The sequence below is a fragment of the Camelus dromedarius genome, chromosome 12, assembly GCF_036321535.1.
Source record: "Camelus dromedarius isolate mCamDro1 chromosome 12, mCamDro1.pat, whole genome shotgun sequence".
NCBI lineage: Eukaryota > Metazoa > Chordata > Mammalia > Artiodactyla > Camelidae > Camelus > Camelus dromedarius.
This window is the reverse complement of record NC_087447.1, coordinates 13,894,365-14,769,070: the sequence shown is the minus strand read 5'-3', so window position 1 is coordinate 14,769,070 and position 874,706 is coordinate 13,894,365. Positions and strand designations below refer to the sequence as shown.

The 874,706-nt window shown below is 42.9% G+C and overlaps 25 protein-coding genes, 3 long non-coding RNA genes, 4 other non-coding genes and 2 pseudogenes across 132 annotated transcripts; 11 read left to right on the top strand and 23 right to left on the bottom strand.

The window, feature by feature from the left end:
• Window positions 1-7,088: 7,088 nt before the first annotated feature.
• Window positions 7,089-25,732, top strand: F2 (coagulation factor II, thrombin). Of its 2 annotated transcripts, XM_064492395.1 has the most exons (14): window positions 7,089-7,504; window positions 7,881-8,044; window positions 8,740-8,764; window positions 9,014-9,064; window positions 10,616-10,721; window positions 10,824-10,960; window positions 12,396-12,710; window positions 13,027-13,155; window positions 13,245-13,371; window positions 13,921-14,088; window positions 14,620-14,793; window positions 15,087-15,268; window positions 25,252-25,322; window positions 25,471-25,732. In XM_064492395.1, the coding sequence occupies exons 1-14, from the start codon at window positions 7,426-7,428 to the stop codon at window positions 25,612-25,614; spliced, it is 1,872 nt and encodes a 623-aa protein (XP_064348465.1). In that variant the 5' UTR covers window positions 7,089-7,425; the 3' UTR covers window positions 25,615-25,732. The 2 variants fall into 2 exon arrangements, with proteins under 2 accessions (XP_064348465.1, XP_064348466.1); XM_064492396.1 differs by lacking the exons at window positions 7,089-7,504; window positions 8,740-8,764 and having other exon boundaries at window positions 7,911-8,044.
• A 2,619-nt stretch (window positions 25,733-28,351) lies between these two features.
• CKAP5 (cytoskeleton associated protein 5) lies at window positions 28,352-118,131 on the bottom strand. 3 transcript variants are annotated; one of them, XM_011000653.3, is made up of 44 exons: window positions 118,041-118,131; window positions 87,617-87,710; window positions 86,935-87,128; window positions 84,751-84,957; window positions 81,608-81,779; window positions 80,976-81,108; window positions 80,639-80,739; window positions 78,626-78,739; window positions 74,588-74,692; window positions 72,141-72,230; window positions 71,862-72,026; window positions 71,064-71,192; window positions 70,431-70,613; window positions 67,584-67,697; window positions 67,181-67,291; window positions 66,127-66,219; window positions 63,858-64,043; window positions 63,295-63,389; window positions 59,919-59,976; window positions 59,708-59,833; window positions 58,955-59,094; window positions 58,638-58,812; window positions 57,942-58,055; window positions 56,492-56,620; window positions 52,881-53,075; window positions 52,369-52,504; window positions 51,176-51,264; window positions 49,301-49,426; window positions 47,856-48,005; window positions 47,347-47,550; window positions 47,016-47,151; window positions 46,378-46,571; window positions 45,242-45,414; window positions 43,902-44,075; window positions 43,560-43,680; window positions 35,406-35,585; window positions 34,745-34,932; window positions 34,149-34,224; window positions 33,120-33,308; window positions 32,886-33,023; window positions 32,383-32,466; window positions 32,125-32,284; window positions 29,193-29,344; window positions 28,352-29,070 (listed from the first exon to the last, which is right to left on the bottom strand). In XM_011000653.3, exons 2-44 carry the CDS (start codon window positions 87,671-87,673, stop codon window positions 28,825-28,827), a joined length of 6,102 nt encoding a protein of 2,033 aa, XP_010998955.1. In that variant the 5' UTR covers window positions 87,674-87,710; window positions 118,041-118,131; the 3' UTR covers window positions 28,352-28,824. The 3 variants fall into 3 exon arrangements, with proteins under 3 accessions (XP_010998955.1, XP_010998958.1, XP_010998956.1); XM_011000656.3 differs by having other exon boundaries at window positions 87,617-87,690; window positions 118,041-118,115; XM_011000654.3 differs by lacking the exon at window positions 118,041-118,131 and adding an exon at window positions 99,065-99,146.
• Window positions 46,781-46,891, bottom strand: LOC116155511 (small nucleolar RNA SNORD67). Its single transcript, XR_004139402.1, has one exon. It is a non-coding gene; the product is annotated as a small nucleolar RNA SNORD67 (small nucleolar RNA).
• On the bottom strand, window positions 71,377-71,449 carry TRNAL-AAG (transfer RNA leucine (anticodon AAG)). Its single transcript has one exon. It is a non-coding gene; the product is annotated as a tRNA-Leu (tRNA).
• A 4,793-nt stretch (window positions 118,132-122,924) lies between the features above and the next one.
• On the bottom strand, window positions 122,925-169,972 carry LRP4 (LDL receptor related protein 4). Its single transcript, XM_031459623.2, has 38 exons — window positions 169,743-169,972; window positions 157,147-157,293; window positions 155,836-155,952; window positions 155,483-155,596; window positions 155,010-155,126; window positions 154,548-154,676; window positions 154,192-154,311; window positions 153,664-153,789; window positions 152,935-153,060; window positions 152,609-152,743; window positions 152,105-152,230; window positions 151,548-151,778; window positions 150,543-150,699; window positions 149,477-149,694; window positions 149,141-149,317; window positions 148,632-148,754; window positions 146,807-147,015; window positions 146,553-146,634; window positions 145,682-145,787; window positions 144,757-144,958; window positions 143,243-143,432; window positions 143,027-143,158; window positions 141,949-142,089; window positions 141,516-141,602; window positions 141,238-141,409; window positions 140,447-140,609; window positions 140,100-140,325; window positions 139,432-139,735; window positions 138,156-138,374; window positions 137,859-137,993; window positions 136,740-136,848; window positions 135,061-135,205; window positions 134,748-134,861; window positions 134,148-134,283; window positions 131,649-131,716; window positions 130,981-131,068; window positions 129,479-129,620; window positions 122,925-127,113 (listed from the first exon to the last, which is right to left on the bottom strand). Exons 1-38 carry the CDS (start codon window positions 169,792-169,794, stop codon window positions 126,781-126,783), a joined length of 5,718 nt encoding a protein of 1,905 aa, XP_031315483.1. The 5' UTR covers window positions 169,795-169,972; the 3' UTR covers window positions 122,925-126,780.
• An 8,693-nt stretch (window positions 169,973-178,665) lies between these two features.
• Window positions 178,666-337,865, top strand: CSTPP1 (centriolar satellite-associated tubulin polyglutamylase complex regulator 1). Its single transcript, XM_011000659.3, has 9 exons — window positions 178,666-178,808; window positions 215,571-215,673; window positions 250,797-250,927; window positions 312,589-312,673; window positions 331,677-331,762; window positions 333,479-333,674; window positions 334,337-334,446; window positions 336,758-336,821; window positions 337,092-337,865. The coding sequence occupies exons 1-9, from the start codon at window positions 178,763-178,765 to the stop codon at window positions 337,264-337,266; spliced, it is 996 nt and encodes a 331-aa protein (XP_010998961.1). The 5' UTR covers window positions 178,666-178,762; the 3' UTR covers window positions 337,267-337,865.
• On the bottom strand, window positions 323,574-324,186 carry LOC105106868 (large ribosomal subunit protein eL29-like; annotated as a pseudogene).
• A 1,440-nt stretch (window positions 337,866-339,305) lies between the features above and the next one.
• On the bottom strand, window positions 339,306-349,691 carry ARFGAP2 (ADP ribosylation factor GTPase activating protein 2). 5 transcript variants are annotated; one of them, XM_031459656.2, is made up of 18 exons: window positions 349,519-349,691; window positions 349,230-349,348; window positions 348,595-348,667; window positions 347,964-348,095; window positions 347,796-347,876; window positions 346,876-346,957; window positions 346,531-346,587; window positions 345,819-345,860; window positions 345,402-345,454; window positions 344,818-344,954; window positions 344,585-344,716; window positions 342,719-342,847; window positions 342,505-342,639; window positions 341,742-341,794; window positions 341,484-341,610; window positions 341,234-341,327; window positions 341,016-341,134; window positions 339,306-340,533 (listed from the first exon to the last, which is right to left on the bottom strand). In XM_031459656.2, the coding sequence occupies exons 1-17, from the start codon at window positions 349,588-349,590 to the stop codon at window positions 341,030-341,032; spliced, it is 1,623 nt and encodes a 540-aa protein (XP_031315516.1). In that variant the 5' UTR covers window positions 349,591-349,691; the 3' UTR covers window positions 339,306-340,533; window positions 341,016-341,029. The 5 variants fall into 5 exon arrangements, with proteins under 5 accessions (XP_031315516.1, XP_031315518.1, XP_031315517.1 ...); XM_031459658.2 differs by lacking the exon at window positions 345,819-345,860 and having other exon boundaries at window positions 349,519-349,688; XM_031459657.2 differs by lacking the exon at window positions 341,742-341,794 and having other exon boundaries at window positions 349,519-349,684.
• A 65-nt stretch (window positions 349,692-349,756) lies between these two features.
• PACSIN3 (protein kinase C and casein kinase substrate in neurons 3) lies at window positions 349,757-358,077 on the bottom strand. 3 transcript variants are annotated; one of them, XM_031459678.2, is made up of 11 exons: window positions 357,976-358,077; window positions 354,946-355,018; window positions 354,608-354,697; window positions 354,299-354,455; window positions 353,308-353,543; window positions 353,035-353,190; window positions 352,287-352,462; window positions 352,042-352,162; window positions 351,732-351,868; window positions 351,204-351,325; window positions 349,757-350,817 (listed from the first exon to the last, which is right to left on the bottom strand). In XM_031459678.2, the coding sequence occupies exons 3-11, from the start codon at window positions 354,659-354,661 to the stop codon at window positions 350,702-350,704; spliced, it is 1,275 nt and encodes a 424-aa protein (XP_031315538.1). In that variant the 5' UTR covers window positions 354,662-354,697; window positions 354,946-355,018; window positions 357,976-358,077; the 3' UTR covers window positions 349,757-350,701. The 3 variants fall into 3 exon arrangements, with proteins under 3 accessions (XP_031315538.1, XP_031315539.1, XP_010998966.1); XM_031459679.2 differs by lacking the exon at window positions 357,976-358,077 and adding an exon at window positions 357,807-357,918; XM_011000664.3 differs by lacking the exon at window positions 357,976-358,077 and adding an exon at window positions 357,296-357,498.
• An 11,859-nt stretch (window positions 358,078-369,936) lies between these two features.
• Window positions 369,937-390,045, top strand: DDB2 (damage specific DNA binding protein 2). 6 transcript variants are annotated; one of them, XM_031459664.2, is made up of 10 exons: window positions 369,954-370,476; window positions 371,554-371,690; window positions 372,065-372,256; window positions 385,284-385,429; window positions 386,702-386,801; window positions 386,892-387,069; window positions 387,393-387,535; window positions 389,002-389,166; window positions 389,308-389,353; window positions 389,655-390,045. In XM_031459664.2, the coding sequence occupies exons 1-10, from the start codon at window positions 370,281-370,283 to the stop codon at window positions 389,702-389,704; spliced, it is 1,353 nt and encodes a 450-aa protein (XP_031315524.1). In that variant the 5' UTR covers window positions 369,954-370,280; the 3' UTR covers window positions 389,705-390,045. The 6 variants fall into 6 exon arrangements, with proteins under 6 accessions (XP_031315520.1, XP_031315521.1, XP_031315523.1 ...); XM_031459665.2 differs by having other exon boundaries at window positions 369,973-370,407; XM_031459661.2 differs by having other exon boundaries at window positions 369,943-370,476; window positions 386,702-387,069.
• Window positions 382,597-382,668, bottom strand: TRNAP-AGG (transfer RNA proline (anticodon AGG)). The gene has a single exon. It is a non-coding gene; the product is annotated as a tRNA-Pro (tRNA).
• On the bottom strand, window positions 383,888-397,768 carry ACP2 (acid phosphatase 2, lysosomal). 5 transcript variants are annotated; one of them, XR_010383343.1, is made up of 12 exons: window positions 397,537-397,766; window positions 396,882-396,977; window positions 396,486-396,572; window positions 395,458-395,610; window positions 395,250-395,348; window positions 395,081-395,170; window positions 394,493-394,625; window positions 393,616-393,698; window positions 393,388-393,494; window positions 393,092-393,267; window positions 388,263-391,038; window positions 383,888-386,900 (listed from the first exon to the last, which is right to left on the bottom strand). XR_010383343.1 is itself a non-coding variant. In XM_064492393.1 (11 exons), exons 1-11 carry the CDS (start codon window positions 397,648-397,650, stop codon window positions 392,900-392,902), a joined length of 1,218 nt encoding a protein of 405 aa, XP_064348463.1. In that variant the 5' UTR covers window positions 397,651-397,768; the 3' UTR covers window positions 383,888-392,899. The 5 variants fall into 5 exon arrangements, 4 of the variants coding, with proteins under 4 accessions (XP_064348463.1, XP_064348462.1, XP_010998968.1 ...); XM_064492393.1 differs by having other exon boundaries at window positions 383,888-392,979; window positions 397,537-397,768; XM_064492392.1 differs by having other exon boundaries at window positions 383,888-390,987; window positions 397,537-397,767.
• Window positions 397,769-397,882: 114 nt separating this feature from the next.
• Window positions 397,883-411,029, top strand: NR1H3 (nuclear receptor subfamily 1 group H member 3). Of its 7 annotated transcripts, none has more exons than XM_031459668.2 (11): window positions 397,883-397,900; window positions 403,844-403,959; window positions 404,714-404,793; window positions 405,318-405,506; window positions 405,923-406,189; window positions 406,448-406,656; window positions 406,761-406,940; window positions 407,132-407,231; window positions 410,113-410,226; window positions 410,446-410,540; window positions 410,728-411,029. In XM_031459668.2, the coding sequence occupies exons 3-11, from the start codon at window positions 404,751-404,753 to the stop codon at window positions 410,872-410,874; spliced, it is 1,344 nt and encodes a 447-aa protein (XP_031315528.1). In that variant the 5' UTR covers window positions 397,883-397,900; window positions 403,844-403,959; window positions 404,714-404,750; the 3' UTR covers window positions 410,875-411,029. The 7 variants fall into 7 exon arrangements, with proteins under 7 accessions (XP_031315528.1, XP_031315527.1, XP_031315526.1 ...); XM_031459667.2 differs by lacking the exon at window positions 397,883-397,900 and adding an exon at window positions 403,609-403,627; XM_031459666.2 differs by lacking the exon at window positions 397,883-397,900 and adding an exon at window positions 403,680-403,697.
• Window positions 411,030-412,263: 1,234 nt separating this feature from the next.
• MADD (MAP kinase activating death domain) lies at window positions 412,264-448,635 on the top strand. Of its 50 annotated transcripts, none has more exons than XM_064492355.1 (36): window positions 412,264-412,418; window positions 415,676-415,832; window positions 416,446-417,042; window positions 417,421-417,724; window positions 418,233-418,364; window positions 418,797-418,910; window positions 419,612-419,692; window positions 421,275-421,453; window positions 421,803-422,038; window positions 422,240-422,396; window positions 422,881-422,984; window positions 423,077-423,267; window positions 423,658-423,782; window positions 424,162-424,301; window positions 425,111-425,212; window positions 426,518-426,577; window positions 426,938-427,040; window positions 427,398-427,584; window positions 427,681-427,831; window positions 428,146-428,352; window positions 430,046-430,099; window positions 431,077-431,177; window positions 431,732-431,803; window positions 432,146-432,304; window positions 434,407-434,515; window positions 434,800-434,862; window positions 435,097-435,217; window positions 435,320-435,425; window positions 436,524-436,634; window positions 438,262-438,369; window positions 442,478-442,642; window positions 442,890-442,962; window positions 443,081-443,187; window positions 445,289-445,358; window positions 447,203-447,249; window positions 447,623-448,635. In XM_064492355.1, the coding sequence occupies exons 2-36, from the start codon at window positions 415,771-415,773 to the stop codon at window positions 447,758-447,760; spliced, it is 4,836 nt and encodes a 1,611-aa protein (XP_064348425.1). In that variant the 5' UTR covers window positions 412,264-412,418; window positions 415,676-415,770; the 3' UTR covers window positions 447,761-448,635. The 50 variants fall into 50 exon arrangements, with proteins under 50 accessions (XP_064348425.1, XP_064348430.1, XP_064348424.1 ...); XM_064492360.1 differs by having other exon boundaries at window positions 447,571-448,635; XM_064492354.1 differs by having other exon boundaries at window positions 431,732-431,815.
• A 1,285-nt stretch (window positions 448,636-449,920) lies between these two features.
• MYBPC3 (myosin binding protein C3) lies at window positions 449,921-469,891 on the bottom strand. Its single transcript, XM_011000674.3, has 34 exons — window positions 469,804-469,891; window positions 468,418-468,684; window positions 467,723-467,836; window positions 467,551-467,643; window positions 467,310-467,458; window positions 466,398-466,515; window positions 465,851-465,899; window positions 465,528-465,557; window positions 465,280-465,333; window positions 464,033-464,050; window positions 463,624-463,787; window positions 462,610-462,742; window positions 462,363-462,365; window positions 462,129-462,253; window positions 461,940-462,045; window positions 461,675-461,841; window positions 461,136-461,301; window positions 459,994-460,100; window positions 459,880-459,909; window positions 456,629-456,768; window positions 456,281-456,361; window positions 455,438-455,597; window positions 455,015-455,119; window positions 454,737-454,925; window positions 453,540-453,674; window positions 453,157-453,324; window positions 452,316-452,404; window positions 451,974-452,169; window positions 451,561-451,700; window positions 451,189-451,348; window positions 450,945-451,081; window positions 450,457-450,643; window positions 450,193-450,230; window positions 449,921-450,058 (listed from the first exon to the last, which is right to left on the bottom strand). Exons 1-33 carry the CDS (start codon window positions 469,826-469,828, stop codon window positions 450,220-450,222), a joined length of 3,816 nt encoding a protein of 1,271 aa, XP_010998976.3. The 5' UTR covers window positions 469,829-469,891; the 3' UTR covers window positions 449,921-450,058; window positions 450,193-450,219.
• A 1,736-nt stretch (window positions 469,892-471,627) lies between these two features.
• On the bottom strand, window positions 471,628-487,574 carry SPI1 (Spi-1 proto-oncogene). Of its 2 annotated transcripts, none has more exons than XM_031459622.2 (5): window positions 487,300-487,574; window positions 484,802-484,898; window positions 474,156-474,343; window positions 473,128-473,290; window positions 471,628-472,777 (listed from the first exon to the last, which is right to left on the bottom strand). In XM_031459622.2, exons 1-5 carry the CDS (start codon window positions 487,342-487,344, stop codon window positions 472,458-472,460), a joined length of 813 nt encoding a protein of 270 aa, XP_031315482.1. In that variant the 5' UTR covers window positions 487,345-487,574; the 3' UTR covers window positions 471,628-472,457. The 2 variants fall into 2 exon arrangements, with proteins under 2 accessions (XP_031315482.1, XP_010998977.1); XM_011000675.3 differs by having other exon boundaries at window positions 484,802-484,901; window positions 487,300-487,547.
• A 4,067-nt stretch (window positions 487,575-491,641) lies between these two features.
• LOC116155308 (uncharacterized) lies at window positions 491,642-504,135 on the bottom strand. 2 transcript variants are annotated; one of them, XR_010383342.1, is made up of 4 exons: window positions 503,743-504,135; window positions 499,818-499,958; window positions 496,722-499,182; window positions 491,642-493,278 (listed from the first exon to the last, which is right to left on the bottom strand). It is a non-coding gene; the product is annotated as an uncharacterized LOC116155308 (long non-coding RNA). The 2 variants fall into 2 exon arrangements; XR_010383341.1 differs by lacking the exon at window positions 491,642-493,278 and having other exon boundaries at window positions 494,072-499,182.
• A 4,791-nt stretch (window positions 504,136-508,926) lies between these two features.
• On the top strand, window positions 508,927-516,588 carry SLC39A13 (solute carrier family 39 member 13). 8 transcript variants are annotated; one of them, XM_031459620.2, is made up of 10 exons: window positions 508,927-509,007; window positions 510,474-510,782; window positions 512,486-512,599; window positions 512,908-513,032; window positions 513,417-513,521; window positions 513,633-513,722; window positions 514,466-514,516; window positions 514,834-514,962; window positions 515,147-515,246; window positions 515,339-516,588. In XM_031459620.2, the coding sequence occupies exons 2-9, from the start codon at window positions 510,482-510,484 to the stop codon at window positions 515,207-515,209; spliced, it is 978 nt and encodes a 325-aa protein (XP_031315480.2). In that variant the 5' UTR covers window positions 508,927-509,007; window positions 510,474-510,481; the 3' UTR covers window positions 515,210-515,246; window positions 515,339-516,588. The 8 variants fall into 8 exon arrangements, with proteins under 8 accessions (XP_031315480.2, XP_031315478.2, XP_064348411.1 ...); XM_031459618.2 differs by having other exon boundaries at window positions 514,834-514,966; XM_064492341.1 differs by having other exon boundaries at window positions 512,893-513,032; window positions 514,834-514,966.
• A 2,191-nt stretch (window positions 516,589-518,779) lies between these two features.
• Window positions 518,780-524,760, bottom strand: PSMC3 (proteasome 26S subunit, ATPase 3). The gene is made up of 12 exons (XM_011000677.3): window positions 524,495-524,760; window positions 524,132-524,215; window positions 523,404-523,529; window positions 522,858-522,962; window positions 522,706-522,768; window positions 522,314-522,451; window positions 521,719-521,862; window positions 521,448-521,596; window positions 520,470-520,566; window positions 520,096-520,241; window positions 519,140-519,221; window positions 518,780-518,968 (listed from the first exon to the last, which is right to left on the bottom strand). The coding sequence occupies exons 1-12, from the start codon at window positions 524,567-524,569 to the stop codon at window positions 518,858-518,860; spliced, it is 1,320 nt and encodes a 439-aa protein (XP_010998979.1). The 5' UTR covers window positions 524,570-524,760; the 3' UTR covers window positions 518,780-518,857.
• Window positions 524,761-529,104: 4,344 nt separating this feature from the next.
• On the bottom strand, window positions 529,105-538,832 carry RAPSN (receptor associated protein of the synapse). 2 transcript variants are annotated; one of them, XM_011000678.3, is made up of 8 exons: window positions 538,459-538,832; window positions 537,531-537,869; window positions 532,465-532,623; window positions 531,788-531,886; window positions 531,588-531,710; window positions 531,026-531,079; window positions 529,876-530,075; window positions 529,105-529,409 (listed from the first exon to the last, which is right to left on the bottom strand). In XM_011000678.3, exons 1-8 carry the CDS (start codon window positions 538,648-538,650, stop codon window positions 529,337-529,339), a joined length of 1,239 nt encoding a protein of 412 aa, XP_010998980.1. In that variant the 5' UTR covers window positions 538,651-538,832; the 3' UTR covers window positions 529,105-529,336. The 2 variants fall into 2 exon arrangements, with proteins under 2 accessions (XP_010998980.1, XP_031315475.1); XM_031459615.2 differs by having other exon boundaries at window positions 529,115-529,409; window positions 538,570-538,832.
• A 3,712-nt stretch (window positions 538,833-542,544) lies between these two features.
• On the top strand, window positions 542,545-542,616 carry TRNAD-AUC (transfer RNA aspartic acid (anticodon AUC)). The gene has a single exon. It is a non-coding gene; the product is annotated as a tRNA-Asp (tRNA).
• Window positions 542,617-549,061: 6,445 nt separating this feature from the next.
• Window positions 549,062-613,154, bottom strand: CELF1 (CUGBP Elav-like family member 1). 13 transcript variants are annotated; one of them, XM_031459601.2, is made up of 16 exons: window positions 613,002-613,150; window positions 582,369-582,408; window positions 577,500-577,651; window positions 568,809-568,996; window positions 567,227-567,309; window positions 566,815-566,863; window positions 564,469-564,603; window positions 563,832-563,911; window positions 563,345-563,506; window positions 560,823-560,898; window positions 559,229-559,357; window positions 558,798-558,911; window positions 557,904-558,089; window positions 556,040-556,183; window positions 555,422-555,588; window positions 549,062-555,333 (listed from the first exon to the last, which is right to left on the bottom strand). In XM_031459601.2, exons 3-15 carry the CDS (start codon window positions 577,568-577,570, stop codon window positions 555,461-555,463), a joined length of 1,545 nt encoding a protein of 514 aa, XP_031315461.1. In that variant the 5' UTR covers window positions 577,571-577,651; window positions 582,369-582,408; window positions 613,002-613,150; the 3' UTR covers window positions 549,062-555,333; window positions 555,422-555,460. The 13 variants fall into 13 exon arrangements, with proteins under 13 accessions (XP_031315461.1, XP_031315464.1, XP_031315467.1 ...); XM_031459604.2 differs by having other exon boundaries at window positions 549,062-552,060; XM_031459607.2 differs by having other exon boundaries at window positions 549,062-552,060; window positions 558,798-558,908; window positions 613,002-613,149.
• A 10,502-nt stretch (window positions 613,155-623,656) lies between these two features.
• Window positions 623,657-628,167, top strand: PTPMT1 (protein tyrosine phosphatase mitochondrial 1). 2 transcript variants are annotated; one of them, XM_031459599.2, is made up of 4 exons: window positions 623,669-624,084; window positions 624,186-624,266; window positions 626,326-626,517; window positions 627,833-628,167. In XM_031459599.2, exons 1-4 carry the CDS (start codon window positions 623,689-623,691, stop codon window positions 627,989-627,991), a joined length of 828 nt encoding a protein of 275 aa, XP_031315459.1. In that variant the 5' UTR covers window positions 623,669-623,688; the 3' UTR covers window positions 627,992-628,167. The 2 variants fall into 2 exon arrangements, with proteins under 2 accessions (XP_031315460.1, XP_031315459.1); XM_031459600.2 differs by lacking the exon at window positions 626,326-626,517 and having other exon boundaries at window positions 623,657-624,084.
• Window positions 628,168-628,532: 365 nt separating this feature from the next.
• KBTBD4 (kelch repeat and BTB domain containing 4) lies at window positions 628,533-633,186 on the bottom strand. Of its 3 annotated transcripts, none has more exons than XM_011000683.3 (4): window positions 633,124-633,186; window positions 631,573-632,193; window positions 630,602-630,708; window positions 628,533-630,143 (listed from the first exon to the last, which is right to left on the bottom strand). In XM_011000683.3, exons 1-4 carry the CDS (start codon window positions 633,140-633,142, stop codon window positions 629,283-629,285), a joined length of 1,608 nt encoding a protein of 535 aa, XP_010998985.2. In that variant the 5' UTR covers window positions 633,143-633,186; the 3' UTR covers window positions 628,533-629,282. The 3 variants fall into 3 exon arrangements, with proteins under 3 accessions (XP_010998985.2, XP_031315453.1, XP_031315454.1); XM_031459593.1 differs by having other exon boundaries at window positions 633,103-633,182; XM_031459594.2 differs by having other exon boundaries at window positions 633,019-633,157.
• Window positions 633,187-633,227: 41 nt separating this feature from the next.
• Window positions 633,228-637,761, top strand: NDUFS3 (NADH:ubiquinone oxidoreductase core subunit S3). The gene is made up of 7 exons (XM_011000682.3): window positions 633,228-633,353; window positions 633,463-633,528; window positions 634,677-634,774; window positions 634,979-635,128; window positions 636,007-636,132; window positions 636,266-636,385; window positions 637,513-637,761. Exons 1-7 carry the CDS (start codon window positions 633,290-633,292, stop codon window positions 637,678-637,680), a joined length of 792 nt encoding a protein of 263 aa, XP_010998984.2. The 5' UTR covers window positions 633,228-633,289; the 3' UTR covers window positions 637,681-637,761.
• An 865-nt stretch (window positions 637,762-638,626) lies between these two features.
• FAM180B (family with sequence similarity 180 member B) lies at window positions 638,627-641,227 on the top strand. The gene is made up of 3 exons (XM_011000684.3): window positions 638,627-639,080; window positions 639,880-639,950; window positions 640,163-641,227. Exons 1-3 carry the CDS (start codon window positions 638,942-638,944, stop codon window positions 640,556-640,558), a joined length of 606 nt encoding a protein of 201 aa, XP_010998986.1. The 5' UTR covers window positions 638,627-638,941; the 3' UTR covers window positions 640,559-641,227.
• A 421-nt stretch (window positions 641,228-641,648) lies between these two features.
• On the bottom strand, window positions 641,649-645,717 carry C1QTNF4 (C1q and TNF related 4). Of its 2 annotated transcripts, none has more exons than XM_064491849.1 (2): window positions 645,664-645,717; window positions 641,649-642,792 (listed from the first exon to the last, which is right to left on the bottom strand). In XM_064491849.1, exon 2 carries the CDS (start codon window positions 642,785-642,787, stop codon window positions 641,813-641,815), a length of 975 nt encoding a protein of 324 aa, XP_064347919.1. In that variant the 5' UTR covers window positions 642,788-642,792; window positions 645,664-645,717; the 3' UTR covers window positions 641,649-641,812. The 2 variants fall into 2 exon arrangements, with proteins under 2 accessions (XP_064347919.1, XP_031315451.2); XM_031459591.2 differs by lacking the exon at window positions 645,664-645,717 and adding an exon at window positions 645,384-645,596.
• Window positions 645,718-661,571: 15,854 nt separating this feature from the next.
• On the bottom strand, window positions 661,572-677,499 carry MTCH2 (mitochondrial carrier 2). Its single transcript, XM_011000686.3, has 13 exons — window positions 677,290-677,499; window positions 674,987-675,071; window positions 674,727-674,833; window positions 671,057-671,083; window positions 670,349-670,411; window positions 668,783-668,840; window positions 668,461-668,512; window positions 667,960-668,019; window positions 666,787-666,880; window positions 666,004-666,051; window positions 665,222-665,289; window positions 663,610-663,685; window positions 661,572-661,781 (listed from the first exon to the last, which is right to left on the bottom strand). The coding sequence occupies exons 1-13, from the start codon at window positions 677,374-677,376 to the stop codon at window positions 661,695-661,697; spliced, it is 912 nt and encodes a 303-aa protein (XP_010998988.1). The 5' UTR covers window positions 677,377-677,499; the 3' UTR covers window positions 661,572-661,694.
• A 12,474-nt stretch (window positions 677,500-689,973) lies between these two features.
• On the bottom strand, window positions 689,974-723,080 carry AGBL2 (AGBL carboxypeptidase 2). 2 transcript variants are annotated; one of them, XM_011000687.3, is made up of 18 exons: window positions 722,573-723,079; window positions 722,253-722,388; window positions 721,904-721,967; window positions 720,696-720,833; window positions 718,228-718,281; window positions 717,249-717,434; window positions 714,337-714,444; window positions 708,847-709,000; window positions 706,363-707,145; window positions 704,713-704,869; window positions 702,382-702,508; window positions 701,749-701,849; window positions 700,628-700,746; window positions 697,370-697,436; window positions 696,208-696,336; window positions 695,586-695,693; window positions 693,574-693,663; window positions 689,975-692,072 (listed from the first exon to the last, which is right to left on the bottom strand). In XM_011000687.3, exons 2-18 carry the CDS (start codon window positions 722,286-722,288, stop codon window positions 691,899-691,901), a joined length of 2,595 nt encoding a protein of 864 aa, XP_010998989.2. In that variant the 5' UTR covers window positions 722,289-722,388; window positions 722,573-723,079; the 3' UTR covers window positions 689,975-691,898. The 2 variants fall into 2 exon arrangements, with proteins under 2 accessions (XP_031315445.2, XP_010998989.2); XM_031459585.2 differs by lacking the exon at window positions 695,586-695,693 and having other exon boundaries at window positions 689,974-692,072; window positions 722,573-723,080.
• Window positions 723,081-724,109: 1,029 nt separating this feature from the next.
• FNBP4 (formin binding protein 4) lies at window positions 724,110-754,064 on the bottom strand. Its single transcript, XM_031459581.2, has 17 exons — window positions 753,770-754,064; window positions 752,796-752,894; window positions 749,332-749,468; window positions 748,817-749,000; window positions 748,057-748,204; window positions 747,825-747,945; window positions 746,399-746,734; window positions 745,311-745,521; window positions 742,701-742,825; window positions 741,694-741,798; window positions 740,772-740,905; window positions 739,585-739,772; window positions 734,727-735,037; window positions 734,457-734,601; window positions 733,759-734,102; window positions 727,036-727,193; window positions 724,110-725,169 (listed from the first exon to the last, which is right to left on the bottom strand). The coding sequence occupies exons 1-17, from the start codon at window positions 753,987-753,989 to the stop codon at window positions 725,079-725,081; spliced, it is 3,057 nt and encodes a 1,018-aa protein (XP_031315441.2). The 5' UTR covers window positions 753,990-754,064; the 3' UTR covers window positions 724,110-725,078.
• A 2,003-nt stretch (window positions 754,065-756,067) lies between these two features.
• Window positions 756,068-794,924, bottom strand: NUP160 (nucleoporin 160). Its single transcript, XM_011000688.3, has 36 exons — window positions 794,808-794,924; window positions 794,436-794,547; window positions 790,856-791,066; window positions 790,317-790,539; window positions 788,975-789,053; window positions 788,331-788,445; window positions 787,395-787,553; window positions 783,519-783,596; window positions 783,140-783,237; window positions 781,340-781,424; window positions 779,428-779,496; window positions 777,855-777,938; window positions 777,395-777,565; window positions 776,550-776,649; window positions 776,108-776,273; window positions 775,521-775,648; window positions 775,276-775,436; window positions 773,388-773,521; window positions 772,496-772,566; window positions 771,654-771,813; window positions 770,966-771,035; window positions 770,273-770,371; window positions 769,414-769,533; window positions 766,829-766,924; window positions 766,635-766,729; window positions 766,441-766,537; window positions 766,242-766,347; window positions 764,064-764,224; window positions 762,916-762,976; window positions 762,092-762,202; window positions 761,787-761,910; window positions 761,045-761,146; window positions 760,270-760,411; window positions 758,659-758,784; window positions 757,494-757,598; window positions 756,068-757,046 (listed from the first exon to the last, which is right to left on the bottom strand). Exons 1-36 carry the CDS (start codon window positions 794,905-794,907, stop codon window positions 756,957-756,959), a joined length of 4,209 nt encoding a protein of 1,402 aa, XP_010998990.2. The 5' UTR covers window positions 794,908-794,924; the 3' UTR covers window positions 756,068-756,956.
• On the top strand, window positions 762,305-779,422 carry LOC135322651 (uncharacterized). Its single transcript, XR_010383340.1, has 2 exons — window positions 762,305-762,463; window positions 778,434-779,422. It is a non-coding gene; the product is annotated as an uncharacterized LOC135322651 (long non-coding RNA).
• Window positions 794,925-804,780: 9,856 nt separating the features above from the next.
• LOC135322650 (uncharacterized) lies at window positions 804,781-820,060 on the bottom strand. The gene is made up of 3 exons (XR_010383339.1): window positions 819,810-820,060; window positions 815,588-815,714; window positions 804,781-805,151 (listed from the first exon to the last, which is right to left on the bottom strand). It is a non-coding gene; the product is annotated as an uncharacterized LOC135322650 (long non-coding RNA).
• Window positions 820,061-863,290: 43,230 nt separating this feature from the next.
• Window positions 863,291-863,407, bottom strand: LOC116155517 (U6atac minor spliceosomal RNA; annotated as a pseudogene).
• Window positions 863,408-874,706: the final 11,299 nt, after the last annotated feature.

Below are 874,706 nucleotides of genomic sequence, written 5' to 3'. Positions count from 1 at the left end.
ACTCTTCGGAGGTATCTGGGGCCAGGTCTGCGCCCTTAGGTGCGTGTACCTGGCCAAAGGCAGCCCTGTTGAGGGAAGGAGCGAGGAAGAAGCGCCTGCCCGTGGTGCTGGGGACCCACGAGGGCAGAAGGTGCTGGATGGGAGTTGGAAGAGGCGCACTGCCCGGTGCTGTGGACGAGTTTGATGGGATGGCCTGTCTTGGTCAGGGGCATCGGGGAAGGTGTCCCCCAGGAATAATAATAAACAGCCTTTATTATGGGCCAGTCCTTTGTGTGAGTTTATTTATAGAATCCTCTTAGCAATCCTGTGAGGTAGGTGTGAGGAAACTGGAGAGCAAAGAGCTTTAAGTGTCCTGCCTGAGGTGACAAAGCTACTAGGTAGCAGAGCTGCGGTTCAAGCCCACGTAGCCAAGCACTGGAGTAAGGCTCTCCACCTCTGTGCCCTGCTGTCCCGTGTTTCAGCTGCGACCTGAGGGATGAGTAGGTGCAGGGGAAGGTGGGGGCGTGGAGAGCTGTTTATGGAAAAGCCCTGGGGTCACAGCAGGAGCGGGGTGGGGTGGGGTGTGTGAGCCACTAAGACCAGCGTGGCTGGAGCAGACATTGAGGGGAGAAGGGCAAAGCCAGGCCACATGGTTCTTGCTTCAGGACTTTGGGCTTCATTCTCAGGACACTGAGAGGCTCTTTGAAGGGAGCAAGGGAGTGACATGATGAGATTTATGTTTGAAGAGACCACTGGAGAGTGGACTGGCAGGCACGGTCCAGCTGTGGGGAAATCAATTAGGTGGCTGGAAATGGGGTGGTGGCAGTGGAAGTCCATCCAGCAAATACTGAGCACCTCCTGTGGGCTAGTTGTGAGGGGTACAGCAGTAATAATAGTCTCTCTGGTTACATTCCGGTGTGAAGAGAATAAACAAATACACATTAGATGATAAATACAGTGAAAAAAAAGTAATACAGAGGAGAGGTTAAAATGGGAGTGTGATTTTAGAGGGTGGTCAGGGAAGGCCTCTCACAACGTGATGGGAGCAAAGACCCAAACTACAGAGAAGAGTGAGCCCGGCTGAGTCTGCATAAGGAGCTGGATCTCAGGCAGAGGCAACAGTACCGGCAAAGCCCAGTGAGTTCAAGTGAGAGCAAGGAGCAGGGTGGCCAAGGCGGAGCGGGCAAGGATGTGAGGGTGGCAGGGCTGTACACTCTGGGAAGGGCTTTGGGTGGGAACCTCTGGGAGGTAGAAGTGACCGAATTCAAAGACAGAGAGAGAGAAAGATCTGACTCCTGCTTTCTGATGTAGCAAGTTCAGTAGCCCTGGGGTGGGAGCGGCGCAGCTGTGATTTTGGTTGAGGATGCGTTGAGTTGAGTGCCTGCGGCAGAGAAATGGGCACAATCTGGGGAGAGGGGAGGAAGGCTCCTCCAGAGAGGCTAAATCAGCATCCAAGGAGATAGAAAAACCTGCAGCTGCAGAAGCTGATGGAAGAGCATCTCAGCAAGGAAGAAGTGGGCAACCATGTCCGTTGCTGCTGGAGGGTTGAGATTTGTGGACGTCGTGGCGAGCTGAGTGAGAGCAGTTGGAAGCCAGGTTGAATTGCTCTGAGGAGGTAGAGGTGAGAAAGCCTGGGAACGTACCTTCTTGTTCCATCGTCCTTCTATCCTGCAAATTGGGCATGTGTTCCCAGTTTCACAGATGAGGAGACTATTCGGAGCAGGTTAGTAACTGCCGACCACACAGTCAGTGAACAGCAGAACCAGAATTGCAACATGGCGGGGCCTGGGGCTTCCCAGCACTCGACCACCATGTCATAAGCAGCCCCATGTCTCCTGCCTTCCCACTGACTTTAACCCATCTGCCCACCCCGTCTGAATAACTTGTTGGCAAAGTGTTATTCTAAAATTGTCCCAGGAGAGCGAGGACAGCAGGAGGTGGTGACGATCTGCAGAGAGAAAGGCCACACCATCCAGAGCCTGAAAAACAGCTGCTAACATTAGTTTTGAGTCAGCCAACCCACTGGAGCGCACACAAGGCTTTCTTTTCCAGCTCCAGGTTCAGGCAAGTCATCCCAACTCAGGTGACTGCTCAGCGGTGTCTGCCCGGCATCGTTAGCTAACCTGGGGACACACCATCCCTTGAGATCGAATGGTAGAGGGAAGTGCGGATGCTTTGTGTTGCTGAGGAAGCCTGTCGACACCCCATATCCATCCTCAGGCCAAAACCTGGGATGTTTACCACCCGCCTTGCCACATCCCCACACAGATGGAGAACTTTTCTCCCCACTAAGAATGTCCCTGGTGATGCAGAGCAGGGTCAGATCAACACCAACAAATTCAAAGGCACTTGGTTTGGAAGCCTCTGCTCTGCCAATGCTCATGGCTGAAGTGGGAACGGGCATCGGAGAGCATCGTCCAACTTCCTCATGTTACAGATAAGAAAATGGAGGCCAAGAGAGGAGTTACTTGCCGAGGCATGAGACCATGAGTAGCAGAACCAGGACAGGGCCCAGGTCTTCTGACTCCTAATTTAGTGCTCTTCTAATTAAGGAAAAATGACAGTTCTTGGAAAGACTGGAATATTTTTTTCATTGAGAATATATTTTTCCCTGATACCAAAATAATTCTTATTTCATTATAACGTTGAAAATCCCTTTATTCCGTACTTCTCCTTTCCTCTGTCCCCTGATAAAGTCACTTTGAGCAGTTTGTTGTACACAGAACTGAACTTGAATGCTGCTTCTTACTAGGGGACGAAGCTGCTGTGAAAACGTTGCTGGACTCCTTTTCACAGGTGCAAGTTTAACCACACTGTGTCTATCACTGGTCAGCCAAACATCAGAAAGCGCAGGAGATGAAGAATCTTTTATCCTGATTTTCAGTTTTAATAGTGTGAGAAAATCTTTCAATAGAATAGAATTAGATTCATGTTTAGGGACATTTAAACAATGTAAAGCATCATGGACTATAAAGTTCCACGTCTAAACAGGTTCAGGTACGGATCATGGCTCTGCCCTTAACTAGCTGCATTAACTCAGGCAAGTTACTTAACATCTCTGAGCCTCAGTTTTCTCATCCATAAAATGGGGATAGCTATAGTACCTACCTCGTCAGAACTACATACCTGGCACATGGTGAGCAGTTAATAAATTGTAGCTGGTTGTTAATAGTATCACAATCAGCCCTCTTGGAAGACAAGCAAGATTGAGGTGCTTACATGTTGCCTAGAGGTAGTGCTTGTTTGGGCAGGTCAACATCACCCACACAACGGTTTTGTACTTTGGGTGCACGTCCTCTGGATAGACAGTAGTACCCCCTAGACCACAGTTTCAGTTTCCATGGTTTCAGTTACCCACCGGCAACTGCTGTCCAGAAATATTAAATGGAAATTTCTAGAGCTAAATAATGCATAAATCCTAAATTGTGTGCCCATCCTGAACAGCATGATGAAATCTTTTGCCATCCTGCCCAGTGCGTGAATCATCCCTCTGTCCAGCATATGCACGCTGTCTAGGCTACCTGGCCATTAGTATAAGAAAAAACATAGTATATATAAGGTTCAGTACTGTCAGTGGTTTCAAACATCCACTAGGAGTCTTGGAATGTATCCCCCACAGATAAGTACATGGGTCCTTCACAGGACATTGAGGCTGTACTCTACCAGAATGTCAAGATGGGGTTGTGTGAGGAGAGCCATGGCCTGAGAGGCAGGAGTTGGGACCCATCCTAACTTTATCACCAACTCTTTGAACGACCTTGACCAGTTAGCTTCCCAACTCAGAGGTTCAATTGCCTTTAGTGACTTGGGCAAATTGGACCAGATCAGTGGATCCCAATCTCGGTTCCACTATGGAGTCCTTTTGCTACCTTTTCCCCTTCTATGGATCCTGTATTTTAAAAGATTTTTATTAAATAGAAATTGACTTACTCATTTTTTTTTTAAATGGAGGTCCTGGGGATTGGACCCAGGACCTCCTGCATGCTGAGTATGCACTCCACCACTGAGATACACCCAGCCCCTGACTGACTCATGTTTTTAAATCAGAATAGAAAACTGCTGATCAGATTAAGGAAAAAATTAAGTAATTAACCACCTAACGAAACACAATTTTAACCAAAAGGGACAAAAATTATTTTTGCCTTAAGGTAAATTTACAGTTTTTGAAGATTTTTTTTAATATGCAAAAGAACAAGGCCACCCTGTAGTACATGCACAGAGTCCTAGAATTTGAAACGTCAGAATTTAATGATATCCAATCTCCTTTCCAGCTCTGAAATTCTCTCTGTCCTGTAACATAATTCAACTGTTGTCAGTGATTACAGAACTTCACTTTACAACATAGTGTTGGTTTCACTCATGATTTCGTTTGATGCCAACTTGTTGGGCAGAAATGCAACACCTCATTATGGCCTTGTTCTCAGAGGGAAATACGATCTGCTTCAAGGGTGCAGGTATATGTTTGTGGTGAAAGAATGACACGTTCAACTACATGTTACCTGCTGGGCCCAGAGAATTCCAGGGAGAAGGTTTCGGGAGGCTGGGGGCTTGCAGTGGGCCCTGAAGCTTGAGGGTGTTCTGAGTCCCCTGGGACCCTGCACCCATGGTGCCTCCCCATCTGACAACTGTTGGTTCTCTCCCTAAATGGACTTGCTATCAGTACTCTTACGGCATGTAAACTCATACTGACACACAAATCCAGGAGTAAGCCTGGGAAGCAGGAACCCTTATAACCAAACCTCATCTTCCCAGTGCTCAGGGAACCAAAGTTTTCTCCTTTGGAACATCATCTGCAAACAGCTTAAGGAAGACATCGCCCAGGACTTTCCCATTAACAGCCGTGTCTGTGCACGCGGGTGCCATGGACTGAGCAAGGCTGCAGCTCTGAAGAAGAGCCTGCAGAGAGGCCAGTATGATTTTATTTAAGTTTTTCAACAACAGCCTTCTGAGGTGACTATTGTTATAATTCTGATTTTACAGATGGTGAAACCCAGTACCGGCCTCCCAAACCAACACCCTCTTTACGCAGTTGGTGCTTGTCTGTCGGGACTGGGGGGATTCTGATAGCGAGGGAGCAAGGGGGCCAGTCAGCAGGTCCCTAGCTCCCCCCGAAGTCTCCGTAGAAGAGCTACCATGTGTTATGTGTTTTGTCCTCACTGCTAACACCTCCCTTCTCCTCCCTCTCCAGGTTGACTCAGCACTGGCCCAAGCTGGTCCTCAGAAAAAGGAGGATCATCACCTGCCTTGAAGCAGAAAGGATGATGCCACACCTGCCTTCTCTCCACCTCTCAGGAGCCCTGCCCCCTTCCCTTACTCCACATGGAATTTTTTAAGAAATTAGTGAGGTGAGATCTTTTCACCATTCCACTCAAAAAAGAAAAAAAAAGTAGGCTCAACATCATAAGTCAACAGGGAGTACAATTTAAAACCACAGTGAAACCGTTTACACATTTGTTATAATGGTTGATGTGAAATGGATGGAAGAGATCTGTCGAGGTTGGTGAGATATGAGCGGCTGGAAGTCAAACGTTGCTGGTAGGAGTGTGAACGAGTATAACCCCTCGCGACATTATTTGCCATAGCAACTTGATCAAAACATATGCCTGCCTTAAGACCCAGAAAATCCACTCCAGGGAATATACCCAACAGAAAGCCGTGCTTACCTACACCAAAGACCTGCACACGAATAGTCACAGCAGCACCTTTCACTAAAGTCCAAACTGGAAGCTAATCCAAATGCCCATCAACAGGTGAATGGATAAGCAAAACTGCAATATTCATGCAATGAAATACTACTCAGCTTTAAAAGGGACGGACTGCTAATATATACAACAGGGATGAACCTCAGAAGCATGCCTAGTGAGAGAAGCCAGACACAAACAGGTACATGCTGCTGGTTTCCATTTATATGAAGTTCGAAAGTAGTCAAAACTGACCTATGGTGATGGTGGTTAAACTAGTGGTTATCTCAGGGACGACTCGAAGGAGTCTGCTAGGGAGTGGAAATGTTATCTCTCTTGAACAGGTGGTTGGTTATATGGGTGTATACATAAAAATCTGAGTTAAACTCTTAGGAGTTTTTGAGGGGGGAGGGTATAGCTCAGTGGTAAAGCACATGCCTAGCATGCACAAGGTCCTGGGATCAATCCCTAGTACCTCCATTAAATACATAAATAAACCTAATTACCTGCCCCCGACCAAAAAACCACTTAGGAGTTGTTTCAACATTACTGTATATAAGCTAAACCTCAACTAAAATATATAGTGAAACATAGGAATGAATATATAGATACATAATATTAATGTATATAAATACAGGAGCTGAGCCACCCAGGAATTAAGTCGATTTGTGGGAGTCCCGGTCCCCAGTTCTCTGCTATCCCTCTCTCTTCTCTGCTCTGCACCAGGCCCCTCCCTGTGATCTTCCCAGACTGTACATGACTGCAGTCCAGACCCTGAACGACCAGGCCCAGAGGACAGCAAGCAAAGAACCTGTGTTCCCTGTGTTCCTGCTCTTTGGCCCTCTGTCCTAATTAGACCCAGGACCAATATTTACCTTTCATACTGCAAACAGGAAGTGGGGGAGGGACAGGAGCAGGGCTGGGCAAGGGGTAGCCTGGGGCCATCAGCCACTCCAGGCCTGGCTCTGGGTAGACGGGCAGGGGGAGAGGGAGGGCCCTGCCATGGAGACCTGGGGATTTGAGCTGCCCCTGTTCCCAGGCTGGCCGCAGGTCCTGGTCAGTGAGAGAAAGCAGACCAGAGGCCATAGAGGCCCTGGACCTGGCTCCTCCTCCAGGCAACAACCACACACAAACACACCCCATGGTTCCCAGATGGGAAAAAGAGGGAAGTAGGCCCCTCTATCTGTGGCTGAGAGGCTGGGGCAAATGTTGGCTGTCCCTGCCCAGTGTGTCTTGGGACAGGGTGGCACTCTCATCTGGCCACACTCTTGCCTCCATTTTCTCATGTCTGTAATGTGGTGATTACACAAACTTCCCCACTGGTTTAGGTTTATATAGCTACTGATTATTAAGCTCTTAATATATATTCACAATCTCCTTTAGTCCTCACAAAAAAGTACTCTTCCCATTGTACAGATGAGGAAACTGAGGCACATGGAGCTCAAAGCAGCTATCACTGTGTGTTAGGATTGGAAGGCGTCTCAGGAAGATCTTGTGACTCTGCTGGCCCAAGTTGGCCGGTGTTTCAGGAAGGGAAGGGCTGGATGATGGTGTTTCCGCTGGTCTTTGTGACTTCCTCGCAGACCATCCATCCCTGGCCCCAGGAGGACCTGCCATCCCAGATGGCGGGGGCGGACCATCTAGCCACTTGTCCCCACGGCCCTGACCCGCTGACCTCTGCCTCCTGGCTGATTTCTTCATGTTGGTTCAACATTAACCCAGAGGGATCAGGACTAGCCCTCAGAGTGCTGGGAGCCGACACACTATGGCGCACGTCCGAGGCCTGTGGCTACCTGGCTGCCTGGCCCTGGCTGCCCTGTTGAGCCTTGTGCATAGCCAGCATGGTAAGGGGGTCCTGGAAGCTGGGACAGACTGGCAGACTGGGATCTGGGCTGGGGTCTCCTGGCTCAACAGAGAACACAGGGCCAGCCCCTAGGTGGGTCTCAGCTTATTATGTCCAGTTTAGGGAAAGAGCCAGGTGCTCAGGGCTGGATGGGCAGTGACTGCTTCTCTCTTGCAACTCCCATGGGGAGTGCGCTGGGGTGGCCTATGAAAAGGGGGGAGCTAGTGGGCTGTCGTTAGCAGCCTCACGGGTCCTGCCACCATCCTGGACCCACTCTTTAGGAAGCCAGCAGGCAGGCCAGGCTTGCTTCCAGCCCCCTTGGTGGCCAAGACAGCCTGGATCCCTGAGGCCCCTGTCCCACGCCCCTCCTACTGCAGTGTTCCTGGCCCCCCAGCAAGCACTGTCGCTGCTCCAGCGGGTCCGTCGTGCCAACAGAGGCTTCCTGGAGGAGCTGCGGGCGGGCAACCTGGAGCGAGAGTGCGTGGAGGAGCAGTGCAGCCGCGAGGAGGCCTTCGAGGCCCTGGAGTCTCCCAGCGCCACGGTGAGGCCCTGGTGAGGGAGGGCCGGGGATCCCTCCAAGTGGGCCCAACTGCAGGAACACAAAGGAGGGGAGCGAGGAGCATCACAGCTCTTTGTTGAGAACTTAACTTCATCTCTGGGCCCCGTTTCACCAGGAGGTTCTGACCCCTGGGCTGTGTCAAGGTCATAGGGTCCCCTGAGGCTCCAGGACATCGGGGAGCCTCCTCAGTCTTCTGTCTATGTCGGGATCTTGGGAGCCCCGGGCTCTGGCCGCCTGGGCTCTCAGCTTCAGCTTTGCTGCTACTTCTGTGCTACTTCTTGGGAGGTGGGTCTCTGGTGTGGCCCAGAGCCCTGGGTCTAGACCTCAGTGTTCCAGGAGCCCTGGGCAGCCCTCCCCTTCCCCGGGGCTCTGCCTGGGCCCCTCTTCTCCCGTCTGCCCCACCGGGAGAATCCCTTTCAGTCCTGGCCCAGAGCCAGGGAGGGGGTGGTGTGGGGTGCTCCCCTCCGCAAATTCTCTTCTCCTCAGTGTGCTTCGGCTTTTGGAAACAAAAGTAAGAAACTCTGCCACACACCTCCCCAGAACCTGCCCCCTGCATGACTGGGATAAGGGAAAGAGGAGAGTGTGAGAAGACATGAAGTTTACTAAAAGAAAAACAAACAAACAAACAAACAAAATAGGATCCTTTCACAGTCTCACTCTCAGCCCTTGTTTTTCAGGATTTGTTCTGGGCCAAGTACACAGGTGAGCTCTGGGGAGGGTTTGCTCCAGGCAAAGGAATCCTGGGGACCTCAGTTAGAGGATGTTCCACCCTAGAGAATCTTCTGGTTCATCCAATCATCCATCCCTCCACCCACTCCTCTTTCCCTCCTTCCTTCCTTTCATCCATCTGTCTGCCCATCTTTCTGTTTCTGAATGTTGTCCCACCCACCCTTTGCTGGAGCCTGTCCTATCCCTGCCGCAATTTCAGTCATGTTTCTGGGTCTTTTCCAGCTTGTGAGTCGGTGAGGAATCCTCGAGAAAAGCTCATTGAATGTCTGGAAGGTGAGGAACTCATGTGGGGTCTGGGGGACAGGATATGAGGGGACAGCCTGGGAGAAGAGGAGAGTAGAGGCAGGTTAGGAGCTGTGGTCTGGCGGTGGTGGCCTCTAGCATCTGACATTGCCATTTTGCTCCTCCCGTCAAGGATGTGTCTTTGCACCTGGCTCTGTGCCTGGGCATTAGTAAGATGATTAATGTTGGAGGAACATGAATGAATGAATGGATAATGAATTCATGTTTAAGGCCTCATTGTCATCCAAGTCCCTGTCCATGCCAGTCAGTCTGCCCCATATCCCCCAGGCAGAGCTCTCGTGATGTCACATTCATTCTCCAAAACCGTGAGTGGCTCCCCATTGCCCCCAGAGTAAGTCACAGGCTTCTTACTTCTTAGCCTGGTGAACTTGACAGATTTTGGCCTTAACCTTCCCTTCTTTTTTTTTTTTTTTAATATTCTTTTTATTGAATTACAGTCATTTTACAATGCTGTGTCAAATTCCAGTGTAGATCACAATTTTTCAGCCATACATGAACATATATATATTCATTGTCACATTTATTTTCGCTGTGAGCTTTAACCTTCCCTTCTAGCCTTATCTCCCATTGCACCAACCCTGAACCCAGACCCCCCAGCTACGGTGACAGCAAGTGCTTCCCTAAAAATGCCAAGGTGTTTCTACTTCCTGGCCCTTGCTTACATTGTCATCTTCCCCTGGTGTAACCATCCCTGCTTGCTGAAAGCCTCCCTATCCTTCAAGGACTAGTGCGAATACCACCATCTTGCTGAGCATTCAAGTGGCATCGCCCCTCCTCCACAGCATTCTGAATACACCTTTACTGTGACAGTAGGCCCCCTGACATGGAAATCTTTAATCAGTGGCCATAAATAACTTATTCAATAGACATTTCACTAAATCCCTATGTACCAAGCACTATGTGGAGTGCTGGGGATTTTAAGAGAATCAAGGAGCACACACCCTCAAAGGGAAACAAAAGTACAAAATATCAAAGTAATTGCTGCAAAAGTTCTGTTCCAGATGCCAAGAGAATGCCAAGAGAGGGAGCATTTAGTTTGCTGGCAGAATCAGGGACAGCTCCCTAGAAGAACAAGAGTTTTTCCTGAACAAACAGGAGAGCATTCCAAGGCAAAAGAAATAGCACGTGCAAAGGCCTTAAGTCATGAGGAGCTAACAGAACAGGTAGACCAAGGCCACGTTGGAAGGACCTTGTTCACTTTTTCATTCTGCTGGCCACTGAATATAAGCTCCATAAGGGCAGGGACCTACCTTGACTATGACTGTCTGATTCATTGCCATGTCCTTAGTTCCTGGCATGATGCCTGTCACATGGGTGTTACACAGTGGGTACTCAGTGACTATTTGGTGACTACTGTTAAATGGCAGTTGTAAACTACCATGTGCAGAGGAGGTGCTGAGTGTATACAGGTTAAGGGTCGTGGACCAGAGGCAGCTTGGAGGGGACGAACAGACAGAGCTTCGCTAGGAGAGATGGGGGACATATCCTCAGGATAAGAAACTTGGACTGGGGTCTCTGCAGGTAACTGTGCTGAAGGTGTGGGCATGAACTACCGAGGGAATGTGAGCTTCACCCGGTCAGGCATTGAGTGCCAGCTGTGGAGGAGTCGCTACCCACATAAGCCAGAGTGAGTGATGGGCAGGCCTGTCTGCCGGCCAGCTGAGAATAAGGGGCGAGGAGACCCTGGGGGTGGGGGTGAGGCCTCTTGCTGAGCAATGTCCTGTTCCAGAATCAACTCCACCACCCACCCTGGGGCTGACCTGCAGGAGAATTTTTGCCGCAACCCAGATGGCAGCATTACTGGGCCCTGGTGCTACACTACGGCCCCCACTGTGCGAAGGGAGGAGTGCAGCATCCCGGTGTGCGGTGAGCTGGCATGATTGGGCGGTCTGTGGCCAAGGCCCTTGGGTCTTCATGGGGCTGGCAGCCAGGGACAGGAACCAAGATCCTGGCTCCCTTCAAGTTGGGGTTAGTTATTTACAACATATTTGGGCTTGTTGGCTAGTGAAGTCATGAGACCAGAGAGTTAGCTTCCAGCCTCCTCTTCTCTTTCCACAGCCTTTACTTCCTTATGATCCAGGCTGTGGCTCAGTCTAAATATGCTTTACTTCCTGCTCAAGGCATTCTTCCCCCCAGGAAGCCCTTTCTAACCATTTCGGTCCATGAGCCCTTTTCTGAGCACCACATAGCAAGCCTCATACAGTCCAGCCCTGTGTGATTCTGTCATTATTATTTCTCATGATGTGTCAGCTAGCTATGGCCACGATAAGGCTGCAAAAACCACAAAAAGCACAAAATCACAATCACAAAAGCTCAGAGACATACACCAATGAGCATTTACTTCTTAGGCATCTGAGGATCAGCTGCGGAGGCTCTGCTGATCTCAGCTGCACTTGCTCATGTGTCTGTAGGGTCCACTGATAAAGGCTGGGCTCGGCCCGGTGGCCATGCTTCAAACAATGGGTCCAGCTGAGCTTGGCTCATTGTATGGGTGGGTCCAGGTCTGCTCCACAGGTACTCACTGTGGGGGAGCCTAAAAGGCGGTAGTGCCCTGGGGGAAGCTCTTCCCTGAGGATGGCAGAAGTACCAAACAGTGAGCAGAAACACAGGATGTGTCTTCAGGCCCAGGCTCAGAACTAGCACTGTCAGTTCCACCCACGTCCGGTTGGCCAGAGTGAGTCACATGATCAAGGCCAAGGCCAAGAGGTGGAGAAGTACACCTCTGCCTGTAAAGTCACAGGGCAGAGGATGTGACACTAGGCAAGGTTAAACAATTAGGGCCAGTAATTCAATCTACCAAACATGGGTGTCTTTCATGCCTCCCTGTAGGACCCGATGCTGGACCCTGGGCTGATCTTAAAGCTAACTTGCCAATTGTAGAAACAAAACCAGCTACCATTTACCAAGCCCTTGCTCCTTAACACTTATCAATGTTACAGCCATGCTGAAACTGACCTACTGCCCGTGTTGACATTCTCAGTGGATCCCAGCTCTCTTTCTTGCTGTGCCCTTGTGAAAACAGACTCCCTAAGAAACTCCAGGCAGTCCCTACCAATGGATTACAGATAGCCCAGGAGGTGAAACCTGGTTACTATCTCTGGCTTATTATGCACCATACACTTATGCTGTGTATTTTGTTTACATCTCTCAACAATCCTGCAAAAACGCATTAGTAGTCTCTTACAGGCAAGCAGACAGGCTAGGAGAGATTATAAAGACAGCAAGGCAGGATTCACATCCTGTCTGCCTGGCAGCACGTGTGGGCCCACCCACTCTGCTCCCTTGCCTCCTCACCCACCAGGCCAGGGGCGAGTCACTGTGGAGCTGACCCCACGCTCCAGAGGCTCCACAGTGAATCTGTCACCTCCATCGGAAATGTGCGTTGCTGACCGCGGCCGGCAGTACCAGGGGCGGCTGGCGGTGACCGCACAAGGGTCCCCCTGCCTGGCCTGGGCCAGCAGCCAGGCCAAGGCCCTGAGCAAGGACCAGCACTTCAAACCGGAGGTGCCGCTGGTGGAGAACTTCTGCCGCAACCCAGACGGGGACGAAGAAGGCGCGTGGTGCTACGTGGCCGGAGGACCTGGCGACTTTGAGTACTGCGACCTGGACTACTGCGGTGAGAGGGCAGGGCCGGGGGTCTGAGACAGAGGACACAACCTGGAGGGAATAACAAGAACAGGGCCTTCCCTGATGTAAGGCTACCACGTATGCAGCGAGTGCGTTCATGACAGCCTGGCTAACCAGGTGGGGGGTCATCCTAGCCCCGTCTTACAGCTGAGTAAAATGAGGCCGGAAGGTTTGGTTCCCTAGTAACCCAGGTGCTCTTAACTTCTATACCAAATGGCCTCCGTGGCCGGCTGGGGGTTTGGGTAAGGAATGGCCGGCCCCTGCCCCACCCTAGCCCACCTCAACTGGTGTCTGGGTTCCTGCAGAGGAGCCGGTGGAAGAGGAGGTGGGAGAAGGGCTGGACGAGGGCCCGGATGCGGCCATCGAGGGACGCACCACCGCGGAGGAGTTCCAGGCCTTCTTCAATGAGAAGACCTTTGGCGCCGGGGAGGCAGGTGAGGCGGCGGGCGGAGGGGCGCGGGGCTGCGGGGCTGCGGGGGCGGGGAGCTATGCTGGGCTCCTCACAGTCCCGCTTGCTCTGCAGACTGTGGACTGCGGCCTCTGTTCGAGAAGAAGGGGGTGCAGGACAAAACGGAAATGGAGCTTTTGGAGTCCTACATCGAGGGGCGCATCGTGGAGGGTTGGGACGCCGAGATTGGCCTGGCGCCCTGGTGCGTGCTGCCTGCCCCCAGCCGCCCCCAGCCGCCCCCAGCCGCCCCCAGCGGCCCCCAGCGGCCCCCAGCCGCCCCCAGCCCTCCGCCCTGGGAGACGTCTCCATCCGCGCCACAGATAATGTTAGCCCAGCACCGACATCTCATCGAATCCTCACAGCCGCCTTTTGAGATTGGGCTTGTTACTTCAACGGTGCAGTAGGGGAAGCTAAGGCTCAGAGCGCTTAAGTGACTCGCCTTAGCGGTGCTGCCGATGAATGGGTCCCACAGCAGGACTTCAATCCAGTTCTTCTGACTCCAGAGCTGTGCCAAGCTGTGTGAACTCTGGCCTGAAAGAAGCTTGATCTGAGGGGGGTGGTGTGTGCAGAAAGTTAGAGGGAGCCCCTCTGTGTGACATGGATGCCCTGGTCCCCAAGGGCGGCCAGGTCAAGCTGGGGTCTGGGCCCAGCAGGTAGCTTTGTTCAGTTCCTAAACCTGGAGTTTTCTGCTTGTCGGGCCTGTGGAGGGGCAGCCACCCCACCTCCTAATGCTTCCTGCTTCTTCTCCCAGGCAGGTGATGATTTTCCGGAAGAGTCCCCAGGAACTGCTGTGTGGGGCCAGCCTCATCAGTGACCGCTGGGTCCTCACCGCTGCCCACTGTCTCCTGTACCCACCTTGGGACAAGAACTTCACTGAGAATGACCTTCTGGTGCGCATTGGCAAGCACTCCCGCACCAGGTACAGAAGTGGGGGCCCGTGGGCATCTGGAAGAGGTCTGAGTCCTCCAGTGTGACTGAGGGGCTCTGGTGGCTCTGGGGCATGTGAGATATGTCTGTATGTCTCCCACAGTTGAAAACCTAGCAGTCTCTCCTGTAAAGTCTGTTTGGCTACACCCTGACTGAGCCTTGGATCTGGCGACAGAGAAACTAAATTTTTTTGTAGAGAGCAAAACCCTAGCCTGCCTCTAGCATCTTTCCGGGCACCAGGACATGGCCCATCTGTGATCTCTGAATTGAGGCTGTTTGCATCAAGGCCTACAGCCTGTGTCCCTGCCCCTACCTGCCTGGGCTGTTTGATCCCAAAGCCCTGTGCAACTTCAGGCTGGGAGGAAGCTGCCAAGGCAGGAGCCAGCCCTCTCCCCTCACTGGGGGACCGCTGGGTACCCCGACTCCCAGATCCTGAGCACTGGCAGTTTCCTTTCTCAGAGAACTGGCTGCCCCTTGTTGGGCGGCCTACAGCTTCTCCTTTTCTCTGCCGGGGTCTGCACAGGTATGAGCGAAACATTGAGAAGATCTCCATGCTGGAAAAGATCTACATCCACCCCAGATACAACTGGAGGGACAACCTGGACCGGGACATCGCCCTGCTGAAGCTCAGGAAGCCCATCACCTTCAACGACTACATCCACCCTGTGTGCCTGCCTGACAAGGAGACAGCAACCAAGTGGGGTGGCCAAGGGGGGCGGTGGGGAGGGGGGCAGCCGGGGTTCGGGGGAGCCGCCAGGGGGTGTGGCTGGGGGGCTGGTGGCTGAGGGGGTCTGGGCTGGATTCTGGGCCTGACTCTGACACTCTGCAGCCTTGCCGGAGTTCCTTCCCTTTTCCAGGCCTCAGTGTCTTAGAGTAAACCCCAGAGTTCTTGCTTTGGTGTTTTACATTCAGGCCTCTAAGGGATAGTGTTGGGGCCTGGAAGCTCCTAGACAGGTTGGTTCTCACTCAGTCCTTCTCCCCTCCCTAAAGGTTGCTCCACGCTGGATACAAAGGGCGGGTGACGGGTTGGGGCAACCTGAGGGAGATGTGGACAACCAGCATTGGTGAGGTGCAGCCCGGCGTCCTGCAGGTGGTGAACCTGCCCATCGTGGAGCGGCCGGTCTGCAAGGCCTCCACCCGGATCCGCATCACTGACAACATGTTCTGTGCCGGCAAGTCCCCTGGGCGTGGCTGGGCAGGTGGGAACAGCAGGGCCTCGGGTTCGCGGGATTGAGACCTGTTAAGAGCACAGGCCTGGGTTCAAGTCCTGGCTCCAGTCACTTACAAGTCATGTGACTTTGGGCAAAATTGCTTCAGCTTGTTGAGGCTGCTGCTTCCTCTGTAAAAAAGGAGATGAAAGCCTCTATCCCATTAGGCTGTGTGAAGGTTAAGCGAGATCGTGTGTCTAAAGTGTTAGGTGTGGTGCCAGTCACTAGTTGTCTGTATACGTGAACCAGATGCCAGCAAGAGGCCACGGGTGGAGGAAAAGTCATTCGTTCGTTCAGTCATTCAGCAAGTATTTACTGAGTGCCCACGATGGTCCAGGCACTATTCCAGGGACTCGAACAGACAATGCCTGTGTCTTCAGAGAGCTTCCTTCCTAGAAGGAGGGAGTATCAATAAACATCTAGAATAGCAATCCCTGTTGGGAGAAAAATGAAGCAGAGTAAGGGAGAGAGAGGTGGGAGCAGGGGAGATCTAAATAGAGTGTTTGGAGAATGCTGGACAAGGCCTCCCTGAGAAGTGATGTTTGAGCAGAGACTAGAAGACATGGAGGAGTGAGCCAGTCCAGGGGCCACTCCAGACTGTGGGGAAAGCAGGTGCAAAGACCTTGAGGTGGACACATGCTTGGCATGTCTGAGGAACAGCAGGGAGGCCTGTGTGGCTGGAGTGCAGTAAATACAGGAAGGGCAGCATTGGATGAGGGGAGGGAGGTGGGCAGGCAGAGGATGGGTACTTCCTTTAGGGCCTTGAAGGACTTTGGCTTTTGTTGAGATAGGATGTTATTGGAGAGTTTGGGACAGCTGAATAAATGGCCTAACTTAGTTAAAATTATTTGTAGAACTTTAGTGTAATTTCAGACTCACAGAAAAGTTGCAAAAATACAAAGAATTCCTTTATACTATCATCCAGATTCTGTCCCCCCTTTCATACACAGTTTATGAATAAATTGTACATATGTTGCCTTTTAACCCATATGCTTAAATATTTCCAAAAAAAAGGATGGTCTCTGCCATAACCACAATACATTTATTAAATTAAGAAATTAATATTAAAAAATTAATAATGATAAAATACCTTTAGCTAATTTGTAGACTTTATTCAAATGTTTTCCAGTTGTCTAATTACTGATGTCTTTTTTAGCAAAAGAAAGAAAAGTGTTTTTCCCATTCAGATCCAGTCAAGGATCACACTTTGTAATTAGTTGTCAGTCTTTGTCTTTCATGACTTTGATGTATTTGACAAGTGTAGGCCAGTTATTCTGTAGACTGGCCTCAGTTTGGGTTTGTCTAAGGTTTCCTAATGATCAGATTCAGGCTAAGTGATGTGTCCTTTTCAGGCACATGATTTCTTTGTTCCATAACTGGTGAGATTAACTCTGATCTCTTAGTTAAGGTGGTGTGTGCAACTGCCAGGTTTCTCACTGTAAAGTTCTGTTTTTCTCTTTGAGACAAATATCTTGTGAGGAGAAAGTTTGATACTTTCTATACTGTTTCTCATCAAACTATTCTCCTAACTATGGTGGCTGCCAAATGGTGATTTTCTAATTCTGTCATTCCTTCTGCATTTATTAGTCATGGGTCCTTATTTTATTCTGTGTTATAATTTGTTACTATCATTATTTTAATATTTAAATTATCCCAGGTTTGGCCAGTGGGAGTCCCAGCTTCTGTGATTTTGGAGGTGTGACTTTTGGAGATGTCCTGTCAATCTCTGAGTACTTTCTTACTTTCAGCATAGCAAGATGTTCTAGGTTCATTCTAGTTTCCTTCTAGTGGAGGATGGTAGTTAGAAACCAAGATCTGGGTGCTAGGTGTGCACGTTGTTACTGGGGTGTCATTACTCCTAGGCCCTCTCAGCAGACATAACTAGAAAATATGTGTATTATGCATATACCAACATCTATATCTGTTTTTCTTTCTATTTATCTGTCTAAAACCATGAGTTGATACTGAAACCTCCCATTGCAATGCAACAGGATTAATTTTAGCTTCTTCCTTTCCACAATTGTAACTCTCTCTGTTGCCAGTGAGAAGTCTGACTCCCGTTATCTGTAATATATTTACTTATTTGATTAATACTAAATATAGTTTCAGAATCACTCATCCATAGCTGTGAAAAAAATCCTACAAACTAGAGTTCAGCATTTCTTCACAGTTGTTCTTGTTTTTAACCTGAAGATATTAGCAATACTGTGTCTAAAAGTAACTTGGGTTACTTAAAATACAGTTAGGCTCATTTGTTTTTGATTGTGTTCAGTTTTGACTACCCTCCCTCCTATCTTGGTGGTTTTATTTATTTTTGGAGTATAGGCATACCTTGTTTTATTGTGCTTCACTTTATTTATATATTTTTTATTTATTGAACTACAGTTGATTTACAATATTATATTAGTTTCAGGTATATAACAAAGTGATTCAATATTTTTATAGATTATACTCCATTTAAAGTTATTACACAGTAATGACTGTGTTTTCCTGTGCCATATAATATATCCTGTTGCTTATTTATTTTATACATAATAGTTTGTATCTCTTAATTCCCACCTCTGCTTTGCTTCTCTTCCTTCCCTCTCCCCACTGTTCTCTGTATCTGTGAGTTTGTTTCTTATTATAGTCATTCGTGTTTTATTTTTTAGAGTCCACATATAAGTGATAAAACAGTGTTTGTCTTTCTCTGTCTGACTTTTTTTTTTAATGGTATTGGGGGAGTAATTAGGCTTGTTTATTTATATATTTATTTTTAAATGGAGGTACTAGGAATTGAACCCAGGATCTCATGCATGCTAAGCACTCACTCTACCACTGAGCTACACCCTCCCTCTTCTGTCTGACTTATTTCACTAAGTATAATATCCTCCATGTCCATCCATGTTGTTGCAAATGGCAGAATTTCATTCTTTTTAATGGCTGAGTAATATTTCATTGTATGTACATGTCATATCTTCTGTATTCATTCATCTATTGATGAACACTTAGGTTTTTGCTTTGCTTTATTGCCCTTCCCAGATACTGCATTTTTTTTTTTTTTTTTACAAATTGAAGGTTTGTGGCAATCCAATGTTAATCAGGACCATTTTTCCAACAGCTTTTGTTCACTTCATGTCTCTGAGTCACGTTTTGGTCATTCTTACAATATGTCATGTTTTTCATTATTATTATATTTATTATGGTGGTCTGTGATCAGTGATCTTTTTTTTTTAACATTTTTTATTGATTTATAATCATTTTACAATGTTATGTCAAATTCCAGTGTTCAGCACAATTTTTCAGTCATTCATGGACATATACACACTCATTGTCACATTTTTTTCTCTGTGAGTTATCATAACATTTTGTGTATATTTCCCTGTGCTATGTGATCAGTGATCTTTGATGTTACTATTGTAATTGTTCTGGGGCATCGTGAACTGTGCCCATATAAGATAGCAAACTTAATAAATGCTTTGTGTGTTCTGACTGCTCCACCAAACCCTTCGTTCTCCCATCTCTCTCCCTTTCCTTGGGCCTTCCTATTCCCTGAGACACAACAATGTGGAAATTAGGCCAATTAATACCCCTCCAATGGCCTCTAAGTGTTCAAGTGAAAGAAGAATCGCATGTCTCTCATTTTAAGTCAAAAGCTAGAAATGATTAAGCTTAGTGAGGAAGGCATGTCAAAAGCTGATAGGCCAAAAGCTGGGCCTCTTGTGCCAAACAGTTAGCCAAGCTGTGAGTGGAAAGTTCTTGAAGGAAATTAAAAGTGTTCCTCCAGTGAACACATGAATGATAAGAGCAAAACAGCCTTATTGTTGGTATGAAGAAAGTTTTAGTGGTCTGGATAGAGGATCAAATCAACCACAACAGTCCCTCAAGCCAAAAGTTTGAGGCTAGCAGAGGCTGATTCATGAGGTTTAGGGAAAGAAGCTGTCTCCATAACATGACAGTGCCAGGTGAAGCAGCAAGTTATCCAGAAGATGTAGCTCGGATAAACCATGAAAATGACTATACTAAACCACTGATTTTCAGTGTAGACAAAACAGTCTTATATTGGAAGAAGATGCCATCTAGGACTTTCACATTTGGAGAGAAGTCAATGCCTGGATTCAAAGCTTCAAAGGACAGACCGGTTCGCTTGTTAGGGCCTAATACAGTTAGTGACTTGAAATTGAAGCCAGTGTTCATTTCCCATTCTGGAAGTCCAAGGGCCCTTTAAAATTATGCTAAATCTGCTCTCCTTGTGCTCTATAAATGGAACAACAAAGCCTGGATGAGAGCACATCTGTTTACAACACAGTTGACTGAATATTTTAAGCCCACTGTTGAGACCTACTGCTCAGAAAAAAAAGATTTCTTTCAAAATATTACTTCTCATTGACAATGCACCTCGTCACCCAAGAACTCTGATGGAGACATAAAGGTTAATGTTTTTTTCATGCCTACTAACACAGCATCCATTCTACAGACCTTGGGTCAAGAAGTAATTTCAATTTTTAAGTCTTTTTTTAAAAAATAATATTAATTAAATTTTTTTCTTTTTTGCTTTATTGTTATTTATTTATTTATTTTTAGGGGGTAGGTAATTAGGTTTACTTATTTTTTTAGAGGAGGTGCTGGGGATTGAACCCAGGACCTTGTGTATGCTAAGCATGTGCTCTACCACTTGAGCTATACCCTCCCCACCTCAATTTTCAAGTCTTATTATTTAAGAAATACATTTCATAAGGCTGTAGCTACCATAGATAGTGATTCCTCTAATGGATCTGGGCAAAGTCAATTGAAAACCTTCTGGAAAGGATCCACCATTCTAGATGCCATTAAGAACATTCGTGATTCATGGGAAGAGGTCCAAATATCAGCGTGAACAGGACTTTGGAAAAAGTTGATTCCAATCTCCATGGATGACTTTGAGGGGCTCAAGGCTTCCATGGAGGACGTAATTGCAGATGTGGTGGAAATAGCAGAACTAGAATTAGGAGTGGAGCCCTGAGATGTGACTGACTTGCTGCAACCTCATGATAAAACTCTAATGCATAAGGAGTTGCTTCTTGTGGGTGAGCAAAGAAAGTGGTTTCTTGAGATGGAATCCACTGCTGGTAAAGATGCTGTGAAGATTGTTAAAATGACAGATGTGAAGATTGTTAAAATGACAACGGATTTAAGGTATTACATAAACTTAGTTGGTAAAGCAGCGGTAGAGTTTGAGAGGACTGACTTCTATTTTGAAAGAAGCTCTACTGTGGGTAAAATGCTGTCAAATAACATTGCATGCCACAGAGAAATCGGTAATGAAAAAAAGACCAATTTCAATCCATGTGGCAAGCTTCATTGTTATTTTAAGAAGTTGCTACAGCCACCTCAACCTTCAGCAACCACCACCCTGATCAGTCAGCAGCCATCAACATGGAGGCAAAACCTACCACCAGCAAAAAAGTTATGACTTGCTGAAGGTTCAAATGATGGTTAACATTTTTCAGCAACAGAGTATTTTTTTATTAAGGTATAGTTGCTGTACAATATAAGGTTTAGGTGTACAACATAATCATAGTTTTAAAGCTTATGTTCCATTTAGTTATTATGAAATATTGGCTATAGTCCCCATGTTGTACAGTATATCCTTGTAGATTATTTATTTTATACATAGTAGTTTGTATGCAACAAAGTATTTTTGAATTAAAGTATGTATGTATTTTTTCACATAATGCTGTTGTACCCCTAATAGACTACAGTATGCTGTAGACATAACTTTTATATGCCAGGAAACCAAGAAAGTCATATGACTCGCTTTATTGTGGTGGTCTGGAACAGAACCCACGTATATCCAAGGTATGCCTGTATTAACATGGTCCAAAAATCAAACTCTTTAAAACAGGTACACTCAGAGAATGACACTTCCCTTTCCCTCCTGTCCTGGTCCCACCGCCTTCCTTTCCCCCCCACTTCCAGCCAGCCCTGCAGGTCACCAGCCTCAGTAGTTGGTAGTTTATTCTTTCAGTGTTTCTTTTTGTACAGAGAAGCAGACACATGTATATTTTCTTACTTCTCCCTTTTCACAGACAGAGTAACACAGTATAGATACTCTTTTGTACTTTGTTTTTTTCACTTAATGTATCTTGGACTTTCATTCCTTTTTGGTTAGAGAGCTTTTCCTTATTAAAAACAATTTTATAGTCATATTATGTGGATGTATGATAGTCTATTCAGCCATTTCCTGTGTATGGGCATTTAGATTTCCAGTATTTTGTAACTGAACATCTTTTTATATGTTTAATGACTATTTTTATATAATTTTTTGTGAAAGCCTTCATATTTTTTTGCATATAGTTTTGTCCCTTTCCCATCATTTTTTGAGTTCTTCATATATTAGTGATATTAGGCTTTTGTTTGTGATATCCTTTGCAAATATTTTCTCCCAGTTTGTTATTTTTTTCCTTTATAATTTTTTGCCATTGAATAAAAAATTTTTTATGGAGCCAGATTTATTAATTCTTTTGTTTTAGTGCACCTAGATTCTGAATCAGAGTTAAAAGAACTTTCCTTGTACCCATGTCATAGAGAAATTCACTTGTGTTTTCTCGTAGTACTTGGTTTCATTTTTCAACACTTAGATCTCCAAGTCATTTGTTTATTCTTGTGTATGATGCAAGGTATGGATCTAATTTATCTTTTTCCAAATGGCTAGTAAACTGCCTCTACACCATTTAATAAAAATTCTGTCTTTGCCCCAGTGATTTGAGATGTCACTTTGATCACATACTAGGTATCTATGTGTGCTTAAGTCTGTTTCTGGACACCTGATTCTTCTGGTCTGTGGTCTATTCTGTTAAAATGCTGTCTTGTTTTAATTACAGAGGCTCTAGAGTGTTTTCCTGTCTGGTAGGGCTTGTCTTTTGTAGTTTTTCTTTTCCAGTGTTTTCCTGGCAGTTCTTGCACGTTTGTTTTTCCATATGAATTTGGTATCAACTTGTCTAGCTGTATAAAAAAAGCTGGTGATATTTTTATTGGGATTATGTTAAATTTATAAACTAAATTAGGGAGAACTGACATCTTTTGGATTTTAAGCTATTCTATCCAAGGACAAGAAATGTCTTCCCATTTGTTCACGTTTACATTGTATCTCGTGTTGCAATGTCTTCTCTTATGATTTTTTTTTTTCTCTTTGGCACCTTATTTTATGTATTTGTGTTTTCTTCCTTATTTTTCTTGAGTAAATTAGCTAGTGGTTGCAAAAAACAAGCAAAAGTACCTAAGAATTTGACTTACTAATTAGGCTTATTATTTTTCTATTCTGTTCCTCATTAATTAATGTTCTGCTTTTATCTTAAATTTTTTTCCCTTATGCTTTCTCATGGTTCATTTTGCTGTTCTCTTTCTAAAAGCTTTTTGAGCTGACAATTTGGTGAGTTAATTAATTAATTATATTCTTTAGTGGTTAATTTATTTTTGATCTTTAATTTTTGCTGAGTAGGGCTACGCATTTTCCTCTGTTCACAGAAAACACTATTTAGTGTGTTTGAATTATCATTTTTTTTTAATTCTGTAATTTCATTGTGTATTTCCCTTTCACTCAAGAGTTGTTTAATAAGTGGTTTTTAAATTTCCAGATGGGAGGACCCTTTGTATTTTGATTTTTCAGTTTTGCTGCATTATGATCCAGAATATGGTTTGTGATATTTCTAGTTTATGGAGCTGTTTTTTTTGAGAGCTGTTTGATCAATTTCCACGAATGCACGTGTGTGTGAGGTGTGGGAGTGTGCTCTCTTTTATCCACGGGTAAAGCTTAGTATATGTATGTATCTGTAAATGTATCTTATCACTTGTTATTTAGGTCATTTATATTCTTACTTATTTTTGGTTCACTTGATCTGTCTTGTACTGAGTTTGGTGTGTCAAATTCTATTATTAATGTATTTGTATCCGTCTCCTTGCATCCCTTATAGTCTTTTACTGTATAAAGGCAGTTATTGTGTTATTTGGTGTAGATATTCATAACAATTGTTCATTGTGAATTGTGGCTTTTAGCCTTAAAAGTGTCTTTCTTTAAATTATTTTAAATTTCAGCTTCACCATCTCTGCTCTCTTTTTATTTCCATTTGCCAGATAAACTTTTGTCCATCCCTTTAATTTTAGCCTGTATGAATCACTCTGTTTTGTCTTATATATAGCATAGTTGGGTCTTGTTTTGTGAATCAAATTAAATATATTTTTGTTTTTTAAAAGGCACGTTAAGCCCATTTGTACTTATTGACATGATTGGTAGAATCAGTATCTCATACGATTTTGTAAATATTATGTATATATGTTTCATTTACTGTGTTTTTTCCATGTGTGATCTTTGCTTTTAAAATAATTTCATATATTTAAGAAGGCTTGCATTTTTGTTCTACTGATTATCTTTGGTATTACGCCTTTTTGAAGTGCCCTTAGCTTCTTACATTCTTTTAATTGTATAGCCAGTCAGTGAGAGTTACCGTCAGTGAGTTTACTTTCCTCTTTCTCTTCTCTTCTCATACTTTGAGTTGCATTTTTTCTACTACTCAGCCATAAAAAAAGAACAGAATTCTGTCATTTCAGACAGAACAGTTTCAGGACAGTTAATCCATCCCTTTGCTGAAGCATTCACCTCTTGGTTGGATGAAGTTTGTCCACTAGTAGATTCTTAAAAAAGGGCTATGAGTATAGAATTTTCTGTAGTCTTGACACCTGAAGATCAGCTTGGTGGGATATAAAATCCATGGTTTACATTTTCCTGCCTTGAATTTTTTGAAAATAGAGCTTTATCATTGCTTGCTTTGTATGTTGTTTTTAAATAACAGTGCATGTTGTTTTTGAATGCCAGTGTAATTCTTTCCCTCTTTGTAAGGTAGTTGATCTTTTTGCTTGGTGGCCTTGAAGGTTTTTAATTCATCTTTGGAATCTAACAATTCTTTAGAATACATCTCAGAGTTGAGTGTTTCAGATCAGTTTTGCCAGTTACCTAGGGGATCTTTTCAATATGTACCTTCAATCTTTTATTTCTGTGAAGTTTTCTTAGACCGTGTTAGACATACTAGTTCTATTCCGTTGCTTTCTTTTTCTTCTTGAGGGACTCATTTCTTTAGCCTAGTTCCATTTTAACCACTCTCTGCTTTTAATTTCTTCCCATCGTTTTATCCATTTATTTTTAAGTTTTGAATTTCTGATTCATTCTTTTTCACATACCAAAAATTTGCTTGAGGGTATTTAATTCAGTTACTGTTTTCTTCTGTTTCATGGTTGTGTTTTGGGAGAGAATTTTGGTTAGCTGAGGTATTTTTATTCTTCTTTTTTTGGTTTCCTATATTTGTATGGTATCCATTTTGTACATTTGGGGTTATTTACAAGATTCCTAATTTGTAAGTATCTACTTCTTTGCTCTGGTGGACATCTTACCATCCTCATCTCCACGTATGTTTTGATATTAGATGTACAGTTAAGTATATTAAAGTGGTTTGAAGTTTGGGTGTTCTCTCTATCCTAGTTGTGTTGAAAGTGTGTTTTTTGTGTAGCTTTTGTTCTTGCTCTTCATGTTGTTCTGCATTGTTTGTAGAGGGTACGTGGGGATATTTGGATAAAGGCAACTGCCATTATTCTCTGCTACCTGTAAGCCTAATGTGTTTTTAAGTCATTCTGCCTGTTGGCTGGAGAATGGATTGTAGGCGGCAAGGAAAAAGTAGAACTGGGGAGACTAGCGGTCCAGGGAAGAAGTGTATGTGGCGGGACCAGGTGCAGAAGCAGTGGGGAGTGCTTGGGTCTGGCATACATGTTGCAGACAGAGCTGACAAGAGTTGCTAAAGGATTGGGTGTGTGGGGTGAGGAAATGGGAAGACTCAAGGGAGACTGGAAGGAGTCAAGTGGACACTTGCCAGCAGTATCTCTTGAAGGGGAAAGTGGCTGGAGTATGAGCTCTACCCTGAGTACTGCTATTCTCTCTCAAGGTTACAAGCCTGATGAAGGGAAACGAGGGGATGCTTGTGAAGGCGACAGTGGGGGACCCTTTGTCATGAAGGTAGGCTTCTCCAAAGGCCAGGAGCTGGTGGGCAGATCCTTCTACGGTGGGTGAGGAGGGACCTGAGTTTTCAGAAACAACTGCTTGACAGGATAATACTGATACTACCTTGGACTTGACTGTTGGAAACCCCATGTTTCTTCCTCAGAGCCCCTTTAACAACCGCTGGTATCAAATGGGCATCGTCTCATGGGGTGAAGGCTGTGACAGGGATGGAAAATATGGCTTCTACACACATGTGTTCCGCCTGAAGAAGTGGATACAGAAGGTCATTGATCGGTTTGGAAGTTAGAGGGCCACCCACTTTCTAGGCTCCTCACTACAAAATCACAGAAGCCTATCCAGTGAATTATTTTTGTGGTTTGTTCCTAAAACTATTGTTCTCAATAAAAGTGACTCTGTCAAAGCGCCTCAATGCTCCCAGTGCTGGTCATGGGCCTTACTGGACAAACAGGGCCAGCTGAGAGGAAAGACGGCAGCTTGAATTTATTAGCATTTAAAATGTTCCAGGCTTGGGGCTTTAATGGATTATTTCATTTAATCCTTACAAAAGGTAGTAAACTGAGATTTGGAGGAGTACCTTCTCCAAGGTCACATGGCTAAGAAGGGTCAAAGTCTGACCTGAAATATGGGAGACACTGAAGCCCATGCTGGTAGCCGCTCTGCTGTGAGGGCTGCGAAGAGCTTGTCCGAGAACCAGAGATGAGGCAGGAGGAAGGGAGGCTAGTGAGGGGGGAATAGTAACATCTTCCTATTTACCTCAAACTTCCTCAGTCCCTACATCCTTCCTCAGGTTATTAAAATATCAGATTTATGTCCCCCCAAGGCTCATACTTTGAGAATACTGTGGGTTGTGGTTCAGAGTAAGGACCTTAGTGCCAGACTGCCTGGGTTCACAGTCCAGCTCCAACCTTAAAAGGGATAACCATGGCTAAGTCACTTGACCCCCCGAGGCTGTTACCTGGTGTATACGATGTATGTAATGACATGACTTGCCAAATAAGGTTTTGAGGATTCAGTGAGGTCACTAGGGTAGTGTACTTAGCAAAATGCCTGGTACCTGGTCAGCTTTCTGTAAATCACTGCCACTTTTATTCTCACTACTGCCTGGGGTGGTGAAAGTTCCTCTGCTACATCCCACTTCCCCCTCTGGCCCCTGAAATAGCACAGTGGCAGGGTTGTCACCTCCTGGAATTTCTACTCTCTCAGCAGTTATCAGACTTGGGCAATTTGTTTTTCTAAGAAATGGGACCAAGAATATGTATAAGCAGTTCCTTAATGGGTTTGGACAAAGTCTTAAGCGTCAGAACTTTCAAGATGCCCTTTTTTTTTAGGTTTATTTATTTATTTTTAGAGGAGGTACTGGGGATTGAACTCAGGACCCCATGCATGCTAAGCATATGCTCTACCACTTGAGCTATCCCCTGTCCCCCTCAAGATGCCCTTTGACAGCACATTCTTCTAGGTTACTGCTGGCAGAGGTCACCGGATGGGATGGAGCATGGCTCTGACACATCATTGACCTTGTGTGTAGCTCCAGAGTTTCCAGCTGACCTTGGTGTGTTGCTCTTCCTGCTGGGTGCGTTCATGCCTCAGAGGAACTAGGCACTACAGCCTGTGAGGTGACAGCAGAGTGACAGCGAGTTGCAACTGGTGTGAAGGGCTCACTGCTTGGTGACAGGAGGACTGCTGAGAAGTCTCACCCCTGGGCTTGGAGGGGAGAGTGAAGACTGAACGTGGGCCGTGGGACAGGGAGGGGAGTCGAGCTCAGATGCCGTGTGGTCACCATTCTCGGCCTAGGATCTTTAACTAAGGTCTTGAGACTTCATGGCTTACAGTGAGAAGGGAGCTAGGGTAGGTTTCTTTACCCCCATTCCCTCCCTTTTCTTCCCACTCCGATTTTTCAGTACATCAGGGAAGAGAGAATTAGGACTGAGTTCCTTGTCCTCACCCTTTGGTTCTAGTTGACTGGAAAGCAAGGTAAAAACTGGGGCTTCAGTGAGCTTGCAGGATCTTGGCAGCCCAGAGCTTCAACCAGAACAGGAGGGCGGGATTAAGAATGAGCTGTAATTAATACCCCATGTCGGCTTTCCAAACGAGGGCACACATCCTTCCAAGACTGCTGGGCACTTTGGTTTTTCAAATTAGCTGTAATGATTCCAGACCCAGGCACAGCCATTCTTTCTAACTATGTTCCTTCTCTACAGCAGTGAACTCCCCTGTCTTCCCTTCAGTGAAGGCCAACTCCCATGTTCCTATTACAAGGAAGAGGGGCAAGTTTCATTTCTGGCAGCACAGGGGCCACCTGAAAATCACGCCTAGAGTCAATGGAGGATTCATTTTCCATCAACCATTCATTTCTTGACCACCAGTTGAGTAAAAGGTGGTGCAGAAAAATTCCTTTGGACTTAATGATTATACCAAAAGTCTCACACCTGAATCCAACTGCACCTGGAAACTTAGTGACTACAGGGTTTTCTGATTGGGGAAGGAGGCCTTGTGGGAGGCCAAGGATGAATCCTCAGTTTACTTTCTGGTCTTTACTGAGACTGAACATGAAGCAACTGTCAGTCACGACTCAGAGAGACTCCACTAACCAGGCAGGCAGCTCCTCAGTGCTCCCACACTGAAAATCAGATGACCCCAAATCCAGTTGTGGTGTGACAGCCACTGGAGCCTAGCTAGTCCCTGGGCACAATCTCACCTGCGTTTGGGCAGCAAAGTGGTAGGATCTGAGAGCTCCTTGGAACCATGGTGATGAAGAGAGGGAAGTCATGACCAAAATCTCAAAACAGGGAAGCGTGAGATCTCTTTGATCCCCAGGAGCTGCATGTGGAAAACAGGAGAGGTGAGTTCCTCCTATTTCCAAGGAGTAAAAGACAGCACCAAGCCTGGGAGCCAAGAAAAGGTAGAGCTTCTTAAAGAGCCATTATGAACCTTTCCCTTACCAGCTGAACACCCAGTTGGTCCCAAGAACAGGTGACAAAGACTGCCCAGCACTCCCAGATACGGAGCATCTTGGGAGACAGTTATAGTTAATGCAAACTTTATTTATAAAAGACTCTTAAATTAGTTGTATCATGCCATGCATTCATACAGAATACAGTGACCCCTCAGGGCTACAGGGAGAAGAGCTCACAAACTCAAAGGAGAACTAGGAAAGAGTTTCTAATTGTTAAAAGCTAGGAAAGATTAGGACAACTTTACAAATGAGCAATTAAAAAAAAAAAGGATATGGAACCTAGTCTGAGCTGAGAAGAGGGCAGCTGTTTACAAGTCTGTACACTAAACTAAGACAGGGACAGTCGTCTAGAGAGGCAGGATGCTGACAGGAGAAGCAGAGGATGTGCAAATACTTGTGCCACAACAACTCCTCCCCCAGGTCCACGGTATGATACATACAACCAGTTTGTGTACGCGAGGCCTGCCAAGGCCACTTCAACTATGAGGACGTCTAGTTTAGTAAACTAAAGCTGCAGGGTGCCAGGGGAGTAGGGCAGCTTCATTTGCGACTGCTCTTTATTCTCTCCAGTCTTTTTTTCAAGTCGTCAATGTTAGCTGTGGAGGAGGAGGATGTGGTCATGGTTCCTGAAGAGTGAGTCTGGTTGGAGTCCAGGTCTGAATGCTGGTGCTGCTCCCGTGACTCCCGGAGTTGAGACAGTTTGCTGTGCAGCATGTCTGTGGAAGACGCGACGGTAGGAACTGCTGGTTTGGAGAGCAAAGAGGTCAATGGAGGGCGGTCGTCTTGCTGTCGAGAGAAGAAGAGACATTGTCCGAGGAGGTCAGGTTGCGGCTCTGAACAACATACACCAGGGCAGGGCCGCTTCTCGGCCAGCCATCCCGACCCACACGGAAGAGGGGGAGCAGTACCTTTGTATTGTCCAGACCACATCGCTGTCGGAGGATTTTTAGCCTCTCCAGGTAGACAGATGGTCCCACCTCTTCTCCGTTTGTATTACCTAGAGAGGACACTGTGCTTGTGGGAGTGGGCACACACGTGACCTCCATTTGAGGGGAGATGCCTACGGAGGAAACGTAGAAAGAATATTCAAATAGACACCCCCCACCCCTCTCCAACTTCTTAACCTGCCACCAAAGGGACCATTTTGGGGCTTGAATATAATCACTGTACTTGAAGACTAAAAATGTTCACAAGAAATCCATTTGGGGTTGGTGATAAAGGGTGCTCTGCAATACACAAGACACACTTAGTGAGAACTTCCAGCACTGATGCAGAAGGCCGTCCATCTACATCCTGAGCTATGCAGGGGTTGCATTCCTGTAATCCCATGGCTAGTTCTAGGCAAGCCACAAAGTCTTAGCTACTCCTGAGTTATGGTAAGTGCCCAAGTGAAGACCCTAAGGACTTTAAATGCTTCCAAGAATCAGACTAGGTTTGGACCAGGAGATACAGGGGGGAAAACCCTTATTCAAACCAGGGAGAACAGCAAGGAGCTCAAGGCTATGGTCTATTCATGAGGAAGAGAGGGAAACTGAGGTGTCCAAGAAATACCCCAAAAAAGGGGTAGGAACTGGAGCACTTGAGATCAATATTCTGGCGGGAGAAGCAAAAACCAAATCAAAACCAAAAAAACCCATCACAGTTCTAAATTTCTGAGAAGGAACAACCACAAAATGCAGGCATTTAAAATATCCAATTTGAGTATCAATGAAAAGGCGTTACACAAGCCAAAAGGTAAAGCACTGCGAAGAAAAACTCCCTTATGGTAAACAGAAAAGTAAAACAGGTTACTCTGGGGAAAAAGGAATCCTTTAATGTACAGGTGAGAACACTCAGAGGGTGAAAAATGAAGGAATAATGAAGTTAAAGGCAGCAGTAAGAGATGCCCGAACACTTTAAGGCACTCAGTTATCAGTGGGGACACATGCTTGTGTTGCAAATGTTGACTGTCTACAGAAAGGACTCTGGAAATGAGAAAAGGAGGCTCTACCAGAACAGCTCAACCATGGTATGTCCGTGTGGCCACGGGACACTCTGTTCACTGTGCTTCAAGAAAAAGATTGCAGGTTTTGGAGAGGGGTAATTTAAAGTGTTAAAACAAAACAAAAGAAATGACGTAAGAGAAAACAACTGAAGCTGCAGCCTAGGAAGATACATGGTGAGAGAGAACACGATGGGAATCTAAAACCCACAAGGGAACGTGGTTTCACAGGCAAACAAATTTTAGAACTTAAGAGTAGGTAAGCTTAACCAAACTCGGAAAGGACTAAAGGCGGGACCAATGTGAGGGCTCTGCTCTGCATGGTGAGAGGGAACTTTAGTAGTTGGGTCTTTTCTTGGTTTCAGGTTCTTGACAGCTATTTCCTGTAACTGACACCTCCTAAGTCTCCCATTTGTCTCTAGATCCTGTGAGCAGGAACACCAGTACTGGCTTTTTCACTGTGGGGACAGTAATATTTCAGCTTAACATCAGAATAAGCATCCATTCATATCACTGAACAAATACCTACTGAGTGCCTACTATGTGCCAGGCAACAAAACAGACAAAAATCTTTACTCTTGTGGATTTTAAATTCTAGCAGAAACAGACAGACATCCAACAAGTAACCTAATAAACATTACGTCTTACGGCATGTTAGAGGAGGTCAGGTGCTACGGGAGGTGAGGGGTAGTTTACAAGTTTTAAATCAGGTCTCACTGCGACAGTGGTATTTGAACAAAGATGTGAAGGAGGAAAAGGAGCTGCCTCAAGACTGTCTTGAAGAAGAGCAATCTACATGTAAGCAATAGCCAGTGCAAAGGCCCTAAGAAGGTGTATGCCTGGTGTGTACCAGGCACAGCAGGGCGGCTGGTGGGGCTGGAGTGAAACGAAAGTCAGGTTGAGCAGCAGGGGAGAGCAGATTCTAGAGGCATCAGGGGGCCATATCTCAGACCTCACAGACCTTATCTGTAAGGCTTTTCGCTTTGCTGAGTGAAAGGGACAGCCTTTGGAAAATGTTTGAGAAGCACCATATTGATGCTACTGTGGAAATGACTATGGGGGGCGGGAGTGGCCGCGGGGAGATCGGGCAGGATAGTGCTGGAATGCACATAAGAGATGATGCTATTCTGACCAGGGCAGTGGCAGTGATGGAGACGAGAAGTGGGGGTGGACTCTGAGTATGTTTTGCAGGTAGAGCCAAAAGGATTTCCTGACAGAGGAAGAGAGTACTCAAAAGCTGAGCAAGCTAGAAGGACAAAGTTGCCAACAAGTGACATGGAGAGGAATGCAGACGAGCAGGCTTGGAGACTCTCAGGAGCTTAATTAGTCTTTGACACACTGGGTTTATGATGCCTGCTGGAAACCCTGCGGAGATGCTGTGCATGACCTATCAGCTGAGGTGAGGAAGGAGGTCTAAGCTGGGACTTGCTGGCATAAAAATGGTATTTAAAGTGATGAGAGTAGATGGATTAATTAAGGGGATGAGAGTAAGAAAGAAGAGAGAATCATAGACTGAACCTAGGGGGACACCAACATTAAGAGTTCAGGGAGAAGAAGAATGAGTCAGAGAAGCCAAGGGGGAATAGCAGCGAGGGAGGAGGAATGCAAGAGAGCATGGAGACCCAGAAGCCCAGGGGAGAAACTGTTTCAAGAGCAGAGACTGTTGCCACGGCCAAACACCGACGATGGGTTGAGGCAGGTAACTGAGAGTTGACCACTGTCTGCAGCAACGTGAACGTCACTGGTGATCATTAAGTCGTGAGGTGCATGGATATAAATGTAAACCCAGCAAAATCTCTGGTTCCTGAGGCTGGAAGCTATTTTGAGCTTATTCCTGGAGCCAGTGGAGGAAACCATACCTGTGGAAGCAGAAATACGGCCTTTGCCCTCCCTCTCCATCTCAATCACCCGAAGGCCTCTCTCAACATAGCTCTGGAAGAACTGTGAGGAATTCTTCAGAAATGGTTCAATGTCAGCATCTGAATATTTCTTCTTATATTCATATAACTCTGCTAGGCCCTAGTTAACAAGAAAAAGGAAGAGGTGGGGATGGATGTTAGTCAGCGACCCTTTTCCATAAAGCAGATCCCCTTTTGGGTGAACCCTTTCCCTCTCACCTCTTTAGTGTTCTCTTTAGAGCCAATCTTCTTGAAAATCTCTGCTAAGAAATCATTCACCTTGGCCTTTGATGATTTTTCATCCTGAAAAGTTGAAAGACACAAGACAGGAATGATAGGTTAGACTTGAGTTACTAATTAGGAACCAGTGGTTGGAGAAGAACTGAAAATATCTCAAAGTCCAGCCCTTTCTGGTATGTTTCTGCACAGAACAGAGGCTCCACCAGGGCAGGGGCTGCAGCAGAGAAACTGACAGTCTCAGGTTTTCAACTAAACTTGAAGAGGAGGGACCTGCCCCCCTACCCCCAGCTAAATAGCTCACAGTGGATTTATCTAGGGAACTTTCTTAGGGACAAAAAGCACATGGTTATAGGTAGTTGATATTTGAAAACTTCAAGACTAGACCAATCCCTGAGCCTTCACCTTAGGCCCTGAGAAAGGCTCCAGGGGCTTATCGCTTTGACAAGAACACCTTCCTCAGCCTTTCAAGTCAGAACACTCACGATTCGAGATGCTCCCTTTTCTGTTTCCTTATCAGACTTGCTCCCGGTCTGGTCCATACTGTGCTTCATCATCCGACAGAGGTGGGCCTCCAGCTCCGACTCATTCTTGTTGTCGATCATTGTTAGGTGGTCTAGGATCTGAGGGAGACACGTGTACGTTCAGGGGCAGTGATGCCACTCCATGATGTTCTCTCAAGCACTCTTGGGGACCTGCTACTGTTTTCACTCACTCACCTTGGGCCCTTTTAATTTGCATAAAGTGTGCAGCAGCGTTTTTAGGGTCCTTATGGGGAATTCACTTTTGCACTGCTTTAGTTTCTCTTTGGGGAAGACCTTCATGAAGATGTGTATATCCAGAAGAATTCTGTCCAGATTAATGCTGTTGATGGTATCAGGTAGTAGTCGAACCATTCTCCAGAGACACTATTGAGAAAAAAACCCACAAAAGTTAGAAAGAGTCACTGAAGAATGAGGATAGTCTTTGTCACCACTCATTTCCCCTAAGCACGGGGATCACTTCTAAAGGATGGTCAGGGATATGGATGTAGCTCATCAGATCTTCCAGGTTCATGAACATAAACAGCTTTATTCACTTCAACCATGTCATTGGCTAAAGTGTGACAAGTCACCCATCTGACCATCTCCACTCCTCCCTCCCACTTCCCTAGAGACAGGGGCCTTAAATGATGAGAAAATGAGGAAATTTTGTCTTGGGTTTATTTGGTACCCGAGACTAGAGTAGTTCACATTACTTAATCAAATCTAACCTGAGGAGTGTAATAACAGTATATGCTATAGATATGTTCATTTGGAGTCTTCTATCAAAGAGACCAAAACATTATAAAGCTATACATATCTTTTCCCCCCAAAGAAATGAAATTTGTCCCATCAAACTCCTTGACTTTTGATTCTAGGAAAACTGGTAAGATACTTACAAAACAGCTCTTCCTTTTCACTGTTTGAGGCCAGGAATTTTTTAGGCCTGAGCTAGGGGGTATATATTGGAGGAAGGTAAAAATGGAGAACAACTATTTTTTTCAGTTGTGCCTTATCTGATTTGAGTCTGTGTCTTAGTTCCAACTTGTCTTTCCTCACACTAATAAAGTATTACATCTTTGAAAGAAAAGAGATAAAAAAAAAGAGAGGTGCTCACAGTCTTTAAGACATTAGCCTGCTGTGACTCCCTTTGACTGGCAAAGCTATAAAGCTATTCTTTTCTAATTCTCCAAAAAAGAAAAAAAGGTCAAATTATTTCAACTTCACCTTCATAACAAGCTCTGAGAACTTGGGAGAACTGGCTGTTGCTAGCAGGCTGTCTTGTAGCAGAACAAGCAGGGCGCTAGAAAACAAACAAGCCCAACACAATAGCATTAATAAGTTTCAAACCTACATTCTAATTAAAATCATTAATTGAAAGGTTGAATGTAAATATTCTTTATCTGAAATTGAGAGCTTATGGATCTGGAATTTTCTTTGATTACTTGCCATTCAATTATTAAGAAAATAAACATCAATTATCTAAGCTTTGTAAGTTACCACTCAGTAATTGGTAAAGCTTGTCACTGTCACTGGTAGCTGAGAAAGAAATACATGTGAAATGTACATGAAAGAGAGGGTAACCTATAAACTCTACAGTCCTATTCTAGAAAATTTCTCATGATACTGTCTGGCTTACTGAGCTGTTACTAGTTTTAGCTGCTGTCTCAGGTTGGAATACCTTTGGTTCTTGAGGAAGAAAAGAATAATATATCAACTTATTAGGCAAACCTAAAGTTACAACTGATCTAGTGCCTTCTGGTTTTTATGAGTAGACAAGAGAGAAGCTGTTTCAGGCTCTAATGCTCAGAGTACAGATATACCTCAGGATGTTGGTCTGGTCTGACTTCTCCAGAACTTTCACCACCAAGAGGTTCACAGAGCGGATCACCTGTTGTCCTTCCTCCAGATCTTCAATTCGAGAATCCAGCATTAAGGTGATGAGACCATGCATCAGGTCTTTCAGCACTCCTGTAGAAGCCTCCCGGGCGAGGCTTTCTATCTGAAATAGCTATCCAATCATAATTGTGTTAGAGAGGTATGAAACTCAATACACAGAGCAAAGAAGATAAACATGGGTGGTATATTCTAGTAAAAATTATATTGTATTTACAAAAATTCAGAGTATTGGGGTAAAAAAATCACTACACTCTCCCAATCCTCTAATAGCCAAAATTAATTGATGTGCTTCTTTCCTTTCATAAAAGTATTTTTCATGTATTTTTATTTGTGAAAAGCCAGATAGGGACCAACTATGACTGGTGAAGAAACTGACAGGAAGCAGAATTCCAGTAGTTTGTAAGAATCCTAACAATAAGGTAAGCTGAGTGTTGCCCAGCATCCAGTGGAAGTAGACAACAGCCTGCATGTAAAATCCCACAAGTGACACAGGACTTACTGGACCATCTGAACTGACTCAGGCTTCAGAACCTGGGCAGGATGAGAAACTGAAGGGAAGCTCGTGACCTGCAGAGGCGTCCTTACCGAAATCATGTTGCCAATGATACAGCTATACAACTTGATGATCTCATCCTTCTCCAGTTTCTCATCTGCCATATGTGTGTTGTAGATGAGTCTCAGCTGCATGAATGTGGCTATCAGAAACTGATCAATATGGCCAGACATTGCTTCAGCTTTGTCTTCCTGTCTCAGGACCTCATCAATCTGGTAACAAAAATTCCAAGATGTATTTCCAAACTTCATACTTCTAAGTAGCAGGAAGACACTACAAGTCTCTATAATATTTATTAGCAAAGCACTTCTCCTATCTTACTTTGAAAAAACCCAGTCACTTTACATATAAATAACTAGTCCTTAGGAATTCAATCATTCAATAAATATTTACTAAGCAAGATAGCATTAGGTGAATTAACTGCAGCTTCTAGTCTAAGAGGCACACTATCACGTTTAGAGAATAACAATCCCAATGTTTAAATGTCTAATTTATTAAAAAGTGTTTTTATTTTATTTTATTTTATTTCATTCCAACAGCTCTGAAGGTAGTCAGGGCTGAGAGCAAGATCTCCATTTACCAGATGAGAACAGTGAGGCTCAATAAAATCAGACTACTTAGTTCAAACTCAAAACTCAGGTTTCTCACATCTTGATCCAGGTCACTACCAGTAAAATGTTTCTATAGGAAAAAACAAGTATTTCATATTCATTACTGTAAAAAGATCTTTATTTTTATGATTACATAAATTACATCCTGAGACAATCATGTCAATCTTCATGAAGATCTTTTCGTGCAGGGCTGCTACACTGCCTAACTCCAGGGGGCACCATTTATAGACTGCAGTGTGAACGGTGCCCCCTGGTGTTGAGGAAGCCAGTGGTTCTCTTTACACATGTATATCCCATAAGCAGGAACAATTTTATATAACTGGGGCTGTTTAACAATGCTATCTCAGCATGGACAAAACAAAAAAATACATATGTATTTGGAGGGGGCTTCCTCCTCTTTTTCCAAGGTAATTAACAATCTGATATATATATATCCTTTCAAGTTCACAGAATCATAGACAACCACACATGCACACATATGTAGGGGTCAAGGTTTAGGGCACTGTTTATGCTAACAAGACTATTTATAGCAAATACAATTCTCTGCATCTAGCTTTCCTAACAAAAAATTATGAAAATCCCTAAAGTCATCAAAAATAGTTTTATTTTTAAAGGCTGCATAACAGTCCACGTATGCACACATCAAAACTTAATCATTCCCTTCCTGAGAACCTTTCAACATGTTTCCAGTCTGGAATTTTGTCCACTACAAATAATGCTGCAATAAACATCTTTGTGTATATATCCTAATGTACCTGTGTTTAATTTCTAAATGAGAGTCTCAAGAGTTTAACTTTTTTGGCTGGAGGATAAAATATTTTAAATTATGGTATAATAGATATTATGATGTTGCTTTCTTTAAAAAGGCATTAACATGTAACTCACATTTCTACATTTAACATATGAGAATATTGTTTTTTCAGTGTCTCTATCAGCTGTATGTGTTATTATTACTCATTTTACTTTTTGCCACTCTGATGGTTTAAAAGTGATTATCTTATTATTTTAATTTGCATTTCTATGGTGGGGGTGGGTCTGGATATTTTTCATGTGTTTACTGGCCATTTGGATATCTTGTGTTATTTGCCTATTCATTTCCTTGGGTTATTTTTTTCTATTAGGGTCTCTTTCTCAAGAGTTGATAATAGCTCTGTTTACTAGAGCTATTAATGCTTTATTGGTCATATGGGTTACAAATCAAATATATTCCACAATATAACACTTGTTTATCAACAGTATGTGGTACATTTCTCAGATTAAAATCTTAAAATTCTTATATGATCAAACTTGTCTTTTCATTCTGAGCTTCCCTCATTTTTTTTTAATGGTCTCCCCAAATTCCTTGGTTATTTCAAAAAATTTGGAAGGGGGATCTGTTGTTTCAAGTTTCCACAAGGTTATGTGTGTGTTATCTTATTAAAAAAAAAAATCTCTTCCGCATCTATGGTTGCTTCCTTCCTCATTCCTGATACTTGTATTTTTGCTCTCTAATCAGGCTAGTAAGAGATTTTTTAAATTTTAATTTAATTTTTTTTATAAGAACCAGCTTTTAGATTTATTATTTTAAAAATCAATTTCATGAATTTTAGCTTCATTATTTCCTACCCTCAAATTTCTTTTATTTTAAATTTTTCTAATTTCTTTTTTTGTCTTTTGGTGGGGGAATTACATTTATCTATTTATTTATTTTACTGGAGGTACTGGGAATTGAACCCAGGACCTCATGCATGCTAGGCACATGCTCTACCACTGAGCTATACCCTCCTCCTAATTTTTCTAATTTCTAAGTGTAAGTAGTAAGTTTCTTTATTTTAGCCTTTATTCAATCATAAGAGCACTTCAGGCAATACATTTTTCTGAGTTCAGCAGCTTCAATAGTTTTAGAGTGAAATGCTTTTCCCTTCACTAATAAGAGTTTTGGGTGGTTTTTTGTTTTTTTGATCAAAGGGTTATTTAGGAGGGTGTTTCATGCTTTCCAAGTAGCCAATATTTTCTGTGATATTAATACTATTTATTAAACATTTTGTTGGGTTACTGGCAAAGAATTTGGTCAGTATTATCTTTCACTTCTTGTATTTGTTAACAGATTTTTAATGCTTCCTCTGCTTTAAGTTTCCTATATAGATGTGAGTCTATTTCTGGCACTTTGTTCCATCCCAAGGGTCTATCTGCTTATCCCTGGGCCAGTACTACACTGACTTAATTATAGTGGCTCTGTAATCAATGTTGATAGTCAGTGATGCAAGTCCTCTCCACTGTGTTATTTTTAAAAATTGTCTTAAAATGATCTTTGCTATTCTTACGCCCTTTGATTTTCCATATAAATTTTAGAATCAGCTTCTCAACTTCAGAAAAAAACTATTAAGATTTTGATGGGAATGGCATTGAATTTACAGATTAATCTGAGAACTACCATCTTTACAATCCTGAAATTGTGAACACAGTATATTGTCCATTTATCTGGAAATTCTCTAGTGTCATTCAACAAAGCTTTACAATTTTCTCTGTAAAGGTCATACATATACACCGCTTCATAATTCCTAGATACTTGAATTTTTTGTTGCTGAGGGTTTTATTATTTTTTAAAATTATTGTGAATTATATATAATACAAAATTTACCACTTTAACCATTTTTGAGTGAACAATAGTATAAGTATAATCACAATGTTGTATAACCATCATCACTATTTCCATAACTTTGTCATTATCCCAAACAGGATTTGTACTCATTAAATAATAACTCTCTATCCACCTCCCTGCCCAACCCCTTGGTAAACTCTTGTTTTCTGCCTCTGTGTATTTGGCTATTCTAGGTACCTCATATAAGTCAAATCAAACAATATTTGTCCCTCTGTGCCTGATTTATTCGATTTAGTATAATGCTTTCAAGGTTAATCACGTTGTAGCATGTGTCAGAATTTCATTCTTCTTTATGGATGATAATATTCCATTCTATGTATATACATTTTGCTTATCCATTCATCTGTTGATGGATACCTGGGTTGTTTCCACCCTTTGTCTACTGTGAACAATGCTGCTGTGAACATTAGTGCACAAGTATTTGTCTGAACCCCTGCTTTCTAGGAGGGAGTCTGGGGATCTTATTGTAATTTTATGTTTAACTTTTTGAGTAAATGCTAAACTGTTTTCCACAATTGGTATACTACTTTATGTTTCCACCAGCAGTACAAACAGGTTCCAATTTCTCCACATCCTCATCAACGCTTGTTATTTCCCATTAGACGAAAAAAAAGAAAAGAAAGAAAAAAAAAAACCCTAATGGGTATGATGTGGTATCTCATTGTGGGTTTGATTTGCACTTCCCTAATGACTAATGATGGTAAAAATCTTTTCACTTGCTTATTGGCCATCTGTGTATCTTCTTTGGAAGATATGTCTATTCTTTGGAGAAATGTCTATTCATGTCCTTTGCCCATTTCTGAACTGGGTTTTTTTTTTCTGTTATTGAGTTCTGGGAGTTCTTATGTGTTCTGGCTATTAATCCCTTATCAGATATATGATTTGCAAATGTTTTCTCTCATTCTGTAAGTTGCCTTTTCACTCATGTGCTAGTGTCCTTTGATGCATAAAAGGTCTTAACTTTGATGAAGTTCAATGTAATTTTTTTTGCCTCTTTTGTTGTCATATCCAAGAAGTCACTGCCAAATTCAGTATCATGAAGGTCTTCTCCTGTTTCTTCCTAAGAATTTTACAATTTCAGCTTTTACATTTATGTCTTTGATCCATTTTGAGTTAAATTTTGTATATGGTATGAGAGTCCAACTTCACTCTTTTGCATGTGGAGAAACATTTTTCCCACCATCATTTGTTTAAAAGACTGTTCTTTGCCCACTGAATGATCTTGTTACCCTTGTCATTCAGACCACTAATTTGGTTTCTGTAGTGTTCATTCTCTCCTTCAGTCCTTCTACTCAATTAAAAAATTCTAAAGCCATGGTTTTTGCCCTTGGAAGAATCTTTCTGCACCCTATTCCCTTCCCCATCATGGTCATCGTATCTCCTTTAGCAGTTTTATTTTGCCAGGACATTGCTGTTCTGGTTATTTTATTTTATTCTTCTTCCCAGTTACTGGGTCCCTTAAGGTATGTTATGATTCTTTACATATTCAGGATTCAATCTTGGGTCTGCCTTTTGGAAACTCTCAACAATGGCAATCTGAGAATGGGAGATACAGCATTTCTGCCCTGCAGGCTGTGGTACACCGACTGGCAAGCTGTTAGTCATATGGCAAAGTACCAAGAGCAGGCATTTCTGCTCTTTGGTCTCTAAAGGTATAGAAGCCACAGACTTGCCAGGCTCAGATAGTGAATTCAGCCTTTTTCTTCCGCTCCCTGTAGTTCCTTGGAGGCAACAGAGAACACCAGGTCCTCCTACTAACACTCACATAGGTCACCACTGCTCTTCCTCTGGGACGCTACCAATCTTCACAGATGAAAAGAGCAATCTCTGCAGGATTTCTGACGTTTTGATCCTATTCCCTGGGCTCTACACTATTGAACCTCAGGTTCTCCTTAGGCCCATATGGAAAAAAGTCTTGTACTTGTACCATATAGAGCTTGGGACTTGCTTACACATTTCAGATACTACCCACCTGACCCAGCAGCTCCTCTGCTCAGAAAAGGCAGATGGGATTGGACTGAAGTTGACAGAAAAAGGTCACAGGGATGCATACATTCAAGTCACTATTTTCCAAAATCCCCTCTATTTGTTTTTCTTCCAATATCAAAACTGTTAACAGGAGACTATCTGTCAAACAACAGCAAAAACCTCGTGCTAGGATTCCAGTTATCCCCTTCTATCCTCACCATCTGTCTTTGTGGGGATGTCTAATAGCTCCTCAGACTTAAGACAGCAAAGATGTAGCTCTTCATTTCCACCTCTCAGCTCTTCCTCCATCCTTCCCCATCTCAGTACACAGCACCACTATCCAGTCAGTTGCTCACACCAAAAAACAAGGAACTACTACTGATTCCTCTCCTCCTTCACATTTCACATTCAATGTATCACCGAGTCCTGTGGACTCTACCTCTGAAAGACACCCTGAAACCATCTACTCTACTTCCTCTCCACTACCATCATCCTAGTGCACCTATCTTTCATGTGAACTACAGCCATAGCTTCTTAACAGATCTCTCAGAATCCACGCTTGCCCCGCCCATACAATCTGGTGTCTACAGAGCGGCCAGAGTGGCTTTTCCCCCAATTAAAAAAGGTTCAAATGCTACAGAAATGTAGAAAGTGTAGTAAAAGAACTTTTTAAAATCCCAAATCATTTGCGAGTGTCAGTCTGATGCTCCATGCCCCTCTGATACTTCAGCGTGCATTCTTGTGGACATTCTCTTCCATAATCATGCTCATGCTACAAGGATCAAAGTCAGGCAAATACTGTCGTCACTACCATCTAATCCCCAGGCTCCATCCCATTTTCTCCAGTTGCCCCAATTATGTTCTTTATAGCTGAAGGCCAGTCTAGTATCATGCACTGCATTTCACTGTCATGTCTCTTAGTCTCTTCAGTCTAGACCAGTTTCCTCAGTCTTTCCTTGACTTTCTTCACCTTGAGACTTCGTCACATGTCCCTCAGTTTACATTTGTTTGATGTTTCCTCATGATTAGATGATATTAGGAATGTCAGCAAAGTGATGCTGAATTCCCATTGGATCCTATCAGGTGGCACATAATTTCATTTTGTCGTATGATTGATTATGTTTGCTTTGATCACTTAGTTAAGGTGGTACCTGCTAGGTTTCTCTGTCAAATCATTCTTCGTATTTTGGTGGGGGTTTTTTTGGTACTTTTAATCTGTTTGTCCTTTGTATTTTGTGGGGAGGTACTATGAAGCTATGTAAATATTCCATTTCTCTTCAAATTTTTAATTAGCTTATATGTGCATGGGCTTGTGGTTTCCTATTTTATTAAATTTTATTGACTTCAATAACCTTATAAATTATATTCAGTTTATGGGGTTATAACTCATTACTATCACTATTTATTTTGATGTTCAAACTGTGTTCTGTTCAAACAGTAAATCTGTTCTGGTTGGCCTCTGTGTCCTTCCACACGTCCCTTGCTGTCTGGTGCAACAAGATACTCCAGGATCATCCTGTACTTTCCCTGATTCAGCCCTGGAATCTGCCACTTCTAAAGGAACCCTTATTCCTTTCAGTAGAAAATGGTATTTAGAAGACAAGATCTGGGGTGCTCATTGCTGTTAGGGTATTGCTGTTTTCAGGTCCTCTCAGTGAAAAGAGCTAGGGAACATATGTATATTATATACCTATATATGTATATAATCTGTAACATACATTTATATGCCACATATACACATACACATATACATTCACACTGGTATTTCTACATCTGTCTATTGAAAACCACAAGTTCATACTGATGCATCTAATTCTGGTCCAACACCAGAGTTTATTCTATTTTGCTGTCCTTCCATATTTGTACTGTCGTCCTCTGACAGTGAGAAACCTGGCTCCCATTTCCCTCATTATATTTATTTATTTGACTGATCCCTTTGTATGTCCCAATCTCCCATCTCTGCCACCAGCCCTTCCCCCTGCTCATTTCTCCTGCTTTGGCTCTGACTCCCCATTCTGAGTCACCTGCCTGCCGCCCTGCTTCCCTCCAACACACGTGGATATCCTCCTCACCCAGCCTGGGGTCCTACTACCATGCCAGAACGGCTCCGCCCAAGGACATCCTCCTCTTTGTTTGGGCTCTGCGTCACCCCTTCTGTATGACAGCCTCCTCATGGCATTTGGGCTTGGGGACCCACACATGGGCTACTAAGGCTCTCTACTCCCACCCCCCTGCCACAAGGTTGATGCCTACCTTGTTCTACACAACCTACTGGCTTTATGACTAGACTGTTAAGGAAGGGAAGCTGAGGAAGAAGAGAACCATTTTTTAAAAACATGTAGCTTCTTTGCTCAAAATTCTCTAATGGCTTCCTATCACACTTAAAATAAAATCCAAACAACTACCCCAGGGTTTTTATGATCTGGTCTGTCTCCACCTCTCAAATCTCATTCTGTACCATTCTCCCTCTTGCCAACTATGTTCTATTCTGGACACACGGGCCTCTGTTTCCTTGAACACACCAAGCTCATTCCTACCCTAGAGCTTTTGTACTAGCTGTCCTTTGCTTGAACCCTGGCTACCAATCTAAATAACTAGTACTTAGTTCCTTCTCTCCCATCACCCCATTTGAGTTATATTTATACAGTAGTTACTATTATCTGATATTTTCTTGTTTACTGTTGTCTCTGTCCACTAAAATCTATGTAAGTTCCATGAGAGCTGATTCCTACTTAAATGCTTTTTCCAGCCTCTAGTGAAAGAATGCAATTATAAAAAGTAAGGCTCTATTAGAGCTCTATCCTGTGAGACAAGTGACGACCGTGAGTGGTCCCTGTGCCCTTTTTTATCAGGGCAGTACTGAACACTGCCTGCCTCCCTTAATACTGTGACCGGTGTGCAACTATCACTGTTACAGCCTCTATATCCAACAGTGGAATCGCTGTCATGATTAATAACCCCATTACCTGTGTCAGAGCTTGGATGCTTGTGTTGATGTCACCACTGGCTACTTGGGAGATAATGAAATTGATTGTGGATGCTGTATTACTGTGCATATCATCGAAGTGTGGAGAAACAGCCCGGATCCTAGAGAGTGGAGCAAAGGAAACAATTCAATCTTTATTACAAAGTATCCCAACGAGTTGGAATTATGCACTTCCCTACTAGATACAGGTTTCAGTAAAGAACTTCTATTAGTCAGATGGTAAACTGTTCTAAAAAGTTCTAACTGAACAGAGAGCTCTTTTCAACATATACACTCTGATGATCATGAACTGCTTATACTTAGATGAAATGGGTGAACTTACTTGGGTTCAGGAATAAGGACTGGTTCAAAAATGTCGTCCAGTTTGTGCTGAACAAGTTCTGGCATTTCACATCGGACTGTGCCATTGTCATTTTCAATCTCATCTAGATCCAGTTGGAATTCTCGGCGAACCATCTGGGCTGCCTCAGGATGCCCACTCATGCTTCGGGCTTGGCTAAGGGAAGCAAAAGGAGGCTCCTGAACTAAAAGAGACTTCTTAACCAAAGGCAAGAGAAGCACTGCCAGCTGCCCCAAAGCTTCACGACGGATGTTCAACTTCTGGTTTCAGCCCCCCTGAATGATTTAAGTCCTTGAGTCTAACCAAGTGTTTTCAATGGGCAACAACACTGGTTCATGAATATTCTGAGAGCAGATTTCTTTAACTTGTACTTAAGGTACTGCCAAGTTGTAAGTATCCTCTCTAGTTCACTAAAGCCAACAAACCTTGTGCTGCTATTCCAGCTGGGGCAATAAATAACAAAGTATACTTTATTGACTCAAAGTTCATTACTTCTGGGCAAAAATTTGAAAAATATTTATAGACTGCCTGGTTCTTTTCCACCAGTTTAACCAGTGTATACATTTTTCTAATTATAAGCATCATCCCATGCAGTGTTCAGTAAGTTTTATACTTGAGGGACAGTCCGTCACCTCTTTTTAGAAATATTCATTCTTGACAGGTCAGGGCCAGGATTACAACCAAACAACAGATATTCATGGTTTCAAAATTCAAATTGGTTAAAATAATACTCATGACACAACCCAAAATAGAGTTGTCTTGCTTAGAAGGTAGTTAATTTTGAGTCCCCAAGCCAATTCTGGGCTGCATGCATTTTACTTAGCCTATCTGAAGAAAAGGAACACAAAGAAGAAAGTGAATCAATATTTTAGCCATGTGACATTGAGCTGACACTTCTGCTAGCCAGTGGACTTTCAGGGAAGGCTTGATTCATGGCAAACTTGGACACCCTCTACCCTGGTTATAAACTACACCAATCGCCCTCCAGAGGGGATGAATCCAAGTCAGAAGTTAGAAAGATATAAGAGCCCTGCTAATGAGAAATTAGCAGGCAGTACTTACATCCTATAAGTGCGATACATAATTCTGTCCACGGAAAAGCAGTGAAAGAAGGCACAAGACTATTTAGAAGTGGTTTTGAGACAAAGACACAGACAATGAAGGCTGAAGGATTAAACATTTGGTTACAAGACATTTACCCCGACACTGTGTCATGCATGATAATGGCTACAAGAACTCAAGATTATGTTACAGGATAAGCTCTCAGCACATAAGGCAAAGTCCAAAGAGATGCTCTCAGACACTTATCTCCATCCACATACTTGAGTTTGGAGGACATGTCCTCAGCCGGTCCCTTGCGGAGCATGTTAGTATTGGAGCTCATGCTCTGTGTGCGCTGAGGCTTCTCTTCCACCTGTTTTATTGGTGCAGCAGAAGGCCTCTTTGCTGACCGCTTAATCCTCTCCTCAAGCATGCTCATATCCTTTTCAGAAAGCTGTCAAAAGAGGTCCAATTTAATTTATTAGCATACCTCTCTAGTAGAATAAGAGGAGAATTAAAAACGTAATTGGAAGACTCAAGAATTAATATCCATTTTCATGTCAAAGCAAACAGAACCTCCTATATCAGGGTAAGTTTACTTTCAAAACACTGCCTACATTTTAAAATCGACTATTGTCAAAACCTGACCTGCTATAATAGGAGAACATATGAAAGAAGGGAAGGATACAAAAGGGAAGGCTATTAATAACTATGAATAAAAAGATCAAGAATTAAATGAAGTTTCCTCATTTTTATTGTGTTACCACTAACCAGCTGTGTGACTGTGGGTGAGAAGCTTCACTTTCGGTCATCTGTAAAATTCCTGTCTGCTTTATCTCCTTCATTGGGGTGTAGTGAGGATTTAATGAGATTAATACAAGTTAAAAAATATAAGCACAGTGTATATACATGTGCTACTAAGAGTGAAAAACGAGTCCAGCCACAGTAGTGAGTGGCTCAGAGGAATCAGAGTCAGAAGCAGAACCTCCTGTGCTTGGGGAGTCTGGCTCATGGCTGCAACTCAAGACTTTTGATCTGACAGGTACTGCAACCCACATTATATGCAAGTAAGTACCTGTTCACTAAAAAATAAATGCACTAAAAATTACAGAGGAGATTGCCAGGCAGAATTTACATCTCAGACTAGCTAAGATTTCTTGATTCAAAAATAGCTCTCATCTAAAGCAAACTGGTATGAGGGGGATGCTCAGAAAAGAAAATCTAATTTCCAGTAAGACACAGCATAAGTAATCAGAGACACCCTCAAGGGCTTATCTGGATTCTAGGACACATGGATAGGCTGAGTTTTAATAAAAAGTGGTAAAAACTTAGCTAGAGTTGAGATGGCATGAAACCTGACACCCAAGTGATCCGGCAATTTACAACATACTGAAAATATTCAGAGAAAATCACTCACGGTTCCAATCAGCTTGAACACCTGGTCCCCATGTACATTGTACACTGTGACGATGGTGTTGAGGGCAGCGTTGCGTACAGCGTTGTCACGGTCTCCTATGTGAATCGCTATCTCCTTTAAGGCTTTTCCCGGGGTTGGTTGGCAAACATTCATGCCATAGGACTCGACCAGACACCCCAGTTCTTCCAGGCACTCTGATGGGGGAGAAAGGCTAGATTAAGGAGACTCAACACACATTTGGCATAGAGACTTATCTTTACTAAATAAATTTTCCTTGGCATACATGAAGGACTAAAATCTTATTCTGGCTGTGCTGAGAATTCTTCCTTGTTTATTGCCTTCTTATAAAACACTCAATGAAACAATGGTGTTATAGCAAGTGCTCCTAGAAGAAAGGGATGCCTGTGAGTCAGATGGCCCCTGTGCACTTGATTTTGTCACCAGGGTGGTACTGAGCGGTGCCTGTATCACCTGATACTGTGGCTCCACCAGTGTGCAACTCATCACTTTCACAGTCCAAATAAGAAGGCTGTAATCACTGATAAAGACACTAAAGAAATTTCCTGGTTCATCTATAAACTATTTCTTTTAGAGGTCACTGTTGCAGATTTACGCCTTAATTTAAATTGTTGCTTTACCTGCTCTTTGCTTAGAGTTTTTGGATTTGGTTCCTTCCATAATGAAGGGGAACATCTTGCTGGCTGGGTAGACAAGGCACATCCGGTTAAGGATGGCACGGACATCTTTACGAATGACGTCCTTTGGTTCTCCGACCTAGTCAACAAGGAAAATTATGATTAACCGAGGCATTTTCTGAGTAGCAAAGGTTTCTCCCATGAACAGGGACATGGGAATGAGCAGTAGATGGTATCATCATACAATAAATGAAGAAAGGAGAGGGAATAAAAGTATAGGAACTGAGGTAGCTGGGAATTTGAGTAGTCTTCCAGAGTTAGAACAACACATTACCTTGAGGATGAGATAGGGGATGAAGGAAGATGCTTCGTTCTCAGTAAGATGATACTCCTCCTCACTTAACAGGGTGAAGAGCAATTTTAAATATTCTAGGGCTTTCATTAAGACGCTTGTATTGGTGTCAAAAAATCGCAGGGTAAGCCATTTTAAGATAAGATCCAGGCAACCAATGACACCCTCTTTTTCACTCTCTAAGTGCTTGAGACAAAACAAGACAAAACCCTCCAAATTAGACTGTATAAAAATTTAAGTTCTATTATGCAAGTAAGTCTTAAATTTCACTGCAGTCCAAAAAGAAAATGACAGATCGCTAAGCCTCCATTTAAGACCAAAATTATAGACCGACAGTCGTTTAGTCTATCAAATAATAAGAAAGCTCTAAAAACAGAGAACGTGGTGTATTCCAGTTCCTTCTCAAGTCATGCAAACTTCCGATTATTTCACAGGGTTCAGCATTTTCACATGCCTGAGATTCACGCATATTTATTTTGTTGCAAACTTACATCAACCATGACAGCAAGGGCTTTGTTGTGATGCTGAAAGTCTGAGTGAAACATTTCATCTTGTAACCATTTAGCCACACAGCTAGACATCTGAGTCTTCAGCTGCTCAATGTATTCATCCCGTGGAGTAGTAAAGTTCCACTTAAGCACCTGGAAAAAAAAAACAGTGAAAAGGGGCTGTAAGGTGTTTAACTGAAATAAGGTAGAGAATTCTATTTTAAGCAGACACAGGAATCAACTTAACAGGATATTTTAAAATTCACCAAGATTAATTTGTAATTAAATATGAATACAAAATGTACTGTCAAGCTGTTATACTTCTGAAAGCTTAACTGAAAATCTTCTAGGAATAAAATTTTCAGCAATTCTTACTTACTTAAAAAGTCAAGTCTCTATTACTGTATAACATGGTGGACACTACTGGCAAAACTTAATAAAAAGAAAATGTGAAATATCTACCAAAATTTAAAATGTACATATTATTCTAGAAGTTTAATATAAACATGCTCACATACGTGCACAAAACCTACATTCAAAGACGCCTATAGCAGTATAGTTTATAATACTGAAAGACAAAGAACAACCTAAATGTTCAACAGAGTGGGTTCAGAATAAAGAAAGGTACATACATATGATGTACCAGTAAATAAGAATGAATGCACATACACATGCAGATATGGACCAATTTTTATGATATTTCAAACATAATTAAAAGAAAAAAGTAAGATGCAGAACAGAGTATGGCATATTCCCCTTTATGTAAAAGGAGGGTTATATACTTATACATATATGATTGTATAGGTATAGAATATTATTATTTCTGGAGTAATACATCAAACATCTAGTAATAATTTTCTCCCTGTGGAGGGAGACTAGAGTGGGAGACAGGCTTTTCATACTGTACTCTGTACTTTTTTTGTATTGTTTGAATTAAAAAAAAATATATATATATATAAAATAAATGTATATATACATATATTCAAAAAAATTTTTAACTGCTTAATAAAAATAACACAACATCAAAAGAGAAATGATTGAACTGGCCATATATAGTTACCAAATCTATCTTTTAAGGTATCAGGTACGAGAAGGATTAAAGGAATAGCACATTACATATGTGTAATTAATAAAAAATCAATGACTGCTTTCTAGTATTTGATTCTAAAAATAAAACAAACAAACAAACCAAAAACCCAAATCCAAAAAACTTCTATTTCTTTCTACTTGGAGGAAAAATAGGCAATAGCTCCATTCCATAGTTTCTTTTGTAGGTATTAATGCTACCATAAAGAAGTCTTAGAGAAACAAGATATAACTTAAAAGCAAAAGATTCAGATAATTATTAGATATTTCACAATATGATTTCACATAGAAAAGTTATTCTTGATCACCAAACAAAACAAAAACAAGCAAAAAACTTGTGAAGATTCTTATTTCTTTCTTACCTTTAACCCTTTTTCATCTTTCATTCTTTGCTCCTTTCCATTTGGAACAACAATAAAAATAGGACCAGATTTGTCTTCATCCTCCTTTAGGCTGGTTTTGCTGGGCACTTTCTTTCCTTGCGCAGTCTACAATCAAGGTGCAGGGAATACTGATTAGCTGACTACTTCTCCTTGGGCATTTGCTGTTACTGCCCAGTAAAAGGGCACTCTATAAACCAGAGACACCTCTCTACATATATTCCACATGAAAGAAACAAATGAGCCACAGAATCTTGCATATGATACGTTCTTGTATAGATTTTCTAGAACTGTTTCTAAAAGCATTCTTAAGTAACTGGTGCTTGGTCCTTGCACTGGCATGTGATGTAGCTGGAAAAGCCACTATTATCTATCACTGGTCTGGGTCACAAACTATTTTTATTGGGTAGTTCTTTAAAAAATTATTGAGATATAATTGACATATAATAGGTAGTTCTTTTCTTTCTTGAAATCTTCAACACTGTTTATAGTTTTCCATATTAATGACATTTTGAATGGCATTCACACATTTCACATCACTTAGTTGAGAAAGCTTTTCTGTTTCTCTCCATATAAAATGTATCTCTATCACATCACTATAACGGGATACACTTTGAACCTGTTTATAGAGAAAATTGCTAGAAATATTTTAAATACTTAAGTTATCAAAGTGGTTTTTAGAAATAATCCAAGATTTAGAATCTTTGTATCAGATGAAAAGAAACTATAAACACATAGTATATGCATTTAAGGTAAAATTTGAATTTCATTACTGGAATCATTATTATTACAAATGCAGCAAAACTCTGCTATTTCTAGTAGGCCAGTATTTCTTTCTAGTTCAAACACTGAAGTCATTCAGTCAAAACAAATATGAGATCATTTATGAGAAACTGCTTTGTCAACTGCAAGAGGCTGGTAAAAAATGGCATTAAGAACAGAGTCAAAAATACTTCAAAGCACTTGTGATCAAAATACTAAAATAAGCACTTGTTAAATCTGGGATGAGGACAGGGAGGAGGACAGGAAAAGAACAGGACAGGAAAAGCTTCGTTGGATAGTTCAGAAGATAACTACCCAATTAAATTAACTCACTGAATTGAAGGACCCAAGTATAGGGAAGGCAAATGAGTATTATTTAGAAGAATGGCCACAGACTGCCCCTTTTAAAACTGGGATGTAATAATAAATGTACTAGGTAACAAAACAGTTCCTCCTCTGATGTATTTTCATCAGTGACATGCAGTTAATGAAAATTTTCTCTATTTACATTTACTGTTAGATTTACTATTGACTGCATAGTTCTGCAATTTTCCTTTTGTATTAAATACTGAATACTCTGAATACAGTGACAAGCTCTGAATCTTGGTATAGAAACTGATGACAATTTGCTGTAATTCAAAAACATGATTCAATGAAAAAATAGCCAGGGGATATTTAAGGTTGAGCATTTGAAAACACTTCTTTAAACTGTTGAACTCTGCATGAATGCTAAAAGGATTGGTGATGCATCAAATCCCACCGGTGTGGAGAAAGAAGGCATTTTGTTTGAGTCTAATCAGAATACCTTTTAGTATGATGACTTAGCTGCCAAATTTGAAGGAAGTTGCTTACTACTGAAAATCTTCCCCAAAGATCTGCATGACAGAAACCATGGCAGCACATCCTGAGAATAGGATGTCTTTGTTTTGAGGCCTCATTAAAAGTAAGCCACAGAAACTTGAATAAATACTTTATAATCGGCTAATGTCAAGAGTAGTAATGATCTCGCCTATGTAAAATGATCCTTAAAAGAATGACTCATGTATAAAACACACTTAGAAGCAATTCTACATCTAAGGTGCAGAGTTAGCATACCTTTGCTTTAGAGGAAACTCCTAGAGCTTTGGCTTTTTTCGGATCAGGCTTGGGTTCTACAGCGCCAGAAACAGAATCTTCAACAGGTGCTTTGAGAAAATAAAAGCATGGACTATAAATACAAACTCTAACTAATATCCCTATATTTTGGGCAGGTTAAGTATATAATGATGGTGAGAAAGCCTGCAGTTTTAAATATATCCATTTTTAAAGTGTTTTCAGTTAGGTTTTTTTCCTAATTTTTTTCTCACTGATTTCCTCTTTAAGTACAATTTCATGAAGTTAATTCAGAAGATTGACATCTTCTTTATCAATCATTTAAACTGCAGTTTAAAAACTATTCCCTAAATGGCAGTTAAAAAAACCCTTTTTGCTAGATTGATACTTCCTTAAGGGTAGGGTCTGTCACCTTTGATACCAAAGTATATATACAAATAGCAAGATTCCAACAAATGTAATAACTGAATATATATACTTTGATACCAACAATTTTACACATGTAAAATTTCCAACTTTTATAACATCAGTAATTTCTATCCAACTAAATAGAATACTATTATTTTGTTTAAGCAGTAAGTCTAGAAGAGCAGAATTTACAGGTTAGTGTTCTATTTATACATTATGGAATTTTAACATCAGGATGAAGAAATCAAGAATTTTCCCTTAAAAAAGTTTAGTAAATATTAGAATGGATCAGCAAACTGCCAAGCATAGGGAATGGAGAACTCATTCATGAATGAGCAAGCAGAGTTCTCTGCTGACTCAGGCACTGGCTGGCTGTTTGGCCTTGCAAGTCACCTAATATTTGGTGTTCCTCATCGGTTAATAAAGGGGATTAAGCTAGATGGTTCCAATTCCCCTTCTAACTATTAATATCCAATAGCAGAAAATAGTTGTAGAAACCTTAAAAATGAGATGGAACACTTGCTTTCTGGAGTATTTCAATGTGCTACTCCAAAACTCCTTTTTTGGAGCTGGAAACTTTTAAATTAATCATCTTTTGAACTCTCAGTACAGTTTCTGACATAAAACAGGTACTTAACTGTTTGTGAAAGCATGGTGAGGAGATGGAGGGAGGGCTTGGAATCTAAGCCATAAGGAAATGTGATAAAAAATGAAGACTGAATGAAGACTCTTTTAGAGTTCCCTTGGGCTATTTTCCTTCCCTTTTAACCCTCTTAAAATAGAGTTACCTGAGGCAGGCTGGAATTTAGCTGGAGCTGACCCTCCCACTGGTCTGGAAGTTGCTTTAGCAGGTGCAGCGGGCTTGGATGGCATGTTCGCTTTGGCTTTCTCTAGCATGGCCAACACCTGATCTTTAGACGTTGGCTAGGGAGACAATACAACAGAGGTGAGAGGCCACATAAATGATATATTCATACTACGCTTCCTAACAGATGTGCTGTCAAATTCTTGAGCTCCTTGTTTTGAAATACCAATGAAGGGAGGCAGCACATAATCCAAGAGAAGTTCACACACATTATGAAGTCACACTAAATTAGCTGCCATTCTAGAAGGTCACAATTCTCACCCCTGCAGAGGCAGCAGATTCTTTGGAAGTTCTACACTAATAAGTATTTTATTACTGCTTTCATTGGGATTTCAAGTTGAGACTCATAGGAGGTAATGTGATCTTCTGCCTATATAAATTCATGTCAATATTTTTCTAATGGCTTTTAATAGCAGCAGCAACAAGTAGTAGTACTTTTAGTTTCCCCGTAGCCTTGGCCATTTTCTCATATCCTAAATGCATCATGAAGAATGGCAAGGCATCTTGGGCCTTCTTTCGCACATCTCCATTGCGATCCTCTAGACAGGAGTAGAGGTGGGGAACACAAAGGATGAGGTCTGTGGGGGTGGTGCGAAGAGTTGGTAGTTTCTCAGCCAGCCAGCCCAGAAGCTGCCAAAAGAAATAAATACCAGTTACACACTTCACGTAGAAAACTAATTATTTATGATCTTAGGCCTAATGATTTCATCAGTCCCAAACACTGAATTAGTTCTTACACTACAACTTTCCAATATGAAATCAGTCATTTCCATTGTTTAATGAAATAATGAATATGCAATGATGCCAATCATCTAAGATAAGGACATAGTTTTTTTTGTTTTGTTTTGTTTTTTTACTTTATTTTGCTGGGGGAAGGTGATTAGGTTTATTTATTTATTTTTTGATGGAGGTAATGGGGATCAAACTCAAGACCTCGTGCATGCTAGGCAGGGACTCTACCATTGAGCTATACCCTCCCCTGAGGACATAGTTTTTTGGACCGTATTTGAGCATTAAGTTATAAAGCTTCAATAATTATTAATGCATTTTAACAATGAAAAACTTTCACTTGTTTATTTTTTTTTAATTCTAAGAACTATTCAGCTAAAGAAGATGCAAAATATTTGATCAGAAGTGACAAGTACTACTAGGACTTCTGTTTTCTGTCTCACATAGACAGTTTTTTTTCCCCTATACCTTTAAAATAATTTGTATTTGTATTTATTTTTAAATTGAAATATTCATTGAGAGGATTGTAGATTCACACGTAGTTTATAAGAAATAATACAGAGAGATCCCATGCACTCTCTACCACATTTCTGCCAATAGTAGCACTTCATGAAACCATAATAAAGCATCACAACCAGGATATTGACATTGATACACAATCCACTGATCATATTCAGATTGCCCCAGTTTGACTTTTTCTCATTTGTGTACGTGTATGTATTTAGTTCTCTACAATTTTGTGTGTGTTAACGTATCCACCACCACAGTCAAAATTTTGAACAGTTCCATCCCAAGGATCCTAGGTGTTGCCTCTTTTACAACCGCACCCCCATCCCTCCTACCCCTCCCTCCTCACCTAAATCCCTGGTAACCACTAATCTGTTATCCATTTGTAAAATATGAGATTTCAAAGTTATATAAGTGGGATCATATAGTATGTAACTGTTTGGGAATGGCTTTTGTCACTCAGTATAATTCCTTGGAGATTTATCTAACTTGTTGCATGCATCAGTGATTTGTTTCTTTTATTGCTAAATAGTATTACAAATATGGATATACAATAGTTTGTTAAAACATTCACCTGTTGAAAGATATCTGGGCTGTTTCCAGATTTGGGCTATTATGAATCAGTTGCTATGAACAATTGTACATAAGCTTTTGTGCAAACATATTTTCATTTTTCCAGAATAAATGTCCAAGATTTGTTGGGTCATATAGTAACTACATGTTTAGTTTTATAAGAACTGCCAAATTGTTTTCTAGAGTGGCTAAACCATTTTATATTTCCACCAGGAGAGTGTTCAAGTTTCTCCAAGGATATCCTTGCCAGCATTCAGTGTTATCACTACTTTTTATTTTAGTAATACTGGTAACTGTGATATCTCATTGTACTTTTATTTGCATTTCCTTTTTTTTTTTATTTGCATTTCCTTGATGGCCAATAATGTTGAACATCTTTCATAGGTTTATTTGCCATCTGTATATCTTCTTCAGAGAAGTGTCTGTTGATGTCTTCTGCCAATTTTATAATTAGATTTTTTTATACTATTGACTTTTGAGAGATCTATCTATATATATATATACATATTCTAGATAATAGTCTTTTATTGGATATAGAGTTTGCAAATATTTTATCCCATTCTGTAGTTTATCTTTTCATCTTCACATGGTCTTTTGCAGGCAACAGTTCTTAATTTTGATGAGGTCTAATTTATTAATTTTTCCTTTAATGAATTGTGGTTTTGGTGTCAAGTCTAAGAATTCTTTGCCTTAAGAATTTCTATATCCTGAAGAATATATATTTCTCCTACATTACTTCTAAAAGTCCTATAGTTTTATGTTCAACGTTCAAGCTCATGATACATTTTGAGTTAATTTTGGTAAGATGTAAGGTTTAGGTCAGGGTTTATTTTTTTGTCTATGGATGTCAATTGCTCCAGCATCATTTGCTGAAAAGGCCACACTTCCTTCACTGAATTACTTAGGTAACTGTCAAAAATCAGTTGCTCACATTTGTGTAGGTCTATTTCTGGGTTCCCTCTTCAGTTCCACTGATCTGTCTCTATCCTCCCCTTCCCATTCCCCCATCATCACAGTGTCTTGATTACTTTAGTAATTTAGTAAGCCTTAATATGTATATAATAGTGATTTTTTTCCCTATTTTTTCTTTGTCAAGATTGTTTTAGCTGAAATATAAATTTCAGAATAATCTTGACTTTGTCTTAAAAAAAAAACTTGCCAGAATTTGACAGGAATTACATTAAATGCATAGATCAATTATGTATACATTAAATATATAGAACAAATATCTCTACTATGTTGAGTCTTCCAATCGACAAACATGGCATGTCTCTACGTCTATTTGGGTCTTCCTTGGACTCTTCATCAGTATTCTGTAATTGTCAGTATACTTACTTTTTATTTTGTTTTGTTAAGTGTATATCTAAGGATTTCACTTTCTTTGGAGCAACTATAAATGGCACTGTGTTTATAACTTTGGTTTCCACATGTTCAATGTATTATAAAAAAAGCGATTGACTTTTGTATATTTATATTACATCCTGTAAAATCTCACTGAACTCATTTGTTAGTTCTAGGAGTTTACCTATAGATTTCCCAGGGTTTTCTATGTAGATAGTTATGTTATCTGCAATTAGGAATAGCTTTATTTGTTCTTTTTCCAATTTGTATGCCCTTCATTTCTTTTTCTTGCCTTATTGCAGTGACTAGAACTTCTAGTACTATGCTGAGTAACAGTAGTGAAAGTGGACATTCTTGCTTTGTTCCTGATCTTAGGGGGAAGCAGCCAGTCTTTCACCATTAAGCATATTATCATCTATAGAGGTTTTTTGCAGATTTTTTTTTATCAAGTTGAGGTAATTCTCTTCTATTACTATGCTGAGTTTTAAATCATGAATAGGTGTTAAATTTTCTCAAATCTTTTTTGTGTGTGTGTGTCAACTGATATGATTTTATGACTTCTTTGGCCTGTTGGTATGATGGATTACATTAATAGAGTTTTGAATGTTGAACTCTATTTTTATGTTGTGATTAAAACGTCTTATTTTACCATTTAAGAGTTCAAGAAAAGAGAAAATTTCACAAAAGGCTAGTCCTTTAAAAAGTTTTATTGTTAAAAAGGCAAATGAAAAGAAAAACAAGTAAATGAATAAAAAAGCTCAAGGGATGTGGTTTCATTTTATTAGCTGTTTTATGATGGAACTCATTCTATCCATATAAGTATAGTGATTACAAAGGTCCAGGCCTCTATGAAGGTAAAAGACATGAGTAAAGCACATCATATTTGTAGTACTAACCTCTTGCCTCAAGAAAGGATTTTCCTTTTTGAGCTCTTCAGAAAGATCTTCCCCCTCCAGCCATTCCTTCATGCCAGTCTGTTCTGCCCAAGCATTCACAGTTGCTAGAGCAGCAGCTCGAACATTGTTCTGAATGGACGAGAGCATTAGTAAAGATAATATCAACTATGAGTTGGAGGTAGAGAGTGAAAAGCCTGTTACTTTGTGAACATAAACAATGGAGGTTTCTCTAAGGCCCACATGAACATACTTGGAACATACTTCATCTCCTTTGAAACAGCATGTGGCCCTATGGTTGTATTAAAACTCCAAAGTAGAAACTACAAACTGTAAAGGTCCTATACTCAGTTAATTAGGCAAAACAGTGACCTGGGCATAAAATGCCATGTTAGAGGAATAACTGCTTAGGTTTCGTTTCCTGACTCTCTAGGGACTCTTATGTCCATGGTTATCTGCTAAAGAATGTAATTCTACATGTTGGAGAACTCATAGTGGTTAGACAGAAATTATTAACAACTTCATTGAACACTTACGTTTTTATATTAATTTGTACTCATAGAATGAGGACTTATTGACATGAAAAATACTAAAATAGCTCAATTCCTCTAATTAAATGAACTACACAAAAATAAAGATTCATTCAAATATTCAACCTAGGGATAAATAGAAGAGGCTTGCAACTTTCAATGAGACAAATTCTAGACTGTGAAGCTATAACTATCTTATTGAAGTACTGGGAGGCCCTGCTCTAGTAGTTCAGGGAAAAAAGGCAGGCAATAAATACATGATCCCAAAATTCACATATTTATTCAGTCTTTATACCAATACTTTTAACAATGATATCATAATCATAATAGCAACCATTTTTTTGAGTGCATATTATATGAAACAGGTATAAGTACTGTATGTACAGATTCTCATTTAATTGTTAGAATTAAATTTCATGGATAAAGAAAATGAACCTCGATGATAAATAACTTATCGCGGGGGGTGGGAAGGGACAGACTGGGATTTCAAAATGTAGAATAGATAAACAAGATTATCCTGTATAGGACAGGGAAATATATACAAGATCTTGTTGTAGTTCACAGCAAAAAAAAATGTGACAATGAATATGTATATGTTCATGTGTAACTGAAAAATTGTGCTCTACACTGAAATTTGACACAACATTGTAAAATGACTGTAACTCAATAAAAAAATGTTAAAAAGAAAAAGATGATAAATAACTTATCTAAGGGTCATAAAGCTAGTAAGTGAGATATCTGGTCACCTTAATACTGCCTGGAAGGTAAAAATGTTTAGTACTTTCCTTCTAATATTCTCTTCTTTCCAGAGTTTATAAGCTGTTTACATGCCTACTTGACTTTTAAGAAGAGAACTACTATTAGCCCAAGAATGTGGCTGGCCTATTCCAGAATGGAGCTGTGGTAAAAAGAGTCAGGTTTACCTTGCTGTCTCCAAGGACTGTGATGATAGGAATGCCTAAGTTCTTCACATGTTGCTTGATGTTTGGGCCCATGGCTACTGCCAATTGCTGGAGGATATTCAATGTCTGCTGCACCTGAGTGGGAAGGGCCAACAAGTTATGTTCAAATCATAAGCAAGCTGTGTTCAAAGATTTGCAAGTTTGCTGCTATGTGGTCAATGCAGTAGGAAGTTTCTGGCCTACTTAAGAAACAGGGAGATCAGCTTGTTATGATTCTAAGCAGCTTATGAATACTTTTTAAGTGGTGGCCTCCTCTTTTATCATCAGTTCATAAGACTGGAGTACTCAAATTTTAGACCAGAGATTTTACTGCTTTAAAATTTTAAAGTAAGGTAAAACCTAGTTTAAGAAAATTCTGACATAAAATTTCAAATTTGAAAATTCAAAATTAAGCTTATGTGTATGACAAGTGGTATTTATATAAAAAATTTAATATCAGAGTCCTGTAAAAAGCAAATCTGAGATTCATCAAAATTTGATTAATAAACCTGTCATCTACCAATACACCTTGAGGCACATTGAAGAAATTAAAGGAAACTATTTCTAGTTCAAAGCAATAAAGTGACCACTCATTTTTTGCTGGTGAAGATTACTGAAACGGAATCCCCTGCAGGGGAGAGAGGGGAGAGAAAAAGAATAGGCATATGTTCTACATACCAAGATTTTATTGGAATCGTTGAGTCGACCCTTCAAGGCAGTTGGAAGTTCACCTATGTTCGGTTGGATAAATTTTGCTTCATTGATAATACCTGCCACTTCATCTAGGCCTTCTTTCCTGATCTTCCAATTTTTGTCACCAATCTTAGACACCAACTCTGAAGTGATTTTATCACTGAAAAAACAGAAGACAGAATCCTTAATTCCAAGATGCCTAAAATAATAATGATGTCATAGAATATCCTTTACTGAGAAACAGAAGGCACCATTAAGAATTCAGCATAATACACCAAATAAATCATTAGCAACAAATCTACCTGATTTCTGTCCTTGGTAAAAGATCCACAACATCATTGCCCCCATCATCTGGTTCGTCTCCATCTTCCCCTTCATCTGTGCCAATTGTGCTGTGTTTGGAAATCCCTCTGGTTGGAGCAGGTGGGCTCTGTCCTTGCATCTACACACAAGTAAGTCAGTAAGGCTAACGAACTTGATGAAGAATATGAGAGCAAACAAGTAGAGAATGGTGCCCATGTCAAACTTTCATATTCCTTCACAATACTTAATTCACACAGCACATATTTGAATTCCTAGATTCCAATTTTGAGACTATGTGACAAAAGGTTTTTTTATACAAACCTATTAGAATCTGACTTTTCAATCATAAAATTGTCTTTTGACTTGTAAGCCCAAGACAATACAGAGCAAGTCTGCCAAAACTTAGAATTTCAATTGAAAAGTTTACTCAAGGAAGGTCAAGTTTCTTTTTTATTTAAAATAATTTTTAATGTTATATTTAGTGTGCTTTTTGAAAAAGTAATACATATAAAATGTTTCATATTCCAAAGCCACAAAGGATACACAGGGGAAAACGTTTCATCCTATACTAAGTCTAACCAGTTCTCTTTGTCAGAAAGTCATCAACTTCTTAAGAACTCTTCTCAGGGGTACTTTATACATATAAAAGCATATACATACATATTCTTCATTCCAAAGAGTTAAAAGTTTAAACTTAACTAATATGAGCATTCACAAGTTCACCATGGATTGTATCATTTGTGAAGCTTTACCTTCTCAAATTCTGCATCTATCTGGGATAGGAGGGCAGGCTTCTCATCCTCAAAGAACATTCGCAAAGAGGGACCAACGTACAGATACATCACACCAAGCAAGGTGATGGCAGAAGTCCTCACAGCCTGGCAGGACAAAATGAACTTTTCAGATCAGAACAGAACCACAAAGATGGCTGTATTGTACCTATATATGCTGGTATGTACTCACTGGGTTTGTTGCAGCAAGAGCTGTCTTCACATTGCTAATGAAAGCTTTCACATTCAATCTAGAAGAAACAACATTTAGAATTAAAAACAAACAAATGAAAACCTCAAAATACTCAATGGAGTTTTATAAACACAGACTCTGGAACTGGCTCCTTCTGTGTATGTCCCAAGTCTCACCTATTCTGTTTCTACACTCAAAGTAAGCTTTAAATACTATCTATATGCTAATTACTCCTAAATCCAGTGTTGATCTCTCTTCTGAACTTCAGATTCATATATCCAGCTGCTTTTCTGACATTTCTATTTTTATGTCTAGTAAATGTCCTACATCTGTCAAAACCAAACTCCTGATGGTCTACATCTCAACCCCAAAACCTGTTCTTTCCACAGTCTTCCTTGTCCCAGTAAATAGCCACTTCATTCTTCCAGTCTTTCAGGCCATTCTTGACTCCCCTCTCCTTCATACCCAATATCCTGTTTAGTTTTACTCTCAAAATATATTCTGAGTCATAATACTTCCAAGCCACTATAATTACTGGACAGGATTATTTCACCAGCCTACTAATTAGTCTCCCTGCTTCTGCCCTTGATCCTTACTGTCTGTCCTCTGACTATATTCTGAATAATCCTGTTACTCTTCTGCTCAAAACTTTGTAATGGTTTCCAATTTATTCAAAACTTTGTAATGGTTTCCAATTTATTCAAAACTTTGAGGCTCTACATGACCTGGCCCCTTGTTCTTTCTTCAGTCTTATCTCCCACCACTCCCTACCCCCTCACTCATTCCACTCTAGCTGCATTCAGAACAATTACTCCTTGTTATTTTTAAATGTCACATGTGCTCCTACCACAGGGCTTCTGCACTTGCTGTTTCCTTGATCTAGAATGGTTTTTCTCTCAGATTGTCATAGCTAGCTCCCTCATGTCCTAAAGGTCTCTGCTCCAAGGTCACTGTTTCAGGAAAGATTCCTGTCTACCCTATAGAAAATAACACTACCTGAAACACTCCAAGGTGATACCACCTAACTCTTTATTTGCTTTATTTTTACCCTGTTGTTCTTATACTTCCTGATGTATTTTTTTGTTACTGTTTATTGTCATCTCTCCTTACTCAAATATAGGTCCTATGAAAGCAGGAATCTGATCTTGTCCATGATATATTCCCAAGAGCCTGGAACAAATGACTGGGATATCACAGATGCTCAATATGTAGTTGTTGAATAAATGAAAGATCACAGATGAATTAGAAAGAAGAAAATTCACATGGCTTTCTTGTCATGCCAAGAGATTAAATTAAACAATTAAGAAGGGATTATAACAATACACTCAACTATAGGAGGACACCACAGATACTGACAAAACAAACAATTCTGTGCTTGAGTGATACTTAAATGATAACTTTTAAAGTAGTACACCATCATTTAGTAGAACTCAGAACACTGTTTTGCAAGTGGTCTATTAAGAGGCTTGTTGTGAAAAGCATCATGGCATAGAGAAAGGCAACATAGTACAGCAGTTACAGTATTCTCTCTTGGAACCAGAATGCCTGGATTCAAATCTTGGCTTTGCCACTTCCTAGCTGTGACTTGGGCAGATCACTTAAGCTTTCTGTGCCCTAGCTTCCTCATCTATAAAAGGAGAGAACAATACCTCACATGGTTTTTTTTTTACCATGAGTAAATCAAATGAATTATTACTTAGAAAGTGCCTGACATAAAGTAAGCTCTATAAAGTTTTCATTTTGCTTTTTTCCTCTCTGTTTTATGAGGGGGATGTAACTAGGTTTATTTATTTATTTATATTTGGAGGAGGTACTGGGGTTTGAACACAGGACCTTGGGCATGCTAAGTATGCGCTCTACCACTTGAGCTATATCCTCCCCACTAAGCTCTATAAACTTGTTAAATAAAATACAGTACTCCCCCCTTATCCTCAAGGGATACATCCCAAACCCCCCAGTGGATACCTAAAACCACGGACAGTATGGAATCCTATATATACGGTACTTTTTTCCTATACATACATCCATTTGATAAACTTTGATTAATAAATTAGATACAGTAAGACATTAACAATAATAGCTAATAACAGAACAGAACAATTAGAAAATACTGCAATAAAAGTTACATGAATGTGGTCTTTCTCAATTTCTTCAACTCTACCAGAAATGTGGCAGTGGCTTCTTCACTGGCATACGCACCTCTCCAGTAATTTTTATATTTTTCAGTCCAAACCTATTTCTGAATCTGTGAAACCATCCTTTTTTTGCAGTAAATGGCTTGGTGTCATTTATTTCAGGGGACCCCCTACTGAAGTTTTCAATAGTCTCCATGTTTTGAAAGGGGGAACACGTTGCCATCAATCAGAACGTGTTTTCTGTTCACGTCTCCCATTCACAAATTTAATGCCTTTTCCATCTTAACTAAGCATTTCTAACTTTTGCAGTTTGAGGTGCAACAGTGAAACTATCATGGATTTTTTTCCCTTCACAATTTCATGGATAGAAAATTTATGCTTACTGTAGATCTTAGCAACCTTAGCTTACTATTTTTTTCTTTCTTTATTGAGTTGAGAACTCTGACTTTTCCACTCAAAGGAAGCACTTTACAGCTTCTTTTTGGCATATCCAAATTTCCAGCATCACTACTCTTGCATTTTGGGGCCATTATTAAGTAAAATAAGGGTTCCTTGAACAGGAGCACTGCAGTACTGCAGGAGTCGATATGATAACTGAGACAGCTACTAAGTGATTAATGGGTAGGAAACAGTGGACAAAGGGATGATTCATATTCCGAGCAGGACAGAGCAGATTTCATGCTACTCAGAACGGCTCACAATTTAAAACTTATGAGCTGTTTATTTCTGAAATTTTCCATTTAATGCGTTTTGACTGCAGTTGATCACAGGTAACTGAAACTTTGGAAGGCAAAACCACAGATGAAGGGAGTCGACCGTAAACAAATGTGTTCAATATGCATATTAACTTTGGGAAACAATGGGTTAAACAAGTGTTTCTACTGCAGGACTTCTGAGAGCATTTAATTTTCCAATGTGCACTACAGATCTGTAAAAAAATGTCATTTTATGTATTAATTTCCAAATATATTTGACTAGAAATCCTTGGAATTGGCTTTTCTGTGAGACAGTTGTTAAGTACTGGAGGAAAAATAACTTAAGAGAACTCTGATGTTAGTGGATGTCAAAATGCAGGAGCAGAAAGCAATTTAGGCTTTTGAGGAACCAAAAGTGGTTTTGTTTTATATAAATTAGATAAGCCAGTTCTGGCTTCTCAGAAATAAGCTGAGATAGCTACAACAAATATAGTCACCAATTAGAGACACTAGCAAAACATGTACTCTGACTTCTTTCTGACTTACCCAGAAAAACCAAATTCTTTTATTGCATTTGATAGCCAATTCAGAGTTTCTGACTGATTCTTGGGATTCTTTTGTGAGAAAGCCATCGACATAACCTGGAGCAGAAAACAAAACAAAACAAAAACAAAAACAGATTTGTGTTTTCTCTCATATTTCTCATAAAAATATAGCATGACATTAAGGCAGAAGTAGATTAGGCATGGTTTTTCTGATGCTAAAACAACTGCAAGCATGCCTTAGGAACGAAATATTTAACTTACGCAGGAAAATGACTAAGTGACAGTAGTATTAAAAACATCCTGGACTGTTTACAACTCTTCATTAGTGATCACTTTGGATTATTATGTCTTAAGACAAAATTATTCTCATTCTTAGAATATTCTTGACTAAGACAATTTTAATTATTAGGCAACAGTGTATTACTAAAGGTAAAAATAAAAATATAGCATCAAACACAATTTTAAATGATGAAGAAAAGAACTAAAGTTTAACTAGTAATTTTAAATTAAAATCTGGGGAAAAAACTGGGAAAACTTGAGGAAAGAGAGCTCTAGGCCACTAACCTGTTCAGCTGTCCATGGCAACATACAAGCTTCAGCTATTGCTGTCATAGCTTCTTTTGCATTGTTTCCACATTTCACGTCTCCAATCTTGTCTACAAGGCCATCTAAGGCAATCTGAGCTGAAGTTTTGGAAAAATTTCCCTTCTGGGCAATCAAAGCAACTATGTGAAGCTTCATCTGCATCACCTGAACAAGGATAAGTATCATAGTTATGAGTAAGCCAAAGACATTTATTTACTTCCTTATTTTTTATAGCAGCCTGAGGATGTAACAGAGTTAGGGACTGCTAACTCTGACCAAACTAAAACTAGAATTTTAAACCAAGAAGGAAGATACTTTTTAATCCTTTGTTATTATATATAGTAGCTAACTGAAAACTACGAGAGAAAAAAACCAAACCACTCAGTGTTTTAAAATATTAACAAGCATTGTTACGTGGAAAGTATATGAACTGAAAAATATTTCTATATTCTCCTCCTCTTATAGTTATTTGCATATAGTACTGAGTACACATCCTAAAATATGTAATAAATGACCACACTAACTCAGAGCTCCTATAGAGATGCCCACAAAAATTTACAGCCTTTACGTACATACACATCCAACAGAACTTGGGAGATTTAAAGAAACTGTAGATTTTTAAGTGGAAGAATGGAAGAAATTGTGGAAAAGTTAATGTAATGATGGCAGAGGTATGGGACTTCAGACTCTTTTGCCCATAAATAATCCCCTTTGTCCTGTTAGAATATTTAAATAACAAGCACTGGAGAGGAAGTAGAGAAATTGGAACTCTCTTGCACTGCTAGTGCAAATATAAAATGGTGCAGCTGTTTCTGAAAACAGTCTGGCAGTTCCTCAAAAAGTTAAACACGGAGTTACCATAAGACCCAGCAATTCCATTTCTAGGTATACACACACACACACACACACACACAAAAGTGTTCACACAAAAACTTGTACACTTGTTCATGGCAGCAGTATTCACAACAGCCCCAAAGTGGAAACAATGCAAATACTCATCAACTTGGGAATGGGTAAATAAAATGTTTTATATCCACACAGTGGAATACTGTTTAGCAATAAAAAAGAATGTAGAGTTGATATATGCTATAATTTGGATGATCCTTGTAAAAGCTACAAAAGGCCACATCATTCTATTTACATGAAATGTCCAGGAGAAGTAATCCATAGAGAGAGAAAGTAGATTAACAGTTGCCAGGGACCAGGGGTGGGGACTTGGGGAGGAAAAGGAAAATAGTTTCCTTTTGGGGCAATGAAAATATTCTAAAATTGTATAGTGGTGGGAGTTGCAGAACTGTGAATGGACTAGAAACAGCTGCACTGTACCCTCTAAAACAGTTTTATATGCTCAATAAAGTTGTTATAAAGAAAAATATATATAAAATCTTCTCTTATTATGGGTCTAACACACAGAAGAGTATTAGCTCAAATCAGTTGTGCTTCCTTCATCTATCTGAGAAGCTGCATGAAAGGGAGTTTTAAAAGCGGTGGTATGAGGGGAAGAAGGCAGCGCAAGAACTCTCTGGCATGGGAGGCCTGTGTGGAGCTGGATGGTACAGATGAGGTGCTGTATCACAGCGCTAAGGGAACACAGTGTGCAAGCGAGCTAAGGATCCTCAAGAGAGAACAAGAGATGGTGGAACAGAAGTAAAGAAGAGACTCGCAAGGAAGCCGAAAATAAACCTGATACATTTCAAACTTCTGTTTCTCATCAGGTCCTATGCATGTCTAGAGGAGAAAGCTCCTTTTTCATTTTCCTTTGTGTACTACATTTCTATACCTCCCTTTTACACATACTTTTAGGGGTAGATAATGGTACTGCTCAATTTCATCTCCATTATTAGTGAATTAAACCGGATTATGTGGTAAATTTTTATTGGCAATTTAAAGACTGTATTTTTTATTCAAACAGATAGGAAAGCTATCTCACTGTTTATCCCTCCCTTGGATATTTAAAGATTAGAGAGCTTCTAGGTGTAAACAATAAGAAAAATGCACACATATGAATTATACAAACAAGTATTTGTATATACAAGCTTCTAAACGCACAAAGTTACAGTCATGTGTTTAATCAAAAAGCATACATTCCACTGCTCATCTAAAATTAGGTGACACATTGGCTGAGTGATTAAAAAAAAAAAGAATAACAAGCTTAAAATCACTATCAAACCTATACCTAATACTCTAAAGGATGATAAAATAAAAATTACTTCAATAAAAATACATTAAATCTCCAATTAAAAAATACCTGAAAATTAGTTTCTTTCCATCCAGGTTTCTTGGCCAGCATCCTCACTAATGCCTGGCATGGCATTTCTGTTCGGTCCATTAGCTCAACAGCCTTGACATAAAACAAGAGAGTTAAGGGATTAATGATTAGTTCCAAGGGAACAGTATATACCAAAATCAAGTAAGTGCTTACCTCTGAAGGAGGGAGGGGAATGGAAATGAGGTTGGTCATACAGAGGGCTTATTTAGTTTCTGTTATAATGCTTTGTTTCTTAAGTTGTATGTTTGGTATATGGCTATAACAGCAGTATCACTGAAACCTTTTTTTTCACATTTCAGGAATTCACAAATGATTTCCTCCAAGGAAAGTAAATAGTAACAGTTTTAATTTGCCAACTGTATGGCAGAAACTGCTTATACATATTTTGACTTATTTGATTTTCCTAAAAACATAGCAAAGTAGAGTAGGTTAGAGCATTTAAGAATCAGATTTCCAAGAAGCACAAACTTAGGCCTAAATCTGAGTGGTGGATCTTTAAGACCGGAAGCCAGTTCTCCTGCCTCAAGTCCCAGCCCTCTTTCAGTTTCTGCAAACCCTTCCTCATTAGAATCAGAAAGTGCATGCCAACATGAACTACCATGCTCCTGTCCCACACAGACCTTTAAAAGCTTCTCATACCAAGTGATAATGTCTATTATTTTAAGAATCGTGACAACAAAAAGGGGAACATAGAAATGGATAAGGGGTGGTTTAAGTGAAGAGACCTGTTTGCTGAGTAAGTTTAAGGAACAAATCCAATAATATTAAAATTCATCTAAGCCTTATAATTCAGAATAAACCTAATTGTCTCAAGTAATCACTGTTATGAGAAGACAGAAGCCACAAAAAGCAGATATTAAAAGATAAACACCACACAGTTAAAAAACAAACAAAAAACCCCACCTTAACACACTGCAAAACACGTTTACTGGTTACAGAACATAACAATTAGGACTAGTCCTTCAGATATCAACTGCATCACTTCTATATAATGTAATTTTCTTGCACACTCAGCTCACTTCTGGGCACCTACCTTTTGGAACTCTTCCATACAGGCCAGCCTTTCCTTCCAGTTACTGCTATCTAGAAGCTGTATACAGGTAGCAGGAAGGACAGCTGAAGCTTTTTCTTCACATACTTCTATCTGTAAGATACAAAACATCAACATTAACAATTGCTTAAGGAAACAGATGGCAAGAACATAAGAATACCCCAGCCAAAACTACAAGAACACTCCCATAGGTGTGTTTTTTTAGTATCTGAGGATTTTATTATACTAGCATAAAGAAGAAGTTTGTCTAAAGTACAGTTTTCATAAGCTAAAAACGTATCAGTTAACTATATGTTACAGAACTCAGCACAGAAAAAACTCCAGTCTCATCATAGGAATTGACTTTGCAAGGTTTTGAGTTTGAGGCATACTGTGTAATACTGACCGAGAGCTCAGGCTCCACTATTTCTTTAGTCTCCAATGCTTTCTTGTTCTTGGTTCCAGTGCTCCCTGTGCCTCCTAGTGCAGCTGGTTTCCCCTTCTTTGGTGGCCCACCAGCCTAAAAGCAAATAAAAAAATAATACACCATGTAAGGGTTTAGAATAGTGGTTCTGAGACATACTGGGGTCAGAGATGCCTTGAAAATTCGATTAAGATGAGGGATCACTGAACCAACAAAAAAAATCCCCATATTTTTTATGCCCATAGAATTTTGCAATTTCAATGGCAGACAGACCTCCTGAAGATCACTTGTAGGGGAATCTGCAGAAGCTGTATTAAAAACCTCTAATACAGAATGAGCTAATGAGATAAATGAAATAAAATTGATGGATTGGACTTATCCTATATTTACAGATTAATGTGAGAATTAATGTTTGATGCCTTTATATGCTTCTAAATCTTTCCTACACTTGTAATTCAAAGGACAATTTCTGCATCATAACATTCATTCAATATTTAACCACAAGGTTCTCCAGTAACATGAGGATATATTATTACTCACTGCAGAACTAATTTGTGAAGAGAGAGAGGCTAAGTTATGGCAACCTCAGTGAGTGTTCTAGTTATGTGAAGATGGCCATCTCACTGAATACCTTTTTTTTTTTATTGTTCTAGTAGTTCTATGGTTGAATTGTTTGAGTTTTCCAAGAATACAATCATATAATCTACAAAAATGATATATTTAATCCTATCATGGTATCCATCAATTTGTATGTGGTTAAGAATTTTTAACAAGATATGCTGAAGAGGAGGGTAATGGCTCAGTGGTAGAGGGTATGCTTGGCATGAATGAGGTCCTGGTTTCAGTCCCCAGTACCTCCATTAAAAAAAAAAAGATAAAATTTATTATATTCCTTTTCTAGACAGGCACTTTGACCAGCTAAGCCACAGGGCCCTTCTATTATATTCCTTTTCAATGTCTGAAATGAGATTTCTTTTGGTAATTAAATTTAGTAATTTTTCTAATATCAAACCATCCTTGCAATCCTAGAATAAACTCCAGTTGGTCATACTTTTTATTGTACCCACTGGATTCTATTTGCTAATATTCTATTTAAAATATCTTGATTTAAATTTATTTCACCCCAGGTTTGAAAGGTCACAAGAAAATAGTAAGGTACACAGCCAATGACAGTAACATTAATATGGCAACACACATCACTGTTCACACCATTCCTTCTACTTATTTTGGATACTTGTTAAGCAATGCTCCAAACTTAAAAAGAAAAGATAAAATGACCGAGGACCAAATTCATTTTGAACATCCAGACCTGTTCTGAAATCAATGTTATTTTGAACATATCCTCAGATTTTAACGTGTGGTTAGCAAAACTAAGATGCTGATTCTTAATCAAATGGAAACCTCTAATACTTGCCAGTTTCTATCAGCAGTATGATTTTTTGGATCATAATAACAATCCCATAAAGAAAGATTTAATTGTCTTCTAACTGTAAAAATAGAAAATTTTACACTCTTTGATTAACCAGAACATCTCTTCTGGATCTTTTTCTGTAACAGCACTTTGTATAGGAAGGTACCTCAATTAACAAATCTACTTTTTTAAAAAATAGACATATGTGCTTATTGGCTTAGTAAGTTTATTGGCTAATATTGTTCTCCTTATCTCATCAAAAGAGTAACTAAAGCAGGTCCTTCCCCACCCCACATACAGCCTATTTTGGGGGGGGGGGGGAGCTGTGGGGAGAGGAATTCCTTATAAGAGAAAGCCAGCTAGCATGGAAAGGTTTAGCAAGATAAGAAAAAGTCTTAAGGTATTGTCCGGAGAGGCAGGAGCTGGGGAGAAAGAAGAAAATTGCAGACAACTTCCTGTACTAGAATACTGAAGAGACAGCATAACATGAAGGAAGGTACAGACTCTGTAGCTAAAGATACTTGAATTCATATCCCAGTTTTTGCAACTCTGGTCATTCAACAAATATATGCCAAGTTACTGCTATATGCCACAACCGCTTCTATGCACAGGGGGTCAAGCAGTGACAAGATCTCTATCTTTCAAAGTTTACAGTACAGTGTGGGAAGACAGAACAAGCAAACAAACAAATGAACAATGAAAATACCAGAGTGAACTGTAAGAGCATGTGCAGGACACTTAACCTTGCTGGGCCCTGGAAAAACATGAGCCACAAAACACTTACCTCAAGGGTTGTAATGATGATTAAATGAAACTATGTAGGTAAAATACTTCACAAAGTGAAGCTCATTAAATATCAGTTTTCTTTTCCAAACTCCATGTTGGGATTCAGGGTGGGGAAAGAGAATTGAACTTTTTGCATCTGCAGAAGATGCCTTCATCTTAAGAGAGTCAAGTCCAGGAGAAGTATTCATTGAAAGAATGCCATATTTGCCCTTGGGCAATTGCCCTCTTCTACAACACAAGGCAACAAGACCTTGACAGAATGGCAACTTGGTCCTGCAACTCCGGAGCATTATTAACAAAATGACCAAGGTGATGTTATTAATGTTAAGTGCCGTTATTAATGTTAAGTGCCTTGCCACATTTTATTTCATTATTTAATGGTACTTTCTGATGCCTTAAAATGCATTCTTATATCTTCATTACCATTTTTATTTCTATTAAAGTTTCAAATAACCAAATGTATTTTTGGAATATGCTGTCTTCATTAAAAGATGTTCTGCTGTCTTTTGAATGTGGTATTGAGTTCATTTCTCAAATGAAATCATATTGAAGAACAACCATGAACCTGAGATTCAGACCCTATCTTACTAAATTCTAATTTTTAAACTATATTTTCCAAGTCATCTATTAACCTTAGTAACAGGTGCCTTTTTTAAGGGTCCTGTTTTAGGTGCTGAAATGTCTTTTGTGTCCTTATCTCCTGCAGCCCCCGAAGCAGCAGCCCTTCCAGGCACAGGCTTGAACTCCTTCTTGTCAGCTGCTTGTCCAGCTTTCTTACCATGTACCAGCTCTACTTTTTCTGAACATTCTTTGATCTGGAGAATGAAATTGAGATAGACATCAATGAGTCCAACTTTGAAACACAATTACTCCATTACTTAATAAGTCATTTCTAAAACACAACTGCATGAGAATTCAGAGAGAAATTTCCTTTTTCAACAAATTATCCAGACTTCCTTAGTAGTAGATATACATTAATAATATCTTACATTTTACTTCTATGCAAATTATAATTTATTAAAATTACAACAACCACATTTTTGATGGAATACATTCATATTTAGAAAGGTAATTTTCCAGTTACTAGAAACAAAATTTACTTAAAACATCATTTTTTACCTCCTTGACCAGATTGGTCAATTTTATTATTTTTTAATTTGAAAGATATTTCTACTAATCAAGAATTCTGATCAAAAGGATACAAATTCATAATGCACAGAGATAGGACTCCTATCCAATTTCATTACTATCCATTACTAACCTACCTTATCAAGCTTGAGTTTGTCCACATCAGCTAAGAACGGGTTTACTGCTTTCTCACCAACCACCTTCAAAGCAGTACCCAATGCCTCAAATGCAGCATCTCTGACTTCTGGAGCAGAATCATTGATGTGCTATAGTGCGGAAGTAAGCAAAATGATTTTAATACAAGGTACTTTTGGTATTATTTATTTTAATTCAGACTGATGGTTGCTGGATAAAAAAAATTGCTTTTTACAATTCACAGAAGCTAAGCTTAGCTTTTTTTTTTTGCCAATTAACAGTTACTCTTTCACAAATTCTTTTTTTTGCTGTTAACGGAGGTACCGGGGATTGAACCCAAGTCCTCGTGCATCTTAAGCATGCACTCTACCACTGAGCTATATCCTCCACCCTCCTCACAAATTCTGAGTTAAGGAAACCTCAAAGGAAACCTCTAGTAATCTATTGCAAGTAAGTGCTTTCTTTTCTGCTTACTCATTATCTAAAATGCTTCACATTCAAATGATATTCAAATACCCTAAATTGGATGCTTATACTTGGCCACATCCAGCTGGTATCAGTTTATGGGCCAACTAAGAAACAAAATGTTTAGTGGAATTATAAAGCTAATTTGTGCTTTTCTTCAAGAATAGGAACACAAAACAGTACAAGAATTTGGATTCAATTTCCAAAGCTGCAGAGGGTCTGCTCCTTAAGACAATAATCTACAGTCTTAAAATCAAGCAGTCACTGTACATAATTAGTAGAAAAAAATCTTGCCTCAGTGTAAAATATTCCCCCATTTCAAAGAAAGTCTATACCTTAAGTAGAGCAGCACAAAAGGGCTTCAGTAAGCTCTTTGGCAGGGTAGAAGCAGTGCAGTGGCGGAAGCTTCTTGCGATAAAAAGAGATGTCTGCTGCTTGATGGTTGGATTTTTATTATCCATTACTGCTAAAACATCCTCACTAATGTTCTGTAGTGTGGTCTTTAGAAAGAAAATGTGGTCAATGAACTTTTCTCAACTGTAAAGAACAATCAAAACATTACATTGACAAACTCTACTGTAGAAAAAAACCGCAAACTCTTGTTGTCAACTTACAGTAAGGAAGATTGCATCAATTGCCTCCTGCAGGGCTTGAACCACTTGAGGCTTCTTCTCTTTGAATTTCTCCAAAATGGTTGGTACAACCTTTAAAAGTGAACAGTTGGAATATATTCAGAAAACATGGTACAACACTGGTGAACCCTAAAAACATTATGCTAAGTGAAAGATGCCAGTCACAAAGGACCACGTATGTATGATTCCATTTATACGAAACATCAGATCCATAGAGGCAGAAAGTATATTAGTGGTGGCCAGGGTCAGCGGGAGGGAGGAATGGAGAGTGACTGCTAATGGATATAGGGTTTCTTTTTGGAGTGATGAAAGTGTTCTGGAATTATTTAGTAGTGATGGTTACCCACCCTTATGAATATATTAAAATCATTGAATTATACACTTTTAAGAGGGTGAATTTTATAGCATATAAGTTATATCTCAATAAAACTGTTAATAAACAATGTTTGGCTCTACCAAAATAAACCAAAAAAAGTAAACATCTAAGTTGGATAAGAAGTCTTTTCCTTTCTTGAAAGGCACAAGAATCTTATGCTGGAACAATCTTACACCTGTACCACCAAAGCAATGCTTCTCAACCTTTTTTTTTGCATCTATACGTCATATAAACTATACAGTCATTTTTATCAATAACATCTCTTATGAGACAAAATGATTCTCAATTAGGTGGATTTAGGGTAGGGAAACAGGTAAATTATACAATTCTTCCTCACCACCCAAGATTCTGATATATCTCACTGGACTGGGATGTCACCTGCCCCTTCACCACACTGAAGAAACGGTATCAGAAATTATAGCAATTTTGATCAGAATTAGAGCTTCTTATTCAGTAAAGTTAGAATTATTAAAATTTTTATTGTATCTTGTAAACTGTCACTAATTCATTAAATATTTACTGAATGCCAAATATAGGTATTAAGTGCCAGGCACTTTGCTAGGAGGCAAATTAAAGTTGTTCTTTTAAGGTCTAAAATAGATAGCAAAGCTTAATGGCACCCACCCCCCCAACCAATTAAAAAAAAAAATTCACAGAAGTGATACAGATTAGAAGGAATACAGTTCCCATGGAGAAATATAAGACTTTTTAATACCAGGAGTTAGTTATAAGCTTGAAAATCAAGATACTTTTTAAAATTGTTTTTTGTTTGTCTTTATTGAGGTAACACTGGTTTTTAAGTTTCACATGAACATTGTAATTTGACTTTTGCATGCTCACCACCAAAAACTTAAGTTTCCATCTGTCACCATACAATTGATTCCCTTCACCCATTTGCCCTCCACCTATTGAAAATCAAGATATTTTAATGGCTATAAAGCTAAAGTTCACTTTTTCATATATTGCCAAAAAGATAAGCTTATACAAATAGCTAAAGAAAATGAAGCTGAACCACATTAACATGCTTGTTATCAAACACTGTATATGATATAATTTTAAGGGAGGGAAAAATACCCCAAACTATAACAGCACTAGAGACATTCTTTAAGATGCATACCAAAATGTCACAAAGCTAGAATCAGAACTCAAACTAGAGGACCAGGTAATCATCCAAGTATAATTTAGTAAATTAAAACATACTTTAAGAATTGTTTTCTAGTTTGAAGAGTTATTTCTAATACAAAAGTATAAAATATTCTAAGTAACACAAAACTGACCAAAAGCTAGTCAATACACTGATAGCATACACACATGGAGATATTATATAATAAAGACTGCTATAAAAATACTGATTATAATTTTACTCTAACTCGTGATTTCTATGTCTAAGGGTTTCATAGATCCTTATATTTATTTTCCTAGTAACAAATTAGTCATGATTTATTTTTATTTGGTAGTGTCCTTTTTTTTTCAGTTAGATTCTGTGAAATTATTTTTAATGCTATGAGTAACTAAGCTCCAAATACCATAACTAGGTGAGGTTAGATATTACCTTCACAACATAAAACTGGCACATGAATACTTTTAGGAGACTCTTAAGTCAATCGGGGAAATGAATGATCAAGTGGTTAGCAAGTTGAACCCTAACATTCAGTACAGTCAATTTTCAGGATCCTAAGCCATTCTAAGTAGTTGAGACGAGATTTAGAGGCCAACTGACAGATGCCAGAATTAAAGAAAACATCTCAACTTATTAAAACTGTTACCAAACTTGATTGCTTCCAAATTTATACAAAGGAAACGGTATAGTCAACAAATGTCTCTAGTCAGTTTCTTTTAATAAACTGATATATCATCAACAATGTGACCTATATAAAATGCCTCAAGTATATAAGTACATTATTTTTTAAAATAGGAAATGACCATAAAATACTTTTTTGTATTATCTATATAAAAAGATCTAAGCCAAAGAGCTGATTTAAAGCATAAAGCAAACTAGCCTGTCATTCTTGATAATGTTGTTCATTTGTATCTAAAAAGGAATGTTACTTACATGTCCTGCATATTGTCCAAATTTCTTCCTTAGCCCAACAGCCAGGCCAGTAAGACATTTTGCTGCCAAAGCTACCAACATGACATTGGTGTCCTTTCCAACAACCTACAAAGGCAGGGAAAAAGGAAAACAAAAGAGTCACAGCCTTGTAAAAGGAAACTGAAAATGTATTCTTAAAAGAACTCTGAAAGCTATTATGTAATGGATAGCCACCTTTGTTTCCTACAAAAGAGAAAAGATTCTTCTTTGACAATTTCAAATTTGGGAACATCCCTTCATTATGTTTAGTCTCCTACCTTAAAGTTCTACCAATAAACTGTACATAAAACCATTATATCAAATTGCTAACACTCCATTGGTGGTAGTCTGGGCTGTCAGCTTTGCACAACTGTGCAGGAGGTGACTCTGATAATGGCAGAGAAGCTGGAGGCCTGCTGACTTAGCTTTGTGGCAGGGAAAGCCAAAAGACAGTGTCTCTGAAAGACACTACAGGGTAACAGCTCTAACATTTACACCTAAGAAACACCAGAAGAAATTGCTGAAGGTACGTTCAAGAAGCCCATGGGAGTTCAACTGTCATTGCAACCATTGCTCTGAGGGAGCTTCTGGCCTTGCAGCTATTTTAGTTACCTAATGATCATCAGATTTTCCTTGAGTCTCTTAGCAGTCTCCTCCAGCAATGCTTATACTACCACCCTCCTATACAGTATATCCTACAAAGCCCAGAACTCATCAAAAGTCATAGGTAGTATCTGCATCTGTGTCAATTTAGCAAGATAGTGACAATGCTTCAGTTCCTTCCTGCTAAGATTTTACTGTGGTATACTGTACAAGTCAGCTGGTGTTAAAAAGCTGCTTTACTTTTAAGTGCTCCAACCCCCTTTTCTTCCCACTCTTTTCCCAGGTAGAAGTAATGTTTCCATTCTATTTTGGATTTTATCTAATCCTTAAGATCTGGTATTCCAGAAGCAGAACACTTTCAGAATCCCTGAATTAAGGAATCCCTAATGCACAGCAAGCAAGGAAGTTCTATTTGGCACCTACATATATTCCCTATATTGCTGAGGAATAAGGATTAAGAGACTAACATGTATTAAAAACAAATTAGATGCCTTAATTTTATAGGTGCTTTATAATCCTTATTTAATTTTCACTCAAACCTTATAAAGTAGATATTACTATTATTTCAATTTTAAAATTAAAATAGAGATTAACAATGCTCAAGGTCATAGAACTAACAAATGGTAGTGCTGTGATTCAAACCTAGGTCTGCTTTGACTCCAAATGTTTCCTTTCTTTACTAAAGTGTATTTTTCGTCTAAACTCATGTTGTGGCAAATTCATTTGTCTTATGAGAAGATTAAAAAACATATATATCAACCAATACCCACAGGTAATTGGCAAAGTCAAAGAAGTTACCTGAGGGGTGTAGGGGGTGGGGTGGGAGGTGGGGGGAAGGAATCTTATAAGTGAAAGAACTATAACCCGTGAGAACAGGAAAACCAACAAAATATGCTAGGTCAGGTGACAACTCTAAAGAAGACAGTTTAATAAATAATTTCAGGAATATCATACAGACTTCAGAATGAATAATTTTTAACTACTTGCATTAAAAGAAAACAATTGGGAAATTAGCAGGATTACTTGACATAGACAACAGAGGGAAGAGACTGTTTATGGAGGGGAGAGGGATCTGTCTATACAGACCAACATAAGTCAATGTAACATAGATATGAAGTTTATTTTTGTCTACATGTAACTAAAATCAAATAGAAACTATGAAAAACAAAATGTTATGTTTCAGGTTAATTTATATTGAGGTTAACTTTTCATTGTCTTAAATATTTTAGCCACAAAATTAAGTTTCTTTTTACTTGTTTGTAGCCTATGATTAATTGCACCCACTCCACCATGTGAAGAGGAAAAGGGCCTCCTGCTACCCTAGATCACACAGAAATACACTATGTCTACCCAAATATAAAATCTATGGTCCTCTCTGTATAGAATACAGTGAGGGCTTACATTTATAGTCCTAATGCCAATGGAAATCACAGAACAGTCTTCATCTGAAAAGCTAATATCCTAAGAAAATGCACACAGAGAACATCAATTATCAGCATTCCTGATTCCAATTAACATTCCTAATCATTAGGTAAGGATAAATAAAAGCTTTTATTTGAGGTATCAAGAATTCAGTAACAGCAATATATCATGTTTCTATAAGATTCCTGATAAAAATTATATGCTAGAGCTTACAGAGAATCTGAAGCTCTCTTCAAGGTCACTAGACTCTCACTTCCTCTTAGTGCCTTCTATCCTTCCTCTTTCTTCCCAGGCTCCAGGTTGGTGAAATCTTTTTCCTAGGGCAATTTTCTTTTAGTTACAGTCAGCCCTCTGTAATTGAGGGTATGGAGGGCCAACAATACTCATTGTGGAATGCTATCTTGTATAAGGAACTTGAGCAGATTTTAGTATGGGTGAGGGCTCCTGGAACCAACCCCGTCTCCTCTACCCTCATTGATACCAAGGGATGACTGTAGTCTTGCCTGGGTCTGTGCTCGTCAAGACAGAAGACCAATGAACAATAATTTTGACAAATCACATCCCTGCCTCCAAATCCTACTTGGAGGAAGGCATAGGAAGGCTAATTATGAGAAAATACAGTCCACCCTCATTATTCATGGATTTCACATTTGCAAATTCATCTTCTCATTACAATTAACTTATAACCCCCAAATCAATACTTGAGGCACTTTCCTGGTTATTCATAGATAACCAGAGCTGGGAAAACTCTCAGTTACCTGATGTGGACTGAGATGAGACTGAACAATGCAATACTCTGCCTTCTTCTTCCAGCTTTCACACTGTAAACAAGTATCTTTTTCACGGTCTATTTACTGCTATAGTTTTTGAATTTTTGTGCTTTTTGTTGGTGCTTTCACTGTTTAAAATGCAATGCGCTAATAGGAACACTGTCTGGTGTTCCTATGTGCAAAAAAGGCTGTGATATGCCCTCCAGAGAAAATACATGTGTTAGGTAAGCTTTTTCAGGTTCTATTTCTGTTGGCTGTGAGTTTAATGTTAATGAATAATAGTATATACTGAATAAGATGTTTTCAAACAGAAAAAAACAAGATTATGTCTTGGTTAATGAAAATGTTGTGACCAGAAGGTTGCAGGACCCTAACCTTGTACCTCCCCTTAGAGTAAAGGTTCAGCATTTGCTAACTCAGTGGTTGTGGTGAATTTATAGAACATAACTACCACAGATAATGACAAATACTCTACTTACATATACATATAAAGATTAACCTCCTTCCTCCACCATTCTAATCCTCTGTAATTTCAGGCTTTTCAGAAAGCAAACAAAATGTTTTCAACCTTGTTGTATTCAAAAAGATGTCTTCAGAGTTGGTTCTTAAGCTCTGTAACTACATCCACAATTGTCTAATCTACACTTTCAGATTTCATGAAAAGCCACTACATACGAAAATATCTATCCCAGCACTCAACTCAGTTGGACCTAAGCAATACCAAAGAAGTATTTTCTTAAATATTCCTTTCTTATTTAGTACTTACTGGCTTTGTAACTGATGACATATCCCCACAGCCTGTGCTTTACATGCTGATACAATACAGTGTGGTATCACTTGCTAACTAATAAAAAAAAAACACTCTTCATATTTCACATTTGTCACATTAAATACAGCCATTTTTAAAAGCTCATTTCGTAGAATTATAAAACTGGAATATCTGGTTCTAGGTCAGCAAGATTCTCTTTTTCTTAATGTTTGTACAAGCTATCAAATAGCATATTTGAAGTCAAAGTGATGTTAAACAAAGATTGAAAATCAATACCTCTAAACTAACCTAGGACAATCATTTTAAATAACCCTTGAAAAATGCCTATAATTAAAAAATCGTTAATAGTGTTCCCTAAATGGCAGTGCAACTGTGGTAAAAAAGATGACTGATGAAGAGAAACTCAATGGCCTGGTCTGCTGCTGCGATACCAGTGCTGAAACTCCTCACATTTACCTTCTTCAGTGCTTTTACTAAATCTGCATAATCGCCTGCTTCCAGTTTGGGGTTTTTCACCAGTACTTCTACAGCTTCCAGGGCTTCTTTTCTCTCTTGCCATTTTTTTGCTTCCTACAAGTAGACATAATATGAGTCACTTGTAGAATAGAAAATAAGAAAGCAAAATAAAAGTCTATTTCTTGCATGCTACCAATTCCAAGATAGATAGATAGATAGATAGATAGATAGATAGATAGATAGATAGATAGACAGATAATTTGTTCTCAGAAACTTTCTAAAACTAGTTAGAAATCAAAATTACAAAACTGGGTAGCCAATCAGAATGCTTTATTCATATACACAAAATTTTGTTCATATATAAAAGTATTTTTATAACATTTCATAATCCTAATGTTCTACAATAAGTAAACAGAATGAGGTGCCATAGACTTTCCCTCTCATTTTCTAGGTAAACGTTAAGAATGCTCTAAACAGAAAACATTGATATAAAGCATTTCTAGCATATCTCACAGTGGCACAGCTACTGGAGAGAGGAATTTCCACATTGACAACATTAGAAAGACCAGAAAAGAACAATCATACAATCAACAACCAAAATTGTTCTAATCTGGGTATTAGTTTTCCAGATTGTAGGTATAATACTAATCCTTCTGTTTTGTGGCCATAAAGTAGAGTATGCTTCACCAGAAGTCAAGCAATCATTCAATAACTTGAATACCCATGGTTTAAAAGAACTGAGGATACAAAGAAGACGACAAACCCATCACCTTGGAGGAGAAAATAGTTCAATTCAATTTATCAAATATTTATTTGTTAATGAGAATATAAGAAGACACTGAAGGAGCTGAAAGCAGATAGGAAGATCTTCAACAAATAACTACCAGGTCATGATCACTGTGAAAGCAGAAGTACAAGCTGCTTTGGTAATACAGCAAGAGGACTTACGCCAATTTAGGCTGTCAGGTAAGATCTACCCTCAAAAGTGATGCTTAAGGTGAGATCTAGAGGATGAAAAGATAGTATGAGGTAAATGTGGGTAGAAGAATGTTATAAAGCAGAAAGAACAGCATATGTTAAGGCCCAGAGTTTAGTCAGGTGGGGAATAAAAGTTTGGCGCATTTGATACTGGGAGAAGTTCATTATGACTGGAGCAGGGAGAGTGAGAGCGATTAGAGACGCGGCTGGAAGGTAAGCAAGGGCCTGAAAGGTGCCACAGATGACCTCAATGGCTACAGTATGATTTCAGACATCATCTTAAAACCCATGAAAGCCACTGAAGGATTTTAACGAGGCAATAATATGGGAAGATTAACATTTTCAAAAATGACACCTCTATATTGTAGAATATGATGGGAAGGAGACAAGAGCCTACTGGGAGTCTTGCAAGAAGACTACTGCAGCATATAAGGCAAGAGCTGATTGTAGCGGTTGGGATAAGACTTTCTAAACTGGTGATAATTTTGTCTCGGGGTACATTTGGCAAAGTCCAGAGACATTTTTGATTGTCATGACTTGGAGGAATGATAATACTAATGTCTGGTGGGGGAAAGGTCAGAGATGCTGCTAAACATCCTACAAGGCACAAGACAACCCCTTAAAATAAAGAAATACCTGGCAAAAAAGGTCAGCAGTGCCAAGGCGAAGAAAGCCTGGGGTATAAAGAAAGAAAAAAGAAAGAGAGAGACACCGTGGGGTAGAGAAAGAAACTCTAGGGATGGAGAAAGGGGGATGAATTTGACAGATACTTAAAGGTAAAAACCAGAAACAATGAGGAAAAGAGGATAAGTGAAAAATAATGTCTGAGTTTCTGGCAAGACGTGAAAAAAAGTGCTCAAGTGGGTACATATACAAGGCAGTATGGGAACAAAGAAGAAATGTCTGACTCACTTCATTAGGGAAGATACGGGGTGCAAGAGGGTGCACCAGGAAAAGGGTTAGCAGAGCATTCTCTAATTATATTCAAGTGATTATTTAAAATGAAATAAATGAAAGAAGTTTACCATTACTTACAATTTTGTCATAAAAGTCTTTCGGAAGTTTGGAAAGAATTTCTACTGCTTCCAAAAGCTCATAAGCATCTATCTGTGGTACCTCATCACCATCATCACCACCTTCCAGAAGGAAAACAAAACAAACTTTAAAAATGGATGAAATGGTTTTACTTATCAAACAGTTATCAGTTATCTTTTCATACCCCTGCTGAAATCTTGATACAGGAAGGAACAGAGTTATTAATCCTATGAACAACTTATGTTTTATTAAATGGCAGTCCTATAAAATGTGCCCTGTGAACACAGATTCTTGTGACAGAGCCATTCTTGCTCATTTTTATAGAAACCAGTCTTACCTCCCTCAGCATCTCCACCAGCAGACTGCTGCTGTTCCAATTTAGCTTCTAGTTCTTGCTGGGAACGCAAAAACCTACTTGGTTTGGGAGCACCTGTTGGTAGTTTGACCCATTCTTCTTCTAGTTCTTTCAACTGCAAATATCATAAAATATTTTAAAAATATATCTATATCTCTGCTATTAGAGAACATATTTATATTTACAAATATATTGCAACCCTATTTCTTATTTACGTGTATTATTATATACATTTTTTAGAACACTCTCATTAGTTAATGAATTCAGATATATTTGCACATATAATGTCTCCAAAACCAATTCAAATTAAAAAAACAGACAGAATGCATTTTGTCTAAATGGATATTAAGTCCTGCCACCCAACAGTATTGTAAAAGGATCTCGTAAACTGCTGTAGATTCAAGTCCATACTTAACATACTGGCATCACTGAATGCACAGCATTTAACTTGAGAGGACAAAGAAACAGCAGAAACAGGTATGCTCTGAAAACAATGATTTCAAAATTAAGAATGAAAAATAATTATTTGTAAGGACAGAATGTCAACAAGGACAGGTAGGAAATATCTTCATATTAACCTTATACAAAGATAACCAAAAGACTTTGTGCCTCACCTGGACAGAGTTTATATTTTGTAATGGGGGTCTCAGAGCATCTCGAATCCATCTATAAATCTCCACAGCAATTAGTTTGGCTTCATCTCGAACAGCCTTCTCTCGGGACTCAAAGAGTTTTGGCAACACTTTGATAATTGGCTTCAGTAAGATGATTTTGGAACCAAATTCACTAGAAGTAAAAATTGGAAAACAAAAATTGTCAACATGCAATATGCTTGGGTAAAGTGTTAGATTGAATTCACTCAAATATAGTTCCGTATCTATATATTAATAGAGAGATAATAGGTTAATTTTTTTTTAAGAAAAAAGAAAAAAGGAGCTTATAACAATATCTATGCTTAGATGTTTTCCAAGAATATTATTTAATGCCCAGAATGCAAAATATTACCATTTTAAAACTAACTTTTGAGGTACCAGACTTGGAATTAGTCAAATGCAAGAAAAATCCAACACTGTAATATCTTAAATATGTATGTATATACATATAAAAGTTTACAATATGAACAAATCAATTTATAAATACTTAGATGGTGAAATCTACTAGTAATAAACTTTTATTAGCTCTTCTATGTAATTATGGTGATTCACACCACTTGACAGATCACTAATCCCGGCAGTGTGTGCTTTATTCCTAACTTCAAAGCTATCACACTGTAACTTTAGGTGACTTAAATCTCTTTGCTTCAGTTTTCTATGGAGAAAACAGCAGCATTCTGACTTCTTTTAAAAAGGAAGTACAGGGAACCCTGGTGTAAACTATGAATTCTGAGTGACAACGATGTACTATCGTCAACGAACATAGGTTCACTGATTGTAACAAATGTACCACAGTGGTGTGAGACGTCAATAGTTGCGGAAGATATGCATGGAGAAGTGGGCAGGGGTGTATTTTCCACTCAATTTTGCTATGAATCTAAAACTGCTCTAAAAAAAATAAGGCTGACTCTTAAAAAAAAAAAAGGTAGTGTATTTAACATTATATATCTGTCACTTTTTACATTTTTAAGTTCCCAAATGGTCAAATATAGCTTTCTGGTTCACTGCTAACATTTCTGAATAAGAAATTCTGGGGCAAGAGATTCAGTTATGAAAGAACACTGACATTGTGTAGAAGGATCCATAAATATTATTTATCTATTATCTAATGTACACAGATTTATCTCACGTACACAAAAGAAACAAAATTTTTTAGTAATAGCTACTGACGAACAGATTAAAGGACACTGTAAAAATACTCTCCGTAGAAAGTGGTATTTAACAAATACCAGGTTGTGTAAATAGTTCAAATGTAGCTATCATAACATGAAAATAAACTAAATGATCTCCAAGATTTCCTCTAAAATCTCTTTTAATAGAAAAAAATATTCTAACTTGGCTCACCAAACCTTTAAGACTAAAGGAAAAAATAAGAACTTATGGTGATGATAAACCGTTCTGTTTCGGGATATTTATCATGGTGTCTGGAGAACCTAACAACTGGGACCTCTTAATTCTCCTTTATATTACTACTATTTCATCTGATTTTTGTTTGTTGGTTTGTTTTACTATCCTGGCCTATTTCTGAAAGAAATTAAAAAAACAAACAGATGGAGCAGGTCCACATGGAAAATAGATACAACACAAAACCTAATCTTGATATTATACATATTACTATAAGAAAAATTAAAAAAGAGAGTTCTAGAAGCCCATTTTAGGGGCCACAGAACATTTCTGGTCTCCTGAAGCTATCACTAACATAGATAGCTTGAGGAAGCTCTGGAAGTGAGGAATGAACAGTTCGATCTCAAGATTCTTGAAGGTCCCAGATAGCTATCTAGTTCCACCACAGATTCTGAGACGCTCTAGGACAAATAAAGAACTACACAGGGATGGGACTAAACAACAACCTCTATAAGGAAGACATAAGAATATACCTAACTTGTTCTTTTTCTACGCTTATTCTACAAGTCAGCTTAAAAATGAAATAGCCAGAGTTTACAGAATTCCAGATAAGAAATTCCTAATTTGAAGGCAGAATATAGTATATGTTTTTATTAAGAAGTCCATTATTAAGGACAGAAAAGATCTACAAAGAAAAGTGGCCTTGATAATGCAGTCAATTCACTAAATTTCTAAGATGACAGAATGAGCACACTATTTACTCACCAAAATACATGCCTATTACACTACAGTAGGCTAGGAAAAAGGAAAAAGTTATCACAAAGGAATCTAAATGAAAGTCAAATTTTATAAAAGAACATTATGAACCAAGCAAAAGACAATGTAAAAGTTTAAAGACTTATAAACTGAAGATAGTTTAACAAAATTTAAGAACGTTTATACTTTCACGTATGATAAACACCAAAGAAAACATATTCTCCAATAAGCAGGTCATACAGAAAATCACAAGAGAGCTGAGTTGGGACAGTCTTCACTCCAGTAGATCACACATTTAGGATTTCACTAGAGCTGCTTTCTAAAGTGTCTCACGTGGATAGTACTGGGGACAGGGTATTGGATTAGAAGGACTGCCAAACCAGGACAAACTAGTGGTTTGTCTAATTCAGATTTCCATAGAAAATTACAGCCGCTTGTGCCTGAAAGAGATCCCATTCATGAAAAACTTCACTGCCAAACAACAAGAAATTCTAGGGTTGAAAATAACTTATTACATAAGAGTAAAAGTTATTTTCTACTTCTGTTGCTATGCTTCTGTTTAAAGGCATACAGCATTTGCTTCTGTTTTAAAAAGCATCTAAACAAAGGTTTGTTTTGGCCAACAAACTGTGTCTTTAGTCAACATTTCAAAGTACAAGTTTATGCTTGAGGATAACAAGAGAAAAAGAGGTGCTTAAATACCCTGAGGAGTGCTCTTCTATGAAAAGGTCAATTCATAATCTGGTATCAGGTCAGAAATATCCCCTGCTCATGTTCATTAGAAAGAGATTTAGGTAAAAAACTATGAAACACACTTGAAGGTTAAATTACTGAATACAAAGTGCCACGCTTGAGGAATGGCTTTAGCTTTTCCAGGTCACTTTCTTGGCTGGTGTGGCCTGTCAAATCAAGCCCAGCAGTTTTCATTTCTAATTAAACTAGGAACCCAAACTCAATTGAGATATTCTAGTTAAAAGAACTAAAGCAAAAAGAAAAGGTCTTACCTTAAGGCTTTCCTCAGTGTCTCTATACAGGCCACTATGATCTTGGGGTTCTTATTGTCCAGGCCTTTCAGGAGCTCTTCTTGCACAGCCTCTCCTTTCTCAATCTCTATGTACATTAGACAAATCTCAATGCCTAGCTCCTTGGCTTTGGCTTTGGGTTGGTTGAACACTTTACTTACAACACCTGATACAACTTCTCCTGTGGTTCTGTAATATAGATTACAAACAACAACAACCACATCCATAAAAACACTCTTTAGTAGAAAAAGCTGGAAAAGGTCATGGAAAGTGGGGGAAACAAATACTTTTTTATATGCTTAGAAATAAAGTAAATGAGTCTGATTTTAAAATATATGTTCAAGAACATTAAAAAAAAAAAACCTTAAGCAAACCATAAAAGTTTAAGACATGTCACACCAGACAACAACACAGAACCATAGTGTCTATTTACACATATAAGAAATTTAAACAAGAAAGTAAAAATCCCTTGAAATCCCACTACCCAGAGAAAACTACTTTCAACTTTTTAGTATCCATCCTTTCAGATTTTTCTATATGCACAGTTAGATATATAGATAAATTTTAGAAAAATAAGATTATAGAGTTCTTAAAATATTTTTCAAAAAAGCAAAAAATCATTTAAAACACTTCTTAGGACAAGAGAATTTCTTCACAGAGGGAACGGATATGTACCTTTAATAACAGAAGGCTGTCCCTGACTGCTTGGCAAGACTTTACAGAACTTTATTGCTTTGAGTCTCTTCTAAATTAATTATAACCTGTACTACAAACCAGCATTTGTCAAAAAAGTTTCTAGTACTAGGAAAAAAAAGAAATTAAAAGCAATGGTCTCACTAATGAATGGCAAGGGAAACTCAGTGATGCTGGTTAACAACTGTCAAATTAATGACTGTCCTTCTTGGTATAAATTTTGAGGTTGGAGTCAAGTACAGTTAGCTCTCCACATTGGTGGGTTCCTCATCTATGGATCCAACTAAATTCTGATACAAAATACTTGGAAAAAAACAAGTTTATACTGTATAGCACAGGGAACGATACTGAATATCTTGCAGTAACCTATAATGAAAAAGAATATGAAAACGAATATATGTATGTATATGTATGGCTGAACTATTATGTTGTACACCAGGAATTGACACAACATTGTAAATTGACTATACTTCAATTAAAAAGCAAATTTGGGGAAAAAAAATTCCAGAAAGTTCCAAAAAGCAAAACTTGAATTTGACACACAACCAGCAATTATTTACACATCACTTACATTGTATTTACAATTATTTACATATCATTTACATTACATTAGATATTGAGAATAAACTAGAGATGATTTAAAGTAAACAGCAGGATGTATGTAGGTTATATGCAAATACTAGGCCATTTTATATAAGGGACTTAAGAATTTTGCTAGCCTTGGGGGTGTGGGTGGGGGCTTTTGTCCTTTAACAAATTCCTCTGTAGATACGGAGGGATGGCTGTATCTATTTCTTATGGGATTAAAGAAAAGGATCCCCCAACTCCCCCTTTTTTTTTTTTTTTTTGGTTTGGAGGGCTCCTTTCAATGACAAAGACCAGCAATAGAAAAATCAAGTTCATGAGGTATGGGAGACTGGGGTGACTAGAAACCCACAGCTTAAGTCAAATAAGCCAGGAATTACAGAGACTGCTTAGTTAGCATTATCTCTCCTAAGAGACAAAAATGCCTATGATCACAGAGAGAAAGATGTGACTGGAAACTCTGTAGAAAAAGACTTTAGTAATGCCCAAATGTTTTCAGTGAAATTCTGATGCCTTTGCTACCAACCTCAGTTTCTTCTAAAGGTTACTAAAGATTTTCCCCTCTTAGTTTAGAATAATTCCCATGCAAAGGTCTCAAAAGGAAAATTACTTGCTCATTAAACCTTACAGTAAAAACTCAAGATCTGATTTCTCATTTGCTCCCTTTTAGAAATCTCATGTACCACTTAAACTTCTGAGAGCAAATAAAGATTGAATAAAAAACATGAAAAAAAATCAAGGAGCTATGAAAGTTAAGAAATGATTATCTTCTAAAAGATATCTATCTGATTATCTGTCTGAGCACAATGATCCATAAATATACATAAATTAATTCCTGTAGCACCAGACAGGAGTTTTTACCAGAATAGTTGGAAAGAAACTACTTACTTTCCCGCTACATGGGCATTTTCAACATAAACAAGTGCAGCTTCTAACCCTTTCAGCTGAACCACTGCATTGGAATCAGTCACAAATTTTTTGATCAATCCTAAAAATTTGGACCATTCTGGGCTCTTTTCATCCTTTATTTTCTGGAAGATCTTCAGGGCTTCTTCATACCCACTTAACCTTGCTTTCCACAGCTAAAAAAAAAAAAAAGTATTTTGACACAAAACAAAATTTAATGATATTATTATCTACCCTTAATGGCAGGGTAGGGGGAACGACTAACTTATACTAGGTAATTTGAACAAAGGACTCCAGATTAGAAACGAAAAAGGAGTTTAAGAAATCCAGATGGTTTTCAAAACAGATTAACTAATAAACATTTTCTTATAAGTGTTTTAATATTTATGATATTCTGCCAAGGCCTTCTAGAATTCGTTACAGGCCACTATGAATGTATCTCACTTTATATCCAAGTATTAGTTATTACTTCTTTGTAATATGGCATTAAAGATGTAACAATTCAAACATGAGAAATTTTCCTGCTGAAACTGCCCAATTCCCGAAGTATGCTGTTTTTCAGTTGTATTGTATAATCATTAGGCAGCTTTATACTACACCATATGTATAACTGCTGACAAAACAAGCCAATGACACTGAAATGTGAGTTCCAGAAAAGTCTTACCTTGTGTTCACATTTCTGATCAACCGGCAGTTTCATCCACTCACTGTCATCTCCCATTGTGCTTCCAGTTTCTCCTTAGAATTAAGAGTAATTCCTGGTCAGACAAAAATCGGTATCTATTAACTCTAGCAAGCAAGATTTCTCTTAAGAAAAATTGACTTTTCTGAGATTACTATTTTACCATGCATACACCAATGAGAGTAAAAAAGTTCATTTTGTTGGTCAAATGCCCATTTAATTCCATTAATAGAACATTTAAAAAGTAAAGTAAATGAAAGTCAATCAAAAATTTACCTTTTTTTTAAAAAAAAAAAATGCTTATATATTTTCCCAAATGAGGACTTCTTAGATATATGACAAAGCTAGAACAAAATGGAAAAGCTGAGCTACTTGGCCTATTAAAAGGGCAGGAAAAAAGTTTCAAAAAAAGTCATACTTTTAACCTAAAATTCCATATAGAAAATAATCAACATGGAAAGAATCTCGATGTTACCCAGTTCTCTACCTAATTCTGGTAAATAAATACGCTTACATAAACTAGCAACAAATTAAATCCCTGAATAACTATTCCTTCATAAACATTAAACCATTTTTCAGTTAGTGAGGTTTAAGTCAACATTCCTTTAACAACTTAACAATTTCATAACACCTTTTTTCCTGATTATAAAAGTAATGTATGTTAGCTGTAGAAAGCCTGAAAAGCATAGAGAATACATAAGGAAGGAAAGTATTAAAACACAATTTCACTATCAATTAGTAACCATGATGAACACTGAAGTGTGTATATACTTGAAATCCTTCCAGGTTTTTTCCAATGCACATATAGTGTATAAATTATATGAAAAAGGGCTAATCCTCTTGTAATTTTTTTCTTACACGGCCATAAACATTTCACCATATTTAAAGGTTGCATAGCACTCCATTTTATGAATGTACCATAATCATCAATCCTAACATAGGGCAATTAAATTGTTTCAAATTTTTCAATATTATACATAACATAAAAGCTATCTTGCTTATCTCTCCATCTCCAGTCCTGGTCTGACATAAAATATATCTTCAATAAATATTTGTTGAATGAAAATATACCTTGATAGTTTCTGCTATGAATCAGGCACTGTGTAAAGTACTTTTTAAACATGTTGCTTCATTATACTAATAACAACTACCTGAAAGGTATTCTCCCCACCTTACACACTAGACTCACAAAGATTAAGTAATTTGCCCAAAACAACAAAGCTAGCAAGCAGTGAGATCAAACTAAGATTTCAAAGTCTGTGTCTCTGCCTTTACAACTTGTTGCCTCTCATCAAAATGTAGGAAGTATTCCAGGGAAAGTTATTAGAGACTGAATTGTAAAAGTTTACTAGAGTAAATGGAACTTTCATTAAGACTTCTCTTCAAAATCCCCACGACTCAGTGAAACAACAATGTGTTTTACAGTAGGAGTCAAACCTTAACAGAGAAAACCTTTCAGGGTTTGATTTGGACTACTTTCCAGCCTTACTCTATACCCCCTTACTTTTCTTGTAGCATTTCATACTTTAGCCTTCCTGAACTTTTAGGAACTCTAGTACGGCAATAGTGAGAGATGAAATAGTACAACAGTGTGGAAAACACTAAGGCAATTATTCAAATTGAAGATGCACATACTCTACTATCCAGCAACTCCACGCCTAAGTAAATACCCTAGAAATTGATGCCAACTGCACCAGAAAACCTATATGAGGATACTCATAGCAATGTTGTTTATAGAAGTCAAAAGCTGCAAACACTTCACAAGTTTATCAAAGAGAGAAGGAATAAATAGTGGTATATTCAAGAGTGTAATATTATACAGCAACTAAAATGAATGAACTATGCAATGCTTCTCAAACTCTATTGTGATGGATCAATTTTTTTTTAATTTCAAGTAACTGTACACTGATATGTTTGAAAAATACTATAAAAAATTTATTAGATCTATGTATTTTTAAAATTCCCCAAGTGAATCCAAAATAGTCTAGTCACTATGTAAAACAATTGGTGGTTGTTTAAAAAGTTATGATATGGCCCTGCAATTCCATTCCTGGGTATACACCTAAAAGAACTGAAAGCAGGTACTCCAACAAATACATGTACATGCATATTCATGGCAGCACTATTCGAATTGGCCAAAAGTCAGTCCAAGTGTCCATCAGTGGATGAATAAACTGTGGTATGTACTGCAATGGACTATTACTCAGCCATAAATGGGAATGAAGTAGTTACTTTTGATACATGCTACAACATGGATGAACTTCACCAACACAATGCTAAGTGAAGGAAGCCAAACACAAAAGGTCCCATATTGTATGATTCCATTTATAGGAAATATCGGGGATAGATCAATCCATAAAGATAGAATGCAGACTAGTGGTTGCCAGGGGTTGGGGAGACAGGGGGAATGGAGAGGAACTGCTTAACGGGTAAAGAGTTTTACTGTGATATGATGGAAATGTTACTGTTCTGGAACTAGACAGATATGGTGGTTGCACAACATTGTGAATATATAAAATGCCATTGAACTGTTCACTTTAAAATGGTTAGTTTTATGTTACGTGAATTTCACCTCAATAAAAATTTTTTAAGTTCCCAGGTGATTCTAATGTGCAACCTTTAATGTTACTTTCTTGGCACAAGTTTGAGCTGCAAAAGCAATCTTTCCCATCTTAGTGTTTTTCAAAGAGAAACAGTCAATGAAAGCTTTAAAACACTTTCCAACTCAGAGAAATGTGAACAATAATATTCGATTGTTGGTATTCTATGAGTTCACTACAATACTTCTTTTTTATTGTTGGTTACTTTTAGAAACGTGAAGAAAAAAATGTTGTCCAACCTAACTGCCTCATATAAAATACAGATGCCACTGTGCAATACTTCCTGAAATGGCTTCTACTACTTCATAGCCTGAGTTTTAAAAAATTGGTGTTCATGATTTTGCTGCTTTCCATTCAAAGTTTTGCTTCACACCCACTGAAACAATGAATACAGTGTTTTATGTATATATATGTGACACTGAGAACTAGTGCTCTGTCTTTATCTTTTTCCAGGATTGATATACCAAGAAAAAATCAACTTCATTAATTTTTCCCATAATTATTTTAATTAAAAAAATTTTTTTACACATATAAGAAAAAAATCTGTTACGAAGCATTATAAGAAAATAGACATGTTGACCTACTACCTAATCTAAAAATTAGAATACACCAATATTATTACTGCACTTGTGCATTTCTTTCCTACCCCATCCTTCTTTCCACAGAAGAACTTCCCTGAAGTTCGTTTAGTTCTATGCTGTAGTCAGTCACACATTCCTAAACAAAATTAACTGTGCTTGTTTGTGAGCCTTAGAAAATTATACTGTTGCAGTCTTCCATAACTTGCTTTTTTCATTCAATATTTCATTTGTAAAATTCATCCATGTGGTATACTATAGTTCAAAGCTATTCGAAGTGTGGTCTACAGACTTGTGCTGGCTCACAGACTTAGCATTCAGAGATAAGTATAGAAAGAGGTAAGCGTTTAGAGACTGCCATAGCATCTATTCTAACTTCTTTTACTATAGTGATGGGAGGGATTAAAAAAAAGTTCAGGAAGGCTAAAGTATGAAATGCTACAAGAAAAGTAAGACGGTATAGAGTAAGGCTGGAAAGTAGTCCAGATCAGACCCTGAAAGGTTTTGTAAGCAATGTTAAGAAATTTTGACTTTACCCAAAGGTAGAAGGAGACTTTGAAGGACTTAAGTAGGAGAATTTCATATGCTATGAAATTTGCATTTTTCAGAGACTATATAATGTAAAATTAAAAGCAATCTAAAAAATGTCTTGGAAGGCAGTAACAGTGGAGGTAAATCAGTTAGAAAGCTGTAATCTAAACGAAGGATGATGATGGCCTGAAACTAAGAGTAGTAGCAATGCAAGTGAAGAAAAGGGGACGGATTTTAGAGATATAAGGAATGTCAAAGACTGCCCTTATTGAGTAAATGCAGAAGAGGTGTAAGACAGGGATGAAGATGAAATTTTGGATAAGGTGAGTTTGAGATGTGTACTAGACAAGGGTAGAAGTGAGCAGCAGTTGGAGATTCAAGCCTGCTGCTGGAGAGAGATCTGTTCTGGAGATTAAAAGTTAGGCATTACCAGTAGATAAATTTAATTAAAACCAAGAGGGTGGATGATAGCACTGAGGGAGAGTACACAGTGAGAAGAGACTTGGGTTAGTGCTTAGGTGAAACCAGCATCTACAGGACAGGTAGATGAGCCCCTTAATCCATTATGTACACTGCCTGACACATAAAAAATGATCAATTAATGTCTGCTGGGGAAAGAAAAAATCCACAATAATCCAGAATGCAGTAGTAATCTTATCAAATTTGAGTTTTTACTACTTTAGGAAATTTTTATTACCTCTATTTCTGTCTGCAAATCTAAATTTTAAAAAAGACAAAGAATTTTGTATCTTCAAAACTACTGCTAACTTGAGGTGAGACCTTGGGTAAGTTACTTAGCCAAATGTATATTGCCTCAGCGTGCCTCTGTGTAAAGTGGGAATAATAGTAAATACCTGAGAGGGTTGTTGTGTGGATTAAATGAGCCAATACATATAAAGCTCATAGACTAGGTACTTGGCATCTAGCAAGGGCTCAATAAATGTGAGTATTTTACTATCACTATCCATATCTGGCATTCCAAATTTGAAAATACTTATTTCACTTCTAAATTACAGTTGATTTTTAGAATTTTAAAGGATTAAAAGAACAAACACAAATACTCAAACTGAATTTAGTTAGACATTCTACTCATAATAATTACTTGAAAATGATATACCCATTAATACAAGCCATAAGTTGAATATTTGAAAGAGAATAAAATGCATAGACCTCTTCTAATTTTATTATAGTTACTTTATTTTCTTTACTTTTATTTATGCACTGACCAAATAAAAAACTGAAACTATGGCTTTTGTTTTGTTTTCCAACCTCTCTTGGTCTAGTTAACACTTGGGGGCAACATCATGTATCTCTCTCTTGCTTCTTCAAATATAAAATGGAATTAATACCATTTACCTCCCATTTCTCAAGAGTCTACAAAAAGGGTTCTTTTCTTGGTGTCATAAACCCTTTGTAAAGTCTATAGACACCTTCTTAGAATATTATTTAATGCATAAAATATATAAGATTATATTAAATTAGTTATGTTGAAATATAGTTATCAAAATATTTTAAAATGTGAATACATGAGTTTCTCCATTAATACATTAAATAAAATCTAGCGGCAGATTCAATAACTACTGTTAATTCTAAAGTTATGACGATTAAAAACATTTTGATATATAATGTGACTATGAAAATGATTTCTACTGGTGACAAAGGCAAAGGTTCTAATGTTAGTGTAGTTTATTGCCTATATTAATTGAAAATGTTAAAATTTCAGTCAGAAAGTTAGTGAAAAGAAAGGTGTAATTATTTTTCCATACAAGTTTACAGAGTCCCTGAATTCTAACCCAGGTTGAAATCTCTTTGTCTACAACCTTTGAAATTCTATGATCACAGGAAGGCTCTTTATTTTCAAAGACTTTAGGGCACTGTTTATAATCATTCCAAAGTCCCTAGTTATAATAATAGAAATTAACTCCAAACCTATATTTCAGTAGCACTTTACATTTTATAAGTATTTTTATAATCATTCTCTTATTTGAGACTCTAGCGAGGAAGACATTTAATCATTTCTATGTATTTCATAATGTAAATGCAAGCACACTGTTATATTGTCTCATTCAGATTTCTTTTGTCTTTTTTTGTATTATTCTTAGTTATGTGACTCTTTCTTACTCAAATATAAGATTCTCTTTTTTTAAAAAAAACTTTTTAAATTCAGTTATAGTCATTCTACAATGCTGTGTCAAATTCCGGTGTAGAGAACAATTTTTCAGTTATACATGAACATACATATATATATATTCATTGTCACTTATTTTTTCGCTGTGAGTATAAGATTCTCTTGAGCAAAAGCTTTTTGTCTTATTAATCTCTATCCTTATAAGGCTAAAATAAATAAATAATGAATAAAAATAAAGCAAGCATCATTATCCTCTTTTTACATATGGGGAAAAAGAGGTTTAGTGTCTTGCCCAAGGTCCCGTAAGTAATGATCTAGAAGACTATTTCTTGATTCCTAGTTTGGTGAAATTCCTACAACTTAACCTACGTATGGTTTCTACGTGACCTATAATGAACTCTATTCACACTATATAAATAGTAAGAATTATTTTGGTGATTACCTAACTCAATAAAAATATAAAGAGCAAATGACAGTATATGTGAAAGACAAGTTTATTTGCCTCCAAAGGACTTAGGTAGTTTATGGAAATTTAAAATATGTTAGTTGGTAAGGGGGAATCATCCCTAATCAGCAGCTGCCTGATAATCGAGCTTACCTACCCTTTTGGGCCTCAAAACACTGTTAACCTGTCTTTGCATAAGAGAGGAAGGACTACAGTTTTCATTGTAATTTGCAGTTATTTATGCAGTCCAACCCTTCTCCCTCACAAGCCTTATTCCACTGAGTAACTGACTCTGCCAGTTGAAAATGAAAATCTTTCCCTAAGATTAATAAAAAAAAAAAACCCAAAAGGGTGGTAGACTATAACCTCTATAGTTCATATTCATATTAGTTTTAAATTTCTGACTACAATTCTAGAACATTTGCGGGGGGTAAGGGAAAGGTCATTAATGTGGCCACTTGTTTGAAAGTTAAACTTTGTAGCTGCAAATTTTAACTAGCCATTATCACAAAGGAAAGTAAAGGCCTGAGGAACATTCAGAACAGATTCAGGAAGTAATGAAGACTGTCAAGAGTTCATAAAATGGAATACGTGTAGAATAAACAAACAATTTCATGAAAAGTCACACAAGTTAAAGGCCTGAATGATCTCTTTAGAGAAGTGTAGTACTGTTTTCAGTACACATAGCAAATTAAAACCAAACTAGCCAAAGAGTGGAAATAACCCAAAAGTCCATCTGCTGATAAAATATGGTAAATCCATACAATGGAATATGATTCAGTAATGAGAAGAAATGAAGTACTACAAAGAATTCCTAAAACTCAGCAACAAAAAAGCAAACAACTCAATTAAAAAATGGGGAAAGGACTTAACATTTATCCGAAGAAGATACACAAATGTCCAATAAGTACGTGAAATGATGCTCAACATTCCTAATCATTAGGGAAATGTAAATCAAAACTATAAGATACCACCTCACACTTATTAGGATGGCTACTAATAAAAAACCCAGAAAACAACAAACTGGCAAGGATATAGAGAAATAGGAAAGCTTGTACACTGTTGGCGAGAATGTAAAATGGTACAGCTACTGTGGAAAACAGTATAGCAGTTTCTCAAAAAATTAAAAAATAGAATTACCATATGATCCAGCAATTCTGCTTCTGGGTATATGCCCAAAAGAACTGAAAGCAGAGTCTCAAAGAGATATTCGTACACCCATGTCATAGCAGCATTATTCACAACTAAAACGTGAAAACAATTCAAGTGTCCATTGATGGATGAATGGATAAGCAAAATGTGGTATACACATAGAATGGAGTATCATTCAGCTTAAAAAGGAAACAAATTATGACATATGCTATAACCTGGATGAACCTTGAGGACATTATGTTAAGTGAAGTAAGCCAGCCACAAAGAGACAAATACTCTATGTTTCCATTTAAATGAAGTACTTAGAGTAGCCCAAATCATAGTGAGAGAAGGTAGAATGGTTGTTGCCAGCAGATGGATGGAGAGGGGGAACAAGGGGTTTCTGTTCAATGGGTGTAATTTTTCAGTTTTACAAGATGAAAAAATTATGGAGATGGATGGCGGTGGCTATACAACATTACAAATGTATTTAATACCACTGAATTGCACACTTAAAAATGCTTAAGATGGTAAATTTTGTTATGTGTATTTTATCACACATACGCAAAAGAAAAGAGGTACTGATACATGCTACAATATGGATGAACCTTGAAAATATTACACTTACTGAAAGAAGTCAGTTACAAAGGACCACATATTGTATAATTCTATTTATATAAAATGTCCACAATAGGCAATCTATAGAGACAGAACGTAGATGAATGGTTGCCTATGACTGGGATGTTTGGGGATATCAGAAGGGTGATTAGATGGTTAAGGAGTGTGGGGTTTCTTTTTGGGGTAATGAAAATTGACTAGTTCTAAAACTGACTGTGGTGATGGTTGCACAAATCTATAAGTATGCTGAAAGTCACCGAATTGTACACTTTAAATAGGTGAATGGTATGTAAATTACGTATCTCATTAAAATTGTTTTTAAAAAATCAAACTAACAAAGTTTACTAACAAAATTTCTGAGGAGATAAGAGTGATTTATTTTTTAAGGCTGCCAATCATTTTACATGTACATGAGTTGGTTGTAAAGGTTAGAATCCTTTCTAATAACTGGATCTCCATTCCAATTTTACCTAAAGCACCCATTCACTGAATTTCCCTATGGGTAAACTGTGATGGCTCAAGGAGTTCACAGGAGTACAAGTAGACATCTAAACAAAAAACCATTATACAAAATGTATTGTATGTGGGAAGTTCCCTAAGCAAGGGACACATAAGGGTTAAGAGAGTTCAAAGATAGGATTAACCAACATGAGTGAGGGATGGATGGTGAAAATCCCATAGAAAAGGATGGCATCTGAACTCAGTAATAAGTGATAGGTGAATTAAAAAAAAAAAAAAAAAAAGAGTGGAGAGGAGATATTCTAGGCCGAGAAAACGAGAAAGGCAAAGTCCTGGAGGTAGAAAAGTACAGAGTATGTTTAGGGAACACTGAACGGATCAATTTATTAGAGTATATGACCAAAAAATAGACTAGGGTCAGATCATATATAATCTTGAATATTAAGTTAAACAGCAGAGAATAGTGATGAACTAAAGCAGGGCAATGACAATCTCATCTACTTTAGAAAGATAAATCTATGTAGAATGAATTGGAAGGGAGAGAAAGCAGAGAGTCCTGATAGGAAATTACTGCAGTACTCCAGGACAAAGATAAATACGAGCCAGAACTCCTAGGAATGGAAAGGATGGGCAGAGGAGACTGAAAGGGGAGGTACGTTAAAGAAGTAAAATCGGTAAGCCTTAGCAACTAAGGATGTGGGAGTAGAAAGAAGAGTCTACTGCTCTCCTCTGTAGGAGGCCCATCTACGTGACTCGGAGAACAGTGGTGCCAATGACAGGAAAATGTCAGAAGAAATTTCTGAGTTGTTTGTTTATGGGGAGTGGAGAAGAGGTGAAGAATATGATGAGTCTGGTATTAGACATAAGAAGTATAACCTTTAAGTGGCCAGAAGTGTGGCACCAGAGATGAACAGAGGGTTCTGGATTTTATAAACAAAGACATAGGAAATCAAGTTTTCATTACACAGCAAGGTTTGATGTTCTAAAAGTAAAATTGTCAACAAAGAGAAGCACTAATAAAGTGCACTAATAAAGTTAATTTGACCTCTATATGATGTTTGCTATGGTTCATTCAATCTAGTCTATACTACAAATACTCAGCAATCAAATTAGCCAGCACTCTCAGGGGGTTTTACCCTAGCCTAAAACAGAGGCAAAGGCAAAGGAACCAGCTAAAAGAAAATCTGTTCTACAGAAATATAGTAATTTTACACCACTGATTTATCTAAAATGTCTTCCAAAGAGCTCAAATACCATATAGTCCACACTATTGCTGAAAAAAGGTTTAGATGTAATATTTATTTTTAGACCAGAAGTTAAGAAATGTTGACAAGGTCACACATAAAGGCACAACTTCAAATAAATTTTAAATTTCAGTTTAGTATTCAATTAAGTAACAAATCATCTATTAGGTATGCATTATATACTACTATTAACATATAGACCCCAGCAATCTATGCATTTTCTCATTCACCAACCAGCTAAAAGGCATCTAGAGATTAAGTCATCAGTAATGTTAGAGCTGGGCCTAGAAGCTATGTCTCCTATCTTTCAGACTGTCTCTCTTCCCCACCACCCAAGGGTCCACGTGGAATGTCCTTTTACTTTAACTTCCTGTATCTTGACAGCTTATAAGAATAGTTATACAGCTATACAGCTTATAAGAATAGTTATACAGTTATACATACTGTTTTAGCTTTTGACCTGGGGAGAAGCTATGGCAGTGAAACTAATTTATGGCTAATTCTCAAGCTCTTGACCTACAAAAGCTCTCCACTTATCACAATACAAGAGATCTGGATCTGATTACCCTTCCTAGATTCTCACTTCTGGCTAAGGAAATGCTACTGCAGAAGCAAAGAATAAGCCTGAGGGAAGTCTGAGGAAAATTTCTGCCCACTCTAAAAGCAACGCCTTGGAAAGACCAATAAAAATTGATAGACTTGCTCCAAAACAGGAAATACTTATAAAACAAGGATAAAACAGAATATACATACATGCCCAGAAATTTTTACTCAAATCATGTCTAAGAAGGGCACTGGTTTAAAGAAGCATAACAATTATGTAACTGTCATAGAAAACTGTAAATTTTTATTACTTGGCCAAGCCAGACAAAATCTCATCTCTTAAGTAGCCAGTAACAAAAATGACAAGTCTTTCCCTCTAATTTAAAATATCTCACTGCCTCCAGCTAATTAACAAGGTTAAGTGTTAACCTCTTGCTGGAGTATTCTGTGCTACCAGGGGGCCGGAAGTCTGAACTGCTTCTCTAGCAAGTTATCTCAACAAACTTGGGTGGGCTTGCTGTCTTAGTACTGGGATGGTGGCCTCCCACAGATTCCTTCAGAGAGGGGTAAAGAGCTCTTTCACATCGTGCTATTCGTATCAGCGGGAAAGGACTCTCCTTAACAGATGATCACTGTCAGTGTCTCCAATAGGGGGACTTGATACCAACACAGGCCTCTGGGGAGACAGAAAGCTAAACCTGATTGTGAATTAGGTTAACTTTAAGAGTTACTGCTCAATTGTACCAAAGTAGCTGAAAATCTAATGCTTACTCATCCCAAAGCTACCCAGGTCTCCAAATTCCAAGCTAAGGACCCAAGGCCCAGGGCACTACATCCAGCTCCACCCATCTAGCTCAGGGGGTTCTACTGGGTAAAAGCAATCCTCTCCTCACCCCAAGTAGGAATCAGGCTGGGGCAAAGCCTGGTTGTGGGCACCGTTCAACCACTGCATATCCAAACAAGCACCCGAGGGCCACTGTCACCACCCAGAAGTAGAGCAGATGCCCCAGGCTTTAGCTCACTGCAGCCGGCATTGTTTACGCTCTTTCGCCGCCTTAGCGTCTGACAAGCCAGGAAAGTCCCCTGTACTGTCCACCAGGACTTCCGACATGGGCACAGGATGCTTGACCCTAGCCCGCAGTTTGACACTTACGCTCCCCAGGCAGGGAGAGGTCGGGGGCCCTAAGGTCCGAGCAGAATCAGCAGGAATACCAGGCGGGCGGGGGCGGTGGCAGCATTGGTGCGGAGGGCTTCTGGGAAACGCCTCCTCCGGGGGCGGGGCCCAGAGCTCACAGTCAGATTGCCCGCCCCACCTCGGCCCGCTCCCAGCACATACTGACAGCTTAAAGGGGCCGCAGCGTGCCTTCGCTCGGAGGTCTGCAGGACCCAGGGTGTTCCTTCCAGCCTACAGGGCTTCCAAGGCATGAGGCAAATGAATGACCAACTAGAGAAGACTCTACCGCAGTTGGGTGGGGACCTCTTTTTTTGGTGACAACACAGATAATGTTCCAGAAACAAAGGAGATGACCAGTTCCTACTTTACAATCCTAATTCCTCCTCAAGAAGTGAAAAAAAAAAATCGCTGTAGAAAATAGTCAAAGCATCGGGGTAAATGTATATATAGTCCCCATCATGTAAGTGGCTTATTCTATTAACTTGATCAGTTAATGTTTTTCAAGTGGCAACTCAAAGGCTCAGAAAAGAACTGAGAGCCTGCACTGCTCCGCCTCAACCTTTCACTGACTTCCTTCTCTTCTCTACAACACGCGGAATCCTAGACAATGATAGAAATGGGTAGTAGGAGGCGAAATAGAAAAGTAACATTCTCCTTCCTGTGAGTAAAATGTGATCTTTCAAAAATTGGCTAAGAATTCACTTCATGTCTATGTAGATAAAAAAGTCTTGCATGCAAATAGAATTGTGATGCTCAGTCATCTAATGTAACATGAAGAGTTCTTGAGAAAATTGTAGTAGAAACTGGATTAACATTTCAGGGAGTTAAGTAATGATCTCTAAGGTCTCCATAGGTTATTAGTGAACTGTAAATTTCTTTTCACAGGAGGAATTTTTCCTCAATATCAGCTTATAAGGTTTGTATGCATTTTGTGTCTCCTTTATACTTTCAGGAAAGAGATTTATGTGTTTATTAACCCTGTATTCCCTCATCTAATCTAGATGAATGCACATACCTTACTAAAACCTTAAGCCACCACCAACGAGTATGGGAATCAATTTAGTAAAGCTAAAGACCATGTATAAGTGCCCTAATATCTTCTATCACGAACAGGGGTTCAAGTGGAAGTTTAGATTCCAAAGGACAGACATGAAGACTGCTCTAATATGAAGCAGACCCAGGTTACCCTTATTCTGAAGGTCTTAGAAAATTCTAGGCTAAGGCTGCCATGAAGGGAAATTGATTCAGATTAGTACAGTCTGATTATGAACTGCCAAGAAAATATCATTCTAAAGTGCATTTAACTGTGAATAATACTTCATACTTCTGCATTAGGTAATTAAGACCTTTCATTCTGTCCTATCAAGCTTATCACACTGTTCTGAGAGTAATGGTTTGTTTATCAGGCTTCCCATTAGATTGTGAGTATCCTCAAGGGCAAGAGCTGGAATATTTCTTACTCATCTTATTTCCCAGTGGGTGACACCAAATGAATACTCAATAAATATTTATCACAAAAGATATGACCAACACTTACTCTGACACAAGAGTCCAGATAACATCAATAAGCATATTGCAGTAAGTATATGTGTGCATGCACACACACAAATGGATAATACCCAATGCTGTGCTCATTAGTAAATTTAAAAAATTAAGAGAGAAGAAAAATCTCCTGATTGTATATACCTCAGTCTCAGACATCAAAACTAAAGATTATTATTATAGGGATTTATATCTTTTGTCCTAAATGCAAAGATATTTTATATAAATATTCCTGAATAATACTTAGATATCTTACCAAATATCACAGTCCATCTTATTTTGGTTATTGCCTCCTTTTCTTTACTATACCATGAAGAGACTAGACTGGACATGTAAAATCTTCACAATTCAACAAACTACTGGTTAGATGTATTCTCCTTTAACATGACAAAGTGAAAACTGTTTAGGAAATGATTTAGCAAATATTATATATAGAAGAGAATATGGGAAAATGATAATCATGTATTAGGAAGGTGGCATTTCTTACACTTAAAAAGGAAATCTTTCTTCACTGAATGTTTTCCTGCAACAAATTAAAAATACTTTAGAAAAATATTTATTGCACAAATAGCCAGATCGAGGGGAAAAAAAAGTTTTAAACATTAACTGGAATTCTTCATATTCAATGAAGGAAAGAGGCCAAGTTAGTGATTAAGAGCACAGACTCTGGAGCTAGAATGCTTAGTTCAAATTCTGGTTGTGCCACTTACTAGCTGCGTGGTTTTGGACAAACTCCTAACTCTCTGTGTTTGTTTTCTGTTTGTAAAATGGGGAATTTTTCTTCTTTTACCTTATTGGGTTATTAGGAGAATTAAATGAGTGAAGTTTATTTGTAAAGTGCCTAGAATTAATTGCTATATATAAGTATTTGGTAAATAAAATACACAATATTCAACAGTTACTGTCTACCTTTCCTATCACATTCCTTTTAAAACTAAAAAGCAAATGTATAGACCCCTCCCACTGACTGCTCCTAACTCCCTGTGTTCCTAGCTGTCAGAAGCAGTATTAACTGAGAATCAGAAGTTTTCCAATCTAAGAGCTTTTAAGTCATGTTTATTGAGGTATAACTTACGTACAGTAAAATTTACTCTTTCTAGTATATAGTTCTATGAGTTTTGAGACACATAGAGTCATCTATCCATCACTACAGCCAAGAACATCTCTATTAGCCCCCCAAATTTCCTTTTCCCCCTTTGTACTTAACCCCTCTCCCCTAGGCAACCACTGATCAGTATTCTATTCCTACGGTTCTGCCTTTCCACAATGTCATACAAAAAGAATTATACTGTGTGCAGTCTTTTGAGTCTGGTTTTTTCCATTCATAATACAACTGAGATTATTCATGTTTTTGTACATATCAGTAGTCTGTTTCTTTTTATTTCTGAATAATATTCCAGTATATGACCTAACACACTTTGTTCATCCATTTACCAGTTGAAGGACTTGTGAGTTGTTTCCAGTTTTTAGCAATTATAAAAGAAAAACTGGGGGGGGAGGATATAGCTCAAATGGTAGAGCATATGCTTAGCATGCATGAGGTCCTGGGTTCAATTCCCAGTATCTCCATTAAAAAAAAAAAAATAAGTAGGCCTAGTTACCTCTCCTCTGCAAAAAGAAAAACAAAAAACAAAACAAAACAAAAGAAAAACTGCTACAGATTTTTGTAGGAACATAACTTTTCATTTCTTTTGGGCAAATACCCAAGAGTGGGAATGCTGGGCGATATGGTAGGTGCATGTTTAATTTATAAGTAACTGTCAAATTTGTTTTCCAAAGTGGCTGCATGAACCATTTTGTACTCCTCCACCAGCAATGTATAAAAGTTCAGCTGTAACTGGATTATTACTTAGTACTAATTTCCAGTATGGATCTATATTTTTATACCTAACAATTAAAGCCAGTTCTTTCTGCAATTTAGTATTACTGGTTTGCAACCTATTTTTCTATTTACAAAGAGTCATTGATCACTTGGTATGAATCTTAGACGTGGCTTTATAACACTTTCAAAGGAAGTATCAATGAAAATTACTCTTTCAAATCCCACCCAAAAGTCGTCAAATCTGGTCATTTTGTCTGGATTAACAAGTTATAAGGATTAACAAAAAAGTGCTCCTAGTAACTAGAAGAAAGCAAAACATATATTACATACACATTGGTCAGTCAGATTAGTTTTCCAACATTCAGATGAGTGTTTCCATAGCCTAAATAAAATTCCTCAACAATTTCTATATATAGCAAGTCATATGAAACATCTTTATCAAAAATATAATTCTCTTGATTAGGAAACAAAAAGCACACATGAAAATATTAAAAAACTTACTTAAAAACTATGTCCAATACTACAAAAAATGTTTTTACATCCCCAAGAGAATTGAAACTATATATCCACATGAAAACTTGTATATAAATATTAATAGCAGCATTATTTATAACAGCCCCAAAATGGAAACAATACACAAATCCATCAACTGGATTTGTAAAACAAAATGTGGATATGAAAAAATGGAATATCATTCAGTCATGAAAAAGAATGAGGTACTGCTACACCATACAACATGGGTTAACCTTGAAAACATCATGCTAAGTGAAAGAAACCAGACACAAAAGGCCATATGTTGCTTGATTATATTAGTATGAAATGCCCACACTAGGCAAATCCATAGAGACAGAAAGCAGAGTAGTGGTTGTCAGGGGCTGTGGGTGGGAGGGTAGGGAGGGAAAAGGGCAATGGAGAATGACTGAAATGGGCAGGAGGTCTCTTTTTGGGGTGATGTAAGTGTTCTGGAATTACATAGTTGTTAATAGTTGCACAACTATGTCAATATATTAAAAAGCCACTGAATTATGTTCACTTTAAAAGGATACATTTTTGGTATGTGACTTACATCTCACTTTAAAATAACCCATTGACAGAGATGAATAAATAAGCTGTGGTATATTCACAAAAAAGATATTATATAGCAGTGAAAATCAGCAAAAGCATGCATGAATTTCACAAACCATGCTAACAAAAACAGTTACTGAAAACATACAGTATGATTATACAAACCCAAACAATATACTGTGTAGAGATACATACATTTGTGATTAAATTTAAAAGAAAAATATAAGGGTATACTGAAAACAGTACAGTAGAAAAGGCAAAGTATACAATCTGGGATGCAGTAAAGGAGGGCTGCACAGGATACTGGTAATGATCTACTTCTTAAACTGGGTGATAGGAACATGGATGTTTCTTTTTTAAATTTTATAACATAAATAGCTTATTATATTTAAAATATATTAAAAATTCCATGAGTTTCAAAATGAAAGAAAAAAAAAGCTCTGCCTCTAATGAGATCTTATAATTTAGTAATTTAGTAAGTTATACACTACAGTGTTCAGGCAGAAATGTAGAAAGGCTTTTTTTTTTTTTTTTTTTTTTTTTTTTTTTTAAATCTGAGAGGAAGAACTGGGTTGGAAAGAAAATTTATACCCCCAAAGCCATGCTCTACCATTAACTAGTTGTGAAACCTTAAGGAAATCATTTACTCTTCAGGGGCTTTAGTATTCTCATGCATAAAACAAGGGGTTTTATTAACTACCCTCCCACCTCTAAAATTTTATGGAATAGTATTCCACAACACCTATTTATATATAATAAACAGCATGCTTACAATTCCAAATTTTTCAGTACTAGGATATTTGCAGCTTATGTTAGATGTTTGTAAAGTGCTCCTATTTCAGTGGTAAAAATCTCAGACCCCATTCTCTTTGGCCCTTGGTTAAACAACAACAAAGGAACAGTAGTTTGCTTTATGCTAGTATCACAGATGCAGTGTCTAAAACCGTAGTTTGTATACATGTGGGTTCTACCATCATTTCCCTTTTTCAGGCATTCTAACCCTGGTGGAATATATTCTGTCCTCAGGTCAAGAAGTAGGGATTCACATAAGCCACTGAAAAAGCAACATTTTAATTATCAGCCTCCTATGCCTGGCAAAGAAAAACATGTCATAAAAGGTAAAAATACTGATTCAAAAAGTCAGAAATATGAATTACATTTCCTTCTCTATACAAATGGTACTGAGAAGGTGAGTTTCTGAGTCATCTAGTCATATCCAGCACAATTTGTGGGACCACCTAGTCAGAATCACATTCAGAGCAGGAATTCCTATGGTCTGTACTCAGGGCACCAAACTCAGCTGAACTTTGTACGCTCAACCATCACTGGAATGGGATTTAAAAGGCCAGGACAAGTGGCTTCACTGAAGAGAATTCTACCCAACACTTAAAGAAGAATTAACACCCACTCTCCTGAAACTAGTCCAAAAAATTTAAGAGAAATGAACATTTCTAAGCTTATTGTATGAGGCCAGAACTACCCTGATACCAAAGCCAGACAAAGACACTACAAGAAAATTACAGACCAATATCACTGATAAATACTGATGCAAAAATCCTCAACAAAATACTAGCAAACAAAATCCAAAAGCATGTTAAAAGGATTATACACCATAACCAAGTGGGATTTATTTCTGGAATGCAAGGATGGTTTAAAACACCAAAATCAATGTAGTACACCATAACATCCTTCATTAGGAGAACGAAGGACAAAAACCACATGACCACCTCAATTGATGCAATAAAAAGCATTTGACAAAATTCAATATCTTCAATGATAAAAACACTCAAGCTAGGAATGGAAAGAAACTACTTCAACATAATCAAGACCATTCAGGAGAAGTCCACAGCTAACATCATACTCAATGACGAAAGACTGAAAGCTTTTCCTCTAAAAGTAGGGACAAGGCAAGGATTCCTGTGTTAGCCAATCCTATTCAATACAGAAATGGAAGTCTCGGTCAGAGAAATTAGGCAAGAAGAAGAAATAAAAGGCATCTAAATCAAAAAAGAAGTAAAATCATCTTTGTTTGTATATGACATAATCTTATATGTAGAAAACGCTAAAGATTCCACAAAAGAAAATTTGTAGAATAAATGAATTCAGCAAAGTTGTAGAATATAAAACCAACACACAAATATCAGTAGTGTTTGTATATACTACAAATGAACAATCTGGAAAGGAAATTAAGAAAACAACTCCACTTATGATAGCATCAAAAAGAATAAAATATTTGGAAATAAACCTAATCAAGGAGGTAAAAGACGTGTACACTGAAAACTGTAAAACAATCCTGAAAGAAATTGAAGAAGACACAGATAAAGGAAAAGACATCCCATATTCATGGAAGACTTAGTATTATTAAGATATCCAAATTTCTGAAGATAATCTATAGATTGAACACAATCCCTATCAAAACCCCAACATCATTTTTTGCAGAAATAGAAAAATTAATCTTAAAATTCATATGGGATCTCAAAGGACTCTGAATAATCAAAACATTTTTTTAAAAAGAAAAATGTTGCAGGACTCACAATTCCTGATTTCAAAACATATTACATAGCCACAGTGATCAAAACAGTGTAGTAGTAGCATAAAGACAGACAGATCAATGGAATAGAACAGAGAACCCAGAAATAAACCCACACGTATAGGGTAAAATTATCTTTGACAAGATTGCCAAGACCACTAGATGGGGAAAAGGTGGTCTCTTCAACAAACAATGATGGGAAAACTGGATAGCCACATGCAAGAAGAACTTTGATCCTTATACCATATACAAAAATTAATTTTAAATGACTAAAAACCTAAACTTTTAAGATCTAAAACTATAAAACTCCTAGAAGAAAACATAGAGGAAAAGCTTCATGACTTTGGAATAGACAATGATTTCTTACATACAGTGACAAAAGCACAGGTAACAAAAGCACAAAAGACAACTATAACAAAATTAAAGATTTTTGTGTATCAAAGGACACAGAGTAAAAAGGCAGTCCACAGAATGGAAGAAAATATTCACAAATTATTCATTTGATAAGGGGTTAATATCCGTAAAATATCAAGAACCCCCACAACAAAACCCCAAATAACTCAATTAAAAATCGACAAAACACTTGAATAGATGCTTCTATAAAGACTATATACAGATGGTCAACAAGCATATGAAAAGATGTTCAACATAACTAATCATCAGAGAAACCAAGTCAAAACCACAGTGAGATATCACCTCACACCCATTTGAATGGTTACTATCCAAAAAAATTTTTTTAAACAAAAAATAACAAATGTTGGCAAGAATGCAGAGAAATTGGAACACTTGTACACTTTTGGTGGGATTGTAAAATTGTGCAACTGCTATGGAGGTTGCTGAAAAAGGTAAAAACAGAGTATCATATTACCATATAATCCAACAATTCCACTTCAGAGAGTGTGTGTGTGTGTGTCCGTATATCCAAAAGAATTGAAATCTGAGTCTCAAACAGATTTGTACATCCATGCTTAAAGCAGCACTATTTACAATAGCCAAGAGGTAGAAGCAACCTAAATGTCCACTGAAGAATGGATGAATAAACAAAGTGTGGTAAATACATACAATGGAATATTAGCCTTCAAAAGGAAGGAAATCCTGTCATATGCCACAATATGAATACTCTGAGGATATCATGCTAAGTGAAATAATCCAGTCACAAAAAGACAAAACTGTATGATTCCACTTATAGGAAGTATCTAAACTAGTAAAATTCATAGCAACAGAAGGTAGAATGGTGATTATTGGGCTGGTGGAGGAGGAAAAGGAGATTAATGGATTTCAGATTTGCAAGATGAAAAAGTTTTGGAGATGTGTTTCACAACAATGTGAATGTACTTAAAATGGTTAAGATGGTAATTTTTATGTTACATGCTTTTCTTTTTAATCATAATTTTTAAAAAAAGTGAGACACTCATCCTGTTCAAAAAAGTGCTCCATAGGTATTTAAATAAAAAAAAAAAGACAAAGAAGACTAAAGAAAATATTTAAATACTTAAGTGGAAGAAATCTATTATTAAATTTTAAAAAGAAACTTGGAGTGTTGCAGCTCTTTTAGAATTTTAGAATTTAGACAAATTCTTTTAGACAAATTCTTTTAGGTTTTCCGGTCCCATCAGAAAACCTCCATGCAGAAAAAAGAAAGAAAGAAAGGAAGAAAGATAATAAATTTGCAAGACAGTATATAAAGTCTAATACTTTTTTGGTGTGTTAAGTAAAAATACATAAAGAGGGACATACACATTTGGTAGGCTGACAATGACCCCCAAAGATACTCGGTTGTAATTCCTGAAACCTGCAAATGTTACTTTATTTGGGAAAAGGGTCTTCGCAGATGTGATTAAATTAAGGATTTTGAGACGGGGATAATAATCCTGGATTATCTGAGTGAGACTTGAATGCAATCACATGTATCTTTATAAGAAGGAAACAGAGGGAAATTTGACACAGAGGAGAAAGCGATGTGAAGATGGAGAAAAGCAAGATTAGAAGAGGGTGGAGTGATGCGACCCAAGCCAAGGAATGCCAACAGCCACCAGAAGCTAAGAGGCAAGGAAGGGGTTCTCCCCAGGGCCTCTGGAGGAGTGTGGCCTTGTCTCAATATTAGCCTCCCATAAGACTCACCCTAAACTTTGGACTCTGGACTCCAGAACTGTAAAAGAATACATGTCTGTTGTTTTAAGCCAATGCATTTGCAGTAATTTGTTTCGGCAGTCATAGAAAGCTAATACAACTAGTACAACATTGTGTATGTTTGAAAGCACATAAAATTTTTCTGGATGAATCCATAGAAAACTGTTAACCATGACTACTTCTGGAAGGGAGTCTATGGGATTGGCTAAAGAATTTTAACTTTTCACTTTAACGCCTAGACAAGTCTTTATTTTAAAAAAAAATACAACAAGCATCAATATTTTTATCATAATGTTTTTAAGAGCTCTCAAACTTTAAAATTCTAGCCTGGTACCTTGAGGTAGGTTCTGTCTATACTCATCCTGTAAGCTAAGCCTCACTTCTCCCCCTTAACATGAGATTCCATATCTCCTTTGAAAGAAAAGAACTGAATCTTATTTATTATCCCAGCATCTAGCATAGTGCTTTGTCCTCTAACATATAATTCCTAAAATGGCACAAATTTCATCAAATCATAGAAATCTTCAATATATAATAAATGTTTGACATAATAAATTTTTTGAGTTTATAAATAAAATTCTGTATGTTGAATGTGTATTTCAAATGTGTCAGGAAACACGATATAATTTAATGGAATTCTGAAGTAAACCCTTTTTCAAAGTGAAAAATTGTTCAGTGGTGTATTTTGAAAATGCATATGATTTTTGTCAGTTTTCTGAGTACCTACTTGTGATTATAAAATAGACTAAAAGATGGTAATTTTAATATTAGAATTTTTCATTTGGTAAAGTCATGGCAATAGAACAGTTGCTTGCAGTAAATCTTATTGTAGAGTGCTCTAGTCAAGATTAAATTCAGTCTAAACTGTCGTATTGGACTATGGAGTTAGATCTGAGTTCCAAAGCTTGCTTTGTCACACACTAGCTGAGCCGCAGTTTCCTCATCTGCCATAACAGTACCATCTTCATGTGGTTCATTTGTTTGTTTACTTATTTATTTATTTTCTGAACAAATGCTTTTTTTTGAAACACTTTATTTTATTTATTTATTTTTTACTTAATGGAAGTACTAGGGATAGAACCTAGGACCTCATGCATGCTAAGCATGAGCTCTACCCACTGAGCTACAGCCACTCTCCTGGTTCCTTATTTAAAACACACTTTTGAGCACTCATTATGTGCCAGGCACTATTCTAAGCACTTCACATATACTAATTCATTTAATTCTCAGAACTCCTAGGTTAATATTATCATCTCCATTTTATAAACAAGAAATTTGAGGCACAGAGCCTAGTAACTTGTCTAAGATGATTCAAATAATTGTTGTGGTGAATAGTTGAAATGAAAATGAGATTTTTGCCTTATAAATTTGAAGAATCCCTCCCAAATATTCACATTGTTCTCCTGCTCCACAAGTAAATTTGAACTTGTCAGATCATGTGACACTACTCTGTGTTAGGCACTTAGCTATGTACTGAGTACAGGAAGTGCAATATAGTAGCCCAAGGGCAAAGAACTATGAGGGTGTAATAGGGGCACTTAATCTAGACTGGAGGGTCAGAGAAGATCTCCCTGAGAAAGTGACATTTAGGCTGAGAACTGAATGAAATTAATAAGAGATTAGCAGGCATAGGCATAATGACTGGAGATAACAGAGAATATTTCAGGCATGTGTGAAAGCCTGAAATACCTAGGCAAAAGTAAAGAACAGAACTGCAACTTAGATGGCCAAAATAGGGGCTGAGAAAAAGGGCAGACTGAAAATGACCAGATCATACAAAGCCAGTGACTTTATGCGAAAAAGAAGTACTAACAGATTGCCTGGCAAATACCCAGTACTCAAGAAACAGTAGCTATCATTACCATGCTATTATTATAAGCATCATCTCAGAGTCATCTAGGGATTTTTAAACAGATTTCAGTCTTAAACCCACACTTCAGTCCCCTGGTTCAAGAAAGGCCTAAATCAGCTTAGAGCTTTTGGGACTAAGTAAGGCAAGTGTTCTCTGGTCTAAAATAAACTGTTTCTTTAGGTGTATAAGCAATCTATTCCTTTTTATCCTATAGAAAGCAGATTTACTACTAGTTAAACAAGTAAACGCCATTTTATAATACTCAAGGGGACTGTCCATATTTCATTTGGAGGAATCCCTCATACTAAACATAGCTCAAAATAGGCAGGCAGTCCTCTAAAGCATAAAAGACTTTTCTTTTACTGTCCAGAGATTTCTGATATGGGATTTGGTCTTTATTACCAAATGATGAACTCATGTTAGTTCTAAACTAGGGGCTTTTCATGAGATTTCCTTTCTTTTTTTTTTAAAGGAATGTATCATAAAAGGAAAGTGTAGAATTACATTACTGAAAAAAAATTCCTGAAATCTACAAGTAAGAGACTTCATACTGCAGGTAAATAAGAACGTAAAATGATAAAAACAAACACTGCAAATAAATACATAAAAGAAATAAATAAAACAACAAAACAGATCAGAGAAAGAGATGTTCTAGACAGCCAAGTTTGCCAGTTATCAGAAGTTTATCCCTGAAACATCAATTATTTAATGTAACTTTTCCCCATGTAATTCTAAGAAAATACATAAGCCTCCCAGTCTTCTCAAAGTATACTGATAATCATTTAAACTTTTTAGGATAATCTATTTGCATAATTACATCAATACCCTCAAGATGTATTGCCACAGAGGTACGAGGGACCCTTGAATCAAAACCAAATGGTTCCAATATGGCCTTTTGAATTTTAATGTTTTATATTTTGTAGCTTTCCTTCCTCAAACTTTGTGATCAAACTAACACTTCTGTTAGGTTGTAACAGTACTGCCTAATTGTAACTCTTGATTTAAAGAACCAAGCAGGGTGAAATTGTGCATAAAGAGATAGTAGAATCTACATGAAGAAAGTTAACAAAATTTAGGCTGCAGAAAATACTATTTTGGTTTATTTCCTGGTAGTTAACTTTCAGATAAATAAGACACTACTTTAAGTCTTATGACTGAAAAAAGAAAAAAAGACATCTGCATTAAAAAAATGAATTTCATTTCAAGAAATACTTGAGACTACTCAACTTTTTTCTCACCTTTATAGAAAAGACCTAAGTCACTTTAATTAATAACCTCTAAGAAATAGAACCAAGATGACAAAACAGTAGGTTTCCAATCTCTTAATAAAATTAAAAAAAAAATCATGTTTGAAGAGACAAGAGGTCACCATGGCTTATGTGACATCCTATCTATGCCAAAATATCTGACCATTTCAACTGAGTCAAAATTTATACTCTGAATGCATCTCTGAACAAAGATCATATACCAGAAATAAACAACTGCTGTTACCAAATAAGGGAAAACAATGTTTTCTGTGGCATTAAAAAAAAGTTATTGAGAAAAAAAGTTAGGTCTCAGAAAAAAGCATACCACAAAGAGGACATTTGTTTAAGACACAAGTTTCTTCTAAAAGTTAGAACTGTATGAATTCATGTTCAGCTTAATATAAATACAGATGGAAGCATATAAAAACAATAATATGTATATGATTACACATGGATTAACATACATAAATATATTACCTAGCTCTGTCCACTGAGAGGGCCTAGGAACAATGACACCCCAGCAATGAGCCCACTTCACACCCAGATCTTGGTTTCTAAATACCACTGTCCCATAAAAGGAACCAGGCTCTTTAGTGAAATGGCTGATTCTAAGGCTGGGACATGGAAAGACACAAGATGAGTCTGGAGTGTCTTGTAGTACCAGAAAGTAAGGAAATGCTCAAAAAGAAAAAAAAATGATGGGAGGATGTCAAAGGGACACAGGAGCCAACCTGAAAGAGTCCCCAGTGGCCAAAGGTGGAACAATCTGAGCAAAAATAAACGACACAGGATCAGATGATACCTCAAAGTATAAAACGTACTCATACTGATATAGCTAAATGGTTAAGTAGAGAAATATATGGGGGAGAACAGACAAGTCTTCCTTATAAAACTCCAAATAATTTATGTAGATATTCTTCCCTTCAGGAAGTAGAACTGAAGCCCCTTACCCACTTTGAAGATGAGCTAGACTTAGTGACTCACTTCTAAAGAACAGGTGTAGAGAGGGAAAAATAGTAACTTTACTACTTAACCTGGCAAACACTACCTTAACCAACCAAGTGACCAAGGTTAACATCATCAGTGATGTCATGTGGATATCACATTTTCTCTAATAAAAATGATGGTATTCTGTGGCATTCTTTCCAAAAACACATGACCCTTGCCTAATAATGAGAAAAACATAAGACAAACACAAAGCAAGCACATTCCACAAAATAACTGACTAGTACTCCTCAAAACTGTCAAGGCCACAAAGACAAGGAAAGACTGAGAAACTATCCAAGACCAGAGGAGACTAAGACAGATGACAACTAAATGCAGTAAGTTACCCTGGATTGGATCCTGAAACAGAAAGACGATATGAACAGAAAACTAGAGATACCCCAACAAAATCTGGAGTTCAGTTAAAAGTAATGCATCAATGATGGTTTCTTCATTTTGACAAATATACCACATAAGATGTTAACAACACGGGAGACTGGATGAGAGGTATACAGAATTCTATGTATCATCTTTATAACTTTTCTATAAATCTGAAATTATTACAAAATAAAAAGGTTTTTTTTTAAAGTTTCCTCTAAAAAAAAAACCTGTCATTTCTCTTCAAAAAAGTCATGTCATCGAAAACAAAGTTAAAAAAATTTTTTTAGGCCCTACACACCTACTAGAATGGCTAAAATCCAAAACAACTGATGAAACTAAATGCTGATAAGGATGTGGAGCAAAAGGAATTCTCATTTATTGCTGGTAGAAATGCAAAATAATATAGCCACTTTTGAAGAGAGTTTGGCAGTTTCTTACAAAGCTAAACATTGTCTTGCCATATGATCTAGCAATCACACTCATAGGTATTTACCCAGTGGAACTAAAAATTAATGTGCACACAAAAAAACTGCACACCAATGTTTACAGCAGCTTTGTTCATAACTGTCAAAAACTAGAAGTGACCTAGGTGATGAATAAACAGACTATGGTACATCCATACAATGAAATATTATTCAGCATATAAAGAAACGAGCTATCAAGCTAAGAAACACGGAAGAACCTTAAACAGATACTGCTAAGTGAAAGAAGGCAGTCTGAAGAGGGTAAATAGTGTCTGATTCCAATTATATCACATTCTGGAAGAGGCAAAACTATCGAGATAATAAAAAGATCAGTGGTTGCCAGGGGGTAGGGGAGGGAGGAAAGGACCAATAGGTGAATTAACAAGGGACTTTTTAGGGCAGTGAAACTATTCTCTATGATACTGTAATGATGGATAAATAACATTATGGATTTGTCAAAACCCATAGAAGTTTACAACATAAAGAGTAAACTTCAATGTAAGCTAATTTTAAAAAGTCATTTAGGAGATTGGGTGATCCCATAAAAGAACACAAACTGTAACAGGAGAATCTATCTTACAAATATGTGAAACCACTTCACTAAAGCTGGTGGGGAAAAAGTGCTGACCCAGGTAACTTCAGAAATGAATGGAGTTTGTAAAACTAAAAGGAAAAGGAACTGCACATAAGCACTGTACTTTTAGTTGATAAAGTTGTTCCCTATGGGAGTACAGATTAACAATTCAGATATTGCTATATACGTATCCTGGGACTACACAAGTAAATGGATGGTGGAAGCCAGGTTTCTCACTGCTGAAGTAGAAATTCAGATCAACAGATCAACAAGGGGGAGGAGGCTGGAATGATGTAGTAATGGATTAGACTTGGAGCTATCAGTATGAAATCATGTCTAACCTAATACAGATACAGACGGTTCATTATAGAAATATTTATAGATATGTCTATATGCACCAGCTAGTACACACACATATATATTTCTTTGCTCTGGTAGCTCAGAGGGCCTAAAAGAAATGACACCTCAGCAGCAATGAGAACACTTAGTGACCAGATCTTGATTTCTATTACCATTTTCCAATAAAAATTACCAGGGCTTCTTGGCTAATTCTAGAACTGTGACAAGAAATATACAAGGTGAGCCTAGAATGTCTTGTAGTGCCAGAACGTAAGGAAGTGCTCAAAAATAATTCAATAAAAACAGCACGTGCATGCATGCACACACACACACAGACGCACACACACGCACTCAATGATGTGGATATCTTCAAGGGGCACAGGAGTCAACTGAAAGGACTCCCAATGGATAAAGCTGGAACAATCTGAGCAACAAAATAAAGTACTGGGATATAACTCAAAGTGTAAATTATCCTTCAGTATAAATACTTGACTAATTAAATTAATAATGGGGAAAGAGACAAATGTCCCATGTAAAGAAATTTAAATAAGTTATGTAGATATTCCACCCAAACAACAAGGAACACAACTCCTCACTCCATAAGTGGTTGTACATAATTACTTCCTTTCAAAGAAGACAGTATAAAAAGGGGAAAGGAGTAATTTTACAGTGGAGAAACCTGACAAACACTACTTTAGCCAGATGATCAAAGTCATTATCAAATCAGAAATCATATTGATAGTACTCTCGATATGATGTGGTGAAAATGGCATTCTCTTTGTGATTTTCCTCCCCAAAACGCATAACCCCAGTCTAGTCATGAAAAGGCATCAGATAAATTCCAATAAAGGGACATTCTACTATATACTTGACCAGTATCCCTAAAAACTTCTATAGATTTGAAAGTTTTTAAAAATTGGAAAAAAAAAAAATAAAGTGGGAGGGGGAAGCCAGGATCTACCTTTCTCCCAATCAACACAAACACAAAACCATCATTTTTCCAGGATTCTTAGTTGAAGACTTTCCAAATTGGTCTACTAACATATTGCTCACTTCCAAAGACACAGTAACACAGCCAAATGGTTAGATATATATTGTCTTTATCACTTTATTACATACAAAAGACTATGCCAGTTTTGGCCATCTTTGTTCAACAAATATTTTTTGACCACCTTCTTTGTCTCGAGCACTGTTTGAGGCATTGAGGTAACCTCACAGATCCCAAAAAAAAAAAAAAAAAAAAAAAAAAAAAAAAAAAATCTGTGCTCTGCTTTCATTTCTGTGAGGAAATCAGACAATATACAAGCAAGCAGTCAGTAAATGGCCTATTATATAGCAATAATGCTATGAAGTTAAAAAAAAAAAAAGGGAAATGAGGTAAATGTGACAAAGAAGGCTTCTCTAATTGAGAGCTTAGAAAATGCCTCTTTTAAGGAGATGACATTTAAGTTGCGACTTGAGTGAAGCCTATATACAAAGACAGGCTTGAGGTAGGGGGTAGACAGATGGGAAGTTCCAGGCAGGGAGAACAACAAACACAAAGGCCAAAAAGAATAAGCTTAATGTGTCTGAGATTTATCAAGTAGGCAAGGCAACTGCCCTGAAAGAAGTAAGCTAAGTAACATATTTTGAACTCTACAGGTAAGAATACGCATTTAAGAATCACAAATCTCTCTCATACTAATCACCAGGAATCTATTAATCATAATTAGATCTAGATCTTAATTTTATGCCCCCACTTAGTCTCCCTTCCCACTGTCACAGCTGTCCATCTTCCATATGGTAAATACTGTATTTTGAAGTGCCCCACCTTTCCTCTAAAAACTACCATGCCTATGGTTCATATTTTATCATGTCTCTGATAGAAGTACTTAAAAAAAGGGGGGGGGGAGATTCTACCCAGAAATTGATCCTGAATTCCTCCTAACAGACCTCACTGCTGCATATAAGTACAATGATCGGTTAAGAGTGAAGGCCCTGAAGACAGACTAACTTGGGTTCAAATTGAGGTCCTATCACTTGCATGATTTTGAACAAGCTGCATAACCTTTCTAAAACTCAGTTTCCTTATATGTAAAAAGTTGTAAGAATTAAAAGATAAAACATGACACACAGTGAATATTCAATAATGTTGACTACTGCTGGTAAAAGTATTTGAGCATTTATTTTGTTCAAGGACTAAAGCTGGGCCAGAGGGATTATAGAAACTACAATTTGCTACAGCAAATTGTTTGAGAGATAAAATTGTCAAACTCCCTTAGGTCAGGGGCTTTGTCTTTTTCTGGTTCACTAGTGTTTTCCCAGAATCTAGAACAATGTTTAACACACAGTAGGCATCAATCTCAATATTTGTTGAATGAATGAATGAGACTCTATTAAGTCAAAAGGAGCATAAAAGAGCCCAGCTTTACTCCAATATAAAGAAAAGTTTTCATTCCCCATCAAGATTTTTAACAATAACCTAAGGCATTCATAAAGATGTTTATTATTTTTAATTGCCTCCCCAAAACCTAGGACAGTGCTTGTAATATTAAGGTACTCAAATTTATTGCAATTAAAACTCTGCTGCTAAAATTGAGCTGTCAGTAGAAGGCTATAACATTGTTCATAATTCGAAGTTGATGATCAAAATTTTAAAACTAATGAATTATAAAGTATATTAATTATTATGGAATAAATACCTTTGCTTGCCTTTGCCTGAGTGAACAAACTTTAAAATAATGTGTAAAATTTTTTTCTCATGAGTTTACCAACTGGATTTAATTTATGTTGGCAAAATAAATTGATTTCACCTTTCTCTACATTATTCTATAAAAACAACATTATATTTTGTCCAGTCACTTAAGAAAAGTCCAAATATTTTACAATTTCTTAAGTTTTAAAAGATCGTTAGCTTAATTTATCAGCTCTTTAGGTCAAAGAAGGACTTTTCACGGTGACGAAAATGGAGAAAGGAGGAGTTCACCTCTCTAAAAATGAGTTTTCAATTACTATAATTATGCACAAAATAAGACAGGGAGCATTTCTGGGCCAAGATTTGAAGCCTTGATTCCCATAAGAATTAAACTGGAGCCGCGCATAAATTTGGGGCAAGTTCTGCAAAAACCTCTTCATCCTCTATTGATGCTGAATGAAAAACTCATTAAGATTCATCAACATGAATATATTTTCTAACACACAGTAGCCACTCTGGCAACATGACTTTCATCATTTCCTATCCTAGAAACAAAACGGATGCATTTAAATCCTGCCTGACAATTACCACGATTGCAGAGTAGCTCTCTCAACAACCGGAGTGGTAAGATCTAAAAAGTAAGAATCTAGTTCTCCGAGCCACCACCTTGAAGTAGCAAGGCCTGCTTAACCTACACTGCTGGCTATTGTATTGGTCCCCCAAACCTTCAGAGCTGGAAAGATACCCGAACTCTACTGACACCTTTTGAAAGAGAAAACCAACCAGAAGGGCGGAGCGGTAGGATCCGAATCGTTAAAATCGCAGCAAGCCGGTGGGGACACACAGGTGCGCGGGCAGGGACACAGGTGAGCGGGCAGGCCCCGGTACCGCTGTCCTTGTCACTCTCTGAGGCGACCAGGCCCTTCACAACCACGAGAGCCCTCAGAGGCTCTTACTCACTCATTCATTCATTTGACAATTACGCGAGGGGCGCCTCGGCAGGGCCGACTCACAGGCCCCCGCCCCAGTACCGGAACACCCTGAGCCGCCAGGCGCGGCCCTGCGCCTCCTACATCCCCCCGGCGCTGCCGCCCGCACCCCGCCGCGGCGCGCTCCAGGCACCCGGATCCCAGCCCCGGCCCCGCTGCACACCAGCGCCCACGCCCCCCGCCCTCCTAGCCGCGAGTTCCCCGGCCTCCGCCCCGCCTCGGCGACTCAGACCTGCTGGGTCGCAGGGCGAGGGAGGCGCGCGTCCGCAGAGAACCCTCGCCCGCGGTTCAGGGCCCCTCTGCGCGCGCGACTCGCGAGCCCGAGGGCCTAGGCGAGTGGGTCGGGCCCATAGTCCACTCACCTCCGCCGGGTCAGAACCAAGGGGGTGGTCTAAGCCGTTTGAAACCGCTTGGGCCGCCGCACACCCCGCAGTGTCCTCGTTGTTTATTGGTCCTCGGTGGACCGCCCATCGCCCTTCTATTGGTCCATTTGAAAGCACTGCGGGCACGCGCCGCCCGCGGCCTTAAAGGAGCCGCAGGCACTCGTGTTTCCCTGGGGACCCGGCTCTCTCAGGTCTGGTGGGAAGAGGGTCACTCCCTCTGGAGCGAGAGCTGCTGACGACCCCTGAAAGAAAGGCGAAATACGTATGGAGAGCTGTGCATTGCCGACCGTCAGCATGTTTGCTTTGTTTAATTACAGATATTTAAGCTGCTGTCAACACCTAGCAATTTTTTAAAAAATCATTTCATCCGCCAAATATTGATTGTGCAGCCAAGTGCGTGAGGGAAACGAGAGAGGCAGCTGGGATATACTGGAAAGAGAGTGCATGGCGCCAAGACGCTGGATTCTGGTCTTGGACCTGCTCTGAGTAAACCACTTTTCTCAGTAAATCGTCCGTAGCTTAGTTTCCTCATCTGTAAAACGGGATAACGATATTTCGCTTATAATCTTAATGTGAGGATTTAATATAACTTAATTGAATGTCTAGGAAGGGCCTTTGAACAGTAATGCATTCTACAAAAGCTGAATACTCCTGTTATTTATAAAAATGAGACGCTTGGTTAATATGATCTCTAAAATTCTTGCTTAGCTCTACATTCAGTGTTTCTATGAATAAGATCTGGTCCTGACTTTCAAGGAATTTGCAAACTACAGTGGTCAGAGGAATAAAACATATAGACTAGTTGCTAAAGTTCAAAACAGTATAAGAACTATATAAAAGAAAAATGGTAGATGTTTAACTGAAGGGAGGAATTAGATAGGGGAGAATCTTTGAAGGGGATGGATTTTAATCTAGGATTTAAAGTGTATGTAGATTGCCAAGAAGCTAAAAAATGAAGAGAGGATGGGTAAAAGTAATAAAACAATTTTTTTGAAACCCATCAAATTGGCAAAAATGAAAAAGTGTAACAACCTTTGGTTGGCCAAGAGTTGGAGAAACAGACACTCAAACTCACTATTGGTAAAAGTATAATTGGTACAAACTTTTAGGAAGGCAATTTAGCAGTTATTAAAATGTAAAATGTATATAATCTCTGGCCAAGTAATGCCACTGATAGGAATTTGTCCTATAGATCTATGCAAGGAGGCAAAGAAAAGGCACAAGGATGTTCACTGCAGCACTGCTTTAGAAAACAAACAAACAAGCAAAACCCCCTGGAAATTACATGTTCATCTATAGGGAACTTTATTACGTAAAATGGTATACCCATTCAATAGAATACTACACAACTGCTAAAAAGAATGTGTTTAATCTGTGAGTGCTGGTTAGAAAAATGCATAAATCTTATTTAATTAAAAAAAAGACAAGTTGCAAAGAAGCATACATATATGGAATGGTTTTTATTATATATGGTTATAAATGTATATGTATTTGTGTGCATGCCTGAAAATGGTTAGAACATTCCTGGAACAAAAAACTTAATAGGGGTGGGACTCATTAAGGAGGGAAATGAATTTTTTAACCACTGAGATGTTAAATTATTACTTTATTAATAGAAGGAGCAGGGAGAATGTGTAGTAGTGGGCAAAGTATTGGTGAAGGCAGAGACAAGAAAGTGCATTGTCTGAGGGGAGCTGAACATGTGGGTTTGATTTTAGGACAGTGTTCATGTTGAAGTAGTGAGACAAGATTGACAGAGAAAGTTAGGAACAGTTTTAGAGGGTCTTAAAAATGAGGGTAAGGAATTTGTACTTTATTTAAGTAGGCAGTGGGGAGCTATTGAAGGTTTCTGAGCAAAGGAGTGACAAAGTCACAACTGCACTTTAGGAAAGCTAATTATCTTGATTGCCTAATTCTAAAATGGGTTAGAGCTGTGCACCCTGTTAAGAGTCTGATATGAGGTAATAGCAGTGGAAATGATGAGAACAGATTCAAGAGTGAATGATTTGGCAACTGACTAGATTAGGTACAAAGTGAGGGTGGGGCCCCTTTAGGGAGATGAGTCAAAGAGTGTGCCCTGATTTAAGCCTAGAGGCTGGGAGGCAGTGACCGCACAAATGAAAGCAGAAAGGCTGGAGAAGCCAGTCTTAAAGAGAAGACAAGGTATCTAGTTTTATTCCTGTTTACTTTTACATACCAATGAGGCAATTCAAATGGAATCATGTATGTAGGCCTAGGAAATACAGGATGAGAACTGTGAGAAGAGATTAGGACGCAAGTAATAGCGATTTGGGAATTACCTCCATAGAGTGAAAAGATGAAACTGTGGATGAGATCACTGAATGGGAGACTGGAGAGAGTGAAAAGATGGGAAATGAAGACAGATCCATAGGTAGGGGTAGGAGACAAGAAACAATCAGAGAAAAGAGGTCACAATAACAGTTAAGAAATGGGTTAGGAATATGTAGAAATAGTCTTCTTCAGTCATTGATCACTGGTATGTTCACTTTATTTAAATATTACCAGAAATAAACTAAAGATTACATTTAAGGAGAGAGTGATGGTAACCTGGAATTTGATCAATAAAGGATGTGTGGAGTCTAGATCCTGAAGTGATTTAAAACGAGACGGCAAAATCCTTTTTTGTCTTATATGGTTTAGGTACGGCCCCACTAGAAGGTGGGCATTCAATGTCTGATTCCATTATTTATTCATTCAACAAATATTTCTTGAGCATCTATTATGTGCAGGGACTCTTATAGGCATTTGGAATTATCAGTGAACAAAACAGACCAAAAAAAAAAAAAAGCCCTTCTTTCATGGTACTCATATTATAGTGAGGAAACAGACAATCAACATGTGAAAAATCATACAGTATGCTATTGGACAATATGTACAGTGGGAAAATTAAAAAAGAATAAAACAGGGTAAAAGTGATTGGGAAGTAGAGTTGGAAAGACTGTAATTTTATAAAGAGTGGTCAGAGTAAGTTTAATTGAGGTTACATTTGAACAAAGACTTGAAGAAGGCAAAGTAGTTCCCCATGAGTTTGTCTAGAGGAAGAAAGGGCCAGCAGATGAAACAGCTTTGCAGCGACCCTAAGTCGGGAGCATACCTGGCAGGTTTGAAAAACAGGGAGGTGAGGAGAGCTGGAGTAATTGGCAGTCAGAGGGTAGTAGGAGCTGAGGACCAATAAGGGAGTGGGGAGAGTGGCAGATTCTGCAGAGCCTTGTAGAAACCTAATGCAGTACCTTGCCCACATTAGATGTTCAGTAAATGTTTGGCCAGTCCAAAATTATCATCTAGTGGCATTTATCTATGTATTTATTGCAGTTATGTGTACCTACTTTATGCCTGGGACTTCTCAATAGTTCTACATAAGGAGGTTAATAATAGGACAGTGAAACCCTTGTGGGCATTAGATATCTAAGTGAACACTGTACTATTGCAACTGAAAGCAGGAAACAAATGCCAAATATTGTGGCTGCTGAATAACTGTGCTGGGCATTTCTAAAAAGTCTTCTAGGGTTGGGACTGTGCTCATTCCATCATAATCACAAGCAACATTTTGGTTGAAACATCCCCACCATGGGACCTGGACCCGTACTTCCAGCTAAAAGGAACAGCCTCAGTGAGTAGCTTCCTTTGAATTTCCAGTCCAGGTACTCCCTGCATTATTCCCTGGAGATAGCAGTGATGACATTAGCACAGATCTCAAGTGGCTGTGGGTTTTAGTGCCTCGACTGGCCTCCAAGACTGCAAAGCTTATCCCATCTTGCTCTTGGTTGCATTTAATAGGTTCTGGTTGAATGAAGGAATGAATAGCCTTTTCCCCCCTTTTCTCACAGCCCATTTTCCCGTAGGCCCCAAAATATAGGCTGTTCAAGAAATTTGACCACAGACACATCAGATCCTCCAAAGAGGAAGCAGGCGGAAGGGAGAGATAGGGACCTTGCTAGCAGGCTATCAGCTGGCTTTTAGGGGCTGGAGAAAAAAACCCACTGAGAAGGACAGGCTAAGTGAGAGTTCTTGGCTCTTTGTGTCTTGTAAAGTGAAATAAGATTATATAGCCTGGGGCTAACTTAGCCTTGGGTTTAAACTCAGACCCTTAATTAGGCTGTCTGGATCTGTTTTAACATCACGTCAAGGAGTCCAAAGTTGTGAGTTGGAACATTGACTGGAAATAAAACTGTTCCCTTTGCTGAGCTTTGCTTAGCCTCTGTCAGCTGGTTAATGGGAGAATGATCTGGAGAGAAAATAAATGGCAAGTGAGTGAATGTTTCAAAACAAAGGCTGCCTGAAACAGCCCCAAACACACATCCAATTAACTGGATCAGTTGAGTCGTTTTCAAATATGAAGAAAAAAGAGACTGTTTCTTAGCCATAAAAAAGTGCTCAACCACATTTCTTTTATCATTATGTCCAGTATTAGAAATGATTAAAGATGCCCTTGAATGTCAGTGCATTACACTTAGACCCTTATGCACCCTCAACTCTTGTAGATTCTTTTTCTAAGTTCCTATGCAGCACAGACTTTATTTTCTTCAGGGCTAGTTTTGATGAAAACTTCAATTCATGCCATGGCGACCTCTCTATGGGCTACAGAGATCTTTTCATTGTAGGTTCCACAGTTTGTTCATACAATATAAAAAGAAGGGCAGTGACTTTATTTTGCACATCATTGGTTTGCAAAATATGATCAGTTTGTTAGAATTTGACCCATTGTCTCCATACTTAATCAGTTTTAGGTTTTATATCCAGAGAACCAGATGAGAAATTCTCAACTCTTGTTTCATCCCCAAGATTTTCTGGAAGGAATGTATGTTTTTTGTTTCATTTTGTTTTTTTTAAGGAGGCAGGTAATTAGTTTTATTTACTTATTTATTTTTAACCGTAGTACTGGGGATTGAACCCAGGACCTCATGCATGCTAGGCATTCACTCTACCACTGACCTATACCCTACCACCTGGAAGGAATGTAAATAGAGGTCTCAGGCCAGAAATGACCTGTATCATTCGGTGCAATCTTTTCATTTTACATCAGGAAACTTAAGAGCCAGCATAACCTGAAAACAGGGTGCTAGTTCTTAATGCTGTTACAGAATTCTCATTTGCCACTGGTCAAATTCTTGTCAAGACCTGGGTTATCAGGGCAGCCCCATTCTCCCCTCTCTTTTCCTGCTGAAGTAACAGGACAGTTACAGATTAGTAAAATGCATTTTCTAAATATTGTTCTCCCAGAAACACTTCCAGTTTTCCAAGAAAATGGTATGTGTTCAATGCATTCATTTCTTCTTCCCATTTGGAAAGTTCTTCCTGGGTTCCCAGTTCTGGTGGTCACTGTTCATGGCCTGGTCTATAATTCTGAGTTTCTGGAAAGGGGTACTTTCTTCAGGTATATAAGCTTGTGCTTTACACTGGATTTCATTGCTTCAAATGTTCTCCTTTACTCTCTGTTGTGACTTTTTTTTTTTTTTCCAAAAAAGAATGGTGGAAGGAGTGATGGTTGTCCTTGAGCTATTCCATTTGTTTTTGTTCTAGCATATCTACCCCTCACCAACATTGGAAGTTTATACTCAGATCTCTTGTCACTTACATACAAGAGAATTCAGTCCTTCTTGCTTCCTTTTTCCTCCTTTTTTAGTGGGGAGGGGTGTTGGTAGACACTAAGCTTTGTGATACTCTGTCTTTCTTGGTCATGCTTGGGCAGTGCCCAGCCCCTAGCAGATGAATGAATGAATGAAAGCATTATTCGATAAATGGTTTGTGGTTTAGAAAATCAACTACTGACTCTTGACATTAAATTCTACATCTGGCATTAAGATATGCATGATTGTCAATCTTCATTGGGAGGTATTATGTCCAGATACCCGAGAAGGGACTCCCAATGCCTTGTTCTAGTCTTGAGATATAATGGATGAACTATGAGTAGATAGCATTTTAAAAATAAAAGGAATCTTCATGTTCATTTGATCCATTCTCAGAGTAATCATGAAACATGACTAAGATCTATCAGAGCTAGTGGCAGATCTGGGACTGGAATTAGCCCTCCTTGTTCTCATGCCAGTACTTTTCTTACTACATCAGACAGTCTTGCCAGTGACCATCACTGCAAGGCAAAGTCAAGGCCTGTGACACTGAAGTCCTCATAGCCCTAGAACAGAAATAGAAGAAACATAGTATACAGGCTGTGACCCTTCCTTCTGGTGCCCAAAGGAGACATCACTAATGATCATGATACTTTTTCCATTGAGTCTGGATAGGACCTCAGGCAGCCATGACTGACCAATCAGAGTTGGCAGGCAAGATGAAACCTATCTGCCACCCACTTCTAGAGGAGATAAGGATTTCAGAAGCCAATGAACTCTGGTCTTGACCTGTCTTCTCAAGATGAGTTGAACCTCCAGCCAGGAACCTCTCACCCTTTATTGCTCTTCACTGCCCTCACATCCCCAAAGGACTCAGAGGTTATGTCTGCAAGCAGGTTTTCCACAGCATGGGTCTGCCAGACAGAGCAGGTGCAGTTATTAGTCATGACTCCAAGCCAGGCAAGGTGATTAAGAAAAGCTAAATTTATATTAAATTATCATAAAGTCCTAAAATACTGAACATAGTGGTTAAATAACTCCAGAAAGTCCAATCTCTCCAGTGAGTAACGTTAAAACCATTACACATGAGCGTGGGAGAATCACTTCCATTAGTTTAGGACAGAGAGACTTTGCTTTTTACATAGTAAATCAGTGCTCAAATAGATATTTCTTCAAATATGTCCTTTCTACATTCTGAACAGCCCAAGTGCAATAAGATCCTTCCCCCTTCCCATTCAAGAAAATGCCACTTTGCTACCTTCTCCCCATCCCCAACCACGAGTCTGAGGACCCAAAGTGCTCCCTCTTTTACTGCCCCATCAAGTGTGAAATGTCCCCCTTCCTCCCAGGGGGAGGATCTTTCCTTTCCCACCTTGTGTACTGGAAAAGCCTTCTTGGCCTGGCCTGGCTATCCTGAGAGGGTCCAGACCTTGGGCTGGCTACTGAGAGCAGAGCTAAGAGCTTGGCACCTGTCTCTAGAGGTCTTAGAACTAACCAGAAACAGTTTGCTCTGATCTTCCCTTTTCACTCAAATTGGCAGCTGATTTCTCAATGCCAGTAACCTCTGGAGATGTTTCAAATCAGGAAACATCTTCTGGGAGCCCTCCCCTCCATTCTCAACTCCTGTTGTCGCTTCTAATCCTTGGGTGAAAAAGGTCTGGATCTGCCCTGGGCTGAAAGGGCTTCCTTGGTGGTTCTCTCTACCTTCCTACTCCTTGCCCCCCACTTTGCATCTTTATTTAGGCCTCTTCACCATAGGTGCCCACAAGGGTAGGTCAGAAAAAGCAAAATAGGCACCAATTTTTTTTTAAGAGCTAGGTAGAAGTTTTAGAACAGAAAAAAAAGTCTCAACTCTCCTGACACTAGTGCGACACACATGCCTGCTGTGAGGAAAGCATGAACCAAGCATGGCATCTCAGCAATGGAAAAGGAGTCACTTAGCTGGAAAGAGAGCTGGAATGGGAAGTTCACCACCCACAGCCGCAGGCTCTGTGTCCACTAACTTAGATCCCTGAGCACCTGAGAGAGAACGCAGGAGGTTCAGCCTCATGGATACTTCCCTTTAGGCCCTGGGTGCCCCAAGTCTCTAATCCAATTGCTCTTCCCAACCATTGATGAAAACTTCTGGCCCTTCTTTGAAAGGATGTTTCAGGATCTCTGTGCTCAGAATCCGAGAGAATGAGGAGGGAGAGAGTGGCAGAACATTAAAGTTCAGGGGATGTGCTATGTTTGGTCTAAGCAGTAGTTCTCAGACATTGCAGAGACCCACCCCTGAGGGCCCCACACTCATTCAAGCCACTGGCTCGCAACCTGGTTACTTAGAGGCAATGACTTAGGAAAGGTACCAGCCAGTGGTGGCAGCAGAAGGGAACTCGTATTAGCCAGCTGCTGTGTGATAGGGACCCCAGGTCATCTGAAAGTAGAAGAGGCTCCAGACATTCTAGCAGGAGTTAGAATAGCTTGAGCCACACCCAGCTCTCACCAGCATCTGTAGCTGGAAAAACAACAACTCTTAGGATAAGGATAATATCCATTGCCAGCAATGGACAGGACACCCAGGCCCAAACACCACTAAAAGCTTTTTCATGTTATTAATGCACTTGAGGCTGGAGGTTTCCCAGATGCCCATACCAGCTGGGCTGACTCCTCCTTCTTCTCTCAGCCTCTATCCTTCGTCTCTCTCTTTACCCATGACCCCCCAGCTGCAGCCCCTGGTCAGCACTCTCTCAGAGAAGTGGTCAGGCCAGCTCTGATGGGCGGAGGGAGTGCAGTCTTGGATCATCAGCTCTCGTGGGGCAGGCACTGAGGGTGCCGGGGGAGGGGAGGTGGAACTCTGTACTGATGAGGAATCATTACTGAGCCTAGTTTCAGGAGGCTCAGGATGGAGTGCAAGAGGTGAGGTTCATGGTAAAATCCAGGTCTAAATTCTCAGGATGCGCCACCATTTCCTGTGCACAGGTAGTTACAAACTCAGGTGGAAACAGCTCCTGTGGAGGGCTCAGGAGCAGTTATGGGGTGGGAGGAGGAGTAGGATGAGCACCTAGGAAAGGGGCCTGTTGTATAAGCGAGCACGAGGACTGGAAGTCCACAAAGGAGAAGAAGCAGGCGGGGAGGGAAGGGAACATGGGCATTTAGACCTGGCTCTCGGAGGAGAGCTTGCGTTCATGTCTCCAGCCCGTGTCTGGCAGAGAGCCCCGTCTTTCAGGAGTGGCTGCAGTGTGGACGCTGCTACACTCAGACTGCTCTTCCTGCAACAGCTGCTCCGTCTCCGTGTCATCCAGGGAGCCAGAGCTGGCCTGGATGGACACGGTGTCTGTCTTCATGCATACGTGATCCCGAAGAAGGCCCCCCCGTGAGCTGCGCAGTTGCTTGAGGTCATCCCACTCAGCTTCGTCCCCAGACAGGAGGCAGATCCCCTCTACAATCTTGACCTTCTCCTTGGTGTAGTTATGGTCAGGCCCACCCTATGGCGGAGAGTGGAGAGACACAGTCATTCGGTTGGCTCTCTATAAAGGATCTTATGACGAACTGAAACAGGAAGTGGATGGGGTAAGAGTGGGCATAAAGAATGCAACGATCCCACAAACAAATGGGAAAATTCAGTCATAGCAAATATATGAGGTGTAGCCTAAAAGGAAAGGAGGAGCTGTGATGATTACTACCATTATTACACAGGGAGGAGGGAGAAACATGGCATCAAATCTTGCCTGAGCCTCTGATTGGCTACGTCACCTGGGACAAATTACTGAATGTCTCTAAAACTCAGTCTCACCTCTATCACGTGGGGAGAATAACAGTATCCTTACTTAATAACCAATGACTGTGAGGCTTAAATGAGGCGATCCATGAAACGCAGTTAGTAGGTGCTTGACTCATAAGATGCACAAAATCATGTTAGCTATTACATGGCTAATGGGGTTTATTAATGCGACATCATGCTGATATACATGACCATAAGCAATTGACAAAATCTATCAAATGTGCATTTATTCAGGATTTTAAGCTCCTTTTGTGCTATTTTATTCTTAATTCTAACTTTCTTAAGAAGAAAAGTTTTAGAAGATAGACAGGAGGGCTCAAGAAGACCCTCTTACTTGGGTTTCAAGTGTCAATCCAGCGGGGTCCTGTAGCCTATAAGCTTCTGTGGGAGGTTATTCTGGCTCTGCTCCCTCAAGCCTTGGGGCCACTGCCAAGCAACCTGGGATTGTTCCAAGGACAGCCTTAAGTTCTACTCAGGCTTCTCCCTTTATGGATTCCTCAAAGGGTAGCCTTCCTCCTGGTTTCTGGGGGTTACCAACCAACATGCCACCATTGCCAGAAGAAAATGGGCTATGGCTTGGGTTCTGTCCCTGGGATAGTGCTCCTGCCAAGAGCCCTGTAACTGCTGCTCTATTTTAGTAACAATTCAATTCCACAGATACTTATTGAGCCCCTACTGTAAGCAGGATACTTTGATGATCACACAATATAAAATATGGTCCCTTGCCCTCTGCGAGTAACAGCTCCCTTGATCAAGTGAAGAGAGACACAGCACACAAGCACACATGCACACACACACATGCCCAGTCACCAAGCACACACTCCAAGCTGAATTAGTCTCAGATAAAATGCGGGCCACTCAGTGTCTTCATCACAGAGACATGCTGGGTAAGTTAGGAAGGGGTAGGTGACATGGAACTGGCAATTTTGGGGATACCACTCTCTCTACAAACACACAGCAACAGGTACCTGCAATCAAGAGGAAATCAGAAGAGAAAGGGTGAAAGACTATCAGAGGGGTGAAAGAGCTGCTGAGGAAAAAGCATATAACAGGAGAAAAGAGTCACATGATTTTAATTTCTAACCTAGGGCCCCTATTGGGATCCTTTTCTGGGGCATCAGACACTTTAGGAACCCCAGAAGCTTCCATAGTCTTTTTCTCAAAGATATGAATAGAGAAGGGGTCCACCATCCCTAAATCTGCAAGCTATCCCTGCAGGTTTTGTTTTGGCTTGTAGGAGGGGCTTTTTAAGTCAGGGAATTAATGGATCCAGAAAGCACATGATTATTATGTAAGGTGTATTCATTATGCATGAGAGGCCTGTAGGTGTGAGGGCAGATTATGATGAGCTGGAAGGCCAAGAGAGTAAATGGATTAGGTCTCATAGGGATAATTTCTGATGAAGGATTATAGGATTTTAGAAAAAACAAGGGTCTTATGAGGCTAGGTAAATCGGAAGTCCCAGGCTATATTCCCTAGTGGAAACAGGACTATTTTTCATGTCTAAACATTCAGCAAATAATTCTTCCCTGAAGCAACAAAGGAATTAAAAGAAAGAGAGCATATAAACCTTGAGAATTTTAGAGACATCCCTATAGACTCTATGATAAGAAGATCAATAGCAAAAAACCAGCTATTCCCAACCACAGGTGCCAACAACCTGGATCAGAGATTAGAAATGGGAGAGTTCAGGAGCCCTTGGGTGTCTTGGGTGTTATCTAGGAGTTTGGGGTTGTTTTAGAGGGGCACAGCCTCACTGCTGGGGAATGACAACTCCAGGAGGAAAGGAAACCTGAGCCTGGGAAAATATCTCCTGGCAGGGAGGTGCACACTCACATGTTTTCAGATCTAAACCTTCTGGGGTCTGCTTTCTAACCATGCTCTAAGTAGGGTCCCTGAGGCTGGACGCTCAGAAATTGTAGACCTCTCCAGAAACTCAAATCACATTCAGTTCTGTTCCAAAATGGTAGACAGATTTCCTAGCATCCCTGACTGATCTATTCAGGCAACTGAAGCATAATCTCTTCCCCTCCAAAAAGAAACTCTTGAATGTAAGTTTTAATTTTTACCTCTTTTTTATAGCACAGCTGATTGTACATGGCTGGTTTGGGGATTGCTTCAATTTTCACTTCCTGAGTGGAAGTTCGGTAGGAAGGGTTGCTGTAGGTCAGGTTCCCCATTCCAGGATCAGTTAACTTGGATTTTTTGTGTCTTTAGGAAGAAAGGAGATGATAAGTTAGTTCAGATCTTTGTGGGGACAATATCTAGGGAAGCTGTAACCCAAGTTTGGCAGGCAGCCTCTAAGAGGTCCCAGTGTTCCCTGCCTCCTGGTACTCACACCTTCTGAATCTTTGCCCCTGGAGTGTGGGCTGGAGTTAGTGACTCATTTCTAACGAGTAGGACATGCAAAAGTGATGGATACCAGATTAGGTTATAAGGAAACTTTTGGCTTCCATCTTATCTTGCCCTCCCTCCATCCCTTTCTCTTACTCTTGCACTAGGGGAAGCAAGCTGCCATGTTGAAAGTTGTCCTATGGAAAGGCTCACGAGGCAAGGAACTGTTGAGGGAGGCCTCTAGCCAGCAGCATGAGAGAAACTGAATTCTGTCCTTGGAAGGGAATCCTTCCCCAGTCAAGCTTCATGATAAGACTGCAACCCTGGCTAATACCTGGATTGCTGCCTTGTGAGACACTGTGAGGCAGAGGTACCAGTTAAGCTGTATCCAGATTTCTAACCCACAGAAACTGTGAGATAATAAGTGGTTATCATTTTAAGTTGCTAAGTTTTGGGGTAATTTGATATACAGTAACAGATAATGAATACACCGTTTCACTTTAGAGTCAAGACAGACCTGTTTCAAACCCACTTCTGTTACTTACTAGCTGGGATGTTGGTGGACATAATCTAAACTTTCTGAGCTGAGAGATCCTCGTCTGTAAGGTGAGGAATAATAATACTAATCTCACAAGGTTGTTGTGGCATGGATACATATTCATTAAATGGCAGTGGTTACTATTGCTGCTGTTGTTGTTGTTAGCAGGAGCTGCAAGAGCTGCAGCAGCAAAATCCAAACATTTTTGCTGTGAGCTGCATTTAAAGCATGTAGGGGAAATATATAGAAAGAAAGTCATAAAAAGAAGATTCTAAGTAGAAAACTACAGATTCCCAGGATGATACCTACTGAACAATGATTTATCACCCAATATTGTAGTAAAGGGTTGTGTTTGTGTGATGAGAAAATCATTTCCAGCTTCAGTGGTTTGAGGTGGTGTGGGTTGGTGGAAAATGCAAAGATGCTAGAGTCAGTGCCAGCTTTGCCTCCTACCTTGGGTAACACCCTCTGTGTCCTCAGAATCCTAGTCTACAAAGAAAATCCCAAGAGTTGCTGTGGTTGTGAAATGAGGAAACTGCCTGGGCTGTGTTTGGGGAAGAAGAGGACACATTTAGGTTCCTGCCCTTCCCTTCTGCTGCTTTGACCAGGGGACCCAACTTTGAAACACGGCTGGTCAGAGGTTGCATCAGTGAGCTGTCAGCTTCAGGAGATCCCAGATGTAACGGAAGCTGAAGTTACCTGTATAGCATCAAAGCTGCGATCACCACCAGAATCAGCAGAATACTGAGGAGTCCACCGATGACATAGCTGACGTGGAGTCCTTCCCCTAGGAAGAACACAGGGTCACTAAGTGGGTACCACTGACAATCTTCTAGCTGGTGTGAGAGGTGGGCAGATGGAGGACTCCCTATCATGGTGTTGGATCCCATACTATCTGAGGATGGCTAGGGGCCTCCTTCTCAGAGGAGAGGCCACAGGAGGTGGGGGTACGGGGCTGAGAAGAAATCTATCACTCTGTTAGCATCTCTACTCCCAGTTCCACTACTTACTAGCTGAGTGACTTAAGGCAAGATGCCTAACTTCTAAGCCTATGTTTTCTCATCAGTTAAATGTAAATAATAAATTGCTCATAGGGTTGGTGGAGGTTAAAGATGTGTGTATATATACAAATACATGCAAATATATGCATGCGTGTGTGTGTGCACATAAATACTGCTTAACAATTGCCCAGCACATGGAAAGCCCTCCATAAGTGGCAGCAGTTATGGTTATTCTTCCTATGGGTTTAGTCTAAGAAAAAGGTTCATTGACCCCAAAGGGTCCCCATGAAGGTTCTGGAAGATATCAATGGAGTCTTAGATTCATTACATCTTGTTTTTCAAAATAGTTGGACACTGAGGGCTTACCTGGAGCAGCAGGTACGGCCTCATTGGAATGTGCACAGAGGCCCAGCCGGGCATCCTTTTCAGAGCATCTGTGGAGCAGAGAAAACTGAATGTGAAGGCTACTTGTATTCAATAAAGATCTTGCCTTTCTCCAGGAAAGGGGGGCTTTCAGATATAACACTATACCAGATGGGAGATGTCAGAAGCAAGGAGAGGGCAAGACCAGGAATTACAGAGAAATCAATGTGAGTCACTGTCTTCAAGATACTATCCTATGTTTAAATGTGCTTTAAAATATGTACTCTTTTTTAAAAAAATATTTTATTTACTTATTATTGTATTATTTAATCATTTTATTTTTGGCAGAGGTGGTGGTAGTAATTAGGTTTATTTATTTTTAGAAGAGGTACTGGGGATTGAACCCAGGACCTTGTGCATGCTATCTCTACCTCTGAGCTATACCCTCCCCGACTAAAATATATACTCTTTAAAGAGGAGTCTTTAAAAAGGAGAAGCTGGTTCGGAAGCAAGCTAAAAGTCTGCTGAAAGAATACTAAGGACATCAAAAGTAGACTTAAAACTACCAGGATGAGTTGGAAGAAGCTACCAAACAACCAAACCTCTGATTGGATAAAAATTATCTCTAGATCTAGACAGACTTAAAAAAAATTGTTTTTCTTCCATTCATTCTTTCACAAGGGAATATGCAAGACATCCAGAGGGAGGGCTCCGATGACTAACTTGAAATGCCAAGAAGGTAACTCCTTTGTGGCACATTATGAGCCTGCAATTAAAGGCATCTCCTAAAAGGCTAGAGAAAAGCTACTGGCAAAAGCATCTGAAACCAAGATGCACTGATGCACTGAGTCTTCAAGTAGAACTCTGACAGGAAGAAAATATCTGAATAGGGCTCAAAGTTTTCTAAATAAACCTAAAGAAAATCAGATTAATAATGATTGTTAGTACTTAAAAGTTAGTGAGAAAGGTACATGTTTACATCTGTTTGCTTTTCCATAAAAACGCTTCTAATGAGAAAATGGGGCATAATGAGATCATGTGCAAATCTTTTAACTTAGGGACATGAGTCTAGAGTTCTTATCTGCAATTATTACTATGTTTCTGCTTTCATAATTGAAATCAAGTGTTCATAATCTTTTAAGGTACAGTTGATATTAAAAATAAAGAGAACAATATATTACAATGAAAAATGTTCTAATGGAAAAATGCTTGGAAAGATAGACGTCAAAATAGTAAAGAGGAGGAAATGAAATCTCTATCACAAAAAGACACCTGCACCCCCACATTCAATGTAGCATGATTTACAATAGCTGAAACATGGAAACAACCTAAGTGTCCATCAATGGATGAATGGATAAAGAAAATGTGGTGTATGTATACAATGGAATATTATTCAGCCATAAAAAGAAGGAAATACTGCCATTTGCAACAACATGGATGGACTTTGAGGGCATATGCCAAGTGAATAAGTCAAGTAAGATAAGTAAGTCCTGGGGATGTAATGTACATCATATTGACTACAGTTAACAATACTGTATTGTATATTTGAAAGTTGCTAAGAGAGTAGATCTTACAAGTTCTCACTACAAGGAAAAAAAATGTGCATGTATGTGTGAAGATAGATATTAACTAACTAGACTTATTATGGTAATAATTTCACAATATATACATACATCAAAAATTTTTTTAAATTAAAGGGAATTATATATGGGTATATAAGTACATTTATATCTTCTTTATTTCTGTCTGGTATTTCCAGATTATTTTTTGCAAAGTATAAATAAAAACATATTGATAAGCATTTCTCTTAATTGAATATAACATCTATTTCATCAATTTTAAGATGTGCATTTTTTCTACATTCTAACATCTCTGAAATAGGAGTATGTTACACTTAATGGCATCTCACAATTGCTGTAGATCATTTTTCCAGTTTAATGTCTCAAATCAGGATGCGTCTTAAATTGAAAGCACCTTCAGTTTAATCAAATACCATATTTTATACTTAATTTGACATGTATTCATGGTTATGCTTACTTATTTAATAACAGTGTGTGTGTTTGCATATTACAGGTCATTATAAGCTAAGGCCACCACATCCCTGAGGATGTCCCAAGTCATAAAGCCACAGCTCAGAGACTACTATGACTTGGTGGCTTCTAAATAAATTGTAGGACAAGACCATGTGCTAAACCTGTTATGTGAGAGTAAATGTCACAGAAAGAAAGGAAGGAGGAGGAATGCCATGTAGAAATTCCTCCTGAGTGATTTCTCTCTAAAGCTGCTCCAAGAGCTACTTACCTTCAGAGCTAAAAAGGGAATCATTTGCAACAATCTACAAGTCTAAATATCACCTCCAGTCTCAAATAGCAGAGACGGGTGGCTAATGATGTGATCTACCTCCCATCTGCCAGGATTCTCATGTTAGGACTACAGTCTTCTGCTGGCAGGGGATGGTGATTTGAATCAAAGAGCCCTCAGTCACATACTGAACCCACTTACCTCCCTTCCACCTCCTCCAGAGACGTGCGGGTCCGGGTGGTAGAAGAACGCAAGGTGGTAGGTAGCGTGTTGGGTAGTACAGGGCTCCTTTCACTCATGCTGGTAACCCTGGGAGCTGGGGGCACCAGGCCAGGCACTGGAGAGAAAACGAGGGCTGGACTGGACCACTGGGGCCCTAAATATCTACATATGATCCAAGAGTAGCATCTGGAGAACTTGACAAAGCAATCTTTTAACTGTCCTGATCCTAGCCACTCTCATTAGAGGCCCTTCTTAATACTGTGCATAAAAAAAGTTTTGGTTTCCCATATTAACAGCTCTGGATGGGCTAGCTGGCCCACAAAGGTCAGGAAGGGAGAGTGAGGCACAAGTCACAGCAGAGACCAGGGAATCAGGGGACCTGAATTCTGTTCTAAAAAATGCCAGAAGCCAGACAAACCCAGGTCTGTGCCATCCCAAAGCTCAGTCTCACTTCTCCCGGTCACCCTGCTGTAAGACCCCCTGAGGGGGAATCTCACCAGGAAGGACAAAACTGAGGCTACTGGTCCCCTGCCCTTCCAAGGGCTCTGCTGTTCCAGGGGGCTGATCAGTCCAACTCACCAAGGGAGCAGGGCCGGCCATCGGGCTCATCAGGACAGGCACACACAAAGTCCGAGGTTCTGGCAAAGCAGAGGTGGGTGCAGCCACCATTGTTCACACCACAGGCATTGGTCCCTGGGGCAAAGCAGATGAATGTCTGGCCTGGGGCAGAATCAAGTCTCCCAGTTTGTCACTTCTCAAAAGGTCTAAAAGCGTATGATGTGAACCAAAAGCCTCTCTTGTGGCTCTAATTGTCTCAGTTATTAACAGTCCTTGGGGTGACCAACCCACCCTACCAGTGGTACGGAAGCAGGCTCAGGACACAGGAGCCCACCTGTCTGCCGCTGAGGGGAAACCACGATGATATCCATGAGTCCCTCCACATTCGCCAGCACCGTCTCCTTGTTCCGGCCTGAGTACTTGTCAACACGCTGGATTGACTTGGTCTGCCAGTCTGTCCAGTAGATCCACCTGTCCTGCTACTCAATAGGGAAACCCCCAAAAGAGTAATTATCACTCAACAGTCAGACCTCGGTACAGCTTCCACGTCCCAGCACATGTGTTCCCTCTCCTGCGATGTCCTCTTCTCTTATTCAGGTCAACTCCTATGCATCCCCAGATATGACATTACCCAGGAAATTTCCCCCACTCCATATAGAATTCACCACTCTCTCTATGCTGTCCTGTGCCTTGTCCTCACTTCTACAAGTGTGCTTTGACATTCTGTGGTCATTTGTTTGCATGTCTGTCTGTCCTGCCAGATTAAGTTCTTCAAGGACAAGAATGTATTTCGCTCATTTCTCAATTTCCAGCACTAACACTTAGTCCTTAGTCAGTTTACTGAGTGGCTTGATGAATAAATGAGTTTCTGTACCTAGAAAATAGGAGTAAATTGTGGAGTTGTGGGGAGGTCCTTCTAGGTCCCTGTTCTCCTGGGCCCTTCACTCAGAGTCCTGGCCCAAGTCCTGCTTACTTCTGTGGGCAGCTGCATTCTAATGCAGCGATCCTGAGATTCTCAACCAGAAGTGGGGACGGGAAATGCAGGCGGTTCCCTCCCATCCCTGGGGTATATATACATCAAAAACCCCAGGAGAAACTTGTAGATTGAAAAAATAATTCAATATAATCTTACAGTTTACATTTGGACTATGGGGAAAAAATGCCTATCATTAAGTAAAGCCAGACAAAAACTTATTGTCTGGCAGGATATAGTACAGAATGTAGACAGAGTGGATATTTGTCAAAAAGGGACAAAGATTTTGAAATGATTGAGAATCCTTGTTTTGGTGCCAGGCTTGGTGTATTTTTTTTCCTTCCTTGAATTATCTTACAGGGTTAGAACTCTTAAAAAAAAAATAAGACAGCCAATACTAATTAAAATAATTAGAAGTAACATATGTTGAGTGCCAGATATGGTGCTGATGCTTTGCGTAAATTTCAGGAGGATGCTATTACTACACTCATTTATTTCACAGGTAAGTGAAGCTTAGAGAAGTTCAGAATCTTTTTCAAATTGCATAGTTACTTAATGACACAGGCAGAACTTGAACCCACAGAGCTGGCACGTTGGAGGTACTCAATAAACACTCACTGACTGGCTAGGTGCCTCAAAACTCTGGCTCTCAGCCACTCCACCCTCTGTAAGTGAGCTGCCTGAGCTTGGATGCTGGGACCACAGCATCAATTGGGGAACTTGTAAAAATAACATATTCCCTGCCCAACCCTCAGGAGGCAGATTCTTTATATCCAGGGTCCAGGAATGTGCATTAACAAATTCAACAGCTGACTCTGTACACTGCTGTTTGAGAGCCACTCCTTTGAATGCTAGAACACAGGCGTGTGGGTCAGGAGCAGCAGGGCACGTGGTGGCAAGGTTTCAGTGTATAAGAATCACCCCTATAATGAGCTTTCATAGCACACCTGTTCAGTAGCACCGAGGGCTGAGGCTGCTGACGCAGAACCCCAAGGAAACACCCATCAAGGAGGTTTAGTTACCTCTCTCTTGAGCCATACCTGTGTGAGAGCAAAGGGGTGGGACACGTGGCTGACCAAGACCTGCCGGAGCTTCCCGCTGAGGTCAGCACTTTCAATCCTGTCCAAGTGTGCATCCACCCAATAGATCCTGTGAAAGAAAAGAGGAAAGGTAGCTGCTGAAAACACCTCCCTGGGAGCCCAGCCCTTCCCTTTAAGGATCTCTCTGTCCTCTCCTGAGCAGAACTGGAAGGCGCTGTGAGCAGTCAAGGTGACTTGATGAGAGGTCATTGGGAGTCCCTAAGCTGAAGAGTGAAATTTGGTTGGTGATTCATAAGTGGGGAGGCCAGGGCTGTTCTGGGGAGGCATAGAAAGTCTAGTGACCTCAAAGGAGCTACCGCCTAGTCTCATCTTCAGGAATTTTTGCTTGTTTTTTGGTGGGGAGGTAATTAGGTTTATTTATTTACTTATTTATTTTAATTGAAGTACTGGGGATCAAACCCAGGACCTTGTGCATGCTAAGCATGAGCTCTACCACCGACCTATACCCTCCCCGCATTTTCAGCAATTTGATCACTCTTTGACTCCTACCCAGGAATCTAAGCCCAAATTCTTATGAACATCCTTCAAGAGGAGACTCAGTCTACAAACAGCTCAGTGAAGTTAAAGGAAGAGGGCATTTCTCTTATTAGTCCAACTCTCCAGGTGACTTTGATTCCCTTCCCTGCTTCTGAGAGTGGAAAGGGGAATCAACTGTTTCAGAGCCCCTTCCTCCCTCTTCTCCTGCCCTCCAGGATTTTTAATCTAGACCAGGAGTTGAAAATTCCAGTACCTGATAGGATCAGGAGAGTAACAAATGTGAAAAATCAGCCCTTAAATGGATGGGACGGTAGTGGGATCTGTGGTCCAGCCAGAGAATATGCTCTGCTAAAGGCACTCAAATGAAAACCGTGTAAGCCAGATAAACAAAACCCACCTGAGAGTTAAGTGCTGGATTCAGCAACCCTGTTCCAAGAATATGTTCCTTCATCCTTCTCTCTGCTTGCTCATCCTCACTTGCCAAGGAGCTTTCTACCTTTTTGTTTTCACTACTTCAGTCTCAACCATCCCTCTCCTCTGCCCACCTGACTTCCAGGAGGCTGTATGGGACAGGATCCCCACCTGCGGGTATCATAGTCCAGGGTAAGGCCGTTGGGCCAACCCAGGTCTGTGTTGATGAGGACCTTCCGCTCTGAGCCATCCAAGTTCGCTCGCTCAATCTTGGCAATATGGCCCCAGTCTGTCCAGAAGAGGTACCTGGGATACAACAGTGCCATGGTCAAGGCATGGGAGGATGGCACCCAGATGGTCGAGAGAATACAGGGACACATATCTACCATTAACATCTAGGCACCTTTCAAAGGCCTCTTCACCAGGCCTTTCTTCCCTGGGTCTCTTTTCTGCTGGCCCCAAACTCACCCCTTCCTGGGGAAAACGGCAATGGCCCGAGGCTCGTCCAGGCTGTTGTTGACCAGCACTTTGCGGCAGGAACCATCTAGCCTCGATGCTTCAATGGTATTTCGGCCCGTATCTGTCCAATACAGATTCCTGGCCACCCAGTCCACTGCCAGCCCATCGGTGGTCTTCAGCCCACGCCCGATCACCGTCTCCATGTTGCTGCCGTTCAGATCTGCTCGCCTTGGGGAACAGCCCAGGGTTGGATGACTGACTAGGTTGACCAGCCACAGACTGGTACCCCTTTAATGCAGGTTCCCGTAATTGGATTCCCACTACACTGTAAGCCCATAAGGGCAGAGACCAAGTATTTACAAGTACATTCCACAGCATGTAGCACAGCAGGTATTCAAAATATTTACAGAATTAATGAATAAATTATTGGGAGGTCAGAGTGTTTCCTGCTATAAGTAGGGGGCATTTGGGCCCACGTCTTGCCAGAGGACAGGATAAGAAACCCCAAATACCTTAAGGCAGAGACAAAGATTGGTAGGTGGTGATTATAAGAAAGGGCAGATTTTTCAAAATCTATCTGTGCATTTTTATATAAGTCCTACACCAGGGAATTCAACCTCAGGATGGGGGGCATGTCACAGACACAGGGGGGCTTCTCTAAACTACATATGCCTGCCAGCTCCCAGCACAAGATTCTAATACACCCTCAGGGAGAACAGAAGGGAACACTCCTGTTCTTCCACATGAGAATCTCTGCCACAGTGAAACCTTCTAACTGGCGGCAGGACTTCATACTCCTCAGCTGCGTTGGGGTAAAACATTGAAAGAAGAATAAAAATTCAAATAAGAGAAAAAATATTTAAAAAGCAAAACCCAGTACAACCTTGTGAACAACCATAAGCCTCAGCATTTGGCCAGTGTTCCTGTATTATGATTCAGATACATGGTTTAGCTACACGGCCAACTCATCAACAAGTCTTAGAAGATCCTTGGAGCTCCTGCAGGGCCCAATGGTAGGGATAGAAGGTTCCAGGGCCCTAGCCTGACTTTATCTGTTAGTTTGTTTTGCATACTGGGCTTCTATTAATCTTTAAATAAACCAAAAAGCAAAAGTTTGAGACTTTGCTATAACTGATAACACTACAAAGCAAGCGTCGCTGTCTGAACTCACTATCCAAGTCGTCGACTCACTCAGTCTGTTTAGAGGTCAAGACAGACCATACCCTCACCCATCAGAGATCGGAAGCAGGTCTATGCCCTCTGGAGGTTTCAGGGATGTTCATACCTGATAACATCCAGGAACACATCTGTGTAATAGACCTTTCCATCCACACTGTCATAGTCCAGAGAGATGACATTGTTGAGCTCAGGAACAGGCACATGCACATCTGTGTGGTCGCTGGTGTCCAGTGAGATGCGGCGGATGGAACCGCGGCTGGAGAAGAGCAGGTAGGTCTCAGGAGAGGGATCACAGGTCTTCCCGTCTCCCTTCAGCTGGATGCCAGTGGGGCAGGCACAGGAAAAGCCAGAGGGCCGAGGCAGGCATAGGTGAGAGCAGCCTCCATTTCTCGAGCCGCACTTGTTAAAACCTGGTGATGAGAGAGAGAGAGGAAGAGAAGCATGGGTTTTGACACCCAGCCTGGAATATTGTCTGATTCTTACAAAGGCCCTAGTTTCTTGTGCCTGAATGTCTGCATAACAGGACTCGGTGCCTGGCAGGGATGAGAGAGAAGAAGCAGGGGTGTCCCCAGGGGTCCTTTGAAGGTGACAGCATCCTGCAATTGTAGTACCAGCCACACCCAGAGGGAATACAGCCTGATCCTGGAAGGGGCCTTAGGCAGGCCCCTGCCTCCCAGGTTGTAAAGGACTCTCTGTCCTCTGGATATATCTCAAATGTTGAGATATGCCCAGAAAGTCAGAGGCTCTGGCTCACAGCCCTGGGGGTCTTCTCACCCAGCGGCTGTGCCCGGTCCACAGCCTGGATGTCCATGAGGCCTGGCAGGTTGGACCTCACCAGGATGACATTGCTGCCAGTACCCTTGTCAGCACGGTGGATGCTACGGGTCTGCCAGTCAGTCCAGTAGATATAGGAGTCGAGCAGGGTGAGGCCATATGGGTGCTGCACAGGTGACACCAGCGTGTGCCGGTTGGCACCATTCAGATCAGCAGCCTCAATTCGCTGTAGAGGAAGGAGAGGGTAGGGGTGGCTATCAGTAGACTGGGAGCCTGCACTGGCTATCCCAAATAGGCCGCTCACATTTTCCCAGGCTTCCGGGGAGAGCAGGAGCAGGGACCCTCACCTCAGTGTGGGCATCAGCCCAGAGCAGTTGGGAGCTGGCCTTATCCACAGTCAGTCCGTTGGGCCACCCTAGGTTGTTGTTAATGAGCACAGTACGGTCTGAGCCATCCATTCCAGACCGTTCTAATTTGGCATTGTCCCCCCAGTCTGTCCAGTACATGAACCTGGGCAAGGAAGAATACTACCTGGTTATTTCCACAGCTCCTGTATTCTGTGAGCACTTATAATATGCCAAACACTGTGAAAAGTTTTTTATATGCACAAAAGGGAGTTGTTTAATAAAATATATTTAGATTTGCAAGACGAAATAGTTCTGGAGATCTATTTGACAATGATATAAATACACTTAACACTACTGAACTGTATACTGAAAAATCATTAAGATGTTAAATTTAACGTTATGTTTCTTACAGTTAAAAAAAGTACTTTCTAAGCATTTTCTCATTTAATTCTCACAAGGACCATATGGCATGTATTTTCACTGTCACCTCCATTTTACAGGTAAGAAAGCTGAGGACTGAGGATTGAGAAGGTTAAATACTGGACCCAAAAAGACATGCAGCTAACAAATGGTGAAGACATTTGAATCCTGGATTTCTAATTCTAAGGCTCATGCTTGTAACCTCTACACTATACTGCCACCGTGAAAGAAGTCACAAGGGACGAGCCCCAGGGAGGGCAGTCTCGGTACTCCTGTGAAGCACGCTTGCTCTCCATTGCCCACTTCATCCCGTCTATAGTCCCTGCTGAGCCAGCCCAACCTGCCGCCCAGAGCCACAGAGCTGCTCTCACCCCATCTCGTGGTACAGTACAATGGCGCGGGGGCTGTCAAGGTTCTGCCACACCAACACCTTCCGCATGGACCCGTCCAGGTTGCCCACTTCAATCCGGTTGGTCCCCGTGTCTGTCCAGTACACTTTCCGGCCAATGGCATCCACTGCGAGCCCATCTGTGGTCTGCAGCCCTGCAGGAAGTCAAGAGAGCACACTGGCTCTTGCCTTAAAACAGATGGGATATTTCGCCAGCTCTGCAGCCAGACAGGTGGTCCCTGGGCTGGGAGCAAGGCCCACCTGTGGTGATGATGTCCTCATGCTGGGAGCCATCCAGATTGGCACGGCTGATCCTGTGCAGCGTACTGTCTGACCAGTACACTTTTCCTGGAAAGGGAAGGCTTGGCTCAGCCTAGACTTTCACCTCCCCCAAAAGGACACCCACAGCTGACTCACGACCTGAGACTCCAGGGCACGTCCAAGCAGAGGGAATCAAGGGAAATGTGGAAATATCATAACAGGATAGCTCTTGGCAGAGATGAAGAGGAAGGCTCCAAACTCCATGCCCTTATAACCAAAGAGAAAGCACTGTAGAGACGGGGAAGGGGCTGTGCCAGAGGGAACAGGGAGCCCCCAGACTCTTAGCAGGAAGCCAAAGTGGTGGGAAAGCAAGGGCAGTGGTTGCTATAAGAAAAGGACAGAGGACCAGGGGAGAAGGGAGGGCCACAAAGACCTTCCTGGGGATCCACTCCAATGGCAATGGTGTTCTTCATGGTAATGTTGATTGGTACCACCACATCGGCAAAATACGGGATGTCCAAGGAGACCATGCGGACGTCTATCCTCCTGGCGAAGATGAGGAAACTGTTCATGCCTGCTCAGGTCAGGAGAGAAGGAAAGAGGACAGTCACCCTAGCCATGAAGAGGATTTGGAGTAAGGCAAACTGAAGCTCACGCCCTGTTTCCAGTTTCTAGTTGTGTGATCCTGGACAAATTATTTAAATTGTTTAAGCCTCAGTTTTATCATCTGTAAAATGAGGACAATAACAGGGTGCCTATATGAATAAAAGAGATCACATACAGAAAGCCTTTAGCCTTGGGTCTGATACGTAGTCATAAATGACAGCTCTTTATTAACATCACGGAAGTGAATCTCTTTGAGGGACCTTTTACCGTGAAGTTTAAGAATCTTCATGTTAAGTGAAGGAGGGTTTTACCCATAACCTGGGAGGTACAATTCATAGCTCCTTTCTTACTCAAATTTCCTAGGAAGTTAGAGTTCAAATGCAGCCTACCATGTGGCATCCCCTAGGGAGAAACATCAACTTCCAACATCTGGGCAGCTATGTCCTGCTTCTGAGACTTTTCAGTTAAGGTTGTCACAAAGGTTGTACTGGTTGTGCATACTTACAAAGGTGCCATTTCCAAGGGAGATACTATTACATTGTAGGCATCATATGTTTTAATATTTATTATACCAATTTTGGGCAGATGGAGCTGAAGTTTGTTCTACTGAATCAGTATATTATGACAATTTCACAACAGATGAACGTAAATTGTTTAAGAGGGGAGCATCTTTTTCTAATATATGTGAAGACACCATGAGAATTACTTGGACCCCGCTTCTAACCCTGTCTATCTGCTCCCCTGGACCTCTTCTTTTTCCTAAAAGTTTTGTCTATCCCCTAAGCCTCTAGAAGCACCAGGACTCATGCTTTCTCAGACCACACTGAAGTCCACATGCAGGGGAGGAAGAGAGCAGCGGCCCCTCCCAGAGAGGCTCTGTCCAGGCCTGTGATGCTTAGACTTACCTGGTGAACAGGTCTTGCCATCAGGCATCAGGTTGATGCCTGTGGGACAGGTACAGCTGAAGCCACTTGGATTTGGGGACCGAAGACACAGGTGGCTGCAGCCGCCATTCTCCATAGCACATGGTGTGGACACTGGGTAGAGAGGAGGGGGTCAATGGGGAGGAGTACGGCAGAGGGAAGCCGAGGAGAAGCCAGTGTGGGCCAAGGGCTGCTCACCCGGGGGCCGCCGGCGGTGGAACACGTGGATGTCCATGAGGTTTTCCAAGTTCTCCTGCAGGGTCTCCCGGTCCAGCCCCGTTAGCCGGTCGGCACTCTGTATACTCTTGGTCTGCCAGTCAGTCCAATAGATGCGCTCGCCATAGAGGGTCAGTCCAAATGGGTGGGGCAGCTGGCTTCCAATCAGCACCTGCCAGGGCCCCAGCACTTGTGTCATCCCCCAGCAAGGTTTGATAGTACAGAGTAGTGGCCAAGCGCTCAGGTGAGGATGCAGAATGCAGCTCTGCCAGGACCACCTGCTGTGTGACCTTGAGCAAGAGCTGGTGATAAAATCTCTCAGAGCCTTGGTCTGCCAATCTGTGATATGATCATGACAGTGTCTGGCTCCAAGTGTTGTGTGATGACTGTAAAAATCATGTATTATTTACATAACCTCACAGTATCTCTGCACAACTTACTTAGTAATTACAAAAGGGAAAATAGCAATTTTACAGTGGACACTATCTTAACCACACAATCAAATTTAGTATCACAATGATGGGACAAGCTGACATCTGTGGTTACTGATAAAACACAATGAGAACTCAGGACACGACTTCACTTAATGTAGTATTCCTGTTCCCAGTGCATAATCTGAATCTAATCACAAGGAAACATCAGACAAATTGAGGGACATTCTACAAAATAACTGGCATTTACTCTTTAAAAATACAAAGATCAAGAAAGACATAGAAAGGTCGAGGAAATGTTCCAGATTAGAAATTAAAGAGACATGATTACTAAAAACAGTTGTGATCTGGGATTGGATCCTGGTCTAAAAAAGAAAAAAGAAAAAAAAAAAGCTGTAAAGGACATTACTGGGGCAATTGGTGGTGAAATTGAATATGGACTGTGGATTAGGTAGTTAATATTATATCAATGTTAAATTTCCTGATTTTGATCATTGCATCATTGCACTGTGATTATATAAGACAATGTTCTTGTTCTTAGGGAATATGCACTGGAATATTTTGGGTTCAATGGCAAGATGTCTCTAATTTAATCTCAGATGGTTCAGAAAAATAATATGTGTGTATATGTGTGTGTTTGTGTGTGTGTGTGTGTATGTGTAGAGGGAGAGAAAGAGAGAGGAAATGAGAATGGTATAACAAAGTGTCAAAATGTTAGTTATTGGTTCTTTTGACTACTCTTAAAACTTTTCTGTAAGTTTGACAAATAAATAATAAAAACAGAGAGAGAGAAGTCGTGGGCCCAGGATGCTGCCGGTGATCAATGTGAGTTGTGATGGTTATTAGAAAAGCACTTATGTCCACAATCCACATGATCCCTAGTGTCCTTTCATCACCAAGCAGCAGGGCCCCTGGGCTCTAAAGGGCAGCCACAGTCTCAGAGAAACTGCATACATCCCATACTTGGTCAGCCTTAGGTCCCCCAGCACCTGTCACCTGCCAGCTGGGAAGTGTTGCCTTGGAGGCTGTCAGGGCTGTGGGAGGATGCCTTAGCGCCACTCTTACCTTCCTCTTGCTGCCATCCAGTCCAGCAAATTCAATCGTCTTCATGCCAGCATCAGCCCAGTATAGCCGCTGGGACCCGTAGTCAATGGCTAATCCATTAGGCCAAGTCAGATTAGAAGAGATGATGACCTGGCGGCCTGAGGCATCCATGCCAGCTCTTTCAATCTTGGGGCTTGCACCCCAGTCTGTCCAATACATGTACCTGGGCACAGGCAAGGGATGTCTTACAACCCTTCCAGTTAATACTCAGTGGGGATTCAGGGTTCTAGGGTTTAACGGTTTTTGCTTGCGGTAGCTACCCCAGCCTCTTGTCTCAGTTCCCAGCCTCCTAAAAGTCTGATATTTTATATCACTATCAGAAAGTACCCCAGGGTCTTAAATGCTTCCTTGACTGGATGGGCTAAATAATTATGGTACATCAACAACAGAAATCGATATAACTATCAAGGAGAACAAAATAGATCTATATAAAAAAAAATAGAAAGATACCCAAGATATACAGCCAAGTGAAAAAACCAAGTTACAGAACAATATGCCATTGCTATAAAACCAAAACCACCACCACCACTACATATATATAAACACATAGAAGAAAATCTGGAAAAAAATACCATAAACTATTAACAACGGTTCCTGTTGGAGAGTGAGATTATAGGGAATCTTCACTTTCTACAAACTTAATTGTTTCTTAAACAATGAATACTTTTGCAACAGACAAAAAAAGAAAAGAAAGAAAGAAAGAAATGTAAAGGTTTCCTGTCCACGAAGGAGACGGAGTTGTCACGATGCTCTGTGGTTTTTATAGCTTCCCTTTCTTCCTTGGTGCACCCATGAGATCTAGCCACTCTCTCTAAACTCCAGATTCTCCTCTAGTACTCAGATCTGGGGGTGGGGTGGAGCTTGTTCCAAAGGGGCAGGAGCTCACCCGCCCATGGGTTCCACCACGATGTCCCGGGGACGATCAAGGTTTTCCCAGATGAGTACTGTCCTCATGCTGCCATCCGTGTTGGCCACTTCAATCCGGTCTGTCCCTACCAAGAAGCAGGGGGCAAAGATATTAACTCTAGTCTTGGTCATTCACCCTCTTACCTTCCATATCCAGCACAGAGCTTGGCATGCTATAGACGCTCAAGAAATAACTTTGTAATAAATGCACAAAGGATATTTAGTGAATTAAATTTTGATCAGTTCCATTTCTTGGAAGAGCAAGATCTCCTCAATCCAAGCAACCCACTCTGTCCTATAATTTAAGGCAATGTTTCTCAAACTTTATTGTGCATAAGAACCAAAAGTGCTTGTGAAAATACAGATTCCCAAACCTAACCCCCAAAGATTCTGATTCAGCAGGTCTCCTGGGAGGCCCAGGAATCTGCATTTCTAACAAGTTCCCAGGTGATTCTGATGATGCTGGTTCAGGGACCACACTTTGAGTAGCTCTGGTTTAAGGCACTCCACTTGCCTCCCATACTTAGCTGGCTAATAGAAAACGCGTCTTTTACCAAGACAGTGATGGAAGGAAAACCACAGGGCATAGATTCCTTATTTGAAATGCCTCAAAACATTCTCAGTCATCAGCTGCATAACAGAAGCAGCTGCCATTTGAATGGCAAATGCCAAACCCTCAGATGTGAGCTTCTAGCTTCAGCTCTGCAGCAGCCCGACTACCCCTGACCTACCAAGGATTCCAGGTCAAGACTGAAATGGTCTGGGAGGGGCACTGGGCCCCTTCTACCTGAGGCCAGGGTTTTAAATAAGAGGAATCTTAAGGAGCCAGGGTATAGCTGCCCTCTGCATACCTGCATCTGTCCAGTATAGCTTGTTGGTGACCCAATCAATGGCCAGGCCTGCTGGGCTCTCCAAACTGGTATCCACTACCACCTAGGCAGGAAGCAAAGCTGTATCACCAACTCGACTTGCATCCCAGCTCTGGGGCCCGAACTCCCCAATTTGCAGGTTGGCAAAGGTATGGGAAGCCCTTACCCAGGAGAGGGTGGATTCTACCCCTCAATCTCTGCCCTCCCCAAGGGCCTAGGCCCATGTTGGGCCCTACCTCCTGTCCTGTTCCATCCCACTTGGCCCTGCTGATGGTGTCAGTGCTGACATCTGTCCAGTACACATGGTCATCCCGGGAGTCCCAGTCAAGGGCCACAGCACTGCGCACGTCAGCCAGTGGGATGACATCGTCGGACAGGTCCTCTGTGTCGAAGCTGATCCGACGGATGTCCATCCTTCGGGCAAAAAGCAGGAACTTGTCAAGACCTGATCAAAGGCCGAAAGGGGTCTTCTTTTAATGCTCTAAATCCAATAACAGTGACAGACACAGACGCTCACCTGTGTGACATCTGGTTCAATCATACTTCCTGGGATCTGGTGCCCTTTGTCCCCTACTCTTCACATCTGGGGACCCCTTCGAGCATCAGGCAGCCCGTGCTGGCAGAATCAGACTTTAGGATCCAATATAAGGGCCCAGAAATGCATCGTGTTTAAGTGTCTGTCAGCTTCATCTCAACTTCTCTCTCCTCTTTATTCAGTCTCCAGTGTACTGGCTAGATCACCGTCAGCCTCCACTCTACCTCTCTGTCTGCAGTGTCTGCTTCAGGACCTCTGCTCTGTTCTGCCATCTAGATCCCTTCCTCTTGCTCTTCTCTTCCCAGCTTCAGCCAATAATGACCACTGCTGAGCACTTCCTCCTTGCCAGGCACTGAGCTTGGTGCTTTTCTTGCCTTGTCTCCTTTACCCTCCCAACAGCCCTTTGTGGTTCATGCTATTCTTATTCTCATTTTCTAGATAAGCAATCCTGAGGCTAATGGAGGCCAAGTAAGTGGCCCGGCATCCCATGGCTACAAAGCACCGGAGCAGGGACTTGAACTCAGGTCTGACTCCAGAGACGAAGCTCTGCCCACAGCCCTACACAGCTTTCTCCCAGCTGGCTGCTCTTCACCCCCTGCCCCTCTCCTGGTCTGTCTGAATATTTCCCAGTATACTTTTCTGCCTGGAAAGGCACTTCCTGCCTAACTTTACCATCTGCTTTTAAGCTCTGGGAAGCCTTTAAGAATATAGGAAGAGCTGGGCACAAAAGAATGCAAGGAAATGTGGTTCTCAATCAACGTGTGTTGAATGACTATTGTCCCTGTTCCTCTGAATGGTTTCCCTAATTTCAAGATCTCAAGAGAGATCTGATTTTAACCAGAGATAAGAGGGTCTGTGGGCATACAGCAGTAAGTGAGAAGAGCTACGATGTGTGAAGAATTCTTCTGGCCACTTACAGGTCATGCCATCCATCTGGATCACTTCTCTCTGGACTATTAGGAAAAATCACCTGTGCCTCTGAGCTAGACAGGGCCACTAAGCTAGACAAGGTCACACTCTTGAGGCAATACCTTTGTAGGGGCTCAAAGGAAGCCAAAGTAGCAGATCAGGAAATTCCATTATCTTTCACCCACCAGACACTTATTTATCCAGGGCCCATGTGTACACAGCATCATCAGAAGTCCTAATCTCAGCTCTCTGGTTTAATAGGGTGAGGCTAAAGGTAAACAGCTAGGAATCCATTCCTCTGCTTTCTAGAGGGGCCTAGAACCCTCTTGCTGCCTATAGACAAAGCATCCTTCCTGGTGAAATGATACACAAACCTGATTGTGGGAGTTCATACTTGGCTGGGTGGTGTCACTGAGCCTTCAGGGACTACTGCTGGGCCCTCAGCCCTCGGCTTTGACATTGGAGCCCTCAGCCTCTTACATTCTTCCTCTCCAGGGGCTACCTGAGAAGCCTGGTTCCTCCCCACGACAGGCAATCCCCTGAGCTCCTATCCCTTGTTCCTTCCACCCACCCTCACAAGGCATGTCCATTGAGGCAGTTGTCCTAGACCCACTTACTTTGGGCACAGGCGTGGCTGCTGATCTTGCGGAAGCCAGTGGGGCAGGCACAGGTGTAGTTCTGTCCACTGGGCAGGCACAGGTGGGTGCAGCCTCCATTGTTGTCCCCACAGCGGTTTTTCCCTGCTCAAAAGCCCAAAGCAAGAGGGTCAGTTAAGGCCAAAGATTGGCAGAAGCTGTCCCAAGGCTAGTGAGTAGGCATTTAGTTAGGGTATGTGATCCCTGAAGGCAGGAACTATGTCTTACTAATTTTCATATCTGCCCCATCTGCGGGCAGAGTGAATACCTGACACACAGGAAATGTTTGCATGAATTAGGTGGGGACAGTGAAGCTCAATGAGTCTTTCCTGAGTCTCAATGTTGTACCACCCTAAATGTCCAGCAGAGGGAGGAATGAGCCCACATCACTGCCAACCTCAAATTTCTCGGCCAGAAACAATGGCAACTGTGACAGGTGCAAGGAAGGTTCTCAGAGGCACTGGAGGCTCACCAGGTGAACAGCTTTTTACCTGCAGGCTGGCGCTGTGGGTGCAAGGTGTGGATGTCCATGGGGAAGTGCAGTTTGTTTCGAATGATCTCCTGGTTCTTGCCAGTAAATTTGTTAGCACTGTTGATGCTCTTGGTGTGCCAGTCTGTCCAGTATAGGCTGTCTTCAAACACCGTGATGGCAAAGGGATGCGGGAGGCCTGAGGAGAGTCCAGGGGAACCTCAGTCTAGACATGGCCTGCCTGGTCCCTGGGCCCAGGCCCAGCAACTGTCCAAATCTCATCCTCTGCCAAGGTGACTGGGGGCTGGGACAGGGGCAGGAGAATGAGAGGTAAAGGAGAGTGAAGGAAGGGACTCACCCTGGCTAATGACAGCCTTGCGGTGACTCCCGTCTAGATTGGCCCTCTCGATGACGTGGTGCTTAGCGTCCACCCAGTACATGCGACGCCCGGCATAATCAATGGTGAGGCCGTTGGGCCAGAAGAGATGGGTATCGGCGATGATGCGGCGTCCAGAGCCATCCATGCTGGAGGCCTCGATGCGGGGGGTGTTGCCCCAGTCTGTCCAGTAAATGGTACTGGGAAGAGAGAAAAGGACATTGAGAGAGAGGCAGACAGTAGAGGGTGGGTAAGTACCCAGGGTGGTAATCAGGCAGGGGCTTTTATCGATTTAACCCAACTTGTAGGAGATACATTCTGTTTGGTCTAGAGAGTGTTTTTTTTAATGTTTGAATTTAAATGTCTCTAGACAGGGCATATCTGTCTTCGGCTTTGAGAGTGCAGCGGTGAACAAAACACAAAATTCCTGACCCTGTGGAATTGACAATATACTAGTGTAATACTACTTAGGACAAGCACTTTCTTCTTTGTTACAGTATCTAACATTGCTTTTTGTAATTTTTCACACACACACACACAGTTTCTAAAACAGCTGACCTACAACTGTAGGATCTTAGAGGACACCTCCCCTCCTCAATTGACTGCATTTAATTTTTAAAAGTTAGAGGCTAAGAACTTCCATTTCAGGAAATCTTTCTCTTAACACTAGAACTTATTCTTAACTTTTATTAATTAGCTCAACCCTATGAACTAATAAAAATACTAAACACCTACAACTTATCTAATGTGTATTATGCCATTTAAAATGCATCATCTCATTTAATCTTCACACAGTTATGAGGTAGGTATATTTTTCATCACCAGTTTAGAAATGAATAAGATGAAGGCAGAGAGAGATTAACTAGCCCAAGGCCACACAGCCAGTTACTGGAGCCGTACATCCAGGTGTGTCAGGGTACAGAGCCCAGGCTGTTAATATCACACTGTGAGGATGCCCCTGCCCCAATGAAGTCTGGCCTGGGTGGTCTGGGGACTGTCCCTAGAGGTTGTAAGAGGAATTCGGGAGCCTGAGTCACAACTCACTCACCCCTCCATGGGGTGCAAGGCAATGGCCCTGGGCTTCTCCAGGTTCTGCCACAGCAGCACCTTCCGGTGGGCCCCATCCAGGTTGGCCACCTCAATTCTTGATGTCCCTGAGTCTGTCCAGTAGAGTTTGTCATGGACCCAATCCACAGCCAGGCCCCCTGGTGGAAAGAGGCCATAGAAAAGCATTAGGAGTTCAGCCCCGGCTCCTCTGTCCCGCAGTAATGAGGGCAGCTCTTACATGAAGCAGTTTCTTGGGCCAGCCACTGTTCTAACCATTTTATATGCACTAACTCTAATCATCACAACAACTGTGTGAGCAAGGTACTATAATCCCCATGAAGATAAAGAAACTGAGGCATGGAGAATTCAAGTAACTGTCCAAGGTCATGCATTTCCTCCTCTCAGCCATTCATATTCCACTTCCTAAATTCTGGCTCCCTGACCCACACCAGGGTCCGTGACTGCAGTGGCCTAGAGGTTTGCAAATTGTGGCTTAGGATCCTGCAGGTGCACATCAGAAGTTCCACAAGCATTTGAGTCAAACGTGCTCAATATCAAATTCTAACTACTTCACCTGCTTATAGAATGGCCTGAAATTACAAAGTGAGCTCTTGCTTTTCTAGTCTGCAAACATCTGGATGTATTTATTTGGGTTGATCAGAATATCCCTCATACTAAGCCATCAAAACAAAATTCAGAATTAAACTGGATGCAAGGCTGATAGAGAATTGTAACTACCATCCATAAATCTCTGATTTCAAATGGTTACATTCATCAAAATGGTCTCATTAGTCCATTGACTGAGCTCAATAAGAAGTAAATGTTATAAATCTGAATGTATAAAATATAGACTAACAAATGTTCTCTGTATTAGAGTTCCATGCAAGATTTCACTGGGATAAGAAGATGTTCTGCTGCCGAGGGTGTGTGGGCACTGGCCTGTTCCTTCTAGGATTGATTTGCACGTGGTGTGGCTCTACCCCTTCCTCTGAGCCCTCATCCCTACCTGGGCTCTCGAGCCCTGTAGACACAACCTCCTCCACATTGCTGCCATTGAGGTTAGCACGGAGGATCCGGTCCAGGGTGACATCTGACCAGAAGACGAGCTCGCGCCGGTGGTGGAAATCAAGGGCGATGGCATTCTCCAGGTTGTTGAGCAGCAGCGTGTACTCGGAGCGGTGCGGCAGCACCTGCCGGATGTCGATGCGATTGGCAAACAGTAGCACAGGCTCCGGCCCTGGGACGTGGCATAGAAATGGGGCCCCCACTGGGCTCCAGAGCTGCCTCCAGCAACCATCAGCATGCACCCCCAGCTCCCAGGGGCCCCTGGCCCCCTAGTGCATGTCCCAAGCTGTCAGCACCAGTACTAAAAGAGTGGGAGCCTGCAAAGTATACACCTGACTCCAGCAAGGTTTATCTTGGGTCCCAGAACGCAACTCACAGCTCCAATTTACTGAGACGGAAACATCTCTCTATCTCTCAGCAAATCCCCGAGCGCTGGAGCACCTGGCTGTCTCCATGCTCAGCTCTCTGCCCACCCAGCCAAATGCCAACATCCCTTACCCAGAGCCTTGCAGCTGCGCCGGTCAGGCCTGAGTTCGTAGCCTGCTTCGCACCAGCACTGGAAAGCGCCCTCGCTGTTGGTGCAGCCCTGGCTGCAGTACCCCTCCTCAGCACATTCATTCACATCTGTGAGGATGGAGAACTGTCAGGAGATCTCTGTCCTGCCACCCTCCCATTCCAACCCCCAAGCCAACTGGCTGCTTTCTTGTCCACATACCCATCTAATGTCCAGGCCCAGTGGGAAGGTCATATAACAAGTGGTTAAGGGCTTCGAGGTCATGCAGACCTGGGCTGGAATCCCAATTTTGCTACTCATTGGCTCTGTGGCCTTCAGTAAGTGACTAACCTCTCGGAGCTTCCATTCCCCCGTTTTTGAAATGGGAGGAACAATAATCCCCACCTCCTAGGGCTACTGTAATATTGAAATGAGGTCAAGCCCATTAAATGCCTGACCCCTGGGGAACACAGCTACCTAGCCCTGCTCCTAATCAGGACCCAGCTCACCCTGGCACATGCGCCCGTCCTCGGTGAGCCGGTAGCCAGTGTGGCAGGTACACTGCACTGCCCCCCGCACCATCTGGCACTTCTGGGTGCAGCCACCGTTGTTAACATTGCAGCTCTCCTCACCCGTCCGGGGCCCTGTGCCAGCCAAGCCAGAGACGGGAGTTCAGCCCAGAATCCTCCCCCAGACAGCCAACTTGGCATTCCACCTGGACCACGAAGAATAGCTCCCAAGGCTGCAAGAGTCCCTGGGGAGGATTCTCTTTGAAGCATATGGGTGGGACTCAGCCGCAAACCACGGGCTGGGCGTGCCCCCAGGGGACACTCACGGCAGTTCTGTTGTGGGCTTTCATCGCTGTTGTCCCCACAGTCGTTGACCCCGTTACACAGCTTCCTCTGCCCAATGCAGCGCCCGTTCCAACACAGGAACTGGTCGGAGGCACACTGGGGGCTTCCTAGAGAGGGAGGGAGGGTGGGAGGTGGGGACAGAGGGAGAGTCAGGTCACAGCAGGGCAAGGCTTGGGTCAACAAAAGTATGGGAGCCTGTCATTTTCTAGGGTGAGCGGGAGACAGATGGGACTCAAGGTGGGAGGGTTGGGGGTCCAAGGCAGGAAACAGCTCAGACAGGGCCAGCTGAATGTCTGCATGTGGACACCACAGCGGGATGGTGAGGGGTGTGGGACAGAATAAGAGAGTGTATCTGTGTGTCGGGCACCAGTGCAGCTAGGGGAGAGGGCCTAGGGGCTGTCAGCCAGAGAGCAGTCCTTGCTCACTAGGCTAGAACGACAGGCACTGGCTGTGTGTGACTAGAATGTGAGAGGCCATTGATGCTCTCAGCCCTGATATTGTGTTCCAGGCCATGGGGCTGCAGGTCAGCAGATACACCCGGTTTTGACACTGGTAACTGAGAAGAGCAGGAAAAATCCAGACCACAGGCAAGTTCTGACTAAAGCATCACCTTGGCCCAACTGGAAAGGTAGCAATAACAGCCTCTTTTCACCCCTGCCTCCAACCCAACTGTGGGTTAAGGGGCCTGGAGTACCCCTGGGAGACTCTACCTGTGTTCTCACAGTTCTCTTCATCGCTGTTGTCCGCACAGTCGTCCTCGCCATCACAGCGCCAGGACAGGCGGACGCAGCGGCCTGACCGACAGCGGAACTGTTCTGCAGTGCACATCGAGGTGGCTGGGCAAAGCAAAGGTCTAGTATAAGGCTGGCCCCACTGCAGCCCGAGGTGCCACCCTGCCACCCCAAACCGTACTTTATGCCAGAGCCCATGCCACTCTTCTTGACACCATTGTCACAGTTGGTCAACATGGCATTTCTGTGGGAATCAGAAAAAGGTGTCCTTTTCTAAAGACACTTTACTGCCATCTGCTGGAAAACTGCCATGATAAATATATAAATCTACATAATTAGAGAATATATGTCTGTTGTGGGACTGGCATCCTCTGGACACGGCACCTCTGTGAGGTGCCCAACCTACACGACTGTACACGGTGGTCCTGTCCTAACTGTCTTCAAGCTTCGTTGGTGGTGGTTTTCCCCTACTTTCAGCCAAGACCTTTGGCACCGTCCCCCACTCACTGCAGTTGCGCTCATCAGATTGGTCATCACAGTCTGCATCACCATCACAGCGCCAGCCTGCATTGATGCACAGGCCGCTGTCACACATGAACTCCCCAGAGCGACAGGGCTGGTGGGAGGCTGGGGAAACAACATAGGCTTCTATCTCTAACCAGTCCATGCACGCAGTGTCCCACAGCAGACCAGAAAGACACAGCCCCAGCATCCAGGCTCCTCCATCTTTGCCCAACAGGGGCCAGGGAATCCAGAAGCTCCTCCCCTGAGCTCCTGCACCAGCTGGCACCTGTGCCTTGCCACCCCAGGTGCTCCTCCCAGCCTGGCCTCCCCTCCTCCACCCAGCAGGCCAGAGCACTCACAGCAGTCAGACTCGTCTGACCAGTCTCCGCAGTCATCATCGCCATCACAGTGGTAGATATCGAGGATGCAGCGGCCGTAGGCACACTGGAATTCCTCCAGGTTGCAGGGGGGAGCTGGCACTGCTGAGGCTGGAAGGAGGGCAGGGGCAGGGAGGGGCATACACTCAGTCCTGGACAGAGGAGAGGGGCTATGACTCCTCAAAGGGCAAGATGCTCAGGCAAGGAAAACAGGATTCATTTGGGATGGCCCTCATAGACTCCCATATTCTGGTGAACCAGAGGGAGCCCTCCTTTCCCATCTGGGGAACCTGTTCCCACTTGGCTCAGCCTAGGAGGAGCTGCTTCTTAAGAACCCACCCTCCTTGCCCACTGTCCATGCACTCCTCGGCCTGGCCCTCAGCCCATGGGACAGAGACCTCTGCCCCATCCCAGCTCAACAGCCTGAGTTCTGGGGCAACTCACGACAGCTCTCCTCATCAGAGCCATCTTTGCAGTCAGTGTCACCATCGCAGTACCAGTGCTCAGCAATGCAGCTTCCGTCACTGCAGCGGAATTCCTTGTCCGAGCACTTGCGCGTGTCTGTGGGGAGGCAATGGGACAGCCATCCTGCGGGAGCCCCACAGGCAACCCTCCTGCAATCCTTCCTGACTCCCACCCTCACTGCCCCCCGGGGGTCTGACCCAGGCCCTGCGGGACACCACAGATTCGGCGCAGACTCCACTCAGGAAAGCCAAGGCCCTGGAGAGACTGGGCCTTGGACTCCTGTTCTGTGGTTCCTGAGGGGTCTGGCCGCGCTGCCCCTCCGGCTCTCCCCCAGCTGCTCCGGACCCCTGGCAGTTCACGGTTTGTGCAGTGCGAGAGCCACTGCTGCTCTTCCCCCCCAGGGCCACTCCATCCACCAGCCACCCTGCCTGCCTCCCCGGAGCATTGCTCACCACACTGCTCATCGCTGTTGTCACCACAGTCATTGTCACCATCACAGTGCCACAGGCTGCGGATGCAGTAGCCGTTCTGGCAGGGGAACTCGTCCTCCTCACACTCCCGAGGGGCTGTGGGCACAGAGCAGGGCTGTGGGGCCAGTGCCTGGAAGCCCAGCGGAAGGCCTCACAGAGCAGAGCAGTCAAGCAGCTCCTCTGCTTCCCGGGCGACCCAAGGGAGGGGCTGCCTTCCAGGGGCTTATCTGACCGGGAGAGATGGAAGGACAGGACAAAGCGCCAAAGACCCAAGGACTGAGGCATCATTTCCCAACAGAGCCTGATGGAACCTTCCCGGCCCCGCCAGCACTCACGACAGTCTTGCTCATCTGAGTCATCCTCACAGTCATTGTCTCCATCACACACCCAGGAGCGGCGGATGCACTTGCCATTGTCACAGTGAAAGTCAAGAGGGGAGCAGGTGGGCAGCACTGAGTCCAGGAAAAGAAGGGAAACCAGTATCAGTCTGATATACTCACTCAAGCAGGCTGCTCAACCGGGCCAGATATCCTTTCCTCACACTTGTTCCGTGTCTCCCATCTGAATTACAGTCCTTCCGCACGGACTCCTGCGCCTGCCCCCAACCGGCTGATCGAGAACCAAGCAGAGACAGCAGGTAAGAAGCGAGAGGATTCTTAGGGAGTGGTGGTCAGGATTTCCCAGGGCAGAAGAACCCAAGCAACTCAACATCACTAAGAAAGCAGTTAAAGAAAACATGAAAAGAGCAATTAGCGTATTCCCCCCCAACCCTTTTCCTCTATTAAATGATGACTGACACATCTGGGCTCAATTGCCAGTTCTAGAACACATTACTTACCATACTGAGCAAGTCAGTTACGCTCTCTGAGCCACAGGTTCTTCGACTGTACAATGGGAATAATTATAATTGACTCAGAGAGGTCTTTAAGATAATGCCTGTGGAAGTGCTACATGAAAGCGAGCCATTTACCGTCATCACAATTAGCTAAGCGGGTTAGGGTTAATAAGGTCCAAGTTGTAGCTTCATTCTCATAGGACTAATTAGCCTCCCTCAGATGCAGGTGCTGCAGGTTGGAGGCTGCACCCCTGAACCCAGGCAACTGGCTCAGGAGTGATATTAGTGTATATCCAAGACAGGTCACCCTAGCCCGTGGTGCATACTTGCGTTACTATACTTGGGCGATAAGGAAGATTTAACAAGACTATAAGACTTCTTACAAAGTTTATGTTATTTAAAAAGGTGTGATCACACAGAATACCAGTATAAGAAACACAGACATCCTCTGCATCCACGTGTACTATGCACTTTAAAAATGTACAAATATGCACCGAAAATACACTTATTCACATATATACAGAGCATCTATTTAATTAGAGACTGCCTGTAGTTTCAAGGGTGTTTTCTTCTGTACTTTTTTCAAAGTTTATTTTACTGGCTACACATGTATGGAAATAAAGGAAATACAGGAAGGTTGAAGCCATATGTATTGTGAAGAAATCACCCATCTGTCAATATCTGTCACCCTTGCAAGAGTCTGAGTCTGACATAGCTGATGCACAGAGCACTCCATCACATTTGTCCTCGCTCCCTCACCCCCAGGTCCCTCTTCTACCACTTCCCACTACCCCCGTGGGGAGGTTCTTACTACATCCGTCCTCGTCGCTGTGGTCCCCGCAGTCGTTGTCTCCATCACATTGCCACTGGGCGGGGATGCAGGTACACTCGCCAAGGGCACTCACTGCACATGTGAAGTGGCTTCGACCGCAAGCACACTCAGGGCTGCTGGCTAGGCCTGGGCAAACAGAAGAGGAACCAGTGAGGGTTCAGCTCCCACCCAACCAAAGCCCATTCCAGTGGGGCAAGGCAAAGGAACTAAGTCTAGGGGAACTGCCACCCAGGGAGCCACAGGGATGCTGTAGGGAGACGTGGATGATATAATCATGCCTTCCTCCTCCTCTAAGGCACAAATGGTATAGAAGATACACTCTGACTTTGGGCTCACAAACAGTCCAGGTATACCTTCTATGACAGGGTTTCTTTTGCACATACCCACAAAGGCCCAGAGACAAAGATGCCACCTGGAGAGCTGGTGGTCTTGAGGAAAGGGAGCCGGGGACAGGAGGGGTGATGCAGAAAGGCTTCCATATTCTTCTCTTCAAACCTAGGTTGAGTTATGGCTGCTTTTGCCTCTATCCAGGACCAGGCCCTTGGACACTGGCCAAGGAGGGCAAGAAATAAGAGTGAAATTAAAATGCTGGAGCCCCTTTAGGGATAAGAAATAACAGAGGGGAGCAGGAAGCAGCAGGAACTTGCTTTTAAGGAGAGTGACCAGGAGGAGTGGGATGGGGGGTTGGAGGGGGACCAGGCTGCCTCAGGGCAGACTGAGTGGGACCAGTCAGGGCCTTCCTGTATATGGGACTGGCCACAGCCTGGAGGAAGGATGACAGAAGCAGCCCCTCCCCCAGCCTCAGCAGCACGCAGCTGGGCTTCCCTATTGAGCATCCAGCTATCTGCCTGGCCAAGTCCCATGACCGGCTGCTGTGCCCCCTCTCCAGCGTGCCCAGCAGGATGCCCTGGGATGGCGTGTGAATGGCTCGGTGCCCCTGCTCCAGCCTCAGCTGGAACAAAGAGTTCTGCCAGGGTCACTCTTCCCCCCTCCCAGCATTCATCTGACCCGCTGGGCTGCTGCAGCTGGGAAAGAAGGGGGCCACCTCTCCCTTGCTCATCTCCCCCCTTGCTTTCTTCTCCCTTTCCTCCCTTCAGCTGGGCCCTGCCCTCAGGCTAGGCTGGAACAGGGAAGGAGTCTGTTCCCAAATTGCCACCCCACTTCCTTTCCTATTCACTGGACCTAGCTTCTCTCTTGGCTCACCTCTTGACGTACATCCTCACCTCATTACGTTATTCGAGTCAGCTTAGGGCCCAGAATGAAGGGTGTACTGCTATTCCCACCAAAAGTAAGGGGAGAGCCCTAGACCCCTCCGTTTCTATTTCAATCCCAGTGCTAAGTGTAAGCCTAAAGCAAGCGTTCCTAACCTGCAGATGGATGGATGGATGGCCAGCTTTGGGATCTGTGAACCCCTGAAACTACCTGCCTGCAAAACGTACATTTCTGGAGTGAAGGACCACAGCTTTCACCCCATCATCAACTGAGGACTTGCCTTCCCTCTCTATGTGCAAAGAGAATCAGCTGCCCTAGAAAAGACGCAGGATTTGCTGCAGAAGCCACAGGGTTGCATCTGAGAGGAGCAGCATCTCTATAGCTCACAGGAAGGCCCTACTCTCCAGGGCCTACCCAAAGCACCTGTCTCTCCAGGTCTCTCTGCAAGTACAGGACAGAGGATTCTTCCCAGGGAAGCAATGATGACCCAGATGCCCCAGCCCCAGTCTCATCCTCTCGGGCCTGTTCTGAGAGCACTGAGAAGGGATGGGGGCTTTTTTCACTCTGTCCCTGGGCACCAGAGCCTGAGGAAATTGTGACTTGTGACTGGCTCATCATTGTTATAGGCACTAATTTGGGGAACTCTTGCTGGGATGGAAGAGCAACTAAGTATTCCAGAGGACCCCATGCCATGGGGCTCCCCAACACACTGATCCCTTGCATGGAGGCGGGGTGGTAAAGAGGAAGACTAAGGCTAAGAGTGCTTCTCAATGAGGCATGATTTTTCTCTGGTGGGGGGGAGCATTTGGCAATGGGTGATGACATTTTTTGTTGTGACTGGTAGAACTGCTGTCATCTAGAGGATAAAGGCCACGGATGCTGCTAAATATCCTACAATGTGCAGGACAGGTACCCATGACAAAGAAGTCATCAGCCTAAAATGTCAGTGGAGGTTGAGAAGCACAGCTAGGCAAACACAGCAGGGAGTGGGGCTGTACCAATGCGGAGTTCAGGGTAAGAGGTGAGGTGGGGGAGCAGGGAAGAGGAGGAAGCACTGGACCTGGAGCAGAGAGCTGGGTCTCACTGACCAGCTGGGCCACCTTGTACAAGTCCCATAGTTCCCTAAGCATGTTTCCTTATGTGTAAAAAAGCCACAAGGATTGGACATGGAGATAAAAGTGGAAAAGGCTAATCTCATGCCTTGGCACGCCAAAGATGTTTCATAAATGCAGGATGAGAGTGTGGGGGCATGAGGATTTGGAGGCTGGCTTTTTCCAAAAGGCCTTGATTTAAAAAACCTGAGTACCAGGATTGGGAGAGCAAGACCAGCAGCATCTCAAGGCTGCATGCAAGTCAAAAGGAATCCAGAAGGTAAAGAGGAACCTTCAGGATTTCTTTTTAGGCACCCCCCACCCCACGCCTTTGGTTGAGTGATAGCAGAAGTCCTGAGTTCCCCTGCAGACTTCGGGAACAAAGCATTCCATCCGGTAGACATCAAGTTAGTTGCTGAAAAGTCACGACTTCCTGCATGTCAGAGCCACATCTAAACGTCAGCATGTGAAGGTCAGGCAGCCAGCAGCAGGCAAACTCTTGGCTTCGGTGTTCATACAGTAAATAGACACATTATACTCCAACACCCAGCTCTTCTGGACAACTGCTGCCCCTCTGGGATCTGAGGAGGTGGAATTCTGCCTTTTCACTCCAGTCCTGGCTGTGATCATAAAGGACAGCTTTTAACCCTTTTTAACTAAAAGAATGGTGAGTGAAGAAAGGAAACAAATGACTGCGGGTGGCAAAACGCGGTCTTCATTTTAAGAAGTATTCAGCTAGAACACTCAGCTGTGCTGCTGGCCATGGAAGCTATGTGTCAGCCACACTAAGCTCCCTTGGCCTCAAAGGGCGTGGGCCCTTCAATCTAATGCAACTCAACAAGGAAAAGATCTCTTCCTAAAGTGTTCCCTATCTTTGATCATCAAGTTATCCAGCTTTTGGGAGACACGTTAATGTGTTCATAGGTTAACCAAAATCTCAGCCATCTTACCACTTTCTCACTGTTTTCTTTAGAAGGAAAGCAAGGAAATGTCCATCTGGTATACCAGACACAGTGTAACATGTGAGAGAACATAGATTCTGAAGTCAAAGAGGCTGGGGTTCAAGTCCACTAACTCTACAACTTTGAGCAAGTTAGTTAATACCTCTGAGTCTCAGTTTCCTCATCCATAAAATGGGAATAACAATTGTCCTACAGCAAAGGGTTTTGTAAAGATTTAAATAATCTATACAGAGTGCTGAGCACATGGCTGGCACACAGCAAAAGCTTCATAACAATACATCAGCATTTACTGAGTACTTACCAGGTTCCCTCCAAATACTTTTCTAAGTGCTTTTCATATACTACCTCCCCTCCTGGGAGGTGGCACTGTTATTATTATCAACACTTCACAGTTGAGGACACTGAGACACATGGAGGTAAAGTCCATTGATGGGTAAGACAGGTACTAAGGGTTGAAGCCAGCATTCACACCCAGGCATGTCAATCCCAGATCCTCTGCTCTTAATCACTTCATCAGAGTGCCTCGCAATAAGTGGTATTGTTATTATGAGCATTTCCAAAACCTTGAGATCAAAAAAGGGTATTTATAATACTGAGACTTTTGGGTCTTTCTCCTTTATGCATTCTTGATTAGCAAATACACAGTGAATTTATGGATCTCAAGCAGTGTCCTCTCCTGGCTACTGCCAAGGCTAAGGACCAACGTCACTTGCCCTAAGGTGAGGTGAAGCAGGGACAGCATAGAGCCCTAGTCCTCTGAACCAGTGCCTCCGTATTGTATTGGTCCAGAAAAGAACAGGGCTTCAGACAACAAATGATTCCATTTTGCAGTTTCTCTTGACAGTTTGCAAGCTACTTTTGCATACACACTTGCATTCTCATTTTTAAATTTAATTTAATCAATTTTTATTATTTTGGGGGGTGTAATTAGGTTTATTTATTTATTTTAATGGAGGTATCGGTGATTGAACCCAGGACCTCGTGCATGCTAAGCACGCACTCTACCACTAGCTATACCCTCTCCCCCAACACTTGCATTCTCATTTAATCATTACAGTAGTACTCATTTAATACATAAGATCACCTGCTCTGGCCAAGGTCATAGGGTATGAAGGAGAGCCTGGAAGCCCCATTCTGACCCTTAGACCAATATTCTTCTTTTAATATGATCTCAGAACCTGGACTTTCAATAATGCTTCCCAGGTGAAACTGATGCACACTCAAATAAGAGAGACTTTTCCCCACCACTTCATAGAATGATCAGCTCAAGGGAGACCATACCAGTCACTTGGAGACCCAAGGTGTACAGTGACTATACACAGCTACAGAGCAGCTTTTTCAAGCTGAACCAGAAATGAGAAGGCTGAAAGAGTGTCCTGTGAGTGTTGGGATATGATGACTACCTCAGTGTGGAAGAGATCACAATGGGAAAGGGAGGAATCATCACTCATAGAGGTGAAGAATGTTCTTCTTATGCCAAAGCTCTCTTCTCTCCTCCTATCAACTGGCGGCAACGGTGAGGACATAAACCTTATTTAATGAGGATAAGTTCTTTGAAATGACCCTAAACTATGCCCAGGCCAATCAAGGGACTATTCCACTGATTTCAGCTCCTTGGGTGGCCTACTCAGTAAGCATCTCTCACTGAAAGGGATGCCCTTGCAGCAACACTAACACAACTGAAAGGGGTGGCAGCAGGGAGCCACATGGAAATCGATCTAGCTTCACCTGAGAGATATCTGGCATTTGGAGAGACCTGGGGGCCAATATAGCCACTGTCTGCAAGGACAGAGCTTACAGAGAAAACATCAGAACCAATACCACACAAGGCAAACAGTTGGCAGTAGAAGGTGGCCAGGCTGTTTCCTGATGCTTCCCCACCTGGACCCATGAGGCCTCGGCTGAATTGAAAGTCCCTTTTCTGTGTCCCAGAGGCCATATGTATCTCCTCTTATGGTAGCATTTAGTCCACTGTGGGACCATCATTCACTTACTAGACCATAAGCCTCTTGGTGGTTGGAATTGTAGGGTATAGAGCTTTGTGTTTTTATTCACAGTGCATAGTCCAATGCTTGGTATGTCGTGATGATCAACGTAAGTTTGTAAAATAAATGAATGAATGACATATTCCTTTAGAACCTTGTGAGGGTTGGAGTCACAGGAAAAGAGAAGACCAGAACAGGAGAAATAAAAGTGGTTATTTCCTACCTAACCTATACTAAAGAAAACAGGAGTCTCCTTTTTAAGGTGGCTTCCTAGTCCTATCCAGGTTAAGTTCACTCCCTTCTCCAACAAGAATTCCTTTTGCTGGCTGTATTATCAGGCTGTGATACTGACATGCCATGACTTTCCTTATGTCTGTCCCTAGATCCCCAGAGGCCAGCCTTACCTTACATCTGATAAAGTCCTTTCCTAGTGGGACCTCTCAAAAGTGACACCATGAAACACCTAATTACTGGCCCCAGCAGGTTCAGTCCCCTCTTGCCACACTTAAATACGGAAAAGAAGTTCTCAACAGTCAGCTCCCAAAGTTATGAGGCAGAAGAGCATAGTGTCAAGAACATGGGAACAAAACTAAGCCAAGTCCTGGCTGTCTGACCTGGGCATGTTACTTAATCTCTTTATACCTTAGTTTTTCATCTGGAAAATTGGGAGACCCCACCTCACATAGTTGTTATGAGAACTGAATTAGTTAATTCATAAAAACGCCTTGGCATAATGCCTGGCATATACTAAGCTCTCAATAAATGACAATGTCTAACTATTATTGTTATAGAATTTGACTCACCCAGACTGTCTGCTAGCCACCCCATGAGTAAGCCCTAATTGCTCAGGGCTTGAGATGTCTAAAAACCCTACTGTGTGCCAAGCTCAGTGCTACTCCCATGGGTTAAGCTGGTGGCATGAGCGACCACGGGAAGAAGTGGGGGAGAGTCCTGTGGCAAGAGTCGTGCTTCACTGCCCTTCTCTGGAAGAGCCTGAAGCACATAGTATCCTTTATCCTCACCTAATTTATCATCAACCAATTCCTAGGAGGCAAGTAAAGAAAAGAGCATTTAGAACCTAATTTACAGAGCAATTCAGAAATTGATTGGTTTCTTTTTTTGTTAAATGGGGTTAATAATAGTACCTATTTCATAGGGCCACTGGGAGGTTTAAATGAAATGATAAATATAAAGTACACAGTAAGCAGCTATTATTTTTGTTGTTGTTTTTATTAACCCCATCATCTTCATCAGTGTCCTCTCTCTCAACCCAGTAATGTAGCTATGTCTCCACATAGGTCCTCAAGGTTCTACTTACCCGGCCTAGGAGCTCAGTCAACAGATCTTACAAATCCAACAGGGCTTGAATGTGGCTGTGCTCTCTGAGGGGCTGCTCAAAATACTGCTTTCCTCTCCCCCTACATCTCAAAACACAAGGCGCACAGAGTAACACATGGCTTCAGGGAGCAACAAACCACACCTCCCCTTCTGGGAGCTTTTTTAAGCCTCCCTCCATCAAAAAGCACCTGAAAGGTAATTCTTTATGTATTGGGATTCCCTGAGAAGATGAAGACTGAAAACAGAAAGGAGAGGTCAAAGTAAGGTAAGATGTAGATAGTCCCAACCAAGACCTTCTGGTATAGCTTCAATTTAAACCATTCTGTTCTAAAAGGTAGTGTGGGTTCGAGGGTTATCAGCTTACGCTCTGGGTTCAAATCCTAGGTCAGTTACTCACTAGCTGTGTGACAGCAAATGGCCCGAGTCTTAGTTTTCCATCTGCAGGACAGGAATCTAAGAGAATTTACCTCATAAGGATACAGCGAGGAGTAAACGTGATAGAACACATTAACACTCACCACAGTGCCAGCGGTACAGCAAAAGATTAAAAAGTGTTAACTGCCCCAGAAGTACATTTGTACTTTTTAGACCACATGTCCCTGCTTGTGGTACAAAAATGGTCACCAGAGATCATTCCCAGAAGGGCAGAAATTCTCATTTGGGGGTGATACATTTTTGAACCATTAGCTTTTATTGCTTATCTGAACTTGTGGTTGAAATTTCTCATTTAAACTGCCAGGTGAGTGTGACAGGGGAGTGGAAAGAGGAGGGAACACCCCTTTCATATTTGCTTGGCTTATGGATATTATAACCTGGCACCTATATTTGGTTTCCAGAAGGCTGTAGTCAACCCAACAGAGAAACTACCTCTTGTCCTCATCCATGCCCAAAAGGTGGTGGCAGTTGGATTCCCAAGGCTGGGGCCAACAAAGGAAACTTTTGGAGAACTTTCTCCACCCTGCGGAGTGAGGAGAGATCAGTGGAGGCACTTCCAGTCTCGAAGCTTCTTTATTTCACGGGCTAATCAGGTGACTCTCTCAATACCCTAACCTGTACCTGCCTGGCTCTACACCCAGATTGTGGGGGAGGTGTCCTCTCCTCTCAACAGGCACTGCCTGGAGCCAAGGGCTTCCCAGTCCCAGAAAACCTCCGGTGATAAATTATGCAGCAGCACCTTTGTGCGGCCGGCCTCTCAGCCAGATGGGAGGTTTGCTCCCAGTCTTTTGTTTCCGGCTCTGCACAGAGGTGAGGGGGTAGTTCCCGTAGGCCTGTCAGGGCTTGCAGCAAGTCCCAGCAAGGCTCTCCCCAGCTGGGTTGCAGGCAGCGCCCTTCCCCTCCTCATTCCAACCTGAATGAGCAGGGGAGCAGGGCGGTAGGGAAGCTTGCAGGCAATCCACTCAGCTGTGAGCTAGGATGGGAATGCCTACGTGCCGTGAAAGAATGAAGTTTGCTTAGAAGGATGTAAGAGGTGCCCAAGGGCACCAAAGATGTTTGCTTCTTGCTAAATCAGAAATGCAGAACAGAAAATGGAGTCAAACAACTGCCAGGAAAGCTAGAGAATCAGCTTTTTTTAACGGCTGCTCTTGGTTACGGTCAACTTTCTGCAGCCCCCCAAAACATCGCATCACTGGCACCAATTTAAGTGGAAGAAACAAAGAGACAACGGGGTCAAACTTGGGGGTGGAGGAGTGGGGCAGGAGTGGGGGTTGGGGGCCTTGAGACCCAAATCAATTATCCCTGCATGCTGACAGGATTCCTGATTGAAGACAGTAGTCGTGAAGGAAGGCGGCTCCACAACAGCCCAGCCCCCAAATTGGGGCAATTACTACCTTATGAGCTCTAGGGCCTACTTTCCCAGGCCAGTGGGAGGGAGAGCTTGGAATTTTAAACGGCTCCAGCTCCAAGAGACCTCAGGCAGCACCTCTCACCCCGGGTCACAGCAACCTTTGGGTAAGATGCCTGGCTGCATCCCTGACCACAGGGCTTTTAACTGGGAAGCTCTCAGAGGAAAGCCCCACCTCCCAGACCCTCTCCCAGGAAAACCAAGGCAGAGTGGGCCCTCTAGACTCATGGAATAGCTTAATAGACCTCTTTTTCGAAGTGTGGACAGGAGGGAACTATGCTTAGGTTTCATTAAGTTTCCAAGGAGGAGGGAAGAAAGGGCAAGACCTTTAAAAAAGAAAGCCAAAAACTAGCTGATATGAAGGAAGGGCTAAGCCTCTATTTCAGCACATGACATTGTAGTATAATTATTTGTTTGCCTGGCTCCCATAGTCCAAAGGCAAGAACCATCTCTAATCCACTTCTGAAGCATGCTAACAAAGAAGTAACATTTATCCCAGCCTATAGTCACACAGCAGTTGTCAGGCTCTGATTGAATGGTTTGAACGTACTATTATTTCCTATAATTTTTACAATATCCTCCTGTGATAATTTATTACTACTCCACCCCTCCCCCCACTTACAGAGGAGAACCCTGAAGTTCCAGGAGATTAAATGTTTTGTACAGGGTCAGCAAAAAGGGCTGAAGCCGAGATTCAAACCCAGGCCTGCCTGTACTTCCTGATCACCGAGCTATGCATGAGGTGATTAGATTAGTGCTTGACAAATGGGTGTTTGCGGAATGAATGAACAAATGAATGGGTGCAGAGCCCAGTTTAGGGACTGCTCCTGAGTGTGCTGGGGAGAAAGAACCTGACCCTGTTAGCTCTAAACTGGAAGGAGTGTGGCCAGCACAGGCATTCAGCAGTTATTTATAGGGCCAAACCCTGGCTCTGCCAGCCAACCATTAGGCATAAAGTCTTTCCTGGGACATTGAATCCCACCAGGCTGAGAAGGGGAGACGGGCTTCTGATGCTGAAGATGAGATGCTAATCCAGACACAGTCTGGGGCCCAGATGCCCCATGTCCAGGCAACTGTGACAAAACTCGTGGCTAAACTGCGTCAAGGAATGTAGAGACTGTGGCTGGAACAGACAAACAGACCTAGTCGGCCAAGGGCATGGAAATGTCTCGTAATTATGAGATGTGCCCAATCATAAAAAAGACAAGACTACTTCTTAAAGCAGTCTCTGAAATTCTGTTTCTATTTAGGAAGCTCCTAGGATTGATCTTCTCTTCAAAGGAGAAGCAACACAGCCAATCTGTCCCATTTTCCTTCTTCTTGGGGATCCTGATTAGCAGTCAAGCAGTAGAAAGAGTGAGGAAGACCTGTAAAACCCTGTCCTCTGTGATGTCTTGTGTTCTCTGCTGGCCCAGAAGATGGACATACCCAACGTGCTCTGTATCAGACACAGCCATACTCAGTTTCCTTGCACCTGTCATTCTTAATACCATGTGCCAGTCCCAAAGATGTTATATGATATTCAACAGGGGACAGAAGAGGAAATCCAAAATCAGTGACAAGCCAAGCATCTTTCACAAGTCCAGTAAGATCAGGGACAAGGTCAACCAAGCACCATGGCAACACCAGATGGAAAGGAAACCAGTCTCAGCTCCCCTCTTTTGCAGTCTTCCTCAGAAACAACCGTCTATCTACCAAAGCACTCCTGGACAGAATTTTCAACTTTTCACTTACCTGGAAGAGACCTGTAAGACAAAAAGGGTTTCTACTCTTCAAATGGTGGTAGGTTGTCCGAGGCCTCACCTCAACCCTCAGCAGGAGGATACCCAGGGCTATTAACAGTAACCAAGTTTCCTTCCAAAATCTTTAAGGTTGGAGTATTATATAGGCTCTGGCCAAACTTATAGGGTCTAAGAAAACCCCCCAGTACTAGCAGCATCCAAATAAGCACCTTAAACTTTAGTGTCTTGAATTCATTCCTAGCCATGGTCAGATTTGCCAAATTGATCTACAATGACACATTAGCTTCTCCCTGAGCCCCTGGAACATAGTGTGGGATCCTAGTGGTGGTATTATTTTTGGTTAAGCAACTGTTCAGTCTCATTGGTGAACCAAGAATCTGTCCCCTCCAGGCCTCCCGAGGATGGCTCAGTACTGGGCTAGGTGAAGTTGAGATCTTGGTGCCATGGAGCATCCTTACGCATATGCACAGAAAGCCTCCCATGCTTAGAAATTTCTATTAAACTTCTTGCCTTTAAAAAGAACCCAAAGAGTTACCAAGAACCCTCTCATCCTTCTTCTTTGAAGCATAAAATATGCACAATTTTCTACCCCCATTCTCAACACAGATGTAGTGTATGCAGTTTTGACAGCTCTGGAACAATAAAACCCTCTTGGCCAGTCTCAGCCTGGAACCTTCCAGCTCCCCTTTCCCTAGGGCAGAAGGCGACAATCTTCTCTCTGGCTTTGTTGGTATCCGTTTTAGCCTTTTTTTTTTTTTTTTTTTTTTTTCCAGGGCCTTGCCATTTCCCTTGATCTTTTTCAAAACTTCCTCCAGGGGGCCGAGAGAAAAGTTCCATCCCCTTCCCTTGCAGCCCGAAGGGGGAAAGCCCCCAAAAAGCATAGCTGTCCCTTTAAGGGGCCCATGTGGTGGGAAGAGCAGCTACATTCCTACCCCAGTAGGGCCGCTGTCCCGACACGCCAAAGAGGCTACAAATAACCTCCTAGGAGAGAGCCCGGGAGGCGGGGAGCACAGTGCAAAGAGGAACGTGGGTCCACTAGGCTACCACTCAGAAAGGAAGGGTTAAGAGCTCAGTCGGGTTAGAGTGGGCATGGAAAAAGTCATTTAAAACCCACGGGTAGTTTAAATAACAGACAGGAGAACTCTGTTTTGGATTTGGGAGGTAAACCAATCTTTAAAACAAGTGCTCAGGGATCTCCACGCCCTGCCAGGCAAGTTCCGAAATCTGTACTATTTCTACACGAGCTCCCTTTGCGTTAAAGAAAGAATCGGTGTAAGGCCGTGGTCTACAGACCCCTCCATTCTGAACCCCAACGCCTCAGCCGAGCTGCGGGGAGTGGGGGAAAATTCGGATCTTCCCCGGTTGAAGAGCGGTGGGTGAATAAGGTTGGGGTACAAAGATCAAAGTTCTTTGATCTTTGAGCACAAACTAGAGGCAGCTGCTAAATCACGGGGTGCACCCACGGTCCCCGTGGCTGCGGAGAAACAGATTCCACTGGAGCCCTAATCACACACAACAGTCGCGTATGAGCACCAAACAAGTTATTAATAAGGAGCAGATGAAGCAGCAGTCCTGCTGCCATCCCTCCAGCTCCCCCGAGGGTCACCGCGCGGGCCGGGAGGCTGCCTTCAGAGTTTCGGCGATACCCGCCCCTCTATCCCGGCCAGGACGGATCTGCGGGAGCCTTCCAGCAGTTTCTTCCCTATGTCCCTCCTCTGCCCCCTTTCCAACCTTGTTTCCCCCCTCCCCCCGCTCCGGGAAGGATCCAGGGCAGGAAGCTGATTGGTCGCAGCCAGGAGAGGGAACCCAAAACACCACTAAGTAGAGATGCTGAGAGCAAGCAGTGCCCAAAGACCCTCGGCGGGACCATGGTCTGCAGTCCGAGGAACCGTTCCTCGAGTGGAGGATTCCCCAAGCTCAAGTATTCAGATTCCACTGGGGGCTCTCTCCGCAATCCTCCCGAGACCCCTAGCCCCTGGAAGGAGGGCTATTTACAATTTATGGTTAGCGACCATCCTTCCCCGCCTCCCTTTCTTCGTAAATACATTCATTCGCACCAAGGACACAGAGACCCTGTCTAAACCTGAAAGGGAAGCAGCCGCCAGCTCTTCAAAGAGCAGCGAGGGAGGCGAGGGAACGCCTCGGATCTTCCCCCAGGCCGGCCCAGACCCGAGCCCAGGGAGATCCTCCGTCGCTGCCCCGTCTAACACTGGAGGAACAGGGGGAGCTCCCGGTCCCCTCCCTGGCATGCAATCTCCGGGCTACTGCTTGGAGTGAGGGCGAGGGGTCTCAGGCCCCAGCCTGCACCGTCCTGCTCTCGGGAGGTGAGTCCTGCAGCGGCCGGACCCAGGGACAAACTTTCCCGGCGGGCCGGTCGGCGCGAGCGCGGCGGCGCCGCTTACCGTGTGCACAGAGCAGGGCGCCAAGCAGCAGCGCGCCCCACGGCCGCCTCATGGTGCCGCGACCGCCGCCGGCGCTCCCTGCCGGCCGGGGTCCCGCCGGCTTCCGCGGGACGGCGCGGAGGAGGGAGTCGGCGGAGGGTACCCGAGGGGAAGCGTCCCGGTCCACGGCGGCGGGCAAGCCCCGCAAGTAGCCCTCCGGCCGCTGCTGCCTCCAGTGCTGTCGGAGCCGAAGCCGCCGCGCCAGGGGACCGGGAGAGGGTGTCCCGGGCCAGGCCGCCCCGCCCCCCGAGCCGCAGCCCCCGCCACCGCCACCGCGCCTGGTCCCGCCCCCAGCGCCGGCCCGGCCCCTTCCCGCCCTCGGCCCCCGCCCCCCTGTCCCCGGACCCCACCCGCCGGCGCCTCTAGCACTGGCCCAGCTCCTCTTCAGGCCGCCCCCACATTCCTAAACCTCGAGAGAGCCCCCCCTCACTGTCCCCATTATTACTGCTCGAAAGTCCTTAACTTAAAGTATTAGCCTAGCTGCAGCCCTCGGATCCCGCTTACTCAAGCTCTGTGCCAGAGAGGTGCACCCGGACTGACCCAAGTCGCCTGGACGTGACCCCGGCCCCCCTACCGGCCTAAGTCCAGACTTCATTGATGTCTCAGAATACGCAAGGCTTGGCTAATGCATAATCCTCTCGGTCTTTATGGACATCAAACAAGGGACATCAGGGGGCCTGGAGTGCTGTATCTTAACTAGCATTCTCAATGTCAAAATTCCTTTTCTGAGATTTTCTTCTTGCTCCACCACGCCTCCCCCACCCCCGTCTAGGCAGCGTTGTTCAAGGGCTAAGTAATTCCACGACCTCCCCTTTTCATTTACTCATTTCCTGAGGTGGTTGTCTGGGTCCTGCGGCCCCAGCTCAGACGTCCAGAATTGGCCCAGACATAGTTCCTCCTTGCTGTCTTTGTAAATTAGCGTAGTTAGCCTCTTCACCTTCCTTGACTTTCTGATCCTGGCAAGGAAGGAAGAGGGGTAAGGAAGTAAGTGCTTACTTGCATTTGCACTCCCCCAGAGACCTCAGCTTCCTCTCAGCTTCAGTTTGTAGGGCCTTCTAGAAATATTTAACTTTTGGGTTACTACATAAAGTTATAAATTCCTCTCTTGTCTTAGCTTAGTGGCCTATGCCTCACCCCAGTACATATTAATAAAAATGGATTAATTCTGTTACTGCCTTCCATTTTCTAGGTGGAATCTTGTCTTGCTACTTTTGTCCAAGTCCCTATCTTCCTCAGGGTCCGGTGTACCATTTTTCCCTCCAAGCTGGTATGCTAACAGTTCCCGGCTTTTGGATCTTCTGCGATTTTGTTAAACCACTTTCCTTTCACCAGTAAACAGAGCCAGGAAGACCCAAATGCCCCATGTTAGCTGAGGGGAAAGTAATTTGGCGTAGTGCAAAGAGGATATTAGGAGATTTCTCCAATGGATTGGTTGCCATTTCATCCTTGCTTGTTTGCAATTTTTCAAAGGCTTTCACTTCAGATTACCATCTTTGACCAAAGCTAACATTAACTTTGCGACAGCAACAACAACAACAAAAAATGTGGCGTTAATTCCTTCTTAGCCAGTACTTCTCTACAGTTTTTCCTGAAATGTGGTTGAACTAACATCACCATGGTAACTAATACCTAGGCGTTTTCTGCGTGTGTAGTTCTTCTTGCTGACTGAAGGCGGCAGTGGAGTCAGGTCAGGTTTACATGATCTTACTGCTAGGAATGACAGTCAACCTTTAAGGCCTATGTCATCTTAGCCTAAAATCCAAGGAGGAAAAAGTGAAAAAGTAGGGGCTAATTCTCAATACCTCTCCCCACAACATTTTTGATGCAGTCTTCATTGGTCTCAGGGTTTCAATGTATGTTGCTTAGGAAGACTTGCTTTCCAACCCATTGAAGAAGACCTTATGATTCTGGAAACCATATTTTTTCCACATGAAAACTAAGGACATGTGGTATAATGGATACATTTGTCCCCCAAAATCCAGGACAGGCGGTCACCATACTTTCAATGTAAGGGGGTTAAGAATTTATAAACAGTTTCCACTCTGTATTCAAAGGACAGGTTCCTTTCCAAAGTGATTTGTGTTGTTTTTCTGGGATTGAGCAGGAAGAGGGAGGCGGGCTGTCGCTGTCTGACTCAGGCTCAAGAGACTGCATTTTCTGTGTGCATCCCAAGGCTTCCTCCTCCATAATTCCGCACAGTTCTGGTGCACAGAGCCATCCCAGGCTGCTGTGAGTCACTGGGAATATCAATGGGTAGAAATGAACTTCATGCATAGTCCCTGGCTGGGTGACCCCCTAGGGTGAGTTAAGTCTTGGCTGTCAGAAACTGCTCTTGTGCCAGGAGTGCTAAGCCATATTTATTTTTACCAGGCCTCTCAGACTTTCTTGCTTGGAGTGAGAGATCCTGAAAAGCATGCCAGAATGGGCTGTTTGTCTCCCTTTTATTGTCCTCTGGGACATGCCCCTAGAAGAGTTGTGGGGGATTGCCAATTCCAGAGGGGTCTCAGGGGCATTGGTTTCCTCAGAAACATCACCCCTTTCCTTCATCCTTCTAGGACAGACCAGGGGACTGAATTTCCAAGATCACAACATTGCCCTGAATTAGACCATCACTAAATGGCCTTTTCAAAGGAAACACAGGGGGTGATATGGAAACAAGATTGAAATGGGCACTGTTTTGATGCAGTTGGGTTGGTAGAATCCTCTTATAACCTAAGCATCATTCAACAGCCTGAACTTCTAAAATGTAATTCTTCTAAGAGAGTAAAAGTCTTGATTTTTCACACTTTAAAACAGTGGTTCTCAATCAGGAGTGATTTTGTAGACATGGGGCCGTACATGGAAACATTTTTGGGAGTAGGTATTACTGGCAAATAATGAGTAGAAGCCAAGGATGCTGCTAAACATCTTACAATAAGCAGGACTTCATTCTGCACAACAAGGAACTCTCCAGCCCCAAATGTATATAGTGATGAGACTGAGAGACCCTGATTTTAAAGGTTAAGAATATGAATCTGCAAAGAGTTGCTCCATCTTATCTCTAGAATCACTTTCTTGTGTGAATGGGGGGAAGGAGTTATTAAAGCTATAGAATGGAAAACAAGAGAAAGCACAGCTAAAGGAGCTAAAAGTCCTATACCTATCTGCCTAGGGATGCCTATTTTCAGCATTAGCTCAACTTAGTAAGAGTAAGTATTTATTATGGGTGTGTTATGTACCAAGCACTGTAGAAGCAGTGGTAAACAGATATATTGGGTTCCCGGAACTTACAGTGTGATGGTGGGGGAGGCTACAAGTATACAGAGGCATTAAAAGAATGATCTTACGAATGAATTGAAAGCCACAAAGATAGGGGCGTTCACGGAAAAGTACAGTGCTCTATGAAAGGAGAGACTTGATTTAGATTTGGAGGTTCAAGGAAAGCCTGTCAGAGGCACTAACACTTAAGCTGAGTAAGATTCATCAGGCTAAGAGTGGATGGGGCAGGTCTTCTAGGCAGAGGGAACAGTATGTACAAAGGCCCCAAGACAGGAAAGAGCTGGTAGGATTTATAGGAAAACATCATTAACTTTAACAATAGGTATGCTTTTATCTAGGTTCAGGGGGCTATTACTGGAGACCTGAATTTTAAAAAAAGAAGAAGAAAGTAGAAGGAAATACTCTGATTTGCATTTCTGTGCTTTCTTTAATTGCATGCCACCATTTCTAGTACCAACACTTTTCAGGCTCCAGCTCAGCAGTAGCATTGCAGTTAGGATCTGGGTATCATGGCTGATTCACTTCCCTGGCCTAACTTGGGCACACCCTGAAAAGCACATTTTTTATCTCCTGAAAGCTTGATAGTCACACACCTGGCACATGTAAGTAGAGCCTTTGCAGCAAACATCTCAATACATCTTGCTTATTTCAGCAGCAAAGATAAATTTAGAATAGTGGATAAGCAAATGGATCAAGGAATAAATACTCATTTAGTAACAAACATGAATCAAACCTCTTATGTAAAGGATCTGTTTTCACACTTGCCCCTTTATAATAATTTACCTTCTCCACAGAAGCCGCAGTGACTTCCTAAAAAACAAATCAAATCATAGCATTACTGGGCTTAAAACCTTCCAAAGGCTTCCTATGGCCCTTGGAATGAGATCTGTACTTCTCATGTGCCCTTCAAAGTCTTCCATGAGCTGGCCTCTGCCTACTTCTTTACCCACTTTTCCCCTTACTCATTCTCTGGCCCTGCTGTCTTTCTTTCAGCTCTGCAACATGCTGTCATTTCTGTCTTACAACTTTTGCGCAAGCTGTCTCCTCTACTTAGAATGCTGTTTCCCCAGACTCTTCCATGGCTGGTTTCAGCTCAATGTCACAGCCTCAGAACTTACCACCTTACATTTGTCTTGTTCTCATTCACTGCCTTTATCTTATTTTACTTAAGAGATTGGATAAGTTTTCATGGAGGTGGTGGCATTTTGTCTAGGTCTAATAGGATGTGGAAGAGTTTACTAGGCAGAAAATGTGAGAGAAATACATTCTAGGTGGAGAGAACTGCTCATGCCCAAGCAAAAGGATGTGAAAGAGCTCAGTATGTTTGGAAATAGCAAGTAAGAAGGTACGGCTAGGGCATTAAGTGTGTAGGGAAGAGTGAATGGCAGAGTGGCTGGAAAAGTAGGTTAGGACCAGACTGTGAAGGGATGTACACGTCTGCATGTTAAGGAATTTTGCTTCATCTTAGTAATGGTGAGTTAGCAATGCTTTTAAAGTAAGGAAGTAACATGGTCAAATTTGAATTTTAGAACAATAAACTCTTGTAACAATGTAGTGGATGGCTTGGGGGAGAAAAAATAGACACATAGACTGCAGCTTTTTGTCCTAAGAGTCTGAAATTTGGGAACTTCCAGTTCAGATCCTAAGTTTATTTAATGATTCCTAATATATTTCGTTTCATCCTTCTGAACTAGTTCTCTTAGCCTCTCTACATGCAGCATTGCCTCTACACCTTTTGTTGAGTTAGTTGCTTTTTTCTTTGGTCTTTCTTAAGATATGGTGATCTGTCACACAGAGGATTTACGTGTAGGAAGGAGATGCAAATGCTTTCTCATCGATTTTTAATCTCCTTCTCAGTGATGCCTTGCCTTTTGCTGGCCTTTTTATTTAATGAATTTGTTTCATGAATTGGTTCTTATGAGGCAACCTTAAGTCCTATGGATTGGATGACTTTTATTTTCTAGATTTTTCATCTGGGTGGTGGGGGCGGGGGCCGGGGGAGTCTATTTAACAGGCATTTATTCTGTCAGGCGCTGTGCATTGTCCTAGAAATTTAAAGATGAAGACTCTGCCCTCCAGAAAATCACAGTCTAGTAGGAGAAATCAAATAGTTTTTTTTTAAATAACATAAATGTTTATCAAGGAGTATATTCCAGGACAGAAGAAGGCACAGCTACTTGTTATGGGATACCAAAAAGGGTCAGAAAATGGTCCTCCCTTTTAAACTCTCTGAAAGTGTAATTCCCAACTCTTTTTTGCAGCATTTGAAAATATAAAATAATAAGAAGTTACAAGTCTGTAATTGTCTTTGAGCTCCTGTTCAATTTAAGCCATATCCTCTTAACTACTTTCTCATAATGCATTAGTTATTCTTAACTGCCCAAGAGTTTGTGAACATTTCTTTTTCTTTGCAGATTCTCCCACAGCTCTGGTCTGTTGACCTGTGGCAGTCCAAAATGATTTGTCTGCAAATAGCATTTTTAACTAAACATGTAAATCTCAGACAGTGGCATTACACTTAGTTTCTGCTTTGCTCTTATGGAACATAAGTCTTTTAAGACGAGCCTAGTAGCTCAGCATGAATTTCATGACCTGCATTTCTTAGTAGCTACTTCGCCTTCAGCATCTTTCTGCTTGATGAGTTGATAAAAGCTTGTCCTAGTTTCTTGAACCTGTTTTGTAGCAATAATTCCGACTGCATTTTTTCTTCCCTTGTTGTTTTTTTTTTTTGAGGTTTAAAACTATTTAGTACATTTATGTTTGCTTTTCTAGTTTTCAATTCCAGGGAGGATTTTCTTCCCTATGAATCTCTCTAGGTCCTCTGCAGAGCCAGCAATGTCTATTAATTTTCTCTTTATAATTAGGAATTATAATCTGATAAGTGGATATCTCACCATATCCTCTCTCGTGGGTATTTTTCCTATTGTGTTGAGTTTGATGTTTCCATTCCTTAAACTGTAGTACTTGACTGTCACATCTCATTGCCCTTTCTCTGTTTTGATAAATTTCATATCATTTGCTTATTTTCAGGATTGGGAAGTTGATTTATGATTTACTGGTTTACCTGGATGATTATTTGTTTAGGTAAAGTTTTTAGAAGTATGTAATGATAATTTAGGAACCTGAAAAACCCGAGTAAACTGAAGGCTGGAATTGAATGTTTTTTTCCTTAACATTTAACAGGGTCAGAGAAATGCACTTGACTTGAACAATTCTTGTGTAGTTCCTCTTTTCTTAAGACCCGATATTGTGTATCTTTCACTGAAAAACTTCCTCTGCCACTGACGTGTTGCCAAAATCTATTCATGTAATGTGTGGCAGAAGAGAAATCTAAAAGTGATGGCTCCTTCTTGGGAAAAACAAACACTGTCTGTGAAAGTCATCACTTCTGCTTAAAAAGCTTTTTAAAGATTTTCAAGCCACTCATTTATTGTTTGTTTGGTTTCAGGTTATAATGTATGCCTATTATAGAAAAATTTAACAATATAGAAAAGTATGAAGAAGAAAAATATAAACAGTAATTCTACTACCAATAAAAGGCTACCTACTATTTTTGTGCAACCCTAAATTTTCTTGAAACCTGCCTAGCAACCACCTGCCCCTTTCTAAGTCTTCCTCCTCAATGGACTGTTTAGGACATTAAGAGTGGAAGACTGACTTTAAATATAAGGGTCCTTAGGATTTTTATGGAAGGGATGGAGTTGTAGGAAAAACCTACAAATTGCTCCAGAGATGACATCTTGTTCTTATTTAGCTTTCTTTGAGTCATTAACAGTCAGGCGCCACTGGTGCTGAAACTTATCATTATTATAACCGCAAATGGGTTAATGCCCAAACAAAGCTATATTCTTGGGGCTGCTTCCCAGCTCCACCACACAGACCCCAACAGCAGCACCCTCCAAGTCCCAAGATAACGCTCCACAAATAAGAGGATGTCAAATGTTCAGCCTGCACTCAGAATTCTCTTTTTTTATCTGGAAACTTCCAGTTGCTGGCAGGGCAGAGCAAAAGGAAAAATAAATAAATAAAAACCAAGCCAACAAACCCTTTAAAAAGAGGCTGTGTGGTTTAGTGGTCAGACCACTAGCCTGGAGGTTGGGATCGCTGAAATCCAGTTCCAGCTCTCCCACTGACTGTCTGGATGATGCTACACAAGTCATTTTCCTGACATGTCCCTCAGTTTCCCTACTTAGAAAAGGGAGAAGTGCACTAGAAAGTTTTTGCAAGGACAAATGAAATGATCTGGAAATATCTTCAGGTTGCTCGGAAACAAAATGAAATTATAATCCTTAATAATTAGCATTCTATATACTTTATTAATAATATAATAAAAAGCCACAGGTGAAAGTTATGAATCTCCCATACCTTGAGGTACATGGGGTGGGAAGAGGCAGGGGTGGAGGCGAGGGTGGAGGAAGAAGGCAGATATTTTTATCAGATTTGCAGATTCACATCAAATACCAAATTAGTAAATTTATTACTTCAAGGTAATAAATGCTGCTCTGAGTTTGGCTCTGTCCCTTTATCCTTACCGCAGCCAAACTCAGAGTGACTCACAGGAGCCTAGAAATGAGACGCATATACAATTTTAAGGGAAAGGGAGAATTAGGAGGTTTGAAGCTTCTGCTGGAGGAGGCTAAGAATAGATCACTCAGAACACAAAGAGAAGAACCTCCTCTTTCCTTTTCCTCCCAGTGTAGGTGGTCCACTGGTTTCCCAATCATTCCTTTGATAGAATGATTTTTGTTTTCTTTCTTTCTTTCCACAAAACCTCACCTTGTGTTGGGGAGAATTAACTAAAAAAGTGAAGACAGAGTGGCTTTTTCTACTAGGTTTGAACTGTGGCAAGTGCCACACACCACTAACCTGTGTTGGGAGTGGAGAGGAGCAAAAAGAGAAATATGCAGGTATCTGGGAAGTCAAAAACCAATTAATGCTCTCCCCTCTTAAAGGAAAAGAGAGCAATTAGGCATATGAGGGGAAAACCCCAATAGGTGTTCTTGTTTGTGCATCCTGTCCCCCCAAGAAGTGAAGTGTCTCAGTAAGAAAAACAAAAAAACAAAAACAAAAACAAAAACACTTGAGAAGGGTACCAAAGAGCAAAGGATAAGAGTTGAAGGAGGGGCTATAAAGGTGGAGGAATTTTAGGGGAAATGTCAATGATATCATAGAGGACTTCATGAATACCTTACGGATGCCCAGCCTTGTCCTAGGCAGAAAAGACGCATCCCCGATCTCAAGGAGCAGTCAAGGTATACGCATTAGAAAGCACTTTGTAATAATTTAAGACAGACAGTAAATAATAAAGAGATAAAAATAGGTAACGGGATATTAAATGTTTATGGGAATTTAAGGGTGGGAGCAATTATTGTGAATTAAGGTAACAGTTGTAAAAGCAGGAATAATTATGAAATTCAGAAATTGCGGATATATATTGAGGGCTGGCAATAATTTTTCGACACCGGGAAATATGATAGTTTCTGCATCTCAAACTCCTCTAAAACCAACTCCTCAAGAAAGGGAGTCCAAAGAAACTACGACCACTTCCGCTACCGGAACTAGTGCGGCCAGCTTGGCGTTGCGATACGGAGGCTCTTTGCGTGACACCCGCTCTGCCTCCCGCCTTTCCTCCCGCCTCGTGGGTGCCATGGCAACGGCGGGAGCCAGAGACCTGGCTTCCGGAAGCCAGAGAGCTGGCGCTCTGGAGCTACCCCGGTCAAAGGATGCTGAGTCCAGAGCGCCTAGCCCTACCGGACTACGAGTATCTGGGTAGGCGCTTCCTTCAGCTTCGGGGAAGGAAAGAAGTGCAGACGAATTAGGCCAGGGTCTGGGGAGGAGGCGGGGGTAGGGTCTGAGTGGGAATGGGTAGGGTGGGCTAGGGAGGGGCGGGGAGCGGGGAGCGGTACAGGGCCTGAACGTGTGAGGCCCAGCGAGGAGGAGAACAGTATCTGGGAGTAAAGAATGTCTAAATTGTACAGGGTAGTGCTCAAGCAATGTGGATTGTGCTCAAAGTGAAATAGGTTGGAGTTGAGAATTGGGGGCCCTCTGGGGGTATTATTAATATGCTGCTAGTGGAGTGACCCTGGAACCTTGAAGTGCCACATCAGTCGTTCTGTGAGCAATCATTGAACCGTTATAGCAGCAGCTAACATTTTTGAGCGTTTCTTTTACAAGAGACACTATGCTAACTAAGCATTTTGCATGGATTCTTTATTGAATCTTCACAACAGCCCTAGGAGGAAACTCTGTTTTTCTTCCATTTTGCAGACAGAGAAACTGAGGCTGAAGAGGTAACTTGCACAAATAAGGCCACACAGCTAGAAAATTGTAGAGCTAGGATCAGAACTTAATCTGTCCACTCCTGAGCCTGATCTTTTTACCACTTTGGCTGTGGCTGTATTACTTTATACACACTGTAGCACCTTCAGCGTGTAAAGCATTTACTGAATGAAAAAAAGGACATTTACATATACATGTAGGTATACACACACATTTAAAAAATTAATAGACTTTTTTTATAGCAATTTTAAGTTTATAGTAAATCAAGCAGATATTATAGAGTGCTCCCATATACTCTCTCTCCCTCCCACTCAGAGTTCCCCCTGCTATTAACATCTTGTTGAGGGGAAGTATAGCTCAGTGGTAGAGTGCGTGCTTAGCATGTCTGAGGTCCTGGGTTCAATCCCCAGTACTGCCAATAAAACAAAGAAACCTAATTACCTTCCCCTCCAAAAAACAAACAAACAAAAAAACCATCTTGTTACAATTGATAAACCAATATTGATATATTATTATTAAATGAAATCCACAGTTTACATTAGGGTTCACTCTTTGTGTTGTAGTTTTATGGGTTTTGACAAACGCATAATGTCATGTATACACCATTATAGTGGCATGCAGAATAGTTTCACTGCCCTAAAAATCCTTTGTGCTCTATCTGTTCATCCTTCCCCTTGTTCCCCAACCATTGACAACCACTGATCTTTTTACCGTCTCTCAAGTTTTACTTTTCCAGAATGTCATATAGTTGGAGTCATACAGCATGTAACCTTTTCAGACTGGCTTTTTTTCACTAAGAAATACGCGTTTAAGGCCCCTTCATATCTTTTCCTGGCTCGATAGCTCATTTCTTTTTATCACTGAATAATATTCAATTGTATGGATGTATGCTACACATATTTTTAAATCTGCAAGACTTTTAATAGATTAAACCAGTGCCATAACAGTGGAAAGCCTCTATGCACTTTTTTTTTTAATGAAAAACAGTTCTAGTTTAAATTTCTGAATTAGTAATATGGAAACTAGATTACAAAATATAAAGAAGTTTACAGTGAGAAGTCTCCTCCAACCCATTTCCCTCCATCTGCCAGTTTCCATCCACCCTCAGCCTCCTACTAGTAACCACTATTACTGATTTCCTGTGTATCCTTCCAGAGTTTAGTTTATTATGTATATAAGGGAGAATACACTTTTCATTTACTATACCTCAGAGTGATTTCTGTATCAGTAGAGAGCTTTCTCATTCTTTTAAAAAAATTTTAGCAACATAAATAATAAATATGGTATTTAAATAATTTATTTGACCAGTTATTCATTGGTAGACATGTTGTTTTTAGCCTTTTGCTATTACTGAAAATACCCCACTGAATAACCTGCAATTTTGTTCCATCACTAGTATAGCAGCAAGGATGAATTCCACAAAGGGAGATTGGTGGGTCAGTGTATATGCATTTTAAATATTGATAGATATTGCCAAATTGTCTTTCACAGAGGTTGTACCAATTTACACTGCCACCACCAAGGTAAGTAAATGCCTGTTTCCGCATAATCTTTCCAACAAACAATATCAAACTCAAACCATCAGATATTTTCTACCTGTAAGTGACAAATAGCCCCAGGGTAGATTTAATGTGCATTTCTTTTATGAAGTTGAGCATCTTTTCACCAAGTTTAAAGGCTATTTGGTTTTTGAAAGGTGTATAGAGAGAGAGAGAGGAGAGGGAGGGAGAGAGAGATTAATTGACAACATTTATTAATCAGCCAAAATATCATAATTATATCACAGATAATTTGGCATCCAATGAATAATAATAGTGTCTAACAATGCCTAGACTTTTGCTAAGGATTTTATGTATTTTGTTTACCCAGTACTAATGAATCTATGAAGTTTTGAAAAGCTTAGTCCATTGTTCAGTTCCTTGAATGTTTGCCTTTTTGACATATTTAAGTTATATGCTTCGAAGGCTTGACATATTTAATATACTGATGCTTTGGTGAGTAGAAGTTGGTGGTTCCTCCGTAAGTGGCTTTTTCAGTAAGGCTAATCCAGTGGCAATGTTGAAAACGAATCTATAAACAGAATCAGAGTTTCGGATTGATTGAAAAAGCTTTAGTGTCTAGCCGTTTACCAAATTTTTGAACTCTGGACAAATTGCTTCATCAGATTCTGTTGCACATTTAAGTGTCTTAACTTTCTGTCCCAGTCACTGTCTGGACATTCATACTGCCCTAAGCAGGGTCGTACTGCTCACTGGCTTCCTCATGGTTCGTCAAACCACACAACTCTGCTGAAATGCCTTTGTCTTTGGTTGAGAACAACCCTACCCACCACAGTTTGGTCTCTTTTAGAAGAATGTTGTTACTGTTTTGAAGCATTCACCTTCAATTTAATGACCACTGAAAATCACCCCATATAGATTAATGAAATTTTTTTTTGCAGGGGGAGGTCATTAGTAGTTTAATGAAGTATTTTCTGATTTGAAAACTTAAACACCTGTGGAGGTTTTCTGGCTTTTCTTTTCTTTTTCCTTTCTTCTCTTTCCCTCCTCCCCTTCCCTCCCTCCCCCCTTCTTCTTTTTATCAAATTATAGTCACTGACATGTGTAGACCTAGCGAAGAAAGTACATATAGAAAAAAGAAAATTTCAGACACAGGAAAGCTGTAGGTATTCAGTGCAACAGAAAAGTGAAAGCTCAATATCCCTTGGTAAGTATCTCTGGAGACCTCTTTTTAGTATTATGGTATAAATTGCAGGGATACCTATTCAGTGAATATCTGCAGATTTCCCTTTCTACCTGCTAGCCAGGGCTTATATTTGCCTTTTTGACCACTAGTGAAAAAAACAATCTTTCATCTTGTTGGGTAAACTGATCCATTCCCCACTGACTTTGTGGATTAGGAACCTGTAATCATGGCCTGGAATGGTTTGGGATCTTAAGATCATCATTACAGAATCAGCTGAATGATGTTCATGCCTTCAGTCATCAGAATGGAGTGATAGAAACTGTGTTAATGCCCAGGCCTGAATAGAGAGAGTCTGGTAAGGAGATGAAATAAATACAGAGCCCTTGAACAGTTTCCAGTCTTATGAAAGCTACTTATGGGAAGCTTCTCCCAGAGGCTGAGGTGTGTCTGTGTGTCTGGTTGGGTGTGGAGAGCTCTCCAGAGCCGAAGGGCAGCCTGTTCTGGTCCCAGGTTTGCAAAACACACCACCTACATGCTGACCTGAGTATAAGCATGAGGGTGTGAGGTTTATTATTTTACCCCACCTAATATGGTGAGGTGCATGCTTTCTCATGCTCCAATTTGCCTCTTCTGTTTCTATGGAAACTGCTTATTCTCACTAAGGTTGGTAGTGGATTGGCATAATAGATAACTCTAGGAAATCGGAGTCTTCTTTGGAGACTGTACTTTTAGAGGAATCACAGTAAACTGGATAGTTATTTTTAAGCTATAGTTTTTGAGCACTTCATATATACCTAGCACTGTGCCTTCACGCATTGAATCTTCACAGCCACTGTATAAGGTAGGTATTATTATTAGTCCTATTTAGTAGTTATTAATAGTATCTCCTCATTTTATAAATAAAGAAACTGAGGCTTAGAAAGGATAATTGATTTGTGCAAAGCCACATAGGTGATGATGCATAGCAAAGAAGGGATTCAAACCCAGGTTTATCAGATTCCATTCTTGTTTTTCCCTCTCTACCAAGGAGATAAAAATAAACCAAAACATCTGCTGCCCACAAAGGGCAGTGAATTTTGCTTCCCTTTTAAGAATGGAGCTCTTAAACGGTTCATTAGTTGCAAATAAGTTTCCTGAGACCAGGAATTATATCTCACTCATCATTGTATATCTGCCTTTCACAATATAGGCATGTATACATATATATGTGTTAAACTGAATATGGATAATCTGACTTCAGAGTACCCCAATGTGAGCCGCTAACAACAATAACTAAGACTTATTAAGCACTTACTATGTACCAGGTAACATTTTAAGTGCTTTACATATATTAATGCACATGAAAATAATTTCAGTTTTTATCTCCATTTCACATATGAGGAAATTGCAGCGCAAAAGTGTTAAATTACTAGTTAGTAAGTCCTGGAGGCAGGATTCTAATCCAGCAGCCTGACTCCAGAGTCCACATTGTTAAACTCCATGCTATGAATACCCCGAGCAGCTCCAAAAATGAGGCTCCAACGATTGTGTAGACCTGCATGCAAAAGTTACATGGATTTTGCAGTAAGTACAGGTGACTCCAGGGGCTTAATTTAACATTTCTACCAGGAGGGGGCATCCTAGGAGCCAGGATGAATTAGGGAATAGTAAAATTCCAGTTCTCTCTTGCCACTGGACTCATCTCTCAAAGGCAGGCAGCAAGGAAGATACCTTCTAAAAAGAAGCCACTTAGGAGAGTTTTAATGACAATAATCTTTGTACTTTGGGTAGCTGTGTGACCTTGAATAAGTTACTTAACCTCTCTGTGCTTTAGTTTCCTTATCTGCAAAATGTGGATAATAATAGAACTTACCCTGTACATGTAAGCAATACATTTTAGAGCAATGCCTGGCTGCTACACTGTACCTACATTATGAAAAGAGGATATACAAAGATGAGTAAGATATCTTTCCTTTTAGGGCACCTGGGTAGGTACTCAATAAAGATTAGCTGGTATTATTATTGCTATGCTTTTATAAAAATATATAATATGTCTGTGGCAGCCATGAAATTGTGCCTCTCAGATCTCCTACGGGGATGGGAAAGGAGGGGAACTGCCTCCCAACCCCAGCTCTCAATCCAACAGCTTGTTCACGCTGAGGTCACACTTCCCATAGGCTGCTCCCAGCAGATGACTGGGTGGAGAGACCCACTTTTATGAGAAATGTGACTTCTCTGGTGGTGACTTTGGCTTGAGGACTCCCACTGTACTGCACTCTAATACTCTCAGTCTCTGTCTCTTCTTTACAAGGGTCAAACCTGCATTGTGGTCTGTCAGCTCTCCCAGCCTCTTCCAGCTCCCTCTCCATTTCCCCTCTGGGCTTTTCCCCCAGTATATCTCTTGCATGTCTGATCCTGTCCTGTTGTCTGCTTCTCAGAGAACCTGGACTAAGACAACATCTAACAGTCACTGTTACAGTCCCTTCAGTCATGAGGTTAAGAGAGTTTCTTCAAGCCTTAGCAAAGGTTCTAACATGTGACTCTATGCTGGAGATTCTTAAGTGTTACTAATCCTTTTTTTTTTTTTTTTTTTTTTGCACTTGCTGATATCATAGAACATGATATTTACTTGTCTTACGGCCAGACAGAGTTTCTTTTTCTGCTTTTGGATGAATCCTGATAAGCAAACTTATTTTTGTTTGAATATAATTAGTGAACCTTCCAAACCCAACCCTGTGCTAGGGAACATTGCTATTTACAAGTTAACAGAAATACTCTTAGGACTTTAGAGTGCTTGGGTTGTTTCAGAAAGGAGAAGAAATAATATTATGGATGTTACACTGACCTCCTAAATCTTTGGAAACTAGGTTTATAATGTATAAAACTGGTCCCTTAAATAGTAATTCACAATATCATCTTTCCTTTATTTTTCCTCCCTTTTCCTTCCTTTCTTTTCTTCCTAGTTGTTCTTTTCTTTCTTCCTTCCTGAATACCTTCTCTCTATAAAGCAAAGCATGAATTTAAAGTGTCCCTCTGTATAGGAACTTATGCCATAGATGGGAGATGGGACATACTGATAAATGATTGTAACACCAAATGACCATGTAGTAAGTGCCGTTTCAGAGTGGGTGAACTGTATGTATGCAGGTATCTTAGTGCTTTCCCAGTTTGGTCAGCAGTTTATTACACTGTCACTGCTGGTCATGGCAGGGGCAGAGCAGTTCCCTAGGTGGCCCAGTTCTGGGATGTGCCTTTGGGAGTTGTTCCTGGAGGTTCAGCCTAGACTCTGTTTCTTTCACCTTTCCAAGGATTCTATAAGCTACTTAATAAATGTGATCAGTATCTTTTTGTTGGAGGATAAGAGTGGGTGCATTCTAAGGCATGTTGTTTGTTGACCCTCACCCACCCCCATTTCTCCAGGATAACTGATTATGGATGAAGTCAGTGTCATTCTTGGGTTTAAAAATAGTTCTGTAAATTTTTTAACTTGCTTATTATTTATGTATTCAAGTAATCTTAAAATCTTTCCTCCAAATGCTGTCCAAAAGTTGGGAATCACTTGTATTTGTTTTAAATACCACATTTGGTAAATGAGTAAGTTTAGGAAGCTGAATAGGTAATTAAAGTTTTAAAAAGTGGTAATAGTAGATCAGGAGAGACTAGTGATCCATTAGCTTATCTCTAGTTCATCATCCTGTTTATGTCTTTCTTAACACTTACCACAATTATCTTGCCTATCTATTTGCATATTGTTATGGTCTGTTTCTTACTAAAATGTAAGCTGTAAGGGCAGACTTATTCTCTCAGTATTTCCAAAATCTAGCACAGTGCTTGGCCCAAGTTAAGTGCTCAGTTGTTAAATGAATAGTCTGCTTTAAGTAACAGAATGATTTTTTTTTTCAAATAGGAGAAAGGAATCCAGTTCAACAAGTAGTTACTGAATTCCTACTGTGTGAGAGACACTAGGCTTTTTTCCCCCTCCTTCCATTGACAAATAAAGGATGACTGATTAAAATTGTTCCTCCGAATGCTGTCCAAAAGTTGAGGATCACTATTATTTGCAGAAGTACAACGTTTGCTAAATGAGTAAATTTAGTTTCTTGGTTGATACCATATTTTCTTTGTTTTGGTTACACAACAGTAAGATTTAATCCATTTTTAAAATGGTATTTTATGAAGGAAGGAAATTTTATACAATTTTGGGGCATCTCCTTGAGATCCTGTCTTCATTTGAGCAGAGTAGTATGCTTTGATTAAGACTGGAATTACCCTTGTCAACTGATCCCTGGGTCCTCTGTGTTGGGATGCCCTTGAACTACTTCCCTACGGGCCTTAGGAAATAGCTCAGTCTATGATAGGAATTTCAAGTCAAAACACATTTCTCTGAGCAGAATTTTAATGATTTATCAAAGAGAGGAGGGATTTTCCCAGACACATCTGAACTTCCCAAATTACTGATCCCATTAGCTATGTTTTCTTTTAAGCACCTTTCTTTAAACAAAGTAATTACTGCTGAAATCATCCAATGTATTTTTCATAAAAGCTTTTGACTAAGTTTTGTTTGATTAGCAGGAACCCAGTAAAAGTAAATATTGTTTGAGAAGGCACTTTCAGAGCCCTTTCTTTTTCTTCCTTGAATTAGCTTTTTAAAAGTGCTGTTCTTTGGAGAGAGTAAGAGCCTTTTTCCAGCTGTCCTATTGTGTAGCTCAAGGTCTTGTTAATACTATTATCTGGCCTGGAGATTACAGGTAATTGTGATAAAACACAAGCTTTGGTTTCTATAATCTTGGACAGAAATCTGTTTGTGCCCAGTCCTTCATACAGGTGTTTGTTAAATTCAGACTTCTCTCACCTGGGATGGCCTCTCTGGCCCCCTGTAAGCAGAGGTATCTGGCAGGGGTAGGGCTGCATTAGAGGCCTTGCCTTTTTTTTTTTTAATCATGTGGCAGAACTCCAGTGACCAACTTACATACAACATGTGCGCTAAATGGGAAAATTATATATTTTAAAACAGGCATGCTTGAAACAATAACACTTTTGAATGTGAAATGTACCAAAAGGCCACATGTCTCTGGCTTTGCTTGTCAAATGGAGAGGCTGCCAGAACGACTCGGCTCCATGGTTCTCATGCCCTAAAGTCCTGCAAATTGACACATAAGTAGGCAACACACAAAGAAGCTCAGCCCTTGAGAAAGTGAGTTAGGGCGCTTGGGCTGGCCTCCTCTCTGTGCAGAGTTCTTTCCAGCTTCGTTTCTTCTGTCCTATCTTAGTTTTTCAGAAAGGAGAGATTAAATGTGTCTGGTATTTCAGCATGTTAACTGCACTGGCAACATGAGGCTAGCACTCAGGCCACTGTTCAGCCTGTCATATGGAAGGAGTTGCCTTTCAGGGGAGATTATAATTGTGTATGTAGCCACACAAATGCACATTCTGCCTGGAGGAAAATGCACAGAAGAGGAGGCCTTATGCTGCCACTCAGGTCTCTTTGTGGAGGCTGCATAAGAAGCCCTTACATGGCACAGTCAACTCTTTTGGGCTTAATGAGTCATCTTTTTGTGTGATGCCTACTTCAAAAAAAAAGGGGGGGGGGGCGGGGGTTGGGGAAGAAGAAGAAACACACTCTTCCCCAAGTGAGTTGCTTTTATTGGCCCTGAAGCTTTGTTGAAGAGTTTTGTACATTCCTGATGACATCATTTACAATACTAGTGCACAGACAGTAAACAAAAAAATAACTTAGCTTTCAGGCATTTAGGCAAAACTTAAATAGTCCAGTTTAGAGAAATGATAATAAGCTTTATAAACAGCAAGCACATGAGCTTGAACAGCAAGCATAACCCCAGTCTTTTTTGGAATGTGAGGTGTTGAAAGATGGCTGTAGAGAAAACTAGAAGCTTGACACTTTTGAATCATGTGCAGCTCAGACTTGAGTCCATGGTCTAGTATTAATCCCAAGCAGTATGTTGTAGTTAATGGGTAAATACACACTACCATGTAAGTCATTAAGCTCCTTAAGCCATAGCATTTTACATATAAGAAAAGAAAATATTACCACCTACCTCACAGGAATGTTAGAAGATTGAGAAGATAAACATGTCGAGCTCTTTATAAGAGAAGTGTTTTGTAAATAGAAAATACCATTATTTTTCTCCTTGATCAAATTTCCCCAACACATGGAGTTGATAAAAGCTACCGCACAGGAGGTTGAGAGGATGAATTAATTAATATATGTCAAGTATCTTAATGTAAACTATTTAATGAGACCTAAAATTGATTGTCTTTCTTGGTAGTCTGCAAACCTCCAAACCTGATACTTGTGCACATAATTAACTTATAAAGTCTTACATATGCCATCAGTCATTTGCCTTATCTTCAAGGGCTGGCACGGTAGAGGATAGTGAAAATACAGGTAGAAGAAAATAGGTTAGGTCTCCAGGAAGAATGGCCCTGCCTTTTTTCTCTTCAAGGTTATGCCTACGAATAGTCTTTGGAGTCTTGCTTATCTCTGTTGCCATGTCTGGACATAGGTAGGCACTGTTTTGACCTTTGTTCTTCCAGTAAATATTTGGTTTTGATCTCATGTTTCTAAAGAAGAAACAAAATTATAAGGAAAAGAAGTGATTGATTTGTCTCACACTGTGAACTTTTCTTATCATTTCTTAGTAGCTAAGAGAAAATAATTATTGTTGAAGAACCTGACATTGGGTTCCTTAACTGGAAAGTTCTTAAACTCAGCCAAGTAATAAAAACAGCCTTGGTTGTTATCTTTAGAGGAGAAGGAACACCAGAAAATAATTTGTATTTTTAAATGACAAAATTATCACTGACATCCCTGGTTCCATTTTTGTTGGTATTTTCATAAGATTTTAGGCAACACAACCCGAGAAGACCCCTCAGGTTAATTTTCCAGTTTAGAATTTCATCTTTTGTTTCCAAGTATAGTAGCATTTAGGTAACTTCACTTCCCAGATTTCATTTTCTATTAGATGTCACAAAATGGGAAACACTATTTCATTTAAATTCTTAACCATTACCAGAGATTATTTCTCTTACATTTTCCTTTATACATAAATATTATTCCAACTTCTAAGTAGTACAGCCCCCCAAATTCTGTCTTAAGTTGGAAATATATTCAAATAGATGTTCTTGGTATCCCAGCTGTAGTCATTCTTATATCCAGGAGGTCTGGAGATAGGCAGCAATATCATTCAGTCCTTACAAGATATTTGTAAGATAGGTACCAGCCTGATCCCCAGTTTTCCATGAGGAAACTGAAATTTAGGTTATGTAACCTGCCCGAGGTCACCAAGCTAGTAAATGTGGAGGTGAAGCTTGAGTGAGGTTTATCTGACTCTAAAGCCCGTGTTGTTAGCTAGTTTGCTCTCAGGTCCTACTTCTTAAGGCTCTCTTTCCTTTTCAGTCCCTATAAAGTTCATAAAATATTAACGAACTAATATTTTAATAGAAATTTCTTCAGAACATGTGATATTTTCCCTGGACTTTTTGGTATAATATACAGAACATAATTTTACATTTTCTTGATGATATGGTATCATTATTTTAAACATCATTTATTATATTGTACTATAGACATGTTGTGACATTTACTCATGAGGGTGGATGTTAGGAAACGGGGACTCAGAGAACTTAAGTAAAATTTCCATCGTTTATATAGACAGCAGATAGTGCAGCTAAGATTTAACTCTAGTTCTTCTGATTCTAAATTTAGTGGCTTAGGTGCCACTCAATCCATGTCAGTTAAATCTGATTTTATAGCTATTAGTTAATGATAAGAACTTCCCCCATGCTTAAAACTCTCCTCTTTCCAGACCAGTGTTTCCTAGTAGGTCAGTAAACTGTTGAGGTACCCTGAGGTTTTGTACTTTATGGGATTTTGTGCCACTAATCTCTCAGGGTGATGGTTGAGCAGCAATTGTAAAAAGATCCCCCACTGATGCCACCCTTGCCAGTGCGATGGCTCACACAAGAGAGAACTTTATTTCTCTCTAACTTAATCCAAGTCCCAGAGGTGAAAGACAGGATCTCCTCTAGGACACCATCGTAGGATTTCAGGCGAGCAGGGCAGCCATGCCGTTTGAAACACTGGGTTTCCGAGGACATCTCAGTTGTAGCCATTTCTAGTTACAGAATGGAAAAGGGGAAGGAATGAATGAGTCCAGGGCAAACACCTTTTAAGCAAAGTAAGGCAGACATTGGAACCATCACTTGTGCTCACATTTCATAGGTGAGAACTTAATCTAAAACCCCAGCTAATTGCACTGGAGCCTGAGAATTGAAGTCCAACCAGACAATCGTGTATAAGAAGAATAGGAGCGCATATTTGGGGGGTGCAACAGTAATCTGCCATATCTTGTATGTGCAGGGGAGATGTCTCTCCCACTCAGGGTGGTTGAATTGTTGGTAGCTGCTTGCCCTTATTCAGAAGCAAAGCACAGATGTACCATGGGTGTTTGACTTTTCCTCGCCTTCCTCTACCTCTTAGATATTTTATCCCTTATCTCTGCTCTCCACTCTTCTGTCTTGTGCTACCACTGAGCTTGGTTGCTCCCTTTTTATTATTATTTTCTTTCTTAACTCTTTGTCTCCTGTCACTTCTCTTATATCACTTTGTCCTTTGTAAACATTTCCAACTAATCAGAATAGGTCTCTTTCTACACTTTAGTGAGCAAATGTAATGTTAGGGTTTTAGTTCTTTATTATTGTGTTGGTTGCTGGGTGTTGGGGCTTACTTTGCTGCCAAATAAAAAATTTTTGAGTGGGAGTTAGAGACCCATTATAGGAATCTAAACCTTGTCTCCAGAGAACTAGTTTTACAATAAAGATATTTATCTTCCTCTGCTGAGAATAGTTGGTAAGAGATTTAGAAGAACAAGGAAAAGGTGGTGCCACAGAAACCGGGGAAGGAATGAGTTTCAAGGTGCAGGGAGTGTTCAGTGATATCAGTGGCCTCAGAGAGGTCAAATATGATAAGAGCTGCAAAAGAGATTGCTAGTGGCATTAGGTGAGAAGTTTCAGTGGAGTAGTGTGGCAGGATGCCAGATTTTCCTGGATTGAAGAGTAAATGGGAAGGGTGAGGGAACTGAGAAAATAGGTAGGCTAGATTTGTTTCCAGAAACTTGGTGGGTTGGGGCAGGAGGAGAGGGGGTGATAGCAAGAGTAGGGAGAGTTTATTGTTGTTTTTAAGTTTTTAGATGTGTATGTTTATCAGCTGATGGAAAGGGAGCCATTGTAGGAAGGAGGGGAGATCCAGGAGAAGAACAGGATGATTAAATGATGGAATGCTTTCTCAAAAGAGGTGGGAGGGAATTCCTGGATCAAGAGCAGAGGTGCAAGGTTGTTTTCGGAGGTGGGAATCAGGGCCGTATTTCTCCATTTGGCTCTATAGGCATTATGCCTAATCTGTAAGCTGTTTTGAGATCTTTGAAAATATTTGATACCTAAACAATATTTATTGACCCTAAAGTATGGGTAAAGGTTTAATTATGTATTTATAAAACATAATATAATGTCACTTTTATTGTTACATTTAGTGTGGACAAACATTTTATTATATTTGAAAGCAATTTATTAGCAAGATTTTTCTCAATTAGCAGGAATTTCCATGTGAGAAATCTAGTCCTAAAATGGTCTTAAAACAAGTCTACGAGGATATTATTTAGCAATAAAAAGGAAAGAAATCCTGCCATTTGCAACAACATAGGTGGACCTTGAGGACATTATGTCAAGTGAAATAAGTTAGACAGAAAAAGACAAATGCCATATGATTTCACTAATATGTACTTAATATTTAATATCATGAAAAACCCTGGACTCAGATGCAGAGAACAGATTGGTGGCTGCCAGAGGTGGGGGTTGGAGGGTAGGTGAAATGGGTGAAGGTTGGAAAAAGGTACAGATCCAATTGTACAATAAATGAATCATGGGGATTTATTTATTGTACAGCATGGTGAGTATAGTTAATAATAATGTATTGTATATTTGAAAGTTGCTAAGAGAGTAGATCTTAAAAGTTCTCATCACAAAGAAAAACAAATTGTAACTGTGTGTGGTGATGCTGGATGTTAACTAGATTTACTGTGGTGATTGTTTCACAATATATCCCAATATGAATCGCTGTGTTGTACACCTGAAACTAATATAATGTCGTCTGTCAATTATGTATCAATAAAAAAGAAAAAGAAAGAAATCCTGGCTGTACAAGAAGTAAGTGTATTTGAACAGCAGAGACAGATAGTAAGGACAGTGAAGGAGCTTACTTAGAAATGGAGCTGAAGGTTGATGTTCTTTACCTGACCACCTCGTCTTTGTCTTTGAAATAAGATTCAAGGTTATCTCCTTGGAGTTAGGGAAACAAAAGTGAAAGTTATAAGAGAACAAAGAAAATTTATATTACTTGCTGTGGGAAAGAAAATAGCTCAACTAGAGACAAGTACAAAAATTCTGAACAGCATTAAGATATTTGAAGTAAGGATACATAAATTCTTTGAAAAAAAGAAGCAACAAAGAATATTAACAGGAACAAAGTTGACTATGTAAATTGTAAAAGAAGAAAATACAAAAATATTACAAAGTAATAATTAGATGAAACAACTGAAAAACTGTTCTAGGAAAACAAGATGTTGCAAATAATGGGTAAAGAGAGGGAATCCAAAAAGAACAAAAAATTTTAATTTAATATTTATTTTTATTAGCTACAGAATTTTATCCATCAAATAGATTTATAAAAGTTTTAATAAAACACAGCAGTACCATAACCCACGAACTTCTCACCTCCAAATCCAACTCCTCAGAGGAAACTACTTACAAATTTTTTCAGTATGTCTGTTGATATTCTGCTGCATATTTTTAAATAACTTGCTTACACTGCTCTTCTTGGTTTTTCAGTTTTAGATGTTATCAAATGACTTCTTATGATGGATTTAGTGCTTTTATACCATTTAACTTCCCTTCCTCCCCCCAAAATTAGGATTTTTGGTTAAGTCAATATTCAGTGTTTGTTATCACTAAGAAAGGGTATGTATACATTAGTCTTGTCTGTATACTATGATTACATTTCCCTTTTTTAATAGTTTTTTTTTTTTCTTTTCTGGAGTTAATCATTACCTTGTCTTTGGTTGATTTCCTATGAACTTATCTCTAATTTCTTCCCAAACTTTCCAACCAAAGTGTTGTCTCCTCTTAGTTCATGCAGGAACATCAGGTATTCTCTAAATTTCAGTTTATTTTCTTCAAGATAACTCTCCTGGAGTACTCCCTCACCTGATTGGTCCTCCTGCTCCAATCTGGCCTGGTTGCTCTCTAAATCCTTTATCCCTATCATGGATATTACTTGCTTCAAGTTATACTCTATATTTCCTGAAGCCTCTGTTTTCCTTTTTCCTTATGTATGCCTTGCTTTTGTTAGGTTGCATCCTCCAGTAGCTTTCTGAGAAAGGGTGCGTGCAAAATAAAATTTAGAGCATCCTGTGGCCCTGAAAATGTCTTTGTACTACCTTTACACTTGATTCATAGTTGGTGTAGGTATAAAATTCTACGTTGGAGATAATTTTCCCTTAGAATTTTAAAGGCATTTCTCTCTTATCTTTTAGCTTTCCATATTGCTGTTGAGAATTTGAATGCCGTTCAGATTTGTGATATTTCTTCAAGATGTCCATTGGCTTGGATCTTCTTTCATTCATTGTCTTGAGACCCTTTCAGTGTGGAAGTTTATATCCTACAATTCTGAGTTTTCTTGAATTGTATATTTGACATTTTCTCATATCTATCTCTGGAACTGTTTTTACTCAGTCATTGGACCTTATGGATTCATGCTCTAATTTTCTTACCTTTCTTCTTTGCCATATTTTTTTGGTTGTTGTATTTTATGTGAGTATGTTTGACCTTTCCAATTCTGTTGAGTTCTAAAAATATCTACTATTATATTTTAAATTTCTATTCACTTATTTTTATTTATGAGTTCATGAATACAAGATTTTATCTTGCCTTTCTGAGAATATTAATTGTGGTATTTCTTTTCTTGTTTTGTTGTTTTGTGTTTTGGTTTGGTTTGGTTTTTTGCTTATGTGTAAGTCTCCTGAGTTTTCTTTTTCTTCTGAGTTTCTTTATTTCTGTTTGTTATTTTTGATGTGTTTTTCATAAAAGAAGCTTTCCTAAAGCTTCTGGTGCTTCTTGGATATCTGTTTAAGTGCTGAGCAGGGGAGGGTCTTACAGATCAGTAGGTAGACTTTAATGTAATCATCTGAGCATCTCTATCTTCAGCTGTTCTTGATGTGCCCATGTTCAATGTCCTAGTGATTCAGCCCCTTAGTAGAGAATAAACCTTTAATGTCAATATCTGAGTGAAGGAAGGATAGTAACTTTGCTATGTAAGGTTGGGGACAGGATCTAGAAATATAACTGCTTCTTATGTAGGTTTTTCACCCAACTATATTAGTTAACTTAGGCTGCCACAATGAAAGATCACAAGTTGTATGACTTAAACAACAGAAATTAATTTTCTCACAGTACTGGAGGCTGCAAAGTCAAGATCAAGGTCTAGCAGGGCTTGGTTTTTGGTAATGACTTTCTTCCTGGCTTGTAGATAGTCTCCTTCTATCCGTGTGCTCACTTGGCTTTTCTCGGTTTGTACATGTTATGTAGGGGAGCTCTCTAGTATCTCTTCTTATAAAGACACTGATCCTTTTGGCTCAGGGCCCCACCCTTTTGAACTCATTTATCCTTAATTACTTTTTTGCTCCAAATACAGCCACACTGTGGATTAGTGCTTCAACATATGAATTTTGGGGCATGCACCATACAGTCCATAACACCAACTTTCTGTTTTTACTTTTCTTTATACCCATGCCATCAGAGGTTCTTGTATAGTTCCTAAGCCTTTCTGGTATTATGTAAGAGGGTGGGCTTACTTCTTGTTACCTTTCTTTTAATACAGCCACTTAAGTTTTAGCTTCTTTTAGTCTACTACAATAGTTATTACTTGTTTGTCCGTTTCCATCTTTCAAAATTTTCTTGACATCTCTTATCTTCTACCCTCTTTAACTCTTTGTTTTTATGAGTGTGCCTTCCTTTTTGAGATATAATTAACATAACCTAAAATTTACCCTTTTAAATTATACAATTCAGTGTGTTTCAGTCTATTTACAAGATTGTGCAACCACCACCATAATCTAATTCCAGAACATTTTCATTATCCCAAAACAAAAACCTATACCAATTGGTAGTCATCCTTCATTTTCCCCTATCCCCAACTCTTGGCAAACACTGATCTATTTGCTGTCTGGATTTGCCTGTTCTGGACATTTCATATAAACAGTTGTATCATATCCTATGTGATCTTTTGTGTCTGGTTTCTTTCACTTAGATGCCTTTATGGTTCACCCATGTTGCAGTATGTATTAGTACTTCATTCCTTTTCATGGCTAAATAGTATTTGGTTATATGGGTATACCCACTTTGTTTACTCATTCATCAATTGATGGGCATTTGGATTGTTTCCACTTTTTGGATACTATGAATAAGGCTGCTATGAATAGCTGTGTACAAGTTTTTGTTTGAACACCTATTTAAATTCCTTTTGGGTATATACCTAGGAGTGGAACTGCTGGGTCATATGAAACTTTATATTTAGCCTTTTGAGGAACTGCCAAACTGTTTTCCAAAGTGGCCACACCATTTTACCCACTAGCAGTGTGTGAGGATTCCAATTTCTCCACATCACTTCCAACATTTGTTATTATTTGTCCTTTTTATTTTAGCTATTCCAGGAGGTGTACAGTGACATTTCATTGAGGTTTTCTTTGTATTTCCCGAATGACTAATGATACTGAGCATCTTTTCATGGGTTTATTGGCCATTGGTATGTCTTCTTTTGAGAAATGTCTATACAAATGCTTTGCCTGTTTTCAGTTGGGTTGTCTTTTTATTTCAGTTGGGTTGAATTGTAACAGTTCTTTACATATTCTGGATACTAGACTCTTATCAGATATATGATTTGCAAATATTTTCTTCCATTATGTGTGTTTTCTTTTCACTTTCTTGATAGTGTTTTTTGGAGCACAAAAGTTTTAAATTTTTATGAAGTTCAATTTCTTTATTTTTTTTCCTTTGGTTGCTTATGCTTAAGTGTTATGTCTAAGAAACTGTTATCTAAACCAAAGTCACAAAGATTTATACCTATTTTTTTATCCTAACAGTTTTATAGTTTTAGCTTTTACATGTAGGTCTTGGATCCATTTTGAGTTCATTTTGTATTTAGATCCCCTTTCCCATCACCACTTGTTGAAAAGACTGCCCTTCCCTGTTGAATAGTCTTGGCAACTTTGTCAAAAATCCTTTGACATTTATATGAGGGTTTATTTCTGGGCTCTCTGTTCTATTCCATTGGTGTTTTTTTGTTTTTTGGTTTTTGGTTTTTTTGGTCTATCTTAATGCCAGTACCACACTGTTTTGATTCCTGTAACTTTGTAGTAACTTTTGAAATTTGGAAGGATGAGTCCTCCATCTTTGTTCTTTTTCAAGATTATTTTGGTTATTCAGGGTCCCTTGAGATTCTATACGAATATTAGGATGGGTTCCTACTTGTTCAGGGTTCACCTCAACTCTCTCCTCTTCCAAATAGACTTTTTTGGGTTATTTCTGTTTGGACTAGGTTTCCATCTTAAAGGTACACCTTTACTATAGTTTTTACTATACTGTAGTTCTCAGTTTGCTTGTTAGTCTCCTGATGGACAAAAAAAAAATGGTTCTGTTTGTTTTCATTTTTCCCAGTGCCTAGCGTGTACTAGATTTTCCATACAATGTTTGAATGAATACGTAAATGAAGCATAAATTAAACAAATATTATGTTAAATTTAAGTGAATTAGACTGTCATCAAAACATAAATAACTGATACTGTGCAGTGCTTTATTATTTACAAAGTACATTTAGGTATATTATTTTATTTGTCTTCACTTTGGAAGAAAGTATAATTAGTATCTCTTTTTGATAAATCTGACATTATAAACACTAAGATAAAATTAAAACACTTAGGAAAAGACTAAATGGAAAATTTTGAGAATTAAAGATATATGGATCTTTTGTGAACATTTATTGTATACACAGGACAAAGAAGTTTTTGGTTAATAAAAGGCAGAAATTATATATAACATCCTCAAGCTACAATGCAATAAAATTAGAGATAAGGAGAGTATAATTTAAAAGTACCTAATCACAAGGGTATTTTAAAAATGACTTTCCTTTACAACTGGGTTAATTGTTTCTTGTTTGTTTGTTTGTTTTTGACCCTAGGTGCTCTTAAATGATGGTTAAGTAGAAATAGGTGGGGAGTCAATAGAATAAAAATCACCAATTACAAGGGTAAAATTTAATAAGCTTTGATGTATGTATACAGCCATGTAATCATCACCTCAGTTATGATATGTAACATTTTCATCACCTGAAAGTTTTCTTATGCCCTGTTCCTATGTAGAAGCTCTAATCCCCAATGTGATGGTATTTGGAGGTGGGGCCTTTGGGAAGCAATTAGGTCATGAGGGTGGAGCCCTCATCATGAGATTATAAGAAGAGACACAAAGGAGATAATCTGTCTTTTCACCACATGAGGATGCAGCAAGAAGGCTGCCATCTGCAAACCAGAGAAGCTCTTTGGCAGTATATGCTAAAGCTGAATATACTCATACCCTATGGCTCAGTCATTTACTTCTAGGCATAGAACTAACTGAAATGCAGGCATAAATTTACTAAAATACTTTTGCTAGAGTGCACATAGTGACTTCATTCATAATAGGCCCAAACTGGAAACTGAAAAAACTGCTGTCAACAAGGAAATTGATAAATAAATCGTGGCATGTTCAATAATGGAATATTAACGCTGCAGTGAGAATTAATGAGCAACTGCTCATAGCTGTATGGATGAACCTAAGAAATTTAATGTTGAATGAAAGAAACCAGACACAAAAAACTACATGATTTCATATCTAGAAAACAGGAAAAACCAATATATGTATTTACCCTTGGGGTACTTAAAGCTGGAAGGAGGCTCTAAGAGGTTGTCTACAGTGCTGATTATAAATGCAAATTCATACTTTTCTGTGTATTACTATACTTAAATCCATACTTTTCTGTATACTACTATACTTAAATAGAAAGTTTTTAAAAATTATGTTAGTTTTTAACCTAAAAATAAGCAAGTGAAGTAGAACTGAGTTCCCAGAAATAGATGTCAGAGTACATATCCATTTAATTTGTGACAAACTCAATGTAACAAAATAATGTGAAAAATTCATTAGTTGAGGTAATTGGAAGGAATCTGGGAGAAATAAATTTAGATTCACACTTCATACCATATGGTGCAGTGAATTCTAGTTGAATTACAATATTAAAATACTTTAAATTCATTAAGGGAAAAATCAGAGTCAATCTGCATGCCCATCAGTAAGCAAATGGTTAATAAATCATGGTATTTTTATAATAGGTATTACCATGCAGCCGTTGGAAAGACTGAGTTAGATAAATTGATGTGGAAGGATGTATGTTAAGTATTAAGTGACAAAAAAAGTTACAGAATATGTAGAATGTGATTACATTTTGTAAAAAAAAAGAAACAAATTAACAAACATTTGCAAATATATGGATGATCACACATAGAAAAAGTTCTGGAAAGATGTAGAACAATCTGTTGACAGTGAATACTCTGAAAAATTGAATTAAGAGAGTGCTTACAAATGAGGAAGCCTCACTTTTTACTTTATACCCTTCTATATTGTTCACGTGTTGCTTTTACAACTAAATTATAAAGCCCACGTAAGAGGAAAGATAACCTAACTAAATATTCAGGTTCACTGATAATTTCAGCTTTGCAAATTAAGATATTTTAGAGTTAGTTAAAACAAAAAGCTTTATATTAAAATGTCTGCAAAGAAATTAGTGTCCTCCTTTTCTTGAAGGTGGTGTATAGTCTCTATGAGCAATTTGACAATATATAAAAAGAGCCATAAAAATGACTTTTATCTTTGGATCCTAAAGCCCTACTTCTGGGAATATATCTTAAGGAAGTAGTTCAAAAAAGAAAATAAATTGTATAAAAATGTTTATAGCCACAATATCTTTAATAAAACCTGGAATAATCCAGAAGCAAACTGAGATAGATTAATACAGTGGAATATTATATCACTAAATATATATATGTGAAAAAACATGTAGAAATAAACCAAAGAAAAGTGGAACTCCAATATAAACCTATGGATTTTGGTGAAGATGAGAAGGGACCACAGAGATATATACATTCTATTTTAAGATAAAGCAATTCTGTATTTAAGTAATGTTTTCAAATGCAATGACAATATTGGTGTCCTAATTAAAAAAAATTATTAAACTAGATGACCTAATAAGGTTGCTATTAGCTCTATGCTTTTATAATCTCAAGGAAATGAAACTGAAAATAAAGTTTCTGCGATCTTTTCCTTCTCCCTCAAGCACCATTCATATCTTTCTCCTCAGTTTAACCTTTTCCTTAAAACTAAGTCCAATAATGAGGTTCTCAACTGAGTCATTTTATTTTGTAAAGACAAAGTATAAATTCAGAGAAGTAGAAGAGAATACAGTAATTTCATTCTCTGGATCTATTTATATTAAATATTATAAAAGCAAAATGTTCACTTATGCTTAATCAGACTTCCAAATAGTTCTGGAGAGTAAAAGTATCCTTTTCCCCCATAATCTAATGAGGAAATTGAGTTGGGGGCGAGGGTTTAAATACGTTGCATAGTGCCTCAAGGAGCCATCTGTAAGACAAGGACTAGAAACCAGGTCTCATAACAAGACTCTTGCTTAGGCTATTGAGCCTGGGTACCTCTCTGTGGGATGGCAATTCAGGCCTGGGATCAATTCACTGTTTGTCAGTTCCCCTTTCCTTAAAAAAGAGTTGGATTATTTGAGCAGCATAACTTTCTGCTAAGAGATTACTGGTAGCAATTGCAGAAATGTCTTATACCACCAACAGGTAGAACTGGATAGGATCTGACCTAGGTTGTCCAAAGAAAAGAGGCCATTAAAGAGAAGTTCTGCTTCCCATTTGCTACCTCTTACTTCATGTGCTGCCCCTCATTTGTTCATTTTCTTCTCTAGTGCAAAATGCAGGATCAAAGAAATGGTCTTGTCATCAGTTCTAAAATTTAACAATGCTTCCTCAGCTGGTAAGTGGAAGAATTAGTTTTTAAAAGCTTTTATGCAAGTTCTATGAAATACCAAGACATTGATTTGTGGTCTATTTTGCAATCATGGTAATTTATGTTCATATAATTAATTAATATTAAATTAATCATGGTTGTTTTAAACTTTCTGAATATCTTTAAGAATTTTTCTAAGAATTATCCCTCTATGATTCAGTGGAAAATATGAGATTTAATCTCATTAAATTTATGAGATTAAAGTTCAAGTTTTTGCTCTACCATTTATAAACTGTATGACCTTGGGCAATTTCCTCATTTGTAAAATTGAGATGATAATCCCAGCCTTATCTGACTCCTAGGTTTGTTGCAAGGTTCAATGAGATAATGTACGTGAAAGTATTTAGTAAACTTTCAGGGGCATTACGAATATTACTGTTCAAGTTATGAAAGTCGTTAAGACCTTACCCTGTTTACAACAGTGGTCCAGGGGGAGGGTATAGCTCCGTGGTAGAGTATGTGCTTAGCATGCATGAGATTCTGGTTTCAATCCCCAGTACCTCCTCTATAAATAAATAAACCTAATTATCTAGCCCCTACCAAAACCAAAGAAAAAACCAAACTAAAATAAAATAACAATGGTCCAGCATTAAAGATAATAGTACATCTCTTCAGATGCTAGGATTGTGTCTGGAAACACTCTATCCTATCCTAGCATGTCCTACCCTAGATCAGTGGATACATCAATGAGCATTCAGATTGGTACATTAGTTTGATCCCTTCATTTATACTTTTGGGCAGATACATAGAATTAGTCCACTTTAGTTATCCTGTGTCCAAGAATCCTATCAAGGCATGATGATTGATGTCAAATTTAGGAGAGTAACCAATTGAGGTCATTAGGCAGAAGGTTCTGTGGTCTTTTTTTCAAGGCAGCCAGTTGGCCAACAGAATGAGCTGACTATGTGTGTGCTCAGCACTATGCTTGATACTGCAAAAGATACATAAGGGATATAATACACACTTCTCCTGTATTTTGGTTTTACTGAATGGAACCATCATATTCCCAAATGCCCAAGAAAAGAGCCAAGAAATCATCCTAAATTCCTTTCCATCCTTTACCTCTCATATCCAACTGATTACCAACTTCCATTGATTCTTCCTCTTTTGTTTTGATCTGTCATTCCCATTGCTACCTTCCTAATTCAGGCCTTTAATGTTTCTGCCCTAGGCTATTTTAACAGCTGCTCTACTTGTATCTGTACCTCTAATTTTTTTCCCTCCAGTCCTTCCACAGTGCTGCCAGAGTGATTTTCCAGAAATAGTAATCTGATTGTCACTAGCTGCTCAAAATCCTTCAGTGGTTTTCTGCAATCTGTGCTCTTTATAAGACCATTTATGATGATGATGCTGTCCAGTCTTATCTCTTAGCAATACTGAACTATTTGTAGCTTTCCAGATCTACCATGCTTTTCACATCTTGATTCTTCTGCATGTGCTGATATGTCTGTATTAAATATCTCCCCTCCACTTGTTCACCTGGAAAATTCTTTCACATCCTTTGAAATGCTTTCTCCCAGACAGACAATGGTACTCTTTTTACAATTTTTGTAAACCTCCTTTGTAACAGTTATCATACTGTATTGTTAATTTGTATGTCTGCTTTTCTAATAGATGGTAAATAAGCTTCTCAAGGACAAGGACCATGCTCTTAGGTATTGAATAATTATTAAACAAATAAAGGAATATCTTCAACTCTATTGTAATTTAGTTGAGGATATTAACAGATAAATAAGCAGAACACTTTGAGTCAGTATGAAACCAAGTGCTATGTAATAAGTAATAGGAGTTCAGGAAGAAAAGGAGATCACTGTGGATTGGAAAAATTAGGCAAGGAATCAAAGAGAATATATCTCCTTAGGGAGACGGCAAAGTGATTTGGGTAGGGAAAACGGAAAATTCTAGGGTTATATTTTTATACTTGGCAACATTTGCATAAAGAAATATTTCTAATGCTGAAACAAAATACTACATTAAATTTTGAAAAATATAATGAGTAAATAAAAAAGGAAAGAAAAATGAGAAAGGAAAAACCCTAAAAATACGAGGGGTATATTGGTTTAATTTTGAAGCCTTTCATCTATAGATGTGTTTAGTTCCTTTTAGTTTAGCCTTTTCTCATCTCTGAGGAAATCAAAGTCCTATTGTATAAATACTTCATTAATACTACTGTATCAGTTATAAGAATCCACATTGTCTCACCCTGAAATCTTTTTAGAATATGTGTACATACTCAGTATGAATATATGCTTACTGCTATATGTATATATATATATATATAGAGAGAGAGAGAGAGAGAGAGAGAGAGAGAGAGAGACTAGGTTACACATTCTCAGGTTCAAAAAATATATAATAAGGCATACATTGAGAGGAATTGTTCCCACTCTGTCCCAATTTACCCCTTTTCCCCTCTATTCTTGGGAAGGATTTTATTTTATTCAACCAGTTCTTTTAAATCCATTTGATATGATTATGTTTTGGCTCTCCAAGTTTCCAATACTGTTGAGCTTTGCCATTTTTTCTCCTAAAATATCCTCCTTTTTTACTTTTTCTAGAATACTCTCTTTTTCTGCCTTTTATCATAAAGGCATGTAATAATTTGCCTCGTCTGGTTGTCTTCAAGTTGAGGGTTCAGTATAATTCAGTAATCTGATTATCAGTATTTATATTATCTTCCAGCCAAGCATTATATTAAAGAAATCTAATACTTTATTATACTTATTAGCACTTACTATAGGACAAAAACTATTTATTTATAGTTGTTCCTAAAGTGTGATTGGTACCAGAGGCCTCAAAGGACTATCAGTGGGATAAAAGAAGCCTGGATAATGTCATTTGATTATCCTTTTTAAAAATTTAAGGCCATCCAAGGAGTATGAAAAAATATTTGAAAATAATTCAGTTGTTACCATGATTTATTTTGCTTGCTTTGTATGCAGAAAAACTTTGGTAATGTGGTTATAGATGGAAATATGGAGAACTTTAGAGCTGCCTTTGCGCAAGCCCCAGGACTTTCCATCACTGAATCAAGAGTGAAAACAATGAGGAATGACTTCAATTTCTGTACCTGTGAAATTATGAGAGTTGAATGAAATGACCTTAAAGTCCTTCTACTCCTGAAGCTTTTACAATTCAGAAGCAGTGGTGAGAATAGTGATGAGGGACTGGCTACTGATTCCAAGTTAAGTACAAAAAGAGAGGCCAGTGGGACAATCTGTGGGAGGACATAAGTGATTTCCCGTCCTGGCGAAGAGGAGTAGTGTGTTCAGTGGAAATTGAAGAGGACAAGGAATTTTGGGGTTGGGATTTGATAGATCATCATTGTGAAAGAAAACTGACCATGTGCTTCTGGGAAGAGAGATCTGGGTTTTTGAATTTTTTTTTTTTTTTTCACATATAGGCCATAAACCCTCAGGGGAGCTATAGGAGTTTCTTGAATGTTCTAAAATTATACACAAAAGACTCCAAATGATTAAAATGGAGACAGTAATATACTTCAGTGGTCCTCCAGTGGGTGAATGTGGTCATTGTGATATTTTGAGAGTAAGCCGGGTTTCAATCACAAAAGACACAGGAGTAAGGGGTGAGAAAAATGAGAAGAACAGAGAGGAATTTGCCATTAGACAGCTTTGAGTCTTGGCTTGCTTTATTAGCTATATGACCTTGGGCAAGTGAATAACCTCTGTAAACCTCAATTTCCTCAGCTGTAAAATGGGGATAATAAGTATCTACATTAAGTAGAGATTGTGAAGATTAAATGAGATAATGCACATTAAGCATACAGGATGGTGCTTGGCACATAGTGGGTATTTGGTAAACCTCTCCCCTCACAAGGCTTTTAATTTTCTATATTTATTTTAAGGCCCTTATTGTATATTTCACTTTGAAGGGCTGGTCCTCAGTAAGTCCATCTTCAGAGAACTGCTTAGTGATGCTCACACTCAAGAAGATCATTTCTTATTAAGTGGTTAGTCTAGAGGCTCTTTCCAATGCAGATTTGCAAGCTGAGTGTATAAAAGTCACACACTGGACTTGTTGCCTGGCAGCACGTGTCCCTGAGTGGTAGTACATGGCTTGCATTGTAATGTCATCAGTGCAGGGGCCAGCTGGCTGGACATGTACTGCCACATGGGCTAGGCTCTCCATTCCTCAACAAAACAGCAGCCAGCAGTAGGGTTAACAGAAAATGACAAACCAGGCATGGATGAGGGAGGCGCCAGCAAAGCAGCGGGATGTCCTTTGATTTGCTTCTGTTATTTGCATGTCTTTCTTGTGAAGTCTGTGAAATGTTCCGAATGACAACGTTTTTAAAAGACCTGCTGACTCCGCCTGAAAAATGTGAAAAACCTCCCGTTTAGAGGCCCATTATGTCCCGCTAGCCTGCATTTTCTATATCTTTTTCTTCATTTTTTATTAATGCAAACATTTGCATGAAGACAGAACCTTTGTTTCTTAAAGAGTTCATCTGCTCCTGCTGCTTACTGGCCCTGCCATGAAGGAGCACAACAGAACCTTTGTTACGCTTTCAGCAAAGCTGTTTATGAACGGTGGCTTGCTGAGGACTGCTTCCTGTGCTGTGTGCTTCCATTTTGTCTAAAAGAAAAAAGAAAGTAGTTCTTAGGAGTGAAAAGAATTTGGACTTTCTTTAATTCAAGTCTGGAATGTTGAAATGACAAGTAGCCCCCAAATTTGTGAGGAACTAGTAATTGCATCGAATGCACTTTTTCACTTTACCTTGAGCATAATGAGGCTCTTAGTAACAATAGAAGGAACAAGTGTTTTCTCACTGGAATAGAGAGACAGAACAGTAAAAAAGGCAACAGAAAGAAGGGTTTGAGAACAGGACAAAAGTGGCTTCCTGTAAGAACCCTAATGTCACAGAATGTGTTTCGGTACTCAGGGTTTCCCACCTGGGAGGCACAGCCCTGAAATGGTCGAGTTGAATAAAGAATAGCATCACAGTTTATAAACAGTGATACATTTTCTGTATTCATTCAGTAAATATTTGAATGACTGGTATGTAGAAGACACTGAATGACCGTGAGTGTTATAGGGGCTGAAAGAGAAATGAGTTATGGTACCTCTGTCTTTAAGGAGTAGGAAGTCTAACAAAAGAGGTATTGCATGTGTAACAGAAGTAACTCAATATCAGAGTGGAAAGTGCCATTGGAAACATTTAAAATAGGTGTTTAGGGAGTTCAGGAAAAGGAAGATTGCTTCTGACTAGGAGAGAGTCAGGAAACTTCGTGACGAGGTGGCACTTGAGTTGAGCCTGGCCGGAAAGGCCTGGACATTGTGACATTCCCAGGGGTAATGAGTCAAAAAATTATGTGGATCTGGTAAAATAGATCCAAAGAATATTCTTATAGGGTATTTTGATGTTTTACACCATTAATTTAGATGATATGTTAAGTGTTGGCATGAGTTTTCTGTGTAAACTAAACTAGGGCCTCTGTCCAACCTGTACTGTTCCCAGTCCTTCACCGCGTATGATTTTTGTGCACTTTGGCCTAGGCCTCTAGGTATCTATAAATATCTGTGTTAGCATCCTTTACTTTCATAACAAAAATAGAAACTCGGGGATTATTGAGTATTATTACAGCCATATCCCATAAGCGGGGTGTAAACATAGTTCTGAGTGGGGATTTGACATGTGAGACTCTCACTTGAAAAAGAATCCCCACCTTCTTAGAGAAGCAGCATCAATCAGAAGAGAAATGGGAATGCTAAAGCCATGAGTTTTCAGCTGCCTTAAATTAGAACTCTTGTATCTTTTTGCCATTAGATTAAATGAGGCCCAGTTGCTGTTTTGTGAGTTATGATTGCAAACAATTTTTATGATGTAGTGTGAATATAAATTGCCAAGTAATTGATAAGTTATTGCATTAGTACCTTGTTACATTAATATCACTGTATATTCATAGTTAAATTGCATATTACCAAACATAACTGCTGATAATCTGTAAGTGCATGGTTTGCCCCTCAAAGGCTACAACCTTTAATGACTAGTAGCACAATTAATTTTCACCTTGTAACTTTAATACCTCCTTGCCTGACATGACATGAGTGGCATGTGATTTGCTCCATGTTTGTTAATTTATAGGTTTTTTTTTTAAACCCATGGTGCTTTCTGGAAAATAGTTTTGTGAATGTTTATGGAGTTGATCTGATAACTGTACTACTGCTCTATGAGTAATATTTTTGCAAAGCTATCATCATGACAGTTATTACTTGGTCTTCATGTGTCCCGTAGATTATAACAGGGAAACTAAAGTGCTACTTTAGATTTCTCTGCCATTCAGGCAGTGCATTTTGTTATGGTCAGCTAGCTGAGTGCTTTAAGTTTGGACCTCTGTAAAAGCCTCCTAAAAAAAAATTCTGTAGTTTCTGGCACTTGAAATTACAAGACTCCAACCTATTAATTCTGTATTGTGAGATTTAGGCTGGAAATACTGAAGCAAAAAGATTTAAGTACTTAGCCTTAATTGATATCCGCCTCCCTGCCAAAAATCACCAGTTTTAGGAAGGAGAGGGGAAGAGGGAAGGATTAATGGTTGACTAGGGACTGTCTGAATGTCAGGGGACTCAGCTTTGCACAGCTGTTAGCTTGTACAATACCTCCAGTGGTTGAGGGAAGTAGACTTTAGTTTTTCATCCTCTACTTTACATAAAGATCTTTAGTCACCTCTTGTTTGCTGGTTGTCACAGGTGATGTTAATATGTGTGTAGTGCTTTGTTTTCTCCTGGCATGTCTTTTGGTATTTGAGTTTGACTAGCTGTATAGCAGCACTGTGGTGGTTTGGATGCCCAAATGCAATGTATTAGTTTGGTCTGTTTTAAAATTAACTATTAATATAAAAGATCTTTCCTTAATTTATAAATTTATTCTTAGAAAATTCCATTTGATACATATGCTGCATAGCTCTGTAAGGGCTGTAACATAGTATAGTGCAGACCAAAACCCTAGACTCAAATCCTGTCTCTGCTGCTTACTAGCCCTGTAACCTTTAGGTAAATTACATGTCTGAGTCTTTTTTTACCTATAAAATGGAAATTAAAAAAAAGTATCCATTTCATAGGATTGTTGTGAGAATTAAATGCATTTATACCCATAAGATGCTTAGAGAATGCTGTCTTGCATAGTGAGCTTAATAAATGCTGGCTGTCATTATTATTATATTTGTAGGTTGGTTTAGCTACATCAAGCAAACCTGTAATGATTAAGAGCTTTTAAAAGAGGGGGGCCTCCTGCATTTATATAAAGGACATTCGTCAGGATATTGATCTCCAAGGTGTGATTCATTTACATTTCTTTTTCTGGGGGCCCAAAGTTAAACTTGACACATACCTGTTTTATATTCTGAGCTAGGTAGCATTTAGAGGCTTGATTTGGGCTTCATACTTTTCCTTTACTTTTCTCTACTGCAAGTTTTTAATTTCTTTTTGTATTATTCTGACTGTTAATTGTGAACTCATGATTTTGGTAAGAGATGTAATTAGCTTAAATTAAATATCAAGCCAGAACAAAATATAGGATAGTAGGTTTATACAGTACAGAAGTCCTGTTTGGACAAGACATAAAGCACAAAGGCCACAGATAAATACTTTGACATTAAATATTTTGATGTTAAATATCAACATTTTAAACTTCTATGGAATGAAAGAGACCATAAACAAATTAAAAGAAAACCCATAAGGTAGGTGTATATTTGCACATAAATAGAACTAGAAAAAACTGCAAATCAAGAAGAAAAAAAAGACAACCAGAGAGGAAAATGGGCAAAGGATACTAGCAGATTATTCACAGAAGAAGAAATACAAATAAACATGAAAATATGCTTAACTTTATTTAATTAATTAAGACTAAAATATTAAAACAACAGTGAGCAACTGTTTTATAACAAATTGGCAAAACTACAAAGTCTTAGTGCAAATAGACGTAGTAAAAATAGATATTCTTGTGGCTGGGAGGAGTATAAATCAGAACAACCCTTTGTAAAGCAATTGTGTCTAGCTAGTAAACATGAAGATGTGGAGGAAAGGTAATTCTTGCGAGCTGTTGGTGGGATTGTAAGTTGGTACAGCAACTATGGAGAACAGTATGGAGGATCCTCAAAAAATTAAAAATAGAACTACCATATGATCCAGCAATTCCATTTCTGGGAATATATCCAAAGGAAACAAAAGCACTAAATTGAAAAGATACCTACAGCCGCCTCTTGCTCCCTCCTCTTTGGAGACAATCCCACAATCTGTCTATGGAGTGTGTAACTACTTTTACTCTAATCTAAGCATCCAACCCCCACACCTTGTGGCGTTTCTCTCGCCTTTTGAAACAGCCTACACTCTATACAGTATGTATCTCTTTAAATAAATCTACCTTTACTCAATTGTGGCTTGCTCTTGAATTCTTTCCTGCGTGAAGCCAATAAAAATTAAAAAAAAAAAGAAGAAGAAGAAGAAGAAAAGATAACCTATAGCCCCACGTCCATAGCAGCATATTTACAATAGCCAAGATAGAGAAGCAACCCTACGTGTCCATTGATGGATGAATGGATAAAAAAGTTGTGGGGAAAAAAGACACACACACATAGACACACACACTCTGGAATATTATTCAGTCATAAAAGATTGAGGAAATCCTACCTTTTACAACAATATGGATGGAACTTGAAGGCATTATGCTAAGTGAAATAAATCAGAAAGAGAAAGACAGATATTCTATGATCTCAGTTATATGTGGAATCTTAAAAAAACCCCACTAACTCTAGAAAAAGAGATGAGACATGTGATTGCCTGAGGCAGAGGGTTAGGGGAAGGGGAGGAGGGAGGTTGGAGTGGGACAGAGTGCAGATTTCCAGTAATAAGATGAATGAATACTGGGGATGTTAAGTACAGCATGATGACTGTTGATAACACTGCTGTATGATAGTGGGAAAGTTGTTAAGAGAGCAAATCCCAAGAGCTCTTATCACAAGGAGAAATTTTTCCTGTTTCTTTTCTTCTGTCTTTACTTTTTATTGTGTGTATATTAGAAGATGGATGTTAGCTTAACCTATTGTGATCATCATTTTACAATATATGTAAATCAAACCATTATGCTGTGTTCTTTAAACTTAACACGGTGGTGTATGTCAATTATTTCTCAAGAAAACTGAAAAAAAAATTTAAAAACCATGAGGATATGTACATCCTGTGACATGTCAGTTCCATTTTGAGGTTAAAAACTCTTGAACATATGCACAGGGAAACAAGTACAAGAATGTTCAACCCAGCACATTTTGCTATAGTGAAAATATGGAAACAAACCTGAGTATTTATCAATAGAGAAATATTTACCCTTGGTAAATATGTTGGTTCCATATTGTTTCATAAAACATCTCCAGACATGATTGAGTGAAAAAAGCAAGGTACATAAAAGTATATGTCATTTACTTAAAATAACAAAGCCAAGCTCACAAACTGTGTATTTCTGTATTTTTTAAAGTATGCATACTAAACTGATAACAGCTGTTATCAGTGGAACTGGGACTGGTTTTTAAATTTTTTCTGTATTGTTTGAATTTTTTAAAATAATTACATGTGTAATCATAAATAAACTTTTTTTTTTAATTTAAAGTTCATGCCAATATTTTAACTGTCTGATTTACCAACTGAAACTTCTTTTCTAGTATTAACAATAGAGAGCCAGCAATTTCTAGATAATACAGTGTAAAATGGGACACATTGTAGGTTTGGGGCTTTTTCTTATTTTGTTTTGCTTCTGTTTTTGTTTTTGAGAGCTAAGGTTATAGTGAAACGGCATAGGCTTTGGAGTCAAATCTTGACTTTAAACTCTAGCTCAGCCATTTATTAAGACTTTGAGCAAGTTCCCTAACCTCTCTGAGCTTCAAAAAAGTCTATTACCTACCTCACTGGGTTGTACAATGTATTGCATGTGCTAGTTTTCCTCATTTCCCCATCTCCTTTGCTCAGAGGAAATTGGTCTAGTGTGGTTTACGATCAAAGATGATCTTGTATGGGTGATACAGTATTTTACCAGAACATACTGTATCCCTGGATCAGGGCATACCAGTAAAGATGGAGGATGTAAATAATTAATTTTAGAGGTCTATTAACTTTTTAAACCACTAACCTATCTATTTGTATTTCACAAGATCAAATACTGTATCACGTTAGTAATTTGTAAATGATATTGAACTTGAAGCTTCTAAACAGTTTACATGATAGGTGTTTGGTTAACAGGATTACTTTTCTTATCTTAGAGAAGTCTTAATTTAATTCAACATTTATTTGTGCAAGCCAGCATCTGAATCTCAAGTGGCTTCAAAGACAAAAATGTGTCTCAAAAGGACTCTGGCAAGGGGGAAAAAAGTCAGGTTTAAAGTTGAATATATACATATATACTCTGCTCTTACACTGCTGTTGCTCTTGTGTGTATCTTTTAATATAGCATAATAGTAATTCATGTGAATATTTTTCTAGTGAAACTAGTTTATTCTAGTACAGGAACTCTGTATTAAATAATAATATTAATAAAATGAGTGATCTTTACATGCAATATGTGTATGTGCAGTAGAACTGTAATAATTCTACCTAATAAAACTGAAAAAGGAGAAAAAAAATAAAATAAAATGAGTGATCTAACTAATGTGGGTGGCCCCTCAAACAAAAATTTCCAAATGGGACTCCTTATCATTTAATTGCAAAAAAACCCAGCTAATACTTGATGGTATTTATGCTTGGGAAGAGGGGAAAAAGAAATAATTTTGTACTTTCCCCATTTTATAAATTAGAGCCTCTTGAGTAATTAGCAGTTAATAAGTGAATGCTTCCCACAAGTTTAAAGGCTGTGGCTGAAATGGGTATATGATTAAGTGTATTATCATATGTGTAGGGTTTTATATAGCCTCGGAATCCTTGAGGATAATCTGTAAACATCCTTGGTTAGATGAGCAGAACTTTAAATAAGCGAGTAGGGGGCTATAGTAGGTTAATCTCTTGGTGTTCACTAGTGTTGAAACCCATTGTCCTGTGAGTTTTGCAATGTCTGGGAGGAATACCTAGTAACAGCTATAATAATAACAACAATAATAAACATAAATTGCTAATGTTTATTGGGTACTTACCATGTGCCAAGCACTATGCTAAGATCATTACATACATTATTTTATTTAACCCTCACTACAACGTTAGGTTGTAGGTGCTATTCTCCAATTTTACAGAAAAAGGCAAGAGATTAGGAAACTTGCTTAAAGTCACACAGTTAGTAAGTGCCAGAACTAGAAATCAAATCCAGGTCGGTCTGACTCCAGAGCCCATGTTCTTAACCATTGCAATAAATAGCTATGTTGTTTTAATCTGTAGAATCAGTATGTAGCAATAATAATATTATCATTAATATGTTACCTTTTGTATATATCAAATGTTTTCTTTTTTAATGTATTTTTAATATTTATTTTTATTGAAGTATAATTGACATATAACATTATATTAGTTTCAGGTATACAACATAGTGCTCCAATATCTGAATATATTGCAAAATGATCACCACAGTAAGTTTAGTTAACGTCTGTCATCAAATGTTTTCTAAAGAAGTAGTTTATTATTAGACGTATTCTTAGTGTCATATCCATTGTATGGCAAGAGTGACTGTGGTGTAGATTAAATGATCAGCAGGAGGTGATTCAACAGAACCAAGAAGTTTCTGATCCACAATTGCTTTCACTCACAAGGTTCATATAAAGATCATATAGTGTTTACTTATATTTCACTTAGACTTTTCATTGCAGCACATTGAAGTTATAAGTGCTTATCTCAGGCAGTGATGAACAATAGAGCCTATTTGTTCATGTTAGAAAACTTAATCCAGGTCTTGTTGTGGAAATCACGGCAAAGCAGAAGAGGAAAAGCCAATCTGAAATGTTTTTCCTTTTCCAAGAGGGCAGCTAAGGTGCCTAGATATCTTTGCCCTCCGGGGGTGCAGGTGTGCAGTTTTTATTCTTTAATTATTCACATAAATTAAAGCCTATTCCTTTGCATTTTAAAAATAATATAAAATGACATTCTCCATGTTTTATTGCCAGACAAGAGCTTTGAACTTCTGTCTCATTGAAGTTTGATAAAGTGCAAGAATTTTCCAGGGTTGGGTGGTGCCCTTAACCACAGAGGGAACACAGACTGATAAGAGCTGCACGTGTAGGAAACCACCAGGGAGTAGCGATTACAGAGAGCTCTTCGCACTTGGCTTGTGTGAAATTCTCTGCGGGGAGGAACTTCTCCTTACCTCTCCTGACTCTTCTTAGCTCCTTCCCTTCACCCACAGATGAAAAGAGCACCAGGGCTTTCTGTTTCTACTTTGTGAACTAGGACCAGGTGGGGTGAATACTTTGTGGTGGGGTGGTTCTTTGTAAGAAACTTTGAAATTTATGGACAAGTTCTAACTTCACACAAATGCTAACTAGCATGCACACCTATGCAGGTGGGAACAGGACACACATAGGGACAGGACACAAATACACACATGTGAATTCACGTGGCCACAAGTGGACTACATCTCTCAGATGATTTTACTGTCAAAAGACACCCCTGCTTTTGTGCTCTGTGTCAAAGGAAGATGATATTTATTTCTAAAACCGATTATAGGGTGTCAGTGATGAGGCAGTGTAGTATATAGTGCTACGAGCATGGGTTCTTGGTAGGAGACACACCTTGGTTTGAGTCTTGGCTTCTCTTCTTACTCGTTGTGTGATCTTGAGTAGGTTACCTTAATTCTGTAAGTCTCTGTTCTCCCGTTTGTAAAATGGAAACATGGGATCAAAATAACCTTTCATAGGATTGGTGTGAAGACAAATAAAATAATGCATGTAAAACAATTAGCACAGTCTTTTGCACATTGTTGCTTAAAGTCACACAGTCACTGTAAGTTGCACTGCTGCTCAAAATTGGTAGAGCTTTTATTAACATTATTATATTTAATATTAAACTCTAAACATCTGGTTGATACATGAATGTTAAATAGGTATAATCCTTTATTTTTATTTGTTTTTTTTCTTTCCCCCTCCCCTCCACCTTTTTTTTTTTAATACAAAGTCTGTTTTCCAGAAAATTCCTCCTTTTTTTTTTTTTTGAGGAAGACAAAAGTACTTTGATTCTAACTGCTCTTAAAACATTTCTCCCTTAAAGGGCCTTCACACTGACTTTTGGTCCCTGGAGCTAGGGAGGGGAAGCAGCAGGATTTGCTTCTAAGTAGAGTTCTTTCATTTCTACCATCAAAAAACAACAAAAAAAGAAACCAAAACAAACACCTCCCCTGCAGCCTTGTAGTCTCCTTAGGTAGATCTAAGTCATAAAAGCTTGTATAGCTCAAAGAAGGAATCTTTTTGTAAGATCAGGGTTAGTGGGTGGAAGAAGGGAAGGAAAAAAAACAGAGGTGAAAGTATAGCTGATTTTAATGTTAGTTTGGCCATTTTTTCTTCCCAATTTCAAATGTACTTAATTATAAAACAATTAATACCATAAATTGTCATGTATTATCTCACAACTTCACTTTCAGTTTTGGCCATTTCATAAAGAAATAGTTTTCCAGTTGGATGAACTGTTGAGGAAGCACTGGTTTTGTCTTGACATCTTTTTGGGGGGTGGGGGTTGGGGAATGTTTGCTGTAGCTGATAGCTTTAGGAAGCACTCATCGATAAAATAAGTCATGGAATGTAAACCTGTCATTCATCTGGACTTTAGGCTGGTGCAAACACGATGAAACTTTAGGTCACCATTGTCAAATACTCTCTTGAGTACAGCTTGAGTAGGTAAACTTATTTGCTTTATAAGTCTTACTAAACTACCAGGACTTCAGGAATGTGTTTTTGAAGTACCCATTTTTACAAATTTTAGGTAGTTCCTCCATATTTTCCTGAGGGATGAAACTATGACAGAGGCAAATGTCCATCTTGGTAGCAACTTTGTAGAATTGCTTTTTTGGCAGGATATTCATTACTTTTTTGTTTTGTTTGTTTTTTCCTTTTTTTTTTTTTTAAATTTTTTGGATGGTAAATGGAAACACTGAATTGGAAGTTTCTGTGTGAAGTGTGCCAGGATACCATTGTTATACCCAAAGACAAAACTCAGGGAAGGGGAACAAGCATTTGGTGAGCATCTGCTTTATTAGAAGCTCTGCTATTACTGAAGTAAACATCCAATAGCCCTTGAGGTAGGCTTTTAATAAAATATATTATCAAGCAAGCCAGGCATTGTGGTTTATGAATAGTAATAGTATTATTATCTGCACTTTACAGCGAGGAAATAGGCTTGCAGAGTAATTTGCTCAAGGTTACACAGCTAGAAATTGGTAGGGCTGAGAATGGAACTCAAGCCCCTCAGAACTCTAAACACCAAGTTTTTAACCAGTGATTCTTAAACTTCAGGGTACATAAGAAACATCAAGAGTTCTTGTTAAAAATCACTGGGCTCCAATTAAAATTTTAAGGTCACTAAGTCTGAGATAATGTCAGATGATAAGTCTGCATTTTAACAAGGTATCTCAAGTGATTTAGATCAAGAAGTTGATTTTCTATGTTTTAAGAATTAAATTATATTTCTTCCCACACTTGATGAAGAAGAAAACAGGTGCAGATTAAGTAATTACCCAAGATTAAGCTACCCGAAGACAGAACCATGACTCCAGCCCAGGTCTGTCTAAGTCTAAGTCATCACACCCTTTATTACAAGCCTGTGATTAATTCACACATTTACCAATCACAACAAATGCAGAAAACATGATTTCTGATAAATCAAGCCACATAGATTTCATGGTCGTATTATTTATCAAGGTTAATAGCTTATAACACTATTACTGAAATTTTCATGGTCCTTAAACCCTTTCAGTGACTTTTTTTAAATGAAAGAATTGAGTTTTCCTTGCAGTCAGGTCATCCATGCTTCAGGCATAGATCACTACTCCCTGGGCTAAATTTCTGAGACATGCAGAAGTGGAAGAAGGTGGAAGGAGGTAGGAAGAAAAGGATGCCCAGATCTATCTACTAAATGATGCTTAAAGCTCCTCACCCTCATCACTGAAATGAAGAGTGAAGGGTTGATGTTAATACTAACAGCTAATCAGATGGCAGTAGGTCATGTTCCCCAGCATCTCCCATTTTTCCCTTTGAGACTGTAGCTCAGTTAGGGCCAGCGAATTTGGTTTGCCTATTCCAGTCCACTTTCTAGGGCAGAACCAACACCTTGATGGACTTTCTACTGGGACTGGGAGGACTTACCAATTTTTAAAAATTTAAAAAGTTTTTGTCTCTCTCTCACTTTCTCTTTCTCTCTTGCTTTTTTTATTTGTAGCCCAGCGACATGTCCTCACGTACATGGAGGATGCAGTGTGCCAGCTGTTAGAGAACAAGGAAGATATTAGCCAATATGGCATTGCCAGGTTCTTCACTGAATAGTAAGTACATGAGGGCTTTGCCAATAGGGCGGGGCTGGAGGCGGCTTTTGGAAGCAGGCGCGATAATGAAAAGCAGAGCAGGGCAATGCTGACTATGCAGTGGCAGTGAATGCTTAGTTTTGGTAGATGGGTTGAGGGATGCGCACACTTGTTTTGGACCATGCCTTTGGTGCAGCTAGTTCTGTGCAATGATAAGTCTCGTGAGTGGTCATAATTACAGAAGCTTAATAACTGCTTGTTTGATCGATTAGGTCTGTTTTTGCAGGTTCTGTTTACAATCTTTAACTTTCCCCATTTTTCAGATGATTCACTCTGGTTTCCCTTAGTCAGCATCCCTTCAGCCTGTGTTTTTTTTTTCTTTGCTGGCTTTTTTCATGGAAATTTATCAGATGGGTTTTCCTCTGCCGTTTTCTTTCTGCAGGTTGCTGTGTCAGTCACTTAACGATTTAAGATTATTTCTAGAGGCAGGACATCTTTCATATATTATATCTTTGAGGGATCATGCTTCTCTATAAAATATGCTTGGAGTGTGTAGAATTCAAAATGATTACTATTATTAATTTATTAAAAATTTTTTCTCAAGTTTTATTGAGATATAATTGATGTACAGCGCTGTATAAGTTTAAGGCGTACAACCTAATGATTTGATTTACACACATCATGATGTGATCTCACAATAAGTTTAGTGACCATCCATCATCTCATATAGACACAAAATTAAAGAAATAGAAAAGAATTTTTTTTCTTGTGATAAGAACTCTTAAGATTTACTCTTTTAACAACTTTCATATATAACAGACAGCCGTGTTAACTATATTTATCATGTTGTACATTATTACATTTCTAGTACTTATTTATCTCATAACTGGAAGTTTGTAACTTTTGACTGCCTCGATCCAATTCCCCCATTTGGCCTCCTGCTCTGATTAACATAAGTTTGATCTCTTTTTTCTAAGAGTTTGTTTTCGAGTTTTAATTGACCTACAATACTATGTTAGTTCCTGTTACACAACCTAATGATTTCTGTACATTTCAAACTGATCACCACAGTGAGTCTAGCTATGATATGTCACCATGCAAAGATACTACCTAGTCATTGACTATATTTCCCCTGTATTTCATACCCATAACTCATCTCATAACTCATCTTTTGCAATTGAAAGTATGTACCTCTTAATCCTCCTTACCTATTTCTTTCTTTTTGATATCACAGAACTGTTGTTAGGCTGAATGAGATAATCAGTTTAAAACACCTTAGTCTTCATGAAAGGATGTGCTAAAGAAATACGAAACATTATTTTTATTGCCAAAATGCCATCACATGTTTATATAATCATTTGTATTCTCATTCCTTTTTTTCTGGTTTGTTGGAAGCATTCTAAAATAGGAGGAATAGCCCCTTATAGGCTTCTATTTAAGGTGAATCATTAACTGAAGTTCATCCTCCTTAAAAATAGTCTTTCTTTTTTTTTCCCCTTTCTATTCTCCAGAGGTTCCTTGAAGATCAGACATCTCTTCTAATGGCCTAAACTTGGGTTGCTGTTAGGGGAATTCTTGGCTCTCCCTGGCTCTTTTGCTGAGCTATAAGTCTTGAAAATAAAATCTAGATTTCTTATGGATTAGAATTTCAAGTTGCTGGGAAAAACAAGCTTTCCAGGATCAGAGCTGGTCCCTTCTCTTCTCCCAGTCTTCTAAAGGAAGGTGAAGTATGAGCAAGGAATCTTACTTGTTCTCATGGTATAGATGAAGCAAATGAGGTGGGCAGGGAATAAAGACCAAGATTGAATAGCCTTGCTTGCTCTTACAGAACTGACATGCCTAGGGGTCAAGTTTCTAGGCCACTTAATCTGTACCAGCACCCTTGAGGCTCCTTGCCAAGTGAAATATGATTCTTCTGGGGGCAATGCTTCTTCCTGGCTTTTTCACTTTACTCTATTTCCCCTCCCCCATCTCTTTTATAAGTCTTTTCCTTATTATGCTGGTTTGTTGAGGGTAGGCATCATTTCTTCTTCATCTTTGTATTCCCAATGCCTGGCAACATGCTTAGTTTTTAATAGATGCTCGGTAAATGTTTGTTCAATCTACAGCTGTATCTATATCTTAGGTTATTGCATACTATCTACTCTTATTCTTGATCTTATTACTGATAAGGACTATCTCTTGTTTTCTCTCTCTTTTTTTGTTGAATCTTGTTGATAAAGCTCTATATCCTGCCATTTAGGAAGCTGTGTACCATGTATGTGGCAGTCCAAAAGTGAACCCACTGGTCTATGTAACTGATACTGAACTCTAGTAAGGCTTGTAGCTGTTTCCGAACTCTATTGAATACTGTTGGCTATAGCTTTTTTATCTACTAATACACTGTTGAAACAAACTTATTTTTCACAGTACTGATAGAAATCTCGTTGCCAAGTGAGCTGTTTCTTGTCCTCAGGAAACTAAAACTTACATAATGTATGTAAATGGCACATACCTGACACTTCTATAACTCTAAGACACCATATTGGCCTGAGGCAAGTTATTTTAAGGAGTGAACTAGCATCAAAGCTCAAAAATCCTTTAAAAAAAGACTTCAAAGATGCCGATGTATGATTGAATGGGAAGCAGTATTTGGTAGACAAGGAGACCTGAATGGTAGAATCTTCTGATTTTACTTTGATTGTGAATTTAATTTGTCTAGTGAGAATCCTTCTTTCTTAGGCCTCAGTTTCCTATTGATTTATAGAAGCACAATGAAGTGAAAGACCTCTGCCCTGGGAAGAAGAGCTCCTTATTCTTATAAGTCATCACTCCGTAATCTTGGGTAAATTTTTGAAACTTTCTGGGCTTCAGTTGCCTCATCTGTGAAATGGATATAATAAAGTCTTACATGCTAATAAAAATAATAATGTAATAATTATATCTTATAATAAACAATGTTTTATTAGACTCAGACTATGTTTCAGCAACTATAATTCTTTGAAGTAGATGCTATATATTATTATCTCTATTTTATAGATAAGGAAACTGAGGCTCCAGAAGATTAAAACAGCTTCCTTAAGTTCACAAGCTAATAAGTGACAGAGTTAGAAATCAAGCCTTGTCTGCAGTATTACAGAGACCACTAGTCTCTACTGCCTCCAAGTCACTGTCATGCCCAGTGTTGCTGGAGGCCTAACCAGATAATATTTTGAGGTCTCTTCTAGCTGTAATTTTTAAATTCTTTGAAATTTCCCCTATGACCTCGACTTCACAAAGTTTATCACAGAGCTTTGTCTGGTGACCTTAGTTTATTGCCATTTAAATGTTAAGTATCGGATTTTGAGGGGGGATACAATTGGAGTGGTCTCTAAACAATAGGAACCATGATTGTTCAAAAATGTGTTAACTGTACACTTGCATCTCTCAGTTTCAAGTTCATACACTGAGATTTTTATACGTTTAATGGTGGATGACTTCCCTTTAAACAACGTAAAAGTACTCTGCAAAATTGTTTTTGGAAGGCTTTTTGGCTGATTTTCATCTATGGTCAGCTTGCCCTCTCACCTGTGTTGTCACTCCTTGGTTGTTGATGTTTTCCAGCAAATCCATGGTTGTTCCAGCAAATCTGGATAAACTGTAAAACATAAGTAGCTAGGCTGTACTGTGAGTGTGTGTGTGTGTGTGTGTGTGTGTGTGTCTGCAGACTGTGAGCTCTTCAGATCATATTCCTCTGGACAGTCTTGAAAGAAGCATACTAAATCCCAGAGGATTTTCTTTCATGTTGTATGTAACCTCTACCTCCGAATGTTGTCCTTCAACCAGGGGAAGGTAAAAGGAATTAATATTTAGAGGTGCCACTCTAAGAATAGACCAAGTGTCAGCACTGGGTCAGGACCTCTGAAGAAGTACATCCAAGAAAATGAGGCTAGAGTAGCTGTAACTTAGAAACCACAGCAGAGTGTGACCAGGTTCTTGTGGTAAAGATAAAACGAGAAATGTGGTTTTTTTAAGACATTGGAAAGTAATGACGAGAGAAAAACAGGCTGAAATCTGAGAATTCCTATCAGAATTGGGAACCATTCTTCACAAACTAAATTGATGGTTACAACACTGTGGCATCAAGGAGCTTGACCTCCACATACTAATATAGAAAAGAATGATACTCTGTGGTCTTGGTTGGTGGGCCCAGGAGGGCTCTTTTTTATGATCAAGTGTCTTGTTTTTGTTTTTTTTAAATGATGATTTTAGCTTCTTAGGGACGTTTTTATGATGACTATTTTGGTTGCAAGTACATATACAGATTGCCTTCATTGATGGAGGTTTATTTTAAGGATATGTAAGAATATAAGACAGCATCCCTTCATGAACTCATTCATTTGGTAATTATTTTTGAGCACCTACTGTGTGCCTACGTGTACTTGGCAATGAAGAAGGTATAGTGGTGAACAAGACAAATAAGGTAATTACCCACATGGACCTAGGAGTCTAGTGAGGGAGATAGTCAATAAACAAGTAAACTGATGATGACAACAATAGCTAATAGTTAATAAATACTTGCTATGTGCTGGGTACTGTTCTAAGCATGTAACATGTATTATTCAATTCTCAAAATACTATGAGGTGGAATATTAGGATTATCTGCTAATACTAATATTTATTTTAAACCTTAGGAAATTCAGACACACAAAAGAAACATTCCCAAGGTTACAGAGCTGATAACTGTAACAAGATAAACAACAAGGAAATAACTAGGATAATGTGATATATAGGATGTCCAGAAAGGCCCTTTGGAGGAAGTGGCATTTGAGGGCTTATCTTAGGGAATGACTGGCTCATCCCATTGGAGAAACAGTAAGTTATCTCAGATCAGGTGACTTTCTCTTTGTCCACCTTTATTACCTAGGCTTTCTGTGTCCAAAAAAATTTTTTTTTAATTGATTTTATTTGCTGCTACTCAGAGTGAAATACCCTTAACAGGCAGTGGTCACAGAAAGCCACTTTACAGTGCACTCCCTCATGCACTGCTTATATGTAATAAGTGAAAACAATAAAATACTTAGTCATAAAGATTATTTGTGTCATGTAATCGAGTATAAATATGGAGATGGAAGTATTTATCAGTTTTTAGAAAAAGAACATTAATAGTACCATTCTGATACATATTAATTATCAGAATTCAGTTGAGAATTTGCATACTTTTTAATATACTCTAATAGTAAAAAGTAGCATCAAATTCCTTTTGTACTGTTTTAATTAGAATAAATTCGTGAAATATGAACATTATTAATTCACTCTTGGAGGAAAAAGGAGATTCCAATAGTGCAGATTCTTAAATCACTTAAAATGTAACTCTAATGAAAATAATCCGTGATTATAAAATATGTATTAGTTCTTATTTTTTAAACAGGTGCTCTAAGCCCTATGACAGATGACCCACTTCTGTCTTCAGTAATCTAGGACAACCAGGGCGTAAACTTTCAGTTCTAAAGTTGGCAGATTTTTTAGGATTATCCACCACCCAGCATTTAAGTAATGTTGTTTTGGGTTCTTCTTGTGCCCATGGTAACAGAGGAGCAGATATGGAGCAACAAGAAACACCTCAGAAGAAACCAGGACTCCACTGATTTCTAGGCTCATAGCTTTGAATGAGGGATGGACTTGAGACTTCTCTGGGCAATTTCTGCTCCATGTTTTCCCAACTTACTGTTGTTAAATTGAGCCACAATGTGGTGTGGTGACGTAATGGTGACTAATCCTATTATAGGCTTCTTCAAAAGGGGTAATGCTTCTCCTGGCCTGCCCCCACCCCCATCTTTTTTCCATAGTTCAGCTCTGAGCTCAAGTTGACACATTGTAACAGAAAATTATCCATTTTTCACTGTCAGCATCTGGATTCTCAGACTCAGATAATTGCTAGGAATAGATTTTGCCATGGCTGAAGCAGTCCCATCCTCACTGTTATTGGCCCCAGCACTTCTGTTAAGCCATCCATCATTTGTGAAGTCTGTGGGAGATTCTGTTTCTTTTCTGTGTTACCAGAGATATCTTATAGCAAAAGGACACCAGGGAGACACAGTGGTGAGTTTAGAGTCACCAAAATCTATTTTGAAACTTAAAAATCCAGGTTCATTGAGAATATAAGAAGTACTTATATGCTTAGAATCCATCTCTCTTCTTCAGTCCCTTCATGTTTTGATTACAGGAAACCATCCAGCAGCACTTGACCTGGTAACTAAGGAAGCCATTTCACAGCCCACTGATCCCCTGACTCATTTAGAAGTTGGAGTCAAAGGTTATGGAAGTAATAATTGGGCCCAGATTCTCATTGTCAGGAAAGACTAACCTGACCCCCTCCCTGCTACAAGTTAAGGGAAATTTAGCTGTTGTGAAACCATCCAATAAGAGGAAATGAAGGAACTCCATCCTTGGATGAAGTATTCTCAAGACTCAGTGATATTACTTCTGTTTTCATGGGAGCTACCTTTACAGCTAGCTAATATAAATTTTAGGTATAATTCTCCACACTAAAATATTTCCCCTTAGAGAAATTACTTGATTTATTTTAATCTATAAATTATATAATTTTCACTTGGTCCAATCCAAGCCCTGATATTCCTTCTCATACCACTTCTCTGATAATTCCCTGAGCACTCTGGAAATCAGGTAGACACACACAGATCTGAGGTAACATATCAATAGTGCTCTTAGCCATGTAAAATAGCTCATCAGAAGTTAAGAAACTTTACTTCATCAACAGTCGAACGATTTAAACTCACCCGTGCTTTTAATTTCTTCCGCAGTTTGCTCAGAGCGCTAGAAGATCTGCGGTGCGGGCGGCATAGGCCTGGCACAAGAGCAGGAAAGAATGACACAATCTGGCACCTTTAACCAGAAGATCCTTAATGAACTGGGATTGGGGTGGAGGGGACAGAGGGGAAGGAGGATGGACAGTTAGATTTTTGGCAGCCGCACAGAAGTCCTTCTTCCCTGAGGAAAGTGAAATAAAAGTCAAATGAAGCTTCTCTCTGTTATTATGATTTGCTAAGATGTTTGTCTGTCCTTAGCTTCCAGCCCCATGGCAGGTGCATCTTTGCAGTCAGTGACTTCCACGCAAAACAGATTGTTTCTCAGAATCCCTCAAGAGGGGTCAGGGCCAATTTCCTGTCTGAAGCCGTAACTGTGATTTCTTTCTTCAGCTATCAGATGCAGTTCTGACCAGGACAGTGGAAACTGTCTTATCAGAAAATGTCATGAGCATGTAAATTTATTTTAGGGCTCATCATTCCAGGATTTCTGGGTTCTGGGACTGCAACTGTAGGCAATGCCATTTCCAGGGTGGCCGTAGAAGCAGCCTGAATTTATCCTTTTGTCATTAAATAAGGTAAATAACAAATGTCTTTATCAAGGTCCTTGTATTATATATGCCAAGTAAAAACCATCATTAGGGATGATAAGACCTATCTCATAGGGGTGTTATGCAAATCTAGTGAAATGGCAGGTGTAAAATGTCTGGTGATGTATAATTCATTTTCATTATGTCTCATTCCTCTTTAGCTCCAGTCTTCTGGGGTTTTTGCTTCCCTCCTACTTCATGACTCTTGAAAAATGACAGTCTTCCTCGTCTTTCTCTTTAAATGGAATCGGAGTTGAGATCTTGATTACTTTTTAGTCTCTCGTTTTCTGTAGCGCTTTTTGCTTACCCTGCATTTTTTGGAGGTTAAAAAGACATTTGATGATTTTCTGCATGACTATTAGCCATTTAGTGTCACCAGTTCACTCATTATTTAGTTCATTCAGAGGACAGCCTAAGAAAGCTTTTCTGTCTTTTTTTCCCTTCACATATAAGCCATTTCCTCACTTCCTGTCTATACCCTTTTTCCTCTGGCTGCCAAGATTTTAAAAATTCAAGGTGTAATGGGAGACCTGACCCAGTCAAGTCTATTCCACTTGTGTTGTTCCTACTCTTAGCTCTAGCAATACAGTGATGTGCTCAGGATAATGAAAAGCAGACATTCTCTGTTGAGGTCATTGCTCGTCACACTGGCAGCCTGCTCCAGGAAGCTGTTTATCTGTGCTTACTGAGCCAAACTCCAGCCTCCAAACAGTTGGAATGTATTGAGAAACCACAGAGCCCAAAGAGAGAATGTTACGCAGGCATTTCCAGGCAGGGAGAGTATATTTACACCACACAAGCTGCAGTTTGCATGTGTGGGGATAATTGTTCATCTGCACACTCTCAGACTTCACCTTCTATGCAATATATGTGCCCTTTCAAGGGGGTTTAACCAGGAGAACTATGCTGCTACATCCAAATGGCCCTGAACATCCACTAACTTGCTGTCAGGAAAAAAGATATTATAGAAAATTGATGTAAAAACCACCTTTTTAAGGTAGTGTTTTTCTGAGTCAATTTGTTGTTTGGAATCTTAAACCATACAGGCCTGATCTCTAAAGTATCCCCAAACACTGTTCTTTTCATGGTTTTTCCAACTAAATGCTTTTCTTCATGCTTTTACCAAAAAATAAAGTATTGTTATAGAGCTTCAAACGTGGCCTGTATCATTAGGCATACAAGATATGGTCACATACCTATAAGGGGATGTACTCTGGTTGAGGAGATAATGCTTATTAATTAGCAATTAGAGAACAATTCAAGACCTTATACAATGGCTTTAAACTGTGCTCTGAGATCTGAGAGTAAGGTGACATAATGGGTACCAGAGTAGTTACATCATAGAGGAGTTTGTCTTGACCTGTGTGATGGTTAATTTTCTATGGCAATCGGACCAGGCTAAGGGGTGCTCTAATAGCTGGTAAAACATTATTTCTGGATGTGTTTATGAAGGGGTTTTCAGAAGAGATTGGCATTTGAATCAGTAAACTGAATAAAGAAAATTGCCCTCACCAGTGCTTGTTGGCATCATCTAATTCATTGAGGACCTGTTTGGAACAAAAAAGTAAAGAAAGATAAATGGACTCTTTTTGCTTGAGCTGAGTGTCCATTTTTTCCTGCCCTTAGACATTGACATTTCTGGTTCTCAAGCCTCCAAACTTGAACTAGAACTTAAGCATTGGCCCCCTAGATTCTTAGGCCTTTGGACATGAACTGGGACTTACACCATTGGCTTCCCTGACTCTTAGGCCTTCAGACTTGGTTGAATTACACCACCTGACTTTCCTGGTTCTCCAGTTTGCAGATGGCAGATCATGGGACTTCTTGGCCTCCATAATCACAGAAGCCAATTCCATAATACATAAAATAAATTTCCTCTCTCTGTATCTCTATTGGTTTTGTTTCTTGGGATAATGCTGACTAACATAACCTGGAAAGATGAGTAGAATTTGGATAAGCAAAAAGAAAGAAGTATTTTTAAGTAATATGAAAGCCACATAGTGGTAAAAACACAGACCTTGTAATCAGATGTATGTCTGAGAGCCTGCAACTTAACTAGTATGTTATTTTGGGCAGGTTGCTTAACCTCATCTATAAAATAGGGAGACTCATGTAAAAATGTAAAATTTCATGTTACATGATTGTTAGAAGGATTAAATGATATAATGAATGTAAAGTGCTTGGCATTCTATGTAAGATATGCTGAGTGTTGAATGAATGATAGCTATTGCTACTGTTGTTCATTCATTCAACAAATATTTACTGAGTGCCTTTTTGTTAGTATTCTGGATGCTAGGGGTTACAGAAGTGAACAGAACACAAGAAACCCCAACCTTCATGGAGCTTCCATTCTGAAATTGGCTTTTATACTGAAACTAGCTTTATTTCATTTTTTTCCTCTTTTAATTTTTTTAGACTTACAAAAAATTTGCAAAAAATGATGTAGGTTCCTATATCCCTATCACCCAGCTGTCATTAATGTTAACATCTTCTATAACCTTAGTATAATTATGAAAATCAGGGACTTATTAACTGAAAGCTGTTAACTATCTATAGACCTTATTTAAGTTTTTCCCGTTATTTTTGAAGGGCAGTTTTTTCTTGTATAAATTCTAGGCTGGCAGTTATTTTCCTTTAGCATTTTGTATATACCACTCCACTGTCTTCTGGTTTACACTATTTCTGTTGAGAAGTCAGCTGTCAGTCTTATTCTTACACCTTTGAAAATAATCTGTCCTTTTATAATAATCTCCGGCAACTTTTTGGATATTTAGTCTTTTTTTTTTTTTTTTTGGTAGTTTTTCTATAATGTGCTTAGGTTTGCTTTTCTTTATATTTATAAATTAATTGTGGTTCTTAGTGCTTCTCAAACATGTAACCTGATGTCTTTAATCAGTTTTGGAAAGTTCTCAGTGCTTAGCTTTTCAAATTTACTTCTGTTCTACTATCTACAGTCCTTCTGGGATTCCAGTTACACAAACGTTAGACCTTTTCATGGTATCCTGTCTTATGCACTTTTATGCATTTTTCATCATTTTGTCTTTTATGCTTAATTCTGAATATTTTCCTGACTTATTTTCCATTCATCAATTCTCTTTTCATTTATGTCTAATCTGCTGTTAAACCCATCTACTGAGTTTATAATTCCATTTTTTTTTTTTTTTAGTCTTACTATGGTACTTTTAATCAGTCTGTTTTAAATACAAGAGAATGAAAAAAGTAATTGCAAAGTGGGGAAACTGAATGGTTGAAGGTTAGTTTGAAGAAACCTTAGGATTCATTATTAGTATTTCTCATACTTTTCTTATTCTTGCCCCCTGCCCCTTGCATGGTGCATATTCATTCTTTCTTATTTTTATTCTCAGCAGTGAAGAAGATTTTAATTTGCTTACTTTCTAATGTTTATTCCTGTTGTTTATTGTGAAAACCTTATACAGTTCAAGTATGTTTTGTTTGTTTGTTTTTTAAAGACTTTCTTTTTAGAGCAGTTTTAGGTTCACAGCAAAATTGAGAGGAAGGTAGAGATTTTCCATATACCATTTGCTCCTCAAAATGCATAGCTTCCCTCATTATCAACATCCCCTACCAGGGTGGCACATTTGTTACAATTGATGAACCTACTTTGTCACATCATTATCACACAAAGTCCATAGTTTACCTTAGGGTTCACTCTTGGTGTTGTGCATCTTGTGGAGTTGGACAGATGTATAATGACATATCCATCATTATACTATTATACAGAATATTTTCACTGCTCTAAAAATCCTCTCCTCTACCTGTTTATCCCTCTTTCCCACCCCAACCCCCAGCAACTATTGATCTTTTTCGTGTCTTCATAGTTTTTCCTTTTCTAGAATGTCATACAGTTGGAATAATACAATATGTAGCCTTTTCCTATTATATTTTTTTAGTTCAAGAATTGCCATTCAGTTCTCTTTTAATGGTTTCTTTACTAGATCTTATCTTTCATTTGCTTGACCAAAGTTAATCATGGTTATTAAAGAGTCCTTCAGTCATTATTTGGATTCCCTGTGGGTTTGTGTTTACTATCAGTTCTATCTCTTGGTTTTTCACTCCATTGTCTTATCTTCTTATATAATTTTTTCTTTTAGTTGAGTGTTGTATATTGTATATGAAAATCTATAGAAATAATCTGAGGCCTAGAATGATGTTATCTTTCTTCAGAGAGGATTTACATTTGCTTCTGGCAGATGGCCTGAGCACTAGCAATCCCGGATTACCTCAATCCAGTCAGGGCTTGAAATCATTTGAAGCTGGGCTAAAGTATCAGAGAGGGCTGATCTGTTTCTATATATAGCTTTTTATGGTGCCCACCAGAGCCTACTCCTGCTAATATAATTACATTCCACTAGAATAAAACGTCCAAATACTTCTGGATTTACCAGAGTCCCTCTCCCCAACCTGGGTGGGTCCTGAATTCCAGTGTTTTGACTGCCAAGTTTTAAGAAAATCATTTGAAAACCCAAGGACCTAACATTAATTCAAAACTATTACCTGCTCAGTCTGTCAGCTGCCTCTTTCATGACTGGCAGAAGCCCCTGGAACTACTAGTGGGTATAATAATACCTTATTTTGAAGTGGTGATAAGTGGTATTGTGGGATATCTGGAACAACTTTAATGTGATATGAAAATATCTGAGATTTCTATTGTTGAAAAAAACCACAGGTACTACTGATTGTACTATGTTTACATTCATAATTGAAGGAAATAGTAAATTCCAGTTAAAGGTTAGCAAAAATAAAGATGTAGTTTTTTTTTTCTGTCCAAGTTTGTGGATCCCTTGAATTCAATCCATGGACCCTTCTGTTTGGAATTCCTGCCCTTGGGGAAAAGTGGCACCAAACGCTGGACTCACCTCTTTGGATTTTATTCTCCTTTTATAACCTGGCCTTGTCATTCTTCATTTGACTTCCTGGCTCTCTGATGACTTCCAACAGATGCTTTTAATAGTTCATCTGGTTTTTCTCAGCCAGGAGCATTGGTCTAAATTACTTGGTCTACCGTTATTATAAGAGGAAGTATTTGGACATTTTATTCTAGTGGAATGTAATTATATTAGCAGGAGTAGAAAATATCATACACTGTAAGGGGTCATAAAGGAGTCTAACTTGACTTGTGGAGGACTAGTACATGTTGAAAAGCAACAAACAGGAAATATATAATTAGGACAGGGCCAGTTTGTGGAAGGCTCAATTATGTTGAGATAAGAAGAAAGGCATAGTAAAAGACAGTGCCTTATAAAGGCTGAGAAATAAATTCACTACCTGGTCTTCTTTTAACTTTTAAAATTATAAAATTGTAACTATTTATTGTCTTACTAAATGCCAATCACTATGCCATACATGACCCTCAAGGAATTCACTGTCATTCTTATGGGAGGAAGAAGTAATGGCAGTTTACATATCAGAAAAACACTTGTTATTCTACAATGTTTGTCTGCCTGCTATATGCTAGACACCATGCTGGTGAAGGATATAAGATGAATAAGCCCATTGAACTCAAGGAACATATGAACTCAAGAAGAAAATCAGATGTAGGCATAATTATTAAGATGCTATTAAGTAAGTGCCAAGTAGAATTTCAGGCAGCGTGTTTTGGGATAAGTGGAAAAAGAGGTTTATTCTGACTATGAATTTTGAGAAAAGCTTCAAATGGTCCTTAGAAGATGAATAATGGAGACTGGGAACTGAGCAGGGAGGGCATCTCCAGCCAAGGGATCAGCATGAGCAAGGGCGCAGAGGTTTGGTGTATTCAGACAATGACAAAGTGTCTATGGTCAGTGCTTTAGTCTATTCAAGCTGCTAAACAAACTATCATAGACTATGTGGCTTATAAACAACAGAAATCTATTTCTCACAGTTTTAGAGGCTTAATGTGCAAGATCAAGGCTGGCAGATTCCATGTCTGTTGAGCTCTGCTTCCTAGTTCATAGACAGCTGTCTTTTCGCTGTATACTACCATGGCAGAAGGGGCACGGGACCTCCTCCGGCCCTCTTTTATAAGGGCACCAATCCCATTCATGAGGACTCCTCCCTCATGACCTACCTCCTGAAGGCTCCATCTCCAAATATTGTCACATAGAGGATTAGGTTTCAACATACATATTTTGAGGGGGACACAAATATCCAGCATGTTGTGAAGTAATAGAGCTCAGGAAGAGAGTTAAGTGAGGTGTTGGAAAGATATTTTGTTCATGGAATTTTTCTATCCAATGTGACTGGTAGGATATTGGTGCCATTGCCTGAGATCATTCAATTCAGGAAATATTTCTTACAGACCCTTTATGTTCCTGAGTTTCTGGCAGGTGCTGGGGAAATAGTGATTAATAAGGCATGGTCCCTACCTTGAGGGTACTCACAGTCACATAGGCCAGTGATTAACTTACTTGTGATTTGAGCTAACTAGAGGTTCAAGATGGTAAGAATAAGAAGGTCCAGAGGAAAGATATATTAATTAAGCCTGAAGTATCAGGGAAGGTATCATAGAATAGGTAGCCCTCTAAGCTGAGTTTTCTTTCCCTGATTTATTTATTTTTTTAAAGCAAAGTTATACGTGCATACAGTTTAAAGAGTAAAATAGTTCTACAAGAATTGTAAAAAAAAAAAAAATCCCTCAAAAGTCTCAATTTAGTTTCTCATTCCTTAGAAATAATCAAGTTCAACTCAGAGTGATTTGCTTAGCATTTATCTCTAGATCTCTAAATTACTTGCTTATGTTGCTGCTTCTTGATATTTTCAAAATCAGGCATTATCTATCTTACTGCTGTGTAAGATGTAAGTCTAATTCCCTTTAACACACTTTACCACACATATGTATCTTAACTTACCCACCCCCTAACCTTCCAATACATATATCAAGATTGTTGTTATATAAATATCCAGGTTTATATTTTATAACTCTAGAGCATTGTTGACACCTGGACTATGTTGTACAACCTTCTCACCCCTGGAATTGCCCCCTTTTTCCTCTTGTTTGGTGAGTTTCCTATAAACTTATCATCAGTTGAACTAAATTCTACCCAACTGAATAAATTTCCCTTTAGTACTGTGCTATTTATTTTTCATTTGCCCCTCTATACCCACTCTCCACATTTCTCTATGTTAGAAGGTAAGTCTGTATGGACTTTAGTCCATAGACTTTCCTGCCCTGTGGCTTCCATTTGAATTAAAGCCCATGGGGAGTGTTGACGGGGGATTGAAGGGCAGGAGGAGAGATTGCATGTATGTATTCACTTGTTTCTCTCTCTACCAGTTTGCTGTGGGTTCCTCTACTGAAGGTCACAACTCAAGTTGGATGGTCCCTACTCTTTCTGGATTCAAGAAACCATTCCCTCCGCTTGTCTCTTCAGGCCTAGGGGTAAAAACAGATCCTAACTGTTGCTAGCCCTAAGGTAATCCACTTTCCCTTAACCCTGTCTGCACCTTTGTAAATATTCTTTTTTAAAAAGCTTTCCTTGGCTATCCTTTTAAAATGCATTATCTGTTAACTGCCAGGACTGACTCTGGTAGAAGCATGTATATTAGGAGTCTTCTGCAGAATCTTCTGAATGCTTTATCTTTATTATTTTATCTCTGTGCCTGCTATACAGCAGTGATCTCGGGATCTCTGGACTTTCCCCATTACCCTTGGGATCCCCTGTCTTCTTTCTTCCTTGGTTTTGGTGTAGTGATTTTAAAAAAGGACCCCACATTCTTTGACATTCCTGTTTTGGAGATGTGGGGTCTAGGACCCCTCCCTTTGAATATGAAAATGATAGAAGTAACATTTTGTGACTTCCCAGGGCTAGGTCACAAGAGGCCATGTAGAGTCTGTCTCTGGCAACGCACTTTTCAGACATTCCCTCTCAGGACCCCTCTTACCAACCAGGTGCCGTGCTGTAAGAAGCCCACCCACAAGCCTGGCCTTCAAGTAATCCTAGTCTAGGTGCCCAACATGTGAGTGGAGAAGCCTCCAGGTAATTCCATCCGCACCCAGCCATTCAAGCCTTCTAAGTCAGGTCCAGACATCATGGAGTAGAGACCGGGCCTCTCTGCTGCCCTCCGTATAATTCCTAAACCCACTGAATCCACGAGCATAATAAAATTGTTGGTTTTTATGCCACTAAGTTTGGTGTGGCTTGTTAAGCAGCAATAGATGACTGGAACAAAACTTGTTCCTGGGAGTGAGGTGCTGCAGTAACAAATATATAAACAGGCGTCATTGGCTTTGAGACCAGGCAGCAGGCAGAAATCAGAAGGAAGAAGGACTCTGAGGAGACTGTTAGTCTCCTTCAGGCCCATCGGACTCCCACTATCAATGAAGGCTTAAAAGAGAGTGAGGAAAATGTTATTGGAAGCTGGAGGTAACCGGTCCCTGTTATACAATGACAGAAAGTTTGGCAATACTGTCACCTTTGGTAATGTGAAAAAATAGGAAATATACCTGGTGAGCTCAATGGTCTAGCTATGGAGATTTCCAGGCTGCCTGTCTTTTTCTAGCTGCCTACAGTAAAACATGAGGGAGATGAGAGACGAATTTAGAGGAAATATACAGAGCTTGGCACTGTCTTTCCAACCAGCAAAAAAGTACTCAAAGTAAGAAAGTGCCTCAGGGCAAAGATCAAATCCGGAGTGCTGTCAGAAAAATGTGGTCTGAGAGTAAAGATGAACCATTTGTTAAAACCTCAGAAAGATTTCGAAGTGGAGCCTCTCAGACTCTCTCAGACAAAAGACGTACAGATCTTAAGGGTGTTATCTCATCACAGCCTCATAAGAGAACTCAAATGGAGAAGGGCCTGTCTCAGGGAGACTTGAGGGTATACCTTTTGTCTAGTGAAGTAAACCCCAATAAAGTTCATTAAAAAAAAAAAACCATGTTTTAAGAGAATTGTATTGATGGAAGTATCATCCATTTGAACCTAAGAATATAGAGGTAACACAAAATAAAAAGTGACCTTTGGAGTCCTAGACTTCATGGGTAGGAAGCAAGCAGAGAAAGCTCCTCAGCTACAAACGAAGGCTATGTTTTTATGGACATGAAATCATGATTCAGAAGATGGAACCAAAAGCCCAGAGTACAGAGTCAAAGGTCATAGAAAATCAGTGTCAGGGAGAGTTTTGGGCCCAAATCAGGGAAGTAAGACATATGCCTGGGTGGATTTCAGAATTGTAATGGACCAATGATCACTATATTGCCTCCCATTCTCCCTTTTTTTGAATGGAAGTCTATGTGATTATCTTAGGCCTGTATCATCACTGTACATCCTAGGTGTAAATGACAAGATCCGGGAGTTGGGCTGATGCTGAAATGGAATTGGGCTCTGAGGGTCTAGGGGAGCAGGGTGTATTTTGCATTTGGGAGGAATGTAAATTGTTGTGGCCAGAGGGCAACCATGGCAGGTTATGTTTTCCAAAGATAGCTGCACCAGCATCTCCTATCCTACATGCTCTTCTACAAAGTGATTTTGCCACACACCCCAGTAAAACGTGGCGTCTAATTTTTTACAGTGATGTGCCTTGGTGTGCATCTATACTCATTCATTGTGCTGGGCTTTTAAGGATCCTTTCAATCTAGGAATTCATGTTTTTATCAGTTCTGAGACATTTTCTTCAATTTTTATTTGTGCCTTCATCTTCTCTTTTTTCAAACATCTTGTCTACTTGCATATACACCCATAAGTATGTAGTTTTATATAAATGGTACCGTATTACACATACTGTTCTGTATAATGAATTTTCTTTTTCAGATTACATAGGCTGAGGGAGAGGGGATAGCTCAAGTGGTAGAGCACATGCTTAGCATGCATGAGGTCCTGAGTTCAATCCCCAGTACCTCCTCCAGATTATATAGACTGTATATATTTTAAGGTTTATCAAATGATATGACATTTAATATTCATCAGTTAACATGGCATTTAAACATACTCCATCATTTTTCACTTATATGTATAAAATCTTTAGGCTGTTTCTTACACCTGGAAGTGGCCCACACACCAAACAAAAACTTTTTTAGACCAAGTGTCCCAACTTGAACTTCTGAAAATATGGTCACCATATGCTAAGGCATGAATTAGAGAATGAGCATGGTGTTTGATGTTCTCCATGGCTCGTTTCATTGCTCTCCACTGCTCATCCCTCCCTTCCTACATGATGACCCCATCTGAAATGAAACCGTCTACATACTGGAGAGTAGTTTAGAATTGCAGTATTTTATGGAAACAATTATCTCAAATAACTTTTTGTAAAAATAATACGTTTGTTTTGGAGTCTTAAGCCTAGTGGTGAGGCAAAAATTTTTTTCCTAGGAATCCAAATCTTCTCTTTAATCAGCAAAACCGTTTAATTGGCTAAAGATCAGTTTTGTGCCCTGTTGGCTACTCAGTGGAACAAGCAAGTGTTAGAGATCCCTTGCGTTTTTTTCTTTAGTTGTACATTCCATCAAGCTAGCCCATTAATTGCAGCGGGTGGGAATTGGAGAGCTGTTCACTTGGCAATTAGCAAAGGGTTGTGAGGAAAGAAAAATTCCTTTTTCTTTCTGATATTTTTGCTTTGGAATTTGGGAATTCAGAATTTAGTCATAACAACTAGATTAATGTGTTTAGAAACCTTGAAACACTCTTAAATCCTTCCTTGTTTTGTAACATACTAACAAGATCCTAGAGATAGCTAAAACAGTGGTTGGGAAATTCTGCTGTGGATTTAAGACCCTCCAAAAGCATCATCCATTAATGGGCAGAGTGTTTAGTGATAGATAAGGAAGTACGGGTTAGCTAATAGAGTGAGCAGTCCCATGTCCTGTGGTTACCTCTCTGCATCAGAGGAAGTGTGTAGTTGGGAGGCAAGAAGCAATTTCTTTGGAGTTTACTGTCTCTGTTTCGCAGGGCTTTTTTTTTTTTTTTTTTTTTAATTTCATCCTAGAGATAACAAGAACATTTAGTGGTACTAGATGGTACTCATCAGGAGTTTAGGATGTTGACGTGTTAGATTGTCTAAAACAAGGCAGAAAAGATTACTTTTTGCCAGCTGCATCATTCCTGGCAAAAGCTTACTACTTTGCTACTTGTTTTTTCTTGTTGTTGTTAACCCATTAGAGAAACTAACCACTCTATTAGTTCTAGCCTAATCTTTGTCGTCACTGGTCCTAAAAACCTCTTGGGGACCTAAGAGCACCTGGCCATTCTGAGAGCTTCTATGCTTAGTGATTGATGCTCATCTCTGCAGGCTCCCCAAAGCCCTCCTCCCCTTTTCCTGAAGCACCTTCAAGCATTTCTGCATGGCTACCCACTCTCTTCTATTATATCTCCTCCTCCTGCCTTACTGAATACTGGATTTCCCAGCTCACAACTCTTAAGAAGGAGCTTTATTTCAGAGTAGAAAGGGGCCCCCATATGTGGCCTATTATATCCATATCAACTTGCTTACCCTTTTCAAACAGCTATTGTCTTTTAATAGGGTCCTGCCTGGCAGGGGGAGTCCTTAATTCCTGCCATATAAGAATGGGCAGCTTGAGTTACAGCGAACTGCAGTTTGGTACTCTGATCAAAAGGCCTCTGTTGTTTTTAGGGGTTTTTTTCCCCCCTTCCTTCTCTCTCTCTTTCTATATCCTAGGCTAATAATTCAGCACAGCAAGGTCATTACTGGCTTTGAATTGAGAGCTGAGAGTGTTAAATTACTGACCTAGAATAAAAGAGACCTGGGGGGGGCTCTCAGGAAAGATAAAGGGATTCCGGCTAGTAAAGTGCAAGCCCAGCAACCTCACTTCTTAACAATATTATTTTTTTTAATCCGCTCTGTCTCCAAAAGTCTTTTCTGGGACAAAGAAAGATCTCCAGCCAGAGAAATTAGGTTAGGAACTCAACGACATCTTCTGAGAATTGTGGCCCAGGTGCCAGCAGTTCACGGGCGCCTCTTTAGCTGTCCTTTTTGTCTCCCCCTTGTTAATAGTTCACTCTCTTCCAGCCTGCTCCTTAGTGAAATATTGGTCCTTTATCACATAAGTCAAATATATTTGTGATACTTCAGCTGAAAGACTATATCCCACGGGGGGATTTCAGACATGTGAAATATTTTAGCACCTAAAATATTTTTTAAATATGACATTTTCATTAAAAGCTGCTTCCCTTCCATTTATATTTTGTAAATAATGTTTGTCTGGTCCACCCATACTTTAACAAGAAAAAAATTTGCCCCATTGTGAATAAGTTTGACACTATACCACCTCTACTATAATGGGTTTTTCTAAGAAAGTCATTTTCATTCCTTCATACGTTGCCCAAACTATTATCCCCCACATATCCTTTTTCATAATTATCTCTTTAAAGCCAGACACCATTCATATCCTCTGGAAAATACTGACTTCCTAAATTTACTGTTTTTTAGAAAAGTCCCTGAAATCAACTTTTCACAGATTTTCTGCACTGCAAAGTAATGATAATAGCTAATAGTCCCTGAATGTGCCAAGCGTTATACAATTGGCATTATTATCACATTTAATCTTTGGCAACCTTATAAAGTAAGCATTCCTGTTATCACCGTTTTACAGATAAAAAATAGTTGAGGCACAAAGTGGTTTAGTACCAGATCCAAAGTCACACAGCTAAAAAAGTGGTAAGATTTGCCCCAGGCTAGTGCTTCTCAAACTTTAAGGTGAGTATCAATCACATGGGAATCCTGTTAAAATGCAGAATTGGATTTGTAGGTCTGGGGTGGGGCCTGAGATTCCAATTTCTAATCAGCTTCCAAGTGATAATGATGCTGTTCACACTCCCAGTAGCAAAGCTGTAGTCATTCTTACTTCAGAACCACTCTTAAAAATGTTTTGGTTACAACTTTCCATTTCTGATTCCATCAGGCAATTCTATAAATATACATACTGGGTATTTGTGTTAGCTTACTACTGTTATCTTAACCAGTATCTTCATTACTTAATTTTTTTTATTGTGGTAAAATATACACAACATAAATTTACCATTTTAACCATTTTTAAGTCTACTGTTCTGTGACATTAAGTACATTCACAATATTTTGCAACCATCACCACCATCCATCTCCAGAACTTTTTCATCTTTCCAAAATGAGACTCTGTACCCATTAAACACTAACTCCCCATTTCCTCCTCCCCCACCCCCTGATAACCACCATTCTGCTTTCTATCTCTATGCATTTGACTACCCTAAATACTACATGTAAGTGGAATCATACAACAGTTGTCTTTTTGTGACTGGCTTATTTCATTTGGCATAGTGTCCTCAATGTTCATCCATGTTGTAGCATGTGTCAGAATTTCCTTCCTTTTTGAGGGTAAAAAATATTTCATTGTTTGCATATATCACATTTTGTTTATTCCATTGTCAATGGACACTGGGCTGGTTCCACTTTTTGGCTATTATGAATAATATTGCTATGAACATGGGTGTACAAATATCTAAATCCCTACTTTCATTTCTTTTGATAATTAACCTGGAAGTGAAATTACTGGATCATATGGTAATTTTACCAATATCTTATTTCCTAAGGTACAAGTTTATGTTCAAGTTATTGTTTGTGTCCCTTTAGAAAAAAAAAAGTAGTGGGGAAATTGTTTGTGTTCCTCTTTGTAAGAAAAAACATTTCTTACTTAAAGTAAATCTTTAAAGGTTTGGCAGGAAAAATAAGTTTTCAGTATAGATTCATTAAGTTTTGTCATCTATAGCTGCTTTGTGATTTTCAATCAATCACAAAAGAATATTGAAAAATGTTCTTCATTTTTGGGAAGATTGGTAGTTGGTTAAATGTCACCAAGGAGAGAATTAGAGAGTGGTAATGTTTTAAAATAAATCAATATTAAGAAGGTTTATGTCACAGAGAAAGTTTTATGTGAATGAATTCAAGACTTCACCTGACAAACAGGTGTTCGGGGAACAGAGGAACTCCTTGTTAAATTTTTATGTTCTTCCTTTAAGACTTCTTGGAGTAACAATCCCAGAATCTTCAGAAACTTTGTGGCACCTCTTTCACTGAGGTCTTTAACCAGATGACACATTAGATTCGCATGTGTTTTCAAGAATTTTGTGCAAGAACTTGCCTACTATCTAGGGTTCTTTTCTCATATATCTTTAGAAATAAAATTCTCTGTTGGAAATAAGAAAACAACTTGAAGTGACATTGAAATCTGATGAGTTAATAAGAAAATCTGAAGGGTTTTTTATAAAGGTATCAGGAAGAAACTGACTGTTTTCCATCAAAGACTACCAAATCATTAAGGCTACTTTAATCACGTATGTCTAGAGCTCTCTTACTATAGAGGTTCCTAGCTAATGCAAAAAATTGGAAAGAATGGACTTGAATTTGGAAAGATAAAAGAATACAAAACAGCTAAAGTCAGGAAAATGAATACTTTTTAAAAAACTAAAGCTCTAATCTGTTTTTAGAATCAATAATCAGTACATATATGTAAACTAAAAAAATGTGCAGTATACTGTATATATGTATTTACATGCAATACAATGTATATGTGCAATTGAACTGTAATAATTCTACCCAATAAAACTGAAAAAGAGGAAAAAAATATGGATTTACCAGTATCTTTAAAAGAGAAGTATACATGGCTACTGAAAGAAACTGAGTTTATTTTCTAAAAAGTGAGACCAACTTTGGAGATAAAACAAAAAATAACACAAAGAAGGTGACCTGGAAATGATAGTAATTTAAACAAGACGTCAGATGAGATGATAACCCAGAAGAGAATGGAATCAGCAGCTGCAAGTCTAATGTATGTGACTCTAACAGAACAAATCCTGCATCCCAACACTTCTTCAATTTTATTATCATTTTGAATTATGGTCAAATCCAAGAAGACTTTGGCCTTTGACTAAAGCATTTGCATGAAGCATTTTTTATCAACCTAATTCATATCATCTTGAACAAGGACAAAGAATGGTGGTTTGAGAATTATAGGCTGGGCTTTGAACTAAGAGAGTTGGTAAATGTCATGCCCCCAGCTCTCAAATGGGGTGGTACTAAGGAAAGTAGTTTTGACATTTAAGGGACCCGTGAAAATAGTGTTGGGTTTTCAATGAAAATCTGCTGGTAATAGTAATGGGAATATTTTGGAGATCCTAGTGAGAACAAAAGGATGGTATAAAAGAACCTAAAAGCTGTAGCTGTAGGCAGAAAATAAAATAGAATTTCCCTTAAAATGTCATCTAGTGCTGTACAAAGCTCAGATATGCAATGGGTGGGAAAAACCTAGAAGGAAGTTAGTATTGAGTTGAAAAAGCTAAAAAAGAAAACCGACAAGAAATAAGATGAGAATATGATATGTGATCCAGCAGTAAAACAGACAGAAGCTGTTTTGAGGTCTGGAGGTAGAGAGTAATCACACTGTGGGAGGCAGTGGCAGGATCTATCCGCGTATGACCAAGGGGCGCTTTACCTGCAGCACCAAATTTAACTTCAGGAGCAGAAAAAAAGAGGACAGATGGGATGAGCCAGTTGACAAAAGAGATACAAACGTTGAAAGAGCTGAAGAGAAAGTAATAACAGATGACAGGTTTAGAGACCACATTAAAAAGTATGTGAGATGTAACATGTAGCAGGAGGTAAGACATAACAGAAATACTGCACCATTCTAAATAGGAGCATTCTTTGTCCAGAAACTTTTCCTGTTAAGCCTAGGGAGTGATTCCCCAGAGAAATCATGAAATCATAATTACTCTGGATTTCAAATGAGATTATGCAAACTCCTGGAAGTTCTGTTATTAAGAGCTCTATTTAAAGGCCTTGTAGGAATGAGAAAAACAAGAGATTATGGTAACTATTGTTAAGCAAATTTTTATTACAAAAATTTAACATATAATAACATTTCAGAATATTTGGGAGACAGGAAGAAATTCATTAGAGGCCAACAACCTTAATACAATTAGTAAACACAATTGTCTTAATTTTTAATTATTTTCTTTACACAGACCTACTTTAATGTAGTTAAAATTATAATGTACACATAATTTTATTTCCTGGTTTTTTATAGTGTATGAAGAGCATTTTCTAAATTGCTACATTGTCTTTTTATAATCTGAATTTCTAACAGGCTATAAAGAGTTTGTAGTAACTTTCTCCCAGTGCTCTGTGCGTTGATTTCCCATCCTGAGGTACATGGATTTGCCTTTCTCTGTTGGCATGGAGTAAACAGCCATATAAAAGAGACGATCCTTAACACTTAAAACTGCAAGGTGTTAATGAACCATGTTGCTTCTCCACTTACACAAGTGGGTATGGAGATAATATGCAATTGGGAGTTTACCATAGCTTGCCAGGCTTTCCACAATAAGTTTTGAGGTTGGAATGCTTGAAAAGGGAGTTTGAAACATTTTTTAACTCTGGCGGGGGCCTAACTGAACTATAAACAAAGATCCAATGGAAAGCTGTTTACTTTCAGAGAAGCAGCACACAAGACCGAAGTCCTTTGCTTTGTCTTCTGGGGAGAATTTGCTTGGTGATCACTTTATCTGGAAATACTCTCCTTTCCCCTTGGCATCAGCCCAGGGTGGGACAAGCAATCCATTCCACTGCTTTGAGAAGATTTTTTCTGAGTTTTGGTAACAGAAGAGCACTTGGTGACGTAACCAAGGAAAGAAAACTCAGCACTGCTAATGCTTCCCATTGCAGAAGCTCTTCACAGCTCACAGGGCCTGTGAGGCTGTTCCTGACAACAATCTTGGATGTTCTACCTCTAGTTTAACCAACCCTGGGCATGATCAAATGAAGGGGATTGTGAGCGCCCACCTGCAGTACTGCAAGTCTCTGTTTTCTAAGCTGCTTACACTGCTATCTTTCTGGCCAACAGAGAAGAGAACCTGCCATCGATTAACCTGATGCATACCTATGGGAAGAACTTTATTCCAAATGTACCACACTTGGTCAAATTTTTCCTTGGATACAGGATCCTATTGTACATTATTTTTTCTTGTAATAGGTATGTTGTATGTTTGAACAATAGAGTACAACACCCCAGTAGTGAGTTAGAAGTTCTTAGAAATTCTGCATTAAACTTTTGTGCAGAAACTTCTTTGTAGCACTATAAAAAAGAAATTGGTGTGAGGCAACTTCTGTTCAAGTGTGTTGTCTAAACTACTACTGCAGCATAGTCCAAGCTGACAGGCTTCACTGATTTCTCTCAAGTTAGCATTGCCAAATTCTATAGCAGACAGGCAATGGAAAGAAAACATTTAAGGGCCTTAGACTTCGTCTGAATTTCACAAGGAAGGAAAGAACAAATCCAGGAATAGTTAGTTCAGGGGACCAGATCATGCCACAGGAATACATCTTTAGGGTTTGGTGACTTTTTGCAGGAAAAACCTCCAGTCTGCTAATTTTGCCAATCCGTTAGTGGGAAATATGCCCCAACAGTTTTCTTTTCTGTTCCCTCTATGTGGAATATCTTTTTTCCTTCGGCTTCTAGAAGCAATAAAAAGATTACTTTAAATCATAATTCTTTCTAAAATGTTTTAGATCTTTGATCTTATATATTTTTCAGAGGCTGATCTATACCCTATGTGTTTGGTGTGGCCAGTTTGTGCTGCATAATTGGGTGTGATCTGTTCTCACATTTTGCTTCTCTGATAGATCTGTTTAGGATTCCTTGCAAATAAAGTTCATCTCAAAACAGCAGAAGACAGTCCCAATTCTAACAGAAGATAGTATACTTTAATACTATCTAATGAGCTAGCCTGATTTTAGAAAGATAAAAGGAGATAAGAGAATAGCCTAAGAAGACTGAACTGCTGCCATCCAGTTTAACTGTGTGAGTCAAGGCTCATTGGCCATTTTCATTCGGAGTAAGAGCAAGGAGTACCTGGAAGATATGAAGTATTGTAGGAGCTTGGAACCTTTGCCTCTTGGCACATTGCAAATGACCTGGAATATTTTAATTTGGTCCTTTTGCTCTTTGTTATTTCTGTATATAGAATGTGAATGGCTATATATATAAATCTGCTACGATTACATTTATATTAATTCTTTCCTGGGTCATCCTTGAGTAACTGGCCACTTCACCAAAGTAATTTAAATCAATTCTGACTTTTTGCTTTGTAATATCCAAAATGAAGATGTTTATGTGGAATTGATATCATAAGCAAATTCTTAAAGCTTATTTCCTTAGTTTTTCCAGAGAAAACAGTTACCACTTAATGAAATCTGTTGACTTTTTTTCTGTATAAATGGCCTTTGTTATTAAATGAGAAAAAGAAGTTGTGTAAAGAACTCTCACTACCTATGATTTTACAAATATCTAATTATAAAATCATTAATTTTTAATACATTTTCTGCTGTATTTTCTTGGTATGTTACTCTAGAGTTAATTGAATATAAATATTCAAATTATAATTAAATTATAATTAAAATAAAATGGGGAACTATGGAACTAATTTTCTTTTCTTTTTTTTGTTAAAATCAATTTGAGACATTTGTTTTCAATTTCATTTTAATAAATTTATTTATACCTTTTAAGGTAAAAATTATATAATTCACAAAGAAATTTTAATTTTGATATCTTTGATTCTGTTGTGGCCAGAAGATCCAAAGAGAGATTTCCTGATCTTCTTATTCATGACAGCTTAAAAAGAGGTAATCAGATCCCTATGAATTGGAAAAAAGAATATCTGTATTATGCTACCTTTTGTGTAAGAAAGAAGGGGAAATGAAAATATACACATGTATCTGCTCTTTATTAAAGAAAGGTAACTTATAAATGTGGATGAAATTATATAATTGGGGGGAAAATCATCATTTGGCAAAACCACCATAACTGTTTTTGCTTCTGGCAAGAATTATCAATGGATGCTGAAAGTAGTAAATGAAAGTTTGAAGAGTAACAGTATATTTCCACAGCCTCAGAGTATCTCTCCAAAAGACACTTATTAATTACAAAGGATAACTTAATGGTAGGTGAACCTGGCAGACACTGCTTTACCTAAAAGATCAAAGTTAACATCCCCAGTAATTAGACTAATCAATAGCAAGTACCTCTTGATATTGATGCCCTGGGAAAACTCAGCATCACTTCTGTGATAATCCTGCCAAAAGGGTATAACCTGAATCTAATCATGAGAAAACATCAGACAAACCTAAATTGGAGTACAACCTGTACTCTTTAAAAATGTCAATGTCATGAAATACAAAGAAAGACTCAGGAACTCTTTCAGATTAAAAGAGACTAAAAAGTCATGACAACTCAGTGCAATGTATTATCTTGAATTCTGTTTTCCTATAAAGAAGACATTATTGGGTCTGTAGATTAGATAGTAGTATTGTATAAATTTTAATTTTCTGATTTTGATCATTGTACTATTGTTATGTAAGAGAATTACTTATTTTTTAGGAAATACTAAGTTTCGGGTAAAGAAGCATCATCTCTACAACTTACTCTTAAACAATTCTGAAATACAATATGTATAAAAATATAAAGATCTGTATATTTATATGTATATAGATGTGGCAGAGAGAGATTGAGAGAGAAAGAGAAAGCAAATGCGGTGAAATACTCACATTCAAGCAATCTAGGTAAAGGATATTCAGGACTTCTTTGTACTATTTTTGTAACTTTTCTGTAAATGTGAAATTATTTCAAAATTAAATAAAATGCAATCTCAAGGGAAAAAAATGAGCAACTTTAGGAAAATGAAAGAATTTGCTCAATGAAGTTTGAATATTGGTTTTGGAGAAATCCATTTAGGGCAGGCATATAGTGTACTTCCGTATGGCCTTTAAGATATTTTTAGAAACTTTTAAATTTGATTTTAGAGGTAAGATTGATGACTTTTTTTTTTTTTTGCAAAATTTGTTGTCCAGTTTTATTTTTTTCTTTATTTAATTTTTTATTGAAGTATAGTTGGCTTACTATGTTAGTTTCAGGTATATAACATAGTAATTCAATATTTTTATAGATTACACTCCATACAAAGTTATTATAAAATATCTACTATATTCCCTGTGCTGTACATTACATCTTTGTAACTTATTTATTTTACAACTGTTAGTTTGTACCTCTTAATCCCCTTATCCCCTTCACTTATTTTGCCTCTCCCTCTACCTTCCTCCCCTCTGGTAACCTCTATTGTTCTCAAGATTGATGACTATTAAAGAACATTTCAATTTAGTTAAATACAATTGAAAATTAACAAGAATGTACATTTTTATGTGGGTAGAATGTTTGTTTTGGATTTCTGTGATAAAGGCTTGCATTGTTTGTGATTTGGTCCTCCTATATATTCCAAACACACAGTAATGATAAATAAAATTTCCTAAGAGAAAATTTAAAGGACATAGCCATGTGTAAAATCAATATAAGTTCATCTATGGACCAGGAACTAAACAAAATCACAACATTAATGGAGCTAAAACCATGGGCCTCCTGCACTCTGGTTTTAGAAGCAAGCATAGGTAACTGAGTGCTCATTTCTCATGGAATAGTAGAGAACAGAAGTTTCACACATAGGGTGAGAGACTAGAGCCAGACTTTTCCACCTCCACCCCTCTAAAGTAGATTCAAAGAAACTTATTATGCCTCTCTGGTAAATGACTTATATAAAACCTGGGAGTACAAGAGGAAGCAGACAGCCTTTTAGTCAGGACTTGGTGGTGCAAGCTACTCAGGGATTCAGTGACAGCCTCTGTGATATCCCTAATATCATCAGGAATACAGCCTTAAGTCATCAAGTATGAGACCTAGTTCTAAACTAAGATCTGTCCCCAGGGGAGAGTGAGAATGTAAAACCTACCACTTAAGATGAGTCTGCACACTGCAATTCCAAAACACATAAGGAAAACTAATGCTAAGAAAGAGAGCCAATAAACCCAGTAACTGAAATGTAAATTTACTCCAGAGAAAATAAAACTAATTAATCATTTTTAAATTGACTTTGAAATGAAAGTTAGGATCCTCAGGGAGAAAAAAGAAGGAATACAGTAGTTTTAAAAGACAAGAAAAATTGAGAAACAGGAACAGGCAAAATGAAACAAAGCCATGTATATTCCTTAAAGGACCTTGAAAGTTCTAGAAATAAAGTTACTGAATTTTTTTTAATAATTGAAAGAGAATGAACTCTAGACTAGACATAATTGAATAGAGAATTCATAATTTGTCAGATAATACTAAATGTACCACAAAGATAGAGATAAAAACTATAAAAGGACAGATGAGAGACATTGAGAGTCTACAATGTATATCTAATAGGAGTTTCAGAAGAAAAGAATAGAGAAAATCATGAAGAAGCAGTATTTTAAAATATATTGGCTGAGAATTTTCCAGAATTGACAAAAGAGATGTCAAAGTCCTGGGCGAGATAAACAAAAATAAACCTACTTGATTTCTTTCTTTCTTTCTTTTTTTTAGAATGTGTTTGAGCTGACATGTTGATGAGTCTAAAGCGAGTAGATATAGTAATGGGTTAACATTCTTTAAAAACATGGTAGCCACAAATCAAAAACATACAGTTGAGTTACAAAAACCAAAAAGAAGAAAACTCAAGCATAATACAAAGATCATCAAACCACAAAAGGAAAAACAATAAGAAAAAAGGAACAAAGAAGAAATACAAAATCAACTGGAAAATAAGATTTAAAGTGGTAATAAATACATGTCTATCAAGAATTACTTTAAGTGTCAAGGAACTAAATGCTGCAATCAAAAGACATAGAATGGCAGGTTGGATAATAAAACAAGAGCTTACAATATGTTGCCTACAAGAGACCCACTTTAGGGTGAAGGACACACATAGATTGAAAATGAGGGGATGGAAAAAGATATTTCATGCAAATGGAAATAGCAAGAAAGCAGGGGTAGCAATGGTCATATCAGACAAAATAGACTTTAAAGCAAAGGCCATAAAGAAAAATAAAGAAGGATATTACATAATGATAAAAGGATCAATACAAGAAGAGGATATTACAATTGTTAATATATATGCAGCCAATATACAAGCACCTAAATACATAAAGCAAATACTAACAGACATAAAGGAAGAAACTGATGGTAATACAATAATAGTAGGAGACTTTAACACCCCACTAACATCAGTGGACAGATCTTCCAAACAGAAAATCAAGGCAACAGAGATCCTAAATGACACAGTAGAACAGTTAGACTTAGTTGATATTCTCAGGACATTACATCCAAAAAAAACCAAGAATATACGTTCTTTTCAAGTGCACATGGAACATTCTCTAGGATAGACCATATACTAGGACACAAAACAAGCCTCAAAATTTAAGAGGATAGGAAGTCTCAGCATCTTTTCTGACTGCAGTGGCATGAAACTAGAAATCAACCACAGAAAGAGAAATGAGGAAAAAAAAAAAAAAAACTGACTGCATGGAGACTAAACAACATGCTACTAGATAACCAATGAGTCAATGATGAAATCAAAGTGGAAATTGAAAAACACCTTGAGACAAATGACAATGAAAACACAACCACACAAAATCTATGGGATGCAGTAGAAGCAATCCTAAGAGGGAAGTTCATAGTGATACAGGCCTTCCTCAAAAAACTAGAAAGATCTCAAACAACCTAACCTACTGCCTAAAAGAATTAGAAAAAGAAGAATAAAAGAAACCTAAGTCAGCAGAAGGAAAGTAATAATAAAGATCAGAGAGGAAATAAATAAAACAGATTTTTAAAAATAGAAAAAATCAATAAAACCAAGAGCTGGTGTTTTAAAAGAGTAAACAAAATTAACAAATCTCTGGCCAGGGTCACAAAGAAGAAAAGAAAAAGGACCCAAATAAACAAAATAAGAAATGAAAGAGGAGAAATAAAAACCAATACCACAGATATACAAAAACTATAAGTGAATACTGTGGACAATTATATGCCAACAAATTGGACAGCCTATAAGAAATGGACAAGTAGTTAAAAACATACAGTCCACCAAAACCAAATCAAGAAGAAAAAGGTAATTAGAACAGACTGATCACTAGAAGTGAAATAGAATCTGTAATTTTAAAACTCCCTGCAAACAAGAGTCCACAATCAGATGGCTTCATTGGAGAATTCTACCAAACATATGAGGACGTTATACCAGTCCTTCTCAAACTCTTCCAAAAGACTGAAGAAGAAGGAACACTCCCAAACTCATTCTATGAGGTACCATCACCCTGATACCAAAACCAGACAAAGACACTACCAGAAAAGAAAATTACAGGCCAATATCTTTGATGAAAATAGATGCAAAAATTATCAATAAAATATTAGCAAACTTAATACAATGACACGTAAAAAAGATCATACACCATAATCAAGTTGGATTCATCACAGGGTCACAAGGATGATTCAACATACGCAAATCAATCAATGTGAAACACTACATCAACAGAAGAAGAGACAAAAATCACATGATCGTCTCAATAGATGCAGAAAAAAATTGGATAAAATTCAACATCTATTCATAATAAACACTCTTACCAAAATGGGTATAGAGGGAACATATCTCAACATAATAAAGCTATTTATGACAAACCCACAGCCAGCATGATACTCAAGAGTGAAAAGCTGAAAGCCTGCCCACTAAAATGTGGCGCAAGATGAGGATGCCCATAGAACTCTTTGAAATTGCAATTCTGCTCCTTGACATATATCCAAAAGAAACGAAAAGAGAGACTTGAGCAGATGCTTGAACACCAAAGTTCATGGCCACATTTTTCACAACAGTCAAAAGGTAGAAATGACCCAAGTGTCCATTGACAAATGAATGGATAAACAATATGTGGTATATACATACAATGGAATACTATTCAGCCTTAAAATGGAATGAAATTTGGTGTATGTCACAACATAGATGGACCTTGAAAACATACTTAGTGAAATAACAGAAACAGGAGGACAAATATTGTATTATTGCACTTAAATGAGGTACCTAGAATAGGCAAATTCAAAGAGACAGAAATAGAATAGAAGTTACCAGAGTCTGGGAGGAGGGTAGAAGAGGGAGTCATTTTGAAATGGATACAGAGTTTTTGTTGGGGATGATGAAAAAGTTTCGGGTATTGGTAGTGACGATGATCACATAGGATTGTGAATATGTTTAATGCCACTGAATTGTACACTTACAATCATTAAAATGATAAATATTGTGAATGGTTAAAATGATAAATATGTTATATATATATCTTACCAGAATAAAAAAGTTTTTCAATTTAAAGAAAGGTAGAATTCAAATTTTAGAAAAATAATATCAGAAGATGAGAAGAGTGCTAGTAAGTTATTTAAAGTGGATGTTGTTCCTTGGTTTGGAGAGTAATAAAGATAATGTGCAATTTGACATTTAAAAAAATGTGTAGCTAAATATGTATGTTAAATTTAAGAGAAATACAGGAAGATTACAGATTCTGTCATAGCTTCCAAACTAATGGGGGGGGGGCGCAGAATGCTTTTTTAAAACTTTATTAGCACGTTGAAAAGTAGGAAAAGGGAAAAAAGTCAAAGAAGAACAGTCACAGAAAACACAAAATAAGATGGCAGAAATTAATTAAATGTATTAAAAACTTATGATAAATTGGGAGTTCGGGATTTGCAGATACTAACTACTATATATAAAATAGATAAACAACAAGTTTATATTGTATAACACAGGGAACTATATTAAATATCTTGTAGTAACCTATAATGAAAAAGAATATGAAAACGAATATATGTATGTAACTGTATGACAGAATTATTGTATTGTATGGCAGAAATTGATACAACATTGTAAACTGACTATACTTCAATAAAAAACAAACAAAAAACAAACTCACTCACTAAAATACAGAGAATGTTAAGATTGGGTAAAAAACAAAATCCAGCTATGTACTACTCAAGAGAAATATCTAAAACAAAATTATCCAAAAAGATTGAAATTAAAAGCATAGAAAAAGTTACGTCAGGCAAATTACTAATCAAAAAAAGCTGGTTTTGCCGTATTACAATACTAGTATCAGACCACAGTCCTGGACTTTTAAAAAGATGGTAAAATACATAGACTTTCATATCACTAGTATGGCTAACTGTGAATACAAATTCTGGTACTTTCTACGTGGCTTTACTTATCTTTTTTTTTTTTATCTTTCTAAATCAACTACCACACACATTTATGGAGCAGTATCTACTATGAGTTAGGTAACAGAGGCAAAGACAAGTACAATCTAATTGCTTACTGTATAGAGTCCAGTAGAGAAAATGATCCCAGTAACTTTAAAACAAGGCAGCAAATTGTGAGTACCATTAGAGAGTTATAACTGAGGTATGATGGGAATTAGCCATGGCAGGTGGAATCAGGAAAAGACTGCATACAAAACTTGGTATTTGAGATGGTCCTAAAAGACTGGATAGAATTTTACAAGATGGAGGGAGGAAAAAGATATTTCAGAGTGAAGAGAAGTAGTACGGCTTTGAGCAACATTGTGTTTTCTGCTTTTTCTTTACAGCTATCATATGTAAAAGAATTTCACTGATTATGTTAAGATCGTCTGCTGAAACATTATGTTGTACACCAAAAATTGACACATTGAAACTGACTATAATTTTTTTTAAAAAAGATCATCTATTAACTTTTTTAAAACATTTTTTGAGTTATAGTCATTTTACAATGTTGTGTCAAATTCCAGTGTAGAGCACAATTTTTCAGTTATACATAAACATACATATATTCATTGTCGCTTTTTTTTTTGCTGTGAGCTACCACAAGATCTTGTATATATTTCCCTGTGCTATACAGTATAATCTTATTTATCTGTAATACATATGCTTGTCAGTATCTACAAATTTTGAAATCCCATTCTGTCCCTTCCCATCCCCTGCCCCCTTGGCAACCACAAGTTTGTATTCTATGTCTATGAGTCTGTTTCTGTTTTGTATTTATGTTCTTTTTTTTTTTTTTTTTTTTTTTTTGATTCCACGTAAGAGCGATCTCATGGTATTTTTCTTTCTCTTTCTGGCTTTGTGATTATGGTCTCCATACTGATCAGCTGCCACCCTAATCAAACATTTCTAATTATTTTTATTTTTAATTAAATGTGAATTTCATTGGTATGAATTATCTGAAGGCAGTAGTGTAAATACAATTATAAATCTTTTTGTATTCAATATTATATGCCTATCAGTTTGTTGTATAAAATTCCTATTTTATAAATTCTTGTGTATATTCTTACTTATCTGTACAATAAAGCTCAGCTCAATTCTTTGATGCATAAATCATTCCCCAGTTTAAAAAAAGATATTTTTTCAAAGCTACACTAAAGATATAATTTCACCAGTATTAGTTCCTTTATAGCCTAGACTGTGACCTAGACATCAGCTTTTTTCCCTTGAGGGTATGAAGCACACTTTGGGACTAATTCTTTGCTGAGTTGCTTCATAAATTTAGGCTAGAATGGTATCATTTTAGACTTCATTTGCTAGAAATGTGACCTACTCCATTTACCTGTAACAGGCCATTTGCTTTATTTTTCATTTTCTTTAAGACAACAGCATTGCAAATTGCATGATTAGGTTAACCCTTTTTAAAAAAATCTCTCTTCTGACCTAACTCTTTGCCAGATGTTGTCCTCATACTTCCTCACAGTATCTTAGAAGTGGATTCCTTTGCTAGTTTTCCATGGGGGAAGAAAGGTATATAATTTGTTTTTTCATACGGCCTTGTTAATAGTAACAGGAAGAGGCTAATTTTATCCTAAGTGATAATATACTCTATGTTAAAGACAGCTAGACACTTCCCTCTGAACTTGGTCAGGGAAAAGGAAAACGGATTAGATGGCATCTTAAATTTTTTTGTATTTAGTTCAGAGATTCAGAATTTTTCCCTCTTTAAATGGTAAACAAATGAAAAGTGGCATTTGGAATTACCACTATCCCTCTATTGCTTGATATCTTCAGTTTAATGTCTGCTTCTCTACAAAGATTAACATATTTTCCACTCATGATTTGCTTGTCAGGGACTTCAGGAGTTTTCTGGAACCAGAAATCTGCCTTTGGTGGTGATGATTACTGGATAATTGCCTGTTCTTTGGTGGATTTTCCATTTTTAGGTTACGCCAGGCTTTGCAGCCTTTATTTCTTTGGCAGAAGCACCCAAAGGCAATGGAGTAGATTTTTTCCCCTTCCCTGGCCCAGCTTAAACAATGACTCACTTGGACCCTCGGGCTTTGCTTCATACTCTCATTCAGGGACCACTGTCTACCCTCATTTTTCTTATTTGCCTTTAGTGTCTGTCTGGAACCTTTTATATCCTTTGGCACATGGATTTTCCTCTAAGGTTACTGTCAGAGAGGTATACAATACTTCCCCCAAACTGAGACAGACAATCCAATTATGTCCCCATAAGCCATGTTGTTCTTTAAGCCATCTGATATAGGTCAGAGAAAATACAAAAAAAGAATATAATTAAGGAAACATGATTCCAAATGGGGTAGGGGGAGAAGTAGTCTCCAGAAAGGTGAGTGCCAGTGTCATCCAGCTAAAGACTGAAAGATATCCCTCTATATGAGATGCTCTAGTGACTGATTAAAACTTCCTCAGTATATTTATGTGGGAGGTGGGAAGCCCTCAGATGAACTGGACTCCCAAGTTTTCAAAGGAATATGGTTATGCAAAGAGACTTCCTCATAGAAGGACATGGTCTAATCTATAGTTCAGAGTTTTGTTGGAGAAAAAACAATTTTCCTTCTTTTGGGCAGTGTTTCTATATATTCTTGATTCTTCATTCTATTTCCAGCCTTCTGTAACTACTTAATGACGATCTCTTGACTTTTCTCTTTGCAGTTTTAACAGTGTATGTCAGGGAACTCACATTCTCTTTCGGGAATTCAGCTTCATCCAAGCCACCCCTCACAACAGAGCATCATTCTTACGGGCCTTCTGGAGATGCTTCCGAACCGTGGGCAAAAATGGTGGTAAGTCTTCCCAAATTCTGTTCTTGCCTTCGTTTATTCCTTGCAAATTTCTTTGTTTTGCTCCTATAACTACTGTCTGAATGCATGCTACTCAAGGCTCTAGGAGCACCTTATTTTTAAGGATCTGTCTTGTGTCGGAGATACTACCAGCACTATCACTATCACCATCACCATCACTTAAGACCCAAGTGTATCTCTGAGCACATTAGCTGCAGTAATTCATTTAATCTTCACATCTCTTTGTGGTAGATACTATAATTCCCATTTTATAACAAATGAAACTGAAGATCAGTTTGCATATTTTAATTCATCAATTTAATATTATAATCCAAGGATAATATTAAGAAAAACACTGATCAAAAATGTCTTTATTGAGACTTTATTTTGGCGAAGTGAAAGCTGAAATACCCCTATTTCCTCATTCATTCAACAAATATTTCTGGTATAACTTACTCTGTGCCTGACGCTGGGGTTATAGTAATTGAGCAGATACGCTCCCTGCTTTCATTGAATTTACGAGATCCCCTCCCCTGCTCTAATTGATTCTACTGCTACTACTGAAACCTTTTTGCTGTAACTCCTTCTACCTACTTTCTTATTAGATCATTTCACTACCCTAAGAAATAGATGAAATAGATAAGGCAGGTATTATTGCGCCCATTCTATAAATAATGAAATTATGTAACTTGCAGAAGGATTGCACAGTGGATTAGTAGCAAGGTTGGAAATAGAACCCAGATTTACTAATATGCTAATATGCTATTTCTACTATTGACATGTAACTCTAGAGATCATCAATCTTGATTACACTATTGTGCAGTAAGTACTTAGTGTACTGAGAACAGCATCATCTTCTTTACAAAATGTATGACTAGTAGGCGAAAATCAGTGTGAACTCAGTTTTAAGTGAACTAGCTCAGTGAAACTATCTCATTGGTCTCTGCATGAACAAAGTTGGAAACAGTGAGTGCATAGGTGAATTTTGTACTGGTTCAGCAGAACCTGTCTTTCCTAATCCTTTCTCTGCCCCTTAATCAGCAATTATTTATTGAATACTCAGTATATTGAAGAATGGTTCATATTGCTTGAGCTGGTTTCTGTGAAATAGCCATGGGGATAACTATGGGAAACAGTCTTCAGATATCCTTAATTATCTTCCTGATTTCGAAGTGGGGTCTCTTCAGTAATATATTTACTATCACAAGGAATCTATATAGCAGTGGACTCTAAGCAGATGTGGTTTTCTTTATCTTTCTTATGGCAGCCGCCAATGATTCACCCAGCTGCTTAGAGGAAGCAGCTACAAGTTCTCCCTGTTTCTCCTGTGCCACAAACAAGAGCTAGATTTTATGCTGGATACTTACTGTCATGCTTCTTAATCTGTCTCTGATTTCTTACAGACCAAATGCAACATTTCTGTCTAGGTGATCCTCAAATCTTTGGTTAAATAGTTGTAAATATATTCTCCATTTTTTCAGGAAACTTTAGAACATCTTTCAGTCCCAGAATGTGTCAGTCCCCAATTTTAATCCAGAATGAGCAAAACCACTCAGAGGCAAGATTCCAAAGGAAACCATTTATTGAGTCCCATTTTTTCAATTAGAATGCCAAGTACCAGGCTCCTCCTCAGTGGAGCTGCTATTATTGTTCTTCTGCAGATAACTTCCTTAGAACATCACATACATATTTTAGCATTACCAAGAGGAAACTAACCCTTTTGGGAGTTAGCAAAAGAAGAGTAGAGTTCCAGCATAACGTATCTAAAAGTGAAGCCACCTGTAGAAAACTAAGGACATGATCCCTTCTGGCAAGAAATATTTATCCCAGTTTTTAGCAAGTACAGAGATGCAATGTCATTTCTGCATGACTGAGTATTGAATGATGCTGATTTCCCTATTTCTGAATTTCAAATAACCTCGTGAGGACTATAATGAACCTCTTGCTATCTAGACAACTTAAGACTCTTAGAAGCAAAAAGATCTATTCAAATGTAATAAGTCTTTAAAATTCACCTTCTCAGTTTGGTATTTCTTTCAAAACAGAAAGATTAATCTAAATTTTCCGAGTCTGGCAAAGATTAAAATTTCCTTGTAAATCTTTACTTCTATTTAGGGATATTGGCTCAAAAGAGCTTTTGTCCACAGTTTATTTTCACAGTTTGTGAGAATTTAGTTTTGAGCTTTGTGATTTTACCAGTGAACATATACATTTCATTTAATAAAATGATGGGTATTTCTCCTGTCCATGAAGAAGTACCTACTAAGGGAATTGTCGTGCTAGCAACAACTAGAAAATCGACAAAGTATCTGAAACGACTGTTTCAGACATTGGCCAACAAGCAATGTGGAGCTGTGGTCCCTGGGAGGTAGTTGCCTAGTGACAGGGAGATCATCAAAGAGCCTGGAGGTCTTACTGAGTTGAGGAGGCAAAGCCGGGGGTTCAGGAAGCCAAGGTGGCCAGAATCTACAGGGCTAAGTACCAGAGAGGAGGGTGTTGCTCAGTTAGCTTCAGAGAGCTGCAAAGAGGTATTTGAGTCTTTGGCTACAAACCCTGCACATGTGTGGGTTGGAAAAAGAACCACCAGAAAATAGTAGGCCAAACAATTCCTGGAGTATGCACAGGACTAGTTCACACTTCTTCCAGCTGGAGTGGAGAAATCTCAAAATACACAGGGCATTGGATAGAGCCCTCAGCAGCTTAAGCATTAGACTGAGCTGCAAATTACTGCATACCAGAACAAAATTCAAAACTCCATAAAGGAATTCAACAAAATCCAGCACTCAACAACATAAAATTCATGAAGTCTGGCATCCAATTAAAAACTAGAGGAAGCAAGAAGATATGACCTATAACCAGAAAGAAAATCAATCAATAGCAACACAGACTCAGAAATGACAGAGATGAGGGAATTAGCTAACAAGTACCTTTAAACAGTTATTTTAAGTCATAAAAATATGCTCAAGTATGTAAAGGAAAACATGAATATGATTAAGAGATAAATGGAAGATATTAGAAAGGTTCAAATAGAATTTCTAGACATAAAATACAATATCAGAAATGAAAATAATGATAATAATAGTTAATATTTATTAAAGTGCTTCCTGTATAGATTATCTCATTTTTCTTCACAACAATCCTACGTGTTAGGTAGATACTATTATTATCTCCTTTGCACAGAAAGTGCAACTGAGATTTAAAAAGTTAAATCTAGGTCACACACCTAGTAAGTGAAAAAGCCAGTGCCAAAGAAGCCAGAGAGCTGACTAGAGACAGCGTTATGTTTTTAATGTGTATCAGAGAGTGTGTAAGATGCTGGAAATACAGATAAGTAAATGCCAGTGCTTGCTCTCAAGGAGCTCACATTCCAAGGGAAGAAACAGAGTAGCCTGGAAGTAGTTTCCATAGAGTATAAGTGATTAGTAAAGCCCTGTGTAAGAGTCAGCGATAGCACAAGGAAAGAAATTGTTCTTCCTGCAGAAGCTGGAGAAGGCTGTAAAGAAGTAAAGGTAATTAGGATGGATCTTGGAGCAGCAGAGAGCTGTCAAGCAAAGAAGGAGTACATTCTAAAAAGAAAAAAAACGTTTTTGAAAGTATAATGACATGAAACAACATGGTGCCTTTGGGAAATGATGAGAAGAGGCAACAGAAAGTGTGCCAGCCACTGAGCAAAATACTATACATGTATTCATTCACTTAATCCACACAACAAACGTGAGTTGGTATGATTATTATCCTGTTTTATTATATAAAGAAACTGAGAAGTCAAATGACTGGCACAAGGCCATATAATTTATAAGTAGCACAGCTCACATTCAAGCTGAAGTCTTCACACAGGCCACATTCTTAACAACTGCTGGACTGACTGAACATGTGTATCCCAGGTAAGGAAGGGCTCTGTGTGCTCTAGAGTTTATGCTTTCTCCCAAAGTCAGTAGAACCTTATCAATTTGTGTGACACTGGCAAAACATGGGAAAACAGAATGGAAGGCAGGTATTTAAGACCAAACCAGAGACTAGATGGGAGACACTTGCCATCAAACGGGAAGCAGCTGTGGAGATGCAGAGCTATTTAAGGAGTTGATTTGACAGGACTTGCCGATTGATTGGCTGTAGAGTGTGGGAGAGAAGAGTCAAAAATGAATGCCAGAAGTGAAAATATTGCCAATTTCATCACTCCCTTCCTTTTTTCCTTTCCTTTCACCGTTTATGTTTTACTCTGAATTTACTGCGATTTTTGTCTTCATAGTCTAGGCATATTCTTTCATTCAATAAACAGTTACATCTCAGTTGCTGATGATAAAGCAGTGAGTGGGCTAGAGAGAAATCCTTGCTCTCCTGGCGTTTGTGCTCTGATAACCAGAGACTGGGGGAAAAAAAATCCCTGCTTTATAAAGGAGTTCACATTCTAGGGAATCAGGGCATTCCAGTGGGTCTGTATGATCATATGATAAAAACCTGCTACTTTTGTTTCTAAAATATCAAATGCTATGATGAGTGAAATGATCTCAGGGAAAATGCAGACATGCTAGGCTGAAATAAAGCTTTTGGTCTGACGTCTCTGTGTCATTATCTCAAACTTCCACTTGATTTTGCTGGTCACTAATCCTCATCCTCACCACTAAAAACCATTCTGTGAGGATTGATGGGGTTTACCTTAGGAGTGGAGTGGCTGTCATGTTTGAAATATTAAAGTGCATTTGTTTCTTTTGTAACTTTTTTTAAACAAACAAAAATCCTTCCCGGCGATCTCGTCACTCCTGAGGTCTCCCTGAGCCGGGTCGGGCCACTTGCTCCCACTGGGGCACCACCTCTCATCATTTTCCCCAGAAACCTGATGTGGCCAATAAGTAACTTCTTCAACCTCCAGTTCCTGTTTCCTAGCTCCCATTTTACTTATTCCTCCTCTACTCTAACTTCTCTAATTTTCCCTTCCTTTTTCATTTTTACTTCCTTCTTCAGAATCTTTTCTCCAGGGAGAATGTTGACAATTCATGTCCTCTCAAATCCATCACCTCTCTACCTCCAAAAACTTTAATCTTTCCCTCTGTTTAATTTTCCCTTCTTTCTATTTCAGTTATTTGGGGCTGTCACACATGTCACACAAGCATTCCTGGAATGCTTTTGTCACCACCTCTCCCACCCAACCCTCCTCACCCTCCATACATAACACCCGTAGGTTGCTGACCTCTCTTTTTCCTTTTGGGTCTTAGTTTAAAGGTCAGCTCCTTCAAGGGGCTTCTCTATGACCCTTCCTCATCTGAATTAGAGCCCTTCATAACTGTTTTTCAAATCATCCTGTGAGTTTTAGTTATCATTTATTACAGTTTCTAAGTATTTTTTGGATGACTGTTAATGTCCATCTCCCTTATTAAATGGTAAGCTTTATGAGGGCAAGAACCTTGTTTTGCCACTAACCATTCCTAACACCTAATATATGTAAACAATTTCTTTTTTGTTATTTAATATGCAGGCTCACCATTTCCCAGTCACAACACAGAGGATATATTATTGAATGGATTATAGTATCATCTTCTATTAGAGAGTAGGATTGGTTTTGTAAATCAGCTTTACACCAACTTTTCAATATTGTGTAAGAGCCTTGATCTAAAAATAATAGCTACCACTTATTGACCACTTGCTATATTCAAGGCACTAAACGTCATGCTCCAGGTGCCCTACTAAAAACTGGCCCATTCAAAGCTATACTATTTTAAATGTTTATTATGAAGTTTACCTGAAATCAATTTCTTTTTTTTTTTTAATGTTTTCTTTTTTTTTTTTTTGCAGAGGGGAGGTAATTAGGTTTATTTATTTATTTATTTGATTTTTCAGTGGAGGTACTGGGGATCGAACTCAGGACCCCAGGCACGCTAGGCATGCAGGCTACCACTTGAGCTGGTGACACCTAATTAAAATAATATTCAGTACCCACTGTTGCTTCTCAACCAGGATTAGAAGGATTTAGATTATGATCTGTATGTAAACTTTAAACACTGGTGAAGAACTGATGAGTAGTACTTCCTTTCCTTCTTTTGTGTTCCGGTCCAGCCTTTTTGCTGTGAAAGAGATCACAAACCCGTGGTCAGCTGACCACACATGCCTTGGCCTGCAGATATATTTTCTTTGGTTTGCAGTATTAAAAATATATTTTTTAAATTAGATGCCAACATTTAACATAAAAATCTCAATTCAACTTCACTTACAAATGGAAAATCCTCCCAATCCCATGACCACATTCCAACAGGGAGACAGTTCGCCAGGGCGGAGATGCAGCTGCTCCCTTTAGACAGGGCACGTAGCCTCAGATTTACCACCATCCCCAGCTGCCTGGCTTCACCTGCTTACGTTTCCTGCCTGGCCTCTGGAGGCATTTGAGTTTGCTATCATTGCTAGAACTTCTTGGTCCATTTATAATCACTTGAAAGGTAGAGTTACACTCAATTCAGAACAAGGAGTCAGGATCTCATTCTTCAACTAGATTCTCTTTCTCTTTTCTCTGTGTTATCATGCTGTCTCAAAAATTTTTATAATTAGAAGGGACCTTAGAAGTCATCTCATCTTGAAACCAATTCTAGGTGTTTTTTAATATTGTCTTTTTTATGGTAAAATATGCATAATGTAAAATTTGCTATTCTAACCACTTTTTAAATTGAGAAGTCTTTTTTTTGGTCATAAAATATAAACAACATAAAATTTACCACTTTAAGTATACAATTCAGTGGTTTTAACTATAGTCACATTGTTGTGAAACCATTACCACCATCCATCTCCCTTTTTTATCTTTTCAAACTGAAACATTTTACCCATTAAAAAATAACTCCCCATTTCTCCCCCTCCAGCCCCTGGTAACTGCTGTTTTCTTTTCTGTTTCTATGTGCTTGACTGTTCTAGGTACCACATATAAGTGGATATGATTTGTCTTTTTGTGTCTGGCTTATTCCACTAAGCATGATGTTTCACAGTTCATCCATGTTGAGTGTATGTCAGAATTTTATTCCTTTCTGTGGCTGAATGATACTCCATTGTATATATGTTATATTTTGTTTATCCATTCATCTGTTGGTGGACAGTTGGGTTGTTTTTACCTTTTGACTGTTGTGAACAATGGGGCCATGAATACAGGTGTACAAGTATCTGTTTGAGTCCCTGTCTTTGATTCTTGAGTATATACTTAGGAGTGAAATTGCTGGATCATATGACAATTCTGCGTTTAACTTTTTAAGGAATTGTCATACTGTTTTCCACAGCAGCTACACCATTTTACAGTCTCACCAACAGTTCACAATTTCTCCATATCCTCACCAACACTTGATATTTCCTGTTGTTTTGATAATAGGTATCCAAATTGGTGTGACGTGGTATCTCATTGAGTAATAAGCAGAACTGGGAGGTTCTTTGAAAATACAATGAAAGTTTTTTAAAAATTTAAGCTGAAGGGAGACTTTATCATGAGATGTTATTCAACCTATTCTCTGAAGCAGATCTACCCAAAACCAGAGTGTATCTCTTATGCTTCTGAAATCTCTTGCTCTCATGGTTCGGTTAGAGACAAAAGTAAATGATTAAAGTTTACACACTATGAGTCAAAATAAAACTACTTTATGTTAAAGATGTCAATTCAACAAACCATACTCAAATTTGGTTGTTTTGGTGGGTTTTAAGCTGGAAGTATATAAAAGCAAGTATAAGTAGTGTTGAAAATTTAATCTCTTCCAGTTTTATTTTGCTTGGCATACATAACCTGCTCTTCATTCCCACTGCCGCCACCTGACCCTAATTTAGAGCCCTAATTAAATACATCGGAGAGGTTGTCAAAAAAAAGAGATTCCTTGATCTCATCTCCAACCTACTGAATCAGTCAGCAGGGGAGAGATCTGGGAATTTATTTTTTAATAAGCATTTCAGGTGATTCTTAAAATCACTCAAGTGTGGGAAATACTGAGTAACTTCTTAACTTTTTTTCCTTTGCTCCAGTCCTTGCTCTACATCAGCCATTTTCAACCTGGTTGTATGTCAGTTTCACTTAGGGAGCTTTAAAAAAATACTGATGACCAGTCCCCATCCCATACCAGTATAATCAGAACTTTATAGGTTTGGAACCTATGCATTTTTTTGGAAATGTTTTAACTAAAACATTTTTATTGAAGTAAAACATTTAGAGAAGTGTGCAAAATAATAAATGTACAGCTCAGTGGATTTCTACAAAATAAATATACTCATGTAATATCCAACTAGATAGAGAACATTACCAGTATCCTAGCTCCCTCCCCCTGGTCCCCTTCCAGTCATGACTCCCCTCTAGGGTCGCCACTAGGCTAACTTTTATCGCCCTAAACTAGACGTGCCTGATCTTGAACTTCATGTAGCTGGAATCATTAGGCACACACTCTTCAGGTCTGGCTTCTTTTGCTCAACATTATATTTCTGATTTGTTGCTGGGTTTAGCTACAGTTTGTTCTTTTTTATTGTTGTCCAGAATTCCATTTTATGTATAAACCACAGTTTATTTATCCATTCTACAGTAGGTGGCATTTGGGTTGCTTTCAGTTTCGAGGTAGTACAAACAATGTTGCTATAAACACACTTTTCTGTGTCTCTTGGTAGATAGATTTCTCTTAGGTATGCACTTAGGAGTGGAATGGCTGGGAATGTGTATGTTTAGCTTTAGGACAGATTCCCAGATTTCCAAAATGATTGTACCATTTCCCACATTTAACAGCAGTTTATGAGAGTTCCTGTTGCTCTGGAACTTTGTGTGGGGCCCATGCATTTTTAAAAGCTTAGCAGGTGATTGTGATACACATTGAAGCTTGAGCATGATTGCAAGATCTTTTGTAAACATAATTCTCTAAAGCAGAGCCCTGGGCTTGTCACCCCTGCTTAGAACATCAGTGGTTCTCTGTTGCCTGCTTATGAAATAGGAACTCGGGTACCTTACATTTAGGCCACTCATGATGTAACCTCAGCCTGTCCAACCACGGCTCTCCTGCTCACAGCCTACACTCTCACCGCACACAGATATTCACTTCCCCCCAAACACTCCTTATGCTTTTTCCCCTCACATAGCTTTTTTTTTTTTTTTACATAGTCCTCACATACCTTTGATTTTGCTTTTCTATCTGTGTAGAAGGACTTCCTCACATGTCTATCACATTCCTACACATCGTCAAGTAGCCCCAGCTCAGCCCTTGTCATTCCCACTGCCTCCCCTCCCACCCCTCCCTCACCTCCATCCAAAAGTGATCTTAGGGCATATATTTGGTTGTACCTTGTATTTAGTTACTAGCAAACATGTGATCTCTTTCCTAAGATACCAATCACATGGGGTTAAGAATAAATCAATCTTTATGTCTTTCCTATCTCCCCATCTAGCTTTTAAACCTGTAATGTCAAGCTCTATGTGAAGCACTGTAGAAATAGACTTTAAAGTTAAGTGGCCCTAGGGCCACCTTTTAAATGGGGTATAGCTGTGTCACCAGGGTTACTGTTTCAGGCCTTAGTTTTCTCATCTGTAAAATGGAGAGTACACTACTTCAGTGTTGTGAAAATTAACTGAATGAGATAACGGACTAAAGCACTTAGTAACCTTGGCCCGTAATAACTGCTTCATCAATGCCAGTTGCTTGTGTCATTGTGGTATCATTGTTAGTTCCTTTGGGGGCGGAGACAGCATATTTTTTCTCTGAAGGCCCATTCAGTGTCTTTGCTTGTTGTAGGTGCTCAGAAAATTCTGGGAGAATCAATTAATGAATGCCTGCTGGGTGACTGGATGAGCCATGCTTATTTATAGTCCATTTCCAGTAAGTTCAACCTGCATTGGAAGGAGCAGTCGGTTTAACCGTCACAGATAGACAGAAAGTAGGTTTCTAGTAGAAACTTTTAAAGCTGTATTAAAAAGGCCAGATCCCAGTTTAACCATACAACAGCTGCTCTCCTGCTGCTGCCAGGAAATAGGGAAAACCCTCCAAGAGCTATTTGCTGTTTGTTTGTTCATCTTCTGATAAACATGCTGTGACTTGAGGAGAGCACATACTTTGCCTGCAGGCAAGCCTGGGTCTGGGAAGTTGCAAGTAGCTGCAACAAGGAAGAAATCCCCTACTCTGTGGGACAGGATCCTGCAGGGACTCAGCTAGACCCATTTGCAGTTTTGCTGAGTTATTTACTAAGATGAAGGGACTGGGTGTGGCTGGTCTGAGATTCCTCCTGGGAAGTCACTTCAAGAATCTCCTTAATTTCCTCACGCTTCATCTTTGTTCTCTGGCTTTGGTGCAAGGGTGCAGTCAGTCGCACCCAGTTGGCTGTTGTTCCCAGCACACTGAATTCTTTGAAGCCGGCTATTGCAGCCAAGGATTCCCTGCCCTGTTCTTTTCCCCTTGCCCTGATTTAAAAGACAGTTTGGGAAATTCTCATCTGGCACAGAGCTTGATGAGAAGAAACTTTGTGAGTTGCATGCTGGTTTTCTGGATACATAAGATCAAAAAGGAGCTTTAAATTATCATTTCTCAAAAATCCAGTATTGGTAGATTTTGTATGAACAAATTATACAAAGTAGGCTCTGCCATCACCATGATCATTTAAAGGTATTTTAGTGCTAAGAGGCTGTACAAGTGAGACAAAACTTAACAGCAGAGAGTGTTTATCACCTCCCATGTCACTTGCAGGAGGAACATAAGAATGTATTCGCTGACTGAAACCTCAGGAAAGATAGGTAACAAAACATACGAAAATTAATGGGTAGTCTACGAAAATCTTTACCAGGTGATCAGTACCTTTTAAAATATGAACAAATAAATAAATTTAACCATGTTATAATCAAAATGGGTCTGATTACAAAAGAATTAGTAGTCTGAAAAAATATATAATTCCAATGTTTGAAAACTTACTTGTCATGCAAATTGGCCAATAATTCCTTGGAAGAACACTTCTACTTTCAAAGCAAAATTAACTTCAAGAAGCAACGATGGACAAGGAAGTAATACAATTTTAGGTAGACACTGAAAATCTACATTTATTGTCTCAAGTGGCAAAACAGCAGGATGGTATAATCCTTTTTATATAAAATTATATTTATGTCTGTATATGTTTATATGCATATAAAACTATATGGAAAGAAGTTTACTAAAATGTTATTAGTGGTTTTCTCTCAGTGCTGGGATTTTACCTTTCTTCCCACACGTTTCTATATTGTTTGTTTTTTATAATGACCATGTAAGATTTTTATAATCACAGTCAATAAAAATAAAGCTATTTTTATTTTGAAAAAAAGAAAATTTTGTTTGACCATCTGCTATGGGCCCAAAGTGGTACCAGGAGTTATGAAGAATAGAAAAGAAGACTGTGGCCTGGCCATCAAGATGCTTATGTTCTAGTTGGGAAGACAGCTAAAGGCTGGCATAGGGTAGAGTGTAGTCAGGTGTTAGGATATGTGGTTCAAAGAAGCGCTGGAGGCTTCCAGGAAGAGGAGAGGCCATGTGGATGTTTTCACTGAAGAGAAGCGGCTCAGTTTGGGCCTTAAAAGATGCACAGCATTTGACTAGGAGGAGGGAAGAGGACGTTTCAGGCGGCTTGAGCACTGACATGATAATACTGGTGTCTGGAAAGTGGGGAAACCAGCTTATCTAGAGTAGTAAGCAAATATTTGTGGTAGAGAAATTTGCTTTATTGCCAAGTTCATTCCATAAGACATCTTTATTTTGATACGTTGCAAATTATATTTTAGTATACATGAGCATTTTAAAAAGCAGATTCTAGAAAAATAAATACAGTTATTCTGAACATTGAAGTGATATAAAAATTACGACTGCTATGAACATTTCATTATTTTAATACATTGAGACAGGAAACCTTCGGTACATGTGCTCTATAATGCTGTCCTCTCTATCCATAAGCTTGATCTCAATTCAGTCAGTGGCTTTTTGTATAGTCTTTTAACTTGTGATTATCATATTCCTACACCTTTCCTCTATTAAAAATCAAAAAGTATGGCAGGAAGGATGGGAGTCAAAACAAAAACAAAATTTTATTTTTTAGAAAGATATTAAGATTGAGACTTTTCAAACAACGGCATCAGGATTTGCTTTTAGTAGTTCCTTGGCTAACATGACTACATTAGATGTGTGGTACATACCCTAAATACTGTGGCCATGTAATCTATACCTACCAGGCAAATGAGTCTTTCTGAGAATCATATATTTTAAATTCTAAATACAGAATGTTAACTATAAAGCTCCCCTTTTGAATTCATGTATTTTTAAGTACTTTCAGTGGTCAAAGCACTGTGCTAGGTGATGAAAGGTATGCAGAGAACTCATTCATTCATCTATTCATTCTTCAACAGTGTTTGCTGAGTGTGTCCTCTGTGCCAGGTATTATTCTAGATGCTGGAACTAAAAGGAGGAGGAAATAGTTCAGTTTGTAAGGAGCTCACAGTCTAGCTGGAGAGAAAATGGACATGTAAATACACAGTTACAGACCACTGGTGGTGTCAGGTCAAATACACTTGTTTATTTGCACTCTCTCTATCAAGTGCACTAAATTTATAATAAAGTGGGGGAAAGAATTAAAGCCAAGAGGACAAGGAGAACAAGAGAAGACATGACAATAAATGATAGGTGTCAACCATATTTTAGAAGGTGGACAGCAGATGGAGAAGTAGGAACTGATTTGGCATAGAAAGCTGATGGCTAACTTACAAAAAAGAAAGACATCTGTTTGTACCACAGAAGTCTAGAAGGGTTCAAGAATTGGAGGTGGCAGGTTCTCTGAAATCAGGGGTATGAGGAGAGCTGACAACAGAAGGATTTGTTGGAAATCTTTATAAGGAACAGTTGGATCCCCAGATCCTCTTCACGTCATGCATCAAGGTCACTCCACTTCTCCATCAAGTAGAAGATTGGAGAGACTAAGCTGGAGGAACTCTCAGCTCAAGAATACCAAGTTCTGCAGAGTGTTGCTGGTATATTGGTGAGCGTAGCTGCCTTCCAAGAAGCAGAGGTGAGATGGCCTAATGAAAACAAGGAGAGTAAGCCACTGTCTCTATGCTGTATGTTGATACCTCATTCCCCTTCCCTTCTTTGCTGAGCTCTCAGAGTGCTGGCTGCCAAATGGATGCCCCTCAATCATAAGCCTGGACTATTTTCTGGAGAAACCGAAGTAGCCCCAGAAAAAGTCCTTACAAACCTGACATTTAGGAGTTCTACTGTGAAATGACCACATCTTAACCTATTCTTTCTACAATGAAGCTCAGTGTCAACAAACTCCATCCCAGAAAACCAGCTTTTTTATTTCTCACTCTAAGTATGAATGGACATAGTCAGGGATCACCAGGCACTGAGGGAGTCTCTAACATGATAGCCAGAAACCAAGATGAAACAAACAGAGTAGAGGATGGGGGAACTCAAAAGGAGCAGTGACAATACAGGAACAGAAGAAAACTTTTTAAGAAAGCTAACATTAATATCCTTAGGGGAAAAAGAAGATATTGGATCCATTAACTAAGACAAGCTTGCTGTAAGAAAAAAAAAAATCTAAAAGACTGGACTCCCAGGAAGAGAGAATAGAGGCATTCCAATGCCAGCAGGCTCCTCCACAGCAGCACTGAAGCTAAAAATCAAAAGAGCAATGCTTTCAGAATTCTAAGAGAAAATTATTTCCAACCCTAGAATTCTGTACCAAACCAAATTATCAATCAACTATGAGAATAGAATATAGCTTTTTAGATAGGTAAGAGCTTATAAATTTTAACTCCCATATGGCTTTTCTCATGAAACTACTGGAGGATGTGTTTCACCCAAAAATGGGAATGAATCTAAAAAGATGAGATTATGAGATTTCAAAACAAAGGATCCAATACAGGAGAGAAGTAAAGAGAATTCTTAGGATGATAATGTCCCAGGACAACCATTTATGCAGGAGAGCTAGAAAGCAAGCAATTCAAATTGCAGCAGCAGAAAGCTCCAGAAGGCACGTCTGCAAGAAAATTACAAAATAGAACTGAAAAAACTGTTGTGTTAGATTACATTCATTTGGAGAATTAGAGATTAATACTTCAGTTGAAGTAGTAGTGATTAATACTTAGAAACTCCAAGCAAACCCAAAAGAGGTAATTATTCCAAGAAAAACAAAAAGTTATATAAGAAAGAAAATGTAATAATAACATACTTTGTGGCTTGGATGTGAATATTTATGTAGCATAAAAATATAAATACTGCATATTCTAAGCTAAAATTGGTACTACATCTATATTAGAAAGACGGATGGATGGGAAATGTGTGTGGGTGGTGAAAAAGATAATCTGCCATCTTCAACTGAGTCCAAAGATAATGTTTAAAATTTTAAAATCAAGAAGTAGCAGCACAAGCATACTTTAAAAAAATGAAACGTGAAAAACAGAAGACTCAGTGAGTTTAAGTGGAGTTGGTTGAAAGAGTGGCTACTATAGTTTGGTTTGGAATCAATTGAGTTTGAAAAGCCAGTGAACCTTACAAATGAACTTGTCCAGCAGGGATTCAAGACTAATAAAGAGATAAGAAGTAGAAATATAGTCAGAAACTAAATCCTATGAAGGGATGAGATCACTGAGGAATGAAAGTGTAGTGAGGGAGAGGCATAAGGGCAGAAATTTGGAGAACACTTATATTTAAAGGGTGAGAGAAGGAAAAAGAATGAGGGAGGAAGCAGCCAGCATGTACGAAGAGAAATAGCATAATACGCCATTATAGAAGCCAGAGGAGGAGAGTTTCAAGGAAAGAATGAGAAACTATCAGTTCTCACAGATGGAGAACTAAGAAAGAATCATTTGAATCTATGATGATTGGGAGATGCCCGTAACTTTCAAGAGAACAGTTTTAGTTGAGGGGTGGAAGCAAGATTGAAGGGGCTACTGAGTGAATGAATGGATGGAAAGGAAGAAGAGATAATGAATATAGCACACTCTCTTCCGAGAAATTTGGCCTTGAAAAACAGAGAAGAAGTTAGCTTTAGTAAGTAGACAATGAAAGTTTTTTTTAGATTAAGGGGCCACTTAAATATATGTGAGTAAATAGCAAGGAGTTAATGGAGAAGGCAAGATTACAGATGCAAGTGTAAGGGGAATAATTGACAGAGCAAGGTCCCAGGGAAACTGAGAGAACATGGACTCAAGAGCACAGAAGGAGAGATTAATCTTAGTAAGAGAAAGAAAAGATTTTTTTTTTTTTGAGAGAGGCAAGAAAGAAGTGGGTATAAGTGAAGACACAGAGGAATATTAAGGTATAGAGGAAGGAAATTGAAGCATTAAAAAATCAGATGACTTCAATCTCAATAAATTAGGTTATCTGCTAAGAGTTGCGGGTTGAGGCAAAGGGTTAGTTTGGAAATTTGAGAATGGAAATTGTCTTGGGCAGCTGCTGTAAGGAATGCAATACAAAATTAAAAGGAGATGACCGGAAGGATTACCGGTAGCCGTTAAGCATCCAGTTGAAGTTAGATCGTACAAACTTGTAATAAAGCCAATCAGTATGGTTTCTGGACTTCCTCCAAGAAGGCTGTATCTCCAAAAGTCATCATCTTGGCTAGGGAAGGGTTTCCTTGGAGTGTATTAGGAGACATCCCAAGGTTCAAAAACTTTAGAAAAATGCTTGCTCAAGGAGAGTTAATGCTCAGGAGTATCAATGAGCAGGTTTACTTGTGAAATACTTCCTTCTGTGGGTCATTCAGAGGTCTTATGGGGAGAATCAGGGGCAACAAAAAAGAAGTATACTTAAAGACTTAAGAGCAATTTGGTATCAAAAAGATCTATAGTTGCACAGGTATCTAGACACAAATCTGAGGGTGGGAGCATGTTGGAGAACATCTGGATTCAGATAAAAGAAGAGCAGGAGAAAAATGACATCATGGGATTACACTGCAGACTACCTCGCCAGATGGAATAAACAGATAAAGCATTCTCAATGTAGATCACAGAACTGGCCTGAGTCAGGAGAGCATGGCGACAGGGATTTCAAACGTCAAGACACAAGTTCCAAGTCACATTCAGCCAAAAAGCAGTATGCTTGATTAATTCTTTTTTTCCCTCAGTATGTTTTTCTGATCATTAAAGAAACACTTGCTTATTGTAGAAAGGTAGCAGTACAGCAAAGTATAATGAAGCAGAAAAATAATCACTTATAAACCCACTACTGACAGCACTCACCATTAATATATTTGCTAATTATTTCTAGTTGTTTGTGTTTTTTTGGCTTCAAGAACAGAAATTTATTTTCTCACAGTCTGGAGGCTAGGAGTCCAAATCAGGGTGTCAGTGGTTCAGTTTCTCCTGAGGCCTCTTTCCGTGGTCTAATATTTCTTATACATTGTCGTTTTTACATAGTTGAGATTGGGCTGGATAACATTTGTATAATATGTTTTTTTTTAACATAGAAGCTTTTCCTCATGTATGTTTCTCATATATCTCATATATATCTTCATCATATCAAGATCTGAAATTCTTTTTAAAACTTTAAATCTTAATTTGCCTTCATGTTACATTCATCTCCCAGAAGGGAGAAATGTGAGACCGGAGTTCTAGATATAATTATAAAAACAAGTTCACTATTTACTGTTTGCTATCATTATTTACATTTTTTCTGAAGATACCAGTCAATGCTATTAGGCAGGATAAAAACAAATAAGAGATATAAAAATTTTACAGGACAAGGAAAAATTACATTACTTGCAGGCAGTACGATTACTTACTTAGAAAGCCCAAGACAATCTGAAATCTATTATAAACATTATGAAAATTCAGCAAGGTGGTTGAGCAAAATATACTAAATAATTTATTTAAAAAATAATAGCCTTTATATATTCAAATAAGAAGAAAAGTCCCTTTATAAAGCAAAAGGAAGTAAAATATCTAGGAATAAACCTAACAAGAATATGCAAGAACTATATGAAGAAAGGTTTGAAACACTCCTGAAGAACTCAAAGAAGACTTGGCCATATGGAAAGGCATACTATGATCTTAAAAAGGAAGGCTTAGAAAACATAAAGCTGTCAGTGCTTTCTAATTTATCATAATTACTTACTCCTCCCCTCTCCACCACTCATCCACCCATTCCCATCCCTAGGCAACCACTAATCTACTTTCTGTGTCTATGGATCTGCCTATTCTGGACATTACATATAGATGGAACCATACAATATGTGGGTTTGTGTGTCTGGTTTCTTTCACTTAGAATGGAGTTTTCCAGGTTAATCCGTGTTGTAGTGTGTATCATATCCATATCTTATTTCTTTTTTATGGCCGAATAATATTCCATTGTATAGCTATATAGTGGAAATTTATCTACTTATCCATTGATAGACATTTGGGTTTTTTCTACTTTGTTGGCCATTATGAATAATATGGTCATGAACATTTGTGTAGAAGTTTTCATGTGAACATATGTTTTCATTTTTTTTGGATGTATACAAGGAGTGGAATGCTGGGTCACATGGTAATTCTACATTTAACTTTTTGGAGAACTACTTGACTACTTTTCCTAAGTGGTTGCACCATTTTACATTCCCACCAGTAATATATGAGAGTTACAATTTCTCCACATTCTTACCAACACTTGTCTTTTTAAAAAAATATATATAGTTGACATACAATATTATGTTAGTTTCAGGTGTACTACATAATGATTTGACATTTGCATACTTTATGATCACCATGATAAGTTTAGTAAGCATCTGGTCCCATACAAAGCTATTATAATATTATTGATCGTATTCCTTAAGCTGTATGTTATATCCTTGTGGCTTATTTATTTTATAACTGGAGGTTTATACCTCTTAATCCACTTCAGCTATTTTTTATCCCCTGCCTTCCTGGCAGCCACCCATTTTTTTCTCTGTGTCTATGAGACTGTTCATTTTGTTTTGTTTGCTTGTTTGTTTTGCTTTTTAGAGTCCACATTTAAGTGAGATTGTATAGTATTTGTCTTTGTCTGACTTATTTCACTTAGCATAATACCCTCTAGATTCATTAGTGTTGTTGCAAATGTCAAGGTTTCTTTTTATGGCTGAGTAGTATTCCATTGTATATCCATACCACATTTTCTTTATCCATTCATCTATCGATGAACATTTAGGTTGCTTCCATATCTTAGCTATTGTAAATAATGGTATCTTTTTGAATTAGTGATTTTATTTTCTTTGGGTAAATACCCAGAAGTGAAATTTATGGATTATGTGGCAGTTCTAGTTTTAATTTTTTGAGGAACCTCAATACTGTTTTCCATTGTGGCTGCACCAATACACAATTCCACCAGCAGTGCACAAGAGTTCCCTCTTCTTAATATCCCTGCCAGCGCTTGTTACTTGTTGTCTTTTTGATGAGAGCCATTCTGACAGAGGTGAGGTGACTGTGGTTTTGATTTGCATTTCCCTAATGATTACTGATGCTGAGCATCTTTTTATCTGTCTGTTGGCTATCTGCATATATTCTTTGGAAAAATGTCTATCTGGGTTCTCTGCTCATTTTTTAATTGGATTATTTGGGTTTTGCTACCAAGTTGTATGAGTTTCCCATATATATTGAATATTAACCCTTTGTTGATACATGGTTTGCAAATATTTTCTCCCATTCTGTAGGTTGCCTTTTCATTTTATTGTTTCTTTTGCTGTGTAGAAGCTTTTTAGTTTAATGTATTCCCACTTGTTTATTTTTGCTTTTGTTGCTTGGGCTTTTGGTGTCATATATTCAAAAAATTGTTACCAAGACTAATGTCAAGGAGCTTTTCCCCTATGCTTTCTTCTAGGAGTTTTATAGTTTCAGGTCTTACATTAGTCTTTAACTCATTTCCAGTTAGTTTTTTTGCCTAGTGTAAGATAGGGGTCCAGTTTCATTCTTTTGCATGTGAGTATCCAGTTTTCCCAGCACCATATATTGAAGAGACTATTCTTTCTTGGCTATCTTGTCAAATATTAGTTGACCATATATATATGAGTTTATTTCTGGGCTCTTGATTTTGTTCCATTGTTCTACATATCTGTTTTCATGCCAGTACCATATTCTCTTAGTTAATTTAGCTCTGTAATATAGCTTGAAATGAGGAAGTATGATGCCTCCTGTTTTGTTCTTCCTTCTCAGGATTGCTTTAGCTATTCTGGGTCTTTTGTGGTTTACTATGAATTTTAGGATTGTTTTATCTATTTCTGTGAAAAATTCCATTGGAATTTTGATAGGGGTTACACTGAATCTGTGTGTGGCTTTGGGTAATATGAACATTATAACATTATTAATTCTTCCAGTTCATGAACACAGATATCTTTGCATTTGTTTGTGTCTTCTTCAATTTCTTTTATCAAAGTCTTGCAGTTTTCAATGTACAGATCTTTCACCTCTTTGATTAAATTTATTTCTAAGTATTTTATTGTTTTTGATGCTATTGTGAGTAGGATTGTTTTCTTTATTTCTTTTTCAGTTACTTTATTGTTAGCGTATAAAAATGCAACTGATTTTTGTATGTTGGTTTTGTGTCCTGCAACTTTACCAGATTGATATATTAATGTTTTAATAGTTTGTTGAATTGGATCGGAGTTTTTAGGATTTTCTATGTGTAAGATCATGTCATCTGCAAACAGAGACAGTTTTTATTTCTTCCTTTCTGATTTGGATGCTTCTTATTTCTTTTTCTTGCCTAATTGCTCTGGCTAGGACTTCTAGTACCACACTGAATAGGGGTGGTAAGAGTAAGCACCCTTGTTCCTGATCTTAGAGGGAGAGCTATCAACTTTCACCACTGAATATGATTTTAGCTGTGGGCTTGTCATATGCAGCCTTTATTTCGTTGATGTTTGTTACTTCTATACCCAGTCTGTTTAGAGTTTTTATCATGAAAGTAGGCAGAGTTTTGTGGGCATATGTTTTTATTTCTCTTGGGTAAATATCTAAGGGTGGAATTGCTGACAAACTGTTTTCCAAATTGGTTGTACTGTTTTACATTCCTATCAGCAATGTCTGAAAATTAATAGTTGTCACACATCCTTGCTAACATTTGGTTTTCAGTCTTCTTTTTTCCCCCTAGCTTTGAGTTATAATTGACATGTAACATTGTGTAAGTTTAAGGTGCACAATGTGAGGATTTGATACATGTATATATTGTGAAATGATTACCGCAATTAAGGTTATTTTTTTAAATATGAAATTCTTCACAAATTTGAGTGTCATCCTTTCTCAAGGGCCAATTTTAATATATGTGCTTCTGAAGCAAGCATAATCTTTTTAATTTTAGCCTTTCTAGTGGGTATGAATTCGCCTTTCTAACTCATTGTGGTTTTAATTTGCATTTCCCTGATGACTAATGATGTTGATTGCTTATTGACCACTTCCTTTGTGAAGTGCCTCTTCAAATATTTTGCCCATTTTTTAGTGTGTTGTTTGTTTTAATAAATGAGCAGCAGTTCTTTATATATCCTGGTTGCAGGTCAGATATGTGTGTTGCAAATATTTTTCCCATTCTTTGGTTTGTTTATTTATTTCCTTAGTGGAGATTTTTATTGAGCAAGAGTTTTAAAAGTGCATTTTATCAATGTTTTCTTTTATAGTTGGTACCTTCTGGGTCCACTCTAAACAATCTTTGCCTAAACTAAGTTTGTAACAATGTTACTCTACATTTTATTCTAAAAGCATTAGAAATTTGGCTTTTATGTTTAGGTATATAATGCATCTTGAATTAATTTTTGTTTGTGGTTTTGAAGTTGAGGTCAGTGTCCTCCCCTCGCCCCATATGGACAGCTAGTTGTTTGTTCCAGCACCATTCTTAGGAAGACTACTTTTCCCACTTAATTGTTTTGATTCCTTAGTAAAAGAAATCAGTTGACTATACAAATGTGGATGTATTTCTGGATTCTCTATTTTGTTTCACTGACCTATTTTTTGAGATTTAATTTTGACTACTTTAGCTTTATAGAAAGGTAGTATATACCCTTCAACTTCTGCTTTTTCAAGATTGTTTTGGTTATTAGATGTCCCTTGCATTTCCATACAACTTTTAGAATAAATCTGTCTCTTTCTACTAAAAAAGCCTAACAAGAATTTGATTGATTGAAGATTGATATGAAGAATCTATAGATCATTTTGGGGAGAATTATCATCTTTACAATATTGAATCTTCCAATCTGTGAACATACTACATTTTTTTCTTAGGTCTTCTTTAATTTCTCTCAGCAATACTTTATAGTGTTTAATGTACAGACTGTACACATTTTATTAAATTATCTCTAAATATTTCATGGTTTGTGCTACTATTTTAAGTAGTATTTTAAAAATGTATTCACTTTAACAACTTTTCATTGCAAGAACATAGAAATGTAATTGCTTTTTGTATATTCCTCTCATATTTTGTGACTTAATTCACTTATTAAGTCTCATAGTGTTTTGTGGATTCCTTAGAATCTTCTACAAGCAAAATCATGTCATATGCAAATTAGAGGCAGTTTTACTTCTCTTCCTTTCCAGTCTCTGAGGGTTTTGAATTTTTTCTTTCTTTTTGCACAGAGTAGGACCTCATTATAATGTTAAATATTTATTTTATTTTTTTGAGGGGGGTAAATGATTGAATTTATTTATTTTTAGAGGAGGTATTGGGGATTGAACTTAGGACCTTATGCATACTAAGCATGTCCTCTAGCGTGTGAGCTATATCCTGCCCCCAACAATGTTAAATAGAAGTGGTGAGAGCAGATAACATTGCTTTGTTTCCAATCATGGCAGGAAAGTTTTCAATCTTTCAAATTAAATATGATTTAATTGGTTTTTCATGGATGTCCTTTATTAGGTTGAGGAAGTTTGCTTTTATTTTTAGTTTGCTGAAAATTTGTATTGTGAATTGGTATTCAATTTTTTATTGTTTTTCTGCATCTTTTGCGATGACACATGATTTTTCCCCTTTATGCTATTAATGTGAATAAATCCACCTTAGTCATGATTTATTATCATTTTTATATATCTATCATTGGATTTCCCCTTATTAATATTTTGTTAATGATTCTCACATCTGTCTGCATAATATATTTTAGGCTGCAGTTTTCTTGTATACTTCTGGTGTGAGTGTCAGGATTATACTGGCCTCATAAAATGAGTTTGAAAGTATTTCCTCCTGTCTTTGAAGGTGTTTATATCAGACTGATAACATATCTTTATTAAAAAAATCTCTTTTTCTTGGAAGACTTTTCTGAACTTTTAAATAAGGTTTAATATGTTTCTTATAAACTATTTTCCTAATCCTTTCATATATATAATTATTAGCTTAAATTCTGTCCTCCTCATTAGATTGTAAGCTTTATGAAGGCATTTATCTGTCTTGCTTCCCCTTGTGTTCCTAGTATCTAGCAAAGTACTTCATTCAGAGTACAGCTGACCCTTGAACTACATGAGTTTGAACTACATGGGTCCAATAATACACAGATTTTTTTCAATAAATATCTTGGAAAATTTTTTGGAGATTTGCAACAATTTGAAAAAAAATTTGCAGAGGAACCATGTAGCCTAGAAATACCTAAAAAATTAAGAAAAAGCTAGATATGTCATGAATGCATAAAATAAATGTGGAAGGTAATCTACTTTATCATTTACTACTAGAAAAATAGTCAAATCTATTATAAAGACTTAAAATTTATAAAAACTTACGTACACACTTAGAGACCATACATAGCGCCATTCTCAGTCTAAAGAAATGTAAACAAATGTAAAGATGCAGTATCAAATCATAACAGCATAAAATTAAGCTGCAGTACCCAGGGTACCACTGTAATAATTTTGTGGCCACCACCTGTTGCTACTGCAGCGAGCTCAAGCATTGCAAGTATCTGCTTAAAATGCCGTGTGAGGCTTATCATCTCTGCGTGAGCAGTTGGTCTCCCCAGTAAACTGTGCATTAGTAAAAAGTGATTGTTTGCAGAGCTCACCTATTTTTCATCATCTTAGTGCAATATTGTAAACTTTGAATAACACCATTGGACCCATACTAAGTGCCACTAGTGATGCTGGAAGTGCTCCCAAGAAGCAAAGTCATAATATGATTTAAAAAAAAAAAAGTTAAATTGCTTGATATGTACTGTAGATTGAGGTCTGCAGCTGCAGTTGCTGGCTATTTCAAGATACATGAAGCCAATTTAAGGACCGCTCTAGGAAAAAAAAAAAAAAGGTAATTCACAAAGTCACTGCAGGTTTAGGTCAGTAGGCATGAAAACTTTACACTTTTGTCGAAATATTGAATATTGAATTTTGCATTTTTATCTCATATTGAAAATGCAGCTTTTATGTGGGTGCAGGATTGCTATGAGGCAAACACATAGGCTGTAGTATGATTCCAGAAAAAGCGAAGTCATTATATGACATCTTAAAGCAAAAGGAAGGTGAAGGAGCTAAAGCTGGAGAATTTAATGCCAGCAAAGGATGGTTTGATAATTTTAGAAAGCAGTTTTGCTTACAAAACGTCAAGATCACAAGAGAAGCAGTTTCATCTGACCAAGAGACAGCAGACACACTCCCAGTTACCATTAAGAAAATCATTGAGGAGAAAGTCTATCTGCCAGAAGGGGTTTTAAATGCAGATGAAAGTGCCCTATTCTGGGGGGGGAAATGCCTTAAGGGGCATTTATTAGTAAGGAAGAGAAGCAAGCACCAGAATTTAAGGCAGGAAGAGATAGGCTAACTCTACTGCTTTGTGCAAATGCAATCAGGTATATGTCAGGATTGCCCTTATCTATAAAGCTGTTAATTCCCAGATCTTGAAGGGAAAAGATAAACACCAGCTGCCAGTCTTCTGGTTGTACAACAAGAAGGCCTGGACAACAAGAGCCCTTCTTCTGCATTGACTTCATCGATGCTCTGGCCCTGAAATCAGGAAGTAACTTACCAGTAAAGGACTGCCTTTTAAAGTTCTTTGATATTGGATAATGCTCCTGGCCACCCTGAACCCCATGAGCTCAACACTGAAGGCATCAAAGTGGTCTACTTGCCCCCAACACAATGCTTCTAATTCAGCCTCTAGATCAGAGGATAATAAGGACCTTTAAAGCTCATTACACATGGTACTCTATGGAAAGGATTGTCACACAATGAAAGAGAAACCGGAAAGAGAGAACATCGTGAAAGTCTATAAGGATTACATGATTGAAGACACCATCGTTGTTATACCAAAAACCATGAAAGCCTGAAACAATAAATTCCTCCTGGAGAAAACTGTGTCCAGATGTTGTACATGACTTTATAGGATTTACGACAGAGCCAATCAAGAAAATCATGAAAGAGATTGTGAATATGGAAAAAAAAATAAGGTGTGGGGAGGGGAAAGGATTTCAAGAGACAGATCTTGGAGAAATTCAAGAGCTAATAGATACCACACCAGAGGAATTAATAGAAGGCAACTTGATGGAGACGAGTGCTTCCAAACCAGTACTAGATGACGAGGAAGAAGATGTGGAAATAGTGCCAGGAAACTACTGACATCACTAAGTCTGGCAGAAGCGTTCCAATTATCCAAGACTGCTTTTGACTTCTTTTATGACATGGACCCTTCTATGATACGGGCACTGAAACTAATGCAAACAGTGGAAGAAGGATTTGTACTATATAGAAACATCTTTGGAGAAATGAAAAAGCAAAGAAGTAAAAAATTATGATGTATTTCCTTAAGGTTTCATCACATGTACCTGCCTCTCCTGCCTCACCTTCTACCTCTTCCACCTGTTCCACCTCTGCCCACCCCTGAGCCAGCAAGACCAAATCCCCCCTTCCTCCTCATCCTCAGCCTACTCAACATGAAGACCTTTAGGATGACCCACTTCCACTTAATGAATAGTAAATAATCATCATGCCATACCGTTGATAAACTTATCTGGGGTGTGTGTGCTGGGGAGGGTGTGTGAAAATCTAATAACTGTCATAAGAACTGTATGAGATGTTTTTGTGTCATCACCATCATCATTGCCTAAGTATTCATCATGTAAACATTGTGTGCAAGACTAGACCGAAGTAGATAACCTATCCTTACATAAGCATAAGGTGAGTGATAGTTAACATAAAATTAATAAAGAAGGCCTGATTTCAACCCCAGCTCTTTCACCTCTTAGTAAAATGACATCAGGCAAGTTATTTATAAGTCAGATTTCCTTATCAGTTAAGTAGAAATAATAAGAGAACCTACTTCATAGGGTAGTCCTGAGGTTTAAATCACATAATGTGTATAAAGCACATGTATCAAAATCAGTGATAATTGTGAAGAGAGTAATAATGGTCAACGATGGTAATGGTGTTAATACCATTTAACTGAAATAGTCAATGCAAACTTCGTCCCTTTTTGAAGGAATTACTGGACTGGTAAATTGGGAGAAAGCTGTGCTTAGTTATATTTATTAGCTATATTTATCATAAGATTATTATAAAATTTATTATATCTGTGTAGTTTAATTGGATTTCAAGGAGACCATGACAACATCTCCAGGATATCCTTGTGAACAAGCAGAAATAAGAGGCTGGATGACATATAACTAGCTGAACAATCGTATCAAAAATGTGCTAATTAATGGGTTCATGTCATGCTGAAGGAAAGACTCCAGAAGCCTAATTCTGGATTATTCTTTTTTTGTTTGTTTGTTTTTTGGGTTTTTTTTGGGGGGGGGTGGTAATTAGGTTTGTTTATTTTTAGGGGAGGTACTGGGGATTGAACCCAGGACCTCGTACATGCTAAACAAGCATCTTACCACTAGAGCTATATCCTCCCCCCTGGATTATTCTTTAGCCTACCTTTTTTTTTTTGCATTATTAAATTAGCATTGATAGCAGTCTAATCAAAGATGGGAGAGACAGCTAATAAGCTACCTGAAAGAAATAGGACCTGAAAAGTGGTTGTATGATATAGTGCAAAGACTGGGATTGGTGTCATGGCTCTGCCACTACTAGGGTATGGCCTTGAGTAAATTACTTAACCACCTGCACCTTTGTTTCATTTGCATGAAGATAATACCACCTATTCCATGGTAGTTGTGGGAATAAAAAAGATAATATATGTGTATTAGTTAAATGCATATGTATTAGTTATCTACTGCTATATAATATATTACCCCAAAACTTGGAGGCTTAAAACAATAGACATTTATTATGCCACCCAGTTTCGGAGGGTCAGGAATCCAGGAGCACCTTACTTGGGTGGTACTAGCTCAAGGTCTCTTATCAGGTTGAAATCCAGATTTGAGGTGGGGCTGCAGTCATCTGAAGGCTTGAAGGGGACTGGAAGGTCTGCTTCTAAACTCACTCATATTGCTGTTGGCAGGAGGCCTCAGCTCTCCATCATGGTTCCTCATGGTAAGGTAGTGGCTTCTTCAGAGACAGAGAGCAGGCAGAAAGCGTTGGTACCTTTGATGACTGAGTCTCTGAAGTCATATACTATCACTTTCATTTTATTCTAGTCTTTAGACATGAATCACTAGGTTTAGCCCATACTCCAGGGAAGGGAATTAGGATCCACCTCTTGGAGGGAGTGGAGTATCCTAGAATTCTGTGGACATATCTTAAAACCACCACATTATAAAAAGTACCCTGTACAGTGCTTAGCAAACCGTAGGTACTCCATAAATGGTAGTTGTTATTGTGCTGTTACTAATACACACCTAATACATTTGGTCCTTACTATAAAGCCATTGTCAGCAGGACAAGGAAAATTCATGGTTTTTTAGTTTCCTGGAAAATACAGAGAAAGAGTTGCCATGTATCACTATATTCATTATATCTGTTTTGTAAACTAAAATAAATGAACTATTTTTGTACTGCATATGTTGCATTAAGAACGGAACTGATAAAAATAAATTTCAGTAACACTTAGCAGGCATACCTAAAATGTATAGTCAGCCTGCAAATACCAGTGACGTGGATAACTTGACTGAGAGTTAATCCAAAAACTGATTTTGTTTGTTTGTTATAGATACCTATATTTATATTTAAGAAGTATGAGAATTCTTCAGATTTTAATTGTTGTAAACCAACTTGTCCTTCTGAGTGTCCTGCTCTCCTTTCCATTATGGGCCACAGCTAAGACTGACTGACAGGCCCTCGTGAAGATAAGACGTCCTAGTTCACACACCTTCCCTGAGGGCAAGGAGTAATTTGTGGGGGAAGTAAAGAAACAAACAAAAAAGTGTATCAGCAAAGGGCTCAATTAAGCAGGAGAGTTGATGTTGATAATAAAAATTTAGAAACAAGAATTAATATGGCTAAATCACTGGGTAATCTAGATTTCCTCTGTTTATGTATACATATGGACACATAGTGTGCATCGTTAGCCTCAAGGATTGATAATGCTCACTGTAAACAAAAGCATAAGAACTCTTGAACCCCAGGTGGACAGAGTAATTTACTGGGCCACTTTGGTAAGATAAGATCATTAAATTGAAGATATTGTCACACCCTAAACTGGTTAACTCACTAGTGTTTTGATTTGCGTTAATCATTAGACAGATCCTCAGGCTAGTGCCTGACATGGTTCAACTCTCCTTAGCAAGTCACCAACATAGCAATCAGATTTCTAAGATGCTCAGAACATAGTCACCGGTTTGAAAGTAAATAAAAATGGTCCCCAAGGATCCAGTGTTTACAGAGTTTATATGTATCTTTGTAGGAGAGGCAGAAAGTCTCCCTAGAGTTTCCCAGGGAGGGAGTACGTTCACTTACAAATGCATAACCTTCAAGTACAGATCAGGTTAGCAGTGGCAGATAAAAAAGTAGTGAAGGATGTCTAAAGTGTTACTTAGCCACACACTGACAGTCGTGATAAATGTCAGAAAAGAGTCACTAGCAATCCAAACAGTGAAGAGAAAAATCCATACTAAAAACAAACAAGAGAAAATCTATATTCAAAACAAGCCAACAGTATTTTAAGGTCATTTACCATGTCGGGGACATGTAAATGGCTTTATTAATCTTTTTGTTCTTTGAGGGTTATCTTTCTGTTATGGCCTAGGGCAATAAGTAATATGTATAATGCTGAACCCGAGTTGATAAACAAAAGGTTACTTATGTTCATTATCGTCTTTTTGGTAAGCCAAGGAAGTTTGTGATATCATTTAGAGATACGTTTTAAAGTCTTTTTTAAGTTTTGACACTTGAGTAAGCTTTACTTACCGACTTACATAGAATGCACATAGAAGAAGGGGTCACTAGGGGCCTCTGGAAAAACTGTACTGATTCAGCATCATGAGGGTTGCACAGCCTGTTCTGTGAATAATAAAATAATTATAATAATAGCCGTCATTTAATGAGCACTTACCATGCGTTGGGAACTGTATAAAATCGTCACATTCATTACAGTACTGAATCTTCTCAATTGCCATTTGAGAAAGTACTATTATTATCACCATTTTAAAGACGAGGAAATTAAGGCATAGCAGTTAAGTAATTTGTGTGACATTGTTCATCTAGTAAACAGCAGAGCCCAGAATCAAACTGAGGTCTGAGTACCTCCATTCAGGTTTATCATCTCAGTCCAAGTGTGTTGTAGTGATGAGGAATGTCCTTTCTGAGGAGGAATGATATTGTACCTTCTAACTTATTTCCAAAGAATGAGTGATGATCCCCTCCTATATTTCTTACTTATTCATGTGGCCCTTTATTCTCTCTCACTCTGTGGTAGGCTGAGTAATGGCCCAAAGTTATCCGGGTCCTAATCCCGGGCACCTGTGAATGTTACCTGTCATGGCAAGAAGAACTCTGCAGATGTGATTAAGTTAAGGATCATGAGCTAGGGGGATTATCCTGGATTATCCAGGTGGACTCTAAGTGTAATCACAGGTGACCTTATAAGAGGCAGACTGAGGGAGATTTGATGACAGAAGAGGAAAAAGGCAATGTGAAAGCCAGAAGCAGTGAACAGGGGAAAGTGATGTGATGTGGGGCTACAAGCCAAGGAGTGGGGGCACCTCTAGATGGCAAAGCCAGACATAGATTCTCCCCAAACCTCCAGAAGGAAGCAGCTCTGCTGACACCTTGATGTCAGCCCTGTTAAGATTCATTTTACACTTATGGCCTCCAGGGCTATAAGAGAAAAAATTTCAGTAGTTTCAAGCTACCAAGTTTGTGGCAGCCATAGGAATCTCATACACACTCCATATTACTGGCTTCATGGTTGTTTGTTTCATACTTTGTCCTTATATTTTTTCCTACTTTTTGTAACTATTTTATTACTTTTCTGAATTCAATTGTAAAGTGTGGGAATAATGTATATGTAAAAGCATTATTTCAGATCACGTTTAGAGAGGAGCGTGGAGTTTAGTGAAGCTACTCCATGCCATTGCTGCCTTGGCATCCGTTTATCTGACCTACAGAGACCTTAAGATGATAGCATCCCCCTCATGCAAGCGCACTTCTAGGTGACAGCCTGCAGAGTCACAAGCAAGTGTAACTTCCTGACATGACTTTCCCAGCGGCCCTGGTGATCAAAGGGCCTCAAAGGGCTTTCACCTTGTATGTCCCTTAGATAAGGCCCCAGAGGGAGTTTACCAAAAGCCCACTCTTGTTTGAATTGACCAATCCAGCCTTAGCCCAGGAGCCCCAAAGTTCACCACCCACAGACCCTAATAAAGGCTTGTTGCCCCAGGTCCTATCATTCTCTGTCTGCACTCTGCCCTGACCTCCCTCTGTGGCCCCTTGAGGTATGCTTTGTGCTTCCTCCAGGACCTGTCAGTAATAAACATCTCTATTTCAGTTTCTTTTGTGATCTGTTGTTGAACAAGACTCATCATCTGGTACCCTATGCTCCACTTAACAGATGTTGATTTAACAAAGAGGTATTTTGTTTTGAGAGAATAGCCTATCCTGTGGTTTTCCCATATCCCAGCCTTTCCTGTGGCTGCAGTAGAAAAGGGAAAGTGATAGGACCAATGTTGCTATATGGATAATGAAGGAAACCTTTTCAGGATTGGGGATCAACACGTTTATAGAAAAATGTCAAGTAATAAGAGTCAAGTCAGTTAATCAAGTCCCACCCACATCTCTGACTAGAAATACAGTAGATTTCCCCTACACCTCTTCATTTAAAAAATGTTCAAACCTACAAAAAGGTTATGAGAGTAGTATAAACTCACCTGTATGCCCTTCACCTGGATTCACCAAATGCTTACATTTGTTACATTTGTGCACCATAGGTAGGTAGGTAGGTAGATAGATAGATAGATAGATAGACAGACAGACAGATCATCTGAAACTAAGTTACAAGAATATGACACTTAACCCTTACATACTGAATCTCCTAAAAGTAAGAATATTCCCCTCCTCTCCCGCATAACCCCAATGTCATTGTCACATTTAAGAAAATAAACAATAATTCCATAACATAATCTAACATCCAGTGCAAATTACAATTTCCCCAGTTCTTCTCAAATATATGTAAAGCTGTTTGTTTTTTGACCCAGGATCGAATCAAGGTTTACACACTGTACCTGGTAATGTCTCTTTAGTTTCTTTTAATCTGGAGCAAACATTGTACGATTTTGTTTTTAATGACACATTTTCTTGTGTTTTGCCTGACCCTCCCTGCACACAGGGACAGGGACTTGGGTCCTTCTTGTGCATTGCTATATCCTCAGCTTTGAGAATGGTGCCTGGCCCTTATTAAGACTCAGTAAATATTTGTTGAATAAATAGATGAGTGAATGAATAAGCAATACAAGTATAATGAGTGTCATGAAAGGTGATTTAGAGGATGCCAAGGGGGCTGAGAATCTGATCTGTTGTTGTTTGTGTAACTCTCTATGTTCCAGGGTTACATGTTCCGGCAACAGGCTCATTTTACAAATTAAATGGGAAATTATAAATATAATAAATATAAATAAAAGTTGACTTTTAAAGATACCCAACTGAAAAAGTTGGTCAAGAAAAAGAGGCATGGTAACATGCAACTTACCAGTAAAACGACAAGAGACTTAAATTGAGTATTGGGCAGCAGGCTGATGTGACTGCCGGGAAGCTCAACTAGCCTTAGATTAACACAGAAATAACAGAAGCCATAAGGAGAGGGTGATTATTCTGCTCTATTTATTCATCCTTTCATTCAACAAGTGTTTATTGAGTGCCTACTGTATGCCAGTCACGATTTTATAGATTCTTGAAGGTCATCTTTTTTAGCCATGCGATCATAATAGAGGAGCAGTCACCATTTCTTTTTGAGATAAAAGAAAGTAAAACCATCGTGTTATTTGGAGATATTTTTATTTTATTGATTGACTTAAAATTGCTTCTTTTCAGCTCATCACTCTAATTAGAGAAATAAATTTCAGACAAGGAAATGGCCTACTGATGGCATAGTCCAGACAAAATACAGTGATCATTGCATCTTTTTCCTGAAAGAACTTTCCCATGATTGTTTAGTGCAGCCTGGAGAGCCTTTTGTGACACTTCAAAATCACTGAGGGGAAAAAAGGGACCGAGCTGGGTCAGTTTTTAAAGGACGTGAGGGGTGAGTCTTGTTTCAGTTGCTAATGTTAGACAGGATTTCATTTGTGAACTTTGTTCTCTTGTCCAACTCCAGTTTCCACAGGTTTCCGTCTTCCTTTGCTTTCCAGTCAAAAGGAAAAACACTCACATGATTATCAGGAATACTGGAGCAGTAAATTAAGGGACTTGAAACACCCTTTTTTCTCTCCCTTCAAACTCTTTAATGATACTTGCTTTGTTGAAGCTTACAGATCATTAAAAACAAGTCTGCTAGAGTGCTGTAATACATGTTTTAGCTTCTAATAGAAAAAAAAAATCTCTATCAAACTAATCTTTGAGTCATGCAGAATTTTTTCACTTCTAATATTAGTGTTTTGGAGTTTCCCAGCACCTTTTCACTACCTGCCATACACAAAAATCCCATATCTTCCTTGAGCCAAAAATGAACGTTGTGTCACTTCTAACAACTGTGTATTCCTAGTGCTTTTCAAATATGTTATTATTTACCTATTTTATTCATTGCAGAGCAACTCCCAAGGACTAGTGTCCCGGAAAAAATGGAAATAACACAGTAGAAGAGCAGCAGTTATATGGGCATCAAGAGTACCTTTGCAAACCTGAATTTTTTGCATCTTTGTGGCTTCAGTTTAGAGGAAATGTATATGGGCAGAAGCCAAGCTGTCTCCAGTTTGACCTTTGGTTAAGCTAAAAACTATATAACAACTAAGGATACCCTACTTCCTGTTACTTACAGAGAGAGAAACATAAAAGGGCTAGGCTAACAAAAAAAGGAAATAACTGAGTGCCTACAATGAGGTAGGCATTATGACAGGCACTTTTTAAAGTTATCATTCATACAGTAACACATTTAATCCTCATCACAATCTGCAAAGTAGTATTATCTCTATATTATAGACAAGAACTCACAACTAATTTGTTAAAGTCCATACAATTAAGTAGTGGAGAAGAGATTCTAAACACATTGTTTGGCTTTAGAGTTATGCCCTTTCCACCATGTGCTTCTTCCTCTGTCTTGGTCTTAAATGTTGGTACGTCCCAAGGTTCCATACTTGGCTTGTTGCTTCTCTCACTACACAGGAGCAGTCTTGTCTCCTTTTACTTTTCCTACCACCTTAGACAAATGACTTCTAAATCTGTCTCTCTAGCCTTGAACTCCTCTGAGCACCAGCCCCACACATCCATTGTCCTGAGCCTCATCCATCTCTACCTGCATGTGTGACATTTGCCTCATTTTCACTGTTAGAAACAGAACTCCTCACCCTCACCCTTGAATCTGCCTCTCCTCTTGGGCTCCCCATATCAGCTCCCAAAGTTATACTCTATCATTCTAGACTCCTATCTCCCCCTCACCCCTCATCATGCAGTCAGCTAAAAAGTCCCACTCCTCTCACCTTCAAAATAGTTCTTAAATTCCTGACCTTTCTTCTTGATTCCCATGATCAATGCCCTGGTTCCTGCTTGAACCTTTGCATTCTGTCCCATCCATTTTGTTCCCTTTAGAGTCAAGTGTCTGTATACAAAGAAGTCTGTGCTGCTGTTCCTCTTTTACTTAAAGCCATTTAAAGGTGCCCCATCATCTACAGAATGAAACACACAAGACTTTCTGGGACCTGATCCCTGCCTCCTGCTTCAGCCTCATTTCCAGCAATTCCTTGCCTTAAAATCTTCTCTCCATTTATACTGAACTCGAGTACTGGTAGTTCCCCTCATCTCACGTGTCATTTCCCATCAGGGTACCTTGGTTAAGGCTCTGCCTATATAGCACTGCCACCCCATCTTTTCACCTGAATAAACTTCAATACTCATCTCTGGTAGCACCTTCTCTAGAACTCCTCCCCTCGGCAGTCTTCTACCTCAACCACAAGGAGGCTAAACCCTGCCCTGTGTCTCCCTTAGTTCCCTGTCGTTACAGCAACATGTTTTGAAATCAGTTGCTTGCCTTGTCCATTAACCTTTAAGTTCTTTGGGCATGGAGACCATGACTTCTTGAACTTTCTAATCCTAGTGCCTAGCCTGGTACAGAGAGGGCTCTTAATAACTGTTTAACCTTAGTTAAACAACAGCATACCATCGCTCAGAAATGACTTCCATACTGGAGGCTCAAACCATACCCTTCTCTATGTAAATTAAATCTGACAACTATCAAAGCACAAGGACATCAGCCACAAAGGAAAAAACAAACAAACAAAAACCCAAAAACCTGATTTAAAAATTGGCGAAGGACTCAATAGGCATTTCTTCAAAGAATATATAAAAATGACCAATGAGCCATGAATGAAATGAAAAGATGCTCAACATCACTAATCATTAGGGAATTGAACATCAAAACTGCAAGGAGATACCACCTTACACCCATTAGGATGGCTACTATTTTTAAAGAGAAGAGAGGAACAAGTATTGGCAAGGATGTGGAGAAACTGAAACTGGAACCCTTGTGCACTGTTGGTGAGAATATACAATGGACTAATAGCTATGGAAAACAATATGGTGGTTCCTCAGAAAAGTAAAAATAGAATTACCACCTCTGGGAATATATCCAAAAGAACTGAGAGCAAAATCTCAAAGGGATACTTGTACCCCCATGTTCATAGCAGCACTACTTACGATAGCTAAAACGTGGAAGTAACCAAAGTGTCTGTCAGTGGATCAATGGATAAGCACACAGTAGTACATACATGTAATGGAATATTACTTGCCTTAAAAGGAAGGAAATTCTGACATGCTACCACATGGATGAACCTTGAGGATGCCATGCTGAGTGAAATAAGCCAGTCACGGAAACACAAATACTGTATGATTCCACTTATATGAGGTACTTAGAGTAGTCAAAATCATAAAGACAGAAAGTAGAATGGTGGTTGGTGGGGGCTGAGGGAATGGGAGGTTATTGTTTAATAGGTATAAGGTTTCAGTTTTATAAGATGAAAAAGGCACTGGAGATGGATGGTGGTGATGGTTGCACAACAGTGTGAATGTACTTAATACCACTGAACTATACACTTACAAATGGTTAAGATGGTAAAATTTTTGTTTTATGTATTTTACCACAATTTAAAATTGTAAAAAGCAAAAACAAAAGAAAACACAGGACAAAGAAAGAAGTCTCAGGATTAATAAGCTTTATAAATTAGCACCACTGTGCCCCAATACAGACAGAATCCAGCTATATCTTTCATGATCCTACCTTAGGGCCCAGTAGTTCCCAAATAGCTAGTTTGGGGAATGGCCAGAGAAACTGTAACTTTAACATGCATTCCAAATGATTCTGATGAACAGACAAACTTGGGGAACTGCCTAAGCCACAATATTATAAAAGAATGATTGAAGAACCCTTTATGCAGATATTTTTTAAAGCAAGATAGATCATTTTTATTGTGGTAAAATGTACATAATAAATTTACCACTTTAACGATTAATAACTATACAATTCAGTACCATTAAGAACATTCAGTGTTGTGCAACCATCACCACAATCCATCTCCAGAACTTTTTCATCATCCCAAAATGAAACTCTGTACCCATTAAACAATAACACCTGACTTCTCCTTACCCCACGCCCCGCCCCTAGAAACTTCAATTCTACTTTCTATGAATCTGCCTATTCTAGGTACCTCATAAAAGTGGGCAGATAATAGATTTTTATCCTAAGTTTGTTTTCTTGCCTGGAGGCACAAGTCTGGGTGAGGGGAAGTGAACATTAATTGGGTGCCTTGACATGACAAACCAAGGTCCCATTCAGATTTATTGTATTTATCTCAAGCAATGGAAAATTATACTTACAAATTTTGGTTTCATGAAATCATAGAGATTCCTTTTATCTTAATTATTTTTATCATGACCGATGTGTTCATTGTAAAGTCTATTCATTCAAGATGGTTACTGATTAGTTGGTGATACTTTATCTGATTTTCTCATAAAAATTAATAAGCATCTTTTTAAAAATACTTATTCAGTTATATCATTCTGATTTTTCTGCAATATCAAGGCTCAGCAGAAAAGAAGATTATTATTAAAATGGTTCCAAAGTTCAAAAACAGAAGACTTAGGACTTTTTGGTCTCTTTTTCTAAAAAACATCTACTTCAAGCCATCACAAATTTGAGATTTCGAGTCATTCTGTCAGCAAGATTTAGTACTTGACTGTGACCCTGTTGGCTTTTTCTAGATGTCCCAGTGAAGCAAAGAACTCCTTTGCTTATGTGCTTAGGATACTGCTCTGGGGAGAAAGTCTCTTCATCTTGTCCAGAGCAGGACTTCAGACATCTGTACCAGAGGCCTAGGAAAGAGCCACCACTTTGAATGCAGAGCAAAGGAAATGATTGTTTTACTTGTTTCACTGTATTCCTCAAATTTTTAAGATCAGCTATCTGTGACATACTCACCACCTTCACTGTCTGATAGTATAAGTCTGACCCATAGAAACCTAATTATGTGTTTTGTCCAAAACTGCAACTGTGGAACTACCTGTTAACTACTTAAATTTTGCATTGTATAATTGTTTGTGATATCTGTTCCCATGAGGTTGGACCACTGTATCGTGATAAAGCATTGGCCTAAGGTCTTCCTACCCGTTCCTGTTCTTCATTTAAAAAAAAAAAAAATAGTATTCTAGCTTCTAATTCTCAAACCTTGAAGGGCTCTTCTGATAACCTCCATCCATCACTGTTGGAAGTTGACCCCTGGATTCTATGATGCTCTTTCTTACAGACCTACTTTGTAACTTTGAACAAATGAGCACTTAGACACTTAACCTTCCACACCACCCGTTCACTGAGCATAAAACCAGGATAATAATGCCACCTGTAGAAAAAGGGATTAGTGAGTCAGTTGGTCAGTTTCCTTCCTTATATCTGGATGGGAAAATGCCTTCCTGCTCTTCCTTCTGAATTCTCCCTTTTGGTCCTTGGCCCAAATAAAGAATTGCTCTTCTTGGTAGCATCCATGGCTGTCAAGCAGAACTTTACCCTCACTGGCTTTGAAGTGGTGGAGCAAAGTCTTTACCGAGTGCTTGGAGGATCTGGCCCCCTGGGGAATCCTGGGAGTCCCCATCCACACCCTCTTTGGGAGGTTCTTTTCCTAAAGTTGTATTCAGACTTACATCGATATACAGAGGAGACATCCTTCTTACAAAAAGCTTGCTTTTCCTCCCACAGCTGTGGAGAAGATGGTGAAGGGAAAGCGGGAACCGGGTATAACATTGGCAAATGTTTTGAGCACTTTGGATAAAAATGTTTGATAAGTACAGTCTGTTTTTATTGCCTTATTATACTGCTCATTGAAGAATGTGTTTTCTTTGGTCATCTGCCAATGACAAAAATTAGCCTTTTCCTGAACCTAGGATTGTTTCTTTAACTAGTTATGTTGGTAGAACAAGATAGACAAATGCTGCTGAAGTTAACAAATCAAGATTGGAGTATGGTGGTGTTCATTCCTGCTCATTGCCCCCTCCAGTTTATTGACAGCGCTGCAACCAACATGATTGGGGTTTCCGTGGGGCTCTCTTTCTCTCCTCACCTACTCCAAGTTTGGAGGATTTTCAGTTTGGTTCCTTTGTTCTAGTGTCCAAGACTTTAAAGGACTTGCCCCTCCCCCCATTTGTTCCTGTTTTATGGCATCCAGTAGGCTAGATTTTTTCACTTAAATGCCCCTTCTGTAACAGAAGAGTCACTTTTTAGATTTCCATACCTTGTATTGTCTAGTTTCTATTTCAATCCAGAATGTTATAGTTTCATTTTTTGATGCAAAGTGTGAAGATTTTCTTTTTCCCTCTCTCAAATTTGTTCCTGGTTTCATCAAAAGAAGCAGCTAGCATTACATTTCTGTATCAGAAGCTAGTTTAACTAAATGTGTATACTACTTTCATCTTCTCTTTAATGTGTTAGAGTTGATCTTGGGTATATCTTTTGCCTCTGGACATTCTAAATTAAAATTAAAACCTTCAACCCATCATTAGCTCATCTCCATCTCTTCAAACAGAGAGGAAATAAACTTCTATTGCAATGTGAAGGACTGAGGTCACATATGAGGATAAATTTATTAGTGATAATATTATTCAATGTCATACTAGGTTCATAAGCATTATTGTAAAATATTCTTCCCTGAAGTTCTTTGTTTTGTTTTTAATAGAATGGAGTCTGGTAATGAGGAATGAATTACATACAGATCTACTCGAAGGCACGAGATGAATATTATCTCTTGAAGTCACTTACTCTTTAGGACAAATAAGTTGGATATTGTTCTGAGGGAATTTTAACACTGACTGAATTGGGAGAATTAAAATGAGCCTGAGTCTAGTTTACAGAGAAGAGCCCTTTTAGGTAGTACTTTTTATTTGGTCTGCCAGCCTCTAATTTCTACTCACTTATGGTGAGTTTTGAGTATGGATAGTTCTACGATGTGGTCAGTTTCCATGACTGCTAAGTAAAATAATGAATTTCTCATGTTACTTGAAGACTTTTTGTGGGAGTTCTTGATTTGAGTCTCCGTATCTTCTGAGGAGCATATCATGCTTTACTCTGTCTCCTCTGAACCCTACAAAGATGGTGGTATTCATCTTAGAAAAGAAAAGACCTGTGTACCTCCCTCTACGTTGCATTATGCTACCCAAGCCATTTGCTTGTGAAATAGAAACCTTTAGGGCAATAGCCTGAGTTCTCTTCCTCTCTCCCCATCAGTCAGGTCTTATCTGTTAGCACCTTATTTTGCTTTTATGCTGTCAGATGGAGAAAAGGGGTTATCAGAGGCAGAACAACCTTTATAAACTTTTCTCTAGCAAAGTACCATGATCCTAGATTAAAGTAGGAACCAGAAGACATATGGTCTTGAAATCCTCAGAGTGACTTTATATGACAGATAAGATATTTACATGAAGAAACATCAGTCCCTATGACTTAAATTAAGCTACCTAATCTCTTGATATCATCATTTATCTGTCCGTAAAAAGGGAATAGTAGTACCAATCTCTATCTTCCTCTGGAGTCTGGGAGAAATTTAATGAGATCATGAACTTAATTCTACTCTTACAAGGGAATATATTGTTGACTTTTAGGAGAGTGAACTATCTAGGCGTCCCTAAGGGACCTGACAATCTGTTACCTCTTCCAGTACTCAAATAGAGCTATTGTAAAAAGCTAACCCACAGCCAAAAAGCAAGCCATTTATTCTGTGGATAGATCAGGTCCAGTGTGAAAAAAAGAATTTTGATCTCTTCTTTGGAAGAACTGTCACTAGATAGACACAAAGATGTCTCTTTCTTTCTTTCTTTCTTTCTTTCTTTCTTTCTTTCTTTGTTTCTTTGTTTCTTTGTTTCTTTTTCTTTGTTTCTTTCTTTGAAATCAGAACAGAGTTATAATTGTGTTTGATGGTTCACTTTGGGAGAATGTTGGGTTCAATCCTGGAACACATTAAATCAGATGATATACTTTTTAAAAAATCTCTAGAACATACATTCGCAATGGAGGTGATATTGCCCCAAAGGGGGAAAATAATGGTTCTTTGAGAGGCAGAAAAATTAAGTATTACAATGGCTTGTGGCCCTTCACTTTTTAAAAAAATAGACATATAGTATATCTATGGAATTAAAATTTCATGGGGTGGGGCACTTGGAAAAAGAAGTATGAAAAGGCCGGGGTGGGGGTGGGGGGGTTTAAAAGGTTGGAAAACACTGCTGTAGTCTAGAACAAGCATACAATTGTCAAGAACTCTTTTGGACATGTTTGTCCGCAAGCATCAGTGAGCTGCACATTGTCAGGTTGAATGCAGATTGCTATTGATTCCTTCAGTCCAGCAGGATCTGAGTTCATAGAAGACTTGAAAGGGATTAAATTCGTACCCTAAGGGATAATGATCTCACACAAACAGCTCAAACATAAAATCTACCCTTTTAGAACCAATACTTTGTACTTAAATGTGGTTAAATCTTTAAGGTAAGAGATTCCTTTTTTCTCCTGCCTCTTTGCCTTACAGAAAGACACATCAAGGGTAGGAGTGATCTTCAAAGTGCATCACAGAAAAAGTCAGACTGAGAGAAAAGAGAGGGCGTGGACCCCGCAGGCAGCAAGGAAATAATTGTCTAAATAGTAACGTAAAGTGCAAAGGAGTGAAGACAAGGGATATAGTGGGAATCGGCATTTAAGTGGTGAAGAAATTTTAAATTTGATGTTGCGGCTGACATGAGTAACATTTATATCTCCTTCCATCCCCCTCATATGTCTTCTATAGTCTTTTATGCTTTTTGAATGGATGAGAGGACTCAAAGTTGACTTGCTATGTACTATGAAATTTGGAAGCGTCCCTGTGTTCTGTTGGGCTCAGCAGCCCTGAGACAATAGAATGGCCATATTTTTTAAAAAATACTTTTCCCAGTCTCTGAATCTTCCTTGTTTAATTATCCTATTCTTTGATATACATAACATAACCATAACTTGGAGGAAAGGGAAACAGTGAGTTTTCCTCCCCGCTTACCCAATTTCACAGTGATGTTCTGGACAACAGGTACTCTTTCTCCAAGCATTAGTTGCTGTGGACACTCAACTGCGTTACAGAAATCTACCCCGATCCCCTATTTATTGATTTCCTTAAGATCATAGAAGAAAGTGATGTGAATTGGAGAGAGGCCCTCCGGCCCCTGACACCCAAGGGGCCCTCTCCTCTCCGCCTCCCACCCTAATTCCAAAACCTAATATACTGTCCCTGTCACAGTTCCTTGGGTCCCCGCCCTTCAGCTTCTTTTTGTTACCCACTGGGTGGGTGTAACCAAACCTCAGTCACACCGTGGCCCCAGCAGCTGGGCTTCTCTCTCTCCATCACATTGCAGACATTCTTTTCACATCATTTTGTCCTCTCTGCTGCATTCCCTCCATTTGGCACCATTCCCTCTGTGCAAACTTCTGTTTCAAGGGACAGGAGTTTGCCAAGGAGATGCTGGCAGAGAGGGTCCAGTTCTCTCCTTTCTATCTGAAGAGCCCAGTGTCACTCATTAGCATATGAGAAGAATGGTTGTAAATAAACCTCAAATGAGGTTAACGAGCTGCAGCTCATCAATATTAATGAAGTCCACCTCACAGCCTTGGAGTGAGGTACTGACGGGTCTAGTCACAAGAAGCAGCTTCATCAGCCCCCCAGTCACAGGGTAGGAAGGGTTAGATCCAGCCTGCTGGAATGTTTGTCATTTTACAACCCCAGGAATGCTGAAGAGAAAGGCTGTCTGATACCAGATCTGTGCTTGCAGGGCCCCTCTTGTGTTCAGAGCACATCTGTTTGTCTCAACAGGTGGAAGCCTAGAGGAAGAGGGATGTATCTTCTCAGCCACACTCTGGGGTGGGAAACTCCAGGTTAGTCTGCAGTTCCCAAGTCAAAAAGGAGGTCCCCACAGTACCAGGATTTGATCTGTCATTGCCGTTTCATCAATAATCCCACGGAACTCAAACTCTTATTTCCAATGTACTGAGGGAAGATCTGGAGACCTTTTAAGCCCAGCCTAATAAAGAGACGAAGAAACTCCTGTTTCACGTAGCTCACGTGCCAACCAGTCAGGTCCCTGCACAAGGCCTTGTTTGATTTCTGTGCCTACGTTAGAAGATTCAAAGTGTAGCAAGTACAGCTGTCTTTCGTTGAGCACTGACTATGTCCCAGCCACCGACTTAAACCTTTCTGGTATGTTATATACTCTGCATGCTCATCCCATGAGGGTGAGTCCCGTTTCACAGGTGAGGAAATTGAAGCTCACTGATTTTTTTATGTAGCATGTCTAAGATCCCACATAGCAAGTAACAGACCTAGATCTGTTGGAATGCAAGGCCCGGGCTTGTAATCACTGCCTTTTCTGGCGTCTCAAAGTCAATCACGTAAAGTATGGAAGCTTCTGTGCTGTTCCTTCTCTTTTGTTAGGTGCATGCACTTTCTTCTCCAGTTCAATAGACCAAACACAGAGTTGCTCTCTAAAAACAGAATCAGAGGACTTTAGAGTTAATTTTTTAAAAATCAAAGCACCTCTTTGAAATTATTTGTAGAAAGGAAACTTTCACTAGATGTGTTTTCCTTTGTATATAAATTTGAAGTCAGTGGGATGTGTACTTTGAGGTTGTGTGTGTTGTGCGTGTGTGTGTTGGATAGCAGGGATACTGATTTATCCAGCTCACCAGGCCAGTTCCTTTTATGATTAAGCACACACCTTGTGTGAGGTCAGTGTCTGTGGAACACAAAGAAGCCGCCTGGCTTTCAGGGCTGATTTGAGCCTATGATCTAGCCTCAATTACACTGTTTCAACATCTGGACCCTGGTTTATTACTTAACGGTCATACTATCAGCTTCTTTATCTATGATTTCCTTGGGGGCGGGAGGGAGAACCTGATGCTTCATCAAATGGTTGTTATCACAAAAGCTACACCTGATTGTTTTTAGAGAAGGACTTATAGTGAAAGGGTCTGAGAGGGAAGCAGCCCCATATCTTTCTTCTCCTTTCCTCCTTGAAAACTCAGGAACCTTACTTGGTAATTTTTACTTGGGCAAAACGCCCAGGAATGCTTCCACAGAATGGCACCCAAAGCCCACCCATGCAGGAGCCCCTCCCGCCACCAAGGTAACCAAGACTGGGAAGCAATTGAAACTGGGCCTTCCTTTCCCAGGCCTGTGGCTGTCAACTTGGCTCAGAAAGAGGCAGACTGATGACTTTGTCTCCTCACCCAGTCACACTACCGCACAGTTCTCATTTGAGCCCGAAGTCACATGGTTGCTCTGCTTATGGCCAAACAAGGATGCGCTGTTTCCAGTTCTTTGCACCCTGGGTTTGGCCTGAGCATCCTTAGTTGAAACCATCAAGGCCCCCAAACCTGAAGCTTTTCCAGGGATGAATTGCATGCAGCAGCAGAGTCGGGGAGCAGAGCAGTGCAGTGGAGCAGCAGATGGGGTGCCGTCGGGGTGTTTGCGAGAGCCAAGGGGTTAGTTCATTGCTGCTTTGTGTACTCAGGCATACCAGAAAACTCAGATTAATAGGCTGTTTATTCTTCAGCATGTTCCTTGAATCAAAGGCTCTGGATGGTATTATTAAAGAGTGTTTGTGAGAGCGCCCTGGAACACTCCTCCTGGGCTCCGCTCACTGAAGAGGAACGATTGAGTCCTTTCATTTCCTGGGCAGCATCCCTCACGCTCACTGCTCACTGTGGCATAAAGGTCTGCAGAACCTTTGTCAGAAGCAGAATCTTTTGTTCTGTCTCCATGAGGTCCCATTACCTCCAGCACCTTGCTCTGTTAGAGTCTAATCATTTAATGGTCTTGTCTTTGAGCTACCTGAACCTCATGAATGCAGCCCGCTTTGTCTCAGAGAGTTTTTTTGTTTGGGACTTCTGGGGTTTTTGAGTTGGCTCTGCTTGGCACCAGTTCTCTGTTTGAGCAGCACTATCATCTTTTTTTCTCATGGTTATTTAAAGGAATTTTGCGGGGGTGGTGGGGGAAGAAAACTTGCACCTGAACTCTATTCTGTGAAGCAAATGAAGATTTGGGGGGCTCTTCGAAGATTCCCCTGAAATGTAATGAAGTTTCTTCAAACCTTGGAATTGAAACATATTGATTATGAAAGAGTTCCTTGCCCCATCACTCACCCCCTGCAGCAGAGAAGGTAAAAAAATTAGGAGGAAAACTGCTCCTCCGCGACCCTCCCAACTCCCTTTCAGCAGCCGTCTGCTGTCACGTGAGTCATCGCTGTACCCTGTTCCCTCTGGCAGTTAGATTTTCCCCGTGGCCTGGGAAATACTGTATTTCAGGCCTTCCACAACTTCTGTGCATACACACACACACACACACACACACACAACACTTGGGAGTGTGCCTTTAACACAGAGGCATCCAGTTTATTGCAAAGGTGCTCAAAGCTCACTAATCACTATAGACAGTGCAAACACTCAGCACGTTGCGGGCACCCATATATATCAAACAAACCCAGTACAAATCATAAGCAATAGTTCCGAATCTGGCACAACGCTTAATTACCACAGCCAGAGGCCAGAAAATGAAACTGGGGTCATATTTCTGGGGTTAGAACTCTAGAAACCATCTGGCATCCCATAGCCCAAGGTTCCGCTAGGGAGGTGCTCCTTGGAGGGAGTCCTTGGAGCACTGCACCTTGGAGCAGTGGGAGCCCTCTCATCCAGAGGATGCTGTCCCCTCACTTCTCTCCAGAACCAGCACAGCTGTGTGGATGAGGACTATTTGCCATATGTACACTGAGATCAAGATATATATACACACCCTGGCGTTCCGCCTGATTCCTTCCATGAAGGCCATCTGTTTATCCAGTTCCAAATCCCAGAAGGCAGTCACCAAAAAGTAAATAGTGAGAAGGGACAGGGTTTTTTTTTTTTTCCTTCTTTCCTTCTAGATAAACATGTTCCAATGAACAAAACAGATTTTGCAAACACATTCCGTCTAGTAAATCTTACCTAACAGCTGTGTGAGAAAGGCTTGGAGGAGAGAAGGATGAGGCATGGGGGTCCTGGGACTTGATTAAGGATTAAGAGAATTAGAAAGTTGAGAAATCTTCAAGTTCAGTACTATCCATTTCTCATTAGATGGATAGTTACTTCTTTACTTCACTCTATCCCCTATCCCAAACCTAGGATCTGTGGTGGGTTTGCCTAAGATAAAGATCTGGCTGCAAATATCAGCTTCTTCGGCAGAAGAACCAATCTATAAGAACTTTATCTTTAGAGGACAAGTCCTGCCATCTGACTGTACCCTCTTCCTCTCCCATCATCCACTTCGGCTGTAATGCTCCTCTGGAGTCAGACAATAGAGTGTCACCCTAGAGCAGCCCATCTGGCCTGCCTCTGCTTAGAAATGAGGGACTGAGCACAGATCAAGAACTTGGAGTCTGCAGATCGGGGACAAGCACAAGAAATTGACCTTTTGCCTCAGAGGCGGCTGGATATTTGTGTGTCTCTGTTCGATGTCGAATTGGCTCACTGTACCGTTCAGGAGTTGTTGGTTTGGTTTTTTTTTTTTAATGTTCTCCTCACTCCTCATTTGCAGGTCAGATGCTTTGGATAGTCCAGTGGAATTCTCTCTGCTTCACTGCTGGTTGCTGCCAGACACAGAGTGCTAAATCCTGTCAGTTGGTGACTTGAAATGATGATGTGTGAAACAGTGCTGCGATTTGGACACCCTGCACTCATTCACATGGACTGCTTTGCCAATTAACCACAGTAGTGAAATGCAGCAACAAAGGGGGGAAAAGGCAGTTTCTACAGACCTTGCCTTATCTTTCCTCTGGGATCAGAGTACCTGCTTCTGCTCCCAACCCTCCCCCAATGCCAACATGCATCTCCAGTAATCAGTAAGCCTTGGAATTCTGTTTCGTTCAATATCATTCCTTTCCCAGGCCTCATAGAGCAATTTCTTTAACAGATTGTAACACACCAGAGACAAAGAAATAGCATTTGTGTGCAGAATAGGGAAATGGGAAGCAAAGCACTCTTGCTGCTGGTTCCCATCTCGTGGTCTGGGCATGCTCTGGCCCCTCCCCCAGATTACATGCCTGGCCCTTCTCATCCAGTGAGGCCCCTTCTCAGAGAGCTTATCCTTAACCACCCCATCTGATGTCTCACCTGTTTTACTTATGCCAGCTCCCTCATCACTTTCTACAAGTATTTCATTTATCTGTCTACTTACTTGTTGTCTATCTCTTTACCGACACACATAATACAATATACGTTCCATGAAAATGGGGATTTTTGTCTTATCCGTTGCTATTTCTGCAGAACTTACCATAAGCCCTGGAACACAGTTGGCACTTAATACTTATTAACTGAAATAAATTAGTAGGAATGTAGCAATTAAGAACTCCCAAAGCAAATACACAGTTACTATCAGGAGATGGTAAAGGCAGACCAACAAATAGTTTGAGGAATGGAATAAAAATACAAGATTCTTCATACTGGTTTTCATAATGGTTTTAATTCCAAATTGAAATGTGTTGATTTGAAGATCACATACAGTGAGTTGCTCCTGATTTCTTACGACTCAGCCTAAACTGCTCCCCGTGGAATAGGTTAGGTCGGGGTCACAGAGACTAAGTACTGCACTCCCCTTCCTCGCCAAGCTGGCGTAACTGAGGCCACAAAGGATGCCCACTTCCAGATTTCCACTGGACAGTGCCTGGTTTTGCTTTCCCTAGGGAAAGAAGAAAGAAACTGGCACAATTATAAGCAGTTAGAAGCCCGCCAGGGTATCTTTCTCCAGCCGTTATTGCACCCTTGTCTGCCTCCAGTTCCCAGAGACCCCATTCCTCTCCACAGCCCTAGGGCACTGCAGGCAGCTCTTTCCATTGTGAGAGCCTTGGAGGGTGGGCGGGGGTGTCTTCCCAGCTGTGAAACAGCAGAGAGGACCCGTCCTTTTAGCCTGGCAGACACATGGCACCCATCTCCTCAGAAGTCCTTTGCCCAAACGGGAAGTGTTAGCTTCTCAGACACCATCCTTTGTCTTGTCGGGGCAAGATCAGCGCCTGGTGTCAGGGGAGAGATATTAAAGATTAAAGAGCCTCCTCCACCAGGAAACAGAGTTTTGCCTGAATCTTTTAATTTGTTTCTGCCTCATACAAGTGCGTTCATGTTGCTGGGCTCCCTTACTCCCTGGCAGTCTATAGTCATTATTCTCATGACTTTGTGGTCTCATTGATATTAGAATGTGTTTCATCTGCTATAGGTGATATGTCCACGCTCCACTGCTTTTTCTATTACGTTACTAACGACTCCTCTGTTGGTTTCAGCCTTTAGCCAAGCCCACCCCATCCACACCCACTCCTTCCCTGTCTTTTATTGACACAATGTTGACTTTGTGTGTCTCTGTTAGTTCAGTTTTCTGAGCACCTGCAGTGAATTAACCATCTCTACTTGCTGCTGGGGAATCACCCAGGCCTTTGATCTGTTTGATTTCTGTACTTTTGGAAATGTTGAAGGACTCTGTAACCCCACCAAAGTACATAAAAGGTGCTGTAGTCCCTGTAGCCTGACTTTCCAGACTAGCCCTGCTTAGGGACCAGAAGATATTAATGTAAATACAGATGTAGATGCCATCCATTAAATGTTCACTGTGTACGATATACTGTTCCAAGCACTTAACATGACTATCTTATTTAATCCCTACTTGTAGGCCTGAAAGGCCATACATGAACTGGCCCCAGCAGTTATTTCTCTAAGTTCACCCTTTAGTCCTTTCCTCCTTGTTCTCTTGGCTGTAGCTACACCGGCTTCTATGCTGTTCCTCTTACCCAGTTAGCACGTTCCCTCCACATGGCCTTTGCAGTGGCTGTTTCCTCTGCCTGGAATGCTCTTCCCTCAGACGTCTGCCAAAGTTACTTTTTAACTTTCTTCAGATCGTTGCTTAGGTGTTACCATCTTCATGCAACCCAACTAGGCTCCTTCCTAGAAAATGATACCACCACTCCCGCCTTACACTCCCTATGTGACTTGCTCTATTCTGTTTTTTCCATGAACTTATCAATAACTTACTATGAAGTTATTTATTTTGTTTGTCATTTATTATCTGTCTTCTCCAATAAGAGGTAAGCTACATGAGGGCAAAGAGTTTGTCTCTTTGCCCCTGATGTATCCTAAGCACCTAAAAAACTGTAGCTGCACATAGTAGATGTTCTGTAACTCCTGGTGGATGAATGAACTTTGTCCCTTCAAAAACCCTGTGAAGTGGATGTTTCCGTTATTTCCATTTTAAAAATGACGGAATCAAAGCTCAAAGAATTGAACTAACTTGCCCCCCAGATCATTCAGCTATTAAGTAGTGGAACTGGGATCTGAACCTGGGATTGACTAACTCCAAAGAATGTGCTTTTAAGCACTAGGTCAACAGTTCTCAAACACTGATACACATAAAACAAATAGCTCACTTGAGCTATTTGTTCAAAAGCACATTCACACATCCTGACCCTGAGGATTCTGATTCTGATTCCGTATGTCTGGGATACAGATGTTCTGTGAACCATGCATTGGGATATACTATATACTACATTGCTTTTAAGGGTTTGGGATCTATATAAGGACGCAGAGAAATAAAGTCCATTGAACATTTTTTTCAGTGCCTACTATGTACCATTCCCCAGGGCATATAAAAGCAGGTGAGATGGAGTCCTTATTCTCAGTCATTTGGTGGTAATGGGGCAAACAGACACATATGTCATCAATAAATCATCAAACACTTAAAAGCACATGCTTTAGATTCAAGCCGACCCATGGTTCAAAGCCTGAATGTGCTACCTGCTAGTTATATAACTGGGCAGATGACCTAACCTCCCTGCATCTGCAAGTAAAATGAGAACAACAATATTTACCTAATAGGACAGTTACGAGGGATTAAATGAGGTAATGGGTATATAGGACTCAGGAAGGTAGTTTAAAAACACATGACCAAAAACAGATGACCAATGAGGCAGTGGATAAGAAGTGATAAATAAATGGCTTAGAAACAGTAAATATAGAAAAACTCAAAAGAAGTATTTGACAATTTTATAGCCTACTGCTGTTTGAGTACCAGAAATTTTTGTTGTTTTTAATATAATTTACATGGAAATCTTTTCAGATATATTTAAATATACACATAATACTGTTCCCTGCATTCTTAAATAGAACTTATTTTGGCAGCTGACTATATATTTATAAACATAAATTATATTATTATGCTGGAAAACACTACTACCTTCAGAGTTTATTGAAGTGAACCCTAAATGCAACTAGATTGTATTTTAAATATTTTTTTTCCTGTTTCTCTATCATGTTTCTATCATGCTGTTCATGTCTGATTTCTCACTGCTGTCCTCGCACCTGCCTTTTATGGTGCCTCTTCTGCTCCCACATTACTATGTCTGGTCTGTATTGGGCTTAGAAACTAGATGGCCAAGCTTACTAAAACTGTGAGTATAATCAGAGCATTTCTTGGAAGCCTGTAAGTTACCCGCATAAGCTTTAGTGTGTGCACTTCGTGACATCTGTTTTGCCTACTTAGAGGTTTACTGGCAATTAGATCTTTGAGATTGCCTATTAGTTAAGTTTAAATACGTTAGGTATTACTGTGTAGGGCACAGACACCTAGAAAATCCACCTTCATTATTCCCAGCATTGGAAGTTGGTCCATTTTGTAAGTTAAAAGAGCCCTGGGAATCACAGGATCACAGATCTGGCCTTTTGCTCTCAAGTAGGTAATTGATTGTTATCTCCATTTTACAGATAAGGAAACTAAGGCCTAAAGAGTGAGTAGTTTGCTCAAGTGAGGTTTTTCAGCAGAGCCAAGGCAGGGCTCCAAGTCTTCTGAGACTTCCCTTCTGCTCGGCCACACTGTTCCCAAGAAGAAACAGAGAATCATCTTAGGCTGTGGAAAGGAAGGAAAACCATCAATAAATATGATTAGAGACTAGAAAAATGAAATCTGGTTAGTATTGTAACTAATCAGTTTTAGCCCTGGCTTTGATAGGTGTTTTTCCTCCCTCCCCCCCCCCCCATTTGAAGTGATGTGTAATCCTACTGTCCCCCAGTGGGCCTAAACTGTGAGCAGGTATAAGGAAGGGCCAAGGGGCGTTATAATAAGATCCAGAAGCATATAAAGGATTTTTTTAAATGATTATCAGCTTTGCAAGCTCTTTTCATTAGGGACAAAACAAGGTGACTTGGGGCAGATAGAGTCACTGAGAATGAGAGACATGGAAACAGGTTTCTGAAGGAAGATGCAGAGTTGACAATTTTTCTGCCGGCCTGGCTGACCTGCTTGCTGGTTTTGACAGCTTTCCTGAGATATAATTTTCACACCATTAATCTGGATGGCTTTATTCTTTTGATTGTAAGAAAACACAAATTACCCATAGTCCCCAAACCCAGAGTTAACCACCATTATTAACATCTTGAAGTATTCTGTTCTATTTCCTGTGCAAATTTATATCCTTTTTTTTCTTTTAAAGCAAACATGGGATCATACTGTATACAATTTTTATTTTGCCCTTTCCCCTTAATATCATGAGGTCATCTAGTTTATTTCTTTTCGTCTTAAACTCATGTAGTCAGATGAATTAAATCTTTATTGTAAGTGCCTCCAGAAAGAAATTCTATGCCTGGGGTTGAAAATTCAGATGCCTGCAGCAGCCAGACTGGTAGTGTAAGAAAGCACAGGTGTTGTTCAGTGGGCTGCATCAGGGAACGTGGCAAACTGACGAGGGCGTCCTCAGCCTCAGCTCCAGCCAGTGCTGAGTGTGGCCATGCAGGAGTGCTGGCCCAGTCTTGCCAGGTCTCTTCTGATCTTTTACAAAAGAGATGTCTGAAATTGAGATTGCATTGTGGGAAAGGTCTTGATTTTTTGTTAATGTTTCAACACAAAAATTTAAAAATACAGTTCAAGCCAAACAAAACCTGTCTGCCAGCCGTATTCTGTCTCATGAGTGCTGAGAGCTTCATGAGCCTTGTCCCACTCAGTCATCACAGAAGTCTTGCCTCTCTAACAATGATTTATTGAGAACCAGTAGTGAATAAAAGAATCAAAATCTTTGCCTTCTTGGAGCTTACGTTCTAGTAGGGAGATAAATAGAATACTACTGCATTCTAGCAGGTAATACATTTTTTTTAAATGTGTAGTAGATCACATAATGGTAAGTACTATGGAGAAAAATAATGCAGGAAAATGAGACAGGGACTAGGGGGAGAGTTGCTGTTTTAAATGCTTATGGCCAGGGAGGCTCTACTGGTACGATGGCATGTAAAGAGAGACTTGAAGGAGGTCAGAGCAATACAGGCATCTAGGGACCAGTGGGGACAGCAGGTACAAAAGCCTGAGACAAGAGCATGCTTGACAGATTCAAGGAACAGCAAAGCCAGTGTGGCTGGAATGGTCTGAGTACTGGGTGAGAAGGATATGCAGTTAGGGCAATGGCAGGGGGCCCCCTTTTGTAGAGTCTGAGAAGGAAGCAGTGTTATCCCATTTTATAGATAGGAAAACTGGGCCCCAAAGAATTTTGCCCATGCCACATAGCTAGGAAATAACAGAGGCATTTTGATTCCAGGCTTGTCTTCATTCCAAATCTGATGTTCTTGGTTACTAAGCGTGCTACACTGGAAGGCAGTGACACGGGTTTCATAGCAGTCCCATTTGCTACCTAGATTCAAATTACATCCTACTTGTTCTTGATGCTACTGCCTTAACCACAGAGAATTACAGTGAAAGCATCCTAGAAGGTGAGACCCAGACAGAACCCTGAGGATTATTGAGACCAAAAAATGTAGACTTTTTTTTTATAGTTCTGAATGCTCTTGCTTTTTTAAGACCATTTGATGTCTTCTCACTGCTCATACTTTTGTTTGTTTTCTTAATTTTTTGGATGGGTTGTACGTGAACGTGACAAAATTCAAAAGACATAAATGTTACATACTTTAAAATATATTTAACTCAGTCTAATTGACCCTGATCATTTATATGAGAGACATGACAGTGGAAGAAACTGAGACATACAGAGTCGGTGCCCAATTTAAGGCTACCCATCAATGGGCAAACCAAGTACCTTATCCAAGCTACAGTGGGTAAGGCCAGACTTTTTCTTCTAGAATACTTACGCATTAAAGAAATTGGGTAGGTTCATCCTTTGATGCCATAGGGGTATTTTTTATCTTTTTCCTTTCTTTTTGTATGCCTACCAGTCCCACTGAAAGATAAGGATCAGGGTTTAGAAAGCCTAACCATTGTGTCATTTCCCAGGATAGCAAGCCACTAGCATTTGGTTCACATGTTTATTAAAGTAAGATGAGTGATTCACTCACATTACAGGCAAAGAATCTTTTACCAGGAAAACCATACTTTGAAAAACAAAACTGATGGCTTTAAGGAACAGAAACTGCTAACATCAATTTCCTTTCCCATCCAGTCCCCAAAGAGTCAGACACCCTCTGTCTCTAGCTGCTTCTTTCTCTTACCCACACATATACATATAATTAGAGATATGGTACATTATATATGCCCACAAAAGACAGAAAACAGCAGAGAAGACAAAGGTGGATTCATCTGAAGAAATGTGTTTATCTACATCCAGCCCTCTCTCTGGTTTCTGCTGTTTTTGTTTCTTAAGTCCATTTTTTTAGCTGATGGGTAGCCATAAATCCAGCATCACTGGTGGAAGTTAGTGGATTCTGACAAGAGAACAGGCTGTGGTCTTTATAAATACGCCTACATGCTGGCAACGGCCTTCCCCTACTCACACAATCATTGAGAACCAGAGACCTTAGATTGTTTTTTATTTTTAGTTTGCCTTGGTTCAGCTCACCCTCAGTGAGTAACTCCGTCAGCCACTGCTTCTTCTTATATTTATTTAGAGAAGAAGGAAAATGCATTTTAAGCAAAACAAATGCATAATCTGTTCCACTTCATATTTATTCAATGGCTACTTTGGACAGTGGAAAGCCTAGAGAAATAACTTTGGTTTTTGTTTTCTGTGGCTTGCTTTCTCAGACAAGTCCTCATCAGACAGTTTTCCTGATAGCTTATGAAATTCCATCCCAACTATCAGCCTGATTTTAAATTGGAAAGGAAAAAGGTAGTTGGAAGTACTTTTTATGTACATTAAAAATACCTTTCTCTTGCTAATCTGTGTCTGGTCCTGTTAAAATTGCAGATGATGTCCTATACTGGCTTAAAATATTGATAGTTTTTGTTCTCTCTTCTCTATTTTCTTATAGAGATTAGCAAGTCACCTAAAATAGAAAGGGTCTGTCAGTTTGTTTGGGGGCAGCAAGGAAGCTGGGAGCCAGATGGACCACATCTGACCCTGGATCCAGCCGAGGAGAAGGATGATAGAAAGAGGTGGACGACCTGGCGGCAGATTTCAGTAGTCACAGTAATAATGATGATAGTAGCATTTGCAGCTAACGTTTACCGCGTTCGCACTATGGAATTCTCTCTGCTAGGTGTTTTTTTTAATCCATAGAAGAAATAAAAGCAGGCTGAGTTCCAGGGTCCCAAGGACCACATGGCAAGAAAAGGTTATCACAGGGAGCTGGCCTCAGGAGTAGAAAGAGGCCTTGCCCTGGAAAGGGAGGGCTTGATTCAATCCTGGCTCTACCATTTACTGCGTGATTTTGTCCCTCCCTGAGGCCCATTCTCCTTGTCTATAAAAATGGGAGTAATACCACTTCCCTCTCTCTGCCCCACAAGGTTCTTACAGGGATCAGAGTGATAATGCATATGAAAATGGCTTGCGTAATTATACAGTCTCTCTATAAATATGACTCATCATTACTTTTAATAGTGAGAAGACACAGAATTGGCAGAGCATCGACTATCAAGGAAAGTGCTGTGCACCTGCCTTCAGGCAGGAAGTCTGCTATTCACTTGTCAATAAGAACAAAGGCAAGATAAAATTAACTATGAGATAAGGAATAAGATTGTTTCAGCCGCCCACTGGCTTGAGCTGGAGAGCTTCAATGAATTGCGCCTTTTGTTATGCAGGTGCCATCCCACCTGTGCGCCTCCAGTGCAGGAGCTAAAACAAGAGTAGGTACTGTGCACTGAGTGCCTCCCGGGGCCCTATACCAGCGCTTTAAAGTTACCACCGCCCACTTTTTGTAAGCATTTCTTTTAGTCCTCTCAAAACTCTCCATGATTAGTATTAGTATTACCATTATTCATATTCATATTCATATTCTTATTCTTATTGTTCATTCTCATTTCTAACTGGCTTGCTCAATGTCACATAGCTTGTTAGCTTAAGAACCAGGTTTTGGATCCAGGTTGGTTGATTCAAGCATCTACACTCTTAACTACCTGAGGGTCAGGGCCAGTAGTTTTTAAACAACTCTGTAGAGACAGGGCTTTGGCCTTATTGTGAATTTTTAAATGCCATCATCATAATTTTATTTATTTAAATGTAGTTATTTTGGCATTTAATTTTTTTAAAGAGAGGGAAAAACCCTGTATTTTTCTGGTGGAATGAAATGGCTCAGAATGGGGTATTTAGGCAATTTTAAAATATTTATTATTTACCTAAAGACCAAATATGATCAATCTGTTCTAAGTATTGTGTGTTAGTCCACAATATGGAGCTGTCACAATGTTATTGCAGATAATGCATATTAAAAATTATAAAATTACTGCACACTAGCTGTATATATATATAACTCAGCCATTTAAAAAAATTAAAATGAAGCCATCATGTGAATGAGAAAAAAATAAATAACTAAAATAAAAATAAACTCCTCTATAAAGCCCAGGGTTTTAAATCAGTGCCTCAGGCCTTCTGTCCTAGCCACCTCACCCCCACACCTCTAGCCTCAGTGAACCTCTTAAGGACAAAGTTGGTTACGAAAAGCTTTATTTTTATCTATGTCATACATAAGATTTCCATTTTTTTTAAGTATATCTGTTTAAAACTTTCGTTCAGCCCTCACATACCACAACATCCTTATTTTATAGGTGAGAAAATGGAGGTCCAGAAAACCTGTGGCCAGAATCATGTACTTAGTTCTTTGTAGAACTCAGACCAAGTTCTTTTCTCTATACCAGGAAGGACAGACTTTTTTCCAAAAAACAAAAACAAAAACATGAGAACTCTCATCATGGCTGTTAAAACCCATATAAGGAAATTTTAAATACTGTCTCTTTTTTAAAGATTAAGTCACATATTCCAGATAACACCACCACTGAGAGGGCAGAGTGTTTCCTCTCGCCTTTGTTCACCACGAGGAGGGAATGAACCTCATTCTCCACTCTGTGCCTGTATGACCATTTCTGTTCAGTTTAGAACAGGAGTGGGTCACAGGAGCTTGCCACAGCACCTGCGTCTTCCTGGATGAAAATTATACCTTGGCTCTGAAATCTGTTTCAAAGGGCACACCCTATCCTCCTGTTTCCCAACAAAAATGTGAAGGAGCAACCCTGGTAGGGCTGGACTTGTTGGTCTGTTGATTAGAATGTGAATGATGGTGCAAATGCTAGGCTTGAAATAACTTCCTTGATGGGCTGCCGGGCCCTTTGGGAGCTTATGCTGCCAGGAAACTGCTCCACATTTTGGTTTCCAAAGCTGCCTCTGTTTCCCCAATAAACTATCAGGGGACTGTGCCCGTGCTCTGTTGCTACTGGAGAGAGACTTTATTTTCTCCTGGCTGGTCCTCCTTCCACAGTGCCCTATGGCTCCCCACGCTGGGCACGTGCAGCCCGTTGTGTTTGATGTCATCAAAGCCGTCTGAGACAGTCTCCCCTCCCAGAATCAAACCTTGCCTCCATCCTCCAACTCTCAACAAACTCATTGTGATGAACAGAAGAGAGGGCAACACCCCAAGGGCCTGACAGTCTAGAGGTTCCCTACTTATCAGCCCAGCCCTCTGGTTCAGTCCCACGGTAGTGGCTAGGGATGGCCATTGATAGCCGAAAAACCTGGTCAGATTGCCATGACATGCCACGCACAGCCCCTGGGGAAGAATTTTCAGGCCCTGATTAGAAATGCTCACATTTCTTTAAATCTGTATGTCACATAAACAGTTCCTTGGGAGTTTCTTTTGTTCACTCCAAAAATTGCCATGAAATTATTACTATGTCTGATTTAATACTTTGCCTAGAACATATATGCTGGTTAAAAAGAAAGAGTTGCTTGATGTTGGGCTTAGTCATAATAAAATATAAAAACTAAAGGGTCTGGCTTTCTGCCCCTGGTTGAACACACTACACATGCTCTGGGGAGTAATGAGTTGGCAAAGGATAATGTTAATAATGGCCTAAGTACTCTACCCCACAGGTGTCGTTGGAAGCCATTGCTTCTCATTCCTTTCATAAAATCATTTCCCTTTCAGTAAACTAATGATCATTTTCCTCCATGTGCACTATAAAACAACAGTGCTGTCAAAGAAGATAAAATTTAAGGACCCCACCTGCTCTTCTTCGAGGGATTTGCTTAACAGGAACATGGCCCTAGGATATTAGCAATCTCCTTGTGACTTGTGGTACCAAGTCCTACCTGGGGAGTGAAGCTGTCAGATGTCTTGCCTCTTTCCTCTCCCCTCCCCCCACTCTCCCTCACTCCCTTCCTCCTCCTGGCTGAGTAGCACTGAGTTATTTACTCAGCTGTGGACTGGTACCAAAGCCTCAGTGCCCTGGGGAAAGGAAGGGGCGGTATGGTCATGCCCTGAATTATCCGTGTCCTTCCGAGCATCTCTTGGCAGAGCAGCCTGGCCGAGGGTGAGTGTCACTTGGAATGAGCCTTCACAACCCCAGCATAAAAGAACAGAAAAACAATTGCAGCTGAAAATTGGAGAGTCCACTCATGGGCTGTGGTGTTCTCTGGCCTCTGTGGTAGTTCCTGTTGAGATCATGCAGCCAACCAACTAGAGGTTGTTCAGTCCTCTGGGATTCCCCGTGGCTTGGTAGCGTTTCATTATCTCCGGCTCTTGTCCCAGCACTAGCTCACCCAGCCCTCAGCATGAAGGCACTCATGCAAATGAATTCAGACTACACCCCACTTTATCCTCCATATCTTTGGAGCTAAAAACCCTTGATTCTAGCTTTGGGGAAGGCTTCTTTGAGTAAGGGACAAAGATATGGCCCTGGTTCCTTCCATCCAGCATCCCTCCACTGGTCTTCTTTAGTGACACCACTCTGACCCCAGAAAAGGCACCATTTCTCAGGAAGAGCAGGAGGCATCTGAATCCACAACCACACACTGCTTCAGTTCTTGTGAGCAAATGTGTGGACACACATGGAGGTCTGCGAGGAGGATGTAGAGATGACTAAGCTGCCCCCACAGAGCTTCAGAGACTGGAGTTTCCACAGCAAGAAGGCAGACCAGATGTGGAAAAGACAAGAGAAGATCTTCACTCCTTCTTTTCCAAGAAAGGAGGAAGTGAGAACGAGTTAGCCCTTGAATCTATTGGGCGTCAGTAGTTTCTGACTAGATTAATTATCTTAGCCAGATAACATATGTCACGCTCTAGGATCAGAGTGAAATAACCAACAAAAGAGTATTTTGAGTCAGGGGCTGGTATCTTGAAAACTACAGTATTCATGCTAGAGTTGTAATAGTAGTAAAGTGAATTACTAAGTAAACCTTAGGATTCTGATTTTCATGGTAAATTTGGTGATATATTCCTCTGAAAATAAATATCCATGGAAGGGAGGGGAGAGCTCAGTGGTAGAGCACATGCTTAGCATGCATGAGGTCCTGGGTTTAATCCCCATTAAAAATAAATGAATAAACCTAATTACCTCCCCCCTAAACAAATAAAGAAAGAAAGTAAATATTCACACTGATTGGATTGAGCACTTGATAAAGTGCAAGGAGGTTGGCAAGTCCATGAAATGTAGTTACACCTGCCGTGATTTATTGTGTTTGCTGAGAGTTGTGGCACCTACCAAGCAGGATATCTTTCATTTTCAACATTTTACAGCTCCTGGCATCTCCTCACACTGCCCTAAATTTCTAGTCACGCCTCTTGTGCATGGAGATCCCCATCTCTGTATTCACATCATGACCAGAAACTCGTCCGTCCGAATTTTCATCTGGGTCACTAAGCAGTGCATGTTTTTATCCATTCATTCCTTCAACAGATATTTACTACTCTGTGCCAAGCATTGTGCTGAGGGCTTTAGTTTGGTCCAAAGATGCCTTAATTTCAGGACTTCAAGTTTTAATCGGTTATTAATTATTAAATAATTCTACCATTTTGCTGATTTTTCAGAAAAGTGCCTTCGATACAAATGACCTCATTTGATTTTTATAACAATCCCCTTAGGTAGGTACTCTGGTTAGTCACAGTTCTAAGATGAGGAAACCAAGGTTCAGAGAAGTTGTCTAAGTTGTCCAAGTCATACTGGTGGTAAGTGGTAGGTTTTGAAGCCAGGTTGTCTGACTTTACAGAGTCTGGGTTCTGCACTAATACACCTGCCTGGCCCGGTTTCATGTTGCTCACCTGAAGGGTATCTGTATGTTTAATTTAGAGAGTCTGTCAGTCACCTGACATTAACAAGCCTTTCATCAGAAGTCAAGTCCCCTGTAAACCAGCTAGATCCCACCAGCTAGAGAAGAAATCACGGGGCCTTTGGAGCTAGCCGGGCTTACTCCGAATCTCAATCCTCTCTCCTCTTACTAGCTCTGTTTCCTTGAAAAAGTAACTAACCTTAAAGACACCCTAATTTCTTTATTTCTAAAATAACAATAGCAAATACTAACAGAGCACTTATAATGGGCCATTGTCCTAAGTACTTTACATTAACTCACAATAACTGTATTATGTTGGTACCAATATTATTCCCACTTTATAGACAGGAAAACTGAGGCATAGAGTGCTGAAAGGTTAAGTAATTTGACATCAGTAGCAAAGCTTGGATTTGGGCCCAAGCAATCTAACTCTGAAGTCCACGCTGTGAGCCGCAGGCTCCCTGTACTGCCACCTGAGATGATAGGATCAGGGGTATAGGAACCTCTGGTCCAGAGCCAGGCACACAGTCAATGGGACTATTAGAAGGTTTGGAATAAGAAAGTTCAACAGCTCTGACCACCCACAGAAAGAGAAGCACCAATTTGTGGGGAGTACTCTGATTTTGATCTTATACCAAAGTCTTCTTATGTCTTTGCCTTTGAACTTTCAGGACCTGCTGGCTGAGGCTTTCCTAATTGGGGGGAGATTCCTTCAGAGAAGGCATCTGGTGGTACACACCACTTACCTTCCCTGCACCTGCCAGGAAGTGGAGCGCCGGCAGGTGGGCAGGGATAAGAAACGGTGGTATCACCACCAGCACAGGTGCACTCACCCCCCACCTCCCCGTGGCCGCCTGCCCAGTGCAGGCTGTGGTGCTGGAGCTGCAGGCTTTCCTGTCGACAGTAATTAGAACCTTTCAGACTCAGTTTCTTGCGTGAAAAAAAAATCCCAATTCACTTGAATTGTCTCCTTGATCCAGTTCACCTGGAGCTATTTAGTTCCTGCAGTTTGTTTGGAGGGAATAATAAGCTTTTAAGCCTTCACACATTACGGCTGATAAGATCAAGGTGCTGGGAATGTTAGTTGGGTAAACTTTGGAGCCAGACTGCCAGAGTTTGAATTCCAGCTCTACCATTTGAGCATGCATGATCTGAGTTTCTGTGTCTGCGAAGTGGGGATGACCATAGTTAAGATCAGTTGAGACAGTACTGGGAAAACCCTTGGAAGAACAGTGCCTGGCCCATAGCAGGTGCTCAGTAAATGTTGACTGTTAGCATTTTCATGATTAAGCCACCCAGCCCAGGATCTTGCTCTGGGAAGCCAAGTCCTCATCCTTTCCCCCAGGCTCTGGACCCTCCTCTCCTCACACACGAGATGATTTCATCTATCTAAGCCTCCACGTCCTTAGCTGTGAGATGGGGCTGGGGATACTGGAGTCTACTTCATGAGGTTGTCATGAAGGTTAAGTGAGCTAATTCAAAGCCTGAGCACAGAGCTCGGTGACTAGTCAGTCTCACTGTGTTATTCCTGAAACACAAAGTGCTGCCCAGAAGAGATCTCGGAGAGCTCTTAGAACCAAAGGGTGCAAAACAGGCAGGAGCATTTAGAGTTAACAAATGCCAGAGTGTGAGCCTCAGGTGCGCGGGAGACTGCTGGCTTGTTCCTCGCTGTAACGCTGCACCAGGAACAGAGAAGGCACTAAATGAATGCCTGCTGCAAGAGAGTATTCAAAACCAGGTTTGGCTGAAACTACCTGACAGATTTTCAAGGCAGAACATTCCTAGGTATTTAAGCATTTAAACTTTGCAAGAAACACCTTCCTCCTCTCCTCGCCTCTCCTGCCTTTGCCTCACAGGAGCTCAAAACAAAACCAAAATAGCTCCCGTTGTTTGATGTTACTGTGTTCTAGACATTCTGCTAAGTACTTTGTAGACATCATCTCTTTTAATCTTGACTTCAATCCTACAAGGTAGGTATCATCATTCCCATTTTACAGATGAGAAACTGAGATTTAGAGAGATTGAGCAATTTGCCCAAGGTTGCATAGCTGGGAAATTGCAGAGCCAAGATTTGAACCTGAGCCTGAGGGACAAGGGAGAGGCAGCTCCCATTTGCTCATCAATGTTCTGATTTTAGAACAAGTCTTACCACTCACCCTTCTCCCAAATACCCACTGTACAACCCAGGAGTGTCTCCAAGTGGCAGATGCCTCTCCCTTGAAGTCATCTGGCCTTGACATTATCTCACCACTACCTTAATAGAACTGCTGTCTCTTCCACAATTAAGGTGACCAAAGTTGTTTATTTGCCTCCACTTTCATTCATCTCTTTATCTGACTACCTTCCTCACTTCAACCTTTGGGGAAGTCAGGCTCCAGAAGTGGTGAACAGGATATATGTGTCTTTCTGATGGATTTAGTATTTCTAAGAACTATCGTTGCATGGGAGAAGTACAGAATTATTTTTGTAAGTCATTCTTCTGTCCTTAGGAAGCAAGAATCTGAAGTTCCTGGGTTAGAATGTCATTAAGAACCTAAAGAGAACTGAGGGTCCAGAAGCCAGGGGGCACTCCCAGTGTCGTCTTTCTTGATTAAATATGGGGGTCACACAACTCCCTCTCTCAGCTTCTCATTTTCCTTCACCCTGTTTATCTTCCCAAGGATATCTTATAGATGATTTGGGATAAATGTGAGTAACTGCGAAACATTTTGATCTCCCCGCCAAGAATGGTATCAGATCCATCCACCAAAGCTTAGCCTAGAAAAGCACTCGTGATTCAAGAATAGAACTCTCCCTTATTTAGTTCCTGCCAGATATCACTCCTCTCTATACAGGGAGTTCTGGGGTGAAAACAAAGTGGGAACACATTAGAGTCAGTGGCTTTTCTCCCTTCCTTTCACCTTTCCTGTCCCAAATCTGTGAGACCCTGAGTGCCTCCTACTCCTTCCCTTGAAGAACAAAACCTCCTACCAGGCTGTGCCCGAGGTCAGGCAAGTGAGGAGAGGAAAGTGCACACCCCATTGTGGCCACGACAAAGGCCGCAAAAGCCATCTTGCTCCTTTGACCTACATTGATGCTGCGTCTGTTGCTTTGGTGTCCCTGACTTTGACAGTGTGGTTAGTCTAACTCGATGCCCCCACCTTGAATTGAGCTTTGATGAAAAAGTAGTAGGAACCCAGGCCTGTCTTTGGGGATTTGGGGTTTTTGTCTTGGAAAAGCATCAAGCAAACGAGCAGGGACAGGAGATCTGGATTCCTGTGGCTTGAGCTAACTTAGGTCCAAAGAAACCAAGTGCCTGTGATCATCGTCTTCATCCCCCAAATGTGGCTGTGCCCTCTGGATTCCCTTCTCTCACTCATACTCCCAGTTAGGAGGGCTTCCGCGTTGCTTGATCTTGCTTTACCATTAGCACGTCCTTCCATATTTGAAATGCTTCGGTATATGCAATACTGGCCGATTGCAGTTGCCTAACTGATCGAAAATCTTCTGGCTTTGGTACATGCAGTAACAAAACAACTGTTAAGTATCAGTGTACTTCCTCTCCCCTGGCATTCTATAAACCTCCCTGAGATTTACCTCTCTGGTTCTTCTACTGGGAGCCTCATACTGGCCCATCTCTCCCAAAGCACTGTTTCTGTGTACCAGGAGTCATTTGGTTGCTTTGACTGTGTACCTTGGCCCTCTGTCTTGGCTTCCTATAATAGGATGACCAGATTTGGGTACAGGCATCCAGAAGAAGCCAGCGTGCACAATCCTGGATGACAGTAATAAGGTCTGTGGGTTGCTATGCTGTGTTCTTCCCCATACGTTTCAAGAATGAATTTGCCTTAGTACTGCTTCCAGATATTCTGTGGATGGTCTTTGGGCATGTTGTGGTGAGTGTTCCCATGCCAGAGAATTTCAGCAAATTTAGCCAGCTTTGAAATGACTCATTCTTGCAGATTTTCATACAGATTTTCATAAGGAAAACCAAACTAAGAAGGCTAATAAAGGTACCCCTCTAATCCCCTCTTCTCACTTGACCATCTTTCAGACCAGTGAAGCTCCTTTGGCCAAAATGTTGTAGCTGGGTGCTTCCCACCCAGGAAAACCTTTGTAGAAATATCGATCTTCACATCTTACCCTTGGAGAGTTAGCAGCTAACACAGCCCTAACACTGTGTTAACCTTTAAAAGAGCAGCTCTACCCAGAGTAGGTCTGAAATTCATGAAATGACAAAAAAGAGAGCAGTGACTTCACATGCAGAGACCTAACGTGTTCCTCTCCGTTTCCACTCCAGACCTGCTGACCATGAGGGAATATCACTGCTTGCTGCAATTACTGTGCCCGGATTTCCCGCTGGAGCTCACTCAGAAGGCAGCCAGGTATGTCTCCTGGGCTTTGGAAGTCAGCTAAGCCCCCTCTTTGGCCCGGGCTTCTTAGAGAAACCTGAAATGTACACAAACACACACACCATTAGGAGAGAATAAAACTGTGAGGGAAGACATTGGCATTTGGAGAGGGGTCTATTTGGGATTTGCCCCAAAACATAATACTTTCTTCACTTCCAAAAGGATGCCAGATGATCCTCGGTGGTTTCTGTGGGGAGCCTCACGGTCTGCAGATAGAGTTGGGGAGTCGTGAGATGAAAAGACAAACACACACGCGCACGCATGCACACCCACACACACGCCCAAAGAAATATTCCTAGAGGATATTCTGAAAACATATGGGGCAAGTGTTGGCAGCGGCTTGTGATGCAAGGGGTTGAGATTCAAGACTGGAAAGCATGAAGGTGATAAAGCCCAATCGAGGGAAGGATAAATTGGATTATTTATGCCAAAAGAAGGTTTTCAAGATTAGTCCAGAACCAGGAAGGCTTGGCAGAAATCATTAGAACCCTCTAATTTCTGTGTTTGGTTTCACTGCCATTCACATTTTTTAACCAAATGAAGTAGTTGGGCTATGCCTCAGTTAACTCTTACTTATTTAACTGAAAATCTGAGCTAAGGCAGCAAATGGAAGTATAGCAAAAATTTTGCTTTCTGAAAAGTGCAAGAACAGAGGATTTTGAGGGAAATACTCTGAATTATAACATACATGATGGATATATGTCATTATACATTTGTCCAAACCCATAGAACGTACACCACCAAGAGGGAACCATAAACAAACTGTGGACTTTGGATGATGTTATGTCAATGCAGGTTCAGTGGTTACAAATGTGCCACCTGGTGGGGATGCTGATAACCGGAGAGGATGTGCCTGTTGGGGGGCTAGGGGTACCTGGGAAATCCCTGCACCTTCCCCTCAATTTCACTATGAACCTAAAACTGCTCTAAAAAAGTAAAGGCAATAATAATCTTTTTAAATGCCCAGCTTCCCTAAATCAATTAAGCATGTATATTCACAGTATAGTTGACCCTTGAACTGGGAGGAGGTTGGGGCACCCGCCCTCTGTGCAGTCGAAAGCAGAGTATAATTTCTAGTCAGCTCTCCATTTACACGGTTCCTCGAACACAGTTCCTCTGTATACAGGGTTCCTCGTATACACGGTTCCTCCTCTGCAGGGTTCCTCATATACATGGTCCCTCCTCTGCAGGGTTCCGAGTCGGCAGGTTTCGCATTCGTGGCTTTTACATCTGCGGGTTCAACCAACGGCATACTGTGTAGTACTATAGTATTTAATATTGAAGAAGTCCACGTACAGGTGGACCTGCAGAGTTGAAATCCAGGTTGTTCAAGGGTCCACTGTATATTCACATCCATCACCACTATCAATTTTGGAACTTTTTAATTACCCCCAAAAAGAAATCCTGCACCCCTTAGCCATTACTCCTCAATCCACCCCATCCTCCCCAGCCCTAGGAACTGCTATGTGTCTCTATAAACTTGCCTATTTTAGACTTTTAAAATAAGTGGAATCACATAATATATGGCCCTTTGTGACAGATTTCTGTTACTTAGCATAATGTTTTCAAGGTTCAGCCATGTTGTAGCAGGCATCAGGACTTCATTTCATCAAATATTTCTTGAGTACCAGTTTGGTGCCAGGATCTATTCCTCACACTGGAGACACAGTGATGAATAAGAGACGGTTCCAGCTCCTCAAGGGAGCTTGACGTTTGATTTAGAAGAGGATTCCTCGGGTACCAATCACAGCTTTCCCCCACTTCGTGACATATGCCTGTGGTCTCCTTCACTCCCCAACAGCCACCATCCTCCTTTCCCGTTCCTGAAAGTTAGGGTGAGCCCTCAGGATGATTTTAACCCCAGCATCTCTGTTCTTGAACTTGTCCCACCCACCTCTCAGACCCTTTCAAAGAGTCCAATGTACGTAAGCACTGCAGGATTAGAGGAGGAGGAATAGAATCCTCTAAAACCCACAAATTCTTAATTTATTGATACCAAGGGGCTTCTGGAGTGATGTCCCCCTAGCTGGGGCCAGAAGCTTACGTCCTCTTCACCGACAGGCCTACTGTTCGATAGGAACTTCAGACTTTTCAATTTAAGGACGAGGGAGCATGGTAACCAGTCCGTGTCAATAGCAGGGAATGTGAGGGAGTTATGGAATGCCAAGATATACAACAGAAGGGCCAGGGGCATCCTCAGGATACCAGCTACAAAATTCAAGATGAATTCAGGGCTCAGGCTCCTGTGTCGACCCCACCTCCCCAGGGCCATTCTTCCCCACTCCTGTCCAGCTGGTGTATGTGTGGAAAAATGGTATCCATCCCAGAAAGTGCCCTCTGATTGTTCAAGCCATTGCCATCTTGTCCTGAAGGTCAGGATCCCAGCTTCCTCACACACAAGCCCAGGCTTCCGACCAGAATTGCAGATGGGGGTGGGTAGGTCTCCAAGGCAGCTCCTGTTGCTAGAAAAGTTACTGCCCTCTCCTCTCACATTGCTGGGCTCCCTCTACTCATGGCCCTGAGGTCTGGGGACTGGCCGCAGAAGGAGGCTCCAGTCTCTGATGATGTGTGTGCAGAAGAATGTAATCCACAGGCAGCTGTACGCCAGAGCCCGTTCAGGGCAGAGCCGCTCCACACGTGCCTGACTTATGCGCTGCAAGCACCATGGCCAGGCCTGGGGCGGCAGGTGTGAGCTGGAAACACAGGAAAGGAAAGAGCAAACAGGCTCCCTGACAGCGCCAGCTGGAGATCCTCTCCCCTCACACACTCCTGCGGCAGTGGGAGTCGTTTTGTCATGTTATCCCTGAAAGATCACCACAGCATCTCTGTCTCCATCCTCCATGGACTGGGGGCTTTCCTGATGGTGAGGAACATTCTGCTCGAGTTGAACCTCCTGAGTTCAAATCCTTGTTCCACAATTTACCATCTGGTGCCCTTGGGAAAGTTATTTAATTTCTTTGAGCCTCCGTTTCCTTATCTGAAAAGTGGAAATAATCGTAGTTGTAATAATGGAAGAAGCATGCAATGTGCTTAAAGTAATGCCTGGCACAGAGCAAACTTTCAGTGTTAGAAGCCGTGGTATTAACCCTGACCTAAAAGCACAGGCATCATAGGGTTAGAAAGACCTGGGTGTACACACCACCTGTGCTCCATTAACTGGATGGCCTTGAGTTTCTCTGTGAACTCCTCTAAGCCCTGTTCCCATATCTGTAAAATGGGGCTAATAATAATAACTAACTCATAGGGCAGTTGTAAGATTTGAACAAAAAATATATGTAAATTGCTTAGCACATTATAGACATTTAGTAAATAATAAGTTTCTTGCTGTTAAAAAATGTTGGCATTATTATTATTACCAGAACTTTTTAAAATAAATGAGAAGTTCCTAGGTTCCCTGAGGCAGTGCTTTCTGGCCTTTTTTCACTTCACAACACTCAGGAAACAAAATATAACAAAAAGCAGGATAAAGACAGGACTGCCTGTGATTAGGCTGCAGGCTCTGGCCTCCTCCCAGCAAGGCCAGGGGGACCATCACACCTGTAATCCATTCAAGGCCCAAATGACATAGGGTTGGGAAGCTTCACGCCAAGGGTGAAGATTTAAAGCGGTGGTTCTCCAACTGGAGTGTGCATCAGAATCACCTGCAGGGCTTATTAAACCACAGATGGCCCAGCCCCATCCTGAGTTCAGTGGGTCTGAGGGAGGGCTCAATAATTCATATTTCTTCCAAGTTCTCAAGTGATGCTCGTGGTCTGGGACCCACTTTGAGAAACACTGATTTAGAGCATTGCATCCCAGTCTCATCCTGGCATTTTAGAATTGCTTGTATTAAAAGGAATTGCATTCCCTTCTCTCTGTCTTGTCAAACACTATTTAACTCACTTCTCCCTCACTGAAAGCCAGATTCCCTAGTGAGTAATACGTGTTTAATAGGAAAAGCTCTTTTATCATGGTTATATGCTGAATACATTCAGTACTTTGAAAGCACATGAACAACTAAGGAATCCAGTTTTAAACATAACAACTCACCCCCATTTAAGAGAGTCATTTTACAGCTGGGCCCTGTGTCACAAAGGTGCGATGGCCTAATGGTGTAGGACTCAGGTGCTGGGGACAGACAACCCTGGATTCAAATCCCACTTCCTCTGCTCACTGGCTTGTGACCTTGAGCAGCTTCTCTGAGCCTCAATTCCTCCATCTTCAAAATGGAAATAATAGTGGAACCTGTCTCATAGAGTTGTTTTTAGGATTTAATGAGATAATGTATGTAAAATACCTGTCACAAAGCCCTCAAAAAATATTACCTATTTTTAAAAATTGTAATTAGTAAATGGAGAGTGATGCTTCATTCTTGTATTCATTTTTCCAATGTTTACTGAGCATCTACTATTGGCCAGACATCATGCCAAGCCCTGAAGACACAGGTTTATGCTTTCTTGGTGTCTTTCTTTCTTTATGTCTCTCCCCTGCAGTCTTGTTCTGCATAGCCCTCCTCCCCAGATCTGACCTGCCATCTGACAGAATCTCTGTTGCCTCAAAAGGCCTTTCACCCAAACAGACTATCCTTTCCCTCCCCAACTCTTTCATTTACCAAATATTTATTGAGCGCCTGTTACTTGCCAGTCATTGTGCTGGTGGAGGGGCTATGACAGTGAGCAAAATAGATGTTGTTCCAGCCCTCAAAGAACTTACAAACTGATAGAGCAGCAGGCATTATATAAATGAAGATCTGAGTGCTATAGGAACATATGAACAGGATACCCAGCCTGACCTGGGGAATCATGAAAAGCTTTTCTATAAGGCAGAGATGTTGAATTTGGGACCTGAAGTATGAGTAAGAGATGAACTTGCCCTGTTAACTACCAAGGCTTATTATAAGGCTATTATAATTAAGATAGTGTGGTTCTAGAGTAAGAATTGACAAATAGATTATACTAGACAGGCCAGAACAAACCCATGCATTTTTTAAAAAATGTGATGTATAAAAAGGTAGCATTGCAGAGCAGTAGTGGAAAAGATGATTCAATAAGTAGTCATGGGGCAATTGCTTATCCACATAGGATAAAATAAAGTTAGATCCCTACGTCAGACCATATTTAGAAGTCAATTTCACATAGATTACAGACCTAAGTGTAAAATGCAAAACTATAATACTCTTAAAAGATAATAGAAGAAAATATTTTTATGGCCACCAGGTGAAGAATTCTTAAAATTCTTAGGATTCTTAAAAAGGATAAAAATTCTTAAAGTCCAAGCCCAATGGATGAGGTTAATCAACTAACCACAAACAGAATTACCTTCATGTACTCAGTCATTCTGTCAGTGTTCATGGAGAGGGCCTGCTTGGTGCCAGGCCCTCTTCCAGGTGCCGAGGGCAGAGCAGTGAACAAAACAAAGTCCCTGTCCTTACAGAGCTGACATTCTAGAGACAGGAGAAACATCTGCTATGAAGCATGAATTCCCTGATGGCCAGTTGAACCCTGGCCACAGCAAGTGCTAGTCCAGAACCCTAAACCACTGGACTAGCAGAAAATTAGATGAAAATTTCCCTTTCAAAAAAGATACCATAAACAAAGTTGAAAGACAAGCCAGAGACTAGAAGAATATATTTGTTACATGTCACTAACAACAGATTAGTCTGCAGAAGTTTTTAGTCTCAAGACTTGTTTATGAAGAACTCCTACAGATCAATAAGAAAAAGATGAAAAACCTCAGTAGAAAAATAGTCCACACAATAATAGTAGGAGACTTTTAACACCCACATCATTGGACAGATCTTCCAGACAGAAAATCAATAAGGCAAAGGAGATACTAAATGACACAATAGAACAGTTGGACCTAGTTGATCTTTTTAGGACACAACATCCCCCAAAAAACAGAATATACATTCTTTTCAAGTACGCATGGAAAGTCCTCTAGGATAGACCACATACTCAGACCCAAAAAAGCCTCAACAAATTTAAGAAGATAGAAATTTATTTCAAGCATCTTTTCTGACCACGATGGCATGAAACTAGAAATCAACCACAGAAAGACAAATGAGAAAAAAATGACTGCATGGAGACTAAACAACATGCTACTACTGAAAAAAAAAAAAAAAAAACAAACAAACCAATGAGTCGATGATGAAATCAAAGAGGAAATTTAAAAATACCTAGAGACAAATGACAATGAAAACACAACCATTCAAAATCTATGGGATGCAGCAAAAGCAGCCCTAACAGGGAAGTTCATAGCAATATAGGCCTTCCTCAGAGAACAAGAAAAACTCCAATAAATTAACCTACCATCTAAAAGAATTAGAAAAAGAAGAACAAACAAAATCTAATGTCAGAAGAAGGAAAGAAATAATAAAGATCAGAGAGGAAATAAATAAAACAGAGATTTAAAAAAATAGAAAAAATCAATCACACTAAGACCTGGTTTTTTGAAAAAGTAAACAAAATTAAAAACCTTTGGCCAGGCTCACCAAGAAGAAAAGAGAGAGGACACAAATAAACAAAATAAGAAATGAAAATTGAGAAATTACAAGCAACACCACAAAAAATACAAAAAACCATAAGAGACTGCTATGAACAACTATGTGGCAACAAATTGGACAACCTAAAAGAAATGGACCAGTTCCACCAAAACTGAACCAAGAAGAATTAGATCATTTGAACAGATCAGTGACTAGAAGTGAAATAGAATTAGCAATAAAAAACTTCCCTGCAAACAAAAGTCCAGGACCAGATGGCTTTACTGGGGAATTCTACCAAACATGCAAAGAACGCATACCAATCCTTCTCAAACTCTTCCAAAAGACTGAAGAGGAGGAAACACTCCCAAACTCATTCTATGAAGCCATCATCACCCTAATACCAAAACCCAGCAAAAGACACTACCAAAAAAGAAAAATCAGAGGCCAATATTATTGTTGAACATAGATGCAAAAATCCTCAAAAAAATGTTAGTAAACAGAATCCAACAACACATAAAAAGGATACACTAAGATCAACTTGGATTCATCCTAGGGACACAAGGATGGTTCAACCTATGCAAATCAATCACATAATACACCACCTCAACAAAAGAAAGGACAAAAATCACATGATCATCTCAATAGATGCAGAAAAAACATTTGATAAAATTCAACACCCATTTATGATAAAAATTCTTACCAAAGTGGGTATAGAGGGAACATATCTCAACATAATAAAAACTAATTATGACAAACCTACAGCCAACATAATACCCAATGGTGAAAAGTTGAAATCCTTCCTGCTAAAATCTGGTACAAGACAAGGATGCCCACTCTCACCATTTCTATTCATTCTCACTCTCACTTCTAGTTTTGAAAGTCCTAGCCATAGAAATCAGACAACAAAAAGAAACAAAAGGGATCCAAATTGGAAGAGAAGAGGTAAAATTGTCACTATATGTGGACGCCATGATACTATATATGGAAAACCAAAAAGGCTCCACACAAAAACTACTAGTGCTAATAAAAGAATTTGGCAAGATAGCAGGATACAAGATTAACATACAGAAATCAGTTGCTTTTCTTTGCACTAACAATGAAATATCAGAAAAGGAAAATAAAGAAATAATCCCTTTTAAAATCACATCCAAAGAAAAAATATTCTTAGGAATACATCTGACCAAGGAAGTGAAAGACTTATATGCAGAGAACTATAAAACATTGATTAAGGAAATTAAAGATGATTTAAAGAAACGGAAAGATATCCTATGCTCTTGGATTGGAAGAATTAATATTGTTAAAGTGGCCATACTACCCAAAACAATCTACAGATTTAATGTGATCCCTAACAAATTACCCAGGACATCTTTCACGGAACTAGAACAAATCATCCTAAAATTTATATGGAATCACAAAAGACCCAGAATTGCCAAAGCAATACTGAAGAAAAAGAACGAAGCTGGAGGAATAACCCTCCCAGACTTCAGACAATACTACAAAGCTATAGTAATCAAAACATCACAGTATTGGCACAAAAACAGACATGGATCAATGGAACAGAATAGAGTCCAGAAATAAACCCACAGACTTACAGTCAATTAATTTTCTACAAAGGAGGCAAGAAAATACAATGGAGAAAAGACAATCTCTTCAGCAAATGGTGTTGGGAAAGCTGGACAGCTGCATGTAAATCATTGAAGTTAGAACACACCCTCATATCGTACACAAAAACAAACTCAAAATTGCTTGAAAGCTTCAACATAAGACAACAACTATAAACCTCCTAGAAGAAAATATAGGCTAAACAGTTTCTTTTTTTTTTATAACATTTTTTATTGATTTATAATCATTTTACAATGTTGTGTCAAATTCCTGTGTAGAGCACAATTTTTCAGTTATACATGGACATATATATATTCATTGTCACATTTTTTTCTCTGTGAGCTACCATAAGATCTTGTGTATATTTCCCTGTGCTATACAGTATAATCTTGCTTATCTATTCTACAATTTTGAAATCCCATCTATCCCTTCCCACCCTCTTCCCCTTGGCAACCACAAGTTTGTATTCTATGTCTATGAGTCTATTTCTGTTTTGTATTTATGCTTTTTTTTGTTTGTTTTTGTTTTTGTTTTTTAGATTCCACATATAAGCGATCTCATATGGTATTTTTCTTTCTCTTTCTGGCTTACTTCACTTAGAATGACATTCTCCAGGAGCATCCATGTTGCTGCAAATGGCGTTATGTTGTCAGTTTTTATGGCTGAATAGTATTCCATTGTATAAATACACCACCTCTTCTTTATCCAGTCATCCATTGATGGACATTTAGGCTGTTTCCATGTCTTGGCTATTGTAAATAGTGCTGCTGTGAACATTGGGGTGCAGGTGTCATCCTGAAGTAGGGTTCCTTCTGGAAATAAGCCCAGGAGCGGGATTCCTGGGTCATATGGTAAGTCTATTCCTAGTCTTTTGAGGAATCTCCATACTGTTTTCCATAGTGGCTGCACCAACTGCATTCCCACCAGCAGTGTAAGAGGGTTCCCCTTTCTCCACAGCCTCTCCAGCATTTGTCATTTGTGGATTTTTGAGTGATGGCCATTCTGACTGGTTTGAGGTGATACCTCATTGTAGTTTTGATTTGCATTTCTCTGATAATTAGTGATATTGAGCATTCTTTCATGTGCCTATTGACCATTTGTATGTCTTCCTTGGAGAATTGCTTGTTTAGGTCTTTTGCCCATCTTTGGATTGGGTTGTTTGGTTGTTTCTTATTAAATCGTATGGGCTGCTTATATATTCTGGAGAGCAAGCCTTTGTCGGTTTCATTTGCAAAAATTTTCTCCCATTCCATAGGTTGTCTTTTTGTTTTACTTATGGTTTCCTTCGCTGTGTAGGCAAAACAGTTTCTGACATAAATCTTAGCAATGTTCTCCTAGGGCAGTCTACCCAGGCAATAGAAATAAAAGCAAAACAAGAATTTAAATACATGTTTCTTGATAACAACAAAAAATAAAATAAAAGCAAAAATAAACAAATGGGATCTAATTAAACTTATAAGCTTTGCACAACAAAGGAAACCATAAACAAAACAAAAAGACAACCTATGGAATGCGAGAAAATACTTGGCAAATGATGCAACTGACAAGAGCTTAATTTCCAGAATATATAAACAGCTCATACAACTTAAATACAAAAAAACAAACAACTCAATCCAAAATGGGCAGAAGACCTAAACAAGCAATTCTCCAATTAAGACATACAAATGGTCAATAGGCACATGAAAAAAAATGCTCAATATCACTAATTATCAGAGAAATGTAAATGAAAAGTACAATGAGGTATCACCTCACACCAGTCAGAATACCTATCATTCAAAAGTCCACAAACAATAAATGCTGGAGAGGGTGTGGAGAAAAGGCAACCCTCCTATACTCTTGGTGCAAATGTAGTTTAGTGCAGCCATTATGGAAAACAGTATGGAGATTCCTTAAAAAACTAAAAATAGACTTACCATATGATCCAGCAATCCCACTCCTGGGCCTATGGAGGAAACTTAATTCGAAAAGATAAATGCACTCCAATGTTCATAGCAGCACTATTTACAGTAACCAAGACATGGAAACAACCTAAATGTTCATCAACAGATGACTCAATAAAGAAGTTGTGATGTATTTATACAATGGACTACTACTCATCCATAAAAAAGAATAAAATAATGCCATTTGCAGCAACATGGATGGACCTGTAGATTGTCATTCTAAGTGAAGTAAGCCAGAAAGAGAAAGAAAAATACCATATGAGATCACTCATAAGTGGAATTAAAGAAAAAAGGACACAAATGAACTTTCTTAGAAAACAGAAAAAGACTCACAGACACAGAAAACAAACTTATGGTTACCGGGGGGGAAGGAGGTGGGAAGGGATAAATTGGGAGTTCAAGATTTGCAGATACTAATTATCATATATGAAATAGATAAACAATAAGATTCTACTGTATATCACAGGGAATGATATTCAATATCTTGTAATAACCTATAATGATAAAAGAATATGAAAAGGAATATATGTATGACTGAAAATTATGCTGCACACCAGAAATTGACACAACATTGTAAACTGACTATACTTCAATTTTAAAAGAGAGTTAATAATTGTTGAAGCTGGATGATGGGTACATGGAATTCTTTGTACTCTATCTACAGTTGTAAATGTTTGGAATTTTCCATAATAAAAAGTTAAACAAACCAAAAAAAGAAAAGCAGAAGAAAAATAGCCCAAAGATACAAACAGATAATACATAGAAAACTCTAACAACTGATAAACATTGAGGGATATTTTCATGGCCAGACTCACTAATAATCAGGGAAATGCCAATTAAATTGAGATACCACTTTATACCCATCAAATTGGCAAAACATTTTTTTTTTTTTGACAGATCCTGCCTCAGGTTTATTTGTACAAACAGCACAGGTAGACATGAGCCCTATGCAGACAGTAGCCCAGGGGTCACACTAGTCCTTATATCCTCACATCAGTAGATGAAAGCCTCTACTCTGGAGCCTTTGTGGGGGCCTGGGCGCCTTTGGGAGACTGAGCCTGAGCCGGAGCTGGAGCCAGAGCTGCAGCTACGGCCTTGATCTGAGCCTTATCCTTGGCCTTTGGCCGACAGAGCCTGAGCCCCTTGGCGATGCGGGCACAAGCACGTTTCCCGAGCTTGGGGTGAGCAATGCAGGCAAGTCGACTGAGCCTGCGGCTGTCGCCCTGTGGGATCTTGGGCTTGACCTCCTTGGGATTTATGAGAGCCTTGACAGCCTCAGCACATGCATTCGTGGCCTTGGCGTTGTTGGCCTGCATCTTCTTCAGGCCCTTCTTGTTGTGCTTCTTGGCAAAACGCATGTTCCTCAGGAACTTGGGGTCTACCCCCTTAAGAGATTCATATCGTTGTGATCAGGGTTTTTTGATGCCGTTTCTGTGCCATTTTCAGGACTGGTTGTGTGTGGTGTGGTTCTTTGACTAGGCCATGCCTGCACCAGAGCCGGGAGACCCCGAACCGCCTGGGACCGGAAGAGAAATTGGCAAAACTTTTAAAGTGAGACAGTGCGAGTATTGGTGAGGTTGTGGAACAGTAGGGACTCTCATAAACTGCTAGTGAGTAAATTGGTAGAATCACTTTGAAGCAATTGGGGCAAATCTTAAAAAGTTCAAGAGGTGCGCCTGCAGCATTGTTTGCAATCGCTACCAATGGAACACTCTGCCTGTCTCCGTGCGGGAGAAAGGACAGTGTGTTGTCTTCACTGTGGAATTCTGTACAGCAGCTAAAATGAATACAGGGAGACAGATATTCATCAACACTGATAAATCTCAAAATGTCAAGTTACAGAATGATGTACAGGTTTGAAAACAAGTCAAGCAAAGTTACGTAATGTTTTAAGAGTAGAGACATTTGCGTGAGTTAAAAATCGTATGAAAAAATGCAGAGGGATGCTAAACCCAAGTTTCAGTAAGTGAACGCCAAGCCCTCAAGTTCCAGTGGTCTCTGGGAGAAGGGAGAGGACTGGGACGAGGGAGGGCTGTCCAGGTGGTTTGAACAGTATGTGTAATGTTTCATAAACCTCATAAAAACTGAAGCAAGGGTGGCCAAATGTGAAGAAGGTTTGATGGTTAGCTAGTGGGTACACAGGTGTTCGTCATGTTATTCTGTGTAATTTTCTGAAGCTTTAAATATTTAAAATGAAAAGAGTGGACAGGATTTAGGGAGGGAGCAGTGAGAGGAAAGGCCGTCCAGGGAAAGAAGCCCCACTTTGACCAGCAAGGACCTCGGGGGGACTGGGAGGAGCCAGCGGGCCTGGAGTTTGAGGAGTCTGGGGGCTGGGAGAGGAAAGGAGGGCCTCACAGGCCATGGATTTGGATTCAGGTTTTTGTCCGAAGAGCACGGTCAGTGCACCCTTGCTGTAAGTCTTCTTGGGAGAGACCAGGATAGGGGGGCTTAAATGGCTGAGCTGAGGCCTGCAGGGAAGAAGCTTCCAACCCTCCCGGGGGCCATTGCTCTACAAACACCAAGAGTGAGAGAAGGGACAGCGCCACCAGCAGGAAGGTGTGGCTGCCACCAGAGAGCGCAGAGCCCACTTCTTACCAGGAGCAGCTGCAGGTCGTAGGAACCGTGATTCGAGTCAGAGAGACCTGTGTTTGAATTATAGCTCTTTTGCTTCTAGCTTGAAACCCTGGTCACATTTCTGAACCTCTGTGTTCTCAGTAAAGATATCCATTGATCTTACCTCATCAGATTAATATGAGAAGAAAATGCAATGACAGATGTGTAGTGCAGACCGAGAAGACCCTTAATGAACACTAACTGGTGGTGGTTGTTGTTACCCACTCTCTCTGGATCCAGCCCCTTAGGCACTGCAGGGCAGGTGGGGTCTGGGGCACCCTGGAGGCATGTGCTGGACCCCAGGGAGAGCCATGACCCAGACACGCCACGGTGCTCTTAGGGCCTGGACTTGGAGCAGCTTGTGCAGCACACGGGTGCCCCCAACACAGTCCAGAAGAGGGGCAGCCCTAAGGAAGTGCGGCAGGAAACCTTGACCACAGCCTCTTTCCTTCCTCCCTGCTGGAGAGAGTGGCCAGAGGGTAGTTTCATCCTCACTTACGGCCCTGACATTAAGACCGAGTCCGCAGAGTTGCCCTGGGAGCCCAAACAGACTTGGGGACACACTTCATGAAAGTCACAGCTCATGGGACCACCCCAAAGAGGTGTAGTCATGGAGGGCGGCTTGGCCCTGGCTGAGGGCCGGGCTCCCCCGACAGCAGACCTGACACAAGATAGCTGGCTTCCGCCTGAGAGCCTGGCCCGCCAGGGTGCTGGCAGCACTCACTTCCTCTGAGCTATATTTTTATCTGCTATTCTGAGCTCTTCCATCACCTTAAACCAGCTAGAATACACTTATTGATAGCAGCTGACACTTCTTTTGAGTGATTATTACATACTGGCACAGTAAATGACCATACTGAATCTTCACAAGAATCCTGTGAAGTAGGAACTATTACTGTCACCTCTTTACAGATGAGGAAACCGAAGCTCAGAGAGGAAACATAACTTGCCCAAGACAAGGTCACTTGGCCATTGAGTTCTGGAGCTGGGATTTGATCCCAGGGTTGCTTGCCCAGAAATGGAAAAAAAACACAAATGGGTACAGCTCGTGCCACTAGACCAGGGATACTGACCCTTAAGGGTCAACAGGAAGTTGGCAAGTCAGTAGGTTCAGGCTGAAAGCTGTTGCTTCCTTGGCACCCACTTAACTCGCAGCCCATCCCAGCTGTTGGAAGTCAGCAGGGGAGGGAGAAGGGCCAGCCCCCTCAGGATTCGCTCAGACCCTGCCAAGCGTTCTGTCTTCATTCCAGTCGCCTGCTGTGGGCTCCACCCTTCACATGGTTCTGCTCAGAGCCAGCCTGAACGCGAGTGCCTTTCCTTCTTCCCAGAGTCTCCCACTCTAGCCCTGAGGCCTGGCCTGCAAGGACCCCTCCATGATCCAATGGATCTGTACAGACTCTTGGCAGCAGCTCCCTGTTGGCTCCTCTTCAAAGCAGGGGCGGCCCGTCTCCTCCAGGTGTCAGAAGCAGCTGGCACGTTAGCAGAGGGCCTCTGGCGGGAAGGGGTGTAGAGCCAACTGCCATCAACTGAAAACAGCACATGTGGATGACCTAGCCTTCAAGAAATTCTCTGGAGCCCTCTAGGGGGTGGTGACAAGTGTGAGTTCAGGGTGAAGGAGCTGTCAGTGGAGTGTAGGGTCTACAGCACGCGGTCGTCCCTGTCACCACAGGCAGAGACAGACCTGTAGCCTCCTCCCTGCCCTTTCCCACAGTCCTGCCAGGATTCCAATGCCAGATGCCCAGAACTTTTATGGGTCAGAGCATTAGTTTGGAGATGTACCGTGCAGGACATGATGTTTCTGTAAGCACCTTTTGTAAGTCTTCAGACTTTGCTGCAGCCACAGTCCTCTGACCAGCAGACTCCCCCACCAGAACCAACATTAACAGGAAAAGTGGTGAGTTCTGTCCACCCTTAGGGTGACACTCTGTCAGACCTAGAGGAAACGCTTTCATGCTTTCGGGAAGTACAAGCCTTCAGGCTTCTGCTTGAATATCTCCAGCAACAAGCAGATCACCCCTTCACAAAGTAGCCACAATCCCAGAGCTGAGCATCTTGAAAAAGTCTTCTAGAGGCAAACTAGGTCCCTGTGACATCTCCCTCAGCGGCAGCCCTTTATGAGTTGGGCCTCGGCCTCACCTCCTTGTCTTCCAGGCTGAAGGATCTAAAGTCATTTGTCTGATACCCTGGTTTGCAGGCTCTGCTGCTTCGATTCCTTCATGACTCTAGTTTATTCCTCTTAAATGGACTTTCCAGAGCTGAATGTAGTGTCCAGATGTCACCTTGCCAGGGGAAAAGAGAAGGGAGCTGTGACCTCTCTTAGTCTTTTGTTCGTGCTTTCCTTCATTCAGCAAATTTTACCGAGTGCCTACTGTGTGCTCTGCACCATGCTGGCGCCTGAGTTGGGCAACAGACAGAAAGACAGAGGTGCCACTTGGTGAATCTTCGAGTCCTGGGGCAAAGACAGACACACACAGTGTGAAGAGGTCACAGAGAACTGGGGCAGCCAGAGCAGGGAGGCCTACCTTCGCCTAGAATAGGGAGGGCTCCTCAAAGATGCACCCTGTGGCTGCACGTGAAGGGTGACCAGGCATCAGGCAGGTGGCTGAAGAGGGGCACGGAGGGCAGGCAGCACTTCGACAGAGGATAGGCTTGTTTGAAGGGCGGGAAGAAGGAAGAACTGAAGGATCTGTGTGGCTGGAACTCAGCAAGGGACGTTGCCTGGGGCCACTGGAGTCTAGAGAGGTGAGCAGAGGCAGATCATCAGGCCCATGAGCCAGGATAAGAATGGGAGACTCTGCTCTAAGGCCAATGCAAAGCCTGGGGAGGGTTTTAAACAGAGTTGTAAAATGGTCAGATTTGAATTTTTAAAAAGATATTTCTGGCCACGGTATGGATACTCAATTAGAAGGAGGCAAGAGTGTTGCAGGAAACCAGGTAGGAAGTCATCCAGTTGTCCAGGAAGGAGAGGTGGAGGTGGGTGTTGGATAGGGGCTGTGGAAGTGGAAAGTAGATGGATTCAAGAGAAATGTCCAGAACAGGATCGATAGGACTTGGTGACTGATTGACTGATGTGGGGTGGGTAAGGGAGGCAACTTCCAGGGCGTCAGCAAGATGCCCAGGTTTCTGGCTGCACGGAGGAGTGTTGCTGTTAGTGACAGCTGAGAGCCCATTGGCTTTTCTGGCAGCCAGCCTCACTGCTTGCAATCAAAAAAACCTCCTAGTCCTTTGCACACGTGCTACCAGGACCCAGCCACCCGTCCCTCAGAAAAAAAGCCTCTGCCACCGTCTGCCTCTCCCAATTAGCCTGCTGGTCCCTCCTGACCAATATACGTCTCAGCCCACCAAGGAGCAGGGGTCAAAGCCAGAGCACCTGCAAGGCTGCCCTGTCCCTGCACAGACTGCCACCCTTACCCTGGTGGGTCTCCTGCCCTCTTAAGGCTGTGTGCTCACTCTTCCCCAGAGGCCCATCTTAAAAGAGGGTGAGAATGTTCATAGTCAAGAATGGCCCCCAACAGAGAACTTTGTGGATTCTGAGATTCTGAGGCTGGAAGGGCGGGGCCCTGTTTGCAGCTGACAGCCCTATCTGTGGCTGAGACCAAGATGCTTAGGGCAACTGGCTTGGAAGCCCTGGTGTGGCAGGGCCGGTCTTAGGAGCATGCTGATTAGCAAGAATGACAACTTCTGGAATTAGAGGTGATGATTGCACAACTTTGTGAATATACTAAAAAATACTGCACACTTTTAAAGCGTGAATTTTATGGTATTTGAATTATATTCCAATACAGAGATTCCTCGACGTACAATCAGGCTATGTCCTGATAAACGTACGCTAAGTTGAAAATTTAAAAAATCAAAAATGCACTTAATACACCTAACCTATCAAAGATTCTGGCTTAGCCCAGCCTACCTTAAATGTGCTAGAACACTTACATCAGCCCACACTTGGGCAAAATCATCTAACACAAAGCCTATTTTATGATCAAGTGCTGAGTATCTCATGTAACTGATTGGATACTGTACTGAAAGTGACAGAGTGGTGGTCTGGGTCCAGAGTTGCTGTATGTGTTCACTCTTGTGATCACATGGCTGACACGGAGCTGTGTCTGCTGCTGGCCGCATCACGAGGGAGTATGTGCTGCGTGTCGCCAGGCCAGGAAAGATCAAGATTCAAAACTCAAAGTCTGATTTCTACTGAATTCATACGACTTTCACACCATCATAAAGTCAAAAAACCTTAGTCAAACCATCCTAAGTCAGGGACCATCTGTGTAAAATAAATGAATAAATAGGTAAAAAAAGAAATAGTAAATGGCGGGAACTGCCATAAACAGGAGCACTGGGTCCCAGGTTGATGATAAACAAGAGGAGCCAAGTCACGTCTTCAAAGGCTTTGGTTCCCCATCGTGGTTTCCTGCTCGGGGATGTTCTCGGCCCAGTGCTCTTCCCTAGTAATTAACTTCAGGCCATCCGGGTTCTCAGCTGTCCTGGGAAGGAAAGGTCGCTGCCTTCTCTCCTCTGGGGCCTTTTCCTTCCCTGTCGAGCCTGGGGAGGAACGACTTTGAGGTGCTGGCGGCTCTTCCTTCCTGGGGCTCTGGGAGAGCTCGCTCTCCCTCTGTGGTTTGCATGTCTCTGTTATCCCAGTCCCCTCTACCTGCCCTCTCTCTACCTCTCTCACCAGATATCAGAATCTGGGCTTCGTGCCCTCTCTCTTCCTTTTTGCCTGCCTGAGCTCTCCCCAGGTTATGAGAGTGGGTGACTACTTGGCCTGTGCGCGACACCTGGTCTGAGGGGCCTCTGATGGAGGGACCAGGGCGCCCTCCTGTGGCCAATGGCAGTATTGCTTCTTCCCACTCTGGCCTTGAATTTTTTTCCAGCTGGAATTTTCATGTTGAATTCCGATGGTTGAGGCATCTTTTTTCTTCCCCAAGAGATCCATGAGAAACAGTTAAGGCCCTAAGATATAGGTGAGAAGAAAAAAGATAAGTTAGGCAGCTAAGAAACTAAGAAATAAAATGTTTGTATTCTGCATCTTTTTTTAAAAGAGGCGGTGTGACCTGATGGGAGTTACATGGCGCGTGGAGCCAAGCACTTTCAGCAGCTGTGTGACCCCTGCAGACTGACTTCTCTGAGGCTTAATCTCTTCACCTGTGAAATGGGAATAATCACAAGACCTGCCTCATAGGATTGTTGTGTGATAAATGTAATTATCATAGGTTTAATACCTGGCACAGTGCCTGCCGTGAAGTACGTACTCAGTAAATAGTGCCCATTTCTGTTGTTAGCATGATTACAACTGAAGATGAGATGTAGGAACCATTTCTCTCTTCGGGGGCATCTGAAGCGAGGCCAGCTGCCTTGCACAATTCCGGGGGCACCACTCACGTTATACTCTCTCTAAAGCCATTCCCCAGTGGGTTGCCAGTCTCTAACCCAGAGAGGTGAAGACAGAGTTAGAAAAATACACGAGAGAGCAAATAAAACACAAATTTAAAGGAAAGCCAGGGCCCAGCCAGAAACAGAATGGGGGCCCAGCTCCCCGTCAGTCGATGAGTTTGGCACCCTGCCTGGCACATGGATGGAGCCCAGCAAGTGCTAATTTCCTTCTCTTCCTGTCCTCTCTCCAGTGAGGCCCTGAGCAGTGTATGAACATGGCCTTCATCTGATCCCTTTAGTGGTCACATGGTTTTCTTCCGGTGAGGTGGGTGCGCAGAGGAGGGGATGGAGAGAGGAGAAACCAGGAGGTGGTCAGCCTGGGAGAGTGGACAGCATGGAGGAGCCCCGGCCGCCACAGCCCCACAAGCTGGGGTGTGTTCTTTGACCCTCTCAAGGGCAGACCCCAATCTGTACCCTCTCCGCTTTCTGCCATCTGTGTCCCAGGATGGAAGTACAACAGCTTTTCTGGCCCTTGGAAGCTTATTAAATCTCAGTGCCACTTGCCAAGACCCCTTTAAACCTCTTGGCTGTTCTTTTTGCCTTTTCTGATCAGCTGTATTTATTCTGAACTAAATGGTCCTCATTGCAGGATGAAAGGATTTACTGCTTAAGGATATGAAAAGAAATCTTGGCTGCATTACAGTCGCACCCTCTCCTTGCCACCACCTCCCCCACTGCCCGTGCTCTGTCCACTGGCTGGTGCCACAGAGACTGAAGTGGGAGCCTGCCCATGGTACAGTGTGGGCAGTTCAGCTTGGTGAGAGCCCAGCTGATGGAGAAGTGAGGCCACTGGGAGGAGCTTGTTTTGGGGAGCTAGTGTCTTGCTGCTCCAAGGGAGTCTGGAACAGCTTGCTTGAACACTCCCCCCACCTCACCCCACACACACACACACACATTCTGTCATATTTTCTCTCTCTTTTCTTCTCAGGATTGTGCTCATGGACGATGCCATGGACTGCTTGATGTCTTTTTCAGATTTCCTTTTTGCCTTCCAGATTCAGTTTTACTACTCAGGTGAGTCTTCCAGGGCCCCCTGTGGCCCCCGTCAGGACCACGGCTCCCACTCCCCACCGCTGCCCTTGCCGTCTGCATGCCCGGCACACACTGCCCCCTCCTCCCTCTGGTGGTGGCCTTCACCATGGGTCACTAGCGGGATGTCTAGTTCTCACTGGTGGTCACAAGACTCAGTCTGCAGGGCCGACTCCCTGAGCCTTCTCAAGACATAGGAAACCATAGAGCTTCCAGTCTGCAGTACACAACAAATCAGCTTAAGTGATAATGACAATGACAACAACTATACACACTATTGTAACAAGACCCGATAAATTCACTATTTATCGGAAACTTACTCTATGCCAGGCATAGCACTCAGCACTGTAATCCTTACAACAGCCCTGAGGTAGGTCCTTTAAGAGGGAGGCTTACGGAGGGAAGCTGCCAAAGGCACAGAGTTTCTAGTGGTGGAGCCCAGACTTGAGCAGAGGGCCCACTGCAAAGCCAGTGCTCTCAGCAGCTCTGCTGTATTACTGTGATCGAAGGGCTCGCCCTCCGTCCTGACTCATATGTGTGAGCACACATTTTGCCACCCACACAGCTTTTAATCAGCACACGCCAGTCCTCTCTCACACTCCCACCCTGCCCCCCCCAGTGCTCACCAGCTGTGCCCTTCAATCCTTGCTGGGATCAGGTGGAATAAAAATAGATGAAAAAATGCCAGCACACACCAGCTCACACACAGCAACAGCAAATGGAATGTTGGGTTTAGGAATTGCTGACTATGTCCATAAACAAACTTGTTTCAAACAGTTTCTTCCAGTAAACAGAAGGCTGTCCTTGGAGCCTGGACATGGCCTTCCTGCCAACTGGTGGCCCCAGCCAGCACTGGCCTCACTCAGGCGCCACATTGTTTTCTTGATGGCGGCCCAAGGGCCTGGCCAGGCAGGGCTGGAGCCTGGGGTCTTGCCACCTGCTCTTAGCAGCTCTAGGCAGCTCTTTCCCATTTCTTTGATGCTCTTGGGCCCTAGATAAGGAGCCACCGTGTGTGAGAGACCCTTCTCCCCTCGCCGTGAACCCAGGCTGTCTTCTCGCAGTGCTCCCAGGACGGGCGGGGCCCTGAGCATCACAGCAGTGCGTGTCAGACGGCAGGGAGATGGGCCATAAGCTCCTGCTGGCCTCCAGTGGCTCAGCTACTAACACTTGAAAATGATTTCCAACGTTTAATAAATTAGCAGCTGGAAAGCTCGCTCTTCCACACTGGTAGTCCAGCATGATTTCTTGAGTCAGAGAGGCAGGTGGCCTCACAAGTTGGGGCTTACCAGCAGGCGTGCGCACACATTCGCTCTTCAAAAATATTTTTAAATATCTATAGTATTTTCTCTGTGCCAGGCAGAGCGCTGGGAGGAAGGCTGACCAGGCATGAGCCAGCCTTTTGTGCAAGATTCTCCCTTCCACCAGGAGACAGGGTAACCCCTCTCTGGATAAGTGCTACAAAGAAGTATAGAGGTGTGAAAGTATGTAACCCGGGGTCTCATGTGTTCAAGGAACAACTGCCAAAAGAGGGGACATTTGAGCTGAAACACAGACTAGTGTCCCCTCTCATGAGTGTGGTGGTCACACAAGCCCTGCTCCCAGGACTGAGGCTGGCATGGAGCTGAGCTGACACCCAGAGCAGGGGGCGAGGGCGAAGGGCCGAGTGTGCCTGACCTGTGCCCCTCTACTCACGGTGCCCAGAATTCCTGGAGAGCGTGGCTGCCATCTATCAGGACCTGCTGTCCGGCAAGAACCCCAATACGGTGATTGTGCCAACGTCGTCCAGCGGGCAGCACCGCCAGCGGCCCACGCTGGGCGAGGCCAGCGTGCTGGAAGGCGTGGAGGCGTCGCTCTTCTACCAGTGCCTGGAGAACTTGTGTGACCGGCACAAGTACAGGTGAGAAGTGGGTGTGCAGACACGCCTCAGCCCCAGGGGCTGGCGGCTGCTGGCCCTGGAACAGCTCTCTAGCAAGATGTTCTGACTGCCCCAGGACTTCTAGGGCCCTTGACGGTCATAGCATGACTTAGAACAGTGCCCTTTGCCCCCAGCCCAGGCTGTGGACCGAAAGGCTTCCCAGGCGGCTCACTTAGCAAGGATTGCTTTCACTTGGGCAAGGCCAGCTGCGATGACCCGCCTGGCCCTCTTCTCCTTGCCAGGAGGTAGACTGGTCTTGATTTTTTAGAGAGAAGGAAAAAACATTCACTGTACAAAGCATTCACCCTACAGAAAGGGAGGGTTAAGCTATCCTATCCGGCCCCCTTGGGGACAGAGCAGCCGGTTTCAATCTCCTCCAGGGGAGGCAGCACCTACAGCCCTTTTCCCATCCCTCCTCTCACCCCTGCTAGTGAAACACCAGTTAGTGACCGTGCCAGCCTTTCTGTCCACAGTCAAGGCCTTGCTCCTGGATCTGCCATGCTCCCCAGGATCTTAGGGCCCCCAGGGCAAGCAGGTCCCTCAGTCTTGGCTTGGGGCATCCTCCTAAGCTTAAAGGTATGGATGAAAATGTGGCAGGCAGACTGGCTAGTCTTTGAATCTGGCATCTGTATTCTCCCTTCTAGCTGCCCACCCCCAGCACTTGTCAAAGAGGTCCTAAGCAACGTTCAGAGACTGACCTTCTACGGATTCCTTGTGGCTCTCTCAAAGCATCATGGAATCAACCAAGCCCTCGGTAAGCCAGAGCTAGCTGTGGCCAGCCTCTCTGGCGCCTACGATGTAAAGCCACGTAGGAGCTGGCCTCTGCTGGTAGACGTGGTCCCAAGGTGGGTGGGGGGCTTCACCCTGTCTGCCTCGACTTCTCAGCACCAAACTCTGAGGCCTAGGGAGCCAGAACATGCGTAACACAAGACAGTGCCCTCTTAGGCCTGTCACACGCCCCTGTTGAGGGACAGCCTTCCCTGCCCAAGGTCCTGCCTCAACGTGAAGCAGCCTCTCCATGGCAGAGGCGCGCCCAGCCCGGCCCACAGAATCCCCAGTCTGCTCTGGGGAGAGGCCTACAGGTTGGGCAGGCACAGGGCTCTTTAATCAGTGGCTCTGGAGCTTATGTATCAAAGAGACCTGAATCCCATTTGTAACCAGGGCAAAGGTGCGTCTGAGGAGACCTTTTATTCCTATCTGGAAGAAATATCTTATTAGTCTGAAAGGGACTAAAAAAGGGAGAGAGGCCCGGACTGGCCCAGTTTTTCCTGCCCATCGTCTCATTCTCACTGGTTGGCCTTCTCCACCCACACCCCCCCCCAACACCCACTGCCTCTCATCACCGCAGAGCTTGAGGGGTTCTTATTAGTCTCTCTCCTCAAGAGGTATCCAGGTGTGCTTGGGATCCCTGGTTCCTGAGTCTCAAAGAAGATTTTTGCCAGTTGCAGGAATGGGATCAAGAGAAGGAAGTTGAACTTCCGTTAAATGCTAGCCACAGCAAGCCATGTACTGGGCTAGATGCTTTAGATGGTGCATGACAGAGAGCCTGCTGGGTGTGCTCCAGGTGCACAGGAGTATACACCCCACAGGACTGGCCGAGGAGGGCCACTCAGGCACCATGCACAGATCTGGGGACCCCTCAACAGAGTGAGGTTGATAGCCAACGTCCCCAGCCAGAAGAGGCACAACTACAAAGGAGACAAAAAGGAGTCAGAAGTCAGGAGTAAGGGGGCAGGGAGTGGGGATTTGCTTCAGTTTTCTTTCACACTCCTAAGTAACTGATCCTCCCCACCTTCCCATCAGTCAGCCCCTAGGAAGGAAAAGGAAAAAGCCAAATAGCAGCTGGGTCACAGCCTGGACTAACCTCATGCCCCCACTTTTTCTAGGGCCTTTAAAAAGGACAGTCGTTCATTCAATTGCTTTAACAGAGCACTGATGCTGGGCAAGTGGGAGAAGGAAAGAGCACATGGTCTCCGCCCTCCTGCGTCTCCAGTATGTGCAGTAGAGGCCCGAGATAACCCTGGGTGCAGCCAGCCGGCAGCCAGTTGTAGAGAGGGGTTGTCCTGTTCCCTCAGTCCTCAAGGCACCACGCGCGCACGCACACACACACACACACACACACACAAGGGTTCCCTCGGACATAGTTTGAAAACCACTAAAAAGGGGCCAGGAGGCATCATCTGAAAAAGGGAATTTAACAAAAGCCAGATGGGTAATTTTAAGATTGAGGCTTTCTAGAGACCAGCACTGTTAACTGCCACATCTAGCCCCTGACCACCAGCAAGCTCTTTTCCCTAACAACTTGCTGGTGAGACTCTTTCTATCTGCAGGCTCAGCTTTACCTTCCCTCCACTGTTAATAGCTCCAAGGAGCACCCAAGACCCTCTTCTCTCACTTTCCCCCAATATCTAAGAATTACTGCCCTTGGTTGATAGCTGAGGAAACCTGCTCAAAGGGAGTTGTGCAGAGAAGGGACAGCTCTCCGCCTGGTGGCTTCAGGCCATGCAAAGGAGAGTTTGGTCTGAACCTGTCCCAGTCTTCTCTCCTCACCTGGGGACCCTCCCTGGAGGAGCCGAGGCATCATGTTTGACCATTCTGTCTCCAAAGTGGGGTCACCCTGATTTCGAGGCACGAAACTAGGTAATTTCCTGTCTTTGGGGCCTGGGCCATATCCTGTGTCTCTGGCTCCTTTTCAGCTCAGTACCTGGGGCCTCAGGAAAGGATTAAACCCCCAGCACCAGCTCACAACCCACCATCTAGTCCTGGAAGGGGACTGCCCTGTTTGTGCAATGACCTTGAGGTTCGGTGAGGTCTCATTGCCACAAGCTGGGGAGAGTAGGCAGTGGGGTTCACTAAATTCTTCTAGCGGTACCCAAGACTTACTGCCCTCACAGCAGTACTCTTAAACTCCTCTTCCCCAAATCTGTTAGATCTGCCCTTCCAGCATCAGCAGAATAGGCAGGCATGTAGGTGAGGGGCATGGAGGCATCTGCTAGGGATGGGGCTGCCTGAGGCCTGGCTGAAGGACCCTCAGATTAAGTTTTGTGACCCCAATTATCTCCTAGGAGCTTTGCCTGACAAAGGGGACCTGATGCACGACCCAGCTATGGATGAGGCGCTGGAACGACTGTAAGTGTCAGGTGGGAAGGTGCTGCCCCCTTGTGGGGGGCCCAGCCTCAGCCAGACATGGCAGCGCCCCGTCACGGGTCACACAGCACTGGTCTGTAACAACCCCTATCTGTCAGGGAAGGGTTTGGAGGCCAGCAGAGGCCTCAGGGATCCTCTGAGTCCTTCAGGGATACAGCCCATGGTTTCATCCATATGCAAGAGTGAGTGAGGAGGTCCTGGTCTCTGGACAGGAGGTACCTCGCTGCCCTCTTGGCTTCTTCCCTCCTTCAGGCTGGTGCAGATCCCAGGCCTGGTCAACTCGGTCACTGCCAGTCCAGAGGCCAGCTGCCTGCCTTCCCGGACCCCTCCCCGGATCGGCTCCCCCTGGAGACCCCTCCATCACGCCCGCAAATTGGATGCAGAGAGCGATGGCTCCACTGAAGAGACAGATGAGTCCGAGACTTGAGGAGTCTGAAGGGTCTCCTCTGCAGTGCCCAGTACCCTGCTCCCCCGTGCCAGCCCTTGGGACACCCACTCAGCTTCCTCTCCCACCTCTGTGCCATGCTGCCCTCTGCTGGTGAAAAGCCCAAATAATGGCCCCAGCGCCAAGACCCATCAGAGGGGTTCTAGTGATCAGCCAAGCTAAGCAGTGACCAGCCAAGCTAAGCAGTGACCCTCGTTAAGTTAACAGGCTACTCTCCCTGGCCCTGTCAGCCTTTAATCAGGCCCCAGGCTGACAGCAGATGGAGCTGAGGCCACCGGAAAGGTGACTTGGCCTTAGCCTTCTGCTGACTGTCCCCATGTAAGGGTCATCTCCTCCCAGCAACTCCAGGAGGGGAGAGACCGTGAATACCATGCAGGACTTTGCATGGTCAGGGGTGACACCCAGTGATGCAAGTATTGAGAGGATTAGCCATGGTGGCCTTCTGCTGGAGGAACAGCCACTAGCCATAAGATGGAGAAGGGTGGGCAAGAAGACAATTTCACTTTCAAAAACTGCTTCAAGTCTCCTTTGTGTCTAATAGTTAAATATGTGAAATGAATAAAGTCCCTTGTGTCTGGTAAGTGGTGAGTCTAAAGCCACTAGACTGAGGGGGTGAAGGGAAGGGGCAAGTTTTGAGTTTTTGGTGCCGAGCCCAGCTTTTTCTGGCAGGACTGGGGAATAGGGGCTGGAGGACCACTCAGACCCGGAGGCCTGCCTCAGATAATGAGCAAAGAGGGGCTTACGTCCTGCACATGACTTCAGCCTTTCAAGGGAAAGGTGCTCGCAGCTGGAACAGACCTTCAGGAAACAAACTTGAGATGTTCAAGGCCAGATTCCCATAACTTTATAGAGACTGGCCACAAAGAGTTAGCATTGCAGAGTCTTCTAGCCAGAGTTTCATTAAACATTTTCCAAGCACCTGTTCAGGGTTAGGGCAGTGGGAATGCAGCTGTGAACAAGACAGGCTGAGGAGTACCAGCTTCCAGCCAAGACTGGAGGAAGGTAAGATAGGTGGTATTCGACTTCCCTGAATTGGGCAGGGGTTCTCCAGAAACGCACCCAGGGACCCAAGCAGAGCAGGCTTCTTCCTCTGAAGCCACTGGGCACACCATTTTCTTGGGCTTGTCCCTGCCCAGACCAGCCCCCCTGGACAGTTAGAGACTGGTTCCCAAAGCCCTGCAGCACTGGGCCAGGATGGGAAGTTCAGGCCATGTGGTTGAGGTCTCAGACCCACAGTCATCTCCAGCCTCTAGCTGAAGAAGTTCAAAAAATCTTGGCATGCATGTCACCTGCAGAGCTTGTTTACAATGCAAATTACCGCACTCCAGCTTAGGATGCGGCGCAGAAATCTGCTTATGAACACTCCAGATGATTCCAAAGCTGGAAGTCCCAGATCCACACTTCGGAAATCACTGGTGTAGAGCCCCATAGCTCCCTCCACTCATCCTTTCTAATCACCCGTCTCCTAGACCAGTAGTTTACACTACCCCTAATACCCCTCCTAAGGTGGCACAGAGATGTTCCAGGAGCCCCTAGGGTTGCCAAGCCAAGGGTTTATTTTACACACACACAAGTCCTTTCTTCCTGGATTTAAAAGGGTTACACACACATATATCCTTTCTTCCTGGAGGGTTCCATTAAGGTCTGTATATTTTATTTAATTTTAAAACTCCACTGAAAAACACGCCCTGAACCAAGCTTATGGTTGGGATGAGGTGCAGGGCTGAAGTCGCTTGCCTGCCTGCAGCCACGTGGCTCAGTGGATGAGTTAAAGGGCCAACTAATACCAGCTCTTTCCTCCGCGTGCAACAGGGTGGTGAGGTCGAGGCTGCACCGGACCTCGCGGCAGCACAGGGCCAAGGAGCCAGGGGCCTTTGGCTTTCAGAGAAGAGAAAAACTGGAGGCCCTGGAGAGAGAGCCCTCAGCTTCGGCACCGACGCCCTACTCGTATCGGTGGTAGCCCAGGGAGTGAGGCAAGGGCCTGCACTGGGCAGGGAGACAGGACCCTGAGAGGACACTACTTCACTCAGACCAACAGAGGCCCAGGGCCCTGTCGGGGCTTTATTTGACACCGTTTTGTTTCAATACAAACAGTCCAGAAAGAAAGTCACATCCCTTTGGGGGAGGGGGTGGTGGGAACAGTGGTCTGTGTTGCTTGGGAGCCCACCCTCAACCCAAGGGGGCGGGCTGGGCCCAGGCTGCTGGCACGGCAGGGAAAGATGGCACCAAGGATGACACAGTGCAGGCCCAGCGGCCAGGGGCAAGACCTGCAGCTCTGTAGGCGCCTCAGGCTCTCCGTGGGGGGGGCTGTCCAGGCCCCCTAAGACCACGATGATGCAGACAAAAAAGCTGAGCCCCAGGAGCCTGCTTCTGTCCCTCACATCCTCTGCTTCCTTGGCCAGCATTATGCCAAAGCAGAGCACAGGGCAGATGAGACCCACCATGGCCACCAAGCAGGGGAAGAAGGGACAGAAGGTCCTGTGCTCCACAATGGATGGTATGGGAGGACCCGAGACACCAGGAGAAGTAACCCTCCAAGTGGTCACTGTAAAAAAGGGGTGGTGAGACAGGAGAAGATCACTCGGGCCTCCAGTCTGATCCCAAATGAACCTTTAGGTACCAGGTAACATTTCTAGCCCTTAGTAAGGCCCAGACAAAGGTCCTTCCCTTCCCCTGCCCTCTCCTGGTGCCCGGAAGAGACCACTGGAGCAGCAACAGCAGCAGCAAGTCCAGAGCCTCCCTCCCCTGCAGGCTGGTCGACAGCAGAACTCTCTCTAGACCTCCCGCTGGTTCCAGGGGACAGAGGCCAAACCCCAGATGACCTGGAGGGATCCTAGAGCTGGCAAAAAAAGCCTTATACTTTTTACTTTCCCTACTTGGGGAAGGGCTGGACCCAGAATAAGCCATCCTGAGGGAACTCCCACCCCTCACTCCCAGTGTGGCAGGACAAGTGAGCAGCAGCTTTGGGGGCAGGACTGGAAGAACAATCATCTAGCACGCAGGGGTGGGGGTGCGAGGGGAGGAGAATGAAGGGCTCAACCTACAGGAAGAGGTCAGGGCTGGTACTGCCGACCCATCACCCGAGATCCTCAAAGGCCACCCCGCTCACACACCACATGTATGAAGTCACAATTCCTCCTCAGCTTCCACAAGGCGAGCACCCCTGGCCTGGGGATCATGAGGTCTCTGCTGCTGTCACCACCACGTGCCTGAGCAATGGAGCCTGGATCAGTAGGAACCATAGCGATCCTGGGGATGGGGGAAGAAAAAACAAAGTCAGAGACTCCAAACTGTGGCAGGTACCCAGTGAGCACACCTTCCCCCGACACACTCCACCCATGGGACTCGGGGACTTGGGGGAGGGCCGGGCCATGTACTCGGCCACCAAGCTCAACACGGCAGTAATTGTTTTCTATTGTATTGTAACCCAGGAAAGGGGTCTGGCCAGATCCCAAGAGGGAAGCCCCGCCTGATCTACAGAAGCGGGGACGGGAGAAATAGTCCAGATGACAAAAGTGTGGGAAAAGGAGTAGAACACAGCATCATCTTAGGGAGGGGCCCAACCCTGGCACCAAGCTCCAAGGAAGGACGCTGTCCTTCCAGGAAAGGAAAACGTGCTCACTTCGGCTAAGGCTACCCTACAGCAGTGTCTGGATATGGTGGAGAAGGCTAACTTCTAAGCACTATGCTTTAGGTCCCTCCCACCCCAGGTCAAGCAGCCCCAGCCTCACCTGCAAAGAATTCATCACACCATTGGCCAACACAGCCATCTTCCCGGCCATGGACTTGACACCCTGCTTAAACTGGGCAATGTCAGCTGTGGGCAGCACGTTCCCCAGAGATACGCTACCTACAAAAGCAAGGGAAGGGGTGACCCTGAGCCTGGCAGGAAGCCCCTCCCAGTCCAGAGAACCCTCCACCTCTACTCAAGGCTTCGTGTGGTACCAACCTGCTCCAGTAGCTCCATCCATGTCCCCAAAGAGGTCTGAAGAGCTGATGGCACTGCTGCCTGAGAGCTGCTGTAGCCGAGACCTGGCTTCATACTGTGGTGAAGAGAAGGCAAGGCCTGGGGATCCCTGGGCCAGTGATCCATGGACTCATACTGGCCCCGCCACCCTGGGGCTAAAGCCCAAAGTGGTAGGGAAGAAGCTCTGCTTCTAGGTGCTGCCTCCAGGCTCAGGGTAGACAACTCTGCTCACCTCAGTATCCACCTCCCTCCCAAAGAACATGTCAGATGAGATGGCTTTGGCTCCTGCAAATTTCTGACGTGCTTCACTTGACTCGAGGCCTGAGCTCCGGCTTTCCACTTCCCTCCGGTTTGTGACTCTGAGGGGCAGAGGTGGGACAACAGCTCTGACTCTTCTCATTACTATCAGAGAATAGTATCACTGTAGTGTCACTATCCCATAGCGACCAGAGGCCAAAAAAAGCACCAGTGGCTTTCTGAGGATGCTCACCATGGCCCCTTCCGACTGTGGCTCTGGGACTCGAGGGCCCTCTCTTCTCCACCCTGAAGCCAAGGCACAGAGAGTTTCTATCACCTCCAATATGGTGCAGGCTAGGCTTCTGCACCAAACCATGAGGGTGACCACATGTCTCGGTTTGCCTGGATTTATACCTACTCTCCTGGCATAACTGTTACCAGTTTTTTTACTCTCAAAAGCATTCCAGTGTGGATGAAAAGGTGTATGGTCACTCCCACCTAAGCCCTGACATGCAGACACTGGGCTAAGTGCTTTATAAGTCTCATTACACTTAATCCTTAAGGCAGCCCTGTGAAGCCATTACTCATGTCCCCATTTCACAACTGGATTATTTGCAGATAGTTTATCAGTTAAGCATTACCTAGATTTAGCATGGAATATGCTTTTTAAAATAACACTGGGCAAGAACCAAAGATACATAATCCTTGAAATGAAACATAAAAATGGGCCCCTCCTGCCAGAGAAATGGGCCTCAAGAAGGCTCTCAGGCCTGTGGCAGTAAAGCCCGGCTCAAACCAGAGCCTGATTCCTGCACTCTAATCTGGTACCACTAGCCACACGTGGCTACTTAAATGTATTTAAATTAAATTAAAAACTCAGTTTCTCAGTTGATACTGGACACTTTTTAAAGACTCAGTAGCCATATGCTTAGTGGCTACCATACAGGACAGTGCAGATACAGAATCCACCATCACCACAGAGTCCTCCTGGACAGTGTGGCCTGAGAGGACTCCACCTTTCTGAAATGGGCCGGATGCTTGAGATGGTCACTTCTGGCTCCTTCTCCTCCATCCTGTCCATACTCCAGGCAGCATCTGTATCCCAGCGAGAACCAAAACTTTCCCCCAAGGAAAAGGGGTTGTCCTTGTACCTAGGGAGACAGTAGAGTGGCTCAGAAAACCTTGATGAGGAACACAATGGCCAAGCCTGTGCCCCAACACTGGCCTTACTTTGGGGGTCCAGAGGCGAAAGTACCAACATCGTCAAACAAGTCCAGCTGCGAGCGGGAGGATTTTGCACTCACTGGGGTTTCCTGCTCGATCACCTGCATCTCAGACAGCACTGAGTGGGAGACAGAGCTGCAGAAAAAAGCAGAGCCAGAGCAGGACAGCAGGGGTGAGCATCAGAGCTGCCGCATGAGAAGATGCCCAGCTGCTGGGCACCACCCAGAGCCTTCTTCCCCTACCTGTGCGCCCAGGGCTGGGTGAGACTCAGCAGGGAGTGCTCGGAACTGTGCTGTACTGGAGAGCACACCTCACCAGTTAACACAATAGTTTTGTTTTCTCAAAGTAAGGTTTCCCTGTTTTAATTTTAATGATAATATGCATCAAATAATAGTGCTTTCTGTCCTTAACTTACTGCATCATAAGCCATATCATTCACCAAGATGGTCACATACAAACAAAAAGGAAAAAAGAAAAATGCCCCAAACCAGGGAAATGAGTCTAACGGCATGAAAGGGTGAGTTCTTAATTATCCCATCCTTTTTTTTTTAAGGCTTCCCGAAGAGAAGAGGCATTGAATTTGGCAGCAGTACCAACTCATGATGCCTCTTTCCTCCTGTGTCAAGTCCACAGAGGCATTTTAAGGATTAATTTCATTTAAATAAATTCATTTAAAAATATCTACAGCTTCTGGCTGTCAGGACTCCAAGGAGTGAATATTTTGCAGGAGGATTTTAAATAGGGTAAGCTGAGTTTAAATAAAAGATTCTATTGCACTACAGAAAAGAAAACAAAAAAACACTTTAAACATACCCTTTAATCCAGTAATTCTGGTGACCAAAACAGGGAAGGGGAAGAGACCTAAAGTCCTCTGGGGATTAAAATTTTGTTTCCCTGATTACCTGTGGGTTACACTAGTAGCCCACAGACTGAAAGGGAATAACTTAAATCCAACTGGCACATGTTCTGAGAGATTAAGCTGAAATACCCAGCTTTATCTTCTTCCAGAGAAGCAGAGCATAATGGCTACAAATACTGATTTGAAATCAAAAAGTACTATGTTCAAAATCTAGTTGTACCAAATATTAGATTTCTGGGCTTCAGGCAAGTTGCTTAATTGCTGTGAGTCTCAATTTTCTCATTTGCAAAAAGGGGTAACAATACCTCCTGCCCAGGACTGTTGTGTTTAAGGAAATAAGGCCATTGGCGGAGCTCATGCCCCCCTGGAAAGCCACCTCTCAGCACAAGCTCACTGTAGCCAGGATTGCTCCCCTCAGCACTGCCAGATATTCCGATTTTTAAGAGAGATAAAAAAAACCTAACATTACTGAAATCTCTAGACATTAACTCTTAGTGTAATGCAAACAAAATGCATAAGAGAACTGGTTTGCAGCCCTTGTTTTTGTTTAAGGAAACCACAGCAACACAAACACAGTGGTCCTAAAACAGGAAGGGTACCACCCAAGCAAAGAGCATTGCACATCTGGAGGTATTTCGCAGTGTTTAGGGTATCTGGCAGCACTAATGACAATTAGTGGACAAGGATTAGAGATGCTAAAAACCCTGCAATTCTCAAGAAGGTCTTGAAAAATAAAGAACTGTCCTGCTATTCAAAGCAGTTAGCACCCTCATTAAAAAACACCACCATAGTCTACTGGATTGATCCTGTGTTTCACTTGTTCAACAAATACTTAGCAAACACATGCCTACTATGTGCCAAGCACGTACCAGGTGCTTTAAGACAATCAGCAAAGTCATTATTCAGCCTCAGAGGAACACTAAGCCTAGAAGCCCAAACTGCTGGGAAGAACCTGCAGTGGTTCCCAGGAGAACAATGGCATTTCCCTGCCACACCCCAGAGCTGAGGCTCACCTTCGGGACACCAAGCCCATGCCCAGCCTCTCTGCCTGCTCGCGCTTCTTCCCTTCCAGATTCTGTAGCTTCTTCTCCTCCTTCTTACGGTCAATCTGGAGCTCCTGGTAGGCCAGGCGCATGGAGGCAACCCTTAGAGGAAACAGACATGTCAGAGGCCAACACCTGTGGTGACCTGTCCTACCTGGCCACCCAACCCCACGCTAGCTGGGGCCCCTCTCACAAACACTCACATGGACTCTTCGGCCTGCTTCTTGGCATCAGCCGCCTGCTGCTCGCGGAGCTTCTCTGCCACCTGGGCCTGCCGCTCAATCTCATTGAAACTCTGGCTGCTCACCTTCTGGGCCCCGAGGCCTTTCTTGGCACCCAGCTGGGAGGAGAATAATGTGATGAGAGCTCTGCCAAACACGATATCCTCTGTCCCCTCCCTGGCATGGAAACACCCACAAGGAAAGGGTTCCTTCTTAAAGTTTCGTGTAAAAAATAGGAGCCCCAACAGCATGGTGGAGAGGGAAAACTGGTCCTACTGAAGTCAGGCAGAGGTGGCTCACACAACCCCAGCAGAGGCCTCAGGGCCTGAGGACAACAGCCAGCACTACCGGGATATGCTAAGCACTTACGTGCACAAATCTCACTGACTCCTCCCAGGAGCCCCTTGGAGACAGGCATTTTGACAGCCCTTTCCCAGGTAAAGTGCCAAGAAGTGAAGCACCTTTGCTGAAGTCATACAGCCAGTAAGTGGGCGGGTCAAGAGGGGAGCCCAGGCAGTGTGACTCCAGCTCCTAACCACTCTACCATACTGCCTCTCCTCACCTACCCCTTTCTTAGCTGCTGCTGGCTTCTTCTTGCCAATGAGGGAGGTTTTCAGTTCTGTGTGAGAAAGAGAGTGAGGCATGAGAGAAGACAAAGGGAGGTCAGAGGCAGAAGCTCAGTCCACATCATGCAGCTTCCTGGCAAGAGCTTCTACAGAGAACAGCTTCACGCAGGGGGAGGCAAAGCTGCCACCACCAGTTCCAACCAACGGAGTCAGGACATCCAAGCCAAGACAGACAGGTTAGGGGAGGCCGCTGGCTCCCAGCAGACTGACACAGGAACCCAGACCCGAGCACCAGAGACAAAGTCCCTGACCCAACACGAAGACTGCCAGGCAGCGGGCAGGGGCCAAACTCTAGCCCTTGCTCCTAGAGCACAGAGCTGGTGTGAGGGCCAGGCTCTCCAAGCAGCTGTTGGTTACCTCTGGCAGGAAGAGTCCCTTTAGGTGACAGACACATGGACTCTGGAGAGAAACAGACTTATGACTTACAGGGTGCCCACCCCAGAGCCTCCATATAGCTCCCAAGCCCAGTAGCCAAAGGTACTCCCAGCGGCCCCTACAGAGCCTCATTCCAGACTAGGACATGCCAGCCTTCTCATGGGGTCAGTATGACGGTCATTCTGCCGGCTTCCTGCCCCAACCCCCAAAGGTCAACAGAACAAACAAGGGCAGCAAGTGGACTGTTCACCCTGAACTAAGTCTGAAGAACATTAAGAAAAGAATAGAAAAGAGCTAATAGGCCAGGGACTGGCTGAGAAAGGACAATGTCACTTCCAGCCATTTACAGTTCAGAGCTGTTCCCGTGTCCCAAGAAATGGACCAGACAGGCCAATCCTACCTCAGCCCCCAGGATTGGTGTCCAGTCTCATGCTAACCAGACCCAGCCCCACACCTGGAGGCAGAACCCAGGCCTGGGACACCAACCGCCCAGGTTCATCAATGCAATGGGCCTGCTCTAAAGTCCTTGTGGTCAGTGCTGCAGCCACTTTAATCCCAGGCGCCACTCCAGAGAGATCAGATGCTCGGTCTCCTGGGACCTCAGTCCACATGACCAGGCAGCAACAGATCTGAAACGAACCCTCGAGGCCTACCCTCTCCCAGGCACCCCACACCTGCCAGCTGGCATACTGACCCAGAGTCGCTTTGGGTGAGGTGCCAAGCAGGTCCATGTTGGGGCCATGCTCTGGATCTGTGGATGCAATCTGGAATTAGGTGTAAGGCTCAAAGCTTCCTATGACCTCCCATTAAGGGAAGTGATGGGACAAGAGTAGGGGCACTGGCTTTCCTCAGCTTTCTGAGGCCACCAAAAGATAGAAGGAATGCCCACCACTTCCTCCAAAGGACTGAAATGAATCCCAGCCCACCCAGAGATACAGGAGACCTCTTATGCCCATTCCCTTGGCCAGGTGTCCCATCCCTAGCCACTGAGTCCTTTGCTAGGACCAGGACACATGGTTGGAATCTGGGCTGAACTCACGTGCCAGGCCACTGCTTTCTGCAGACAGGGCTGGCTGCTGGGTCTCTGATGGATCAGTGGCTGGTGCATTCCAGGCAGGGGGCTGAAAAGGCCAGATGGGAGAAACCTTGATGAGTCATCCCTGCTGACAAGGAGCACCAAGTATCTTGTGGGTACAAGGCCCCACTCCAAGCCACAAGGAAAGGAGACTGGAGGTTAGCAAGTAAAATTATAGTTGCTATTCACCATGGAAGAAACAAGCAAGAAACTAGCAGCCACTCCCACCCCTCCACTATTTACTTAAGAGCCAGCACCCATTCCCCTAATTTAATAACAACCAACAACCACTGGGCACTCACCATGTGCCAGGCACAAGTCTAAGGGCTTTTTACAAAGAAATACATTTAAATATTACAACAAACCCTATGAGATAGATATGTTCTCCATCTTAGAAACTTAAGTTTTGACTCATTAGGTGCCTTAGCTACCACTCTAGAAATGCTAAGTAGAGGGGCAGGGATTCAAACAGAGAAAGTCTGACTTCAGCACCCAGTGCCTATACAGGGGAAACCTCCTCCCAAGGGAGGGGTTGCTAGGGAGGGAATCCTTTCAATGTCCCCAACTACAGAGCCTTTCTCATAGCTGAAAAATCCAGGAAAAGCTGTCTGGGGCTCCTGATAACTCTTGAGGCTTTAAGAAGCTTCTCCTCCTCCTCCCTACCACCCCAGTTTATAGGAGTCTGTTTCTAAGGAGGACCACACCACACCCCCAGTATGGGAGGAGGAAACACCTGGGTCTATCCAGCAGTGGGTCCCAGACATTCCCCGTCTGAGGTACCACACCAAGGGGAGTGGATCATGCTCATGATCGTGGGCCTTGGCCTTAGTAAGTAAACCACCTGTCAGGAACAATTGTGGGAAACATTCCTTGTGGGCACTCACTTGAGTGTGTTCTGAGAAGAAATCAGAGTCCTTCTTCTCTGGGGAGTGACTGGGAGCACTACTCATGTTGTCTATCCAAAGCTGGAAAGGAGAAGACACCGATGAATCACAAGGTTCTGAATATTCCCACTCACCCCATGACCCCAGTCCCAGGGAACAGGAACTTACATCAGTGCCATGCCTAGCCAGGGCCGCACTCCCCAGCTGCCGGATCTTTTCCCGGTACATCTGGGCAGCTCGGCTATTATATTTGGTGTTGGCATCATTGGCTGTGCATCCATGTTGGCGGAAGAAAGCTGTCTAGAGACCAAAGAGAGAACGTGCTACAGGTGATGCTCCCCAGAGCAAAAGAGGCACTCCCTTCTAACAGCATGGTTATACAGGATGATACATTCTACTGACACCAGTTTTTCATGAAGTTCCTCATAAACTCCTGCAAAAAACACAGCCTCCCATCCTCTGAGATGAATGACTGAAGCGCAGCCCTCACTCAACCTTGCCTAAGGACAGCATGCCGGTCCCACTCTGCCCCTCCTTCATCCAGGACCACAAGACCTGGATGACTGTGGAGGCCCCAACTCCCTTGGCTTTCCCCAAGAATGTCTGTCTAGTTTAGTTTGAGTCCAAAGCCCCTTTGAGAAGAACAGTGACCAATTTCCAAGTGTAGAAAAGAGTGTACGGTGTTGCCATAGATGAGAGAATCCCCTAAACAGAGAAACTGAGAGGGCCTCCAAAAAATCACTATAACGTCAGTACCCAGACAGAAGAAAGGGGGCGGGAGGATGGTAAGGAGCTTTACCGCATTGGCATTCCCGCCGACCTGCATACACCTCAGCTGGAACCAGTTCCAGTTGGAATCCAACTCTGTGGACCTGTGTGCAAGGGCTGTGTGTTACCTACCAGCAGGTACCAGGGGACGCTTCCCTGGCAGACCCACGCCTGTCATTTGGCCTCGGGCTGCAGTAGGTGCCCAGGAAATATTCATCAGCCACCACCCTGTTTCCTCCACTCTGCCCCGTCCGTGAAAGCTTTGCTCTTCATTCATCTAATCAAAAGGCTACTAATTATTTTCCAGACGCGAAAGGAGGTCGAATTCTCAGGCACTCAAGCTTGGACTCGGCCTTCCCCTGAAGGACCGCCACAGTCTCGCTCCAGATGTACTCGATCCGCGCATCAGCAACAAGATCGACGCCGGTAACTTTTCCCCGAAACTAACGCTCGGAGTGTCAAGTGTGACCACCAGGGATGAAAGGAGTTTGACCCAGACGCGGAGACGGACCGCCGGTGTGGCAAGGCGCCCACACTGGCGGTTCCCTCCCGTGAGAGGTTTGGAACACCGAACTCAGGGCCGTCCAAGTCCAGCAGCCACTCTCCCCTCCTGAGCACAGTCCTGGCCGGCCGGGTAGAAGCACAGCGGCCGCAAGGAGACCCCACCTGATGAAGCTGAGATGGACGCCCAGGGAGCGGTGCACCCCGGAGCAGTCAATGCACAAGAAAACACCGTACGTGATGCTGGCCCAGCTCGGATTCTTGGCGCCACAGTCGAAGCAGGCCTGAGGGGAAAAGGCGATGGGCGAACGGTCAGGGGCCCCGAGTCGAGGCCGGGCGCTGACACTCCAGGAAGACAGCCCACGCCCGCTCCTCTCCCTCACTCAGGCCCCAGGAGAGCCGCGAGAGTCCCTCTCGGCCAGAGCTGGGCCCCGCGCGCCCCCGGCTCACGCACCTTATTGGTCGGAATTGCGCGAAGCCTCTTAAAAAGAGTCTGGATCTCTGTCTTGCTCGGCTCGGCCGCCATTTTCTCTCCTTCCCAGACACCAGCGCGACCGACGGGTCCCGTCACGGGCCAATCCGCGACCGGGAAGGGAGGTCACTGGGCGGGCCTCAGGGGGGCCGGCCCGCCCAGGGGTGGGGTGATTTGTCCCGATCTAGACCAATGAGCGGCTGGCGGAGCAGGCGCCGAAACGTCACAGCCCCCGGCTCCACCGCGGTCTCCCGACTGCTCGCCGCGCCGCGCCCGGGCCAATCGGCAGCCGGGGCGGGGCGACGGCTAGACCGCCGGCCCAAACCTCGCCACAGAGCCACCCACACGCCCAGCCACCCCCAGAAGGTGGAGCCACCTCCCAGAGACGTGGGTTACGGGGCCACGGAGCCGTCCTCTTCTTGAGCGAGTTCTCGAAATGAGTAATGATTAACAGTCCTACCGAGCACTCGTGGTCCCGCCGGTCTGAACGGGAAGGTAAACTGGCTGAGCTCCAGCCCCACTCAGAACTCAGCACCCAGCCTCCAGGCTTGGTCGTTCCACATCAAGGCTGATCTTGAGTCCCTTCCAGAGCAGATACTAAGCTAGCAAACTTTTGCCCAACCCCCGCCCCCATAGTATACTCCAGGCCCACGGACGTCCCCTCAGTGCCTCTCTCCAGATGCCGTCGGCAGCCTGGCAAGGGTGGAGTAGCAAAAAAGTTGCACGCAAGCCTGAGAGTGTTTGGGGTTTCCCCCCCCCCAAGTTTAATACACACTAGAACAAGCCACAAAACAGAGCTGCTAACCCAGAACTACACTCATCCCAAGCCCACCCCAGGAACCCCGAAACACAGAAACCAGGACCTGGGTCCACAGCTCCTGGGGAGACTGGAGGACACCTAGGAAGGCCTAGGCACCACTGAGCCTTTCTGTCACCTCCTGACCGCTCCATCTTCCCCTCAGCCTAGACTCAGTTGGCCCTTCCCTACCAGTCCCTTCCTAGACACAGGCCCCTCCCCTCCCTGGGTCCCAGGACTTTCTCCCTCCTCAAGGGCCAGAGAGGCAGCAGTGGCAGGATGGTCCAGAGCCCTTAGGTCCGGCTGTCCAGAAGAAGCTGGGCTCTGACTCAGGTTGGAGAAACGTTGTAGAAGGGCTGTCAGGACAGGTCAGGCCCCCACACACTCCACGTAGTTGGCAGGGTACAGGCCAATCCGGCCACTCTGCAGCTGGCCCTGGCACCAGCCCTGCTCATCCTCCTCGCTCATCTTCAACAGCTCCTCCCCTGCGGGAAGGGGGACTGGTCACTGGCAATTGTCCTGGCCCAGCCCCAACCCTGCAACTGGGTCAAGGACTGAGTGGGGGTGGGGTGCAGTAGGAGAACCCAGCTAGAAGAGACCTGGCTCAGGCAGAGGGAAATCAAAGTCAACCCCTGACCCTGAATGCAGCAGTGAGTTTCCTGGGTGACTTTCAGAGGCAGGTAAGGGCTCTGAGCAGACACTCTGATTCCTCAGGGCTGGACCCAGAGCAGCCTTTAGTGTCAGAGAACTGGCCCTTGAGAAGTGTGTCTGACTTCCCTTTTCCACACTCCTGCCCAGGCTAGTAAAGGTGTGGGGGAGAGGGGCGGAGAGGCTGAAGTTTAGAAAGAACCAGAAAAGGGGTCCAGGGTACCTGCTCGGAAGCTCAGCTCATCAGCTTCCTGGCCCGCGTAGTCATAGAGTGCCCGCACCCGCACCCCAGTGGCAGCCTTCCGGGAACTCTCCTCATCCGACCACTCCTCATCCTGCCCGCCGCTGGAGAGAGGAGGACAAGGGGCAGGCTCAAGGCACAGGGAACACTTTGAGCGAGAAGGCCTAGGACTCACCCCCCTCCCAGAGGAACCCTGGGAGAGGCAGGTGGGAAAAACTTGCAAGATTCTCATCTAACTTCTGCCATGCATGCCTGTGATCTCAGGGGCTCTTCCTGCCTCACGGAGCTGATGTGAGCAGCAGATGAGGGGGAGCATGGGAAATGCGTGGCACATCTCAACCACCGTTAAAACTGGCATCATTACACCTCGTAAGTAGGTCCTAAGGTCCCTGGCACCAATTTTCAACCCATTTCAGGTGTGAAGGGAGTGAAAAGATGGAGTCAGAGGAAGAGCGGGCAGGGCAGGGGGCAGAGCTGTTTCCTTCCCACAGCCAGGATCCCAGCTCTCACCCTGGGGACCCAGGGGTCTGGGGTAGGGGTGCAGCGCCATCTCTTGTGGGCATGATGCTGGTCAGAGTAACCTCATCAGGGCTCCGGCCACCCTTCTCCTTCCGGCTGATTGTCCTCTGTGTGTCCAAGGACCACTCCTGCAGGAACAGTGCCCAGGGTCAGACTGGGCTGCAGGCTGTGGTGGCAGCCAGGGCCATCCAGACCACCTTCACCTCTTTCATCTCAAGCTCTAGCCTCCCTCGTGAGGTCCAGGCTAAGCACATTGCGAGCCCACCCCACCTCCCAGCCCCAGCCTTCCTGGGACACGTACCTCAAACTGTGGCCAGTTCATAGCCATGCCTGGCCCGTGGGTGCTGCGCCACCAGCGCAGATCCTCTTCATCACTGGCTGCCTCGATGCCCTTATGCAGGTCTCGGTGGAGTTCTTGGAACCTATGTCCCAGGTACGACCCTCAGGATCTGGGCCTCTGGAATCTCAGCCCAGCCAGAGCCCAGAGAGGCAATGGATGAGACCCAACATCACCCCAGATCTCCACGCCCACCCCACAGGTCGTACCTCTCACTGCTGGAGAGGTCGAGGTGCTGGTGTAGGGTAAGCAGCATATCCTTAAAGAAGAGAAGCCGCTGGCGCTCGGCAGCCTGGCAGGTCTCAAAGGCCTGCTCCATGTCCTCCATGTAGCGTGGGGTGTAGCGATGCAGCTCTGCCAGTGTTTGCTCATACTGGGTTTTCATCTGGGTGGGAGAGGAGGGGGTCTGGTGAGGACCAGACCTTCTCCGCTCAGGACTCTGTGAGTATTTACTAAGCACCTGGTGTGGGCTAGACCCTGGGCTAGGCACCAGGGTCCCAAAACTGTCTCCTGCCCTCTAGGACCCCAGGAGCCTTAGAAGGGAGGTGCCATTCAGGTGGACAGTGAGCGGAGGTCAACCTATGGAGAGCAGTGGGAGAAATCAGAGAAGGCTTCCAGAAGGAGGTGGACACTGAGAAGCACTGAGAGGACAGGGAGGATCTGGATATGTAGAGCTGGAGGAAGGGCACTCTTGCAGAGCAGACCACTTGAGAGCTTGTCCCAGGTGGGACATTGTGAACAGAAAGGAGCTAGAAAGGTCTCTTCAACTACTAAAATTATCCCAGGGCCTGAAACCGCACCATTCCTGAGAAAATCATCATCTTTCTCAGGCTCCTCCTTGAAATGATAACCTGGAGAGAAGTTGGCAGGTGAGGGTTAGAGCAGTAAGAGTGCTGGGCACTGGAAAAGACACTCAGGAAGCCCTGACCCAGGCTGGCCCCATCCCGCAGCCAGTACCTTCTCGGCCTCCTTGGAGCAGCGTTCCACCCGCTCCTGCAGCTTCCGCAGCTGCTCCTGGGAGACAGCACTGTCTGCCTTCGCGTGGCTCTCCCGAGTCTGCGCTGTCTTCTCCTCCTTCCGGGCTGCATGGTAGTTCTTCTTGGAAGCTTCAACCTGGCACACACACACAGAGGGACCACTCAGGACCCTGCATGCCATGCCCTGACCCCCTCTAGGCCAGGGCCGACCCCAGAAAGTCAGGCCTCTGCTGCCCATCCGTCGCAGGCTCACCTCCTTCAGCCTCTTTAGCCAGGGCTTCTGGGCCTTCCGGAAACCGTCGTCGGCAGACCGGCTCTCTCGGAAGCCACCCAGCACAGGCCGGTGGAAGGCCCCCCGCTGCCAGGCACGCACCCGCTCGCTGTCCTGCCCCTGCAGCTTCTCCCGCACCTCCAGGTGCAGTGAGCTCAGTCGCTCGGCCGCCGTGAAGAAGGCGTGCCAGGCCTTCTCCAGTGTGCCATACTGGGGGCCTGCGGGGAGGAGTAGGGCTGGGGCTGGACCCAGGATGCCACTTGCAATGAGCCCACCCCCTCTCTTCAGGTGCTTCTCTGGGTGATAGGCACAGAGTGGGAATGCAAAGATGAACAACAACGAAGTCAGGGGCTGCTTACTGAATACGTCCTCTGTGCCTGGACATAACGAGATTTCACCAAATCCTTGCCTCAACCACCACTGTGAAGACGGTGTAAGGAACAATATTTAAAAAGCAAAAAAAGCAGGGGCCCAGAGAAGTGAAGTTAATTGCTCAAAGCATTAGAGCTACAAGTGGAGATGAGATTCAAACCCAGGTCTGTGGTATAAAGCACTACACTCTATTGCCCCAGGGGAGGAACTAATGTCTGTCCCAGAGGAAGGAAGCTTGTTAGGAAAGATCCCAAGCTCCCAAGTCAGAAGGCCTGGGCTTAAGCTTTAGCTCTTATTAGCTGTGTGACTTCAGGCAAGTCACTTAGCCTCTCTGAACTGCCACATTCTCCTCTAGAAAGTGGGTAGAACAGAACCATCTCCATAATTAGGTTCTTAGAAATTGCAAAATAACTCATGATGATACTTTGCAAACTCTAACAGCACAACCTTAAGAATAACCAGAAGGATCCTCCCTCTTTAAAGGGAAAACAGATGTGGAAGCCTCAAACTTTCCACAGGAGGTGCAAAAAGAAGCTATCTTGCCTGGTCGCCCCACCCTTGGCGGCCCTCTGCTCCCAGTGAGGCCCGAGTACTGGCTCACCCTTCTCCACTGCGCCCCTCCACTTGCGGGCCCAGTCAGCCAGCTGCTGGGCATAGGCCTTCTCGATGCGGGCGCGCTCCTGGAAGCAGCTGACCAGGTCCCCACACAGCCGATGCCCATCCTCCACCCGCTGCACTGTCCTCCGGTAGTTGCCGGCCTGGGGGAAACACAAGAAGGGTGATGTCACCAGAGAGAAGCCCTCTCCAGGGCTGGGGCTGACAGCTAGGCTCCTCCCCTGGACAGGTGGCTGGGCCCAAAGAGGGGTGGGCATTTCAGTGCCATCCCCAAACCTGGGACCCAGCCACTCACCTCCCAGAAACTGCCCTCCAGGGCCTCCCCTCCAGCATCTTCCTCTGGAGCCATGGTGTCCCCGCAGCACGGAATGGTGGCGGATTAGGGCTGTAGAGGGCAGATGGGTAAGCAGAGTAGCCAGACACACACTTTTAGAGATAGGAAAAGACCCTCTCCTTCCCCTAGGCTTTGCCCCCACTGCCATTCCCACCACCCAAGAAACTGCTCAGAGCTAGGACTTAGCAGGCAGGGGTCTGGAAGTCCCCAGGAGGGTCCCAGGTGGGGGCAACGATGGCAGTTTCAAAGCTCATCCTCTTGCCCTGGGTCTACCCTCCCCACCACCTCACTCCACATACCTGGGGCCTAGAGATCACTTCAGGGACCTGGGTGTCCAACTCTCAAAGCTGCCACTGTGATTCTGCCTTGAAGCTAACAAGAGCAAAGCAGGGGGTAAGGGTGGGGCTGACAGCGTCCAGGGTGGTGCCCAGCTCCCCCGATATAGCAACTGCTGTCAGAAGCGCCAGATTCCAGCCAGGAGAATGCCAGGCGGGTCACACGGTCCAGTCAGGGATTACATGGCAGATGGGGGTGGGTAGTAGGCAGAGGGCCCCACTGCCCTGACCGCAGATGAGAGAAGAGGATGCCTGCCCAAGCCAGGGCCTGTGGCCTCTCTGTGAACGACAAGGCGACCCTTTACCAGACCAGGCCAGGTCAGCGGGTGCCCAGCCACACCCCAGGAGCTCCTTGTGCTGGGAAGAGCAGACTGGGAGCCAGGAGGCCTGAGTCTTATCTTGGCCATGAAGCTTGAACACGTGCATTTTACTGTCCTCTCCTTGGGGGCCACAGCTCCCTCCTAAGATAGAAATTCTGCCTCCTGGTCTGCTTCGATGCCAGGGTTGGTGTAAGACTCAAACAGGCAACAGACAAGAAATGTGAGGGGGCTCTACAGTCACAAAGGACACTCATCCTGCTCCACAGCATCCACTGAGGTCCCAGAGGGCTCCATGGATAATGAGTAACTCAGCCCCACCCTCAAAAAACCCAGAGTCTGGGGCAGCAGGGGGAGACAGACAGGTAATCAGCCAGTTATGAGAGTGTGCTCCAGAACTGCGGAGGAGGGCAAGGCAGATTCCAGCCCCACAGCCAACACTCCCGGGGGCTACAAGACACAGTGGCATGCAGCCACTCCCCTCCTGTCTCTGGGCAGGGTCTCAGCTTTCCTCAGCACTGATTCAAGCCCCTAGAAGGAAGTCACTTCCTCCTCTGAGCAAGCCCCAGGGACACCACCAGACACCACCAGGCCCCAGAGGACAGTGTACTTGTTGCCCTCAAAGCAGGGCTTTATCACTTTACTCCCCAAACTGATGAACCCTTCCATCCTTCAAAACTCAGAGCAAGGGATTTTCTCCAGTCACCTGCTCATTCCTCCATCCCTACTCCCACAGCCTCTTGTGACCCCTCTATCAGGATACATATCCCATTGGGTTGTGACTACAGGACAGGATCCATCCCTAGTCATTGACAGAGACTTCCTGGGGGTCCAGCTTGTGTCTCTCCAGGCACAGGAGTTAGTAGATGAATGGAAAACAAATGACATCCACCTGAAGACCAGGAAACCCACTGGCTATAGCAGCTGCGAGAATGCTTGGCCTGAGCAGGCTTCCACCCCTCAGCTAACAGGAGGAAGAGCTCAGGTCTACAATGGAGGGGCCTGGGTACAGAGCAGAAGAGGGCAGAGCAGCTGGCCCCACCAGGGTCCTCAGCACTTCCCCTTGCTTCCTCTTGAGTCTGTTCCGTTTACCCAGAAAGGACTTGCCAACCAGATGGAGAGAAACAGAGCTGCAGCTGTAAATCCCAGGGACTCAGAGCTGTCCCAGTCAGGCATCCAGGGGCCTGGGCCCCCTGCCTGCTCCAGCCTCCGTGCCTGGGCTCCCAGGAGAGCTGCCCCCCACCCGTTCCCTCTCTCTGGCCCCAGAACAGAGCAAGCTGTGTGTGCAGGGCTGGCACTGCTCCCTTCGGCCTCCCAGAGCAAACACAAGCCCAAGCCCCAGGCACAGCCAGGCCGCACTGCCCAGGCTGGATCTAGCAGTGGGGGTGGGCATTGCGCCTTGGCCCCTGCTGAGGAGGGCCAGCACCCTGTGCCGCCTGACCCCAGCAGAGACCCAGATCAGTCCCCAGAACACACTCTGCCAGAGGCAAGAGCTCAGAAAGCATATAATGAACCTTCCCAGCCCAGGGAGCCAGCACCTACTGGGCCAGGACAAGTCCACTGGGGCTTGGCAGGGTCTCCTCACAGATTCCTGAGCCAAGGTACCGAGTCCTGGGGTTCAGGTAAGGAAGAACTTACCCTCCCTTACCTGAGGCCGGTAGGTACTCCCCCCAGACTGACCCCTACCCTTTCCAGAAGTCGAGGGCATGCCCCTGAGAGGGAGCACTGCCATCCTGCCCTGCCCATCAGTTCTGAGTCACAGGCTGCACCCAAGGACCTCTTCTTCCAGCAGCCCCTCCCGGTCGGCCTACAGCCCTGGGATTTGAAGGCATAAGACAGGACGGTAGGCTGGTCCACAGAGGGGAGTACTTAAAGCAAGAGTGGCTAGAACCAGCAGCCAGAGAGGCCAGGGAGGCTGGGGGAGGGGTGGTGCGGGGAAAGAGGAGGAGGCAGGGCCAGGGAAGGGCGTAACAAAGGGGCACTTTTGGAAACCCGACCTGCCACCTGAGGTGCCTGCTCTCTGATGACGCACTCCAAACTCAGAGCCCTCACACCAAACCTCGGAGCCCAGGGGCTGCCAGTCTCTGGTCTCAACCCTTGTGGACGGCGCCCTTCGACCCGCCCCTCTTGCGGACCCGGCGCGGCACAACTCGGAGCCGGTGGAGCCCACGCGGAGCGGCAGGGCCAGGCCTAGGCATGGAGACTCTAGGACTTCATGGCCAAACTTGCTGAACTTGGTCTCGAAGGGGGTGGGGCCAGCCGGTCACCGCTGAGGGGATGGGGCGCACCCTGCCCTGACCGGCACCGCCGTAAACTCCATACGGTGACCCAGGAATCGGTGCTCTTTGCTGAGAGCTAGGGGTTGCTGAGGCGCAAGGACGTCCCAGGGCGGTTTGGAGCCTTTGAGGGGCCGCCAGAGATGGTGTGGCCCGCCAGCCCCGACGCCCCTCTACCCCCGGCCGGTCTGGGGACTTGCTGAGCGCGAGGCGCCGCAGATGAGACACCCACTCCGCTCCTCGCAGCTCTTGCCGTCCTCCCGCAGAGCGGGGTGGCCGGGGGGCTCCCAGGGCAGCAGTCGGTCTCATTGCAAACTTCAGGAGCAGGAGGAGGAGAGGGCGGGCTCGACCCGTGGCGCCCGCCGCCGCCTCCCCGCGGTCCCCGCGTGGGCAGCACTCACCACTTCCTCCCTGGGTGCCTCGGCTGGTGAGAGTCCGGCCACTCTTCAGCCCAAGTCCTGCCGCTCCCGGGCCGGGGCCACTGCCTCCCGGAGCGCGCCGAGCCCTCCCCCCGGGAAGCCCGGCCCCCGGCCCCGCCCTCTCCTCGCTGTCGCGGCCGCAACCCCACCGGCCAGTGACGGGGGCGCAGGGGCTACCCGCATCTCGGCAACCCGCGGCTCCCCAGCGCGGGCGGTGGGGTCTCGGCTCCCGCCTGAGAAGCGCCAGGGCGGAATCCCCAGGGTGGTGCCGCGCCGCTATAGGGAGTCAGATTTCGGCTTTGCCACTCCTCGGCCTCTGCAGAGCCTGAGAAACCGGTGGAAGAGGGAAAGAATCGGGCCCGCACTGGCTCACTTGAGAGGGAGGCCTGGGGGCTATACTGCCTTACTCTTTTTGCTGAGCACAGCTTTCTTAGAAGCTAGCTCCGGCGAGGCTCACAACCATTGCCTCGTAAGCATTAGGATCCCCATTGTATAGATGCGGACACTGAGGCTCAGAGACCTTTACTAGCTTGCACAAGATCTGTAGTTGAGCAGGGAGGGAACTCCAAAGTCGTGCCCTTTCTATGAACAGCCCACCTTGCCAATCTGGGGGCCCATTCTGAGGACTGGGTCACACACGCGATGGGGCTTGGGCAGAAAGGCGTGAGCTCCTCCCCTTACATGTTTTGATTCCCAGATTTTGTACCACGATTCATTCTTAAATCACTTCGCCCCTCCACCCCCTTTGTCAGTCACCAGCTTTGGTAGATTTTTCCAGATCGACACGATGCCACCCCACACCCTTAATATTTCCTCACCCTCTTGCCCCCCACCCCGGAATTTTTCAGAGCCTGCCCATCAGTTATTTATATCCACTGGAGCGATCCAAGAATGTTCCGAGGCTGACCTAATACACCACCTGCTCGGCCTCCTCGCCCCTCCCTCTCGCTCCTGGGCCTAGTGACCCGGCGGCCGTGCCCTCTGTCTAGCAGGCAAGAGGGGGCGCAGATACACGGAGTCCGAAGCCCGGGGCGCTCAGAGTGTCCAGACCGCGCAAATTGCTGGGGATTGTGGACCCTCCCGCGCTTCAGGAGTGCGCCCCTAGGGGACGGCGCGGCGCTCTGGGAATCCAAGAGCCAAACTGTTCTCTCTCTAGCACGTATTCTTGGTCCCCACTCCCAACCACCCCACCCCAACTCCCCGAGGAGTGTGAGTACGTGTGCGCGGATTTTTAAACGGCAGCTTTAAAAATAGCAAGATTATGTTGTTTCTAAATCCTGGAGGAGTCACGGACGCCTTCTTTGTGCAGATAAATCCGCTCATAAAATGAAAAAGAGGCCTGAGAGAATGAATGGGGGTAATTTCAGGTGGTAATCTTAGCTGCTGAGGGCTGATTTGCTCCGCAGTCCTAGTGGGAGGGTGAAACCGCCTGTGGGGGCACCCAAGACGCGCCTCCTTTAGCCAATCCTACCTGAGTAGGGGATCCTTGTCTTGACACTCACAGGGTGTGTACCCAGCAGGATGTAGCTTCAAAAACAAGTTTCAACACCCACTCTCTGTTGGGGCTTGGATAAGTCCCTTTTCTCCATGTCTCTGTTTCTACTTCTATGAAACATGACAAGTGATTGGGCTGACCTCCCAAACAGGCATGTGCCCCAGCTAATTAATGATTGTAGAACAACTGCAAATAAGAGGAGCTGAGGTAATATCTAATGACAGCTATAGTGTTTTGTATTATTCAAAATCAGTTAACATCCCACCTAGTGCCCCGGGGCCTTGAGGCACCTGGACAGAAAGTGTGAAAAACACAAGAATGAAATTAATTACAGGAGCCACCTATTAAAACCCTATTAAAAATAAAGGCTGAAAGCCAAGCCCTGGGATCTGGGGCAGCCAAGCCATAGAGAGACTCAGAAAACAGGGCTGTTCATCAGACCACAAGGAGAAGGGAACGCTGAGTGGAAAACATCTGGCTTCCCTTGGGTTCAAATCTGGAGGCAGACAGCAGAAATGTTGCCGCTAATCTTAATTGCCCCTAAGGTACTGTAGGGAGAAAAAATAAACCAAAACCCAGAGCATACTGAGATGCTTCAAGAGTGAAAGGAGACAGAGCTGACTTTGGAAAGCCAACCCCCTGCTAGTGCTGCCCAGGGCTCAGATTTCTGTGCTCTGGGGCCAGAGCCCCATACACTCAAATGGCTCCAACTGTGAGGTACCCTACTTGAACAGAGTTCAAGATGAGATGCCCGAGGTCAGAGGACTGGATAGACAGAAACCCAGTGAGACAGCTTGGCTTGAGGCACCAAGTGGCAGATTGGTCTAAAGCCCAAGTTCACAATATTCAGGCTCACTCACCTTGAGTTTCTGAAATGTCCTAACCACTGTACCTTCATTTGTTTATTTACTTATTCATTCATTCATCCAGTCAAGAAAACATCTGAATTTTTGTTTTATGCTAAGCCCTATGCTGGGTGTTGAAAATACAAAGATAAATAAGGCACAGCCCTAAGTGGACAATAATGATACAATATGGACATGAAGTACTATGGAGAAACAGAAGCAGGAGACCACTTTTCACCAGATGATGACACTTGATTCGTCTTGATGAGCAGGAATTAGTCATGTGGAGAGGCATTCTAGGCGGGAGTGCCAGGGTGTGCCAAGCCCCAGAGGTGTTAGCATATGACTTGGTGACCCAGCAATTCCACTTTTTGGTATCTACCCTAGACAAATGTGTACAAGTCCAGAAAAAGGTACAGGATGTTTGCAGAGAGTATTGTTTACAATAAGGGAAAAACTGGAAACAAATGTCCATCAAGAGGGCAATGGTTGAATAACCTAAAGTTCATTCATGCTAGGGATTACTCTGCAACAACTAAAGCATGGGGTGGATAGAGATGTCTTCTTATATGAAGACCTCTAAGACACTGTTGAATGAAAATAGCAAAGTGCAGAGCACTCAAAATATTCGGAGAATATACACCAAACTGATTTTGGTGATTCTCTCTAGAGACAGTTGGTAAAGGAGATTTTTGTAATGTTTGAAAATTAACAATGAGAATGTACTTAGGTATAAATTGTATAATTAAAGAGTTTTGTTTTAGGAAATGGTGATGAGTCTTATTGTCTAAAACAATGCTGTCCAAATAGAATTTTTTGCACTGGAAAAGTTCTATTGTTATGCTGTCCAACATGGTAGCCACTAGCCACATGTGGCTATTGAGCACTTGAAATGTGGCTAGTGTTATTGAGGAACTGAATTTTAATTAATTTAATTTTAAACAGCTACCTGTGGCTAGTGGCAACTGTTTTGGACGGTTCCAGGCTAGAATATCTAGAATGCTGAGTTTAGGATGGGGTGGAGGCTTATGGAAGATGAGGCTGGAAAGATGGCTTGGGACTGAATGGTGAAGATTTGCTAGATGGGCTGAGGAGTTTGGACTTTATCCTATAGGCAGTGAGAAGTGTGAAATGAAGGCTAGATAAGATTAATCCTTTTAAAAGATAACTCTGGCAGCCCTTCAGAGTATAGATTAGAGCAGGCAGAGGGCTGCAGGCAGGGTTTATCTCCTCTGAAGGCTTGCTGTTTCTCTCCGTGGCCTCTGGACATTGCCCCAGCATTCCTGACAGGCAGCTGAGTAAAGTATTCTGATTCAACAGCTATGTTTTTAAGATCTCAGGCAACCCCAGGTGGAAAAACTGGTCCGAGTTATTGAGAAAGTTTAACCTCAGTGGGGGAGGCTGTTTCTGGGTTGGAACACAGAAAGAAAAGCAGATGGATGGCATTAGAGTGAAAATGTGTAGCAGGTTTCAGAGCCAGGAGTATAAAGAAAGCTTCTCCAGGGTCAGGAATTTGCCTGGGGCAGATTCTTTGGAAGGTACCGTTGCATAGTCCATGTTTCAGCTTGGTAGGTGAGGTTTCTGCTCAGGAAGCCCGCCTGGTTCACTGGGGGCCCTTCACTGGCATCCGCTGGGGGTCTCTTTTTTGGTGAAAGAGAAGTTCTAGCGGAGGATTCACTAATCTAGCTGACTTTCAGGGAAGACTCATTATGCCAACACTATGCTGGGTGCTTGTTCCACAGTGCAAACAAAGCAGACATGGTCCCTGACTGTGTGGAGTTTTCCACTACAATCAAAAAAAGGCCTGAATACATAATTTCAAATTGTGATATATATTTGGAGGAGCGGTAACGTAATAAGGTTTATTTATCTTCAGAGGAGGTGCTGAGGATTAAACCCAGGAACGTATATATGCTAAGCATGCACTCTACCACTTGAGCTATTCCCTCCCTCGTGATACGTATTTTAAAGGGGAAAGAAAGATATAGTGCTCTTAGAGAATACTAATGGGGGAGCATAATTTCAGCTGGGGGAGGGTCAGAGAAATTCTCTCTTGGGAATTTTAAGCATCACTACCCAAAAAGGCCCCAAAGACCCAAAAGACAAATGGAAGTTAGGTAGGTCAATAGGGAAACTAGAAGGCAGCATTCCAGGTAAGAGGACTGATATGTGCAAAGGCCTTGAAATGAGAACTTGACCTGGGAAAGAAGGTCAGAGTGGGTAGGGCATGGAGAGTGACAGGATGAGAGATGGGGTAAGAGGAGCAGGCAGCATCCAGACACTGTGGGCTTTGTTTTATTCCGAGTGCAGAATTTAAACAGAAGAGAGACCTGAATGTCTTTCTGGATGTTGTGTGAAGAACAGATTAGAGCAGGAGATCAGCAAACTGTAAGCCTGGATGGCCCACAAGCTAAGAATGCTTTTTACATTGTTAAGTGGTTGAAAAGAATCAAAAGAATACTTTGTGATACATGAAGGTTATAAGGAATTCAAGTTGTGGTGTCAATCATTTCAATTATTTATTGAATTAACATTTTCAATAAAGTCTTAAGGGCACACAGCCATGCTCATTTGCTTACAAACTGTCTATGGCTGCTTTGGCACTGCAATGGCCTAGTGGAATAGTTGTGATGGAGATTTCATGCCTGCAAAGCCTAAAATATTTACTGTCAAGCCCTTTACACAAAAACTATGCTGATTCCTGCATTAGAGGGAGATGAATGAGGAGGCTGCTGCAGTCATCAGGTGTGATGATAGGGGCTTGTTCTCAGTGATAGTGGTGGAGGTGCCCAGTGCACGGACTGAAGAATTATTTGGGGGAGAGAATCAATAGAACTTGATGATAGGTTAAATGTGGATGGTACGGGGAGAAACATTTCAAAATGACTCCCTCCCATGACCTTGGATTGGACTCTGGACCAGAGTAGGACATTAGTGGGACACTTGGCAAAATTTAAATAAAGTTTGTTGATTAAATAAGTGACGTTAGTGTGCATTTCCTCATCTAGATCCTTATATTGTCATTATGTATGATGTAACATTTGGGGGATTAAGGAAGAGTATATTTAAATTCTTTGTAACCTTTTTGCAACTCTTTGGAAGTCTGAAATTATTTCAAAATGAGAAGCTGAAAACTAAAAATAGATTAAAACAAAGTAAAAATGACTCCCTGGTTTTTGGCTTGAGTATCTCCGTGGATGTGTCATTTACTGGGATGGGGAAAATGTGAAAGAGACAGGAAAAGAGGGGAAGGCCAAGACTTCACTTTGGGATGTGTTAGATTTGAGATGTTGAAGTGAGGGCCAAGTGGAGGTGTCAAGAAGGCAGGGCCAGGCACTATTCTGGACCTCACTGATGAGCCCGAGACCTGGGAGAGAGTAGAGAAACCATGCAACTCAACCTCAGAACAGGAACTCTGTGCCTGAGGTGAGCTGGGCCGAGGTGGTGGAGGGGGAGCATGGGAGTGCAGGTGTATGGAGCGTCCATGGAATTGAGATAGGCTGGGACCTGAGACCTGGGGCCCTTTACTGGAGTGCTTGCACTTGCACCAGGACAAACATCTCCTCATCAACTCGAGCAACAGAATACAAAGAAACTATAAGGGACTGAAAATAACTGCATGCATGTGTAGTCAGGGTGGTTATGAACAGTAAGATACAAAAAGGCCACAAACCAACTGCCAATTCTGAGGGAGTAAAAGCAGGGTACTGTGCATGATCTCTGCACAAAGCAGCACCAAGGGTGTGGACAGACGACCTAAGCCATCCCTCTGGCCCAACCCACGATCTGCCCCTAACCTCACCTCATTTAAGGAACCAGCCTACCCTCCTTGGAGAGCACCAGGGAACTTGTTTTTCTCCCTTCTGCTGCAGCACAAGTGCCATTAAAGCCTTGCCTGAATTCCCTGTCCAGTCCCTTATCAATTTCTATTGATTAAAGAGTCCAAGGACCTGAGCCAGTAACAGAATAGCAGGCATTCTACTCAGCACTTGGTCACTTCAGCCTAGAAAGAACCCTGTCCAGTTAGACTTATTCTCCCCAGTTTACAAAGGAGGAAAGAGACACTAAAATGTGCTCTAGGACACAGCTAGGAAGTGGGATTGGAGGGCTTACCAACACCAGTGAGTAATTTTCCCACTTGGTGATACAACAATTTGGTTTTAGCCAGATGTCAATATAAATCTATGACTGTAACAACTGAGATAAGAACAGCATAAATAAGGAGTTTTTGTAGTATATACACGTATACAGAAACCTGCCCAAATGGTGTTCTAAGAAATTAAGTTTGCAGTTAAAATGAAACTATTGATTCAACATACGGATAACTTATTTTAATGCTTTTTAAAGTCGCATGTTTTCTACACTAGTTTTGACTATAATTTTGCATAGAATTACTTATAAAGTATATTTCTGCATTTCAGATCAGAAGCTTTTAGTATAAGAGTACAAAAAAACAAAACAAAACAACAACAACAACAAAAAAACACTAGTTCAGGGACCTTGAAGTCCTAAGGTTGCAGCTGCCATCTGCCAGCAGACACTGCTTTGACAATGGCTGGTGACGTCCCGAGTATGGCACAGCTCAGAAAATTCGAGTTCTCAACAACAATAGGAATGTGTCTGAAATCACGTCCACAATGGCCACCTATTTTTACCTTGAATGTCTAAACCACAGCACCCGAGGCAGAGACTGGGTATATTAGCCTCCTGGGGCTTCCGTAACAAATTACAACAAACTGGTGGCTTAAAACAACAGAAATACCTTCTCTTACAGTTCTGGAGGCCAGAAATCCAAAACCAAAGTGTTGGCAGGGCCACACTCCCTCCTCAGGCTCTCAGGGAGAACCTTCTTTCCCCTTCTAGCTTCTGGTGGCTGCTAGCAATCTGGTGGCATCTTTGGCGTCCCTTGGTTGACAGCCGTAACATCCAATCTCTGCCTCTGTCTTCACATCATCTTCTCTGTGTCTGTGTCTTATCTCTCTCTGCCCTACTCTTATAAGAATATTGGTCACTGGATTTACAATCTAATTGGATAATCCAGGATGATCTCATTTTCAAATCCTGAACTATATCTGCAAAGACCCTTTTTCTAAGTAAGGTATCATTCACAGGTTCTGGGGATTAGATGTGGATATATCTTTTCAAGGACCACCATTCAACCCCCCACCCAAGGCTAGAGGAGCCCACAGCTGTCAGCCTTGGAAATCTAGTACAATGCTTCTTGAGCTTAAAAAGCAGGCTGACTTTCAGAGTCTTTCTTCATCCATTTTCACAAATGTGCCTCTTTGGGGAATGGATCAGTAGCCTAAATGCTGCCAACACAAACGTCAAGACTGTCCATAATTATGACAAAACACTTGGATTCTGGGGCCTTTTGACACAGGGACAGTCAAGCACAAAGGGGAATTACAGTAAATGTGCCTGCAGTGATGCCACTCCAAGTTTGGAGGGTTGGAGAGGATATATGTGAATCTGTACCAAGAAACACTCCGTCCCCCAGGCTATTGGCTTCACCAATGAGAACCACAGCTACCCAGGCAGCTTACCGCTTTACAGGGAGAAAGGTAACTGAGGTTCCTTGAGTCCTTTGTCACGTGATGCTGGAGTTACAATGTCCTAGTAATAGGACATTGGCTCCTAGGGACAGGAGCCAAAGCAGGAAAGTGGAGAGGGGAGTGAGAAGAGGGGAATGTAATGGGATGTAAATGTCGTTCTCCCGGTCCCACCAGCATGTGACTCATCCGCTCCTGGGGAACTGGCTTGGCTATAACACAGAGAGAATCATTTTTATTTCTGCCACTTGGGATTTTTGCAGTCCTTGAAGAGACCTTTGGCATTAAAAAAGTGAGTAGAAGGCATTGCCAGAACTCAAACTGCTGGTTTCTGATTCTCTGGTCCCCACTCTTTCCGTGACGGCTCTCTGACTGCTGAGAACTCTTGAGAAGAGCTTGCTTCTTCACCACCTTTATCAAACCTTATCAGTAAATAACATACTGCCAGGACCTTATATAACAACTATTTGTAGAACACTTTACAGTTTGCAAAGCAGATTCATATATTATTTCAGCATTCTGGCAATTGCCCTGCAACTCTGGCTGCCTAGAGAACTTTCCTGGCATCTGGCACTGATGGTATTTCATGACAGGATATTGATTTAATGCGTGGATGGTGCCTCATCTCCCACAGTAGAGGCAGAAGGTGGGGTTTGGGGGTATTTACACAGCTGTCTGACACTTCCAAAGCTACCAAAAATTATATTTTGGAAAATGGATGCTGTTCCCAGAGAGTAGGAGTCATTTAGCAGTATTACAAATCTATTCATATTTGGGCATTTAAATATGTATTGGAGATGCCAAGCAACAAGGACTCTGGATGCTGTATTCAGTCTGTTTCCAATTCTTTAGTTGGAATTTAAACTTCAGTTCCCCACAAGGCGCTGCAGAATCCTTGAGGCTGTCATTTACAAACCACTGGATGCAGTAACTGTGTGGGAAGCCTGCACACACCATCCATGTGGATTATGGATGGTTTTGCAGACTCAGCAGGGTGTTTGGATCCATAGACAGCATGATCAGAATCAGAGTCATGTATCAGCCTGCAACAGGGAAATTATTCCTACTAGATGGAAACTTCCCACAGGGAGGCCAGAGTTGAAAGCAATCACTAGTTTCTGCTGCTTTAACAGCAAGTCACAGGATCACAGATTTAAAAACTGGAAAGGATCTGAGAGACCCCCTCCTCTCCAGTTCATTTTATATAGGAAACTAAGGCATAGAGAAGTGAAATGATGAACCCAAAATCACATACATAGTCGAAGTACAGTGCTCTTTCCACAGTGCTATATTATTTGTTCTAGAAAACACCTAAGCCACAGATTGTTTTGCAGATCAAAGAAACTGGCATTATTTAGGGTCATGCTTGTGGTCTGCTCAGCTTCCAGTGTGAACGCGAGACCTTGATTTGCTATCACCAGCAGCTTTTGAATGAATTGCCTTGTGATGCCTTATGTCAAAAGTAGTGTCCCAGATAGAAACAAAACATCTATAAATGGGGTTTCGTGGCACAGCCTCTCCATGGCATGAAATTGAAGCAATGCTGTACTTCATTATCAGATTAGCTGCTTCAAAAATTTTGTATAAAGGCTTTTATCCACCCTGCACCTGATGGTTCATCAGATGGGAATGGATGACATAGTGTTCCTGGGGAGCTGCTTTGTGCTGAAACAAACCAAAACCCAGGGTAAGGATGGCCCAACACACAACCTGGGGCAAAGCGCTTTACTGGTACCTGCAAGGCAGGTCTCCACTGCTCACACCTGGTTTTTTGTTTTTTTAATCCATCATGGAAAACTCCTCCATCCTAAAAAGGGATTCTGGGAAAATCTAGCGTTAAGGAGGACATTTCCTTTGCTCATGAATCCATCCTGGCTACCTATAACCTCCCTGCCTTTTCATTTTCTACTCCCTCTGCCTGGTATGCTCTCCCAATCTCCTCTCCAGACATCACCTTCTCTGGGAAGACTTCCTTGACACTGATCCTTCTTCACCCCACTCCAAGCTGAGTTCAAATGTCCTTTTTCTGTGCCCCTCTGCCCCGCCAGAACCCAATGCTTCCTCTCTCACCAAGCTTATCACCCTCTATGGTAGCTATAGGTTTACTATTACTATTTACTATTAAAAGGCATATTCCATGGGGAAAAAGAGCATTTTTCAGGTCAGCATTCTTTTTGACTGGAATAATGCCAGGAACAGAGTAGGTTTTTCATGTCAGTAGAATGAACTCTTCTTCCTACCATTCAATATCCCCCTTTATTTGGCCTCTCTTACTATGCACAAATCTGTACTGTGATCAATTTTCTCGTTTTCAAGCTGCCTCTTATTCTACTCATAAATATTAATACCCCCAAGCCAAATACCATCAGGGCCAGCAGTTGAACTTCAGGTCTGTTGCTCATTGCAACAGGCAATGCATACCATGAGGAATGGTGGGACATCTCTGTACGAAGGCATTAGAAAGAACTTATAGGATTGGCTTGTGTTGGATGATTTGGATAAGGGTTCAGGGAATTGAGGCTTTGCTCTGGATTGGAGAGTGTCAGGAAATGGAGGTGATTCTATGATTGGGTCTCAATAAATCTTATCTTTAAGGTGGGAGGGATGAAGCAAAGCTAAAGCTGTGATTAGCAAAGAATTTACAGTCATTCATACTAGCCAAAATAATAGGGGTATGTTTGTTCACTTTTGTGGTTTGGACAATGTTCAGGTTTTGCCTATGTTCAAACATTAGCAATCATGCTTTTGCGTTGATCTATAATGATCACAGAATGTCCTTGTCTGTGCTGGTGTTTTGTGAAACTGTGTTATTTTGACAGAACACTAAGGCTTAGCTGATAGTCCCAGATGCTGGGAGCTGCTTTTCTCTTTCTCATAACCCATACCCATTCCTAACTTTTATTAAGCTGTTTCTCCTCCTAGGGTGCTCTTCTCTCTCCCCCAGCCAACTTCACAAAATCCCACCTCCCTGTGAGGCTTTCCTAAATACTTCTTTCTCCATTAGATTATCTTTTCTGAATGTATCTAATAGTCTTAGTTGGCATACCACAATTTAGGACCCAACTGTGTTCTTTCTTTAATTGTTCAACTTGAATTGTTCCACACATGTATTTTTCTTCTCAGTAGGTTGTAAACCACTTAGGGGCAGGGCCGTTTCTCATACTTCAGGATCCCCTAGAAATGAGCACCCTGCTGAGGTGAACTAATGGCTGGTCTGAGTAAGGCGGGCAGTGGGAAGGGGGGCCAGCTCGCTTCTGTAACACAGCTCTGAAAACGCAGCTACGGGCCTGGAGGGGAGAAGGTACCAGCTTGTCCTTTTCCCTGGTAGTTGCCATTTCTAACACCCTGAGATAATCTTTCTTCCCATCAAGAAAGCTTTTTCCAGTATCTCTTTTGGAGCACTCATTTCCTTCCAAGAGTTATTTGTATAACTGTCTTCCGTCCCCACCGGTCTGAAAGCTCTTTTAATGCAAGATCTACCATTAATGCATTTTTGTCTCTTCTCACCCTCCCAAAGCGCCTGGCACTGTACTTAGCGGGTGGAAGGAAACGACAGCAGTCCCCAACTAACCCCAGCTCCTGCCTGGCTCGTCGCAGAAAGTAGGGTGCATCCTGTCGGGCGGGGAGGGACACCGATGAGGCTCACTGCTCTGGCCTTTGGCTGAAGTCGGGGGCACAAGACTTTGGCCCCGGTGGTCAGTCCACGCTCTCCGGCCCGTCATCACTGCCCCAGGCTGCTCCTTAGGCGGACACTCAGCAGGTTTGGGGAATCCTCAGTTAAAAGCTGCGGGTTTCAACCACTCTCCACAGAGTAGGTGAGATTCGACGGGGCTGGAGAAATCTAAGTAATCAACACCGACCGCAAAGCCAGGAACGGAATCAGCTGGGTTTCCACCGCGGGGAAGTGGCTTGCTTCCTGCAAAGCCTTCTCACGCCAACTGTATGGGTCAGCCAATCATAAAGCCCGAGAGGGCGTGGTCACCAATTAGAATGTAGGGAAGGCGGGGTCAAGGCCTTGATTGGCATCAGGTCTCAGGGTGCCCAGAGGCCTGGCAGCGAGGAGTCTGAGGAGGCTTCAAGTTGGCAGGCCCAGTGCCGGGGGCCATCTTTATTTCTGGCAGGTCAGCTGACTTGACTTGGACTAGATCAGGGCCAACACGTAGGCGACAGCCCTTTTCTCTAGGGAGCGGATGAGGCCCTCCCTGCACACACTTCCCATCTCTCCGCGCGCGCCCCCGCCTTCCCGGTGAGCCTGTTTGGCGGGAAGTTGGCTTAGTTGGCCTACCTGTGGCTCGGCGCGTTCCCTGGTCCCCGCCTTGTTTCTCCCCAGAGGCTTCTCATCCTCCCTCGGTGATCTCGGCGTAGGGCATAGTACCCCATCTCACGGAGGACGCGATGGCTCCCAGGAAACGCCCAGAAACCCAGAAGACCCCCGAGGTGGTTGTGCGTCCCAAGAGCAAGAGGAACAGAAGCCCCCGGGAGCTGGAACCCGAGGCCAAGAAGCTCTGTGTGAAGGGCCCCGGTACTGCCTGCGCCTGCTGCTTTAATAATTCTGCCATTTGGGGTTCTCACGCAGGAGGCTGGAGTGGGGGTGGGTGCTCCTAGGTTCCTGAGGCTGTCCCAAATTATGGGCGCCTCAGGCTATGCATTTTGTCTGCAGGTCCTTTGACACCTTAGAGCTTGGGCTTAACCTCCCTCAGGTGACGGGAAGAGGCAGATGAACTCCATTACAACAGACACAACGGACTTCCCAAGTTCCTTGTTTGTACCAGGAGTTTTACACACCAAGGAGAGCTTAAGATAATCCTACCTTGCCTGGAGATGTGTGTGCTTAATTTTGATAGTCACGATTGTTAGCTGTATGTCCTTGGTTTAGATGCGGGAACCCTCAATTCCCTTCCTTTCTTCCTTTGAAAACTCATCCTCAGGGGTTTTTGAGGGGGGACTTGAACCTGGGCCTATAAGAAATGTGAGGAGCTCAAAAAATGAGAGCAGGGGGTCGTGGATGAAGTGATTTTTGCTCATGAGAAGAAAGAATTGGTTGTCAAGAGGCAGGATTCATAGAGATCAGGTCCTCAAATACATGTTGGTAATTCAGAGTTGCTTTATTCCTATTTTAGGTGGATCTACCCCTCAAAAAGTAACCTAGTGAATTTAGCTCCACGCCAGACTCTCTGGAGCCTGCTGGTTTTCAGGAGAACAGATTGGACTTGGGGCCACAACTGGTCACCTCTACATTATTTTAATACAGGATTTAAAGAAACTGCTTTTCCCAATCACCTATATACTGTCCTAAAATCTTTTTATTGTGCATTATATATGATTTTAAAATTGTTACTCAACCCTATCACAAGTTTTCCAGCCCCACTGAGAAGAGGTCTGCAGTTCTTGTATGTTTCTTTGGCTTAGTTCTCAGAAACCCTGCAAGATCATAGTTTTACTTCAGAATTACTATTTGGGGGAATGTTTTTTGGAAAGGGCTGGATCCCTACTCACTATTTATTTCTTGTGCTGAATGAGACTAAGCAGACGATGGAAAGGCCTTAGGAGGTGATTAGAGAGATTGTCTATGCTGAATGAAACAAGGCTTTCTTTCTGGGGTTTCAGCAGAAAAAAGCTTTCTTGTGGGAGATTGGAGCGGAAAATATGTGTCTCTTCTGCTTGGCAGGTTCTAGCAGAAGATTTGACTCAGGCTGCCTTTGGGCGGGGTTGGCTAGCCTGCGGGTCTCGGCATCATGCAGCAGCATCGTCAGGGCCCTCCACCAGCATAAGCTGGGCAGAGCTACCTGGCCATCACTACAGCAGGTGAGGCATTTCCTGGCTGAAGTGCTCAAGGGTTTGCATGGTGCCTTTTTACTACTGGATGGTCCAAAATTAGATGTTGGGTTGGTTCAGTGGGTTTTCAGAGTGGTCAGATCACCCCCACTTTGGTGACTGGCTTACTGGGCATTCAGCCAGGTAGAAGTCCTATGCTGTAGGGGTCCCAGCTGAAATGCGCTCTGTCCCTTTGCTTTCCATGATTAGATTATGTAATTGCAAATATTTTTAGGCACGGAGCCAGGCAGTTAGTTTTCCTTTAAGTGGGAGGACTTGGCCCCAGGCCTCATCTAGGGAGGAGTCAGAGATTGACAATGTACCGTGTGTTTTAATTCAGTTTAATTCTTTTCTCTTTGTGTCAGGGTCTTCAGCAGTCCTTTTTGCACTCTCTGGCTTCTTACCGGATATTCCAAAAGGCTGCCCCTTTTGACAGGAGGGCCACATCCCTGGCATGGCACCCAGCTCACCCCAGCACCGTGGCTGTGGGTTCCAAAGGGGGAGATATCATGCTCTGGAACTTTGGCATAAAGGACAAACCCACCTTCATTAAAGGGGTGAGCAGTTCCCTGTGCCAGACGATAGTGCTGAAGAAGTGTTTGTTGAAGGGATGAGAAGTCATCCAGTGACAAGATGATTGGGATCAAAAGTAACTGTGGGTATTTTCAAACAAGTAAATGGTGATGATACTCAAATCTTTGTTGAAGGCCTGCCCTTAAAATATTAGGAAGTATGAAATATTGATCACCTGCTAGTAAGTCACCACATAGAGTGGAATCTAAGCCCCTTACCGCCTCGACCTCATCTTGTGCTGCTGTCTCTCCTCATTTCCTGTGCTTTAGCTGTACTAGCCATTTCTGTTCCTGCAACTGGGTCTTTGCACTTGCTGTTCCCTTTGGAGAGCTCTGCCCCATGGTTTTCTTGTGGCTGGCTCCCTCTTATCCTTCAGGTCTCCGCTCAATATACTTCCTCAAAAAGGCTTTCACTACCACTCTGCCTAAAGTAGCACCTCCCCCCATCACTCCCTATCTCATTGCCCTGCCTCACTTTACCCCTACAGTGTTTCTCAGTATCTGAATTGACTTATTTGTAGGTCTTTGTCCACTGGAAAGTAAGCTCCGTGATGGCAGGGACCTTGTCTTTCTGGTTTACTGCTCTATCCCCAGTGCCTAGAACAGTGTTTGGCCTAGAGTAGCTGCTTTATATTTGCTGAATGAATGAGGGGCTTGGAGTGTAACTGGGTAGGTGGGATATATACATACTAACAATACAGCAATACAGATGCTAAATGCTGCAGAATTTAACAGAAGGAAGAACCTCTTGTGAATTAGAGTTGATAGAGGAGGTTTCGTGGATGATTGAGGAGTGAGGAAGAACAGTATTTAGATAAATGGAGGGAAAAGGAGGAAAAGCAGAGTGTGTTTGGGGCAAGGTTTGGCAAAGGGCTTTTTAGGGATGCTAGTGTTTGTCATCAGTCCCTGGGGAGTGCGGGGTTAGCTCCTCCACCGAAGGGAAGACCTTTAGCTTGCCCTGCTGGGGACTAACATTGGAGGGCTGTAAGGTAAAAAGTGACACTCTGGGTTTAAAGCAGGGACCACAAACTCACATGCCCTAAGAAGCCAGACAGATAAAAGAATGACGTAGGATTGTGGTTAGTAATAAACCGGAGATGGCTGACAGGCAAGAAACTAAGTCCCATGGTATCAGATCTAAGTTTTTCAAATGAAGCCTGATTTTTTTTTTACATGAAACATTCTGATTTTTTTAAATTAGGGTGAAATACAGATAGCATAAAATTTACCATCATGACCATTTTGAAGTGTACAGTTCGGCGGCATTAAGTACATTCACATTCTTGTGTAACAGTCTCCAGAACTTTTTCATTTTGCAAAACTAAAATTCTCTACCCATTAAACACTAACTCCCCTTTCCTCCCTCTCTCCCACCCCTGGCAACCACCATTCTGCTTTCTGTCTCTATGATTTTTGACTTAGTATTCTCATGTAAGTGGAATCATATGATATTTGTCCTTTTGTGACTGGCTTATTTCACTTAGCATAATGTCCTCAAGGTTCATTCATGTTGCAGCATGTGCCAGAATTTTCTTCCTTTTTAAGGCTGAATAATGTTCCACTGTATGTATATAGCCAGATTTTATCTATTCATGTGTTGGTAGACACTTGGGATGCTTTTGCCTTTTGGCTTTTGTGAATAACGCTGCTCTGAACATGGTTGTACAAATGTCTTTTTGAGTCCCTGCTTTCAGTTCTTTTGGTATATACCTAGAATGGAATTGTTGGATCACATGGTAACTCTATTTTTAATTTTTTGAGGAACCACCATAATAGAGGCTGCACCATTTTACATTTCCTCCAACAGTGCACAAGGGTTTCAATTTAAAATACCCTGATTTTTAATGTTGGAAACTAAATAAAATTGAACATGCTGTGTAGCTAAATAAAACACATCTGTGGGCTGGATTCTGCATTAGCTCACTGACATTTTTCCACTGTGGTTTGGAGGTAGAAAAGGCTAAGGGTGAACCCACAATGAGTTCTTTTAAGTGGAGGGTTTGGAGAGCAGCCCATCAGAAGAGGCCAGGTTAGGCAGGCTTGGGGGATTAGGATTCAAGGTATGAGATGGATGCTCAAAAAAAGAAGTGCCTGAAGCCAGAAGAAAGGCAGCCAGAGGAGTGCTGTGGACAGAACTCGGTGGGATTCCCAGCTAGCTGTTAAGACAGGTGACCACTGGAAGGGGCAGCTTAAAATGGAAGTCAGAACCCAGGGCTTAGTCAGAGAGAGATTTGTTTCTGTTTTTGTTTTTGTTTTCCCTAGACATCCAGGACATGGGAATAGAGAAATTTAAGAAATGGCTTAAGAATGTCCTAGCAGAAGAGCCTTCTGACCAAAAGGGGAATGATAGCTGCTTTGAAGTTGTGCCAGGCTGAGGCTGCTTTTGGTTTACATTAGCCTTTATTTTAATGCCCATTTAAGTGAAGTTTCCTTAGTTGTGGAGATTGGTCTAGGCATTTGAACTATGTGACAAAGAGGGAGCTAGGCTGGAGCAGAAGAAGGATATGGCAGTTTGGAGAACTGTCTGAATTTTCTCCCAGACAGGGACAGCAGAAAGTTGATCTGAAACCAGTGACTAGGGGAGCAGTTCCTCATTTTGTCATTTCTTTAGTCATCTGAACTTGGCTCTGATCTTTACATCTTCAGGCCCGTGGCAAAAGAATATGTTACATTTTCAAAATGAAGATAACTTCATTTCGTTCTCATTGTAAAAGTGATCTAGGCTTATTGTAAGAAATTCAAACAATACAGAAAAAAGTATAAAGTAAATATTACCTGAAATCCCCATTTGAAGCATCTTTACACACACTCATTCATCTACTTAGATTATTACATAAGTATTCTATCCTTGAATCTGTTCTGTTTTACTTATTACATCGGAAATTCTAGTTTAATCATCTCATATCAGATGATGACCACTTTAAAATATCTAATAATTTCTGTTTTTTTGTAATGCCTTTGGTTTTGGCATCAGGGTAATGCAGACCTCATAAAGAGTTGGGAAGTGTTCCCTCCTCTTGTATTTTCTGGAATAATTTATGCAGAATTTTTATTATTTCTTGCTTAAATTTTTTATAAGATTCACTCTAGTGAAGCCATCTGGAACTGGAGTTTTTATGGTTTTTAAATTAAATTAAAAATTTTTTATGGAGGTACTGGGAATAGAATCCAGGACCTTGTGCATGCTAAGTATGTGCTCTACCACTGAGCTATTACCCCCAGCTGGAGTTTTTTTTATTGGAAGGTCTTTTAACTATATATTTAATTTCATTAATAGGTATAGGGCAATTTAAATTATCTATTTCTTCTTGAAGGAACTTGGTAATTTGTCTTTCAAGTAATTTATCCATTTTATCTAAGTTGTTGAATTTAGTGGCATAAAGTTATCCTTATATTCCCTTATTTTAATATCTATAAGATCTGTAGTAATGCCCCCCGTATTCTTGATATTACTAATTTGCGTCTTCTCTTTTATTCCTGACCAGTTTGCTAGATATTTATCAATTTTATTGATATTTTCAAAGAACCAGCTTTTAGTTTCATTGATTTTCTCTATTGTTTTTCTGTTTTCTTTTTTGTTAATTTTTGGTTTATTATTTTCTTTCCTGTGCTTACCTTGGGTATAATTTGCTCTTCTTTTTCTAGTTTCTTAAGATAAAAGCTTAGATTGTTTATCTGAGAACTTTCTTTTATAATATAACCATTTAATGCTATACATTTCCCTCTAAGTATGTCTTTAACTGCATCTCACAGATTTTGTTGTGTTTTTGTTTTCATTCAGTTCAAATTATTTTCCTAATTCTTTATGATTTCTTCTTTGACCTATGGGTTATTCTGAAGTATGTTGTTTAATTTCCAAATATTTGAGGATTGTTGAGATCTCTCTCTGTTATTGATTTCTAGTTCAATTCTGTTATGAACAGAAGACATTTTATATTATTCCAGTCATTTTACATCTTTTATTTGTATGTGGACTGTCTTAGTGAATGTTCCATGTGCATTTGAAAATAATGTACTATTTTGGGGTGAATTATTCTCAAAATGTCAATTAGTTTAAGTTGCTTGATAGTGTTGTTCAAATGTTCTGTACCTTACTTACTTTTCTATCTTTTATCAATTATTGAGAGAGGAGAGAGGAATATTAGAATCTCCAACTATAAAATTGTGTTTCTGTTTTCCTTTAGTTTTTGCTTCATGAATATGGAAACTCTGTTATTAGCTTCTTACATATTTAGAATTACATCCTTTTGGTGAACTGACACCTTTGTCATTGTGAGATGGTTCCCTTTATCCCTGGTAATATTTCTTGTTCTGAAATCTTCTTTGTTTGATATTAATATGACCACCCCAGCTTTCTTCATCCTTTTATTTTTAACCTATTTGTGTATTTGTATATAAAATGAGTTTTCTGTTAGGAGGGTATAGCTTAAGTGGAGAGTTCATGCTTAACATGCATGAGGTCATAGGTTCAATCCCCAGTACCTCCTCTAAAAATAAATAAAATAAACCTAATTACCCCCCTGCCAAAAAAAAAAGAAAACACATGTATGAGTTTAAAACAGAAAAAATTTTTAAATAAATTTAAAAAATAAAATAAGTTTCCTGCAGACAGTATTCTAAAAAAAAAACTCAATCTGACAATCACTGCCTTTTAATTGGAACATTTGACCATTTACACTTAATATGATAACTAAGATTGGGTTTAAGTCTGTCACCTTCAATTTCTATTTGTCCCATCTCTTTGTTCCATTTTCCTTTTTTCTGCCTTCTCTTTTATTTTATTTTATTATTATTTTTTATGGAGGCACTGGGGATTGAACCCAGGACCCCGTGCATGCTAAGCAGGCACTCTACCACTGAGCTATATCCCTCCCACCTCTTGTCTTCTTTTTGGTTGAGTACTTTTTATGATTCAATTTTGTCTCCACTATTCGATTTTCAGTTATACTTTCTCTTTCCCTTTTCTCTTTTTCAGTAGTTGCTCTACAGTACAATGTACATGGTTAACATAAGAGTGAGTCTTCAAATAATATACTACTTCACATGTATTGTAAGACTCTCACAACCATATATTTACTTCCATTTACTCCCTTCTGTCATTGGCCTACATTTTACTTTTGCATATATTATATACTCCATAATACATTGCTATTTTTAATTTTTTTAATCTTTTTTTGTTAAATTATTGAGATATAATTGATTATGATAAACTGCACATATTTAAAGTGTACCAATTTGATGAGTTTTGACATACGTATGCAACTGTGGAACCATCACCACAATTAAAGTAATGAACATATCCGTCACCCCCAAAGTTTTCTCATACCCTTTGGTAATCCATCCCTTTCTACCCTTTGTCTTGTCCCTTGAAAACCACTAATCTGCTTTCTATCCCTATTGATAAATTTGCATTTTCTAGACTTTTATATAAATGACATCATATATGTACTCTTGTTTTTTTCTGGCTTCTTTCATGCATTATACATATTTGAGATTCATCTACAATTTTGCATGTATCAGAGGTTTTATTTTTCTTTCTGAGTAGTGTTCCACTGTATCAATATACCACAATTTATTTATTCATTTACCTGTTGAAGGATATTTGGATTTTTTCCAGTTTCTGACTGTTGCAAATAAAGCTGTTATGAACATTCATGTGCTAAGTCTTTGTGTGGATATATGTTTTCATTTTTCTTGAGTAAATACCTAGTTGTGGAATGGCTGGGTTGTAGGGTAGGTATCTTTTAAAAACATTTTTTTAATGAGAAGAAAACTTTAATTTATCCACATGTTTGCCATTTCCAGGGCTTTTCATTCCTTTGTGTGAAGCAGACTTCCTTTTGGTAACATTTTCTTTCTGCCTGAAGAAATTCTTTTAACATTTCCTATAATGCAGGTTGGTTGGTGATGCATTGTTTTCCTCCTTTTGTCTGTCTGAGAAGGTCTTTATTTTGCCATTTTTAAAGGCATTTTTACTGGGTATAGAATTCTAAGTTCACGGGTTTTTTGGTTTTTTTTTTTTTCTTTTAGTACTTTAAAGATGACTTCTGATGTGGAAGTCTGCTTTCATTCCTATGTTCATTTTCATGTGATTTTTCCTTTTTTTCCTCCTAGCTGCTTTAAAAATGGCCCCTGTGTCATCTAAGGTAATATTCACAGGTTCCAGGGATCAGGTCATGGACCTCTTGAGGGACCATTATTCAATCTACACTGCTTAACGGGGGTATAGGACAGCCTATAGTCTGGGTGTGAGTTGGCCTCACCCTGAGGCAGTACCCTTTTGAGGACTCTACTCAATGTTCTGTATAGTAAGAATCTTTTCATTCTGGATGGTGAGAATACAGACTGTTCTAAGGATTTCCCCTCCTACTCATTTCTGGTGTTTTTACCCCCAGCCTTGTTTAGTTTCCTCACACACCTTTACACAATGATATTTACTCAAAGATCTGAGAGGACCCCTCTGAAAATCTCAGAACGCTCTCTCTGTGTATCTCCCTCCCCATAATTTTGCCCCACAAATTCTTGCCCTGTTGACTTTCCCAGACTCTGTCCCCTCAGCCCAGTGAGACTATAAGGCCGTTTGGGTCCTCCTTGCCTGTGCTGCAGCCTGGACACTGTCTCTCTCCAAGCAGTAAGCTGGGGCTACCTTATTTCTTTCCCTCCTGTCTCGTGCTGACTGTTGTCCAGTATCTGAAACCATATTTCATATATTTTGTCCATTTTTTCTAGTTGTGTAAGGCAGGAGAATATATCTGATTTTTGATACTTCATCATGATTGGAAGGAGAAATTCATACTTACTAATTTTAATAGTTTCTTTGAGGCTTTAAATTTCTTTCCTACACAATCTTGTCATCCTCCAAATCATGAGAGTTTGATTTCTTCCTTTACCATTTTTATACTTTTTTGCTTTATTCCATTGGCAAAGACCTCTATTACATTGTTGAATGTTGGCTATAATAGACATCCTTGACTTGTTCTCAATCATAGATGTCTTTTATATTTTATCACTAAGTAACATTTCTGTTACTTTTTTTGTTATGGTAAAATACATGTAACATAAAATATAACATTTTAACCATTTTAAAGTGTACAGTTCAGTGGCATTAATACATTCACATGTTGGGCAACCATCACCATGATCCATCTCCAGAACTTTTTCATCCCCAAATAAAACTCTACCCATTAAAAAATGCTTCTCTATTACACTTTCCCCCCAGCCCCACTAATTTCCTTTCTGTCTCTGAATTTGACTATTCCAGGTACTGCATATAAATGGAATCACATAATATTTGTCCTTTGGGGGTCTGGCCTCATCTACTTGGCATGTTTTCTAGGTTCATCCATGTTATAGCCGGTATCAGTACTTTATTCCTTTTCATAGTTCAATAATATTCCATTGTATGACTATACCAAATTTTGTTTAGCCATTCATCTGTTGATGGACATTTGGATTGCTTCACCTTTTGCTATTATGATACAATTCCTATGAATGTTCATGTACAAGTTTTTGAACAACTGTTTTCAGTTCTTTTACGTATATACCTAGGAGCATGATTGTTTTAAAACTTGTTTTTAAGTGCTTTATCAGATTAAGTGAGTTCTTCTTTTATTCCTGATTTGCCAGAAGCTCTTATCATGAATGATAACTGAATTTCATCAAATACTTTTTTGTGTCTATTGAGGTCAGCATATAATTTCCTCCTCTATTCTGTTAATGTGGTAAATTACACTAGTGGTTTTTTAATTTGTTCTGGTTTACCAGTAATATTTGAGTTTTTCATCTAAATGTTCTTAATGTTCTTTTTTTTTTTTTTCACTTTTTTACCTTTACAGTTATATTTCTAGCAAGTGATACTGCTTCTTTTAAAAACTGTGGTAAAAGCGCATAAGGGTAAAATGTATCATCTGAACCATTTTTAAGGGTACAGTTAACACTGTATTCACACTATGTGCAACAGACCTCTAGAAATTTTTCGTCTTGTAAAACTGAAACTGTATGCCCACTGAATAACAACTCCCCATTTCCCCTTTCCTTCAGCCCTCGGCAACCACAATTCTACTTTCTGTTTCTGTGAGTTTGAACTACTTGAGATACCATTAAGTTTGGATGGCTTTACGGTGGTTAGGTTGGGGGAATATTCTTGTAGGAAGTACATAGTAAAGTATTTGAGGGTGATGGGACATCATGTTGGCAATTTATTATCAAACCATTCCAGAAAAAAAACAGTTCTTTGTGCTATTCTTGCAAATTTTCTATGAGTTTGAGATAGTTTGAAAATAAAGTTTTTCCCCCCCTGAAAAAGACTGATATTGTTTCTTGCTTGAATATTCAGTGCATGCACCAGTGAAACCACCAGGATCTGGAATTTACTTTGCAAGAAAGTTTTTAGTTGTGACGCAATTTCCTTAATAAATATCAGACTGTTCAGAGTTTTCTCTTTCATCTTCTTTCAGTTTGGCACGTTTGTACTTTTCTAGGAATTTGCCCATTTCCTCTAAGTTTTCAAATTTATTGGCTTAAGATTATTTATGATATCCTCTTATTATCTTTTAAAATGTCTAAGATTTATATTGATGTTCTTTTCCATCCATAAAATTGGTTATTTTTGCCTTCTCGTTTGGTCATTCTCACCAGGGATTCATCAATTTTATTAGTCTTTTCATGGAAACAACTTTTGGCTTTGTTCATTCTCCCCACAGTATATTTGTTTTATTTCATTAATTTCTGTTCTTTATTTTTTTCTTCTACTTTCTTAGGCTTTAGTTTCCTGTTTGTCTTACAACTTCTTGAGGTAGATATTTGTGTCATTGATTTTAGTCTTTTTTCTTTTATTATGGATACTCTTCTATGAATATCTGTGTACAAGTTTTTACATGAACATACATACGCATTTCTCTTGAGTATCTATTTCTTTGGTCATTTGGTAACTTTATGTTTAATTTTTTTTTTTTTTGAGGAATTGCCTGTTTTTCTTCTCTTTTCTCTCTCTCTCTTTTTTTTTTCAGAGGGGAGGTAATTAGGTTAATTTATTTATTTGGTTTTTCAATGGAGGTACTGGGGATTGAACCCAGGACCTCATGCATGCTAAGCATGCACTCTACCACTTGAGCTATACCCTCCCTGGAGTTGCCTGTTTTTCAAAGTGACTGCTCCATTTCACATTCCTGCCAGCAATGTAGGAGGTCTTCAGTTCCTCCACATCCTTACCAACACTTGACTGACAAATAAAAATTGTACATATTTAAGGTGTACAACATGATGTGTTTTTTTAAGGTTTTGTTTGTTTATTTTTAATTTAAAAAAATGAACCTTAAATTATTTTTTTAAGCTTTTTGGGGGGGTTAATTAAGTTTATTTATTTGTTCGGGGTTTCTTTGTTTACTTTTTAATTGAAGTACTGGTGATTGAATCCAAGACCTCATGCTCTACCACTGAGCTATATCCTCCCCACAACATGATGTTTTAATACATGCATACATTGAACTGATTACCACAGTCAAGCTAATTAATAATTAATATCCATCACCTCACATAGTTACCTTTTGTGTGTATGTGTTTGTGAGCTGGGAACACTTAAGATCTACCCTCTTAGAAATTTCGTGTACACTGCAATATTATGAACTATAGTCACTACGCTGTACGTTAGATCTCCAGAATAACTGAAATTTTGTACCTTTTGACCAACATCTCCCCCTTTCCCCCACCCTCTGGCAACCACCTTTCTACTCTGTCTTTATGAGTTTGACTTTTTTAGATTGTACATGTAAGTGAGATCATGTAGTATTTGTCTTTCTGTGTCTGACTTACTTCCCTTAGCATAATGTCCTCCAGTTTGTCACAAATGTCAGGATTTCCTTATTTTAAAGGCTGAATGACATTCCATTATATACATACACCACATTTTTCCATTCCTCCATCAGTGGACACTTAAGTTGTTTCCGTATCTTGGCAATTGTGAATAATGCTGCAGTGAACACAGGAGGATAGATAACTCTTTGAGAAACTAATTTCATTTCCTTTGGATATGTACCCAGAAGTGGAATTACATAGTTCTATTTTTTAAATTTTGCGGGAATCTCCATACTGTTTTCCATAATGCCTCTACCAATTTACATCCCATCAGCAGTGCACTAGAGTTCCATTTTCTCCACATCCTGGCCAGCACTTGTTATCGCTTGTCTTTTTTTTTTTAAGTCTACAAGACTGACTTCTTTTTTTTTTCTTCTACTCAATTATTCTTTTTTTGAGCATTTTTTATAATCTCACATTTTAATTTTAATTTTTAATTCTGGGGGGGTAATTAGGTGTCTATTTATTTTTTATGAAGGTACTGAGGATTGAACCCAGGACCTTGTGCATCCTAGTCACACACTCTACCACTGAGCTATACCCTCCCCACCTCTTGTCTTTTTGATAAAAGCCATTCTAACAGGTGTGAGGTGGTATCACATTTAGTTTTGCATTTCCCTGATGATTAGTGGTTTCGAGCATCTTTTCATACACCTTTTGGCCATTTGTATGTCTTTGGAGAAATTTCTATTCAAGTACTTTGCCCATTTTTTAAGTCAGGTTATTTGTTTGCTTCTTTGATTTTGCTATTGAGTTGCCTGAGTTCCTTATATATTGTTAATATTAACCCCTTCTCAGATATATAGTTTGCAGTATTTTCTCCCATCTCACAAGCTGTCTTGCCAACACTTGTTATTGTCCATGTTTTTGATTATAGCCATCCTAGCGCATGTGAAATAGTATTTCATTATGGTTTCATTTTACTAATAACTAATGATATTGAGCATATTTCATGTGCTACTGGCCATTTGTACATCTTCTTTGGGGAAATGCCTGTTGAAACCCATTGTCCATTTTTTAATTAGGTCTATTTTTTAAATGTACATTGATCACAGTTATTTTAAAGCTTGTGTCTAATAGCTCCAATTTCTGAATCTCCTGTGAGTGTATTCCAACTGCTGTTTTTTTTCTCTTAGTTGCTGGTTATTTGATCTTGACTTCTAATATGCTGGTTATTTTAGATTTAATGCCAAATAGGGCATATGAAAACTTGTAGAGATATAATTTGAAGATCCTAACTAAAAGCTGGGTTTTTTTCCCCAAGACTTCTCCTCTTGGGCGGGTCTGAACTCCAGTTTTTGACCCCCTTAAGACTGACAAAACCTCTGCTCAGCTCGTCAGCTTCTAAGCCACCACTTTTCAAGTCAGCTTCTCTGCTTCTAAGCCACCCCTTTTCAAGTCAGCTTCTCTGCTTCTAAGCCACCCCTTTCTTACCTGCCTAAGCCTCAAGAGGAAAAGCAGCATCCACATGTCAGGCTTACCTTCTGCTTCTCTTCTTTCCATGAGCCTGGACTTCAAGTCCTTGATGCCTTGGTAGCTCTTCGTTGACTTCCGAAACTTTTCTTTAAGAACACATATTTTATCTGCCTTTTCTACTTGTTCCTGACAGAAGGTTGGCCTGACACCAGCTAACCCACTGTCACTGGAACTGGAAGTCTTACACCTACTTCTTTTTCACATTTTGTTTAGGCTTGGTTAGTCCTCCGCGCAAGAGTTGGTCATAACCACTTAGCCCACCCTTGCTAGAAGAACAACACTCATACATTTTACCTTAAAATGTTTATGTATTGTTTATTACTAATGCTTTGACATAGGGCAGTCCTTTTCTTGGAGTAAATGTTCACTGATTAGGGTTCACCTGGTCTTGCATACATCACACCCATAATACAGTCTTTATAGGGTCTAGTTTCCATTTCCCACTCTAATCATTTACAACTATCTCACCCATGCTTAAGTCGACAACCATTAGTTTTAGCAATTCATTTTTACCCAGCTTTTCCAAAGTGTTCAACGTGGTTTTCATAGAAATAACAAGTCTTCCTTTTTACACATATTTCATCAGTTTAATTAAATTACATGTTTAATGAAATGTTTAAGTGTTTGAAGTTTAAATGTTTAATAAATTACATGTTTAATTAAATTACGTGATTACAAAAAGTACAACTGGAATATATAGGTTTAAGAACAAACACAACTAACCCTTTGTAAGCACTGAACTCAGTTAGTGGGAGCAGATTCTTACTAGCAGCATGGGTCTGGCAAACCATGAGCAAAGGTGAGAATGTTTTGTAGAGGAAATGGAAAGTGCCAATTAGTATGTTCAGTGAGTTAAGTGGATGCTCTGTTAAGAGGCCTTTTAGAGGTAAGGCTGGGATAGCAACAGCATATGGGAGAAGTGGAGGAGGAGCCTCGAGGATATAAAGTTCTTAGAACAGTGCTTGGCACATAAGCACTTAATAAGGTTATGCTACGTGATTATTCTCATCATTGTCTGGGAGAGCTGGAAAAAATAGGAAGGAACTCAGATCTGACACCTGCCTTTGTAGCCCAGCCACTGTTTCAAGCTGAAGCTCTTCTGAAAAGACCTCTTGTATGATACACAAACTATGGCACACCCAGACAGTGGAATAATCAGCAATAAAATGGGATGAACTATAGATACGCACAGCAATTTGGATGAATCTCAGGACAATACACTGAAACGAACGAGGCCAGTCTCAAAGGCTGCACACTATATGATTCATTTATATGATAGTCTATCAAAGGCAAAACCACAGTACAGCGGTGGAGAACGGATCAGTGGTTGCCGGGGGTTAGGAGATGGGAGAGGATGTGACTACAGTGGGAGAGAGCACAAGGGATTTGGGGGGGGGGGGGGTTGTTCCGCATCCTGGTTTTGGTGTTGGTTATTAAAATCTATACATGTGTTAAAATTCATAGATCTGTATACCAAAGACAACCAAATTCACTGTATGTTAATTACTATAAAACTAAAACTTTAACTAGTACTGTGGAGAGCATCCTAGTGTCTAGGCATCCAAGCTGGCCTGGCCCCAAGTGTGGCCTGACTGGCTCTATGTCCAAACAGCGTATCTGCTCCCAGGCTTTGTCCCCTACCTGGGCCCTTGTCATTCACTGGCTTTTTTCTTCCTTGTGTTAGATTGGAGCTGGAGGCAGCATCACTGGGCTGAAGTTTAACCCTCTCAATACCAACCAGTTTTTCACCTCCTCAATGGAGGGAACCACTAGGCTGCAAGACTTTAAAGGCAACACTCTCCGAGTTTTTGCCACCTCAGACACCTGCAAGTGAGTAGTTTAACTAGGAGGGAAAAGGGCTTCTAGGCTCTCGGTGTAGTTCTGGTGAAAGCATCAGATCCCATTTCTTTTACCCAAACCTGGCACAGGGAGGAAAGGAAAGGTGTTAGTGCCTTCCCACCTTCCCCTCCCTTCCTCAGGCTCTGTCTTTAGCTGCTCTCCCCCTGGGCCTGGTGTGGCACTGCCTCCGGGAGGGGTTCTGGAGCCTGCCTCAGCTTCTCTCAGAGAGGGAAGGGCTTCAGCTCTTCTGTCAGTCCTTCCCATATGAGACTAGACCTTGATTCTCACTAGACAAGTCAGCATGGCATTGGCCTAGAAAGCCACTTAAAGTCTAGAGAAGGAGCTCAGAACTTAAGATTCCATTCCCTATGTTCACTGGGTTGCAATGACCTGACCATTTCCTTGATGGAAGCTTAAATGGACAGAATCATGCCCATAGAGAAAGTGGCTGGAGAAACAAAATGCATGTCACTTTGATTTTGAGCCAGAGATACTGGCTCAAAACTCTGCTCCCTAAGCAATTGAGAGTGTGGGGGTCTAACTAGCACTGGACCTTATTCTGGGCTGCCCCACAGGGATAAGAAATACGCAAGCAATAGGACAGGTGACAGGATGGATTCAGCTCCATCTTATTCTTCCACAGGAAGCCCTCCCTATGAAAGATATTTACACGGGATGCAAAAGGCAGTGTAGCAAGGATTAGAGGGGAAAAAAATGTGAATCTGAGCTCTCCTGGCCGGCTCTCAGGATCCCTGAAGCACCCCCCACCCCCCCATCTCTTCATCCTCAGGTAGTCTCAGGACAAAAGAGCAAGATGCAGCTTCTGGGTTGTGTACGCGTTTCCCCCTAAATGCTCAGAAGGGGGCAGAAGTTCCTTACAGGCCAACTGTGTGGCGTGGAGGATGGAGAGTAAAGGGAGAAAGCTATAAATGAGTCCTCCTCAGAACCCAGGGCTGTAGTGGGCAAGCCAGCCTGGGGACCCGCCTTATGGCTCTGGCTTTGTCCGCTTCAGGGACTCTTACTAGCTGAGGATCCTGAGCCCAGCAGTAACTGGACAAGTTTCCGAGCCCCACCACCCCCATACCCTCTATCTAGACGGTAGACAAATCTGAGTGTTCCTCACTGGGAGCCCATGGCAGGTTATTCATTGATTCAACAAATATTTATTGACAGTCTACTATATGTCTGACATGAGCTTCAACAGTGAATAAATGGAATTTGACTCTGTACCCAAGAATCTTACAGCACGGTCTCTCCCTCCAGCATCTGGTTTTGCAGCCTGGATGTGTCTGTCAAAAGCCGAGTGGTGGTCACAGGAGACAATGTGGGGCATGTGATCCTGCTGAACATGGATGGCAGGGAGGTGCGTTCCCTGAAGCCAGGTCCTCCCCCTCCCTCCCTGAACCCCATCCTCGGTTCTGTGTCCCCTCCTGAACCAAGCTCTTCTCTGCAGCTTTGGAATCTGAGAATGCACAAAAAGAAAGTGACCCATGTGGCCCTGAACCCATGCTGTGATTGGTTCCTGGCCACAGCCTCCGTAGATCAAACAGTGAAAATCTGGGACCTGCGCCAGGTTAGAGGGAAATCCAGCTTCCTCTACTCACTGCCACACAGGCATCCTGTCAACGCAGGTGTGATATACCAGATCTCGTCCTTCCTGCAGACCCTGCTGACCCGACCGCTTCTGGGCTTTTCCCTCAAAGTGTAGAAGCTACTGGGCCAAACCTTTACCCCTGAAAGCATCAGCCAAGCTGTCTTGGGACCTTTCTGGCTGTAGCTTCCCCCATCAGCTGCTGAGTTTGTGGGATGTTTTTGTTTGCAGCCCAGATTCACCTCCCTTCCACCCCTGTCTATTGAGGAGTGGGAGGGAGGGTGCCCCTGCAAGAGGCCTGTGACGGTCAGGACAACAGGGGGCCTGTGGTTCCTCGAGCTCAGGGGCTTTTCACTTTGCCAGCTCATTTCAGTCCCGATGGAGCCCAGCTCCTGACCACTGACCAGAAGAGTGAGATCCGGGTTTACTCCGCCTCTCAGTGGGACTGCCCCCCACACCTGATCCCGCACCCTCACCGCCACTTTCAGCACCTGACACCCATCAAGGTAAGTGAGGAGGGGACGGGAGCTGTGATCACAGGACGGGTCAAGTCTATCCAGGGAGGGGAGAAGGGGGCAGAAATGAAAGCCTTTAAGCCCAGATCTCTTTCTGCCCTGAGACAAAGCGTCTCTTATTCTCTGGCTCTCTGCTCTGTTTGTCCCAACTCTGTGATCCCATTTTGCTGAGTTTTCTTCATGTCTCTTTAACAAGCTTGTTTTCCTGCATTGTTCCCACACCCAGATCTCCTCACCGCGAGCACTTTCTAAGACCCTGGCCTCTGTTCTGTCCTCCGCTTCAGTTAACCACATGCAGCTGACCTTAGCCCTCGATAGCAGGTTCTCTAGCCGCAGTCCCCAAGGCTTAGTCTTCACGTCTTGTGATTCCTTCCTGCCCACGCCCCTAGGCAGTCTGAAGTCTGCCATTATCCTGTTCTATGAGTGTGTATTCTTTTCTAGAACCACAGCCCCCCTTCAGACCTCCAGGTCTCATGCCTATACTTCTTTGGTCAGTATAGCATAGTTCAGGCAGGCAGACCCCCTGTGGGGTAGAATCCTTGAGCAAATTGCTTACATTTTGGATCCCAATTTCCTCATCTATAAAGAGAATAATAGTATCTGACCAACAGGGTTGCTGTGAGGATGAAGCAGTATCCTAAAAGAACATGGCACCTTGCTTAGCACCTAGTAAGTACCCAGTAAACAGTGATTTAGCATTAGAGTGGCCCCCACGTACCTCAGGTCAAATCCAAGGTCTCAGTAACATCAGGGTCCTGCACCAGTTGGCGTTCCCACTGATCCTTCTGTCCTCATCTCCCACTTTGTATCCAGCCTGGCCAACTGACAGCATCCCACATGTGACTTGAAGACTTATGGCCAAGCCATTGCCTGTTCTTTCTTCCTGCTGATCATGTCTTTTCTCCTTCAAAACTTCCTTGCAAAGCTTTCTTTGGGAAAATCCCAGTCAGTCCCATCATTCCAGTAACTGCAGGATTTGTACTGAGCAGGGTGGTCTGGGGAACACAGATGTCCAACCCCCTTTTCAGCCACGAGCCATTTTCTATTCAACTCATCATTCACGTTGATAGAGGGAGAATAGTGGGATTACTTCAAAACTTATGTCCTGTTTGGTTTTGGTTATCAGATGCTTTTCAATTTGTTGTAGGCTTACCTCTTTGGTAATGGCTCGGGCTGATGTTAATTAAAACATTTATCACTTGGTATGATCCCAGGAAATACAAAGGAGAGAGAAGGCCTGAAGGTATTCTGAAGGTCAGGGAGGCCAGCTGGGGATTTTAAATTTGCAGTGGTAGATGAACATGCACTTGAAAATTACTCCTGTAATTTCACGTAGGTCTTATCACCATTATTAACTTGGCAGTTGTATTAACATCGTTGTTAGTGGCAAAGACACTTCTGATGGCCCTCTTGACTGTTCCGCATTTACTCTTGTGACCAGTCTCTCCATCTCCTAGGCAACCTGGCATCCTCGGTACAACCTCATTGTTGTGGGCCGATACCCAGATCCTAATTTCAAAAGTTGTACCCCCCATGAATTAAGGACGATCGATGTGTTTGATGGAAGCTCAGGAAAGATGATGTATCAGCTGTATGACCCAGAATCTTCTGGTATCATGTCGGTGAGGCTTGGGCCCTCAAATCATGGGAGGAAGCAGGGATTCAGCCTACCTTATTGACCAAAAATGACCAGAAATTAGTCCTCATGTGTGTTCTCCCAATACCTTCACCCACTCCTCATGCTTATCCCCTTTTCTCTGCAGCTCAATGAGTTCAATCCCATGGGGGACACGCTGGCCTCCGTGATGGGTGAGTGTATCTCGGGCTGGTCAAGCCCACCCTACTTCCCAAGGTTCAGTACAGGCTAACCCCAGCTTTGCCCTGTCACATTCACCCCAGAGTTGTAGTCAGTAAAGAAGATAACCAGGAGACAGTGGTCTCTTCGGCCTGGGCCCTCCATCCCTTCTGCTTTGTCTTCGTCACAGCAGTGCCTGGTTGCTGTCCAGTTTCCTGGTGTCACCTTACCGAGTCCTAGGTTCCCTGGGTCAGCCCCAAATTCTCAGAGGCTGATAATGGAAGGTGCGAGTCAGACTGGTCTCACCCCTTCTAGGTTATCACATTCTCATTTGGAGCCAGGAGGAAACTGGGATGCGGAAATGAGAGACATTAATGAAGGTGGGGGCCAAGCAAGGGCTTGGAGCCACATGAGAACAAGTCCTGCGAGAAGAGGCGGCTTTGTGTTAAAGGGCCAGAGGTATCCAAGCCTTAGGGTTGGAGCAGGGGCACTGGGACCGGGAAACTGGCATGTTACTGCTCTGGACTTAGCTCCAGAAACTTCTCCAGAGTTGGCGACCCAGCTGCCCCAAGGGTCACTGCTGTATCTATCCTGGAGCCAAGCTTCTTGTCTTTCTCCTCTCTGACATGCAGTGGCAGAGTGATCAGGTAGTGGGTTTTGATTTGCGCTCACTACTGACATAGCCAATAAAACCATACCCAACTGAGCTTCTGAGTGGATCTTCCAGCACTGACCTGTTCAAAGGGCTTCTCAGGTCCCCAAAATGAAGACAAGGCATAGGAACAGCACTGAGTCCAAAATCTTCATTCTCTGTCTCAGCCCTATTCTGGGCCACAGTCAAGAGCTGTCCAGCTGCACATACCTCGGGTCCCTGGAGATCCCAGCCCAGCTGACAGGAATAGTAGTTTCATGATTCGGTACCACAGTCCACCCCCCCACCTCCCCGACTCTTTCCCAAGTACAAACATCCTTCTGACCTGCTCAACTGCAGGGCTGACAAAGATCGGAAGCATCATGTCTGACTCTAAAGGTGGCTTCAGCTGGACAAAGGAAAGCTTGGCTGGCTCTTAGGTGATCCAGTTCCTTGGTGGCCAGTGTTAGTACTAGACCCCCAATGTTGTGCAGTTTTTCCCACTAAAATAAACACTGAGAGGCAAGACTGTCCCCTGGCCATTTGCCAAGGACTCCAGACTGGAAGAGAGTGAGCAGGGCTTGATGGAGAGGCAAAGCAGATCAAGCACCAACTCCTTCAGTCTTTTTTATCCCAGGTCCTGAGTGAAACCTCAATACCTGTCTACATTTCAGGTCCTTAGGGGAGCATAGAGCAGGCAAATCCTGTTTGGAGAAAGCCAATGTCCAACACAGTACTTGGTAAACATCAGGCACATGAATGCTGAGTGAGGTGCCATGGGCCAAGCTGAGCCCCACTTGTTCATCTAGGTTGGGGTAATCAGGGGGAGGCCCAACCCAGGGTCTCCTGTCCATGGGCTGGGGAGCAGCAACGTCAGGTGCAAGGGCCCAGCCCACCTCCCCTAGGAGGCAGAGGGAAGGGGGCTGAGTGGTTGTCAGGCATGATCCTCCCCGTCTGCGATGTGGCGGTAGCCAGGGGGCTGGGCCTGCATCCGGAAGAGGACGGTGAGGAGCAGCACTATGAGAAGGAAGAGGATGGAGCCACATACAGCCAAGGCCACAATCACCTCTGAGCACCGGGTGGGGTGAGGGGGAGAGAAAGGTCACGTCAGTGTTCATTCAACACATACAAGTGCCCACCACATGCCGGGTGCTGTTCTTACAGTGAGGGTGTCACAGCTGGCCAAGACGAAGCCCGCCTTCGTGGAATTTACCTTCTAGGAGAGGAGATGCCATCCACAGGCAAATTATAGAAATGATAGGTTAGTGGCAAATGCCATAAAGAAAACAAAACAAGGTAAGGGGGAAATGAGGGAGAGAGACGTAGGTCAGTCAGGGAAGGTGTCACGGAGAAAGTGACAATTTGAACAGAGACCTGGAGTCACTGAGTGAGACATACAAAAGATCTGAGAGAAGAGTGTCCTCAGGGAGGGGGGTGGGGAGGGGATGACAGGAAGCGAATGCAGAAGGGAATCAGCTTGGCATATTCTAGAACCAGCAAGAAAGTCAGTATGGCTAGAGCAGAGTACATGAGGGGCAAGTAGGAGAAGAGGGCAGAGGACCAGACCAAGTAGGGCCTGAAAGGACATGGTCAATAACTTGGGATTTTATTCCAAATGTGATGGGAAGCCACTGGAAGATTCTAAGAAGGGTAGTGAAGGGGACTGATTTATGTTTTTAAAAAATTAACTCTGCTGTGCTGATAGACTGGTAGGGCCAAGAACAGAACCAGTGAGCAGGGAGGGTATAGCTCAGTGGTAGAGTGCATGCCTAACATGCACAAGGTCCCCACTTCAATCCCCAGTACCTCTATTAATAATAAATAAACCAATAAGTAAATTAATAATTCTACATTACAGTAATAAAAAATAAAGAAACCAAATAAATAAGAAAACCTAATTACCCCCCCCCCCAAAACAAAAAGAGTAGACCCAGTAAGAACATTAGGAAGCTTTTCAGTAATTCAGGCAAGAGATGATGGTAGACTGGACTAGGGAGTGAGAGCTTGGGCTTTAAAGACTGGGCTGATAGGACCCGCTAGTGGATTGGGTGTGAGGTCTGAGAAAGCGTATTCAAGATAGCTCCTGGGGTTATGCTATGCACCTAGGTGCTAATGCAGCATTTACTAAGATGGGGAATCCTGGAGGAAGAGCAGATTTGGGGGAAGAGCATTTGGTTTTAGACTTCAACTGTGAGAAGCCTTAGTTGACATCCATGTAGAGACCTCAAGTCAGCAGCTGGATATGTAAGTCTGCAGCTCAGAGAAGAGGTCACGAATCTGTGAGTCATAAAAAGACAGAACTTAGCATGGAGATGGTATCTAAAGCCACAAGGCTGGATAAGCTCACCTTGGGAGTAGGCATTGATGGGGAAAGGGCCAAGAAGAGCCCTGAGCCATCCACTGGTTAGTGAGGAGGAGAAGCCAATAAGGAAGCTACCTGTGACTTAGGAGAAAAACCAGAGAAGCCAAGAAAGTGTTTAAGGAAGGAGTGACCAATTCTGTAATGCTGCTGAGAGGTAAGAGAACCTGACTAAGAATTGGTCACTGGCTTTGGTAAGAGGTCATTGGTCCTTAACAAGAGGGGCTTCCATGGAGTGGCAGGTAACACAAGATTTCCAGCACAACTCTGAGAGACGGGGAGGTGAGGAAGCAACACCAGAGTCTAGGCAACTGTTTGAAGGAGTCTACTCTACAAGGGGAGAAAGAAGTGGAGTGGTAGCTGGAGAGAGGTGTGGGCCAAAGAGGCTTTTGTTAGGCTCTGAGATGGGACTGATCCAGCAGAGTGGAAACACTGAGCATCAGGGGTCCGTGTGGAGGTGAGAAGAGACAGACCCAGAGTGTAAGTGGAAGGCTGGCCCAGTGTGGTGGCTCGTACCAGCAAGTAAGCTGGAAGACCTGGTGGCGGGAGAATGAGACGATTTTCTCCAGGTCACTTTGTTTTCTCAGTGGTGTGAGAAGGGGTGTCCGCTGAGGGCGAGGAGTAGGTCTCAGGGTGGAAAGGTGAACAGTCTAGGGACATGAAACAAGATGACAGGAAGTGTGTCCGCTCTCTCGAGACCTGTGGGTATGAAGTGAAAGTTGTCCTGCGACACGGCTGGCAGAGAGGCAGGCAGCAGCTCACCTGTGTCTGCAGTACCGCTTGCCAGCTGGCACTCCTGCTGCCAATCTTTGGGCACGACAGGCTCCGTGAGACGAAGGAAGTCCTGTAGGGGGCAGCGGTGAGGGCAGCCAGGCAGGGTCAGTGGCCAGGGGGCCTTCTTACTCTCGTTCCGAAAGTACATCTCCACTGAGAAATTCCTGAGGGTTCATGGGAGACAAGATGGGAACTGCTCACCAGGCCAATAACGGGGTCCTCAGGCTGCCCACAGCCACCACGTAAGGTGCCCCTCCTGAGGGCAGACTGGTAGCTCCACTCACCCATTATCTTCCTGGTACAGTTCAAATATGTGGCAGGATGCGTAGGGGGCTTGTTCACCATTGTAGACGTCCAGTGCCATTTGCAGAGCAACCAGAGTGGTGTCGTGCTGTAAGGGAGAAGGGCTCCCCATCAGCACTGCCCACGCCCAGCACTGAAGAGAGAAGAGACCTGAGAAGAGACCCAGCTCCCCGAGGGATGTTAGCAAGCTGGGGAGGGTGGGAGCTTACCGCAGAGTAGACCAGCAGCTTAGGGAGTTGGGAGGTGGTTGCCATCAGGGTCAGGTTCTTCCGTATCTGAGCCAGCAGGACTCCTGAAGGAGAAAAGTCCCCAGTGTCAGTGGCTACAGCCACTCGGTGTTCTCCTGTGGTCCTCTCACCCTCCGACAGTCCTGAGTCTGATCCCCAGCACAGAGAACGCTTTAGGTTCATGGCAACCACACAGGGACTCTACAGCATCCCCTGCTGTCTGCAAACTTCCACATTTACAAAAAGAAGCAAGATAAAACAAGGTATCTATTTATAGTTCAACACAGATGGAGAAACCTGCCCATTTATTTATAAATGAGCTACAATAAGGTCCTGCCCATGTTTGAAGACTTATTCCAGCTGGGGATAAATGTCAACTTAAGACTGCTTCAGAGCACACAAGATGCTGACTCCAGGCCAGGGGAACTCTGTCATGTGCAGGCTCTGAAAACTACTGAGATGTCAGAAAGGTTTGCCAGCTGGCACGCCGTTGGGTGCTCAAATCAGGAAACTGGCCTCAGTTATTACTCTCAGCCTTCTTTCAAAGCGGCCCCCAGTGGTCCTCTGGGGATAGGTATTCATTTGAGGAGGGGGAGGGTCCCCTGACACGGGTGAAACTTAAGAATATGAATGGCAGAAATGAGACATGCAAACCTAGTTGTGGTCATACACTGACAAACGTGCTAAGCACTTGGAGAACTGACACTTTGATGACTAACAGGAGAACTAGGGGGATCTGGTCCTGAAAGAGCACAGAACATCTCAGGTAGAGAAGGAAGCACGTGAGAGGCCCAAACAGCAGATTTCTGATGCTGTAGGGTGCTGAGCAGGGGAGTGACATGCTGCTCTTGTCACTCACCCCCCTGCAGCCGGGCCTTTTCTGCCTGCTCGTAGATCCCGAAGAGGAAGCGGAAGCTGAAGTCCTTGAGCCGGCTCAGACGCTGCATGGTTTGGGGCGAGGCCCAGGGCGGCAGGACCAGACTGTGTGTTTGCTGTGTATGGCAGCGGGCAGGTTAGCTCCCCGCCGAGGCCAGAGCCTCTCCCCGGAGCAGCTCCCTTCCCCGGTGGGATGGTGCTTGTGTGTGTGTGTGAGGGGAGGGAGGGGAGAGGCACAGGAGCTAGAACCAGGAGACATGATGGACCGTGTTGAGGCTGCAGGGAACAGGAGAGGAGGCTCGGGCACAAAAAGGATGACTCAGCAGGATGGAGTCAGATACCATGAGAGCTCTGGGTGGAGAGAAGCAGGAACTGCTGACGATCAATAAACTGTTTCCCACTCTGAGGTTCTCCTTCACGCATGAGGGAAGTTCCCTTGTTTCACAAGAGGCGGCTTGCCTGGACCTCCCGTGGGAATGGTATACAAGCACTGTGTTCTACGGGCCCAGTCACCTGGGCCTGCTGAAGTGTGAGAAAAGCAGTCACACCGGGGGACCCTGAGCCAGCTCACCTCACAGAAGAGTGTGTCGTAGACATTCCAGACGGTCTCCAGGGTCAGGTCCGTAAGCCCTGTCTCGTTGGCCACCATATCCAGAAATTGCTACGAAAAACGGATCAGGGAATTGGTCCTGCTCTGGGGGAAAGGGCAGTGTGGTGACCTCCACCTCAGCCCTACTCACTGCATTCTGAATACTCTCATTCTGATACTCTGGTGTCCGCCGGGTCTCATTCTGCAGCTGCTCAAAACGGGGACATGGGCCCAAAGGGAACTTCAGCAGCTGCAGACCAAAGAGGGGACGCAGACGCAGAGAAGGAATCAGGGATCAGCGGGCCAGTGGCCAGAGCTGTCCCTCCCACCATCCCCAGGGAAGGGCTGGCCAGTCTTACCCTGTCTTCGGCAACGGGCACAGTGTGGACGGGGATAGGCTGCCAAGAGATGTTTGGGTTAAAGCGCTGCATCCCGTTGGGAGGGAAGAGTCCAGCCAGGTTGGCCTCAGCACTCATTAGGGTCCGGTCAAAGTCTGTGCTTCGCACATAAACCTGGAGAGATGACAACACGAGCCCCACCTGTGGGGACAGGGTTGGGGAGCTCTGGCCCCTCAGTGGGGCCCCAGAGGAGGACCTGTTCTTGATGGTTACCCAGCAGAATGTGAATCCACCATGCATCTGGCCCTCTCCCTCTCTCTGGCCTTCCCTGTCCCTCTTCCCAGCCAAAGTCCAAACACTCACCTGAGGATTGACTGTCCCCAGCCTGTGAAGAACTTCTTTGGGAATGGTTCTAGTTCAAATGCCCCTCCCAGTCCAAAGTGCTTAGTCAATAAGGCTCTCAGGTCTGTCGGTCTGTCTTCCTGGTTTTATAACCACACCTGTCTTCCTATCTAGGCCAGAGTCCTTGAGGGTAGAAACTATCTCCAATCACAGGCTTATAACAGGCTTAGAGACCAGGAGAGGAAATAAGATAGGAACAGAGATAATTGTGAAAAGGGAGGAAGAAGCTGAGAGGAAGGGCAAGGTCAGGATAGGGCTGGCCCTCAAGGAAACATTAACAACATCTAGAAACAAAGATCATATCTGTATGGTGTACCATTACGTTCAGTGCTAGCATAGTGCCTGGCTCACAATAGTGTGTCTTGGATGGAATGCCTGAGTTATTTTACAGCATCAGAAACTACTCTGCCAGGCCCTTAAGTCTAAGCTCGGATGCTTGATCAGTTTTGCCTCTTCCCAAGCCAAGCAGGGGCAACTCAGCCTCTAGGGTTTTGTTCTAGACAGCCCTTGGATGTCTTGTCCTGTAGCTGTAACCAAAAATGCATGACAGGAGGCCAGAGTGCTCAGCCTCACCCTTAAGCTCCCTGAGGGCAGAGGGTGAAAAGAGCAGATCCCATGCCCCTTGTCTCTCAAGCTCCCAGCCTTACCTCTTGCCGTAGGTAAGAGGTGTTGAGGAAGCCATTGTAGCGCTGTCGCAGAGCCTGGCCCAGCTCCCAGTGTTGGAGCATCCCCTCCTGTGGACAAACCCAAGGGTTAAGAGGCCCAGAAGGAAGAGATGGCTCACAAGTCCCAGAGGGCTTAGCCAATGTTGCTTTCCAAGTTTCTGGCTTGAAGTAGGAGTGGGTTAATCTTATCCCAGAAGTCATTTATTAAGTGCATGGCATGGTATACAACCATTTTGATCTGAGTACACATGAAAGTAAGGTTAAGAAATGTGGTCAGAGTCAGCACCCACAAAGGAAATAGCAGTTTGGTGAGGCCCCAAGTTCTGCAGCCTGCTCTAGAAGTCACTCATCCTGAGGGAGAGCTGGCTTCTGACCTACCTTGGTTAGCTGACCAAACCCCTGGGGCCATTTGTCTTCCTGATGGGGGTCCTTGGGATATGTCTTCACTGGGGAACGGTCTCCATGTCGGTACAGCTGAGGAAAGAAAGTGGTTACCTGCAGTTAGAAGGATGTCCTTGATGCAGACACAGGGCCCCACCTCTGCCCCATGTCGGGAGGTAAGCCTCACCTCTACCCTCTGCAAAAGACCCCAACTCAGAAGTCAGTACCTTCTTCCAGGTTCCAGAGATCCTAACTTGGCTAAGCAATGCCACTTAAGACCATAGCCAAAAAACCAAAGGTACAGATGGGAAAGGAAAAGAGAAAAACAATGCAGATGGTGGGGGAAACTGGAAAAAAATCACCAAAGGCTTCTTTAGAAGTGAGTCTTTTAACCTTTCGACTACATCCCTGTCCCAGGGCAGACTTACCCAACCTATTCCCTGACTTTGAACTCCTTACGCCCTGCGCCCAAGATACCCCAGGGCTTCACAAGAATTCCAACCCCAGGCCCCCAACCCCGCAGGTTAGTCGTCTCCTCCTAAACCAGCTCCTCCAGACCGCTGACCGCAGCAAAGCCCCGCCCCTCCTTCCCCCCGCAGGCCGGTGCCCTCCTAGCGCTGGCGAGCCCTTTGGCGACCCCATGTCTCATTACCAAGGTAACGAAGCGCAGACTCCGGGCCTGGGTAGGTGGCATCACCATCAGGTTCACTCCAAGAAGGAGCTGGAGAAGAGCCGCTCGGCTCCAGCCAAACCGTCTGCCCGCCATCACCTCTGTAGTCTATGCAGCAAAGTGGCTGGAACCCTCGGGGCAGCACTTGCAGCAGCCGCCCGGACGCACCCTTAAGGACACGCCGGAAATGCGCTCGCCGCCATCTTGCTAAGGGAGGGGCAGGGGTAGTGGGAGGAGGAATCTGGGAGGGAATTCCTGTAGGAGGTTCGCTATCCGGCGGTGGCGGAGGAGCGTGGGAATGTAGCGCGACCTCGCGCGGCAGAAAGAGCCTTAAGACCTTGTAGTGGTAAAGAGAACCCTGAGCTCGGGTTTGCCTCTGCCCGTGGACGCCCGGTACCAGGGTTGGTCTTGTATGGTGGCCGGGAGAGCGAGCTCCCCCTCGGGCTGGAGTGCTGCCGGGGCTAACCCAGAGCTAGAGCGGTTGCAGAACTGGGGCGAGGGGTGGTATAGGGCGCCTCTTTCCACACCTCTGCCTTTGGGTGGAATTTGAGCCTTGGCCTGGCTCTCTTCCCCGGAAGAAGCCTTGTTTGGAGTGCAGGGCACAGCGTGTAAACAGCCCTTTGGCCTCCCTGTGCCCCTGAGGTTGGTCCCAGTCTAGCCTGCTGCTCATGCCCTGAGCAAAGCTTCAGGAACCCTTTCACTTACCCTTCCAGTTCTTTTCCTGCCTTCCCATCCGTTCACTTCTAAGTTTTAGTTAATTAGAATCTCGATGACATGCCTCTTCTCCAAGGAGTTGGGTTGCTCAGACTGCAAAACCAAAGCACTGAATCCCTAGGGGAGGAATTTCAGACCAATGGGGAGATACATAGGAGTAAGGCAAGGGACATATCATAAAGTGAGAGTAGATGGGATTTCTGCAGAATCAGCGGGCCAAGAGGGCCTTGGCATTGACCATTAGGATAAAGGTGCTGCCAGCTTGGCTTTAGTGCTTTGTGATTCTGAGCTAGGAGTGACTCACAGCTCCAGGAGGTCAGATCTTGGGCCCTTGGAATGCTTTGATTCAGATCTGCCCTCTAGTAGCAAATCATCTCAGTTCACTGGAGAAATAAAACCTGATCTGAACATACTGGAGAAAGCAGGGTCATTATCTTGCCCCAGGAGTCCAGATTGAATTATTTACATACACCTCAGGATCTAAACCTTGCTTCCAGAACTGTTATGGAGGAGTGAATAGAAATTGAGAGCTGAAGGATGAGTAGTCAAATAGTTCTTAACCTTCTTATTTAGTCACAAGTCCCTTATGAATCAGATGAAAATTTAGTCCTCTCTCCTCCAGAAAAATGTCTACATACACAAACACACACAAATGGAATTTTGCATATAATCTCAAGAGGCTCATGAAGACCATCGATAGGCGTCATAAATCAGCATCTCTGATGCTCTGATCTAATCTAGCCCCCTTACTTCACAGATAAGAAAACAAACCCAGAGAGAGAAGGTGACTTGTCCAAGGTCACAGTGTAGGAAAATGGATTTGTCAACTGAAAAAAAAAAAAAAAAGCACAGCCTAAAAGTTGAGAATTATGTTTTATTTGGTGGACTTTCTGAAGCCTTCAAGCCCCAGAGAAAGCCTCTCAAATAACCCTAAGGGACTATGAAAGGAGCTAGGATATATAGGAGTTTTTGCAACAAAGTCGAAGATAGAAGATAGTTGGAACATCAAAAGATTACTGTTAATTAAAGAAAAGCAGACATTTCAAGGAGTTTAGCACTTTTCTATGTATAGGAAGATGTAAGAATCTGGGCTCATTGAAATCATTCCTTTGATATGCACCTCAGCAATCTAGGGTCAGTATCCTGTGATTTCCCACCTGAGTCTCCTCAGGGTATATCTTCGAGGTGGCTGCAGTGGCTGATGGCTTGATGGTGGGCATCCTGTTTCCATCCTGAGTTCCCTCAGGACTCACCGTTGGGGGTGGCTGCAATGTGGTGGCTTGATGGCTGCAACACCCTTTGTTTACTGATATGGAGGCAACATTTTTCATTCACAGATTGAAACTCAAGTTTTCTGATTTGCAGTCAAATAGTCCTTATAATGGGCTGTTACTCACAGGCTACTCAAACTGCATTGCTATCAGCAGCCCCAAAATATTTTCAATAAAGAGATTTGTAGTAAAGGAAAACTTCTTACATTGGTGGGTTGAGTGGGGCATGGCTAATTGGCAAAATTCTGCATATTAGTGGGAATTTTTTAGTGTTTTATTTTAATATTCCCCTTACTCTCCTTGCAAACTAGCCAGACCATTGTCATTTCAGAATATAAACCTCGGGTTCTCTAAATTTTGGCAAGTAGAACAAAATCCCTCAAATTCATCTTTTGCCTTTCTTCCCACTTGCTCAAGTATGTCTATATTCTTTGTGCCTCCAAGTATCCCATGTAGAGGGGAATTGATGGAGAAGATATTATTTCAGTTTTTTATAGTGAGAAACAAGCCCAGGAATGGTGAGGATTACACCACACATGGTAGAGCCAAGAGCTGATTTCTTGACCCCCAGTTTCTGCGTATTTTCGACCAGATAATTCTGTCTCCACACTTTGGAGACAGAACTAACTACAAATGCAAAAAGAATAGACATGTAGATGGATGGATGGATAGATAGATGGATGGATAAATGGGCCTACCTCAGAATAAATAAATCAGAATCTTTGAAAATGAGGCCAAGTTTGGGAATCACTGCTCTACCCTGTGTTGGCAGAAGTGAACCTAAATCCAGGTGAGTTAACTATTTTTCCCATCTGAGGAGGCAGTTCTGTGTAATGGAGTGAGGTGGGATTTTTTTTTGTTTTGAGTTTGAGCTTTCAAACCAGCTATGCTTGAATTCAAATTTGATATTTGCCTACTTGGTAGTAACCATCTCTTAGGGTTATATATAAGGAGAAATACAATAATACATGTAAATATAAATGTATGTAGTAGGGCCTAATAAATGTTACTTCTTTCCTTTTTGCCATCTATATCATCTCTGACCTCATAGGCCTGGGAAGCAGAAATCCCTGGGTTCTTCTCTATCTTGTGATTGGGAGGTTGGGCAGAAGTCACTTGAGTGGCCTGCAAGATGACCCCCATATTTTGCACCTTTCCAGGATGGTGAAGGAGGGAGCAAGAAGCAGTTGCCTAAGCCCATCCCTGCAAACCACATCTTGTGGCCTGCCTCATGGGAGTGCTCTGGGGGGAGTTACCCAATAGTGTGCAGGACTGTGGGCTAGTAAATGCTCCTATTTTTGCTTCAAGATTCCCCTTGTGGCAAGAAAAAGCCTCTGGAGGTTCTGGAAGTCAGAAATGTGACCTGAAAGGTCCTCAAATGTGGATGTTGCCTCCTCTCGGGGCCAAGAAAACCTAGGAAAGGCCCCCCGGGACTCGGAGGCTTTGGACCTAACACTCCTGTAGGCTGGTGGGACTGTGCCGTGGGCGGGGTCTGGCAAAGTGAGATGTGTGATTCCTACTGCAGATCCCCTGACTACTTGCCCTGGCTTGGGATAGAATTCCTGGGGATTAGTCTCCAGAACCTCTGTGGAGATACTGCCAGTAGGTTTTGGTCTTGCCCCATTTTGTTCTCCCTTCCCCTCTTCATGGGGAGGAGGCTCCTGAACCCCTGTAACCTGAAGGGGTAGCTCCAGCAGTAAAGCACTGCTAATGCTTCCTTCTCCTTTATTTACGAGCAGGCTGGGGCTGACTCCCTGGCGTGGGGGAGATGGCGCCCTTACATGCTTGGTCAGCAGCTGGCTCTAGCCTGGGTCATAGGGCTCCACATGTAGCTTGTATGTGGTCCTGGGCTGTGGGGAGACTAGACTATCAGGAGAGGGAGTTGAGAATCAAAAGTGAATAAGAGGCTTCTCCTAACTCCCAGAAGATAGGTCATCAGACCCTAGGCCAATGTTCCATCCCACGTTCCTTGTACCCTAGAGTATCAGTGACATCGCCCTGCTGACTCTGCCTCTATGCTGGAGCTTCTGGGAATGGGGAAAGGTGGAGGAGGAAGCTGGATCAATGATGTGGGTACTGGGACAGAACAGTTCCAGTTTTGCAGGGGCTAGAGTCCCTGGTTTCTACTTTCCCAGGACAGCTGGGGCCTTGTGAAAATTGGGGAAAGAACACAAGTAAGATGAATGGAGAGCCTTGTGTTCATGACTCAGAGATGCCCAGACCAGGGTGGGGGCCTTGTCAGGGGACAACCTTGTGATGAGAGGGAACAAGAGCAAAAACTGGAGGCAAAACTTTGAGATGGGGGGGTGTCAGAGGGGCTTTTCTGAAATGTGAAAATGAATACATGGGCAGATTTTGCAACACCACCCAGCCTGCTGTCTTCTCAAGTCTCTGCTCCCCAACCCCCTACACGTTCCCCCTGCCCCACCCTGTGCTTCCTCCCATCTTTCACCAAGCTCCTTTCTATTTCTGCTTTCCCAGCCTTCTATCCTGTCCACCCCACCCCATCCACTCTTTCCTTGTTCCCTCTCTTTTCCTCTTCCCTGGTGCCCTGTTCATCTCTGTTTCGATCCCTCTGGCTGCCTGCCCTGGCCCCCTGTCCTTCTGTGCTTTAATGTGGGACCCATGGGAACTGGAGTTCACAGCAAAACAGGAAGAGCCTGTGAGCAGGAAACTGGGAGTGGGGCAGGGTTGGGGAACAACCAGCAGTAACCTCAGCTCCTTGCCTCCCACATCTGGACTGAAGCATCCCCAGGGCTCTCTGCCTCTCCCACTGCAGCCCACTAGCCCTGGCTTCTTCCATCTCAGCACTTCACTGGTCCAGAAGACCTGAGAGGCAACAAGACAGGAATATCCTGGACTCTGACACAGGAGAAAGAAAGAGCACAGGGACTTGAGTGAGGACATCTGGATTCTGATCCCAGCTTTGTCACTAATTATGTGTGGTCTTGGAAGAGGCTCTCCCACGAGCTCAGTGTTATTGTACCTTCCCTCCCTCCCTCCCTCCTGGGGCTGCTCTGAGGACCAGAAAAGATGGTGAAGGGTTTGTATATGGAAGCAAGCACTGGAAGGTTAACAATGTACAGATTCGAGGTGCTGGATACCCATAGCTAAAAGGATTGGGAGGTTAATTATTGCTATAATTTCTTGTACTCTTACTATGTGCCATACATTGTGCTCTGATATATTGTTTAATTCTTAAGACAACCTTATGTGGCAAAAAACATTATTATCCCCATTTTAAAGATAGGAAAACAGGTTCAGAGACATTAAGTAACTTGCCTAATCAAGATCATACAGCAAATAAGAGGCAGAGGCAAAGCCAGGATTTCAACCCAAAATCTGAGCTCAGAGCCCAAACACTAAAGCAACTGTGATGCTAAGATGAAACTGACTAGAGCTAACAAGTATAGGATAGAAGAGGATCATATAATTTTTGTTTACTTATTCATTCAACAAACAGGACCACAGTACCTACTCTGTTGTCTACTCTATGCCACGGGTGATAAAATCAATAAAATGAGGTGTCTGCCTTAAGGGATGGATCTCATGTTCCAGGCAACAGAGCAGGAAGGCATGGCTATAGTCTCAGTAGATGCTGGACAGAGCCTGCCAGCACTTCTGAAGAAATCTTCCCCCGGATGAGGGAGACTGCATACCCTCTCAGGCCCACCATCCTGGGTGTCATCCAGCCCTATGGTCTCCACACCCGACCCAGTCCCAGACCATGCATTGCTGTAGCGACTTCTTACCGGACCCTCCTCCCTTCTCTGTGGCCCCCGCAGGGTACCCACATTCAGAGACTCCCCGGAAGGCCCAGCACCTGCCTGTCTCCACCCCTGGAATTATACCAGCTTGACTGAGGCCTGGGGCTAGTGGGGAGAGTTTCTTGGCCCCTTTCCAGAGGCAGGGGAGGAGGACAAAGGCTGGGAAAGCAGACTGAGGCTCGGTGTCGCAATTCCGGGCCGTCCTGGGACCTTTGCTCCGCGAGGTGTCTGTGGAGGGGAGGGAACGACTCGAGGCTGCCGGGAGTAGGGTGGGGGTGCCCGGGAGGCATTCCTCTGTAAAAGCAGCTTAGAGCCGCCAGGGTGAGGAGAGGAAGGGGAGAGCCGCGGGAGCCGGCTGGTCTGCAGGGAAATGCGGCTGTCAGGGTTGGGGGTAGGGGCCCGGGTGGCGCTGGGCCTAAGGGGTGGCCGGCCGGCAGGGGGCGGAGTCAGCGCGGTGGGGAAGCGGTCGTGGGCGGGGGCTAGGAGGCCAGGGCTCCGGTCGGTCGGCTCCGGGCTCCTGGCCCCTCTCTTGCTCAGCTCCGGCTACCCGGCCGCCCCGAGGCCTGTGGACGAGGGACTGCACCATCCTCCTCTCCCAGCAAGGGGGCTCCAGAGACTGCCCCAGCCAGGAAGTCTAGCGGCCTGGGCACTCGGTGGGTCTGCTCCTCAGCACTGGCCTGGGGCTCTGTGTGTGTGTCTGGGGTGGGGGTGGGGGTGTCCTATGGATTTAGAAAGGGGTCTCTGGGGAGAGGGGAAGTATGATGATGGTGTTGGAAGCTCAGGTAGCTACAGCATTCTATTTAAGTCCAAGAATAACTTCTGAGGGGGTAAGGGGAAAGAAGTTCTGTATGTGATTTGGGGTGATTCCCGGAGGCAAGAGTTCTGTCCTGGGACCCTGGAAAGTGGCAGGAGTGAGGTTGTCTAACAACGGGCACGTTTCACTTGGTGGAGGGAGCCTCGGTCACATGTTCTGGTTCTGCCCAATTTTGGCTGTTCCCAGTGCTAGAGTGAGGGGGAAGGGGCTCTGACAGAAGCGGGGCAGATGTGGCAAACATTTCCTGACACCCTGGAGGGGACCTGGGGAGAAAAGGTGGCATGGTAGCCAAGAGCTTAGACTTTGGGGTCACAGAGACCAGAGCTGGAGTCTTGGCTCTACCACTGCCTAACTGTGTGGCCCTAGGCTATTTTCTCAATGTCTTCGAACCCCAGTTTCCTCATCTGTAAAGTGGGCTTAAGAATAGCCCTGACCTCATAGGGATATTGTGAGGAAGGCATGGAGAATCTTAGCACAGGCTGACACATACATGGCAAGTAAACGTTAGCTGCTATCTTAGTACAGATAAAAGGCAGGATTAGGAGGGGAAGGAGCCCAGTTCTGGAAGAGTATAACCTGGGTCATTCCTGCAGGACAGCCCCTTGGTAATGTCCAGGGCTCCAGGAAGAGATGTCCTTGTGGCTGGAGGCCCCTGTGCCTGATGTAACTCCTGGTAAGCTCCTTCACTCCAGCCCTCTCCCCTAAGTCCAGGCCCCAGCTCCTCTTCTCCCGCAGGAATCAGCTTCCTTTACTCGCTGCCTTCTACCCTCCCCTGGAAAGCAGTCCAGAGCTGTTCTTGGTATTGCTTGCCTCCTGCTCAGACCACCTCTGCGCTCGTTGTGGTGCCTGGTCCTTGGAGATACTGGTCTGTCCTTCTCAATCTGAGCTTGCTCCTGGGGAGACTTGGCATGTCCAATGCTTACCCAGCTTGGCTTTCAAGAGTTCTGTCTGATCTGTGGGATGGATGCACTTCAGCCCCCCAAGGGAACAAAAGTTAACATCCTCATTTAAGGTACTGAGGTACAGGGGACTACAAGTGACTAGCTCTAGAGCCCACTCAAACCTTAGGGTCCCAGAGCCGGAGCCAACATTTTGCTGCCCTCTACGGGTGGAGATAAGTTTGCAGTTTCCCAGGAGAAGGTTGGAGAGAAGAACCGGGACCTGAGACCCACCTTGTGTCTCTCTTTCGGGGTTCAGACTCTGCAGCAGAGCTGTGGGAGCCAGGTGCACAAGATGCAAGCAGCCAGCCTCTGGGAGGCAGCAACTGCATCATCAGTGAGGAAGCCAGCATGCCCCAATCTTCTGGGGGCGCTTCGAGGGTGGGGCTGGAGGCAACAGAGCCCACAGCACTGCTTCCCGGGGTGGAGGCCCCTCCAGAGGCCACAGGTGAGGAGTTGTTGGATTTGGAGGAGGTAGGGGCCCCTGGATCTGGGAGGGGTACCTTCAGGGCTCTTTACCGTATAAGATCATGATTCAGTCCAAAGGCTTTGGAGTCAACTAGACCTAAGTGATCTCAGTGTAAATTTTGTTTCTATCTTAGGCCTTTCTGAGCTTCAGTTTCCTTATTTGCAAAATGGAAATAATAAGAGTACCTATCTCTTAAGGTTGTCATAAGATCAGTGCATATAAACACAGTACCTAGGACATAATAGTACTTGGCATGAGAGAACTACTTTCTTAGAATAGAGACTAGACTGCGCATAATGAAGTGAATGAAGGTCACTGCGTGCTCAGGGCAGTGGCCAAGTGGGCACCAAGCTTTTTCCCTGAAGAAGAACATGAAGGCTCTTCCCTGTATCCAGAGCTCCGTCCACAAAAGCGGAAAAAGGGGCCAGCCCCCAAAATGCTGGGGAACGAGCTGTGCAGTGTATGTGGGGACAAGGCCTCTGGCTTCCATTACAACGTGCTGAGCTGCGAGGGCTGCAAGGGATTCTTCCGCCGCAGCGTCATCAAAGGGGCACGCTACGTCTGCCACAGCGGGGGCCACTGCCCCATGGACACCTATATGCGTCGAAAGTGCCAGGAGTGCCGCCTTCGCAAATGCCGCCAGGCTGGCATGCGGGAGGAGTGTGAGTGTCTGGGGGCCAGAGCAGGAGTGGGGGTGCTTTAGGCTGATGGGAAAGAGAGGATGTGGGGGTGCCAGGGTCTGAGGGCAGACAGGCAGCTGAGCCTGTGGGGCCTTCCTCCACAGCTCATAAGTGAGGATTAAAATCTCCTTCTTGTCTTTACCCAATACTCTCTGCTTTTCTGGAACCTCAAACCATCCCTCTGCCCCATCCCTGCTTCCTGTCTCCCCCTCCCCTCCTCACATCTGGCTCTGTCCTTAGGCGTCCTGTCAGAAGAACAGATCCGATTGAAGAAACTGAAGCGGCAAGAGGAGGAACAGGCTCAGGCCACATCCGTGCCCCCGAGGGCTTCCTCACCTCCCCAAGTCCTGCCCCAGCTCAGCCCAGAGCAGCTGGGCATGATTGAGAAGCTGGTGGCTGCTCAGCAGCAGTGTAACAGACGCTCCTTTTCTGATCAGCTTCGAGTCACGGTACAGGAGGGACCTGGGGAAAGGTAGCTGTGCCATAAGCAAGTCGGTTTCTTTATATCTGGCTCAGAGTGGTTTGTTTTTTCTCTCCCTGCCATTCTGGGTAGCCTTGGCCCATGGCACCAGATCCCCAGAGCCGGGAGGCCCGTCAGCAACGCTTTGCCCATTTCACTGAGCTGGCCATCGTCTCTGTGCAGGAGATTGTTGATTTTGCCAAACAGCTGCCGGGCTTCCTGCAGCTCAGCCGGGAGGACCAGATCGCCCTCCTGAAGACCTCTGCAATTGAGGTGGCTGGCATGGCCGAGGGTGAAGGGAGGATCAGAGCGGGCTGTCTGGTCTGTGGGAGGGGCCTTTAGACAAACAGCTGGGAAACCACATCCATTGGGAAGCAGGGATGAGGGGCTTGACCTTTCCTTGAAGGTGCCAGGCCAAGAGTAGCCTGCCAAGTCCTTTTTTGAGGTCTGCTACTTGTATGCAGGTTATGCTTCTGGAGACATCTCGGAGGTACAACCCTGGGAGTGAGAGTATTACCTTCCTCAAGGATTTCAGTTATAACCGAGAAGACTTTGCTAAAGCAGGTGAGAACTGAGATCACAAAGGTATTGGGTCAGATGAACAAGATGCTTTTTGTCATGGGGCCGATAGTGACTACAGAGCTATAGGCCCAGGGTTTGAGTGGCTGTAAAGGGAAGGCTCCACTGTGTTCACAAGACAGAGAGTTGAAGTCCTGAAAGGCCTGCCTCCCTTAACTGCCCCCAATGCCTCTGTTGCATTAGGCGAGTGGTTCTCAAACTATTCCCAGGAACCTGATGTGGGGGCAGTTTCCATGGAAGTGCCCCCTTAGGAGAAATAAAGAGGCACAGGCATGTCCTTCATCTTAACTTTAGCTAAACAAGAAGCTCCATTTAAATCTGTATTGTATATTGTGCTTTTGCATTACATTTTGCTTGAGGGAAAGATTTTACAACTAGGGGAAAAAAAAAAAAAGCTTGAAAACCTCACCGAGCCTTTCAGCAATCAGTGATGAAAAATCTTTCTCAGATATGCATGTTCTTTAAGGATCAGGTGGACTGATTTCCTCCTTTTCTTTTCTTTCTTTCTTTTTCTTTTTTTTTTTTTTTTACAATGTATCAGTTTCTAGTGTACACCATAATGTTTCAGTCATCCATATACATACATATATTCATTTTCATATTCTTTTTCATTATAGGATACTATAAGATATTGAATACAGTTCCCTGTGCTATATAGTAGAAACTTGTTTATCTATTTTATATATAGTAGTTAGTATCTGCATGATTTCCTCCTTTTTAATTGCTCTTTCTGAGGAGCCATGGAATTGGAGTTAAACATGGTAGACATGTCCAGATGCGGCAGTTTTAGGATAAGAGTGAACACTTCTATCCCCATCCTGGACCTGGAGTACTTTCCCCAGGAAGTAGTTCACGATGCTGTTCTCTATCTGATACTTGCTTGCAGGCTAAGCAGTGTTGGTTTCCTTGTATTCGATTACTAGTGATGTTTGAGTTATGGGAGCACGGCTGGGAAAGGATGGAAGGCTGAAGGTGTTTTGGAGGGTCATGGCTGAGGCTGAACGAGAGACTGAGAGATTTAACACCTGAGTGAGTGGGTCTGTAAAATATGGCTGATGCTGACTCCATTCTCAGGTTTGGAGAATCCTGGTCTCCAGGGCAGAGCTCACAAAGGTTTCCAGTGACTCAGGCCAGCTCTTGTCCTATCACAGGCCACCCAGTGAGCTTTCTAGGTAGGTCTCCCTTAGCTATAGGGCACATCAGGGCTGTGTTAGCACCTCTTGCCTTCTGTAGGGCCAGGTGTACTGCCTGAATGTATAGGCACATAATAGGAATGATGTGATGAATTTTTCCAGCTTTAAAAGCCCAGTCCTGCCCCCTTTCTCTACCCAACCGCCTCTTCTCCAGATGGTTAATATCCCAGTCCTTCTTAACCGCAGCCTTCTCCTTCATAACATCCTCCTTTCTGCATCCTTCCCTGTTCTCACATCGGCTTGTTCCTTCAGCACTTGAGGACTTGTGCCATCTGAATCTGTACCTTTTTATAGATTCAATTATATCAGTGGTTTTTATGTCATCACATATGTCTTTCATTTTCATTTTGTCAGTAGGGTCTTGGGGAGAAGGGACAGAGGTGCTTTTTGGTCAGGGCTCCCTCCTGCTCTTCATCCACTACCATATGCTGCATGTGTGGATGACTCACGGTGTGAACTGATGGCACTGGAGGCGTTCACAGCAAGCAGGAGCAGACCCTCGCAGGCGGCGCAACTCTAGAACCTGCTCGTCCTCTCTGTACAAGGGTCTGTTCAACACAATTCAAGGCTCAATACTTCACCAAGAAATGCTTTCTAAATGGGGCTTGTTCAGTAAATAGATCAACATACACTTGATAAACATCGGGGTGAAAGTACAGGAAGTGACTAATCAAGAAGTCTCGAATGGAAAAGTTAGCAGATGGTTGCTAAAAGAAGTCTGAGAAAGCCGAGGGGACAGTGTGGGGCGGGGAGACTTTGACAGTGCCTATGGGAAAGCTGTTCTTTAGATGTCACCACTTCAGGTCGTGGTTTATTGAACTTCAGCCTCCTCAGTGAGAAGGCTGGTTCTATTTTTTTTAATGTATTATTTATTTAACAAACACTTACATGTTAGTCACTATATGTGCCACTTATTAGTCTAAGGACCCATTATGAGGTAGGTACTATTATTATCTCCATCCTAGAGATGGGAAAACCAAGGCCCAGAGAGCTTAAATAACTTACCCAAGGTCACACAGCCTAGTAAATGGTAGAGCCATGACTCAAACCCAGGGAGTCCAATGTCAGCATCCACACCCTCAACCACATTGCTCTGTTTCCCCTGTGATGTGAAACATGAAATGTATCATTAGTATTCAAACAAGTAAGGCCAATTGCCAGTGAAGAAGTCTTTTTATAAACAAATATAAGGGTTGCCTCTATTTCTAGTAATGTGAGGCTTTCAAGAATCCTAATAAGAATTCTAACAGAATTATTATTTATTTAATTCAGCACCTCCTATATGCTGGGCACAGGGGAAAGTGCTCCATATGCTTTATCATTTAACCATCACAACAGTTTTTTTTTTAAATTGAAGTATAGTCAGTTTACAATGTGTCAATTTCTGGTGTACAGCTTAATGTTTCAGTCATACATATACATGCACATATTCGTTTTTATATTTTTCATTATAGGTTACTACATGATATTGAACATAGATAGCTCCCTGTACACAGCAGTCTAATAAGTTCAGATATGATTCCCGTCTCACAGATGAGGCTTAGAGAGGTTAACAAACTTGCTCAAGGTTACACAGCAGAGCTCGGAGACTTCTTACTGAGTTCCTGGTAGTTTCCTAAATTGAGCAAAGCTGCCCATGCCACACACTCCAGCCTCTCTTCCTCCCTCCCTAGGGCTGCAGGTGGAGTTCATCAACCCCATCTTTGAGTTCTCCAGAGCCATGAATGAGCTGCAGCTAAATGATGCTGAGTTTGCCTTGCTCATTGCCATCAGCATCTTCTCTGCAGGTGAGGAAGAGGGGCAAGAGGGAAAATTGAGCAAGAGACTTGCATCAAAGAGGGCTGTAGGCCTCATCAGGCAGGAATCATGGGGGTGGAGGCCCTTGCTGTGCTACTTTGGGATGGGAGAGGTTGGGTAGGGCATGTCCCTATTTTGTGGTTGTGATTTGGGGTATGGAAGTAAGACCCTGGCCAGACCTGCTACTCAACTTTGTTGGTGACCTATAGACCGGCCCAACGTGCAGGACCAGCTCCAGGTAGAGAGGCTGCAACACACATATGTGGAGGCCCTGCATGCCTACGTCTCCATCCACCACCCCCATGTGAGTCTCCCCACCATTCCCCTTTTCCTGCTCTCATAGGCTTATCCCCTGACATTCCTACTTGCCCTTCAAGAATCCCTCCCTGACTACATTGTGCACAGACAATTCTCTGCCTCTCCTACAACTCCCCTACCATTGCCCCTCTTCCCTGGGGAGAGACAAAGGCTGTACTTGTCTTCTTTCCCAGGACCGACTGATGTTCCCACGGATGCTAATGAAACTAGTGAGCCTCCGGACACTGAGCAGCGTCCACTCAGAGCAAGTGTTTGCACTGCGCCTGCAGGACAAAAAGCTTCCCCCACTCCTCTCTGAGATCTGGGATGTGCATGAATGACTGTTCTTCCCCTGTATCTTCTGTTTTCTGGGCTGGATGGCTGAGGACTAGTGGCTGCCTCCTAGAGGTGGAGCCAACTGAGAAGGGCAAACATTCCTGAGGGCTGGGCAAAGGAGATCCTCACGTGGCATTAAAGGAGAGTCAAAGGGTTGGGAGTTTTGTGGCTGCTGGGTAGAGGAGACCCTGCTAAAACAATGCTCCCTGTGAAGACTATACTAACCGGCCAAATGGCTGAACCTGGGGGCCACTTTGCACAAGGTTCTCCAGGGCCCTGCCCATCCTGCCTCTACCACTTCCTGTTTTCCCCACAGGGCCCCAAGAGAAATTCTCCACTGTCACACTGCGGCTTGGCCAAAAATGCCTCAAGGCTGCCTCACTGATAGGTCTGGCACTGTTTGTACAGGAAGACCAAAATGAATACAGAATGAGAGAAACCAATTTCTGGAATGGGGGTGGGGGCCCGGGAATAGAGGAGGGAAGCCTGTGTCTTTTAGGATCTGCCTCCAGACTCAGAGGAGGGAGACAAGTCACAAGTGACAGCCTTGGCAGTGAGAGGGGGACCTCCTTTTACTAGCCCCATTGCTCCATAAGGGTCAATGAAATGCTGAGGCGAAGATGCCCCCTCCCAGTTCGATGATCCAGTTCGATCCTGTTGGAGGTGGGTGTTGGATTTTCCGAACTAATGCCACAGTCTCGCACCTGTGTTCGTGCCCGCGTAGTCTTGGTTTTTCCGTTGACATCTGAAAAAGAAGGAACAAAAGTCCTACCACTCGGCCCGCAGGCCCTGTGGGACAGGAAGAAAAGTCCCCTGAGGCCAAGGGGTACTGCCCGGTCTCCGGCTTAGCCTCTCCTAAGGACTGGACTCCATTTCCCAGCGAGCACCACGGCGCCGCTCACGCCCCCTTCCTTGGAGCGCGCCCGTGTAGGTGACTCCGAGGCAGCGCCTTCCGGCCACAAGTCCCCCCGCCGCCCCTGAATTGGTAGGCCCCACCGCCGCGGCCGCCTGCTTTCCTGCCTTGGCGGCTGGGCACTTCCAAAGCGAGAGCGGGGGGAGGGAGGTGAGGTGAAGGGGGGAGGTCCAGAAGGTCTCAGGGGCAGCTTATCTTGAGAAGTCGCTTCCAGGTTACTCCACACTTCATCGAAATGGGCTCTATTACCGTGTCGAATTAAAATCTGTTTGCACAACCTAAACAAAAAGTATTCCTTTGGGTCCTCCCCTTGGCACGTAGAGGCGGTGGGCTGGCCCAGCGCGCCCCGTCGTCTTCCCATTCCCACACGGATAGGTGTGTGCGTAGCCGCCTTTCTCCCGCGGTCGGCTCCGCCCTTCAGCGCTCGGCTTGGTGCAGTCCTGACCCCCGGGGGTGAATGGTACGGCCCCGGCCCCTCAGCCTCCCCCTCTCTCACCGCGTCGGAGTGGTACGCGCCCCCCAGTGCAGACGCGGAACTGGCGCGCGCTCGAAGCCGCGGTCGCGCGGGGGAGCGACTGACGCTCGGCCGCCAGGGTTCGCCTGGCCGAGCCTGGCAGGTTCCCCGAGGCTTGGGAGGTAGGAAGGTCTGGGTCACTGAGGGTTCTGGAAGAGTGTTTGGGACGGGGCTCCTCGGGGGAAACAGGCTCTGAGAGGAAACGGGCTCTAGAGGGACGGGGCCATGGAGGCCCTAAAGGAGTTTGTGTGGGGAGTCTCGAGAGGGAGAGCGGGGGGATCCGTGAAGAAGGGGGTGGGGCTAGAGGTGGGGGCTTTCGGGCCGCGGGCTGCGAGCCTGGGCGCTGCTCGTGGCTGCGGGGCTAGATTCCTGCGGGGCTGGCGGGCGGCCCTGGTTCCGGGGCGGGGGCGAACTGTCCAGCAGGTGAGGAGGCGGGCAGAGCTGTCCAGCTTGGGGACCGAGCCGGGCTAAGCACATGGCGCGCGTGTGTGCGTGTGCCCGTGCATGTGCCCGTGTGTGTGTGTGTGATACATTTTTGGGTTTTTAGGATTTGGAGAAGCATGTTAGGTTCTTAAAATTTTTTTTTTTTAATTTGGTGTTTCAAAATTGGCTTGTTGGAGAGGGAGACGCGGTTCAATCTTTCCTGTTACTGCTTCCATCCCCATTCTCTTGCATCTCTAAATTCGTCCTCCTTTTCCTGCCCACCTCAACTCTGCCTATTACCTACCTCCTTGCTCTCATTCTTCCCCGAGCTGGACCAGTCTGTGCTGAAGCGCTTGCAAGGTCACTGCCTGGGGAGGAGGTGGAGGGGAGCCTCCTGTTGTGCTCACGTCAGCAAAGATGTCATATCGCTCTCCGGTTCCTGTGGTTTTACTATGACATCTTGCCTAAAACGAGGGACGAACCCAAAGGGTTGGTTAATGTGCCCATTTGTAAGCTGAAAAGACATCGATAACTTAAAGGTCTGTGGATTCTAAATCTGTACTTGCATGGAGTGGATGATAATTGTGTAGGACTTCAGCAGATAGGTATGCGTTTTGAGCTTGATGCTTTTGGAATATAGTAGCTAGGAAACGAGGAGCTGCATGTTAGTAAATACGGTTGAGGCAGGAGGCAGAGTCTTGAGTCTGGATGGATATGAAGACAGAATGTGAGTTATAGGTAGTTGGAAGATTTAGAGTCTTTGTAAGGAGGGAAGAGAATGGGAAGAAAAGCCTTGGTTATCTCTGCAATCTGAATAACCGAAGGCAGTGGCTGTTGATGAGATATGAGTTGAGGCTAAAAATCCATCCTATCACTAGTGGCTAGAATAGTCACAAGATCTCAGGGTCCTTGTGGCTTTAGAGGGAGATGAGCACTGTACAGCATGATAATGATTTCAGTTTTATCTAATGATTTTCGGGAGAGGGGCTGGGATCCCACCAAGAATAGAGATCTAATGCTTAATATATTAGTAGAAGATGCTTCAGGTGTGATCTTTGAGATTTTTGCAGGGGAGGGCTCCTGGTTTTCAATGTAAACATAAATTTCAAGCCTTAGCCGTGAGCTCTAGTCCTGTAAATTGTTTTATTTTAAGATACTTTGGCTCTTACTAGGAATTTTAAATATAATTCTTTATGGAATGAATTATGCTTTTACCCATCTCCCATTTCATTTCTGTGTTTCCCTTCCCTTCTCATTCTGCTTGGGAGGGGCTGAACTCTGCCCTGTAACAGTGTCCCACATTCTGCAGTATGCTCATGACAGCAAAGCATTGGAGAGAACCAAAGGGTTTTAGGGGTGGTAGTAATGCCTAGAAATGAGTATATGGCAAGCTTGGGAACTTGGTTTTGGTTATGTAGAAAGGAGAGATCTCTATCAAAATCCAGAATTAGGACAAAGTGAAACTAAAGGCACATGGAGGAGAAGATAACCTAATAACTAGTAGGTACTGTCAGTGGAAGAGGTGTCTTCAGATTCAATGAGAATGAATTATTATGGGCACTGGCCAACTCTGGAGTAGCAGCTGCTAGCACTGTGCGGTCACCAAGCAGGGGAGGGGTGGTGGCTCTGCTATAAATAGTGCTGGAGCCAGAGTTTCTATGGAGACAAAACTGAATCCTCTTACCTGCGGGTCCTCTATTGGGAGCAAGAGAAAGGAGGGAGAAGTATTTTGATGATTTGAGAGGTGTTGCAAATTGGCCTTTTATTTATTATTATTATTATTATTATTATTAATTATTATTATTATTATTATTACTTAGGGGAGAAAACAGATAGAACTTCCACTCATCTAAATCAAATAAAGCCTTAAGTGTACAGGGTGTACGTATGTTGTATATATGGGAGTTCACACAGCAGCAAAGAAGGGAAGGGTGTGTGAGAGTGTGTGTAGTGTAATGGGATTCTCTCTATGTGTGTAAGGAACAAAGTGTTAGTGTGGCCATGTGTAGAGCACAGAAGTGGAATACTGGAAGCGCTAAAAGTGTCCTTGTCATGAAGTGAAACACTTTATTTAGAGAAGTGTATGGAGACCCAACAGGAAATAAATTATAGTTAAGGCCATGTAAGCTTTTCCTAATTTTTGGACGATGGTTTAGAAATTCCTCTGAGCACCTCTCCCTGTCCTTGCAGAAATTCTGTTATTTCTGCATTTAGTTCCTAATCACTAAAAGATACAGAAGGACAAGGCTTTATCTGTGTGTATTGTATTACTGATTCCAAATCCTGGGACCAGAATAGAGGCAGAGTGTGATTCAGCACCAAGGGCAGAGCTAGTAGCAGTAGCCACTGGGCCCCTTTCTTGCTTGAAGAGGAAAGAAAAATAGTTTAGATAAAGCCTTTGGGGCATAGAAATTCTTCATTTGAAATCACATGGGGTAGAGTAGCCAGCTGCTGTTATTGTCTGAGTGCAATTAACTATACAGTCTATATGATAGTTCCACATCAAGCTGAATGCAGAATATTGGAACAGAGAATAATTAGGTTTCCACCTAGAGCTAGGAGTGCAGATTAGTGCTGATTAGAGAGTCTGGTTTGATCCTGATCCACCCTGGAGCAGTCCTGAAAATGACTTAATTTTTGTTATCATAATAACTAAGTCTAGATTAGACTGACTAGGCTTGTTTTTCAGAAACAGCCTCAGGGGTGAGGCTGGAAATGAACTGGTTTGTGTTATGGGGATGGGGAGGTGAGCCATTATTTATCCTACTTCTTGACATTTGACTCTGTGAGCTCATAAGCCTGGGCAGAGCTCTGGGCTAGGAAAAGGGTCATGTTCTCCTATCTTTAGTACTAACATGGAAGATCTTCTGACCTCTGTCCTTGGCTGGCATGAAACTGAGAGGGATGAGTCTCTCAGGCACAGCAGTGGATCTTATCTGTACTTTTTTCCTATTAGACTTGGATTTTGAGATACCTGAATTCCTCCTGTGAACATTGACTCCACGCTGGGAGCCTTAAAGTTTCTCTGAGATGAACTGATGAATCGAAACCATGGTGCAAAAGAAGAAGTTCTGTCCTCGGTTACTTGACTATCTAGTGATCGTAGGGGCCAGGTAACGAAGAAGTGACTGATTTTTTTCTTGTCATCTGGGATAGCCATAAAAATCCATAATTATCCCCCTTCCCCATTTTCACGTTGCTTTGCATATCTCATTCTTCCCCTTTTATTTTACCCTGATAGAAGCCTTGTTGCCAGTAGTGAAAACAAAACAGGTGGATTGAGGGTATTGGCCTGGAGGAACCGAGACAGCAAAACTCTGCTCCTTAACTAGCATCTTTGTAATTTTGAGCAAATGTACTCTATATACCCCAATTTCCTTATTTCATAAAAAGAAAAAGTACATTGTGCTCCTTCTCTGTCTACACATGCTCTTTTGGGAATTCATGAGCTAATACACCTTGAAGGGTGTTAATCATCTTAAGGTGTTAGTGATAATTTTATTGTCTCCATTTTCCTTTCATTTTAGGATAGGTGTCTTCATGGCAGTGCACACCTCATTTAGCCTTACCAGCTAAATGTGGCAAGCAGCTCCCATGTTGTCCAATTTCTGCAGCTAGATGACTTTATCCAAAAGAGCATTTTGAACTTTATTTCTTGACTGTGGTTAAAATTTGAAAGAGCGGTCTATTCCTTCAGGCTACTGAATTTGTCTTTATGTTCTTCAGGCACCCGAGCAGTGACAGTGTGGCCCAGACTCCAGAATTGCTAAGGCGGTACCCGTTAGAGGATCACCCTGAGTTTCCCCTGCCCCCAGACGTCGTGTTCTTCTGCCAGCCAGAGGGCTGTCTGAGTGTGCGGCAGCGGCGCATGAGCCTGCGGGACGACACCTCTTTTGTCTTCACTCTCACCGACAAGGACACTGGAGTCACGCGTTATGGCATCTGTGTTAACTTCTACCGCTCCTTCCAGAAGCGCATGCCTAAGGAAAAGGGGGAGGCTGGGGCAGGGTCCCGTGGGAAGCAAGGACCCCGTGCCACCTGCGTCTCAGAAGAGGTTGGCACTGAGAACTCAGAGAGTGGCTCGTCCCTGCAGCCTCCCAGTGCTGACTCCACCTCGGACGTGAACCATTCTCCTCGGGGCAAACACCGGGCCAAGGCAGGGAGCCGCTCCCGCAACAGCACTCTGACATCCCTGTGTGTGCTCAGCCACTACCCCTTCTTCTCCACCTTCCGAGAGTGTCTGTACACCCTCAAACGTCTGGTGGACTGCTGTAGTGAGCGGCTGCTGGGCAAGAAACTAGGTATCCCTCGAGGCATACAAAGGTACGGTTTGCTGCTGATGCTCAGAAGAGAGGGGAGGCCTTTAGAGTTGAGGTATAATTGGCTTGTGAGGTGGGTAGGAAATTTCCTCTAAAGTCTGAGGTCCTTTACACCTACTTAAGCATATCATGTTAGTCCTTGCAAGCCAAGACTGCTGTGTTTAGACGTCTTTCCATCATTGTGTGTGGAGTGATGCTGAGGAATTTGATGTTTCATGGTGGGCAGGACATTAAGTCTTGCTCTATATATATTTTTGCACTTGTTCTTACCCTTGTATATGCTGTGTGGTCCTCTCTCAGCCCAAAGGGTGGGCTTTTCTAGTTGCAGTTGGGTTTCAGCTCCTGGTGCTTACGTGTCTGTTTCCTGCTGTCTGCTCCTCAGGGACACCATGTGGCGCATCTTTACCGGATCGTTGTTAGTAGAAGAGAAGTCAAGTGCCCTTCTGCATGACCTTCGAGAGGTTGAGGCCTGGATTTATCGATTGCTGCGCTCCCCAGTACCTGTCTCCGGGCAGAAGCGAGTGGACATTGAGGTCCTACCCCAGGAACTCCAGCAAGCTCTGACCTTTGCTCTTCCAGACCCCTCTCGATTCACCCTGGTGGATTTCCCACTGCACCTTCCCTTGGAACTTCTGGGTGTGGATGCCTGCCTTCAGGTGCTAACCTGCATCCTGTTAGAGCACAAGGTGAGAGACCAGCTTTCTAGACTGTTCTAGGGAAGGGGCTTTGAAGCATGGCAGAGGCTAGATCATGAGCTCTTTGAGGATAGGGACTACATCTTTTTCATTGTTTGTCTCCAGGAGATAACAGGTAGACAACAGCTTCTCAGCAGGTGTGGGTTGAATTAAGGTATTGATATCATGTAGGGTATATTCAGAGGGCTTGACACTCAGTTGAATTATCCTTAACTACACCAACCTAGTTCTCTGGACACTGCAGTAGTTCTGGTCCCGTGAGTGACCCTGGGATTTGGGGGTACAAGAACTAGGAAGGTGAAAGGGTGATTCAAAGGAGGATTATCACAGTGCTTGCATTGGGAAGTGGCAGGCAGGGTGGAGCTCAGAGCAGTGATAATTGTAGAAACTAAGCTCCCAGGGCCATGGGCATGGTGAAATAGAAATTAAATTGTGGTGTTGGAAGCTGTTTTCTCATAAATCTTACCTGTACTGTTGTGTGATCCTTATGGTTTGGCAGGTGGTGCTACAGTCCCGAGACTACAACGCACTCTCCATGTCCGTGATGGCATTTGTGGCAATGATCTATCCCTTGGAGTATATGTTTCCTGTTATCCCACTGCTGCCCACCTGCATGGCATCGGCAGAACAGGTGAATGTCAAGGTGTCCTCTGGCTTTGTCACCTCTGTTCCAACTCTGTCCAGCTCTGAGGGAAAAGGCTCAATGCCCAGAAAAGGTTGTAAATCAGTACTGGTCCTGAATTCCTTATTATTATCTATTTGTCTGCAGAATCTGACCTGACTTAAACTGATCTGGTGCAAAACCTGTGCGATTTATGTTTTTTATTTATCACAGTTAACATTAATGATTATAGGCTACTAGCTACACCACTGCAGGTGCTACATAATATGTAGAATATACACTGTTACCTTTCTAAAATCTGAAAAATTCTGAACTTTGAAACACATCTACCTTTAAGGATTTTGGAAAAGATTGTGGATGTGCATTTCTTTATCTAGAAAAATCCTAATTCAATAATAAGTGATCATAATAGGTTTCAGTTTTGTTTCTTATCTGCCACAGCTGCTGTTGGCTCCAACACCGTACATCATCGGGGTCCCTGCCAGCTTCTTCCTCTATAAATTGGACTTCAAAATGCCTGATGACGTATGGCTAGTGGATCTGGACAGCAACAGGGTGAGGCTCTTGGCCAAGGCATTGTAGCGCTGGATTCTGTTCTGTTTCTCTAGGTTACTCCTAGGAAGGTCCCGAGTTTGTGGGTGACTTCTGTTGTGAGACTCATTGAAACAACTTTTAAAAAATGCTGCTTTTACTTTATTGGCTTAATAGGTCCTTGGTTAGAACTCAAAGAATCATAAGATTTCATTTTGCCAGAGTTAAGAGCTTCCCTCCATCTTCTGAGAGCAGTAGGGCAGATATCATTGCAGGATTGTTACAGTTGCTGTAGGTCTTCTGATGGTTTTCTAGGAGTGTGGTTTCTAGTAAGAAACTGTCTTTTGGTGCAGACTTAAAAAAATGTATGTTACCATTCTGCAGTGTAAGTACGTTGAAACTTTGGTAGGTAGCCCTTATTTGTGTTAATCGTGAAACTTTAGAAAATGCAAATAAGTATAAAGAAGCAAATAAAAACCATAACCCTATTATCTAGAGATAGTCATCAATAACATTTAGGTATATTCCTTTTCAGATGTATGTGTATGTCATATATGTGTGTATATATATGTCTTACGTGCATATGTATATAACATAACATATGTATTTGCGTAGATATAATGTTATATATATAACTTCCTATTCTTGTCATTTAACCTTATGCAAGAGAAACTCCATAGCAATTAGTTCTAAGGTCATGCCTTTTATCTCTTTTTCTGGTGTAGGTGATTGCCCCCACCAATGCAGAAGTGCTGCCTATCCTGCCAGAACCAGAATCATTAGAGTTGAAAAAACATTTAAAGCAGGTAAGTGAAGAATGAAGAAAAGGAAGGGGAGAAACTGCAGCTATAGGACTGCTGTAGGCAGACAGCTATTTTAAAAGCCAGTTTCCTTTCAGACTTCAAGCGGAGTAGATTTTCTTAGCCTTGGGTGGGCTTGAGAAGAGGTATATCCCATTTTTGGGTAGCAGGGTAAATCTCAAAAAGGGCTTTTTAGATTCCTTTTAATTCATTGTGTGTGCTCTCCCACCCTCAGACACTTGTAATGCTGTGTAAAACAACCCTTCACTTTTTGTTTCTTGTCACGTCTGCCATTCTTTATGGCCTTGGAACATTCTCTCAGTCTTATATGGAGAGAGTTAGTAGTTGGACCATCTTGCTCCTTTTATATTTCCTCTTGAATTGACCTCTGGTCCCTATAGAATCCTCTCTTCAAAAATTCCTCTCTTTGAGTAATCCCTTAAATGCATTTTTCATTGGTTGATTTTCTTCTTCTTCTGCATGCTGAACACAGTACCTGAAGGTAAAACTTGACAAGGCCCTGTTCCTCTGTCCTGCTGTGTGTGTTATGTAGGACCACCAGTAGATAGCTCGGTATTTCTTTTTAGGAATCCCTCATGTGGAGGGTCTTCAGGAATTTCTCTGTTGTCTCAGTTGCTTAGCAGTACCTCCTGGTGAAATGTGCTTGGTGGGTCATTTCGTATCACCCCTCTTGCTCTCACTTGCTTCATCACTGCTGATGTAATATGATACCTTGTTACTGCAGAGTCTGGTGAGGATTGCGAGTTCAGAAAGTTCTTTAGCTGTCTTCCTTTGCAATGTTTTCATTCTTGATGATTGCTTCAGTATGACTAATGTGGTGGGGAGGTTGACATATAGAATTGTACTTTAATTTTTTTTTTTTTGAGGTGGGGAGGTAATTAGGTTTATTTATTAATTTTCTAATGGAGGTACTAGGGATTGAACCTAGGACCTCGTACATGCTAAGCAGTCACTCTGTCACTGAGCTATGCCCACCCCCTGGAATCATACTTTAAATGTTTGTAGAAGCTATGCTCCTTGGGCTCAGTGGTGCTGTGTTCTGACCCCTCCTCCTCAAAGTGTCGTCCCTAGAGCCCCAGCATCACCGGGGCTTGTTGAAAATGCAGAATCTGCATTTTAACAACATCCCCAGGTGATTCCTTCTCTCATTAACATGTAAGAAACACTGCAGGTCTAGGCCAGTGGTTTTCAAACTGCCCCATGGAGCTTCTTGGGGGTTGATTTAGTTTGGGACCACTGAGCACGTGAGGCTCTGGGTTCCTTATGTCCTTCAGAGAAGTTCTTCTACTTACATGTTTCAGTTGTTTATACTTCCATGTAGATTTCAATTGAAAAACAAGATTTCACAGCTAAAACAAATTTGAAAACTATTGCCTTGGACTTCAGATTTGAACAAGTTGCCTTGAGTCAGATTGGCTTAAGCTAAAAATTTCACAATTCAGATTGTTTTCTAACGATTAAAATATTTGGATTCTTATTTCAAAGATGAAGGCTCTTTCCTGGGAAATGAGATTGGCGAGCTACCCAGGAATCTGCCTTCTGTGAGGGACTTCTTATTGTTCCACAGGCTCTCGCCAGCATGAGTCTCAACACCCAGCCCATCCTCAATCTGGAGAAATTCCATGAGGGCCAAGAGGTCCCTCTTCTCTTGGGAAGGCCTTCTAATGACCTGCAGTCCACACCTTCTACGGAATTCAACCCACTCATCTATGGCAACGATGTGGATTCTGTGGATGTCGCAACCAGGTACAGCCAAGCCAGCTGGACAATCATGAGCTCTCAGTTGGTCTCTGCTCACTCAGTGACCTTGGGGCAGATTACTTCCCTGAGCCAGAGTTTCTTTGTATATAAAATATGTATAATATTTGCTTATATTTGCCACTTAGTAAATGGAAGAAATAGTTCATTATATGCTCAGGCCTTTTAGGCCTTGAGTGAAAACGGGGGTTGATGATTCTTGAAGATACCTCTGCCCTTGACTTTGGAAGCCTGTTGAGTGATGACTGTGGGAGGCGGTCTGAGACCTCGGACCAGAGGGCCCCTCACTCTGTGGGGTGTGGGACTCGGGTCGTCTCACCATCCCCTTCTTCCCCAGAGTGGCCATGGTCCGTTTCTTCAACTCCCCCAACGTGCTGCAGGGCTTTCAGATGCACACACGTACCCTGCGTCTCTTCCCCCGGCCCGTGGTAGCTTTTCAAGCTGGCTCCTTTCTAGCCTCACGTCCCCGGCAGACTCCTTTTGCTGAGAAACTGGCCAGGACTCAGGCTGTGGAGTACTTTGGAGAGTGGATCCTCAACCCCACCAACTATGCCTTTCAGCGAATTCACAACAGTGAGTCCACCTACGCTCTGCTCTGCCCCACCTTCTGTCTTTGTCCTCCTGATGGCTCTTCTCTTTGCTTTCCCCTTTCTAATCTTCATCCTGCCCCTTCCATCCCTATTCTGCAGTAGGCTTTTTCCTACCTTCCTCTTATGTTTTGCTTGCTTTTTTCCTCCTTGTTGCTGACCCACTTCCTTCTTCCTCCTTGGGCAGACATGTTCGATCCAGCCCTGATTGGCGACAAGCCAAAGTGGTACGCCCACCAGCTGCAGCCCATCCACTATCGGGTCTACGACAGCAGCTCCCAGCTGGCTGAGGCGCTGCGCGTGCCGCCAGAGCGCGACTCTGATTCTGACCCTACTGATGACAGGTCAGCAGCCCCTATGGCAGCCAAACAGTTCTTTCAGGCTGAGAGGCTCTCACTAGCCCTTATTGAGCACGACGGCAGAGCCTCATAGGATTTAGACATCAGTCCTTGAAGCCTTGGCTGTATTTTGGTTGAATGTTTTGTGTTGTTTCCTCATTTTATCTTGTTCCCTGGCCTTGAGTTAAGAGTGCTCCTCTGTTTATTTTTCCTAATGGTTGTTATTACTGTTTGACTCTACATACACGTTATATTGCATGTAAATACGTATATACAGTATACTGCACTTTTTTTTAGTTTACATATATGTACTTATTATTGTTTCTACCTAATAAAACTGAAAAAGGAGAAAAAACCAACAAACAAAAACAACAACAAAAAAAGAGTGAGAACAACAGATTAAAAAAGATTTGATTAAAAAAAATGCTGCTTGTTGATTCTTTTCCCTGCTCCTCCTTTCTGTTTTATTTTTATGCTCTTCACTCTTCAGTGGCAGTGATAGTATGGATTATGATGACTCAAGCTCTTCTTACTCCTCCCTTGGTGACTTTGTCAGTGAAATGATGAAATGTGACATCAATGGTGACACTCCTAGTAAGTGTGCTTGGGGAAATTGTCCGGCTCGGAGCAGGGTTTGGGGTTCTGGGGTGGCGTGGTCTGTACCTGCCATCCTTGGGTTTTGACAGATGTGGATCCTCTGACACACGCAGCACTGGGGGACGCCAGTGAGGTAGCAATTGATGAGCTGCAAAGCCAAAAGGAAGCAGAGGAGCCTGGCCCAGAAGGCGAGAACTCTCGGGAAAACCCCCCTCTGCGTTCTAGCTCCAGCACCACCGCCAGCAGTAGCCCTAGCACCATCATCCATGGAGCCACTTCTGTACGTGAGGGCTTGGAGGGGTGGATAAGTGAGAACTATTACTCAGCATGTGGGCATCATCTCTGGTAGGAAAGCTAGGATGATGCTATTAACTTAATTTTCTACTTGCTTCACATTCTTCCCATCTTCATCTCCATAGGTCCTAGAGTTTAGAACCTATAGGATACAGTTTTGACCCCAGAAGGAGGACATCTGGCCTTGCTTAGGGGTTAGCAAGGATCCCCCTTGCATGGGTTGTGGAGATAGAGAACGGGGGTGTCACAGAGCTCTTTCCTCCCACGTTCCTTAGGATAGGAATCTGACAGGTCTGGCTCAGCCCTGCCAAACTGAGAACATAGGAAGGCGTCGCTGGACACCAGGTGACTACTTTTTGTTTGATATGCCCCTCAGGAACCTGCCGACTCAACAGAGATGGATGATAAGGCAGCAGTGGGCATCTCCAAGCCCTTCCCCTCTGTGCCTCCCAGCATTGGCAAATCGAACGTGGACAAGCGTCAGGCAGAAATTGGAGAGGGGTCAGTGCGCCGGCGAATCTATGACAATCCATACTTCGAGCCCCAGTATGGCTTTTCCCCTGAGGAAGATGATGAGGAGCAGGGGGAAAGTTACACTCCCCGATTCAGCCAACATGTCAATGGCAATCGGTGAGAGCCTGGGGATGCCTTCTAGATGGGTAACTGAAGGACCTCACTACAGTGGACCCGGGCGAGGGTTAACCAGGAAGTCTGAGAAGTTTAAAGGTTCTCGCAGTCCTTCCATCCCCAGAAGGTCGTGCTTTATTCTGGGCATTGGGAGTTGTGGGAAGGGAGCGGTGACTGCAGTGTAGTGTCAGACCCACACGCCCATGATTAGGTACCCCTGCCTGGGGCTCATAGGTGCCACTGTGCATTCAAGGGCTCAAAAGCTGCTGCGGCCCAACAGCTTGAAACTGGCAAGTGATTCAGATGCAGAGTCAGACTCTCGAGCGAGCTCGCCCACCTCCACCGTCTCCAACAACAGCACCGAAGGCTTCGGGGGCATCATGTCTTTCGCCAGTAAGTGCCTTCAGCTCTCTGATGCCTCTGCCCCATCCTCTCTCCAGCAGGGTCTGGCCACGGCAGATGTTGCTTAGAACTTGAGATATAGGACGGGGTTGGCATTATCAAGCCCCAGTTCAGCTCGTTTGGGTGATGCTAAATAAGGTATTTTCAGAGGAGTTTAAATAAAGAACAGGGGTAGATTAATCATTATCTTTATACCTGGAGGCTTCAGTCTATTTCAAGTAAGATAGTTGGTCAGCTGGAAAATAATCATTATATTAATTTTATGGAAATACCCTGGTCAGATTTGACTTGGGTGTTTCTCTAGTATCTTCTTTGCCTAGGGAAGGACTTTTTTACTAACACACCTTGAAATCTATGTGACGTTGACTTGTACATAGAGATTATTACCAGATGTGAGGGGTGGTGTCAGTTAGACTGAAGACAGACTTAGGGACCAGAGAAAACCAACAAGCGGAATAATTATGATAGTGAGCTTTTTCAGAAGCTGGAATGGGGGACAGCACCAGCTTCAGACCGGAAGCGCATTAAATGCCAGCATTCATGCTGGGTCAGCAGTAGAGGATGGACTTGGAGGTTATCATGGGAGGCAGTCAGAGAATGTTGTCAGTGGGTTCTGAGCAATCCTGGCAGTGGCTCTTCTGTTTGCCCTCAGTTAGACTTGGTCCTTTCCGGGCTAGAGCAGAGGTGCTGGGATTCTGTTTGACAAGGAGGAAGGTGAAGATGACGATACGGTCATGGGAGTATAACGCTCTGATTCTTCATCCCCCCAGCTCACTGCTCTCACTCCCTCCCCTTGACAGGCAGCCTCTATCGGAATCACAGCACAAGCTTCAGTCTTTCAAACCTCACCCTGCCTGCCAAAGGTGCCCGAGAGAAGACCACCCCCTTCCCTAGTCTGAAAGGTAATTACGGCCCTCCTTTTGCCAGGTCAGGCGTCTCTGGGCAGTATTTCAGGCCTGCGGGTGCTCGTCAGGAGTCCTGTGTGTGCTGGGTCATTTGGTCCGGCTGTTGCTTCTATGGCTTTCACTGCACATCTGGGGCTCTTGCTGGTTTCCTGATGGAAACTGTCTTCTGTAGCTAAAGAGAAGGCCCTGTTACATCACTTAGGATATTGACAGCTGGGGGATTACTGCTGCTTCTGGGGGGACCTCGGTCAGAGGAACATAATTAATATAGGGCTCATCAGCTGCCACCAGTCATGTGCCAGGTTCCTACTGCATGAACTTAGGACACCCTCCATCCCAAGAACTGGCTCACCAGGGCATGGCCGTGAAGAGCCTGGCAGTGTTTATACAGTCAAGAAGCCTCTTATTTTGGCTTCATGTCAACGTAAGGCCTATGAGTGGGCCTGGTAGCATTGGTTGGCTTCTAGGGACAATTAAGCCCTTATTTAATTTTCACTTGTGATCTCTGACAGTTTGAAGGGCTCTTCTGAATTTACTCTGACTTTTATTTGTTTACTCTGGATTTTGTGCTGAAATATTTAATCACAGTAGAAAGTACAGTGAGAAGCAGCTTCCTGTATTTTTTAACTGACCTTTCTTCCCAGTGATTAAAACTGTGGGAATCAAAGGAATGTTCTTTGGTGGGGACGGGAACATAGGATAGATGGCCAGGAAGACATCACGGCTAGTGGTGTAGGGAGCTCCAACATTGTGGTGTCGATACACATGACTCGGTAGCTTAGGGATGGAAAGGTGTTGGTATCGCTGGCTTTCCTATGATCCAGTTGAAGGGGAGAGCAATTGAAATGCTTTCATTGCATGCTGATGCTTCCCTTCATTTGCTGCACTTATCACTCCCATCCAGCTCCCATCCTCACACCCCAGCCCACTTCCCATGACAGCATCTACAAGATGGGTCTCTCCCCTCTGCACACCTGCAGGCCCTCTGGACCCCTGTGCTAGATGTTTCATGAAAACCACTGGTCCCTCTTTCATGCATGTGCCTGTTTAGTACCTCAAGGCTCCTTGTGTCATTTACCCTGCCTCTGGTTTGAGAGGCCATAGTTTTAAGGATGGTCTTTCCTAGAGCCTTGGTTGTCTTGGCTGGTCACTTGGCTTCCAACTCTGAGGTGACTAAGAACCAAAGGTTATGTGCACTAAGCTTTGGGAGAGTGCTCAGGTTATCTGACTTACAGCTCCACTGAGGGGTACAGGGGTTGTGATGTCATGGTGCACCTACTAATTTTGTATTTTGTGTCCCAGTATTTGGGCTAAATACTCTAATGGAGATTGTTACTGAAGCCGGCCCCGGGAGTGGTGAAGGTGGGTCTTGCCCGTGAGCTATGCATGATCTGTTTTTTTCTTAGCATCTTCTGTGCCTGCCTGAGGGCCATCCTCCTCATGGAGCAAGCGTATCACACAAGTGGCCTGCCCTGCCCTGTCCCCCGTGACTCCTGTGCTTGCCCATGGGGCATGCTGCTGATGCATGTGGAGTGGCCTGAGGCTCCACCCCCACTTCCTCCACATTGCCATGGCTGGTTTCTGCCTATGTGTGATGCCCCAGGGTCACCCTCACCCAGCCCTTCTGGGGAATGGGTGTGGAACATGGCTGCCGAGAGCTGAGCTGACACTAGCTGCTGGACTACAATAGTGATGTCTCTCCTTCTGCCTTCCTGGCTCTAGGAAACAGAAGGGCCTTAGTCGACCAGAAGTCATCTGTCATTAAACACAGCCCAACAGTGAAAAGAGAGCCTCCATCACCTCAGGGTCGATCCAGCAATTCCAGGTAATAAACGGCAGAGTTGTTTTAAAAGTTCTCAGCTAGAGGTAGTGATTCCTGCACCGAACGTTAGGGATGTTCAAAAATGAGAGGGAAGCTCTCTGTTGGGTAGATGAAATCTGTTTCCATTCTGACTCAACCCCTATGCAGCAGTAATTGCTCATGGTGTTGAGGAGAGTGTGACAGCAGTGGTGGGTAACTGAGCAAACCAGGCTATCTGGAGAGGCAGGGGGTGGAGTGGACTTGGATGTTTGGAGACTTGGCTTTGCATTTTGCCCCTGGAGGCAAATCTGTAGTCTGGTGAAAGGGGGGATGCTCTGCAAAGGAGCTGATGACCACAGAAGTGGTGTGTGGCCCCCCTAGTGAGAACCAGCAGTTCCTGAAGGAGGTGGTGCACAGCGTGCTGGATGGCCAGGGAGTTGGCTGGCTCAACATGAAGAAGGTGCGACGGCTGCTGGAGAGCGAGCAGCTGCGAGTCTTTGTCCTGAGCAAGCTGAACCGCACGGTGCAGTCAGAGGACGATGCCCGGCAGGACATCATCCCAGATGTGGTCAGTGCTGGGGGCTGGGAGTTGGAATCAACTGGGAAGAGGGAGGTGGATGCCAGAGGCAGCGGTACCAATTCCAGCCCCGGGTTATTGTTGCAGGAGATCAGTCGGAAGGTATACAAGGGCATGTTAGACCTGCTCAAGTGCACGGTCCTCAGTCTGGAGCAGTCCTATGCCCACGCAGGTCTGGGAGGCATGGCCAGCATCTTTGGGCTTCTGGAGATCGCCCAGACCCACTACTATAGTAAAGGTAGGAGCAGGGAGGCAGCATACCGAACGCTTCTCCAAGAAGAGCTCTCCCACTCTTCTCTGAAAAGAATGAACTTGTCCCCTTGACAAGTTTCCCAGGGCCAGGCTGCTTCCCACTGGGCCCTGGGATTTTATTTCCTAGTGCATGTTTGTGGTGGGTATTTTTCTGTCATGAAAAAGACGATGTCAACTTTTCTTTCCTCACACTTCTTTCCTTCCACATCTTTCTATATCCTTGCTTCTCCCACCTCATTTCTGCACCTTGATTCTCACTCACCGTCTCTTTTTGACCTCTGTGTTTGATCCTTTCCCCAGAACCAGACAAGCGGAAGAGGAGTCCAACAGAGAGCATAAACACACCAGTTGGCAAGGACCCTGGCCTGGCTGGGCGGGGGGACGCGAAAGCCATGGCACAGCTGAGAGTCCCCCAGCTGGGGCCCCGGGCATCGAGTACTCCAGGAAAGAGTCCCAAGGAATTGGACACCAGAAGTTTAAAGGAAGAGAATTTTGTAGCATCTGTTGGTGTGTATCACTGTGTTTGGTGTGGTGGAGGAGTTACAGCTTCTTAAATATCACTCCCTCCTTTCAATTCATGCAGAATCCCACCTTTCTCTTCCCCATGCTTTGCTTTCTAGAGAGGGGGTTAGATTTGTGTCCATTTCTAATGGTATTTTTTATACTTCTCTATCCCTTACGCTTCATTTGTAGCCCCACCTTCATCTTAGGAAGTTTTGCTTAGAGGTCCCAGTAAGGCTTAGTGCCAGAGTCTGAGCTGTACTCCACGTCCCTCTCTTTTATTTACATCTGGATTTCTTCACATAGTGGAGAGGCTACATGAGCTCCTGGAAGCTACAAGGAACTTTATAGGTGCATCTTTGAGCTATAAAATTATGATTGTCTGGAGCTCTAGAGCCAGTTTTGCCCCATCCAACCATTATACTGTCCTTGAATTTGCTCCTTTGGGACGTGTCCAGCAATCCCATTTCCCTGGGTCCTGGACCTCGAGGTATAGATTTCTAAGTTAGCTTTCCTTTAAACATTTCTTTACTGCACTGGATTAGAGCTTGCTTACATTTGGTGTTTCTCCATTCCCACTAAGGCAGAGCCTTAGTGAGCGGTCTGGGTATCACCTCTGTTTGACTCATTCCTACCTGACCTTGAGTCATCTAGATTGCGTCTTTCTTTTTCTGGTTCTATGTCCCTGAGCAATAGCCTGCTAGCTGATGCCTCTTTGCTACATCCATTAGCAGTTGCCTTTTGCTCCCATAAATGGTAATGAGGAACCAGTCAACCCTGCCTTTCTCCTACTTGATGTGATGTTCCAGAAAGTATACTGACTGGCAAGTCTGGAGATCTTAAGTTTTAGTCCTGTATCGTCCCCTAACTAGGAAAGCAGCTTTGGGCAAATTGCTTCCCCTTTCAGGGTCTCTGTCTCCTCATCTGGGAAATGAGGAGATTGGACCAAGTAGATTCTAAAGTTCTTCCAGGAAAAGAATTGCTATGATCGGTATTCTCTCTTCTTTACCCCTACTAAGATGTTATTCTCAACTATTTAGTGTTCTCTGTCACCTTTGCCAGAAGCACTTTTCCAGATGATTGACTAAGAATGGTTCTCTTGGTAGGGCAGGCACTGATTCTGAGGGTAAGTTGGGATTTTTGGTGGCAGCAAGAAGGGATGCTAACTGCCTGCATGAGTGGCCTCTGTCCAATCCAGTGAATCAAACAGATTTGTGCTCATGCTTCTGAAACCCTTTGGCTGCTTGAGGTTGATCATCTATCTTATCTGGAATCTTTAAAGTTTGCCGTTGCCCAGCTCCTTTGGCAGAGAGAGCATGGTGTGGTGGAAGTTTAAACTGATCCTAAGTTACGTGATCTTGAGCAAGTGCTGCAGCCTCTGTGGGGCCAGTTTCCTCATGCCAAATGAAGGAGCTTGGTTAGAAAGGCTCTTTCAGCTCTAACACCCTGCAGGATTTTTAATGCCCCACTGACGTTAGGATTAAGAATTTGTAGTGTTTAGTTCTTGAGCTGGGGGAAGGCATTAAATCTCTTGCTTTTTAACCTCCCTGCCCACTGTGAAGATCTCTTTTTATCTCTTGATTTGTAATCCTGTGCTTCAGACTGAATCAGCTTGGGTGGGTGGGTTTCCATTTCGTCTGTCTGACCAGCCTCTGACTCTCTCTGTCTTTCTCTCCTGCTTACATTGCATCTGGGGTAGAATTGTGGAACAAGCACCAGGAAGTGAAAAAGCAAAAAGCTTTGGAAAAACAGAGTAAGGAACAAATGCCCCTTCCCGTTCCCAAATCTCCCATACCTGCCAACTCCCCAGGCCCAGTTGGGGCAGGCTCGCTTTGTCAGCCCCACCCCAAATTTGCTCTTGGAGGGTATTTGAAATGAAAGCAGGTAGGTGATATGTGATTCATAGGTATGTGGCTTGTAGGCTGCTTCTTTCCCCTTCCCCTTGTGGCAAATCAGGCTGTAATCAGGGCATCCCCTGAGTAAAATCCCTTAGAGCTTGGTTCTCTATTGCTTCAGAGTTGGTGGGGAGAACGTTTGCCTATTTCAGTGCCCCTCATTGGCTGATATCTCCCTCACCCATTAGAAGGCCTGTGGGCACAGTTGGCAGAGATGGTTGCTGTCCCTCCGTGTTGAGTCTGTAGCTTCCCAACTCTCTCTGGTGGCTTGCCTAGGCACGCTTTCTTGCTTTCTGTCATTCTGTCCTTCTGCCATACCATTGTGGGTGGACGGGAAATATGAGGGTGGTTTTTAATCTTAAATGTAGAAGTTGCAGGGAAGGGGTAGGCAGCGTCCACTGAAACAGCTGGTGTTTTTTAACCTCACTGGCCACATCCATTTCTAGCCCCTTCAGACACATTTATTTGGGAAGCAAAGTGACAAGGGGACCCCTCAGTGGTTTCAGGCACAAGTGAAGCTCTGACTCTGAGTGCAGTGGAATGTGGTTCAGACATTTGTTTGTGGAACTTTTCTGTTTTAGGATGATGTGCTCAGAATTTTCTCAGGTTGAGATGGCTACAGAACCCTTAACACCAGGTCTTATTTTTCCTGCTTGGTTCTTGAAGCATCTGGGGACTTCTCCTTCCAGTGGGGCCTGAGCTAGTGGCAGACCCTGGAAAGGTGACTGGGACATGCTGAGCAGGTCTGGGGCCAGGCTGTGCTGCTGTCCCACTCCCTTTGCCAGCCTGCCTCCAGCCTTTGTGTGCTGAGTAACAGAAGCCTTCCCCTACTCAGGGCCTGAAGTAATCAAACCCGTCTTTGACATTGGTGAGACGGAGGAGAAGAAGTCCCAGGTCAGCGCAGACAGTGGTGTGAACCTGACATCTGGTTCCCAGGTTTGTGACAACCTTGTTGAGAATTGCAAGCATCAGATTTGCTCTCTCACAATACTTCTTTAAGATAAAAACAAAACAAAGTGACAACCTTGAAACAATAACAATAAAAGAATGATGAAATAAGTGTAAAATATCCATGTAATACAATATCATTATCCATAAATGACTATTTTCAAAGAATTTAGTTATGTGGGGAAATGTTTACAAAGCTATATACAGTATAATGCAAATTTTATTTTTAAAATGTATAGAGAAAAGACTGAAAGGAAATATGGTAAAGAGTTAACAATGATTGATGTAGGTAGTAAATTTGTGGTTTATTTTTATTTCCTTATTTTTTCATACATTTTCTGTAGTGAGCATGTATTTCTTTAACATTCATTATTTTTCTTATTTGTAAGTCATATATATTTTATATTTAGGAAAAAACTGAATTTTTCATGACCTGTCTAGGGATGATAACAGGAGGGTGGAAATGGAGAAAAGGAAGAAGATACAGTATTCCTTAGGGAAACAGAGTAGATTGGACACCTCCCTAATGTGTCTTGTTTCAGAGGACTGATCCAGACTCTGTCATCGGTGTGAGTCCAGCTGTTATGATCCGAAGCTCAAGTCAGGACTCTGAAGTTAGCACCGTGGTAGGGGAACACCACGCTGGCATCTTGGTGGGTGGGATGTGGGTTCCCCTTTGGAGAAGGGGGCTACTTTCTCCTTCAGAGGCTGTTCTTAGTCTCAGGTCAGCTTGGTTCGCATGGTGGAGATGTTTACTGTCATAGGTCTTTGTACGTGGGATCACACCCTGAGATTTCACCCAGGGCTTCTCGCCTTGTAAAGAAGGTACTTCCAGAGGCCTCTGACACACCTTTGAAGTTGAATACTTTTTTAATGGCAGCAGAGACCTCTAACAGCTTGGCATTTCTGGGGCGCATCCCTGGGTAGTATCCTTTACTACCTTTTTTCCTTTCCAGGTGAGCAATAGCTCTGGAGAGACCCTTGGGGCGGACAGTGACCTGAGCAGCAACGCAGGTGATGGACCAGGCGGTGAGGGCGGCGCCCACTTGGCGGGCTCTCGGGGCACTTTGTCTGATAGTGAAATTGAAACCAACTCTGCCACCAGCGCCATCTTTGTAAGCTTCGTTTACTAACAAAAGAAGACTTTTTTAATTGGGATGGGGATGGGTTAGAAAAGGATGAAAAGTTAGGAGGGAATTAGAAGGAAAAGAGGAAGGAAGGAATGGATAACCCTCATATATTTGGCTTTAAAGAAAATGTTTCTTAAATTAGCTTTCTTCAGAGTCATTTGACTCCATGATCTGGGGCTTTTAGAACTCTCTCCTGAATCATTGATGAGTTGGGCTCCCTGCCCAGTCATATGAAGGCTTCGACTCCTATGTGGCAATAACCCCTGTGTTTAAAGTAAACAAAGTGATGCCTTTGTGGCAATGTCAGGGCAGTTACATCTCTCTTTGTACCAGCCTACCTATTTTTATGGGCTAGTCTAGTTTTATTCTGGTCACTGCTTTATTTTGGTGTATTCCTAACAGTTATTTGAAGCTCTCCTTCATTAATACTAAATGATTTACTAAATGCCAGATTCTATACTAAAGAAACAAGGATGATAAGGCATGATTCCCATTCTCAAGAAGTTTGCAATTCAGTATATTCGGCTACAACTGATCTCTTCTGACAGGTGAGGGAAACAAAGCCTTAAGAAAAAAAGATCTTGCCCTAGGTTATACAATAAGCCAGTGATCAGTTGTAATTAAGTTAATTCTCTTCAGTCCCTGTCTTTAGACACGCTGCCCTCCAGTGTGTACATGCATCTTTAGGCAGCATTAAGCATTCTGATATACTCGCTACTTCGTTAGGCAGAGATGAGAATGGATACTCTCTACAGGAGCTCATAGGTCCTTATCTTTGGTCTATGGGGAGAATGGAAGATGAAATTTAAATGAAATAAATTATGTAACACTGGTGATCATTCCCACCCCCAGGACCTTCTATTTATGTGTTTCTAATAGAGCAGGTGACATCCCAGAGTGAAGGTAGGGAATAGGATTGAGAGTCAGCAGAGCCATTCAAGCTAATGGATTTTAACTCTTCCTGAGTCTAAACAGAGCCTTTACTAAGAGAACTTTAAATCCGTCTGGTGTGCTTCCATTCTGGAGGTTAAGATCCATGTTATGGAGTAGCAGTCATGCAAGAAGCCATTCATCTGTGTGCTACCTTTCCTGCCACCTTCCTGGGACAGATTCTGACTTGTCCTGTGCTTCTGAGCAAGGGCTCTTTGTACAGTTGAGTTGCTGACAGCAGTTACCTAAATTTCTTGGCTCAAAAAAGGCTATTTTAGCAAGAAATAAGTTATATTAAGTTAATATGGTTCATTGAACAAGGGGTTGGGCTGTGAACCAGGAAACTGGCATTTAGACACACTAAGTAGGTATTGCCTAATGACTTTTGATCAGTTGCTTCTCTGCTTATGCTGTTGCATGTGTTGTGATGTGGGCATGAAAACTACCTCTTACCCCGCTGAAAATCTTTTCTGACTGAATAGAAAGTCTAATATTGTCTAATATCTATCTAATCATCTAATATCTAATAATATATAATAATAATACTGTATAATATCTAATTAGTGGCAGATAAAGTTAGTGGTATACCTATGTGGGAAGATATTTATAAGAGATGGTAGGAGAGAAGAAATTAACATTTATCAAATACCAGCCATGTGCCGGACGCTATTAAGTGCTTTTATGTATTTTCTCATTTAATCCCTGGAATGGCCTATGGGGCAGGTGTTATAACCTTCCTTTTACAGGTGAGGAAAATGAGTCTCAGAGAACTAAGTTTTGTACCTAAGATCGTGCAGTAAGAGGCAGGAATCTGAAACTTGGTCAGTCTAATTTCAAACCCAGTGTTCTTTTTACTGCACCATGCTGCTATAGAGAATTTGCCTAATTTTTTATTAAGACCGAAGAGTCTTATAGAGACTAAAGGGTAAAGATAAGTAAAAATGAAAACATGATTGCATTTTTTGGGAGGCAGTAACAGAAAGCAGATTGACTTCTGGTCAAATCCTTGAGGCAAGCAGAGAAGCATAGGCGGGGCTGCTGGAATATGTGTGGCTAATGATGGTGACTGGTGTGTGAGCCTCTTAATGAGCTGCTTGGTTTACTTTGCCCTGTTCACTGGTACCTTGGGCAGCTGACCTATTGCCTCTTCTTTCTAGGGTAAAGCCCACAGCTTGAAGCCAAGTGTTAAGGAGAAGCTGGTGGGCAGCCCAGTTCGCTCTTCTGAAGATGTAAGCCAGCGAGTCTATCTCTACGAAGGACTCTTAGGTGAGAAGCAGACTGGGAAGGCCCCTTGCACTGGAAGGAAGCTGGACTCAGCTGGGGAAGAGGGTGGCACCAAACAAGCAGCTGCTTGGCTTTTTGCTGATGTCATTGCTGATGTGAGAGGGCAGTTTTATATCTGAAGCAGGAGACTGACTGGGTCTGGAAAATGCAATGGGTGAAAACTAGGAGAGACTGGAGTTTGGTATTAATCAACAGCTTCTGTCTTTCTGTCTTCCTTTCTTTTACTTTTCTTGCTACCATGGTCCTTCCTGCTCACAAATTGGCAGGAAGGGACAAAGGATCGATGTGGGACCAGTTAGAGGATGCTGCTATGGAGACCTTTTCTATAAGTAACCACCTTTCTTTGTGTGCTGTGTTCATCCCTCCTCCTTGGGAGGGACTGGGCCTCACTTGGAGGCAGCTGGGGCTGGTGGCAGGAATGTTAGATCTGAGGTGGGGAGGCTCATGTTTCCTTTGCCCTGGAATTTGTAATGACTCCCTTTTATCTGGAGTTCACTCTATTTTGCTTTGGCAACCATATTCTTTGTGTGTTTACATAAGCCCCTAAAAAACTCTATTCACAGGCAAAGAGCGTTCTACTTTGTGGGACCAAATGCAGTTCTGGGAAGATGCGTTCTTAGATGCTGTGATGTTGGAGAGAGAAGGGATGGGTATGGACCAGGGCCCTCAGGAAATGATAGACAGGTATGAGGCTTAGAAGCCCTTGGGAAAATGCAAATTCAGCCCCTTCCCAGTTAATTCTGTGTTCTCCCCCCAGAGGCTGACTTGTCCTGGTCTTCTGCTCAGGTACCTGTCCCTGGGAGAGCATGACCGGAAGCGCCTAGAGGATGATGAAGATCGTTTGCTGGCCACACTCTTGCACAACCTCGTCTCCTACATGCTGCTGATGAAGGTAATACCAGTTTGCTTATGCCCAGCTACTGCTGATGCCGGACGGCACGGCTTGTTCCTGTTGCCCAGATTCTGGGGCGGCTGGGAAGCTGTCCGGGTGTCTTACTAGGGCTGTCTTCCTCGTTGAAAGTCTGAGGCTTCTCTGCTGCTCACACATGATCCGTTTATCTGCTGCTGCCAGGCTGCTGTGCTAAGGAATGTTGTGAAGGTGACCAGTGGTTGCATGCCATTTGTCTATTTTGAATTTTGAGCGGGCTTCCTTTGCTAAATAGTTTTAGAATGCCTATAGAACTCCCCACAGAATACAATGAATTTTTTAAAAAATTGTTTGAAGTTGTAGGTTCTGAACCCTTAGAACAGATGCTCAGAATTCATTTTTTAGCACTAGTCTTTTATCGTATAGCCTTTTCCTAGATGTAAAAGAGCTACCCATTAAAAAGTAATGGTGAGTTCTGGTTTGACTTGGTTATAGTTGGTTTTTACAGCTGTGGAAGAACTATGTTACCAAATAGAAGTGTCCTCTGAAAAGGGCTTGGTGGGTAGAAGGGGGATGTTCTGAGAATGAGCCCCTGGACTTCTCCTCCTCCCGTTCTCCCAGCCTCTCTAAATGTGAAGGAACTCATTCATCAAATGCAGAGAATGCCCTGCAGACCCTCTTGGTTTATTTCATTTTCTGTTTAAGGGTCACTCTACTCTTTAACTCCGGAGGTACCAGTTAACTCTGATTGGGAAAGGGTGGTGATCTTTGAGCCTAGGAGGTTGTCTTGGCAACAGCTGAGTCTAGAACGTTTCTACTCTAATTCATTACTGTCTGGAATTACACTCTGAGGAGCCCCAGGAGCTTTAGGGGTGAATGTTATGGTACTGGTTGAGGGGAGGGAAGATACGACCCTTTGAGTCCCCATCCACTTAAATCAGAACTGCTTTAAGAGCCGCTTTTGTGCAGAAGTCAAAGGGAGACAGAGCCAGGGTTTTTCTTCCCAGACTTGGCAGAACACACAGTTGAATGTTTTCTCCTAGCCTCAGTGATGTGGTGTTTTAGAATTCTACTCCTCTTAGATAGTAGGAAAGTTACTAAGATCCTGTTTTGGCTTTCCAGGTAAATAAGAATGACATCCGGAAGAAGGTGAGGCGCCTGATGGGAAAGTCCCACATTGGGCTTGTGTACAGCCAGCAAATCAACGAAGTGCTCGACCAGCTGGCAAACCTGGTGAGCACACCTGGGCCATCCCTTCGGCTCCCTTCCACTGCACTGGTCAGCCTCCCAGGAGTGGACCTTGTGGCCTAACACAGAGGCTGCCCCATGGGTCATTTTTTAGCTTGTATATTTTTCAAAATCCCTCTTTCTGAAAATAAGGCTTTGACTCTAGATGAGGCTTTGGCCCTTCTGTTTGGTGATAGGATTCTCTGCACCAACACCATCCTATTGCAGCCATTTCAGCATGTGTGTGGTCTGTAGACTTCTGTGGATCTGCAAGGTGAATACTGTTTTCATGATAATATGAACACGTTATTTGTCTTTTTCATCAGGTTAACATTTGCACTAATGGTGCAAAAGCTCAGGTGGGTAAAACTACTGGTGCTTTAACACATTGAAGACAGTGGTGCCAAACCATGCTCATGTCCCCCTCCACACACTGTCAGGTAAAAATAAAACAAAAAGCCAGTTTCACTTGTGAATGTCTTTGATGAGGCAGTTAAAATGATCAGTTTCATTAAATCTGATCATTGATTATATATCTTTTTAATATTCTATGTGACAAAATGAGGAATATACATAAAGCATTTCTGCTGCAAACCAAAGTATGGTGATCGTTTCAAGGAAAAGCAATTTGTGACAATTTGAGTTGCAGGATAAACCTGCAGCTCTGTTCATAGGACATCATTTTTACTTGAAAGGATGATTTGGAGTTGGATATTTGGCAGACTTTTGAGCTTGAAGATTCTCAGTATTTAAAGGCTTTTCTAATGAGGTTAATGATGATGTTAATGTGATTTTTTTTTTATATTGTATAATGAAACATGTCAGCGTTTGGAAGAGCTGCATAACTTGGTGAACCAGTATTTTCCAGATGATGGATGTGTAATGTTACAAATTCAAGGATGGGTAAAAGACCCACTCAAAATGTAAAGCAGGCAAATGGATTTTTAATGTAGCAAAGTACAAAATGTTGATTGATACATTTTCAGATTCCACATTGCTGCTAAGAAACTGCTACTTCTTGAGGCTCTGGTGTAGTATCAAAGAAGAATATGAATATTTATCTGGAAAGCCTAGTAAAATACTCCTCTCTTTTCCAGATACCTATTTGTGGGGTCAGATTTTCTTTAATATACTCCAACCAAAGCAGCATATCACAACAGATTGAATACAGAAACAGATATGAAAACACAGCGATTTTTTATTAAGCCAGACATTAAAAAGACTTGCAAAAATATAAAACAGTGCTGTTCTTCAAATTTTATTTTGTCCTGGGAGATATAGTTAAAATATGTTATTTATATTACCATGTAATGGATTGATTATTAATGAATTACTTATTACTTTAAAATTAATTAATAAATGCTTAAATTTTTCAGTTTTAATTTCTAGTATGGTAAACTTCTATAAATATAACTCACATAAACATAAACTCTTGGAGGTCATCAATAAAATTTAAAAGGTAAAGGAGTCCTGAGACCAAGAAGATTGAGAACACATCCATGGCGGCCAGTGGCCAGCAGATGGCACTACTCTAAGGAAGCTGATATGGATTGAATTGCTGAATGGGGTGTTTTGGCCCAGAGTGCTCTGTAAGAGGGATGTTTGAATGTCCCTAAAATCTCTCTCTCCTCAGAATGGACGTGATCTCTCTATCCGGTCCAGTGGCAGCCGGCACATGAAGAAGCAGACATTTGTGGTACATGCGGGGACAGACACAAATGGAGACATCTTTTTCATGGAGGTAGGTGCTGGTTCATGCTAGAGGCCCAAAGGAACATTTCAGAGTCATAACGAACTCCTAGAACTGATGCCAGAATATTTTTTCCCACTTAACTCATTCATCTTCATGATCTATTTAATCATTAAATTGTCAGGCTCTTATGCAAACAAATTAATATAATAGGTAATTTCCTATCGTTTCTTTTACATATAGATTGAATAGATGATATAGTCACACTGTCCATAAGTCAAAACAACATAAAATGCTGTATGTTGGAAAGCCTTGCTCTCATTCTTATCCCCTTCCACTCAGTTTCCCATCCACCTCACCCCTTCTTCCTGTAGGTAACCACTTTTATTTAAAACCACTTTGTATCTACCAGTGGTTTTCTATGTAAAAACAATAAAATATGAACATAAATTCTTACTTTTCTACGTTTTTACATAAAGGTAGCACATCATATCCACTGATGTATACCTTGCTTTTTTCATTAAATATATTCTGGAGAGCTTCTGTATCAGTACAAAGAGAGATTTCTTCTTTTTACAGCTGTATAGTATTCCACTGTGTGCCTGTACCATAGTTTACTAACCGGTTAGTATATACGTACCCTTGGTTTTCTTCCAGATTTTTGCTGTTGCTAATAGTGCGACTCTGAATGATGCTGTGCCTGCTTCATTTCATACATGGGCAGGTTTATCTAAGAATTGGGAGTCTTACACTTTAGATTTTTTGCTGATTGCATCTCCTTAGTGTTGCTTAACATGTTCCTCTACCACTTGTATTTCTTACAAACTAGCAGTTCAGTCCAGAGGTTCGGTCAGTTTCAGATTCAGTGTTTGGCAAGAATAGGTGGTGCTGTTACTTCCTGCTGCCTCACGTGGTCGGCTCTCTCCTCGTGATCCTAGGTTCAGAAGTGGGCAGCCTGCTCTAGCCCCTGTAAAACTCATTAGTTTTCTGATTTCGCTTATGGTGTTTTTTGCCATGCAGAATTTTTTTAACTTTTATATAGTTGATTAGCCCTTTCTTTTGTGGCTTCCGGATTTTGAGTCATAGTTTGGAAAACTCTTTCTTACTCCAATATTGAAAAGGAAATTGACTGTTTTCTTCATTTCCGTGTTTTTAATTCTAAAATAGATCTCTTTCTAAGTAATTTTAGGGACCAAGTACAAATCCTATATAAAGTAGTGAAATTAGTTTTTACAAGTATTTCCGTTGCCTTTTGGCTTAGTTGAATTTGATTTTCACATTCACAGCTTTTTGAACAGATGGTTTATCAAACACGGGGCGCAGTTTCTGCTCTGAGGCAGAAACAAACATGATGATATAGCTGAGAAGAGGGTCATTTTCATGTCACCTTCAAGTGTTAGAATTTGGCTGAGTGCCTTTCAGAGCTGAGGGCTAACTTAGGACATCTGAACCACAGTAACTCCAGAGATTTCATTGCAGTACAGAGCTCACTGTCACTGCTGTACAAAGCCCCTGGAGTGTGGGATGGATCCATCACCTCATAGATGCTCCCCCTGAACTGCCAAACAAGTGGACCTCACTCACTTTGTCAGCACTGGGCTACCGTGAGGTGATCAGATTTAGCCTTACACAGCACAGCCTGCTGGCTGCATGATCAGCAGTTTGCAAAGACTTTAAAAAAAAAAATCTTTATTGCCTTTAGTTACAAAAGTAAAACAGGATATACTATAAAAGTTTTAAACCACTTAAATAAATTAAATAAATAAGTAAAGTAAAAAGTAGAAGTTTCCCTTCACTTCCTTCCAATGCCATGTCTCAGAGGTAACCACTCGTAAAGAATTTGGTGTGAATCCTGTCAGATTTTAAAAATGCATATTTGTATAAATATAGCTTAATTACATGGAATTAGTGTTTATAAAAATCATATGGGGTGGTGGGTAATAGCTCAGTGGTAGAGTGTGTGCTTAGCGTGCACAAGGTCCTGGGTTTAGTTCCTAGTACCTCCATTTAAAAAAAGTGATATCAAACTACAAATATTGTTATGTAATTTGGTGTTTTTGACTTAATGTGTCACGGACATCTTTATATCTACATATTACAGAAATCTGTCTGTTTTTTTAAATGGTGCCCTAACCATTAGGGCATAGGTGTTATATGGCTGTGCCATAGTTTATTTAGCTGGTCCTTTAAACAACATTTTATTATCCTTGAGCATACATCTTCACACACTCGCATGAGAGTTTCTGTAGGACAGACTCTTAGTGTGAAATTTCTGAATCAAGCTCATACATGTATGTTTACAGCTTTGGCAGATTTTGCCAAGTCGCCATCCCAAAGACTGCACTAGCTGACACCTCCACCAGCAGCATAGGCAAACAGGGCCCATTTCTGCCATCAGCTCTCTAGCCTGGAAACCGTGTGTTCTCCTAAACACCTGTCCCTCTTCTTTACCTGGCGTTCTTAAAGGGTTATGCAGTGTGGAATGGTCTTCAGCTTCCCCACAGAGAGAACCACAGAGTTCAGCTGGGGCTAGAACCCAAGCTTCTAATTCCTACTCAGCTGCTTTGGCCCTTTTCTTCCTAAGGCTTTTGAACCCCAGTAAACGTTTAAGTAGTAGATTAAAACTGGTAGTCTTGTGTATTCCTTATTCATTCACTTAATATTTATGGAGCACATATTATAGCCAGGTACTCCACTGGGTCTGGAGTTGCAGCAGTGAATAAGGGAGTGGTTTCTGTTGCTCTTGCAGGGTTGACAAGCCATGGGGGTGTCAGATCATTAAAAACACAGTGTCATAAAGTATAATGAGTTTTATGAGAGATGTCTGGGGGGCTAGTGTTCTAGGAATACATGGCAGAGGGCCTGGGAGTCATGGGCAACCCTTAGAAGTGATTTTTGAACTTAAACTTGAAGGAAGAGTAGGAGTTAATGGCTTGAGTGGGGGAAGGAAGGTGTGTTCCAAGGGTATTTGAGCTAGAAGGGGTGGGACTCGATGGCGTAGTTAGAGGGAAAGGAAGGAGTCTTGCATCACACCTTCATTTCTAGCTTGGACAGCTGGGGGGATGGTGATGCTGTTTACTCAAACAGGAGATTTAGAAGGAGGATCTGCATGGAAGGAGATGTGGAGTTCAGGTTTGGACATGATGAGTTTGAGGTCTGCCAGTGAGACATCCAGGTAGAGAGAGGTCAGAAATCAGGAGGACAGAGAAAGATTCAAAAATCATCAACGTGGTCATAATAAAATTATCATTATATTTCTTATAGTTATATTGTTGTTGGTAGCAGGTAAGTCCAGGGTACTTTCTGTGTGCCTGGCTTTATTCTAACAATTTTATGCAGATTAACTTAATCTAACCGTAACTTCATGAAGTTACTACTATTATTACCATCCTCATCTTACACATGAGGAAACGTAGACACAGATTAACTCGTTTAAGGTGACGCAGCTAAGTTTGGGGACAGCCGGAATCTAAACCCAGGTAGTCTGATCTTAGACCTGTGCTCTTAACCATCATACTCTGTCTCCCACAATAATTCAAGGCATATGCACAGATACATTCACCTGAGGGAGAATGTTGAGCAAGAAGAGGATGTGAAGGAGAACGTTTGCCTTTCAGTTTGTATCACCTGTATTGTATAATTCATTGTGCAGTAAGCATTGTCCATGTGTTATTTGTGTAATTAGTTTTTTAAGAGATTCATGCAGAGCTAGGGCCAAGCCAGGATTAGAAGACGGGTTGGTTGCATTTTTCCCCCTTGGTTAAGTCTGCTGTAATGCCCTCCTTTGTGCTTGTCAGTAGAGATGATTCCTAAGGTTGTATGGTGGAGGCATGGACAGCCTCTGAGTGCTTTAAGTCCAGGATGTGTAAGAGGTAATAAACATTGACTGAAGTGCAAAGTGAGCTTCCTTCCTTGCCCACAAGTTCCTTTCAGTGACTTTTCCTCTGTCAGTAAACCTTCTAGTGGACAGTATGTCCAGCACTTGAGTTTTGTGTCTCCACCTAAGACAGACTGAGTATGAGGCAGAAAACCTGACCTTGAGGGTGCTCCGAGGACCAGCTGTGCCATCCTTCCCCGTGGGGAATAGTATGTCGTGTGGCCTGGTGTGGGAGAGACTCAAGGAGACCAGGGCCTCTGACTGCCCCGTGCGCCTCCGCAGGTGTGTGACGACTGTGTGGTGTTACGCAGTAACATTGGGACCGTGTACGAGCGCTGGTGGTATGAAAAGCTCATTAACATGACCTACTGTCCCAAGACCAAGGTGTTGTGCTTGTGGCGTAGGAATGGCTCTGAGACCCAGCTCAACAAATTCTATACTAAGAAGGTACGTGTGAGCTCAGTTCGGATTGGGGGTGGGCCTTGGGGGAAAAGTGTTGAGTTTCTTGCAGGGAAGTTAACATTCCACACTCCACGTCTGGAGCCCCACTTTTGCCTCTGGCTGTTGTGTGGGACTTGTAAAGCTGTCTCTGAGGTCCTGGCGTCGGCCCAGGCCTTCAGCAGCCGTGCCAGAGCAGAGGGTGGGGGGCTCGGGAGGGCTTATACGACAAGACAGCTCTCTCCCTGTGCCACAGTGTCGGGAGCTGTACTACTGCGTGAAGGACAGCATGGAGCGTGCTGCCGCCCGACAACAGAGCATCAAGCCGGGTGAGAGAGCACGGTTCCTTCCGCCCTTCTGAGTGGTGGAGGCCTGACACAGAGGTCAGGCCTGGGATCCCCCCACTCCTGCCGTTGAGTTAGCTGACCACCTCCTCCCTCACCACAGGACCGGAACTAGGGGGCGAGTTCCCTGTGCAGGACATGAAGACTGGTGAGGGTGGCTTGCTGCAGGTCACCCTGGAAGGGATCAATCTCAAGTTCATGCACAACCAGGTAGGTGTGAGCGGCAGCATGAGGCTCTCTCGCCCAGTTGTGCCCTCTGCAGTGAGGATCAGTGTCCAGGTCCCCAGTGCTTCCCCAGTAAGCATGAGAGAGGCCTCTGGGCTAGTGAAGGATTCTAACCAGCTGGCCCAGAGAGCAGCCGAAGGGGAGGGCACAGTGACACCGCAGGGAGCCTGTGTGGGAGGAGGGAGAGAGAAGGAGCCTTGGTGGCCGGGTGGCCCCTGTCCGTTAGACTCAGCACAGTGTGAGTGGGAGCGTCTCACCCGGCCCTTCTTCGCACAGTGTCCGCCTCCCCTCACCCCAGGGTGTGCTTCTGCTTGCTGGTTTCGCTTGGAGAGTCTAGACCGACTGATGCCCCTGCGCAGTGCTGGTGCGCGTGCAGCTTGTGTGTGTGTGTGAGTAGCTTGTGTCTGTCCTACCCGGAGTGTGTGTGTTTATTTGCCTTTTTTTCCTGCTGATTCTTCTTCCCATTCTTTTCCTTCCTCTGAGTGTCCCGACTCCTCCGTTCCCTGCTCCACAGGCCCCACTCCCCTTCTCTTGACTGGGGAGCTCTTCAGGATTATCTTTCCCTCAGTGTGACTCCACCATAGGAGCTGACTTTTTTCTCTCTTGGTCTTCTAACACAGCGCTACTTTTTCTCTCAGTGGACATTCCTTAAGCTAATTCCTTTCTGAGGCCAGCGCATCATCCCAGGTCCGTTCCCAGTCCCGACTCTTCACACAAGTGCCTTCCCTCCCCCGTCCCTGATGTACTGGTTCCTCTCCTTGAGGCTCTGAGCCAGACCCGGATGGGCAAAGCGCCACAGCCCCAAGCCAGGCAGCAGATCCTCAGGGGCGGTGAACATCTGGACCCTGGGCCTTCCTCCCTCCACTTGCCATCTTAGTTCTCCTTTCAGGAATCCAGCTGGGCAGCTTGGAGTGATGGGAGTGTACTTCTAGGAGTATATTTACTATTAGTAATAAGAGTATATTCAATAGCATACTTAAGACCTTAGGGTCAGCCCAAAGAGGGGTTTACTTAAGTACTTTTCTGGACTATGAAGGTACCAGCACCCGTTGGGGAGCAGGCTTCTGACCACTCGGCCATGGCCTCCCCTGGTGCCTCACCTTCTGAAGAAAAGATCTCGTTAAATGACACCCGATGTCCTCTTCCGGGTCCCCGCCTTGGTATAGCCCCTTTGGACCAACCTAACATCTTACCGTTACAAAGCACATACAGGCTGGTCTGTAGTTTAAGGCTTTGCCCCAGAAGGGAGATCCTATGGAGAGAGGACGTCCAGCCCTGACAGATGATGAGAGAACAGCCTTGGGGTCCACCATTTAGCGCATAGCAGTCAGCTTGTGTTGAGGAAGCACTAGACCCCCGGTGGGGTTCTGCAGTGTGGGGTGAAGGTGGGAAAAGTGTGGTGTTTGGTGTCAGGACATACATGGATTCACAGCCCAGCTTCATTATTCACAGACAAATATACTTTCTGAGCCTCAGTGCCCTCGTCTGTCAAACGAGGGTGGTGCTGTGGCCTGTGCCAGTAGACGTGGGGATCACAGGGAGTATCGCAGAACCCCTAGTAGGTGCTGTAAGCAGTAGCTTTCATTACTGTCACCACGTACTTCTTGGGAGAGCCTGGATCCTGTTTCAAGGAAGATGCCAACACCTCCCTCCCCAAGGACAGTCTGAGGGGAGCTTTGTGCCCGTGCCAGCCCTCTGCGCCGGAGGAGGATGCATGGAAGGGTAGAGAGCTGATGGGCTGAGGGGGGCCTCCGGGGCACAGTGTCCTACAAGCGCTGCCCTGGGCCGAGGGTGTGGGCAGGCAGCCCAGGCCAGCAGAGGGGCCTTCGAGTTGGTTTTGACCGTTAAAACTAACGCCTTCCTTTCTCTCCCATGCTTTCTCCTCCGGCCAGGAGCGGAAGGTACATGCCCTTTCTGCTGTCTTCGCTTCTTAGCGCTTTTGAGTTGTGTGTGTGTGGATTCTTCCGTCCTCCCTTTGGGAAATAGGTTTTCTGTGTGGGGGTGGGGCTGTAGCTGGGAGAGTGGGCTTTGTGGGGTGCTGGGGGAGCCTCTGGGCCTTACCCCACCCTCCCTCCCTCTCTTGCAGGTTTTCATAGAGCTGAATCACATTAAAAAGTGCAATACAGTTCGAGGCGTCTTTGTCCTGGAGGAATTTGGTAATTACACTATTTTGCTCTTAGGTCTGGACTCACATGGCAGTAACTCAAACCTCGGAGCTCCAGAGGAGGGACTAGAGACAGAGAAGAAGAGCCTCTGCAGAGAGGTCAGGAGGAGCAGGAGTGACAGGGCAGAGGGCTCCCTGAGATGAGAGAAGGGAGGAGAAAGAAGAGGTAGATGGTGGTGCCAGGGAGCGGCCGCAGAAGAGCAGTGGCCTAGACGCCGGGAGTAGAGCTTAGCGTCACTACTAAGAGGCTCTGCTAACCAGTGCCACTGTCCCTTGCTCAGCCAGCCAGTGGTCAGAAAGTTCTTGGGCAGAGCAGGCGGGCCACCCCCCAGCTCTGCTGAGCTCATGTCGCCTGCTGCAATCCCCCCTGCGGCCCAGTGCTCCATCCAGCCGCCCTGGTGTCAGTCCGGGGTCCGCCTGGCCCCTGTGCTGGAAGAGGGCATGTGGAGGTGCAGGCAGGCTCACTCTAGAGGGCAGAAGGCCTAGTGGCCTCAGGGGCAGAGAGCAGTGGTCGCTGGAAGCTGGGAGCCAGTCTCCCTCCAGCCAAGCACTGAGAGTGGTGTTGTGGGCTCTCACCCTGGGGCTTTGAGTTCCTGCTGTGTTTGTGCTTCATTCTCTCGTGCCCCTCATGGCTGCTATGAAAACCTTCGTTCTCCAGCAGGTAAAGTGACCTCGCCGCGCTGCCTCTCTCCAGGCCCTGCAGTGGGTGGGCGGGCTCCCCTCACCCAAGCCAGCCACTCACATTGCCAGTTCGTCTCTTCCCTTCTCTCCCCACCCTCTCCCTTCTCACCCTCCTCCACCCTCGCGCTGGCTCGTTGGTTCTGAGTTTTCTCCCGTGTGCTCCTTTCTCTCTTCTGCCAGAGAGGCGTTTGGGGGAATCTTCCATCTCAGGAGGAGGACCTGGGCTTCTTGCTCTACCTTTGATGAGTTTATTCCCTGTTAACCCTGGGGCCCCTGAATTCTACCTCCCAGGGTGAGAAGGTGTGGCCAACTCTCATCCCACCATTTCTGGCTCCCTGCTCCCAGGCTCCGGGGGCCATGATGGTGGCTGAGGCCGGGGGGGACCTCATTCCTTCCCCTGGCCAAGCAGAATCCCTGCATGGCTGGGGCAGGGATGACTCTTAGTCTGCATTCCGGGCTGTGGACGTGTGTGTATCTTGCCTGATGCTCCGTCACCTCCCTCCCCGGGTGCCGTCCTCGCCTGTCTCTTCCGTTCGGTGTGTCTGCTCCAGAGCCCTCTGACGCTCTCCCTCACACAGGCAGGCCTGGGCCTCTCCTGCCATCAGGGAAGGAAACTTTCAAGTCTGGTGGGTTTAGTATCATGCCCCTTCTTCATCCAGCCTCAAGACCCTCTGTCTGTGTAGGGGCTGGGAGTACAGGGACCATGTTTAACTTGACCAGAGTGTGGGGCTGGTGACAGCGATGCGTTCTCGGGCGTCTCAGCACGGGGGGGCACAGGCTAGAGACAACTCTCTCCTCCCATCTAAAATCTGGGAACACCCTCTGTGATCCTCAGGGGCCCCAGACAGTAACAGTGACCAAGCTGGTGAGAGACTAGCTCATTCCTGTGCTGGGGCTCTCGAAGGAGTGGGTAGAGTCACAGCCCTCAAGCCAGGAGCCACTGCAGACCTCAGAGGTCCGGCTGAGGAGTCTGGGCCAGTGTCCTCTCATCTGGCAGGGCTGGACAGAGCTGTCGCAGCCTAAGCTGCTGCAGCCATGGGGAGAGGCCGCAGAGGGGAAGGGGCCCTGGCGCCAGGCGCTGCCGCCTAGGGTAGCGTGGCACTATTGCTCTTAGTTTTGAACTTTCTGTTTTGTCTCTTGCCCGTCCGGTTTTAGTTCCTGAAATTAAAGAAGTGGTGAGCCACAAGTACAAGACGCCAATGGTGAGTGTGCCACCCAACCTGACAGGCCAGTCTGTGAAGGGCTCCCTGGGGACATTCCAGCAGGAGCGGGGTGGGCCTCTGAGAGCACAGGGTGAGGGGCAAATCTAGTCCAGATGCCAAAGACTGGCCTGGAGCTGAAGAAGGCTTCAGCCTGGCAGAGATGCACATACGCACCCCCTCCCACGGGGCCAGCTCTCGCCTGGGGCTCTTTAGCCCGGAGGCCTGAGCCCAGAGTCAGGGCAGGAGCTCCCACTTGGCAGATCTCCACACATGGAGATGTAGGAGTCTCCGTGTCAGTCTGGCTGGTTTTCTCTCCTCTAGGCCCACGAGATCTGCTACTCTGTGTTGTGTCTCTTCTCGTATGTGGCTGCAGTGCGTAGCAGTGAGGAAGATCTCAGAACCCCACCCCGGCCCGTCTCTAGCTGATGGAGAGGGGTTGAGGCTGCAGCTGCCCCAACGCAGGGGACGCCCCTTGCCTCTCACTGTTCCCAAGTGCACGATGCTGCTGTGACTGAGAAGTGGGTGACGTGTATGTGTTCTCCACAAGCCCCTTGCCGCGGCTTAGATGGGCCCCAGTTCTGCGTCTCAGTGTCCTAGTGTCTCACAGGGCAGGGCCAGTCTCTTCCACCTTCTCCTTTTCCACTTCCCAAAGACCAGCCTCCTGTTCCCTCAGGGCTCAAAAGTACGTGTGTGCGTGTGTGTCCGTCTGTGTGTCTGTCTGGCGGGCCAGTGGCTTCTAAGAACTCAGAGTATCGGCCAGTGCGAGCCTACTACTGCGTGTCCTTGAGACATTTGTGTTGTGGTTCCTTGTCCTTGACATTACAGCCCCTAGGGCAGGACTCGGGCTCTCCATCCTCTGTGATCCAGCACCACTGGGTGCTGGGAGCGGTCCCACTCTGGGGAATGAGGGAAGCTTGAGGCCTTTCCCCTCAGACAAAGTGTGGGCAGAGAAAAGAAGGGAGAGTCAAGGGGCAGCAGAGCAAGTGGCAACCTCCCTGCTTCCTTAGGCATTTCCCAGGCCGGCAGCTGCTGCCTGTGGGCACGAGCCTGGCTGCTACCTACCATGGCCTCCACCACTGCAGTGGGGCCACACTGACAGCCTGCTGTTTGCTGAGCAGCGGTTTCCCTATCTGGCCTTTGGCAGGAGAGAACAGTGGCTGGGGCTAGGGGCGTCCCAGGGACCACTAGCTGCCACAGCCAGGAACATGGCAGGGCCCGGAGGCCAAGTTCAGTATCCATATCTGTCTGGAGGCAGAATCTCAGCACTGGGCGCCAGGAGGGAGCGGGTCTGGGAGTGGGCGAGAGATGACTGTAAATATTTCAGCTCCATGTTATTTATAGAAAATGTACAGATGTGTGAATGTGAAATAAATGTCCTTAACTCCCCTGGGGCTCCTGGCTTCCATGCATTAAATGATGCCTCCTCTCAGCCTGTGCCTGAGGAAGACTGACCCTGTAGACAGGACAAGGGCACCTTTGGCCTGAAGGAATCAGGGAGGCGGGAGCATGCCCATCTTAGCGCTGGCGTGCTGAACCCCTGCTTCCCACCCTCGGGCCCAGCGGGGCTCCTCACCGCGCTTCCTGGGCTTCCTCCTGTGGGGTGCCTCAGGGCCCCCCCAGAGGGCTGCTCTGCCAAGAGTTGGCCACTAGAGGGAGCAGCCAAACTGGGCTTTGACACCTAAGCAGCGAGAATTTAGTCGTGAAGTAAAAACCACGGCCTGGTGTCCCAGCTCCCCGTGTTCCTCCAGGTGTGGTGACTCGTCCAGGGCCTGGAGCCCAGGGCTCTGGGCCAGGAGTGTCTAGGGGCTGGGTAGAACTCTGAGAAAGCGATCCTGGGACCAGCCTTCATGGAAATGCTTTTCTGTGCCATGGGAAAACCTGGCGCTCCCTGGACAGAAAGGACCCTTTACACTTTATCAGGGCACCTCTGAGAGCCGCTGGCGTCCTCTCCCAAAAGGAAACTGGTGATGGGATTTAGGCTTCCCATGCAGTAAGGAAGAGCAGAGTAGGGGCCCAGCCCTTATATCTTACTGGTTCCCAGTGTCTTGTGCTAGACAGGATCGCTTTCTCCCCGTGCGACACTGGTGCAAATGGGCAGGGGGCTTGCTGCCCATTGGGACCCCAGAGCAGCCAGTACACTTTGACTCTAGGCCCTGTGGGGACAGAACCACATTGAGATTCAGCACTGCCCCCTGTCCAGGCTGCTGTGACCATGGGTCACCAGGACAAAGATAGGAAAGCCTGGGTTTCTGGCTGTTGCTAATAATATACTTTTCTCCATCACAGCCTCTCAGTTTCCTCATTTGAAGAGTGTATGCAGTGGGGGATGCTGAGATTCTCTCTGAGGGAGACTAGTGTTAATGTTCTATGAACTTAAGATCCCACTCTGGGCTTCATTTAACTCATCTGAGAGAAGGAATACCTGCCTTCACTTCGCTTTCAAGATAAGTAAATCTTCCTGTGCTTTTTGTGAGAACAGCCATGCTGGACAAGAAGAGTCAGTTCTCTGTGACTGCACTGATCTTTTATTGCCTTTATACACTGAGAAAACATGGCAGGTCAGAAGGGCCTGTCCCCAGCCATCATTTCCTAAGCCCAGGGATCTGCGAGCTTCCAGCGGGCGCTCTGACAGTTTAGTCTGTGTGGAGTCACGCCCCCTCTCCCAATGCCTGCTCATAACTACGCTGCCCCACTGATGCTCTGCTAGCCCAACTCCAAAACACACACTTGCACACGTATGTCCAACAGGAAGGTGGCTTGTCCAGCTTCCTTCCAGGCTCTTGGCACGTGGGCTGGCATCCGGCTGCACCTGAACACAGGTTCCCTTGTGAGTGAGCTGGACTGAAACCTTGCTAAGCGCCACCTGCACCCCCATTTCCTGGTGGCTGCCCCTTTGGTGGTGCTTTGATTTGGGCCCTGGTGTCAGGGTGATCGAGTACATACCTGGCCATCCCCAGGGAGCCAGTCTGGTCACTGAGGCACTGCAGGAGAGAAGGAGGTGTGTTGCTGCACGTCCCCCCAGCCTGCAGGACGGCTCGAGGGAGCAGCTCTGGCAGCGAAGTCCAGAAGCCAGTACCATCCGGACGTGTCATTGCTCTTTCAGCCAAAGCAGCTGCTTGGGCCAGGACAGCAGAGCAAAAGCCCAGGGACCCAGCTGGTGTCCAGCCCTCCCCACCATCCCAGGCCCTGGCCCAGTGGGCTCCTCACCTCGCACCTCCAGGCGGCACTCACACTGTGCCTCGCCTTGTAAGTTGGTGGCCCTGCAGACATAGACGCCCCCGTCGAAGGGGCATGGCTTTCTAATCTCCAGGGTCAACACTCCCTGCTTGCTGAACATGCGGAAGCGGGCATCTTTACCCAGGTCCAGGCCATTCTTGAACCAGGAAATCTTGGGCTGTAAGTCAGGTAATGGGAGTAGGGGAGACCTCTCAGGTTGAGAAGGGACTAGGCAGGGACCCAGGGAGAGCAGGCATTTGTGTTTCTACTCCGCGGCTCCCACTGGAGTCCCAAACTATGCCCAAGGATGAGAACGAACAGGGAGCCAGTGAAGAGTGCTGAGGCCCTGTTCAGGGAGGGCCCTGACACCCAAGGTGGAGAGACAGCAGGGGGACAGGCTGGGAAGAGAGCTGCTCAAGGTGGAGGCCTACAAGCCTGGCCTCCTGGGTCTCCCTGGGCCAGGGCCCAAAGTTGCCCACCTTGGGGGTACCCCGGACGGCGCAGCAGAGGGTAGCATTGTAGCCAGCGATGACCGAGCGGTTCACCAGGGGGCGGGTGAAGCGTGGGGCCTCAGAGAAGTCCAGGGCCTTGTAGGTGGGCCGCTCATATGTGATGCCTGTTGGTGACAGGGCTTGGTACCAAGAAGGCCACACCAAGCCAGGCTCACCTCCCTGCTCCCACTGCCCCAGCACGCCCTAGGGGGTGGGAGTGAGGGTACAGCACCTGGTCTGGGGATAAAGACAGGTTCCTTGGTGGTGGTGGCTCTGTCACTGGGTCCCACTGTGTTATGGCTGAAGACCCGGAAGTAGTAGCCATTGCCGATGACGAGCTCTGACACCACGCAGTGTGTGCGGCGGTAATGCTCCAAGACAGTGAACCACTCCTGGGTGTGAAGGAAGGGAGGGGGTCTCCGGGGCAGGCCCTACTTCCTGCCAGGGGGCTTTCTTGGGTACCCTTGGTGTCTGTACCCCCACTGTGGAGGGAACTGGATTAGAAATGAGAGGTGGGCCCATTCCAAGGGTCAAGGAGGGGCAGCAGGGGCCTAGGTCTGCCTGGACCTAGGGAGGGTGTATGGAGCCCAGGCCCCAGGCTCACCATGGTCTTCTTGTCGGCTTTCTGAACTGTGTAGCCCCAGAGCTCTGTGTTGCCGTCATCTTGGGGTGGCTTCCACTCCAGAGCCACATTGAAACCCCACGCCTCAATGACCTGAATATCCTGGGGAGGACTTGGCTTGTCTGTAGGAGACAGACCCAGTTGGAACACCACACCTCCTGACACCGCCTGAGTACGAGCAAGGGACACCAGGCTCCAGAGCCCCCCTTGCCTCTGCCAGCCAGGAGCTGGCCTGTCATCTTCTGGGGCTCTGGGCATCCCAGAGGAGGGGCCCCAGCCTGGAAAATGTGAAGCTCGAGGTTGGGTCCCCAGGTTGGTTCCCCGTTTGGGCCCTGTCAGCCCAGCTCAGGAACTGGAAGTGCACAGGCTCAGAGGGAGGCCCCGGTGCCACGTACCAACGACCTGCAGGACCAGCGTGGCCTTATCCTCCACGTTCTCGATGCATAGTGTCACCTCGTAGGTGCCGGAGTGGGTGCGGCGCGCGGCCCGGATAAACAGGATGGTATCTGTGAGGCTATTGCGGATGGTCACCTCCTCTCCTGCCAGTGGCTGCCCCTCTTTGGTCCAGGTCACCTGAGGCCGGGGCTTGCCCTGCGGGGAAGGATAGCTCACCCATGAGCCTGGCTCTCCTCGCCAGCCACTACTCCAGCCTCGCACACCTGGTGAGGCCTCAGCCCTGAGACATTTCTGCTGGTGGGACAGCACACTGGGGGACAGGGGAAGGGAGCCAGCCCTACCTGGAAAGGAATAAGGAGGTTCACAGGCTCCCCGACCTTCCTCTGGATGGTCTGGCGAAGGTGTCTGGGCAGCTGGAGCCGTGGCCGCTCTGTGGGTACAAGTGGGTGGCTCGGCGAGGGCCCCCCACAGCCTCGGGCCTGATGAGTACCACAGCTCCCTCCTCTGGAGGCAGGGCCCGGAGAGCCGCAGCTCAGAAACAGGCAGCTGCTGGACCTCCTGTTCTTCAGCTCCCCAACCCCAGCCCCACATGGTCCCAAAGCTCCTGCTTCTACCCGAGCCTCACCACACTGCTACAACAGGCAGGGGTTCAAGAGGGTGAGGAACTTGTTTGAGGTCACACAGCCAGTCACAGGCCAAGACGCAAATCTAGGCTTTTGGACTCTGCCCCCCTGCTGTTTCTACACCAGTCTGCTGCCTCTTTCCACTCTGTGAACCAATCCTTACACAACTGATCCTTTGTTGGCAACAGGATGATGGGAAGTGGATCCTAAATGGGCCAATCTGACCCCAAGTGACCTCACTGCTCAGTGTTGAGCACATGGACAATATCTTCCTATTGGAGCTGAGAGACTTACAGAACAGAGCTCAGAGGTGATGGTTCAATGACCTACGTCTTCCCTCAGCCAGAACTGGGGGCTGACACAGAAAACCCTAGAGAGAGGCCGTTGCTGCACATCCGCCCTGGGCCTGCGGCCTGAGTAAAGGCACCACCCCCTGCTGTCCCTGCCCAGCGCTTATCTCTTCCCTCTAGTAGGGTCTCCCTGACTGTCCCCACCTTCACTGGACCCCAAGGGCCAGGGTGCCAGTGGCAGGTCTCATCCTTGCACGAGGGGCACTTACGAAATATCTCCTGCACCGTCACAGGCTCCTTGATAGTGACAGGAGCTCCAGGCCCCGCCACGTTGTGCGCCCGCACGCGGAAGAGCAGCCGGGCCCCAGTGGGCAAGTCTTTCACCAGCACTGACGTGCGCTCCATTAGCCCCTGCAGGGCAGCCACCCACTCCGAGCCTGGGGGTGGGCGTGGGGAGGGGGAGGGGATGATGAGGCAAGCCCACGGGCAGTGTCAGCACGGATACCCCATTCTGCTGCCCACCTCCCTGGTGACTGACCAGGGCCTCCACCGCAGATCGGGGCCCAGCCAGGTGACAGGGGCTTGACCTGGGGCACAGTTCAGAGAAGCGTGCTGGGAGACAGCGGGCCCAGGACTGGGCAAGGGCACTCACAGCCCTCCCGGCAGTACTCCACGCTGTAGCCGTCCAGGCCTCCAGCTCCGGCGCGCTCCGGGGGCCTCCACTTGAGGGAGACGGTGGTGTCGGAGACATCCTCCACCGCTAGGTGGGTGGGCTCGCTGGGGGGGCCTGGGCAGAGAGGAGGCCAGAAAGGGGTCTCAGCACGCTGGCACCAGCCAAAGAAGCTGAAGGACCACAACTCAGGGAAATCCTCCCCTTTCGACTCACTTTTAAGCACTTTGAGAAATATTTCAGCTCCGTTAAAAAGATGCCTCTAAATAGGCTTAAAAACAGACAGCAATAACAATTACAGAAAAGAGATCTAAAAAGGAAAAGCTCTTCAAAAGAACCCCAACATGCTTAGAAGGAGCTACTTCTGTCAGTGTTTAAGAAGTGCTATAAATGTAACTTAAGGAAAAACTAGCCTAACACAGGGAAATTTCTCAGTGTTGTATGATTATGTGAGTTGATTAAGAACTGAGAAAACCAGAACTTAGTACCTAAAGAGAGAGGCCTGGCCCCCTCTCCCCACAGGCACTCCCTGCCATCTCCCCAAATTGTGTCCCTCCCTGTGTCTGCCCCACCAGACAGCTACCCTCCCAGACTCACACATCCTGTAGGGACAGGTGTCGAGAGCCTGCCACACCCTCAGTGTCTGTTCTACCCTCTCAACCCCCATTATACAGACGAGGAAACAGGCTTCAGGGGGAGATGCTGACTCCAGACACCCTTCCTGGGACGAAGGAGCTGGCTCTGTAAACCCCATCTCCGATTCCCGGTCCAGGGCCCTTTCCATAGACAGACGCCCCTCAGACCCTAAGGCACCCCACTGCCCTCACCCTGTTTCCTGGTTAATAAACCCCAGGTGAACAGAGTAGGGGACGGGGAACAATTAACATTTATTGGGCACCTGCTGTATGCCAGATGCTCTGCCTGCATTATCTCATTTCATCCTAACAGTTCTGTGAAGTAGATACTATCATTATGCCCATTTTATAGATGTGGAAAGTGAGGCCAGAGAGGTGAGTCTCAGCTCCGCCCCCTGCCAGCTGGTGACATGGAGCAAATCATCTCACTTCTCAGAGGCTCACTTTCCTCTCCTGTGAAGTGAAGCCCATGAAAGGTGACCACCCACAGGGCAGCCACTATTTCTGGCTCGGGTTGGTGTGGGCCAGGACCTGGCAGGCTCACCGATGGGCATGAAGGGCAGGGAGGCAGGGCTGGGCCTGGACATGCCCACGGCGTTGACGGCGTAGACGCGCATCTCATACACCACGCCCTCGATCATGCGCCGCGCCTCGTGGCTCAGCTCCCTTAGCAGGTCGAAGTTCAGCCGCATCCACCGGTAGCTCTTCTTCTTCTTGCGCTCCAGGATGTAGCCTGGCGAGGGGAGGCGGGAGCTCTGGTCTGGGGCGCAGGCCCCCGTGCACTCCCTGCCCTGAGCTCTGTCCCCTGTGCTCTCAGCTCACCCAGGACTGGCTGCCCGCCATCGTAGGCAGGGGGCTCCCACTGCACCGTGCAGTAGTCTTCACCCACGTTGCTGATCCTGGGGGCGGCGGGGGCATCAGGCACATCTGAGGGGAGCAGATCACATCAGCCCTGCCCGGCTGGGGCAAACGGCTCATCCCCTCACCACCCCGACCAATGGCTACAGGCTGCCCCCACTGCCTCCAGAGCCTAGAGCTATCTTTCTAGAATACAGTACTGATCATATCTCCTGCTGGCAATCAAACCCTTACGGCTCCCCACTGTCCATATTCACCCACCTCCTAGTCCCAACCCTCTCTGTGGACCTGAGAGTGTGCCTCCACCAATGTTTGTTGAGTGACCGAGTGAATGGATGGGTCCTCCCTGGTTGCCCCTCTGTTTTCCGTGCCTGACCCCCGCCTCACCGATGACCTTGACGGTGAGGTTGACCTGGTCCTCGCCCACGGGATTCTTCACTGTGACGACGTAGACGCCCTCGTCTTCCTTCTCTGCCCCCTCCACAGTGAAGACGCTGCGGTCCTTGGTGGTCTCTACCCGGACCCGGCCTTCGGTCTCACACAGCAGCTGGCAGGGGAGGAGGAGTTGGGGGAAGTACCCGAGTCAGACCCCAGCAGCCTCTGCAGCCTCTGCCATAGCCAGCAGCCCCGAGACAGGAGGCACAGGGCAGTGGCACAGGGGCCACTGGGGAGACGGAGCCTGAGTGTAAACTGTACCCACGTGAGCATCTAGTTCAAAGCTCTTTCCTCAACACCTGACCTGAGCAAGACACCAGGTCACAGGCTCTAGGTTTGTCATGGAACTTTAGGCAATCACCTGTCCTCTCTGTGCCTCAGTTTCCCCCTCTGGGAAATAACAACCTCACAGAGCTATTGTGAGCCTGAAAGACCCAAGCTGGGTAGAGGAACCAGCAGTGCACAGAGGAGGAAAAGCTGACCTGACCTGTGCCCCTGCAGCTACTCATACTGAAAAGTGCCAGAGAACCCACTCCCTAGCCAGGAGGAAGCACAAAGTCAAGGTTGGCTCAGGAAGACAGAAGCTAGGGAGCCCACCAGTCAAGAGGGCTTCCTGGCGATGTTGAGGGTATGATCCTGTGTCTGTCTAGGGCACGAGGGTCCCATGGAGATCCTGTCTGGGGCAGGAGCACAACTGGCCAGATGTGGCACATTCACAGAGACCTCGCCCGAGGGTGGATATCACATGGGCAGAAAATGACAGAGGGCAAACCAGCCACCTTTAGCCTCACTCACCTTCCTGTCAAATATCCACTCATCACTGGCATCTGCATCCCCTGAGACATCAGGGGCTGGCCCTGCTGGGACCTTACTCCCCTGGGAACAGAGCAGGAAGGACGAAGGGGAAAGAGAGTCTGGCTCAGCCTGGAGGGAATCCCTCCCAAGTCCCCTCCCGCCCCCGTCTCTCCCTTGCCCACCTCCCCCTTGGCTGCTCACCTTGCCCACCTTTCTGCCAGCTGAGCCTCTGTGCTCCTAGTCAGCGGCCAGCTGTGGGGCATGGGGTGGGGTGGAGCAGGTCCCAGCACACACTGGCCCCATGCACCCATTTTACAGATGGGGAAGTGGAGGAGGGATCCACAGTACCTTTGTGATGGTCTTCTGCCAAATTACAGTGGGAGCAGGGTCCCCAGAGATAGGGACGTCCAGGCGTAGCTTGTTCCCAGCCACCACTACAATGGTATCCAGCGTGCGGCCCGGGCAGTCCAGGTGGATCTTGGGAGGTTCTGGCAGGGAGATGGCATAGGTCAGAGAAAGAGAAAGTCGCCCAAGGCCTACAAAAGAGAGGGTAACTGGAAGGAGCACTTGCCCCTGGTTGTTTTTTGTTTTTTAATCTATTTTATTGAGGTATAATTTGCACACAATAAAATGCTGGGATTTGAGCACACAATTTGATGAGTTTTGACAAATGTATACACCTGTATAACCACTGCCCAACAAGATCTAGAACATTTCCATCTCCCTAGGAAGTTCCCAGAGAGGTTTATGACACCAGGTCACCTAGTGCGGCATTTCTCAGACTTGTGTTTGGGGGAACACCAATGTCTTAGGACAGGAAAAGTTTCCATGGCCAAACAGAGTAGGAAACCCTGGGTTAAACAAAATTAAGCATGCTTCTTTACCACAGGATTTTTCAGACCTTTTGACCTGCTACTGCACCTTCTGATTCAGCAAGATGTGGAACAAGTGCTCAGTGTTTCCCAAACTTACTTCACCATGGAACCCTTTTTAAAATGGAGTCTCCCACACAAAAACTACTAGAGCTTGTAAATGAATTCAGCAAGGTAGCGGATACAAGCTTAACACACAAAAATCTGTTGCACTTCTTTACGCTAACAATGATGTATCAGAAAGGGAAAGTAAAAAAAAATCCCTTCTAAAATCGCATTAAAAAATACTTAAGAATAAACCTGACCAAAGAGGTAAAAGACTCGTATGCTGAGAACTATAAAGCATTGATAAAGGAAATTAAAGATGATTCAAAGAACTGGAAAAATATCCCATGCTCTTGGATTGGAAGAATATTGTTAAAAGGACCATACTACCCAAAGCAATCTACACATTTAATGTGATCCCTATCAAATTACTCATGACATTTTTCATAGAATAGAACAAATAGTCCTAAAATTTACATGGAACCATAAAAGACCCAGAATTGCCAAAGCAGTCCTGAGGAGAAAGAACAAAGCTGGAGATATAACTCTCCCAAACTTCAGACAATGCTACAAAGCAGCCTGGTAGTGTCACAAAAACAGACATATGGATCAGTGGGACAGAATCAAGAGCCCAGAAATAAACCTACAGACTTACAGTCAATCAATCTTCGACAAAGGAGGCAAGAATATACAATGGAGAAAAGATAGTCTCTTCAGCAAGTGGTGTTGGGAAAGCTGGACAGCCACATGCAAATCAGTGAAGTTAGAACACCCCCTCACACCATACACAAAACTGAACTCAAGATGGCTTAAAGACTTAAACATAACACATGATACCATAAAACTAGAAAAGGATATAGCAAAACATTCATTGACATAAATCGTAGCAATGTTTTCCCAGGTCAGTCTCCCAAGGCAGTAGAAATAAAAACAAAAATAAACAAATGGGACCTAATCAAACTTATAAGCTTTTGCACAGCAAAGGGAACCATAAACAAAATGAAGACACAACCTACAGAATGGGAGAAAATATTTGCAAATAATGCATCCAACAAGGGATTCATTTCCAAAATATACAAGCTCATACAAGTCAATAACAAAGAAACAAACAATGCAATCAAAAAATGGACGGAAGACCTAAACAGACATTTCTCCAAAGAAGACATACAGATGGCCAACAGGCAAATGAAAAGATTTCCAACATCGCTAATTATTAGAGAAATGTAAATCAAAGCTACAATGAGGTACCACCTCACACCGGTGAAAACGGCCATCATTAAAAAGTCTACACACAAACGCTGGAGAGGTTATGGAGAAAAGAGAACCCTCCTACACTGTTGGTGAGAATGTAAATGGGTGCAGCCACTATGGAAAACATTATGGAGGTTCCTTAAAAAACTAAAAATAGAGTCACCAAGGGGGGAGGGTACAGCTCAAGTGGTAGGGTGCATGCTTAGCATACACAAGGTCGTGGGTTCAATCCCCAGTGCCTTCCCTAAAAATAAATAAGTAAACCTAATTACCTCCTCCCCCCACCAAAAAAAAAAATAGAGTCACCATATGATCCAGCAATCCTACTCCTGGGCATATACCTGGAGAAAACTCTCATTCAAAAAGACACCTGCAGCCCAATATTCATAGCAGTCTATTTACAATAGCCAAGACATGAAAGCAACCTAAATGTCCATCAATAGATAAACTGATAAAGAAAACATTTTATATATATATATACACACACACATACACACACACACACACACACACACACACACACAATGGAATACTTCTCAGCCATAAGAATGAAATAATGCCATTTTCAACAACATGGATGGGCCTAGACATTATCAAACCAAGTGAAGTAAGTCAGAAGGAGAAAGACAAATATCATATGATATCACTTACATGTGGAATCTAAAACTATGAGACAAATGAACTTATTTATGAAACAGAAACAGACTCACTGACGTAAAAAACAAGTTTATGGTTACCAAAGGGGAAAGGGGATGGGGGAAGAATAAATTAGAAGTTTGGGATTAGCAGATACAAATTATTACACATAAAATAGACAACAAGGTCCTACTGTATAGCACAGAGAACTATACTCAATATCCTGTAATAAACCATAATAGAAAATATGCAAAAAAAGAACAGAATATACAAAAGAATATGTATATATATGTGTACAACTGAATCACTATGATGTACACCAGAAACCAGCACAACATTGTAAATCAACTATACTTCAATTAAAGAAAAAAAATGGAGTTTCACATTAAGCGAACACTGTTTGGAAAGCCCTGACCTAAAGCACGCCTCAGCCTGGACTACTCTCCTGAAGTTAAGATCCTAAAATGCCTGATGACAGTTTAATCTAAAAGGAGGAGAGGTACTTCTAAAAGCAGAAGCAATTTAACAATAAAATCTCCTATCTGTGACAACATTGGAAAGCTCCCACACACCATCTCAGCTCATCTTTCCTGCCATCCCACAGGAGAGGCACTTCAGGATCCCCATTTTAGAGATGAGGAAACTGAGGCTCAGAGAGGGTGTATGTGGCCCATGGTTGTGAGTGGCAGAGCAGGGGCTAGGAACCCCTCCCAGTTCCTTGCTCCCCTCCATCTGTGAGTGGAAGGGAGACCCGGGCGGGGCATGGGAGGCAGTATACAGGGGCCCAAGACTCACCCTGCCTAGGCACGAAGTCAATCTTGACCTCTGCAAGAGAAGGAAGAGCAAGTGGCACCAGGGTGATGGCAGGGCCCAGCAACAGGGGCCCTCACCGCCCCCGGCACCGCTCACCCATGAAGTGGAGCTTGGCAGACAGGTTACAGGCGAAGCCTTCAGGCACAAAGCTGTAGTCCGCCTCGTCCGCAGGCGTGACGTCGTCAATGGTCAGCTTGTGGACCCTGCAGGGCAGCGGCGGCTCAAGAGACCCTGCCGGGCCCCACACTCCAGCCTCACCGGACTCCCAGCCAGGGCTCCAAGGGGTCCTCAACCTTCCCCTGCTCAGTGGTGTTCTAAAGTGCTTGCTTTCTGTTTTTGAATTTTTCAACTCCCTTGCATTTTTCTGAGGTAGGCAGTGTAGAGGTATCCCCTTGGCTGGGCCCTTAGAGACTAGGCAGGGGCCGGTCTCATTAATCTCTGTGACCTTGGGCCCAGCACGGGCCAGCCCAGATGCTCTGGGCATGAGTAAGAGAGTGGGGGAGAGAGACAGGGCTCCTGGCCAGAGCTGTCCCCCGGGGCCTCTTGCCCTGCCCTGGTCACGAGTTGGGGGAGGGGGTTGGGGGGCTCCCAGACTGTCTGCCTGTCTCACTGCTTCATCTCTGTCTCTGTCTCCCTCCTCCTCTGTCTCTGATGGACTCTCCTCTATATGCTTCTGCCTCTCCATCTCTCTCTGTCTCTGTCTCCCTGTGTATCTCTGTTTCTTTCTATTTGTCTCTCTCATGATTCTGTGTGTGTATCTTTCTGTCCATCTGTTTCTCTGTCTCTCTCTCTCTCAGTCTCTGTCTTTGACTCATTTCAGTCTCAGTCCTGTCTCTGTCTCAGTGTCTGTCTCTTTCTGTCCATCTCTGTCCATCTGTCTTTGTCTTTTTCTTTCTCTCCCTCTGCCTCTCTGTCTGTCTCTCCCTCTTTTTCTGTGTCTGTCGCTACCTCTGTTTTTGTCTCTCTATCTCTGTCTCTCCCTCTACCCCTGTCTCTGTGTCTGTTTCTCTCTCCCTCTGTCTCTGTCTCTCCCTCTGTCTGTGTCTCTATCTCAGTCTCTGTCTTTCTCCCTCTCTCTCTGTCTTTCCCTGTCTATCTCTGTCTCTCCCTCTGCCTCTGTGTCTGTCTCTCCCTCTGTCTCCCTGTTTCTCTATCTCAGTCTCTGTCTCTCTCCCTCTCTCTCCCTCTCTCTGTGCATCTGTCTCTGTCTCTGTCTCTGGCGTGCCCTGCACACTCACCGTCCAATGTGGGACACCTTTATGCGGCTGTCAGGCACCAGCTCCTTCCCGTTCTTCAGCCACACACCCCGCACGTTCTCATCTGACACCTCACACTTGAACACTGCCTGGTCCTTCGAGCCCACCGTCAAGTCTGCGATGCTCTGGTACACCTCCAGCTTTTTCTCTGGTGGGGGCAAGGCAGAGCCAGTGAGCTGGGGAGGGCATGTGTGGGCGTGGATGTGAATCCCTGCAGAGATTCCGCAGGCATGTGAAAACACAGGAGCGCCTGCATGAGTGTGGTGTGTGTGCCTGTGATGGTGCTGTGTACACAAAGAATCTCAAGTGTTCAGAGGGGTGGGTAATATCAACCAGGACCATCTGACCCCCCAATCTCCTCTAGGGGGGTCACTTCAGCATCCCCATTTTACAGATGAGAAAGGTAAGACTTTGGGTGTCAAAGTGACTTGTCCAAGGCCACATGGGCCCCAATCCCAGGTTTGCCTGATTCCTGTACATGGCCGGGGGGCTGGGGCTGAGAGGGCCTCCCTAGGCCTCACCCTGCACAATGAGCTCAGCCAGCGCCTGGCCCCCACTGGTGCGCAGTGCGTAGTGCCCAGAGTCCTCCAGCGTTGCCTCGTTGATGATCAAGTGGTGTCTCTGGCCATCCTTCTTGAACCGGTATTTGAAGGTCTCCTCTCGGGTCAGCTCCACCCCATCCTTCAGCCTGGCCGGAAGATGGGCAGCAGGTGCCAGGGCCTCCTTGGGGATGTCCCCAGGCCCTCGGCCCTGCCCTGTCCCAAGCCCCGTTCCTCTGGCACTCACCATTTGACCTGGGCCCCCTCCTCGGACACTTCACACTCAAACTCCACCCGCTGTCCCACCATCACCAGCTGGTCCTCCAGGGGCCGAGTGATCAGCACAGGGGGCTCTGTCAAGGCAGAGAGAGTGTGATGGATGGGCCACTCTGTGGCCCCTGCCTCTCCTCCCAGGGTCTCAGGATCCAGGGCCCACCTTTGACGAAGAGCTCAGTGCTGCACTTCTCACCACCCACCACACACTGATAGGCCGCGTCGTCCGCCAGGGAGCACTGGCTGATGGTCAGCGTACGCTTGGCACCAATGGACTCGAAAATGTACCTGGATGGGGCCAAGGGGGAATGGCGGGAGAGCCATGGGTGCCTGGGTGCCCCTTCAAACCCCTGTCAGGACCCCCATCCCCCCACTCCAAGCTTTCCATGAGCCTTACTTGCTTTGGATCAGAAGGTGCCATTGGAGAATCCCCGATGGGAGGAAGTGAGACCAAGAGAAAATGAGCAGGGAACAGAGCCGGGAAGAACCAGAAAGATGGGAAATTAGACCCAGAGAGAAAAAGAGAAATAGCAGGAGACAGAGATAGGGAGCAAGGGCCAGACAGAGACCATGGGTGGAGGCAGGGAGAGCAGGACTGGGGGGCAGCCCTTTCCCTGGGGGCTCCCTCCACATCCTGGCCGCACCTGCCACTCATTTGGATCTCCTGTCCATTCTTAAGCCACTTGACCTCGGCGTCGGGGTCAGCCAATTCCACGGTCAGCCGGATCTTGTGGCCCTTGCTCACCTGGTAGGCCGGCTGCAGCTTCTTCTGAAAGGCTAAGTGACCCCCCCCTTAGCCCCCGGCTCCCCAGCCTGCCCCGGGAAGGAGGGCGCCGTCCTGCCTCCTGCCCCCCCGACCCGGCCCCCGTCTCTCTCTGTGCCTCCACTGTGACTCTGTCTCTTTATATCTGTCACCTCCTAGTCTTCTTGTCTCCCTTGGAGTCCTCTCCACCTGCTTAGCTCAGGGATAGGGTTCAGAGCTTCCAGACAGAGCTTAGCAGGAACATGGGTGATGGGACAAATGGGCCTTCTCCTCTCGGCTCTGTTTTAATACCACCCCCAGTTTTACACCCTCCTCCAAGGCACCCCTGCTGTCTCAGCTCAGTTTCCAGGAGCTCCGTGTCTACCCACTGATGGGGAAGGGCTACCCTGAGCCCTCTCCTCCCACCTGCCTGGGGGCGAGGGTGGTAACCTGCGCCCACCTGTTCTGTTTACCTGTGAGGAAGAGTAACCAGGCTCCTCTCTTCCCAGGTAGGGGTTTCTGGGCCAAACTGGCTCTTTCCCCTTTTTTGGGTGTGAGGAGGATGAAGCTGGCTTCTTTTCTTTCCAAGAGAGGGTAGGGGAGGAAGGGACCGCCTGGCTTTGGCTCGGGAAGGAGGGTTGGCCTGGGCTCTGTCCCTTCCTGGGGCGTCTCTGGGCTAACTCTGCCCTTCTCTTTTTCTGTGTGCCAGCCTGGGCACTCTTGCTTTTTGCCACACAAAACAAGGTTCACCTGGGCTCTCCTTCCCTGGGTGTCTCTGGGCCAAGCTGGAGTCCACTGTTTTTCTGTGTGTGCGCGTGCGCGCGCGCGCGTGTGTGCGTGCACCTGCGTGCGTGCACCTGCGTGCGTGTGCGCAGGCAGTAAGCTCCCCTGCCCCGCCCTGGGGGAGGAGGCTCACCTGTGCTTTTCTTCTCATCCCGCTTGATGCCCTTGAGCCTCTTGAGCATGCCTCGCAGGTCCGTGACGCCGTACTGGAAGGCGATGCGCTCGTACTCCGAAGGGGGCGCCCGCCGCAGGATCTCCCACACGTCTTCCTCCGCCGGTGCCTCCAGCTTCGAGTCCCTGTGTCCCGCAGTCCACCCCGAGAGGCCTCAGGGGAAGCCAGGACAAGACTACAGCCCCTCCCCAGCAGGAGCTGCCCCTGCCCCTCTGCCCCTCCCCTTCTGATGGGGCAGCTTGAGCGGCCATGAGTCCGGAGCCAATTTTGGAGGTCAAGGGGGTTAAGGCTCAGGATGGGGGGCTGGGACTGGGGAGGTGGTCCTGGCCGAAGTAGGGATGAGAGGTGCAGGGCTTCATCAGTCACTCACCTCAGGGTCCGTAAGCTGCTGCTCCAGGTGGGGCAGAAAAGCAGTGGACACATTAGAGGTGCAACAGAGAAGAACAAACGTGACTCCATATTGTAGCTTTAGCTCTAACCCTTGTGTTCTGTTACCTGTGCTTAGTCATACTGGCTCTGCACCTTTGTAAAAGAATGTTGCTTGTAGCCTGAAATATATATAATTCACTCTCAAGGCTCTGCCTCCCAGGCTTGACTTTTAAAGGTATATAAAGCTTTTCATTTGTATACAGACAAAAAGTTGCAGAACAGAAAATAACAATTGTCTTGTTGGAGGTTTATAGGAACATTGTGACCAGACCAGGATTCCAGCGCAAAGAAGTTCGCAAGGACCAGCCACACCTCCTCGCCTTTTAGCATAAAAGAAGCCTGGATTCTAACTTGGGTAACATGGTTCTTTGGAACACTAGTCCACCATCTTCTCAGTCTGCTGGCTTTCCAAATAAAGTTGCTATGTCTTGCCCCAACACTTTGTATCTCAGTTTATTGGCCTGTCACGCAATGAGCAGTATAAACTTGGACTCGGTAACAAAGACATTGACCATCCCCCATGGACACTCCATTTACGGGGCACATGTGACCTTATATATTACTCCCGAGCTCTGGCTGGTGAGTATCAGGGAAACCCAAGGCTCACAGACTCTCCTGGGTCAGTGAGGATCCTCACCCAGGTCGGTCCGATTCTCAGCCCTGTCACCTATCAATCATCTGCCCTGGCAGGGATGGCTACAGGGTCCTGCCAGTGCCCTGCTACCCCAAAGCACCTGACTGTGGTGCTCATTCTCCGGGCCACAGAAGCAGCAGTGACCATAATGCAGGGTCCAGGAGAGGAAGGGACAGGACGCAGAGAACACAAGTCAGTTGCACTGGGCTGGGTGGGCAATTCTTTTTTTTTTTTTTTTTAATGTGGGTGGGCAATTCTTGAGGGTTTGGGGCCCTCTCCCAGCTCTGGGTCCCCAGAGCCTATTGAGGTGAGCAATCACAGACTCAAGTATAGGGTGGTCAGGGGGACACTGTGAGAATGTTAGTTCACAGGATGTAACCTCTGTGGAATCCTCTGATTCTTCCCAACACCTGGATTGTCCCATATGGCAGACAAGGAAATCAGCTCAGAGAGGTACAGTGACCTCCTCGGGCCACACAGATGGAAAACCACAGTGCCAGGATTTGAAACAAGACCTTGCCACCTGCTCCAGGAACTGCTTCCCGGGGACTCACCTCTTCCTCAGGAGTGAGCTGAAGTCCAGAGTCCCAGCATCTTCGTGACTGTCACTGTGGAGAGGGACCCCCAGTGAGCCCACAGGAGAGCTGACTAGAAGGGGCTTGGGAGCTGGGGGTGGGGGGAGGGAAAGTGGCCCTGGGGGAGATGGAGTGAGAAGAAGTGACACCAGCTGGATGGGTGCTCCCCGCCCATCTCAGACCCCCCAGGATCTGTGTACAGGTGGGTAGGAGCTGAAAAAGGGTACCTGATCCGCCGACCACCTCCAGCCAGGCTCCTGTGGGGGTTAGACTCATTCCTCACCTGCCCAAGGTAGTTTGCTCTCTTCCATGCCCATCCACTTCAGCCTGGCCCCCAGCCTTAGTCCCCCACATCACACCCCAGCCCCGACCCTCATATTATGCCCCAGCTCTGAACCCTCAATATCACCCCCAGTCCTGGTCCTCCCACATCACCCCTGGTCCTGATCTCCCCTTATTAAACCCCAGCCCTGGCCCCTCACATCACTCCGGCCCTGAGCCCAGTACCAGCCTCCCCCAGGCCCTGAGGAGAGACAGCTGCTCTACTCACGTGCGGCGGAAAGCTGATCGGAGGTCCAGGTCTCCGGGGCCAATGACCTCTGGGTTCAAAGAAGGGGATGAGTAAGGGGAGGGGGTTTCAGAAGGGGCCATCTCAGAAGCCCTGCCCTAGGGTCTCCTGGTGTCACAGATTGCCCATCCATGACCCCTTGACAGCATCTGCCCCAGGATTAGGATCCTACCTTCTGAGCCTTTCCCAGTCAGTGTCGAGGTACCAGGGACGTGGGGCAATTTCTGGTCCCCGATCCCTTCAAGAAGGTTCATCTCCCTCCCATCTCTGAACTCACCCTTCACCTGTTCACCTGTGGCAGGAGCCCAGACACCAAGGTGACTAAGACCCAACACGAGATCTGGGCTGAAGCCCCACCCCAACCATGGAAGCCTCTGTGGATTTCTTTCACACTCCTGTGTGAGGCATGTGGTCAGCAATTGTATGGCCAGGGCTCAGCATCCTCCTTAGTGTTGGGAAATGGAGGCAGGTGCAAGGACAGGACCCATGGGAAGCCCAAGACCAGAACAGATGCCAGAGGCCCCCTCACCATGGACAGTGAGATTGAAGTTGCAACTGTCAAATTTGTCCTTGGTGGATACCTCACAGCGGTAGCCACCAGCAAATGTGGCCTGGGCATCTATGATGTGCAGCTCAAACAGATAGACCTGTGGAAGTAAGGTTTCAGGGGAGATCGGGGACCAGAAAACAAGGCCCTTCACCCCTAAAGAAGACTGTGGGTGGCCAAGGGCTGCCAACCTTCTTACCCCTACGGCTTAAGTTAATCCATACAGTTTTGTATAATTAGAGAAAGGGGCCCCTTCTTAAGACGCCTTGACTGCCATCTGCTGGCACAGGGTGGTGAGAAAATATAGATCTGTGGTGATTACAAGGCAAATGGCATTCACTCAAAATAAGGCACTTTTGTTTGGTGCACAGCCCACACAACTGAACGGCCTTGGCCTGTCCAGAAGCCCCTTTGGCTGGGCCAGAACTGTAGAAGAGTGGGAGGAGCAGAGATGGGGAGTCAGGGCACAGGTTCTAGTCCTGGCTCTGAGTGACCTCAGACCAGCAACAACCTCTCAAGCTTTGGTTTCCTCATCTGTATGATGAAGAATTCTTCTGGTTGATCACTGAGGACCCCTTGAGCTCAAATACCCATGTATCCAGGGGCTTTACATCCTCACTGGCTGGTGCCCTCCAAGCCTTATCATGCTCCCTTGAGGTTATCATGCCCTCCATGCCCCCCTTTTCCCACAGGTCCCCATCACCCTCCTCTGAGCCTCCCCATGCTCCCATGTGCCTCTGGTCCCTCAGCCAGCACCCCAGGCTCCCCATGACCCTTCTGTGCACCTCCTCTGTGCCGCAAGTCTCATGGTGCCCCCCTGCCTCCCTGTGCCCCCCATGCCTCCCAGGGGCTCCTCTATGAGTCCTCTTGACCCCCGTGCCCTGCAGGCCCTACCTTGCTGGCCCGATCATAGCTGTCACGCAGCTGCAGATGTTGCCCCACTTTGCTGCTCAGGTCTACCCACTTGCCCTTGAACCACTTGACCACAGGAGGTTTCAGGAGACTGGCCCCAGCCACACGGGCTGAGAAGGTGATGCTGCCGCCTGCAGGAGAGGGGTGACAGGCCGGGCTTGGGAGATGCCCCACAGCCTCCCTCCCCAACTCACCTCACCTCAAGCGCAGTGGCCCCACTCACCCACGGTCACCTCGCCATCCTGTGGACGCATCACAAAGAGGCCAATGGGGTCCTCAGGGGCACCAGGGCCATCGGGGGTGGCTGAGCTTGACTCTGTGAACAGAGGCCTTTGAGATCTGCCCTGGGACACCCCCACCCACTGGTCCCAGACTCCCTGCCCTGCCCCTCTCACCTTCAGGACTTGGGGAGCCTCCTTCCACGTCAGTGGCTGAGGCCAGCGCTTCTCCAGGGGTTCCAGGAGCCTCAGCAGGGGCGGAAGCAGGGCCTGGCACAGGCTCTGCCTTCTCTGGAGGGCATTGGGTCGGGGGTCATGGAGCAGCTTCTAACCAGAGACCCTTCATCTTGTCCCTGGTCCTTCCCATCTTTGCAGGGTGGCCAAAGGTTCATCCAGCCTGCATCTCACCTCACCCTCACTGGCCGCCAGTGCCCACATCGTGGTGGATCGCCCTGAACACCTCTCCTCTCCTTCTCCCAGCTCTGGTCTCAGTCCAGCCTCTCCCCACCAAGGCTGGGCTGGGGCTCCCTCCTTGCCCACAAGCTCGTGGGGCTTCCCTACCAGCACACACAGCCCACCAAGTTCCCATCGGTGTGTGGGTGTCCGGTGGAAGGGAACGTTATGTCTTATTCATCTCTGAACTTCCCCCACCTCCACAATGGCTGAAACAGGCCAGGGAGCCACATAGGGACACGTAGACAGGTCTTGCTACAGAAAACAAGAAAAGGCCATTGCTGGCTGGCTGAGGGCACCACCAAAGTAAAGGCAAGAAAGTGGGAAAACACCTCCTGTACCGTGGGCAATGGAGAGGTGGCGGGGTTACCCCTGACCCCAGAAGCTCAAACTTCAGGGAAGGCTGCCGAGGCTCCTACCTGCTTCTAAGACCTTGAGGTCAAACTTGACCTTGGAGGAGCCAGCGATGACTGCGTAGGACCCCTGGTCGGCAGGGCCCACATCCCGCACCGTCAGCGTGTGCCGCGTGCCCTCGGCTGCCAGGCCATACTTGTTGCTGGCGCTGATGTCACTGCCTGCTCGCTGCCAGCGCACCTTCAAACCTGCCCGCTCTGTCTCAGCCTCAAACACGGCAGGGCTGCCTGCGGCCACCTCCACTGACCGTGGCTTCTTGCTGAAAGCTGAGACTGAAGGACCAATGGATGCTGCAGGGGCCCCTGGCTTGCCCGTGCACCCTCTTATTAAATACAGTGATAAGTGCTTTAATACATAACTTCATTTCATACTCTGACTCAGTGAGGTAGGTGTAGTTATTATTCCCATTTCGCAGATGAGGCCTCTGAGGCTCAGAGAAGTTAAGTGACTCACTCAAGGTCACATAGCCAGTAGGCAGGAGAGCCAAGCCTGTGGTTCTAACCTCAAGAATTTTTAGTGTGTCCCTGGATACCCTACCCTCCCTGCCTGTGGAAGCCCAGCCCCTACTCCCCCCCTCCGCCATCGACTGGGGCCCTTGGCAAGGGACTGGAACTCTGCCTAACTTGGCTGTGGCTAAATTTGTCCTCTAAGAGCCTCAGGCTGAGAATCAGCAATTGAGATAAAGCTGGCCTGGGAGGGGGCTGGGGCTGGGGGCTGATCCTTGCCCTACATAGTCTTGGTAAGGGCATCGGCCATAACCAGGACTCTGCACTGTGACTTTCTCTGCCCTTGGCTGAGATTCAAGGGCCTCTTGACCATCCTCCCCCAGAGGAGAGGGGCTGCATTATCTCAGTGTGGGGGCCATGCCTGCTGTGGGGACCACAAGAGTGCAGCCCGTAAGACAGAGCATCCCACAGCTGGGAGGAACCAACCCAGCCCCTCCTTGTGTAGATGGGGAACCTGAGCGCCAAAGAGAGGAGACACTTGTCCAAGAGCATTCGGTGAGCCCAGCTCAAGTCTAGAGTCATCCTGGTGTCCCTCCCAAAGGGCAAGCCCAGGCCTAACCTTGCTGCAAGAGGTGGGGACGGAAGCAGAGAAGGGGTCCCTGTGCATCCTGAGAGTAGAGCGATGGCCCTGGGGGCTTCCTGCTGCCTTGACTCTCTCCCACTCTGTGCCCCTGACCCTGGCATGCTCTCACTCTCATCAGAAGGATGGGAAGGAGAAACAGAATCAAAAAAGGACCCAGGAGGACAGTGTCCCCTGTCCTGGGGCTCAGAGGCCTCGTCCTCAACAACCCACTCAGGAACTCGCTCCTAGGCCCGCCTCCCAGTTGCAGATGCCCCCAGCCCTCCCTGCCCCCCACTCAGCCCAAACCCCAGGCCTGGAGCTACCTGGCTTCTTCCCCGGCTCAGGCATCTTGGGAGAGGTCACACCAGGAACCAAGCAGGCACGGGCCACCCAAACAGGATCTGAGTAGGGACTTGTCCCCGCACTATATAACGGGCCATCCCCTCCCCGGCCCTCCTTATCTGCACCCTGCCCAGCCACCTGCTAAATATAGACAAATTCCAGAGATTGAGGTCTCTCCAGAAGAATGTGGGGCCCCCTCATTCCTGGCTGGCTCCTGTCCCCTCCCCAGCCAGCCCAACGTGATAGCTTCTGACCCCCAACCCTCCATGAACCTCAGGGGTACCCCAAGGCCTATATGTATGTCTTTCTGATGCAAATTGTGCAGTGGGAGTATGCTGGGGGGGGGGTCCCCCCCAGGCCTGAGGCTGATGAGTCAAACACATCCTTGCCAGGCAGTGGTTACTCACACAGACCTGGGGCTGGGCTGCCCTGAGTCCTGGCACCACCGCTCCCTCAACCTCAGTGTCTTAATCTCATCTGTCAAGTGGGTGCAGCACCCCCCACACAGGGTTGTTCCACTTACAAAGAGCGTTTACAGATAAGACCACTAGAGCAGGGTTGGCCATATAGAAAATGCTGAAGAAACGTTTGCTCAAGTTGTCACAGCTCCAGGGCCCCGGGCTGGCCTCATGCGGTGGAACCCTGGGTGGGCTTCGTCCAGGGCCGGGGAGGACGGAGCAATCCTGGGGGCTGATATCACCCAAGGGGAGGGGCTAGGTGAGCCTGCAGGCGAGCACATGGAGATAAATCTCTATACCCCAAAGCGGGAGATACAGGCAGAGGCAGTGCTTGCTCAAGTCACAAGGACTCATGCAACAATTACTGCCAGAATGTTCTGAATGCCCTCATGCTCCCCTCACTGTTCCTCTGTGACTTCCTGCCCTCTGTGACTGCTCCCACACTCCCCTCCTGGGTCACATCGGGAACACTGGGTGCTACATAGAAAGCAGCAAATTGCACGTGACCCACTACAAGCAAGACCCAATATACGGGAAGGTCACTCATCCTTCACCGTCAGGAGAGAGGAATTCTGTACACAAGCCTTGTCCACGTGGTCAAAACTTACCATCCCTTTTAACACCGAAATCCATTTCTTTTCTGCCATTTTAACTGCTTTTAAACTGCACTTCAAGCTCCTGGGCCTTCATTAAAGGGGACTGAGCAACACTTTCCTTTTCTCAGGGCCCCGAGACCTGTGTAGAGGGAGGTCATGGTTGGGCCTCCCCAGACCAAACTCTCGGGGTGAGGAGGTGTGTGGGAGGTCTGCCCCAGAATCTGGCTTCTCTGCCGCCTGAGGCTGCTGAGGAAAGTTTCCTCACTCCCAGGCCGGCAGCCGCCCCTTCTCATGCTGTTGGAAGCAGGAAACTTACAGACTTTCCTGCTCTTCTTTTTCTGTCTCTTCCCTGTATGGGCCAGAAGTCAGAGCGACCAGACACCGGGCTGCACGGGCGGGGTTCACCTGTGTCAGGGTCCAGCCAACATGGATTCCGTGAGGATGCTTTGCGGCTTCACTCCTGCTCCTGACTGAGCCGCACGATACCCACTTCCAGACGCATGAAGCCTCCCACCACACGCTGACGTGGCAGCCCACGTTGGGTGGGATCCGGCCCACCCCTTACTTGCTGTGTGATCTTGGACAAATCAGTTGACCTCTGTGAGGCTCAGTTTCCCAGTCAATAAAATGGGATGATATTAGGCACACTTTTTTTCTTTTTTTAACATTTTTTATTGAGTTATAGTCATTTTACAATGTTGTGTAGAATTCCTGGGTAAAGCACAATTTTTCAGTTATACGTGAACATATATTTACTGTCACCTTTTTTTTTTGCTGAGAGTTAGATGCACTTCTTAAGGCTGACATGTAATAAATGGCCATATAATCCAGTGCTGTTGCCATTATTACTGCCATCATCATCCCTGGGGCCATGACCTAAAGGTATGAGTTTAACCCTCACTGAGGCAATTAAAAACAACATTTATCAGGTGCAGAGGTCTTTTGAAAGATTTATTTCTCTAAGAACAACTGAGGACTGGTTCTTTCTGCTGGCTCTGACTCCTGGTCAGGCACTGTGTGTCATCTGTCCTTATGTCCCCAGCGTCCAGCATTGGGTTGGATCCTCAGTAAATGAGAAACTTCCGATAGACAAATGAGAAAAACAGAGAGCGGGTGGGGGTGGGTGGGTCGGGGGGTGGGCAGACAAGGTGCACAACACATTTAAAAGAGACTGTGCTGCAAGATGACTCACTGAAAATAACTTTAATAATAGTTTCTTTAGGAAGCAGAGGGGGGCGAGGTGTAGGGATGGGAGAGATGCCAAAGAGGAGGGTTCAATTTACACAGATTTGATGACTTCGAACTCCCAAGGAAGTACCCCTGGTTGTACTAAGCCCGCTGACCCTTTGCTGGGGCCAGACGCCCAGGAGGCCTGGAGCCAGGGCTGGAGTCCTGGTGGGAGGCGAAGCAGGGTGTGGGCAGGGGGCTTGGAGAAGGGGGTGGGCGGGGAGGCAAGGCCTGGCCCGCCACAGTCCTGCCCCTGGCCCCTGGGAGCTGCCCCCGCTGTGTCCGGGCCAGGCGAGGGGTTAATGCTATGGCCAGCGGGGAGGCCTGGCGGGCCCGGCGGGCTCGGGCCTGGGCTCAGTGGGGCGGGTGGCGCCGCTCGGCCAGGCTCCCGCGGCCCAGCACCTCCCCGCTGAACTGGTAGGTGAGCTTCTTCTTGACCTTCTTGACCTCGCCCGTCTTGCCGTAGTTGCGCAGCGCGCGCGCCATCTTCTGGTAGGTCATCTTCTTGCGGTTGCCCTTCTGGATGCCCCAGCGGTGCGCCAGCGCCTCCTTGTGCTTGGACGAGAACTGGAAGGTGCCCTTGTCCTTGTCCACCCACCAGATGCTGTCCTTCATGTCGCCGCTGCGCAGCAGGTCCAGCAGGAACTGGTACAGGCGGATCTTCTTCTTGCTGCCTGCGGCCGGAGGTGGTCAGCGCCCGCTTGGGGACCCTCCCGCCTCCCCCGACCTGGGACCCCGGGTGTGCTTGCCGGTGGGTGGACTACGCCTGGTGCTCACTCCCCTCCCACTGCCACGCCGGCCACAGCACATGTGCTCAGACACGCACGCAGGGACAGACGGTCACAGATGCCCCCAAGAAAAACACGTGAAGACACACTGGCAGACATTCACACACACACACACACACACACACACACACTCAGCACTGTTCCATGACTGCCAAATCCGTCAGCCTTGGCCGGGGTGGGCACGGGGCGGCCGTGAGGCCAGGGGGCTGGGTCGGGGCTGGGGCTGGGCTCCCTACCTGGCTCCCCATGCAGGAGGCCAGGCCCTGGCTCCAGGCCGTCAGCCTCCCCGTCAGACACCTCCAGTGGGGGGCTCTGCCGCTCACCCTCCTCCTCATCTGAGCTGGGCTGGGCCGGGGACAGGGAGGGGTACGGGAGGCACATCCGGGGTAGGTAGGAGACCTGGCAGAAGGAAGCTTGAGGTCAATGAGGGACAGTTCAATGCTCAGGGTGGCCAGGTAGGAGTTGGCTGGGTGAGAGGACAGGGTGCTGAGGTGGGGAGGCCAGGGAGAGGCAGAAGGATTTGGGAGAAAGCTGGGTTGGGAGGTTGGGCAGGGTCACCACACACAGGGTGCAGGTTGTGGGGACCAAGGGCTCCTAAAACGCCACCCATCCCCCTAGTATCAGAGCTGGGCAGCCTGGGGAAGGGGTGCCTTTCTCATATGCATAAAGGGGCCATACAGATGGACTGGTAGCAACCCTGGGGTGAGGAGGCCCTGTGGGGCAGGGCACCTGCATGAATGGGGTTTAGTAAGTGGGTGACAACTGTGTGCGGGGGCAGTGGAGGTCAGCGGAGGTGGGTATAGGAGGTCACTGATTGGGATTAGGGTTGGCAGGACTGAGCAGTTAGTAAAGGGGTCAGTGGGGAGAGGGAGGGGCCAGTAGAGGTAGGGCTCAGTGACTTGGATGCCAGATCCAGGAGGCGCCAGTGACAGGGGGAGAGAGGAGGGTGCAACCCACGGGGCTCAGGAGGGCCTGCAATGAGGCCGTTGGGCTCGGGAGGATCAGTGAGGGGGTGGGAATGATCTGGGCTCTGTCCATGGTGGGGCGACAGGAGATAAGGGGTATGGGGTCATGAGGTCAGTCGGAGGGTCAGGAGGCAGCCATGGAGGGTCAGGAGGCAGCCGTTGAGGCTCCGGCCACCGTTGGCGCCGAGGGGCAGGAAGCTGAGTTGAGTAAGAGCCTGTGTCAGTTTCCTGCGAGGCCAGGCCTCACCACAGGCCGCCGGCTCCCGGGCCAGGCTGGCTAGGGGGCTGCATGCACGCACCTGGTGGCCGAGGCTGGCGTGGGTGGGCGCCATGGGGGTGTCGAGCACGTGCATCTGCTCCAGCTCCATGTGGCGGTACAGCTGCTGCAGCTGGGGGGGCTGGACGCTCTGCAGCTCCGTGAAGTGGTTCTCGGCGAAGCTCTCAAACTCACTGTGCACGTGGTGCGGGTGGAAGTCCCAGTAATGGTCTGCGGGGACAGCCGGGCAGCGCAGGTGAGCAGGATGGGCAGGGCGGGAAAGGCTTATACTTATTAAAAATACTACTAATAATGCCAGGCCATGTTGGGGGCGGCTATCACCATGGGTCAGGCTGGCCTGCAAGTTGACATAAATTATCTCACCAACCACCCTATTGTTTTCTGACCCCTGCTCTAGAGATGAGGACACTGAGGCTGGGAGAGACCACATAACACGCCCACGGTCAAAGGCCTCGTCAGTGGCAGAGCTAGGACTCAGGTCTAAGGCAAAGCCTTCATCCTCAACAACTATTCTATCCTGCCTCCCATGTGATCACAAGGACGCAGACTTTGGAGCCAGAGTCTGAATCCTGGCTCTGCCATTCACTTTCTGTGTGACCTCAGGCACAGTCATGGACCCCTCTGGCCTCAGTTGACTCACCTGTAAAATGGGGATACTAGTCACCAAGAGGAAACTGAGCGTTCATGTTTGTAAAACCTCCTAGCCCTGGAGTAGGCCCTTGGGGAATGCTGAGTCCCCTCTCCTCCCCTTAAGATGTAGCAGAGGTTCCTAGGCTGACTGGCTGCCCACAGTCACAGCGCACAGCCTCGTCACCTAGCCAAGTTGTGACAGCAAAGCCACAGGGCTGACACCTCATGCACCAGAACTTGTCCAGGCCCCTGGTGCTACCCTTTCAAAGCCAGGTCCTCAAGCAGCGGCACCTGTGTTCCAGCGAGGTTGCCAGGACCCGAGGCTTTCCTGGAAACTCCCTCGTGGGTGATTTCAGAGTCTGCGGTGGGGTGGATTCAAGTTTGGGGAACAACTACGTGCCTCTGGGAGCCCTGTCTGGGACGGGAGCCGGTCTTCAACATGATTTCTCTGAGCACTTTTTCTAGGAACAAAAACTACCACATGTCTGAGGACTTCCTGGGTACAATTTTGGGTCCAAGAGAAGATGTGGTGATACAGTGACAAGAAGGGTTTTCTCATGCGACCCAGAGAGGGAGTGTTCAGGATGCTGGGCCAGGGCAGTGTCTCCAGGACAAGCATATGGTCCCACAGAGGGACCATCACCAGCTTCGTGTTTGTGTGTGTGTGTCTGTCCGTCTGTCTCCCTCTTCCTCTCTCGCAAACACGTACTCACACATCCCGAAGAAATGACATCAGTAATTTTTGGCTCTGCACTTGTTATCAGAAGCTCGCTTTCTATTCCTGCTCTGTGGTGGCTTCGCCGTGTGACCCTGGACAAGACATTTTATCTCCCTGAGCCTCTGATTCCTCACTGTTGAAGTCAGAGATCCAACTGGGTAGTTACTGAGTCCTGTTGACATGCGGAATCATTTAACCTGCAACCCAGACTCCCACCTCCATGAGGCCCATGGGGAGAGAAAGTACTTGCTTTGGGAGTCGGGCAGAGCTGGGTTTGAATCCCTGGCTCTGCCACTTACCCCTATGTGACATACGGCAGGTCAGTCTACTTCGCTAAGCCTGCTATCTCACTGTAAGATGGGGCAAGTAATTATACCTGTCTCATAGACCTCTTGTGAGGAGTAAATGAGCTAATGCCTGCAAAGGGCTTAGACTAGAACCTGGCCCAAAGTAAGACTCAATAAACATTAACTATTGTCATCATTATGATGATTATTAGTAGTAATGTTTTATTCTAAACAGCCTAAATCAACCCTTGAGCAAACAGTAGATGCTTTAATATATGTTATTTCCTCTTCTTCCTCTTGCTCCCTGCCACCTTAGTCGGTGGCCCAGAGAAATAGTTTGAGGGGCCCTGGCTGCGACTATCTCCCCAAGGCTGGAGTTGGGCCCCAGCGTTGCACCAATGGCAGTGACCGACTTGGTTCATCTCTGTATTCCCAGGGCCTTGACACACTTGAATTGAGTTTGGGCACTCAACAAACATTTCCTGAGTGAATGAATGAATGATGAATCCTAGCTGTCTGAGAACCCTCTCTGACTCTCCCCTACAAAATTATCCAAATCTGAAGGCAAAACAAAACGAACCACACTTAATCGGTGCTTTCATCCTGCCATGAGCTAACAAGATCCAGAAATTCTCTGTGGGAGAATTGGCTCTGTCTTTTAGAGGTGGGACTTGTGGGGGTTCTGGGATTTGGTGAGTGGATCTGGGTTCCTCTTTAGCTGTAAATCCACCTTCCAGCCCCACTCCTGGCATCTTCCCATTTTTGCCTTTTCCTGCTCAGGCTGAAGTGCCCAGCTCTTTACAGAAAGCCTTATCCTGCCCACCAACCCCCACTTCCTCACACGCCCTCCAGTCCCAGGGTTGGGGGGACCCTGAGGGCCCTCTTTCTCTCCTGCTTCCCTCCACCTCTGCCCTAGGTCCACACAAGATGCACAGGCTCACTCCGGTGGGCCCAGCCCGAGACCAGCACTTCCCATGGTGGGGCTCAGTACACTCTCTTCAGAGTCACTTTGGGGGCTGGAAAAGCATGCATTTAGGGGCCTACCAGGGACCCATGGGATTAGCAGCACTGAGAGGGACCTGGGAATCTGGCCTTTAACAGGATCCTAGAGTTTCCCTGGCTCAGTGAGGCTCTGGAACCCTGCTCCAGGGTTCCCTGAAACCTGCAACAGAGACTCTCGGGCTACAATTAAGGTTTCAAAAGGCCCAATGGAAACCTCGCCTTTACCCTTGATTTGAGCACTCAGGCAATTATGTAATAAACGCTGTCTGTTTGGTAGGCAGAGACGTGCCAAGGGTGGGGCCCTCTGAAGGAACACGACACTAGGCGTCTGTCCTAATGCAAAGGTCAGCACTCCTGGGCTCTTTGGGACCTCGTTTCTGGGCGACTGTTCATGAATGCACTGCTTTATTCCTTTTTATCCCTTCAATAGGTCACCCAGGCCATCTTGCCATTTATGTCCCCTTAGCATGTCTCTCTGCTTCTCAAAAGAATACAATGTCATTTGCACATCTGGAGATAGCTCCGGATCCTCCTTTCTACTACCTTTTAGGGACCCAACACATAGTAGGCCTCAATCAATGTTTGATTAAATGACTAATAACACTTAACTTTTAATGTGTTTTTTATGTACCAGGCCCTGGGCCAAGTTCTTAATCCAAATTATCACATTTAATCCTCACCTTAGCTCTGTCAATGTGGCCTCTTTAATATGATTTTCCTTTTGCATATAAGGAAACGATGACTCAAAGAGATTAAGTTACTTGTCCACAGGTAGTCATTGGTAGAGTCAGGGTCCAAATCCACCTGTATGACTCCAGAAACTAAACTCTTACCACTGTACCATACCACTCTGAGGAACAAGACTGCTAATGAAAGCTTCAAGTAAGACTCAGAGTGACAGAGAGACTTTGCAGACTGCCCATATCTATTTGTCTGTCTACCATCAACTACCCCTCATCCATCATTCATCATCCACCCTTAACCCATCCATCCATCATCCAACAACGATCTGTCCATCATCCATCCATCCATCTATCCATCATCAAACCATCATCCATCTGTCATCCACCTATTCATCATCTGTAATTTAATCCATCCATCCATCATTCATCCATTCATACATCTTTGAACCTTCATTCATCCAGCCAGCAAGGACCCATTCATCTAGAACTTTAATTTCCTTCCTCTAAACCAGCTCCCAATCTGGGACCAAAGTCCTACCCACATGCCCCTATTCTTACTCGGTTTTTTGATGTCACTAATACCTGTATGTCACCAGGACAAAAATAAAATGATATTCAAAACAATCCCCCCACACACACAAAATTCAAGCCTTAAGTGTCATTCAGTTGACCTTATCTCCTCAGAGCAGAAACCCCAGCTTGAAGCCAGAGCTCTCCCCAGGGGAGGAGAAGTAAGATCAAGACATACAAGGAAGATGAGGAATTAAGAAAGCAAGGACTGAGGAAAAAAACCTTTACAGGACATCACAGACCATTGGATGTTGGCTCCTTAAGCCCAGCCCTCCTACAAATTGTTCAGATATGGAAACTGAAGTCCCAGAGAGTAGAAAGCCCCATATCTCCTCCCTTGTTACTTTCTATATTTTATCCTAAGTAAGCTTTTAGTTCTCTCTCTTGCTCCAAAGATGAATCTGGCAGAACCAGTGTTCTATTCATTCCACAGCACCTAGCAAAGTCACCTCGCATATAAATGTCACCTGGTTAGTATATGTCTATTAGAGGGACAAGTCAGTGGGAGGTGGATGGAGGGTTTGGTAGGGAGAGGGAAAGACAATCGGAAAGATGAATGAGTGGATGATTAGATGAATGTGTGAATAAATTGGTGGATTATCCATGGCATGAAAGGATGAAAGAGTGTATGGAAACATGGAAGGATGGAGAGAAGGGTGATGCTTTGGAAAACTATTTCCTTCATCAATCCCACTGCACGTAACAAATCCTATCACACCCATTAGGATGGCTGTTATCAAAAAAAATAGATAATAAAAAGTGTTGGCAAGGGATGTACAGAAATGGAACCCTTGTGCACTGTTGGTGGGAATGTAAAATGGGGCAGCCACTGTGAAAAACAATATGGCAGCTCCTGAAAGAATTGAAAATAGAATTACCTTATAATCCAGCAATTCCGTTTCTGGGTATATACCCCAAAATAACCGAAAGCCAAGTCTCAAAGAGATATTTGTACACCCAGTTCACAGCGGCATTATTCACAATAGCCAAAACGTGGAAGCAACCCCACCTGTCCATCAACAGCTGAATGGATGAACAAAATGTGATATATACATAAAGTGGAATATTATTCAGCCTTAAAAAGGAAGGGAATTCTGACATATGCTGCAACATGGATGAACCTTAAGGACATTATATCCTAAGTGAAATAAGCCAGCCACAAAAAAGAGAAATACTGTATGATTCCACTAACATGAGGTACTTAGTGTAGTCAAATTCATAGAAACAGAAAGTAGAATGGTGGTTGCCAGGGGCTGAGGGGGGTGGCAATGGGGAGTTATTGTTTAATTGGTACGGAATTTCAGTTTTGCAAGATATAAAGAGTTGTGGAGATGGACGGTGGTGATTGTTGTACAACAATGTGAAGGTACTTACCGCCACTGACCTGTACATTTGAAAATGGTTAGGTGGTACATTTTATATTATGTGTATTTTGCCACAATTTAAAATAATAATAAACAACAAATGTTACATGCCCTTCCTTCAGAATCTATCCTGAATCTGTCCACTCCCTTCTGTCTCTCTTGCCACCACCCTTGTCCAATCCACTGTCATCTCGCTCCTCGATCATTCCAGTGGTTTCCTACTGGGCTTTCTCCCCATTCTTACTCTTGTCTCCTCCCCATTTATTCTCCACAGGGCAGTCAGAGTGATCTTTTTAAAACCTTATTCAGTGGAGCCACTAGGTATTGGGAGAAGATACTAAAAACTTCCAGATAGACAAAACAAAACTAGACAAACCGAAAAAAATCAGCAAAACCCCAAATTGGTCACATTCAAAAAGAGGACATGGAATGAGGTCAGACTTCCTAAGAAAAACGTCTAGTAACCAGAAGACACTAGAAAAATGCTTTCAAATTCTAAGGGAAAAAAAATTATTTTCAATCTAGATTTCTATAGCAAGCCAAACAACTATTAATCAACTGAGAGATAAAACAAACAGCAACAACCAAACCACCTCCCACACCTCCTTTCTTAGGAGCCATAATGATATGAATAACAAATCCTTATTTAATTCACTGTTCTAAGCATCTTACATACAGTAACCCACTCAATCCTTACAGCAATCCTGTGAAGTAAATATCACTAAGAAGAAGTTGAGGCACAGAGGGGCGAAAGACCTTGCCCGTGGTCACCCCACCCAGTGATGGGGAGATGGGGTGTGGCTCCCAGCAGACTGGTTTCAGAATGAGGGCTCTATCTCCCTGCTACTCTGCCCCTCAGAAACATGGCGGCGAGAAAATACAGGTAATCAAAGTACACCATGTGGCCAAGCTGTGAGTAATAATCACATGGTCCTAATAACAGAAAATTCAGATACTGATTTAACAAAAGTTATAATACAGAGAAAGATGAGTACTGTAGGATCTCACTTACAGGTGGAACCTAAAAACAAAAACTAAACTCAGAAAAAGAGATCAGATTTATGGTTTACAGAGGTGGGGGTTGGGAGACAGGGGAAATCAGGTGATGATGGTCTAAGATCCAAACTTCCAGTTGTAAGAGAAATATGTCCTGGGATGTAATGTACAAGATGACAGAGTGAACGCTGCTGTATGGTATATTCAAAAGTTGCTAAGAGAGTGTTTCCTAAAAGTTCTCATCACAAGGGAAAACATTTTTTTTGTTAACTATATGAGGGGATTGATGTTCACTAAACTTACGTGGTAATCGTTTCACAATACACACGTGTGTGAGGTCATGCTATCACAGCTTAAACTTACACAGTGTTGGGTGCCAATTATAGCAATAAAATGAAAAAAAGGGGAAAATTACTGTATTTTGCTATGTGTGGAGACTGTGTGTGTGAATGTGTGTGTTGTAAATAACTAGACTCAAATTCTCATCTTTCATAGTACAAGTGAATAGATAATATCTCAAAGTAAAAAATCAAGCCAGATTCATCTCCACCTACATATGGAAGGCACTCAATAATGTTTGTGAATGGATGAATAAATACTGTTCTGTCTCTATTTCAAATCTTCATGTATACATTTACATAGCCCTGTCGTAGAAAGACTGGAAAAATAGCTTTATTCTTTTTTTGTTTTTGAGGGGGGAGGTAATTAGGTTTATTTACTTACTTATTCTTAGAGCAGGTACTGGGGATTGAACTCAGAACCTCATGCATGTGCTCTATACCATTTAAGCTATACCCTCCTGCTGGAAAAATAGCTTTTATCTACCTCTAACGTGCTATATATGTCATGGAGAAATGACTATGATAAGTTTATGTAAAAAGTAACAAATTGCAGAACAGCATGATACTACATTTACATTTTTTTAGTGGGGGAAGGTAATTGGGTTTATTTATTTACTTACTGTTTTTAGGGGAGGTACTGGGGATTGAAACTGGGACCTCCTGCATGCTAAGCATGCGATCTACCACTTGAGCTATACCCCCACCCTTCCAATTCCATTTTTGAATGGATAGAATATGCACGTATGTAGGTATAACCTACAAACACATAGGATTATGTATGTAGAATAAAGTATCTGCAGGCATAGTCCAAGGTGCTACCAGTGAGGACTAAGAATGGAAAGAGGGAAATATTTTACTTGATATGCTGTCATATTTTTTAAATGTTTGTAATGGATATTTCTTGTTTTAATAATTAAAAGCAAACATTTACAATTTATTTAGATTTTCACCAAACACACACACCCATACCCACACACACAAAAGGTTATTCAGATCATGTCATTTCCCTGCTCAAAACCCTCCAGTGGCTTCCCATCAGGTGTGGGTAAAATCCACACTCCTGCCATGACCTTCAGGCCCTGTGTGATCTGCCCGCTGCAGACACTAGGCTTCAGTTTATTTCTGCCCCCTGGGCTCACCGGCCACTCTGGTCCTCGGCCGAGCTCCCCCCTGCTCTTGGCACCGCTGTTCTCTCTCTGCCCAGAACAACTGCCCCACCTGCCTTTTCGTGCACATTCCTTCCCTGCACTCAGATTTCCACTCAACTGCCACCTCCTCAGAGGCCTTCCCTGATCTCCCAAATTACAGTAGCCCCTCCCCAGAGACACTCCGAATCACATTACTCTGCTCTCCACAGGACTTATGGTGCATGTCTGTCAATTTGACTGTTCACTGGCTCTCTCCCGCACTGGACTTAAGCTCTATGAGAGCAGTGGCCTTGCCTGGTCTGCCCATCATGGAGCCTCCAGTGCCTAGATCAGTACCTGGTACATGGCATATGGTCAGAGTCTATTTGATGGATGGACCAATGAGGGGATGATTGGGCAAGTGGGTTGGATAAGTGTCAGAAGGATGGGTGGGTGGATGGGGGTGGCTGGGGGGAAGGAGAGTGGATGCTTGGGTGAGTGGGTGGCTGTCTGTCGTCAGCTGGGTCACTGGGAAATGACCCCGTTGATCTGTCACATTGAGCCTTCTATGCTTCTCCACTCTCCCGGCTGCTTTATCCCCTTGCCTCAGAGGATGCAGTAAAACTCACATACCATGTTCCAAAGTTTACTAGGCCTCATACTCAGTACCTTACCTCATATATGACATGCATTACCTCATTTAATCGTTGCAACTCTGTGTATTTAGTGTTTTCATGCTCTCAGTTTTATACATGAGGAAACGGGCTCAGAGAGGTTAAGTCACTTGCTCCAAGGTTACACTCTGGTGAGTGATGGAGCGAGGACTAGACCAAGGTCTGGCCCCAGTGCCTTTTCAGTAAGCCTCACTACCTAAAAATACAGACGCAGAGGACATGCAGGAACTGGTGGGAGACTGTGGGGGGTGTCTCTACACGTGAGTCTTCAGCAATACCTTCCAACAGGTATAGAGAAGGGACAGAACAGATGCCCAGATGGGCAATGACGTCAGTGGGGCGGGGAGGTTGCCCCATAGGGCCCAGGACCCCTGGGGATACTGGAGGAGTCTCTGAAGGAATCAGGCCTTTATGACCCACATGGGGAACTCAGGCATCCAGTCAGGAGTCATTCCGAGAGCCCCCACCTGAGGTATCAGGGATCTGCCTGGGCATTGAGTCAGGAAACCACAGGCTTTCTCTCAAGTACTCAGTCCATCAGCTAGCCCCAGGCCTACCTGGTTTCTAGATATATGAACATCACCCCAATATTACAGGAGGGGAAACTGAGGCTTCAAAAGACCCAAAGGAAATGCACTCACACCCAGTGAAACTGAGTAGGGGTCAGGCCAGAGGAGAAAGTATCTCTCATGCTGCAAGGGGTTGCTGGCCAGGCTAAGCTAGCTGGGACCTAAGCCATCCTGTTGCCTGGGCCACCAGGGGGCGCCAGTCCTCAAGCCGGGAGGGGCCTGAACTGCTTGCTGGTCTCTGGTCAGGGAGGCCCAGGCCTTCATCTTGGCTGGGGGAGCTGGGCATAGAGTTGGATGAGGGAGACTTTCTCTCTAAATTGTCTGGATTTTCCACAGAAAGGATGTATTTCTTGTAGAACTATAAATAAGCTTAAAAGGATGAAAAAGAAGATATTTTAAAAGCCTTTCTAACCCTGGGGTTCTGAAAGAAGCCTGGAGACACGTCCGCCACCTACGCCCAAGACGAGGCTTCCAGGTATAGTCTTTAGAATGGCTGTCAGCTGTGAGCTCCAGGTGAAGCTATTCACAAGTTTTGGCATTTGGATATGAGAGTAAATAAGAACTCGCCACATATGGCCTCTCTGGGTGTGGCCATCAGGTTTAAATGTGCCAGCAGAATGAAGCTACAGGCCCCCAGGTGTGGCCTTCAGGAGTGCAAACTTCCTCAGATGTGGCACACAGCATGTCTGTCCCTTTGAGGCTGCAGACACTCTGGTGTCCAGCCTGCCTCGGTCTCAGACCCCCTGGAGAATCCCCCAGTGAAGACCCATGAACTGGGCCACCTCACCTTTGGACCAGGGATATCCCATCCATATGCCAAGATCCAATTCAAGTGGCCTCTCTCAGCCCGCTGCCCAGGTCCCAGGCACTGAATGCCTCTCTCTCCTCCCCTGAATTTGCTTCAGGATCGAGGCTGGGCCTTGGGGTGGCAGTTAGACCCAGACAGAAAAAGCCCCTGCCCTTGGCCCTATCCCACCTACACCCCTAGCAAACTGGGGGCTTCAGCCCCTGCTGAATGAGGAGGTCCTGAGAGACTCCTTTAGCTCAGCAGTTCTCAAATAGGGGTGATTCTTCCCCTACAGGGGACATTTGGCAGTGCTGGGGACATTTTTGGTTGTCGTGATCTAGTGGGTAGAAGCCAGGGATACTGCTAACATTCTCCAACACACAAGACAGGCCTCATGTGGAATTACCCCGCCCGAAATGTCAATGGAGAAACGTAGCTAGGCACACACAGCAGGGAGCGGGGCTGCACCCACAGGAGATCAGGGTAAGGGGGTGACAGGAACGGAGAGGAAGAGGGACACTGAGGGGGTGGGGGGAGGAATCACTGGACCTGGAGCAGAGAGCTGGGATCCACTGACCAACCGGGCCGCCTTGTACAAGTCCTACAGCCAGCTTAGCCTGTTTCCTCGTTTGCAAAATGGCCAAAAGGATTGGACATGGAGATAAATGTGAAAGAAGCTAACCCCGTGCCTTGGAACACCAGAGATGTTCCATAATGCCAGCTGGGGGGGTGTGGGGTGCAGGAGTGTTGGGGTTTAGGGTAGCGAATTCACATTCCCGAGAGTTAGCTGGATCTGATTCTCAGAATTCCAAAGAAGCCCTGTAAACATGTCTTCTTTTTCCCCTCTTCCCAGAACAAGCAGTTCCTCCAGTGCGCAGGCCAGCTGGGGAATTGGGGGCGGGGCTGGGCCCTGTACTCACCGCTGTGGCTTTCTCCATCACTGCTGAGATAGGGGTAATATTCGTGCGTTTGGCGTTGGTACAGATCCGTGTCATAGGGAACCAGGTCTTCCGATGGCTGCTGAGAGAGGAGGATGTCGGGCGTCGGACTGTGGCGAGGAGACCCCAGCCAGGTTGGCAGCCCCCAGGATGTGGGGTCCACACCACCCTCCCAGACAGAGTGCCTGCCCCAGGCCTACAGCCCTCTCTCTGCCTGGAACTGGGAGAGGCCACACAGAGTGGGAGCAGGGGGCCCAGGAGAGCAAGAGCCTTGGCTCTTGCAGAAAGGGGATGACAGGGACCCTGGAGGTCAGAGGTCAGAAGAGGACCAGGGCTGAGGGAGCCATGCTCCCCACAGTCACCTGACACTCACACACATTCCACTGCATGCCCAGCCTCAGCCTCACATAGTCGCTCTCTCACAGTCCCACTGATGCACCTACACCCCCCAAACACACACATACTCCCCATGACACACTTATACCCCACCCCCACAGTGAACTCACACTCACAGGTCCACTCACACCCCTCACACTCACTCTAGGGGTCACTCACATTGACACACACTTATGTCATACACACACCATTATATACCCACCTGTAGCCACACGCAGTCACTCGGATGAACACACGTATCCACACACTTGCCTCCAGGTACATTAACGCACACATTTATACTCGTATCCTGCACACTCGTCCTCACAGCACACACACTTGTCCTGCCACAGTCTCCACCCCAAACCCCCACTCTCTCTTACAGCTGGTGCCTGGGCCCCAGGCAGGCTCAGGGCCCCCACAATGACCAGTGGCCGTTTACACTGATGAATTTTACAGGATTCACCCAGGCAGGCTTTGGGGGCTGTGGGCCGGCCAGAGCCTTGATCCTTACCCTCCTCTCCCTCCCTACCCCCCGCCCCACTGGCACAGGCACAGGGACGTGCACACCCGGAGGCTTCCCAACAGTTATCAGGCTTCTCCCCACCCCCGCAGCGTGTGCCCAAGGATTGCACAACCATAACTCTGGCCCTCGGGGCTTGGTTTGGGGACCAGCGCTGCCTTGGGAGGCCACCCTCCCGGGAGCCACTCTGAGTAGTCCCTGGGCCGTGAGGAGGGGCTGGGGGGTTTGGTGCTGGAGACCACGATGATGTGCCTCCTGCCCAGCTCTACCTGCAGTTCAGGGATCGGGAGGTCAAGGGTCAGAGGCAGGGTGGCTAAGCCCCTGGGCCTGTGGCTTTCTTGAGGCAGAGCTGGCTCTTCCTGGGACCACCTCCATCACCCCCTGAATACCAATCCCTGCCCCCATCTCCTCAGTCCCAGGTCGGAGAAGTGTGGGACAGAGCACGGTGGGGGCTGGCCAGCTGGTTCTCTCTGTGTCTGGCCAAATGAGGAGGCCAGGAGCCCAGCACTAGGTTGTAGGCAGAGCAGACCCACAGCAGGATGTCAAGCCTGGGGTGCCTCCCCAGGGCTCTGAGGCCTGGCTGGGGTGGGGAGGGGGAAGAGAGCTGCCTTCAAGCCGGGAAAGCTGAGTCAGGTGGGCCGGCCCTGCCGAGCCCTTCCCAGCTCCCCCCAGGACTCCCCATCCCTGCTGAGTGGGGACAGGGTGGGAAAAGAGAGAGGGGTCCTCTCAGAGGGGCCCAGGTCAGACACCTGCCAAAGGCTGCAACTGTCACTGCGAGCAGAAGCAGAGGGGGTCTGCCCCAGACGGCTGCCCTTCCCTCCCCAGGGTCCCCTGGGACGCCTGCTTCTTCACCTCCAGCCTCAGCCCCTGCCTTCACTCCAGTCTCGCACTTGACCAGGTCCCACCCCCGCCCCGATCTCAGGCCCAGGCTGTCCCCAACCCGAGCCCCTGCCCTCCTCTCCCCGATGCCCAGCCCCAACCCAACCCCAGCTGCGGTGCTAGCCCCCGCTTCCCTCACTGCTCCAGCCCAGCACCTGCTCTACCCTGCCTCCGCCACTCAGGACCTGTGGCCCAAGGCCCGGACCCTTGGGTCAACAACCAGGTCCTTTGTGCCGGGCCCCAGCCTGGGTGTGGGGGCCCAGGCTTAAGGCAGCCTCGGTCTCCAGGAGTACGCAGGCCATGGGCTGAGACCTCTGGCCTGTTGCTTTCTGCCCCCAAGTCTTTACTGTCCTGGGGACTGGCTTTGCCCCGCGCCAGTCTCCCCATCTCCTCTGCCACCCTCACCATCCTCAGCCCAACACCCTGCCCTGGAGCTCTGGCCTGCCCCACAAGTCCTATCTATAAATAACCATTCAGGCCCCACCGATCACAGCCCCACCACGGGCCCAGCCCTCAGCCCGCCGGGGCATGCTCTGAGAAGGCCAATGGCCCCTCGCTGGGTCTCAGGCCAGGAGCTCCAGGGAGGAAACACCAACTTCCCACTGATAGCGGGAGGGAAGACGGTGGGCTGGCGGGCTGGCGGGCAGGCGGGCGGGCGACCGAGGACCGCGGGTTGGGCTGGTAGAGGAGTCCCAGTACTCACAGGGGGGACGAGGGGAAACCCTTCCATTTTGCACGCCTGTAACATCCAGCCGAGCTCCGAGCTGATCGGGTCCCCTGCCTCGGTGGGAGCCAGTGCGGAGCCCCTCGGGATGGGGCGCCCCGTCAGGGGCTGGACGGACTTGGGGCGGGCGCAGGGCACAGGCCTGCCCCTTGAGCTACAGGAGCCCTGGGTGAGCCCCCTCCCTTGACATTGCAGGGCCAGCGCAAGTTCCTGATTTTATCGAAGGCCTGCCGCTGGGAGATAGTCCCCTTGGGGTGACATCACCACCCCAGCCCGTTTGCATAAATCTCTTGCGCTACAGGAAGTCTCTGGCCGGCTGGGGCAGGTGGTGCTCCAGGGCCTGGCCTGGGAGGCCATGGGGGCCAGGCCCCCTGCCCAGAGGAAGCTGGGACTATGAGGGGCGGCCTTGGGGTTAGGGTGGGGAGGAAGAGTGGGAGGGAGCAAGGCTAGCTCCACCAGCGGGAAGCCTTTGCTGTCCCCAGGCCCTGCCAAGGCTCTCTAACCCCTAACCCACAAACACCTACTTCTCCTGAGACCCCCATGTGGCCAACAATCACTTCCTTGGGGACAGAGCTGATAAGGGTGGCCCCTTGGGGCCTCCACTTTCTAGGGTTGGCCTGACTGGCTGGGGGCTCTGATCCAGCAGACTGCCGGGTCTGGCTCTTTTCTGGGCCCTTGGGCCCCTCAACACTTCGGTTCTACCCAGCCTGGGCCTGGGCTCGGGCTCTGGGTCAGGGGCCTCAGCACAGTGCTGCTTTCCCCTTCCCTCCAAGTCCCTTCACACAGGCTCCCATTCCACCAGAAGGGTTCTTACACCCTCTCCTCCCAGTTTCCTGAGTCCCACCCTTCTTCCCAATCCCTAGGTGCTCTACTCCCAGATCAGATTTCTGTTTCCCCGCCCCTTACCAATGCCTTAATATCAATCCAATCTTCCTAGTTTACAAATTTTCTTGTCTGTCCATCCATTCATCTATTGTCCCATCCATTTGTTTGTTTGTCGATACATCTATCCACCCATCAAGCCAGCCATACATTTATTTGTCCACCAGCTTATCCAACTGTCTATTCATTCATCCATTTATATATTAGTCCATCATCCATCCACCCCATCTGTTTATCTACTTGTCCATCTGGACATCTGTGTGTTCATATATCAGCCCATCCGTCTGTTACTCATCCATCCATCGGTCTATATTTCCATCTGTTTGTCCACATATATCCAGTTCATCCATTGGTCCATTCATCCACTTATCCATCCATTCATCATCCATCTATCCATCCATCCACCCATGCACTCATCTATCCATCCCTCCATCCATCCATCTATGCATCCTGCCAGTACTAACTGAGTTTCAGGTTTTATGCTGAGTACCGGGAAAATAGAAAAGTATTGGACAAGATCCCTGCCTTCAGGGAGCTCCCAACCTAGTCTGGAGGGCAGAAGAGTGCATAGAGGCACTGTTTGATCCATTGATGTCTGGTGAGGCCACTTCTCTGGGGAAGAACTTCTTTTTTTATTTTATTTATTTTTCTCACTGTAGGTGCCGGGGATTGAACCTAGGACCTCATGCATGCACTCTACCACTGAGCTGTAGCCACTCACCCTAGGGAAGAACTTCTTGAAGATTCAACTTCCTTCCCTGTGTAGTCTAACCCTTCACTTTATATCCCCTTCCCACTAAGACTAGCTTGCCTCCTTCCTGTCAGTGGAAGACCAGGTGCTTCTTCACTTGCAGCAAAGACCCGGGATTCACAGGTCTGGGTTCACCATCAGATCGATTTCACCTACATTCACTGATTTTTTTGCATCCACACTTGGGATTCTCCAAGATGTCCGGGTCACTAGTTTCCTGGACTCCCTAGGAATCTGACCAAAACCCCTCCCCAAGAGGAGGGGAGAGGTGGGTTGACTTGGCATCAGCTCCATGGCTGTCCCCACTTTCCCGTCAAGAAGGCCTAGTCCCAGCCGACTGGATGCCTGTTGGGAGTGGGTCAACTGCTTGAGATCCAGGTCCCCGCCGATGTGTTCGTTCATGCATTCATTCTTGTCTTGGTTTGGTTTGTTTATATGCTTACGTATCTATTCATTCATTCATTTCATCATTAACTTTTTATTGAGGGTCTTCCATGTGCTGGGCCTGGTAAGGGGACACAAACATGAATGTGGCCTGCCCTGGGCCTCTAGGAGCTCACAGAGGGAACAGACATGTAAGCAGACAGTATGGTTCTTCGGGGAGGCAGGGGCGCAAGGGGTCCTAGGTGAGTTGGGGAACAGTTAATTAGGTCAGGGCCTCAGGTGGGAAAACATGCAAAGGAAAGAGCATGTCTCATGGAGGAACCAGCCTGAGTAAAGGCAAGGAGGCGGGAGAGAACAAGGGACAGTGAGCTCCATCCTTGTGCCTGGAAGCAAAGAGCCTTAAGTCTCAAGCCAAGGTGCCTGGGCGGCATCGGGGCGACCATAGAGGCTTCGCTGGTGCTCTTGTCCGTGCGTGCGTGCAGGCAGCAGGCCAGGTCCGCTATGTGCTCTGAGGCCTAAGTCTCAAGGGGCCTCAGGAGAAGAAAGAGGTTCCATTGCCCCCAGGCTGGCCAAACCCAAGGGGCCTAGGCAAGGAAGCCCGTAAAAGACCCAGGGCCCCAAATCTCTGGAAATGGGCTGAACTGACTCCCACTTTCTGAGCAGCTCCAGCCTCCTGTGTCCATTCACACACCAGCAAGTCCTCCCCATCCTTCCTCCCAAAGTGCACCAGAGGCCTCTTCCCGAGACTTGCATCCAGGGACCCGCTGTTATTCGAAGATTTTGGAATAGCAGGATCCAGATTCTAAGCAATTCCGAGCAGAGCAGGGAAGGTCTGATAAACCACAACCCTGGAGCTAACAGCTCCTTATGAAGGGGGGACATTATTTTCTGAGTGCCCCACACTGTTCTGAGTGCCTCCACCCTTGTGAGCTCATGTAACTAAGACGACACTAAGGCCCTGGAGGTCAGTGACTTGCCCAGGGTCACACTCGTGAGTGGAGAGCTGGGGCAGGAAATCTGCCTTTTGGGGCTCTAGGAAGGGCTGGATTCTAGTGCGAGGGAGGGGGGCAGAAGGAAGAGAAGCCAAGTATGGGGCTAGGGGAAGGCAGTGAGGATTGGTGAGGAAGCGAAAGGAAAAAAAAATAGGAGAGAGTCAAGAAGAGTCAAGTCAAAGAAGGGAGTAGAGAGAAGTGAGGCAAGAGACAAGAGGGTGAGGGTGGTGGAAGAGGAGGGCCAAGAAGAGGGAGGGGAGACAGGACAGCCCGTGGCTGGGAAGCGACGGGACCTGAGAGGAGCACGTGCCCAGCCTGCCTCTTCTGCAGCAGAGGAAACAATGGGGACCAGAGACTGTCCCTGACTTGCTGGAGGTCGCCAGGTGCATCATGTTGGGCTGTGGCTCACATCCTTATGGGCAATAAATTGGTTAGAGACGAAAAATCTTAGGTGCTCCAAGGCATGAAAGGCAAAAGAGGTTTTTTTAAATTATTTTATTTTTTGAATATGCAGAGGGTATAAAATCCAAAAGGTACAGAAAAGGAATAGCTGTCCAATTCCCTGTCACCTGATTTTTGTGTGTTTTTCTAGAGGCAGTCTAAATAGACAAAAGCATTAGAAGCAGATGTATTCTGTTTTAAATTTTACACAGAAGGTAGCACACTAAACATTGTACTTCACTTTGGTTTGGTTGTTTCTTCCCCCCTAAATCCATGCATATGGAGCTGTCTTGTTCTTTTCAATGGCTATATAGTATTCCACTGTTTGGTTGGACTGTGATACTTTTAAATCACGAGAGCCTTCATTCATACAAAAGACTGCACAAAACATTTATGTACAATTCAAAGAATAATTATAAAGCTAACACTTATGTAACAACCATCCAGGTCAAGAAATAAAATATTGCCAGCACTACAAAAGCATCTCCCAAATGCTTGATTACAACCTGCCCCCCTCTAGAAGTAATACTACCCTAACTTTTTCAGTAATCATTTCCTTGTCTTTTTAAAATAGTTTGCCCAAGTATGTAAACACTTCTAACAATATAGTTTAGTTCTTAACAGATTTTAATCTTCATACAAAAAGAATCATAGTGTAAACATTCTTTTGGGTCGTGCCTCTTTTTCCCAATTTGTTGCTGTGTGTAGCTGTGGTCCGTTTTCATTGCTGCATAGTATTCCATTGTTTAAAAACAATGGGATCATTTAACCAGTCTCTTATTAATGGACATTCAGATTATTTCCAGTCTTTTGCTATTACAATCCTGCAGTTGATAAAATTTGCTAATCCACACATACGCAAGTGTATGTCTTAATGCATAAATTCCCCAAAGTTGAAATATTTGGTCAAAGAGCAGTGGGGTTTTTTTTTGGTTTTGTTTTTTTTTTGTTTGTTTGTTTGGTTGGTTGGTTTTTTTGCAGGGAAGCTAGAGGGGAGTGTCCACTGGAACAGCTAGGGGAAGACTGGAGTTCAACGTCGTTTCCTGGGCTGGACAGAATGTAACACTGGCTCCAGGTGGCAATTCTCATGATTTCACATTTGCTTTTTTCTAAAAAACAACCTTCAACAGCAAAGAACCAAACATATTTTTCTGCCTTAAATGAAAACAATGTAGGAGAAAGGGCTACTTCTGCAGATGCTGGAAGGGAAAGAAGCTAAAACACTATAAATTCTTTCTCTATATTTAATTTTTCAAGGCTATTCTTGACAATTAAGAGACTGATACTGAAGTGAAAATCACCACAACCAAATACAGGCTGAGTCAAAAACATTCACGCATCTCCCTGTAGACACTAATAAATAGTATCAGAAATTACCTAAAATAGAAATTAAAAGCCCTTTGATTATAAGTAATATTGAAAATGACATAGTTCTCTATCTTAACTCATTGGGAAAAAGACCAGATAATTATTTAGATTCTATAATGTAGATGCACAGAAAATTTTTTAATTAAAAATGTTTTATTTTTTTAAATTGAAGTATATGCAGAAATGTTTGACACTGCTTTTGACGTCAAAGATATTTTTAAAAACTGAGATATAAGTGTTGTATCACACTGTATTAGTTTTAAGGGCACTGAATTTTTAATTCTTAAATAGACAGATGGATATAGAGATACCGTCACATTGTCCTGGATAGAAGTGGTAGCACCCCACCCTCCCACCGGCAGCACATGACAGCGCTGTTCCCCAGCCCACTGGCTGTGGGCGGCTGTGTAGGGCTGGGCCCTGCTGAGTGACAGGGAGGTCAGGCAGGCCTGGGATGGCAGAGGGCCTGGTGGCCTTTGTCCCCACTGGGCTGGGTGGCTGAGGCGGTAGGCTGGGTGCTGTTGCATCACAATCGGAAACGTGGGCACCGTGTCCTCGAAGCTGAGTCCACATGGGGCACACGACCCCACCTCCCACAGACCCCCTCAACCAAAAGACCTCTGAAAGAAGAGAATGCCCCCCTCCCCACTTTCCCAGGAACCGTTTCCATGGGGTGCAGTGGGGCATGTGGGAAATCTCAGGCCTCAGAGCATGAGCTGGGAAAGTTGACCAAAGAGAGCTGAGCCTGTGTACAGAAATGGCTGTCTTGCAACTTCCTCTCATGGTTGAGACACTGGGAGAGGCTCCTAGGCCCCCTCAGAGCTCCCCAAGCTCTGGTCAGAGCACTGTGCTGGCTCTTTGGTGCATTAAGGTATCCAGCAAATAATGTGTTCAGGGCCTTTACGGGCCAGGCGACCAAACAGGCTAAGATCCCTGTCCCCTGGGGCGTGTTCTGGAGCAGAGAAGACAGGGCATGAGCAGAGTAGGTGGGAGCGTTACTTGCATGGTAGCAAGAGCTATAGGAAAGGACACTGCCCAACTGGGGAAGGGGGGTGGCAGGCGGGGTGGGGTGGAGGGCAGTCTGCAGTCTGAAGAGGGTGGGCAGGGCAGGCCTCAGAGAAGGCGACATCTGAACAAACCCTGGAAGAGACGGAAAGAGCCAGCTAAGCAGATATCTGGGAGAAGAGCTCCAGGCAGGGGGGACCCGCAAGGACCCCAGTGAGAGCAGAGCCAGCTGGAGGAGGGAGCGGAGGGGCAGGTCAGGCGAGTTTTGGGGGGCATTGGGTGGAATTTGGTTTTGGCTCTGGGAGAATAGCAGCACCCTTGCAGCGTTCATTTCCTTAATCATACCTGAAGTTGGGGCCCTTATCATCCCCGTGGTACCTCAGTTGAGGAAACTGAGGCTCAGAAGTGGCCCATGACTCAGCCAACAGAAGTACAAGTGAGGCTTAAACCCAGGTCTGGAGACCCCAGCTCGCATCCACAGCAGGCACTCACAAGGTGCTGTGAGCCAGGACAAGGGCCAGGACAAAGCCAGGGGAAAGGACCCCACATTGGCTGAGGCCCTGCAGGCAACCTGCATTGCCTCATTCCACCTCCCTCCATCCTGGGAATTTACCATCAGGGCCATTTTACAGACAGGAAACCCAGGTCCGGTCGGCAAGGGGGTGCACCCGAGAACACACAGCTAGGAGCTGGGGTGGGGTGGGAGGTGACTGCCGCTCTGAGCAGCCCCAGGACATGTGCTTACTCTGCTGCTCCCATCTCGAGCTTCTCCCATGGGTGTTCCCCTACCTAAAGATCTTCCTTAGCCCTTGTTTGTTCACAGGCTGAAGTCCAAAGCTCTGAGGCCCGTGCTGGGGCCCCCAGCACCCGGGAGTCCAGCCAGTCTTCCCACCCTCCCCCACCCTAAGTGGACCAGCCCCACCCCCACCTCCAGCCAGAAGACGCTGCTCAACATTCCCAGAACCTCTTTCTCAATCTCCCACGGCCTTTGCTCACAGTCTCACCCTCTTCCACTCCCTTAGGCCTCTGTCTTTTGAGGGCTCGCCTCCTCCTGGCTGTGCCCCAGATTCTCCCTTCACCTCTATCTCTCCCCAGCTCTGCAGAGTCTCTCCCCGCACTCAGCGCCAGCTCCTGCCCCCTGCTCCCCAGTCCCAGTGGCCAGGGGCACAGATCTCAGAGCAGCCCGACCTCCTTCATGCCCTGATTCCCGGTCCCCCCTCCACACCCTTGTCTCCTGCTGACCAGGGCTGCAGACGGGGACCTCACCTCCTGGCCACATCACTCAGCCTCCGGCACCTCAAACCCACCGCCACCCACAGCGACTTCCTCCTGCTCACCACGGGCAGCACCCCCCCTCCCGCTTGCTCACTGAGGACAGGAGCCACTTCCCCCCCAACCAGGTCCCCTATTCTATGGAGCCCCCAACACCATTCTCTTCTGTCGAGGTACCCCTGGATCCTTCCCCACAATTGGCTGGCTATGCGGCCTATGGGCGAGCTCCTTCCCCTCCCCAAAGTTCAGACGCCTCAGTTCTACCAAGGGGTCCACAAGCCCCAGCCCCCCACATTGCAGAGAGGACAGAAAGGCGATCTGGGTGAGCCTTCCCCTTGTATACAGTAGGGTTTCACTGAAGTGCGCGTTTCCCTCACTGGCCTCCTTACTGAGCCTTGTGGAGGTTAGGAGGAAGGCTCCAGAGACCTTGATTTGAATCTCATCCATGCCCTTTGTTCACTGCGTGGCTGAGAAAAGTCACTCCTCAGAGCCTCTGTGTCCTCATCTGTAAAACGGGGGCAATAACACGACGGACCACACAGGGCTGTGAGAATTAGAGGAAATGTGTGATGCTCCTGTGTGATGCTCACACCAGGCATCTCTTGAGGGGAGGAAGGCTCGGCCCTGTCCCCGAGGCCTCAGGATCTCTGTGGCCCTCAGCTCCTCGGAGCTCCTACCCACTAGCCTCTCTGAAGCCTTGTTGGAAAAACTGAGAAATGTGAGGAGCTGGGAAGCTGGCGGAGGAGAGTCTTGAGACAGCAGCAGTCTGCCCTCCCCTGCCCTCCCCGTACTTCTTTCCCCCTCCCTGCCTGAGCTCTTGGGAGGGGAAAGCCAGACGGGGAAAGGGGGCCCAGGGCTGGAGTAGGGACCCGGTGATAGAATGAGGGGGCCTTTGCAAAGAAGGAAAAATAATCACTCCTGAGCCCCTGTGATGGGCCCAGCACACTGGATCTACGGGACAGGACTTGCCTCAGTTTTACAGATGAGAAGTGGGGCTCAGAGCAGATCTTTATACCGCTCCAGGTGGCAAAGTAGAAAGGGTCAGAATCAGGGTTGGACCAGACTTATCTTATTCCAAAGCCTGTGCTCTCAGCCCAAAGCTGCCCTCATGTGTGTTCCAGAAGCCTGGGGGACGGGGGTCTCTGGGCATAGGAGGGGAGTGAGAGGGCCCTGAGGGGACCAATGAGTTAGGGGCTGAGTTGATTTCCAGGCTGTGGGCCCCAAAGCCAGTTTGAGGCTACCAAGGTATCCAGGGCGGGCATGAGGGGCAGCCCAGGGTGCGGGAGCAGGAGGCACGGACTCGGAAGGAGTTAACTGCATAAAGGGCCCAAGTGAATCAGAGGCTCCACAGGCCGAGATGGAAATTCCCTGTGCATGGCGTGTGGTCACCCAGAAAAGGGAAACGGTGCTTTTTGGAGCAGAGGACGGCGGGGGCTCGAGCCCCAGAGCAGATGCCTGCCTGGGTGGGGCTGACAAGGACGCTGAGAAGGCCTGGCCTCCGGGTATGCTCAGGCCCTGGGTGGGAGGAGGGAGGTGATGAGCCATCAGGCCAGGCCAGGCCTGGTCATGCTATGATGTGTCCATGGGCCCTGACAGATGTGTAGGAGTTCACCGGGACCAGAGGAAGGAAGGGCATTCAGACCGTGGGAACTGCTGGAGCCAAGGCACAGGGGTGTGACTCAGCATGGAGCACTCACTTGTCCCCCCTGCTTTTGTCAGGGAGCTCTTTCCTGCCCCAACCCAAGTGGCACGGCTCCTCACACCAGGAAGCACTCATCACATTTTCCTGGTGTCCCACAGCCTCAGTTTTCCTCTCAGAGCGCTCAGGGTTTTGTAACTCACCTGCCTTCTCCACAGGTCTGTCCTAGTTCTAGAGACGGCTTACACCCTGCCCTGGCATGGAGTAGGCACTCTGTGTTTGTGGAATGACAATTCATAGAAGAGGATTCTGAGGCTCAGAGAAGTCAGGTGAAACACAGTCAGCCAGCTGGCTGTGGGTGAGTGGGCTCTGGCTGTAGCTGTGCCTCAGCTGGACTTGGTAAGGGGCAAGGAATGGGGCAGGCAGAGACTTCCCTTGGGGCAGGGAAGGGGACTCTAGGCACTGACAACCCCACCTGGCAATTCTGCTGTCCAAGGCCCCCTCGAGCTTCAGGCCAGCCCAGCTCCTGCCTTGTCACAGTGCTGGGAAACTTCTGTCCTCCTGGGGAGGGAGACTGAGGTACAACAAGCTGGAGCAAGGGGCAGGCAGATGGAGGGAGAAGGGGACTGGGTACAGGAAATCCTGACTCTTCAGTCCAGACACTTACTAGCTGTGCCACCTTGGCCATGTGAGTTCGCCTCTGAGCCCCAGTGTCCACTCTGTGATGGATGTAACGGGATAGGCTTGTTCTGGGGACAGAACGAACAGGCTGATGTGAACCATATCCCTCTGCGCCAACGTGAGAGACTTCGTCTATTATTAGAAATGAGTATTAATTATGCTGTCTGTCGTCTCTCCGTGGAACAGTCCCCTGCTACAGCACCATCCTGCCTGCCAGTTCTAAAGCAGCCTGTGACATGGTCTCGAGCCCAGTGTCCACCTGTCCCAGCTGAATTCTGTACTGCACGAGGGCCTGTGACCCACACCAGCCTGATGAGCAGGCCAAAACCCAACTGGAGGAGATTGATGGCCGGGGCCTCCTGCCCAGAGACAGGACCCCTGAAGCCCCCAGGTGCCCTGAGTTCCACCACAGCACCCCAGATTCCTTGCCCCACCGAGAAGGTCAAGGCTCCCTCCTCAGGCAAGGAGACGGGCAGCGTCATGGTGGCCATTGGTGTTGGAGCTTTTCCAAGCACGAAGGGGAACTGAGAACTGTGGGAATATGCCTTGAGCAGGCCAGAGCGGGCTAGGCCCAGGTGGGAGGGGGCTGCTCCACGGAGCCCAGACTGATGGGGCTCTGGGGGTGAGGAATAGAGGGAGACCCCCCCAGGCAAGCAGCTGTGGGGCAGGGGTCACTGTGAAGCGCTGGCAGGCTGTCCAGAGAGAGCTGGCTGAGCAGTGGGAGGTTGGGGAGCTGTGTGGGGAAGGAAAGAGGAAGCCATGAGGAGAGGGGGGATGGGGCGGCCGGGGATGGGGTGGGAGTGGGGGCTGGGGGCCTGGAGCCACTTTGGCCGCAGCCACTTCACTTCTCCCGGTTTCGGTTTGTAAATAGCTGCTGGCTCCGTGCAGGCGGGATGGGCCCTGCCCCTTCTGCGGCCTGAGTCCTGGCAGGCCCAGGCCTAGGCAGCTGTGACGCTTGGACCCTGGATCTGAGGACCCCGACAGGCGTCTGGGCTGGCCCGGCTCTGGCCTGGGTGGGCAGGTTCTGGTGGGCTTGGTTCTGGGCAGCCCCAACCTGTGGTCACTGAGGTAGTGCAGCTGGGGCAGAACTTGATGACTTGGCCACATCGGGCTTATTTATAACTGGGCCTCCGTGGGCAGGAGCAGCTGCTGAGCTGCCAACTCAGCACTTGGGCCAACCCGAGGCACCAAGGCAGGGGCAGGATGGCGGGGGCCGGGCTGGGCCTCAGGGTCTTGGGGTCCCCGAAGCCTCTCTGACCGGAACCACTCCTTGTGCTGTGACGGGCAGGCCTTGAGAACTAGGCGGAGCTACTTGTGAGGCAGGCATCTCAGGACCTCCTGAGCCGAAGGGATGGCTGAACCCAGTCAGTGGACTGGTCAGCTCCCGGGGGCTCAGGCCTGGGCCTTCCTGCAAAGAAACTCTTCCCCCAGAGGTCAGACGCCGTCAGCAAACTCAACGAGAAGCAAAGTCATCTCCCACCCCTTCTTGCAATAGCAGCTTAAAAACAAAACAGGTTCGGGAAGACGGCAATGCAGAATCCTGAGCCTGGCCCAGATGCTGGATCTCCAGGCACCCGACACACGGAGAAAGGTTCGGGTCCCTCATGAGGCACCCCCATCACACCACATGGGCAGCCATCTCTTTGGTGGACGGAAGGGAAGGGCTGGCCCTGCCCCCACCCCCCAAATACCCATTTGTCTTTCTTCTGAGGAAGAATGTGAAGGGGGTCTCAGACACTTTCCTAAAGTTTGCATGAATAAAGAGGACCCTCAAATCTTCCTCCCGCTTTGGATCCAGATCAGCCTTGTCACCTACCACTCTCGAGTCTGTCCCATCAACACCTTAAGTTCCAAACTTGGTCCTGGCCTTCCCACCTCCATACCTGGCCCTAGTCTAGTCCTCCCACCTGGCACGCCTCTTCCTTCCCCTCAGTCTCTCCAGGTCCCCTCTCTGTCAAGGCCTATGCCAAGCCACTCTCTGAGGGTCCCAGCCTCAGCGCTGACACTGTTCCCAAAACTAAGGGATGGAAAATTAAGGGATGTCAGAATTGGGGCAGAAATGGGTGAGGGATTTTAGATCATGGGTGCCTCGATCACCATACAAAAGAGGAAGCCAAGGCCTGGAGTGGGTCAGGGATGGCCAAAGGGCCTCAGTGAACAAAGGACAGAGCCGAGACCAGAGCTCTCACCCCTGCACCTCCCACCTGGACCACCTGCTCAGTCTTGAGTGACAGCCCTGCCTGGCCCTTTCCTCTTGGCAGGAGCTGCTGGGGATAGGAGTGATGGAGGCCTGGTATGGGGGTTAACTCAGGCCGTCCATTGCCCGGGTTGGGGCCTGGGGTGGTGGGCCTGCTTAGGCCCCTCTGGGCAGGGTCAAGGCACCCAGCCCAGAGCCACCCAGGCTGCAGCTGCCCCGGTTTCCACATCGGCAGTAGCAAGTCCGGCGCCTGAGAAAACAGGAAGCGCCCAGTCACCACAGGAAGCATGTGTGCGCAGCCTCCCCACCCCCGGCCCATTGCAAAACGCCAACAGCCCCATTACCACAGGCACCGCACAGCGGTGACCAGGAACGCTCCGGCCTCCAGGCCTGCCAAGGGGCCGGACAGACTGACTCCAGGCCTCACCTGCCTGGGCCAGGCCACACGGTGAGGTCCAGCTGCAGCCTTGAGGTGCCCACAGTCTCCTGAGCTTTGGGCCTCACGCCTTCCTCTGGGTCCTCAGCCCTATCCCCAGACCAGCCTGAGCCAGGCCTGCTTTGGCCATCATTAAATCAGAATATGGGGTCATGGGTCACAGAGAAGCCATTTCTCTGACCTGGTAGTTAGCAATCGAGGACTGTGCGCAGCCTTCAGACCTGACAGGACTCCATCCCTAAGCCTCACCAAGGCCGTTGACCCAGAGCCCGCCACCCCCACAACCCCAGGGAGCTGTCTGCTGCCAAGTCCACACCTGCCACACCCTCTGCCCAGCCCCAGCCCTTCCCAACCGAGACTTTGCCGGCCCCTGGGGTCCTGTCCAGGCTAGTTTTTGGGAGGTTAGGGCCCCTCCTTACCGACCCCCACCCCCACCTGCCCCAACTTACCTCTTATTTCTGGCTACCCCAGGCTCAACCTTTGGAAGAAGATGGGAGTCCAGCAAGGCCAAGGTCCTGTGCCTGGGAGGCCTGTGCTCCTCCAGCCCCGGGGACAGCAAGGAAAAGAGAAGAGAGCAGAGCATTTCATGGCTATAATAAATCAAAGGGGGAAGTCAGAGCAGGAGAAATAAGAAACTTCCCTACCCTGGGCACAGGGACCTGCCAGGCGGCAGCCCCCGGTGCCCCACAGCCTTCCCCCCTCCCTCCTGCATCCCTGGCCGGGGCCCACATCTGATGCCTTCTCCCCAGGCCTGGGCACCCCACCTTCCCAGAGACCTCCTGGGCATCCAACAGCCCTTCTTGTTGTGTACCCTGGAGGCCAGGCACCTCTCACCTGTGGGCCTCAGTTTCCTCCGAATGGGCATGGAAATCCCCCAAGTCCTGTGCTCATCTGGGGAGGTGAGGGACCAGGCTGCCAAGCAGAGAGGGCTGAAGATGGGCAGTGCCCCTCCAGACAAGGACCCACAGGGCATGAAGAGATGAGTGAGACATCCTGAGAATTCCCAATGGGACAGTTGGGCTGGGCTGGGCAAATGTCTGTAAGAGGAGACGGGAGGGCCAAACCAAGAGGCAGGAGTGCAGAGCAGAGGTGGGAAGAGACCTAGACTGTGAGAACAGGCAGGGCCTTGACCTCAACTCTGTCCCTGCACTTTCTCAAACCAGACCCAGGGGCCCAGGGCCTGGGGTCCACGGTGAAGGCACCAGATGTACACAACCGCTCAAGGCACATGGCATGTCTTCCTGGACTATCCACTCAGGTAGAGATTGAGAGTGGAAAGTTAAAGGTGGGAGGGGAAGCCCACATATTAAAAAGGACACAAATCTGTATGCATTTTTAACATAAAAGTATTTTGGCTAGATTTGGCCCCATTATGACCCATGCTCCCAGATTCTCAGCAGACCTTCCTCCAGCTCCCTCGCTGTTGGGGCGCATTGGTAGAGACACAGGGTGCCTCCCCTTAAATGCTCCTGATATGATGAGCTACTCCCCTACTCCAGGAGTCTCTGCCATCACTGCAGGCAAACTCTCCTGGGCCCCAGCCCCACTCTCCTGGTGATGTCTCCTGGGTGGCTGCCAGCCTAGAGCCAGAGGCTCTTAGGAGGCAGTGGTAGGGACCGGGATCCCTCTCAGCCTCTGAGATCACACTGCTTCACTCACAACCTTGTCAGGCAGATAAGATAAGAAAGAGGCTGTAACTGTTGGAGTCCAGGCTGCAGAGCCAGACACATCAGAGAACGTGCATTGTGTGACCCCGGACAAGTGATCTCACCTCTGTGAACCTAGGTTTCCCCATTTGGAAAATGCCTAACTTGAAAGTCTGCAATGAGGGACAAAGGAGGTCATGGAATGGAGCCTCGGGTGATCTCGTGGCCGGCAGACTGCCACTCTCATCTCCTCCCAGAAGCCCCCACTTCCTCCCTCCTTTCCCTTTCACCTGCCTGAGAACCTCTGCTCCCTGCTCTTCTCTGCACCCCTGGGGCCCCTGACCTCACTCTGACCTGTCCTGATCTGGGAGAGTGCTGGAGCTGGGGTTCCCAGCTCTACCCCCAAGGCGCTCCATCTTTGAGACAGAGACCTCGGAGGCCTAAACTCTTGCCCTGGCAGGACTCCCCACTTATGCGCGCACACCTCCTGCCATCCCAGGACACCCCCTTCCATCCTCAGACGGCCACACTGTTTTAACGACTGGTGGCATTCACCAGGCACCCTACATACACATCTTGTGGTCCTCACAGCTGCAGGTATTCTTATCCCCATTTCACAGTTGAGAAAACTGAGACTCAGAAGATTGAGGTTAGCTGGCTAGAGAGGGGCAGCCTGAGCTAAGAACTCACTTCTTTTGTCCACCAACCCTGTAGAAATCCTATGCAAACCATGAGGCAAAGCAGCACCTCTTAGGAAGAAGACTGAGCCTTTTAGGGGTTGCTGCTGCCCAGGCTCATGGTCATGGCCTATTCCCAGCTCCCCTGCTCTGTCCCCATCATCAGAATCTCCTGCTTCAACCTGGCCCAGGATATCAGAGTTGGAAAAATTCCAGCTTCAGGTGCCCATGAGAGCAGAAAGATTATAAAATCCAGAAAGGTGAGCAGCCTCCTGAATCAAATGCTCCCCTTGGCTCCCAGCCCTGGGCATGAGCACCCAGCAATGGTACTTAACTCCCTGGGAAGACAGGCCCAAGGGGGCAGTGTTCCCTGGTGGTGAGAATTGGGGTATTGGTGCCAGACATTCCTGGGTTTATATATCAACTTTGCAACTGATAGGCCACCCCCTGGGTAGGTGACTTAACCCTAATATGGAAAGAGAAATGCCTCTCCTGACCTGGAGATTTCACAGAAGGGAAATTTATCTCTAAAAGCCAAGTGCTCAGCCCTTCATGCATGGACTCATTTAAGCCTCATAACAGCTCTGACAAGTAGGTACTATTATTACTCCCATTTACAGATGAGGAAATCAAGGTGAAGGAATCTTCCCAAGGTCACATGGCCTTGCAGGGATTTGAACCCCAACCCATGTGACTCTAAGTCAGATGCACTTCCACTGCCCTAGCCGGGATCCCTTCCTTTTCTCCTAGCAATTTTTCTCTACCACCACCAGCCCACAGGGTAAGAGGCCCTGAGTGGCAAGGTAAGCCATGACTGGCTGAGACTGCAAGGCTTGGCCCTGCCTAGCTGTGGTGCAGTCCTCAAATGCCTGACTGCTCTTGCTCTTGGGTCGGGCTGGCAGAGGGCTGCCTGGGCATGCAAGGGGTTGGCCCCAGCTGCAGTAGGGACTCCTCTTGGCCCCTGCTGTCCTGTCTTGGGCCTACCATGCGACTATGTTGAGGCCTCACCTTCTCCTGTAGGGCGGGTGTAAGCCTTTCCAGGGTGCCTGCAGGGTAGGGCCACGAAACCAAGAAGCTTGTCCTTCTCACTTGCTTGGGCCCCTTCCAAGGACCTGGGAAAGCCTCAGCAAATTTGTATTTGTGGTTTTGTAATCTTTTTCTTAAAGAAGGCCTGCAGATTGGAGAAGCATCAGGCTCCACAAAACCTAGCTCTGTCCCCCAGCTTGGGGGCAGTGGGAAGGGTTCCACTCCCCCTCCCCACTTGCTTCCTGCTGCCTGGCTCTGAAACTTAAGGCAAGACGCCCACTTTCCCATCTATACAACGGGGAAGAAGCCTGGAGAGTCTGCGGGTACAGCTAGGGTAATGAGAAGAGCTCAGGGTATCCGTCCTTAACAAAGGGCCCAGATCCACACAGGGATTTTACCAGCCTGCACCTGTTCCATCCCCAACAGCCCAGCGGAGTAACTGGAGACCCCTACCCCCATTTTCCAGCTGAGATGACTGAGGTTTGGACCGAGCAGGCTGGAGCCCCATCCCCTACTGCTCCCTGGGATCTCCTTCCAGGATGCCAGGCCCCACGTCGGGGGCAGGAGGCCGCCGGCCGACTGTGGCTCTAGGGGTTGGGACCAGAGGGTGCGGGGGCGGGCTCGGCGGAGGCTGGGGAGGGGAGGCCTCGTCCCGCACTGTCTCACCGCAGGATCGACCTCGGCCCTTATCTGCTCGCGCAGCTTCCGCCCCCCCACCCCAGCCCCCGCCGCAGGCCTGGCCGCCCGCCTCCCACCCCCGCCCCCCGCCCCGGCCTCCGGAGGGGCCGGCCCGGAGCGCCCCTCCCCCACGGCCGCCCGCCCCCAGGGAGCGCCCGAGCTGCCGCGGGCTGCTGCCCAGCGGAGCAGAGAGGGGCCCGGCCCCCAGGTGAGAGCCGGAAGTGATAAATAACTCCTGGTTGGGGAGGGGGGCGCACCATCGCAGTGAGGCCCTCCCTGCCGCAGCGTGCCCGCCGCAGCGTGCCCACCCCAGCCCGATTGTGGCTCCCCAAACCAGGCCCCCTCACCAGATCTGGGAGGCAGGTCTCTTAAGGCCCCAGGGAGCAGGTGGAGCAGTGGGGTCGGTCTGCACGGGGTTCTGAGGAACACAGGAACCCCTCCTCCACACACACGCACACATGCACACGCACGCACACCAGCGTCCCTGGCACAGGTGTGGGAGGGAAGAGAGAAGTGGAGACACCTTAGAGAAAGTGAAATGCGAGCCACAAACTGGAGCAGACTTGTGACGTCTGCCACATGCAACTGACAAAGGATAAAGCATCAAAAATATGGAAAGGACTTGTAAATCCATGGCGGAAAAAAACAAGTAATCCAACAGAAAAATAAAAGACGTGAACAGGCCTTTTCACAGAAGCAGCAGCACATCCGTCCAATGAACATCTAAGGGATGCCCAGGCTTACTGGTGATGAGCACCATGCAAATGAAGACCACAATAAGATGCTGCTTTACACAGTCTGAAGGGCAAAAATTAACGAGCCTGACAGCACCAAGTGTTGGAGAAGAGGTGGAGCCGCGGAATCTCCAATGCATTGCTAGTCAAAGTGCAACTCCATACAACCACTGGGGAAAATAATCTGGTCTTATCTTATAAAGCTGAGGCCCAGCAGATCCCCTCTAGGCTTAAAATCAAGAGAAACTTGGGTATGTGCTCCGAGAGACAAGGAGAACATTCAAAGCTACACTCTTCTTAATAACAAAAATCTAGAAAATAATCCAAATGCCTACTGACAAAAAGAATGGGTACATAAATTATAGAGGATTCTTTTCACACAGTGGCACATGGTCTAGCAGTGCAAGCAAATGAACAGGCTTCACACAATATCATAAATGAAACTTAGAACCCATAGTATTAAGTGAAAAAGCCAGTCCCAGAAGACAAACACTTCCTATGAAGTTCAAAACCAGGCCAAAGCATAACTCTACAGAAAACAATGTTGTTTCCTTCCTTCTAATACTTTTGTTATTAGGAGATGACATGATTACCCACCCAAAAGACTTAAGAGTAATACTGAGAAATGATTAGAACCAGTAAGAAAATGTAGTTGGCTTACCAGATTTCAAAGGAATGCATAAAAACAATTTGCCTTCCTATGCGCTACATTTAAAATATAATGGGAAATACGTTCTTTTAAATATTACAAAAAGTAAAATACATAAAAGTAAACTTACGAAGAGTTATGCAGGACCTGTATGAAAATAATTGTTTAAAAAATCACTAAATAATGTTTAAAAAAAAAACCTTAAAACAGCTTTTTCCCTTATTAAAAAAAAAGCCAAGTTGAATAGAATATTGTCTATTCTGTTTTTTTTAAAGACTGAAAAGATTCAAATTTTATCAAGAAGGAAGCAGGGAGATGGGATGGGGAAAGGGTAACCAGTAAGCAAATCTATCAATAAACATAAATAAAAGAGGGCCCTGCGGAGGCTCAGATTACAGTACCTAGTGCACGGGGATTTCATCCCACTTTGCACTCCTGAGGCAGGAGAGGGGAAAGGGAGACATTAAATTCATTTGAACACACTTCTCTTCAGGGTATAGGCAAGAGCTTGTCTTTCTTTCCAGAACACCCCACCAGGGCTGGGGTTGGGGGGAAGGCCTGTGGACTCAGGGGACAGGGCTCAGGGCCCCAAAGACACACAGCACTGAGGGCCTGGACAGGTCCAGAAGACTTCAGAGAGGAAGCGGCCTCGTAAACGGGCTGGAATTCAATCGGCAGAGATGGTGGAAAGGGAAAAACGGGCCAGGCCAGGGGTGGGGTGGGAGTTAACAAGGGGGACGGTAAAGGCAGAGAGGCCAGAGGGAAAGTCGTGAGGCTTGGCTGTACACGCTGCACACGGGCCGCCCCATGGGAGACTGGGCACAGGTGCAGGGGTTCTGTGGAGTTAGTGGGGCCATCCTCTGGCCGGGGCTGGAGACTCCGGGGAGTAGGCACCCTAGGAACTCACGAGGGAGCTAAGGCTGCTCTGGGAAGAACGACCTGAAAGGGGTTAGGGTTGGAAGTTCCAGAGGGGCAGGCTCTGGGTAAGCAGCCAGCTCTGCCTCTTTTCAGCCATGAACTCGGGCACCCTTGGCCTTAGATGCTTTTTTATAAGAGATTGCTACCTGCCTGCAGATCCCCACGGAAAGCTCTGACAAGAAGAAGGCTTGCTGTCTCACAGAAGGCCACACTCTGGAAGCAGAAGGAATGTGCATCCACCTGCAGCCTAGAGCCTCTAGCTCTAGCCCTGGACTGCCCAAGGAGTGGGGAGGGTTGTCAGAGCACTGGCGACGCCAGGCCATGCTGGTCTCGCAACCATCACCTGGTCAATGGGCTCAGGAGCAGTCCCACCTTCCAGAAATAGAGGGCTGGGGCCTGGTTGCCGAGAAAGGCCCCCAGTAAGGATACCAGAGCCAGGAACAACGTGTTAAAGTGAGGCCCTGGGCAGCTCAGTGAAATCAGAGAAATGGGTCTGCAGCCCCCCAACCCCAGATGCCTCCCAGCCACGCAGAGCCAAGCAGTATCCAGGCTCGTGCCCAGCACCACACCCAGGAAGTCCCTGAGGCCTCCAAATGGATTGACAGATGTGTTGGAAAACATTCATCTGTGCTCAGCAAGGAGAGGAGAGGAGTAGCCCTCACCCTGTGTCTTTATCTGTTCTTTTCATCACTGTAATTTTTCTTTATAGTCACGTATCCACACACGTAAATAATAATATCTAATCCTTAAGTAGAATTTCCCATATGCCAGGCATAGTTGTAAGTGTTTTGTGTATATTCATTTACTTCATATTCATAACTGTTCAATATAGTAATCCATTTTACAGATGAGGAAACTGAGGCATAGGGAGTTAAGTAATCTGCCCCAGGAAGTCTGGTTCTAGAATCTAGTTGTCTTAAACATTGATTTATGAGGCCATCATATATATATATATATATATATATATATATATATATATATATATATATATATATATATATATATATATAAAAGCTTTTATGTATCTATTTTTACATAATTGCATAAATGTGATCGTTATGTGTTTTAATGTGTTTTTAAAATTTGTCCTTTTATATATTGTTAATTCTTATTTTTTATTGAAGTGTAGTCAATTTACAATGTTGAAACAGCAAAGTGATTCAGTTATACATACATATATATACATACATGTATATACATATATATATATTCAGATTCTTTTCCATTACAGCTCATTACAAGAAATTGAATATAGTTCCCTGTCCTATACAGTATTTCCTTTTATATTTTTATATGTTTTCCTCCCCAACCCAGGGAATACATATTATCACTCTAATGTTTCTGTATTTTTTATTTATTCATAATTATACTTGGACTTGTACATACCAATACCTATAACCACATGTACATATACAAGGCTCTTTTTTGTTGTTCTTTTAAATTAGTAGATTATATTAAACAAATATTACTGCATCTCTCTTTTCTCACTCATCCATACCTGGAACCTCTGGTAGATATACTTCACAGTTTTTAACAGTCACATTTGTCCACCCACTTGGCCCTCCTGGCTCATGGTCATCTTCTAGAGTCCCATCCCCACCCCCAATAGGCTTGTTTCTTTAATCCGTTAGGGAGTCTGATGCTGATGGTGAAAATTGCAGGCCAGATGAGAGGAAAGGGCATTGAGAAGGTAGCAAGTGGTGTTTCCAGCTGGGTCTTGCTTATCCCCTTGGTGGTGGCCAGCAGCCCTCAGCCCCCAGAGGCGGGAATGCTGACTGTGTTATTGTGAAATCATGTGTATATTATGAAGTGCTTTGCATATGATGGAGTGATTTGCATATATGGGGGGGGGGATCTTAAGAGTTCCCAAAGCAGCATCCCTGAGTGTCTTCCACCCTTTGCAAAGTAACCAACTTGGGGGTTCCACCTCAGAACCGAGGGAGGGGAACAGAAGGGTGTCCCCCGCAGACCTATGGGCCTGGGGGGTGAGGCAGACAAGGGGCTTTCAGAGGAAAGCTGATCCTCCTTTTTCAAGCTGGGAGTCGAAGAGGGGCAGACATTGGAGTGTGAGGTGGAACAGAGCAACTGGTGCGGTATGTGAGTGCTCTGTGTCCTCAGAGCCCCCAGTGAAGAAGAGCAACACAGGATGGATGAAGGAACTACCATAAGAGGCAGATGGGGTTCAGAGGCTTGGAGACCCCCACCCTGTCACAATTTCTGCCGGAGTGAATACCCTAGTGCCCCTTCCTGAGTGTTTTATAGTCCTGGCTGATTCCCAGAGAAGGATGCAAAGTGGAAATGCTGAGCCAGAGTCCCATGACCTAGAAATGAGAGGTGCTAGCATATGCTTCGGGTTCAGGGACACCCAGGTTTATCAAGGTTCTGCCATTTGTGCTACTGTGTAACCCTGGGCTAAAGGTACCCACTTCAACGTGACAGACTGAGGATTGAGGGAGGTAATGCAAGTAGAGTGAACGGCACGTCATAGGTGTTCAGTAAATTGCAGATATAATAATGTTATTGTTTGCCACCCTAGTCTGAGGTGAGGGAAGTACAGAGAGCCCTTGCTCCCCTAGGTTTGGAGTAACCAGCAGCAGTGTCAAGCCACCATGCATTGGACTCCAAAGGGTTACAAGCCCTGGAGACAAAGGCCTGAGGTTCCCAGTGAAAAACCAAAGCATAAAAATAATTCGATGAGTAAGAATAAAATTCCCTCTTCTGAGGTTCCCGGGGCTAGGCCCCTCCCTGCGGCAGGCACTTCCCCTTTCCCTTGCTCATGGAGGAGCCAGGCCCGGCTGACTCAGAGCAGGAGCGCCGCAGCCAACCTCCCACCCCGACCCCGGCCCGGGGCGGTGCAGTCTGGCAGCCGAGCGCGCCCTCGTGCGGCCGCGGCCGGGACTGCGGCCCGAGAGAGGAAGCAGCGGCCAGACCCGCAAGCCCAGCCACCCGGCCGCTCGCGGTCCCTGTGGAGCAGCCGCCCCCGCCTTGCCCAGCCCGATTAAGCGCGGTGCCCACGGGGCTCCCACTTCCGCCCGACCCTCCCCGTCGCCCCAGTCCGGCCCGAGCGGAAGTGCGCCAGCCGCCCGGGTCCCCCATGGCCGGGAGGCGGAAGCGCGCCCGACTGCCGCTCCCCCGAACCCGCGGCGCGCGGCGCGCCGGGTTCCGGACAGGTCCCGTGTGACGTGGCTGCGCGCCGGGGGCGGCTCCGGGCCGGGGGCCGGGCGGCCGGGCCGGGAGGGGCAGACCCGGGGCGGGGCGCGGCGCCGCAGCTGGATGGCCGGGGCCGCCCGGAGCGCCGTCGCTGCCGCTCGGTGAGTGACCGCCCGACCCCCCAGGGCCTGAGCCCCGGGTGGGACGGACCCTGCCCATACCCTTGACCCCGGCCCGGCTTGTCCTGGTGAGACCTGGGCCTCTCGCCCAGAGCCGGGGAGTTCAACTTCCTTGGGCTCTTCTCCGCTTTCTCCCCACGCGTCGCTCTGCATCTCTCCCTCTCTCTCCTCCTCCGCATCTGTCTCGCACTCTGCCTCTCTCACTCTTGCTCCCGCTCTTGCTTTCTCCCTTTCCTCTCTCTCTCTGATACTCTCGGCACCCCATCCCCTATCCCAAACTTCTGGTCCCCTCACCTCTACGTGACCCGCCTCCGCGTCCAAGTCCGGCCTGGCGCAGTCCTGCCTTTGATCCCCAGTAGAGCCCAGCAAGTTCCATCATCAGGGTCACTTTAAGACTTGGAGATCTTAGACCCGAGCATCTTTTCCAGCTGATTTCCCTCCCTCCTGCCTCCATCAGCAGAAGAGGAAACTGAGGCAGGGACATCACAGGCCCAAGATCACAGCCAGTATGAGGCAGGACAAACCACATTTAAACCTCGTGCCTGAATTTCCAGATTGAACTTCCCTCTTGGTTGACTCACATCCAGGTCCTGTGATCCACCGGCTGGGAACACTTATGCTGCCCAGCGCCCTGGGCTCCGGCAACGTGAGGAGGGCTCGCTTTGCCTCCTCCATGCCAGGCACATTCACCTGATTAGCAGGCTCATCTCATTTTCGTGACTGTTTGAGGGAGGCAGTACTTACCTCCATCCTACAGAGGAGGAGAGTGAGACCAGAGAGGGGCTTCCAGGTCTTGCCCAGTCAAGCATCTGTAAGTGCAGAGCACAAAGTCAAAGTCAGGTCTCCTAAGCCTGTGCTCTGTGCTGCGTGCATCTGTGCCGCAGCTCCTAAATGAAGGATCCTCTCTCTTCAGTCCCATCTGCTGTCTGTCTCTGTGCCCAGAGGTTTGGGGCTCATTTCCTAGGAAGAAGCCCTGGTGGTCCTGACCTAGCTCAGCTGCTTGGTTTCCCCACCTGCACCTCCTAATGTCGCCCCAGCAAGCTAGACAGGGCCAGCCTCTGTCCCTGGGGGTGTCCTTACTGGGGCTCATCCTGGCGGCATAGCCTCTCCTGGCAGCCAGACACCCAGCTGGGCCGGGCCTACCGGTGGCTGAGGGGAACCCAGCCAGCGCCTCGCCCTGTCATTAAAAAAGTTTAGCCTCAGGCGGACACACTGACACACAGTCTGGAGCTGGCTCCCAAGGAAAAAATGTGTGGGAGTGCAGTGTGGAGCAGAGCCCCCTGGCTCCTGCACCCATCATTCAGATCTTCAGAGGCCCTGGGGGAGGCAGGCTGGAAAGCAGGTGCCATGGCCATTGGGAGTGGGGGGAGGGTTAAGATGCCACGTTTCCTAAGCAGGTGTGCGGCCAAGGGTGGCTGCTCACGTAAGTGGCCTTTGTGTTTTTTCAGCACGTGGTATGCCTGGATGTCCCTGCCCTGGCTGTGGCATGGCAGGACAAAGGCTCCTCTTCCTCACTGCTCTTGCCCTGGAGCTCCTAGGGGGGACTGGGGGTTCCCAGCAGGCCCTCTGGAGCCGGGGTTCGGCAGCGGCCTGTCGCCTGGACAATAAGGAAAGTGAGTCCTGGGGGGCCCTGCTGAGTGGAGAGAGGCTGGACACCTGGATCTGCTCCCTCCTGGGCTCACTCATGGTGGGACTCAGTGGGGTCTTCCCATTGCTCATCATTCCCTTGGAGATGGGGACCACGCTGCGCTCAGAAGGTTGGTGACCCTCCTCTGGCACCCATGGGCAGCCAGCAGCGTGGTAAACATGCTGCTGCTTTTCCCAGGAGAGCCAGGTCTCGAGTTCCGAGTCACAGTGTGTCTGAGGTAGAGGGTGGGGACCGAGCACCATTCCTCACCTTGGTCCAGTGAGGCAGTGTGTGTTTAGGGATCCAGCCGTGCTCGTTTGTTCATTCATTTGTGCATCTGTTTATGCCAAAAGAATAAGAGCAATCAGTCACCAAGAGCAGTAGAGATAGTGGCTGGAAATATGGATGCCAGTCTGCCTGGGTTCAAATCTTGGCTCTGCCACTTACCAGCTGGGTGGCATTGGGCAAATTCCTTAACTTCGCTCTGCCCCAAGCTCCCAACCTTAAAAATGGGAATAATAACAATATCTACCCCCATAGGTGTTATGGTGAAGATCCAGTGAACTCATATTGGTAAAGTGCTTAGAAGACTGCTCGGTGCAGGGAAAATGCTCCGTGTTCGCGGGCCCATGCTGGGTACCGGGATGCAGTGAGAGTGAAGTGCTGCCTCTCCCTTCAGTCTCTGCTCTTAGTGCGAGAGTGCTCAGACCCAGAGCCCCTGGGGCGGCCTCACCCAGAAACACATGCGGGGCTGGTAGCCGGCCTGCCTCTGGGGAGGGGGTCTGGGATGTGGGCGCAGGCGTGGCGGAGGCTTTTCCTTGGCTGACTGCCTGTACCATCTATCCAAAGGTGACATTCTGTAATGAAAAATAAACAAGATCAGATGGGGAGCTGCTAAAAATGCAAGTGCCTGTCGCCCCCACCTGAGAGTGTGACATAGTAGGTCTGGGCCAGAGCCCCAGGAATCTTTGAAATGAGGGTCCCAGGGCCTGTGCTGCCTGCCAGGCTCAGGAACTGTTCATTCAGCAGATGTTTATGAACGCATCTGTGCCAGGCAGTGGGCTGAGGGCTGGCGCCACCGCTGTGAACAGAGCCCTCCCGGGGCCCTGCTGTCACGCCTGTGCGTTAGCTCAGCCCCTCTCACAGCATCCCTGTGAGGTCAACCTAGGGAGGACTTGGATTATTAGCTCCATTTTACAAATGGGGAAGCACAGGCACAGAGATGTTCTTCGAGGAACCCAAGGTCACACAGTCTGGAAGCAGCAGCTTCCCCTGGGATCCCACCCCACCACCAAGCTGCCTCTTCCCTCTGGGCCTCAGTTTGTCTGTGGAACCAAGGGTTTCGACATGGCCCCCTTAGGGCACTTCCAACTCCAGATGTTGCAAGTCTGCAAAAGTCCTCAAATCTCCGCCACTTTTCTGAGAGTAACAGAGAAAAATTCCCATTTAATAAGCATTTGCCATATGCATTGTCATTAAATTATCACAAGATCACTATCAGATAGATACAATTGTCCCCCACTTACAGATGAGGAAACAGTTCCGGAAGTAATCTGCCCAAGGTTACCAGCTGGTGGGTTGGGGAGCTGAGAACTGTTGGGCTCCCAAGCCCAGTCTCTTAACCCTGAAGCAGTGGAGGCTGCACAGTCAGCCTGCAATTTGTGGTGTATTCCTGCCCACTACCAGCCCTTGCTGGGCCTGGAGGCGGGGGCCCAGGAAGGCCATCCGCCCATGTCCAGCCTTCTGGAGACTTGCAATATGGTTGGGACCACATGAAGAGCCCAGTAAGCTGGGTGTGGCTCAGCCCCCAGGTCCCACATCTCTGCCTTGTAGCTGGAGCCCGGCGCCTGAAGCAGCTGCTCAGCTTTGCCTTGGGGGGTCTCCTGGGCAATGTGTTTCTCCACCTGCTGCCCGAAGCGTGGGCCTACACGTACAGCGCCAGCCCTGGTAAGTGAGGCCACAGGCTGCGGGTGGGAGGGTGGCAGGGGTGAGTGGGTGGGAACTGGTACCCATGCCCAGGGATGGCCTAGCCCCTGCCTGCTCTGCAGATTGACTGTGAGAGGGGTTCAGGGCATCTGGCAGGGAACTTGCCCTGGTCCCACTGCCTGGTCCCTGTGGGAGTCCCTGGGGCCCAGCTGCCCCACGAGCCAGTCCTAGCGCCCTGCCCCATCACTGCCTTGGACTAGGTCCCATTACAAATGGTCCCCCTTCTGTGGCCCTGGCTGGGCCTGGCCTGTCAGTGCTGCCCCCTGCAGGTGGTGAGGGGCAGAGCCTGCAGCAGCAACAGCAACTGGGACTGTGGGTCATTGCCGGCTTCCTGACCTTCCTGGCATTGGAGAAGATGTTCTTGGACAGCAAGGAGAAGGAGGGGACTAGCCAGGTGAGCCCCAAGCCCCAGGGCCTACACAGGTCAGCCTCTGTGTGGTGGTGCCAGGGCCTGGAGGCCCAGGTTCTGGAGTCAAGCCCTGAAAAGAGGATCTCTTGCCTTTCCTGGGAGCTCTGGGAGGCTGGGCCAGCTTGTTTGGAAGGATCTGGGGAGTGATGGCATCAGCTCCTGCCGTGGCTGGTTCCCATAGACTGACAGTGACACCAGGGTTGGAGGCAGAGGGTCGAGTTTGGGGGCACCCAGCTGATCAAGCAGCAAAGTCTAGTCAGATAAAAGGGGTGTTCTCCGTCTGTTTCTCCATCTCTCACTCCCCTTCTGTCTACCCTGGCTGAGTGGGGGGCATCTAATGTCACCTCTCCCTCCTTCTCCTGGCCCTAGGCCCCCAGCAAAGACCCCGCAGCTGCTGCCGCGCTCAGTGGAGGCCACTATCTGGCCCAGCCGGCTGCAGAGCCCGGCCTGAGCGCCATGGTCCGGAGCATCAAAGTGAGTGGCCCTCTCAGGGCCCCCTCCTCCTGCAGCCGCCCCACCCCGAGTGGCTGGCCCAGCTCAGCCCTGACTGCCTGGCTCAGCCCAGCTTTCTCTCCCCTCATGCAGGTCAGTGGCTATCTCAACCTGCTGGCCAACACCATAGACAACTTCACTCACGGGCTGGCTGTGGCTGCCAGCTTCCTAGTGAGCAAGAAGGTGAGTGGGGTTGAGGCGAGTGGGGTCCAGGCCATTCCAGTGGGAATGAGGGGGCGTGTGTTAGCCAGTTGGCTCTGCCTCCAGAATAGCTCCCCAGTCCATCTGCTTCTTGCTCCCTCCATCACAAGGCCCTCACCTAAGCCACAGTCCTCCCTGCTGCTCTCCTGAACCACTGGTCTATTCTTCCTGCTTCTTGTTGCAGTCATAGGCCTCTGCCAGGCCCCTGCCTGCTTCTAGATTCTTGTCCCTCCACCCCCTCCCTCTGCCCTCTGTGCTTTTGCCCCAAGGTCTGCCTGCTCTTGAACTGGCCAAGCTCCTTCTCCCCTCATGGCCTCTACCTCACTGTTAGCTCTACTTGGAATGTTCTTTCTCCCACTCTTCAAACTGCTGGCTCTTCATCCTTCAGGGCTCAACTAAAATGCACTTCCTCCAAGAGGCCTTTGCTGACCTCTCATCTAAATTAGGCCCTTCGTGCCCTGGCACCCAGTCCACCTTTCCCCCATAGCACCTGTCATGGTGTGTAATCACATGGTTCTTTGTGTGTTTACTCAACCCTTGCCTCTCCCATCCAGCCTGTTGGCTTCTTGAGGGCAGGTTCCTTGTCAGTTTCATTTGCTGATGTATTTCTAGTAGCCAAATGGTACCCAGCCAGGGCGCTCAGAGCAGAGCAAACATTTGTAGAGTGAGTGGACAGGTGGGTGCCCTCGCCCTCAGCACAGACCCCACGGCCCGCCTCCCTACAGATCGGGCTGCTGACCACCATGGCCATCCTCCTGCATGAGATCCCCCATGAGGTGAGTGCCAGAGGGTTCCCAAGATCAGCCTGTGGGCGTGGAGCTGGTGAAGGGGTTTGGGGTGGGACTGCTCGGCAATGGTAGGCTGGGGGTGCTGGACCATGGAGGCCTGGAGTTGCTCAGCCTGCCAGGCTGCAGCCACCATCCCAGCCGTGCTCCAATGCCCTGGAGACTAAGGGCTCAGCTGAGGGGATGTGGGCTGAGGGGTCCCAGCCGTGGGGCTGGTGCAGGGGGCTCAGTGTGCATGTCCATACCTGAGGTGCTCAGGGGATCTGGCCCCACTGGGGCCCAGAGTGATCATCCGGACCTCCCCTCAGGTGGGCGACTTTGCCATCCTGCTCCGGGCCGGCTTTGACCGATGGAGCGCAGCCAAGCTGCAGCTCTCGACGGCATTGGGGGGCCTGCTGGGCGCCTGCTTCGCCATCTGTACGCAGTCCCCCAAGGGAGTAGGTACGGGCGTGGTGGGTGGTGGCGGCAGGTGGCGGTCAGCAGAAGGGCCCCAGCCAAAGGGCACAGCTGCCCTGCCCCTGGTATCTAGCTGAGTTCTGCCCTGAGTCCACTCTATGGGAGGGGGTGTGGTACACGTGGCTCCCCTGGACTCCCAGCCAGTCAGGGCTTCTCCTCCTGCAGAGGAGACTGTGGCCTGGATGCTGCCCTTCACCTCTGGCGGCTTTCTCTACATTGCCCTGGTGAACGTGCTGCCCGACCTACTGGAGGAAGATGACCCGTGGTGAGCTACCCACTGGGAATGCCATTTGCAGGGCCTCTGCCCCTCCCTCTCAGCCAGTGCCACCCTCTGAGCCCCAGCCCCTCTCCCCACAGGCGCTCCCTGCAGCAGGTGCTTCTGCTCTGCATGGGCATCGTGGTGATGGTGCTGTTCTCACTCTTTGTCGAGTAACCGTCCCTGACTTCCCACCCCCTGCAAGCAATAAGAGACTTGGATTCACTCTGACCGTGTGTGTGAGGCAGAGAGTGAACGAGCCTCCGACCAGACAAGAGGATGGTGTGTGTGTGTGTGTGTGTGTGGTGTACACAGGTGACCAGAGGTGTGTGCGAGACCGACACTGTGATCCCTCGTGTGCTGGGCCCAGGGCCCAATGCCTGGGCCTGCCCCTAGCCACACTGTGGTCTTCTCTCCTTGCCACCCTGTTATCTTCCACCTCCTGGAGTCAGCAGTGAGGAATGGGAGCACTGGTCCCAAGCAGGGGCCTCTCCACCCTAGGACCCCAAGAGGAGTAAGAGCAGCTCAAGGAGCCCAGGGCTGCAGGGAGCCCCAAAGCTGTCTCCTACTGGGGCCTCATGGGTCCCTGGCCCGAGGGAGTAAACCCCTCTGCGGACACACCCAGCCCTAGGCAGCCAGGAACCAAGGCTGGGCACCTTCTCTGCTGTGTCCAGTGTCCCGGCCCTTCCTTCAGCAGCTCCAAGGCCAAAGGAAGGAGAGGCAGGTGCTCATGTGGCCCCAGCCCCCCTCAGCACTGACAGTCCTACCGTCTCCACACACAGCTGGGAGATGCTTTCTAAGACCTTCTCCACGTGGCTGCATGCCCTGGGCTAGCTCCTGTTCCCCCAGTGACTGCTCCCTGGCGGTGCCAGCAGCTCTTGCCACCTCCAGCTGCCAAACAGCAGCCTGCAGGGCAGCAAGCAGCCCAGGGCCAGAGAGGCCTCCCAGTCAGCTCAGGGATGCTCATGCCAGCACAGGGTCCAGGCAGACACTCTGGGGGCAGGAAGAGAGTGAGCTATGGCCGCCCCTCCCAGCTCGGGCCCCTTTTCCTGTCCCATTTCGGGTGGGGTTAGGTGGGGGTGGCGAGGGCTCCACGTTGTCAGCACTCAGGAATGTGCTCTGGGAGAATGCTGAAGCCATAATCCCCAGCTATTTCCCTTGGCTGACGCCCAGGTACTCAGCTGGCCCACTCCACAGCCAGGCTCCAGCCCTGCTGCTCGACCGTGGGCGTCCGGAGAAGTAGCCATCGAGAGGGTCTGAATGGTTTTTACAGCAGTTCTGCTGTGGTTCCGTTTCTATCTGTAAATACCTGTTCTATAGATGAGATACAAATAAATATACACAAACTGGCTGCCTCTGTTCTGTGCAAGAGAGCCCATGGTCAAGCAGGGCTTTTCCCGGCGCCCCATGCTCCAGCCAGGTTGGCTGCTCTGCGGGCCTAGCTCCTGCAGGCCGCCCAGCTGCCTCCGCCACCATCCCCTTTCCAGCCCTTGTTTTGTCTCTGAACTTTTGGGGTGTTTCTCAGAACAGGGTATACATTTCCTGTTCCCCTGGCTTGTTTTGTTAGCTTTTTATACCAATAATACAAGCCTGGCTATAGGCCGTTAAAGCCCATGTCACCCCCAAGGGTGGTGTCCTCATTTTATAGACCTTCGAACCCAGGGCTTTTTCCCGGCGTGTCCCAAGTAACTTAACCACGAAGGGAGCTCCATCCACAGTCATTTCCAGGTCTGGCCTCCATGAAATTAAGTTATTTTTCATTAAAAAGAAAAAAGGAAAAATGAGACCTTAATTCTAAATCATACCCTCACTTCTAGTGAATATGCTGAGTGTAAAGCCAGCATCAGGCACTGGGGGGAGCTGCCTCCCCAGTGCCACTGGGAGAACAGTGCAGTCTGGGGTTTTCCTCTACCTTCAGTAAGCTGCTGGCGGAGAGCACGGCTGCCCCACATCAGAGGCTGGCACGGGCTGTGAAACCCAAACTGGCTGCACCCTCAGCTGAGAGTGCCTGGCTCTGACTCGGCATCCTCAGCTAAAGGGACCTGCTTCACCCAGTTGTGACATACATACTAAGGACCAAAAAGCAAGGAAGGAACCCCGGGCTGTCCCGCCAGCCCCCACCCTCCCATCGGCAGGCACTGGAGCTCCTAGCCTGTCATGTCCCTGCTGGGTGGCAGATGCACGTGCAGTCTTCGCACGCAGCCCACTGAGGGAGGCCATGGAGTCCCACTTACAGGTGTTGACACCAAGGTAGGGGGTGAAGGCGGTGGCTGCATTCACTCGGGTGCCCTGGCCGGGGCAAGGGACAGGGAGGGGGGGATGCTGGAGTTGGGGAAGCTGAGCCCACGACAGGGACAGAACCAGCACACTTCAGAGGCCGTGCTGGGGTTCCCAGGGTGGGGGGAGTCAGTGGGATCACCAAGGAGAGCACAATGGGGGTGCACCCAGACACTCAGGATGGCAGCTTAGAATCTAAGGCTAGCCTGGAGGCATTGGGACCAGAAGGAGGGGAACTCCAGATGGCAGCCAGTGGTTCTGTGACTGGGCATGTCCTCTCGGGGGAGGTGACAGGAAGAGGACAGTAAAGTGCTTTTGCTGGAGGGGAAGTGCGAACTGATGGAGAGTTCTGAAGGGCTGCTGCTTTGAAAGGCCATTCAGGGGGCGGTCACAGCTACTGAAGACAGCACAACTAGATTTTATTCACAGTCCTGGGTCTGAATCCTAGTTATGCCACCTAAGAGTTACGCAGTCTCGGCCCAGTTGCTCAAATGCATCTATAAATTGAGGCCAGCCTACTGGCGGTTATTGAGATTAACTAGATAAAATTATGCACAAGACCCACATAGCATGTGGCCCAGGGTGAGCCCTCCATGAACGGTGAACCACACTAGGTCAGGTCCCAGGTGGGGGAGCTGGAAGGCTGGTAGACAGAAGACTGGCAAGATCCTAAAGGAAACTGACAGGATATGGGGCCCAACAGGGAGGGGCGCTGATGGCAGAATGGAGGGGTGGGGTGGAGAACACAGCATGACCAGTGGTGAGGCCTAGAAGGGCTCTCAGAGTGGATCTTGCTCAAGGTTTCACTTTCAGCCAGAGGAAACGGGCCCTCAGCGCTAAAAGCGATGTGCAGAGAAACAGGAGGCTTGGGGGCCAGGAAACAAGGGAGCAAAGACCCAGAGCCTGGCTTTATAAGGAAGTTAGGCCAAGAGCCAGAGAACCAAGATTCAAAAAGAAGGGAAAGACTAATGTGGCTTCTTTTAGGCCCCTCATTCTAGAGCAGTGTAGCCACGGGCCTCAAAAGCTCAGAGAGGTGGGGCAGGGAGTTTGGAGAGAGAGGGGTCTGGAGGGACATGGTGGGGGAGGCCAGAAGACCCCGGGGAGCAGCTGTAGCAGACACCCAGCCCTCCCAGAAGGCCTCACCCTGACAACTGGTTTGAGGTCCATGGATGTCTCTGGTTTCCAGGCAGCACCACTTGGGGAAGGAGCCTCCTGCATATGCCCCCACTCTCCTACCCAGAGCCCAGGGAAGGCGGGACAGACTGTGGCAGGAACCCGAAACCATCCTTTATTACGAATTTTAACCAGCAGGAGACCAGGGAGCAGGTGTGACGGGCAGCCTCCTAGGCGTAGTACTGCAGGTTGGCTTTCTTCTTGGCCTGTACCTCCAGGATGCCCTCCATGTAGTCCTCGTGGGTGAGCTCTGTGGCGCCCCTTCGCAGTGCTATCATGCCCTGCACCCAGGACAGACAGGCTCTAGGGTGCCTCCCTGCAACCCCGGCCTGGCTCCCAGAGGCCTCTGCCTTCTCAGCCTCTTCCTCTCAGCAGCCTCCACCAGCCAGATGCCCTCATCCTGTCCAGGGAAGGGGGCATGAAACACCCACCCACCTCAGCCCACCACTCACCGCCTCCACACACACAGCCTTGCACTGGGCCCCGTTGAAGTCGTCCGTACAGCGGGCCAGCTCCTCATAGTTCACATCAGGACTGAGGAGTGGGGAGACCATGCAGGACTCAGTTACTTATGGGGAGTGGGTGGGAGGAGCAGATTTCTTCCCACATGCCCCCATCAAGCAGCAAGGTCAACCTGCTGTGATCAAAGGCAAGTCCCTTCCCCACTGTGCCTTGTTCTCTTCTCTAGACAAGATGGGGAGAGGAAGGGAGGTAGGTCAAAGCAGGTTAGACCAGGTTATTTCTAGTGTCTCTTGAACTCCAGCCTGCTAGAAATCTGCACCTGAGAATCCTGGGATGGATTCAGCCTGAGGTGGGGGAGCAGGAGGTTGTGGAGACAAGACAGCCCCCAGTCCGGCTCCCAAGCAGCACGGGCCCTGCATCAGCACAGCGCTGCTGCCGCCACTTACTGATCTCGTGCCAAGCATCGCACTTGATGTTGCCACAACCCCATGAGGTTGGAGCCCTTATCCCCAAGTCCCAGAAAAGAAAACCGAGGCTTAGACACCACCTGCTGACAGTCACACAGATCTGAACCCAGGTCCATCTGGCCCCTGGCAGGATTCCCCTGGGCCATGTTGGGCTGTGCTCATCTGCTGGGGCAGGGGAGACCAGGAAACTTGAGGGCCTCCAGCCTGCATGCCTATAATCATAGAGGAGGATATGTGTGTATGTGTCAGCGGGAAGGTGAGCAGGTGGACTCTAAGGAGCAGAGCACCTAGAATTATAGCCTGGGCCCCAGCAAGGTGCTATGTCAGGCACCTGGGGAGAAATGGATGCCGGCACATGGAACTGCGCTGTGAATGAGACGTGGAAGGCGGAGGCCTGGGGAAGCTCAGCACAAGGAGGACAGAGGCGGCTCTGCTGCTGCGCCTGCAGGTCTCAGTGCCTCGCCCGTGTCCTTGCCCACCTGACATTCATCTTCCGGGAGTGGATCTGCATGATTCTGGCCCGGGCCTCCTCATTGGGCATCGGAAACTCGATCTTGCGGTCCAGGCGGCCTGAGCGGAGCAGGGCAGGGTCCAGAATGTCCACCCTGTTAGTGGCTGCAATTACCTGAGCAAGGGGAGAAGCAGCCACATGAACTGAAGAGGAGGGGTTCACAGACAGGCAACAGTCATGGCCATGACAGGCAAAGAGGCAGCCTAGGGGCCAGGTCAAATGGCAGGGGAGATTCAAGACAGAGCCCAATTCCAAGTCCAGCCACACCAGCTAGATGACAGAGAAGAACCCTCAATCTCTAAGCCCCGTGTTCTTCATCTGTGAAGTGATGGCAATACTCACCTTTACTTGAGTGTTGGGCTGGAACCCATCCAGCTGGTTCAGAAGCTCCAGCATCGTCCTCTGCACCTCTCGGTCACCAGCCTTCTCACTGTCAAAGCTGGGGCACACAGGAGGCCCGAGACACTGGTGAGGCCATGGCTCGGGAAGAGCCCTCCCTCCACTACCAGAAGCCCAACCCAACCCAATCCATGCAGGGCAGGGAAAAGGCTCACTCAGCCTGGGACCCCCAGCCCAGGGTCTAGCACAGAAATGGTGTCAGACTGGACAGACTCCGGGGATCAGGTGGCGGGCTGAGGATAAAACCGTGAGCAAAACCCTGGTAGTGCCTGGCCTATCCCCACTGAGGAACCTGCCGTACAAACTGAGCTAAAGCTTAGAAATACAGAGATCTGGCCCAGACTTGGCACGTAAGGGGGAGCTCAAGCAGATGTCCTTGAGGAGGTGTCCCTCAAGCTGAAATCTGAAGGCTGAAAACACATCAGCTGGCCAACCAACCAATGGAGAACAGAGAAAAAGGAAAAGCACATTGCAGAGAAGAAACAGCAGGTGCAAAATCCCTCCCACCAGAGTGGGCCTGCAAACTGAGGGGATGCTGTGGAGGGAGCCCAGGGGGAGGGGGGAGGTTAGGGCAGGGATAGGATGAAGCTGGAGGGGAAAAGGGCAGACACATGGGGGCCTGTAGGCCACGGCAAGCCCAGTATCTATCCCAAAGAGCTATGGGGAGGCCCAGGAGGGGAAAGCAGGATCTGTTTGAGGGACTATGGGGGCAGGTGAGTAAAGTTTTAAAGGGAACATGTTGGCAGTTGTAAGGAAAATGGATGGTCAGGAGAAAGAAATGAAGCAGGGAGCTAATTCGAAGATAATTTAAGAAGTAGAACCACAAGAATAGAGCTGCCACCATCCCAGTGGGAGAAGGGACCAGGGTGGGAGAGGTGGAATTTAGAACAACCCCCTCGATGGCACTCAGCACCCCCTTACCGCTTAGTGCCGATGGCATCCAGCTCATCAATGAAGATGATGGACGGAGCCTTCTCCTTGGCCAGGGCAAAGGCGTCCCGGACCAGTTTGGCACCATCCCCAATGAACATCTGCACCAGCTGGGGGCCAGCCAGCTTCAGGAAGGTGGCCTGGAGTGGGGGTGGAGTTGATAGAATCAGGCCAAAAACGCCATGAGAGGCCCCCTTGCTTTGAGCCCATCTGGCAGAGCTTCAGCTCCTGCCCAACTCCTCATCCTTCCCAAAGCACTCACCTTGGTCTGTGCAGCACAGGCCCGGGCCAAAAGGGTCTTCCCTGTACCTGGGGGTCCGTACATCAGCACCCCCTTTGGAGGCTGGATCCCCAAGTTCTCAAACTTCTCCTTGTGGTTCATTGGCAGGACAATGGCCTCCACCAGCTGCCAGGAAGATGTCCTGGGTGAGTGAGGAGAGTGAAGCCCTGAGGGCTCCTATAGCCCAATCCTGAATGGCTTCAACCCCTATCTGCAACCCTCCTACTCCAATCCAGGGACACTGCCCTCTCCTTCCTCCAGCGACACAGAATGCTTGCTCCCACCAAGTCTGGCTATGGACTCCCCAGGAACAGCAAGATTTTGGGGAAAGACACTGGGCTAAAAAACAAGGAGCCAGAGTTCCAGTCCTGGCTCTGGCCCTAACCTTCCATGATCCTGGGCAAGTGATTCAATCGCTCCAGATCTCAGTCTCCTAAACTGTTACATGCCCTCCTCCTTCCCTCCCTAGAATGCTATGAGGATAAGGCACACTGGGGGAAAGTGCTCTGGTCAATGAAGTAAAGAAACACAAAGGCCTGATGAGGCTGCCATGCCTCGTGCCTCATGTCTCCCTCACCTCCTGAATCTGCTTGTCCAGGCCCCCGATGTCACTGTATTGCTCTGTGGGCCTCTCGTCCACCTCCATGGCCTTCACCCGTGAGTCATACTCTGTAGGCAGGGTCTCCAGGATCAGATAGGAGTCTTTGTTCACACCCTGGGGACACAGCATGAATATTTCAGATTTTCCCCAGCTCAAGTGGCTGGATGACATGTGTCTACAGAGTGAAAGGAAAGATACAGGACTGGGTGACACAAGAATCAAAGAGCAGGCAGACAGGCTTTCAGACTCTCCAGGCTGCTCTGCAGACATTCAAGATCAACAGTGACCTGAGCCTAGGGCAGGGGCTCAGCCAGGCAGTGGGAGAAAGCTCACTGGAAAAGCCCTGCCCAGGCTGACACATCACTCACCACCAAGTCTCCTGGCTTCAGCTTTTCAGCATCCACCAACCCAATCACAGGCAGGAAGTATGTCTGTAGGAAAGATTCCAGGTGCGGCCTCAGTTACTACCTTCAATAAGGCTCTCTAGTCCTGTCCCACATCCACCCCTCACCCTCCTCACCTGTCGTGTAGAGGTTTTGATCACTGCACACTTGCCCTTCCTCTGAGAATCCAGGTCAATATTGGCACCATCTTCCTCTTGGTCGTTGGGATCAACATCCAGAAGCTGGGAAAGGAAAAAGCTCAGATCAAGGGGCCCTGCTCAGCCTCTTGCACTCGCCAGAGCCCAATGCTTCTGAGGCCAAGACAATCTCAACACTCAGAGGGCCAGCCATCCCTACCTCACTCCTTGGACTAGCCCTGAGCTCAGCAAAGGTGTGGTTAATAAGCCAGGAAATTGGTAAGATCTCTGTTCAGGTGTTGCTTCTCTGCAAAGAGCTCATTACCCCCAAGGAAAAAGAACCAGTAGAAAAGGAAACGTGTGGCGCTTCCGAGGCCTTTGCAGGCCTTACATATCCCCCTGGAAATGCACACTAGAGAGGAGACCCTAGGTGGTACAGCTCTTACATGCAGTATAGGCCTCAAAACACCCACCCACTCTTTCCCCAGTGGTCCCATCGCAGGCTGTCTCCTCTGACCCCCTCTTCCCCTCCACATACACACACACCTCGATGACGTTGGAGACCAGGTACGGCAGAGTCTTGTTCACTTTGATTTTCTCACTATTCTCTTTGATCTTGTCCTTCATGGCTTGGAGTTCATGGGTGACTCGCAACACTTCACTCTTCATGATCTGGGATCAGGGTGAGTGGAAGAGAACGTTCAGCCTTAGCTCAGCTAATCCTAGGGCCTTGTAACTGGTGAGATCCAGGCTGCCCACGGGATCCTCCCATGCCCATTCACTCAGCTTGTAGACTTTCTAAATGCTCAGCCTGTGTCCACAGCCAGAAGTCAAAACAGGAGGCCAGTCTAGAAACCTCCTGGTGAAGTAGTTGTAGTAAAGGGAAAAGAGCAAGACTCTGAGTCAAGCAAATGTATATTTTAGGTTCTGCCTTCTGTTACAGGCTGCGGACTTCACCTCAGTAAAAAACCTCCCGGAGCCTCAGTTTCCTCATTTGTAAAATGGGGATTTCTTAAAAGGATTCCCAAGAGAAATGCTTAAAGACCTCCCTGAGAAAGGTGGTCTGATGATTTTTCCTCTCAGCATGGTCGCCCACCACCCTGTCCCTCTTCTGGTCCCTTTTAAAGCTGTTTTTTTCTCTTCTCCTGGTCCGGGGAGGAAACCGCGGTCCCCACGCCTCCCCTAGGTAGGCCGAGAACGTGAGGGAGGCAGCTGGGATCACCAGGGCCCGCCGTTGGGGGCTTCACTGCCCGCAATAGGGGCTGTGCGCCCACCTTGATTTCACTGTCCAGCAGCCGTGTGCGCTGGATGATCTCTTCTGTGGACATCTTGAGTACCTCCTCCCCGATTCCATCTTGCTGTTAAAGCAAAAATGTTTTTTTTTAAACTCAGGACTGCAAGGTTTCTTTAAACCCAGGGTAGTTAACTGAGAGAGATCCTGTAGCCAGCCGATTCACAGCCTCAGTTTCCCCGCCCATAAAGCCAGAGTGGGGGAGTCGGGACCCCTGCCCATACGCCAAGCGGCCGCAACGCTGAGACCTGGCTAGACTTGACCGCCCCAGCCAGCGTCTCCCCTCCCGCCAAGGGCGTCTCTCCGCTGCCCCGGCTCCAGGACCCCCAGCTCTCCCAGCGCGCACCTCAGCCTCATCCCACACGGTCGCCATCTTCTCCTGCCGAGTCACTGGACTCTCGAGTTCCGGCGGCAGATTCATTTCCTGGGGGAGAAGGCCGAAGGTCAGACTGGGCAGGAGCCGGAGCGAGAGATTAATATTTTCTCTCTTAACGCCTGCTCTTGACTAGTGGCAGCCCTTCTTCTCCAAGTCTTGGCTCCTGACGGAATTAGCTGGGGCCGCGCTGCCAGAGCGAATCTGCTTCTTCAATTCAAAAGACGAAGCGCAGGCCACAGGACCCGCCCCCACGGCTCCTGAAACGTTCCCGCCCTTGTGCTGTATTTGCGAGAGCTAGAGGTGGACGCGCTATTGGCTGGCACGCGCAGTGGGGCGGGGCCTGGATGTAAAACCAGAAGGGGAGGGAGAAAAGGCCAGAGTGCCGAGCGCCCTTGGGAAATGTAGTCTTAATCTGGCAGCTAACTGAAATGGCCCTTTTGCAGGGGTCTTTCAACATCAGAATCTGGCCCAAGGGGTGGTAGAGTAAATGCTCAGCATGAACAAAGTCCTGGGTTCAATCCCCAGTACCTCCTCTAAAAAAATAAATAAATAAACCTAATTACCTCCCCCCCCCCAAAATAAATTTAAAAAAAAGAATCTGGCCCAGTTAGGAATTCAGGGGTTCCCTAAAGTGGATGGGCCTCATCCAATCAGTTGAAAGCCTGAATAGAACAGAAAGGCTTACCGTCCCCATAGATGGAGGGAACTCCTTATGCCTGACTGCCTTGAGCTGGGACATGGGTCTTTTCCAGGCTTAGAATTTGAACTGAAACATCACCTCTACTTGTTTCTTGCACCTGCTGGCTTTCAGACTAGAATTTTCACCATAAGCTCTCTTGGTTCTCAGGCCTTCTGATTCAGACTGAAACTAAGCCATCAGCATTCCTAGGTTTCTAGCTTGACAATTTACTCTGCAAACCATGGAGGTTTCCCACTTCCATAATTGTATGAGACAATTCCTTATAATAAATCTCTTTACAGGTACATATATGTATGTCTCCTATTAGATCTACTTCTCTGGAGAACCCTGACAAATATACTTCTTAAAGTCTGTTTTGTTTTTGCTTTTGTTTCTTTAATGGAGGTACTGGGGATTGAACCCAGGATCTCATGCATGCTAAGCATGCGCTCTACCACTGAGTTATACTCACCCCCACCAAAGTCTGTTACTTTGAAAAATGTTAAATATATTAAAAAGTTGAAAGACTAGACAATGAATATCTGTATATCTTTCATCTAGATTCACAAATTTTGCATTTGCTTTTGCTCTATGTGTGTATATGCTTTTTTCTGGACCATTTCAAAGTAAGTTGCAAACATCATGACATTTCACCCCTAATATTTCAACTTACCTCTCCTAAGAATAAAGACATTCTAATATGTAACTACAACACATTATAGCAACACTGTCATACCTAAAGAATGTAACATTTGGTGCAGTAATATCTAATATACCATCCATATTTAAATGTCTTCACTCATCTCCATAACATCCTTCCTGCCTTAAAAAAAAATCCAGTATCAAGTCAATTACATACTGCCTTCAGTTGTCACATCTCTTTAGCCTTCTTTAGTCTGGAACAGTCCCCCAGTCTTTTTTGGTCTTTCATGACATCGACATTTTTGAAGCATCCAGACCAGTTGTTTTGTGTAGTTTGTTCTCAACACAGCAATCAAAGGAATTACTTTAAAACCTAGTCAGATCATGTCACTCCTCTGCTCAAAATCCTGCAGCAGCTGTGAGACTCACTCAGAATAAGAGCCAAGGTCCTTACAACAGCCCACAGGGCCCTGTGGGTTTTCACTCCCCCACAATTTCCTCCAGGACCTTGACTCCCACTCCTTTCCTCCCTGTTCACAGTTACAGGCCTCCTTGCTGCTCTCTGACCAGGCCAGGCCAGTGTATTCTACCTGGAATGCTCTTTCCAGGATATTTGCTTGCTTCAGTCCCTCACCTTTTCTCCTTTAAGTCTTTGCTCAAAGGCCTCCTCATCCAGACCCACCCTCACAGCCTTTTAATGCCGCAGCCTGTCCCTCCTGCCTCCACACTTCTCAGCCCCTTACCCTGTGCTATTTTTTAACTATAAATTTTATTTTGAAAATAAATCTCATATCTAGAGAAAAGTTGCAAATAAAACGCAAATTAAAAAGATTTAAAAAATAAGGACCTCCTGTATAGCCCAGGGTACTATATTCAATTTCTTATAATAACATATAATGGAAAAGAATCTGAAAAAATATGTATGTATGTATAACTGAATCTTTGCTGTACACCTAAAAGTAGCATTGTAAATCAACTGCACTTCAATAAAAAAATTTTAATGCAAATAATTTTTTTCTTGCATCATTTGAGAGAAAATTGCTGACCAGACACCACATCACCTCAGATACTTTGGTGGGAATTTCCTACCATCAAGGACATTTTCCTACTTAACCACAATACAACCTTCAGTATCAGGAAGTTAACCTTGATATGTTTCTACCATCTAATACTCCAATCCCATCCAAATTTCACCAATTGTCCCACTGATGTCCTTTACAGCCTTAAAGGACACACTGGATCCAGACTGGGATCCAGTCCAGAATCAAGAGCACAATCAGGCACTGTATTTACTTGTAGTTCTTGAGTCTCTTTCAATCTGGAATCATTTCTCAGTCTTTCCTTGGCTTCATGACCTTGACACTTTTGAAGATTACAGTTACTTTGTAGGATATTTCTAAATTTGTGTTTACTTGGAGTTTCCTCATGATTTCCTCATGATTCATCTTTGGCAGGAATACCACAGAAGAGGTGCAGAGTTTCTCACTCCATTCATTCAGGTAGCAGCTGATTTCATTTTGTTTCCCATTACTGGAGATGTTAACCTTTCTCACTTGATGAATCTGGTGTCTGCAAACCTCCATTGTGAAGTTGCTCTTTTTTCCCCTTGAAATTAATAGGCATTTTGTGGGGAAGTACTTTGGAACTATGTAAATATCCCATCCTTCATCAAATTTTTAATTTACTCATTTATTTATTTAGATCGGTATGGATTTTTCTTTTATCCAGTAAATCATTGCTATGAACTGAATGTATCTCCCTCCTCCAAATTCATGTGTTGAAGCTCTAACCCTCAATTTAAGGTATTGGAGATGGGGCTTTGGGAGGCAATGAGGATTGATCAACCCCTCTATGTAATCAATTTCTCATTGCCACTCCCCTCCAGACACAGATCCTTTGTTACTCTATCTTTGTCCAAATGCCCCACGTATATACCCTACTTGCTCTACTCAAGATCTGACACCTCACACCAGACCTCCAGCTTGGGTGTCTCCTTACCCCATTTAGGCTCCAACAATCCATGCCAAGCTGCCCTCCTTCCCCGGCTTGGTCTCTGACCCTCTGCAGTGGATGGCACCCCACCCACCACCACCACCACCACCACCACATGGATGCCTTCCTCAGGCTCCCATGCTAGCTTTTCTCCCCCAGGGTGTCCTCATCACCCTGCTCTGACTGACACACTACATCAGGCTGCCCTGTGCACAGGTGCCCTCCTTGCCCTGTTCAGGCTCCAGCTCCCTGACCACCTGTCTGCATGGACATCCTCTTCATCTTGCTTGGCCCCAATACCCAGCCCCAAGCCCTGCCATCGTGTGAACCCCTTTCTCACCCACCCTAGGCACTGACACTCCAGGATGAGGCCCCATGTGTGTGGATACCCTTCTCTTTCCACGCAGGCTCTACCTCTCCACACTGGCTTCACCTGTGGGGACACTCCCTCACCTGGTTGGGTTCCAACACCCCACACCAGGCCACCCTTCCACCTGGATGCCTGTCTTGCTCTGTCTCACCTAATGGTTTTAGGATGAGAAGGGAAAGGGAGGAAGAGGAGAAAGAGGAATGCTGCTCTACTCTTTACTGTTCCAAAGCCCTTATCACTTTTGTATTAGTCTGCTAGTTTTTGCTATTAGTTTCGCCATCACAAAATACCACTGACTGGGTGGTTAAAATAACAAAAATATATTTCCTCACAGTTCTGGCTGGCTGGGAGGTCCAAGATCAAGGTGTGGGGGAGCTGGGTTTCTGGTGAGGCTTCTCTTCCCGGCTTGCAGATAGCTGCCTTCTTCCTGTGTCCTCTCTGTCCTCTCTGTGCAGCACAGGCAGAGAGAAAGCTCTCTGGTGTCTCTTCCTCTTCTCATGACGACACCAGTCCTAACAGATTAGGGCCCCACCCTGATTAAGGCCCTTCTCCAAACACAGTCACCCCGGGGGGTTATGGCTTCAACATATGAATTTGAGGGGACACAATTCAGTCCATAACATCTTTCTAGTGGACTTTCTATGTTGTTGCTTTACTATGTTTATAGTTTATCACATCATCCTTCCCACTGTTGCATGTCAGCATTTTCAGCTTCTAAAGGTGTCCTCACCTGCAGGAATCTGGCTCACGGGGGCACCCCAGGAACCTGGAAGGGCAGCTGCAGGCACTCATCTGTATGTGCGAGGGACACGTGTGTTTGAGGAACTCATGTGGAGAGACTCACTTCCACCATCTCCCGCCCTTCACACGTCAGGCAGGGAAAGTCAGAATCGCTGGGACCAGGTACAAATGGTTTATTTTTCTATAAAGAGCAAAGTACAAAGAGGCAGGGGAGGGCAGCTGGGCCTGGGGGAGCAGCAGTGGGCAGGCCCTGGCTGAGGCCGGGGGAGGCCCTGGCGGCTGCCCCAGGAGTAAACAGGCGTGTGAGGCCCGGCGGGTTGGGGAGGCCTCCAGCGTCGGGGTAGAGGAGGAGCAGGGGGCCGAAGCAGAAGCCCATGACTTGTCGGGGTCACACAAAGCCAGGCTTCATGGACGAGCGGCGGCAGTTGGGGCAGCTCCGCGTCCCATTGTTCTGCAGGCACCTTGAGAGGCAAAGGGCTCTGTCCACTCAAAGGGCTTGTCCTTCCATCCAGGGCCCGGCTCTCTCTCCTCCCCTCCCCTCCCCTCCCCTCTGCAGGTGCAAAAGGTATGACAGCCCCCGGGCTCCTGCCGGCAGCCCCCTCTCCCTTGAACTCTGTCCAGGGAGGCTTCAGGGCACAGCCTGAGCTGGGAGTCAGGAGGCTGGGATGGAGACAGGTCTGGTCCTGGGTGTTTATATCCCATGACGTATGAAAAGCCTCTCTGAATCCTCTTTGGGGAGAATAATAGAAGAACATCCATGTCTTAGGGCTGCTGGGAAGATTCAATGAGTTATTAGCCAGGAAACTCTTAGAACAGGCACGGGATGCAGAAAGCACTATGTGTGTGCTGTTCGTGTTACTATTGTGATGAGGCCCCAGAGTGCCCTACAGACCCCGCGGGCCCCGTGCCCACCGGCGGGGCGCTCACCTGAGGTGGAAGATGTGGGAGCAGGGCAGGGCCTGCAGCCGGCTGTTCTTCTCGCCTATGGACTCGCCGCACAGCCCGCAGTAGAGCTGGGTCTCCTCCACGCACTCGTGGAAGCGCACGAGGTGCGCGCGCAGCTCGCGCTGCAGCCCTTTGCTGCGGTAGATGCTCTCGCTCAGGCAGTGCAGTTTGAGCTGGCCCAGCTGCGGCCGGCGGGGACGAGACCAAGTCAGTGCTGGTGCGGGAGCAGCAGTCCTGCTTCCCTCCTTGCCCAGCCCGAGCAGCTGTCCCCGCAGGGCCACTGGGCAGTCAGTACACACGGGGGCCAGTCCTAGCTGTGTACCTGCCTGGCTGATGGCCTTAGGAAAAACGTCCTGCCCTCTCTGGGCCTTGGTTTCCCCTCATGCAAGATAAGGGGGTGGGTCAGATCAGTGATTTTCACTCCAAGAAGTGCCTGGGGACCCCATGTTTTGGAAGGATTTTATTGACCAAGCCTGCTGCATTGACTCAATAATTAATTTGCTTTCCTGTTTTTGTTAATTAAATACACACAACAGTTCATCAGCATTTCTGATGTGTCTGAGATACTTGGGTAAACCAGAGCAGCTATAATCCAGCCAAGGGCACATGTATTTGGCATTTTAATTAGAGTGTGCACCTGATTCCTGAGAAATGCACATCTTCTAGAAGACTTTGAGAACACCGAGCCTATTTTTAATACTTAAAGGTTCCCATACGATTATTAAATGTGGAGAGGAAGGAACATGGGTTTTTAAGACAGATCAGTCACCAGATGTGGGACATTGAGCACCTCTCTGAGCCTTACTTTTCTTATCTGTGAAATGGGGCTTGCTGTACCCACACTGCAGGGAGCCAGTGAGGCCTGGAACCAATACCTAGAAAGAGTCCTGTGGTGTCCACCTCTCTATGAGTGGAGGCCATTGTTAGAAGTTTTAATGACCATCAAGAAACCTCTAAGGAATTCTGATATTCCCCGGGAGAAACAACCAGGGTCTGGGGATGACTGGGGGCAGCTCCTGGAGATCAGGAGGGGCTCAGGGCATAAATGCAGTCAGGGAGGCCCTCCCCACCCACCCAAGATCCCACCTTGGAGCTCTTGACTCCAGACCCAGCAGATGGAATCAGGCCTGACCTTGTTTCCCACCTCCTCGGCCAGGTCCTGGGCTCTGTCGATGGCATCCAGAGCCTGAAAGGTGAGCACAGGCCAGGGCTGTGGGCAGAGCCGTCCAACAGAGGCCTTGGCTCATAGGAAAGGAAGGGGTAGGGAGGGTAGGGTCTGGGGAGGGCAGCACTGCTGAGCAGCTGCCCTGTGTGCAAAGGTAGCAGGAAGAGGCTGGGGTACAGTCACAAGAGTTGTGTGGGCAGGTTATCCCCTGCCTCAGTTTACTCAGGTACAGAATGGGAAGAGTATTCCTGTCTTTCGGGGTGTTGTGAAATCATAGGAGGCAGTTGAAGCATGCTGAGTTCAAACCCCAGGTCTGGCCCATTTACTAGCTGTGTGCCTGGGCCTTCTCGGAGCCTGGAAAATGACCTGGAATCCCCCTGCCTCGTGGGAGTGGGGTGAGGCTTATGTTAGACAAAGTGTCTGAAAGAGTCCTGCCCAGAATCAGACCCACAGATTGTTGGTTGACCTACTGGCCCCAAGTGGGAGCACTGGGGAGGGCTGGGGGCTGCAGGAAAGGGGCCCACCTCACCTTGTCCAGCGCCTTCCTGGCCACCCAGCACTTGGCCACACCCAGCAGCACCTGTACCTGTCCCAGGCGGTTTCCAATCTCGGTCATGATGCTCATAGCGGAGTCATACCTGGGAAAGGCTGTCTGTGCAGCCAGGTGGCAGGGTGGAGTCAGGCTAAGCCAGGCCCACACAGCCTCCCCCTGCATCCCAGTGACCTCACCTCCAGGTCCCCACGGCTCCGGTGGATGTCAGCAAAGCAGAGCAAGCAGAGCGCCTGCAGTGGCCTGTCCCCATGCTGCAGTGCAATCTTCATAGACTCCTGTGACGGAGGCTGGTCACTCAGGCCTGCTCATCTGCCCTCACCACTAGGGAACCCTCACCACTGGGGCACCTGCACCCAGTGGGCCCCTCTGACAGGCAGTCCAGGGTCCCCAACATCCTCAGAGCCCAACACACCCGACACACCGAACCACTGAGGCCTGACAGCACCCACTGAAGTGGAAACTGAGGCTCAGAGAGCAGGAGTGACTTGACCAAAGTCATCTGGCTAGTAAGTGGCAAAGCTGGGATTCGAACCCAGGTCAGTGGAACTCCAGAGACTGGAGATCTTCCTACTTAAAGTGCCCCACAGAGAGGGTATCTGACAGGCAGTGTACGGGGGTGGGCATAGAGAGAAGACTCTTTCCCTGAGAATGGACTGGAAGGGAATGAGCTTTGGAGCAGGGAGAAGGTAGGAAGACACACATCCTTCAGAGGCTCAGCTCTAGAGAGGAGGGACCAGGGGCCAGCCTTGGGGGCCTCAGTGGGCTGAGCTGGCAGGAAGAGGTCCTGCTGCCCTGGGCCCCAGACCCCAGCCCACACCACCACCCTCCACCTGCCCCTTCCCTGCTGCCCCACCTCACAGCACTCCATGGCACTGCCCAGGTGTCCTAGCAGGCGGTAGGCCACAGCCATGTGGTACTGGCTCATGGCCCGGTACTTGAGGCTCCAGCCTTTGCCGTAGTCGTTGACGAGCTCTGCGGCTTTGCAGGGGAAGAACAGGGCTTTCTCATAGTCCTGCAGGGGACAGAGGGGGTGAGATGGGAGGGGGCACACTGAGTGGCAGGAGCTGTCCCTAAGTCGAGGGCTCCGTGGCCTGACTTTTCCAGCAATCAGGGGGTCCCATAGTCCCACCAGGTTTCACTCATTCATTCTGGGAAGGAGTGATCCAGGCAGAGGGAACAGCCAGTGCAAAGGTGTGGGCTCCATGAAGGCAGGGGTTTTTACCCGGTTTGCTGACGTCTGGCGAGAGTATAGCACAGATCCTGGCGCTTAGCAGGAGCACAATGAGTATGTGCTGAGTGAATGAATGAGAAGCAGGGAAATACAGTTGGCTTCTCTTCTCACCCGGTCCCTCGACTTCAGAGATACACAGAAGGGTGGCTGTGGGGATATCAGAGCCCCACCCTGACCGCACTGGAGTTTGCCTCCAGACTCCCAGCAGGAGCCGTGCACTGGAGGCTCCTGATAACTGACTGCCAGCACAGTCGGCTCAGGGAACATCGGGACAGACTCATGGAGGCAAGGAAATCATTCTCTCATCCTTTCTTTCTCCTCAAACTTCCAAATGTCTTTTCAACCTGCCCATTATGAGCAAATGACCTGACCATATACATCACTGAGAAAACCAAAACATCAGAGAGGCGCCCTTATCCACCTTATCCATCAGATCTACCAGATTTGTTCCCACTCTGCCTCCCTCCAGCTACCCCCTGCTCCTATCAGACTAAATAGGACCCCCACCACATGGGCTCTGGAATCCCCACCCCAGTCTCCCTCTATTGAATCATTCCCATTAGCATACACATTCTGATATTTCTTACCTCATTTAAAAAACTAAAACCAAAATCAAACCACCCATGTCCCATTCAGCTACAGCCCCATTTCTGTGTTCTTTTTTGTAGAAAATTTATTTGAATTTTTATTTCATATCTAACAAGTTAATATGACCAAAAGAGAGCTCTCAATAACCCCAATAAAAACTTGTTCCTAATATACTTTGCTATATACTTTTTAATTTGAAGCCATGTAAATGTTTTACAGTTTTAAAGTTATTAAATTTTTTTGGAGGGGAGGTAATTAGGTTTTTGTTTTTTGGTGGGGGGAGGTAATTAGGTTTACTTATTTATTTATTCTTAGAGGAAGTACTGAGGACTGAACCCAGGACCTCATGGATGCTAAGCATGTGCTCTACCACTTGAGCTATACCCTCCCCCTAAAAATATTAAATTTAATTTTAAAAGCCCTAAAAATAGAAAATGGAAATAAATGACCTTAACTGTATATCATCATATTAATACTATATTTATAATTAATTTTAAGTATGTATTATAATACAATCAAGGTATATTATAACATATTATAATACTTTAATAATTATATTATATTATAGTATATATTAATATAACCATACAGAGAAAGTTATTATTTCCAATGACCTTAAAACATATACCTAGTTTAGCCATAGTGGGGTATATTATAAAGACAAAAGAATGGCAAAGAAATCTTAAACTTCATTCATGGGTCTTTTTTTTTTTTTTCAGTAATATTGGTATTGTCTTTTGAAACTATTTTATGCACTTTGTAGAATTAAGTAAACATTTAATTATGTTGCTGGAAACCAAGATTTTCAGTTTAAGAGAAAAGAGAATCAAGTCTGAAATAAGGAAAATCATGAAACATTGGATTTAATTGGAAATATCAGTATGAAGTCCAGTTGTCCCGGCAACTGAAGAGTAGCGATGAGCATCCTGAGAGCCCACATTTGTATACATGTATTTTTTATTGAAGTATAGTCAGTTTACAATGTTGTGTCAATTTCTGGTGTACAGCACAATGCCTCAGTCATATTCTTTTTCATTATACTTTACTACAAGATATTGAATATTGTTCCCTGTACTATACAGTATGAACTTGTTTATCTATTTTATTTATATATATATAATATATATATATGTATGTATGTTAGTATCCTCATATCTCAAACTCCCAATTTATCCCTTCCAACCCCTGATGGCCCACATTTGGTCTTTAAGTACCATTTCCTACTAAAAAGAACCTGGAGGAATGGCTGGTCCCAGGGCTGGGGCAGGAAATATAGTGAGCCCTCTGTATCCAAGGGCTCCATATGCTTGAATTCAACCAACCAAGGGTTGAAAATATTTGGGAAAGAAATCTAGGACTTTCCAAAAAGCAAAACTTGAGCTTGCCACACACCAGACTATTTACATAGCATTTACATCGTATTAGATATTATAAGAAATCCAGAGATGATTAAAGTATTTGGAAGGATGTATATTGGTTATATGCAAATAATTCATCATTTTATACACGAGACTTGAGCGTTCCCGGATTATGGTGTGCTCAGGGGTCCTGGAACAAATCCCCCATGGATTCTGAGGGACAACTGTATACAGAATGAGCCTGGGGCAGGTTATTGTCCCAGGAAACAAGAATGTTTTCTTTCAAAGACTAAATGAAATCTCTTCAAAAGGACACAGGTCACAGAGAACTATATTGAAGATCTTATAGTAACCTATAATAGAAAAGAATATGAAAACAAATATATTTATGTGTACGTATGCCTGGAACATTATGCTGTACCCCTGAAACTGACACAACACTGTAAACGGACTATACTTCAATTGAAAAAAAAAAAAAAGAGGATACAGGAGCCATACAGAAGAAAATTCCACTGACTAAAGTTAACATGAGCATCAAAAGGAACAATGATTGCAACTGACTGAGGAATACTGAATATTTTTAAAAATCCATAATTTAATAATGACACTCCAAAAAGAGGAAGGAAAACAAATAAAGTGTGATCATTGAAGACAGTCCTTACATCAACTCATTATAATTAAAAGACCGACAAAAGGTACTTATTCTGCCTTTCCTTTAGGAACTGTATTTCAGAGTAACAATTAACAAGGTAGAGTTCTTCCTTGTAGAAAAATCCCAGCTAAGAATGAGAGAAGGCATGAGGGAACTTGGAAATCGCCATTTCATGAGAGTTGAAATGAAAGAATTGATTCCAGCAACAAACATCAATAGATGCTAAAGCCATTATGGAAAATGTTGTTGCAGAACTGAACATTCACAGCCAAAGAGTCACCCCACAAGTTAACCTGCTGGTCGTTAAAGGAAGAAGGCAGAGCTGAAGACAGAGGAATCAGGGTGTTACTTCCACAACTATCGCTGTGATGTAAAACGAAGCACACAGCCTCGCTTACACAATATCCCCACCAAAAACGTGTGGCCTAAAACTTACTAAGTCATTATCTAATTTCTAGTTCATAGACACTAATAGAGACAAAGAAACAAGTTACATCACTCCTTGAGGAAGCAATGAGAAGATAAGATAGAACATTCTACAAGGTAATTAATCTGGCTTTTTCAATAAATCATGGAAAATAAAGGGGAGGGTAGGAGTTTTCTATTGAAAGAGACTTGAGAGATATTAACCACCGCAAATGTGATTCTCGTTTATATTCCAATTCAAACAAGCCGAGGGTAAAGGCGTATTTTCAGGGTAAATAGAGAAATTTAAGAGATAATTAATTGCTCATTATGGTGTCTTTGATAATGGTATTGTGATTATGTAACAAAGTGTCCTTATGTCAGAAAATGTTTTTTTTCCCCCTAGAAATGCATATTGAACTACTTCAGGGTAAAATATCATGATGTCTATAATTTTGTATCACAACACTTCAGTGAAAAATATGTAAGTCAAATATGGCAAAATATTAATAATTGATAAATCTAAGTGGTGGGTATTTGGAGATTCATTATATTACTCTATTTGCTCTCCTGTATGATTAATTTTTTTCATAATAAAAAAGGTTTTAAGACACCCCATCCCTCTCCAATCCTGTTGCATCTCACTGAATGGCTTCCCCATACAGCTAGTTGCTGAAAACAAAATCCTCAGTGTCATTGTGGATGATTCTCCTTTTCTCTGATCCATCAGTGTTTACACATGCCATGATTTACTAAGTATCTACTATGTGCCAGGTGGCACCCCCATGGGCCAAGTGCAGCCTGGATGCCTCAGGAGAAGGAGAGCAAATGCTCAGGACCAGAAGCCTGAAGTCACTGACCCTGTCAGTTCCTTCTCAATCTGCCTTCTCCCCTCCCCCTTACCTCTCTGATCCCACCACCTCCTACCTCCTCACACACCTGCTGCAGCCATGCTGGCCTCTAGCCTTCCTGGAACATGCCAGGTAAGCTCCCTCCAGAGCAGAGCTGTGCGTTAACTGTTCCCTCTTTCTTGTTCTTTTGCCACATTTCTGCGTGCCTCACCCTCTCACCTCCTGCAAGTCATCAGACATCACCTCTTCAAAGTCTTCCAACTAAAATTTGAAACTGCAGCACCCCATCCTCAGCACTTCCAATGCCCGTTCCCTGCTCACCTTTCTCCCAAGCACTTTCTAGCATGCTATACACTTGATTTGCTGGTTATATTGATTTGTCTTTCTCCCCCAGCTAGAATGCAAGCTTCATGAGCCCAGGAACTTTGCTGTTGTTTTCATGGCTGCACCTCAGGCCAACAATGCCTAGGATATAGTAGATGCTCAATACATATTTGATGAGTGCATCCTTACAAACACACTGTAAGATGAGTCCTATTCTCCCACATTTCATGGGTTCAGAGAGGAGAGGTGACTTGTCCAGTGCACGTTCACAGCCTATCCTTACTCAGGAGTTTCCTGTTCCTACAGGAAGTCAGACAGATCGAGGCTGGAATACTGGCTCTGCCCTTCCCAGCCATGTCTTAGCCTCCTGGGTAAGTCTTTTCCCTCTCGGATTCCCGTCCCTACCTAAGTGGGAGGACTGACCGAGGTGCTGCAACAGGGGAGTAGGGCTCACGGGAGGATCCCAGAGAGCCGGATCCTCCGCCGCCCTCCCTGGGGCCCCGGGCCCACCTTGACCTGAGCGTAGAAGCTGCCCAGGCTGCAGCAGACGCGGCACTCGAGCATGGCGTCGTCGTTGTTGTGGGCGTAGCGCAGGGCCTTCTCGAAGCTCTCCAGGGCCTTCTGGAAGAGGCTGAGGCCCAGGTAGGCATTGCCCATGCTCAGGCTGACCTGGCCCCCGAGCTGGGCACCCGCCCTTGTGCCAGGCAGGCCGAGGCAGGTCTTGCAGTAGGAGATGGTCTTGTGAAACTCACACAGCTTCTCGTTGCTGCGCGCCAGGTTCAGGTAGCTCTCCAGGAGGAAGTTGGCATCCTCCAGCTCCCGAGCTGTGTCAATCTGTACCACAGCAAACTGCCCGCCAGGGTGGCAGGCCAGGGCCTGTCAGCCCGGACTCCGAGCCTCGGACCCGAGCCGTCACCCCTCCAAGCCTCACAGCCCAAAGCCTCAGCGCCAGAGTATCCACCCTCTAAGCTCAGATGCATTCTCTGCTCCCTAGCCACACACTAGAAGCTGCAGCCCGGGAGCTCCCAAGCATGGACCCACAGCTTTCACCTTTTGGTTCCGAGACTAGGTGTGCAATCTCCACCAGCCACCCAGCCCCAGCCTCAAACCTGGAGCCAGTGCCCTCTCAGGCTCGGCCTCAGAACCCCAGACAGGAAGGCTGGCACCTAGACTTTGAGACCTGGCCTTGAGCTCCCCAAACCTTGAGACTGCGAACCTCAGAGCCTCAGACAACAAAGTTCAAGGCCCCAGGCCCAAATCCAGAGCCAAGACCCAACATCTGAGAGCCAGGGCCTTAGATGCAGATTCAGAGCCTCAGGCCTCAGCCACTAGCCTGTGGGATACCAGGGAGACTGATGAGGCAGGCTGGGGACTGGGGAGCCTGGGAGAGATCCAGCCCTGGCCCCAGCCTCCCACGCCGGCTGCTGGACGCTCCCACCTTCAGCATCTCCTTGAAACGGCCCATCTCCGAGTGGGCCGTGACCAGGCAGCCCAGCACGCGGAAGCGCCCCACGAGGTCCGAGCTCTTCTCCAACACCTTCATCCACACCTGCAGAGCCTTCTCTGTCTGGTTAGACTGATACAGCTGGAGCCCCTTCTCGATCTGCTGCTTCGTCTGGTCCTGCCCCATCCTCCCAGAGCCCCGTGCCTCCCGCGGAGAGACCCTGGTGGCGCCGTGCCTCTAGGTGCTCATAGCAGGGGACCCACAGTGCCAGCTGCCCACCGAGCCTGGGGAGGAGCAGGGCCTGGATGGAGAGCGGGCGCCACCCTGGGAACAAAGCTGGTTCGGCCCCTATCCGCAGCTGTCCCTGCCAGTTGGGGCCACGTGGCTGCCGAGGAATGTCAGCCACAAGGTCACGCGGGCCTCAGCCGCACCCACCCTCAAGCTGGGAGGAAGGTGCCTGCCCCCACTCCAGCGCCCTCTTGGGCGTCTCTTCAGCATCTCTGACACTGGCCCTGAGCCCCTGGGCAGGGCAGCCTTGCCAAAGAGCCGTCCCCAGGGTGGGCTGAGAGCCGGAGGAAGCAGTCAGGAGGCTGAGCACAGGTCCGACTCTGAGCCCTGCCTCTCCTGGATCACAAGCATTCCCCAGACCCAGCTTCCCTGGCTCTGTTCCTGTGAGGACCAGGCGCCGAGGTCACTTACCCGTGCACATGCCCACGCCATCCCAACCTCTCGTCCGAACTCATGTTCTGGCCCAAGCCAAGTCACTCAGATCTCTGGGCCTCAGTTCCCTCATCTGTAAAATGGGCCGTCCTAGGCTAATCGTCCCTACCTCCCAGGCTTGTTATGAGCAAGCACCACAGTGCGGTGGGTAACAAACAGCATGGACTTCTGGGGTTTGAATTCCGACTCTGCCGTTTTAGGAGTCGTGTGGGCAGCATGACTTGGGGCAAGAGAGTAGCGGCTCCTATTTCGCTGGATTGTGAGAATTAAATGACTTAGTAGTTGAGAAGGACTTAGAACAGTGCCTGTCACACAGGAAACACTATGTGACAATAAGCAAGAGGCTCTCTGCCGCTACATCCGTCTGCTCCATGGCAAACTGCCCTCAAGGAACAGAAGTTGGCCTTTGAGGGTTTAAAAAATATAAAAATATCCAGTTCCAGCCCCAGTTTGCAAGGGTCCCTTATAATGAGCTTTAAGGCCATACACTGTGCAGAAGGGCAGTCTTATGTAGTGAACAGACCCTTGAAGTATCCAGGCTCCTGGGGTCTCGAGAGACCCCTGCCAACCCCACAAGTTCATCTCACCCTATTTGCCTTTTCATTCTCTGCAAACCAGGCTCCTTCTTGCCCCAGGGCAAAGTTGTCCTTTCAGTGTGGACGGTGGTCTTTAGTACACAAGCAGACCTTGTTTTATCGCATTTTGCAGATATTTTGTTTTATACAAATTGAAGTTCTGTGGCAACTCAGTGACGAGCAAATCTCTTGGCACTATTTCTTCCAACCGCATTTGCTCACTTCGTGTCTCTGTGTCACATTTTGGTAATTCTCGTAATATTTCAAGCTCTTTCCTAGTTATTATGTTTGTTATGGTGATGTGTGATCAGTGACTTGGATGTTACAACTATGACTCGAGGGAGGCTCACATGATGGTTAGCATTTTTTAGCAGTAACATTTCTTAATTATAGGTCTGTATTTTGGCTTTTTTAGATATAATGCTATTGCACGCTTAATAGACTACAGTATAGTGCAGATATGACTTTCATATGCATAGGGAAACCAAAAAATTCACGACTTGCTTTATTGTGATATTCGCTTTATTGTGGTGGTCTCGAACCGAACCCGTGGTATCTCCGAGGCCTGCCTGTATTCACAAACTTGTGCACTGATCACCACAAATACCAGAACATTTCATCACCCTGGAAAGAAGCCCTGTGCTCATCAGCAGTCACTCCTCATTCTGAGTTGTGCTCCCTATTCATATATTCATATCTTTAATATATGAATTATTGCCCCAGTTCCTCAAAATGTGACTTAGAGTTGTCTTTTATTTTAACGTAGTATTTATTTTTTAATTGAAGTACAGTCAGTTTTCAATGTTGTGTCAATTTCTAGTGTACAGCACAGTGCTTCAGTCATACATGAAACGTATATTCGTTTCATACTTCTTCACTGTAAGCTATTACAAGATATCAAATATAGTTCCCTGTGCTATACAGTATAAACTTGTTTCTCTATTTTATATATACCCGTCAGTATCTGCAAATCTCGAACTCCCAATTCATCCCTTCCTGTCCCTTTCCTCAATGGTAAACGTAAGTTTCTATGTCTGTGAGTCTGTTTCTGTTTTATAAATAAGTTCATTTGTCTTTTTTTTTTCCAGATTCCACATATGAGTGATATCATATGGTATTTTTCTTTCTCTTTCTGGCTTACTTCACTTAGAATGACATTCTCCAGGGCCATCCATGTTGCTGCAAATGGCATTATTTTATTATTTTTTATGGCTGAATAGTATTCCATTGTATAAATATACCACAATTTCTTTACCCAGTCATCTGTCGATGGACATTTAAGTTGTTTCCATGTCTTGGCTATTTAGTGCTGCTATGAACACTGGGGTGCAGGTAAAAGAGATAAAAGGAGGTTATTAGAGGTCACCTGATCCAATAGGACAGGTCTCCTAAAATAAGATTAGGACACAGATACTGAGAGGGAAGAGCGTGTGAAGACAAAGACAAAAGAAGGCCATCGACAAGCCAAGGAGAGAGGTCTCAGAATGAAACCCACCCTCCCAACGCCTTGATCTCTGACTTCTGGCCTCCGGAACTGTGAGAAAATACATGTCTATTGTTGAAGACCCCTAGTCTGTTGTACACTGTTATGGCAGCCTGAGCAAACTAAAACACCCTGCAACCCACAAAATACTTTCTAGGGATTTGTCTATTCTGGACATCTTGTATAAATGGAATCATACAACATGCGGTATTCTGTGACTGGCTTCTTTCACTTAGCGTAATGTTTTCAAGCTTCAGCTATATTGTAGCATGAATCAGTACTTCATTCCTTTTTATGGCTGAATAGTATTCACTGCATACCCTTTTTTTGTTTGTTTTTAGTTATTTTGTTTATCCATTCATTAGTCAATAGACATTTGGGTTGTTTCCCTTTTTGGTTATTATGAATAATAATGCTATCAACCTTCAAGTACGAGCTTTCATGTGGACATATTTTCATTTCTCTTGTGTGTCTACCTAGGAATGGGTCACAGGTAACTCTGTGTTCAACTTGTGAGGAACTGCCAACCTGTTGGCCCCAGGGCCTTTGCACCTCGTGGTCCCTTTCTTCCTCCATCCCCCGACATTCTGCCCAGTTAGGTCCTAGCTTATTACACTCTCATAGAGAATTACATTCCATTCTGATATCAGATTTATCTCTATAATTTTATATTCATTAATGAGGTTAGTGGCTTAATGTCTGCTTCCCCAACTCAAACGTGTGGGCAGGGACTTCATCTCATTCATCATTGTGTCCCCAGAGCAGGACTCGGCACACAGTGGCCACTCAATAATTATGTTAAATGAATGAATGGGGAAAAAGAGGAGGAATGAAATTTTAATTTTCAAATTTAAAGTAACCATTCCAAGCTTACAGCCTATCTACCATGTCTGCCTCATCCTCGGGGAAACAGAGCAGGGGAAGAAACCACCTCCTGTTTAGTGTGAGCAAAATGGGTCCAAAGAGGGGCAATTTGGGAGTGTGTGTGTGGGGGGTCCATGCCCCAGGGTCACAGCTCAGCAGAGGTCGAGGGGATGTAGGTGTAGGCCTTGGGACTAGACAAGAACCCTGGGATGTCCCAGGGTAAGTGATCTTGTACCTCAACCACAGGAAGCTGGGAAACAGGGAGAGTCTGGGAGCTGCCAGCAGGAGAGTTGGCTGGGATCTTCCTCTCCTCTGGGAAGGTGGGATCCAGGTTGAAGTGAAGGGACCAGGAGATTCTCTGCCACCGTCATCCAGAACTAGTCCAGACATGAGTTTGCCTCGAGGCTTCAGCAGGAAGGAAAGGAGATGGGCAGCAGGGAGGGTATAGCTCAGTGGTAGAGCACGTGCTTATCATGCACAAGGTCCTGGGGTCAATCCCCAGTACTATCATACAAAAAAAATTAAGGGGGAAAAAAAAAAAAGGAGATGGGCAGCCGCCTCTGCTCCCAAAGGAGCCTGGAACCACAGCCTTCCGGGTACCTGGGAACTCGCATGATCTCAAAGCTCAAAAACTTGACAGGAGAAAGGCTTCCGCTGCCCCCGAGTCAGCAGTTTGCTGGCCACTGCGTGCAGTTATGTCAAGGTCATGCTCCTTGAGGGCAAGAGTGTGATCTGTCTTTGTACCACCAGCACCTGCACAGCCCCTGGCAAAGTGAGAGGAAACCAACAGAATGATAACCAACATTAACTGAGCTGAGCATTTCCTCTAGTTTACAGATAAGGAAATGGAGGCACCCAGAGGTAAAGTGACCTGCTCAGGACCATACCACGACCTAGAGACAGCAGGGACCGGATCCCAAGCAGTGTGACTATAGGGGTCCCACTCTTAACCATGACACTGCCCCAGAACAGAAGAGTGGGAGAGGGAGAAGAGTGAAGGGGAATTGGATAGCTGCTTTCAGCAATCATAGTGATCTTCACTGGACACACCCAAGCCCACTGGGAACGCTGTCCAAGGCTCTGGCCTGGGTGGGCAGAAAAAATGTACACAAAGGCGGCTATGGAGATGGTGAACAGGGTCAAGTCTTGCTCACCAACACCCAGCAATGATGGCTGACAAAACGCTCCTGGAAGTCAGGAGGGCAAATCACAAAACGGAATGGTCTTTTTTGGGCCACATAACCTCACAGGATGATAGGACAGTGGGGACTCTGGGCGCTTGTTCCAAGTGCCTACTGTATCAGGTTCCAGCTCCGTGCCCTACATGTTAGATACCTGTTTTATAATCCAAAGTAGAAAATGAAGTTTGGGCCTGAAGCAGGGCTCACAATCTGGCATGCAAGGGGTGAAGATTTCCAAGTTGGCTGGCTACGTTTGTTATCTGGGATATTTCATGTAAGAATCCGTATTTCCCACTTCTCTTTAAGACTGGAAGCTCGAGTAATCTGTGGGCCTGGGATTCTGCATGTCAACCAGCCAAGTGGTCAGTGTCCGGCCCCAGGAAACCAAGAATGTCTTTCGTTTGCCCACAGCCCTCACGCTCCCTATTCTCACCTTGACACTGAAGCCAAGTGTCACCTGTCCTCTTAGATTGGCCGCCTTTCATACACTTGCATCACCTGCCTGGCCCTAGCACTTACAGCCCCTGATCCAGAAGCATGACAAACATTAACTGGAGGGGACAGTCCCAGGCCCCTTCTGCCACGATTAGTGGGTTCCTCGGGATGTCTGTCCCTCTGGACAAATTCGTTTTCCTAGTTGTAATTGGGGCTTTACTTTTCTGGTAAGGTTTCTGTGAAAACCAAATGAAATGATAAAATAACTTGCTTTGAAAATAAGATGTTGCACTAATGCCCCTCTAATGGACCTCCAGAACCTTCCTTGAATTGGCTCTTACTGTTTATAATAGTGAAAATTCTAGAAGTAACCTGTGTCCAACAGGAAAGTCATTGAGAAACCATGAAATGCTATGTAGCCTCTAAAAGTGAAAGAGGTAGATACCAGTGTATGTGCCCAGATGGAAGGATGCCCGCATCACAGTAACTGAAAAAAACGCAAACTGCAGAACATTCTATTCTGTACATTATGGCATGATCTCACTTTTATTAACAAAAATTATATATGTACATATATAATTTTGGTATAGAGAGAAATTCTGGAAGCACACTTACTCCATCTGCTTACCAGTTATCACTGGGCTGTGGGACGCTCACTTGTAACTTTGATGTACTTAGCACTTTTGCCAAAGGCAGCACTGTGCCAACCGATGGAGACAATCTCTCATCTTCCCAAGCCTGCTGTGTGGGTGCTTTCGTTTCCACTTGGCAGATGAGGAATCTGAGGCTGAATCAAGTCACTTGCGCAAGGTCATACAGTTGGTATTATAACCAGATTAAGGGACTCCTAAATACAAGCTTTCCCCGCCACATGCTAAGCCCTCTCCTATAACTTTACGAATGTGCTTAGCATGAACGAGGTCCTAGGGTTCAATCCCCAGTACCTCCATTATAAATACATACATACATACATACATACATAAATACATAAACAAACAAACCAACCCCCCAAAAGAAATAATGTATTAAAAAAAAAAACCCTCAAACGCTTAAAGCCCGAGGCTCTGGGCACACTCCACTTCAGGGACGACCAAGTTGGCAGCTCTCTCAGGGCAAGAGGGTCACAAGTAGGTTCCCTCTGTCCCTGCTGCTAAAGGGGCTCTCTCCAGCAGAAAAGGGGCTTGGAGACCAGCTGCCGGAACCAGCTTCCTCACAGGGCAGGAAACTATCAGAAGGATTCCTGTAAAGTAGCTCTAAGGGACTTGGGGCTGTCATCTAGCAATCCATAAACCAGGTGTGAAAATATGTTATTCCTTTTTTTCTGGCAAGGATGGACATTTCTAAATAAAAGTCTAATGTTGTTGGGGAAAAAAACACACCAGGAAGCTCTTGGACAAGAACAACTGTCATCTTTTGGTATTTATTTGTTTACACATTCACTAAATGTTTCCTGAATGCTTTTTATCTGCCAGCCCCTGGGGCTCCAGTGATGAACAAGGCACCCACATGGCCCCTGCCTTCATGAAGCTTCACTAGATGTGGAATTTAAACCAGGGCCCCCTGGGTCCACCATTCACTCCCAAAGGAATATGCCCTGCGGGGACTGCTGAATCAGGTTCACCAGGGTTAAAACCCAGCTCTCCTCCATACAGCCATGTGACAGAGAAACTGCAGCGTCTCTGTCTCAGTCTCCACCCTCCTAAGCTGCCAGTTACTGGGTGGACTAGTACAGTGGCTACAATTCATAAATGGTAGTTATTTTGTTTTCTTAAAAGCAAAGTAACTCTCCAGAACAATTCTGATCAGCGTTAAGTGACTGTGATGATGGAAATGTTTTTTGTCCTGCACTGTCCAATATGGTAGCCACTGGTCACATGTAGCTTCATGGTAAAACTGAGAAATGAAGTTTTTAATTTAAATAGCTACAGTGGGTAATGGTATTAGACAACACAGAAAAGTCTAGAAGATCACAAGATTCGGGGGGAGGCAGGCGCTGCGGCAGGTTAACAGGAGGTGCTGGGAGAAGTGGAAGGGTCAGGGCACCGCATAAACAGGAATGAGGCTGGACTGTGAGGAGACAAGCTCAGAAGGGCTAGAAAATGGCAGGAGCGGGTGGTCCAAGGCTAGTGCGGAGTAGTTTTCAAGCACGGGGAGGAAAGGATGCCTCAGGAGGTAGGTTAAATGAAGGCCGGGCGCAAAAGGCACATACTGTATGAGTGCATTTTATAGAACCAAGTCCAGGATATGCAAATCTATAGAGCAGGAAGATTAGTGGTTACCAGGGAGTGGGAACGGGGGTGGGGGGGGAGGGGAGTAACTGTTAATGAGTACATGGGTGGTTCACCTTTGGGGTGATCAAAATGGGTCTAAAATGAGGTTGTGGTGATGGTTGCACAACACTCAAAACCAGGCCCGGATGCTTAAAGTGGGTAAATTGTATAGTATGTGAATTACATCTCAATCAGGCAGTTTAAAAACACCCAAACCTCAGAAGGCCTCAGGCTGGTGAGACCCTGAGTCGGGGGGTGGGGATGGGAGGCAGGGCAGAGGTCCTAGAGACATGGCTGCAGGGAGTCAGGATGGCCCTTGCCAGTTGAAATGCGTTCAGTTTCTCATCCCAAGATCTGACTTTGATTCAAAAGAACAAGTGCCCTCCCTGTAGATGGAGCCTTTACCAGTAAAGAGAAAGTCAATGTATGCAAAAGAAATTAAACACCAGATGGTGGGGAGTTGGAAAGGACTCCCATGAGAGAAGGAAAGCGCTTGAAAAAGGCAGAAGGTGCAAGAAAAAGCCATCTATGATCCCTCCCGGAAGGGCAACATTATCAGACATCAGCTTGACATTCCCAGAGGTGAAGGGACAAACCTGCTCTTTCCTTTCCTTTGTGATGGCTCTTCTTCATCAGGGACCGAGATGCTCAGGTGAGCACAGTATGTAAAGCACCTGGGAGAGTTAGGGAGTCTGTGTACTGACCAGGAAGCGGGTATGCCAGGAACCAGGAGTGTGGCAAAAAGTACATGCTGAGGAATCTATTCAAAAATAAAAGGTGACTACATGTGGGTTTTTAAAAGAGAAATATAAACAGTTTAATTAAGACATAGCTATATGATTATAAAGATGCACAAACCTAAAATTTTTTTGAAGGTTAAAAATAGTACTTTTGGCATATTCCCTTTTTTGTAAACTTTAAAGAGAAACAACAGCCTATAAGTGTGATGTTAAATTGGAAGATGTTCAAGTTATACTTAACATTCTATTTTTATATCAAGTTCTAGCTCAGGAATACAGGAGTCCTAAGGCGAAGACTTAAAGAGAAACTCTACCACCTCAATCGTGAGTCAGAGAAAGTCTGTGCTAGGTGGGAGACAACTTCAGGTTCAATCACTTTTTTATTATAGAGAAAACAGGTCTGGGAAGGGAGTCCATGGGGAAGCCCCTGACTCTCCATCCTGGCCCAATTTCCCAAAGTGTGAAACAGATCTCTTTGAGAAGGTGTTTCATTTGAGAAGGCGTTATATATATACTGGAAGTTATACAACCTAAAGTGCATTTGAAACATATATTCGACATCAAACTTGTGATTCCACAAAATACTAATGGTCAGAATGAGGTGAAGTTACAAAAGGTGCATTTCAAGTTGATTTAAAACATTAGGGATTGATGGCTGTACAATTGTGAGTGTACTGAATGTCACTAACTCTCTCCAATTAAAAATGCTTAAAGTAGAAAACTGTCACAAGTATTGGAGCACAATGAAAACAATTAAAATGAACATGAGGTAAAGAATAGGTGGTAACAGAGCTAGGAAAGAACTGTGTTGCAGGACTGATGTTTAAGAAGCATTCTGGTCCTCATGGGAAGTGGCACCTTGCAGGAGCAAGCTGACCAACAATTTGGAGCACCAAGTTCCCAGCAAACCCCTTAAACACCAAGACAGACACACTGGAGGCAAAGCTGAAATGATTCACCACTAAGGCAGCCGAAAGAATTGTAGGGTCCCCCAAAGTTCCCTTCACTGGAGTCTAGAGGATAGTATGCAAAATCATTTGTGATGAGTTAACTAAAAGCACACTGATTTGCTTTCATTGAGTTATTTCTCCTCAGCAGTGGTTGAGAAAGGGCTCGAGACTTAGGCAGATCTGGTTTGATTCTCAGTGCATACAACTTGGTAGTAGGCAACCAAATTTCTTTTTTTTAGTATGATCCCAGTTTTATTTTTAAAATGTGCATGGGAAAAAAAGACAATGAACTATAATAGTAACTTTTGGTTATCTTTTGGCAGTGGGTGGTTAATGCTTTTTTTTTTTTGCAACCCAATTTCTAACCTCAGTTTGCTCATCTGCAAATAGGGATAGGAACACTAGCGCCCTCCTAGGGGTGTTATAAAGACTAGAGCACATGTGTATCAAGTGTTTCCCACAGCACTTGGATTGTGGTAAACAGTGAACATTAGCTAGGACAATTACTGCATATTAATACAAAGTTGTGATTTTTAAGCATATTTTGAATGAATACAAATAAGGAAGCAATATTCCTATATTTATTTGTGTCCAGAACCCTTACTTTACAGACATGCTACTCCAGACACACCCCACACAGAGGGACCCTGTGGAGAAGGTTGAGGCCGGGCCCACTCACAGCCCACTGCTGGTTGCACACCTCTACACAGGCACCAGCTTCACGGGGACTGGCATCCAGGAGGAGCAAGGATGGCGGTGGCTCGTAAGGAGCAGACAAGCTTATGCTCTGGCAGAGGGCCTGAGACTCCCAGCCCAGGAGGCTGCAGTCGGCAGAGGTCTGAGGGGGCTCAGGTATAGGGCCCCAACAGAAGAGTGCTCTAGAGCAGTAAACCCAAGAAATCATAGAAATGCCCTTCTGTGACCTTGTTCTGAGGTCAATGAGGGGGAAGGGGCTGAAGCGCTCTGGCCTGGAGTGCTGAAGGCCCAGAGAGGAAACGCCCCACAAGCTGGGCCTCTGTGCCGGGCAGCGTTGCTCTGGGCGCAGGAACTCCATGGCCCAGGGAGGGGACCTGCACTCAACAGTTCTGCAGGGTGGCAGCCACTACTGGGAACAGAAGCACAAAAATTAAGGCTGCCAAAAAAGTTTTAAAGTGCCTCCCTGTAAGCAAGGATGTTGAAAAGAATATAGGATGATGGAGAAGGCAGTTTTCTGGGAGAAACTGTTTCGTCAGGAGCCTGGGGTAGTTCCACTGCAGACCAAAAGACACATCAGAATGGAACCTACCCAGCGCACCCACCCCTTCTTCAGGAATGCCACCAACCCCTCCAGCCCCAAGGACTGCCGCCCATTTCAACAATCAACAACTCTGAAGACAACATCAGTTCTTCTCAAACAGTTTAATAGCAAATAAACAAAGGAAGGTACCACACTTGGCAGATACAAAATGACTTTTTGTCCGTGTGTCTGTGCAATTAAAACAGATTTAGGTTCCCCATTGGGACAAAAGGAAAAACACACAAAAAAGGAAGGAGATTCCTTTTAAACACATACTCCCTTGCTCCAAACTTGTAACAATTTCTTTTTTTTTTTTTTAATCCACTACACAAACTCTGTGATCAGGTCAGAAAAGCGACAAGGGCTCTTCTTGCCTTTTTTTTTTAAACCATTAAAGTAAAATCCATAATTTTCTACGTAGTACAACACAAGTTCACACAAAAAAGACATTTTTTTTTTTTTTTGCAAATCAAAACAGGAAAGAAAGGAAAAGCTCAAACAAAGTAAAGAAAAAGCATTTCTACGGCTGAATCACGACTTTGAGTTGATTGAATCCCGTTGTTGCTGCAGAACAGACTGTGCGTTTGGTCATAGTGGCAATTTTTTTTCTCTTCACATTGTGAAATCACTTTACATTGTTTTCTAGTAGAAAAGGCAAAAAACTGTACAAAACCCCTAGTGTTAAATACAACGTTTGTACCAATAAAAAACTCACACAGGTTTGTCTCCAAAATGTAAAGTTTCTTTTTTTTTTTCTTTTTAAATTATTCACAAAAAGCAGCTGGAAATCAGAAAGGCAGCTGCCGCTCCAGGGTCTCAAATCCATTAAAACCACCACAGAACAATTAAAACAATCAGAGAGAGAAAAGGAAAAGGAAACAACGTCCAACGTTTGGCATTTGGTTTTATCCACAGGTTTTCCCAGAGCTCCTCTTGGAATTGAAAGCAAAATACATTAGCAAACACGGGTTCTGAATACACAGGAAGGGGAGCCTCAGTGCCTCTGCCAACAGAGGCAGCTCTGTGCAGTCAGACTGTGGGGTGCACGGCAGTCTCGCTCAGGCTGGGGTTCCTGGCCTCTTTCCATCCAATCACCCCTTCCAGGAAATTAAGCAGCCTACCATACACTGGGCCTCCATTTGGCCGCCCTTTCCCCCTAGTAAGGGTGGCCTCAAGCATAATACTAGGTAACCCGCCGGGCCCCAGAGCAGAGGTTCTGCCGGGATGCCTTCCTTCATCAACCCCAGCGTGGATGATGCTAACAGTGCTTCTACCTTCCCCAACCCCCTCCCCCCAGTCCCTCGGCTACCCCCTCCACCCTTCCCTGGACAATCCTACTTCCCAGCTCTCTCACCCACCAGCAGCTTAGGCCTGGGTGGGATCTATTCCAAACTCCTCCCTCTGCAACCTCTTACCTCCACAGATCCATCCTGTGACCTCTCATCTCCACTGGTCTCTCCCTCCGCTATGTACATTCTCACTCAAGTCCCTAAGACCCTGAGGCTGGATGGTGCCACAAGAAAGGAGGGCAAGTTCCCCTCAGGGAACCAAGGAACTGGCTTGCCTGGCACCCAGGGACAGTAGCTATGTGGCTCTTCACCCATTAAAAAAAAAACAAAAACAAATTCTTGCCCTTACCCCCCCACCCCACTAGCTAAGCAAGAGCAGAGCTGCGGTGAAGAGCCAGTGTGGGGTGGTTGGTGCCCAGGGCTGTAAACAGTGTGAAGACTGTAGTATTGTGCTTGTCACCTAGGAAAAGCGCTGGCAGGTGTGTTGCCGCTTAGTGCACAGGTGGCCTCCTCCCAGTGGTTAAGAGCACCCTCCCTCTTGGGGGCCGAGGGATGCTCACTGCCCTCAATGCGCTAAGCCTCTTGCCCACCCACAGCCACCTTTCTGGGTTCTATCTCTGCTCCTTGTGCCTCTCTGGGCCCCCCTCCCACCCGTGTCTGAGCAGAGCAGCCGGCCTCCTGGAGGCCCTGCTGAGGCCTAGAGGCCGTACGAGGTGACAGTCTAAGTGCACAGGCAATCGCTCTAAGGGCAATAGAGGAGAAAGTCGCCACTTCAAAATAAAACAATACAATCTTGAAAAAAATAATCAACCCCACAACAATTTAAAACAGCTTCTTTGAAACCCTTTTAAATCGGTCAGTTTTTGCACAAACTATAGAAAACAGAGAGGTGAAGGTGATATATACGAAGGTGTGAAGAAACAGCAGGAAACATGCAAAACTTGTTTTTTCTGGGCATAATCTTAGTAGGAAAGGAAAAAATTCAAAACAAAAACACAAAAACAATACAAAAACAAAAACAAAAAAATCAAAGCATCACATTTTGCTGTGGAGACTGTAGGAACGAGCATGGAGGTGGGCACAGGGGGGCTGAGGGGAAGGGGCCAAAGGGATCTGCAGACTCCCCGCAGGGTTGCTACAGGGAGGAACCACAAAAGAAAAAGAAAAAGGCTGGCTGGGGCCCAAACTGCAGCAGGCGGTCAAAAAGGAAAAGGAGTTCAGGTGTTTTCTGCAGTTGAGAACTCAAGAAAAACAAAAATAGGAACACATGCGGTCTCCTCAAGCCCCACAAACTATATCAGCAAAATGTGCTCAGGAGCCTCAAAGGTTTTAGTGACATCGTTTATTTCATTGTTTACTTCAAAGTTGTCTTTAAAACTAAGCACACAGAGAAACAAAGCCTAGAAACGGACTGGCTGTGTGTTCACAGAAATACAAACACCACGCGGTATGTGCTAGTAGGGCTGCTCTGAAGACAATTACAAAGAATTGGAATCACAAAATCAAGTGGTTATCTTATGAAGTTCTAGAAAAATAGATTTTTTTATATTCAAATGCAAGTTTAAATATTTCCCCTTCAGCAGTCGTTCTAGCAAAACCAATTTGGCAGCACAAAAGAAAAAAAAAGGAAAGAAAAAAGAAAAAACAAAGAAAGAAACAAACATAATAAAAATACACGTCAGCATCAAAGGTCAACACAAGGTCAAAGGTGAGAGTTCAAGCATCAGAGAAGCTGAAGAGACAGGGATTTGGACGATGTACTTGACGCCACATCGACATGCTTTAGGCACAACGATGAACAAACGGCAGGAATCTAGAAAAAAAAACAAACCAGAAAGAGGGAGACCCACTGAGTTACACAGAGCAATACATCCAAACAAAGAGAGAGAGAACAGGAACACTCACTGTGTACAGCCCTGAAATGAGGAGGCGGGCGGGGCAGGGGCTGGGTAATGACAGGGAACTTTTGCACATGCTAACAATGGACACAGGGAAAAAAGGACATGGAGGACACCAAGAAAACATCCAATTGCCAGAGACAGAAGGGAACCTAAGGCTTGGATTTCCCCAGAAGTACCCAAAACGTCTGAAAAGAAGGTTTCTGGTGGAGCAGAGCCCCAGCCTCTCCCCCGACTCCCTGGTCAAGACTCGACTCCCTGGTCAAGACTCAGGAAGAAAGTCGAAGCTGCTGGCTGGGGTGGGGAGAATTCTTTAGGGGAGAGGGCCAGGCTCTCTCCTCAATCGTATGGGGATGGCTCTTTGTTCCCAGAAATCCAAGCTCTTAGCTTCCACGCAGGCCCTGGCCACTCATGTGGGACCCAGGAGACAGTGTCTGGCTGCATTCAAGGCAAATCAATTTCATGATGAAACCCAAGTAAGAAACAAAACTACAGCAGAAAACACATTTATGTAAGTGAATGTGAAACCCCCACACAACAGAAAAGGATTGCTTAAGACTTGACTGCGAGTCTCCACTCTCGGAGCTGAACCCTTTCACACTGTGAGACTTGTAGGGGAGCAGCTTCTTCACAAAACCATCTTTGGCCTGGGGAGAGAACTGTGCTCAAGGGCAGCACTGCTGTGTGAACTCGCTGGGCAGAAGACAAGAGAACAGAGAAAAGTGCCTGGGCTCACCAGCTGGCCACTGTGGCAGCCCAGGGCCACATTCCTTTTAGAACAAGAACCCACAAGCAGGTATGAGACCTCGGGGTCTTGGTATCAAAGGCGGACTAATCGCACCTTTGCCTTTCATATCATTAAGAAAGGGGTTTCATAAGGTCCCAGAGCCCAGGACAAATCTGTGTACAAATAATAGTGAAACAAAGGGTGGCGAGTAAGAAGGGATAGAAAGGGAAGAAAGTGGGAAGAGAGTGGAGTTCTGGGCTTTGGAAAACCCCATGATGGCCAAGGAGGAAGACAGAACAGAAGGTTAGCGATCACAGCACCGGCAGCACCCTGGGGAGCACAGCTCTCTCCTCTGCCAATTCACAGCATTAACTCCTTCCCCCTCTGGCAGATTAGCTGGGCTGCAAACGGCCACAGAAAGTCAGTAGTTTCAATCATACACAGCACCCTGTGTGTATAACAATCACATTCTGGATTCTACAAAATCCTGGCCTTTTCCAGAGATATAATTTAGGTAATAAATATTCTCCACCCCGGAGCTGTATAAAACTTCTATAAAAATAGAAACGACATTCTTGGTTCCAGCCGGTTGGGATTCGGAACAGCGCCTCCTCAACCTAGCATTTTTTTCTTTTTTTGTTTTCTTTTTTCTTTTTTATTTTTATTTTTTGCATTTATTTAAAAAATCCCATCATGACCCTGGAAGCCTTTGGAACAGTTTTATCCTTGAAACACAGGACACATTTCTCCCAGTGCGCGGAATTCAAGTTTACGCGGTTCAGCTTAAGAAGTATGTTTCACGTTTCTTAGAGGACAACGGACCCAAGTAATCACTATGAGAAGGGAACAGCTGTCCCAGCTTCAGTGGGATAATCCAACACCACCAACTACCTGCACAACAGCAAGACGGTCAACCCTTGTCTGTGGCCCAAATGGACAGTATGACAAGGAGAGAACCCCTATCTGACCTAACAGCAAACCAACCCCTTTACTCTCACCTCTACTGCTAGGGGTCAGGACCGATACTCATGAGGTTTAAGATCCCAGGGACCTGGTCCCCGGCCTTGGCTAAGAGTCATATCCTAACAGGGCCATCTCTGCCCAGGTGCACATTCCCAACAGCAGGCCCTTTCTGGCTCTCCACCCCCACAGCATTTCTTGGAGCAGAGGCAGAGCCCAGAAGCTGTGTGGCTCACAGGCAAGAGCTGGAGTGAGACCCATGGGAGGCAGCAGGGAGCTAACTGAAAGCACGAGGACAAAAATGAACAGGGTAATACTGAGGTAAATGAACACTAAATCCATATGGAGGCTGTAAACGTCCTGTCGTCTCCTCTGTTGCCAAGAGCAGAAGATTGGGCTAGAGTGGTTAGAAGAGGGGCCTGCCTCTGTGGGAATACATCTGCGACACCTCAACCAAGGAGGCAAGCAAGGATGTCTTAATCCTTTTAAGTACGAAGTGCTGGCCACTGGCAAATGCAGCACTGGCTTAAAGGGACCTTCTGATTCAGGCACACCAAGAAGCAGGCTCCTCCTCCCCCAACTCAATGGCTTTTGATCACTCTGCTCAGGAGAGGTGCTCCCTTCAGCTAAATACTTTAAGCCCTTCTTGGATCTACCCTCTTGAGAAAACTGTGGCTGGGGATGGAACTGACACTCCTTGCTGTGGTCAACTACAAAAAGAAAACCAGACAGTATCTTCCCTAGAAGCCTTCTTTAAAGGGATCTGGTAGAAACGGGCCATAGTCTAATAATTTTGGTGCTGAAATAAACTAAAAATGACCTGTTTGGCTGGCTGCTTCTTCCTAACAGCCACCAGCCAGACAGGGCCAATCCAACACCAACAGTTGGCTAGGAAAGCTGGTAATGGGTGATACATTCTTGCTTTTTGCATATGTCAGTCTAATTTAACAGGTGCTTTATTTCCAGAGAATCGTTAGCCCCCTTTTAGGAAAAAGGGGCAGAAACCCTAGACAAGAATCTGAAAAAGAGTTGGCAAGAACTCAGTATTTCCACAGAAGGCAGCTATGGAGGAGTTTTAGCCTCCAGCTCCCAGGGCCATTGGGTGTCAAGTCACTCTCGCACTCCAAAGCCTACCCCACCTGCCCCGCCCCCAAAGCTCTTGGACGCCAGTTCTCATTTCACCCACTCTCGCACTTAGGAAGATTCTGGGGGTCAGTTTTTGGTTTCACTCAGTTCTCTCGCTTGGGGTAGTTTGGGGCAAATTCTGATCTTCTTTTCTAATGTTTCTCCATTCTCCCTCCTCCCCCAGGGCAGTTTGATGTTGGTCCTTCTCAACACACACTGGTTACAAACACAGCAAACTTTAAATAAAGAAAAAAAACTCAGGATATGGCACCTAAACTCCAAAGTAAAACACTGGAAACCAAAGCACAAACTTGTCCTCTGTACGAAGCGAAATTCCCACAGAAGGCAGTAGCCGAGTCTTCAGGGCAAGCTGTGCCTGCGAGAGTGGCAGGGATCAGGGTCCAGGGCTGTCAACACACAGCCTTAGGGCTTCGAATCATAAAGGGTGCTCCTCCCCCACTTACCAGAAGACCCTCTCACTCCAGTCTCAGAGGGGAGCACGCTCAGTAGGGCTTGCTGTCATTCTTCGAACGTTTGAGCTGCACTTTAAGCCGCTTCATGCCAATCTGAAAGCCGTTCATGGACTGGATGGCAGCTTGAGCAGAAACAGGATTGTCGTAACTTACAAAACCTGTGTGTCCAAGCAGAAACCTAGGTGAGGGACATAATGAGGCAAGGAGATTCTCTGTCTTCCTTATGTAAGAAATACCTTAGAAGCTTAGTCTCCAAGCCCAATTTTTTCTCCGCAGGGGCAAGAATTCTTGAAATTATTATCACACAAAACAAATCAGGTTCCTAATAGTATTAACTGACATCCATTTAGTACCTTACAGGTTTCTGGCCAAGCCATTTCCCGTATATTACTTTATTTTCACCTTTGGAGTGACAGGGTGGGGAGAAATGATCATTCCCACTACATAAATGAAAAAAAAAAAAAAACGAGGTTCAAAAAGAGGTAATGTAACCTGCCCAAGGCTGAGTTAACCCAAATCCAGACCTATCTCTTTCTGCTATCGGCCTCTTCTCTTTCTCAGTGGTAAAAATATCTAAGCCTCCCAACACCAGAAGAGAAGCCAACGTACCAAAACACTTGCTCAGGTTTGTCTGCTTGTCTATAAAAACCTTGGCAGACACAACATTCCCAAAGGGCATAAACATCTGCAGCAGGTCCTGATCTCCAAACTCCTGGGGCAGGTGGTAGATGAACAGATTGGCTCCTTCTGGACCTTCAAAATATCCATTGATTGAAAAAGTATCAGTGTTGAGCACACTTAACCTCCTGCACCATCTCTCATTTCCATCTGTGTTAAAATTCTCAGCATCCCAACAAACAGAAATTCATCTGGAGAACTAAACAGGTTCTCCAAATACAAAGCTGAGAACTGAAGGAACATCCCTGAAACAGGTTCCTTCCCACTTTGCTGTTCACCATTCTGATGCTCTGTCCTCTTTCAGGGAGGTTAGAATTCCACCCTATGGGAGGATGGTGTGCTGGGACAATAAAGTAGACAGATTTGTGTGTAGAACAATAAAACTAGAGGCTCACAGAGGAACAACAGAAAAGGAGGTAGAAAGAGATTGTAAGTAAAGCGGGTTTCAAAATTGTGCCTAGAAACTATAAGGACAGCAAAGAGACTGGTAGTTGCCAGAGGCAGGGAATGACTACAAAGAGACATGAGGGAATTTCTAGGGGTGATGGAAATGTTCTACGTCTATTGCGGTGGTTACACTATATGTGTTCATCAGAGCTCATAGAACTATATTTCTAAAAGGGATGAATTTTACCATATGTAAACTGTGCCTTAGTAAAAATAAATTACATTTTCCAAATGTGCCTATCATTAACACTAAGCTCAAAAACAGAATATGCTTTCCTCTTCAACCACTTACACACTCAATGATTTCCTTACCACAGAAGAATTTACTACAACTGCAGTGCAGCCACCAGTCTCCAGCCACCCCAGTCTCCCTGCTGTGTAGTCAGACACATGTGGAACAGTGCTGCTTAAGGGCCTTTGCACTTGCTGTTCCTCTTCCCTCATTACTCTTCTTCCTCTAGATACACACGTGGCTTGCTTCCTTTCTTCCTCTGGATCTCTGCTTGGATGTCAACTTAGAGAGAACTTCTCTATATAAAATGCTATCTTTCTTGCACTCTATCCCTCTCTCCTGGCCATCACTTTAGAGCAACATTTGGAACACTGCATGCTTTTGTTTATTGTCTGTCTCCTTGGTTCTATCAGCTCCCCCACTACTGCATCCTAGGGCATATAAGTGTCTGATTCAGAGCAGATGAGGACATACTACACCAAGACTCCTTGCTGCTACAGGAAGAGAGGATACTTGTCTTTTCCCCACATTAGTGCTTAAACCTTGACAGCTCCTGGTTGTGAAAATCCAGTCACATATGAGCACTGAGGTGTCAGCAGGACCTTCTATGCATATAAACCAACTTCAGGCCTCTTTTTGTCTAGAAAGCCTCTCCTGAATTTAATACCATTCATGTCAAAGCACATAATTCTCACTCCATCAACCCACAGGCCATAACTATCACTTCTGTTTGTCCTCAATTAGGAAAAGCACAGATTAGAAAGTGAGGAAAAGCCAAATGATATAACTAAAAGGGACACCTAGACAGAGGACATCCTCTGACAGATTTATAATACAGAAAGAAGACTCCCTAGCAAAAACAGATTGCCACATGGTATCAGACAGAGTAAGATCAGTATGTTTCCTCACCTAAAAACTGCAGCCCATCCCAGGAGGGTACACAGAGCACACGCAGAAAACATTTCAGGAGCAGTTTCTCAGTCTACCCTGGACACTGCCAAAGAGAAGTGTTGGCCTGACCACCTAAATGGTTCTCCTGGCCTTTGCCCTGCCTTTCGGTGCTGGTGCAGAAGGAGCAGCCATCCCATCCTTGACTCCAGTTCCCTTGGCGCTCACCTTCCTTCTGGCTGCCAGCAGCACCAATGCTCTGCTGTGTCAACAGGTTCTGGTTGTACAGAGTGGGGAGCGCCGCTGCAGCATACTGCTGGATCCCCGAGTAGGCCTGTGTGAGAGCCTCCATGGTGCTCCCGGTGCCGTTGGAAAGGCCACTGCTGCCCAGGCCACCATTTAAAGCAGCCATCCCTTGGTTGGGGAGGAAGAGCAGGATTAATAGATTGGAAAGACTCAACTGATGCCAAAGACAAACTCCAAATTTCCCCCTTCATCTACTTCTTAGCTTTTCCCTGAGAAGGAATAGCCATCTGACTGGTCAGATTTAGGACACTCAACAGGCCTTGTGGTTAACAGGGACATTAAAAAACACCACACCCAGGTGCAGCTCTTGCCATTATCTTCTTTCAACCTGTGCAAGAAGTGATTGATACCACTTACACATGGCCTGCCCCATTTTCTCTCTGGTTTTCTTGCAATTTTCTCACAAAGATCTGGAATGTGGTAAAAATAAGAGTCCCAGGACTGGGGATTTATAGGGGTGCATGTGGTCCATGTCAAGATGTGGGCAAATCATATCGAAATAGCTAATATTTATTGAGCACGTACTATGAGCAATGTGCTCAGCACTTTACTTATGTTCTCATTTAACTTCCTAATAACCCTCAAAGCATTCTATTTCCACTTTGCAGATGAGAAAAACCTCAGAAAGGTGGTCAAAACTTACAGCTAATTAAGGGGCAGAGGTGAGATTTAACTGAGGCCTGACTCAAAATCGCATGGTTATTTCTAACTTCATCAGGCCACTCCAGTATTTCTAATGGTACCCTTACAAGGGTTGTTTAAAATGTGCTATCTGCACAAAGAATGGCTTGATGGCATCCAGGGGCTGGCCCTCACCTGCCAAAGAGCTGACGTTGAGGCCCGCTGTTGCTCCAGCTAATGTTTGCAGGGCTCCAAGGGAGGCGATGGGGTTGACAGAGCTGCTGCTGCTGGAGCTCGGTGAGGACCCTGCTATCAGATATCCACCAGTTAAACTCAAGTCAACACTTGCCATCTCATGTCAACAGGAACCAAAGCTCACCAGTGATACCACTGAAGTATTGTCTTTGTAAAGAGGGTTCCAGTTACTGGTTTTGATAACTGTCCTTGCAGGACAGTCAAGTGATGATTACAGCAAAGTAAAATCTTTCTCAAGTGAGAAGATGACATTTGAAAATTTACTGTTCATAGTCTGCCCCTTTGGAAATGGGTGTTAACTACTATCCAGAATGACAGACCCCTCTCTTGGGATTCTGCCCAAGGCACACTGGCCCCTATTACATGCTTACCTGAACTGGTGAGGACGCTGAGGGGACTGCTGGATGTAGTGAGAGCATTGGTACCACTTGGTGTGTTCTGAGCTGCACTAGCTGCAGCAGCTAGCGCAGCCAAATTCTGTAACTGCATTGCATTTAACCCTGCAATATCCAAAGCAAGAGGTCAGCCAGCAGATAAGGGTCCCTCACATCCACTCCAGCAATGACAGTGTACACTGGCAGAAGGCCGGTCCCAAGGAGGAACTATTCTAGATGAGCCTCACAGGCAATAGTACAGGGCTCCAAAAAGACTGAGCCATCAATCAATTTATTAAGAAACTTGCCATCATTTCCTCAGATAAAAGATATCTAATCCAGTAACATGCCAGACCAAGAGAGCATTAATAAAGGGATGGGCAATTAGGAAATCAGGAAATACCACAGAGTCTAACATGGAGCCAGGTGTCTAAGAGAACAACAATGCCAAAACCTGTGGCAGAGAACGAATCTGCATCTGGGCCCCTCACTCACACTTCACAGAGGATCTGTTCTCTGCAATGGAGGTGAATAAGCAGAAAATGTAGCAGAGATCCAGAAGGCCATGGGAGGAATGACAGGGGAACACATGTGAAAACAGCAACAGGAGAAAGAATAAAGAAAAAACACACTACTTTAGCAGCAGATTAATCATCAGAAGGAGGAGAGAGAAAAAACAGAGGAAAAGACTTTCAAGGAGAACCTAGGCAATGTAGGTAAAAGGAGAGCAAGAAATCTGAACTGTGCCGACAATGTGTGGCAAACCATTTACTGGATTATGGAAAGGCAGATGGGTGCGGGTAGAGAATTAATGAGAACAGGAAGGCTCCAACACAGACTTACAATTTAACAACTTTCCGAAAACACAGCAAACTATAAATCCCTGGGACAAAGTGAACAAATACCAAACTCTTTCAAATGGTATAATGTCACACGTCTGAGACTAGCCCTTCCTCAGGTGCACCTGCCACTGCAGAAGAGGCAGGGGCAAGCAGCTCTGGAATGGTCCCCTTCCCTCCGCTCCCTCCACTTTTCCGATGGCCTCGCCTCAGGTTTGTACCTGGAGCCTCCTTTTGTTATAAGCTCAGGTATTTGTCAATTAAGTTTTTCATGCATGTTAACACCAACAAAAGGCAATTCACCTAAGAAATAACTTGTATAAGACACTAACTGCCTGGGTTCTAGCAGCTTCAGGGTAAGTCATGCTCTCAGAAGCCATAGTAGACTTTTTTCTTCACAGAATCACTGAAAAAGTCGCTTTATTGTGGAAATGAAGAGTTCCTGCATTTTTCTCCTTATCAAAATGCTGCAGATAGTCTGCAGGTGCTAACAGCTCCTTTCCATCTTCTTCCTCAAAAAAGATTAAAGGGGTGGGGAGCAGCAGACAATCCCAGAGCAGCCTGGTATCAGCAACTAAAAGAGCCACCTTCTAGAGACGACGTAGGTGAATCCTAGGATGTTCACCTTATGTCAGCTTAATGTAATGAGTGGGGAAAATTTCTTCCTGCACAAATGGTACAAAACTCTCAGACTGTTTAGCTGGGTCTGCTGACCTGGCAGCTGCTGCTCCTCCGTTGCAGTGAACACTTACCTCCCATTGGGTGGAGGCTGCTCAGGGTGTTGAGGTTCCCAGAGGAGGCAGTCTGCTGAAGGAGCTGCAAATAAAGCTAGACATTACACCAAAAAACAGAACAAGAGTGAGAGTGAGGGCTGGTTCTGCATCTGGGATAACTCTACAGCATAGCAAAGCGAGAGTGCAGAGGCCCCCCAGAGAGAAGAAAGTTGAAGACAAGAGCCCAAGCCAACACAACAAAAACATGAGGCTTACGACAGCGCTGGACAACACAACACAGCTGAAGACCTGGCCAGAAGACAGTTATGTTCGCTGAGTACTGAGCCAGGCTTGCGTCCCTGGCAACAGAATGCAGCACAGCAGAGGATAGAAGTAGAGCAGAGAACTAAGCTCAACTTAAGCAGCCATGCAGTCCACTGCAATGAGTGCCTGTCTGTGGGTGACTGCCATTTCTAGTTCCTCTCCCAGATTCTCCTTCTTAGGCCCACACATCTTATTTTGTAGGTTGTTCCTATCTAGACACCAAATTTCTACTTCACACAACTATTTAAAATATCAAACCTGACCATTTCAGGGTATTTCTTGGAGTCACCCTTTACTGGCCACAATGAACTTGTGACTTGATAAATCCTGTCATGACTAGAATACTACACATCCATCTATCACTGTAATCTCACTGCTGCAGATGACCAAATGACTGGTAGATTAGTCCGTATCTGTTCAGCATACATTCCTTCAATGGTTGTTCCATAACAAATAAAACAAGGGGACCTGTTCATGAACTTAATGGATCGCTACAACCTTACTCTGTACCTTAGCAAATTGCAACCTTCATCTAACCAACCTGCTAAAGCGTTTTGTTCCACTCACTGTTCCTTATGGACAACTGACATTCTTGTTTCTGGATCCATTATTCAAATTGTTGTCCATTCCCATATAAACATCTGACTTGGTTCCTCGGTCATCATGAATCTCTCTAGTCCATGGGCATTTCAGGAGGTCCAGAAACCTCCAGAAGTAGAATGAAAAAATGCATATAAACACAATTTTTACCAGCTTCTCAAAGGGGTCCACAACCCTACAAAGATTAAGAACTACTGCTCTAGTTTCAAGTCCACATATTCCAGAAAGAACCTCATAATTAATGATGATGTACTATCACTTACATAGTCCATCAGCACTCACAAGTCTTCATTTTTGTCTTCTTAAATACCTTGGGTAATGTGTTCAGTCCCAACTGGTGGACTGTGCATACTGTACTTGGCACTTCATTTCCTCCCAAAATGAGAACAGCTCTTAGGGTGGGGATCATGTCTAAGTGAAACAGACCATAGCTCTCAACATAAACCATCATGTGCTTGCTGGAAACCATCATGTGCTTGTGGCAATGACAACAAAAGGTGGAGTCTTCCCTAAAAGAAGGTTCCAAAACTCTCTAAGAAGAGTAAGTACATATCACGGAGATAATTTTCAAAGCATTATCATTTTGGCAGAAGACTAAAATCTCTCTGAATTTTCTCAACTTATAAACAACGTTCTAAGCACCGAGAAACAATTTAATCTATAGAAATATAACAACCATCTACATTTTTTTTGACTTCAGAAAAACACTAGGGAAAGTAAACTGGGATTTCTTCTAATATTTTAGAAATAGGGAGACCAAAAGATATCAAATTAGCCAAAACCCAGTATCGCAGGATAGAAATCATTGCCTTTCTTCTGCTTCCATATAAAATACTATTTTAAAGGATGAGGAGTGAATACTATAATGACTCCTATGTGCATATTTTTAGACTATCCATACTAATCTAGTAGTTTCACCATTTATTTTTCTTTACTGGTAGCATCACAGATGACCTGTTCTTTCTGATTCACAGAAGAGATAGTTTTAAGTGTCTTGTGCTATCTGCAGTTCTTTTAAGGGTTAAACAGTGATAATCCCCCATAATAAACATTGCAGACCTAGTAAATCAAAGTAACAAATTGGAGCGTGACCCTTCCTGGACTTATTACTCCAACTCAACTAGAGAGAAATCAAATTAAAGGAAATCTATTTACTATTTAGTGAACTCAAATATACACCTGTAATACTCATTTAATAATGTCCATGTTCATCTCCTGATCTCTCAGTCAGTGGAACATTTATCACACTCTTCAGGGAAGACTCAGTAAGGATTTTAACGATGCCCTCTACATCAGCCAGAAAGAGCTATAGAGGAAGATAATTGGTAGTTAAGATTCCCTTAGGAGTTTTTTTTCTTGGGGGCAGGGACACATGAAATGTCTTTAAAGCCTTTTATTAGGAAATTAAGATTTTACTTTAATTGTAGCATAAGTCTCACGACATAACCACAGATGTGTGACCAGAAAGAGAGAAAGAGACACTCATGTGACTTAAAGAACATTATGTTGCCTGAATTTTTATAGAAAATTCTGATGTGCTAAGATCTGTGAATTCCATTGTGTATGTTAGCTAAGGACAGCAGAAGAAACAGCTGGGAGCTTGCACAGTCTGCAGAAAGCAAACCACAGGGACTCACTGCTAAGTACTGGGGTCCAAGAGTGTTTAGACCAGCAAGGTTTCCCCACACAGATGCTGCGCTGATTTGCTGCATCTGCTGCTGGAGCTGCTGGGCCATTCTCTTCTGTTCTTTGTCCTTCTGTGTATCAGCAAATTTTACCACCATGGGGGATGAGCAACCCTATGAAAACACCAAAACCAAAGGGTCAAATTCCTCCTTCTGGGTGAAGGTAAAGTTCTCCTTTCCAGGCTGCATTCTACTTTCATTCACTGTCAAATTACTTCTCTTCCTGATACACACAAGTAGCAAAATATAATTTAAAAGAGTAACTAGTTCCAATACGCTAATTTTAAAGAAAGCACCTGTTTTTAACTTTAAGATGTTTACTTAGTCTGCTTAACTTTTAGGGCAATCAGATGCTGTATATACTGCTGGGCTTTGATGGCCAACTGTCCTAGCACTCTCAGGCTAAGGAATGTCCCCCTTTCATTCATCTGTCCCCTACCTCCATGGTCTGTGCTTGGTGCATTGCCTTGATGGCCGTCTGTGCCATGGCTCTTGTTGTAAAAGTCACAAATGCACAACCTGTTTGAAAAAAGAGTCGATAACTCATCCATTCATTTGGTTATTTATTTACTGGACTGACATTTACTGAGTACCTACTATGTGCCAGGTACCATGCTAGCAATACAGACATGGTTGCTCCCTTCAGGGGTTCATGATCTAGAGAAGACAGATATGTTACAACAGGGTGATAGGTGCTTCAATGAAAAACCAGGGAAGCACAGACAGGAGAGAAAGTGCTTGAGGGATAAAGGAGGGATAAAGCATATTCTCTTGCTTCTCTTGCAAAGGAGTGTTTCCATTTTGGCATGAAGAACCTCTCCAAGGACAAAAACAGAGAACCTTAATACAAGGCACTTAAGTACAGAATGTAGACTCCTTAGGGGAACTGGGAGAATACTAAAGGGATCAACTGACAGGAGAAGTCGTGACGAGACCTAAACATACAACACCAAACCCAATCCTCTCCATCACGACAAGACTGTATTAGCTATAGATCACTAGTTTCCACTGGTCCCATTAAAAAAAAAGATTACAAGTTTAAGACCAGTATCTTTAAATGCAAAAAATGTACCCACCACGGCTCAGGCCATCAGGTCCCCTCAATATCCGGCATTCTTCAATCTGTCCAAATGAAGAGAACATGACTCGGATGTCGTTTTCAGTGCACTTCTTGGAAATCATACCAATAAACAGCTTCCTGTCTTCCACTGCTAAGAGAGTAAGACACAGAAGGCTTGACATCATTACCACAGAGCTAGTACAGCAGTCTCTAGAGTCAGAGCTCCTCAGTCTGAATGCCTGGCTCTGTGCCTTTATACCATATTTCACAGATTTTAAGATACACCTCCCCCTCACCACAATTCAGCACATCCTTTTATAATCAATGCTATCTTAAAATTATATTTGGAAGCACTTAAATGAAATATAGTGGCTTTGTGATCTTGTAAGTTACTTAACCATTCTGTGCCTGCTTCCTCATGTGATTAATAGGGATAACAGAGCTTACCTCAAAGGTACCTATAGCTAATACTCAGCACCTGTCTTTGCCTAGCACTAAGCAAAGTTTGCTATTACTAGCAATACCAATGTACCAAAGAAGGACGAGTTTCCACACTTAACTGATATAACAAGAGAAACAGAACACACATTTCAGTGAGGGTAATATTCACTTTCATTTTCTGATTATTCATTCTCTTAAGGACTAAGTTTTCCTTCCCAATTTGTTCATTTCCCACCCACCCCCACTCCTTTCCATAAGAAATTATACTGATCAAAAAAACATTCCAGTTAACTCTAAAATGTTCTTGTAATGCTTCCTGGTCAATTCTATTTATCTCATTTATGTACCATACTTATTTTAAAGAAAAGAACAGGCAACTCAGATGACATTACTTAGAGCACTGGACCATTATCTTACAACATACACAAAAATTAACTCAAAATGGGTTACTTGTGAGTAAGTAATGAATTAACTGGTAATGAATTAACTGAATGTAAGACCTGAAAGCATAAAACTCCCAGAAGAGTTAGACTTGGTAAGCTCCTTGACATGGGTCTTGGCGATGACTTTTTAGATTTGACCCCAAAAGCAAAGGCAACAAAAGCACAAATAAACAAGTGGGGTTAAATCAAAATAGAAAGTTTCTGCACAGCAAGACAAAACAAAAAACCATCAACAAAATAAAAAGGCAACTTAATGAACAAGAGAAAGTACTTGCAAATCATGTATCTGATAAGAAGTTAATATCTAAAATATATAAAGAACTTATACAACTCAACAGCAAAAGAAAAGCAACTCAATTAAAAAGTGGGCAACAGACTCAAACGGACATTTTTCCGAAGTAGACATATGATGACCAATGGGGACATTAAAAAAAAAAAAAGCTCAATATCACTAATAATCAGGAAAATGCAAACCAAAACTGCAATGAGATATCATCTCACCTGTTAGAATGGCTACTATCAAAAAGACAAGAAAGAATAAGTGTTCATGAGCATGTGGAGAAAAGGGAACCTCTGTACACTGTTGGTGGGACTGTATGGTGCAGCCACTGTGCAAACCAGTATGGAAGTTCCTCAAAAAAATTAAAAACAGAACTAGCATATGATCCAGCAATTCCATTTCTGGGTATTTAACTGAAGAACACGGAAACACTTATTTGAAAAGATATACACACCCCCCATGTTTATTGAGGCATTACTGACAATAGCCAAGAAATAGAAGCAATCTGAGTATCTGTCAACAGATGAATGGATAAAGAAAATGTAGTATTTTACACACACACACACACACACAGAGGAATCTTTTTTCAGAATAAAATCTGAAATCACATCCATCCATACGCGACAACATGGACGGACCTTGAAGGCATTATGCTAAGTTAAATAACTCAGACGAAGATAAATGCTATATGCTCTCACTTATATATATAAAATCTTTAAAAATAAAAAACAAACAACTGAGGTCATAGATACAAAGAACAGGTTGCTTTTTGCCAGAGGAGAGGGAAAGGAGGTGGGCAAAAAGGGTTTGAAGGAAGTCAAAAGGTGTAAGCTTCCAGTTTTAAAATAAGTAAGTCGTGATCATGTAAAGTATAGTACAGAGACAACAGTTAACATTGTATTGCATGTTTGAAAGTTGTTAAAAAAGTAGATCTTAGAAGTTCTCATCACAAGATAAAAAAAAATTTTTGCAACTATGTATGGTGATGGATGTTAATCAGACTTATTGTAGTGTCATTTCACAATATATACAATTATGGAATCATTATGTTACACTTGAAACTAACATAATATTATGTGTAAATTATACCTCAATTTTAAAAATATTAATTAGAGCACAGTACAATGCAGATGCCATGAGAACAGCAAACACATCAGGAAGAGACGTGACAAGGGGAGGACTTTATACACTTGCTTACCATTATTCTTCTCACTGTCGGCAGGTTTCATCTGTATAGGATGATGCATCTAAAAAGGAAAACACATGAATATTATCATTGCACACTGAAGGCATTCAGAAATACACATGAGGACTCTAAAGGAAATATCAAAACTAGACCCTTAAGAGTTATTGCTGAACTCATGTCTGCCTCATTATCTCTTTCCACCAAAATATCAAAATAGAATGTGAGTCAAGAAGTCAAAGTTCTCTTGGCTGAGAATTACTTTCAACCTATCTTCTTTGAAACATACCCTTTATGTCTTCCTTTACATCAATTCCTGTGGCAGTCACCCTTTCCCCAAAATTGCTTTCAGGGTGTGCCTGAAAAGTGTAAGTATGTTCTATGTGTCAAAACCACTAGTTCCACTTACTAGCAGGAGCTTTCTTACCCCTGGGAGGACCTTCATGTTGTGAAGAGCATTCTGAGCCTCTAATGCAGCTTTTCGGGTGTAAAATGTAACAAAACAGCACCCTGCAATAAACAACATTTCATCAAGTCAAACCAGTCCTTTGAAAGCAGGTAACTCCCAGAGCATTTCCTCCTCCATGGATATACTGAGCCTTAAGAGAGGGCTGGATTTACTAAAATTAGAGGGGGTGAAGGGAGGAAGATGGAGAAAATCTAGAGGGGTGGAGGGGGAAACAGATTATTTTCTTTTGTCTTCTTTATTGTTATAGTCTCCTAGTTCTGTTAAAATTCTTTACCTGCTCCTGTAACTTCTCTGGGAAAGATTTTTTCTCTTACAAAGGTCACAGCACCATGCCATTCAACCCAGCAGACTTGGAGCACCAAGTAATGTGCTGGGCAAGAACAGTCAGCTACAAACCAGACAGAGGTGTCGCACTCTTGCAGCTTGTAGTCTACAAGGAAATCTTTCTTTCTCTTACAAATCTTAAATTGTAGCCAGTTTCTACCATATGCCTCAAACATAATCATTATTTATTAAATTACAAAGTGACTTAAGAGCCAAGAGCCTCTTAATATCTTTTTTTGGACTCTTGGTTCCCATCAAATATAATTACACTTCTAACAGCATATGGCACTTGACTGAGGAGATCTGGAGATTTTGTGCTCTGTATCTTTACTGGTGATAGGAAGGGGAAAGTATGTCTTGTAAATCTTGGGCCCACAGTCCCGTAAGATATGATAGAGACTTCTTTCAAAATCACTCTGCAATTAAGATTTTTGAATTACTGCATATTATGTTGCCAGTCATTTTCAGAAACAATAATACTTTATATTTTTGGTTAACTATGCCACAAAGAGAAAATAATTCCTCAGCTTCTAGATCCTCTGCTATTAAGCTGGTTTCAAACGTGGCAATCATGCTTGCTCACATCTGCACTTGGAGAACAGCTTTCACAGAAAATTACTCTGAAATGGGTCATTTGGGAAAATAAAGAGTATGCCTGTATATACATGGGCAAAGCTCATGTCTTATCTACTATCAGTCTTACAAAACTTCCACCCTTCTGGGTATTTCTGGAAGCAGCTCGTCTTTTTTATCCTGTTCATTTTGTAGGTTACTATGAACAGGTCACCTACAAACCAGTCCCGCCTAGTTGCTCAGCCATCCCGCAGGGCCTCTGTAACACTAACAAACCCATGGGTACCTGGACAATTTTTCTCTTTCCACTTACCCTAGCCAAAATACTAAAGAAAATCTTATGTGATTGGTTTACTTCAACTTTATTTTTGTTATTCCATTCACAAGATCAAACGAGACACTCACCTGAATCTGTCTCTTGAATTTAGAGCTCTCGAAAAGGACTGCCCAAGAGCCAATTTACAAATTATCCTCATGATGTCATCTTAATTTTTTATTTGTAAGTCATTAAACAGGTTTGGGCTGGGAGACAAAGCTACTATAAAAAGGCAGATTTCCCCCCATGTGACCCCAAGAACATTCTGGCAATGAGAGAGAGCATGCACACGACTGAATATATACATATAAAAGCCAAAGTCTTTACCTTTGCTCTGAGGCGGGTTTTGGCTCCTATCCCTTAGGACATTGATTTCATAGACAGCACCATACTGTTCAAAGAGTTCCCTCAAGTCCTTCTCAGACCAGGTCCTTGGAACCTGGCCCACAAACATCTTGATAGCATCAAGATCTGGTTGGTCTGGATGGTCCAGGGTGCCGTTCATTTTCTTTGAGCTGCGTGAAATAAAATAAAACTTCTATTATGCATTCATGTTGCTCTCCAGAGAGAGTCCTTTTTTTTCTTTAAAGGTCTCAACTATTTCCTGAAAAGGTAGGGAAAAAATTCTACTTACTTTCACTACCTCCATTCAATTTACCAGAGTCCCCTGGTCCTCTCCACCATGTCATCCCTTCCATCAGATCCCAAACTAAAGTTACCATTCTGATTAGGATATCCTAGGCTTTAACTAAGGAACTGAGTGTCAGTCATTCCTTGTCTAGCTTGAGAATTCTCATAAAAACTTAAGAGGTAAAGTTACTAAAGCAAGTTTTAATCATTTTTAAGCAGAGTTAACAAAACTTTTTAAAATGTCCATAAAACTACAAAGGACTATTTCTTATAGACAAGATTTAGGATTCCCAATCTACACAATGTTAGGTGAAAACTTTTCTTTCAATAGATGTTAGAACAGAAGTACTTGATTTCCATGGCCTAAGCAAAGAACTGAACTGACTAGAATGCTGGCCTTTGAATGTTGCTGTCTCATGCATAAGCCTGATGCTCTTGAGTGAGGCCCTCAAATCAAAACAAAGCTTTCCCTCTTAAACTTTCACAAATGACTGTTACATAAACATAAACAATGATGCCATCATTCGAGGGTTTTTTGTTTCTAAGTTATCTAATTTACTGCTATTTCTCCAAGATTTTACCAGTTAATTCCCTTACCAACTGCAACCATTAGAATGTTCATAAATTCCTCCAATCCCATCACACTGAACCTGTAACACTCCTACTTTAATACCTTCATTCCTACCCCTGCCACTGCCAAGAACCTAGGGGGACTCCTGCACTATAAATGTTTCCACTCAGAATAAATCAAAGTCCTTCTCCTACCACCATTCCAAGATCTTATTCTTAACATTTATCTAAACCAGTAACAGCTTAAATTTCAAGTAGTTAGTATGCTTAACTTTTGTTAGTGTTTGCTTAATCCAGAAATCACATCATCATGTTCAAATGTGCCATATTCTAACAGTCAATCCTAAATAAAATGCCACTTTTCTTTAAAGGAAAAACAATAGTTTTTTTCACCACTGCTGTCTTCTGAATAGTATCTGAAGATCCTTGAGAATGCTGAATCTAGTAGTTGAACCTCTGTCTCTTAATTCCTAAATCTCCTGTAGCTGAATACAGGGGGTATTCTCATGTCACCCTTGTGGAATCTAGCACTAACTAAAAAGCAAACAGACCAACCCTTGTTGCTGTCTCTAGAAGGTTCCCTATACTTTTCCAGGGTAACTAGTCAGTTTCATCAGGACTCAAGCAGTACTAAATTTCCACCTGTATTATAGTATTTATCACCTGCTAGTATAATCTGTCTCTATCTACCTCTCCCAACTAGACTGGAAGCTCTTTAAAGGCAGAAACTGTTTTATTTCCTATTAATTCTTATAGCCACACCTGATATGGTACCTGGTTCAAAGTAATTAGTCAGATGTGGGATGGGAGGAACTTCTCAAAAATTCCCCCTATTTAAGCAACTAACCTTGATAAACGAATGCTGTGCACAAAGGCGGCTCACAAATTAAAGAGTATCTATTATCTCCTATGATTATTTGACTGTCACAGGATCAAGCTACATTTTCTTCTCCCTTTTTAAGTGTTTTTTAATACATTGTTTTATTGGTTTTTCTTTATTAATTTATAACCAAGTGTGGCAAGTTGTTGTAAAAATGTAATGTAGCTGCTTCTAGAAGCCTAATTCCAATGTTCTAACAGAAATCATGCTACCATGAATTTTTAAAAAATTCTACGACTAGTGGGAAAAAAAATCTGTGTCACTTCCTACAACCTGTCCCTAATAACTTTACCAGTTTTAATATCATTTTATTAAAATGTTGCTAATCTTCAATCATATTTTATTCCAGAAAGAGTTAACATAGAACCCAAATAAATGGTGTATCAGAATATGTTCTGATGATAAGGAAACTGACAGCTATTTCTGAAAAGAGGTAGGAGTTTATTAGTTTGTATTACATTGGAGGCAACTGCTCTCAGTTTGTCCCTTCCTTCTCTATCTGTGTGCTGTTTCTAAGCTTTCTATATCACTGTATAGTGCAGAAGCATAAACAGTCAATTTATGTGAATTGTGATTTATCCAAAAAGTTCAGTGGAGACTCAGCATTCTAGACAAGCATCTTTCCTTTCCCTTTTTACTCTCCAAACCTCTCTCCACTTCTTCACATCCACTTACTCCATGAACCACACTTCCCCCAGTGTATACCAATTCACAAGCCAGAAGAATCTCCCCCTTTGATTAGCAGGGCTAATCAAAATGCCCAAGGACCAGGGGCAATCTTCAAATTTAACCCATCAGAAACTTCAACAGCAGTCAGACTGCATAATTTTATGTATGTTCAACCTAATATTAAAAGGATATGCAAAATGAAAACTTATACCTCATTATTTTGCTTTTCTATGAAATTATTTTATTGTATTTTACAAGTTGGGTGGTGGGACTTGGTCCTTCACTAGTTTGAGAAGCATTTTTAGAGCAATTTATAGCAAATATCAGGGCAGGCTCAAGATACAGTGGACATCATGTAACTGGAGTCTGGAGTTATGCACTGACTTACTTCTTCCTCCAATTAATACTGGCTTCTTACTTACAGGCCAGGCACTATGGGTACTATGTGAAATGTGGTATACAATGATGAATAAGGAAAACATGGGGTATTTCTTTGGAGCACATGAAGACCGAGTTAGAAATAAAAGTGCCAATATCAACTAGAGATAAAAAAAAGAGAAGCAACCACATGTGTACCTAGGAAAATGTAGTAAGTGGTCACAAACTTTCTCATTAACTGTTACTGTGTCTGAAGAGATGAGCAACAATGCTCTTCCATCCTCAACCTTCCGCACATACTTCCAGTATGCACGCTGTCCTTAAAAGTAACCACTACGTTAACAAGTCACCTGGGGACAAGATTCCCAGTATGATATGCCAAGGATTTCACAATATCCAGGTATGGCATTTACTCTACAGATCACTAAGTACATTCTCAAATTTGTGCCTTACCTCCCCACTGATGGAGAGCTCCCCATAGTCAGTGATCATAAATTATATTTATTTATTACGCCCACTCAAGAACCAATGAATTCAGCAGCCCCCTGGAGAAGTAGCTGTACTATCCCTGTCATTCTGAAGAGGAAAGTCTGTGGAAGTACTGACCTGGGAGTAGGATGGAAGAGAGGAAAAGCAGGGCCTGCAGCAGTGAGGGAAGAGATAGGACAAGAAGGCAGCAAGTATTTCAGGGGAGAGGCATGGCACCAACTCACTTCTTTTTATGTTTCTGACCCTGGCAGCAACTGGAAAATCATTAAGAATGAGAAACTACTAAGAGATGAGGACCAGAGGCTGCCCTGACTACCTGATTCTCAATGGGACATGCCATAGGAAAATGAAACAACCAATGTGGAAGAGATAGGGGAGCGAAAACAAAAGAGTTTTATTTTCAAAGCACTCAACTTTGCAGAACTCTTAAATCCTCTCTCCTCTTTCTCCTTTCTTTCTGTCAACATTCCCAGCTCCAGGCCAAGCTCAGAGGGCAGAGTTAATGTTCTGTCCCACTTCTTTCCCATCCCCAGGCCCCAGATGACTAGAATCAGGGGTGGAACTTAACCCAGCAACTTGATTCACTGGCTAGCCAGAAACCTAAGACTGTGACTTATACTTAAAACAGAAATATAGGCCTGGCCAATCAAGAATTCTCTGCAGCTGCACTGAACAAGACAACAGTCACTAGTCACATGTGACTATTTACACTTAATTTTTAAAATCCAGTTTCTCAATTGCACTAGCCATATGTGACTAATGTCTACTGTACAGGACAGCAGAGATGGAAGAACACTTTTACCATCACAGAAAGTTCTATTGCAAAGGACTGTTCTACAGAATATGGAACTGGTTAATAGAAACGGGCAGTCAGTGGTGAAGTCAGAAGTGGAAAAGCTGCAACTAGGGACAGCATGAGTTAAGGTGACAAGATGAAAGGGCAGTGGCAAGAGATAATAGGAGCCATGCTACAATACAGATGAAGCTTGAAAGTACTATATGCTAAGTGAAAGAAGCTAATCACAAAAAGCTACATATTGTGTGATTCTATTCATATGAAATGAATATACAAACCTACAGAGACAGAAACTGGCTGCCTAGAGTGGGGACTGCAGGGTCAGGGGAAAGGGAGGAAATGACTCCTAATTAATGAATACGTGGTTTCTTCTAGGAGTGAGGAATGTTCTGGAATTAGATAGTCACAGAACTTTGTGAATATAGTAAAAAAAAAAAATCACTGAACTGTGCATTTTAAAAGGGCAAATTTTTGTGTTATGTGAATTATATCAATTTGATAGAGCGAGTGAGCGAGAGAAGTCAAGACAGCCTGGGAGGGCAGTGGCAAAACCAAGCCATGTTCCAACCAAAGTTACACGGTAAATGAAGAGCAGAAGCAGCAAACAGCACATGCAGAGAGAGAGCAGAATGCATGTCCTGGGGTCAGAAAGATGGCGTTTCTGGGTCTGCTAGCTGTGGAATTCCTGATTATACTATAGCCCAGCCCACTTGTCTCCTTACAAGAAAACCCTTTCATGTATTCTTGAGTGGGTATTTGTTCCTTGCAGCCCAACAGGCCTACAAATATTACCTTCACATCTGTTTAAAAATCATTTCCAAAACCTCTCATTACCTTTTTTTTTTTCACTCTCTTCTCATTACCTGTTGACCCCCATCTGTTCGTTATACAGAGAAAAATTTTAAATCCTTACCAATCCCTCCACCTCCCCAGCAGGCATAAATACTTGTTGCATCCCAATCTCCAGCCACCACCCAACCCTACCAGGCCCTCTGGCTCATAATGTGCTGTGAAAAAACTGGCACAGAAGAACATCAGAATGAACTGGGCTCAGAAACACTGGTCTGAATTACCTACCAGCCACTGGCCAGTGAGAACAAGCCTAACACATCTAAGCTGGAAGGAAGGAATTTTCACTTGGATAAAGCAAAATCCTCCTGTTAGCTGAGGTGTTAGGTACTAGAAAAAGCTATCAATAAAGGTTTTTAAGTCACCATTCAACAACAGAACAGTGACAATCTACTTGTGAAGGTTTTCAGCCTTCTCCCCTGAGGAAGAGAGATGTCTGGAGATGTCTGGAGACCTTACCGCAGACCTTACTCTAATTATTTAAAAAAAAAATCTCACAGGGCTTGTCATTCATTCACCTGTACTTCCCAAGTGTCTACTATGTGCCAGATACTACACACTACAAGGGGCTGTAAGAGTGGACTGCACAGTACCTGTCCTGGAGGTAATGGCACTGGACAAGTGGAAGGACACAACTATAATACCCTACAAGTGCTTTAACAGATATATAAAAGTTCTGTGAAAAAAGTGACTAATATGGTTTAACTTATTTAGGAGAGGCAATGTATGTGCAGGGATTTAAGCTGAATGAAATGATTTAATGAAATGATTTAAGCAGCTGGCAGAAGAGCTGTAGAGCACGGAGGTATGAAAGCCTAAGGGGTGATGAGGAAATAGTAAAGACTCAGAAGGGAGAGGACAGAAGAGTGAGATAACATTAGAAAGATAGGAAAAGGACGTGAGAAAGTTAGGGGAAAGTATGAAAACATTTTAAAGATTAGAAAGAAAGAGAAAATACTAGAAAATCGGTGAGAATAAAGAGGCTGGAGAGACCCAGTAAACAGCTTTCCATGTTATACTGACAGGCCTGAACTTTATTCCAAGATTTTTAAACAAGGGGTGATTAGGTTTGTCTTTTAAAAGACATTTTGGCAATAATCTAGAGGAGGAAATAAAGTGGGGAAACATGGAGATCAGAAGGCTCTTGCACAAATGAGCTCCTAAGATTAGGAACCAGTCTCAAGCAATGCTGAGAAATTTTGACGGCAGGATCCACTACAACTAGGAGATGACTGGATAAAGGAGATGAAGAAAAGAAAGATCACTCTTGGTCCTAGTACAGACAATATGGGGAATTGTTTTTACATGAAGAGACCTCCAGATGGAGGTATCCAATGGGCAGTTTTTAGAACAGTCATGGAACTCAAAGGACATGTAGGGTATAGATATAAAAATCTGAGAATCAGAGAAGCACATCACTGCCCCCTTAGGTAATGGGAAAGCTAAGAGGAAAAGGCCTGAGATACAACCCCTAGAGACCACCCATGTCCTAGGGTGCAAGCAAAGTAGAAGGAACCAGTGTAAGCTGAAGAGTATTATTTATTACAAATAATAAGTATTTGTAAGATCTATTACTACCAATAAGAATAGGAACTAGGGATCAGGTCCCCCCAGTCATTCCACAGCTCCTCTAGCAATTTTTCTCTGTTTTAAAGAAATTTTGGAATAAATATATTGCTAGATCGTATTCTCAGGAAATATCACTTCAGAGAGAAAACTACTCTCTTGATGTCAAGTCTACTGCTATGCTGAAGTAGTACGAATGAAAAGAAAGGCTGAGAATCCAAGAAAGAGGTGGCAAGCAGACACCATTCTCTAGAATTTTCTTCTTCCCAACTCTGTGGTTTCAGTGTGCAGTGCCCATGGGGGTGAGCCTGAGGACTTGCACTAATGAGTAGAGTTGACTGTAACTGCTCAATGACACTTGAGGCAGCCAAGTCTAGGGGGCAAAAATAAAGAAAAGTATCATTAAACTTAGGCCCAAGGTTGATACCAACTGTCCTCAGGCAAGTCAGTTATAGTCTCTCTCAACTGGGTTTCTTATCTGTAAAATAGGGATAATAGCCTATGCCTAATTAACCCCACAAAGCTTTTGTAAAAATGGATGACTAAAACAAATGCAAATGTACTTGGAAAAAAAATATTCTAACAGTGTACTTCCTCATTACTTCTACTCAGAATGAGTATAGTATTCAGCCCATTAGTTCTCAAACTTTAGTCTGCACAAAAACCACATGGGATGTCATTAAAATACAGATTCTTGGGCCCATTCTAGCTTAAGAATATCTGGTCATGGATCCAGGAACCTGCATTTTTATGTTCCAGGTGACTTTCATGCAGTGGTCCATGATCCAGATTTCATGGGATACTGACTTAGTCCAACCTAATAAAAGATGAGCAAACAAGCTGAGGTAAAATGCTGTATCCAAGGACTGAACACTAGGCAGTGGCAATGCACAGAGAGAAAGTGTTACAATGAAAGATAATTTGAGCCACGACATCCTATTTCTAGGGATTATATACCTGGTACGTGGGAATACTTTTATTATACATTGTCTTTATGATGGCATTCATTGTGATTTCACCTGCAATCGATTGCTAAAATTTTATTTTAGCAGAAAAGAGAACTCTCATAAAAAGACACATCTAAATTACCATTATTTTGGAGACTACAGAGAAGGCATTAGAATCTACTTCAAATGAGCAAGCAAACTAACTCTGAGGCCCCCCACAAACTATTCCACGAAGAACTGTTCAGAATTTGCTATTACCACATCTGTTACACCTAATCCCAGGGAAGACTGATTTGCACATGGAGGCCTAAACTCAAAGACATACACTACCACCTGTTATCTAGGGAATATTCTACCATTTAATATTCTTGACTTTGAACAACTGAAGGCTCTCTTCCTTAGGTTCCGAGATACTTTGAAGTCTGGTTAACGTAACTGGAATCAGGAGTTAGAAGTGTATTTTTCTCTACAAAGCCCAGAATTCAGGCTCCCTGTAGCTACAGCTCAGAGCCAGGTTGGTATTTTAGCTGCATACAATGGCAGTGTAACTTTTTAAACAGTACTGCAAACTGATTAGGTTTCCCATTTCTGTGTTCAAATTTTATTTAGGCAAATTGCCAATCAAAATTAATCCAGTTTTGCCCCTTTTTGGGGGGGGAATACATCTGATGTCCTCAAAATCATGTATTGTGTTGCATTTTCAATTAGACTGGGGGTAGGGGGTAGAAAAATCAACGTTCCGGATTAGTTTACATGTCAATACAGCATTCCATATATACTACTAAACACACTTCTAGCTACCGGTTTCCTCTGTAATATGAGTCTAAAAATTAGATCACTAAAAATAAACAAACATACAAATAAATGAACAGCTTTCCAAAAGATTATTTCAAATTTCATTCCTAACCCAAAGTAGTAACACTATGGTTTAAAAAAATATCTTGGAATCTATCATTTGGGAAAATCACAGCTTGAAGGGATTGGAGCCAGCACACTTGAGCTGATGTTGCTGCTCATATATCAAATGCACCTTTGTGTATAAAACTTACTTAAAGCCTAAAGGAAATCAGCAGTAATGAGAAAGAATCAGACTACAACAGAAAATAACAGTAGTGTGGACTCTGGCTTGCTTACCCAATTTTTAAATTCCTTTTTATAAGGAAAGGGACCTGTTTCATCAAATAACAAAGAAAACAGCCCAGTTCCTCTACTTAGGATAAAAATTAGACAACAAAAATACTTACACGGGACTGGAATTCAAAGAGCAATGATCCACCATCATTTCTGGAAGGAAATCCAACTTAAACGCAGCCATCACCTCACTCTCCCCTTCAGAAGCCAATGATATTAACTTGCTGCACTTGTCTGATCCACAAATATACACAGCTTTAGCTTCCTGGGCCCCACAAAAAACACAAAGTGGAAACAGGAGCTCAGGGAAACCAGCAATAAGTGCCACAGAAACAGGCAGGACTGGGGAAGGGAAAGGGAGTACTGGATTAAAAGGGGGATGTGACCATGTGAAGGGAGGCTCAGTCCGGCACACAATGAAAGTGCTGATGTGCCAGGCTTGTTTTGTGTGATTTTCCCTGGCGAAGCAGTACTAAGTGCACTGTCAGATAAATAGAGTGTCAGATCCATGAAGATAGCAGTGGCTAATAGAGCAGAAGAAACACAAACTTGTTTCACATCTTCCAAACTCCTCCCTGCAAATCAGTTTTTGAGGACCTCCAAAGCCTGAAACTACCTGAAGCAAAAGAAAAGGGGGGGGGGGGGCTCACTTCATGTGGTCTGAAAATGTATTTAGAAAGAACTGGGTTGTTAGCTTTGGTCTGATTTTATTTTCCATGTGCCAAAGACAGCAATGAGCACACTGCTTGGGTTCCAAACTAACCTCAGAATAGTCATTTAAGGAGGAATAGCTCAGACCAATCATCAGAAGCAGGCCTGAGGCAAGCTGGCTGAAAAACTGGCCACCAGAAAAACACTGCTCTCATTCAACTACCTACACTGGACCTATCTTGCTTTCTTGACGGCGTTAAGAGCAAAATGTGGTACCTAATGGTTCCTCAACAGAGTGAAGGACTTTAAAAATTGCTGTTTTGGTGACATACATTAAGTAGCACACAAGGCAAAACTTCTTTGCTAACTGTGAATCTTATTTTGCCAGAAAATTTAAAAAAGTAAAAAATACAAATGGAATAGTAATATTCTACCTCTTGATAGAGTACAAAGAAACAATGTCTTGTCAGTAGTTTGACCTTTCTAAAAAAATGAAAAACAAAAGTCATCACAGTGATAATAATGAAAAAGAACTAGAGCCTGCCAGGGACAAACACTCAAATACGTAAGGAAGGACAGAGGAATGTAGACTAAAGTCTCTTCGTTCTCTACCCTCCTTTAAACTATTGCTAAAACCAAGATTAATGAATGCACACATAAAAATTCTATTATGGGTGAGCAGTAGAGATGGATATACTTAGCAGTCAAGGCAGATGTGGTACTCCCGTTCTTAATTTAGCTCTACATCCCTCCAAACAACAAATGGTGGCATTTCAATATTTAGGCAGTGACTCTAAAACTGTATCTCTGAAGGCTTCCAAATTTCACAGGCCTTCTTTCCATTTTTATCATTAGGGTTGCCTTACCTCAAAGATTTCACTTCACTCAAGCTCAGTTCACAACACAGGGAACTTTGAAAAAAAGAAGTTATGTTCAGCCTGTAAAGGGGTAAACGAATGAACTCCTCAACATAAAGAATGACTTAAAAAAAAAAAAAAAAAAGAAGAAAGAAAGGCAGTATATCATGGCATAGACCTAAATGTTCTAGTCTATGAAACAATGGCTGACACCTGTCTGCATCTGACTGAGGAAGGTAGAAACTGCCCAATATCCAGACACAATCATCCAAAATTTAGAACTAAAATAGCAGATAACTGCTTTTCTATTTTGTCAGAGACTATGGCCCATCTGATCTACTACTACAGAGGTAGAAGTAAAAGGAGTTCCCTCCCATCCTACTAGAGGAGGAAGCAGAAACAGGCTGCAAGTGAGAGGAGACTGCACCTGGCACACAGTCCACACAGTCTACCAGCCCTGACTGCCAGACAGAAGACAGTGACCCAAGCTGGGACTGGTGAAGTTACTGTTTAGGTCTGTCCTCGTTTCTAAGTACACTGAAGTTGATCTCATGCCTCTTCCTACAGAAAACTACCTGGACTAAGGAGTAACTTCGTGAGGCCAGCTAACAACCAAATTAAGATTTTTGAGTTCAAGGATTCCTTTCAAAAGGAATCAACAAAATTTCAGGAAACTTCCAGGTTGTTATGCTTTTATTATTCACTAAAAATATATGGCTTCTAATGAAATCTCCATTTTAATCAGAATCACAACTATAATAAGAGTATTTAAATGTGGGAGACAGCCAGGCACTGCCCAGTGTATGAAAGGATGTGCACTCTTTACAGTAGTTTTTACCAAGCCAAAGGTTGTAATGTTTTAAAATTCATTTTATAATTTATGAGGCTGCACTACTTTAAAAACATACAAGATGGAAATGTTACTACATGAAGGAGAGGGCTTCTCCATAGGCACGTCACAAGAGTTATCTCAGTATAATTAAATTCAACATGCTTGTGGGAAAAGAAAGAATAGAAATTAATCACAAGTCACTCAATTTTAGAAAAGGGTTACAAAGTTAAGTGATGATAAAAACAATTATGGGATACAAAAATGCAACTGTTAAGGGGAAATTAAAAAGTAGAACTAAAAGTCATTCACAAAAAACTGTCCACAAGTAGTTTTTTTTTTTTTTTTTTTTTAATTTCTTAATCAGAAGCACATTCCAGGCTTATAACCCAGGGTCTTCTGCAAAAGGCAGCTTTAACTTTCCCTCAGTCCCTTTTACCACCTGTCCTCTCACTGTGAATTTACATTCATGGTTTCCTTTTTTCCATGGTTGTCTCTGTCTCGGTTTTCTTTGCCTTGAACATTCTCTACTTTTTTTCTAAGAGCTTCTAAGCCTGATTATGTGAGGATAGGGGGCAATCAGTCTGCTGTGACATTAAGAACCCAAATCATTAAAAATGCTCAGAGTGATGAGGGAAACCCTCAAAAGAAAAGCACACCCTGCATTTAGATATCAGAACCAAATAAACAGTTTAAAAATTGGATTAGAAGAGAGAAGTGCTAGAAATCACAGTATCGGTTTTGTCAAAAGACTGAAAGTGCAAAGAAAAATACAGTTAAACAAAAAAGCCCAGGTGGTACATGCAGACATCAGGCTATCCTGACTGACGTAACCAGGGAGTTCAATGACAAGTAAATGGATTTCTACTTCCATCCCAATAATCTAAATGTGTTTTAAAGGGCAAAAATGTGAAGTCTGGTTATATGAGCACAGAGGAAATTAGAGTCTACAACAAACTTATAAAAGAACCTCTATGATCAGTCTATTTAAGGACAAGTACAAAAATCTGGGGAAAAAGTCATACCCTAAGACAGTTGAGTAGACTGGATTCCCCAAGCCAGTTAGATGATATAAGGGATGTAGACAAGAAGCAACCAATTAATACCTCTTGAAAGTAACCAAACCAGAGTAACTTCAAACTTCAGCTTAAAACCTTTATGGACTTGAACTTCATTTCAAAAATTGAGTACTTCTAAATTAATCAGTGGGTCTCCTGGAACTCCCAATCTAGTACCTTGTATACATAAAAATGTGCTGATCTAAATTGCTAATTATCTCTATGGCATCTCACTTTGTGGGAGCTTTTTTGCAAAAATGTGACAGTTAAATAATTTAAAACAAAACAAAAAACCTTTGTGAGTTTCCATCAGAATCTAGACAATGAAAAAAATTCCTGAACTTGGGGGAAGGGGAGTTGTAAAGTAAAAAAGGAACAGAAATATTGTTTTTTTTTTAAATTCTATTTCAAATCTAAAATCACTGTAAGACAAAAAGCACTAAGTTTAACAATTTTGTGAGCAAGTTGGTTTGCCTGTAAAAGTATCATACATAATATACTGAGAGGACAGGATAAGGTTGTAGGGAGGAATACCTACCATCTCTTTTTGAAGTCTAAAAAGTTTTCAGGCTCAGTGGTAGAGTGTGTGTTTAGCATGCATGAGGTCCTGGGTTCCACTCCCAGTATTTCCATTAAAAATAATAATAATAGTAGTAGTAGTAGTAGTAGTAGTAGTAGTAGTAGTAGTAGTAGTAGTAGTAAACCTAATTACCTCCCCCCGCCACAAAGTGAAATAAAGTTCAACAGCTATCTTAAAAAAAAAGTTTTCCATTTCCTCCGCCATCCTTAATCACTACTATCTCCTCCCCAGTGTCAAAGGACTAGCTGAAAGAACTTCTCTGTGCTCAGTGCTCTCAGGAAAAGTGTAAGCTCAGAGACTCCCCTGGAGTTTCTGGGACTAACCCTGACCTAATAAACTGTTCTGTCAAATTATGACCACCCTTCAAATCAGGTCATATTTCCAGATCCCAAACTAATTCTGGAACTTAAGTGTTATTCTCAGTTGATAACAATATACTTATTAAGACTCCAGTGCTGACTTAAAAATCAGTACGTTGAACAAATTCTGGTTCCAGGAGGGTAATATTATCTGTGTGGAATCCACTAAGTTCTGTCCTCATCCTTGTTCTAGTTTAGTTGGGGGTCTTCCAGCTATTAAGTGGAAAGGGAAAAGAATGCTAGCTGGGTAGCTGCTATGTGTAGACTGGGGGGAGGTGTGGAGAGAGATGGGGGAGAGAGAGAAAGGAAGAAAGAGAGGGAGAGAGACGTCCTCCCATCCCCCACCACCACTTTCCCTCCTTCTCCACTCCATGCCCAGCCCCAGCTGTTAGAACTACCCAGCAGCTAGTTCAAATGGGAAATAAGCCTGCCTTAGGAAATAGCTAAGGAGAAAGAGTTGGGAAAAAGGAAAAAACAAACAAATGAAAATTTTCTAGCTTCCTAGGAACAGGAAATTAAATCCCATAATATAAGAAAAAAGCCATCACCTTTCTGAAGGCAATTTTTTTCGCATCTGCACAACAGGCCTCATGCAAGAAGGTTAAAAAGATGCCCACAGAGCACACCCATCCAGCAGTTAGCCCATACCTGTAGCTTTCCACCTCCCTCTCTGGACTATGTCTTCACTCTAAAAAAACCAAGGAAAGAAAAATAAGTGGGCCATGCCTACACTTCTTGTAATTCCAGATACGCAGCTTCTTTCAAAAGAAAAGACCCTTCGTCACCAAGACTGAAGATTAAAAACAAACTCTCCCTCTCCCATTTTCAAAGTACACAATACCTTACAGATAAATTACATTTAACATCTCAAAGTAATTTAAAAACACCATCAACTCAAAAGGTGGGTAACTAAAGTACTAAAAGCTTAAAAAAAAAAAAAAAAAGCTTGCCCCAAAATGTCACAACAAATAGCAAAACAATGACTAGGATTTATGAGGATGAGTTGTAGTACATTTAAGTCACCAAAACAATCTTTTTTAGCATCTGCTTTTGGTTGGGAAACTACAATAAAGCTAAAAGCTGTGTAATTCTTTTAGCAATTAAAGATCATATTATTAATGTGTAGAGGCCATGCTATTTCCCCAAAGCAACCTTCCTGAATAGGCTGGTGCCAGGCATAAAACTCTTCAAAGGCAACCAAGTTCCTGCCCTTGTAAATGCATCTTGGTGGCCCCAGGACGGTGGTAAACCACTATAACCAAAAAAAAATCAGAAGATGGGGAAGTTAATTGCAGGTAAAAGCAAACACAGGAACCACAAAACCAATTTGCTTTATTTTTAAACATTATCAAACAATCTTGCAAGTAAAGATTGATTCTATAAGAGCTGCCCAAATTCCTACAAACTTCCACCTACAACTCCTGCCAGCTGTACTTCTGTCTGGCCCTGGCTACAGAGGACTGCTGAAAGTCACCAAGGACAATGTCTGCACTAAAAAGTGTAAGCAGAATTCTGAGAGACAGAGCCAGAACCAGAACTCACTGTGAGACACTACACTCTATCACCCTCCCTGAACACAGAGGTTGACTGGCATAAAATGGGTGCTTATATACTTAATTTGACTTTCCATATGGACCTAACTTATTTCCAATTTTGCTAAGGAAGCAGGGATACTTCCAATCATTTTAAAGCAAAGTCTACACTAACAAAAAAAAAACTTCTAAAAGCACTTTCTTGGACCTTTCTACATCATCAAAAGTTACCAAGAGGAAAAGGAACTTACATTTTCTAGGTACACAACACCTCATCGTTATCGCTACTTAAGATAGAGACTACTCTAAGAATTTAGATGCTAAAATATTCTGCATGCAGGATTCTAACACCCCACAGCCCATGGTCTGTCTCTCTTGAGAAAGGTGACCATCTAGGAGGTACAAACCTTTATTGAGACAGTGTGTCTAAAGAGGGCTCTGGAGTAGCTATTGATAGAGAACAAGTTAAATGTCTACTTGTTAGTTTTATTTTGGAAGATGTAACAGGCAACTAAAAGACCAGAGAGTCATGTTTCCCAATATGTTACATGTAACACGCATGGAACAGTTAGTTGAGAAACACTGCTGTTGCGTGACCATGTGAGAACAGACTCACTGCAAGCTAGCTGGGGAATCTCCATGATACAAAGAGCAAAAGGGAGGTTTGGGGCCGTTAAGAAGGACCATTATATTAAAGTATGAGGATTACACATCTAGGCCCCAGAGAACACAGCAGCCCTATGGGGGCTAAAGAACACCCTAATTGCCTGGCCAAGAGAATGAGAAAAATGAATTCTTTCTTTAAAAAACCTAACACATAAGTAGGATATTAATTACCCTACTAAGTCACCCAAAGACTTTTTAAAGGAAAACTTAACCATACAAAAACAGGATGAATACTGTCTTCCTCCACACAGGCCTAGTCACTTGAAGGAGGACAGTGGGAATTCTAACACATAAGAAGGTATTTTCTTTAAAAGCTTTGTCTTTCCAGTTTTGTTTTTTCTGCTTTCTGTTGCCTTGTCTGTAAGAAAACAAAAATGCTTTGGGCAGAGAGAAAAGCTGAATAGAAACTAAAAGCTTTAGATTTGAGGGTTTTTTTGTTTGTTTGTTTTTGTTTTTACATCTTTCATTTCTGTGGGGAACCAAACAAAATGCGTTAAGTTCTGTGAGGAGGCCTGAACTATGTTTGTCTCGTACTTCCTTGGAGCTCCACAGTCTGTTTCTGTTATCGTCACATTCTTAATCACCATATGAGGAATAAAGGTAGTTGCAAAGAGGGGTGAAAAGAGTTAAGGAGGAAAAAGGGGAGCATCAAAAAGGTGGGTGGGATAGAGGCAAGGCAATAGAGAAGGATGAAGGTGAAGCTAGCACTAAGGGAAACAGGCAGGATTATTATCTGCTTCTGATATGCTCAAAACATGGTTTACGAAGTACTAAAATTGTACTTGGCAAGTCAACAGTACAGGGACAATAAAAGGCAAAGTGCCGGGGGAGGGTATAGCTCAGGTGGTAGAGCACATGCTTAGCACGCACAAAGTCCTGGGTTCAATTCCCAGTACCATCTCTAAAAATAAACAAACTTCATTACCTCCCCCCAACCCCCCAAAAAGGCAAAGTGCCTATCCCACAATTTCCTCAAGGAAAAGTAAATAATCTGGAAAGAATTTATACTTGGTTTTGGACTATATCTTGGAACCTACATATGATCTTTACATGTTTTAAGCATGCAAGAGTAAATGAACAGTATCATCTCTCAGGACTGATAGGAAAAGTCTCAGATCTCTTACATGTCTTCCTTAGTGTAGGCAAAGTAATGAATCCTTTTTTACCTCTCAAGAGTTTTCTGCTGGCCTGTATGCTAAGTAAATAACAAAACAGTCCTTCACAGGAAAATGGTCGCTGATTCAATCACCATCAACTGCTCTTACATAGTATGCACTGAATCAAATTCCAGATACAGGGGCTGGTAGCAGGCACAGTAATGCTCAATGACCTACATGAGGTCTGAATCTCATTGGTATGACTCACTAACTGTTAGTAAGTGCTCCCAATAATACCTTGATATAAAGCAGGGAGCTAATGAAGAACTGAACAACTATCCAGATTAGAGGTTTCTGAAATGTTTTTAAATGCACTCTTTCCCCCATAAACATAAAGCTTCCAGGTTGAAGGTAGAAAAGGGCAAGTTAGGTTCCACCTGTTTGCCTCTCCTGGCCCTCAGGGTAACCCTAAGGTCTTCTGGGAAATTTGAGAACAGGTCTAGATAATTCACTGATTTTATATCCAGCTTTGAGGTAAAAAGTTTTTTCAACAGCAGATTTTCCTAACTCTTTGAATCTAACAGGTTATCACAAATCAAAAAATTTAAGAAATGCAATCAATGGTAACAAATTTGTGCATCCTCGAATTGATGGAATACGGTGTTTAAAATTTGTAAACCTTATCACTTGAAAGTAGGGAGAAATGTCCAGACATTTACAAAGTAACTATAATTATACAAGCTAACATGTTTTGATCATTTACTGTATGCCATGCAGTGTTTTCAGCCCTTTGCATGTAATCCTCCTACCTATTCTATCTCCATCTAATAGACACAAAGAAATGAAGTAACTCTCAAGATCACAAGAATCCAGGAAATGAAGGAGTTGGAATATAAAGCCAGGCAGTTGGACCCCTGGGTCAAAGGATGACAGATACACTGAAGCACATGATAAAAGCCCTTCTTCTGGTCCCACCATTCCCAGAGGATCTCCTTCCACTGTAGTAAGTTGTTCTCTACTGAACAGTTTGGGTCCTGTAGAACATCATGTTAAAAAAGTGTCTACAAGGAAAATCATCCACACAAACCACAGGAAAGACCGTCTAAATGCTAAGGGCTAAAGAGTAGAGTCCGACCATTTTTCTAAGGCAAATCTTATAAGTAAGTGAATGTCCAAAGTCTCAACTGCCATGAAAGAGAGATGATTAAGGGTAGTGAAAACCTTCCACTGAATAACTCAGCAGACGTGTGACTCCGCTCAAGTTAATTAACATCTCTAAAGTGTCAATTCCCTCACCTGTAAAAGAGGACTTTCCATACATACCTCAAAAGGAAGCAAATGGATGCCCAGAATACAAATAAGCCACTATACAAATGTCTCACTGGAAGAGGAAAATAATAGAAATGACTTGAGAAAACTGTGCTTTTAAAAAATGTTTGTTACCTATTAAATTGCCTGCAATGCCCTCACTTCTTTCTTTTTCCTTCTATTATATGGCTGGCTCAGTAAAAAGACTGGGCTTACTGTTTTGGAAAATTGCATGTCCTCCCACCCCAATTCCCTAGAAAGCCAAGTAACCAGATAAAAGGATCAACTTTGGAAGCTTTCCTGGCTAGCCAAGCTCATCACGATGCAAATCTCCACCAGGGATTAGAGTTAATACAGTTGAGTTTGCTTGTGTTAGTCAATCTACCTATTTTCCTTGGGAATCTGCAGAGCAGAGGAACGGCAGTTGACACCAGCTTCTAACTGAGGATCCTGGGCACACACATAACAACTAACAGTGGGTAGAATCTACCTCAAAGACTAGAGCATCAAACGAAATAAAATGTTTAAAAGTGCTCAGCAACAGATAGGTGGACCCAATACTGAGAAACTATTTAACCAATAACTGCTTTGCTCATCTGTACGGTGGGGGTGATTAGGTGGATTAAACAGATACACTGAAGCACACGGGAAATTCCCTTTCTCTAGTCCCATCACTCCCAGAGAATCTCCTTCCATCATAGTAAGTTGCGGCATGTTGCACAGTATGGGTCCTATACTACGTCAAGCTTAGTTCCGGCTTGTCTTAAGTCAGCAGGGATAAAACTTAACACTTTCTCTGTGGGGTGGATAAAAATCGCCCCCCTCACACCGTGACACTTGCTCTGTGGCTACTAGTTCCATGATTCAGACGTAAGTTTGGGGCTGCTGACTCTTGACTGAGTCATCTACGTGTGTCCTCTCCCTGACCCTAGCAGAGAAGTTTATAAACAGATCTCAACCTCATCTTCTCCACTGGCCACTATGCTCATCCTTTGTTCAGAGGCAACAATTTTTTCCCAGTTTTAAAAAAATCTGTGGTAAAAAATACATACATAAAATCTTAGCCATTTTTAAGTATACAGTTCAGTTGTGTTAATGCTGTTATGCAACACGGCAACAATTTTTTAAAACTCTCCTTTTCCATCAAGATTCTTAATCTGAGACCCTTAGATCTCTTCAGAATCCACAGATGGGCTCTGGGGAAAGGAGATTAAGTCTATAAACCCTGTATATATATTTTTTGCTAATAAACCGTGTGAAGATGGACTTGTGAGGTTTCCTGAAGAGAGAATCAATAGGTTTTACCAGATTCTCTAAGGGGCTCATGACCACTGTTAGAATGGTCCTCTTTGACTCTCTGTTCTGTAAAGTAACAAAATGGACAATATGTTAGACAAAGGCCAGATATGAAGCCATGTGTGATCTTGAGTGAATCACTTTTTCTGGGCCTCAGTTTCCTCATCTATAAAACTAGAGGTTGAACTAGAAAAATCCAGAGTAAGTCATCTAAAAGCATAATTTTATTTTCTCCAAACTGATTTTAAATAGTTATCCAAGGTCTAGTTTAGTCTCTGCCACATATGAGATACACCAGAGAGAAACTATATGTAAACCTCATTTCTAAATTTTTGTTAATGAAATATATTTCAAATGCTACCATTTTGTGAACAAATAAAGAGTTCCTCCTCCTCTTTTCTATGTATCACCAGGACACCTGGAATAAAAATAACACGGATCAGATCTTCAACTGCTGAAATGAATTCCTTAGTTTATCTACTCTAATTTATTCATTTTTCCATTAACATTTTCTTAAACTGAGACATACCTACACATAAATATTTGCACTTTTTAGTAAAAGATGTGTTTCCCTTTAAATTGTGGATATTTATGTAAAAGCAACATTATGAGCAGCCTCCCATTTACAGTAGTATTGAGTATTCCCCTTTAATTTTTTTACTTCCTCAATTTAAAAAACTGTTTCTATTTATTCATTTTTTCATAATACTACGTTTTGGTTTATTTCCAAGATTTTTTCTATCCATATATTAAGATGCATACAAATACACAAAATTATTATCAAATTAAATATTACATTGTACATACTATTACACAACCTACTTTTTTCACATATAACTATTATAAACATTTTTTTGTAAGCCACATATACTTAAGAATCAGAGTCAGAACTGGCCTAAAGCCTGACTTTGCCAATAAGATCCTTATCTGTATGTCACAACCAATGAATATAATATTTATTTGACAAAGCCAACATAATTATTAAATCCTCTGAAATTTCTTTTTTTAAAAAATGGCTCATAGAGTTGAACAGTAGTAGATGAGTTGGGCTCTTTGTTCTTCCTTTCCCTGATCTGCCATCTCATCTCCTGCTAAGTTTTATAATCTTTCCATATGACTATATAAACATCTAAACCAGAGGTCATCTCACCTGAGGTATCCCATTTTGGAGGTGCTCAGGTGAGGCAGACAGGGAATGCAAAATACATTAAAAAAAAAAAAATCTTTCCCTACTTCCTCCCAAAATGCCTATTAAATATTCCCTTTCTCCTCCCCATAGAGCTCTCTATTTGGGTGGGGGTAGGAGGAGTAGGAATCTCATTCTGTCTTTAGCTCCTCCTGTTTCCTTGGCAGCACTGTCAGTACTGGGCAACTAAATTGCTGGATGTAGCAAGAGCAATTTACATATAGTAGCTAAACTAATGTGCAGATTTCTCTGGGCAGAACTGCTAACTCTTCTATGTATCCTTCTAATTTGAACCCAATGTTCCAGGCATATCAATGTTAAATATTTGCCTAGTGGCTTCTACCTTCAAAAACACAGGAAACCATGCACAAAAGTCAGAGGCAGCAAAGGTTCCCTCCCCACTGTGCGGAAAAGTGGAGGCTCTCAAGACACAGAGGGCTATAGGCCCTGAGATACTGACAAAGTACCTAATCCAAACACAAGGGCTCAATCATTCTGCTTTCCCATAATATTCACGTATCACTTGCTGAAATTTGGCATGTTGAACGACCACTGGTTCCGCCTTAGTTTCACTGCCCTGCCATAAGGCCAAATCTGTCTCATCTAGTGAGTCACTACTGCTCCTCTCTCCAACTGCATTTTGATTTCAGCCCACTTGTGCAGCTCATCAGGGCTGCACCATATGTTAGTATCATGTAGGCAGAATGTGACTAATTTTTTTCTAAAACACTGTCAGAGTTACTTTTTAAATTACCTTATAATCTTGATGTCTCTGAGGAGTCATTTCTGTAATATATAACCTTCTGGAAATGACTTTATAATTATTCTTCTAAAAGCTCAAAGGAGATTCTTCAGCATTTTCATTCCCATTTTCCAGATGAGGGAACTAAAGTAAAGAGACTGAGTGACCTAGGTTCCACAATCAGTATGTAACACTTGTACTTTCTGGAGTCACAGCACTCTATTTGGTAAAATAAACCAGATTATAAAATGCTCTTTTTTTTGGAGGGGGTATTCAAAATATAACTTTGATTTATTTTCTAAGGTGATTATTAAACTTTAGGCATGACAACTACTTGGAATTTGCAGACTGACTGTGATGACTAAATGGTCTCATGATATCCATTTGAGTAGCTTTAAAAGAAAAGGATTGAATGAGCCATTGACCACAAATTTTTTCTAAGGCAGAGAGAATAAATGGGTGAAACTAACATTTTGAGAGTAAAAAAATATATATCTGACTTGCAGATTCAGTACCATCACCATATTCCCTAAAAATAAAAAAGGAGGGGCTACTCCTGCCTACTCTAGGCAACGTGCCTCTTCTCCAGCAATAATGGTTGCTGGGTTTGATAATTAAGCTTATCTCAAGAGGTTTCTTCAATATTCCCTTTGAGACCACATGTTCCTTCCAGTAACTGTGTGGGATGGTACAATGACTGAATTGCATTAAGATCTTTCTGTCCACTAATAATACTCTTCAGTAAATAATATCACTTGCAAAATATAAAAAGGGAATCTTAACAATATGAAAACTGCACATGCCCTTTGAATCCAGGAATTCAGCAATTCCAGTAACAGAAATACAACCTCCAAATAAACTTGTATCTGATGTACACAAAGTATCCAAAGGGGCATTCATAGGAACATTGTTTATAACAGCAAAAACTGGAAACATATATGCCCATTAGCTGGGTGCTGGTTAAATAAACCAGAGACACAACAGAACACTGTAGCTATTAAAGAGAATTAGGCTGTTCCAATGTACCACTAAGGACTGATCAGGAAGATGTATTTGGAGAAGAAAGGATTTACACATGGCTTGTACATAGAGTATCTCAGGAAGGATAAAGAAAAACTGCTAATAAAGTTGTAGAAGTAAAATAATGACTGAATTGTTTACATATGTTACCTATTCCACTGAACTTTTTTTAAAGAAATTCTTAAAACGAGGGACAAAGTAAAGAAAAATCCCAACTAATGCTCTGTTACCAAATAAGCACTTTGCTTTTGTATTTTTTCCCTGCTTTTGCCAGAAATTTTTGTGTAGAAACAGCTAATGTCCAAGTGAACCAGCAGTATACCGACCACATATGAGCTGAGTAACTATATTATCCCATTTGAAATTATCACAGCAACTCAACTGATGTTCATACAGCTTGGACTGCAAACCTTATAGCTGGCCTATTTACAAAGTTTGGAGCTATTTTCAATCACTCAGCTGTATATACACGTACATTTTCTTCAATCAACCTTTCCTGCCAGGCAAAGTGCAACATTAGCTGGATTCCAGTAAGGAAGGCAAGGGACAGGGTGAGATAATATGTCAAAACAAGTTCTATAAATACAGCTTTTGGCCTAGTATCTCAAAAAGGAATCAAAACAGCTTCAAGCTTAAGTAGAAAAATCCTACAGTCCTGCACTACCTTACTTGAAGGCTCTAAAGAACAGAAGAGGCCAGGGATCTGGAATCTTGTTTCTCACTATATCCTGTCTCTCCCTCCCTAATCTCAGAGGGAGGTTAAAATCAAATTGTAGGTATCATTCCAAGTCAGTATATCCCCACCTCTTTTCTTATCTTATCCCCACACTACCAAATACATCAATATCCTCTCACTGTGCTCATGTGAACTCTTAGGCCAGCATGCCCCATATACACAACATACAACAACTCTTCCACAGTACCCAGCATCTAACTTCTACCATCTCCAAAATCCTTGACCAAGCAGCCAGGAACCCTGCATGTACCATCTGCCTCAACCTCATCCCGAACACATGGGCACTCAAGCAAGATGCTTCCATATGGTCTTGTCTCAGGGGGTTTGTCCTGTTCTGTTGAAACGCAGGAAACTTTACTCAATCTCTCTCTGTTCTTCATGTTATAATTCTACAAAACCAGAAACTGCTTCTTTACATGGAGATGCTTCCTTAGTTAGGTTTTATGCCAGGAAGTACAAAACCTTACACCTTTGTTTCAGCCAATCAAGGTGTATGTTCAGTATGGCTTGATTCATCCCAAAGGATACACAGCCTTGGGGCAAATTCTAAATATCTCTTTCATATTGTCACTTTTTAAAAAAATGACTTCAATTATCATGCTTTCATCACTCTCAAATTGTGCTCCTAAAAGTGCTTCTCACATTTAAATACCCATTTACATGATCTCCGTCACCTCCTTCAAATCACTCCTTAAAAAAAAACCCACTGTTGCACAAAATTAAACTTGTCAGTGCTTTGATTTCATTTTTACAAAAACAAGCTCTTTATAAAGTGGGAGATCTATCCATCAAAAGTGCACATAGTGAACATCCACTCTATACCTAGAACTAGAGAAAGTACAAAAGACCCAATCCTTGTTCTTATTTATTCAAAAGATATGACTTACACAAAAAACAAAAAACAAAACAAAACAAAACAAAGAACAGGATACATACATAGGAAAGTATATATAGCAAGAAAAAGTCTGTCATCAATTTGGGTAACAATTACCTCAGGAGAGCTGATTCTTATTTCCCTGTCTAAATCAAACTTTTGTGCTATTTAATCTCACTATTTTAGACAAAATAACATTTTTGCTACCCTCCACTGAAATCACTCGGCCTACCAAGAATTCTCCCAACATCATTTCTTTTGAACACATCTCCCTGTTATCCTGTTACACCCACACAGATTACAGCTAATGGATTAGGCAAAATCTGCTAGTCCTCCCTTCCCATGCTCCCTCATGAGAGCATCTCCTAAAGATGTGCAGTGCAGGGACCAAGAGTTAAAGAAGCTAAAATTAACTCTGCTTTCTATATCTTCTATAAACAGTCTGGCACTACCAGAAATAAACTACTAATTTGGGGTATGCCCTGTAGACCTATTTGCCTTTCAGCTCTTTATCATCAATAAATGAATTAGCTGACAGTGCCCTGCAAAACCAAAGTCATATACAGTAGTCATCTGCAGAAGGAAATTCTAAATTAAACTGAGTTAGACTGACTTGTGATTCAATAATCCCCAAATAAAATATAGACTATGTTAATAAAATTAATAGTCAAATACTTACTGTAAGCCTATAATATGTCTTACAGTCCAGACTCTGGAGTCACACCACTGCTTTCTAATTTCAGTTTTGAGATTACCAGCCAGGTTTAGCTTTGGGTAAATTGTTTAACTTCTTTACACCTGTTTCTTCATCTGACAAATGGTTACAGTAACTGTATCTACTCTAGATGATGTTTATAGAATTTTAAGAGTTATGTATGTAAAGCATTTAAACGGTGCCTGGTACACAGAAGGTGCTCGATAAATTTTTGCTATCATTGTTATTCCAGGCACTAAGGTTGGTGTCTATGGTGGGAGAGGGTGAGTCCCCAAAAGTTTTCTTTCACAAGATGATTCTCTTCAAAATAGAGAACCTAAGATTATACAGAAATATTTCGTATTAGAAGGGGAGGGAGGGATGTAAGTTAAGAGAGCAATGACGGGCTGACAGATCTTCAGCCTCCAACTGGGTCTGTTAACGTCCAGTGTAAGTGTACCCTTCATTACGAAATAGTGAACCACTTGTTGTAAGAGCACGTATTTATTAATAAACATTTATTTATTAGTCTCGTCATTCCAAAAAGGATTTGTAGAAGCTTTCAAAATGCATACAATGAAAAAATACAAACTAATAAAATGAGACCAGGGAAATTACAAATGTTTTTAAAAGATCAAGAACAAAAGGAAAGCTGACAAAGAGATGTGCTAACCATGGTGTCCTTTACTAAGGTTGAGCTGCCACTGATTTTACTCTCCAATGACAGTCCCTAAAGAGGATATATAGCGATTCATGGTATAAATGAGAAAATGTTGGTAGGATGGTAAAACGAGAGGGGCACTAATTTGCCAAGATGGGGAAAGTGAAGCCAATTTAATGCCACACACAACAGAATTTTAGAAAGTCATTAAGTATGCAGGATCCATGAGAGACTCAGCACCAGGTCCTAGGCCCTAAACAAACACAGAACTTGAAGCCAACAATGGACAAGACTCTTAGGTGATTCAAAGGCAGAATACACCAGCAAATGGTCACATGGAACTCTGCAACCAGACCACACAGCCACAGAAGAAGCTGCCTCAGTGGATGTATTTATCCACCATTTAAAGTTCTTTACTCTCCTCATCGGCCACAGTTACAAATATGTGCAGAGAACTGTCTCATTCTTACTCAGCTGACAAGTTCTATTCCCAACTCTGCATGCTTATGACTCACGGGGGGTGGGGGAGGGGAGTAAAAGGAAAGTGTAAAACAAAGAAACCAACTTGAATTTAGACTTAAGTTGACCAAGAGTTGAGGAATTCACTTCTGTCTAATTAGAATATCTCATAACAAAACAAGTACCCCTTACTTAAATACACAACAAACCCAATATTCTTTGGAAATAGCCTGAAATCTGTCAACATGTCATGCCCCGTTCTATTCCTTAAATAGACATGATACCAAAAAACATTACAAGCCCTTTGCAAGGCTAAGCTTTACAAAGCACTCTGAATCAGCACAAACAGCAGAGGCCACTGCAAAGCCCAAAGCAAAGGGGCATTTCCTACAGTTTCTTTCCCAGCAAAAGGCAAAGGGAAGAGGCTTAGCCCCTACTGCACCTTCTTCCAAAAAAGATGTGTATGAGATCATTTCTTAAGAGGGTAGAGGTGTCTCAGCCTTTTCTACTCAAATCTTGTATCAGCAAATTTGAGTGCCAGGAAAGGAATTCACTTCCACCCCTAAGAACTGAGCTTTGTGACCAGTGAAATACAAAAGGAAAAAAAAAAACCACTACTACTTTAATAAGTTTCTAAGAGAACCCAAAGATCATTTCTGATACTCTATTAACCAGTTTGGCATTCTCTCCCTATGTTTTGTTAAATAATACAAATCTTGCCTCCTCACTCCATCCCCAAGATTCTGAAACACTATTGTTTATAATTAACAAAACAAAACAAAAAGGACAAACAGGTCACCTCTTTAACTTGAAAGCCTCAGTCCTCCACAGAAATGTACACAGACAGACAGATGCATGCACGTAAGAACACAAAACTGCAACCCCTGGCTGAGCCCTGAGCAGGCCTGAGCTGGCCTGGGTACACGGGGCAGCCACCCGGCGAAGCTAGTGGGCTGCTCCTGCTGTTGCTGTACAAATATAGAAAGCTGAAAAGTGGAACAGCAGCTTCAGCAGAACAGATCCTGCTCCATGCTCAGAGAAGGAGGAGCAGAGACCTGAACAGCTTTACCCATACATGGCTGCTGAAAGGGGGCCATTAGTGAAAGCCCAATTATCTCACACACATGCACTGTGTTCACATGCTCCAGACAAAAAACAGAAACGCACAGGCTGGTACTTGAAGAAAGGTTTGAGATGCTATTTCAATCTAGGAACCTCCCAATAATTTCAGTCATTTACACCAAGAATCCCTCTGCCACAGGAAACAAAAAAGATACTGTGAAAACTTTACTAGGTCATATTCTTATCAGATCAACAGCAGCCATGAGGCTTAATTTATCGTTTACATTCTGCAATTGAACAAGCAAAAAGGATTATTCCGCATTTGTGTGAATGATCCTAACCTTTACTGGCCCTTAGCTGTTTTCAGAATGAAGGTCTTATTCCAATTCAAACTATGTTTTGGGTCTCTTTTTTTCCTAATTTACAAGTTAAAATAAATTCTGATATACACAGGGAACTATATTCAATATCTTATAGTAACCTACAATGAAAAAGAATATGAAAATGAATATATGTATGTATGTATGTCTGAAATGTGCTGTACACCAGAAATTGACACAACATTGTAAACTGACTATACTTCAATTTTTAAAAATGGGAAAAACAAAACAAAACAGAAATTCTGATATAAATTTCTAAATATATTTCCCAGGATGCTGGCTTATATAATCAGAAGCCAAATGTTTATGTTCCAAAAATTACCATGCTTAGAACAATTCATTCAGATTCATCTCAATGAGAAATATATAAAAGCTTAATTTCTGGAGAGACTGAACACTCCACGAAGATAAGAAATGCACAATGGATGGGCTCAAATGATTCTATAATTTAGCTCTTAATGAATCAACCAAGTGATTACTGTGCACTGTCTATATATTTGCTCAGTATCACGGGGGCTACAGTACAAACATAAGCCATGGTATCACTGATCGCCAATATTATAACCTAATCACTGGATAAGAGTAAGACATGATACATCAACTATACCTCAATTACAAAAAGAGAGAAAAGAGAGAGAGAAGATTAACACATGAGATAATAAAGGCTGATAGTACATGACTAGTACTAAAGTGTGGGGTACAAACTATAAACACTATGCAAATTAAGAGAAAGAGACTGAGGACAGACAGACCTAGATCTTGCATGAGTCCCATCTACCAGGACACCTGCAATTATCTTAAATATGAGGACACAGGATTTGGACTAGATGATTTTTAAGATCCCCCCATTTCTGAAATTCTGAGTCTATAATTTTAAAACGTAAAGTAATTTAAACCTAAAATGTTTCACAGTAGTATGAGATTAATACCACAATGCTTACAGAAGCAAAATTAGTTTTTGCCCACTTTAGAGAAAATATATTCTAACAAAAAGATAAAACATTAATTCAGACCATAATTCAGCCCCGACTCTAACATCTCTCACATTTAACACTTTCAGGAAAATATTCTTCCATTTCAGAAATCTCTGCCTCCCCTTTTGATGAAATTTTACACCCCCATTAAAAGAAAAAGGGGGTGTGGGGGGGAAACCACCTGCCACAGGCAGACAAAATGGTGGGCCTAGAAATGGTGATGCCGAGTACCTTGAGATCCTTGATTACAAAACTCGGTAAGTCATCCAGTTATGAAGAGTAGCCCTAAGAAAGAGAGCATCGCCCAGCTCCTTCCCATCACTGAAATGTCTGCTGTATAGGTATGAACAATCCCCCATCCTATGGGACATACTCAGACATAGTAGGTAACACCCCAGCATCACGTTTTTCCCTAAAACTTAAAAAAAGAAAACCCTTCAAGTTCTTAAAATATAATTGTCCACCACAATTATTTTACTTTAGTATATTTTTATTGGCAAACTAACCATTTGAAATTTTCTCTTTGCCCCTTGTAAGGTAATGCAGTAATGAATAAAGATGCTATTACAGCAAACCTGATCTCTCAATCCCACCAGCTAGGTCTCCTACTGCAAGGCAGAGCCTTGTCCACACCCTCTTTGTGCTGAAAAAGAAAGGAACACAGCAGGATTTCAGCATGTAAAAGCATTTACATGTCCCACAAAACAGACATGCAAGTGCTCAACATTCCATTTAAAACTTAACTGTGTTGGTGGCTTGTATATTTAATTCTTCCGAGCAGGCCTCTTATAGCAACTTTGATTTCCCAAAGCTTAGTTTATTGTGGATTAATACGCTATTTTTTGGACGACATCACAGCTTTAATTACCTATTCAGATTACTTATGTGAAAATAAACAATACAATGCAAAAGACAACAATCGTATATACCAAGGATGATTAAAATACAACCACAAAATCAAAATGGCTATAAACACCTACAGTATGGCCTTTGGCAAGTCATTTCTTTCCTATTACCTGCTTCTTCAAGTGAAAAATGGTATTAGACCAGATCAAAAATCCATATCTAGAGTCCACAGACCTACAGAATTCATGGATAGTTCATGGATTCCACAAATTCCCCTATATTATGTGCAAATTTTTACATTAAAATGTTAAATATACTTATGTATTTATTTAATTTACATTTTAGGGAAATGAGTCCACAGCTTTTTATTAGATTTTCAAAAGGGTCCACAATCCAAAACAGGTTTAAGAACCAAAGACTGAACAATATATAGTTTGTTCCATCTCTAACATCCTGTCATCTCCTCCTGGACTTCCTAGTCCAAAACGGAGGGAATCTTCATGACTAAACCTAGTCAAGAATAAACAAGTCACCCTGGCCAAGAAATTATTCAAAATCATGTATTCCAATTCAGATTGAATCTACATTGTTTTTAGATGACAGACTAACATCACAACGCTTTTTAAAAATTTTTTTCAAGCTCTGTATACCAACCATACTTCAATTAAAAAAAAAAAAAAAAAGCCTAGTACAACAACTGGCTTGGGGTTGGGGGGGGGTGGATTTTTTTCCCAAGCCAGTTTTACCACTACAGCTCATCTCAGGGGGCTTACATGAGAGTAGAATTCCACAGATGTGCTTAGGGATACCCCACTAGATAGTTCCTCTCTTACCAGGTGTCTTTTTTTTTTTTTTTAGAAGGTAAGGCTTCCAGTTTCCTACTTTTAATTCCATCCTGTAGCAAAGAAAGTAATACGAGACAGGTAGAGTGGGAAAAAAACTAGAGCATGAAGATTTGACTAAAGGAGACTGATAACAGGCAAACAAAAAAGTTACCTATCCTGTTAGCATAAGGTCATATATAAGAATGACCACTGCCTAATATCTCAATTTGTAAAAAGTGTATTAGATAACAGAAAAAACCAGCCTTCCTCTAAGACAATAAAAGAAAAAAAATGTGTCTGTTACTGATCCATTTTAGCCTAAAATTTTTAGGTTCTCATGGCAACCCAAGTTATCACACTGCACATACTGTATATAAAGCACATATTTAGAGGCTTAACTAGTAAAACTCAAAATGTGACATATGTGCAATGTGGGCGACAACATTATTCTGGGAACTTTAACTTTAAAATCTTCCAACTTTTATTTTGCAGCCTCAAAGATGATATAATAGAATCAACTATGCAGAAGGTGCAAGCTCAAGGAAGAGGTACAAAGAATATAAATAGAAGCAAAGAGATGAAAGACAAGAAAAATCAGGCTATCAGAAAGTTTCTGAACACGGCTCTCCCCTACTGTGAATCAACCTGTAAATGGAGGCTTAAAAAACAAGACTGCTAGTGAGGACATATAAGAAGATAGTATTTGGGACACTCTTTAATGTGCACCCAGTCAAAAGAGGACATAGCCACAGACTAGACCCTTTGGTAAAAAGTGGCACTGACTACAAGGCAGCCAGGATAGACTGCTGTTTTGTTTCTCCCTCTATTTTAGGAGCTCATTGAATATGGCTGTTTAGAATTAAGAAGCAGTATTAGAGCCAAAAGGATGGCTGTGGGGCATAGGAGTTGATGAAGAAGGATCAGACTTTAAGAAGGGGAGAGGAGAGGGAGACAGCAGTCTTTTATGTCACATCATGTCTCACTAAGGAACTAAATAAAGATGTAACGTCCAGTTTTCTCAGCTACTAAATGACTGGTGGGAGGGATACCTCCACCTATCTGCCCATTGGAACTCCATTATAATCCATACACTTCTTTTTAAAGACTTGAAGATGCTATGAGTGCTACCTACCTTAAAACCACATTTCCAAGCCACTTCTATTAGGATTAAATTACTCCTACTTTTCAACAAGAAAACAGGTAAACAGTTTAGATCAGGTATACAAATAATATCTTACCAGGGCAGGAAAAAAATATGCCCATTTTTTCTTTACTCAAAGGTAAGAATTTCTAGAATGAGACACTGAATTTGCATGACTAATTAAGTTAAAACGTATACTACCACATGAAAGAGAGTGGTTACAAAAACAAATTATTTCATTATTGTTATGAGACTGAGTCTCAAAAAGCAAAAAAAGTACAGAATAGCATAGAATTTATAGACTGGTAGCCCAGACCTGTCCTACCACCTAATAGCTGGATGCCCCAACAAGTCACTGTCCACACTGAGGTTCCTCCAGACCTCAACGTTTCTTATCTACAAAATGGTAAGGATACAACCATCTCTCCCTCTCTCATTCCCTCCCTCCCTGTCTGCCCCTGTCTGTCTCTTTCTCACTCCCCTTCCCTAAAATGTGAAATCTAACGGCTATTTCTGTCATTACATTGTAATTCAGCATACCTTTCTATCAAGAAAAACTTTGTACAATGAAATTTAATGCAAAAACTCACTGGTCAAATTAAAAACCAGAATAGGAACAAAATAATAAATATGTTCTGAAGTAAATGAGGGAATAGGGTTCTGGGTTGTTCTTTCAGAGCCAGACCACACCTGCTAATGACTAAACTATTTGATTACCTTAATTACCTTGGCTGCATAACAAGAAGTGCTGGTGGTCATGAAATTCCAGAATATTAAAAATTCAGCCACATTTTCATTATAGCATTCTCTACTGTGTTGAAGTCAAGACAGCAAAAGACTGCCAACAGCATTTTCACTTTAATTCTCTGGTAAGACAAAAAGAAAAATTAATATTGGAGCCAAATTCTCCATTTTTAAATATGGTAAATTCTTTGAGGAAAAAATATCTCTGGTTATAAGAAACTGAAAACATTTCTGTGTAACTTACTAGAAAATATGCATTTCTGTTTTGCTTAAAAGGTATTAAAAAAAAAACAACCCTGGGGAGGTATAGCTCAGTGGTAAAGTGCATCCTGCTCAAGGTCCTGAGTTCAATCCGCAGTACCTCCATTAAATAAATAAACCAAATTACCTTCCCCTAAAGAGAAAGAAAAAAGAAAAAAAATCCTCAGGCTAATAATCATTTTTAAATGTTTACCTGTTGCTACCTTTCAAGCAGTTTGGAAAGAGGAAAAAGTAAAATAAAAGCTGAAGCATTTACTGACAGGGACATGAAATGACAAGCATATTGAGCAATAGTGACATCCAAAAAATGGACTTAAAAATCTTTTGGTATATGTAATTAATAATTATCAAAATAATGTTTGTTTTGAATCCAAAACTCACTTTGTCCAAATGAACCTCCTCTAAACAATCACAAAAACAATCACAAATGTACCACAAAAAAATACAAAACAGCTTGGCTATCTGGCTTGCAACTTTGTGGCCTCTTTTGATACTCTTTAGCTCACAATCATCTCATCTTATTAAGTACATCAGAAAATACTTTAAGCTGAATACAGCATTTATCGTCTCTTCCCTCCCAGCTGTTAAAGGACTAGATTGTTCTAAATATGGCATTATCTTTTCAAAGTTCTAGGGTTTAAGCATGACATAATTCTTTTAAAGAATTATCTTTCTTGTCATGACTGACAAGCATGACTTAAATGGAGATAAACAGGGTAATGAAAAACATTTGGGTCTGATTTTCAATTGCTATTTTATAAAAGGAGAAAAACAAAGCATTATAGCTTTAAAATAAGAAATTCACATAAAACTATCTTCTCTTTGAACTCAGGCAGTGGGGTTGTTACCAACGATACACAGGTAACCCCCACCTGAGGAAAGAGGCAGAAGCCACCTGCCCAAGATGCTGTAGAAGGGATTCCTTTGCTGGGAAGAAAATTTCCCTGCGTGACCTCTCAGGTCTTCTCCTAACCTCAGAAACTGAGGCTTTGTCTCTGAAAAGTAGAGGCGTAATAAATGCAATGCATGGGTGGAGACAGTAGAAGGGTGTGCTGGAAAATTAGAAGGCCTGGGTTGGAATCCTGCTTCTGCTTCCATGTGAACTTTTACACTTCACTTCCCTCATTTGCAAAATGAAAGGTTTAGAGGAAAAAATGAAGATCTTAACATTCTGAGCCTATGGCTTATTCCTATGCCTGCCTCGGCTACCCACCACCTTCCCACTGCTGCACCTTACCATAATTAGGCAGCTTTTTAAAGCATCTAATTAATGGAACACAGAAATTAAAACCTTTACCTTTCTATTTCTGGCTCGTTGCAAATGTGCAACAGCATTTTATCAAGGAGTAGTTAATGCCACACAGTTCTTGATACACTGGCTTTTCTTTGAACCCCAGTGACAGTTTACACAGTGACAAGTTGTAAGCAAGGAGGTTGTTACCATGGGGACCCACCAGGATTCCTGGGGGTGGATCCAGCAGGCTTTTTTTTTTCTTTTTGGTCAGAGCATTTGATCTGGCAATTCAGAAAGTCGGATCTAATTTTTCTTCAGCAAGCTGCCTTCGAGAAATATTACCATGTTGTACACAATTCCGGAGAAATACTGTTTTAGTGACTCTCTCTTGCAATAGTTAAATAATCTCCCTATTCATAAAAACAAATAAATACAAGCTCAATGAAGTATGTGACCTACGTGTGCTGCCATTTCTTTCCAGATCACTGTATTGTATAAATTATATTATTTAGTATTTTTCCTATCAAGACTTCAAAGTTCTCCAAAGCAAGATTCTACTCAAGAAATTTCAGCTTCCCTACATGCTTATGTTTGAAATACAACACAAAATACAATTATAATAAATAAAACTGATTATAAAATAAACCAAACTGACTAGACCAGAACAGAATTTCAATCCAAGTCTGCCTCCAAAATTGCTGTGTCTGGACACAAAGGGGATGTAATTCAGAGAGAGGAACTGCCACTCCCAGCTAAATGTGTGCTGCCGCTCAGCTCCCCCGAGACCCATTTTGTTAGAAGATACCTAAAGAAAACAGATCATTTACAAGTCTGATCTGTGGATCTGGTTTGTTCAGAGAAGTGGAGCAATCAGAATTCAAATGAAAACATCCTAAGTTGTATGCTTCCTGGAACAGAGTGAAGTCTTTCACTAGGTCTTACTTGGCCCAGAGAAAAGTTATACCAGACAAATTAACATTAATAAATAAAAATAGCACTTGATCTCATAGTAATAATCTACAACTTCAGATATCCTAGGCCTGATCCACAAAAACCTGAGAGCTAGAAAGCACTTAGAACAAAGCTCAAGAAAATCCTTCCTTGAGCTCCAACTAGCAATTAATTATTGAAAAGCCTGAACATAAATGCCACTAAGATAAAATGTGTTGAAACCGAATTCATAACCATATTATAAAAGTAAGAAAAAATCACAAATTCACAAGCCTAAAGAGAAAAAAGAAAAATGATCTAAGGAGACAATATACTTTCAGCTAAAGATAAGCAATAGGCATCAAGATACTCCACAGAATTACTTACTGTATCTGGTTTTGACATATTTGCTTACACAAGCTTTCCTGTAGCAGGTCCAAAAGGATTATTTTTAAGCAGTTTCCCAATCCCATAACCACAATCTATAACCCATATTTGTTCAGTAAAATTTGCAAGTTTTTTTTTTAACTGCACTGGTGAATGTATCCAGACACTATTAAACAGAAACAGCATATGATAAAAACAATAAATAAATCATAGACATGGTGTCTTTCCATGGTTATTTCCCATAAACTTGAAAGAGGAAGTGTGAAGGACAAGCCCAGAGCACAGTTTTGTCACATAAGTTTACCATCAGTCTGGACACAAGGACACAAAAGGAGGCAAACTCTTGGGCGCTTTATTTGTTTTTACTACTGGTTTACAATTTCCTTGATTTTATTTTTAAATGCATGTCTTGGCCCAGAAAAGCAAGAGAGAATAGACTGCCAGCAGTATCAGATTCTCCTTTTCTTATTCTCTGGAGCTGCAGGAAACAGAGCCAGAATCAGGGCTGTCTAGGAGCCTTCTGATTTTGTCCAGGCAATACCCAGTATGAGGTCTTAAGATACACAAAGGCTTTTATGGTACAAATCTTGGCCAACTTAATTTCTTTCAATGGAAAAGCTACTTACATTTTTTCAGAAAACTCCTTGGAGCTTAAAAGTACTGATTATCTTCAAAAGACAAGGATTTGAATAAACTAATAGAATTTCAATTTTAAAAGTTTTCTTCCTACTCCTAGTCCTTAGCACTGACATGTTTCAAAATATAAAATTAAGTGCCACTCAACCAGTCATGTAGTATTCAACAAATATTTATCAAGTATCTACTTTGTGCAAGGGCCCCATACCAGTAAGTACTATGGACTATAAAAAGTAAAACTTCCTCTATGCACAGCATTTGGTTCAATATTATACACACACTATGGTACGAAGACATAACACTGTTTAGGCTCTTCTCAACAATGTGGCCTCCAATGTCAAATAACAACTTCCAGTTTTTTCTACCCTGCAAATCTATTCCTTCCTGGTAGTATACAAATCCACATTTCAAAGCTGGCCCTTGTCTCTTTTTAATTCCTGCTCATTAATATTACAGGGAAATTTTACATTCCTCTGGAATAAAGTCTTCCAACTTAACAGAGACCAAATGATCACAGGAAGAAAAAAATCAAATTAGAAGCATTAAACTGTCTTTCTCAGAGCTTTCCTCTCTCCTTCATTAACATTTCTCAAAGAGAAAAACACCACTGTGATGCTCCTATTACAGATCATTCATGAAGTAACTAACTGAGCTGAGACCAGACAGACTCCATCAACTGGGCACACAGCCACTCACCATTACCCTTTGTTTAAAGACTCAACTGCCGTTCAACCCACATTATTGTGTTCCACTCAAGTCCATCAACTTCTTTTTAAGAGGAAACAATGAGGAAACAAGCAAATTTGTTACTTAACTAGAAACGAAGAAAGGACCTAACCCATAGACCTCACAAAAAATTATTTTAAAATGATGGCTCATTTTAAGTTTCCTATGTGAAATGGCAGTATTATTTTGTTATAATCAGTCTTATATCTAAAAAGAACTGTGAACAAATACTCATTAGAGATTTGTTTAAAAAAACAAAACAAAACAAAAAAAACCTTAATCTTCAGCTGGCAAAGCACCAGAGAAAAGCACTCCATACACCAAGAATGACAACACAGGTAAATGTCCACACTACAGATGGAGGAGCCAAGACCCCAAGCAGCCTAAGCCTGGGGATGGGGAGGCTACTGGGGGAGATACAGGGCAATCTTCCAAAGAGCCATGATCCTAGGCCTGAATATTCTAAAATTCAAATGAATTTAAGAAATGTTAGGCAGAGCTCTGCACTAAGTATCTTATTCAAAGCTCTTCTGGATATAATTAAGAGAAATCTCCAAGCTAGCTTAAGCAAAAACTGGAATTAACTGAAAAGATAACTGGAGTATCTCATGGAACCCAAAGGCAGAAAGTGCAACAGGGCCACACCTGGGAAGCCTTTATGCACCCAGGCGTCTATTCTGCATGTGCTTCGAGTCCACCTCTCTCTAGAGCTGCATTTCTCATCAATGCTTCTTTATGGATGAATCTACTTAAATCTCCCTCCCTGTAGACCGACCTTCACTGCTTCCACATGTATGGGCCTGAAGTTGGCTGCATCCCAGCATCTGTATTTAAATGCTTCAAGTTTTCTGAATTCAGGTGTTCTGTTTGTTCTCCGAAGAATGAACTGCAGTTCCAATCTCAAATTCCTAGGAGAAAGTGATGTGCCCAGCTTGGGTTAGTGCCCACCCATGGTCCAGTAAACTGTTACAAAAAGGGCTAGTTCAGAGAGTATAATTTAGGGTAGGGACTGTGTGCCTGACTCCTCAAAAGATGTATGATACACTAAGCAATAAGGCAGTCTCCGTCCTCAAAAAGCTTAAAATCTCACTGAAATGAAAAAAATCTATCATTAATACTAAATAGTATCCTATGATACAGTCTTAGAATAAATGGACAGGAAAAGCTTCATGACAAAGATTAACCATGCACTAAATGACAGAAACATAACCACAAGCAGGGAAGGGCTGAAGAACACAAAATGCAATACCTGCTCCTCTTGCTCTGGCCATCTAAGAATTATAAACCTAAGGAATAAATAGTCTTTTACCACATAAATAGCTTCCAGTGAAATATACTTGCTGAAAGCCTGTTATAAGGTTTTAAAACTACAGTATGACCACAAAGCAATACTGTTTCAATGTGCAGTAATAACCAGCTAGCTGATGAATGTCAGTTATACATTTTCAAAGTGCTTGTCACCATCACCCTGACTTCCTTTCACTCCCTGGACCCCCCTAAGACTCTTGCTCAGACAGCAGCATTCAGAATCAGGCAGGCAGCCAACAGAACGGCACAGGTGTTTCTCATGGGTACTATCCCAGCCAACCTAACATGGTCAAGTTAGCATCACACAGACAGAATTCACGCAAAAGAAAAAGAAACACCAGCTAAGTGTAGGGGGAGGGAACTGGAGTAGAAAAGAGGAATGTTTTCCACATGCAAAAGCTACAAGCACAAAGAAACTGGAAAAAGCCTACAGTAAATTACCTGTACAAAACAGAAACTAGCAAAAACTTAACAGATGTCCAAATAATCTCGGGTTAAAAAAGACAGTCTACTCACAGTAGACAATTAGTTATCCAACATTATCACCAAAGTATCACACATTCCCACAGTCTCTGCAAGAGCTTGCTTCAATTTCACAGGAAACAAAAAAGTAAAAGAACAATGAGAAAGTGGTGACAGTTTCTAATTTAGCAATTCTTTTGCTGAAGAGTAGCAATGTTATGTAAATGAGAACTACTGACCTTTCAAAATTAAAGCCTTAACACTATAAAATTAAACAGCTTTAGAACCAAAAAACTTCATTTTGTATAATCCCCAAACTAAAGACATTTCCCAACTTGGAAATAAAATGTCAATGGAGTTTCAACATGGAGAAAAAGTGCTGTTTAACTCTATTTTGTCAATGCTGAACATAGCCACAGAGGTCAGAAAGTTAGTGAATAGTTTTTTCTAAAGCCACACTCTGCACCTATGAACACATCCCCAAAGTGGCATATAAAATCAATTAAGTGAGATTTGTCAGATCGCACTGCAGCCTCTAGAACTCACCATCTTATTCGTATGTTGCTGTATTTTCTAAGTGGAGGAAAAGAAAAATTAAAATGTTATAACACAAAAGCTGTCCTGAAAATAAGTCCATTTCTTGTTTAAAAAAAAAAAAGGGTGGGCGGGGGATCAGCTGATTGAGGGTCACATCAGAACCTTAAACAAAACTCTAAAAGTTAAAACGTTTTAAATCATTAATTTTTTTTTAGAAGAAATCTTTATTTCAAAAAATCACTAAAACAGAAAATATGGACAGAAATAAAACCACTCCCATCTGACATTGAAGAATGCCCATCTCCTATAGCAAGTATTAAAAATAAGTAGGTCAGAAAGATGAGAATAAATCATTAAATTTAATATATGTGAGAGAATATTTTATACTCAGTCTCCCCTAACTAGGCTTTCTCATCTGTTAAGAAAAAAAATCTAATTTTAATGTAACTTTTCACATTCATGAAATTCATGTTCTCTGTATAAAACATTTTAAAACAATGGTAAGTATGAAGAAAAAAAAATCACTCATGTCCCGATGCCCAGAGAAAATTTTGGTATTTATCCTTCTAGCCCATGAGATAATGTTTTTAAGAGAATTAAAGAGTCTTCACAGAAAGAATATGTTAAGTCAATACGGAGTTTATTACGGATAAAAAACATTCTTGAAAAATTTTAAAGGTATAGAACTCAAAGAAATTAAAAAAAAATGCTCATGGCTCAACAGCATAGCAGAGGTTAAAAAAACTACAGAACAGTTCTGATTAATTCTATACAGACACCACTACTGTAAGGAGATTCCAACAGCCAATTTCATGACAAGGACAAGTTACAATTACAAAGATCTCAACAGGAAAACTACCTTCAGCAAATTACAAAGCTCAGATAAGGATTCTTGATACAACATAGTTTACAAAGCCAATAGCTAAAACTGATTAACTCTTTCATCTACATTACAACTCTAAATATTAGCATCCACCCTCTCTCCAAGCGTAAAACTAGTTACCTACGATTAGGAACGGTCCCAGGTGTCCCTACTGCAAATCCAATAATATACCCCTATGTAATTTTCAGTTTTCTATGAACATAGAAGCCTCCTATCAACAGACTCTCATGTGAAGTATAGGCAGTGAAGATGAATCTAGGGAAACCACATTACCCAAGCATTCTACAGGGAACAATGAGCTAAAAAGATTCTATGGGGAAGAATGCCCTTCAAAGCAAAACATTTCAGATGCACAAACTGGACTTTAGAAAACAATCTTACCCTTAATCCACAATAAACAAAGGAAAATGCAAAATAAAATATACCCAAAAGGAGGAAGGTTGAGAGGTTTAGCTCAGTGATAGAGCATGTACTTAGCATGTAAAAGGTCCTGGGTTCAGTCCCCAGTGCCTCTCAGGGTGGAGGGATGGGGGACACCCAAAAGGGGAAAGGAAAGGAACACTGACAGTAGCTACTGCCTGCCTATATATGACACTGCTAAGCATTTTAGCCATATTTTACTTGACTGAACTGCATTACTGACATGAGATAAGTAGTCAACATTTTTACAGATGAAAAAAGGAAATAGCATTATCAGCCCTGTACCAGGCACTATCCAGTGCCTAGCTTAAGTTATCTCAATTAATTCTCACATTACAATTCCACATTGGTTATCTCCATTTCAAAACTGGGAGAAACAGGTCGAGAAATGTTAAGGTCACACAATGATTTCACCGATTTTTAGGCCCAATACCTGGAGCTGTCAAACCTATCCCTTCCAGGCTATGCTTATAAACCCATTTAAGTCAAATAATTCTTTCAAATCACAGGTTTCAAACCAATTTTAAGGACTCAAAAATCCAAGAATCAACCCTCAGTTATAGGAAGACTAATTCTCTAGGTTTTGTTCATATTTTCCTTATTTTGGAATATACCCAATATTTAATTATAACTATAAATGGAGTATAACCTTTAAAAATTGTGAATCACTATGTTGTACACCTGAAACTTACATAATACTGTAAATCAACTATAGCTCAATTAAAAACTAGCATTAAAAATTTCTTGTTTCTATTTTACTTGCTCTTTGACGATTTCATTTCTTTCTTCCTTTTTTAACGGAGGTACTGGGGATCAAACCAAGTACCTCAGCATGCACCCTACTAACTGAGCTATATACCCACCCCCACCCTCCACTCTTTGACCATTTCAGCATGCTATAGCACCTCTTAGGAAGAAGTGCACAGGTAAATACAGGATCATATTACTTACAATCAACTTTAGAATTTGTTGTAAGTTCCGCTCAAAAAGCCTTTATAGAAGGTTAATTCCTGGTTCAAATTATATTTCTGAAATACTTGAACTTCCAGGACACGTCCTGCTTCTAATTACTATCAAAAATAATCAAAAGGAATAGTTCTGAACAAAAGAATGGTTCATGTTGTTTGAAAAAGAAGTATATAAATCCTCCCTAACACTAAAACTCCCATGTGTTAGGTACTGTGAAGGTCGTAATATCTCTTTGAGACAATGGCGTTAACTGAGTAAAACTTTCAATTCATCCCATGTCCCGAGGATTAATATCAAACTCCCTTTATTACTGGAGATGAGGAAAATGGAGTTGGAGACTGGATCCAAAAAGCAAGGAGAGGAAAAGTAGACAATCAAGCATATCAAAATTCGTTATGGAGAGAGGGTATAGCTCAGTGGTAGAACGCATGCTTAGCATGCATGAAGTCCTGGCTTCAATCCCCAGTACCTCCACTTAATAAATAAATAGATAAACCTAATTCCCCCCAAAAAAAGAGTTCCAAAATTCAAATTAAAAAAAAGATCAGTTATGACCCTCGAAAAAATAAGAAAAAGTTCACCTTAAAAAGGAAGCCTTTCATGCATGAGAATACTCTGAATATCTCTGTTCACAGTGAAACAAACTGGGAGGCCTATAACCTTCAAAATGCTCTTATCCTCAAAGTATTCGTTATTAATTCTAAGCAGGCCATTAAGTGCCAGGTTTATAAACTTTATACAATATGGAATACCTGGATTATCAGTCCACCCCTCTAACAAAAACCACTCATATTTATAGCTCTGCAAAGGCAGAAACATGTGACACTTTTTCTGTACATAATCCGTATTTTGAAAATGCTGCATGTTCAAAGACTGAAATTGTGATTAGATCAGAAATTAGATATGATGCTGTTAACCGTAACTTGGTTTACTGTTACATAGTTTTTAAAGCACACTGACATGTTGGAATTTTTCAAGAGATTTGAGAATGTCAGCGGACACCCCTCTGTAATTGGCAATCCACATGAAGAGCATGAAATCTAACCAATTCAAAAGCCTTTATGGAGCTCCAAAAGAAGGCAAGATACCAAGATGAAAGAGACATTCCTGACCTCGGTATGCAGAGGAATTCTGCCACAAAAAGGAATGAAGTGCTGACACATGCTACAACATGGATGAACGTTGAAAACACCGTGCTAAGTGAAATAAGGCAGATACAAAAGGACAAATATTGTATGATCCCAGTTACATGAAATATGCAGAACAGGCAAAATGACAAAGACAGTAGACTAGAGGTTAAGAGGGGCTAGGAAGAGAGGGGAATGGATAGTTATTACCTACTGGTTAGAGTTTGTTTCAGGTGAAGAAAACATCTTGGAAGTAGACAATGGTGATGACTGCAAAACACTGTGAATATACTTAATACCACTGAATTGTACTCTTAAAAATGGACACTCAAAAATAATTAAGATGATAAAATTTAGGTTATGTGTTTTTTTAATGCATAAAAAATGGTTAAAATGAGAGACTGTTATATTTTACCACAATTTCAAAAAATTAATAATATACCCGAACTATTGAATTGTATGGTACATGAATTGTATCTCAATAAAGCTGTTTAAAAAAAAAGCTGGGGGGCAGAAGAAACAGAGCAATTTGTTGAAGTACCAAAAGCCCTGAGCAGAGGAGCCTATGCTCCTACTTCAGTTTCTTTACCGCAGAGCCTCTAGGTGACAGCTCTTCTCTTTCCCTTTCCAAAGCACACCACCACCACCTTATAACCTCCCACTTCCTTATTAAGTCTGGCCTCACAGGAAAATTAAGTTAAAGAAGCTGCAGTAGCAGTCACAGGAAGGGGCATGGAATTCAGGACTCACACTATGTTTAGCAGCAGAGCCCAAACCTTTCCTTAAAAAAAAAAAAAATCACACAATAGATGTACAATAAATGTTAAGTCTCTGCCATTCCTTTCCTCTTCTTGCAGCCCAGCATGTTGAAAAGTGTGACTTCTCTGCTCCTGTACTGGGATATCCACTGGCCTACCTCACATGTGCTAGAGCTGTTAAACACAGAGCATCAGTTAAAATGTGCCTATTACTTATTATCAAATCTTAAAATCACATCATAAATCCTAACTAGCATAAGCCTATTTTAGTAAAATAATAAACATTTCTATAGTATATAGAAAGGATAAGATAAAGACCAAATATTAATCACCTTTGACAGGTAAGCGTACAGGTGAGAAATGTTTTGGTTTGTCTGTGTTTTTTATAATGAATCTGTTAATTTCCGTAGTAAGAAAAATAACTGGAAATCTTTAGAAAAATAATTCATTCTGGCTCAAAATTTCACTGTCTCTTATACCACAGGCACTTTTACACATTACTGCAATGAAGCTGGATTAACACCATGTGAAACAGACACCATTGCCTCCATTCTGCAGGAAAGAATAAACTGAGGCTCAAAACAGTGACTTGGTCAAAGCTGCACAGCTAGTAACAGAGCAAGGATTACAATCTAGACTTTCCAACTTCAAGCCTGCGGCCCTTTCCATTCCATCACTTCTTAAAGGGCAATTTGCATTATTGCTCATGACATATTGTTTGTTTAAAAAAATCTGTGCTGGGACTGTTCTAAGATCACTTGCTATACAATCTTGGGCAAGTAAGTGGCTTAACTTCTGGAAGCCTCAGTTTCCTCATCTGAAAAGTGAAGATGTTGGAAAAGATATTCTTTTTCTAACAACCCCGCCAGCTTATGGATTTTAAGTCTAGATACCATCTGAGGAGAAGAAAACCCTGTGGGCAAGAATGAATGGTTGGAAAGAAGCTGAGTCTTAAACTTTCGGCCAAAGGCCATTCTTAATGGAAACAGGTGGTGGACAGTCAAGAGGAAAGAACCACTGGGGAAACCACAAACTTCCTGGTTAAAGCAACAGCTGAAAAGCTCCGAGTTTGCTTTACTAACAGCAATACTTCAGTCTTGGCTAATTCATGATCAAAAGCCGCATACTGTGAGTAAAGCTAAAAAAATACAAAAACTGGCATGGGGTAAGGGAGAGATCTGTAGCAATAATTTATGCCTAGTAATTCGATGATTTTCCAAGTGAACTCAGTAATGTTCCAACAGAAAGAACCCTCAGTGATTCTCAGGGACGACTCTTCCACAACAAGAATTTAAGGAGAAACTGAAACTTGCATTCCACTCTGAGATGCCACACTTTTGGAAAAGAGCCGACCCAACACTTGTGGAAAAGGTGAAAGAAAGTAATTAAAGCCTTTCCAATCCACAGAAAATCAAAAAAAGCGAAAAAAACTTTAAAGGGTGAAGTTCCTGTAAAGGATTTATCAGGTATCTGTAACCCCTTACACTACAGACATCATACAGCTTTCTAAAACGGTTTTTACACAGCTTTTTACGCTATGATAATAAGAGTACAACATTAACTTTGCTGGCGAGGAAAAGAGTCCATTTTGCTAAAACAGGCTCCAATCAAAATCTCACCACCCTTCCCCTCAACTACGAGGATGAGCCTAAACCAAGGAGAAGCTGCTTAAAGCCCGTGCAACAGTCTTAGAGAATTAAAACAACATTCTGCCCCGAGGACCACAACCAACACAGTAAAGGCTTTAAATCCAAAACCAGATAGCGAAGAAAGCTCCTCACCGTGCTCCCGGGTGCGAGATTCCAGCCCCGCTACTAGGCCACGACTGGGTGAGCACCTGACGTGGGGGGAGGGCGAGCCAAGGCCCTAGCGGATCTGGGGCGAGGAACGGGGGGCTCTCAGGCTCCTGAGGAGAAGCGCTGTTCTCCAGAGGCGGGGGTCCTGAGGACCCCCCACCGGTAAACACCAATAACACGTGGGGCGACAGGAGCAGAGAAGGGGTGTACCGGGCTGGCAGCCTGGGTCTGGCACCCCGGCCGGAAAAAGGAGGACGAAGCTACCCTGGGCCTAGAACGGAGCCCTCTGGACCCCGAGGGTGGAGGCAAAGGGCGCGGGGACAGGAGACAAGGCCACGAGGAGGGCGGGTCTCCCTGGGCGCGGGGGCACGCGCCGGGCAAGCGCGGAGAGACCCGGGGAGCGGAGGACCCCGACACACGGGAGGAAATCGCAGACCTGCCTCCGGGGAGCGGGTAACGAAGAGCGGCCGCGCCCGGAGGGCCCTGTGACCCGCGGCCGCCCGGGCAAGACCCGCCCCGCGGCGCCACCCTCTTGCCCCTTTCCCTCCCTCGCTCGCTCCCTCCCTCCTACCCGCGGCCCGCTATCCCGCGGCCGCCGCACTCACCAGCGGCTGCACCTGAGCCCGCCGCTGCCTCAGCTGCTGCCTGCGCCTTCGCAGCCGCCGCCGCCGCCGCCTCGCTGCTGAGGCCGAGTCCCGGGGGAGCCTCCGCGTCCCGCCGCCGCTGCCGCTGCCGCTGCCGCCAGAGCAGAACACCCCAAAATGGCGGCACTTCCGGCACCTACCACCGGCGGGGAGGGCCGAGAAGAAGGGGGAGGGCAGCGAGGGGAACGTACCACCGCGGTGCCGGCCGCAGCGCGGATCCGAGCGGTGCGCCGCGCAAGGGCGGGCCGAGCGCCCGGCGCTGCAGCGCCCCCTCGGGCTGGGGAGTGGAGAAGCAGGCGCGCCGGAATCCCCAGAGCTTCGGGCGGAACCCTCAGCCCAAGGAGCTGCAGGGGCACATCTCTTTGTCTCGGAGCTCTGCTGGAGAAAAGGGTGGGAAGACCCCGGCCTGAGAACCTGAAGTTCTCGACTCTGTATCCCACACCCGCAGGAGTTCTGGGTGAACTGGTGGGCAAGGACTTCACTTGGCCCTGAATATGCGCATAATAAAATATTTGATGAATGAATGAATGAATGGGATGGGTCTTTGGCCAGCGCTGGGCACATGACACTTCTCCTTTCTACCCCAGCAGACAAACAACAGGATCCAGGCCTTCCTTCTCAGCTGAAATATGGAATGTGAGCGTACTGCAAGCTTTCAGAGTTAGGGGAATGCTTTCTAGCAGAATGATCGGCTGTGTGAATGTACGACCTTATAAAAATCCTTGCAGCGCCAAGAAGCTCAGAAGGCTCATAAGAGACTGATTTTCCAGCCCTAAACTGCTTCTCCCAGAAAAAAAAAAAAAAATCAATAACTCAGGTTAGGTCCCTGAAGACCTCCTCCCCAGGAATCTCAGGATCCAGGTAAAATGCAAACAGTACAATTGTTTGTTTGTTTAAAAGGTCAACGTCATTTATTCTACACCATGTGGGACAATGAAATGCAGACAGAGAAAGAAAACTTAGTTCTTGTACATTTTGGCCCCAGCAACATGCAAATAACTCATGGGTTTGCAAATGATTTCTCTGTAACATCTGACTTCCCAGAGCGAATAATTCTTATACCCACAAATACTGATTATACCCTACCTTACCACAAAAAATAAGTGGACTCCCAGGCAGAAGCCTCAAGGGTTTTCCCATGTGTTGGAAGCACTTTTTTCCCTTTGTGGGGAGCTGGGGAAACTAACAACAGTGTTTCTAGTTCCATATAGATCGGAACAATTAGCCCCTAAATTGTACACAATCGTATTCCTTAATTGTAATGTGTAGTTTATCATTTTATATACATTTATAATGCTGATATATGATCTTGTTCTTGTTTATAGTTTTATGTGTAATTTACTGAAAACATATTTATAGACCATTATAGTTTACACGATATTGTCACATACATTACCACAAGTAATTTTATATTAGTCTCCCAGCTGCCATAGACTGTAAAATCTTTTAAGCAGAGAATCTGTCCCATTCTTCTGTGTGCCATAGGATCATCCAGATATCCCTGTGGTTCACCTCCTCACCTCCTTCAGGTCTTGACTTAAATGTCACCTTCTCAATTGGGCTTTCTCTGACCACTCTATTTAAAATTACACACACGTACACCCATGTTTCCAATCCCCTCTTCCTTCTTTCCATTTATGCAAAGCACTTATCATCTGATTTTACTTATTTCATTTGTAGTCTTCCCACACCAGAAGGTAAACTCTATGGGGATAGGGATATTGTCTGTTTTATATCCTCAGAGCCTAGAGTAACACCATGTAGAAGCTCAATAGACGCTGGGGTTTTTTTATTTGACTTACATGTGTTGTGAAATAATTACCGCAACAAGTTTAATTAAAATCCATCATCTCATATTGATACAAAAAAAAGGAAAAAAAAGTTTTTACCTTGTGATAAGAACTCAAGATCTACTCTTAACGACTTTCAAATATACCATACAGCATGTTAACTAGAGCCATCATATTGTACATTGCATCCCCAGTACTTATTTATCTTATGGCTGAAGTTTGTACCTTTTGACCACCTTCATCCAATCCCTCTCACCCATCAATAAATATGGTTCAATTCATGAATAGGCATATCTAAGTACTGGGTATGAAATAAGAGGATGAATTGTTTAGCCTTCAGAAGCTTTCTGAAACCTGCCATGAGCTATATAAGAGGGGAGACCACACCTGCCTTGCTATCCTCTTGTCTCTCCAGTGCTTTTCACAGTGTCTAACTCAACAGATATATTCTTTTTAAATATTTTTATTAAGTACCTTTTACCAGTCTCAATCTCACTTTAAGATTATTTATTGATTCATTTGTTTTCATGGAGGTACGGGGGATTGAACCCAGAACCTCATGCACGCTAGACATGCATGCACTCTACCACTGAGCTATACTATCCCCTCTCAACAGATATTTCTTGAAGGGCAACCAGAAACTTTCCCTATTTTATCTTCCTCTTAACATAGGGTCACTTCTTGCAGGGCACTGCTGTCACTCTTGCAACTAGCTACCGAGGAAGGCCACAGTCCATTTCTCCAAAATGGAGTGGAGGAACAATTACATGATAAACATAGATTCTTCTAACTTCGAAGGGCTTCCCAGCATGGACAAAACACTAGTCCAAATACAAAAGAGCTGATGTGAGATGCAGACAAGTATGAAAAGCTCCCTGTTTCATTTTTTTGCCTTCTAAATTAAGGTTTTTTGGTTTTTTTTTTTTTTTTTTTTTTTTTTTAGTCTTAATAAGAATGCAAGGAAACAAGCCTCCTCCAAGTACCGGTGGAAATAAAATTCAGATAATCTGTCTGGAGGAATCTGAGAATTTACATACGTTTCTAGGAGCTTTTTTTTTTTCCTTCGGTGGAGGTACTGGGGATTGAAGCCAGGACCTCATGCACTATTTCCTTCCCCCAGGAGCTTTTCTTAAGGAAATAATCAGGATAAGCACAGAGATGTACTGATGTATTATGAATCATAACATTGTTGAAATAGTATAAAATTTGGTAAGATTGATGCAGTATGATATATCCATAGCCTAGAATATCATACATATTTTCAAATAATGATGCAGAAAAATATTTAATTGTGGGAAAATGTTCATGATACATGCTTAGTGAATAAAGCAGGTAACAAATTAATAGGTACAATATGATCCCACTTTTGTTAGACAGCGTTTATTGAGAGGGACAAAACTCAAAAAGATTTATTAGAATATTAAGAGTGCATCTTTACCACCACTTGGTATTATCACTCCTTTTAATTTTAATGGTTGGTGATCTCTGTGTTCTGTCTGAGAAATCTTTGTTTACCCAGGTCATGAAAATTTTCTCCTTTATTGTTTTAATCTTTCACATTTAGATCTATGATCCATCTCTAATTTTTGTGTATGGGGTGAGATACGGGTCAAGTTTCTATTCTTTTCTTTTTCTTTCATGTGGATATCCAGTTGATTCAGCACCATTTGAAAAGACCATCTTTTCCCTACTGAGATTTGCAGTGAATCCCTTTTTTTTGAACTCTCATATATTGTTGATAGGAATGAAAATGATCCAACCACTTTAGGAATCTGTTTGACTTTATTTACTAAAGTCAAAGAGCTAAATCGACTTATACCCTGTGATGCAGCAATTCTATTCCCAACTCAAGTGAATATTTATTTCCACCAAAAAAAAAAAAAAGTCTGTAGTACTTCCATTAATAATAGCCCAAACTGGAAATGATAGATAAATAAATTATGGAATATACTTATAAGTGACTATAAGTGAATATACATAGCAGTGAAAAGGAACAAACTGCAACTGTATATAATAATTTGGATGAATTGCACAGACATAATATTGAGCAAAACAAGTCATTAAAAAAGAGTATATACTGTATAAGTCTATTCAACTGAAGTTTGAGAACAGGCAAAAATAATAAGGAAAGTCAGAATAGAGGTTGCCTCTGCTAGGGAGACGGCACTGACTATTGACTGCAGGGAGCACAAGGGAGCTTTCTAGAGTACTGAAATGTTTTATATCTTATTCTGGGCGGAGGTCATATGGGTGTCTAGATATGTAAAATTTATCAAGCCATACACTTAAAATTTGTGCTGTTCTATGGCCAGGGAGAATAACAACAAACAACCCACCAGATAAATGGGCAAAAGAAATTAACGCAGTTCATCTGAAGAATACAAATGGCCAATAAACATAAGATGTTCAAACTTAACTCACAAATAATTAAAGACACTCTAATTAAAACAATGTGGACTTTTTTTTACTGTCAGAATGGGAAATAAATTAATTAAATTTAAAAAGTTGATAAATTTGTGAGAAACAGGCATTCAGTGTATAGATATAGCCATATGAGAGGAAAATTTAACAGTAGTCATTAAAATTAGAATATAAAGTCTCACATCTATTTATATAAAGTTCTAGAACATATTAATTAATCTGTGATGGATCAGTAGTTGCCAGGGAATGAGGCAAGGGAATAAGAGGTGTGGGAAGAAGGGACATGAGAAAATTTTAGGGTGTTCCATTGTTCCAATGTTCCATTGTTTTCATTGTGGTCATGATTTGATAAGTGTATACACATGTCAAAGTGTATACTTTAAATTCATGTAGTTTAGTGAATATCAGTTATACTCAACAAAGCTGTGAAAAACTCCCCATGACCCTCTTTAAAAGATGCTCATATCCTTTAATGTAGATAGTGTGTTTCTAGAAATGTTTCCTTCAGAAACACAAGTGGGTAAAGCACATCCAAGGGCATTTTCTGCAGCATTCTTTGATTCAGCCGACTAGAATTGATTGAATGCCAAGAATGTCAGACACTGGGCTGGACATATAAGGTTACAGGTATGAATAAGATAGAGTCTCTGCCCTCGTGGAACTAATTCTATTTGTTACTGGTTAGGAAAAAAAAAAAGTTAACCCAGTTGAGTTCCCTATCCACCAACAGGGAAACAATTAAAGAAATGATGTTATAATTAAATATTGGCATATCAAAAGCTATTAGACAAAAAGGTTTGTGTGTGTACATATATTTTATATATATATTCAATTCTTCTGTTTTTAACAACTAAGGGAAGAGAGGTAGTTCCTCGTAGGAGGCAGATATGCGGATATGTGGGCCTGGGAAAAAATGGTGAGAGACAAAAAATCCTGGTAGCATTTGAGTCCCTGGTTCCCCTGGTGTCTGATGCCATTTGTCCACTTGCCCCCCCCTTTTTTTTTTTTAATGATATCTCCTTTATCTTTGACATCCAGTTGCCCTTTCTGAGGTTTGTTATACGAGTCAATAAATCATCCTTTTTGCCCAAGCTCATTAAGAGTTGGGTATCACAACCCAAGTGTCAATCGATGGATGAATGGACAAACAAAATGTGATATAATCTTATAATGGAATACTATTCAGCATTAAAAAGGAAGGGAATTCTGACATACACTGCAACATGGATGAACCTTTAGGACATTATGTGCTAAGTGAAATAAGCCAGTCACAAAAAGAGAAATATTACATAATTCCACTAATATGAGGTACATAGTGTCAAATTCATAGAAACAGAAAGTAGAATGGTAGTTTCCAGGAGCTGAGGGGAGAGGGCAATGGGGATTTACTGTTTAATTGGTACAGAATTTCAGTTTTGCAAGATGTAAAAAGTTCTAGAGATGGATGGTGATGATGGTTGTGCAACAATGTGAATGTACTTAATGCCAATGAACTCTACACTTAGAAATGGTTAAAACGGCATATTTTATAGTATTTATAGATTGCTATAACAAAAAAAAAGAGTTGGACTTCACATTGCAACTGATTAATACACATTTGTTATGATAGGTTAAGCTGCTGTAACAATTAAACCTAAAATAAATAGCTGAAACAAAACAGAATTTAATTTCTCTCTCCTTTAACAGATTAGGGTAGATGTTCCCAGTTACTACTCTAAATAATTTTTTGTGACGCAGATTAATGGGGACTCTCTGCCATCTATAATTTGTTCCTGCTGAAATGATTCTAGCCAACATAAAACATCATCACCATTCCATCCCACAAGAAGAGAAAAAGGGTATAGAAGAGATTGGAGAATTTATGGACCAGGCCCACTGGTCCTCATGCTTGCATACATCACTTTGGCTCCCATTCCATTGGAGATAACTGAGTCCTGTACCACCTCATTCCAAGGGGCATTGAATATATGGCTGCTCAGATATTGTAAAAGAAGTGGCTAAAGAATTTTGGTGGACAGTTTCTAAAAAGAAACAAAAAAATCCCTGGGGGAATATGCATCTAATTCTAATAGTGGTTTTCTTGGAGGTGAGATTACAGGAGACATTCACTTTTTACACTGTACAGTTTTGAAGTGCTTGCATTTTTATTGCAAGAATGTGTTACTATTTTAAGCAGAAACTAAAAAGGAAAGCCAGGGTGGAGAGAATAATAATAAATTTGACTATATAAAAAGTGAAACCACTTACTAATACAGTCTTAATTGATGAAAACAGAAACCAACCTAAATTTTCATCACAGGAGAATGGTTAAATAAATGATGGTATAATCATACAATGGATTATTAGAGAGCAGTAAAAATTAATGAGCAATACCTGCACACAACAATGTGGTTGAATCTTTAATGAAAAAGTCATAAAAGATTATTTGCTGTATTTATCATTTTTATTAATCACACATTTGTGTGGTAAAAACCATACTGCTTTTAACTTCCATTTTGAAAATATTTTTAAAAGGAGGCAGAAGAGCATAATGAACTCTCATAGAACATCAATCCGATTCAACAATGATTAATATTTTGCCATATTTGTCTAATCTGGCTTTTATTTCTTTGTACAGTATTTTGATGCAAATCCCATATATGTCATTTATTTCTACATACTTCTGTAAGCATGTAGTAAGTAAATTTAGACATTTCTCACATAGCGACAAGCCACAACCACATTAACAAAATTAACAATAATTCTTTGGTATTATCTCAGTCCGTAATCAAACGTCTCCAGTTATTTCAAAACATCACTTTTCAAAGCTGGTTCATTTGAATCAGGATCCAAACAGTTCACATGTTTACTTCTGTTTGTCTTGTCTCTAGGATTCCTAACCTGAGGCAGCTGCTCTCTCATTCTTTTTTTTTTTTTTTTTTTCTTTCATGTTTTTGACTTGTTGCAGAAACTGAGTCAGTTATTCCTGAAATGCTGCTGAAAAACGTGTTACAGCTCGGTGTTACAGCTCAGTTGTGACAGCAACCCAGATCTGGCCGAAACACCAAGCAGCACTCGCAGAGTTGGAGAACTCAGGTTTATTAAGCCAGCCAACAGGCGGAGAGGAGTTAACACTTCAAGCTCTGGACCCGGCTTGTAGGTTTACATAGGCCTTTTATAGGCTGCCAGTTTTACACTTTGCAACATCATGTGCAAATAAAGTACAACAGAAGTTGACTAACCAGGAACAAACTTTGTAGAAATAGACCAATCAGGAGTGAGAGAAATAGCCAATCAGGAGTGAGCTCCATGCAAATGAAGTACTAAAATGGACCAATCAGAAGTTAGGGAAGTGGACCAATCAGAAACGAGAATAATAACCAATCAGGAGTGAAGGAAATAACCAATCAGAAATGAGCTCAGGGAACCAATAGAATTTTAGGTGTAAGTTAGCCGCTTTAGAGGCAGAAAGTGAGATAGAGCCTTTGGGCCAGGGAACCGGACGGTGCTGGGAGGAGACCAGCGGACCTGCCTAGGGGTCCTGCCGGTATTTTTATGGGGCTTCCCGCCTCAGTAGAACCTCCCACATTCTGGATTTGTCTGTTGCTCCACCATGATGACATTTAACTTACCCCTCTATTGCCTGTATCTCCTATAAATGAAAGTTAGCTCTTCAGACCTGGTTAAATTCAGGTTTGATTTGTTGAGGTTGGTGCTGTGAGCATTACACTGCATCACATTTGGGAGTCTGTGATGTTGGGTTGTCCTGCTTTCAGAAATACGGATTTTGTGGCCTCAGCCTGATCCCTTCATGGTGAAATTCATGTCATATCCTTATCTAAGGCTTTTATACATTGATGACCCAATGGACTGGATGAATTATTTCACTAGGGATTCCAAAATGCTGTGTTTCTAATTCTGTCATTCTATCCATATTTATTGGCTGAAATGCAAAATACTGAGTTTCTAATTTTATTATTCCTTCCACATTTATTAACAGGAAGTCTGCTGTAAAGAACTTTCCCTCACAAGCTGGAGGAATTTGGTTACTCCACAGTACAGTTCATATAGAAAAGGCAAGAGAGGACAGATATCTTCATTGATACTGTTCACTGATATACACCAAGTGCTAGCATATTGTCTGGAGTATACAGGACACTCATTTATTATTTTTAATTGAGTAGAAATCCATATATTGGAATACTGTGTTGTTCCTCTTTGAAAAGAATAATTGTACATTTACCTATACTGACATGGTATAATACTTATAAATAATGTTGAGTGAAAAAGCAGGTTATAGAACAGTAAATAGAGAATAGTCAATTTTTATAAAATACGTATTTTTTAAATGTATCAAAAAATAGGATGAACATGATAAAACAAACAATAAAATGTTAATTGTAGAATTTAGATGGTGGTTACATGGGATTTCCCTGTTCAATTTATTCAGGTTTTCAGGTTTTCATTTTATTATGAAAATGTTCATCGTGAAATGTTGAAAGAATATTTATAAAATATTTTTATAAAATGTTTATAAAAATCTGTATTTCTGAAGAGTGGGCTTGGGGTTTAGGATGGAACTTTTCAGGTTATACACCTCATATAAAGCAAAAATTGTAAAATATCCTTTGACGCAGTAATTCCACTTTTAGGAACCTATCCTAATATAGGAATTCTAAATATAGAAAAAATTTTAATGATGGAAATACTTTCTAATAAAAATTCGGAAATATCCTGAATGTCTAATAATACAACAATCACATTGTGGCATAGTAATTAGGTTTATTATAAATGATAAAGACAATAATAATAATACAGAAAGTGCTTATGGCACATTTAAAAAAAATTGTGATACAGAAGTTTACTAACATGAGTACAATTTTTTTAAGTGGTGCACATAAACCACACAGTACTATCATATGAACCCAAAATTCCACTCTTAGATAAATATCCAAGAGAAATGAAAACATATGTTGGAGGAGGATATAGCTCAATGGTAGAGCGTGAGCTTAGCATGCTTGAGGTCCTAGGTTCAATCCCCAGTACTTCTGTTAAAATAAAAACAAATAAATCTAACTTACCTCCCCCTAAAATGGAAAACATTATGTCTACACAAAAACTTGTATACGAATGTTCACACAGACATTATTCAAAATAGCCAAAAAGCGGAAACAACCCAAGTCTATCAATTGATAAATGGAGAAATAAAATGTGGTCTATCCATATTATGGGATATTATTTGGTAATAAAAAGAAAGAGTACTGATACATGCTATAACATGGATGAACCTTGTAAACATTATGCTAATTTAAAGAAGCCAGACTGAAAGGATATAGTATGATTCCATTTATTTGAAATGATCAGAACAGGCCAATCTATAGAAACAGAAAGTAAATTAATGGTTGCCTAGGCCTGGTGGGTTGAGGGGAGACAGGGAGTGACTACTAATGGGTATAGAGTTTCTTTGGGGGATGATGAATATGTCCTAGAACTGATTGTGGTGATGGTTGTACAGCTGCAAATATCCTAGAAAACAATGAACTGTACATTTTAAATAGGTGAATTGTATGGTGTGTGAATTATATCTCAATGAAACTATTATAAAAACATTCTTTTTTTGGCAGGGGAGGTAATTAGGTTCAGTTATTTATTCTACTGGGGATTGAACCCAGGACCTTGTATATGCTAAGCATGTGCTCTACCACTTAAGCTATATCCTTCCCCCTAAAAAACTTTAACTTAATGGTACACAAAGAAAAGAAAATTGGAGAAGACAAAAATAAATGTATTTGAAATGGTAGGATTATGGGTGATTAAATTCTACTTCCTGTATTTTCCAGTTGTTACAAGTATGTATTACTCTTATAAGAAGAGAGACCTTTTTAAAAAGCACCAGGTACAAGTTTCAGATAGCTATTTAAATGTAAATAATCAGCAGTACAGCATTCCATTTATCTCTTTGTAGGTCTGGGTTTTATATTTAAGCCTATCAATCATAATATTTTTCTTAATACGAATATATTTTCATAAATAGTACAGATATTATATATATATTTTTTTCATAATATACATATACTGCAGTTTGGTCACGAGGAGGGAGCCATGAATTCAGGCAGATGGGGAGTAGGTTGGGAAAGGTCAGACGAACCCAGGTCCAATGTTGGTCCAGCCCTCTCCACCAAGCGCCTCTACTTAAGAGCTCAAAGTCCCTTCCACTCTCCCGTTTAAGGCTCTACCCTACGCCTCGAGTCTCTTCCTGGTCCTGTCTCCCTTTTGGTGGGGTCACACCTCACCTGGGGGTGCCCCTCACCTGGGGTCACAGTCCCCTCCCACCGGAGGGGGTTTGGGGTTACAGGCCCACTGGCCATTGGTCCCTGCCTCCCTCGGCCTGAGTCCCAGTTTCCCGCCCAGGAAGCCGTGGTCCCTCCCCCGAGGCCGGCGGCCCCTCCCCCTGACCCATGGTGCCGGACCCCGGGGACCCAGGCCGTCCCGAGGTGTCCCTGGGGGCCAGGCCAGAGGACTCGGCGCCTGAGAGGCCCGCGCCGACCGCGTCGCCTCCGCGGGAGGCTGCCGACCACCCTCAGCCCTCGGCCTCGTCGCCCTCTCTGTCCTCCCCGCGGCCGCCCACCGCGAGCCCGCGGGTGGGCAGGTCGCCGCTGCGCCGGGCCAGGTGGGGCGGGATGGCGGCCGGCACGTTGCTGGAGGCCGGCCTGGCCCGGGTGCTCTTCTACCCGACGCTACTGTACACAGTGTTTCGCGGGAAGATGCCGGGCCGCGCGCACCGCGACTGGTACAACCGCATCGACTCCACCGTGCTGCTGGGCGCGCTGCCGCTGCGGAACATGACGCGCCGGGTGAGCCGGGACGGGAGGCCGGGCCGCGCCGTGGCTGGGAGCCGGACGACCGCCGCCCGGGCCTCGGCGGCCCTTTCTGAGCCCCCTCTTTGCCTCGGCAGCTGGTACAGGACGAGAACGTGCGCGGGGTGATTACCATGAACGAGGAGTACGAGACGAGGTTCCTGTGCAACTCCTCAAAGGTGAGGCGCCGGAGTTCCTGGGAGGAGCTGGGGCAGAGGCCTCCGCCGGCCTCGCCCACCACCCTGAACCTGGGGGATGTTGGGGGAGGGGTGCTGTAGGTGACCTTGCCCCAGAGACAGGTGTCCCAGGCTTTTTTTTTTTTTTTTTTTTTTTTGCCTCTTCTGGAAGAGGATCTGGGCCTCTAAGCTTAAATGGCTTTGGCTGGAGGTAGAAACCTAATTTTGAAATAGAAACTGATGTGAAAGACATTTAAAAGTAGAGCTGACAAAGTCTGATGACTCCTTTGTGCACAAATGTATTCTTTACTTTTTAATGGCGGTACTGGGGATTGAACAGGACATCATTCACGCTAAGCATGCACTCTACCACTGAACTATAACCCTCTCGCACAAATGTATTCTTGATTTCGGTAACTTAAATCAGTAACCAGAACTGAAAGAACTTTCCTATGGCTTACTTTCATTCAACACTTACTGAGCACTAAGTATGGATCAGACGCTGTGTTAGGTACTCAAGATGAAGGCAGCTATAAACTGTAAAAAGAAAAGCTACCCCTTATCCCCCGTAAACTGATCATAAAATCACCCGCCGGAAAAACTGCATAGGACTCATGTGGCTTTGAGTTGAGGGAATTTTTATTCATGTGTTAGAGATGATAGTGGAACTCCAAAGCCCTGTCGTAAACAAAGCTCAGGCCTAAAAATTAATTTTCATTAAATGTGAATGCTTGTTTGTGGAACTCTTCAAAATGGTTATTAGATGTTGCCCTATCTTTACGGTTTTTGACTTCTATTAGCACTACGCAACCATCTTTCTTATTTACTGATAGAGCATAATGAACATGAAGTTATTTCAACCCATAGATTTTTTTTGAAACCTTAAAAATATTTGTGACTCACATTTAAAATATATTGATGAGTGATGGCATACATTTTCAAAGAATGGATAACAGTTCCTTGGATTTCCCACAGTACTTTGCCACAAGACCTCAGGAGTTATTAGCCATAACAGTAAATGTTCCTGAATGTGGTCAGTCCTGTGGAACAAGAGGAGTCACAGAAAGTAGTCTGTCTCTGGGTGGGAAGCACTGACATTTCTAAGTGGCTATCTTATCTCACTAGCCTAGAGAAAAGAAGTATCCAAGGTAGTGGTTCTCACATTTTAATGTGCCTAAGAGTTATCTGGCAGTCTTGTTGAAATAGCAGATTCCTAGGTACAACCCGTAGAGATTCTGGCTCAAGAACTCTACAGTGGGGCCCAGAAATCTGAATATTTAGCAGGCTCTCCGGGTGTTTTTGATGTAATTGATGCATAAGCCACCTGCTGCCAAATTTTGCTGTTTTCTGTTAATTTCATGAGCTGTAAAAAATATTGATCTTCATTCAGAGTCATTAAGTCTCTTGTTTGCTAAAGAGATTAATAAGGGTAGTTAGAGCCTATCTGAAGTTTTGAGGCAAATTAAAAAAAAAAAAAAGTTGCCCAGTTTTCCAGAGGCCTTATTCCTCCTGTTTATTCTTTTCTTCCTTCTAAGTGATAATATTGCAATAATGAAAGTAGGTGCAGTTATTTTAATTTTAAAATGAATTAGTGCTATTTTCTACCACATACTCTCTTAAAAAAAAAGTGGTAAAAAGAAGTCTTAGGGCAAGAGAAACAGAAAGCTCTTGCAAAACTTAGTAGCAAAACTGCAGCTGGATCACTGCACAGGCACCAAGATTATGCAAAAAGTTATACAACTATTGCAGATGAATTTTATACAGCTCATATTTTGCAGCTAAAGATTCAAATACCCATATGGTACTTTAAGAACACTTTAAATCTTGGACAATTCTAACTCAGCAGCATTGCTGTTGTGTGATGAAAGACCAACCATGTAGGTCAGCCATTTGAAAGACATTTCTGTAAGTCTCTTTTTAAGAAAACAGTAAACAGTATATTCACACTGTAGTAAACAGTGAAGCATCCTTGTTGCTTTGCTGTCTCTTGGGAGCCCATCTTCCTGCTACTCACACCAAGCTTTTTTCATTTCCTTTTCTGTGCTGGTGGATTTGGTTCCAGGAGTGGAAGAAAGTAGGAGTCGAGCAGCTGCGGCTCAGCACAGTGGACATGACTGGAGTCCCAACCTTGGCTAACCTCCAGAAAGGAGTCCAGTTTGCTCTCAAGTACCAGTCGCTAGGCCAGTCTGTCTATGTGCATTGTAAAGCTGGGCGTTCCAGAAGTGCCACTATGGTGGCAGCATATCTGATTCAGGTAGGAAAGGTCCTTCTGGACTGGTCCCTTTTACAATAGATTTCCAGAACTTCAGGAGCAGTCTATTGGCAGGCCTTGCTAGAAAGAACCATATTCCCAATTTCAGGCTGTTGGGAGGTGGAAAGTATCTGAACTTTGCAGACAGGCTGACCTCTGGCTTTGCCACCTGCCAGCTGTGTGACCTTAGGCAAAAGTGGCTTGCCCTCTCTGAGGCTCAGTTTCCTCAAACTAAATCTGTTATGAAGCTTGAATGAGAAAGTATGGCAAGCACTGACCTAGAGTAGGCACTCAAAAAATGGAGTTGTGAAGGAAGTTAATATCAGCAAAAGTCTGGAAACACTTGCTATAAATCTTATTTCAGAAATCTAGAACTGTAGATGATAGTGCTGATCACTTACAGCTCTATGGGATGCACATTTAAGTATTTCAGAGTAAAGTTCTGCACATTAGTTTCTAGAAACAGGATCCAACAAAATTTTGCCTATCAGTTTGTTACGATCGGCAGGTGGGATGCTTTTAAAGACATTAAGAAGCCAGTACTCTAGTCCCATCGACTCCTGTTACACCCCCCCAGCTTGACTCATTTTTGTTACCTGTGTGGCCCGTGCAGAACATTTACTAAATCAGGTAGATAGTCTGAGGAAAAAGGAAATATAAAGATAACCAGTCTGGCCTTGTGTCACTGTGGACTGGTGAGTATATGATTTAACAATACTAAAGTTTTGGTCATCAGGATGCTGTTTGCTAGAAACAGGGTGTCAGGAGATATTTTGGACCAAGTGAGAATTTGGCCAGCAGGCTAAAAATCTGTATTTTGTTGGTTCTATTGAGTTATAAACCAATAAGTAACGTGAGTACACAAAGAGAACTCTCCTAGTTAAATTTTAAAAATACTGTTTTTCTAGCCATGGTGACAAGCTGCAGAAAAACACTGACGGTGCACTCTTTCCAGGAAACTCTTGTAACCAACAGCCTAGCTCAGGGAGGACATCCAGTAGGCCTAGGCCCCCTTGAGTTTAGGATCTCAGCTTCATGTGTTCAGCCTTGTATTTCCAAGGTTTGGCAGAGCAAGAATTAGGTGGAAAGACTGACTTGTGTCCCCCGACACCCAGCCTATTGCACACAATTGTGGGACTGGTTGAGGGGGTTAAAGTGTTCTTCCATTTATAATATGTGGGGCATGGCTTTTAACTCCCCCCAAAATGGAATTTTTTAAAAAAAATGAAATTCTGAGAGCCCTTTAGCACTTGCTATTAGGTTAAGGACACCCTAACATCTCCTCTTTTCTTTCTGAATTCCCAACCCTGTACTTCAGGCGTATAGTTGGACTCCAGACGAGGCTGTAAGAGCCCTAACCAGGATCCGGTCACACATCTACATCAGACCCGGCCAGGTAGAAGTTCTCAAAGAGTTCCACAAGGTGATTACTGCAGGAGCAGCAAAAGATGAGACTCGTCATACATCACAGACGTGAAGTACATGCATTAGAAAGAACTCAAGACAACCCTGCTTGCTGCAGAATGAAAATGTTTAACAGGACCAAAGGGGCTTAAGCCCAGACTGGACGTAACAGAAGTGTGCTAAGTAATGGTTAATTTTGCCCCCTTTGTCTTGTTTTTTCCTGAAATAACACCATTGAATGGCTAGAAAGATTTAGCATGACTTCTTTTCACAGGGTATGGAGATACGGGACAGGGATGATGGCTTCTTATTTTCAAATGTCAAAAAAATCTGTTGTGCACCTGATATTGTGCCTAATGATTTTTAGCCCCATAACTCAGACATTTAACACTAGGAAAAGAGAAGAGAAATACTCAGCTCTGGCTCTTTGCCACTGTCAGAATCCTGATTCATTGGCCCTCTGGGGCTCTCCTCACTTTTGGAGCATTGATCCTGTATGTAGAAAAGGAAGTATGGGATTCAGTATAGTGACTGACTGAGAAATGTGTGGGTATGGAATTAGTTTCCCTTAGGAAGTCACCCCTTCAGAATTCAAAACAGACACACATACCATATCCCTTCAAAAACTTTTATTTGTATGAACAGTTCCTAGCTCTTGACTTAGCTTAGAGCTTTTAAAAGAGTAGAGACCTATTTGAGTTTGAAAAAAGTTTCTGCTATTAATCAGAAATAATCTTTTCTACTTCTTTCTGGCTTACCCCTTGGAATAAGCCAAAAAATAAAACCAAAGTATATATTTCCTGACAGATTGATGAGAAAGCAATAGATGGTACATCCTGAATTCTGTGGTTGCCTCTTGCTGGTGAAGGACACCTTCAGCTTAGTCCATTCTCCCAACCAAAGCCTGAAGGAGAATTCTAACACCTAATTCTTTGTGGAAAAATTACCAACTAGCCACTTTGCAGGCTGCAGGAAAAAGAAAAAGAAGGTAGATTGGGCATCTTTCCTTCTGTCCTGGGATCAGGAGTGCTTCTACTTAACAGTGATCAGGTAAAGAGATGAGGCTGTGCCCAGGGCTGGAGAAGAGGCTTGCTCTAAGCAGTCTGTAGTGAGGCACAGGGTTACAAGCGGATGGCAGAGAATGGGCTGGCCTACTCTCAGTTCAAGCAGCCAGCAGAGCAGCAGCAGTCTAAAAAGCCCCTAATGGAACACTCTTATGGGCTCAGGGAAGGGCTGAGGCACTGCCTTTCTAACATGTGCCAAAAAATAACACAGTACCCAAATCGGGACCCCGGGGACTTCGAGTTTGGATGGGTAGGTGCTGGAAAAAGGGAGCATCAAAGTCAGCTGCTCTTCTCACAGCCTTAGGCCAACACAAACTGCAAATTGGTAAGCAGCACCTTAATGCCTCTGGTGACAGTCACAGCTGAAGTGGCAGGGTCAAGCTTGTAGGTGTTGGCATCCCCCTTTTTATATCGGTCTCGAAAAACATAGATGCTCCCATTACAGCTGGCAATCTTCCAGAGGGATGGGGCAGAGCTCCAGGCCTCAGGAAGGCAAAGCCGGGTAAAGCTGTCTAGCAGGGGATTGTAGCACACCAGGGAGTCCCCTTCAGCCACGATGAACACCAGATCCTTATGCACAGCTGCGTGCATGCGGCCAGCGAAGGGCAGCACGTAGGGTTTCACATGGCACTTGTCTGTCTCTGTGTCAAAGCACTGGATGAGTCGGGATGGTTTGGTAAAGAAGTCCAGGTCATTCTCCTCCCCCCCAAGTAGGTAGATGATCCCATTGAGGTTGGCACCAGCGGCCCCGGAAACAGCCACCTCTAGCTGGGTTGTCTCAGTCCAAACGTTATCACCTACCCGATAATAGATAACTGCATTGGAGAGGGTATCCTGCAGTGTCTTGCCACCTAATGAATATATGGCATCCTTCCCGGGCACAGACACCAGGGTATGCTGGAGCCGGTCTCGGGGCAAAGGTGCACACCACTCCCAGTCCACGGTGGCATTGTTGCACTTCCACATGCGCCTTGGGATGGACCCTCCCACCACGTACAAGTCTCCGCCATGCTTGCAGGCTGCAGTGATCTGGTGGCACAAGCTGTTTTGGCCACTTACACTGATGGAGTCATCTTCTGCACAATGTAAGGACACAGCCAACGAGTGGGTACGAGATGACTCTTTCCCGATCAGGTAAATGTGTACATTCTCCCCAATTTCCTATTGGTGAAATTAAAGTTATAAACGGTATCTATCAGTTCTAGGCTAAGGCTCAGCTGAGACGCATATCCTTAAGGTCCTGGACCACACACTTGTATTTTGCTCTAACCTACTCCCCTCTAGTAACTGAATGTCATCCTGACTCTCCTCCAATCACTCTAATCATTTTCAGGCACCTTATGCTGGGACAGAGAATCTGTTACATTCATCCTTTCAGCTTTTTTAAAACTATCATGAGCGGGTGCTTCGGATTGTTAAAGCAATGATGAAAGTAATTTTCTCAGGGAGTTTTGGAGCCCAGAGGCTGGTGCTTCTGGACTCAACTACACATCCTCCTCCCCAGCTCTTATCAACTTTAATCCAAAGACTTATTCACTAACCATCAAAGAGGCCAGGCCAATAGATGGCTGGAATGCATGGATATTATAGTGTCCCAACCCTAAAGAAATCTGCCTTACCTTCAAGCTACTTCTGAGTGACTCTGAAAAAGCCTCTCTTTCTTCTTTGTTAAAATTGATCCAGGCTTCTATTGCCTCTGTTGGGTTCTGGGAACATGGAACTCCATCTGCAAGAGCCAGAGGAATGGCATGGTCAATGGCAAGATAATGATCCAGAAGGGAAATTTAGAACTGGTGGCTTTTAAAATGTGAAACCCTTTGTTAGACTACAACCAAGTGAGAAATTAACCTAAAATTGCCTTATTTCTTTTAATTAGAATGGATGGCTTGATATGATCTCATTTGCCATGGAAGCAATCTATTAGGCTACAGAGCTCACACTTCAAGTATGGTTATACCTCACTTGTTACCTAAAGTTGGCCAATCACTTGAAAAGTTTATTTAGTGATCCTGACTCACTGCCAATTTATTTAGGTAACTAGTCCCACAAGTACATGCAAAGCACATGGATGAGAACACTTATGCACAAGAGAGATTAGAGTATAAATGCAGATAGCTCCTCACTTCCTTTTGTGGCTAAGTGCTGCTTTTTTTTTTTTTTTTTAATTTAGTTAGCATCCATCACCACACAGTCACAATTTTTTTTTTAATTAAAAATTTTTATTTTGGGGGGAGGGAGGGAGGTAACTGGGTTTTATTTATTTATTTATTTCTAGAGGAGGTACTGGGGATTGAACGCAGGACCTTGAGCATGCTAAGCATGCGCTCTACCACTTGAGCTATACCCTCCCCCACTCCACTTTGTTTGTTTTTGATTTAACATTTGTATATATTGTGAAGTGCTGTTTCTTTTATTTTCCTGGCTTATTCCTCTAGAAGGGACTCTGTCTCTGAAGGCATCTAAATTCCTATCAAGAATAATACTGTAAATTAATGCCAGGAAGCCTGAGGGTACCCTTCTCTTGAACTAGAATGTTCTCTGAACATCATACCTGTGTGGTGGGGTATGATGTGCCCCACCCCCAACTTACCCGAGATGATATCAGTGAGTAGATGGTGGGGCAAGTGGAGAAATTCTTCTGTGCTCTGTAGCTGAGCCAGGTGGGCCTTGGCACAGTGCTTGGCAGCTGTGTAGAGCTCAGGATCACTGTGCCGATCTGCCAGCCACATAACCTGAAGGCAGTTGCCCACTTGCACTGTGCGGGCCAAAAACCGAGAACATTCCTCAAAGAGAGATGTCAGCTGATACATGTCTGACACCTCATAAATTTCCTGCAGCTCCTCAGCTCGAAGTTTCACAGTCCCATGGTAGATATAATCAACCAGGAGCTGGAAAACAGACTCGCTGACATCCTGCAGCACAATTACCCGGTTGTGGGCCTCCTTCAGGTTGGAAGTGAACATGGACCGGAAGAAGCAGCTCTGAGCTGAGAGGACCAATCGGTGGAGCTGAAACTCCCGGCCTTCCACTGAAATAGTGACGTCAGCAAAGAGCTCTTCCTCCAGACACAGTTTCATGATGCCCTGAGCCACACGGCCTGAGTGTGACCGATCTTTGAAAGTGTAATTCACAAAGTAGTTCTCATCCATAGATGCTCCAGGCTCCTCTGGTGATTCCATGGTAGTAGCCAACTTCTCTCTCTGCCAGCTGTCTGCAAAACACCACCACTCTGAGTAACTTAAGGAATCCACAGCCACAGTATATGAATCTAAATGTCCAGTTCAGGGAGGGAGAGGAGAAAAGCGAGGGCACAGTGGGCCCAGATTAGCCTCAGTCCCGGCCCTGCTAATGACGTATGATGTTCTCCTTCAACCAAAGCTGGGTTCATTCTCCTGCAGTAACTGCCTATTCCTAATGAAATCAAAATTTCCTACTCTGGGTGCTTCCCTGAGAAAACATGGAATACTCCTTTCCATGATGTAACAAAAGGCTTGGTATTTAGGTCAATACGTGAAAGCAAGGGGTTGGAGGAAGCCTATGCTTTGAAAAGCCTGGCAAAAAGACTTACTAACCAAATAACTACCGGGCATAAAACTAGTGAGGCTCAGGACAGCAGAACGCGACAAAAAGTCCCCCGCGTCCTTGTGACCAGACCCCTCTTCCCCTGCGCATGGAACCCAGAACTTCCAATTCGACTCTTGGCCTGGTACATCTACCAGCCCCACATTTACTCTTTTCTGAGCCTCTACCCGGCATTTCCCTGCTCGCCCTAATGACTCTCCAAGGCTTCGTCCCAGAACTCGAGACGCAGCCCAGCCGTCCGGAGCATGGGACCACCCCCCCAGGAGGCACATCGCCACGTGCAGTGTCCTTGCTCCACTTGGAGTCGCCTGGGAGACAGTAGCCAGGGAAACCGTTCTTCTATCCGCCTCCCCCTAGCCATGCCCGCTGGCCCTCATCAAAAGCTTAGCCTAGGGAGCGGGGGAGGGGTGTGGAATTTGGAACCCAGAACTCTCGCCGCTTCTCCTCCTCTCACCAGTCCAGTTCTTTAGGATCCTCGCCTTCTCTCCAGCCTCTGTCACACTAAACTAAGGACACATTCACCTCATGATTTCCTCACCTACTGGCTTCGCTTTCTCACCTGCCTTCCCTCCTTTCATTCCGAAGCCCGGAACCCGGAACCTCTACTTCCGGCCCCTCGTCCGCCCGGAAGGAGATCCTATGCACATTTCCGCTTCCGGTCCCTGCCCTTGGGGCTCCGCGTCCTGCGGTATTGGCCTCGGCCGCCTGGTCTGCATCCGGGGATCATGGCGGCTGCGGCGGCAAGGGGCTGGTGGCGGGGGCTTGCGGGGTCCGCGGCGCTGGCCAGGGGTGAGCTGGGGCAGCCAGCTGAGGCCCGGGGCGGGAGCGGCGACGCGTCCAGAGCAGGGAGCCCCTCAGGCCTCCCTCTGGGCTTCAGTGTCTCTATCTTCCTATGCAGTGGCCGCGCGACCTTCGGTGCTGTTGCTGCCGGTGAGGCGGGAAAGCACTGCGGCCGACACGCGCCGTGAGTATGTGCGGGTCGGGCCCTTCTCGGGACTACAGGCGGGGCCCCCCTTCATTACCTTTGTCAGATATTTGCCCTTGTCCTGGGCTGCCCTTCTCTGCGTCCTCCTGGCAAATCTTTGCTTGTCTCTGGAGAGCTGATTGCAATGGCCCTCACTCTGCAGGCAGAATCGGGCCCTCCCTGTGCTCTTAGGCCTCTGTGTTATGGCCCTATTGCTCCTTGTCAATTTCCATGGTTTTGTTTTTTTTTTTCCTGATTAAACTGTCAGCTCCTTGAGAGCAGGAGACTTAACCTTTGGTTCTCAGAGCACTGTTAAAATAGTAGCTTACGTTAACTGAGTGCTCATTGTGTGCCAGGCACCTTGCAAAGCGATTAATGAATGATCTTATCTAATCCTCACAACATTCTTAGGAGGTAGGCAGTGTTATGCTTTTCTACCATAGATCAGGCAACAATCCAGAGAAGTAACCTGCCCAGGATCACAGCACTAATGAGTGACAGAGCAGTCCTGCCTGCTGCCAAAGGCAGAAAAACACTTAACTCTGCAGCTGTGATGTGTGGTTGCTCAGCGATTTAATGTTGCACTAATGAGCATACAGGGATAAGTTACAGTCAACATAGGACGACTGGGAGTCATGCGACGGCATTGCCCCCTTTCTGGGCCTCAATTTCATCATCTGTGCAGTAAATAAATAAAAAAGATTTCAACTACATAATCAATGAGGGCTCTTCAGCTCTGAAGTCTTAGTTGAGAACTTGCTCTGAGCCAGATGCTGAGAGATACAGAGAAGCCTAAATTCTACTTCTCACCCTTAAAGAGCTCCTAGTCTGGTAAGAGAGCTGAGGCAAACGCTGCTTTAGCAGAAATGCAGGCATTGTGAAGGAAGAACCACGAGGTAGTTCTGAGAAGAGGTAGACACCACAGCTGCAGTAATAAGGTGAGCCTTTTTGGACTGTGTAGGTGGCATTTTCCTGACGTTTTCATCACTTCCTGTTCCCTGGAAGAGGAACCTTCCACCTTCACCTTTCTCAAGGTTCTGGAGGGAGTCCTGACTGGGAGACAACACCCCTTACAAGCCCAAGAGACTGAATGCAGGGCTGGCTGCTGCCTTCTGCGTTCCTTTCTTATGTATGCTTTCTCCTTCCAGCCACTGTCAGACCACGGAATGATGTGGTCCACAAGCAGCTCTCAGCTTTTGGAGAGTATGTGGCTGAAATCCTGCCCAAGTATGTCCAACAAGTTCAGGTAATATTCACTACTCTTGTTTGGGTCAAGAAAGAACCATGTTCTCAGGGCATGTGGGAGTGGGCAGTCTGGAATCAAAGAAACCACAGACTCCTCCATCCCAACTTGGTTTTCTTTCTCTGTCTTAAACCAGGAGACTCCCCTTGAAGTTTGCTGCTCCCTCTGTAGCTTTGTTACCTCGCCTCTCCTTTTCCATGTCTGCAGGTGTCCTGCTTCAATGAGTTAGAGATCTGTATCCATCCTGATGGAGTCATCCCAGTGCTGACTTTCCTCAGGGATCACATCAACGCACAATTCAAATCCTTGGCTGACTTGACAGCAGTGGATGTCCCCACCCGGCAGAACCGTTTTGAGGTCGGTCAGGAGATTTGAGATTTGGAAAGTAAAGTAAGGAAAGGGGACAGAACTGTTTTAGGGTGGCAGCTACCTATGAGAACCACAGCCTCCTTAGTTTCAGTTCAGGTCAAACAATACAACACAGCAGTTAAACCAGGGCCTCAGAATCAAGTAGACCTTGAGTGTGAATTCTAGCTTTGCCATTAAAAACCTCCATGACTTCAGACATTTTGTTTGATCTTTCAGGGCTTTAGTTTTATGTGCAAAGTAAGTATAAAATTGTCCCTATCTCACACAGTGGTTGTAAGGATTAAATGAGGTAGTACAGGTAGATTAATAGTTCTCAATACTTTAACTATTGATATTTACTGGTTATCTACTTTTTGCCAGATTCTGGGATCAAGAGAGAAACAACACCCAATGCCTGCCCTCCAAGAGTCCCCCACACACTATTGAGGAAGAGGGACATAAAAAACAGTTTACCATAGTGACATGATTTATGGGATGTTGGAGAGATGCTTTAAGAATGCAGGGGGAGCACTTAGCCCTGTCTAATAGGCTTTTTTGAAGGGAGAGAGAAAGTCTGTGCTGAATCTTAATGGATAACCAGGAGACCAGGAATTAGCCCAGTGAGGGAGGGCGGGTCGGAGACATCCAATAGCATGAGCAAAGACAAGCATGCTGACATGCTGAGCTATAGTTGGCTTAGGCCTTTGGAAGTGGTTGTAAGTATAGGAGCATCTGGAGGTTTTGAACTTCAGACAGAAGGCAGGTTCAAAGGCAGGCAGGTTAACCCACCCTGTATCCTCATTGTTATGCTCCCACTCAGGGACTTCCGTCTCAGACCCCTCAACCTGTGGTCACCTTGGTCCTTCAGTTCCTTCCGTTCTCCCTAGATTGTTTACAACCTCTTGTCTCTTCGCTTCAACTCACGGATCCGTGTGAAAACCTATACGGATGAGCTGACGCCCATAGAGTCTTCTGTGTCTGTGTACAAGGCAGCCAACTGGTATGAGAGGGAGGTGAGTTGCTGGACGTGGTGGACCCTGCCTCTTGGCCTGAGTTGCAGAACTGATAGAAACTAGTGGATACACTGCAGCCCTCACCCCTTTGTTGGCTGTGGTGGCTGGTTGGCTTAGTGCCTCTGTTTTCTAGATCTGGGACATGTTTGGAGTCTTCTTTGCTAACCACCCTGACCTAAGAAGGATCCTGACAGACTATGGTTTTGAGGGACATCCTTTCCGGAAAGACTTCCCCCTGTCTGGCTATGTTGAGGTAGGAGCCTTGGAATGGGCAGCCATCTCAGGGAGGGACTGGTAGGGATCTTGGGCAGAAATTACGGTCCGTGGATTGAGGTGGTTTAAGAGCATTGGTACTGGATTCAAATCCTAGCTTCATTCTGACAATCTTCTCATCTACAAAATGGGAACAATAATAGTACTTAATTAGATTTGTGGTAAGCTAACTGATGTATGTGCAAAGCTGGTGTATTGTAGATGCTTAATTGATGTTAGCCATTATTTTTGCAGTCACTTTAATGAGCAAGGCAATCTTCAGGACACACTTAGTCTGTCCTCAAGATCTGAATCAGTATCATTTTACCCTGCCCTGGATCTCTGAGAAGGCATGACACTAAATGTTCAACCCTTGAGAATGGCCAGAGGCAGGACCAGTAACATGTGCCTACAAAAACCTTATGAAGAATTCAGTGCTTTACTCTACCACTGCAACATGTTGTAGTTTGTTTATTAGCAGGAAGATGGTGTATTGTATATATACACAAGTGATTTTGTAGTAAAGTAACTTAGAAATGTTGAGATAGTGTCAGGCCAGCCCTTCTCTTCAGTACCCAAATGCTCCTGTTTTGTGTGTGTTTAGCATGGTCACACTCCCAGCACCTTATTGTCCTTACCTTATCCAGCTGATCCTCCAATAACAAGAAAAGCCACGCCAAAATTACCACCTTGCATCTGGGCAGTGATAATGCCAAGGCCACAGGGCCTGAACTTGAGTGCTTGCCAGTTTAGGTTTACTCTTTTCAGCCACTGATTGCTCCCTAATCCTGAGCAGGTGCTTCCCATCACCTTATAAGTATGTAGGTGGGTGAGCAAAGTCATTTCTGATGGAAAAGGAGCTCAGAGTTCATGAATTGGGGATGGTGGGCATGGAGGGAGGCCTGACTGGGTGATGGCAGGGCATGACGTAGAGGCCATTTTAAGCTGTGGTTGGGATGTGACCTGATGAGTAACACAGATGAGGATGGAGACTAAAGAGGCCAGGACAGGAGTCAAGGGCAGAGAAGTAAAAGGGCTGAAGAAGTCACCCATGGCTTTGGGAAAGTGGGCCTTAATATCTGTAACAAGGCCTTCCTCAGTACTTAAGCCTGCCTTTTTCTTCTGCAGTTACGCTACGATGATGAGGTGAAGCGGGTGGTGGCTGAACCAGTGGAGTTGGCCCAAGAGTTCCGCAAGTTTGATCTGAACAGCCCATGGGAGGCTTTCCCTGCCTATCGCCAGCCCCCTGAGAGTCTCAAGCTTGAAGCCGGAGACAAGAAACCTGAAACCAAGTAGTTCCAGGGAAGGAATGTGTGTCCTAGAACGCGCCTTATCTATAATTGAGTGTCCCTGTAAATAAAATCCTACTTAAACTCACCACTTCCTGTGTGTTTTATCATGAGTGGAAGTGAAGCTTAGACTCAGGAGAAGGAGGAAGTGCAGGCAGGGGTTTGCTGACTCTGTTAGAGAGACTTTTCCAAACCGGGAGTCCTTTTTTAATAAGACTAAATAACGCAGTTGCAGACAGGGTGACCTACAGGCCTGTATATTCTGAGGGAGATTCTAGATCTGAAATTTAAAGTTCTCACAGTCCACAGGACTCAGGATGGGCGTGGCATGGCCTCTCCTGAGAGTTAGAGCAGTCTTCAACGGCTAGAGAAAGCCCCTGGTCACAGGAGACTGGTGGCAGCTGACGGACTCGGGCCTGGGTGGAACGAGGGCAACCCCCACCCATCCTCATCCTATCCAAACAACTACAGGGCTCCAAGAGCCCAGGGCCAAAGCCAAGAAGAGCTGCAGCTCTTTTGAACCCTGTGTCCTGCTCCCTGCAACCTGACAGCCCATTACACTTGGGCTTAGGGAATCTTCCTGGACTCTGGCCTGAGCTGAGAATGCTATAAGCAAACAAAGAGTGTCCCAGTCTGGGGCCAAAGACAATCAGGAGCTGCAGATCTGTGTGTCTGCCTGCCAGGGAACAGTACTTCTCACCCCAGCCAGTCTGGGGTCCGTTCAGCCAGTGGCTGAATGCCTGACATGGAAGTTTTTGCTCTGCCTGTCAACAGTCTGCTCAGCACACCCGCCATTGCAGTTGGAAGAGGCTTTGCAGCTGTTGCTCTTGGCTACTGAGGGGCTCTGGAGGCTGGCCTGGGCTGGGCTGGGCTGGGCTGGGCTGGGCTGGGCTGGGCTGGGCTGGGATGTCATGGGCTGGGCTCAGCTGCAGAATGCTTTGGGGGTGAGGACAGATAGTAAGGTAGTACTACTTCCTGGGCTCTTTCCTACCTCTTGGGAGGGCTAAGCTAGTGCTCTTTGCTACCAAACACCTTTTTCCTATTGACAGCATCCCACCCATCTGGGCAGGAATAGGCAAAGGGCCTGACAAGCACGGAGCCAGGCTCCTACTGCCAACAACCAAAGATTCCACATTTCTATGGGATGGAAAGAGCCCCTGGGAAGCCAGAGCCAGCCCCTCCCTGCTGAGCACTGAAGACTGACGCAAAGCAGGGAACGCTGTAGCTGTCTACAGTGGAAAGTTGGAGCCCTGGTGTGTGGCAGGCGGATGGAGGAGCAGAAAGCAGCTGGGGAGAGTAAGACTCAGAGGACCTGCTGGGGCAAGGCTAGGACAATGCAGTTCCTGGCTTGGCTAATGGTAGCCACTTGCCTCCTCCCTGGGGTGACTACAACTCAGCACCATGCAGGTACCGGGGCTTTAGATGGGGTGGATGGGGGCCGAGAAAAGCTGTCGGCTGACAGCAGTTACACTTGGTTCTGTTTGAGCCTAGCAGGGTTTAGGAACTATGAGCATGATGAGTACCAGGCTGACCTGTGCTTCAGTGGGGAATGGTGTGGGCCCCAACCCCAGAACCAGAAAGGTCCAGGTGAAGTGAATGGAGATAGCCCTAGGTGCTCTCAATGGGCCTTGGGCTTATTCCAGCTGATGTGCGAAGTAGGACCTCTTGATTTGCCCCGGGCTTAGGACAATCATTCCAAGGGCTAGGCAGCACCCCCAAGAGGGGTGAAGGAAGCTGCAACAGACATCCTGCCTTGCCTGGCCTCCCTGCCTTGCACACGGTCACTTACTGAGGAGCAGGGAAGGAATAGGTTTTTCTCAAAGGGATCCTCAACCTTTGAGGAGGGTCACTGGCACTGTTTTAGGTCACACTGTCCCCAGATGATTATAGGGAGGGAAGATGGGAAGTGAAATGTCTTGTGACTCGCTGGCCTGGAACTCTTGGCTAAGGGAACTGTAGAGGTTCAGGGAGGAGTCCCGGACATTTGCTGAGATGGTATCTGGGTTTGGGATGATGCTTTTGGGATCATAAGACCTATGCCTGGGAGAGAATGTCAACATGCATTTGTGTGTAGGGGAAGGTGGACACGGGATGGCATTCCTATTTTCTAGATAGAAGAACCTCTAAGCACCTCTAGGCACTTCTGGGAGGCTGGGGTGTTCAGGGTGGTGCTTGGCAGGGGCCTGACTCCTCTCTGCTGCCCCAGGGCAGTCCATGGACAGCACCATCGTGGGAGGTGGCCTGCAGAAGCCAGAGGCCCCGGAAGTGATGTTTGAGGTCTTTCCTCCAGCCTGGGACATGGGGGTGGGGGTGTCCAGAGGTCCCTAAACTCCGGGTCAGGGTGGGGGATGCCTCAAGCTGGGGTTGCTGGGGGAGGGAGGGGGAACCCAGCATGGTCCTACTGCCTGCTTATGCCCCACCCTGGCCCACTCTTGCTTCCTGTCCTGCTCCCTAGGCCCAGCCCACCCCTTACGTGGCTCCCCTTGCAGCTGCTCTGGGCTGGGCTGGAGCTGGATATCATGGGGCAGCTGCACATCCAGGATGAGGAGCTGGCATCCACACGTCCAGGTCGCCGACTCAGGCTCCTCCTGCAGCACCACGTGCCTAGTGACTTGGAGGGAGCTGAGCGGCAGCTGCAGCAGTTCCAGAGCCTGCGGAAGGGACCTCCTCTTAGCCCCTGGGACTTTGAACATCTGCTCCTCACAGGCCTGTCCTGTATCTACCGGCTCCACGTGGCTAGCGAGGCTGAGGCACGAGGTCGCTGGACCCAGGTCTTCACCCTCCTGGCACAGGAAACACTCTGGGACCTGTGCAAGGACTTCTGCCCGCAGGGCCAACCCCCTTCTCTGGGGCCCTGGGCCTCTACCCTTGACCCCTTGCCCTAACCCTCCCCTTCTGTCTGTCATTCTCCCTCCCCCCACTCCTCACCTTAGCCAGACCCATTTGGGCAGGGGCTTCCATCTGGCACCTGGTTCTTCCCACTGTGTTCAGGCCTCTGGGCTTGGCTTGTACCCAGGACCCCGCTTACCCCTCCCTCATATCTCCTTCCTGGGCCCATGCTCTGGGGCTTAGGCAGCAGGCACAGACCTAAGGGCAGGACTTGCAGGCAGTGTGTGTGTGTGTACTGAGATCAGGGTTGAGAAGTGTGTTTAAGAAATGCTGAAAGGGAAGTTGCTCCCAAGTAAGGCCAGGTCAGACCCTCCAACTCTTACTCTGACAGTCCATGAGAGGTCCTGTGGAATCTACAGGGAAGTTGCAAGTGCTCAGTGCCCAGTCCTGCTTTAGGTACCCTCTTAAACCCAACCAAGGCTCTGGGGTCCCTGAGTCTCCAAGTCCCCATCTGGGCTAGGAGAAGAGACTAAACAGACTGGACATTTTTAGTTCAGCCTGTTGGAGGATAGGAGGGAAGTAGGTGGAGGACTATTACCTTTTCCCTAGCAGATGTTTTTTGGTGCATCTCAACAAGACTCAGAGGAGGGAATGAGGCTGGGAGGGGACTGAGGCAGGCTGGTGTAGCCCTGATCCTGTGTAACTCACCCCATAAAATGTTTCCTTCTGGCCTCCTGGAGCCCTGTGTCCTTCTGTGTCAGAGTAAGTTGTTTAACCCCTGCCCTGACCAAATCACCCTCCCCATTCCGGGAGAGCAGGAATCAGGGCAACCAGGTATCAATCAACTGCTCATCCAATTCACAAGCCCCACTGGAAGAAGAAATATATTGTTTCCTTGAATCCCATACCCCTCAGTGAGGCAGGAGGTGATGTCCTTTGTCACAAAAAGGAACCAGACGAGCCCTAAGAATGATGCTGTTGGTCAACAGGGAGTTGACTGGAAAGGAACATGAAGGGAGTCCCACAACGGGGTTAGGCGAGTAGGGGTCAATCAAATTCCCACCCCCTCGTCCTTCCAGGACCTGACCAAACCCTGTCCTCTGCCCTCCGACCCCCACCCGAGACACAAAGCGCCGTAGTCAAGACATAGCGTAGGACCCAGGCAAACAGGCGCCGGCGCAGGCCCACTTTATTGGCAGAGCACCCGCGCTGGGGGGCCCTCATGCTCGCGCCGGCGGGGCGTTCGGGCCGCGGTCCCGCCTCGGCATGCACGCCCCCGGACCGCCCCGGGCTCCTCTCGGGTTCCGGGCTCAGAGCTCCGGGGGCCCGAGGCCGGGCGGGCCGGGGGAGATGACGTCGGGGTACACCAGGAAGCCGGAGAAGGTGATGTACTTGCCGTGGTTGCTGTAGGCGCCGTAGCCGTCGTGGTCATGGCTGAGCAGCCAGACGGCGTCGCCGCGCTGCAGCGCCAGCATCACGCTCTGGCTCTGCATCTCGCGGCGCCGCGACGCGCCGTCGTCGTAAATCATGGCCTGCACCTCGTCGCGGTTCTTCATCAGCTTCACCGACAGCGTCTTGCGCGGCAGCTTGCCCAGTGTGAAGGAGAAGAAATAGGCGCCGGGCAGGCGACAGCGGAACACGCCGGCAGCCGCGTCGAAGTCGCCGCCGATGTTGACGAGCTCCGTGTCGAAGGCGAGCGGCCGGTGCCGCGGCCCCGGGCCCGCGTCCGAGCCCACCAGGCTGCGCGTGCGCGCTGCCGAGAAGGCCGAGCGCGGCTCGGGGGGCGCGGGCGGCCCGCGCGCAGGCGCGTCGGCGTCGGCGTACACCAGGTAGCCGCTGAAGGTGGCGCCCGGCGCGCCCAGCGCGTACTGCGGGGCGCCGTGCAGCCGCAGCCACACCGTGTCGCCGTAGTCGAGCTGCAGCATGGCGCTCTGGCTGGCGGCGCGTCGCGTGCCGGGGCGCCGCTGCTCGTCGAAGGCCAGCGCCTGCACCTCGTCGCGATTGCGCACCAGCATCACCGACAGGCTCTTGTGCGGAGCCTTGCCAGCGGTGAAGGAGAAGAAGTAGGCGCCGGGCACGCGGCAGCGGAACTGGCCGGTGGCCGCGTCGAAGTCGCCCCCGATGTTCACGTACACTTTGTCGAAGGTCACCGCCATCTCCGACGTTCCCTCCAGCGGGGTGGTGCGTGCCGCTGAGAAGGCCGAGCGTAGCTCTGACGAGCCCGCTGACGGGCCCAGTGCCCAAGAGGCGGCCGGGCCCAGCAGGCCCAGCAGGAGCGGCAGCATGGCGCCTGGGAGGGGAGGCACAAGGGCAAAGATAGGAGGGTTGGGCAGGGGTGACCTCCAAATCTCCTGAGCTGCCGGAGCTGCGGACTGGGAGATGGGTTCCCTTCACTGCCCAGCCCTTGACCCACAACTAGGACTTGGTTTCCTACATACTCGGACTAGGTCAGTGGCTCTCCAATTTACAAAGCACCTGGAGGGCCTGTTAAAACACACATTATTTGGCCCCACCCCTACCTCACCTGGAAGGAAGCCTGAGAATTTGCATTTCTAACAAGAACCCAGGTAATGTAGATGCTGCTAGTCCAGGGACCACCACACTTTGGGAACCATTAGATGAGGCTAGTGAAATTTTTTTCCTTTTTTTGTAACCACCGAACCCCTTTCTCAAGTGAAAGCTCAGACGTATATCATGCATACAAGCAGAAATGCTCTGGTTTGAAGGGGCCTGTAGCCCTGTTTGCTGTGCTTACCACATCTCCTTGATACCCAGGGGCCCTGGGAACACAGAGGGCGGTCAGAAGATCTCTGAATTTCCTTCAGCCTCCGGTTTGCTGCGCTTTCCTGCCTATTCTGTGGTCCTTGACCGGCCCTCACTCGGAAACTGGCTCTTTATACTGATACCCTTCATGATGGTTGCTGTTTAGGCCCTCACCTGGGCAGGAAAGGAAACAGCTGCTCCCTGACCCTTTTGCCGCCCTCTCACTCAGTCAGGGGTCAGCTCTCACACCGAACCTCTGAACTCTCCAGGGGCCCTTCTTGCACTAAAGAGGCCAGAAAGTTGGGCTTTGAGGTAGTTCCCTCCCACCATGAACTCAGAGTAAGAGAAAGGGACTCAGTCTTCTGGGCTTGGGGGCTGGTCATTGAGAGGGAAAGCCAGGGGCTGCAGGGGATAGAGAGGGAGGGTAACAATTCCAGAAGGGCTTTGGCAAGTCTGTGAGGTCAGCTGCTTGGTTCCTCAGTAGTGGGGAAGGGGAGGGAACCGACAACTAAACCTGGGCTCAGGTCCTGGCTCTATCCTTTACATGCTGTGAAATCTTAGGAAAGTTCCTTACTTTCTCTGGGCATGGTGCCCTCTGTGTAAGTGGGGAGGACACCTGCCTCACAAGTTTACACTGAGGATGCTCTGAGATACCAAGTGTGAACATGGTTTGTGGACAGTGGTGCCGCCCAGGTGTGCAGATACTTCTGCTCTTAACCTTGAAAAAAGCTATCTGATCGGGCTCTTGACAGAAGGGGTTAGCGACTCAGTAACTCCTACCCTGGAGGCAAAGTGGAGGCAAAGCAGGAAAGAAAATGAGCTAGCAACAGCTTAGGACATAGGCTTCTATAGGAAATGCCCTGGGAATGTGTGTACCTTTATGTCTCTTAGAGACACTGAGGGTCTGCTGAGAAGGGCTGCCAGGTGCAACTGTGCAGCTGTACCGCACACAACAGGGACGTTCACCTGAGGGGAGGACGTTCACCTGAGGGGAGGTGGGCACTGAAGTCCAACCTATGTTCTACTTGCCCAACTGTGTGGAATGGCTGCACCTGGGGGAACGTGCGCCTTTATGTAATTCTGATAAAAAAGACCCCAAGTCCCTAGCCCAGCTGAACACTCTCTCCCTCCAGAGGAAGTACCTGTTCTCATTATTATAAAGGTGCCCCATGGGCTCCCCAGTACCCTTGGTGAGGGCAGGGAGGCTGGGGAGCCCATCTGCACCTCACAGTATTTGGTGCATTCCCTTTCACAAAGCTCTTTGGGCACATCTGATCTCACACCAACCTGCAAGTCAGGTGGCCCTTCTCCCATTTTATAGTGGAGAAAGCCAAGGCCCAGTATGAGAAAACATTTTGGCCCAAGGTCACCCATGAAGCACTGAGGCAAGCCTTGAACTGAGGTCTTTTGACTCCAAGTTCAGTGTGCTTTCCTCTCCACCACCTTTCCCTTCTGAACATGAATATTTCCAGCCAACCTGTCATCTGCCTCAGTTTCCCTTTTGGCAAAAATAGGAGGGGAGAGAAGTAGAATGGGTTTTGGGATCTAGGGTGAAGGGGAAAGAAAGCAAAACCAAACAAAACCAACCAACCAAAAACTAGCATTGTTGTCTTCTGGGAGTATGGAAACATCTCCATTTTTCCTAACCTTGCTGCTGTCCCAGGGAGTCTTGGTCCAGGGGCACCTGCTCACCCTACCCTCAGCAATCTCCCTGCCGAGCCTGGTGCACCCTGCCGGTGCCAGAAGGTCCTCCTGTGTGTCCAGTACCCAGCTTTCATTTCACCCACCACTGCCCATTTCCCAGATCCTTGGTCCCCCATCCTTCCCTAAACCCCTTTCCCAGAGCAGGTCAGAGGTGAGAGGGTGTCCGGCGGGCATCACAGCTCCAGGGAAGGAAATGGCTGTTCCTAGCTCTGTCCAGGTGAAGCTCAAAATTATCATCTTCAAAGAGAAAAAACTAGGGCACAGAGAACTGGACAGACCCAGAGCTCCGGAATCCACGGGGGAGATGCAGCCATGTCAAAGGGAATTCCAGAGACCCCCCACCTTCCCGCATCAAACCCCACTCCCAAATCACCCCCTCCCTCAAGCTCTGACCAAACCACCCTCCCCACCTACCTTGAAAGCCCCTCAGGCTGCCGACAAGATAAGTCCGTCCCCCTTTCACGGAAGAAGACAATCCTTTCTCATGGGAAAAAAATATCCCTCAGAAAATGGTACCCCAGACCCTTTTCCCCTCAGACCTTCCTTCATACATCCCTTCGGAGTAAAAGCCCTTGAGCTTCTTTCATGAGAAGCTCTCCCAGGTCCTCCTTTCAGGGAAAAAGGACCCATTCCCCCGCCCCCGCTTCCAGTTAAGGAGAAAGCCTGGCTCCCCGCGCCCCGGAGCATCCCTCACCTGGCTGGGGGCGGCGGTCGGTCGGGTTCGCTCCGAGCCCGCGATCCGGCTCCGGCTCCGGGAGGGCACCGGGCTACGCACTGACCGCCCGCGCTGCGGCGGGGCCGGGCCTGGCGGGGGCGGCGGGGCCCGCGGAGGCGGGCGGGGCGCTGGGACCCCGGGGTGGGCGCCGGGAGGCGAGGAGCGGGCAGGAGCGAGGGAAAGAGGACCGCGAAAGAGCGAGCCGCCGGACCCGCGCGAGGAGAGGCGGGGGAGAGGCGGGCAGGGGGAGAGAAGGGAGGGGGAGAGAGAGGGAGGGGCGCGCCGAGGACCCAGTGCGGGGCCGCAGGGCCCGGGGCACCGCGTGCAGGAGGCCCTTCCTCCTCCGTGACCTCCCTAGGGCTTCATCCTCTGGGTCTGGAGAGCAGGCATCAATAATCCAAGTTAGCAGATGGGGAAACTGAGGCCTGAGGAGAGGCCAAGCTAAGGGTGGCTCAGGGCACTCTACAGAGCAGCCTCCTCCCTGGTTTGAGGAGAGGGGATTGGAGCAGGGCGCAGAGACTGGACGAGGCTCTGGGCTGCAAGGACAGTGGAAGGTGAGGTTTTGGCTGGGACAGATGTCCAGGCTGAGTGGCACTGGGGGAGGGGGTCTGAGGGAAAAGAAGGATAAATGGGTCAATGCTGGCAGTAAAGGAAGGGCTTACAGTGACCTGTTTTCTTCCTCACCTCCAAACTGGAAAATGCCCATGGTTGGTTACGAATGAAGGAGGAAGACAAAGCCCCCAGACATCAGAGGGTGAGCCTGGGCCCCCTGTGGAGGCGGTAAGGAAGAAGGAGGGGAGTCCTCGGGGCAGAACTGAGTTTTGGCTGGAAAAGCTGCTTCCACAGCGCCTGCAAGGAGGGAGAGGGTTGAGAAGGGCAATGGGAGGGCTCGAAGGGCCTGTTTGCTGAGGGACGTTGATCACTGACACCTACCTAGTTGGGCCAGGGTGGCAGGACCTAGCAGGGCATCAGGGCTGGGACAGCTGTCTTCCCACCCCAGCACTCATGGAGGCCCTTCCATGGCTTCCACCCTGGGCTTTGACCCCACCTCAGGGAGGCTGCTCCTCTCTCTGGACAGCTGTGCAGGGCACTCAGTAGAGGTTGACTGACTGGATGGCTTCTGAAGAGCCCTACTCTCAGCTGCCAGGAGCCAGTCCCCTCTGCCTGCCTCTGGTTGACTCAGGAGGCCTGGGCTCTAGTCCTGGCTCTGCCACAGACCCTCTGTGCAGTCTTGAGAAGCCTAGTGCCCCGTGAAACCCCCTGCCCTCTGGGGCTTTCCTTCTGGAACTCTCAGAACTTACAGGATCCCAGTTAATCTAACATGGGTTAGTCCTCCTGAAGGTGTTGACAATGATGATGAACTCAGTAAGTGTTCTTCTGGGTGTTGGGGGAACGATGAAATGAATGGATATGTGTCTTAATGGAAAGGAATGAATGGAGGCATTTGGGGCTGGGCATGGGAGCATTTGGGGACACAAAGTTAAGCGCCTGTCTAGCCCTGTCAGATCACGACTGTCTCCCATCCTCTTCACTAGCTTGAAAAGGCCTGTGTGCGGTGTGGTGGGAGGTGAGATAGGGTGAGGGTGGGATGAGCCACACAGCGATGTAGCTGGGGAAGGCAGGGAGCCAACCTGTGGCAGCCACAACCCTTCTTAGGGCAACAGTACCTCTTCTGGACCAGGAGGGTGGGGTTGCCATCGGAAAGGTGCCTTTTGAAGGTGTGATTCCAATTGTGGGAGGGAAGGGAAGAAGGCAGGACTCTCAAGGCAGGACAATTAAATCCTGGTGGGGAGGTCTGTCTCAGGCTGAAAGCCATTTCACACTTTCCCTGGGTCAACAAAAAAGTTTCACTAGAGAAGTCAGGGTAGTGGGTAGAAACAGGTGACTGAGGCAGATGACAACAGGGTTTACATCCAAGGTTGGGACAAGGTGGAGGCCACTGGCAAAGGGATATGGAGAAAGAGGATGCCAGGTACTGGTGGGTGTTTTGGGCAGGCTGGGGTGAAGTAGGGGTGCACCAGAATGGAAGTTAGGAGGCAGCGGGGTTCAGAGAAGAGAGCCCTGGGCTAGGTTGTAGTTGCTGCCTGCCACTACTTTGTTGTGTGACTACAACAACACAATCATAATTTTCATAGCAAGTTCCTTTCATTGGGTGTAGCAGATGCTATCGGTGCTCCTACTCAAACCCCGAGGCCTACCTAGAGGTCACCTGCGGAGTTCCTGAACCCGCTCCCAGTCTCTCTCCTGAGGCATTCCGAAGTGAGCGTGGGGCAGGCTGGAAGTGGAGAATTAATGCCTCTAGGGCAATCCTCAACCAAGGAGGGCCCAAAGTTAGTCGATAAAGCCTCCAATTTTCTGTCCCCCTGAAAGTGGGACAATTCCCAGTCCCTAAGCACGTTCCAGTCTCAGAGTGACTTGAGCAGAGTGAAGCCTAAGTTGTCCGCAGGGAGAACTTGCTCATCCCTGTATGCTCTGCTTTCTTTCTGCCCTTCCTTGTCTCACTCCCTCACCCTGCTTCTGGAATCACCTCCTAAATAAACTACTTGTATCCAAATCTGTCTCAGGGTTGGCTTTGGGGAACCCAGACTGAGACAATGAATAATAACTGTGTTAAGTGCTTTTTCATTTCACCATTACCTTATTTAATGCCTTAACATCCCCTGAAATAGGTACCATTAGCCCAATTTTACAAATAAGGAATAAAGAGGTTAATGCAGAGGCAGGATTCAAACCCAGGTCTGTCTAGCTCCAAACCCAGTCCTTAAATACTATGCTCTGTGGTTTCCCTAATTCTCTGATCTTCTCTGGGCCTTATTTTTTCATCTGTAAAATAAAGTGAGTTTGAAGGGTAGCAATGTACCCAGTGTCTCCTGCAACTAAACCTGGTCAATGAGGTGTAAGCAGAAGTTACTGGGAAAGAAAAGTGCTTTAAAGGGACTGACTCAGCTGGGAGGCCCACTCTGTTTTGCCTTCCTTATTCTTTTCCCTTCTCCTAGAATGTATGCATGAAGGCTGGAGCTCCAGTTGCTACTTTGAGCCAGGAGGCAACAATGAAGTGTTCTAAGACACATTATTAGGTAGGTACTCAGGAGTAAGCTGAGAGGAATAGGACCTAAAGACCCTTCCTTCAAGGAGCTGATCATTTAGTGAGAATGGCTGGATGTGGACATAAAAAACCTTAACAGGTAAAAAGAGATCAGCACCAGGAGAGAGGTGCAAAGTGGTATGAGAGCTCTGGGAGGGAGAAATTCCACCTGGGGGAGTCAGGTATCACAGAAGTTACTTCTAAATGATGGTGAGGATTTTACATAGTGCTGATAGAGGAGTGAGGGAGTGGGATCCAGTCAAAGGTAAGAGTGTGAAAAAGGTGTGGAGGTGCCATAGATGGGCCTGTATGTGGCTCAGTTCAAGGGGAGTTTGTGAAGGAGGCATGACAGGTAAGGTGTGTGGGCCTTAAATGCCGAGCTAAGGAGCTTGGTTTATCCTGCAGTAGAGAGGAGGGTGCTCAGAACAGGATTTTAAGATTGCTCTGGCTACAGAGTGAAAGGCAGGAGACAGAAGCAGCGAGGAGAGGCAGGGAGATCTCCAAGAAAAGACTCAGAGTGTCCAGATGAATCTGAACTATGCAGGACTAGGAAGAAAGGAAAAGAAAGGGAAGAGATGGATGGAAGAGAGACGGAGAAGAAATGCAGAGACTGACAGAGAGTGAGCGCACAAGCTCACAATTTAATTAGCTTCCTGGTTTGCCGGAGGATTACAGGGGAATTAGCTGAGCTCAGAGTCTAGGGACCTTGCTGGGAGTTGAGGGGAAGTTAATGAGAAAGACAACAACATGCCCCAGGGAGAAATGAAAGAGGAGGAATCATCAGCCAAGCAGAGATGCCGGCAGGAGAAACAGATGTCAGGGTGCTGAGTCCCTGCCTTCCTTGGAGAGTTCAGCCCTCCAGGGGAGTAGACGTTTGGAACTTCTCGGTTGGGCTCCTGGCCCCACTGCCCCTGATTCCAATCCCTCTGAGCACTTGGTAAACAACCATAATGGGGGAAGTTGGGCGTGGCTGTGAGGATAAATTCCTGACTCTCTGTTGGCCCCTTTCCCAGAAGGGAACCCCAGGCCTCTTCTGCAGATGGGGAGGTTGAGGGCAGGGATGCAGATGTGGCCTACTTCTGACCAGATGTGGCGAATGGCATTTTCCAAAGACAGCTGTGACAGCATCTCTCATCCCACCTGCTCTTCTGACACTGGACCATGTCACTCCCCTCTAAGAGGAGGACCTAGATTCGGTCATAAAGGGTGACACTGGTTCAACCTGGCCCTCTCTTGAAACAGAAACTTGGAAGCTAGCCATTATGATGTGAGAAAGCCCAGGCCACATGGAAAGACCACATGCAGATACTGTGGCCAACAGCCCCACTCCAGTAAGATTAGATTAGACCAGTTATCTAATTTGCAAGGTCCAGTGCAAAATAAAAATGCAAGGCCTCTTGTTCAGAAAAGAATTTAGATGGTGATAACAGAGCATCAAACCCAACCTAGAGCCCTTCTAAGCATGGAACTTTGTGTAGCTGTATAAATTGCATCCCATGAAGTGGCCCTGACCCCGGCGGAGGTTCCAGCATAAGTGCTTGCAGTCCGTGTGAGGAAGCCTTCAAGATGACTCTTGGCCCAGTCACTGTCTGCCTGCAGCTGTACCAGGGACTCTGAAAGGGAACCACCTGGCTCAACCCAGTGCACCTCCGGACCCACAAGGGATAGAACTGAGTGTTGTTGTTTTAAACCAGGACCTTTTGGGATGCTGCAGCAGTAGATAGTCGGAACCCTGAGGGAGCCAGAACTTGTCAAAATTGGACTGAAGATACAGTACAGTTACTGAGTTTCTCCCCAAACTGAGGCTTTATCTGACCTATTGCTGCAGGCCCTCTTTGACCGATGTTGGCAGAGGAGATTGGAGGCACAAATACCTCCAGACCCTACCCATGGACCTCTCATTATGGAAGACGATAAATCCCCTTTTGGTGGAGCCATTTTGAGTTGAGTCCTCTGTTTCCTGCAGTTAAAAGCACTCGGACTTTTACGAGTTATTTCCTCTCTCTGGGTCTTGGCTTCTTCATCTACATACTGAGAGGACTTTGCAGTTGAGGGCTTGTGAGTCTCTGGAGGGAAAATATGAAGGACATGGTGACTAGAATGAGAGCGGGCATGAAGGAGCTGGAGGAGTCAAGGTGTTTACTCCACCTCCTGCCCTGGGGCCGGGGAGGACGGGAAGACTGGATTCAGTCTGGGTCAGATGATGACTGGTCCAGTTTGGGCATTTAGATCACACTTGACTTGGGGGACTTAGTATCATCTCAATTAGGTAAGAAATATAATCACGCAGGAAAAGACTGGATGGATAAACACCAAAATATTTAGTTATTTATGGTGGGTTCAGGGTTGATATTTATTTTCTCTGGATGTTTTTTATTTCCCAAACTTTCTATAATGAATATTTATTGCTTTCATTTGAAAAGTAATTTAAAATATCAATAAAAACTTTAATTTCTTTCAAGTGTGCCTAAATACATTTTGGAAGTAGAATATTATAAAAGTGTTATTTTAAATCAGAGGGGTGGGGAGGGTAGAGCTCAGTTGTAGAGTGCCTGCTTAGCACACACGAGGTCCTGGGTTCAATCCCCAGTACATCCACTAAGAAATAAATAAACCTAATTGCCTTCCCACCCTCCAAAAAGTAAATAAATCAGAGAAGAAAAGAAACATGATTTAATAAACTGTATGGGGACAACTAGGCAGCCATCTGGAAAAATTTAAGTTGGATCCATGCATCATATCTTATACCAAAACAAACTCCAAATGGATCACACATTTAAATGTAAGAATGAAACCCAAAAAGTACAAAAAGAAATCAAGTAATATTAAAAAAAATTTCAGAGTGAGGAAGACATTTGAAGTATAACATAAAATCCAGAGTTCAAAAAAAAAATTGGTGGATACATTTTACTATAGCTTAAAAGAAAACATATTTACATGGCAAAACTGCCTGGGACAAAATCAAAAGACAAACTACAAACTGGAAAACATATTTATAATTCATATCATAGAGAGAAAATTTCTTTAATATATAAAGAGCTCTAAGAAAAAGACAACTCAGTAGAAAAGGGGTAAAGGATATAAGCAGTTAATAAAAAAAAACAATTGTTAGAATAAGAAAATTACAGTAAGATGCCATCATTTTTTTTTACCTCAGGTTACCAAAGATCAATAGATTTATAACACAGTCTATTGTCAGGAGATGGAGAAATGGACTTCATACACTGTCAGTGGGAGGGTCAACTAGTACCACTGGGCAAGTGGACAATATCTACCACATGCCCTTCAATTCAGTGATTCTGCTTCTTGAAAAGCTGTTCTTCAGATGCATGCTCACATGTTTGAAATGACATGTTATTTATTCATCGCTACATTGTTTTTAATAGCAAAACACTGGAAACAATCTGCATGTCCAGCAGTAGAGGTCCCATTCAATAAATTCGGATGCATAGAATACTACCCACCCTCATTTTAGGTACCCATATTAAATCATCTCTACGATTTACTGTTAAGTAAAAAAACCAAAGTGTACAGTATGCTACCATTTCTGTTAAAAAAAAAAGAAAGTAAGTATTTGCTTTTATCTGTGCACAGACTACTTCAGAGAGGATCTTCTAGAAATTATTAACAGTGGTTGCCTCCTGGGAAGAGGAATGGTTATGGGAGAGAGACACACTCTTCACTGTTTCACCCTTTTGTACTTAAAATTTTTAAAAGGTAGGAAGAACCACTATCTTTTTAAGCACTTCCTCGGTTCCTACTGGCTTCTCCTCAACCTGAGGTTGGCTGGAAGCCCTCACCTCTTTCACACGTACCACTGTCAAACTTCCTTCAGCCGGTGCTAGTGCAGCTGATTTTTTAAAAGACACATAAATGCAGGTCTTTTCACTTCTACATTCATCCTGTTGGTTTCAGCTCGCTGTTTCAAGATACTTTACAATCTTGATTCTGACATCCAAATATTAGCTTTTCCTCCCAATAATGGTGCCATCTGCACTGTGAGTGTGGCAGAGACGATTAACAACTAAGGTGACCAAATGCCAAGGCTACAAGCATGAAACTTAAGACTTCTCCCCAGATTCATATCAACTGAATAACCAACTTGGGGGGAGGGGCACAGTGGTTAAATGTGCTAGAAACCCACCCGACTGGGCAATCTCTGAGAACCTTCTTTTCCTGCCGTCTCCTCAGTCAGGAGGCATTCCATGTCTAACTGGAAACAGGGTACGCTACAGCCAAGGAAAGTTTCCTAATGGCTGTCAAATAAATAACAAACTAGATTATTGTTGGTATTATTTACTGTATCTTGTTTTCAGTGAAGATAACCATTCTTTTTCTAAGTGTTCTCAAACCCACGGTTTAATATATTCCAGAATAAATTTGGGGGGAATTCACCTGAAATGTACCCACCTAGAGTTTCCAGAATCTGCCTTTCGTCTCTTCTGATACCAGGACATCCACAGCCATTGGGCACCGAGGCCCCTTTCCTTTCCTCCATGGCTTTCTCAGCTACCTCGGCAAGGGTTCCAGGATCTTACTTGCAACGGTTTTTCAGTACCTTGGGACTCGCAACTCATTTTAAATGCCTGGGTGCCAAGGTTTTCTTACTATCTTCTCTTCTCTTTGGAGCCTCAATTTCCTCTAAACCATGTTTTGCTTGACTCAGTTCAGTTGAGAGCTACTTTTCTTTGGGGGAGAATGAAGAAAATCAGGGCTGAGTATTCTGCTTTCTGACAACCTTCACTCCCAAGTGGAACCCTAACCCCCCTTTATTCCTCTTGCTCTGAACATAACCAACGATATCTTTTATTGTCTGCACTTTTTTTTTTTTTGCAATTTATCAAGGACTTTAACCTTCCTCCTCTTACACCTGCTTTTTCGTCTGTCAGAGAGCTCTTTGCAGAGCCACAACGGTCTCTTCAGCTCTCCCTCCTTTTCCTGTCCAAGAATTTTTTGCAAACGAGCCGTCCTCATTTCCTGTTTCAGAGCTTCTCATCCCTCTTGTGCCATGTTCCCATTTAAGTCTCTAAACGTGAGATAGTAACTTTCCTCTAAATTTTTCAAATCATTTTTCTAGGACTCTTTATGTATTCGCTCATCCACTCATTCCATTCCATACCCAACACAGCCTTCCGTCTAGATTCCGCTTTCTCCCCTAGTTCCTGTACCACTGACAGCGCCAGGTAATTTCTTCCCATGGTCAGAAGTAAGGTTGGGGGAGCAGCTCCCTGGTAGTGTTTTCCTCCCACTGAGAGAGGACGGTCGCTGATGCACATGAAGAATTGCTCAGCTGCTCAGCTGCTCAGCTGGTATTCGTGCAGGACTGTGGTTACTGGGGCGGGGTGGGGGTGGGGGTCTCCCGGGCCAATGCACTGCTGCCCTCAGTCAGAGCAACGCGGTGCAGATGGGAGGGACTCCCACGGGGACCTGGCTTCCTAGCGCTCACCTGCCCGCTTCTCCCAAAGGCTCCTCGCGCCTGGCTCCCCCCAGATGGGCAGTGCGCTGCGGTGGAAAGCGCGCTGGGGCTGGAGCCAAGCATATTCAGGTCTGAACTCTAGCTCTGCCCCTTACTAGCGAGTTATTTCAATCTCTGAGCTTCCATTTTTTTCACTTGAAAAAATGGGGATATTATGTGGTTGACGGGGTGATTAACATATTTACACACCTGTGCATAGGTTTCAATACCCATCAACCCCTGCGCTCATCTCAGTTTGGTGGATTTTCACAGGTTAAGTTCTTGGTGGACTGTGCCACTTTCTTTCCCTCGCTGGTCAAGCTGATTCTTTGTGACAGGTTGCAGTCTCTGTCCTTGCCTGGAAACCTTTCTTTGATGAGCCACACCCCTCCAGCCCAATGTGTGGTAGACCCTTGAATCTGGTTGGCGAATCTGCAGAGACGGGGCCAACTGTATATGGTTCCGATGGGGCTGACCCTGGATCCTGACATCTTGAGGCTGGGCCTGAGACTCAGGTCTGCCTGGTAGAGTACTCCATCCCCCAGACACACCGAATGGAATGGTTGACAGATGGACACAAGCCAGAGTCCTCCAGGGGATTCTTGCTGGAACTTCCCTAAGAGATATTGACTTGTTCTCTGAAATTACAAGCTCTAGGAAGCCGTGTGAGCGAAGCTGCCAATTGTCATCGTGCTGCCAAGTGGAGTGAGCCTGTTTGAGAGGGAAACCAGGCAGAGGTCGCCCAAGGGATGGGGCGAGTGGGAGTCCTGATGCCTTTGTTCCAACCACCAGATTAACCACAGGCCATTCCTGTTACTTGAGCCAGTAAATTCTTTCTCTTAATTAAGCCAGTTTATGAGGCTTCTGACCCAACAATACCGTTGCATATTATGCAACCATAATCTACAACTTGACCCTTTCATTGTTATAAAATCTCAAGTTCCCTCTCGTTTCATTTTTAACCCCTTGTTTAAATCCATTTCCCCTATTCTGATGTAGAAAAGCAGAACTCAGTACGTGTCCATGACATATCAGAAATTCCTCAGACTTGCAGATTCAGGTCTGAATCCTGGCTCTGTCATTTATCAGTCTTGGGCAAATCAGTTTGCCATTCTGAACTTCACTTTTCTATCAGTAAAATGGGGTAATATTTTGTTTTTTTATATGGCTGTTTTACTGGTTGGAACTAATGGATATACGGGCAGGTCATGCAGTGGGCCACCAATAAATATTCTCTCATTAGGTGGTAAGTCCGTTTGTTATCTCAATAGTTTTTACTCTGTATAGCTGTCTACAGAGGCACTGCTTTCCAGGTCACATCTCTTAGCCGCCATGGTTTCCAGGTTTATCATGGACTTGACCAAGGAGAGGGCAGGAACTCACAGGCTTTGGGAAAAGATGGAAGATGAGGGGGTGGACAAGAATTTCAAAAGCTCAAATGGAAGAGAGATGGAATTAGTCTTTTAAAAAACATTTGCAACTGCAGAACTTTACACCCACTTTCTATTTTTAAATATCCTTGTCTCTCAGCTTGGCTTCTCCTGCACAAGGCTCCAGCGGAAGATAACAGACCCAAAGAGCAGCTGCGAGTGAGGCGCAAATATGCAGAGAAGAGGAGGTTGTAGGAGAACTGGGACTGCATAGCTTGGGCTTGGGGTTTGTGGATTTAAGGATGCTAGGGCAAGAAGTCTTAAGATACTTAGGTCAGAAGGAAGTATTTTATTCCTCGCCGGAAGCCTATATAGGCAGAGAAAAGTTGTAGCCATCCTCCCACACCTGAGTCATGTCAGAGCTCCAGCTTTATCTGCTGCCAACGTCCTGCGCTGGAGGCAACAAGACGAGATAGAAGGCTGCTGCAACAGCTGAGCAGAGATGAAGCACCAAGGCGGTGGGGAAGGAGGGAGGATGACAAATTCAAGAGGTATTTCTGAGGCTCCAGCAGTGACTTCTTAGAAGAGGGAGGGGTAGAGAGGAATCAAAGTCATCTCTGGGGTTTCTAGCTTGGGAAACGGGGTGATCATGAAGTGTTCAATGAAGTTGGAGTATGCAAGTACCACGGCACGCTTGGGGAGTTGGGCTGAGATGTAATTGAATTTGAGGATCCTGAATGTCATCCATTCATTCAACAAACATTTACTGAGAACTCTTAGTTACTGTTCTGGGTACTCATTATATGGCAGAAATATAGCTTTGAAGAAAGGTTAGGACCCGCATTAGAGATGCAATTCCACTTGCCCTCAGCTCTTGGCCTTTGCCAGCTCCATGACCTTGCCCATATTATCTCTACTTACACTTGTAAAGTATCCCCTTGCCGTCTATAGCCGTTAACAGCTACCACATACCAAATATTTACTGTGACACTGCACTTAATTGACACTCCAGTAAGAGGAGTGCTATCCTCATTTTAGAGATGAGGAGCTTGAGGCTTAATACGATCAAAGAACTAGTCCAACGTCGCACGGCTGCTAAGTGACAGAGCTGGAAATTGCTCCCATTCTGGCATCCTGTCTCCCAGTAGCCTAACCTTAAAAAACCAGCTCGGTGTGGGAGGGGGTGGATATAGCTCAGTGGCAGAGTGCATGCTTAGCAAGCACAAGGTCCTGGGTTTAGTCCTCAGTATCTCCACTAAAATAAATAAGTAAATAAATAAGCCTAATTACCCCCCCCCCAAAAAAAAACCCCAAACCAAACCAACCAAACAAAAATAGCTCAAGGGCCCCTCCTTCATGAAGTTGTCCCCGAGTTCCTCCAGCTGGTTGTGGGCTTTTCCTATTGTGGATCCCAGGGTGCTTGGTTTGGACTTCTCCTGGCACATCCTGCCCGTCCAACGGCCATCACAGCAAGTATTTAGGAGACTCGGTGAGAACCTCTCAGCGTTCAGGCTTTGCTGTTTTAGACATGGTTCCATTTAACCCTCCCAACATTCCTAGTTTGTATGGTCAGACTGCACCCTCTTCCTCAGCGCACAGTAAGGCCATGGAAGACAGGGAGGGATTTCTTACATCCTCTGCTGCCCCCAGCACAGGGCTCTGCACACTTACTGAGGGTTGTACTTATAAACCCTAAACGCGGGCCCCTCAAGGGAGGAGACACGGGAAGCTAAATTCCAGGGGAGTGAGCAGTCTGAAGTGAGGCGCGGCCCTGCTGTTTCCGTTTTCACCCTCCTTTCTTGTTTCCAGCCAAGGACATTCTCACCAGCCCCTGGGATGCCAGGACGGCAGGGCCCCAGACTGGAGAGAACGCGAGTAGGCACACTTCTGTTTCTTGTCTCACCTCTGGCTCCTCATGCTACTCTGGAAATAAACTGTAAAACCTAATAGATTTTCCATGGAAATGTGGCCTTACCAGGGAACAGTTCATTCTCCTGGCTGCGTGAGTGAGGCAAAAACTGGTGCTAGAAAAAGTTCTCTTCTCACACACAGTGTCATCGTGGAGACTTCAGGACTGTTTCATTATTTGCTCTCCCTCTCAGCAAGTAGGCGAGCCTTGAGTAGCGCCTCCAGGTCACATATTTGTTTCTCCCCCTCTTTTCCTTGACACTCTCCAAAGCACTGTTCCCCAGCCATATTTTGGTGTGTGGGACTGATCTGAATCTATCTGAAAACATTCCTTTTCAGGGTGGCAGTAAGTTGGTTCCAGAACAATTGTGGTTTTTAATACAAAATTTGCCTAATTGGTCCCGGCTGGGAGATTTGGGGCCCGAGCTGCAGAGGAATCCACTTACGAGAGAAAGGCAAATGGTCTCCCCAGCATTTCATCTGGTGCCGTGGAGTCACGGCAGTGTGTGTGGAAGATGTGCCTCCCGGAAAGCCCGGGGAGGCAGCAAACCTTTCTCTTATGAACAATATTGGTTAGAAGGGAAACATTCTCAGTTGTTTAAGAAAGTTAATTGCTATTACCATCCAAGATATTCTCTGGAAAAGAAGGTTTTTGTTTTTGTTTTTTTTGTTTTTTGTTGGTGGCAAGAAAAACAAAACTTTCATTCGCAACTTTCCCTCTGGGACAAAAATCAGAGTTTAGGATTCCAGCTCTCTCAAGTCTGAAGAGATAAGATGAGGGATCAATAGAGGGATGAGACTAAAATGAGATGTCACAGGTGACATCCTTAAATAAGCCCAAAAAACCTCTCCAGAGGAGATAAAACACACATCTTTGTCTACATTTAAAAACAAACAAAAAAACCCTACAAAGATACAAATTATTACAGCACTTAAGAAAGCAGCCTGAATGAACCCATCCAATATGCAAGTATGTTCTGGCAGAATCCAGAGCTGACATGTAGATCACTTTCAAGACATACCCTTCAAAGGTAGTAAAAGTTCCAATACACTGGACTGATGACTTCTAGGAGTAAGTCTTTACTGTATAGTAACTTAGCTTTCTATCTGCATAAACCCTAACAGTCTAGAAAAGTAATGGTGATCAGCTCTATTTTCAGTTGCTTCACCCATTTATCACTCTGCAGAGGCAAAAACTATGTCCTTCCTGATTTAGGACCATTCAATTCTCTTCTGTGGGAGGCCTGTCATTTGGCTCACTGATTTGTCTAAAATGCAGAGCCTTTTTCCTCAGATGGATGAATCACTTATCATGTGGTTCACTGGCTACTTTCTTCTCAGCATTTCATTGCTTCTATGAAGCAGTAAACATGCGTTGGAATTCCAAAGACTCAAATTTGAACTCAGCCCTGAAACTTACTAGCCACATAATTTCAAATGAGTTACTTAATCTTCGAGTCTCATTGTCTTTATTTCTAAAGTGGGGATATCTACTCTACCAAAGATTATGAGAATTCAGACTTAAGACGACAGGCTTGGCAGTCATTACTCCCACTGTTCTCTCTCCTTACTTCCTTACCAGCTACAGCACTTTAAACTGACCAACTTCATAAAGAAAAATGAAAAAGAAAATAAACTGGCCAACTTCATGTACTGTTGCTTCACCAGCTACAGTTTTTCTACAAAGCCCAGGGAGGCTGTTTTAGTGGGCCTGTTTAAAGGGCTAAATATGATTTTTTTTTTCCTTCAGATTTCAGATCAGAGATAAGAAAAGCCACTGTTGTGTAAGCCTTGAGCTTGGTGCTGGATGTAGTTTCCGTTTTGTCAGTTTAGTCTGCAGTATAATTACGAGCCTTGGGGGAAGGGGAACTTGAAGGCAAAAGATCTTATCTGGTTGGGAGGACTATGAGAAAGTTCACAAAGAGATGGCACTGGAGGTGATTTCTAGAGTAAGAAAATTTTGCAAAGCTAGGGTATATTTCAGTAACACTAAGAAGCTGGGATACAGGACTATGTTTAAAGTTTCTTTCATTCCAAGGTTGCTTGTATAGCCTGGACTTTTACAACCACCCCAAAAGCCCCAGTAAATCCCACATTCTTCTCTTCAATCAAGCTTCAATGACCATCACATTCCCTAGAGAGAGTATTTCCTTGCAACCTAGCTCAGTACTGCCAAGGTGAACCATTAGCCCAGTTTCACAAGTGCAGCTTACCAGATAATCCTTATCTAAATTTACATTATTTACATACATAATGAGCCATTTCATTATTTCCTGATTGTGTATTTTAAGAGTACCTATCTACATTTACTAGCCCCTGAATAAACTTCAGACCCTTGAGTATGTTAATACCTCATAAAACTTTATGAGGGGGGCGGGTATAACTGAAATGGTAGCGTGCTTAGCATGCATGAGGGCCTGGGTTCAATTCCCAGTACCTCCATTAAAAAAAACCCCAAACCACTAGTAATAAATAAATAAATAAATAGACCTAATGACCTCCCCCCGCCCAACGAACAAAAACAGGATCAGAGATATAGTCATATTACCCTTACTGTACTTATAGTTTGGATGCCGTTAGATTGATTGACCAGTACTTTGAATAATCCCAGGCCTTGGTGAAATTTTTGCACAGCCCAATTTATCTGGGCAAAACCAAAGCCTTGGCGCCCTCTGGCGGTAGGTGGTTCTCCTAGTCAGACAAGCTTTCCAACTAACAGGAGTGTGTGAGCACAGAAGCCACAGGATAATAAACATGGCACATTTACCTAGATCATCTTTACTGGAAGATTTTTTGGGGGGAAAAAAGTAGGTAATGCAAAACATTTTTATAGTAAAACAAATGCAGATAATATTGAATAGAATATAAAATTTACATTAGTTTGAGACAAAGAGACATCAAAGACATTCAAGGTAAGCTTCTCATGAGCTTCAGGCTATATTCCTAAACCCTGGGGGAGGGAGGAGACCCTGCATGCTCACTCTAACACTGTGGGTGCTGCTGCTTTGACAGGAAAGTAGCAAATTCCTCTGAGAAACAGCAAATTAAGTGCTTCCTCATTTGGCAACATCCCAGTGGATTATTTAAATAAGTAAAACCAAGTGTTTCCTCATTTTAGAGCATTTTAACCTGCTTTCAAAAGGCCTGAGTAAATAAGAGCTTTAGGCTTGAGGTGAAATTTTATTTCCTTCTAAAGTGATTCCCCTCCCCCCCATAAATGTGAACATGCCTGAGGGTATGACGTGGGTATGACATGCAAGGTGATTAATACCCTAAGAACCCCGTGGACTTGAGTCTGCATCACCAGACATGAAGTTACACGTACACCTTCCAAGGGTGTCATTAGGAATGAAAAATAAACTACTCACCTTCTGCAACAACATAAAGGAAACAAACATAAAAAACGGAAGAACAAAAGATTATATACAGTTAGAACCGTGTAATCATGTATTTTAGGGACTGGCAAAAACTTAGCTCTTAGAGAAGGGGGCTGATGCTGCAGTATTTGCTTTTCACATTTTATATAATAAGAATTTCTTTTGGGAAAAAAAAAAAGCCATTACGTTTCTTTCCCAAATCTTGCTTATTTTCGGTAGTTGTCCTTTTTTTGGTTGTTGGCGACAATTTATTGCTTTGCAGTAATAGGCTGAAGGCGTGCATGTCTCATGCAGAGATTTTCGAGGGTAATTTAGCAGTATATTGTCCTTTCTTTGAAGTATGAATCAAATGTGCTTAAAAGCATTTAATGGGAGGCAGATTCTGGTGGATGATACTGAGTTTTTAGGGTCTACTAATGAGAAGGTAATTTACAACCTTCCTTATTGTTTGCCTCATTAATTTTCTTGTTTTACAGAATTATTTCTCTTCCTTCTTGGGATTGTACTCTTCATTTTACAAAACCTGAAATTAAGACTCAAATCACATGACAACTTGCCTGTATTTCGAGGTAAATGCAACTTTTTCTTTAGGTAAAACAGTCTGGAGCAAAAATGTCCCACTTCAGAATAACTAAAGGAGGAATATGTGTTTTGCTGGGAAAAAGAACAAAAAAAGGCAGACACCAAACACCTCCATTTTCCCAAGATTAAATGATTATTAAAAAAGCACGCCACACTGTGTAGAAATCAACATTCTCTCCCATAATTCTGTGCATCGGGGACTATAGAAATGTCACTGTCCCTGCCCCACATCTTCAAATTAACATTCTCAGGTCACAACAATAAGTCTTCCCAAAGGGGACCTTCCGGAAAAACAAGCTATTTCCTCGGCTCATATTTCCCTGGAAAGAAAAAAAATACGAATAAAGTCTGTGTGAAGATGAGGTCAGCCAGTCCAAATCAGCAGAGACATCCAACTGGACATGTTTCTGGGAGACATGATTGTAATGACCAGGACAAAACTGGGAGCGTCAGTGCAGAGGGGCCATTTGTGTTCTGATTCAAGCTGAGCTTCTTGGAATTAGCAAACCATAGTTCTGCCACATGGATAAGGCAAGAAATTCGTACATATTTAGACAGAATTCCCAGTTTGGATTCTGGCTTTGTCCCTTGCTAGATTACCAAATGAGTCACTCCATATGAAGTGCTGAGAAGAGTCCTAACACGCAGAAAGTGCCAGCTTTTATTTATTTTGAATAGAATGGTCAGGTTTCTAGGGAGTACTTATAAAATCTTACAATTAAAGTCGTAACGTTGTGAGCATTAACTGAGCGGACTCTGACGTCAGACAGTCTGCACAGAGATCTTGCTCTCCCAAATACAGGCTGTGTGACCTTGGTGACGTAACTGGCATTATTTAACTGTTCGAAATCCCAGTTTCTTCATTTGTGATGTGGGACGATAAAGAATGGTACCTATTCTCATGTGGTTATTTTGGGGGTAACATGAGCTGATTCATGGGAATCTCTCAGCATGATGCCTGATACAGACAATCCCGAGCCAAGATTTGCTGTTGTCTTAAGCACTTATAGACCAAACGTTCCCTCGGTAAGGCGTCTGATACCGTAATAATTTTCTGTCTGCTTTCTTTCTATAGCAGGGGGTTAGTTACAAAGTGGGGGAAAGAAGGGCCACCTTTCCTTTTAAGTGGGGACCACAAAAGGAAACTGTCTAACAGAAAGTGTGAGACTCAGACTGGACTGTTCACGCGAGGTCTGTCCAGCAACCATCCGAGGTCCTGGCCTGGTTCGCGGAGGGGCTTGTAGGACACGATAAGCAGAAGCCCCCCAGCAGCACTTGGGCTTTTCATTCAGAGGTCAGGCTGGGAAGCCAGAGCCCCGTGAACAAAGGCCTTTCTCACATGCGCCACTAGTACTGTAATATAACACAACAAAGAGCTTTTTCATTCACTTTTTTCCATGAGCCTTTAAAAACTGCTTTTCACTTGAACCCAGCTTTCAACTGATGGGCCATTTTAAGTGATTCTGTGTTAAATTCAGCACAAAGCCAACCATCATTTTGGTTCCTAATAAAGCTTTGTCTAGATTGATCAAGAATTTTTGGTTGTAGACAAACTACTTCATAGCAGTAACAAACAATAAACTGGAGTTTGGACAAAATCATCCACTAAGACCACACAGAGTCTGGACAAAAGACTCTAGAAGTAAGAGATCAGTTCTACTAACTTCACTATGACAAATAATCTCACAAAACAACTTCTTATTTCTCAGTTTCTCCATATACTGCAGGAAAACACCTGAATATATATAAGGAGGTTTTGAAAAGTTACAAAAACGTGAGTATGGAAAAAAATAACCTGAAATCAAGGCCATCATTTTAACAACCAGGATAAGTGTCTACCCGGACCTTATCTGTAATCTGAATATGATCACTCAAATGCCTCCTAGATCACATCGAGGGATCTTACTTCTTTAGCACCTGTTCTGATGATTCCTAAGCAGCACATTTTCCTACTGTGCCAGAGGTGACACACGGAACTTGAGTGAACGTAAAGGGTACATTAATTCGTAGCTAAAGGATAACATACAAGAATTAACCCGGGATTCCAGAGACATTTAAGAAAACAAACAAAACAAAATAAACTATGAGGAAGGGGTAGAGAGGGAAGGAGGGAAGGAGGGAAGGAGGGAGAGAGGATGAGAGAAGTACCTCTTTTTGTAGCATGCACCAGCAATCTATCCAAGAATTATATACTGGGGAGTAGGGAGGGCATCCACCAGCAAGCCTGAAACAGGAAAAAGATGAGCTGTTGAAGTTAATGTTTACAAAACACTCTCTCAAGAGTACAATGAATCTTTGTCAAAAATATTCTGCATAAGGGAGGAGGGCATAGCTCAGTGGTAGAATGCATGCCTAGCATGCACAAGGTCCTGGGTTCAATCCCCAGTACCTCCATTAAAATAAATAAATAAACCTAATTACCTCCCCCCAAAAACAAACAAACAACAATATTCTACATAGAAGGTTCCCTGAGAGGCAATTTTAGTTCTAATGACATCCTCTACTGGAGCAGGGGAAGGACCGAGCATCCAAAAGGGTTCTCCCTCCCTTACATTTAGGTTTTGAATCAATGAACAGAAGAGGGGTAGGGTTAGCTCAGTGGCAGAGCGTATGCTTAGCAGGCACAAGGTCCTCGGTTCAATCCCCAGTACCTCTATTAGACATAAACATAACCAAGTGCCCCAATAATAAAAAAAAATTAAAGAAATAAACAGAAACTTCAATCAGTTGTGTCTTTTCTAACACATCTCATTTTCAATTGGTGGACACGTGAAATTCTAGAACACAGTAATTATATGATTAAAGAGCAGGGAAAGGGGACTTAAAAGCTAAGTGTATTCAAAAGACTCCAAACATGACAGTGGATATAAACAGTGGCTCTTAGTCAGGTTCAACCATAAGCATTTCCTCTCTAAAACTGTAAATAATAATAATGATACATTTAACTCATCCTTCAAGTCTGCTCTGGACTAAAATGTGGCAGCTGCTTCATAAATCACAAAACGAACAGAATGTAACATGATATGAAAAACCATAACAATGCTGAAAACTCCACACGACTCTCTATTTGACATCTTGTTTGAAAACGACATGTCTAGTGGCATACTGTGGCAGGTACACTTTTGTTACAGAGTTCTGAACTAAATCAAGAGGCAAAGCTTCTGTCCAATCTAGTAGTTGCTAGGCACCTAGAAGCTGGAAATCAGTGGTGTCCATCACCACACCCAACCCCTTCTCGACCAGCACATGAAAGGCTGAGAAACTTTCCATTCTCCACTCAAATTTCCTACTTTTCTCTCTTTAAAACTCATTTTCTCCATGAAGCCCCTAGGAAAAACAGGTATAGGATGTCATTCAATCCCTGATATACCATTTTGTAACTTTCATAAAAGAGGGAAAAGATTTAAAATAAAGGAAAGAAAAAATATTATAAAATAAAATAAAGATGTGAACATAGAGTAATTTGATAATTATCCCACCCATTTTAGAAAAGAACCTACACTACTGGCAAGTGCGTATTATTTATAAGCACTTGAGAAATATTATTTATGCGCTCTCCATTCCAAAAAAGGGTGCGAACTGGCTGCTTATAATATAAATTGATGGCACTGCTGGTACATGGGGCAGACTAAGAAAAAAACTAGGAAATCTAGCAATAGCATCAACTCTACCTTTCTCCCCCCAAATGTCTACTGGGACTGCTCTAACCGTCAGGCATATAGGCAGCCAACTACTAAGATGAGAAAGGCAAGGCACTCACCCACAGTTGTTGACAGCCATAAGATTGGAGACAAGCACAAAGGGATAGGTCAACATACTGGCAAAAAACTGTAAAAGAATAAAAAGACCACTAAGTTCCCAGGTCATTCCTAGTCTTCTTTATTCTTCTTCCTCTCTCTTAGTCCTAGTGCCACTGTGGCTTTCTCAGCATCCAAGGAGAGACTACATGACACATTTTGGAGCCTAGAGATGCTTCCACCTTTTAACATAATATTACATGCAACATTTTAATGAAAGACCAGGAGACTTCTCTTATTCTGTGACTGAGTCCTCATTCAAATAAAACCAAACTTCATTATTTAAGAGAAAAGGTTAAATACAACTAAATACAATGAAGCATTCCAAAATATCCCTGAAGAAAATAAAACAGGTGCATCTTTCCAAAGACAATGGGAACTACTTCAGAAGTCTATTCCTGGAAGACTCCATATGATTAAAGAGGGTGACATTTCCAGATTGGATCAGCAGGATGCGGTGAGCAGCAGGCCTGAGACGCAGGGGCAGCCGTGATGAGAAATGCCCACACACCTGCTCTGAAGGCTGAACACCACCAAACTGTGTGGGCTTATTACTCTTACTGTGATGCAAGGATCTGGGTTCTTCTTACCGCTGACTAACATTAACAAATTTGAGAGACTTTCCTGCGAGACAGCTGGTTGATTTAAAGCAGTGATGACACAGGCCAAATTTAAAAGAAAAGAAAAGAAAACAAACCTATTCCTTAAAGGTTAAGAGGATTAAAAAAAACAAAACAAAACTCACTCCTGTGACAGCTTGGGAATAACTCTTCATTTCATTCATGGTGGAAACCTAAAACAGGAAGAAAGTCTTTATTAGAATGAGCAAGAAGATTAAGCTGATATTAATGCTAATTGTCTCCAACCATACTAATATAGTCTCTATTTCGAGAATGGACTTCCACATCCTAGAACTACTGTCCTGGGAAACCACACTTACGGTCTACTGAGGGACAAGTCTTACCTCCAGACACACCTAGCTGTGTACCAGACGCTGTGGAGAAGATCGGCCTCTATACTCAGGAAACCTAGCACACGGATTTAGTCCGACCCCCGGGTGTGTTCTAGCTCCCACAGGCCATGGGGCTGCCCGTGTACAAAGAGGCCCACAACTGCTAAGGCTGCAGAAACATTGCTTTGAGGGAAGGCTGATTCTCAAACCCCTACCGGCTGCAGTTTCTAGAAGACCCAGTAGAGGAGTCCCCTTAACACTTCAGATTAGACGGACACCCCGATTACACTATAAAACTGCACTGCTTCATAGTGTCCTCCAAAATTAGGTACTGATAAAGTAATTTCCTTGTAGAACGGAGACAGGCTCCCTCTGCCACACCCTAGAGATCCTCTGGGTGCATTTCTCTACGGTAAACAGGTAAAATGGTCATTCCATTAAAAACTTGACTATTAGCATCTAGCTATTAATGAGTCTGGCACACAGCCAACTGCCATCTGACTTCAAAGCTAACCTAGCTGCCGGCTGACTACAATGAAGCCAGCACCTGCACAGCTCATCAAAGGCACAACCTACCCCACTGTCCAGTGCATAGGTGTTGACGAGGTAGGCCAGCGAGTTACAGAGCCATAAAGAAATGATGTCACCTAGCAGGCGAGGAATAAGACCCCTACATGAAGAAACAATAAAAAGAACCAAAAAATGGGAATAGTAAGAAGATAATCCACTCAATACAAACACTTCTCAAAGTATTAGATTTCAAAACATTCTAGAGAATTGAAAAGACATCAAATACCAGAATCTAACCAGTTCATTCTAGTTAATATAATTGTACTTGAGGCTAATCTCTAATGACTTTCATTCTCACTTTAAAAATCCAAGTCGGCTATACCCTTCTAAGCTATGGCCAATGGCTCACCTTACTGTAAGCAGGGAGGCCAAACATTTGCCTACTTCAAAGAGACTTACATATGATTTTTGCTTAACTACTTGATATTCAAATTTGATAGTGCAAAATATGAGAAACATTGCAAAATGAGAAAGGCCCAAACACAGATACAAGGGAGAGACGTCAAAGACGTTCTCCCAGGGCCTGGGTAATCTAGGTGAGGCAGTGTGGAACAGTGCGACGAACATGACCTCACAGGCTGAAGACAAAGATAAATAAAAACCCAATTACCTCCCACCAAAATAAAAAAAAATAATAAACAAGGTAAATCCAAGGGAATGAATATAGCATTCTCTTAGGATAAGGAAGATACAGTTAGATGAGTTCCCCATTTTTCAAAAATTCACTTTCCTCATTTTATCAACTATACATAGTTGAGAACTTACTATAAGGGTAGAAACTTGGAATGAATTTATTTGTTAAAAGAAGAAACAAAACTCACATTTCATATAGTTTGTTTTTGTTTCAGGGAGAGGTAATTCGGTTTATTTATTTACTTATTTATTTTAATGGAGGTACTGGGGACTGAACCCAGGACCTCCTGCATGCTCAGTACGTGCTCTACCACTGAGCTATACCCTCCTCCCCAAACCCTTATCTCAAATGTTTTGGGTGTTCAGAACAAAAGTCCGGGATCTTTACAAGAGAATTTAAGTCACAGGGGCCTAAATAGAGCTTAACACAGAGTAAACTCAGAGGGTACATTTTCCCCAAGGATTAAACAAAGAGTCATGCCCTCATTCTCATTAAAGCTTTCCACTCTCACAAAAATCACCCACACAAATCAGTAGTTTACTCACGCAAAAAATCCTAGGATGCCTTCTTCCCGATAGATAGTTACTATGGAGTCACAAAGTCCACTAGGTTCAGAAGAAGGAAAGGCAAAATACATTAAGATTATTTTGGAGTTATTAAAAAAAAAAAACAGTGTTCAATTACCACTCTGACAAGGTCAAATTTACATTCCCCATGCAGCCCTTTCTACCACCCTCACTCTGCAAAGACAGCTGGATTTGGAGACAGAAGTGGAGATATTACTATCTAAGGGTGTAATCACATGGAGTCAGGGTGAATTTTGGCTTCGGTGGCTCTGCAACTTACTGAGAGCCTGGGTAGGTTCCTAAAAGTGTCTGGGCCCTTTTCTTCTATTTTACTGTTTTTTCTGTGTGTGTGGATCAAATGATATAAGATATATGAATTTGTTTTGTAAACCCCAAGGCATCATAAAAATGTGAAGTATTATTATTCAATTCTTTGGCTTCAACAGAGCTCCTTGAACACTTGAAAACAAAAACACTTACCAGTACTTGGATTCTCTGCCAATGAATTGTACCATAGATCTCAGAGTGATCACTGTAGAACATAGAGAAAAAACTTTTTAAAGCTATATTGAGATAAATTTTGATAGCCCTGAAAAAAAAAAAAAGTTTTTCCACCTAAAGATACTTTGCTATCTGGATAAATTAGGTAAAAGCCAAAACAAGGAAGCAAAACAGAAAACAAAAGCCACGCAGGCAACGGACTTTAGTGAACTCCCACGTCAACCGATCTAAGTAGTCAGGAGAGATCATGTTATAAAAGAAAGATAAAAAATCAGATTTCAGGTATCAACTGCAAACATACCGTGGAAGGGATGTGTGATGAGGGTAGCAGCAGAACGAGCCATCATCTCTCGAGTTGTCTAGGAACAATCAACACACACTTCTGAAATCTAAATAAATGACACTCAAATTCCTGTGAGCAGTCATGTGGGTGGACACTGCAGAATGAGGAAGTGAGCGACCAGCACTCCTGTCCTGGAGTCAGGAATCGGGAATACAACACACAGACACCACATAGTACACTGGCATTCTAGCACGGCTCTCACTTGTGGATTTCAATGTTCTGTTACAGTTACTTCTCAAAATTTCTCTGCAAAGCAGATTTCTGTTATCACCTCAATTTTACAGATAATAAAAACAAAAGCAAAGAAACAGAAGGTCACCAGCAACCAGTAACCTAGCTGGAATAAAATTATGAGGCCTGTATTAGATTAGTGAGCTGCTCCCTCATTGTGAGCGATTTCAGAGACTCTGATATCTATACTAGGCAAACATCAGGCTCTGTTTAATCTGTATCAACATCTCAAGGAGAACAGAATGATTTTGTTTTGTTTTTTGACCACAATCCCAAAACTGTGCAGTATCTCAGAGCTGCTATATTTATCCTAGTTTATCGTTCTTGTCCAGGACTTGCTAAAGAGGTGAGTAAAAGACAAAATTCAATCACAGTCCTTGGAGGTGGGCTGTTAAATATAGCAGGTCTGTTACTCATTTTTTGCATTTAAACATTATCTTCGGTCACTCAGTTAAGAGATTGCTCACCCCTTACTCCAATGGTAGTTTTCAGAACTTATGGGACAGGATGAACTAAATGAAGTTAAGAAAATATAAAATGCATATTAATAAATGTATCTCTACTTTTTTTTTTGGTGGGGGGAGGTAATTAGGTTTACTTATTTATTCTTAGCGGAAGTACTGGGGATTGAACCCAGGACTTCATGCATGCTAAGCATGCACTCTACCACTTGAGGTATACCCTCTCCCCCTGTATCTCTACTTCTGAAGAAAATCACTTCATGAAAATTTACAGAAAACCAAGTTGACTCATATGATGTCTAGACCTACAGCAATACTTGTTTGGTAATATGTATTTTGGCTGGCAGCTTTTACTGAAAAATTATGACCTCACTACAGACAATTAGACAATGTAAACACTACGAGTAAAAGAGTATTATTAAGTCAAGCATGCAGCAAACTCTAATAGCAGAAGACAGGAGTGGGAATCGGGCAATGAGGACATTCCAAAGTCAGAATGATACTGTACAAGCATTTCTGGATATATAATATCCAGCTGACAAAGGGCCTGGTCACTATTTTAACAATTTTGGGCCAGAGATTTTCAACTCTGTTATAAGAGGTTTCAGTAGAAACCTCTTCAATTTTAAAGATGAAACAAATGGGCAAAATATGATTCCTTGAAATGCATCTATTCCAAACAGCAAGCAATGTTCTACATGCAGTAAAGCCCAAATTAAATTGAAGGTCTAATTTCATTTGGAACAGACAGTGAACATACAGGCCGGATGATCCTGATTCCATAACTGCCACCTGCATTTGCTCTGAATTAGGGACGTCATAATCATCTTACCTCCTTGATAACTCGGTCAAAGGAAGATGAAACTTCTTTCTGTACATTTCCAGATCCTGACTCCTGGAAATTAAAATGAAAGAAGACAGACATCTTGATGGTATTTATTTATTTATTTATTTGGAGATTTAGTTTATGTATTTTTAGAGGAGGTACTGGGGATTGAACCCAGGACCTCATGCATGCTAAGAATGCAGTCTACCACTTGAGCTATACACTCCCCCCTTTAAAAATTTTTTTAATTAAAAAATTAAATTAAATTAAAAATTAAATTAAATTAAAAATTAAATTTAAAAAATTAAATTTTAATTAAATTAAATGTTAATTAAATTAACTTAAAATTTAATTTAAAAATTTTTTAAATGGCTTGTTCAACTATTTTATTTTTTAAAAAATGTATTTATTATTTTTTCATCTTTTTTGGGGGGAAGGTAATTAAGATATTCATTTCTTATTTTTTTAATGGAGGTACAGGGGATTGAACCCAGGACCTCAGGCATGCTAGGCATGCACCTTACCACTGAGCTATACCCTCACCCCCTTGATGGTTTTAAATAGAACTGTTCAAACTGGTGGCCACCCTGTATATCAACACTCTCTGAGGTGAAAGAGAAACTGACTGCTTGTCCCTTCTCCTAAAGAGGACCAAGGAGCAACAACAACTCACAGGGGAAATGAGCTCATGCGTACAAATTGGTTCCAACATACCTCCACCTTGTCACATTCCTGGTAATGCTACAAAGGAAGAGAAAAGAAAGGATGATTAGGGCTACCACAGTGTTACTGAGACAGGATGTAAAATGAAAACTCTATTGATTGGCAGAAATTAAAAATAGTTGGGTTTTTTTTTTGGCTATAAAACCCCAATTAACTTCTATTTCTAACTAATCAACTGGAAATAAGTATCTCTAAGACAATCCTGTTGCTAAGTTTAACATATTGATTATTCAGCTCCTAAAATACGCTCATCTAAAAGAAGAAAAAGGAAAACAAAACAAAAATCCAAGAACATTATTTACTAAACATACACACATAACAGAAAATAAATTGGTAAAAACATAGCCTAGCACTAAGGCTATGGAAAAACCCTCAGGGTTTTTCATGGGAAAAGCCAGTCCAATACCAAATTAGGGCAAGACTCTTTTCTTCACTGTACAAAGAACAGAGAATTGGTGCTAAGTCTGAATAGCTGAAATTGCCTGGCTTTTCCTTTTGTATCTGACTCTGTTTCTAAACCACACATTAGAAAAGAGAGCATGAATATACCACCAGAGCTGAGACCATACTGGCAGAGGAAATATTTGTGGGATATTTCAGAAATAGAAGATGGGCGAGGTGACATACAAGAACCAGACAACTGACCTCCTAGCCATAACCAGGTTTTAAAAATAGACAACACTGTCTTTTGTGAAAAGAATTATGTTTTTTAAAAAAATCAGAGGCAAGAGAACAAACATCATGATTAAGTAAAATGATGGGTTTTGGTCAGCTTCCAGGTCTTTGGCCAGAATTAATTCTAACAGTTTCAGGTGTGTTTAAAATTCTAACTCATTTCTAGACTTTGGTTTCATTCCATTAATAAAATTTTCTACCTGTCTCTTTTACATTATTCTGAACAGATTTGAATTTAATTCTTGTTTGGATATACAGAACTCTTTCCTACAAAGGCTAACAGTTTCATCAGCCCTGAACTGGACTTTCCTCTTGACTGTATGAGCTGCTTGTGACACTAAGTGTAGAACCAATGCCCTGTTCTATTTCATTTGTCTGCGTGTGAAACACGTATTCCAGATACCTGGTTATGTCAAGTTTGTCGTACTTTTCCTTTACATGAAGGAATTTGGTCTTAAGTAGTAATTTCATTCTTGTTCTAAGTCTGTATGTAAACCTCTTTGAATCACATGACAATTGTTTTTTCCACATGAAAATTTAAACCTCACTTGGGTAACAGCTATTCTTCCACTGAGCCAGAGCACGGGGTGACCGAAAAAGAGAGTAGTAATCAACCCACCAAGCACATGGGCCCACTGACACTCCATCACCCTGACCCATGGGGCCCCTGAAATGGTGCTTCTACATTCCGGCCCCAGGCATGACGACCGGAGTAAGCATAATGGATGAGAAAAGGACTGAGGGGTGAAGCAGCTTCCACATGAGGAACTGACTAGAAAACCTCTCCAATTCAATTCAATGAAGTCTGAAGACAGTTTAAAACCCAAGCCAACTAGATCATGAAATTGTTTAACAAAATCATGATTTGTTCATTAAATGATAAAACAGTAGAATTGGGACAACATTAAAGCCTTAAAAGGTACATGAAGGGTTATCTGAGTACTACTGAAAATAAACAGTTCGAAGAAAGAGAGAGAGAGAAAGAGAGAAAGGGAGGGAGGGAGGGAGGAAGGAAGGAAGGAAAATGCAAACAACAAACAAAACTATACTGAAGTCAAGATCACACGTGACTTTTTAGAAGAGGATCCACATGCCCCTATTCTAAAGGAGGCACTTCAGAAAGGCTTGAGACAACAGGAATCTCCTGGAATACCAGATTATCAAGGAAGGATGAAGGTTAAGTTGGGTAGGCTCAGAAGTCCAGACTCCACAGTTGCCCTATGAGAATGTGAAGAATCCTAGGAAGCAAATTACCCCTCTAGGACAACTATGTCCTGAGCTAGATCTTCCTCCAAAAAGGCTCCAGACTCTGGCAGACTTTTTGAATCTGCAGACTTCAGAAGCTTTAAAACAGCTTAAATTGATAAAGCACATGGCCCGTCATCTTCATAAATAAGAGTCCAGTGGAAATGTGAAGATGTGCTTGATGATATAAGAACAGCTGGCTCCACCATAGTTCTGCTGTTTCACAACCAGAATCCAAACATTCTCAAGAACCCCAGGGGCATTTTATGGTCCAAACTTCCAATGGTCCCCGTTCTTTGGAAAACATACACTGACATTCCTCAAAAGTTTGCTTCATCAAGTAATTTCCTGGACCCAACATGTTCTCCATTTACACTGAGAAATTATTCTCCCCCAACGGTTGGATTTTTGAACGTATTTGAAAATTTTGAAAATAAATGTGACCCACTCTTAGGGTTAGTTAAGTCTTAAAATAAAAAAAAAAAAAAATCCATGGCAAAAAAAAAAAAGAAAGAAAGAAAAGAAAAGAAAAGAAACAGTTTGTAAGTAAACATTTGGAATTTAGCTCATCTAATTAGGTTGAAAGTATTATACAGATTTGGTTAGCACACACTGCTACATTTCTGAGAGCCACAGCACAGAAGATAACATACCCTTGGTGCCAGTAGAAGACAGAATAATGAACTAAAAAACCCATTAGTTTTAGATTCTCAACCATATTCATGCTGAACAACCTTCCTATGGACTGTTCTAAATGGTACAGAATTTGTATTCATAATACATTTATAAATATAGCAAAGGGCAATTCTGTTTGACCTACATTGTAACTGGCAAATGAGAAACCAGTACAATCAAAATTATAAGCTTTAGCATTTGAAGTTAAAAGAAGCTGGCAAAACAAAAAGATCACTAAGAAAGAAATGTAATTTTGATGTTTTTAGAAACACTTTATGAAACATCTCAAACGTACAGAAGAATTAAGAAAATATTTCACCTATGCATCCGCCATCAAGGTTAGATTTTGCCCTTTATGCTTAAGATTTCTTGCCTTTGTAAAATAAAACGCCACACATATAGCTTAAGTTCCACCCCTCATTTCTTCCCCCTTAAAAAAAAACCAAACTTCTAAATGTATGCAATACAACACATGTACAGAAAGAGCACACAAAATACAAATGCACAAGGTAACAAATAATTAAATGGCAAATATCCATATAGCCATGATCCAGATGAAGGAAAATCACTTCCACTACCTTAGAACCTACCCCATGCACAGTCCCTCTTCCTCTTCCCACAAAGACAGACTACCCTGACCTTTTAAGTTTATCTTGATAAATTAAAAAAAAAAAAAAGTTTGTAACAGAAAACATTTTACTAGGAGAAACACTAGACATAAGAGGAAAATAACTTTAAGAAGAAATGGGTGTTTTAACCAGTTTCTATCCTCCTTCAAAGAAAGAAAATGAGCTATACAGGTGCTCAAATAAGTGTACATAATTTCTGCTCAGAACTGGTCCAGACGAAGAACATTGGGTAGCTCAAATAAAATTACTTCACTTTGGACAAATTCTCCCTGCTCCCCAGGAAAGAATTAAGAATGGGTATTTCAAGTAAATCTTTTTCAAGAGGAAGAAAGGCCATAGCTATAAATATGTCTCTGAAAGTGCTCAGGATCAGTAGAACAAACTGTGCATAATAGGTAATCTCAATCTATGGGAAGAGGGATTGATTTTCTTCTTACCTGTAAAACTTTACCATGGACCACAGTTCCAAGGACCCCTGAGCACAGTCTTGGAGTTAAGCCCGTGAACAAGCCACGCTTCCCGTCGATGCTCGCAATGTGCTGAGCTAAGAACACAAGTCAGAGGTTCACATTCTGGTTGAAAGAAATGATTACATAAAAATTTCAAGGAAACATGCTTTCTATATATTTTCTTTCAGTTAACTCCTGCCTATCGCAGTCCTCAGTGTCATCCAGCTCCAAATAAATCAGACACTCACCGTAACAAAAGAGACCAGGAAGCTGACATACTTGCCGCCCAAAAATATTTCGTCCTATTGTTGGAGGAAGAGGCTCATATCCCACCTTTAAAAACAAGAGAATATAGCAATACTAAGCAGCAGTCTCAGAAATGCCTTGGTTGTAAGGTCTTGAATAAAGAACAAAATTATTTTTTCCCTTAGCTTTTAAACACATAATTTAATAACTTCGTAAAAGGAACTTCTCTCTTTTAAATAAAGGGCTATGTAACCACACAAATAGATCATGTAGACAGTGACACGGGACCCATCGCAGAACACTGGACACACCTGTCTTCACTAAGGAACCAAATCTTTTTTTTTTAAGGAACCAAATTTTTAACATGAGTTAAAATGCAGTGTAGTTCCAAAACAGCGATGAAGGATCATCCTTGCCAGTTTTTTTTGTTTTTTTTTTTAATTTTGTCACTTGATTAAGACTGGCTTCAATAAACTCCAAGTTTTCCTCTGGTTCGAATTTTACAATGCAAACCATGTAGCTGAGATGGACTAATATCAAACTGAAAATAGAATAAGGAAACTTTTGTGTTAGGAAAGCTGCAGTTTACTGAGGAGGCTCAAAAATCTAGCACATTTTAAATATCTGGACAAAGTGAGAAAACTAAGCCAGCATCAACTTCATATCTGGCTAGCAGGACACTTAAAAGGCAAATGCAGATACAGCTGGATAATTCATTTGGGAAATAATTACAAGTGCATGTTAAAGGGACAGACTGTCATGAATAACCTAATGAAGGCCATTTTAGAATTAATGCCATCATTTTATTTCTACAGTAATATTCAAACTCTTTAGTGCCAAAGGAATGCTTTAGAGAATGAACACTGTTGGAAGTGGTTTTGACTCTACTGCTGTGATTCTTAACTTGTTCAATTAAATAACTCCTGGCTGAACTCCCTGAAAGTGTTACCATGCAACTCTTTTAAAAACTGAGTATTTGGGAATTTCACCAAAACTCGAGACACTTGCCAACACAAGGATGTTATGTAATGAGGATTAAGGATATTTAAGTTTTTGAGGCAAGAGCTCTGAATATCACTAGAAAACCTTGCCTCTTTAAGTACTGAACAGTGGGCTTATATCAGATTTACTGCAAAATGCTGTTACCTCAGATACTATTGAGCTACAAATGTGTCAATACTGTTTTAGATGTCACAATACATTTCAAAGATTTTTTCCTTAATCTAAATTACTTATTTCTCAATAGCTTTTTACATACAGATTCTGAATCCACACGGGTCAACTCAACAACACATAAGACAGATTAGAATCATCAACTCAAAAAGAAGTAATGGGGACCTCCCTAGTGTCCTGCATATTTTGACAGAAAAGTAGATGGTGAGGATAGGGGTTCTAGAAACTGCTCCCTTCCTTGGTACAACATATGATGTAATTATGTCAACTCTTAAGTTTAAAAAATGAATGACATGCCCATCACAGGGAAATTTACAAAGACAACTGAAAGTACTATCTAATAGTTGATCATTAGCTAAAACCTGGCACATTTGCCTGTGAATATAAAATACCACTTAAGAATTATTTCACAGTAGGTTAGAAACTAATATATATACTTAAACTCGCTAAAAGTCTTTCAGCTGAACTGATTTCCAGCTCTGACAGACGTGATTTTCATTGTCATGGGCCACATGGGCTGCTGTTGGAAAGCGCTCGGTGGATCCTTCCGAAATTTGACTCAGCAACCACTTCATTATCACTTCTGAATGAGCTCCTTGTGTTTCTCTGGGTATCTAGTGCTAAAATCTCAGAACAGAATAGCAGCAGTAACAGTAGGGGGAAAAAAAGGAGAAAAGAAAACCTCATAAAATGTTGGCTCCCCTCTAATTTCAAATTTGTGTTCAAACAGATTTCCTGTCTTGCGTTTGGGGCCCGGGAGGAGAGATGAATGATAATTCCAGAGGGACGGAGAGGGGAGGGTTGGGAAGTCCGTGGTGGCGCCCGGCCAGGATCAACCTCAGAAAAGGAAAAACAAAGTTCAGGGGAGCCACCGGCCACGGCAGGGCAGGGCGGCAGTTGGCTACGGGAAAGGAGAGGGCCTCCCAGCGAAACTCTGGAAGGCCCACGGGCAGTGGAAGCTCCGCGGACGGTGGAAGTTGTCCCTGCGGGGAAGGAAGGGACAGGCAGCAAAGAAGGAGCAGCATCTCGGGAGACTGAGGGCCTGGGAAGGTTGGAGCCGGTCCTCACGCGCCGTGGGCAGCGGCGATCTAACAGGGCGCCGGGCGGGGTAGGGAATGGCGACGACTCATACCTGGATGAGCACCTTCACGTACATGAGCGGCTGGGACAGGATGGTGAGACCGGAGCCCAGGAGCACCTGACTGGCCGCGTCCGCCATGATGGCACCCGCGGACGGACAGACGGACGGAGCCACCAAGCGACCAAGCCGGTCCGGGATCACGTGCCAGGGCCGCCGGCTTCACTGGCCCGCCCGCGGTGCGCGCGCACCCACGCACCGGCTCGCGCCTCGCTGCCCAGTCCCCGCCCACCGCCCCGCCCCGAGAAACGGCAGGCGCTCGCGAGCGGGCGCAGCGGGAGGCGCGGGGCTTACGGACCCGGGGCGCATGCGTCTAGTGGATGGGATCCGCGCCCTCCACTAGGAACGGCGGTTTCTCCTGCGCTTGCGCAGGCCGGAAGCAGCCCCGCGGTGAAGAATGGGCGTGGCAATGAGGGAGTGACCCTGACAGCAAAGGCAAGGTCAGAGGATTAGACAGAATTGAAAAAGATCCTTCGCGGTTCTTCGCCTCTGCACTAGGCCTTTTGGCATCAGCAACGTAACAGACAAAAGGTATTCAGTATCAGAACCAGAAACAATCTAATGGTCAACAAAAAGTAGATAAGTCTGAATAATAAATCCATCGGGGGTTGCTATACATGCACTCATTCATTCAGTTCTTGTTAACTTCTCAGAAATGCCTTCTTCTGACCTCTATTTAAGTTTACCTCCCCTTGAGGGTAGGGTACAGCTCAGTGGTAGAGTGACTGTTTAGCATGCAGTAGGCCCTGGGTTCAATCCCCAGTACCTCCATTAGTAAATAAATTAGCAAGCCTAATAACCTCCCCCCAACACACAAAATTTTTTTAATAAAATAAATTTACCTCCCCTTTGTTTCCTACCACATCGTCCTGCAACACTTATAATTGTGTGCAATTTATCTTTTTGTCTCTTCCACCAGAAAGTAAGCCCAGTGAGTTCAGGAGACAGCACAGCCTTTGTTCCTTGTGTTTTCAGTGCCTGGCATATACTAAGTGCTCAATAAATATTTATTGCATAAATGAACATTTACTTCAGTGCCAACCAGGCTACAGGTAGGCAAAAAGAGGCAAAAAAAAAAAAAAAAAAAAAGGCATTGTCCTCACCCCTTCAGCCCAGGGACACAGGTCCTATTATCAAACCCTTGGGCAGAGCCTGACACAGAGAATGAATAGAAAAGACTTGCATTTGGATTCTGGCTCTCCTTTGTATCCAAATGATTCAGAAGTCATTTTATCTTCTTCTATTTTCAGTTTTTGTATCTAAGGATAACACTGCTACCTGCCACTCAGGGTTATTCCCGAGCATTAAGCGAAACTGTGCATAGGATGCGATTTTAAAAAACTGTATATTGAAATACAAATATTAGTTTTAATTAATATTGTCCTTTGCTCAGCACAGTGCTAGGTAATTATTGAGAGGCAATTTACAGAACCGGAGGGAGCATGGGCTTTGAAGTCCAGTGGACCCTAGTCCAAATTTCACCTCTACCAATTATTAACTGTGTGTGTGTGAGACGTTAGGCAGATTACACGACCTCTCTGAACCATAGACACATGAGTATAGTAATGTCTATTTCATACAGTTGTTGTGAGGATGGAATGAAGGAATATGCCTACCCAGCCTGACACACAAAAATATAATATCAAATTGTAGCTTTTAGAGTTGTAAGAAACTTACAACTTACAAGTTGATTCTAACTAAATTCAGAAATTTTATAGACATCAAAACGATGTCTAACAACACTGTCTAACCAGAAAAGGTTTGATGTCTAACCCATAGAAATCATTTAGCAAGGGGACTCTTTCTGATTTTTTTTTTGGATGTACAGTTGATGTACAGTATTATATGTTACAGGTATACAACATAGTGATTCACAATTTTTGAAGTTTATATTCCATTTATAGTTATTGTAAAATATTGGCTATATTCCCTGTGTTGTACAATATATCCCTGTAGCTTATTTATTTTATACATAAAAGTGTGTACCTCTTAATCCACTACCCCATCCTGCCCCTCCCCCCAGCAAGAAGACTCTTTAGTCATGGATTTGTTCATTAGTGGTGCCAACAAAATATCCACTGTGTCTGCCCCACTGATGTCTGTGGGCACTGAGAGGTACAGAACCTCTTGCAAGGCTGTGTGGTTGGGAGATGCAGGCTGCCCCACCATGTTGCCCAGTGGTGCAGGGCAGAAGCAGCCCATGAAATTTTGGGAAGAATCTTCAGAGAGGGAACTGAAATCAGAGGCATAGATAAGAGAGTGTAAAAGGTATAGGGCTGCTATGTATAGCAGCCTGAGCTGTGCACTGCACAACTCCAGAGAGTGCCATTCACAAGGACTGTGATTTAAATGAATGGTGTTCCCTGATATCATTCAATATGGGTGATCATGAGTTGTATTTGATGACCCATGCTCAAGTGGTGAGAGGAATAAGAAAAGTCAAAAGGGGCAGAAATAATTAGGAAAGGAAACAGAGCTGGAACAGCACAGTGTCATTGAAGTCAGGAAAAAGGTCTGGAAAAGAAAAGCTGCCAAGAGGTCAGTAATAATGAAGCCTAGAGAAAGATGAGTGGATTTACGGGTTAAAAGACTGCTGGGCTGGGAGGCAGTCTGAGAAAGATCAAAGGTCCTGTACCTTCCCCCCAACCCATTTTCCAAATCTGATTCTGCCACTTGCTAGTTGACAACCTTGAGGGAGACATTCAACCTCTTTGTGCTGAAGCTGGAGTGAATAAGCCCTCCTTCACTGGCTCATTGTGATAAATTTCAGAAGCTACCTGGCATTCCCTATTCCCTCTCTTCATTTTATTTTTCCTGTAGCCTTTATCACCTTCCAAAGAATTATATAATTAATTTTAAAATTTGCCTCTGCCCCCCACCCCTCCACCCACTGACCTCCAGGAAGGCAGGTATTTTGTCTTTTTTGGTGTTCACTGCTGTGTTCTCAGTGCCTAGAACAGTGCCAGGCACATAGTAGGTACTCAATAAGTATTTGTTGGCATAATTATTCCAGGGAAACCTCTGGAATTTACTAGGGAGTGAGTGTCAGTTGCCTTCCCAGGTCTAGACTGCTCAGTCTTCCTCCGAGTTCCTTCCTGTTCCTCAGCTAACTATAGATCAGATGATAGCTCTCACAGTGCGCCCTCATGTTTTCCTTTCTTTCTTTTTTGGGGGTAGCTTATTTTTTCTCTATTTGTCATTATCTTCCTGAGTATTTTTAAACTGCCTTCGTCTCAACTGAAATACTCATCTGTTCTCTTACTTAGGACTTTCTGTGTGAACCTCTTCTTGTTTAAGAACATGCATTTTGTCCTTTATCACTTTGCCCATCCTTGGCCACTGGCCTGGGAGAGGCTCATGAAACTGAAGAAACACTTTGGACTCCTGGCCAGGTTACGTAGGATTTGTTACAGTTCGACCAGCTCTCAGACGTATTGACTCCTTTCTGTTTGTCCCCCAATTAATCATCTTCTCTTACAAACTTTGGTAATTCCTTACATCTGCCTTCCTTGCCTTTATTTAGTTGTTCTGTTTCTAGCTTAAGTTAGATGCTATATTAGTTTCCTATTGCTGCTATAAATTGCCACAGACTTGGTGGATTAAAACCATACAAATTTATTATCTCACAGTTCTGCAGGTCAGAAGTCCAGTAGCCTTGGATGATTTCCAACTCTGGGTTCCATAAGGCTGAAATCAAGGTGTTGGCCCACTGAGCTCTTATCTAGAAGCTTCTAGAGAACTTACTTCTGGGCTTGTTCAGGTTGTTGTCAGAATTCAAGCCCAGTTCCAGTGGTTATAGGACTGAGGCTCCCATTTCCTTGTTGGCTGTTGGCCAGGGTTTTTTCTCAGTTTCTGGAGGCTGTTAACATTCCCTGACTCAGGGCCCCCTTCGTCCATCTTCACAGCTGGCAGTGGTGGGTCAGGTCTTTCTCATGCTTCAGATGTCTCTGGTCTCCTCGTCTGCCGATACGATTTCATGTGATTACACCCCTACCTGGATAATCCAGAATAATCTCCCTATTTTAATGTCAGCTGATTAGGAACTGTAACTCCATCTGCAAAATCCTTTCGTAACAGGACCTAGATTAGTGTTTGATTAAATAACCAGAAGATGGGAATCTTGGTGGGGGAGGGAGACCATTAGAATTCTGCCTACCATAGATGTGTTCATGACTGTAAACACTGAAGTATGACTTTCCTTTTGAGCACTGTTTTAGCTCATAGATTCTAGTATGTTCTTCAATAGTTAGCAATTTTGGTTTCAATTTCTTCTTTGACCTAAGATTTGTTTGAACTTTTTTGATTTCTCAGTGGCACTTTTTCTTTTTACCTCCCAGATAACATTGGTTACTAGTTTTATTGTTTTCTGTTCAGAGAATGTTGCCTTTTCTATTTTTGATTTTTGGGATTTTATTTATAAATTTATTTGTTTGCTTTATGGCTTAATATATGAGTGATTTTAATGTATTCCATTAGCATTTATTTGCAAAGGACTCCCCCCCCCCCCAGATTTTACTGTTGTGTGCGTATTTTAACTTATTTTTGTCCGCTTGATCAAAGAAAGGTGAAATAAAAGCTCCCATATTAATGTGTATCTAATTCTCCTTGCATTTCCAGTTTTCTCTTTATAAATGTTGATACAATGTTATTTGGTATAGAGAATTTGTAACTACTAGAGCTTCATTGTGTACAGCACACTTTCAGACAATGTGTCTTGTTAAATGCTTTTGGCCTTGAATTCTATCTTATCTGGAGCTTAGACTGTGGCCCCTTATTTCTTTTGTTTGCATTTGCATAGTGCTCCTCTGCCCTTTCACTTTCCATCTTTCTTAGTTTCCTTGTTTTAGGTGTGTCTGTTGTATATGCCATATACTTGGTGGGTTTTGTTTTGATTCAACCTGAAAATCTACAGTTGTCCTGCAGTATCCGTGGGGTCTGCATCCCTGGGATTGACCAACCTCAGATCAAATTCATGATGAAAATTTTCTTTTAACAGATGTATTTAGCTGATTTACATTTCTTGATATGACAAATACTTTTGGCCATAGTTTTGTTATTTTACTGTACAGGTTTTTTTTTTTTTTTTTTACAACATTTTAAAGAAGTGTTTACAACTTTAAAAGTAGCTTTTTGTTGATAGCTCAAAAGTAAACTTTCACCATATGAACCATTTCCTTTTTGGTGTGTGTTGGTATATTTGAGAGGTTTCTGTTGTAGATCTAGTGGCTATTTTGATGACCACAACTTTGTATACAATACCTTATTCTTGATTAGACGGTATCTATTGATTCCCTACTCTTAGCAATGCTGAAAAGTAAATTTATATTCACTTGTTTTCCTTCCTCATCTCCATCATCTTCCTGCCTGCCTGGTTCCACATAATTGTACTCTTGTATTTCAAAGTGTTCACACATGGTGTCCATTATGTTCACACTTATATCTTTAAATATATTTATATACTTCTATTACTTGATTTATCAACTTTACATTTCTTTTTATGAAATCAGCATCATTACCCTACTTTTCACATTTACCCCTCCTTCTCTTTCAACTAGTTTTATAAATATATTAAGTATCACAAGTGAACTTGTTTACAAAACAGAAACAGATTCACAGACATAGAAAACAAACTTACAGTTACTAAAGGGGAAAGTTTGGGGGGAGGGATAAATTAGGAGTTTGGGATTAGCAGATACAAACTACTATATATAATATAGATAAATAGCAGGGGAGGGTATAGCTCAGTGGTAGAGTGCATGCTTAGCATGGAGGAGGTGCTGGGTTCAAACTCCAGTGCCTACATTAAATAAATAAACAAATACATCTAATTACTCTCCCCCCCCCAAAAAAAAAGCAAAACAAACAAAAAAATAGATAAACAGCAAGGTCATACTGGTCAGCAGAGGGAACTATATTCAATTGCTTATAATAACCTATAGTGAAAAATAATATTTGTTATGTATAACTGAATCACTATACTGTATACTCGAAACTAATACAACATTGTAAATCAACTATACTACAATTAAAAAAGTATATTAAATATAGTTAACCCATTGCTAAGTTTATAAAATTTTTATTCCGTTCTATAATAAAAAGCTTTCACATTTAAAAAAGTCCCAAGACTAGCATAAAATAAATGCCTTTAATATTTTCCATGAATCCTTTTGGTATAGTTGTCTCCATTCGTCTCTTGGTTGATCAGAGCTCATTTTCTAGTAGATTTTTTCAAAAAAGGATCAGGGAAAATATATTCCTTTAATATATGCATATTAATATTTTAAGTCTATTTGCCTGGATGACTTAATTTCACGTTGAATTTCAATAACTTAGTAAGGCATGTCTTAGTGCAGTTTTATTTTTATTGTTATTAATTTTTCTGAGACCAGGTGTGATCTTTCAATATGCAGGTTTAAGATTTTTTATGCTGGGAGATTGGATTACATCTTTTTACAATTTAATATTATGTTTGGAATAGCTACTCTATTTACATAATTCAAAAACAGAAACTTACCTGAGAGGTGAGGACTGTTAATTAAAGTAGGTTATAAAGCAGTGTATACAGTATGATCTCATTTAACAAAAATACATTTTTTGAAAAAGAAAGAAGATCTGGAAAGATACAAAATAAGGTGTTAATTTGTATATCAACTGTATTTCAGTTAAAAAAAGAATATAAGGTGTTAACTATGGTCCTCTCTGGGTGATAGCAATATCGGGTTTTAATTTCCTTATTTTTGCCTAACTGACCCTCTGATTTTCTATAATAAATCTGTATTGTTTTACAATAATAAAAGGCATGAGGGGAAATCCTCTCCAGGGCTTCTAGGAGGCTTTCCTGGCCAGCACCAGTGATGTCACGTGGACAGCAAGTGCCCCTGATATAATGTGATGAGAGGGCGTTTCACCTCTGTGGCCTTCTTTCCACAACCCCATAATGCTAGTCAAATCATAAGGACTTCAGACAAGTCTACAACATACCTAATTGGTGCTCCTCAAAACTGTCAAAATCATGAAAAACAAGGAAAGACTGGGAAACGGTCACAGACCAGAGGAAACAGGACAGTGAAAGGCAATGTGATATTCTGGATTGGATCCTGGAACAGAAAAAGGACATTAAAGGGAAAACTGGTGAAATCTGAGTGAAGTCTGGAGTTCAGTTCATAGCAATGTACCAGTGTTGTGTTGGCAAATGTACCATGTGAGGTAAGATGATAACAGTAGGGGAAACTGAAATAGAGTGAGGGGTATATGGGAACTCTATTGTTGCAACTTTTCTGTAAACCAAAAATTATTCCAAAATAAAAAGTTAAAGAAAGAAGAAAGACACACAGGAACAGACGTTCTTTCACTGAGTGTTGTTGGACCTGGTGGTTTGCCTCGATCTGCTGCAGCCACACACGGTAACTTGAGGACAAAGCTGGCACTGAAGGTGGCAGAGCTGGAAGATGGTAAGGCCTGGATCTTTGATGATGCCATTGAACTGCTGAATAAATTAACCAGTCCTGGAGCTGCCCTACATCTGGATTCCTTGTTTTTATGAAGCAATAACCGTGTTTTGTTTGAATTGTTTTTCCTCCTGCGGACTGTGATTGAGATCACTCTAGTTAGGAAAGGCAGATGAGGAAACAGATTGGTGCGCTGAAGTGTTTAGGTAACTGAGGTCAAAGTTTCTAGGAGGCAAAGGAAGGGCTGGTGGCTTCTGCCTGGGAAACAGCATCAAGACCAGCTTTGCAGAGTGGGCTGCTATTTGAGCTGAGTCTTGAAAGATGACAGGTGTTTGCTAAGTAATGAAGTGGGGGGTGTGGAGTGAGCTGAGAGGGGTAGTTAATTTTCCAGATTCATAGCGAATGTTGGAGGCTGAGGGGGCCAGCAGGGCCATGTCAGAGATGGGCACCTGCAAGCGGACCAGAGTGATCGGACTGGCCTTGTAATGGGCTTGACTTGGCCACTCTGGGTCAGCTGGGAGACCAGATTTAATAGTTTAGGAGGATGAGGATAACCTGTACTGAGTGGGTAGAGAGAAGTTTATGGATTTACTTAGGAGGTAGAGTCAGTGGTACCTGACTGCATGTGGAGGTACAGGGTTACAAGCATGGTAATGATGGTGGCACTGTTTACTGAGAGCAAGAAGACAGTGGGAGGCTCTGGTTTAAGAAAAAGGTAACAGAGTAATTCCATTTGGGAAGTGTTGCCTTTGAGATACAAGGGAAACCAAGTGGAGATGGAAGGGAGACAGCTGGACCTCGTGGGCTGGGGTGTAGGAGGCCTGACCCAGTGTCATCATGGGTTATAGGTGCTAAGGCTTACAAGTAGGGTATGTAGAGGAAGAAGCCCCGGGACACATTCAGGGAGCTAAGCTGAATGTTGTCTCAAAAGATAAGCCGCCATATTGCATTGTGCGATGAATGTTCCAGAACAGGGTGTCCAGTTGAGCTATAAGTCTGGCCACAATATATAATTTCAATATTTTTAGTAGCTACATTAAAAAAGTAAAAAGAAACAGGGAAAATTAATTTTAATAATACACTTCACCCAAAATATGATTTCAACATGCAATCAATATAAAATATTAATGAGATTTTTAGTCTTTTTTTTTTTGGTACTAAGTTTTTGAAATCTGATGCATATTCACATTTCAGTTTGGACCAGCCCCCTTTCAACTGCTCCATTGCCACCTGTGGTTTGTGGCTGCAAACTGGACAATTCTAGACTGAGGCAGATCTAGGTTCAAATCCTCTGGGAGACCACCTTTTCTCATCTGTGGAACAGGCGTGGTATCTATCTTCCATGCATAAGGTAAAGAAAGCTCTTGACACATTGTGGGTCTACAATAAATGGGGGTTAATATTAAGGAAGGTGAGAACTTTTAGAAGGCAGGAAGTGTAGATGGCAAGGAATGGAAACTTCACAGGGACATGACTGAAGGTTTTGTCTTTTCTTTCCAGATGGGAAAGGCTTGGTGTGTTTTGGGGCTATGGGGATGTTGCCGGTAGAGAGAAATACAGAAGAGGGAATAAAACAATGCAGCAAGTTTGAGAAAAGGTGGAGAGATGGAATTGAAACATAGGTGAAAAGGTTAGCCTTAAACCTGAAGCTGGGCATGTTTTTCTCTAAAAATAAAGGAAAGGGAAGTCAGGGTGGACAAGAGTGATGGCTACTAACCAAGTGCCTTCAGCGTGTCAGGCACCATACTAAGTACATTATGTGCGTTCTCTCATCCTGTCCCCCAGGAACTCTGAAAGGTGGGTCCTGCTAGTGTTCCCATTTCACAGATGAGGAAATTGAGTCTTTGAGAGAGTAACTTGCCTAAGGTCATAAAACCAGTAGAGCCAGCATTGGAACCCAGGCATTTTGATACCAGAGTCTCGATTTTCTTTTTGGGTAGAATGCCCCTTATTTTTCTTTGTCTCACATTTCATCATTAGATTCAGGGTATGCATTTCTGGCCAGAATACTGCACATGTGTCCTCAGGTGTCACGTCAGAATCACATTATGTCCATCCGTCTCTCAGTGGTCCCTCAGTCAAGATGTCCAATTTCTTCCTTAAACAGTTACTATTTTTTCTTTACAACTAGCAAGCAATCTGAGTGGACACACTTTGAAACCATGCAAATATCCTGCTCCTCACATTTCCTCTTAAATTTAGCCTCCAATGACGGTTCTTGCCTGATGTCATTTTACAATGGTGGTTGCAAAACGACAACCCCGACTCCAGTACTCCCTCCACACTCACCGTCTGACTCTCAGCATTCATTCTACTTTCTTTCTCTCCTCTCTCTTTTCCTTTCTCATTAATATGAACTCATTGATTCCTAATTTTTTCAATGGGTTATAATTTATTCATGTCCTTAATCATTTTGGCAACTAATATCCCAGACTCAGCTGGGGGCAGCCCCTTCAAGCTGGCTCTTTTGTCCTGTGACATGCCTCCTAATTTTTTTTTAAGTACTTTCTTACTTTTTGGCATAACAAAATGTTCCAGCTTCCTCATCTCGTATCTGCAATGCGCCAGCCCTGAAAGCAGCCATTTCTCTAATGAACCCTGATTCCTTTTAGTGGGGAACAGTATGAGAGAACAAGGTCTCAGTGCAAAATATGCTTCCTGTTAATGGGGTGTGTTTGATTTTAGACCCTCTTAGACAGAGCTGAATATAGATACATATGTGGTGTTTTATACACACACACACACACACACACACACACACACACACACATCTATGAATATACTTACCTACATATTTTAGAAATCATGGGTTCATGCCAATATCTCCTATTCCAGTCCATTTCCACAGGGTTTTTTTTTCTTGTTTCCCTCCACTAAATATTTGTACATTTCTTCTTCCAGAGTGAGAACCCTGGCGCTTAACAATATCAACACATTTATTTACTTGCCCAATCATATAATACACCTAAAGTAGTTTCAGAATCATTTTGCCAATACTAGTACAAAAATAAACCTACTAAAGAGAGTTCATAATTCACCTGCAGTTTTCTCCCTACCCCAACCCCCACCAGAGCCCAGCTTCTTAACCACTGTGTGGTAGCAAGACTGTTTGCTAGGAAGTAACACGAAGGTAGCAGGGAGGGAGCAGGGGATGTGAGGAAGGGGAGGAGGTGTGAAATAGCCACAGAGGAGGAAGGGTCAGAGAAGTCAGTTTCAGAAGCAGAGGATACATTTCTGAGGCTGGAGGAGATACGGGAGTGGTGGCCCCGGTTCACTCGGTGACGTTTTCCCGCAGCCATTTTGGCAGCCTGGCTGTAGGAGTGGAGAAGACAGATGGTACGGGTGGCAGGAAGAAGCCAAAGTTGGGGAGCTACCAGGTAGATGTGGCAGAAGGACAGAGGGTGAGGAGTCTGGGGTGCTGGCAAGAAAGTGGTTGACGTAATGCACCCTGGAGTCTGGGCTGAATGGGGAGGAAGTGAAGCCAAGGGGAGTGGCAGGAGTTTGGGCTCTGCTGAGAAGGGGTTTATCAAAGTGATTTCTGGTCACTGAATCCAACGATCGAGCCAGTTCCGGGGCCAAAGGGGAGAGATGGCTTGTGCCAAACTTGATCTGGGCAAGATGTGAGGGGCTGTATTTACAGAAACCAAGTGTCTTTGTTTCCCCAAGGACCAGAGACTGAGAGAAGACAGAGAGAAGACAGAGCTGGCCCAGGCCAAACAGGGAAGCTGTTTCAAGCACCTTTTTGCAATCTGTGATCAACAGCTGGGGAAGTGTTCAAACAAATGTGATTTTCTGAAAATGAAGAGACCTTAGAGTCACTTCACTTTAAAGTCAGGAAACAAAGGTCCAGAGCTGTTAAGCAGCTGCACGCTTCACCCTCAAGCCTGGGTGGGATCCAAACGCGGGTATTTTAAATTTCAGCCCATGGCTCTCTAACCCACTACGATATTCTAAAGCTATAGCAGAACGTCTTACTGACAGGCTGGTTTTGGTTCACTAGTCTGTTCTCCAGCTGGGTTTTAAGCACGGGGCAGGAATGGAGTCTCACACATCCCTGCGTTCTCTGCAGTGCCTAAGTCAGCCACTGCTGAGTGCATTCTTTCTGATGGATGAATTTGTGGGACAAGCCCGTATCTTAGGGTAGGAGTGTCAGCAGGGAGTCAGAATTTTTACGTAGCGTTATTTCTCTCTATATTCTTAGGGATCCTCCTTTCCTTTGATCCTTATTAAGCAAGCAGTACTCTGGGCATGTAGCGTATACTTTGTCACTATAGCTTTGTCTGTAAGCATATTAATTAAAATAATGCCTTTCTGAAACCAGTTTCACAAGAAAGCTTGTTTCGCAGAGACCACATGACTCAGCTGCACAGAGTCAAGGTGGAATCCACCTAAAGGGCAAAAGAAATTCCAAGCTTCTTTTTAAATTTATCAGGCAGCATCAGGGTGAGGAAAAGGGGATAAAGGTGGTGGTTCTCAGCAAGCATTCAGAGAGATGAGCTCATCCTTCCCAGGAATATTCCACTAAGAGATGGACTGAAATGTCACTGGTGGAGTGTAGCTGAACTAAACCTAGCCATGCCATACGGCTTGTCTTGGTAGTTTCCAAAGGCCAGAGTAGGCTTAGCAGCTTCAAAGTCACCCTGTGCGGAAGGTGCCAAGTCTCTGTGCTCTGGAAACAGCTCTGCTATTCTAGGTAATTAAATCAGAACTAGCCTGAGAACAGCCTGGAAAACCAGAAGTTAGCAGTTCTATTTCTGCAAAGCAGAACCTTTTGAGCGGCATTTTTGCCAATAGCTGGGATCAAATTTGATGACAATATGACTAAGCCAGTGATCAACGGTAGTTTCAGAGTGGCTGGGTACCAGTGAATCTACAAAATTCTTGTACTTTTTAAATGCCACATGGAAAAAAACACCTAGGATTTCTATTTTCAACGAAACTATGTCTATACAGAGTTTCTATATTTAATGTTCCACCAAAAACTTCAGAAGAGTAGAGTAGTGCTTACCACGGTGATCACCTTGCCTGTTTAGACGTCCATCACCTGTCAAAACCAGAAAGGGGTACACTAATGGGAACCTCCATTACAACTTCATGGTCCAAAAAGCGAGGCTTCTAAGGAAAACGTGTTCGCCTGAAATCTATTTTGAATCTTAAAAAAATTACTTTCGTTAGTGACTATGCATTTAATTTATAAAGAAAACAAACTATATTCACAAAGCATGAAATTCTCTAAAAAATAAGACAGTATAAAGTACATTATTTCCCCCATATTCTTAACCTTTGTCAACAACCGTTCAAAGTACAGTTGATCTTGTCTTCTCATCCGACTAAAATGTTATTTTTCTCTGATTTCATTCTCACGGTTCCCTCTGAAGATGCTTTGGGTTGTTTCTCGTGCAGCCTGAGATTTATCACATTCACACAGTTAGAGTTAATTACCTTTGTTTACCATTTTAAAGTTTCTTGCCAGAAGCCCCTCTCTCAGCCTCCTACTGAAGCAGAATGAGAATGATGGGCACACTGGCTTCAATGCTGCAGCATGTAAATTCCCTGTGGGGCACCCTTTCCTAATCCACACAGGAAAACTTGCCCACCTTTTCTAAAGAAAGCAAACAGCTACCCCTTTACAGGGCTGACTGGGTTCCACAGCCATGGCCTTTCAGCAGTTACTGGGTGTGGAGGCTGTGCCTGGACTGCGTAGCATTCTCTCCTCTTTGCCCCTCTGATATCTTAGGAGCCAAACCGCATCTCTCAAGAAGCTTTTTGCTCTCAAAAAGCACTTAAAAAATAATCTGATCATGTAGTCTGATTTTTGATTCCAAAAATATCACACTGGGGTGCTTTTTCTAAACTTCCTCCAAAATTATCTGGAGCAAAAACAAGTATTTCTGAACAACTTTCAAACAAGGTTTGCCCTCACAGTTTTGTTTTGGGATTTGTCCTTTAAAGATAGCCTTTTAGGAATAAAAAGTGGGCTTTTGGCTGGGTGCTTTCTAGATACTTAAAATGCTAATAGTTTTAGGGGTAAGGTGTGGAATAGGTCATTTGCAAACTCCTTTGTAAAGAGTGTGGGCAGATACTCCCTTTAAAAAGATTCCCACAGTGTGTGTGAGGGATGGCGGGGGGTGGGGGGAAGGTGGGCAGTGTGTGGGAGCTCTCTGTACCATCTCCTCAATTTCTCTGTAAATCTAAAACTGTTCTCAAAATAAAGTCTATTAAAAAAAAAAAAGATACAGACCCTGGGATTAAAAAGTGTTGCCATTTGGTTCTAATCTCGAGTCAGCCAGGTAATGGTGGTGGCTGAAAGGGTTTAAAAGTGATAACGAAAAACATACTAGGAAACTCTCAATCCAATGTGAAAGGAAGAAGGTAAAATCAAAATAGGAGGCCTGGCATGAACTGGAGTGACCATCCTTCAACATGACTCTAGCATGTGGACGTGACAGGCTGTAGCTGGCAGATGGTGCTTGGTGCTTGGTGCTTGTGAGGGATGTAAAATCTAACATATCTATTCACATAAGATTATGCAGTTAACCAACCAAAGGGGACAATTTGTAGGAGAGAAAGAATTTTAATCAATGGGTTAAAAAAATTACATAACCATGTTGAACATAATACATGCAACATTGAATTCCATCCAGGTAATAATACTTGAGCGGTTTTCTCTATGTGCGAACACCTCATCCTCAGCAAACCTGAAATACCCCAGCCTGAGTGATCATTGATTGCTAGAAAGCTTTGACACAAGACTTTTTAAGACAGCAAACTCCCAGAATATGTTTAAAACACAGTTTGATCTTTTAAAATTGACTTGCACATAATTTTTGAGAGACTACCTATTGGTTAAACTGAGGTATATCTGTGTTATAGTTTCATGAGCACACTCTTCAATTTCTGATAAGGGAAGCCTTTTTATACATTGCAGTAAACTATTTTTTCATAAAATGAAATTTTAATTCATGAGGTGTACATCTTGAGAGCCCATGTGCAGTGTAAGTGCATGGTGTGAGGACAGTGCATGATGAACACACAACATAGTACACCACAAATGAACACAGTTCCCTAGCACACAACCCCTTTCCTTTCTCCTTACAAAACATATCTAACCCAAAACACAGCGAGGAAGTGCCCGTGTGGCGTGGCCCAGGCTCCCTACGGGTAGGTGTATATGTGCAAGGATGGGTATGCCACTGTGGCCGTGTGGCCTCTCTTTGTGGCAGGGTATCTGTTTCTGGACCAGTTTGGCTTCATATCTGGAGCTGGCTCTTGGCTGGAGTTTGTGCTTCTCTTCAGAGAGCATGATACTGCAAATCCTGGCTTCTCTCTCTGTGCAAACAAGATATAAACGCTGAATCACTTTATGTTGCAATTCCTAAAGTTACAGTTACGGTTGGGGCTGGTTTTAAGAGTCAGAGAGAAGTATTTGCATTTCCCCCCAAATACCAAAGTAGCTGACATTGTTACAGGGCAGAGGTGAATCAAGCATTTGCCCTAATCCCTGAGACTGCCAAAGAAAGGTCCATGGGCAATATTTTAAATGCCCTGAAAAGGCCAGGGTCTGCATTTTGTAAGCTGTTTTGCTTTATAAGGTGGGAGACTGCCCCATTTTTTTAAAATTCTGCTTGTCTGATATGCCACAGAAGTTAAATGCCTACATCTCTGTTACAGAAATATTAAACGAGAAATTTTAAGAAAATGAAGTGAAAGTAAAGGTTTGGATGGCATTCATCCATTACGTTTGGTTTAACTGAATCCCTAGTTACGTGTTACAGCCTAATGAGCATGTTTCAGTTGTGGGATATGGTTTTAGCCACCCACAGACGTCTTGCAATGAATGTTGAATGAGGAAAGAGGTTAGTCATCCCTTATTAGCGTGTCAGGACAGAAATCCTCTTAGATTTGACTCTGTCTACACCTCTCTTGTCACTGCTCCCAGTTTCCATTATATCTCGGTGGTTGGACTGTCTACCTGTTACCTCTCCCAGAGGATCGTGGCCTTCAGGGAGGTCTCAGTTCATACAGTCCTCAAAGGTCCCACACGTAGTAGGTTCTCCAATAAGATATTGATGGATAAATGAGAGCATTGTCCCGAGAATTCCCAAGCAACAGATTCGGGAAGACAGCAGGACTTCATCTTGAGAGAAGTGTCCACTATACCTAGTCCACCTATGTTAACCTGGGGTCCTCAGTCTTTGCTCCACCCAGACACACGTGAGCAGCACCTTCCCACAGACACACCCAGGGCTATGTGAAACCACAACTTACCAGCTGCTTCTCTGCCTCTTTTCCCTCCATCTCAGGAAGGAATATGCAACTACAAGTTATTATAGGGATAAATATGAATTCATTCTAACTTATTCTTCTAAAATAAAGCAAATCATTTACAAACCTCGGTACCAAATGATCACTGTAACGCTGGATGTGAGGCACAGCTCACAGCTGATGGCGGGACCCCAGGCGTGGCTGACCTCTCCAAGGGCTGAGAACTGCTGTGCTCACTGTCACTTTTCGCCTGAAATGTTGCCATCGAGTAACAGAATAACTGCCTAACAAATGCTTGCGGAAATAAAACTAAGTTCTCCAGGGCAAGCTTTGGGCCCTGGGTGGGCTTCCTTGGGTCTGCAGTACTTCATGGGCTGTGCCCCACGCCGCTCAGGTGGTTTGTAGCCGGAGGGTGCAAATTACCTTGTACATACATCTGAGCAGAACATATCCAAGAAGGTGTACCTGTGTGGACGGTGGCTCACCACCCCTCCAAATCATAATACACCTGAAAACCAAATAAAATTAATTTCTGGCATACATGTATACATATTAGGCAAAATACCTGCATTCTCTCCTTGTTTTTAGTCAACATCAAGGTGGTCATTTCTGATGGGTCCAGGGAGGTGCCTCTGTCTCTTCCATTTGCCTGTGACTGAAATAAATAAAACACATTCTCACTAAGTTTTCCACTTGGACAAGTGTGATTACATAGACCACACACTGAGTGCTTTTTATTCACGCATGTGGATTCATTATGATACTCTAACACACAAAGAGGCAGGAAACAAATAGTAATTTGAAGAAAAGAAGGAAACTAATGTTTATTGAATGCCTACCATATACTAGGAATTTTTCACATTGAATATTCTCAACAACCTTATGATGTAAATATTACTCCAATAATTTAGATACAGAAACTGAGCCCCAGGGTGGTTAACTAACTCGTGGAAAATTACATAGTGGGGCTGGAATTGGAACTCAAGACAGACTTCATAGCTTGGCTCTTGCCACTATTACACTACACACCAAATGGCCCTCAATACTGAACAGAGACAGCTGTGCTGTGTGGGCACCTCGGTGGAATGCTGTGGGACCTCAAAGTTAACTACAGGGCAGCATTCCACAAGAGGAGGGCGGAATGCATCCTATCCACTAAGGATCAGCTACTATTGGACCCAAACCTATTTTTATATATAAAAGAAGCAAGGATTTTATAGCCACAAAACTCCAAAGTACTAAAAGTTGGTTGGATGCTTCTTCTGTTTTCCACTGCATCCTACTCTGTATGTAACTTCCTGCTTACTTGTTAAAATCCCCAGCAGACTCTAAGGTCCCTGAGGCAGGGATAGTGTTTTGTTCCATGTTGCATTCCCAGCATCCAGTAGATGGCCTGGCATGTAGCAGTTACACAATACAATTTGTTGAATGGATAGATGGATAGATGGTCAAGGAGCCTGCTCTCATGTTTTTGGTATAAAATCACAATTCATCAATATATGACATCAGACTTCAGTGGTGTCTGATCCAAAGTAATGTCAGTGTCCCCGCCAATTTTAATGTCCCCTGCTCCCGGGGCACTGACAGTAAGGGTGACAGAGGGCTATTGCATTTTTCACCCTGTAGGAGAGACGTACTAATTGGGAAAACCAGAGAATCTGTAACAGTCAAGAATGGAACAGAATAGAGAGCCCAGAAATAAACTCATGTGTATAATTAATTTATAAATGCAATTAATTTTCAACAAAGCAGTCAATAATAAACATCAGGGGAAAGATTATGCCTTTAATAAATGGTGTTGGGAAAACTTGATATCTACATGCAAAAGAATGAAACGGTACCCCTACCATATACCATACATAAAAGTCAACCCAAAATGGATTAAAAATTTAAATTTAAAACCCCAAACTGTAAAACTCCTAGAAGAAATATAGGGGGTAAACTCCTTGACATTGGGATTAATTTTTTGTGTCTTGACATCAAAAGTAAAAACAACAAGAGCAAACATAAACAAACGGGACTAAGACTGGAAAGCTTCTGCACAGCAAAGGAAACAATCAATAAAATAACATTTGTAACAAAGTGGATGAATGTGATAGAGGGCATTATGCTAAGTGACATGAGCCAGACACTCACAGACACTGCATGGTAGCACTCATATGTGGGATCTTAAAAAAAAAAATTCAAACTCAAAGAAACAGTAGAATGGTGGCTGCCAGGAGCTTGGCTGGGGTTGGGGGAAATAGGCGAGTGGTGGGAAAAGGGTATAAACTTTCAGTTACAAGATGATTAAGGTGTGAACATCTAATGTGTAGCATGGTGACTATAGCTGATAGTACTGTGTTGTTCAATTTAAATTTGCTAATAGAGTAGAACTTAAGAGTTCTTACCAAAAAAAAAAGGTAAATATTTATTTGAGGTGATGGATGTGTTAATTAACTAAATGGTGACAATCTTTTCTCAATGTTTAAGTATATCGAATCATCATTAAAGTATACTTTAAATATATTATCCAAAAAATGTTTTAATAAATTTTCCATGAGTAAGTTAAAAAAAAGAGTCAAGCAAAAATACTACCTCACTCAACCTTGGTTTTTCATTTTTCATCATTGAAGAACTGGTATTCTTTGAATTTTTCAAAAAAGCAGGCTGCTTTTGCAGAGTAGATGCAAACCCTGCCATTCCCTAGAAGGATTGCAAAGAGAATGTTTTTCAACTGATCTAGCGCACTTAATCTGCTCATTTTGACCCGATTCACCCAGAAGTAAAAGTACCACCTCTGAAAGCACTTTTGTCTTTAGAAAGCAGGGGTACGGCGTGGGCATGGCAGCTGCGAAGGACGTATCTGAGTGTCCTCAGCCTGGCCCAGGATCGGGCCTGATCCCTCAGTGACCCAGCAACTCTGTACTAGTTCCAGCCACCACATTTCCAGTTCCACCTCTTTGCTCTGGATATCTAGACTTGGTCAAATCCCAGACTTGCTATACCAGAGTGTAGTGGAGGATTAGTGGGCCAAGCAGATATCTGCTCAGGGATGTCGAGAGGACCCTGGGGAGAGCTCTGAAATCCAAATAGAAAGCTTCCCTGTCCCATTTCCCATTCCCTTTCTGGTTTAGGGCAAACCTTAGCCCTCTGTCCTGCTCCCTCTGTGGAAGACCCTTTAACCGGACGGCAGAAGTAGGCAGCAGAGCGCTCTTACTGGGGCCTCTTCTGTTAACTCTGACTCCTGCATCAACTTATTTTTCTGATACTGTATATTTCGCTGTTTCCTAGACTGAAGTGGCTTCCGTTTTTTCTTCTTATACATCTTCTTCTTCTTCTGATTCAACTATTCCAGAGAGTACAGAGAAATTAGTCACTGAGGAATCCAGAGGTCCGCCCACCCACGTGTAGCACCCTTTCCACGCAACGCTCAAGACACAATGGGTAACCCAGCAGGCGGGCCCTCAGGGTGCTGAACTGTTGTTGGTTTGGAGAACAAACCAACAGTTCAGTTACCTCCTTACCATAGGCCCCTCTCCACTTAACACCCCCAAATCCCACTGTTATAGATACACTGCCAAAGGGGTACCTGTACCAATAACCAAATTATCTGTGATATAAAACATGAAGCCAGATTACTTATGGCAGTATTACCAGGGACACACAATACTGATTATTAGCTATGTAGTTAAAAGATAGTGATAGATTGTCACCACAAAGTGACTTTAATAATTAAGCAAATGCAGCCCAGGACTAGTTTTCCAGGCACCTAGGGTGTGGTGAAGCTTATACCGATGGGGCTGCAAATCCAGCTGAAGAACTCGTAAGGTCAAGTCTGGCTGGCGTGGCTGGCTCCTCCCGGCACAGCCTAATCTCATCCACAGATGGCAATGTTACTTAATGCAACTAGGAAATCAGGTATGAACCATAACAGGTTTTTTGCTATTTCTAAAGCTCTATATCATCTGTGTAAGAAAATGTCTGACAGGTTGGGGCAAAAAAATTACTTAATATGTGGAAGTCTAAAAAACTACCTAAGTCCACATGAACAAAGAAACATTTTTTTAAAAAAAGTATGGCTCATTTTTAACAACCTCTATCTCTTAATATGGTTTTCACTTTTAGTTAAACTCCTCCCCTCACTTTTAGTTAACTTTGGAATAAATACGGAGTTCTCATAATTTTTTCTCCCTAAATTAAAAAAATAAAGTCATAAAGACAAAATGAAAGACTCCAGGGCAGGGTAACCAGTTAGGGTGCTCTTGCCATACTTTTTGCAGATCCCAGGAAAGTTGAAAATTCCACCAAATTATCCAGTAGTGTCCTGCTTTTTTTCAAAGGCTGCTACTTCCTGGACATAAGAGTCTGTAGAATCTCACCTCATTTGCTATGTTCAGTAGGTGAACAGGGAGGCCGTCTGAGAGGGAGCTGTCAGAACCACTGGTGCTGTTTCCAAAAGGAAAGGAAAAAGGGAGATACCTGTTACCACGTCTAGGATGTAAACATTTACCAGACCAGCTGCACGGGATTAGGGGACCTAGTCTGTTACCTGCCTACACTGTCTGTGTTTCAATTACTAAGAATTCCGGCCAAGCATATTCATTCATTCACTCTAAACAGCTCCCTCATGCCAGGCAGTGCACCAGGCACAGGAAGCAGAGGTGAACCAAGTGGCAAAAGAAACACCGGCCAGATGGGCAAAGCTGCCCCTGGCAGTGACGGGGAGAGGCTGGGAGAGGCTTAATGAGCAGCCCTAGAGGATACCGGGGGGCTGAGACTTGTCTGAAAGCAGTGGCTTTGCCTCGTTCATTCCTGTCTGACTGGTACCAGTTCAGAGAGCAAGGATCCTCCCAGGGACTCTCTAAAAATGTGTTGAATATGCAAATACATATATTTAATAACAAAGAATCTGTAGGTCACAGATTAGGAGTATTACTTTTATCACCTCAATTTCCCCTTCAGAAGATTTGCATGCATGTCCAGAAGGATCTAAAGTCTCCTCCACAAACTGTCCCCTCCCCCTCTCTTCAAAGATGAGGACGAGTGAGGACTCAGATAATCTGTCCTTTCTTCCTGCGTCGTGTCCTTTGCTTATCTGTCACATCGTATTTTCCCCTTTCCTGGGGTGTGGTTGGCTAGAACTGAAAGCTCTGCCCTATGACATGTCCTCCATATATAAAAATGTGTCTTAGGCACAAAACTCAAATCTCCTGGGAAGAGACAGCATTTCAAACTGTTCTTTTGCTCAGCCCTTTCATTCTGTTCATGCTCCCCCTCCCCCCAATCAGGGCACAATATGGAGCCCCACAGCAAGACAGCAGGAAGAAAGCCCTCTTGTCTCTGATCTAATTCCCAATTCCCTGTTCTCACAAGGCTTTTCCAGTCTGAGTAGCCTTTGAAGCCACTGGATAACAGCCTCTGCAGTCCCTGTTGGAGACAACAGAAAACTTTAATAAATGGCATAAAAGCATCAGATGCAGTATGCTCCAGAAAATGTTGAAAACCACGTATGTGCACACATACAGCAAACCCAAGCTGGGCTGCCGCACGCACACTCTGATCTCCTGTGTGACTGTGAGAAGGGACAGGTGGAGCCCCGTGGAGGCCCATGGTAGCCAGCTTCCTGATGCAGAGGCTGGCGAATTGGTTTCAATAATTCTTAACTAGATGCATCTGAGCATCCCCGCTGAGCCACTTAGAACGCAGTTAGGCTGTTTCTGAGTTGGTTGTCCCTGGGCCCTATGGGTATGAGCGGATTTGCAGGGAGCATTTTGTTTTTGAGGCTGAAAGCGAAGACGGGTTGGTGTGGTGGTCCTAATGAGTTAGGCAAAGGCTTCTGGGAGAGTGGAAGAGGCGACAAGGTGAATGGGGCACCCTACCTGGCCTGACGGTCTGGTTTAAGGTTCCTAAAGAGACATTTGGGAGACTTAGCCAGCAGAACCACATTAGGGCCCCCTCTTCTGACTGAGGACAGTGGGGCAGGCTTGTGGCACCCGGGCCAGTAAGCTGGAGTAGAAGGTGTTCTGGCACACCTATAAAATACTCCCCCTCCTAGGGGTGTCCTAAAATAGCTGTGGAGACTGCGAGAGTGGGCTGGGATCCTACACACTAAATGAATTCAGCAAGTATTTACTGAGCTCTCCCTATGTGCCAGGTACTCTTCTAAGTGACTGAGATGAACAAAATCCCTGACCTTGTAGGGGAGACAAACAATAAATAATAGACATAACAAAAGGTGGTAAGATCCTATGGAAAAAAGCAGCAGAGCATGTAAAGGGGATGAGGACTGGCAGGAGGGCAAAGGCAGGGGAGCAAGTTTCAGTATTAGAGTAATGAAGAGTAGGCCATATTGAAAAAGCTGATGATTAAGCAAAGACTTGAAGGAGGCGAGGGTATTAGCCATGTGAATATCTGGGGGAAGAACAGTTGGACCTGCCAGTGCAAAGGCCCTGAGGTAGGAGAGGACCTGGAAAGTGTGAGGAAGCATGAGGAGGCCAGTGTAGCTGTAGCAGTGTGTGAGAGGGTGAGGGTGGTCATAGAGGTATCAGGTGGCTAGATCCTATAGTCTTGTAGGCCACTGTAGGGTCTTTGACTTTTTATCTGAGTGAAGCAGGAGAGATGCTAAGATGTTTTGAACAGAGGGATGATATGATCTGATTTATTTTAAAAGAATCACTCTCCTGGTTTTCTTTTGGTCCTGCTGGTTCCTTCTTAGATTCATTTGCTGGCTCCTCTCTGTCTCTTTAACCTCTTACAGCTATGGTACCCAGCTCAGACTTAGATCACTTCTTTACTCTGCCTACACTTATTCTCTTGGGATCTCAGCCACTCTTAAGGTTTAAATACAATCTGTCCTGTGATGACTCTCTCCACTAGACCTCTCTCCACTGAACTCCAGACTCATATAGCCAACTGCCTATTCAGCATCTCCATTTAGACATCTAATAGACACTTCAAACTGAACACGCCCAACGTGAGCTTCCTATCTTCACCACCCCCCAACCTTCTCCACCCTCTTCATTTTACCATCTCAGTTAAAGACAACTCCATCCAACCGATTATGGAGTCATTCTCTTTTTCTCTCATGTCCCACATCCAATCCATAAGCAAATCTTAATGTTTGAAACTTCAAAATATATCTAGAATCCAACCAATTCCCATACCCCAAGCACTACTGCTTGAGTCTAAGCCACCATCACCTTTCTCCCATAGTATTACAACAGCCTTCTAATGAGTGTCCCTGCTTAGACTTTCCTCTTTACAATCTATTTTCCACATGGCAGCCTCAGTATTCCTACTGAAACTAAAACCAAAGTCAGGTCATGATACTTCTCTACTTAAAACCCCCTAAAGGGTTTGCATCTCCCTTGAAGTAAAAGACAAAGGCTTCACAATTGCCTAAAAGCAATACATTACTTGCCTGTGCATCTCCCTAACCCTTTCCAGCTTCTAGAAAAAAAGTTGTCAGAGAACAGGCACTTGATCCATAGTTGTTGAAGGAATGAAGTGTGCTAAGTTGCCATGATTTACTCAATATTTTGTACCTGAGATGCAGAACTAACAAAACAAGAGAGTAAGCAAAACAGTAATTAAAAAAAAGTTAGAACCTATTTTTTCTTTGAAATGAAGTTTGTTACCTGGATTCAATGTCAGACAAAGAGATGTCACTCCAACTTCCTTCTAAATCCGTATCTTTGAATTTCTTATGGATTTCCTGTTGTAAGAGCGCCTTAAGCTCTGCTAGACACTGCATGAACTGCGGAAGTGAAAAAAAGAACTATTTTTGATTATTCCTTTATTTATTAATCAGGTATTTATTAAGTATATGCTGAGGACATAAAGATGAGTAAGCTGTAACCTTGGCCCCTAAGGCCATGTTAACAGCAAGTTACAGGAGCTGTAGGAACAGACAGAAATGTTTTTAGGGCAGAAAATCAATGAACATTGCTTTAGCCACTTTTTCCTGACTACAGCCAATTATAAACTTCTTGCAAAGGTCAGGTTTATTTTATTTTTGAATAGCAAGGAAGGAAAAGTTAGAATGGGGTTGTTGAGATTTGGGCCTATGACAAATATGCAGGCCCCATGTGTGGTCAAATTCTCTTAAGTATTTTTTATTAAATAGCTGCATCCAGAGTGGTACATATCGCGTGCTCCCAGGGCTGATGTTTCACAGGGGGTATAAGAGGTGAGTCAGAGACCATCAGAACAGACTCCTTTTTGAGAAGCTGAGTGATGAAGGGAAACAAATAATCTCCTGGAAAAATGAGGCCAAAGGAGGCCTCTGTGACTTAGGATGGGGGCAGCTTGAAAGCATCTACAGTTGAGCAGAAGAAGGAAAGGAAAAAACTGTGGTCACAGAAAACAGAGCAGGTAATTAATGAGGCAGGACCTCAGGGAGGTCATAGGGGAGGTTGGCAAGTGCACCAAGGGCAGGGGTAGTTTTGGAGAAGAGAAAGGACACCTGATTTTCTAAAACAGGAGAAAGGGAAGCAAGAACTGGTGCTCCAGGGGTAAGCCTGGAAGTGATGGCGAGTTGTGCTGAGAGGAAGCTGGCGGGAGGGCCTCTCTCCTCGGGGAGTGTGAGGTTTCACCCACCATTTGCTGAGAGCTTGCAGCAAATTGTCTTTGATTTAAAAACTTCAGAAAAATATTAAGAGGAAAATAAAGATCACCTAGAATCCCACTGGGCTTACTTTGGACCCATGTGAAACTGATCACAGTAACATCACCAGATTTCTTGACACTCCATTTTTACCTTGGTTCGGTCAGGATCACAGAAATCCAGAAGGGTGTCACAGACATGATAACCTAGGGATTTTAGATCCTCAGTGGTGAAGTGAGTGTCTCTTTTATTGCCTGGGGAAAAAATCCATAACACTTCTCATTAAATCTTAATGAGCAAATGCAAATCTAATCTATGAATATCTCATTAAAAACACCACCTCTGATTCTAAAATATTATGCTCCTGGACTGGGTCTCCTAGTTTTAGTTTGTTTCAGAAGAATCTCTGACAATGAACAAGTGTGCAGTTATGATGGCTACAATTACTGAGGTTTTCCTTTGTGGCGGGCACTTTGCCAAGTGCTTTACACGCAGTGCCTCATTGAGTCAGACCTGTAATGCAGGCACTATTATCACTGCCAGTTAAAGGAAGTTCAAACCCAGATCTGCCTGATTCCAGGTCCTGAGCAGCCACTATGCTGTACTATCTTATCAACTATATTTCGCACTCATATTTTGGGTTCTCAAATTTAGCATTAAGGCACAGGCAAGAAAATCCTCTAGGTCAGTTATCTCCCCAACATTCAAAGGGATTTCATCTCCCCAGTGCTTTGCTTGGTTTCCCCTTTTGCCATGCAGGCCTATGATACACCAAAGAGAGCTCACCCAGGGTGGACCCGCCGAAGGTAGACTCCATGGTATAGCTGTTTAGGATTCCCATCCGCCACATCACAACACGTCCTGTTCCTTCTTTGCACTTTTGCACCTTAAAATTACAACTATGAAAAGAGAACTAAAGAAAAATCCAAATCCTCTGTTAATCGTAAGCTGGCAAATGTAAAATGTCTAAGATTCATTAATATGATACAAAAATGGTTTCCTTCAGGTCTATATATTATTTCCTAGTGTATGGTCCAGAAAATACTAATTCTAAGTGATGCTAATAGATATTACAGAGGAAAAACTGAGTTCTGTAGTCACAGTGGTTAGGGGGATGAAGGTTTAATAAACTTAACAGGCTTCCTCTGCAGGACCTCTCAGAGCACTTACCATGTAATTGTGGACTGTGACCCTCCAAAGGGGAGGGACTACATTCTACATTCTACATTCTGATGTTCACTGCCATGAACCCTTCCTTCTCTTCCCCAACTTACACTTTGCAGGACTTTCTTGAACGCCTGCTTGGGAATGTCAGCTTATTTTATTTAATTTTTTTCATTTTCTATTTTTTTTTAACACCTTTATCATGGTATGGTTCCTGTACAGTAAACTACACACATACAATTTCAGATGTACAATTTGATGAATTTTGATAGAAGTATACACCAATGAAACCACTACCACAATCAAGATAGCTAATGTTAGCTTACTTTAGCATTCAAGGCACTAGCCAGCCTTTCTAACACTTATTTTCTACCTTGCCCCAACCCAAACCCTTGGATCCAGTTGGGTTTATCCTCTATCTGCGACTGGAGTATGTCCCAGCCCTACAGTCTCTGCCTAGAACTCTCCCGCTCCCTCACACTGACATTCTTCCTGGCTTGGAGTTCAGTATCCTCCACTGTCTTTCATGACGCCCCCAACTCCTTCCTCCTTTGGAGTTGGTAACATATACTTGGCACCTATCCCAGCCTAACTTATCCTGTTGAGAATGTTTGACATTTGGAAGGCATCTCACTCCCAGTGATTTCTAAATTGTGCTCTCTGAAATCCAGGGGTTCTCCTGAGGAGCTCTGGGGAGCTCCTGCCGCAGCGACCAGGAGGAGGCAGGACGGGCAGGCTTCCACGCCCTCCACGTGCTTCCATTAGTGCAGATCTGCTTTTCTTTGTTTTAGATACTGGGTTCTGGATGTGATTATATGAAAAAAAAAAGAGAGATCCCTGGAAAAAAATAGGAAGACTAAAAAAGGAAAAGAAAAAGAAAGATGGGAGAGAGGGAGAATGAAGAAAAGCTTCCTTTTTCTTTTTCTTACATAGAAGAGTAGCAGATACAAAATATTTGTCCTGTATGTCCTTATGTGAGAAAATATGCACTATCATTTTACTACTTTTCTAAATCCAACCTAACTTCTTCTTTCTAATGACAGTTACATTTTGCAGATCTGTTCATGATGTTGAAAGCCAGCTTCTAAACCAGTGCCCACACAGCTGTCACAGAGCTGTTACTCAGCCGACTGTTAAGGACTGTCAAGCTGTTTTCATTAGCCCTTTCATATCTTACAGTTCTACGTGACCTTGTATTACCTGAACTTTTCTGTGGCGGCTCATATAACACTAGCATTTTGTTTGTCCTTCAATCCCTTCTTCCACTGACAATGACAGGATGAACAATGACAGAGAACTCCATCTAGTAAGACTTTGAACTTGTGCCCAGCAAAGTAGCCAGAGCAATTTAAAAAAAATCATCCTTATTGAGATATAACTCACATACCATAAAACTGACACATTTAAAGCACATAATTCAATGGTTTAAATATATTCACAGGTTTGTGCAACCATCACCACAGCCTAAGTTTAGAACATTTTCATTTTCCCCAAAAGAAACCCAGTCCCCATTAGCAGTCACTCCTCACACCACCCTCCCTGGACCAGCTCCAGGAAATCAATCAACTACCTTCTGTCTATATAGTTGTGCCTCTTCTGAACATTTCATAGAATGGAATCAGGTAATATGTGGCCTTTTGTGTCTGGCTTCTTCCACTTAGCATAATGTTTTCAAGGGTCATACATGTCCTAGCATATCAGTACTTAACTATTTTTATTGCTAAATAACATTCCATTGTATAGATATACTACATTTTATTTATCTTTTTGTTGGTCGATGGATACATAGTAATCCTTAAAGCCACACCTTTCTAAATTTTTGAAGTCAAGGTTGCTGGGACTTACCCAGATAATGAAGAGATACAAAGCAGCAAATCAAACACGGCCTAGAGGAAGCAGTGAGTTATCCTTCTCCCTTCTGTCAATGGACAGAAAGTTACCTTACTTGCTTACCTTATCTGGTGCATTTTTGCTTAACATTAAAGGAAAGACTCGCTCATGAAGCCAGAATTTGCGATCGTTGTTATTGCAGCCATACAGGAAGATATTATTCTTACGGCTGTGGCCATGGAAATCACAATACAAGAGAACCTCCCTTTCTTCAAGAAGTCTATTGGAAAAAAAAAAAAGAGCAGTCTATTGAGAGGGCAAAGGATTCAGTGGACATACAAATGCATGAGAATAATCAAGGGTCCTTTGTAGTCTCTTCCTTAAGTATGTCTGTTGTTACTTTGCCTTCTAAGAAAATTTTAACTCCTAATGGCCCCCAAAGGACCCTGTCCCCAACCTCAGCCTCTGCTGGAAACATGACACTGGTTCTCCTTGCCCGAGTTGGTCAGAGGGACTTGAAATGGGTGATGGAAAGGCCTTGTGTAAACTGAGAAGAAAGTGGAGAAAATCTATTTAAAGAAAGCTCACTCTAGTGCAGACCTGTCGAAAGAGGAGGAGAGAGGCTGTTATTGCAGGGAGGGAAAAGAACCAAAGAAGGCCTTGGTTTCTGACATTCCAGGGCTAGCTCCTCTGAGACTCAGCTCTTCTTTGTCTCCTGATCACCAGGACATCCATTTAATCTTCCAAGCACGGTCACCTTCTTTATGTTGATGATGAAGAAGAGGATAACAACAATGTCACACGTTTACAATGCGCAGGGTACTGCACTAAACAGACTACATGGATTATCTCATTGAAGCCTCACGGTAAGCACCCAAGGCAGGCATTACTATCCCCATGCTACAGATAAGGAATCTGAAGCACAGGGAGGTTAAATCACTGAAGTGGTCACAGAACCAACCAGTAGTGAAACCAGGTCTCAGACTCAGGCCTGTCTGACCCCCAGGTACAAGCTCTACAAGCTCTTAGCTATTCTGCCTACCAACCCAACACCACTCCCAGCCTTTCACACAGATGTGGGGAGAAAGTGTGTGTGGCCACATGTTCTTATGTGCGGCAGTCTCATTTCCAGTGAAACGGAAGCTTCTTTAAGGTGGGTGCTATTACATCATAGGCTTCAACTGTTTTTACAAAGGCTTGGAAAATGTAGACTGATTTAGTATTCTTTCTTTATGAGAGGCAATATAAGATGGCAATAAGGAACTCATACTCTGCAACCAGAGAACCAGCTGTATGACCCTGGGCAAGTTATTTAACCTTCCTGAGCCCTAACTTCTTCATCATATACAAAATGGGGATATTGATTGTGCTACCTCATAGGGTGAATGTGACGATTAAATGGGTCACTTGGGGAAGGCACTGAGAATACTGCCTGTCATACCTAAGCAGTGTCTAATTATTAGGTGCCATTATTATTATTATGACACATGTTTCATCAAGAAGACCTATGAACTCCTTGACTTCTGACCTTTTCCACTCAGTCGCTTCACTTATAAGTGAAATGCCTCTAGCTGAAATGCTGTATGCTCAGTTTCAACCGAATGATAAGACATGATTTCAAAGTTTGAAAATGAACAAACCCATGTGGCTGCAAAGAGAACAGCGAAGACTATCTCCAAAGCCACACCGCAGTCCTCCAACATCAGAGGAGACCTCACACCATCAGACAGTGCTCATAGCATCCAGAGAAAGAGCAGCAGGTAGAGCTCTCACCTCTTGATCATGTTCCTGGTGTGCCAGACGCAGGGGAAAGACTCCTTCAGAATGGTTTTATAATGCCTGTTCAAGTCCCTTCCGGCCAGCGAACACCGATAATTCCCCACGATCACCCCGTCTGGATTTAACATGGGAACCACTTTGAAGATAAAGGTATCTCTGAGGAGCTGGGCGTCTGGGGATTTGCTCAGGATGAAGTCCAAAAAGCCCTTCATGATCCAGGAGCCGTTACTTTCCCCGGGGTGCACTCTGGCACTCAAGACCACAGCTTTCTTCGCAGCTGCCTCTTGAGGGGTGCGGGCTGGGTTGGTGATGGTGAGCAGGTAGACGGTGTTTCCTGCTAGGCTCTGGCATAAAGTTCGGAGTTTGCAGAACTGAGACTGGACAGGGTTGTTTGTCACCGACAGTAGGTAGCACTGCAAGTCGGTGTACGTATAAGGGTAGAAGTGTGCAAAGAAGCAGGTGTCCTGGTCATGTGGAAACTGAATGGTCCACGTGAGACAGTACAAGGGCTGCTGCCCATCATCCGAGTTGTTCCTGTAGTACTTGATTTCATCTCCTTCCCTCCTCCAGCCGATGCTGTGGGTTTTGGCATCCAATTGGGAATAAAAGAGAGGCTTCATCCCGACAGTATAAAGGCTCTTGGGCTTTAGCAAGTTGACGATGGTGAAGCGGTAGGTGGCATCCTTTCTGGTGTTCTGAACTCGAAAGTAAAACCACTGCGTGTGCTTTCTTGTGTAGAGGTCAGTTCGCAAGGTGAGTTCATACGTGTAGGTGTCTCTGTAATAGAGAAAACAGAAGAATATCCCTGTCATTCCATACCCCCTTCAAAAAACATAGGGGAAAATGCTGTTTTCCCCAATTAAAAAACAGGTCTTATTACAACAGAAAAGCCTGCTCCTTCAAACATTTATTTTCTCATTTCCTTTGTTCTCTAACTCACATATTAGGCTAGCAGGAACTTGAGGGAAGATAATTTTTTGGGGGTGGGACAGGAAGAGTCTCAAACTCACAGTGCTGCACAGCATGTCTGGGAATGCTATGAGCTTCTTGGCATCTTTCTAGAGCATCCAATAGCAGTTTCTAACCACTTCAACACATTTCTCTGAAACACACTGAAGAGCAGTGAAGCCAGAGCCCTCTGCTGGCTTTCGGTCACATCCTGGACACCGTCACTGCAGAGGAGACCCTTCAGCCCTCTGTGCTGTTTTATAACCGATCATCACTTATTTGAAAATAAGGGGGCATCTCTGGAATGCTTTCACCTGTTGAACTTGCAGAAGACAAGACACAAATGCCAAAAACCACGAGACCAAGTTCACCCACGTGCCTAAACAGCGAAATGCAAATTAAAATAGGATGTCATTCCCCCCTCCATCTCATCAACATACCAATGTTGGGAAACAGGCACTCTCATACACTGCTGATGGGGGCTGAAATCACAGGGAGGGCATTTTGGCAAAAACTAGCAACAGTGAAGTGAGTGAATCCTGGCCCAACAATTTTATTTCTAGACTGTATCTCATAAAATCACACATAATTTATAAATATAAATGCCTGAGTGTTAATTCATTAAGAAAAAATTATAAACATCTTAATTTCCCATCAGTTAGGGTCAAGGTAAATAAAATATGGAGTATCCATACAATAGGACAGTCTGAGCTGTTAAACATGAGGAGATACATCTGTGATACTGCTTTAGAAAAACACCTAAAATTTATTAAATGGAGAAAAGCAACATGAAAAGCAGTATGTATACCATTTTCCTAATATATATATTAATATATAACTTGTGCATATTACACATATACAGAGGGAGAGAGAAAAATTAATAAAGTATTATCAGTTGTTGCATCCGAGAGGTATGATTATAAGACTTCAATTTTTTATGTTGGCATAAAAATATATAGTATTTTTATTAATACTATAAAAAATAATAAGCAGAAACCCCAATTAAATAAAATTGGGAGATTAGCAGGGGGAGCTCTCATGCCCTGCAGCCACAGCCAAGCCCAACAAGAAGACTTTCTTTCCCGGCAAGGACTCAGCCAATAAAAAGCCATGGACCCTCTGTTTACTCTGGGCCTCCCAACTCCCTTTTCCTCACTGTGAAAGCCTTCTCCTTCCCTTGCAGCGTGGGACTTGCACGTGGTTTCCCAGGATTGCAGACCCTGAATTGCCATCCTCTACAGATCCTAATAAATGGATGCAGAAACAGCTGATGGACTATCTGTTTCAGGTCAACAATACAAATTTCAAATGTGCACTAATTTCTTTTGGAAGCAGAAAAAACAATTTGGATAAATTTTTATTCTGGGGGAAAACACAAGTCACAATTATTCCATTTTTCTTCATCATCCTCGTAATTCTTTCTCATCACTTCTCTCTTTCAGAAACTCTCCTGGCTCCTAACACGATTCCTGAAGACAGTTCTGTTATTTCAATCATCATCCCTTTGGGAAATTCCTCTTTGTTACTCACACTCTGACAGCTTTTTGCAGGTTCCCACTCTCAAACCTCGATTCGAACAGTAGAGTATTATCTTCTGGTCCTTGCAAGGTGACAGCGAGTTCCTTGATAACCCCTCGTTTGCCTCCCACTCTGGAACGGGTGAAATAGGAATCCTCCGTGGGCACTGCAGACAAGATGGATGTATTCAGGCCAGGATCTACTCAGAATCCATTTATTCAGCAAATATTTATTGAGCCCTCCGCGTTGACTATTCTAGGTTAACAACAGTGAGATTTCAAATTTTCAATTGTCCTTGCTGAGACTTTTAATTTTTAAAAATGTATTTCTTCGAAGAACTTTAAGTGGTTTAGAGGACTTCCTTTTGCTGCCTGGCTACCCTTGGCATCTCAGATACTTCCTGTACCCATCTAAACCCTCATTTAAAAGGAGGTTGGCAAAAAATGACATTCCAAGTGGAGCACCTGAAAACATTTGCAATCTTATTCTACAAAAACAAACAAAAAAACCCAAATAGTACTTATTAATAAAAAAAAAAAAAAAGAGAGAGAAGAGAAACGGAAAAACAAAAAAGAGAAAATAAAAGTACAGTCCTTATCATTTTTTTGGTGTATCCTTCCAGATTTAAATTTAACAAAAACAGAAGTTTGAGAAGAATTGCCATGGGTACAGTTTGCCTGAGATGGGAACCAAAATGTCATAATAGTTAGTGAAAAGGTTATGATTGAAATTTTATCTTTAACATGAAGCTAAAACAAAAAATTATGAAGTTTATTTTTATTCTTATTTAAGAAAACTTATAAAACTTGGAAGAATAATCAGTTGTTGATTTTTTTTTTTGGGTGGGCTTGCAATTTTTCAGATGAATTCAGTTAGGGTGTCATGTGACACCTTTGATTTTTGCAGTTGCTTTTGCAAAACTCTTGTAGGGCTCCAGTGAATGAGAATTAATAAAATGGCCACACTTAGGCTAACAGATTGCTTATTCTTATACTTGCCCTTAAAACGGTCAATTAACCTGACTGACCAGTTGCTACTCACAGCTCCAGGCCCATTGTTAAAATAAAGCTATTAATTTTACTGCTTCTGCTTTATTCCAGTAATCAAAAGTAATAATTATGCTTGGTCTCTGAGTCATTCTCCAGGGAGAAGGTCACGGGACTGTAACCTTATGAAATAGCTTGAGTTACCAAGAAGATCACACCTTGGGTGCTTATAAGATAAAGAGATTGAAAGAGCAACAACCACTAGCCTCTGTACAACTGGTCACCTGGAGACACCATGATGCCACTCTGAGTCTTATAAGAAGAAAATAATCCTGTTGTTATCTATGCTTTATTAAGCTATGGCTATATAATCACCCTGCCCCATTCCCAAGATGGGTTCATAGTTTAGAAAGCACTAGCCTGCTGTGAGGACCCTTTGCCCAGCAAAGCAATAAAGCTGCCTCTTTTCTTCTAAGCTCTAAGACTCTGTCTCTGAGTTATTTGGCTCATCAGGGATGGGGGCTGATCTTTCAGCAACACCAGTTTTCTGAAGGCCTTTCTTTGTACCACAATATTCTCAGTGTGTCCAGAATAATCTATTTTGTCATCTTTTGTTGATTTTTCTCTTTAACTGTTAACTGATAAAAAATTTCTAGATTCTTATTTGTCAGTGGCTTTGCAAATGATACAAGCAATTTATCAATTTCATACAATCCTGAATCTCCTGTAAGTTCACTTTGCAACTGATTTTTAGTGTATTTGCTTCATACTGTCAGATGTTAATAATATTTACCAATCAGCAAGTGACTGATGCCAACAAAGACGCTGTCCATGGGGCTTGCTGATAACACAAGCATTTAACAGAAATGTGTATGGGGCCTGATTTTATAAGTAGTTAGTTCATTAGCAAATATTTTCAAATTATGATGACTTTTGCTTTGATATGCAATCTTGTCACTGCGGAGATTTAGCAAATAAATATTTGGATAATAAATGAAAGCAAAGGAGAAAGCAAGCATATGAAGTGAGTGAAAGAAAAAAACAAGCACAGAGGAAGTAGCAGCAGCAGCAGCAGCAAGAGAACGTGTAACCCAATTACGAGCCGAGGACCTGGGCTGTTCAGTCTCTTCATGGAACCACAATCAAAGTTCAGACCAGCAACCAGGTATCATTAATATAAGGATTTCAATATATTCTTGAGTCTCTCAGATAACATTAAAAATGATCCAACAGAGGAGGCGGGGAATAGCTCAGTGGCAGAGCACATACTTAGCATGCACGAGCTCCTGGGTTCAATCCCCAGGGCCTCCATTTAAAAGAAAAAAAAAAAGATCCAATTCATAGCCCACAGTGACATTTCTCAAAAAACAAAACCTCTTTCTGTTTTGCCCCCAATATTCTTATAGCATGTAGTTGCTCTAGGGCTCCTAAAACGATAAACTCCCAGATTCTCCCTGGAGCCCCATCTCAGTTTTCTGTTCCTTCATTCCTCCAGTAGAGTGGGCTCAACTCTCCTAGATGAATCCAAAGGACAAGAAGATCAAGACAGCTGCCACAAAGGTGTGTTAACAAGACAACAAGGACTGCTCACAACAGCTGCAGTCACCAGGAGAGTGAGCTCTCGGCCCCAGGGCTTCTTCCTATGCAGAAATACCCCTGAATAAAACAGATGAGGCAATGGGGATTCATGGGCATCAGGTTTACTGAAAATGACTACAGCAAGGTCAACGAGAGGTAAATCAGGCTTACAGTATCCAATAATTTCTGAGGTTGTAGGAGTAGGACATTCCCTGTTATTTATAACCCAAGTCTACCCACTTATGATCTCAGATTTTAAAGTCTCCCAAACTCCTCAGACATTCCATAAGGTGGAGCTAAGTGCACCGTGAGTTGCTTCACCTTTTTATTTCACTGCATATAGCTTTTCCCAAAATATTATTAACATGAGAACTCAAAATCAAGGCAACTGGGAATGCAGCATGTGCAATCACATGTCAGCTGGGCCTTCTCTGCAAAAATTGGCTCATTTTTTTTCTCTCCTTGTAGGAATATAAACACACTGCAGCCAGGGGGAGGGTATAGCTCAAGTGGTGGAGCACAAGCTTAGCATACAGGAGGTCCTGGGTTCAATCCCCAGTACTTCCTCCAGAAGTGAACAAACCTAGTTACCTCTCCCTGCCCAAATAAAGTAGTTAAATAATATAATAATAAATTAATTAAAAAAACACACATTTGTGGCCCTTTTATATTTTTGGTTATTTCTCCAAAACCTCCCCTGATTCCACCAACTTAATACATTCTATTTCTATTAATTATATTTAGTACATATTCTTCCTCCAATAAAATAGATTTCCTTTCTGACCCTTACTATGTATTGGCTCCTTGTTCTTTAACATGACATTTCCTTTCTGTCTTAAATGTTACTATTATCACCTGCCTCACATCCTCCCCAGAACTTTTTTTTTTGATGCTGTAAACTCACATTTTTCAGTTTATTTATTTCATGCATTAGGCATGTGTTCCACATGGGTCTATGGGAGTTGTTCTGAGAAACTGAATGTGTGGCTTTCTTCTCTTAACAGATTTGAAGCTTATTTATTTTCTTTTTGATGTATGGACATCTCAATATAACAAAAATGTTTCACATCATTTGTAAGTCACCGAATTCAGCCTGGCCCTGTGTACAGCAGAATTTTTACTTCTTTTAAACACTTTTTAATTATGACATCTCCCCAGCACTTTTTATAGTCTATTTTCATTATAGCTATTTTAGTGGGTGTGAAGTTGATTCATCCTTTCCATAAATATCCTTTATCAAGCAGAGGAAATTTCCTTCAATTTCTGGTTTTTGGAATGTTCTAATCATGAAAGGCTGGATTTTGTTGAGTACATTTTCTGCATTGGTTGAGTTGATTATGTATTTTTCCCCCTTTGTTCTATTAATGTGGTGGGTTACATTGATTTTCTTATGTTGAATCACCCTTGGATTCCTAGAACAAATCTCCCTTAATCATGGTGTATAATCCTTTTAATATGCTGCTGGACTTGGTTTGCTGGTATTTGGTTGAGGATTTTTGCATTTATATTCATGAGGAATACTGATCTATAGTTTTCTTGTGGTGACTTTGTCTGGCTTTGAATACTGGTTTCATAAGAAGAGCTGGGAAATATTTCCTCCTTCTCCTCTGTTTTCAAACTGATTAAAAATTAGTACTGTTTCATCTTTAAATGCTTGAAACAATTCAGACAAAACCTGTCAAGTCATCTGGGTCAGGGATTTCTTTGTAAGAAGACTATAAATTAGTAATTTAATTTCTTTGTTACAACTTATTCACACTTTTTATTTCTTCCTGAGTCAGTTTTGGTAAATTTGCTTTTCCAACATTTTTTTTCTGTTCATCTATGTTAATTTGCTAACATAAAGTTGTTAATAGCATTACCTTATTGTAATTCTTTTGATTTCTATAGAGTTGATGTTTATGTCCCCATTCATTCCTGATTTTGATAATTTGTGTCTCCTCCCTTTTTCTTGGTAGGTCTGGCCAAACTTTTGTCAATTTTGTTGATGTTTCTGAAGAATCAGGTTTTAGTTTGATTTTCTGGATTATTTTTCTGCTTTCTATTTCACTTATTTCCACTTTCATCTTTATTATTTTCATCCTTCTGCTTGCTTTGGACTTAGTTTGCTCTTGTTTTTCTAATGTATGAAGGTGGAAGCTCAGGTAGGTGATGTGGGGCCCTTCTTCCTTTCCATTATAGGCATTCAAAGCCATAAATTTAGCTTGCAGTGCTTTAGCTGTATCCCATAGACACTGATATGTTATCTTATTTTCACTTGGCTCAAAACATTTTTGAACTCTTATGATTTCTTTAACCCATGGCTTACTTAGAAGTGTGTCGTTCAATTTCCAAATATTTGTACATTTCCCAGATTTCATCCTGTTGATTTTTAATTTAATTCTACAGTGGTCAGAAAATATATTTTGTAGGGCTTCAATCCTTTTAAATGTATTAGGACTTGCTTCACAACCTAGCATATGGTGTATCCTGGGGAATTTACCATGTGCCCTTGAAAAGAACGTGTATTTTATTGTTGGGTACGGTGTCCTGCACGTTTTTATAAAAGACATGCATTTTACCCCTAGCATGCCTACAAATTAATGCAGGAAGCCACAGAGTAAATGACAGTCAAATGCACATACCACACAGTACTCACTATAGTACAGGAGATGGAGAAAAGAAGAGCAAATTCCCCAAAGATTCAACATCTGATTTTCAGAAAGGAGAATAGTAAGGAAGAAGCTGTAAAATGGACTCAGAACAATTAAGAAAAGGTACTGTCATATTAAAAAATAAAAATTTAAAACTGATTGGTCATATCAGGGCTCCCACTCAGGTTGGTCTGGAAAAGACAGTTTATCACTAAAATATGAATTTTTAAAAATCACTTTTATTATAGAAAATATGTTTAATGTCATCATTATTAATCATTCACGGTTCAGTGTAATGACAATACCTGAATCTAACTGATAGACAACTGTGCCTCCTTCCTCTCCTACAATTTCTGGTATCTTTTCACTTCCCGTAGGTTGATAGAAATGTTCTGGTTGAGGTGGAACCCACTCTGAAATAAGACATTAAAAAAGTATAAAATAAGAATATAAAAGGCACTTTATAAACTAATATAAAATTATAATAATAATTATTCAAATGGCTAGTTTGGTTGAATCAAATCAAATTCCCACCCTAAGTTTCCAGTTTGTTTATAAATTAATTATATCTTGCTTCTTTCTATAAAGACTATGGAGACATTTTTAACAAAAAGCATATACAACAAAAATACAAATTTTAAACAGAAGACTTAAAAATAAGCTAGAAAGGTCAATACAGTTCCTGCAACAACTCTTCAAAATTTGTCTCTGAGCTTCCTTTTTGAGTTAGGAAAATATGATCAGCTACATACTTTGAATTACTATAGAAGAAAAAGTATAAATTTCTTCAGAGGAAACAAGGCTTTTTCATCAACATTCAATTTTAAAAGATTTTCCTATGGGACTGGGGCAATTCCTCAGTATCATTTTAAGTACAGTAGCCACTGATGAAAACCAAGGGCATAAAAAGACATAACTCAAATTCAATAGTACATTAAAAAAATTATACATCACGATCAAGCAGGATTTATTCTAGGGATGCAAGGATGGTTCAATATTCAAAAAACAGCCAATGTGATACACCGCATTAACAAAATGAAGGATAAAAATCATATAATCATTTCAATAGACGCAGAAAAAGCATTTGACAAAATTCAACATCCATTTTTGATGAAAACTCTCTACAAAGTGAGAATAGAGGGAACATACTTCAACATAATAAAAACCATATATGAGAAGCCCACAGCTAACACCATACTCAGTGGTGAAAAGCTTATGCCTGTTCTCACCACTTTATTCAGCAGTATTGGAAGTCCTAGCCACAGGAATTAGGAAAGAAAAAGAAATGAAAGGTATTCAAATTGGAAAGGAAGAAGTAAAACTGTCACTATTTGTAGATGACATATATATATAGAAAACCCTAAAGACTCTACCAGAAAACTGTTAGAACTAATAAGAAATTCAGTAAAGTTGCAAAATATAAAATCAACACACAAAAATCTATTATGTTTCTATATACTAATAATGAACTATCAGAAAGAGAAATTAAGAAAACATTCTTATTTACAATTGTGTCAAAATAATTAAATACCTAGGAACAAATTTAAACAAGGAGGTGGAAGACCTGTTTGTTGAAAACTATAAGGCATTAATGAAAGAAACTGAAGACACAAATAAATGGAAAGATAATCTGTGCTCATGGTTGGAAGAATATTGTTAAAATGTCCATACTACCCCAACAATTTACAGATTCAATGCAATCCCTATCAAACTTCCCATGGAATTTTTCACAAAAATGTAACAAACAATCCTAAAATTTATATGGAACCATAAAAGACCCCAAAGAGCCAAAACAATCTTGAGAAAGAACAAAGGTGGAGGCACCACGCTCCCTGATTTCAAACTCTATAAGCTATACTAATTAGAACAATAATGGTATTGGCATAAAAACAGATACATAGATCAATGGAACAGAATAGCGAGCCCAGAAATAAATCCATGCATATATGGCCAATTAATTTATGACAAAGGCTTCAATAATATACAATGGGGAAAGGACAGTCTCTTTAATAAATGATGCTGAGAAAACTGGCCAGCCATATGCAAAAGAATAAAACTTGACTACTATCTTACACCATACACAAAAAATCACTCAAAATGGATTAAAGACTTGAATGTAAGGCCTGAAGCCATAAAACTTTCAGAAGAAAACATAGGAAGTAAGCTCCTTGACAGAGGCCTTGGCAACGATTTTTTGAATCTGATTCCAAGAGCAAAAGCAAAAGCAAAAGAAAAAAAAGCATAAACAAACAAGTGGGACTACATCAAACTAAAAAGCTTCTACACAGCAAAGGAAACCATCAGCAGAGTGAAAAGGCAGCCTACTGAATGAGAGAACGTATTTGCAAAGCATATATTTGATAAGGGGCTAACATCCAAAAGAACTCATGCAACTCAACTGCAAAAAAAAAAAAAAAAAAATCCGATTTTAAAAAATGAGCAGAAAATCTGAAGACATTTTTCCAAAGAGGACATACAATGGCCAACAGGTATATGAAAAGATGCTCTACATAATTAATCATCAAGGAAATGTAAATCAAAACCACAATGAGATACCACCTCACACCTGACAGAATGGCTATTATCAAATAGACAAGAAATAACAAGTGTTGGGGAGGAGGTGGAGAAAAGGGAATGCTTGTGCACTATTGGTGGGAATGTAAATTGGTGCCACCACTATGGAAAACATTTTGGAAATTCCTCAAAAAATGAAAAATAGAACTACCATATGACCCACTAATTCTGCTCTTGGCATTTATCCAAAGAAAATGAAAATACCAACTTGAAAAGACATATGTGCCCCCATATTCACTGCAGCATTATTTACAATAGCCAAGATATGGAAGCAACTTAAGTATTCATCAATGGATGTAGATAAAGAAATTGTGTGTGTGTATATATATATATACACACACACACCCCACAACTTTATATATATAATATATATAATAGATGTATACAAAATAGATATATATGTAGATATATAGATATATAATATATAACATATATAATAGAATATTATTCAGCCATAAAAAAGAATGAAATTTTCCCATCTGTGACCACATGAATGGACCTTAAGGGCATTATGTTAAGTGCATTATGCTCTCTTACATGTGTAATCTAAAGAAAATGTGCTTCACCATGTAGAATTTAAACTGTAAGGTCCCGTAATTCAGTCTGTCAGAACAGGAAGCCCAGGACATGTAAGTCACGTTACCAATGTGATGAATGTTCTCCTTGATGACCTCACATTCCACTGGCCACCTTGGAGCCTGCAGTGGCCCGCTGCCAGAGAAAAAGGCAAAGAGACCTCGGGGTTCTCGAAGACGCAGGTTTACTTTGCCAAACTCATCGTGAAGAAGCTGTCTGCTCTTAAGAAGTGGTGAACTCAACATAAGAGAATCTGCCAAAGGGAAAGTGAATGAGTGTACAATTTCCTTGTCTTCCTCGGCAATGTCACTGCTCAACTGTAACAATTACGTAATTTTAAGCACCATATTAAAATATTAGCAGACATGCAATCCTATGACATGTTTCTCTTGTAAGGAGATTTAGTCCAGGATGGCAGCATGGAAATTACAAAATATTAAGTTAAAATTCTACACAGTCTATTGAATATTTAAATGTAAGGTTTTGGAGTAAGTGAGAAGAAACTTTTTCTAAAATCAAAATTAATGGGTCAAAAAACAATACAAAAACAGAAACAAAAAACAAAATTAATGGGTCTAAGACATGTCAACAGTGGGTTACAAATAAAAAGTTACCATAAAATGCGTGTTATTATTTTTATTTAGAGAGAGGCAAAGAAGACTTTCAATTCACCCACTAGCATTTTAGATAAAAGTACATAAAACTTTATTAGCGACAGTGAAATAATCTACAAACTGAATTTCAAGTTCATAATATAACCATTCAAAGGACAGAGAGACTTAAAAAACAAAGAGGAGGAAAAGATAGGGGCAGAAGAGAGAGAAAGAGAGGTCTTGAGAAATAAAGAATGAGAAAAAAGAGGAAAAGAAAGGCTTAAGGAGAAAGGGGGAAAAAAAGGAAATGAGAGGAAGAATGAAAAGACAGGAAAGTGGGAAGGATAGGCAGAAGGCCGCTGGAGTGTGGCTCCCAGCTCTGGCGGGGAGGGCAGGGAAGACACGCCCCCACAGAGGAGTTTCGGTTTTCTGGTCTGGAAGGTAACGAAATACCTCTGTTCACAGCTTCCATCTGTCTGTGCACAGCTGAAGATAGACAGCTAGGCCCTAGAACGAGGGAGGAAGCATGGTTTGTCCTACAGATCTTTGTCTTTTTTTTCCTGCCTTATCCCCTTGTATCTCCCCCCTCCACGCCCACTTTAGGCCCCTGCATTTCTATGTCTAAATATTTCCCCTACTGTTGAATTGGCGGTGGAGGGGGGAGGCAACAAACATTGGAAAAGATGGTAAAACTGCTCAATCTCACTCATAAAGAAATGTAAATCAAAAAGACAGGAAGATGACCAAAATGACCAGTTTTTAACCTAATAGACAAGAAAACATTTACAGGCTTTGACGTTCATCCTGGCAAAGCTTTAAGAAAACAAGTACTCTCAGAACCTGCTGGCAAAAAGGCAAACTGGTGTAACCTTTCTGGAAAGCAATTTGGCAGTAGCTAGTAAGACTTAAAATACACAAACCCTTGATCCAGCAACCCCAGTGCTAGGAATTACCTTACAGACGGTCTCACAAAAGCTCGTCAAGATACATGTACAAAGATGGTCACTGCAGTAATGTTCAAGTAACAAAAATGTGGACCAACCAGACATCCATCAAAAGGGGAGTTAAAATAAACAGAACATAGTAATGAGATGGAATACTGTCGGTGCCCTTAAAAAGAATGAGGTAGATGTTTTTCGTGCTCTATGAAAAGGCTCTATTATTAAACAACAACAACAAAAATCAAAGTTGGTGTATAGGATTCCCTATGAGCAGTTACAAAGAAAAAATATACAGATACATGAGGATATATATTTTTTTCCTGGAAAGAAAGGTAACAGTGGCTACATCAAGGGTGGGCAGGGAGGGATTTTAGTTTCCTTTTGTTTTTTCCTACCATTTGAATTTTCTAACCTTGTACATAAATTGCTTTTCTTCCTTCCTCTCTTTCTTTTTTTCAAACAAGCAGACTGTAACTCATTCCTTTTTTACTTTTTCTGGTTTAAACCAACAACACATAAACGCTTTGCTACAAAGATAAAGAAAAAATATCTTCCTCACTCCAATGATCAAAATAGGGGGGAAAAAAGATGTCAGGTTATCAATTACACCCAACTAAAACTCATTTACATTGTTATGTTACTTCCACCAGCTGATTTTGCATTTGATGTTTATTATATTAAGATTGGCAATTATTTCCTATTAATGTTATTTTGTCAGCAAATAGGGCAGGAGGAAAGTGAAGGGGGCGGTCAGCTGGCTCTTGAGCCATCCCACCTCGACAGTCTCCTTTGCTCTACCCTTGCCAGGGGCTCTGGGACACAGGATGGAAGAGCCTTCTGGGCACTGGGGTGAGCAAATATATAAGATACATATCTGCAAATGGAATTTCTACTTCAGGGGTTAAGTACTGTTTTACATTTCCCAGGTGTTGCCAAATTGCCTTCCTAACTGCAGTGTAGGAAAGTGTGTTCTCCATCCCCTAACCGATACTAGGTATAAACTTAAAACATTTTTGCCCAAATCTCCTAATGTAAAAAATGGTACCCTGACATTTTGATTTGTATCTTTAATTAGAAGTGAAATTGAGCATCTTTTCTTTAAGCTTATTGTGTTTGCTTTTCTATGAACTGCTTGCCTTTGCCCATTTTCTATTTGACATGCTGATTTATGAGAGCTGTTGTGTTAAGATTAATCCTTTGACATACTTGTTACAGATACTCTTCTTCAGTTATTTTCCTTTGTTAATGGTACTTTTTTTCTATACAGAAATGTAAATTTTTGCTTTAAAAATTATCAATGTTATATTTATGACTTTTGGGTCTTGTGTCATTCATAGGTTTTTAGCTAGAAAAGGGAAACAATCAGATTTGCACATAAAAAAAGAAAATTGCTGTGTGGAAAATGAATTGAAAGGGGGCATAATGGAACAAGAGAGGAAGCCAGGAGATCAATTAAGAGGCTGTTTCAATAGTGAGGTGATGGTGGGTTGGGGAAGGTGGGGGGGGGGAAGGATGTGTAGTAAAGAGAACTGAATTCACGTCTGGTTGGATATGTGCTCTGGGAGAAATTCAATTGCATTCCTGCCCTTGGATTCCAGAAGAAACTTGTGGAATCCCCATAAATTATTTTTGCTGAAGCTAGCTGGAATTGGTCTCCACCACTCTTAGCAAAGAACCTTAACAAACATATCCATCAAAACTGCAGGAAAAAAAAAATCATTGTTACTCTTGACTAAAGAGTTTTAACAAATTTTCCAGCAATTTGGAGGAAGATCATCCAGAAGGCACAGAATTCAAACTTAAACCTACAATCTGATACAGCTGGAGAGAAAACATTTTTGAGTGATGTCAGAAACAGTGGCTAAGGCTCTTCCCCTGGCTTCTCCCACGAGAAGGCCACGTTAGGCCATGTTCTCCTCAATACCTGGAGCTGCTGACAGGCAGTGAGGGTTTTGGGGGTCACACAATGCTATTACTCACATAGACGCTTCTCCTTTTGCAACGGGTCCAGTATCAAATCATCTCTTTTTCCCAAAGAGCCACTCAGTAGGTATCGAGGATTATTATTCTTCCAAACGTGCTGGTGCGTAGCAGAGTTTGGTAAACTGCCTCTCTGAGCTAAGAATAGGCAGGTTAGTGAAAAGTGCTAGAAAGCTAGCTAGTTCATCACCTCTAACATTTATTTAGGTCAACACGAAAACCACTGCCAGCAAACTGCCACTACTATTCACCATCCATCACCACAGACCTTACAATGAATACAACCCATTTTCCAAATAGCTTTCACATTCCAATTTATGTGAGTTAAGCATCATTTTCTCCACTGCATGGTGAAGAGAAAACTTGAGAAGAAGTACATAAAGTGGAAAGAGAAAGGGCTTGGGAGGCAGAAAGACTTGTCAGCTACAGGACCAAGTGAAGGCAAGTTCTCTGAGTGGAAGTGGAGCACTCAGAGTGGGAGCTACTTTGTCCTGAGGAGGCTCCGCTGAATCTGGTAAACTGGAAATTGAGTTCTCAATAAATTAGTCATCACTTACAAAATGAACTAGCTAATAGGAAAGTTTAACAAGGTTGACAAAAACAAAATCAATATAAAACCTGAATTTTATTTCTAAATACCAGGAACAGTTAGAAAATCAAAATTTAAAAAGATGCCATCTATACTAGCATAAAAATATACAGTTATACGAAAAAAATTCTAAATCTTTACTGGGATATTAAAGAAAACCTAAGTAAATAGAGAATTAGACTATATGAATAGATTGGAGAATCTGGTATTGGAAAATTCTCACTTCTTGTCAAGTTTGATCTATAGATTCAATGCAATCCCAATAATTTTTTTAAACACCATAAGCCAATTCTAAAATTATATAAAAAGGCAAGAATAGCCAAGACGCTTCTGAAGAACAATAAGGGAGGACATGTCTTTCCAGATATCAAGACTATTTTAATGCCATGTGGTGTCATTAAGAAAAGGTGGTATTATTGAAAGAAAAACAAACAGACTCTTGTATGTATACAGGGAGACTCAAGAGAGGTGACATAGCCTAGCAGTGAGAAAAGGAAGCACTTTTCACTAAAGGTGCTTAAAAAATTTGTCACTAGTTTACTTAAGCACAGCTCTCTCAGTTGATCAATTTATTTTATGAATCCAGGAAAGGCGATGCTAGATAAGGATGAGCTATTACCTTTAAAATAGCCATAGTACTGGAGGTGATGGTACATAAAGTCTTCGTAAGGATCAGGAAGAATCTGAAATGAAAGGCATCTCAGTCAGGAAAGTGCTTTCATAATAATAATTAATTGTAAGAGTCTGTTACAAGAATAATACTGACTCTTAGCAAAAAGTACACAAGCATTGCTGCAGAGGACAGTATACCAACAACTTCAGCAAACAAACCATAAGATGACAAACACTTATGCAAATTATTCTATCTTTGGGATCAAGATCTCCAGCCAAGAAAGGTGCCAGCATTATATACCTTCTGATCTAGTGTTGGATTTCTGTGGAGTTCCTGGAGAGGGGTGTGTACTGACCTTCTGCTTTAGCTCGGTTTCCAATGCTGGGAACATGTTACCTCTGCATGGTATGCTGAAGACCAGTCAGTGACACGGGCAGCCAGGCACAACCGCTACCCAGTTTCCAAAAGGGCAGCTGATTACACAGGAGAGGCTAAAAAACCAGAGCAGGACAACTGAAAAAACTGTCGAAATTTACCCGCACCCCCTCCATCCTCCACAGCTCCCACGCTACTTTAGGAAAACCTGCAGCTGCGCTCCCTCTTCTCTGTCTACTCACCCTCTCAGACAAACAAGGACCCGACTGGTGGTGCCCACTACGAGGCCAGGATGCGCACCTGAAGAGTTGGGGAGGGCGGCGTGTCTTCCAGCATCCTTCTCCCGAGGTGCCTGGACCTCTGCTGGTCCCATGCTTCCTTCTCCCAGTTAAGGGAGAGGCCCCCCACCAGGACGCCGCAGGAAAGTGAGAGAAAAGGGGATGAAGGATCCAGAGGAGTCGTCTCGCGGTAGATGGGAACGAAAGGTCAAGGACCTGGAGAGTGGGCTCTGAACATGGAATTCGGGATTTCAGGACTTCCTGGTCCAGAAGGTGGCGAAGCGCAGGTTCTCGAAGAGTCGCGGAGGGGGTGTGGAGATTTCCTACGAAGATAGAGGAAGGGTGCGACCGCCTCCGAGGCCCGGCTCGTCCGGAGCAGCAGGGTGGGGCACGGCGCCTGCCGCGGCAGAGGAGCTTGATCGAGGCGCAGGGCACGGCCCGCGCTAGAGGACCCGCCGCGCACCAGGCAGAGGAAGCGCTCAGGGAGCTCACCAGCCACAGCTTTCCGCGAGGGCCTCGGTAGCCTAGCAACCGCGAGGCGGAAGCTGGGGGGCGGGGCTCCTGGGCGCTTCCGAGGAGCGAGACCCCCTTTCCAAGGAAGGGGTGGAGAACCCGTGAAAAGCAGATGACTGACGTTGAAACACCAATGATAGCACTGGCAGCCCCACATTCCAAACTTATTTGCTGTTCCTCAGCTTTAGGAAACTGTTACTTATTGCTCAAAGGGATCCACTTCCCCTCTCTTTTCACCTTATATTCTCTCCATCCCGTAGCTAGAATTGAAAAAATGCCTTCTACCTTGAAAAAAACGACACAAAGTTAGTAAATTAAGCCCACATATTTTGTCTATTTAAATTGTCAGATTTTTTAAAAAGCAAAATTTTGGCAGGATAGTGACAAATGCACTTGTTTTCTGTGGCAATTCCTGGAAGTCTGAAAAACTGTTAGGCAGTTAAAGCAAAGGCTTTAATGAATGGCTAGTTGATAGCCTTTAATTTCAGAAATTTGCTCTGTGCAAATTACAAGAAAAGCAATTGATATACAAAATGGTAACCCCAAATGGTTGCTAAATGGTAAACAGAATCCAACACATTAGCATACATGACACTAATTAGACAATTATATGCATATATGTATATACACACATATATATATACTGGAATAAAATTCTATTGTCTTTGGTTAACTTTATGACTATAACCATAGTATACACTACCTTTGTAGTCAGAGGAAAAAATATAAAGCACCTTTATTGTTTTCAAAATATTAACCACATTACACCATTTCGATGATTTAAGCAAGCCAAACATTAGCGATTAGAGTATAAGCTCCAAAATTTGTCATACCACGTCTTCTGGTACTAGAGGCTTGCTTTTCTAACCCTGTTTCCCTGTCCCCCAACTGGCTCAAGATCCTGCCGTTAGTTTTCCTGAGGGCAGTTCTTCAATGTTTGTATATGTCTTATACCTTACTTGATTAGAAAAAACAACTGACTTAAAGTAAGTCTTGGCTACATAGTCATGGAGTAACAGGCAAAACAGGAGCAAAAGGATAACCGATCAGAAGTATAAAAAAAGCTTTATTAGTGCATATATACAAATTTACAAGATCAGAAACTGGAGAAATACAAACAGCTTTAAAACACAATTTGCGTTTTCTTCAGTTTAAAGTGACTTTTACCTGATTGTGATACAATAGAAAGTACAGAACAGTAAACTGCTTTTTAAATACTGGAATTTTATGGAGAATACATTCACACATAAAAGGGAGGTGAACTTTGGGCCAAGGTATGACAATGGAGACACATCAATACATACAGTGGCTCTTGTTATATCTACTGCCACACATGTGAGGGGGAAATTCTCAAAAATCAAAGACATGAACACCTGCTTGCTGCTGCCACCTATTGAAATTTAAATATGCCACCTAGTATGTGAAATGACTGAGCTATCAGTTCTAGAATTTGTGAGAAAGAATACGCTAACGAGTGTGGCCATCTGTTAGCACAAGGTGTACCTCGGCACTTCAGGGGTGGCAGACTAGAGGACGAGGTCGGAAGGAGATTCCTATAATCCCAGTGAAGCAAGGTGGAACACAGAGCTGCCTTCGTAATTGCACTTGTTCTGAAGAGGTTAATGAGAGAGAGCGTGCCACATTAGGAACTACAATGAGCCTCTATTAGGCAGGAAAATCCTTCATTTTTTGTTAGTGAGTCCTCTACAGAGGAATCATACTCATGAGCCACACGTCCCAGATGGATGAGGTTAATGTACCTAACATGCTTTTTCCCAGTGTGAGAGTAAAGGCAGCAGGTCAAAGCATTCAGTCACCTCACCTTTCAGCAAAACAGAAAAATCACATTTCACAAGTGTGGGAATTTTGTACGTGTACGCTCTTGCCCAGGAAATTCATATGCTCTCCCTCATAACATTTCTAGTTTATTGACAACAGTAAAACTGGTTAAGACGCTGAACTGAACATAAAAAAAAAATTATAATAAAAATAAAAATTAAAAAATTAAAAAAAAACTATGTGTTTGGAGCCATTTTCCTTCTCTTCAGTCTGGCTCGCCAATCTTCAGGAAGGGCTTCAAAATTAGCATTTCTCTCTGCCATACCACTGTGAAAACAACATAGAGATTACTTCACTGGAAAGAAAACACTGTTCATTTCCTGGCAAATAAAAACCTCTAACTAAAATAAAAATTTGATCTATCATATATATATTCATGAAAATGCTTCAAGTTTCGCAGCTAAGTACCAACATATTATTCATCAAATTTCTGAATTCTTAATACTCTTCTCTATAATTTACATTAAATGTACATTTATTTTTGTATCTCCCCAGTAACCATTAAAGCCACACTGAAAGAATATAACACATTCTTGTAAAGGTATTTCTTGGCCTCTAGGAGTTATGATTCTTTGGATTGCTCTCTCATGGCTTATTCAATCATTGAAAAAAATCGATTAAAAATCAGATTCTATCTTGAAATTATCAGAATGGGTGCATTAGGTTATTTTAGATTATTAAAGGATCTAAGATAAATTACAGTATCTTTGTGACTTCCCCTCATCTTGAAATAGTTTGCTATTTCATCACTGTAGGAATTAATATTATTCAATTCCCAACAACACTAAAAAAAGACTACAAAGAAAACTGAATAATAATGGAATTATCTACAAGGATGATACAAAAATGAAATAAATTAATCACTTAATACCATCCCTCAGTTTTCTCATTGTGTTGCCCCAAAAAAGTGCATCACCTTTCAAGGAAGTAAAAAAGTCTGGAGACATCATCTTCATAGTCTTCCCCCCATCCCCACCTACCCCCACCAAGAAATATTAAGACAATTCAGAAGATGAATGCAAAGAGACAGTAGCACTAAAGATTCAAATTATGATGGTAAAATTGACTAGACAAGTAAAATCTCAGACTGTAAGTGTTAAGAGGACCATAGTCTAGATGAATTGTCTCAAATTCAAGACTGATGAGTGAATAATATATTTCTAAGGTCAAAAAGGAAATATAGTATTCTCATTCAGAAGAACAACTTTCTTCATCCAGTATTTTCTAACAGGAACCGGGACCATCTCATTTTTCCTTAGAAGTTTATGGATCTAAAAATGAAAATGTTTTTAATTATGAAGCAAAGATGGCTATCCTCTCCCAAACGTTTTCATAAGTACTGTATTTATACATGTTAAAGTGCAAAAACCAGAAGTAATGATACGCTAGAACCTATCAGGGATGAATCTGAAATCTGGCATAACTATTTACAAGGTGAGTATGTTTCAGGTTTTGACAACTGAGCAATTAGTTGCATTCAAAGAATGTTGCTCATTTCAGTATGTGTAACTTCAAAAACCAGGAAAATAAAGAAAAATTTGAGTTAGCTACGTTTAAATTTTTATTAAAATTTCTAATTAAGTTTTCTCCTCTGTTACACCTGTAAATGATTTGCAAAATTAAAAAATATATACACACACATGAAAGGGTCTCTTGGATCTATATGGTAAATGGGGATGACTATTTTTCCTTGTATACTCAGGCTTAAGATAGTCCTATATCCAAGATGAACGATCAGTGGGAAGTATTACAATTCTGATATTTCTGATTCTGAAAAAGACTAGACCAAACAACAAGTTTATAGCTCAGAGAACTATATTCAATATGTTGTAGTAACTTATGGTTAAAAAGAATATGAAAACGAATATATGTATGTTCCTATGACTATTGTGCTGTACACCAGAAACTGACACAACATTGTAAACTGACTATACTTCAATAAAACATCTTTCATCTCAGAAAAAAAAGGCTAGACCATAATTTTTATAGGGAACTAAACATTTCTACGAATTAAAAACTGCTTTAGTAAGTTTGTAAAGAAATCAAATTAACGGCTGTGATTTAAGAATATGATGGCTCTAAAAGCACAGCCACCAGCACCACAAGCTGCCTGTTTGTGGTCTCTTCTTTTACCTGACCAGCTGTTGCTGTTTCCACTCTTCAATTCGCTTTTGTGCAGTTGATTCCCGGTCCTCTTCACTGGAACTAGAGTTCTCCTCTTCATCTAACTCACGCTGGATACTCTGCCACTTCTTTACCAGAGATGGCATTTTGGTTTTACTCTTCTTTGCCTATAACAAAGGTTAAAGGTCAGAAGGAATAGAATACTTTGATAAGGCAATGAATCCTCCACGTGAGATCAGGATCTTCTCAGTTTTAAGGAAGAAATGAACTTTAAAATCAAAGGAATAGCAACAATAAAAGTAAATAACCATTCTAACTTAAAGCTTGATTAAAAAATCTGAAAGTGTAACGTGATATTTTATGAAATCAGGTCAGAAAATTTTCCTTTAGCCTTTTTCTATGGAATTTAAAACTGCTGCCTTTATCTCCTCAGAATTACAGTGTACCGTTTCACAATTTTAAATAGATGCAGTGTTCATATCAAGTGAAGAACAGCACTGAGAAACAAATGATCAGCTTTTCTGGAAAGAGCAAAGTCAAAAGCAACTATTAAATATGAAAAAGCAAAGAGGTACATCAAAACACCAATGAGATCAAGTTCTAAGATGAGATATAAAATTTTATTTTTCTTCTGTTGGCTTACTTTCATTTTCTAAATTGTCTACCATAAACACATAATCTCATAGCAAAAAAAAAAAAAAAAAAAAAAAAAAGATTTTCTATACATCCAACACGGCCTGCTCTATCACCACCTTGAGACTTCTTATCAATGACACTCTAACAAAGATGCTTTCCCTGACCACCCTATATGTACCATCTCCCAAAGGCCACTTTATATCCTCTTACACTGTTTTCATTGTATTTTTAAACATCAAATATATATTTGCTCCTGTTTCTGCAATCTAGTGCCCCCTACTCTCTCCAAGCCCACCAGAAGAAAAGCTCTACAAAAGCAGACATTTGTCTGATTAGCTACAACTACAAAGCTCCTACAAAGAATGCCTGACAAATAGTGTGTATTCAGAATATACCTGCTGATATTTGTGATTATTCTTTGACAAAAGCCATTTTTATCCCCGTGATTTTGAAGACCTGGCCAAGTTACACTACAAACGTGACAAGGAGGCACTCAAGTGGCAGGTGTGACTAAGTGCTGTGCTCCTGTGAGGACTGGGTATGAGGGACCAAGCTGTTTTTCCCACCTGCACTTGAGAGAAGCACATTTCTTGATTAAGTCTCCAAAGAGTTGAGAAATAAGCTTAATATTTTTAGTCTTTTAAAACTACTTGGCTCCCTGCTCAATACTCTATTCTGACTGTCATTGACAGTTTTTAACTTTTTGGGTAAATGAATGTCCATATATCATGCTTAGCCCTTCCCACATTCCATTCTGTCATTTCATGTGTGGCACAACCTCACCCACTGCATACACACCCTTCCAACAAGCTCCAACACAATCCATCTTGGGTTAGCACGGAACCAACTTAGTAAAAAGTAACATGAGTTAATAATGGTCAAGTGTGCATAGACGGCTCTACTAGGGGTATAACCTCTCACCAAACTTCAGCAAGTATGATTAAAAAAACACAGATCTAGGGAGTCATTGTGGTTTCATTTTGACTTCCATAGGGTTTCATAAATTTTTAGAATATTTGATCCCTATATGTCATGGGAAAGTAAGTTATGCTCTAGAAGTTATGTATTGCCTATCACATTAAAAACCATGGATCCAGAGTTGCACTGGCTGTTTGAACATATTTTTAATAGGGGAACACTGCAGTCAGAAGAATAAAGATTAAATGGCTAGAATTCCTTTTTTCTAGTTTATTTTGTAGTAAACCACAGACAAAACCCTTCAGCAAAAATAGAAGAAAAATATACTGAAAATATATATTGGTCTCAAATACTCTTGAATCTCAGAGGTATAATGTATATATTTCATATTCTTTAAAAATGGCCTCTAACAAAGATGGATCGTTATTTTCAGATACTAGGTTATATAAAAATGATATATTAATGTAGAATTCTGGATTTTCAAAACTATTGTTTATAAAAGCACGACTGGCTAAAAAACTATTGGTGAAAAAATGGAGGAGGAAGTAATCACCTCTCTTGGAAGGGTGGAGGAAGAGTGTGTCAAGGAAGGCTTCATAAGAGAAATGATTCCCGAGTGCTGATCAAACATTTAATCATGTAAAGAACGAACAGTATGGGACTGGAGGACAAAGTAAAGACATGGATGTGGTAAACAGTATGTTGGCTCAGGAGAACTCCATGTGGTACAGTAAGTAGCTAAACAACAATCTAGTCACGACATTATCCTACTTGTTGATTTTTATAACACTTTCAGATAGTTTCTGGAACCATGGTACCAACTTGGACAAGTAGTTCAATCCAGAAATATTTTATTTTTTGTGAACACAAAACTCTTCAAGAAGGTTCCTAGAACCATTATAAGGCAAATAAATTTGTCCCACTGAGCCCTAAGGCAAAAGATTACAGTTGAGGCATACAACAAAGGAATAGCACTGGGAATGAAAAAGCTGATGAGCAGGTTCCTTTAGGTAATTTAGACCATTCAAAGTGTCCATGAAGACGATGTCAGAAAGATGGCAGATTATGAAGCTCCAAACCCTTGTTCCCCTATGGAAAACATTATGTAAACAAATACAGATTGACTAAAATGGCTTTGTGGCAACTCTGGAAACCAAAGATCTGCAGCAACCAAAAGAATATCCAATCAAGAAAAACACACACTAAGAACAGTAGGAAATTTTGTGGCATGTCTGCTTGCCCTTGTACCACACTCTCTGCAGTGGTACAATGAATGAAGGGGATGGAAATGAGTGTACTGTCTGAAATATTCTAGCCTGTCTGTGGTTGCCTGAGGAACTGGTTTCTGAATTGTCTGACCTGGAGGTCAGGGAGGAATGGTGGCATATTTTGGATCTCAGGTTAGAAGCCATGAAAGGCAGTGACAGGTACTGTGGCATGTGAAAACCACAGATGGACAGAAGTCATGTGGATGGCAGGGGGCAGAAGATTACAGGCAGAGGAATACAATGGAAGATATGAAGTTCATAAAAGAAGCATGTATGAAACTTAGGAAAACTGAAAAGTAAATGTTTAAGGGGAATGGGGCAGGCGGGTGGGGGGAAGCCAAGTCCAGGGAACACATATGCCCAGGAAAGACCCAAGAAAGATCTTGCACCTTCATGTTGAGCTCATTAATGAAGGCTCCCCCCCATACGGAATCAGTGTGCGAAGACTGGGAGAATTAGAGGGTGGGGGTACAGCTCGGTTGGTGGAGCTCACGCTTGACATGCACGAGGCACTTGGTTCAAAGAGAGAAAAAAGATTACTGAGAGAATTATTTTGTCTAATGTCCAATTTTCAAAAAAAGATCACAAAACATACCAAGGCAAACACACCTATTCAAGGGAATAAAATAAATCCCTAGAAACCAATCATAAACACATGCTTCATATTTACCAAAGATTTTAAAACAGTGGTCTTAAATGTGCTCACAGAACTAAAAGAAAACAAAGAATAAAAAGAAAGCAGGAAAATGACATATGAACCAAGTAAGAATACCAACAAAGAGATAGGTATCATAATTAAAGAGAACCAAAGAAAAATTGTGGAGCTAAAAAATACGTCAATGGAATTGAAAAATTCATTAATTTGACAGCAAACTCCAATAAGCATAAGAAAAAAAATCAGCAAAAATGATGATCAATCATACAAATTTATCGAGTCTGAAGAGCAGAAAGGAAAACAATGAAGCAAAGTGTACAGAGTCTACATAACTTATAGGACAGCATCAAGTAGACCCACGTATGTATTATGGCATTCCCAGGAGGCAACAGAGAAAAGGGCAGAGAGCTTATCTGAAGAAATAATGGCCAAAAATCTCCCAAATGTGAAGACTACGATTATTTATATTCAAGAGGTGTTAACAAACTCCAAGCGGGATAAATCCAAAAAGACCATACTGCAACACATTATCAGTCAAAAGCAAAAAAGAACATTGAAAGCAGGAAAAAAAAAAAAGCGACTTGTTTTATAAGAGGGATCCTTAGTAAGATGACGTAAGAGAATTTCTGGAAGAAATCGTGCAGGCCAGAAAGCAATGAGAAAATTGTATTTAAAGAGATCAAAGAAAAAAACTGTCTACCAGAGAATTCTATACCGGGCAAAATTGTCCTTCATAAATGAGAGAGAAAAATTAAGACATTTCTAGATAAACAAAAGCTGAGAAAATTCATTAACCCTAGACTTGCCCTACGAGAAATGCTAAAGGAACTCTTTCAAGTTGAAATGAAAAGATGGAAAAAGAATATGAAAACAAATATATATATATATTCATGTATGACTGAAGCATTGTGCTGTATCCTAGAAACTGACACAACACTGTAAACTGACTACACTTCATTTAAAAAAAAAAAAAATATATATATACAAAAAAAGAAGAAAAATGATAGCACATAGTAACTTGTCACAAAAATTTAACATTCTCTGGTAAAGGTAAATACAAGGGCAAACATAAAAGCCAGTATTATTCTGATTTTGGCTCATAATTCTCCTTATTTTACAGACTTTAAAAAACAAAAGCATAAAAAATAATTACAAATCCAAGTTAATGGGTAATGGGTACACAACATATAAAGATGTAATCTGGAACATCAATAACATAATAGCTGTTGGGGCAGGGGTGCATCTATATGGGAGTTGAGTTTTTCTCTGCAATTGGCTGTGTCAGTTTAAAATAGATATTATACGTAATTTCCACCATAACCACAAAGTAAACAAATACAGAATATACATAAAAGGAAATGAAAAAGAAACTAAAATGTGTCACTGAAAAAAATTAACTAAACCCAAAGGAAGGCACTAACGGAGGAAATAAGGGACCAAAAAAAGCTATTAGGACATACAGAAAACAAAAAGGAATAGTAAATTCTTCCCTATCAGTAATTACTACAGTGTACTAATAATTTACTAAATGTAAATGGATTAAACTATATAATCACAAAACATACTGGCAGAATGGATTTAAAAAACAGAATCCAATTCATCATGTCTATAAGAAATTCATTTTGTATCTAAGGACATACATAAGTGAAAGTGAAAGGACAGAAAACACATTCCATGAACATAGTAACCAAGAGAAAGGAGTAAATGGATTAATATAAAACAAAATAGATTTTAAGTTAAAAACTGTTTTAAGAGAGATAAAGGATATTATATAATGATAAAAGTAGCTTAACACTTAACAGTAGCATGCAGAAGAATAAAATAATTGAGAATAATTTCAGTGAAGGATGTGAAAGAGCTGTACATGGAAAACTATAAAACACTGCTGAAAGAATGACAGACTTATATGGAAAAGAATCCTGTGCTCACAGATTGAAAGATTCAATACTGTTTAGTGGGTAATATGACCCAAGCAATCTACAGATTAAATGCAATCCCTATCAAAATTCCAAGGCCTTTTATGTTGGTACAGAAAAGCTGACCTTTAAATTCATATGAAATTACAAGGGGGCCTAAATAGCCAATATTGAAAAAGAAGCACTAAGTCAGAGAACTCACACTTCTCAAATTCAAAAACATACTACAAAATTATAGCAATCAAAAAAGTGAGGGGGGAAGGTACAGCTCAGTGGTAGAGTGCATGCTTAGCATGCATGAGGTCATGGGTTTGATCCCCAGTACCTCCATTAAATAAAAAGTAATAATGAAAAAAAAATTTGTTAAAAAAGTGTACTGCTGGCATACAGACCAATGGAATAAACCCATAAGTCTATTGTGAACTAATTTTAGTTAAGGTCTCCCATTCAATGGGGGAAAGAATGGTCTCTTCAACAAATGGTGCTGGGACAACAGGATATCCACACTTAGGAGAATAAAACTGGATATTTACCTGACACCCTACAAAATTAATAATGGACCAAGAACTTAAATGTGAGTGCTAGAAGTATAAAGTTTTTAGAAGAAAACATAGGAGTAAGTTTTCATGATCTAGGATCTGGCAATGAATTGTTAGAGATGACGTTAAAAGCACAGCAAAAATGAAACAAACAAACAACCCCCCCCAAAAACCCCAGTAAGTTTATAACAAAACCAAAAATTTTTGTGTATCAAAGCACACTATCAGTGTGAAAAAGTAACTCACAGGATGGGAGAAAATATTTGCAAATCATGACTCTTATAAGGGACTTGTACCTGTAATATATATGGAACTCTTACAAGTCTTACAACAAAAAGACAAAAAAACCAATTAAAAAATAGACAAAAGACTTGAGTAGACATTTCTCCAAAGAGAAACAAAATGGCCAAAAGGCAAATGAAAAGATGCTCAACATAATTACTAACCAGAGATACAAAAATTCCCACAATGAGATACCACTTCATACCCACCAGGATGGGTTTAATAAGTTTTTTAGAAAATGGAAAGTAATATAACCAGGGGACTGGGGTAATAAGGACTGACTACTTAATGGGTATGGGTTCTCTTCTGGAGCTATGAAAATGTTATGTAATAGAGATAAGAGGTGGTGAATGCACCACATTATTTTTAATGGAAGTAACAGGAATTGAACCTAGGACTTCAAGCATGCTAAGCATGCATTCTACCACTGAGCTATACCCACCCCCTCTGAATTGCATACTTTAAATATCACAACAAAACAAAAACTTTCAATAAAAATTTAAAGAGACTGACTATACCTTCTCTTTCTTTCCTTTTTTTGTCTTCTCAGGTGGTGGCATTTTGGGAGCTGGCGGTGGTGGAGGAGGGGGAGGAGGGGGAGGAGGTGGCGGAGGTTCTATGATGGCCGTGGTAGGCACAGCACCTCGGGCCTGGACTGGCTGCAGTGTGGGAGCAGTCACTGCCATTGGGACAGAACATTCAGCATAGCTCATAATTGCAGAAGCTGATGCTAGTCCCAGGTAATTTGACTGCAGGTTCATTCCTCTGGCCTGATGACCCATTCCTGTTGCTGGATGGCTAACTGATACTGCTTGGTGTCCAACTCCTGCAGACTGGTGTCCAATCCCTGCCGCCTGGTGACCTAACATAAAAAACATTAAATGAAACTATAAAAAGGACACCGTGACAAAGCCAAGAAGAAGGGAAAGGGGATTGGGGGTTAGATCACCTACAAAATGAGTCTAATATACTTTTTCCTCAAAAATAAAGCCACATTTTCTGGTGGCAAAATACTAATTTTTGAGTAGTATTTTAGCATTAAGGTAGTTGAACATCAAGATCATTGATGTTATGTAAATGTACAGAAAACAATCTGGAAATGCACATGAACAGATTTTCCAATAAAAAGCCCTTAACATTTCTTCAACTTATGACATTTAATGCTGGAAACAGAGATAATACATTGATGAAAATACACTTTCATCACAATGCTTACCCGCAGCTATGGCAGACTGGCTGTAGAGGACCGGAGAGCTACCAATGGTAGCTGATCTCTGAACTACTGCAGTACTAATTTCTGTAGCTTTTCTCTTTATCGCTTTAGTGGAAGGAGAACTAGAGATGGTAGAATCAGCTGAACTCTGAAACAGAGATTCAGGTCAGTGGCTAAAGGCCCTGGTTAAAAACATCCTCTTTTAAAATAGAACAGCGTTGATCATGCCCCAGGTCCCCAAAACTCTTCAGAATGTCAAATGGCATTTCTCACCTGGCTAGTTACAACTGTGGTTTGTGCTGAAGGTTTCAATGGAGTATCCTCCTCTGTTCCTGGGGCAGGAGGCTCCTCACTTCCCTCATCCTCCATCTCTACCTCCTGGATCTCACCATCTTCTACAGGGGGAGGAGGAGGAGGAGGGGGAGGAGGGGATTCTGGAGGCGGAGGCGGAGGTGGTGGCATTTCCAAAGGTAACGGAGGTTGAAGCACAGGCACATTTGACTGAAGGAGGGTCCAGAATGGAGTAAGTGGCATGAGTGATGAAGAAGAAACTTGGCCAGAAAAGGACTCTTTACAAAGAGAACCTATGAAAACAAATAGGAGTTAGGGGAAAAGCAAGACTAAAACTCCATGAACACAAAAATGTTCAATTGATTGGTGAGACAAAATTTGTCCCACAGACATGTATTCTACAGTGATATCATAAATACTAAACTCAGTTCAAAAATGGCTTCCGTGAAAAGATCAGTTTATAGTATTTATACTTAGCACTCACCCCAACTGTGTTACACTAGTCTTTTTTTTGGTCCACATTTATGCATGAGTAAATGAAGCACATCACATCAACTCAATGAGAAATTTAGTCATCTGAACCTGAAGTTTTTATTTCAAAGATACACAACCAGAAGGTAACATTCTGGGGTTTTTATTTCAAAAGTGAAGAAGTGAATGATGTGTATTTGCAACACTGATTCCATGTATCTTATTTTTTAGTGAGCTGGATAAGTGATTGGAGATGACCCAGAGAAGTACTCATTCAAATTTTACCCGTTCTAATTAATTTGAGTTACTAAGTTTTATAAATCCAGTTGCAAGGTGGTACTCAACCCTATCATTCCTTCACACCTTTGTGTGAATTATTCATTTGCTAAATCACAGCAACAAATCGGAGGGTAATTTTTTTATTTCTGTGATGAGAAAAAGGGAAATTTAGGAAAATGAATCTTCAAGGTAAAGGATAATTAATGATAAATGATAATACACTAAAGAATGTTTTCAGGATACAGAGGATTTGAAATTGCTGTAGAAGTTAAATTACAGCTGAGGAACTGCAGGGTTAGGTTTCTTCAAAATCTGTGAGAGCTATAGTTAATTACTGTCCATTCTCTGCTGGGAAAAGCTTTAAAGATTAGAGAAAACAGGAAGATATACTTACTTGTAGCCTTCCCCATCCCTCTTTATCGTCAATAGGGAAGTTTCACAATATATGGGACTATTATATATCCCAGGAATGTTGAAGGGGATTTTCTCCCTAAAATCATAGAATTTAGGAGTAGAAGAGACATGAGAAATCATCTAGTTAACCCTCTTGTTTTAAAGGTAGTGAAACCCAGGAGGGAAATGACTTGCCCAAGATCATACAGCTCTTAGTGGCCATTTCTGACCCCTAGTCTAGTGCTATTTTAACAAGATGTCCTGGTGAAATATCAGGAGTCCAAGAGCTTTAGAAATCCCAAATAAATTTCACTTCTCATGGAGTAGAGATCCAGATGCAGTCACCTGTCAAACTTCATGGTCAAAACGGGTTAAAGAAGGACTATTATAAAAGGCTCTAGGTCAAGGATAAGGACTTTTACCTTATTACTTTGCTTAAAATACATCACACGGCACTCAACAATGTAAAACCAAAGCAACCATGAACCATCTGGCTTTTAGAACGGCTTTCCTTTTCATGGAACAGATAAATGATACATTATGTAAAAGACTTCATAGAACGTGATTCACATAGTTACTCTAATTATTTTGAGAAACTGCTTACTATTAAGGAAAAGGGCACTGAAAAAAATTCACCAGCAATCAAGATTGCATTTTTCCAACTAAAAGACTTCAAATACCTCATTAAACCTTTGTATTTGGTCATACCTAATATGAATTTCTACACTAACTTTTACAGTCTGGGTATGGGCAGACAGTCTACATTACATAGTAACAGTATCAAGATTACATCAGGACTAAGGTAACAAATATTCAGGATTAATAACTTACTAAACTTCTTTTTACTAAACCAACCACAACATGGTAGACAAATAAATTTGTCAGATTTTATACATTGATAAGTTACTCATCTAGAAGCACAACGCAACAGTGGTACGTTTATGATGGTGAGAAGCTGCTATGCAGAGGAAATCAAGGAAACACAGTAGGTTCAAGGTTAATAATATGGTTTACAACCTTCAACAAAGTTATATCAGAATTAATTTAGCTTTGGGTAAATAGGACACAAACTAGACTTGATAATTTTAGATCATACAAGGAACATTTTTAGAGTTAATATTTAAATCCCAAACTAAGTTTACTCAAAATGTAAAAGCTGTATCTTAACATTGATAATTATCTCCTTTAGTTTAAACACAAAGAATTTCAAAAAATCCTAGTTTGAATATCCATGGATGTCATATTACATGATGTTTTTTAAAATTTCTAAATTTAACCCACTTGGTATATTTTCTCACTTAAGAGAACACCAAGTCTGAAGTCCAGAGAAGATTAAAATGATATACAAAGCTTTATTACGTGCTAATAAATTTTTTAAAAGCATAAGCTTAAAAACAGAATAGTGTCGGGATACAAATTTTGAATTCTCCAAGAGCTCGTATTTTCCCATACATCTTTATTTCTATTTAAATAGGAAACCAGGTTTCCTTTATTGTTTTTCTATAGTCTCTCCCAAAAGTATTACTGCTTAGCATTTTGAGGCAAGAATTTCCCAGTTTAAATCAAGAATAAATAAATAATAGCTCCATGGAGACTTTTTTGGAAAAGCAGCCAAACTTAACCTGACAAAAGCCCAACAAGACATACTGGGTATCTTGAAATATTGCTCATTGTTAGAGACATAATGTTAAACACCGAACAATGAACAAGGATTAAAAATGAACAAAATTTTGAAACTTCTTTGCTCCTCAATGTAGTTTTTTTTTGTTTTTTTTTTAAAAAAGATTTTAATCACAGTTGGGCTGACAAAAGCATGCATTATAAACTTTCTTTATAGGATTAAAACAGTGATTAGTATTGTTCTTCAATTCCAAAGACCTTAGTAATAAAGGACTTGGATTTTATTTAGATCGAGTTTATCATGAGGTTTTTAGTAGCTCTCAATAAAGAGACTTATGTATATAAGCTGGTTTACTAGTGGCTTTTTCCCTGAGCAGACAGTACCAACTGTGTGTGTCATCAACAAAGGGAGAAAATAACTTAATATTTAACTCTAAGGTATTCACAAACACTTAAGAGTTGGCAACTCTATAATCTTCAACTTTGGAAAATACAAGGGACATCAAACAGTGGTCAAGATGGGAATCACCGAACGAGAACCACCATTGAAGCCTCTTCAGTTTAGTTAACTACTAATAGACAAACAAAAACAACTTACTAGAGACGTGTCTACCATTGCTACCCAAAGAATGAGGAAGTAATCTGAAGAAAACCTCTTCATGAAAATGGTAAACTCTGTACCTTAAGAAAATATTTTTCTGAAATATGAAGCAGCAAATGATTCTTTTGCTATGTTCTAAAATTATCACTGCAGTCATAGGTGCTTATTTTGAGTGACCTCATAATGATTCCTGGGCTATTAAGAAGTTAACAAAATTATTGGTACATGACCAGTTTTATGCGGTACATTATCAGAACTTTTCTATTGGGATTGTGGAGCCAGCAGAACACAAGACATTTTTGATAAGCAAAAGAACTCACATCATTACCCACTATCCTACAAAAAAATTCTGTACCTTTTTATCCTCAAAGGTTTAGGATTTAATTTTCATTTAATTAAAAAAATCTGCAGTATAGTTGATTTACAATGTTTCAGGTGTACAGCAAAGTGATTCAGCTATACACGTGTGTGTGTGTGTGTGTGTGTGTGTGTGTGTGTGTATATTCTTTTTCAGATTCTTTTCCATTATGGGTTTTTATAAGATATTGAATATAGTTCCCAAAGGTTTATGACATAACTTTAGAACCATTCCATAGATTCTTACCTTCATATGCCATCATTTAAACAAATATCCATCATTTAAACAAATATCTACCAGTTTTTTAAATCAAAAGGTTATTTCTTCATCATAGTCTTGACTATGCTTCATCATCCACTTATTTTTGTCATTCCAAAAAAGGTGAATTTGGAAAAAATGTTATCTTCTTTCACAAAGTGGAAATCAAGCCATGGCTCTTCAGATTCTGAGTAACTGAGGAACTATGTAAGTTTTTGTGCTTTTTAAAAAATTTATATAACCAAACTGAAGTTCTCTAAGAGTACTTTAACTGGATTGAGCCACATTGATTATTTTATACTAGAATATTGGTGGTGATTTGCAGTGATCAATTATCTTCCTTCTCTGAAACAAGTATGGTCCAAGTTTCACAGCATAAGGTCATTTTGGTTTGTAACAACCATACTTCTTAGGGGACTAGTGGAGTGGAAAAATGAGGTTGCAAAATCAATAGATCACATGTTCTACAGAGAGGCAGAACTAATCTCTTATTGCTCCACATAGATACTGATAATTTAAGTATCTGGTTCCTTAGCATTAATTAGAATTCCTGTTACTGGACATCCACAGCTTTGTCTGTGGCTTGACAGAGTGGTTACAGGACAATCTTTTAAAATCAAAATACATTAGCTCATCATGTCATTTTTTAGCAGTCTGATATCAACAATATGCTTATTTCCAACTAGTCATTGCTTAAGCTTTCTTCAATATAACTCCTGCATTCAATTTTTTTAAAGGGCAAGTCCATATTTTTTAGTTAGAAATTTCTGTGATTATGATTTAAATTATTTTCTTTCATGTATTATTATTTTTTCTCTAAAATCATTTCTCTCCAATTAATACAGGGTAAACTGTCCCACCTGTGGAATTCTCAGAAGATTCTGTAGAATTTGAGTCAGTGCCAGTTTTGTCTTTCAAGGTCTGTTTAGGAAGAGTCTCGTCTCTACTTTCTTGTGCTTGGCTGTCTTCCTCTTCCTCCTCACCATCTGGGAACTCCCACTGAGACTCGCCCGACTGTTCGTTTACATAGAAATATCGTCTATGATCCCTAAATTACAAGAAAGAAAACGCATGTTTTAAGACCCATTCTCCTACAAAGACACTTTCATTTGGTCCTGTCCCAGGACAGCAGTCTGCTCTCACAGGGACGAACCTCTTCTTAATGGACTGCTATTCACAAAGGCAACAAAGAGCTTTGACAATTGAGGATGGAGAACCAAGGATAATTCAAAGCTATTTGCACTGCCAGCAGCTCTGTGAATACAGCCCTGAGCCCTCTTACTCCAACAGATGACTTAGAAAACACCTCTCACATGTTTTTTTTTTTTTTGTGTGTGTGTGTGTGCCAATGCTTATCAGGGTTTCATGTTTCATTAGCGAAGGGACTCAATTTCCTAGAACACTAATTTCCCTTCCAAAGAAGAGAACAACGAAGTTTGCCAAAGGTGACTCTTCCCCTCTTGAACCGTGGAATTCACATTTCATACTCTTGATATCAAACACAGTGAAAGCTAAAGAGAGGGAGAGGATCTGGGAGCTGAAAAATAAAAGAGCAAAGATTTCAAATAACGAAAAAAAAAAATCAAGAAAAGCCAAATATAAAAAGAAATGTTTTCATCTGACCTGCTGGCAGAAGATAGTAATCTTGTTCTTCATTCACATCTTCAGCCTCGAAGCTTTCCTTAACTTCACCGAGGTTAATCAGGAGTAGTTGCTTCCAGAGGTCCTGTAAAGCGCACAGAGCTCTCGCATGCGCTTAACCCCCAAGCCCGCCCTACTCCGTGCAACAACACTCTGGAGTGAAAACCAGCTTTGTCCAATCTTGGGAAAAAATCCGTTACATGGAACACTTTAAACATTGTTTTTGTTTCTCCAACGTGTGGCTGGCCCAAACTCTGTAAGTGCTTGCAGTGCTTTGCCTGCCCAGCACCGCTAACGCAGCTGCTCTCAGTCTCCAGACAGGCTGTCAGGTCGTCAGGTGGTGGTGATCACAAATCATGTCTGAGATGTCAAAGGTGAAAGGTGAAAAGGGGAGAAGAGTGCGTACCTGTCCCAGTGGCAGGACCAGCCTTTAGGAGTGGCGTTTATTTCATACTGTTTTAGTTGTTCTGCTGCATCCTGAAGCTTTCGTTTAAGGTAGTTTCCATTAAGAGCCCCTTCCCGCCAGTCCGCAATCCGTGTCTAAAATCAACAAAGCAGTTAAGTTAAAGACTTACTATTATGTCAAGAGGCAGAGGTAAAAAAGATGTTAAGTCTTCTGCCATGACTGCATACTCTGGCAGGAGAACAGACCAAACAGAAAAAGAAATCCCATTTTAATTTCATAAAAAGTCTTGTTTTCTGCAGAGTTCTGAAAAATGATACTGGACCCTAGTACTGCCAAATCTCCAATATCTGTAAAAATGAGTAGCAGCAGTTTTGTTTCCTGCTTTGGACCTTAAGTATTAAGATGATTCCCCAAATTCTACTTTTTGGGTAGATAGTTCACTCAATTCAGTAATAGTGTTAATCAAAATTAAAGGTTTGGTTCTTAGGGAAATTAGTCAACTTCCTACAGGAATTCACTACCTGTTCCTACCCTGCTATTTATTATAAAGTACACAGGTTACAAATAGGACTCAGAACTTTTTTCAAAATTGGTTTATAATGCTTTAGCACTTAGAAGGTACTTACAACATTATATGGTGGTCTCATCGTCATTACGAACAGAATTTTATTAGGAAAAAACCGTATTAGAATATATGCTTATTGAAGGTGGTTTGTATCATCAGTATGCACAAACTTTCAGTATTTAATTTCATAATTATGTTTTGTTTTGCCCAGTACATAGTTTTATTTCCTGGGTAGGGGTGGTTCAAATACACACCAAGATTAAAAATTTAAATTTAGGATTGAAACATAAGACAGATTTCTCACACACAGCATTTCCTTCAAATATTGACTATTTATACCAAAAATAGCTAAATTACCTCAGTCTGTAAAAGCAGCACATGAAAATTGGAGATGGACTGTCTATTAATGCCTAAGAATTCAAATTTACTTGTCAGGGTATTTGCCAGTTCTCCAATCTGAAACTGTAATGCAGGAAAGAAAAAAAGAAAAAAGAAAGATAGAATCAGCAATTTTTTTTATTACGTAAAGTCTTTCATTTATTATAGATACTAGAAAAATGGGTCTGCCTATAAACAGCTTTTCTCAAATACTGCAGTTAATTATCTGGAAGATAAAATCCTAATTTATAGTAAAATAATTCACACAACAAAGTGATAAATAATGACGCAAGGTCTAGAGAAATTAGATACATTTTCTAACACAACATGTAAGATGAAAATAGATTCTAAATGACACAACTCCTAATACTGTCCAAACTATCATTTATCCATTACTAATTGCTTATTCTAGTGCACAGTGAACAAAATAATCCCGCCAGTCCCACCTACATGGTTGTACACTAGCTAATGACTTGATAAATCTTTCAAGTCAAAAGAATATAAGTGGTTTTTCCAACAGACCACACTTAAATAGCCATATTCTTACCAGGTCCAATTCTCAAGACATGAAATTGGAACCAAATATGCCTTTGTGTAAGGACAAGTAGTTCATGCAGGAATTAAATTAGTGACTTTAGTCTCTTTAGTACTTCCAAACTAGGGAAGCCTATATTTAACAAGCGACTGCTTTCCAATGGAGCCTTACTTGTAAGAAGAATTAGGCATTTAGGATTTATTTTTAGATAATTTCTCTACATCAAATTAGTCTTGCAACTTCTTACTTCAGCCTTAAATACAACCTTTTCACCTAACCCAAAAAATGATTTACATTTAAAGACAGTAAAGTTACTTTTTACTATTTGCTAAAAGAAAGTAGTTCAAAGTTTAGGCAATTTAAAAATATTTATTTGTCAAGTTGCATTAAGATACACTTTCTTACCTCCCCTCCAAATTAAAATAAATCAAAATTAAAAAAAGATACATACTTTCAAATCTTGTTCATCTTCTACTTTAGGTGCTGTTTGTACTTTTATCTTTTCTGGAGATTCTTCTACTTCCATCTCTTTGTCTGAATTTTCATCTACTTTTTCTGAATTTTCAGCACCAACTGCTATAAAAGAAAATATGTGAAATTAAATCAAAAGGACCAAACATTTAACAGATCCCAAATAAATGTTCTTACCCCTGAGCAGAGGTGTCTGAAGGTTTTTTAATGCTCTTTTGCCTGTTTTCCTCGCCTGCTAAAGAAGCCCTAATGACTTGTCAACCTGTCTTTGATCATCTTTTAAAAAATGTATCTACAAACCATGGCTTCAATTATTTATGAAAGCTAGGTATCAAACCCAGAATATGTAAGGGTTCTTTATCAAGTGGGTTTTGGAAAAAAGCTTTCAAAATGAGACCACCATTTTAAACTACCAATTAACCTCCTTCCTGAACTGGTTAAGATTTGAAGACGATTTTTATTGGACTCACACACTCTTCTGGTTGGTGCTATCTGCTGGTAGTGGGAATCTCTAAGAGACTAGGTTTACCACAAACTTAAATGGACTAAAAGATATGAACTCTGTTATGTTTGCTTAACACCAGATTACCAACCTAATCCACATATACAAAGTAAATCAATCTCTCAGGAGGATCACAGATTTAAAAAAAAAGAAGGAACAAATTTGAGTACCTTTTCTTAACTCTGGTTAATTTTGATCTAAAGAAATGTGACTTTAACATTACTTCTGACAGCTTTTATTAGCCTAAAATTTTGTATTAAGTACTTAACCTTATCATATAATGGCCTTAATCCTTTTGATTGTTAATAGTCCTTCTGCATTTTCAAACTGTCTAAAATTAAATCTTTCTACTCCCCCACTCACTAGTTTATTTGTATATTAGGCATCTTACATTTGGTGGCAGGTTTAAGAACTTAATTTTAAGCAGTGCTAGAGCCCCAAGACTTGATTATTTTGGAGGGCAATTAGGCAGGATCTATCAAATTAAAACACACATACCCCTTGACCTAGCAATACAACACTAAGAATATATACTATAACGACACTAAAATCTGCATAAAGACAAAGGATGTACCAAGACGTTAATCACAGTATTTTAATTGTGAAGAATCATAACTAATGAGTATAATAGTTTAAAGAACACACGCATTCACGTGACGACAACCCACCCTGACAGAAGACCATTAATAACATTTCCAAGCTCCCCGGGCCTCTGTGCCATCACGCTCACACCAGACACGCGTACTCTGATGATGTCAGTTAAGTACCTTCCTTTGGTTTCATCACAGACAGATCTTTAAACAATATTTTTGCTTTTTTTCCAACTTACACACAGTGGATACTAACATATGCATTCTTCAGCGGCTTTTGAAATTCAACATTGCTTCTGAGATTAACCCAAGTTGATGCATGTAACAATGGGTCACTTATTTTTTAATTGCTGTTCAGTATTCAGTTGCAAGATTATACCATAATTTATCCATTATTCTTTTGATGGACACTTGAATGGCTTACACTTTTTTTGGATAACAGAAATGCATTAATTTTTAAGAGTGAAACAAGGACACAACTTAAATGTCCACCGATGGGGGAAGAATTAAATGAAGACATCCTTGCCGCTCAGCAGTTAAAAACAATTTTCAAGGCATGTTGGAAAAGTATGTTGCCTAACGATCCATATGGTTAATCTCATCTATGATAAAATTTACACATGCACATAATACACACACACACAAAAATACACAACTACAAATGTACATAAAAATTGAGGAAAACCCTAGAACAATATATGTAGATAAAGAATAAAGAAATGGATCTCATGGGTAGGGAATGAGAATAGTGAAAAGATGAAAGGGGGACTTCAAGAATTCTACTTCATATTCTTCCATGTTGTTGACTGGAAAGAAAAAATTCAAACAACGAAGTTTACATTTATTACCTGTGTTTTGGTTTATTTGTTACACACACACACACACACACACACACACACACACACACACACATTTTAATCATAACCTGTAAAAGGCATATTCTGCTTGGCACAAAGTTTAGTGATTAAAATTAGTTCTGATAACAGATTGGAAAAATGCAGCAGGGTCTCTTTTACATTACCCTGAAGACAACTTGGGTTCTCATATCAGTTCCAAACTATACACCCAACCAAAGGCCGGGCAACTTGCACCCAGAGAGAGAAGATGAGGCTGGGTTTGCCAGAGGTGGTCCTTACCTCCCTTGCTTACCAACTGGAAACAGAGAGCTAAGGAGAGCACTGGTCTTTATACAGTATCAAGACAATTACTGTAGCAAGCGATTAACGAAAAGGGGGAGAGGGACCCAATCTCACTTTTCTGTTTTTGAGGGAGAAGTAATCCCCTAATCAGTAGTGAATACACAATCCAACAAATGCCAGCCTCTCAGATTCTTACTCCTTCTCCACTAGAGGTGAAGCAGGGAAAGGTGGAAGCTTCCTTCCCTAAGAGGGTATAAGTGCTAACTCCCTCTATTTCCTGAAGACGGAACAAAAATAGGGTAAGAAGGATTTCTGCTGTACATTTTTCAACTCTAAAGTTTAATTAAAGCACAATTTACCAGTTTCTCCATTTTCTGGAGTGTCTCGACCAGTTTTGCTAGAACTGCGGCTGGTAGATTCTGGACTGGTAGCTTGAACAAACATCTTCCATTTTCCTCTTTTAGACATAAGTCTACGCATTCCATCTTGAGATGCTGGCTGGCTGATATCAGAACATGGACTAGACCCTGACACACTACCATCTCCTTCTTCCAAGGCACGCAACTCTGCCTACAATGAACGTGAAAATAAAGTCAGAGTGTCATTAACTGTTTATCTACATGTACGAGAGTAGCAAGAATGATAGCCATGTGTTTTTGGAATTTAAATCCTTTGAAGACAGGAAGTATTTCTTAGTATGTTTTTCCACCAGGACTGAGCATTATACGCTCCATATTCTATTGTTACTCAATAAATGCTTATTCATGATTACAGTTAACAAATACTGATCTGAAGGGGGATAGGTTCTAAAGATCCACCAACAGATTTCCCAATACATGTACACAAAAGATAATGCTTAACTTAGCTAGTCCCTCTTCATAGCTTCAAATTTTTCAAAAGGGGACGCTTCAAGGTGATATTACTGTTATAACAGCTGTTCAGATTTTATTTCATACTCAAGATACAGAGAGACAAAACTGTTCCCAATAAAATCAGGGCAGAAAATAGGTACAAATCAACTTTTCAATCACATGAAATAATGAGTTCCTCTTAATTCTCCTGTTTTCTTACAAGGCCCACTTAACTATCCGAACAATGCTGTAGCTCATCACTGAAAATCAACTTGTACTTTAATTGTTGGGTTAAAAACCAGATTACTACAAGAATTAGCAATGCTTATTTGTTATGAAGCTAAATTAAAGATTATTTACTGCATCTGTCCTCAAATCAGAACAATGTTAGCTTCATTGTTTGTCAATCACCAAAAAGCATCATCAGGGACCCAAGTAACTGCAACTCCACCGTTCAAGTTTTTATTGCATAAGCTTAAACAATTCTAGATGAAAGGATAAGACGAACAAAATCCCAAGAATGGCTGTAAATTGAGCACCAAGATCCCAGAGTGTGATAGTACTGAAGGAAGAAAACATTTTTAAGAAAAACTTACTTTTTTCCTTTCCAATACAAGCTCTAGCTCAAGGGTATCTTGTTCTTCTTCCTCTTCACTTTCTCCAGACTGAACAACACTGCAAAGATCCTCCTGAGTAGGGTCTTCCATACTGTCCAACAGAATTTCCGGTGGCTTTACTACTGTTGCTTCTTCTGTTGTACTTGCTTCTTTCTCTTCTGAAACTGGCTCTACTTCTTTACAAATTACTTTTCTTCTCCATCTCTCTTCTTCCTCTTTTATTCCCTCAGGCAACAGAGGAGCAAGCAGTGATGCTGCCACCCCCTTCTTCTCCTCCTCACTATTTGAGAGAGCCTGAATTCCTTCATTTACTTCCTATAAAGAATAAAATAATCCCACTTCATTTTCAAAGAAATCTCACCCGATTATACAGTATATGTAATTGTTCTTGTTAAAAATGACTATACTTTTCCAGTCACTGGATATTCTTAAAAGCCACTGACTCCCATAAGATTAGTATACATATTTCTACCATTTTCCTTGTACATAATGGAAACATTGCTTTTTTAGGAAGGCAGTATTTGAACTAGAACCTAGTTCTGGGTGGGACTCAAACGTATCCTCCCTCCTAGTGTCTATGTCAAAAGGCAGACTAGTAAGATGCAGAAGCAGATTTAAATAAGATCAGAATTTTGTCAGTTCAACACATAACTGGATAAATCTTTACCTTCCTCTTCTATATGATGACATAACTTCACAAATACGTTGTGAAGGTGATTTAGAGGAAAGAGAAATATTTCTAAAATGAAACGTGTGATTAAAATCTCATTTTGTCACTGGGATATTCATTCTATACTCCTAGAGCTGTAAAGGTTAACTTATTCTACAAAAGCACTTTTTACAAAATTGTAAATCAACTATACTTAAAAAAAAAAAAAATTGTTGACACAATCCCCTCCATCATTTAAAAATACAAGATAAGTTAGAATTCAACACAGTCTCTGTAGAGCACAACTTACTTTTTTTATTGACAAGACTATAAAAATGTTCAAGTTTCACCAATCGTTTTTAACTTTTAAGGTAGCACTTTTAAGGTAGCTAATCTTCTTATTAAAAAAAAACTTAAGTGGAATCCCCAAATACAACTATTCTGGATTAGAGGAATTAGAGAGGGGAGCTGAGGCCCTGCCTGCCTGCCTTCCTTCCTGGCTGCTCCCGTGTCCTTTGCAATGATCCAAGGTGCCTCTATGGCACCCTGAAGCTCCAAAAGGACTACAGAACTGGGTGACTGCTATGAATGCCACAAAACAGAAACAGATGAAGTGAAATTTTAAGAAATAAAATTTATCCCGTTTCACATCTATGCTATAAAATATTAACAGAAGGCTTATATACCTGTGCCAGAATAACTTTAAAGTTCTTTAGATTGGAAAACAGGCAGATGACATTACGTTGTAACACTGACCTTTTTAACTTCTCGCTTGACTGTGACTGGTCCGCTTTTACTACTTGAAACAGAAGTATTTTTCTCCTTAGTATACATATCCGTATTTACCACAAAACTAGCTTCAGCACCTGTTACAGAACTAAAAAAAATATATGTATACTTAGCAAGAGAAGCAGAAGGCAAATATTACCAGTAAAAGATAATACTCTAATTTCCTTCTAGGTGATTTCTTTTTCAAGTCTGTTCTTACCTGGGCTGGTAATGTTGTAATCCCTGTACCTGGGTGGCAAGATACTGGGGTAACTCCCAAGTCACTTCATTTGTTTGTGTGTTCCAATAATAATAGCATCCCGTGTTCTCATCCCAGACCTCCTGCCAATCTCCCATCTCAATTCCAACTACAAGAAAATAAAATAAATTTTAAGAAGCACATATTCCTGTACAATTCTGACCTTATATCTCAAGTCAACTGTAAAGCCATAACAATCTAACATAGAGTTTCTACACCTCAGCGCAGCTAAACATGGCAGGACAGTTCTTTACTGTGGGGGGCAGTTCTACACAGTGTTCGGCAGCATCCTGGTCTCTCACCAGATGCAGCAACAGTCCCCCTAGCCCCACATTGAGACAACCAAAAACTCTCCAGACACTGTCAATGTCCACTGGGGGAAAACTCCTCCCTCCTGAATCATTTTTGCAAACATGGTTTAAAAAGCAGTTTGATAGTTGAAAAATGTATTCTGAACCCCAAAAGACTTTTTAAAATAATGGCTTTTACTATTTACCAGGCATAATCTGCCACTAGTTTATTAAAAAGCAAACAATCATCTTTTAATAGACAAAAAATATATCCTAGTATTTCTCATTTTCCAAATACTCTATTTAAAAAGTCAGAATCCTAAAGTCTAGGGCCAGAGAATATGGGCGTTCATCTCTGGGAACCTCAAAACCTAGAACACCCTTAAGAACTGCACTTTAGATTTCTTTGAAACTCAAAGGATCAAGCTTACCTCCTGCCAGTGAACACTGAGTATCATACTGCCACCCTGCAGTCTGGGTTGAGTCTGTTCCATTTGAAGCAGTAGAAGAAAGGGCAGATGTGGACTCCTTTGGCTCTGGCCGAGGTGGAGTTGGAGGTGGAGCAGAAGCTCCAACAGGAGCTGCAGGCTGAGGAGCTGTTATAGCATCAATCTCCTTTAGAATGAAAATAGTAACAAATGCATTAATTACATTAAACAACAACAGCAAAAAAAAAAAAAAAAAAAAAAAAAAAGAGAGAGAAAATAGCAATTACTTAAAAAGAAAAAACCCCTACACACTGGGTTCTCAGCTTCTTAAGTCAAAACCCTCCTCTTCCCCATTTTTCTCCTTACAACTGTTACAATAAGAGAAAAGGGAGAGAGCTGGGGAGGGACTAAGGAAGAGAGGTGGAGAGGGAGAAAGATTGACAAGGAGGCTAACCGCTTGAAATTCAGGTCCTGAAGTGGCTTCAATAATTAAAAACCCAAACAAAAGCACCACTAACCGCTAAGAAGTTGGCCAATGTACTATCAATATCAGTTGACTGGTTTCCATTCGCTTGTTTAGATTGTGCTGGTTTTTCTGAAACATCACTCTCTTCATCATCACTGTCAGCATATGCACCAAGCAAGCACAGACCTCCTAGAAACAAAAAGGTGAACATCGTTAGTGACAACAATGCCAAAAAGTCCTAGAAAAGTATCCAAGAGAAAATGTGATTCTTTAGCCATTTACCTTACTTACGGAAAATAATCTGAAAAAAGTCTGCAATGAAATACCAAAGAGGTATAATTATGCACATAGAACTAATAAAATCAATGTGCATAGCGATTGGACATTCTTTGCAAAATACATAATTAATTATTCAATCTCATATGCCCTCTGTGAAAATAACACACAGTGTATCTTGATTTTTTAATTTGTTGATTCAGGTGTCCATCTCAAACAAGTAAACCAATTAGGATTTAGTAAATGAAACAAGGAGATTTTCAAAGTGAAAAACAAAGCTCTTTTCCAATGATTTTTCCCTTAAACAAGAAGTGGTGAATTAAAACAGAACCCAAGATGCTAGAACCAAAACCAAAACAAATGAAAACCACAAAAAACTCCTTAGCTAAAACCAAAACTCACACTCCAGTAGTGCTAGGTATGGTCTCTGTAATGCTGCAATGCCATTTCCTTTTAAAAACTTTTTTTGAAATCATATTTTTTTTATTAGTGGATCAATGTTCATACCATTTCCTTTTGTATCACCTGTGGCTACTCCAACGTTACAATTAAGTAAGTACATATACCCTCTTTATATATCATTTTACTATAATAGGTACATGAAATATTTAAGTCTAGCTACACTTTTCAGTTATAAATGAGACTAAATTTCCCAGTGCCTGGCACATTCTACGTTGTCAATAAATATTGGTAACAAAGGAGATTAATCAGGAGATGAAAATCTAGTTCTCCTTGTCACAATTTCATAAATAAATTCATGGATTCACCTAAAACTAAACATAAGTTGCTTCATTTATCATACAAGAGTTCTTATTCAATACTTTAAATCTTGCTTCCATTATTTTTTTTAAAGTACACAGCTAAGTTGTTACACTATGTATCAATTCCAAAGTATTATTTTAAGCTAATTAGGAAAAACTTTAAGCAGACATTTGAGAAGTTACTAAATGTATCTCATTTTTTGGGCGGGCATACCAGTCAATTTCCCACATTTTCTGAACACGAGGTAAGGGTAGAAGTACATGAGAGATTTCCGTACAGAAAAAATCTGCACTTTAGTTTTCAGCACTGGATGGTTTTTTTTGGTGGGAGATGATGGGAAATTTATATTTTCACATAAACACTTCTTAGTTTAGACCATCGTGGGATTACATAAAATATTGTTAAGGGGACAGAAAGTAATGCTAAAGGAATAAAAGAAGGATAAAATCAAGTTATGAAATGAATATAAACCCTAAACATATCTCTGAAAATTTAGTTCATACATTAATAAAAACAGGCATGAATTCAGAGTAACACTAAAAAAAAACTCACATTATGCAGAACAGCGTAATCTCAGAAAATTAAAAGCCTCACGGGACCAGGCTTCTAGACTACCACTGGGAAGCTGTTGCTACTTGAAACCAGAAGCAAGGGGATTCTTTTGAGCCATTGCCCTTAGCGATCTTTTTTAAGATGAGTGGTGACTCTTCAAACCCCTAGTGGATGGTGCCACACAATTTGCAAATCAACTAATGATATCTGGCAGTGAATTATTTCTTACATATATACTTTACTTTCCTGGTAAGCTTCAAATAGTAACTGTGTCTTATACCTCTAGAAACTCTTATTATTTCCTTATATTATTGTTTGAACAGTGACTTTTAACCCTTTTGGTCAGATACAATGAAAATGATAAAACCTATGGATCTTTTCTCAGGAAAACACACTTGACTGTGCAATTTCAGCGGATTCACAGACCTCTAACACTCATCTATGAGACCACATTAAATACCCTTTATTAGAAGATGCTTAAATACTGCTGACTATTATATTAGTCTATTGACCTAATTTAACAGAACTTATTCTGAATTTTCCCTTAATTTCACATGCATACACCAAAATATTTGTTAGCATGAAAGTACCAGGAATGCTTCTCTATATTATAAAAGCTTAACTTAAAATAACAAAATTTAAATTTCACCTTTGTGCAAAGAAATCTGGCATGTTTATGGAGATAGAAGTAAAATTTTTAAACTATTATCATCTTAAAAAAATATAGTCTAGTTTACTTTACAAAGCCATCCAAATAATGGAAAACTGTTTACCTTTGGGTTTTGTTAGACAAATTTTTTTCCTATGGATCATACCAATTAGTAAAAAATGAATAAAGCTGATACATTCTTATGTTGCAGGATGAAACTGAGCAGAATGAAAACATTTCTGTTCACAAGGCACATAAAGGCCTGAAATGCCGAGTGACACCGCAACCAAGGAAATTTCTCATAGGAACATTTAAATTTCACCTACTGCACATGACTCTTAGAAGACCCAAATGAAATAAAACATGTAGTTTACACATACAAAATGGTTTTTCTCAGTTCTGAAATTTATCTCACAGCCTGTTTTACCTTATCTAATCCACACTTATTTTTGTAAGTGGCAAATGGGGGTGGAGGGAGACAAGCATCTTATTTTAGGTGTCATACTGTACAAAAAGTCCTCCAAATTCAAAAGAATAAAATTACTACCAATTATAGAGTATTTAGTAACTACATATATATTTTTAAAATTACCATCAGTTACAATTTGTCAATTTCTGGTGTACAGCACAATGTTCCAGTCCAAAAATACATTTAAAATTTTTAAGATACACAAAAAGTAGAGAAAACTAACATTCTTGGCACTTGTGTGTCAGAAATGTATATACATGGTTCAGTTTAATCATCAAAATAAATTTAGGGCTGTTAAGATCCATTACACAGATGAATAAGGTCCTGAGGTCTTAGTATGGATGCCAGAGTGGTGATATGAACCCAGGTTTGTCTACAAAACATTTGTTGCAAATACCTCTTCGTGATTATAAAATATTCAATAAGAGCAATTTTCAGCTCCACAAACACCTACCTACTAGATATCAATCCAAGCAGTGTGTGAGAAAAGAAACATAATGAAAAGATGTAGTTGGTGTCCCTAAAGAATGCCAAAATAGTGGGGGAGCCAGAAAACTAGTTACAAAACAGCATCAGAAAAAAAGCAGTACAAACTATTTTGGCCGCAGAGAAAAAGGAACAACAAATTTTACATTGGCTAAAGCGTAAATATCAACAATCCGTCACAATCAAAAATTTTAAATTTCCATTTTTTGAGAACTATAAATTAATAACACTAAAGCATTCATCAAAACACTCCATACACAAGCCCAATGTGATCATAATGAAAGATACAGTAGACAAAAACGGGAAAAAATAAAATCTATACCTGTTGCTTTAACGGCAGTGGGCCTGGTGGTCATGACTGGTTTAGGAGGATTCGGAACAACTCTGGGAACCTCCACCACCACTTCCTGTTCATCTGGATCTTAAAATACGAATAAGAGAACTACAGTAAGACAATGGAACAGAGAAAACATTACATGTGACAAAACAATCTTCGATCTGACCTTTCGAGTCTACATTTCTACATGTACGTAAAAATTACATGTGATATAATCCCAAGTTTAAACACACACACACACACACACACACCACAATCTTCTCCAGGCTACCACAGGGCTTTTACAACAAGCACAACTAGAGCATATTTTTTTTTTGCATGAGCTACTCAACGTGATTTTTTTTTTAAACACCTGAAATAATTAGGGGTCTTTCGGCGCCTGGCCCTGTAGTATCATTGTTCGGTTACTCTTAATCCAAGTATCATTCTGGGGATAAACACAAGTACTCGGGAACCCATGTTCCACTTCTCCAGGAATTTTTGTGATACCTGACCATTAGCGGTTACTTTCGCTTTGGCTGGCGTAATAAAAATGCTATGCTCACTTCTAAAGAATCTCTCGATTTCAACAAAAACGAAGGGAAAAGCAGATGACGTGCAAAAAAGGGCAGGATCCACGGTCACCAAACCTAGGACGCGGAAACAACAACTCTCACATTTACCCTGTAAGTTATCCAAAACGGAGAGCAGACGCAGAGTAGACAAGGTGCCCGGGCCAATCCAATCCCTGCGCCAGAGATGGCGTCTCCGGGTCGGCTCCGGCCGATCGCACACGAGTCGGCAGCCCCTTCCGCCTCCCTGAGGCCCACAGCCGTCCTCACCGCAGGCCTCGGATGCGGACGCCGCCCGCCGGGGTTGCTCTTCGTCTCAGGGCCTGGCCTGAAAGGCCTAGGCCGCAAGCCCCGAGCTCGACTTTCCGACGCCCCACCTAGGGGCCGGGGCGCCTCGCGCACGCTTACCTTCTGAAGGCGAGTCGTCGAGCGCCGCGGCGGCAGTCACCGCGGTCGTCGTCGTCGGGGCTGCGGGCGGGGCTGGCTGGCTGGGCACCGCCGCCGTTGAGTCCGGCTCGGTGTCGGGCTCCGGCTCCGGGTCCCGACCCGGTGTGCTGCTACGGGGACCCGGCGGAGAAAGCTGCAGGATAGGCCTACGGCCGGGTACCGCCCGGGACTTCTTCCCCATCGCGAGCTCGAGCGCGAGCCGCGAGCGTCGGACAGCCGAGAAGGCGGGCGTTCGGCGCGGCGCTGCGTAATCAATATTCATACACTGCGACACCGCCTCCCGCAAGGATCCGCTTTTAACCGGCGTAGCGCGCGCCCGCGCAAGCGCCTTGGGCCCTATATGAGCTCCTGGCTCCTCCTCACAGTGGGGAGGGAGGGCTATACCCACGGGGCTAGACGATTGGCTGTTTTGACTCATTGATAGAGCCAGCAGCCAATGGAAAGGGAAAAAGTGTGAGCGTCAAACCAATAGTGCGGAAGGGTCTGAGTTTAGAATTGCTTCCAATTACGTCAGACTCCATCCATGCGTCTTTTGCGGAGTCTTTTCTCTATCGCCTTGTCCTCCATCTTGTATCCGTTCTTCACTGCGTGCTGCTTTCCAAGCCCACTCCCAAGTTTCTCGCTGATTATTGTGGCTTACTTTGGGTATAACATTGAATGTTAAGTAGAATATTGAGTCTTTTAAGGTTTTGCAAATTTTTTCTTAGAGCACAACGATGACGTATTGTATTGTTTTATCAGCTAGAAAAAAAGCACTAGACGTACTACATACGAGGGAAGATCCTAAATTGTTGCGATGGGATATAGGAGACTTCCCAGTCTGGCTCACGGTACCTGCTTTATTAGATACTTCTTCGTTTAGTACTTGCCTCGCCCCTGTCCCGTTCTGGACCCGTCACTCGGAGCATTTCTCTCACCTTAATCCTTCACGGTAGCTGGAATAACTACACAAGGCAAAATTGTCTTACTTTCTCAAGACCCAGTGCAGGCATTACATCTCTAAGCCTTTTATCTCAATGCTGAGCCCCACCCCAGTACTTGACCTACTGATTAAAAAAAGTATAGGATTTTTTGTCTTAGGGTACAAAATTGGAAAGAGCTGTGAAGATTAAAAAGAAACAGAACTTTCTGTTAATAGGTACCATGTTCTGGTAGGAAAAAAAAGTATCAGGTTGAGGTAAATTAGGTTAATTTTGCTACCAAGACTGTGTTCACTGATAGAAGGCTTTGTAGAACAAATTAACTTTCTTACAAGATAACAAAAATCAGTGATAAACTTGGTAAGAACAGTCAATATGAGACTCTTAGTGTCATAAATTCTGTTAACAGAAATGATACTTCTGTCACAGGCTAGTAAGGTAAGGATCTTATCAGTTACATTTTGTCAAATTATTTAAGAATTATGAAGTTTCCCTCCAAGCGTCACACCTTTATTTAATGGTAGTTAAGTACTAAAAAAGAAGGGAGCTCTTTTAATAACAATTTGTAATCAGAAAATTGCCAAAATTGGGAAAAACAAGGAAAGATGATGCTATTATGGACTATAAAAATACCACATGGTCCAGAAAACAAAAATGCAGACCCAAAGTGGTAAGAAAAGTGAAGTGAAACTGGTACCTTCTGCTCTGGTGGGAAATCAAAGTGAAGAAGGTGGAAGAAAATGGACCCGAGAGTTGGCTCCAGCATAGGTTCAAGGTTTTGAACCAACACAGCCAGGACAGGAAAAGCTGGTCAGTGTCTCAAGAACTGCCACCATGGAAACCACTGCTTTGATCAGCAGTGCAAATGAACAGGTTTCTGGAACAGGGTCAGTCTTGAACCACTTCCCATCCTCCAGAAATGGCTACAACAAGGTTTGATATTTTTCAGACTGTAGGTTGTGATCCATTGGTCACTCATGACAAGACAGTAAGTGAGGATGCGCATTTCGTCAAAGCGTTCTCTTGGTTATATATGTGTATACAGGTCAAAATGTGTTATCTAGCTACAGTTGGAAGCTATAAGTTTATGGATGAGAGAGGACAAGGGCTCTGCAGTCCCTTTTTGCTAATCGCATCAAACACTTGACATTAATCAGGGCAGAACTAAAATGAAAAAAGAACCATATACCTCAGTTACCTACCAATACAAGTTCCACAGGGAAACACATTGTTTTGTAAAATATATAATGTAAATATGGTATTGATAGCATCAAAATTAAATGCTTATGAAAAACTCAAGAAAGGTCAAAGGGGATACAAGCAAGTATTATACAGATCATTTCCTTAAAAGATAAATTTTAATATACAGAATAAAATTCAAGAGTTTATCTTTTCATTTCCCCCCAAGTTTGCAGCCATCAATGCCTTTGAATCTGATCAGGAAAGTTTATATTTTGGTCCAATACATTATTAGACTACCTGTATGATCAAGTCTGGCTTGATTATCGTAAATCATAGAGGTTAATGGAATTTACTTTAAAAATCTGTTACTTTTATAGATGATAACATTTCAATTTTTTCTTAGCTAAGAGCTTATTCCACTTTCGCCTCAGAAACCAGATTCAAGATAAGATATCTTCCTTAACAGCTGGACATCATGTTAGGCTTAATCTAGGCAAATTATTTAATACTTTATTGAATATCATTTAAAAAAACTCCACAATAAATAATGAAAAGAGTACACAAAATCATTAGCCTCTGTTTGCAATACAGAAAATACATGTCAGTTCTGGACCAAAATAATTCCATTGAAATACAAAAAGTGACAGGGAAGAATGAAAGGATTTGCAGTGACTGCTTTTGGTGGTCAGCTTACAACAAACCAACAACCGTCAGCTATTTTGGAAAGTGAAAGTGGGTTTTAATTTGCAGATAAAGAATGTCTTCGGTAGTTTAAAAAAATACAAACTCTAAAAAAGCTTGTGAATCATATACAAAAGCAGCTGTTTGAGACCAAGGCTGAAAACCAGAAATTGTGAGTTAGCACCACCAGCAAGCACAGGTCCTGTGACTCATCTGCCCTCCTCTCTTGTGCAGAATACAGACTTGAATTTTGGATGCATCATTTATAGGTATAAAAATCTGCCTGGAGTACAGGTTTCCTGTAGTGTAAAGTCTTAAGCCCTAAGAGGCACCTAGTGGTTACAAAGGCTGGGCAATCATCCATATCACAAGTTCCGACGATACAATAAATCCCGTGTTGCCTTATCAACTTTTTGCTGGTAGTCCTCTAATTTGTCAAGTATTTTCTGGGATAGCTGTAGGAGAGTAGAAGGGAATCATTAGAGAATAGGTCAAGGACTGGAAAAGACTACAGTTATCAATCACTTTGACTTTACCAACTAGATTTCCCCTAATAAAGCTGTTAGCCACTGTGCTTCATTTAATCCCCATTCAGTACAGGAGTCTGCTGTGACTCCATCGATAAAACTGGACTTTGCTGTTGTATGCAATACTCCTACCCTGTTTTCCTAATGAATTTTCTAAATATGCAAATCACACCAGTATTTTTAATAAAAGCTTTACTAGCTCTCTTCCCAGAACCAGAAAGGTTCTATCTGATCTAACTAATCCTTTCCTAAAGGGGTTGGGCAGCATGTGAAAGGCAATAAATGGCTTCTGCCCTCCCCTTGATCCTCGAGAACCAGAAGAGCAAGCCGTAGGTGTAACTTCTAGTGCAAGGGCTCAGGAAAGACTCTACTCACTGCAATGTTGTGACTGTTGGCACTGTTCTCTCCCAGAGCCTGGAGAAGCTGATCAATGGAAGAGTATGGGAGCCACACCATTGGAGCTGTTGCAGACAGTGGAAACTGAAAGGAAAAATATCTATTATTTGAAGAAAATCTGAAAAGTGGACCATTTCTAGGTAGTTACTTTCACAGGCCTCGACAACATGAAATGCTTTTTTCATAGCAGGAGATTACATGTGTATGTGTACATGCACGTGTGCACACAAGTACGCAACTGGAACCCTCCCCGCATGCCTTTTCCATTGGGGAACGTTTCCTTTTCTTAGTTAAATCAAATGTATTTTTAAATTCACGTCTTCTTGGAGGAGGGTGTAGCTCAGTGGTAGAGCGCATGCTTAGCATGCACAAGGTCCTGGCTTCAATCCCCAGTACCTCCATTTAAAAAACAAATTATTAAAACAAAAAAAACCCCTAATTACCCTCTCCACCGAAATTTAAAAAAGAAAAAGAAATCTATGTCATCTTTATCTTAAAAAAGCCTTAAGGCCTATTAAGGATAAAAACAGTCAACAAAACTCTTCCCTAAATTGTCAATGAATGATACTATTTCCAGTCTAAAATTTATATTCAAATTATCTGGAAAAAAACTTTGGAAAAGGAAAATTCAGCTTCTGAAGTTCTGAATACTTTCTTGAGAGTTTAAGAACTTGGGTCTGTAGTTAACTAGACCTGGATTTTAGACCTGGCTTTTCTATTTACCATCTGTGTGAGCTTTGGTAATTTAACCTCTGAGCCTCTGTTTCCTCACTGGGTTAAAAAAAAAAAAGGATTAAAACAGTCCCTGATAGGCTGCTGTAAGGATTAAATGAGAAAACACTTGTAGAGAATTAGCACAGTCTTTGGCACACAGATAATGCCATTTTGTTCTTATTTATCTCACTCCTTCAAATATTACCTCATCCACATTCCCTTGATAGAGAAAAATGAAAGCTACTTCCCTTTTATAAACAGGAAACTGGAGACTCCTAGAGTGCCAGTTCCTGCTCTTGGAGAAAACTAGTTGTATAACTACAAACAGTGGAGGTTAAGCCCACTATTCTATAGTTCAATTTACTTCCAGATCCTGCTTTTACTTAGTGTGATAATACAGAATTAAAAATAAATGTGTACACAAGCCTACCTCAATTCCAAAGTACTGATGTCCTTTTCCCAGTACAGCATCCACATATTCTGAAACCAAATCCACAGCTTCTTCTAAAAGGTCATAGTTTAAGTAGAGACGGAGCAACTCAGCGGCATCAACCATCTGTAAAAAGTCAGTGATTTAGAACATTTACCTATTTCCATCTTACATGGGCCTGACCAAAGGATGTTGAGTGTCTGATTCCCTGGCATTTATACTTTTCATTATAAATAAATCGAGCACTATTGTTTACTTATCTTGGGATGAGGGATGAATTCCTAAGAGCTCGGTTACCTCTGAGCATCTTGTGAGGCCCTTTCTGTTAAGTGGCCTTCCTCCACTGTTCTGTGGTCTGAGACACATTTCAATTCTTTTCTATTTCAGTTTCCATAGTTGTAAAAGTCAACAAAACCTTCCCAGAAATGCTGACTACCAAAGAGATGATATAGTCACATTAATTCTCAGAAATATATGAATGACAAAGGTAAAAGAAGTTAAAAGAACCACCAACTTTAAATGCTTGAATTATATTTGTATTTAACTGAGGGTGAGAGAAAAGTGAATATAACCTCAGTTTGGAAGGGCTCTCCTAATGATGTCAACTATGCTTTCTCTATCTGATTTTTTAAAAATTTTATTTATTTACTTATTTAGAATTAATTTATTTTTATCTCTATCCGATTTAATCACAATCTTAACCTTTACCATCTTAGTTGCCTTCTCTACTTTCTAACTTAAAAAAAAAATCAACTTTCTTGATTTTCAGCTTCATATTCTTTTTCTGTTGTACCAAATGTATTTCAAATACAGTAGTTCTCCAACTTAGTTGTGCATCAGATCAAATTAGGACCTTGTTAAAATATAGATCCTGGATCCTAACTCCAGATTTGATTCTGTAAGTCTGGGATGGAGCCCAGGAATCTATATTTTGAAGAAGCCCACCATCCAAATAATTCTGATGTAGGCGGCCCAAGAACCCAATTTTTTACAAAAACCGAAAGAAACACTTGTAGTATTTGAAAACTACTCCACCCGCTCTTGTGAATTTTTGAGTAATGAATAGTAAATGCTGTGTTATGCATATACTCATTATTCTAAATACACACTCATTGTTCTAAATACATACTCATCGTTCAGTGAGCACACAAGCATGCATTAACTTAATCACTAGCCCGTAGAATGTTAAGTCTGAACACCCAGTACACTTCATCAGGATTGAAGTAAACAGTTCTTAGCGTTTTTAGTTAAGACTGAGAAACTGTAAGCATGTAAGTTGGGGTGGGGAGGGTATAGCTCAGTGGTAAAGTGCATGCTTAGCATGCCTGAGGTCCTGGGTTCAATCACCAGTCCCTCCATTAAATAAATAAATAAACCTAATTACCTCCCCCCAACCCCCCCACAAAAGAATATGAAAATGAATACATGTATGTATTTCACTGAAACATTATGCTGTACATCAGAAACTGATGTACTGTAAACTGACTCTACTTTAAAAAAAAAGTCAGTATATTTCCATAAATTATCGCTCTTTCTTTTTAATCATCTTATGAAGTTTTTCAGGATGATAAACATCAGGTTCTTACTCTCTACAGTTAAGATACCACTCACCTTGTAACTGTTTATAAGCCAGTTAGGCAGAGGCACTCCATGAGACAAGAGCTTGTTGATTACACAGTGGTGATACAGGTTATTCTGGACTTTGTATCTTTCCAGGTAAGTTGATAATAGTCGCCATGCTTCATCTGTAGCACTTGATAAAAGCAGAAAGGACTGATGAGTTCCAGATTCTTAACAGGTAATTATAGTTCCATTCAAAGCATGTATTTATAATGGAAGAATCTTTGGAAGCTCACAACTGAATTGATAATACAGCTAAATGACAACTAACATCTTAGGGCCAGTGTGACTTAGGGTGGTTCTAGAAACTGGATGACTTGGATTCTTGTATAATTCTCTCCCAATAACAACATATGGATCGAACTATACAATTCACTTAATATCTTTGTTCCAGATTTCTAAAACAAGGAAATTGGCTCAGATCACTGTTTCCAAACCTGATCAATCATTAGAATCACGCCGAAGTTCTGATTTAGAAGACTAGGGTGATGTCTTTTAATCTGTATTTTAATAGTAATTCTGGTGTGTTAAGTTAGGGGTTGAAAAATAATGTCAGAGGACTTCAAAATTGTAAAATGCTATAATTCTAAAGTGCAAATCTGCATAATACAAATTGCAAATGCAATTCAAAGAAGGGAGATTTGCTAAGGGTTAGGGATGTTAGAGAAGTATTCTGAAGACACTGAAGTACATTCAGCTCATTGAGTGCACAGGAGAAGTATAGGGACGGTAAGCCCTCCCAGGGTCGGATGAAGACAGGCTGTACCTTGACTCCTTAGTGGTGATGACTGACGAGAGCTGATTGGCTGCCAGCCAGGCCCAGGCTTCTGCTTGTGCTGCCTCTCCTCCAAATTGCAGTTTGATGCATCTGCAACAAAAATGGTTCCAAACACAGTAAGCTAATCTGCCGACAAGCACCTCATCATTTTATTAATAAAAATGGAAATACGATGACAACACTAACTCTAGTCTATTGCTGAATTTACTACTGGGGTACTGGCCCTTCCCTCTCCTCACAGCTACACAGCTAACTAGATGACCCACAAGGCCATTAATAAGTGTTAAGAGATAATTTATTTCCAAGAGAAAACTGATGAAAAATTCTAAAAGTTTAAAAAAATGTTTCCAACTCACAAACTACTTGACTATTTAGATACAATGTAACTTTAATAAGAAGTATTTTTTAAGTGTTTACAGGGGCCAATAGATGTCCCAAAGGATTGAAGAGAACATATGCCTTGTCTAAATGAACACCACTATTTAACTGCCGTGTGGAGCATATGGGCTTGGGAATGCCAGATCTGATTTCTCAAAAGAAGCTATAAATTAAGATTTAAAAAAAAAAACAAAAAAAACCCCAGTCAACTACAAAAAAAAAAACCATTGTGTGGACTACAGAAAAACCACTTCTTTAAACTTGGCTCATGGGCCCACTGCTTCACACTAAGCAATGTATAGTATTTTTGCATTAAAAAATTAGGACTATAAAAAGACAATTTCATACATACTTGAAAGCAAGTCCCTCAAAGACTGGCGTTAAGGGAAGCTTAAAAGTCTGACAGAGTGATATGGCGGTGTCAAAAAGGCCAGCCTGAACCAAGAGAGTGACCATCTCCTCTGCTGATGAACTTCCTGTGGAAATGGAAAAGAGCTATCTTTAGTGCAACCAACAGTACGTGCAAATAAACCGAACCCAAAGACTTGTTGATGACTATCTCAGAATAACAACCATGTGCTTTACCCCTGTCTAGCACACTGTGCCCATGCCCCGCCCTACAACTTGTATTGTGCTGACAGATTGCTGAACGCCAACCTGCCACCGCGACTGCTGAGGGGTCGTGCTGCGCCAGAGTGAGGCGAGTGCGGGCCAAGGAACACTCCTTCTCCAGATCTTCCAGTTCCAGGATTTCAATCTGTCTGTTTGCTGTAAGCCAAAGAAAAACATTTCCAAGTCCCAAAGTACAAAGGAAGTGCCTGTTAGACAAACTCAACCTGTCAATTTCCACTAAACATTAACATCCAGTTTAATTTCATGACAAAGGCATGAAGATGGGGAGAAAACAAGGGGCTCAAGACAAGCTAACTTTAAAAAAGCAGCAGCCCTGCTTCCTGCTACAGCTGAGTCAGATCAATGTGCTCTAGTATCGACAGCTGCCGATGAGGAGGCACCTGCGAGGCATTTCAGGTATAATTTCACTTAACTCAATTGAATTACAATTACGTAATTACAATTTATTCCTTAATTACACTTGCAAAATACTGTTATTTTTATGAATAAGAAAGGAATAGGCCCAAAGCGAGAGGCAAAATTAAAGCCAGGTGTGTCCAACTCTACAGCCCAAGCCTCCACGGTGATACCAAAGGAGCCCTGATAAAACAAATGTTTGGTACTAAGTGATTTAAACACAACAAAAACACACACACACTTTTTTTAAGCATTCTCATTTTTCATACAGGCAAAGAAAGCTTTCAGAGGGCTGCCAGACAACCTTTAGCAGAAAACTAAAAATAAATTAACAAGAAGGAACTTAACAATATTTTTATAACTACTATACATAATACAATATACTACAATATAAATATACATAACACTACTGAATTACTGTTCAGCAAAGAATCAGTGAGACCCTGACTCACTTGGGGCAGCTGTGCATTCTCCATCATGATTCCTCTTAGGGGATGCTCCCGGGCGATCATACTGAAAAGACAAAACAAGTGATTTAATTGTGAAAAACTGGTATTTTATTTTTCATATCATTAACTATGATCCAGAGCTTTCATGCTTAAATTCTCTCAACAAAAATTATGTTTATTTCAACTACACAGCTCTTCTTACAAAGATACTGAAGCTACCAGACAAAGAAATGGAGTTGTCTGCCAAGGTGGCACACTTAGCTAAAACACGTTACTGTCCAAGGGCATGGATTTGATCTCCATATAAACCATCTGACTTTCCTTGGTTCCAGATTTATATTCTCTACCCATAACCCTAGGAAACAGCATAGTATGTGCAGGAACTCTACAAGTTAGCTGGGACTATATGACCCCATGAGCAGACAGGAAAAGCTCAAGGTTTCCCTCCTTTAAAAATACTAATTGTAGATTAAATGAACAAAAATGAATGAAATAAAGCAGCTACCATTTACTGAGCACTTTTTGCAGGTCAGGCACTGTCACTGTTTAAGCAATCTACATGAATTATCTCAATTAATAGCTAAACAATCCTATAAAGTAGACATTATTATCATCAAACCTATTTTATGCAAGAGGATAACTGGACAGTAAAAGATTAAGTAATCTGCACATTCTGTTGATTCCTGTTTTGTGGTTGGCTTTATTCCTTTGATAACTATGTAAGTTTAAAAAGCTAAAGCTGTAAAATGTTCTTAGAAACAATGATCAGTACATATATGTAAACTGAAAAAAATATGTGCAGTATATTGTATGTATGTATTTACATGCAATATAATGTATATGTGCAGTCAAACTAGTAACTCTACCTAATAAAACTGAAAAAGGGAAAAAAAAGATTAAGTAATCTGCCTGAAGTTAGTCAGGTTGTCTAACTCCAAAACCACTGTGCAATACGTATTCCTGCCATAACTCTGAACTTGGGAACTTAAGGGGTAGTAATGTGTAACAAATGAATTGCTGCAAAAATTAAGTTTATAAATATTCCAGTGGAAATTTTAAATAAAATGAAACAAAATGAGGTAATAGTTTTGAAAGGACCAAACCAAATAAATTCAATGATCCCCAAATTCCAGGATGAGAAATTTTCATACCAGTGCACCGGATGCTGGCTGCACAATCCATGCATATTCTGGACGAATAAGTCGTAAACAATTAATAGCAGCCAGGTAACAGTTGCCTTGCTTCTCAAGTCCCCGGAGAGTTCGCACCTCTCTGCCAAGACGCATTCCGTACTCGAACATCACTGTGCCAGCTATGAGGCAGTAACACACATTAGAATTTAAAAAAAAGGGTATTTGTACACTCCTGTTCACAGTAGTAATATTCACAACTGCCAAAAGATGGAAGCAATATAAGTGTCCACTTATGAGTAGACAAAAATGTGGCATATACATACAATTGAATATTTATTCAGTCTTAAAAGGAAGGAAATTCTGACACGTGCTACAACATGGATGAACCTTGAAGACATTATGCTATGTGAAATAAGCAAGTCACAAAAAGACAAATACTGTATGATTCTGGTAACCAAATTTATAGAAAGAGTAAAATGGTGGTGGCTAGGGGTTGGGGGGAGGAGGGAATGGGAAGTTTAAGGAGTAGAAAGTTTCCATTTTGCAAGATGAAAACGGTTCTGGAGATTGGTTACACAATACTGTGAAGGTACTTTACTAAATACTTAAAAATGATTAAGATAGTAAAGTTTGTTATGTGTATTTTACCACCCCCCTACCCAAAACAAACCTCACAAAACATCCTAAAACATCCAAAATGTTACTTCTGGTGTTTAGACACTACATTCCCAGATAGAACAGAACACTAGCTTAGAGAAATCAGTCTCAGCCATACTACCACCTACCCTCACCCAGGATTCTGAAACTGAGAAATGTCTGGGTGCTCTGTTCAGGAACACAGACTTTTATTTTTATAATACTTTAGTTATTACATAGGTTGAATGGAATACTGAAAAATAGATTGTTCTAAGACAGCACAGGACTCCAGAAACTAGCATTTAAAACTTTTCTTTCAGTTTTCAAATCAAATTATTTTTCATCCCAACAAATATTTTTGAGTGCCTGCAATATGTAACACATTTTCTCAGAAAAAGAGCCTTGCTCCAGAAAGACCTGAACATTAATCCAGCTAAACTGGTCTTAGGTTGATGTAAATGGATGTTGTCATTGTGGAAGCAGAGAGAGATCATGAATCATCTCTACTTCCCTTCCTGTATGATTCAAGAAAATAAGAACTATGCAAACATGTTTTACCACTAGGAATATTAAGAACATGACTATGAATGACTTCCATCCACTCTTCCCAATGACAATCAGCAAGAAACCTAATGAAAACTTCTGAGTGAAAACGGTATAAAAATGCCGGATGTTCCAAAGGGGAACCACAATGGTTATCTTGGAAAATATGATCTTAAAACAGACATGTAATTCCTTCATTTTAGCTGACCTATTGAAGACCTCATTAGTCATCACACAAATCCAAATTAAGAAACATTCTACAAAAATGACTGGTCTGTACACTTCAAAAATAACAATGTCATCAAAGGCAAAGTAAGGCTAAAAGAATCCTCCAGATTAGAGAAGATTAAAGAGAAACGACAGTTAAATGCAAGATGTGATCCTAGGTCGGGGATGAGGACAATATAGGGGGAATGTACTATTAAAAGAAATCATTATGACAATTGGCAAAATTTAAATCTAAATAGAACATCATATAAAAGCACTACATCTACATTTAATTCACAAAATTAGTTAATTTTCTTGATTTGATAATTGTATTGCGGTTATATAAGGAAATGTCCTTGAGATGCACCTGAAGTATTTACGCATTGAGACGTGATGTCTGCAACTTCCAAAAAGAATCAGCAAAAATAAGTAAGGATAGAGAGAGAAGGCCAATGGCAAAATGGCACGGGAACTTAAAACCAGCCTCAAGAATTCAAAGTGCCTCTGGTAAAAAAGTTAAAGTTTCCTTTAAAAGCAGATGGAAGATACACACAGAATGCCATCTCACTGGAAATGCCTCAGGAATGTTTCAGGATGGGAGTAAGTGCCTGTCTTTAAGGCTAACAGGTAATCTACAAAAACGTGAAGCTAATCTTAAACTTAAACGTAAGTTCCCCAAATGCTTGTGGAGAATACTTGTCCAATGGTAAAAATAAGGCAAAAATTACGTTAAGTCAAACACATAATATTTTTGTGAAACATGATAAAACTGATAAATTGCCTCCAAGAAAGACTGCTTCAACTGCTCACCCTTCCGGTAATTATGGCGATAGATGTGAAAGGCATACAGAAGCTCATAGTAATTGTGAGTCATAAGGTCCACAGCTCTCGCACGGGATTCAATTATTCCTACAACCTGACAGAGGGAAAGCAATCAGATATCAAAGTCAGTAGCCATCGTGACAGCCACCAAGTTTATGTCTCATCATTCGTGAATACATAAAATTACCTCATTGTGCAGATTCACATAGGGAAACTCTACAAGATCCTGTAGCTGCGACCGTTCACAAAGAACGACCACCAGCTGCCGTAAACAATCTAACTGCCTAGAAGGAAAGAAAGGGATATGAGGGTAAAGTGTCTTAGGGGATTACACAGGGCTGGTCAATTGCCTTCTCTAAATAAGACCGTGAGGTTGACTACCTGCTGGAATCAGGAATCTGGGTTAAGGCTTCGTATGCTTGGCTATTGTGACCTAAATCCAAATGATGTTTGAAAATGCATGTCCTTAAAGTAGCCTAGAAATCAATAATAGGGGAAAAAAAGAGTAATAGAAATTAAAACACCACATTCATGACAAAATCAAGGGCAATAACTGGAGTAGAGTTGGTTCCTACCTGACTTTTCCAGTCATCACCTGCTTCAGTTATCGCTGATGTGGCCAACTGAATGACCAGTTCAGGCAAACCAACAACGTCTAGCAGACGCAAAACCTAAGGGAAAGTAGAAGAAATTTCCATTAAAATTAACATGGTGAAGTGTACTTCAAAATGAGATATGATTTAAAATCAATTAAGTAACTAGGTAAGATAAAGATTAAATTAAAGGTGCTGACAAGATGGACAAGATTTCTTGGTTAATATTTTAAGATTTTCCTTTAGATTCTACTGTTAAATAAGAGGCTTGTCATAAAACTCTCTTGGTTTTCTTTTGTTCACAGCGCCATCATCAGTGTGTAGTACATAATAGGCTCTCGGTAAATCTTCGTTGAATAAAGAAACAAATACAATTTCACTACTAACTTTTCCTACTAACTAGATAGGCTACAGGTGTATTTAAAGCCTAGTAAATTAGCACCATAGCCTTATAAAAACCCTAAAGAGAATACGTTACTGTTTGACATAAACCATTTCTAATACAACATAAAACAGTGCTCTTCAAACTTTTTTGTCTACTCCATTAAGAATGTCTGCATATACTCCCCCAGACATGTGCATGTGTATTTACTTAGATACACACAGTTCTCTAATAAATATGTATAATACACTCAAAATACAAATTTCTAAAGGATGAAAATAAGATAGAAGTAGTTTAAAAATTATTTTTATTTATTAGTACTTATTATCTTTTCCCTTTATCAACAGTATAAAAACATCTTTTTGTTCTGGATGCTTAGCTTTTTTTTAAGGTTATGCTTTTTAATGAAGTATAACACATATTTAGAAACGTACACAAGTCCTAAGCACATAGCTGACTGAATGTCCACCAAGTAAACATATCCATGTTCCCAGCAGCCAAATTAAGAATTCTATCAGTACTCCAAAGCCCCCGTGTGACTCCTGTCAGCCACTACTGACTTCTAATAGTTTCTTCTTTTAATTTCATGAAAGCAGAATTATGGTATTTCTGTGTGTGTTTGCCTTCTTTTGCTTAACATGTTTGTAAGACTGATCTATGTTATTTCATCAAACAATTCATTTCATTGCTGTGTTATATCCCATTGAAAGAATGTACCATAATTCATTGATCCATTCTGTTAATCAAAGGTGCAAGCGCCAGCTCTTTTCCTCATTTGCCTGCATGTACTTGGTCAGTATTATCTTCAGTCCGGCTTCTTCGCAGGAATTTTTAAAAGCCGAGTCCATATTGTGAAAGTGATGTTCATTAAAATTAAGCAGTATAATGTGTCAATCAGCCTAACCAGGCAAACATAACCTACTGAAAGCAAACGGATGAGTGAGGATGTCGCCCTGTACCCCCACCCCTCGCTGGGACTCTCTTCCCTCACACACGTACCTTGAGACTAAGTGACAAATGACCACTTGGAAAAGGACCAAATAAGGGGACCAGAGTCAATCATATTAAACATTAGCATATCTTAATTTATTTCTTCTGTGAGTGAGAGTTCTAGTGTTTTCTTCCCAAGTCCCCCCACATTGGGGTCCACTAGAGCAGTGATTTTTAACGTTTTTCTCGAATCAACATGTTTCTTCTGATGAAAGCTGTAGAAACTCTCCACAGAAAAAAATACAAAACATTTTGCACACATTTTCAGGGGATTTATCAATACCTCAAACTTATCTGGCCTAAGATTAAAAATTCATACTTAGGATTCAAAATACTTTTCTTATTAGTAGGGTGGTAGAGGATTATTAAAAGCTACACATATATCTTAGTATAAATTCATTTATCTCTTTAACAAGCAATGCACAAAAACAGTGACGCCTGCCTCTGTTGCATTTACTTTTTGGTAGGAAATCCAGACAGCAAATCTAAAAGATAACATCAAGCTTGTTAAATGTCATAAAGGAAAATAAAGCAGGGCAAGGAGGGAGATGGCCGCAGCGCCTCACTCCGAAGTAAGGGAGGCAGGGAGCAGGGCTGCAGGAGAGCACGTGCACAGCAGCTGTTCTGCACAGGTGAGGCAGGGAGGAGCTCTCCAAGGTGACACAGGAGCAGAGGCAGGAAAGAAATGAGGGCATGAGAACCTTGACAACCTGGAGGAAAGGCATTCCAGGCTGAGAGAACAGCAGGTAGAAAGGTCCTGAAGAGAACAGAGTGTGTGCTTGGCTCGTATGAGGCAGTAAGAAGGCCACTAGCGTTACAACTGAGTGACCAAGGTAGAAGGAAAAAAAGGTCATGAGGGTGGCTCCAGGGCTAAATCAAAAACTAAGGCTAAATATGGCATTACAAGTTAATTCTTTGAGATGTCGGCAAGACTAATATGAAGTCATAAAATTCTAATGATGATGGGGCTAATAAAATGATATTATGGGAATTTCATTTATGTTAAAAATATCAAACTTGACTAAAAATATGTTTCTTCAATATCTCTAGGCAAATTCATTTTTCTTTTCACTTGTAAGTTGAGGGCATAATTAAATTTTTATGTTATTTTTCTCCCCAAACACCAAAGCAATGTATTTCAGATATATTTTTACACAGGGAGGTATAAGGGGGACCAAACCAGGACACAGTTCACCTTATCATAGTATTGCAGCCTGGGGGTGGACACGATCTCCCCGTCCTCCGAACGGACCAAGCGATCTAAGAATTCCTCTTTGCCCACTTCAGATGCTGCCTGGCAGAAACATTCCAGAGCCTGGAGAGAGGGGAAAGTACAAAGTGACTTATGACAGACTGTTCCACCTCTAGGTGCTGTTAAGTCAAGCGTTCCTGTATTGAGGAAAGCCAAAAAAGAAACAAAATTATTTAAGACCACTGACTGCATTTACAGTTTCTGCTATATTTATATTCTCAGTTTCTGTCATATCTCAATTCTTTCTGAAGCATCATTAAATATTTCTCTTTAATTTATCTATCTTTTTAGCTTAAATACTGTTAATTAAAAAGTAAACTTTAAAATAAGATAATTGATGGTAAATATGTGATACAGCAAATATAGCACCATGTTAACATTTGTAGAATTTGAGTTGGGGGGGTACATGATTGTTTAGCATAAAAATCTTTAAACTTTTCTATATGTTTGAAAATTTACATAACAGGATGTCAGGAAAAAATGAGAAATGTAAATCACCGTAACAGGAAAAAAACATTAAAAAAAGATATAATAAAAAATAATGTAACTGAAAAATAAGTTTTATTTATAAAAATCGATCCCTAGAAACACCTACACAGGGGCAGCAGGATTTTAAAGTTTTCATCTTCATCCTAAGTCATCTGCAAATTACATGAAGCTAAATAGTCCCCACAGACACACCATGCCCTGTGTTGGCACTGTCAGTCTTCTTTATTCTTATCTGGAGGATTCTATGCCTCCCATCCCCTCCCTTAGTGCCCTCCTTACACTAAAGGTTGCTCATCTGTCAAACAGAGGTTACCTTCTGTCCTTCTCCCGTCACCAGGTAACACCGTCCCAGCATAAATCGACAGGAACCAACATTGACTTGACACCAGGGATGTAGCAGTTGAATATAATCCTTAAAGGCATAAAAGGTGCTTTCTGACTAGAGAATAAATACTACTTAAAGAGATACTCATTTTCAAGTTCTTCACAGATGAAGATAATGGTCAATCAACACAAAAGTTTCATTTCCAGAAATCATCTGGAGATTAAAACCTAATCCTGTTAATCTATTCTTATATTAGGTTACTGGACACTTAAAGAAAACAAACAAGACTCTAATAACACTAACACATGTAAACATACACTTTCCATTTTAGCAATCTCCCAACTTTTAGTATTTACTGGTTTAACTGACTAGATTCCAGTAAAGATTTATATAAAGACAATGGTATGTTTCTCTTACTATAAAGAGAACCTGTCTTACTATGAAGAGAACCTAATAGAATTAACAAAAAGTTCTCTATAAAAAAATTGTGTTAGGAATGATACTGTCAAGAGGGAAGTAAAGAAAATCTCTCTAGGGTATGTTTCAGTGTAACAGCGTGTAAATCATTATGGTTCTTATTATTAGCCCAATTAAGATTCAGGAAACATTTACAAACAAAAAAGTTCCAGCAATCCCATTCTTTACAAGAATTATTATCCTGACATCTTCAACAGTACTTACCTGCAATTGTACATACTGACAATTTCCCATCAAACATTCCAGAAAGAGACAACCAGGATTGCTAGGCCATCTAGTCACTGATTAAGGAAATTATTTACAGACTTGGCAAAACTTAAAATATACACATTGGGCATGAAACTCTATGAGATGGCTTAATTTTTAAAAAGAAGGTAAAGAGAAGGTGGCAGGGCACATGTTCCTTCTGCATAACTATGTAATTTTGATATGAGACAAACAGTGAAAAGGTTATATACTAGGAGACTAGCCACATAGATTAGAACTCAATTACCAGAGGGCTAAAGCATGTATTTCATCCCTGATTGCTCATTTTTAATTATAGCCAGTATACTGCACAAGCATACTGTGCCAGGGGATGGATACCCAGCACCTAACATAGTGTTGGCATATAAAGACATTCAATAAATAAATTTTGTGAATGTATATTTTAAAAGAGATCTAGGTATTAAATGTGTGTGTACCAACAAAATCTGGCTCAACTCCCGAGCAGAAAAACAAAAAACATAAAATTAAAATAAAAATTGGGATATCTGAAAATAAGTATTATCATTTCTTTTTGGGGGGATAAACACCCAACCTCATTAAAAATCTTCATTACACAGGCAGAGTAAGAGCCTTAGATTATTTGGATAGAAGAAACTTTTCCACTGGCTTTTAAATAAAAGGATACAAAAGCTGCAATAAGTAACTGGTAATTGCGGTAATCATCTCAGGCCAATTCAACCCAGTTTGGCTTAGAGGTGCCTTTGGTTGAGAGAACAGATGAGATATAATGTGTTTTCTTGCAACTTCTTGGAAGAATAATTCCACAATTGTCTGAGGGCTAGATACTTAAAAATAAAAAGTTATGACAATCACTAACTTGTAAGAGTAACATCAATGTTCAATTAAGACAGTCTACCAATTCATTTTATGCCTGTAACAAACATTTATTATTTTAAAATATAAAATGCATCATTGGTGTAATCAATGGCAATATAAATAAAAGCAATCTATAAACTGTGAAGTACTATATGAAGACAATAAAAAAGCCACTTAAATCAACACTGTAGTCATTCCTTTTCTCTAGAAAGTGTTTACAATAAATACAGCCCCAAGATTCCAAGTTTTATACCAAAACAATACAAAATAAATTCTCCAGAATGGTTTTCAAGCGTAAGAGAGGGCTCCTTTTGAATATCTGTTGATTAAGACAAGATTACAAAAGCTGTATGAACTTGGTACATTTGAAAAATGATTTTGTTGAATTAATCACTGGAATATCAATATACAATGGAAAAGCAGTGGTGTATATATACATATGCAAACCCTTCATTTATGCCTGATCTGGGACTCCAGTTTCACAGGCTCCTTGGCACAACTAGGGGTCTGAGGACACAGCTTGTTTATACTCTCTCAAAGTGAAAACACAGTCTAGCCAACATTTCCAAAGCAAAGGTAGCAAAGGACCACTTTAATGAGTATGCAATAAATGCGAAACAAAATCAAACGCACATAGAGTCCAGTCCTTACCGAACTTATTTGCCATTAAAGCACCAGAGTCAGTTAGTTCCAGAACTGATAAATGTTGAAGATTAGACTCCCTGTGAGGAAAGGGGGAAAAAAAAAGAGCTCAGTAAATTTTCCTATGCTAAACATTACTTCAACAAGTATCCTATCAAGAACACTGTCCCTTCTATTAATAAATTACACATGAAAATTCCATTGAAAGCACAAAAAAAAAAAAAAATCCAGAAAATAAGCCATGGTTTAGATTGTTGCCCATCATATCACTCAGTGATCCTTCAATGAGAAGCCAGAGCAGAAATTTTGTAGACCTCTACGCCATAAAAAGCCTTCCCTTGTCAGAAAAAACCAAAATGGCTTATTTAACTGAAATGAAATGTCAACCTTATAGGTACGTATTGAGTTTTCTTTCTTCTTCGGGTTATGAAGAATCTCAGCTTACCTTTAATAACGATCACATTTTTGTATGTGGTCTAACTTACCCTGTGACCTCATCTTATTTTGCCTTCAACAGGCTTCGTCTTTACAGTATACAAAACACATATATAATAATAAACACACACTTACTATTTTCATTCTTATAGGATGCCTTTAACGTTCAGAAAATGGAGTACCTAAAAGCTCTGAATTTTAAAGGCAAATCATGCCATAGCATAGTATTTACATTTTTTTCTTCAAGACGAAGGAAAAAATAATTAAGCTCATAATTTATTTTTAAAATAATTAGAACAGGGGGGAGGGTATAGCTCAGTGGTAGAGTGCGTGCTTAGCATGCACAAGGTCCTGGGTTCAATTGCCAATGCCTCCATTAAAAATAAATAAACCTAATTACAGCCCCCCCCCCAAATAAAAAAACAAATTAAAAAATGGGAAAAAAAAATAGAACAATGAAACTCACAGTGTGTCAACTGGAACATCAGTTGCCAAGCACTGACTTCCCCACTTGATGAGGGAATAAGACAACAGGAGGGGAGCTGTTCGATGTAGCAGGTCTTGCTGAGCCTGGAAGAGCTGACCAGCTCCCAGAATCACCTATACGTGACAGGTGGTGGGTGAGACAGAAATGGCAATTAGTAATGATAATGCTTAGGTTCCGGTGGAGGTAAGACAATACAGAGGGCATACATAAACGCAACACATGTATTACATTTTGGGGTAGCAGGTGGCAAAAATATCTACCCATTTAACAGTATGGAGTAATCAAAACCAGCTCACCAGGTCGTGGGAGCTACTGGTGAAAAAGAAAACAACAGAAAGCTTAACTTCCATAAATCTGTAGGTTCAGAACTCAAGAAGAGGAATGAAGCTAAGGCCTTTCTTAAGCTTCTGGTCTTGGGTAAAAATAGGTATGACCTTTAGAGGAAAATCTGATAAGACTACCAAAAGCCTTAAAAATGTGCATAACTTGTGACCAGTTCTCTAGCTCTTACAATTTATCCTGGAGATATAATCAAAGGAGTACAGAAAGTTCTCTCCATAAGGGGAAAACTGGCAACAACCTGGATGGCCACAGGATTGGTTGAATAAGTTAATATTATACTATTAAAAATACTGTACTATTAAAACTTAAAAATGTCAAAGAATACTTAGTAACATGTGAACATGCTGGTGAGATTTGTGAAGGGGAAAAACAAAAACAAGCAGATTGCAAAAAAAATACTACATAGCATAGCCTAATTGTATAATTAAAATTTACAAACTATTTGTAGAGAAAAAAAAAGGTGTATACCAAAATGTAAATAGTGGTTATCACTGGGTACAAGACTATAGATGAATTTTTATTTTCTTTTTGTTTACATGTCAAGACTCTAAAATGAACATCTATTCTGTGTTTAGAAAAAACTGACAAAGGTTGTAATTAAAAAAACAAACAAACAAACCCAACAAACCCTGAAGAAATGGAAGAATCTACAAAGACTGACAAGAACTTAGTAAGGGCTGCCCTAAGTGACGGACTCTCAACAAAAGTTTGTTTCCTCTTGGTGGTCCTAAACAAATCTTCTCCCTAAATGTTTTTTCCTTATTTTTACCTGAAAGCCTGCTGCTTGCAATATATCTGAGTTAATAAATTCTAGTTTAAAACGTATAAATACCTGTGGGAGCTCCAAAGGCCTGTCAGTTACTTACACATTAACATGAATTAGCTTATTAATCAGACTGCTTCCTTGTCAGGCTCGGGTGAGAATAACTGAGTGAGAGACCAATGGGACTTTTGATGGTGGGCAGAAAGGTAATTTTTGAACATAAAACATTCAATACAGTGGGAGACAAGGACAGTAAGATGGCAAAAAGAGTCTAGTGGCCTAAGAGGAATAGGATGGAAAAGGAAGCACTGAATGGAGTTGGGAGGACCTCTTACCCCCAAACAAACTCTGCGATCTCAGAACTGCTTAGGGTAAATCCTGTACTGTAGAAATAAAGAAGTTCTTTTTCTTCTTCTTCCTCTCCTCCATGCTCAGTGGTACCCTGCTATCACATCCAAAGTCGTACTAATGATACTAAACTTTGGGAGAGCCAACCTGGGAAATTTCCCCACCATTATACATACAAAAGTTAGAGTGAAACAACCTGCTTCATACATGTTCCTAATCTGTAATTCTAGGTTATCATGCTTACACAGTCTTAATTCAACATGTATTTCTAGAGTAGCTACTAAGGGCCAAGCACGGGGACAGAGCAGTGAACAAGGACAGAGGTCTCTGCGCTTGTAGAGCTGACGTTCTGCTATGAGCTAAGGTCGAGATGAGGTTTCAGACTTTACCAGCTTTCCCCCAAGTAGTACTTACTGCATCTCCCAGCCTCATTAGTAACTGCTGCAAGATCAAAAGGTCTCGGCAGATGAGGAAGCGAGTACTGGCAATCTTACACACACTTCTGCACACAATATACCCTGCTGTCGTGCTACCATAGAGCTGGGAAAGATTCATTCGAATATTCAATGGCTGAGCTGTAATTAAAAAAGAAAAAAAAAGTTAAATGTGTCATTGTTTTCTCTAAATCAAATAGGAGCACTTATTGTTTTGCCATTTACCTGGATTGAATCCCTTTTCCATTTCCACTTCTGTTTCATAATCCATTTCCCGTATAAGAAGTCCAATGGCATGGATTGGGTTCCTAATCTCTTGCAGTTTACTACAAATATCCTCCATCACATTGTCTCTATAAGAAATTATAAAGTTCCTATTACTACTGAGAATATGTAAGACAGACTCTGCATGTCCTGTAAGCTAAATGCTCTATGAAACAGGAAAACCAGCCATATAATAAACGGGTGGAGATAATCACTTAGGCATACAAAATTCTCTTACTCCACGTAACAAATTTTCCCTCATCTTTTCAGAAGTGACAGATAAAACATGAGAAAAATACTTTTACATTTTAAAATGTATAGCTCAGTTAATAGCTAATACTGGACCATAATTTATGAGCCTGTTTCCAGACCTGAAATCAGGTATTAGATTTTCTGTCTAAAAGCTGAAACACCTACTTAGACTCACAGCACTTTGACTTTAAGCCAATACTTTGTACATAACTGAATGTACATTAAAAACATGATTTTGGGATTAAAAATTGCTAAATTCCCATTAGGAAATGGACTTTACCCTAAATTCTCCTTACACATCAATAGTGATCAAATCTTCCAGAATCTGTTCTGCAGCCTTTTCTGGAGACTGTAGGTTGTAACAACTCATTTCCATCATTACTGACATATCCATATTTACTGACTCTCCGATCAGCCGAAGGCATTTTATAAGACATATGACATCCCGAGCAAGATCCGCATCTGTGAGTAAGAGAAAGTTAACATTCATGTCTCAAGCCAATGAAGAGCTACTGATTAGTATTATATTAAAATAAAATATTACTAATTAAATTCCAGGTATCTATCTGAGGCCTTGAAGATCCTTAGGCCTCTCCAGTTTTCCTTAAAAGAGCTATAATGTGGTAAACTGACCAGGAAAGGTCACAGTGGCAATCAGTGGTTTTTGCATCCATTCAAAAGAAAGCATAGGGTTCATGTAGAAAGAGGCTTGAATAGGGAAATAACAATTACTATTACCATCAGATATGGTTGTCTCATCCTCTGTCAAAAGGTTCTCATCAGGCAGGAGATATAAATGATCCACTAAGGAGGAAGGCACAAGGAAAGACAGGTACCCCTGGAAATACAAATCTTCCAGTGAATGTTTAAAGGTATAAAATAGCTGAGACCTGAATCTTATTATGAGGTAACCCCAGACAAATCCAAACTGAAGGACATGTCAATGTCATGAAAGACAAAGAAAGGCTGACAATACTTGGTGATTAAGCTGAAGAAACTTGATAACTAAATATATGCAAGATCTTGGATTGGATCCTAGATCAAGAAGAAAATTATAAGCACATTTGGTAAAATCTGAACATAAACCATACAGTATTATATCAATAGCAAATTGCCTGATCTTTAAATTGTGCTGTGGTTACATAAGAATACCCTGGCTTAGGTAATCTTGTTCCTGAATAATCTTGTGCTTAGATATATACTAAAATGTAAGGAAAGGGGGAATGATGTAGACAACTAACTCTCAAGTGGCTCAGGAAGACAAAAACATACCTATAGAGAGAAGGAAAGCAAATGGAAGTTAACAAACAAAATCTGGGTGAAAGATATACAGAAGTTCTTTAGTCTTGTAACTCAAATTTGAAATCACTTCAATATAAAAGGTAAACAAGATGCAAAAAATTATAAATAATGCATAAGACTGCTTAAATACAAATGAACTATAGTTTTAGGAAACCTGTCACCTTCCGCCCACAAAAGCCCCACTGAAGTCCTAAAAGCTGACTACAACATGCAATAGACACTACATTCTGAAAGGCCCACTGAGCCGTTTAAAGGAGTTCTGCGTGCTTCAGCTCCCTTACTTTTTTCAGCAGGCACACCATGTTTGTGTGAGGATTCAAATGCAGGGCAAGAGGATGAGAAAGGGCTTCTTGATACTGAAGACAACAGGCATAGAATTTGCACCAGAATTCCTGCTGCAAATTTCGAAACTCTTCCTGGGAAAATTCATACTCTGTTACACTTCCTTGGAGCTGGCAAAGGAAAAAAAGATGAGGAAAAAAAACTCTTGATAACATTTAGGATCCCCACCCCAAGCATAATTGTTTAGTATCCTTTTACTAAGCTATAGGCAAATGAATATTCTTCATGCATTACATGCCCTAGACTGTATAAATATATATGTAATTCTTTAATTAAAAGGTTTAAGCATTTATATTTCTTACTAACAATTTGAACCATTTCTCAGTACCAATCTGTACTGAGATGGAAGAAATTATTGAGATGGAAGAAATTACCATTTGGTCTTTACCCAAACCTCACCTCACTTTCAACAGCTAAAGTAACTTCTTTCTTCAGTTCACTCCAGGAAAGATCTAAATTCCTCTCAGTTCCTCGACAGAAAATCTAAAAATAATAAAGACACTTCAGAGTATCACATAATACCAAAAACTGAATGAAAAACACTCCAGTTCAGAAAACACTATACAACTATACAATAGAGATTGGACATGCCTGAAATACACATTTACCCATAACACTGTGCCAATAATTTCTGATGTGAAATCATAGCAAGTTTGAAGTAGTTTCTATAGATCAGAATAAACTATAGAAATCCATGAGTCTAAAAGAATTATAAAAGGGTACAACTAGTTCATTACAAAAAGCAAAAGGAAACATAACAGCTACTGCTCTGTTGGAAGGAAGATATAAGATGATGTCAAACACACATCCTGAGTCTGGCACAAAGGTAAGCTAGAATGGGGGGGTGGGGATGGGGAGTGTCACTACTGGCAATGATTCTCCTAAAGGAAAGCATCTGATAAATGCCTGACTGGTTATTCAGTCTCTCTGTGTGCAAGAGGTATCATGAGAAATTATACATCTGATTATTGTTAACAGGAAGTGCTGATGAGATGAAAGAAATACACCTTAGAAGAAAGTGACCCGTGTCACCCTGGAGTTTTATTAGAGAGAAAAGAGAAAACATGGAACTGCCAGATATTCGAGAATGGACCTAGAAAAGCCAAGGGTCTGGAAAATATAGCACTGAGGGAAAGTTAAGGAACTGGGTGTGTTTAGCCTGGAGCAAGAGAACATGGAAGGACTCTTAAAAGATTCGAAGGGCTGCTTTACAGAAGACAGACGTGGTCTATGGAATTCCAAAACAAAGATGTCACCTAAAGGATGGGGGTTAAGTTTGATCCAACATTGGGAAGAACTTTTAAATGGAACAATAAGTCACACAAGAGCTGGTGAGAAACTCGTCACCGGAGGCAGAGACAACTAGAAGCTGAACAGCTGTCTGTCAGAGAAGCCTCAGAAGGTATTTCTGCTTTGTGTGGGAGTTCAGATCAGGAGAGTCCAAGGAACCTTTCAATTCTATGAGTGATTATTCTATTTAAATTCATGAAGCTAAGTGGCAATTTAAGGAAGCCTAAGTGACCTTGAAGCTTAGATTTTTTTAGAGTTTTCTTGAACCTGAACCAAGCCAGACCTTCACTGTACTAACAAAAGGGTCAAAACAGAGTACCATCAAAACTACCCAAGACATCTAAAATTTCTTTCAAGTATAGAGGTTATATGCAGTGTAGCACAGTATCTTTTTACAATAGTGTAGGCATAAGTTTCCCTTTTTACTACCAGTATGCTTCACTAGTCATTCAGAAAGTGCCCCCAATCCTACCTCCCTCCTGGGAGTCTTGCCATTTTAATGGAAAGAACATTTTAAAAAATTACAATCATATTTAAAAACACATGTATGTACAACTGCAAAAATATGTTCGGTGTTTAGTATATGCAAAACAATAAAAATTGAATGTAATCATTAATTATATAGTAATAGTAATGAAGTAAGAGATCGTCTTAAATAAACACTAAATATTTTCTCACTGACCTGTAAAGCTTTACATAAAGCTGCATTTATGAATCGTCCAGGTGTAAAAAGACTGTGCAAGTACATCTCCTGTTAGAACATTAAAAGAAGAATTAATACCATTCTAAAAAAGATAAAAACTGGAAAAATTTGAAGGAAGAACTCAAAGTTTGCATTTCTATCATATGAACGTGGAAATTTTGTCTTTCTGCATTTGAGCAATAACAGGTAACAGAGCAGGCATGTTTTCATGCTGAAAGTGAAGATTGCAAGTGTTTTCAACTCAACTAGATGTACTGTCCTGAAAATTCTGTGTTCTTCACGGAGCACCTCAGTGGGTTCCACTAGAAAACACAGCTTGTCAAATGCCAATCTTATTTTTTTTTTTACCTATTTTTTAAAATATATTTTTATTGAAGTATAGTCAGTTTACAATGTTGTGTCAATTTCTCGTGTACAGCATAACAATTCAGTCATAGGAACATACATATATTCATCCTCATATTCTTTTTCACTGTAAGTTACTATAAGATATTGAATATAGTTCCCTATGCTGTACAGTATAAATTTGTTTATCTATTTTATATGTATTAGTTCAAATGCCAATCTTAAATGGAAGAGGTGAATGGAAGAGATAAAAATTTGGTAAGAGAATAATTAAGCTGATTTCTACACCATCAACAAAAGAACTCATTTTATGGTTCACATATAAAAGAAAAAGAACCAATAGTAGGTATTATAAGTAAAAAAACAAAAAACAAAAATAACTGCAACAAGCTCTCACAATTGGGGAAATGAAGTCTAGAGAATAAAATGAAAAGTCTTGTACTGCTCCTTATTTTGACCAAATTTCATAAACCAGATTTGTCAATAAGCAGCAAACCTGATTGATCTTCATTCAAGTTTCCTTCCTTTTACCGAGGTTCAGGGGGATAATAAAATGACCAAAATGAAGGAGAAAAACAAGGATTTTAATAATTAGCACATGCTTTTGGTTTTTAGACAAAAGTCAAGTACCAATAAACTCTTGAGATTAGAGATTAACAATATAGCAATATTCAATTTCAGACGTTCAAAGTGGGTTTTCCAATCTTACAAGTAGTCATCGTTTCAGAGCCAGAGCCCATCATCTTTAATTTCATTTTAACATTAATGCATCAACTGAAAACTTTTTCTTCCACTTATCTCAAGGGTGTCCCTGAAAAACAGGGAGACTGGCCTGTTTTACTCTATTGCCTTCTCACTTGAAGTTACATTCCTCATAGCATACACCTCTACCAGAATTCAGCTTACTTCTAGTTCATGTGCATATAATAACATGAACTAGACACAGAATAACATGGTTAGTATACTGGACACCTACTGTCTGTATCTGTCCAGAATCCATGTTCCCTTCTTTTACTAACAAGTCCCTTATCTTTCTCTGGGGAACCATTCCTCCCCTACCCAGATGCAACTGACTTCACCTCCCTCGACAACAGCAAGGCACAGGCTGCATGTGTTTCTCATGCCAAGCCAGAACATTCTATTCCTTCTGATCAAAGTGACTATGTCAGGAATTAGCACATGACTCAAGCCAGGCCAGTGTCAACTCCGGGACCTGGGACAGAAGTGCTCCTTCCCCTAGGGCTGCTAAGTTCACAGAATGCAAGTTTGCTCAGGGAGCCTGCCTGACAATAAACCCAACAAGGAGGAAAGCAAAAAGAGACAAAGGAGAGATCAGGCCCTGAAGGCGTTGTTCCAGACATGGCTGAAACCAGGCAACTGAATTTCTCAGCCACACAAGCCAATACATTCTCCTTTACAGCTTACATCCGTTTGAGGTGGGTTTCTTCCCTCTACCTCTGAAAGAGTTCTGCTAATACAACGGGTTCCTTTCAAACTAATGATCAGGGGAAACCATCCCCTTACGTAAGACTTTAGCATTGCTTACTCTGGGGTCTTGATCATCTCTGATAACAATTTCTTCCTCTGGCAGAGGCTGCATAAAAACTGGATTCCACTGACCTGCAACATTACTACAGAGAGAAAAAAGACTATCAGTCTACGAAAAGATGATGAATAAAAATGCTGCTTATGCTGTTGGCAGTATCAGGGCAGGGAGGGTCCCATCACTGAACTTCTGCAACTGTTGCTTGATCAATTCTATTAAAAACTTTTCCAAAAGAAGAGAAACATATTCATAGCAGAGTCTGGATTATAGAAGTGCTCTTACCCATCTTAACAGGCACCTTCCTGAAATTAAAACTCTAAACACAAATCTATAAATAATAATTAACTTTCATTCTACATTTACTATATGCTAGACATTATGCTAGGTGCAGTTAATAGATACTACTCACATGTGTCTCATGATAACTCTTTGAAGGATGCATTGCACTCATTTCGAAGATATGAAAAGTGGGGTTTGTGGTATCTCACAGATAGTAAGTAGTAAAACCAGTATTCATACACTCATCTGACTCCAGATTTTTTGCTTTTTTACCATTTTGCTTAGATGTCATGTATGAGGAGTATTCAATTTTCTGAGGTGTGGCTCAGGGTCAATCTAGGGGCAACCATTCCTAGAATTCTATTCTAGAATACAAGGTTATGAGGGTCTCTTTGGATTCAATTAGTTTACAGTTGACTTAAATGACATGGGGTTTATGAGTGCCAACCCTCTGCATGTCCAAAATCCATGTATAACTTAAAAAAAAATTATTATTGCATAATTTAATTATTTTTATTTAGGCAGGGTGGGGGGATGGTAATTAGGTTTATTTATTTTATAGAGGAAGTACTGGGGATTGAACCCAGGACCTCCTGCATGCTAAGCATTTGCCCTATATCTGAGCTATACCCTCCCCCTGAAAATCCATGTATAACTTACAGTTGGCCCTCCATATCTGTGGATTCAAGCAACCACAGGTCGAATAGCACTGTATACAGTATTTACTACTAAAAAAGTCTGTGCATTAGGTGGACCCCACAGTTCAAATACTTGTTGTTTAAGGGTCAACTGTAGTTTCAGGGATGTCAAGCTGCATTCCAGGGGATCCTCCACAGGTGTTTCAGGGATTACACAAGTGTTTGATTCAAAATTCATCTTTAAAATGTATTTTGTAAGTATTAAAAAATTTTAAGTGAATATCATGTACATTAAAAAAATCAGATAACAAACATATCACATGTCTAACATTAGAGATTACCAATGTTAAATTGTATTATAATTTTATACTCATAAAATACTAATTTGTTATATATTAGAGTTCATTATTTTTTGAAAAAAAGGGTTTCCTGCTTTTTAAAAAAGTTTGAAAAACATGGTACTCATTCAATCTATTACAATGAGGAATCTATTACATTCACCCTCTTATGATGAGGAAACTGAGACCCCAAAGGGGTTGCAGTGTCTTTTGGAAGTTGTAGGTATCAGAAACAGTCTTTGCTCAGAAGGAAAGAAAATATCCAGATTAGAATTTTTTTGGATATGAGCTATCTTATCCCAAGAAATATGGTACTATTTTTTTTTAACCTCATTCCGACTTTAAGAATCCTTATTTTGTCCTAAAACCATGAGGTTGGAAATAACACAAAATTCAAAAGAAGTTATGTCAGAAAACAGGCAAATCCAGGGATGAATCCTTTAAATGCAAACATCTGACTTTGGTTCTACATAAAGAGCTCTCTGGTTTTCTAAGTATGAAACTGCTTGCGGTAAGGTAGGATGATAGAGGGGAGGGACCCGTACTGTTCAAAGTTGATGTATTTTACAACTGTTTGGTTCTCAGCATCATGCCACAGGGCCCAGATATCCGTGGAGGTTAAGGCAAAGTCAATCAGTGTCTCCTAGGAGGAAATGTAGGGGGAAAAAACAAACAAAAAAACAGGTTAAAATAAGAAAGAAAAGGTATTAATTTATGGCGACTTAAATTTGTATTGGCAGGAGAGGTAAAAGCATGAAAACAAAAGACAGTACCACATGAATTTGGTAAAATCCAAATGAAATTTTTTTGCGTGAAATTTCATTAAATACTCCATTTTTAGATTTCAATCCCATTACAACATAGTTAGTTAGTCAATGCTTCTTTCCTGTACTAATGTGATAAGCAAAGGATGATTCAACCTACCTGAGAAATGAACAGTGAGGAAATGTGATCTAGACTGTAGCGGTTGTTCTCAGTGCTCACCAACTGGAAAACGCAGAACTGTTAAAACACAAGTTGGTGATTTAGTACTTGAAATAATCAACAAGCTATTTTTCTAAGCAACACACTGGCATTCAGAAACCAAATGTTTTAAAAAGTGTAATAAATTACAGAAAGTATTTACCATCTGAACTATTTTGAAGCATGTGCTTCAGTAGTATTAAGTACATTCACACTGTTGTGCAACCAATCTCCAAAACTTTTTTCATTGTGCAAAACTGAAACTCTATACCCATTAAACAACTCCCGATTCCCCCTCCCTCCGGCCCCGACAGCCACCATTCTACTTTCTGTCTCTATGACCTTGACTACTCTATATAACAGAATCTTAACAGTATTTCTTTTTGTGACTCTGTTTCACTTAGCATAACATACTCAAGGTTCATCCATGTTACAGTATGTGTCAGAATTTCCTTCCTTTTAAAAGTTGAATAACCCATTTTATGTATATACATCTTGCTTATCCATTCATTCATCAATGAAGACTTAGGACGCTTCCACTTTGGGGCTACTGGGAATATTGTTGCTATGAACATGGGTGTACAAATACCACCTCAAGACCCTACTTTGAATTCTTTTGGATATATACCCAGAAATGGAGTTACTTGATCATATAGAAATTCTATGACTAATTTTTTGAGGAACCACCATGCTGTTTTCAATAGTGGCTGCAAAACTTCACATTCCCACCAGCAATGGACAAGGGTCCCAATGTCTCCACATCCTTGCCAACACTTGATATTTTCTATTTATTTCCCCCTACAGTAGCTATCTTAATGTGTGTCATGGGGTATCTCACTATGGTCAGAAACCTATTTTTAAGTTTATATTTTTACCAAAGTACCAGACATCTTGAATGTGGATGTCTGTGGCAATGTCAAGTCACTGCACAAGTTTGTGAATGTGTTCTCTCACTTTCTGTACTTATGTTACTGCAAACTGGTAACAAACAATTTGTGGCTCAGGACCATTCCACGGACCACACCATAGGTCTACAGTAGGACTTCTGTCTTGAGATTTTTAATAGTGTGGAAATACAGATGGCATCCTTCTAACACTGAGGATATGATGCTTGAAATGATTAAACTAATGCACTTATTAACAGTATTAGAATCTAAAGAACCAAAAGAAAACCGAGAAGAAACAAATGAGATTAATAGGAATGGATGTAAAGCATTATAGAGATTAAAAAGAGAATCTTCAAATATGCAGATTAGGGAGAAAAAACACGCTGAAGAACAGTTTTTATTTAAGAAAAAAAAGACCTCAACTTCATTATACGCTGACTGGTAAAGAAGTGTTACATAGCTGCTAAGAAAGTGCATCTGATTTTAGGCCTCATTAATAGAACCATAATGCTCAAAACAAAGGAGGTAATAGCTCTGCTCAATTTGATACTACTCCTAGAATACCACATTCACCTTCAACATAACTTTCAGAGCAGTGGTTCTTAAAATGTGGGCCATAGATTCCAAGAAGTCCCTGAGACTGTTTCAATGAGGTCAAAACTCTTTTTTATAATACTACATTATTTGCCATTTTCACTGTGTTAATATTTGCACTAATAATGCAAAAGCAAAGGTGAGTAAAATATTGGTGTCAATGTGAATCAAGGGAGAGGCACCAAACTGAATATCCTTTCATGATAAAAACCCTTAACAAACTAGGAATAGAGAGGAACTTCCTCAACACGATAAAGGGCATTAATGAAACAATTCACAGCTTACATCACACTCAATGGTGAAACACTAAAAGCTTTTTCTCTTACATCAGGGCGAAGACATGGATGTCAACGTTTGTCATTTCTATTCAACACTGTATTGGAGGATCTTTCCAAGGCAATTAAACAAAAACAACAGAAAAAGTCTCCAGATTGGAAAGTAGTAAAACTACCTTTATTGGCAGATTCTATTGTCCTATAAATTTAAAAAGTCCCACTCTAATCCTAACCCTAACCCTAATAAGAGTTCAGCAGGGTTACAGGACACAAGATCAATATTAAAAAAACTGTATTTCTATAAACCTGCAATGAGCAATTTGAAATGTTATTAAGAAAATAATTTCACTTACAATATAAAATACCTAGGAATAGACTGATAGAAAAAACCACAAGTTACACTCCGAAAACTACAAAACATTGTTAAAAAAAAATTAAAGATCTAAATAAATGGAAAAGCAGCTTATGTTCATGAACCAAAAGCCTTAATACTGCTAAGATGGCAATAATTTCCAACATGATCTACAGAGCCAACACAATCTGTATCAGAATCTGTGAGGTAATAATAAATATATATAGTGATCTCTGTCCCTGGCTTCTGACACCAGCTCCTAAAACCCTTTCAATCTCCTGAGTGATAAGGGTGTGAGAAGCATCTTTTGTTCTAACATTTGGTTTTGGACACTGGTTCCTGACACAGAGCTCCTAAACCTCTTGGAATTTCCTGGATGATAGGAACACTTTCTGTTCTAAGGAGATGACTCCTGGATAGCTTCAGGGTGGGGGCTGGTCACCAGAAAGACCAAGCTTGGAACTTTCATCCCTGACTCCCATCCTCTGGAAAGCAAAAGGAGGCTGAAGATTGAGTCAATAATCCACTATGGCGATGTGATGCAGCCGCCATAAAAATCCCTAAGGTACAGTGTTTAGAGAGCTTCCAGGTTGGTGAACACATCCATGTACAGAGAGGGTGGCATGCCCCAACACCCTGGGACCCTTCTGGACCTTGCACTACGTACCTCTTCATCTGGCTGTTTTTCTGTAACCTTTATCATACAATAAATTCGTAAATAAAAGTGAGTCCTTCCCTAAGTTCTGTGGGTCATTTTAGCAAATTATCAAGCCCAAGGAGGGGGTCGTAGAACTAATCAAGAATCCAAGGAGGTAAGAAGGTCTCCATGTTTGGCAGTAGCCTGGCTTAGGGTGAGGTGCATGAGCAGGGCAAGAGGGTTTCCACATATATCGAAGGCCTGGCGCAGGGTGAAAACTCAAGCAGGATGAGGAGAGTGTCTATGCAGGGTGGCAGTCTGCACTGGGGCTTAGAGCCCAAGTAGGTGAGGAGGGTGTCCACTGCATGGGGGTGGACTATTGCAGAGTGTCAGGGCCCAGACAGGGTGAGGAGAGCATCCATATGGAGGGACAACCTGGACAGGGACATCAGAGCCCAACAGCGGTGAGGAGGGCACCCAAGCAAAGCAGCACCCAGCATGGGGAGTCAGAGCTCCAGCAGCATGAGAACAAACCCCACCTCACTGGAATGTTATTAGGATTAAATGGATGACATGTGTAGTGTGTAAGCCCACAGCAGGCATGGTCCAAGCGTTTGCTATTGATGTACATAAAAGGAACACATAATACCCAACAAGTGGCTGTTTATTATATGATTACACCATTACATTGCATCCTAAATACTTCATCTACATACACACAACAGATAGTGTCTGGATGATGAGCAAAATTATTTCTAAAAATTAACTTCCCCTCAACCACTTAATAGCACCTACGTCCCTATCATAACTCCATTGTTTTTTACCCATACTTTCCAGATGACTCTTTCTTGTTTAGTTTTGGGTTAATCTTTCCTTTCATACTCCTTTAAACTCTCTACCCCTCTTCATTGTGACTTCTCCTTCAAGATCTTTTCATTCTCATATTAGCATAAAACCAACAATCTCTGTGGAACAACACATGAAACATCTAGGTTGGTGTGCAGAGTTTAAACAGACTCAGTGAGTCTACAGCTACTTCCCACATCAGTCTACACAGAATACAACTTGATACGAGTCTTACTGGTTTCATACCTGTCCTCGCTTTGGTGCATGTATGTATATCCCCAGGTAGAGTCCCATGGAAGGGGAATAAGCAAGCCGCAGTTTGTGACCAGTCCCAGCAGTCAGCCGAAGGTCTTTATTCACAGGGACATACTCCAGCATGTCGGCGACCATCAGGCACATTTGGTCCTGCCCAAGGTAAGAGTTAATAAGTAGTATCAGAGAATATTCAGGTTAGAAAAACGCCTTCCCTTTTTAAAGAATGTACATCCAACAGGGGAGGGTATAGCTCAGTGGTAGAGTGCCTGCCCAGCATGCACAAATTCCTGGGTTCAATCCCCAGTACCTCCATTAAAAATAAACAAATAAGAACCTAATTACCTCCCCCAACAAAAAATAAAAAAATAATTAAAAAATTAAAGAGGGGAGGATATAGCTCAGGCGCTAGAGCACATGCTTAGCACGCACAAGGTCCTGGGTTCAATCCTCAGTACCTCCCCTAAAAATTAACAAATAAATAAACCTAATTACCTCCCCCATTAAAAAAAAAAAGAATGTACATCCATATCTAGCAGCCTATCTAATTTATCTGCTGAAGAGTGCTTTTTTTAAAGGCTGAGATGAAAATATCTCTTTAGTTCCAATAGAAAAAATCATCAGCTGTTTTGTTTGAAAATCTTGAAAACTATTTTACCAACTTGTATTTTAAAAACACATTTGTTCCTAAGTGAAGAGTATACTCTGTACCACCTCACTTTTCTGTAGGACTCATAATTTTCAAAATAAAAATACAAAAAGAGGAGAAATGTATGAAAAATAAAGTAAATGAAACTGTCTAAATATGAAAATTTCCAAACTAAGAGCTCTTACCAGAGCTCTTCTAAGAGAGGAAGTAAGATTTATTTAAATTCCCTTATAATTCGCAATCCTATTTTAACTTACAGTAACTATAAACGTAGCATTTACCTTATAAGACCACATTCGTAATTTATGATCTTGACACAGAGCAAAGATGAAGGCATCGTGTTCAACACAATGAACAGCAAGACTGAGGGGACGATCCGAAGGCCCCTGATCACCTCTAAAAACATAAGGCCAAGTTTTAGAGTTCTATTGTTGCAAATTATTTAATCATCAGAACTTGCAATTTAAGAGACAAGATACAATTATAAATGCACACTCTTAACAGAAGGAGCAATAGTTTTCAGGCTGGTCTAAGAGAATTACATTTTTCATTTGACTTATAACCAATTACTACGATAAATTTTAAAACTCTCTAAATATCAATGGAATACTGTTTTAAAAATCAAACTTTCTACTTCTAATATTACACAAAATTAGATTTGGTAAGTCAGGGCAGAGCACTGAACTGGATGTTGTGAGAAGAAATACAGTAAGCCAGTTTCTGTCATCAAAGTGTCCAGTCCCAAATGAAGTGGGCTCTGGAGTGTGGCTCTTCTCAGAGGGAACGTGATGCTGTGTAGCCCCTTCTCCTTCCTAGTATAATGTTCCACTGCCTTGGAGTCAGACTGGGAGCGCTAGCAAGTGCTGACCAGTGCAAAAAGATTAAATTCTCACGCCCTTTGATTTACCTACCAGAGACCACCCACCTGATAGCTGTTGGCATCCAGCCTATAAGCAACCGTTGCATTACTGAACTCTGTTTCAGCTCCACAACCGACACCATCCCTACAAGGTTGAAAACAAACCAGTCATATCCAAGGCACCTCTTGACCATACTTGGTGAAACCCAAAGGTGAGGAGGATGCAATCATAAATGAGGAATTTATGACAGGTGATGGGCTTCTACGTAATACACCTTTCTACATGTATCACACCTTAGATACTTTGAATCATTATTAGATCAATAAAAACAGCATCTTTACATTCCTAGAAGAAATTTTTGCCATTTACAAACAGTAAATTATATTCCTGCTCAGAAGAATCGCTTCATTCTTCCAAAAGAAACACTGGACACCTCTCATGTGCCAGGTACAGTTCTAGGTGCTGCTGATACAACAGTCAACAAAACAAATTAAAATACTCCTGTCCTCATAGAGCTTACATTCCATTGAGAGGAAGAGAGAAGCAGGGACAGATAATTGGTTAGAAAAATAAAACACAGAAAGGGCATAATGAATGCTAATGGTGGGGGTGAAGGTGGGGTGTTGCAATTTTAAAAAGGTGGTCAGGGAAGGCCTCACTGGCACGGAATAAAGACCTAAAGGAGCTGCGGAAATGAGCCACGCTGGTATCTGGGGGACTATCCCCTGCAAAAGCCCTGAGGTAGGTGTGCTTGGAATGTTCAAGGAGCTGCAAGAAGGCATGTGGCTGGTGTAGAGCAGAAGGGGAAAGAAGAAGGTGAGGTTAGAGGCAGCAGGGCATCACCGTAAGGACTTTGGGTTTATTCAGAGTGAGATGAAGAACAGCCCTATTTGAGGGCTTTGAGGAACAGAGTGACATGACTCAACTTAGGTTTCAAATGTATCAGTCTGCCTGAGAAGTTTCTGCAGAGGGGTGAGGACAGATCTGGGGAGATCTTTAGGAAGCAAATGCAATAATCCAGGCAAGTGAGCGGTGACCTGGACAGGGTTATTAGCAATGAACTTCCTTGTTTCAGTTAATTTACTTTAGTTACAGTACCTCAAACTGAAGGCAGATAACCAGTCAACTCATCTCTACTAAAGGCCTTAGAAAAGAACTGTCTTACAGTTTTGTTTTCTCTACTCAAATAAGCTGTACAACTCCTCATCCACTGTATAAAATCTTGCCCTTTTGGGAAAACACGGTCAAGCATTAGGGACTCATTAGGCAAACAATAATGAGCGACCATTTTAGGGCTAGTATAGAAGCAATTCCTACATCGGATGATGGCCTTGGACTTCTAATGTCTGCTTTAATGCCAATATTCCTTTGTTTAAAATTAAACCCATGCTCAGCTCCCATTCTTACCGGGTATGTCATAAGGAGGTAGTTTAAGAACAAAGATTCCCCCAGAGGCAGATGGTAGAGCAAACAGAGCCTCCCCGTTGTTGCTAAGCCAGGCTGCTGACGTGGTAGAATTTGGTGAGAGTCCAGGAACTGCTGGAATTAACTGATAGTGGCAGGGATCCCTGAAATCAACTTTTCCAATGTCAGTGAATATTGATTGCATCTGACTTTCAATTACCAACTCCTGTGGAGTAATTAAAAAGAAAAATCTGTTAAATGAAAATAAACTGGATTTTGTGCAGTTCCTCTCAGTTACTACAAAAGTTTTTAAAGTAAAAAATTGTTGAGCTTAAAAAGAAAGCTATTCTTTTGTAAGACAACTATTCTTTTCAACTTAGAATGTGTCTTATCATTTTAAGTAGTAATCATGAAAATATGCTTCATTAGGGCTAGCAAGGAATCTGAATTTTCTTCAATTTCGCAGGACACTGCTTCAGCACTAAATCTGTGACAGTCAGAGTAACTTGGGAAATAAAGGATATTACACTTAACCAACTTACACTCCTGTACATCCGGGAAGGGTGTGGTAAAAGTAACCTGTGCACTGTTTGATTGGTTAATATCAAGATTATCACATGATTCTGAGTCTCAGAGACATGAACCCCTGCAGGTAAGAGGCTGCAATTTTGGAATTTGAGGCGAACTGCATTATTCAACAGATTTATGTCCAGTGACTCTTCCACCAGCTCCAATGTATCTCCAGAGGTCTTCCTATTAAAAAGAAAAGACATTTGTTTTAAAAGTTTATGCTTTTCTTTCTAACTTATTATTGCATTGAAATGTATGGCAATAGTGTCCAGGTGAAGTCTCTCAACTTGAAAATTTTGGATAAACAAACTCAGACCAATTCCAAACCACCACACTATATAGTCTACAAAACACAGCATTATATAAAATTCAAATCTTACTATACAATTGTTAAATGGAAGCATTCCCAAACTTGATAGTCCATTTTCTTTAAGAAGAATATTCAATGCCACTAAACTCCACTATAATGAAATCTCACACCATACACCCTTATTAGTTATAGTGGAATGTGGCCTCCACATATATTACTACAGTGTCAAACTACAATGACCTTAATAAATGTGAGTATTTCCCCTTCTGTGACATCTTCCTGCTAAGATGCAGGGCAGACTCTTCTTCAGGCACAGCTCTGCCACGTGGTAGCTTTAGAACCACAGAAAGCACCATGCTGGGAATGCCCGAACTTCCCATCACCCCGTCTACCACATTACCCGAATCCATTCTCTAGGTGATCTCGTTCAGTGTAGCAGCTTTAAATGGCACTGAATGCCAACAATTCCTCAACTGTGTCTTCAGCCCAGACCCTCCTTTGAACTCCTGACTACGCCTCAGCACTTCCCCTTCCGTATCTCACAGGGATCTCAAACCAAACCTGTCCAAAACAGAACTCTTGGACCCAGCAAACCCTCTTCACCTGTGCTCTTTTCCAACTCATTAATGGCCATCTCTATAACTTCCAGTTGTTCAAGTCAAAAATCTGGGGGTCACCCTTGAATCTTCTCTTTCTGTGTACCCTACATCTGATCCAACAGTAAATCCTAACAATTTCAACTTAAACCGCATCCACAATCAGAACCTCTCTCACTGCCTCTGCCAATACCAGCCCTGGCCTAAGCCATCATCATCTAATGTCTGCAACGTGGCACCAACCTCCAGGTGGTCTTCCTACTCCCACCCTCTTTCCACTACATTCTGTTCTCAACACAGCGGCCACAGCAACCCTTTAAAAACACAACTTAGACCATGCCATTCCTTCACTTAAAACCCTCCCATCTCACTCAGAGTACAAGTCAAAGCCTTCAAATAGCCAACAAGGCCCTAATCTGGTCCTTGGCTACCTTATTTCTCTATCCTTTCTTCACTCAGCTGCAGACTCCTGGCCCCTTGCCATTCTTTGAAAACAACACACAAGCTCCTGTCTCAGGGTTTTTGCACTTTTCATTCCTTTTTCTTGGAAGGCTGTACCTAAAATTCTCATCCCCCAGATATCCTTACTTCTTCTTCTCAAATATCAACTTATCACTGGGTCTTGCCCGACTACCCTATATAAAATATTAATAATAATTCCCCTTCCTTCTTCTCTATTCCACTTACCACCTTACAAACTATATTTACCTGATTTTAGGGAGTTACTGTTGATCACCTGCTCCCTCCACAAGAATAAGGACTGTGCTTTGTTCCCTGCTATATCCTCAGTCCCTAAACGTTGAGTGGAACATACTAGGCATTCAAAAATATTTCTGAAATAAATAAGATTTGTAACTCTAACATAGGTCTTTTCTTCTGAGCCTCAGACCTATACATTTCAATGCCTACTTCACACTGCCAAAGGGCTGCTACACAGATACTTCATTAGTACATCTAAAAGAATTATTCACATTTCTTCAAAATCCATTTCTATATCTCAGTAGATGACAATCCCTCTGCCCAAAGTCTGTTTAGTCACACCAGAAACCTATTTTTCCTTTACCATTCCTTATCCCATATCCGATCTATCATCAATTCCTAATGAAGCTGCCTTCTATGTATATCTTGAATCCACCTATTTCTTTTTTCCTAGTCACTCCCACAACTGAGTCACCAATATGACTTATTTGGTCCATCATAAAAACAAATTGTTCTTTTGTATTATACCCATCCCACCCAACTTACTTTCTGTGGTACCAACTGGTGCCTGCTGAGGCCCTGCGACTCCCAAACTCCCAGCCCTCAGGCATCTGCCTGCTCCTCTTCAGAAGGTAAAGTACATCCTTTTCTGATGTGTGTTTGCCCTAGCAGGATTAATAGCCCTGGGAAATGGCTAACCTCACAACAGCTCAGGCTGACTTGTCTCAGTCCGCGTTTCCTCCTTATCGGAGTCGTAAATTCCACTACCTTACCATACACCAAAGACCCTTACCTCACTCATAGCCAGTCAAAAATCTGTTCCCCTATTCCTTTGTGTTCACAGCCCCTTCCTCAATGAAAGGCCCTGCACGTTCACCCTCAGCGCTCACACACTTGCCTCTCCTCTGTGTGGCCTGCTGTTGTCTATGACAGTGCACCTAATAAACTCCTTCCCTATTTTCACCCTTCGTCTTTGGTAAATTCTTTTACCTCCCGAGACACCCTCCCACCCGTGTCCCTCAACACTTCCCACAAAGTAGACTGGTTATTTAAAAATGCAATTTTGATCACATTAGTAACCCTTTAAAACCCTCCAGTGAGCGCTCAATGAATTTAGGATAAAACCTAAAATCCTTAAATAGGACCTGAGGGTCCTTTGTGATATGAGTCCTGCCTACCTCCCTGGTCTCAGCATCTCTTCCATCATTTTCCATTTTGCCCACTGCGCTTAAGCCACAAAGACTTTCAGTCAGTCCCTCAAACCTGTCAAGGTCTGCACATGGACTTTGCGTATGGTGATCCCATTTGCTGAACTGCTCTCTCCCCCAACCCCTTGCCCGACTAACATTTCATCCTTCAGGTCTCAGGTTAAATGTGATTTACCTGAGGCCTTTCCAGCCCCATCAATAACATTTTGTCTTCCCATTAGCCTCTTATAGCCCCTATACTTTTCCTTTGAGGAAAGCAGGAAAAACTTGTATTTATATACCTATGTGTGGTCATTAGTTTTATGTTTTTTTTCCTTCTCAAAACTGCCCCATGAAAGGTGGGTCCACATCTATTCCTACACTGCTACAGTATCTTGCATGATGAAAATGGTGATTGTTTTTATTCATCACCCCCAGTATACTTAGCAGTGCCTGTCATGTAAAAGCTCAAACGTATCTGTAGAATGAAGGAAACAGTAAAGCACTATAAAACTGGTCTTTGGGGCTTTATCCCCTACGCTACATTCCTTCCGCTTTTAGTGCTGCCTGAGAGGGAACCTCTTCTAGAACTCTGTGTCTCCTTAATTTCCCACTGATTCAGATATAGATAGAAAACAGTCTTTCTCTTTTCCTGCCAATAACCATTTCAGAAAATGAATGACACCTTGGGAACCACCACGAAAATTCCGAAGCCGAACAACCCAACCTTCCAGAGGGGTTTGACAAACACTGCACTTACCAATGAATGAACCTGTTTCTGGTGACGGAGAACAACTTGCCACTTTCCACATAGTAGAAGCCTCCCGCGCTCTCACTGTATTTCGCGGCTCCGGCCACGGCATTTGCAGTTCCTGCAAAAGGAGAGTGGGAAGCCTGCACACGTGGTTCTCCAGGGATGACACGCGCTGAGAAAGCGGAGGGTGATGGACTGACAACCCATACAAAACGAAGGGGGAGAAAAGGGGAAGAAGTAGGACACTAAAGAAGCTCTGATTCCGGGGCTATAGGCATGTGGGCTCAGAAGGATGAACTGGGGGTCAGAGATTTAGGGATCCACGGGAGGAGTCCGAGGGGAAGGATCGGATCGCGCCCTACGGGGATGCTGCCGTACCAATGCCGCAAACTGTGAATTCCCGAAAGTGCCTCGGCCTTTCGCGCTCAGCTCCGCTGAGTTCCACGAAGCTCCGTTCCAGGGCTCCCGCCGCCGCCATCTTCCCGCCGCCGCCGCGAGGCCCGACGGGACACCAGCGGGGCCGGGCGGTGGCGTCACTTCCGGAGGCGGAGCGAGCGGAGAGCGGACAGGTAAAGCGGCTGGGAAAGGCCCCGGGCGGGCTCCACTCTGAGCTGTGAGGCTTCCACCGACTTGGTTGGAGACAGGGTGGACAGGGAGGAAGCCGGATGAGAGGGGCAAGGGGAGCCTGCAGACTCTACCTGCGAGAGCTTTTGCGTGGCGGGCTAGGAAGCCCCAAGGAGCGGCGCCATTTTCCCGGCGGCCTCAGGGCAGGGGGCGGGGCCGAGTTTGTTTCCATTTTAAAAACCGCGGCGCGGGCGGCAGGGCTGCGCCCCCCGGGAGGGGTGAGGTCCTGGGAGGCTGGGCGTATGGCGCCCTCTGCCGGATTCCGAGTTTGCCGTCACCTCTCCCTGCTCCGCGGTGTCAAGTGAATCTCTGCCCTGTCTCCTTTTCTTCACCTTTCGGGGACCCTTGGGATGGGGAGTGAAGGGCAAGAGGCCTTTTGTTTGGTGTTGGAATTTTTTCAAGAGACTATATTCGTGTATGCTTATATAATGAATCATAATTTGTTCACTTAAACATTGATGCTGCCACCCTGCTGGGATTACCTGAATGCTGCTTGCTTGCATACGTGAAAAGGAATTTGCCTTTCCTTCCATTTGTGATCCTGGATGTTTGGAAGGTATTGCGACTTTACCCGTATATTTAGGGCAGAACAGATGCTCGATTTGGGGGAAAAATGCTAATTTTCAGGGGGAAAGGTGTTTTTCCCTTGCTAGGCAACGTTTGTTAAGCACTTCTGTTATTGTTTCTTGTTGATACCGGTGGCCAGGACCCTTCTCTGTCCTTCTGCTTCATTTCTGTATTTTGGGTTGCTCTCCACTATATTTCCAGCTCACTCCTAGGACACCAACTCCGGCAATGCAATCCCTCCGTCCCACCTACAATCCATTGTTCCTGTCATCTTTTCACTGTCCCTTACTACTTTGATGTTTCCTTCTGGCTCTGCTTAAATTCCATTTAATTTACTCCCTTGCCTAGCTCTCCCTCATCATCATACTCAGATAAAAACTACTGCTTTAATTAACTCCAAGTCTGCAGCTGCGTAGAACTGGAGAAAAATGTGCAGATGCATTGGCCTGCCTCCCTCTGCCTCCATCATGACTCTGAACCTTCAGTGGGCCCATTCTGCTGACCAGCAAACACACTGTACAGTAAAGTTGCTTTCTCCCTTTTGCCAGAAAGGAGGTACAGAAGAGGGGGTGACTTCCAGTCATACGTATACATAGGTATATTTGTTTTCATATTCTTTTTCATTAAAGATATTGAATATAAATCTACCTTCACTCAAAAAAAAAGATATTGAATATAGTTTCCTGTGCTATACAGAGGAACATTCTTTTATCTTTCCATTCAAACTTTTCCTCCTACAGCCTTCTGCATTTCCTTCTTAGGTAGCTGAACCCACTCCAGTTGATCTTACTTTACGCTTGCTCTCCCTGTCTCTCTGTTTTCCAAATACTCTATGATGTAACTCTTCCCAAACACCACGTACATTGTTTTGTTTCTTTTTGTTTGGACTCCTATCACAAAATACTGTATACTGGGGTTGGGGGGACGGTATAGCTTACTGGTAAAGCGTGTGCTTAGCATGCATGAGGTCCTGGGTTACATCCCCAGTACCGCCATTAAAAAAATAAACCTAATTACCTCCCCCTCCCCCCCCAAAAGGGACTCTGGAGGAAAAAACAAACAAACAAACAAAAACCAAAATAAAAAAAAAGATTCTATATACTGGGTGGCTTAAACAACTGACATTTACTGATCACAGTTTTGGAGCCCTGGAAGTTCAAGATCAAGGCATTCAGTGTCTGGTGAGGGCCTGCTACTTAGTTCCTAGACAGTCATCTTCTTGCTCTGTCCTCAGATGGTGGAAGGGGCAAGGGAGCTCTCTAGGGTCTTTTTTATTAGGGCACTAATCCCATTCATGAGGGCTCCTAATAACCTAATCACTTTGAGATTATAATTTATATAAAGAATATCATATTTGGTCTTTGTCCCTCTTCCTGGCCCAGAGCACCTAAAACCCTTGGAATTTCCTAAGTGACGAGAGGATAGATATGTCTTTTGTTATGTTAATGAAGCAATGAAAGTTTCTGGGTAACCTAAGGATGGGGACGGGTTGCCAGGTGAACCAACCACTTGATTAGAGGGTTGGAACTTTCAACCCTACCACCCCAACCCTTGGGGAGGGGAGAGAGGCTGAAGATTATGTTCAGTCTCCAACGGCTAATGATTTAATCAGCCATACCTCTGAAATGAAGCCTCCATAAAGCTAGAAAGGATGGGGTTTGGAGAGCTTCCAGGTTGGTGAACCAGAATGCATCCATGTTCCGGGCCCCAAACTCTATGGGAACAGAAGCTCCTGCATTTGGGACCTCGCCCTATGTATCTTTTCACCTGGCTGTTCATTTGTATTCTTTAATTCTGTTTCTAGTAAGTGACTGGTTTTTTGAGTTCTGTGAGTGACTCTAGCAAATTAATCAAAATTGAGGAGAACATCGAGGGAACCTCTGATGTATAGCCAGTCGGTCTGGCCATAGGTGACAACCTGGAGTTGTGATTGGCCTCTGAATTGGGGGCAGTGTTGTGGGACTGAGCCCTTAACTTGCAGAATCTGCTGCAATCTCCAGGTGGATGGTGTCAGAATTGAGTTAAGTTTGTGGGACACCCAGTCAGTTTCTGGGAGGAAGTGAGTTAATTGCTTGGTGGTGTGGAAAAACCCCACGCACTGGACCTCCCCAAAGCCCCTCTTTGAAATACCATCATATTAGGATTACGTTCAACATGTAAATTTGGGGGAGGACATAAACATTCGGTCTGTACCACTTGTTAAAAACTTTCAGGGGCTCCTGTAGCCCTGATTTTCAAGATCTTTGTCCCTATTCAACTTTATCTCTCTCCTTTTAATTTCTGCAGCTCCTTGAAGGAGAAACACTTTTTTTTTGGTCCCAGTTGTGTGCTGCTGTCTTCATGCAGTGGGAGTACCCGCTCGAGTCCAGGTGAGATTCAGTCATATCTGAGCACATCTGTCAAACTGGTGCAGTGGACTTGCCAGAAACCTATTTGCAAGGGGACTGAAAAGAGTCTTGGGAAGCGATTTTGCCTTGGAGAAGGAACCTGGAGCGGTCCAATGATGCCGTAAGACTTGGCTGTAGTTGAGGGATCATTTTGAGTACAGTGATTTGTTTCCCTCCCGACTTCCACTGGACTTGCCTCTGAGGCTGCTGCTGGCTGAGTGGGGGACTATAGCGAAAAAGAGTAAGTTCATTACAAATTCTATGAAACATTGAGGGCCCGCAGTGTTTCACTGAGACTGCTGTCACAGAGAGTGCAGGAAAAGGAGAGAGCCAGCGTTCCCTTGGCCCGCCGCCAAACGACCCCAGAGCAGTTTTACCTATTTAAAGGCTCCAGCACGTTGGAGGGAGTGCTTTCCATAAGTCTGGTGACCAAAGGGGTGGGGTAAGTACCTGGCAAGAACTGGTGTCCGGTAGAGCAGGGGTGGTCCTCCAGGGAGCCTGGAGGCTAGCCAGCACAGCAGTTCTTAACTGTTGGCAGAACTACCTAGATTACTTAGAAATGGATTGTTTCCTAGGCAGATTGTGTCATGAACATAGACACCTCTTGGGTACTCCCAGAAATGCCTGAGGGACTGTTTAGCAGGGACTGAGAATCTGCCTAAGTAGGTGGGGGCAGAAGTCAGGAGAATTTGTTCGCGTTTTTAATGTAACTGTGCTTTTACTCATGGGTTGGGGAAACTTGAATTTTACCAAATTGAATTATTTCACTTGTGAAGATGTTGCTGGCGATTAGGTTTTTGTCCTGTCCTGGAAAGAATTCAGAGACGGGACACGGAGGCTAAGAATGTGAACTGAAGATTTATTAGGGGATGGATAGTACATTCTCAAGGGGAGAGCGGGCAGGCTCAGGTGAGCAGCTGCCCTGAGTTTCTTTGGCAAGTTGGTTACATAGAGTGTAAAAATGAATGGGCAGAATATTCACTGGGGAGGGAAGGGTTTGGGGTCATAGTCCCTGATTTTCGTCCCAACTCCACCTTCCCAAAGGGAGGACAGATTTTTGTCCTTATTTAGTCTTGATCAGAAGTATCATGGCATTGGTGCATGATGGGTACTTCTAATCTGCAAGGCTAATTTTATTGAAATGAGGGCAAAATGAGCAAAAGATTACATTTGGACACTGGAGATTCCTGCCTTTCCCCACCTTTTTTTTAATCAGCCTCCAGGTCGCTCTTCACTTCAAAAGCTGTGACCGCTGATCAGCCCAGAGGTTCCTGCTTTCCATTCTCTGCCCAGGGACCCCTGGTGCTTACATGATGTGTGATTTCCTGCATTTGGCCTGTGCCCTTCCTTTCTGTCCAGTTCCTGCCATTTGGCCTGCATCCCCCTTTCTCTGCTCATATCTAACTGTCAGCCTGCTCTAACAATGTCATCCTTCTTTTAGAGTTCTATGTGCTTGATTGTATGATTTTTTTTTATCGCTGCTGTAACGAATTACCACAGATTTAGTGGTTTAAACGATGATACTTTTATTATCTCACAATTCCATGGAAGTGCAACACGGTTCTTATGGGGCTAATATCCAGGTGTCTGTAGGGCGCTGAGGACTGGCATGGCCTCCCTGAGTCAAAACCAGCTTCTGCCATTTGCTTTATTTCTCAGATTTTTGGGGGGGAGGGGAGGGAATTAGGTTTATTTAATTTATTTATTTTTAATGGCGGTACTGGGGATTGAACCCGGGACCTTGTGCACGCTAAGCGCATGCTCTACTGTGACGGAAACAACAGGCCAGTCAAGAAACAAGCACCACTCGGAGGGTTGGAGTACTCAGATGTATTACGCTGGCGGGCTCAGAGGGGCTTCTGCTCCGAAGCTCTGAGCACCTCCAAGATGTGCGCATGAGGTTTTATAGGATAAAGTACAAGCTTGGGGTATTCGGCCAATAGGCATGGAACAGCTTTAGCAGCATTATCATCACAAAAGTGGAGGCGGGGAGGCAGCAAACCAACATTCCAAAGCCAGATGTGTATCTTTGAAAACCCAGCTGGCTAGCAAAAAACATGAACAGCAAACCAACACTAATTAACCTAGATTTACAAGTTAGTCCAGCAGAACTCAGATCAGTATTCCGATACTTAGATTTATGAGTTATCTTGTTAGATCAGCCCGGTTTTTCCTTCACACTACCACTGAGCTGTACCCTCCCCTCAAACTAACTTCTGAGTCACACAACCTGTGACCTTTGGGCCATTTAGTTCAGACTGTGTTAATTTCTTAGGTACTTGTCTATCACAGTGCTTTCCAAACACAGTATTTTCTCACATCTATAAAATTTTTCCATGTATAAAAAGTAAGAATTTAAAAAAGATTTAAAAATGTGTTACATAATAAATGGCTTAACAGAAAAAATTAAACTATTTAAAATTTTAAGTGTCATGCAATCAATATGTGATTTAATGTAGTTATGTTTCTTTCTTTCTCCCCCCAAAAAGTGGTTGTTAAATTGATGGAGCATCTTATAATTTCTCAGGAATCCAGGAATTATAATTTTTGACAGCTGTCTCATTCCTCTTCTCCAGCATCCATGAGATTTTTCAGAACTTGAAAGTTCCTCTGGCTGTGAGGGTATAGCCCAAGTAGTAGAGTGCATGCTTAACATGAAGGAGGTTCTGGGTTCAATCCCCAGTACCTCCTCTAAAAATAAATAATATAAACCTAATTACCTCCTCCCACCAAAGAAAAAAGTTCCTCATACATCTATCAAAATACATCAAAGTGTACATCTGAAATATGTGTAGTTAACTGTACAGGAATTATACCACAATAAAGGTGTTAAAAGTTCCTCATAAGTGTTTGAAGGGATGACTAAATGAATGAAAAATGCACATATACATTCTTAGAAAACTCAAATACCGTTTAAATGATCAGCATCCTGGCAGGGTATGGTTGTAACATAAGTGGAATCATATTGCCATCTAGTGGTTAGGTGGTAACTTCATTTAGAAACAAACGCAGAATGTTAGAGGAAGATTATTGCTTGTGCAGCAAGTTTTTATTTATAGATGTTTTCATAGGAAAAAATATTTTTATTTCTTGACACTATAGTCTTGGTTTTTCTTGAGAATGTCTTGGTTTGCCAGATCACCACTAATGAGTAAGTGTAAGTGAAGGGTATTATAAATTGAACTTTAAAGCAGATTTTCCTAAACTAACTTAATAGCTATTCCTTGAAAGAAGAATTTGGTGGTTGAAATAAGCATGGGAAATGATAATCAATAAAGTTCCGTGTATTTCTTTCCTTCAGAACTTTTCAAAGACATTAATATGATAGTGTGCTTTGCATAGCTCCGAGAGGGGCTTGTGTGTGATGTTTTCCAGACTCTATACTCTTTTCAAGAAATAATTCATTGAATTACTGTTCTATGGGTAAAAAATGTTAGGAAACACTGTTCTATTGTCATTTTCCTCACGTGTTAAAAAATCTGTTAGTGCATAGTGTTTTCCTGACTCCAGAGCCTTTTGTGACCTTCGTGTCCATGTTCTAGACACAGTGAGTTCAAGGAGCACTGTAAGAAGTCAGCAGTCATGCTTTACTAAGATAAGGATCTAGTTAATTTTTAGGTAATAATTTCTTTAATTGAAATTAGTATTATGTCACAATGAACACTTTGTGTATGTGTGTGTGTAATCTTTCTTTGACGTTCTAGGAATGTGGTTTCCTGCCGTTTGGACAGTTACTTTCAATAGTAGCTATTAGCAATAGCAGAATGACTTGGGATATAACCACAATGCAAATGACTTAAGATTTTCTATTTCTGTTAGGTCTTTTTATATTGCCTTTCACCAATGTGTTGCTGTATTAATCACAGCGACTAAATGTCAGATTCCTGGCAGGACCTTCGTTTACCCTTCATTTATTCTTTCAGGCTTGACTGCACGCCTACCATGTGCTCGGCACTGGGGTAGAAAGATCCCTCAGAATATAAGCTCTTGTACACCAGAAATCGACACGTTGTAACTGACTATACTTCAATTTAAAAAAAAAAGAAATAGAAGATCTGTGCAGTCAAGTGTCTTGTCTGCCTTGTTTTCTGTTGTATCACTGAGGTCTAGCATGATGATTAGCACTTACTCAGAGTTCATGATGTATTTGCGGAGAGAATAAAAATTTTATGCTCTCTGCTGTTGAGACGCGATCAGTTTAATAGACAAAGAAGAAATAGAGATAACAGTAAAATACGTTAATTATTATAAAAGAGATACCTACAAAAAGGAGAAAGAGCATTCCAGGCAAAAATTCTTGAAAGCATGGAGATAACTAGGGTGAGGAGTGGTTGAGAAGGCTGGGGTCATTTTGCAGAGAGCTTTTCCTTTCTTGCTGAAGAGTTTAGATTTACTTGACCGTCTTTTCTTACAACTCCGTGCTTAAAGTACTAAGTTCCTGTTGTAGATTTGGTATAGGAATTTTATTTGATCTCAAACCAAACTTTGTAAATAGTTAAAAAACTTTTTGAAAGGTGGATCTGACCTCAGTCTAGAGAGGCTTAACGTGTGTGACTTGAAACAGAGCAGACATCACTGTAAGGCTGGTAACTCCTGGGGAAGCCAGGATGAACTTGTAGGTTCTTAATAATTGTCCTGACATGCTGTTTAGAATTTTGAAATTCTCCCCAGGAAACCCCTAGAGCAGAGCCCTGCAGGAGGAGTTTCTTTAAAAATGCAAAATTGTGGAATAAATGAAGTGTGTCACTTGTCACTTCCTTTTTCATGATTCTTTCTACCCGCTTAGGAAACCATGATTTCTGGCGCCAGGACCCTCAGATGGCCCCTGAAAGCCCAGAGTTCCCACTCAGACCTGATCTTCCTGTGCTTTGGACTTAATCTTTGGGATCATATGTCTTGGATTTTTTTCACCTTTCATATAATAGTTCCCATAAATTTCAATATGTTGTGATTTCATTGCATCCTTACTTAAATGTTATTTTTACATTATTGGAAGAGCTTGCGTGTAATTCACAAGATCAGAAAAAAGAAATCCTTGCTTGAACTGTCCTGAGTTTTGCTTCTAACAGTATACATGCTATACCTCTTGAAACCAGCATTGGAAATGATCTGATGTGGATTCATTCTGAGATGCCGGTGATAATAAAAGCTTAATAAATTGCCCTTCCCGGAGGTATGGGTACTGCGTCACACATTGCCTTAGCGTGCAGAGCGTTGTCACTCTTTCCTCTCTTGCTCACCTTGCTAATCAGTTGCTGGGGAGGTGTCCTTTTCTACCTCAGTATCCTTTCAACACAGTGATTTGGACAGCTGCTATCAGCCGGCTGAAATTGACATGTGGCATATAATCCATGTACCATCGAATCCAAAGGAATGGAACTCTCAATGGTGGAGCTGGAGGCTTCACCAAGGAACCAGATGTGTAGGCAGGCTTAACAGGGACAGTTAAGTCATCTCAATAAAATATGATTAATATTGAGATTAAAGACAAAGATCAAAGCTGATCCAGAAAAGAGTTTTATTTGCATGTATAGAGCCCAGAACTGCTTTTTCATGTAAAAGCACACAATACAATTAAGAAGCTAGAGATGCAGGTTTTTAAGTACAGATTCACATTTAAATCTAGATTCTTGAGAAGTTGCACCCACACCCGAGGCTTCCTTCTAATTCTGTCCCTTCTTAAAACCTCAGGGCTGTCGCTTCTTTTGTTGCTGTGAAATCGTGGGCAGTGCCAATCAACCTACCCGTGTTTTTGCATCTTCTTTTGCAAAATAATGATGGCAATTAATAACAACTGGGAGATTTTGCCATCTGTTTCATTCGTATCTCTCTTCATCTCCTCCTGTGAGTTCTCTAACTTTCTCCTGTTCTATTCCTTCAAAGAGTAAAAAGGTTCAAACCATAAAAATAGGAAGAGTTTTTAGAAGTATTACCCCTTCCTCATTTTGCCTGCCAAGTTTCCATTTGGTGCAGGTGCTGACAGATGTTTATGGGCAAAGAAAATAAGTTATTTCTATACCACAAGGCAAGGATGCTCGCTGAGCTGTGTGAGGGTTAGGACTTTGATTAGAGGCTCCAGTTTGAGGTCAGAGGCCAATGCTTTTCTAAATCCCAGACTTTAGTTTTCTTTTAGCTCGCCTTTGTTATCGCCCAAATCCTGCAAGAATGTCTGGAAATTAAATAAGTTAAAATGTACGACCGTAATCTTGGGCCTGGCAGAGCTTCTATAGGCAACCACAGGTCCACACCCAGTGATTGTTTATACTTCTCCTGCATCCTCCAGGATCCTGCTTACGCATCAGTTTCTGTTGAGTAACTGTGCAGAGCCAAGTCAGGAACGGTAATGTTCCTTGTCTGCCTTCTTGGGCTGGCCTGACGCTGGCTCCTGACAATGCCAGGCTCGGGAACTATTTATTTCTGAACTCCAGCCAAGAAATCTAACAATTCTCTCCCTTCCTTTCCATCGCCCTCTTCTTCCTTACCAGTGCCAAGTCTGGGAGTTTTCCTCGTCTAGAGACTATACAGGCAAGGAAATGAACTTTCTTGGGATACGACAGACCACTTAACAGAAAATGTATCCTTTGTTCTCATTGAAATGCCTTTTCCTTAAATGACATCTCTCTCTAAGGCTTCTGCAGACGTATCCGCTGTTAGCTACTTAATTTCTGCAAGGTCCTTCTCAAGAGGCTACGAAGCAGGCATTGAAATTCTAGTTTTCCTGATCAGGAAGCAATAGCTCAGAAAGGAAAACTGGATTCAGTCAAGCAATTCTCTTAGTTGAGCCTGAATCCATTCTTTAAACTTATTTAAAAATCCTTTTAGCTTCTGGCAACCACGTCTAAGACAAAGGAAGCAAACTCTTATATTCCCCTACAGAAAATAGAAGCAGGTCTTGTTATTGATTGCTGACTCCACCACGAATCAGAAAATTTTACTTCATTTGGACATACCCAGGGACAGTCCAGCATGGATTACAGTCAGCAGGGATGTGGGTTCTACTTCCCGCTGTTAACCCGCCACTTGACCTTGGGCAGGTCACTTCACTTCTCTGGGCCTCAGTTTCCTCATCTGTAAAACAGGGCTGTTGGGTTTCATGATCCCTTTGGTTTCCTTCCAGTTTCAGAAGTCTACATGTGGGAAAAAGCTGAAATAAAGACATAAGGCTAAAATATCTTTAAGAAGTCGGCAAAATAATTATACATGTAAAACACATGAATAATCTCTGGTAAATAAAAATATGTATACATTTTGACTCGGCAGTTTCACTTTTGGGACTTAGTATCTTAAGGAAACAACGAGAGATGTGCTTCAAGATACAAGAATGACTGTCACAGTGTTTTTTTGTTTTTTGTTTTTTGTTGTTTTACTTTTAATTTTAAGGTAGTTTTAGATTTGCGGAGAAGTTGCAAAGACAGTGCAGAGAGTTCCTGTATACTCCGTCTGCCCTCCCTCCTTCCCTCCCTGCTTCCTTATCAATAACATACTAGTAGGACACATTTATCACAAGTAATGAACCGAAACTGATACATTATTATTAACTAAAATCCATACTGTAATCATATTTCCTTACTTTTTACCTAATGTCCTTTTTCTGTTCCAGGATTTCTGTTCCAGAACACCACATTATATTTATTTATTTTTAATTTAAAAAATTTAGGTGGGGAGGGGAGGTAATTAGGCTTATTTATTTGTTTTTTAATGGAGGTACTGGAGATTGAGTCCAGGACCTTATGCATGCTAGGCACACACTACCACTGAGCTGTGCCCTCTCCCCCTACCCCACATTACATTTAGTTGTCATGTCTCCCTTGGTTCTTTAAGATGGTGAAAGATTTTCAGATTTTACTAATTTTTGCTGACTTTTGACAGTTTTACAGAGTGCTGGTCAGGTACTTTGCAGAATGTCTCTTGATTTGGGTTGGTTTGATTTTTTTTTTTTTAATTATGAGTAGACTGAGATTATCAATTCCTGGGAGGAAGATCACAAGTTGCCGTTCTTGTTACATCATATCAGTCGTACAAGATGTCCACGTGAGTTTTCACCAATGATGGTAATCACATAGCAGAGGTAGTGTTTGCCAGATTTCGCTGTGCTATTTTTAAAAATTTAAGTAATTAATTATTTGGGGGGTAATTAGGTTTTTATGTCTTTATTTTTAATAGAGGTGCTGGGGATTGAACCCAGGACTTTGTGCACGCTAGGCATGCACTCTACCAGTGAGCTATACCCTCCTCTTTGTGCTATTTTTTTTAAATAATAAAACTTCTCAAGCTAGACGTCAGTAACAGGACTGTAGACTCCATGAGGGCAGGGGCTTTGCTTGTTTCACTCACTGCAGTGCACCCAGTGCCAGGCACAGTTCTGACACCTAGGTGTTCAATGAATAGAATTTGTTGAATGAGAAAGACCAATTTAAATAAATTAATTTATACAACATGATAGAATACCAGCAGTCATTGTGAATATTTAATGATATGGAAAAAATGTTAATGATAAATTCAATGAACAAAACAGATTTAAGAAGTTTCTATACATCCTATTTTCTGTAAAATAGGATTGTGCATGTGTAGAAAAAGAACTATGAGAATATGGTCAAAATGTTAACAGGGGTCATTGGTTATTGCTGGGTGGAAGGATTATGGGGGATTTAAACTTTCCTCCTTGTTCAGTAGTTTCAAAAAAATCTAATAATAAAAGGGATTACTTTGGACATCAGAAAAACATACAATAAAAATGGAGAGAAGTTTTAACCTTCAAAAAGATTCTGGGCAAGAAAAACAGATGTTCCGATACAATGCCCAGCAACCACATTATTTAGCCATGTATTAGTATCTGAAGGAACTGAAATCAGTGGTGCAGTGCGTAGAGGGTGTTGTCCTCAAAATTCTGCAGTTTCTAGGAAACAGGGTACACTAGTCACCATCTGTTTCTGATTTAGGGCATTAGAGTTGCAAGATCATGAGCTGTATCTTTGTTACTCTCATAACAAATTGTTTAAAGTTAAAGAAAAAAAAAACCCAGTAAAGAGCAAAACCAAATGCACAGGATGCCAGAGTGAATGGCATTATTGTATCGTTTGCTTTCTCCTCCCTGGGGCTTAGCATTTTAAAAACACATGTTGTGGTTTTTCTATGATTATCTTCCCACTTCCTGTGTTGTATCTCCCTTACTGTAAATATCCTTTTGTATAGTCATGCTTTTCTTTCCTTGTATCTCCCATGCATGTATGGCTTTCTTCATATTCACTAACTTTCTCCAAATTTCCACTGGATATTTTTCCTAATTTGTATGAATCCAATGGCATTTTTATTCTCTAACGAGATTTTTAGAACCCTGGTTTCAAATCCTCATTCTATCTTTTATTATAGCTGTGTGATTTGGGGAAAGTCACTTAACCTCTCTGAGTTCCCCCCTCAGAAACTGAGGACAATATTATGTACTCAGTGAAGTACTGCAAGGATTAAATAAGCTATAACGTAAATCTGTAGAGGAACTATCTAAGCGCTAGTCACAAACAGGGCACTTAACCTTTGGTATCTTTTACTTCCTTTTCCCCTTCCATGCATATTCTATTCTGTGTTTCTCGCCATCTTTCTGAAATGCCAAAATATACTGAAAGATGGAGTCCCAACTTAGGCTTTCAGTGTCCTTTTCAAATGAAGCCCAACCCATCTCTCTGGTCTCACTATCTTCCAGGCACATTCTATACACACCATAGGCTCCAGCCACACCAAGTCACTGGCTGTTGCCTAAATACATGTCACTCTTTCTTCTCTGCTTGCCTTGACACAGGCTATTTTCTGTGTCTGGAAGTCTTTTGTGTTCCTACCTGACAAATTTCTTTGTGAAGCCTCTCTGACAGCTTGAGGCCCCTATGCTCCCCTCTGACCACAATAATTTGTTCCAACTTTTATTAAGACAATTCCTTATTCAAGTATCTATATCATTGACTCATTTATTCAACAAAGAGTTATCCAGCCCCTACTATGAGTCAGGCAGTGGGAAAGCAACCTCTAGTTCAGTTATGGACTCTGCAAGGATAGGGGTCTTGTCTTATTTCCCCCTCCCCAGGGCTTAGCACAGGAGAAGAAGAAACACTTAATGCTGGTTCGTTCAATGTTGAATAAAATTAGAGCACTTCATTTTCAATATGCAAATTGAAAAGTCATAATGCTACCATATACTTCCTCGTTTGCCTTTTAAAGGCAAAGATAAAAGTCACATATTTTCTTTTACATGTAACATATTGTTATGCTTACTAACAATTCCAGGGGGCTCAGAAATCTTCCTTTGCTTTGAATGTTCTCCATCTGGAAGAGTTTAGCTAATTAAGCCAAAGACTGCAGATGAGTTGGCCCCATTTATCTCTGATGGATGAAATCTTTTTCTCTCCAGAGATTCCTCAGACAAATAGCAGGGGTCAGTGTTATTTTTAGTAACATATAGTTTTGAAAGTCTTAAATTTTTTTTTTCAATTTCTAAATTTGGTAACACATACTTTTGAAAATCTTTCCATTAAAAATAATTTAAATTTACTAGTGAACCTTAGCCTGTACAGAAGCATTTGTCTCAACTCAAGAGGATGTTGAATTACCATACTGGAAGTTAAGTTAGCCATTAATCTACAAGAAAAGAAGTTAGAAAAAAATGCTTTCTCTTTCCTTTTTTTTTTCTTGGTAACTGCAGGATTCCTGTTGATGATAATATTCTGGGTAGCTAAATGGTGATTCAGAGAAAACTATTATTATCCTTCCTTTTGAGGGATTTTCAATTTTTGATGATTGTTTGTCACCATTTCTGAGCTTTCATTCTTGCCCTTCCCCTCTCCCATTCTCCATCCTCTCCTCATGTAAAGAAACATATGGCTCTTGTTTTCTTGCATTAGTTTGGATCCCCATTGTACAGTTCACAGGACAATCATGAAAATTTATGTGCTAGTTACATGCTGATTTCTTTGAGGTTCAGAGAGAAAACACCATATAACTTCACATTCACAACAATTCAGAAATGGCCACAAGAGCTGAGTTTTATTGATATAAATTCAATTTTTTTTTCTCCAGTTGGAAATAATTCATCCATCTCCTGGGTTATATCATGAGATTTAAACTGAAGGGCCCTGATAGGAAGGAGGTATATCAGGTTTTACTGAAAAAGAGACAATGCCAACTTTGATAGTGAATAAACCAAATTTAATGGCGAAGACTGCCTGCCATCTTTGCTAGGAAGTATCAGCCTGTATGATGGATTTAATTGAATTTCTTTTTTGGGGTGGGGTGAGGGAGGTAATTAGGCTTACTTATTATTATTTTAAAATGGAGGTCCTGGGGATTGAACCCAGGACCTGCTACATACTAAGCATATGCTCTACTACTGAACTATACCCTCCCCTCAGGACTAAATTTCGTGGAAACTGAAAGTCAATAAAGAAAGTCAGTGTGTGGTAGCTCATAGCAGAAAAAAAATGTGACAATGAATATATGTATGTTCAGGTATAACTGAAAAATTGTGCTCTACACTGGAATTTGACACAACATTGTAAAATGACTATAACTCAATAAAAAAAGTTTTAAAAAAAAAAAAAAAAAAAAGAAAGTGTGGGGCCAAAGAACCTGTAGAAGTTCCTCAGGCCCTAAGTGAGACCCCCTTTCACTTCCTGCCTGAGGTTGTCCTGCAGCCCTTCTCAAGACTCTGACTTCGACTTTTCCATCTTTTGGGGGTACACAGGAGCCCAGGAAAGGCAAGGACTCAGGTGAGGGTTGGCTGTGGTATTCAGATCGCTGAGTTTAATAAAGCAAACAGGTTCTATGGTCATCACAGCCTGAAATAATAGATTTGATCAAACCCTTAGCTCCTGGGTGGTATTTGGCATTTTTCCATTGCCCCGAAATTCCAAAGGGTGTCACCAGACACTTTTCTCATTTCTCTCCTTTGGGGCCCTCATGGAGGTCATTCTGTCCATCCTTCATTTCCCCGGTAGTGTCAGAGGAGGTTAGTCCTGTTTTGTAGCCTCGGGTAGAAATACTTCTATCTCGTGATTTGGTGTTACAAGAAGGGCGCAGGCAAGGCTTCGCTGTGTTCTGAGAAGGGTGTTACTAGGATACTGTTCTTTAAACTCCTCTGGAGGGATCCACTGGAGACACTGTAGTTTTAGAACAGTTGTGCTGCACCTCCTGCAACCTATTCATCCTTCAGGGACATTGTGCATTTTGTAATTCATCATTTTTCTCTCTTGCGCTAATGACTGAGAGGCTCTGAGCCAACTTTTGTCCCCTCTATAGCAAAGACTCCACAACTTGCATCTCACTTCTATACCTTTGCTTTCCCTCATGTTTCTTATTTCAAGTTTATTTGATCTTCCTAGACTGTTTGCATTTTTATAAGCAGTCTTAAATTCTTCGTGCAAGAAGATAGGTTGTAGATAAACAAGTAAAATAAACATTCGTGGGTAGGGCAATTCAGAGAAAATGAGTTCTCTCATTTCCCTTGCTAGGACTGAGAACTGTCAAAATGGTACGGATTGTGTTAGAAAATGCAGTGCCCCTTTGAGCATCATGGTGATCTGTATGGTATGGATAAATATGGCAACGAATGTATGGAGCCCAGGGATCAGTGAATGAATGGTGAAGTGGGAATCTAGGAATGCCTTTTTTAACTTGGTTTTTGAAAAAGATTAGTTCTCCTACAGGAGAAAAACTTAAGTGACCCAAAGGAAGTGATTCATAGGGGATGAAACCAGAGCATGGTGACAGAAAGCTAAAGATGGCATCCCAGAGGAGAAGTAGGAAGTGCCAAGCAGAAACTACAAAAATAAAAAAAAAATCCACATGTGTCGGAAGGCAAGTACATAAGCCATCTAAACCAGGGTCACAAGCTCCTAGCAAAGTGGCTAGAATTTCTGCTGATGAATTGAAGGAAATTTGCAATAAGGAAAAATACACCCATCTGAAAAGAAATCCAGTTCATAAGGTCAGCCCAACCCAAAACAACATCAGTGAACAGGAATTTCATTCTCTGAACAATACCAATCTTAGCCCTACTGTGGCCAGCTCATTCCTTTCCAAAGGGCACACAGTTCACACCTATTTTTGTACTGAAAATTCTGTGGAGAACTTTTGAAAAAAGTCCTGCACAGTCAGGAACCCTCGGAAAACGTGATTCTGTTTCCTTGTACAGCTGCATGGTGGCACACATCCTTTTACTGTGGTAGCAATTGCCAGCTTCACTAAAACTGCACAAATGGGGGTAGTGAAACCACCAGTTACCTCACACACAGCACACCTCTCAGGGAAAAGAGACAATGCCACATTGGAATATTTTACATTTAAGCACTAGCCTATAACAAATGACCATAGCCTCTTAAAAAAACCGATAACTAATACCAACCTCTTATAGATACGATGATCATAATAATTATAATAGCTCATACTGACATAATGCTCACTATGTACTAGACCAGTGCTAAGCATTTAACACATATTAATGCATTTAGTTTAATCCTCATCACACTTCCTTTTAAGGTAGTCATGTCACGTAGCCCTATATAGCTTTACCATTTTGATAGTGTCTATATGTATATGTCTTATTACCATATTCTAGGTCAAAATTTTCCCTGAGCCTGAATGTTTATGAGCTCCTTCAGATTACTTGGGCTGGTGGTATAAGGAGGTACCAGGTGGCCTATTCATTGAATTCCTGCTCTGTGCCCGTCCTATGCTAGGCACACATTACAACATCAAACCCTTAAAACAACCCTTGGAGGTGGTTTCTATTATTAACCCCATTTTACCTTTGCAGGAACTAATTCAGGAGGGCTAAGTACATTCAGTACCCTGCTGAAGATAGCACAGCCAACAAGTGGCAAAGTTGGAATTTCATTCCAGATTTGTTAAGCCCTGGAATTTTAGTTCTTAACCAAGAGTCTATGTTGTCCTTCTGGTAGACTCCATTTGAGGGTGGGGTTGTGTCCCAGTTGCTTTTAGGTTGAAAAGTTTAAGGTGTATTGGAACCAATATTTACTGAAGCCCGCCAGGCTCCAGGCACTGTGCTTAGGCATTAGGTATGCCATGGAGAACAGAAAGGGGGACTGGCCCTTGACTTCATGGGGCTTCTAGTCTAGTCAGGTAGACAGATAGAAAACGCAGACACAAATAAATAAGTACTTGGAAGGAAAACAAAAAAACAGGCTTCTTTTAGGAAAGTAGCAAGACCTATGTAATTTAGCTCCTGCCCACCTCTCCTGCATCATCTGCATCTCCTGCATCTCCTGCACACCTCTCCTGCATCATCTCCTGCATCTCCTGAGCACCTCTCCTGCATCATCTGCTTGCCTCTCCTGCATCATCTCTTGCATCTCCTGCCCCTCTCTCCTGCATCATCTCCTGCCATTGTCCCCTCCTCCCATGAGTTCCAGCCCACAGGTCCTGCACTTTCCACTCTCTCTCTGCCCCTTGTTTGTTTCTTATGTACACTCATCACAGTTTACAATTACAGTGGATTTTTATCTTTTCTGGGGTATACTTCTTTTTAAATGATCAACCTCATTAAAATGTATGCCTTGAAGGCAGCCATTGTGTCTGTTTATATACCTTTGAGTCACTGTCATGAGCATATTCCTGGCTCTTATGTAGTGTTTGAAAATCGTTTGTCCAATGAATGAATACACAGGGTGACCTAGATGGAGTTGGGCTGGATCGGGGGAAAGATCTCAGTTTTTTGGTTCCACTTTGGATTTTCTCAGCCTCATTCATCTCTTGTTACAGCTCTGCATGGTGCTAACAGTTTCACACAGGTGTAACCTGACCAGATTGCTCCCAGTCTGTACCTCACCTCTCTGGCTTCCTGCTCTTGCACGGCTCTGTTGGCACTACCAGGAGGCCTTCCCATTGCGTACGACCACACACACCCAGCCTAGAAATGCAGGGGAGTTAACATGCCATGGCTGAACCTTTGAGCATTGGGGGACAGGAGCCAGAGGATATCTCCCTTTTGCTTGCACTGAAGGATGGCCCCAAGACACAGTCTATTCAATTTCCTGGGAATTTGATCCTGCAGATTAAGTGATCAGTTGCATCTGGAGGCGGCCAGCACGTCCTCACATTGGCTTTACCTCCTTCCTCGCTTCTCTCCCAATTCCTCAGACCTGTGGTGCTGAGCGCCAGAAAACTCCCAGGGAAAACTCTCCGCCAAAATGCAAAAGCAAAGGAAAAAAATGAAAAGCAACGATTTTGGACCAGGCTGGCATACACTGTGAGCCCAGTCTGCCATATTTACTTTTTCTTAATCTAAAATAACAGAGATAACATACACAATAGACTTTCTAACTTGCCACTTTTCCCTTATCTTTTTTCCCTTTGTGAGCCTAAGACATCATGTTCTTTCATACAATCCCTCAAAAAAAAAAAAAAAAAAAAAAAGAAAAGGAAAAAAAAAAAAAAAACCCTTGGTCATTCCATTCCCCGCTGCCCATGGAGAAGAACAGACTCTATCTGATATTTCAGCTGGAAGGCCGGGTGGCAGATTCTTTCCAATGGGGTGGCGACTTCCTCCCTACTTTCAGAACACACCCCTTCCCAAAAATACGCCCTCCTGGGCGATCAGCACAAAGGGAGCAGACCCAGCTTTCAGCGTCAGCAAATGCCCACATCCCTTCCTTTTCCTTTTACACCCAGTGGCCTCGGAATGGCACAAGAGCTTGGGGCATCCGCACCGTAAACCTACGTAGAGCCCCTGTAGGCCCGGACGTGGCCTTACTCTCATCTCTTGCCCCCCTAGCTGGTCCTCCAAACCAGCTGCCATAGTGACTCCTAACTCGCCAATCTGATCACTCCATCTGCTGAAGAACTTGCCATGGCCTTGTAGCCCACAGCAAGGATTTGAAAACTCCAGCCTATGCGTATGGTTCTATGCAGAGGTTGGCTATAAAAAAATGATCATATTAAGATTCTAGTTTGTAGAGTTTAGGGTAGGACCTGGGAATCTGTGTGTTACTTTGCATTCTTCTGGTTGTAAGTGACAGAAACTCATCTCAAAATAGCTTAGGTCAAAAGAAAGGAATCCCTTATCTCCTTTGACTAGGAAGGAGATTATCTCAATTATATCTGGGGGACTTTAATTTATGGACACGATTGAGTGATGACAGGGAAAGGTCAATGTCATTGAAAGAAGAATTTATTCCTTACATTTCCTGAGAGCAGTGGGTATGTCATGCCATGCAGGGCACCTGGGGAAGCACCAGTTTGGGCCAGGAGGCAGAAAAGAGCCAGGGAAAGGTGAAGATCATGGCCTTTTGGGGGTTTCTGCAGGAAAGGCAAGGCGGGGTAGGGTAAACAGCTTGGGTTTGAATAATTCTGCTGGGCTTTGGGGCATAGTGGCTGTTCCGAGTTGTCTGATACCTGGCTCTGGGTTGATTTGGGACAGGTGAAATAATGGCTTGGTGAATGAGAGTTAGATAAAGGAGGTGATTTCAGAATGTGAGCTCTGGATCTCAGAGGAGATGGAAACAACTTCAGCTGTGAGTTTGGCCCTATGACTAAGGAATGCCAAATATACAAATAAAGAGTCTAAGAAATCAAAGAATAAGAATTTAGCAGGAATGAATCCAGAGCCGTGTGGCATATAAAGCAGCCACTAGCCACGTGTGGCTGTTGAGCACTTTTTTTCCTTTTCTTTTTTGCTGAACACTTTAAATGTGGTTAGCGCAGATTCAAATGGGATGTGAAATATATGCCAGCTTTCAAAGACATAATAGAAAAAAGAGAAAACTATGTCATGAATGATCTTTGATATTCATTACATGTTGAAATAATATTTTGGAAATGTTGGATTAAATGCAATATAACATGAAAATTAATTTCGTTTCCTTTTCCTTTTGTTAACATTGCCACTAGAAACTTAAAATTGCATACTACAGCTAGCATTTATGGCTTACATTATATTTTGATTGGACATCATATTTCGATTGATCTGATCAAGATCAAATGATCTTCAGAGGGAGGGTATACCTCAGTGGTAGAGTGCATGCTTAGCATGCACAGAGTCCTAGGTTCAACCCCCAGTACCTCTGTTAAAAAAAAATACGTTAAAAATAAATAAATCTAAGTACCCCCCCAACAAAAAGATAAAATGATCTTCTCTCTCTCCAGCTCCCTCACTCTTTCCATAATTCGACTCTGCTCCTTTGGGCATATTTGGAGTTCATTCTTTCCTACTCCAAACTGTCCTCTTCTGTGTGTCCCGGGGAAGATGGCTGCTCTGGACTTAGAGAATTCCAGCTTCCTCATGCCGTCCAGAAGAGATGTTCTCCTGCCATTGCTCATGTATCAGTTTCTGAGAGACACACTCATTGGCCCTGCTGAGGTCACCTTCCAATCCCCTTGAAATGCTTCTGTCCAGAAAAAAACTTCCTATATCAACAGCTTGATTTTCCTGAGGTACAGGTGATACCCTCTCATCCCCATGATTTTGTGTGTGCCAGCCCATCCGCCTGGAAGACCTTTCCTCCTCCTCCGCCTGCCTAATTCCTAACCTAGCCAGATTCTTTATAAAATGTGAAGCTCTGCTATCTCGATCACAGCACTTACCTCCTTTTATTGTCCTTTTTTTTTGTTTTCTTCTCTGTCTCCTCCACTGACCTTTAGCTCTTCCAAGGCAGGCTCAGTCTCTTATCCTTTGATTTGGCCCCAGCTGGATAGTGAGTGCTCTGTAAACCTTGGTGAAATGGAGGTGAGCTTGTTCATTGTAAGCACTGTGCAAATGGTGAGTCTGAGATATCTGCTTTATGTAATGCATTGGCTTTGTATTGCCGTGTAACAAATTACCACAAATCCAGAGGTTTAAAGCAGTACATTTTTAAAAATTTATTTGGGGGGGTTAATTAGGTTTATTTACTTATTTATTTTTAGGGGGGTACTGGGGATTTAACCCAGGACCTCATGAATGCTAAGCATGCACTCTACCACTAGAGCTATACCCTCCCCCCTAAAGCAGTACATTTATTATCTCACAGTCCTATGTATCAGGAGCCTGGCTTGGCTTAGCTGGGTCATCTGTCCAGGAGCTCAGCAAGCAGTAATCAAGGAGGCAGCTGGGCTACGATGTCGTTCAGTCTGCAGGCTCCACGTGGGAAGAGTTAATTTCCAAGATCATTCAGGTTGTTGGTAGAATTTATGTCCTTACGATTGTGTGATTGAGGTTTCTGTTTTCTTTTTGGCCATAAGCTGGGGCTACTTTTAGCTCCTAGAGGCTGCCGACAACTCCTTGCCAGGTGGCTCTCTCCGTAAGCCCCCTCGCAACACGGCAGCTTACTTCTTCCAAGCTAGTAATGGAGAGCAAATCTCTGCAGTGTGTGCTAACCAGGCGGAACCTTGTGTGTATAATTGTAACACTAATCACATTCGCCACATTCTGCTGGTTCCAAGCAAGTCAAAGCGCCCACACATACCCAGGGCATGTCTTCCACAATCGGCTATGTAACTTGTTGAGAGTCTGCTGTGTACCAGACACGATACCAGGCATGCTTTGTTGATTATTTCATTTAATCCTCAGACTACCTTGTAAGATGAATACTACAAGAGCTGTTTTACAGATTTGGACATTGAAGCCAAGAGAAATTGGTTTTGACTTGTTGAAGGTCCCACAACCAATACATGTCAAATCTGGGTTTCAGACTCAAGGTTGATCTTAAAATAACCTTCTACCCTTCAGACTTTATCTTTTAAACAGTTTGCCCCAGAAAACTCCTTTAAAATTGCCCTCTTCTTCCTTTTTCTCTAGGATAACAACAGAAATTTTGCTTCTTGGATTCATATTTTCAATCATAGTCAGAATGAATTCTTTCTGCTAAGAGGGGATGTCCAGATCGAAGCTGGCTCTTCGAGGAAACATTATGTTGCAGTAAATTAGGGCAGCCTGCCAAAAGAGGGAATGAGACCTGACCTGGATTTTCTCAATGCTGTTAGAAAATAATTATAATAACATGTCATAGTTACATAGTGAGTTATCAATTGCTGTCACATTTTATCTTCAGTGTCCCTGTGAGTCAGCCAAGAAGGCAGAGATTTTTATACATTTAGTGTAGAGATTATTCTGTGTATATAATTTTGTACTTTGGATTAAAAACTTAAAATGTTATTGCATGCACATTTTCCCCCATATTCTTATATCTTCTCCCTAAACATGATTTTAGGTACCTGCTTAATACTCAGTTCAATGGATCTATCCTAGCTTACTCTAAAATATTTCCCTAATTTTGGCTATTTAGGTGTCTTCTTGTTTTTCACTATTGTAAAAAGTATTGTTATAAACATCTCTGTATGCACGTTTAAGACAGGGTCCCAGAAAATGAATGGCAGATGACACTCTCAAGCTCTTGGTCCAAACAAAGGCGTGAGCATAATAACCCCTACTCTTCAGGAGAGGAAACACACTTAGAGTGAGACTTGCCCAAGATCAAATGGCCCATAAATGTACAGTTGAGACTGGGATCTGAGTCTTCTGCTTTCTAGAACTTTCTAGTTCAACTGTACAACTAGCTGCTCACAGTCTGCTCCTTGGACCAGTAGCATCGGTAAACTGGGGAGGAATGTTAGAAATACATTACCTCAGGCCCCACCCAGACTGTGAATCAGAATCTGCATTTACCATGATCCTGAGATGCCTCTATATGCATTAAAGTTTGAGAGCACTGCTTATGACACATCTTCCCAAATAATCCAGTGACGTGCTTTAAAATGAGGCAAACCACCACTGACTTTGGTGTTACCAGTTTCACTGCAGCTTTGAGATATCTCTTTCACATTTCCTTAAGGGCTGTGTGCAGTGTGCCCACCTCATGAAGGGATTTGTTAACTTCATTGTGAAACATCAAAATCTATAACTTGCCTCCATATTACACCTGGATATGGCCAAACCCTCCTGCTCAGGATCATATAAATAGCATTTTGGAATAATCTTCTGTAAGTATCATAGTGAAGGAGAAAGGGTATTATACCAGGAATTCTGGTCCAGGTTCCAACATTAACAAGCTGGGTGATCCTGGGAAGCCTCGGAATCATTCTTTATTGAATCAGATTCTGAGATGAGAACATGCTTTGTAAGTCGTAAGGTACTAGACACACCTGTTGGGAGCTTTTATTTAGACATCATCTTCCTTGTGAGAGAAATGAAGGTGCTTAGACCAGATGATCCTTGGGGCAGCTATTCAGAGGACCAAATCCTTCTGAGAAAGCCTATTTTAGGTTGGATTCCACCTGTGCTCCCCAGGAATATAATGGCAGAATCAAATCAGGATGGGTAAGAGTGAGAGCATGGAGGAACTGATCTTCAAAGTCTCTTTTAAATCTGATGATCTTTTACCTATGATCTTTTACCATTTCAACATGAAAAAGGAATGAGAATTCTGGTATCAGCTGGTCATTTTAGACAGCTACCTGCTTCCGGGGAAAAGAGCAGCTATTCTATTCTTTAAAATTTGAATTTATTTCAAGTCCCATTTGTGGGATTAAAATATTTCTTTTTGTATGTGATTCGATCCATTTCACTTGCCTTAAGCACATTCAGCAGTCAGAGACCAGGCTCAGGTCTTCTCAGATGTCATTACTAAAGTCACTGATCTCTGGTCTGTTTTCCTTTTTTCTCTCCATGTATCACCTTTCTTAGAGGAAAGAAGTTAAGCTTCATGTCATCTCAGTTTTGCAACCACATTTCTGAAACTTAGAGCTGAGCAGCATTATGACTAAAGAAGCAGCTCTTACTCGGCCGCTTGGAAAGACAGGTAGTTAAAGGAATTTATATGTCACATGCAGCAGATTTTTTAAAAAAAGAGATCAACAACAGCTATTTGCCCTGAACATCAAAGTAATATCTTCAGAAAAAAGAAACGTATTTTTGAGACTAAAATCTCAAACTTTTCTTTTGTTTTACTGTATTATGTAGAATCTGTCTTCTTCAAATAAATCAGATTATCTTTTCCTTTTTTCTTAGAGCTCCTTTGATGTGGGGGGGGGGTGTTAAATTGAGCTTTTTAATAGTGAGAGGTCAGTATTTCTAAAATCCCCAGTTCCAAGAGGTGGGAAAAAGAGAACAGAGAGTATTTCAGTTACTTCCAGAATATTTGCACAAGGGTCTGTTACTTAATGCTTCTTATTAGGCATGGATGGGAAATTAGCCACTCATTCATTTTACACATATCTGGTAAAAGCTTATTATGTGTCAGACATGCTTAGAGATCCTGGGTGAGAGACATGGCTCCTGCCCTCAAGGAGCTTAGGTGGAATGGTGCTCGTGGAGAAGGGTACACACAGGATACTACAGAGATAGCAGGCACAGAAAATTTCTCTGAAGGGGTTGAAGAAAGCTCCCTAGAAGAGATGTCCCTTGGGCTGAGGAGGAGATAGCCAGGGGATGAGGAAGTGAAAGTATTTCAAGCAGAGGGAAAAGCAAATGCAAAGTGCAGAGGCAAGTGAGAGAATGTCAAAGAACTGAACGTGACTGGATCTTGGCAGGCAGGTGGAAGATGGGGAAAGACGCAGGAGCTGGAGGCAGAATACAATGCAGTCCTTGCCAAAATAAATCAGACAGACTGAGCCAAAGCCTCCAGACCGTATAAAAATTTCAGACTAGAGTTACTTTACAGGCACTTTAGAAATAATACCTGTTAGAGGAGGGAGGGTATAGCTCATTGGTAGAATGCATGCTTAGCATGCACAAGGTCCTGGGTTTAATCCCCAGTACTTCTATTAAAATAAATAAATAAGCCTAATTACCTTCCCCCCCAACAAAAATTTAAAAAAAAAGAAATAATACCTGTTAGGAATGAATTTTAGTTTGGAGAAGGTACCATTTCAAGAAATCCATTGGCATCATAGTTCTGATTTTGCCTAGGCTTAATTTTTTTTTCTTTTTCTTTCTCCTTTTGAGTGCAACTGCTTCATCTGTCTTTGGAAGAAAATGAAGTCTCAGTACAGGCCGCGTTTCATGCAGTGCTCATTTGATCTGGCTGATTCAGGAAACAGATGCATCCTCTTGGTCTTAGCACAAATCGTTGGGGTTTCTTTTTTTTGGTTTCACCAAAGCCAGATCTGTGTCTCGATCAGCACAGAGGAAAAAAGTAATTACCGAAGTATTAGTGTGATTATTATTTCCTGATATGAACTGCTGCATTCCTTACTAGTATCTGGTTCTGTCCCTAGGCTGGAGTTAGAAAATTTAAAAACAAACTCTTCTCAGACATAAGCCTATATTAATTATTTCTAAACTTGTTTGCATGAGAGAACTCTTTGAGAATTTTAATGAAAAGGATAAAGCCTCTCCTCAGAAAAATTCATTTTCTCACACCTACACAATGCAGCATAGTTTTAAGAGGTTCACAAACTTCTTTTTTTTAAACTATTACACTTTTTTTCCCAAGTGTCTTTTTTTTTTTTTTTAATTTAGTTTTTTAAAGTTTTTTTTGGAGGGGAAGGGGAGGTAATTAGGTTTATTTATTTATTTTAAGAGGAGGTACTGGAGATTGAGCCCAGCATGCACTCTACCACTTGAACTATGCCCTCCCCTCTTTTATTTTTATTTTTTTGTAAGAAATTATTTTTCTATGTATTTGCAAAGTGAAAGGGACCAAAGAATGTTGTCAATTGCCAACTTTTTTTTTTTTTAATGGAGGTATGGGGGATTGAACCCAGGAACTTGTGCATGCTTAAGCATGCACTCTACCACTGAGCTATAGCCTCCCCACAAGAGGTTCATAAACTTCCTGATGCCCTTGAGGACCCTTGAGGAACTGTAGACCCTGATGACGAACCTCTGGTCTCTACAGTCAAAAATAAAATGGAAGAAGTGCTTTTTGAAATTGGACTGTAACAGTTTTTTGCTAGCTGTGGCAGTTTGGTAAATCAGAATAAACCTGATTGCAATGGCCATATAGTTGCTCAAGCCTCTGCTACAACACTGATTTAGTGGGTAGATCTCAGCTTCCCTTGTGTCCCGACCTCTATGCCAACCAAAACACAAGTGACGGTCCCACAGGAGCTGGGGGAGCAGGAAATCACTCAAGACTTTTAATTTTCTAAAGTTATCTCTTGAGACTTTTAATGTCCTAAAGTTCAGTCTCCCCATCCTTGGAGTTAGAAGAAGACCTGGTTTTAATCTTAGCTCTAACACTTTCTATTTATATAATTGTTGTGAGTCGTTTACATTTTTTGAGAATCAGTTTCCTCATCTATAAAATGGTGGTAATTTTAATACCTTCCACTCAGAGCTGTTCTAAGGACTTAGTGAGATAACAAGTGTGAAAGTGTTTACCAGACACCTGGTAAGATGTTGCTTGACAAATGTTAACTAAAATGCAGTTCTCCTAGGGCAGAGGAAGACCTTTTAGAGACCCCTCAGTATTGAAGGGTGGGGGACTTCCAGTTTCCTGTCTGGCATGTAAAGAGCTTAGAAATTACTGCACCATCCTAACAACAAGTAAAAAGCTGAACAAATGAAAAAAAATTTTCCTAGATCCATCAAAGAAATGAGATCACAAGGCAAACCACTGAGACAGATCAGTAGATACAGAGAATCATAACTTATGGGAGCAGAAACCACCATGGGAATCAACAGTAGGGAAGGAAAACCTGAACTGTAGTTGACAAGTTTCTGGAGGCTCAGTGCAGACAACTCTAAGAGTTAAAAAACCCCAGGGGGACCCAGTTATAAGGGAGGGGTCCACACTTTTGTACTAATATTCCTCACAGTGAATAATGGAGAAAGGCACGCATACTTCCAGCAGGTGGAGGAGAAAAAGGAACCATTTTGAAGTATGTTAGAGTATTCTGTTCTTCTGAATAAGACCTGCCCTCAGGAGAAACTATTTTACCAGAGCTTAAGCTACTGGGGCTTTATCAGAGCCTAACTTAACCTTGGTGGAAGGGAAATATCCAACTCTAGCCCCCTCTAGCCTTCCATGTGGGAAAAGGGAAATTCATAGCCCCATACTGGCCCAACTGAGGTTGGGGGTGGATGGGTGTTTAAAGCACTGGTGAAGTTCGCAGTCCAGGATCACGGGCTCGCTGAAAGACTGAGACCTCATCATAGGACTATAGAACACTTCTTCTTCCCCCTCACCCTTTACCATCATGTTACTGAAGGCCTATTTTCTGCAGTTCTGTTTACCCAGTGCATCATGTTCACCTTTCAACAATAATTTACAAGCACCCTAAAGGGCAAGAAACATAGTTTAAAGAGATTGAACAAATATCAGAACCAGAGGCAATAAGGTAGGAATGTTGCAAATGTCAGACAAGGAATTTTTTAAAACTATGATTACTATACCAAAGATTTTAATGGAAAAAGTAGACAACATGAAAGAACAGATGGGTAATATAGAGAGATGGAAATTCTAAGGAAAAAATAATTTTAAATACTAGAGATAAAAAACAAATGAAAAATGCCTTTGATGGGCTCGTTAGAAGAATGGACATAGCTGAGGAAAAAACTTCTGAGTTTGAGAATATGATAATAGAAATTTCCAAAACTGAAAAGCCAAGAGGAAAAAAAAAAAAAAAAAAAAAAGACTGGGGAAAAAAAAAACCCAAAATAGAATATCCAAGAACTGTAGGACAGTTACAAAAGGTGTAACATACATGTAACGGGAATACCAGAAGGAAAATAAAAAGAGAAAGAAATAGAAGCAATATTGGAAGCAATAATGACTGAAAATTAACTCAAATTCATGTCAGACACCAAGCCACAGAACCAGAGAGCTCAAGGAACTCCAAGCAGGATAAATGCCAAAAATGTTGCACATATGCATATCATATTCAAACTTCAGAAAATCAAAGATAAAGATAAAATTTTGAAAGAAGCCAATGGGAAAAATACCTATAGAAAAGAAAGGTAACAATTACATCCAACTTCTCCTTGAAACTATGCAAGCAAGAAAAATGGAATGAAATTTGTAAAGTGTTGAGAGAAACCCCCACCAACCTAGAATTCTATACCCTGCAAAATTATCCTTCAAAAGTAAATGAAAAATAAAGACTTTCATACACAAAAATTGAGAGAACTTGTTGCTTGTAAACATGCCCTGCAAGAAATGTTAAAAGCAGTTCTTTAGAGGGAAGAAAAATGGTATGGGTCACAATCTCACCTATAAAAAAGAATGAAATAATGCCATTTGCAGAAACATGGATGGATCTAGAGATTATCATACTAAATGAAATAAGTCAGAAAAAGACAAGTATCACTTATATGTGGAATCTAAAAAAATAATACAAATGAACTTAGTTACAAAACAAACAGACACAGACATAGAAAGCAAACTTACCATTACCAAAGGGAGAGGGGTGGAGGAGGAATAAATTAGGAGTTTTGGATTAGCAGATATACACTGCTATATATAAAATAGGTAAACAATAAGGTCCTACTGTATTGAACAGAGAACTATAATCAATATCTTATAATAAACTGTAATGGGTAAGAATCTGAAAAAGAATATATATATGTATGTATGTATGTGTGTGTATATATATATACACATATATATTCAGGTATATATATATGTGTGTGTATATATATGTATATATACACACACACACACACTCATATATACATATACCTTAATCACTTTACAGCACACCAGAAACTAATATGAAATTGTAAATCAACTACACGTCAATTTTTTAAAAAGAAACTTAAGAGGAGACATTCACGAGACACTTCAGATTCTATGGACATTGAAAGGATAATAAAGGGGGAGAGTGTATCTCAAGTGGTAGAGCATGTGCTTAGCATGCACAAGGTCCTGGGTTCAATCCCAGTACCTCCACTTAAATAAATACATACATAAATAAACCTAATTACCCCCCCCCAACAAACAAACAAAAGTGATGCTTTAAAAAAATTTTTTTAGAAGGATAATAAAGAAATGTTATGAACAACTCTATGCTCACAAATTTGATAACGTAGATGAAATAGACCAATACTTTAAAAGACACAATCTGCCAGAACTCACACAAAAAGAAATAGAAAACCTAAATAGGTCTATATCTATTAAAGAAATTGAATAAATTATCAACAACCTTCCAAAACAGAAAGTACAAGGCCTAGAAGGGTTCACTGATAAAGTCTACCAAACATTTAAGGAAGAAATTATACCTGTCCTCTGCAATCTCTTCCAGAGGATATAATCAGAGGGGAGACTTCCTAACTCATTTTCTGAGGCCAGCATTACTCTAATACCATATTCAGATAAAGAAATTATAAGAAAAGAAAACTACAGACCAATATCTCTCATGAATTCAAATGGAAAAATCCTCCACAAAATATTAGTAAATTGAATTCAACTATGTTTAAGAAGAACTATATACACCATGACAAAGTGGGATTTATTCCAGATATGTAAGACTGGTTCAAAAGTTGAAAATCAATTAATGTCATCCATCACATCAACAAAATAAAGAAGAAAAATAACATTATTATAGGATTAGGTACAGAAAGAGCATTTGACAAATTCCAACATTCATTCATGAGAAAAACTCTTAGCAACTAGGAATAGAGGAATAGAGTTCCTAAACTTGATAAAGAACGTCTACAAAAACCTACACCTGATACACATAATGGTTAGAAAGTAGAAATATTTCCACTAAGATCAGGAACAAGGCGAGAGGTTGCCTCTCACTACTGCTTTTTGACATTATTCTGGAAGTCCTAGCCAATACAGTAAGTCAAGAAAAGGAAATAAAAGGTGTACACATTGGGAAAGGACAAATAAAACTGCTTTTTTAGGCAGATGACATGATTGTCTATGTAGAAAATTTGAAAAAAATCGACCAAAAAGCCCCTCATGAATCTAGTAAGTTATTATAACAAGATTTCAAAGTAATAAGTAAATATACAAAAGACAATTGTTTTCCTATATACCAGCAACAAACACATAGAATTTGAAATTAAAAAAAAAAAAAAAAACTCCTTACATAGCAACTGCCAAACTGAAAAACCTACAAAATATTTGAAAAATTTATGAGGAAAACAACAAAACTCTGATGAAAGATATCAAAGAAGAGCTAAATAAATGGAGACTTATTCCATGGACAGATAGGAAGAATCAATATTGCAAAGATGTCAGTCTTTCCCAGCTTGATTTGATGTAATGCCAGTCAAAATCCCAGCAAGTTATTTGTGGGTGAAGACAAACCAATTCTAAAGTTTATATGGAAAGACAAAAGACTCAGAATGGCTAACTTGATTTTGAAGAAGAACAAAACTGGAGAACTGACACTGCTCACTTTCGAGACTATAAAAGCTGTGGTAATCAATACAGTGTGATATTGGTGAAAGAAAAGACTATTAGACCAGTGGAACAGAATAGAGAGCCCAGAAACATACTCACATGGATATAGTCAACTGATCTTTGACAAGTGAGCAAAGGCAGAACAATGGAGCGAAGATAATCTTTTCAACAAATGGTGCTGGAACAACTGGACATCCACGTGCAATAAAATTAATTTAGACACGGACTTTAACACACTTCACAAAAAGTAACTCAAAATGGATCATAGACCTAAATGTAAAATGCAAAACTATGAAACTCCTAGAGGTTAACATAGGAGAAAACCTGGATGACCTTGGGTATGGCAGTGACTTTAGATTAAACACCAAAGATATGATCTACTAAAAAAATAATTGAAAAGCTGAGCTTTATTAAAATTAAAATCTTCTGCTCTGAGAAAGACACTGTCAAGAGAATGAGAAGATAAGCCACAGCCTGGGAGAAAATATTTGCAGAAGATTCATCTTATAAAGGATCGTATTCTGAAACATACAAGGAACCCTAAAACTCAACAATGAGAAAATGAACAACCCAATTAAAAAATGGTCAACAGGCTGGATAGACACTTCCCCAAAGAACATATACAGACGGCAAGTAAACATATAAAAAGATGTTCAGCAACATATGCAATTAGGAAATTGCAAATTAAAACAATGAGATACCACTACACACCTATGAGAATTGCCAAAATCCAAAACGTTGGCAACAAAAATGATGGCGAGGAACTCTCAGTTGTTAGTGGGACTGCAAAATGGTACAGTCATTTTGAAAGACAGTTTGGCATTTTCTTAGAAAAGTAAATGTACTCTGAACATGTGACCCAGCAATCATACTCCTTAGTATTTGCCCAAATGAAAACTTATGTCCACATAAAACCTTCACACAGATGTTTCTAGCAGCTTTTTAATAATTGTCAGAGCTTGGGAGCAACCAAGATGTCCTTCAGTAGGTGAATGGACTATTACTCAGTTCTAAAAAGAAATGAGCTATCACACCATGAAAAGACATGGAGGAAACTTTTAAAAATGCATATTATTAAGTGAAAGAAGCCAATCTGACAAGGCTATATAGTGTGATTCCAACTACATGACATTCTGGAAAAGGCAAAACTGTGGCAACAGTAAAAAGATGAATGGTTACCAGGAGCTGCAGGGAGGAGGAGGGGTGAATAGGCAGAGCATAGACGATTTTCAAGGCAGTGCAACCATTCCGTACAATAATGCAGTGATGGATACATGTCATTATGATCTGTCCAAACCCATAGACTGTATGACACCAAGAGTGAACCCTAATGTAAACTATGGACCTCAAGTGACAATGATGTGTCAGTGTAGTTCCACTGATTGTAATAAGTGTATCACTCTAATGTAAGGGGATTTTCATTGTGGGGGAGGTTGTGCTCATGTAAGGTCAAAGGGGTATATATGGGAACTCTGTACTTTTTTTTTTTAAATTTTTTGGCTGACAATGTTGTGTTAGTTTCTGGCGTACAGCGTAGTGATTCAGTTAGGGAACTCTGTACTTTCCACTCAATTGTGCTGTAAACCTAAAACTGTTCTCAAAAGTTAAGTTTATTCATTAAAAAAAGCAAAAAAAATTGTAGTGCACCTCCACTCCTACAAGTAACGTGAACTAAGAACAATGTATAATAAATAAACCTGAGGGAAAACATTATTTTTTTCATGTCATCAAAGCTTTTTTTTTTTTGAATCGGAGCTTTTTATTTATATTTTTTAAATTGAAATGTAGTCAGTTTACAATGTTGTGTCAATTTCTGGTGTACAGCATAATGCTTCAGTCGTACATGAACATACGTACATTCATTTTCATATTTTTCACCAGAGCTTTTTTAAAAAAGAAAAAATTGGCAGGGACGGTATAGCTCAGTGGTAGAGTGCCTGCTTAGCATGCATGAGGCCCTGGATTCAGTACCCAGTACCTCCGTTAAAATAAATATATAAGCCTAATCACCTCCCCGCTGAAAAAAAAATTTTTAATCAAATTCTTTTTCTTTCTCGTGTGTGTGAGCGCGTGCGCACACACCTGCCTTGCTGATATCCAGGGAACACGCTTCATCTTCTAGCTGGGTAACCCAAGCACTGAATTCCCCAAGTACACAGTCCAAGATCATAATCAAGGACGTCAGAAAGGAAGAGTCCTTCAGTGAAAACCGTCATAGTCAGGTTCACAGACACCAGAACAGTTTCTTCTGAGGGTTCGTCATCAGGACTCCTGCCCCTGGGTCACCGTCCCAGCCAGGGTGCCCCTCCCCTCTCCCGGCATCCTCCCAGCAGTTGTATTAGTGAATCGAAAATGCTCCTATAACGCTGTGTAGCCCGCCCCTCGGAGGTGTTGGTCACCTTAGATGGCCTTTCTCTTTCTAAAGCAGAACTGAAACTTCACCTGGGCAGTCAGCTAAAGCAACCGCAGAACTTTCATTTCCTTTTATCTTAGGGAGAGTTTCTGAATGCTGTTACTTCACCAAGAGAAATTGGGTGCTGGGTGAGTAGTGGCTGAGTGGGGGCTGGGTTCACACCTGAAGTTCCTAATCCAGGAGATTGTTGGAATCACCTGCGGGAACTCGTGATGATAACGATTCCTAGGCTCCACCCCAGACCTACTCTGGGCAGGAGTCTATAATGTCTTACATGCTCCTCAAGTGATTCTGATGATCTCTTAGGCTTGGGAACCACTGGGCTAGAGAAAAACTACCTAGGGGAGGGTGTAACTCAAGTGGTAGAGTGCATGCTAAGCATGCATGAGGTCCTGGGTTCAATCCCCAGTACCTCCTCCAAGAATAAATAAATAAACCTAATTACCTCCCCACAAAATTAAAATAAAAGCTGCCTTCCCTCTTCTGCCCAAGAGTATTCAGCCTTCCCTAAACTGGACACATGTTTTATGTTTTATGATCTTTGACCACATCTCTCTCTTGCTGCTCCTTCCTATAATATTTGCACATACTTTATTATGTCACTTATACAGTATTATGTAGTTTTTCTTCTTGACCAGATGAGCTCCTCAAGGCAATCATGCCTTATTCATCTTCGTGTTTCCTGTACCCAAGGTTGCCATGTATAGTTGAGCAGGTTGTTCACTGTGCAAAGGAGTTCAGTGGGAGGGCTAAGTGGGTTTGTACGTGGGACTGGAATCTAGCCTGACTCACCAAGTCATGAACACTGATTTTGACCTCTAAATGTCTAGAGGAGGGATGCCTTTTCTTAAAAAGAATTTACTCACTTTTGGGTGGGGTGGTAATTAGGTTTATTTATTTACTGATTTATTTTTAATGGAGGTACTGGGTTTTTAAACCCAGGGCCTCATGCATGCTAAGCATGCACTCTACCACTGAGCTATACCCTCCCCTTGGGATGCCTTTTCTAAAAGAACAAAGGTGCTTATCGCTGGCCCTGTCTGCACTTAGCATCACATTAGTATTACAAAGGCTTATGTTTCCTGAACATCTATTCTAAGAAAGGCATGGGATTTAGTATTTTTGGTAGAGGGTAGGTGATTACATCATATTTGTTAAATTGAATTAAAATCCTTCTTTCTCATCTCTATCTCTCATAAGCTTCCATTTCTGCAAGGACCTGCAAAATATTACTTCTAGGTGAAGTCTTCCTCCAGCCCCAATTCATTGCCCCAGTTCATTCCTCCTTGGAGATACAGCAGCATCTGGTTTGTATCTTTGAACAGCACTTTCCATGCCCTTATGTTGGAGCTGGTGTCTCCCACTTTCCCGTGAGCCCCTCAGAGGCAGGGGCTACCTTATTTAGCCCCTACATCCTGGATGTCTAGGCATCCTAATGAAGCTGTATTAGATGAATGAACACCCCATCCTGAAGTGGCCCTTTAGATTCTGTGTTTCACCAGATCGTGTAAAGATGCAGTAGCTTTCATCCCTATCACCTGAAACTGGAAGCAAAATTTCAGAAATTACTGTTAATTCACCTCATTATATACATGTGTGAATATGTGTATGTATATATAGTGTGTATATTATATGTGTATGTATATGTGTGTACGTAGACATATATATTAACATCAGCTTTGTGGGCAGCACTGGGCCAAGTTAAATTGGTAATTGGCAGACAGTTCTGCTGGTTGTTCATCCTCTAATAATATTTGAGTGTATGCAATACTAGGTTACAGCTGTATGTCAGGAAGTTTGCATCTTGGTTTTACTGATGCAGTAGACAGTTCTGGGATTGCCCCATGTCTGAGATTTAAAAATAAGCCTTGCCCTGAGCTAATCTTTCTGCCTTTTGCCAGGAAAGAGGTTCAGAAGAGGGGGTGACTTCCAGTCATACATATACATACATATATTTTTTTCATATTCTTTTTCATTGTAGGTTACTACAAGGTATTGAATATAGTTCCCTGTGCTCTACAGTATAAACTTGTTGTTTATCTATTTTATATATAGTAGTTAGTATCTGCATATCTCAAACTCCCAATTTATTCCTTCCCACCTTTCCTCCGACTGGTAACCATAAGTTTGTTTTCTATATCTGTGAGTCTGTTTCTGTTTTGTAGATAAATTCATTTGTGTCTTTTTTTTAGATTCCACATATGAGTGATATCACATGGTATTTTGCTTTCTCTTTCTGGCTTAGTTCACTTAGGATGACGATCTGCAGGTCTATCCATGTTTCTGCAAATGACATTATTTTATTCTTTTTAATGGCTGAGTAGTATTCCGTTGTGTGTGTGTGTGTGTGTGTGTGTGTGTGTGTGTACTACAACTTTAAAACAATCTTAATTCAAAGTGCCATGGTCCAGAATCAAGTGTAGTTCCATCCGTGCAGCATCGTGACTCTAAGTTCTTTTGTAGATGATGCCAAAAGTAAACCTGAGTTCTTTGTCAATGTAAAGTCCAGATTAAATGGCTCCCATCTCTTTCCCCAGTTTGCCTAGCATCAAAGAAGAAATTTAAGACCTACTATAGGACGTGTTTATTGAATTAATGGGAGCTGAAGGTGCCAGGTACAGAGGCTCTCGCTGATGGAATCAAATTGCTATGAGGGCATCAAAAAAGGCACATTGGGCGGAGAAGCATTGGGTGTTTGATTAGAAACCAGGACCATTCAATACTCACATTTGCTTGGTCTTCCATGGGAACTGCAAAGTCTAGAGAACTTATTTCAAATCCAGGCACAGTTGGGAAGGCACAGGATTGGTCTTAGTCATTTTGACTTTTGGACCAGGTCCAATGCACCCAAGTGCATTCTTGGGCAGCCTCCTCTGGAGTTAGATGTTACATAGGGCAAATGGAATGTGTCCATACTATAGGATAGAGTTATTGAGAGCAGTTTTCCGGCAAATCAAGTCCTTGTTTATGCATGCTATTTCCCGCCTTTAGATGTGAAGTCATCTGCTCTTCTGGGGCCCCAAGTCTATCAGAGGAGGTGGGAAACAAAATTTGGCATCAAGTAGATGAAGAAAACCCCTTTGAATTGTAGAATTTGTGGAACTGTCCTCTTCAATAGCCCCAGGCTGAGCCCAGATCCTGGCATCAGACTGACCTGGGATCATGGCCAAAGTTAGAAATCAAGGGGAAGACAAGTTAAGTTTATGCTGTGGACCCAGAGTCGGCAAACTTCTTCCATAAAGGGCCAGAAGTAGTATTTTAGGCTTTGTGAGCTCCATGACCTCCGTTGCAGCTACTCAGCTGTGCTGCCATCACATGAAAGCAAGTGGCTGACGTGGCTGTGTTCCACCGAAGTTTTCTTTCCAAAAACAGGTGGCAGCAGACTTGGCCCACAGCCCATAGTTCACTAACCCTCACTCTGGGGCACCACAAACAGAAAATGGCATCTTCGAGAAATATCAAGTCTAAACTGTGATCGAAGAGCATTCTTGACTCTAGAAAAGGGACCCCTCGATTAGGTGGGCTTGAATCTCAGATTTATTATTTACAAGTTGTGGGACTTTGGGGAAAACACATAACTTCTCCCAACTTCAGGCTTCACATGTGTAGCATGGAGATGATAAAACCCGCTCTTCCTGCCCCAGGATTACACTGAGGCTCGAATGAACTGTAGTGTATCAGCAGAAAGATGCTCTTATTAGCACTATTAATTGCAGAAACATCTTTTGAGTTAAAGACTAAAGCTCCTTCAGTGGAGGAGATGGTGTTCATTTGCCATTGACTCTTTAGTACCTGCCACAAATTGGCACTCAGAATAAATTTATTGACCCTGTAAATGAAATAGATTGGGGGAGGGTACAGCTCAGTGGTAGAGTGCTGTGCTTAGCATGCACGAGGTCCTGGGTTCAATCCCCAGTACCACTATACAAATAAATAAATAAATCTAATTACCCTCTCCCCCAAAACCCAAAAAGAGCAAAAACTTTTAAAAAATTTAAAAAAACAAGCAAAAAAAAGAAATACATAAAATATTTCCTTCTTTCAAACCAGTGTGGCATTATTTGAATAGCCTGGGCAGATAGAAGCCCACAGTGAAATAATCTGAAACTAGCACATAAGCCATTTGATTTTCGGAGTTTAGCTGAACTTGGGGAGTGTTTCTGGACCAACTTGCCTAAACAGCTTTGGACGCATAGAGAAGTGCTCCCGTCAGGATATTACATACACATTTCCAACTGCACTCAGATATGCTGGAAGTGTTCCATCACCGAGGGAGGGTTTTCCCTCAGGCCCTTAAAAATTTCTCATCAGTAATATCCTCATCGCAGGAGAATCCTAATTGAGCCCCTGGGACAGCCCCTGGTTTCAACCCTGGACCCCGTGGCTGGACATGACCATGGGCACAGACTTCTCAGACTCACAATCCCAGCTTGCTAAGCAAGTCGGGGGTTTGTTGGGTGTTCTACAGATGTGTCATGGCCAAAATAAAGGCTAAAGATAACAATCTGTTATGAATACTACTGATGCCACTAAAAAGAAAACGAAGCAAAAATCTTCATTATGCTTGTATCCTGGCCCCACTCTTTCAATTTCGGAGGCAGCAGGGAACAGTGGAGAGAGCAGGAGCTTTGAGGGCAGCCAGACCTGCGTTAAGATCATGATGACAGCATGTTAGAGAGTGTGGCCCTTTGTGGTTTACTTCATCTCAGTTTTACATCTCAAGATTACTGGGAAAATAAGACGAACCAATGTAAATAAAAATACCCTGTGCAGTGCTGCTGGGAACCGTTCTTGGGTGGAAGTGGAGGAACGTCCTGAGAGGTGAGGGCTGTTGTGGGCTGGGTAGCCTCCCCTAAAGGGGTCTCTACCATGGCCTTCTTCCAGGGCTTTGCCTTCTGCCCATCACATATAGGGTCAATGAAGATGAAAAACATTCCTGAGAGTAGATGAAAGACACTCCCAATCAGGGTATGATGGGGAGGAAAGTTTCCTGGACAGTCTTGAAGGAAGTGACCAAAAGACTAATGGGCAGGGAGAGAGGCCCTAGGTGACCATCCCAGGGAAAGGACCCACTGTTAGTGATTGGCTTGTTCGTTTCCTTTTAACATTTCCCTCTGTTAGCTTGTTTTTTTTTTTTTTTTTTATTGTTGAAGTATAGTCAGTTTACAATGTTGTGTCAATTTCTGGTGTACAGCACAATGCTTCAGTCATATAGGAATATACATATATTCGTTTTCATATTCTTTTTCACCGTAAGTTACTACAAGATATTGAATATGGTTCACTGTGCTATATAGTATAAACTTGTTGTTTATCTATTTTATATATAGCAGTTAGTATCTGCAAATCTCGAATTCCCAATTTATCCTTTCCCACCCTCTTCCCCCTCCCTGTAACCATAAGTTTGTTTACTATGTCTGTGAGTCTTTTTGTGTTTTGTAAATAAGTTCATTTGTCTTTTTTTTTTTTTCAGATAATACATATAAGTGATATCATATGGTATTTTTCTTTCTCTTTCTGGTGTTAGCTTGTATAATAAGGGTCTGTCTGCATCTAATGCAACACAGTTGCTTTTGGTAGCAATCTGAGAGTGTGGTGTACTGGTTGGGAGAGGAGGCTTTAGACTTAGACTACCTACTGGGCGAGTTAGTTGGAGTCTCTGAGTCCCACTACCTTCTTTCTGAGGGTAATAGTCTTCATTCTCTACTCTCTGTCTTTCCCTTGTCTTGAGGCTTATGCTTACCCAGAGCTTCCGCCTGCTTGTCAGTGCAGTTCTTTCAGGGCCATAAGGCTAATCACTGAGGTCTCTGGGCAGAGGTGTTCATTTGAGATGCCTCAGGAGCTGCTGGCCAGTCTATGGTTGCCTGCCTATCGGTTGGCTGCCCACCCCAGGTCTAAGCAGCATGACGAGCAGGGAAATGGGGTGGATGTGGTCACATAAAGTAACTCAGGGCTGGCTGCTTAGCCAGAGACTGCAGACAGGGCCGTTTCTCATAGGAGATTGTGGGTGTGATGTGCACCATGATAGATGCCCAGGACGCAGAGGTAAGAGAGAGAGCTGTAATGCAAGCTAGACAGTGGTAAATGCAATACAAGAAATGCTGATAAACAGCTTTAAAAGTTCACTTGAGAAGGAACTTGCTTTCTAGCTAGGGGAGTAAGGAAAAGACTCTATGGAAGAAAAGGCCCCCAGAGCATCTACACCGTAACTAAGTCAGTCAGGGCTCATCCCTGGACTCGAAGGCGAGGGTCAGTCCTACCCAGACCTCACACCTGGGAAATTCAGGGAGTCCCTGAAAGGAACTTGTCCCATCCCCTGGCCACAAGCATTGACTAAAGGAGGGGAGTATGACAAAAGTCAGGCCAGTCAGGGACAATGAGATCTACCAGGAAACAGACGTTCCACGTCTCTGCTGAATTTGACGTGGAAGCACGTGGTCTTAGAAGCCCCTGGCAGCTATCTTACAGACACAAGGGGAGAGACTTCTGAGAAGAGAACCCTCACTGAGGAAGTAGAGCTGTCACACAGAGTAGATGAAATGGGGTTGGTGGGAGAAACTGGGCCTTGGACACATCATTTTGGGAACATACGGGGAGTAGAGGGCAATAGTGAAATACACAATTCACTGGGAGCACTGGAGCAGGGATGTCAGTATTGGAAAGACAGATTGGAAGGAGGTCATTGGGGGTCTTGAGTGGCAGATAAGAGGCTTTTTTTTCCTCTATAAGCAATAGGAAGCTACTGTGAGGTGAGCAGTGCTGTGAATAAGTTGATCAGTGATGTGTGCAAAATAGATTGAAATGGAGGGAGGCTGCAGGTGGGGAGGCCATTGGAACCTTATTGCAAAAATCTGAAGAGTTGAACTAGAGCAAGTGCAGTGGGGCTGGAAAGAGGAGAAAGAGGTGGAAAAATAAGACCATAGATTCAAGTTTGCAGAGTAAGATTTTGCCACTTATTAAAGGCTGCATGAGTGAAAGAGGGTGTTTACGCACAAGCCAGGGCTGGAAGAGCACCATACCTCAACTTCTTGGATGGCTCCTCCAGGCCAGTGGTTTATCACCATAAAAAAGCAGACAACAGATTAGATGAAAGATTTTCTTTAGTACCTCGTCACGATACAAATGGATCATGATAAAATTTTACAACGTTGAGAAATAACTTGTGGCATTGACTTACCAACATACTTCAGGAGCTATTTATAGAGAGTGCTCACAAAATATTTTTGAAGGTGGCATAAAACATACATATCAATTTGTTAAGATGGGAACTTTTTCTCTAACTAGCTGTGTGACCCTGGGTAAATCACTAACCCTCTCTGAGCTGCAGTTTCTTCAACAGTTTAAAAAAAAGATTAATGCTTCAGAAGAAGCTTTGGGGTTGTAGTCCTTACCTCATGGTCTCGTACGAAAAAGTTGCCAATTTCTAACAAATGAGAAGTAAAACAAAAATATTAAAAATAACAATTAAAAACGTAAATATGTTTCAAACCTCTCTCTTTTTCTAAGTATGCTTTTTGCAGGCTGCCCTTCCACGGGTACAGTTTGTGTGTTGTCACAGCTTGCTTGATAGGTTCATGCAGCTTTTATGGTTTAGTCAGTAGATTCTAGTACCATCTGCATTACAGAATCGGATGGCCTTTCGTAGCTCTGTATTCTGTAAGAGTGGACTAACTAAAGCACAGTATTTCATTACGATGATTTGCTGAAGGAGCTAGAAACTATCCCTGATTTATAACAGTGGGGGGAAGGGTGGTGCCCTGCAGCAAGGGGCTCTGGGTGTGAAAAGCACTGTGACTGACACATGTAGAGTAGGCAGGTAATACGGATGCTACAATGCAAGGGGAAGTGACGAAGAACATAGAAGAAGAATAGATGAAGTACCACAGCGAGGTGAGAGCCACTATTGTGGATCCAGTGGCACAGATCTATTGGCAGCTCCGCATTTCCCCTCCACTACCATTTCTTGAAGGCTCTGTATGCTAAGGGTTCGTACTATTTCATTCAACTTTGAAATAACCCTCTGAGGTAGATAAAGCATTATTATTGTGCCAAATGAGCATAATCTGTCAAATGGACAGATGAGGATACTGAAGCTTAGGTCACTTGTCCAAGGTCACGAAGACAACTAGTAAGTGACAGAGCAAGGACTTGAAGCTGAGCTTTACTAATTCTAGAGCCCAAAGGTTTAAGTATTGCCCCAGATTGCCTGTGCTGAGATTTCCTGGAAAGACCTCTCTTATCTTTTCTTTTATAGGCACATGATTTATATCACCCATCTGGAATGGGATGGAGTGAAAAAGGGGATTCAGGAACTATTGCCTCTTTGAGATTACTCGACTCTTTGATTTCTCCCCTGGGAGCCACACTGACTGTCAGCTAGAAGGTGCTGGAAAAAAATTAGATTGCTCCAGTGTGTTCAATTGCATGCAATTTATTATTTCTAAAGATAAAGCCTAAAGAGATGGCTACATTGCATTATATTTCTTCCAGTGAATGAAAGCAGAAGGGCGTCTGTTTAGCATTTGAGACATGCACCTGGCTCGCTTTGGTTAAAAGAGAAAAAGAAATTACTAAAACATAGTAATCCAAAGAATTACTCCCTCTGTGGCTAGCTTGCCTCTGCTTTGAGTATGGGCCTCAAAGGCGATAATTTAAATTTGGGGCTGCCAGAAAAGGATGTCTTTGCTCTTGATTAATTGGGGAGACTAAAGATCTCCGTAGGAGAGGGCTTGGATTCCCTCCCAGCGTCTAACCCTCCTAGATCTGGATCTGAAGCTTAGAAAAAGTGCTGAGAATCTATCGGAGGGTGAGACAGAAGAATATCTCCTTCAAGACCTTTTTGACTGTGGAAGACATTGATGCCCAGTGTGCTGGGTACCTGCTGCTTGCCCCTCCAGACCTGCTCTCCATCCTTTTCCACTCTGTTCTGTGTCCTGGGAGGCTGCCCTGTATGTATTTATCACTGGGTTGCCTTACCTTCTGGCATTTAGTTTGATTAGGCCAAAGGGGAAACGCCCACGGGGGATCAGAGGGCAGGAGATTGAGGTAAGGGTATTCTTTCCTCAGCTCCCTCCCCTGCTCGGGCACCTGGACGGGCTGCAACCCTCTGACAGTCACAGCCCCCATCAGGTGGCTCCTCAATACAGCCACCCTCTCTGGTCCCAGTGACTGCTTCTCCTTTTCTCCTTCAAGGCCTAGCAGTAGTAAGGGCTCCTTGGGGTCACTAGCCCTGAGGTACTGTGCTGTCTATTTTGTGCACACGTTTTTGTAAATAGCCCTGCTATTGCACAGCAATCCAATTGCTCAGTCCGGATGTGCCATCTGTTTCCTGCTGGGTCCCTGACTGATATACCCAGAGAAGTTTAATGACTTGGCCAAGGTCTCAGGAGGATTTGATTACCTACCAGTACGTGCTAATGAGAAGAAAAACACTGGTGTGTTTTACAGTTTACAAAGCATGTTCACAGCCATAATCTCAGGTGTGAGTAGGGTATTAAGTTTTCCACCTGGAGACTAGGAAATTGAATCTTAGAGAAGAGGAGGGATTCGCCGTAGCTGGGGAACATCAGAGCCATCCTCAAACCCAGTGCCTGGGCTCTGCCGGTCACACCCTGGCCTGCCTGCAGATCAGGGCTGAACCTCTAATTCTTCACTAGGACAACTCTACACCTTGAGCATCAGGGAAACAAACATACCCAGTGTTCCGTCTTCCAGGCCCAGAGCTAATGATGCTACAAACACAATCCAACAGCTTGTGAGGCCAGTGGTGTCATTTCTGTTTTACAGATCAAGAAAGTGAGGCTCAGAAAGCTGAATATCTTACTCCAAGTCATGCCACTGGGGAAGTAGCTGGAACTGGGACCCGGGCCTGTCTCCTTGTGCTGTCTCTTTGTGCAGAGATGTGGATTTCTGAAGGCACTGGCGGCTGCAGGCCTAGCACACCCATTGTATTTTCTCTCATCAAACCCATCCAGCCCAGCCTTCATACTAACTCTGGGACCTTGGCCTGGCTTTCCTGTTGGGCAGCCAAGGAGGCTTTTGTGGATAAACCATGATAGAAAATGGAGTGCAGCTGATTGAGACCAAGAGATAACAAGGCGAAGCCAGGCCAGCCCTTTGTGTGAGACAGCCTGGGAAAAATGCAGCTGGGCTCAGGACCGCCTCTGTTGTTACTACTGAGGGCGTATGGTGCCAGAGGGTGTTCTGCTGCTCAGACAAGCCTCCCAGTCGGCAGGGCTGAAGGGTCCCTCTAATCCACCAATTTAGTGGTAAAAAATAATTTCCTTTACCCACTAGCTTTCATGACACAAAAGCAGAGTCAGAAGCAGTCGTTGGCTGAACACTGACCTGGGGTTACCCCCTCCCTGTGTGGCCTAAAGGTCTGACTTCTCCAGTTTGGGCCTCAGTTTCCTTATCTGAAATTTGGAAGAGATGGGTGAATCCAAGTCTCTACCACCATCTTCCCCATCTGTCTTTTATCCGTTTGGGAATCTGGGGAAGTATTTGAGACTTCCAAGACTTCCCCTTTCACCCCCCACCACCCCTGTCCCTTGATGGATTTAGATCAGTCAATTCACATTTTCCCTATTTACTCACATCATAAACCACTGGCCAAAACCACACAGTGGCCTGTGGTTGTGGAGCGGGGCAGGATCGGACTCCGGACTTTATCTGCACAGCATTTCCACCAGCCACCAAACCTTGAGTGGTGTTTTGTAGTCTGGGGAAGTAGTAGAGATGAAGAGCTGGGCCCACTTCCCTTTGCTTTACAATAGGGAAAAGGAGAGCCTGGGATGCTAAGTGGCTTTCCCAGGACACCCAGTGCCCCGGTATTAGAACAGGGCCTCCCCGTGTACTGTGCTCTTATCACCTAGGAAAACCCTACCGTGCTTGATGAGAATCTCCATTTGAAGTTACTGCTTTGAGGATTAAACAGCAGTGATAAACCTCCAGTGAAGGGAAAAAAACAGAAAATGCAGATAAGCAAAAGGAGGAAAATGAAATGGGGTGATTTGATGCCCTGCCGTTTTGGCTTAAGCAGAGCAGGGATTTTTTGAGATGTACTGGAGCCTGGCTTAAAACCCAACAGAGACTGAACTTCTTGTTCTTGTTGGCAGGTTCAAGGGTTAGTGGTCACTGCTTTCTGTTTTGGGAGGGCCCTTGGCCAGAGTTTCAGAGTACTCAACTCAAGCCAAGCGATGAAGCAATTCCAGTAGACAGAGAAAGGGAAAGTGTTTCTCCTGTGAGGAGGTGGCTCCTTGGTGGTTCCCGTATCACATCACTCACATCTGGTACACCCACCAGAAGATGGCATGGCCCCCAAGACAAATGGGAAAATCTACAGGGACAGTTGCTCTGTGAGAAGACTTGCTTCCCTCTAGTGCCCACTTTTGGAGGGTGGTCCTCCTTTCTTGTATCCTAAGAAATCACTGCTTCCAGATTTACATTGGCATCGAAGACTGTGCTTCCCATGATCCATTAAAAGAAAACTCTGCTGAGGGTTAAGACTCAGAATTTCAGAGTGTCTGAGCCCAGGAGGACCCACCTAGCCCCAACCAACTTGTTTAAAACACAGGGAAAATGAGGTTCAGAAATAACAGAAACTGACTCACTGCATATCATATAGTAAGTAAGTTGTTGGCAGGGCCAGGCCTAAGACGTAGGTGGGTCTTCTGGTTCCATTCCGTGTGCTCTTGGGCTAGACATCAATTTCAGACACATGAGAAATGTGTTTTCAGCCAGCGTGGGACAGTGAAAGAGAGTCAGTGCTTTTGAATAAGTAATTAATGGCCTTAATTCCATAAACATAATAATGATGAGATGAAATTTACTCAGATTTATGTGCAGTTTTGTAGTCATTATCTCATTTAATGTCCACAGTAACCCATGAAGGAGATGTTATTATTCCAAGTTTTTTGGATGAGAAAACTGAGGCTTAAAGGAGTGACATAACTTGTCCAAATTCAATCAGCCAACAAATAGCTGAGAGGATTAGAACTTAAGTCTGATGCAAAGCCCTGTCTCCAGCTCCCTAGATTAACATAAAATGATCCTGCAAAATTTGGTCTGAAATGAGACACAACTTTAAAGCATCTTTTTTTCTTGGTATCTGAATGTTTTAGTAAATCCATGTGAGACTGAATGTAAGGGTTTAAAGCAGTAGTTCTCAAGCTCTAGTGGGCATCAGAATCACCTGGAGAACTTCTGAAAACCCAGGCTACGGGCCTCTCCCCCAGAGTAACCCAGTAAATCTGAGGTGCAGCCTGAGGATCTGCATTTCTAGCAAGTTCCCAGGTGGCGCGGAAGCTGCTAATCTGGGGACCACATACAGAGAGTCACTGATATAAAGGAATCGTGAAAAGTTTTTGTGTCAGCTGAATTTTCTTGTGCTGGGTCTCATTTTCCAAGTAAATACTCAGGAGCAAAGCTGCTGTGTCTCAGTGGAAGATTCTCTTCAGGAGATATGGGAAGCAATATTATCAGTCACTTGAGTTCCTAACTACCCTCTCCTAACAGTTCCTAACAGAGTTGCTGAGGAGTCTTCAGATGTGATGAATTGTTAGGAAGGCTACAGATTCAGGCTAAAAAGCAGAGGCTGCAGCAACAAATAAATCCAGGCATTTCTTCTGTTCCTGAGGGAGTCTTCTCAAGACTGAGGGTCCCAGGGGGATGGGTATAGCTCAGTGGTGAGGTGCATGCTTAGCATGCTCAAGGTCTTGGGTTTAATCTCCAGTACCTCCATTTAAAAAAAAAAAATTCAGGGTCCTGGAAGAGAGAATGTGAGTGGCTGAGCTTAGATCACATGTCCATTCCTGAGTCAACCACTGTGGCCAGAGAAATGTGATGCTTTGATTGGCCAAACCTGAGTCACATGCCCACTTCTATCGCAGGAAGTGAGATTGACTCCTGGAAATGAATTCCACCCAGGTGCAGGACCTGGGACAGGGTTATGAGTGGTCCCCCCCTGGGAAGCCTGGCGATGAGGGCACAGGAAAGGATAAATGGATACCAGGTGCCACCTATGCCCATCTTTCTAGTTGCCAAGCAACCTTGTATCTTTCAGTTCTGGTTACTCCTCTTTCCCACAACGTTCTCCTAGCACGAGGGCTGACTTAGGAGAGGGCCAAACCCAGGAGGCTTTGAGTGAAAGGGAAAGAGATCTGGGCTGGAGATTTGGGTTTCAGTCCTGTTCTGCCACTAGCTTCCTTCCCTCCGAGCGTCTGTGGGTTTGTTTTTTTTGTTGTTGTTGTTTTTTTTTTTTTTTTGTCAGCTGTTAAACAAGGCAACTGGATAGGATCTATGTGGGCCCTTGCAACTCTAATAGGTGGTGGTTCAGGGCAGTTTCATAGGCAGTGGGGCCCTCCCAGTGCCTTTCACATCATATCTCAGAAATGAAGGCATCCTTCTTTAGACATGGGCAAGTCCCTACAATGAATTGACATGGCTTGCTAGAAAGAGTCTCAGTCTTGGCATCAGAGAGACTTGTTTTGATTCCTGACTCCTCTATTACCTGTGCGACCTAGGAAAATTAGCTGAACCTCTCTGAACCTCCTTATATAAAGTGAAGTTAATGATAATCCCCACTTGGTCTCAAAGGTTGTTGAGAGAATGAGACAGTGGATGTGAAAGTGCTTTGTTAGCCCCCCTAGTGCCGTGCAGATGGAAGGCCTACCCACCCAGGGCTCCTGCCTCCCAGGCCAGTGCGGTTCAGGGACTCAGCGCTCTGAGAAAAGATTAGTGCCCACATTCAATGAGCATGAGCCCTTCCACAAGGCACAAGTCTGCTACTTACAAAGCATTTGTCCTAAACCTTGTTATTCTGTACATGCATGCTGTATCCAGTGGTAAACGGAGGCAACTGGGAGGGTGTGGGGAGGTAAGAGGGAGAGGCCACTGATGATTCCAAATCTTGCAGAGAAAATCTTGCCTGGAGTGTCAGGGTGGGGATCCAGGACCCAGAGGCTGACAGTAAAGGAGTAGAAAGTCAGGCTCTGCCCTGGTCCTCTGACCATCCTGACCCTCTGAGCAGGCCTTTGGACAGAAGCCTCCCTCTGACTTGTCTAGTGGGGAGGGGGTTAGCCATCTCCACTGTGATATCTTACAGTCATCTCAAATTAATATGTTTAGAATGGGTTTCTTAATCGTGGTCCCCACCTCCAAAATCTACTTTCTCCTAATTCTGTAAATGTCACTCTCAGCCATTGAGTCTCGCATGCAAAATACCTATAGGTCATGACCCTTGACATCTTTCTCTTTCACCACCCACCCCACTCATCATCAAATCCTGTTCCTTCTTCTTTTAAAGTATATTTCATTTCTGCTGATTTTTCTCCCCATTCCCACCACTACCACCTCTGTCTGAGATGCTGTCATCTCTTACCTGCAACTGCCTCTCTCTGGCCTTTGTCCAGTTCATAAGCAGGCCAAGTTCCTGCAAATCCCAATATCCTTTCTCAGGCTGTTCCCCTCCCTCGTCCACCCTTCCTCCTTTCATCACACACAGATGATATCTGTTCATCCTCAGGTCTCAGCCACAGGGTCATATTTTCAGAGAGGCCTCCTCTAATGATCCTATCCAAGTAGTCCCTTTGTCCCTTCCCACTTCCCACCACTTATTCTGTCTGTCTCCTCCATAGTGCTTACTACAATTCATATTTATCATTGTGTTCATTTAGTTGATTATTGCCTGGCTTCACTAGGCTGTAAACTCATGAGGGCAAGGAAAATGCCTTCCTATTGTATGCTGAGCACCTATTTGCTCAATAAATATTTTTTGAATGAAAGAACAAGTGCAAAAATTAGAGGCCTTGTCCCTCTGTCTTCTTCAGAAGATTTTCCCCCAATATGCTACACTGTGGATCAGTAATTCTAGGTACTCTCTAGGAGCCAGGAATAAAAAGAAATGCTGGTGGTGTCTGGCTGTACCCAAGTTGGTAGAATAGTTTACCCTGTCCCTTGACCTTAACCATGCCCTTCCCCTCCTGCATGTCCACTGTTGCAAGTACCTGGACCCTCAGGCTCTCCTAAAACAGCTTTCAGAAAAGGATCTGATAAACCCAGCTATACCAGCAAATGAGAACAGTCACGATATTTTTCACAACAAACAATAAACCAGGACACATGCAATGACAAGGATTTTTGTGACCCCTCCTGCAGGACTGACTGCATAATTTGCTGGGTCCAGGACAAAATGAAAATGTGGGCTGCTTGTTAAAAAATTATTGAGTTTCAAGATGGTAGAAAACAAACTTATGGTTACTAGGGGGAAAAGGGGAGGAGGGATAAATTAGGAGTTAGAGATTTACAGATACTGACTACTATATATAAAGTAGATAAACAATAAGGTCCTACTGGTTAGCACAGGGAACTATGTTCAGTATCTTCTCATAACCTGTAATGATAAGGAATATGAAAAAGAATATATATATATATGTATATATATATATATATGTATATGTAACTGAATTGCTATGCTGTGCACCAGAAACTAACACAAAATTGTAAGTCAACTATACTTCAATTAAAAAAAAAAAAGAAAGAATTTGAGGATGGTTACAGCAGGACATTATACCAAGTGCAGGGCTCCCTCTAAGTTGCCTCAGTTGCAAACCCATGAAGCCAACCCTGCTTGCTGCCTCCAGATGCAGGCCAGGAGGTGAGTTTGGATTCTCTGAGCTGGCCCTGTTATTTCTGGATACCGTGGCTTCCAAGAGACCCTTTTCCCCATCAGCTCAAGAATGATACTGATTCCAGACAGGACTCTCTATCTCAGCAGCCAGGATGTACCAGGCTCACAAGAGGCAGCTGCCACTTCTTTACCCCAAATTTCCCCCAGACTCCATGATTTCATGTCAAGCCAGTTGACTGAGGGCAGAGCCAAGTTTCTTTCCTTCCTTCCTTTCTTTTTAAAATAGTTTATTTTTTAATTAAATTTTTTTCTTTTAGACTTTTTTTGGGAGGCAGTAATTAGGTTTATTTATGTTTTTAAATGGAGGTCAGGGGGATTGAACCCAAGACCTCATGCATGCCAAGCAGTTGCTCTTCCACTGAGCTCTACCCTTCCCCCTATTTTCTTCCATCAAGTAGTTTAAGGATGCCGGAGGGTTGTTTTGGTAAAACTCCGTAGCAGGAAAACATGATGACGTTCTCTTCTTCTGCTTACATGAACACACAGGCATGGAGGGAATGTCTGTTGCCATCACACGCCATTGTTTACCTGTCCTTCACACACCTCCAGTGAGTCAGTGAGCCACCTCCTGCAGGGACCCAGCCTTCAGGAATTTGGCCTTATTTGAGTGAAGGGGAGAGGTAGGGAGAGGAAGGGTGAGGGTGGGCCCGGGGGTGTGCCTGTAAAATGAAAACAGGAGGGACCCTGGCTGACATTTCCTGAAAGCCACCAAGAGAAACCAAACTACATTCATCAACGTATTCAATCAATTTATATTTCGAATAAATATAGTTGTGAATTTAATTGGCTTTGTTTTTGAACAGGTAATACATTCTAATGGCTCCAAACTCAAAAGTTACAAAAAGGTTTATGGTGAAAAATCTTCCCTGCTCCCAAGTAATCCAGGACTCCTCCTTACAGGTTGTCGTTGTAACTAGTTTTTTTTGTACCCTGGTAGAAATACTGTTGGCATAAATAAGCAAACATGAATATATCACTCCTTTTTTTTTTTCCCCACCATTAATAGCATTCTTTAACAAGGTCCTGGACTTTGGTTTTTCACTTAAGATTAGATCCAGGAAATCTTTCTATATTAGGTCACAAAGAGCTTCCTTGTTCTTTCGTAGGTATGCGTGGTATCCTCATTGTACAACCAAGTGGACATTTAGATTCTTTCAGTTTTTTGTTATTACAAACAATGGTGTAATGAATTACTTTGATGACTGAGGGTCAGAGCTCCTCTTGGTTCCTTTAAGGAAACTAGAAATCAGATTCACCCTCCTGACCTCATTTTCAGTCACTCTGAGTTGAGAACATGTGCATTTATAAGTTTGTTGGATACCACTATTCGGCCCTCTGGATTTCCACAAATATTTATCTAGTGCCCACTTCATGCTAACACTGTTGTAAAACACTGGGGATACCTCGGTGCTGTGACAGACCCTGCTCTTCTGGGGACAGTCTGCTTGGGGACTGGGGTAAGAGACCAGTGATCATCTAGACCCAAATGAATGAACAAGAGAATTTCAGACAGTGATCCATGCTGTAGAAAAGAAAAAAAGTCAAACCCAGCTGATGTGATGGAGCGTGTGCAGGCTGCCACTGAAACGGGGACCAGGGATGACCTCTCTTGGAAACCTGAGCTGTGCTTGGGGGATGCTTTCAGAAGAGGTAAAAATAAACCCGGCACTGCGTTTGTGTGATTTGTGAAGCCCTTTCAGGCTTCCCCCCATCAACTTGGTTCCCTAAATCCCTATTACTTTGTTGGGGTGGAGAGATGGGACTTTCTTTTTTCTTTTTTCTCTCACTCTGTAATTCTGTTTTTGCAAAAGAGAAAATAATCTTCAACTCTCCACTCCAAAGAGGATTGCCCCTCACACTGAAGAGGAAAGACCATGGGGCAGTGGCCTCGGGACAGTTCCGGGGAGGCCCCGGCCTCAGTAATTCAAGCCACCTGAGCTCAAGGTTTTCATCTCATCTAAGTGGCCCGCAGGCTGCAGAAACTGTCTCGTGGAAGTGCCCGTGGTGGTGGCAGCTCGGCTGCAAGGATTCCAGAACATCCCTCTGTTCTTCAGGCTTTCCTCCCTCATCCGTCTCATTTGGTTGCTCTCAGAGCCAGAAAGCCCTAGTGTAGGAAGCCTGGACAGCAGTCCTGGGCACGGAAGTTGGCATGTCCCTTCTATTCAGGATAGTGTTAAAAACTGTGAGCCTTCGCCCAGCAACAGCAGCGACCAATCAGGCAAAAGCCAGATGCTTCGCCAAATGGATGTGTCTCTCCCACTCCCTGCCTCTCCATTTCCTTTCTTCCTAAGGCAGTAGGCAGTTCCTTATTGTTTCTGCCTTTTAAAATCCTTCCCATCCTTCAAGTCCTAGTTCAAGTGCCCCTCGTCCCTCCTCCACGAAACCCCTCCCTCATTGCAGCCTAGTTGAAAGCTTCAGTGTCAAGGTAGGCATTGTCTTTATCCCCTACAAGGTCCCTTGGGGCAGAAGCCTTGACAACTGAACCCAATTCTGTCTCCCCCAAAGCCCTGTCCCTAGTAGAACCTTAACACACAAGTACTGTCGGGGGAGTGAAAGGGCCGCCCCTGGTTTGTGAGGTGACACTATGTCCATGCGTGGGTGAGCTGGTGATGCTTAGGAGACTGATTAGCACACGGTTGCTCCTTGACGTTGTTCTAGTGGGTCTATTTCCCATCCAAGTCAGCACTCTCTTGTTTTCTATTTTGGGTCCAAATTCACCAGAATGATTAAACAAAGGGGAAATGATCAAAAAAACCACAGCCAAGCCTGATGGGGTGGAGGAAAAGTCAAAAATAAAGCATGTGGGGTTGAGGGGAGGGTGATAAAAACACAGTCAACAAGTGAGAGTCCCAGGGACGGGGCAGCCCAGACTCAAACTGGAGCAAACGATGGATGCAAAACAGGACCATATGGCAGAGGCTTTGGGAAAGAGCTTTATGAGAAGGGGGGCTGAAGTCCAGACAACTTCACCCTGGGAACCGGTCAACTCTCCTGACTTGTAAGAGAGGGAAGCCAAAATTGCTCCAGGATTTTTTTTTTCTGGAAAGAAGCATGAACAGAAATTCCAGCTGAAGGGACTGTTTCCCCCTCCCTTCCGCCGCTGCTTGGGCTGGGTGCTCAGTTCCACTCCCTGGGGAAGAGGATCCCCGCGTGCATTCCATTCCCAGGGCTGCTGGGAGAGAGGGTCGCTTCTCCCGCGCTCCTGTCCTTGGTGGAGGAGGCTGACCTTGGACACTCCCCATGGCAGAGAGTCTAGGTCCCTGGTGGGTCACAAGAGTGTCACAGAGGGATATGCCTCCGAGTGGAAGCGGCCTGGAAGGAGCAGGAACCTGCAGTATCCAAGGGGGATTCTAGAGCCTAAAGTGGCTGAGGGCGGGTGCTGAGGGAAGAAGAAAGAAGGAGGCTTGGCTGCATCTGGAACTTCTGCTGATTTGAGCTTTTTTACCAGCCCTTTTGATCAGAGGCCCAAAGCTCTTGCTTCGGCACAATGGTCCCCATACCCTTTCCTCCAGAGATGGCAGAGCTGGCTGTATGGCTGTAGCCACGCACCACTTGAAACGTGGCTGGTCCAAGTGGAGATGTGCTGTAGGTGGAGGTGTTAAATACACCCTGAACACTGAAGTCTTTGTATGGAAAGAGAACATAAACTATCTCATTAAAAATGTTCATATTGGATTCCACATATAAGTGATATGAAAATGGGAGAATTTTAAATAAATGCCGTACTTTTTAAAAAAGTTTTTTTAATTTTATTTTTTATTGAAGTGTAGTTAATTTACAATGTTAGTTTCAAGTGTACAAAGAGATTCAGTTATACATATACATACATCTATACATTTCAGATTTTTTCCATTATACGTTATTATAAGAAACTGAATATATTTCCCCATGTTATACAGTAGGTTCTTGTTGTTTATCTATTTTATATATAATAATGTGTATCTGTTAATCTCAGATTCCTAATTTATCCTTCCCCCACCCTTTCCCCTTTGGTAACCATAGTTGGTTTTCTACGTCCGTGAGTCTATTTTTGGTTTGTAAATAAAATTGGTTTTCTTAGATTCTACATATAAATGATACCATATGATATTTGTCTTTTTCTACCTGACTTACTTCATTTAGTATGATCATCTCTTAAGTCCATCCATGTTGCTGCAAATGGTATTATTTCATTCTTTTTATGGCTGAGTAGTATTCCATTGTATATACACAGCACATCTTTTTTTAAATTGAAGAACAGTCAGTTAACATGTGTCCATTTCTGGTGTGCAGCACAATGTTCCATCATGCATATACATACATATATTTGTTTTCATATTCTTTTTCATTAGAGGTTATTACAGATATTGAATATAGTTCCCTGTATAGTACATCTTCTTTATCTAATCATTTGTCAATGGACATTTGGGTTGTCTCTATGTCTTGGCTATTGTAAATAGTGCTGCTGTGAACATTGGGGTGCATGTGTATTTTTGAATTATAGTTTTCTCTGGTTATATGCCCAGGAGTAGGATTGCTAGATCATATGGTAAGTCTACTTTTAGTTTTTTAATGAACCTACATACTGTCCATGGTGGCTGCACCAATTACATTCCCACCAACAGTGTAGGAGGGTTCCTTTTTCTTTACACACTCTCCAACATTTGTTATTTGTAGACTTTTTAATCATGGCCATTCTGACCAGTGTGAGGTGATACCTCATTGTAGTTTTGACTTACATTTCTCTAATAATTGGCAATACTGAGCATCTTTTCATGTGCCTGTTGGCCATCTGGATGTCTTCTTTGGAGAAATGTCTTAAATTCAGTACTTTAAAAGGGTTCTTTACAGATTTAAATTTACGGTATCTGATTTGGAATATAAGAATGTATTGTATAGACTTTGATTTGGGGAGTTTACATATATGAAAATCCTTAACAAAAAGGAACATCTTTTCTCTTCACTTTCTTTCTACGCCTCCATTTTCTTCTTCTTCTTCAAATCCAGTTATTCTGCTTCCTTTCCTGTTTTTCTCTTTTCTTTCTGGGGCCTCCATTCTCTGGCTAGAGCTGAAGGCAACCTCAGTGGATGAAAGGTTGAGAGGGAGAAAACTGCCTTGATTCATGTCTCTTCTGTTGTCCAACAATGCCCTGGTGCCATCTCAGGACTAGGAGAAGGCTGCCACTTTGGTTGTGCATTAGGTTCAGGTAATACAGGACAATGTTAGGACAATCCAGTTGTAAAATCATGAGCTTCTGAGCTGGGAAGTTCCTTAGAGATTGTCTGGTCCAATCCCATCGCTTTATAAATAAGGACATAAAAACCCAGAGAGGGCAAAAAACTAAAAATAGACTTACCATATAATCCAGTAATGACTCCTGGTCATATATCCAGAGGGAATTCAAATTCAAAAACCTACATGCACCACAATGTTCACAGCAGCACTATATACAATAGCCAAGACACGGAGATAACTCTAAATGTCCATCGACAGATGACTAGATAAAGAAGCTGTGGTATATTTATACAACAGAATACTACTCAGCCATTAAAAGGAATAAAATAATGCCATTTGCAGCAACATAGATCGATCTGGAGATCGTCACTCTAAATGAAGTAAGCCAAAAAGAGAAAGAAAAATATCATATGATATCACTCATATGTGGAATCTAAAAAAGAAAAGAGAAGAAAAGAAAAAAGAAGACACTAATGAGCTTATCTACAAAACAGATTCAGACATAGTAAACAAACTTATAGTTACAGGGAGAAAGGGGGCAAGAAGGGATAAACTGGGAGTTCAAGATGTGCAAATACTAACTACTATATATAAAATAGATAAAAAACAAATTTCTTGTGTATAGCACAGGGAACTGTATTCAATATCTTGTAGTAATCTATAATGAAAAAGAATGTGAGAACAATTATATGTATGTATATGTATGACTGAAATATTATGCTGTACATCAGAAATTGACACATTATAACTGACTAAACTTCAATAAAAACAAACAAACAAACAAACAAACAAACAAAAAACCCAGAGACACGAGATGACAACCAAAACCTGGGACTCCTGACCTCTGCTTGGTCTGTAATACACAGTGGCTGGCCCACATATTTTTCCAATTTTTTTCTTAAAAACAAAAGCAGTTAAAACTCAACTACATTAAACCAAACCAGACTTTTAGATTTTATTTTTCAACCCCTAAGCCTTTTAGACAGATCTCAGTAAAAATTTTTGGTCTTGATGCATGGGAGAAAAGAGACGTTCTGTAAGTTCCTTTTGAATGAGGAATGACTCCGTTCTAGAAATATTTTAAAATATTGTATCATGTTTTAAATCCTAGTTATAAATTAAATGACTGAAAATTGCCTAGCTATCACAATTTATTTTGTTTTTGAGGGAGGTAGGTAATTTATCTATTTATTTTCAGTGGTGGTACAGGGGATTGAACCCAGGACCTTGTACGTGCTAGGCACACACTCTACCACTGAGCTATACCCTCCCCAATCACAATTTATTTTGTGACTTTGCTTTTTAGAAAAATGAATGTTGGTGAAAAGCTACTAACTAAAGTAAAGCAAGAGTTTTCATCTCATTTTGAAAGCTACTAACCAAAGCATATCAAGGTATTTTACATATTAAACATTCATCTGATAGGGAAAGTAACCTTTAACAAAACAGCATGCAAAATAGCTAAATTTAGTGGAGTTTGCATAAAAGTATCTGTTTTTCCTAGCGATTAGATAATAGTGTACTTAGTGGTTGAATGTTAAAGCTGTAGAGAAAAATCCTTGCTCTGACACTTAGAAGCTTTTTGAGCTTGGACAAGTGGTTTAACCTTTCTGGGTCTGTTTCTTCATCTTATAAAATGGGGTTACTAATAGTACCTACCTCAGAGAGTAACTGTAAGGATTAAAAGAGAATCTATATGAAGCTTATAGTATTGGACTTGACACATAGTAAGCATTTAATAATAATATTTTATTATCATTATTTTTTTATTGAAGTATAGCTGATTTACAATGTGTTAGTTTCTGGTATACAGCACAGTGATTCAGTTTTATATATATATTTTTTTCATATATTTTTTCATTATAGGTTATTACAAGTTATTGAATATAGTTCCCTGGGCTATACAGTAGGACCTTATTGTTCATCTATTCTAGATATAGTAGTTTGTATCTAAATCACTACTTATTTATTACATATTACTATTATGAGATAATGTGAGCTTTACAAATTAAGTGCTGTGCAGATGAAATTTTTAAAAACTACACTGATATTTTGAAAATATTTTAATTATTAAAAAGACCTCAGACTCTTTAAAGGAAGTTTTGAAAATAAAAATTTGGGAAAAAATAAAGATCAGCTCATAGTGTCACCATTCAAATGCAACAACTGACCCTTCCTTTAGTTTATTTCTGCTCATCTTTTTTGTAGACACGGTGTAGTTTTACCTTGTATATATCATTTTAAAACTGGGCCTTTGTCTTTGGCATTATTTCATTATCTTCATATTGTTTGTTAGAACAAAGGTATAGCCCACTGGCAGCAAGCCTGTGAGACCTCATGTGTGTCCGTGTGCCCTTCTCCTGTCGAGTGTCCCTCCCCTTCTTGCAATTTATCTTATCTTACTGTATGTTTATGAGTCTCTGTAATTTGTCTAATATTCTTTATGGAATTAGCAGAGTAGAAATCAATGACTCTCAATCCTGATTGCCCATTAAAAGCACCTGCAGGGTTTGAAAACAATACTAGTATTCCAGCAACATCCCAATTTAATAAAAACTTCTAGGGATGGGGTGGGGCGTCAGTATTTTTCAAAAAAGCCCAAATGTTTATTTATGTAAATAAACAAATAAATAGAGAATTATAATAATCTGTACTGTATATCACTATTGCATATCTTTCCTAAACACATACTTTAAAAAAACCTCAAAAAACCCCTGAACTTTTGTGGTATTATTACCAAAAATGCGTAAGCTGAATGTAATCATTGGGAAACATCTGACAAAACCAAAGAGAGGCATAGTCTACAAGATACCTGGCCTGTGTTCTTCAAAAATGTCAATATCTTGAAAAGCAAAGAAAAAATTTAAAACTATTCCAGAGTAAAAGAAAGTAAAGACAGGCCAACCAAATGTAAAATGGGATGTGGGATTTTGTTCTGCTATAAAGAGGCTGTTGAGACAATTTGACAAATCTGAATAAAGTTTGAAGATTTTGTATATCACATCACCATCAATAAAGTATTTAGGGATAAAAAGAGCTCATGTCTGTAGTCTACTTTCTAATGATTCAAAAACATATTATGTATGACGTGTGTGTATGTACGTGTGCATGTATGTGTGTACGTCTGTGTGTAGAGAGAGAGAAAATGATAAAAAAAAATGCAGTAAATTGTAAATATCTGGGGTGAGGATACAGTACAATTCTTGTGTTATTCTTGCAAACTTTTGTAAGTCTGAAATTATATTAATATACAGTTAAAAAAAAAAACCTAAACCTTTACAAAGTCCTAAAGATGGGGTAAAGTAGGGACAGAACTTTAAAATGCAAAATAAATCTTTTTTTTCTTTAAAAAATAATCCATAGCTATATGGAGAGAGGTTTTACTTAAGAAGAGAGAGATCTCAGAATACAGGTGAGGGAGGTCTGGGCTTCCGTTCAAGGATCTGCTGATTTAAGGATCCAACAAGTATGCTGGCAGAGTACCTCCAATAGAGGGCGGTGCAACATTATGAAGACTAAATCACATCACATGGGTTTGGGGCGACATTACTTATAGTGGATTCTAAAGTGTTAACAAATAGAACAGAGGCACTGAGAATCTTAGAGCTGAATTCCATCTGCGTTCCATTTTACAGATGTGCAAACTGAGACTCAAAAAGGGGAAAAAAACCTTGCCTAAAATCATAGCCACCAGCAGCACAACTGCCTTGCAAATAATAACCCCAGCTATGATTTATGGAAGGCTTACTATATGCCAGGCACTGTCTGTACTAAGCACTTTGTATACATTTCCTATTTAATCACACCTCCACCCTCCACATTTCCCCCCCACCCCCTAGTTATATAGCTGAGGCTCAGAGAAGTCAGTAACTTACCTGATGTCACTAATAAATGAGATTCTGGCTGCACTCAAGAGCTAACATGCCATTCTGTCCTGCATGTTTGCTGGTGTACCTGTCTTACCCTTGAAGAATCAGTCACCTTATAGGGGAAGTCAGAACACAGCCATCAAAAGAGAAATTTATCTCAGCGTCTACTGAGTGATACACACATACACAAGGAATCAGAGCTCAAGTGAAGGAAGATTCCTAGGACTGAAGATAGCAGAAAAGGAAGATGTCATTGAAATGGTGGGGTGTGAGTGGCATGCGAAAATGGGTAGGTTTCAGGGAGGGTGGAAGTTGGTGTAGCTCACCGGTAGAGCACATGCTTAGCATGCATGAGGTTCTGGGTTCAATCCCCAGTACCTCCATTAAAAAAAAAAAAAAGAAAATGGGCAGGTTCAGACATGGTGAAGAGAAAGCAGAGAATAGAGAGTAGAGGTGGAGAGAAAATAGGGGAAAGAAAGCACAGGTCTTGTGGGGAGGCAATGAGTCTAAAACCTGACTCCTGTCTCTGCTACCCTAAGTCCCCTCTAATGGATCCATCATTAGATGGATAGATGGATCATGTTTGCTCTGCTTCCAGAGACATCAGTGATCCCTCCAATTCTCTCCATCTGCTCTGCCAACCCCCTCACTTCTCACCTTTACTCTTCAAAAGCTTCTGAAGGGGGAAGGTATAGCTCAGTGGTAGAGCGCATTCCTAGCATGGGCAAGGTCCTGGGTTCAGTCCCCAGTATTCCCATTAAATAAATAAACCTAATTACCTCCCCCACAAAAGAGAACAACAAAAAACACTAAAAGGTTAAAAGAAAAAGCCTCTGAACTGGTCCCCTTGCTTCTTTTCTTGCACTCTCCAGACTCCAACCAGTCATCTTTTAAAACCTGTGTTAATCATGTTACGCCCCTATGAACATCTTCTAACAGTTTCCCATGCACTTTGGAAGAAAATCCAAGCTCCTCACCAGGCTCTGCTTGAGCTGGTCCCTGCCTCCCTCCCGGACCTCTTCTCCCACCAGCCTCTCCCTTGCCTGCATCACTTCAGCCATCCTGGCCTTCGGTCCACCCCCAGCACGTGTCAAGCCACCTTAGGGCCTTTGCACTTGCTCTCCCTTTGGCCTGGAACACTCTTCTCAGGTCTCTGCCTGGCTGCCCCCTTCTTCTCACTCAGGCCTGCCCTAAATGTGGCCCCACAGACAGGCCTTCCTGACACAGGGTCTAAGTATTCCCTCTGCCTTTCCATCATCGCTTTTTTGGTGCTACTGTATGTGCTTTTGTTACCGTAGCACAATAGCCAGGTTATCCTTGTTGTTATCTGAAATAATCTTGTTAACTCCTTTGCTTGTTTATCGTCCAACTTTCCCCTCTAGGATGTATTCTTCTTGGGGACTGGAACTTGTCTTGTCATCATAGCAGCGCTCAGAGCTGCGAGTGCCTGGCACGCAGTAGGGATGTAATACGTGGTTACTGAATGAACAAATGAATGGGCTGAGTTGATTGGAGGAGAGAATTCTGGTGCAACAAAGCAGAGTGGGGTGGGGAGGTAGGTTAGAAAGGATCAGGACAGGATGAAGGAGGGCCTCAAAGGGTAGGTTCACCCCTGCCAAATGCGTTCTGTAGGCAGTAGGGAGCCACTGAAGGTTTTTGATTTCCTGAAAGCAAGGCTTGTTCATTTAGTTTCCAGGTAGTGTGTAAGATGGATTGGAGAGGAGAGCCTGGAGAGGGACCGTTAGGGGACTAGTGGAAACCCAGGCAAATGCAGAGTCATTTTTTTTTAAACTAAATAAATTGACCATATGAGAAAAATAACTTCCGCAACTCATCCTTATACAGAACTGACTCTGCTTTTGTCTGAGTGTCTCAGCTGACCCGGCCGGAATGTCCCCTGGTGGAGTGAGGGCTGAAAGAAAACTAGAAACGGAATCAGATGGACAGAGGTTTCAACTTATCCTGAGTCTGCAGTGATGGTTCATGGGTAATGTTTGAGTCGGTCTTTAAGGGTTTAAAGTCAGGTCATAGGATTTAAGAATTTAAATGTCTTAGCCCTAAAAGGGAACCAGTCCACATCTTGTCATTTCTATAGAAAAGGAAACATGAAATGAGAGAAGGGAAGGGACCTGCTCAGGGCCAGGAGGCCAGGAGGCTAGGAGAGCTGCTTTCTTTTCCAAAGACACTTCATGTCTCTGTGTTAGGTTTCTTCACCTAGAAAATGCAGAGAAACAGTCTTCTTTATAAGATCAAAGAAACACAGTGAGAGGGTCTTGCAAACTTTGAGACAAGAGGCTCACGTGATATTTTATTACCTGGCCCTACCTGCCAGCTTGGCTTTAGCTCAGGCTCAGATTCATTCTTTCCACAAATTTTTGGTTAGTTTTATTTAGCCTACGAATGCAGGTCCTGTTCTCAGCACAGGAGACACCGCAGTGAACACAGCCCCGACAAGCCAGGGTCCTCCCGGTGCTTACATTCCGGTAAGCTGTGTGTGGGGGTGTGTTTGCTCTGCGGTGATAAGTGCTGTAGAGAAAAGCAAAGCAGGAAAGGGAATGGGGAGTGGCCAGAGGAGGGACAGAACCTGGAATCACACATTGGTGGGGAGGGTGTCAAAGAGGGCCTCTCCCAGAAAGTGACCCAGATTCTAGACTGCACCTGGCACAGTGAAGGGGAACTTTCACAATTAAAATTTTAAAAATTTTTGAATGAAATATATTTGTTCTTGAGCAGCAGAGCCTTGAGGGGGAGACTGATTTGCTAGGGTCTGCGGTCCATCGACCCTGGCTTGGAGCGCAGGCTGTAGAAATGAAACTCTGTCATCGGCATTCTTTTAGACAGTTAGATACAACTTTCTGCTTCCTTCTCACAAAGCAAACCCAAAAAAGCCTTCAAAAGTTAGCATAAATGATTTGCATGAAGACTTATCCTCAGATCTTTGAGTAGTTAGGGAAGGAGGCAGGAACCCACACGGCAGCCCTCCTGGGTCCTAAATGCAGCGCTAGGCTCCTACACACCCATCTCATTTCATCCTCAAAGCAGCCCTGTGAGGGAGATATTATCACTTCCATTTTGCAGATGAGGAAACTGAGGTTCAGGCTTGCCCAATGTCAGCCTGGCTGAGAAGTGACAGACCAGAGATTTAAACCCAGATCGGCCTGGCTTCATATCCTGTGCTCTCTGTGAGGTCACAGCCCTTTCCCTGGACGAGGAGCTGGAGTGGTTTTGAAAGCACTATGGAAACCTTTCCTAGAAGGGATCCAGGAATTACACAGTCCGACTCCATTTTTCAGATCAAATGAATTAACAACCTGAACATGCGTTTAAATACCTGGTTGCCATGAATGGATGTTGGTTTCCTGTCTTTGCAGATCAGAAACCAGTGGTTTAGAGAGAAGTTGCTTCCCTGAGGTTTAGAGAGCAGGTCAGCAGCAAGCTTGTATTCGTAAGCAGCCTGGGACTTCTACATCTTTGCACTGCCCTCTGAGGCCCTTAAGGCTTAGCTGTCAATCAAGGGCTGTGGTGTCAATGACAAAGAGAAAGAGGAAGAACTGTCAGGCCTACAGAGCAGTGATCTTTGAAGACTCCTATCAAAATGACTCCTGCAGGGGAATGGCTGGGATGGGTGGAGGTCTGGGGTTAGTAACAGCAGGTCTGAGCCAGTGGGCAGAAGATGCTCGGTTGATACTGAAGTGGTGCCGCTCTCATCTGCTGCATAGACTGGCACCTGTCACGTTGGATTTGCTCTTCAAAGTGCTTTGCTTTGAGAGGTAGGGTGGAGGTGGGCACTGCCAGCAGACTGTGGGCTGGGTGTCCTGGCTCCCCATTCCCGCTCACGGAGTGAATCTAAATAGCAATAATAATAGCAATAGCTAACATTTAATGAGTCTGCATCTCAGGGGCTGGGCTGGGGAGCTGGTGTGTGTGTGTGTGAGAGAGAGAGAGAGAGAGGGAGAGAGAGGGAGAGTGAGGAGAGAGACTCCTACTGAGAGGAATGTGGGCTAAGCTTGGGGGGTGGGGAGTCTAAATCAGGAGGAGGTGGGCTCACATGTCATCTTCCCAGGACCCAATCAGGTCACTTGATTTTTCTTCTCAGTTCACAGATGAGAAGGCAAAGCCTCAGGGAACTTCAGGGTCACATAGACAGTGAAGATTAGAACTCCAGTCTAAGCTCCATTTCCCCAACTTATGTTGGGTGTGTGCGGGTGTATGTGTGTGTGGGGCTTAACTCTTTCTTCTTTTTGAATGAGAAAATGCCCTCGGGGTCAGGATTTAGGGAGGGGGCAGGGTGGGGGGAGATGGGGAGGGAGGGAGGGCTCTGGCAATTTCCGTTTCTAGGAGTAAAGGCTCCATACTTTTGGAGCTGTCTCTCTTTGTTTGGGAAATTCACCAGGATGAGCCTTTATACAAACATGAGGCAAGTCTCCGCCCATTGTCCTTGGGGAGGAGGGTGGGGTCACCCCAATCTCTCCACAGATGGAGAGGAGTGCATTGAGTTCTCTTTAATGATGTGAATCTGCATCTTTTTAACTGCCCTTTACCCTTTGGGAGCTGGGGAGAAATAGTCTTCCTGAAGAGAGATTCCAACTGGACATTAGGTGCCTCCCTGGGAGGTTTTTGAAGATTGAGTAATGGAGACTAGGAAGGTACCGTGACTGCTCCGAACCACCCAGACACCCCTTCATTCATTCGCTCGAGCTCTGCTAGGCTTTGGGGAGTTACTGGTGAGTTGCCCCCAGCTGAAATTTGGGAGAGTTAAAAGGGCTGCAAAGCAGCCCCCAAAAGGGCAGCTGAGATTGGAGCTGACTTTGGGACCCGTGAAGCCCTCCTGGGATCTTGACGTCGGGGTGGTGGGAGAATGCAGAGGTCTGGGTCAACGTCAATATTTGGATATTTTACAACGAAGGAGATCAAATGGGTGAGAAGATAAATCTACAGTCAGAGTCTGGAATCAGGGAAATGGCAGCTTGGAGATGTGTTCAGTTAGTAGAGATTATTTTTTAATTTGAATTTAAATGCCTTTAGGTGGGGGTTGCAATCCCAGCTTCCTGGGTTCTCACCACTCCTTCCTGGCCCCGTCTGATTCATGTATTTACACTACTGGCCGGCCGTCTGCCCAGTCCTGTGGCTAACGGAGTTTTCTACCCTAACAGAAGATGTCTCCAAGCTGAGAGTCTATTTAGTCAAGTATAAATGAACCAAAGCAGATTTGCAGCATCTCGTGTGGTGTTAAAACTTTGAATATTTCTCTGATTCTCACTGCATTGGGATAATAATGGTGATTTTTTTAAATGATTTTTTAAAATCTTAACGTTTAAAAGAAAAATTGAAGTATAGTCAGTTTACAGTGTTGTGTCAATTTCTGGTGTTCAGCATAAGGTTTCAGTCATATTCTTTTTCATTATGGATTACTACAAGATATTGAATTTAGTTCCCTGTGCTATACAGTATAAACTTGTTGTTTATCTATTTTATGTATAGTAGTTAGTATCTGCAAATCTTGAACTCCCAATTTATCCCTTCCCACCCCCTTCCCTCCCTGGTAACCATAAGTTTGTTTTCTATGTCTGTGAGTCACTTTTCTGTTTTGTAAATAAGTTCATTTGTGTCTTTTTAAAATATTCCACATATGAGTGATATCATATGGTATTTGTCTTTCTCTTTCTGGCTTACTTCACTTAGAATGATGATCTCCAGGTCCATCCATGTTGATGCAAATGCATTATTTTATTCTCTTTTATTGCTGAGTAGTATTCCATTGTATACATATACCACAACTTCTTTATGCAGTCATCTGTCAATGGACATTTAGGTTGTTTCCATGTCTTGGCTAGTAATGATGATTTACTAGTGATCTTTATTGATGACAATAATTATTGGTGATACATAATGGTGAATAAGCTGACCTTCATTTCCATTCATTCCACATGTTTCTTGAGACCTGCTATGTGTCAGCGGTTTTCTAGGTCTTGGGAATACAGCAGTGAAGAAATCAGAAAAAAATGGAACTTGAATTCCAGTGTGGGTGGAGGGAGGCAGACAAAAGAGGAGATACATGATGGAAATAGACAGTGTATTAGATGGTGATCAGTACTAAGGAGAAAAAGTAGGAAACAAAGTAAGAAGTATTGGAGGAGGAGGCATTAGATAGGGTGGCCATCACAGGCTTCACTGAGAAAATGAATATTTAGTAAAGACCTCAATTAAGTGAGGGAGCTGTCCACCTGGGACAAAAACATTCTCAGCAGAGAAAGTAGCAAGTGCAAAGGCCCTGAGGTGGGACCAGGCCTGGTGTGTTAGAGGAGCCCTCTCAACATACTGTTCGAAGCTCTTTTACTTCTAGGAGGGAGGTTCTGTTATTGTTCCTATTTACAGATGGGCAGACTGTTGCCAGAGAGTCTAAGAAACTTGCTGCATGTTAAATCAGAGGCAGAACCAGGCTTCTCACCAAACCAGTCTAACTCCAGAGCTTATGCTTTTAAATATGAAGCTATGTTAAAGAAAGATTTATTTCGTTGGCCTGGGTAGACCCAGGTACCAAAGATTTACACCTCCAGCTATTAGCAGCCTTCCAAGGCCCTGGAGGAAAACCCTGGGCGTGGTGGTAGGGGAGAGAGTGACTCAGACCTTGGCTGGCTTCCTGCTGAGTCACTGCTGATGGGCCGTGAAGGGAGGCGAGTGGTACTCAGGCCTCACCTCCTCATGCTGGCAGGTTCCTGCCTTTTGAGGGGAGATGCCTGGCTGCAGGCCCTAACCACACGCTCTTGGTGAACGAATTCGTCTGACTTTCCTAAGAGCTCCGTGGTGGAATTGTGGGTGGGCTCCATTTCCTTGTGCGGCCCCACAGCCCTGGAGGCTGACTTTCTGCCCACCTTGGCCCTGCCTTCTTCGACATGTCCTGGACGGATACTCTCCATCCCTTGTCAGGCTGGCTTCCTTCATCTTGGGGGAACTCTTCGAGAACAGCTGTGTCCTGGCCACACCACTGCAAAGAACGAGAAGCAGAGGGTAGCCACGCACATTGCCCTGGGCTTCGAGAGGCTCGCCGTCTTGACATATTCATTGAGGAATACAGCAAGGAAGCGATGCCTAAGTACAATAATGTGTACATCAAGTTTGTTAAGATTTCAAAACAGGGACTGATGGCTGAGGACAGCTGGCCGGTATTGGGCACTTACTGTGTGCCAGGCAGGATTCTGTGCATTTCACGTGGTTTATCTCATTTTCAAATTCTCATAACACCTGATGACGGAGTAGCTTTCCATTTTACAGAAAAGGAAACAGACTCAGAGAAGTCACACCTAGCATCAGAAAGTGCAGACTGGATTTAGGAAGGAGCTGGAGCAAAAGGACGGAGGAGGAGCAGAGTGAGAGGCAAAGCTGGAGAGGACAGTGGGATCAGACTGTGAAGGGAGTTTTTTCCTTTTTATTGTTTTTTTTTTTGTCTTTTTTTCTTTTTATTGTAGTGTTTTTGTCTATTTTATTTTTATTTTTATTGTAGTATAGTCAGTTTACAATGTTGTGTCAACTTCTGGTGTTCACCATAATGTTTCAGTCATGTGTGTGTGTGTGTGTGTGTGTGTATTTATATATATATATAAATATATATATATTTGTGTATTTATATATATATATAAATATATATATTTATATATTTATATATTCCGTTTCATATTCTTTTTCATTATAGGTTACTATAAGATATTGAACATAGTTCCTTGTGCTATACAGAAGAAATTTTTTTTTAAACCCATTTTTATATACAGTGGCTAACATTTGCAAATCTCAAACTCCCAAATTTATCCCTTCCCAACACTTTGTCCCCTCTGGTAACCATAAATTTATTTTCTATGTCTGTGAGTCTGTTTCTGTTTTGTAGATAAGTTCATTTGTGTCTTTTTTTTTTTTTTTTTAGACTCCACATATGAGTGATATCATATGACATTTTTCTTTCTCTTTCTGGCTTACTTCACTTAGAATGACGATCTTTAGGTCCATCCCTGTTGCCGCAAATAGCATTATTTTATTCTCTTTTATGGCTGAGTAGTATTCCATTCTATAAATATAACTTACTTATCCCACACTGTTAAGTTTGGATTGAGTTCATGGTGATAGGAAATCACTGAAGATGTTCTAGCATGTTTCTCCTTGGTGCCCCAGTGGTATCACTTCTTTGTTGCTTTGGTTTGGGTTCACCTTGGAGCATGAATGGTGGGGACTGAACAAACACAATGGAAAGAACTCAGACTCTCTGCGTAGTGAGATCTCTAAATTGCTCCTTGCTCACTAAGCATCCTCTGTATTTGTTGAACATCTGCTGCAGAATATCTGTTGGTGAGAATCATATGTTCCAGGAAATGTCCTGACAGTTGCTGTCCACAGTTGGCTGGTCCTCTCCACTGGGGCCATGCCCACCTCCCTTGATTCACCTCTTTTCCTGGCCTCCACCTCCTTGCTCCCCAATTCTAATGTGCACATAAGTTGTTTCTGTCTAGCTAGGTTTCTACTTCTTTTACAAAGCTTCTCCTCCCTGTGTTTCTTATGTGATCGGGCCAGGTTGCCTCATGACATCTTCTTGTGGTAGACACCATTAATTACCTACCCAATCTAGTCTTCTTCCTTCCTGGCTTAAGAAATCCCAGTTTTGTTCAGGGTGACCACGTAGCCAGCCCCAGGCAATGGATCATGATACATCTAAGCCAACAGCATCCCCGTTTCCCACTTTCCTAGACTTCCTTGCAGCTAGGGGTACCCATGTGATTCAGTTTTTGCCAATAAGACCTGAGAGGAAGCCTGCTCTAGGGCTTCTGGGAAAGCTTTTGACTTTTTTGACAAAAGGGAACAATTCCAGCTTTCTCCCCCTGACAAGTCCTTCCCACTGCTCCCAGCTTAAACACAGTCATAACGGCGAGAGCTCTCTGTAGCTGGAAGGCTGTCAGCTGAGGATTGTCAGTAGCCATCATGTGGAGAAAGCCTGCCTTCTGAGGAGAGAGTACCATCAAACACAGAAAAGCACCAGAACAGGGAGAGAGAGAAAGAGAGGAAAGGTGAAGTCTCGTTTAAATGTCTAGATTCACACCTGAAACCAGCACCACCCCTGGAATTCCAAGTTACATGAACAATACATGCCTTTCTTTTTTCTTTATGCTTATTCAGATGGTTCTGTTATTCGGAACCTAGGCCCAGGTGTCCTATCTTGACGGTGAATATTCAGCAGGGCTCCCAGCCTTCCTCTGTCTGTAACACCCGTGACCTTGACAGGCTGTTAGGATGTGTGTAAGGGCATGTAAGGATATGTAAGTCACATGTCATCCACCTGCCCATCCTCAACCTCAGCACCCCCTCCTGAGCGCGCGCACACACACACACACACACACACAGTTATCTCCATTTCTACCCTCTGGTCAAAAGCTGGCCCAAAGGAGTGAGGAATGAGGAAACTCAGGGTGTCACCCCATACCAAGGCCACCTCAACTCCACAGCATCCTCAGAATGCCCTTGCTACGCCCTTGTTTGAGAAACAGCGGAGTTAAGAAATGGGAGTCAAAGGAAAGTGGGCTGGGTGAACAGGAGTGAGGTGCATAGAGTCTGTCTGATTTGTGAGGGGCCTTTGAGATCATTCAACTGCTTTCTCACTCATTGTTCATTCGTAAAACACATTCTTTTGCTTTTCTTCTTCCTACTATTATTAACTGAGATGTATTTGACTTACAGTATTGATTTCAGATGTATATGATGATTGATGTTCGTACATATTGTGAAATGATCACCACAGTAAGTCTGGTTTACATCCATCATCACCCATAGTCACAAATATTTTTTTTTTCTTTTGATGAGAACTTCAAGATTTATTTTATTTACTTATTTTTGGTGGAGAGGGGGAGGTAATTAGGTTTATTTATTTATTTTTTAGTGGAGATTCTGAGGATTGAACCCAAGACCTCATGCATGCTAAGCGGGCACTCTACTGCTGAGCTATACCCTCCCCTGTGATGAGAACTTTTAAGATCTATTCTCTTAGAAACTTTCAAATACACAATAGTACTATTAATTATAGTCAACATGCTGCACAGTCCCTCCCATGACTTATTTATTGTGTGACTAGAATTTTGTACCTTTTGACTTCCTTCATCCATTTCTCGCCCCCCTCCTCCACCGCCTCTGACACCACCAAGCTGTTCTGCACGCCACACATTTCTTCAGTCGAGCACCTACTTGGTGCCAGGCTCTAAATGTTCCCTGCCTTCTCTCCATCAGTGAGGAAATGTGAAGTACCGCCAATGAAACATATAAAAGAAAGAAATGGACTGGCGAAGCCTCCATTGTCTCTCCTTCCCAAAGAGGAAATTGACCTTAAAATAAAACAGATGAAATCCAGATTGGCCATGAGAGAGCCTTTCTATTGAGTGGGATTTGGGATGTTAAGATGAGACATCACATTGGAAGTTAGTAGAATCTCCTTTCCTGGAAACCTTCAGGAATGAAGATCTAAGCCACTGACTCGTCTTTAACAGGCATCTGCGTCAGGTAATGCAATGGCTTCTTCTTTTCAAATTGAAGTTTAGTTGATTTACAATGTTGTGTTAGTTTCTGGTGTACAGTGTAGTGATTCCCCTATACATATACTTTTTCATATGCTTTTTCATTATAGATTGTTACAAGATATTGAATGTAGTTCCCTGTGCTAACCAATAGGACCTTGTTGTTTATCTATTTTATGTATAGTAGTTTGTATCTGCTAATCCCAAACTTCTAATTTATCCCACCCCCCTGCCTTTCCTCTTTGGTAACTACCAGTTTGTTTTCTATGTCTGTGAATCTAAACAACATTAGATGGTGGGATGAAATGCCACAAAGCAGGTGGCAATGCCTTAACCGTATGTGTGCTGTCAAGGCTTCTCCCATCCTTGTCCAGGGGAGTGGTAACCTGTCCTTTCACCCAGCGCTGCAAGGGCTTCTGAGTGAAGACACTGAGGTTCGAATCCTGATTGCATTCTTGAAATGGGTAGGTTTTGACAAATCGATAAACCTCCCCGAGTCTCAAGTTTCCTTTGAGTTACTGGGAGTGTTGTCTAAAGATACTGTTATCTACCGTTCGGGGGGCTTACTACATTCTGGTTCTGATCTAAGCACTATATGTGTCTTAACTCATTTAATCTTCACATCAAATGAAGAAGCTGAGACTTGGGAAGGTCAAATTCCCTGCTGGTCAGTTGTAGAGCCTGGCTTTGAACTCAGGGAGCCTGGCTCTGGAGCTTGTATGTGTAACCAGTTCCCTGAGGGCTTGCTCTTACTGGTAAAATGGAGACACACTCGTTTCAACCACTGGGGAGGACACGGCAGTGGTAAGATGCTCAGGCTCTGGAGTTTCACTTCTCTGGTTCAAATCCCAGGCTTATTACTCATTAGCTGAGTTGTTATGAGCAAGTCACTTAATTTCTCTGTCCCTGTCTTGATTTCCTCCGCTGTAAGATGGAGCTGATAATAACACTCTTGGGCTTTTTGTGAAAACTGAGGTAGTGAACACAATAAACTTTTGAGTCATACCTGGGACATGGTAAATACTCAATAAATGCTACCTACTCTTATCTTTCAGGTCTCTCTGCTTCCTCCCCCTCTCCCAGTCTGAATTATGTTCCTCCTCAGAGCACCCTGTTGCTGTCCTATCCAGCACTTAGGACGATTTGCAATCATGTATAAGAGTAACCACCTCACAGGGTTCTTATGATGATGAAATGAGACAGTGTGAGTAAAGCACAGAGCTTCTTGGCATGCGTTTGACTCTTGGCAAGTGCAAGTGAATATATTATCATTATTATTTACACTGGATCTCTTCCTTGGTTAAAATCACTGATGTTTGGATGTATTGACAATGTCATCAGATCTAAGGCACCCATCAATTGTAAACCACACCATTACTGACGCATTTTTTTTTTATTGAGGTATAGTCAGTTTACAATGTGTCAATTTCTGGTGTACAGCACAATCCTTCAGTCATACATGAATATGCATATATTCATTTTCATATTCTTTTTCACCATGGGCTACTACAAGATATTGAATATATTTCCCTGTGCTGTACAGTATGAACTTGTTTATCTGTTTTATATACACCAGTCAGTATCTGCAAATCTCCAACTCTCAGTTTGTTCCTTCTCACCCCTGCCCCCCATGGCAACCACAAGTCTGTATTCTATGTCTGTGAGTCTGTTTCTGTTTTATATATAAGTTCATTTGTCTTTTTTTTAAATATATTCCACATATGAGTGATGTCATATGGTATTTTTCTTTCCCTTTCTGGCTTACTTCACTTAGAATGACAATCTCCAGGGCCAACCATGTTGCTGCAAATGGCATTCTTTTATCATTTTTTATGGCTGAGTAGTATTCCATTGTATAAATATACCACAAATTCTTTATCCAGTCATCTGTTGATGGACATTTAGGTTGTTTCCATGTCTTGGCTATTGTAAATAGTGCTGCTCTGAAAACTGGGGTATAGGTGTCTTTTTGCATTAGTGTTCCCTCTGGATATATGCCCAGGAGTGGGAATCCTAGGTCATTTGATAAGTCTATTTTTAAGTCTTTTGGGGAATCTCCATACTGTTTTCCACAATGGCTGTGCCAAACTGCATTCCCACTAATAGTGTAGGAGGGTTCCCTTTTTTCCACATCCTCTCCAGCATTTATTTACTGATGCATTTTTTAAAAACCATGACACAAAGCTTTCCTATCATATAGAATTTTCATTTTATGCATATGGAAAGAGCTCTCTGAATTTAGACATAGATTTTTATCATATGTTAAGCTGCTCTGTTTCTTTGCCTCTTTAGTCCACAATAACTTTTCATTTCAGTGCCAAACCAGCATGGAATCTTTTCTGAAGACATTGTAAGTGGCGATTAAACCAACACCCGTGGTGCTAATTGTGTCCAAAGCTCAAGGGACACAAGGACAAGATGGGGAGCTATGACCAAGTTTGTGCACATGCCATCAGTGGCAACTACATCATGACTATCTCCTGGCCACCAACTATTTGAGATGCCATCGATGACAACACACAACCTTATTTCAGAGATGTAAAAATATTTTTGAAAAACTATCATAAGTTTGATGGAATACAATATTAAAATTTAAATGTCTCTCCTATCAGTTGTTTGATTCCTTATTTGGTTTTCCAAAAGCCACCATGGTTTAAACCAAACCTATTAGGTTTTCCTTCTAAGTAATGGCTTCATCTTCAACATAGAGCTTTAGATTGGTTAAAGCAAAGCTGGCTGCTGTGAAAGATAAACCCTAAAAACACTCTAAAGGTTTATTTCTTATGCATGTAAAGTCCAAATCAGACATTCCTCATTGACGGCAAGGGCTTCACTCCATGTGGTCATTCAGGGATCCGGATACATCGAGGTTTTGTTGGTTTCAACCGGTCATTTCAAGGGTTGCCATGGTCCCATGACATAGAAGGTTTTCTGGGCTAAACCTGGGGGTGGCTTGCACAGCACACTTTTTCTCACATTCCACCTCCAGATCTTGGTCACAGGGCTGCGCCTAACCACAAGGGAGCCTGGGAATCGTCTTCTGGCTGTGTCTTCACGAAGAAGAGGAACTGAGTTTGGTAACTGGGCACCAATTTCTGCTCCAAGCTTTACAGAGAATCCAAGCACTGTGATGGGTGGGCATGCTGGGTAAGTTAATTCATTGCACCCTCACAGCAGCCCCACAAGTGGTTATTATCTTCATTTCACAAGTAAAGAAACTGAGGCTCAAGGAGATGAAATGGCTTGCCCAAGGCTGCATTGCTCCACTGTCAGGGAGCCAGAGTTGAGGCCTTTCTACCTATGTTCTTCCATTACACCCACCTGCCTCTTTGAACTAGCCAAGAAAGGCGAGGGGAGAGAGGGTCACCAGTCCTTCTCATATGGGGCTGACTCACACATAGAGTATAGTTTAGTTTTCTCCAGGGCTAGAGATTTCACTCATACTCAGGTCACCTCCTACTAGTGGATGGGAGGGGACCAGGCCACAGAATTTGCTACTTGCCAATAGCCTGGGTTTCTTTTGGCTGGGTCTGGCTCTAATGTGTCCTCTTCTGGGTACATGGCTTTGGGGAGCAATCATTCTGACAATGGAGATCTGGGTATAGATACAGATGTTGATGTAGATGAGATGTAGATACAGATGTTAAAGAGAGACTTCAGAGAGGAGGATATAGCTCAGTGGTAGAGCACATGCTTAGCATGCACGAAGTCCTGGGTTCAATCCCCAGTACCTCCGTTAAAGAAAAAAAAAGTAAAGAAATAAAAATAAAACCTCATTACCTCCCCCCCGCAAGATGATGTAAAATAAATAAATTTTTAAAAAGAGAGATAATCAAACACAATGAGTAGATGCTGAGTGGATCCTACTTTGAAAAACCAGCAATAAAAAAAAAAGTTTTAGAAACAATTTATATATTTGAGCATAGGCGGAGTATTTGGTTATATTAAGGAATTATTATGATTTGTGTTGGGTGTGATAGCAGTGTGACCAAGTAGACGACTGTCTTTGGTTTTTAGAGACGTGTATTGGAGTATTTTGGGGTGAAATGTCATCCTGTTTGTGCTTTAAGACACATCGACAACAAAAACAGCAACAGAAAAATAGATGAAGCAAACTTGGCAGAATATTAAGAACAGTTGAATGTAGGTAAGAAGTATGAGGATGTTCATTATATTATTTTTTTTCCCCATGACATTTAGTGTTTGAAGTAAGACAATGGGAATATCTCGATGAGGCTCAAGAATGAATAGTGCTTATTACGGTCGGGTATCTCTCTTGCCTTGTTTGTTTATTGACTGACTGATCAGTCAATTTCCACCCCCACCCCCATCCCCGTGACTGTCAGTCTGTGGAAACAGGGACCTTGGCACCTGGATCCTAACATAGCCCCTAACACAGTACCTAGACACGGTTGGATTTACTTTTTTTTCCCTGCTAAACTCAATTCTCACTGATGTTCCTGGCTCTCCTCCTTCATTCCTGGCCTTTGTTTTGGTTCTCCCTGGTTCTGGCTGCATCTCATGGTCTCCAGGTACCCCCATCCCTAGCCCTCCCCGACCTTGTCTTGGTTGATCCCTGGTCACAGGAAGCAAAAGACTGCCGTTGGCCCTCATGTCACCAGAGTCTCAGCACGAGCCTGCAGCTGTCTCCCACCCTCCCCTGATTCTGCTGCCCTCACACTGTTGGCTCCTGCAGGGCAGGGACTTGGCTTGACACTGCTCGGTCCTTGCTGAAGCCGAACCACACACACCCAGTGCTCTGAAATCATTTGCTGATTGGTTACTTGTATGCATCCCCCCTGGGCCTAACTTCATTCTTCTTTGATGAGAGATATTTTCCCATGTCACTTTCTTTTCTCCTATTATTTTTAATTATACAAGTAACACACGGTCATGGCAGAAATTTTAGAAGACAGAAATAAATGAAAAGAGAAAGGATTAAAATGATCTGAAATCTTGTCTCCCATTGTTAGCATTTTCATGCATTATTAACTTTTCTTTGTGCATACATTAAAGGGTTTTTCTCTTAGGGAAACTTGTGCACTGTCGGTGGGAATGTAATTGGTGCAGCCACTGTGAAAGCAGTATGGAGGTTCCTTAAAAAACTAAAAATTGAACTCCATATAATCCAGCAATTCCACTCCTGAGTATATATCTGGAGAAAAAACAAAAACACTCATTTGAAATGGTTTGGGGTATACACAATGGTAAAGTACGTGCTTAGCATTCATGAGGTCCTGGGTTCAATCCATAGTACCTCCAGTAACATTTTTTTAAATTAGAAAACCCCCACTGATTTGAAAACATACAAGCACCCCAATGTTTATAGCAGCACGATTTACAATGGCCAAGACAGAAGCAACCTAAATGTCCATTGACATGAATGGATAAAGATGTGGTATGTGTGTATATATATACACACATACATGTATATATATATAATGGAATATTATTCAGCCATAAAAAAGAATGAAACATTGCCATTTGCAGTGACATGAATGGACCTAGACAGTATCACACTCGTTGAAACAAGTCAGAGAAAGACAAATATCATATGATATCACTTACATGTGCAATCTAAAAATTTACACCAATGAACTTATTTACAAAACAGAAACAGACTCACAGATATAGAAAATAAAACTTATGGTTACCAAAGGGGAAAGGGAGGGAATGGGGATAAATTAGGAGTATGGGATTAATATATACACACTACTATGTATAAAATAGATGAGCAACAAGGATTTACTTCATAGCACAGGGAAATAGATTCAATATCTTGTGATAACCTATAATGGAAAACAGTCTGAAAAAAATATATAACTGAATCACGTTGCTATACACCTGAAACGAACACAACATTGTAAGGCAACTATACTTACATAAAAAAAGAAAAGCCCCCCAAAAAGTTTTTCTCTCCATAAAATAGCATTATTTTTATCCTGCTTTCTTTCCCAACAAAATATTGAGAATATTCTTCCAAATCAATAGGTATACTTCAATGCCATTATTTTTAGTATCCATGAAGTGTTCTCTTATAAGACTTACCATACTTACCTAGTGCCTATGGCAGGCATAGGCATTTCAGGTGGTTCTAATTTGCTCCTGTACTGAACATACTTGCTTACATCTCTTTTTATGCACGTCAATCATCCAGTGATTCATTAAATAGGTTTTTACTGAGTCCCTTCTATGTGTCAGGCTCTATTCTAGGCAGTGGAAAAACTACCTCAGTGGGTTTTCTGGGGGTAAATATACCTTTATTATTATTGTTATTATCATTAAAGACTTTTAATACTTATTGCCCACCTGCTTCCAGAGAGACTGGACTGGTTTCCATTCCCTTCTACAATGTGTGTGTCCCACGCTCCATCCCGCCATGGTCCTTCAGGGCCAGGGAGGCGTCCAGCAGTGTGCCCGGCACCCGTTCCCTGCTCTCCTCCTGCTTCGGGTTCTTTTCTTGGCAATACCCACTGCCCTTTCAGTATCAGCTCTGGCCTTTTGTCCCCGCCTTCTCTGGCTCCATGACCCTAACTTCCTGTCTGCCTCTGAACACGCCTTTAATTTTGAGGTTCCCTGCAGAGATTTCCTCCACCTGCCATGGCCCCATGCAGTGCTCCCCACGGAGTCAGCCACCACTTTTAGGGCCCCCAGTGGAGGGCTCAGACAAGAGGACAAGAAGCAGGCAGGAAGCGGGGGCTCCACAGCTGAAGGCAGGTTTTATCTTCCCTTTGCTTCTCTGTCTAATTGCATCAGTACCCTCAGGAACCAATCAGGGGGCCTCCCCTGATCTGTGTGCAGGAATAGCTGGTATTGAATCTCAGCCCGTGGCCCAAATCCTTCCAGGGTAGCAGGGAAGTCCCTTGGCTTCCAGGGATTAGTGCAGCGTGAGCAGCCATGTATTTGGACGTGGCCTTGGGAACAGAGGGATTAGTGGTCCTATGGGAAGGCATTCTGTTCTGAGAGTCCCTGGGTCTGAGCACTGGCTCTGTGTGTCCTGTGTGACCATAACAGACGACCTTTGGGGAATCTGCTCAGTTCACTGCTACCCCTGTCTGTGCAGCTGCCCCGCAGTGGGAAGGGTCTTTGGTAGCGATTGTTAGATAATGCGACCCTGTCCCCTCAGCTACATTAATTAGACCAGAGGTGGGCATGGGATCTGAGCCAGCTAATCAGGTTCCTTCTGGGAAGTGGGATTGGACATGGTCTCGGAGTCACTATAAGAACATGAAACAGAAGTGAGCAAAACTGGAAAGAAGTACCCAGAGATGCAGCGCAGGGCGGCCTGCAGGAGACGGGCAAGAGGCAGATGTGCAGGAGTCCTGGCCCAGGCTCTTTGTGGGTGGTTTTGCAGGTCTTGGTGCCAGGCCGGGGAGGCCCTGGGTAATACCCAGGAATCCTGCCTTGGGAGTCTGTGAGACACCCTGGAGTTCTCCTCATAAAACCTCCTTTTTGCTTAAGCTATTTCTGTAATCTGCAAACAAGCAAACACAAGTCTTACTTAAGGTGTGAACAAGGAGAAATATCAGTCTTTCTGAGCCTCCATCTAATCTGTATGATGGAAAGAGTAACGGAGCCCACTTCTCAGGGGTGTCGAGAGGGCGGGATGTATTTCTGTTTGTAGGGCTGTGGGCCGGTGTCTGTCACCAGAACCTGTGCCTGATGAGTTAAACTATTGTGAGCATCACCCTTGACGGTATGTGAAAGAACTCTGTAAACTTTAAAATGACATAATGCTGTGTGTACATGTGTGCGTGTGCACGTGTGTCCACCTCTCTATACACGCCACCTCCCAACCGAATCCTCATGCTGACTTTTCCTACAAACTTCTCCAGGGCCTTAGACCATCACTGACCTTCTTTGAGGCCTTCATTTATTTACCTGTAAAATCAGGGGCTGAATGCATGACCTCTAAACTCCCTTCTGGTTCTAGGAGTGGAAGGTCGAGCTGGCCGGCTAATACCTGGGTATGCTCCAGGTGTGCAGAGAACACACCTGCCCCAGGTTGATGCTGAAGGCCAGGAGGCCAGGAGCCAGACATCCTCCCAGGTAACAAATGCCAGATTGCATTAGGGAGCTGGGCTATATTCCGTCACTTCTCTGCCCTGTCTAGGTTTATGCTTCTGCTATGTGGCTGTCTTGCTTCAGGCATAATGAGTCTCTAGGTTGTCACTGTGTCAGCAGGGACCAGAGTAAAGAAAATCTAGCTTTGCCAGAAAAGCCAATACCTTGAGGACACTGGTTGTAGCTTTTCCTGCATCTGGGTGTAGCCTTACCTGCAGCAGGGTTACAGCTGGTCTACAAACTCCTCTCTGCTGGATGCCTCTGCTCAGGACGATGGCCAAGTCAGACCCAGAGCCCAGATCAGCCCAGCCCAGCCCAGCTGGCTTTTTGCTGGCTTTTTGCCTTGAGCCTCTGGCCAGGGCTCAGGGGCTTGAGACAAAAATGCTTCAGGTTCTGTATGTCTTTGGTGGCTGCAAGCTTCAAGGCTTGGCATATTGACATCTCTTCACAGCCCAGAAATTAATGGAGGTCATTTGAGAAGGGTGGAAACCTGGAATGTGAGAGATCTTGTTTTCTTCCCTATCAGTTATCCAGAGGAAAGGGAGCCTGTCAAGAAAGATTGCAAGACAGAAGCCTTGTTACTGAAACACTGCTGATACACAGACAGGCTGTGTTACCATTCACCAGTTACTCAGCCTCTCTGAGCCTCAGTTCCTTCATCAATTTCTTCATCTGTAGAATGAGCTGGTTGGACTGGATGGCCTCCAAGGTTCTTTGTTGTGTGTTACATTTTACAGTTCTCTGAGTCTCAGAGTGATAAACCCTGAGAGCAGCAACGGCGTCTTTCAACCGAGTGACGAGAATGACAACAGAGGAAAATGACAGCAGCAGATGAACAAGAATCAAGGGAGATGAGGAATTCGTCTCTATGTCCCCATCTTGAAATCATTCACTTACTGTGTATGTGCAGGGAATTCAGGGGCATCTGTATCACGCTGCCCTTGGCAAGAGGCTGAAGGTTAAAGGACCGCATGGGGCCTTAGACCATCACTGACTACCACTAGGGGTAGGGAAGGAATTCTGCAGAGGGACCTCCTTAGGCCAGGCTATCTGCCCTGGGAAGCAATCACAAAGTGGTTAACACAAGCCTTGACTTCAGCCAGATTTGTGTCTGCCTCTTGTGTGCTTTTGAGCAAGTTATTTAAACTGTACGTGCTGTTGTTTCCTTAATCATAAAATGGGAATCATGAGAATAGGAATCAAGCCTATGGTATAGAGTTGTGGTTATAAATATACAGATAAATAAGGATTAAATGAGACAAAGTGTAGAAAGTAGCTTGCACATAGCCCAGTACATAGCTGCCAATAGTGGAGGTAAGTGTTATATCTTAGGCCTTACCCTCTCCTGATCTTGGATTGTAGTATCTAAGTAACTAAAAAGAAACTCTTTAAACATATTCTGCCTCTATGTGCTAGTCTAGACCTTTCAAAATTCATTTTGCTTCCTAGGGAAAAAAAAATCCCACAGGTGGAGAACAAACGTGAGAGTATTTTCCCAAAGTGTGTCTGCAGGAAGGTAACTGCGTCTGGATCACCTGGGAGCTTCTTAATTCTGGGCCCTGAGTTCTAATTAGAACTAGAACCTGAATTCCGAGTCTCTGAGGATGGCCCAGAAATAAGCATGTCAGACAAGTCACCCATTGAGGCTGAGCGCCAACGCTTAGGGAGCACGCTGTCCTGCCATCCACCTAGGCCAGTGCTTCTCAAACTTTAAGGTATATAGGAACCTACTGGAGAGCTTGTTAAGATGCAGATTCTGATTTAGTGGGTATATTAGGGTTCTTCAGAGAAACAGGACTAATAGAAAAAAATATATATATGAAAAAATACATATTTACAAATAAAATAAGGAGTTGGCTCCTGTGATCATGGAGGCTGAGGACCCCCATGATCGGCCATCTGCAAGCTGGAGCCCCAGGGAAGCTGGTGGTGTCATTCAAAGGCCTGAGAGCTAAGGGTGTAGATTTCAGTCTGAGTCTGAAGGCCTGAGAACAGGAGCGCTGGGGCAGGAGACAATCATCGTCCAGCTTCAGCAGTCAGGCAGGGAGAGAATTCAACCCTCCTCCGCCTTTGTGTTCCATTCAAGCCCTCAGCAGATTGGCTGAGGCCCACCCACACTGGGGAGGGCCGTCTGCTTCATTCAGCTTACCAATTCATGTGGGAGTCTCTTCCGGAAGCACCCCAACAGGCACATCCAGAGAGAGTGTTAACCAGCTATCTGGGCATCCCAGGGCCCACTCATAAAAGTCACCATTGCAGGAGGTCTTGGGGTTGGGCCAGAAAGCCTGCATTTCTAACAAGTTCCCACGGGATGTTGTGCTGCTGCTCAGTGGACCACACTTCCAACAGCAGGATTGTGGAGGCTCTGTCACTGTGATGGTCATGAGTATGGTTCACTAGACGTTTCTAGCTCTGCTTTCTGGGCACTTGGTAGGACTGCCCTTCCTGGCCCCCTTGTAGTTGCATGGAGCCACATGACCAGCTCTGGCTAACGATCTGTGAGTGAAACAAATTAGTGTCATTTCCAGGATGGAGTATTTAATTGCCTGTGCAAGCCTCTGCAAAGCTCTTTTTCTGTTTGCCACAGCAGTTGACAACGTTTCCGAGAGCCACTGTTCTAGCAGATGGTTCCTGGGGTGAAGATGACGTGGAGCCCAGCCCTCAGCTGACCTGTGAGGACATGTAGTGTGAACAAGACATAGCTTGTTTGTGTTTTTTTCAGTCACTGAGATTTGAGGAGATGTTCATTACTGCAGCATAACCTAACCCATCCTGACTGATAGACTCATCTCACCCCTGTTTCACAGCATAAGAAACTAAGCCCAAATGAAGTGACTTGACTGTGCTCTGACACTTGTTAATGAAATATTACAGTTCTGACTCCCAATCTTCTTCTTTTTTTCCATCAATTACTGTGCCTTTACCACTTGGGTCTCCTTTGTGTGTGTCATTTCCTTTCATCTTCACAAGGATGAATTATTATCCCATCCTTCACATGAGGAAATGGAGGCCCAAACTGCATAGCAAACATAGGACTTGAACCTCTGACCATCTGTTCCAAAGTGCACATTCTCCCCATTACACTAATCTGCCTCAGATCTGCCAAAAATATAATTTGAATAATGGCAAACACTTACATGGTATTTACTTTATTCCAGGCAGTATTGTAAATGTTTTAACTATTTTAGTGCTTATAAAAATCCTATGAGGTCGATATTATCATCAAGAACATCCTCATTGAGAGATAAGGATATTGATGCACAGAGAACTTAAGCAACTTGTCCAGGGTCACACAGCGAATACATGGCAGGACCAGGATTTAAACCAGGCAGCTGAATCCAGAGTCCATACTCACAGCCATTATGATTTATTGCCAAGAACAAAGCTCATGCATGTATCTACCTAATGTAATATATATGTACACGTGTTTATATATCATTTAAATACATAATGTAACTATATTATCCTGTATGATTTTTATTTGCATATTTGGATTTTCAGGGTATTTTCTTCTGTACTAGCAAGAGTCCACTACACAATTGTTCCTACACAATTTGATTTTTTTGCCCTAACTCTAGGAACCCAGGTGCTGTAGACATCCAGCCCAATGTGATTACGATTTTATTTTCAACCTGAAAAA

What these genes read in the sequence shown, in the direction of transcription:
- F2 (XM_064492395.1), top strand. Translation starts at nt 7,426, where the DNA reads ATGGCGCACGTCCGAGGCCTGTGGCTACCTGGCTGCCTGGCCCTGGCT. An exon ending in GCTCATTGAATGTCTGGAAG is followed by an intron (nt 9,065 to 10,615) that starts GTGAGGAACTCA and finishes GGGTCTCTGCAG; the next exon opens with GTAACTGTGCTGAAGGTGTG. An exon ending in GTGCAGCATCCCGGTGTGCG is followed by an intron (nt 10,961 to 12,395) that starts GTGAGCTGGCAT and finishes CTCACCCACCAG; the next exon opens with GCCAGGGGCGAGTCACTGTG.
- CKAP5 (XM_011000653.3), bottom strand. Translation starts at nt 87,673, where the DNA reads ATGGGAGATGACAGTGAGTGGATGAAACTGCCGGTTGATCAGAAATGT. An exon ending in AATGCCCATGTAGCGGGAAA is followed by an intron (nt 84,958 to 86,934) that starts GTAAGTAGTTTC and finishes TCTATATTACAG; the next exon opens with AACCACAGGAGAAGTTGTAT. An exon ending in GCATCCAAGCTCTGACACAG is followed by an intron (nt 35,586 to 43,559) that starts GTAATGGGGTTA and finishes TTTTGTTACCAG; the next exon opens with ATTGATGAGGTCCTGAGACA.
- LRP4 (XM_031459623.2), bottom strand. Translation starts at nt 169,794, where the DNA reads ATGAGGCGGCCGTGGGGCGCGCTGCTGCTTGGCGCCCTGCTCTGTGCA. An exon ending in CTCAGATGAGCAAGACTGTC is followed by an intron (nt 155,597 to 155,835) that starts GTGAGTGCTGGC and finishes CTGTGCCCACAG; the next exon opens with CCCCTCGGGAGTGTGAGGAG. An exon ending in CCACCGCCGGCGGCCCCCGG is followed by an intron (nt 143,159 to 143,242) that starts GTGAGCAGCCCT and finishes CTCTCTACCCAG; the next exon opens with TGTCCACACCATGTGCTATG.
- CSTPP1 (XM_011000659.3), top strand. Translation starts at nt 178,763, where the DNA reads ATGCTGAGTCCAGAGCGCCTAGCCCTACCGGACTACGAGTATCTGG. An exon ending in AACCGTGGGCAAAAATGGTG is followed by an intron (nt 250,928 to 312,588) that starts GTAAGTCTTCCC and finishes TTTCCACTCCAG; the next exon opens with ACCTGCTGACCATGAGGGAA. An exon ending in GATGAGGCGCTGGAACGACT is followed by an intron (nt 336,822 to 337,091) that starts GTAAGTGTCAGG and finishes TCCCTCCTTCAG; the next exon opens with GCTGGTGCAGATCCCAGGCC.
- ARFGAP2 (XM_031459656.2), bottom strand. Translation starts at nt 349,590, where the DNA reads ATGGCGGCCGAGCCGAGCAAGACAGAGATCCAGACTCTTTTTAAGAGG. An exon ending in TCTTCTCAGAACACACTCAA is followed by an intron (nt 346,958 to 347,795) that starts GTGAGTGCCCAC and finishes TGGCCTTTTCAG; the next exon opens with CCCCCTGCCTGGAATGCACC. An exon ending in ATCCGGCCCATTTCAGAAAG is followed by an intron (nt 341,795 to 342,504) that starts GTGGAGTCCTCT and finishes CCTTGGCTTCAG; the next exon opens with GGTGGAGAAGAGAGGGCCCT.
- PACSIN3 (XM_031459678.2), bottom strand. Translation starts at nt 354,661, where the DNA reads ATGGCTCCAGAGGAAGATGCTGGAGGGGAGGCCCTGGAGGGCAGTTTC. An exon ending in GAGGGGCGCAGTGGAGAAGG is followed by an intron (nt 353,544 to 354,298) that starts GTGAGCCAGTAC and finishes TCCTCCCCGCAG; the next exon opens with GCCCCCAGTATGGCACACTG. An exon ending in TGAGCTGAGCTTCCGAGCAG is followed by an intron (nt 350,818 to 351,203) that starts GTACCCTGGACC and finishes CCCTTCCCGCAG; the next exon opens with GGGAGGAGCTGTTGAAGATG.
- DDB2 (XM_031459660.2), top strand. Translation starts at nt 370,281, where the DNA reads ATGGCTCCCAGGAAACGCCCAGAAACCCAGAAGACCCCCGAGGTGGTT. An exon ending in CGCAGGAGGCTGGAGTGGGG is followed by an intron (nt 370,477 to 371,553) that starts GTGGGTGCTCCT and finishes TCTGCTTGGCAG; the next exon opens with GTTCTAGCAGAAGATTTGAC. An exon ending in GCCACCTCAGACACCTGCAA is followed by an intron (nt 385,430 to 386,701) that starts GTGAGTAGTTTA and finishes CTCTCCCTCCAG; the next exon opens with CATCTGGTTTTGCAGCCTGG.
- ACP2 (XM_011000666.3), bottom strand. Translation starts at nt 397,650, where the DNA reads ATGGCGGGCAGACGGTTTGGCTGGAGCCGAGCGGCTCTTCTCCAGCTC. An exon ending in GGTTTGGTCAGCTAACCAAG is followed by an intron (nt 396,573 to 396,881) that starts GTAGGTCAGAAG and finishes GTTTGTCCACAG; the next exon opens with GAGGGGATGCTCCAACACTG. An exon ending in CCTCTTACCTACGGCAAGAG is followed by an intron (nt 395,611 to 396,485) that starts GTAAGGCTGGGA and finishes TCATCTCTCCAG; the next exon opens with GTTTATGTGCGAAGCACAGA.
- NR1H3 (XM_031459668.2), top strand. Translation starts at nt 404,751, where the DNA reads ATGTCCTTGTGGCTGGAGGCCCCTGTGCCTGATGTAACTCCTG. An exon ending in GGCCCCTCCAGAGGCCACAG is followed by an intron (nt 405,507 to 405,922) that starts GTGAGGAGTTGT and finishes CCCTGTATCCAG; the next exon opens with AGCTCCGTCCACAAAAGCGG. An exon ending in CATCAGCATCTTCTCTGCAG is followed by an intron (nt 410,227 to 410,445) that starts GTGAGGAAGAGG and finishes GGTGACCTATAG; the next exon opens with ACCGGCCCAACGTGCAGGAC.
- MADD (XM_064492345.1), top strand. Translation starts at nt 415,771, where the DNA reads ATGGTGCAAAAGAAGAAGTTCTGTCCTCGGTTACTTGACTATCTAGTG. An exon ending in GCATCCTGTTAGAGCACAAG is followed by an intron (nt 417,725 to 418,232) that starts GTGAGAGACCAG and finishes ATGGTTTGGCAG; the next exon opens with GTGGTGCTACAGTCCCGAGA. An exon ending in TCATCCATGGAGCCACTTCT is followed by an intron (nt 423,268 to 423,657) that starts GTACGTGAGGGC and finishes TATGCCCCTCAG; the next exon opens with GAACCTGCCGACTCAACAGA.
- MYBPC3 (XM_011000674.3), bottom strand. Translation starts at nt 469,828, where the DNA reads ATGCCTGAGCCGGGGAAGAAGCCAG. An exon ending in GGAGTACTGCCGGGAGGGCT is followed by an intron (nt 453,325 to 453,539) that starts GTGAGTGCCCTT and finishes GCCCACCCCCAG; the next exon opens with GCTCGGAGTGGGTGGCTGCC. An exon ending in GCTGGTCCTGCAGGTCGTTG is followed by an intron (nt 451,701 to 451,973) that starts GTACGTGGCACC and finishes TGTCTCCTACAG; the next exon opens with ACAAGCCAAGTCCTCCCCAG.
- SPI1 (XM_011000675.3), bottom strand. Translation starts at nt 487,344, where the DNA reads ATGTTACAGGCGTGCAAAATGGAAGGGTTTCCCCTCGTCCCCCCT. An exon ending in TGATGGAGAAAGCCACAGCG is followed by an intron (nt 474,344 to 484,801) that starts GTGAGTACAGGG and finishes CTGTCCCCGCAG; the next exon opens with ACCATTACTGGGACTTCCAC. An exon ending in CCTCCTGCATGGGGAGCCAG is followed by an intron (nt 472,778 to 473,127) that starts GTAGGGAGCCCA and finishes CTCCGGCCGCAG; the next exon opens with GCAGCAAGAAGAAGATCCGC.
- SLC39A13 (XM_064492340.1), top strand. Translation starts at nt 510,482, where the DNA reads ATGCCTGGATGTCCCTGCCCTGGCTGTGGCATGGCAGGACAAAGGCTC. An exon ending in GACCACGCTGCGCTCAGAAG is followed by an intron (nt 510,783 to 512,485) that starts GTTGGTGACCCT and finishes TCTGCCTTGTAG; the next exon opens with CTGGAGCCCGGCGCCTGAAG. An exon ending in GCTTCCTAGTGAGCAAGAAG is followed by an intron (nt 513,723 to 514,465) that starts GTGAGTGGGGTT and finishes GCCTCCCTACAG; the next exon opens with ATCGGGCTGCTGACCACCAT.
- PSMC3 (XM_011000677.3), bottom strand. Translation starts at nt 524,569, where the DNA reads ATGAATCTGCCGCCGGAACTCGAGAGTCCAGTGACTCGGCAGGAGAAG. An exon ending in TGGACAAGCAGATTCAGGAG is followed by an intron (nt 521,863 to 522,313) that starts GTGAGGGAGACA and finishes TCTTCCTGGCAG; the next exon opens with CTGGTGGAGGCCATTGTCCT. An exon ending in TCCCGGAAGATGAATGTCAG is followed by an intron (nt 519,222 to 520,095) that starts GTGGGCAAGGAC and finishes CCCACTCCTCAG; the next exon opens with TCCTGATGTGAACTATGAGG.
- RAPSN (XM_011000678.3), bottom strand. Translation starts at nt 538,650, where the DNA reads ATGGGGCAGGACCAGACGAAGCAGCAGATCGAGAAGGGGCTCCAGCTG. An exon ending in GCTTCTACGCTCAGGTCAAG is followed by an intron (nt 532,624 to 537,530) that starts GTGGGCCCGGGG and finishes TGTCCCCTGCAG; the next exon opens with GACTATGAGAAAGCCCTGTT. An exon ending in CCAGGAAGGCGCTGGACAAG is followed by an intron (nt 531,080 to 531,587) that starts GTGAGGTGGGCC and finishes CTCACCTTTCAG; the next exon opens with GCTCTGGATGCCATCGACAG.
- CELF1 (XM_064492330.1), bottom strand. Translation starts at nt 577,570, where the DNA reads ATGGCTGCGTTTAAGTTGGATTTCCTTCCAGAAATGATGGTGGATCAT. An exon ending in AAACCCGCCTCAGAGCAAAG is followed by an intron (nt 567,310 to 568,808) that starts GTAAAGACTTTG and finishes TGTTTATTGCAG; the next exon opens with GGTGCTGTTTTGTTACATTT. An exon ending in ACCAAGCACAGACCATGGAG is followed by an intron (nt 563,507 to 563,831) that starts GTAGGGGACAGA and finishes GTGTTTTCATAG; the next exon opens with GGTTGCTCATCCCCCATGGT.
- PTPMT1 (XM_031459599.2), top strand. Translation starts at nt 623,689, where the DNA reads ATGGTGCCGGACCCCGGGGACCCAGGCCGTCCCGAGGTGTCCCTGGGG. An exon ending in TGCGGAACATGACGCGCCGG is followed by an intron (nt 624,085 to 624,185) that starts GTGAGCCGGGAC and finishes TTGCCTCGGCAG; the next exon opens with CTGGTACAGGACGAGAACGT. An exon ending in TCCTGTGCAACTCCTCAAAG is followed by an intron (nt 624,267 to 626,325) that starts GTGAGGCGCCGG and finishes ATTTGGTTCCAG; the next exon opens with GAGTGGAAGAAAGTAGGAGT.
- KBTBD4 (XM_031459593.1), bottom strand. Translation starts at nt 633,142, where the DNA reads ATGAAAGGAGGGAAGGCAGGTGAGAAAGCGAAGCCAGTAG. An exon ending in ACTCACTGATATCATCTCGG is followed by an intron (nt 630,709 to 631,572) that starts GTAAGTTGGGGG and finishes TGGCTCTTGCAG; the next exon opens with ATGGAGTTCCATGTTCCCAG. An exon ending in CACTCAGAAGTAGCTTGAAG is followed by an intron (nt 630,144 to 630,601) that starts GTAAGGCAGATT and finishes TTTCACCAATAG; the next exon opens with GAAATTGGGGAGAATGTACA.
- NDUFS3 (XM_011000682.3), top strand. Translation starts at nt 633,290, where the DNA reads ATGGCGGCTGCGGCGGCAAGGGGCTGGTGGCGGGGGCTTGCGGGGTCC. An exon ending in CCAACTGGTATGAGAGGGAG is followed by an intron (nt 636,133 to 636,265) that starts GTGAGTTGCTGG and finishes TCTGTTTTCTAG; the next exon opens with ATCTGGGACATGTTTGGAGT. An exon ending in CCCTGTCTGGCTATGTTGAG is followed by an intron (nt 636,386 to 637,512) that starts GTAGGAGCCTTG and finishes TTTCTTCTGCAG; the next exon opens with TTACGCTACGATGATGAGGT.
- FAM180B (XM_011000684.3), top strand. Translation starts at nt 638,942, where the DNA reads ATGGAGGAGCAGAAAGCAGCTGGGGAGAGTAAGACTCAGAGGACCTGC. An exon ending in TACAACTCAGCACCATGCAG is followed by an intron (nt 639,081 to 639,879) that starts GTACCGGGGCTT and finishes CTGCTGCCCCAG; the next exon opens with GGCAGTCCATGGACAGCACC. An exon ending in CCCCGGAAGTGATGTTTGAG is followed by an intron (nt 639,951 to 640,162) that starts GTCTTTCCTCCA and finishes CTCCCCTTGCAG; the next exon opens with CTGCTCTGGGCTGGGCTGGA.
- C1QTNF4 (XM_064491849.1), bottom strand. Translation starts at nt 642,787, where the DNA reads ATGCTGCCGCTCCTGCTGGGCCTGCTGGGCCCGGCCGCCTCTTGGGCA.
- MTCH2 (XM_011000686.3), bottom strand. Translation starts at nt 677,376, where the DNA reads ATGGCGGACGCGGCCAGTCAGGTGCTCCTGGGCTCCGGTCTCACCATC. An exon ending in TCCTGGTCTCTTTTGTTACG is followed by an intron (nt 674,834 to 674,986) that starts GTGAGTGTCTGA and finishes TTGTGTTCTTAG; the next exon opens with CTCAGCACATTGCGAGCATC. An exon ending in GGCATCCTAGGATTTTTTGC is followed by an intron (nt 666,881 to 667,959) that starts GTGAGTAAACTA and finishes TTCTTCATGTAG; the next exon opens with GGGTCTTATTCCTCGCCTGC.
- AGBL2 (XM_011000687.3), bottom strand. Translation starts at nt 722,288, where the DNA reads ATGTTCCCAGCATTGGAAACCGAGCTAAAGCAGAAG. An exon ending in GATGGAAGCTGTGAACAGAG is followed by an intron (nt 717,435 to 718,227) that starts GTATTTCGTTAC and finishes TCCCTTTGGCAG; the next exon opens with ATTCTCTTATGTTGAGTTCA. An exon ending in CTGCAAAAAGCTGTCAGAGT is followed by an intron (nt 707,146 to 708,846) that starts GTGAGTAACAAA and finishes TCTCTATTACAG; the next exon opens with AGACACCTACACGTATGAAC.
- FNBP4 (XM_031459581.2), bottom strand. Translation starts at nt 753,989, where the DNA reads ATGGGGAAGAAGTCCCGGGCGGTACCCGGCCGTAGGCCTATCCTGCAG. An exon ending in TCCAGAAAATGGAGAAACTG is followed by an intron (nt 742,826 to 745,310) that starts GTAAATTGTGCT and finishes TTTCTTTTATAG; the next exon opens with CAGTTGGTGCTGAAAATTCA. An exon ending in AAGATGAACAAGATTTGAAA is followed by an intron (nt 741,799 to 742,700) that starts GTATGTATCTTT and finishes CCTGCATTACAG; the next exon opens with TTTCAGATTGGAGAACTGGC.
- NUP160 (XM_011000688.3), bottom strand. Translation starts at nt 794,907, where the DNA reads ATGGCGGCGGCGGGAGCCCTGGAACGGAGCTTCGTGGAACTCAGCGGA. An exon ending in TGGATGCCAACAGCTATCAG is followed by an intron (nt 788,446 to 788,974) that starts GTGGGTGGTCTC and finishes TTATGTTTTTAG; the next exon opens with AGGTGATCAGGGGCCTTCGG. An exon ending in AAATACATCAACTTTGAACA is followed by an intron (nt 781,425 to 783,139) that starts GTACGGGTCCCT and finishes TTCTCTCTGTAG; the next exon opens with TAATGTTGCAGGTCAGTGGA.